Source organism: Lissotriton vulgaris, chromosome 3_1 (genome assembly GCF_964263255.1).
Source record: "Lissotriton vulgaris chromosome 3_1, aLisVul1.2, whole genome shotgun sequence".
NCBI lineage: Eukaryota > Metazoa > Chordata > Amphibia > Caudata > Salamandridae > Lissotriton > Lissotriton vulgaris.
In genome coordinates, this window is record NC_141689.1 from 1,817,870,517 (window position 1) to 1,819,023,949 (window position 1,153,433).

Below are 1,153,433 nucleotides of genomic sequence, written 5' to 3' on the forward strand. Positions count from 1 at the left end.
GGTCTTGGGGTTGAGGGGGCAGCAGGGGACAGCCCATGAGTGTATATAGAAAAAGAAAAATAGGAAAATAAGACCAAGTGTGCAATTCACACTGAGAAGAGAAAGGAATAGAACGGATGCCCTGAACAGGACCAGGTTCTGGGACGGGGGTGGGAGGACGTAAGCATTCAAATATTTTTAGCAAAACTAGATGTGCAAAACACAGATTGAGAGAGAAGTAGAAGTAAGTAATTATTAAAATCAAGGAACAGGGGAAACTGCATTATCAAGTCTAAGCTCAGTATTGAGGGTGGGAGGGGGACGGGGAGGAGTAAGAAATAAAAAGAGATGGGGGCCAAAACAGCAGGAAAAGAAAGAAGGTAGCAGATTTACATCAAACAGCTCAAGCAGGTGCAGGAAAACACAGGATGGGAAAGATGTTCTATCACAGGAATCTATGCAGGTTTTGCAGCTCAGAAGGAAGAGGATGGAGGGGCCGAATAAAGGATCTTCAAGAGTGGACAGGAAATATAAGGATTAGAGTGAGTTTCCAACAGATCTACAGACCTGGGATGCAACTAGAGATTTTACTCCCTTTATGAGAATCGTTGCAGGCCCGAACTGAGGGATAATAGTATTGAAACTGGAGTATTTCCCCAAGTTTTCACTGTAGTCACACACATTTCCCAATGTTTTCACTGCAACTAGAAGAAGAATTGTAAGTAACAACTTGAAGACATATAGTTTAACCGAAAAAGAAAGCCTCCTAGCAAATAAGTAAAGTAAAGGATTTTAAGTTAGATAGAGTATAGCCACCATTATACTTGAAAAAAGCCTTATGTTGCTTATGGCCTGCAGAAATATGGGGAGCAGGTGAGAACATCAACGAGGAATAGGCAAATGTTTGGTGCCAAGAGTGTATTATGGGAGACTGAGAAAATAATACAAAAGTAAAATCTGTTGTTCAGTTGAGGCGAGACACACTATGAGTACTGTACTTATTTAAGCCATTGACATAGCCTACTCTGGTTCATGAGGAAGCAGGGCGTACTCAAACATTAAGGGCTATGCTGGCAGTATACTCTTTAGTGGGAGCATTTTGTTGGTTGCAACAACAATGTTGCTGGTTCGGAGGTGACCACACAGTTACACCAGCTATTCTTCGGCAAGAATTACAGGCAAATGGACAGCAGCCAAAAGAACCTCAATCATAAGAAAGTCCTAATTTGGGACAGCTAAGAGTGAAGAAGCACTCGGGCAAACATTGTTGATGGGGGTGAGGGAGATACATACTAAGCAAAATGTAGGACCCACATTTGGAGATCTGGTGAAAGTCTTGGAGGCATTTAGTAACAGACCAAAGGCTCTCAAAATAGTTTTAGAATCCCCTACAAAATCCCAGTGGAGACTTACACAGTAATGAATCTCATGTATGAATGTATGTGGGGGCATTTATAGAGAGTAAATATAGTCAGGGGGCAACTGAACTCTATACAAAGAGGCCAGGAAAGACTGACTAAACTAAAGAGTTGATGGCAAGGGTTGCAGGGCCTTCATGGAATGTGACTTTTACATTTTGTGAGTGTAACTGTTAGGTCTAGTACCCAAGAATGAACAAGATGATTTCAGTACAATACACCACCTTTTTTTTCCACAGTGCAATTGAGTGAATGACAACATAAAATATGAGAATTGTTGAGTCTTTTACCCATCTTTTCAGATGATGTAAAATGTAGGGAAGGGCTGCAGAAGAGGTAGCTGGAGGGAGAGGAGGGAAAGACAGCGACCGACAAAGAGAAAAGGAGAAAGAAGTGGAGGAGTTCTCCCAGCAAAAGCTATTGTTAGGTCGGATTTTTGGCTGCTCCCGGTTCATCCAGACAGCTGACATCTGCTGGAGTTTGCATATGGTGCAATACTGCTAATGCAAATGTTTCTTTATGGTGTGCAGTGTTTAATCTAGCTTTTTAAAGCGTCAGTATATTATTGAAGAGGCAGCCTTTATGCATAGGAAATGAGGGGGCATATGACAGTCACGGGATTATGAAGACCTTTTTTGACATGGTGAGCATAGTTAGGGTCCCTTTTGCACTGGAAAAGCATGAACAAAGATCAACAAAAATGTAATTCTTAAATACAGCACAGGACAGGATAAGAATTTTGACTCATTCTTTTTAACGTAAACACCATTAAAGCTACTGTTAAATGCTGTAAGCTGGCACAAAATGTTAAACAATGGCAATTTAATTGGCATAATGGACAATCCATTTTGTCACAAAAGTGGCATGTAGATCCCGCTAAAGATGCTTCGTTGGAGCTACATTCGGGCTGCAACACCTCCCAACTAATCCTTCCTTCTATAGGAACAAACCTATACATTTGTTTATCTGAGTTTCATATGGTGTCAGTATGTATCAATCAAAAAGTCCCCCATGTGGAAATGCAGCTGTACTTGCATAAAAAGTAGACATATTCTATGAAAAATTATGAAGAAAAGCTCACTGGAATATAAAACTTCTTAGAATTGATTTCTGCAAATGTACCAGGAATGATGCACATGAGAGGAAGACAGCGTTGGTCTTATTGGGTCCAACCATCAACAGTATAGCAAGTTCACACTGATCAGATACCATTCAATTGCTAATGGCACTTACAAAAAAAACCTTAAAGGTGATTATCAGTTAGTGTGAGATGTGTTCCAGGCTGTAAAAAATGTGTTTGCATGGGTATTATCCTTGTTCAAAAGTGGTGCTTTCCACATGTTGGCACCAGAGATACATAGAGGAATGACTTTCTTCTTGCTGGATGGACCATTACGGTTTTGGGAGCAAGACTGAAGAGCAGGGCATTGAAGTTACTCATTAACCTCTTCCATGCTCATGACGAGCTCAGCATCAAGACTATGAACACTTCCAGAAGCAAGACCATCTCTTAGGGGAAGAAGGGACTTTTAGAGAATGTTCTTTACAAGTGACTTATCAGTGTGTGAAGGAGTTGGCTTAGGTATTTCCCTGCGGGCCTTAGTCCTAACCAACTTAGTTTCCTACTCCTTGATGTCATTGGGGTCCATGGGTGCACAAGAATTGTAGGTTGAGGTGTTGCGTCAGAATCTGAGACACCACATGCAGTTGTCATGTGGATCAGAAAGGGACATGATCTTGCCGAATATGGGAAACATTTTGAAACCGGTCAGTTCTGGAGTTGACTTTTGGGCTAGTTCTCTAAAGCGGAGTTTTTTTTTTAGAGTAAATACCAAGAACGAGCTCTGGACCTGCATCAATAAAGGGCAGAAAAACGAAACTTACACTAGTGTGCAGGGGGGAGCCAAATGTACTTTGGTGTGATCATCTCAAGTGGCGGAGTTGCTGTTGGAGCAGCATAATGCCACCTGACTGCACTGGGAGATACTGTCAAGGAAAAGCTTTGTGGACAAGTCTGAAGCCTGAAAGAGATAAATCCTAAGGTAAGCAATCTGCAGGAAGATGTATTCAACAGAAGCACAAGTGTTATAGGTATGTTATGAGCTACGAGATCTTTCCAAAAACCTGGAAGCTCTTAGGTAGTGATTTCTCCACTGGCACTTTGGCACCCTGCTCAAGAACACAAGGTCCATAGTTATCAAAGCAAACAGGCAGGAGCAAGAAAACTAAGAAATTCTGAGTTTTTAGCTGAGGTTCAAATCATAAATGGTATAACTATAAATGATCTATTTTTGTAGCCTAAGATTTTAAAAAGAGTTTAAAAGGGGTGGTGTGGCACTCTAGCCTCACAGGTTCTCTGTACAGACTAGTCAGTTGTTGCGGTACCAGCACGTCAGCTGGTAGCACCAGTGGTTAATATTAGGGTAGCAATTTAAAATAGTCTTTTCTTAGATCGAGACCTAGGGCCTAAAACAAACCATGTGTGGGATAGATTGCCTTCATATCATAACTGGATAGCCAGCACAGTAGCTGTCGAGACATGTTGAAAAATTGGCAACAATGCGACATGGGAATTGGAGGCCCGAGCCACTATGCCCACCTATGTACAGTTGGGTACACTGAAAGCATGTATGCCCACAGCTTCTGCCTGCACCTCGATTCTATGGTGGAAATCTTTGTTAAGGGCCGCTAACAGGAGGAAACATATACGACTGTGAGGATTGTCTCATTTCTACTGCATGTTACAGTCACAGCTAGCCAGAGGCTAAGCACTTCACATTAATGCATTGATATCCAAGGACTGAATATGTTAAAGTTCAGAACACACATGACTAACACGAATTCATGGCACAGTTGTAAAGATGACAATGAAGAATAACATCACAGCGAGACACTCGAAAACTGAGCAAGCACCAGGCACAAGTAGCCCATGCGGCTGCCCAGCAATGAATCTGAGTTGACATTGTTGTACTGGTCTGAGAAGCATAAGTGAGAACATTACAGTGAACGTAGATCACAACTCATCCGTACTCTGTTGTGACAGACAAGTCTATCACTGCAGCCATTAATAAGTACGGTGTCCAAAAAGGATAAATGATACGTGCACAACTTTTAAATGACAAAGTAGGGTACTGCACTGACAGGTTGTAAGCGGAAAGACGCAAGGGACCGAGGCTCTTTCGTTACCGCTCCAAATCCCGCTTCTGTATGGACTGCTCTGGGTACAATGAGGTTTTAACTAAAGAGAGGTACAAGCAACAATTATTATACTTAAACTGGCTCAATAATACACATGACAAAAATGTAAAATATTTGGTTATGAACCCATAATAGCAGAATAGTATCTTTGCTAAGAAAAAAAAAAGTAGTAACAGTTTATTTATCATGGATACATAAAATCAAGAGGAAAAAAACCAAACAATCACAAAATGGAATGTAGCTACTTCTTCCGCCAAGAATGCCTTAACACAGAAGGAATGTCTACAACGGCTTGGCAGTCAATGCGAGAAGCGTATGCCTGCCAGATTTCAGCAATGTGGATGCCGCCATGTCGTTTGTTCACGAAGGTAGTTGGACGAGGGAGATCACGGTCGGAATGAAGACGGAATGCAGTTTCATTCAATATAACCCTTGTTGGACCGACTGCCTCTTCGTAAAGGGATAAATGTGCATTACTGGCCTCTTCAGGTTCCTTTAACAGCATTGAGCATTAAAGTCAAATCAAATCTGCATTTTGTGGCAGTAAAAAAACACGTGTAAAACGCACATTACCCAATTCCCTCCCACCCCATTACAAAAATAAAAGCAGAACTTTTTCAAAATACCGCTTTTCGAGGCAAACAGCAATTTAGTTATCTTTCTAGAAAAACTTTTGCTGAATGCTTTTAAGGCACTTAAACGGTTATATTTTTTTAAATAAAAATAAAATATGCACCAAAGCAACATTCACAAATACAAGTTTTTTCATTTGTTCTTTGTGTGTGTTTACAGTATAGTACATATTTACATTCACTTCAATACAAATCTCGCCTGTGCTATACAGGAGCTTTTGGCTGTCTCGTGAGCTTGAGTGCCTGTGGAGGAAGAGAAAATCAAAGTATTAGATTGCTGCGATATGCTTAAAATTTGAAACAAACACAGATATTACCATTTCTTTATGTCAATTATAAGTAGATTTCTGTATTGTGATAGCCGAGCTGTTGATGTATGAGGGGGTGAGGGGAAAGCAGTGCTTCATTTGAGCCGATGGGGAGCAATGGCACTCATTTTTAGGGACTGGAACCCATATTTCCTCATCAGATATTGAGCAAGAGAGGGAAACACACAAACGGGAAGAAGGGGGAAGATATTAGATGGAAACCCATCACAAAGGGAGAAAGCGGGGACAGCAAGAGTGATATCAAGGGGCAAACAGTGTCTGGTAGTGGATTGAAGAGGAGTGACATTTAAAAGCACCGTCCGTAGGCTTCGGAGCAGAGCTTTGGCACCGGCATTCATTCATTTACTACTGAAGTACGGGGGAGGCGGGGGGAGTGTAAATGAAGAGACACAGGAGGACCAAACCAAGTAAATTGAGGATGGCTATGCCAGCGACAACTACCTCAACTCTCCTCTACATACTTTCACCTGTGATGCATTTATATACGCCTGCCACCTCATGATGATTATAAAGACAAAGACGTTGAACCTCTCTTTATAGGCTTTCTGATGCACATCTTGCACCAGCTTGGCAACTTTGTTATAGCATGTCACTAACTAATTTTTTATTCTTTGGAAATATGACGCCAGACTAGAACCTCCAGTATAGTTGTGACTCTCCAATGATGTATCCAGAAGTAACACAACTTCCATTTTTAGGTCTTGCGTGGCGTACTGAGCACCTGCGCAGTTGAGCTCACGAGATTTTATGTTTTAGAGTGTACTTCACTGGCGAGGGTTAAGCCTCACCCCTCATCTCCATTGGCTGGCCTCCTAAACGGTGGCCAGCCATTGGAGAAGAGGTCCTAGTGACGTTCTCCTTTCTCGCTAAGCCCAGTCCTTTTCAGCCGGGCTCCGTGACTTACTGCTGGCGAAAAAGGTTTCTTATCTTCTTTAAGGGTCCGATTGGCACCATAAAGAAGATAAGGAACCTTTTACGCCAGCATCATCCTTTCTAGTCATCTACCGTATGCTTTATATCATATGTTTTCTTTATAAATTGACCCGTCTAGTCCTATGTAAAGTGCTCTTTCAACCCTTGGAGTCGGTGGCAATAATGAAACATGTATGGAAGCCATGAGACGTCATGTCAGTCAAAGTAGCAGAAGGATGTGAATAGAAGCACTGTCACGCAACAAAAGGGCAATTCAAGTCAGTAAATGCTAGATGTGCCACGTGTGCCCACGATATGTACCGTCCAGTATCCTTCGGACCTCAGTCTCACTACGAACGGCTACATTCCTAACCTGAGCCGCAGGGTCAAATGCCAAAAGTGCCTAACCAGCTGTGAGTCGAGAACAGACAGCTACAGGGTTGCACCATCGCTCACAACTATCATCTTGGGCCAGTTCCGCGTTGCTAACACTTACTTCCCTATCACCCACCCTGCCCCACTGTTGCGCCTGAATGACCAGCAGCAACATAGCCTGACTAAAAAAAGCTACTGCTGAGCTACACTACCTCGCTCTACCATGGCCGGTAGAAGGTACCTGTGGACTCCACAGCCAATCAGTACTTCGGACTATTGTGGAGCACACTGCGATTGGCTGAAAGCCCCCAATGCTCCAATCAGAGGTCATTTTACACATTGTCAACACAGCCCACTTCGACAGGACGCACCAAATTTGTTCAGCTGTGGGATTAGTTATTATGTGTCGCTTAAGTCCTAAATTACAGACGAATTATACCAGCTAAAAGAACAGCGACCTACAACGGCTATGAGGCTGGATAGACGGACGGTCTATGTAAGAAGAACACAGGTAGCCCCATTATGTAGAGTGTAATTCGCTAGGTTGTGTTTTTGGGGATCTATTTCCGAGCATGGTTTTCTAGTTCAAGCTGACACTCCTCTGTTGTATCGAGGCAGCTTTATCTTTTGTATTCTAGTGATAATAACACTAATAGCACCTTGTTTTTATGTGGCCCTTCGCGTCACTCTTCAGCTGTTTGTAAATACTGTAAGTCTCTGGTGTCAATGTTACATAATTTATGGTACTTGTGTTGGGGACCCTTGTTTCTTTGCTGCTCCAATAGCCTAGAGCTGTAATCGTAGACCCGGTGGCAGTGTAGGGATGCAGACTCGAATATAGTACTAGGCTGAGGTGCGGCTGTAGAGAGATCACGCTAGCTTTTTATCTATAGGAATTCGTTGTTTATGCATCATTGGTAAATATTTCTGTTTTAATACAGAGAGCTCTCTGTGGCTCGCTTTATGGACTGCACAAGGGTAACAGTTAGTTTATTGTATCGCAGGCTAATTTATAGCGCCTTACTACACTTACTCCCATTCGCCCCTAGCTCACTTTCTCCCTTCCCCCCTTCCCTGGCCCTGCCCTTCCACTCTACGTTGTGTGCTGGTGCTATTCACAGCCAGGCGTCGCTATACACAAACGCTCTGCAGGTTTCAAGCCCCTGCCAACCAATAAATTACTTTATATAGTGCGCGTTCTGTTACTGCACAAGCACCCACCATAAGTCTAGCCACAGTGCTAACATGATAATCTTCTATCACAACATTACCTCACTGGATAGTGTCTTACTATTTTTTTAATAGGCTTTTGCGCCGTTAGCAAAATACTTTTACCCTACATACTCTCCACGGTCTACAAACATGCCTTCCAGCACTTATCACTGCAACGGCAGTGTTACAATAACCTTCTAACGGAGCATTACCCCACGGGGTAGGGTACTACCCCTTTGCTAATAAGCTTTTGCAACTTTCATTTTGCCCATGATAAATAATTTTGCTTTGTTTAAACTACCAAACAGGGGCACTGAGGAACAATTTTCTTGCTTGCATTGGGGCACATTGCACTTTTGTCACAGCTCAGAGTTAAGTCAAGGGAGCCTCTCTGATGGCTCTCGACTACTCACGTTCTACTACTCACTCTGTACTACTCTCTGCTACTCTCTACTCCTTCTCTACTACTCTCTACTCATTCTCTGCTAATCACGACTACTCACTCTCTACTACTCACTCTCTACTTTCTACTCACTCTCTATTACTCTCGTGCTCTACCTCTCGCTCTACTCTCTACATATGCACATATATATGTGATCAAGGCTCGTTGAGAGCAGAAACGTTATGGCGACAGCACTGCAATAAACCGGCATCTACTACCTTGTGGTCCGTGTCTGTTCTTGCCCCACGTCTGGGGAAACTGCAGCGTGTGGGGAACGGAGTTCGTAAATATATATATATATATATATATATCCAAACTTCGCAGGAAACCCCTTTGAAGAAAGCCACAGGAAGAATCCAATATCATCACGTGGTTTATTGACAGCATGCAAGCAGGCGACATGGAGGAGCTTGTATCAGGAAATCCTTACGCCAGACGCGTTTCGAGAGTCTCTGCCTCTCTTCTTCAGTGGCGTGCTGCTTGCAGACAAATGAAAGCACTGTTCCACTGCGCACCTTTGAATTGAAACGCCTGCTGAGGTGGGCGTTGCCAACTGCACAGCCTTCTGGTTCTTGTGGTGCGCTGTATCAATGCTCCAGTGAGCGCGCTGTCCATTGTCCCAATAGCACAAGTTAACTGTCCCAAGTGGGTTTGATAAGAGCACCAACAGTCGCAGTGGAACAGTGCTTTCATTTGTCTGCAAGCAGCACGCCACTGAAGAAGAGAGGCAGAGACTCTCGAAACGCGTCTGGCGTAAGGATTTCCTGATACAAGCTCCTCCATGTCGCCTGCTTGCATGCTGTCAATAAACAACATGATGATATTGGATTCTTTATGTGGCTTTCTTCAAAGGGGTTTCCTGCGAAGTTTGGATATATATATATATATATTCACAGAAAAAACCATAGGTTATAGTGGATATATAGTTAGGAATTTGCATTTACAAAACCTTGAAAATTCAATGAAAAAACCATAGGTTATAGGCCATATATAGTTAGGAATTAGCATTTACAAAACCTTATTTTACTCGCATAAAACCATTGAAATTCCATATATAGTTAGCTAACTATAAGCGCTAACTATATATCGCGCACCCGCAATCCACTGCTGATGATGTCACATATTACATCATTCATGACATGGTCAGTGACATCACTGATGACATCACTGATCACAACATCCAGTGATTGTATGTGTCTGTAAAGTTTAAATATGTTTCACATATTGAAGAATGAGTGGATGTATAAGTGTCTGGATGAAGAATTTAGTAGGTGCATGACTGACTGTATGAGTGAGTGATTAAATGTGTCTCACTGAGTACATGGGTTAGTGACTAAACTGTCTTAATTCGTGCATCAGTATGTTTGATGTTGTGTAAGCTGCTGCATGTGTTGATCAGTAGCTATAAGAGTGGCCATATGGGTTATTGATTGGTTGCCCAAATATTTGAATGGGAGGCTGAGTGTGTGTGTGGGTGGCTGGGAGGTGCGTGACTCTGTGCATAGATGTGTAAGCAGTTGATTCACTAGGAGTATGAGTTCAAGAGTGCATGTGGAAACAGCTATATGGGCGGTTGACTGTGCATGGGTGTGTTGGTGAGTGAATGGATTTCTCATTGCTACATGTGCAAGTAAGTACGTATGTAAAACACAATACATGTGAGAGTTGAGATATATAAATAACTGAACATAAGAGCCAGTGAATGTGTGAGTGGCTGTATCGATCACTGTGAGCTTGTATCAGGGATTATATAAGAGAGTAAATATGTGTTATTATATGTTTGAATGAGTAAGATGTGTATAACTGTATAGTTGAGGAAATGGAGGTGTGATTGATTCTTTGCATGACTGACTAGGTGTGTGAGTAACTCCATGGATGAGTGACAGTCTGTGAGTGTCTGTTTATACTGAGTGTATGTAAGGTTATATTAGAGTCTGAAGAGGTTCATTGTATTATCACATGAGTGATGTGATCAGTGATGACAAATGAGATGTCATCAGTGATGTCATTTGAGTTGTCATCAGTAATGTCATCAGTGATGTCATTTGAGATGTCATCATTGATATCATTTGAGTTGTCATCAGTGATGTCATTTGACATGTCATCAGTGATGTCACTGACCATGTCATGAATGATGTAATATGTGACATCATCAGCAGTGGATTGCGGGTGCGCGATATATAGTTAGCGCTTATAGTTAGCTAACTATATATGGAATTTCAATGGTTTTATGCGAGTAAAATAAGGTTTTGTAAATGCTAATTCCTAACTATATATGGCCTATAACCTATGGTTTTTTCATTGAATTTTCAAGGTTTTGTAAATGCAAATTCCTAACTATATATCCACTATAACCTATGGATTTTTCTGTGAATTTCATTGGTTTTTTAATAGCAAATATGAAAAGCTTTAAAATGTCAAGTACGTGATAGATAAAAACATTTTCGTATTTATGCACGCTGATGTGCTTTGAACGCTGCCCCCCCCCCCTCCCCTCTTTTGCCTTAGTAGTACTCTCTCTTTGCAGATACTGAAGGGTAGTTAACGCAGGCCTTTACCCCCGTTGTAATCCGTCGTGCCTCCTTGTCTCTCCATTTGATTGATTGTTGTCCAAGCATTTACTGTTTTAGAATTGGTTCTCTTTGGATCATTCTCTATTTACAAACAAGCACAAAGTCGCAATACTCTGTTTAGTCTTTGCAGATAGTGAAAAATCGTGTAAAAAAATAAAAGTAATCGAGCAAAATCAGTAGGCCACTAATTGGATCTCTTTTTGACCTCGCTAAAATAGAAATATTAGGAACAACCCTTCTTGAGAAATACGAAAATAGTGAGATGAACTGAGCTCCACACCATGAGGGCTGCAAGACAGCTCGGCTCCATCACCCATCCCGCACAAAATAATGACAAACCCTATGCAAATATTAAAAATATAGACAACACACCAGCAAAGAAACAGGGTAAAACATTTTATTAAAAAACTATTTACATAACGTTGGTTTATAAGATGATGTCAGTAGTGGACCGATGTGTGAATAGATCGAAAACAGCACAAGGCTCCAAGATCCGGATAGCAAGCTCCTGGATGTTGGGTGCCATAGTTTAGAGTTCTGAATTTCAGCCTTTTTCAATGCCTGTGCTTTGTTGAATCAAAATGGCGGCTTGACACAAAGCTGACTCAAGCGTTGTTACTGATGCTATGCAGACCAAAACTGGTTTTCAGTTTGTACATTTTTCTAGATTTTTCAATCCAAGTTTGGTTGACTTTGTAGAACGATGGCTTCAGATTTTCAACATACGGTGTGGTGGCGCTGACTGGGAGGGGGCGCTTCGCTCCTGCCCCCTCCCCAAGTAAGATTTTCATACGTGAAAGTACGTTAATGGTTTTGGTCCCTGAGATGCTTCGATGTCACTACCATTCTCAAATAGCATAAGTTCTGGATGTTGGGTGCCATAGTTAAGAGTTCTGAGCAGCGCTTGTAACACTGTCTGAAGCTTATTTCCACCTACTGCAGCTTCACTATTCTCAAAGTAAGTGAGTGTCGTTTGTGGACCTGACTGCATTAGAAAACAATGTGATATGTTACCTTCCTAAACAGCTTGACGGAGGCCCCTGAGGGGCGGTGTGATGGCCATGGACTCGGAGAAGACGCTTGGCTCCGACACCCTCCCCAAGTCTTATAGCACTGGTGTAGCCTGAGATCGCCCCCGACATAGGCGGCCGGCTCCCGGGGTCCGGCGGAACTTTTTGCCTTTTGATGACTCTTCAATTCTGGACCTTGTCCCACAATCCGTTTGACCTGAAGACAAGCTGTAGTGGGGCGCCCCTTTATCGTTTTAGTTGCCATTCCGCCCGCTTTTGCTACACTGTGCCTCTTCCGCCATTCAGCTGTTTTCCGCCCGCTCTTGCGACTACAGCGTCTCGCTCACCATGTAGTTGAGATGTGCCCGCTCTTGCGGTGCAGCGATAGGCGGCTGCCACAGGACTCTCAAAATGGCGGCCGGCTCTTCGGTTTTGGGCCTGGTCCACTAAAATGGCCCTGGGACACCTTGGAACTCGGACGCTTGTCTGCTAGGGCTTGGGTCCCATTCTCGAAAAGCGTCCCCTCAGCCGTGAAGATTCTACAAAAGTCTTGGGGGCCTCCGACTCCCGCAGGCTTCTGGTGGGGAGCGGCTGCCATGATTGCTCGTGGAATGGCCACGACGGAGCTACGAGATGGTAGTGGTCTCATGCTGACGCCAGCTTTAGTCTGAAACATCCAGAAACACTGTAGACTACCAATTCGATCAGTTCCGGTAGCGCCCCAACATGACCCGGAAGAGAAGAACTTGCCCTCCCCTCTTTGACTGATGGTTCTTGTTGCCTGTCCCCTCTGTTGTCATTTAACAGAACTTTTTGGACTGCTGAAAGGGGTTGTGTTCTGAACGGTGGTTGGTGGAGACATTTAGACTATATTCTTGACCTACGTTGTCGCGTAATGCGTTTTATGACACGCCGCGTTAGCGCACCCGGAAGTGATCCGAGGCGCGGCGCGCAGCGCGTAACGTAAGCATAACAGGTCATGTGACTTGTTAATAAAACTTTTCATTGGTTCATTTTACTTTTGTTAATTTAATGATGAAAAGCTTGGTCATATGACCTAAAAATTACGCTTTTTATTATTTTCGAACAATATTTTTTTTTCAAACATATGTTATAATATTCCAGGCTAATGTACTTTCCCGGAAAATTTACAACTGTTTTGCAAGTAAAATATATTCCTTTTTCGAGAAAAAGGGCGTTTCTTCCTTCCATGACGGAGCCGTTGAGTAAAAGAGATTCGGCCTGCTGTCTTAGTCGCCGATACGCCTGATTATCAGATTCTTATCGATCACTTTATGTTGCAGACATGAAAAACACAACTGCCCTTGACCATTTATCTTTACTGCGTTCCTACATATTATACCTTTTATCCGTCATGTAATTGGACTGCTTTATTTCACTTGCCTTTTACTGATTCGAAAACAGTCACTAAAAGTAAAAACTTTACAAATGAAAATACTACTACCGTGTTTTGTTTTAAAAACCTTTATTGTGAAAATGTCAGTATACAAATACGGGCCTATAACCACGTGGGCCGGCCACGGAGCAAACTGAAATCGTATATGATGAGGAGACATTTACACTGTAGAAGAACGTAACGAGCGGGCCATTAGGTGACAAGAACAAAGGTGTCTAACAGTTGCGGAATCGGTGGACGTACATTTTGTAATTAAAATACGACAGGGCCACTTACAATAACATTTTCTAGATATACATTTGCGGGCAAAGAGTTACGAGTCCCATTTATACCGGCGCCATTTTGGGCGAGGCCGGGCAGGTCCAAGATATAGTCAAAATGTCTCCACCAACCATCGGCCAGACCAGAACCCCTTTCGGCCCTTTATGCTACAAGATGGTGTCTTCCATTCAGAAAATATTGGTGGCAGCATTTTGAAAGGAAACAGAAACAGCCGTTCTCCTAGTGAGTTTCACATTGTTACATTTAGGAAGAATGTTGAAGAGTAGTATGTGGAAAATCTGAAGCCATTTTTCTACAAACTCTCAATCAGACTTGGATGGAAAAAAAAAACCTGAAGAATGTACAAACTGAAAACCAATTTTTGTCTGTATAGCACCAACAGTAACGCTTGAGTCAGCTTTGTGTCAAGCCGCCATTTTCATTCAATCAATAGCGTCCCCCTGCACACATTCAGGGACCTGGTCGTGTCTTCAGATGAAACGCATTGTAGGAAAAGAAGCAGAAAGGAAAAGGAAAAAAGTTCCGCCGGACCTAGTGAAGCTGCAGCAGGTGCAAATAAGCTTCAGACAGTCTTACAAGCACTGCTCAGAACTCTCAACTGAGGCACTCAACATCCAGGACTTGCCATTCGGATCTTGGCGCCTTGTATTTTTGTTTTGTTTTTGATGGAGGGGAAACAACAAAAATCAGACATTGAAAAAGGCTCAACAGTGCAGGGCGCCTTGTGCTGGTTCCGACCTATTCACACATCGGTCCGCTACTGACATCACCTCATAAACCAACGGGGCACCCCACGCCGACTTTCGGCGCAGCATTGTAGGATGGCCACACCAGTGCGGCAATTTGCTGGACACCACCTCGGTGCCATCCAGATCTCGGCGCGTTCATTCAATCAATAGCGTCCCCCTGCACACATTCAGGGACCTGGTCGTGTCTTCAGAAGAAACGCATTGTAGGAAAAGAAGCAGAAAGGAAAAGGCAAAAAGTTCCGCCGGACCTAGTGAAGCTGCAGCAGGTGCAAATAAGCTTCAGACAGTCCTACAAGCACTGCTCAGAAATCTCAACTGAGGCACTCAACATCCAGGACTTGCCATTCGGATCTTGGCGCCTTGTGCTGGTTCCGACCTATTCACACATCAGTCCACTACTGACATCACCTCATAAGCCAACGGGGCACCCCACACCGACTTCCGGCGCAGCATTGTAGGATGGCCACACCAGTGCAGCCACTTGCTGGACACCACCTCGGTGCCATCCGGATCTCAGCGCGTTCGAGTCACTGTGCCGGAAGAGTGACCGGAACTCAGCTGAACACGCCGTCTTTCGGCGCAGCATTGTAGGATGGCCACACCAGTACGGCAATTTGCTGGACACCACCTCGGCGCCATCCGGATCTCGGCGCGTTCGAGTCACTGTACCGCAACAGTGACCGCAATTCAGCTGGACACGCCGTCTTTCGGCGCAGCATTGTAGGATGGCCACACCAGTGCGGCAATTTGCTGGACACCACCTCGGTGCCATCCGGATCTCGGCGCGTTGTGCTGCCTTCGGCCTATTCGCACATCGGTCCGCTACTGACGCCGCCTCACGTGCCAACGGATTTTCTACGCTTTTTGTAGCCCTATGTCGCATAACAGGTCATGTGACTTGTTTATAAAACTTTTCATTGGTTCATTTTACTTTTGGTTTCCTAAAGATGGAAGGCTTGGTCATATGACCTAAAAATAACACTTTTCATTGGTTTAGAACATTTTTTTTCCCAAACGATGAAAGCCCCACCTTGTTTCTGGATCATTCAGACTGAAGCTGGCGTCAGCATGAGAGCACCACCATCTCGTGGCTCCGTCGTGGTCATTCCGCGAGCAATCATGGCAGCCGCTCCCCACCGGAAGTCTGCGGGAGTCGGGGGCCCCCAAGACTTTTATACAATCTTCACGGCTGAGGGGACGCTTTTCGAGAATGGAGCCCAAGCCCTAGCAGGCAAGCGTCCGAGTTCCAAAGTGTCCCAGGGCCATTTCAGTGGACCAGGCCCAAAACCGAGGAGCCGTCCGCCATTTTAAGAGCCATGTGGCAGCCGCCTATCGCTGCACTGCAAGAGTGGGAGCAACTCAACAACATGGTGAGCGAGACGCTGTGGCCACAAGAGCGAGCGCAACTCAGCTAGATGGCCGCCACCTGGGGAGGCCCGTTCACGCCGGCTCCCCCACGCCCCCCCCCGGGCCGCCGCACGCCAATTTTCGGAGCAGCATTGTAGGATACCAAAACCAGTGCGGCAGTTTACTGGACATCACCTGGGTGCCTGTCGTACATGTTGTGTCAGCCATGTGACACTGGACACAGACCGCTACTGACGAGGCCTCCCCCCGCACCACCCGGGACGCCCCACGCTGTTTTTCTGTGCTGCATTGTAGGATCCCTAAACCAGTGCGGCACCCAGGCGACATCACCTGGGTGCCGTCCAGAACTCTGCACGTTGTGCTGCCTTGGGACTATTCGCACAACAGACCGCTACTGACGAGGCCTCCTCCCGCCCCACCCGGGACGCCCCACGCCAATTTTCGGAGCAGCATTGTAGGATCCCTAAACCAGTGCGGCACCCAGGCGACATCACCTGGGTGCCGTCCAGAACTCTGCACGTTGTGCTGCCTTGGGACTATTCGCACAAAAGACCGCTTCTAACCATTGTTGCTTTTTGTGTGGAGAAATGTTTAAATGTTTTTAGTTTTTGTTCCGTTTGTTAAAGTTAGTAGTTAATAAAGTTTTATAACCTTACTTTGTTGGAGTGTTATCTATTTTTTTTAAAACGGGTGAATGGGGCCTTGATTCGGGTTATTGTCATGTGTGGGCTTTGGAAGTGTGCTGCTGCAGGATCGGACATTTCAAACTCAAATGCACGTTCTTTTTCTTACCTTTCCGAAGCATGGAGCGCAATAGCAGGCAGAGAAAGGGTGATGCACGTGTTGAACACTACCTGACCTGGCAAGTTGCTGGCAGTGCCCCCCCGCCCGCTCCTGAAAGAGGGCACACACACACCGCCGCCCCGAGTACTTCACAAATCTTTAAAAGACCATGCGCTTGTTCATGAGGCTTAAATGGTTTATCACCTCTTCTAGAACCCCTACATCGACCCTCTGACGTTTCATGGAAAAATTACCATGTAACACAATACCAAGCCCTGTCAGCTGAAACCCCCAAGGAATCGTGGGGCATATTATCAAGGGGGTTTATCTCCGCTTTTTTGGCTTTAAAAACCATGAAAGCGGAGATAAAATTATTTCCCTATTATCAAGCTGTCGCTAACACCAGTTAGTGACAGCTAAAAGGAGATAGCGACCATCTTCGGCCCCGCTTTGCATGTCAGTGATACTTATCACTAATGACATGCAAAGTGGCGTGCCAAGATGTTAGCGACTGGAAACAGTCCCTAACATCGCTATCTCCTATTACCAACTTTTGGAGATATTCGCGCTAAGCGCGAATATCTCCAAAATCTAACACCTGCCCTGAGCAGTTCTTAGCCATGTTATCCAATGGGAGGTGGATAACATGGCTAAGAGCATTAGGTCGATAATACATGAATATCGCTGACTTTTCTGCGATAATAGCAAGGTTTATCTGCGATAAAAATCGCCGATGTGCGGCGATAATTTTTGTCTCTAAACAAGTTATAGACAAAAATTATCGCTAGTTGTTCGTAATATGCCCCCGGGTTTTTGCTTGCAGAAATCGGGAGGCGGGAGACTAGCACTGAAATCAGTACTCACACGCCTGAATCAGGAGGATTGGCATGTCTGAATTCTCTACAGCTGGGGCCATAAACTACATCCGCAGGGTTAGGTGATAGCCTGGAACCAGCCTGGCATCTAAAATGGCTGCCGTGCACGACAAAATTGTGGCATTCGAAAAAAGGCAAGATGGCGCAGCCGCTGGAAGAGATATATCAACATATATCAGCCTCCTCAGCCACCCTCAGGAAACATAGGGGATTAGGATATGTCTCCCGCACCCCCTTATACCTAGTACTTTAATTAACGAAGCACAAAATGGCGAATTCCCGTTTCGCTACCAGTTTGCGGCCCAGTTCGCGGCCCGTGAAGCGCTTCTACCGTGAAAAATCATTTTTTTTTTATTTTCCCCACGGGACCCTTTAATAACCCCAACAACATTCCTAGGGGGTCAAGAGGGGGATACCTTGCCCCCTTTCATTAAATTCCCCCTTAGTTTTTCACCTTTTCTTCTCTCTCGATCCTACCGAGAGACAAGATGGCGGCCGCTCCGGACTGTCACGCAGCAAAAAAAAAAAAAAAAGCTCACGCACAGCCGCTGGAAGAGATGTATCAACATATATCAGCCTCCTCACCCACCCTCAGGAAACATAGGGGATTAGGATACGTCTCCCGCACCCACTTATAACTAGTAATTTAATTTACGAAGCACAAAATGGCGAATTCCCGTTTCGCTACCAGTTCGCGGCCGCGCTTCTACCGTGAAAAATCATTTTTTTTTTATTTTCCCCACGGGACCCTTTAATAACCCCAACAACATTCCTAGGGGGTCAAGAGGGGGATACCTTGCCCCCTTTCATTAAATTCCCCCTTCGTTTTCCACCTCTTCTTCTCTCTCGATCCTACCGAGAGACAAGATGGCGTCCGCTCCGGACTGTTTAGAATGTTGACAGACACCGGAGAGCCAATCAGCTTTCTGCGCGCAAAGTTCCGATAAGCGAAAAGTAAGCGGACCGGATCGCTGCCCGGAGCGCTGTTACAGATATATATCTTGATTTAAACGTTAATTTCTCAAAAACTACTGGAGCACATATATTGAGACCTAGCAAAGGCACATCGGGCTAACAGTCCCTACAATTTTGCCAAGTTTCGTGCAAATCCATTCAGCCGTTCGAGCTAAAAGTGAGTCCAACCGCCCTATGGAAAACTCAATGCAAAAAACGCGTTTTGGGACCCCCCTTTTTTCTCAGCCCCCCCTTGACGAAACCCCACCAAATTTTCAGGGGCTGCTCAGAAACAAAATGTGCCATTTTCCTGAAAATTTCAGCCGATTCCGTCCACAAACGCCAAAGTTATTAGACATAGAATTTTCAAAAGTCCCATAGGGAAAAAATTCTAACTATATATACCTACTGGCGATAGCCAGTAGGTAATATATATATATATATATATATATATATATATATATATATATATATATATATATATATATATATATATATATATATATATATATAGTAAAACAAAGTGCCTTGCAGCTTGGGAGGTCACTCGATGGCGCTCATTAATCATGCAGTCTGCCTTCATACTTCACACAGTTTTTCGTATGCCAACGCGTTTCAAGGTAAAAACCTCTTCTTCCTAGGCAGCATTTGACACCATCGTCAGCTGGGGGAGAAGACGCAAACCAGCTGTATGAGGCTGCAGGCTAGCACTGTCTGAACCTGCGTGGCATGGCGCTCCATATGCTTAAAGAGCCTGTTTGAAGAAAAGCACGACCTACTAAGGTAACAATAATTCATAATTGAGCAAATGAACATTTGAACTTACTAAAAGGACTGATAATTCTCGCATTTAGGACCCAGTGTCCCAGCATGCACTATAAGGTTTTGCTCTTTGCATACGCCCATGAAAGGGCGGGGAAATAAATAAATTAAACTGGAAATAACAGGAAAAATGCGAGCCTCAAATGTGTCAAATGCTGCCCAGGAAGAAGAGGTTTTTACCTTAAAACGCGTTGGCATACGAAAAACTGTGTGAAGTATGAAGGCAGACTGTATGATTAATGAGCGCCATCGAGTGACCTCCCAAGCTAAAAGGCACTTTGTTTTACAAAAATATATATATATATATATATATATATATATATATATATATATATATATATATATATATATATATACACATATATATAATCTGCATATCTATATAAATACAAATATAAATGCATGCATACATATACATATATGCATTTGCAATAGGTCTCGCATTTGCGAGAGATTAAGCTATTGGCATTATAAATGACAATGCCATTTATTTATCTGTTTCCAAAACCAACACAAATACCAATTTTTTCATTTACAATGCCAATAGCTCTAACTTTTGCAAAGGCGAGGCCGTTGCATTGTAAATGCTTGTTTGATTTGTTCAACGTCTACATGTGCAACTAAAAACTGATGTAGCTCTTGTATTATGTTAAGCTCTTTGTGTTAAATTTAAAGGATAACCAAATTATTCCCCCCCCCTCCCAATTACTCCTTTGGTTTGGCCTCCAGACTCTTCCCTTAAACATAGCGCTGTCCCCAAAGTTCCTTAGACATGAAAACCCAGATTTGCACTCGGCTGCACTGAAACTTTTGTGACCTTTCTAGTAATACCGACTTACTTCAACTTTGTCTCTTCTTCCTGTCACTCCCAGGATCTTAGTTCAATTGCAGTTAGTTTCATTTTGCATAGAGACATACCTTTCCTTTCAATCCTTCTTTAAGATCTCTGGTAAATATTAGATAAGATGGCTGCTAGTACTGTTCCTTGTGGAACATTACTCCTCTTTTCTTGATGTGGATGCCATTTACCGGTACACCTTGACCTCAGTCGGTTACCCAGCTGCTAATCTTTTACACATCTAGGAACCCACCCAAGTACTTGAACTCACTTGTGAATATCACTTGACAAAGCCTCACAGACACTGGTGCAATATAAGCAGACCACATCTACCACTGCTCCTCAAACAAAGTCCAAGTCACATGTTCAAAAGAATGAATGTGATCGGTCTGACACAATGTTCCCTAAATAAAACCATGCTGCGTTGGACCCTATGGTGAGTGGCTTTAAGATACTATTCCTATGCTGCTTTTTAGGTGTGACTACAGACAGCTTAAATTGTTTACCTCATATTATTACTTAAAAAATATATATATATACAGAAAGAATTACAGAGGAAGAGCAGACTTTGGCTCACTCCCTTTAGCCGTTGGCTTCAGGGGTCCTTCATTATTTGCCATTGCTTGGCTGACCTATCCATCAGGGGCCTGGCATTTTGAAGATGATTACATTGTCCGGTTAGTGGTTCTTTACATTTTGGAATTGGAGGATCAAGCAGTCCTTTTGTCAGAAAAAAGATGTGACATGTGGCTTGCAAATGAGATCATGTGTCTGTCGATACAGTTATTCTGCTGACACAACATTTTAATTGCGGATGTGTTTTTCTTTAGGCAGTATTTAGATGCCATTGCCCGTCGTAAATGCATAGTGTTATTCATTAATTGCCAATGCTTGTTAATTTCTATCACCTTGCTGTCATGATGACTTGTTATTTTTTGTGAGTCGTTTAAGTAGGTCAACTGAAAAATCAATAAAAATCTGTTTAAAAAACAAAAATGACCTGTTGTTTTATTTGGTCCCTTTTCTGCTCACAAAATAAAGACGTGAGTGAAGTTGCTTTCTAAAAGAGCCAACGAATATAGTGGTCCTTTGTTAAAAGTCTCGCCATGCAATAATGTGATGACTATGCATTTTAACTTCATCACTTACAATGCAACTGTCATCTTTGGAATCCTTTATAGAACTCTTCCTTAAGGATGTAGCTTAACTCTGCTAAAACAGTCTGTTCAACAGGCTGACCTCAATCCCAGGTTCCATACTGTTGTAGCCAAGATGTTGCTTCAGTATGGGATTTTCTTTCTAGGCCATCTGGGGTCGCCCAATTATTACCAAACACTTCCTCAAACAAAAATCCACATCTATTGGCTAAGTAAATGCATGTTTATATTGCCGATCGATTTCCTTACGAGTGAAATCAAACTTTAAATCACGTGCTTTCAGCCTCCTCCTTCCTTCCTCATCTGTGAATCTTCATAAACTTGTTTTTCATTCTCGTTACAGCATAAGAAAGAGTTTATTTAACTTAATAAACAATGGTGGCACACCATCGCTTGTCACCTGCTTTTAACATGTTCAATGACTTCATAATAGATATAATTTCCTGATTGTTAGAGGGAAATAAGAGGAAAGGTCATTAAGCAAAGGTATGAACCCTGTCTATCACCTGTTGAACAAAATGATCTCGAGAAAGCCATAGCCCTGATGGACCTGCGTGGAACATACGTGAGCCACACAAAACATTAAAAGACACAAGTCTCCAGTAAGACAAACACACAGTCTGCAGACACTGAAGAGCTCCAGGTACTCCCAGTAATGTAATCTCCACAAAGAAAAAGAGTAGTGCCCTTGAACTGGCAGCACGGAATTACCTTTCACTAAAACAACCATTCGCCAACCTACGAACACTGTGGCTATCCTATCAATATTGTTGAGTCACTTCATTTTTAAGACACCAAACGACTTAAAGGGACTTAAAGTGGACCGGTAATTTTATTTTCCCCAGAGGGACATAGTTTGATATGATGGCACATATAGAAAGTTCTTCACACCCACTACTACCACTCAATTTGATGATTACTTCAGGGACCAGTACAAATTATTGGGGTATGATGTTTAAAGGAGTGGCAGGTTAAAAAGGTGGAGTTTACTGACAGGGTCAAACCGGTCACTTGTCCCTTCTATTAAGAGGCTATTTCCTCCTGTGTCTTATTCAAGTCTGGCCTTATATTTATTTAAAAAAACAAATCTGTCCTTTTAGTTGATGTGATGAAGGAGACCTGAGAGATATCTTCCTGCCTGTTGGTAGCTCCTCAATGGGAGTGAGGGTCTCCATAGAAATGAACAGAGGCTTGAAGATATTGTGAAGAAATGTAGATTAGTCGTGTTATAATTTTCTTGAAATGGAATTTCAAACCCATTGATTGTGGAACCTCTGATATGCCAAGTAGGCAATGAACAGTCACAGTATGTGGTTCGGATGTTTCCTCGATACAACGATTTTCCTCACATTTGTGCCTTGAAAATCGAGATTAACATTTTCGACCAAGTTAGCTCATCCTACCATGCATAACGGATATTGAGAGAAAGATGATTAAAAGAAATTTCTGTCAGTTAATTTGCTAGTCATTTCTATTGAAAAAATGTAGTAATTGCTGCAGCAGCAATGACAACAGCGTTGGTGTATTTTGTTCAAGGTTACAACCATTTGCCCTAATATGTCTTGCTTGTGTTTTAGGGTGAGACTAGGGTGATCTCAAGGTTGTCATTAGGATTAAAGCCCTTCAAACTGTTATCCAATTCCCAAGAGAGAACTGTCACTTTTCTGAGGTTTCACAAATTAGACGATGATAACATAGGGTGTATTTGTAAAGTGCACGTTCACCCAGAAGGGCACCCTGGCGCTGAATAACAGATGTTTATTGGTCAATGGTACTCATTTTAACACCCTCAGAAGGATGATAGGCTGAGTGGATCGTAGGAAGAGAATGTGAAGTCTGCTGTGTTGAATACTGTTGAGGAAAATAATAGGATTATTGTAAAGTGCACCCTAATCACCTGGTAAGTTTAAAAACAAATGTTTTCCGGTCAACTTATCACAGCACCCCCCCCCCCCCCCCACACGCCACCAGAGATAATTTTGTGAAATAATAAGTGTAGGGGCCCAGCATTTTCCCCAGACGCCTGAGGCCGACACTACTGAAGGACGGGGTGCCAGATACCAAGGCTGAGTAGTGCTGATTCCAACTCTTGCCTCTTTCAATAACCGCCCATTCCCACCTCCATCATCTCACTCTTTCAGGCTCTATCTCAGCCCTGCTTTCTCCATTTGTCACTCTACTTCTGTCTTTTAATTTTCTATCTCTTGCTCACGGTCAAAGTCTGATGAGGAAAAAATAAGTGAGGGTCTCCAAAAATGAGTGCTGGAGGGCCCCACCTCCAACCACTGGCTCAAATGAAGCACTGCCCCGCACCCCCACCCAGGCCCTTTTCAATTCTTCTCTAGCTCCTGTGAGCATATTATTTAGGCTCACGCTTCGTTTCCCAGGTTCCACAACTGCAGTCTCACTCCTTCTGAAATTAAGCCCTCAGCCAGGAGTCTCTGGTCAGCTGCTCGGTTGCAGTCTGCTCAATAACCAGACCATGTAAGGGTCCCCCATTCCTCCTCTAAATCATCACTGCACTATATCCTGTACTCTTGAACTCAACATTGATCCTAATACTACTGCACAAACATCCAAGCCAAAACACTTGAACCATGAATGGATGGTAATTCTTCTAAAGCCTCTTACCTTTTGTCTAGATACCATCCAGGATTTTATTGTTGGTACTAGCACGCTTCCAAGGAGTATCTGAGCCGGGTGATAGATGAGTAAAGGTACTGAGATTAAAGAGAGATGTTCGTAGCCTGCAAACACTATCTTCAGCATCGGAATTCCTGTGGGCAGAAGAAAGCAGGCTTATTGGTAGCCTCAAACATGTATGCATAGTGAGAAGAATGCTGTAATGAACAGGAAACTGTGTGTGCTAACTTTAGGCCACCTGCATATAAAGTGGGGAAGGACTGTAAAGGGTCATACAGGAAAAGATGAATGCTTGCACATAATTAAGCTGTTTGATTCTCCAATTCAACTAAATTCTATATGACGTGGACAATAAAATCATATGACAAGCAGCTCATAAAACAAATTACTTTTTTTTTTTTACTCCAATCTAAAAGTTCACCTAAATTCAACAAATTTTTGGTTTGCAATTTCTCAATTATATCAAAGTTCCACTGAAGTTTGCATCTGAGACTCTTAAGGCTAAGAGCACCATCCGAGTTGTGTAGTTCTGGTAAAGAGACGTTTGATTCGCCTAGGCGGGAGGCATCGGTGCTACTGCAGATTTCCTTTTCAGATTCAGACTAAGGAGAAGTCTCTCCTGACGCAAAGTTTTTTATAACTTTAGTGTGTGATTTACACTAAAGCTTAACAGGTCAGACCTTTGGCTTGAAATCTGTTTCCACCAACCTGTCACGGACCAGAGGGAAGACAAGAGCATAAACCAAATGACTGTAACCACCGAAATCTGCAATACTGCATTATAGTTACAAACCCTCTACTTATGATTAGTGATTCACAAGAATTACCCTTTTGGTCATATTCTGTGGATATACAATGTTACCAGGATTGGTTGTTCCCCTCTCTTCAAATTCCTAGGCGGAGCAGGGGCCGGGGTACAAGCGGGTACACGGCGTCCACCCACTATTTTCACAGGGTGGACGCTGTCCACCCTGCCAAGAAGTTGGGCCCCACAGATGAATGTTGAACTTGTCCCATTGTCATTTTCAGACATCTGGACACGTTCAGCAGCTCCTGCACGTTGTCTGCTTTCCATTCTCAGCAGCAACGTGCAGGCGGCGAGGGGGTTTCTTTTTCACCTCCAGCTGTGCCAAAGATAAAGGGAGAAGTTAGGGGCCTTCTGGGCTCCTTTTGATCGAGTATCAGATTGGAGGCGGTCTGGAGCCTCACACTTACATGCAAATGCAATGGAGAGGAAACAAAAGCACACAGCTTGTTATCTCGTCACAGGTACTTAAGAGATGCATGCTTTTTACTTTGTTCTGTCCCTGTATGTAAACAAGTGCATGCACTGTAATAATGTTTGATTGGTTTGTCTGTCCCAGTATTTACACAAATAATTTAAATAACACCATTGTATTTCTTTTATAGCGCTACTCATCCCAATGCAGGCTAAAGCGCTTTAAATAACATACACATTATACATTGAAAATAAATCAGTTAAGTGTGCACATCAATGTATAAGATGTGTTACATGAGACAGTCAGGGTTACGAGGTGTAGGAGTTAATTGCCTTTTATTGCTCACTGTGGTCTACCAGGGGCAGCACCTCCACTAGGGCGGAGGAGCATCGCCCCACTGCTTTCTTGTAGTGCGAGAAGCAGAAACATTAAATGGTAATTACTACAATTTTATGTTTCTGCTTCTCACACTGCGAGTAAGCGGACGGGTTTAGTTGCAGGCGGGCAGGAGGGTGGGGCTGCTCTGCGAGCAGAGCTGGGAAAGGGAGGAGTGGTGTGCCCACTCCTGAGTGTGCCTGACTAGTTTGGTCGGCCCTCTGGGGCCGACCAAACCAGTCATGCACACTCTTTCCTTCTCCAATACAGGCTGCAATGCAGCCTATTTGGAGAACATGGCCGAGCCATTAGCTACTGGCTGGGTGGTGTTAGAAATGGGATCTCTGGCTGGCCAAGGCTTGCGCCAAAGTCAGGCAGAAACCACCATTCTACGTCAGGGCAAGGAAGTCACCCGCCAAGATAACCCCTGCTCACCCCCTTGGTAGCTTGGCACGAGGAGCCAGGCTTATCTCGGAGGCAAGGTATAAAGCGTTTTCGCGTGCACCCGGCAACAACACCCAAGGACCAACCACAAAAGAAACTCCACACAAGATTCTATAGAAAAATAGCCTTTGTATTGTACAAAACACATTACATAATAAATACACACTTTACAATGTGCGATAGGCACGGGCAGAATTTAAAGGGGATTAGGTGCATGGGACAGGGCCACGGGCGCCACTGTCAGGTTTAAACATTTTTAGAACTAGCACTTGGTAGAATTAGCACTCTGTAGGGATAACCCTTAGTGGATGAGAAAGGAGAGGTACCCCTTAAACTAGTCAAGGGAAGTAGGGTTAACCAACCAGAGAAATGGGAATTCACTTGAACAGGACTATATAGAATGTGACAAGAAACAATCAAGGCCTAAATGACAAATTCATAAACAAATCAACAAAAAAATTTACAGCCGCCTGCCCAGAGGACCGAGGGGGACTCTGGGACAAGCAGTGAGTCCCAGCGACCTCCTGCGACACTACATGGAACCCCACAGGGTTTTGCGGTGAGGCAGGGACGCTGAGGGTCAAAGAGGGGAACCCCGTAGGGCGGCAAATCGACAACACCACCCCTCCAAAACCTGAAGCCGAAGCCAGGGGCGAATCTGCCAGCCAGTCCGTGAAAGGCCCCGCACATGGTGGATGTCTCAGGACGAGGAGGGGGCCCAAAGATGCCTGCAGAGCTGTATTGTAGGCCTTCATTTGGGCCCGCTTTGCCCCAACGCCAGGAAACGGCGGATAGGATGTCGAGGGCGCACGTCCCGAGAGGAACCCGCGCCGTCTACAGAACGAGGACAAGGCGTCGGTTACCAGCTGCAAGACTTACCGGCGGGCGAGCGGCGGTCGTGAGGCCTCGGTGAAGGACGATGCCGCAACCAGAATCGGTGGTTTCTGGACCCTTCCGAGGTAGGGGATGGACGCGGTGATGGGACCGATCTGGACAAGCGGGCCGAAAGCAATTTCATTCGGCGCTCCCACCAGGACTTCGGCTTGAGATGCAGACAAGAGTTGCAGTCCGTAGAATCACGGTGCTCGCTCAAACACCACATACAAATAGGGTGAGGGTCCATCGCCAACATCTGACGCGTACAAGAAGCACAAGTCTTGAAACCCGAAGGCATTGCACACTGTTCTCAATGCAAAGGCGGTAAAAGAGGCCTGAAAACTGGACAAGGGAACACACTCCGGATCCACGTGGCACGCGGAAATGAAGGAAAACTGTCAGCGTGCCAGGGTGGGACTTATGTGACCTCGCTGACGTCACGTCCATGGACAGCGTCAGGGCGGAGACGGGTGGCGCCCCCCCCCCTACCAGATTTTGCAACCAATTAAGCAGAACAGATCTATTACCATGCTTTTCAATGTTGCAATTTCTTTGTGGCAGGGTTTTAAAAAAATTATTAGTTGTGGCCCAGAATTTGCATCAGGATTGTGCCACTTTTTTGGCACAACCCAGACTTCAAATCTCATTTGTTAAATATCATAATGCACTTAAATGTACTCATTATACACCTGATAAACATATGTGTGAGATCTTCGTATTTGATGTCATTTCTTGTGATGCCATTTCTTGTGATGTCACTTCCAGTGAGGTCACTTATTGTGATGCCACATGGAATGTCACGCGTCGTGAAGTCATGTGCTGTGATTGCACATGCCATGATGTCACTTGAAAACTATCTAACTTGGTCAGTCCCCCCACTTCTTTTTATATGACTTGTGCCCTGTTCTAAGGTGTATAAAAACACAGAAAAATAATCAATTGCTAAAAGATGACTCAAGCTAAAGACGGAAAAGACCACAATAATGTATACTGAAAGCAGAGCGGAGTTTAGAATTCCCTCCTGAAACACTACTCCTCTACCGGCAATCTTTGATCTCCCTGCCTTACCGTTTCTCACAGTAAAAAAAATATAAAGTTACAATTAGAACCCAAGCTGACAAAATCAAAGGTTCCAGCATTCACATAGAGAGATCTTGTTTAGCTCCTCAAATCCAAGCACATTTTATCCATCTTTCTAAGCGAATTTCGAATTTGTGAGAGAGTCAGGAGCCATAGTCCATCACTTTTACTCATGCATTTTTAGGGGCGGAGCGTATCCAGGCAAGCCCCCGGTTGCTCAGGCTTACAACCGCCCGAAGGACTAGAGGGCACTGGCGTTTTCAACCAGGGTCCAGCCGTAAAGACTCCCAGGATTTTGGCATAATGCACCCCTCTTGTGGTTTACATGTTATCTTTGGGTCTAGTTCGGGTTAATTAAAACTCTTAAAAAATGTTTTAAAAAGGAATAAACTTCTCCAATATCCTCTACGTGAAATAAACAATATCAGTTGCAGAAAGCTGAAAATGCAGGAGACCGATATGTAGCTTCCTTGTGCAGAACGGCTATAGAACCAAAGTGGAGGAACTGCTATTTTGGCTAGTGGAAGAGAACAGAGCTAGAATGAGTATTATTTAAACATGGGCAAGCAAAAACCTATCAAGACATTTTTTGGCTTTAAAACCCCACCAAGAAAACGTAATTTAATTCTTGTCAGCTGAACTGAAACCTGGCTCAGGTGGTCACCGTGTTTCCATTGTGATACTTTAGTCGTTTACCACTGATGTTCTGGACCCTTTGTGGTACTGGACCTCACACTCCAATGAAGCTGAGTTAGAGGACAGGATTGACTCCTAAGGTGGGGTGCACTGTGGGTACCCCCCTGATCGTGAAGCCCTTTTTTCGGGGCAGTCCTTTTAACAACGGGCCCTGACTGACCTTGCATGATTGCTTGGTTCACTAGGGCAAAAAACAAACCGATTGTACAGGGAAAACATGGGGCAGAGAAGCAAACCACGCAAGGCATTTTCCTACCAGGCACACAAATCGGGATGTTGTCAAACGCCCTCCTGCTGCATTACAACACTGAACCTGATGTCAAACAGCTTGGACTACTACTACTGACTTAACTTACTAGTGCAAACACCATGCACCAAACACACATAAATCCACACACAACACTGGAATAGATACTGAATGTAATACAAGCTACACTGCAATAAATATTTCCATGTTGTTCTCCGAATGAAGTTTCAGCGAACAACTTTTTCTGCAACCCGATTTAAAACACCCTAGGAGACTAACTAGTCTAGTAATTAAGATACTAACAGAAGATCCAAACACCTTAGATAAAATACAATATCCACTATCTGACCCCATTGCATAAGCCTAGATAAATCATTCCATCACTATTGTGCTTCAAGGCACAATTGAAAGTGCTTAAACTTCTTTTAGAAATGTTTTTCAAATATAACATTTTAAAAGTTCCGTTTATTTATCACACAAAATAATTTACCTCTCAGCATGATGGCACAGACATGAACAAACAAGTACATAATTTGTATTATGATCCAACGAATACAACTAAAGACAATAGAACAAAACCACACTGCATGTCGGACACATTGGCGTTTCTCAACTAGGGTCCATATTACAGGAAGTGCCCCGGGGGCCCAATGGGCGTTTGCACCTGCTTTGCACGCCCCTGGGGGAGTTTGGTATTACAGAAAGGGACCGCAGACACTTTTACGGCCCCTTCTGTAATACTGCTAGCACTGGCACACTGAAAGCACCAGCGATATCTACATGGGGCATTCCCTCACCCATGCAAATTTGGGAATCCCTTTGCCTCTGTGCCCGCGCCATATTACGAATGCGGGCGCGGAGGCAAAAAAGCCCTCAGGAGGAGCACTAACAATGCGCCACTTAAAAGGTGGTGCACCTTTCGGCGCGCGTCTTGATGGCAGCCTTCTGGCTGGGGGAAAGAGGATTCTAGGGACCCCCACAGACATCCCCTTGCAGGCAGGTGCAGTTCCTCACTACACCCGCCTGCAAGGGTCTCTCTAATCCCCACTAAAAGTGCAGGAGGGTGCCACCTGCACTGTGAAAAAGCGGAGCGGCTGTAAAGCAGCCTTTCTGTTTTTCACCTGAATGCACTGACCCCAGGTCAGCGCAAGTTCGCAACTGTCCACAGGGCAGAGCGAATTTGCGGCTGCCCTGAAGGCAGCGCCTTCATCGTACTAGTGCGTATTTTCATTGGTTGTGCCAGGCACACCTTTTTAAAGGTGCACCCGGCGCACATAATGAAAATGCGCTTATTGTGTAATGTCGCCCCAGATGTTCTAAGCCCATCTCAGGTGTGGGAGTGCTTTCCTAGTATGCAAGTCCTTCTCTTTCAGTCTACTGCAACACAGCAACCTCGACAGAACCGTGAGGTCTATGAGCTTTCGGACTCCCTTCAGGCCGCGGGATAAAGGCCAAAGGGCATACAGACCATGGGTCTGAAATAGCAAAGAAGTGGGGGGCAGAGATGGTAAATGGGTCTAAGCCATCTATAGCGCAAGCAACAATCATGGGATTCACATGGTTAATGAGATTTGGTAACAGCTTTTCGTTTTCTAAGGTGGACCAGAGGTGTCAAATTGGTGCCTCCTTCAACAAATAGACTGCTTCCCTATTTATTACACCACCTGCTTTACCCATGCAGTATATATGCAAAAGAATATGAAGAAAGTACCACCCCGAGGAAAGAAAAAATCTGCCAACACACTCAAAAGGAGCTGCACTGGACTGGATTATCTCGAAGAACAAGGACATCTCAATCCTTTCCATTGAACCGTGGACTGGTCAGACCACCATAACCTTCCTAATACCATCAAGGGAGAAAATAAAAGCGATTCAAACTAACAAAAAGAAAAGATGGATCCGAGATACCAGAGACTCAAATGTGGATTTGCTATCTGAAAGTTGCAAGAGAGACTTAAACCCACCTGACAACTTGAAAAATGTGAAAGACCTTACGAACCATTACAACTCCACAGTAACGGAAATAGTCAATGCCACCATACCACTCAAATTAAAAAGAGTTACGGAAAAGACTAAAAATCCATGGTTTAATGGAATGTTGAATGAAGAATGACGGAATTTGAGACAAGCAGAAAGAAAATGGAGACAACACCCATCATCCCCTACGTTGAAATCACTCAGAAAAATCAGAAATTAATATAACAAGATCATCAACATAAAAAAGGAATTTATCAGAACAGAATTGGATAACGCCAAAAACAGACCACGTCAATTATTCGAAATCATAAAACAACAATCTAACAAGCTGGCAAAATCTGTCCAAGAGGTCACTAAAACACAACTAAGTTGCGATGAATTTTCTACCTTCTTCATTAACAAAGCCAATAAGCTGGAAGAAGAACTTAGAACCGCTGCAGATAACATTAAAGACAACACGTCTCCATCACTATCTGATCCAAATTATGCGAACAAGATGACTAAAAACAAAACACACTGGAACACTTTCAAATTATTAGAACAGAATGAAATTGCTAAAATGCTTGCGACCACGAAACCCAACAACCATTATAACGACCCACTACCTTCGAAATGCCTAAAAGAAATCAGCCATACCTTGATTCCAATATTGACAGATATCATAAACGCCTCACTCAAACAGGGGTGCCTCCCAGAAAGCCTGAAGACTGGACAAGTAGTCCCGATCATCAAAAAACCCACAGGGGACCCAACAGATCCAAACAATTACCGCCCAGTGACCAACATCCCTTTTCTTGCCAAATTGATAGAGAAATGTGTACAGAATCAGTTGAGTAAACATATCAACAACTTCTCATTATTAGATGACTGCCAATCGGGATTCAGAGCAAATCATAGCATGGAAACAGCAATCCTACACATTGTCGATGATGCACTTCAAGCTCTAGATCGCAATCAATCTTGTCTACTCATCCTCCTAGACTTGTCAGCAGCATTTGACACAGTTAACCACGAAAAATTACTGAACAGACTTCACGACAGGATGGGAATGTCCAGCACGGTTCTGAAATGGTTCGAATCATTTTTAACACCTTAGCTGCTTTGGAACGTCCAGCTCCAGTGCTGAACGTTCCATTGCGCAGGTGCAGTTGGAACGTCCAACGGCCGACGGCAGCACTCCCGAGGTAGTGGTGCCGTCGGCCGCTGGACGGGCGCAGCGCTTAAGGGGTTAAAGAACAGAACTCAGAGATTCCTAGTAAACCAATCACTATCGCCATCATGCCCAAACACACTCTGAGTACCGCAGGGATCCACCCTATCTCCTACACTGTTTAACTTATAAATCGAACCTCTTACAGAAATACTACGGACATCAAAAATAGCCTACCACATGTATGCAGACGACACGCAACTTTACATCAAGATTGCTAGCCTGGAAGACATAACCACAATGAATGATGCCTAACAATCATCTCAATCTTAACGCTAACAAAACAGAATTCTTACTCATCACACCACAAAAAAATCAATCCATAGTGAAAAAATGGTCCAAAATGATCACAGCAATAAATTGCATCCCTACTCTAGTTGACTTGGCGAAATCCCTCGGAATCACACTGGATGAGAACCTTGATATGAAAACCCACATTAAATCTATGGCAAAAAACGCCCGTTACCACTTGAACTATCTGAGAAAGATTAAATCTTTTTTAACGGAGACAGACTTGAAACTAGCTGTGCAATCTCTGGTTGTCTCTAGGATTGAATATGGTTGTACTACACTCGCGGGTCTACCAAAAATTTCCACAGCACCCCTAAAAGCCTGCCTTAATGCAGCGGCAAGGCTTATTACAGGGTCGAGGAAATTTGACCATATCTCGCCTCACTTGAAAGCCTTAACCTGGTTACCGTACGAAGCCAGAGTACAGCTGAAAATGGCATGTATCACCCATAAAGCGATTCATCACAAAACACCTAAATATCTCGCCCACAAAATAGAAATTTCAGGAAAAAACAGACCTGTCAGGAGTGCCAATTATCTGCTCCTGAAACCACCTATCTTCAAGAAGAAAAAAACATATGAGAGGACATTCTCAGGTATAGCTCCCAGGATCTGGAACTTTCTTCCCGCAAATATCAGAAAAATTACAAACACTGCAACATTCAAGAAAGAAATTAAGATCTTTCTTATGAGTAAGTTCCTCCCTTAGACTAGACTAGCGCCACCGAAGACTTATCATTGATTTGATGACCAGATATCAAAATATGGGGAAAAAAATGATAGAGCCTTGAAGAAATACTACTTCAGAACATTGGTAACTCATGTCTTATTCAATACCGACCTTTTTCTGTTCCCCTATATTAGCCTTTTAGTTGCTATGTCGAAAACGACACTATTTAATTCTGTAAGATCTTACTGCTCTATGTACATCGTGTTTTTAACTCTTACCATATGATGTTAAGCGCTCTGATACCCATGGGTCATGTCCGCGCTATAGAAAACTGCTAATAAATAAATAAATAAATAGATACTCTTTTAAATGTCTTCATAAAAAACCCTAAATACTCTCTGTTGGCAAATCTGTGGCAATGGGTGATTACGACTGACTGAACAGACTATTTGAGGGTGTGAAGGCAGTGGTCATGTTGAAGTGACATACGAATATTGCTAACATGTCAATTACAGTTAATAAATGGTAGCAAGATATTTGCACATTACTGCAGACGTCCTGCATTGTATTCACAGAAAATATTCAATCCACGGGGCAAACAAGTCACAGGGAAACGTGGGACGTGGAGAAAACAAGCTGGTAGCTTTTGGGAGGCAAATAGATGAGCTGCTAGGTTGCTCAGCTTACTTAGACTGATCTCCAGCCCCATTTCTGAACGAGCCACCCCCCCCCCCCCCCCCATTTGTTACCTGTACTGTGCATGGGGCTTGTACCTGATCACATAGAGAATCAGGAGAGACCCTGGTAAGAGCAAAAAGGCAGGCAGGGACGGCTTCCTGTCAACCCGCAGACAATCATATAGCAACCCAATCACAGAGCGGTGAGGGCGAGGGACAAAACTCGCTGGAAGCCACCAGGAGGCACAGAGGCCACCTGTTCGGTCGCTGGCCTTACACGGCCCAATCAAAGTGCCAAACACCCCTCGCTGACGAGCTCTCCCTCACAGCAGCATGTGCTGATTCACATACAGGGCCCTTGAGGACTCTGAAAAGAGGGGAAGGCAGGCAGGGATAGCCTCCTTTCAAAGGCAGACACTTGCAGTGTGGATACCCCATCATTGCAATTCAAGGTGCACCACCACCTTATGGCACCTAGTTAGGACTGGATAAAAACATTCACAGCAAAGCAGAATGTTGATGCCATTTTACTACACAAAGGAAGTTGTTTTCAGCATTAAAAAACCTAAGCATCATTTACTGTGGCAAGCCCTTCTTCCAAGACACATGGGGGCCTACTCTGCAAGATACTGTGCTGTAGAGGTGGAATTGTATCTTATACTGTAGTGAAGTATGATCCAGCACAGAGGAATTAAGAATACAATCCCTAGTCGTTGGACTGGCGGAGAAACCACTCCATCTGGACTTTTCACCTTATTAGAATACGCACAGCCCAGCCGACGTGGCCAGTCTACACTTATAACTCCTGTATCCAATGTGATCTAGATAGGGCCAGCAGCAGACCCCACCAGCACTGGCAAAAGTGAGACCATGCTTTGGCCTTTGGCTGCATAACCAGAGAACAGACTATACCAACAGTGGCAAAAAACAACTGAATGCGGCACAATCCTAGACAAATGTGCTTCAGTGGCAGTAGGCTACTTCCACGGTGTGCCCCGAAAAAGTAAAAGAGGTATGGGCACTATTCGTTCACTGCCACCCATTACACAAATGGTGGCTGAGGGTGAATTGTGGCAACTTGCAGCTGCCACTAACTGATGCCCACTATATCTATACACCAATCATATTCTTAAACGTTTGCATCTTATGATGGGTATCAGAAAGTAATCTGTTGGTTTTTCAGAACTTACAAAAAAAGGATACATTCAGAAACAGAGTTCTAGTGAAGAAAATGTAGAACCTTTCTATAACTATACAGGCTTAGTGCTGTCCTTATGAAAAGATGAAGGCTGCATGAGGAAAGGGTGGGCACTCCTGCAGAAGAAGGCAACAAACAAGATACTAATTATCTCAAGAAACCTTAATGGTCATCACTATACAGATTGAAGATTTAATCTATCTGTATCTCTGCTTCCGCTAGGTTTAGGGCAGGGCTTTATTTGTGCTGGTGGCTACAAGGTGATGCTGGAACTCCTTTCAGGGGATCAGGGCTTATTTTTCATAGCCAGAACCATTGCAAAAGATAGAAAGGCAGAAAAGGGAGAACGAAGGGTGTAGAGGAAAATAGGAAAAAAATGAGAAAGCAAGGGTGAAAAAGAACTTGCAAGAGCGAGAGAAAGATGCATAAAGTGTGATCAAGAATAGGGTTTTTATTTTTTATTAGTCAACCCTGACAGCAGACACTGATTATATATACACGAACACACACACGCACACCATCGTGTACTACCTGAGTAAGGCAGAAGCTGAAACGTTGTAGTGAAAATATATTTCTCATCGGTTATATATCTTTGCTGCTGTACTTACCATAGTGCTCAGTTTCTCCCCGTCTTTTTTTTGTTGGTTAAAAGAACCACTGCTTATGCAAAGAACAATCTTCACCGGGGAAAAAAAGTTTTTCTTTTCATGCTTATTGCTCTCCACTGTACAGCCTATCAAAAAATCCCATAAACGGAGCCCTTCCATACATTAATGTCGCACTGCGATATGGAAATATCTTACCGTTTTACACAAGGTGCTAGAAAAAAAAGCGCCATATAACTTAACAGCTGCATAAATCACAGCCTAAAACAAGCCTGGAAGACGAGGGCGTTTAAGAAAACGTATGTCGAGGGCTCTCTTCATCTCAGAGGCAAAATAAATGAGGGGAATTCACTGGAATGCTCTGAGGCACCGACCCCGCGTCCCCAACGCTTGACAGGATGCGAGGCGGCTTATGGCGCCGGTATCTGCCTTTACGGAAGTGCGCACTGTGCACGCATTTGCTGGGGACGTTAGGCTGTCATGCTGAAAACTGTTTATAAAACATTAATCAAAACTGCCTCTGTAAGACAGGGCATTGTCTGAAGGATGTAAGACGAGCGCGTCTTGTAAATGGATTCTTCCTCAGACTGAAGTAATTTCCACCCACAGCCTCTCCCCAGCGCTCCTCAAAGAGCGGCGCCGAGAGATAAAGAGCACTCTTCTTGGCGCACTGCTACCTGATGCAAACACTGGGGAAATCACTAATGTATGCCACGCCGTATTTCCATGTCACACATGACACATTTGTCTAAAATTACCCAACAGGCTTTGACATCAGCAGCATATTCCAGAAGCAAAGCTTTCAACTGACATCTGCCAAGAAGGCGCTTCAAGTGAGAGCTTTCTTCTTCTAACGAGTAAGTTGGAAATAAAGTCGCCTTTTATCCCCCCCTCCCCAAGTCCCAAGACGGAAGGCATGAAATAAAACAAAAACATGACGATGGTTCGTGTTCCTGTTTCAGTAACTTTGCTTGGAGTTGGAGGCTCCAACAAAAACAGCTCGGTTTGCGGCAGGATCGTGAGCTGCAGGTGGTAAATGCTCTCTATATGTAACTTACACAGAGCTAGAGCTGAGGATTGGGCATACCATACTTGGCAGTGCCATCCGGAGACTGAAAACGGTGAGCAAAATGAGTTCAAGGCAGTGTGGGCCCTTCCCTCTGGAAAAAAGTAAGTATCCGAAGTCGAAGTTCTGCCGATTAGTTGGAACACGTGTCCTTTAACTCAAGGACGGTCAGATTTACATATTGTCTATTGATAAGCAGAAAAAACACAGGCATGCAGCTTTTAACATGAGCAGTGCTCCGCCTCATCAGAGAACACTTTATCACTACACCTCTTGTCACATTAAATTCTTTATGTCACACATGCATAGAGCAAATTAACTATTTTTTTTCATTGCAGCATTATGTTTATTAGCGAGTTTGCCTTGACTGAAGTGCGAGTCCAAACCTAAGATGTCTGCCCTAATTAGCTGCCGATTTGTAGGTCGACCATATTGGGGTCAGGCCATCCGATTTTTTTAGGACTTGCCAAGCAAGCGCTTGCAGTGTCTCTTCGAGACATGTTGTATTCAAGATACGCGTATGACAACACAGGTCGCGGGTCAAAAATAAAGTGCTAACTGCGCCCCTTGTCCAACATTTCTCCGACAAACAACACGGAGAAAATGAGTTTAATTGGACCGTGCTTTTCAGCATTAACCAACTGAAAACAGGGATCAATATAGATCAGATCCTATTGAAGAAAGAGGCTTATTTAATACTAAAGTTCAATAGCACCCAAACGGGGTTGAACACACTTTCAGAAATTTCAAGATTGTAATGTGTCCCCTCTGGTAAACTACAATATCCATAATGCCCAGCGCCTGGCTCACTATGATGTAGGAGCCCTGCACAGCCACTAGGCTGTTCCAGCGTTTGCATTTCCTGGTTCGACCATGCGATAGAGAGGTGAGTGTCGGTGAGGCTCCAACGAAGTGAGTCTTCACTACACCAAAATTGTATTGATTCAGGAACTAAGGGACCCCTTTATGTCTTACAGCGCGAGTGAGCCACGCGTTTGTAAAGAACAGGGAGGAACACGTGCCCCCACCACCGATTGAATCTGGATTTTTTACTAAGACAACAAGCATTCGGCATGGCGACCGCCGTCCGGTGCTAACCACCAGAAACCTAGGTATGTGGCTTTACAAAATTCCACAACACTTCGTAAACGTCCTTGTGCCATAACTAATGTCAATACTGAGCGCGACCCTTATGCTTTACAGGTCGCACGGAACAGGTAGAATGAGCAAACTGAGGACTTAATGTAGCATCCAACGCCACACTCGACGAAGGTATGAGCGTGTAGCTTTGGGTCTGTAGTAGTCACTTGGTACCGCTCCAGATGGCTTTGTAAGTTTTTGAATGAATTTTTTTGCAGAATTAAACTTCTATTCCACTGACTTACTGCGGCGCACAGCCCCTCGTGTACAACTGAACCACGAGAGCCCACCGCATTCTGCATAAAGGTAACTAGTTCAGCATAGTTCAGCAACAATAGGGGGTCTTTAAAACAAGTCGCAAACTTCTAAACAAACTTCGTTTTCATTTATTTTTGTGTAGATTGAAAACACTGAGAGAGCCCTGAGGAGAATCTGTAATCCTTTACAGATTCGAAACGCGTCGGCAAACGGCAGACAGATACCCCATTATATTTGCCCTTTATGGGTTCAGTCATTTTTTGGTTGGAATTAACTGTGAATTAATTTCTGATTGCTGCCGTTGATATACTTTCTCTGAAACCTTATGGGTCTAATAGCGGTTTGATTATTTCGGAAAGAGTAATTATTTTTGAATACGGATTCGCTTAATATTCTTCACACGAGAAGTTTGTTGATTATTGTTTGATTCATTGTATAGTATGTATTGTATTGTATTTGTATAGTAGTTGTAAATATGTATAAATGTTTTCGTATTGTATTTAAGTGTACATAAAGTGTTCTTCTTGCTCATGAAATAGATAAATCTCAACAAAAATTAAGAGTAAAAGGGTTAAATAAAATTACCCATACAAACAAAGTGACGTGGATTTTTGTTTGTGGTCTCATAAGTTGAAAGCGAGACGAAATAAGTAGGAGGGCCAGCAATCTTTTTTGTTTACTGTATTCAAGAAGTGGGCATTCAACACACCCAGCCCTTCTGGTTGGGTAGTTGGCCTGCCGTCTAAAGTCCTTTACTCTGGTTGGTCAATACTGTTCATCTGTCCCGCCTTTGTGTGTTGGTTCCCCATCAGTGGACATCACCAATTGTTTCTTTTACTCTTGTGTGGGTTGCTGTAAACCCTATGTGGGAAGGGTATGCTTAGACGTGGGTCCTGTGCTCACTACGCCACTGGAGTCAAGCTATCCTGGCTGAAGACGGCTGATAGCCAGAAATCGGCCCTAGGATGCTCGATTCCGGTCCAGGGAAGACATGGCTTGGCAGTTCGGGCTGGACTGTTCCCATGAGGCACAGGGTCAAGGCTGATTTGCATATGGCCATGTCTGAACTGGGGTGGCTTGGTGAGCAAAATAACAATGGATTTAACCCAGATCTGTGACTGGGGGTGAATGTTTTGCCATTGTGCAACATTCCGTCCATCATCTTGTGTGTTTTGTTTTTCTTTTTTTTTGTTGGCCATCTGTTGCCTCCTCGCTTGCACCCCCTCCCTCCCGTCATTGCTGCATCTTTCAATTGGCATGCCCCACCCCCCTGCACAACACTGCATTGACTTTTGTGGCAATGGCGGAATGCCACACTTTAGCTTTAAACATCCAATGCCAAAGCATGGCGTGCCGCCATTTCTACAAAAGTCAATAGATAAAAGAACAAAGGCTGGCAGACGCTGCATTTCTTTTCCATTTATTTGCTTTTATAGCAATGGCGGCAACCCGAGCTTTAGCTTTAAACATCTAAAGCGTGGCATACAGTCATTGCTACAAAAGTCAATAAATAAAAAACAAAGGCAGGTGGACGCCGCATTTCTTTTACATTTGCAAAGCAATAGCTCGACATTTAACTAATGCAAGACGTATTGCATTGCAAATGTTTTTTCCCTTTGCTGCTTTGGAGGCTCTAAGCACTGCTCAAAGCGTGTATGCACACACCAGCTACCCAAGCACTGCCATTCATCAGAACCAGGCGGAGCCTTCTCTGAAAGGACTGCTGTAACAGTTGGAAGGCATTGCACATGTCAGGGGAGAGCAGAGAGCAGAAGTGTCTAATGCCTCCAAAAGTAAGATCAAGTGTTCGGCGCTGGTGTCTGCTGCCACCCTCAATTGGTTGCTATTTGCCACTCTTCTAATGAAATGGCCAGTTCTGCATTAAGTTTAATTAAACATTGCACCTAAACTTGCATATTGTTTGATTAAAAAGATAAGTAAGATAATTGTATATGCTGGTGCATGTGCATCTCAGACTGTTTGGGGATGTATGACGATACAACGCAAACGAAAACAACGCATACCATGACATCGCATTTTTTACATCGCATGCATCGTTACATCTCATGCATTTTCCACGCAAACTTTTACATCGACTCCGCCGCCACATGCATGCAAAAGACCTTTCCAACGCACACAAATACTGCGCATTCTATTACACCTCAAAATTCTCCCTAACGGCTCCCCAAAACACACTACGACGCCCTGACACAAAACAGTAAAGTCTATAAAACGCTCCAACACAACGACCTAATATAGCAACGTACCAAACACAGTACGACCCCCCTTGACACTACCCTCAACCCTAAGGCATAAACAGTAAAGCCAAAAACAGTACCATACACTACTATTAACCCTAAGCCCTAACCCTATAGCCTAAAACACAACCATATACGACTCTTAAACCTAAGCCATAAAGCCTAAAACACTACCATATAGGACTCTTAACCGTAAACCCTAAAACACTACCATATACGACTCTTAAACCTAAGCCATAAAGCCTAAAACACTACCATATATGACTCTTAACCCTAAGCCCTAACCTTAAAGCCTAAAACACTACCATATACGACTCTTAACCCTAAGCCCTAACCCTAAAACACTACCATATAGGACTCTTAACCGTAAACCCTAAAACACTACCATATACGACTCTTAACCCTAAGTCCTAACCTTAAAGCCTAAAACACTACCATATACTACTTTCAACCCTAAGCCCTAAAGATTAAAACAGTCCCCTCCACTACACTCCCCATCAACTACCTTAAACCCTAAAACACTACGAGTACAGCGTCGTCTTTACCTGTCTCTCATTGTGGTTGCAGCGTTGTCTCCCCGCAGTCCGTGTCCCGGCGCCCGCGTTGTAAAAGCGCCTGAGCTATAATGGCGCCTGCGATGTAATGGCGTGCGTAGTAAACACATGCGTCGTAACGTCGCCTTCGTTGTGACGGCCCGCAATGTAAACGCATATGATGTAATGCATGCGTTGCGATGGTCATTCGCCGTTTACTGGCAGTGAAGCCTTGGGCACTCCACTGTGACCCATGTTTCGTTGAAGCAGCTCTTATCAGTGGTTTATTGGCTGTGAAGGGCAAATAGCTCCATGGGTTTCTATTGGCTGAAAATGCTACTATCATCTGTTTATTGTTTTTGAGGGTCTGGACACTGCACCACAGCCTTGGACATCTCACCTTCCATCCTAGAATGTAGTGGCGCAGACTTATCAGTCGATGAATTAACTATTCTCCACTTAGGGCTGGGCTTGAAACCCCCCCTCTCTCTCCCCGCCCCAAGCCCAGAAGGCTTTAGCAAATTGTGAAACTGGTCAGTGTTTGACACTGTTTGTCTTACTAGAGTCTGAGGCATTAGAGCAAAGGAGCTGACTCGAATAGACATCTGCTCCCAGCAGGTCATCTCCTGACATGCCACTGCTTGCCTGGTCTCACTCCTGCCAGGGTCCAGTAGACCTAGTGAGTACCCCAGTGTGCGCAAGTATGTGCTTAGTTCTACCTAAATGATAATAATTAAAATGAAACCAATGCTTTATACCATGTCCAGTGTTACTAAGCACTACCAATACCATAACCATGAATACGACCTTCACCAATACCACCACCAGCAACACTACCACCAATACCACCATCAAATAACACCCATACAACCACCACCAATACCACACATGACTATTTTCACACACCACCCGCATCACTAATACCTCTACCAAGCAGTTGCAAAAACAATAGGCACGTGTAGTCGTTGCATATTTCATTTAATTTTCAATCTTCATTTAACAGTAAAATAATAAACAATTTTCAATGAGGTAATCTCTTTTAAATTAATAAGTCAAATTTTCACAAAAGGTACTTTGCTGAATGTGAAGGTTTCCGGTCCTGGCCGGACGACAATGACCCCTCCAACATGGCGGATAATGGACCCCAAACAGGAAGTGGACTGAGCGGTCTAGGTTGTAACTGACCAAGAAAATTAAGAATAGTGGCGGCTTCACAATGCAACTGAGCTCAGTGATTTTAAATTCTTGTCCACAATACAACGAAATAAGTGGAAAAGGTTTTTTTTAATTGAAGGCCCTGTTGACCCCAGAAGGATTAATTCTCATATATATACCTGTGGTTTGTGCCATAAAGACCAATCAGGTGAGTGCACAACTACAAAGAAGCATGAAAGGTATTGAGTGCTGACTTTAGACAATCATCAAATGATGATTGTTGTCATTATCTGGAGTCCTGAAGAAGGTGGCATATTGATTTCGGTCCACCAAAAGGCAGCGTCAACAATTTTTTATTGTATAATTCTCCAACAGCACTTGTGATTATTTAATGAAATTGTGTTTATTTCTTTTTGCTTATTTGCACTTGGTAAAAATCATATACTTTTTTATAAAGAAGATCAACTGGTCTATATGTTCCTCTGATTATATTGAATCGGTATATTGATGTAAAAAGAAGGGGGCAGAGGAGATCATGTGCAAAATGGGATTGAACATATGATGTTTAAGTATATACACTTTTTTTAAACAGTTTTTAATAGTTTTTTGTGCATGTACTTTTAATTAACATAATAAATATCAGACATTTTTTTTACATATATTTGGGTTCAGTTTGTGAGATTAGTGAGTAGATGAGAGTCTGTAATTGATGCATGATTGTAGTGATCAGAAATAGATCCCCCTTAGTAGGGGATAATCTTTTTTGGAACTGTAGTGCACCCTTTCCCCTACGTGTAATATGGTACCTCTAAATTTGTGATAATAGTAAATATAAGAAGACAAGAGTAGGGACAAGGGGAATTCTTATGGATATCCTAGGTGCAGAAAGTATGAAGGCAGTTCAGAATGGTAATTTAAAATTGATTAACTGTCACTTTCACATGTAACTTCACGTGAGACATGATTCAGAGGAACATTCGGCTGGTCCACTTGGAGCAGTGGCATAACAAAACTTGAGGGGCCCACCTGCAAGGTATGTGGAGAGGCTCCTTCCAGGACTCCATCAGGAGCTCGTACCGTACTGAGGGGTACCCATGAAGCTTGGGGCTCCCCGCGGGGGCTGCAGAGGCCTGTGTTACGCCACTGACTTCAAGGACTTTATTACGCCCTTGGATGTTGAGGATGCTTACCTTCACGTTCCAATAGCCAAGAATCACTGTAGGCTCTAGTAGTTCTATTTACATGACCTTCACTGGCAGTTACAGGTCATCTCAGTGCTGCAATATAAATATTTGCAAAAATGCTAGGACATCTGATTAAGATCCTTCTTCATTTAGGATCTGCGTGCATTTTATTAGATTTTTTAAGAAGGGAGAGTCAGAGAAGATGCAGGAGGTAAGGTTCAATAGTGCATAATTTCATCATCAGCACAAATAAAACCCACCTGCTTCCAATCAAGGCTCTACAGTTTACGGATTTAAGAATTAAGTGGGTCCAGTATTACTCCCAAAAGGAAGAGTCTACCATCTTGCCCATCATTTTCATATCTCTGACCTCGTAAAGGTAGGAGACAGCACATATATATATCATCAAGGCTACACCACAGGGAAACGGCATGGTAAGTAGCGGCACATATTGCAGTAAACTAAACAATCATCGAGGTCCCCTAAGCCAGTCAGTTCTCTTAAGAGGAGATTGGAGCACTGAGGAAAATTCTTAAACAAGACCTGCAGATTAGTTGGATGGAGCCAATTTTCTGAACTGGAAAGAACTGCCAGCAATAGCTATAGCTTGCCAGCTTTCCCAACTCCAATTAATTCCCAGGCAAGTGTGGTGAGATCAGATGTTCACAAGTAATGGAGCATAAGCCACAAATCCCTGGTTAGTGTGGCGTTCAGTCCAGCACTATGAATGGAACAAATCATTCTATTTCGGTCCACATCTATGACGGTAGACATCATTGGGGTGGACATTTATGTGGTAGATGGACTGGCCAGAATTTTCCTTCTGTCTTTCCAAGGTGGTGCTAAATCAGACGTGTGTTATTTTGAAATCCTCTGTAGACCTACCTGTAAACTGTGTGATCGGTCTGCTTGCAAAATTTGGTGCTTGATTCCCAAAGAGTGGAGCGTTTTAAGTAAAAAAGCGGTTTTATACTAGAGGGCATATTATGTTTTCCATACCTTGCCTACTTTAGCTCTTTCCTTGGTTTCTGACTCAGGTGTGAAGACATCACGGGCAATACTGTTGATGCCTTTATGGAAGCAGATATTCCAGTTAACAAAACAGATGGCAGAGATGAAGTAAAGGGTTTCGCTCCTGTCCCCTTGCCCTCTGAGATTTATATCTTTGACTGTTTGGACCCTAGAGTTGCAATGGCTTCAGTGGAGTCTGTGTGATGATTGAGAGGTTAGGCCTCGAGACATCTTGTGGCCTAGCAACAAACCTTCTGGCCTCCTAATAAATATATGCAGAAAGCCTACAACCAACAATGCATTTCCATTCAATGGTAGTGTTGTGAAACGCGTTGTAGGTAATGCATATACTTCTAGGCACTCATCGAAATTATGAGTTTGTGGGAACAGCAGATCTCTTTACTTTTACACAGAGAACGTGGCTGCTGAACTCAGCAAAAATCTCTTTGTGAAAGTCCAAAGACAAAATGAGAAAACACTATGATACAGATTCAGATTTACCAATTTGATCTGCTGTTTCTTATTCCTTGTTAGACCCAGACGGGCCTATCTCAAAATGGACTTGGATGTTGCGGCCCACAGATTTACTGGTAATCCCAGGGTCTGTAGCTAAGGGGCTTGGGAAATATCAGCTCATTTCACAGGCCACTCATAATGAGAGCCTTAGCCTCCAACTGTTAGTGCTTAAGGAACTTGGTGAAAGTCTGGAGACTTTAGTTGTTTGGACAGGGTTTCTGAGGAAATTTTCCTTGAACTAACCGGATACTTCCTTTGCCTTACTGGCCACTGCTGTCTTACATTAGTCAGAAACTTAGGAAACTGTGAAACCTTGAGCCCCTGTATCAGATGGTGTTATAAAACTATGGTAGTCTTCAATCACCTCTACGCAGGAGCATCGGCAAAACTCTTGAAACAACTACAACGCATACAGAACGTCTCGGCACGCTTGATCCTCGACATCCCTCGCCGCAGCCACATCACACCCTACCTGAGAGTTCTGCACTGGCTTCCCGTCAACAAGAGGGTCACCTTCATTCTCCTCACCCACGCACACAAGGCACTCCACAACACCAGACCGGCATACCTCAACAGACGACTCACCTTCTACACCCCCAACCGCCAGCTCTGCTCCGCCGACCTCGCCCTTGCCACCATCCCCTGCATCCGAAGAGCGAACTCCGGTGGCAGATCGTTCTCCCACCTCGCCACCAAGGCCTGGAACACCCTCCCTATTCTCCTATGGCAGACCCAGGACCTGCTAACCTTCAGGAGACTACTCAAGACCTGGCTATTCGAGCAGTAGCAGCATCCCCCCCTCACCCCACCCAGCGCCTTGAGATACTCACGGGTGAGTAGTGTGATTTACAAATGCTCTGATTGATTGATTGAATCCCTGTATAAAAGCCGGTCTCCTAATTTCACCAATAATAAAGCAATGGCGTAGCCGCTCAAAAGTAATAACTTATAAGAGTTGATTGAGTTTTGATATTGCAGTGCCTGTTGTCAGAGCCAGCACCCACGAGGAAAGGCAAGTCACAGAACATAATTAAATATGCAGCTTACAAAATAAAAACAACATGCATCTCTTCCCTTTTCTGCTCTGTTTTTCGACATGAACAGTGATAAGCAAAAAGAAGATATTTATGGCAATGTGTTAAGTTTCTCAACAGGTTAGGTAATCATTGGAAAGATAAAATGTCTCTGCATGTTTCTAAGAATTCTACGCCACAGCATATTTTTATATTGAACTTGCACTAAATGGATTCTGATATCTTTTTGTAAAAAATATCAAACTGCTTTTAGTGTGTTTAACTTTGCATTAGAGATTGGAATTTTATTCTTCGTGTTACAAACATCCTATACTTCATATGAAAGAGCACTACACCAAACATGTAAGTAGTTTATGGGACGGGATATGGTGTGACCATGTACTGAACGGAATAAAGTACTACTGCAATACATATTAAGGATATTGCAAGTCACTTTGGAGTTCCATGACCTTATTAAGGAACTAAGCCTTCTATTTTGTTCTTCTATATGGTCACACAGCTTCTCCTTATAATGTACAGCAGGGTGTACCTTTTCCCATATATCTTACCAAATCTGACTCAGGTATCACCTTGAGTTCACTGCAGCAATGGTTTCTGATTTTCACAAGAAGTAGGTGTTTTATCTAACATGTTTGTTTTCCTAAGCAGGCTTTTCTGGAAAGTTAGTATTACATTCTCCAAATTTAGTTTTGGTGGCCCGGGATTACCTAGACAGGGTTACCCTGTTCAGATCCTGTGATAATCTTTTGATTACAATGGGCTCAGGTGCAAAAGGTGGCAACATTGATCTTGAGCCACTCGGTAGACACTGATCTCTCCGGCATGGAGGAGCTTTCAGGAATGGAAGGTAGATCAGGCAGAGGCTCAGGGTTAGCAATATTTGGATAATTTATTGATCCATAATATATCAATTTCACAGGCCAGCAGACTTTATACCTTGGTTCTAGCGGAAGCGGTCGAGGGAAGCGGTACTGTGAAAAAGTAGAATACCTCAATAACCCTCTTTGGGCTAACAGAAGGCCTTCTTTCCTTCAGCCCTTCACCCTTGAGTGCCCGTATAACTTGACTGCTTTCCTCCAGTGATTTAAATGTGGCAATGCAAAAAATAGAATTCACTTTCAAGTAGGCTCTCTTAAAATATATTTTAATGCTCCAACGCTCTCCCTCAGAGTGGGGAGATAAGACATTATTGAGCGCATGGTGGGGCTGGATGGGACAAGATTTTTGGAGGAAACACTATGACCTGAATGGAAAAGAGGCATATAAACAGGTCATCAAGGCATATCAACTATCTTGCAAGCTTGCAAAATTAGATTTTATGAAAAAAAACATTCTGGCTGCACAAACTAATCCCAGACTTCTCTTTAAAGTGGTAAAGAACTTGGCGGGTGCAGCACACCAACCTGAGCCCCCCAAGCTGTCTACCATTCAAAGCAACTCATTAGCTAATTATTTTAATGATAAAATCTCAAAACTTTACTCTGATTTCAGGTAAATCAAAGATTCAAGCCCCATCCCCACCTTAATGACTTCCAGCAGATTCAATGAGCCTGAAGAGCCTTCTAGGAATCTGCTTTTAAATAGTATTAAATCAGGCTCGCCAAATGATCCCATCCAGGTTCACATCCTAAAACAACTATACCTGTGCATCTTAAATGAAATCAGAGCTTTTCTTAATGCATCTCTGGAGGAAGCAGTGGTACCGGACACCTGGAAACATGCCATGGTCCTACCTCTACTAAAGAAAGCTAATGGAGACCCTGAGGTTTTCTTGAACTTTTGCCCTGTCTCACTCCTATCGGTCTCTTCCAAAATTATGGAAAAACATGTGAATAACCAACTGTCGGAATTCATTCATTCCAACAATCTTCTGCACCCGTCACAATCCGGGTTCAGAGCTGGATATTCAACAGAATCCACACTCTGGGGGTGACTGAAACAATCCGTCAGAGACTGGATGAGGGTGGCACAGTGGCACTCATCTTATTAGATCTGAGTGCCGCCTTTGATACCATCTCCCATAAAACCCTCATCCAGACTCTGGAAATTAAAGGGGTGAGAGGCTCTGCCCTGAAATGGCTAAAGAGTTTCCTGTCCAACAGGTCATTTCAGGTTTTCTCTAAGAACAATAAATCAAGCACTTTGCTATCCCCTTACGGGGTGCCGTAGGGCTCAATCTTAAGCCCGCTGCTCTTTAACATTTACATAAGCCCACTGGCGACAAAAGCAGAAGAAGCAGGCCTCACAATATTTTCCTATGCTGATGACACTCAGCTTGTCTTTTCCCTATCAGCAAAGGACAAGACTGAGGTGTCTCCCCTTCTTATTGGGCTTCATAAGATTGCGGAATGGATGCATTCCAGCAAATTGAAACTAAATGGTGATAAGATTGAGCTGCTTATCTTTGGGGATCAAAACGAACAATGGGGTCCTTTACATTGGCCTAATGTAATGGGTCCAACCCTGCGACCAGTGCAGTCCGTTCGTAATCTGGTCTTCATGATCGACGACAAACTGTCCATGTGACAACAAGTTGCGAAAATTGCCTCAACTTGTTTTGCCATTTTAAAATGGCTGAGGAAAATCCTTGGGCAGCTTTCTGAAGTAGCACAAAAGACAGTAATCCAGGCCCTCATTGGATCAAGACTGGACTATGGAAACATTCTATATCTGGCACCAATAAAGAGGTTCCTCGGCGGCTGCAAGTAATCCAAAATGCTGCAGCCCGGCTACTTCTCCGCCTCCCCAAACGGACTTGCATCTCTGACCATCTTCACAAGCTACACTGGCTTAAGATGTGTAAAAGTTCAAAGCACTCTATTTAATGTTTAGAATCAATTCGGGGATAGCTCCCACCTACATATGTAAGCTGGTTCAAAAATACATTCCAACACGCAACCTTCGCTCAATGAATCAGGCTAAATGTGTAGTTCCCAGATTCAAACGAGCACGAAAGGGCAGCCGCTCTTTCGCACAGCTGGCTTCGGCCTTATGGAATTCACTCCCTCTCCTACTGCGGCTGGAACCGAGCTGTACAAAATTCCGAAAAGGCATCAAGACCTGGTTATTCAATCAGTAAGCCCTTGCTGATGCTTAGCCTTGAGTCCTTTCCTAATTGAGTGCAGATCCAAGGCGCCGAGAAACCTTTGGGTAGCTGTCTCGCCATACAAATTCAATAAATAAATAAAAAAAAATCTGTCCTGAAAGAAATGCCCTTTGTTGGTCCAGGCCGGTCTCCATTCTTCAAGGGCCCTAGTGCCTTAGGAGATCTTGCGATATCTGGCGCACCTCTGTCACCTCCTTTAAAGGGTGCGGCGAGGTAGGGCTCAGACTCTTTGATCTTGCCCTCCTCGCTGCATCCGCTGCCTAATGAAAGAAATGCCCTTTGTTGGCCCAGGTCTGTCACCATTCTTCAAAGGTACTTGTGCCTTACGAGTTCTTGAGATATCTTGCATGCATCTGCCACCTCCTTTAAAGGGTGCAGTGAGGTAGGGCTCGAAATCTTTGTTCTTGCCCTCCTCGCCACATCCGCCGCCAACAGCCGCCATGCCCGCCAGCTCGAGGAAGCAGCTGTGGGAGGAGGTTATTGTGCTTGTCTTTTTTTGTTTCCAGCTGGGTACCATGGCACCTTAGGTCACCTGCGTTTCTCACCACAGCGAAGCTCTTGCAACAGGCACAGGGGACACCATATTTTAGGAGGCTACTGCAGCAAATTCTCTCTTGGGCAATTTTGGCAGGCGGAGGTGCCTGTTTGGCTTTGAGAAAGACTCTCATGCAGGAGCCTTTGTCAGTGGCCCACGGGGACTAAGGATTGCTTTGTCATACGGAGGTGCTTGTTTTTAATTGTTTTAATTGAATTTTAGAATGTAGACAGTAGAGCAGTTGACAGTTGCATAGTATCAGCCATTCACAAAGTGTATTCCCATAAAACAAAGTGTTCACATATACTATATTAGCCAGCTCTATAAAATGTACGAGTTTATAAGATACAGTGATATCTTACAGAGAATACAATAAGGGATATGGGGGCAGTTCCCGTCGGGGGAGAGGACAGATTAGAGGCATCTAGAGTTAAGGTTTGGAGATATGCGCGAAGGGTGTCCAGATATCCCTAGGACGGATGTAGAAGATTGCAGATTGCTGTAATCTACCCCCATTGAGGTTCCGTGACGATTTGAACCCGTGTTTTCAACATTGTCGTAAATACATAATTTTGGTATCAGTGAACCGCAAATGATCCATTTAGCATATCCTGGTGTTTTCGCCATGCTACGAGCAAGAGCACTCCTGTTACGAACACATTTCTGATCTACCCATGGCATCCATCTTAGATCACGGAAGCCATTTTGTGTTTCTTGCCCTCACATAGACAATGGACACGCAGTGACCTCTTTCACTTAAGGACACGTAAGCTTTAGCCGGAGATTCACCTTGCTAGTAACACGTGCACCTTAGAACAGAACACGCCATGGCTGCATGACTCGACAGAAGCTGCCTCCTCTGCCCGAGGCCAGTCCTGCTATACTGGTTCTCGTGTTCGTTGGCCTGATCATGATTAGGCGGCCGAAGCTGGTAGCCTTGCCCATTTACGACCCACAAACATCTCTTATCCTGCTTTTCTATCTTCTGCACCTGGCTCTGCTCCTTTCCTTCTGGGCCTTTATTAGGGGGAGGTAACGAAATTTACGATGAGGCGGTCCGGGTCTTGAATGAAAAGTTGACATGGGATTATGATGGAACAGTGGGAACCCCTCGTTCGTAATGTTTTGACATCAGATATTGTTGACGATTCCTGTGTAACGCCAAATATTTATTGTTTAGGACACAAAGGTTTTGGAATGTACTAACATGTAAAGAATTTGCCCGAAGCCCAATATTCAGTATATAAGGAGCAACCCTTTTTGTACAAATCGAACAGGCTCCTAGAATCTGCCCGTGTGTGGTTTCTGTGACTTCTGTGTCCCTGCAGTAATAAACCTTTGGTCTTTGACGCCACCATCGAGAAGCCCGTGTTTCTGTTTATTTGTGCACTGAGACAGGTAGAACTCCGGGGTCTTCGGGTGTTATCCCTGACACCTCTGGACGGAACCAAAAAGTCCAGAACTCCAATATGCTCTCACAGCGACGCATACTCTCTAATCAGTCCGTAACAGTGGGTAGCCTGGCACTACCCCAATGTAGGGCTAGCTCCCTTTTGCCCAGCAGTAGCACCATTGAAACTATATGACTTATTATGTGTGGGACGGTCTGGATGTACCCCAGTAGGACCGTCAGAGGATCTGGAGTCATGGCCTGGGCGGACATGGACGAAATGTGGGAGTATATAGCCATCCAGTAAGTGGCCACTGTCGGACATGTTCAGGTCAGGTGTGCGAAATCTGCACCCGGGGCATCACATTTTTTTTTTTTTTACATTTAGCAGATATGGAGGGTTCAAATTCAGTGATATCAGCTGGGTAGAGATAATACCTGTGTAAGTATTTTAAGTGCAATAGTTTGTGCCTCTGGTTGATGGAAATATTCTTATTTTATGAACAACAGTAGCTCCATATTTGGTCCATGAGCTGCGTCCCCAGTTCTCTTTCCCACTTTCCACGCACTCATGTAGGGATGTCTTGTCTCAATGTCATGCATGAATGATAGTGTCTAGAGGTCATGTGGCTATCTGTAGCCGTGATCAGCACATTCAGGGGTGGGACGTCATCCGGTGGTAGTGGGTAGGTGGGCGTGAGGGAGCGTAAAGTGTTGTGTAGTCGCCTAAAAACAAACAGGTCCATATAAAGGATATCTTGTGCTGTTGTGGTGTTGGTTAAGTGTATGACAAGGCCATTTAGGTCACCTATTGTATTCAATGAGTGCCGGTCTAGAGTGTGTTTGACCAGTGCCTTCTTAGTGAGGGGGAGCCATGAAGTATTGGGGAGAGGGAGAGCACCAGAATATAAAACACCCCCGGACCCAGTAATCATCGAATCCTGCGCCATGCCCAGAATGTCGTGGCGACAGTCTGGATATCTCGAGTCTCCAGTGGTATACCCTTGGCTAAATCTGTGACTGGATTAGTCCTTCTAGTTGCGCGCGCTTGCGGCAAATGTATGGAATGCGTGCCACAGGGTGGTACCACCAATAGGTGTAATGGCAGCAAGGTAGTAGAAACAGAAATCTAGAACCTCAAATCCCCCTAGGTAATAGGGGAGAGTGAGGGTGTTCCAGCAGATTTGTGGGTGACCCCCAGCCCATACAAGGTGCAGTAGAATGCTGCGTAGAGTGCAGAAGAAGGTCTGTGGCAGTGAGATGGCAATAGCTGTGAATAAGTATAGGAACTTGGGGGATACCACCATTTTGATTATAGCTATAAGTCCCGCCAGGCAAAAGAGTAGTCTAATCCATCAATCCACTTGCGGCATAGGGGAAGCCACGGCCAGGCCGTAATTTTGTTGCAGGACCTAGTCCCTATTTCTGTGTATGTGCACAAAGAGGTATTTAGTGCCATCACCAGCCCACTGGAGGGGGAGGTCCGCAGGTGGTGCTGGGACGGTGTCTATCAGTGAAAAGAGATCCAACTTATTCCAATTGATATGGAGTCCTGACAGGTCTCAGTAGCGTGCTATTTCTCGCATTAGTGGGGGTAGGTTTTCCTGTGGGTGCCTGACAAAAAGTAGGATGTTGCTTGCGTATAGGGAAAGTAATAGAGGGACATATGTTAGTTTTAGCTCACGGTGCACGTGGTTATCCTGTAAGATGTGTCCCAATGGATCCATTGCGGGTAAGAAAAGAAGAGGGGATAGTGGGCATCCTTTTCTGGTGCCTCGGAAGATAGGGAAAGTGTCTGTGAGTGCGCTGTTTACCCACCGGGGAGCCGTAGGACCAGTGTATGGAAGCTTGACCAAGGCCATGAATGGAGGGGGGATGCCTAGTTTACATAAGACTGCATATAGAAAGGGCCACGTTTGTGAGCCGAATGCCTTTTCGGTATCCCACAGGGCAACCGCGTTGAAGTGTAGGGGGAGACTTTATTTAATACTGAGAAAATAGTGCGGAGGTTCAGTGAAGTCGACCGATGTGGCACGAATACGGACTGGGCCGGGGGGATAATCTGTTCCATCAATAGGGAAAGTCTAGTGGCTAGGATTTTTGCCAGGATTTTATTATCTAGATTTAACAGTGACAGGGGCGGTAGGAAGTGGAGTGGCTGGGGTCCTTACCCGGTTTTAGCAATACTATCAACACCACTTCTCGAAGCGAGGGCGGTAATTTGCCTGTGGTCAGTGCTTCATTGTATACTGCTAGGAGTTGTGGAGCTAGCTGTTGTGTTAAAGTTTTGTAAAAGGCTCCTGTTAGCCCGTCTAGTCCCGGGGCCTTGGTTCCGTCCAAGGCCACGATGTCTTGAGTTACCTCTTCCAACAAAATGGGTTCACTTGGTTTAAGGTAATCCTGGAGGGGTCGCCGAGGGTACGGGCCATGTCCATGTTCTGATAATAGCGTTTGAACTCATGTAGGAAAATTTCCCCTCTGCTAATGACTATATCTGCATTGGATCAAAGCTCTGCTATGTAGTCCTGTTGTCGGTGAGGGCATAATAGATGCGCTAGTGTTCACGCAGGCCTCTCTCCTTCCCCATCTAGGTGGGCATTGGCGTATTTACCCATGTACAGAATCATTCTCTTGACTAGGTCCCTCAACTCTTCTAGGAGGTCTGCACGTCGCATTAGCCAAGTTGCCTGTGCGTCCGCTGCCGCACATTCTGAATCCCGCAGCTCGTTCTCGATGTGCTGGAGTTGAGTACGGATGTCCCGCAGGACACAGGTGTGTTTCAAGATGCACACCCCTCGAATATATGCCTTAAAGGCTTCCCAAAGGGTGGCTTGGGTGGATACCGTGGCAGTTTTGAGTGTAAAGTATTCTGTGATGGCGGTCAGCAGCTCACTACAAAGCACGGGATCTTGTAGGGTATCGCCTTGGAATCGCCACCTACATGCAGTTAGGCACCCATATGTGCTTTCTAATGTAAGTGTGACAGGGTTGTGATCTGATAGTGTATGGGGCGGACTGATGTTGGATACCGATAGGGTGGCACTTTTTGACAGGAACCAGTAGTCCAGTCGGATCCATATAGAGCCTGGGTGAATGTTGGTGGCACATGCACCAGATATCTAATAAGGAGCATGTGTTAGTTATGTGTCGGAATACTCCTCTGGTGTGAGGTTTATCAGTAGGTTGGGTACTGGTTGAGTCTGTCCGCAAACAGTGTGGCATGTTGAGGTCACACCCCACAAGTATATGGTCTGCTTCACATCTGTCCATCCGGACTAATAAGTCGAGATAATTTATATTAGGTGCATAGATATTTACCAATAGGACGTTTTGGTCCGCTAAGGTACCTTACAGTATTACGTAGTGTCTATTATAGTCCGCTTGTTGGATGAACAAGATACTCTATGGACGAGGATACATGAGCCGCTGGAGTATGAGCTGTAACAGGAGAAATATCGGTGGGAACCCCATTGTTTAGCAAAGGTATGGTCTTTTCGGGGGTAGGTGCGTACCCTGTAAGAAAGCAACTTTAATATTGTGTCTCTGTAGATAAGAGAGAACCTGTTTGCCTTTTCGCGGATTGTTGATACCATGAATTTTCCATGTCGTAGCGGTGAGTTCAAGTTCCTTAGGCAGCTTAGGTCTCATAAGTAAGCTGGAATGGGAGCTGGCTTGGTGGGGGATGTTGTGAAATGGCTTGTGAGAAAAGTGTGTGATACATCATAAAACAAGAGAAGACAACTAGGTTACTAACTCTAACATAAACCCAACCCCCCTACCCCCTCTAGATGAAATGCCATCCAGTGAATCCTAGTTGTGTAAACAAACCATATAAACAAGAACATTTCCAATGTGAAATGGGAGGTGAACAACATGGGGGCGCAGCGGCGCTCCAATCACGACGGCTCCTCTGAAAGTCAGATTTCTATATGGTAGCTGTGCAACCACTGGTGGGGAATGATTACGGGCATCAAATACAGAGTTATGGATGCAGATCATATAATGTCAAAGAGGCTAGTCTGTTAATGACGTGCACTTGGATCTCCTGAAGTCTGCGTTGTGTAACTCGCAGCAACCTGTGTTTTTGGGGAATGTCTCGAATGTTCAGTTCCTAAGTGAGGGGATGATGAGCACTGTGACAGTAGAGACTTTGCCCTGATCTCCTTGCAGAAAGCCACCACATCTGCTGGTGAATCCATAATTTTTATGCACCCTTTATGTTCTATTCGTAAGCATACTGGGTACAGCAAGGCATAGTGGATGCACAGTTTGCGCAGGAAGTTTTTGACATCAGCAAATGTACGACTGGCCTCTTCTTTCTCAACGTCTGTTTTTATTCTACCCCCAAAAGGGAGTACGCAGGAGAAAAGGTGACAGTTACACAGGGATAAGCCTACAACCCTCAAGGGGCCGGCCGCGTCACGAAAAAATTTGCAATAACATACTGTGTGTACATGGTCAGTAATCACGTCAGTCTCATACATAGCGTTCCGCCTAAATCCCAATCGGGCCGGCCGCTGTAAAGAGTAGTGCGTGCTGTCCACCACGCCTAAATGTCACCACGCATAGGGTCGGGCCCTTGAGATCGGGCGTCAACCAGAGGTCCCGACTGGCCTCTTCTACCATGGGGGCGAAGTCTGGGAATAACAAAACGTTTGCGCCTTGATAACCGTGTGGGCCTTTTTTACGTGCTAGCCAGAGGGCAGTGTCTCTGTAATTAAGCAGGTGCACTGTGATCTATCGTAGTGGGGTGCTGCTCTCTAGTGGGATGGTGCCAAGGGAGTGTTGTGCCCTTTCCACTGCAAACGTGATAGAAAAGCTGGAAAGTTTGTAGAGTTCAGTTAGTAGTTGATTCACGAATAACTCAGGGCGACCAGTGTTGGTGGTCTCTGCGATACCTGCTATGGGGATATTATTCCGGTGTGATCTAGCTTCAAGATTGATTATGGCAACTTGTTTGAGCACTCGCTCCATTTTTTCCATGTGTTCCTGTGCTATTACGGTGACATCCTCTAGATCTGATATCCTCTTATGAGTGCCCTCGATGCTTTCTGTGGTTGTCCAGTCACTCTCCTAGCTTATCAATGAGGCCAGTTAGCGTTTCAAATCGGGCGTCCATTGCACTAAATCCTGCTTTTAGTTCAGCCATGATGGTGGCCATGTTAGCAGTGGTGGTTGCTTCTTGGTCATTATCTGTGGGCTCATCCATGTCAGAGTGTACGCTGTGGCTTTCTGGAGGCTTCATGCGTTCAAAAGAGACTCTTCTATGCTTGGGGTCTCTTTTCCCCTTTGCGCGGTTAAAATGTGCTGTGGTCGCCCTTTTAGAACAAGTAGTGTTAAGGGCCGGCGTCTGGGAGTTGGCAGCACTCCTACTGTTGCTTTCCCTGTCACAATTTAACCTAGGAGACCCTCTTGAAACCTCAAATGCCACAGATGTTGAGTGCTGGCTATGCCAGTGGCCACTTGGTCCCTATTGGGGTTGCATCTGGTCACTTCTCAGTAGTGCCCACGTGTTTGTGTAAATTGTACAATGATAGGTGGGCTCCGAGGTGATGACTGATAATTGGGGGGGGGGGTGTAGTTCAGCTGTATTGTGTCTGTTTCCCCACAGGGACTTTACGTCCTTTCTAGTCTGGCTTCTGGAGTGCGATTGCACCGTAGTGTGGTGGCGCACAACTCTGGACTTTCAGAATGGGGGTTGTACTTGGGATTTTCTCCTGTACAGTGGGATATTGGATAGCCACGTGCATGGGTGGGCACGCTGCACCAACTACACGCTCGGCCTGTCTTAGCAGGGGATCTGGCGGTGCCCAGCTACTGCGTCTCTGTGTTCTCAGTGAATCAGGCCCCACGAGGGTGTCCTAGCGGTGGACCCGGTGACGTGACGCGAACACCGCCCCTCCGGCATGTCTGCAGCTCCGCTGCAGTGAGCCAGCTCTCCTCAGGGCCACGCATCTGGCTACTGCAGCTGTAGACCATGCTCCCTCGCGGCCTCTTGCAGACAGCTGTTCCTCCCGGATGAGGAAGGGTCCTGTATCCCATTGCGCAGCCGACAGCAACCACAGGGCTTCAGAGTCTGGTCAAATGCACTCTCTCACTACTTGAAGTTACGGTGGCAGGTTCAGTCCCCCTTGATTTTCAGGGTGTCTGGGCTTCCAGAGTTCTTCCCATGCATATTGCAGCCCTCAGGGTGTGCTATAGTTGATGATTGGCAGTAGTTGCAGGCTACCGTTGTCGGAGCTTCACCGAGATGCGGCCATCTTGGTGGATGTCGCAGCCGTGCCCCCCCCAGAGGCGCTTGTTTATTTAATGCACCAAATTTTGGGTCTGATTGGTTTGGCGCACTGGTACTTATTAACGGGCTAATGCAAGCAACTGTAATGGCAACTTTTGCTGGGATCCGAAGTGGCTTTTGGTGCGCTGAGGCACTTTTATTGGTTAACTAGCAATTTGCGCCCGATTGTGTTTCCGCATGAAAATCAGAGTTCTTTAGTGGCACCAATTTAAAAAAAGAAAACATTTTGTTGTGACTTGGGGAAAATGAATAGTCAAAATTTGAGATGAGTTTGACTTGACTCAGGGTGTTATTTAAGGTGTCAAACTAGGGGTGTGTGTCTGTTGCAGATCATGAAAGAGAGAAGATATGTGGAGACTCAATTCATGCCATACTTCCCCATCCCACCATAATACTCACTGCCACCCAGGGCTTTGTGTCTAAAAATATCAAGCCTCAATGTCCCGCTAATGTGTACAAGTGTGCGAGCGTGAATGACACAAGGACCTGTTTAGTAACATAACATACAACTAAAGGCCTTGAGGTCTACCTCTTACATACCAGACCGTACTTTATTGTTACTCAAAAGAGTAACAAAGACAACTCGCAATTTTTTTACTTCAGAATCTTTCTTTAAGTCTTGGAAGCTAGTTTTCTCTAGCTTGATGCCTTCTCTCTCTCTAGGTCTCTTCCTTTGTTTTTCACATTACGTCTGTTTCATTGGTATCCTAATGAACTTTAATAGAGTGGTGGCTGCCTCGGAACCGAGGTGGTGAGACGGGCGTGTGAAAAAATACATTGATCAATCTTACCGCCACCCCCGCACGTCTCTCCTCCATCCTCGCCAGCAGCGGAAGCACCCAGGCTTCCAGCCTCTCCCAGACAATCACGATGCTGCATGAGCAGCATTGTGATTGGTATGAGCGGCTTGTTTGCCCATTTAGGCAGTGCCTGTGAGCCTGGAAATGTTCTCCATCAGGATGTGCAGCACAGCCAGCTGGACAACAGTCTAAGTGCACATGACTGCTTGGCCTGCCCAAGAGGGCTGGCCAAGAAGTCATGCGCACTTTGGGTGGGAGTGCAACCCACTCCTGCTCCCTCTCAAGGCGGCGAACCCAGCCCCGTCCGACCTGGCTCGGAGTCCCGCAAAGAAAAATAAAATAATAATAACGTTTGTGATAATCATTTTAATATTTTCCACTGCTCGCTGAGCAGTGGGGCGACGCTCCTCCACCTTAATGGAGGACCTGCCACTGCCTTGAGGTCTTGTCTTACACCTTTCACTCACTCTCTTTCCGTCTCTGTCTTGTACTCTTGTAATTCTTTTCTTTACACTTAGTCTAACAGACACTCCCTTTTTTCTAGTGAAACTTATTTTGTCTATTTCTTTTCTCTGATTTCTTCTCTTTCAATCAATCCCTATGGCAATATTAATTCCCTTCATCTGAATTCATGACACATCTTTTCAACCCAGTTCCTTCCCACTTTATTCCGTTTCTTGATCTATTTTTCACTGTAACCCGAGCTATCCGTCTTTTCTTCTGTCTCACCCACCCTTTAGTCATCTTGATTAGCTATTAGGGTAATCAGTGGTAAAATGCACCTGCTGAAGAAATTTAGTAATGCATCAGCAACAAGCATATCAAAAGTTAGACTGTCAATGGTAATAACTGGTTGTTTAAACCTCAGAAGGGTCGAATAGTGAGGATGGGCATTTCAGCATGCTGCAAAGATGAAAGATGGGGCAAGCAACAGCTGAAGGTCAAGTTCTTATTCCTTGACTATTTCTCTCATTCTCCATGTTCCATGCCTTCTGTCCTTTGTCACATTCTTTCTCTAGCTATTGCTTGGTGAGTCTTAAAATGTCTGTGTTCTGCCCCTCTACTCCTTCCAACCAGTGCTGAATTTGAGTAGGTGGTTTTCGGTGCTCAGCACTGTCACTTAATTGTCAACACCGGCATTTACAACAGCCTGCCATATGGTGGCCATGTCCGTTTAATTTTGAAAGAAACACATTAACAGTTGTTTAATAATTTGATAAACATTAAAAATGACTAATAGCTGCCGCCCAAGCCATTGCTATCTTTTTGGGGGGACCTGGAATAGTCTTAATTGTCTCACTTGTACTATCACTGGCAATGCTGGCAGGGGAATGGATGTGCAAGCTGCAATGGCCTCCTGACGAGGACATCAACACTTACAATTATTATTATTATTATTATTTTTTAACAAATTTGCATTTCTTCTAACTCTTTTCTAGTCACACAAGCTGTAGAGCCAGGAGCTAGGTAGGCTGAACTAAGCTCTCTGCTTCTTTGATCGACACTGATTTGTGTCTGAGCCATGTTGTCATCTCCCTGGCGCTAGTTCCCTTATCCCCCAAAACCGAGTTCGCACAGAAACATGCAAAACATCAGTATATGTTTGCACCATAAAGAACATAGAGCTTCCAACTTGCCTTGCTCTCTTTTCTGCTTAACCCGCTCACGCAGAATCTCGTAAAAAACAAGCATTGGCATAGCCACTAGGTCTCGCCTTTGGGACCTTATAAGTGCTTAGCCATGCAACAGTTGATGTTGTTGCACCAAGGATATTGTGCTGCATTACTAAATACTTATAAGGTCCCAAAAGTGAGATCTATTGGCTATGCCACTGCTTGTTAATGTATATTGAATTGAAAACAACTGTTTTTCTGCTCATCTTTAAATTACACAAACCGCGCCACCATGTGGCAGCTGTCATAAGTGCAGTTTCCGGCAAATAAGTGCAGGTGTCCATGATGAGCCCCAGAACCCACCTGCTCAAATTAAGCACTAGCAATATCTCATTCTGATTATTTGCGTAATAAATATGTTCAGAGTTCAAGGAGACTTGAAAGATTTTTTCTTTGATGCTGTGCTTTGCTTTTTCAATTGTATTCATTTGTTTTTGTAAGAAGTGCAGAGCCAATTTTAATGCCTAAAAACTTAACCACTCAGACGATCCTATATCCAAGGGCAACAACATCTGTTCCAGAGATCTGTTCTTCCACCAGCTACCTTAATCTTTGTTTAAGCAAAGTTGCTTTCCCTCAGCTTTACCCATTTGACTCCAGAACCAGAGATGCGATAACCACAAACTTGAAGAAGAAAAAAACAGGCCCTAGTGTGCTAAATACAGAGCAGGAGAATCCAAAAATTAAGTATTTCATATGAAAATATTTGTTTACAGAGTAATTATATAGTTGCCAAATTAAAAAACAAAGAATCAAACAAAAAAAATAATAAAAGAAGCCTCTTCCAAAGTTATACCTACATTTCTCACTCCCTGTCCCCATGGATCCGAGCTTGATGACAGACCAACCTCCCATTTTGACTAGCCCCGAACATCTCAAGAAAATGGGTCTAGCGGGCAGAGAGATAGATTTTTAAAGATGTTTACTCCAACAACCTACAATATGCTTTAAATTAAGAACGCATGACGCAGTTTGCCTACACATCCCCTATATGGTTCTGGTCGCAGGCAGGTCATGTGGTTACTGCTTCACTCCTTCAAGCAGGTTTTTGGGATATGAAATCTTGCAGGTTTACCATGTCTGACCCAAAACCAGGGCGAAAATAACCTCATAGTTAGAAACAAGGGCCTTAATGAGCAGCGGAATGTTAATTAGCAGACTTTGAGCATCTGCAACTATTGGAGAAGATGTAAAATACAATGGGTGCAACACGTTTATTCAGTAAACAATCACAATAAAAACACATCTCATGTAAAAAAAAACGTACTTGAAATCCCTGGGCAGTGGTGGCTAAACTTGCCTGGCAACCGTCCAACCCTATTGGCCTGAGCGGAGTAGGGGGACCAAGTTCACAGTTGATTTGCCCTTTTAAAATGAAAGCTTCTTTTATACACCAATTGACAAACAGTACAGTTTAAAGAGAGGAAGAAAATAAAACCCCGACCGGGCTTGCCCTTTTGTTCACTGAGATATGTTAATACACGAGTTCAAAATCCATCGTAAGGAGGCCCTTGAGAAATCCTCCGATCTTTGGGAGTGCCACTGTGTTTTCTACCAGATTGCCAGTCAATAACACGGCCGTGAAAGCAAAAGTGATCGTGATCATGATCAAAGCAAAATACTTGCGGCCGAGTGGTGCTAATGAAAGACAGATGGCTGGCCTTCGGCGTGCACGCTCGCGTGAACGCAGGCGCTAGGCCAGCCAGCAGCACTTTGAAAACTCACCTACTAAAGTCTCTCCGAGCAGCGCATGTGCGCTGACTCAGCAAGACCTAATAAAATCATAACTGCAGACCCAGATTTCCTGTTCTCAATTGTAGTATGAAACTCCGGTCTGTGTCAATTCTAACTGGGTCGCAGAAAAAAGCAATGCATCTGTAAGCCTGGAGCTGAGCTTATCTGCTCCCTGTTGCTGCTCCCCGTTGCCACCCCCTCCCCCACCACCTCCGCCAAGCATTTTAGAGGCATCAGCCGTTTGAGAGTCTTTAAAGTTCACTAATGGCTGGCCTGCCAAAGGAGGATCAGTGCCTATGGAAAGAGGAGGACAAAATAACGTATTAATGTACTGATCCTCTTTATAGCTTTTTAGGTAAGATAGCGCGTTGCTCTGCTGCATGTAAGCCAACAAGAAGTGCTAAAACAAACCTTAACACAGAGTCAGTCATGGTTTACATTTTCTGATGGATAACTGGTTGAAAGCCTCTCAAAGGCTCTTTATTTTAAGGATTCAGAGAGCACTGACAATATTCCGCAAAACATGCTTCATAATGGGCTCGTTTCTGAGCAGTGCAATGATTAATCTTGTGTTTCTATTAAAACTGTCCCCCTTTTTTTAAACTTTTTTTTTCATTTTTCCATGAGAACAAAACTTCAACTTGCAGCATACAGTACAATAACGGCTTCTTGAAAATGGAATTACAATATTGGGAGCGATATATGATCAATTGGAGTCCACAGTGATACTAGTGTACATTTTAACACTGTCCCGTTCTTTATCTCCTCCTGTGACAGGAACCTCTCAGCGTGCCCTCAATTCCCTTTCTTGTTCTTTGTGTAAGAGTCAGACAGTGCAGGACAGTTTTATCAGGACCAAGCAGTATACAGAAAGTGACGTCAGATGTGAACTCAAATAAAACATTAATAGCGGAACAAACCAGAAGACGTGGAAGAGAAGGGCTTCACGATACAGACATGGACTTCCGATAAAGAGAAGACCAAGGTCCATGACTGAGAACCAGATTGACCAACCAGAGGGAAGGAGCTGGGCACTTTGTTTCCTTCCTCCACAACCCTGATATGGGCATAGTACCAGACCAGTGTGGCATAAATCGAGGGGAAAATGAGGGGTGTATGCATCATTGTGGGTAAAAGAGCAGGGGAGAAGCAGCAGAGAGATTTGCATAACTCACTGTGATTTGTTTTTTTCGGACACAAGTTCAAATTTCAGTAACCCTTACCAATCACAAAACTGAACAGAAAGGTGGGTGATAGTGGCATAAGATAGCCAACCAATCCCTCACTATCTTTCCAAACAGATGTCTGTTCTGTCGGTTTTTCTGTTCTCCCGGGGGTTCCACATGATTTGGGTTGAGGACTGCCACATAAACCCAGAGACATGGTAAATCAGATTAATATAGAATAGAAGAACGTGAACTTTAAGGAACTAACACCCCAGAATTATACTATACGATTACAAAATATAAAATAAACCCAATATCCTTACAAAGATGAGTCCCAGTGCTTCTTGACCTCTCAGCTCTTTCTCCTGCTTTTAGCTACATCTTGCTCTTTATTATACTATATCCGACCCGCCTCTCCTTTTTTTCCTTCTCTTATCCTCCCATGCAATTACCTTCTTACCTTACTTGTTTGGTCCTGTGTGAGTTTACTATTTTTAACTCTTTTGAATGTGTCATGATTTAATGAGATACTGTTTGACCACTGCTGAAAAGGGTAGGTCACCAAGATGGCAATTTATCCAGCAACATTCACTAAGCCGGCAAATTGTCTGTCAACATATACGCAGGAAAGTTATATTCTCTGTGAAGAATATTATACAGAACACAATCCTTGGCTTATCGTTAGACATAATAACTACAAGGGTATATCAACCTAGACATCACTGAGGCCTGCTAGTGATATATCATGCAGGTGCGAAGCACAAATGTTTTCGTTTCTGGGTTTGGGGCATTTTCTACTCCCACTTCCTCGATGGACTCTTCCCAGTAGCCATGAGGTGAAGAGGCTGAAATGCATGACTGGTAAAGCAATCGTCACTCAGGAGGATTCTCTCTAAGAGAGTACTGGCTGACCAGTAAACACAAAATTTAGGGATATAGTTAATGACACTGCAGCGCTATAGAAGACCTGGATACTTAGGACTGAAACCTCTTGTTCACGTTGGTTATCTGCTTCTTTCGGAAGAGAATGACAAACGGGGAGTCCAGTCATCAAACGGCTGTAAGAAAGGTCAGAAAGTCTGGGTAAAGATCCTAAATTAACAACACTATCAGGTGTACCTGTGACCCATCAGAACCATGATAATAATAGCACTGGGACCAGCCAGCTTAGTGGTGTGTGTTCCGAGCACAGAATTATTTGCTAATTAATTGTTAAAGAGCCTGGAGCCTAAGCAGTCTGCAAGAGATGTGAAATATGTTAATTTCTTCCACTTTCTAATAAAAGAACCCCTACAATGTATGAAACCAGAGTTATTTAATTTGGAAATCAATAAATAATTATACTATGCAATCTTGTATATTGTTAACCATAAGCAGATATTGAAAGGTGGTGGGCACCAATGACAAGACCTGGTCTCTCGTGCTTCAAGAGTTTGAACGTTTTCTGTCTTTACCTAGAAGAATCAGAAAATTCATAGGGGAATCCTGGGCTAGAACTTTAAGAATGTATGGGGTATCTGCACAGGTTAAACCTAAGTGTGGTGGAGCGATGTACGGGGTCAAAAGCAAATATGCAGTCAATAAGTGACTGGAGGGGCAGCTGAGTTCAGAGACCGGAAATGGACCTTTACTGTATCCAGTTATAATTAGTGTTCTTTAAAGAGGTGCGTCTTCAGCTCTTTCCTAAAATGGCCCAGGTTGGGGGCAGGTGCGTCTTCAACTCTTTCCTAAAATGGTCCAGGTTGGGGGCAGGTCCGTCTTCAGCTCTTTCCTAAAATGGCCCGGGTTGGGGGCAGTTAGAGAGAGGTCATTCCAGATACTGGGCGCATAGATACAGACGCTTCTTACATGGTTTTTGGCTTCCTTTTCTTTTTCACACTTCGCCTGCAGCCTAATGGTGTCCTGGATGTGGAGAGGCCAAAATCCACCTGGACATCATGCCCTCCAGACATTCTGCCTTTTGAGAGAGACTATCCTTACATTCATGTCTCTTTACAAACCTTTGATAAAGGTAACCAACAAGTAAGAGAATATCATCAATATTTATATTGTTAAAAAGCTAAACCATAAAATAAAAGGACTTTTAGCTTTGTTTCTGGAAACAACTGCGCCTCGGCTCCCAGAGTGCCATCCATAAAGGAAGGGAGTGTGCTGTCATTACAGCCTGTGATCTGGCGCCGAGTGTCAGCTCCAATTATGTGTTACTTGGGGGAGACACAGGCCAGATAAATAATTGCAGAGGCGCGGTCCATCAAATGACAACTGTTATTCGCGGCTTTCTTTGTTTCGAGTCAAGATTGAGAGATGTTCACGTCAAGTCAGTCACATCTCTGGGGTGAGATCCTTCAGTTCAAACGGTAAACAACTGTTGTTCTCTGATGCACACTTTAGTACTGCTGCAGGCAAACTTTCTAAATATTAATAAAAATAAAGAAACTGCTGGCAGGGTGCGCCGAGGAAACAGAGCGCGGCCTAATGCAGGACTAATCAAAGAATTTACTCTCTGAGCGAACTGCCAGACGCCAGGGATTTCACACTTTGAGGGAAAACGTCTGTTCTGAATGATTGTCTGCGAGATAAAACGTCGTTATTGCTGTAGTATTACCACTGTTCAGACACTTCATTGCAGGCGTGCTGGCGCAGTGCTCATCACTGATGTTTCGCCTCTTTATTTTTATTATTATTATTATTATCTGTGACTCGCTTCCCAAAATGTCCGCTCAATCTCTGGGGAGGGGGCCGCCCCGGTAACCGACCAAGCTAGCTCTGCTTCTGCAGTTCAGATACAGACCGGCCCCAGACAGGCGATGGGTTCTCTTAAGTGTTCTATAGCACCTTGCACTGAAGGCTCCTGACGCGCACAGACTTGTAAAAATTACGGACTCACGAAACACCGCTGGATAATAGGTACAAAGAGTAACATACATTTCAGGCTCTGCTGGGGAGAAGGCGGTGACATAAGTGAGATAACAGATGCTGTCTTCCGACTGGTCAGAAATGTAAGACCTCCAGTATATCCTGAAGGACTTTGCTGAGTTAAATGAAAACGTAGGCCGCCGGGGGTGGCTCCCCATGGAGTGCCCCCTCCCCCCCCCCCCCCACCATCCCCCACCCCAATTAGGCGCAGAGCTAAGGTCATAGTGGAAGTTAAGGGCCAGCTCGAGACAAGAGCTCTAGTTTTAAGAGCTGTGAACCTGCAGGTAGAGAAGGGGTTTCCTTTCCCTTTTATCTAGCTCACTCTGTTTTTCTGGGATAGTTGGTGTGGTTTCCGCCGATTGTTTCGCTTTATAGGTTATGCAGGATAGCGGTGAGGCTTTAGTTGTATCTTAGGACAGGTGGCAGTGGCACACAAGCGCAGCGCTCACACGAGGCTGGAAGGGGTGTGGCCTTGCCGGTGACGTTGGCAGCTGAGATAAGCAGTAATGCTTGGGCGAGGTGTGAAGGAACACTGAATGAAATGAAAGGGAAACGGTGGTAAATGCTGGGATGCTTTTTTGGGGGGTGCGCACTTTTTTTGGGTGGGGAAAATTGAAGGGTGGGAGGTGAGGCAGTTTTATTATTATGTACTATCATTTTAAAGTTGCAGATACATACTTGTCCCAATAAAGCAACGTTTTGCTCTTAACCTAATCTGTTTATTTTGCGCTGTTTCATCCAAAGGGTATGTGAGGATATCATAACCAGGGCCAACTCCATTGACTCATTTGTAACTACAATTGCAAAAATAACAAATGCAAAAATAACCCTTGAGGCACAGGGTCAGACTGATTTGCATATGGCCATGTTTGAACTGGGGTGGTGTGGAGTGCAAAAAAACGATGGATTTAGGCCCAGATCTCTGTACTGGGATGAATGTATGACATTGTTCTGCATTCTGTCCATCAACTGTGGTTTTTTCATTTGTAACTATGCATGTGTTACATGATAACGAACTACTGAATCTAAATTTTAAATTCCTCAATACCGTAAACATAGTCTGTAATGTACAAGTATTTCTTATTTTATTTATAAGTATTTAAGTATTACTTTTATTTTTTAAATATTTTAAATATTTACGTATTGCTTCACTGGCTGAATGTCCAGCTACAATAAAATAGACATGACTTGGTTCATGTAGCACTTTATAAAGCATTGCTGCCGTGTCTATGTGCTGTAAGTAATGGAACGGTACCATTATCAAATGTAATGTTACTATTATCCTGTTTAATGGTACTGAACAAACCAACCTCAGAAGTATGGATGGCTGAGTTGACCTTAAGGCTTACCGGGATTCTAACTAGTGAACTGCAGTAGGTCTGTTCCTGGTCAGCTCCATACCCAAACAGGATATTGCATCCAACATGGTCGGTTGGTTTCAAACGTTTTCGGAATACATCTCATCTGCACAGCGACAAGAGGGTTTGAGAGTCGGCCCTACAACTATGTCAGATGAAACCACTACAACTTCCTTTCTCAGCACAATACGAAGCAGTTTATAACTAGTAGAGCAATTTCTGTGTATCGATCATACAAATCGTGTACAGAGAACACAATATTTGAAGCCGTAATATATCAAGTGCGCGAATGAAAACACAATTCGAAAACCTCTGCTGTAAACTATAAAAATAACATTGCGCTGGAAAGTGGACAAGCGCAGAAGCACAGCCAGCTAAGCCTGCAGGACGTCTCGCGCCGAGCGGCAGGGACAGCCGCCCTCGCGCCTGCGGAGCCAGCTCTGGGGAACGAAACAGAAGGTACGGCTGCTGGGGTAAAGGAAGCCATAGCTCAATGTCAGTCCCGAAGGGAAGCCTCATAATTAAAGGTCAAATAATCACTTCATTTACAATCAATCAATACAGCAAAGGACCGATACTGGAAGCTTATCAATCAGTGGCAAAGGCACTAATAAAAGCAATGAATCAAACTCCTGAGCCTGCGCGCTCGCGCATGGGTGGAGGGGGGTCGACAGATGAGAGGGGCGGCAAGGAGCAAACCACGGGACGAAAATGTGCAGAGAACGACATGGCGCCAAATGGAAACAGAGCGCAAACTACAAGTGCATATTCTTCGCTATTATGAGGTTAGAAATCCATCAATTCTAGAGCCTGTTTAGATTTATGTTGAGGTAATAGATTGCATTCAGAATGCTCCCGCACGATGCGTGTCATGACGTAGTTTGTGCCGTGCCCTCAACGGTCGAAAGGTAACCGATAATATCAAGGAGATTGCATTGTGGGACTTTCCCCGCCTAATTCATCTTTCCACATCAAAAGGCACTTAGAAAACTCCTCAGGACACATGAGGGAATTGTAGAGGTCTTTGAACCGACTGAAAACGTGCAGTTAAGATTTGTTTAAAACGTCCACGTCGGAGAAGGCCACAAAGTATTACACTGCTCTGTGAAAAGTTCCGCACGTGTATAAAAATGTTCACATTATGTAACCATATCAAATAAATAGTTGCATATTGCCACTTGTGTAAATCAAATAAAAGTTAATATTTTTACAACGAAGAGTTTTCTCATTGAGGTGCTTGCTTTGCCGCTCCGCAACATGGTGGCCCCATAGTCCCTTTCTGGCTTGTAGAGAGGGCTGACAACAGTCTCTGGTTGTGTACCATACAGTTCGGGTGCTCAAGGCAGCGGTTGCCAGCGGAGCTCTACGCTGAGCCGCGGGTTCTCTGTCTGGTACAGCTCTCCAACGTGGCCTTTTGCCTGGCCTTACTATGGAAGTCAAGGGATCCATGGAAAGAACAGGCAAATGATGCAGGCAGGGCTTTAAGTGGGTCCAGTCATTGCAGGTCTTAGACCCGGCAGCAATTAAAAACCGACATTCAAATGGGTCCCTACTGTGTTCTATGTTCAAGCCCTTAACTTTATGACGGTAAACACCAGTAAGGTAAATAAGGTAAGTGGTGCAGTCCCTGTTTACATTTCGAATTACATCCCATGAGTGTTTAGATTTCCAGGATGGTGTGTTTCTGCAGTTTTTGTTTTTCGTGCAGCATATTACTCTTGTAGAGTGCGTGCATTGACCTGAGTTGCCTCTAGCTGTCAGAGCGGGAGTTCAGGTTGTGGGAGGGTGTTAATTACGACCCTCGATTGAAGGCTCTGGAGCTCAGAATCAAGGCAGAGTAGTTCAGAATACATGCTCATCCAATCCTTGGCCTCTCTGAACAGAGCAAAGGCCGGGGGCATGAGCTCCAACTATAATTCTATGCGAAAGTGTATGAAGGATGTACACACCTTGGAGATGCTGACAAAGTGAAAGAAAAGACAATGCTGACACATAAGTGGGTGTGTATGGGGGAAGGAGAAGTGAAGGAGGTGCAGGAGAGAGTGAAAAGAAGGTACTGAAGAGAAAAGAGGTGAGGAATCAGAAAAGAGGTGAGGAATCAGATATGAAGATGGATGATTTCAGACAGATTTGGTGAAAAACAGGGCGCAAGTGTCTAAGCGGGAGGTTGCAGAGGAGAGTTTTGTTAAGGAAAGAACAGGAGTGACTGAGAATATGAAAGGCTTTATACAGCCTTTAGTCAGGTTTAATTTACAGTCTTATATCTTCTGAATGTAACATTTTTTAGTAGAACTAAACCATGGTTATTAGTTTATCATATCCAGACATTTAGCATTGGCAGAGCCCATAGTTTGGACTTCTTTTACGAATATGCCCGTTCTTGTGTTATATGTCTGGATACAATAACAGAAAGCCCACAGAGAGGCACCCAATACTGGTCCGATGACACGCTATGGTAAGGGCAGGAATTAAAAATTTGCAAACATTCGTGACAAGAATTTTCAATTCTATTAAGGACTAGGAGGCGAGGATTATGCTTAGTCTCATTTCTTTACTGACACATAGCAGCCAATCACATTACAGTAAAGAAAAAACAGAAACAGGGCAACCATAGAGTACCCCACAGTATATAAACAGTCTCAGAGGTAACCACTTCCTCTTTCTTTGTCCAAAATCCAGTATGAAGAACCAATTAACATCAGAAAACCAAGGAGAACATCATCCAATAGGGCCAAAATCCGAACGAGGCGGCGGAGGAACTTCCAGAAGCCACAGAAACAGAAGCAGGCCAACGAGGAGTAGAAACTCGCAGCATAACGTCCACAAGGGCGGAGACGGAGGAGCCTCACTTGGGGTCAGAGCCTGAAAAGAGACACAAAGCCGTAATACACATCCTGTGTAATCATGAGCAAATAAGGGTGGGTAGAGAAAAAATCATTGCATTCATCACATATCAGTAGGCAATAACTATGAAGCAGTGCATAGTAACCATACAATCTATATATGCATAGAAAAAACGGGTGGGATAATCCTCGCCTCCTAGTCCTTAATAGAATTGAAAATTCTTGTCACGAATGTTTGCAAATTTTTAATTCTATGTCAGGACAGGAGGCTCCGATTATGCTTGTTCAAAGCTGAGCCACCACTACAGAAGCAACACTATCGATGGGTTTAAAATAAAAAGTCTTAAACACAGAAGCAGATGACCAATCTGCAGCCTTCATGATATCAAACAGAGTAACACCCATGGAATAGGCTTTAGACGCCATCGCTCCCCGTGCAGAGTGTGCGCCAAACACAGAAACATCAATTCCAGCTTCAGACATAAGTCCCCGCACCCAGCGCGCCAAGGTAGCTGGAGAAACAGGGCGAAAAGGCTTTTGTAATGCAATAAAGAGCGGACCTTGCATGTCTGAGCGCAAAGAAGCGGTACTCACCTCATAATCTTTCAGGCACTGAACCACACAAAGATTGGGGTGAGAAGGAAAAGAAGGATAAGAAATAGAAGGCGTATTAGATTTGGTACGTCTGGAGAGACGAAAGGAAACTCCTTCAGGAGTAAAACTGCGACCCGCCAGGTCCAAAGCGTGTACGTCCGACACGCGCTTACAGGAGACCAAACATAACAACATGGTTAACTTTGCAGATAGTTGCTTGCGAGATAAGGAGGCATTGGGAGGCCAAGCCTCCAAAAATCTGAGTACAACCGAAACATCCCACAAGGTAACATACTTAGGAGTGGGAGGTTTTGCGAAACGCACACCTTTAAGTAACCTGGAAACAAAAGGGTGTTCACCCGCTGGTTTCCCATCTATGTGGGCATGACCCGCCGAAATCGCCGACCGAAAACCGTTGATAGTCGAATAAGCCAGACCAGAGGTGGCTAAGGAGGCCAAGAAATTAACAATCATGCTGATATCTGCTGAAACGGGATCAACTTGGAGTTGTGAACACCAATCACACCAACGCTTCCAAGACCCCTTATACCGTTTGTGAGTATTGGGAGCCCATGCTTCACTAAGGAGCTTGGAAGCGTCGCTTGAAAGGCCTGGGAGCGACCAGCGATCCCCGAGATCCTCCACGCGAGAAGCGGGAGGGAGCCTGAGAGGATCAGGGGATGAGGATCCCCGAGAGGGTCCAACAGGAGATTCCACAAAGGGGGAAGGAGAAATGGTGGAGCCGAACACATTTCTAGAAGGACCGGAAACCACGCTTGAGCCCTCCAGAGAGGGGCAATCAGAATCAGATCCGTCTGAAATCGTTTGGAGTAGGCCAATACCCTGGGAATCATCAGAAATGGAGGGAAGGCATAACAGAGGGTCGATGGCCACTGCTGGAGAAAGGCATCCGTGGCCAGAGCCTGAGGGTCCGGCCTCCAACTGTAAAAATGCGGAAGTTGCGCATTGAGGCGTGAGGCAAAGAGATCTAGTTGGCAAGGACCCCAACGCCGATGGAGAGCACGGAAGACCCGAGGATGCAGCCTCCAATCGCTGTAATCCCGGAGATGTCTGGAGTGCCAGTCCGCTATCTGATTGTGGCATCCCGGAAGGTACTCCGCAATAACAGTGATCTTCTTCTGCAGACAGAAGTGCCAAAAATCTTTGGCAATCTCCGCCAGGATTCTGGACCTGGTCCCGCCTAGTTTGTTGACATAGCGGACTGCTGATATATTGTCCATCCGGAGAAGGACACAACAACTGGTTTGCAGAGGGGAAAAACATTTGATCGCAAAGGAACCCGCTAGAAGTTCCAGACAGTTGATATGCAGTGTCAATTCCTGAGGGGACCAACGACCCCCCGTCGAGACCGAGCCGCAACGGGCTCCCCAGCCCCACCGACTGGCATCGGACTCTATCACTAGATCCGGAGACACACCGAAGAGGGCTCGGCCGTTCCAGGCCTCCATGTGGTCCAACCACCACTGCATCTCCCACCGGACCTCCTCCGTAAGAGGAATCTGATCTGAATATCCGAGGCCTTTCCGGAGATGAAGAATTTTCAGGCGCTGCATTGCCCTGTAATGCAGGGGACCCGGAAAAATCGCCTGGATGGAAGATGCCAGCAGACCGACTACACGTGCCAACGACCTCAACGACACAGTCGGTCTGGAAATAACAGATGTCAACTCTCTCTTGATATAACGCATCTTTTGGTTGGGCAAGAGAAGCTGACAAGTTACCGAGTCGATCTGAAAACCCAGGAAATCTATCCGCTGGGAAGGAACCAAAACCGATTTCTGAACATTGATCAGAAACCCCAGAGATTGTAAAAGAGTGATGGACAATTCCAGATGTTGAATAAGTTTGAGCGGACACTCCGCCAGAAGGAGAATATCGTCCAGGTAAATAATCAACCGGACACCCAGAGACCGAAGATGTTCCACAACTGGTCGCAACAGTTTCGTGAAGCACCATGGTGCCGACGAAAGACCGAACGGGAGAACCTGATACTCGTACCAGACTCCCTGCCAGAGAAACTGGAGAAAACGGCGATGTGGTTTGTAAATCGGAACCGAGAGATATGCATCTTTGAGGTCCAGCCGGACCATCCAATCCTTCTCTCGAAGGAGATCTCTCAAGAGATGGATTCCCTCCATCTTGAAATGTCGGTATACGACTCCCCCGTTGAACTCTTTCAGGTTGAGAACAAGGCGAGCACCGCCCCCCTTTTTCTCGACCAGAAAGACAGAGCTGGCAAACCCCTTTGGATGACGGGTGGTTGGAATCACCGCCCCTTTCTTGAGAAGAGAGTCTATCTCCTCGGAAAGACAAACCTGATCCTGAAGAGAAAAATGCAGACAAGGAGGGGGACAAGTCTGATGCATTGGGTGATAGAATTCTATTCTGAACCCCTGAACAGTTTGTAGCACCCAAGCATCGGCGGAGAGCATGCGCCAATTCTGCAGAAAAAACTGAATGCGACCCCCCAACAGCACATCGCATGCAGGAATCAGTCTCACCTGTAGAGTGGGAATCCTGGTATTGTCCCTGATGACCACCGGAACGTCCTTTGCCGTACTGGCCTTTTCCTTTTCTGGAAGGATAAAAGTTGGCTCTCGAAGAATAACCTGCGTCGTAGGAGCCTCTGTGTTGAGAGGAATTGCCTCTCTGGGACTGACTGGCAGAACCACGGCCGAACGAGCGTCCCCTACCTCGTCCGGCCTTTCCAAAAACCGGACGCATGGCTCGCCGCAAGGAGGCCTGCGCCTTGTCGATGCCACTGAAGGTTGACACAAAGCGCGTGAGTTCCTTAAGAAAAGGCTGGCCAAACAGGAGGCCGTCCGCCTCAGGGCCCGACTCAGAAGAGGCCAGTTCAGATAGTCTAGGGTCAAGCTTTAATAAGATGGACCTGCGACGTTCCGCAGATATCGCACAATTCGCATTACCCAGCTGGCAAATCGCCCGTTGCGCCCATTCAATCATTTCCTTAGGGTTCACAAGGGCAGAAGCTTCCTGGGCCCTGTAACCGAGGTCCAAAATTTTAGTGAGAGGCCCAAGGACGTCCAACATCTTATCCTGACAGGACCGCCAAGATCTATCCAGGCCCTTCTTTGGGTCCTTGGCATACTTTTTCAAATAGGTGACCATCATGGGGTCAACTTCAGGGGTCTCAGATAAATGGGCAGACAAATCTGGCCTCGGGCATTCCGAGCGCAGCCTGGCACGAACCGAAGCCTCAAAAGGCTGACGGATATGTGCCTCAATGTAGGCAGCTACAGCCGGAGAAGGCCCCCATGAAGAAGAGTTGGGGTGAACAATGTCGGCGGGCTCGAAATTGAGCACCGGAGGACGCTCAGGAGCGTCCACAAAATGCTCCTTACAGACCCGTTTTTTAGGTGGAGGAGAAACATGGTCTGAAGATGCGGAGGACAACACATTGTCTGAATCAGCCTCATGAAGACCGGCAGTTGAGGGAGGCGCAGCTGCCAAACTTTTTGCCAGACGCTGAAAGTCAGCCTTGTGAGGGTTAACCGGCGACTTCGCCGTCTTCTTGGAAGCAGGCAACCAGCCCTGCTGTTGAGCATAGAGACTCAGGTGACGTTTCAAAGGGTTAATAGCACGTACTAGTGCTTTGTTAACGGACTGTTGAACACCCTTATCTAATTGTTCAACTAAGTCCTGTTCCAAGGAGCCTTCCTCCTCATCAGCATAGTAGTAGTCGTCTTCCACGTCATCAAAATATTCAGCCATTCTACACCAAGGTAGAGGTAAAAGCCCACAAGACGACTAGAAATATGGAGTGTTGGAAACACCAGTCAAGGGGGAGTGTAGAACCCCAAAGCAGGCTTAAACGCAGGAAAAACCTGCCTTGGTAGCAATTAGAACGTGGAGGGAGCCAAAGCCTGCACCAAACAACACTCTAGGCAGAGCCTATGCCAATAAAAACACTACCAAAGTCCTAAAAGACCTCAGCGTCGGACGGGGTTAACTGCACTGACAGGCCGTGGGCAAACGTCAACAAACGCCGTCGTTAAACCAGCTGAAGAGAAAACAGCCGGAAATGGGACAGCGCGCATGCGCGACTGTCGCCTGCCAGTGAAAACCGTCGAAGAGCGCTCGCGCTCACAAAACAAACGGAACCCCTGCTCCCGCTCCACAAGCAGCGCGCGAGCAGCTAGGAAGCGCTCGGCGACTTAACGGAGGTGAGACACACGCTCCGGTAAACAAATAAAGTGCACGCTGAAAGCGGCGAAAAGACGCGACTAAACAACAACGGAGCCAAGCCCCAGACGCGCGACACACAGCGCAATGTCAAAGCACAAAGCGGCAATAATCCACAAGGCACAATAACAGTAGAACGCCAAGCAATGAAATATCAAGTAAGTAAGAAAATGCACTTAACTGGCTGCGGAGCAGCAAAGAAAGAGGAAGTGGTTACCTCTGAGACTGTTTATATACTGTGGGGTACTCTATGGTTGCCCTGTTTCTGTTTTTTCTTTACTGTAATGTGATTGGCTGCTATGTGTCAGTAAAGAAATGAGACTAAGCATAATCGGAGCCTCCTGTCCTGACATAGAATTGTGTTTGGATGTTCTTTCCCTTAAGGAAACAGGACCCTCAAATGACAAGAACACGTCACTCAAAACTCGTGTCCAGATTTAATTTCATTTTCTTCATGTACCAGCATTTTGCCATTCTTACAGTTACATTTCTTGTTTAGTGTCGCCCTCTCAGTTCCTAATACCATTGTCGTTCTTCTATTATTGATTCAACTTAAGCATGGTTAATCAAAACAACTTCTTTTTTTATTTGTAACTTTTTTATTCTTCAGCTTCCTTGCGGAAATCTTGGTTTTAACAAGCAAACACTACCCTGACCGGGCTCTCGCCAATGCTCTCCTATTCACAGTTATTATTCAGTGTTCAGGTCTGTCATTATTAACTCCAATCCTTCCCATGAAGTGGCCTTAGGCAACTTGTCATTGCAGAAAAATCTGCCCAAGTCATTAGTTTGATGCTGTAAACTGCATTTCAATACCTGTTCGCCTCCAATTACTGGACTCCCAACAGATGGACAGGGACTATGGAGACATCCTGGCATGGCTTCCAGTCCCCAAGGCCGACTGCCAGCCAGCGCAGATGGACTGTGTGCGCGCTTTCAGTTGAGGGATAACTTTGCAGTGATCTTATCAGTGAAGGTTTCAAGTTTATTCCATCACCTTTTGACTACTACCAATGTAGCAATGCTTCTAAATGCATTCAATGGAAATACATTTTTTGATTTATTAACTAAAAAGACATTTGTTGCACAGGTAGACAGATTTGAAACCAACAAACGAAATTGCATGATATTTCAGCGACCAAAGGGTATTAAGACTATTATTTTTTACCTTAACAATAGTTAATGTATGTTGGACATGACCCTTTTTAGAGGAATTTCCCAAAAACGTTTAGCTGTTTGTCCTCATAGAATTTGCCTGCTTTCTTTTCATGTCCTTAGGACTCTGGGCCCTTTAAAACTGTACTCCAGCAACAAAGTGCAGACAATCTTCCAACACATGCCAGGATAGGGTGTTTATTTGATTGGATTAGGTGTTGTACCTGTGAGTGTCCAGTACAAAAGGTACACCATATACCCAGGGCGGGTACTGCACCAGCTAGTAGTGGGACACAGCACGGACTGTACCACCCACCAGAAAAGCCCGTCAAACATGTCACATGCTCAGGTTTGCCTTTCTCACTCAGTAGCCAACACTGAGGGAGGCTTGCACAACGACCAGAGCAGCCCTAGGGTAAATACTGAGGGGTGGAGAAAGGGGTAGGTGAGTGGACGGGAAGTTAAACCTGCTTGTTTACTGCCTGGGTAGGGACAAACCCCCATGTGGGTTTTCCTTACCTAGGGGGTTGGCTCCTCCCATGGGACACCTACTGGATGCAGCTTATTCTCTCTGGATTGTCCTTCGCACGTGCATTCAGTCCACCTGCTGCGGTGGGATCACGATATCTAATGTGCAGTCCTATTATATCACATCTCACCTTGTGGTCAATGACTGGTGGTACAGTGATCAGTCCGATCCCGCCTATGCCATTGAGAAGTGTGCAATGGGGGCACGGTCGGTCCTGGACTATCTATACAGTCGGGTTGGGGTGGAGCACCTGCCTCTGGCCACCAGAGTGGTTATTCAATTATGGAGGCTGATGACACGTCGATTGGGTTGGGGGAGTAAATTGACAAGGGAGACACCGCTGTGGTATGGAATGGTCTTACGTCAGGTCAAAGGGTTACTCGGGTTCAGAGAGTGGGACCTTATAGGCTTGTCCACATTGGGAGATATGATGCAGGGCACAGCTTTGAAGTCTTTCCAACAGATGCAGGAGGAATACCACCTACACCGGAGTCAGTTCTTCAAGTACCTAAAGTTCTGACATGCCCTTTCCCCAATATCCAAGGCTTAGCGTAGCTGTCAGAGTACACCCATTGGAGGTTAGGCTGCTACTGGGGGGCATGGGGCAGCATAAGATTCAGCAGTTATATCAGTCCCTAGTAACACACAGTCCTATCACATTACCGGTGGCGTGGGCGGGAGACAGAGAAGATCTCAACAATAATGACTGGACGGTGGCCTTAGGCACCGCCCAGGGCCTTGCAATTTCATCATGCTATCACATTATCCAATTCAAATACTTGCACAGAGCCTACTACACCAGACACTGTTTATGGCTCCCCTGTATGCCTCCGCTGCAAGACTGAGGAGGGTACCTTTCTTCATACAGTGTGGAGCTGAATGGCACTGCAGTGGTTTTGGCGTAGGGTGACCTCTAGCTTAGCCTGGGTACTAGACTGGGAAATCACTTTGAACCCTAAACTGGTCCTTCTCTATAGTACAGAGGAGATCGGTGGGAACAGATGAAAGCAGCATCTCTTGTTTCTCAGACTGGAGCTGGCCACGCAGGACATCACCCAACATTTGAGGGTGGAGTCTCCTCCCTCGGTGAATGGATGGAGAGTAGCCACGAAGGGGTGCATGGGGATGGAGGTGGGGGTCTTCAAAGCAAGGGGTTGCCCTCAGCGGCATGGGGAAATTTGGACGAGATGGGTACATTTCCATGGTATCCTGCTACCCTTTGCTTAATCTGCTGACGCTGCTTTAGAAAGAGAAATACAGATATGGCTCGGGTGTACAGCTATGGCTCGGGGAGGGGGTAAAAGTCTCACAGTGTAGCAAGATATGATATTATGGGTGTCGTTGCCATCCGGAGCTCAGGGGGGTGCTGTCCTTGTTACACTTGTTTATTGGAGAATAGTTCTTTGGATCCATGAAGGCCTGCTGTGTTGTAAATGATATCTCAATGTATTGGCCTATCAGGCCTGAATGTGCACAAAAATTTCAATAACATTTGTTTCTAAAAAAAAAAAAAACAATCTGCATTCCACGTCCTCATGGCTGACAGGACTGAAATCTAGGGGAGACATCTGTAGTTTAAAGGGAGACCCTTTGAACCACACCCAACTTCAAAGGCACACTACAGTATAACTGCTGGTGCCATACTTCAGCAGGGCAGAGATACATTTGTGGGGATGTGGGGGGGGGGGGGCGTGAAGGGGGAGAACCTGGAACTATGTAGTGCACACTGCCAGGTCAATCTATTGTGCACAAGGAGGATTACTGCCATTGCAAGGTACTGCATGTCCTTCCTGTATAGTGGCTGGCCTAGGCTTACTACCTGCTGTTGTGTGGCACCCTGAAGTTTGCTCTCCAAGGGCTTGTTGGCTTGCCCCCTGTTATTTCGGAGGACTCAGACATCGAAGATCTCCTACAAGGGACCCACACTGTCTACTTCTGACACCTGGAGAGCAGTGCCCTGTTAAGTGTCCACATAGTTTGCTGGATCCCAACTGGTAGAGCAGTGTGAGCGTGTAACTAAGAATAGTGCCTGAAGAACGGATTCCCGAGTGCGGAGCCCCAGAAACCGTGCCTTATCTAAAGCATGTGGATGCTGCATCGTGGGGACCTCAGCACACACAAGGGTCATGTTGGTGGTGAGGGGATTCACCGGTTGCAGGATCAAGTGTGGACCACTTCATCAATCGTGCTGCATCCATCTCGTGCAACACGCCAACTGTATGCGGTGTCTGATTCACTGTTACGCCCTCCCCCGCCCCCCTAGGCAGGGGCGTAACCGTAGTAGTACCTCATTCTATCTCATGAAGTATTGTTGAACGCCTCAGCCAGACTCATCCCAGAACGCCTCAGCCAGACTCATCCTCGACATCCCACGAACCAGCCACATCTCCGGACATCTGAGAGACCTTCACTGGCTCCCCGTCAACAAAAGAATCACCTTCCGCCTCCTCACCCACGCACACAAAGCCCTACACGACCAAGGCCCGAGCTACCTCAACAGCCGAGTCAACTTCTACGCTCCCAAACGCCACCTCCGATCAGCCAACCACGCCCTCGCCGCCGTCCCCCGCATCCGAAGAGCGTCTACAGGAGGAAGGTCCTTCTCCTACCTGGCCGCCAAGACCTGGAACTCCCTCCCGACCGACCTGCGCCTGACCCAAGACCACCTCTCCTTCAGGAAGAAGCTGAAGACCTGGCTGTTCGAGCAGTAGCGCCCCCCCCCCCCCCCAGCGCCTTGAGACCCTACGGGTATGTAGCGCGCTTTATAAGTGTCACTGATTGATTGATTGATTGAACATGCCCCTGTGTATGTGACCAGAATTGTCTGTTGCAATAATTCTCATTGCGTGCCAGGCGTTGTGCCTCATTTCCAGGGAGGTGTGGAATTTGCAACTCTTCATTGTGTGTGACTGGAATGGTCTGGTGCGACCCGTATCAATGCGCACCAGACGCTGTGCCTGGGTGCGACTGACTGACTAGTACCAGAGTGTGTCAAGAGACAGAGCGACCCCTCTGTGCTTCGCATGACTGGGCTGGTGCCAGCAGTGGAGCCTGCTACTTAAAGGCGGTGGGGGGAGGGCTGGGGGGGGCGAGTTGTGGGGGAGGGGTGGGAGGAGTTGGGAGGGAACGAAAAAAAAGTATAAACAATCACATACCTGCAGGCCAGTCGCTGTCTTTCGGTACTTTTCGGCTCTTCAGTTGACTGCAGGACTCCAAGGGCAGGAAGCACACAGGCTCCCCTAGCCAATCACAACGCTGCTTTACAGCAGAGTTTTGATTGGTCTGAGCGCAGTGGTTCGGCACTCAGAGGGGGACTGGGAGGCTGTGCATGTTCTCCACCCAGGCTGTACAATACAGCCTGGTGGAGAACAAGCAAAGTGTGCATGACTGTTTGGCTAGCCAAGACGGCCAGCCAAACCACTGAGCACACTTAAGAGAGTGCTCACCACTCCTACCCTGCTCCTCTGTGACAGCTAGCCCTGCCCCACACCAGCTGAGCCACGACAGAAAAATAAAAGGATAATGACAATTCTTTATCATTTTATTTTTCCTTTTTGACCTGCTCACAGAGCAGTGGGGTGATGCTCCTTCGCCGAAGCGGAGAAGCCGCTGCTAGGTGCCAGAAGGCCCTTGTGGTACCCTTTGGTGTGACCAACTATTGCCCTCAGCCTGCTTCAGCTCCGCATCCTGTGGGTGAACTTCCCGAGGGGAGGCCAATCCCCATCTGATGGCTGCCTCCTAATTAGTCCTGTTACCTACCTCCTCCTGCTTCTTGACTAAGTGTGACTTCGGCCACGTCCGGGGAGGGGGGTAGTGGGTGCAGAGGACGATGGGTTATCTCCAATTTGTGGGTGTAGGATAGTCTAGGTGAGTTGAAGGGAGGCTTGGAGTCACGGGGTCTGCAGTGTTTTATCTACTGGCCTGCTGGGTATCAGTGCAACGCATTAGAGCACTGAGTGCATATGTTTATGAGTGTGTTCTGTATGGACCTGCCTGATACCTGTTGCATTGCATATTGCTGCAGAGTGTGATTGTGTTTGTGTGTGGGAAGGACAGTTTGCGAACAGCCTGCTTTAGGAAAGCCTTGAAAACGTGGCTTTTCAACCGAGTTCCTTAGTGACAAGAACACTCCTGCTGGTTTTTGCGGTTGTACCCGCGATGCTTTCTTAGCGCCGGGACGCCTCTGCTTGAGGTAACTGTTCGCGCTCTAATAAATGTTGTTATTATTATTATTGTTATTATTCACGGCACTGGCTGGTGGTGTTACCTTACACCTGATATTAACAACACAAAAAACCTAGGGGTCTAAAAAGAGGATGTTTAAGAACCTCTACATTGAGACCTGGGTGTCTAAGTTAGTACGTGGAGTGGTGTGGCTCACTGGTTAGAGGCGGCAGACTCGGAAGCAGAGGACGGCCCGGGACCAGGGTTCAATTCCCGACGAGGCAGGGTCGTGGACCAGGGTCAGTGGACTTGATAAATCTCGCCTCGGTGCCTACTCTAACCAGGGATCACACTCGGCAACTCAGGGCATTAGCTTGCCTCATCTCCACAACGGCCCCCCACATACGCCGGGGATGCCTGGTTTCACCTTGGAGATACCCAGTAGGGACCATCTCACAGGGAAAGCCAGGACGGGTTCCCCAGCGGTCTACAGCGCGGAGATACCCCATGTGGGGTGATTCATGCGCTTTACAAGACATCATTACAACCAGAGCAAGCCTAGACTAACTAATTCTGACTAAGGGCCTGAAAATTCACAAAAGTAAACCAACAGTGATTGTGGAGGAAACACATTCAGGATTCCCATCAAAAGATTGTATGATCAATATTATCATTTGGTCATCCTTCAAGGGTCTGATGTCTCTAGATCATTGAGACAAAGATCGCACACTTGTCAGAGAGAAGGGATTGAAGCCCACAATCACTTTAGGACCAAATAATACAGATTTGATGAGATTAAGTGCAGTGCAAAAAGAAAATGTGTAAGTAGTGAATCTAAAATAGGATAGAGAACCACCAATAGGAAATACTTTATTAATGAAGAGGCCTCTTCCTATTAAAACCAAGAACAGTGCAAAACCATATGCAGTTTAACCAAATACCTGCATTGGGGCCAACATGTTTCAGCCTCTTGGGAATAGGACCCTAGGCTTTCTTCAGGGACTCTGTTCTATCAAGTAAATGCTACTGCGTGTAATGACTAACGTGTGAGAAAAAATCATAATGACATTAAAGGATATGGTTTTCCGTCATCTGTTTAGTACTTCTCCGCGTCAACTGGTGTTTCGTACATCCAGTATGTCCGGGGAACAGACCTCACCTCTCCTGGACCTAGCTCAGGAACTGTGAGACCCCGCTCTGTCCGTCGTTGTCTCGAGCCAGTACTGAGTCAGGGGGAGGCCTCATTATGATTTTTTCTCACACGTTAGTCATTACACGCAGTAGCATTTACTAGATAGAACAGAGGCCCTGAAGAAAGCCTAGGGTCCTATTCCCAAGAGGCTGAAACATGTTGGCCCCAATGCAGGTATATGGTTACACTGCATATCGTTTTGCACTGTTCTTGGTTTTAATAGGAAGAGACCTCTTCATTAATAAAGTATTTCCTATTGGTGGTTCTCTATCCTATTTTAGATTCACTACTTCCACATTTTCTTTTTGCACTGCACTTAATCTCATCAGATCTGTATTATTTGGTCCTAAAGTGATTGTGGGCTCGAATCCCTTCTCTCTGACAAGGGTACGATCTTTGTCTCAATGATCTAGAGACATCAGACCCTTGAAGGATGACCAAATGATAATATTGATCATACAATCTTTTGATGGGAATCCTGAATGTGTTTCCTCCACAATCACTGTTGGTTTACTTTTGTGAATTTTCAGGCCCTTAGTCAGAATTAGTTAGTCTAGGCTTGCTCTGGTTGTACTAACTTAGACACCCAGGTCTCAATGTAGAGGTTCTTAAACATCCTCTTTTTAGACCCCTAGGTTTTTTGTGTTGTTAATATAATGGTTAAGAGGAGTTTAACCTAGGCGGGTCTTAAAATACTCCTTAGACCCTCCACCACTAAGATTGTTTGTATATACCTTACACCTGATGTCATTTTACCATGGTTGGGCCTAGTCCTGCTAGTAATAATTCCAAGTGTGATTTATGCCCAGAAATACATGATGTTTATGTTGTGTTGATTGTGTGTTTTGAACACAAACGTTATATACATACATCCCGTGTGAAGTCTCTTTTGTGACACTCAGTTTACTTCTAGTGAGTGAGTGCTGTGCCAGTGCTTTACACATTGCCTCTGCGATAAGCCTGACTGCTCAGTGTAAAGCTACCCAAGGGTGAACACAGGTTATACAGTGTGAGCAATCAAATGCTTCTGATGGGAGTGGTAGGTTCTGCCTAGCTGGGGCTTTGCCTCAGCCAACCAGAAAGTGGCAGTTTCAACAATGTAGGAAAGCTATAACATGAAAAAGAAGAATACTTAGTCTTAGTGTACAGATTAAATAGAAGGTCGACTTATTAATGAAATCCAGAATTCACTCTTTGTGAAAGTTATCAGAGGAGAGATTGTCATTTTTGCTATTATGATGGTATGGCAGCATAGGGCATTGTACAGCACTCCGGTGCCTTCTGGCTAGATTCACACTATAGAAATGTCATATGCATTCCTATTAAAAAAAACCTTTTGCTGGCATGTTTACTACTAGGAAACACTAGAAAAAGAATGGATGAATTACGGACTACCTCTTTACCATGTAATGTGAGATTTTACTACCTCTTTACCATGTAATGTGAGATTTTGGACCCTGTCCTGGGCGCAGTGCATAGTTTATAATTATTGAACACACTCGTTAAGAGAATACTTTAAGTAATCCTTCACGTGGGTGGAGTTGGCACTCTGCATGTTTTGATGAGCAACTGAAGCCGTATGTCTTTGTAGGGTGTTTCTTGGTTGCATCCTCAAGTAGATATTATGTGGATACACATGTTGAACATTGTTGATATGCTCCTGAGCATCACCTGCCCAAAGTGTCATTTTGGTGCACTTTCCTCTCTAACATATCCTAATACTTTGTTTGATGTTGTGAAAAAAGCTAACCATGCCGGACTTACTCCTTCCATTTCGTGTGCAGAAGACACTTGGAAGATGATACTGGGGGTAGAATGAGGCAGACAGTACAGAATTGTGCCTACCAGAGTTGCAAATTTGATTTTAATATGTTTGTTGGAAAGGGAAAAGGCTTCAATCAGATGGTGCGGGTCAAATTAAGAAAGAGACAAACAATCATGAAATCTTATTTATTTAGGTCACAACTGGCTTCTGAGAAGGTGAAAATCTTCTCCCAAAAGGCAGCTACACCACTCTCGCAGCCACTTTTTTATCTTCTTAGGAGGTGGTGGATTCTCATGAGATGTTTGTTCCCCAGCTGGTACCTCCATGATGGAGTTCACATGCAATACTACTAGAGCTATCAGTACTGAAAGATCTTTATTTTGTCCAGGGGGTTCCTAAATGAAGACTTTCAAGACGTATGCATTCATTGGCGGCATGGAATGTTGGTTAAAATCTGTGGAAGAAATAGTTGCTCAAAAAGGACCATTATTGTCCCGGCTTGCTTTAATTCCACTATCTTGGTAGAATCTACACTTTGTAGACCAGTAATAGTCACACAAACCTTTATGCACAATAAAGAGTCCTGATCATCTTCTCTCCCATTCATATCTGGCCAGACTAGAGGTCGGTACGATTCTGCGTTTCAGGTTTTACTGCATGGGCCTAAATCCCATGTTCATTTGGGCATTTGCTGTAAACCGGTCAGTGAAAGATGAAAGTTTGCTTTAACGCCCTACTATCCTGAAATGTCCACAGGAGGTGAAGGAGCGATTTGGGGACAAAAGAAAAACATATCATATTGCTAATGCCCACAGTTATTCAAAGGAATAGACTGTTGTTGGACCTGGCCCTTTTTGGCAGGTTACCCAGAAACTTTTTTTTGCTTTTTCCTAGCCTATTTCTGTAACCTGGTGTTGGTGATTTTAGGTCTCTTCGCACTTTTTCACTGTGGTTCAGTGTAAAGTGCGTGCGCTCTCTGTGTGTGTGGTGAGAGTGACCTACCCTCCCATAGGAATGCATGGGGAATATGTCTGACCATGGTACTTCCTGATGCGTGGGGAGTGCAGGGTCGAGTTAGGTATGTGCGAACTCGTGAGATTCAATGCTGCGTAATGATGTATGCGGCATGATTGTGTCTAGTGTGGAAGTGCCACTTCTAGAAGTTGGCATGTTTGTGCAGTGAGTGTGCTGGCACGTGATTGGCTGGAGCTGGCTGGTGAGCCTGGCTCCAGGAGTCTGGAGGGGTCTGCCCCAGTGGTGAGTGGAGAGATTAGCATGCTGATGTGAGGGAGGGGTGCACCTGGGACCTGAATAGGGCAGGGCTTTCCCCCACACAATGCTGGCTCCGCCCCCTGTGGTGCGACTGATGACCCTGGCCTGACTAGTGAATGGGAGGGTTGGCTGAGCTCATCAAGAGTGCTCCCAAACCAGCTGCGCCTGGTTTTGCCCACCACCCTGCACCTTTAGACAAAGGATTGTGCTGTATAAAAAGGGTGCTGTGACACCCTGAAGATGTTCTTGCTTCTGACTCGAATCTGCCAGGGGCATGCTGCTGCTGGGGCCCAGGGGAAGGCTTGCCTCCCTAGGCCATGCACAGCCCCTGGATCCATGGAGGACTTCTTCTTTGGACCCTTTTTGCTTGGCCTAGGAGGGCTCCAAGACTCTCCCTGGCTAGGAGCTGTTGGGCTCCCTCTCTTTGTCCTTGGGCTTGCTTTCTAGCGCTTGGGGAGAGCTGTAATTATCCCCCTTGCGCTTGGGAGCGCTTTATGTTCCAGGCAGGTGCCCACCCTGCATTTCGCACTGCCAGGGACCTTGCCGCTATTTTTATTATTTAGATTCCAAGCGGCTGCCCACGCCGCATATTTGCCCTTTATTTGTACTTTGAGAGCTGTGAGGGTGCCTACCCCTCTCACTGTCCGTGAAGCAATCACCGATGCAGCCCGAGCCGCCTTTGCAGTCTTCCCCTGGGCCGCCGGCGCTGCCTAGCGCGACCCGGAAGTAGTGGAAGAGGGCGGGGCCTGGTGAGCCTTTGTTCTGCTTCAACCTGCCTGGGGGAAGCCTTTGGTGTTTCCTGCTTTTCCGGTCTCCCGTATGGAGAGGGAGACCGGAGATGCCTGCCTGCAGCCTACAGGAAGAGAAGGAGGGGCGCGAGGCACAGTCCCGTGCCTACCCCCGCCGCAGCTCTGAGGAGGACCTGCAGCCCCCGCCGTCGCCGCCTCCGGCAGAATACCAGAGCCGGTGAGTGGGTCCAGATGTTGTTTGTAGCAGAGGGGGAGGGTGGGGGGGCAGAGGGCACGTTGCCGGTGCCCGCCACTCCTGCCAGCGATTTGGAGCCCACGGAGGGCTCTGGGGGCATTTTTGTTTATTTCGAGCCCCGAGATGCTCCACAAGGTGGCAATTGTTTACTTAGAGCCCGCGAGGCTCTTCTGAGGGCCCAGTCATTTGTCGAGCCACGAGAGGCTCAGGGGGCATTTCTTTTGATCACGAGTCCCTAGTGGGGGGACTCCAACGACAGTGCCATATTTGTTTTAGGAGCCTGAGAGGCTCAAGGGCATGTTTTGGGTCAGAGCCTGTGTGGCTCCAACGTGGGCTATATTTCTTTGAAGGGCCCAGGTTCTAGGGCATGTTTTGGGTCAGAGCCTGTGTGGCTCCAACGTGAGCTATATTTCTTTGAAGGGCCCAGGTTCTTGTCCCCATGTTTTGACTCATTATGATTATAGAGCCTAGAGGGCTCCAAGGTGCACAGTAGATTTCAGAGCCAGAAGGCTCCAACAGTTGGCGCAGTCCTGTTCTAGGGTCAGTGGGGACCCTGTCGCAGTTTTGGCTGATTCCCAGCTGCCCAGCAAGTAGTGGTCAGCTCCACCGTTTAGGCTTTTTGTTTCTTTTAGGGGGACCTGTTCTTTGTGAATCCCGGAGTGAGTCGCACTCCCTTCACCCCTAACTTGGCCTGTCACAGCTGCGCAGCACTTAGTGCCAGCTGCAACGTTTAGGCCCTGTTGTTGTTCCCAGCTGCCCAGCAATTAGTGGGCAGCTGCAACGTTTAGGTTTGCGCCAGTGGCACACCCCTGTCTGGCGCTGCATTGGCAGCGCGCCCTGACATTCTGGACAGAGGGCTTTTTGAGTTCCTTTCTTGAGATGGCCAGTTGGCCAGGGGGCTGGTATGTGATTATTGCGTAATGTGATTTTACTATGTTGATGATAGTAATTGCCTAAGGTGATGTTTGCGCAATGTGATTATGAGGTTATTTTACCTATGTAGGTTTATGTTAGTGAGAGTTTACTTCACTGTGAGTTACATCCCTAAATGTGAGTTATGCTTAGGGGGAGAGTCTAATGTGTTTAGACTAGTGAGAGATTGCCTACTGTAGTTATACTGTTTAGGCCTAAATGTGATTATGCGCAATGTGCTTTGCCTTTATGCTTGTGTTATACTTCTAAAGGAGCTCATGTTTAGAAGTTTGCTTTGCCTAGTATGTTATACTAGAGAGGTTATGTGTCCATGCGTGATCTATGCCTATGGTTATTAGTATGGCGTAGTGTGTACCTACCTGTTACCAGTGGTTACTGGTTGTGACCTATAACTGTTATTTTGTGCTACACTTATTCTATGTTCTAGAAGTGCTATTTCTGCTAAGTGCTGATTCTGACAGTGGCCCATGTGGCCCTGTCCTGGTGTAAATAATCCCGTGTGAATATTGCCCGTGCCAGTTGGCACAAAATATATTGTGTGATACTATCTGATGTGTTTTGACAATACAAAAGTTATTTTTATATAACCTTGTGTGGAGTTCCTTTTGTGGTGTGCCTAGGATGTTGTTGCTGTTGTGTGCGTGCGCACATGCTTTACACATTGCCTCCGGGATAAGCCTGTCTGCTCGTGCCAAGCTACCAAGGGGGTGGGCAGGGGTTATCTTGGCGTGTGACTCCCTCGCCCTTACTAGAATGGTGGTTTCTGCCTGGCTTTGGCGTAAGCCTTAGCCAACCAGAAATCCCAGTTCTAACAAATGTCAAATCAAATGCCTCTGCCTGAAGCAGAACCGAGGTGCAGATTAGTAATCTGAATCAGTGAAGAGAAACAACCCTATTCAAACTGACCCAAGCCTAGGGTCTTTAGTGTCAGACGGAAGGAAGTCACACACTGACATAGTACAGAGGGGCAACAGCTAAGGCCAGGGAACCCCCTCTTTATTGCTCCTTTTGGCTCCTCATCATAGGTTTCTTATAAGAAAATGTAGTTCAGTCATGTTCTCATCAGCCGGCATCTATGAATGTATGCGACATCGACCCAGGTGCCTTTTTCTTGGAATCTTGAAGACATGCTCCCTTTGCACTGTGGCACCGAGAAGAAACCGCTCAGTAAAGCACCTCACCCTTGTGGAAGAAGAAATATAATTGAGAGGTCAAGTGTGCAGAGGATGCAGGGCTGAGAGTGTAGGAAAGATGTACATGTACCGTAGGCTTCAATGGTTAGAGTTTTGGAGCATTCTTAGATCTTATAAATACATTAATTGAAAAAAAAGAATTTAAGTGGGAGTTGAGGTTGCATTGTGGGGCTCTCCTGTAGCTACTGACTTCCCTCACCTGAACCAAAACGTGAAGCACAGTCGAAGAACCAATTTCAAAAGCAGACCCGAAAAAATGGTCTCAGCACTCACTACCTTGGAATTGGGGCAGGAACCTTGGTTCATTTAGTCAGTTGCCAGATGCTGAGACACGGCAGGGATTTGGTAAACGGAAATCGGATTGGTTTTCCAACAGCATTTGTAAGACTGGACCTGGACATGAAATGACTATGTAAAAACACAAACATACCTCGTATTTAGAAAAACGTCCCCATCACGAGCATTTGGTTGGAATATTGCGCGAGAATAGGCTGATGTACGCATGCATGCAAGCCACGTTCACTAGAGTGATTTTTAGAATCATCTTGACTAGAATGTCCTTCACCAGCAGTGGCGACTGCAAGTGCTGTGCTGTGGTATTTTAACATTAGGAGACAGGTAAAGTAACCACGTTTAACTTGATGCTTTAGCAGCATTACTGCTGATTAAAAACAATGTCCGGTCATTATCATGGTTTTGGACTGCACTCGTTTTCAATCTCTCATTTCGTTTAAAATGTCACTATCTTCTTGCTTTCCAAGTCTACTAATAGAGAAGTCTCAGATCAATCTTTTTTAAATACAATTCTCATTCACTTTTAAAAGTTTAAATTATTTCTTCATGGCTTGTAGTGAAGAATGTATAGGGTCTCTTTGTAACCTGAGAACTGTCAATGAACTGTCAACTAAAAAAAATGTTTTTCTTCCTCACAGATCTCAGAATTTTCAGGAATGTGCCCAAGTAGTTTGACCCCCTACATTGCTGTGAATGTTTTTTTTTTAACTGTTTATTTGTAGATACATTAATAATATTACAACTTTAAAACATGTCTTCAGATGGAATCACCACGACAGCAGGCTAGTATTGTTGCTTGAGAATGCACAAGAAATGTAGTATTTCGTTTAATACAAATATTTGACAAAACTGTGAAGCGAACGTGGACTTCTGTTGAACCGTCAGACAAAAATGAGATCTGCTCCAGAAGTTAATGTTGGCTGGCTTATTAAAATTGATAATTTTATGTAAAGACGTGTCTGAAAAAGCCTTTATACATTCTGAATAAAAAATATTCCAATATTTTTATGTCACCTCGATGCACACGTCAAATGCATTATCAGCTATTATTAGCACGTTGTAGACACTGCACCCCGTTCAATGAGTATCAATTTGCTCGACAATTACTAAATTATTCAAATAATCCAAAATATTGAGTCTTGTTTCTAAATTCTGTAGCCGGAGGGCCATATGACACTTACCTAAAGTTAGAGATTTGTGGGTGGAACAGAATATGATCGCCACTGTGTCGGCTGGTGTGAAACCAGAGCTTTTCCTAAAAAACAGGATAGATAAGATAAGTATCACGATAAACAAAACAGATGCTGTAAACCTCATTAGCCCAAAACAATCCAAGAAATGCAAATAATTGTTTTCCAAATGTTAGTGCCACTAACAAAATTCAGACAAAGCTTTAGGTTTAAAAATACTAGTTTCTAAACCAGAACGATTGGAGCAATTTATCCATTTTGAAAATTAGGCGTCAATGTAATATAGACCTGCGCAAGGGTAAGTATCAACAAGTATATTTCCTGCAGAGTTTATGAGTGACACCACAGAAAACGAGTTCCTAGGGGTACATATCCCCTAGTTGATATTTTCCCATCTAAAATGTTATGTTGGGTGTGGCTCTAAGTTCCATTTTTAGGTCTCGCCTGTCGATGCGCATGCGCATCGAGCTTGCGAGACTATGGGGGCTTATCCACTCTTGAACCAACTTGCAAGGAATCGTGGCGATTCCTTGCAGTGCACGAGAAATTTAAGCTCAATGCGCATGCGCATTGAGCTTAAAAGCGCGTGCACATGCCCCCAGCCGCCTGCCTTGCCTACTCTCTCTGTCACAGCCTCCCCCAGCTCCGCCCACTCACTTCTTGATTGCACGGCCGCTAGGCGGTGCCTCCCCTACTCTCCTCCCCCCTCCTCCTCCTCCTACTCTCCTCCCCCCTCCTCCTCCTACTCTCCTCCCTTGCCTGCCGTGTCGCACCTCTCCCCGCTCCGCCCCCTCCCCTGCCCGCCGTGTCAGCTTTCGGGAAAACAGTTTGTAAATAGAATCTTTAAACAAGCTTCGTCTGTGGGTATATTAAGATCGTAAAGTGCTAAAGGCAATATCCTACGCAGTTTAAGGTCACCGAGTGGATTTAGACAACGGCGTGCAACAATATAGCAAAACGTTTAGAATTAGAACAGCAAAGTTATGGTATGGGTATTTTTATAGCGCTAAGTACCTATAATGAGACTCAGAGCCGCTTTATCAGTGCACGCAGATAGCAACTTTTGGATGGAACAGAGCTGTCTGTTGGGACAGCAAACATGGTGTATTGAGCCACCATGGCACATTATTTTTAATTAGTCCACATTACAAGATCGCTAGCCGAGAAGTCTTTAACAAATATAGCGCGTTTTGCCTTAAGACTCACATAATGTGCTTTGCCGCGCAGTGCTTTTTCCTGGTTACCGTTCCTTCTTGAGAGTTACTTGTGTAAACAAATATGTGAGAAGATGGAAACAAGCGCCGGAGCCAGACCAAATGCATCCAGAACCACCTTTGCACCACAATATCCCTGCCTCTCCGTCTGCCACCAGAGCTAACACAAACACATGCCCCCAGCCGCCTGCCTTGCCTACTCTCTCTCTCACAGCCTCCCCCAGCTCCGCCCCCTCACTTCTTGATTGCACGGCCGCTAGGCCGTGCCTCCCCTACTCTCCTCCCCCCTCCTCCTCCTACTCTCCTCCCCCTCCTCCTACTCTCCTCCCCTGCCTGCCGTGTCGCACCTCTCCCCGCTCCGCCCCCTCCCCTGCCCGCCGTGTCAGCTTTCGGGAAAACAGCATCTCAGCGTAGTCTGCTGTGTTAATCCTTAGTTGTACTTGTGAGTTAAGATAATAACTTCAGTGGTATCTGGCCAGGCGCACAGTACATATATGTGCATGCACATGGGGCACAGGGTTGTACTTATGACACAGACACTTGTACAGTAGTAAACAGTAGACAGAAATATCCTCACAATTTGTGCATTTGTTCGCGTAAATTTCTATGTGTCGGCACATCACCTCCTGTTTCCACACAATCACAACACAGGACTGTTTTCCAGGCTGTTGGGGAATCAAGCAAAGTGCACAGGTCACCTCACGCCTGACAGTGGCAATACGACTCTGCAACCCAGCACATAGCACGCCAACTACCAAAGAAAGTAAAGCAATAATACGAAAAAAGAAACCGGACTGGAAAGTATTACCAAAACAGCAGACAAATACTGCTTGCTTATACCTCAGCTTCTTTGGTTTCCTGTATCTGGAAACGGTTCCAAAGCAATAACAAGCCACATTGAAGACATTTAAGAACCACTGTTGTCTCTTCCTTAGCAATAGCAGGCCATTTATGACGTTTCGACAAGCTTCGTCTGTGGGTATATTAAGATCGTAAAGTGCTAAAGGCAATATCCTACGCAGTTTAAGGTCACCGAGTGGATTTAGACAACGGCGTGCAACAATATAGCAAAACGTTTAGAATTAGAACAGCAAAGTTATGGTATGGGTATTTTTATAGCGCTAAGTACCTATAATGAGACTCAGAGCCGCTTTATCAGTGCACGCAGATAGCAACTTTTGGATGGAACAGAGCTGTCTGTTGGGACAGCAAACATGGTGTATTGAGCCGCCATGGCACATTATTTTTAATTAGTCCACATTACAAGATCGCTAGCCGAGAAGTCTTTAACAAATATAGCGCGTTTTGCCTTAAGACTCACATAATGTGCTTTGCCGCGCAGTGCTTTTTCCTGGTTACCGTTCCTTTTTGAGAGTTACTTGTGTAAACAAATATGTGAGAAGATGGAAACAAGCGCCGGAGCCAGACCAAATGCATCCAGAACCACCTTTGCACCACAATATCCCTGCCTTTCCGTCTGCCACTAGAGCTAACACAAACAATCAAAAGAAGAAGTGAGAGGTTTAGGAGCTATGACGTGTGGTGCAAGCACAGGCATCTTTGCTGTTTAATGTTACTTAAAGTTGCATTCTTTCAGAGGAGTGCCTGTCTCCTCGCCCTTCGCTGCTTTGTATTGGATGCCTCGCCACTTTCTTCCTCCTTGCATCTTAAGTTTTGTTGTGGATAAGGCTTGAAAGTTTAATTATTTGCACCCACTGGGCTTGAACACAGAACACTGGCATCATTTGCTCAAGCAAACATTTTTTTGTCTTATAGCAGTACAAACGTGGCTTTTTCCACCTCTGTTTTTCAGCGTTCACCGTATTGCTCCGTCGGCAAGTGTTGTTTTATCACATAATCTGCAGTTCGGGATCATGACAGTTTTAATGTTGAACAATTGCATGCTGTTTCCAGCTGGAGCAGTGTTTTTGTGGAACTCCGGTCACATTGAGCCTCCGGAACTAAAGCCGCATGCAAGGATGGTGGAGTTTAGTAACCATAGACTGCTTTTTTTCTGAAACTTATTTTGTTTCTGTGTTTACCTGGGTAAATGCTCCCCAGTGGAAGACGCTGTAAGGATGCAGTGCATTTTCACAAAACTAAACGTTTGTATTTACAAGCCTGTTTCTTTTTATAGTAATGTAAATACAACACATATTACATTACAAATGCTATAGGTGTCACATTTGCGAAAGGGTAAAACTATTGGCATTGTAAATGACAAAGCTATTAATTTTGCTGTTTTCAAGACCAACAAATAAACAAAAAGAAAAGTCATTTACAAAACCAATAGCTCCAACTTTTCTAATGCGAGACCTATTGCATTTCCAATGCTTGTTACCCTTGAAAAGTCCTCTTGAAAAACAAAAGAAGGGAATTGTGAGATGTGTCAAGGGCAGAAGGTGGTGGGAATAGCCGACAGTAGCAGTGCCCCTCCCTCACTTCCCTCGGGTGAGGAGAGGCCATGGGAGAGGGGGCGGTGCAACAAGGCTGCATACACAAGGTCCAGCGGTGTAGCAAGCAGCAGTGCAGCAGGTCCAGCGGGCAGCCAGCCATGCAACAGCTGCAGTTTATTTAAAAGATCACCAGCTCAAAATTTCATTAAGCATGCACCGTCCTGGGGCCCAGCATGTTATGAGACAGCCCGAGAGTCACTGTCTTGATAGTGAAACAGGCACTGGCACACCCAGACAGGAGTCGGGCAACAGCAGAGCAGAGGCCAAGTATTCAGAGGATGTGTACATGGGGCGTGGAATGAACTGATTTGCTTTTTAGGTCGAGCATTTGAGACTTCTTATATATACTTTAGTATGTCCTTATATGTGTATGTACTTTGTGGGCCCTGGAGATCATCCCTAGGACTGTTTTTTCTGTTCAACTGCCTCTATTTAACTGTCTTGATATAAAACGATCAGTAGAGGTCAGTAAAACACCAGAATTGCTTTCTGCTGAGGACTTTCTTTTAAAACGAAATTATTTCTGGCAACTGCCTCTATTTAACTTTCTTGTTTGAAAACGACCAGTAAAATACCAGAATCACTTTAGCATTCTCTAGATTCCAGTCCATAGAAATTGTCTTCCACGAGCACCCGTAGACAATATTTTTGTCAAATCTTGTATTTTCAGTGATATGACCACCGAGTGCCCTGATGTTATAATAAAAACAGAGCTTTTGACTATACCATTTCCAGCTTAAAGGCAATATTTCTCTCCATGTGTTCCCATACCTGGCGGGTCACGCAGTTTGGTGCTAACTTTCCCTCCATGTTAAAAAACAGTAGATGTTGCAGCACCCAGGCTTATGTGCTGCATAGCGGAATAGATATAAGGTCCCAAAGGCGAGACCGAATGCATTGCACATACTTGTTTAATTGGGTGACTGCAAAAACAGATATTCAATTACGCACTTCAAACCAGTGCCGAGGCGGCGTACTGATGGACTGTGCTGCACGTGCAGTTTCTGGGACATATATATAAGCACGGATCCAGTCACGTTAGAGCCTGGTGCCTGCATACACCTAAGGAGGAGAGAGGGCTGTGCTGGATGGTACACACCCAAGGGCAAGGGCAAGGCTGGACTGTGTTGAGGCATTAAATTATACACCGAAAAGGTTTTCCGCTTTACACTTTTTTAAGATTGACAAGGTGTGACAGCTGTCCTCGACAAAAGACACACCTCCTTTTAAAAGACCAAGACAGTTTGAAATGGAAGTACCTGGCAATACAATGTTTTGCCTCTTGTGAAATAAAAACGGAGGGTTGCAATTTTGTACAAAAACATTTTCAGAGTTAAATATTGAAAACATGCATAGGTAAAGCAGAGAGGAGGCTGTAGATAGTGGATAAGAGAACAAATACACACAATGTTCAGCAGAAGGCCTTTCTTAAGGCTAGGATATCAGAACTCTTTGACTTAACAGAGGAGGGACTGCTTCTTTGAGGAGGCCTTAATATTGATTTAGATCCTGTGAAAGATCCTACTCCTCAAAAGGAACTGTAGGGAGGGAGACCAGCAGCATTGCTGGCCTGGAGAGCGGCTGAGTGTGGCTGCGCTGGTGGATGACTAGAAGTATATGCACATGGGGAGGTAGATTGCATTAGTCATCAGCCCACAAGACCTATGAAAGACAAGATTACTTCCTCCTGTCAACTAGGCTATGCACAGATACAGACGATATTAGCATAGGCAATATTGGCGCGTCAGACCATGTACTAATTAGCACACATTTGCATAGCAATCAACGGGCTAACACTGCGAAGCCCAGTTTTAGAGTGGAGATCTCTCAGTGAATTAAGAATTACATGAGCGAAAACGACACCCCGGACATCTACCCATGCACGCTTTGGGATGTGCTAAAAGGGGTGGTCTTTAAATACGTAGCAAGACATAGGAGATGGGTAAAAGCAAGGGTAAGGAAGACCTTGCAGAGCCAATTAGCATACCTAAATGGGAAACACAAAACATCTGGCTTGAATAAAGTATTTAAAAAAAACAAGTGCGACCCATATGTCCATGCGAACTGGGTATTAAATTATAGCTTACAACAAGTGTTCACATGGAACTCATTTAGAAAACAATCTTATTTAATCGCACATTCTTATTTTGTGTTGGTTAAATCAGAGGAGAGAAAAGAATAACAATAAGGCAGGATATATCTGCCGCAAATGAATTTAGACAACACAAATACAATTATTTTTCAATTAAAGGAAAGTAGCCAACTGGATGTACTAAATTATACTAAATTCAGCCGAACTGAGTAATACATATATTCATTAGTTCAGCCAATTAATATGACACATATTCATTTTAATTATGATGAAAAAATAAACTCAGTGAGTAGTGGTTTTAAAGAGACGAGTGACATATAAGAACTCAGTGAAGTGACCAAATCCAAACATATATTTTAAATAGACATTATAGTGACTTAAAATCGGAAAAGGGTAGTTATTGGCATGTACAACGATAGCTGTGTACTTTCTTTTCAATTCCACAGAAGAGGCATCAGATTGTTCTCAGGTTCATTCTTTAATAGACTATCCCTAGGTGGTGTTGACGACGTTTCGACCCTTCTTGAAATAGGAGGGTGTCTTCAGGACAGGAATACCCTTGGGACTAAGAGGAAGCTGTGCTCCCATTAGTGCCCACAGAGCACGTTATTTTAACATCTTCTGGATTAGAGTGGATAGTTCTCCTTCGCGACAGGTCTGGGAGTGCCGTGCAGTTAATGACTTCTCGCTGTGAACCATTTTCTGGGTATGGCCATGCAAGGTTGTGTGATAACATCTTGATAATCAGGCAGGACCCCTGTCTATCATTATGCCGTCAGGAATAATTGCAAATCGGCTCGTCAAAGGCAGAGGTATGAGGCTTTGAATTGCGATGCTGTAATAGACTGCCCGTCGTTATTTCATTTCCGATCGGCAAGTTGCAGATAGAGCAGTTGGCTCGATTGCACTCCGCGTACCGGTAGCCTTGACTTTCGTTGAATAAAGTATGGCGACAGGTTCTAGCAATGAGCATTCAGGTGAAAGCACTCGATTATGACAAGGCAGAATATGAGTTAACGAGTAATATGTGTAAATATGCATCAGTTAACAAGTTGGGAAATTACTAATATTGCAATTAAAAGGCAAAAATCCCAGCTGAGATGGTACACAAAATTAGAGATGAACGTGGGGAGTCAATAGAGAGCGATAGACATAGATACTTTCATAAAGTTCTATAAATCACTCTATAGGAAAGAAAATATCTCCCCCCAAGGAACTGATGTGTACTTGGAGAGGCACTTTATGTACAAATTATATGTATATTAGAAATGACCTCACTAAGTCAGTGGAGGTGATATTTGCAATTAATAAATAGAGGAAGTTAAGGCTCCAGAGCCGGAGGGGTTTTATAAAACATTTTGCACCTCTCAGGCCCCAATATTAACCAACTTATACAATAGCTTCAGGGGGGTTGGTGAAATAATCGAAACAATGAAAGAGGCGTCCATAGAGCTTATCCCTAACCAGAGAAGGATCCCTCATTCTGTGCGTGTGCTTCCCCCTGAAATAATTTCCATTTGGGCTTTATACCTGCCCTACGTTGCACGTCATTGAAAACGCCCAGGAGAGACACAAGAACACCCTGCTGCTCTCGTTGGACGCTGAAAAGGCGTTTAACAGCGTTGAGTGGATGGAATGTGCTCTAACCACTATGAGCTGTGGGCAAGTTTCTTGAGTTGGGTGCTGGCCAGCTATCACTCTTTTAGGTTGACTGAACCCACTTCTGAGACATTCCGCGTCAAGTGAGGCACCAGACAGGGGTGTCTAATCTTACACTCTCTATTTACAATCACGTTGAAACCACGGGCAAGGGCAGTCAGAGCATGAGGAAGGACATAAAAGGTTTTAAAAATTGGACAATTACTAAATGTTTGCGGATGATAGATTGGCCTTGCTCCGAGGCCCAATTGATTCAGGTGGGCAGAATTTGAATAATATCACTCAATATCAGGCTTTAAGATTAATACAGGAAGGTTGTAGGCACTCCTTTTACATCCATTTCCAAATCAGAGTCATGATCTTCAAAAACTGCTCCCAATTAGCTAGGAGGCTGACGTTTGAACTTGTCTGCGGGTTAAGCTACATCACTCTATCAAATAACGTTCAACTACTCCCAACTGGCGAAAGCATTGAAAAATGACTTGCTGAAGTGGCATCTGTAGAATTTGTGTTGGCTTGGCAGAGTGGCCATAATTAAAATGAAGATTCTCCTAAGGTGCTTTACCATTTTCAAGACCCTTCTGCTCATCCTGCCTCATGGCAATATTAATCAATTATAGTTTACAATAAACAGCATCTGGAGGAACAAAACCCTAAGATTTGCAGTGAAGAATAATGAATATGCTACTTACCAGTATGCATCTGTTCTTGGCATGTAGGGCTGCTAACATTCATATCTTAGCATTAGATCGCCGCCTAGTGTTGGGTCCGGATGATCGCACATTGTTGTCCTGGAAGAGTCTTCGAAGTATCCTGAGATAGGTGGCTCCTCCCCTGGACTACAGTGCGCATGGGCATCGGCTCCATCCCCAGATTGTTTTTCGCCATTGTGGCAGAGGATGGAGTGAAAAGTGTAAAGGATGTCCATGCTAATGATTGAATACAATAGTATATCTGCAGCTGCGACAGGCACCGGGGAGGAGGGTGGGAGATATGAATGTTAGCAGCCCTACATGCCAAGAACAGATGCATACTGGTAAGTAGCATATTCAGTTCGAGGCATGTGGGCTGCTAAATTCATATCTTAGCATAGAATACATAGCAGTCCCTCCATCAGCGGCGGTTGCCCGTGCCAGCTGCAGAAACCTGAAAAAGTGTCTTGAGAACAGCCTGTCCTACAGCCGCTTGCTGTTTGGAATGTACATCAACACAGTAGTGTTTTGTAAAGGTATGTGGTGTAATCCACGTGGCTGCTCTGCAAATGTCCTCTAGAGGAATGTTTCCTAGGAAAGCCATGGATGCCCCCAATTTGCGTGTGGAGTGCGCCTTTGGGGGTATTGTTAAAGTGCGCTTGGCTTTTTGATAACAGATTTGAATGCACTTAACAATCCATCTGGCTATTCCTGCTTTGGAAATCGGGTTGCCTTTGTGTTGTGGTGAGAAGGCAACAAAAAGTTGTTTCGTTTTCCTAAAGTGTTGTGTCCTGTCTATGTAGTACATCAATGCCCTCCGTACGTCTAACGTATGGAGCATTCTTTCCGCCACTGTTTGTGGGTTCTGGAAGAATGCCGGCAAATCGATAGTTTGGTTGAGATGAAAATGTGACACCACCTTTGGAAGGAATTTGGGGTTAGTACGTAGCACTACCCTATTTGGATGAATCTGAATGAATGGCTCTTGGATTGTGAGCGCTTGTAGCTCACTAACACGCCTTAGTGACGTAATAGCAATTAGGAAAGCAACTTTCCACGTTAGGAATTGCAGTTCACACGAGTGCAGTGGCTCAAATGGTGGTCCCATCAGTCTGGTGAGGACCACATTGAGGTTCCACACCGGAGCTGGCGGTGTTCTTGGGGGAATGACTCGTTTCAGACCTTCAAGAAACGCTTTAATGGCAGGCACCCTGAAGACCGAGAGATGCTGCCTGTTTTGAAGGTAAGCTGCGATGGCGGATAGATGTATCCGAATAGAAGTGAACGCTAGTTTGCACTTATAAAGGTGTAACAGATAGCAAATGATGTTAGGGATAGATGCATCTAGCGGGTTTATGTCATTGTCTGCACAGTAAATGACAAAACGCTTCCATTTTGCGGCATAGCATGCTCTGGTTGACGGCTTCCTCGCCTCCTTGATGATGTTCATGCATTCAGGAGGTAGGTTGAGGTATCCAAACTCTAAGACTTCAGGAGCCAGATCGCTAGGTTGAGCTGTTGCGGATCTGGATGCTGAATTTCTCCATGGTTCTGCGTCAGAAGTCTGGGCGTGAGGCGCAGTCTTTGATGCGGTACCACTGAGAGTTCGAGGAACGTGGTGTACCAGGCCTGGCGCGCCCACGTTGGAGCAACTATGATGAGTGTCATCGAGTGTTGCCTTAGTTTTCTCGCCACCAGTGGTATCAGAGGTGTCGGGGGAAAAGCGTACGCAAATTTGCCTGACCAGTTCATCCATATCGCATTGCCCTGCGATTGCGGGTGTGGGAACCTGGCGGCGAAGCTTTGGCATTTTGCGTTCTCCCTTGTGGCGAACAGGTCTATGTCTGGACGACCCCACCTTTGGGAGTACGGCTGGAGTACTGATGGATGTATCTCCCACTCGTGCATTTGATGGCTGTATCTGCTGAGCAGATCCGCCATCTGATTGTCCTTCCCTGGGAGGTGTTCTGCCATGAGGAAGATGTTCCTCTGAATGGCCCACTTCCACATGCTCTGAGCCAGGTGAGACAGCTGCGGTGAGTGGGTGCCCCCCTGCTTTTGGATGTAGTACATCGCGGTCATGTTGTCCGTCCGGACTAACACCACTTTGTTGCACAGATGTACAATGAAGGACTTGAGCGCCATGAAGATCGCCATCAGTTTTAGATAGTTGATGTGCATCTTCTGTTGCTGCGTCGTCCATAGTCCCTGCACCGTGTAAGTGAGCAGATGAGCTCCCCATCCCTGGAGAGATGCGTCCGTTGTCAGGATAACCTGTGGCACTGGCTCCTGGAACAGTCGGCCCTTGCAAAGGTTGTGTGGAGTCCACCAATGCAGAGAGTTGTATGCCCGACTGGTAACCAACACTAGGTCTGTTAATTGTCCCTGAGCCTGTGTCCACTGATTTGCTAAGCACTCCTGGAGCGGGCGCATATGCAACCGTGCGTGAGGGACTATGAAGATGCAGGGGGCCATCATGCCTATCAACTGCATGAACACTCTTGCTGGAAGTGAGTGTCTCGGTCTGAACTTCTGGATTAGAGACTGCATGCTGTCTATCCTGACCTGGTTTGGTTGCGCCTTGGCCGTCAGGGTATTGATTGTCGCACCCAGAAACTGCCGGACATGTGCCGGCTGAAGGTGTGACTTTGGGTAATTCAACGAGAAACCCAGGTCGTGAAGGAGGTGAATGGTAGTCGACATGTCCGCGGCGCACTGTTGTTCCGACCTGGCTTGAACGAGCCAGTCGTCGAGGTAGGGGTAGACATGGATGTTCTGCCTCCTGAGGTGCGCTGCTACTGTCGCCAGGCACTTGGTAAACACCCTTGGGGCTGTTGTGACTCCGAAGGGTAGGACTTTGAACTGATAATGCGTGCCTTGGATAGTGAACCTGAGGTACTTTCTGTGGGACGGGTGTAGTGGAATGTGGAAATAAGCATCCTTGAGGTCTAAGGTTGCTAAGAAGTCTCCTTTGTTTAACATAGGAAGAATCTGTTGCAGTGTAAGCATATGGAAATGCTCTGACAGTATATACAGATTGAGGGGACGGAGATCCAGAATTGGTCTGAGAGATCCGTCCTTCTTTGGAATGAGGAAGTACAGGGAATATACCCCTGTGCCTTCCTCCCCCACTGGCACGAGCTCGATTGCTCCTTTTTGCAGCATCACCACCACTTCCTGCTGCAATAAGTGCAAGTGCTCTGCGGACATAGGTCTTTGCCTTGGTGGAATGTTGGGTGGAGTGGATTTTAACTCTAGACAATAACCGTACTGGATAAGTTGTCGCACCCACCTGTCTGTGGTGATGTTGATCCAGACGGGCAGGAACTGCTGTAGTCTCCCCCCGACAGGTGTTAAGTGGTCGGGGGGCAGTGACAGAGAGTCACTGGTTGCTTGGGGCAGAGGAGCGTGAATTGTTGGTCCCTCTGCCGCGTCCTTTGTTGCTGTTTCCCCTGTAGCCCCTCTTGTTCTGTTTGGGGTACGAGGATTGTGCTCCACCTCTAGGGAACTGTGACTGCTGACCCATCTGTCCTCTGGTGACTCCACGGGCACCTGAGCGACGAAAACTATTGCCACGAAACTGCTGTGATTGTAGGGCCCCCATAGATTTAGCAGTTTCGGTGTCTTTTTTAATTTTTTCCAGGGTGGTGTCAACATCTGGACCAAACAGTCTATCAGGATTGACTGGTTGATTAAGTATGGTTGTTTGAATGTCAGGTTTAAACCCCGATATGCGGAGCCACGCCTGTCGTCTCAGCATGACACTGGTGTTAATGGCCCTAGCGGCTGTGTCCGCGGCATCAAGTGCACACTTTATGGCCGCGTTGGAGATCAGTTGTCCTTCCTGTATAATCATTGTGGTGCCCTCTTGAAACTGCGGAGGCAGGTGTTGCACAATTTGCTCTAGTGTGTCGTAATGTGACCTATCATAACGAGCCAGTAGTGCCTGTGTATTTGCAATACGCCAGAAATTGGCAGCTTGCGCAGCCACTCTTTTGCCCCCTGCCTCTAGCACTTTGGACTCCTTATCCGGGGGAGGAGCTTCACCCGTTGTTTGGGAGTTGGCCCTTTTACGGGCATTTGCGACCACAAGGGAGTCAAGCGGCAACTGTCCCCGAATGTATGCAGGGTCTGCAGGCGCTGGTCTGTAATTTTTTTCAATACGTGGGTTGACCACCCTCGCCCTGGTAGGCTCTTTAAAGATGTCCGCAGCATGCTTGAGGACCCCTTTGAGCATAGGCAGTGTCTTTACAGTTCTTTCCGAGACTGAAAAAGTGTCGAATAGAAAGTCTTCTTCAACTGGGTCAGCATGCATGTCCACATCATGATTAGCAGCTGCCCTCTCAATGAGTGCATGGAAACCTGCAGAATCCTCTGTTGGGGATGCACGTGTACTGAAAGCCTGTGGGTCTTGTCCCACATTTTGGGTGCCTTGGTCCCCAATGTCATCATATGAATCCGGCTGTGCATCTGGTTCATTGACCGGGAAAGTGTATTGGTCATCTTCATCATAGCCCTCACTTTCAGAGTGGTCTGGAGACGGTGTTGGGCTCCTTCTTGGAGGGGGCTGGATAGGTTCCATGAGGCCTGAGGCGTCCTGTGGAAACTTTTTCTTCTTCAGTGGGATGACATAGGATTCCACCGGCTGTGAAGTGATCTTCCTTTTGTAAAGGGTTAATTTGCCCGTGTCTGCGTCTATGAAGCACTCCGAATCCTCTTCTGAGTCGAGTACTCGACCTGAAAATGCCCCTGCCGTAGAAGATTCCGACTTCTTTGGCGTCGATTTTGATGAAAAGGCCTTCGGCGCCACTTTTGGCGGCAGAAGGAAGAGGAGTTTACTTGCGGGCTTGACCGGGACGTCTGTCGCCTTCTGCGGCGATGGCGCCGGCGCCGACGAAGCAGAGGCCTTCTCCCTAATTCTTTGTAGTGAAGAAGCAATGAGAGATGCGTCGGTGACAGTGGCCTTTGGCACCGACGAGGTGGCCTTGCCTTCGGATCCGACGTTCTGTTGGTCTTTTGGAGGGTTGGACGATGATGCCACGTCCGCCGACCCCGAGTCCTTGGACCGATGCGCAGATGTCCCAGTCGGAGCCGGAGCTGTGTCGCTGGCTTTGGCGGGCTTCGCCGGCGCCGGCGCGCTTGTCTTGTGCGTGCCACCCTTTTTAGAGGATCTCTCCTCCGGCGCCGATTTCGACCCTGTGGAATCGCCAGATTTCTTCGACTTCTGCGGACCGGAGGTCGACGGAGTCGATGAGGCTGCAGGCTTATTCGTTTTTGTTGTTACGATCGCCATCTTAGGGACCCCTGAGTCCTTAAGTTTCGGTTTCGGTTTCGGGTCGGCCATTTTAGGCGTAGTCGATACCGTTGCTTTCAGTTTCGGTTTCGATACCCTCTGCGCAGCAAGTATGTCCGTGGCCGGGCCCGCAGGCGGGGCCGTGGCTTGCGCTACGGGGTCTTGGGTAAGGCCGACAGGCGATCCCGTGACCCGCTCCTTATGTCCGTAAACTTCGGGGCATAGCTCGTCCTCTGAGCTATCTTCCACGGCCCCATAAACCTCTTCGTCGTCCCCTACCTCGTCGACGTATTCAAGGCCTTGACCCACGACTCCGTCGTCGTCTTCCGGATCTGCCTCGACCTCCGTCTCGGGCGGGGAGATTTGAAGATGATGGCTCCGGTCCTCCTCTTCTTGGTCGTCGAAGATGTTTTCTGGATCCGGGGCCGCTTGTTTGGCCACAAGGCGCACCGCGCGCCGAATCGTGAGAGTCTTCTTTGACCTGAAACTCGCACAGGCCCTGCAGCTTCCTTCGTCATGATCTGGCGAAAGGCATTTGTTACAGACCGGGTGCACGTCTATATGTGGGTATTTGGACCCACAGAGCGGACAGAGCTTAAACGGACTCCGCTCCATGTTGGAAAATCGGTGTCGAGTCGCGATGAGAAGGCCTCGATGTCCGAAGAGTGGAAAAACTCCGCTGATTCCGGCTCCGAGAGACGGAAGAACTCGAGACCGCACGCAAACAATACCGACGTAAAGAACACACAGCCTTTTGGCCGTTTAAAGTTATGTTTTCTCGGTTCCGACGGAGAGACGTCGAGACCGCATCCGAACCCAATGGCGGAAAAAAACAATCTGGGGATGGAGCTGATGCCCATGCACACTGTAGTCCAGGGGAGGAGCCACCTATCTCAGGATACTTCGAAGACTCTTCCAGGACAACAATGTGCGATCATCCGGACCCAACACTAGGCGGCGATCTAATGCTAAGATATGAATTTAGCAGCCCACATGCCTCGAACGTTACTTACCTTCGGTAATGATATATCTGTAAGAGACATAGATTAGTTATAGATTCCTCACCTTAGAATTACCCTAAGGAGTCAGACTGGATCCGGAGAATGTTTTTTTTTCTTCAGCAGTACCCCTGCGCGTTGATAGGTGGCATCGGTCGACTCCGCGTTCGTCGTTGGCATCATGGTCACCGAAATAATGTTGCGGTATCTACTTAGACGCTGCCCTCGCGCACGGACGTCAGTTCTATACTCGACATTCCACGCCAGAAGTGCAGAGCCATGCAAGACACTGACCACTGGTGCACTAAACTAGGGCCCTGAAAGGGAGTCCCTTGCACTAGAAATCTGTTCGCAGAACGGGGGAGGATGGGTGGGGCGGTGAGGAATCCATACCTAATCTATGTCTCTTGCAGATATATAGTTACCGAAGGCAAGTAACTTGTTCATCTGAAAGACACAATTTGTTATGGATTCCTCACCTTAGAATATTTACCCGAGTGATACCAACACCGGAGGTGGGTCTGCGAACCAAGTCCACACCAGAAAGTCATGGAGAACTGAACAGTCAAAGAAGCCGGACTTGGCTGTCCAGGCAGTAGCATTTGGTAAACGTGTACAAAGAAGCCCGCGTAGCTGCCTGGCAGATGTCATGAAGGAGGAACCAAGTCCCAAAGCAGCAGTGGCTGCCGTCGCCCCAGGTGGAATGGTTCCTTTTTCGCTAAGGAGTAGCAGATTTTGATGCAAAGGATGACCCATCGGGAGATGGTTTGTTTTTGCACGGCACAAACTTTCTTGGCGCTCACATAGCCAACAAAGAGCTGGTCATCCACCCAGAATTATTTTGTGCAATACGAACAAGTTACTTACCTTCGGTAACGATCTATCTGTAAGAAACATTAGTTAGTCTTAGATTCCTTACCTTAGAATATCCCCAGGCGTCAGTCTGGATCCGGAAACTTTTGCGTAGCAGTACCCCTGCGCGTCGGTAGGCGTCGTCTGCAGGCGTCCCCTGCGGCTCCGCGTCCGTCGTCGGCGTCGTGCGCCGTGATGACGTCGCTGGAGTATATAGACGCCGCCTCCGCGCGCTGACGTCAGTTCTTTGTACACAGCTTTTCCGCGCCAGAAAACGCAGAGCCATGAGAGAACCAACACTGGTGCCATTTGAAACTAGGGCCCTGAAAGGGATGTCCTTAACCCTAGGTATCAGTTCGCAGAACGGGGAGGATGGGTGGGTTCGGTAAGGAATCTAACACTAACTAATGTTTCTTACAGATATATCGTTACCGAAGGTAAGTAACTTGTTCATCTGAAAGAAGCACGTTAGTGTTAGATTCCTTACCTTAGAATAGATACCCCAGCAATACCAACCCCGGTGGTGGGTCTGCGAACCAATACATTCCTACACCAGAAAGTCCTGGAGGACAGAACGGCCAAAGAAGCCATCCCTCCGGACTTGACTGTCCAGGCAGTAGTGCCTCGCAAAGGTGTGCAGCGAGGCCCACGTAGCCACCTGGCAAATGTCCTGCAAGGGGACTCCCCGGCCCAGGGCAGTAGTAGCCGCCGTGGCCCGAGTGGAATGGGCCCTCAGCCCAACAGGAGGCTCCTTCCGAGCCAAAGAGTAGCACGCTTTGATGCACAGAACGACCCACCGAGAGATGGTTCGTTTACACACCGCCCGTCCCTTCTTCGCACCCACGTAGCCAACAAACAGTTGGTCATCCACCCGGAACTGGCGTGTGCGATCCATATAAAATGAAAGCGCACGTTTTGGGTCCAGACGATGGAGCCGCTCTTCATCCTTTGAAGGATGCGGAGGCGGGAAGAAGGAGGGGAGGGTGATGGACTGCCCGATGTGAAAAGCAGAAACTACTTTGGGCAGGAAAGAAGGTCTAGTCCTTAGAACCACCTTGTCAGGATGAATGGACAGGAAAGGAGGTTGGACAGAAAGGGCCTGGAGCTCACTAACTCTCCTGGCAGAGGTGATGGCAACCAGGAAAGCCATCTTCAAAGTCAGGAGACGAAGAGGACAAGAATGAAGGGGCTCAAAGGGAGCACACATCAGAAAGGTAAGAACCAGGTTCAAGTCCCACTGAGGCATCACAAACGGAACAGGTGGATACATGTGTGTGATGCCCTTCAAGAATCTCGTTACAATCGGGGACTTGAACAAAGAAGGCTGATCAGGAAGCCTCAGAAAGGCTGAAAGGGCAGAAAGGTAGCCCTTGATAGTGCCCAGAGCAGAGCTCTGCTGGGCAAGAGAAAGAAGAAACAGAAGAACCTCGGAAAGAGGGGCAGAAAGAGGATCCACAGCCTTTGCTGTGCACCATGCCACAAATCTGTTCCACCGACAGGCGTATACCGACTTAGTGGAGGGACACCTGGCTGCCAGAATTACGTCACAGACTTCAGGAGGCAAGTCAAATGGCCTCAACTGCCGCCGCTCAATCTCCAAGCATGGAGGTGGAGACTGGACAGGTTCGGGTGGAGGACCGTCCCCTGCTGCTGCGACAGAAGGTCCTCCTGAAGGGGCAGGCGGATCGGGGGACCGACTGACATGCTGAGTAGCTCGGGATACCAGTACCTTCGAGCCCAGTCCGGAGCCACAAGGATAACTTGGGCCCGGTCGCGCCTGATCTTCTTCAGCACTCTGGGCAGAAGTGGTATAGGCGGAAAGGCGTATAACAGACCGCAACTCCACTCGCGCCGAAAGGCGTCGCCGTGCGAGTGCCGTCTTGGAAACTCCAACGCGCAGAACTGATGACATTGCGCGTTCTCTTCTGTGGCGAATAGATCTAACCAAGGCTCTCCCCATTGCAGAAAGATGCCTTGCGCCACGTCCGAGTTCAGACGCCATTCGTGATCCATCGAGCACCGACGGCTGAGTTCGTCCGCCCTGGCGTTCAGAGAGCCTGCCAGGTGTTGAACCGTCAAAGTCACGCCCTGACGTTCCAGCCACTGCCAGAGGCGCAGAGCCTCCTGGCAAAGGGTCCACGACCCCACTCCGCCCTGTTTGTTGCAGTACCACATGGCGGTGGTGTTGTCGGTGAACACCTGCACTACACTCCCGTTGACAAAGGGGAGGAATGCCTTCAGTGCTAGACGAATCGCCCGCAGCTCCAACAGGTTGATATGGAGCCGGGACTCCGCCGGAGACCAGATGCCTCTGATCTCTGCCTCTCCCAAGTGGCCCCCCCAGCCCTGGAGGGACGCGTCCGTCACAACAACGTGCTCCGGTTGGGGAAGGGAGAGGGATCTGCCTCTGACCCAATCGCGGTCCGTAAGCCACCACTGCAGTTGTCTTGCAGTGCCCTCCGAGATCAAGACGTGGTCGGACAAGTTGCCCTGATGCTGGGCCCACTGAAACTTCAGGTCCCACTGCAGAGCCCGCATCCGCCACCGGGCGTGATGCACCAGAAGGATGCAGGAAGCCATCAGTCCCAGCAGCCGCAGCGTCAACCTGACCGAAACCCGGGATAGCGGCTGAAAGATGGGAATCAAAGCCTGTATATCCCGGACCCGCCGTTCCGGAGGATAAACCCGAAACTGCGCCGAGTCCAGAACCGCTCCGATGAAAAGGAGCTTTTGAGAGGGACACAGGTGTGATTTCGGCACATTGATGGAGAACCCCAGGTCGTGCAAGAGGTCTGCCGTCATCTGAAGGTGGTGGACGACTGTATGGGGCGAGCCCGCCTTCAACAACCAATCGTCTAGGTAGGGGAAGACTGAAACCCCTAACCTGCGCAGATGGGCTGCGACCACCGCCATCACCTTTGTGAACACCTGTGGGGCGCTGGTAAGGCCGAAGGGGAGCACGATAAACTGAAAGTGCTCCTGGCCTACCTTGAACCGCAGGTAACGCCGATGGGCCGGCAGGACGGGGATGTGAAAATACGCATCCTGCAAGTCCAACGCTACCATCCAGTCTAGTGGGTCTAGAGCAGCCAAGACCTGAGCTAACGTCAACATCTTGAACTTCTCCTTCCGGAGGAAGCCGTTGACGTTCCTTAGATCCAAGATAGGACGTAGGCCCCCCTTGTCCTTCTTGGGTACCAGAAAGTAGTGGGAATAGCAACCACGCCCTACTTCTGGCCCAGGAACGCGCTCGATGGCTCCCTTGGCCAAGAGGGCCGTAACTTCCTCCTGCAGAAGTGTCAAGTGGTCCCCCGACACACGGTGGTTCTGCAGTGGCATGGCTGGAGGAGCAGTCTCGAAGGGGAGGGAGTAGCCCCTTCGGACGAGTTGCAGCACCCACCTGTCCGACGTAATTGTGCGCCAGTGAGCGTGGTGATGGCGAACCCTGCCACCCACTGGCGTCACATGGGGCCGAAAGCACGGACTAGGAGGATTTGGAGGCAGATGCTGCGGGGGGAGGTGTGGCCTGACCCCGCCGTTGACCCCGACCGCCTCCACGGCGGTTTCCACGGCCGCCACCGCGTTGAAAAGATTGTTGCGGTGCGTGGCTGGCAGCACGTGTGGGGGCGCCCCTTCCTTGGCCACGAAAGGGGCGAAACGAACCCGTTTGCTGGCGCTGGGTCGAAAGACCCAAGGACTTGGCCGTGACCCTGGAGTCCTTGAAGCGTTCCAGCACGTGGTCCGCCTTGTCACCAAAGAGGCGACAGCCATCGAACGGCATGTCCATCAAGGTATTCTGGACGTCTGCCGAAAAGTTGGCGGATCTCAGCCAGGCGTGGCGACGAATCGCCACCGTCGTTGACATAGCTCTGCCCAGCGAGTCGGTCGTATCAAGACCACACCGTATGGAATATTTAGCTGCGTCTCGGCCCTCAGCCACAGCCTTGCCGAGCTTCGCCCGCACCTCCATGGGGCATTCTGGCAGCACTTCCGCGACCGTGTCCCACACAGAGTGGGTGTAGCGGCCCAAGAGGCATGCGGTGTTGCAAGACCGCAGTCCCAGACTCAGGGAAGAGAAGACCTTCTTACCATACTGGTCATACCTCTTGGATTCCCGATCGGGCGGGGCCGACGGGAATGCGGTCTGGGAGGTAGAGGCCTGGATCACCAGACTCTCGGGGGTGGGATGGGCGGACAGGAATTTGGAGTCGTCCGGACAAGGACGGTGGCGCCTGGCCACGTTCCGATCAACAGGCGAACCTGAAGCGGGCCTGGACCACGTGCCCAACAGAACGTCTGACAAGGCTTCGTTAAACGGCAGCAGTGGCTCCTGTGGGCATGACTACGGTTTGAAGACCTCAGTGAGGATGTTAGGCCTCACGGCCGCGACGGGGAGCTCAAGGTGTAAGGATTTGGCAGCCCTCATCAGCACCACTGAATATGCAGCACCCTCCACTGACTCCACGGAAGGAGGAGAGATAAAACCAGGGTTAGGAGAGTCGTCCAGACCACTGGCATCCCCCAAATCACCTGTCCAGTCCGGGTCATACTGGCACTCACGTGACAGAGGGTCCTCAGACCCCTCCCAACCTTCCCCGTACTCTTCATCATCTCCATACTCGGAGTCAACGATGTAGACCGGCTCCTCGGGGTTCACAGGCCCCATCGGCGTCGAGCCCGGCGTCGATCGACGCCGGTCCGACTCCCCGTCCGGATTCGGGGGAGGAATGGGGACGGCGCCGCCCGGAGCCGGCGCCGGAGCCCCGGCGCCGGGCGAAGCCGGCACAGGAGAACCGGCGCCGTCGGGGGTAAGCCAGATGGAATCGGCGCCGAACCAGCCGGTAGGCCAGCCGGCGTCGACCCCGAAGGCCCTTGCGGCGCCGGGGTCGGAGCCGTCGGCGGCACCGGGGCCGAAGCACCTGATGGCGTCGAGCCAGGGACACCCGACCCGTCAGGGCCTCCAGACGGTAGCACTGGGCCCGAAGGCGCCGTAGGCCCCGTCGGAGAACTGAGCGCCCTCATGGCCATGAGGAACGCCTCAATCTCCTCAGGCGTCGCACCGTGCCCAGGGACCGGAGGGTATGGGGCAGGCCGCGCCGGCGACTCTCGCGGAGCCGCGGAGTTGGGTTCACCCGAACCCCCGGCCGCGTCGCGCGAGCGTCGGGGGGAGTCGGGGTACGATGAGGACGCCCCGACTTCTTGTGTTTCTTACCTGATGAGCCTGACGAATGGTGACGACTTCCGGAGCGCTCGGCGCGGCTCCGCGACCGCTCCCTCGAACGCTCCCTGGACCTCCGGCCGGACCGAGACCGCTCCCGACGCGGGGCCGACACCCGGAGCTCAAGCAGCTTGCGGGACCGCTCCCGTCTAGCCTTGTTAGTGAGAGCCCGGTAGTCGACGCAGGCGTCCACGTCGTGGTCGGGGCCCAGGCACCGGAGACAGAGTCGGTGATGGTCCGTGACCGACATCGTGCGGTCACACCCGTCACAATTCTTGAAACCGGGCATCCTACCAGGCACCAAAAAGAGATAGAAGTTATAACAAAGTTGGTCAAAAGACCGGAGTACTGCTCTTCGGATCTGCGCTTGCTGGCGCGGAAAAAAGAAGAACTGACGTCAGCGCACGGAGGCGGCGTCTATATACTCCAGCGACGTCATCACGACGCCGACGACGGACGCGGAGCCGCAGGGGACGCCTGCAGACGACGCCTACCGATGCGCAGGGGTACTGCTACGCAAAAGTTTCCGGATCCAGACTGACACCTGGGGATATTCTAAGGTAAGGAATCTAACACTAACGTGTTTCTTTCAGATAGATAGAACGAAAGCGCACATTTTGGATCCAGATGGTGGAGCCTCTCCTCCTCTTTAGAAGGATGCAGGGGCGGGAAGAAGGCGGGCAAAGTAATGGTCTGTCCTATTTGGAAAGAGGTAACCATTTTGGGTAGGAAAGAAGGTCTAGTGTGAAGGACAACTTTGTCTGGATGAACAGCCAGGAAGGGAGGTTTAGAAGAAAGGGCTTGAAGCTCGCTCACCCCAGGGATACCAGACTCTTCTTGCCCAATCTGGAGCCACAAAAACGACTTGGGCCCGGTCGCGCTTGATCTTCTTCAGCACTCTGGGCAGAAGTGGTATAGGCGGAAAGGCGTATAGAAGACCGCAACTCCACTCGAGACGAAAAGCGTCGCCTAGCGTGGGCCGCCTTGGAAATTCCAACGAGCAGAACTGCTGACATTTCGCGTTCTCTTCTGTGCAGACTAGATCTAACCAAGGTTCTAACCACTGCTGAAAGAAACCTTGCAACACCTCCGACTGAAGACGCCATTTGTGATCCATCATGCACCTGCGGCTGAGTTCGTCCACCCTGGCGTTCAGAGAACCTGCCAGGTGTTGAACCACCAGAGATATGCCCTGATGTTTCAGCCATGTCCAAAGGCAGAGAGCCTCTTAACTTAGGGTACATGACCCCATCCCTCCATGTTTGTTGCACTACCACATGGGGGTGATGTTGTCCGTGAACACCTGCACTACTCTTCTACGGACAGAGGGAAGGAATGCCCGAAGCTCCAGAAGGTTGATGTGGAGCCCGGACTCCACGGGAGACCAAATGTCTCTGATCTCCGCCTCTCTCATGTGGCCGCCCGCCCCAGCAGGGATGTATCTGTCAACACTGTAAACTCTGGTTGGGGAAGGGAGAGGGATCTGCCGTTGACCCAAACCTGGTTCGTTAGCCACCACTGCAATTGGTGTGCAGTGCCCTCCGAGATATGGACGCAATCGGAAAGATTCCCCATATGCTGTGCCCACTGGAACTTCAGGTCCCACTGCGGATCCCGCATATGCCACCTGGCATAGTCCACCAGAGGATGCAGCAGGCCATGAGGCCCAGTAGCTTTAGGGTCATTCTGACCGAAACCCGGGATAGAGGCTGAAAGATCAGACTCATAGCCCGAATATCCCGAACTCGCTGCTCGGGAGAAAAAGCCCGAAACTGCACGGTGTCCAGAAGCGCTCCGAAGGAAAGGAGCTTCTGAGAGGGAATCAGGTGTGACTTCGGCACATTAATGGTAAATTGATGGCCAATGCAGGCGGTCAGTTGTAGTCTGGATGTGGGAGACGACAGCCGTGGGCAAGCCCGCCTTTAACAGCCAGCCGTTGAGATAGGGGACTACTGGAACCCCGATCTGCGCAGATGAGCTGCGACCACCGCCATCATTTTCGTAAACATCCGAGGGGCGCTGGTAAGGTCAAAGGGGAGCATGGTAAACTGAAAGTGCTTGTGGCCTACCGTGAACCGTAGGTAACGTCAGTGGGCCGGCAGGACGGGGATGTGAAAATAAGCGTCCTGCAAGTCCAACGCTACCATCCAGTCTCCAGGGTCGAGAGCAGACAGGACCTGAGCTAGTGTCAACATCTTGAACTTCTCCTTCCGGAGGAAGGGGTTGACATTCCTGAGATCCAAGATAGAACGCAGGCCCTGGTACTTCTTGGGCACCAGAAAGTAGTGGGAATAACAACCACGCCCTATTTCTGAGGAAGTAACGCGCTCAATGGCTCCCTTGGCCAAGAGAGCCATAACTTCCTTTTGGAGAAGGGCCTGGTGATCCTCCGACATGCGATGGAATTGAGGTGGCATGTATGGAGGGATAGTCTTGAAGGGGAGGGAGTAGCCCCTTTGGACTGTCTGCAAACCCCACCTGTCTGAAGTGATGTTGAGCCAGTGGGGGAGGTGATGGCGAATCCTGCCACCCACTAGGCGATTGGTGGCCCTGAAAGGTTGGACTAGGAGGGTGTGGAGGCTGCTGTAGAGGGGGCGCTGGTGGACTGGCCCGCCCGCTGTCCCCCCAACCCATGACAGTGGGATCCACGTCCCCGGCCGCACAGAGGCTGGACAGCTAGCGCAGGCCTGTGGCTATGGGCGGAACATGGCGGGCACCCCTTCCATAGCCACGAAAGGGGCAAAAAGCAGACTGCGCTGGGTGGGAGGTGGAAGCGAGGCCTAAGGATCAGGGCGTAGCCCTAGAATCCTTAAATCGCTCAAGCGTGTTGTCTGCCTTGTCGCCAAACAGGCGACAACCATCAAAGGGCATTTCCAAAAGTGTTGCTTGGACATCCCCCGAAAAGCTAGGGTACCTCTACCAGCCGTAGCGTCTCAGTGCTACGGACGTGGACATTGTCCTGCCTAGTGAGTCGGCGATGTCCAGCCCACACTGGATGGTGAACTTCGCTGTGTCTCTCTCCCCCCGGCAACAGCATGGGAGAGCACGGCCCAGGCCTCCTCCGGGCATTGTGGCAGCACCTGCGCAATAATGTCCCACACCGAGTGGGAGTAACAGCCCAAGAGACATGTAGTGCTCACCGTCCGCAGTCCTAAGCTGGAGGAAGAAAACATCTTCCCAAGATGGTCCATCTTATTGGATTCCCTATCAGGCGGTGTGTTAGGGAATGCACACTTGGAAGTCAAGATTTGGACTACCAAGCTCTCAGGGTTGGGTGTTAAAAGAGGAAAATGGGATCGCCTGGGGCCGGGCGGTGGCATCAGACAATCATCCTATCTATAGTAGCCCCAGTGTTGGGCTTGGACCAGTTGCCTAAAATGATGTCCGTGAGGGCCTCATTGAACGGCAGCAGTGGTTCCAAAGAGGCCGCTGCCGGCTGAAGCACCTCAGTCAGGAGGTTAATCCTGACTGCCACTGTAGGAAGCTCGATGCTTAAGGACTTGGCCGCCCTACGCAACACGACTGCGTAAGATGCACCCTCCTCCGTAGTCTCTGTAGGGGGAGAAAACATGCCACGGTCTGGGGACGTATACAGACCACTGACCTCACCCAACTCCTCTCTCCAATCTGGTTCTTCCAACTGGTCTGCTAGAGGGTCAACAGACCCCTCCCAGTCCTCCTCAACCTGCTCTGGTAGCCACTCAGGGCGATAGGAACACCAGGGGAGCACAATGGTACAAAAGTACCAGTCAGCGCCAGTCCCGACGTTGGCCGACGTCGGTCTGGCTCTGCATCTACATCGAAGGGGAGGCTGAGGACTTCGTCAGCTGGGGACACAACTGACATCAGTGGCGGTGGAGGTGTTGTCACTGGATTCGGTGCCGGAGGTGTCACGAGGTCGACTGGCGCCGATCCGGATCTAGGCCTGGTTCTTGGGTGCCCTGCGGCTCCAGAGCTGAAGCCTAGGGCATCGAAGGCCTAGAGCCCCCCACCTAGTCCGCGGGGCTAGATGGCACGCCGGCAGGCTCTTACCGCCCGAAGATGTAATGCAAAGCTTCGTATAAGCTTCGAAGCTGGGCAGGGTTTGCTCTGGCTCCCAGAAAGGGAGCGAAGGCCGGAGTCGACCCAACGGGCTCTGCGGGCGGGCTTCCTGCATCGCTTTGGCCAAGGGACGGGGAGAACGCGAAGAGCAACAGTGTTTCTTCGCCTTCTTTTTGTGCTTTGACTTATCCGAAGAAGAAGACTTGGAAGAAGAGTGGTGGTGATGTCTCCGCGACCAGTCCTGTGATCTCCCTCCCAACCGGGACCTTAAACGGCACAGAGCAGACTGCCGGGCCTCGAGAAGCTTTAGGGACCGCTCCCGCAAAGACTTTGGGTTCATGGCCCGGCAGTCGGAGCACAACTTCAGGCTGTGGTCGCACTCCTAGCACCAAAGGCACACAAGGTGCGGGTTCGTAACCGAGATCCATTTGTGACAGGAGTCTTAAGCCTTGAAGCCGGTTCGAGAACAGTACATCCCTGCGTGCATCAGGAGTCGAAGGATTCGAAAAGACGTCAACAAAAAGTCGCTAAAAGAGTCAAAAAGTGACTTGAGGTACCACTCTCTCCAGATCTGCACTGGCTGGTACGGAAAAAGAAAGAACTGACATCAGCGCGCGAGGGCGGCTTCTAAGTAGATACCGCAAATCATTCCAGAAAGCAGGATGCCAACGACTAACGTGGAGTCGACCGACGCCACCTATCGACACGCAGGGGTACACTTGAAGAAAAAAGAAATTCTCTGAATCTAATCTGATGCCTGGGGGTAATTCTAAGTTGAGGAATCCATAACTAATTGACTCTTTCAGATATATACACACAGGCTGGTAACACACGGAGGGCTAGCAGTAACTCACATCAAGCAGCCGTTTTGACATATTTTGTAGAGTGGGGGAAGCCCGAAAATGGCAAACAATGATGTGGGATAGAACACATAATAGTGTCCAATTCGGCAGATACCTCGGATACATAAAACACATAGAAGCTGTGGACCCTACTCTTCTCCCATTACATGAGTAACAATGGCAACACAAGACACAGTAGAAGTGGATTTATACTGTTTACTTCTCCTTTCACTCCTATGTTCAAACCAGAGTTTCGGCTAGCGATGGGCAAGAATTTCTTCCTCTGGTGGAGGGAAAATAGGTGCACAATGGTGGGTTCATGGTACATGAATGGGCATACCAAATCATTTGCAGAATTCAGGCCTACCTAACCTTACAGAATCTGAAAGATGTGCCTACCTTCAGGGTAGGCACTGGTTCTCAGACAACGAACATGTAGAGAGCAGTTGGATAGCTCACCACCTTCGAGAAATGGCATAGGTCTTCATCGCAAGCCAAACTGCTATTTAAGCTCACTATAAGATCTTGCGTATAGTTCAGATCAAGAATAAGATGCCTTGGGTAGGGAACGGAAATGCTACCTTCAGATGGGGATTTCGACTTAGCGTGGTGTTTGAGGGGGGAGGGGTACCTACCTGGGTGGTTGGGATCGGCATACTTCCTTGATAGCATTTTTTCCTTTTGCTTTGTGACTACTCAACACAGATGAGCCATCAAATTAGTTTTGTTTGTTTTCTTTTTTACAAAATATAAAACTGGACTTGGAAAATGTAAGATTTCATGCCTTCGACTATTGTATCCTGCTGGCACTCCACATCATCTTTGATATTCGCTGCCGAACCGGAGGGTTGTCGGCTGAATAGCTGTGTAAAAGTACAAACTACTGCCTTATCGCAAGACATGTGACACCGACTAACTGTACTACTGTTATTATGATGTTAACTGTCAATAAAAATCTTACACCAAAAAAAAAAAAAAAAAAAAATAATAATAAGGTGCCACCCTAAAACAGGTGGAAATGGGAGCTGGGAAGGTCCTTATCAGAGAGAGAATGAGGTACAGTCTATGCTAGGGGTCTGATATTAGCTATCAGCTACCAATTGAGGGAAAAACAGTAAAAGATTACTACCTACGGGTACAGAAAAGAACAAAAGATGTATTGGACAAGGCAAAACAAGGGTATTGGAGAGGTTGCAGAAAAACTGTCTTGCCTGCTGTGGAATTGTCCAAAGTTGGGGAGCTATTGGTAAGAGGGTATGTTATGTTATGTTATGTTATGTTATGTTTATTTTTGTATAGCGTACGGTTACTCAAAAAGAGTGTGCCGGCGCTTTCGAGGAGGAGACCTACCACACAATAACACAACACATTAAAAGACCTACCACACAATAACAAAGCACATTAAAAGACCGGGGGATCGATGCAGTGAAAGAAAACAGAAGGAACAGCGGGAAACCTACTGGGTAAATAGCCAAGTTTTGAGGCCTTTCCTAAATGCAAGTAGGCTGGTGGCTCCACGAAGTGTGAGCGGCAAAGAATTCCACAGCTGTGGCGCCAGCAGCCCAAAGGAGCGGCCTCCAATGCGAGCTCTCTTCACTCGCGGTACAACCGCCAGAAACAGAGATTCTGACCTCAGAGAGCGAGCCGGATGATAAAAGGCAAGTCTCTTCTGGAGGTACTTAGCGCCCACCGCATGGAGAGCTTTATAGGCCAAAGTTGATGCCTTAAAAGCAATCCGTTTGCGGATGGGAAGCCAGTGTAACGTCTGCAGCGAGCCCGCAGCACTGGCTCGTCTGTTCAGACCAAAAATGGCCCTCGCGGCAGCATTCTGCACGACTTGGAGCCGCTGTAGCAGGTACTCTGGCAGGCCCAGGTACAGAATGTTGGAATAATCTAACCTAGAGCCTATCAGAGCCTGCACAGTCAGCTTCCTATGGTCCTCAGACAAAAGAGGTAAAAACCTCCGCAGCATCTTAAGGAGGCCGAAGCAGGTGCCCGTCACACCGAGGATCTGGGATTTCAGTGTGAGACCCTTGTCCATCTTGACCCCCAAGTTCTTAGCAATGTGGGATGAACAAGAAGGAGGAAACATGTCAATGGGCCACCAAGCTTGCCAGTCTGGCTCCGTCGCACACCCGAAGAAGAGTTCCTCGGACTTATCGGAATTGCACTTGAGGCTGTTCAGTTGGAACCATTTAAAAACAGCCCCAAGGCAATACCGGATACTCTCCCCATCAAAGTCTCCTCCTCTCTTACAAGAGAAGAGGAGCTGGGTGTCGTCGGCGTAGGATACGATCTGGGCCCCCAACGACTCCGCCAGCGCCGCCAAAGGGGTCATGAAGATGTTAAAAAGGGTCGGGCTCAATATAGAGCCCTGTGGGACCCCGACTCCCAGAGGCGGCATCACAGCGGAATCTGGGGAGGCCCAGACCGTTTGCCGGCGGCCGGCTAGAAAGGAGGAAAACCAGCTGAGCACCGTCCCCCGTAGGCCAATCTCATAGAGTTTTGCGAGAAGGCCGTCATGGGGGACGGTGTCAAAAGCCGCCGACAGGTCCAACATCACCAGCATGGCTTTGCCCCCAGTGTCCAGAACCCCTTTAATGGTTTCTGAAACCTCTAGGAGCGCGGTCTCTGTGCTGAGGTTTGGGCGGAAGCCAGATTGAGTGGCATGCAGAATCTCGTGTGATTCCAAGAAATTGGAGAGCACCAGCTGAACATGCTTCTCCAAAATTTTTGTGAAAGCCGGCAACAGAGAGATAGGCCTATAGTTGACTGGGGCTCTAGGGTCGAGACCGGGCTTCTTAAGCAAAGGGATGACCATTGCCTGCTTCCAGGCCTGCGGAACCACTCCCTGGCTCAGCGAGAGGTTCAGGAGAGGGTTTGCCAGTGGGTTTATCACTTCCGCGATTTTTGCCAGGAATTTAGCCGGGCAAGGGTCTAGAGGCGACCCAGATTTAAGATTGCCCATCAACGCTAAGGAAGCGGGGGCTGAGATAGGTGGAAACACAGCCAACGTCGGGCCAGGCGGGGTCAGAGGGTACAAGTCATCCTCTGGGTTGGACAACCCCTCGGGCGCCACCGGTGGAAAAGAGTCTTGTATGAGTTTGATCTTGTTGGTGAAGAAGTTAGCAAGATCAGACGCCCAAGAATCAGAGGGCGTCTCTTCCGATGTATTGGACCGCGGCGCCATGAATTCTCTCACTATAGTGAAAATCTCCTTACAGGAGTTGGAGGCGGCTTCTATCCTCCCTGCAAGGTAGGCTTTTTTTCCAAGGCGAATGTCCCGGTGATAGGCCTTAACCGCCGTCTTGTAGGTAAGCCTTGCCACAGTGTCGTATTGTGAACGCCAGGCTCTTTCGGCCACTTTGCACTGCTGCCGCTTAGCCGACAGTGCTGCGGTGAACCAAGGAGCCGAAACCCGTTTCGGAGTTAAGCGGGGGGCCAACACCGGGGCTAGATCGTTCAGCCTCTCTAGAAGCCATGCTTGCAAGGACTCCAGATCCTTCTCCAGGTCGCCTGAAAGGGGACAAGGGTGATCCAGAGCGGCCTGGGCCAGCATCGCAGGGGTCACGCGGTGGTATGCCCTAGGGACTCGACCCTGCTGCTGGGATACAGACGTAGATGGTTTAGCTGTACCTCTAACCAGGAATTTGGCAAGCCGATGGTCTGACCATAGCACCGGGATAATTTCCTTCACCTCGAGAGGAGATGTAGAGAAGACCTGGTCGAGAGTATGTCCCTTGTCGTGCGTAGGTCCCTGAAGGTGGGGGATCAGGCCCAGCGGGGCCGTAGCCTCCAATAATTTGATAGCGTCCGGGTCCGACGGATCATCCATACGGAAGTTGAATAAAAGAGGTTGAGAAAGCATATAAAGCCCCTAGGCACCGAGACCCATGAGTTCTCTTCCTAGGCCTTCCATCTAGTAGAGGTAAATTTCATAAATGAATAGGGAGCAAACAACTGGCGACGCAGCTAATAATAATAATAACTAAGTTTATAAAGCGCCTGATTACACTAGGCTAGTGTGTCCCTGCGCTACGGTACGTCCCTATCAGAACCCCCAAAGCCAACATTTCAACCCCCCCCCCCCACCCCCCCCAACGTCCCTACCCAGGCCTACCCTCTAGAATATTAATAATGAAGAGTTTGTAAAGCGCCTGGTTACACTAGCTAGTGTGTCCCCACACTGCGGCCAGAGGATGCTATAGAGATGTAAAAAGAGAGCAGGCTGAGCCCAAGGAGCTCTATGTCTGGAAGAGCCATGTCTTCAGTTTTTTCCTAAAGATTTTTTAAGATTGTTCCAGCTGAAGATCCAGGGGAAGCACGTTCCACTGTTTAGCGGCCAGGTAGTGGAAGGATCGGCCCCCCCATTCTCATTCTTTTTATTACTGGGACTTGAACCAGCCCTGAGAACGCAAGGACCTGGTCGGAGTATAGGGAGATAGTAGGTTGGATAAGTAATTTGGGCTTCTCCGCATCAGGATCCGTTGACTAATACATAGGGCCTTGAATAGAATGCTTTCCTTTAATCAGAGCCAGTATAGAGTAGTTCTAGCATTTTTGGATGAGGCTCTCCTAGGAAGCATCAGGACTAGGCAGACAGCAGCGTTTTGGATATATTGTAATCTTTGCACGCTCTTTTTACTGGCGCCTATGTAGTGTGCATTCCCGTAGTCCAAGCAAGAGGTGACAAGTGCGTGGACTAGGGTTTTCCTGGCAGCTAACAGGAGCACATCTAAGGTCTTTCGGAGGCCCTTCATTATGCCAAAGCACTTTCCCGCCACAGTCCTGGTGTGGTGATGGAAGGAGAAATTAGAGTCTAGCCACATCCCCAGGTTCTTAACCTCCTCCTTTGGGGTGGGGGTGGTCCCAGAGTCTGCGGCCACCATCTAGGGGACCATAATGAGGGAGCCTTGCTCGCTATTAGGACCTCGGTATTGCCACCGTTCAGCTTTAAGCAGTTGTTAGCCATCCAGACTGCAAGCTCTTGTAGGCATGTGGAAAAGTTAGCGGTAGCTTCTTCCTGAGATTGGGACAGGGATACGACAAGCTGCGAATCATCCGCATATGACACACAACTGATGCCATATTTTTCAATGATCTTAAGCAGAGGTGCCATATACAGATAAAAAAGTGTAGGGCTGAGTATAGAGCCCTGGGGACCCCCGACCTAACCTGATATTCTTGGCGTAGTACTGCCCTTGGGATACTTGAAAGCTCTTGCCCTGTAGGAAGGAGCTTAACCATTTCAGAGCCAGGTTGGTCAGTCCACTTTCCTTAAGGCGCTGAATAAGTATGGGATGGGCCACGGTGTCGAATGCAGCGCGGAGGTCCAGCAGAATCAGTGCCACCGTTTGTCCTGCATCGACGGGTCTGTGGATGGTTTCACTGAACAGAAGCAGCGCCGCCACTGTGGAATATGTTGACCGGAAGCTCGATTGCGTGGGGTTGAGTAGACTGGCCTGGTTCATGTGCACGGTTAACTAGGCATTGACCGCCTTTTCCGCGATCTTGGCGAAAAAAGGTAGGGGTGATATTCGTTGAAATTTCTCCAACTGACTGGCGCTAACCCCGGGTTTCTTTTTAATGGAGACAACCACTGCCTCTTTCCACCTTTGGGGGTCTACTCCAGCCTAAAAAAAGAGTCTGATGAGGTGCCTAATGCAAGGACCCAGAATGTTCATACTCTCCCTCATATTTCTCAGTTTAATAGGATCTCTCGGGGAGCCGGACTTGATTTTCGAAGCTATGGATTTGAGGTCATCCAAGGAGGAAAGGCTGAAACTGGAGAGGCAGGAAGCTTCCTTCATATTACATACTCCCGTCCTATCAGATTTCCCGTTGCGTGCCTCCTCCGTGAAGGTTGAGTAATCTTCTCTACTTTATCAGAGAAATAATCTGCTATCAAGTTGCAAGATTCAACAGAGTCTTTACTAGGGGCAGAGGTTCTGTCAAGGGACGAAAGCTCGCCAAAAATCACAAATAGCTCTCTAGAGGAATTTCCGGCCAGTTCAATCTTCATATTGTAGTACGCAGCATGCGTCTTCCTTATTAGAGAATGATACTGCTTAAGACTGTTTTTTTATGTGGCCTTCCTGTTTTCAGAGAAATCTTCTCTCCACCTATGTTCCAGACGTTTACAGGAGGACTTCACAGCCTTCAGCTCCTCATTGAACTATGGTTCGGATCTAGGCTGACTCCTAGGAGCATTGGTGGCCCATGGCCCCACCTTGTCAAGCGCCTCACTAATGCGTTGATCTAAAGCACTGCAGGTCGTTTTGACTTCACTCTCTCCTGGTTGTCCCCCCTGCTGTAGAGCAAGATAAAACTTGGTTGCCGATAAACTGGCCCATTTCCACTGGGGTCTACCTGTGTCTGATTTTAGCACAACTTGGGCTTTAGAAATAAGAATACTGAAATGAATGACATAGTGATCTGTCCATGGGACTGGGATTGGAGTGTCAACCCTATTGGCATAGATAGGGTCCAGTAAGTTTCCATGCTGATGAGTCGGGAGAGTGGATTGTAACACTAATTGAAGCGCAGCCAGCTCCTGGCAGAGCTCTTGCACCGGGAGATTATCCCGGTCGTCAAAGTGTAGGTTGAGGTCACCCAGCACCAGCACCTTGGCATATCGTAGTGCTAGTTGTATGACATATTGCCTAAGACTGATAGCGAATTGTGAAGCTGGACCAGGTGGTCGGTATATCAAAAGGCCTTTAATGACATGGGTATCGTCCACTGCAATAGTGAAGAGTCCCGCCTCACTGGCCTCTACTGTCACCCTCTCCAGGGAGCATTCTACCAACAGTTTATGAATCATAGCTATCCCACCCACTCTGCTTATAGGGCGATCCAATCTTAAGATCCCATAATTCAGGGGGGAGGACCTCGAGGATATCCAATGCAGAGTCCTCGTTCAGCCATGTTTCGGTTAATAGCATGATGTCTGGTTGGTTATCCATGAGAAGATCGTAAAGCTCATGTTTATGTTTGCTTAGAGACCTACAGTTAACCAATGTCATTTGGAAGTCATATTCGTTTCCAAAAATCCCCTGGTTAGTTGTCAATACATAGGGGCAGTGACCACATTTTTGCTCTGTGCAACCTATCTGTATACTATGCGCACATAAGTTGGATATGGAGGAGCGCAATGTGTGAAGTTTTTCAGAGGTGTAGTTGTAAGCAGTTGGAAAATGGGCAGGGGTTCTGGTACCGGCCGTCCGCAGACGGGCTTGCCTTTGGCGCGCCCGCTGTGCGTCCTTCCTGGCATGCTCTTTAAGTAGCCTCTCCTGCCTCCACACTAGACCGCTGACTGGATCTGGAACTGGGAAACCGGAAGTACTACTCCTTTCTCTCTGCCCTTCGTTAAATCGGCACTGAAAACGCCGTGACGGACCGGGGCGGGAGGAGTTGCAAAACAAGTGAGTGGTTTTTAAAATATTAAAAGAGTGCAATTCTCAAAACATACAGCGCTTCAGGTGCCCCAGTAGATTTTACCGTACTTCAAAGCAGCTCCTGACAGACTCTGCCACCGTCTGTCTTTGCCGCAGCGCGCACTTGGTATTCGCTCCAAGTAGCCCCTCCCGCCTCCACACTAGACCGCTGACTTCCCTCTGGGAAACAGATGAGTTTTCAGCTCTTTGCGGAACGCCAATTCTGAAATCCCCAGCCAGAGCCTCAACAGGAGTCTATTCCATTGTTGTGCTGACAGAAATCGGAAGAAGCGCCCTCCCATCTTCGCTCTTCTGATTTTAGGGACCTTAACCTGCCCCGCCCGGCTAGATCTCAATTGTCGGGTCGGGTTGTATAAAGTAAGAAGGTTTTGTAGATAGATGGGCCCTTTCCCCTGTGTAATCTGATGACTAACACACAGGACTTTGTACAGCACCCGTTCCCTGATCGGCAGCCAATGTAGCGTCTCCAGAGCCTTCTTAGAAGATGCTCTCTTAGGCAGCATCAGCACCAAGCGTGCCGCCGCATTCTGTATATGCTGAAGCCTCTAGATATAACTAGCATTCGCTCCCAGATAGAGGATATTACCATAGTCTAGCCTTGCTGTTACTAAGGCATGGACCATGGTTTTCCTGGCTGTGGTTGGTAGTAGGTCCAGGTTCATCCTGAGACCCTGCAGAATGCCAAAGCATGTGCCTACTACTCGTCTTGTGTGGTATTCAAACGAGATCTTAGAGTCAAGCTATATCCCCAGATTCCTAACTTGTTTACTAGGTGAGGGTAGAGGGCCCAACGTCTGAGGCCACCAAGCCGATGTCCACACCGACAGTGCCTTCCCGACAATCAACACCTCGGTTTTATTTCCATTTAATTTGAGGCAATTATTGGCCGCCAGTTCTTGCAGACAAGAGGTCAAATTACTGGCTGCCTTCTCATCTGGTTGTGTCAAAGCCACAACCAGTTGAGTGTCGTCTGCATAGGACACGACTTCCACCCCAAATTTTTCGATACATAAAGATTAAAGAGTCGGGCTAAGACTGGACCCTTGTGGCACCCCCTGTTTCAGGCTGATGTCTTTGGATCGATAAGGTCCCTGTGCCACCTGAAAACTATGATCTTGCAAAAAGGACTCCAGTCATTCCCACGCCTTGCCAGCCACTTCTCCCTTTTTTAGACACTGTAGCAGTATGTGCTGCTCTACAGTGTCAAATGCGGCACTTAAATCCAATAGAATTAGTGCTGCCGTCTGACCCTCATCCACATATCTCCGTAAGGTCTCAGTAGACAAGAGCAACGCTGACTCCGCTGAATGAGACGCGCGGAAGACAGATTGAGTAGGATGGAGCAACTTGTCTGTACCAATATGGGCTGTCAGTTGATTATTGACAACCTTCTCCGCGATCTTAGCGAAGTATAGTAGGAGCGAAATGGGGCGCAAGTTGTCTAATTGCTCCAAACTGGCATTCGGCTTCTTTTTCAAAGGAGCACCACTGCCTCCTTCCAAGTTTTCGGCACCTTTCCTGAACTGAAAGATAGCTCTAACGGGTGTTTGATATATGGTTCTAAAATCTCAACACTACCTCTCAATACTTTAGGGGGTGTAGGATCTTTGGGAGAGCCAGATTTGATAGTAACCGCTATCTTGGTTAAAGTGTCCCGGGAAGGGACGCTGAAAGTCGCTAGACACTCTGTCCCATTTATACTGCGGGGTGACTCATCAGCCACGCACCATTCTCTGGCTGCAGCAGGGAAGGTGGTGTATATCCTCTTCACGTCATCTGCAAAGAACTTTGCCACCCGGTTACAGGATTCCACTGATCCTGTCACGGGTGCCACTGTAATAGATAAGGAGGATATTTCTTTATAAACGGTAAACAGCTCCTTAACTGAATTGTCTGCCCTCTCTATCCTTTCTCTGTAGTAGGATGCCTGGGTCTTTCTGATTAGGGCATGGTATCCCTTCAGACTGGCTTTATATTCACTCCTGTGTATTGTCAAAAAGCCACTTCGCCAGCGTCTCTCAAGACGCTTGCATGCGGCCTTCTCTTTCCTCAGCTCATCCCCAAACCATGGGGTAGATTTAGTTAGTCGCAATGGCCCTTTCCTAGACCAGGGTGCAGTGCTGTCAAGCGCCTCAGTGATGTGTCTGTCCAAGGCCTCACAAGCTGACTATCTCCATCCCACCCGGAGGCCCGCCACGCACAAGGGCTCTATTGAAGTTCTCAGAGGAAAAGCCTTTGCCTCTCCTTATTGTCCACCTTCACCTGAGCTTTTACTACCGCCGCCTTTGCCTTGAAGGAGATCATAAAATGATCCGACCATATGACGGGAAGCAGGGGTTTTATTTCTAGCATCACCCAATTTGCAAAAATTGGGTCAAGTAAGTGTCCCAGATGGTGTGTTGGGAGCTCTGATTTTAACAACATCTGTAGAGCTGCTAGTTCCTGACAAATCTCTTGAGCCCCTACGTTGGAGGCCTCATCTAGATGAAGATTCAAATCCCCCAGCAATAGCATATTCTCATACCTAAGGGCAGATTGAATTAAACTCTGAATTAGACTCGCAGCAAAACGAGTGGGAGTTCCTGGGGGTCTATAGACTAAAAATCCCTTTATGACGTGTTTGTTAAATGCTGACACTGAGAAAAACCCTGCTTCACTGTCCGTTATGTCAATAGACTCGAGAGTGCACTGTACATTGTGTTTCAGAATTATAGCGAGCCACCCTCCCCTCCCAGTGGGTCTATCTACCCTACAGCAACTCAAGCCCTCCCCCGCCCCCCCCCCCATCCTGCTTTCCCATCAATTATGTACACCAAGACCTTTTTGTGGTGCTAGAAAGGCCACAGTTTATTCACATCTCACATCATAAGTAGGTACACACTTGTCAATCAACATGCAAATTTCGGGCTTATTTTGGACTACAACATAAGGCATTTTCATTCCAGGTTATACAGTGCACATCCTATAATTTATTGCATATTAATAACCATAACTTGCCTAATCCTGCCATGCATCATCATTCCAGTCATGATGTCTCTTCAAGGTGGTCATTAATCATGTCCAACTGTCATGACAGCTCTACTTCTGTCACTTACTTGGTACAGCTGATCGCAGGTTTGAGGCTTCAAAGTGCCATTTCCTCCCATCGCTGACCATTTTTTACCCCATTGTCGAGTATCCCTACCGTGAGGCATCCCAAGGACCTTGTCTGGGCACTTATTTTAAGAGTCCGTGCCGTAAGGCATCCCAAGGGCCTTGATCGGGCAATTGCACTTGTCTCAAGAGTCCCAGCCCTAAGGCATGCCAAGGACCTTGTTCGAGCAAATGCACTTTTATGTCCTTATGTGAAGAGACTCCCCCCATCACGCTGGAAATGGTTTACCGACCACCTACAGCTCCCCCCATAGCTAGTAGAACCAGCCTCTCGAGTGTCCCTACAAAGTTCAGGAGGAACACCTAACTCACTCTACTGAACAGATGAACCTGGTCATCTCCAGGTAAACCACCGGAGGTGAAAGCAAATTACTCTTTGGGGTGGGGCCCCCCAGGCTCTTTTGCCTTGAGGTGCACCCAGGGGGGGGACCCCCACCAATTTGTCGCTTCAAACCACGCTGACTATTCTGCACCCTGTGTTTTTCAAGGCTCAGCTGCCGCCGACTCCGTCACCTTATGTTGTGCCTTTGTGGCATCATTGAGACAGCAGCCAGTACTGCTTGCCAAACCTTAAGTGCGCATGACACTCTGTGACACGCACGCTCTGATGGCTGTGGGCCACATTGAGGATGCTCTCAGGGTGCGTACGATTTGGAAAATAAGCAGCTTAAACTCACGCAACACTCACACAAAATACAGGAGAATCCATGTTAACTCAAAAAGTCCGTGAACCACCCTCCATCACACCTGGAGGCGATTAGACTATGCCATATTATCTTGTGCATAGTCTCTCTAAACTCGATCCGCAGGTATCAGAGCGCTTTGCATGAGCACCGGCTGCCTTATGGACGATTTAGTATTATAGTCTGCCTACTTAATGGATCGCGGAAGGATACCTTTCCATTTCAGATCAGCCCTTGCTCCTTCCAGATCACCGCAGCTATCAGCAAACTGCGTCAAACTCCCGGAGCCATTGCACCCGCCGGTATTCCTGTTATTTACTTAGACTCTCCTACCGGATGACATGTTTACTCGCAATAGGCACAGGGTGAAAGGTGAACTGCCTAGGATCACAGGATGTTTCCATTGGTACCAATAAAAGAACCTGGCGCATGAGTTTCAAAGTCGGTAGCTGCCCGTAAGACACATCCTCTACCATGAGGTTGGACTCTCCTCCCTGCTTTTTATCGTCATTATCCACAGTGCCTTATGTTCCTGGGCCCTAACGAGGTCTAGGCAACATTGCATATATAAAGATAAGTAACTTATCACGTCAGCTCACCCCTTTAATCTGTCCTGTGTGCTCGCTGGATCTGGCATTAACAAGGTTTGTGTGAAAGCAAACCCGCCAGCTAGCACAGAGGCACCGGTGTTCCAGACTAAATGGTGTTTTCCCTTCACACTAAGGCGCGGAAATAGCATCCGGTACCTAGTGCTAACTGCCTTTGCCCTAAGGGCCTCTTTTTGCTGGGTACAAGGCAGCTCTTCACTTTCGCGCTCTTGCTTGTTGCATTCCATGCAATATCCCAACCTCTGGATATGCTGCTCACCTCTTTTTAGCCAATGTCTCTGCCCGACGCCTCCGTTACGCCAACTGCTTTGGGGCACCATCTCCCCCGGCTTTGAGGTGCGAGTATGAGCTATCCGAATATGCTGGTTTTTCTGGGCCCCGTCATCCTGGCTGCAGGTGCCGGTGTGGCGGGACATGGCGGAATGCCAATTGAGACCTTCCCACGATGACTGGAATGCACTGTGGCCGGACTGCTTGGAGTAGGCCAAGGCCCCATCATCTTGAGGCGCCAGATTGCTGCCTCCTCAATGACCTGCATCTTCTCGGTCAGCAAACTCTTCAGGGGCGCATTCTGGGCACACCTATCAATTACCACTAGCGATAATGCTGGGGACTGCTTGTACCTGTCACCTTTAGGCCGTGCTTGCGACAATGCCCCTCTTTCTTGATTAGGCCCTTTGAACCAAAACTTTGTGGTCACTCACTGTCCTTTTTCTTGGCATGCCATCGCGCCCTGTTGCTGGTGTGTCGTTTGCCTGCCACCCACGGGGCGCGTCACTGTCGGCAGTAAAACAGTGAAAGAGCGGTTGTTGTGAACAGGTGGGTGGGGGCAGAGGAGGGTTGATGGGGAGTTATGTTTGTCTGCAAATGCCCAAAAAAAGTAATATAATGTTTGAAACTAAATATAAATGAGAAAAAAAAGAAGCGAAGAGGCAGGAAGGGTGAGGAAATGGACAAACTGGATAAGAAGAAAAAAACAAATGAAGAGCACAGAATGACAAAGGAAAAATGAAAAATTATAGCAAAGACAGAATGAAAAGAAAGGAGCTGCAAAAAAATAAAAACATTTGTGAAGAGTAGAATTATGGAAAGAGACAGGGGGAGGAAGTAGATATTGTGAAGGAAGACTAAAGGAGAGAGGAAAGTTCAGTGTAAAGAGAGAATAGGAGGATAGAAATAGAACGATGGGACAGAAAGAAAAGATGGGCTGTGGAGGGAAAAGTTGGAGAAGAAAAAATGAAGGAACATAAGTGAGAAAATGGAGTAAAGAGAATGAGTGGGTGAAAGGTAGCAAGGAGAGGAAAAAGTGGAAGTGAAATGTAAGAACAAAAGATAGAAAGGAAATAACATGCAAAAAGATACAGTGAGGGGAAAAGGGACCAACATATAGACACAGGAGGAAGGAGGAGATGCGACAGAGAAACAAAGAGAAGCTATCGAGTTCAAAGAGTGAAGATGGGGAAATAGAGGATTGAAGGGTGTTTGGGATAGAAAGAAGGGTAGGGCTAGATACAAGAGAGGATGAGGAAGGGGTTGGGAGTGAAGAGAGGGGAAGAGAAGGCAAAGGGTGCCATGAAAAAGAGAAGGTAATGTTAGAAAGGAACTATACAAGGATGAGTGAGAAGGGTAAGAGTCAAGCAGAAGACGATAGGAAGGTGACAGTGAAAGTGATGGAAAAATTTGAGGCAAGAGGTATCGAGATGGGGTAGACCGAGATAAAATGAACAGAATGAGCAACTCAGACCCCTCAGCTGCAGTGTAGATGTCATTAGTCTGCCCCGATATAAGAAAATATGGCATCCCAATTCCAGCTCTTTTTTTAATACTTAACCGTGAGCGCAGTGAGGGATGGGGGAGCATTTTCCCTTCTTGCAATAGGTCACAGGATCCTCTTGTTATGCCATTGACTAGGATATCACACCTGTATAGAATCAATCAGCTTGCATACTGTGGTTGAGGGCACAGCAGTTAACATCTGCCAGACAGATTTGTGATCTATAACAGTAGTGCATAGAACCGACGCATGGTGACACAACTCGACACAGGACATCGCGTGGCAGCCCACGTAGTTCCTCATCAGAACCTATGCAGTGCGATGTAACTCGAAGCAAGACATTGCATCGCAACCCTCGCAGGTCCTAATAGAAGCAATGCAGCGTGGTGTAACTCAATGCTGGACCTGACATTGCAACCCTCACAGCTCCGCAAAAAGACACAGCAGGACGCAACACTGAGCATCAAGAACATAAGGTAGAATTCTCAGTGGGACTAACCTGGTCCCCATACACAGCCCGCATTAGATCGCAGTTGGCCTGAACTTGTGATTTTGCACTATATCTGAGCAACCAGATAACCACAGTTGGCAATTTGCGTTTTTGGCTCTACTTCTATCTATGCCTTTAAAATTCAATATCTCCAGTTCCACTGATTGGATTTTTGTCGATTTGGTGCCAAATAATTGTGTCACATAATTTATTACATTTTACTCCATTTTTCTAAATCGTTGAGGGATTTTTCTTGTGTTGCGTTTTCACTTTATTTCTGTTTGAGTACTGCACACACATTGTTTCCAAGCTTAGCCTGACTGTTTTTGTGGCAAGCTACTAGAGGGTTAAGCACAGGTTAATTTAGTGACTTTTTTGGTTCACCCAGACCAGGAAGGTGGCTGTTGCTTGAGAATGGCTCACATCCCCCCTCAACAACCAACCCAATTTGTCACTGGGAGCAGTATTGAGGCACTGCTGGAACCCAAAATGGGGGAGAACGAGATCCTCCATCTCAGTATGGTGTGAAAAGTTCTGCGCCTCCCAGTCGATGTGCTGATCCTCTCGTTAAACTCACTTCTTTCACATCATGTCAGAACAGCTCGCACTACAACTTTGAGCGGAAGTCACTTCTGCACCAAGGTCTAGAGGAAAGTCCAGGTTTTTCAGTCAACCTAGGTGCAGGCTCAGTTAACGTAACCAGCTCTGCAAAATAGAATATTGACGAGATGAGACAGTTTTCATAATTAGGACGCGTAATTCCTGCACCCACAGAATTGACAGCGGTCAATATGTCAAATGAGAGCAGAATACCCCTATAAGAATAGCATGCCCATGCAGTCTACGAAATGTCGAAGAAAAAGAGGGTTTTTTGAAACTTTATGACACACTGTAAAGACAGACAAACGTATATGTAAATACCTGGATATATTTTTATGTGGAACAAAATGTGTAGACAAATAAGTCATGTCTGTTTATAGAATACCGCATAACAGTCTCAGTTCAGAAGTACTCCGCACAAAGGAGTTGGTACTGCCATAGAGATACTGCGCTACTCCCCAAAATGACTGAAAAGTAGCATTTATGGTACAGCTTCCCTGTGTCACAGGAGAAGCCCAGAACACTTCGACTGATGGACCAAATACATAATTCCCTCGATGGAATTAAATGTTTAAGTATGGGCGTCTCATCCATTCCGCTTGTGGAATTTGCGGATTTTTGGCAATTTCGCGATCCGCGAATCTCGAGAAATTGCCTAAAAATCCGCAAATCCGCTCGCGGGTGGATTTGTGCACATGCCCGAGTTGAAGCTCAAATTCAGTAACGTTTTAATCAGCAAAAAAAATTTGTGAGCACGGTCGAGGATGGGAAAGTGTGCTTTATCCCCATAACTGCTGCGAAAATTAGCTGTAATATTTGAGGGAGGTCTTTGCATGCATGAGTTTCAGGAGCGCAACCCCTGTGTAGTTCCTGTGACCATGAGGCTGCTTTCTACGCATCTGCTGGCTTGCTCGCTCTCTGACCCTTTATACACAAGAGGCATGTGAACACGCATAGAAGCCCCGCCAGTTTGGCCCCGCCTACCACACACTAGCGGTATGAAACGTCGTCCCGCCCTTTCCCAACTATGATGGACAGCTCACTCAGGGGACCTCGGCGCCTTTTGACGCTGTGGCAAAGTTACAGGCACACATGGTCACTGGAGACAAATTTTCTGGTCCTTTACGCAGCTGCAGTGCAGGAAAAGCACTATACATTTACCCAACAAGGTAGCACTTACTGATTAGCCAGTAGAAAGTAGAAACAGTACTCTAGTATATAATTTGTGCAAATCCGCGAGTTCGCGAATTTTTTTGCGAACTCGTGGATTTTTTTGCCAATTCGAGAGATTTCGCGGACCGCAAATCCTCAAAATTCGCCTATGCTTATATTTGTTAAGGGTGGTTTTATTGAAAGTCAAATACCTGTGTCTAAAATCAATACTTTGGTAAACTCATTGCCATGGGAGCTGGATGGCTAAAAATGTACAGCTTACTCCTTTTAAAAGGCTTTTCCAAACAGTTGTGGCACATTAAAAATAGATATATATATATATTGTATACTTCGAGATTGCTATCAAAAGGAAGGTCTGATAATCATGTATAATGCAACGGAATCAATCAGAGTGAGAACTGCAAGTTATGTGCAAGAGCAAGGGGAGAAGGATAAAAAGGTGGAGGAGGCATGGATGCAATAGGCTTAACTTTCTGTAACTTTCAGGGAAGGCTGGTGCTGTTAAGGTTGCCGATTCCTAACCAACTATCTGCTCATGGTGGTCTCCACCAAGCGCAGAGCCCCCTGCTTGCAACACTGACCCCAGCGCATCTGCCTGATGCTTTCCTTCTCAGGACTTTTAAAGTGCTCAAAGTCCCTGGCTCATTTGCGTAGGTCTGAGAAACCATTTCAGTCTTCTACCAACTCAAATTATATTTTAATCTGGTCTGTCAAGTAGCAGCAAATGTAAAGCACGGAACTGCTCCAGCACGTCACCAGTACAGCTGTCACGCTGCCCCCTGTGTCTTCTGAAAGCTCCAATGCGACCTGAGGTCAATTAAAACATGAGTAAAGAGGCTTTACTAAATGAAGTGCTCCATGATGGAAATGTGCGATGAGACAGTGATGCTCCGGCTCCCAATGGTAGCGGGGGAAGGATCAGAGCCTTCAAGAAGAGCTGAGCTAATGCAACCCCAGGAGTCCCTTCGAAGAGGGATAAAACCCACGATAGAGCTGGGGGGGTTTCAAGCGGGCGTCGTGAACTTCTTTAACCAAAAGACTTTCTCGTGTACAGAAAGAGCCCGGCAAAACTTCTACAAAGAGATGCATGTATGCAGCCTGTTGACCCGTTCAAGGGATGCATCAATCCCTCTGAAGAGCCACAAATGTAGTGCTGGCGTACTAAAGGAAAGAAAAGTTAACATGTCACAGTCCGTAGGCTCGTGAGGCAATCGCAACAGAATATTCCTCAGCACAGGGCACACACTCCTCACATGACTCTTGCCAATCAATACATCTGTGCACTTATTGATCCCTCCCATCTTTCAGGCCTCGAAAATCATACATTGTTACTTGACTTGCGGGTCTAGTGACTTAAATAAATCGGCCTAGTAGGAATGCGCTTGACCCATTAACTGGTTTCAAATGATGTGATTATGGGCAAAACATGTTAATTCACTGAGCAGCATTTTTCAGAATGCTCGCATACGAGAGCACCTTCAAATATGGGAGTACAGCATGTCGCCGTACAAAACACCTATTTTTTTTATTTAATAGACCAAGCTCTGCTCCATATATAATACAAGCCTAGCCATATATACAATACACATGACCCCCGACTTGCCTCTTAGTTCTTTAACCTCATTGTCATCAGGGCATGGGCAGGAATGTTTCTCAAATCATGTGTAAAAACTATCACTTATAAGAAATGCATAACTAAAGCATGAAGTGGTAGCACATGGTCATTTACAGTCAGCAGAAATGACCACAACATTTCCTACTGACTTGGTTTCACTGATAAAATTATATAGTGTACAAACAATATGTGTTGTTTGCACATCACCAAGTAAAGTGTTCTTAATTGTTTCGCTCCTATTTGTCTGCATCACACATATTTACAAAAAAATGTGCTTTCATAATGCCTAATATCTTTTTTAATATGTGTACTATGCACTTTCAGGATTACTTTAAATGTTATGTATTATTAAAAAAATGACATCTTCAGTCAGCTCACTTTCGGAAAAACCTCTAACTGTATCAAGAAAAAGAAAAATAAAGTCCATTTCCCAAGCACAATTAGTAAAAAGACAAACTGACGTTTGACCTCTCTCTTTGAACAGACGCCAAATGTGACAAGATAAAAAACAAGATTTATCAGCATCTTTATTGCTCATTCACTTTCTGAATGAACAGAACACCTGCCCCTTTCCAGCTAAAGTTCACTCGAGATAGATTAGTAGGTTAAAAAAATAGCTCAACCTGATAAAATCTGACTCACCATTGCGAGTTTCATTTTTCGAGGCCTGTATGCTCCTTTCTACTCTCTGTTTCTCCTCTCATCTTCTGCACAGTTATGTGATGATCATTCCAGTACAGAAAACAAACATTAACGAATGCTATATGGTGTTATGCTTCAGTGCACACCACTCTCTTGCCCAGTGGATCCACTGCACACCCAGAATTCACTCGTTAAGAAACTCCGTGTTGTAGCTCTGTAGATGTAATGCAGCAGTTGAAGTGCTGTAATCTAGTTGGAGTGCTGTTGGAGTCCTGCCACTGTAACGAGACAGTTTAGTTTTGCCAGGCAGTAGTCTTAGTGCCACAGTTGTCACATTGGTATACTGCCCTGTGATTGCAAAGATGTGATGTTGTAGGGTTCGGTACTAGTTGTAGTGCTGTCGTTTTGTAGCCCTTATGCGAAGAGTGCTTTAAAGTTGTAATAACGTTCCAGAGCATGGTTCTAATGGCGCAGGTGCACTGTTGCAGTTTTGATGTTTTCATCTATCTGTAGTTGTAGCATTCTTGCAGTGCTGTATTTGTAACAGAAGCATTTTTGTAGTTACAGTTGTGCTGTTTTAGTGTTGCATTTAGGCTGCACTGTTTGTAGCTGTACTGCCACAGTAACGTGGTTGTGGTGTTGGTGTAATAATTGTAATGTAGCTGTAGTGTTGTTGAACTTGTGTTGTAAGAGTTGCGTTGCACTTTAGTGCTTTTACGGTTGTATTGGAGTTTCAGAAAAGAACAGAAAATCAGGGCAGCAGGGCATGGAGGGCACTGAAAAAGCCTCACTGCCCTCTCTAATGCTATATCCGATGGTCACAGACTCGCATCTAAACGGATTCTCAACCACTGGGCTAAGCGGGCTCCAAAGTGCACAACAAGGGGAACAAGGGAAGCCTGTTCGGCATGAGCAGGAAACCTTTGGAAATAGTGGACTGCGCGACAGAGGGTTGTAAAGGCAGAGAAAAAGTATTTGTCTGACAGGGGTATTGTCAGAAAGATTTGTTGTAGCAGAATGAGCTGGTCCACGGCTCATCAGGAGCCAGCAATCATGATTTCCGCACAGCTAAAGCTAAAGGGACCGCACTGACTGAGTCGACAAATGTTTAATTTAACACCATAGCTTGCTGTGATTCCCAACACAGGTACAGAGAGAGAGGGACATTAAAAAATAGATGTATACACACAAATGCCCTGTTTTTTAAGCAGCACTATATTACTGCACAACCACTTCTGTCTGAAGAAGAAATGGGGCCACACGGGAGGAAACGTTATATGCCGATGAATTCAGTATCCGGGCAAAGGGGAGAACAGGAGCCTGTCACAGAACTCAAAGTTCTTGCATACCAAGGATTCAGTTAAGGCGTTGGCAAAATAAATCTAGAGAAATGCAACAATATATTCACACAGATTGTCCTTATGCACTCTGTGCCACCTCCTACTCCGTGCCTGCTTAGCTGCTCTATGTTCTGCCACATCTTCCTTTGCTGCATTTTATAGTGTTCTCCATCCACTTATTAAATTGTAAGTTTTAAAATATGCCATGGCACCGATTCTGGGTAAGATGGAATGAAATTACTGCATGAATTTTGCTCCACCTGATTCTGAGTTGGTAGGTTTTTTCATAACTTGTTTTCTGGGTTTAAGAGAACTAGACCGATGTTTCTGGTCAGGTAGAAAAGTGGCATGAGGCTTTTGAAGCTGCAGCAGCCAAGTCTCATTCCTTGCTTTGAAGACTTGCCTAAGTTTTGCGAGACCTTTCGTTACCTTACAGTGGGCTTAGGGGCTGCCATTTGATTCCCATTGGTTGGGTTTATTGTCACTCATTTGCTTGCTTCTTATTCGTCAGCTTATTCACGCTTCCTTCCTCTTGTGTGTTTGTCCATCCTCTGGATCATGGAAGCAATAAAGTGTCCTTCCACAGCTCAGTGGTACTTTTTTATTTTTTATTTAAGCACTGTACGAGAGTGTGTGTTTTTCAGCTGTCTCCCTTGTGTACTTCTCTTTTGTCTCTCTCGTTTACCCTCCTTCCATTGTCCGTGTGCTTTCCCAAGCCCCTCTGCCCACTGTGTGTGTTTATGGGTTTGCTTCCCCTGCCAGTCTCGCCCACTTTGTTGTCCATTTGCTTGCCCCAGTCCCTCCTGTCCACCTTCCTTTGTCCTTGTATTTGCCTCACCCCTACTGCCCACTCTCTGTTGTCCGTGTGCTTGTCAACAGCTCCTCCCTTCCAGCCTCCGCTATCAGTGTGCTTGCCCTCACCCTCTTCTACCAACCCTCCATTGTCCATGTGGGTGTCTCATACCTCCTGCCCACTCTGTCAAAGTGGTTGTCACCCAGTACCACCAGCCCACCTTCTGGAGTCCATGTGATCTCGGATCTCCTCTCACCTGTCTTCTCCCATCACCTACATGCTTCTTTCCCATCACCCACCGTATTGCCTCAGGAGAGAACACAGCTCTATGACATAGCCAGAGCTAATGTACTTTAAAGAAAATGTATTAGCACTGGCTGCATTATAGCATTCATCTTAATTTCGTTTTAGCCATGCTGCACAGCAAGACTAGAAAACACTGCAAAAGTCAATGGCCTTCATAGGTGAGACCTATTGGCTTTGGCAATACTTGCTATTTTATGACCCTGGAATGACTGTATCTTTCCAGAAATTACCTTCCCCTTCCCACATTCTAACACTCGCCTCCCACCCCAGAGGTCCCTGCATACATTTACTACTTGCTTTAACAGGTGGTAGATGCATGCCTTATCTGGAATTCCGTGTGATTTTATGACAGGAAAAATTAGAAGCACACAGTAATTCCTTATTCTAGGGGGTTTGTAAATGTAAATGTATAGGCATTTATATAGCGCACTACTTACCCGGAGGGTCCCAAGGCGCTTCGACCGCTGCGAAACCCTTCCTTGCTTCCCTGAGAGATGGTCCCTTAATGGGTATCTCCAGGGTGAGACCAGGCATCCCCGGCGGTCTGGTGGGGCCGTTAGTGAAGATGAGGCAAGCTAATGCCCAGAGTTGCCGAGTGTGATCGCTGATCAGAGTGGGCACCGAGGCGAGAGAATTATCGAGTCCGCTGACCCTGGTTCAGAAACCTGCCGCGCCGGGGAGCTGATAATTGGATGGTACAGGGGCAGATGTACCGCATTGCAAAGGTAAACGTGCATGCACATGTATTGTTCCCTCCTGAACTGTCCAACTAGTAATCACAGTCTAAGTTTCTTTTATCGGTTACTTTGGATGCTTGAAGCTGTTGAGCAGGGGATACATCCTGAACGACGACTCCGGAACAACGAGTTCCGGAGTCACAAAAGCGTGGGACTTGCCCGAACGACGACTCAGCCTTAACCACGCATGTGCGTGGTTAAGGCTGGTTCGGTCTAGTGTTCGGGCAGGGCGGAGTTACGCTTGCGTCGTAGTTCAGGACAAACCTACCTGCTCTATTTCTGTGTGTACCTCGGAAGCACTATTTCTGTGTGAAATTACTTACGTGCACATCTGGTATGTATCCATCTGCACTGCTCCCACTACAACACCTGATGTGAAGCATCCTGCTTTGCCCACCTCTGAGCTCCACTGCGCCAAACAGATCAGCCTGCTACATCCGAAAACAATGGCTGGTCCGGATACTCCATAAAGCAGAAACCGGCAGCCGCTGCGCAATTTTGACTAATGATCTTTTCTCCCATCGCGAGTTAGGAGGAGCGTCGCAGAGGAACAGGTAAGAGAGGTTCAGGGGGGGGGGGGGAGTTTGGGTTACATTTTAGGGGTTGGGGTTTAGTTAATAGAGTTTGAGGGTAATCATGTTTATTTTTAGAGCGGCGGAATTCGTTTTTAGAAGGAAGGGTGTTTGGAGTTAAAATACAATGGTTTGGGAGGCTTCGGGATTTGTTTGTAGGGGTTGTGGTTAGTTTATGGGGTGTGTGGGTGATCGTGTTTGATTTTAGAGTGTGGGAAAATTCGTTTTTAAGGGGTGGGGGATTGGGGTAATAGTTTTAAAGCATTTTTTTTAACACACATTCCTTTACCACGAGTGCGCCGCTGAGCCACTCACTGTAAATTATTTGCACCTTATGCACAGTGTGCCACCAACGCTGTTCACCTTCACTTGCGTCAACACTTGCACTTTTGTACACGTTTATGCACCAAGTTTCATATGGTTGTCACCAATTCAATTTATGCAGTGCTGTTCTCAACTGTATACATCCGACCTTGGAACTAATGTTACAATATAAAGATGAATAACTATCTTTTCTCATACCAACGAGTATTCTCCTTCTTTCTTTGAAAGTAATGCTATGTGCATGCTTGTTTTAATTGTCTACCGACTCTTACTTCTCAGGACACTGTGTCTTTGTTGCATTATAATAATCAAGGCATTTAAAAACAAAGTCTGTAATAAACGTGGCTGGATTGACAAGTGGAAGGATTCTATTAAAGAGAAAGAGCTGCATGGTTACACCTTTTGTAACCTTGCTGACCAATGGAATAAAACAGTTTGGCATCAAGAAGAATCCCTAGGTTACTCTTTCTTCCCAACAGTCTATGCTTAATCACACACAAACACACACACACTCTCTTATAGGCATTTTGCACCCACGCTCAACCTCTTAGCTTTCACCTTTAAGACCAGTAATTCGAATCGGGCTTAACTAAAACTTTCCACTGAAATGTATTGGACTGGATGGCAATTGGTCATGGCCACACCAACAAACTAGTGTATTGTACTAAAAATAAGAAAACTGGGACATTCTAGTGAGGGTCAACATTTTCAGTACATGCTAGACCAAATGATACTGAATGCACTCAGTGCATTTGTGGTGGGACCCTGTGCCCCATCACATTCCTGGAATTCCCACCCTCTTGGCTGCTTTAAAGACACCTACTTGGATATGCTCAGTGTTGCATTTTCAGCATTAGCTCTTCTATTCTGGCAGCATCCTAGTCCGCTCACCCCTACAACGTAAGCCATTGGTGACATTGGCTCCAAAACTCACACCTGTTGCCCTGGTCGAAATTCTATCAGCGCAGCTTTTTGGTCCTTTGGATTTTTGGCTCCTGGTGGCCTCAAGATTCTCGGATGCTCTCTCTGTGTACTCTTCCATTCTGAAACAAAGGCCTAGTACATAGTCTACCACATCTTGGTTTGGTACATGATGGGATTTCTCCCATCCTTTCCTCACAAGAGAAAGTGGTCCCCTTACAGGGTGGCCAAACAGAAGTTCAAATTGTGAAAACCCTACTCGCTTCTGAGGCACCTCTCTCTAGGCAAAAAGCAATAAGAGTAACAGAACATCCCATCTCCGTCTCAGTTTTTCAGGAAGTGCCGTAATCATGTCTTTCAATGTCTTATTAAATACCTCGACAAGGCCATTGGTTTGTGGGTGGTAATGTGTTGTGAAGTTATAGATCACTCCACACATCTCACATGTGCTTCAAGTGTACAGACATGAAGTGGGAAGCTCAGTCTGATACTACCTCCTTAGGAAACCCTACCCCTGTGAAGACACCAATGAGGGCCTTGGCTACCACAGGGGCTGTAGTAGTCCCTAAATAGAATGGCTTCAGGATACCTGGTGGCATGATCCATTACCACTAGTATGAATTTATTTCCTGAGGCGGTGGGAGGCTCAAGTGGACCAATTATATCCACTCTCAAAGGGGACCCCAACCACTGGTCACCCCGTGGTTGTCTTGGTCACACTGTCTTGACCCAGTGGTCCGCCTTCTTTCCCAATTCTTGTGGAGAAATCGGACCCAGGTCTACTAGATGCAGATGACATTTTTTATTCATGCTGTTACTTGAAATTTGTTCCTTCATAAACTAATTATAAAGTCCTTCCTAATTCTGCACTTTATTTCCAGTCAACCAGCCACCTGGTGTCTTTACTGAGTAGTCCACAAATTCCACCCCGGGCTGACTCTGGGATTTCTGAGCCCCCCCTGAATTCAATTCTGTATTCCTCAGTAATGATTCCCTCAATCAGCATGCCCGTCAGGAGTACATAAGACTCTGCTACTGCCAGTCTGTCTTTGCACTTACCAGAGAACAGTTCCCAAAGGAGTGCCCTCCAGTGAGACTTCCTCTCTTTTTCAGGCTTTACAAGCCCACTCAAAGGCTGTGAACCAGTTAGTGATATTATCACCATCCTCAAATTTAGCAACAATCCCTCTGAGGATTTTAGGATCATAGGATCCTTCTCTCTCTTGGTTTTTAGTATTGCAGCAAATATTGATGGGACCTCGGTTCATGTCTGCTCTCTCTTTTTCTAGTGCTAGAAGCAGTCTCTATCTCTAGTCTCTTGGTCAACCTTGCTAAAAGGTTGTCCTCTTCAGTGAAGTTGTCTTCACTATCTTGTACAAAGTCTAGCCTACCTCTTCAGTTTCTAGACCCTCTACGCCCCTGGCTTGGAGATGGGGAGCTCAAAGTTCCATACCTCCCTAAGTAGTTGAGGTGGAGGATTAAAGACCCCAACCCCCTCACTACCTTCCCTATCTCCCTGGGAGTCCTACTCATCAGGAGAGGGGTGGTCCTTTTCATACCCTGACAGAAACTCCAGGAGTTCTATTCTGGTTGGACCTTGTTCTTATTTTTCTAGCTTTACAGAGAAGCCTTAGCTCCCTAACCCTTAGGTTGGAGTAACGGGTGAGGTTGAGCTCCTCCGCAATATCCCCTGTGTTGCTCATTATTGTCGTAAAGTGGGGTTCTTTTCAGAAGACCTATACAAAAAAGTTCCAAGTACTCCCCCTCCTAACTTCAGTGACTTTTGCTTTTTCTAAAAATGCTACAGGGACTTAATTCAAGGCCATACCAATACTGTTTAGAGATTTGGAAAATAGTCAATTCAAAAAAATGAGTTGTACTAAAATCAATTTTTGGATTCTTGTCATGTGATCAGAGGTTGACTAAGTTAGTCCAATAAATGCACAGGTTTACATCCCACTGCTGATTCAGCAATGTAGGAAGCGGTCTCTGTATATACTATACCAAAGTAAGGTACAGTGTGCACAGAGTCCAGGGTGTCCCCAGAGGTATAGTAAAGGCTACATTACATACGTATTAACAACTCTCTGTGTGGTAGTGCGGGCAAGCCCTTAGGTTTATCCAGAGGGTGTGTTAAGCATTTATTGTATTCACCCAATCAAGGGCGGACTACGAACCCTCAGACAGAATCCAGACCAATTGGGTAAGTATAAAAAAGGTATACTTATGTCTTATTTCTAGAACCAAGCAGGATTTGGTACAGGTAGATAACGTACTTTCAACTGCAAAAGTTTACACAGGAATGCAACTGGGAATGGATTTGCAATTTTTACAGGTTGGTATTGGTTAAAAAAGCAGTTTAAATTACACAGCAATTTTTTTTGAATACTGTTATATTACTTTTAGATTACATAGACTACTCAGGGTGGTATGTCTAGATTCCACACTGGGCATCTCACACTACAATGTAAGGAAAACTTTTTAGGTTTTGCAGTTAAGTTACTTTTTCTTTCAAACAAAGTCAGCTCAACATTTTTCGAACAAGAACTCGTAACATTGGTTCCTATGGGAGAAAAATGGTCATCTATTTCACAGGTAAGTAAATGCATTATGAGTGGGAGTTTTAGGCTTAGGACCAAAGTTCCCCAAAGTCTAGGTAGGCACTCAAGTTGCACCACCAGCTGCACTGGGGTCCAATGTTAGCCATTGGGGCTAAGGGGGCCTTCGGTCATGAACTGCTCACTAGCAGGCCACTTTGCTGAGGGAGCAAAGCTCCTGGGATTAAGATCAGCACTGCAGTGGCCAACAATCAAGCACAGGAGCTGCACCACCAGCGGCTGCCGGGTGCAGTGTGCCAAGAAGACGTCGGGGACCCTGTGGATTCCAATGGAGACCTTTAGTTCGGCTACGTTGCTGCAGGCTCCGGCAGGGAGGCTTCCTGAAGGCGACCACGGGCTGGAGAGGTAAGTTGGGTTCTTGGGGGATGCCTGGCCACCGTCGGTTGGGCCACCCAAGGCAGTGGGGCATTGGGTGCAGGGGTGTCTTTTGGCATTGGGTTTCTTTACCAGCTCCGGCTGCGGTCGGGGGGACACTTCAGTTTGAGGCTGCAGGCCTGAAGCTGGTTGGGGATCACTAGATCAAAAGGTCAGGATAACTGGAGAGACCTCCCCGTGGTGTTGGGCCACTCGAACTTGGGCCTTGGGCGTCAGGTGCAGAGTGGTGCAGAATTACGAAGCCGCCTGGATTCGGATTCCATAGGTGAGTTTTGGCTTGAGTAAATCCGGTGCTCAAGAGAGACAGAGTCTGTTAGATGAGTGCAGAGTAGGTCCTCTGGGCTCTGAAGGTTGCTGGCTGCAGGATTCTCCGGGGTTCTTGCTGTAGGCAGGTCAAAGTCGGGACAGGCCGGTAGGGCTAGGTCTAAAGCAGTTAGTGTTTTTTTCCTGGGTCAGCACAGCTCTTCTGTTCTCCTTTTTTCCTAGAATCTGAGGAGGCAAGATTCAGGGTTGCCCCATAATACTAATTTAGGGGAGTTAAAATGGGTTTGCAGGTTGGGACCAATGGGTCTCTTCCTTGGGGGTGGGTACACTCCCTATTATGCCACCCTCCAGTGGGAAGGGGGATGAGCCTCTCCCTAATTGGCTGGTACCCCTCATCTTCAAGATGGAGGTGACTGAGATGTGTGCTTTACCTTGCATCTCTCTTCGTAGCTTGGTTTTCACGCTAAATCTCATGCTCATAGTGGGGGGCAGAAACAGTTAGAGCCAGTTGCTGGGGGCAGCAGAAGGCAGGGACATCTTCCAAAGGCGGCAGGCCTTTGAAGCTTCCCCTTCGTAGACCAAGCCCATCATGGGGGAGGAGGCATGACACCTCTGCCCAGGATGGGCTTTGTTTCTCAACCCAGAGAGCGGAGGCTTTCTACCCAGGGGTCCAGAAACTTGTCTGGTGGTAAATGGCGAGCCGCCATTCAGGCACCACACCAGGGCTGGTCGTTGTTCAGAGGGCATCTCTAAGATGGCCTCTGAGTGAATTTTACATTGAATCCTACACATGCATACGTGTGGCTTTAATGTGCTGAGAAGTTTACTACCAAACTTCCCAGGTTTTAGTAAAACTATTATGGTGCAGCAGAGTTTGTAATGACCAACTCCCAGACCATATGCTCTTTATGGCTTTACTGCACTTACAATGTTTAAGAATGGACTTATACTAATAACAAAAGGGGAGAGAGAGAGAAGATGTGGATTCGTTCTCCCTGGTCAGATTATCAAAAACAAAATGGAATCCACTAGTGGGTGACAGTGGTCCCTACAATGGTGGGGAGCACTAAGTGTTTTTAAAATACCCCTCACACACCAAAAGGACCCTTGGTGTCATGCTTCATCATAGGGGTCTTCGCACCTCTCTAAGGGATGCGGCCTGCTACTACCTACGACTTCGCGGGAGCACTTATACACAGACTATGTGTGGTGTGTGTAGGGTTGTGGTGATCAGTGAGTAGTGGGGTTTGAAGTGTAATAAGTGATGGTTAAAAGTACCTGGCTCATGGGGTAGCTCAAAAAAGTTTTAATGGGCCCCCGAGCTGGTACTGCTAAAAAAAGGTGTGCAGTGAGGTTAATAATGTATTGTAATGTACATTAACCTCATGTGTGCGTCCACATGTTTCGGAGTAAGAACTCCTTCAGGACTAGGTTGCACAAATCCCCCACCTTACTCACATATGCTATAAATAATCTTAATACTACAGAAAAGTGAACGATAAGGCTATATTGTACCTAATTCACGTTTATATGGAGGTCTGTCGCAAATAGCGAAACTGCAAGGAAAGACCTGGAAAGAAAAATACATTTCAATCCATATTCCAATGGTAGTTGTACCACTCTTGGTTTTAGTGACCATAAAAAAGGGTGGGAAGCTGGCATCTAGACAAATATTGTCATACTATTAGTGATGGTGCCTCCTGGAAAAAAAAAGACAGAGACATGACAGAGTACACAAAACATAAAAACACACACTTCTATAGTTATCATCTATAGTAGGCTCTGGTGATCTTGTGCTACTGGGAGGGTAATATAGATTAATAGCATATTTAGTCCTGTACATACTTGTCCTTAATGCATGTTGTACCTCATGAGCCTCATTGTGTATTGGGGACGATTCGAGCCAATATGCATCCTGTTGGAAAAATAGAGGGTGGCTCAGAACGGCTACTTACAGGTTATGGTTGGTGTAACCTTTCTACCAAGTCCATTACTCACGATTACGGAGAGCAGGATCTGCCTTGTTTGCCCAGACGCAGCTCCGCTGGAACTGCGATCTCCAGCTAGCAGTGCGTTTAAATACTCCTCCCTTTCGTCCTCCATTCGTTTTCAATTTCATGATTGAAATTGGAAGTTTAAGAAAATACTTAAACATGGGTGCACCAGTACTCGATTGTGTACGTGTGCTACATTGTGCAGCGTCTGTGTGCTTGCGCACGCGCACTCTGGTGTTTGCTAGCGTCTAGATACAAGCGCATGCGCTTGTGGAATCGTATTTTGGCGAGCGTTTAAAGTCCAGCACATGCGTGAGGTCTTTGGAAACCCCTTCTGCTCTGCCATGGTAAATAGCTCAACTTGTGGGAGCGCAACGAAGCCCCGCAAGTTATTACTTCTGCAATCGATTATCGGTTACTAGAAACAGCCATCCTTACACATTCGGTCAGTGGGTCATACAGATAGCGAGAGCGCTCTCTGTTTAGTGCATGCGTGCGGCCTGCTCAAAAAGTGGTGTGCTATGCCATAATGATAAGGTCCATTTATGGGTTCACACAGTACCCTAGCAAAGTGCTGTTTTTTTAAAATTATTTGCAAAGGAGGGCAGTCACCCATCTTTATGGCATATCATGCAATTGAAAAGGAATTGACACACCACACATAGTTTGTGTATAAGTGCTCCTGCGTAGTCGTAGGTAGTAGCACGCCGCATCCCGTAGAGAGGTGCGAAGACCCCTATGATGAAGCATGACACCGAGGGTCCTTTTGGTGTGTGAGGGGTATTTTAAAAACACTTAGTGCTCCCCACCATTGTACGGACCACTGTCACCAAATAGTGGATTCCATTTTGTTTTTGATAAGAATGGACTTAGCCACTGTACCCTCACCTGAGGGCTAGTGCACCTTGCTAGATTGGTAGCCTACATATGCCTCAGGCAGTGGGTTGCAGACATGGCACATAGGGATGTGTGACATGTTGAATCTTCATTTTTATCTGGACCATAACACACAGCCTACAATGGCAGAGTGTGGGGGTAAAGGTACAGGGTCTCTTAGGGTGGCACAATAGGTGCTGCAGCCCTTAGAGGTCTTCCCTTGTTACAGTGCCCTTGGCACCCATGGTACCTTTTGCGAGGGCCTTACCTGTGGCCAGGGATGTGTCAATTGTGGGTACAAAGGTACAGTTTGGGAAAGAACACAGGTCCTGGGAACCTGATTGGAAGGGACCCAGGGCGCATTAAGTCGGGTTGCATCAGATGTCAGGCAAAAAGTGGGGGGTAACCATGCAAAAAGGAACACTTTCCTACAGTAGCTATTACACCTTTAGGAATATACACTTTGCCATAGTAAATCTACTTTCTTTGTTCTTTTAATGTAAAAATAACCAGTCAGTGACCAGCTCCCATAGTTCCTTTCGTCCTCCATTACATAAAGATACCAAAATGGTGGACGGGCGAAGGGGGCTCTGTGTACTAATCAAACTATAAATGAATTTGCTGTAGCTTAATGCCGAAGTCACAAGCCCATAAACTATGGTCTCTTGTATGGTAATTATATTGGACTTTATATACTCTTTGCAAAGCATAAAAGGTTTCCTGGGTAGTCAAGCTGAATGATTTAGATTGAGCTTCATCTCGTTAGCTAGGATATAAAACACTGTATCAGGTTCCTGGATGCCCTTCAGAGTCCATGGTGTGCAGGGTGTTTGTAGCTTGGCCTATGTGGGATATGATAGGTGAGGTGCATAAAATTTTAAAAGACAGATGGAAGCAAGTAGCAAGTCTTGGCGCTGTGCGTATGTGTGGGGGATAGTTGAGACTATGAGACACTGTTACTAGCAACGCAAGAACCGCTTAAGCAAAAAAAAACACAGAGCTGGCATTGCGCAACGCAGTTGCTCACTGGGTTCTAAGAGAAACCATCTGGCATGCCACATGACAGAAAAGGCTGCCAACAGAAACCAGGCGAACACATCTTCAGAAAGAAGCACCACGAAGAGAGGTAACAGTAAGGTACAACCAAAGGCAAAAAGAAAAGAAGGACTAGAAAACATTTTTCCCTGAAGTGGCATGAAATTATCAGTGTGACTTGCAGTAGGATCAATGACAAAGAACTGAGGTACAACACAAGTGGCCAGAAAGTATTGCGCCTCTGCAAACCAGACCTGCATGGATAAAGCGCAGCACGCGCAGAAGCTCATTCATGTTAAAGCTGCAAGTGGCACACAGCACAAACATAGCAACAGAATTGAGTCTATTCCTGACGACAACGTTCAAGAGGCTTTTGATTATCACATATTTGTTCTTCCATCTCTCGCTCTTCTTCCTACAGTAGGCTTGATAAAACAGCTGTACTGATAGAACAAATAATCAATACCCACGTGAGAGCCAGATGGCAAGACAACTGGCCAGAATCAATAAGGCGAGTACTATATACCCATTATTATACAAGTTACAGGTCTGTAAGCACTGGAAGACAAAACACTAGCCAGTTTACATGTTGCCACGGCTAATTCAATGTTGATCTTGGCAGCCACTTTAAGCGGGCCCTCTCACCCTATGCCCCGCTCCCAATATATGTAAATAGTATTGAAATTGTACATACCTCGTAGAAAAGAGGAACGTTAAAAACATGAAGCTCAGCTGGACAAAAAATACTGCAAGAAAACATTACATGTGTATTAATAACCAGGAAGTGATGGCACTTGAAACAGTTATGCCGATTAAATTACATGCTTGGTTTATTTGTGAAAAACGGGCAGCAGGCTCAGAGGGTTCCCAGCGTCAATGGCTGGCTCTGTAATCACAGGCAAACACTTTTTATCGGCACTATGTTTATTTCCTTCAGTGAGTCACAGTAGGCACACTTTTAGTAGCTGCAGACTGTATAACGTAAGAAGATGTATGCATACGTGTAGAATAACATAGCATTAACTTGAACAGGCATCTTGTGGAAATAAATATATTATCGCACGTATTTCTCAAGGCCTTACTAAGTAATTATTTCTTTGTTTTTCATGTGTTCAATTTCAACAATGCGACTAGGCGTGATTCTGGCGGATCCCCGCTGTCTTGATGCATTAATTATATATTGACGAATTGCTTAGGAGAGGCAAGTGCGTGCAATTGTGCTGCTCTTCGGTGTTTTTTCAAGTCGGGGTAGAGAGAGCCTGGGAGGCCGACACAGCCCATACTCAACCATCTACGCCCATATTGCACCTGGTATCAGAGAACAACATTTAGCGTGCACTTGCTGGTCTTCTTCCTGTGTTAATTTCTGCCTTTTTTTTTAAAACTCCAGCAATAGGGTGACAATATATTTAAAGCAAGAAACCGGGACATTTTTCCCCCAAAAAGTGGGACTAAAATTTTACATGGACAGAAAGGCGCACAATGACTTCAAAGTCCGCATCACCAAAGTAGAAAACACAGCCAAGGCACTAAGGGGAATACATAGAATACAACTTTTACACTAAATGTATTAAGTGCAAATTAAATTGATTTCTGAAAAAGGTAGTACCTAATAGTGGACCAGAACACAGAAAAGTTTGTTAAATTGCCCATCTGCAAAAACCGGGACAAATGCTGAATTTAGTGAAATCTGCCGGGACAGATCAAAAGAAAACAAGTTACTTACCTGTAACTTTGGTTCTCCAGTATTGAAAACTTTCATAGATTTCCATGCTTGAATCATTCCCAGTCGTCGAGATGGGAGTCCCCGGTATACATAAAATAACAATAAAAACCATTACAAAAAAAGAAACTAGGCGCAGGCCCATTCTAGTTTTGTAACATAACCACCTCTTTTTAGGTCTCGTCTATTCCATTCCGCAAGGAATGAATATGCGAGTCTAATGCAGCTAAACCACTACTTAAACCAAAGGCTCATCAAAGTCACTCCCAAAGCGGATTTTCAACAGTTCACGAAAATCACGTGACCACAAGCCTCTCGTGCACGAGCTCGCATTCCATCATCAAAGGCAGCCCAGCCAGCCCAGCCTCCCTCACACAAGCTTCTCCCAGCCATATGGTCGCTCGAGTTGCCCACCCCCTCCCTCTCCAGCGCCTGCCTTCCGTGACACGCATTCGATCATCAGAGGCAGCTCAGCCCAGCAGGCAGCCCACCCCTCTCCCTCTCCATATGGGCAGCCCACCCCCTCCCTCTCCAGGCCTGCCTTCTCCCTGCTGTTTACTTCTTTCACGGCCGCAAGGCCGTGCTTCAAAGGGATCCGCCCCCTGCTTTAAGAACTCGTGCATGCTGACTACGTACATCTTTGTATTCCTGTGTGAAAACACAGATAAGAAGCTTGAGAAGGGCTCGTGGTTTATTGTATCAGGCCAGTGGCAGGAGAACCTACGGCTGTAAATCCTTTTCGTGCGCACCACTTGTTGTAAAAGAGACCAAATAAAATGAACAACCAATCACATTAGCCTCACCCTCTAGAATCTTCCTGACAAAACCTCTGACCATCAGATTTTTGTGGCTGCTGTGTAATAAACTGAAGATGCTGAAGGCTGAGCTTTCCCCGGGGAGGAGGGTGGGTCGCATGGGAATCTATGAAAGTTTCCAATACTGGAGAACCAAAGTTAACGGCAAGTAACTTGTTTTCTTACTCCAGTATTGGAACTTTCATAGATTCCCATGCTTGAATCAGAGTAGTTAACAGTTATGAGCACATATTTGGATCCTTGATTTCTTATACATCTATTATTAACAATTAGAACCAAAAGTCAATTGCCACTAAACATATTTATAAACAAGGAAAAAAGGAAGAAACCAGCAAATGAACTTGAAAAAATGTGCAAAGAGCATAAACAGAAAAGCGAAAGGAGGGTTGAAAGGGAAAGCTCACCACTCAATGAAAGAGGTTCCTCAGGACTACCTGGCCCACTGCTGTGTCACTCTGCATTGATGAATCCAGGCAGTAATGTCTTATAAATGTATGACTACTGCTCCAGGTTGCTGCTCTGCAGATCTCCAGGATAGGAACTCCGCCAAAGAGGGCTGTTGAAGAAGAAATCGCCCTCGTGGAATGAGCACGTACCCGAACTTCAAGGGGCTTGCCAGCTGCTTGATGACAATACTGGATAGCACTGGTAATCCAAAGAGCAATCCCCTGCATGGAAAGGGGAAAACCCTTACGAGGCACACTGAAAGACACAAAGAGCAGAAGTGACTTCCTGAAGTCCTTAGTACGTTGAAGATACAATTTTAAGCACCTCTGAATGTCCAGTGAGTGCAGTGCTTTCCCTGCCGGAGTAGTAGGTTGAGGGAAAAAAGTTTCGAGCATGAAAAGGTTCCTGAATGGTGAGTGCCTTTAGTTCACCTACTCTCCTAGCCGAAGTCAAGGCTAGCAGAAGAGACTCCATCCAGGAGAGAAATTTCAAGTCCGCCAGATGAATAGGTTTGAAGGGATGCTTCAAGAGCTGGGTGAGAACCAATTTATGATACCAAAGAGGCGGCGCAGGTTTGACTGGAGGGAAAACTCGAAAAAGGCCCTTGAGAAACTGTTTAATTATCCTTGCCGACCAGAGGGAAGGACCAGAAGATGGGCGTCTGAAGTAAGAGATGGCGGCCAGATGAACTTTGATGGATAAGTGAGCCAGCCCTGCTTTCGCCAACGAAAGGTTGTAAGGAAGAACTTCATGCGGTGCAGAAGAAAGAGGATGAATGCCCTCCTTCTGGCACCAAAGGCAGAAAAGCTTCCACTTTAGCTGGTATGTCTTGTTTGGTACTTGGGGCTCGTGCCTGAGAGAGTACATCTCTACACTTTGCCGAAAGGGTCAAACCAAGAAATTCTCGGTGCTCAGGAGCCATGCCAATAACTGCAGGGATCGAGGATCCAGGTGCCAGACTAGGCCCTGGTACATTGTCAGCAGCAAAGGAATCGGCTGCAAAGTAAGTGGATTTTCCATGGAGAGGAGATGCAGCTCTGTGCATCAAAATTGACGGGGCCACACAGTAGCTATCAAAATCATCTTGCAAGGTTCCGACTTGAGCTACCTGAGAAGTCTGGGGATCAGCAGAATGGGGGGAAAAGCATCCACAAAGGAACCTGACCAGGCCATCGAAAGCGCATTCCCCAATGATCCCAGATGGGTAAGCCTGCTTGCGTAGAATTGGCATTTCTTGTTCTCTGTCGTGGCAAAGAGGTCTATGGATGGCCTGCCCCTAGGTGATAAATTTGCTCCAGAGTGGACTGGACCAGTTCCTATTTGTGGCTGACTGATTTCAGCCTGCTCACCGTGTCCGCCGCCTCGTTGAGAACGCCCGGAAGATGTTCCGCTTTTAGTGATATCTCATGCTGGATCACCCATTCCCAGATTGTCTGAGCTGCTTCTGATTAAAGATGAGACCTGGTGCTGCTCTCCTTGTTTATGTAATGCATGGTCGTCGTGTTGTCCGTAATTATTATTATTGTATTTCTTATATAGCGCCAGAATCGACCCCCGAATGGGTATCTCCGCGCTTGCCTTGGGAACCCGTCCTGGTTTTTCCCTGTGAGATAGCCCCTACAGGGCATCCCCAAGGTGAAAGCCAGGCATCCCGCCGCGGGGGGCCGTTGTGGAGATTAAGCAAGCTTAATGCCCAGAGTTGCAGAGTGTGAACCCATGACTAGGTCAGGCACCGAAGCGAGAATTATCGAGTCCGAGGACATTTGAGCTCAACACCCTGCCGCGTCGGGAATCAAACCCTGGTCCTGGGTCTGACCTCTGCTTCAGGGTCTGCCTGCTCTAACCAGTGAGCCACACTTCTCCACCCGTCCGTACCAGGACTGCAGACTGCACTATCCGCAGGAGGAAAGCCTGCAAGACCAGGCAAATCGCTCTGAGCTCTAGGAGATTGATATGCAGAAGGCGATCCTGGGCTAGCCAACGGCCTCTTACGTGTAGGTCTTGCAAGACTTCTCTCCAGCCCTCCAGCTAGGCATCCGTAGTTATTATTTGAGGAGCTGGTGTGACTCTGAAGGAGAGACCCTGAGAAATGTTTTCCTCGTTCGTTCACCATGATGCGGCCTCCCTCATAGACGCGGTCATGAAGATCTTGTCCTCGAAGGACCCCTCCACTTGGCGCCACTGTAAGTCTAGCTCCTCCTGACGAGGGCGCATCTATAACCTGCAGTGAGGAATTAGAGGAATGCAGAAAGAAATGGACCCTAGGAGGGATTTGTAGAGGCGTACTGAAAGGGACTGCCTTCTTAGAAGTAGACATGCCATGACCATCAGCTTTTCTGGTCTCTCCAGGGTCTGAAAGGCTTTGTTGAGGGAAGTGTCCAGAATGGCTCCCAGGAACCGGGCTGTTCTACATGGACACAGAGTCGACTTTTCTGTGTTGAGAGTAAGGCCCAGATTGTTAAAAAAGGAGTGTGCATGCTGTGACTGATTCCTCTGCCGCGTGCTTTGAAGAAGCCTTTAGCAACCAGTCATCCAGGTAAGGGAAAACCTGAAGCTGTTGCTTCCGCCGGAAAGCTGCCACAGGGAGCTAGTACTTTTGTAAAGATCCGCGGAGCAGATCTGAGTCGGAATGGCAGGACCTTGAACTGAAAGTGGCTCGACTACTGTGAAGCAAAGGAACTTACTGTGGGCTGGATGGATGGGCACATGAAAGTATGCGTCCTCTAGATCCAATGTTGCCATGTAATCTCCTGAGTTGAGGAGTCGAAGGATGTCCTGCAAGGAGACCATCCAAAACGACTATTTGATGAGATAGGTGTTGAGCTCCCTCAGATCTAGAATAGGGTGCCACTTTTCCAAGGTCTTCCGAACGAGAAAGAACCGGGAGTAGAAACCCTCTCCCCGTTGAGAGAGGAACCAGCTCCATCAGCCCTTTGAGGAGCATTTGATAGACCTCCAAACGTAGAAGACGAAGATGTTTTGAATCGGTGGTGCAAGGGGGCTTGAAAGGCAGTGCCTGGACAAACTCCAGAGTATGGCCGCATTGAATAATGTTCAGAACCCAACGATCCGATGTTATTTGCTGCCAGTTGTGGAAGTAATGTGATATTCTGCCTCCCACTGGTGTTACAGGAGAAAGGACAGTAGACAGAGCCAGCAAGCCGCTACTGACGCTTGGTGGAGTCCTTCCCCTGGCGTCCTTGTCGTCCTCTGTTATTAGATCAAGAGAAAGAGGACGATTGTCCCTGCCGCTGGTTATATTGCAGGCGCTAAGATTGAGAGGCTGATTCATATGAAGAATACCGTTGTTGCTGGTATCCTCCTCTGTAGGTAGGAAGGCCTCTACCTCTGGCTCCAAGAAAGGGGACCTTGCGGTATTGCAGAGTCCCTAAGGATTTGCGGTCTCCGTGTCTTTCTTGATATCTTGGAGCGCATCATCAATATGCTTCCCAAAGAGTGCCTCCCTATCGAAGGAAAGATCCAAGACCTTGTTTTGGACCTCTGGCCAAAACCATGTAGCGTGCAGCCAGCCTTGACGACGAAGGACAGCAGCTCCCGCTAGGGAGAGGAGCGCAGTTGTTGCAATATCCATTGCACAGTCAATACTGTAAATGGGCTAGGGCAACTTCAATCAAATCAACAGCTCAACAGTAACAGAACAATACATACATTTAATCAAAATGAAAAATAGTGACACTAATATATAGAACAATACAAAAATAATTTGTTATACATGGTAGTGAATTCTAAAAAGAGGTAATCTAATGATTATACATCTCTAGGCGGAAATTGACTTGTGCAATGTTTTGAACTTCTGTCATTTATCAGGCCTTTAAAAACGTGATTATTCATACAAAATTATTCTTTAGATAAAAATACAATCGATTGATCAGCAATTTATATTATTGTAAACAATGTCCATTGAACAATAATTTATCTGGTGTATTTATCTTGTGTTTTCCAAGTTGTGTCTCAACGCGCGTTTCGGCAGCCCAAGCTGCCTTCCTCAGGAGTTGCACAGTCAATAACTTCAGATGAGGTTTTCTACCCCTCTTGAAGAATCTTTTTTGCTTTTACTCTCGCATGCTCCGGCAATTGTTCCAGATAGGGGGAAAGGTCGCACCACATTTGACTATCATAGCGACCAAGGATTGCTAAGGCGTTTGCAGACCTGACCATCAGGCTGGACATGGAGGAAAACCTCTTGCGGGCATTATCGAGGTGTCTGCCCCCTTTCTCTGGAGGTGTTGTGAGGGGTGGGGGGGCGAAGGATTTTTGGACTTTCTTTGGGCTGCCTGGGAGATGACAGAAATCCGGATTAGGCAGACTGACCAGGCAGGCCGGGCTATCTTCAGGAGCCTTATATTTCTTTTCAAGGCGAGGAAATACTGGAATCACAATGGCTGGACTTCTCATGACCTTTAGACCCTCGTACCAGACATGACCAACGATAGGAATGGTCCTAACAGATTTTCTGTAATGCTCCTTAAAGTCATAAAGGAAACATTTGGACTGCACCATAGGCATGGGCAGTTCGAATGTCTTGGCAGCCCTTTCCATCAAATTATGGAAACCCCCTATGCGTCCAGGGGGAGAACCCACTAGAGAAGGCGAAGCTGGATAAGGAATAATATAGTCATTCCACTCAGTGTCAGGATCTGGAAGAGTGACGTTGCCCTGGTCCTCATCAGAGGTGTCAACCTGGGTGAGAGGGACAATATGCAGTGTATCTGGAGCCAGGGGCTGTGGTGGAGGGGGTGGCAATTGAGGGGTAGAAGGCAGTGCAGGAGGAATAGCTGTAAGCGGCACCCAAACCGGAGCCGGAGATTGTGTTGGGAATCTCCGCCTATAGTCTGACAGCATGAATTGTAAGTCTGTTAGTAGGGAGGCAGGCATAGAGACCATCTGCTGTTGGTAGACCCCTTGATAACCTAAGGGAGGATCATACTACTGCTCCTCCACATATTCCTCCTCAGAGTCTGTGTCCTGGCCCTCAACATGCAACTGAGACAGGCTATTTGCATACCCATACGGCCCGTCATCTTCCTCAGATTCCTCCTCTTCAAGGGGGAGTGCAGGTGGTAGAGGTGTCACCCTCCTGGGAGAAGTCATCTCAGGGTTAATCTGGCGGTTCCTGATCGTAATTGCAATTTTTGCAGTCGATGAAGACATGAAAGCCATTGACTATGCCATCGTCGAGATCATCGTCACTACTGCAGCAGATGCTGCTGCCGTCGTGGTGGTAGACATGGTTGCCGTAGTAGAAGTCGTAGACTCCATCGTCGACGATAAAGGTGTTGCAGATCCCACAATCAGCGTCAAAGCCATCGACGCCGAACCATGCAGCGTAGATGGAGACGAGGAAATTACCATCGATGAGCCCATCGACGTTGTCGGAACTGAAGGAGACGAGGACTTTGACAGTACCTTTGAAGCTTTCGTCGAGAGAGTCTTTGACAGAGTTGTCGACAAATGCATTTTATTCACAGTTTTTCCATCAGAAGAGACAGATGAGGGCTTTTTAAGGGCCTTAGGAGCTGCAGGAGGAGAGGATGGAGGAACTGAGCTGGACTTCCTCTCAGATGACACTCCTACTGATAGTCCTTTCTTCTCCCTTACACCTCTTTGAGAGGATTTGCTAGAACTACGCCTTTCAGACCTATGAGAGATCTGTTTCAAGGCTTTACTGGGACGGTCCTCAGAAGGTGAAGGGGAAGACCTACCCCTTTCCACCGACCTCCTAGAAGATGAAGCAGAGGAGGCCTCATCACTATCACTGGAAACTGGCTCCTTCCTTGACTTAAGCTTCTGGAGCCAGGTCAAGAGACACCCCTCACGGTCTCGCAAGTTCTTTGCTGAGCAGGTCCAGCATATTTTATAGCCTGCTGCCTTATGGTCTGGGTACAGAGAGTAAATACAATCCTTGTGCTTGTCCTCCACATAAAGCCTCTTCTTAGCACAGGTTGCACATGCCTTGAAGAGGGCTTTCTTCTCCTCGTCAGACATATTGACACATAGTTGAAGTAGGTTTTGTTGAAAAACAGGTGAAAAGCAGAGCTTAGTGGAGACTCCCTGCACAATGTGCGGTAGAAGGTCTGAGGGTCTCTCAGGAAGGTTCTTGAGGGTGAGGCTAATCTGATTGTTTGTTCATTATTTTTGGTACCTTTTACCAAAAGAGGTGGATATGTTACAAAACTAGAATGGGCCTAGGCCTAGTTTCTTTTTTTGTAATGGTTTTTATTGCTATTTTATGTATATTGGGGAATCCCATCTCAAAGACAGGGAATGATTCAAGCATGGGAATCTATGAAAGTTCCAATACTGGAGTAAACCGGGATGCCTGGTCACCCTATCTACCATGTCCCTGTCCAACTTTCTCTGTAGTGTGTTTAAAGACAACATATTATGAACTTTCCGGCAATCAGCTTTTTTTTTTACTTTTGTCTTATTCTAGTTTCAGCTAACTGGAGCTTTAGTTCTCAACTATAGTTGCAGAACCTCGATTCTCTCCTTTGCGCTCTTGCGCTCTCTGTCCGAGCCCTTCAGCTGACGTAAACTCCCTTGGTTTCCTTCTTTCCATTTAAAATGACTGGTGACTGTCCTACTTTGCACACAGCATCATGTCCGAGCTTGATGCTGGATCATTTCAAATATGAAGGTGGAAGAGGTCAAACCCTAAATTTCAACATCAAAATGATTATGGAATCTCTAAAGACAGAAGACATCAAAAGGGCCCAGACAGGATTTCAAATGTGAAGGACACGTCAGACTCAATGTCTGCTTTACCTAGCAGGCACTAATCGTCATCCTACCTGATGAAACAACCTGTGTCTTGCTCAACCGTTAATGAAGTATATAAAGTGCTAGATGGAATGCTTGAATTAATCTCAACCACTGGTAATTACTCGGGCCACACCACAGTCCATTGTTACTTTACACACCATGCCATCTCAGATTGGACACAGCTATATGCAAATCAGTTTTGATGCTACTCCAATAGGATTAATCCAGACCGAAATGTCAAGTCAGGTCCTCCCTGAACCAGACCACAAGCATTCCAGGCCCGATTGCGCCCTAGCTACGGGCTCATCAGCTTGATATAGCTTATTCCAGTGACACAGTGAGCACGGGACCCACTTCGGGGCATACCAGTCCCACTTTGGGCGACATATTAAAGTATAGAAAAGTGATGGATGGAATACTTGAATTAATCTCAGCCACTGGTAGCAGGGTCAAGACAGACATATAGCTGGGTCCAAACCAGGGGTGTGGAATTCGTATAGCCCGACACCCAGGACATATTGTTTGGGGTCAAGAACAACAGATTTTTATGTTTTATTTTGTCCTTGGGACAAGTAGGCCAAGCCCCCTGCAGCACAAACCCTTCGGATGCCAATTTACAGTAACACATTATGGATGGGGAAGGGAATTGTCTGCTATTTGGATAATATTTGTGTCCCTATTTTAATGCTATTCGAACTTGTATTTATGATTCATTAATACAAGTCCTTTATTATTAGGGTAAGCGCTCAGAGGAAATGTTCAGAAGCTCAGAATGCACTGCTGACAGTGGTTTCAGTATAAAAATGTGTACACGTTAGCTAAGTTTAACAATATGAAGCTACGTATAATGCTCCCAGAATGCTCTCAGATAAGATGCAAATATCTGCAGAAGCTTGAAGGCAAGATTGATGATTGTTTGCTTTCAAAATAAAATACTCACAAATGCAACTAGGGAAAAAACATCTAGCTAAATTACTGAAATCAAATTTACGATTTCTTTGAAGCATCAATTAGTATAAAATGTGTGGATACATGCTAGTATTTCTACGAAAATATTCATAATGGAAAATCAGTGTATTCAGTTTCAACAAGATTATGGGAAACATGAAAATAAACAAGCATTCGCAAAGCTAATTGGTCTGGCATTGACGGTTAGCCTTTTGGTTTTGTCAATGTGTGTCTTGTTTTCAAATGGTTTTTGTAAAACAATATAATTGTAGGAGCTGCCGGGATCTCACCAGTATAACAAACATTGGTAAAATACACAAATATTTTGTGATCTCAAAAACAACATATTGCGACAGCAGTACCTGGCAGTGAACAAAACTTTGTGCTGATATGCTTTTTGTGAAAGAGCAGAATGCAGTCACAGTGAAGCCAACTGAAAGAGTAAGAGATGCACTTTCAAAAAAAATAAAAGGTCTTGGTTAGCACCAGACTTAAGTTGATGCCCATTTTTTAATGAAAATCACAAAGGTGCAGCCACGGTATATGAACATGCATTAGGGCAGATTTACAGTTACATGATTCGCACAAATTTACAGAAGTAGGCATGGAATGAGGTCCGATTGTAGCACAAGCAAGTATGCATGTGTAGATTTGCTCATGCAAAAACCTGTTGAGCAAACACCTGTTCACTTTCCCTCCAACCGCTTTTTTCCCCAAACCTTGGAAGAAGTTTTACTCCTGCCCTTGTAAAGGAGTAAATTTCCTACCTTTCTCAGTATGGGAGAAGATTAGAGGAGAGCTGGTGAAAACCCCTAAAACATGCAAGTTAGTAGGTTTGCACAGACTCAAAATGGCATTCCAACCCTGGAACTATGCTTACCACTACCTCCAATTCCACTTTGCAGATCTGAGGAAAGCTGGCAAAATATGGGAATTGCTACTATTCAGATCTTACTATAGTATAAGCACTGGCATAATCAGAGAGGGTAATATCAGTGCTCTTATATTATGAGACTGCTGCTATAATTTGTCGCTGCACTACATGGCACCAAAGGGACAAGTGGATTTTGTTACAGGACAAGTAGATTTAAGAAGCAATCTGACCCATGGATAATGTTGGACCTGGCCTCGTGGCGTGGTTCCCCCCGCAACTCAGCTCCCCGTTAGCCCAGCTCTGTACTTAGAAACCCCTAGCTACCCTGCCCATGTCCGACTAAACGCCCACGGCCCGCATCGGCCTGTCCTCGGCCACCTTCCCAGCCCGCGCGCCCCAAACCCACCAGGCCCCATAGGCCCAACGGCAGCCATTTTCCCTTCCCGAGATCCCTGACTCTGTGGGCCTAGCATGACCTCAGCCCCAGCGCAGCTTAGGCTCCAGAAGCGCCAGCCCCCATTGGGAGGGTGAGGGCTACCCTATTGAGAAGAGACAAGGAGTTTCGATGGCACCTCTGGCCTCCCCTGAGAGACTGGTTTCTGTCACACCTCTGGTCTTGCCCTGGGGGCCAGTTTCGATTGCACCTCTGGCCTCCCCGAGTGCTGGCTCCAGACCTGCTGGGAGTCTGGGAATTCCTGGACGCATCCTCAAAGGGATCAAAGGACCAACCGCCGGACCTCGCCCACGGGCCGCCCCCAAAACCTCGGACCTCCGCCTGCGAGGGTCCGGACATCTAAGGGCCACTGGACTATATCAAGGCCCACCCCTGAACTAGCGGGCAGTTGTATCTTGGACAAGGAAGCCCTGCTGATTTGATCGCGGCTGAACTGAACTTGGTAAACTCTTCGAGCCCTGCTGACGCTGTTGCGGCTCATCCCTGGAACTGGAACATCGGAGCCCTGCTGACCTCGTCGCGGCTCAAGCTTTGAAACCCTGAAGATCTGCATCGAACATTCTGAGCCCTGCTGACGTGGTCGCGGTTCCTCACGAACTAACCTCCGGATCGAGCCCTGCTGACTTCGTCGCGGCTCGAGGAGTACTCTAGTACGGCTGGACTATTGACGCTACCAACACGAATGGAGTCATCCTCAAGTGAGTAAGACCTCCAGTGCGACTACCATCTTCCGTAACCCCCCGGCTCGAGGATTGAGAGCTGTGCGCAGGGTACGCTACGTACTGGCCAAAGAGACTAAGACTGTTCCGCTACCCCTTCCCTGAAACCTTGAGACTTTGGCGATCCCTTGATCGTGTGTACATAAGAGTGCTAATTCTTTTACCTGATTATAAAGAAGTTGATATCGAAAACCCACGGTGTGGTGTCTGTTCATAAGTGTGGTGTGGTCCTTGTGTGTACGATTCAATACTTGAGGTCTCCCCCGGCGGGGATCTCTCGTTAAGGCTCGGCATTATTGGCGGGTCACGGAGGAGCAGGGTAGGCATAACCTGGCCTCTGGGTTCGCCCTTCCAACAGATAAGTATTAAATTCCACATCCCTGCAAACTGAGGTGGCATAGTGTGCAAAAAAAGATCCATTGTGATGTGGCCCGAGGGATTACCACTGGCTGAGATTAACTCAAGCTTTCCATTCACCACTGTTTTGTATACTAATTGTTCAACCATAGGCACACACTGTTGCTCTTCTTCCACACATATTGTCATCTTCTACCCCCAGGCACTACATTTCTGTTTCTCCATTTACGCATTCAATGTCTCCCACTGCCACACAATACATGACTCTCTGTTCATCCCCATGAGCGTCCATGGTCTGATTCACATGGAGTATGTCTACTGACTTTCAGAGGCATTCTCTCAGACACTCACTCTCCCGCTCTACACTCAGGAATTAACAATCTGATTTCCTTCAAGAAATGTATGGTTCAGTCCTCACATGGGATTTGCATTTCTCCTCAGGCACCCACTATTAGTGTTCCTGTCTTGCTGCTATTGCAGAGTTTGTAGAACGGCTGAAGTGTTTGGTAACCCATCCTTTGGCTTTTGTGTATTTCTGGACCTAGGTTAAGCACTAGGCCTCTCCTATTTGACGTGGTGAACTTTACAATAGCTCACTGCCTGATTGTCTCCGCTATTTGATATAGTCTACAAAGGGCACAAGAAACTGCTGTAATACATTATATATCAACTTTAAGAAACACATCATTAAGAGTTCAAAGAAGGATCCTACGAGTTCACTTTGCAGTTTTAGTCAATTGATTCCACCAACAGAATACACGTATGGAGGATGTAATACCTTCTTCTGGTTCGGGTCAGTTTAGGAATGATTCAATGATGTTGCAATACATTACAAATGTGTTCATCTCAAGAAAGTAATCGCCTGCCAATTTCTGTGCAATGCTTAAGTTGGTTCAGATAACGTACTGCTTCTTTCAATAGGTCTATTTTTTCCAGATAACACCGCTCTCTATGCCAAATGATTTAATTTCTCCCCCTGAAGTCATATAAAAAAGGTCTTAAACCCAGTGCAGGCGAGATATGGGCTGAATACGCCAATCAGCAGTCTCCACGGTGTGAAACTTACTTATAAACACAATTACAACCAAGCTGAAGGTGTCCAGGTCAATGTTGGGGTTGGAGAAGGTGTCGCAGAAGGTGGTGTAGATGATCATGAGGAGGACGCAGCTGCTGATCGCCCCAAAAGGAGGCTTCTTCCTCTCCAGCCAGTCCTTGATGTACCTCCGCACGATCTGAAACACAGAGCACAAAAGGTTGACTCGCTGAGGAAGCAAGGGAGCGAAGGCTGGGCTTTGCAAGATGCATCTCGACAGCTGAAAGGCACAGAGAGACGAGGGTAATTCTGTTGACGGTCACGGAGGGTTTCAAAGCCCCTCCGCCCGCCACGCGGCTCGCCTTCTGGGGAATTTAACATTTTTAGTGCAACTTTCCCCGAGCTGCCGTAATGAGAGGATAGATTCAACTGTATTCAAAATCCATCCTTAATCACGCCAAATGCTTTCTGCTAGCTGTCACGGAGACCTGCCCATTAAGGCTCCCCAAAGTTTCCCTCTTCCGCGGATGCTAATGGATGCGTGTAATTATCACAGCCCCCCTCGCGTCTACAGACAATGCCGAGCGCAACTTTGGGGGGACTTAAAAAATCTGACATCTTCGGGAATTTCCTAACGGCAGATAATCGAAAGTGATCCATGGAACATTTTAATATTTAATGGTCCAGCGATGCACCAGAAGTTTTTTAATTAAATTATAACTCATGCTTGAAAAGCAAAAGTGCATGTGTTGTGGGAGCTTAAATAATTCACGCAGCGAATAGCTGGAGTTTTAAGACAAATGCCATTTGCATGCTCTTAGGATACCAGAAATTAGCATGTGAACAAAAACACTGCAGGCCCGAACTTTCCAACAGCTTCCTGCTCCGGTGTTTGCCTGTGTTTACAAAGAATGGTACTGCCACACAAGAGTTACACAAGGCATGAAGCCACTGTCTGGGACGCAGACTGATTCATAATGTTTATATGGTACCCGGGTGTTTTTATCCACCTGAGAGTAGGCGGAAAATAATTAATGGTGGCAGCAATGAAGGTGCATGATCAGGGCCAGCTTTAGCACCCTGTGCGACAATGTTAGTTGGCACCCCCCCCCCAATGACCACCACCACCACCACCACCACCACGGATTCTCTTACTGGCACACTTTAACAGTGACCAAGTCTCCATAATCACTCTCTCAGATGCATTGAATTAGTTATATAGCGGCACTCATAGCAGTGTAGGGTGTCAGAGCACTTGGCATCACACACACACACATTACAAAGAGACAATCAATCATACGTGTGTAAATCGGTGTATAGGAAATGTTACATAAGCGAAAGGACTAAAAGTGTATGAGTCACGTGTCATCCATATTGGTAGGCATTATAGTTTAAGAGTGCTTGGTGTGGAGAAGCACAAACTCATAGTAGAAAAAGAAACAGCGTAGTTGGGAATTTTCTTTAATAACAAGAATCGATTTCTAGCTAAAATCACCCTTTTTGTAACATTTATCAATGTTTTAATGTATACTTTGTAGTGGGTATGCAGTTCTATGATGAAAGTTAACAGCTTACTGTTGTATATTAGGACTTTAAGTTATAAATTGCAAGTAACAAAAGGATGTCTCTTTTAAAAGCAGTAACCTTCTGATTTGTTTCTATTATATGCACTCTGTAATATACTTGGTACACGTTCTGTGCAGCAGGCATATTAACCCCCTGCACTAACTTCACATAAGTCAAAACCTCGACTTTACAAAACCGGATCTCTTTCCAGGAAGATAATTAATCACATGAGTTATCTTGACATTTTTGTGAGGCCTGGTAATTGTCGAATGAAAGGAACGCTGCAGCAAACTCGGTGCCCCCAGGAAGCCAGCACCACGGTAGCACCGGACGCACCGCCTAGGGCCGACCACATTTACACAGCAGCCTAAGGCCTGACTCTATGAAAGCCTTTTTCGGTGCGCATATTTCTCCGCACCTTCAGAGCACCACATTGTTGTGGTCGCCTCGTCAGTGTATTCGAAAATGTACATAAAAAAAAACAATTCCCAGTGAATAGACCAAGTATTCTACAATACAAAAACACGTCGTTCCCATACCAAGAACCATGTGTTCTACAGTATGTTATACTTATACACATTGTTCACAAAGATTGAATCGTGAACCAAACAACACAAAACATTGTTTCCAAAACTCCATCCGTGATTTATCCAACATATGCATCTTTCCCAAAATTCTAATTAAATGTTCTCCAATGAAAAACATGTATTTCTCAAAACTCGTGTGTCTTACAATATAGAACGTTTTCCCCAAAACACACACCATGCACTCTTCAGCATAAACACCATCTTTCCCAAAGCTCGAACTATGTGTCCTATAATATAAAATAGTGGGCCTCATGTACAAAGGGCAGGTTGCAAACCAGTAGGGTTTTTTTTGCACACCTAGGGGTAAGCGACATGTCCTCCTTTGTGCGATGCGACTAATAGAACAAATAGATGCATCACAAAATGCACATGGAAAGTAGGTCGCATGTCCTCTTGCTTGCTTGCCTCATTAATATGTACAAGCAAAGAGGCACTTTGCAACCCCCCGCAAACGCTTAAACACGCAGTGAAGGATTCTCATTCCCTGCATGCCAGAATTCTTTTTTAGATCTTGCCTGAGAAGAGCGAATGTGCTGTCGTTTGAAGCAATCTATTGTTCGTAAAAAAACCTCTAAAAGATCCTTTTAGCTCGCTCATTACCTACCACTGGTTGGCTTCAATGTCAATCTTATGTTCTTCCTTTAGATTGGTGAGCAAAAAAACGATGGATTTAGCCCAGATCTCCGTACCGGGGTGAATGTATGACATTGTTCTGCATGCTGTCCATTAATTGTTCTTTTTGCATTCAAAAACAACCCACCAGCTTGGTAAAGTACTCTGTGGTAAAGGCGCAAATACTTGTGTGGTAAAGAAAGTTTGCACTCAGGCCGAACACATCCCCACCCTTTCCTTGATCAGTCTCCTGCCTTCACTCTAGTTCACCTAAATGTTTGGTGGGCACTGTCAGTTGTTTTATGCCCTTCAGTATGTTCGGCAGGCACCTCTGCTTTTTTGACAGTTAGTGCCATCTCTTCCCCCGATACTCCCACACCTTATTCTTTAGGTCTTCCCTGAAACAGAGCATGCACTGTCGCTTGCAAGACATTTTATTTACTTTCAGTGGGATGTGGAGCCTGCCCATTGCTTACTACTAATTAGCTTCATTCCCACTCTCATTTTCTAGCTTCTTTTTGGTCAGCGAGTGCCGGCATCACTTCTTTATGTTTTTGATGCTACCCAGTAGCATGGCTCAAGTACTGCTTCTCTTGCCTAGAGTTCTCCTATTGCTCATTACTTTCAAAGGTACTTTTTTCCTTTTAATTACACACCCTTCCTCCTTAGACTCTCCCGCATTGTTGCTTCCTCTGCCTGCTCACCCTCCTCCTGGGTTGTTGCCTGTCTGGTGCACCAGTCACCCCTCTTGTTGCTTGTCCCCTCTACCCACCGCCCCCCTCTTCCTTTGTGGCTTGGCCCCTTCTGTTGCACCTAGGGAAAAAAGCACCTAAAAAGTCACCCCAAAGGGATTCAAGATGGTACAAAGATGCCAACGATGCTGCGCTCCCTACTCAACATGGCCTTTTTGGCGCGGTATTCATGCAAAGTCAACACATCGATATTCAGCTCAGAGGTAAGATAATTAAATCATTGTGTTGTGGAGGCAGAGAATAATCCCATACAAAGAAAATGGGTCACTACCATTTGCACTGAGCTATGGCCACATCATAGCACTTATTAGATCTCGCCTGTTCTATCCCGCAGGGATAAATAGGAGAGAATATAGTAAGCGTAAAAGGAAAGTCTACCTAGCTGCGGATCGCGTACAGTTCATGTGAGCTATGCGTTTGCACAACATCGCCAGCCACATCACACACCACCATTTATCTGTGCCTCGGCATCAGACTTCAAAGGCTGCCGCTCCCACGGGCCCCGCATCAGACTTGAAAGGAATGCACTCCCCCGCCCCTACCACAGCAATGGCGAGAGCTTTTTTTTTTCTACATGGCTCGTCACATCTTTCCTGTCTCTCTGGCTCAAATTTTACTTTCTTCTCTGACTCATGCTTTTTTCGTCAGATCGTGCATTTATTTCCCCACTCTTTCGTCTGCTAGTGCTTTTTTCCCCCCACTCTTTTGTCGGGTCGAGTATCCCCTCCCCCACTCTTTCGTCGGCTCGTACTTCACCCACACTCAGTGCATTTTTCCCCCCACGCCTCACGCCTCACACTGCTGCACGCCTCACACTGCTGCACACTGCTCCATTACTCACACTGCTGCATGCTGCACACTGCCACACGCCTCACTGCTGCACTCCTCACACTGCTACATGACAAACTGCTGCATGCCTCACACTGCTGCACGCCTCACACTGCTGCACACTGCTGCATGCTGCACACTGCTGCACGCCACACACTGCTGCATGCCGCACACTGCTGCACGCTGCACGCTGCTGCATGCTGCACACTGCTGCATGCTGCACGCTGCAGCACGCCTCACACTGCTGCATGCTGCCGCACGCCTCACACTGCCGCACGCCTCACACTGCCGCACGCCTCACACTGCCGCACGCCTCACACTGCTGCATTACTCACACCTCGCACTGCACAATGCTGCACACCTCACACTGCTGCACTGCACAATGCTGCATTACTCACACTGCTTCACATTGCTGCACTGCACAATGCTGCATTACTCACACTGCTTCACACTGCCGCATACCTCACACTGCTGCATGCTGCAAGCCTCACACTGCTGCATGCCTCACACTGCTGCATGCCTCACACTGCTGCACGCTTCACACTCCGGCACGCCTCACACTCCGGCACGCCTCACACTCCGGCACGCCTCACACTCCGGCACGCCTCACACTCCGGCACGCCTCACACTCCGGCACGCCTCACACTCCGGCACGCCTCACACTCCGGCACGCCTCACACTCCGGCACGCCTCACACTCCGGCACGCCTCACACTCCGGCACGCCACACACTCCGGCACGCCACACACTCCGGCACGCCACACACTCCGGCACGCCACACACTCCGGCACGCCACACACTCCTGCACGCCACACACTCCTGCACGCCACACACTCCTGCACGCCACACACTCCTGCACGCCACACACTCCTGCACGCCACACACTCCTGCACGCCACACACTCCTGCACGCCACACACTGCTGCACGGCTCACACTGCTGCACGGCTCACACTGCTGCACGGCTCACACTGCTGCACGGCTCACACTGCTGCACGGCACGCCGCACACTTCAGCACACCGCACACTTCAGCATGCCGCACACTGCAGCACGCCGCACACTGCAGCATGCCGCACACTGCAGCACGCCGCACACTGCTGCACGCCGCACACTGCTGCACGCCGCACACCACTGCACGCCGCCGTGCAGGAGTGCGTGGCGTGCAGGAGTGTGTGGCGTACAGGAGTGTGTGGCGTGCAGCAGCAGTGTGTGGCGTGCAGCAGCAGTGTGTGGCGTGCAGCAGTGTGGCGTGCAGCAGTGTGTGGCGTGCAGCAGTGTGTGGCGTGCAGCAGTGTGACTGCACGCTGCTGCATTACTCACACTGCTGCATTACTCAGACTGCTGCATGTTGCTGCATGCTGCACACCTCACACTGCTGCACGCCACACACTGCTGCACGCCACACACTGCTGCACGCCGCACACTGCTGCACGCCGCACACTGCTGCACGCCGCACACTGCTGCACGCCGCACACTGCTGTACGCCGCACACTGCTGCACGCCTCACACTCAGGGACACCACCACATCACTCAGGGACACCACCACATCACTCAGGGACACCACCACATCACTCAGGGACACCACCACATCACTCAGGGACACCACCACATCACTCAGGGACACCACCACATCACTCAGGGACTCCACCACATCACTCAGGGACACCACCACATCACTCAGGGACACCACCACATCACTCAGGGACACCACCACATCACGCTGGAACACTACAACATCACCCTGGGACACCACCACATCACCCTGGGACACCACCACATCACTCTGGGACACCACCACATCACTCTGGGACACCACCACATCACTCTAATACACCACCACATCACTCTAATACACCACCACATCACTCTAATACACCACCACATCATTCTAATACACCACCACATCATTCTAATACACCACCACATCACTCTAATACACCACCACATCACTCTAATACACCACCACATCACTCTAATACACCACCACATCACTCCGCCCAACCACATCATCACTCAGCACCACAACATCACTGTCCTTGCTTGCTACCAACAAGCATTGCCATAGCCAATAGGACTCGCATTAGGAAAGTGTAAGCTATTGGCTTTGTGAATAACAATGCTATTAATTTATATATTTTCAAAGCCAACACATTAAAAAAATTGTCATTTACAATACCAATAGCTCACACTTTCCTAATGCGAGACCTATTGTATTGCAAATGCTTGTTTTCTATAGCTTTCAGCCATGCTGCACAGCACCCGTGCTGCTGTACACCATGGATAAAAGAAATTGACAAAGGCAATAGAATTCCCATTGGCTTTACCAATGCTTGTTATAAAATCAGCCCAGTTCATAAAAAGGCCAGTATAGCAACATGAAGGGAATTACTTCTGGGGAACATGCAGATGGGCTCTGGGAGAGCTTTAGGTTTCGCAAATCAAGGCAAATTATGTGAATACACTACACGCCCCAGAATTCCACATTGACTTCAAGTGCATTACTTAGGCACTATTTAAAGCTGGTATGGTATCCTTACGCGGTTCATCGGACTGAGCGTTGATGTAGCAGTGTAAGATTCTAAGCCGGTAAGAAAGTTTCCGAGTGCTTGTTAGTAAAGCATCTCGTTCAACTTAATAGTTAGATACATTTCTAACAATCAATGTGTGAAAGGCATCTTTCTCTTCACACAAAGATTGTTAGAAATGTATCTGAGAAGATGTTAGCATAGTGTGTTGTATAGTTTAATTGATGTCACCTTAAAAACTATGTTTGGTTGCTACTAATTTATGCTTTCCCTGATCAATACTATATAACACATATTAAATATATGAGTTTTTGAAGTATATCTTTTCGCCCTGTGTTTGTTTTATTGTATTGTCAAACAACAATTGTCATCTAATGAAATGCTCTCATTAACTGTTTTGATTGAATCAGTTGTCCACCACTGATAAGGGTGTGATCATAAGCAACATTATTGATACATTTTTTCCAAACTATTTTAGATAAACAAAATTTATTTTTTCAAAACTTTATCGCCCAAGCCTCCAAGGGTATATTGGGTTCCCACTTCTCATCTTAACTTCACCACGATATTGAGGGCTGCAGCGTCCCCAGGGCTAGTCCCTTAATTGTGTGCCTTAGTGCCCCCATATCCTCTGGTCCCAGATCCACATAGTACCCGTTGGGGTCCTGAGAATACACTGTGCCGTACCTCCCTTAGCCTGTTGAGCCTAACTTACCTCGGTATGCAGGGTGAGTCAGGCCAGTACCCAGAGGAAGACCCTCTGTATTACGTCCCCTGGGATGGCGACTTTTACCAGGCGGTTGACGACTCTATATATAGGGTGGTGGATCAGGCCATGATCCCCCCTCGAGCAGCGCCTCTCGGCACGGTAGGAGGAGGCGTTCCTGAATATTGCGTCCCTTGTTGCCGCGCCTACCTGGGTCCCATCCCGTCACTAGCACCCCCCCCCCCCCAGATGCCTTGTACGGAGGGGGTTGACCCTGAGGCTTTTGCTAAGGTGAAGAGTGCATTTGTGGCGCTTGAGGGGTCCCAACCACTTCCTGTCCTCCCTGTGGAGGTGCCACCACCTACACCACGTACTATGTCCCCGGAGCAACAGCAGAATGATGATTCTCCGGATTCGGAGGAAGAGGCCTGTTCTTCTAGGTCGTGGCTTCCGTCCCAACCTTCCTCATCCGCTGGCCCTTCAGACAAGTTGGGCCCGGATGACATTGTCCACCCCCGGTCCTCAGACTGGGTTCCTGGCGATAAGGTGACCCAGTATGTGGCGAATCGTCTCAGAAAACCGGTAGATAAGGATGCTCGTAGCCGCCTTAGAGCGGAGTGCCCCCGGCCTTCCTTAGAGGGTAAGGTGGCGATGACTCCGGATATTGATCCGAAAATGGCAACCTTCCTAGCTAAATTCGTCAAGGACCCTCGGAAGGGTATAGACAGGTTCTGGTGTACGTGCTAGGACAAGCTGCTAGATGCAGTGGGCCCCATGACCAAGATACTAGACATGGCCGAGGAAGCCAAGACGTCGGGGGACCTTATCTCCCTGGAGGATCTGTCCAATCGGGCGCAATGCGCCATTATTTTTCTCGGCAATGCCAACTGTGCCCTCTCTACGGAGAGGAGGAGGTCGCTCTTAATTAAAATTGACCCTAAGTTGGGTGACCTCGCCTCGTCCGAGGCTGGTGCGGTGGCTCAAGGTGGTCTGTTTGGAGACCCGTTTATTTAAGAGCTCGGTAACATTCACTTCCCTAGACCGGGCTCAGTCCAGTATTAAAAAGGTGTTTGCCCCTCGTGTTTTTGACAGGGCCGGACTTGGCAGGGGCAGCTCGTTCGGTCGTGGCAACAGCTCCGACAGGGGGCAAGGCTCCGGAAGTGGGCAGTTTCAGAACAACGCCCGTTTCAACAATTTCTATCCCACGAGAGGACAGAGGTTCCGAAGGCCGTGGTGGTCTGAGAGGCCAGCAACAAGGCATTGGAAGAGGTGAGTGTGCTACCCTCTGCGACCTTGCGGGTAGGGGGGCGTCTAGCGCAGTTTTTCCCAGCGTGGGTTTCCATTACCAGCGATGCTTGGGTGCTGCAGACGGTTCAGGGCTTCCAGCTGGAGTTCCATGGCCGTCCGTGTCAGCTTCAACATCCTCGCCCCATTACTTTCTCGCAGCAAATGCAGCCTTGGTGAGCGAAGAGGTTGCCGCCCTCCTCCACAAAGGGGTGATTTGTTGCGCGTGCGAACACCCGGGCGATTTCCTAAGCAACCTCTTTTTGGTCGACAAGGTCGACGGGGGCCGTCGCCCGGTTATCAATTTAAAGGACTTCTACGAATGGCTGATATACTGCCATTTCAAGATCGAGGGGATTCACCTCCTGGGGGATGAGTTGCGCCCGTCCGATTGGATGGTCAGGCTCGACTTAAAAGACGCTTACTTGGCGGTCCAGAGTTTCCCTCCGCACCGTCGTTTCCTCCAGTTCAGGTGGGACGGTCAGCTCTACGAGTTCACCACGCTGCCTTTCGGGCTCTCCTCAGCGCTGTGGTGCTTCACAAAGGTGTTACGCCCGGCGGTGGAGGCCTTACGGGCTCGGGGTATCAGAATGATAGTGTACCTGGACGACATGCTGTTCATGGACCAGTGTCCGAGGCGTCTGGCGTCTCAGTTACAGTCCGCAGTCAACCTGCTTCAAAGTCTGGGCTTAGTTATCAACGAGAAGAAGTCCCTTCTGGTTCCCATCCAGTGCGCGACCTGTCTCGGCTTCAACATAGACTCGGTGTCTTCCACCTTGAGTCTTCCCGCCAGGAAGATGGCGAAGATCAGGCACGAGTTACGCCAGACCCTGGCAAGGCATCTGATCTCATTGCGAAACCTGGCGCGGTTGGTGGGTCTGTTGTCGTCTTCGATTCAGGCCATATTCCCCGGCCCTCTTCACTATCGGGCCATGCAGCGTCTGAAGAAGTATCATCTCACGAAGGGGCTGACGTACTATCAGCTTATCCAGTTGTCAGAGGACGTGAGGGACGAAATGCGATGGTGGCTGACTCACATGGAGGCCGGGAATGGCCGTGCGATTTTTGGTTCCGCCCCGGACATAGTGATAGAGGTGCACACCAGTCGTTCAGGCTGGGGAGCAAGATGCAGAGATTTCTCCACGGGAGGCGCCTGGTCCGCTTTTGAGCAATCATTGCATATCAACTGTTTGGAGTTACTGGCGGGGTCCTTTGCGGTCCAGTGTTGGACCAAGGACCGAGTGCAGTCCTGTGTCCTTCTCCGGATGGACAACCTGTCGGCGGTCCGATATAGCAACCATCTGGGTGGCACCAGATCCAAGATGCTGGCGGACCTGGCGAGAGACTTTTGGCACTTCTGCCTGGATCATCAGGTGTCGGTCACGGCGGAATATTTGCCGGGTCGGCAGAACGAGGTGGCCGATTGGCACTCCCGGCACCTCTTGGATGCCAACGTATGGACCTGTTTGCGTCGCGCCTGGTCCACCAACTCCCGAGGTACTTCAGTTGGCGCTGGACCAGTCTGCGGAGGCTACGGATGCGTTCCACCAGGACTGGACAGGCGAGCGGGGGTATGACTTTCCCCCGTTTTCAATGATAACGCGAGTGTCAGCATTGCTGGGTCGCCAGTCGGCGCAGGTGGTGATGATTACGCCATGGTGGAGGTCTCAAGTTTGGTTTCCGGTTCTACTGGAACTTTCCTGGGATTTTCCAATCCTACTCCCCCACTCTCCTCACATTCTCCTCAATCCAGACGGGGTTCCCCACCGGTTAGTCCAGGAGGGCTCGCTGAGGCGGATGGCCTGGAGGATCTCCGCGTCGCTAGACGCTCCCAGGGCTTTCGGGAAAAGCAGAGGACCTGCTCTACAAGGCCTGGGCGGATAGCCAGACCAGGAGATACCGATCTGCATGGCATAGATGGCGTCACTGGTGTGTGCGACGGAATGTTGATCACGTGGGGCCAGATGTAGTCCATGTACTTAACTTCCTGGCCGGTGTGGCGGAAGAGGGGCTGGCCTATTGATCAATCAATACCTTCAGATCTGCAATTTCAGCGGGGCACGATCTAGTGCAGGGTTCTCCGATTGGGGAGCACCCTTTGGTTTGCAGGCTTTTGAGAGGGATTCGCCTCTCGAGCCACGCTACTCCGTCCTGAGGGACGTGAACAGGGTTTTGAATTTGTTCCTTTCTTGGCAGCTGAACAGGTTTCGGTCTCGTAAAGAACTGACAGCTAAATTAGGGATGCTGTTATGCCTGATATCCTACAGGCGAGTCTCGGATGTGCGAGCTCTCGACATCAAGGCCAGAGTTTTTTCCCCAGAAGGGATTTCTTTCACAGTGAGTAGACGGACTAAGACCCTTACAAGGGTTATTATATACCCGGCTTTTCCGGATTCCCCTAAACTGTGTGTGGTGCAGTGCCTCCGTGCTTACGAGGATATGACTGATGACACTCGCCCATTCGGGCGAAAAACAACTTCTCATTGCCCTACGGAAACCGTACAAGGCTGTTTCTTCCCCAAAGATCGCCAGATGGGTGCGTTGGGTGATGCAGGAGGCGGGGATTGATACCAAACAATTTGGAGCTCATTCAGCAAGAGGAGCTATGGCCTCAAAAGCTTTTGCCCACGGGGCTCGGCTGGAGGATCTGATGAGAGCGGCCGATTGGTCCTCAGATTCCACGTTCAAGAGGTTCTATTTTAAGCCAGTGTTAGACGTAGCTCGGCTGGTTGTCTACAAGCTTTGAACTGGCATAATCCGAAGCCTCCGGTCCTGCCATAGAATAAGAATTTGCCTAGCATTCGTGCTGGTAAGTTCCAAGTCTATTAAGGACTCGGAGGCGAGGATTATCCCCCCCAGGGACTTCCAAGAAGTGGACCCTCCCCGTATGCAATGTAAGTAACTCATTCATGAAGTTCTGTTGTTATATATGCTGTTGCTCTGTATTGTATTGTACTTCTATGTACCTTACAACATGCTGAAGAGACAGTCAGGATCTGACTGTGTGTTTTTTTGCAGGGAATGACTGTTCCAAACAGGATGCGTGAGATTGCCAGTACATGGGCTACGCGCGAAGGAAGAGGAAGCAGCAGCAGGGCAAGATGGGAGCTGCCGGAGTACAGAGACTGATAAAGGACTTATGTTTAAGTTTCCTGTTTCCCAAGTGTTCATGGGAAAAGTAGTTTAATGAGTTTTTTCTTGCTACTGTAAAAAATAAAGCGTAGAAAGAAGGCATAATCCTCGCCTCCGAGTCCTTAATAGAATTGGAACTTACCAGCACGAAGGCTAGGCAAATTCTCATTACAATACAATACAATGTAGGTCATTGGTTTGCAACTGCGTTCGTAAAGCATTGATACATATCATTGTGACTTGGTCTTTACAATTTGAAAACAACCACAAAAGGCACTTTGGAAGTTAGAAATACTTTCCTGACTTGTAAAGTACCTTGACAGCTAGGCTGGGTAGCATACAATAACTCTGTGAGGATATAACATTGTCTCCTTCCTTTTAAATGAAAACTGAAAGTCTGAAGAAACATAGGCATAACTATTGACAAGACAAGAAAATATAGAGAAGAATAAAAAGTTCAAACTCAGGGAAGCAAAACTAAATACAGCTCCACAAGAGTAAGAACGCTGCGTAACTAGAAGGAAAAGGAAAATAATAGCGAGCAAATAAAACATTGACAAACCATATACCCCTCCTTCCCAATAAACAATTTCAAAATGTAGTGAAGGAGGACCACACCCCAGGACAAACACCCAAGACCAACAGGCAAAAAGGGTGAAGCCAACTGCATATGAGCCAAAACCCAGAAGATCGACCCACAGTAGGGCGAGACGAAACACGTGTAGCACAGGGTGAACCACACAGAGTGTACACACAGCGAGGCGCGAGGCAACTTACACACCACAACAACAATGTGAGGTGCAGGGCAACTTACACACAAGACAGAAACACGTGAGGTACAGGGCGACTTACGCATAAGACAGGAACATGTGAGGCGCAGGGCGACTTAAACACAAACCGACAATACGTGCAGCGCAAGGAGCCTTACAAACATATCAGATCAAACGTGCAGCGCATGACGACGTACACACATTGATCAGGACACAAAACCTCATATGTAACGTAACCACAACACACAGTGGTGGGGAACCACACACCAAGAACAGAACCACCCTCATGTAATGGAGTGTAATGTAAGGTGGAACGCAAAACCATAACCATTCTTCAGGTAAAGGAATGTAAAGTGACTACCACCCTCTACACAAAATGCCACCAAAGTGTAAAGAAGCATAAACTGTGGCATCACAAAACTTTACGACTTTAAGTCATGCAAACTCTTCACAAATACATCTTGTAATGTTTTTAAAACTAGTAACTCTCGCCTGTGAGCGACCTCTCACCCGAGTAGTACTAATCTGGACACACTCTTGTCTTATGTAATATAAGCTGTAACCAAACAACAATGCTGGCACATAGAGCATAAAACCCTAAAAATGCAGCTGAAATCAAAACACAAAGTGTGACCAAATTACATATTTGCCCTAAACATGTGACACCCTTGAAAGAATAGCAGTGTGCCAATAGCATTAACTAATGCATTTTCCTGAATATGAATTTCATTGTAGAAATGTAAAAGGATGTCCAATCAAATACAATTCACAAACTAGACCAACTCTTGTAACACGAAGCTCACTTTGGCAGAACAGGAACAGTCTCACAAGAAACCGTAGGCGGATATCAAAACTGTGAACAGTCTCACAAGAAACCGTAGGCGGATATCAAAACTGTGAATGATGAATCCACTGCTTAAATTGATTTCACTGCAATAACACACCACAACAATCCCTTCCTCGTCGCTAAAATATGTTGTACCTTACCAGACGTAGCCGAATTGTCCTTTAGGTATTTCTTTATTAGTCTTGTAGTTGCAGGTAGGTAAAACTGTACAAATGTCCATCAGCCTGATGTACCTCCATCTCCAGGCCCACCAGAAGCAGCCTGACTGCTGCTCAGCCCATCTCCAACTGTCACTGCTCATCCACACAGGCACTTAAGCATTCCATTCATCACAGTCACACCAGCATTCCACTACCATCTCTCACACTGGCTGGGCAGCTAGGATACAGCTAGGCTGGATAGCATACAATAACACTATGAGGCTATAACAGAAAGTGTCAGTTCAGTGCCCTGCATCTGCCTGGTCAAGCAAGTCTATATAAACAGACAAACAGGACCTTGGAAGATAATTTGCTTTTAATCTCCTTGAGTAATTTATAAATAATGCTCCTGATTTTAACTTGTTACTTGTTTTATAGACAAATACAGCCATACAACAACATTTTCCTGTATTTCTGAAAAGGGAAAAATAGAGAAAACTGAGTTTGTTTTCCATGACCTACTATATTCTTATAGCCCGCTGGTAGCGGGCTATACCGGCTATCAAACGTCCGCTCCAGCATTAAAGAGCCGAAGGCGACGGCCTTTAACAAGGGAGCCGGACTTTAATAGCCGTATAGCCCAGTTTCGAAGGGCTATAAGGCTATTAGAACATTATGCCACTAGAGGGCAGAATGTTCTAACAAATAAAACAAAGGCCTCTCGGAGCCCGAGGGGGAGAGGCCTTTGTGAAAACAACATTGGAATGTTGCTTTGCGGGCCTTTACCGACACGTAGAGGCTCAGAGCACTCCATTGTCTTCAATGGAGCGCTCCACATTCCAATGATCTAATATACAGTCATTCAAGACTTCCAGGCGAATACCTGTTCATGTTTGGACTACAAAGCTTACAGTTTGACATGAGTGTTTTGTGATAATACATTGGGCTGCATACAGTGCTAAACAGATGTGGAAGTATACTAGGTACAACACCATTTGTTCGTTCGCAAAACAGTATATTATATATATATATATATATAGGCTAAAAGCAAAAAGAGGTCTGGTCCTACGTTGATTTTTGGCTCTTGGCGCACCACGTGACTTGAAGTGATTGGTGGTTTTAACACCTTGGCTGCTGTGGCTTTTCCCCTCCTGCGCTGTCATTTTATGAATACTATTGTTCATGACGAGCTCAGCTCGTCATAAGCACAGCTCCACTGGTGCCTCATGACGAGCTGAGCTCGTCATGAGCATCGAAGGGGTTAAAAATGTCGTCTGTGGCGTGAAACCATGATAACATCAGACGAAGGTGGAAGCCGAACCGCGTCATGTTAATTACTGGCTGAATAAAATATTTGTGAATGGAGTGAAGACCCCTGCAAGTGCTTCTTTACACCTGGATTGGAGAGAGTGAGCGCTGATTTCAAACGCGGTTTTGCACTGCCGCGTTAGAGCACTCGTCCAAGAGTGCTACGGAAGTAGTTGCAGAAGAGCAGGAAATATATATATATATATATATATATATATATATATATATATATATAGCGCTCAAAATCCTCTCCCATAAAGAAAGGAAACAGCACTCCGGCAGCAGCAGATAAACAGAGGTTTATTTCAGCAGCAAAACAAACGTTTCGGCGTTAGCCTTCGTCAGTGCTTCTCACCAACACCATACAGTTCTGGTTAAATAAAGGTTTGTTAACAGGGGTAGACATCAATAAGGGACCAGCCCAACAAACACCAAAGTAGGCGCCATCTTAGAACATGTTCCTATGATGGAAGTTAATGCAAAATATCACCTAAAATCGGAATATTCACAAGAAAGAAGGGCATAAACACAATAAAGCCGTGGATCGGCATGTGTCCCCTTTCAGATGCATACCGTGTAACAAATATATGCAAACAATATAATACTCGGAAATGCATAGGGATGTTCAGCACATTTCATATTGGTGTTAATAGGCTGTAATATATGGTTGTAATAATACTGACAGATAATTGCAAATAATGAAATGACCATCATAAAGCGAAAACTACCAAGCCTCTGCCACTTAGAAAAGAGAAACACTTAATCTAAAAGGCAATTAGAGAATAAATACATTTCATAATCAAATATTCAAATTTTTAACATTTCATAGATAGAACCTGAAAAGCGATAATTCATTATCAATAAATGATATATCGGTGCACCAGATAAATCGAAATGATACTTGTGAAAGACTTCAAGAAAGTGTCAATGATTTCTGCAGAACACAACTTCACAGCATAGTCAAAAGCAAAGACACATAATTAAATTCATCATAGGTGTCAATGGTAGTGGAGGCAGAGCCAGACAAGATAAATGGACTACCTCATCCGGTTCAATGCACGAAAATTACAGATGTTATCCATTATTTGCCATGGTGTACTGCCATTTCCCCCCGCTATTCATGCCTTTGGGGTACTTAGTGGACAGATCGATGATATATCTTGATTCAAGGCGTCGTAGCCTTCTAAGTCTGTCTCCTCCCCGTGTGCTACACGGAACATGATCTAACCCAAAGAATCGCAATTTGTTTCTATCTTTATTATGATGTTCCGCAAAATGCCGGGCTACTGGGTACGAGGGATCTACTCTATCAATTGCCCTAAGGTGCTCCAGCACTCTCAACTTGAGTTGGTTAATGGTGCTGCTGATGTACTGTAAGCCACATGGGCATATTAGACAGTACACGGCATAGACAGTGCTACATGTGATGAATTTATGGATTATTCGTTCTGCCAGCATCCGGGATATCATAATGGAACACCCTCCGGCTGTTGGTGCATGCTTTGCACTTTCCACAGGGAAAGAACTCACTCATTTCCCTAAGGGTATTAGGTTGGATAATAGGAGCTTCCAAATGGCAATGCACCAGCATATCCCCCAGGGACCTAGCCTTGCTAAAGGTCACTAGCGGGTATGGTGGCAGATCTTCTCTTAGCACCTCATCAGTGAGCAAGATGTGCCAGTTCTTGCGCATCATTGCTTTAAGTTTATCGGCACCTGTGGAGTATGGTGTTATCATCCTAAATGTATCCTTCTTATCGATATTCGGCCCCTTCTGTTTCTTTTAGAGCAGGTCCTCCCTGGGGATCTTGACTTTTTCCAGTGTGTTTTGCAAAAGTGGTTGAGTCGTTCCCTCTTAAGCGAAAGCGGGCCAGGCAATCCGAGGCAGCCGCCTCAAATTCCCGATTTTGGGTACTATTCCTCTTGATTCTCAAGAGTTCCCCATAGGGGATACTCTTGATAAGTTTAGATGGATGTCGACTTTTAGCAAAGAGGATAGAGTTCCCCACTGTCTCCTTGCGGTACAGCGAGGTGTGGACATGGCCATTTTCAACGTACACCCGGAGGTCCAAATAGTTGGCTGCCACCCCACTAATTGTCCCAGATAGGTGCACGTTGTAGATGTTGTCATTAAGAGATTCGATGTATTTCTCTTGTCGTCTGTGGCGCAAAACCATGATAACATCAGACGAAGATGGAAGCCGAACCGCGTCATGTTAATTACTGGCTAAATAAAATATTTGTGAATAGAGTGAAGACCCCTGCAAGTGCTTCTTTACACCTGGATTGGAGAGAGTGAGCGCTGATTTCAAACGCGGTTTTGCACTGCCGCGTTTGAGCACTCGTCCAAGAGTGCTTCGGAAGTAGTTGCAGAAGAGCAGGAAAAAAAATAATATATATATATATATATATATATACTGCAAAATACTCCTTCAAATCTGCGCCTTCCTACTGCATGTGCGATGAACAGAGCACGGACCACAGGGTTCTTAAAATACCGCTTTGTTTATTGTCTTCCTCTCTCAGACCAACAGCGGCAGCCATTATGCGTTTCGTCCCTCCCAGAGGACTTGATCACATGACGCACATCAACCATTGCCATTTGATCATAAAGGTTACACTTTTTTCTTTTTCTTAAACATCCAGCTGTTTTCTAAACACTCACCAAAGGGAAACATTCAAAAGGCTATTAATGCACTACGAAAACCAGCATGCTTTTAGGCAACAACCAGCCTGTTTGAGGCGACCACGAGAGGGCGAACATCCTTAAAGGAGCGAGCATGGCTAGTGCATTGTTCAGCCGGTGTGATGCTGTGGCTTCCCCCCTTAAAAAAGGTCTATGTTCGACCGAAATGCATCGGGGACATTACGGAACTTGCCAGCGCTGCAACTCGCAATAAAGTGCCTCTAATCTTGCTGAAATGTGTGCGGCTCCTTTCCCCTTCTACTCGAGAGGCTTTGTATATATATATATATATATATATATATATATATATATATATATATATCGCAAAATACTCCTTCAAATCTGCGCCTTCTTACTGCATGCGCGATGAACAGAGCACGGACCACAGGATTCTTAAAATACCGCTTTGTTTATTGTCTTCTTCTCACAGACCAACAGCGGCAGCCATTATGCGTTTTGTCTCTCCCAGGGGACTTGATCACATGACGCACATCAACCATTGCCATTTGATCATAAAGGTTACACTTTTTTTCTTTTTCTTAAACATCCAGTTTTTTTCTAAACCACGTGATTAGAGTTTTAAAGTGCCCAGTGCTTTTGAAACAACCAACATACATTTGTAAGAGACGAAGGAAAATTCCTATTTTGAATTAACAAAGGGTGTATGGTCAAGTGTTAAGTCCATGTTCCCGGTCACAAACTTAATACTATGTGCAAATACGCATACAAGAATATGTAAATATATATATATATATATATATATAAATATATAAATATGGATGGATAAAAATAAATAACATGAGCAAAGAAATATGGATAAAATACAAAGATGTAAAACAAAAATCAATACCATAAAACCAGGAGCCGTAGTAACTATAATGTAAGGACACGGTCCCAGTCATGTTTTGACACCAGCTGTGTGGATCTGGCAGTGTTCGGTACAGCACAGCAGGTCAACAAACGGAAGTCTCAGCACATCCTTGAAAGACACCAGAAGGGTGTCCAGAGGTCTGACGGCCAGATAGAACACATCGCTAGGGAGCCTGACACTTGTGGAAGGAATGGGAGGAACGAAAAGCAGCAGCAAGGGGTCATCTGTCTCAACTTCAGTCATCTAAAATAGCCAACGTGGCCCTCAAGCATATTAGTACACGCCGAGCCTGGCTGCAGCAGGAAACTGCAGGCACATAATTCAAAGGAGAAGAGACAGGGGTGTGAAAGCAAACACGTGCTATGCAGTGACGTGCTTTCATTTCTGTTGCTCTGTTCTGAAAAGTGCTTCTGAAATACAGAGCGGCCTTTGCTCATTCAAACCAATTCTCTCCAGTGTCTCCTCTCCCCCTGTTCAAACCAATTCTCTCCAGTGTCTCCTCTCCCCCTGTTCAAGGATGAGGATTGTGTAACAAGGCCGACATTCATGAACCACCTCCACTGAACAGGCCGTAAATACGTCACTCGCGTACTTCTAAAATGTAAAAAGATCGGATGACGCCACTCATTTTCGCTCACTCACAAGCTGTAAAACGCAGAGCGCCCTCGTTAGGGTGCCAGATAAATCAGCAACGGCAGTGCTGGAGAGAGCCCGAAAGATAACGTACAGGCGGGCCTCCCATTATTTATTTGGGGCCCATTGGCGAAAGGGGGGGGGGGGGGGGGGGGAAGAAAGCACCGACCCGAGGCTCAATGTAAGTGTGATAAAGGCCGCTTTATTGGAAGCAGGTGCATTCTACACAATAACATCCTTGGCCTGCGCCGCACAATCTAAACCTCATGAATACGTAATTTCCTGCCTCACCCCCACCCCCTCCCCTAACTGATTCCCACAATCCACAAACATTAACAATTAGCATAACGTCACATTGCCTCTCCACCTGGCTACATACTTCATTGTGCTTGACCTACCCCCGCTAATCCAAACAGTTCTCCTGCTCTTCCCCCATATATTAGGAAGAACCGCCCCCTACATACAAAATGCACCCCACACCTGCTCCAGCGACATGTGAAAACCCCCCCCAACCCACTCCAAAACCCATTGTTTGCACCAGCCTCCAACAAACACTGCCCAAAATCCCCGGCGCCCCCACTCTCCCACAAAGGGGGGGGTTCCCCCGTAAGTGGAGCTGCCTGCCCTTGGGCCCCCCCCCCCGAATCATGCCCAGGGAGGGTGGGAGGGAGAAAAATGTCCAGCCGCCACCCCCCGCCCGGCGGCCGAGACACCCAACTTAAAATGGTGTCTCTGCCGCGTGACCGGGCGGGAAACCAGCCCAGCCCAGCCCAAAAGAAGCCCAACCCAGCCCCGCCCCCAGCCCAAAAGCTACCAACCTAACCCTGTCCCCGGGCGGCGCCATCTCTACCCCCTTTCCCCCCTTTCCCCGGCCCCCAAATTCCCCCGGGCGGGGCAGGCCTCCCTTCGGTCGGCCCCCCCTCCCAGGACCCCATTGGGGCCCATTGGCGAAAGGGGGGGGGGGGGAAGAAAGCACCGACCCGAGGCTCAATGTAAGTGTGATAAAGGCCGCTTTATTGGAAGCAGGTGCATTCTACACAATAACATCCTTGGCCTGCGCCGCACAATCTAAACCTCATGAATACGTAATTTCCTGCCTCACCCCCACCCCCTCCCCTAACTGATTCCCACAATCCACAAACATTAACAATTAGCATAACGTCACATTGCCTCTCCACCTGGCTACATACTTTATTGTGCTTGACCTACCCCCGCTAATCCAAACAGTTCTCCTGCTCTTCCCCCATATATTAGGAAGAACCGCCACTCGAGGGTCGTGCTAACGGTCCTCGACCCCCCCCCTAGGACTCCCCCTCCTGTAACCCAGGACGTGCCGCATGACCCAGTCGGCAGGACCACCCCCTACCTATATTGCGCGCCGCGGACCCCCCTCAAGCCCCGTGCAGTCCGGTCCCTGCCTTCGAACCGCCGGCAGGTCCTCCCCCGTACCACAGGGCCATGCCCTCCGTCCCAATGTCTAAGGTCATGCTCACCGTTACCACGTAGAGGGCCATGCCCCCGCCACCACGTATAGGGCCATGCCCTCCGTCACCAATGTATAGGGCCGTGCCCTCCATCACCAATGTATAGGGCCATGCCCTCCGTCACCAAGATATAGGGCCATGCCCCCGCACAAAGCAGAGGGCCCCGCCCTCGTCACCAACACATCAGGCCTTGCCCTCCATTACCAATGCACAGGTCCGTGCCCTCCGTCACCAAAACGTAGGGCCATGCCCTCCGTTGCCAATGCATAGGGCCATGCCCTACTTCACCCATGCATAGGGCCATGCCCTCCTTCACTAATTGTATAGGGCCATGCCCTCAGTCGACGTCACCCCTGGGGCGTGCTTCCTGGCCGCGGAATCGAGCTCCCTACGAGGTATGCCGCACTAAAACGGGCCGTGCCCCCTCTCTGGCGCCCAGGGCCCCCCCTGTCAACACCAGGCCTGGGAAGCCGCTCAGCGCCTGCCGGCAGTCCGCCGAAGCCGGCCGTCCCACCAGAGAGAAGCCCTCCGGATGCGTGTCCCACACCTGCGCCCGTCCGCCAGGAAGAAACCCCTGCCGCAGTGCCCCCAACCCCCCCGTCACCTACCCTACCCCGCAGCCCCGACAAGTCAGCGGCACCGTCTGGCGTCAGAACCCCCTGCCCGTTGCGACCCCCCTGTCCTCCGGCAGGCGTGCTTCCTGACCACGGAGTCGAGCTCACCACGGAGAATGACCACACCGACGTGGGACCGTGCTTCTCCTCTGGCGCCCAGAAAGAAGTCCTCCACACAGTGCGTCACCCCCAGAACCTGTCCGCCAGGAAAAAACCCACTGCAAAGAATGTACCTCGTACCCACGCGCGACTTGAAATGCCCGCGGCCCATTGAAACGTTAATTTTGTTTGCCGTATTCACAAGTGCATTTGCTGATATTTTGCAAGGTTCTTCACGCCAGGACTTCCACTGTAAAATATGTCACCTTCATAAATTGTATGAGCTTGCCTCCCTGTTCTATACTACTCAAATGGAAGAAATAAAATGGTTCTACCGAAGAAATCAGCGCGGTACTCCGCAATGCCCCTTTGCACAGAAAAGATCAGCAATATGTAAACTTTAAAGAAACGTGTGCATATAATGCAGGGCTTGGGATTCTAACACACATGCAAGAACAGTAACCTGGGCCCAGACTCAATATATGTCACTGAAAAGGAGGCGCAAAGCGCACCCCCGCATCGCTCTATGGACAACCGTGTAGCGCCAGATTTACCAAGAGTTGCCTGTCATGTAGGCCTCTGATGGCACTCGCGCTAAAACAGACTGCACTCACGCTACAGAAATGCAAACCTTTCGTCCCTCTACTATCCTCGCTGTCCCCCTGACTCCAAATAACTCACTAACCCTATCCACCAGCCAACATACTTTCATATTTCACTATACTAATCCTTTATAGGTTCAGGAGTAGCAAGCTACCCCCTGAAAAGCGCTGCGGCACCTCGTCAGGGGTAGTAAGCGACATAAAAAGTACTTACAATACCATGCTTGGACTATAAGGCAGTGAGTGATAAACCAGCAGTGTCTATCATACATCGTGTAGTCGAGGTACAACATGCAGCACAAATTCCAGCACTAATAAAAGCACCCATGTCAACGCGATATTGGGCCTGAACACGGCCAGAAAGTTGATAAACTCTGCCGCTGGCGCTACTTTGCTGCTGGACGGAGAGGGGTGGCCTGGCAGCAGCGCCGCCGCCGGCCGCGCCCCGTGTGGCACCGAGGGAGCTGGCCTCCTTGACCCGGTCGTTGCCGAAAACGCACAAGCGCGGCACTTCCCGCTATACCACCCCTTCGGCTGTCAATGGCGCCTCCGGAGCCCTCCAGCCCGTCGTCTGCTCTGAGGATGAGGCTAGATTGGTTTTGAGAACCTCACCCTAAACACCAGATAAACTAAAGTTCCGTTTTCCGTGCTCCCGTCGATTTGGTTAACCTAGCAGGGCCAGGCTGCCTGGCGGGGAGACGGGCCACTAACGCGCCGCGCCAGCCTGCAGTCATGCCCGGCAATCCGGGTAAATAAAGGGTTCTCGGAGAGACAGCCCCAGCCATCCTCGGAGAGTCAGCCCCAGCCATCCCCTTCTCGCCTTCTACACTTCACCGGATCTATCTCGGCGATATGGAGTGAGTAATGCGTGCCCGTACAGGAGCCCGCCGAGCCAGAGACGCGAAACAAAATTTAGCCACTGTGGACATGAAGTGACCGGCTGCTGTCACAACCGGGCATTGGGACAGAAGCCGCGGTCTAAACAATAAGGACTAATCGGCTGCATATGCAATAGCTCTGCCCACCCTGGGCAGCTCTGTGAAACTACTGCTCACTTCCCCAAGTAACACATAGGAGGGAGCCGAGACCGAGCCGGGTTTGGACAAAGCAGACAAAGGAAGCCAGCAGGAACATTCCCCCCCGCGGCCACGAGGTTGGAACTATCGCGTGATTGGTCATCCCCGACTGCAAACCGAAGCCAAGCTCACCTTCCAGGAGCTCCTTCGAAACTATCACCCAACAATAGCTCCTGTGTATAACTAAAACCAGCTCGGCATAAGCCACGACCCCCAGGGCATATTCTGAGCAATATACACACACATAGATACTAAAAGAAATCTGTGTCCAGTTCGTTTGATGGAAGAAGTCAAAGGTGTATTCAGTTACCTGGACCGTTAGCACCACCAACGGTGCGGCCTTCACTATCCTGTACCCCCCCTCTCCTGGCTCTACTGGCTGTTCTCACTCCACTCTGCTCCTCCACAGTCGTCTGCCACACGTGGTATGGTATCTCTCACCTCCACTACAATTCGCCTCCTCCCTCGTTAAAGGAGCTCCAATCCCAACTGCAGTACTGTACCACACAAATCCATTGCACCCTCAAGAGACCGCCCAATATGAAAGCTGAGGTGAAGTTTACAATTGTGTCATTGCGTGCATGTTTATTTGTTTTAAATAGATTGCAGTATCCAAAGGGGCTCAAAACTGCAGAGACTCCGCAAAGTAACTCCAAGTATGTCAAAAGCGCACATGTGCGTCCTACTCTCGAAAACACTGAAATTTCTATCACATTGAGTGCCCAGAATTCACGGTGACCTTCGCAAAGCGCCGCACTAGAGAAAAGTGTGCTCCAGGAACACCACTTACTGAGGAAAGCATTTCATTTCCCCGAAGGTTGTAACATGGCACCCTGCACGGAATTCAGCATATTAACTCCCCTCTACACTGACGACGCATGCACCGTAGCGCCCCCTCCCCTGCATCCCTTCCCGCCCCCCCATCCCCACTAATAAAAACAACGTAAGAAATCACGTCCCGTCAGTGCAAGATACTTTCAAGAAAAAGTGCATCAATACATTTCAAAAGGAACCGAACCAAGACGTAATGCGTACCACACATGGACACGAAGAGAACAACAGGCACCCCCTTATGTCTGAGGAATAATCCAGCCAGCTCTGAATTCCGGCTGCTCCCACCCGCTCACAGACAGTGGCACAAGATCCATGTGAAATGACATTAAACTGCTGCCAGGCTTACAAGGCACAGCCTCGGTCGCTCTCCCCAACCTGAAGCCAGCCTGTCTCACGCTATGTAATTGCTCCGGACCCTGCTACCTTGAGACTCGAACTACGTTACTCTCGTTTGCTGATGCCCTCACGTTCCAGAACCACTATTGCTTGAATGTGCTCCTACCCCAAATTACACCCCGGCGGCCGTATGGACCCTTCGGGTAGGGGCATCGGGACTCACCCAGTCCCACGTGGGAGCCTGACCGCCCGCACCAGGCAGAACAGGCCCATCCGCTCGGTCGTGTGGAGCCGCATGCTGCTCACCCGAGCTCCTCCGTCTCCCGCGATGTCTTGCCACATTCTGAAAGTCCATTCCGGTGCAGGCCATCTACTCCTTGATACAACGGACGAGTTCGAAATAGATAGAAAAATGTCCAGCCGCCACCCCCCACCCGGCGGCCCAGACACCTAACTTAAAATGGTGTCTCTGCCGCGTGACCGGGCGGGAAACCAGCCCAGCCCAGCCCAAAAGAAGCCCAACCCAGCCCCGCCCCCAGCCCAAAAGCTACCAACCTAACCCTGTCCCCGGGCGGCGCCATCTCTACCCCTTTCCCCCCTTTCCCCGGCCCCCAAATTCCCCCGGGCGGGGCAGGCCTCCCTTCGGTCGGCCCCCCCTCCCAGGACCCCATTATGGAAACAGTAGGTTTTTGTGGTGTTCGGCTATGAACAATGTTCAAACTGGTAGAACGTAATGAAGGCACAGCGCAAATCTACATCATTAACATTAAATCATAAATTACCTTTTAATTCAAGACATAAAATAAGGGTCTGTCAAGAGCACTTTGGGAAAGGATAAAGAGGCCAGGTGCGGAAAGAACAATGGGCTTATTTGCATGACAGTCCCTTTAGCGTAGCTTTTTAAGATCTGGTGCTAGCCAAGACCTTTTGATTTTACTAAAAGTACATAAAAAACATAAAAACTTATAGGGACTTTCAGCACACTCTTTTCATCCATAGGTCAGCCCACTTCAGTTATTGCAAATGTTAAAGTGACAGCTTCTACTCTTTCATAAGGAGCACATCCGCACACAAAGTAGTTCCCTTGAGAGCCAGGTACTACTACTCCTACTACTAAGGCAGTGTGTACTTTTTATTAACATTATTTTTTCTTTTTAGCCAAATTATTCATAATGGTGAGAGCCTGGAACCCTCCTTCTCCTAACAAAAACGTTTTATAAATCCAAAACAAAATCAAACAAGCATTGACAAGTTCATGAAAACGACTGTCAAAACCAGACCTATTTTTTCAACCAAGTAATCGGTTTTGTTATGTTGTGTTATGTTAATGGGTACTTATAGAGCACACCGCTACTTAGGAAGAGTCCCAGTGCTAAGAACCTCAAGGCAGGACGCTACTGTTACTGAAAAAAGGGGGGGGGGGGAGTTTAAGGTTGTTGCCGCAATAACCAAATAACCCAATACATGTTTTGGGAAACCCAAGCTGGGAACGCGAGGTGCACAGAAGGCAATAGCTCTCTGCCATACATGTATATTAAAATTAAAATAATGCCTGGATCATAGAAATTACTTTTAGGACATATGGCCTTATACATTACTGTTATCTATATTCTGTATTAATAGTTGTTTTTTAGCAAAGGCTGGATTGTCTAGTTCCTCATTATGACCAAATATTTAATGATCTTTTATTAGTGTCATTTCTGTAGTGAAAGGTGGATAAAAAAATAGTAAAACTACATTATCTGGGAGAAAAGTTCTTTATTCATAAGAGAAAAACTAAAAGCCATAAAATACAAAGGGCTCTGAAAAGGAGCAATGACAAATATATTCGAATGGGGTTTCTGTCTCACAGGGTCAGTGTGGGCCTTGGTGAAACCTACTAGCACGCCACCTGCCAAACATAATCCCCCAGTGTGACACTTGGACTTTTATTTTGAAGCAAAGCACTCTACACTAGTGGTTCTTAACTAGTGGTCCGGGGACCACTGGGGATATGCGAAGCCTCCTCAGGGGTCTGTGACTGCTTCGAAAATGAAATAACAATAGCAGATTAATCAAGTGTATATAAATAAAGAAGCAACATGTAAAACTGAGAGTTTTAACACGTAAATGTGAAGGAATTTGAAACTGGAGAATAAAAATGAAGTCAGTATCATCAGATTGTCTAGTGGTAGCAGTGCAAGTACATCAAACAGAATATAGTATGGCCTCAATCCAATACAGAAAAGCTCCAACCTTCCCATTAAAACTTTGTTTTTTATGTTGGTTTATGAATTAAATACATTATTTCACCATTTGGGTATTTGTTTGATGATGCTTGTTTCTGTATTTTTTGTGTATTGTTTCGTGGATCAAATCATAGCTGCCACCAATGACTCGGTTGGGGTCCCTAGAGTCCTATAATGATTCAGTGTGGCCCCAGTAAGGAGTGGAGGAAATTAAGGAGGGTGGTCCACAGAAGTCAAAAGGGCAAAAACCACTGCACTACATCCATTGCTGTTGACTGCAAACACTAGTGAAAATATGTAACAAGTCTCTTACCTCCAAATCTCAGTGGACAAAAAATAAATAAATTGCAAAATACCACCATCACAAGTCCTCTGTGACAATATCGCCTTTTTTCCTCAGAGAAATGTTCTACCATCCAGGACTCAGTTTTTAAGGCAATGCCTGGTTTGCCATTTAAATCTATTTTGCAGAGAGGGTGTTGCCTATATTCTGTTGAACAAATAACACAAGGAACCCTTGCAGACCACAACTGCCACCTTTCAGTTTCCGTAAAATGATCCTGTTGCAGCATGGCATCTGGAAAGGACGTCCTCCTGAGAGTCTTTAACAGCTTTTACGGCATGGATTTTTTTGTGCCTCTGGAAGGCAGTTGTCATGAGAACTCTGTTTAAAGAAGCCTGCCCTTGCCATCAACATGAACAATCTTAGACCCATCTCAGGTTTCCCATTCTGGAAAAAGTGGCCCTTTATTAGCTTCAGGACTTAGCAGAATCTAACAACCTAATGGATAAGCAACACGCAGGCCTTCGTCCTGGTCATAGTATCTAGCGGGTAGTCCTAGCTGCACTTTATGAGATTCTTCAGCTCACTGATGAAGGGGAAACTAGAATGCTAGTCCTCTTAGATTTGTAAGAAACATTGGAAACCACAGACTACAACATCCTGCTTCTGATCCTGGAAATAGTAGGTGCCATCAGTGCAGTTCTGAAGATGGTAAAACCTTTAATTTCAGGGAGATCACAAGTGGTCACTCTTCACCCGTACTCCTCAAAGGTGTATGGCTTGGACTGTGGGGTCACGCAAGGGGGATTCCTCTCACCATTTCTGTTTAACATGTACATGCGGTCTCTTGCCCAATTGCTCCACCAAATAAGCTGATGATACTCAGCATATTTGTAAAAGATCTGGTATGCAAGTGTCTCCCGATCAAAAGAAGAGGCCTTTAACGAAGTCCTTTCTTATTGTCAGGGAATGAATGACGAACAACATCCTAAACATGAACCCAACCAAAACTGCGATCTGAATTAACTCAGGTTTATCAGTCATGTAAGCCTCAATGACAAACTCTTATTGATGAGGGCTTTTGTGAAACACGTGACTGCACATGGAGGCATCAACATTAATGCATCTGTACACAATGCTCAATGGGCTGGAGTAATATAGTTCTTCAATAGGGAGCCAGAAATGTTCCACTCAAGCGGGAGTGACACAATTGAGCTTGTTGACCTCCACTACTTTTACCCTTTTTTATATTAATATATTTACATACATACCAGTCAAGGATTTGTAGAAAGTACAATTATATTAACTTCATTGAACAATTCATTTGAAATTTAAAATTATGCGGAACAATTTGTCTATCACAAAATGCTGATAATTGCTCTTCTTGGTTAATCAAATTCGCCTGGTATGGTGACTTTAATTAACCAAGGCAGGTGGGTTCATCTCATTACCTGGTGTCTCTTCCAATTCCATAATATTAAGTGGACAAACTAACAATACACGGAGAGCAGTTTCCAGTACTACTACATCTGAAGGACAATGTTTCCCTTCTGGGCAATAATTCCCATCAGAGCCACAAGGCATGGATCGTAGCATCATTTAACCTTTGCCTTTAGGAGAGAAGCTGAATACTTAAATGGTATGAAACATATACACTTAGTTGGGAGACTTCTTAGATAACTCTACGAGGTCCAAGGCTTGTACTGCCTACATAAGTTTGATCTTCACTTTTAAAAGACATCCCTGACGCACAATTTCCGGATCATATTCCTACTTTCTGAGACTATGGGCCAGATGTAGGTAAAATAGATGTACCGATTTTTAATAACCGAATTTTACCGATTCGGTAATTAAAAATCGGTAAATCTAATGGATGGATATGTAGGTATTCCAGATGTGCTGGAATACCGATTCGGAAGAATTCGGTATTTACCGAATCGGTAAATACCGAATCGGTAATGCCCATTCATTCCTATGGGCTTTGAAGCCCATAGGAATGAATGGGCATTACCGATTCGGTATTTACCGAATCGGTAAATACCGATTTTCACAAGGGTGCAGGGGGTGTAACTTTGACACCCTCTGGCACCCCCAAAACAGGCTCGGGTGCCATGTGGCAGGCATACATGCCCTAAGGGCAGGTCTGCCTGTCACATGGCATACGTGTGCATGCACACATGTGCATGCACAACGGAATCGGTATTTTACCACCCAATAGGATTCGATGGTAAAATACCGTTTCGGTAAGGCCTCTGGGACTCTGAAGAGTCCCACCTACATCTGGGTGCCTCAGAATCGGTAAAATTACCGAATTTTTATTTTACCGAATCGGTAAAATTATCGAATCGGTAATTTTACGGATTCGGTAGAATAATGACCCCTACATACCTGTCACCCATTTACCGATCGGTAACGGCCAAAATCGGCCGTTACCGCTCGGTAAATGGCCTCAAACGGCCACCTACATCTGGCGCTAAATCTTTCACAGGTTCATCTAATATTACCTCATTTTATTTCTGAAAGAGCTTGAATGGCGGATTAATACAAATAGCTAAGGCCTTCTCAACTACTTAACTAGTTACTTAACCATGCACATATGGAGATGACAGTAAAATGCGTTACTGGTTTAAATGTGTGGAAGTGTAGAGCCCTGTCTCTTTTAGCCCTAGGTCTGTGTCACGCAGGGTGATGTGATTGCCATGTGGTGATCATGGTGTCAGCAATTCCACCAGAGACAGGTGGGAAGGCTGAGATGAAGACATGGCGAGCTGACGTCGATACAGCTCCAGGTGATTGTCCACTGCACGTGACTATGCCTGTACTTCCTTCAGCAATGCTGCTAGAAGATACTTCAAATGTCGACATCCGCCACTTATTAATGATTAAGAATTTAGTTAAGAGGGTATCGTTTGAGGACGTGAACAGTCACTCACATCTTCGTGACAAAACAATAAGCTTAGAGTGCGTGAGGAGCAGTAGCACAGCATATTTATGTCACTCATACATGTACCTGCCACATTCGTTCTTCCTCTCACACTCACTTTCGCTCAACCCCCCGTTTCCTGGCAGCAGCCGTGGCATCACACCTGCCCTTCTGCCATGTCTGTGAATGGCATGCCTTCCAAACCTGACAACTCTCTCCTTTCAGCAAATGTGGGTCGCGAGCGCCTGTTCATTATTAATGAGCAGAAGAAATGAAATAAACATCACTGTGCACCAATACTGCCGCCACGGACAAGTGCAGAGTTGTCAACTGCTGGCTGTCCACAACACAGCTCCCCGGAGGAAGCAAATGATAGGCGTGTGTGCGCGAGCGCCCTTGACCAAGTCTGCACACATGGTTGGGCGGAAATGCTGCTCTGCTATGGCCTCCACGGAAGCCCGGAAGGAGTAAACAGGGCGGCGGTATAAAATGACATTTTACTAAAGTGCTGGGATAAAGGGCTTCTACATCAAAATGACCACTTCTTCTATTGTTATTGCAACTGGCATTTGTGTAGCATACACTCTGCCACTGGTATACTTTGGTAGCGAAATGACCATTACTACTTAATTCCATAATGAACTTAATAATGAACTTAATTATTCATACGTTTAAGAAAACACTTTATTGTTCGGAATGTACCAAGAGCATTATCACTAACCTAAAGGTAACACCGTGTACCAGGACTTCCAGCAACCTTAATTCTGTTCACTGGCCACACTCGCCACATACTAGACGCATTTGCTTCTAGTATATTTTTATGAATAATATTTTGATAAGTAAATATAAACTATGCAGTAAGCTAAATAATACTAATTAAAATCGTAATGTCACCATACAAGCCATACTCTTAATACCAGTATAGTGCCGAACATGGCACTGATGATGTTTCGAAGTGCTCTTTAATATCTTTTACTACTATTGTTTCCATCAGATTCACTGTTCTGACAATTTCTCATTTTTGGCTATTTTTCCATTAGGAGAGAATAGCAGAGTTGCAATAATCCAAGCTTTAAAACTTTTGTTGCTACATTCTTCGACACGGTTCAAACTATCAGCTCGAGGAGAAGGGATGGTGGTGACATCGACAGGGTGAAAAGTCTGGCAGAGACTTGGCAGAAGGGGTGGGTGGGGCAGAGACTTGGCAGAAGGGGTGGGTGGGGCAGAGACCTGACAGACTAAGAGGCGGGCGGGTGGGGGCTGAGAACTGGGAAAAGATGCGGGGGGGGGGAGGGGTAGAGTACTGGGAAAAGGGGCGGGCGGGTGGGGGCAGAGAACTGAAAACAACGGGCAGGCGGGTGGGGGCAGAGAACTGGGAAGAGGAGTCGGGCGGGTGGGGCAGAGAACTGGGAAAAGGGGCGGGCGGGTGGGGCAGAGAACTAGGAAAAGGGGCGGGCGGGTGGGGCAGAGAACTGGGAAAAGGGGCGGGCGGGTGATACAGAGAACTGGGAAAAGGGGCAGGCGGGTGGGGCAGAGAACTGGGAAAAGGGGCGGGCGGGTGGGGCAGAGTACTGGGAAAAGGGGCGGGTGGGGCAGAGTACTGGGAAAAGGGGCGGGTGGGGCAGAGAACTGGGAAAAGGGGCGGGTGGGGCAGAGAACTGGGAAAAGGGGCGGGCGGGTGGGGCAGAGAACTGGGAAAAGGGGAGGGCGGGTGGGGCAGAGAACTGGGAAAAGGGGAGGGCGGGTGGGGCAGAGAACTGGGAAAAGGGGCGGGCGGGTGGGGCAGAGAACTGGGAAAAGGGGCGGGCGGGTGGGGCAGAGAACTGGGAAAAGGGGCGGGCGGGTGTTGCAGAGAACTGGGAAAAGGGGCGGGCAGGTGGGGCAGAGAACTGGGAAAAGGGGCGGGCGGGTGGGGCAGAGAACTGGGAAAGGGGCAGGCGGGTGGGGCAAGAGAACTGGGAAAAGGGGCGGGAGAGGGGTGGGGGAAGAGAACTGGGAAAAGAGGCGGGAGGGGGCAGAGAACTGGGAAAAGAGGCAGGAGGGGTGGTGGGGGCAGAGAACTGGGAAAAGAGGCGGGAGGGGTGGTGGGGGCAGAGAACTGGGAAAAGAGGCGGGCGGGTGGGGGCAGAGAACTGGGAAAAAGGGCGGGCGGATGGGGGCAGAGAACTGGGAAAAAGGGCGGGCGGGTGGGGGGCAGAGAACTGGGAAAAAGGGCGGGCGGGTGGGGGGCAGAGAACAGGGAAAAAGGGCGGGCGGGTGGGGGCAGAGAACAGGGAAAAAGGGCGGGCGGGTGGGGGCAGAGAACAGGGAAAAAGGGCGGGCGGGTGGGGGCAGAGAACAGGGAAAAAGTGCGGGCGGGTGGGGGCAGAGAACAGGGAAAAAGGGCGGGCGGGTGGGGGCAGAGAAGTGGGAATAAGGGCGGGCGGGTGGGGGCAGAGAACTGGGAAAAAGGGCGGGCGGGTGGGGGCAGAGAACTGGGAAAAAGGGCGGGCGGGTGGGGGAAGAGAACTGGGAAAAGGGGCGGGCGGGTGGGGACAAAGAACTGGAAAAAGGGGCGGGTGGGGGCAGAGAACTGGGAAAAGGGGCGGGCGGGTGGGGGCAGAGAAATGAAAAAAATGGGCAGGCGGGTGGGGGCAGAGAACTAGGAAAAGGGGCTGGCAGGAATGAGCAGATAACTGGGAAAAGGGGCGGGAGGGTGGGGCAGAGAACTGAAAACAATGGGCAGGTGGGTGGGGGCAGAGAACTGGGAAAAGGGGCGGGCAGGTGGGGCAGAGAACTGGGAAAAGGGGCGGGCGGGTGGAGCAGAGAACTGGGGAAAGGGGCGGGCGGGTGGGGCAGAGAACTGGGGAAAGGGGCGGGCGGGTGGGGCAGAGAACTGGGAAAAGGGGCGGGCGGGTGGGGCAGAGAACTGGGAAAAAGGGCGGGCGGGTGGGGCAGAGAACTGGGAAAAAGGGCGGGCGGGTGGGGCAGAGAACTGGGAAAAGGGGCGGGCGGGTGGGGCAGAGAACTGGGAAAAGGGGCGGGCGGGTGGGGCAGAGAACTGGGAAAAAGGGGCGGGTGGGGAAGAGATCTGGGAAAAGGGGCGGGCGGGTGGGGCAGAGAACTGGGAAAAGGGGCGGGCGGGGCAGAGAACTGGGAAAAGGGGCGGGGAGCAGCGACAGGGAGAAGGGGCGGGTGGGTGGGGTGCAGGGACAGGGAGAAGGGGCGGGTGGGTGGGGGCAGCGACAGGGAGAAGGGGCGGGTGGGTGGGGGCAGCGACAGGGAGAAGGGGCGGGTGGGTGGGGGCAGCGACAGGGAGAAGGGGCGGGTGGGTGGGGGCAGCGACAGGGAGAAGGGGCGGGTGGCTGGGGGCAGCGACAGGGAGAAGGGGCGGGTGGGTGGGGCAGCGACAGGGAGAAGAAGCGGGTGGGTGGGGGCAGCGACAGGGAGAAGAAGCGGGTGGGTGGGGGCAGCGACAAGGAGAAGGGGCGGGTGGGTGGGGGCAGCGACAAGGAGAAGGGGCGGGTGGGTGGGGGCAGCGACAAGGAGAAGGGACGGGTGGGTGGGGGCAGCGACAAGGAGAAGGGGCGGGTGGGTGGGGGCAGCGACCTGGGGGCAGCGACAGGGAGAAGGGGCGGGTGGGTGGGGCAGCGACAGGGAGAAGGGGCGGGTGGGTGGGGCAGCGACAGGGAGAAGGGGCGGGTGGGTGGGGGCAGCGACAAGGAGAAGGGGCGGGTGGGTGGGGGCAGCGACAAGGAGAAGGGACGGGTGGGTGGGGGCAGCGACAAGGAGAAGGGGCGGGTGGGTGGGGGCAGCGACAGGGAGAAGGGGCGGGTGGGTAGAGGCAGCGACAGGGGGAAGGGGCGGGTGGGTAGGGGCAGCGACAGGGGGAAGGGGCGGCTGGGTAGGGGCAGCGACAGGGGGAAGGGGCGGGGACAGGGGGAAGGCGCGGGGACAGGGGGAAGGGGCGGGTGGGTGGGGGCAGGGACAGGGGGAAGGGGCGGGTGGGTGGGGGGCAGGGACAGGGGGAAGGGGCGGGTGGGTGGGGGGCAGGGACAGGGGGAAGGGGCGGGGGCAGGGACAGGGGGAAGGGGCGGGTGGGTGGGGGGCAGGGACAGGGGGAAGGGGCGGGTGGGTGGGGGGCAGGGACAGGGGGAAGGGGCGGGTGGGTGGGGGACAGGGGGAAGGGGCGGGTGGGTGGGGAGCAGGGAATGGGGGAAGGGGCGGGGACAGGGGGAAGGGGCGGGTGGGGGCAGGGACAAAGGAAGGGGCGGGTGGGTGGGGGGCAGGGACAAAGGAAGGGGCGGGTGGGTGGGGGGCAGGGACAAAGGAAGGGGCGGGTGGGTGGGGGGCAGGGACAAAGGAAGGGGCGGGTGGGTGGGGGGCAGGGACAAAGGAAGGGGCGGGTGGGTGGGGGGCAGGGACAAAGGAAGGGGCAGGTGGGTGGGGGGCAGCGACGGGGAAGGGGCGGGTGGGTGGGGGGCAGCGACAGGGGGAAGGGGCGGGTGGGTGGGGGGCAGCGACAGGGGGAAGGGGCGGGTGGGTGGGGGGCAGCGACAGGGGGAAGGGGCGGGTGGGTGGGGGGCAGCGACAGGGGGAAGGGGCGGGTGGGTGGGGGGCAGCGACAGGGGGAAGGGGCGGGTGGGTGGGGGGCAGCGACAGGGGGAAGGGGCGGGTGGGTGACTGAGGGACAGGGGGAAGGGGCGGGTGGGTGAGGGACAGGGGGAAGGGGCGGGTGGGTGGGGGACAGGGGGAGGGGCGGGTGGGGGACAGGGGGAAGGGGCGGGTGGGTGGGTGGGGGACAGGGGGAAGGGGCGGGTGGGTGGGTGGGGGACAGGGGGAAGGGGCGGGTGGGTGGGTGGGGGACAGGGGGAAGGGGCGGGTGGGTGGGTGGGGGACAGGGGGAAGGGGAGGGTGGGTGGGTGGGGGACAGGGGGAAGGGGCGGGTGGGTGGGTGGGGGACAGGGGGAAGGGGCGGGTGGGTGGGTGGGGGACAGGGGGAAGGGGCGGGTGGGTGGGTGGGGGACAGGGGGAAGGGGCGGGTGGGTGGGGGGCGGGGACAGGGGGAAGGGGCGGGTGGGTGGGGGGCGGGGACAGGGGGAAGGGGCGGGTGGGTGGGGGGCAGGGACAGGGGGAAGGGGCGGGTGGGTGGGGGGCAGGGACAGGGGGAAGGGGCAGGGACAGGGGGAAGGGGCGGGTGGGTGGGGGGCAGGGACAGGGGGAAGGGGCGGGTGGGTGGGGGGCAGGGACAGGGGGAAGGGGCGGGTGGGTGGGGGGCAGGGACAGGGGGAAGGGGCGGGTGGGTGGGGGGCAGGGACAGGGGGAAGGGGCGGGTGGGTGGGGGGCAGGGACAGGGGGAAGGGGCGGGTGGGTGGGGGGCAGGGACAGGGGGAAGGGGCGGGTGGGGGGTAGGGACAGGGGGCAGGGACAGGGGGAAGTGGCGGGTGGGTGGGGGGCAGGGACAGGGGGAAGGGGCGGGTGGGTGGGGGGCAGGGACAGGGGGAAGGGGCGGGTGGGTGGGGGGCAGGGACAGGGGGAAGGGGCGGGTGGGTGGGGGGCAGAGACAGGGGGAAGGGGCGGGTGGGTGGGGGGCAGGGACAGGGGGAAGGGGCGGGTGGGTGGGGGGCAGGGACAGGGGGAAGGGGCGGGTGGGTGGGGGGCAGGGACAGGGGGAAGGGGAAGGGGCAGTGTTAGACGGACCAGGAGGGTCGGCCGAGGACAAGGGGAGAGGTCTCCGGGGAGAGCCGTCTCCAGCGATCGTACAGACGAGTAACTTCCCCCCCACAGAGGTACACCACACAGAAATAAGGTTTAGCGTTCTTTATAAGCAATTCGTTAAGTACGGTGGAAGGGTACAAGGAGGTCTGGACTCAGGGGTCCCCTCGATTCTAGTCTCTTGGTTTGGGGAGAAGGGGTAGCGGGACAGTCTCGTTACCAATCTGGTAGATGCGATGATAAGATGGATAGCTCACAATCCTCGAGCTCGGCGTTCTAGATGATCGGGCCGCGGCAGAGCCAGCAGGTCCCGAGAAGGTGGTAGTTATAAACGGTCGGCGGCCACGCCAGCAGGTCCCGACGAGGATGAAGGCTTTAGAAGGTTGCGGCAGCGCCAGCAGGCAAGACGGTAGTTTCGCAAGGCAGGGCTACGGCAGCGCCAGTAGTCCGTCAAGGATGAGTTCTTCACTGCGTCTCTCGACTCCAGGATACAACTGCCTTCCTGCTCTGGAGCTGCCCCAGTTATAGGTCTGGCGCCCTTTGATGTCCGGACCCTCGCACTTGGAGGTCGGGATGAGGGAGTCCAGACACCCAGCAGGGGGGTGGAGCCAGCGCCTGGGGGAGCTGGGGGCGATCGGCACCTGGCGGGGGAGAGCCATCGACACTTCTTTCTCCCATTGACCTGCCAAGTGGTCCGTTCACCTCCTGGGTGGATGGTGGTGCCGGGATGTCGGGGCCTGGCCAGGCCCAGGGTTAGGGTCGATTGGAAGCCACGCGGCCTCGTGGTGCAATGTCCAAGATGGCGCCCAGGCCGGGCGAGGGGGCCGGTAGACATTCGGGCCCATGATGCAGGGATGTCCGGGGGCAGGGGTCCCGTATGAGACGGGGAGCGGGTGGTTACTGTGGGTTACACCTGGAGGGCCGGGCTCGGGCCTTGTCATGCGGGGAGGGAGCAAGCCCTTCACGTGGCCTGTCCAACATGCGCCCCCCCCAGCTGAAGGCGGGGAGAGTCACCCATCCTCTTGGGGACTCTCCTCGTCGAGGCGGAAAAAGCGTGACAGGCCATCTGCGTTGGCGTGGTCTTGCCCAGGTCGATGTTCCACAGTGAAGTCCATCCCCTGCAGGGAGATGGACCAACGCAATAGTTTTGGGTTTCCCCCCGCATCTGCATTATCCACTGCAGGGGCCGATGATCTGTCTGCACCCGGAAGTGGGTACCAAAGAGATAAGGCCGGAGCTTTTTGAGGGCCCACACCACTGCGAATGCCTCCCTCTCGATGGTGCTCCAGCGTTGCTCTCGGGCCAGGAGACGTCTGCTGATGAAAGCCACTGGTTGGTCAAGTCCTTCGGGATTCAACTGGGAAAGGACTGCCCCAATGCCATGGTCGGAGGCATCCGTTTGGACGATGAATTCCCGACTGTAGTCGGGGGCCTGGAGCACAGGGGCGGAGCACATGGCGGCCTTCAGCTTCTCGAAGGCCGCTTGACAGTCTGGGGTCCAGTTGACCTTCTTTGGGTGGTTTTTGGATGTGAGTTCCGTGAGGGGCCCCACAATGCTGCCATAGTCCCTCACGAACCGCCGGTAGTAGCCTGTGAGTCCCAAGAAGGCGCGGACCTCGGTCTGGGTGATGGGGGGCTGCCAGGACTGGATGGCAGCGATCTTGAGTTGCAGAGGGGCCACCAGACCGCTTCCCACCTGGTGTCCGAGATAGGTCACGGACCCCTGGCCAATTTGGCATTTGCTGGCCTTGATCGTGAGGCCGGCTCGTTGGAGGGCCTGCAGAACCTCTCGGAGGTGGTTGAGGTGGTCGGACCAGTGGCAGCTGTACACAGCGATATCGTCCAGGTAGGCGGCGCTGAATTCCTCAAGTCCCGCCAGGACCTGGTTCACTAGCCGCTGAAAAGTTGCTGGGGCATTCTTCATGCCGAATGGCATGACCCTGAAGTGGTAGTGGCCATCAGGAGTGGAGAAGGCAGATCGTTCTTGGGCCCGGGGTGTGAGACCGATCTGCCAGTAGCCCGCTGTCAGGTCGAAGATGCTGAGGTAGCGGGCAGCTCCCATGCGGTCGATCAGTTCATCTGCCCGGGGGATGAGATGTGCGTCGGTTCTGGTGACAGCGTTCAAGCCCCGGTAGTCGACGCAGAACCGGAGCTCAGGAGTGGTGCCGGGGGCGGCCGCTTTGGGGACCAGTACCACTGGGCTGGCCCAGGGGCTGTCTGAGGGCTCGATGACTCCGAGCGTGAGCATTTTTGACACCTCCTCCTGGATGCAGGCCCGCACCCGATCTGGTACGCGGTAGGCCCGATGTCGGATAGGGGGACTGTCTCCAGTGTCCACGTCGTGCAAGCACCAGGGGGGGACCCCTGGGGTGAGGGAGAACAGGGTTGCGAACTGCAGTAGGAGGTCTCGGCAGCATTGGCGCTGTTCCGGGGTGAGGGCCTCTGAGAGTCGGACCCCGTCCACGGAACCGTGCTTCTCCCGAGTCCGTAGGAGATCAGGGAGGGGCTCGGAATCCTCTTCGACTCCGCTGTCTGTCGCGATCAGGAGGCTGAGCTCTGAACGCACAAAGTGGGGTTTTAATCTATTGGCGTGGAGGACCCGGAGGGGGTTCCGTGCAGATTCCATATCGATGAGATGGGTGACAGGGCTCTTGCGCTCGACCACTTTGAAGGGCCCTGTCCACTTGTCCTGCAAGGCGCATGGTTCGGTGGGGGACATCACCCACACTTGTTGGCCGGGTTCGAATTCGATGGAAGAGGCATTTTGATCGTACCACCTTTTCATGTCTTCCTGACTGGCCTCCAGGTTCGCTTTTGCCATTTCTCTGAACCGCCTGGTCTGATTGCGTAGGGTCAGGAGGTACTTGAAAACATCTGGAGGGTTCTTCAGGGGGGGCATCTCCCAACCTTCTTTGACTAGGCTGAGCGGCCCTCGCACAAGGTGTCCGTATAAGAGTTCGAACGGGCTGAAACCAAGGGACTTCTGGGGGACTTCTCGATAGGCAAAGAGGAGGCACGGCAGTAGCACATCCCACTGGCGACGGAGGGGCTCTTCCAACCCCCCAATCATCCCTTTGAGCGTGCGGTTGAACCGCTCGACTAGTCCGTTTCCTTGAGGGTGATAGGGGGTCGTGAATCGGTAGGTGACCCCGCACTGTTGCCAGAGGGACTTCATGTATTTGGAAATAAAGTTCGTGCCTCTGTCGCTGACGACTTCTCGGGGGAAGCCCACCCGGGAGAAGATCCCCATCAAGGCCCGGCCGACCACCGGGGCTGTCACAGTTCGCAGGGGTACAGCCTCGGGGTAGCGGGTGGCGTGGTCCACCAGGACCAGGATGAACCGATGTCCTTGTGCTGTACGGGGGTCCAGGGGCCCCACAATGTCTATCCCCACCCTCTCGAACGGGGTGGTGACAACTGGGAACGGTTGCAGAGGTGCTTTGAGTTTGCGGCCGCTCTTCCCGCTGGCCTGGCACGTGGAGCAGGACCGGCAGTGGTTGAGGACGTCGTTTCTCATCTTGGGCCAGAAGAAGTGGGTCACCAGGCGACTGTAGGTTTTGTCTTGACCCAGGTGACCAGCCAGGGGGACATCGTGGGCCAGGTTCAGTAATAAGTCTCTAAAGCGGAGGGGCACCACTAGCACTCGACTGGCCCCTAACTCCGCGATTCTCTGTTCGCTGTACAACAGGTCGTTGTCCCAATAGACCCAATGGGCCCCGGAGGTATCCCCTGCGCTCTGGGCGAGGGCTTGTTGGCGGAGTCCCTCGAGGGAGGGACAGGTCTTCTGCTCTTGACGAAACTGTTCCTGGGTGGGCCCCCCTTCTTGCCGCCACTGAGCCAGGTCGGGAAGGTCTTGGGGATGAGCAAGCTCTTCGGGGGTTTGCTCTTGAGGGTCGGCCCGGTCGGTGTCTTCTGCTGGAGCGACCGGGGGAGGAGGTGCTGGCCATTCTGGTTCTTCAGGTCGGGGGATGGCACGGGCGGCCATGGACCGGGTGGTTACGCACGCCCAGTCCGGGAGGCCCAACATCCCCAGGTGTTCTCTTCTCTCTACGGCGGCCCACGGGGAACTCTCAAGATCATTCCCCAGGAGACAGTCCACGGGGGCATCATCTCGGACCGTTACCTTCAACATGCCGGAGACTCCTCCCCACTCGAAGGGGACGCAGGCCATCCGGCATAGACTCTCCGAATTGTCGGCTGAACGGACAGGGCAGAGAATGTTCGGCAGGATCTGTTCTGGGGTCACCAGGTGACAGCGGACGGCTGTCACACTGGCCCCTGTGTCACGTAGGGCTTCGGCCCAGCGTCCATTAATGTTCACCCATTGACTGTACTTCCTGGTGTTGGCGGGTAGGGGGGCCCGCGGGACCATGTCTCTTCCCCCTAGGCATGCTAGAACCATGGCGGCTGGTTCCCACTCTTGGTGTTCTTGCTCGCACTCCTCTTGTTCTTCGGAGATTTGTTCTTCCCCCAGGGCGGCGGCAGCCATCTGGCGGGGTCTCGGAGTCTGGTTCTGTGGACAGTTCGGGTCACTTGCGTAGTGGCCGACTCGCTGGCATCGGTGACACGTGACATTTGCTCTGAACCCCGGGCGCGCCGGGGGGTTGCCCCGGTTGGCCGGGGGTGGGGTGCTGGCAGCGGCCGGGGCGTTGTCTCTTCCTCGTCCCTGGCCCCCTCCTCCTCCTCGGGGACAGTGCTGACCGTGGTTGTTCCGGTTCTGTTCATGTGGCCCATTCCGGCCCACTCGGGTGATTTCCCACCGGTCAGCCTCGGCTGCGAGCTGCCGTGGATCAGTCAATTTACTGTCGAGGAGGTGCTGCCTGAGCTCGACGAAGCAGTTGTTAGATAGGTGTTCCCACACCATGAGATTAAAGAGTTGCTCGTAGGTCGTTACATTGCTTCCCTTGATCCAACCCTCGAAGGCTTGACTGAAATAGTTCACATACTCCACCCAAGTTGTACCCGGGATCCGGGTGCAGTCTCGGAACCTCTGGCGGTACATTTCGGGTGTGAGCCCATAGCGGGTGAGGAGGGTAGCCTTCATGTGGTCATCGGAGGTCATCAGGTGGTCTGGGAGCTGTAACAGGGCGTCGCGGCCCTCATTGACGAACCTCCCCCATAGCCCGGCTCCCCAGTCACTTCGATCGATCCGGTGGGAGGTCATAGCGATCTCGTAGGCCTTGAACCATTGTTGTATGTCGTCATCTCGGAAATATTCTCGAACGACATCCTTGGGGATGTGTACTTTCTTTTCTGTTGCTCCTGGGGCGCGCGGTTGCTCGGGCACCCCTAATTCTTTGTTCTGCTTACGTAAGTCTATTTCTGCTAGCTTGCGCTCGTGTTCATACGCTAGTCTCTTTTCTTCGAGTTCTCTTTGTCTCTGTTTTTCTTCCCGTTCTTCTCGGAGCCGCAGATGTTCTAGGTTCAGTTTTTGTTCGGCTAATTTGAGTTCGCCATCCATTTTGAGCCGGGCCATTTCTAACTCATGTAGTCTGTTTTTTTCTCTCTCTTGGATCTCTTCTTGCGAGAGACCCGTTCTTCGCTCCTCGGGAGCCGTGGTGTTCCTCTCTGATGCTGCAACATTTTGGTCCGGGGGTCTGACGGCCCCGGTTTCTGCCCATGACTCAATGGCGTGCTTGAAATCGTCTTTAGTACTCAGACCGGTGGTAGCGATACCTAGTTCAATGCAGAATTGTTTCAACTCACGATGGCTGTACTCTTCCAATTTCTCCATCTGGAGTTTCTCGGTGGATCCGCTCTCTTTGGTTGTCATTGTGGTTTCGTCGTGGGGTGAGCTACTCTCTGTACGATTACGCGTCGATTCGGATCGCGCCGCTGGCCACCAATGTTAGACGGACCGGGAGGGTCGGCCGAGGACAAGGGGAGAGGTCTCCGGGGAGAGCCGTCTCCAGTGATCGTACAGACGAGTAACTTCCCCCCCACAGAGGTACACCACACAGAAATAAGGTTTAGCGTTCTTTATAAGCAATTCGTTAAGTACGGTGGAAGGGTACAAGGAGGTCTGGACTCAGGGGTCCCCTCGATTCTAGTCTCTTGGTTTGGGGAGAAGGGGTAGCGGGACAGTCTCGTTACCAATCTGGTAGATGCGATGATAAGATGGATAGCTCACAATCCTCGAGCTCGGCGTTCTAGATGATCGGGCCGCGGCAGAGCCAGCAGGTCCCGAGAAGGTGGTAGTTATAAACGGTCCGCGGCCACGCCAGCAGGTCCCGACGAGGATGAAGGCTTTAGAAGGTTGCGGCAGCGCCAGCAGGCAAGACGGTAGTTTCGCAAGGCAGGGCTACGGCAGCGCCAGTAGTCCGTCAAGGATGAGTTCTTCACTGCGTCTCTCGACTCCAGGATACAACTGCCTTCCTGCTCTGGAGCTGCCCCAGTTATAGGTCTGGCGCCCTTTGATGTCCGGACCCTCGCACTTGGAGGTCGGGAGGTCCGGGATGAGGGAGTCCAGACACCCAGCAGGGGGGTGGAGCCAGCGCCTGGGGTAGCTGGGGGCGATCGGCACCTGGCGGGGGAGAGCCATCGACACTTCTTTCTCCCATTGACCTGCCAAGTGGTCCGTTCACCTCCTGGGTGGATGGTGGTGCCGGGATGTCGGGGCCTGGCCAGGCCCAGGGTTAGGGTCGATTGGAGGCCACGCGGCCTTGTGGTGCAATGTCCAAGATGGCGCCCAGGCCGGGCGAGGGGGCCGGTAGTGATTCGGGCCCATGATGCAGGGATGTCCGGGGCAGGGGTCCCGTATGAGACGGGGAGCGGGTGGTTACTGTGGGTTACACCTGGAGGGCCGGGCTCGGGCCTTGTCATGCGGGGAGGGAGCAAGCCCTTCACGTGGCCTGTCCAACAGGCAGGGAGAAGGGGCGGGTGGGTGGGGGGCAGGGACAGGCAGAAGGGGCGGGTGGGTGGGGGGCAGGGACAGGGAGAAGGGGCGGGTGGGTGGGGGGCAGGGACAGGGAGAAGGGGCGGGTGGGTGGGGGGCAGGGAAAGGGAGAAGGGGCGGGGACAGGGAGAAGGGGCAGGGACAGGGAGAAGGGGCGGGTGGGTGGGGGCAGGGACAGGGAGAAGGGGCGGGTGGGTGGGGGGCAGGGACAGGGAGAAGGGGCGGGTGGGTGCGGGGCAGGGACAGGGAGAAGGGGCGGGTGGGTGGGGGCAGGGACAGGGAGAAGGGGCGGGTGGGTGGGGGACAGGGAGAAGGGGCGGGTGGGTGGGGGACAGGGAGAAGGGGCGGGTGGGTGGGGGACAGGGACAGGGAGAAGGGGCGGGTGGGTGGGGGGCAGGGACAGGGAGAAGGGGCGGGTGGGTGGGGGGCAGGGACAGGGAGAAGGGGCGGGTGGGTGGGGAGCAGGGACAGGGAGAAGGGGCGGGTGGGTGGGGGGCAGGGACAGGGAGAAGGGGCGGGTGGGTGGGGGGCAGGGACAGGGAGAAGGGGCGGGTGGGTGGGGGGCAGGGACAGGGAGAAGGGGCGGGTGGGTGGGGGGCAGGGACAGGGAGAAGGGGCGGGTGGGTGGGGGGCAGGGACAGGGAGAAGGGGCGGGTGGGTGGGGGGCAGGGACAGGGAGAAGGGGCGGGTGGGTGGGGGGCAGCGACAGGGAGAAGGGGCGGGGACAGGGAGAAGGTGCGGGTGGGGGCCAGCAACAGGGCAGGAGGGGCGGGGGCTTGCAGAGAAAGGGAGAAGGGGCGGGTGGGGTCGGGGCTTGCAGCAACAGGGAGAAGGGTGGGTGGGGGGCTGCGACAGGGATAAGGGACGGGTGGGGGGCAGCAACAGGGAGAAGGGGCGGGTGGGGGGGCAGCGACAGGGAGAAGGCCTGTAGATGACTTCTTATGCAGCAAGTAAAAGGTTAGGACAGCATCAAGCAGTTGTATTAAAGAAAATGCAAAGGTGGGTGGAAAACACTGTCTTGCCTTGCATTGATTTTTACATAGGTCGGAAAATGTGTTTCTGGCTGGGGAATGAACCTTTTAAACAGACACCTTCCCTTGTGCCGCGTTTCCACGTTAGTTTATATTTTTCTCTAAATGCCACGGCAGGACTGACACCATGGTTTAAAGTCAGATGATGCGTTACTTAAGTGTTTGACGTTTGATATACCCTGTCGAAGACATTTCTTTGTGATCGTAAGTGGATTGCTTTCTGCCATTTAACTTTTTGGCTTGTGGTCCCTGTGCTCTTACAGGACCTTAGATTTTTAACTGTGGTTGTTTTATTTAATGCACAAAGTCACTGAAATGAGAACCTCGCATCAAATTGCTCCAGGGCCATATAGGAATTGACCTGTTTTTTCAGATTATTCAAAGCATCCAGTCAGCCCTGAAGCATTGACTATTTTGGGGTGCTGTAATCGGTCATATTTAATATTTATTTCTCCTTTACGTTACCACACAAATAAAAAATTGCATGACCTGGGCTTATTATGGCTGGTATAAGCCTTCTGCTCGAACATTCTAATGTTTGTCTTTCTGTCTCTCCCTTTTTAATTTAGAACATTCTACCCTTAGTGGGTGGAATGTTCTAATAGCTCTTGTGCATTGGGCTATACCTGTTGTTAAAGGCCCTCACCCTCTTGAAAGGCCTTCAGCTGTGGCTCGGGCCTTTAACTTGGGTTCAGGGCCTTTACCAACCGGAATAGCCTTTGGCTATAATAAAACCTCTTACTCGCATATAACTTGGGTTCAGGACCTTTACCAACCGGTATAGCCTTTGGCAGCGGGCTATAATAAAACCTCTTACTCGCAGATCTTTCTTAATTCATCCAATTTCAGGCAGTATTTAACATATATTTCCTAACACCTTTCGGGACACGTGTCCCATCTTGAAGTAAACTATGGGTTTGACACAGCGCTCAAATCATTAACATAAAGTACTCTCTTAGCAGTGACTATCAGCACATTCTTAACGAATCACAACATAGTATAATTTTAGTTTTGTTACCTGGATGAGATGGATGAGATGAAAGTGAAGTATAAAAATGAAACTGAACATAGCAAAATGAGAAAAATAATTTGGGAGACATACGATTATAAAAGAAATCTGGACAAATGGGCAAACATTTATTGCAGGAGAGGTCAACAACCTAAAACCCAGTCAGACACATCAGATTCTGCATCTGACAGTTAGGCATGGAGCAGTACTAATGATGACAAAATACATTGGAAAACCACAAACAGAAGAATTTAGAAGGCACAATAAGCCATCGTTTTAGACCAAACCAGGGTGAAGAAAGAGTAGGAGGAAAAATTAAAGACTGAGACGCAAGAAAATTCAGTGGTCAAGGTGTCGAAACTAATTATCTCACCACCGCTATCAGATATATTACAAAGAGGATTGTCAGTGTGTTCCAAATCAAAATTCATATGTATTGGAAACAAAGGGACATGTCTATAAGTTCACTTGTAAATTGGAATGGAGAACATTTTTCCTTCACCAACCTCAGGATAATCCAGACAAGGAAATAACGTTTAAACCAAAATCAACACAGGAACCGCCCCTGTGATGAAGGCAATACAGATATTTGAAAAAGCAGATTTGAAAGATGTCCAGAAAATCTATTCTTCACCTAAAAGATGCAGAATCAATTGTGAATATTTTGAAAGGAAAGGATTATCTCATCTAGCAAAAAAAAATGAAAATGGTGGTGCAAAAGACTGATGGAGAAGGAACTATTGTCTTCATGGAAAAAGTATGGAAAGTTTACATATATACTGTTACTGATAGAGGAATAATATAACTGAAAATCCTCGGAAGAATCTGCCGTTGAAATCAAGAAGCAAATCACAATTCTAATAGAGACAAAATACAAAACACATGAATTGATGTGTGAGAAAACGATTTTATTACAACCTAAAGATATGATTCCTGTAATATATAGGGTACCCAAAATCCAATAGAGCCTCCTTGGCGATCTATTGTAGTTTGACAAGAATCACATTCTTTATCACTAGTAAAGTATTTACATGGTAACCTGAAACAATTAATTCAATTGAATCCATCATTAATCAGATACACCAACAGTTTACTAAAACTTATAGAATGTTTAGTCACTGATGACTGCATATTGAAATTTATATTCAATATCCCACGAGGTAAGAAGGAGGCAGTTTTATAATATTCATATTTAAAATCGGAGATAGGTTTTACTTACAGATACAAGACAGTAGTATATTTATGCATCAAAAGGAACATAAGTTGATACTGTCAAACCAATGGTGAAAAGGCCACCTATTACAATGCTGTTGATAGATAGACAATATATTAAATTTACAGAAAAGCAGAGGAGCCTAATGAATTTGGAAATCATTTTAACATGATAGCACCTAATTCAGCTTGAATATTGAGCAACAATAAGAAACATTTGTAGAATTAAAAATAAAAATCTAGCAAAAGAAATGTATTACCGACCTTCATTTGACAAAAAAACAGACTAGCTCAGCATATTAGGCGTTAGAAACTTTTATCCAAAATTAGTGACTTAGAACCTGCCCTTCAGTCAACTTATTATGAATGAAGAGATAATAGTAAAATCATGAACAAACGCTGGAATAATTTGGAGAATGAGGATACTTTAAATGATCTCTGAAAATATAAATCTATGTTTATTTACATTAGGAAGAGAAATATACAACAGATGGTGAAAGCAAATATATCCAAAACCTTGACACAAACCAAATTTACATCCTTATTGAAGTGTACATTTCCATGCACGCAATGTGCACAATGTAACAACGTAATAAAAGGGGAGGAAATACAGCATCCAATTACTTGCAAAAATAATTAAAGTTAAGCATTTTGCACCATATGCAACAATAAATCTAATCTACCTATCGAAATACCCTTGTGGAGAGGTTATGTGAGCAAAACAAAGATGTTAAAAAAAGACTTTCAGTATATAAATTATCAGGTCGAAAAATGAGATGTCCTCAGTGGTGATCCATTTATAGAAAGGAGACATGAAACTAAAGAATTGAAACTAGTAGGACAGTCAACGAGAAGAAGCACTATACCGAAGAGATTACAATGTGCGACATTGTGGATTACATTCTGAAATACATGACTGAAAAGGTTTCAACCGATCGCTTTTTTACTTTTGTGAAAGAAATATTTTGGAAAATAAGATTAGGGTAAAAGAAACAATTAAGATGTCAAATTTGTATTGTGTGAAATCTGTAGGATTCTGTGATATAACGAATGTTACTACAAATAAGATTTCATAAGACAAACAAAAGATGGTGGGGATAGTCACGGTCATCTTGTTAAGACTGTGAATAAGTGAAAAATGAATATCCCTAACGTAAAAATACAATTAATACGTCTCTAAAATGTTTAGATACTTTTGTTATAGATTATAAAAATGTTTTGGTGTTCACAACAATGAGATAAAAATCAGAAAATAGCTAAAAGTAAATAGTTTCTGAAAGTTTGTAAAATATTTTTGATGTAAAATATTTAGAAAACACCTTGTGTTAGATGTTGGAAATAATGGGCTCTTGTTCTGAATTAAGTTATTGTCTTGAAAAGTCGGTAATCACAGTAGTTATGTGACCACAGCATCCACTACACGAATGCACAGCAGCCATGTTGGCTATCAGTTTCCTACAAGGAATGAGATACACAATGCTATATCAGACAGGCCAGGAGGACTGTGGCCTACTTTTGTGCACACAACAAAACTATACAGATATAATGTTGTGATTTACGAAGACTATTATGATAGGCACTGCTATTCGTGTATTTTATTTTTTATGCTTCCAGGGTTGTGCTAAATCCCTAGTACCCCGGACAATGGGGCAGGTATCCTAAAAAGGTTTGCGAAATTTAAGTCGTGCACTGCCTGCAATCGGTAGTGAAACTAATTATGGAATGAAATACTGGTATGTACAATGATGAATAAAGGAAGATATGAGATTAGGAGATTTTATTAAAGAAATGATCAAACAATTAGGAGCGTGAGCCTCTTGTTAAAGTCTACTATTCATGCATGCATGATTAAGGGGTTGTTTGTGTCGTCCGTTACACCTTCTGGAATTTTAACTGTGCCACCATTTTTTTTGAAAATATGTGGTTGACTCATTTAAACTTGTATTCTCCTGCTTCCCTGGTGCGCCACAAACCTAACGGCATGATTGTTGCGGAGGGAAGCAGATTGCCATGGACTTCCAGGTTGGGTAGGGGACGTGCAGGTAGAGTTGTAGTGGTAACTACACGCTACTACTTAAGGGACATGTGTATGGGAAGTGCAGAGGTTCGCCTAAGGGAAGCCCACCTGGACCCGTCTGCATCCGGACGTTGCCTGGCACCCAAAACCTTGGTCGGATTAATGGGGATCAAGTATCAGTCACCAGATACTCCAGAAACTTCCTACTGAAGTTACGAGGTAGGTGGGAATCCTCCTCTTGTACTGTGTTCCTCTTCCAGGACCTTTATGAGCAACAGCAATGTTGCTGATTGACTTATGGTTTTAAGATGAAAGATCCACAAGGCATAGGTTTCAACAGGTTGGAGGAAAATCCCCAACTAGTCTTCACACCAGAGATAGTTGAAGGCTGTCCTAACCCTACATCAGAAGCTACATTTAAGGAGTTCCTCATAAATTCGCACTCACTTATAAAACATAAGTTTGATGTTTTTCTAGCTTCTTGGGACCCTGATTCGGTTTTTACAACTGAGACCTGGGCCGATGAAACGGCTGGTTCAGACCTAGTTGATGCCATTCCTTCCAATTACTCAAGTGAACAGGGCGATTAGGCCAGGATGGGGATTGGCTATTGTGTTTAAAACTCAGGATAAATGTCTGAAGGAATCTTGGTTTGATTTAGAAATTTTTGAAGCCCTCCATTTGAAACTTATACTATCAGCTACCTCCTGTTCCTTTACAGGTTTGCTAGTATATAGACCTCCAGGACCCAGACTCCCTTTATTAAATGAGCTAAGATACATCACTAAACCTTTTATCACTAATTGGTGCTTGACCATCCTGGGCGATTTTAATTTTCATCTTGAAGAGGACTACCACCAAGGCTCACTAGCAATTATTAAAATGTTGTCCAACGTGGGAATGACTAAACTGGTTTTATCCCCCTCACACGAGGCAGGTCTGTAGGAAATGGGACCCCCGGCCGGCCAGGGCTTGCGCCACAGCCAGTCAGAGACCGCCACTCCTATGTAAAGTTGACCCCTGCTCACCCTCTAGGTAACGCGGCGTGGGCAGTCAGGCCTATCTCGGAGGACATGTGTGAAGCATTTGCGCACGCACCCACCAACAACAACATCACGGGCCTCCCACAAAAGGAACTCCACACCAAGTATATATGAAAATAGTCTTTGTATTAAGAAGGACACATAGGAACATACACTTTACAATGTGCTCGAGGCACGGCAGGGGTTACAAGGGAAAAGGGGCAGGGCCAAGGGACCACTGCCAGGAAGGTGCACATGATGGAGTTGGCATTTAGAACATATAACAACTGGGAGCTTCCTCGGACTAGGACTAGAACACATAATCACCAGGAGCTTAGCATTAGAATACGTCACGCCCCGGGGTCTCATAGGACTAGCAATAGAACTCACTCTAACCAGTATCGACATACATGAGGCAAGGTTATACGAAAGGGATGGCAAGGTACATAACACCACAGACGTACTTGTAGGAAGGAAACACAGAATAACTCTCAAGGAACACAGTTAACATTTAGCGAGTACTCTCAACAGGCCAACTGGCCTTCGGGGGCTAGGACGCCCAAAGTCTCAATGTCAGGGTGGGCTGCAGGTAGCCTACAATAAACCTAAACGTGTCAGCCGCCCACGAAGTGCTGGGCAGCTGAGGGGCATCGGGGGAGCCTCGCAGGCTCTGAAGGGCCAGGGACACGTGGTGGAGCCTCTCGGGGCTCATGGGGCAAGGACACGGTGGAGCCTCCTCGGGGCTCGTGGACAAGGACACGGTGGAGCCCCCTCGGGGCTCGGGGGCTAAAATATAGATGGAGCCTCTCGGGGCTCATGGGGCAAGGACACGGTGGAGCCTCCTCGGGGCTCGTGGGCAAGGACACGGTGGAGCCCCCTCGGGGCTCGGGGGCTAAAATATAGATGGAGCCTCTCGGGGCTCAGGGGGCAAGGTATGGGCAGGCGGGGTCCCCCCTCGGGGGACCCGGCATCACTGGGGGCCCCACAGGCCTTCAAGCACATGGGAGCTCGCGCTGGAGGGGAGGGGCGGGCACCGACAATGTGCCCAGACGCCCGCCTCCCCTCCTGCAGCACTCACCGGTTGGCGGGCAGACGCGCCGGTCTCTCCTCGCTCTCCGGGGCTCCCTCTCGCTCCTGGGGGCCCCGGGGGGGAAACGGCACTCCTCCTGGTGGGACGCAGGGGCGCGGAGTAGGCTCCCGCTGCCCCCTGCATTTCTTGGCTCACTTCCGCCTCTCAAGGCGCCCCGGGCCGCCGGCCAATCAGAGCGCGGCCCGGGGAGACGTCATCAGCCCAGCCCGGGCCTGCAGCCAATCCCAGCGCGGCCCGGGGGTAGGCCTCACGAGGGGTCCCGGGCTGCGGTGGTGAACTCGGGGGGGAAATAAGAGCAGTAGGCTCCCTCGATAAATGTAGCACGGACGGGGCAAGCGAGGTAGGCACTCGCTGGGGGCTCGGCCCCCCCGCCACACGAACGGGGCAAATGCCGGGTGGGCTCCGGCTGGTGGAGGAGAGCGTTCCCAGCGCTAGAAACACGCATGAGCGCCCCAAGGCGCTAGGACAGCAAGAAAGCGCTCCCCAGCGCTAGAAGCGTGAATGACGCGCCCCGAGGCGCTGGGACAGCAGGAAAGCGCTCCCAGGCACTAGGGCCATAGGAAGCAGGGTCCATAGGAAGTCCAGGAGTTCAGGGGGAGCACATCAGCTCTTAGAAGGGAAAAAGGGCCATCAGCAGGTCAAGAGCAGGGCAGGGCCCAGGGAGGCCAGCCCACCCTGAGCCCACGCAGCAGCACGCCCCTGGCAGGGTTCCAGTCAGGACAAGCTGGAAAAGAGGAAGAGAGAGAAGAGGGCCCACCCTCCTTTTATACATGAGCTTCCTTTGTCTCCAAAGGGGCAGGCTGGGAGAGAACCAGCTAGAACTGGTTATAAGGAATTTCTTGTTACTGGCCAGGCTAGGGACACTGGACGCACCCCAGGGGGGTGGAGCCAGCCTGGTGGGGGAAGGCCCAGCCGGCTTCAGTCAATCATGCGCCAGCACACCTACTGCACACACGCACCAAGGTCTAGAAGTGGCACTTCCCTTCTAGTCACACACATGCTGCATACATCATCTTGTAGCATTCAACCTCACGAGCGCACACATACCAGACTCGACCCGGCACGCCTCCCGCATCAGGAACTACAAGAGCCACATACATTCCCCATGCATTCCTATGGGAGGCAGGTCTCTCTCACCACACACACCCTCAGAAGGGGATCACCGTTCCCAGGTCACATATAACAAGCACAAAACTTCAGGGGTGGACCTGCCAGAAGGGCCAAGTCCAACAAGGTCACACCCTAGATGGTATATTTTCTGAAGGTACTAGGGTGTCCCATCAACCAGTACCTCCCCTCAGCTGGTCTGACCACGACAGAGTCGCTTTTTCTTTACACCCTCCTCCAAAATTAGAAATTGCCAACCCCCAAAGAGTAAGTCATGGGATAGAAATTGGAAAGGGATTTCGGTTGAAACCTTGTCCAATACTCTGGATGGCATACCCATTGAGATTTCGGAGAATGTATACAAGAGTGCTGATGCTTTTGCAGAGCAGCTGGATTTGGCCGCCAACAGGCTAGCCCCCCCTTAAACTCTGGTATAATGATAGACTCAGAATGCTCACGCAGGCGTGTCGTCGACAAGAACGAATCTGGAGGAAAATATAGTAAGAGCAAGACAAATTAGCTCTGACTGAGGAGAAATCTAAATATTGTACTCAGAAAACTGAAAATGCTACCTATGCCAAATAACATTTTAGGGTGGTCCAACAGATTTCCACACTTCCGGCTGCTGGAGAGCCTGAAGGTTCACAAAAATTCTGCAACCAGCTAGATAATTTCTTTCAATGTAAAATTGTTGACATCTATGGTGGTTTTGAAGTGCATAAACCCTCAAGTCCCCATGCACAGCAACCCTCGATTAGAGCTCCTCAACCAGTATCTTCCAAGACGTCTCAGCATAGGGACCAAGAGCCTAAATTACTCTCTGTCTTCCCATCCTTTACCCCTAGGATGATGGAGCAGTACAAACTTGATACTAAATCTGGGTCACCTCTGGAATCCGGTCCTCCAGGGGAAACATCGTTTACAACACATGCAATACATCGCATGCCATTACAACGCAAGTTGTTACGACGAAGTGTTGTTACATCGCATGCCATTACAACGCAAGTCGTTAGAACGACTTTCTATAGGGGCAGAAGGTGTTGGATTTGTTGGATTTTCAATCCAACACCTTCCCTACTGTTGCACACACTGGAGTTGGAATAGTAAATTATACTATTCCAAACTCCAGAACCCCCCCCCCACCAATTCATTGTAACGACTTGCGTTGTAATGGCATGTGATGTAACAACACGTCATTGTAACTACTTGCCTTGTAGAGGCATGCGTAGAAAACATATGTGTTGTAACGAGAGCTATTCGTCCTCCAGCAATCCTTCACATGGTAGCCAGCATTGTGGCTCAACTGCTTTCCAATTTGATGAAAAATGCTATTCTTTCTGATTCTTACCCGCTGCGATTGAAGCAGGTAGTGATCAGGCCCCTTCTAAAATAATTTGGATTGTAAGGACTGTAAAAACTATTGCCTTATATAGCTGCTTCTGTATACTGCTAAAATCCTAAATATCCAACTGATGGAATTTACCGAACAGCAGGGATGGCTGGACAATTCTCCGTTTGGTTTCAGGAAGTATCATGGAACTGAAACTGCGCTGATGTCACCCACGGATTGCATTAAGCGCTTAGTGGACGAAGGACAAGGCGTGGCATTGATACTCCTTGATCTATCCATGGCATTTCACACTATCTTGTGCTTGCTGTTGATAGAGTGCCTTCAAGACATGGGTATCACACATCAAGCCCTGGTAGTTCGGTCTTCTTTCCTTAGGGATCGCTCGCAGAGTCTTTTGTTACAGCAGTTCTACTCACAGGTTTTCTCCCTACCGCTTAGAGTGCCGCAGGGCTCATTACTAAGCCCTACTCTCTTTAACCTCTACATGTCACCACTCGAGGATATAATTCGGGCCTTTGAGATGCAGGTGTTATCATACACCGATGATACACAGATTATTGTGTCAGTTCCCAAGAACTCAGCCACTATGGCAGAACACTTATCTCAATGCATGTTGGCAGTGGCAGACTGGATGGGACGGAATTCTCTGAAATTAAATGGTGATAAAAACCAAGGTGCTTCTCTTTGGCCCAAGCTCTTTGAGCTGGAATATTTTTGGTGACCAGACACCCTATGCATATGTCCCATCCCAGTGGAGAAGGCCAAAAATCTTGGTGTTTTCTTAAGATAGTGAACTTACACTCAATGCCCAGGCCAACCTGCTTCTGGCTCATAAGGATGCTCAGGAAATGTTTCCTCTTATCCCTCAGCCAGCACGAAAGCAGGTTGAATTAGCCCTGGTTATGTCCAGATTGGACTATTGCAATTCGCTCTATCTGGGCTCTAACATTAGCACTCAGCACAAACTCCAAGTAGCACAGAATGCGCTTGCTAGAATAACTCCTGACATTCCTAGGCGCTAATCGGCTGCTATGGGGCTGGGGGCCTTACATTGGCTCCCTATAAGAAAGTGCATTATGTTTAAAGTACTTTGTACAGTGCATGAGGCCCATTTTCTCCCCAGTCCGGGGAGGATTAAAGATATGTTTCACTGGCATTCTCCAGGTAGAAACCTGCGTTTGGCACACCAAAACTTGCTTACTGTGCCTAGCACACAAAAGAAGAAATAGGGAGATAGAGCTTTCTCAATTGCTGCAAGCAGACACTGGAACTTTTTCGCAAAGCCGGAGGGCTGTCCCACAGTTGTTGCCTTTCAGAAAAGCACTTCAAACCTGGTTTTAAGCTTTATAGATAACTTTTTTCAGGTGGATTTACAGCTCGGTTTTAGCTCTGGATGGCCAGCAATAGCGCCTTGAAGCCTTTGGGTAACTGCTGCACTCTACAAATCAAGATACTTTTGCCAGTTCAAAAGTTAAGGGGAGCACCAGGATTTTCGGACAACAGCATTTTGCGAAGTTGAATAGTCTAAAAAGCCAGAACAGTCTGATGGTTTGGCATATTGCAAGGGCATTTGACAGGTACGCATCAGGGGTCATATTATGTATATGGCCCACTTTCCCTGTTTGTGCCACAGTGCACCTTTCAAATCTTGCTCCAGGTGCAAGCAGGAACAGTGCGCCATATTACAAAGAATATGGGGCCGCCAGGGCAGTCGTAGACTGGTGCTGCCCTGAGGGCATCACATTCAAGTGAAATACGGAGCGGCTGTTTCAAAGCAGCTCTGTGTTTAACAGTGCAGGCTACATGCCACCTGCACTTTGAAGAGAGGAAAGAGATATCGCCTTGCAGGTAGGTGCAAGTAAGAGACTGTCTCTGCTTGCAGGAAAATGTCTGGTGGGTCCTTGGGGACCTACTCTTTCACTCCCCTAGAGGACTGCCTTTAGGAGGTGCACTGAATGTGGGCCACCTTTTTGTGACACATTTTCAGTGCGTCTCTTAAGGGCATGGTTACCGCTGCGCCAGTGTCCATAGTTTGACACGGGCGCGGAGGTAAAGAAAGTCCCTTACTCACATGGGGCCACGCCCTCATGCAAATGGGGCAATAGCCTCTTGTTAGACATGGCGCCATTGGCATGGGTCTCCCTTCCATTTTTGCTGTTGCCTCATGTGTTTTTGCTGGTGTGAGATGCTTTGGACACTGTGCCACTGCTGTCCAGTGCCACAGTGCAAGTGCTCCCTACTGTAAATTAATATATTGATCAGTGATTCCATGATTGGCTTGTTTGGCTTACTTGTCAGACCCTAGTACAGTGCACTGCGTGTGCCCAGGGCTTGTAAATCCCAATGCTGCTGGTGGGCTTGCAGCACTGGTTGTGCCCCCCACAGAAGCAGCCTTGTAAAATGTGTCTAAGGCCTGCCATTGCAGAGCCTGTGCGCAGTCTGGTACTGCCATGCTGACTGGGCAAGTGCACCCACTTGCCAGTCCCTAAACCTTCCCTTTTCTTCATATCAGACACCCCCCAGGGTAGGCCCAAGGGCAGGGTGCATTGTAAGTATAAGGTAGGACATGCCCTAGTGTTTGTGGCATGTCCTAATAGTGAATTACAGCCATTTTCGTTTTTAACTATTGCAAGGCTACCTGTTCTCCACAGGCCAGAATGGTCAGTTAGATTAGTACATTCTTATAAGCCTAACTGACTCAGGGAACATGGTAGAAATTCGAGTTTAGTATGCCTGAACTCAGAATGATAAAATACATATTTTAGTGAAGTTGGTTTTATCATTCTGCGTTTGAAAATACCATTTTTAGAAAGTAGGTATTTTCTTGTCTAACTATCCAAAGCCTGCCTCTGCTAGGTTGTGTATTCCTTGTCTGGAGTTTGAGTGACAGGGCTGGGGGATTCCAAGAGACAGAATGAGTCAGCTCAGTGGTGAGTAGAGAGATCTGCAACTAGATGGGTGGGGGGAGTTGCACCTGGGACCTGAATAGGTCTGTTTCTGCCTTCAACAATGCTGACTCCACTTCCTATGGTGCAGCTGATGTTTTTGCTCTGCACTGTGAAAGAAGAGAAGGAATCCTGTCAACAAAGTGCTCCAGGGCTGTGCTTTCACTCTACGGTACTGGCTCCACCTCCTGTGGGGCGTCTGATGTTTCTGCCCTGCACTGTGAGAGGAAAGAAGGAGTCTTGTAAACAGAGTGCTTCAGAACTGGTTTGGACTGGGCAAAGGCCCCACTGCCCTCAGAGCACAAAGGATTTTGGGGTATAAATATTGGGACCCTGAACCCAAGAAATTAGATCACTTTTGGAATACAAGAAGAAACCTATGCTGAGGAGAAGGAACCTGAAGAAACTGAGGAGAGACTATCCCTAAGTTGAAGTGCTGCTTGGGGGATTGGCCTGCAGTGGTTGCCTGACTACCAAAGAGGGGAGAAAGAACTTTGTGTCCGTTGATTTCAACTTGTGAAGGATATCCAAGGGCCTGGAATAGAGCTTGCCTCCTGCTGAAGTCTCGGGGACAACAGACTTCACCCCCCAGCTTCTCAGAGTTCTTTGGAAGCGCCTGCTGCTGTTTTGGGCCTTCTGAGGGACTGCAAGTCGCAAGGATCTGGAAGCGCGACTAAACGAGGAAGAAAAGTGTCGCCGTCGCTGCTGCTGCTCCCGTCGTATCTCTGAACAAGGGTGTCACCGCTGGAGCTGTGGTATTGAACCGCATCGAGAGAAGCGTCTCTCAATGAAGAGGAAGTATGTCGCTGCTGCTGCTGTCGCATTTCTGAACAAGGGTGTTGCCGCTTTAGCTGTCGTATTGCACTGCATCAAGAAAAGTCTATCGCAACGAGGAAGAAGCGTGTTGCGTCACTGTGGCTTCCGTCGCATCTCTGAACAAGGGTTTCGCCGCTGTCGTATTGCACCGCATCGAGGAAAGCTCCTCGCATCCCCGGAGAAGCGCACCGCCATCGGAGCTGCTGCCGTCACATTTCGGAACAAGGATGTCGCCGCTGTAGTTGTCGCATCGTGCGGAAGCTTCTCGGAAACGTCGGAGAAGAGTGTCACAGCTGAAGCTGTTGCCGTCGCATTGCTGAACAAGGGTGTCGCCGCTGCAGTTGACACCAAGCCGAGACTTCTCGCATCATCGGAGAAGCGTGCCGCATCTGGAAGTTCTTCACGTCTTTATTTCTTTGCACCGAAACTTTGCCGCATTTCCATCACTGCAACATTACTTTTTGTGGAAGAGCAACGCATCGTAAGGTACATTGACGCAAAGTGTCGCATCTTAAGAACTGAACTGAACTAAGCTAAAACTACCATCTTTAAGTATAGTAATGTCGATTTCTGTCGCTTAATGGTCTTGTGTTAAGTCTATATAAAGAATACTTATTTTTCATATAAACCTTGTGTGGTGACCATTTGTAGTGTTGCCACTGGGTTACTGTATGTGGTCACAAATGCTTTACACACTGCCCAAAAGATCAGCCTGTCTGCTCGTGCCAAGCTACCAAGGGGGTGAGCCGGGGTTATTTTAGGAGTGTACCCCCTTACCCTGAGTAGAGGCAAGGGTCCCTATTTGTCACAAGTAACCTACCTGTGCCAACTAGAGATCCCCAAATCGAACATCTCTCATGAAAGCGCCGGTGCTACTTGTATTACAGAAGTTGATGCACAAGTATCTGTCACCCCTTCATAAATACCATTGTGACTTGGGTGTGCAAAAAACAGACGCACAATATGTAATATGGCCCCAAGATGGAAGGAAAGTAAAATAAAATGCATTTTTCGTAATGACAATTTGTCCTCAGTAATATTTCCATATATTTTAGTCTACTGGGGTCCTCTGAAAAGTTTCATAGCCCATGCTTACACTTCATTCAGACAGTATGTGGTCTGCAATAAGTTACAATGCACTACTTTGTCTGAAATGATTTCTGTGAAGAAACTAACCAATGAAAACTGCAAATGGTGCGGAAGAGTTCTGAGGACTTAGGCTTTAGCACACGAATACTAGTACTACCTTTTTACATAATGCTTCTTCAATACCATGCTTCTACCATTTCTAAGTGCTGCAAAATAGTAGTTGTTATTAATTCCATATGCAATCGTAATCAGTTTAACAAAATTGGGAAGAAGGATGCCTAAGTTGTCCTCCGCAGAATTCGAACTTCTAGCCTTCAGCTCACTGCATCTTTAAGTTTTGAGTGATTAATTCTCTCAGCAATTAGACTGGCATATAAATGACCTTTTGAAGCAGTGATAAACCTAAAATCTCTTCAAAGTAACATTAGGCTGGTGTCCCACCTGTAAAATGAGACCAGGACGCCACAAAAGATTCTGATTGGTCTGCTTAGAAGAGTGGTTGGCAAAACGAGGCTGCAAAGACTTCCAAGATTAACATCCTCTTTCCCAACTCTTTGCTTTGCAAAAGAAAACCAACTCAGTGCTTTCCTAAGTAAAATAGAGTAGCAAAGAGATCCAGTCGCCACAGTAGTGATGCTACTACGGTGCCTACAAATATGGGAAGAGTACATGTCTATGTTTTCTGGGAACTTGAAAGTACCACCATGCTTTTCCTAGCCTACTGAAGATCCATTTCCACACCCAGCAGAGCACCTACATCAGCCAGTCTGCCACCCACCCTAGCTTCAGCTACGTGCTGGGGAAGAAGAGAGAGTATTGATTGAATCTCATAATCTTCTAAAGGCTCATCACAATTCCCCAACCTATATTTATTTCACAGAAACCCTTGAAACATTACTGTTAATACTTCCAAATAATCAGCAGCACCCCAAGCAGAGGCTCTAGAACATTGGGTTAAGCAGGTGGTGTGAAGATGAGTGAGTTCAGTGTCTCGCCAAACACATAAGTAACTACAGTGCAGAAGAACTCAATTTAGAGATATCTTAAACTCTTACCTGCCCAATAATAAGTGGAACTACGACGGTCATGAACAGCTGTGAGAATATAGAAGTGAAAGGAACAGAAGATGACGATCCAAGCTGTAAAATAAAAGAACAGACCAATGAATATAGATTTCTACTTTATGAGATGAAATGCGTACGTCTGTTCTCCAGATACAAATACATGAATGGTGAATGTGAAGCATTCCTATTAGCAAATCAATGGAAAATACATGCTTTGCTTGTAAAAGCAAATATGAATATTGATGTCTTAATCAAGTTGAGTAGCAATGCATACTTTTAAAATAGCACCCACTGGCTGTGGGTCTTAATCACCAAGGATTGCCGAATGATTTCCTTTGTCTGTATGCATGTATGTACTTCAATCAAACAATCTCACATTATATGCAAAGAGCTCTAATACCTTCGGGTCTAGCTAGCGGTACATAAAACCAATCAATAAATAAATAAGGACATGACTAGGTAGAATAACATGGTATGGATTTGAGGGTGAAATAAACACCCTCACACTGTGTTGCGAGAGTTACTTCCACCAAAGTACTGCGCCAGTGAGGGCATGAATGTTCTATCCAGCCTTGCCCAATGATAGTGGGTGTGAAGATTGTGGCCCCTCTTCTTTCCCAATGTAAACCGGGGTGGTAATAAACAAGTAAGCAGCCACCCTGCTTCTCTGTGGCCTGCAGCATATTGCATTGAAGTGTACTAAAAAGTGATGAATGGAATGCTTGAATTAATCGCAACTACTGCCAATTACCCGAGGCTGCATCCCAGTCCATCCTTATTTTGCACACCATGGCACCTCAGTTTGGACCCAGCCATATGCAAATCAAAACAAGATTAGGACCACTGATGGCTACTATTATAGACCCGGATCAAGCAGGATTGATCAAAATCACCAAAACAGTTGCAGTACAAAGCGGATCCTACATTTAATCAATAAGGCCCATCACACAGGCATGGTTGCTTTCCTACTGACGGTCGATGCTGAGAAAGCGTTTGATCGGGTTAATTGAAGATATCTGGAACGAACGCGGACTCACTTTAGCATGGGGGACCGGTTTCGGGACTGGGTGGTGAGTTGTTATAGCACTCCTACAGCTACAGTTAGGGTAAATGGCAGCTCTTTCCGCTTCTTTTCCATTAATCGGGGGACCAGACAGGGGTGCCCTTTGTCGCCCCTTTTGTTGGCCCTGTATGTTGAACCACTGGCTCAGCTGATTAGAGAAAATCCTAACTATAAAGGCATTCTATTTGGAGGGGAGAAGCATTCAATTATCCTTTACACTGATGATATACTAGCATCACTTGAGGCCCCGGAACTGTCGCTTCCAGCCTTTCTGGAGGAATTATCCACCTTTGGTCTGGCATCTGGCTTCCAAGTACATGTTGGCAAATCTCTAGCCCTTCACTTATCTAATACACGCGACCGCCTAACGGCAATGGGAAATTGTCTCCCAGTGACACAGGCTACGACTCTATCCCATATCTGGGGATCAAACTGGCTCGAACAAACGCACGCATGGTCATACTGAATTAACCTCAATGTCCCGACAAATTAGAGAAGATCTAAACAACTGGAAACGCCACTGCCTGTCGCTCCTGGGGCGAATTGCTGCTATAAAAATATTAATTCTACCCAAAGCCCTCTATTTATTTCAGACACTACAGGTCTTCCCACCAGATGCATACTTGCTTCACTACAGAAGGACATACTCCAATTTGTGTGGGCGGGAACCCAAAAGCGCCTGCGACGGGAGCTGGGTTATCTGAGCCCTGATGAAAGAGGGTTGAGGATCCTAAACTTGCTGGATTATTTTCGAGCGACTCAGATGCGATATCTGGTGGAATGGAATAGAGAACAGTCAGAAAAGCACTGGTTATTCCAGGACAGGGCGATAGCGAGGCTCCCCCTTTGGTACCCTTTTTAAAGAAATCAGACAGGCCGCGGAGCCTACAGAAGTCCCCAATTACAGAGACAGTGATGGAGGTTTAGGATGGTGTAGCTTCTCAAAGAGAAATTACCACATTGCCCTCCCCATGTCACCCTTATTTGAGAATAGGGATTTTTTCCCAGGCATGTGAGGCAAAGCATTTAAAGTGTGACATGGTACACCATGCAGGGCAGCAGGGCACATCTTTGATGTAGAGGGCATTATTCCCTTCATACAATTACGCCAAAAGTATGCACTACCAGAGACTGAAAGGCTGTGTTATTTGCAGATACGACACCGGCTACCTCATCCCACTACCTTTCCATTAGTCAGCCGCTGATTAACAAAGTATGAGAAGTGGCTGGTCACGAAAACCATGGATTAAAGACTGATCTCCAAACTTTATACAATGCTCCACCAGCCAGCTCCATCGCAACCTACACCTAGCCAAAAACGATGGGCAAAAGAAATAGGGAGAGACCTGTCTGATTCGCAGCCCAATTTGCTAGCGCGGATGTGTGCACGCTCCTACATCAGTTTTAGAACTGCCCAGTTATGACTTCTTACTGGAAATGGATTCTGGATGAAATAGATCAACAATTTGACACACAGATCCCATGGTTTACTGCATACACGGTTTTGGTATTGCCTAACCCCTTGACCTATCCACTTAAATCTCGCAAAGAGAGACAGATGGGACTAGCCCTGGGCGCAGCGCTTCCGAATATCTTGACTCACTGGGGGACGCAAACACCCACGTATTTAGGTTGGCTTGACAGACTATGGTTCATCTTAGGGATGGAACAAATAAATGCCACTTCTGAAAATTCTGAGTCCACCTTTGGAGAAGTTTGGAGACCATGCCTCACTCTTTTGTCCACGGAATTCAAGGAGATCACTTGCCAGAAATACCTTTGCATTGTCCGACTTACGGACACAGAATAGATCCCTCTACTGATAATAAAAACAGATTGGCGATACCTCTGTACAACTGACATGCATATAGTTTGTAACAGGAGTACCGGGAGTTGGGGAATGTCAGTATTATGTTATCTTGTATCTTAGATAAACTCCATGTTACATCTAGTATACTGCCCATTGTAGAAGAGCATCAACGAGATTGCGAGTCAATCACACAAAAGACGTATTTTAAGTTATGCAATTGTGCTGTGTAAATATCAACAATAATAATAAAAAGATTTAACCCATAAATGTTATGTTTCACAGAACTGCCCAATGTAATCCATTACCCACTCAAGCTACTAAAGTGTGGGGTTCATGAAACCCCCGATTACCACCACTGTAGCTATACTACTGCATCCCACCACATCATTAACTGCCAATGCCAACTGCTGACCTACCAATCATTCACACTCTCTCGCCCAGGACCACGGATCTTTCTGTAGCACTGCACTCCATTCCAGTCCCATAAATAACCACCAGCACCAATGCAATATGCCCCACTACTACACTATCGACTTTCAGACAATCCCATGACCACTACCGGAAGCAGTTCTCTTCCAAATTCCACCATGGCATTGTCAAGTCAAGTCAAGTCAAGTCAAAAGATTTGTATAGCGCACTACATACCCAGAGGGTTTCAAGGCGCTTAGGAAGGGGAGGAGGATTATTTGTCAAATATCCACGTTTTAAGCTGCTTTCTGAACTCTAGGTGGTTCTGGGTGAGGCGAAGGTAAGCGGGGAGTGAGTTCCATGTTTTAGCAGCCAGGTATGAAAAGGATCTGCCTCCCATGGTGGTCTTGTTGATGCGAGGTATAGTGGCGAGGGCTTGGCTGGAAGAACGTAGTTGGCGGGAGGGGGTGTAGAAGGACAGTCGAGAGTTGAGGCAATCTGGTCCGATGTCGTAGAGTGATTTGTGTGCGTGGGTAAGCAGTCGGAAAGTGATTCTCTTGTTGACGGGTAGCCAGTGGAGGTCTTTAAGGTGACCAGAGATGTGTTCGTTGCGTGGGATGTCTAATATGAGTCTGGCTGAGGCGTTTTGGATTCGTTGGAGTTTCTTCTGGAGTTTAGCGGTGGTACCTGCGTAGAGGGTGTTTCCGTAGTCCAGTCGGCTCGTGACCAGAGCATGGGTGACTGTTTTCCTTGTTTCGGAGGGGATCCAGTGAAATGTTTTTCTGAGCATGCGAAGAATGTTGAAGCAGGAAGAGGATACGGCGCTGGCTTGTCTGTTCATTGAGAGTGAAGAATCCAGGATGACACCTAGGTTCCGTGCGTGGTCTGTCGGGATGGGTGCTTTTCCGAGGGCTTCCGGCCACCAGGAGTCGTCCCAAGCAGAGGGGGATGTGCCTAAGATGAGGACTTCTGTTTTGTCTGAGTTCAGTTTCAGACGGCTTTGTTTCATCCATTCGTCGACTTCTTTCATTCCTTCGTGTAGGTTAGTTTTGGCGGTGCTGGGGTCATTGGTGAGAGAAAGGATTAGTTGAGTGTCATCCGCGTAAGAGATGATGTTGAGGTTGTGTTGGCGAGCGATGGCCGCGAGGGGGCTCATGTAAACGTTGAAGAGGGTGGGGCTGAGTGATGATCCTTGTGGTACGCCGCAGATGACTTCAGAGGCTTCGGACTTGAATGGAGGAAGGCGGACTCTCTGGGTTCTTCCGGTGAGGAACGAGGTGATCCATTCAAGTGCTTTTCCTTGGATTCCGATGTTATTGAGGCGTTGTAGAAGGGTGCTGTGGCAGACTGTATCGAATGCTGCAGAGAGGTCGAGGAGGATGAGGGCGACTGTGTCTCCATTGTCCAGTAGGGTTCGAATGTCGTCTGTTGCTGCGATGAGGGCGGTCTCAGTGCTGTGTTTTGCTCGGAAGCCAGATTGTGAGGGGTCGAGGGATTTGTTGGCTTCGAGGAAGGCGGCGAGCTGGTTGTTGACGGCTTTCTCGATGACTTTGGCCGGGAATGGAAGAAGCGAGATGGGGCGGTAATTTTTAAGTTCGGTGGGGCCCGCTGTTGGTTTCTTCAGAAGGGCAGTGAGTTCAGCGTGTTTCCAGTCTTCTGGGAAGGTAGCGGAGTTGAAGGAGCAGTTGATGACGTCTCGGAGGTGCGGTGCTATGACGGAGTCTGCTTTGTTGAAGATGTGGTGAGGGCATGGGTCTGTGGGGGATCCTGAGTGGATGGAATTCATCAGGCGGATGGTGTCCTCAGTGGAGATTGGGTTCCAGGCGTTAAGGGTGTTCACGGGGGGAAGATGGTCAGCAGATGGTGGGGTGGGTTGGTTTCCGGGTTGGTTGTCAAAGCTGTTGTGGATGTCTGCAATCTTGTTGTGGAAAAAAGAGGCTAGGGAGTCGCAGAGGGTTTGAGAGGGGGTGATGTCGTTGGAATTGGCCGAGGGATTGGAAAATTCCTTGACGATGTTGAACAGTTCCTTGCTGTTGTGGGCGTTGTTGTCAAGTCGATCCTTGAATGCTGTTTTCTTGGCTTTTCGGATCAGTTGGTGGTGAGTGCGGGGGCGCTTTTGAAGGCGTCCTTAGTGCTGGTGGTTGGGTCTTTTTTCCAGGCCTTTTCAAGGGAACGGCAGAGTTTCTTGGACTTCTTGAGATCATCGTTGAACCATGAGGCTTTCTTGCTGCCAGGTTTACTTTGACGTTTTTTCAGTGGAGCTAAGGTGTCGGCGGTGTTGGATAACCATAGGGTGAGGTTGGCGGCGGCTTCGTTAGCGTTAGAGGAGAGGGCTGGGGTGTTTTGAAGGAGCGATGCGGAGATTTGGTCCGTGGTGATTTTGTTCCAGTTTCTTTGCAGGGTATGTTGGAGGTGGATGTTGGGTTTTGGTTTGTTGTAGGTGAAGTGAACGCAGCTGTGGTCAGTCCAGAGGAGCTCCGTAGTGTGGCTGAAGGAGACATGATTGCTGGAGGTGAAGATGGGGTCGAGAGTGTGACCTGCGATGTGGGTGGGGGAGGTGACTAGTTGTTTAAGTCCGAGGTTGGCGAGGTTGTCCAAGAGGGTGGTGGTGTTGCGGTCGTTGATCTTTTCAAGGTGAAAGTTGAGTCTCCCAAAAGGATGTATTCTTTGGAGGGGAGCGCGTGTGGGGTGATGAAGTCTGTGATGTCTTCACTGAATTTTGCGCGGGGTCCTGGTGGTCTGTAGAGGAGGGTGCCTCTAAGTGTGGTCTTGGGGTCGATGTGGATCTGGAAGTGGAGGTGTTCGGAGTTGGCGAGGTTGGCGTCAGAGCTGGTAGAGATGCGGATTGATTTCTTATGGACGATCGCGATTCCTCCTCCTGTGTGGCTGGTACGGTCTTTGCGAGTGATCTTATAGTCTTCAGGGATGGCAATGGTGATGTCGGGTGCGGAGGAAGCATTCATCCATGTTTCTGTCAGGAAGGCGATGTCCGGGGAAATGGTGTCTAGTAGATTCCAAAGGTCAATGGCATGTCTGTGGACGGAGCGGGTGTTGAGAAGGATGCATTGAAGGTGATTGGGGTCGGGGATCTGTGCTGTGGGCGTAGCGGAGATGTTGACAGTGCCGCTGAATTTGCAGGTGACGCAGGAGAAAGGTCCATGGGTTTGTCCAGGGGCGGCTTGGACGCAGTTGGGAGCGCGGCCGGGGTTAAGGGCTAGGAGGGAGGCGGCATCGTAGGTGATGCGGGAGGGCTGGGCGGCGCGAGGGGCAGGGGGTCTGGCGCTGGGCGCGGTCCGGGCGTAGACGGGCTTACCTTTGGCGCACCTTCGGCGCGGTTGGCGCGGACGCTGTGCGTTGACGCTGCGCGCGGGAACTCCTATCATATATGGATGGTGGAGGGGGAGGGGCGAGGGCGTCTCAGCTGGGAGGCGGGGCGGGCTAGGTAACAGGACAACAACAACAAAATGGAGGGCGCTTGGAGGAAAAGTCGAAAAGAGCAGCAAAGTCGCGCTGGCAATGTGAAATGACACAATAATGAAACAATATGCAAAGCGGCATACACAGCGCACAGCAGGCAATTGAATGAGCACAGATATCAGCACAAAGCGTTAGGAAACGATACCGGAGCCAAAGGGAGCGACCACTCGGCTGGGAAGCGTATTAAATACCACAGTACCGCCACACCACTGGTGCAGGCAAGACACCCAATCTCTCTTTACCACTCCAAGGCACCACATTTCTACCCCACAGCCCAACACAGGTGTCCATAGCATTGCATTACCCTCTGCACTGCACTAGCACGCTACTACCAGCCCTTGGCAGAGTACTATCACTCTCTCGGACTGCACTACTACAGGAGTACAACACTATCGTCCCACAATATGAGCTACAACCAAAGTACAACTAGCCTACTATTACTATCAAAGAATTAGACTCCGGCACAGTGATACTACTCCAAAGCACCTCATTCTCGTCCTCACACAACAGCACTATGATCCACACATCAATGCACTACCAACCATTAAAACCACAACAGAAAAGTCACCCAAAACCCCAAGCCTGGTGTATGTAAATCATAAACTGAGGAAATACAGCCTCTCTCTCATTCGCCTCTGGAAAGGACACATGAAGTGGAACAGAACAGATTACATCAGTAATTTAAACAATGAAATCCGAGATCAGATTCCTTTGTTTATACAAGGTGTGCCAATGTGTTAGCTGCCTCAGCTGCTCTAACAAAATGGGTAAGTGCACAAATTATTTCATAGTAGTCAGGGGACAGTCGCACACGTGTACGGGTAATTAGGTCTATGTCAAAAATCAGACATTGACATGCTATCATGCTTTTATTACTATCAACATGTATTTATTAATTTATTTTTATTCTTAATTTATGATATTTCTGTAGCACAGATTTAGCCATAAAAGGATATACCTTTAAAGAAAATATTACGAATATATTAGTCTCAATTGAAAAATGTATAACAAAGAGAACGTAGGATTCACCTGTAACTACCAGGGACAGGAGCATTCATCTAGGGGAGGTGCACATATTAAGGTTATGGTTTATTATGCAACAATCTTTTTTAATAAGTCAATCACCAGGAGTTTCCTAAAGGTAACAGCTATGGTTGCAGCTTCAGCAAGGAAGTTGCATGCTTTGGGTGCTGGGCAAGAGAAGCTTGGTTCCTTGTGTGCACTTTTTTCTTTTTACCCTAGGAGCAGCAAGGAGCAGGCATTGCCTGCTCCTCCTGAAGCAGTCAGCAATTAGTAATCTGGTGTTCGGTAATGGTGTTAGGTTCATATGCCTGGCTGTGCTCCAAAACAGTTTGTGGATTTCTGTGTGTCCTGAAGCGCAGCCAGAGTAGATCTCAAGTGGGAACGATATGATCAATAGGTTTGCTGTATGGGTGGGCCAGCCTTTAGCCCTATTAGTTAAGGGCTGGATTAGCCTACAAATATTGCACTGTTGCTGGTAATTTGAGAACACACCAGAACATACATCGCCCTTCTGAAGTTTTGCATAGTGGGTTTTAGCTTCCTAAGGATGTGAAATTGGAAGAATGCAGCCTTGGATAGCCTTGAGATGCGGAGGACACTGGTAAAGCCAAGAGATGTAGATCAAGTAGATTTTTTGGGAGCAGGGTTGAGCCCCCAGAGATGTTGCACTACTTGAGGTACTACTTCTACCAAGTACTACTGCCTCACGTCTCAAGTTACTTTGTCCAAGCAGTGTTTCAAGAGTTCAGTGGTTAACTGACACTACTCAATCTCACCTTCCAGGGAGGTATTGCTTTGAAGCTCATTCGTAAAGTGTGGAATATGCAGGATTGGTAACAAGATTCCTTACTTCCCTCCCTCCTCCTCTGTGAGTTAGTGCCATGACTAAGATGTATTAGGCATTGACGCAGTTTTGGAACACAGCAAAGACAATTAGAAATCATTGCGGACTTGGAAAAGAGAATCTTTAAAAATGACACAATCGCAGGTGCAAAATCTGCAGTTGACAAAGTGAACAAAGCTATTTTTACAATATTGAATTAAATAGAAAAATCAACAAAAAGCAGAACGATATTAACAATTTCAGTAAAAAGAAAATCCATCCTTATCTTTTAGATTAATTCTACATACAATCCCAACATCAACTAAAGAATCCCAGACCGTGGGAAAGATATAAGAAACAGAAAGTGGTGACTTTTTTAGAATCCTCTGGCAGCTCAGCCGAGGATTCAAATTTGAGTGTAGATACTAGTACTGCACAACGCACACCAGGATTTAACACCGTTTTTTAGGCAAACCCAAGCAGGGGAGATGCCAGGGTCAACAACTGAATTTTCATCCAGGAGAAAGACAAACAAGGAGAATGTTTTACTAATGGGGGCCCGTGCAGTGACATCCATGACCAAAGATACCTTGTCTGAGACTATATCTATTTTTAATCTATCAGATCATTTTTTTATCATCAGCAGAAATCTGCCTACTTAATAAAAGCTTAATATTTTTTTTTGGTTTTATTTTAATAAAGCTTTAATAATTGTTTGATGGCAATCACTTTGATGGATCATTAAGCTGTTTGTGAATTAATGAAAAATACATTTCATAATAATTATAAGTCATTTTCTGACATTGGCAATATATATGCTTTGATATATGTTGATATTCGGACACCCTCCATAAAGCCAATAGTCCCACTTTTTATATTTTGGTGTTCTGACCCTTTTGAGAAAGTCAGTAGCTCTGCCTTACTTAAAATAATACCTCTTATATTCAACTATGTGTGGCCTCAGGAATTTGAGTGCCAGGCCCCGTGTCCAAACCCTCACTGTGCAGCGGGGGGTAGGGTGCAAGGTGTGGCCTGGGGCCAACTGCATGCCACATATAGGTGGGGGCTCGGATGCCTGAGGAGCCTACCCGCAGTGTGCCAGCACAGGGCTAAGCAGGGAGTCGGCTGCCTATACTTTTTTTTTTTTATTTGTTTATTGAAAATGTATATAATACATCACATGTGAACAGTAATACAACTCGGATCAGTACACTACAGCATTCATCATTCGATTTACATAGAGACAGAATATGCTACATAGTCGGATTTGCATAGGTACACAAGATAACATCCGTTAATAGAATAAGGCACATTTACACATTGCTGTGGGCCAGTGGATTTGCAATTAAATAGTTTGTGAGACACTTCCAGTAATCTTTCGACCTTGATCGAGCCGGCAGTTCCTCCTCATATGTAAGCAATTTATCTTGACAGTAGGACATATCACATAACCATTGTTTGGCACTTGGTGTAGTTTTGCTATCCCAACATAGTGAAACTCTACGTTTGGCCAACAACAATGCTACCACACAGAACTTCCGCTTAATAGCTTGGACGTTGTCCACTAGCCCCAACAAGCATACTGGAATGGTGCAAACAACCTCACTTCCCACCATTGTTGCTAATATTTCTGTCACTTCCAACCAATATGCCTGTATTTTCAGACAATACCATGCTAGGTGAATGAAATCGGCTTGATCGTGGCCACACCTTTTACATCTCACATCCAATCTGACACCATATTTGTGTAGTCTCATAGGCGTATAATACCTTTGATGTAAATATCTAAAGTGCCCAAGCCGCAAATTAACATTTGGCGTCAGCATTTGGACCAGAGTGCATGTAGTTTTCCAGCACTGTGCTCCATCTGTCCCTGGCTTTGTGTGTGTCGTGATTTATTTCATTTTGCGCCACTACATATAATCGTGACACCAGGTGTGCGGTGTTTGAAGAAGTGAGTATCAGTTGTAAGGTGTCTAGCTGTCTTGGCTCACTGGGAATGTCTGGATATAGTTTTTTTATCGCTTCTCGCAGCCTATGGTAGGTGAAGCGGAATAGTAATGTCTGATTACTAATGTACGCTATATCTGGGGCTGTTTTGAGGGTACCATGATTGTACATCTCTCCTGCCGTGTCTATCCCCACTTGCTGTAAAAGCCCCATTCCCACTACCTCGTTGGTAACAGAAATTTCAGGGTGATTGTTCAAGGGGAGGGCCGGCGCATACAGAGGTAGCTTATCCGCCATGTGACCAAGTCGTAGCCATGCTGCGTTGGTAGGGTCAATGGTGTTAATATCTTTGCTATGTAAGGGAAGACGTCTATGTGTTACAATTGCATTCAATGGTGTAGGTAGAGCATCCCCTTCTTCTATAGTGGTGTGTGTAAGATATGGGATCTTATGATACCAATAGGTGACGTACTGTGCCTGGGCACACAAGTAGTATAATAAAAAATCAGGCACGCCTAAAAGCTTAATATTTGATCCCAATGAAAAGACAGACGTTTTCAATATTCAGCTGGAACTACTTCAGGAGGTTACAGTTAAAATCCTTTTTCTGAGAAACAAGTTACGGTGAGTATTTTAATCCAACGAAGTTAAGGCCCTACTCTACGTTCAATTGTCCAACCAATAAGATGCCAGTTGAGCTTTTGGAATTTGAGAGTATAGTCTCAAATTTGAAAACTAAACATGAGTATATCTCATATAATATCAGCCTTGAAGAGAGGCACGCTTTGCAGACAATGGGATTGCGATTCACAACCTTACATCCTAAATAGCAGATGTTATGCAACAATTTTCCAATCCCACCCATTACAAACTCCTTCAGGGTTTGGTTTCCTTAACTCCAGGTTACCCCAGACACCAATTTCACTCATTCTCTCCAAGATCCATAACAAATGCCCAACACGTGCCAGGGAGACCCACTGTATCTGGTTGTGGCTCAGTCCTGGAGCCCCTCAGCATATATATTGCTATTTTCATCAAAGAATTCCTAGAATCAACTCAAAGTTAAGCCTGCAATAGTAGTGATATGATTAGCCTATGATTATATGAATATAAGTCTATGGGAAAGATAGATAGCCAACATTATTTTCATCTGGACGGGCGACCAGACAACTTTGATAGACTTTTTAAGCTGGCTTAATTCCTTATCTCCCGAACTGAAATCTGCAACCCATTCCAGCAATAATTTCATAGATTTATTTTAGATCTTACCATAGCGATAATTGATGGTAAACTGGGAACTAACCCATACCAAAATCCAACTGCCCGAAACACTTTTACAATACTCAAGTCATCATCCAAAAGCATTGAAAGATGACCTTTCATTTTGCCATGAATTGTAAATTCAAAAATAATCATTTTCATGAGGTAGGCGATACCCACGTGGACTTGTGAAGTGGTCCCTGAAAAGGGCTTGGTACTACCCCGGAGAATATTTATTGACCTCTAACGAGAAAAAGAGTATGGATTTAGTTGATTGGTCACCACCTTCTACATGCAAAGTAATGTTATTAACAAAATCATCAGAAAACATTGTCCATTATTATAATCAATTGCGGTTTCGAATGAACCACTGCTCATTTCCTTCAAGAAAGGAAAATATTTTAGAGATTATTTGGTTCATGCAGACATGTCCAGAATGCCAACTGATTCAGCATCCCTATGGGGACAAAAGAAGATTATGGTAGATTTCAAATGTGGTAATTGTGTAATGCGTGAGTCCACATTTCACCCAAAATAATTCAAACATGGGGAGCTACCTATACCCTGAAAGATCATACAAACTGAAATTAACACAACATTATTTATGCTATTTGGTGCCCATCTGATTATATTTATACAGGACAATCAAAACAAAGACTTTGCATTACAAAAGCAGGATATGTTGCAATGTCATTTCAGCACCGTTGGTGGCGTAATTTGTCAAAAACATTAGGTGGCAACTCATACCGATCAATTAATCTTTGACCTATAGCTCTGCCCCAAATGTTTTGAGTATTTTTCCACGATGCGACATCAAGTGGCCATGTTTAAGTCCGAGCATAGCGCACCTCACGCTTAGGATCCTTTTAGTTCCTGTTGGTTTCCAACTAATGCAGACGCCTCCCTGAAGCAGACTTCAGTAGCTCGCAGGTAATTTAACTGTTTGAGTTAACAATTGCTCAATCCCTGGTCATAAACTCATTTATTTTTCAAAGGTGTTTATGGCTTATCACAGTCACTGTTTTTAGGCACATTGCATTTCTTTTTTGACTACATTAAATGTGTCGTCTCATATTTTTTCACATTTGACTTTAATTGATCTATGTACTGTGAGTATTGATGTCATACTTTTTTTCTCGTTCAATTCAGTTGCATTGGATTACTCATGTATTTGCTAATTCGGATGCTACCCTTTTTTCCTCCTCTTTTTCTTCTGTTTCAGGATTGACGCTCTTGCTCATCTAAACTATTTCTTGTCCGGCTGATGGCCAGCTCAGTTATTAGGGTCAAAGCGCTGTCAGCACTTTCGACAATCGGAAAAGAATATAGAGATTTGTACCCATTATATGAAACATTGTGCTGTTCCTTTGTTGTTTCTTTTCCTTTTTACACACACCATGTACAGTTTTCCATTATACTCCGTGTTTGATCGGTTGAGCACGGAACACACTGATTAATTGAAATATGATCAACTGTGAAACAAATATATTAAACTATTTTGATACTAAAGAGTGGGCTTACTCTTGTCTTTGTTCTTTGACAATTCATAAAGGAGTTTCTTGTTGAAAATCATAATTGATGATTCGGATATGCATAACTCTTATGTTTTCTACTTGGAACCTCTATAGCACATTTAAATAGTACTACCCCTGCTGGTTGGGCTGCTCTGTTGTAACAATCATTAATAAGTTCGCAAGGTATGCAAACATTTTATATGGGTGTTTTCATTGCTATGGTTACACTCTTGGTTCCGTTGCACACCTTTCCATGAGGAGTGGAAAAAGTATCAACAACTACAGTCAGCACATCAAGTGGCATATAAATTAGGGCTCCGGTTTTATGGTATTTATGTTTTTAATAGTTCCGTCTGTATTTCCCCATATTTTTTTTGCCATCTTATTGGTATTTATCCATATTTATTTCGCGTTTTGAGACTAAATGGAGATGTAAAATGGCATATTTCCACATTTAACTCTTAGATGTGCAGTCATACATGGATGCCTCTCGCGTTTAACCAAATTATGCAGGCACATATAACAAAACACTACACCCATAGGTGCATATTCGAGTTATACTACAAAAGCATGTGAACATATGCCTGTATTTAAGAAAATCTGATCTTGTTTTGTAAGTCCCTATTCCGTCTGTCTACTCAGTTTGTGCCTGGAATTCATAAAAGATATCATGTTGAGCCACTCACAAGAAGCACAATTTTCAGGATTTTTCTGTTTTTAAAAATAAATACAGACAGGAAACACATTGTTTTCTGTCTGTATGTATCTGTACAAATCAGTAAAAACGGAAAACTGGGAGCCTTACATATAATATACCTCTGATACTGCCATGCAAGAGGCAGAGTTGCGGCTGAACCTGCGTTTCCAATTGGTACAATTATAGAGATATTGCAGCAGGAAAAGCTTTTCAAGATCAATTTGAAGCCTGAAGGATAATTCATAAGTTGAGGACTCTGCTGGAAATTGTATCTATTGGAAATACTGTTGTTTTTTGTGTTATTACCATCAACAGCAATACTACTATTGGTAGTTCCTGGCTGGTATTCGTCATATCTAAAACTAAACCAATAAATTAAATCCACGAAAACAGCATCAACAAGGGATTGGAAACAATTACAGCAATCTCTTATTAAACGGAGTATTTAAGATCACTCAAACCAATCATGCCTTCTCGGGTGAGGATACCCAACTCCATGCTGTTAAACCGGAATGAGTGCAGGGTGGCAGACTACCACAGTGCAGAGGTCTATGGAGGCGTGGCAGGGAATGCCCAGCAGATGTCTGTGAGGTAGAAAGATGGAGAGATTTGTAAGGAACCAGGTACTAGAACCTGTAGGGAGGGAGACAGGCTAGAGAGATTAAAATAACCTTTCCAAATAATTGGTAGGATTGGATAATCAACTTCATAACCTTTAGTGGACGATTCAAAAAAACTATGCAACTCTGTAAATGTGACCCTGGGTCAGCTGGTTGCATTTCCTGTCCTTTTCTGATGTCCGGTCCTGTTTTATTTCCACTTGCTTTTGGAATCATCTCCTTTCTATGAGCAAAGGTTTGGTCGTATTTACAACAGCTTTATAAGATGTGGCAGACAGGACACCACATCCCTACTTTTCCTCAGGACCCCATGTCGACAACTTGGTCAAAACCTACATGAGACTGTATGTTACTACACATGTACGGGTTTCTTCACTTTAAATCGAAAAAGAACTCATCAGCACTGAAATATGCACCTAGCAGGCTAACTATTAATATGATTAACAGCGCGTATCACAAATATCTAACAACTTCTCATTATAATTTCTGACTGTTTTCTATTAGCCTGTACAGAATTAAAGCAGCCGGTACATGGCCCGGTGACTGGGACGTTACAGATCACCGTCCATACTGTGGATTACTGCATGACTAAATGCGAGGACAGTAATCCAGAAGCCAATGACAGAGGGATGAAAGAATGGTGAAACTATTAACATCAACGGCAGAATCTTAATGTTGCATAACACCACACAAAGATTTAGATTGCTAGTAAACTGTTTTCCCTGGAATACTGTCTGACAGGGCAGATTATAACTTGAGACCTACAGTATTGGGGCAAATAGCGTTGAATGGGTGACTAACATGGGGAACTAGCACAAAATCCTCGTACAGTGTGGACGGTAGTAGTAAAGACTAGTCCTCACTCTTCTCACAGATGTTTACTTGCATTGTAGGGGTGGTGGAGCCAACATCACATATGACCGAAGAGTCGTTTGCTTGCATCAACAATACAAAGCGAAGGTTTCTAGGATCACAGAACCGGTCTCATCAATACCAGAAATTAATTGAAGTCTGGGTAACTATTTTGCCTGGACACGTACTGAAGGGTCAAATTATCACTTGACCGTTGAGGAACTTAATATACAGGAGCAAGACACTTTCAAATCGTAGCACAGTGAACAACTCAAAAAGGGGACGAGGGATGCATGAGATCAGGACAGGAATTATTCATAAGGGGACATCTAGCATTATGAATAATTAATCAGGAAAGGGTCCCAAATCTTTTTAAAGACTGCTAATGTACCTTGGTGCTCATAAATATGTATTGCAGAGATACACGATGTGAGCATTATTTATGCAGGTACATGTTTATTTTTTCGTCTCGTGGCTCTATGTCTGCACTTGCTCATTCAGCTCGCTGCGGCTTAGAGACTTTGCCATCAATCAGCCTGGGAATTTGGACTCCATTGAGGTTTTAGAGAGAGCGAAGTTTTGCGCCGAGATTCAATGGTAATGGCTTTGCCGCTTGGGCTCTTGGTGGATCTGTCCCTTCACGCACTGTAGAGTGGAACAACAATACCAAAACTGACCTCTGTGGTTCACTTTCCAGGACTGAACCTTGTCCTATAATGCAAGTTGCAGAGTTATAATAATCACTGTGATCAGCAAATATTTTAAAGTCAAAATCACTGTGCTCCATAATGTTAACAATCTGCCTTTGCACTGTAAGTCCATTCCCGGGGAACTCTCCTGGCAAGCCGAACAAGTTTTAACCCCTTGCATGCGGATAACGGCCCCGAGCCGTCATGCACTACGGTGCTCGTGTGCTGATGACGGCTGGGGGCCGTCATAAACCCGCCTACTCGCGAATCTGCCGCACAGGCGCAGAATCGCGGCCGCATGGAAGGGGTTAATACGTGTGAGGCTAATACAGAGAGCAACAGGGGCAGTGTAAATCGCAGCAGAAGGTCTCAGTCCCTTCACATAAGATTTCAGTCTAAACCAGACTAAACAAGTTGCCTATTCGTCACAACGTAGACGAGGATATGTCAGAGAAATGTTTTAATAGCTACACTGGCACTGCTTTAAGTGAAAAGATGGAGCTATAAACAAAAGTGTAATGCATTATTAGTATTGTCTATTCTCATTGAGTATTTTGCATAAAAGGAATGGTTATGCGCATGAGACAATTCAGCTTGCTGTTTGAAGTGAAGAGGGATGAGAGGATTGCTGTCAGGACGGAGGATACTCCCTCCCACATTAATCAGTCCTATTCACAAAAGTAATTTCTGAACCAAAGACGAAGTGGAGCAGTGGAACCTTACCATATATTTCGTTTTGTGGACCCTCACCTGCTCTATTAGTGCAATGCTTCATCATCTCATCCTGGTCCCTAGTAATCGTGATGGGCTAGACCTCTGTGGAGGGACCACTTTGGATATTTCTTCTGGGTCTATATATGTAAAGATAAAAATACCTAAGAACTATCCCGTTTACCCTTTATGTTGCATGCTCCATGTGTGATTCTAACAAACAGCCAGGAACTGGGACAGAAGTAAGTAGGCAAACAAATGACATGAAAAGCTTGACGGATATGTGACTAAAGGGGCATATCCCACCCATTCCTGATATATAGATAATATAAACATATTGCACTATCCAATGCAACGAGTATTCTGGGCTAAGTAAACATGCATTTTATACTCTTATTCCCAAAAATACACCTGACGGGTAGAGAGGTGACTAAGAAAAAAAAAAGAATTACTGTTGCCGTTTGTCCTCAGTGGCCTTAGATAAAAGTTGAAATTTTTTGTCAAATGTAGGGTTGCATGGATAATTATCTCCCTAGGCACCCACATCTTAAATTTTAATTGTAAATGGGGCACCAGAAATAAAGGGGGGGAAAGGGGTATCCCTGCGATATTTTTATCTTTAAATCTATAACCTGAGAAGAAATCTCCAAAGTACTACCTCCACCGAGGTCGAGGCCATCCTGGTTTATAAGGACCAGGAGGAGACCTGATGATGAAGCAAGCCACTAACAGAGTGGGAGAGGGGCTTCAAAACAAATAATGAATATATGCCAGGGTTTCACCACTTCACTCATGAAGCAACTAATTCATTAAAGTTATAACTGTTCTTCATTTATTGAAAATGTGATTTACCCACAGAAGGGTAGCATTGTTTAGATTAGAGCATTCTACCATAAGGGTAGGGAAAAAGATGTCATGGCCAAAAACAAGACTTTCAAATGAATGAGAAAGCTATTGAGTGGCAGGTCCTTTTTCAGCAGCAACCACCTATGTGTCACAGTAGTTGCAGCTGCCTCCACCAAGTTGTAATTGGTTAATGGTAATCAATGTCTCTAGGAGATTGATGGCACCAGACTAGCAAACTCAGGCAGTGTATGCTTCTGGAGGAACTGGGAAGAGCCTGTCCTGCTGATCAATGGACTGAAAGTTTTGAGATGAGAAGCAGTGAAAGCCTGATCTAAAGACTGACTTGGGAAATAAAGGGGCCTCAAATGGACATTCATCTCAGATGCATATTAAAACACTACATGTATGATGATGTGACAGATGATAGCAGTCCACTCTGGGTGACGAAATCGGATTCTTGTTGTGGAATCAAAAATCATACCAGTAAACTAGATCCTCTAACATGAGATCAACAAATGACTGGGAAGATACACCGATATTAAGCAGGGTATTTAAGAAAACATAAGATCTTTCAAGTGTTCTAGAGAGAATGTACTCAGATTGGCCAGTCACACAGGTGAGGATACTGATATTGTGATCAAAGCAAATACCTTGGTTATCCTAGCTGAGCTGCAATCAGGACAAAGGGCAAATTACCATACAGAGGGCGGTTTTCTCTCTCTCTAAAGAGCTAATAAACTGAAGGTGGGCCACCTGAGACTACAAGATAAAAACAGATCACCAACTCCGACCATCAACAGGCTGTCAACAAGTGGACCTGAGTTGGTGGCAACATCTAGAACTTCTGCAGCAGCAGGTTCCTTTTGCAGTCTGTGGATGTTTTATAAACAGCAACAAAGTAAAATATTTGGAAAATGCTGAACTGCCATGACAAAGCGTAAGGTTACACACACGCTCTACTGGGTGAGCAATACCATGAACATTAAACACCTCAACGGAACGTGGTTCAGTATTCCCAATAATTAAAAATTGGAGAGAAGATATTAACCATATTTAAGATCAGTAATTCATAACATTTGTCATATTTGTACTAGCTGATATTAGTGCATTTGGTAGAAGACTGGACAGTCGTTTCAGGACTGTGCTGTTGTGACTGTCACAGAATAAACAGGATCAAGCATTCCCATAGATAGGAACACTTCTAGTGGAGATTCAATAGCAACTTTACACAAGTTTTTATATCTTTTTTTTTTTTTTTTGGAAAACCTTTATTGACACTTCAACCAGTTACATGTATGGGCCTACAACCACCAGGGCTGGCCGCTAATCAATATAATTTCAATCAAGCAATTAGAACCAGACTCGGCCTTCCGGGAGGCGCATACAGCACGACTTCAATTAAAACTGGCAGCATAGCATACTATACGAATAGCAGTATAATAAAGGTTCCATTTTATAATATAAGATAGAAGGATCAGGTGCCATACAATGTCACAAAGGTGCATAAAGGGCGGGCAAAACAGTAGGAAGTCCACAGTTAGGTCGATATCATTCAAAACAGTGGCGCTGAGGCATACGATTCAGGATCAACAAGCATACAATTAATATCGCACCAGTAGAGCGCCCGCCCGATGGTACTGAAGTACCGTGAAAGTATAGGCACAGATAAAAAGTCGACAATTGACAAAGGAATAGACCCACTACACTGACCCGAAAAAAAGAAAACCAAAGAAAAGGCGAAGAAAAATAAGAAGAAAAAAGGCCATAGAAACAAATAGTAAAAACAAACTTCCCCCCCTCCAACCCCCCACCCTGCACCCCTGCAGATGACTACGGCCTACCCCCCTAGCAGCGTGCCTGTCGCCCCATAAATTAATCCGAAATATAGAAGAACAAAGGGAAAGAAGAAGGGACTAAAACCCTGCCCAAAAAGGGGAAATGGAGGAGGGCTGTGTCATACGCATTCCCGGACTCTCCCCCCGTCTTAACGAAGAATCCCCCGCAATGTTAACACAATCAAGCGGACCACAATAAAACAGCACATCAGAGGAAACCAGAAATCCCGCCCCGGACTCAGGTAACCAAATAAAGCAGTCCCGTTACCGATAAATCAATATTGTGAAACCTCAAACAACAGTCTCAGCCTTGGCCCCGTCGATCAAATTTGCTGATCCCCTCCGATAAAGAGCGCCCCACCGTAAAATTGTCAAAGGTCAGACAGAAGTTGTCGAGACATAGTCTATTAGTCGAAGAAAGGATGGCAAGTCCGAAAGTAGACGCTCGAGTCCAACAATGTCCCTTCCCGACTCTAAGTCCAGACACTATCCCATCCGCCATCGTGATGGACCAGCTGGGAAGGGGGTGCGACACAGTCCCACACAGAGCACAATTACGAGCAAACGTCTCCAAATCGGGAAAAGCAGTGAAATGTTCCACCAATTGCAGTTCCAAAGATTCCGACTGTGTAGGTGCATCGCCAATCTCCACATGTTCGAACCGTTCCACTTCTGTAGGGGCATAGAAAGCTCCAAGCACCGGGTCAAATGGCATCGCTGGGGTAGCAATAGGGAAAGGAACAGGCCACCGGGTCTCGGGCAGCAAGACAGAGTCCGGTCCCGATCCTCTAAGTCTGTCCACCGCCAACATCAGATTCCAGGCCTGGGTCTTCATAGTCGTCTGAAGTGCCTCAAGGGCCGCCATCACTGACCGCAATGACGGGCCGCACTGGACCCGCTCCGCCGGGTTTCGCATAGCATCAAGTATATTGACCCCCACACAGAGGCGCCTTCCCCGGGGTAAGATTAGGCGGAGCAGGAATGAACCGTGAGGGACCGATCGTCAGTAGGCGTTAGTGCGCACCAAGTCTCCCGGGTCTCGGACCCCCACACACACCTCCTCGGGCATCACTCGTCTCCGCACCTCCGGTACAGTTCCAGGCAGCAGATCGGCAGCAAATCAATCATAAAGATGTTGGAAGTTCCGTGGACCGGACCCTGCCGCTCTCTCCGGTCCACTGTTGTTCAACTAGGACCCGGCTAGACCAAAACTTGAGACCCCGGCTTCCAGACTGGGCTAGGCCTCAAATTAAACCTCGACATAACTCCACTCCACCGTGTCGGAAAATCCTCGGGATTGCGCCATCAGTTCGCAGAGTAGTTCATGCACCCGGGTATGGGGAGAGAAACCAGGATATACGACAGGATCTTCGAGCGAGGGTCAGCGGAGCCGGGAAGCTATGCAGCCATCTTGCTTGCTGTCATAGCTCCTCCCTCCAAGTTTTTATATCTTGAGTGCCCCAGCACTATACAACATATGCACATTCTCTACTTGCATACCTCCTGGAGAGTTTAGGCAAATGGGGCGCTGAGAGATGTTTGGTGGATTTATGTTGCATGTCAGAGATTTTGGAAACCGATTACCAAATCCAATGATGAAACACTATTGCTAAAGTTCTCCTTATAACATTTTTAAAGGTCATTAATTGTTGTACTTTCAGGTGACACTTTGCACTTTAAATGCTTTGCATGGCTATAGTCTTTATTGCAACCATTATGATCATATTGAGGATATTTAATATTAGGAAAAGAACTGCGTTCTACGCAAAATAAATTCCCTTACAAGATAAACGTCTATATATAGGTTACTATTTTTTGCACTTTCAGGTGGGACCTGCACTTTTAAATGTTTTTTTAAGACCATAGTTTTCAATGTAACCTATATGAACATAAAATTTCGTAGACATTGACTGGGTATTGGAAGATATAAATTGGAAATTTTAATGATTGTTTTTAATGTAAGTTGTCCGATATACATATGATGAACTGAATAAGAACATCAATTTCTAGATTGTTTGATATGGTAAGTGCATAATGTGTTTAATGATTATTTAATATGACTGTCTTTTATGTATTTTATTTATTCCTGTGCTACTTTTATGATTTTCAAAACCGAATAAAGTTTACTGACTGACTGATGGAACACTTGTGACCTATAGACACAAAGGAATATTGTTCGGCTTGCTTGTACAAAGAAACTTACCTTAGGGAAAGGACACACGATCCTTACACATAGACACCCAGACTGATAACACGAGTGACTTAGTTTCTAAATTTGGAAACTAAAAGTTCACCATGGTATGTCTCAGTGTGATGCAAAGCTGGATGCCACAAAGTGTACTACTAACTGCTGTCATCAATAAAACCAGGAATTACATAATCAGCAAATCTCTCATTTTTGTGCGCGTTTTACCGACATACAGCTACTGTTAGTGGCCTTCCATTTCTGGTGGTTTGCAGCAGTTTTAAGATCTTCCTAGAGTTTCTCATTGCTCAAATGGGTGTAATTTATATGTTTACCTCATCTTCATTGTTTGATTTTTGCTTGTGAGAAAGTGTCACTCAGTCGTTGAATGCCATTCATAATTACACTGAAATTGTGAAAATGTCACACATAAGCAATCTGAAACCTTGGTAGCTATGTACATAAATAAATGGGTACGGTTCGCCTAGTCAAGTACATCAAGAAAGAACGCATGAGTTTCACAACATAATCTCTCCTTTGATAAAGGTTAAACCCCAGATTGCTCATATCATAACGGTCTGTTCCTTTTGTTTTCCAGTTCTGTCTGATCTCCTAGCTTATTCTGCTGTAACCTTCTTCTGTGCTGCTTGGTAGGCAATGATCTTGTAGGAGACCAAATCCTCCTTAACATTCAAGGTGTTGCAATATTTATGCAGCGTTCCTAGCTACTTTTCCTCCTTATATAAAAACCTGGTAACAGACTTATGTAGTTGATTGAATAAGTCTTCTTTAGTAGAGAGCGTTAGGTCCAAGAAGACGTATAAGCATGTGCAGTATTGACTGACTTCAATTCTACCAAACTCCAAGACCATTAGGTAACCATTCATCAAGAGTTGTCCATATGAAGTTGATGAACGTTAGCCATGTGATGTTATACAACACTCACTTATATGGACAAACCATTATTAGTCCCGTAACCTTTGCCTGAGGCACGGATACATTTTGTACCTCAGTACCGGACACATGCTATCCTGCCGACTTGCTCGGAGTACTACAGGTGCTGATTCCTGCGAGGAACCCAATTACCAATATGTTGCTGGCAAACATTACAAATTTAGGTTCCTCTGCCCAAAATGAATTCCATGTATACCAGAGGTACCACTGATCGCCTGGCAGTAGAAGAGGGGAGGAGGGGGCGGGTAATTATTTTCCTGTAATGATTCATTACCTGAAAAATCCAAGTCATATTAATTTTAGTTGTGGGTTGCTCATAAATGGCTAAGACAATTTAATAGACGCCTACAAATACTTTTTCAAGGACTCTTTACGTGAAATTCCACCTTCCCCGATCTCAGGCATTCAAAACATCTAGATAGTATATCCTGTATGTTGTAGGTCTTCTTTGCCTGTGTATATCCACTTTAATCTGGGCTCACCAAATTCAGAAAAAAAGGGGGTCAAACATTTTAATTAGTACTATTTCCCTGCGACAAGGGATGTTTAAATGTTAGCCCAATTTTAATATAAGAGAAGGATTTGTTTGCCAACTCTCATTACCAATCCTGTCACTAAAGTTGCAAATTCCCGAGTGAAAATATCTTGTGCCAATATTAAGCCTTTGAACACAGTCACTAGGCCGATTTAAGAAGCGAGTTCTCTGTGGTCACAATTGTACATATGTTAGGTGATACACAGCTTTTATTGTCCACCTGATTGCACTTTGGAGGTAAATTTCCCCCTGGTCAGCATACTAGAATGGGGAAAGTTGACAGGCAGAGAGAGCTTCTGTACTGCTCTCCTCCCTGCTTGGTTTTCACCCACCACTGCAGGGGTTGACCCAGTGCTTTCAGTCCTGTTGCTGCCTGTTCGGCATTAAAAAGCGGTCACAGGCTTTCGATTAGTGCCAACAAATTCACCACCACAAATAAAGTCTGTACTTTACACTGCTTGCACTGTATTGACCCCAGTATTGAGTCCTGCCTTGGCTTTGTTGGTTTTAACACCATTACTCATCTACTGAAAGCTTACTGTTCGTTTCCACCTCAGTCTAGGTGATGTTCCAGGTGTGACGCTCCCTTCCTACCACCAGGTTGATCTATGGGTCAGTGACTACACTCAGAGGGCGTACTCTCTCCCAGTTCCAATTAGATAGACTACACAGTTTACTGGGGCTCTGTGTTCTCACGTTTGGCAAAGAGCTTTGGGAACAGGTGCATACAGATCTAATTGTGGTTCAGTCTATAGCCGTACTTTGCCCTGCAGCTCTCCGAGTTGGCCTAGACAGGTGATAAAAATACTCAAATCTTCCAGTATTTCCAAGCGTAGTTTTATTCAGTACAACCATCAACAACAAGGTCTGCTGTTCAACTGACCCTCCAACTGGAATGCTACACCATAATCTGTGAAGTCATGCATTCCATAAGCAGACAGCTAATTATAACACATCCCCTTTACATAGTAATTGATAAAAACAAATAAAAAAAAAACAAATAAAAATTAAATAACTAAAGAAAAATATAAGATGAACAAGCCAATAAAGAAACATCAATACAAGACATAATCCTTGAACCTTCCAGGTAATTGTTTGTGCCGCTTGCTCACAAGATTAGTATTTAAGTTCAAATTTGGAGAAATAACCGCGGAGCCATTTCTACCACTTCTAGGTTCCGTGAACTTTGTCAACCTGGACATGTTCCTGGTACAACCATTGTCCAAAGTTATGTTTTTTTAATTGCAACAATAGTGAAAGGACCACCGAAATTAGAATCACCTTTGTGACCATGTTTAGGCTTCTTCACCAATACACTATCACCTAAATTCCACTTTCTCACTTTCACAGCCATCTTGACATCATACCGCTGTTTATATTTCTGTTGATATTTGGTAACACATCCCTTCCCATCATATCACCAGTCACTCTATCATCACTATTCCTCACCGGAAGCCAAACTGAGTTGAGTTTAGAATACGCCACTCATCACATTCCTTTGCAATGCTTATTTGTCCATCACTACTTTGACATCAGTCAACCGGAAAGATGATCTATTAACCTCGGGCCAAGATTGTGATGGGTGAAAATGTGGATCACTGTAAATGTAGACAGTTTAGAGCATCATTATCTATACTACAATTATAAAGAGAGAACTTGCACCTTTAGGCAAGGTAAACTCGGGAACTACAGCGCCAATCCACACACCCAAGACATCTTAGAAAACCTCAGGGCAAGCAGAAGGACATAGGCTACATAAAAATCAAATTAAAACGTTTTTTAAAATATTAATAAATTTAAAAAAGTAGTCCCTTGCAACTAGCGCCGGCCGCGACGTCTGCGTGAGGGGAGGAGCGGCGTTTACCAAAACCAGGAAGAGCAGACGACATGAGCGACGTGAGGGGAGGAGCGGCGTTGACCTGAACCAGGAAGAGCGGAGGACAACAGCGCCGGTAGGAGCTGCGAGAACCGGAGGAGCAGTGGCAGTGAGAGGTACGTTGCTGGGGCGGGAGGCGGGAGGGAGTCGGCGGGTGCACCGCGCGGGCTTTAATGTTTATGGAGTCCGGGCGGCAGGCGAGGCGGGAGGCCGGGCGGGCGGGGGGGGGGGGGGAGTCTGAGAACATGCTGCCCCAGCCACCTTCTGCCCCGGGGTAAAAATGCAGCCCCCAGCCCCCTTCTGCCCCAGGCAACGCTGGGGCGGGCTGCTAGTTCAACATAAAGAGACAGTTGTGCCTTGATCTGCCACATACAGAGTCATGCTTGTTGAATATGGCAACTGCAACAACCTCTAGGCCACCCATCAAAACACCTTTTGAAAATACACTATTGTCTAGAAGTAACAGAAAACATTTTGACAATTCAAAATATTGTTGTAGATGGCATACCAGTATGCCTAATTTAAACTTTAAAAATCAAAGCTCTGTTCGAACAGAGGTACGGAAATAATAAATCCATATCTGGTGTGTCAGAAATAAAATATATTTATAACCCACTTCATACCTGATTATTTATTTATTATTGTTGTAATGTATTTACTGCGCTCGTGAATATTTGAGAAGAAATTAACTGCTAAATGTTACATCTAGAAATCTAGAAAACCCTGAAGAAGATTAGATAGAGCGAAACACGTTGGCGCTATGTTTTGGATTTGACTGAAGAGAATCAATAGAGATTTGCTTTAAGAGTAATGGATATGCTTGTTTCATTTAATATGAAGAGACATTTTAAACAGGACGTTGCCCTTGAAGCTTGACTTAGGCATGCTGGTAAGTCCTTTACAACAATATTTGTAAATGGTACAATTTACAACTCTTACTTGCAAACAATAGCATATAACTTAACAGCATACTAAAATGAGGAATTCAGATGAAGTGCAACATGAAGAAGCTGCTGAAGGTCAAGCAACGTGGGTGCCTCCTGGAAAGGATGCTGGTATTTCTAGATATTGGACTGGAAAGGTTATGGGTCTTAAGAACATAGAAAACACCCAATCACTAATATTCATGCTTTACAGTTAGCAATAGTTTTTAAACCTTGATATCCTGGGCCTTTGAGGGTGATGAGTTGTTAGAGCCCTGCAGATCACCTCATCTATAGTACCTCCACCCACCTGGTCAAGATGCTAATATTACTCTATTACAGCTCTCATTTCTGGGTTTCCTTTCCCTATGGCTATTTTGCTTGATAGAAAATATCTGTCTTTCTATTTATAATTGTGTAAATTCTCTTAGACACAACTCTGTTGATTATTTATGCCATTTCCTGCACATATTCCTCTTGGATGAGATTTCTGTAATTTTATCTGAGCATACTCTGCATGTTATATTGTTTGCTGAATCTTTAAGCTACACCCCCAGCACTGTTTGTGCACTGCAAATAATTAAGAAACAATTAGTCAACCCATGGTGGGTAGCGCAGTGGTGCCTGAAGTCCTGCAAACTTTTGGTCACCACTGATATCAGCATCCAATCCTTGGAAAATAAACATGCTCCACGGCATACACTCAACGCATACCAAGTCAGCACACTGCTATAAGATGGCATCGATATCACAAAGGAAGCATTTAAACAAAAAAACCAATTAGAAATGGTAGGTATAACCACTACCAATAAAGAATATTTGAACGAAGTGATGTTAGCCTTAACACAGAATAATAGGGGTGAATGAGAAACGAATATTTGCCTCCTCACCTTTTGGTATAGCTAGAAAGTTTGGCTCTTGGAAACACTGCTGTCTTCATGTTTGAGATGGTGTTTCGAGAATTAGTGATGTTTCCTACTTGTTTCAGTCTGGGTTTTGGGTCAACCGCACTGTGGGCCTACAGTCTCTTTGAGTCTCAAGTGTTCTCCAGGAGGCATGAGGGTGGGTCAGTTATATACACTATAATAATTCTCACCCTTCCTTTCTTTGCAGGTCATGACATGCATCACTTGTTATTGCACCCTCACTTCTGGGCGGTACATTCTGGCAGGTTGCATCAGTGCCTGTGCTTTCTCCATTAGAGACTATTGTGCTCCTGTAATTTCTGGAAATATGGACCAGAATACAAGAAATCACTGCTGCCAATAGCCCGCAGCAGCTGACTGTGTGTACTTGGGGGGAACACTAAGTCACAATTCATCTGGAACTGTGTAGAGAGGTGAGAGTGACTGTTCAGCCGCGCTCCAATATCCACAGATGAATAAATAATCCGCCAGAGAAGGAGGGCGCTTTGCCTTGTGTTACATTTCTAGAAGAGGTCTGGTACACAGTGCTCTAGTTTTCAAAATGGATAATAACATTGCAGCTATGTAGCACAGGAATGTAAACACCTCATCAACTTGTGAAAGCCGCAACCAAAGCAGTGCTTTGTGTTTTCACACTTTCCAACTCATCACCCTATGAACACAAATCTGGATATAAATTATGTATGATATACACTTTCAGAAAGAACTATAAGTCAGTGCCATGCAAAGGTAAGTTAAGGCGGCAGATCATATGAAGATCTTCCATTTCTTAAAGCTTTATTTGACATAGAAATGGAGTATGTGCCATACAACGAATACAAACCCGTAACTTCTATAGATTTTTGGTGGCATTAAATGGTTTTGCGATGTGCCGACTGGCTGTTAAGGGCAACAAAGTCCAGTCAGGCCAGTACTGCATAGAGCATCCCACTGAATTTAAACGATGAACAAATTGCTATGAGTTGGTACAACTTACTCTTGTGGTACTTCTCAACTCTCCTGAATTTAAGGAGTACTCCTGATTTAATCCTATTCCCAATTCGCAAATATAAATCTACGTGCAGAGATCTCTGCACAAGTAGATTTATGCCTAGGTGTAAATCTCCACCTAGATGCAAATCACTATCTCTGGGTGGAGAATTCCGCCTACTAGTAGGAGTATGTTACCCAACCCCCTTGCTTGAGGTGCTGTGGAAAAGTATAATTCAAAATAGGACCATACAGTTATGACTACTAACTTTGTAGGTATATTTAGGTTACATCACCTAATGTTGTTCTCAGTAGTGTAAGCAGAGCTCTCGGACCACACAGTGTAGAACTACGAATTGAAAAGACTAGGGAAGTAGGTATCCCCAGAAGAAAATAAAACACACCTGACCAACATTACTACTGGAAGCATATAAATAAAGCACACATCCCAGGTCCCGATCTCTTCTGCATGTTCTGCGAGACGCTGCCATGACAGATAAGTACATTTGTACTGTGCACCATTGTGTAACTGTGTGCGTACGTAAGTATTTGGGACATGGAATGTGTTATGATGTGTTGTTGAATAGGTGGGAGCGGTCAAGTAATAACATTTTGTTAAACAATGTACATGTTTCTATCACCAATGGAGGCAGGTTTAGGTGTCCTGGACTACAAGCTGTAGTAACTGACTGCCCAGTTATAATGGACGCTGGATTCAAATTGGTACAGTTCAAAACTGTGCATAGAACATGCACCAATTCCATAAAATCCATAAGTTCTCCATGCGTGCAGCAGCAATACGCAGCATACGAGGGGATGCAAATGTAGGGGTTTTCCGCGTGGTTACCTTGGTTATAAAAGGTCGCAGATCTTATCATAGTACTAGAAAAAGAAGCCAACAATCAGTTGGAAAGCAGTGGGGGAACCACGCCTGATAATCTTGGCTGAATACGAGAGCACCCTACTAAATATGGAAGAGGGGGTTGAGGAACCCCCATCTGGCTCAAGCACAGGATATGGTACATTCCAGCTTTAATGGAACAGAAGCAAAGCGTTAAGACCTAGGCATAACGCACATAAGAGGGGTGCAGATTTTAGTACAGCGTAATCACACTGCGGGGCTGGCACTCGGCCTGGCTCGCAGGTCAGGACCTTGGATAACTTTCAAATGTATCAAGTGAAGACAGCCTTGAAACAAGATTTTGAACACTGTTAATTTAAAAGAGGTACAAGCAGGCTTGGTGGGGAAGACCAGAGTTATAATTCGAATCAGAACAGTTGAATGATAACCAGTGTATATGATGTACTACTGTTGATGGAAAGTAAGAGCATTACTCATTTACATGCAATGTGCTATCTGGTTTTTACATAATCAAAACCAAAATGTTTTTTAAACTATTTAAATTGTAAATTGTGTTTATTTATGTACATCTTTTATGTTCACACTATTATAATGTGATAACTGGATAGCTGGAATAATTGTATAAAACAATGACCAGTGTTGATAACTATACTGAATTTCGTAATCGGTTTTATGATGGGTAGGTCAAATGTATAGTTTTAACCTTGTAAATGATGTAAATATATGATTGTATTAGTATTGTTCTATGTTATTTGTTAATCAATTTTATTGTTATTGTATGTATGTATTTTATTCTGCACTTTTATGGTCCGTGGTGACCAAAATAAAGTTATCGACTGACTGACTAACTAATGTGATTTACGTAGTTGTCCACAATGTTTACAGATATATGGCTATTTTTCTTTACAATTTGATGTCGATTCGGTCTTATTATTTTTTTTCTTTTATGCAATGTTACCTATATTGATGTATGCCCATATAACTATAAGATACAACTATATTTGGTTTAATTTTTTTTCTATTCCATTTATTTGATTTTGACTTCTGGAGTAGATGTGGTGTATCTTTAGTGAATTGCAACTTACTTCTCCTTTTGTACTACTCCTTGCTTTGGAAATTCAGGACTATTTCAAAAGAAAACCTTTGTGAATGGGGCTCAAGTTCTACGACAGGCATATTCAGAAATGTCTGCCTTCTCCTCTGTGAATTTCATTTAGTACTAAATGAAGGAGTAGTACTGGAGTGCTCTTTCAAGTTCTCACACACCTTTGTGAATTGCCCCGTGTAGGTTTCCTCAGAAAATGTGCACCGATTTACGCCTTTGGGGATTCCCAAAAATGCCTGAGGATGCATGGAAATCTATGCAAATGTAAGATTTAAATGCATTGCATCATGGATTTGCTACATCGGCTACCTCATACCTTTTGAGCCACAATCAATAATCCCCATAAGCACAGAAAATATGCCACGGAAAAGACCACTAATGCCTCAGCAATATCATTACCTGTCTGCATCCACAGAAATGACAGGTGAAAAGATCTTGTTTACCAGTTTGTGTTGTCAAAAGATCATACACAAAAGGTTCTTAGTGGAACTTAAATTATTATTGCTTTGCTACATAATCTGTACAGCCCGAAACATTAGTAATTCCAGCCACGGGAACATCTTTTGTAAAGGGGCTAGGAGAATATGGTGGATCTGGCATGCCCTAGGAACAATTGTAAAGCGATGCAACACTAGTAAAACACAACTAGCAAACTGAAGTTTGACAGGTCATCCACTGTCTAGTGTTTGTAGCAACAAGCTTCGGCCATCAGTCATGCCAGCAAAAAAATGACCACCATAAGCAAATAAACTATGGGAAAACACATGTCCAACTTTCATATCCAACATAAGAGCATTTCACTGTAGAGTTTCGAAGTGGCTGTTTTCCTGTACCATTTAAGCAGAGGTCTAGCATCACTATTTGAGACTTCCAGCCATTGCTCTAGCCTGTTGACTGGATACTGATAAAGCAATATTGCGTGCCAAGGTTCCTTAATGCGAGCACAAGGTCCTTGCATGTCTGATGAAGTATTCTTGCCTCCGAGGCACTTATTTTATGTTTATATTAGTTTACAAATAAGAGAACTGTGATGATAGTCACACTTACAGACATCAACAGACAGGCGATGGCCACCACTACCCTAAAAAAAAAAGTAAACCTATAAACAAGATTTCACAATCAAGTGGCAGAAATTAGGACTACCTATTTAGGGCTCCCTTGCTAATGCACTTGCGCATTGCTGGCGAGAGAAATAGGGGCTTAACCAGAGCTTAAACAAACGGCAATTTCATGCAGTGCCCGTGAAAAGCGCGTGCAAGCATCAAATCCACCAGCCTCCCTCCCACAGGCATCCCCCAGCGTGCGCTCTGCCTCAGGTATTTCTCCTCCCCTAATTATTCACTTCACTTTTCACTGCCCCCAAGCCGTGACTCGTATTTCTCCTCCCCCCAGCAGTGCCAAGAACTTGTTTTCTACAGCATTCTACGGTATGCTGGTTCTTCTTTCTTTCACTTCCCATCCATCTCCGACCTGTCCTTTTATTTGGTTAGAGCGCTCTTTTAGCTGTAAACATTGGGGCAGTTTGGCAGTTTAATGGTTTTATTTGCGGAGTTTGGCTTCCCTCCAACGCTTTCCATTTATTTAGTTAGTGCGCTCTTTTAGCTGTAAACATTGGGGCAGTTTGATTGTCGTTTTATTTGCAGAGTTTGGCTTCCTCTGAAGGGCTGTTTGCTTGCTCTGTGGACCGGCATCACCTTTCTCTATCTCTTTTTCACCATGCTGCCTCATTCGTTCCCTCCCTCTCGATCCGTTTCCCTCTCCCCTCTCACTCATCTCTCAAACTAGACTAATCTCTCACCTCTTCCTCTTCTCAAGATTACCCTCCCTACTCCTCTCCTGCTCTCCCTCTCCTACCCTCTCTCCTCTTCTCATTATTCTCTGACCCCTCTACTCCATCTCATCTGCCTTCCTCTTTATCTCTCCCCCCGCACTCTCTCTTGCTCTCTCGCTCCTCTCCTATCTCTCAGTATTCTCCTCTTCCCCTCCGTCCCTCTCCTCTCCCTAATATGCCTCGCTGTCTCTTTCTCTCGATGCTCCTTTCTCCATCTCTTAACCCTCTCAAGTAATCCCCATCTCTCTCTATTCTAGCACCCTCACCTTCCCTCCCCTCTCCCCGACTCTTGCTAACCTTGTCTTCCTCTTCTTCCTCCCTCTCCCCGACTCTTGCTAACCTTCTCTTCCTCTTCCTCCTCACTCTCACAACTGCTCCCCCCGCGTGTCTCTACTTTGATCATAACCTCTTTCTTCTCACGTTCCCATCTTTCTTCCTTCCTTGTTTCTTTCTGTGTCCCAATCACCCACTTTCTTCTTTTTTCTGCCCTCCCTCCCCTTTGTGCCTTTTGTCTGCACCCGGATTTCTCTCTAACCATATTGTTCCCTCTTTTGCGACTTCCCATCCATCTACGGTGCATATTGCCTCTTTTCTCCAATCGGCATCCATCGACTTCCCAACGTCGTCTCCCTCCCTCAGTCTTCACTCCCTCCTCTCTATCCCCATCACTTGAAAGGGACTCTGTTCGCCGTCCTCACTACTTTCCCTCACTCTGATTTTGTGACCCAGCTCTTCTACACTCCTATCTTCGCCTCGTCCCTCTCTCCTCTCCCAGTTTCTTCATCTCCTCTCTCCCTCGCGTGCTCGCCCCTCTCCTCCTCACCTTCCGGCCTCCCGCACTTCTCCCATTCCAGGTGTGGCCCTGGCTGCCTCCCCCTTTCATCTCCTCCGTCCCTCCCTTCTGTCTTCTCCTCTGCTTCCCCACCCACCCCCATCACCTCTCGTCTCCATCGCCTCCTCTCTCCTCTCTACCCTCGCTTTCCCTCCGTCACAACAGGACACAGAGAGGTTTTACAGTGCCCAGAGGCAGGCAGTTTGCTGGAACTGCTTGAATGCCGGGGGATCCAATGAGGCGCGTCACGGGGTACCTGGGGAGGGCAAAGGGCACACATGCTGCCCCGGGGCTCAAAGTCTAGTTGGTGTTCGCTTCTCGATCATTATTCCTCTGGCCTTTTTCTTCTTTCTTTCACTTCCAATTCATCTCCGACCTTTCCTTTTATTTAGTTAGTGCGCTCTTTTAGCTTTAAACATTGGGGCAGTTTGGCAGTTTAATTGTCGTTTTATTTGCGGAGTTTGCCTTCCTCTGAAGGGCTGTTTGCTTGCTCTGTGGACAGGCACTTTTGTGACAGCTCCATGTAAAGGAAGCCCTAATTTACATACTGATGTCAAAATCTTTGATTCTTCCGATGGGTGACTATGCCTTTCACTTCCTCCAGGCCCCCACCCACAACCCCCCAGTTTTCTTTGCGTATTTGCATAAATGTGTTTTCAATTGGCTGCTGACTCCTGAAAACATGTTGTGGAACTTCAAATGCCCGGGTGTGTTTTGTCCTTCTGTTACAGCTTACTGTGTGGGTGTTTCAATTGGCTCAGGATTTCAGCCTGATCCAGTGAGTGAAATCTGGAATTGTGGGCACGTGAACTTCTGAGGCCAAAATCAGTTGGTTACATTTATGACTTTTTCCAGGTAATTAGTGTTTTGTTTGTTTACGTTGTTTTCCACAGCATCACCACATCACTTTGGGACACCACTACACCACTCAGGGACACCGCCACATCACTTGGGGTCACCGCTACATCACTCGGGGTCACCGCTACATCACTCGGGGGCACCGCCACATCACCCGGGGGCACCGCCACATCACCCGGGGGCACCGCCACATCACTCGGGGGCACCGCCACATCACTCGGGGGCACCGCCACATCACTCGGGGGCACCGCCACATCACTCGGGGGCACCGCCACATCACTCGGGGGCACCGCCACATCACTCGGGGGCACCGCCACATCACTATGGGGCACCGCCACATCACTATGGGGCACCGCCACATCACTCAGGGGCACCGCCACATCACTCAGGGGCACCGCCACATCACTCAGGAACACCGCCACATCACTCAGGAACACCGCCACACCACTCAGGAACACCGCCACATCAATCAGGAACACCGCCACATCAATCAGGAACACCGCCACATCAATCAGGGACACCGCCACATCACTCAGGGACACCACCACATCACTCAGGGACATCACCACATCACTCAGGGACATCACCACATCACTCAGGGACACCACCACATCACTCAGGGACATCACCACATCACTCAGGGACACCACCACATCACTCAGGGACACCACTCAGGGGCACCACCACATCACTCAGGGGCACCACCACATCACTCAGGGACACCACCACATCACTCAGGGACACCACTCAGCGGAACCACCACATCACTCAGAGACACCACCACATCACTCAGGAACACCACTCAGGGGCACCACCACATCACTCAGGGGCACCACCACATCACTCAGGGGCACCGCCACACCACTCAGGGACACCGCCACATCACTCAGGGACACCGCCACATCACTCAGGGGCACCGCCACATCACTCAGGGGCATCACCACATCACTTTGGGACACCACTACACCACTCAGGGACACCACCACATCACTCAGGGACACCACTCAGCGGAACCACCACATCACTCAGAGACACCACCACATCACTCAGGAACACCACTCAGGGGCACCACCACATCACTCAGGGGCACCACCACATCACTCAGGGGCACCGCCACATCACTCAGGGACACCGCCACACCACTCAGGGACACCGCCACATCACTCAGGGACACCGCCACATCACTCAGGGGCACCGCCACATCACTCAGGGGCATCACCACATCACTTTGGGACACCACTACACCACTCAGGGACACCGCCACATCACTTGGGGTCACCGCTACATCACTCGGGGTCACCGCTACATCACTCGGGGGCACCGCCACATCACCCGGGGGCACCGCCACATCACCCGGGGGCACCGCCACATCACTCGGGGGCACCGCCACATCACTCGGGGGCACCGCCACATCACTCGGGGGCACCGCCACATCACTCGGGGGCACCGCCACATCACTATGGGGCACCGCCACATCACTCAGGGGCACCGCCACATCACTCAGGGGCACCGCCACATCACTCAGGGGCACCGCCACATCACTCAGGAACACCGCCACATCACTCAGGAACACCGCCACATCACTCAGGAACACCGCCACATCAATCAGGAACACCGCCACATCAATCAGGAACACCGCCACATCAATCAGGGACACCGCCACATCACTCAGGGACACCACCACATCACTCAGGGACATCACCACATCACTCAGGGACATCACCACATCACTCAGGGACACCACCACATCACTCAGGGACATCACCACATCACTCAGGGACACCACCACATCACTCAGGGACACCACTCAGGGGCACCACCACATCACTCAGGGGCACCACCACATCACTCAGGGACACCACCACATCACTCAGGGACACCACTCAGCGGAACCACCACATCACTCAGAGACACCACCACATCACTCAGGAACACCACTCAGGGGCACCACCACATCACTCAGGGGCACCGCCACATCACTCAGGGGCACCGCCACATCACTCAGGGACACCGCCACACCACTCAGGGACACCGCCACATCACTCAGGGGCACCGCCACATCACTCAGGGGCACCGCCACATCACTCAGGGGCACCGCCACATCACTCAGGGGCACCGCCACATCACTCAGGGGCACCGCCACATCACTCAGGGGCACCGCCACATCACTCAGGAACACCGCCACATCACTCAGGAACACCGCCACATCACTCAGGAACACCGCCACATCAATCCGGAACACCGCCACATCACTCAGGGACACCACCACATCACTCAGGGACACCACCACATCACTCAGGGACATCACCACATCACTCAGGGACATCACCACATCACTCAGGGACACCACCACATCACTCAGGGACATCACCACATCACTCAGGGACACCACCACATCACTCAGGGACACCACTCAGGGGCACCACCACATCACTCAGGGGCACCACCACATCACTCAGGGACACCACCACATCACTCAAGGACACCACCACATCACTCAGGGACACCACTCAGCGGAACCACCACATCACTCAGAGACACCACCACATCACTCAGGAACACCACTCAGGGGCACCACCACATCACTCAGGGGCACCGCCACATCACTCAGGGGCACCGCCACATCACTCAGGGGCACCGCCACATCACTCAGGGGCACCACCACATCACTCAGGGGCACCACCACATCACTCAGGGACACCACCACACCACTCAGGGACACCACCACATCACTCAGGGACACCACCACATCACTCAAGGGCACCATCACAGCACCACTCGGCACCACGACAGCACCACTCAGCACCACCACAGCATCACTCAGCACCACCCCAGCATCACTCAGCGCTCCCCCAGCATCACTCAGCGCTCCCCCAGCATCACTCAGCACCACCACATTACCACTCAGCACCACCACATTACCACTCAGCACCACCACAGCATCACTCAGCACCACCACAGCATCACTCAGCACCACCACAGCATCACTCAGCATCACCACAGCATCACTCAGCACTACCACAGCATCACTCAGCACCACCACAGCATCACTCAGCACCACCACAGCATCACTCAGCACCACCACAGCATCACTCAGCATCACCACAGCATCACTCAGCATCACCACAGCATCACTCAGCCCAACCACAGCATCACTCAGCCCAACCACAGCATCACTCAGCCCAACCACAGCATCACTCAGCCCAACCACAGCATCACTCAGCGCAACCACAGCATCACTCAGCGCAAGCACAGCATCACTCAGCGCAACCACAGCATCACTCAGTGCAACCACAGCATCACTCAGCGCAACCACAGCATCACTCAGCGCAACCACAGCATCACTCAGCGCAACCACAGCATCACTCAGCACCACCACAGCATCACTGGTTAAAATATGTTCTTCCAATGTTTCAAGCTGTTTTCAAGCTTTCATGCTTTATTACAAATCACAAAAAGATGTTAATATTTCACTTCTGTTCTTGGATTTTCGTCACAATAAAAAACACTGAACATAATCTTCACAAAAGTTATTTACAAAAGTTTAAGCTATTGCCATTACAAATTAAATAAATTAATGAAGTATTAATTATTTAAAAAATTTAAAAGCCATTGTTATTTGTAATACCAATACATCTAAGTCACGTAAATACAAAACATGTTGCATTACAAATGCTATAGGTGTCACATTTGCGAAAGTTATAACTATTGGCATTGTAAATGACAAAGCTATTAATTTAGCTATTTTAAAAAATAACACAAAGTAAAAAAAATTAATTTATAAGACCAATAACTCAAACTTTCCTAATGCAAGCCCTATTGCATTTCCAATGCTTGTTACACATATATCTGAACACAAAAAGGTGATTTAATGTGCTAACTTTCACTTTGTTATGTTATTGAGATTTATATATATTAGGACTTCAAGCACCTTTAAGTCAAGGTCTTGAGTATTTCATAAGAGACCATAGTCTGGTTTCTGGTGGTGCTGGTTCATTATAGTCTGGCAATGGTTCGTACAGTACTTTCATGTGTTTGTTTAGTTTTGTGTGTGTGTTACATTATTTAGTGTTGTCTACGCTGTGTGTGGTCTTGGCCAATTTGTGTGCATGGTTCCTGAGAGTATTGAAATGTGCACTGCCCAAATGTAAGTGTGTGTCTGGGTAGAATGCTACCTTGATAAGGTGTCCGCAGCATCTCTTCACCAGTCTAACTGTGGGGCGATGATTTCAAGTGTTGCGTGTTACAGTCGTGTATTTGTTTATGAAGAGTGGTGTGTTCTAAATAGGTCCATGAAGAGGCCAGATTTGGCATTTTTCTTGTGTGACTCAATGCAGAATTCTAACATAGGTTATTAAAAGTACAAAAATCCTGAGGCCACAATGCTTTGCAATGACCATTCTACAGCATTTTACCAATATAAGTTTCAACGTAAAACAGGTATGCATTATAAGAACAGGCCTTGCCTGCCCAATGCAGTGAAATACTCCTTCTCAGAGACTTGTTCAGTCAAGCACTCTCAAATAAATTTATGGATTTAATGTGCTGCCTGAAGAACTTGCCATTATTGTAGGTAAAATAGCTACTTCACTTGAATATGCCCTTCGCTGCTCTGGGAATGTGTAAACCGTGTTTTTCCCTGCGCACTCTTTCAATAAAACCTTAATTAAACAGTAAAACTCCATGGGGATAGGCGTTTAGGAAAAAAACACAGACGGCAGGCTCTTAGACGAAATTACCTTCTTCGGTACAAGAGAGGAAATGGAACGCACCACATCCTGTTGCAAATCAGTAATTGTGTCACAGCTGAAAGGGTCCGAAAAACTGACATACGCATGCCCTTCAGTTCGTGATCGCACGAGGAACACAAGCACAACAATATGCAATCAACCGATTTTTGCCCCACTACTACAATGCTAAAAAATAGTTTTTCTGCCGCACAGTTCATCTTGCCGTTATCATTTCACTATATACTTTATCTTGCTAATGGATGCCACATTGCAGCTTTACTGTATGCTCACTGGCATTTTTAAGTCGTAGCCAACCAAGGCAATGTCTGTAAATACTTTTAACGTACTACTTTCTTTGCAGTAATAAAACAAGCATAGGCAAAGGCAATATGTTTCGCATATGCAAGATCTATTTACTTTGTCATTGTGTGTGTGGCTTCTGTGCAATATGACAAAGTAAAGAAAATAAGGGCTATGAGGCGGCCAAAAAACATTAAAAAAGCAAATAACTCACGTTTGCGAGTGCTATCTGGCTTTACTAATGTTTTTTGTGGTGCACGGGAGAGTTGGAGGAGGTAGGGAGGACTGGGGTGGGGGTAGGAGGAGGCAGGGGGGACCGGGGTGGCGGAGGGGGTTGGAGAAGGTAGGGGGAACCAGGTTCGGGAGCAGAGGTTTGGGGGGACAGTAACAAACAACGGGAACAGGGCAGGAGGGGAAAGCAACATGAGGTAGGGGAGGGGAGCGAGGTTGAGGCAAATGTACGGATGCTAGGAGACGGAAGGAGGAAACAAGCAAAATAATGAACAGCAGGGGAGGGGAGAGGCGACAGACTGCACACATGCACTCTCATACAGTGCATGATGAAAAATAAACAAAAAAGTGCCTGCAGAAGCACTTGCCCAGAGAAATACACAATGGCTGGAGACAGGAAGCTGTAGTTGATTTATGTTCCACGGCCGGGACACGATACTCGAAGCCCCAAAAGGACACGGGAGGTGCTGTCCAATAGGAAGCAAGGACACTAGAGTGAGTTGAAGCCAAACAATGGTAAGTAATGGGCGGGCTCTAAGCCCCCTTTAAGCTTTAGTCTATGAGAAATAACTCAAGTAACAGTGCAGGTGCGGTCTGCAGGTAAACCCTAAAAGGCATGATAAACTAACAAGGCCATCAGAATGAAGTAGAATCACATCTAGCATCTAAAAAAACAAGGATGTACACCTGGGGAGGTAAGCAAATACCAAAAATAATATGCAACCATTTTAATAATGAATAGACTGCTCTCTTTGCCTGCAGTAAGAGCCTCCCACATCAAATCGTCCCACTAGAGACTACATTCTAAGAAAGTTCTTCAAACTCCCATGACCATCGTACACTGCATCCTCTTAGGATAAGCACCATTGCCACACTGGAATGTTGGGTGTATTCTGCCCTATTTGCCTACCTCGTCACCATCTTCCACAAGCCATATCAAGTTAATTCGTGGCTGATAAGTCTAGGTCACCTCACTTAAAAAGATCTACTTACACACCTGAGTGTTCATTGTGAACCTTTTCCAAGGACAGCTGCACACTTGACCAGCCCCGGATTGTGTGAGGAAAACCAACCTTCCTTCTTGCACCAGATTCATTCACAGAAGGTCTCCAATCCCATGACACTATACTAAATCGGGCATAGTATACAGACTGAGAAATAAATACATGGCCACTTTCTAGGGATGGGTAAGTCAAACTAAGGCCAAGCAAAAGTAATGTTTGTCCCACAAAAAACACAATGTAACAGGAATGCAAATCCCATCTGTAATACACATGGCAACCTCTTCCAACCGTTGTCCGCACAAGTCTCTCTATGCAGGTTACAACACATGCAGTTAAACCGAAACTGAATGCAAGCAATACACATCCAAGAAGCTCAATAGAGGCCTCGGTCTTGCATCTGTAATTAGGAAGTGTCAGCAGTTTATTACTTCATACACGGCTCGCATACATTATCCCTTAATTACTCACACCCCATGGGATCAGCGGGTGGGGGCTTCGTGTGAGCCTACATGTTCCAGCACTCTTCGAATATGCATTATAAAAAGATTTAGAGACGGCTAATGATTGTATTGATGCATCTCATCCTTTAGGCTATGCAGAATGCAAAAAGTACTCTGATGGATTACTGGATCATGCTTGCTCAGTTGTCCTCTGTTCCACGAAGCACGGCTAGTAATACGTTACTCAAATACAATCCTTTAACACTAATCCACGATTGCAAAGCACTTTTTTTTGGAAACTAAGAAATCTTAAGTAGGCTTCTGGCTTCTTGAGTTTTACAAATGTTCACTGGAGCACTTCCGTAGATCTACAACAGTGGCCTACTTCGAGATGTACTCTTATTGGCCAGTATTTAATTATGCAAATTTTCCATTATGTGGCCACTTCAAATTAGTAAGTAAGGCAGAAACGTGCATTTGAGGTCGGGTAGCAATAAATATCGGTTGTGCAACAAGATTTACAAAAAGACAAGTTTTGTTACACCAAGCTCAAAGTTTAATTCCTTGAGTAAAAAGCTGTGCTGTTTCTAAAGATAGTCATAATTTGTATCATAATTAAGCTAAGCCACACATATACCATTAGCATTATTTACCCCAATCAGTCTAAACCTGTCTCGGTTGAATCTGGCGGGGGAAAGCACACCAAGTTTATTTGAGCTATAGTTTCCACTTACTCAGCTGGGTACTTTGTACAGCACAAGTTTCAAAGCATACTGTAGATTGTGCTTGTGATACGACACAAGTGGGTAAGTGTCAAATTTCATAGAGAGAGTCGAATCAGTAGTGTGATGTGGCCCAAAAAGCTAAATATCAAAGTAGCCATCAAAAGACACATCAAGTTAGTTGTTTAAAAATATGTAAAAAGTGTATTTAATATTCAAACACTGTTCATTATTTTGATGTCTGTGTTTGATCATACTACAAAAAATTACGATTGCATATAGTTGTGACATTTATTTAAATTCATAATTACTTAAGATCAACGTGAAAAGATTGCACTGACTTATTGTGAATGTCAAAAAAACAAGTACACTTTGACATGCACTAAATAAAATACATATAGAGCAAAACACTGTCTATTTAATCATCTATGAAGTATTGCACAGCACAGAGTATGAACTGAATTCCTTCAGGCCCTTTCGGTGAGGTAATCTATCCACGGTAACCTAGTTTAGCCATGTGAGGAAGATAGCAATGAAGACCAGAGTTTACAATCTCTCAATGTGCTAATTCAGCAACTGAAGTTATGCCCGCCTTTCACTAGTTTTATAGGAAAGAAAAGCGGTGTGTATACAAGTATCTTTTCAGAGCTAAATTAATACATTGCATTTAATAAACTGAGTTGCAAAGCATCTAAACATAAATCACCCATCCAATACAGGAGTATTTTTTATAACGAGTTAGACAAACTAAGTTTGAATTAAATGACCAAGGGTCAGTGCACATCAGAGAATGGTTATCTGAAAAACTAGCATAAAGCAATCTGTGTGGATTAAAATACTACATCTTGAAATGTAAGTCAGTTAGAGGACTCTATTTTAAGTTAACATCACTGACCAAAAAAAAACGAAATCTGTAGAAGGCGTACACACAAGTCAAATACAAATCAATTAATACGACAATTAGAGTGTACGAAGCTTGCTCCCAAAATCCTGATCGAATGGCAAGTTTGCTGCAACGGGTAACCATGGTCAATGCATAAAAACATGTATCTTTACATATCTCTGTCTAGCCTGTGGCCCTACCCTACAAGCAAAGCTTCCCACACAGGAATAACGCAGTTAAAATAGTAAGGTGAATCTTTTGCCTCAACCGTGATCCGCACTGGTCACCTGTGATCTTCATTTTTTTTTTGTGATCTTCAACATCAAATTAACGTTGCCTTTAATGGGTTTTAGAACTTTGGAGAGGAGTGTGTGTGCTAGTGTCTGCAATCTTACTTCATAAAGCAGAAGGCGTGGGGCTGCAGCTTTGTATCCTCATAGCACTTGACCAGATAAAGGGTATTAAAGCGTACCCTGGGCGGTCACGCGCTACTGAGTGTAGTGTAAAGACATGGACTTCACTCCAATGTGAGCAGGAATGCTTGCGAGTCCCTCACTTTTATGGTCCTGCTTTAAAACGTTGGATTAATTGTCTGCCTTTTTTTCTCTCAGTGAGCTGTGAAATATACCGCTACAAGGTGTAAATTGAAAATGGTGACTAGAAACAGAAAACAGACAGTCAAAGCCAAGGTACACACCTGATATCACCTAAAGTTGATCAACAGCACTACAGGCATTTTCAGGCCCTTCAACAGCGGGACAATGGACCCCTCTCTACATAGCTTGTTCGTAATGGGACAGTAAGTTTAGCACATTAATCGTAAGATCTTTCTCCTGCTAATCCAAATCACTATGGTGCTTACTTTGAAGGTGGACAACCTGAATAAGGCAGTTTTAATTCCATCTTCAAGACCTGGAGGCAACTTAGACACAGACATACATGCGACACAACTTACTTTAAATTGTGACCACTTTCTCTTCTAGAGTGACTAGACAGGGGTCGTTGATCAGCAGTGGGGGGGGAGGGAGAGTTCCATATACTTCTCTTAGACCTATTTACGGATGTCTGGCAACAATGAAGCACTGTTACGGTTCTTAACAACCGGTGCCTTCCCGTCACATCTGCAATTCTACTAGTTACAAAGATTCTTTGGAATATCAAACGCCTTGGTGCTGAGTCATCCTGAAGACATCAGGCAAAGCGCCAGGAATGGACGGCTTTCCACTAGATTAAAACACCTTCTCCAGACTGCTTGCATCCCGCCTTACAGAAATGTATGCCGACGCACAAAAGAGGGGCGAACTCCCAGGATCACTCAGGGAGTCTATCCTGGTGGCATTCTCGAAAGCGAATCGAGACCCAAAACTACTGGCCTCCTAAAGACCCATAACATTATTGACGGCGGACTGTAAAATACTGGGGAAGATACTAGCAGACCGATATACACAAATCCTCCTACCACTAATCCACCCGGATCAATGCGAGTTCGTCCCAGGTAGAAACACAGCCCAAAACATACGCAGGCTATTCCACATACACGATAGGGCGAGCACCACATATCCCTGGGCCGCTTGCCTGAGCCTGGACCTGGAGAAGGCATTCAATACCCTCACATGGCCATACCTTTTCAAGGTTCTGTAACAGGCAGGAATAGGCCCCACTCTACTAGCATACACGCAACTATTCAACACTAAACTCACATCAAGAATACGCATGGGACGATATATATCAGCTCCTTTCCGACTGGAGAGAGGCAAAAAACAGGGGTGCCCCCTCTCCTCTTTACTATTTGCCCTGGCGTTAGAGCCACTAGCGATCCGCCTATGCTGGGGGAGAAGGGGGGGACCTGGGGTATCCCCATAGCAGGCACTATGCATAGTGTATCGCTGTATGCAGAAGACCTATTATTGTATGTACGTGACATCACAGCAGATTTAACCCCAATATGGACAACGCTTGCAGGATTCAAAGAGGCATCGGGACTCCGAGTAAACAGGGAAAAATCCATGATTTATCTGTAAAGCCCAGGTCTCACCTCCCAGACCATTACCGTAGGGAGACAGGACATTGTCTGGAGCGAGAGTGCGCTGATACCTAGGAGTCCAGTTATACCACTCCCCCACCAACATATATCTGAGGGAAACCATCATAAAGCACTGGCGGGGATAAGGGTGGCAGTGGGTTTTTGGAAGACTCTTCCCCTGGCCTCAATATGACAAGTGGCCTTAGCCAAAAATCATTATAGTACCCAGATTGCTGTACCATTTCACTAACCTTCCGGTCATCCCCACCAGACATTTTTTCAGGAACTAGACTCTCTACTTAGCTCCCTTATCTGGGGTACAGGCCGACATAGGGTTGCACTGCCCAAATTACAATTACCAAACAACCTCGGAGGACTGGGAGCCCCAGCCGTTGAGGCATATTTCTTAGCCGCACAGCTCCAGTGGCTCGCTCACTGGGTGGCGGAAGATTCACCGACTGCTTCTACGCGGCACTAAACCCGGGTGGACATACCCATTACACGTGTCAATAGCCCGCACATGTATGCAGAGGATACATTGCATGTCCACAGGAAAGCCTCTCTACTCCCCATTGCTACCTCTGATAGGACTGCCCAGAAACTAGAGATATTACACAACCAGCACGCTGCAGGTGTGGACAGACCACTCGCTACTCGAGATGGAATCCCTATTTGAGGACTGACAATTGCGCCCGTTTAACCAAATAATGGAGGAATATGACCTTCCCCAGGGCAATTCCTGCTCCATAGACAAAATATAGCCAGTTACCTTATTGGGACCTAACCGAAGGGGAACCTGCAAGACACCCGGTATAGAACACAATCCTCAACATGGGAGCGGATCGACACTTTGTCACTTGGCTTTACAAAGCCATTTGAGATCTCATAGCTAAACCATTAAACACACTACGAAAGACATGAGAGGAAGAAATAGGATGTCCATTACACGACAAAGAGTGGGTGTATGCAATAGAGTACCCAAAGAAAGTATCATGCAATGCTTGCTTTAAAAACATACAATTCTACATACTGCATAGGGCATACTTCACACCGGCACGTCTCCAACAATATTCCCCTGACACGCAGTTCCTATGTCCCCGCTGTCAGACCCCAATGCAGATTTCCAGAACATGTTTTGACGCTGTCCCACAATACAACCCTACTGGAGCTCCATACACGAGACATTACAGGAACTAACAGACGTGAATACATGGGGGGATAGTGCCCACGGAGTATTCCGGCAACGAAAAAACACACAAAGTGCAGATACACTTTGCACTACTGGCATTATTGTTGGCTTAGAGAGAAAAATAGCTATGCACTGGCGTGCCCCGACAGAGCCTCCAATTGCATCCTGGGTGGGAGCAGTAAATAAGTGGGGAGCAGCAGAAGAGGAAGCAATCAGAAATGAAGAAGGGGGACACGCAAGTGCCACATATCCATGGAATGGGCTTTACTCCTACACCAGTATAAACAACAGACAGCACACAATGAACCCCCACTTCAACCCAGATCCCAACAGCCCCAGTGACCCAGACCTCACCTGAAGACGCACGCTCAAGATCCCTATCCGCCAAATGCCTATAACACCCCATAACAGTCCAAATGAACACCAGGCACCTGGCTAAGTCAGCAGAAACAGCTGTAGCCCCCTCAGATATATATGAACTTATATCCCCGACGGAATGACCTCCCACAAGTACAATGCTCCCGCCTGAACACAATCCTAAGCCCCCTACAGTCAACCCCAGATAGACCCCCGGTTAACAGTTCCGAAACCACACCGGTAGTTACCAGGCCGGAACTTATAGGAAGGATGTACATCTCAATATGCAATAGAGCATAGAATAACACAATCAGACGCGCATGCAAATTCATACCTCACACTGGGCACGTACTACAACAATTGCATTGTTGCAAATCTAAACAACGTGTGAAGAAATGTATCATATGTATGAAACAAATGTGATGCACATCTACAAATAGACGATCTGTATAAAGATACAACACTATTAATAAAAACATTTAACAAAAAAAATCCTGATGACATATACACATTTTGTTTTATTTATCTTCAGTATACGTTTGCCATTCACCTTTGAAAGCGCTATTGCGAATCCCCTGAAGTACAAGAGATGTGGTGGATGACATTGAACCATTCCAATTGTTTTCTTTTTCTCTCTCACACTTTCATTCCCCTTCCCCGCTAAGATTTAGTTCTGCTGTTCATGCATTCTGGGGAGTTTGGTGAATTGTGTTCAGACTCAAACGATCAAGACCTGCAAAACCTGAGGCCTGTAGTCGGAACCACTTAACAGATTTACACCAACCTAGAATTTTACTCAGAAAGTGTGCTTTTGTTGGTTTGGTGTAAACCCTTTTTAGTCGTTTTTGAGACTCTAGCATTTAAAAAAAATCTGCTGAGCCGGCATTCAGGGGTTATTACTTTTTTATATCTCTGCCGTTTAAACTTATGAGTTATGACTTGCAAATTTTGTCAATCACATTTTTAAAAAAAATCAATAAATAATAGTAAGGGCCGTGAAAATGTTTTCCCTGCCATCTTGAAATTGATTCATCACTGAATAGAGAGTTCTGAGCAACGGAAAAAATTCACAGCCATGGGGTGCCCCCTTCACAGGTGGCTGAGGGTTGCATAGAGAATGGAAAACCCAAGGCCCACAATAGAGAAAAAAAGCACCAAAAACAGAATGAGACTTTCAAGTCAACAGAAAATAGTGAGCTTATAAATGGCCATTAAAGGTGGTGGAACAGACTGACATTCAGTAAATGACCCACGAGTTCCAGCCACTAAAAAGAAAAACTAAAAACAAAGCCAATCACTATAATGAGTGTCTGAGGGGGTTGGACAAATGGACCGGCCAAAATCCATGCTCCGTGCTTAACCCTCAACGCGCAGTCGAAAGCTTTGCACAACGGGTGTTGGGTGACAGCAGAAGGTTGGGTGCATGGGCCTGGCTGCAGAGGCCCAACCCCCTCTGCACATGACCCTTCTTGTTATCCCTTCATTCTTTTTCTATTGCCATGGAATCCACGCACAGGCTAGGAAAAGTAGGGCGCCAGGATGTGAAAGGACGACAAAGTTACCTTAGTGACTCTCCTCCTCCTAGCCTACAGGCCCTCGCCCACTCTCATCTCCCTTCGGTCATCGCCATTGGTCAAAACCGTCTCACTAAAAGGGGCTATTTTAATGAAGTTAGGATTCTGAGATGCTCACATGCGGACCAACTCTGCATACAAATGCAGGTGGTACTGACCATGCAAGACTTTGATTTTTAACACCTTTGAAAAGCAGTTTTAGGTGCTATCACTAGGTGACAGGGTACACAGAGGTTTGGAGTACGAGTGAGCCTAGGAGTAACAGCTCCACCATTAAGATAAAAGTATCAAAATAAATGCTTAACATGTTAACACTATACATAGTATCTTATATACATAGTGTCTGGATGATGAAAATGATTAGGGTCGAATACACCATTTATGAAAAAGTTTGTATTTTTTGTTACACCAAAAGTGATGTTCAATAGGCAATTGTATTAACTTCATATTCAATAGATCACAAGACATCAATTACCTGTTTCTCACTATGAGGATTTTAAATCATCTATCAGATTGCATAAAAGAGGAAGGTGATATAATACAGGAGAAAGTATGGTGGGTAGATCATGGATGTTATTGCTTAAGTCATATGAAATACCACATGTGTCTGGAAGTGTACACATCCATATTACTTTGGGATTTTTGGTTCATATCCTTTCCTTATCTTGACCTTTGGGATAAGAAAGTAATGGTTTGGGAATGTTGAAAAGCGAAAAGATCAAATTAGAAGATAGACTACTAGGTTAAATTTAAAGAACTACTACATTTCTGAAAACCTTTTTCGCTGTTGAGGAAGATAAAATTCCAAGACATACCTTAGTCAAAATGACGTCCCATTTTATAATATCCCCTCTGTGCAGGTAGATGGGTACTCTTTCTGTTGCTCTTGTTGTTTTTTAATATGCGCTTTTTAGTACCATAAATAAATCCAACATAAGCTACTGCATCCAGACAAAACCTTTCTTTCCGAAAGGCCACCAACGGAAGCCCTTTTTAGTGCAGTGTACTGCTTTACATGTGCATCTCGCCTCCACTTCACACACCAGCATTTTCTCCTGGACAGTTTTTACTTCTTTATTTTATGTGGAGTAGGTTCAACTGTCTACGGTGCAATAACGTTTAATAGGTTAAGCGTTCCACTGTTACTAATATCATCATTGGGATCACCTACATTTTTATGAGATTTGTGAGTGTCACAGATAACATTATGAACAAATCAACATATGCTTAAGACACCTTAATAAGGAAATTAAGATTATGATTAGCTATTATCTTCCAGCTTTTTAATTCGCCCTTAATGAATTATGCAAATATGTATCTTTTATGGTACATTGTAATATCTCAAGAGACGGTATCTCATTGCCTGTGAGAGCATTCATATTAGTTACGCTTTTACAACACATCTTTTCATTAATTTGCTGCTTCGAGGTTTTGTCTTAGAATGCCGGCCCCCATGGGAAGTTTGGGTCGCGGAACAGCCTTCCCTCGGGGCAAAGCTGGAAGGACAGGGTGAGGAGGGGGGTCAAGGGAGTATGGGAAGGGGCAGGAGTTAGGGGAGGGGTATAAAGGTGTCCGGAAGGAGGGGGTCAAAAAGTCCAGGTGGGCTGGGGCCCAAGGCTTTTCAAGCACAGCAAAGCCCACAGTCATGATGGGGGTGTATTACTAGAGGACCATAGCAAAAGTGGCGGGTAGGGGGGATTCCCCCTCCCCTTCCTTGCCCAGATGGAAGGGCATGGATTTGGAGGCGCGCATCAACGCGCAGCGCTGCATTATCCAGGACACACCGAGAAGTGGTGGGCAAGTATGTGTGAGGCCAGCGAGCGGGCGGCAGTGGCAGCCCACGCTTGGGGGGGGATCGGGACCCCCAGCTAGTGACTCTTGGGAGGAGGTGCCTGAGACTGGCGGGGTGGCCAGTGGGAGTGCGTGGGTCTGGGTGGCTGATAGTCAAGCCCCTGGGAAAGGGACACCCTGCATGGCAGTGAGGCCTGGTGGTGCTCAGGGAATGGGAAGAGGGGGGAGTGGTTGCTGATGAAGAGGGACTGCGTGAGGCTCTGGGGTAATGGAAAGTGCAACCAGGAAGATTGGTGTTTTCCAGGAGGCAAGTGCGGCCACGGACAAGTCAAGCTCATGGGGCAGAAAAAGAACAGTAGCTGTGGCAAAGATAAGGAGGTCCAAAGCGGACTCTCAGGTAATGGGGACTGGTGGACAGCATGAGAACAGGGGGACTAGGGTACAAAAGGTCAACCCTGCTGGTCGGTTGGAGTGGGTGAAGGGACAGTGAGGGATCTGGCGACGAAAAGAGGTGTAGCTGCGGCACCTGTTTTGGACAAGGGAACAAATGGTTCCAAATGTTTGGTAGGCGCAAGTGTCTAGATGGACAAGGTTGAATGCAATGAAGGAAAGGATGATAAATCGGATGACAAACACCAAAAAAGTTACCATACATGGGGCTGACGATGCCACTGGGGTCGCATCTATCTAAGAAAAGAAAAAACTGAATATGGAAACATGAAGGTCGACGTTTTCAAACTATTACATAGGGAGATACAGGCGAAGGAGGGCTCAAAGAAAGAGGAGTGGGAGTTGACAAAGAGACCGAGGGTGCCCATAAACATGGATAATTGGACATCAGCATTTTTAGGTCTCGCGACCTATCAATGCGCGCAAGCGCATTGAGCGTAGCGAGAATTCATGTCCTCAAAACTCTCGTGAAACCAAGGGTTTCGTTTGTGCGGTTTTGTTTAAGTTCACGTGAATCACGTGACCAAACAAGCACGCGCATTCACGGCCTACTTTCAGTTTCCCGGCAAGGGCTTCTCCTCCCCAAATTATTCATGGCTGGCCGCAGGCCGGCCGTACTTTCAGTTTCCCGGCCGCTCACAGCACATCAAAGGGCTTCGCCCAGCGTGCGCTCTGCGGCTTCTCCTCCCCTATGCCTGTTTATCTGCACTTCTCCTCTCCTTTATTGGAGAACCGCCAAAGGCTGCTAATTTCCCAGCCATTCATCTCAAGTTTCTAGCGTGAGACCAGCGGTCTGAGGTTCGTGGCTTTCAAGTTTTGTTTAACATACATTTTGCACGTATTAAAACAGTCCACCCAAACAACTCTCCCTCCAAGTATACAAAATGATGCTTAATGTTGTGCGCCTCAAAAAATCAAGTTTTGTTTAACATACATTTTGCACGTATTTAAACAGTCCACGCAAACAACTCTCCCTCCAAGTATACAAAATGATGCTTAATGTTGTGCGCCTCAAAAAATCCAACGTGGTGAAGACATGCGTTTCCACCAAGCTATTTTCGGCATTGCTCAGTTTTTTAAAGGGTGTTTGTGCCGATTTTGGATGCATAGATTGGAGAACCGCCAAAGGCTGCTAATTTCCCAGCCATTCATCTCAAGTTTCTAGCGTGAGACCAGCGGTCTGAGGTTCGTGGCTTTCAAGTTTTGTTTAACATACATTTTGCACGTATTAAAACAGGCCACGCAAACAACTCTCCTTCCAAGTATACAAAATGATGCTTAATGTTGTGCGCCTCAAAAAATCCAATGTGGTGAAGACATGCGTTTCCACCAAGCTATTCAAAATCTTCCTAATATTCAAAAATCTCTGTGGCATTCACGAGAGAAGCAAAAAAAATTGAAAATTGTACAGGTATGCTAAGAAAGGGTATTCGTCAATGGAGAAGGTGCTGGCTGAAAACGGCACATTATATATGCAGAATAGAAAGAGCATTGCCCTGTTTCAGCATCAGGGGACAATGCTCCATTATCATCAGCTTGATTTTTGATGCATACATTCGGGCACTTTCTGCATGTGCCAGTAACACATACGGAGACAATCATTAAATAATAATTCAATAATTTGTGCCAATTATGTTTCAATTAACTGATGAACGTAATTCATTTAATTAGATCATTACAACGCACTGCTTATTCTTAATCACTCCATCTAATACCCATGACTGTTCAAGAGAAAATCCAATTCGTACCAAACATGCACTTAGAATATCGTAAGGAAACCTGCGGACACGAGTGTTTCGATCTTAAACAATGACATTGTCCCTTAATATGAGAACATGATGAGAATACGGTTTTCTTTTAATCCAATTGTCATAGTCGACCTATTTAAATGAACTCCAAATTATACTCCTTGCAAAGAACATATTGTATCGATGAACAATTGTATTACATTATTTTAGAATAGAATAGAGGATCTTTTTGAATTATACTACACATTTTTGGGAAATTTGTTATTTCCGCAGGATCACCACAGATTTTGCCTACTGTTGCGGAATCCGTTTTTTTAGCTATAAGACTCTGGGCAATGTACCCCTGCTTACCTGGGACAAAGTGCATGTGCCCTCCCTTTCAAACAAGCACTGGCGTTGCCAATAGGTCTCGCAGTAGGAAAGTTGGAGCTATTGGTTTTGTAAATGACAAAGCCCTTTACGTTTTTAAAATGAAAACAAAAATAAAAGGCATTGTTATTTGCAATTGTAATAGCTCCAACTTTCCTACTGCGAGACCTATTGGCAACGCCAGTGCTTGTTAATCTATGCCAGCATTTATTACGAGAAGCACTTAGACAGGGATATTGCCATGCTGAAGTACATGGATATTATACGCAAGGCACAGATACATTTTGGGGGTTTCGCCTGGCAGAGCTATGATGAAGGATTTATGGGTAAGCATCAACCCAGATAAACCTCGATTCAAGGTTGATCAGAAGCTATGGATGCAGTGGATGTCCCCTACACAATCTTCGGCATCCACACATACAGCTAGCTGATTGCCAGTAACATACCGGTACTTCCAGGCGCGTCCCGCTGATCAGGGAGCGGGAGAGTCACATTTTGGGGCAGGAGGAGCAGGTTTTACAGCAAAACAAATAGGAGCCACCACAGGGGCATGTTGGAACTTTAAAAAAGGATTTTGTTCCAGCCACCCTTGTAAGTTTAAGCATGAATGTTCCAAATGCAGAGGGAGTCATCCACTCACACAGTGTTTTACACTGGCCACCCCCAGTAGAATAGTGTAGGGCCACCAAAGGACGAGGGCAGTCTAGGCGAAAGGTCCCCTACTCCAGTTAGGATCGAGGCCATGGATCTGTGGCTCTCGATTTACCTGGATGAGGAGGTAGAGTTGTGGATACACTGGGGATTCATTGAGGGCTTCAGAGTAGGATACCAGGGTCCAAAGGGGCGTAGATGGGTGGACAACTTTAAATTCGCTAAAGAATTGCCAAAGGTGGTAGCAGTGAAATTAAAAAGAGTGGAGGAAGGCAGGCTTGTAGGACCATTCCTGGAATTACCCGTGGGAGAACTTGATCATCTCACCTTTAGGGGTGGTGCCCAAAAAATAACTGGGGGAGTTCAGAATGATTCACCACTTATCTTGACCAGAAGGGGGGTCAGTCAATGATTTCATTGCAGAAAAAGTTTCTTTGGTGCTGTATGTCTCAGTGGATGATGCCATTCGCCTCGTGCGAGTGTGTGGACAGAGAGCGGAAATGGCGAAATGTGATGTCAAATCAGCCTTTCGTTTGTTACCCACACGCCCAGTGGATTTTCCGCTACTAGGGATGCAATTTAAGGGAGCAATATATGTGGACAAAGTCCTACCAATGGGCTGTGCAATTTCTTGTGCCCTTTTGAAAAAATGTAGTACATTCTTACGGTGGGTCTTTACGAAGAGCAGTGGCCACCAAGGGGTTTCTCATTACCTGGACGATTTCGTGTTTGTAGGGAAAGGAGCCTCCGGGGAGTGTGCAGAGGAATTACAGCACTTTGAGGGATTGCCACAGGCCTTTGGGGTGCCTTTGGCGCTGGAGAAAACTGCTGGGCCCAGCTGCAGACTGACTTTTGTGGGCATTGAACTGGACTCAGTACACTGGGTGGCGGGGTTGCATAGTGAAAAGGTGGAGGACATGCAGGCCTTTCTGCTGCGGTTGGTGGGTGAGAGGAAGATTGCGCTGAGAGAAATGCAGAAGCTACTGTGCTTTCTGAACTTTGCTTGCAGGGTGGTGAGAGCGGGGAGAACTTTTAGCAGGCGCCTAGGCATGGCCATGTCAGGTACGGTACTGGCACATCACAAGGTGAGAATTTCGATGGGGGGCACAGCAGATTTGGGTGTGTGGCAGACGTTTTTGGCTGATTTCAATGGTGTGTCCCTGGATTTTGTGGAAGAGAACACAGTCTGGCAGGTGCAAATGTTTTCATACACAGCAGTATCTTTGGGTTTTGGACTCTTTTGGGATGGGCGTTGGTAAGCTGAGAAAAGGCCGCCACCCTGGTGCAGGCAGGGACGAAGCATTGCATTTCTGGAGATATTTCCACTGTTGGTGGCATTAGTTGTCTGGAGGGCCGAACTGGAAAATAGGACCGTGATTTGCCATGTGGATAACATGACAGTGGTGGAGCTGGTGACAGGCAAAAAGCGAAGGATTTGAGTGTTCTGCGGTTGTTGCGAAGGTTCACGCTGAAGTGTTTGCGGTTGAATGTTGAGTTTCGTGCCAAGCATGTGCCTGGGACCAGCAATGACATTGTGGGTGCATTGTCTCGTCCGCAGTGACATCGATTCTGCAGACTGGCTCCAAGAGCGGAGGAATGCAAGATAGAACTACCGGACGACATCTGGGCCTGGGGGGAAGAGAGAGTGATAGGCCTGGTCGAAAGGTCTTTGGCTGAATCCACAAGACGGATCTACAGAATGGCATGGTCTGAATTTGGGGAGTTTATGGGTCCATCTGTAGCTGCACTGAGCATGGTGCCTCAGGACGCTGGACAGGGAGTGTAGGGTTTTGTTTTGCGTTGCATTGACAAAGGTTTATCACAGACTAAAATAGTGGAAAAGTTAGCAGGGATATCCTTTCACAGCAAGTTATATTTCGATTTTGATCACGCCAAAAATGAGTTTCTAAGCAGAATATTGAAAGGTTCGGGACAAGAACATGGGGAGTAGTGGGGGGGTGTCTGAGCGAGGCTATCACGTTTGAGCTGTTGCGTGAGTTACTAGGGGTTTTCCTGTAGTGTTGTTACTACCCATTTGAGGTGTCAATATTTAGACTATGATCTGGATGTTTAGGGTTTTTCGGGTCTTAAGAGTTGTTGGGGATGGCCACCAGGGGGGTGTTCTATGGGGAGGTGCGCCTGGACCAAAATTGACTGGGGATCTGGCTGAGTTGCTCTAAGATGGATTAGCGGGCCAGGGAAGATGGGTTTGGTTGACAGAGCGCGGTTGCAGAGGCGTGTGCCTGGTGCATGAATGGCGGGACTATGTATCTAGACCTGGATGGCTTCTAGCAGGGGTCATTTGCCATGAGTTTGGAGGACGGGTGACGGCGTTTCAGCTACTAGTGGTTTTGCGCTGGGCGCTACGGAAGGTGGGCGGGGAACCAGCTAAATTTAGTATGCATTCCTTTCGAATTGCTACAGCAGCGGCGCATTTGTGTTGGTCCTGGTGAAAAATACGCCAGATTGAAGATGGAGATCCAGGTGCTGCAAGAGATATGTGCACATGTGAGGGAACAGAACTGGTTTAGAGCAGAGAGACAGGAGGAGCTAGTGCACAGGGAAGGGGGTTATTTCTTCAAAGCTAATTTTTCTTTTATATCCTAGGATGCGCGAGCGGCTCGTGAACCAAGCCGGTTACCTGGATCAAGGGACATTTTTTCGTACACTGGCAGCCAAATACCCGGACCAGCAAGTGTATGGACGCAACCTGGGTTTGAGGAACAGCCACCATGAAGTGTTCTGGTGGGGAAAATGTGGGATGTGATGGGGGCATTACTGCCGTGGTTGACGAAGATGGTTCCACGGAGGGGCTGCCCAGACATGTTGGTGATACACCTGTGGGAGAATGATCTGTTAGGTCTGTCAGGACTGGCACTAATGCAGCACATGCAGAGGGATTTGGAGGCATTAAAGAGGAACTTTGCTGGAACATGCTTAGTATGGACAGAGTTTGGGCCTCGCAGAGTATGGAGGGGGCTGTCAAGCAGGCAGCCATTGAAAAGGCCCACAGGAAATTGAACAGGGCGATAAGGGTTTTCTGCCCAGCAAAAGACATAAAAGTGATTGCCCATGTTGGGCTTAAGTTGGTAGAGCCAGTACTGCTCAGGGACAACGGAGTGCACCTTTCGTGGATGTGGAATGCATATTATATGATGGAAATGCAAGATACGATTACTAAGTTATGAAATGAGTCCATTTGGTACCGCAGGAACTACTGAGGGATGGCGAAAGGTGCACAGGACGGTTGTGGGTGGGGGGGTAGCTAACTGCCCTACAGGGGTTCCCTGGTTGGCAGGACTTTGGAGGGGTGGTGAGTACCATACGTCGGATCCACCCCTCAAAGGGGGAGGGGGGTTCACAGGTGACCCTTGGCGGGGCACATGATGCAATGAGCACAGAAGAAGATAAAGAGAGGATGTGTAGTGGGCAAATGAAGGTGAGAACGGGGATATGAAGGAGGTCGCAAAGTGAAAAGGGAGGAGTGAAACAGGTGAGATGTGTTGAGAATGTCTGTGGAGAATGGGCTGTGTGATGATAAAAGTTATATATTTGCAGTAAGGTATTGTTAATAAAGTTTAACTGTTGCAGCCTTGTCCTAATAAAATGGCCTTTTACGCTTCAATTAACAGCGTGGAGTGGAGTTATTGCGCGAAGTCTATTGTAATCATTCTTGGGGAAGCAGTCAAACAAGCTTCCTTTGTGGGCCAACAATTATTATGCATATTCTCTAATAAACAAAGGCAAATAGTATGATAGTTAGTGTGAGTTTAAGGTTTGCCTCCGGTAGGGATGACAATTCTTGAGTGACTACCACAGGCGGTTCAGCCGCCCCACTAAAGAATTTACCCAAAACATAGAAAAATAAAATGGTAATAAAGTTCATTTATTACCAATTTTTTTTCAAAACCCCGTCCTGAGCAGAGCGTCAAGATGGGGGTAGGGGGGCTTCATGCTTCACAGCAGAAAGCTGTGAGAGGCAGGTCAATAAGGTTTAAAGTGTACATGTCTTTTTGTCCGTCCGTCTTGCGACGGCCAGCCAGACATGCACTCTGGTGCCCTTTGAAGCGGCAAGAGAGGCTGCTCCCTCCAATCCTGGTGCTGTCCTCATGCAGCACGAGAGCAGCAGCAGGATTGGTCACTGCAGTTTCCTGGAGCCTACCTGCCTAGAGTGAAGACCAGAGGGAGGATGTCAAATCAGAAAGAAGGTAGGTGGAATGATATGTTTTTACTTATTTTTTATTTTCTCCCCAGCCCCACCATCCTCCTTACATGCCAGCCGCCAGTGGTGGGTACAGTTCACAGCATTTACTCACTACCAAAGAGTACGAGCTAAATTTGTAGATTTGTCTAGATGAATAAGGCAGAGCAGAATGCTGTCACTCAGTCTTCTTTCATTTCTTTTCAGCTACCTAAGGATATGCACCTCTCTTTTTACCAGCCACAGACCCCAGTATAAGGAAAATGGAGAGGTAATCCAAATCTTTCTTTTAAGTGAATTTGGAGAGATGGGCTGTGGTATAGTATTGATAGATATGCGGTAGATGGTCAATCTTGCAAAATGGTGAAATGGTTAACGGGAAACAACTGGGATAATTACAGTGGCTCATTAATGGGAACGGTGCACAAAGACTCAGTGATGCTTTTGTGATTGTTTTTAATAATCGAATAAAGCTTTGAAATTGAATTGACTCAGTGAAGCACTCTAATTGTCTCTGATATTGTGTCCAAATACTTCTGTAAATGTAAAAGTAGGGTAAGATTTATAAAGGTAAGATAACACCAATAGTGTCCACATGGTGCGGACACATGATGTTTTAAGGCTTCTCAACTATGGCTTGGAGTTGTTAAGTTTGCTATAATGTGCTTCTGCATACCTTATTTTGTATTTAAATGCATGCAACTGAAGGAACTGAATTCTAGCAGCGAAAGTCAAGAAGATTGAGAGTTTGGAAATCTTGAGGAGTATTTAGTAAACTTCCTCAGAGCCAGTGTCCAACCTGCAACTTAAACCAGTTGAATATTCTGGACCTTTTTTTTAATATAGGCAGGACCATAGGTTCTTTAAGTCCAGTTTTGGCAATGAGAAGGCACACTTACATTCTATAGTGTCATCTGAAGAGAATCTTGGAGTTCTAAAGAAAAAGCCAGAATAGGACCACTGCTCTGTTATTTCGGAGATGTACAGCGTAGGTGAATGTCCAAATAACTGCAAATGAGTGGAGCAGCCTCTGTGATTTGGGGATATGGGATATATATCTTAGTAAAAAGTATGCCTAAGTGTTTCAAAGCGACCTAGGACGGGGACATAAATCCAAGCCTGTTGGCCAGAAGGAGAGAGCAGGGGTTTCTGGTGTGCATTTACGCACAAACTTTCTGCTGTTGGGCTGAGCTTAACCCATTAGGACACATTTAAGACATCAATGGCAAGTATGCAGTTTACCAACCTCCAAGAATTCTGCTCTCGGTTAGAAGTCAGTTTAAGGGCAATAGGACTGGAATTTACGAAGCAGTAAAAAATCATCCCAGAACACCTGATAAGGGTGGTCGCAGGAAAGAGAAAGACATGAATCAACAATGGAGATAGGACTGGGTCCTGTCCTGGCTGAAAGGCAAAGCAGAAGAGGCCAGCAGTGAGTCAATGAAGAGAAAGAGCTCTAGTCACTAATGACATGATTATCCCCTCTATGTATAAGAGATGGGTGTAGAGGATGGCCAACCATGTAAGGCAGTGGAGAATTCCAGTAAGATCAGTGCTGCAGTGGCACCACTGTTGGGTTCTCTAGAGAAATCAGCCAAGACAGATACTAGCACACAGACAATGCAGTCAGCACAGCATACGTAACTGCTACAGTAACGTGGCATAATAGAGGAATATTAAGTCAAACCAGGAATATAAAAACACTGTAATTTAACAGATGACTACTCTTTAACCCCTTCCATGCTGATGACGGCCCCCAGCCGTCATGCATCACGGTGCTCGTGTGCGGATGACGGCTGGGGGCCGTCATGAACCCGCCCACTTTCAAAAACGGCCAAACAGGCGCAGAATGGCGCCCGCGCCCAAGGGGTTAAGGTATCCATCATGATTTGATCTGGGGGCTCAATAACTCCAAAAGCAGCTCAGGTACCTGAACAATGTGCTTGTTCCACTAAACACTTTCTGATGCTTAGCGTAAACACAATATCTCACAGAACACATACATATCTGACATCATTAACTTTGTGGGAATTCATAAACGGTCAAGACCTGTGGAGTGCAACAACTTGGAGTTCAGGTTTATGCATATGGTGGCAGCCTCTGTTAGCATAACCAGGCAAGCAACATGAACCTTGACTTCATGTTTACATTGTTTAAATCCCTGTATTCAGATCCTCATCCTTAAAATAGGGTGGACCCTACTGTAGAGTTATATACCGTATATTTCCGTGCCTTCATTTACAGAGCAGTAAACTAAACAATGGTTCCCTCTGGGGAAGCTAATGGCCTGCGCTTCCTAGGCAACAATCATAAAGTGGTCAAATAAAACTCCAAGTTTTGAAAAAGACCTATCATTTAATCATTATACACATATTAATATGCACATATATGTGCAAACATAAAGCAAATATATACAATGATGGTATCTCAACCAGAATATTAAGTGCAATATTACAATTACCAACATAATGTTGACCTAATGAACATAAGACTTTGACGGAACATGAACTCAAAATGACCATATACGTTCCCACATTAGTAAAACATCCATATAAAGTCAACATATATGCACATCGACGTTTCAACCCCAAAGTGAACCCTTGTTTCACGGTCTTCATCAGAAATAGCCTTGTAGATGCCTTACAAAAAAGCTCAAGTATATAGAGTTCTTGTTATTTAAATTTACTTATGTGAATCCGCTGAGTGATACAGCCTTTTAGTGCTCGAAACATTCTGTTGGTTATTGTAACATAGCACACCTTTGTTCACAAATTTTAACTCATCATTTTCACTGCACCACTCATTTGGAGCTCCTAATGTATGTGTTCTTTTAACAGATGTACATATTCCGGTTGAGATACAATTAATGTAGATATATATGATAAATGTTTGCACATATATGTGGATATTAATATATGTATAATGATTAAATAATAGGTCTTTTTCAAAATTTGGATTTTTGACTTGACAACTTTATGATTGTTGCCTAGGAAGTGTAGCTTATTAGCTTCCGCCAAAAGAACCATTGCTTAGCTTACTGTATAGTTACCCAAGTTCCTAGGGACATCGGGTTGACCCCTATTTTGTGTAGAATTCATTTACAAAGCAGCATAAAGCAGAAGATAAAGACACGTGCATGTACAACTTAAATAATATTTGAATACAACACATGAATAATAAGTTCCCATTATCATAACGAGCTAAAACTGCAGGCTGTTAAATCACTCAAGACAAAAAGGGTAAAGGATGAGATGAGCACATCAAATGTCTGGAGGCATAAGCTCTGCAAATCGCTCTGCCTTTATTAATCCGACTACCTCAAAACCATGAGAGCACAGTCTCAAAAATGTCACTGTCACACCTGTGAAACATGGGCTAAATGGTGCCCAACAGCCCAAAGAAACAAGAGGACACCTTTTAACACCCATTCAATTTGTGAGAGTCTTCTGTGACACAACTGACGAGATGGTTAGTCCTCTGTGACAGCGGCTTTACTTATTTATAATGTGTCGTGCAGTATAAAGGATAGCTTCAGGGCACTCTCAGACAGTTCAGCAACAGAACAAATATTAATAACACTTATTTTCAGTGATAAATAATACATCAATATTGTCTGACAAAACCAAGATCTAGAACATAAAATAGACGACCTCAAACATGAGAAGAGCATTATTCCTAGTGCGGAATCCAAATTTGATACACAAGGTCAGCAGATGTTTTTACCTTTAATTTTGTACCCTAAGGAATATTGTTTTACAAAATGGCAGATTATTTCTGAAGACTTTCACATTTCTTTGAAATATATTTAACAGTTCCATATGTTTGCATGTACAAAAAGATGGTGTAAACGGAAAGAGCGAGATTGACTGCAATGATTAGAACGATGTTTAAAGACGAACTTGTGTCTCTGAATGGAATTGAAAGAAAAAAAAACATCATACTAAAAATTGTTTCAAAAGGGACGGACGAAATAAAAACAAAGACACCAATTGAAAATATACTAGAGTGCATGGTCCGTATAATTTTCCTAGCACGGAAGAATCATTAGTTTCAAAAAGCTGTTGCTTCAAAGGCAGCACCTCAACCATATTGTTAATATAGTAAACAAACACTGCACATTTTTTAACAATAATTAATGACTGAAAATTGCCCATCGAAATGCCTAATTTCCAGTGTATACTAGCAAGCAAAGCACTGGAGAGGTTATCATAAACACTAATCAGCTGCACATGTCAACCAGTGCTGGCAATGTGGAGAACAGGTACAACACCATGTCTGGAATGTACACGTTGCAATAATGGTTTGAAAGGACCAATAATCTTTCATCAACGCAGAGGTAAAGAGGGAAGGCAGAGACCTTGCAATGTGCGATTCTAGTACTGCAATAGATACTATAAAACCTCTGCGTCGTAAGACTTACACAGGGCACACATTGAGAAAAATAAAGGTTTGTGTAAATTAACACTAACCAACAATTTGTACTCGAGTCCCCAAATCCAGTTTGGCAAACAATCTACAAAGAAAAAACATACACGAGGGCAACTATCATTCTGAGTATGTAAACAGATTAAAAAATCATGCTGGGGAGGCAATATGATAAAGATGTTCTTATGTTGAGAAAGCTGGTGGATCGACTTTTTGTTCCACTGGGATTTTTCAGTTTGTTGTAAGATTACTAAATGAAAGATGACAGACAGCATCAGTTGTGTAGGGCTTGAAAAGACAACTTAAAACCAGCGGGAAGGAAGAAGAAATATTGTTTGTTGTTACATAACCGGAAGACACAGAACGCTTAAGACTGCTGCTGGCATCCATGGGAGGAGGAGACTCAGCAACTTTAAAACCCTTAGGGATACTGGATGCATTAATATTAGAAATACTTGAAAGATATGGTCATAACAGAAACTCGTTCATGACACTGTTAACTATGTATAGTAATCACTAATGTTAGGAAGACATAGTTCAGCCTGATAATAATTTGGCTTTATTATGTGATAAAGGCACATCCTGCTGAGGAAGAGTTCAAAAACGATACCAAAACGTTTTAAAAAATGTGGAAAATTTAAGGGGCAATGATTTCAAGGTAATCTTCAATACAATTTTAAAATATGCAATGGCAATTGTTTCAATTCACAGATAAAGAAAATCATTTTGGAAGCTGAGCTGTATGCCTTAAGTGTATGCACTCTGTACCTTGGCAAAGTCACCCAGAGCAGCGCATTAGTCCACTAAACGTTGCTAGGGTATTTGGAAACTTCTGAATGGCACCCGGAAAGAAATTAATCAGGAAATGTGGAGGGAAGTATTACATTATATAGCCCCTCATAGGAATCCTATGCAAAAGCATTCTTCTAAAATGCAGCAATTTGAATATCTGGGTGGGCCGCCAGGGTCTGCTATGCAAGCCCACGTTTAAGGGCATTACTTAAGTTGGCAATCTCAAACTATCAGTCTGGGTCATGAATGTGTCGGTGATCTTTCAACTTTTTTCTTAAAAAAGAAAATTACGGAACATTAAGAAATATTCTCTACTGAGTCTTCTCGACATTGTTCTAGATTTGCTAGCAACAGCACACTGCCATTCTCAGAGTTTTGGGATTGCTCGGTTTCTTCTTCACTTATTCTGGAATTTTCAGAATGTGCTATGATTACATAAAGATATTAAAACCTGTCTCTTTGCTAGGTATGTTGTAGTGTAACTGTTGTGTGATGGCTGCATGGTCCTTCCATCCTTAGTGCTAAGAATCCTTTTGATGTGTTACCGTCCGTTGAATGTTTTTCTTCTGGACATTTTAAACACACAGACAGATTTTACCGTCTTCCAGTAGCTGCTTGATCTCCTAACTAGATTTACATTAGGAAGAAAAGCTACTCATACTAATCAAAGCTCACTCAATTACAGTATTTAATTTATGTTTAGGAGTGTCATCTCTGCCATGCGCCACATGATCATTTCCTCGGATAAAGGTCAGAATTCACGTCATTTGATTTTCTGTGGTGTTACTGTCAGCAAAATAATATTGCAATGCCATTTCTGGTGATAGCATTAGTAGGCTAATTAGTCGTTTGACACCTAAAACTCGATCCCTTTTTTTTGGGGGGGGGGGGTCACAGAAGGTTGGCAAATATACAAGAAAAAGGCAAACACTATTATGTCCAAAGAGTCATACTGGGAAGACAGCACAGAACAGAAATAATAAACTAATACATGTGAATGCCTCAAAAAGCCCCCCCCCCCCGATTCAGATAATCGCTTGCAAAGGCATGAAAACCTTGACTCAAAGTTACATGGATGACTAGTATTTGACTTGGCTATTGCACGGCTCAGGAGTTTGGGCTTAAGAGAGTATAACTATATATTAACGCAAACGTGATTCAGCAGCAGAAAACACAAATACAGCACGAGGCTCAAATGAAAAAGAAATCAGGGACCCAGGTTGGAATAAAAACGAAATCAGGAGCTGGTGCAGGTTTGTGCATTGTTGCTGTTGCACAAATGTAAACTTTCACGGTAATTATGCCGAGACATACAACTCTACGCTTGAATCATATAGGTCATAGTCATACTGAGGGAAAAATTATGAATTTTTAAAAACTACTAATGTAGGCCCATTTCACCTAACACTACAACTGTCAACGTTAATGAACTTCTACAGTTGTAATGTATGGCAATTTGAAATATGTCACAAATATCGCATTTTGTAACTTCCTTTAGGTGGAAAACGTCATTCCATGTGACGGCTACATTGTTCTAATTTCTTAACTCTGGTGCGTAAGGTTACAAAATTAAATGCAAATCATGGAATATTCCCAAAAGAGTCCCCTCTTTTTACATTATAATGGTATATATATATATATATATATATATATATATATATACACACACACACTGAAAAAAACATAGGTTTCAGAGTATAGTTAGAAATTTTCTTTTAAAAAACCTTTGAAGTTCACTGAAAAAGCATAGGTTTCTGGGACGTTGTAGTTAGAAATTAGCATTTCGAAAACCTCAGAAATGTACAGAAAAAAACAAACGTTTCAGGGACGTTTTAGTTAGTTGGCGATTTCACTCGTAGAAAACCATAGAAATTCGGCTGTTAAAGTTAGTAGACCTAACTATAACTCGCGCCCCCGCAATGCACTGCCGATGACGTCACATAGTACATTACTCATGACATGCTGAGCGACATCACTGATGACATCTCAAATGGCATCACTGATGACATTACGGATGACATCATCCAGTGAATATGTGTTTCTTTAAAGTATTACAATGTTTTATATATGTATATATATATATATGCCAAGATGTATTGAAGTATGAGTGGGAGTATGAGTGTCTGAATGGATGATTTAGTAGGTGACTGACTGTATAAGTGAGCGATTAAATGTGTCTTACTGAATGCATGGGTTAGTGACTAAACTGTGTGAATGTCTTTATTTGTCAGTTAGTATGTAAGCGGCTGCATGGCTTGGTGAGTAGCTACAGGAGTGTCTATATGGGTTATTTATTGGTTGCCTGAGTATCTGTATGGGTGCCTGAGTGTCTTTGTGGGTGGGTGGTGTGTGTGACTGTGCATAAATATGTGAGTGGTTGTTTCACTGGGTGTATGGGTTCAAGAGTGCATATGGAAACAGCTGTGTGGGTGTGTGAGTGTATGTATTGGTGTGGTGGTGAATGAATGGATGGATGTCTCAGTAGTGCATGTGTGAGTAACATATGTTTTAAAGCAGTATATGTGACCACTGAAGTATATAAATGACTATATGTGAGAGTGAGTGATTGCAAGTATATCAGTATGGATGAGTGTGTGTGTTTCTATGAGTGATTGTTTAAGAGAGTAAGTATGTGTTAGTATCTGTATAAATAAGTGTGGTGGTGTGTGTATGACTGTATAAGCAAGGAAATGGGTGTGTGATAGTTTATTTGCATGACTGACCAGGTGTATGAGTAACTCTTTGGGTGAGTGGCAGTGTGTGAGTATCTATATGGGTGTATGAGGGGATAGATCAGTGGCTGTATAGATGAATGACTGTGTGTATGAGTGACTGTAGGGGTTAGTGGGTAGATGTTTGTGTAGACGTATGAATCACTGAGCAGGTATGTACTAACTGCTATTGGTCCATCTATGGTTTCGATATTGGTGGTCTGTATTTTAGACTGGGTGTATGAAAGTTTTTTTTAGGGTATGAGAAGGTGCATCAGATTATCACACGGATGACTTCATCAGTGATGTCATCAGTGATGTCACTGAGCATGTCATGAGTGATGTAATATGTGACGTCATCAGCAGTGCATTGCAGGGGTGAGAGTTATAGTTAGGTCTACTAACTATAACGGCAGAATTTCTATGGTTTTGTACGAGTGAAATCTCCACCTAACTATAACGTCCCTGAAACCTATGGTTTTTTTCAGTGAATTTCTAAGGTTTTTAAAATGCTAATTTCTAACTATAACGTCCCTGAAACCTATGGTTTTTTCAGTGAATTTCAAAGGTTTTTTAACTGCTAATTTCTAACTATGTCTACAAAGGTAGGACATGTGAAGAAAGAGGAATAAAAGCGCAGAAAGAAGCAAAACAATTGCAGAAAGAGGCAACAGAAATCCAAAAAGACCCAGAAAAGTGCAGGAAGAAGGAGAGATATTCAGAAAGAACCAACAGAGGAGCAGAAAGTCCTCCTGTGCCCCCAACTTTTTGCTGATGGGTACTGGTGTTAACTGACTCTGACTAACCAGGCCTAGAGCCAGCTCTATCCTAATACTGGGGTGAATGTATGACATTGTTCTGCATTCTGTTCATCAACTGTTTTTGCATTTGTCACCACGAGTGGGATGGGTATGCTCAGACGTGAGTCCCATGCTTTCTACACCACTTGAGTCAAGCTATCCTGGCTGAAGACGGCTGATAGCCAGAAACCGGTCCTAGGATGCTTGATTCCGGTCCAAGAAAGACATGGCTTGGCAGTTCGGGCTGGACTGTTCCCATGAGGCACAGGGTCAAGGCTGATTTGCATATGGCCATGTCTGAACTGGGGTGGTGGGAATGCAAAAAAACGATGGATTTAGGCCAAGATCTCTGTACTGGGTGAATGTATGACATTGCAGCTCTATCCTAAATGACACTTAGAATACAGTGAAAACACCTACATACACTAGGGAACTCTATGCATTGGGGTAACCCTGTGATTAGCATGACCTCCTCTGTATTTGCCATGAGTTAATGCCTGGGTATTTGCATGAGTAAATGAGTAGTGACGGGATGATTAGAGTGCTACAAGGAGAGTGCATGGTGATTTTAGAAGTGCTTGGGTGTTGGCGCAGTGATTGGATAAGCACATAGGATTGGCTGGGTGATTAGAGGACTGCATAGATGGTACCAGGGAGATTACTGGACTGCATAAGTAGTCCTCAAGGTATTACAGCAGTGCATGTGTTATTGACTGGGTCATTGCATGAGTACATGGGTACTGAGTGGATAATTAGAGTACTGCAAGGAGAGTGTGTGGTGAATTTATAAGTGCTTAGGTATTGGAGGAGTGTTTGGATTAGTACATGGTAGTGGCTGGGTGACTAGAGGAGGGCACAGGGAGTGACAGTGTGATTGCGGGACTGCATGGGTACTACCTGGGGAATTGAAGGAGCAAATGAGAAGTGTGTAAGTGGGTACAGAACTGTATGGGAAGGGCATATGGGATAGTAACAGTGATCAGTTAGTGCCTGGATCATTGCATGAGTACATGGCTACTGACTGAAAGATTAGAATACAGCCTGAGTGAATTTATAAGTGCTTGGGAATTGGCGGAGTGTTTGGATTAGTACATGGTAGTGGCTGGGTGACTGGAGGACTGCACGGGGAGTGACAGGGTGATTGCTAGACTGCATGGTACTACCAGGGGAATTGAAGGAGTGAATGAGAAGTGCGTAGGTGGTTAGAGGACTGCATGGGTAGTACAGAAGGATTGTAGCAGTGCATGTGTTCGTGTCTGGATCATTGTATGACTACATGGGGAGTGACTGGATGATTAGAGTACTGAATGGAGAGTGCATGTTATATTTATAAGTGCTTGGGTTTTGGCTCAGTGATTGGATACGGACATAGGACTGCCTGTGTGATTGGAGGACTGCATAGGTAGTCCCAGAGAGATTACTGGACTGCATAGGTAGTCCTCAATGGATTGCAGCAGTGCATGTGTTTGGGTCATTGCATGAGTACATGGGTAGTGACTAGATGATTAGAGTGCTGCAAGGACAGTGCATGGTGATTTTATAACTGCTTGGGTTTTGGCAGAGTGATTGGATAAGTACATAGTGCTGGCTGGGTGATTGGAGGAGTGCATGGGTAGTGACAGAGGGATTTCTGAAGTGCATGGGTACAACCTGGGTAATTGGAGTGTATCAGTAGTGTGAAGGTGGTTAGAGGTCTGCATGGAAAGTGCTTAGGGGGTTGTAGCGGTGCATGTGTTAGAGCCTGGGCCATTCCATGTGTACATGGGTACTGACTGGAAGATTAGAGTACTGCAAGGAGAGTGCATGGTGAATTTATAAGTGCTTGGGTTTTGGTGGAGTGATTGGATAAGTACATGGTGCTGGCTGGGTGACTGAAGGAGTGCATGGGTACTTGCACAGTGATGGCTAGACTGCTTGGGTACTGCTCAGGGTATTGTAGCAGTGCATGTGTTGGTGCTTGGGTCACTGCATGAGTACTGACTGGATGATTAGAGTACTGCAAGGAGAGTGCATGGTGAATTTATAAGTGCTTGGGTTTTGGTGGAGTGATTGAATAAGTACACAGGGAGGGGGTGGGACATCAGTCCCAACCCCTCCCTTCACCACTGTGCAAACGTACCCCCTGGCAGGTTTTAAGTTAGGGGATTAATTCCCCTTGAATCCTGAGGGTCCACCTAGCCCACCAGGTACCTCCAGTAAGCGCCACAGAGCTGCGTTGCAGAGAGGTGGTCCAAGGCCATGCCCCTTTTTACACCTCTCTGCAACGCAGCTCTGTGGCACTTACTGGAGGTACCTGGTGGGCTAGTATGACCCAAGGGACCCCCAGGATTCATGGGGACGGCCCCCAGGGACCCTCAGGATTCAAAGGGAATTAATCCTTCTTCAAATGATGTCATTTGGGATGTCATCAGTGATGTCACTGACCATGTCATGAATGATGTAATATGGGACGTCATCAGCAGTGCATTGCGGGGCGTGAGTTATAGTTAGCTGAACTAACTATAACGGGGGAATTTCTATGGTTTTGTAGGAGTGAAATGTCCAACTAACTATAACATCCCCGAAACCAATGTTTTTCCAGTGTATTTCTAAGGTGTTTTAAATGCTAATTTCTAACTATAACGTGCCTGAAACCTATGTTTTTTTAGTGAAAATATATATATATATATATATATATATATATATGTATATATATATACATATATATATATATATATATATGTTCGCTCAGGTGAAAGGACACCAGCCACACTCGCGGGGTTACCAGGTAAGGCTTTATTCAGCACAAGTTGCTCAGTGGCTGCAAACCGGAACAGAGTTCAAATAAATTCCTGCTTCGTGTAGTTTCCTGACGCGTTTCGAAGGCGAAGCCTTCTTCTTCAGAGGATAACGAATGGTATGCAGGGTAGTGGCAGGGAACACCCTTCTAATAGTTCGAGGCACGCCCCTGGATGACCGCAGTGCCTTGTGGTGTTTGAAGTCCTGCCGTGATGCCTACTCGCAAAGTTGCGACAAAGTTCGGGGTTTGCATATGTAATGAAGTGGCCTCCTCCTTGGAACCCCTCGCCAACCAGGCAGCAATGTGATGATCGAGTTGGGGAGAAGTGTATGATCTAGACCCCACAAGCGGGATGCTTGCCATCATGGACCCGTTGCATCAAGCTGCGTGGCGGTGCTCGGCGAAATTGCAGTTTTACTACCACGCTCCACCCCATCAAGACGCCGTTCACATAAACACACGCACTCACACAAACTACCACGAAGGGCCCTTCTGATTTTTGGTAACATACAGGTCATGTCTCGTACATGACAGCATACATTGTATTCTTTTGAAATATTCGCATAACTGTTCATTCTTATTTTTCTAGTTTCACACAATACAAATAGAAGGGTCACTTCATAAATGCTTTTCATGTCTATTACAATGAATACTGCAGACTCGGACCCTCCCCTCTGCATGAGACCCCACCTGGTGGACCACAGCCCTTTGCAGCCCCCCTGCCCGCACGGACCACGCCCGAAACCTCGGCATTGTACTCTACTCCTCCCTCTCCATGACCAGACAGGTCAACGCCGTTGTCACCAGCTGTTTCAACACGCTCCACATCCGCCGAAAGACCTTCAAATGGATCCCCCCTGAATCAAAGAAAACCGTCACCCACGCCCTCATAACCAGGAGACTGGACTACGGCAACGCCCTCTACGCCAGAATCAACAAGTCGATGCTCCACAAACTCCAGATCATACAAAACACTGCAGCCCGACTTGTCCTTGGCATCCCCAGACACGAACACATCACCCAGCACCTGCGCAACCCTCCACTGGCTCCCTGTCGAGAAGAGAATCACTTTCAAGATACTCACCCATGCCTACAAATGCCTCCACAATACCGGACCCCAATATCTCACAGAAGAATCTCCTTCCACATACCCAAGAGAAGCCTCCGGTCCGCCGACCTCGCCCTCGCCGAAACCCCACGGATCCGCAAAGCCAAAAAACGTGGAAGGGCCTTCTCCTACATCGTGGCCAAGACCTAGAACGAACTCCCGACTGACATCAGACGCGCCTCCTCCCTGCACATCTTCGGGAAGATGCTCATGACCTGGCTCTTCGACTGAACGGAGCTACCTACCCCCAGCGCCTTAAGACCCTCAAGGGTGAGTAGCGCGCTTACAATGCACCTGATTGATTGAGACATGTTCCTATGCACTCAACCAACAATACAGATTACCATTTTCATGTTATTCCCCCAAAATGGCATCACTGAGTTCATCGGACCAACACACACACAGAATATGCAAGCACATGTACGGATACGCTATATGACATCTACATCTCTACAGAACGGATCTTTGTATTCGTACAACACATCACAATATCGCAAAGATACTGAGCAATTTGTTAGGTGACCGATAAGACTATCTACTAAAGACAATACAGAATTACATGTTAAATTCACAAATCTTCTAGTAAATAGCATTCCTCATAGCATCTGCAGACACAAAAATATTTTTTAAAGAGACAGCTGGGCGAATTTGTCTAATCACAAATGACGAAAGAATCTATTTTTCCATGTACTACAACTTTAACCAGGTATCACCATTGAGGGTACTGTTGAATTACGCTTGCATTATGAGCTTATGCTGAATCTGTGATACATGAAGGGCTTTTAAAAGGTTATCAAACACACCAGCTAATAATCATTTGGAAACCTAGAAGACAATTGTTTAACGCTGAATATCCCTTTGGAGAATGTCCTCTCTACAAAGTGTTTTTGTTTGAATGAAAATATTTGGCATGAGCTTTTTTCAGATGAATGCAGTAAGAATCACTCACATGATACATGCCACATGTATGGGAAATTCACGGTCTCTAAGAATGTTTCATTTAAGCAGTCCAATTGTACAATATAAACAAACAACTGTAAAAACAAGATGCACAAACCATTTGTTCTAGTCAATGTTAGCTTAATCTTAATGACTTAGCTTTCCTGCTGAATCAAATCAATCAAAAACGTACTGTATTCATCTAATATCAAAGCAATATAAAACACATTTTAGACTATTAAAAAGCCATAGTTAAAGATTGTACACTTAATTAGGCAACACCAATCAGGTAAACGTAGGCTCCCCTACCATTGTTACTCAGATAAAAACAATGTACCCATCTCTTATACACCATGCTTGCACAAATAGAATGCTAGTGCATTACAGCTATTTAGATCTTATAATCTATAACAAAGAGTAAAAACATCAACACTTTTAAGTATTTTATATTTTCTAAAAAGGAGGAATGACCACTTCTTGCAAGGTCCTATATACTTAGCCCAAAACAGCAGATCGTGCATAAATCCACCCCAGCTTCAATCACATTGAGTGTTGTTACAGAAATACATATCCTATTTTGCTCTGTATTCATTAATCAGAAGAATACATAAATGCAATTTGAAGGAGCTCGAACATGTGCCTTGGTGTAAATCCAGCCTAAATATTTTGCTGCCCCCTTATATTCCTTATTTGGTAAATAGCTGGTTAACATCGGGCTGTTTGCGGCTGATTTACTAATATTTTTAATTTTCAATGCCCAGTAATTCTCTTTAATCATTAATATTGTATCGAGCCTAAGGAGCGCTGGATTAAACCTTGGATCTATCCTAGCTATCAAGTATAACCAAAACATACTGGGATCCGCCATTAAGTGTGATCACTTCCCCAACTGACTTTATTGAAGCAAAAGTGTGACAGTTCCTGTTTTGGCAGGTGTAATGCCAGGCCAACACTAAACTATCAGAGATAGGGTTTATCCTAAGTTCCAAAAACATGGTTGCCAATGGTGTTCCTGGTCATAACCCCAACAATGATCTTAAAAAGTTATTTTAGACTACCTGTATCTTTTTTTGTGTTGGTGCAAACCCAAAGTTCTGCTCCACAAATTCAGGCCACTACCACTTTATGTTTATTAACATGTTGAATCATAGATGCTAACCGACTACCTAGTGTACATAGGGCTGTATTGAAAGTGTGACAATGTGATAACCTGGATAACTTTTTTTAAAACGTCTTCATAGTTTAAAAGATCACCCTTGTTTGTATAACATACATTGTACAGCGACATAAGGTCAAAATGAGAGAGTTGATACTGAGTGCCCAAATAAACTCTTTATTATTATCAACATTACTGCTGGGGGAAGTACCTAGCGCCCTTCTTGCAGTCCATGGTCTGTATCTGTTTATCACCCTGATAACTGATTTCCCATAACTCTCAGGCACACTTGAGGCAAAACTTAATTTTGCTAATGTATGCTTGTGTCACCTAAAGCTACAACTGTAGATGTTCGCATTCTGGAAATTTCACAATGAACAGGCAAGGCAAACGTTTGAGAGTACAAACAAAAACCACAACTCTGTCAGTGTCCATGCCTTTGCAAGCACCGTTCCCCGGACATCACCGCTCGTAGAAGTCTGCAGATCTGGAATTGGAGAATTGCAGTCACCACTGTAATAAAAATGGCTACACTAAACATAAACTTACATTTGACTTACTTTTTTAAAAGGTTTTCTTAATCTGGCCCACATGTGGGTAGTATCAGAGTATGGATGGGTGGACTGGGTGGAGCTTGTGTGTGTTGAGTGAAGAGATCACTTAGGAAATGTTGGCAAAGCCAGTGCAAAGTAGCAAAGCACACGTAATGTAAAGAAAGATCTATACCAATGAAGAAGAAAATCCTAAATCAGTTGTGACTATTGTCAGGAGAGTAGGAGCATATTTTGTGCTTCTGATTTCTGTATAAATTCCTCCGATTATTTTGTGCTTCTGATTTCTGTATAAATTCCTCCGATCTCATCATGGAATGTCATGAATCATACATGAACAAATGTTGGGCGCCAATTCCTGGTTACTTTAGACTTTTCTTCCCCGAATAAGGAATACTATTCCTGTATATAATGCTACATACGTACAGGCAAAACAATGAGTTTGGAACTGTCACTTGGCAAGGTGAAGTTTTTGAATGGAAAACGGAGAATTCTTTCAATCTAGAAAAAGTAATGAAAGAATAAGCATCCACTCCCTTGGCCATATCAAAGTTCCTGGCTCAGGAGTGGCTGCTTACAAGTAAGTATAAGGATAAATAAGAATAATCTCTATTAACCTGTCTGAACCCTTGAGAATAGACAGAACTTTCTATCTTTTTTTACCACCTATTTGACCCCTCTGTGAAGTGAGCCCACGCTGTTCAAATATTGACGGGAAGTGATGACATTACTGACAATCAATACTTTAAAAAAAATACTCACAAACAGGAGGAGAAGCAGTGGAGTAACGACGATCCCCTGAAAGAAACAAAGATATAAAGGTTAGCCTCTGCTTTGCTGGCAGCATACGTTCCTATCTTGTTGATGCCCTTCAGAGAAAAGTTGTTTCAACATTTCAGAATGTGCCCAATACTTTATGCGCTTTCCTTTTCTTCAAATCACAGCAATTCCTATCCACAACAAGTACAAAAGACAACCAAAAATATGCATCCACATTATTTCCAAAACTATCATTTTTTTTCAAAATATGTAAAATTATATTAAAAACAAAAAAAAATCTAATTTCTTCCGGAGTTTTAACATGATTTTGTCAAAGACGTATGTGCTTAAAGTACATGAAAAGCAGGCAAGAAGAGCTTTCAAAACGTGAGGCACTCCTTGTCTGAAATGAGCACAAACGCAAAGAAAAGAGATCAGCCCCAGAAGTAAAGGGTAATAACTTCCAGGGCACAGCCATACAGGAATGGTAACACGGCACACAGAGCCACACAGACTAAGGCAGACTATTGGCGCCATTTTTTTTTTAAATGCGGGAGGAAAACAGAAAGGAGCAATTCCAGCTAGGAGGACACACAGCCCAGCAGAAGAAGCACAGGCAAAAGGAAACTAGACGAGGACAAGAAGAGCCAGGGTGGAGGTAAAGCCATAAAGAAGGGTGAAGAGGTGGAGGTAGTGCTGGAATTAGAAAAAAAATACTTTTGAATCTCTAAATTGGAGTCAAGGTGTGGCAGCGAAAAAAGGGTGGAGTGACACTGGGCAAAGCTTGAAAAGCAGACCCTGACAGTTGACTTGTACCTTTATTTTTCAAAAAATATGTCACAAAGAAATTGACAACAAGGATATAAGCGACAGTAAATCTGTTCTAGATTACTTAATTATCCACAAAGATGCTACATTTTAAAATATGTTACAGTTGTAATACAGCTGCTGCAAAGATTATAGTGTGCCCAGAAAATCTGAAGGGATTATTACAGTGGTACAATAAGTCTAGAGGTTAACACAGTTCTGGAAGAGTTCTGTGTTGTGTCCAGTCACACTTTTGACTCAAAGCAGCATAGAGGATTAATGTGCCTGCACATCGTGTGGCATGCAGATCAGGGATTTATATTTTATTTAACAAGATAAGTGGGCTACTGCTTTTAACACGGAGATCATTTTGTTAATTCCAGTTTATTAAATTGCAAGTCTTCTAATATAGCACAGTGATCTGTCAGCGGCATCATGGAGTGGCATGCAAACTCTTCGGTTTAGATCCTTATTGGGGTTTTCCTCAATCTGTTGTTATTCTTAGATTGCAAACAAGGATTCCTTAACCCCTTCGATGCTGATGACGAGCTCAGCTCGTCATCAGCCACAGGGGGCGTGTGCGGATGACGAGCTGAGCTCGTCATCTAACGCGGCTTTTGCAAAAAAGCTGCGTAGCGCAAAAATAACCGCAGCAGCGATGCGGTTAAGAAAGTAATAAAGTCTTGTTAGTACAATCACTACGTTATGTTATATATCCTGACTTTGTGTTTCTCCCGACCATTAACTCACAGCATATAAGGTCTAATAGAATGGATTGTATGCGATTCCTTCACCTTATAACCCTAATTCTCTTATGCAACATTTCCTGCACATTGATTTACAAGCTTGTATGATTTTTTCTTCCTATATGTTTGATATATATGTTCCAAAAGCCTACACTGGGATAAATAACAGTGTAAAAATAATTAAATGGAAAAAAATACTTAATTGTCATTTAAAACAATATTTGCAGAAGGATTCCTACAGAGAGATAAATTCAGCATTCTTACACTGCTGGCATATCTCTTATATAGGAAGTAGAACAGCTTTGAAAACCTGCCTCCAAAATGTTCACTCAAGCGCTTGTGAAGGGGTAACTAACTGTGTGCCTTTGTTCCCTTCCACTGCATTTGGATCTAGGTGTAAGGCTCCAGAGAGCTGCCAGCCAGAATGATACGTAAAAAGGAGGGCTGATGGTCCTTTAAATCAAGCCTTGGTTTTGGGCCCAGCTGATACCTAAAATTAGAGAGCCTCCTTGCCACTGCATGTTGCTGCCCCTAACAGAATTCATACGTGTAGACTCAATGTCGGATCGTGACACCAAGAAAATTGAGTATATTTCGGTGGGTCGGTTTAACGGAATCACTCCACTTTCCAGCACTGTGTGGGAGGCAGGCAGCATGCTTCCCACCTATTGAAATAATAAATTACTTGACGAAAATAAGGCTAAAAGAAAATATTGCAATTAATATGCTTCGAACATGAAATACTCTAAGTGATGCATTGGCATAAATGTGGCAGATTCCAACCCGGTAAGTACTTAACACTAACACTAAGTAGTTGTTTTATCCCCAACTGCTCCCTGTGACCCGCCTTCATTAGGCAGATGGCACGTGCGCTTCGGACATAGACTGGGGGAGTCCACTTTTGTCCATAACTGAGCATATGCCCTTCTGAACACGAGGTCGATGTGCAATATTCGCATCATCCAAGCTGCAGGAAAGTGTTAAGCTTTCAGATTGCCGCCGGAATGGTGCCAAAATCGCGAAGGACACTCACTTTCAAGCCATCCATTATCACCTCTGATGTGAAAGACTGGCTGAATATATTTCAATGATTTTGATGGCGATAAAAGAAACCCGCACAGAACCCCGGCCTGGCTGAGACAAGGACTCGAGGAGAAAAAAATCACGCCGTCGACCTGGAAACGGACTTCCAGAGCACTCAACGTGTTAGCCGCACTGTGTCACCCACACGTAACTCATCTTTGAACCGGGCGCAGGTGTCAACAACCCCCTTTCCTTTATCTTCTCTTAAAGAAATGACAACAGAATACTTTCGAATGCCTGGCAGCTCGGCGTGCTGCTCTAACCCATCCGGTCGCCCCGTGGCCTTCAAATCACTTGTAAACGGAGTCCATCCGTACATTAGATAGGCATGTCCAGAGGTCTACTACAGAACCAACGCGCCTTATTGTGATTGTCGTCTCTCCACCCCCATTAGCATTAGAACACAATCCTAAATTAAATAAATAATAGATTGACATGATAATCTCGGTGGGGGGAGACTAACTGCGGCACAGAAGCTGCTGGACTCTTCGGAGAGATCTAATTTGAGGCCTTATAATAATAGCCCACACGACACTGATCGCCTCTTTATCTCCCCCCATTTAAAGGGGCGAATCCCTCAAACTTTAAAAGGCACAGCATATGACCGCAGGACTGGAATACCGCGGTGGGACTGGCAAGCACTAGCAAGAACCTAGGTACAAATTGCCTTGATAAAGGATGCTTACTTTAAAATGCTCGGGCATAAGCAATACATGGACGTAAATGGAAAAAATGTATAATAACTCAGAACAAGACAGTCACTTTGTAGGAACTGCTACCACACCCAGAGTAAGCACACTACGTAGGTGATCTTTAACCCCCTTCATGTTCATGAATGTCAAGAGAAGGTGACACCATTACATAAACTACTATCAATGCGGCCATAATTATCAAAATAATTCTAACATGCTGGATTTCACCAGGAAGTTGCTTAATCGGGGAACTCCATCACATCTCTGTGAGAAGTTAAATTACTCTCACACAAGTTCTAATCTCTTCGAAGTAACATTTTATGGTGCTTTTGTAACTGTTAAATGTACCTTCCAACTTGTACATCATCACCAAGGTTTACCCTGAAGAAGGCCTGGGGTGAACATTTTCCATTGAGGCTGAAACAAAATATATTTTTGTGTGTATCCAGATAGACTGGTTTGACACTCTCTCGACGGGAAACAGCCTTTACAACGCAATTGTTATAACGCATGCCATTACATCGCATGCCGTAGCAACGCAAAAGGTGTGCAGCAGTAGGTGGAAGGTGTTGGATTTAACTCCAACACCTTCCCTATTGTTCCACACACTGGAGTTGGAATAGAAAATTAATCTATACTTACTTCCAGCGCTCCCCCGACAGAAAGTCAGGGTAAAGGTATGCGTTGTAACGGCATGCGCTGTAATGACATGCGTTGTAACGTCACATATCCCTCTCACGAACGCGGAGTGCAATACATGGCTGTACTGATATGTTTTATTTCAACATAGTTCAGCACTTTGATCTCCGGAGCATGAATTACTCTATCACATGCCCAGAAATGCTTCAATTACTTACCGGTAATTGCATTACTCTGAGTCCTACTCCCTCGCTTCCCTTAATTACGAAATTGAGGCATCCCTGCCTCACCAGACACCCGTACCCACGTGATTTGTCACATGGGGACTATATATAGCCCCCAGCCCCCTCATACCTCCTGTAATACCACACAGATCGAAACCATACCAAAAGGTTGGCCTGGACCATCAGGGAGGGAGGGAGGGATGTAAGTAAGGGAAGCGAGGGAGTAGGACTCAGAGTAATGCAATTACCGGTAAGTAATTGAAGCATTACCTCATCGTCCCTCCCTCGCTTCCCTTCCTTACGAAATTGAGATGTACAAAGCCAAACAGGACAACCAAAGAAGGTATGCAAAAAACAGGTTTATTAAAAACACAGAAGACCAGGGGAAAAACCACTATTCAGGAATCATAGTGGAAAGAACCCTGTGTCCAAACACATCAGTACAGTCAATCTCCTGGCCAATCCTGTAATGAGAGGCAAAGGTCAGCGGGGAAGCCCAGGTGGCAGCCCGGCAGATCTCTGAAATGGAAGCCCCTTGGACCTCCGCACAGGAAGCAGCCATGGAGCGAGTGGAACAACCCTGAACCCCCAAAGGAGAAAGGTGCCCCCCCTCTTTGTACGCCAAAGAAATCAGAGAACGAACCCAACGACTCAAGGAAGGAGTAGAAGGACGCAAACCCCTATTCACAGGACCAAAATTAACAAAAAGGGAATCTGAGAGACGGAAAGGAGCGACCCGCTCCAAATAGACCAGGAGAGCCCTCCTAACATCCAAAGAGTGAAGCCGCACCTCAGACTCCGAGGACGGGGAACCAAAAAAGGAAGGAAGAACCAACTCCTGATCCCTGTGGAATTGAGAGTCCACCTTAGGACGAAAGGAAAGACTAGGTCGCAACACGATCCTGTCATCAAAAACCCGACAAAAAGGGTGTTTGGAAGAAAGAGCCCCCAGTTCACTCAGGCGGCGAGCAGATGAAATGGCCACCAAAAAGAAAGTCTTGAAGGACAACAGGCGCAGATCCACAGAAACCAACGGCTCAAAGGGAGATGACATCAAGGCGTCCAAGACCAGAGAAAGATCCCAGGTCGGAAAATGCCGCCGAGGGGCAGGAAGAACGTTACTCAAACCCTTAAAAAGGCGACTGACCAACCCCTCAGAATCCGAGAGATTGCCCCAAGAGCTCCTTAACGCCCTAATCGCAGCCCACTGCAAACGAAGGGAAGACACCTTCAAGCCCAAGGAAGCACCCTCCTGAAGAAACAGCATCACCTCAAACAAAGAAGAGGAAGAGGGGTCCAAACCTTTGACAAGACACCACCGACTGAAAGAACGCCAGTGCCGTAGGTAAGACTTGTTGGTCGAAGCACGTCTAGCCGCCTGCAGAATAGAACCAGCCGGAACCCCACGTCGCAGAAGACCTAGGCGTTCAACCTCCAAGCCGCCAAGCGCATCCGGCCCAGAACATCCTGTTGAAACGCCGGGAAGACCAAAGGGGGAGGAGACAGAGGCAGCAACCACTCCACCTCCGACCTCAACTCCACCAGGAGAGGAAACCAGGAGGCACGAGGCCACGCCGGAGCCACCAGAATCACAGAAGCCCCCGAGGAACGGACCCTCAGCAGGAAGCGGAGAAGAAGGGGGAAAGGAGGAAACACATACAGAAGCCCGCGGGGCCAAGGGCAAGAGAGAGCATCCACCGCCCAGGCCGACCCCTCCCGACAGCGGGAGACAAACCGGGACACCAAGGCATTTCCCACATCCGCAAAGAGGTCCACCACCGTAACACCCCAACGCAACGTCAGAGCCACAAACAACTCCCGACGAAGGCAGAAATCCACAGACGACGGAATGGCCCTGCTGAGGGCATCCGCCCGGGAATTGGACACCCCCCGAATATGGATCGCCGAGAGAGCCAACAGATGAGACTCCGCCCAAACAAACAACCGCCTCGCCACAAGGGACAGAGAAGAGGACCTCGTCCCCCCCTGCCTGTTGACGTAAGCCATGGCCGTGACGTTGTCCGTCCTGACCAGGACCACAGAACCCAGCAGAAACTGGGAGAAGGCCAACAGAGCCAGACGGACAGCCTCCAACTCCCTCCAGTTCGATGACATCCTGCTCTGAGCGGGAGACCAGAAGCCCCTGGACTGATGAACCCCCAGCCAGGCCCCCCAACCCGAGAGGCTGGCATCGGTCGTCACCACAACCGGAGCCGGAGGAGAGAGAGAGACACCCTTCAGCAAATGATCCCGAACCAGCCACCAACCCAGAGAAGACCTGATCTGAGGGGAAACCGGGATCGGAGAAGAGAGGGGAAGGCAATGGGGAGACCAATGCGCCAGAACATGAGCCAACAGTGTGTGTAAATGAAATCTGGCCCAAGGAACCAGAAACACCGTGGCAGCCATATCCCCCTGAACCTGCAGCCAACGTGCCGCCACCTGCACCGGACCGGACAGCAGAGACAGGATGTGAGACTGAATCTTGACCACCCGAGCCTCGGGCAGAGTGACCACTCCCAAATCTGTCCGAAACCTGGCCCCAATGAAGAGACGATCCTGGGAAGGAACAAGGAACGACTTGCCCAGATTGACAAGAAAGCCGTGCCCCCTCAAAACGGCCAGCACCAAGTCTGTGTGAACGACAGTCAACTGGAAAGAGGGAGCATGAACCAGCCAGTCGTCCAGATAAGGATGTAAAAATATCCCCTGACAGTGGACCAGGGCCACCAAGGGGGCCAAGAACTTGGTGAAGACCCGAGGGGCGGACTTCAGCCTGAATGGCAAAACCGCAAACTGGAAGTGGAAGCCGCCAACTGCAAAGCGAAGAAACTGCTGATGAGTCCGAGCCACAGGAACGTGAAGGTAGGCGTCCTGTAAATCGATAGACGTCATGAAGTCCCGGACCCCCACCAACGGAATGATGGACTGCAAAGTCACCATCTTGAAGTGAACGGTCCGAACCCAACCATTCACCCTCTTCAGGTCCAGAACCGGCCGGAATCCCCCTGACACCTTCTGGACCAGAAACAAAATGGAATAACATCCCAGACCTCGCTGCGCCAGCGGAACCGGAACGATCGCCTTCTTTGACAGAAGATCCCGAACCCCTTCCAGTAGAGCCTCCCTCTTGGATGGAGACTTGGGGATAGGAGTAAGGATGGTGCCCCAGCCGGGCGGAACGGCGACAAAGTCGATAATATAGCCTCTCCTGACAATAGTCAATGCCCAGCGATCCCTTACATCCAGCTGCCAAGCGTCCAGGAAAGACATCAGCCTCCCGCCCACAGGACCCGAGGGCGAAACACAGTCGACGTCAGGACTTCCTCTTGAAGGTATCCGCCGGAAGCTTGGGACCAGGCAAGGCCGAAGATTTCCTGGGCCTGAAATGGCGTTGACGAGCAGAAAAGTTCCTGGAGGACTGTCGGGAAGACTGAAAAGACGCAGAGGAGGAAGGAGCAGGATTCCAAAAACGGCGAGAACCAGAGGAAGACGCCTTGCCCTTGTAAGGCAGAGCATGCTTACGGTCCTTGAACCCCTTAGTGACCATACTATCCAGCTGGTCACCAAAGAGCAACTTGCCATCAAAGGGAATCTTAAGGAGTGAGGACTTCTCCGAAGAATCAGCCTTCCAGTCACGCATCCACAAGTTCCGACGAGCCAAAACCAAGGAGCCAGAGGTCATGGCTGCAGAGCGAAGAACATCTGAAGAGACGTCAGCCAAGAGCTTAGCCTGCTGCTCCATGTGGACAAGCAAGCCAGAGCAGTCCGACTCCTCCTGAACAGCCGTGGCCAGCTTGCCAAAGTCAGACACCAAAGATTGCGCCGCATACGCCGAGTAGATACCAGCACGTAAAGACAAATTCCCAGCGGAAAAGGCCTTCTTAAGCGCACCATCCACCTTTTTATCCGTGGCATCCAAAGGTGAACAATCCTCAGGATTAATAGAAGTGCGCCCAATAAGAGTGGCCAACATGGCATCCACCTTCACAGAGTGAGGAAGAGAGACCTCCCCCTCCTCCAGGGAATAAAGCTTCTGCAAAAAGCGAGGAACAGAGGAGCGCTCAAGGTCTCGCCATTCCCCCGAAATCAAGTCTTTGATGCGACCATGAAAGGGCATAGAGAGTACAGGAGGCTTAACATATTGGGGAAAAATGTCCTCGGACCCCATGGGAGCAGCAAAAGGAGAAAACCCCAAGTTCTCCCTGATGTGCTGGAGAATAGCAGGCACCTCCTCCCTACGCACAAACTTCCCCGAAGACGTAGAAGGCATGGCAGAGTCCGAAGAAGAAGAAGACGAGTCCTCAGAGGGAGAGTCCACCGGACCCCCCGCAACACGAGAAGACCTGCGTCGTGGCTTAGCACCCCTCGCCTCCAAAGCACGAGACACAGCAGCCTCAATCATGGACTGCACCTCAGAAGCAGACAGGAGGGCAGAAGAATCCACCGGACCCTGGGACCTGGTCCTACGAGCCGGGACAGGCACCTCACCATCCTCATCAGAGGAGGACCAAACCCTCAAGCGCTTCGAAGTCCGTTTAGCCATAGTGAAACTGACAGGGTAGAAAGCCGAGGCAAGTTCTTAAATAATGTGTAACACAGCCTCCATTCCGGCCATCCGAACCGGAACCACAACCCCAGCCACTCAGGGCCGGTGACTCCGTCACCCGGAACCCGACCGTCCAGCCGCCGAGAAGTGCACCGCAAAAACACCTAATGCGGTGGGGAAGGCTCGCATACACCAGGTCGGCGCCGCCAGACCCAGGATGGCGATAGCAAGTGAGGGAGAAGCCCTCAAGATAGAGAAAATGACCGCAGCTCCGCAGAACGGCCAGCGCGTGGGACGCGAGTCTCACAGTGGTGAGACAGAAAAAAACAGGAGGTATGAGGGGGCTGGGGGCTATATATAGTCCCCACGTGACAAATCACGTGGGTACGGGTGTCTGGTGAGGCAGGGATGCCTCAATTTCGTAAGTAAGGGAAGCGAGGGAGGGACGATGAGGTAATGACAGTTTATGATCATCACTGAATCGCATTCTACTCCTAATGATCAAAGCATAAACAAATCACCCTATACATGAAGATTGGTACATCTAAATGTGTATGCTTTTAATTATTTAGGTATTTATAAAGGGGTAAACCTGGTCTAACCCTAAGGTATAACAGTGTGGTACAAGCAACTTTAAATATACAGCACTACAAAATTAACAAACTTAAGAAGTAGTGAACTTGGAATAATATATTTACTTAATGTACAAGTTCTTCTAAAACACATCCCTCATTCCCCGAATAGCTGTGTTTCCAGGCATTTCCGGAACGCTTAGTCCAAAGGGGGTGTTATGCCACAGATGCTGTGTTGTTAATGCTACACTCACTGTTCTTATGGAGTTACATATCCATAAGTGGCTGTTAAAAGTTTACCCTTACTCATTAACAATACAAACACATGCACAAGTCGAAAACAAGTCAACAGAGAGGTATGTGCGACAGAGATCGAGGTGTGGGTGCAAAAATCATCTCCGGGGAGCGGAAGAATCAATGTATAGCAGGGTGTGTATGTTGTACATAAATAAGTGCAAAGAGGTTAAGACCATGAAGCTAGCTGATGGGCCAAAGCAATGGCTCTAGGTGAATCTAGCATGAATAATTCAATGTGGTATCACACCTGCTGACAACTCATTCCATTCCCTCATCAGCCATTGGAACACTGAGCAGATTAGACATTAGTTTCATTAAGGAGACCTAATGTAGGCTGTGCTCCTGTTGTGTTACATATTCTGTACAGTTTGTGTAGTTTCAGTGTATATTTACAGTAATCTGGAATACAGCTGATTAAATTCGATTTAAAGAAACACCGCTGAATGGTAGGGCTTATGCAATGCAGTTTCGGTACTGGCAGAAAATCTTATACAGATCATTTAAAATACCTTCAAGGTGTTGAGGAAGAGGAGAGGGCATCACTATTCCATACTGCTGCGAGGAGGTGGGTAATGTTCAGCAGATTTACAATGGAAGCGACTAAGGTGAAGGGAACCACAGGAGATATACTGTGGGAAAGTGTGAGCAGAGAGTTGCAGGGAACTAACCTGTTCCCAAAGCAACAAAGGACTTAAAAACTCTACATGCAAAGTCCACTGGAACCTAAACATTCCTAATGCAGAAGACAACCGCGTGACAGTAGTGCACAAAATGGCGATATAGTAACAAGACTTTCAACTGAATGCCAAAGGAAGGAGTGCATCATAGATAGAATCACACTGAGAATAATCTCAAACTGTACAAGTCACACGACAGCCACCTGTATAGGTCATCACCTTACTATACGGATGTGCCATCGCCACCATTCTTTCCGTTAGGTCCCTGCATGTTTTCCTTTTAGACTGAGATTGAGGGTCTCCAAACCTGGTCAACGGGGCAAAGTGAAAAATCTAGTAGTCCTTGAGGGCTCCCGTGGTGGATCTTATGGCAGGGAGATACCTTAAACTAGCCTCTTCACCCTGCATTCTTTAAGGTACCCACCATCCCCTTTATCAAGGTAACTGGCTCGTTGAATCAAGTCTAGTTTTGGGGTGCAGCAGCTGTTTCCTGTGGTAATGCCTAGTGGTCTCCTGTGAAATCCAGTGACCCCAAAAAAGTTGCCCGAGTGATGCTTTAGAAGCTATGCAAGAACCGCTACTTCGTGCCTTCTGCCCCAGCTGTACAAGAAAGAAACGTCCATAAGGAAGCAACTTCTTGGGCTACAATAATATTGAGGATGGCTTTAGGGCCCCCTTTGCTTAACAGATTGCATTCTCAGAGTTACAGTTTATTCTTAAAGAAGGGTGTCATGAAAAGGGAGTGAGATTAGGTAATTTAGGGTTTAAGTGTGAATTGAAAAGCTATACACACAGAATATTGTATGGAGAATACTTTTGGCAAAGGGGCAGTATTTTCTATGCATGTTAGCGACCGTAAGTGTATGCATGTCACATAGCTTTTAGCCCGCATAAAGGGGCTATACCGGCCATTAATGGCCCGCTGCAGCGTCAAAGGGGGAGTAGGCCTTTAATAGCTGGCATAGCCCAGCTACAGCAAGTTACTAGGCTATTAGAACATTCCTATACCAGAGGGCAGATTGTTGTAACAAATAAAACAAAGGCCTCATGGAACCCTAGGGGATTTAATTTCCCTCGGGTTCCATGAGGCCTTTGCTCACCTGTGAACGACAAACATTGGAATGTTGGAGCTCCGGGCTTTTACCAGCCATTCAATGGGGCTACCAACATTCCAAAAGTCATAAATCCAAGAACATTATCATGGCAGCAAAGTGAAAAAATTAACACGCAAGGTTGATTAGTGAATGGGACTTCATCTTTAAGAAAGGTCCAGACATTTAAACAGTGTGCACTTCCTATGCAACAAAAGAAATACATCCGCAATTAAAATGCTGCTGTGCCATCAAAACACATGCAGGAGGGCACACTGGCTCTCAGTTACAAGCTACACATTATATGGCATCTACAATTTAACAAGAGGACTACTTGGTAACCCTTCACCAAAACCAAATGGGAATATGAGAATACAAATCTACCTACTTAACCATCCACAAAATGTCATGGCGGACAGCCTATCCAAGCACAGTAACTCATGAATAACACAAAGGCCAGTGGATACGAGGGGCAGACCCAAGGCCCGCTCTCTCTAAATACTTTTTATTGTACTTTTTAAAAGTACTGATGAACTGAAATGTTCTAAACAGTTAAAGCCATCAATATCAAGGCCTAATAAATCCATGACATATTTGTTGCTGGTATGGGTCACTACAATGGAAACACCTGTAGTAATTCTCATCAAAGTCTAGTTTTCACGGTGACTAGTCGGTTCTCTGGAAGGAGCAAGTGAAACTTATTAAATATCAGAAAAAGCATACACAGATTATGGCCATGAAGAATGCAATGCTAAAATAGTGTGCATTGTATAACAGCCAATATGGATTAGAAAGAAAAACTTTAAGCACAATCTAGGCATGCTGTCAGGCAAAGTGGCACCAAATTAGCTCAAATAAAAAACACGAAATAGGAAAGCTGTTTGCTGAAAATGTAAGGCTTTCACGACACACAGGCAGCACAATAAAGGTGTATACCTTAACACTGAACACAAAATTACAATACAATAGTAAAAGAAGTTTGCTAAAAGAAAAGGAAAATAAATTGGAAAAGTCACAAAAACGAAAACCCTCAAAGACTAAAACTAGGGCATGAGGGTAGACCGAAAAATGGTACTTATTTTTAGGTTTTGCCTACAGAGAGCTTTTAACTGTCTGCCTGTTGAAAAACCGCTTGAGGACCATACCAACAATTTACAGTGGGCTTAAAGCAATCAATTCCACTGCTTACCACTGGTTGACTTACTTGTAACTCATTCACTTGCTTCCAATTCGATTGATTTTTTTTTTACTTTCTTGTGTTTGTACCTCCCTTTAACCCCTTGCGTGCGGGGCGTATTTTCAGCCTGTGCTGACTCCGCCTTGCGCGGGCGGGTTCATGACGGAATGGTTCCGTCATCAGCACAGCTCAACCGATGCTGATGACGGAACCGTTCTGTCATCAGCACGCAAGGGGTTAAGGATAGCTTATTTACCATCGTTTTTTCATTTTCTCTATGTACTACATGACAATTCATGTATTTTCTTGCTCTCTCACTCATGTACTGCTTCTCAGCCCCCCTCCCACAATCCGTGTTGCTTCTAAGCTTGGGCATAGTCCGCAGAGTTTTGCCTCGCGGAACTCTGCGAAGTTACATAAAAACTCTGCAAAGTTCCGCGGGTGGTGGAGTGCAGAGCGAACTGCAGTTTGTGCTGGTATTCCTGCCGCTTGGGTGGAAATTCGACCGGAGCGGCAGCGCACGATCGCAAACTTACCGTTTGCAAACGCAAACTTACCGTTCGTGAGCAGGGGGAAAACTCAGCTGCACATCGCGAAGTGGAGTTTTCTGCACTCTGCGAGCTCCACGGAGTGCAGAAAACTCCGCAAACGGAGCGAAGTTCACCGCCCAGGCTTAGTTGCTCACTCCTTCACCTACTACGAGTGCGTACATCAATTATCCCACTTGATTTTTTTTTGATTTTTTTTTATGTGTTCTCCTTCACCCCATCTTAAGCCCCATCACTGCTCCCACCTACTTTCTGTTGCAAGTGTGTTAGTTGACTTCTCTACCACCCGCTCGTTGGTTGCTCCACCCACCCCTCCTATCACAATTTTTTTGCTAATAAATATTCATTTTTTTAGTTTTCTGCTTTAAGAGGAGTATGTTAATAACCTGAGATAAAGCACTAAAGCAAATTCAATTCATTCTAAAGCATAAAATGGCGCTCATTGTAGCGGAATCTCCTCAAGCCACGGGAGTAGAGCGCACACGCCACGTGTGACTGCGGGGCCGACTCGGGTCAGCTGAGGTTCCAGAGTGTCCCATTAGCGCCACCTCCCTCGCGCCGTTTATCACTTGCAAATGAGACCCTGAGGGAGGGTTAGTGCTGGGCCCTCATAAAACGGACTCTACATAGTTGTCTTCAGCTACACGAGAAGTCTCCTGGCCAGAAATAATCATAATGGCCTCCCCATGGGTTTGGGCCAAAAGGCAATTATTGCTCTGGTTAAAGCCTTTGTTACAAATTATTTTCACAATTACACTGCGCACAACAGAGGCGTCGGATGGTCTTTAGCGGGTAAACGGCATATTAGTATGCAAAACAGTGCAAGGAGAAAACCATAACATTGATATCTTTATACAAACACAGTTTGTTTCATTTCTTTACAATCGTCGGCATAAAGGGATGTCTGAAGCAGGCACCTGCCGCCTGTGAGCATACTTCACAATACAGATTCGCTGGCAAGGAGGAGCTCAGACCATAGGGCAAGGATTCCTACAGGAATTCCACAGATACAGAGTCCAATGCAAATCGTAAGACTTCAGCAACAGTCTGGCCGGCCGACACGCCCCTTCGGTATATGGACCTGTCCCGATCTTCAGCAGGGTCAGGGGAAATGGAAAACGCAAAACGCAGTAATCATGCAGAAAATGACAATGAAACTTCTGGACACTAGGTGGCGCTGTGGAACTTCCAAATTCAAGCCCAACTTGGATTTTTCACATTTTAAGTTGCACACAAAAGCAAAGTCGCTTGATGCACTTCATTACAAGCAAGCACTGCCAATGCCAATCGTATCGATGTTTGTATAGGGTGTAAAGGTTTTCGCAAGCCTTACTGCCACACCGAACAGGCAGGTAAAGTATGGGTACTCGCATCCATGCGTCTTTACCACATACGTAACAGGCATAACATGGGCAGCGGTGCAGCGTTCCTTAGTGTCACACCGAGCAGCAGGCAACAGGGCAAGGTCTACACATAACCTAAACAGCCGGTGCTTTTATTCTACCGTAACAAGTGTACTGAAGCACAGCCCAGTCAACAGTCATGCAAGCTTCCCACTCGCTTTGCAGCATACATATCAAATGAGATTGCAGCAAAAGGTTTCTTCACAGAGGACAGGTATGATTTAGAGACTATCCCCAGATTCATCAAAGTACCGTTTTGCGAGTCCTTAATAGCGATTATTAAGGAATCGCTATTAAAGACTCGCAAAACGGGATGCATGTACTGCTTCCTTATTTGCGATTCGGTTATTGCTAATCGCAAATAAGGAATGGCTTTCCCATTCATTCCTATGGGCCTAAAGGCCCATAGGAATAAATGGGGAGTCATTCCTTATTTGCGATTAGCAATTAGCGAATCGCAAATAAGGAAGCGATTTCAAGGGTGCCAGGGTGTCCAACACCCTGTAGCACCCCTGAAATGCAAATGTACACTGGTGGTGCACACACATATGTCCAAAGGACATGCGTGTGTGTAACATACAACTTAGAAAAATGCACTAAAGTGCATTTTTCTAAGTTTTCGCTATTTACCACGAAGTTACACTTCGCAATTTTAAAAAGGTTCATGAATAGCATTTAAGGAATCTCGAAATTAGATTCCTTAAATGCGATTTTTCGCAATTTAGCGATTTCTATAATTGTGATTTTTGCATTTGGGATGATGAATCCCAAATGCAAAAATAGCGCTCGCAATGGGCCAGATTCGCAGAATCTGGCCCTTTGCGAGCTGATTTCAGCTTCATGAATCTGGCTGCTAGTGCTTTAATTGGGCCGATATTGTCCAGTACGGAGTACCAGCACTTTTTTATTTTGAGAGGGAGAGTACCGGCACTTCTCAAGAGAAATATAATACTTTTAATTGGAGAGTACCGACATTCCTCAGAAACAAGCAGGCTCTGTGGTGCAGAGTGCTCGCGGCCAGCACATGGGTAAAGCGCAACGGCAGCAGGAGGGCCGGCTTCGTCGCGCCCAGGAACCACACAGTCAGCAGAAAGACACACAGAACACAACGGGCACACGTGGGAGCCTTTAACATGCAAGAAAATAACTGAGAGCGAAAACAACACCTCACTGCCATGGCGTAACGCAAATGATGCCCCACTCTCCCCCCGCAGAATATGAGGAGAGGGGCCTCGAGTTTCCTGTACCTCACAACTATTCATCGGTCTTAAACTGAACAGTCCCCCTCCCGCACACCCCGGAACTTGGGGCCCCTGCACCGCAAGGGCCTGCATTACGCCTGACATCTTAAAGTATTTGAATAATGACCGGCTTGCGCTGTATGTTTTTCGAATACTTCTGCGTGTGTCCCTTTTTTTTGAAGGATCAAAGGTAAACTCCTAATCAGCCAAGGTATTTCACGCTGTGCTCCGCTGAAGTGTCCTGATGAGTTTATGAAACACTGATTTTATAACGTGGATATGAAAGCGGTTTACTCTCAACGAGTACCCCAAGGGCACCGGTGCCAGAAAGCTGCTTTTTAAAATGTAAAGTTTCTCTGGGAAACAACAGAAAGCCTCAAATCACGAGGCACTTGAATCGGCCATCTAGTGTACATCGCGGAACATACGTTGGGTTAGAAATAAAGAAAAAACCGGAGAGTAAATGTCATGGCGCCTTTGCCTTTAATAGTGTCATGTGCAGAATGCGTTATACTGCTATAGTGAACATACATGAGTGGAAGATATACATTCAAATACCTACACATACTGGACCGGTTTCACAGAGCAATCCAACTGTCTGGATGGGTGGCATGCACGTACATACTGCTTGGACTTAACTCGTTTACTTACTGTAAACCCCCTCCCCCCATGTATGCAGGTGGCATATACGATTTACCAAAGTTACTTATGTAAGTAAGTGATTCACACCAGTTTTCGCTAACCCTACGCAGGGGCGTCTCTAGGCTCATGGCGGCCCTGGGCAAGGAGCGTAGGCAGGGAGCGTAGGTATGGGCCCCGGAAGAGGGGGTTCGGGCGGGGTAGAGCGCGGAGGCCAGTGAAGGGGGGTGGGGGGGGGGGGGGGGGGGTTCAGGGTGTTTGGAAGTGGAACAGAGACTGAGGCGCCAAATCCCTGCCAGGGGCTGCCACGCAAATATGTATCCATCCTCAGAGGATTATTATATTAAGGATATATATTGGCGTGGTGGCCCCTGGGGTTTGGTGGCCCTGTGCAGGTGCACAGCTTGCAGATGCCTAAGGCCGCCCCTGCCCTACGTGTGCACAGTGTCCATTAGTTGACAGTTGTACGGTTAGGAAAAAATTAAAAGAAACCTACATGTACTCCTTTTCACTGAATTTTTATGTTTTTCTTTTCCACACTCCCCCTGAGAAACTGGGAATACTGGTAAACTTTCTTACACATTTCGTTACGTCGCCTGAAGCTTATCAGGTAGTTACGGGAAATGCACTACAAATGTTTTAAAGCTACCAAGGCCATCTCCTCCAAATTTGTCATTACCAGCATTAAAAGCATTGAAAGCAAAATATTCAAAGTTGTTGCCAGAAGTCTAGCATTCAGACAGATTAGGAGATCCTTCTGGGTGAGGAAGTTGAATTTCCAGTCCTAATTTCTATGGCAGAATGTCCCTTTATAAATGGAGGACTCGCTCTAGCGGAGTCTTGGAATGATAAAACAAACTTCTAGATTCCCACTCATTCTGGTTAGGTTAAGAAAGGTTTCCATTTGTTCAGTTCACACCGATTACACATACATCCCACAGCTTCCTTCAATAGGGAAGTCAAAAAAGATTCTGATGAATACATTTCTAGGTGAGTTCCCAAACCTACCGGAGGACTCGCTATTTTACTCTTGTCTTTAGTTAACTGCTAGGATTGGGATTCTCTGTTTTGTCCTTGTCCTGTTTGGTTGAGCTATTAGCTACAGCTTCCTTCATAAGAAATTTAAAGAGGGTCTGTTGAAGACATTTCTGGCCAAATCTCCAGTTTCACCCTAGGACTTGCTTTCTTACTCTTTCCTTTATTGAAATGTTTTATTGTTATGATTGATTTTGTCCTTTTCTGGTCCGATCTGTGCTACTGTTTTTATTTCCTGTACCCTCGTAACTACCCATCAGTAAAGCGCGCTGAAACCCCTGTGGTCTTGTTCACGCTATATAAAACTCTTTAAATATAATCAAAAATTCTCCGTGATGCAATATACATTCATAGATTGTGTGCGAAAAGGCCAGCCCACCCCTCTACTGAAAAATAGACTTAGGAACTGTAGTACCATACACCTCATGTTCAGTTGAAGATTACCAATTCCCTCTTAGATTCAGGTATGTATTCTGGTTCAGAGGCCGGAACTTTACTGTTGTAGTTCTGGATGATGTTCAGGACATGATTTATGAGAGCAACAGACAGCCTGCGGGTTGTCTTCGGTCTCCATATAACTGCGATACAATTGATTATGCGGCTCTAGTTGCTTACTTCAAAAACAAAACGGGGTCTTTTTTTGCCAGCTACTCTCAACCTTTCAGTGTTCTTCAAGGGCCGAACTCTTTTCTCACTCTGTACAAGTTCCACAAGGACCAGTTGGGAGAGTTGGCCATCTTCGAACATCACAATGCGTGAGACAGACCGAAGTACAGCAGCATGTGAGCACTAGAACGCACGTATTCCATCAGAGACATACTGCGCTGCTGAGATGATCCGACATCCTAGGATAATCTACAGGTCAGTTCTTCTGAAGATTAAGCTACCGCTTTGGCAGCAATTTAACGTATGCTATGTACCAAGTGATGGGTCGTGCAAGGGATGTTCTATTTATTTGTCAACTTAGACCAATTTCTGGGCTTTGCTCAAAAAGAAAGCTTAAGCATGAAACTATTCGGTTATTTCTACTTTGAGCAGCTAAGCTGTACATCTCAGAGGTAGCCTTTAGTGCTGTGGTCAAGGGCCTGTCAAGAGTGGACTCTGGTATCGCTTGCAATTGCTCGACTCTCTCAATTCTCACTTTAGAGCACACCTTTGAATGCCACCTGTCATGGGGACGCAAGTTTTATCACAACCACAACTGGCTTCTGTAGGAACAAAACCTTGTTTTAAGACAGCTTATCTGGTCTTCAAAGCAGATCATGGTTATTCTCCTTCCTGTCTCTATCTGTGAAAACCATGGTTTCAGTACCTAAAAGAGCTTTCAAGGGTATTTTTACTCTGATTCTTAAAAAACCCTTACCTAACCAAAACTCTTGGATGAATAAGAAATATGGGAAATGAACTCCCTGTGACCTAAGTTGTTATCATAGTTACCTACGTTCAGGCTCTTACTATGGTTTCTTAGTTATCTACATTCAAGATAACTTTCTAATCATGCAACTATATTTTCAGACAGAATATTGTAATGGAAAATACATTTTATTGTAATTTTGATCCTATATCTCTAATCATAATTGCATCTTCACTTTAGATAAATGTTTAATTTCATGAAAAAATGGTCTGATAAGTGAGGGTAATGTTACTTTGCATTACACACTGTTTAATAACTACAAGCTAGATCTGTGCATCTCATGTACGTACAAACAACCATGCCCAAAAATGACCGCCCACACACACACACACACACACACACACACACACACACACGCACACGCACACACGCGCCCACCCACACAAACACACACCCGCCCACACACACACACACACGCCCACCAACACACACACACGCCCACCCACACACACACACACACACGCCACCGAAAAGTAGACATGGTCTCTAGACAAACAAAGTTGAAACAATGCTGATTAGGTCGATTTCTCAACTAAGAATGACTTCCCTAACTAGAGATTGAGTTGAGCAGAAAATAAATATACATATTTACATACACAAGTGCACAGAAAAGTCAGTTAACTCGCACAACAGTAAGTTGCTCACAGACATGTAATGGTGTGTAGAGTTCGTGCCCTAAGTATTAGACACTGAATAACTGAAACAACCTCAAGCTTTTCAGTGCGGCTGATTACATTTGTAAGAGACCCTTCAATGGGGAATGTTCATAGTTCTATCCGTCTATGATCCATACACTAAACTTAGTAAATTTCTGTGAGATGAGTGGTCAAAGTGAGTTAAGATTTTACTGATTCACTTCTAGTCCCTGCCTTTTGACTACTCCTAACTTATTAAAAACTTTTGTGAATTCATCTTACATATATATACCCAACCAAAGAATACATTCAAAGGGGGATTTCAAATGCTAACAGCATAAGGAAATAAGAAGAGATCTAATTTGAAAATGGATGAACACATTTAGAATCAATACATTTTAAGAGCAAATATCTAACCTATGTTATTTCAAAAATGGATTGAAAATACTCAAGAATGAACTTCCATTGTATCATTAATTGATTTGTTCCGGCCCTTAGATGTCTACTTTCCCCCTCGAGATATGAGCAAGTCACTTTTGGGCATCAGGGAAGAGGCATCACTTTAACAGAACGAAAGAAAAGACGGCAACCCCCACTTTGTGCCCCTAGGTAAAGGGGGACAGTCCTCACCCCGCCGCTGACGACTGGGCCAGCCCGATGTCACATTCAGCTTTGGTAATCGACTGGCAGACAGGCGCAAAAGCTATCAAAAGCCCATTTCCGAAAGAAAGAAAGCTCTTGTCGTTTAGCATGTCAGTCACTTGTTGGCTCCGTTGTGTGAAAAGAATCTCTCTGCTGTCCTTGGGGCTTCCCAAGGCAGCTTCCCTTTCGTGGCTGCAGGCATCAGAGTCTGACAGATGAAGCAGGGGCGTCTGACATCTCTCCCTGAAATCTGCATGTTGGTATCCAGTGGAGAGAAGCGGGGCTTTGGAAGCTAATTAGAGGGCTTTGAGAGCACGCCCGCCTCTTTTCTTTCAAGGTAAACATATTTCAGCCCACACAGCGATCCAAGCAACCATAAACGAGGAACAAGTGAACTCGCTGGCAGCTCCGTGTTTCAATATTTCACTTTATAGTGACATTAAGTTACAACCAAAGTAAAGGAGGGCTAAAAGCATTAAAGCGCAAATCTCAGTGAAGATAAAAGCGGCTGTGTTTCTGAAAAGGGAAATATTTAGAAAAAGAGACAACAGTAAACAAAGGGAAAGAGTACACGTTATTCTACCGCGGTACGTTTCAAACTGATGGAGAAACGATATCGATGTTGAGCTCATTATTAGGACTCTACAGAGAAGACGTGGCTGTCAGTGGACTATTTTTGTAAATGTTGTCTTGAAAAAAGGACAGGTTTACAAGAGACAAACCCGGATTCAGCTGCTGACTGACCACCAAGTATTTTCCTGAGAAGAGTGTTGGGGGACATGGACTGCAAAAAGCAGTGTCAGAGCTGGGGAAATCAGCTCCTTGGTATTTCCTAGCTTGCCAGTGCCAGGTCTTTGATTCATACACTGCCCAACAGGGTAGACTGGGAAGGCGGGCAGTTGGGCGCTGGCCAGTGGGCCGGCGCTTCAGGGTCACCTGTGAGCTGTTTTGTTTAGGGCCTCTGTAAACAGACCCAGGAGATTTACTTTCTCCCCCAGCCCCCGCCAGGCCACTGCAATGTGGCACCAGTATCATAGGCACTCCTAAACTGAGGCTGAGGCCTGGTGTTGCTTTGGCCTTTGAGGTATTCTCACCTCGGCGCACTGCCTTGTGTGGCCTGCCCTGCCAGAAGCAGTGTTATCCCCACTGGATCGTCTCGTTTAGGCCATGGGCGTGTGGGTAGGATGACAGTATGCAGGGACTTCGTTGGAGGATCAGGGGACTTGGTGCCATTGGGCCATTCTCACCTACGTCCCTCTGAGGGTAGCAGCAGTGTGCTCTTCTTGACCCTCCCCTGCCAGGTCATCGCCTTGATGAAACAGTGGGCTGGGGGGAGGTGGGAGTTAGAGAAGTGGCTAGCCTAGGGGCCAAGTGTTGTTACCTCAGTCCCAGTGAGTTTAAGCCTTGTTGGGGAGAAGGGGTTGCATGCAACTGGATCTAGTGTTATGGTCAGAGCGGTCGACACTGGAACTGGGTTTGAGTCCCAGCGTCAGCTCAACACCCTGCGACTCTGGGCAAACCACTTACTCTCCATACCTAAAATAGAAATGAATTGTACAATGTAAATGGTCCTCACGTACATTGCTCCAATGCATTTGAGCCAAGTTCACACTCTATAAAAACAAAAAACAAAAAAAAATTAACAAAAAATAATCAGACAAGATTCCAATGAGACTAACCAGATGATGATCTATGAAAGGGATGATCTGCAAATGTAGAATACTTTTTGGGAAGTTACCGGGCCTAATTTTGATCCCAATTCAACCCTGATGCTCAATGCTGGATACATGGTTCACAGGACCTAGCGCTGTGCATCAACAGTGCGTGGGCACATAAAACGGCTGTCAATGAAAATGTGGATCTCCAAACTGGGAAGGTACTCCACATGCTGGAAGGTACTGTGGCCCACAGGCCTGGCACTGACACTGTATACAGGCGGGACGCTGGCAATGTCGCTTTCCACAGAGGAGGCAAGGCAGCAAAGGTGTTTTTCATATGCGTGACAACATGAATGAAATAAACTATGCTCGACAAAATCTAGGCATAAGGAAAAGATGGAGGAATTTCCTTTGCATACTGTGGCAAATAGAAATTAGAGTGGCAGTAAAGTGGGCCATATGAACACAGGCTTGGCAAGAATGCTTTACATATTTGTCAGCAACTGGAAGTGAATAGAAATTGCATGTATATGGTGCTAACTACCCCTAATGAGGCGTTGAAGTTGGGGAAACTGGCATGACAATGTGAGATTTGAATAAAAAAGCAAGGTAGACAGTGGAGTCATGGCAGTATTTTCTACATCTCTGAGGCCCAAACATACAAACAGCATCCTGAAGGTAATAAGAAAACAGTATCCGTACTAGCAACGCAAACTTCATCCGGGCTCAATGAGAAGCCGAGGACTGCCTGATCATTACTGTTCACCACTGCCGGCTGCATGATTGACTAAGTAGCCTTGTGGCACAATAGAGCAGACCTACAAACAGCACCTTGCACAAATGACTGACATTATGTCCTGCCACAGGACTTTTGGTGGGCACTGTTCATAGCAGGGGGCACTCTGTCAGAAAGGCGCTGCTAATCTTGTGGTACAGAGAATTGGCTTCTGCCTTTTTGGTCAAGCCCACAATTATCTAAGAGGAAAACACAATTTGCTCTGAAACAGAAACAGCATTACCGTGTTTTGTGGCAGAACATTAAGTACTGGAATGTTTGATAACTTTCGATTGAGGATTCCTCATACGCCTATGGTTTTTAGCAGGTAAGGCTGGGAATTTATGCTGAAAAAGGGCATTATTTGAGCCATTTTATCAAAAAACGTCCTTGACATTTGAATAAAGGCATTTGGACAACTTCTCACTTCATGCAATATTTGGGTGTCATTAAATATTTTTCATTTTTCATAGTTCCTTTTAGTTCTCAGTCCTGCTCTATAAGGAATACAGAACCATAGCTGTGGTTAAATGATTTTAACCCTTTCGATGCTGATGACGAGCTCAGCTCGTCATGATGCACGGTTGAGCTGTGCTGATGACGAGCTGAGCTCGTCATAAATAAAGTAATAAAGCAATTTCCAGCACAGGGGGGGGAAACGCCTAGCAGCCAAGGTGTTAAAATGGCTATGATTGACATATGCATCTTACAATCACAACTTCGCAACATTATTTTAGTAATTATTTATAATTGAACTGATTTATCTTATTTATCTGTTGCAAGGTTAACGTATTATGTGGCATGGCAGGGGTGCCTTACCATGTAATACTAGCACAATGAATAATGCAAATGCTACTTACCAGTATGCATCTGTTCTTGGCATGTAGGGCTGCTGACATTCATATCTGTGCATAGATCGCCGCCTAGTGTTGGGTCCGGATGATTGCACATTGTTGTCCTGGAAGAGTCTTCGAAGTATCACGAGATAGGTGGCTCCTCCCCTGGACTACAGTGCGCATGGGCATCAACTCCATCCCCAGATTGTTTTTAGCCATTGTGGCCGAGATGGAGTGAACCTTGTGAGTGATGACCATGCTATGAAATGTATGTAAATACTGCAGCTGCTACAGGCGCCGGGGAGGAGGGCGGGCGATATGAATGTCAGCAGCCCTACATGCCAAGAACAGATGCATACTGGTAAGTAGCATTTGCAGTTTGAGGCATGTGGGCTGCTGAATTCATATCTGTGCATAGAATACATAGCATTCCCTCCATTAGCGGCGGCCGCCCGTGCCAGCTGCAGCAGTTTGGAAAAGTGTCTTGAGAACAGCCTGCCCTACAGCTGCCTGCTGCTTGGAGTGCACGTCTACACAGTAATGTTTAGTAAAGGTATGTGTGGTAGACCATGTGGCTGCTCTACATATGTCCTCTAAGGGAATGTTTCCAAGGAAGGCCATAGAGGCCCCCAACTTTCTGGTGGAGTGGGCTCTTGGAGGAATAGTAAGAGTGCGTTTAGCTTTTGCATAACAGATCTGAATACATTTCACGATCCACCTAGCAATACCAGCCTTGGAAATAGCGTTACCTTTGTGGTGTGACGCAAAGGCAACGAAAAGCTGCTTAGTTTTTCTAAAATCCTTGGTCCTGTCCACGTAATACATCAGGGCCCTTTTGACGTCAAGGGTGTGGAGCATCCGCTCCGCCAGTGACTCAGGATTTTGAAAAAACACCGGCAACTCAATTGTTTGGTTTATGTGGAACTGAGACACAACCTTGGGTAGAAATTTAGGGTTAGTGCGGAGTACTACCCTGTTAGCATGAACCTGGAAGAACGGCTCCTGGATTGTGAGGGCTTGCAGCTCACTGACCCTACGTAGCGATGTAATTGCTACTAAGAAGGCCACTTTCCAAGTCAAGAACTGAAGTTCGCAGGAGTGTAGTGGCTCAAAGGGAGGACCCATCAGTCTGGTAAGAACCACATTGAGGTTCCATTCTGGAGCTGGTGGGGTCCGTGGTGGAATGACCCGTTGGAGTCCTTCCAGAAAAGCTTTGATAGCAGGCACTTTGAAAAGTGAAAGGTGCTGTCTATTTTGGAGGTATGCGGCCATCGCAGATAGGTGAATGCGGATGGAGGTATATGCCAAATTACACTGGTACAGATGGAACAGGTAACAGATGATGTTCTGAATGGAAGCATCTAGTGGATTAATGTTGTGGTTTGCGCAATAAATGACAAACCACTTCCATTTGGCCGCATAACAGGCTCTAGTAGTGGGCTTCCTTGCCTCCCGAATGATGTCCATACAATTGGGAGGAAGGTTGAGGTAGCCAAACTCTAGGACTTCAGGAGCCAGATTGCCAGGTTGAGCTGTCGCGGATCTGGGTGCTGAATGTCGCCATGGCTCTGCGTCAGAAGGCTGGGTGTGAGATGAAGCCTTTGATGCGGTACCACGGACAGTTCCAGAAACGTGGTGTACCATGGTTGGCAAGCCCACGTTGGAGCAACTAGGATGAGAGTCATCGAGTGTTGCCTGAGCTTGCGTGCCACCAGCGGTATCAGGGGTGCTGGGGGAAAAGCGTACGCAAATTTGCCTGACCAGTTCATCCATATCGCATTGCCCTGCGATTGCGGGTGTGGGAACCTGGCGGCGAAGCTTTGGCATTTTGCGTTCTCCCTTGTGGCGAACAGGTCTATCTCTGGATGACCCCATCTTTGAAAGTATGGCTGGAGTGCTGATGGATGTAACTCCCACTCGTGCATCTGGTGGCTATGCCTGCTGAGCAGGTCCGCCATCTGATTGTCTTTGCCTGGGAGGTGTTCTGCCATGAGGAAGATGTTCCTCTGAATGGCCCACTTCCACATGCTCTGAGCCAGATGAGACAGCTGCGGAGAGTGTGTTCCTCCCTGTTTCTGAATGTAGTACATGGCGGTCATGTTGTCCGTCCGGATCAACACGACCTTGTTGCACAGATGTACTTTGAAGGCTTTTAGTGCCATGAAGATCGCCATCAGTTCCAGAACATTGATGTGCATCTTCTTCTGCTGTAGAGTCCATAGTCCCTGCACTGTGTAATGGAGTACATGCGCTCCCCAACCCTGGAGAGAAGCGTCCGTCGTCAGGATAATCTGTGGCACAGGCTCCTGGAACGGTCGGCCCTTGCAAAGGGTTTGTGGAGTCCACCAATGCAGAGAGTTGTATGCCCGACCGCTCACCAACACTAGGTCTTTCAATTGCCCGTGAGCCTGAGTCCACTGACGTGCTAAGCACTCCTGAAGCGGGCGCATATGTAGTCTCGCGTGCGGGACAATGGAGATGCAGGAGGCCATCGTGCCTATCAACGGCATGAACACTCTTGCTGGAAGCGAGTGCTGAGGTCTGAATCTTTGGATCAGCGACTGAATGCTGGTGATTCTCACTGAATTCGGCTGCGCAGTGGCCGCCAGAGTGTTTATGGTCGCCCCCAGATCCTGCCGTATGTGGGCGGGCTGGAGATGGGATTTTGGGTAATTCAGTGAATCCCAGATCGTGCAGAAGGTGAATAGTGTGGGACACGTGGTCGGCGCACTGCTGGTTCGACTTTGCCTGAATAAGCCAGTCGTCCAGATAGGGGTAGACGTGGAAGTTTTGACGTCTTAGATGCGCCGCCACCGTTGCTAGGCACTTCGTGAAGACCCTGGGCGCCGTGGTGACCCCAAAAGGCAGAACCTTGAACTGGTAGTGCTGGTCTTGAATGGTGAACCGCAGATATTTTCTGTGTGAAGGATGCAGGGGAATGTGAAAGTATGCATCCTTGAGATCCAAAGTTGCCAGGAAGTCCCCCTGCTGAAGCAGTGGGAGAACCTGCTGCAGAGTGAGCATATGGAAATGTTCTGACAGAATGTACCAGTTGAGAGGTATGAGGTCTAGGATGGGCCTGAGGGATCCGTCTTTCTTTGGAATGAGAAAGTACAGGGAGTAAATCCCTGTACCCCTTTCCTGCAGTGGAACGAGCTCTATTGCCCCTTTTTGCAGCATGACGTTGACTTCTTGCTGCAACAAGTGCAAGTGCTCGCCGGACATAGGACGGCTTTTTGGAGGTATGTTGGGTGGAGTGGATGTGAGCTCCAGACAATAACCGTGTTGGATAAGAGATATGACCCACCTGTCCGTGGTGATGGACTTCCACACGGGCAGGAAATGCTGGAGTCTCCCCCCGACCGGTGTTGCGTGGTCGGGGGGCAGTGACAAGGCGTCACTGTTTGCTGGCGGTGGAGGACCTGGAGCTGTTATTTCCACGTCCTCTGCCTTTGACGTTGTTGCCACGGTATCCACCCCGACCCTTGTTGGTATATGAGGATTGGGTGTTACTTTTATAAAATTGCGTGGATTGTGACGCCTGACCCCATGAGGTGCCTCTGTTATTGGAGCGGCGAAAGGAACCACCCCGAAACTGCTGGGACTGCAGGGCACCCATAGATTTAGCCGTGTCAGTGTCTTTTTTCATTTTCTCTAGGGTGGCATCCACTTCTGGCCCAAAAAGGTGGTCAGGATTGACAGTTTGGTTTAGGATGGTAGTCTGAATGTCCGGTTTAAAGCCTGAGATTCTGAGCCATGCATGTCGGCGCAGCAGAACGCTAGTGTTGATAGCTTGCGAGGCGGTATCAGCCACATCTAGAGCACACTTAATTGAGGCATTAGTGATAAGTTTTCCCTCCTGAACCAACATTTCCGCACCCTCCTTATACTGATCTGGTAAGTGCTGTAGAAGGGTGTCTAGAGTGTCATAGTGCGCCCTGTCGTAGCGTGCAAGTAGCGCCTGCGTGTTGGATATGCGCCACATATTGGCTGCCTGCGCAGCAATACGTTTCCCTGAAGCCTCAAACACTTTTGATTCCTTGTCTGGGGGAGGAGCATCACCTGTGGTCTGTGAGTTGGCTCGTTTACGTGCGTTGGAGACAACCAGAGAGTCTAGCGGCAACTGTCCTTTGATGTACGTTGGATCAGTGGGCGCTGCCTTGTACTTCTTGTCAATACGAGGATTAATGACTCTTGCCCGGGTGGGCTCCTTGAAAACTTCTGGCGCATGTTTGAACACTCCTTTGAGCATTGGCAGTGTCTTGACAGTTTTTTCTGCCACTGAGAAAGTGTCAAAAAGAAAATCGACATCAACTGGGTCTGCATGGAGGTCGACGTCATGATTGGCGGCAGCCCTTTCAATTAAAGCATTGAAGGCCGCAGAGTCTTCCGTTGGGGAAGTTTTGGCAGCAAAAGCTGCGGCTCGTGTCCCGAATGAGGGTCCCCAGGGACGCCCCCAGCAGACCATGGCTCCGTGACATCCTCGGGGTCTGAGTAAACTGGATAAGCATACTCATCCTCGTCTTCTCCATCACCCTCCCCAGCATTGGAATGAGTGGGTGAGAGATCCTGACCTTGCGGAGATGCAGGCTCCATAGGGGCAGATGTACCCGCAGAGTCCAACTTCTTCTTAAGTGGGATCTGGAAATGCTCCAACGCTGGCTCCGGGGTGATTCTCCGTTTAAGGAGAGATAGCGTGCCTGTGTTGGCGTCGATGACCACCTCTCGACGCTTCTCCTCCGCCAGTGGTTGGTGTCGTGGGTTTGGAACCACCGACGATGCCTTCGGAGTCAAAGCCAACTTCAAGGGCACTCCGGCCCCAGGTTTCGCTGCGAAAGCCTTCGGCGCCGTCCTTGGCGGCAGCCTGAAAAGAATTGGCGTCTGCGCCTTCGCCGGTTTCTGCAGAGGCTTGGGCGACACAGTGTCCTTCGGGTCGACCGCCGCGGCCCCCTCCCGAATACGCTGAAGGGAGTCTGTGACCTTCTTGGTAAACGAGGCAGAGGGACGGATCGGCTCGAGAGAGTCCTCCGAAGCCGGATTCGGGTCGGCGACCAAGGCCGCAGTCTTCGGAGCCGACGCAGCTCCCCCCTTCGCCTTGTCAGATGGGAGCGGTGCAGCCAGAGCCTTGGGGTCAAGCGGTGCAGCCAGAGCCTTGGGGTCGTCCTGGCGCTTCTTCGGGGCCTTCTTATGGTCATCGACCTTCTTGGCGTCGACTCGACTCTTCAGAGCGTCGACCAACTTCGGCGCCGACGCGGCCGCGTCGGGCGTCTTCGCCTTCGGCTTCGACACCGTAGTCTTCGGGTCGGCCATTTTGGCGTGGCTCTTGAGCTCGACGGCCATCTTGGATTTCTTCGGCGCCGAGGCCTCCGAAGTCTTAGATCCAACCAGTGCGACTTGCACTTTCGGTTTCGATACTGGTGGTGTCGACACTGATGGTTTCACTTTCAGTTTTTGCACCGGGAGTGGTGCCGCACCAATGTCCGTGACTGGGCTGGAAGGCGGAGCCGTGGGACGGGTATCGAGGTCTTGGGTAAGGCCCGAAGGCGATCCCTCGACCTGGGCCTCATAATGGTGGCTGGCCCCGGAGTCAGTGTGAGGAAGCTCCTCCTCCGAGCTATCCTCTACGGTGGCAATGGCCCCGTCGTCGTCCCCTACCTCCTCGACGACTTCCTCGAACTCCTCATCTTCCGCGTCGTAGCTTTCTTCGATCTCTGACGCCGGGTTATAGTCCGAGACATTCTGGATGGTGTCGTCTTCAACATCCTCCTCGAAGATGTTCGCCAGAGGGGGTGCCGAGCTCTGGGCCTGCAGTCTAGCGGCCCGGCGTAGCTTGAGAGTCTTCTGCGACCGGAACTTGGAGCAGGCCATACACTTGGCCTCGTCGTGGTCCGGCGACAAGCACTTGTTGCACACTGGGTGCACATCGATGTGCGGGTACTTTGAGGCACACACTGGGCACCTCTTAAATGGACTTCGTTCCATGATGAAGTAGTCTGGAGCGTCGTGTAGGCCCGTCCGCGCCGACAGCACGCGGAAGGGCAGCAGTTGTTCGGAGCCGGGGAATAACCAACCCGAACGATAGACAATACCGACGCGAGTCCTAAAGACCTTTTGGTCTCAAGTAAAGAAAGTTAAACAACTATCGATTCCGACAGAGGGAACCGAAACACATCCGAACCCAATGGCGGAAAAAAACAATCTGGGGATGGAGTCGATGCCCATGCGCACTGTAGTCCAGGGGAGGAGCCACCTATCTTGTGATACTTCGAAGACTCTTCCAGGACAACAATGTGCAATCATCCGGACCCAACACTAGGCGGCGATCTATGCACAGATATGAATTCAGCAGCCCACATGCCTCGAACAGATGGACCCTGGGTACTCTCTCTGTACACATTCTCTCGGTCCTGGTAGAGTGGCAAAGAGCAGACAGGCTACATAGAGGAACATGTGTTAAGCATTTCACATCACCATCATGGACGATAAGTAATTGAAACGACTCAAGAAAAATCCAACACCAATTTATAAAAATAGTCATGATTTTTATATATTTTTAGACACCAAAACAAAATCAATACATACAGTATAACCGGAATTATCAATGTTAAAGCATTAAACGAATCAGTACTTTTCAAGGAGAAAACATTAACGTTACAGTCAATGAGAAAAACACACATATACAATTGGTTACTTAGAGAGTGAGTTTAACGGCACATACTCATGAGTCGTAAGCACCAGTTCACAGCATCACACCAATTCACAGAAGCTAGCACAATTTTACCTGGCTCAAGGGAGCAGGGCAGAGGTGCACTTTAGCCATCAAGCGGAGCTGTCAATCAGACTTGTGGTGTTGAAAAGGCTGTCTAGACAAAAAGGTACTTCCGGGGTAGTTGAGCAAAACCCTTTGGAACTTAAACAAGGAGCAGGCCCTGAACCATGGATCTCCAATCATATCCATTCTACCTGGCTCTGGGGACTCGGTTACAGAGGTGTTCTTGACTATCTGTGGTGCTGAACTGGATCTGCAGCCAGATGAACCGGCAGGCGTGCCATGAGAGGGTGAAAACAGATGCAGGATCTTTACGATGGAGCCATAAGGGAGGTTGATCGTTCGTGCAGGTGATTCTCTTCTCTAGAAGCATTGAGTAAAGCAGGTTGTAATTGGACTGACAACCAACAAGCCTTGGTAACTGCAAGCATTCTGGTTGAGGAAATCTTTATCCAGATGAAAAGGGGAACAATGTAGAAAGCTGAGTTCTGAAAAGCCAACTTTGAGTGGCCACACCAGCTGGCTCAGGGAACAGGACTTCAAAGTCGTGGACTTTGAGGTTTGTGCCTGCCAACTACAGGGGACTAGTTCCTCTAACCCAAGGGAGTTCTTGAGATGTCTGGAATTTGAAGAGTCGTTCACCTTCCTTTTGGAACCAGCCTCATTCCTTGGTTGAGTCAAAATCTGGCAGGTGCAGGGTGGCTGCCACAGGCGCAGAGCTTAGCACCTCTCTTCATGGAATCCTGCCTTGTCGTGACGACTGGCCTCTTCTTAGTATCACGTAGAATCTGAGGTTCTGGGGTACCTTGTAAATCCTGGATTTAGGGGGTGTTAGTGGCTATGAGGACTAGTAGTCAGGTGGCTAATCCACTACTGTGGCTGAATGTCACTAAAACGAGGCAGACCCTTATTTTAAGAGTAAATTCAAGATAGACAAAACAATCCTGAGTGTTAAACCTCAGATGCCAGCCCTTAGAGGTGGGGACAGCCTTGTGGAGGTGGACACCTCCTGCAAAGCTCATTTCCCCCCCATCCCGTGAAAAACAGTGGGAGGCTTTGTCATTGAGTGGGGACAGTTTCTTTGTCCAGTGGTGCCAATGAAACCTTTGAAGGCTCACCACCACACTGGTGTAATCACTAGCCATCCGATGTTGGCGGAGGTGTCACCTCCTACTCACTCAGGTCTTTTGCCTCTGACCACTGGGAGTGGCACACATTCCCCAGCATGAGGTCAGGCTTCTGTCTTGGCGGCAGAGCATCAAAAAGCCCACCAAGGCACGAGAACACTGGTTAACTTGGTGGACACTATCTAAAGTGCCACCTAGGTACATGCAGGTTAAACCTCGACACCACCATCGTCGGGGTTAAAAAGCATGGTGTTAGACACCAAACACAAAAAAAATCGGCCGGGCCATCATGGAGCTGGACATAATGCACATATACCAGCCCATGTTATCTGACTGACCGCCGGTCACTTGCAGTAGAATTACCTTAAGAATGCTATCACAGGTCAATATCTGCTTGCACATTAACTTTCACATATATAATATAATGTACCCTGCCCCCTGGGCTTTAGGAGGCCTACCCTAGGGGTGACTGACATATATTAAATACAGTGAGGTGACCCTGTCACACATGGTGTGTGCACTGTTGAACTTGAGCAGGTAAGCGGCTTGTGCAGGGCTGACATGGCAGGCCTGCAGACTTCGATTTTACTCGGGTCACTCAGGGTGGCACACTAAGTGCTGCAGCCCTGGCAGCCCTTTTACATCCATGTACTGGGTACTACTGGTACCATGTTCTAGGACCTTACAGGGATGTAATAGTGCTTTTCAATTGGGTGCACCGATTCACATTTACAGTTTGAAGGAAATAACACTGGTGCTGGGCCTGGTTAGCAGGACCCAGCCCACTTTCAGATCAATTACCACAGCATCTAGCAGCAAAAAGTGGGGGGTTGACCACCCAAAAAGGGCACTTTACAACATTATCTCATTTGCAAAAAAAGATACACTGACATCAACAATGCATGACAAATCAATTTAGTTGAACAGGGTCAACTTTTAAATCATCAGTAACCAAGTCTTTAAAATAAAATGACATAATGGATTTTGTATTCTTTATACCATTATGACGAACATAATGCGTCTTAGAGATGCCTGTCGAAGCTCCACCAACATACAATAGCTCAGAAGAAACATACCAGACTCTGTAATTGTGCATTGGTTTTTGAGGAAGCTGAAGTCTATGAATCGGGTGGAATGCTGAGCAACTTTGGCCATGGGCTTTGAGATCGCAGAAATGCGCTTCTCCTATCAAAAGGATCAGCACTACACATATTTGGAGATTAAAAAGCTCATAACTAGTATATCATCTACACTCTTGTGGGTCCACTGTACCAACCATCAGATGAGGCAACAGCAAGATGGAACTGGAGACAGTTTCCAAAGTATAGTGCCATGGCTTTCCCCAAACATACCATTCCCTACCTGACTTGGTCAAATGTATCGTCCATTTTCACCGGATATAACAAATTCTATTATGCCAACCTATGTTTGCAGAGTCTGTCAAACAAAAAAACCTGCAGACCCAACGACTTGTACAATCCATTGTGTTGCTGTAATGTATAGAGATCAGTGATTATATTTGTCCTCTATGTTTTAATATTGAGCTGATCTGGTTTAACTGTTTTCCAGGCTTACCTTGGCATATTCTTTCATTTGTTCGTTTTGCCTACAGACAGCTTTTAGTTGTCTGCTGTTTAAGATCTATTGTGGATTATACCAATGCTCACAGTGGTCTTGGGATCACCCATTGGTTTGCTTTCTTATCAATCTCATTTACTTGCTCACTCTTCTGCGGTTTTCCTTTCTTTTTTTGTCTGTTCCGCCCCAGGGTATATATATATATTTTTTTTAAACATATTTTATTTGTCAAATTGCACAGTTATCGCAGGGCTCAGCACACCAGAGGCATCTGCCGAATAAGCCAGATAGGACCAAGAAAGCAATCAACTTTTGTATATGGCATAACAAAATCATACCAAATAATACAGAACCCCCCCCCCCAACTCCCTCCCTCGCCCCTCCCCCCGAAGTCGCACAGTGTCCGCATAGTCCTGACCACAACCTTTATACAGAAAAACTTAATTCCAGCGAGAGAGCACACCCCCTCTGGCCCGCCTCACCACCCCAACACCGCCACAGACCCCCCCCATATACATAAAGTTATCCCAAGGCAGGCGCCTCTGCAACTGCTGGTGGCTCCAGCCACAGACCCCGGTAATCCGCCCATCTTTTCCATATTTTGTAATGTTTGAGTGGGCATCCCCTGGCAACAAAAATAGGTTGTTCTAGCCCCATACAAAAGTCTAAGCCATGTACCCACTGAGGGGGCCCGCAGCGCCTTCCACTCCCTGGCAATATCTCGCTTTGCTAAAGTGAGGCCCAGCTGCATGAGATGTCGCTTGTATATGTTACCCTCTATTCCCTCCATCACGTGTAGCAGAGCTAGTCACAGCGTACATGGAAGCCCCCTCCCCAAAACTTCATAGAGGCAGGAAAATACCCCTCTCCAAAATCAATCAAGGAAAAGGCACTGCTAGACAGTGTAAAGGAGCGTGCCCTTCACCCCAACCACACCGAAGACACTCCGGGGAAGCAATCAAACCCGCTCGCCACAGTCGAGATCGGGTAAAATAAACCCTGTGCAGATACTTAAATTGGACAAGACGAAGGCGCATCGCTATGGCCGCTCACCTGGGGGCTGCCAGGGCCTCCCTCCAGTCCTCCTCTTCTAGGTCACCTTCATCCTCCTCCCAGTCCCCCCGAAGCTTCTGAAGCGTGGAGGAGCTATGTGTAACAAGGGATTGGTAGATCCGCAAGATCTTCTTCGTCTCTAGGTCTCGCATAACACTTTCGCTTCCAGCGGACTGAAGTACGGTAGAGACTCCAGCCCTTCCAGGCTATGGGATAGGGCATGGCGAAATTGTAAGTATCGATAGAATTGTGCCTGTGGCATGCAAAATTTCCTCTGCAGATCTTGGAAAAACTTGAGTGCTGTGCCCCTCACAACATCTCCCAGAGCCGACACACCGATACCATCCCATCCCCGGAAGCCCTGCAGGAAGCCAATTGGTGCAAGAGGAGTCTCGCAAGTCAGGCTATTCCGCCACCCCATGCGTCGTAGCGCCTGCCTCAAAATCAGAAATACCACCCGTGTGACAGATGGCAATGTGCCTCGCAGCGGCGCCAAAAAAAAAATTTTAAGCAGCGTATGATACCCCATAAGCCGCCGCTCCAGCGCATATGCCGGGTCCCCCCTGTCACCATATCACCACTCATTAGGAACCAAGAGATGGGAGGCTTGGTAGTACAAGAGTATGTCCGAGGATGCAAGTCCTCCACAGTAGGTGGACATAAAGCAAGTTTGCAAGGCCACATGTACCTTTCACCCCTCCCACAGAAATTGCCCAAGCACAGAGTTCACCAGCTGTCGTATCGCTCTGATACTCCCTGATTTATCAGCGGCTTTTGATACCGTACCTCACGATCAATTATTGAACACCCTGGCAGAGAAAGGAATCCAAGACAAAGCACTAGGTTGGTTACAATCGTTCCTAGCGGATCGAACCCAATCAGTTCGCTTGGGTGACTACACATCCCCTCCGCGACCTATAAAATACGGAGTTCCCCAGGGGGCGTCGTTGAGCCCAACCCTGTTCAACGTGTTCGTCTCCTCATTGGCAACAATCAGCAAAAAGTGGGGTGTCGAAATGTGCTCCTATGCGGATGACACCCAGCTGATGGTCACCATTGATGAAAAAGATGACTCTAAAACCAGACTGACGAACTGCTTGACTGAGTTGGCAATTTGGATGCAGGACCACTGTCTCAGACTAAATGCTGACAAATCTGAAATTCTATTGTTCGGCAGAGGCATACAGGCCTGGGACAACAGCTGGTGGCTGAGCGACTTGGGCTTGCCTCCCAACCCTACTGCAAAAGCCAAAAATCTAGGAATAACACTGGATAGGGACTTATCCATGAAATCCCATGTTTCCATAGTTTGCGGCAGAGGCTTCGGCCTTCTGAAGATGCTTAGAAGAGTCTTTCCTTGGGTTCCGACAGATTGCAGGAAAACACTAGTCCAATCACTATTGATGAGTAGGTTGGACTACAGCAATTCTTTGTTTGTGGGAATGGCAGATTACCTCTTCTCCAAATTACAGATGGTTCAGAATGCCGCTGCCAAAGACATCTGTAATAAAAGAAAATACGACTCAGCCAAAAACTGTATGCGTGAGCTTCATTGGCTCCAATGCGACAACGAGCCATTTTTAAACTGTTGTGTATTTCACACAAAGTACTCCACGATACAGGCCCCATCATCCTACATGACATGATCAGATTTCATAAACCCTCTAGAAACCTACGATCTATGACGTCAGGTAGAGCATCCATCACCCGAGCTCGGACTGTCAAGATGGGAGAACGGGCCTTTTCTCACATTGCCGCAACAAAGTGGAATGAGTTACCCCCCAAACTCAGAACAACTGACTGCTTCCTCTCATTTAGGAAACAACTAAAGACATTCCTCTTCCCCAGGTCATATCAATAATTCTCAACTAGTGCTGCTGTTAAAATCACCTGCAAACTTTTTCTCAGCGCCGTGATGTCCTTTCAGGATGAATGTTAGCGCTTTACAAATAAAATAAATACAAATACAAAATACAACCATCTGGGCTGAATCAGGTACGGGTGATTCTGAAGCTCATAGAGCAGTTGAGGAAGCGCCACCATTTTGAATATTGATGATCTGCCGTACAATGTCAAAGGCATGCGCGACCAGGACTTAATATCTGCCCGGACCCGCTCCCATACTGGGACCAGTTCCGCTCCCAGGAAATTACCAGTACGTCCGATAGGAACACCCCCAAGTATTTCAGGCCTCCCATTGCCAACTGGACCGTGGATGCCCATGTGCCAAACCTCGTCCGATCCCCCATGGCCCAGAGCGTGGATTTGCGGGGGTTCATATAGAGACCTGATGATTCCCCAAATATCTGTATGATTCGCAGAAGTCGCTGCCCTGTCCTGTCCACCAGCTGTAAGGAAGAAGAGGACATCATCAGCGTACAGTGCTATTCTGTCGGACAGGCCCGAAGCCCACTCAAATCCCGGGATCTGTGCATCAATGCGCACCCACGCCACCAAAGGTTCCATGGCAAGGGCGAATAAGTACGGAGACAGGGGGCACCCCTGCCGTGTGCCCCAACTAATAGGGAAGGGGAAGAGACCGCCCCCTCCACTCGCACCAACGCAGATAGGTCCGTGTACAGGAGCCGCAGATATGAAAGGAAGCATGGGCCAAGATTGAGTCTATGCAACAATGCAAAGAGATATACCCAACTCAGGGAATCGAACGCCCTGTCCATATCCGCTAAGAGTATCGCAGCTGGTTGCCTGGTCTGCTGGATGGCCGCTACCGCCACCTGAGCCGGCCGTATATTATGCCTGGTCGCCCTTTGGGGCATGAACCCACCCTGGTCGAGGTGTATAAGCGCTGAGATGTGGGGTGAGAGGCGGTTGGCCAATGCTTTGGCCAGAATTTTGGCCACCACTTTTAAGAGCGAGATGGGGCGATATGAGGTATGTTGTTCCGGGGGCCATCCGGGTTTATGAAACACCACCACCTCTGCATGTCTCCAGTCCAGGGGGTGCAGGCCCATCTCCCGGGCCTCCTCCACCACATCCCCGAAAATATGGGGTCAGTTGTAGGTTATAGCATCGAAAAAATTCACTCTGAAACCGGCTGGGTCCCGGCGCCTTAAGCTCACCTAGGGCCATACCCAAGTACTTGACTGTCAGAGGTGCCTCCAGCTGATCACGCACTTCATCCGAAACTGTTTTGGGCGGTAAATCGGCTATGAATTTATCCACATTGGACGCTGATAAGCATTCGTGAGGGGCATAAAGATCCGCGAAATATGAAGCGTAGCTCTCCGCTATAGCAATTAGATCTGTAATCGGTGTACCTATTTGGTCCAAAAGACCTGGGAGGGCCTGGGAATGGAGAGTGCCCTGACAAAGTCTATGAAGCACCTTGCCAGACTTTTCCCCCCATTGGTATATCCTGCTGCGCGTCGCCAGCCAGACTTGGCGAGCCTCATCCATCAAGAGAGCAGCGCAGGATTGTTGAGCTAGGAGCAGTTGTCTCACAAACTGACCCTCCGGCCTCTCGACTGCAATGCTCCATTGCCTCTATGTCCGCCTCCGCCCGAGTCAATTACTCCTTGCGCTTCCTGCAGGCTTCTGCACACCATGATATGTCCACCCCTGCAAAGTAGGCTTCAGTGCCTCCCAGAGAGTCTCAGCTCTAGATACAGACCCCACCTTCAAGATGAGATATTGGGCAATGGCATCACTCATATGTGTCCCGTAGTCATCATTCTATAAGTGCCACACTGAGTTGTCGTCCCCTGCCCATATGGAAATCAAGGGATACCGGGAAGCGATCCAAAAGGCCGCGGGGCATGATCTCAGCCGATGCCACCCTACTAACCGCTGCCCGGGGAACAAAGAGGTAGTCCAGCCTGGAGAAGGACTCATAGACCACCGAGAGGCATGTGTACTCCCGGCTATCACTGTGCATGCGCCGCCATACATCGGTCAAGGCCTGTCACTAGCGAGTATAATTTCGTGGTATGTCCATGCCCGGGGCCACTCCCAGACCTGCTTCTATCCCTACCCAAGTCAATAACATCATTCCAGATCCCGCCCACCATGGACAACACATCAGGTATATCGGCCCATAGGGTAAGTAACCTCTCCACGAGTGTCCACTGTAAGGGAGGGAGGGCATGTATGCAGCCTAATACCAAGGGATCCTCCCCAATCTTGCCCCGGATAAACACGTATCGCCCCTGTGTGTCGGTGCACTGTTGTGAATGGGTGTAGGGGACCCTGCGGTGCACCAGAATCGCTACTCCCCTGGAACCCCTCGTAAATCCGGCATGGAAGACCTGCTGAAACCCATACAGCTGCAAGCATAGAGCTTTTGTGCCCATAGGGCGAGTCTCCTGCAGGATAAGGACATCCTCCCTAGCCCTCCTTTGCCTGGTGAAGTATAGCCCCGGGCTTGATTTTGTCTAGCGCACGCGCACATTCCAGCTTATGGTGCGGAGAGTACCTGGGCATGGTAGCCATATGGGGGTGGATCGTCTAGTATAACAGACCATATGTTGTGGCAGTGTGTGAGTGTTGACCCTCCGACCCCTAGCGGAAGTGCGACTCGCAACCTTATAAAAAAACCCTCCCCAACAAACCCCCACCCCATACCTCAAAAACGCTGAAGTGTCTGTCGCGGTAGGGCTAGTTCTCCATCCCCAACAGGGGGACGAGGACATTCTCCACCAATGGATCCCCAACTTACAGCCCATGTCCACCGGGCATGACCCCAACCAGTACAAGTCCGGCAAAGACCCAGCCCATGGTGCATTCCTCCTAAGCATAATCATCAAAGCATTTACTAGACCACTAACTCTGCAGCACCACATGGATTGCAAACATTAAGGTTCCAGTGTCTGTTTCCAAGAAGTAGGGCTCCCCGAGAGGAGACCCCGCAGGACAGGGAGCGCCGCCGGGATCTTGATCGTCTATTGTCCCTCTGTTGCTGTCCCCGAGGACCCCTCCGGGCCGCTTCGCTCAGTGAGGAGTCTGACTCCATCCCAGGCGCCGTGCGCCCTCACCCTCGCCGTTTCATTCGTCCATTTGAAGACCTCCTCCGGAGTGTCAAAGAAGTTCGTGCGAGAGCAGTATACCACTCGCAGGTGGGCTGGAAACAGGAGGTCTAAAGGAGCTTAAGGTCTCTCAGACGGGCCTTCGCAGCCATGAACGACTGCAGATGCTGCTGCACTTGCCGTGTGTAGTCAGGAAAGATTAGTATGCGCACATTGTTGTATAGCAGTGGTTCTTTGGCTCTAGCCTGCTTCAGAATAGCATCACGGTCAAGATAGTTCAGAAGCTTTGCTATAACTGGTCACGGGCGGGACCCTGGTGGGGGCTTCTGCATGAGTGCTCTGTGAGCCTGCTCTACAACAAAGCACCGGGACATGGCCTCAGGGAGAAGATAGCTTTCAAGCCATTGTGTGATTGCGCTGGGCCCGCCCCTCTGCATCTTCGGCCCGAAGCACCAGGCTCTTCTGAACGGTCTCCATGGTAGCCATCTTCTGCTTCAGGATTGTGACGTAGTCTTCCACTCCCGAGATATGGGTCTCCGCTTCGGTGATGCGGGATACTGCATTGCGCAAGTCCTGCCACAGAAGCATAACGTCTGACCCTACTGCTCCTATCTTGGCATCTAACATGTCTCTGGATTGAGTGATAGCCGCCATGAGGGCAGCGTTGTCTCGCATTGTCTCCGACTGGCCGCCTGTCGCCTCAGCCACTGCTCCTGGACCAGTGAATTTATCGATGGGCCCATGCTTAGACGATCCGCTACCACCTTTATCCCTTGTCATTGTTGCCCTCCAGAGTCCTCCCACAGGTCTAGGAAGAGCCGGACAAGACGCAGAAGCAGCGATCCCTTCAGGTCCGGCCCACACAATCCTACCCGAGCCCCACACCGGCACCTATGGGTAGTCACCCCTGATCCAAGGCCAGCAAGCCACCTTTAAAGCCCAAGTCCGCAAGGGGCACCTCGCGATGCGCACGCGGTCCGACTGACCACCGGTCTGATTGCACCTTGAAACAACAGGTGGGGGGCCAAAGCACTCTCCAGGCAGGGTATCTCTGCTGCGGGCAGCCGCAACACCCACTGTGGGGCCCATTCGGGCCGATCAGCCGCCGCTATGTGTCCCCGGGGGCGAGGGGGGGTTCTTTAAAGTAGGGCAGGGAGAGCAGATGTCAAATCCAGTAACCTGTCCCAAAGCGGCCCAGCAGTACCGCTGATCCCCGGCTGCAGCTTTGGGTATTGGGGGAACGTGCACCACAGCAAGACGTCCAAGCACCAGCGTCTCCGGCATCTTCTTCTGCTTAAGAGCTCACCACCAATATGTGTCCCAATGGCAAGGGGATGCGATTGCAGGTCGCAGCTCTGGCCGCTCAATGTTCCATCTCACCTGCGCGGCCCGGTCCGACCGCGGTTTCTCCCCCTCAGATAGTGTCGCAGGTCGCACTACTTAGCTACGGGGCTACGGTCAATCCCCCGGCCACCAATGTCACCAGAGGAGCCTGGGCAGCCCACAGGACCTAAGTGTGGGCCGAAGTCCATGTGGTCGCCAATAAAGATGCTCCCCGGGGGTGGGGGGGGGGAGAAAGATGGCCCTGCTCTGCGTGGAAGGGAGGAAGAAACGAGCAAATGTCGGCTGCCGTAGCCCCTCCCCCCACGGCCCAAAAGCGCAACGTTCACCAGCCTCAGCTCTGCGCAGGGGAGGAAGCCGCCGTTCAAATCAGTCCAAATGTCCATCAATCTGGCCACTCCAGCAGTGGAGGCCAGATATTGTCCCGGTGGCTGGGCGGCTCAATCCCGGGCTGCTCGTCCCGCATCACCGCGTCCTCCGTCGCCCACACAGTCCGAGCCGGCCGCTGCACCTCCCCTGCCGACCTCTCACCGGCTGCTCCGCAGAGCCTGGGGGCGGCGGATAATCCTTCAGCCGCCGTCGCTGCCACCTGATGTCACTGAAGCATTTCCGGCCGCCCCATCCACAGCGGGCGGGGCCAAGATCTTTAGGCGCCTCGCGGTTCCCTCGGAGTGTCGCAAACTACACACCCCGGCTTCTCTATCGGTCTTTAGGCCCCACTCCACACAGGCGCGATCTCTAAGGCACCAGCTGTCCCAGGTGCCCCAAAGTCACACTGGAGGTCGCTGTGGGTTTAGTGACGCAGCGGAGTCGTCTCAAGGATCCCTCGGGGGTCAGGAGAGTCAGGATATATGCAGGATTCAAAGAGGGCTGGACGGAGCTCACTTAGCACACATCCGCCATGCTGGCTAGCTAAGCCAGGGTCCCCCGGAGATTATATTTTTGAAACATTCTTTTAATTGGATGACTTGTGCCCTGCTGCAGCTTATATTTAGGAACTACTTTGTAGCATTTTACTTTGAGCACTCCATGTAATTACATATGTTTTCTTGCTCCCACTTAAATCCTCCCCACTTTCTCCATAATGCTTTCTAAACCGCTCTTTCTCCTGACCGTTTTTTCTTCGTTATTTCTTACCCCAAACCCAGCTCCTTAGTTGCTTCCTCCTCCCCCTGCCCCCACTGCCCCCAACCCCTGCTCCCACCTCTCGTTGGTGGTTCCTTTAAACCCCCAACCACCTCCTTTGCTTCTCCTTCCCAGTCATGATTATTATTTTTGGTAGGACACAGCAACTGCAACTTGATAGGCAGCTGCTTTCCCGAAAGAGGAAAAATGACCCTTTGGTGCACTTTTTACCTTTTGTTTCATTTGGCACTCCATGACGGACATCTTCCATTTTGGCATGATCAAGTAAGACAAAAAAAAATAGCTGTCACGCCATGAAGCAGTTGACACCTGAACGAAAGTGGGTGGTGCCTTCATACCTTTATGTGATAGAAATTCCGTGTAGGGTTTTTAAGTATACAAGAAAAAGTGGCGCCTATGCTGGTAGCGGTTAATGTGGGTAAGGAAAATAATAAATGCAAAAATAAAAAGAACGGTGCAACACGGACAGAGGAGACCCCAAGAACCTCTGTAACAGTTGGCAAGTGCCCAACCAAACGAGTACAACACAATTCCAGTGCACACGTTATAGTCAGTTAGTTATATAGGTTTTCTTTCTTTGTGCAACGAACCAGAAACGCAAATCCCGAGTAATAAGACAAGGTGGACACGAATAGGTTAAATCTTTTAAGATGTATTAAGCCCTCCTGTTCTGGAAGGGTGACATCAAGACAAAAAACACATAACCAGCCGACACGTGTTTCGTCAAGCGAGCTAGTTGGCTCGTGCCTCTTCAGGGCTGTAGGCGGTATCGTATACAAGTTTCGGTTAGCCAGTGATAATTCCAACCCGGCGTTGTCGAGTGAGTATACTGGGTCGTTGGATAGGATCATAGGAAGGTAAAAATAAATACAAATAATACAACCGGCGGGTATATCCATCGTAATTATGGTACTCTGAAATGCAGAGTGCCACACGAGTACCATCCAGACGGTTCTTCCAGTGTACCTCTCGTTGGTGGTTCCTTTAAACCCCCAACCACCTCCTTTGCTTCTCCTTCCTAGTCTTGCTTATTATTTTTGGTAGGACACCGAAACTGCAACTTGATAGGCAGCTACTTTCCTGAAAGAGGAAAAATGACCCTTTGGTGCACTTTTTACCTTTTTTTTTTAATTTGGCACTCCAAGACGGATATCTTCCATTTTGGCATGATGAAGTAAGACAAAAATAAATAGCTGTCACGCCATGAAGCATTTGACACCTGAACGAAAGTGTGTGGTGCCGTAATAGCATTATGTGATGACACATCCTTGTGTATGTATTGTGTTTTTCCCGATGTAGCAATGCCAAAAGGGTTTTCTTTTCTTTTTTTGCCAGTTCTGAACAGCATCTGAAAAAGCCATCAGCACAGTCAACAGATCTGCATTGGCATAGCCAAAAGGCGAGACCTATAAGCTATTCCAAAGTTTGTTAAATGTTGAAACACAACTTAATGGCTTAGAAATGTAATGAATGATAAGAAATCAGCACCCATCCAAAAGGTATTATCTTTGTAATTTCAAATGTCCACAGTACATATAAAAGTGCACAATCTTGTAAAAAAAGGTCCGGATTCTTGCAAGATTTTCTTATTCAAGTTCTTTATTGTGCTGTTTCAACACAAGAAAAATCCAAGGACACAAATGGATTTCCTTCTTAGCCAGCCAACGCGTTTCGTCTCTGACAATGAGACTTCGTCAGGGCTTAAACGTTAATTGATAATCATAAATCAGTACATAATGTTGCTGTCCTACCGTTGTTGGGGAACTTCTGCTGGTTACCATACCTTTCTTAGACTATCAAGATTAAGCACGACAAGAACAGTGTTAGAAACACAACTATCCTATAGACAGGGAATCCTGATTGCGTATGGGTTCTATCTCTTTGAACACTTCTTGTCAGGATAAAGAGAAAATACCATAACATGCTGTTTTTGAGGAAATCTACCATGATGTACTGATTTATGATTACCAATTAACGTTTAAGCCCTGAAGAAGTCTCATTGTCAGAGACGAAACGCGTTGGCTGGCTAAGAAGGAAATCCATTTGTGTCCTTGGATTTTTCTTGTGTTGAAACACCACAATAAAGAACTTGAATAAGAAAATCTTGCAATAATCCGGACCTTTTTTTACAAGATCGTGCACTTTTATATGTACTGTGGACATTTGAAATTACAAAGATAATACCTTTTGGATGGGTGCTGATTTCTTATCATTCATTGCAATTTTTGGGCTTTGCCCTTGAAGGAACAAACAGGGTTGTGTTCCTTGGAATCACAAGCACCATCACTCTTATTTATAAGCCACAGGTGTAAGCAGGTGCATTCTCTTTGCCTCAACCCTTGTTTTTCTTTATATCACTGGCTTAGAAATTTAATAGAAACACTTAATAAGTAATTAATTTTAACTACTCATCTACTTCGTAAAATGGTGGGAAAGTTACGAGGACAATTTAGTAAAGGATTTTGAACATTAACTGTAAATAATGTGAATGCACCATCAGGCCGTCCTGGATGCCCGGCCCACAAACCAATTCACTAGCGTACTACACACAAGCTAGGCGACCATGCACCTGTAGAAGTGAATACCGACGCTTCACGGAGTTGTAAAACCCTGATGCCAAAAATGTAGCCAACACTTTTTAGATGTGTAAAGGGTAACCATTTGAGACGAAGTTCAACCAACACATCGTGGGCAATGAATGGATCACCATGCAAAATCCTGGAATGCAGGGCTTTAAGTGGGATGGAAAAACTGGGGGGGGGGGGGGGTCTCTCAAAGGGGCGTGGCCAATGTAATTAAGGGTGTGACTTAAAAACACATTAGCTAAAAATCTGTGCTTAGCATGTTGTGCCTCCTGACTTGTCTTTTGCGGTTTCTGTCATTGCATCCAGATATATGATACAACAAGTAACATCATACCTACAGGAAGTTAGGACCATTGGCTTTGTCAATGGTTGTTAGCTGCATAAGATAAATGAGCAGCAACTATGGCTTGTATATAATATTGAAAAAGCTTCCACTTAAAGCCCTTGTGACACCACTACAATGTTGCTGCTCCTGAGTTTCAAAAAGAGAAGGGAAATCCAGAGAGAAAATGATTCTTTAAAGGATTTCCCTTTCCCCTACAACGTTCACCTGGCATGACGTCATGCCGTAATGAGAAGTGAGCAGTGTGAGCACGCGCACATCGATGTGCCTGCTATCACTGCAGTCTGGGAAAAAACGGAGCGCCTGTGCCAGGGCACAAAACAGAACCCGACAGAGACCAGTTTTGAGGCCCCCTTTAAAAACTGCTGGTGCTGAGCACAGGTGAGACCCGGCCAACTTAAAGCCCTGCCAGAATGACTGTTATTTTATGTTTCCCACTGTCACTTTTTTCTAACGTCAACGGTTGAAACATTTGGCAGCTGCTATAATTCTCCCTACTTGCTATTCTCTGACAAATTTTATGTAGAAAAAGGCAAATGGCACTTGATGATTAACACAGATTCAAAGTAGGGAGGGGTGCTCCATATGAAGTAACAAAGAAGCACATGTCTCTTTTCCACCTGAAATGCGTCAGAGAATAACAACAGAAAGGGCGGAACATGGTGGCTGCCCCCTTCATCTATTTTTTTTAAGGGACAGTGGTTGCATTGATAAAAAATAAAAATGACTGGATGATTCTAGGTACCTGTATTTGGGGCCATTCAATGCCCATAAAATGTACTGGGTGGGCCGCCCTATTCAATGATGCTTTGTCTTCCTTTAATTTCTCTGATGTCAAGAATGCATGTTCCCACTGAGTGACATAATTATTATTATTGAAGCGTTTTGATTCCATGAACTGTGCTGGTGAAGAGATGAATGTTAGCTTTTGGCACCATGGAAAGGGCCAGTGCACCTCAGTGTCAATGTGCGTCCATGTGCATGGATGCACACAAACCGCTGACGCACGATGACACGCAGGTGTCAAGGCATTAATTGAAATTTGGCAATCAATAACTGGTGATGAAAATGTCTGCGCACTTGTGTATATAACTAAACGAAAGCAAATAAAAAAACAATATATTTTTAATTTAAACAAATAAAAGTGTAGGTAAGATGAAGTATGCTGTTCAACGTTTGCTACCTGGTCCTATTAAGCGGTTATGAAAACCGGTAATATTTCCATCAGGTAATTTACTATACATATAAATTTATAGAATCGCTTAACCACAAGTCTTCCCAAATCTACATTGATGGGACAGACGAACAAGCCTGTATCCAGACTGGAGTCTTAGAATTATAAGATTCTAGGCTTGATTTATGAACATGCTCAGACAGCCTTGCAATAGGGCTCCCAGAAGGAGTCCAATAGCACCAATTGCATGCTGCCTTTTCATGGTCCCCTACAAGGTTAGGGGATGAAACGTTACAGTGACGTTACTCCTTAGGTTGAAGCAGATTTCAAACTTTTTGGAGATAAATAAAGAACACCAGGTGGATTCCTGGAAATCTACACCCGTCAGATTTCCAGAAAAGCTTTTAGGTGCAGAATGAACTTCTTTAAAATTACAGGTAAGTGGAACTTTATGCATGTGTAAATAAATGTAAGGCAAATGTGCATTTACAGACATGCTTTGGGCTTTTTTTCCTCTATGAAGAAAAAATATTTCTCTATAAATAGACCCCTCCTTCTACACTCGCATCAAATAACAACGTATTCATTCTCTAGTCCCATCCTGGAAATGCACCAAGTTCTGTTTTTTGACAGGAACCAATTTCTGCGTGTTGGGGAACTGCCTTCAAGGGGTATGCGAGTATCCCCAAACTCAATGCTTTAAATGGTCCGGTACTGTCCGGTACGCTGTACCAGCACTTTTTTGGGGGGGGGAGTTCCGGGACTTCTCAAGAGAAATGCTATACTTTTAATAGGAGAGTACCAGCACTTCTCAGAAACAAGCAGGTACTCTGCTACACACTGCCCAAACGTATGTGTTTGTGGGTGTTTATCTACTTTTGTAGGGTGGCCCCTTTGAAAGGACCATAAACCAGGCCCTAACCTCATATTTGCAAATTCTACAACTCTGCCATGATGGCAGAATTCTGTTTTTTTTATGTATAGTTTTTCGAATGTAAAATTCCACCATCTTGATTCTGTGCATCTTGATTTATTTTTTGGGGTTTGCAAAATGTCTTTTGTGCTTCTTCAGAAGTCTGAAGGTTCGGATAATCTTGGGCCTCCAAGCAGGACTTTTAATCCATTCTTGCTCGATCTACTCAAATCTGTGTCCAAGTAGTGTGTTACTCATATTATAATTATTTTATGTATGGCTCTCTTCTTTACTTGCTTACACAACGCATAACGGCAAATCACTGACTTGCCTAGAAAAATGACCAATCCTAGGGATGAACTGGAAATAATAACCTGTCCCCACAGTGTGATTATTTAATATGAACGATACCAAACAATGGTAACAGTTAGTTAGCTTTTTTTTTTGTTGCTTCTGTTTATCTGGGTCCAGACGAAGACCCAACCAAGAACCTTTGAGGATTGAAACATCAACCAGTTCTAGATGTGTCTTTAGTCACTTGCCTGATCACTTGAAATGTGTAAGGAATGTAAACTGTCCACTTGGTTTTCGCCCTTTTTGTCATAATACAGCTATGTGATTCGTGTAAAACAACATATGTATATGTTATCCATATGCCTTGGTGAACAATATAAATACACTGTTGTTCCCTCTCTTTTTAAGGTTGTTTTATTAACCTTTATATAAACATAAATGATATCACTATTTGTGGAGCTACTTGTGTGATATATTTTCCTTTTGTGTCTTAGATTTACGTTCATTAGTGTTAGATTCCATGGACGCGACTAAGAATGAATGAAAATCAAATTAAAATTATTGATAGTCCTAAGTGAAGAACTCTGCATTATCAGGTACATGTCAAAACACACAAAAATACAACACAATAAAATACAACACCTGCTTAGTCCATCGTGTTTTGCAGACAGAAGAAACAATGAGACATTTAGGTCAAGTGACTTCGAAAATAAGTATTCTGCAGCTACTTACTTTATTGACTGGCATAAAACAATGCAGTAGACAAGGCAGTTGAGCATTGCTGCTTGTGCTAAGATAAGACAATAACTAAAACACGGAAACATGCATTTCCAAATGTGTCTTGAAATATTAGCGAAAAGCACAATAAGGGAGGTCTCTCGTTCAACTGACTGGAGTTACAGACCATCTACCAGGAAATTAGCACGCCTAATACTACCTTTCCTTATAGCCTAGTCAAGTCTGTAAAGTATAATCTTTCTGCAATTTTGCAAAAGCTGCTAAATGAGTAAACAAACTAGAGGAGCCTCCCTGCACTTCTCACCCCCTCCTTCTAATAATTTCCACTGGGGTTTCTGCAGCCTTTTTTCCCCTCTGTGAGGTCTACACGTGCAATTGATTTTTTTTTCAAATGGTACAAACAGAAATGAAATTGTTAGTAAAGAAAATTGTATTTCGGTAGGCCTCAGCGGGCCCGCCGGGATACAAGGAGAGCGCCGCCTGCCTACTTTCCCCTTTGTACGCATAATCGCGTAGAGCGCAGAGAAGGTAAAGAGCTTGGGATAAAGAAGCGGCGCGCGCCTTATTAGCGCCAGCCTGGGCGCGCCGGGCCTTTTGTTCCCCTGACAGCGCGAGCAAGAGGTTCTTCTGCGGCTGCGCACAGCGCCGGTCAGGAAAAGGGCTTGCTTAGGAGCTCCGCGTATGCATTGACTAAGTCCACGGTCTATGGCACTACACTCCCTGGAGTGTCGTGCCGCTGACGGCTGTTCTGCTATATAGATCTGCACGCCGATTCATGCAAACAACTGTGCTAAATAATGCAACAAATTACACCCAGTGCAAACCCGTGTCCTGGGGTAGTGCCGGCCAGGCGACGTGTAATTTTGACAGTTTTTCCCTGCATTGCTATTAATGACAGCATTTACTTAAGGAAGCACATAATGAAACATACCTAAGAAACAGCGGCTGACAATTATGAAAAAACACAAACATGGTGCAAAACAAAGCTAGACGTGCAATCTGTGTATTTTTAAGATGCTGGAGACCCACTTACATGAAATGATCTAAATCGTCCATTCCACGTCTTCATTTCCCTAGAGCCATGACGAGGAGCGTTATTGCCATGACACAACGAGAGTGATGAAATCATTCTTTTTAATGTTTAATTCTATAATAAAAACCAGTACCATAAAAATATGTATGGATGGGAGGCCTAACATCTAGCTTCATTTCGGAGGAAACTGAGGCAAAATGCATTGTGCTTCTGCATTTATTCCCAGAGGTTCTCAAAGTGTTGACAAACCACCTTGCGGTTACTTCATACTACGGGAACGCAGATCAACTTCTGAGAAGAAATACAACTTTGTGAATTATAAAAACATTAATCATTCTTTAAATATTAGTGCCAAATGTCATTGCATGGCCACTTATTTGCGAACAACAATAAAAAGCTACAGGGTCGCACGGGAACAGAAAATAGACCCAGGCACCAAAATAAAAGTGGCCCTCGTTAGCAAATTGGGGCCTCTTTGAACTTGTTAAGACGCACTGTAGAGGTGATTTTTAAGGTATAAGGGTCTGCATTCATTTGTGCTTGTTGCAGGCGATGTCTGTGGTAATATCAGGGAAATCAACCATGAAAATCTTCCCACAAGACCATAAAGATCAACAGAAAAATGACCCACAGACTGACCTTTCAAACCAGCCCTTTGGTCGCTGCCTGGCTACCATATAGGCTAGGCCGGCCCTGGAAGGCTAAAGCTTGTCACACAACATCTGCTAGATTGTTGTGTGACGTCTGCTTCACAGATCAAGTCTGCAGGCTCTTCCTCAGGCTCTCACTTCTGAGGAGATCTGAGCACAGAAGGCTTTTGATGAACAGGAGAACAGGTCTTCAAACCATCATTGGAGACCAGCCGCAAGTGTGCAGGCACTGTGGATATCAACACTTCAGAACCATCACATATCCTTCCCTTTGCTGCCTGCAGAGGGCTTTGCAACTGTATCAAACACCCACTACAAATGATCAAATAAAAGATGAATCCACCTAGGGTTTTCCAAAGTATCAGGACTGACATGAAATGCTAATTATGGGGTCTTAATTCGGGTCCAGTGTAATTGACACTTAGGCCACGTTCTGCCCCAAAACATATCTCGATAATACTACGAGTGGTGGGTCATATGTTCCCTTCTGAAGAACTTCAGATCATCAGGTTTGCAAACACTGAAATTGTAGACACAACTAGAAGACCGGGTTAGTGAACTACGTGAGAAATTCACATACTGAAGTGAAGAATAAACTGAGCACATCAGTTCCACTAAAGAACCCACCAATCATTAGAAAGGGGGCAACCACTATACACACATAATGTATGAATATAGATTGAAAAGGAGATCATATCCTTTGTGTAACGTATGGACGACACACAGCTCCTATTTTTCATTATATTCCTAAGCACATCGTTCGGTTTTAGATTGTTGGCTCTCCAGATTGAGCAAAAGATCATTTGGTTTGGGAGGGAACACTGGCAGGTAAGGCTGGTTTGAGATTCCACTGTTTCCTTTTGGTTTGTCTGTTAACATCTATGAAAACTTAAAAAATAATTTCAAAATATATTCTGAGGGAAAAAAGGAGACCATATATTTAATAATATTATTAACTGCAGTGACTTTACCAAGTTACATCAATGTCTTCAGTACACTCATATTTATAGTAAACCCGCAGAGACTTACTGCCAAATAGCTAATTTGCAAGAGGGACGATGGAAAAAACTTTTTTTAGAGGCCGGTGAGGGCTCATAAGGATGGAGGGGACACATTAAAGTCCACTTGTGGATTACAACTAAGTGGGTTTCAGTTGGTCAGTGACAGCAGCTGACTGGATGTTGTCTTATGAGGGCTGCCACCGAGTGGGTGTATGTGCTCATTTACCTAAGTATATGCAGATTGCACCTGTACATGGTTCATGCATGGGATTGACCTGCTGCCCTTTTACCTGGCTAACTGTCAGAAGAAGGGGCACCCATGCAGATTAGTCATGCTCCACGCTAAAAAGCAGCCGTTCCCATACTCTTCAGCAGTTTCCTTAACCTTCTAGATTCAATAACCACTGTATGCTTAACTATTGCAGACGTCATAGACAAGGAAGCGTTACCTAGAATGAACTTGTTGGTAATCATCAAGAAAAAGGAACTTATCAATCTGAAGAAACGCTTAGAAACAGCACAATTATGGACAGTCAATGCTGGGAAGGCTTCCAAGCAAGCACGTGCCAGTGCCTACTGGTGCCCGGGATGACCACACCGTTCCACCAAATTGTAATAAGCAGGCATTACCTCATTGTCACTACCAGATAAACTGTTCTGTTTCTTTCTCTAATACGGGTCCTTTGACCAACTTTGAGTGCAAATGGGGCTCCTTGGTAGACTAACAGTGAAATGTGGTGTCAATGTTAGTTGAGGGTTCGCTTTTCTGACAATCTGTAATTCACCAGCTGCATGTGCAGTGCTCATATGCCTTTTTTGGAAAAGGGGGTGGTGATGGACAGAGTTTCTGAATGATGCAGAATAATCCTACCCAGTCAAGAGATCAGGGCTTGATCCATCACCGTTTTTTAGCTCACTGCACCATCCCAGCTCAGAACCTGGCTACATGCAAATTAGTCTGTTCCTGTCCCAGTGCATGATGGGAACAGGGCAAACCAAACTACCAAGCCAATTCTTATACTGGGAAGGAAACAAGCTTCCGGGTACCGGTTTCTGGCATTTCAGCCGCCGTCGGCCCGGCTTGCTTGAATCCTGATGTTGCAATGAGCAAGGGACTCACGTCTGAGTATACCCTCCCACACTTAGTGTGGACAAAATCGATTTTGGAAAAGGGGGTGGTGATGGACAGAGTTTCTGAATGATGCAGAATAATCCTACCCAGTCAAGAGATCAGGGCTTGATCCATCACCGTTTTTTTAGCTCACTGCACCATCCCAGCTCAGAACCTGGCTACATGCAAATTAGTCTGTTCCTGTCCCAGTGCATGATGGGAACAGGGCAAACCAAACTACCAAGCCAATTTTTATACTGGGAAGGAAACAAGCTTCCGGGGACCGGTTTCTGGCATTTCAGCCGTCGTCGGCCCGGCTTGCTTGAATCCTGATGGTGCAATGAGCAAGGGACTCACGTCTGAGTATACCCTCCCACACTTAGTGTGGACAAAAACGATTTTGGAAAAGGAGGTGGTGATGGACAGAGTTTCTGAATGATGCAGAATACTCCTACCCAGTCAAGAGATCAGGGCTTGATCCATCACCGTTTTTTAGCTCACTGCACCATCCCAGCTCAGAACCTGGCTACATGCAAATTAGTCTGTTCCTGTCCCAGTGCATGATGGGAACAGGGCAAACCAAACTACCAAGCCAATTCTTATACTGGGAAGGAAACAAGCTTCCGGGGACCGGTTTCTGGCATTTCAGCCGTCGTCGGCCCGGCTTGCTTGAATCCTGATGGTGCAATGAGCAAGGGACTCACGTCTGAGTATACCCTCATAGCAGCTGACTGGATGTTGTCTTATGAGGGCTGCCAACGAGTGGTTGTATGTGCTCATTTACCTAAGTATATGCAGATTGCACCTGTACATGGTTCATGCATGGGATTGACCTGCTGCCCTTTTACCCGGCTAACTGTCAGAAGAAGGGGCACCCATGCAGATTAGTCATGCTCTACGCTAAAAAGCAGCCGTTCCCATACTCTTCAGCAGTTTCCTTAACCTTCTAGATTCAATAACCACTGTATGCTTAACTATTGCAGACGTCATAGACAAGGAAGCGTTACCTAGAATGAACTTGTTGGTAATCATCAAGAAAAAGGAACTTCTCAATCTGAAGAAACCCTTAGAAACAGCACAATTATGGACAGTCAATGCTGGGCAGGTTTCCAAGCAAGCACGTGCCAGTGCCTACTGGTGCCTGGGATGACCACACCGTTCCACCAAATTGTAATAAGCAGGCATTACCTCATTGTCACTACCAGATAAACTGTCTGTTTCTTTCTCTAATACGGGTCCTTTGACCAACTTAGAGTGCAAATGGGGCTCCTTGGTAGACTAACAGTGAAATGTGGTGTCAATGTTAGTTGAGGGTTCGCTTTTCTGACAATCTGTAATTCACCAGCTGCATGTGCAGTGCTCAGATGCCTTGACCTGGGTTAGATTAGCTCCAAGCAAATGAACAATAATAATGACTAATCATGCCCACTTCACTTCTCTACAAACTATCCATTGATATCTCCCGATAACTAGCGAGGTTCAAATGATGATTCTGACTGAATGGTAATGATTGAATCTAAATGGACATGGTCAATGCCAATGCACCATGAAGGAGGGAATGTCCTTGGGGTTCCAGAGTTCAAAGCTGTGGTGGTCAAAAGCCTGCAAACACTGTGTTGTCTGCGTTCCTGCTAAAATTGAACATAAACCAAGATAATTTTGGGAAGGAGCAACGGTTGGGCCATTAAGCACTTTTTTCAGCTATGGTCTTAGGAAAAAGGCGATGCCACTACGAAACTGCGATTGATGGAACAGAGAAGTGTTGGTTTTTTGCTTGTGTTGAGTCTGCTGAAACATCTACAACAATGGTCTCCAACCTTTTGAGTAATAAGAGCTACTTTTGTTAAACAAAAAGCATAATGAGCTTCTAATATTATTAGTGTTGTAATAGTGATCACATCAGACAAGAGTACATTAGTGCAAACCATGTGCAAAATTACCAGCAGTGATCACCACCGGAAATTCAGGATGGGTTACCAGCAGTAATGTAAAAAATGCTTTGTCGATTTGGCATGCTTTAAAGTCAGCTACCAAAAACGAACTTTGATTTACATTTACAATTTAACCTTCTTTATGGCCCCCTCCCTTTTTCTTCAGTGATGGCAATACAAACGTCTCAGTTATTCTGCATTCTACCTGTGCAGCAGCCGTGGTGCGTCCATTGGGGCGTAGGGGCATAGCCCCCCTAAGCCTGGACGCACCGTGGCAACTTGCAAGCTATTAACACAGTCTGACTTCACAATTAGAACCACAGCGCAGCGCGGGATACGGGGACAGGCGGGTAATTAATTATGCAGATGCGGTGCGGTCCGGATGGAGTGCGCAGGGGGTGGGGGCAGCCAGGGCGGGGCTGCTGGTCTGCTGCAGTTGAGTGACAGTCTGTGAGTCTGCAGCAGGCCAGCAGCACTGTGCTGCGCATGAGGATCAGCGGGCTGTGAATTGCCCGAGCATGCGCAGATGGGCGACATACAGTTCTTCAATAGAAAGAGGGTCCGAAGGGGCCGGGGGGTGCTGCTTCAGCCGGGCCCGGGTTTTACAAGGCTGCCAGGGCGAGAACATATTGTGCCACCCTAGCCAATCCTGGTGCTACATGCAGCGCCAGGATTGGCTGGTCCACTGCACAACATCCATTATTGGATTCCGCGCGTGGGTGGGGGCAGAGTGCAGAGCACTGCATATATCTGGCCAATCACTGCGTGACTTCAGCATGAAGCCAGCAGTGATTGGCCGTTCTTACTGTTTCTGTTTCTAGTCTTCGAACAGAACTTTAGTGTTGTCGCCAGCCACGTGCAGTGCTGCAGACTAGAGCCAGCCCAGCAGCCTGAGCCCAGGCCAGCAGACGTCCGGCTCAGACGACGGTCCAGTGGCCCACACGGACCGGTCACACCAGCAAGGTGGGTGCGTGCTGCGAAACACGGCATTGTTGTAAATGTGATGTCATGTGCTTGCTACCCCATGCGGCCCGGGTTTGGCTCTGACGTGCCTCTTCTGCTCTGCGGGCCAGCTCTGTGCCTTCTCAGCAAGGTTTCCCAGCACCCGGTGATTGTTCACCGGCGCTAGGGAAAGAGCAGGATAAAGGCGCTTTCCTCTTCTCTCTCTGTGAGTCCAGCACTGGGTTCCGTGACAATTTTGTACATCTGGGCCCTAGGTCTTGGGATTTTTTTGTTCTTTTCGTGTTGCAGTGATGCTATATTTAGTGACCTCGAAAAGATGAGCGGCGGTATTAGTCATGCAGGGATTTGTTTCTTAAGTCCTTCTGAATTTTAAATCGTACTGCTCCCGCGCTAGTTATCTCTACTGTTGGACAGTTGATAATGAAACAGTCGTAGCTGTATTCCCGCCTTTAGTGTGTTCCTTTGCCATTTGTCAGTCACTGGTTTGTTCTGTCAAAATATTGTCATTTAATGTATGTAGTCCTCCTTGGCTTTACAAGGCCAGTGGTGTGTCATTGTATTGCAGCAGATGAATGCTTCGCAGATGCCCATTAATATCGGAACCTCATTATGTCATGGGTAAAGTGCTCGCGATTACACAGATGCACCTGCTGTCCTCCCTTCTCGGAGGCGCTTTATAAACAGATAAGCTGAGGCCGGGGACCTTAAAAAATAAAAATATCACTGACTATTGCACTGCATGAAGTAAGAGCGTAACAGGGTAGACAGACAGCCAACAAAAGACTGCTGGCTGAGGCATCCCAAAAGGTGTACAATATATTTGAACCAGTTGTTGAATGGTTGCACAGATTGATGCTGTGGTCGCACTTGAGTCTTGGTTACCTGGTAGCGCCTTAGTAGTTTGCAGCTCTGCTGCATTACCCAGGCCAGGAGTAAACGCCTCAGCACCCAGGCCAGGAGTAAACGCCCCAGCTCATCTGCTGCAGCTTTGGCAGACTTGTCAGACCGCATGAAATTTATATGTAAATAATTAAGGGAGAGGTGCTTTGGTGGAGCCCCTTCACTCGTTTTTTGGTCCAGTCTACAATTACAATACATAAATACAGATTTCTAAGTATGCTTTCACCAAATTAGCTTGTTGTTTTCACAAGGTTTAAAACACCTGAGCCCTGTAAATGGTTTGAAATAAAGGAAATAAAGGAGATGAAAGAAGTTAGTTTGTTCGTTGTGTTTTGCTCGGCCCATCACTAAATATGTTTTCCATGCGCTCTGCTCCCTTAATTATCACACTGAATGAGTTGCTATTTTCATCATGTGGCTGAACCTGTAATCTGTGTGTAGCAAAGGGGTGCTATGCTGTTGTAAACCTTGCTGAAGCTGATAAGCTGGAGGGTACTTTTAATACCAATATCGGAGTCTGTAAGAGGACGGAATGTATGAAGCTCTGTGGTTATACTGAATAAGCAGCTACCTATGTTATGCCATCTATTAATGTAATAGCTGCACTTTCACAATTGCTTTATTAACCTTCCTGCTTTCTCAAATTTGCTTGAAAATGCCAGTTTTTCTTCTTTTTTTTCAAAATTTCCCCCCAAACCACCCTTTTGGGGTTCGGGCTCGTTGCGCTCGCTCGGTTGCTGTATGCAAATCACTTTGCGCCCCACCACTTTCAAATGTCACCCACCGCCCCTGCTGTGCAGTGCAGATATTTAAATAGGGGGAATGATGTGTGTTAGACAAACTAAAATGTGTGTGTCTCTCTAATGTAGTAAAAAAAAAAAACACAAAAGCACCATAGGATCATAGTGAGATGTCTCTAGTAGGCAAACCAATATTTGCGGATGCAATCTTTCAAAACCGCACAGGAACCTTACTCAAGAAATTAAAACTCTACGGTTTGTATAAAAAATAAACAGTACAGATAAATTAGGACAGTGCTTTTGAGTAAAACTACTAAAGCGTAGTGTTAATAAACTGTGAAGATGAATGTTTTGTCATTCATTTCCATATTAAAAAGTAGCCATTCTAATTTTAAAAATCCTCATGAACTAAATAAGCCTCATATGTTTTTGTGAATGGATTCTTCATCTGTATATGTTCTTATAAAGATACGTCTTTGGAAAAATCTACAATATAGTAGGTTCCTTTTCTCTATATCAGAAAACTGCTGCATGACAAATGTCCTTTAGCATTTCACAGATGTATTAAACGAATATGCTACTTACCAGTATGCATCTGTTCTTGGCATGTAGGGCTGCTGACATTCATATCTGTGCATAGATCGCCGCCTAGTGTTGGGTCCGGATGATTGCACATTGTTGTCCTGGAAGAGTCTTCGAAGTATCACGAGATAGGTGGCTCCTCCCCTGGACTACAGTGCGCATGGGCATCGACTCCATCCCCAGATTATTTTTAGCCATTGTGGCCAAGATGGAGTGAAACTCAGTGAATGATGACCATGCCATGAGTATATATGTGAATACTGCAGCTGCTACAGGCGCCGGGGAGGAGGGCGGGCGATATGAATGTCAGCAGCCCTACATGCCAAGAACAGATGCATACTGGTAAGTAGCATATTCGGTTCGAGGCATGTGGGCTGCTGAATTCATATCTGTGCATAGAATGCATAGCAGTCCCTCCATTAACGGCGGCCGCCCGTGCCAGCTGCAGCAGTTTGGAAAAGTGTTTTGAGAACAGCCTGCCCTACAGCTGCCTGCTGTTTGGAGTGCACATCAACACAGTAATGCTTAGTAAATGTGTGTGTGGTAGACCATGTGGCTGCTCTACATATGTCTTCTAAGGGAATGTTTCCAAGGAAAGCCATAGAGGCCCCCAACTTCCTGGTGGAGTGGGCTCTTGGTGGAATGGTAAGAGTGCGTTTTGCTTTTGCATAGCAGATCTGGATACATTTAACGATCCACCTAGCAATACCAGCCTTGGAAATAGGGTTACCTTTGTGGTGTGGCGTAAAGGCGACAAAGAGTTGCTTAGTCTTTCTGAAATCCTTGGTCCTATCAATGTAATACATTAGGGCCCGTTTAACGTCAAGGGTGTGGAGCATCCGCTCCGCCGGTGACTCAGGATTTTGAAAAAAAACAGGTAATTCGATTGTTTGGTTGATGTGGAACTGAGACACAACCTTGGGCAGAAACTTAGGGTTAGTGCGGAGCACCACCCTGTTGGAATGAATTTGGATAAATGGCTCTTGGATTGTGAGGGCTTGCAATTCACTAACCCTCCGTAGCGATGTAATTGCTACGAGGAAAGCCACTTTCCACGTCAAGAACTGAATCTCGCAGGAATGCAGTGGTTCAAAGGGAGGTCCCATCAGTCTGGTAAGAACTACATTGAGGTTCCACTCAGGAGCTGGTGGAGTCCGGGGCGGAATGACTTGTTTGAGGCCTACCAAAAAAGCTTTGATGGCAGGCACCTTGAAGAGCGAAAGGTGTTGTCTATTTTGGAGATACGCGGCCATAGCAGACAGATGAATGCGAATGGAAGTATAGGCCAGATTACACTTGTACAGATGGAACAGGTAACAGATGATGTCTTGAATGGAAGCATCCAGCGGGTTAATGTTGTGGTTTGCACAATAAATGACAAACCGCTTCCATTTTGCCGCGTAGCAGGCTTCCTTGCCTCTCGAATGATGTCCATGCAATTGGGAGGTAAGTTTAAGTAGCCAAACTCTAGGACTTCAGGAGCCAGATCGCCAGGTTGAGCTGTTGCGGATCTGGGTGCTGAATGTCGCCATGGTTCTGCGTCAGAAGGCTGGGTGTGAGACGTAGCCTTTGATGCGGTACCACGGACAGTTCCAGAAACGTGGTGTACCATGGTTGACGAGCCCATGTTGGAGCAACTAGGATGAGAGTCATCGAGTGTTGCCTGAGTTTGCGTGCCACCAGCGGTATCAGTGGTGCTGGGGGAAAAGCGTACGCAAATTTGCCTGACCAGTTCATCCATATCGCATTGCCCTGCGACAGTGGGTGTGGGAACCTGGCGGCGAAGCTTTGGCATTTTGCGTTCTCCTGAGTGGCGAAGAGGTCGATCTCTGGATGACCCCACCTTTGGAAGTACGGGTGGAGTACCGATGGATGTATCTCCCACTCGTGCATTTGGTGGCTGTGCCTGCTGAGCAGGTCCGCCATCTGATTGTCCTTGCCTGGGAGATGTTCTGCCATGAGGAAGATGTTCCTCTGAATGGCCCACTTCCACATGCTCTGAGCCAGATGAGACAGCTGCGGAGAGTGTGTGCCTCCCTGCTTTTGAATGTAGTACATCGCCGTCATGTTGTCCGTCCGGATCAACACGACCTTGTTGCTTAGATGTACTTTGAAGGCCTTTAGTGCCATGAAGATTGCCATCAGTTCCAGAACATTGATGTGCATCTTCCCCTGTTGCTGCGTCCATATTCCCTGCACAGTGTATTGGAGTACATGCGCTCCCCATCCCTGGAGAGAAGCGTCCGTTGTCAGGATAATCTGTGGCACAGGCTCCTGAAACGGTCGGCCCTTGCAAAGGTTTTGTGGATTCCACCAATACAGAGAGTTGTATGCCCGACCGCTCACCAACACTAGGTCTTTCAACTGGTTGTGAGCCTGAGTCCACTGACGTGCTAAGCACTCCTGCAGCGGACGCATATGTAGTCTTGTGTGCAGGACAATGGAGATGCAGGAGGCCATCATGCCTATCAACTGCATGAACACTCTTGCTGGAAGCGAGTGTTGAGGTCTGAATTTTTGGATCAGCGATTGAATGCTGTTGACTCTCACTGAATTCGGCTGAGCTGTGGCCGCCAGAGTGTTTATGGTCGCACCCAGATACTGCCGTATGTGGACGGGCTGGAGATGGGATTTTGGGAAATTCAGTGAGAACCCCAGATCGTGCAAAAGGTGAATGGTGTGGGACACGTGGTCGGCGCACTGCTGGGCCGACTTCGCCTGAATGAGCCAGTCGTGCAGATAGGGGTAGACGTGGATGTTTTGACGTCTGAGATGCACCGCCACCGTCGCCAGGCACTTGGTGAAAACCCTGGGTGCTGTGGTGACCCCAAAAGGCAAAACCTTGAATTGGTAGTGCTGGTTTTGGATGGTGAACCTGAGGTATTTCCTGTGTGAAGGATGTAGCGGAATGTGGAAGTACGCATCTTTCAGGTCCAGAGTTGCTAGGAAGTTCCCCTGTTGAAGCAGTGGGAGAACCTGCTGCAGTGTGAGCATGTGGAAATGCTCTGATAGGATGTAAAAGTTGAGGGGCCTGAGATCTAGGATGGGCCTGAGGGATCCGTCCTTTTTTGGAATTAGAAAGTACAGGGAGTAAACTCCCGCACCTCTTTCCTGCAATGGCACGAGCTCTATTGCCCCTTTTTGCAGCATGACTGTGACCTCCAGCTGCAATAAGTGCAACTGCTCGCCGGACATAGTACGGTGCCTTGGGGGTATGTTGGGTGGAGTGGATGTGAGCTCCAGACAATAACCGAATTGGACAAGAGTTCTGACCCACCTGTCCGTGGTGATGGACTTCCACACGGGCAGGAACTGCTGGAGTCTCCCCCCGACCGGTGTTGTGTGGCCGGGGGGCAGCGACAAGGCGTCACTGTTGGCGGCGGAGGACCTGGAGCTGTTGTTGCCACGTCCTCTGCCCTTGGCGCTGTTGCCGCGGTATCCACCACGACCCTTGGTGGTATAAGAAGTCTGGGTGTTGCTTTTGTAGAACTGCGCTGACTGTGAAAGTTGACCCCTTGATTCGCCTCTAGTATTGGAGCGACGAAAGGACCCACTCCGAAACTGCTGGGATTGCAAGGCACCCATAGATTTTGCAGTGTCGGTGTCCTTCATTTTCTCAAGGGTGGTATCAACCTCAGGGCCAAACAGGTGATCTGGGTTGACCGTTTGGTTCAAGATGGTAGTTTGAATGTCCGGCTTGAACCCAGATATCCTCAGCCATGCAGGTCTACGAAGCATAACGCTAGTGTTAATTGCACGTGCGGCGGTGTCAGCCACGTCCAGAGCGCACTTTATGGAAGCATTGGTGATAAGCTTCCCCTCTTGTATCAACATTTCAGCCGCTTCTTTATATTGATCGGGCAAATGCTGTAAAAGGGTCTCTAGAGTATCATAGTGGGCCCTGTCATAACGCGCTAGGAGCGCCTGCGTGTTGGAGATGCGCCATATATTGGCTGCCTGCGCTGCCACCCTCTTTCTTGAAGCCTCAAAGACTTTTGATGCCTTGTCTGGGGGAGGAGCATCACCCGTAGTCTGAGAGTTGGCTCTCTTCCGGGCATTGGAGACAACCAGGGAGTCCAGAGGCAACTGTCCCTTGATATAAGTTGGATCTGTGGGCGCCGCCTTGTATTTTTTGTCTATTCGTGGGTTGATGACCCTCGCCCTGGTGGGTTCTTTGAACACCTCGGCCGCGTGCTTCAAAACACCCTTCAGCATTGGCAGAGTTTTTGCAGTTTTTTCCGAGACAGAAAAGGTGTCAAATAGAAAGTAGACGTCCACCGGGTCAGCATGCAGCTGGACGTTGCGATTGGCCGCTGCCCTCTCAATGAGGGCATTAAAAGCTGCAGAGTCCTCAGTGGGGGAAGTTTTGGCTGAGAAAAGCTGAGGGTCCTGTCCAGAATGCGGGTCCCCAGGATCGCCACCAGGGTTCAGTCACCTCCTCTGGGTCTGTGTAGATGGGATAGCTGTACTCATCCTCGTCGTCACCTTCACCTGCGTCGACATCAGAATGAGTGGGAGAAAGTTTGTGAGCCTGTGGTGAAATGGGCTCTATCAAGGCAGGAGAATTAGCAGAGTCCATTTTCCGTTTGAGTGGGATCTTGTACGACTCCAACTGGGGCTCAGGGGTGATTTTCCTCTTCAGGAGTGAAAGTCTGCCCGTTTCGGCGTCGATGAAATGCTCCTGACGCTCCTCCTCCGCAAGTGGTCGATGACGTGGGCAGAGGACCACCAACGACGGCTTCGGCGTCGAAGACACCTTTTCGGGCACGCCGGCCCCCGGTTTAGCAGAGAAAGCCTTTGGCGCCGTTTTAGGCGGCAAGGTGAAAAGGATCGGCGTGGGCGCCTTCGCTGTCTTCTCCAGAGGCTTGGCTGGCGCAGGGTCCTTCGGCTCGACTGCTGCGGCGCCCTCCCTAATTCGCTGTAGGGACTCCGTAACCTTCTTAGTGAACGCGGCGGATGGACGCGCCGGTTCGACAGAGTCTTTAGCGGCTGGTTTCGGAGCAGAGACCGACGATGTCCCCTTCGGAGTCGACGTACTTGGCGCCGCTCCCCTGGCCTTGTCGTGTGGAAGCGAGGCAGAGAGGGACTTCGGCTCGTCCGGCCGCTTCTTCGGGTCGAGAATAGACGTCTTGGGGTCGTCGACCGTTTTTTTGTGATCGAGTCGACCCTTGCTGGTGTCGACCGCTTTCGGCGCCGATGCGGCTGCGTCCGACCCCTTAACCTTCGGCTTCGAATTAGTAGCCTTCGGGTCGGCCATCTTGACGTGGCTCTTCGGCTCTACGGCCATCTTCAATTTCTTCGGCGCCGAGGCCTCCGAAGTCTTCGATCCGACCTGCGCGATGCGCACTTTCGGTTTCGATATTGCTTGTGTCCAGAACGTAGGTTTCACTTTCGGTTTCTGTGGTACCGGGAGTGATTCGGTATCAATGTCCGTGGCTGGGCCGGAAGGCAGAGCCGTGGAACGTATATCAAGGTCTCGGGTAAGGCCCGAAGGCGATCCCTCGACCTGGGCCTTATGAATTTGGACGGGCCCGGAGCCAGTCTGAGGAAGCTCCTCGTCCGAGCTATCCTCTACGGTGGCAAGGGCCCCGTCGTCGTCCCCTACCTCCTCGACGACTTCCTCGAAATCCTCGGCCTCTGCGTCGTAGTCGTCCTCGACCTCCGACGCAGGGTTAGATTCCGTGATCTCCTGGATATCGTCGTCCTCGACATCCCCAGCATCGAAGATGTCCGTAGGCGGTGGTGCAGATTGCTGGGCCTCCAGGCGCGCAGCCCGATGGAGCTTGAGTGTTTTCTTGGACCGGAACCTGGAACAGGCCAAACACTTGGCCTCGTCGTGGTCCGGTGACAAGCACTTGTTGCACACCGGGTGTACATCGATATGTGGGTACTTCGAGGCACACACCGGACATCGTTTGAATGGACTTCGTTCCATGATGGATGAAGCGTCTGGAGCGTCGACTAGGCCCTTCCGCGCCGAAAGCACGCGGAAGAACAATTTCGGTCCGGAGCCGAGGAAGTTACGAACCCGAACGAAAGACAATACTGACGCAAGTTCTAAAGACCTTTTGGTCTCAAGCAAAGTAAAGTTAAGAACTATCGATTCCGACAGGAGGGAACCGAACACATCCGAACCCAATGGCGGAAAAAAACAATCTGGGGATGGAGTCGATGCCCATGCGCACTGTAGTCCACGGGAGGAGCCACCTATCTCGTGATACTTCGAAGACTCTTCCAGGACAACAATGTGCAATCATCCGGACCCAACACTAGGCGGCGATCTATGCACAGATATGAATTCAGCAGCCCACATGCCTCGAACACAAAGAATTAGATATCAATAAGGACAACAGTAGCACCGTGGAGCTTTATGCCTTAACTAGTGAAAGAATACCGCTAGTACGCAGGAAAACTAGCTGCATCTTCAATTATTTCACTTTCTATAAACTCAAACACCCCTGTAGTTAACTTCCTCTCATCCCTTAAAATCTACATCGACATGGTTGGATTAGAGTCTCTACCAGATAATGTATTACCGAAGCTAAGTAACCTGTACATCTGATAGAGACTTCTAGCTGCAGAATCCTAACCTTTGAACAGATATCCACGCCATACTTCCTGGCCGTGGGCTGTGAGATTTACTAGACTAAAAAGTCCTGCAGGACCGAACGGGCAAAATGATCATCTCTATGGACCTGACCGCCCTTCCAGTGATGTTTCGCAAAAGCGTGTAGTGAAGCCCACATTGTAGCCTGGCAGAAGTCCAGGATTGGCACTCCACGAGTCAACGCCATGGTCACAGGCTTCTCCCTGGTGGAATGAGCTCGTAAGCCCTCAGGAGGGTGCTTCCTATCCATGGTGTAGCAGATTTTAATACAGATAATGGCCTAGCGCGAAATAGTTAGTTTCTGCACTGCCCAACCTTTTTTAGCTCCCACATAACCCACAAAGGGTTGGTCGTCCACCTGGAACTCTTTTGTGCGGTCAAGGTAAAATGACAACACTCTTTTTTGGGTCCACGCGGTGGAGACGGTCCTCTTCTTTAAGGGATGTGGTGGAGCAAAAAAGGTAGGCAGTGTGATCAATTAACCTAAATGGAATCAGGTAGGGATGAGGCACGGGTGCAAAGCATCATCTTATCCAGGAATGTCATACGGTAGGGAGGCTTGGATGACAAAGCCTGAAGCTTGGCCACCCTCTGGGCAGATGTTATCACCACTTGAAAGGCTGTCTTGACAGTAAGCAGCTGAAGGGGACAATTGTGTAATGGCTCAAAAACACATACGAGATATGTGAGAACCAGATTGAGGTCCCACTGCAGCATGATAAAGGGCATAGGGGAAAACATATGTACAAGCCCTTTCAGGAACCTATTTACAATAGGGAACTTGGACAATGAGCGTTGGTTCGGGAGCTGCAAGAAAGAAGACAGAGCAGAAAGATAACCCCCGAGAGTACCCAGAGCAGATGGCCCATTCAGGTACACCTAACCATCAATAGTATGACTGTCTGGGAGGAATTCACAAAGTCTAACTGTCAGTAATACTCAGTCAATTGAATTGACCTAGGCCAGGCTACAGCCACAAAAAGGCTAAGGGCAGAAAAATGCCAACTTTCTCAAATTTACGTTTTTATAGTTGGGATCAAATACCTGGCTTTACCATAAAATAGAGCTCCTCGCCACAATTCCAAAGACACCAAACAATGAGCTGGTTCTCTTTTCCCATTTGGAAAGTACACTCAAAATGTAATACGGTAACTTCAATAATGGCCTGTAAGAGAGAAAGGAATTGCAGTCGTGAAAAACGAATTTAAGAGTGTTTCACAACCAAGGCATGTAAAACTGAAAAGTACATACATGCCCAACCTTTTAAATACATTGCACCCTGCCCTCTGGGCTGTACTGGGCCTACCCCAGGGGTGACTTATTTGTATTAAAAAGGAAGGTTTGGGCATGACAAAAGGTTTATTAAGCCAGATCAACACTGCAGTTAAAACTCCACACACAGGCTTGGTAATGGCAGGCCTGAGACCTGTATAAAGTGCTACTTGAGTGGGTGGCACAATCAGTGCTGCAGGGCCACTCGTATATATCAATTTACAGGCCCTGGGTACATATAGTACCGCTTCACTGGAGACTTGTAAGTAAATTAAATATGCCATTGGGGGATAAGCCAATATTACCATGTTTACAGGAAAGAGCATATGCACTTTAGCAGTGGTACAGTTCTCACAGTACAAAGGCCAGGGAAGAAGAGATCAGTAAAAATGTAGGATGACGGCAAAACGTTTAGGGGAACACGGCCCTAAAGGCCAACAGGTGTAACACTAAGGGTTTAGGAAAGTGGGTTTTCTGCCTCGGCAGGATGTGCAGGCTTGGTGCATTCCAACATACTGCAAATCATACTTCAGTGCCTACCACTAAGGCAGAACCCGATGTACACATTCACTGGCCAAATAAGGAATCCCTCATTATCCTAGTAGCCAGCGCACCCACCAGGGAATCAATTTCTGTACTTTGTTTCTGCTCCATCTGAGCAACCTTTTAGTATGCCTCGGCCATTTGCAGGAGAGACTGTGGCTACTGCTACAGCATATGTTTTGGTGGGCTTGCTAGAAGTGACCACCTACCACAACCATGCAGTGACGCTGCAGCAGCAATTGACAATCAAACTGAGGAATCCAGGCTTCTCCGTCTCTCTCTCTTTAGAAACGGTGTAGCTTGCTTTAGCTCTTTCTACTAACGCTAATCATCCAGCTGCCACAGCAGTCGCTCAAGATCCACTCTGCATTGATGCAGCGGTGATTGCATTGGCCCGTATAACTTATCCTTGGTCACCTACGAGATTTACGATGGTTTCCGGGTCTAGCCAGCGCTATATAAAACCTTTACATAAATAAATAAATAAGTATTGCGAGAGTAAGCTCTCCTTTAATGTCACAAACTTTGCTGTAGTTTCTCATGCGTGGTAACCAACCAGTGTCAGTAATATTCATGCAGTAAGTTCAAATGTTACGATTACTCTGGTGAGAGGGGAATTAAAACCTGGCTCGATCAGAATGTCAAGTCCTGATTTAAAGATGTGAACACTGCGCACAAAAGTTTTTTATTCCCTCACATCCAATTGGCAGCGATGTGGAAAGAAAAAGATTACAGTTAAAGAAAAAGATTACAGTTAAAGAGAATTCACTTTACAAGTTGAGCGATGTCCTTGCACATGGTAAAGTTGTCATGGGACTTCACTGCAGTGTGAAATTCTTGGTATTGCTCAGGGAGGACACGCATTTCGCAGGAATAAGAAAAGATAACCAATGTGAGTTGGCTGAAAAGTGTACCGTTAAACAGCATTCCTCTTGGGAGGAGGCGGATATTTGATTAGAAGGCATAGAATCCACAAGGGATCACAAAACAATTAAGTCATGGTGGCAGCAACTGCGAAGGCTAACATCTCAAAGTTAAATACCCTACTTCATATCACTATCTAGATACAGCGCTGTTATTAACAAAAGAAAGCAAATGATAAATGCTGTTGTTGGTGACACCATTTTACAAACGTTTTTTGGACAGTGTCGGTACTGCTCACACAAATCCAGGAAAATCTAACTTTTCTAAAACTCTGAAATCACTGAGTGAACAGTCGAAAACATTTAAATCGGAGTTCAGAAATTACTTTTCTAAAGGCCGTTTGACACATTTCTATCGTGTTCTCACTAGGGACAAAAGCCATGAAGGTCAAAGAACAGTAAGGACATACACATCGGTCAAATGCTGCCTTGGCAAGGAGGAGTGTTCAATATTTCACTAATTTATAGGCAAATTCGTATAGCTCGAACAATAGTGGATGATAGCCAAAGAATATATTTAGTCTGCTCTCAGTGGATTCCACCACACAGCACCGACTGTGTATCAGCCCTTAACACAGCTACCTGCCAAGGCAACTGCATCACAATGGGTAATTCCAACTCAACTCCGCTGCCTTCCTCGAAGAATGTTATACAATTCATAAGTAAACAATAAGCCACAAAATGTCCTGTTTTTTCATATTAACATTGTGCATACCCCTAGGGCTTTTCCCACTGCCAGATCAGGTAAGAGGTTTTCCAATAACTCAGACGCAGGTACGGGTCTCACAAATGAAATGTATTTTTAAGCAAATTCAATAGCATATAGCAGCAAGAGGGTGCTACCAAAGCCAAGCTTTACCTTTTCCTCGGTGGTGCGTTCATTTTGGTAATTGCTGGAGTGCAATGACCTAACCAGGGTGCTGGTGCGAATCAGAGGTTGTTAGAGAAAAGAAATTGCTGCCAGTCAAGCAGCGAGGCACCCAGAAGGGCAACAGATGTCTCGTGTTCTGGTCATAGTAGATCTTGAAATAAATATTGGTTGGAGGCAGTTGTGTAGGCTGGGTCTATTGCGACAGTCCCCGCATTCATTCCTTGCACCGAAAGGAGCAATGAAGGTAGAAGGCCTGCCAGAATAGGAATCCTGGTGACAGGGTAAAGAAATGTTATGACAGATATATAAGAGCATAGTATACTGCTGCGGGGTTAATAAATCTCCCAGGGTAGTTACTCGTGGTCTTATGCCTTCTTGGGTGTAGTTGTGCATAAGTGTAAACACATGCAGCAGGGGTGTAGTAATTAATGGAGCTATGCACGAACTGATGTCGTAGGCATGCCGTAATATGACATACAGCCAAAGAGTTATGTGTGCAATAACGAGAGAGCTCCATTTTCAAATGTGCTTTAGCTCCCAATTAGGAATGTTTGCATTCAGAGCACGGAGTCGCGCAGACACACCACCATTTCCAGCGCTTACTTTCCATCACAACGCACGTGCGCCACGGTGCGTCAGACAAACTACTCGTGTTTCCTACTTCCATCCATCTCCCTCTCTCCTCGTCTCGATCCCGCATCCCCGGCAGCCAGGACCTGCTGCTTACTGTTCGCATCCTTACTCACACTATGGTGCAGCTCATTGCCAATGACGGGGCTAAAAACGGAGCTCCCGCGTTTCCTGTCAGGGAGCAGAGGAGGCAGGGGGAACTCCGCCGTCTCTACAAATGTAGTGATCTGAAAAAATGGATCCGATACAACGCGCTGCACCGCTCGGGGGAACAATGCTTCAGCTCGCATTCACTCTTGGTAATCACTTTATTTACACTTCGTCGAGGTTTGTATTCACACTGCATTCTCCATATATGAACAACTTGCCATTTGTAAAGTGCCACACCTACACCAGAGGTATATTTACTAACACGTGTGTAAATTCACACAATACCACATTCCAGAAAACCACAAGGTCTTAGATACATAAACTAAAAGCCCCAAAAACACAATTGCAAACATTTGCATAGGGTGCGGTTTTGCAACTATCAGCGCTGAACAAATACTTGGAGATGAGTGTGATTGTGAGCAACCACTTGGAGCTGAAAACGGTTCATTCCGAGCGCGGACACATATTACCGCATAAAAAAGACACATTCAAGCTTTTCTCAAATGTTTCCCTGTCAGCAACACAACCCAGTTGTATAGGCTTTTCGAAGCTATGGAAAACAAATTACAAAACCAAAGAGTGGAGTCATACTTCCCTCGTGGTTCTCACCGATATGTACTGAACAATTCGGAAATGACTAATCTCAGGTTAATGATACGCAATTTGGCTTTGTTTTTATTATAAACAAATTCTGAAATTCAGAATGGGTTAAAAGCAGAAATCTAATATTTGCAATTCAGAATCCACAAATCACCGTGCCAAGCCCGGTCGATTTGCTGTGTGGCAGATATGCGGGTTTTTGCCCCAATTTCGTATAATGTTTCAAGGTATCAAAATATTGCTCAGCCCTAGGCCACGACACTTCATTCAGTCTAAAAACTCTTGCCATGTATATGTCACTGCCTAAACAATTGGCGCTATATGCTCCATGACCAGACATTAGCAGAGGACAGTCCGCTGAAAGCCACGTGCCCATGGAAACGTAGAGACCCATACACACACAATTTATCCACATTTAACGAAATGTGCCAAAGCCACATGTCTACAGTTTACAAAAATTTTAGAAGAAGAAAATGTAAAACATTATTGTAATAGTTGGCTCCTACTTCGAGGCTGCGGATTCATACAATACCTAACCTTGCGCCAGTGCACAACAGGTGCAAAGCTTACATGTTAACATCCATTACACTATATGCTCCAGGAATTATTATATGTCTTTAATCTAGAGAGGTTCCAATATAAACTCCAAGCTACATAATACAGTTGTCTATCAATTCAAATCAGACGGTTCCTTTCTGTAATTGTTGCGATGGTCAGTACACTCATTTCTTTGGAATAGTTTTCAAAACCACTGTTGACTCATCGTTGTCCAATTACACTGCATCCCCATCCTGAAGGGATCATCAGACCTTTCTAGGTAAAAAAATATGTTACATGTTAGCACAAAAAGCTGTGGTATAAAACGCCATATTTCACGTGAAACTGTGTAATATGGAAAATAGTTCACTTTTCCCTGTGAAATACGGTTTTCATGATCATAATGACAGCCCCCAAAATTGTCTGCATAGCTTTACCACGGTCAGGGATACTAGAATTATGCGGCATTACGGGCCAAGTTATGTGCCAAGGTTATCCGTTATGCAGTGCATTCTCTCACACCATTGTTTTTATCAATTTGAGCTAAAAAACAAATTCCTGTGAAGTTTACAACTTATGAAAATGATGTCGCAAATGCAACGAATCCAAAAGTATATGGTAAATGTTCCAGCCATAGAACCACTTCAATTCAATTGCCCTTAACATTCTCCATTGTTTTATCAATAATTTATTTATGAAAAGTAAGAAAAACCTGAACATTCTAATTTCGATCAAGGCCCATTCTTAACTGCACTTTGAAGAACCCTGCTTTTTCAAGCAAGCTATCAGAAAATAAAATGACAAATACACAAAAACCAAAAATATGTAATATGGTTCTAAATTGTTATCTTAGGCTCTGGTGGCATTTACAAACCCTTTGAATTACAGTGGTGTGGTTTATGTCAACATAACTAATTTGGTAACTGGTTATGACATCGGTCTAAAATCGCTGTGCTGAACAATTTAGCACTCTGAGGAAGCAAGTGTGGGAAATATTTTATTGAGAAGAGGTCAGTTGTAGTGGCTTCAGGGGTATGTCTAGAACAGTCCTGGCCCAACTCTGATTCATTTATTCGGGGGATGCGACAGGCTCCTGTTAGATCAGGTCATATTATGGAAGGCATTCAGAGAAAGGCACTGCACTAATGACCCAGTGGACCCTAAGCCGGACGTAAAGAGACATGACAGTAAGATAATGTACTGAAAAAGTGACAGGAAACCTCTACTTGGCCCTCTTTGAATGTCTCCAATTCATGGCATTCCCACTCTACAACATCCAAAGGAGAAATCCAGTACTGCAGACCAGAACACTGCACATAGATTAGATACTTTCTTCTCCATTCAGTCGATGCTCATCAACTTGTTCTTTGTAGGAGAAAATCTTCAGAAGAAAGGGTGAAAGACAATAAAGAGATTCTTGAATCCTCTGGGAAGTATTCACATTAGGTGATACTACATCACCAAAGTCCAAACAAATATAGGTTTATCTTTCATCCTCTAAATAGTTTCTTTTCAAACAGCTCCAGACCCTCATCCAATCCTGGCCCTCCCTCTGCAAGTAACAGTGCACAATGAGCTTCTCGTCTCCTGGTTGAACTGTACCCAATCCAATGGTCTGAAGGGAAGATCCTTCCTTTTGCAGCCTTATTTGGAAATAGCAGTCACTTCACAGGTCATCTTGTCTACAGACCCAACAGAGATAAGAGCAGTATTATTCCTAAAGCTCACAAATTCTCCATTGAGCTTCGCTTCAAGGAGAGAGGTTTAGTCAATTTTAGTCAACCAAATCTCTTTGGCTTGTTGGTAGTCGATCAAAGGGGATGAAGACCGCATTGTTGTATGACTGATGGAAAAACATGCAATTCATATCAGGCATCTCTGTGACAACTCAAAATCAACCAGTCTTTAGAAATCATCAACAATGGTGGCTGGAACAGTGTTTTCCAAACTGTGGGTCGGAAGCCGATTTCTAGTAGGTCGGGAATGTCCAAGCAATACATAAACATGCCTTTATATTCTGTGTTTATCTTGTCACATTTGCTGGTGCTTCAAAGACGGAGGTTAAATGTCAGGCTATGTCTTCTGACAAGTTGCTGCTTATTCTCTTAACATGGAGATAAAACAAGTTACGTACCTGTACACTGTGGTACTCCAGTATTGATATATTTTATAGATTCACATGCTTGAATCTTGCCCGTTGTCATGGTGGGACTTTCACCATGACGACGAGGAAGATTCAAGCATGTGAATCTATAAAAGATAAAATACTGGAGAATGGTGCTTACTTTTCTTTCTCTGACTGCATAGTGAGAGGAGGTTCTAATGTGAATTGTGTGACAATCTCACAGGACTACAGAGAGTGTGAGGAAAGGATGTAATATGTTGTTTTTTGCAACACAATGTAAATACCTGTAAATCAACTGTATGCATGCAGCAGTTAGTCAAGGAAACATGAAGCACATGTGATAATTCTGAAGAGAGCCAGATTTTAGTAGCATCAAAACAAACCAAGACACTTTACTTGGTGATGCACAAATGATAAATATTCACAGAAACCTGATTTTGACACATCATTTGTGTGCTATATAGTTTTATCAATAAAACTGTATGTCTGTGCAAAGTTAGTGGCAATTTCAAAAGAAAACGTGTTGTCTGTTAATGGAAATGCGTTACCCCACGATGCTTTAGTTGCATTAAAAAAGCACCCCATCTCATGTCTATTGTAGGCAGGGAGGTTGTGAACGTTTGTTATCCTAAAAAGTGTATTGTGGTTCTAAAATGTTTGGGAACTACTGAGCTAGAAGGCAGGTCAAGTTGTACTTCTCTTTTCAGGCATCAATTTGTTCTCCACTGCAGGAGATGCAAAAAATAGTGACATTTCCCCTTTGCCAAAAGTCAACTATCAGCAGGTCAAAGGTCAATGCCATAAACATATAGATGGATACATAAGTGGTGATCCATCAGCTGAAGTTTAAATACAATGGTAGCTGCAAAGGTTGCAGTTCCTCGCTAGCGATAATCACTTGCACACCAAGTACTATGCACAACCACCTCCCGATTCCAGACTAGTTCTGTCAAACCAACCTCCTCACCCTGCCAAAAGACTTCGAATTTAGAGCGAGCATCTAGTGAAAATTTTGTATAACAAATGTTTTAGACCAATGTACCAGACAAGTGGTAAAACCAATGAAAATGGTTACTTAGCGTTTTGCAGCTTGAAGACTTTTCTGGATTCACATGCTGTGCATCATTCAGCCATCTATTTATTGGGTCCGGAACTCTCCTCTTGTATATTAGTCCTTCTTCTCTTTCCTCTTTTTTGTTTTTGTTGCTGAGTGTCGACTATCCACACCATCTGATGCCTCATCCAACCTCTCCTGACGTCAGATGCCCCTCCCCAGAAAGCTTCAAATATGATCGCAATCTTCAGATGTTTTTTTTTTTTGTTGCAACCATCTGTTTATTCAGTGTTTTGTGGTCTTTCCCTTTACTGTATACCCACTTTTGCTTGCCTCATCTCTTAGGGAGGGGGGTGGGTCACATACGAATCCAGAAAATTCTTCCAGCTACAAAACTACTCCTACAGGTAAGTAAGGAGTAGTTTCTGTCTTGTAACTCCAGTTCTGTAGTAGGGGTATCTCTGTAATAGTCATAATCTAGTGAATAGTCCCGCCCATGTGCGTGGACCCCGGAGCAATCAAAAATAATCTCTTAAGTCGTCAAACATTGCAGACCTGCACAGACACTTAAGAGAGAATTTAAAGACAGATAATGCAGCTTATATCCACAGGCTACACTGTCCAGTACTTCAACTAGAAATTCCACCAAAAAACCCACAAACAGCACATCCTGTCCAGTGTTTTCCACAGAGAAAATCCTTCCCCTACCAGCAGAAGCCTCTGGAATGATAGAGAAAGTGATGGACAGACAAGCCCAATAGGCTGCCATTATGTGGCTCAGAACAGGATACTGTGCCTTTAACCCCTTCTGTGCTGCGCAAATTTTGCTGCGGTGCTGAACGTTCCATTGGGCCTCTGGAACCATGACGGAACGGTTCCGTCATAAGCACAGGCCAACCGACGCTCATGACGGAACCGTTCCGTCATGAGCATGGAAGGGGTTAAGAGAACCTTCCAGAACTCTCTCAGTATCCCAGAATGCACAGCAGGTCCATTTTACTTTCAGTTCTTTATTCCTGCTCCTGCAAGCAGGACCCTGGAGCACTGAGCTCTCTCTTTCTAGGGTTTATTTACAGATTTTCTCACTTTTCAAGTGTTTGAGTGCTTTCATTTGAAGTACTTTGGTGCTTTCTTCCTTGTGTGTGTGTCTTTAAGCACTCTTTTATTTGTCACAATGCCTGCTTTGTTTGACAAATGCCCAGAGTGTTCGAGAAAGAAGCCCAAGTCGGACCCACACGAGGTGTGCATCATCTGCCTTCCCTCTTCTCATGTTCTGGAGGAGTGTGACATTTGCCAGTCCTTCTCCAGCAGGACCCTGAGAGACCGGATGAAGAGCAGGCTCCAGGGCCTGGAAGATAGAAGACGGAAGGCACAAGGTGGGTCTGGGCATGCTTCATCTGCCCATGCTGAGGCCTCTGGAGGGCTCTCCAGGGGCAGGAACACCAGCAAAAGTCCATGTTCTCCGCCGGCGTCGATCGCACCGACGACTGCATCGAGAGGGATGACAGCAGTCTGTTCCCAGTCTCCCTCTGGGTCGAGATGACGTCGACGTTCGGAGTCGAGGGTCCTGACTAGTCTGCCGTCGAGATCGCCTTTGACGATATCTTCGACGTCGTCGTCTAGTCATCGGCGTCGAGAGGCCCGGCGCTCGCCGTCGAGGCGACACCGCCGTTCGCCGTCGGTGAAGAAAAGGAGGTCGTCGTCGAGGGGATCCTTGACGTCAAGGAGATTATTTTTGATAGCTCCGGGGTCCACGCACATGGGCGGGACTAATCACTAGATTATGACTATACACAGAGATCCCCTACTACATAACCATTTTTGCTTTGCAGCATGAATTTTTTCTGGATTCACATGCTGTGCATTGACTTTGTAGCGTTTTTCATAATTGTTGAGGCTGGCTGGAGAGGTGTTTGAGCATGTTAAGAAGTATTTCTGTACTCTGTCCCACTTGTGCCTCCTCGTTTGTCTGTATGACCATCCAGTGGTGTTTTGGGAACGTGTGCACTGACGACCAATTGGCAGCCATGCATATGTCATTTAGCGGAACATTTGCCAGGAAGGCTATTGTAGCTACTTTCTTACGTGTCGATTGAGCTGCTGGTTTAGTTTCTAGTTGTATGCCAGCTGTCCTGTGAGACATCTGGATTGTTTGAGTAAACCACCTTGCAATAGCATTCTTAGTGACTAGTTTCTCTTTGCTATTGTCTGAGAATGATACGAAGAGTTGTTTTCCCTTCCTGAATGTCTTTGTATTCTTCATAGAATACGTTAATGCTCATCAGACGTCTAGTGTATGTAGTGCTCTTTCTCCTTGAGTCTTTGGTTCTTAGAAGAAACCTGGTATTTACAATTTCTGGTTTATGTGAAACTGGGATATGACCTTTGGTACGAAATGTGGGTTGGTCCTCACGACTATCCTGTCCTTTGGCATTTGGATGCATGGTTCCTGGATGGTGAGTGCTTGCAACTCGCTTGCTCTACAGAGAGATGTCATTGCGATTAAAAAGGCAGTTTTGAGTGTGATGAATTTTAAAGAGGCTTTGTGGAGTGGTTAAAATGGTTCTTTTACCAGTTGGTTCAACACTACATTTAGGTTCCATGTTGGTGTTGGTGCACTTCTTGGAGATGCTATTCTTTTAGCTCCTTCCAGAAATCTCTTGATCACTGGTGTAGTGAAGAAGAGTCTTCCTATATAACGCATTGTGTAGACCACTATTGCTGCCAAATGCACTTTTAAAGACGCATAGGTTAGTTTGTGGTCTAGTAGGGATGTGAGGTATTGCATTACTCTAGTGTCTCTTGTCCTGTCCTTTAAGAGGCCAGATCCCTGCCACCACATTGTGCATCCCTCCCACTTAACTATGTAGCATTTCCATGTTGTCAGTCTTCTTGCTTCTCTGAGGACCGCCATTGATTTTTTCAAAAAGTACTACATGTCCAAACTCTGCCTTCAGGAGCCATACTGTTAGATTCAGTGTGCTAAGTTCTAGGTGTAAAATCCTCCATCTCTGCATGGAGAGTAGATCTTGTAACACTGGTCATCTCTGCACATTGTTGTGTACCATCTCTATTTTGTCTGAGAACCAGGTCTGTCTCACCCACTTTGAGGCGATGAGTATTACAGTCATCTGCAACTGTCTGCATTTGTTGATTACTAATGGCAACAGTGGGATCAGGGAAAAGGCGTAAGCAAATCTGCCCGACCAGTCTATGGACAGTGCATCCACCAGGGAATTTTGTGTGGATGTCTGCACATGAAGGACTAGCATTTAGCATTTTCTGTTGTTGCGAAAAGGTCTATGTTTGGTGTCCTCTATCTTCTGAACACCTTTTCGATCATGGTCTGATTCAGTTCCCACTCGTGTGAGGTGGATGCTCGTCTACTCAGCTTCTCCGCTTCTACATTGTCCCTTCCAGGTAGATGTATTATTGTTATGTTTATTTTTCCCAGGATGGCCCATCTCCAGAGCTTTTGTACTAGCCATGAAAGGGCAATGGATTTTCTCCCTCCTTATTTGTTGAGGGAGGATATTATTGTTGTGTTGTCCATTTGGATTAGTAATGATTTTCCCCACTGCTGCTTCTGAAAGGCTTTTAAGGCTAAGAACGCTGTTTTTAGCTCCAGTACGTTTATGTGTTGTACTGCTTCCTCTTTTCTCCAGATCCCACTGATCTTGAGCTGGAGTTGGTGATATGAAGGATCTTCCGGTTGTTATATTTATCCTGTTCCACCATACAATTTCCTCCTGTGCTCTTTGCGTGACAATCACTAGATCTTCCTTGCCCCCATAGCTTGTGACCATTGGCTCTGGACCCATTCATGTGCAACGGTGCATATGGTTTTAGAAGTATGTAGGAGGCCATCCTGCCCAGCATTTCCTCTACAGTCCTCACGGTCAGAAACTGATCCTTCTTGTACTGGTGATTTCTTTGTGTTATCAACAGTATTCTCTTCTTGCAGGGGTATGCTTTAGCCTCTGCTCTGTTGGTTCTTGCTCCCAGGAAGAGTTTCTCTTGTTCTGGAGTGGGTGACAGTTTTTCCATATTTATGGAAAATCCCACTCTGTGGAGTGTTATCACAGTTTTTATGTTGTTTTTGCACTTGTGTAGTGAGTTTGCTTTTACCAACCAGCCGTATTGCTATGTACAGGAACAAATGTATCCCTTGTCTTCTCAGGGATGCGACAACAGCTGCTAAGCATTCTGACAACACCTGTGGTGCCAATTTGATTTCAAATGGCAGCACCCTGAATAGATAGTGCATTCTGTCTATTACGAAGTGCAAGGCTTTTTTGTGCTTGTGGTTCATTGCGATTTGTAGATATGCATCTTTTAGGTCTATGGTAGCCATATAGCCTCCCTGCTGAAGCTAGGGATTGCCATCTTGCAGTGGTGTCATTTTGAATATCTTTGTCTTTAGGAACGTGTTTAAGAAACTGAGATCTAGTATAGAACGTAGGGATCAGTCTTGCTTTAGTATAAGAAAATATGTTGAGTAGTTTCCATGGTTGATGTCCTTCCAAATCACTCTTTCTAGTGCCTTTTTCTGCAGCAATTCTTTCATTGCTCATCGTAACATCGTTTTTTCTTCTCCTGTGTGGCTGTTTTTTTGGTCCTCGCTATGGTGAGTGCTTTACCAATTCTATCAAATAGCCTTGTTGGATGATATTGAGTGGATACTCTGGTCTGAAGTGGCCTTCGTATACTCCTGGAAGAAGGCTCTTCTCTCCCCCAACAGGTGCTGTTTGTGGTTGGGGGGCGTAGGTTATTAAAGTTACTTGCTAGCTGGAGCAGCCACCCTGCTTGATGGCTGCGATTTGCCTCTCGCCCGCGAAAGGTTTGTCTCTATGGTGCTTGGTACTGCTATTGTTGTGTTTTTCTTTGTCTGCCCTTGGCATGAACTTTGAAAGCTCTGGTGTGTGGTAGTACTTAGAAAGCTACTACTACCCACTGATCTTCTGATAGGCTTACTTCCTTTTCTTTGATGCCCCCCTGAACTGTACGGCTCCCATTGATTTGGGGTATTATCCACTGCGCTCCCAAAAAGGTGCTCCCCATTGAAAGGGGCATTAATGATATTTGCTTGAAACTCATTTTTAAGCCAGTCATCCGTAGGCACTGATGCCTTCTTAGGGTTGTCCCTGACATAGTTTGTCTGCTCACCGTGTCTGCAGCACTGAGCGCAAATTTCAAACAGGTGTTGGCAATATTCTTCTGTTCTGCTGGAAGGGATACAGCTCTCGTGATATTGCTCCTGTAGATGTTTCATCATATTTGCCATATCCTCCCATAGTTAAGCAAAACTGTTGAGCAGAGCATTAGAGTTAGCTATAAGCCATTGTGTCGCTGCTCCCCTTTCAAACTTCCTCCCCACCATGTCCATTATCGTACTCTCCTTATCTGGAGGCAGTCCGTGGGTAGTTGGCATGTTTTACCTCTTCCTGGCAGTAGCTGCAATGATGGAGTCTGCGGGCACGTTACCCATAATATAAGGCACATGCTTTGAGGAGTGTTTGTGCTTCTTTTGGGCCTTAAGTGTCACTGACCTGCAGGTTGCCGGTTCCTTGATCCCCTTTCTACCTGGTCCGATATGCTTGAGGGCATAGGCCGGTAATGACTCTTACTCAGTGAGGGTAGCAATGCCTCTAAAAAAACATGTTTGAGACTTCTCCTCTTCCAATTGTACACCATACATGTCTGCGGCTCTCTTTATTAGTTGGTTGTTTATGGCAACGTCGTCCGGGGGTGAAGGCTTTTACAGAAATGTGTCCATTCTCTCCTCCGGGGAATCTGTCTTGAGGTCCTGCTAACGTGTTTCGAGGTATTCTAATCCCTCAGTTTCTTAAAACAGGCCATTGGACTCTAGGTCCTCTTCCTAATAGAAGATCTCCTAACCCTCTTCTTCCTTTGGCTCTGGGGTCATTGGAGACTCTAGTTCTCCCGAGTCCTTGCACTTTCGTGTGTGCTCCGTCAAAGCTTTCAAGGGAATTCTGAACTCTCCGAGAGAAGTGTTGAAATCTTTCTTTTTCTGAAGAATTGCGGCCAATTCGGCTTCGAGAGGTCTCGTCTTCCATTCGATCACACGCTCTTCTGCGTTGAGTGAGGGTGTCAATTTATTTTTCGATATCGAGACCTCCTGTGTTTCACTCAAGCTTTTCTTTGCCTTCAGTCGTCCTTCGACGCAGAGTCTTTTCGGCGGCACGCCTGCCTATGGTGTACTTGGTGTGGGACCCAAGGGACTCTTTTGGCTATTGATTGCCTTCACCCTGTGAAAACTTCGGAGGCGATGCAGCTTTTGGTGTTCTAGAGTCAGTTTTTCAAGGCTCACCAGCACTCTGTTTGTTCAACGTTACCTGTGACTCTTTATCCATATGTTTTCAGTGTTCTCGTTCTAAGACTATGTCCTCCCGTTTGACATCTGAGCCCTCTCTCTCAGCTCATTTAACAATGTTGTCCTTCTCCTCATTTGACAACCGAAGGTCTCTCAGCGACTAAGTTTCCTTCTGCCCCTGCATGGTGTAATGTGCTTTCCTTTGTTTCTCCCTTGTTCTTAAGGTCTTTGGTTTAAATTCTAAGTAGGCCTCACAGTTGTCTGTGCTGTGGTCTCTTGGTAGATAAAGGTTGCACACATGATGGTAGTCCTTCTGGGCAAATGTGTGATGAAACTCCAGGCAGAACTATAAAGGTGTCTTCTCCACATCACCCAGAACAGGGGGCGTCCAGCCCAAGAATTTCCAAGAAGTCTCCTACTACCTTTACTTCTCTGCACTGTGGAAATAACCTGACTGGATTCTCCCAATCGAATCACGCTATTAATGGTTTTCCTCAGGACTTTGCCTTTTTTCTTTTGATGAGCTTTCGGCATAATCCTCTTTTTCCAGTAATTGGAGAGCCTTCAGCAATGCTACGAGACCCAACAGCAGAAAAAAAGAATCTGAAGATGGGGTCCACACGTGAAGACTTCCAGAGAGGGGCGGCTGACATCAGGTGAGGTTGGACTAGGCACCAAATGGTGGGGACAGTCGACAACCGAAAGAGAAAAGGAGGACTAATATACAAAAGGAAAGTTCCAGAGCCAACCACCAGATGGCAGAATAATGCGCAGCATGTGAATCCAGAAAATATTCAAGTTGAAAAAGTATGTTATTAAATTGACAGATGTGCCTCCAACCTCTGGGGTACTAGCATGATCCCTTTTGTGGAACCTTAGATATGCAACACACAGATGCCCAGAGAATGAATTTGGAGACTGATGTTATTTTATCTTCTTTTGTTGCTGTAGCCCTGCTGTAACATTCATCCTGTAATCTGCTAGAAGGCCGTCATCAGATGTAGACAATCATGTACAAGATAGACATCACTGAATCAATCATCCCAACGATGACTCTTGGGGACATCTTGTCATCAATAACCTAACAAAATATTAATTTTCACACAATCATCGGGAAATCACACAAAAGGTTCCTCTTATTGTTAGTGCTGGTCAGCATTATTAATTTATGTGTACTTCAAATTGGACTAAAGTCAATCTTCCATGTGTTCAGGAAAGTCATGGCTTCAGTGGGCTTTCAACACACAAGAACATCAATACATAGATAATTGGCCTTGGAACATACAAGGGTGGTTTGAAAGCTCTCCGGAGCTTTAGATGAGTAATGTTTATCAACATAATAATCTGGAATATTCTCTAGTTTACATGATTATTTAAGGGTGCTTCACCAGCAAATCCCTGCTTTAATCTGTGAAAGGGAAAAAGGCATTCAAGATCTCAATATCCCAAAAGGTGATGTTTCGAAGTAGGCCACTAATGTAGCACATTGTACCTCATCAGAACCAGGACTTGTGAAATTTGGATCCTTAGATTACGATACTGATTCATCTGTATTAAAAAAGAAATAGTGATGACATACTCAAATTTAAATTTAGTCTTTGGCCCTCCAATTCCCAAGGATATCACAAGCGAAGATGGGGGGTGACTGAGGCCCAAACGTACTAAGGGACTATAATTCAAAAGTGTAAAGGCTAGGTCATCTAACAAGAGAAACTCCTTGCAGTGCTCACGGAACTAGGGGCCTTCAAATCCAATTAAAGGGAAGGGCTGGGCTGATTTGCATAGAAAATGTAGGAACAAATTACGGGGCAGAGGTTCCAAGCTCCAAGGACCTGCATCTCAGTGTATGAAAGATCTGGACATGGGAAGAAGCTACCCATCCAGGTCTCAAGGTGGAAAACACTGTGGCAAATATTTTCTTGGGTTGCTGATTTCTTGTTAGAATGCTATTATTTGCTGTTGGTGGTGGTTGTCTCTACACTCAGGATACAGTAGTTGGCTAATCATTTACAAAGAGGATCCTGTGGTGGAATTTTGATGATTGATAACTTCCCTTCATCTGTCCCCTTATTGGTTGACTTCTCTATCTGGGAGACCTCTCACTAGTTCTAGGATTCCGTCAAAATCCCCTCCAAGCCACTTTTTGAAAGATATAAGTTTATAACACAATTATTCTGGTGGTCGTTACTTTGGCAAGAAGACTGGAGGAACTAAGGGCCTACTTATGTTCTGAACCGTATCTTCGATGCCTCCCAGAAGAATCATTTTTAGTATCTTCCCAGACTTTGTGTCTTAAGCAAGATCATAGTTCCAACTTCAGCCAGGAGGTGTTTTTCTCTCTCTGGACCTTTCAAGCAGGGTTGAAATAAGAGGCTCACTTGCATGGTATTGATCTAGTTGTTTTCAATAGAATATACAGGGATAGGATTACTTCATTTGTGTGGTTAAAACACTTTTATGGCTTTTCTTTCTAGATGTGTTGTCTCCAAAGCATTCAGAGTTACCCTGACAAGTTGGGTCAGGTAAACAATTGCACTGGCACACAAGCAACAGTACATCTTTTTATTTCACACAATTCATGCCTGGTCTATTAGAAGGCATGGAGGGATCCTGAACGGACTTCAGTATCATGCCCATCTCAGAAAGCTGTCGAACAGATACAAAATCCAGCCTTATAGTTTCAAGACACATTATTGCTTGTGAATGGGTGAAATAGAAGGCACAAGCTTTGGCCCACTACTGATCAGCTCAGTTGTGATCTTAATTTCTGATATTCTAATGGCAGCCTTTTAGGAGTTCTAAATTCCTTACCAGAGCTAGAAATTGACCTATCCTGAGTTACTGCAGGTTGTCTTAATCCTGCCGAATTCCAGCGAGGAGAGAAACCACCATAACCTAGTGGGCAAACAATCTCACGGCTGACCTAATTTTGTCAAAGGAAATGCCCCAGCTGAGGCAGATGGACATGTGAAGGCTTACCCGAACCGTACAGTCAATCTTTGAATCACATGCTGCCTTCTATATAAACAAGTAGCATTTACTCATCTAGAACGCTAGGTCACAGACAATGAGATTATCATTTCATAAGCAGGCAAAGGCCATGGCACAATAGATCAAGCATTGCGATTGTACAGCATCAGCTTAAAATACACCGAAATAAAGAGCTCAAGGTTGTATATGACTTTATTGAGACGGCCTTTGATACCGTTGATCGAAATCTGCTACGGCAGAACCTATTCTCATTGGGCTATCTGCAAAAACGGGTACCTGCTATTAAACTTCTCTATGATGGAAATTCTTCATCAGTCAGATATGGCCAGAGAGGAGAAAAAAAACGGCAGTGTTGGGGTAAGACGGGGTTGCCTTCTAGCCCCCACTTCATTTAACATGTTCACCTATGATGTTGACAACTTCCTGCATGCTTTGAACCCTGATGAGCCAGTTTGTGGAAAACAAAAATTGGAAATCTTGCTATTTGCTGATGATGCGGTCCTTCAATTCCGCACAGAAATTGCAATGCACAAACTTCTTAATGGAATTGAGGATTATTGCAATGCAAAGAAGCTCCAGATTAATACCTAAAAAAAAAAGTATATGACTTTAAATAATAGACCCAATCCCAGAAATGCATTTAAAATCTACAAATCTCGGTTGGAGCGTGTGGGGCATTGCCATTTTATCTGAGTATAAAGTCTGATGTAAAATGTCCTGGTCTCCTCATTTTTTTTTAAAAAGTGAACCCACACTGAGTCAATCTGCTAATGCCATATTAAGATTTTCTAATAAATGTTGTGGCAAACTAATTACCCCACCCCTTGGGGCATACTAAGTACATGCTGTCGTCGCCAGGATGTGGTGGCTACAAGGTCGTGGGACTGATAGGAACTGAACCATTTTTTTCGACTCCTTTACCTTGGTCCAGGGTCCCCAATGGATGCTCTCATGATGAGCTACTACTTATTTTTGTTGATCCATGTGTAGCACTCTAACCCCTATAATACACTGTTAGAATCTGGATTAAGCCTGAGCTGAGCAACTATCTGAAAAGTGCGTGCGAGTTACAGTCATGTGTGGAGTCAACCAAGTTACCCTGGTACAACATTATAGCTGCCACGTTGAACTCTATAGGCTGCCCAGAGCTCTGGTTTAAATATGAGCGATGCTTTGGGATTATAATAAGGAACATCTGAAAGGGAAATAGGTAGCACACCCTCACATTTTTAAACCTCTTCCTGTGTTGAAACCCTACTTAGATAAACTTTATCCAGACATAAAAAGAGCTCCCTAAATTAGATTTAGAATAGGAACTTTGCCAGTAAAATTGTATACCAGCACTTGGTCCAATGGAGGGAGTAGCTCAGCTGCCTGTAGTTGGGAACGATGAATCTGTTGTGTATTTTATGTGGCTTTGCTCTTTTACACTGCAGGCCATAGGACATTATCACCTCCTCTTCATCAGCCACAAAATCAGACAATGCAAGGACACCTTAGCTTCATGCTTGCGTACGGACTCTGGCTGAATTTTTAACCAGGTATCCTCATATATTTACGCAGCTTGGAAGGCAACCAGATTGTTATTACCTGTTAAATATACAACCAAGGGCACTTGATCAGAAGCGTAGAAGCTATTTCACTCTACCTCTGCTTTTGGACTTTATGGGTTCTCTGTACTGGTAGTTAACATACATTATTATATCTTACAATACTGCAGGATAAGAAATATGGTTGGATTATTTTCAAAAATAGGCATTTGCATCTTATTTTTACTCAGTTAACATCGGTAGCCATATCACTGCAATGGTCAAGACATTGCTCAATTTTATTTAGAAATAACACTTTTTATTTCAAGAATTGCAATATAATGTTGGATAGCCTAGGTTGATCTACTAATTCTTCTGAAACAAAATTTGTGCCCTAAAAATTTATTAAAGCAGGAGTTTTTTGCAACTGTGGTTGGTATGTCAAGCTAGCTGTTACGCTTGGGTGGACCACTTTAATGTAAAAGGAACTAGCACATTTTTACCTCGTTTTTATCAGGAACTAGAGGTTTCCTTTTCATGTTTAGGCATATATACGGGGGTCCCCCAATTACACTAAATATTCCTATGCTTACGATAATGCAGTTATTTTTGTATGCTGTTTTATGTGTAATTCGTACTTGAATGTTATACCGTGTATTGTATGGCTTACATTTGTAAGCTGAAGCAATTAAGTTGAGTGATTGATCGACTGATTGATATTCTGAATGTTTGCATTGAATAAAATATTATCTCAATGTCAATAAAATCACCTCTTACTGATTTATCAGACCCTCTCCATAAAAAACTGAGACAAAGAAGATGAATAAGGTGGTTATGCGTGAATTACATCATGAAAGTGAGCTCTCCTCCTCACCTTAGTCAAATCTCGGTCTCTCTGCGTATACCACAACATATTATGAGAGAAGGGGGGGTTGCTTATATCTTCCCCCTATAGAAATGTATTTTTCTTTGTATGGGGTGTTGCTGTGTAATGTATCTATCATGAAGTGGTTGGACACATTCATAAACATCTGGGACAAGGAAAAGAAGGTTCAGGCAACGAGGGTTACCAATATCATTATCATGCTTCCAGAGTTGCCTCATCTGCATAGGCCACTCCAGTAACGGAATGGCTATGTTTGGAAGAAGCTCCAAGACATGCAATAAAAACTAAATTCCAGACATCTTTATACAAGAAATCTCCCAGTGAGAAAAAATAAAGACCCACCAGTCCCCTTCATATATTTTACTTTCATGCATGCCAATTCAAGTATTATTATACCAAAAGAAAAGACCAACCTTTACGAAACAGTATGACTGTTAGCTGATACACACAGAGCAAAATGCTACTGGAAGTATCTGTATGAACCAGGGCTGTACCCATAATATCCGGATATCAAACCAAAGGATATGAAACACCTCAGGTCACGCTGAAGATGTGACTGCAGTGCAGGGCACAGCTCAGAGGAGATTCAGCAGTACACAAAGGCGCTATCTTCAAAACACAAACACCGAGGAGGAATACCCCTCTCAATAGCGCCTTCCACCCCTAGGCCAGGGGGCCGAGCTGCAGCTTGCAGAGGCCCTTCTGCGAACCGTGACTGGGGGTTGATCTAGAGCAGGCCCTGTCCATGGGACTGTGGGGTCAAGGGCAGGCTTTCAAGCTTACGCAATACAAGATGTTTATTCCACAAAAATACTCCGGTTTTTTCTGCGATGTCTAGTTTTGCTTAAAGGACCACGGCTACAGTTCAAGGCGATAAACGTGCTAAAACTAATAGAAAAAGAACAGGTTTCCCAGTAAGTGGCCACCGAGCTGCAGAAAGCACAGCTGATTCCGCCGGCCATCAGCCAATCAATGATGCACTGAGGCGCGCGGCACATCCCAGTCAGAACCCATTACATCCAAAGATCCCCATCGCATTCCACCTGAGCGCCCCGACCCTGTTGCTCGCCGCTAAAGACCTGACAGAGGCTTCCGGAAACGTCTCAACGGCGCTTCCTTTTTTGGCATTTGCTCAGCTGCACCTCGCAATTAACACTGCCAGGCGCCCCGTTTCTGATCAATTATTCAGTACAAATGACTAGCATATCTGAGCGCCTTAACTTCACATCACACGTGCGCGAGCCATGACACGGGCGTGTGTACTAAGCAGACTAAAAGGGAGGCTGCGAGCCAGGCTTTGGCGCTAAACGGGAACAAGGCGAAAAGGAGTGAAATCAACACTTTTAGTCAAAGTTGAGCTTCAGGCGAGCTGCAGGCAGCGCACAGCATGGGAGAATTTGGCTCTGGAAAAGTGGCCGTGTGCTGACAGCTGAGTAGGGGGTTGAAAGCTTAATGGTAGAGATTTTCTGTCAATGATCAAGCTACACAGGAATTCCGTTACTACATATTCAGCCTAAACATCCAAGGACGACTCATTCAAGCTTTCTCCTTGCAGGACCTGGATACCACTTAAAGTGCCATATGCATGAACACATTTTCCCATAGACACAGAATGGGGAAAACCCTTTGATGCATCTGGCCCTAAATGCGCTACCAAACAGAAGTGTAGTGGGGAGGATGTTTGCCACAGCAAGAGATGTAAATGACAACTTCTCATCGTGGAGGCCACTACCCATGGCACTGCAGCCCTAATCCACCTTAAAAACAGGGGAGTCTGCAATATCAGTGCAAGCATTGCTTCATTTGTGCAGGCGGTGCACACTGGCAAATATGTTTGGGTACCAGGACTTATTTTTCATCATCAAACTTCGATCCAGATCAACAGAAATAAAGGCATTAAATGTAGTAAGAGGGAGGACAAGAAGGTCAAGAAAACATTGACATAGAAAACATTAAAGGGTAAACTCAGGGTTGGAAAAGAACATGTAAGAGTGAAGAGATCAATCAATAAATCAATCAGGAGTTTGTAAAGCGTGGCTACTCACCCGTGAGGGTCAATTGAAGAGCCAGGTCTTGAGGTCCTTTCTGAACTGTGTCAATGACGTGGATTGCCTGAGGTGGAAGGGCAGGGTGTTCCAGGTCTTGTCGGCGAGCTAGGAGAAGGATCTTCCTCCGGTTCTGGTCTTGTTGATCTGTGGAACAGAGGCCAGAGCGAGTTGGGCGGAGCAGAGTTGTCTAGCAGGTGTGTGGAAGGCGAGGCGATGGTTCAGATATTCTGGTCCTGCGTTGTGGAGAGCTTTGTCGGCATGTGTGAGGAGCTTGAATGTGATTCTCTTGTTGATAGGGAGCCAGTGGAGTTGTTGGAGGTGTTGTGTCATGTGGTTGCGGTGGAGGATGTCGAGGACAAGTCTGGCTGCAGCGTTTTGGACATTCTGTAGTTTCCCGAGTTGTTTCTGGGTGTTGCCAGCATAGAATACGTTGCCGTAGTCCAGTTTACTGGTGATGAGTGCGTGGTGTAACCGTCTTAATGGATTCTGTGGGGAGCCATCTGAAATTCTCTCGAAGTAGGCAGAGCGTGTGGAAACAGGATGAGAACACTGCGCTGATTTGGTAGTTCATTGAGAGCGATGATTCCAGTATGATGCCAAGGTTGCATGGTTGGTTGGTAGGGGTGGGAAGGGTTCCTAGTGCGGGGGGCCACCAGGAGTCATCCCAGGCTGAGGGGGTGGGTCCCAGGATGAGTACTCCAGTGTTGTCTGAGTTGAGCTTGAGGCAGCTGTCTTGCATTCAGGTAGCGACTGCCTTTATTCCGTTGTAATAGTTGGTTCTGGCGGTTGTGGATTAGTTAGTGAGGGAAATGATCAGCTGGGTGTTGTCGGAGTAGGAGACCGTGTTGAGTCCATGGCTTCTGACAATGGCTGCAAGGGGGGCCATGCAGATGTTGAAGAGGGTGGGGCTCAGGGAGGAGACCTGGGGCACATCGCAGACTATCTCTGTAGGTTCTGAGAGGATTGGGGGTAGTCTGACTCGCTGTGTTCGGACGGTCAGGAAGGAGTGGATCCAGTCCAGTGCCTTGTCGCAGATGCCGGTGTCGTGGAGGCTCGTGATTAGGGTGCGGAGGAAGATGCTGTCAAAGGCGGCTGAGAGGTCCAGTAAGATGAGGGCTGCAGTTTCTCCCCAATCAAGAAAGGAGTGGATGTCGTAGGTGGTGGCGAGAAGTGCAGTCTCTGAGCAGTGGTTGCTTCGGAAGTCCAATTGGGAGGTGTCCAGAACATGATTCTCTTCAATGAACTTGGAGAGTTGGGTATTGATGGCTTTCTCAATGACCTGGGCTGGAAGGGTAGGAGTTCTTGAGGTCTGTTGGATCCGTGGACTGTTTCTGTGGCAGGGGTTTGATTTTGGCGTGTTTCCAGTCGTCTGGGTAGATGGAAGTTTCGATGGAGAAGTTGATGGTGCGGCGAAGCTGGGGGGAGGGGGGGGGGTCGATGGAGGCAGCTGCTCAGTGGAAGATGTGGTACGGGCAGGGATCTGATGGAGATCTTGAGTGGATGCTCTTCATGGTCTTGAGTGTGTCGTCTATGGTGAGCGGTGTCCAGTTGTGCACTATCTGTTGGGGTGCGGCATGGTTGCTTGTTTGGAGGTGGGCTATGGTGGCAGGGTCTTGGATGTCGAAGCAGGTGTAGATCTGCCTGATCCTCTAGTGGAAGAAGGTGCCAGGTTTGTTGAAGAGATATTGGAAGGGTGGGACGTCTGTGGTCTCGCTGTTGGGCCAGGCGAACTCCTTGACAATGGCGAAAAATTCTTTGCTGTTGTCTTCATTGTCATTTATTCTGTCTTGGAAGGCATTTTTTGTGGTTTTGAGGAGAAGGTGGTGTGTGTTGACGGTGAATTTGATGGTTGCGTGGGTTTCTGTGGTTTTGCTGTTCCTCCATCTCTTCACGAGTCGTCAGCAGGTGTGTCTGGCACCGAGGAGGGCGAGAGTGAACCAGCTGGCTTTCGTGGAGGGTTACTTGCCCATTGTCTTCTTGAGGGGTGCCAGAATGTCGGCGCATTTGGAGATCCATCAGTGAAGGTTGCGAGCTATGTAGTTGGCCTCTTTGGTGTCGGCAGGGTGGTTTTGCCGATGAAATCAATGAGATGTTCTTCGGTGGCTTAGTTCTATCTGCGACAGGGGCGGAGGGGTGTGATGAGGGCGATGGCGTACAATGGGCGTGGCGAAGGCGAGATGCACTCGGTGGTAGTCGATCCAGAGGAGCTCGTGGTGTGCCTGTAGGTGATGTTCCAGCTGACAGAGAAACTGGGTGTGTCCGGCTCTGTGGGTCGGTTTCACTAGCTACTTGAGTCAGATGTTGGCGAGGTTCTCCAGTAGGGAGGCGGTGTTCTGGTCACTGGGATTGTCTAGGTGGAAGTTGAGGTCCCTCAGTAGGATGTACTCGGTGGATGCAAGAGCCTGGGACGCGATGAGGTCTACTGTGGCATCAGTGAACAGCAGGTGGGGAGCCTGTAGACGAGGGTGCCATGGAGGGAGTTCTTGGGGTTGGTCTGGACCTGGAAGTGGAGATGTTCCATAGTTGTCATTGGGTCGTTTGAGTGCGTGGTCATTCGGAGGATTTTCTTGTTGACGATGGCGATGCCTACATCTGGTCGGTCGGTGCAGTTCTTGCGGTTCATTTTGTAGCCATTGGGGATGGCGATTGCGCAGTCCGGTCCAGAACTGGGGTTGGTCGAGGTTATGTGAAGGAGGAGATGTCAGGAGAGGCGGCGTCGACAAGGAGATAGGAAGTGTAGGGTGGTGTAAGAAAGAAGCAAGAGGAAGAATCAAGACTAAGCAGGCTGCATGCCAGTGAACCCCAGTATTCAGCATAATGACTCAAAAGTCACCTACTATTGTTCTCACCATGCCAGTCCATGTGCTGCCCAACATAGGACATCGCAGAATTAGCCTCTTTACCTCTGGGTTGCAACTACGCCTGTACTCCCATACTTTTTATCCTTGATACAGGAAGGTGGTGGCAGGTTATGTTATCCCCTGACTCTGTTCCTTGTGACATTTGCTACATGCATATGTTGAAATGGATTTGGTCGCCGAGTGGTACTGGCAGGGAAATTGGCAGTGTTGCATACCATATACCATGGCCATGAAAGCCAGTGTGCTGTAGCATTGCAAGAACAACCCACTTAATGCCAAAATTGTGAGTTGCTGTTCAGTGAGCCGAAGAACACCATTTCCCCTCACATTTCTTGTATAAATACATAATGGATATACAGGTGAGCAGAACTGTTGCCCTATCAGAGACTGAGCCAGGTAGGTCAAACAAAAAGGTCACAACAGCTCAGACATTATCTATGCTATAAGATTTTCTTAGATACTGTAATTGGAAGACAAGCGACCCAGGGACAAAAATTACCAAGCTGCATTTTGTTTTCCCTTTGTAAGAAAAATATTCTCCTGCAAGAGGCGAAGAATAACATCAGTTTTGGGACCACCCATGACCACAACCCCCGCGCAGAAAATAGAAGACGGCACTCCAAGGAGATGTCACAGTTCTGAGGCCACCTCAGTTCTATTTCAGGCTCAGGAACAAAACTCAAAAACACCTCATCTTTTCCTACAATAATTTGTCCCTGTAGGACAAATGATTTCAATAACCACAACACTCAAGAAAAAGACTGACTGGCAATGTAGAAAAAACGATTAATATATATTCTAAATATACAGCTAAACAATACATATACACACACACACACACACACACACAGATACACAAACTCGCATTATACATTTCTCAAAAACGTCTGAAAATTCCTTTACCTATTTGTTTGGTGCCCACTCTTGGTTGTTTTTTAATTTAATTTGCCACCATGCTCTGCCTTCTTGTTTTATCTGTACTGTACATATGACATGTGCTCTAAACTGCTATATTTGTTCTTCTTTAAAATGCCTCAAGGTTTCCCCCCAGTCTATGAAGTTGAAGGCACCAATGGTAGAGAATGGATTTGAGTGTTCCCTACAAAGCAGGACACTGAGAGCTCAGTCTTCAAAGGAAGGTTGGCCTCTCAAGCTTACTTTGCTCTCTGGGCAATTTTGGTCAAGCAGTTAAGACCTAACTCAACAAGAACAGAAGTGAAATATTAACATCTTTGTGTTATGTTTTGTAATGCTATGTTTTGTTATGCTATGCATTGTTATGCTAGGTTTTGATATGCTATGCTTTGTTTTGTTATGCTATGCTATGTTGTGTTTTGTTATGCTATGCTATGTTGTGTTTTGTTGTGTTTTGTTATGCCATGCTATGTTTTGTTATGCTATGCTATGTTTTGTTATGCTATGCTATGTTTTGTTATGCTATGTTTTGTTATGCTATGCTTTGTTTTATGTTATGTTATGTTTTGTTCTGCTATGTTTTGTTGTGTTGTGTTTTGTTATGCTATGTTGTGTTTTGTTATGCTATGCTACGCTTTGTTGTGTTTTGCTATGCTATGTTTTGTTATGCTATGTTTTGTTTTGCTATCCTATGCTTTGTTTTGTTATGCTATTCTATGCTATGCTATGTTATGTTTTGTTATGTTATGCTATGCTGGTGAGGGTGGGTGAGGGTGGGTGATGGGTGCAAGGGTGAGGGGGTGAGGGGGGTGAGGCGGTGTGAGGGTGTGTGAGGGTGTGGAAGTGAGGGTGTGTGAGGGTGAGGGTGTGTGAGGATGAGGGGGTGTGAGGGTGAGTGAAGGGGTGTGAGGGTGAGTGAAGGGGTGTGAGGGTGTGTGAAGGTGTGTGAGGGTGAGTGAGGGTGTGTGAGGGTGTGTGAGGGTGTGTGAGGGTGAGTGAGGGTGTGTGAGGGTGTGTGAGGGTGTGTGGGGGTGTGTGGGGGTGTGTGGGGGTGTGTGGGGGTGTGTGGGGGTGTGTGGGGGTGTGTGGGGGTGAGGGGTGAGAGGGTGAGGGGGTGTGAGGGTGAGAGGGTGAGTGAGGGGGGTGAGGGTGTGTGAGAGTGAGGGTGAGGGGGTGTTACGGGTGAGTGAGGGTGTGAAGGTGAGGGGGTGTGAGGGTGAGTGAGGGTGGGTGAGGGATTAAAGAGACAAGAGAGACGACAGAGATAAGGTGCAAAAGAAGTTTAACTACTGAGAAAGAAATGAGAGAACGAGAAATGCAAGAAAGGAAAGAGAAGTGGAACTAAGAGCGAGCCGTGAGAGGGGAAAGAGGAGAATGTGTGAGGCAAACAGCAAGTACGAAAGAGAGGTGGAAGAGGAGAATGAGTGTAGAAAGGAGAGAAGAGATAGTGAGAGCAGAAAGGAGAGAAGAGATAGTGAGAAGAAAAAAAATGAGCAAGAGAGAGAAGTGAAACCAGAGGATGGAAAAGAAAAGTGAAGAGAGACACATAGACGCCATGGTGTGGAGAATAGGATAGAGAGAGAAAGAGAGGGAAATGAGAGAATTGGAAAGTCGGGCGGGCAGACGACAGACAGATAGAGAAACGACCAGTGGGTAGGTAATAGGGAAAGAGAGACAAGGAGAGGGGACAACAGCGAAAAAGGAAGGGGAAAGAGAGACAAGGAGAGGGGACAACAGCGAAAAAGGAAGGGGAAGACAGTGGGGAAGGGAGTGGGAGATGAAGAATATGGAGGAAACAGTTACAATGGGATAACGGGGGAGCAAAAGCGAAGCTGCTGTGCCCCAGGACACTTCTCAAAATTAACTTTTCTTTCCCTTCGACTCACGTTAGGCCATACATTTGTGTGGTTTGCTTATTTGGGATGGCATCTGGAGCACGTGTCCCTCTTGCTCACTGTGACAAATCTGTTGCTGTAACTGTTTCAGATGCATTACATTTCAAGAGAGGGCAGGACTTCGCTCAGGATTTAGTTTTTGGTGTATGGAATATTCATTTGGCACATGCAAGTAATTTTGAAACTTTCCTACAATATACTACTTTAGTCATAAATTGTTCGATTTGACAAAAAAATTCCAAAATTGCTGGTTTGGGGCATTTTCTGTCTGTTACGGGCAATTTCGACCTTTCAGCATGATTAGCGTGTTAGTGAGAAACACTGATTCAGTACTGTGCCCGACATCCAGAATTTTTGCTGTAAAACGTGCCATTCAGAGTATGCAACTCATTTTTCATTAGACTCATTTCCCATCTCTACCAAAATTAAAACTACTTACAAGCAGATTGAAAATGGGGTTTTATCACCTTAGGCGCACAACAAGTGAGCGCGTGTTAAGGAAAACCCCTTGCAGGACACCTATTGTCAGCGCTTAAATTGGAACCATAAATAAAACTGCTAGGAAACACTGTCCAAAGAACTTGTTTTTTTCTTGAGAAGTGTTGGTACGCTCCACTTAAATGTATTTAAGTATCAAGAAGTTCAGGTTCTCAAAGCACCTAATGCTCATTTAATGACTCCGCTTCGGAGCAAACTATGGAGCCAAAGAAGCAGCCAGGTCCAGCGGGGTATATGAGCTTTTCTGTGTATAACTTGTGTAAAATGTGTGCTGCCCCAAGTTGCGAGTGCACACAGAGCCTGATCGCCGCCTTGTGTCTGTAAAGTATAGAACGCTGTGTCTGGCCCTGCGGTGTGTGCACATCTCTCATGGTGCTTGCTTATGGTGGCTGGCCTGGTTTGCAGTTTTAAGAGCAGGGCATTCCATGCATCAAGTGGGTATAATTTTGAGGAGTGGGACATGGCAGACAGTGCGCTGACAATTCATGTTCTCAGAAAATGCACATAAAAAGTACATTAACTCTTGCCTTACTTATATAGCATAGCAAGACTTAGATTTGACTTACAAATTTAATGTGTGTTCAAAAGCGGTCTGACACTCGGCGTCACAACATAAATTATCTAGCTCTCGGAATTGCTGTGGGGGGGATGGGTGGGCGGGGGAGCAGCAGCCTTTGATGTCTGATGGTGGTGTAAGATTGACAAATGGTGGTGTGCGAGGCTTCCTTTCAAGGGGCGGGGGAGCAGGGGAGCGAGGGAGGGCTGATTCTGCGGAGCGCGTGAAGTGGCAAGCTCTGGCATTGCGCAGAGGGGTGCGGGGGAGAGCAGAGCATTTCTTTGAAATCTGAAGCTCTCGGCATTGCTGTGGCGGGTCTGATGCGATGATGCGAGGCGGCTCGGGGAGCAAATGGCAGGCACGTGCACGGGCACATGCACTGTGTGTAATCCGCCTGCCAAAGCCCCTTGATAAGCTTTCCTGATCCACCTCTATATGTCTCGAGCTGCAATGCACTTGCGCATTGGCAGGTCGAGACCTAAAGGAGTGGGAGGGATTAGTGAAGGATTAACCTTGATACAGTATAATACAGTTATCACAGGTGCAATAAAGAAAGAACGTCCAGCTGGAATAATTTTTTACAAAATGGATATATTTGAATTCTTCCTTTAACCCCTCCCATGCTCATGACGGAGCCGCTCCGTCATGAGCATCGGCTGAGCTGTGTTCATGACGGAGCGGTTCCGTCATGGCCCTGCCGCCGCGCCTGCGCGGCGCTGATTTCGCTCCTGCGCGGCGCGTTCTATTGAGCGGGCGGGGCCATGACGGAACCGCTCCGCCATGAGCACAGCGCAACCGCAGCTCGTGACGGAGCGGCTCCGTCACGAGCATGCGAGCGCCGCTCGTCCACCCCCCCCAGCGCTGCGGCGGAATTGTCGCCGCAGCGAAGGGGTTAATATATATGGAACAAGAGACACCAACAACATGCTCACGAGCCACTGGCAGCTTGCCAGCTTGAAGTAAGTAGCTTGCAGGCATGATACTCAGGCAAGAGCAATCGGAAGGTCCAGGCCTGAGCAGCTCTTAGGTACAGCCAAACATGTAGTAAGTAGCACTGCTCCCGAAGTGACAGCCAGCACAGCCAATGACAGAGCTCCACGCCCACAAACAGCATGACTGACAGCACTGGAGCCTCCAAAACTCCCCATAGAGGGCAAAGCTGTATAGTGACTGATCATGTTGCAGCACTCCGTGAAGTCAACCACACTATGTATGTTAAGTATAGGGCAGTAAAGAAGAAGGCTTGCAGTGATTGTAGAAGGGAATGACCCTAGGGGTGAAGATATATATTTTTTAATCGCACCGCCATAACGGAGGAGCCGCCCCAGGTAGCTTATCTTGACATTACTACTGGTCGTGCATGCAGCCGAGGAAAAACAGAAAGAAAACAATTGGATTAAGAAAACTATTGTGATAGGTGCATTATTGACAGCTTGGGCGCTGCTATGCGTTCGATTTATGTCGGATGTTGTGCATACCTTAAATGGAAAATAAATGAGCTCCACCACTGAGATGCATGAATTGAGTCTGCCTGCATCATTGCAAATATGGCGGCTTCATGGTGCTCACTAAAACTGCAGTGTACTCGCTCCTTAAATACCAGCGGAATATGCAAAGCCAACAAGAAACCAAACGGGCAGACTCATGATAAATACTGAGGAACACATATGGCGGTTAAAAATCTGCCAAATAATTTCCTTTTTGCATTTAACGAACACTCTGTCAGTGTAAATGGAATCACGAGAGCTGAAGACAAAGAAAATCAATTAAAACAAAGTCAGCAAGGTTCCTAGTGAATTGTTCCTGGCAGCTATTGGGTATAACGTAGTTAATATTTTCAGTCGGCCAAATGAACACCATTTTTTTTCACCTTGCACATACAGCTGAACAATGCAGTCTCTGGGGACCTGTTTCTAGATTCAAAGTAATACAATATTTGTCCTGCGATTAATTTGAAGCATAGAATCACTTGGCTAGTGACTTCCGATAACCAGATAGCTTGCTAAAGAAATGAAAGATAAAGGTGCGCTAAACACGTGGTTGTTCGGGATTAAGAGTTGGTATTCTTTTGTCAGCAATGGGTGGCCTTCCTATTACAAACACCCTTCGGGTAAAAAAAGAACGGCCTCTCAACAGCGGGGTGGTCCAGCCCACGGAGTCATCATTAAGAGTGCCACCATATGCCATGACGCTTGATACTGGCACGCCCCGGGTTTCACTCTCTGGCACTATATTTGTGTACGAGCTCAGCTAACAGCACGCGGCGTGTAGCGACAGGCTGCGCAACCAACCAACTCAATGGGCAACTTTCTGTTATCTCCACGTAGCACGACGCGACAAGTTCACTGGAAAGCCGTCCTTTACCCGTGGTCAGGCGAGGGTCAGGAAGAAAGAGGGGGGGGGGGGGAGCAGAAAGAATGGTGAGAATAAATAGTTGCCAAGTTTTCAGCTTCCCTGTGCGGGACAAGCACATTTGCATGGTTTTTGGTGGCTTATATGTGTCATGTTAATGTATTATGAGTGACACTTCACCATGAGTGGAATAAAGCCGTTATGGCCACACAATCACACGAAGATCACAAACTATTCGCTTTAGTGCAATGTAATGATTTAGAAATTACCATAAAACGGTTCAGAATGCAAAGTGATCTTGGATAAGAATCCAGGACTGACCAAAGATATCAGTCAAATAAGACACAAAGCCACTTGGTAGTTATGTTATTGGATTGTCAGTCCCCTATAACTTCCCCATACAGAGGCACACACAAGCACACAGAATTCCAAAAATTGTATTTGTTCTCTGCGAATGTATGACCTGCTAACAATAACATCAGCAAAACCATGCTGATCACTTAACAAGCCTAGTAAAATAAACCAAAAATAATATTCCAAGAATACATACTGTTAAATGAACTCTCAAGGCTGAACCATCCATTCCTCAGTGTGCAATTTATGATTTTTAGAATTAAAACCTATATAAATGCTACAATAGAGTAGCAATCATTTTCTTTAGCTCGGATTATAGAAAGGCAGAGAGGGCCCTTCCAGGATTTCAACCTGTGAGGCCCAGATTATGGACACGTCTGGTAAACAGTGGTACAAACTACTGAGCTCCCTTATAGTAAAAGGATGTCATAACATTCAGTCTCAAAGAGAATATCACCAGCTCAAATGTCACTAGAGCGCTAAGAATTACAACTGCTAAACAAGGACTACAACTACATACGGGTAGGAACGTGATGCAATATGTGCACTAATCCTGCACACTATGAAACCAGCAAAATCAGTCTGTTTGGCACGGGTTCAAAGCCTCAATTTATGAGACTCACACTCCTTATGTTTTTTTCTGCCTGCAGAAGTTTGTATTGTAGGGCATGTAATTGTGTTTTTTCCTTTTAAATACATGGTCACAGACTCAACAAGCAAGTGGCGTTGGTATAAAAAGGCAGATTTGCCTACGAGTGTCACATCTACGAGGTAAAGATACATTTTTGCTTTCTTAACAGGGTGGTATATGTAAAGGCAGACACTAAATAATCCCACCGAACACGTCTGCATGATCTGGAAAAGCCTGGAGACCCACAAAACATACTGTAGGAGTCTGAATTGTGATTGTATTAATGTTTGAAATATAATGATGTCCCATGTCGTTCATACTTAACGCACCATGATTCAAAATGCTAGATTCTGCACGTCCTGGCAGAGTACACATTTATGAAATTACAATGGAGGCTTGTGCAGCCAGAAAAAAGTTCTGAAAGTACAGCACGTATATGGGGCCACCTTTAATTTTGATTAAGTCTATCCAGCTTTCGGACTATCTGGTACAAACATAGACATCAGGCGAGGTGCGTCCATTGGGGCGTAGGGGCGTAGCCCCACTAAGCCCCATGGACCCACCATGTCGTCACGAAAATACAAATACAACAAATATTGAAATAATCGCGCTCGCTACCTGCCGGCCGGGAATCCGGGAGACACCCGACTTTTCCGGAGTGCGCAGAGGAGGGAATGGGCCTGCTGCAGCTGCGCAAGTGGATTTATGGGCAGAAACTAGCCCGCGCATGCGCAGATTGATTCCCTGTGAATTTCCCCTTAGAGAGAGGACCAGGGTGCGGGCCCCAGCACCCGGGGTTGCACAGGGCGACTGGGCGAGCAGTCATGGTGCCCCCCCAGCCAATCCAGGATTGGCTGGTCAATACATAGCCCGGGTACAAAAACCCCTGTCTCCCTCACTCGTACTGCGGCCTCTGTTTGTTTTTGGAATGGCTAGTTTACAGAGAAGTCCCCTTTCTCACGGGTTACTGGTCTTAAACAATGCTAGTTTCAAAGACTTTCCCTCTCGCCAGAGTAACAGGAGTGGAACTACTAGTGTGTGCAAAATGCCTCCTTTGACGTGGATTACAGGTGGGACACTGAGCTGGTGCAGAAACCCCATGAACAGTGCTAGTTTACAATGCTCCTTCATCTGCCCCGAAGGTCGTGGTAAATGCGTGCGTGATGCTGTCCCTTGCTCGAGGTCCAGCTCTCACGTAGGATACAAATGTGAAACTGATACTTTGTAGAGAACACCCCCCTTTCACGAGTTACCAGTGTCACATTGCTAGTTTTCCCAATTAGTGCCTTTTCCTACGAGTGTTACATGTCTGACACTGCGCCAGTTTTCCAGAATGTCCCCTCGCCCTGACAGGCCCTCGGAGAAGTAACCCCAATAGCTACTTTGTATATTCTTGTTTCATAGAGACGAGTGTGTAGAACATTCAGTTCGAGGAGGACGTACGTGTAGATGAATGGATTCTGCCTTAAACCGCCCCAGTTGGGTTGTGTTGTAAGCAGTCCCAGTGGCCTAATGGATAAGGCACTGGCCTCCTAAGCCAGGGATTGTGGGTTCGAGTCCCATTTGGGGTGGAGTAAATATGTGTTTTTTGCAGTTTTCGAGTCCCATCTGGGGTGGAGTAAATATGTGTTTTTTGCAGTTTATAAGCAATCTGATGTTGTGTGTTTTAGATTTGAGGCCTGGCTTTAAGTCGATTTTATCCCAGGGGGAAAGCAGCTGCCATGATTAATGTTTTGCACTCTCAACGTGACCTCATGTATGACATATATTTTTTTTATTTAACTTGATTTGCAATATGCAAATTAGCTTACGCCTCACCACTGTCAAATGTCACCAGCCGCCCCTGATAGACATACTTTATAATCATGTATTTTCTCAGGCCCGGCGCAAACAGGAGCTGCAAAAACCTCGGAGTAAACGAGCTACACAATAGAAGTTTAAAACCCGGGAAACACAATGCAAGCATAATAAAATACTAGTCATCAGACACGGAAGCACCTACACCTAAAGAGCATTGTAATTTGTGTCTGCCTTGTTCCACCATGCTCAATGAATGGTGTCACTACCATATCCGGCCAGGCTGTGTATATTGGGTTGCTTAGATGGGAGGGTGAAGGAAGCTGGCCAGCTCTCCTTCAGCACAGTACGGTGCTAGTTTCTGAGAGGTAACGCTCCTGGGCTGTAGACTGCCAAACAATTCAGTAATACTTCACCCATATCAAGCTCGGTCCTGGTCACTTACCAGCTGGAAAAAGCTGGAAAAAGCTGGAAAAATATTGCCAATAGTGTTGTGTTAAATTCCTTTAGTGCTGCTGCCGCAGAGCACGTCGGTCTTTGGCAGAGCTGTGTGCACGAGGCGCTACTTGATTCCTCTAGTCTAGTGGTAGGCACGGAAAAAAAACAATGAAGTTGCTGTCCCAGTGATTGCCTCGGCCAGGTGGCCAATCAGACACTGCGTGGTGTTCACAGTGGGGGAAGGGGGTATGGGGTGCCTGCTGCAAAACAATAACACAAGCAAGACCATGCCTCCATGGACCACATCTGGGCACTACCAGGCCTGGATGTATACATTTCTTCTAAACATAGTTCAGAGAGATAAAGTGGACCCGCAGAGAAATCCTGTGGTACACACAGACAACGGGCTGGTCTTCATTGAAGCCTGAAACGTGTAGCACTATAAAACAAGCATTGGCATAGCCAATAGGTCTCGCCTTTGGGACCTTATAAGTGTTTAGCCATGCAACAGTTGATGTTGTTGCACCAAGGATATTGTGCTGGATAACTAAACACTTATAACGTCCCAAAGGCGAGATCTATTGGCAATGCCAATGCTTGTTGTAATGGTTCAAATCTATTTTAATGTGTTTACAAGGTAAAAATATTAGAATTGCCTGTGATGCTGTGTCTGTTTCCAGGATGATGTGCTGGCCTTGCCTTGATCTCAGGAGAAGGTCAGGGCATTGAGGAGCCCTAAGATTTATTTATTTTATTTGACGACCGTGTAGGCAGCGAAGCGTGCAAGCTGCATACCATGTCCCAGAATGGTTTCAGCTTCGGACATGCCCAAAGTAGGTGAAGGAGTGTTCCTGGCGTCCCTCCAGCAATTTTCTCTAATGGTTGGGTTACTCCTGTGTAGTCTGGCAAGTATGAGATATCAATATGTTGCTATCTTGGTGCTGGTCTCTATCCTTGATGTATTACGCGCAGTATAGCATGCCTTCATGTATGTCTCCCCAATACTTGTGTGAATAAGCATCCCAGCTGCTGTTGCCAACACCTTTGGCTTGTAGTTTTCTCTTCCATATGGGGGTGAGTTGGAAGGGCGTATAGTTCGGTGATAATACACTTGTCTCTGCGCCCACTCTAGAACCTCTGGGTGAGTACCCAGTGCCTGATCTAAAAGTAGTGAGGGCATTCTGTTTTGGATATACTGTAATCGGTTTTCAATTGCTCAATGAGAATGGGACCGTCAGCATAAAAAAAACTGTCTGATGGACCTGCAATCGACATGTAGCTATGCCAAAAAGATTGTGGGGTGAAGGCCGGGGCAAAGTCTGGGTTAGTCAAAATGGGCATGAGCAGTAAAGGGAGTGACGTTAGTTTCTTTCTGGTGGCCTCTCCCTCCCAATTTGCAAGGGTGGCTCAGGTGATCAGCAAAGAGTATAGACCCAATACCCTTAGTTTCCAGTGTAACCAAGGTATCTTCCATAGGTGCTCCTGTTCCACGTTCCATGAATCACCATTGCTTCTCAGTCTCTGGGCTGCTCCATTCCACCAGTAGTATTTTAAGGAACATTGGTCCCTAACAAGAAGGTTTGTAGCTCACAACATATGAAAATAGAAATACAATGAGGTCTACTTTTTATGTCCTATTAGACATGATCATTTAATGTAAAAACTAAACAGAAAAATATAGAAGTGGTTGCATAATTGTATCAGGGAATTCAGGCAAACACGGGGTTGTGGCTGATTAATTTACAACATTTAGGCCACCAATGAATACATTTGCGCATCCCAGCACATACTAATAAAGATATACAGTTATGTCAGGGTGCGAGAAGTCAACAACGTTTCGATCCCTCTACAAGAACGCAGGGATCATCTTCAGGACAAAAGAATAGGTGCCTGAGGCAATTGCCTTTGATTCATTAGATGAGGTCAATGGGTCAAGATACTGGCGTCAAGGCCCGTCGAAGATGACCAATAAGGTGCAATACATGAGGCAATCAAGAGGCATAATTTCCACACGGGTGCTGGGTGTGGGGTGGAGGGGGGCTATTTACTAGAGTTCCCTGGTAGGCGGTGTGGGAAGTCCACAGTAGGGGAGCTTTGTTGTCCAGTTTGGGCAGCCAGAAGGATGCCGCTGATGGGTCGCAGTGCCCAAGCGTGAAGAGAATCTGATCCGTGACCGTCAGCCGAAGTGAATACAGCCGCCAGGAAGCAAAGCTGTGCTACTTGATAATATAGTAGACTATTAGGGACCTTCAGGCCCCTCTCTCCCATGGAGCGGTATATCTGATCGCGATGCATACGCGGGTATTTGCTTTCCCATACACAGTAGCTTAACTCCACCTGCATGGATTAGACCATTCCTGCGGTGGCTTGGAATAGAAATTGTGCCCTGGAGAGTATTGCCATTTTTAAGGCTATTATGCTCCCAAGAGAGGGGAGGTGGTAGTGCCTCCATTGGACGAGGTCTGTTCTAATTTGGTGGTATGAAAGGCTATTGTTGTTGGACAGTGTCCCAGATCATGGAGGCCCTCTTTTTTCTGAGATAGGAGACCAAGGATGTAGCCTATGCCAGAAAGTAGCTGTTGGTCACACACTCTTGCAGGGAAAATGGTACTGATAGATATAGAGCCTGGAGTTTTGTAGGTTAATTCTAAAGCCAGACACCTTCCTGAACTGCTCTAGTTCCTCTAGAAAGGCTGTTGGGGAATGAAGTGGATCTTCTAGTGCTACTAAGACGCCATCTGCGTAGAGGCTTATGGTGTGCACATCACCCCTGAACCACATCAGAGCAATCTGGGGGTCATCTCGGACTTAGGGCTTCCCTGGCGTGTCCCTTTGTGTATGGAGAAGGATGTTGACAGCTGCCCATTGACCCAAATCGCCAATGTGGGATTGCTGTAGCAAATGAGAATCTAGTTGGGGAACTTGGTGCCAAGGCCAAGTGGGCTAGGGTGGCCTCTAAGTAAAGCAAGTGAACTCTATCAAACTCCTTTTCTGCATCTAAAGCCAGGCGCATAAGGGCACTTGGTCTCGTCAACCAGATGCAGGATCCTTTCAGTATTGTCTCCGCACTGTCCGGAGAGGATAAACCCAGATCGGGATGGGTCCACCAAGCCCGACATAAGGGGGTTGACACATGCCATAAAAATGCCACTAAAGAGTTAAAAGACCAGAGGATGGACGGAATGCTGCACAATGCAAACGTTCACCCCCGTTACAGATCTGGGTTTTATCCATTGTTATTTTGCTCGCCACGCCACCCCAATTTGCACCCAGCCATATGCAACTCAGTCTTGAACTTCCTAGTGATGTCTGGAGCAGAACATTGCTAACCCTTATGTACAGTCTTAATCCAGTTTAATGAAAAATAAGGTTTTTAAATCAGTAATGCTGTTGCAATATGTGTAGTCATAACAATGCTATAATCCTGAAGCACAATATGCAACCAATTATGTGCAATAAATATACATTAAAATCGTAGATGTGTATGAGACACGTTCTCAGTATAGTGTTATTAATACACAAGATACAGTTTAATCCAAGTGATACCACCACAGTCAAGTACGGTTTTATTCTGATGGAACCAGCACAGTCAACACATTTCATTTAAAAAAATAAATTCTTCAGGGCTGTGGAAACCAGAAATGTAGATGTGTACATTTGTATGTATACAAGAATAGTAATGCACCGGTGTGAAGACTATGTGGACATGCAAATGGAAAATAGATGCCATACTATTGTAAAGACACAATACTCAGGAAGCAGGATAAAAGGAGTTTATTAGCCCAACAGGGAGGCAAGTCATCCACATCAAGGACCTGGAGAACAACTGACAGGCACAAGGAATTCCAGGGTGACATGGCCACATTCTCTAGGAAGAATGTACATATTTAAAGGCATAGATACAACACATCTCCTTTATAATAATGAAAATAAAAATAGAGAGGAAACAAAAGAACAAGGAAAAAAAACAGTAAACAGAAAACCAGAAAAGAAGGAAAAATTAACCAGAATGGTAATCTTGGAGATACAAAGGTGGTCTCCTAATTCTTGGGTTTGTGCCACGGGACGAAACACACCCATCTTGAGGAGATGATGGACCAGGGCAAACTAGATCCTTCCCAATACATTTACCAGGAGGTTCAGGTTCGGGTTCCATAACACCATCACCCCCCTCCACACACCTCGACAAACGTGACATGCTCCAAACATCTCCCCCCGCAAGCATAACCACATTCTTCATAACTTTTACAATGCGCCTAGGCCCAAAGAACTTAGACTCACCCTTTGGAGCCCAAAGACCCTTTTTGACAAAAACAAAATCACCCACTTTCCAGAAAGGATCTCTCGCACCTTTTAATACATCATACCTGCGCTTGTATCCATCTTGGTAATTACTCAACCTAGGATCATTGAGTACAGCGCCTCTATCTTTAATGGACAACCACAAAGGGTTGAGTTTTGAACCAGCTACACGGCCCCTGAGTTTCTCAAAAGGTGAAATACCAGTCACACTATTGGGAGCATTTCTATGCGCCCACAACTTTTCTCTGAGAATGGGTTTTAAAGGAAGTCCTCTCTCCAAGGCGGTCTGGGCACACGCTCTAATCAACCTATTCATGCTTTCCACCAAACCATTCGCCTGTGGAGAATAGAGGGCAGTCCTATGATGGGTGATGGAGAGGTCTTTGAGAAAATCAGACATTTCCTGAGAGGTGAATTGGACGCCATTATCGGAAACCAAAGTGTCCGGAACCCCTTCAGAGGTAAAAGCATCTTTAAGAAATTCAATATTATTTCTGCTTAAAACAGTTCCCATGCAGGCAGCAGACAACCACTTAGAAGTGTAATCAACGAGAACAACAACAAATCTCTCAGAGAGACCGAGGTTCACAAATGGTCCAACTATATCAATGGCCACCTTGGACCAAGGTTGTTCAGGAATGGCAACAGGAGAAAGAGGTGGGGTGCACAACTTCCTAGATTTATCATTGCCAGCACAAATGTGGCAGTCTTTGACGACAGTTTCAATAACCTGTCAATCTCAACTTGCAGGGGTTGCAACATGAGGTTGGGCACCTTCCTAACCTTATGCACCACAGGCTTAGCACTACTTTTCAAAATAATCCTGTGTTTGAACCCTTTGAGTAATCCCAGATCATCAGTAAAAACTTCAGGGAATTTCTCAAGAACATCAGAAAAATCACCCACAACAGATACTAACATAACCTGCTCGGGTGCATTAGGATTCAACGTGATCCCGAGATTCCTCTGGTGACGCCAACCAAGAAGATTATCTCCCCTCTTGGCAATATAGACTTTACCAACAGTTTCCCTCCCTTTGAATGCAATGGTTTGGATGGAATATCCCAATACTTCAATCTTTTGTTTAGCATATCCTACAGGATTGATATCAGAAGCTATGAGTTTAATCTTGTCACAGTCAAAATTGGCAAACCAGAACTTATCCCTGATAAGGGTGAACAGAGAACCAGAGTCAGCTAAAACGGGAACAACTTTGTTGGCAATTTGAATATCACAAGAGGGCATAGCCACTATATCGTCATCAACTTGATTCACACCATTGATAACATCATCCGTAATGCAATGAATGGAATCCAGGGAAAAAACTTCTTCATCATCAACACAATTAACTTTGTTACTCTTGCACATCCTGGCATAATGACCCTTCCTCCCACAACTTCTACAAACAGTACTTTTTGCAAAACAATTCAGATAATTCGGTCCATGTTTTTCACTTCCACATCTGGGACATCTAAACTTATTCTCTCTATTGAAACTATTACCAGAATAACTTTGTTTAGGCTTTTCAGACTTAATCGTGTTTTTCTCTTGTTTAGGAGAAGGCTTACTAACAACAGCAACATTACACTCAGTTTGTAGAATTTGTCGATGCTCATGAGTGACCCAAGTAGAGGTATGTTCAACACTCTCAACAATGAGTATAGCCTCTTTTAAATTTGGATTTTTTGACAACAATTTCTCTTGGATTTTGAGATCATTAGTGCAGCGAACAAGTTGGTCACGAATGAGGGAGTCAGTTAAGAGTTCAAATTCACAAGTTTGTGCAAGGGATTTGAGTGCTGCAACGTAGTTCCCAACTCTCTCATTTCTTGCTTGAACACGCATGAAGAACTTATGTTTCTCCATGACAACGTTAATACGTGCACCAAAATGATTTTTAAGGAGAAGAACACTCATTTCAAATACATCCGAAGGTTCGCCAGCACCTCTGCCAATGGGTATCGGATCTAGACTGTCATAAATGTTCCTTCCTTCAATTCCAAGGTTGTTTAACAAAACAGCCTGTTTCCTGACAGCAGAAAACTTCTCTCCACCAATTGCGAGTAAGTAGGAGTCAAATATAGGTTTCCATTTTTTCCACGGTAAGATAGGTTCACCCTGTTCACTTAAAAACTGGGGAGGTTGGTTCATACCACTCGTAGAAGACGACATCCTGAAAGAAGACAACTAAACAAACTAAAATAACAAGTTAACTAAATAAGCTAACACAACAATTTAAAATAATGAATTAAAATAACAACAAAGGGATTCCACAACTTCCCTTAAAGTGTCACGAAAGTTTTGTTTCACTGGAATACTCTTTCGCTTAAATTCACTGGAGTACTTCAAGTAACTTCGCCGCAGCTCACTGCGTGCAGCTATTTCCACATGGGAATTTAAGCTTGAATCAAGTGTCAAGTTCAACTGCTTCAGCCAAATAAATATGTCAACACATCCAAGGTCAAACTGTATTAAACAAAATAAGACTTGCCTCAATCTGAAGAAAAACAAAGGAAATCGTGCCCATACGGTAATTAGGAGAGACTTCAACTCGTTTTGTTCAGAAAACTCCTCGGCGCGTCTCACAAATGGCCGAGAAAGAGACGCGCTGCATCGGCAAACACGCGGTTGCTAGGTGACTGGCTGCGCGTTAAGAAGCAAGAACGCGTTAGTTCATCACCCCGGCAACACGTTGCGTGTGACGTCTGGCTTGGGGAGTCTCCGTTGTTACCCCGGCAACAGGTTGCAAGTGACGCGAGGCTTGAAAAATCTCTGTTGTCACCACGGCAACAGGTTGCAAGTGACGTGTGACTTGAGGAATACGCTAACAATGGCCGGCACGCTCCTGGCACGCTCCAGTGGAATAAGGAAGACTCGTGCAGGATTCAAAAGATGCCGAGTAACGGAGGTAGGGATACTGCATCAAATAACGCTAAATAGGCAAAAATTACGAAAATGTACCTTCCGCTGGTGCCGGCGCCGCCAATTAAATTCTCCTCACAATTCCACGTAGGGCACAATGTAGACAAGGTAAAACAAGAGTTTCTTTTAAAAAAAAATATATATATATATCTTGACTACAGAAAGATCTTCATGGCGCTGGGTTCATAATCACCTGCTGGGCTCATCGTCGCCAGTATTGTAAAGACACAATACTCAGGAAGCAGGATAAAAGGAGTTTATTAGCCCAACAGGGAGGCAAGTCATCCACATCAAGGACCTGGAGAACAACTGACAGGCACAAGGAATTCCAGGGTGACATGGCCACATTCTCTAGGAAGAATGTACATATTTAAAGGCATAGATACAACACATACGTAGCCCAATAGAAGATAAAACCACGTCACAATGCTATGGTTTCCCAATGAAGTGTATCACACGTATAATGCAGCAAGCTGGTCCCAATCATGCCAAGAAGTGTACATATTAGAAAAATATTGTCCCAAAGAGGAAACAATAAAAAAGAATAAATAGACGTCCATGTCGAAAAGCCAGATGGTGAAGTTAAGCAGAAAAACTGTTTAGGAATTTATGCTCCCACATATGCGAACCCTCGAAGAATGTGGATAACAGTCAAAGGCAATGGGTTTGCTATAATTTAACCGCACATCACAGAGTTTCACCAATTGTAAAAATAGATAAAAGTGGTTTGGAGACAGCAACTATGGCTAGGGTGCTCCTAAGGTGTATGACACCTACCCACCAAGGTGTCAATCCGTCCTAGTATCCAATTGAATCTAGGTCAAACATATATATGTAACACACCCAAGCACACCATATTATTGTGACGCATCAAGTGATGTAAATATTTTGTCTCAAGAACAGTCCATATAATCTCAGCATCCAATGATTTTCCAAAGCCCAAAAGGAACTTTTCAATAGAATATCCACACAAATCTTCTTGGGTTGAGATCTGGTGTTTTATTTCCAAAGTTCATATGAGGAAAGACAGCAGCCGACGCGCGTTTCGCCCACAGGGCTTTTTCAAGGCTATTTATTCACTTTTCTTGCGGGTAATATTATTGTCCCCCAACATATATTGAAGAAAAATTGCCGCTTGTGGTGAGGATGTATACAGATTGTATTTCTGCTCATTCAAATGGTATTAGTGGCCCCTACAATTTTCAAGCCTGTCCTCTTCCAAAGTCACCACGCAAAGCGATTGTTCTAATCCATTTCATAAGTTGTATTTATACTTGAATCTTGATACATCCAAGGTTATGCTCCTTATAGCTTTCTGTGCGAGTTCTGACGAGCCGAGTGAAGTTTTGTGGACACAAAACTTCACTCGGCTCGTCAGAACTCGCACAGAAAGCTATAAGGAGCATAACCTTGGATGTATCAAGATTCAAGTATAAATACAACTTATGAAATGGATTAGAACAATCGCTTTGCGTGGTGACTTTGGAAGAGGACAGGCTTGAAAATTGTAGGGGCCACTAATACCATTTGAATGAGCAGAAATACAATCTGTATACATCCTCACCACAAGCGGCAATTTTTCTTCAATATATGTTGGGGGACAATAATATTACCAGCAAGAAAAGTGAATAAATAGCCTTGAAAAAGCCCTGTGGGCGAAACGCGCGTCGGCTGCTGTCTTTCCTCATATGAACTTTGGAAATAAAACACCAGATCTCAACCCAAGAAGATTTGTGTGGATATTCTATTGAAAAGTTCCTTTTGGGCTTTGGAAAACCCTCGAAGAATGTGGTCCGTTAGACTGCAAACCTTGTAAGTCGCAATACCAAGAGAAGAGGAAAAGGAAGAAATATGTAATAAGGAATAAAAAAATTACCTGCTGAACTGTCTTATTCAAAGAACTACTAACACGTACAGCTTTCATTAATTGAAACTGGTAGACCTAGATCTAAATAATAAAAAGTTAAAGAACAAATGAGTTGTCAGTAATATATGTGTCAAATCATCACAGCTAAACAAGTCCTACAGTCAAGAAAACATTCCAGTGCCTTAGGGCCGTAATAACAGGACTGGCCTGGAATGGTATAAAAAAGGATGCCCCCAGTAGGGAGAAGTAGCAAGATTTACATGACCACTCGAGAATTCAAAGCAAAAAAAATCTAAATGTGCTCGGGTCCTCCAACGGGGGGAAATGGCGAGGCTGTACACTTACAGTCAAGAAAACATTCCAGTGCCTTACGGCGTAATAACAGGACTGGCCTGAAATGGTATAAAAACGGATGCCCCCAGGAAAGAGAAATGGCGAGATTTTGACAACCACTCAAGATTTCAAAAAGGAAAACCCTTGGAACAGTAGTTCTGGTCCAACCCCCTTCAGCTTGAATGAGGGTTTGAGTTTGCCGAGCAGCGATGACACGCAGCTTTACAAACATGAGGAGGAGAGGGTAAAAAAGCAAGGGGTTAAAAAGCAAGTGGTAAAAAACAGGATGGTGTCTACCTTCAGGTCAAATTCTTTGTGGCCGGTTCGTGCAACCGGTATGGGAATGTAGCTAATCCCGTATGCCGGATATAAGTAATCTAACCGAAACAAAGCCCCGTCTAGATGGAACGGAAGGTGGACACGGTCTCCTGCTGGGTCCTAAAAAAACAAGCAATGGCCGCGCGGCCGTGAAACTGACACGGCTGCGCGGCGCGAAAGTCAGATGGCAGCTCTGCACGTTGCGCGCGCTTGTGCGCGTGACAGCAAGTTGGTGGCCGGCAAAAGAGGCGCTTTTAAAAGCCAGCTACTAAATGTCTCGCCAGTATAGCGCATGCGATGGATCTAGCTCAACCGAAACAGTTTAGATCACAATGTATAAAGTAACAAACACATATACACCTGTATATTTTGTATACAGAACACACTGCTCTGGGCAGCACAGTACACACTGCCCCCGCGTTGTCTGCTTAAATGCAGTCTTGTGGAGTGTGCTTTGTGGGGTTTTCCCAGGGTGCTATAATGCGTGCCTAATGCATTTTATAGCGGGGATGCGCACACCAGAACTAAAACGCGTTAGTCTAACCCCTCATGGGTGGTACTTGGCTGGGCTGGAACATCAAATCCACAAGCTGCTAGCAGGGCAAACTGGCGGTATTAACGAGAAAGTTACTTACATTCAGTAACACTGTTTCTGGTGTAGACTAACTGCAGATTCCTCACCTTTAGAATATTCCCTGGTTGCCACACTGGATCCGAAAGCTCTTAACAATGCTCCTGTGCTACCAGGTGGCACCTTATAGCTCAGTGCCGAGTATGCATCACCAAGAAAATGACAGACTGGAGCAGAATATAAGCACCGTCCCTGCATCATGATGTCAGTTTCTTGTTCGAGTCTTTCGGCACCCTCAGGCACAAAGCATTTACCAGTGGTTAGTATCAGTGTGCAGAACTCAAACTTGGTACTTTATTTAGGTGTTAAAAAGAAGGGGGTGTCCACAGAACAGGGAGGTGGAAGGGTGATGAGGAATCTGCAGTTAGATATAGTTTCCAACAGTTAGAGCTTTACTGGTGGAAAAAAGCTTGCTCGTCTGATGGATACTTCTAACAGCATATTTGTTACCTTTAGAATAGGTAATAAAGCAGTACCTTCCAAAGATGGAGGGTCTGTGGGGTGGACTCGCCCAAAAAATTCCTGTAGAATAGAATGGGTAAAATGCCCTTTCCATCAGACCTGGCTCTCAAGGCAGTGGTGCTTCGTAAACTTATATACTATCGTCCACATGCAGCCTGGCAGATGTCAAGGACAGGCACTCTGCATGCAGATCCAGTGGTAGCAGCCTTAGCCTTTGTGGAATGGGCCCTCAGCCCCTCCAGAGGCTTCTTTTTAACTTGTGCATAGCAGATCTTAATGCAGAGGACTATCCCCCTTGACAGAACCCTCTTCTTCACAACCATTTCTTTTTTCACCCAGCAGAATCCCACAAAAAGCTTATCGTCGTCCGATAGTCCCTGATGGAATCGATGTAAAAGCTTAAAATTCGTTTGGGGGTCCGATTGATAGAGTATCTTCTCCTCTTTTTAGGGTTTAGGAAGGATAAATAATGCTGGGAGAGTGTTGGATTGCCCACTGTGGAAAGGAGTCACAACTTTAGGCGAGTCACGATTTAAGAAAGTGGTGTAGGGAAGTTGCACTAACAGTGCTTGAAGTTGACTCAATGAAGATCTGAAGTGCTTGCAATGAGGAAGACCGTCTTGAAGGGCAGAAGACACAACAAGCAGCTGTTAATTGACTCCAAGGGCATACACATTAGCAAAGTCAAGACCAAGTTACAGTCCCCACTGTGGCATCAAAACGGTTTGGTAGGAAACATGTAAAACCTTTAATGAACTGTATCTCAACCGGTGATTTAAACAAGGGCGTTGATTCAGTAAATGTAAAAAGGTGAAATCACTGAATGAAACCCTTTCACAATGCCCACTGCAAGGCCTTGCTGTACCAAAGACCAAACAAGTAATAAGAGATCTGTCAGTTTGGCTTGTAAGGGGTCTACCTTGCAAACGCCAGTCATCTGCTGCAAAGGAAATCCACATTAAGTGAGATTCTTATCAAAGGCACATAATCATTCCTAGGTATCACACTCTCCGGGCCCAATGCAGTTCCACTACAGTGACCTTCATCTTCTTCAGTACTTGGGCAGGAGACAGGATCAGGATGACATACAAGAGCCCCATGTTCCATTTCAGCCAGAATGTGTCTCCTAACATATCTTTTTGTGGGAACTCCAACACATAAAACTGTTGACACAGAGTGTTCTAGGTGATGGAAAAAGGATCTAGCAAGAGCGGAGTCAGTTTTCTCACCAAAGAGGCGAAAGCCATCGAAGGGCACATCCATGAGTGGAATTAACACAGTTTCTGAAAAACCTGTAGAATGCACATATGCATAGTGACATAGCAAAAAATTACTTCCAACAGCCTTTCCCAAAGAGTGAATAGTGTAAAGTCCAGCATGTATCAAATATTAGGCAGCATCCTCCCAATCTTGTCTGTCCCAGGGAGGCTCCAAGGTTTAACAGGATTTTTCTGGCAATGTTCCACGGTACATGCACATAGCAGCCTAACAGGCAATCTGTGTTAACCAATCGCAGTGCCAAACTGACAAAGGCAACCATTAATTTCCCAAAAGCCTAAATTTGCTTACATTCCCTAATTGGGTGGTGTTGACAGGAAAAAATTCAGGTAACTTTACTAGTAGATGTCTGTACTACTAAACGCTCTGGAGTTAGGTGCTTGGTGAGAAAGTCAGGGTTAAAAGAAAGTACGGTCATAAACATACCTGGCCCTGGGTGTAAGATTTCTGTAAGGACATTAGATTTGGTTTCAACAGAGGGCAACTGTAAATTCATCACTTTAGATGCCATCTGAACTACAACTGCGCATGACACTTTCTTCAGTAAGTGGCCCAAGTGGTGTTTAGAATCAGAGCCAAAAAGATAATGGTGTCTCTCTTGGCATGGCCGGCTTAGAAGAGGTGCCAGTGTTCCTATTTCCGACCCTGAACCAACTTCAGCTAGATCTTAACCGCATCGCTGCTGCGGCGATTTTTGCGCTGTGCGGCTTTTTTTTAAAAGCCGCGTTACATGACGAGCTCAGCTTGTCATCAGCACACGCCACCCGTGGGTGATGACGAGCTGAGCTCGTCATCAGCATCGAAAGGGTTAAGCAATATTGCGTGATGAAATAACAAAAGTGCAACCGGTTGTCATTCAGTAACAAAGATGATCTTGTCTCCCGCTTTCAGTGCGAGAAACATCAGCACTGGTCTTGAGGAGTTTCACCTCTGCATGTGTGTATGTTCTGGATTCGGCGTCAGTACTGGAGTTGGTACTGGACTTGAATCTGTTCCAACGGAATCAGTTGGCACCGGGGAAAGCCCTGACAGTGGAAACCCACGTGTAGGTTCCTGCGGATTCTTGGATTCTGAAGGCACATCAGAGAGAACTAGCAAAGCATAAAAGATCTGCAGAATGTCCTCTTTGAAGGATTCCACTTGCTGTGGTGTTGCCAATGGCCAGGGGAATTTGGGGCACATCAGGATCAATCAAGGGATCAGCTCCATGATCGGGGAAAGTATAACAATGCCCTAGTGGTCTCTCCTTGGATACTGAACCGTGGAATAGGGATGTGATATAGCTAAACTTTTTTGTGTTTGTTCTTTGATTTAGACTTTGGTCATGAGATGGATCTTACCCAAGACCGGCCCTGGGAGTGGACCAGGCTATTGGCACAACCCGGATTGGGATTAGGACCTGCGCAAAGGCTTAGACTTCTTCTGGTGTTTAGTGGCATACAGCTTCGCATCCCTGTCCCAAACTTTAGGATGCATAAGTGTGCACTTGTTGCACAACTTTAAATCATGGCCTGAACTCAGAAACCAGAGGTGCACCTCATGTGGATTCATGACAGACATAAATTTCCTACAGTCTTGATATGGCTTAAAGCCCATCATTTTAGAAGGGAACATTGTGCCCTAGCACACAGCTTTTTCATTTAGAAATAATCTAAGGACTGATAAAAGCAGGAGGAAATCACAAGGAAAAAAGGAACCAACGTCAGCATACAGGGGTGGTGCTGATATGCAGCTTCACTGCATCATTTCCATGGTGATGGAGCCAGCTTGGAGCCACACAGCACCACCTGGTAGTGTGCAGGAGCATTGCTGAGAGTTTTATGGATCCCGTTTGGCATCTCAGGGATATTCTAAAGCTGGGGAATCTGTGGTTAGAAGTATCCATCAGCAAATGGGTTAAGCAAGAGGGTTCACATGCTGATCTGGCAGATTCCCTGCTTTGGCCACACTTCTGCTCATTCCGCTCATAGCTTGCTCATTTACTCATCTGTACACATGCTAGTTCATTATTCCCAAGTCAAAAAAACAGCATCCTACACACCTAGCTCTTATTAATACAACTACTAAGAAGGCAATGCCTATGCCTGCTCTTTAAACTTTTTAACTGGAAACATCTAGGAGTTATACAAGACACTTATTTTTCTTCAAGCAGTCATTCTGAAGTTTTGCCTTTCAATATCTTTATATCCTATATGCTCTGAAGTTGAGCAGCCTACCTGCTTTCGTAGCTGAAATATGCCTTAGCACCAGCCAAAGAGTCAAGCTAAATTAGTCTTATATTTCCATTCTGATGGACAACTATTGACCACTGTTAGCTCATTGCATTTGTTATTCAGCAAATCAATCATGTAGCATCCATCTTAGCATCCATTTTACCACCCTCTTTAACCCATACATGGCAGAGGAAAAAATGTATCAACGTATTCTTTTGGGACCAGTGACTGGGCAGTATGCTGCTTCAAAGGCAGGTATTTATAGACACGAAAATAATGTATGTGCAAAGTGCCTTCCATGATATCGCAAGGGCATAACTAATAAACCTGCCTTTCCTTGCCCATCTGAGCTGTCATTTACCATCCAAGAACAACTCAGAAGCTAGTACTAGAGTGGCATACGGCTTTTTGGTACAGAGTTTCCATTACAAATGACTTCTTTTGACATGCTTATTGTGCATTGGATCCAAATCAAATGGTTCTAAGATATTTCCTTTTTTTCTCACCTAAATACTGTTCATGTTATGAACTCTTTCTTCTAATATAGTCTATACTTGTCCCTTTTCACAGTTGAAGGATCCTTTAAATTTGAGAATGTTCCTGTTACGCAATGCATTCCATTGGCCAAAAGACACCTTTGCTGTATTTAGACCCTAAGTGAGAAGGAAACATAGGATGAACAGGATTTAAAGGGTGCAACCAAGTTCAACTCGACACTCCTATGATACTCATCTCGGTTTTTCCTGTTAATGTTGGTCAGCGTCCCAGAGTTTATTTGTCTGATCATTTACTGATTCCTATGTTGCCAATGTTTTAAAACTAGGTAGAGCAAGAGTGAAAGTGAAAACCCCCTAAAGTCATAATTCTTGCATACAAGAACAGAAAAAGAGAGCGAGGTAAGAGCCCCTTGTACCCTCATGGTGTTCACGACCAAGGGGTACAATCTCTTTCTGATGGATACATCTGCCTGTGGATTCCTCACCTTTTGAACACCCCCTGCACCAGCATTCCAAGGAAATTCTTTTCCTAGCTCTCCCACGTCGACGAGGACGTCATAATAGCAGGGCTCCGCTTGCGACTCTGTATGACGTCATCGGAGCCATAAGACCTCGTGGGGCGTGCTGACGTCAGTTCCCTTTTTTCAGCGCCGTCGACGCATAATGATTTTTTCTAGTGACTCTCCATTTTCTTGGTGCCTTGTTACAGAAAGGTGCGATAGAGGTGGTTCCAGAGAACGGAAAGGGGTCAGGGGTGTAGGTATTTCCTGATACCCAAAAAGGACTGTCTGTTGAGACCGATCCTGAACCTCAGGATTTTGAATCTTCACCTCAGATAGGAAAAGTTCGAAATGTTGACCGTGGCTCAGGTTCTTCTCGTGCTGCAACAGGAAGACTGGATGGTGTCCATCAATCTGCAGGATGCGTATTTTCATCTTCCCATCCTGAAGTCTCATTGGAAGTACCTCCGGTTCATGGTAGGATCGCAACACTACCAGTTTGCTGTCCTCCCGTTTGGTCTGACTTCCGCACCTCAAGTCTTGACGAAGGTGATGGCGGTGGTAGCGGCATATCTCAGAAGGTCAAGGGGTTCCAGTTTTCCCCTACCTGGACGACTGGCTGTTGAAAGCAAAGTCTCCAGAGTTGGTGTTGCGCCACTTGCAAGCAAGAACGTAACTGTTGTTCAACTTGAGTTTCTCAATAAATGTAGCCAAATCTCACCTGGTGCCTTCTCAGCGCAGCCTGTTCATAGGGGCAATACTGGACACTACGGTGTGTCGGGCGTTCCCGCCTCTGCAGAGGATTCTCGACATTCAGGAGATGATTCCTTGGTTTCACAATGGAGCGGTTGTTCCAGTCCTGAAGGTTCTACGTGTGCTCGGTCTGTTCGCTTCCTGAATACGGTTGGTCAGTCATGCACGCTGGCACATGAGGGCACTCCAGTGGTGCCTCCGCAGGCAGTGGTATTAACACAATGGAGATCTCGGGGAGAAGGTCAGAATCTCCAGAGATGCTGCAACAGAGCTAACTTGGTGGGATGTGCAAGGCAACCTGTCTCAAGGAAAGCCGTTTCAGCCTCCCCCACCGGTGGCCACGGTGATCATGGATGCCTCCACTCTAGGGTGGGGTGATCATCAGGGGGATCTGGAGGTCAAAGGTCTTTGGTCTCCAGACAAAAGGTTGCTTCACATGAAACTTCTGGAATTGCGGGCAAAATGTTTGGCACTGAAAGCTTTCCTTCCTTCCCTTTGCGGTCAATCAGTTCAGGTCCTGACGGACAACACTACCACGATGTGGCACATCAACAAACAGGGAGGTGTAGGGTCGTATCGTCTCTGTTGAGAGGCTCTGTGGCTCTGGTCCTGGACTCAGGGACATCAGATTTGTGTGTTTGCAAATCATCCAGCCGGTGGGCTGAATGTTCGTGCGGACAGTCTCAGTCGGCATTACTAGGCCGATCACAAGGGGCGGCTTGATCTGGAGGTGGTCCATCACATCTTCGAGATGTGGGGGTCTCCTCGGTTGGAACTATTTGCCACTCACGAGAATGCGCATTGCCTGTTCTGCAGTCTCCAGTATCCGATGCAGGGAGCGCAGGGGGACACGTTTCAATTGGATTGGAGCTTGCAACTCCTTTACGCGTTTCCTCCCATACCCTTGATTCCTCAGGTTCTGAGGAAGATTCGCCAAGACCGGGCCCAAGTCATATTGTTCGCCCCGGATTAGCCTAGAAGGGTGTGGTACACAGATCTTCTTTACCTCTCATCGCACCCTCTGCTTCGTCTCCCTTTCAGGGCAGAGCTCTTCTCACAATCGCAGGGGCAGGTTCTACACCCCCAACTCCAGAGCCTGCACCTACGTGCCTGGAGATTGAACGGGGCAACCTGAGTTCTCTCTCCCACCTGATGTGGTGGATGTTATTTTATCATCCAGAAGACACTCCACCAAATCTGTGTATTCTTCCAGGTGGTCCAAATTTGTGAAATGCTGTGGAGAGAGGTCATTGATCATTTGAAGGCCTGTTTATCTGATGTGCTAAGTTTTTCTGTTTCTTTGGCCCAGCAGGGTTGTGCTGTGGCTACAGTTAAAGGTTATTTGTCGACTTTTATTTGTTTGCCAGATCAGCCATCTTTATTCACATCTCCTGTAGTTATGAGGTTCATTAGGGCCTTCAAAATAAGTTTCCTCCCGCTCCTTTCATTATGCCTCAGTGGAATTTAAATCTCGTTCTTACTTTTTTAATGGGTTCTCCATTTGAGCCTCTTCATAGTTGTCCTTTGAGGCTTCTCTCTTTTAAAACATTTTTCTTGTTTGCCATTACCTCGGCCAGAAGGGTATGTGAGCTTTAGGCTCTTTGTTCTAAACCTCCATTCTTGACCATTCGTGCAGATACATTAGTTCTTAGGACCAGGGCTGCTTTCCTTCCTAAGGTGGTTACTCCTTTCCATTTGGGACAGTCCATTACCTTACCTACCTTCTATCCTCCCCCTCACCCTTCCAAAGAAGAGGAGAGACTTCATCCTTTGGATCCTAAGAGAGCGGTCAGTTTTTATTTGGGCAGAACAAAAGATCTGAGGCTGGATGATCAGGTCTTTGTGGGCTATGCTGGGCGAATGAAAGGCAAGGCTGTGCACAAGCAGACTCTCTCCAGGTGGATTATCTTGTACATCAAGATCTTCTACGCCTTGGCCAAGAAGGACCCGTCTGAAGTTATCAGAGGTCATTCTAACAGAGTTAAGTCATCTTCTTCTGGTTTGGCTAGAGGTGTTCCTGTTATTGATATTTGTAAGGCAGAAACTTGGGCCTCCCTCCATACCTTTGCGAAGCATTACTGCTTGGATTCGGAGGTCAGGTGGGACGACCATTTTGCACGTTCTGTTCTGCAGGATTTTTTGGTCTAGTCAGCTGGACATCCTCCTCCTGGAGAGGTACAGCTGTCGGATTCTATTCAAAAGGTGAGGAATCCACAGGCAGATGTATCCATCAGAAGAACAAGTTACTTACCTGCGGTAGCACTTTTTCTGGTGGATACAGTATCTGCCTGTGGATTCCTCACTGTCCCACCCGCCTCCCTGTTGTCCACCTATTTCTACCAAAAATGCTTTAACTGTTTGACATGAATGTTTTAATATGTCTTTTTCGTACTTATGCTTTAATAGTGAAAAATGCTTGGTCTGTTGCCCTTTTTAGGTCTCGCCTGTCGATGCGCATGCGCATCGAGCAAGCGAGACTATTTCGAGTTATCCACTCTTTATCCACACTGCAAGGAATCGTGGCGATTCCTTGCAGTGCCCGTGACTTTTAAGGTCAATGCGCATGCGCATTAAGCTTATGCGCATGCGCATTGACCTTAAAAGTCACGGGCGCGTGCATGTCCGTCTCTGTTTACCCGCTCCGCCCCCTCCCCTTCCCGCCGTGTCGCATTTCTCCTCTCCTCCCCCCTCCCCTCTCTTCCCTCCAGCTTGTTGTTTGTATAATTTAACCCGCTCCGCCCCCTCCCCTTCGTGTCGCATTTCTCCTCCCCCCTCCCCTCTTCCGTCCGTCCGTCTTGTTTATAATGCCACCGTGGGTTCCCTTTCTGTACCGGGTGTTGATGGATGTTTTCAGATTTTCTGCCCGACCTCCAGTGCGGTTAAATTCCCATCTTTCCCTCCCCATGTGCTCCGATCCCCTCCCCCACCTCTTCTGCCCGTGATTGCCGCTCCGTCTCGCTCGGTAGTGGCAGGGAGATTTACTCTCTGTTAGGTTCCCGCGGGGAAAATGAAGGCGCACAACATAAGCACAGATAAGGAGGAGGCAACCTGCTCTGTGCCAACAAGAACGGACCAGCCCGAAAGAGGAATGTAGACTGACTGTTGCTTGCAGCACTGCAGATAAGGGTTCAAATAAATTGATAAATCGTGTTGCTGTTTTATTGTAAAACCGAATTACAGGAGAGGAAAACCGCGACAGTATCTTTAAATCTGTAGCAGTGTACTGCTCGTCTCCATCAGGGTGCAGGTCTTTGTAAAAATGTTCCGCCCCCTCCCCTTCGTGTCGCATTTCTCCTCCCCCCTCCCCTCTCTTCCGTCCGTCCGTCTTGTTTATAATGCCACCGTGGGTTCCCTTTCTGTACCGGGTGTTGATGGATGTTTTCAGATTTTCTGCCCGACCTCCAGTGCGGTTAAATTCCCATCTTTCCTTCCCCATGTGCTCCGATCCCCTCCCCCACCTCTTCTGCCCGTGATTGCCGCTCCGTCTCGCTCGGTAGTGGCAGGGAGATTTACTCTCTGTTAGGTTCCCGCGGGGAAAATGAAGGCGCACAACATAAGCACAGATAAGGAGGAGGCAACCTGCTCTGTGCCAACAAGAACGGACCAGCCCGAAAGAGGAATGTAGACTGACTGTTGCTTGCAGCACTGCAGATAAGGGTTCAAATAAATTGATAAATCGTGTTGCTGTTTTATTGTAAAACCGAATTACAGGAGAGGAAAACCGCGACAGTATCTTTAAATCTGTAGCAGTGTACTGCTCGTCTCCATCAGGGTGCAGGTCTTTGTAAAAATGGTTTAATCCTCTTCGTACCGACTGTTTCTGTTGCTAGTAGAGACTCCTTGCTAATAAAATATATCACCTTGTAGTGGATTTAATTGAACTCCACATTCGATGTTCTGTTTCCGGTAAAGCACCACGACAAACTATCTGCAAAAGTGTGGTGGGGAACTTGGGTTTAAAGCAATAACATGTTTGAGAACAAACTTTCGTGAAATAATATTTGTGGAACCTTCAAAAGATCGCGCCTTAAAAGATGGAAAATGTTTTGGAACCCAAGTATAACCAACAAGTTCGTGTTTACGTCCGTCCTTTCTGTGCTGCTTCCAGTTCCCATGTTATTATTAGGTCTGGCCTTTGAGACGCTTTAAGCGGTTTCACCTTATTGTTTTTCCACGAAATCCATACATGAGTTGCATACAAGGAGAGTGTTTGTCAGCACGCTTTATCTATTGGCCCGTTAAATTGTCATTCACGTTTTGCTTCCATCCACCACCGCACGGCATATCGCAAAAAGCCATGGGTCAGCCTACTTTACCCATTGGCTCCCTTCGTTTTGAGTGACTGCACAAGACCTGTGCACATTGTTCTTAGCCACCAAAATAATACTTTCTCTGCAATGGCCATGCAGGGGTGAAGTTAACTTTTCATTTAATGTATTCTTTTATATAATATAGCTAAAGTTCTGGCTGTTTATTTTTCCTGCACTTCGAGTGCTTACTTTATTGGGGATTTATTTCCTTACTGCTTTTTTAAGTGTTGACATTTTAACATTGTAGCTAACTAGGATTTGAGTGCATGGTTAATTCCTTTTTGACTTTTTCACAAGTAATACAATGTATGGCACAACTAAAGGAGACCACTAGTAAAATGGCCACAATAGTGAATGTGTTTTTTCATTTTTATTTTTATGAAAGCCTATGGTGGACACGTATAGGTAGCATTTTTTTGTGGTACATATTACAGTAAAAAGGTGTTAAACGTTTTATGTAATTAGAGTAACTAACTGCTAGCATTAAGAAATGTGAAAAAGAATCCGTGCTAGCTGTGAACCGAGTTTGGCTTTTAAGCCGTTCAGGTTGGTTTGTCAGACTTTTCCCAAAAGCACCAAATTTACTGTAGGCCGAGACCTATCCAGGAATGTGTAGCTCCAGAAGGGGTGTTTGGGTTTCTAACCAGGTCAATGTGCAGTTTGCAGCTGTTGGTGCTGTGCTGGTTTAGAAAGTGTCCCGTACGCACTTTCTGCAATATACTGTTTGTTGCCTAGTACAGCGGTTCTTTGTCCTATGGCACAAGGCTAGCCACCTGGGATGCAGAGCACTATCTTTTAATGCAGAAAGAGAGGAATAACGATAAACACAGCACCACCTTTTACAGGCAAAAAATAAACCTGCAGCTCTATAGGAAAGACATTTGTTACAGCAATCCATTTAGTCTTACATGAAAAACGTATGCAACGCTATGTCTGTGTGTGTACAGAGCAATAAGGCAGCAACTCGAAACATCCCCTCGCACAAGATGTGGTGTAACAGGAACTTACTCATGCTGGTAGATGGCAGAATGCCCTGTACTAGTCAATTGTTGGATTTGTGTTATCGGCATTGAAATACAGCCAGTGACCAGATTTGTAATGCCTGGGGAAATGCTGATAACAGCCTACTCTTGCACTGACCTTACTTAGGTTCCCTTTCATCTCTAATGTGATTAGAAAACAGTCTGGGGGAGAGACAGGTGGCAGACAGTTATTCGTCATTCATTTATTGCAGAAATAGCCAACAGAGTCTTTGTCAAACAAAGTACAAAAAGTAAAGTACATGCAGTAGACAGTCGCAAGATTAGCCTTTAGAAAAAGTTGCATCCTTCCTGAAGATAGATTCCCTTCTAGGCAAAATTCTCACAGAATTCCATCCAATCTCGGTTTAGTTAGAGTGCAGTTTGGCAAAACTCTGAACTGGTATTCTGCAGAGTCCCTGCCCAGAAGTTTTGCCCAAATATTTACGCTGTACACTAAAGAAACTGAGAGAGCAAAGACCAAGCCCACAAGCATTGGCAAAAGTCTCGCCTATGGGCAAGCTATTGGATTTGGCAATGAGTTGGGGGTGGTACACCAGAGGGCAGGTGGTCCTACTCTCTCTCACAGCCTCCCCCAGCTCCGCCCCCTCACTACTTGATTGCACGGCCGCTAGGCCGTGCCTCCCCTACTCTCCTCCCCCCTCCTCCTCTCCTCCCCTGCCTGCCTGCCGCATTTCTCCTCCCCCTCCCCTCTCTTCCCTCCGTCTCGTTTCACACACACCCTCTCCCCCGCTCCGCCCCCTCCCCGCCATGTCTGCCCCCTTCCCGCCGCCTATTCATGCCTCTCAGTTCACTGAGTACTCTACGCTCAGACCTCATATGTTGACCACCTCACTCACCCTCAACCCCTCACTCACCCTCAACCCCTCACCCTCAACCCCTCACTCACCCTCACTCACCCTCACTCATCCTCACTCAACCACCCTCAACCTCACTCACCCTCAACCCCTCACCCTCAACCCCTCACCCTCACTCACCCTCAACCCCTCACCCACTCACCCTCAACCCCTCACCCTCACTCACCCACCCTCAACCCCTCACCCTCACTCACTCACCTTCAACCCCTCCCCCTCGACCCCTCCCCCTCGACCCCTCCCCCTCAACCCCTCACCCTCACCCTCACTCACCCTCAACCCCTCACCCTCAAACCCTCACTCACCCTCAACCCCTCACTCACTCACCCTCAACCCCTCAACCCCTCACCCTCAACCCCTCACTCACCCTCACTCAACCACCCTCAACCTCACTCACCCTCAACCTCACTCACCCTCACTCACCCTCACCCACCCTCACCCTCACTCACCCTCACCCTCACCCTCACTCACCCTCACTCACCCTCAACCCCTCACCCTCACTCACCCTCACTCACTCACCCTCACTCACTCACCCTCACTCACTCACCCTCAACCCCTCACCCTCACTCAACCTCACTCACTCACCCTCAACCCCTCACCCTCACTCACCCTCAACCCCTCACCCTCACTCACCCTCAACCCCTCACTCACCCTCAATCCCTCACCCTCACTCACCCTCAATCACTCACCCTCAATCCCTCACCCACCCTCACCCACCCTCACTCACCCTCACTCACCCTCAACCCCTCACCCTCACTCACCCTCACCCACCCTCACCCTCACTCACCCTCACCCACCCTCACTCACCCTCACTCACCCTCACTCACCCTCACTCACCCTCACCCTCAACCCCTCAGCCTCACCCTCACTCACCCTCAACCCCTCACCCTCACTCACCCTCAACCTCATGCTAAAGATTTACAAAAAAACCCATAAACAATTCTAAATGCACTAACTCTAATGCTGCGAGACCTATTGCATTTCTAATGCTTGTTCCATACTATTATCAGGTATACTATGAGTGCTTGCATTTGTACATATGTATTTTGTATACTGTGTATACATGTGTGTGTCGGTCCGCCCGTTTGCCTCGAAGGCAACGAAAAAAATGGGTGAAACTGATGTCAGCACGCGGACAAGGTCTTCTTATGGCTCCGATGACGTCATACGGAGTCGCAAGCGGAGCCGTGCTATTATGACGTCCTCGTCGACATGGGAGAGCTAGGAAAAGAATTTCCGTTGAATGCTGGCGCAGGGGGTATTCAAAAGGTGAGGAATCCACAGGCAGATACTGTATCCACCGGAAAAAGCATTACCAAAGGTAAGTAACTCGTTTGTCTGGCCTCTTGCCTAGGGTCTTCCAAATATATATTCTCTGCAGAAAATTAAACGATAGTTCGTCAGCATCTAACATCGACAAGTGTATGGGAAAATGTACATTCAGGATGAATATGGCAAACCCAGGTACTATAAAATATATCAAATGCTGTGCATTCAGACTTGAGCATATCAGGCATAATAGTAATGAACTAAAAATATAGGCACTAATAGAGCGGAAACAAAAAGATCATTACTCAAGTCTATGAAAGTTAGAATTACTCGATTTGAACAAGTGCACTCTTCAGAATGCTTTTAAGAGCACGGAATACAACAGCAAGATTATTTCGACGGATCTTCAAACAGTTTATAACTATCACCTTAAAAGGAAAGGCTTCTTAAATTACAGTGCTTCCTTCTGCCACTTCCCCTCAACTCAATGGCTGCACATGGGAACCACAGACACCCAATGAGTAATTCAAAGAATGGCTGAATAGTAGATGCTGTACTCTTCATTAACAAGGTAGAGCGGCGTTTGCTGGCTTTCAGCCGCTGGGAGGTTGTCCATCAGGCTTCGAGCTCTTTCTCATCTCAATACCCAACTGTATAATTAACGCAGTCTGGGACTTTTTATCAAAGTAGGTTAAAATAACTAAAGGCAGCGCCTCGGTTTCATTAACAGCATGATCGAGAGCATCTCCTACTGTCTGCTTTAGAGCAAACTAGCTTGAAAAGCAATCAGGCGCAATACATGAGTGGCAAGTGTTGCTCTTCCAGCGGAGAGTGCTGTAAGTAGATATCAGGAGATTCAGAAAAGTAGATCTAAGGCACAATAAAAATAGATCTATAGCAGGACACTGATTAGGCGCAGAGGAACAACAGGCAATTGTAACGAGCTGGTGGAAATGATTCACAAGTCCATCAATTTGCATGAATCTGATACTGCTTAGCCGCCCATATCTACCAATGTAAAAAAAATAATAACTACTTGCAGTAGTTTCTCTTAAGTGTAGTTGCTGATAAGTTACAATATAACCACTCAATGCATACGGAAGACAATACGTTGTGGCCACTGCTCTTAAATGAGCATATTTTTTGTCACAGACTCCAAAAAGGCAGTTCTGGTCCATACAAACTGGATGAGGAAAAACCTTTTAGATTCTGCTGTAAAGGCATACTGGGCACCTGGTAGTGGTGTTTTTACCAAGGTGAGACAAAAGTAGACTTGATAAAATAAAGTGAAAATGCTATCTATCCATCTTCAAAGTAACTGCAAATCCATACTCATTCAACTGGACCACTATGCCACATCCAACACAATGGAACATCAGATTCTCACAGAAATTTTTAAAGAAATAATACCCACTAACATGACCCGGACAAAGGTCTTGTCTTCTCTATTAAAAAAGAAAATCTTACTCACAATTCTTGACCAATTAGCCAACATAAGGTAAAAGTCACAAAGAACAGAGTGAGGGTACAGGGAACTTATTTTCATAGGACTGCTCCTACTTATGGAGCAATGTTCCATATTTTATATAATTATCCAAGGATTTCAGGAGTTTCCTTGGAAATTATGTAACAGTGGTCGTTTTCCTGCAATAATCACTTGCACAAGATTTATGCTTTCAACATTTTCAGCAGATGTAATATTCCACCAAAGGAAGGAAATCTAACACAAATGTGCATTTAAAAAGGGAACTCCTTTTGTTGCACCACAACGAAAACATGTTTTCCCTGCTGAGAAACCAGCTGTGTTAATCCTCTTTAACTGGGAGAAATGTTCTTCCTAATCTCAAACTGGAAACAAACAAAAATAAATGTGCCAACGTTTCTATCATGGTAAATTATTTGAACAGCTACATTATTATTTATAAGTAGAACCTCCCTGGAACACCCACACCCCAACTCAGAAATAGTGAAAGCATAAAATCTACAATTCTGGCAGAATTTTCGTACTTGCAAATTTAATGGGAGAGGTTACATTTTTGGAAAACCTATCTGTGTGAATACAGATTGCGTTTTGGTTTTGCTTTTAATTGCAAACCCAAGTCACACATAGGTGCACACATTGTTTTGTGAAACAGGCCCCTGGAAATGCTGCATTATCATGGGTACAGGCACACTCCCCAATGAATCCCTCCATTCAAGCTAAATTCCGTCTTACTTCAAGAGGGAGGTACCCGCTCTTCTGTTAAAAAGTTCGTCCTTACATTCCAAATTTTTATTGAACATCTGTACCGATTTAACCTGGTCATCGATTTGTCAAAGAACAGGGCTGCTACATTAATATTAGCCTGGATAGACTATAGCTCAGGTCTCCACATAGGGCAGTCAGACTAAACGCTGACTCAACTGCAGCGGCCCAGAATGCTTCACTTCATCTTACAGCAAAACACCAGCCAGCATCCCTCTCGCTTCGACCTGCCTTTGCGAGCTAACAGAACTTCCTCCCACATAGCCAGAGACATTGCATATTGTTCAGAATATGGTGGCTGTCGGTCGTCTCTTCCTGGTGAATAGTTAGCAAATCTATATATCCCTACTTGGGATCTTGCTGGTAAAGGACACTGAGGAAAATGTATACAGGCAGTTTGGCTTCTTAAATCCAAAGCAGCTGAATCCTTTAAAACCACTAAACTCACATCCAACTGCAAGACAGTGCATTTCTAATGACTGCATGTCTTGCAACCTTGTGGGCAACTGAGACAATGAAGCAATTTCCAGGTGAGATCATCGACCAGCAATGATTTTCTGTACATTCGAAATTGATCCACATTTCATTTGCTCTGGTTAATCACCCGAGTCCAGAACCTGCTCGGAGGAATGCTGCAGGGCTACCACCAGCTCCTCACCTGAAACGTAAAAGAACAAAACTCCCTCCCTATATGAAGGAATCCCTCTTAGTGAGGAGAAGTGCCTCAAAGTGCCATTGTGTAAGGGAATTAAAATTGCACTGGGCAACCAACTAGTTAACACACAGACCACAAATTGCAAACTTTCGGGAACTCTTAACTGTTCCAAGAGGTTTGCAATGTGAGCTAAAGCTATACTAAAAATGTAGAAATAGGCTCAGTTTAAGGATTTGTTTCTGCCCTAGGCAAAGTACCATTAACCCGTTTCCTGCTTCGAACGTTCAGCGCCAGTGCTGAACATTCGAAGAAACGGGTGCGGCCGCGTCGGCCGTTGGACGTGCGCAGCACCAGGGAGGTAGCTCGTCCAACGGCAGCAGCGAACGGGTTAAGCACTGCATGCCCATGACACAATGACAACATCCACGGTATCTACAGTAATCCGGCACCCTACATTTGTAGGGACCCAGTTTCGCCTACTATTGCCTTGTCCTACAGACAACCCTGGTTCTCAAGTTCAGTTCTGTAAATGTCCAGTTTTCGTATACCTCTTAATTCTGGGGATTAGCCTTTTGCTGGGTGCTTCCAAATGTAGCAGGTATCTGCGGTACTAATAGAAAGGGACAGCACATTATTTGCTCAAGATCACACTTCTTTGGACAAGTGAAGGCAGGGTTAGATATCCCGATTTCATTGTAGGCAGCATAATCTCGAGACCGCATCGAATGACAGTGCTTGACAGTACCACTACTAAAAAGAAAAGCAGAAACGTTTAAACATTATGCTTCTACTTAAATTACTTCAATTGTTTATCAACAACATTTTTTCTTCAGAAAATGGAAAAAGATCAGTAGTTTAGTTAGAGGGGTGTACTTTCACTGCTTCTCAACCCTTGGGGATACAACATCTTCTATCGGTTTGACTTCGCTTTTCATTTTGGTACACATGCTACACACTTACTCAGCATGCAATATTACCTACTCCACTGAATTACAATTTGCTTTATTACTAGCGAATAAAAAGACAACAACATTGAAAAAGCAGCGGTGTAACCAGAACCGAAACAAAAAAACGCATACTGCCTAGGCTTTAGCCACAGTGAAGTAATGTAGCCTGTAGGGAGTTTGCTTGAAGCATAGGTTGTAGTTATACAGAAAGTCATTGAAAAATATTCCAGTGCTACATTTGTACCCAGAGAATGCAACTAGTGTACTTGTTGAGAAAGTCAATACATCTTACTTAAATCGATGAAGCAGTCCCTAAACACCCCTAACTACAATTAGAGATTGTCATTAAAAGCCCTCATTATACAGAAGAGGCATAATTAGTAGATCCAAACAGCAAGGCGTATATGAATCAAAAAGTGCAGCAATGAACCATAAATGTATGCCCAATCAGTCATCTTTGCTGGTCCGGTGTTGTGAAGTGTAGTTATCTCTGTGAGAAAGGCATAAGACCCCTTCCTGGTAAAATGAGGTTAAACACAAATCCAAGGAAAATCCCATTTCATTACAAGCAGGAAAGAGAGGCTACCGTTAGCCATCAATAACAGTGAACATATCTGCTGAACCCCGCAGATTTGCCCGCATTAAAAATGCAGGGCCTTGTGGGAATTTTGCCATGGCGGAGATGCAGAATGTCTGCAAACAGAGCTCGGGTGATGCGCGTGTGTCCTATTTTACCATTCACGTGCAATTGCCGCATCCATCACAGCGCAGACTAAAGGCAAGCCTCCCATAACTTGCATATTTCCGATATCTGTTTCCTACACCTGTAGTCTAGGGACAAACAGCATCAAGCATCATAACACCACGCGCGAGGCTGTGAACGCAAGCTTCTCCTAGTCTGAAGGTGACTTTGGCAACATAGTGGTTGCAAAGACAACGTAAGACCTTTTAGGTAAAATGGTTCTAACTATAACTAAAGTAGACCAGTTTGAGACAGTGGAGGGAAACAGAGCGACATGTTAGCCTACTCTACAGTTACTCCCTTCTCAGAAAGACCTCAGTGTAAAATCACATTGCGGCTTCCAACAGCGGCAAAAAGAATGACGCAGGAATTGGTGTCCGTCTCATATTGCTTCCTCTAAAAATCAAAAACGATATCTGTACATATGTACACCATTGTAGAAGGGGCGGAGGCAGCACTGAGGGTGGCTACTGCAAGACTGACTCACAAGCAATTCGAACAAGCGCAGGCAAAGCAAACAGGTCTTGCCTTTGGGACCTATTGACTTTGCCAAGGCCTTTTAGCCATGATGTACAGCCCCAGCAAGATGTTGTGAGGCATGCCAAAAAGGTTAAAAAAACAAAAACAAAAGGTTCGATGACGCAGCTCTGTCACTTTGAAGGAGCAAGCATGCTATATAGTACGCATGTAGATCTACAAAATGATGTAATTAATTTTAATTAAGTGATCTGAGATGGATCCATACATTTAAATAAAAAAAAATAGAAGTAGAGCAAAAGCGCTTTTAAGACAGACAAGCTGGCAATTTGCTGCCTGGTCCTCAGTAAAATAATAATAATAATAAAAATACTGCTAACAACAAAAACAATTCATTAAAAAAAGAGCTTGGGTGTGGGAATTGGTAACAATGGGGAGCAAGGGACAGAGGAAAAAAGCAGCACTTGAGGATGAAGTACAAAGGAAGCAACATGGTGCGGTGGGGGGAAGCAAAGTGTGAGAGAGCAACACAGACCATGGCAAAGTGGGGAAAAGAAGTAGATGAGGGAGATAGCTGGAAAACACATGCAGTCTAATGGAGTGCTTTACCTGAAAGAAAAATGTAGTTCCAGAAAAGTCAAAGGACACAAGTAAAGAGGCTATATTCCAGAAGAGGGAGATACGTAGAAGACGACAAGCCCACACATGGCAATGAATACAAATCAAGGCAATGAGAGTGACAAAGTCAACCAATGGTAAGCAATGGGCAGGCTCTACGCTCAATTTAAATTAACAATAGGCCTTTCGCAAACAGACAGCTTGTGCTGTCTGGTAGGCTCGCCCTAAAAACAAAAAAATGAAGGATTTGCTTTTAATACTGAAAAACGGTTACAATTATGGGGCGTAACTTGCAGCTGCACAAAATGTATCCCCAGCTGAAGGCAAAAACTTCCCTTTTTTTCAATAACACATTTAAGCTGTAGACAGACTACTGTATAGCAGCAGACATTTGGTTTGTCTAAAAAACATAACTGTTCAGCAAATGACACTGTGCAACTATCTGATGGACGGAATGCTGAAGAAGGGTGGCATACCCCGAAACCAGTCCCAGGATGCTTGTTTCCGGTCCAGGGAGGACCTGGCTTCGCAGTTCAGTTTGGACTGTTCCCATGAGGCACAGGATCAAGACTGATTTGCATATAGCTGGGTCCAAACTGGGGTGGCGTAGTGGGCAAAAGAACAATAGATTTAACCCATGGGGGAAAATGTTTGAATCATTCAGCATTCCATCCATCATTTGTTGCAGTTACACTATTTCTGATGCTGGCACCCTCACAATGGTGCTTTGGCTAGAAGGTCCAGTACTTCATACCGCAAGAGCGTAAGGCAGACTTCTGTCAGCTGAGCCGGGAATAGTGGCACTGGGATCTGTTGGAAAGGCAGGACATAACCCAGCTGGACAATCTGAAGCACCGATTAGACTGAAGTGATCTCCCACCATTGGGGCAGATGGTGCCAGATTCTGCCACCAACCGAAAGCCCATGCAGAATCGAGGATATGTTAAAGAGGCTTTGACTGTGTGAGTGCAATGCTTGGAGGGTGTGGGGGGGGGGGCGGGGGGGGGGGGAGGGAGTATCAGACTGGGCAGACCTCTGGCTTTGGGCCCCACAAGACTTGTAGGAGCTGGGAGAGGAAGGCTAAGCCTCTAATCCAGGCTGTTGTCTTGGGTTGATGCTGTGAAGGAAACTTAATAAAAGAAGACTACTCTCAACCCTCCAGACTTCGCTACTTATTCAGGAACCGAACACTAGGTCTCCAGTAGAGGGATGAGGGCGAGCAACGGCACTGTGTACAGGAGTGCTGTGCGGGGCTTGGCCCAGGCCCCGAGCATATCATCAGAGAGGGCTTCATTAAAGTGTACTAGGGTTCTGAAGGAGATACCCAGGGCTGAAGCACCGGTTGGGCTTGACCTCGACCGTGGGCAGTGTTACGTACAGTACCTTAGACGCCCTCTAGACCTCTATCGCAAAAGAAGCGCCTTCTTCTGTAGCCACTGTAGGAGGAGAGCGAGAGGAGTCCAGTGTCTGGTGAGGTGTCCAGACCACTGAGGTCAGCAAGGTCCTTGTACGAATTGTCATCACCCATGGAGACTCTGATAGGGAGACAGAGTAGCCATAGCGAACCTCAGATCCCTTCCACTTGTGTTCCTAAGTGGCCCTTCAGGTAAATAGGGCTCCAATTCAGGTCATGGTGGCCTGGTCGATGCAGGAAACAATGTTGTACGAAGCCGGTCTGGCTCGGAATCGAAGTCTGGAATGGAATATGATGGGTTTGGCGCCTCCAAAAACAGTGCCACTGGATTGGTACCCAGAAGAGACTGCAAAGTTACTGCTGGGGCTGAACCAGATTGACTAACAAGTTCTAAGGGGTTGATTTTCATCAATGACGAACCAGCCAGCAGAGCCCTGGACAAAGACCATCCCAAACCCCTGGGACCCAAGGGCTTTCCAGAGGGGTTTGGCCACCCAAAAATAAGACTGATGGACTCATATAACACATGGAGTTCAGATGGGGTCATTCTGCTTGAGGAACTGCGGAGCAGACTCCGTTTCCAACAACAGCTGCACAGTAACAACCTGAGAGTGGGCTTGAATTGTGGCGTCATTCTCTGGTGTCATATGAAGAATGGGAGTGACGCAGTGAAGTAAAAGAGCACTTCATTTGCTTGGACTTCTTCTTATAGGACTTATTGGAAGAAGTTGGGGAGTAAGATGAGGACCGACGCGAGAGACTACTGGAGCGGTCTTAAGACCACACATGCAAATGGAACCTGGAGCAGCACAGTTGCATGTCGAGGGGGCAAGAGCTTCATGGAGCACTCACAGATGGCCTTCGGATTCATGGTCCTACATTCCTCACACAATGCAGGGTCGTGGTCCCTCTCCTGGCACCACAGACACACCAAGTAGGGGTCAAGCACCCAAATCTGTCGATGACAGGCAGGATAATGCTTGATCCCGGTAAGTTTCTTTGGAACATCTCGAATAAAAGGTGAAGAAAAGACAAAATGTCGAAAAATCAAGTTAGCAAACAGCTTAGGGGAGCGCGTCTGGACCCCCGCTGATGACATGGAAAAGAAGGAACTGAGGTCAGCATGCTAGGCTGGCGCCTAAATAGGCACCAGACATGTCGCTTCTGGCATCTTTTGAAATGCCCATGCACACTGCTCTATATAGGGAAAACGGAGCGTAAGATGAAAATCAGACTCACAAAACATCGTAGTAACATCAGAACCAAGAACACCAAATCATGTTTCGCAGCTCATTTTGTGAATAATAATCATAACGCAAGTCAGATCTGCTTTCAGATTTTGGAGGTGGTGAAGAAACCGGATGCTATGGACCCCAAAAAATTCCTGCTTCAAAGAGAACTTCATTGGATGCACAGATTGAGCTCAATTTACCCGAAGGGACTCAATGAGAGACTGGAATACAGTAGTTTTCTGTGACCTTGGCTTACTCTCTCCATGGCTCCAGAATTTCCAGATTCACTTCTTTAGCGTATCTTCGCTTTTCTTCCTCAGTCCACTCTCTGTACACCTTTTTGTGTTTTCGTTAAACACTTTTTCCAAGCATATTTTACCACATTTTATCCTTTTCTCATCTGCTCTGGTGTTCCTGCTACTATCACCTCTGCTTTTCCACTCTCTCTTAACCTCGGGAAACCTTTACAGAGACACCATTGTTTTACTTTTGTTGCACCTCCTTTCAACCTGACCATTTCAGCACACTTTGCTAGACATCTCACCCTCTGGTGTGCTGCTCTTTCTATTCCCCTGTTACAAACTTAATCTGAGACCTTTTTGATCATACTCACTTGCACACTGATTCTTTCTGCTTTTTCCAGTTAATCTCTTTATTATGTTTATTTATTCATCATGCCTGAATTTATCACTAGAAGTGTTGACATTGCCAGAATATGTATCTCAGTACGTAATTTTTTTCATTTGTTCTTGTTTCTTTTGTTTTCCCTGCTGGTTTTCATGCCCTATACATCAACTTCTTTATTTACCTCGCATGATTTTTTGCAAAACTTTCTTAGAACTTTATTGATTGTTCAGACTGCATTTACCCAGTCCACGTTCGATGCCTATTCATCCACATATATTACACGTTGGGTTATTGTACTTTCTGATTTTGAGGTGTTACCATTGCACATTCACAATTGTTTGCTACTGACTGTCCCATACTATTCTCTGCTCCAGTTACTTACCTCGGGCCCTGAGCATTAGCTTTCCTTTTTTCTTCCTTTTAGATCCCAACCCCCTGAAGAAGAGCCACACCGGCTCGAAATGCATCGGGGTGATCGATATAACTATATGCCATTGTTCGAAGATCAACGTATGTGTTGAGCTATCGTTTCAAAGCATATATATTGGAATTTGTTTGAATGCTACAATTTTGAACTTATGAAGCAAAGTTGATCATTAGCACTCAGTGAATAAAACTTTGACCACTGATTTGAACACTTGTTTGTTTACCACGCAATTTATTTTGCCTATAGGCTTGCTCAAGGGTCTATCCTTACACATGTAAGGCTTCTCTCAGTTATTCTTTCAGCGCCCCACACGGACAGAAGGCGATCGCCTTCAGCACCCTTACCTTCAAGAAGCATTCAGACCTGAGTAACACCCTTGTTTTCTAACCCGGAGTGCAGCAGTATCTCTTACTATTCATATGCTTCTGGCATGGACGACACCAATTACCGGCACGCAAGGGGATTTCTCAAAAATGTCTGAATCCAGTCTGAAGCCTGGGCAATATTCTAAGGTAGGAAATCTGCAGCTAGAAGTCTCTATAAGATAGGCTTTTACGTAATTTGCAATTATAAGTCATTACAACCCTGAAGAAGTCATCTTGTCAAAACATGTGTTGGCTCTATCTGCTCTGTCTATTGTCATTAAGAAATAATATTAGGACCTGATGTGAAAGGGGAAAAAAAGCTGTGACCTATTAAAATATCTCAACAGCAAACTGGCTTTGTTGCACTTTCTCTTTATGTAGGACAATGTTGTGCCAGGTATTGTATTCTTCAACAATTGGCTTCACTATAGCACATTTGGTGTTAAGACACCTCTGTGAGGATTACTGGTATTTTACACTTTGGGTCATAATAAAAACTTTTAACATTTTTCTAATTACATGGGTAATATTGTTTAACACTGTTGTGTGCTCCAGAAAAGTTAGGATTCAAATTAAAATTCATGATGAGCTTCTGACTCCACTGTCACTCTGACATCATTCTGAACAGGCTGTTCCTGGACAAAGGGGAAACAGGCAGGGCCGGTCACACTTCACTTTCGCGGAGAGCTAGGTCAATTCATAGGGGGGTCAAAATGACGCCCCTTCCCCACCCTCCACCCCCAAAACAATGACAAACTCCTATTATTTCCAAAACAAATGATGAATTATGTCCACTTAGGGGCGATCTTAGATTGCCGTTTCCAATTTGGTCACAAATTGGTAATTCCAAAAAGTTGCTTTTTATTGAAATTCCTAAACTGAATTATTGATAAGGGAAAAAAACAAATAAAAAGTGCCCAAGGGCTATGGCCCGTGATTATTTGCAGGGGGTGCACTGGAGCTGGAAGACCTGGGTAAACGAAGCTGCCAAGTCTTTGACCAAGTGCCCATTGGGCAAAGTCTGGTCCTTGGGGCCATGGTACTGGGCATGGACTTAAAATGAACTAAAAAGGTGGCTAGAAGACAATGCCCAGTTGGTCACAAGTGTGGTCATTATGCATCCCATTTACAATTCCATGTATGATGCCGTGTGTGTGCTCATTGGCAGTAAGGGGTGTATTGTTGTTTCTAGCTCAATACAAGTGCAAAATTGAAAGGTTTTGGATCAAAATCAAGACATTCGATTTTTCTGTGAACTTTTTTTTTTAAATAACACTGTGATGTTACTAATGTTCGTATGTAACATACGCTTTAAAAGAAAAAAAATACATGACCCGCTAGGCGCAAACCGGTATGTGGATGCAATAAAATGTATACACTCGTCAGAACAGAGTCCAAGAAATAAAGCGACCGAAAACAATACAAGAGTCAATACAACTGAAAGGCACACAAACCGATAAGCCTATATATGTTGACAGTGGGCTGGACAGAAACAGACAAAGGCAACCTAAATCTTGACAGCTTCGCCATTTAAAAGACGAAAGAGAAAGATTTAGTACTGTAGACACCATGCTACAAGTAGATATTTCTGCAAGCCATACCGCAAAAAAAAAAAAGGTTGAAGGGTTTATATTACATTACTCGGAATAAAAGGGGCTGTATTGCTGACTTCAGCCTTAAAATGCTGCATATTGACACATCTGTGAAGGAATTATGTATGTGGAGCTAGCTAAATCAATTTTATTTAAATCAAAGCCGAATACATTTTAAATGCCTGGAAATAAATATGGCTTTTTTTTGTCTGATTTAGCTTTTTTTTTGCATAATGTGTAAATTAATCCATTGTAGCCGTCGAAATAAAAGTGAAGAAGAAAGGAAGCAGAGTTCATTGTAAAAACTGTAGATGCAAGAGTTTCACAGCACATGAATTCAATAACACCACAAACAGACGTTTAATTTATACGGCACCATTCACCTTCTACAAACTGCATTCATGTTACATGCCAGGAGGCAGTGGTGATGCTTGTAGCACACAGTATTAGTTTAAGACAATTTACTTGTGCAAGAGCTAGAAGGACATATGGTTCTAACAGCAATATTTATTTTCGATGGTTTGCACTATTTACCCTTTCCATTTCCCTTGCCACTCCATCCCGGACCCTTGAAAGTGAGGCCTAAGGTGCTTCTTCAGCCAACCCTTGCATCCGTTTGGAACCAAAGCATCTTCGCCGTTGAAGGGACCGGAACCGATGCATCCTTGTTGTTGCGTGTAGCGAACCTGGCACATCGTCCTCGGAATCAGTGCATCGCCCTCCGAGTCGATGCATCCTTTGCTACAGGAGCAGACCAACGCATAGCATTCGTGACTAGGGCATCGCCCTAGGAACCGAAGCATTGCTGACTTTGCATGGAGAAAACCAATGCATCTCCTTTCGTTTTTGGGATCAGAACCCACGCATCGCCTCACTACACCCCGCAACTCTCTCAACACAAACCAAGATCAAGGTACTTTCGTTCAGCGGGCCTAAGATGGTCCCTGTATTCAGCCCGCACTCCACTACGGTAGGCCTGAACTTTACACTTTGGCCTGGTCTAGCGTTGCCAGATATCCCATATAGGCTCTTATTGCTTCTAAGTGCTATTTTACAGTTTTTTTTCTGTAAAAATTCATCTCTCAAGATTTACTTATTGGATTATTGTTGTTTTGGTCAATTTTTATTTATTAAATTAAGTTCTATTTTCTAACATGAAGTAGAATCTTTTTGTATGGTGTTTTCACAGTTTTACTGTTTACACATTACCTTTAAGTTAAGCTTGACTGTTCTGTGCCAAGCTACCAGAGGGTGAGCAAAGGTCAGTTTAGAGTTTGCCTTACACTTACCTAGGATTGTGGTTGCTGCATGACTTGAGTGCATCCCTAGTCAACCAACAACTCAATTTCCAACAGTATCCTAGTGTAATACTAGAGTCAAACACCCAGCATACCAGTGCTTGCACACCTGACCTGCGCCACTCTACTATTCCAGTAATAACCAAAGCCATAGAACCTCTGATGTATTTGTACTGGGAACAGAACACAGCTGTAGACTGTGCATGTATAGGGGTGCAGAGCACACGTTTACTGTTGATGAGGAGGCAAGTAAATTGAAATGGTAGCCTAAAGAAGTAATTACTAAGACATACCACTGCCTACAGCATCACAAATCCTTCAACAATTCCTGCTCTGAAAATGCACCTCTCCCCTCCCGAGCCAAGTAAATATCCTTTATGAGTGCATCAATACCTCGAATAGCTAAGAATGACTTCAACTTCCTCAGTTTGGGCCTTATTCTTGCTCTCATTTCAAGATTACAGCTCCTGTAACGGACACTACCCATCCCTGGCTATCTTCTGAAACTTGTACACTAAGGCAATAGAAGGACTTTGTGAGAGACAAAGAGCTTGTGCTCACTTCAACGCCATTTTACTAGTATGATTTGCACCAACATGGAACATAGATCTACTGCATAAAGCAACTGGTCTCACCACCTATAAGACTCCAAAGTATCTTCCTAAGACAAAATGTTAGCAGAAATAGCAGGGTCTGCACTCTGCTAATGGTGCTATGATCACAACCACAGCGCTAATCCTAGGTTCACAAGAAGATGTAGTTAAATCATGCTTCCAAAGTCTAATGGCGGCCTCGAGAATGATGATGTGGATATGGGTCTGCCTGTTAGTCTGTGCAAGTGCGCATAACAATGGATAATGCCTAGCCATTACTCCTTTTGTGGGAGTGGATATTCCCCCATTCTATATCAACACTACAGAAACATATTTTACAGTGGCCTACTGGCCATATAACAAGTAGTGGTATTATGACATTCTTCCACATTTACTGACCGTATTAATCTTCACCTTTGTGATTATCAAAACGTTGGTGCATTAGTGGGAGGTTGTGTGCGGGGGGGGGGGCAGGGGGGAGATAATTCTAGGTAAGGTGATACTTTGTTCTGACCAAGGTGAATGTGACATTAGCTTCAATTTGTTATTCGAGATGGCCCAGAAGAATGGGAGGTATGTGTGGCTCAATGATTAGAGCGGCAGACCCTGATGCAGAGTTCTAGCCCGGGACCAGGGTTCAATTCCCTGCCTCGGCGGGTCTTGGGCTCAAAATTCCATGGACCTGATAATTCTCGCCTCGGTGCCTATTCCAATCATGGAGTCCCACTCTGCAACTCTGGGCAATAGCTTGCTTAATCTCCACAACGGCCCCCACAACGCTAAGGATGCCTGGCCTCCACCTTGGGGGTGCCCAGGAGTGGACGCCTCACAGGGAAAGCCAGGATGGGTTCCACAGCGGTATTCGTACAAGCGCCTTGAGACCCTTGCGGGTGAGTAGTGCGCTATACAAGTATCAATTTACAATTTTTATTTCCATGCTGCGTATGGGGAGGAAGAATTGCTTTTAGCTCTCTTTGCCAGTCAGAAGAGTAAATAAGGCCCAGCCAGTTCCCTTTTATGTACCATAATGATTTAGAACTTGTGTATGCTGCTCGACTTTTTTTGGATACCTGATGCATGAAGAATTCAGGTAACAAATACAACAGCTTTTGAAGAGTGTGTCTAATTACGGGCCAGTGTTGCAGGTTCAACCACTAGTTTCTAAAGGGAAAGATTGAATCCACAGTGAGTCTTTCTTAAAGAAACAAGTTGTAGCAAAGTCAATATGTTGCAGCTCTCGAAGGCCAAGCTATTGGCTTTTCCAATGCTTTTTGCTATTCCCAAGAACACACATGGCTGGCAATATAGCAATGCATTTTCATCAATAAAAGATTGTGCTATAACTGTAAAAGTTAGACTCCAGTTAGAATCGAAAACAAATAAAAGTAAAAAAGAAGAAATTGGAGCAAAAGCAAGCACACACAATAAAACGAGCTATGCAGCTTCCGGGCCCTTGTTAAAAAACACAAATTAAAATAATAATGATAGTAGATGGGAGACATCGAGGGGCAGGGGTTGAAGGATAGAAAGGAGCTTACCTGGAGAAGAAAATAAACAAATTGAAAAAAAAATCACGGGGACTGGAATACGGAGAACAGGGAACGGGAAAATTAAAGAAGCGCGTTATTATAGCAAATAATTTTACCGAAAAAACACATGGAACCCAAATCAATCGCCAAAGTGAAAAACATAGATGGTGGAAGGCCAGTATCTTCCAACTTGTATTTAGTGACATGTACACATCACACAAAGCCATCCATTAATGTGCTACTGTCAAATGGAAATAAAATGGCAGTTTAAAGGACATATTTCCGCTAACAATCAAACCGACCCCTACAATATAAATGAATAATTTAAGTACCTGAAAACATCACCTGGGCAGAGCACGGAAAGCAGACCAGTGGTATGTTCACTTCATATTTGTCAACCTTTAGCCACTAAGCCTCGTCTGCATATCTAAAACCCAAGTCAGTCATCTGTGAAGGGCACAAGCATCTGAAAAATTCTTTCATTTTTACAGTACCTCACTCGCATTCACGTCTTCCTACAGATATTTCAATATACTATTTGAAGGTTAAAACAATAGTAGAATTTCAACAATATGCGTTTTATAGGTTATGTCATAACTTTTTATTTGTTATTTAAATACTAACATTTCCTCACTGTCAGTCGCTACCTAGCTTGCTCTCCGGGGTGGAACCTTCTCGTCACAAATCTAGAAAAAATGTTTGACATCAATTTAAAAGCCACATTGGGAATTTGTTTTGTTTTTTAAACATTTAACTTTGAGAGGGAAGAAGTTTACAATTTATACATAAAAATGCCTCATGCTATACCTATATTTTGCACACAATCGAAATGGCGGAATGTGGTCCTCACGTCGGACCCCAGTAGATGTACCAACCTGTGGTACAACTGGAACTCCCCGGCTGAAATGTCCACACATACTGAAGCCGCTCCCATGTCACCTTGACTCCGCTCGGTCCTCCCCCATTACAATGCCAATCGGGCCAGAGTGTAGTATTACTGGCTTACTCCTCAATTCTAGTAGTAAGCCACGATTACCGCATGCTTACTCATAAAATGCAGGAGTGAATCAGTGGTACTACAGGAGTAGGTCACATCAGCTCATAGGAAAATCTTTGCTAATAGGGCCCAGTGTGTCTTCCTCTTGACGCTACAATATTACAGTCGTCTCAGCTGTCCAACCCATCCCCTTTCAGTAAATTTACGCAGTGGAACCCAAAATACCCATTGGGCATAAGGAGTGCAAAAGTATCTGTAGAATCCTTACAATAAATCATGTAATATATTAATATGCAATCAATGGTGCTGTGCCCTGCCAACACCTTAGCACCCCCCTTCTCTCTGTTAAAAACAGCGCCATCACTGCAGATTTACACTTCAGTGCTGGCAGGTTTGCCACACAGATCAATAGTGCTCTGAGTGGGGAGAGTAACAAAGGCTGCTGAGCATCTCTCAGAGAGCACAGAATACTTCCTTCCAGAAGTCTGCTACTGTTAGGGCATAATTAGGCCACATGTATAAAATGTGCCACCACATAGCGGAAGTCCTAAATGTCACATCAACCACTAATCCAAATGAATAGGTTAACTGGTGTACAATATAACCTATCATAGTATTTGTAATGCAGTGTTCTGTGCCTGCTATTTAGTGACCGTTTCGGTTAGCATTCAGCAATAATTCCACTAAGAATCAGTTTTTGGTGTCTCAGGATTCTATGTCAGGACCGGAGGCTTCAGATTATGCTATATCTTCCTTCGCTTTATTAACAAAGACTCCACAGCAGCTTAGGAAAAGATATAATAAGAACAAAAAATGCTTTAAACATAAAGCATTGACGTAATGTTCAACAAATCAAACAACAACTCCCAAGAGTCTCTTTGTATAACGATAGTCCATAGTCCTTCCACTCTGTCCATCATCACTATAAAACCGGACTTCTCATCTTCTTCCTCCTCTTTCTTCGCTGCTCCCGCAGCCAGATAAGTGCTTTTCCTATTTTTCCCTTTTCAATGTTACTGATTGTATTGTGTACGATCGTTGGGGGACTCATTGCATGGTTTATTCCCTTACAGAGTCCCCGGTTGCGGGAACGTTCTTCGTTCCTACGCGACTTTATTTCCCAATTGTGTGCGGTGTGTACATAGACCGCCAGGGGGCGGCCTGTCGTCTCGCCGACCCTTCGGCGCGCCTCCGCAGTGCCAGGAGCCGCGCCGTGGAGTCTGCTTGCGCAGGAGCCAGCCCTCGCGTACCCCTCTGACACCTGGTGCCCCGGGTCTGTAATTTCCTGCCCTTGACTCCCCGTTGGGGTCTGTATTGCGGCTCTGACCGCGTGAATCACCTTCGGGTGTCCTTTGTGCACCTCTTTATCCAAAGTGTGGCTTAGCGCGCATGAGGGGTGCGAAGACCCGGTCCCGGCGAGGAGGGTCTGCGCGCTTGGGGGTTGGTGCAGCCCACCTGCCACGTCAGTTGGCCAAAAACGTGATCGCAGCCGGTTGGCCTGCCCACATTCGAGATCTTTCTCGATTGCCGCCCTCTGGGGTGCCCCGCATTTGCCCTTGGTTCCAAGATGGAAGGGGAATACGAGGAAGAACCCTGCCCCTATCTGCAGGACGACGAGTTCTACCAGGCGGTGGACAATTCCATCTACCGCTGCGTGACGGAGGTGGTAGGCCCCATGGAAGACCGCCTTTCCGCCCGCATCGTGGAGGAGTGCGCGAAGCTGGCAGCGGCGCATGTGCCTCCGTCCCCCGATCTCCCGGGGACGTCCGGCGGGTTGCCACCCGCCCCGAAGAGGCCTTGTAAGGAGGGGCCGTCATCGAAGGCCCAAGGTGTGGACAGGGGCGCTTTTGAGCGTCTTCGAGACGCCTTCCTGGCTAAGGCGACGGCGGTGCCCCCTGCGCCCTTGGTGGACCCTAGTGCTTCGGGGGGCGTGTCTACGGCCCCCGCCTCCCCAGTGTACGACTCTCCGGACACGGATGACGACGGGGAGTCGACCCAATCGTGGCTTCCGGCGCCCTCTGCCAAGGAGATGCCCCGAGATGAGTCGGGCATGCTGGATCCGGACGAGATCGTCCACCCCCGCTCCGCGGCCTGGACACCGGGGGAGACGGTGGCGAAATTTGTCGCGGGCAGGCTGCGCAAGCCCCTGGAAAAGGAAGCAAGGGGTTGCCTACGTGGGGAGTGCCCTCGGCCAACTTTGGAGGGGAAAGTGGCCATGACCCCGGAATTGGATCCCAAGATGGCCACCTTCCTGGCGAAGTTTATGAAGGACCCCAGGAAAGGGATTGACCGGTCCTGGCGGGCCTGCCAGGACAAATTGTTAGATGCGGTCGGGCCCGCCACGAAGATCCTCGACATGGCGGAGGAGGCTAGAGCAAATGGCACCGCCATTTCCCCGGAGGTGCTCTCGAATTGGGCCCAGAGGGTGATTGTGTTCTTGGGCAACGCCAACTGTGCCCTGTCTACGGAGAGGCGGCGTTCGCTCCTAATCAAGTTGGACCCAAAGTTGGGGGACCTGGCCTCGTCGGAGGCGGGTGCTGTGGCCCAGGGAGGCCTCTTCGGCGAACCCTTCATCAGGGAGCTGGGCAAGTTCGTGAACACGTTCACGTCGCTGGATAAGGCCCAGTCCAGCATCAAGAGGGTGTTCCACCAGCGTTTCTCCGGAGGGGCCGGTCGCGGTAGGGGCCGCGCGATCGGCCGTGGCCAGCAGACCAACAATAAAGGACAAGGCTCCGGAAGAGGTCAATACCAGACCTCTGCCAACTATACCAACTTCTACCCCACCAGGGGACAGCGCTTCGGTGGCAGAGGGTTCAAGAAGAACTCCGGACAAGGAAATGCCCCCGGTAAGTGTACTTTGTTTGGATCAAGTTCCTATTGGGGGGCGGCTGGCAAGCTTTTACGAGGAGTGGGAATTGCTCACTGCCGACGCTTGGGTTTTGCAAACTGTACGAGGTTTCCATATAGAATTTTACGACCAGCCCACTCAAGCGAGGCCCCCGCGCCCGATGGTCTTTTCAGAGTCCGACGCGCGATTGATAGACGGGGAGATCTCGGACTTGCTGCGCAAGGGAGCCATCCGTCTATCAACGCGCCACCCACATGGGTTCCTCAGCAACGTCTTTTTAGTGGACAAGACGGATGGGGGCAAGAGACCTGTGATCAATCTCAAGGAGTTCAATGGGTGGTTGGTCTACCGTCATTTCAAAATGGAGGGTATCCACCTCCTTCGAGACGTGCTCCTCCCTCGGGATTGGATGGTGAGACTGGATCTCAAGGACGCCTACTTGGTCGTCCCCATCCACCCCCCTCATCGTCGTTTCCTACAATTCCTGTGGGGCGACAGGGTGTTCGAATTCACCGCTCTGCCGTTCGGTCTTTCTTCGGCCCCGTGGTGCTTCACGAAGGTCCTCCACCCGGTAGTGGAGTTTCTCAGAAGTCAGGGGGTCCGTATGCTAGTATACTTGGACGACATCCTCCTCATGGGGCAGTGCCCAGAGGTGTTGGCGGGCCAGCTGCGTCAAGCTGTCGGCCTGCTCCAGAGACTGGGGTTTGTGATCAACGGCTCCAAGTTGGTTTTGGTTCCCACTCAGCAGATCACCTTTTTAGGTTTCGTGGTGGACTCGGTGCAGGCGGTCTTGAGCCTGCCGGGTCGGAAGGTCGCAAAGATACGACACCTGCTTCGGCAGACGGTCGCGAGGGATCGTACGTCCCTGCGCCATATCGCCAAGGTGGTGGGTCTTCTCTCGTCCTCCATCCAGGCGATTTTCCCAGGCCCACTGCACTACAGGGCTCTCCAACGCCTGAAGGCGCAGCATCTGCGCCGTGGGATGAGTTACGATCAGTGGGTCCCTCTCACGGACGAAGTGAAGGAGGAACTGTCATGGTGGCTGTCTCACATGGAGGCATGGAATGGTCGGGCGATCTTCGGTTCGGCCCCGGACCTGATCATAGAGTCCGACGCCAGCAGGTCGGGCTGGGGCGCCCGGTGCGGGGATTTTTCCACCGGCGGCGCCTGGTCTTCAGAAGAACAACGATTGCATATCAATTGTTTGGAGCTCCTGGCGGGCTCCTTCGCAGTTCGTTGTTGGACCAAAGATTCGGTCAAGGCCTGTGTCCTGTTACGGATGGACAATATTTTGGCGGTTCGTTATGTGAACCATCTAGGCGGTCCTCGTTCCCGCGCCTTGGCGGACTTGGCGAAGGACTTCTGGGATTATTGCCTGTCTCGTCACATTGCGGTGACGGCGGAGTATCTGCCAGGCCAGTGCAATCAAGTAGCGGATTGGCACTCCAGACATCTCAGGGACGCCAGCCAGTGGAAACTAGATCCGGAGGTCTTCCGGTGGCTGCAATCCCTCTGGGGTCCCTTCTCGGTGGACCTCTTTGCGTCCCGTCTCGACCACCAGCTGCCGCGGTTCTTCAGCTGGAGGCCGGACCCTCTAGCGGAGGCCACGGACGCGTTCTTACAGGATTGGAGTCGGGAACAACCGTTTGCGTTTCCCCCGTTCTCCATGATAATGCGAACGGCGGCTCACATTCGCCGCCAGGGTGTAGAGCTGGTGTTGGTTACACCACTCTGGAGGTCTCAAGTGTGGTTTCCGGTTCTTCTGGAACTTTCTTGGGATTTTCCAATCCTACTCCCCCTGTTTCCTCTGCTCCTGACAAATCCGGATCAGGAACCTCATCCCCTCGTCATGCAGAACTCTCTCCGCCTCGTGGCGTGGAGGCTCTCAGGAGACGCTGGTCGCTCCCGGGCCTTTCGGGGTCGGCTGAGCACTTGCTCTCCAAAGCATGGGCCGATAGTACGACGAAGCGTTACAGATCCGCTTGGCTTAAGTGGATGCGTTGGTGTTTACGAAGGGATTTGGATCCCTTGGTCGCAGGCCTCGTTCCCGTGCTGAATTTCCTGGCGCATTTGGCCGACAAGGGCCTGGCGTATAGAACGATCAATGCTATTCGATCAGCGATTTCGGCTGGCCACGACAACATCGATGGCCATCCAGTAGGGGAACATCCTTTTGTTTGCCGGCTTCTGCGGGCTATCCGCCTCGCGCTGCCTCCGGAACCCAGGTACTCCGTCCTTTGGGACGTCAATTTGGTTCTGAATTTGTTCTTGTCGTGGCCGGCCAATTCCTAGCTGTCTCTTAAAGAGCTGTCGGCGAAGTTAGCCATGTTGTTATGTTTGGTTTCTTGTAGACGCGTCTCTGACGTGCGCGCGCTGGATGTCTCTGCACGCATTTTTTCCCCGGATGGGGTTACTTTTACCGTGGGCCGACGCACTAAAACGTGGTCGCGGTCCATTTCATATCCAGCTTTTCTTGACACTCCTAAGTTGTGTGTCGTACAATGCCTCAAAGCATATGGGGACCTGACCTTGGATTTACGCCCTCCGGGAGAGCGTCAGTTGTTGATTGCCCTGCGGAAGCCACACAAAGCTGTCTCCTCTCCCACTATTGCTCGGTGGGTGCGGTGGGTCATGCAAGAAGCGGGCATCAATACTTCTCTCTTTGGAGCACACTCCGCCAGGGGGGCCATGGCCTCTAAGGCATTCTCGGTGGGTGCTCGTCTGGAGGACCTAATGCGAGCGGCGGATTGGTCCTCGGATTCCACCTTCAAGAGGTTTTATTTTAAGCCGGTGGTGGATTTGGCCCAGTTGGTGGTAAGTAAGCTTTGAACTAGCATAATCTGAAGCCTCCGGTCCTGACATAGAATCGAAATTTGCCTAGCTTACGTAACGGTAAGTTTCAATTCTATTAAGGACACGGAGGCGAGGATTATCCCACCCAGGCTACAGTGGTGTCTCTACCCACCCGTATGGCAGTAAGTAAAGCGTTTTCCTTTACATGGTCAGTACTGTATTAATCACTGAATGCTCCTCGCCTTGTTGTCGCATTCCTGAACCACCTCGCTGATGCTGTTCCTTTTTCGACAGGCAACGACGGTGCTAAACAGGACCAATGAGGCTCAAGCGTGATCTGCGCGAAGAAAGAGGAGGAAGAAGATGAGAAGTCCGGTTTTATAGTGATGATGGACAGAGTGGAAGGACTATGGACTATCGTTATACAAAGAGACTCTTGGGAGTTGTTGTTTGATTTGTTGAACATTACGTCAATGCTTTATGTTTAAAGCATTTTTTGTTCTTATTATATCTTTTCCTAAGCTGCTGTGGAGTCTTTATGTTAATAAAGCGAAGGAAGATATAGCATAATCCTCGCCTCCGTGTCCTTAATAGAATTGAAACTTACCGTTACGTAAGCTAGGCAAATTTCGATTCAGGTCCCACTAGCCCCTTGCTGTGTGCTCAGGTGCATCCCTCCATCCCACAGTTGCATCATAGATTCGCAAGATAATCTTTCAAGGGGTGTGGTTGTTGTCAGCTGTGTGAGTGCAGGGTGACATGTGGATGAGCGACAAAGCTATCCCTGAAAATGTTTCAAATGTGAAAGTACAAAATGTCTAAGGAATTAGTCACCCAGTTCTCTAAAATGTGATATAGTAACGAGGGAGCAGCCTGGGCACAGATCTACCCTCCTTTTTGGAATAGTCAAATTATTTTTCCCACATCAGATGGCAACATTTGAGTAACAAGTAGATTGTACAGCTGGACAGATGCTGATGGCAATGTAAAGCTGGGGGTATTCTGTTAATTTTACGTTAACGGGTTGCATCCACTTCCGTGGTTTAGAAAACATTTTGATGGATACCAGTGATTTGTTTAACACATATTTTGCACTTTGATTTGTGTCCACGAGTGCACAATTTACGACATCGGAGAGCAGTTTGTTTTCCTTGCTCACCTCTAAATTCAGTGTTGAGTTCAGATCACACTTTTCAGCTTTGGTGCCCACTAAAACACTTTTTGTACTGTATGTACAAACGTACTGTAATAGATCTGTCTACTGCTGAAGCACATACAACATTTTATTAAGTTCCCATGCTCTTATGCAGAATTAACATCAGAGAAGGTTTCATCCTTATGGATACATTTTACAATATTGAAGGGGTGACCAAGAACAACAGGAAATATACACTTCTCATTCAGTGTTAACACACAAAGCAAAGTTAACTGCCAGGGGTATGTGCATGGCTCCTTTATTTTATGCAGCAGATGCGTACGGACTACAATCAAAACCAAAAAAATCAGCTAGTAAGCGATTTTTGAAGTCACAGCCATGGAAGTTAAGGAGATACTTAGTTTAGGAGTAGTTGTCAGAGGTAGGACGCTACTGATCAACAGTGATGCTCAATGTATATGTTTTTTCACGTTTTTAAATCTTTCTAACAACTTTCCAAAGGGTGAGAGTGGGTATCTTACAAACGCCTGGCTTATGATGCCAATCTTAGATCCATCGATGGGTTGAAAAACGTCCAACAGGGACTCATAGGCAAGTTCAAATAACTCCATAGAAAGCACATTCAGCTTTGCACAAGCACTTTCCCTTCGTTACAGTTCAAAGAGGAAATCTTGTTCATTCACCACAGAAGGTCTGTCTTTTACCAACCGAGTTTTGCAAGTCCTACATCACTGCCACACAAAAAACACTCAACCACGGCCGTTGCATATGAGCCAAGACACGAACATTAATGTAAAGGAAATGTGTGCAGATAAGGTTGGGGAAGATGAACCAGATAAGAAGGATCTCTGCTAACTTCTTTGCTCAGCTACTATGCCATACCATTTTTTTTAGAGTTCTTTGCAAATGTGCTTTTCTAAGTCTTAAAAAAAATGTGAGTTACTGAGAAATAAGGTCTTTAAAAAGATAAAAGGCATTGGCAAAGCCAACAGGCTTGCCTTTTTGTTACTGGAAGTATTCAGTAATAGTTGGGAGACTGCGTGTGTTGAGCCCACCGGTTCTAGACAGAAAAGTGCATAATCAAGTAAGGTTCGGGCCACAACAATATAGTAGCTGGAAGCAAGGCCCTCTGCTGAACAGACTAGATGAGCAGAATTATGCTCCATCCTCAAATAAGAGTGCAATAAAAAAATAATCAGAAGAGGAAGTGTGCGTTTATAACTGTGAACTTAAAAGGCTTACACTGCAAAAAAGTGCATGACAACAGAGAAGTATTTTTGCTGCATCTTTAAGGAAGCCTACACTTAGCTTTGGGATTAGAAACAGCCATAAATTCAACTAAACTACATCAAAGTAAAATAAATGAATGTGCAAGGATCAATAGCACTGACTCATTGTAGCAGGTTTGGGGATCCAAACAACAGCATTTCCTAAACAGAAAACAGCTCATAAAAGATTGTTGTGTCAGCATGTAAGCAAAGAACAAACACTAGCTGTCATGTCAACTACAAACTGCAACTAATGCTGTATCTGCAGTCTAACAAAATAACTACTTGATCTCCACCACCAAATTCGAACCGGAACATCACTGGAATAATGTAATCCTGCACAAAATGCCATGTCCTTGATGAACAGCCCATCCAAGCAATGGCAACACATGAAAAACATATGAAAGCCAATGGCTGAAGTAGGTTAATCTAAACTCCATACTCTCTCTCTATTTGACAGGACTTTGGAAGAATTGATGACATAAGGTATTCCATATGGCGTATGCTGTCTGTAGATAGACTTAAAGAGGTCTTTCTGTAGAAAAAACGGTATCTTAAACCTAACCTGTGCCACACCCCCCAGAACTCATAGAAGTCCTTTTTTAAATAAAATAAATAACGTGAACATGTTACATCTAATTATAAATAAACCTTCAAGAAAGCCGAAAAATACAATTGCAATATCAAGCCAATATTACAATATTTTACATGCAGTTTGGAACGTTTACCTCGGAAAAGAAAACCTTACTTTTTTAATTAAATGGCTATTAGAGACCCAAATAATTTCAAGGCACACAAAAGAATTAATAGGCAAATTTTCACTAACTTTAACAGTGTTCACGGCTCTAGAACTCCAACTTAGAAGAACAGTTACGACAAAATGTAATCTTGTAGTAAAGGAATACTTTAAGTGGATAGCTCTCCTTATGGACCGCCGTCCGAAAAGGACATTGAACTGGCCATTAAAGGCTTGTGCTCTTCCGGAGCAATGGGTCCGGATGAGCTTCCCATTTCGGTTATAAAACAAAACAGTGGGATGTGGAGCAAAATTCTTTTCCAGGTTTTTAGTTCTTGTTTTTCCCGTAAATCGTTCTTCCCTCCTGGAGGGGGAGCATATTGGTCCCCCTACACAAGAAGGGAGACCGTGATGCTCCACACAACTACCGCCAAATCGCCCTTTTGGACGCCATAGGCAAAGTTTTTACAAAATGCCTCCTTAAACTAATTAATGATTGGGTGTCCAAGGGTGAAATTTTGCCACTTGAGCAGACTGGGTTTAGGCAAAGGCATGGTACTATGGACAACTTGACGGCATTGCAAGTTATAACAGAAAAATATATCAAGGTCCGAGGAGGGAGAGTCTATGGAGCCTTCATAGACTTCTCCACAGCATTTGGCAAAGTAGATCGTTCTTTGCTGTGGAGGAAATTATCGGACCTTGGCATGCCGTCTACTCTCCTGGAGTTAGTCCGGGCTCTACAATCTGACACCTGGTGTAGAGTCTTGTTAGGCAGGGAAAGGGGACTTTCTCGAGTAATTACTACAGCCAATGGGTTCAAACAAGGCTGTCTATTGGCCCCTTTATTATTTTCCCTTTATATAGCTGATCTCCCTCATGTTTTGTCCTTAAGTGAAGGAATTGCACCCGTTCTGGGGGGTATACCGATTGTCTGTTTGCTGTATGCAGATGATATATTAATTCTGGATGTAACACCAAAAGGATTAAACAATCGTCTACAGCTACTCTATGAATATGCGGAGGCACACCATTTGAAAATAAATGTGTCAAAAAGTAAAGTAATGTGCATGACGGGAAGGAAAAAGTTGAAATATGTGAGCTTTCCTTGGTCCGTAGGTGGACAAAGATTGGAAGTAGTAAAATCCTATGTCTTCCTCGGAAAAACTATTGTTGGTAATTGTTAGACGGACCCGGGGAGAGGTCTCCAGGGAGAGCCGTCTCCAACGACTGTACAGGTAAGTAACTTCCCCCCCACAGACGGACACCACACAAGATTGAAGGTTAACGAGACTTTATATGCAATTCTTAGGTTACGTCGTTATGATACAAGGAGGTCTGGACTCAGGGGTCCCCTCGGTTCTGATCTCTGGTTGAGGAGAAAGGGTAGCGGGACAGTCTTAGTTACCAATGAGTTAAATAGCTCTCAATCCTCGAGCTCGGCGTGGTGGCTGATCGGGCCGTGGAGGAGCCAAGCAGGTCCCGAGATGGATGAAGGATGGTCGACGGGCCGTGGAGAAGCCAAGCAGGTCCCGATGAAGATGATGGTTACAACGGTCCGCGGCCTCGCCAGCAGATCCGGACGACGGTGAAGAATGAAGGTTACGACGGCTGTGGCAGCGCCAACAGGCAGGACGATGGTGCACAGGACAGAGCTACGGCAGCGCCAGTAGTCCGTCCAGGATGAGTTCCTCTTACGTCTCTCGACTCCAAGATACAACTGCCTTCCTGCTCTGGAGCTGCCCCAGTTATAGGGCTGGCGTGCTTTGATGTCCGGACCCTCGCACTTGGAGGTCGGGAGGTCCGGGATGAGGGAGTCCAGACACCCAGCAGGGGGGTGGAGCCAGCGCCCGGGGAGGCGATGGGCGAGCGGCACTGGGCGGGGGGAGAGCCATCGGCACCTCTTTCTCCCATTGACTTGCCAAGTAGCCCGCTCACCTCCTGGGTGGAGGGTGGTGCCGGATTGTCTGAGGCTGGGCTAGGCCCAGGGTTGAGGTCGATCGGGGGCCAGGCGGCCTCGTGGCGAGGTGTCCAAGATGGCGGCCCGGCTGGGTGCATGGCCGGCAATGGATCGGACCCACGAGGTTATCATGTTCGAGGGCAGGGGTCCCTGAGGGGACGCAGGGCGTGCAATGGTGGTGTGTGGTGCTTGCGTGACTGGGCTCGGGCCTGGTCGAGCCGGGGGAGAGCGGCCCGTCATGTGGCCTGTCCAACATGCGTCCCCCCCAGCTGAAGGCGGGGAGAGTTACCCATCCTCTTGGGGACTCTCTTCGTCGAGGCGGAAAAACCGGGACAGGCCATCGGCGTTGGCGTGGTCGGACCCAGGCCGGTGTTCGACTGTGAAGTCCATACCTTGTAAGGAGATGGACCAGCGTAGCAATTTTGGGTTTTCCCCCCGCATATGCATCAACCACTGCAGGGGTCGGTGGTCAGTCTGCACCCGAAAGTGGGTGCCAAAAAGGTAGGGCCGGAGCTTCTTGAGGGCCCATACCACAGCGAAGGCTTCCCTCTCTATGGTGCTCCAGCGTTGTTCCCGGGGTAGGAGTCTCCGGCTGATGAAGGCCACCGGTTGATCGAGGCCTTCGGTGCTCACTTGGGACAGGACCGCCCCAATGCCCTGGTCGGAGGCGTCCGTCTGGACGACGAACTCCCGGCTGTAGTCTGGGGCCTGGAGCACAGGAGCGGAACACATGGCGGCCTTTAACTGTTCGAACGCCGCTTGACACTCTGGGGTCCAGTTCACCTTCTTGGGCTGATTTTTTGACGTGAGTTCGGTGAGAGGCCCCACGATGGTACCATAGTCTTTCATGAACCTTCGGTAGTAGCCCGTGAGGCCCAGGAAGGCTCGCACCTCAGTTTGAGTGATAGGGGGTTGCCAGTTCTGGATGGCGGCAATTTTCAGCTGTAGGGGGGCCACTAGGCCGCTTCCCACCTGGTGTCCGAGGTAGGTCACCGACCCTTGTCCAATTTGGCATTTGCTGGCCTTGATCGTGAGGCCAGCTCGCTGAAGGGCTTGCAGCACTGCTTGGAGGTGGTGGAGGTGCTCGGTCCAATGGTGGCTGTACACAGCGATGTCGTCCAGGTAGGCGGCGCTGAACTCTTCGAGCCCCGCCAGGACCTGATTGACGAGCCGTTGGAACGTCGCTGGGGCATTCTTCATGCCGAAGGGCATGACCGTAAAGTGATAGTGGCCATCGGGGGTGGAGAAGGCAGAGCGTTCTTGTGCTCGGGGTGTGAGGCCGATCTGCCAATAACCTGCCGTCAGGTCGAAGATGCTGAGGTAGCGGGCAGCGCCCATTCGGTCGACCAGTTCATCTGCCCGGGGGATGGGGTGTGCGTCCGTTCTGGTGACTTCATTCAGGCCCCGGTAGTCGACACAGAACCGGAGTTCTGGTGTGGTCCCGGGGGCGGCTGCTTTGGGGACCAGTACGACCGGGCTGGCCCATGGACTGTCTGAGGGCTCGATGACCCCGAGCGTGAGCATCTTAGCTACTTCCGCCTGGATGCAGGCCCGTACCCGATCAGGTACGCGGTAGGCCCGGTGGCGGATAGGAGGGCTGTCTCCGGTGTCCACATCGTGCACACACCAGGAAGTGACACCCGGGGTGAGGGAGAACAGACTGGCGAACCGTGATAGGAGGGCTTGGCACTCTTGCCGTTGTTCTCTGGTGAGGGTCTCCGAGAGTCGGACCCCATCCACGGAGCCGTCTTGCTCCTGGGTCCGCAAGAGGTCAGGGAGAGGCTCGGAGTCGTCTTCAACCCCATTGTCTGTGGCCATCAAGAGGCTGAGTTCTGTTCGTGCAAAGTGGGGTTTCAGTCTGTTGGTGTGGAGGACTCGGAGCGGATTCCGGGCGGACTCCATATCGATCAGATAGGTGGCAGGACCCTTGCGCTCGATTACCTTGAAGGGTCCCGTCCATTTGTCTTGGAGAGCGCACGGTTCTGTGGGGGACATTACCCAGACCTGTTGCCCCGGCTCGAATTCAATGGATGAGGCGTTCTGGTCATACCATTTCTTCATGTCCTCTTGACTGGCCTCTAGGTTGGCTTTTGCTAGGTCTCTGAACCGCCGGGACTGGTTGCGGAGGGTGAGGAGGTACCGGAAGACATCTGGAGGACTCTTGGCCGGAGGCATCTCCCAGCCTTCTTTGATCAGGCTGAGTGGCCCCCGTACTGGGTGCCCATAGAGCAGCTCGAAGGGGCTGAAGCCTAGGGACTTCTGTGGGACCTCCCGGTAGGCGAAGAGGAGGCACGGCAGCAGCACGTCCCACTGGCGACGGAGGGGCTCTTCCAATCCCCCGATCATCCCTTTTAGCGTGCGATTGAACCGCTCAACAAGTCCGTTTCCTTGGGGGTGATAGGGGGTCGTGAAGCGGTAGGTGACCCCACACTGTTGCCAGAGGGACTTCATATATTTAGAAATAAAGTTCGTGCCTCTGTCACTGACGACTTCCCGGGGGAACCCCACACGGGAGAAGATCCCCATCAGGGCCCGGCCGACCACTGGGGCTGTCACGGTCCGGAGAGGAATAGCCTCAGGGTAGCGGGTGGCGTGGTCCACTAGTACCAGGATGAAGCGATGGCCTTGTCTTGTACGCGGGTCCAGGGGTCCCACAATGTCTATCCCGACCCTCTCAAATGGGGTTGTGACTACTGGAAAGGGTTGCAGGGGAGCCTTTAATTTGCGGCCGCTCTTCCCACTGGCTTGGCACGTGGGGCAAGATCGGCAATGCTGGTGCACATCGTTTCTCATTTTGGGCCAGAAGAAGTGGGTCACTAGGCGGCTGTAGGTTTTATCCTGTCCCAGGTGCCCTGCCAGGGGGGCATCGTGGGCCAGGTTTAGCAGGAAGTCTCTAAAGCGGAGGGGCACCACTAGTACTCGGTTGGCCCCCAGCTCGGCGATTCGTTGCTCGCTGTACAATAGATCATTGTCCCAGTAGACCCAATGAGTTCCGGAGGTATCCCCGGCGCTTTGGGCGAGCGCTTGTTGTCGGAGTCCCTCAAGGGAGGGACAGGTCTTCTGTTCCTGACGAAATTGTTCTTGTGTGGGTCCCCCTTCTTGAGCCCACTGATCAAGATTAGCGAGGTCGGAAGGTTGAGCAAGTTCGAGGGGGATGCCATGGTCGGGGGTCTCGGCGGGGGCGACCGGAGGCGGTGGCGCCGGCCATTCGGGTTCTTCCGGGTGATGGTTGGCACGGGCGGCCATGGACCGGGTGGTGACGCACGCCCAGTCTGGGACGCCCAACATCCCCAAGTGTTCTTTTCGCTCCACGGCTGCCCACGGGGAGCTTTCCAGGTCATTTCCGAGGAGGCATTCCACGGGGGCGTCGTCTCGGACCGTTACCTTCAACATGCCGGAGACCCCTCCCCACTCAAAGGGGACGCAGGCCATCCGACACAGACTTTCCGAGTTGTCGGCTGATCGCACAGGGCAGAGAACGTTCGGTAGATATTGTTCTGGGGTCACCAGATGACAGCGGACGGCTGTCACACTGGCCCCGGTGTCTCGAAGGGCTTCGGCCCGTTGTCCATTGATGCTCACCCATTGGCTGTACTTCTGGGTGTTAGCGGGTAGGGGGACCCGCGGGACCATGTCTCTTCCCCCTAAGCACGCGAGAGTCATGGCGGCTGGCTCCCACTCTTGATACTCTTGCTCGCCTGTTTCTTGTTCCTCGGAGATCTGTTCTTCCCCTAGTGCCGCGGCGGCCACCTGGCGGGGTCTTGGACTCTGATACTGCGGGCAGCTTGGGTCGTTTGCATAGTGGCCGACTCGTTGGCATCGGTGACATGTAACATTGGCTCTGTATCCCGGTCGCGCCGGGGTGCTGCCCCGGTTGGCCGGGGGGGTGGTGCTGGTAGCGGGGGCGGCCGGAGTATTGTCTCTTCCTCGTCCTTGGCCCCCTCCTCCTCCTCTGGGTCGGTAGTGACCATTGTTGTTCCTGTTCTGCTCGTAGGACCCATTCCGGCCCACTCTGGTGATCTCCCACCGGTCAGCTTCGGCTGCGAGCTGCCGGGGATCGGTTAACTTGCTGTCGAGGAGGTGTTGGCGTAGTTCAATGAAGCAATTGTTGGACAGATGCTCCCATACCATCAGATTGAACAGCTGCTCGTAGGTCGTGACGTTGTTCCCTCTGATCCAGCCTTCGAAGGCTCGGCTAAAGTACGTTACATAGTCCACCCAAGTTGTACCTGGAATGCGTGTGCAGTCTCGGAACCTCTGACGGTACATCTCGGGCGTGAGGCCATAGCGGGTGAGGAGGGCCGCTTTCATATGGTCGTAGGAGGTCATCTGGTGGTCTGGGAGCTGTAACAGAGTATCGCGGCCCTCATTGAGGAATTTGCCCCATAGGCCGGCTCCCCAGTCGGCTCTATCGATCCGGTGCGCAGTCATCGCGATTTCATAGGCCTTAAACCATTGCTGGATGTCGTCTTCTCGAAAATATTCTCGGACCACATCCTTGGGGATGTGCACTTTTTTCTCCGCGGTCCCTGGGGTGGACGGTCTGTCGGGCACCCCTAACTCTTTATTTTGTTTGCGCAGGTTGATCTCGGCTAGGTTCCGTTCGTGCTCGTACGTTAGTCTTTTTTCCTCGAGCTCCCTTTGCCTCTGTTTCTCCTCTCTTTCTTCTCGGAGGCGAAGGTGCTCTAAGTTTATTTTTTGCTCGGCCAATTTGAGTTCTATGTCCATCTTGAGTCGGGCCATTTCGAGTTCGTGTAGTCGGGCTTTTTCTCTTTCTTGGATCTCGTCTTGCGAGAGACTGGTTCTTTGCCCCTCAGGGGCCGTGTTGGTATTTTTCGCGGTGCTTTGCTCAGGGGCTTCGACATCCCCGGTCTCTGCCCAAGATTCTAGGGCATGCTTAAAATCGTCCTTGGTACTTAGTCCGGTGGTAGCGATACCTAGTTCGATGCAGAACTGCTTTAGTTCACGATGGCTGTATTCCTCTAGTTTTTCCATTTGGAACTTCTCAGTTGATCCGCTCTCTTTAGTCGACATTTGTTGTTCGTTGTGGGGTGAGCTACTCTCTGTACGTTATGCGGTGATTCGGATCGCGCCGCTGGCCACCAATGTTAGACGGACCGGGAGGGTCGGCCGAGATTACGGGGAGAGGTCTCCAGGGAGAGCCGTCTCCAACGACTGTACAGGTAAGTAACTTCCCCCCCACAGACGGACACCACACAAGATTGAAGGTTAACGAGACTTTATATGCAATTCTTAGGTTACGTCGTTATGATACAAGGAGGTCTGGACTCAGGGGTCCCCTCGGTTCTGATCTCTGGTTGAGGAGAAAGGGTAGCGGGACAGTCTTAGTTACCAATGAGTTAAATAGCTCTCAATCCTCGAGCTCGGCGTGGTGGCTGATCGGGCCGTGGAGGAGCCAAGCAGGTCCCGAGATGGATGAAGGATGGTCGACGGGCCGTGGAGAAGCCAAGCAGGTCCCGATGAAGATGATGGTTACAACGGTCCGCGGCCTCGCCAGCAGATCCGGACGACGGTGAAGAATGAAGGTTACGACGGCTGTGGCAGCGCCAACAGGCAGGACGATGGTGCACAGGACAGAGCTACGGCAGCGCCAGTAGTCCGTCCAGGATGAGTTCCTCTTACGTCTCTCGACTCCAAGATACAACTGCCTTCCTGCTCTGGAGCTGCCCCAGTTATAGGGCTGGCGTGCTTTGATGTCCGGACCCTCGCACTTGGAGGTCGGGAGGTCCGGGATGAGGGAGTCCAGACACCCAGCAGGGGGGTGGAGCCAGCGCCCGGGGAGGCGATGGGCGAGCGGCACTGGGCGGGGGGAGAGCCATCGGCACCTCTTTCTCCCATTGACTTGCCAAGTAGCCCGCTCACCTCCTGGGTGGAGGGTGGTGCCGGATTGTCTGAGGCTGGGCTAGGCCCAGGGTTGAGGTCGATCGGGGGCCAGGCGGCCTCGTGGCGAGGTGTCCAAGATGGCGGCCCGGCTGGGTGCATGGCCGGCAATGGATCGGACCCACGAGGTTATCATGTTCGAGGGCAGGGGTCCCTGAGGGGACGCAGGGCGTGCAATGGTGGTGTGTGGTGCTTGCGTGACTGGGCTCGGGCCTGGTCGAGCCGGGGGAGAGCGGCCCGTCATGTGGCCTGTCCAACAGTAATTTAAGTGAAAAGGCTCACATAGTAAACACCCGGAAAGCAGTTGCCCAAGGTAAAAGTCTATTCTCCCTTTATAATTCTACAGGTAGAAGACATATCGCTATTCTGCTAGAGGTTTATCGTGCTAAAATCCCAGCATTGTTACTCTATGGTATTGATTTACTTGATATAAGAAACTGGGGCTTCTTAAATACTACGGAAGGTAAAATTCTGAGGTATCTAACCACGGTTAATACAGCGTGCTCTATAGCCGCTTTTAGGCTGGAATTTGGCCTGCGTAGTAGTTGGGTTCAGGGCCTAGCTGGGATAGTGCGCTGGGTCTCTAGCCTTGCAAGGGGAGAACCTGGTACTCTGAGACACCTTATTCAATCTGAGTTGTTAGGAACATTCTCTAATTTTAAAAAACTTTAGAACTGCAGTTGATTTTTTGCAACTAGATGAATCGGTTCTTTTTACTTTATCTGCATATCAGCTGAAGTCCATCTTGAAGTTGGCTTCTTGGAAATTAAGCTTTAAGATGGATAGGGACGCACGTATCCTGAAGAAAGGTGTCTCTCTGACCATCGATTCTTGCCTAATGAGAAAAGCGCAATCATATGCCACCTGGAATCTCCCACATGGTGTACGTCAGTTTCTGTTCCTATTGAGGCAGGACCTACTTCCTTTGAATAATCTATTGTCCAGATGGTACGGCTCCTCAGCTTTGTGTAATTTTTGTAATAAGTCAACTCTGGATATCACCCATGTGCTCTTTGTGTGCCCGGCCCTACTTTTGCATAGACGTTAGTGGTTGAGACCAATTTGTCTTCAATTAAGTATTCTCTCTGCCACTGCTTTTCTAGACGCTATCTTTAAACCCCCCAATGAAATGTTTTGCTTTAAAATTTTAAACTTTTTCAAAAGTTTCCTATATATATATTAAATGGTTTTAAATGTTTATTCTATTTTGAATGTCATCTGTGATTGTAAGAAAAATGTATTTGTTTTTGTTAATCTCTTATGTGGATCTCTTTTGAGTTCCGAAATCATAAATAAATAAACTTGAACTTGAATACAATAACTCCATTTCTATCCGTTTTTATTTCTGATTGCCCAACAAACGTACTATTACTTTAGTAATACTTCAGTGCCTACTTTCGACTTTCATCTCTTGTGACCGTTAACCTACGACCGTGGTTTGCCTTATCTCCGTGCTTTTGGTACAGGGACAGAGCCTTTTCACACCAAGCAATCTGAACATGGCTTGTGTTTGTCCCTAGCACTGTACTGGCCCCTGCTTTTAATAGTATGTATTACATTTCTGGTATTCAATAATAGGAGCACTTCCTGTTTTTTTCGTCGTCTGGGTGCTCTCAATGATTATTATTATTATTATTATTATTATTATTTTGAAGCTTGTAAAGCGCGCGGCTACCCCCAACAGGGGTGTCCCGGCGCTATGGACAAAAAGCAACAGGAAGGTCAGGAGCGGCTAGAGTTTGGAAAACAGCCAGGTTTTCAAATTGCTTCGAAACAGTGTTTCAGATGTAATCAGCCGTAGGCCCAATGGAAGGCTGTTCCACAGTTTTGCAGTCACCACAGCAAAGGCTCTAACCCCCGTTCTAGACCAGCGAAAGCGAGGGGAGCAGAGGAGGCGAAGATGATTAGATCTGAGAGCTCGGGTTGACTGAACGGGCTTAAGCCTATTTCTAAGATAGGCTGGGCCACGGCCATTAAGGGCCCTAAAGGCCAAGACCAATGCTTTGAATTGAATGCGATAGGTAATTGGCAGCCAGTGCAGTTTCATCAGATAAGGGGTGATGGAATGGCGATAAGGGATGTTGCATATCAGCCTATCTGCAGCATTCTGCACAATCTGCAATCGCTTAATCAAATAAGCTGGAGTTCCCACATACAAGCTGTTGGAATAATCTAGATGTGAAGTGATTAAGGCATGTATGACGGTCCTGCGTGAGTTCAGGGGAAGAAAAGGTAGAATTTTCCTAATCATGCGGAGTTTACCGAAGCAAGCTCAGCTGACCTTGTTAATTTGAGTCTCATCGAACAGGTCGTTGTCAAATAGAAAGCCCAAATTACGAGCTGATTTGACTGGTACCGGAGGGGGGTTAAGCTCAGATGGCCACCACAATAAAGAAGGAGGTGGAGTGCTTTGATTGACAAATAAGACCTCAGTCTTATCGGTATTGAGCTTGAGGGTGTTAGAATCATCCAAGAGGAGATGTTAATAAGGCAGCGTCAAAAGTTGGCCAGGCTGCCGTCAGAGTGATCTCTAAAGGAAAACACAAGCGGAGTATCATCAGCGTAAGAAATCATTCTGACCCCCCACGATTCAACTACTTCCGCCAGAGGAGTGAGATATATATTAAAGAAAAGGGGGCTTAATTCTGAGCCCTGCGAAACTCCACAGAGATGAGATTTTTCTTCAGAGACAAAAGGCCGGAGAAAGACCTGCTGTGATCTGCCCATCAGAAAAGATCTGCACCAGGCCAGAGGAGAACCCCGTATACCAAGATTGAACAATCTATCTAATTGAATATCAGGAGAGATGGTATCGAAAGCCGCGGACAGGTCGAGGAGGACCAGCATGGCCTCCTCGCCTACATCCACGCATTCCCGAATGGTCTCAGACACCTCAAGTAATGCGGTCTCTGTGCTAAAACCCGGTCTAAAACCGGACTGAGTGTCATGGAGGAGTTGTCCAGATTCAAGATAGTCGGCTAGTTGCGCTTGCACAACTTTCTCTAGGATTTTCGCTGGCTTGGGGAGGAGCGAAATGGGCTGATAGTTGCTGAACAATGAGGGGTCAGCGTCAACCTTCTTCAGGAATGGGATCAGCATGGCCTGCTTCCATGAGGTAGGGAACTGACCTGAGAGTAGGGATGTGTTCCAAATTGAAAGAAGCGGGCCAATCACGAGGGGAGCAAGCGTGCTTAACACCAGTGCCGGAGCAGGGTCAAGTGGAGAACCTGATTTACACTGCTGCAGTACTATCAGAGCAGATTCCATAGATAGGCTTTTGAATGAGACAAACACCTCTTCTAGGGAGGCCTTGAAATCAAGCGAGGGAGAGCGTAATCTTGATTAAAAGTGAAAGAAATATTAGTGATTTTATCATGAATTTTTTTTTAAAGACCGTCACAAAAATTTTGACATGGGGGGGGATCGGGCAGGCCAAGGCTGGAGGGTTAGAGAATTCCTTAATGATATTAAACAGAGTTTTTGACGAATTTTCAGCAGCATTGATCTTATCGACAAAATAATCCCTCATAGTGGCACGCTTGAGTTTGTGGAATTTTTTTAGGGCGGCTCTGTAGGTAGCCTTGGCGACAGACTCGTACGTCAGTCGTCAACTGCTTTCCAATTTAGTTAGTACTGTGATTGGTGTCCAAATGTAGTTAAGATAACGGCTGATCTATTTTTTTAAGGATGGCTACACTGCAATTACAGACAGCAGCAGTCAGCCTGCCTCTTGCTTTGGCTTATTTACATCCTTTAATGTACGCTAGAAACCGCAACATGCAACTATTTATTTATTTGAAGTTTTCTATAGCGGTAATGAAACCTGTAGATCTTAGAGAACTTTACATGACAACACTTTCTACTTCGTCGGTGCAGTTTACATGAGGACAGCTATTAGGTTACGGCGATAAATTAACATAAGCATGCTCCAAAGATTACATAAGTCTGTTCTTTCTGGATTCACACGATGCAACATTTACTTCTATATGCCATATTCGAGGCCTGCCCTTCCATGTTTTTGAGTGCAGGTTCTTGTGGTAGGTCTTCAATTTGAATCTCAAGAGCATGGTTCTACAACGTTGTTTTGTATGGAACATCTTAATCAATCATTACATCTACTGAAACATAGGAGCAGGTCTCGCTCAGCCCGCCTGGGGTGGAAAAGTTAGCGCAGCAACAAAAAACCAGCAAGTTGCAAAAACCAATTGAGAAAGAAAAAGTCTGCAATTGAAGAGATGCAGCTTTCCACGACTGCTTCTTTGGGAAAGACACAGGATTTATGAGTGAATCTGTAAGGAGTATTAGCAGCATTGTGGAACCTCCTCCATTTCTTACTAGTATGTAAAAAGAATCTGAGACAAAATAAAAATCCTTAAGATGATCCCGCGTCATGGGAGGAACAAGTATACGGGCCAATTTAGAGATACAGGAGAACTACGAACACCAGGGTTCTCTAATGGTTATCATAAACAAGCGCACCTGACCACACAATTCAAAGGCCTGTATGGACTATAGAAATTATAAATCATAGGAAATACTATGAAGAAAAAGAAATGACTTAGTACAATTTAAAAAGAACCACCCGCACCACCCCCTTAAGAGTGCGCACACAAAAGGCACATGGATATAAACTTTAATACTGAAACTCGAATCTCAGATAGTCACAGGAACTAAACTGTTATTCCGTGAACACTAGGAAACGAAAATAGCAAGAACATTTGAAGTAAATAGCGTTGAGAACCATTTATTGGTTACTATGACAGGACAGGAACGGGAACTGTATACAACAGTACGTATGTGCATGCCTTTAGTTCGAAAGACAAACGTATTTACGTACTTGAGATATGCGAAACATTTACAAGGCAGGAAACCCTAAATACATGGACTGAAAGTTCTCCACTCACCCAACAAGGGAGTGTACTTAGCCTCTTAATAAATATATCTGATGTATGCTTCCCACCTGTGCCCTCTGTTTCCTAGAATACCTTGTTTTACCCCAGTCTGAAATAAATGTGTATGTTCAATGCCAGCATGCTTTAGTTATTGTAGAAACGGAACTATCATAGAAAGTCTTTGCAATATTATCCATACAACAGCAACATTTAGCCTTACAAAACTGCTGCTCTTTATAATTTGTGGTCGTCAGCTCACTCCCAAAACTCCAAATAGTGGCAGTGTCTCTCTCTTGTAAAACGGCAAAATATTTATTACTGCAGATAAATATACTCAAGGCGCACATTTTATTGGTCTATCATAGTGCAATTCTAAACTAATTCCCTTCCTCTTCAAAGCTAATTGTGCTTGATGAGATCAACTTAAACCTAAAACACCATGTTCACTGTACAGAACCACTAAACGGATAATAAAAGAATAAATACTGTTTTAGCCCAACTCCACAACACTCATCTCATACAGACCAATGCTCACACCTCCGACACACCAATTACTTTAAGCTCATTTTGCCCAGACTTCCCTTCTCAGGCAGATCGACATCATGCACATGACCACAGAGCACCTCCCCTTAAGCACCAGTTGAGTCAAACGTTTGGGTGGAATGCGCAGTAGTTACTCTCACAGGGGGCACTTGATAAAGTTAATATAGGTTCCGATGTAAAATTATTTCGGAACAGCAGACAGTTCTGGAAATATAGATAACACCGGAGTACTGTTTTCAAATATAGATAGCACCAATCACTATTAATTATGAATGGACTTGTAAACAGCACAATGTTAGCGAACATCTCAGTAACCACAAAACCTTTATATGGGAGAAGCCATGTTAAGACTCAGCATCTGTGTAGCGCACTTCTGCTATTTGTATGGCCCCACAGTGCTTTAAACCATATAAATAGCCATTTATGGTTCTGGGATTCTTGCTGACCATAGTCGAGGTGGTCTGTCATCACTGTGTTCTGCTAGAGACAGACTGTACAGTCTATAAAAACCTAAAAAAGTTTGATGTTAGATAGTTATTTATTTATAAAGTTTTATATATTGTGAGCTAGACCCTAAAGGGTATTAGAGCGTTTTAGACATGCTTAAGCAAGAAGAAACCGGAAGAACAAACAACAAACATACGCTAACACCATGGGTGTAGACACTATGTTGTATTGGTGCCTGGATAAAAGAGTCAGTGGGTTCTAGGGTAGAAATTTGTTTATCAAAAGCACGTTGACTCTTTTTTCAATGATGCAGTTGAGGGGTTCAATCTGATTTCAGGTGGCAGGGAGTTGCAAATTCTCAGGGCCATTCCCGAGAAAGCTCGGATGTAGGCTTTCTTTTTCAGAAATTTCTGAGGGTTCAATAATAGCGTATTGGTGCTTCTAGAGGATCTGCAGCCACCAGACAGCTCTAGCTTTTCAAGTAGGTACTTCAGTGTGTTGAAGTGTAAGGCTTTATGGGTCATGCAAGCAAATTTCCACAGTAACCTTGCCTCATATGGGAGCCAGTTTAGACATTTCATATCAGGAGTGATGTGGTTGTTTCTTTTGGATCCTGTTATGAGTCTTGCAGCAGAGTTAAGGGATGCCCTTAGTGGAGCCAACTTGGATCTAGGCAGGCCGCAGAGGGTTGCACTTCCATAGTCCATCCTGGGGATCACTAGAGCTTGCACCTCTGACTTGAAGTCATCGGAAGGCAGGAAGGGCTTTATTTTTCTTAGTAAGTTCATTTGAAAGTTTGCTCCTTTGGTGGCTAAACTGATGTGTTACTGCTCGTTAAGATTCTTGTCAAGGGTTATTCCCAATGATCTTGTGGAGTCTATGATGTGTGGAAGGCAGTTCAGAGCTGTTGGTTGCTTCATCCATTCTTCGATATCGAGGAATTGTTTGGGTGAGGCAATTAAGAGGAATTCGGTTTTGAGAGCTTTTAGTTTGAGATGTTTTGGGTCAGGCAGAGTTATTTTGAAGGATCAGATATCTTCGGGAGAATACATTTTTAGTTATGGTAGGGTGTTATCTGCGTACATGTGGTATTGGATGTTGGATAGTATCAGAATTCCAGTTAAAGCCTCCATGAACAGGTTAAAGAGAGTAGGTGAGAGTGTGGACCCCTAATGTGACTGGAGTGGAATTAGACAAGGAATAGTTAACCATGATTCTTGGAGTTCTCTTATGGAGAAATGAGGCAAACCAGTTTATAATGGACCCTGATAACCTCATCCTACGTTCAAGTAAGTCTATGCGATTGTAGTGTGAGACCGTATCGAAAGCTGAGAAGTCTAAAAGGATTGGAATGGCAAGATTCACCCTGATTCAGCATTTTTAGCATGTTGTCAACTATGTGTGTAAGGACTGATTCCATGCAGTGACCGTGACGAAAGCAGGGTTGGGATTGGTCTATCAGTCGGAATTGATCTATGTGGTTGCATAATTAGACATGGAGACATTCCTCAAGGAGTTTTGCCAGAGTCTGGATGATGGAAATTGGCTTGATGTTATTTGGGTCCAAATGATCCACTGTGGATTTTTTTCAGAATGGAGGTTAGCTGCCCTGAATTTAGGCAGTTTGGTATAATGCCTTGAAGTAATGAAGCATTCACTATCTTGGTTCAGAGTGGGAGTATAGACGTTTTAATCTAATTGAAGAAGTTAGATGGCAGAGGGTTGCAAGTGGTTCGACAGTTTTAATGCTGTTAGAAATTTAAGAATGAAGTTTTCATCAAAGGTTTTGAATATGTTCCACAAAGCATTGTTTTTGAGGGTGTACCCTGGTAGATATGGGGGCTGAGCAATCAGAGGCAGGAGAGGGCTGTTTAGAGGTATGACCGGAAGGTGCTCAATTGCTGTTTGAAGATCACTTTCAATCTTTTTTGTCTTTTCCAGAAAGAAGGTGGCAAATTCCTCACAGTTTGACATTGTGGAATGGTTCTGCCTTTCATCACAATCGTAATGAGTTATTACATTGATCTTCCTTTCTTAAAGCAATTAACCTAGCTAGACATTCCATCCTTACTAATTTTATGATGATGGTAATTATTATATATTATATGAAGGCTCAACTTGCACACCAAATACAACGATCTGTGCATTTCTTGCTTGACAAGGCAACCCCCAGGAACCAAGGAGGCTTCAGAGGCCCCAATTTGAATGACTGAGCCAGTAAGTAGTTTATTGGTCAGTAGTGGACACATGGGGGCCGATTCCGATCCGGTAAAATAACCGCCCGTACGATTCGCATCCGGAGCCGTCTCCGTACGACTCGTACACACGCAGTACGACCCGACGAGTACGATCCGGACCGGGGAATCAGGACGCGATTCGTATGGTCCATGTCAGGTAAGGGCGATTCGTACGGAAAAGCGCACAATCACATACACACCGTACAGCGCATACCCCCCCCATGATCGCAGGGGTACGGCGCGTACCCCTGCAATCATGGGAGGTATGCGCCGTACACCCAGCGTACATGGGCGTACCTTATGTACGCTGGGTGTACGCCGCGTACCCCCCATGATCGCAGGGGTACGCGCCGTACCCCTGCGATCATGGGGGGTATGCGCCTTACCCGGGGAGGGCCGTTCCGTACCAGTTTCGGCGCAAACTCTGCTTTTACGGCTGTTTTCTGCTCCCGTAGAAAAAGGGTCGTACGGTGCGTACCGGACGCGTATCGTACTTGCTGGGTCGTATAAACCAGCCGCGAACTGTACATATGTCGCGTACAGCGGGTTCCTAGTGAGAATCGTACGGCGATTAGAGTTGTACAGTCTCTGTACGATTCATACGGAGTACAGCTGCTGGTACGAATCGTACTTCGTCGTACGTACGGGGGACGTTGCAGGGTACGATTCGTATGGGAAAAACGCTCTGAACGGCTATTCAGAGCGGTTTTTACCGGATCGGAATCGATCCCATGGTGTTCACAACTTCACTGATTAGGGGAAGGGGCCGGCATCTGTTTTTTCAATGTTGCCTCATCTAGAATAACTGGCAGTGAATGTTGTGGTTATTGTAATAATAATCAAACTTCATTAATTGCTCATTTCCAACAAACAAGAAATATAGCCTTCAGCAAATGACAGTGCTTTATGCATGGTACTCATTGCTCATAGCCTACAGCCACACACTGTGTATATCACTCAAACGCAAGCACAAACAAGGCCCACGGGCTTTGTTTACAAACCGCTTATGACTTGTGTAGTGTTCAATAAAGAGATGCAAAAAAACCCTGCCCACATTTTTCAGTGGCATATTGTGTACCGTGGTTGAATTAAACTGGCACATTAAATTAATTTTGTGAAGTTCAATAGAGACAGTGTTATTCAGAAGTGTGAAATGCACCTCAAACAGAGGCAGATCATTCTTAACGAAAATAGGTCTTGGCCCTCCTTGTTTTCTGCTGTTATTATTTAGTTTACCAATAGTGGCTAACAGTTTTTTATTTACCATTAATATAATATAAAAATGGTGGACCTTGCTGCAAGCAAGGGTCAAGCAGTAGCTAGAGGTAGTGAATCTGTCTGGCAGCTGCCACATGCACATGGAGGAACATGCAACTGCCATCAGAGAGATTGAAGTCTGGCGAAGTATCAGCCCTAGCCTTAGGGGCCAGACATTATCAGGTGTCTCCTGATTTGTAACACACAGCCATGTCAACAGTAAAGGTAGCCTCAGGCACCTTAGGCTTCTGCCCTAAAGAGTTTGGGACTACATCTCGTCACATGTTGGGGTGGTGTTGGAGCCTCACCTCATCCACCACATTCTGCGACAAATTGGGAGAGGGTGAGATGGCAGATGCTGAAAACTGCACCTTGTGCATGCTCCAGTTTTCAGTTTCTTGCTTCAGTACCTAAGGTGGGAGAAAGTTGTGTGCCTACCTCGGACCTACCCAGCACTGGCACCTGAAGCAGACCAGTGGAGGCAGCTAAAAGCAATAAAACAAAAATCTCTCAAAAGCCGTCTGCGTTTGTGCAGGAGTTAGTGGGTGAGTGAGAATACACGAGAGTGAGTGATTTTAAGAATGAGTGAGTGATCAGTCATAAGTGAGAATGAGTGTGTGTGACTGGGCAGGTGTGAGTGAAAGTGGTGGAGAGAGTGAAAATAAATGAGTGAGGAGTGTTAGTGAGTGTGAATGAATCATTTTGAATGTGTGAGAGCGTCTATACCTAAATGAGTTAAAGTGAATGAGAGGGAGTTCATGATGGGGGAGTGAGGGATAAGTGACAGTGAGTATAATGTAGTGACTATAAGGCCGACTGAGCAAGAATTAAAGAGTGAGACAGGAGTGAGAGAAAGAGATTTTGAATTTTAATGAATGAGTAAGGGCGGGAGCGAGTGTGAATAAGAATGAGTTTGATGGAATAAGCATGAGTGAGTAAGTGAGCATGAGAGAGTGTGCATCTGCCTTTTCCCCTCACATACTGGAGGTAATTCTAGGCTTATTGAGGCACATGAAGCAAAATGCTGGTGCTAGCATATCGGATGGAATTCTTGGCAAAAGGAGCACCCATGTCAAAATAGTAGCACACTAGAGTTAATTCTTCTTGGCATTATGGAGGACAGCCATTACAAATTGAGGCATCACAGACAACCACCTGACAAAATGTTGGGCGTGACATACTAGAGGTACTTTTGACATAGGGGTAATCCACTCAATATGGATTAAATGAATGGCAAACATCTGGCATATTGGACATAACATTTGGAATAAGAGGGTTCCCAAGACATAATTCTGGTTGCAAGACAATGGAGGTTTTGAAAAAGAAAATGGTGTCAACTCCTGGCCAGTAGTAAGCTTCATTTGCTTGGCACACCATGACGTACTTGAATGTTTAATACATTTCCTTTCAGAGCCTATGCAATTTGAGAAAATCTATGTGAAAATTGTGTTTTGAACAGCACTATTTGACCCAATGTTGCCAAACTTTTCTCATGGGAGAACCTTCCGAACCCTCCTAGAAAGAGTCATGCCACTTTTAAAGATCACTAGCAACGAGTGTTCTCAAATGTCTCCACAGAACTACAGCAGACATTCTAATCTGGAGCCCATTGCTTGAACAGAGCATGCTTGTACACTGTCTATTGTCAAGCCTCCAAAATTCTCTGGCGAACAGTGTTTTGAGCTGTTGTTGGTGAAAGACACTTCTGTGAATTCCTTATTACAGAATTTTAGAATACATTTAGAATCAGACCTTAAGTTTGGAATCTGAATTCAGATCAGGACATTTAAGATCTTTAAATAAAACATGAATTTGTTTCTACCACATACTCTGCTGAGAGTTACCTTTTGAGACATATCTTACAAACAGTGAAAGAGAATTGCACCCTTTCAAAACGACCACATACACCGAAACTCTGATTTCATGTTGAGCTTGGTGAAGTTGTGTTCCGTAGTTTTCATGTTCTAACTTAGCAAAAGAAATCCTGTGCTGACTGAATCATGACTATACTTTTTAGGATACTGAACAACGTTTGCCTACTCCATCAATCAACGCTCAATTTCACAACATCATTCACTGTGCTCTAAAGAAACGAAACAGACAGTTTAGTGCAAAATGGTCAAAGGTAGTGAAGGCAATAGGCCCAAAGGTATGTGTCGTCACACACCATACTCAGTCGCACTGTCATATACACTTAAGTCACAAAAGTTTCAAGATTTTGACAAATATGAATGAAACAAGGACTGCATTCTATCGCTTATTTTTGAAAGAAGGCCATAGGCCGCCATCAATTGGTTCTTGTAACAGAAAGAGGACTTTAATCTTAATAACAGAATCCCCAGTGATAACTTGCTATTATACCTGTATGTAACAAAAACAACTGGAACCCTTTTGATAAACAAATTCTTAGATCAGAACACACAAAACATTCAACGTGTGGGTATATAATTCTTTTCTAGAAAATTAGAGGAAAAAGAACAAAGCACTAAGAGACCCATAAACACCTTTCAGATGATGCAAGTGTCTTTGCTGGACAACGTCTGAGGAGGCATTTTTGCATTTAATGATCATTCAGAGGAGGCGATGGAAGATGGGGATATATGCTGTACAACTTATAATATTTAAGTACAGCATAATTTGCACACGAGATCTAGATGTGGCTGGACCGGTACGTTAACAAGAACCACCAAACTCAATGATGTACTTACAGCACGTTTCTATGAAATACCACTTCCTTATTGTGTCAAATCAATCAATGTGCTCTCTTAAAAGTGGAGATGCACTATTCTTTCTCGAGCTAACAATTTAACGGGTCTAAAGTACTAATCGACTGCTCTTGAAGCTGTAGCTGAGAAACAACTTCCCTCTGTAAAGTACAATGGAGATTATGAAGTAATATGTGTCGCAGTAATTCAAAATGATTGAGTCCACACAAGCAGTACTACATGCACGTGGTGGGGTGTAGCTATCAACAAAGGGTGGGGTGGCTTCCCAAAGACCACTTACCACCGCCTGGTTGTGGATAACGAACAAGTAGCAACATTGAATTAACCATGGCGAACTGCCAATTCCAATTTCATGGGTCAAGCTTAATAAGGAGGTGGCATTGCACTGCAGCCCACATGGTGAGATTCTAAACAGGCATTCATCAACAGAGTCAACAAGCCTTGTTACTGGTGCAGATACTCAAATGTACACCTGCTTACCTTGAATAATCGTAAAATAGGTGCAGCACGGTCGTACACTGAGGCAGCAGCTTGCGGCACATTGGATATATGCTTTCAGTACAGAGAAAATGATATGTTATTTGCAGCACACGACTTTAATACGATGCAATTAACATGCCACCCTCCATGTGGCCATGAACGGATTTGCATAGATTACGGTATGTAATCATGGCAAGGTGTGGCAAACGAAAAACCATCTTCGAAAAGCTTTAGTGTTGTAAAATAATTTATTTCAGATATGCTGTTCAGATGAGAACTAGTTTTTGTTGTGCATGTGGAGACTGTGCATAAGGACCCATTTAACGTTAAATATGCAAACAAGAGAAAGGCACATTCAATCCTTGAGCGACCACGATGTGAGGGGAAAGACACTGCTAAGCTAGAAACCTCACTGGTCTGCATGTCTGCCCTGCAGTTACTCGAAATAGAAGCATTACAACAGGACAAACTAAATAAACCTTGCTCACAGGCCACCAGCACTTCTTGAGAAAATAAAGAAATTGTGTGGAAACAATTATATTTAAAGCAACACCGAGTGTCATGTCTACAAGCAATTTATTCCATTTTCTTACAGACACATCAGAATATGGCTTAAAAAAGCATACAGAACAGATTTTCTGCTTTGCCCCGTAGCACTGTCGAAAACAATATGGGTTTTAAAAGGACGGAGAAGCCTTGACAGAGACAGGGCAACAAATATAAAAATACTCCACCGCATGAAGGGAATCCCCCCTGGACCAAATGCCTATATGTTATTTCTGCTTCTTATTTCTGACAGCTGTGGCTATGCTCGATGGCTAAGCACCCACCGGAAGAAATTACGGGATTCTGAAGTTGCAAATGACTTAGAATGACACACAGGAAGCAACCCCGATAAGGTCAGGGTGTAGGTGCTTTAAAATGAAGCATTGGCCACTTCGCCAACAGGAAAATATGTATTTGAACGGTAAAGTTATTTCGAACACCCTGGGCTTATTAAAGAATAGGGCGCTCCTTTCAACAGAGCTCTAAAGACAGCACACGGATGTAGTATATGGTGCTGGAAGAAAACAACAGCCAATGTCTTGAAGCTGTAATACCCTTTCAATACAACAAATGCGTCAAATTACAGTAAACCAAGTGCAAAATGTTGTGTGTGGAAGTGGCGTTCCTCAACGACCATTGGTGGGCACCTTATCAGTTTTGGAACCCCCGGCTAAAAAGCGATAGCTGTATAAGCGGTTTCATTTACATCCCCAGCCCCGATAAAGTGGATTAAAACGAATGCCGGGGCTTGGATAATGGATGAGTTGGATGTGCTACCGGTAGAGTGCAATTAAACCATTCTTCAAAACGAATCGGTGCCATGTAAAGGGCCAAGTGCTTATGGTAGGCAGGGCAATGAGTAAGGCTCGTGTTTTTTCCAGTGACGTTTCCCTTTTTTGGTCTCCGAGATTGCAAGCAGCGTTTTCTTTACTGAGATAAATTACATCTTCTTCCCTTTGCTATTTCTTAAATTCGGTTCTGCCACCTTGAATCCCAAGTCTAAGATAGTTACACTTAAGCTAATGCTTACATGCAAGCTATTATTATTTTTTAATGTATAAAGCTGTGGGCTATTGACATAGGCAGGAGAGCACTTTACAGAGAACTGGAAGTACAATTAATAAAAGGGAAAGAGTAACAAGGGTGGGCATGCAAAAAATGAACGGTATTAGGGTGAGACCCGAACACAAGGCTTTTCAGATGGATTCCTACTAAACTCTAAAAGGTTGCCCTTAATCCTCAGATCTTCTTGCAGATCATGCCAGAGTCTGGGGACCAGACATAAGAAGGCCTGTTAATTGGACTTTCTTATTTTTGAGATGTCTAGATTCAGTTCTGATTGGGTCCTGGTACATGCACTTAATAACAAAACATTTTCAAATCTTATGTTTCCTTGCACAGCAAATTCCATCCCCGCTTCAGCTCCTCGTGGAATCATACTAACTTCCATTTTGAATCTAAGATCCCACCAATTTTCCAGAACTGAAAGGCGATAGTGAGCTTCGGTTTTGTGCTGGCAGTCAGGTGTCACCCCTCATCAGGTAGGATAGCTTAAATCCAGTGGCACAGTGAGCCCGGGACCCACGTCTGGGCATACCCGGCGCACTTAGGTCGAGGACGCAAAAGACACACAATTGATGGAAGGAATGCAGAACAATTCAAAACATTCACCCGCAGACAAGAGATCTGGGTTAAATCCATCATTCTTTTCATTAGGAGTATAAGGTTTATCCAATTTACAGTTTTGTCCTTGCTACTAGTTCGTGCCTGTTGCTATGATATGGACGTAATTTGACCTTTGTCCTTCCCTTTTGTCTTCTACACATTATAATCATTAGTACTATTAGGATTAGATGGGCTGGTAACCCGACATCTTTTGCTGTGCTGCCTTAACCCTGGATGGTCACTCATTCAAATATTCAGGCACACTTACAATGAAAAGACCTCTACGATCGTTTTACAAGCATGCTCTGCTTGCACATCATACACTTAATCTCTAAACTGCAGTTCTAAATTTATTGAGTGCCTGAGTATCTTACACAGGGCCAAGTGTGGGTACTGGCACCTCGGGCACACCCTCACATCACCACCCATTGATGTGAGAAGCCCTGTGATTCTTAGAGTCGTTTTCCTAAACCATTTGTGTTCTGTGAGGAAGAGACGACAATGGCAAGAGCCTGTGGAAAAAGGAATTGGCTTCTTTGAAAGAAATGGACCAGCAATCCAAAGAAAACAGTCTGTCATGACTGCCATCTGATACATAGATGAGAACCCTATGCAGTGAGGCAGCCCATCAGGAAAGGCAGAAAATCAATTCACAAACTGTAACCACTATAAAACAAGCATTTGCAATACAATCGGTCTCGCCTTTGAGACCTTTTATGTATTTAGCTAAGCAGCACATAGGCCTGGGTGCTGAAACATCTACTGTTCTTAAACATGGAGGGAAAGTAAGCACCAAACTGCGTGACACGCCAGGTATTGGAACACATGGAGAGAAATATTGCCTTTCAGCTGGAAATGGTATCGTCATAGCACTGAAAATACAAGATTTGAAAAAAATATTGTCTACGGGTGCTAATGGAAGGCAATTTCTATGGACTGGAATCTAGAGAATGCTAAAGTGATTCTGGTATTTTACTGACCTCCGCTGGTCGTTTTCTATCACAGTTAAATAGAGGCAGTTGCCAGAAATCTTTTAAAAAGAAAGTCCCTCGTCAGAAAGCAATTCTGGTATTTTAGTGACCTCTACTCGTCGTTTTCTATCAAGACAGTTAAATAGAGGCAGTTGATCAGAAAAAAAGACCCTGTACGGAAGCAGACAAGTCCTAGGGCTGATCTCCAGATCCCACGAAGTACATACACAAATAAGTATATACTAAAGTATATACAAGAGGTCTCGAATGCTCGACCTAAAAAAGTACACAAATAGGTGCTCCTGAAGGAGCCCTGAGCAAAAAAGTTACGTCTTTCTGATATTGGTACACACAATGTTCTGGCCCCTTGACCTGTTTGGGAAGTAATACAATTCATCGACCAGATGGAGCTGCAGACAAAGGAGTAACATAAGATTAGAAACTCGTGAATTATTGCGTTTAGATCTATCTTCTAATGATCTACTGAAATGATTGTGCAGCCCAGTGGCGCCACTAGCTACTCCAAACCGTTTTTAATCACTGGACTGGTTGATTGCTCATGTACAAAATGACTTGGCAGAAAAGGTCCTGTACATACCCAGGACTCCTGCCTAGTGTTTTTCAAACAGCACTTAAGAAGCCGACACCTTGACAGTGAGTCAAACTTGGAGAATACGGATATGGAATTTTATGTATGTCTTAAAATGGTCCGTTTTATTAAAGGCCGAAATTATCAATGGTGTTTTTCTGGAAGCCTTTTCAAAGCTCTTAATGCCTAAAATGATTTCACAAGAAGGGTTTCAATGGTCTAGGATCATGCCAGCCGGGATTTTCTATCTGTAGACCAAGACCAGTAATTTACAATCCAGATTAGGTTCTCTGATAAGACATTTACGCGTAGTTTGGAACATTTTACTTTAGTAAGGCATTCATCAACAGTTTGTGAATATCATCCTCCGGTAAAACATTCCTCTCTAGAACGCAGACATTTACCCTTTTCAAAAAAGCATGGGGAACCAGAGTTGCCTTTCTTTTCCAAACGTGGTTGAAGATAACTTCAGTATCCTACTTCAGGGATAAAGTCTACAACAAAACCATGTTCAACACATTCTTAAGTAGAATATGTGATTGTTATTAACGCTTTAAGTTCTTAAAGAAAATGAGTAAATCCACACCCAAAGGTTAAAAAGCTAGCTTGGTTGTAGATGTTAGTATAGAGAATTCACAAAGGTTTCCCAAGTGGCAGCTGGAAAAATGCGACAGTTGCACGTTTCCCAGCATACTTTTGGAAAAGTTTTGAGAATTTGCGATTATAAGTAGGCATTTAAAATGCTATGAGGGAAAATGTTTTTCCTAATATGCTGTACCCTTCCCCTACACCAATTTTAGAGATATTACAATACCGTTTCCTGTTTCGAAAAGAGATTTATTCACACTGTTTAACTGGAGTAACCCTCATGCCATTTCCAAGCTAGAAATCAGGTGTTAAAAAATGTGTGAATAGCCACAAACATGTAGATTTCTGTGACTGGCCAAAGTTTAAAGCATTCAAGACCATAAAGAGCCACTCGCTGACCTTGGGAGCAGATTTACTCACACAAAAAGTTTTTTTTATTTTTAATTAAAAAGCGTTTTTATTCTGTGTGTGTGTGCAAGCTAAATTTAAACAACCAAATAGGTTTGTAAATCGGTTAAAGGAAACTATTATCCCCTCTATAATCCCTCCCTACTCTAATGGGGACCACAACCATCAAGTACCTGGTGGTCTAATGGTGCGCCATCCAGGAAGAGGTATCCAGAGCATGCTAGGAATTTGAAATGTTATTTAGCATGTAGCGCCAAAACCTGGTGCCCAAGGACGCTTCATAAAAGACTTAGGAGCATTTATGTCAAGCAGGTCTAAGACACTCAAGCGTAAATGCCAGATAGCGGGCACTGCATGAAAAAAATCCTCCTTTTAGACAAATACATGAGTTACATGTTCCTTTACTCTTCTGTGGTTTTCTTAAGCTTAATTTAGCAATGGGTTATTGCACATACAAGAACTATCGAGTATCGCTGATAATATCACATATTTCCTTCTCAATAATTCGAAAATCTGCACTTTTATTTTCGAATCTCTCATTGAAGCATAGTTGGCATATTACAAATCTATCTGCGCCCCCGGCACTGCCATGCAATGAGGAGCGGCCAAGATACTGCACAAGATGAGCCCCTTGTGTTAATGCACACGCACTGTGGGCCTTTAAATATATTTACAATCATTTAAAATGAGATCAGTTTAATTAAGAAATAATTAACGAATTCATTTTATGAGTGAATAATTCAATAGAACACGGCTGGGGTCTGAAGAAGAAGCACAGATATCAGAAGAAAATACTGTAAATAAGAACACAAGAAAAGAAATACTAGTCCATGGCTGGAGCTTGGTTATGGATATATGACTGGCATACTCAAACCCACACTGGGTGCAGAGGGTACCGCCATCAAGCACCACACTGACAGGCAATTCTGACAGTAGGTCACTGAAGAGAAATAATACCCACACTTGTCCTCTGAGCTGGTATACTGACTGAACACCCTTTAGGCAAGTCTCTCCTTTCTCAAATTAACTGGAGTTAAATAGTTCACTGTTTCTGAATTTACTTACCTTCTAATTTTCTTATGTTATTCCCTTCCATGTAAAAAACGTTGTTGAACCTGGCCCTTTTTTCAGGGTTATCCCCAAACATTTTGCCCCCTTCTTCCTAGTCTTTCTGACCTTTTTTGGTGGCTTTAGGACTGCTAACTAGTGCTAAAGTGCATAAGCTCTCTGTCTGTATTGTATTGGTGATTGGTTTATCCACGATTGGCATATCTGATTTACTAATAAGTCCCTATTAAAGTGCACCAGGTGTTTCTAGGGCCTGTAAATCAAATGCTACTAGTCGAATTGAAGCACTGATTGTATCACCCACATGAGCTGCCCTGCAAACATGTCTCAGACCTGCCACTACAGTTTCTATGAGTTCAGTTTTAAATTGCCATTTCGACCTGGGAAGTGCACCCACTTGTCGGACCCAAACATTCCCTTTTACTACATGCAAGTCACTCCTAAGGTAGGCCCAAAGCAGCCACATGGGCAGGGTGCATTGCATTTAAAAGGTATACTGGAGTGTTTTACATGTCCTTATAGTGAACTACTGCTAATTTAGTTTTTCACTATTACAAGGACCATCTCTCCCATAGGGTAACATGGGGATTGCTTTGAAATATCTTTTAATTTTCCCATTGGGAGCAGATAGAGATTTGGAGTTTGGGATCTCTGAACTAACAAATTAATGGTTTTTGAATTGTACATTTGAAAATGCCACTTATGTGGGCATTTTCTTACTTAACCATTCTGTGCCTCTGCCTGTCTGTAGAATACACATCTGGGTTGGCTGACAGTTAGCCTCTTGTGCATTCACGTTAAACGGTCATGCAAAGGGAGCTGAGGAGTGCCTCGCATATCCTGATGGCCCTTCCTGAGCTTGAGTGGTGGAAGGAATTGTCACGGACATCTGAATAGGGCTGTGCCTGTCCTCACATAAAGCAGTCTCTACCCCTCTGTAGTGTGTCTGCAGCCAGGTTGGGGAAAGGCAGGGTCTTGTACACTACACAGACTTTCCTTTGAAGTTTGCCTACTTCAAAGGCAGAAAGGGGCATACGTATTGGACCTCTGACACCCCAAAATCAGAACACTTTTGGACTTAGGACATTCGGTCAGGAAGAAGAGCTGGATGCTGTAGGAGGGACTGCCACTCTGCCTGTAGCTTTATTGTGCTGGCCTGCTGCTTCTGTCCTGGTAGGTAAAGCACTGGACTTTGCTTTCTACATCCTACTTTCAAAGTTCTACAAGGACTTGTGAATGCTTGCCTGCTGTTAATAAGTCTCAGGGCCATTAAGGACTTCACCTACCAGTGCCTGGGCTCTTCTGCTGAGGATCCTGACTTGCCAAGTGGTGCCAAATCTAGTTTCCGGGCCCTTGGTAGTGTAACCTAGTGATCTTAAGGAGAAAATCCATGCATCTAATCCCAGCGCCTGTTTTATCGATGCATCGCTTCAAAGGAACGGCTCAGAGCCTGCCTCGCTCGTGGCTGTGTAATCAACGCAGCGCATCTGGATTTTTGACGCATTGTCTCTGGGTGTCAATTCTTCGTCGACACAGCACCACAGTAAGGAACGAGGTTGCATTTCTGGAAACCAATGCATCACCTCCCCTACCAATAAGGAACCAACGCATCACCTCCCCTGTCAGTAATGAACTGACACATCACCTCCCCTGCCTAGCAGTAGGGAACCGACGCATCACCTCCTCTGCCAGTATGGAACCAAAGCATCACCTCCCCTGTGTAGTAAGGAACCAACGCATCACTTTGCTTTTCTGACACATCACCCCCCCAGCGCCCAGCACTGTCTTTGATTTATGATGCATCTAAGGTACTTTGAGCTAAAACAAATGTATCCATTGATTTCTATGGACTAAACTTGCATAATCTTTTTAAAAAATAGATATTTTGACTTGTGTAAGTTGGTTTTTGTTTGATTCAGATCAATATTGGCTAGTTTTCATAGCTGTGCGACTCCCTTAACCTGACTAGAATGAGGGGCCGTACTTGGACAGGATACCAACCACTGCCAAATAGAGACCCCATTTCTAACAACCGTCACAGTCACAAATAGTGATTACAAAAAAGAGAAATAAGGTACGGCATAAAGAAGACCTCTGAGAGGGACACATAGTAAGGATAGAATTAAAATAGGACATATATTGTAAAGCAGAAGTTAACCTTTTGACTTATGTGGACCCCATTTGATCATTACTGTAATCGGGGGATCCCAGTGAATCATTATTGGAACCCGGGGTCTCCAATGTCAGTCATTACTGAAAGCCAGGTACCCCAAGCTTAAGCAATTTCAAATATTTGAAACTCTAAACAATACACAAATTACAAAAACAAGCATTTATGAAACAATAACAAAAATAATATAATATTGTATTCCACATAACAAATCTGAAAACATTTTAATTTTAATGGGGGGGTTAGGCCTTTTCTACATTCAACTGAGGACACCCGTCGTCCACACACAATTCTATTTGATACATATGCACTGCTCCCATGAATCAATCTGAAGACACAAACTTAATTCTTGGCCTCCAATTTAAACCCCTTCACATTTACGGAATGTTGCAAAAGTACTCAATGTTACATTTTGTTTCTTTATTTATATACACTTTACTAATCCGTTAATACTATTTAATTTTGTCAGCAGTCGCAGATCTTCTGAGTAGGCGTCACAGACCCCCTGATGTACCCAGACCACAGGTTAAGAACTGCTGCTTTAAACACACTATATTCTAAAAACACAAGAATAAAGGATTTCATTCTAGGGCACGAAAATGTAAACACAGGATTATATTGCACTATACAGACCCCATGAATGTTTTTAGTAGAAGACCGGTTTAACCTCAGTCCTATGTGGCCAACTGGGTTTACCTCTGAGTGGGAAAGCCGGAAAGAATTGAATAAATATCATTTGTATAAAGGACTAACAGATGCACACATTATTAAGCAATATGGTGTATAAAAGTGAAAGGTTAACTGAATGAGTGCATAGATGCTAATTGGCTGGGTGACCTTGCAGAGTGTCCTTGTCAGGCCTCTGGGTGTTTGAGGTTTGGGCAAGCTCCAGATCGGCTGGTTTACGTTTCCATTGGCTATGGTGATAATACTAGAATGACAGGAATGCATGCCGGAGCCACTCATGCCTTTACAATGAATGTTCTTTCAAATTAATGAGAACTCTCATTATCCACGCGGATAGAAAATTGGAGAAAATAACAGTGATCATCGAAGCTCTAGAACTCGCAGACATTCCCTCATCGGAGGAAAACAAGGAGACCATTGAAAACATGGAAAAGAAGGTAGCAAAGCATGAACTGGAGGCAGAGAAACGCAAGGCCAACAAATTCACCAGGGATAGGTTGGACTATACGAATGGCCGAATATACACATTCACCAGGAAATACGATACCTTGAGGAGTCATGTAGCAATGGATATGAAGACTGGACCGGAGCACACAGAGGTGGTGGACAGCTCAGAATTAAGCTCAAATGATGAAGAAATCAACACCACACCCTTGGATTTTCGTGGGGAGATGCAGTTGGCCCAAATGGTCACGCGGCAGAGGGGAAGAGGAAGAATCAATACGTGGGGAAGGGAACAGGAAATACTCCAAAAGAAACCTCTACCAAAGCCACAACAAGAAGGGGCGGTAAGAGGAGCCAAAGCAAAAAGAGGCAGAGGAAAGCAAAAGTAGCTGCAAAAAAACAAACCGTATCGAGCAACATAGTGATTAACCTCTTAAGTAAAGAGTTGTCTGATACACAATTGAAACTTTTAAACAGAGTACTTTCCTACTGCCCAAATAAAAATATGGACGTTCCCAACACACGAATTGATTTATACAAATTCTTCGCAGAAAAGCCCCAGAAAATATCGGAGCACGTGGGACCAAAGGTAACTACATCTTCCATCCGACAAGGATTTACCAGCGATTGTTACACTAGCAACAATAAAGGACACAGTCTCCTTGAGTCAAAAGGACCATATAAGCACAGTCCAAAAGGATATTGAATTTTGCCAAAAATCAGGAACTTCTACCAATGTAGGAGGTGAGAGTGGTTTAAAGAGGAAGTCAAGATTTTGCCCACAGCTTCCCCCAGGAAACAAAGTGGACCTTTTCCATGAGGTCATGATAGAAGAGACAACAAGGATTGCTGGCAAATCTCAACCACAAGAATGAAAACGACAAAACTCAAAACTTAACAGCAGAAGAGTACAGAGCAATGTCTGAACTGAGAAATGACCCCACCATAATAATAAAAGCATCAGATAAAGGGGGAAATCTGGTTGTGCAAGACGTGACAGACTACATTGATGAAGCTAATAGGCAATTGGATAATGAGGAACATTACGAACGACTAGAGGTGAATCCACTTGAGGACTGGATGGATGAATATCACTCTCTGTTGTTAGGTTGGAAGGAGAGAGGTGTCATAGACTTCAATTAATATTTATACCTGAAAACTGACAGCCCTATTACTGCTACAATATACTTTCTACCAAAAGTACATAAGTGCCTCAGCAAACCACCAGGAAGACCCATTGTCAGTTCCATAGGGTCATTGTTGGAAACAACGTCAAGATTTATAGACATCTTTTTAATGACCTATGTAACTGTCCTACCTTCCTACCTGAGGGATACAATGGACTTCTTGAACAAAATCTCAAAGATTGAATGGAAAACTAACTATCTAATGGCGACCATTGACGTCGCCTCTTTATACACCTCAATACGCCATAAAGATGGTGTTGAAGTTGTCAAAAAAACTCTGGAAATGAGGTCCATAAGTCATTTGGAACATTCTGCAATGCTTTTGGATATGTTAACCTACTGCCTGACGCATAACGCATTCCTGTTTCTGGGACAACTGTACCTCCAGAAACAGGGGACCACAATGGGGACATCATTTGCGCCTACATATGCGAACCTCCTGATGGGAGCATGGGAAACAGCAGTAGTGGACAAAGAGAAGGAGCATGGATCAAAAATCAAACTCTGGTGTCGTTTCATTGACGACTTGTTCATCATATGGGATGGAGAAAAGGAAACACTACAAATATTTATTGACTCGTTGGAGGAAAATGAATATAATCTCCATTTCACTTCCACAATTAGCTCGACCAACCTCATCTTCTTGGATGTTGAAATGTACGTGAGCGAGAACAAGCTGTGCTCCAAAATTCACAGAAAAGCAACTTCATGTAACAGCATACTCCATGCTAATAGTGGACACCCAGCTAACTTAAAATTGAGTATCCCGTATGGACAAATGCTGCGGGCAAAGAGAAATTGCTCAGAAGAGAACGACATGAGAGAGGAGATTGAGAGGATGGCTCAACGCTTCTGGGAAAGAGGCTACCCCGAGGAAGTCATTAGCACCGCACAAAACAGGGTGGCTCAAAAGAACAGGAATGATCTTCTGATTCCTGGTGGCAGCAGGAACGATCATGGTAGTGATGAGCAAACCAGAGACGAGGAAGAGACACGATTGATCATGGATTTTAACAATCAGAGTAGGGATATGAAAAAAGCTCTACGGAAAAATTGGAACATACTGCTCCTGGATAATACCTTAAAACAACAACTAACCCAATATCCAAGCATTACATATAGGAAAACTGCCTCATTGCGTGACATCTTAACCCAAAGCCATCTGACACTGAAGGAACAACCCCAAAAAAAATCAACATGGCTGACAACCCCGGGATTTTGGAAGTGTGCCAAATGTAAGGCCTGTGAGCATGGCACAAACGTCAAAGAGTACAAATTACGGAATGGCAACATTGAGAAAATAAGAGATCATATAACCGGCGAATCTAAATGTGTTATCTATAGGCTGCAATGCCCATGTGGGAAATTGTATATAGGGAGCACAATCAACAAATTAAAATTGAGAATTTTACAACATCTAAGGGCGATCAAGAACAGAGACCCAAGCTACCCTATGGCCACACATTTTGCCAAATGCCACAACAGCAATCCAGATCTGCTAAGATACTCAGGGATCAAACTGAGCAAACCATCGGAGAGGGGTGGTGATCGTACTCTACAGTTGTGAAAACTGGGGTCCAGGATGATTCTTGGCATGGGAACTGAATACCCAGATGGACATAATCTAGATCAGGGGTCTCCAACCTTTTGTGTAGTGAGAGCTACTTCTGGTCAGTGAAAATCTTCGTGAGCTACTAAACCCCAAGCAACTCGCGCATTTTTCCGAGCGACCTCCCCCGCCCAGTTTAATTGCCGTTAAGCCTAATTCTTCAGAGCACATGGGCTCCATACTGTGGTTTCAATACAATAACACTGAAATAAACAACTTTTTTTCCTTTTTACATGTGCACTTCCTTCTGCAGCACAGTGAGACAAAAAGCTAAAGCACAAGCCACAACAGGGACACAACAAAAGCACAAGCTGTGCAAGCGGAGGCTGATGCTTGTCAGAATGGGACAGAAAAGAGGCTCTGGCACCAAATTAAAAGCAGCCCCATAAGCAGGGTCTGGTGGCTCACTGCACTAAAGCAGCCACTGCAGGGGCCAGTGCTTGACCTCATGGTGACAGGTTTAAATCCCAGCAGGTCCACTCATCCTTTCATCCATTTGAGGTCGATATAATAAATAGCATTGACTTGGGTAACAATAAACATCTGTTATTCTGCCCCAGGACACCTTCGGGTAATTGTGCGGTTTGCAACTAGACCTGTTATGTTATTAAATATAGGGCAAGCAAATCAAATAGCTAAAAAAAGTGGGCCACATTTGCAAAATAAGTAAAACTTAGACATGCTGTAGGATGGTGTTTTTCAAGGTATGGAAGACTACCTGGCTATTTGTGCTGGCAGCAGGCAAGGTTTGGTACTATCAGAAAAATTAACAATAAAAAGCAGCCCACCAGCCAATAATATCGGCACACAAATAGCCAAAAGCCCACAGACAAGCATTGGCACAGACTACCAACCAATAAAATCGTCACACAAACAGACCACAAAACAACCATGCATAACATCCTGAGTGGCCACACAACACCATGGGACAGTCAAGGCCTCACTGTGGAGAGGTCAGAGCTGGGAAGCCAGAGCTGCCTGTGTCCCTGAAGAGCGCACAGAGGCCAGTGAAAAGGCGCATTGTGGTCCAGCCCACCTCTGGTTCAGTCAGCATAGGCTCAGAATGGACCAGCTTGAGAGGCCGAAGCTTAAATGGGGCATGGCAGGGGAGGTTGGTGAAAACTATTGGATGTTATATTGAAGTGAAGGCAGGAGTCCGAAAGCAAGCATCAGTGTAACAACAACCTTTTTTGTCAAAAGGCCTCCTGCACCTCTATCTGACTTTTTCCCACAGACAGATGTGCTGCACAGGTCCATCAAGCGAGCCTCTTTGCTAAGGGCGAACAGGGAGTCTTCAGTCAGAGGGGTCTCGACATTCAGAGCAGTCTTTCATATCTTCCAAGTAGTTCTCAATGTGGAATCTGGATTGTCGTGGTGTGGAAGTTAAATTTGCTCTGTAACTGGGTGCTGGCTTCTTTGAGCAATACCTGGGCATCAGCATCTTCATTGATCGCAATGTGCACCAATGGCACTGGCTGCGATACAGTTAGTGCCCAGATGGGCTGGATGTGCAGCGCCTTCAGTCTCGAATTGCGCAGCAGAGATTCCTTCACAGCACTGAAGTCTACTCTACGCCCCTTGAGTCCCTTCCATCAGTACGAGCAGCACATCCCTCAGTATGGCTAGAATAGTGTGACCCCCAGACCAGGATGGAGAAGATGAGGAACGAACAGATGGGATCCACAATTTTATACTCTGGCTTTAAGTAGATGACGTAAGAAGCCACCAGTACCCCAACGCTTTGCACCAGGTCCCCCACAACATGAATGAAGGCAACTCACATACTGGTGCTCTGCTCCTTCTCGGGGTGGTCTTGTGCGAATGTTCATGTGATCCGTCCGTAGGGCCATTACTATGACCATGCCCAGTCTGATGCAGGATAAAACCCACCATTACGATGTTAACTGTTCATAATGGGGAGGTGATCAGCATAATATTTCCTGCCCAATCTCACCACGTGCTTCCGGTGCCCTCTCCCTGCCTGGCTCCATGCCCATGCAATCGCCCCCTGCACCCTGTCCCCTATTTCTGTTCTCTGTCCTCCCCTGCTCTCACTCCGTGCTTCCGGTACCCCCTGCCTGTCCGGCTCTGTGCCACAGCACCCTGCCTCTGTCCCACTCCCTACTCGCTGCATATCCATAGCTAAGGTCCCTGCACCCTGCCCTGCTCACCACTGTCCTCTATCGCTGCACTCCCCCCCTGTCCCTTGTTCTGCCCAACATGTCTGCCTTTCTGCCACTGCTCCCTGTCCCAACCCCTGCACTCTGTCCTGGCTCCTGGACATGCTCTCTGTTACTGCACCTTGCCCATGCTCCCTGCTCCTTCTCTAACCCTACACTGCCCTTATCCTGCCCTTGCTCCTGTCCTGAGCCCTGTTCACTGTCTCTGTCTCACCCTCACTCTTTCCTCCCCCCCCCCTCCCCTCTCCCGGTCTATGCCCTCAGTCTGTCGGTGAAATCTCGACAATCTTCTCGTCGAACCCTCTGTGTCTCTCCATCCCCACTGTCTCTCCCCAGCCCCCCTCTCTCTTCCTGTCCCATCTTTCTCCCCCTGGCCTCTCTCCGTCCTGCCTCTCACGGTATCTCTGCACCTCCACTGTCTCTCTTGAGCCCCTCTCTTGTCTGCCCCTCACTGTCTCTCTCCGCCCCAACTCTCTCTCCCCAGCTCCCCTCGCAGTCTCTTTCAGTCCAGCGTCCCCTCTCTCTCTCTCACTCGCTTTCCAGCACCCCGGTCTCTCCCTGGCACCACTGTCTCCTCCTGCCCCTCTCTGTCCTGCCCCTCACTGTGTCTCTCCAGCGGCCCCTCTCTGTCTCTCTCCGGCTCCTCTATCTCTCCCCAGCTCATGGTCATGATCTTGGTTGCTGGCCGTGATGACATCCATAGTAGCGCAAATACACTGATCATCATGCTGGCAAAGTCAGTCAACAGGTGTGCAGCATCATTCATAATCGCAAAGGCCAAGCTCTGTGCCAGATATACACTTGTTATTGGATTGGCGCTGGTGAAGTCTCCTCTTCTCATCGCCTTGTATGCCGCTGTGTTGCCGGTTCGGCCGTGTAAACGAGTGCTTGTCCCGCCTTAACATTAACTCAGTGCGGGTTTGGGCTCGGAATATGTCCCGAGTGGACTACGGATCTCTATACCTGATCCTGACCTGCTTTGCTCCAGTCTCACTCTGGTTCCCCCGTCCCCCTCTAGCTCTGTCCCGCCGTTGCTGTGGTCTCAGAGCTGATAGTGCCCGAGCCCAGCCTGCGCAAAGGGGGAGGAGGGTGTGTGTGTGTGTGGGGGGGGGGGGGGGAGGGGTGCAAACACCAGCTGCAAAGTCCCCTCCTGGATGACCTAACTAAGAGTGTTGTGGCTTACCTGCTGCTAATCTGGTGTGGAAGGTTTTACCCGCGGGTCCCGGCAGTTCTTTTGGCCTGCAAACAGCTCCACAATGCTCCCCCCTGCCACGCCTGCTTGATCTCCGCACTCGCACAATGGACAGTGCGGTGCCAGTAATGAAAAGGCAGGGGGCGCGTGCCGGCGTAAAGCCGTAACAGTCCTCACGAGATTCTGTCGCCCTGTCACGAGACTGCAGGAGAGGAATGTCCTCCTCTTCGGCCCGCCCCACCCCAGCTAATTAAGTACAATCTAATTGGAGCAGCTGCGTTGGGTGAGGGCGGTCAAAAGACACGGAAATAAGCCTAAATAGCCCAAATAAAACTAATGGGCTACTAAATTGAGCAGCACTCTGCGAGCTACTCACAGGGTCTCGGCGAGCTACCGGTGGCTCGCGATCGACCGGTTGGAGACCCCTGATCTAGATGCTGAACTATTTGTACATCTGTTATGAAATTCCAAACTATGGGAAAATATTAGAACTAATTGAGAGTGACATTTTGGATCCATTCATGTAAATAATTATAAATAGGCGTCAAACTTGAGAAGTCAAGAAAAGTCGTAAAGGGACATGTAGCACACATGGGCAGACATCGTGACATGAGTAAACATCAAAAATAGATGAGTATAAATATACTTAGTCTGTAATTGTAAATTGGTCTAAAAACATCACTTGGATCTGGTGTTGGGTTAAATAAGTTTAAGATATTCAGGGATCATGGAACATTAAATGTAATTTACCGGAACGAAATAATTCAGACCCTGTAATAACATTGTTCAACCCAACTGAGGTACTTCTAGTTTAAGATATTACTGAGGATCCTTGATGTAAATACCTTGGGGTCATGAATTGGCCTTGGGAATTGTAAATAGTGTATATACAGGTTGCACCGTTTTGCGGACTAGAAGGAAATATGATCATGTTTGATGGAGACAATTTTGAGAAACTGTGGCAATGTATTCAGGTACTTTTCTGAGAATAATGGGCCTAAGTTTAACCCTCATAATAACAAATACTGTACATGATGAAGACATAAATGAAAATTATATGAAACGTTTGGTTTAAAAGTTGGGTAAATCCTCATCATGTCCAATAACAATGTTGGAGTCTACTATGGCGATATGAGGAACATATGGCTTGTTCTCAAATTGAATGCAATGTGTGTAAATATGTAGATATATGTATAAATCTACGGCTCCAATCGCCGAGTCACCAACCACCATATGTATAAATCTATACATAAGCCCAGACTTTTTGATAAAATGTGTACTTCACAGAAATGTTGAGCAACAATGGCGCTCAAATGAAGCCATGTAAAAGGAGCAAGGTTGCTGGTCTAGATTTTTAATAGACATGGAAGAGGGTACTTTCACATTGCACTATAAGTTAAGGTCTAGATCCCTGGGACTCTATGCTCCAGTGGAAGGCTAGAGTAGCCGAAACGCGTAGGCCGTCCATTTTTTGGTGAGCTGCATCCTGCACATGGTGTGTGAATAATAAAGAAGTTTTGAAAAACGTACCTGCTGCTGTGCTGTGACTTCTGCCGACAAGTGGGGGGCGAGGAGAATCCAGGAATAAATAAATAAATATATATACATATATATATATATATATATATATATATATATATATATACATATACATATATACATATATACATATATACATATACATATATATTCGCTCCTTGCCTTCCCAGAAGATTGAGCCTCACTCGAACATTTACCAAGGGGGCAAGCCTTTAATCAAGAGTATGAGCAGTCAGCTGAGGCAGTTGCGATCACACGGCCATAACGCGACTTGCCTGACGCGTTTCGAAGGAATTCTCCCTCTTCCTCAGAGGCAGTCGGTCATAGATGCACGCTCCGTCACCATCCATAAGTGCTAAATCGAAAAACTAACACTGTTTTAAATTGTAACTGCAAGCAAAACACGGACCCCACTGGTGGGGGAGAATTTGGCACAGCATAAAGACTTCCAGTCCCAGGATTCATGTGAATTTACTCACCTGAGAATGTGAGGCCTCTTGAGAGGTTAATTGACTAAAGAAATGCATTTAAGGCTGGAAAATGTGCTGCGCAGATATGTGGCTGACAGTTAGTGTTTTCCCTTTGAAAAAGAAGCAAGGTGCTTTGAAATACGCCAGGGATGTTAATTAATTATTGGAAAGCTGAGCCGGTTCAGGAATAAAGGGTTTTGCAAACTTATTTCTCGTGGAGTGGCGTCCTTAAGCAGAAGGCAACATGAATTAATATATATATATATAGATATATATATATATATATATATCACTAAACCATAAAATTACCTCAGCCATCCAAATACCCTCACAAACCCTAAAAATATCCAAGCCCCCCCAACCAAATACCCTCACCCACCCCTAAACCCTAAAAAGTAATGTACCCTAATAAATCTATATACATATATGATTGTATTTATTTACCTGCAAAATACTTACATTTAAATTGTAAAGGCATGCGTGGTAAAGGTGTATGTGTTGTAAAAATGTGCGTGGTAAATGCATATGCATGGTAATTGAAGCAAGGTAAATGTATTGCGTGGTAATGACGGAGTTGTAAATGCTGTTTCCCGAATGGCAGCGCTATGTGTGCTTCATTAAATGACAGTCTCCTTCCGGCTTGCCTCTGTGTCAATCTTATGAGGAAACAGTGCAAGAATATGAGTACTGCTGCCAAAGAATGACAAATGACTTTTGAAAATAGAACTGGGAATTATCTGGTGCTGGGCGAGGTTCGCTCTCTGTTCGCCCAGAGAGTTTGCACTGCCGGCCTGAGGGGTGATCACCAGGGATACGGTGTGCTGACAAAGTATAAGACATCCCCCGGAAATCTTCATCCTCCCCGGAAGTCGCAGGGATGGTGCTGGTGGCAGAGATGGCGAGAGCCTTGAACATGGTTAAGGGCAGTCCCCATAGGTTCATGCAAAAAAGCAGCCTTGACAGGTACGTAGTGAATATGTCCTCTGTGGAAGTGGATACACAGGGCGAATGGCAGAGGGGCAGCTGACGAAACATGGCAGGGAGGGGAGCCCCCTATGTGCTCCATCATGGCTGCAATCCAGGACTTACAGGGCTCAATAGCCCCTATTGAGTCCAAACTCGAAATAGTCACCATAGAGGTCAATCTGTTTCAGGCAGATTTCCACAAGATATCTGAAAACGTTGCAGCAGCGGCGAAGCACATCAACAGTCTACTTTCAACAATGAAATGCCTGGAAAAGTAGGTGCAGGTGCAGACCCTGACCAAGCAGAGCACCGCCATGGTGTCAAAGCTGGAAGGCCAGGAGGGACAGACCAGGAGAAAAAAACATAAGAGTGGTGGGTGTCCCCGAGGGGGCAGAGGGCCCTAGTGTGGACCTTTTCTTGGAGGACCTTATCTATATATATATAAAAACGAAAGTATGTCTGTTTGTCCTTTATGCATTACTACACCATTCTTCCGATCACCATGAAACTTTGGGAAGTTGTTGAGTACACTCCTGCGAAGGTTTCTGGCAAAAAAAAAAAAGTTAAATATCGGCCCCCGGCCCCCTAGGGCCCTCATAATCTTTCCAATACTGAACGTTTACGGTGCGCCTCACTTTTGCAATGACCATCAACAAAGCACGAGGACAATCGCTGCAAGTGTTTGGACTAGCTTTGGAGAATCCGTGCTTCTCACACGGACAACTGTATGTGGCCAGCTCACGCGTTGGAAAACCTTCTGATTTATTTGTGTACGCACCAGATGGAAAAACGAAAAATACCATGTATCCACAAGCACTCTAATAAATAAACAGAATTAAAACAACACTTTAAAATGTTTTCCATATTAAAATGAATAAGTTTCAATAAAAATGACACAATGTAAATTGAATGTTATCATAACAAGTTTCCTTAAATTTCCTTTCTTCTAAGATCGCAGCAACGCGCGACGGGTAAGCTAGTACTCAAACTCAAACCCAAAAGGCTATCCAATTTCTTTTCGGTGGACAGAGCTCATCATGAATTGGGACCACTCCACCTCAAAGCCTGGGGCCCGACGGGCACGATAATAGTGCATATCCTAAACCTAAGAGACAGAGAGACAAAACTCCAGACAGCTTGTTCTCTGGGCGATTTAAACATGGACAATGCAGTGGTCTGCTTCTTCAAAGACTTTACCCTGAAAGTCCAGCGAAAATGCAAAAACGTCAATGAAGTTAAGAAGGCAGTACGGTCCGAAAGAAATCAAATGCATGATGCTTTTCCCAGCCAAATTAAAAGCAATTGCTGATGGAATAACTTGCCATTTTGCAATATCTGAGGAAGCGTGGAACCGACTTGAGGGCTGGAGAGTGGCATGCAGAGGAGCAAATGATGATGGCAAATCGAACCGGCCCAAAGAGCAGCAGGCTTCCCTCCCCCCAGCAGGACAGCAGAAATCGCAGATCTCCTCGGAGGACACATAAGCTATACTAGAGGGGAATTCCTCTGAGGAGTCATGAGTAACAGGGTGTGAACACTGATGAACGTGGGGGGAGCAGTGGAGATGTGCAGAGGGGGTTGGCGGATAGAAACCCAAAGAACTTGGGATGGATCACCAGGGTACTGGTGTATTTTTTGGTCTCTTTTGTGGCATTGCAGATGTTATAACAAAACCATTAAGTCTATCCGAACTGTCATCAACTTGACAGTTACAGCCTACCCCAGTTACCTGATGTTTATCGCGGAGGCGACAGGTGCTCTGCAATTGGTAGAATGGGTAGTTTGGAACTCACAATGCAGGTTTGCAGGGAGGGGACAGTTTTAGGGATTCATACTATGGGTTACTTTTCACAGTAGTTTTAGCTTCATACGACAATCATGCGTGCGAAGATAGAGGGGAAAGGCAGGGGTTTCTCAATAGGTTGGTATATGGAAAGGGAGGAGACCACCAGCCCTGGCCATAGGGGTTTTTGACTCCCTGATAGTTACTATGACAGGGACGCACAATGCCACACATAACTTGATTGTTTGGTCCTGGAACGTAAATGGTCTGGGTAGCAAGATAACGTAAAAGGTCTGGGTAGCAAGATAAAACAAACTCTGGTCATACAACACTTGAAACGACATGGCCCCGAAATAATAATGATACAGGAGACGCATTTAAGAGGTAGTCAGTATAGGACCTTAGACAGGTTTGGGTATATACTGCTGGCTCACGCCGTGTATACAAGTGGCTCCAGAGGAGTGGATATTCTTAATAAAGGATTTCTGCCCATTACACCTCGAGTGTGACACGATGCTCATGGCCACTTTGTGACCTTATTGGGGACTTGGGAGGGAACCACATTGAACCTCTGCTCGGAGAATGTCCCACCAAGGCTAGGAGAGTTGTTATTGACATTGCCACCCAGGATCTGGGTTATGGGAGGAGATATGAAGCAATCACTGATGCGGAGACTGAAAGGGCAGATGGAGCAGTTTAAGGGGTAGGGGGTGATCCACTCCCACGGTTTGTAAATGCTCTGGCAGACTGTAGAGGGGGCCTCATCCCCAGCAAAGGCACTACACGTATTTTTAACCCTTGTAGAGCCGTTTCTCCTGGATAGACTACATTATCACGCTTCAGGCTCAGGCGTCTAGGTTTAGGTCAGCTTTGCACCCTGCTAAAGGAATTTAGAACATTTCTATGCTTGATACCTGTGAGACGGGAAAATGGGGGACAAACTGCGTGAATGTGCCAACTACAAAGAAAACCAGTGTTCGATCACGTCTGCACTCACCCGTTGGGAGGCGTTTAAGATAGTGGCCAGAGAGGAGGCGCAGGCGCTCATAGGGGGGAAAGAAGAAAGAAACAAGCCTGCGGTGCTCAGCCATAGAAAAGAAATAGTGGAATAAGAAAAGGTGGTCCGAGCTACAGGGGATGCAGAGGATTGCCACTGACTGCAGCAGCTCCAACAGGACCTGTGGGCCTTGGCGGAGAACTTGGAACGTAAACTTGCACTGGTGACACAGCATTTCCTTTATGGCGTAGCTCGACAGACGGGATGAGGAATGCTCATGGATACGGACAATATTGGAAAAATCAGGCATCCGGCACACATCAAAGGTAGCCATAGCAGAAGCTTTTGCCTCCTACAACAATGGCCTTTACACCTCCAAGACTGCTATGACTTGATGGAGGACGAATTGACCAGAGCGCTGCAGGAGCTACAGTCAGAGAAGGCACCAGGCCCCAACGGCTTGAGGGTTGAACTGTACAAAGACTTGGCAGATACGGAAAATAAGCCCATGCTCAAGATGCTTCAGAAGGTGCATCAAGTTGGCTGCCTACCTGAGGACCAAAGGACAGCAACAATAGTTGTTATACGCAAAAAGGGCAAGCCTCCAAAAGACTGTGGGTCCTATAGACAGATATTCCTCTTAAACATGGCGGCTAAAGTGAAGGCCATGGACACCAGGCTCTGGGGGGGGGGGGGGGGGTTGGTGTTCATCTAATCGATTGTAAATCCTGACCAGTTGGGCTTTATGGCCAACAGGAGCACTAGACTCACCTTCAACACTTTGTATGGAGTACTCCACATGACTGAGTCGCAAAAAGAAGGCCCAACGGTCCTTATGAACCTCGATGCCAGAATGGCCTTTGACTCCAATTGAGTGGAACTACATCTTTGCTGTGTTAAAGAGGCTGGGTTTTGGTCCGCGGTTTTGTGCTTGGATTGACTAATCTATTTGCCCCCTATGGCCAGAGTAAGGGTGAATGAATAGACGTGCTGTAACTTTCAACTGTGAAGAGGTACTCACCACGGATGCCTTCTCTCCCCAATGTTATTGCTTTGGCATTGAAGCCACTGGCAGCATGGTTCCGCCAAGACCCCTTAATATGAGGGATTCGGCACCCGGGGCTTAGAAGAGCGAATCTTCCTGTACACCGATGACGTCCTCCTCTATGCCGATGATGTACTCCTCTATGCTACACTCTTTTTCCATAGATCGAATCATGCAGGTGTTCCTCATCTTTCTGGGCACTCAGGCTACACAATTAATTGGTCCAAGTTGGTAATTTACCAACTCTCAGGAGCGAACACCCGCCTGCCACAAGATTTTCCAGCTCAGGGTCTCTCAGAGTAGTTCCAATACCTGGGGACATATGTTACACAAGACCTCAAGGAATTCCTCAAAAGAAATATCCAACCCCGGTTGGGAAGGTTAAGGGGAGACGTGACGAATTGGGGCAGCTTGCTGCTAATGGGCAGAGCACCCCTTTACAAAATTATGAACCTGCCTCGGTCTTTAGTATGTCATGCAAAATACACTATAGAATCCCACTGGAGGTGTTTAAAAAATAGATGAGGAGGTCCGTTGGGAATTATGGCAGGGAGGGGCACCTAGAATAGCATTGAGCAAACTGCAAAGAGGGATCTACGATGGAGAAGTGGCGGTCCCGGACCTTTTAAAATATTACTGGGCTTCACAACTCCTCGTGAATAATGAGTTGGTTTTTTGCTGACCGTCCAAACCCTGCAAACAGGGTAGAGAGAGAGGTGATGGGACGTGGGGGACACGAGGCTCTCCTTTACGAGGTGAGGAGTGACAGAGACATACCGTAGCATACGCGGACGATGGCCAGGGTTTGGAGGGATGCCACAAGATTCCTGGGCTGGACCGCGAGACTCACAGGTTTGACGCCGCTATGGCACAGTCGTTTATTGTCCCATGTGGGGGGACTCATGGGATTTAAGACGTGGGAACTGCTGGGCATTGCACACTAGGGTGATGTCTGGCGGGATCAAGCCATTACGCGATTTGAAGACCTAAGCCAAGAATACGCATCAGCAGACTTCAAGCATTTTCGATACTTGTAGTTGGGTCGTGCTCTTTGGTGCAACATACAGGAAGGTAAGCAGCTGCCTGAGTCCTCCCCCCTGGAGGACCGAGTTCTCAAGGAAATACTGCCAGGTAAAGGGGTGTCAGAGCTCTATTGTAAATTGGTCAATAACTGCGCCGACCCATTAGGTCCATTATGAAGGGCATGGGAGGGGGATGTGGGAGATCTCTACAATGAGGACTGGGCTGAGGCTCTTCAGAGCCCATGAGAAATAGCCACACACGATTGTTTCAGGCTGCTCCAACTGAAAATACTACACCGGTCCTACTACTAAGACGCAACTGCATAGAATAGGCAGGGTCACAACTCCGCACTGTAGGAGGGGAGGTGGAGGTGAAAGTACCTTTTTCCACGTTCTCTGGACGTATCCACTTATTCAGAATTTCTGGGCTAAAACAACAGAGATGATGTACAGGGTCATGCTGGCGGAGGTGCTTTTGGATACAAAATGGTTTCTCCTGAGAATTACTGGGAAAACAACATGGCCTAGATACACCGAGATCCGGCTCACATTGGCCAAACGATATATTGCACGGGCATGGGGTTACTCAAGACCTCATAAATAAGTCCAGTGGAGAAGAACTTCATGCATTTGCATCTTTGTCTGCTATCAAAAGAATACTGTTTTAGGTTAAACTTATCTAAACGATAAAGAACTTGTGCTTTCAGGCAAAAGATTTTGTGTTTGTAGTGTCTTCGTGCTGGAGTTATACATACATGACACATCACTCAGGTAGGTTGCTTAGGTTCCTTTATTGTCATAGTTGCAGTTACTATCCTAGTTGCTGTAGACCCCAGGGATGGCGTCCTCGCTCCTCTTGGTCATCCCATATTCTGCTGTTCTCCCCGCCCCCAGATGACCGGATGTCTGGTCTGGTGACCTGTCCCCAGCTACTCGACCCACGGGGTCCTAGTGCCCCACGCTTAGGTCACGACATCTCCCCCTTTGTTACAAACAAATGTTCATGACACATTTCTGCAGTCACTGCTAGCCAGCGTTGATAGTGATCATTTGCCAGAAGTGAAGATATAGATGAAAAGAGAGAGAGAGAGAGAGAGAGAGAGAGAGAGAGAGAGAGAGAGAGAGAGAGAGAGAGAGAGAGAGAGAGAGAGAGAGAGAGAGAGAGAGAGAGAGAGAGAGAGAGAGAGAGAGAGAGAGAGAGACCTGCTCACTTTGTCTCTCTTCAAACAAATTGTCTCTGTAGTTTCTTGCATGTTCTTCTCAGCCTTGCTTCATCTTTCTTCCGTTTTCCTCTATCTCCTCCGTTATGCTTGTTGCGGGTTCCGTTGATGTTTCTTCTTTTTTTTTTTTCTTTTCAGTCTTCAGCTCCTCTAAGTGTGATCTGTTTCTCGTCTTGTTCAGTCTGTGAGGTGTTCCTCTTCGTGCCTCCTCCATCAAGATGCCTTTCTCTGCTTCTAACAGTTCTTCACTTATTATCTCGAGCGTTGATAGTTCTTCTCTGCTGACTCCTTGATCTGTGAGGCTGTTGTTGTTTGTGTGTCTCCATCTTTGTTGCCTCGACACTTCCTGGATCACTAGCATGGTGGTGTCTCTTTTTGTCTCTTGTTCTAGTTCTGACATTGTTGCTGATATCGGTGCGTTGTTCTCTAGGACGTGGTTTAGGTGATCTTCCGCCCTTCTTCTTGCGTCTTTTTTGTATGGCCGTGGATGTCTGGACATGTAGTCAGCTACATTTTGTTCTCTCTCATGCTTGTTGATTATTTTCAATTCGTAGTCCATCAACGTTCTTTCCCACCTTTCTGCCCTTGGTGGTACATTTGCTTTTCTGTTGCCATAAATCATTTTTAGTTCTTGGTGGTCCGTCACTATTGGTGATTCCTTTTCTGCTTTGTGTTGGGCCATTTTCGCTAATCCCACTGGGCCGGCATCTGCTGTGATCTTCGTGCCTAGTGTTGGATCCAAGTACTCTAGGTGATCTACCATTGGTGTTACCCAGGCTGTCGGTCCGTCTACCAGCTCGATGATTTCTTGACTCAGTAGTGATTTCCTTCCTTTCAGCTTTCTTAGTCCTCTTGTTTGTTTCTGATATCCTCTTGAGATGTTTGTGGCGCCGCTGTCGAGCACGAGCCTCGCTTTGTGGGGCCCCGCCTCTATGGTCACGGACTCTGTTTTTGGATTGTCTTTTTGTCTGCGGTATTGTTTACTTGGTCTCATTTCACCCATGTTACTGTCCTCTTCTCCTTTCCTTTTTTTGTTCTTCTTTTCTATTTCTTGTGCTTGTTCACTGACTCTTCGTGCTTTCTGTCATTTATCTTTGTCCTTTTGCTCTTTTTGGTCCTTCCTCTTTATCCTCTTTTCTCTTTTATCTCTATTTTCCTCTTTTCTTTCTCCCTTTCTCTTTTCTCTTTTCTCTATATTTTCTTCTTATCTCTTTATCTTCTTTCTTCCTCTTTATTTTCTTCTTTTCTCTTTATCTTCTTTCTTCTTTTCTCTATGTTTCCTTCTTATCTCTTTATCTTCTTTCTTCTTTTCTTCTTTTTTTTTCTGTATTTTCTTCTTATCTCTTTATCTTCTTTCTTCCTCTTTATTTTCTTCTTTTCTCTTTATCTTCTTTCTTCTTTTCTACTTTTTTTTTTCTTTATGTCCTTTCTTTTCTTTTTGTGATCTTTTTGTCCCTTTTCCTTCCTTTGTTTTACTTTATTTCGCCTCTTCTGGGCTTTCTTAGTCCTTTTTCTTTTTATTCTCTTCTTTTTCCTTGTGTGCACTTGTAATATTTCTTTGTCTCTTTGTTTTATTTCTTTGTCTTCTCTTCTTTGCTCTTTCCTTGTTATTTCACTTTTCTTTCCTTTGTTTGGCCTTGTCTCTGACTTCTTCCACTCTATTTGTTTCTTTCTTATTTTTCTTCTTTGTTTCCCATTTCCATTTGTCTTTTTCAGCCTCTGTCCTCTGTTTAGCCTTATTTCTGGCTTTTTCCTTTTTAATTTGCTTCCTTTCAGTCTTGTTCGGCCTTAAAATGTCCGCTCCGCTTTTTTCTATGTATTTTCTCTTCCTTTCCTGTCTTAAGATGGCCGCCGCTGTTATCGCGATATTTCGCGGTCAAAATCTCATTTCCTGTCCTTAAGATGGCCGCCAATGCAGTTCTCGGTGTTCATTCGTCCCAATTGCCTGATTTTAATATGGCCGCCTCTCGCGAGATCTCGCGCTAGCTATCTCAATACAGGCGCTTAATTCGAGCGCTTACCGCGTTCTTGCAGATCTTAGATGTGGTGTGTTCCCGCGTCGCTCCTGTTGCTTTCCGCCTTTGTCCACGCTTGTTCCCTCGTCGAGATGGCAATTGTTCCTGCGTCGCTCCTGTTGCTTTCCGCCTTTGTCCACGCTTGTTCCCTCGTCGAGATGGCAATTGCTGGAATCTGCGTCGATCCGTTATCCCGCCTTCGTACGCCAGTTGTAGTGTCTTCGTGCTGGAGTTATACATACATGACACATCACTCAGGTAGGTTGCTTAGGTTCCTTTATTGTCATAGTTGCAGTTACTATCCTAGTTGCTGTAGACCCCAGGGATGGCGTCCTCGCTCCTCTTGGTCATCCCATATTCTGCTGTTCTCCCCGCCCCCAGATGACCGGATGTCTGGTCTGGTGACCTGTCCCCAGCTACTCGACCCACGGGGTCCTAGTGCCCCACGCTTAGGTCACGACAGTGTTGATCTAACTTCGTTGTGATACCCTCAGGTCACCCAATGTTTTTCTAAGCTAAATAAAGTTCTGGCATTATTTGAACTGTGCAGATGTTTTATGCGTCTGGCTTTTAAATAACCGACGATGTAAAAATAAACCAAGCAGAGGTTTTCTTCTTCACTGCTTTACATAATACTGTTGGTCTTCACAAAATGTGCCAAATCCCTCTTTTTGTTGTTTCTGTGAGCAGTAGCTAAATGTATCACTGGCAGTATGAGTGAAGGAGGACTACTCTAAGATAAATGACTAATAAAAGGCACTTAAGTAGTGCAGTATATAAGCAGTGTAGTCTCTAGGTACAAATCCATCCCTAATTGACTCACTCTTGGAATGGGAAGCTACCTACCTATCACTTTCTAAGTGTATTTTTTTCTAAGTTTCATGTAAAATGAAGCTGTATTGAGATCCTGTGAAATCTACTCTATAAAAATGCACCCTACTGATACACGTTGTAGAGGAAAGGGCTGTAAATGCAACTGTCATAGTAGACGGGTTTGGATTCGAAGAAATTACAGAGCACCTCGCGTGTTCAGAGCATCAGTGCTGTGAGGTCGTGACGTTATATTAAACTTCCTGCTTTAATTCGCCTTGGCTAAAAAGAAAGAGTTCTGATTTGAGAATCTGCACACCGAGCCTGCATGTGTATTGATTTTGTGGACATGGCCATCGCTAAAGGATGCAGGGGGGGTGATTCATGGGGTGAGGGGGAGGCGTGAGAATGCTGAGGAGCCGTGTGATACAGCTACAGCAGAACTAAGAAATTAGAATCTGCCCCCGCGACCCGTGGGCAGCAGTTTGTAGCTTTTAACACGTTATTGGGGTATGTCAGTTAAGGTTACAATCGCATCATTCTTTTATGCATAAATCACATTCCCATTGTGCCCTCTCAGCAAACGTTAACAGTTTTGTTAAGTTATTAACAAAATGTTTAAACTCAGTAACGTTTTACACAACCTGACAGGCCTGAGCAGAAATAAATGCGTTAGCCACAATGTCCATTTTTCTTACAGACTCGTGACACAGATTAAATTAAGAGAATGACCAGCAAGGTATAAATCTAATTTTAGTTGAATGGGCCAACGTCTTTATTTTAATAATGATGGATTTTTAAGGAGTGATCTTATTACAAAAAGAAGAACATGTTGCATTATGGAAGATACTATATAAATCGCCAAAATAAATAATAAATAACTAAGTTGAATATTGTCGCGCTCGTATGTAATAAAAAGATCTGGGTTCAATACGGATGATTTCTCTAATACATGTAGAATAAAAAGAATGCATTTGACAGAACTTCTAACATACACCAACCACAGTCTTCGTCTGCAACACATGTGTCAGTCACGATAGCCAACAACATTTGCAACCAAGAAACTCCACTAACATGTATGCCATATTTCACAAAGACCTATGAAGTACAGAAATTTGGAAGAGTTCCTGTGAAATATGGGTTTCATCATCATAATCTGCAAAGCTGTACTTCTGGTAGGACAAGTAGAATTATGCATGAGCATATTCTATGGTAGTCTTATTTTGATGCATTTGAGCTAGAAACATTATGCTGAATTCTGCAAATTATATGGCAAATTATGAGGCAAAAGCAGCAATTCCTCAATATGTGTTTCATGACATAGCAACAGAATTCCATAATTCTACTGGGCCTCACAACAGTTGATTATATTATAAATGTATTTAGAAGGAAAGAAAGAAAACAACAACAATTTGCAATTTCAATCAGTGGACACTCGCAGCTGGATCGCGGGCAGAACATCTTCATCAATCCCCTCCCCCTTCTCCAGAAAGTATGGGGCTGAGTCACAAAATTACATTTGAGTACGAGAATTAATATCATAGGTATATTATTTGTGCATTCTAACATGCCCTTGTGAAAAGACTTCAAAGCATCAAACTGCATATTAGAAAAAGTGCTGAGGCCACTGCCCTTTCTATTCCTACTGGTGGTTTGTGACTATTACCTGAACATTCTCATTTTATTTCAATGTTAGATCTTTTGGGGCCAATTCACAATGGCATGTATGAGTACAGAGATTACTGCAAGAGTATGGCTTTACGATTTCCAAAAAGCCTTTGTGATTAGGCTCCAATGTGTTTTCACAAAGGAAAGCATATTTTATTCCAAAAATCTACATTCTTAAAAATAAAAAATACGTTTTTTTCTTTTTACTGCAGAGAACCAGAGTTCAGTCTACTATTTCACTTAAATGCTTCAATAAGGCTACAAACTCCCACTGTATTGGCAACTAGCTGATGGAGGATTGGCGTGGCCCCATAACTCGTGCACTACTAAGCCTTAAGAAAAGACGGGAGAATTCTATGCTGTATTCCCTTTCCCTTCATCCTTACCCAAGGACTGGGAGAGTTGTCTATTCCCCCACCTGCTGCCGCCCCCTTCTTATTTCATGCCCAAGGCCTCTACCCAAGGCATGGAGGGTTGGCTTGAACCCTACGTCTCCCAAGACATACAATTTCTTTCGGCCTTGTACAAGGGCAGGGGAATACCCACATGCTGGCCCACTTCAGTGTCTGCCTCCCTAGACCACTTTCCAGGGAAAGCTTCTCCTTCAGTTAATCACCCAATATACAATCCCCCCCATGCCCATAGGATAGGGTGGGGGGCTGCACTGCCTCTGAAGTCTGAGAGTCCACATGATGTGTGTGTGTGTGTGTATATATATATATATATTCACAGAAAAAACCATAGGTTATAGACCATATATAGTTAGGAATTTGCATTTACAAAACCTTGAAAATTCACTGAAAAAACCATAGGTTATAGACCATATATAGTTAGGGATTAGCATTTAAAAAACCTTATTTTATTTGCACAAAACCATTGAAATTCCATATATAGTTAGTTGCACTAACTATATATCGCGGACCCGCAATCCACTGCTAATGATGTCACATATTACATCATTCATGACATGGTCAGTGACATCACTGATGACATCACTGATGACATCTCAAATGACATCACTGATGACATCACTGATGACATCTCATTTGACATTACTGATCACATCACTGATGATATCATTCATGTGATAATACGATGAACCTCTTCAGGCTCTAATATAACCTTAGATACAATCAGTGTAAACAGACACTCACAGACTGTCACACATCCATGGAGTTACTCACACACCTAGTCAGTTATGCCAAAAATCAATCACATCTCCATTTCCTTAACTATACAGTTATACACACCTTACTTATTCAAACATATACTAACACATATTTACTCTCTTATACAATCCTTGATACAACTTCACAATGATTCATACAGCCACTCTCACATTCACTGACTCTTATGTTCAGTTATTTATATATGTCAACTCTCACATGGAGTGTGTTTTACATATGTACTTACTTTGACATGTAGAACTGAGATATCCATTCACTCACCAATATACTCATGCACACAGTCAACTGTCCATACAGCTGTTTCTACATGCACTTTTGAACCCATACACCTAGGGAATCAACCGCTCACACATCTATGCACAGAGTTATACACCTCCCAGCCACCCACACACACACTCAGTCTCCCATACAAATACTTGGGCAACCATTCAATAACCCATATAGTTACTGATATAGCTACTGATTTAAACATGCAGCAGTTTACAGAAGAACATAAATATTGATTGCCAAATTAAGACACTTTAATCACTAACCCATGCACTCAGTGAGACACATTTAATCATTCTCTCATACAGTCAGTCATGCACCTACTAAATCCTTCATCCAGACACTTATACATCCACTCATTCTTCAATATGTAAGACATATTTTAACTTTACAGAAACATACAGTCACTGGGTGTTGTCATCAGTGATGTCATCAGTGATGTCATTTGAGATGTCATCAGTGATGTCATCAGTGATGTCACTGACCATGTCATGAATGATGTAATATGTGACATCATTAGCAGTGGATTGCGGGTCCGCGATATATAGTTAGTGCAACTAACTATATATGGAATTTCAATGGTTTTGTGCAAATAAAATAAGGTTTTTTAAATGCTAATCCCTAACTATATATGGTCTATAACCTATGGTTTTTTCAGTGAATTTTCAAGGTTTTGTAAATGCAAATTCCTAACTATATATGGTCTATAACCTATGGTTTTTTCTGTGAATTTCATTGGTTTTTTAAAAGCTAATATCTATAGCTGTAAAATATATTCTTTATTAAGTGACGTATCACGTAGCCCGTGAGACGCCTCATGATGCATCGCATAACCGTGACGTATCGTCTCTGCAGCGCAAACCAAACCCAAAACGTAAGCGCGCCAGAACACGCTTAAAGATATATATATATTTTTTTAACCTTAATTAGACAAAATCCACACGTGCACATATCACAAACGTTCAAAAAACACAATATGTCGGACTACCGTTACGCTGCCGGTTAGCTGCCCGGTTAACGTACCAGGAAGCACCTTTACCGCGAAAATCGCAAATTTTTTTTTTCACCCCCCAGGGAACTTTAATAGCCCCCTCATCAATCCTAGGGGTTCAGGAGGGGTCTGCCTTACCCCTTTCATTCATTTACACCTTTTTTTTTTCCACCTCTTGTCTCTCGATCCCACAGAGAGACAAGATGGCGGCCGCTCCAGACTGTTTACAATGATAACAGCCAATCAGCTTCTCCTCAGACTCCCGTTACACTGCCGATTAGCTTCCCGGTAGCTGCCCGGTTAGCTGCCCAGTTTGCGTACCAAGACGCGTCTCTACGGCGTTTGTTTTTTTTTGGCCCCACGTGGCTTTATAATATCCCTCTCATAAATCCTAGGGGGTCAGAAGGGGTCTACCTTGCCCTGTTTCCTTCATTTCCCCCTTTGTTTTGGCCTCCTCTTGTCTCTCGATCCTACCGAGAGACAAGATGGCGGCCGCTCCGGACTGTTTACAATATTGACAGCCAATCAGCTACTCCTCAGACTCCCGTTACACTGCCGGTTAGCTTCCCGGTTAGCTGCCCGGTTAGCTGCCCGGTTCGCGTACCAAGACGCGTCTCTACGGCGAAAAAATCAGATTTTTTTTTTTTTTTTGGTTACACTGCCGGTTAGCTTCCCGGTTAGCTGCCCGGTTAGCTGCCCGGTTCGCGAACCAAGACGCGTCTCTACAGCGAAAAAATCGGATTTTTTTTTTTTTTTTTTTGGGCCCGGCGTGGCTCTATAATATCCCCCTCATCAATCCTAGGGGGTCAGGAGGGGTCTACCTTGCCCCCTTTCCTTCATTTCCCCCTTTGTTTTGGCCTCCTCTTGTCTCTCGATCCTACCGAGAGACAAGATGGCGGCCGCACCGGACTGTTTAGAATGTTGACAGACACCGGAGAGCCAATCAGCTTCGCTTTGCAAAGTTCCGATACGCGAAAAGTTCGCGAACCGGTTAGCTGCCCGGAGCGCTGTTACAGATATATATCTTGATTTAAACGTTAATTTCTCAAAATCCACTGAAGCACATATATTGAGACCTAGCAAAGGCACATCGGGGTACCAGTCCCTACAATTTTGCCAAGTTTCGTGGAAATCCATTCAGCCGTTCGGGCTAAAAGTGAGTCCAACCGCCCTATGGAAATTAACATGGGAAAAACGCGTTTTGGGACCCCCCTTTTTTCTCGGCCCCCCCTTGACGAACCCCCCCCAAATTTTCTGGAGCTGCTCAGAAACAAAATGTGCCATTTTCCTGAAAATTTCAGCCGATTCCGTCCACAAACGCCAAAGTTATTAGACATAGAATTTTCAAAAGTCCCATAGGAAAAAAATCCTAACTATATATACCTACTGGCTATCGCCAGTAGGTAATATATATATATATATATATATATATATATATATATATTCACTGAAAAAAACAGAGGTTTCACACCAGTTATAGTTAGGAATTAGCATTTAAAAAACCTATTAAATTCACTGAAAAAAACAGAGGTTTCACACCAGTTATAGTTAGCTGGAAATTTTACTGACATAAAACCATTGAAATTCCCACGTTATAGTTAGTCGGACTCACTATAACTTGCGCGTGCAATGCACTGCTGATGACATCACATATTACATCACTCATGACATGGTCAGTGACATCACTCATGACATCACTGATGACACCATCCAGTGAATGTGTGTCTTTCTGAAAAATAAATATGTTTTATATATGTATATGTAAAGGTCGATGGAAGAATAAATGTTTAAATTATTGTCTTAATTAATGTTTTTTTTAAAAAAATTGATTGGTTAACTGGCTTATTAAGTGTATCTTAGTGAATACATATATTGGCGAGTAATATTTAAATATTTAAATATATGTATCAGTGTTTCACTTTGTGTATAAGTGGCTGTATGGGTTGGTGAGTAGCTACATGTGTGTGTATATGGGTTATTATATGTTTTTGTAGTATCAGTATGAGTGTCTGTATAGTTTGGTGGGGGTGTTACTTAGCACATAGATGTATCAATGACTGACTCACTGTATGTTTTTTGAAAACAGCATATGTGCAGGACTGTATGAGTGGATGAGTGTGTATATGTGTGTGTTACTGATTGAATGCCTGTCTCACTAGTGTGTTTATCAGTAACAAGATATATTTTAATCTAGTATATGTGAGTATTGACGTATATAAGTCAGTATATGTGAGAGTGAGAGATTGTAAGAGTTCCTGTTTAAATAAGTATGTGTTTCTATAAGTGATTGTTTAAGAGAGTACACATGTGTAAGTTTCCTTAGAAGTAAGGTAGTAGTGTGTGTAAATCTGAATATGCAAATAAATGGATGTTTATTAGTTTATTTGCATGTGTGAGTATATGTGTGAGTAACTTTTTGATGACTGTCGGTGTGTTACAGGATGAATAGGGGTATCACTACATATGATGAGTGAGTATATGTATGAGTGACTATATAAAACTGTTGGTGAATATGTGAATGTGTATATAGATGGTGAAATTACTGAATTGGTTGTTGTAACTGGTATGGGTATATCCACTTTTTTGAAAATGTTAGTTTCTATTTTTGAATATGTGTTTCAAAGGTTACTTTACAGTGAAAGGAGGTCTGTCACTGTGTCACAAGGATGGTGTCATCAGTGATGTCATGAGTGATGTCACTGACCATGTCATGAGTGATGTAATATGTGATGTCATCAGCAGTGCATTGCACGCGCAAGTTATAGTGAGTCTGACTAACTATAACGTGGGAATTTCAATGGTTTTATGTCAGTAAAATTTCCAGCTAACTATAACTGGTGTTAAACCTCTGGTTTTTTCAGTGAATTTCATAGGTTTTTTTAATGCTAATTTTTAACTTTTTATAGGGCTTCATACCCATGTACATATCCAGGGCATTATTGCTTTTAGTGACTTTTTCTTAACCATTCAAATTGCTTTTTTCACACAACACAACCATGCACCCTAACTTTTAGTTTTCAACTATCTGAATCCACCAATCATTGCTTGTGATTCAAGAGCAGAGAAATTCCACAATTATTTTTTGGGAAACTCCTACTGTTCCAACTGCCATTTCATTCCCACACTTCATCTGACTGCAGCAGAACCTTCTCATATCATGTATTCTGTGTGGATTATTGGACATAGCTACATCCACTGTGCTCAAAGGTATGCAGCTAGCAGAAATTATCACAACCTTGATTTATCAAATCTGGAAATCAAGTGGATTGGCCAGAGAAAATTGAGATGTCATCAATTGATACCATTGGTGAAAACCTTTTTGCATCTGCCAACCCTGACCTCTTAATAGTGCACTGTGGTGGAAATGATTTGGGCACTATGACTGGAGTTGGTCTGGAAATACTTTTAAAGGACACCTTTGATCAATTGATGACACTTTTTCCACAAACTGCCTTGGTATATTCCAATATATGCCAAAGACAGAAATGGAACTGATCCAACCAATTTTGTCCACAATTTGAAAAAGCACGGAAACATGTGAATAAATCTGTTTCTGCTTACATGAGAGACTGTGGAATGGGTTCAATATACAATAATAACTTGCGTTACAACATGCAAGACATCTACAGAGGAGATGGTGTGCACTTCTCAGATGAGGGAAATAGAATTTTCCTCCTGAATTTAAGACTGTGCATTGGAACCTACTTGTAGGTACCTAAATCAATCACAGAACCCAAAAGCTCTTTTCAGAGCTACCCTACCTCTGATCATTCAAAACGTTTATCTTTTTCTAACTTTTTTCACTATTTTTCACCAAAGTACGATTCCCGGTACGCGCACCGGTGCGCGTACCGGGCGCTTCCCCCGCGGAAAATTCAAGATTGTTTTTTTTTTTTAGCCTTTATGAGCCTCCTAAGCCCCCCTCAGAAAACCTAGAGGGTCAGGAAGTGTCTACCGTGCCCCCTTCTATCCATTCCGAGCATTGTTTGTCCTCCATCTTGTGTCTCGATTGTACCGAAACACAAAATGGAGACTCCCGTAAAGCTGCCGGTGCGCGTACCGGAGCGCGCACCGGTAAGCGCTCCATAAAAAAAGGTGGGAAAGTAATTTACAGAAAAACCACTGGAGACACTTTCATCAAATATAGAATAGGCCCTACTACATAGCAGTCCCTACCATTTGCCCAAATTTGGTGGAATTCCATTGAGACATTTAGGCTACAGGCCTGACTAAATATCCTGAGGTAAATTACATGACCAAAACACATATGAAGTATGAGAATTTACAACCAATTAAAAAGTTTTTCATTTTCTACGATTATTTCCTGACATTTGATTGGTTATGGACATGAATAAATAAAAAAAAAAGAAGGAAACACAGCCATTTTGACTACTGCTTCCTGAAGTACATTTGAAAAGAAATAACACTGACAACTTCAACTGCTTTCTCAAAGGTAAGTTGTTATTTTGGAAAGTGAAGTATGTTGTGCACTTTAAGTTAATTTGAGAAAAAATATTCTGTTAGTTATATACTATCCCTCTGTAATAGGTATAGATTGAAATAGGCTTCTCTGTTATAGTTATGGATTGAGTTAGGCTTCCCTTGTATTATTATAAATTTACTTAGGCTTCATCACATACTCTTTGTTATATTTCAAATTCCAGCCTGATACCATACACTGCCCAAAGATAACTTCACTGTTAAAAAATCCAAACTACATGTCTGAGCTTAAACCCAACAGTGCCCTATCTCTACTGATATAATTATTTTTTATGTAATTTACAGCAACAAAATGGAAGGAGAAAAGAATATATCTTTTGAAATTGTTTTGAACAACAACCAGGATGGAAAAAATGCTGAAAATGATAACATTGACTTTATGGATGAGTCTCTGGACCTTGAATTACTGGAGTGTGTGGAATCAAAGGAAACACAGAATGTAAATGAAGAGATTCCAGACAACATTTTATTAGAAGTTTTATTAAATTATGAAAAAGAATCAGAAGAATAAATTTATATTTAATAATCAAAAATTGTTCGAGCCATTATTCATTTTTATATGTAATTCATCAAGTAGATCAAAAATGTTTAAAATATAAAGTGAGACTTCTAATATACTGTGCAACTTTATTGTGTTACATAGAAAGTTTGCTCATAGTTACTTCCTTTCTCCCACTATATTATCTCCAATGTGTATTTAACATCTCTTTATCATCTCCTGCCTCAATGTTGTTTCTGCTTTCCTGACAGACTATGTTATGAATTCCATATACCACAATAACTTCTGTAACAACATGCAAGATATCTACAAAGGAAACTATGTATATTAAATTATAGACCCTGCATTGATACCTACACGTTGGTACTTAAATAAAAAATAAAAAAACAACAAAAACAACAATTAATAAACATACAATTTTTTAAAGTGATTCTTTTTTCCCAATAGTACGCTCTCAGGAGCGCTCCCAGAAGCGCTCCCCGGTGCGCGTACCGGGCGCTTCCCCCACGAAAATCGAAAAACAAAAAAAATGTTTTGAGACCCTGCGGGGCCCTTTAATGGCCCCCATATCCAACCTAGGGGGTCAGGGGGGTCTACTCTGCCCCCTTATGGTCAATTCCCCCCTTTGTTTTTGCCACCTCTTGTGTCTCGATTTTACTGAGACACAAGATGGCGGCCGCTCCGGACTGTTTGGAATGTTTACAGACACCCGAGAGCCAATCAGCTTTCTGCGCGCAAGTCGCGTGGCGCGCCCAGTGCGCTCCCCGGTGCGCGTACCGGAGCGCGCCTATAGATATATATATTTTTTTTAACCTAAATTACTCAAAATCCACTAGAGCACATATCTTGAGACATAGCAAAGGCACATCGGGCTACCAGTCCCTACAATTTTGCCAAGTTTGGTGGAAATCCATTCAGCCGTTCGGGCTAAAAGTGAAATCGACCGCCCTGTGGAAATTAACATGGGGAAAACGCGTTTTGGGACCCCCCTTTTATCTCGGCCCCCGCTTGACGAATCCCCCCCAAACTTTCAGGGAAGGACCGGTGCTCGAAGAGGCCATTTTGAGAAAATTTTCGAGCAGATTCGTCAACCGGTGCCAAAGTTATTCCAAATAGAATTTTGAGATTTAACATTGAAAAAAATCTTAACTATAACTACCTACTGGCGACCGCCAGTAGGTTATATATATATATACATATTTTCCACTCCTGTGTTTACGCGATCGTAAACAGGCGCGGACTGTATATATATCTGTACAGACCAGCTATTAGTTGCCTCAGGCTTTCTTGTGAATTGTTAGAAATGGGGTTTCTGGTTGTCAGAGTGTGCAGCCTGTACAAGCAGGAGCCACCACTCTAGTCAGGGTAAGTGTAGTACACACTATAAGTTTACCTGCGCTCACCCTCTGGTAGCCTGGCACAGAGCAGTCAGGCTGAACTAAAGAGTCAATGTGTACAGTATTTGTGCACTCAAGCACACACACAGTAACACAGTGAAAACACCATAAAAGTACCCCACACCAATTCAGAAGAATAGCCAATATTTATCTGAGTAAATCAAGACTAAAACAAAAATCCAAAATACACAAGCCAACAAATGATTTTTTTCAATACTAAAAGTTAGAGCGCTTAGAAAACAACAGCTCCAACTAGGGCTATCTGGTCACGCTTGACCGGGTCAAATCCACACGTTCAGGCTGACTGCGATGGAGTGTGGGCCGGCTACCGAGTCACACAGACCCCGTTCTAGCACCTTGGAATAAAAGACTATGCGAGACAAAGGGGAGGTGAGGTGTAGTAAAGGCAAGTGTGGTGTTGGTTCCTTACTGCTATGCAAGTCGTTGGCACCCTGGTGCTCAAAGACAGTGCAGTGCACAAAGGAGGTGAGGCATCACTGTAGCAAGTGAGGCGTCAGTTCCTTGAGGCGGTGCAGAGTCGTGGAGTCACTGATGCCTGGGGACGATGCAAGGCGCAGGAGAGGTGATGCAATGGTTGCAGATGTGGTACCTCGGTTCCCTACTGCTGAGCGGTGTCCATGATAAAGTTGGGGCCCAGGGATGATGTGTTGCTTAAGAGAGGTGAGAAGTCACTTTCGGCGAGGTGTAAGTATTGATGGCAGTGCAGATGATGCGTCAAAGGTCAAGCTGAGAGGTCTCGACTCGGCAGTGTTGATGTCGAACCACTGGACACAGGGGCTGAGTCAGAGTAGGGCTCTCAGCAGGGGAGCCGGGGTGCTGCAGGTGAAGTCTTTGATAACTCTGAGACTTCCAACAGGAGGCAAGCTCAACTCATGCGCTTGGAGAAACTTTAGAAAGCAGGTTGTAGAGAGCAAAATACAGTTCTCTCACTTCCAGGACTGAAGTAGCAGGCATCAGGCCAACACAGCCAAGCAATCAGCAAAGTGCCAGTACATCCAGGCAGCACAACAGTTCTTCCTAGAAGAATGGCCTCAGTCCAGAAGTGTTCTGAGTATATGGTGTGAGAGGTCCAGTGCTCATACCCATTTTAGCCTTTGAAGTTGGGAGCTGGTGATGGGCCATCAGGATATGCAGTGCACACCTCAGCTCCCTTTGTGTGCGACTGTCTAGAGTGAATTCACAAAACCCAGCTGCCATCTTACACAGACATGTATTCTAGGGACAGGCAGAGGCACAAAATGGTTAAAGTAAGAAAATGCCAAACTTCTAAAAGTGGCATTTTCAGACCTACAATTTGAAAAACAACTGTATTAAAATATGTGTTTTTAAATTGCGAGTCCAGAGACACCAAACTCCAATTTTCTATCTGCTCCCAACTGGAAGATACACTTGTAAGATGTTACAAAGCAGCTCCAATGCTAAACTATGAAAGAGATAAGCCTTGCTGTAGGGAAAGACAAATTTAGCAGTTTTTCACTACCAGGACATTTAACACACCAAAGTACATGTCCTGCATTTAAATACACTGCACCTTTCCCATGCGGCAGCCTAGGGTCTACCTTAGGGGTGCCTTACATGTAATAAAAGGAAAGGCTTGAGCCTGGCAAGTAGGTGAACTTGCCAGATCAATATGGCAGTTTAGAACTGCTTACGCAGACTCTGCTGTGGCAGGACAGGTTGGAAGGGCTACTCATGTGAGTGGCACAAACAGTGCTGCAGGCCCACTAGTAGCATTTAATTTACTGGCCCTGGGCACACACAGTGCACTCTACTAGGTACTTACTAGTATATCAAATATGCCAATCATGGAGAAATCAAATGCCCTCACATGTTAGATACAGAGCACATGCACTTAACACTGATCAGCAGTGGTAAAGTGCCCAGAGTCCTAACAGCAGCAAAAACGAAGTTCAGCACACAGTCAAAAACAGGAGGTCAGAAGAAAAAAAAACACGGGAAACCAGGCCAAAAGATGCCAGGTCTAACATGAATCAAGATTGTGGCACCTTTAGGGGGAGCGATCAGCTACCACGGTCAGTGCTCCCTTCCTTGTAGCTTTAGGTACGAGGAAAATGACACTGGAACAGTTGTCCCAGTCGTCCTTCAATACCATTATCTGGGGGTAAATGAGGACAAGAATAGACAACAGATATCCTGATGCCCTGTTCAAAATTGTGAAAAGTATACGGAGATAGCTGTGACCTGCCTGGTATAGAAAAAGAAGAACTTATTCCCACTATTGGGCAACAATGATAGGTGTGCAGGGGGAGGTTTGGTTGATAATATTAATTTATGGGGGAACTGCATGAATGTAATTGGAACCAGTAAAGGAGAAATTAAGAGATGTCTCATGCTGCACCTGGTGATGCGCACGGACCTATGATAGCCAGGTGTACGCAACTTGGCTCAGACCTCCTGCCCGTTTATTTTTTTTTAGTGCGGAGAAGGAATGTATTCTCTTCATGGATGAAACATCCTGAAATGTAATGTAATTTCAATATCATTTATGCAAGCATTTACTAAGCAAATGTTGCATGACTTGTGTTTTTAATAACTTATCTTGTATTTTATAACATGAATTGATGCCTCTCCCTAACCTGTCTCTCTGAAGGACTGCTGGGGTAGCAGAACAGTCAAATAATTCCATACCAATCCCTGTCAAGTGTAATTAGCAAACAGCAGTTTACGTACTAAGAGGGAGGATCACAGTAAACAACATTTTACAATGAAAAGATACACCCATATAAGGGAAGGAAAATTGCGAAACTTCAAGGCCCAACAGGCAGAATGCTCTTGGCTAAAAAGCCAGGACTGGTTGAAGGTGTCACTTATCACATGGGATAACTGGGCTGGAGCAGAAATATCTCAGGTGGGCAACTGAAAGGGCAAAACAGTTGGCGCACAGCCAGCTCCCCACACACCATTATACATCTGACTGACTAAACCACACCTCTTCTGCATCACATGAGGAAAATTACTAAAGAAGCCAATTTTTAGAATCCATATTCACCCTGAGGTTCACTTGAAGCTATTGACAAATAACAGATGTTTATGGTTGCTCATCTGAAAGATAATCATTTTATAAACCTCAGAAGGATGAAAGGATAAGTGGACCCACTGGGATATGCCATGGTGGCCATGAAGATAAACACAGATTCATGGAGTGGATGCAGTAGCTACCAGTCCCAGCTTACCAACCAAATGCAAAATTGGGCAAATTAAAAAACGGTACCTAAAATATATATTTTACTATTACTATTTTAGGAAAACCAGGTTGGATGGAGGCCTTGTGGATCTAGTAACTTTATTAAGTTACTGCCCAAGAGGGGTGCAGTAGATTGCGCTCCCAACTTTGTCCAAGGCAGCAGGGTCCTTTGGTAGACTACCTTAGTCTTGACAAAGAGGGAGGAAAGTTGCTATGCCTTGTTCAAGTTCAGGGAGTATTTGTTAGCTAGCGTGGACTTGGTGGTGTAGGTAATTACATTGTTCGGTATACCTTTCTAGTCTTATCTAAAACACAGGGAAACTTTTCTGATCCTGCCCTGGGTGTGCTCGAAGGTGGTGAAATTTAGTACCTCACCTAACCCAAGATGTGGTGGGTATCTTTTAGCCCACATTGCCCAAGGAGGGGGGTGCTTTTTGCCAAATAAATAATAACTAGCATTGGCATTGCCAATAGGTCCAGACTTTGGGACCTAATAAGTGTTTAGCCAGAGCTATTGGCTTTGCCAATCCTTTGAAGCTGTGTTGTAGAGCAGCGAGGCTGCTGAGCAGCATGTTGAAAAGGTATAATAAAAAAGTTTTACAAGTATTTTTGTTATTGTATATATAACAAAGAAGACATTATGTACGACTGAATTACCCTATTAAAAAAACAATTAACATAAAAAAAAGTCATGTTTTTTTTTTCCTTCCAGTGCTGGCAACTTCTTAATGCCTGTTCTAATGCTGGTTATAACCTTTGTTTTCTTTGTGAGGTGAACTATAAACAATAGGAGGGTGGAGATTGGGAAATAGCACCTGAATTACAACACGAGCAGTGGAGGGACACTAGGGGAGAATCAACAGATGCCAGATTCAGAGGGCAGGTTGATGTGGTGCTAAGTAATGCTGAAGTGGTGGTGTGCTGGTGTGGGGTGATGCTTAGGTGATGCTGAATGCTCCTGAGGAAGTGCCAAGTGGTGCCAATATGGTGGTGTGTTGGTGCCGAGGTGATGCTGAGTGATACTGAGGTGGTGGTGATGGTGGTGTGCTGGTGCGGAGGTGGTGCTGAGTGATGCGGAGGAGTTGTGTGCTGATGTAGAGGTGAAACTTAGGTGGTGGTGCTGTGCGAATGTTAACGTGGTGCTGCAGTGGCGCGGGGTGACACAGAGGTGGTAGTTTCCTTGTGCGGAGGTAGTGCTCAGGTGGTGCTGAGTGATACTGAGTTGGTGCTGATTGAGGCTGAGCTGATGCTGAGTGATGTTTTGTGGTGCTCACATGGTGCTGAGTGATGCAGAGTTGATTCTGCACTAGTGCAGGTTGGTGATGCACTGGGTGCAGAGGTGAAGCAGCAGAGGTAGAGCTGCGCTGATGCTGAGGTGGGGCTGCACTGGTGGTTGTGCACTGATAAGGAGGTGGTGCTGTGCTAACATTGAGCGGGCTTGGGCCAGCTCAGGAAGAGATGGAGGTAGGATAACATTGTAGGATGAATTAATTACTAAATTACTAAACCTGTAGCCATAGGAAATCCGATTTCATGTACATTAAACTAAAAATATATGAAATTCCATAACCTAAAATAAAAGATGACACAATCCCACACCTTGATTTCCAATGCACAACTAACCCAGCAATTCATGTACTTGTTACTTCCCCGTGGCTTTAATGATTAGATGTGTGATAAACAATCCCATTCTTTAAAGTTTCTTCACAGAAAGAATCCTTCCTCACCTCTCCCACCCACCTAGAGCCCTTTCTTGCGCCTTGAAATTAGAGACGGAAAAACTAATTTTGCTCACCCATCGAAATTACTAAACAAAAACTCAGATGTTTAGTATCCCAGGCTAAATTAGCAAGGAGTATATCATTACATGGGTAAAGTACATAGAATGCTTACATTTATATAATCCGAAGGCATGTGTACAAAACTTCGATTCAGTCAAAAGGCAAAGTGTTCGAACCTTTAGAGCCTATAAAAACATCCCTGTTCTAAAACCACAGGAAGGAAAGCCCTAGCATTTTTTAACAAGCATTTACAATGCAACGGCCTCGCCTTTGCAAAAGTTAGAGCTATTGGCATTGTAAATGACAACATTTTTATGTATGTGTTGGTTTTGAAAACAGATAAATAAATGGCATTGTCATTTACAATGCCAATAGCTTAATCTCTCGCAAATGCAAGACCTATTCAAGACAACATTCACTCGGTGTGAATTGGTATCCAGAAGGTGAACTCCCCAATAGAAGGTAAGAACTCTGTTGTCTGCACCAAATACTGAACCTGAAACTGCAAAGGCAACTTCTACTGGCTTAAGTAAACTTTGAAGGATCAGAAGAGACTGTCTTCCAGGAAGACGCAAGCAAGAAGCATCCCCACAGGAACGCTGAAGTTTGGAAGCTGTGTACTGTGCCTGATGGTACAAGGCTATTGACTTATCCAGTCACTCCAGACGGACTTAACGTAAAAGGCAGCCTGCAGCTGGAAATTGTGCTGTGCTCTTGGAGATGAAGGAAGCCTCCAGTGGCCACTTGTTAGTAACAGGCAGAAACTTCCTTTGACTATCCTAGTAGAATGGAGAAGTGCAGAATGGAATGGTTATTCTGAAATTATCAGTGACCGATTACATTTTTGTATTTTGGTCTTATTTTAAACATAAAATACTTTTTAGTTGTACATGGGAGTTTCACAGTGATAGATTCCAGTGTTAAGTTAAAACGGCAAAAACTTAAGGGGCATTCTGTTAAGAAGCAATTTGTCTTGGTGTCAACAAGGTAATTTTACCAGTCTAGGAGCTATTCTTGCAGTCATGGGAGAATTTGCCCCACCAAGCAATTTAGTTTCCTACAACCACGTGTGCATGGTGATTCTAACGCTTTACCCTCATTCGGATTGGACTTACCCCAGCTCCTTATCAAGTACATACAGTGTGCTGGCAAAACTCCAAAAATAGATGGAAGACAAATCTCACTCTCAAGCTCATATACGATTGGTTTGCATACTCACGCAGAATGAACTACAGCACTCAATGTGCAACTAAAGTTACAAAGGTAACTGTGTGCCAAATTCACGTTTAATTTTCCCTCTGTTTTTGATTACATTACTAAAATACAGTGGCCCTGTATATAAGAGATATGCATGCACTGTAAGAATGTCAGATGTATTGGTCTGTCCCAGTATTTCCACGGATAACAATTTAAATGCCACTAAGTTTTTTTATTTCTTTTATAGCGCTACTCCCCCCATTGCAAGGTGTCACCGCACTTTACATCACAAGTTCACATTACACATTGACAATAAATCAGATAAGTATGTAAGTCAATTTACAGAATGTGTTACTTAAGACAGTGATGTTTACCAGGTGTAAGTCACATGTCTTTCATAGTTTAATGTTAGAAGGATTACAACTTATGAACTCCAAGTAACAAAGGTATTGCTGTTTTAAAATCAGTAAGCCACTTACCTGGCTACATAAAATAAAAAATCTGTCCTCTGCATGCTACATGATGTGCTTTACAGGAGACACATTAACCCTCTATAGTAGTTTGAGTCAAAACTGGGACTACACAAAACAGATCTCTCCAGCAACTGTGTTAAACTCCCGAGTTATCTTACCATTATCATTATTCCTTGAAATTTACTCAGCAGACAAAGATCTCTGCAGCAGGTGCTTTAACCCCATAAGATATTTTATAATGCAGATTTTTCAAGCAGTTAAGCAGAACATATTTACTGTCATATTTCTCCTTGATTCCATTTTTTTTGTGGCAGTTTCTAAAAAACAAATGTAGAAGTTGAGGCCACGATTTTGCATCAGGTTGCATTTTGGTACAACCTTGACGCAAAATCTCATTTGTTAAATCTCAATGTGCTTAAATGTACTTGCGATATATCTGCTAAATATACGAGTGAGGCGTCAACATCTAATGTCACTTCTTGTGATGTCACCTCCTGTGAGGTCATAGGTTGTAAAGCCAATTCCTGTGATTCCACATGCGATGTCACTCAACATGATGTCATGTGCTGTGATGTCAAGTGCCATGATGTTGCGAGCCATGATGTCACTTGGAGAGTGCCTTGCTTGAATAGTCTCCCCACTTCTTTTTTTAGAACTTGGGCCCTGCTACCACTTTCTTGCCAAATGTGGATTTCTCATTTGCTACACTTGTTCTTTTTGCGACGCTTGGATTTCTCGCAATCCCTGTGAGTTCAGTGATATAACATGGATGGCAGCACCACCACTCTGTAAATTGTTAAAATTGTTTCAGCACCACTGGTCTGAGGATGCCCAAGCTGGCATATGGTAGGATGTCCAGGATGTCCAGGTTGGGATGCAGTGAAAGAGTTGCGTGTGGCCCCAGTACAGGCCTATGAGAGGTCTACTGGCTAGATTTGAGGTACACGGACAGAAATGTGGGTGGAACCCAGCTCATGAACAGCAGGGCCATGCTGGAGCTGGACAGGGCCCAGTACATACATAGCAGGCAGGGTATGTTGGCTACATTTGAGGTGATATGGTAGCTCCACTACACTGCAGTAACATCTTCTGGCCACACTGTGGCACAGGCGCTCCTTCTGTCCACACTTGAGGGTCACTGCTGAGCCTAATGTGGGTTACAGTACAGACATGTGATGAGATGCTCCTGCTAGCTGTTGCTTGAACTGGGAGCGCCATGGGATGCTGGCAGTGCAGGAGCAGACTAGGAGCAGCCAGTCTGATCTCACCTACATTGGCACAGCCATGCGTGTCACAATACCACATCACCCAGGGGTGCGGCTGGCTTGGTTGGTAGAGTTGTGCATGGGCCCCACTCCTGGAAAAGTAGGAAGTGTTGCTGGTCAGGTCTGATGTGATTGACAGGGTCGTGTGAGTGTCCCCGTTCCGCATTATCAGGGGGCGCTCGCTACTGGTTAGGTTGGCAGAGTGTGAGTGGACCCCACAGCGGGAGTGTTGCAAGACTTCACTGGGGGAGAGGGCTCCAGAAGTGGAGCAGACCGGAAGTGCGGTCACAGCATGCCTGCGAAGCCTCTGCAGAGCTGGGGGCGAGACTAATGGAATCTCCTCGAGCTTCGAGAGAGATATGCTTCGCGTACCTGGGGTTCGGGAGTGGGGGGGGCGTCCACCCCTTCAATCGATGTTTGATAGTATTGATGTTGCTATAAAGGGAGGTTTTATGGAGCTGTAATTAGACAGAGCATTTATCCCTGCATTGGTAAGTGCTGGACAGATTCAACAGTTTCACCTTCGCGCTGCTGCATTTTCCCAGTGCAGTGCTTGGTAAGCGCTCTACGGCTGATCCTGTCCAGCGTGGATTGGTGTAATGGCAGGCTGGAGGGAGCGGTTCAGACCCTATTAAGGATCAATTATGTCAGGTTGCGCACCCACCCCGCCACCCCCTCCTCACCCCCGCGTAAATGCTCTGCCTGTTGCCTGTGCAAGGTGATGGAGAGGCGGCAGTGGAGAGGCAGAGCTTAGAGGTGTGTTGATGTGCAGAGGAGCGAGCTACTACGACAACTAAACACTGACACTAGGAATCAAGTAAACAATAACACAATTATGTATACAGCTCTGCCGCTGCTGTGCCCCCGATCCTGCAGAACTCCTACTATTCAGCACTGACGCCCACGCGCCGTTCTGCCCCTGCACCTCAGGCCCGCCAAGCAAGCAACCCTGGGCCCGGGCTGATGACACCCGGTGCCGCGTGAAGTGCAGATTAGGACCTAGAAGACGACTCAGTCATACACTGGAGATTGGTACTTTGAGAACCAGTGCATAATAACACGTTTATTACAGCGCCTAGCATTGCTAAACGGCGGCATGGCGCATGAAGTATAAACACAGCATTGCATTCCAGCATTGGGACGAACACACAACTCTGCCAGCCGGACATGCAGCCCTCCTTCCATGACTCCAGAGGCACCAACACACAGTGCTGCGAAGCCCCTGAATCCTGCAACGTGGCGCTGCATGCCCACATGCAGCCTGGAAGTAGGGCACCACCTATTTAGATTAAAGAACAGGGTTCCAGAGCTCATCCCCAGCTCGTGAGTTCAATGTTACCGCTGAAATCAATCCAGGGAATGGATTAGAACTGTCTCATCTCGGTCTAGTAACAAGCACTCGCCATTTGTCACTAAGCCCCGTCCTTTTCAGACTGGGGGGCGTGTTTTTCTTTCTCCCCTCTTCTCCATTGGCTGGAATGTAAACAACGGGCGTGTTTTTGACTGTTGTTGTTTACATTCCAGCCAAAGGAGAAGAGGGCGAAAGAAAGTAAAAATACACGCCCCCCAATCGCAAAAGGACGGGGCTTAGATCGAAAAAAAAACACGTCACTGGGACCTCTTCTCCAATGGCTGGCCGCCGTTTAGGAGGACAGCCAATGGAGAAGAGGGGCGGGGCTTAACCTAGCTACTCCAAAACGTTACATCTGACTAGCAAGAATGCGCATGTGTGCAGCCTATGCTAGCCGAGACCTAAAAATGAAGCATTTTCTCAAAACAAAAAACCCCAAAATAAATCGTTTTTCCTGTAAACATCTTCAAGTAGCAGTGAAATCCAGTGGGGAGGAGAAATAAGCAACTAACGACAGTGAGCAAAGTTGAGAGATACACGGGTTGCAGATGTAGGTGTGACTCCGGGGAAGAACATTTTCACCCACATTAATGTACATGTTTGCAGTCAAAATCAAATTAAATCAAATAAGCTTTATTCGATTTTCAAGTGAAAAAACATAAAAGCGTACAATATTAAAAACAAGTAACACATTACAATACACTGTTAAAATTGATCGTAATTCACCCACATTATGAAAAAAGAAACTAAAATCAATTAACAATAAATCCTAATTTACATTATATAATTTCAATTACAGATGGTTTTCCTGCACTTAATTGTACTTTTTAAAAATAGAAAATGAATTTTTTTCCACTATATATTGCCTTAACAGTTGCAGTACAAAAAAGGCTGGGCTTCAAACCCCACAGTTTTAAAATTGGTTTAATCCACTGCTTCCTTTGTGCAATATAACATTTACAAAATAGTACTACATCCATTGAAGATTACGGAGATACTTCGTCGCACGGACCATTACTGAGAGTTTTGGACCAGTCATTTATGGTGGGGAAGCTGACCAAAAGGTGGAAAGTGCCAAGTCTAAAACGAGTCAGGACGAGTCTATCATACCCACTTGGTATATTGATTAAATAAGGCTGCGTACCAAAGGTACTTAGGAGCATTTGGTTGGATTATACCATGGGTTGTGATGCCTCGTCAGCAAATCTAGTTGCCTCCAAGTGCGTCATACTACATTTTTTTAAAGCTTTACTGGAGATAGAACACATGGAAACAGGGTCATCGTAGTATTCTGGTTGGCCCAGGTCAGTCAGGAAGTCTTTTATATATTATAGCCAACAAATCTCCAGTGCAAAGTCTGATTTTAGAAAATCTCTTATGACGTGCCGATTAAATGCAGTTGTAGCTGAGGACCAAATCCGATGGCATAGCAGAAAAGGTTGAGCTCTTATTATATCTGAAATATATGGTAACCCTAGTTCTGCATGGCAGATGTAAGTTGAAGTGCTGCGTGGGACCGCCAGCAAGAACTTAAAAAGGCCTTCTCGACCTTCTGGATTTTTTTTAGATCACAGTAGCCCTATATTCCAGCACCATATATGGCCGTACCAACACATTTAGCTTGATAAATATGGAGTAGCTCAACTAGGGGTCTTCTTGCTAGTTTTCTCGAAAAATTAAACCGAGCTGCTGTTGCTCTCATGAAAAGGAATTTTCTAATCGGGACGGCATGGCACCATGATCCCTTATATTCGAATAAGATGCCTAAGTAGTAGTATGTGGTGGTGACTTCCACCTTATTTCTGTCAATATAAATATATCTGCACTTCATGCTGCCTTTCCCACATCACATTATAAAAGTTTTAGTATTGTTCACTCTCAGGCCGAAATTTTTCATATACTCATTATAGTTATCAAGTGCCCGTTGTAAACCCACTGGTGTTCAGGCCATTATTACTGCGTTGTCCACGTAGAGAAGGGCTGATAGGGGACGGCTGGATGTCTGTGGTAGGTTGCGGCACTTCTCTACCATGGATTGCTCCAGGCCATTGGTATATAGTGTAAATAAAAAAGGTGTCAGGACGTAGCCCTACCTAACTCCCTTCTCCATGTTGAACAATGCTGTACATTCTCCTTTAGCCTCAATCCGAACCCGAGCCTTCGCATTACTATACAGCTGCCTTAGGAAGTGAATTAATGGTGCCTCCACCCCCATACTGGCTAAAATATTCCATAATTTCTCATGGACAACACAGTCAAAGGCAGCATTAAGTTCTACAAAGGCCAGGTACAATCTTCCCTTTCTTGACATTGAGTACTTTCCCATTAAAATATTGAGGTTCAGTCCTTGTTCAAGTGTACTCAAACCCTCCCGAAATCCAAACTGAAGGTCCGATAAAACATTGTTGTTCTCCACCCATTCTTGGAGCCGGTTGAGCACTATGCGCCCGCCACCTTGACCAAAGAATCCAGCAACGATATTGGGCGGTAGCAAGCTGGATTCGGTCTGTCGCCTTTTTAATATATAGGAACCACAAAAGATTCTGACCAGGTTTTAATGAATCCAGTTGTACAGCAGGCTGCTAACACTTGCGTTATCAGTGGGCCCCATAAATCTATATTAAACTTAAAAAGATCTATAGGTACCCAGTCAGGCCTGGGAACCTTTCCCCCTTACCGGCTTTTATTGTGCAGTTTACCTCCTCTATGGTGAAAGCTAAAGCTACGGGATAATTCGCCAGCGGCGTTGTTACGTGTGGACAAAACTAGGATCCACGCCATCTGCACTGGTCTATACATGTTGGAAAAATACGCCACCCATTGTCCTTCCTCTATAGTGATCTCTACTGTTGGAGTATCTTTGGCTGTTACAAAAGGGGCTTTCACCACGTGCCAAAAGGGTCTACTATCTTTATTCTCACTAGCCTCTTTTATTTCAAATTTACGTGATTTCCGTTCTGTTCCTTACTGATTTACGTATTGCGTGTTTTAAGCTGTGGTTAAACCACTCCTGGTTCTTTCCTCAGACTTTATTGGATTACACCTTTAGTGTGCTTCTAATTACCTCCGTAATCTATGTATAAGACTCCTGAATACCCTTGTGTGTAGTGGTCCCATCCAAACAGGTTACAAGAGATTTGTAGCTGTTCCCTACAACTCTCTTAGCAAAATCGTTTGGCTCTACCTTATCCCATCTTAGGGAGTAGCCATTTAGTTTGTCCAATACTATATCCTGGGTCGCATGTACCATATTACTCTGGGGTTTTCGCACCTTGGTGGGAAGGGATATAGTCATACTCAAGGGAAAATGATCACTCGTAGCGTTCTTATGCATTTTAAAGCCTAGGAGTGTTGTCATGTATCTATTCGGGATGATTATAAAATCCATAATTGTGCTCAAATTTCTCCCGTTGAAAGTCTGGGTAAAAGGGACTGAAGGAGAACATAGTACATTTGCAAAGCGAATAACATCTCATTTAAATGATGCACGAGGAAGGATACAGTTGTCATCATCAAGCAGATCACAAGTTACATCTCTATTTGTTGAACACAGAGCAGTGTTAAAATCCCGTCCCCATACAAAGAAAACCTCCTCTGCATTTTCATTGTGTATCTCTTGCAGAACGTTCAGGAGTTGTTTCAAAATAGGCACCACATAATCCTTCGGGTATTTTTATAAAAGTTGATCAAAACAATACCATTACAAATGCCCGTATTTAAGATCACAATTTGATAATAGGTTTCTGTAATCGTAAAAGATACTTTCTGCACGTTCACCATGTTTGAAACATATGTGGCGAGACCACCCTTGGGCCTCTCGTAAGTAAACGGGATTGCAAGCATGTGCAAAATCTTAAAGCCATTCATATGTATCGCATCCACTGTCCATGTTTCTTGGAGCAAAGTATGTTGAATTTCCCAACAAATTCATACCAAAGGTGATTTGTCAACTTGGATCGTAAACCAGCAATGTTCCAAAATAAAACAGAAACACTATTTACATTATCAGTACAGTCATTTACCCTACCAAATGGTGCAGTCGTAAGCAAAGATGTCTCCCGTCTCTGATCCGTATCTAACACAAGTCCTGCCTCCCACCTACAGATAAGAGTATCGGGTCTAATGTGTGTTTTTTGTACTGGGGAATCTCTATATTCCTTACCTATACCCCTGGCACCTGGGGAATCCTTCTTAGGACTAAGGCCAGTTGTTTCCAGCGCCGTTGTCATATGATCTGGTGATCTACTTAAATTGTATAAGACGTATTGATTTAGCCAATCTACCTAATCTAGGGAAGGACGGAGTTCGAATAGGTTACCCACCGCAACATTATGTGTACAATGGGTTCTTTCGTTGGTGTCTCTTCTGTTACTTCCCAACCCCGATTTAAAGGGTGGTTGGTAGAAGAAACCCAAAGGTAGTATATTAATACCAGATGTCGTTACGGTGTTATTACCTACCTTCCATAGGATATTTTCCACTAAATGAGGCATCTTAAATGTTAAAACCGCACAATTTCCTGGTAAGGTTTTTCTGGTCTCTACCTACCCAGCTAACTTTTCGGGCCATCTTAAATTCCACAGCCTTACCTTTGTACCCAGCCAATGCAGGGACTTATTTCTTAAAGTGTACCACAATTCTGTATCATATGCCCTCAGTCTGGGTACATTTGCAGGGATGACTGTATATGGAATGACAGCTGGAGGTAAATCCAAGCAGATTATTCCAGATGGGGCTATCCTATTAGATAGGGGCGTGTTGCCTTGATTGTTAAGTATCTGGCTGGAACTACGTACTGGTATGTCGGCATCCTTGCTGCCCTTCTTTATCTTAGCATTAAGTTGTTGGTGAATTGGAGGAATCGTAAAAGATTCTAGAGGGATATTTGAGACTGCCTGGTGGGGTTTGATAGTGTGAAGCCCTGTAGCCATTCCGTTATGTGTGGGTATTAGCTGCTCATTATGAACTTTTATTCTCCCTAATCTATTAAGTTCTCCTATACACTCATGGCTACTATGATTCAGTTTTGTGGTTGGCCGTCCCTTCCTTGGCCAAAGAATTGGTCAATCTTACTTCTATCTGGGCGACTCTTTCCTCTATTGTAGCCAGTGAATTTCTTAGAAAAGCGTCTCATTTTTCCACTAAAGTTAGACTGCCTATTTCATTGGCCTGAGCTTTAGTCTCAACCCTGTTTCCTACTTCTGATGGGGCGCCTTTTTTGTTAGCTCTCGACGTTTTATTACGTGGTTTAAGTGGTGGGGGCGTAATTACTGTACTGTTTTTTCCACCCTCTTCAGTGCCCACATTTAGCTTGCGCACAGCTGCTCGATTTCTTTGACGTTTCGACAGGGGCTGTGTGAAAGATTCATGATCGCTGAGCATTATGTGGTCTGACACATTTTGCATGTAACCATTCTGCGGTATAATATATTTTGGGGACTAAGAGGAAGAACCAGCCACTACGGCTGTTTCCTCGTTTAGCCCAGCGGTTGCACCCAGTGTCCTGTGATCAATGACTCTTCAACTGTAGATACCAGCTCTTTTATGGCCCCCATGGCCCCTGTGAGGTAGCTCATGAGCAATAGATGTGTTCTTCATGGGACTTTCTTCTTAGTAGGTGGGGACAGGACAGTTATGGCCTTTCTTTTCCCCATATTATACTATCAGATGTATATGACGAGGACTGCAAATATAAGTACACAAAGATAGAACATTATATACCAATTATTTAACATATATACATAAACAATCGGGATGGACAAATAGAGGATATAACTTTCTAACACTTCCACGTCCCAGGTGAAGTGTGTATTTGCGTACAAATAGAAGATGTATCCGTTTTTAAAGGGCTGATCGCTGATGTTAAAGGGACACGCCCCGTGTTTAGGGAAGTCTAAGTCCTCGCTTACCTCCACTTAAGCGGTATATGGGTGTGTCACCGCCACTCGGGACTCCAATAGACACGCTCTCTCAGTCTATGAGACACAGAGCCCTGATAAGTATAACCACAGGCCAAGAGAGAGTGCCCCGCCTCTTACAGGCTCTGATGGGCTAAGACGGGCTTGTCTTGGCCCGGTCTACGCCCGGGCATGCCCCGCGCGTCCCACGCTGTGGGAGTGCGGCGTTGCTTTTACGAAGTTTCAGCCGGGTCTCCTCCTCTCAGCAGCATGGGGTCGTTGTAAACTGCAGTGTGCAGGGTCCCAGTTCCAGGGTCAAGAGCAAAGTGACAAGTGCAGGTCAATGACACACTGAGCGTTACGATGCTCCACCTTATGGAGTCTAGGGGGGTCGCACTGCTTAGAGACCCGTTTACTCTATGACTGGGGCTCCGAGCGAGCAGCAGGATACCTGGAGCCGCCTGGAACTGACAACCAGGAAGGGGAGTCAACACTGGGTGAATGCCCAATTCCTAAGCACACGTCATCTAACAATGGAAAAACATCAGAGAAGGGACGAGTAGCTGGAGCAATAGAAACAAGTGCAGTACCGGACTCTCTATCTCTAACTAGAAAAGCAAGCTCCAGTGACGATAGTTAACACACATTCTAAGTGAACTTTTGTGAAAAACCAGTGCTAGTTTTTACAAATAATTCGGTCCACACCGGCTAGCAGGGCTGTTCAGTGACATGTGTTCATGGACATCACAAACAACAACCCCGAAAGGAACACGTGTAATTTTGACGCTAAATTGGAAAGTTAAAAAATTGTAGTGGCTGACAACACTTGAAACAAAAGCTGGGGCGGCAACACAGGTATTGCCACGCTGGGATCCTGGTTAAGTGTGTCATGGATCGGCCGATGGGGTGTCCGAGACTCTACCCTCCAGAGTTACTGTATAAGAACCCCAAAACAAACGAGACTATGGCCATCGAGGGAAAAGCGGAAGGGGATACTAAAACAATAATAAGAACGGTACGGGAGAATCAGGGTGAGTGGGAGGGGCATGTAGCGACGTGTGAGGGGGTGGGAGAGACAACCGCAGCCGAATAACACGACACCCGAGGCAAAATAATCAACTAGTCCGCAAAAACAAAATAAAAGGCCAGCTGTAAAAAGCTACAAGTAATAGGGCCAGTAGCCATGGGCATTACCAACACAGCAAAAGGTGGGACAATGTAAGCCATACACTGTACAAAACCAAAGATTTCCAAACAGCCCATAAAAGAACCAATGAAAACCGGTGGGACTGGCCAAAAGAGACCGAGAGAATACAGCATGCCTTGCAGAGCAGAGCATGCACGCTGACACTAGGCTCCACCTAAAAATGTGTGCCGGGCAGCTTATAGCTACCATAGTGTCTACTTCAGAATTGTAAAGCTAGCACCAATGCAGCTGTCACCAAACCCCAAACTTTTGGCCTGCAAAATTTACAGAAAAGTTGAACTGGTGCAGCTGACAGTTGCCTCACTCAGACGTTTGCAACTAAGAACTTGACACAGGGCAGCAGGCCTCACAACTGAGTACTTGTTTATTTTTTTAAGCAAATGTAATACCAATTTGAGAAGAGCATCAAATAACTCAAAATAATTCACCGATACCCAAGTGCTTCAACCTTACTTGATACTTCCTTTTACTCCTTCAAACTTTGGCCCTCCTAGTTCACAGAATCAGAAATGTATGTACTAGCAACTCATCAAGTCAATTTCACACTGCCTTTTTATGTAAAATGTGCATTAACATAAAGATACATTTTAAGATACCACAAATGCAGAGTCCAATAAATGGAGATAATACTCTAGATGGGTGGTTCTAAACCTTCTGCTTCTTTGGACCCCGATTTTAATCATTACTGGAATCCGGGAATCCCCACTGAATCAATATTGGAATTTGGGGACCCTTACTGAGTCATTATTGGAAGCCAGGGATCTTTTGCTAAGCATTTTTGATCATTTGTACCGCAAACACAATCCACAAAAAAATACAGAGACAAGCATTCATCAAACAAATACACAAATTAACAATTTATATTTAATACACAAATATTTAAAAAACTTTTATTTTTATTTTAATAGGAATATTGAAGTTTTGCTAATTGTGGTTTCCATACTATTTTCTGTTAGATGCATTTGCACTGCTCTCACACAAAGCTGAGTAAACTAACTTAATTTTTAGCCTCCGAATTTAAATTCCTTCACATTTACAGAACGTTTTAAAATTTGTAATTTTATTTCTTTACTTAAATACACTTTATTAATCTGTTAAAATTATTTAATTTTCTGAGAAGGCTTCACAGACCCCCTGAGTTGAGTAGGCTTCGTGGACCCCAAAGGGGCCCGGACAACAGACTAAGAACCATTGCTCTATTGGGCACATGAATAGTTTAAAAAAAATAAAGTTTAGATTAAATGTTAATTTGGTCATTAACAACCATGAGAATCTTTGTCTCATGGCCCTACAGTCTTGTATTATGGTATGACACCAGAGAACTGTTAGCATGCAACACAAGATAATCCCACTGGTTCAACGGGAAATGAAAAGCCTTGGTATGGAGGCTCATCTGCTTTGTCTCATATAATTGAGGACTGTCATTAAAAAACGTCAAGAAGTGCTGGGTCATCTTGTAACAAAGCCATGTTGCGGAAAAAAAGACCCCGAAGCTGCAGCACATTGCCTAATGGGAGCATTTAACCTTGACCAGTAGATAAACCAATCAAAGGTCAAAGGCTGTGGTCAATTTCGTTATTCAGAGTTTGATCAGTATGTAAAGCATGTGCCTGTAAGACCCCAGTGCTCGTATTGAAAGAAAAAAAGAAGATGTTTATAGCTTATGCGCATATCACTTATTTGTCAAAAGGATGTGAAATAGGATCATTTTTAAAAGTGCACTCCTTCATTGTTCATTTTGGACTGCAGTAAAATCATCATGCGTCTGCCTCCTCAAAGTATGGAGTTATGTATTAATAAAAGGAAAGATATGTTTAAAAAAATAATTTATTGCTAGTTCAGGAAAGAGCATCTGTGAATGAACACAGCCACTGTTATTCAAAAACTCTCCGACTTGAACTAGCAATCAGCTTCTTACTAAAAGCACTTTAATTGCTTCTGATTTTCTAGAAAATCACAAGCATCTGCACACAGTGGAGGCTCCTCCGCTAAGGCTGAGGAGCATCCCCCACTAGCGTCGCCCGCTTCCCTCTGAGCAGTTAAAAAAGGAAAAATAAAATGATAATAACGCATTGTTATTATCATTTTATTTTTCCGCACTTGCTCAGTTCTCAGGGCGGGGCGGGGCTGGGCTGTGCAGAGCAGGTGGAGGTGTGGTGAGCACTTAAGTGCGCATGACAGTTTAGCCAGCCGCCTTGGACCGGCCAAACAGTCATGTGCCCTTTGCATGTTCTCCACTGGGCTGTAATGCACAGCCAGGGTGGAGAACATGCACAGGCTCATAGTTCCCGTATGAGCGCCGAACCACGGCGTTCAGACCAATCATGACGCTGCTGTCATGATGACAGCCAAAGAATCAAAAGAGGGCCTTGACTCATTACTCAGTAAGGCTGAGTCCAACTAATACTAATAACCAACAAAAGAGCCAAAACTGGGGTTTCAACAATTGTATAAACTGGTTTCAATGAAGGTTGCTTTGATTGAAGCAAACAACAACCGGTAAACTTATTAAACCGAGCAAATTTATTTAATTTTTGCAAGCAATCTTTTTTTCTTTTTTCAGCACATTATTCGTTGTGCGTGGAAAATACAAAATGAACAATGAAATACGTTTTATATACAATATATACAAACACCAGATGCGGGACTTAAAAAGCTGGTCGACCTAGGGGTTTGAAACGCGTCGACCAGCTTTTTAAGTCCCGCATCTGGTGACCATTATCACGTTGGAACAGTGATTTCATTAATTTGAGTTCATGAGTGATCTCATGACAATTACAACGACATTGCAAAATATGAAAAGAAATATTTTCCACTGATTTATTTGCAGATGCCTGGACACAGTGTTTTTTGTATTATTGTTTGCTTTGTATGGTCTGTGTATGAATGTATGGCCAAGTGTGTATGAAATGGTGTATTTACATGTTTGTATATATTGTATATAAAACGTATTTCATTGTTCATTTTGTATTTTCCACGCACAACGAATAATGTGCTGAAAAAAGAAAAAAAGATTGCTTGCAAAAATTAAATAAATTTGCTCGGTTTAATAAGTTTACCGGTTGTTGTTTGCTTCAATCAAAGCAACCTTCATTGAAACCAGTTTATACAATTGTTGAAACCCGAGTCATGATGACAGCAGCATCGTGATTGGCTTAGGGGATGTCTGTGTGCTTTATGCTTCTGTTCTGGGATTCAGAAGAAACAAGGAGGCGCGGCGGCACGCAGCAACCATACCCAGATACATTTTCATATTTTATTCCTTCTCTCAACTTGGCCATCCCCCGCCCCACCACCCCGTTCAGTTGTAGCCACCACTGTCGGCACACTTAGTAAGTCCGTTTTCTAACCACTCAGTGAACTATGCATATATCCAGAGGTGGACTGCCCAAAAGGCCTTTCCAGACAGACAATTTCAGACTCCTGAGGTGGCACCTACCCTCTTTGTACTGGGAAGGGGGGCATTGCTGCACCTATCAGTACAGCAGAAATGCTTCCTCTGGCAGAGAACCACTTCCCAAGTCAGACCCTCCAGCATTTCGCGATTTGCAAAATAATCGCAAAATCAGCTAAATAGCGCGATGACCGCGATATTTATGTTTTTGACCACAAAAAAAGGTCTTGGCAAACAGCAAACAAAATGGTGACCTATGATTGGCTGTACACGCACTTCACTACGTCGTGCCATACTAGATAATTCAGAGGTGTGGATTAGAGGGGCTAGGACAGCTCATGGCTCCAGCGAGACTTTCACCTGTGAGTTGGGGTATCGACAAAGGCGGGCTCCTGACACCAGGTCTGAGAGTGCTAACTCGTTCAAGTTCGGCCATTACGACCTAGGCCGGACTAGAAACCAGTCTAGCGAGTGGAGGCCCTGGGCTCACAGTACACACTTTTGTATTTCTGCATTACAGCAAATGCAATCACAACGAACAATGGGCTTTCAGTATAGCACTCACATCAGTCTTCCAGCTACGAGGCACTGTAAGGCGAGTCAGACCCAAAGATCAACTGCAGCAGCCTGCATACATCTCTGTGGCAGGCGGATCTTCCTTCTGTGCAAAGCGAAAATTGCGTGTAACTCCACTCATTCCGGTTTCAATGAGGTCCTCGTGCTCCAGTAATCTGTAAGTATTTCTACACTTTGGGGCGTCCATCTCTCTCCTGACATACCACGATAGCTGTTAAAAATACCGCACAGCCAGCATAGCTAAAACAAATGCATCACACCAACAATCCAAACCACGGCATCCAAGAAAGATTATCTTTTGCACGCAAAACATGTCTTCAAAGGCGGCACAAACATCCCTGTAAATGTTTTATACAGAGTATTGTCGGAACTGCGTCGTCTTAGATCGAGGCAGTCTGACCTACATAATAAGTATGTTTATTAATTTTATGTTTAATAAATACTGCCGGGGGTTCTTGCGAACCCTACATCCAAAACTCTTCTCATGTTATTATCTGGGGCTTGATAAGGGAGGAGGGGGTGTCGGTAGTACCTGGCCATATTGCTCTTGAAATCTGATGTGTTCTGGGGTTGAGCAGGTCGCAGGTTCATCCAGTACAGGAAAAACAGGTCTGTGTGTGGCAAGTTTCTACTGTGAGCTGTTACAACTCACTCTTTCATCCTTCCAAGGTCAATAATACAACTGAGGTTCAATTAGTTGATATGGGCAGACCTAAAGCTAGCACTAAAATAGGTTAGTAACTTTACGAGTCATTTTAGCGGAGAGCTGTAGGTCGACTAGAGATGAAGCTGTGGGATTGAAGAATGGATGGGTACACATTTAGGTGGGAGATTTGGGGGCAGAAGAGGGAGAGTTGTTGTCCGTGATTTTAGTAAGGAGCAAGCAAGGCATTAGTCTAAATATCAACTTTTCCAGTGAAAGTGGTTTATCTCTTTCCTGCTTAAGACTTATCAGCTTGGAAATCCATCTTTCTATTTTAGCATTTTAAAAGTTTGCGTTTCCCAGGACAGTATTTGCGTTTCTAATTTGTGTTTCCATTCTTTTGCTTGCCATTGTTCTATTTATTCTGTTGATGTGCTGGTTTGTGTGTGATAAATTAGCAGTTTGTAAGTCGCTGTTAGAAGGGTAACATTTGCTCAAATTGTAATATTAAACCTATTCAATAGGGTTATTAGACTTTTTCCAAAGGTGGCTGCCAATCTTTTTTGGGCCTTCCATTGTGTTTGTTTTTGGGCGTCCCATTTTTAAATGAGAACTGCGAATCCTGCCCGTCCTTACAGGAGGCCATGCAATATTTAGGAAAACAGTGGTCCTTAGACTAAAAGGGAAAATCCCCCCAATTTGGCTGTACTTTACATGGACAGTCTGGAATGTGGAAGCATTTTGACCCCGTCAAATCCCTTCCATAGTGGCATTGCCCTATGGAAGCGGTATATTGACGACATTTTTATGATTTGGAATGACTCGGAGGACCTACTAGCCCAATTTTTACATTGGCTTAATAGTAACTGTAGTGGTCTTACTTATACCCTAACTACAAGCCATTCCAGCAATCCGTTTTTAGAACTCAACATACAGGATAAAGAGGGCTTATTGATCACTAGCCTCTACAGGAAGCCTACAGAGCGTAACACTTTGCTAAGTTATAAGAGCAATCATCCTAGAGCGCTCCGCAATTCCCTCCCATATTCACAATTTCTACGGTTGAGAAGGAATTGCTATCTTAAGGATGACTATTTCAAGGAAGCACAACTACTTAGCGCCAAACTTAGCGCTAGAGGCTATCCACGTAAACTCATAAGAACCTCACTCAAAAGAGTGTGGTTCTGCCCTAGGGAAGTGTTGTTAGAACCCAAACCAAAAAAAGCACAGAACCGGCTGGTCTGTGTTACCACTTTTTCGCCAGCATCTAATTCACTGACCAAGAGTATAAAAAAACATTGGCCGGTGGTAAATGCAGGCCAACTCCAACTGGACAAACCCTTGTTTGCCTTCAAAAAATCAAAGAATTTGAAAGACCACTTGGTGCGTGCTGCATTACCTGCCCCTGATCAAATGGCTACAATTGACACGCTCTGGGGTCTCCCGAGACTCACGGGACATGTGAAATGCGGCAACTGCTCTATGTGTGACAGCACTATAGAAGGTAAAGAATTCTTGCACAATGATATCAAGCATACCCGCAGAGAATTTTCTAACTGTAACAGTATGAATGTGATCTATGCTATTGTTTGTCCATGCTGCAGGATTTATATAGGGCAGACAACCCAGAAAGCACGCACAAGAATGTGCCAACATAGGAGCAGAATACGTTGCAGGACTCCTAATGCTCCGCTTGTGCAACATTTCATGGACCTATCACATACTGAAATGGACTTCACGTGGACCATCATTTCGGTGATTAAACCCCCTAGCCGTGGAGGAAATTTACAGCAACTACTTAACAAGGAGGAACTGCGGTGGATACTTAAGACCCAGAGCTTGCATAATGGGCTGAACCGTACGGAGGATTGGACCTCCCTGATCTAGACTCCACTGTTGCCCTTTCTAAAGGAACTCTTCTATGATCTTGGTGTAACTGGTTAGCTTTGGACTTCTGCATAACAGCATGAGACTCTTACTGGTTTACCCCAACACATTAATTCTCCACTATTACTGTTACCTTTTAATTGTTCTCTTTGTAATAACAAGTATCAGAGCAATATGACACTGTTTAATTGTTGTGTGGCGCATTGCAAATATGTCACGTTATGACTGTGCACTATGCTTCCTCGAATTGCACCGCATGCTTTAATTTATAAATATCGACACTTCGCCGTTAATATACACAAGAGGGCTGCCCTTAGCACTCTTCGTATCCTTCACTGGTTTCTAATCGTCTCTCACTTGGTACCCAACCCAAAATGGCCGACTCGTTCTGCCGCTTACCCATTGGGCCCCATCACCCATGTGACTAGCATTCTACGCACTCCTTGTTTGTTTTTATTCTCACTTACTTAGTGACCAACCTAAAATGGCCGACCTTTTTTGCCGCATCCCCATTGGGCACCAGCAGACATGTGATCTAAAACAGCTTCCTTATTGTGGCTACATGCCGTCGAGTACGAGCCGCGAAGATCCTCCTCGGTTGTTGAACCCGTTCTCATCCTCCCCTTCCACTTTCCCTCCTCACAGATTATCCGTCCAAGGCATTGCCCCAGCTAGTAAGCTTATTTAGCATGGCTCCCGTTTTATTCACGGATGTATTGGTAATTTGCACCTTGCTTACTGCCTCCCTTTCACCCATAGATTAATTCACCATTTCGCCAGGGACTGCTCCCGCGGTAAGTTTCTCCCGCAATTGCGATAGTCCACTCGAGGACCCTTAGACAATTCCTTATTATGTTTTTCCTCCTGCTGCAGACAATTACTTATTCTGGAAATACCGTGCTGAATTTTTTCAGCTCCACCCCACCGGTAAGCTTAACAATTACCGTCCCCCTACCATTCACTATTCCTCACCCTTGCACCCCTTAGAGCCAGTCAGCTTGGATCACCACTTATTTACTGTATGATTTCACCATAGCGTCACGGTTCACACCTCTCTCCCAAAACAATGCCATTATGAGTTACTCTTGAGACGTTGCGCCACGCTAAATGTACTCACTTAGCTTCGACCACCGAAAGCTCAGTGCATGCATTTAGCATGCACCATATTCCGCCCCCCGCTGTCACTCTGGCATGGTATGAGTCCAGCACAGCATACATAGTTGTGATAATGGTCTTATTAACTGACATGTTTTACCTTTTTATGTCTTCCCTTTTCTCCTGTTTATTTTTTTACTGTATGGCATATGTACTCTCACATAGTGGGTTCAATTGAAATTGTTACTTCTTTAGGCAATTACTGTCTGTCCTGAAGATGAACCGATATTATGTATGGTTCGAAACGTCGTCGACCTTAATGCACTAAATGCATAGCTGATTACAATTGTTCATGCATATGTGTATATTGTGGATTATCTGCTTATGATTTATAATATTCAGATGACCCGACCTTGCCTATTACTTTTGCGTTTTGTTTGTGTACCCCCAGTGGGTTAGTCGGACATCAGCTGGTGTCCCACTTCCATCACACTGTGTGTCTTATTTCTCTGTGATTATTTTTATCAAGATATTAAACTGTCCGGCTGGACACGTCTTAAAGAATATAGTCTTATCTAGTCTATATTTATTGCCTTACGATTTTCCCTTTTAGTCTAAGGACCACTGTTTTTTGAAAATATGTACCTACCCAAGGTCCTTAGCATACTGCGCCCTGGGTTCCCTTGTTTTGTCTTAATAATGTAATATTTAGGGGCATGGTGCTTATTTGCCGAAAATTTGCTCTTGTTGGAGGAGTTTGTAGAGGCATCCTTAATATAAGTTAAGGATGGCACATTTGCAAGATGAGTACATGGGTAAAAGTTGTTAGGAGCGTGCCAGTGTCTTTCACGAAAATAAAACGAATGCATTTCAAGCTCTCCTGTTACTGTGTTGTGCTGAGCTAATTTTAAAGTACTGCTATACACATAATTCCATAAATACAAGCCTTTCTACACCCTTCCCTCATGTATCCCTCCTAGACTCATGCGATACCTCATCTTTCTCCCTATTCCACTTCTAGACTCTTGCCCCTCCATCTCTTCTTTATTCATCCCAAACCTCCTAATGTTATGATCTCCAAATACACACATTTTAACCCTTCCCTCTTCTATTCCTCCACTATCATTTTCAATCTAACTAACAGACTCATGTCCACAGCGCAAATGTATTTAGTATTTCCCTATACCAAGTCACCACTAATCCTTTTTGGGTTCCGGAATAGCGTGTATTCACCGAAAAGTGCCTTAATGCCTCGTCACGGTAGTAAGCACTATATCAATGCAATTACAAGTCAAGGGTCCCTTCCCTTCCAGTGACAGTACCACCTACCCCCTACTGCCACCATCAACAGCCCATGCCCTATGTTAGGCTGCACTCCAAGGAGTCCCTAGACATGCTCCAAGGAGTCTGTTGACATGCTCTGCATGCACCAGACATTGATAGGCCCTTCATTCTCAAGGCAAAGGTCTCTTCCATCGGTCCCACTTCCACCTTCAATCACTCACACCCGATGCCAGGCTGCCCTCTGAGGGGTATTTAGATGTGCTAGGCATGTTCCAGGCGTCCATAGGCCGGCCCTTCATTCCCAAGACAAGGGTCCCTTCCATCTGAGCCACTTACACCCTCAGTCACCCAGGTCCGAAGCGAGGCTTCCCTCAGAGGAGTCTCCAGACGTGCTCTACATGCACCAAGCGACCACAGGCCACCTCTTTCCCTTTGGGGCTTGGAACCGCTAGCCCCAAGTCAACACATTGCCACAGAGAACAGGAGGACTAGCAATCCTGGGCTATTGTGCTTTGCTTAACCTATGGTCCAGAATGTTACCACAAAGGAGAATAAGGCAAACGAAATGCTCTGCTAAAACAGTTTCAATGATTTAAGGCTGAAAAGGAAGGATTACAAGGAAAATAAAGTGCTGAAATAATGCCGCAAAATTTCAATTTTTGTGCCGATAATTTTTCATTTTTGTGCCTCTAAATTTTCTAATCTATGCCGCAATATCCTGAGGGGTCTGCGAAGTAGGCAGTATGTATACAGCATAATGAGCACCTCGTCTTCCAGCTTATACTCTAGCACTGTATTTTTCGCTTTTTGGCACAAAGATCCTGGCTGGACTCTAGCTTTTCCCATACCAAGCTCGACTGTTGCCTTGTTTCTGGTCAACGCCAATATCAATCCAGTCACTACTGTTTGATCATTTCTTTTGAAAAGCTCCGATTTCACATGATTACCTATTGCTCGGTGAATACGAACTGGGACTTATAACATTTGCAGACGCTGCCATATTTAAACATGCAGTTGCAGAAGAAAGTAAATGTGCAGAGTTCACATAGTGTGCACTTGTTTGTGTATTGTTGTGGTACCAATCGTTGACATAGCTTGGGGATCCCTAGTTCCCAGTTATGGTGCAATGAGAAAAGCATCAGTCAAAAGGTCAAGAACCACTGCAACAGCACATGTGTACAGACTTGGTGCACTGATCCTACTTGAAGTGTGAGGTTACCCCCTACACCCCTTGTGACTTGGAAAGTCGTGCGCTGCTACCTAATGCCTGTTCAGCCCGTGAACCTGCTGGCTCCTGGAAGACAATATAACACGAAGTAACAGACCAAGACAATCTGGTTCAAAACGGATAAATAAAAATATGGGGCTTAAAAAAACATGTTAGAGTGCTAAGTCTAATAGTCTATCAATACTGTTCTATAAGAAAATATATTCTTGTTATATAGTGGCAATATTTATGTTGTACCCTGTTAAACTGCTTATACAAGACAATGTAACGTGATACCTGAAGATTATTTGTTTTCTATTCTGTGCGATAAAAAAATAAAATAATATGTATACAAAACTACATCTTTGAGTGATGATAAATATGGGACGTTAATGACGGTTTATGTAGGCAATAAATAACAAGCACTGGCAAAGCCATTAGGTCTGGTTTTAAATTGCCAACACATGTAAACACAGATAGTCATAAATACGGTTTACATATATACATACAATTGCCTGCCATCTTGGCCTTGCCAATGCTGGGAAAAAGTAGCAAACTATAACTGCTTCCTGTATAGAATGCACAACAAATTGAATGCAACAAACAGAAAGATAATGAACTGTACTTTACTGATGTAACCTAGTCGCTCATGCATTACAACTGAAGTACTTCCTGGAAGGAGGAATGATACACCAAACAGCCAATAGCATGAACGAGATTAACACCTTTCAGCGTGCAGCCAAAACCCACTTAGTGTTTATTTTCAAGAATTAGTAACAAACTGGCAGCTGCAGTGTATGCCAGACCTAGACAGGTATTATTAGCAAAGACAATATGTCACGCCTTATAGACCTAATGGTTTTACCAATATTTTTTGGCCAATGCTGTGCAGCATCAACAAAAAACGATTTTTTTTTTGCCAATACTAAGAGAAGAAATAAAGGCACCCCAACACACATGCACACACCTAGGAAATAATGCAGCGTCCTTTTTAAAATGTTATTTACTGCTTCAAGATGGCGAACGTCCCTTGCCTTAGCAAACAAAAAATATATAATTCTAGTGGCACAAATGTGCTTTTAGCACTGTGAATCAGTCTAATAGCAATAGACCCCGCAGGATCCTAAAAAAATTATATACATTTATTTTATTTTTTAGAAAAAGTGACCCACAAGAGAATTATGGATCAGCTAAGGCACATGCGGTGGTAGCAGGAGGGAACATTATGGAGAGTGTGTGGGGTGAGGGAGCAAAGGCTTGAGGCTGGGTCCGGGGAGGATTTAAAAAACATAATAAAAGCCAGGTCATGATGGGGGATAGCAATGGACGAGCCATGGGAAAAGGAGCAACACAGGGTGAGGGGTCGCAGTGTTCAGAGGGAAAGCAGTAGACGAGGGAGAGAGATTGAAAATATGTGCACTCTCAAGGAGTGCTCAAAGAAAAAAAATAAGTGCTCCTAATGGGAGCGGTGGAAGGATGCAAGTCAAAAGGATAGTAAAGAGCCTATACACCAGGGGAGGGACAAATACAAGAAGAGGAAGGAAGACAATCAAATAAGAATCAAGCAATTAAGAGTGAAAAGAAAGTCAACCAATAGTAAACAAAGGGCGGCCTCTAAGCCCACTGCCAGTTTTTGGCATGGTTGCAAGAGGATTTCGTCTGCAGACAGCTAAAAGTTTTCTGGTAGACGAGACATTAACAAAAAAGTCAGTCTGGCTTGGACTCTACAGCTTTGGGCATCCTGGTATTGTGCCTTTTTGTTGGCCGAAACACATTTAATCCCTTTGCCATTTTAGTGTTCATGTTCAAAAGGAATCACATTTTTCAAGTGAGAAGACCTGCTGCATCCTAGGTATTTTGGAAGCCATTCTCACGTTCTATGTTCAACTGCAAGTCGGCAGAACCACTGTGCACTGCAAGGTATTTTGCATGCTGTGTACAGCGGCAAATGCCCCAACAGCCAACCACCAAGAATTACACAAATTATATCAGACTTTATTAAAATGCCATCAAGGAGGTGGAAAAATTAGATCAATTATTATGCTCCACGATTATTGCAAACTGAATTGTTTAAATGAGAGGCGGAGATAATGACATTAACTTCTTAACATAAAGCGCTCCTTTGTGGCACGATTCAAAGACATTCTCTTGCTCTGAAATTTATGTAAATTAAATTCGTCTATCATTAGCTGATACTAGTCTAGCTACAAAAAGAAATCTGCTTTCTGTAATAATTAATTCCTAAAAACACAGAGTTTAATTAGGTTAGGGGCTTTATTAAACTAGCTGCAGTATAAATCAGAGCAATACTTCACTCTGCACATCCGGCTGACTCCAAATTTTGCACAGAGGCCAATGCAGAATAAGTCTTCCCTGTGTGAAGAAGCAATTGCTTAGGGACCACCACAAGTATCAAGCGGATAGGCAATTTCTCTTTAGTTACTGTGACGGTTTTACTACAATAAGGCCTATGTTGTAGAACATCTTTAACCCTATGCAAAGAGAACATGAAGACCAGTTACAAAACTGCAGCCTATGGTAGTGGGACTAGAAATACCCGGCAGTAAAAAGATAGAAACAGAAACACTAATTTAAAGCAATACACATTGATATCAATCGTATGACAAAACTTATCAACAGGAATTGTCTAAATAGCGGACATGCTCTTGTTTAAAAACTCCTTTGTCGACAACTAGATCCATTTCTAACTGGTCAAGTGGAATTTCTACCAGGAGATGCAGCTCCAGTTGGGATATGAACAAACAGATTATGATAGTTTCTGGATACGTAGCCTACGAAGCGACACAGCAGTTCAAAGGACACCCCAAAGCTTGTCTAATAGTACTTTATAGCAGAAAAATCTGAAATTCAGATACAACATTGGTGAGAGCCAGTAAAAATACAGTGACCAGCTGACCAGCAGATAACACAAAGGCCTGATTATGTGTTATAACTTCTAAAACTGTAGTAACCATCACATTCAGTGTAGGTCTAGAAATATATTTTTAATTTCTGTGAAACCTTTTCTGAATTGGTCTAGTGTTCAATATGAATGATTGATGGGTGTGGAGTGGAGAGACACTGAATGTTTCTACAGTGCTGTTATCTGCTCCTTCTGTCGCAATTCTCGGTATCACCAGAAGCACCTGGTTATGGTATTGCTTAAAACAAGATGTAGGAGTAAAGTTGGGATGTCTCTGCTTTTCTAAATGATTCTGACTTAGTATCTCCTTTACCTCCAAGCGTCACGCAGGTCCTTTCTACTAGTTGATTACCATACCAGTACTTAATATTTGCCTATAGATTTTGTTCCACACTGGAAGTAGGCATGAGTTATCATTTTAGTGGCCCCTGGTCTTGTCAATGGAGATTAAATTAAGGACCCCTAGTTTACCCTAAGCTGCCTAATCTGAAGGCCAAATGTTTCACTATAGTGGGTCTTTACATACTCCTTTTTGCTAGGTTCTCTCATAACAGGAAAGGAAAAAGTAATAAGCAGAACTAAAATCGGATGTAAACATAAGCACCACAGCAATCAGCATTCTCTGATCTCCTCCACATGCTTCTTACAGTAACAAAGGGCTATTGAACAAGTACTTATGGCTGTATATGCCAAGAAAGATATTACTCTGGTGTTTTTGGGCACTGACACATGCCCGGTTTATATAATCAAAATCTGTTAAGACACCCCCAAATGAACCCACACAGCATCAGGTACCACACTTCTTCTTGATGCCATAAGTCAGCTAAACTTGAGGCTCACCAACCAGACCTGGCCAGAAACCAGCTGATCAGGAAGTTGGGAGACACCAATACAGTGGGAAGAGGCCGGATAAACGTCACTTAACACGGCTCAAGACCAATTAGCTAAGAAGCACTTGCAATGCAATAGGTCTCGCATTTATGCGAGTTTGAGCTATTGACATTGCAAATGACAATGACTTTTATTTTTGTTTTCATTTTTTAAACATAAATAGAATGCATTGTAATTTACAATGCCAATAGCTTAAACTTGCGTAAATGCGAGACCTATTGCATTGCAAATGCTTGTTCTACTAGCCAATGACTTGGCTAAGGAAAGTAAAACATTTCTTTGCTAAACTCCCAGGGAGGACAGAAAGTAGCATGATAATGTCAAGTGCTATTTACATGCCGTTTCACAACTATCAATCTCAGATATAAAGTTCTCAGGGGATCACTGATAGTATCTGAAATCTGAATGAGTGGCACCGCTCCAGGAACATTCACCTCCTGGATGGTCCAGGCATTTACCTCAGTAACAAGCTTGTGCACAAAGGAGCTAGCTCGTAAACGGCTATACATAAGCACTATCACGTGTAAACACACAGGCGGTTTCCCACCATGACAACCTCGCTTTTAATAATGCGGAGGCTGCTTGAATTCATGATTCCTCCTTCACACACTGCACAGGCGACAAGCAATCATGACATCATTGTCCTCAGACGTCCCTGCAGGAACCAAGCATGGCTTGATATGTGAGCGGGCCATGTACTCTGGCCCACTAGGCGACCTTCTTTGGGCTGCGCACTGGAAAATACCAGGGTAGCACTGGCAGCTAGGGGGCGAAAGCAACAGCCAAAACACTAGAAGAGCAGATGCCAACCCCTGTGACCCTGGGTGAACTGTGAAGTGTCAAGCCACACCAGCCAAAAGCACACACATGTAGATCCCATATTCCACTTTAAGGACCTCACAGGATGCAGCTCCAGACTGCCCCCAACAAGAAGCACTTATCCAGCTGCTGCAGTGTTTCTTGTGCAGTGCTGACTCTTATGACCAGTGGCAGCTCATGAAGGGGTATACTGGGCTGGAGATGGGATGTTGGCTTCCTCCACACATCCGTACAGGGCATGGCTGAGTGCTCCTGGGCTGCAGGTTACTGTCAGAAGCAGTACCTGAATTGTGGCTCCGCAGGAACAATACAGCCAAGGAGATGAGACGCTAGTTCCCAACTTCCCTACACCCCAGGACCCAGTCAGACTGAGCACTGAGATACGGGGGAAAGGGGAATGGGACGACAAACAAGAGAGACTGCCACACACATTTAAGTCTTCTGTTTTCTTCTGGTGGTTGACTTCCTGCAAAGTAAGGGAACAATAAACAACCATCCAAAAACACTAGCCTTTCTAACACCTCACAAGACCTTAGCCTACCTAATGTGTGTAGAATTTAGCCACTCTCTAAATTGAATAAGAGTTTAAGGGGGGTGAGATGAAGGCTTGTAATGATGGCTCTTCTGTACTCTCGAGATTCTTGCACATAGTCACCAATGAAAGGAAGATACTCAATGTGGTGGTAAGCACAAATATATATATATATATATATATATATATATATATATATATATATATATATATATATATATATATATATATATTTATATTTACTTGAAGACAAGTGAAAATGTTCTTATTCAGATTACAGGCGACTGGTGCTGATAATGGACTGCTTCATAAATGTTCGAAATCAGGGACACATGAAGAAACGCTATCTGGAAACTAGCTTCGAAATGAGATAGATAATCTCTGGTATCAAGTCCTGTGCCCAGAACACAAAGGAACAATTACCAAAAAAATGTAGTCTCTGAATGTGGAGTATCGAAGCAGATTTCACTCCCTGAGCAGTTAAGTACTATACTGTTCTTACCCGAGCTCTCCCGCTGACCAGAAAGAGAGAGATAGGGCAAATGCTACCTTGAACAAAACTGGAACCTTACTCACTGAAATACCAGAATACGAGCGAAGGGATAAACTCAAAACTGGAAGACCAGACGAAGCTCTCTGGACTCAGGAAACTCTGAGGAAACGCAGACTGAAGAAAAGGCTGCTTCTCAGTCAGCGCCACGGTTGAAGTGCGCAGCATTCTAATCGCTCGCGCCTCACCAAACCGCTGTCAGCTGGGAAAGGGGAAAACGACTAGAACGCTAACTACGGACAAAGTGTGGACGAACAGCAAGGTGAACCGAGTGTTCTACTCTAATAGGTGATGTCTGCAAAAGGTTCGGGCAAGTCTCTGAGTCCACCCCCATGGAGAATGTAACACAGTATAACCATTTCTAATTTTGAAAACGGGAACTTGAAATGAGCATCGAGGGACCACCTGCTCAGTCCTGACAGTTACCCTTGGTTCTGGCTCGTCTCTGAGAGTCATGGTTGGCGATTTTTATGCCGCAGATTGTTTTCATCAATTTAAACAGATTATTGAAAAGCACAGATTTCAGCCGCCTAAAAAATGCGGTCTAAAATGGTTGCAATTAAGAATGCGGCAACTGGAGGGAGACAGAGCACAAGCGACTCAGCCACATTTCTAATAGTGTAGCTACTTCAAGAGCCAGATTGAAATGTAGTGCAGTGTTTCAAGTTTTTTGGGGGGTTCATTTTCTTACTTCCTTTAACTGTTTGATGCTAAGAGCAGCACACCGCGTGCTTTTATTTCCTAATAGTAACCTTTACACAGTTTCACAGTATAACTTCGTTTCATGCTCCTCAGTGGACGCCTTATCGTAGTTCTGACATCGCTATGGTCGGTAATAGTTTCATTAATTCGCATGTGATGTGAAAAGTATAGGGAGGCACTGGGTTCATGCAGGGCACAAGCCCTAAACACAAGCGGTCTTCAAAAAGGAAAAGGAGAGGGAGAGGGAGAGGGAGAGGGAGAGGGAGAGGGAGAGGGAGAGGGAGAGGGAGAGGGAGAGGGAGAGGGAGAGGGAGAGGGAGAGGGAGAGGGAGAGGGAGAGGGAGAGGGAGAGGAGAGAGAGCGAGTGGAAGCAGCTGCAGCGTCCATAAGCTTTCTGTGTGCCTGCGAGCAATGCCTCTCTCACATGACGAGAGAGGTAAGCCAGATGGCGCATCTGATTGTGCCTGTGCACGTAACCGCACGCACGAGGCCACACAAAGCGTGTGGTCGGATTTTTGAATGCCCACTCACTAAAAGTCTTGCCCGAGCATGCGCTGGCTCAGGAGAGACCTAAAAACGAAGCAGAAGGCAGCAGTAAAGTGGGAATCAGAGTCAAAGCAACAGACTCCAGAGAGGAGTGAAGCAAAAACAGAGGGCAGCTGGGGTATACGGTCAGAACTGATGAACGGAGCAAACAGCCAAGGTGCCTCTTAGGGCCTTAAACATCTGAAAGGTCCACATCAAAATAAAATATAAGGAGAAAAATTAATAAAACAAAAGTAAGGACAAAATAAAGTACCCTTTAATGGGTTTACATTTTATAAACAAAAAGTAAAAAAAAAAAAAGAAACACTCAAATTCACAATGACTGAGACACAAAAGGAAGAACATTCAGTCGAGAAAAATTGGATACCAAGACCAAGATTTGATGCTCTGTCTTCGTGTAGATCAAGTTAACTATCATTCTAGATGTTTAGCTCAAACATATCAAAGTCGTGGCTCAATGAAGTTGAGGTAGTCAGTGCTATTGAGGTGGAAAACTTCCAGCAGGCTAGCATTCCAAAGAGGGCTCTAGGCTTGATATGGTTGTAGCTCCTGATTTAAACATTGCAAAATGCAGCTTTTTAAAACCCTGAATAAGCTTTCGGTCTCCAAGGTTGATTTTAGAGAGCACCGTCATATTTGGGCTGAGTGTTTCTCATCAACCATTGTCGCTGGATCCAGGATCACCTCCTCTACTGAGAACTGCGGCTTCATGAAGCACTTAGTCTGGAGGAAGGTTTCTCTGTAGATGCAAGATCAAATATCTGTTGAACAGGTCAACAAACTGTCTCTCCCAGTTATTAAATCAAGTCCTGGAAGCAGAGATGTGAAACACAGGGAAGTACAAATCTTTCTATTTTCTGACACAAGGTACCGAAATACCTATTACCACATGAAATTAGCCTTCTTTCGTGTTTTGGATCCAAGCCGGTTGTGAAGTGCCAGTGGATTAAACATGGGTTTCAAAAGGAGAGGCACCATGCAAATAGTAGGTGGATCCTAAGACAATGCTTACAAGGTTCCCATATTCCCCACTTTTACTAGAGCGTGACTTAGGTCCTGTTTTGAATATGCTTACTGATCTCAAAATTCTCTCACAGCCCTCTGCAAGAAAAAATCCAATAAGCTTTGCTGACATTAGCCCAAAATCTCTCCATTTCCTTACAATTCTGCCCCAACTGGCCATATTCAGTTCTGCCTGTTCTTCAAAGGCATACCTTAACGTTCTGCGCACACTACGACAGATCGTTATACAACTAGGTGAAGACAGATTATCCAATTTAGCAGTTCTAATAAAAGCGCCTACATGTTTGCGTTCTCATGTATTGGCAAATATTCAGGCATTCCATCTACATCGACTCCCACTCCCTTTACTAGGGTAAGGTATTTGTATCCCTTTGAAAGATAATGCCAAAAGATTACTTGAGTGAAGTTGTTAGGAAGTGCACATACTTTTAAAGTGCCCTAGTTCAGCAACCAACTAACTAAAGCTAGCTGAAGCACGCAATAGTGAAGGTCTCGGAAGTACCGAAACGGAAAAAGTACCTTAAATCTGATTGCAGGGTTATTACTTTCAGGGCCAATCACATTTACTGCAATTCTAGAGGGGTCGGAGTGTCACCTTTACCAAAGTCAAAATCCAAATCAATAGGTACGTTATAATTATATGAATTACATATAGTTTATGTAAAATGACTAGCATATATTTAAAACTTTAGGGAAAGTATACAATGCTCCATAGTTGACATAAATGCAACTAATATGTTTCTTAATTCTCCAATACATTCTAGTAAGCAACCTGCTTGCATAGTGCTATAACTTCAGCATGTAGTAGCATGGGACTACAACCGTTTCCATTCCTGATCCTTACGTAAAGCGCTCTGATACCTACGGGTCTAGCCAGCGCTATATAAAACTCTTAAAATAAATAAATAAACCACATTCAAGCTTTACCATTTGGTTGAAGCGTAAATTGAAGCCGGTTTAACGCAGATATGGTGGCTTTAGGATTCTGTATCCTTTATCACTGCTAAACATTAGTAGTGTGGCTGTGCTGCCCCTCTAAAACTTGCTGTATATCGAGACTCCCTATTTGGCCTATTTCACTTCCCTTTAAGTCCACTGTAACTGGTGCCTAAAGTGACAGTTTGGGCTGGACTGTTCCCATGAGGCACAGGGTCAGACTGTATTGCATATGGCCATGTCTGAACTGGGGTTGCAGAGTGGGCTAAAGAACGGTGATGGATTAAACCCAGATCTGTTGCCTGGGTGTGAGTGTTTGATTGTTTCAGATGCTCCGTCCATCACCACCCCTCTTTGTACCACTTTGTTCGCCATAAGTGTGGCAGGGTATGCTCAGACGTGAGTCCCTTGCTCACTTTGCCACTGGATTGAAGCAAGCCTAGCTGTAGACGGCTGGAATGCCAGAAACCGGTCCTAGGAAGATTGTCTCCGGTCCAGGGAAGGCATGGCTTGGCAGTTCAGGCTGGACTGTTCCCATGAGGCACAGGTTCAGAGACTAATTTGCATATGGCCATGTCTGAACTGGGGTGGCAGAGTGGGCTAAAGAACGGTGATGGATTAAACCCAGCTCTGTTGACTGGGTGTGAGCGTTTGATTGTTTCAGATGCTCCGTCTATCACCACCCCCTTTTGTACCGCTAAAGTGCACCTACAGCATGGAAAATTAAACGTCATATGTAAGCTGCAGTATATATTTCCACCACTCACAAGTGTGACAAAAATATAATTCTGCCAAGGCACCACTGTGCTCTGGCTCGTCTGTAGTTTATTACACTGCAGTGCCACATGGCATGGAAAACTGTCTTTAACATATAGAAAAAAACTATTTTACATACTCATAAGTCACTCTGAAAGAGTTGAAAACTCACAGGGCAGGCCAATATATCAAAATTGCATGCAGTCCCTAATGCGGGTACTATGACATCACAATGAAATAAAAGCCAAACGCTATTTCACTCTGTAGGCTTGACTAGACTTTTTTTCAAATAGGCCTGGGTGGGAGTAAATTCCTTTTTTTCCAGCTCCACTTAGGAAAACGCCTGGAAAATGCCTCATAGTTATTAGCTCAGATTTTTTATAACCTAAGCAGAAAAGTAACTTTGTAAAAATATGCTTTAAGGTGCCTGAGACAGAACGGAATTAGAACCAGTTCCACTAATCATCAGAACTCCAGAGCTGGAATACACATCCTTTGTTGGGAGACTTAACACTGGCTCAGAGGACAAGGACTTGCCTCTGAGTCCAATAGGTGTTACTTCGAACCGCTTAGCAGGGATTATCTATCTGGGCGTGCACAGGAACATTTGGAAGAACAAAAAGCAGCTATAGCACTAAAGCTTTTGATTTGGTCATACCAGGGAGGGTTTCTCCCAGGACCCTCCTAGACCGACCCTGGTCACAGTAGGAGGGGAAAAATGTTCTTCCACCTATCACACCTCCAGAGCTGGAATACAAATCTTATGCTGGAAGAGTTAACAATGGCTTGCCTATAGGCCCAGGATAGGCACTGGGTGTTAATTACGGCCACATGGAAGGCCTTTGCAATCTTAGAGTAGACAGAAAACGTTGGTAGAACAAAGGGTGGTTATAACACTACCTTTTTCGACTTGTAGCATAAAATCGCTTCTTTTATTCATCCCTAGGACTCTTCTAGACAGTTAGGCTACAGCCACAGTAGGAGGGAAAACCATTGTGGGCCCTGTCGGTTAGGAGAGGGGCCATGAATCTGAAGACAGCACAACCTTCTGGCAACTGGGTCACACCATTATGAAACAGGGTTTCTTGGACAACTTTACAGCGAAGCAAAGACAAAGTGCTGAAAAAGGAGGCAGGGTACTGCAAGAAAATTGTTAGGATTGGGTGCTGGAATTCCAGGTGGGGGCCTGCAGGAGAACTGACAGGTTACAGTGATAGAGTTCCTTCAACAACTGGTTATTGCACATGATTAATCTGGCACCTCCACCAACATTTCTGCAAAACATTCCTGAACCCTGGAAGAATGAATCTGAAGAAGAAAGCACTGCATGAAAATTAATCCAGAATCCTTACTTATGATGGAAGGAGATGACTCACACAAGGACTTCAGGAACCTCAAATAGTGCTGGCACCCAGGACCTGGAACAACTTGCCAAGGGTCAAGTGGTTAGTATTCCGTTTATCTGCTTCAGGAACACGAAAAGCAGAAGGACTCCTAACTCAAAGAGCACCCAGCTGACTAAAGAGAGACTATATCATGCAGGAGATCTAGCTGGAGACAGATCGGGGGTTCCAAATCCTGGCCGTGGAGCTAGGCCTGCACGACAGACCAGAAGAACCTTTCCCAGCAGTTGGAGACTAAGTTTAAAAGAAAAAACTTCGACCCGGACAACACGCCTAGTGTATCCAACCTCCGCTCTATCGTGTTCTGCCTTTAATTGCGCCTTGGTCCCTATCCACTGCAATAATTTGTCTTTCCATATTGCCTGAACTTTTGGAGGCACTTTCGCCTTAAATATTTAAATATAGTTATCTCTGGTTCGGCTTAACCAATTTCAATTGTTTTGGTATCTTTGTGATCATTAAAATGTTCTCTATTTTTCTAAATTTGTTTAAAAATATTATTGTATGGTATTCTTTACTTTAAAATTGTTGGTACAGCTTGAATTTAGTATGTATCTCTCCACAGACTGCCTGATGCTTGTGCCACATCTACCAGGCATTGAGTAGAGATTCTCTCAGAACAGTTTATGACCCAAATAAAGTGTGTTTATTGAGTTGGCAGGGGTGTCCCATCACAAATTAATAACCAGTGTCTGACAAACTGCATTATCATGCAATATGTTTCATAGCCAGTCAATGCTCATGTCCCTACCCATGTCCCTCTCCAAGCTCCATCAACAGTGCTCCAAAATGATAACACCTTATAATGCAGAAGCACTGACTCATTCCATTCACCCTTTCATTTCTGCAGTATCCCTTAACCCCACCCACACCCTTCTGCAGTGTTACAAGAGTCACTGAAAGCCTGAGCCAGCTCAAGCCTGACACCTAGTTCAGCTGAAGTCCTGTTAGAACCTCAAGCCCATAACAGGTTGAGCTTTCATTGGCTTCTGCCTGCCTCCTCCCTGTACCCTGAAAATGGAGTAACGGCCAGAGCTGCCAACTTTGAAACTGGGGAACCAGGTTTGAGTCTCTGCGTTGGCTCAACATCCTGTGATTCTAGGCAAATCACTTACTCTGCCCATGCCTATAAGCAATGAATGTGACCTTTTGGAATTTAACAGGTGCTCATATGAAGTGCTCAAATGCCTTCAGGTCGAATTAATGCTATATAAAAACTGTAGATAAATGCACAAAGAGGTAAAAATAACGCCTTAACTTAAAGAGACAAAAAGATACCAATTTACTGGCTGATTTGTACAAAGTAAGCCATAAAACCTGGATTAATCACAGCTTTCCTGCTTAAATTGTGTGATCTTAGAAACATACTTTATTTCATGAAAACTCTTCATTATTGCGTATAAAAGCACTTTCAAATATGAGTTCAGAATACCCGTTGTACAAAAACCTATTGTGGTTGACTTAACAGACTTATATGTAGCTCTAATAATCTGGGCTATATACAGGATTAACATAATTGTTTTGCCTCTTAATTTTGAAACATAAACCATTAGTGCACTATCACTTTAAATAAGTAGTTCTCAGTTCTGTGCTTTGATTTGACATGTTGATGTCAAAACTTCACATGTTAAAGAAATACACTTCTTAAACTTTGAATCGACTTTGTCATATTTTACGTGAAGTTTGTTGTTTGCTATGTAAATCGCACATTTTTAGGGCTTGGCTCGTGCATAGGCTCTACGATCCGAGCCAGACCCTTGGTTCAGCTCTGGCTCGGCTCTCCCTGTTAATTTGTTGGCTCACCCACCTCTGTACAGGAGCAGAACACCTCAAGGAGGCAGCAATTGTGGCCGGTCAACCTCGTCTGGTGACCAATCCTGACAACATCACTCAAGTCAAGCTCAAACGACTCATCATAAACTAACATACACCATCACACCAAAAATCACACACCTACGCATAATTGCACACCTCATGACACTCAACATCACAAACATCACATACACCACACACAGAAACAACGGAGAATTGAAACAAAGTTACAGTATAACTAATAAACATTAGAGCAGCTTATTAGAAAACCTTTTCGACGTTCGAAGGCAAAAACAATTAGCTTTGTTTGCTTTACTCCTAAGTGCACTCCAAAACTTCCTACGCAGCCCGCCCATGGATATCTGATAGACTTAATGAAAAGATCAATAGATGCCCAGCAGTCACCATAAGGAAACATCAGCACTCCAACCCCTTCATTAGCCCATTACTGGAAGAAACAACTATACTTAGGCATATCAGATAAAAACTACAGATCCAATTTCCAAAACCGCTTGCATATGCCTATAGATCTATTTCTCTAAAGAACAAAGCCTTAAAAAACACACATAATAGGGAAAAGAATACACAATGTGGTATATCAAATGCTCAGCTTATGGCTTTTATAAACAGAAATGTAATCACAATTATGGTAAAGTTATTAAGGCTTACCAAAAAACTTCCGAATGCAGAGTTAAATATAGCAGCTGCCTGAAAGGGAAAAAAAAAGAAAAAAAGTAATTCATTGTAAAGCAAAAGAAACAGCAAAAAGAAAGAAAACACTTTCTTTACAACGCATGAAATGAAATACAATTCCCTACTAAGAATGCGCGATGGGACAGCACTTTCAAATGATGCAAAAAGCCTTTATTTTGTTGGACACAAACTTCACACGAACATTGTAAACTGTTTATCGTACACCTAAGTACTGCAAAGTCTAGCATGGTAACAGTTCACTGGACTGAAACATGAACTGGTGAAAGAAGAGGTTACGCCGCTAAATTAAGGCAATATTTACCGGCACAACCAAACTGCAGACTTCAATCTGATGCGAGGCAAAGTCTGCTTTAATTAATTATTCTACACAAAATGCTCGGGTTGTTCGGTTTTTGACGCAAATATATAACTTGCTCGCTGAAGAAATAATAGCGCCTAAAATTCAGGAACTATGTTGTGTACTGTGCAGAACATTGGTAGTGTCGCAAGGATGATCAGCAGTAGTATGCAAGCAATAAACAGAGCAATCCACCAATGAACATTTCCTATCACAAGCTTAGAGCTCCACCAATGACCATATCCCACCCAGAAGCTTACCTAGAGTTCCAGAAGCGCCTTGATGAGAACATCCAATCACAAAGCGCGCAAGAACCTCATCTAAGTATTCAAATCCAGCCGCCGGGCCAGATTCTCCAGCGTGGCCTGTTGTCTGATGGAAAGCGCGACCATCCTACCGAGGGTCAAGGAAGGGGGGGGGGGGGGGGGGGGGGGGTAGTAACACCACTGCTTCTCATGCATAGAGAACCCAAGCAGGGCAAATTAATGGACAAGGAAAGGGGCATGCAAGGATTATTAAGCAGCGGCTATTGGCGACATTCGCAAGTCTGCAGAAGGGCCATGGATGGGGCGCATCGCTACAGCCCAACCTGCCCAAGAGGAGACGCAAGGAGAGTGAACGGGGAATGAGATCCCAGCTCCAGACAGCTTAGCTTTCATATTCAAGTTCATCATTAATTCAGGAACTTTGATCATTTCATTAGATCCCTCCTTTGCCAGCCTCATCAATAAGAAATGCCACTGGACTGCAGCTCGTGTGTGACCCATGCACAGAACAAGCACAGACTGTGAAACCTCGGCAAGCTCGCCAGCAGGGACAACAGCATATGGCGCTAGCTGCTGTGAAGGGGGGGTCTGGCTGAAAGCAGCTAAATAAAACATCGCATTTCCCATTGGTAAAACTGCTTCAACGTATTGTCTGACAACTCTCCATGACAAAACCACCTGTCTGCACAGAAAGAGGACCTATCCAGCAGAGTCGAAGTTGACAAAAGCTGCAGGCGTTCACTGTAGAGTTTGCTGAATTCCCAAAAAGCACTTTTAACTTTCAGCTAGGACCTCGTTTGCGTGAGCCCATGTGCATTAAGTTAAACCTTGAATTGAACAAACCGCTATCTACAATACAAAACACATTTCTCCAACCAAAATGCCCGCATACAGTTTTTCCCCCTTTTCCACACCTCGGCACTAACTCTCCCCTTTGGAATTTGTTTCGGAACCCCTATGACACATACTTTGTTTGAAGCACCACAGAAGTACAACACCCAGCGGTCACTGAGCAGAATATGAAACACACCTTACTGCATGAGAGTGAGGGTTAGTGAACGTATCTTCAACCGAGACCCAAGCGTATCTGTAAAACTGGTAGTTTGGGTTTCTGATTGGAAGCTATACACAGTTAGCCCAGTTATCAAAACCATTTCCAAGCGCGAGTTCGACTTACGTGGTCATAAGGCTTGTTTTATCAACGCAAATCTAGTTTTGGCATTCAGAAAACCTGAATTTGCTCTCAAAGTGATTAAAACGTGAACTATTAATACAAAGTTAAATTATTAGGCACATGCAAATCCCACTCCAAGGGCGGGGAGTAGGTGTCCATGGTAAGGGTGGCTTAAAAAATGTAGCAAACTCACGTGTTTGAGAGCATTCACCCTGTTTCCAGCCCATTCGCACCCAAGAAATGGTTGGATATTTACTCCTATCAAAAGGTTATAGGGTGAAGAGATTTAACTAAAAAGAAATATATATTTCGCATCGAGATAAAAAGTTTTACCTGGACAAATGGAAAGGCATTTTCGAAAGTCTCATTGTACCCTATGTAAAAAAGAGCATGTAGCATGCATACGCCTACGTGGAAAATTCTAAGTTCTAGGTCAACTTGTGGAACCCTGCCACTGCTGCCAGGTAGCATTCTCTTGGAAATCTTTGTGATATCCAGATTTTCAGAAGTTCGAACAAAGACACAGAAGGCAGTAAACAAGTGAAGATTTCAGATTTGTTTGGGAAGGGGTCAAACTCTTTATTTGGTGCACACTGCAAGTCTAGTGGGCTTTTATCTACCCATGTTTATATTCCTTGCCACATATCTGCGGTTTGGCCTGATCAATTTCGGACTACTGCAAAATGACTCAGGGGAGCATAGCATACATCATAAACCCTCACAGTTTACTTTTTTTTTTATTTCAAATATCTCTCCAATTGGCTCCCTGAACGAAAAATATTACACACAGTCTGGCCAACCCTAGTATCCACTTTAGATAGTCCACCAGCAGACTCTACAATTAGCTCGTTCAATTGGGATCGAACAGTGATTGAAATCCCCTCATTTGGTACTCTACGACCTCAAGAAAGTATGTAGACACAAATACAGGTGGTTCTACGTTGCCATCACACTATAATGAGGAGGATGAATACCTAAATGAAGAATGAGTTAGAGAAAAGGGGTAGAGTGTGGGAAGAGTCAACCAAAAGGATGAGGAAGAAGGGTAGACGAGAGAGTGGAGAAGACCTCTGGGCCTGAGTCCTGGATGAGGAGAAGGTTGGTGCTATTTGGCTATGAGAGGGAAATAAGGGATAGGAGAAGATGAGAAAGGCAGCACCTTACATAGTTTAAGTTTTGCTTCCTGTTCTCTGCTCATCATTCACAAACAGGTGACTTTGTGAATAACGTTTTATTCAGAACCAAACAAGTAAAGATGATATCCCTAATATCATGCCGTAACCAACAATAAGTACATGAGGCAAATTCCACAGGTCAGATCTAACTAGAAAAAGAAACTCAAGAAAAAAAACTACTATTACAAAATACAAAGCACAGAACGGTTCTGAAACATATCACCTCAGCTCTCTCCAGGAGAGACTAGGGAAAAAAGTAACAGAGACAGAAAAAAAGTTAGCATTGACTAAAGTCATATCTGCAACTGACCCTCCTTCCAGAGGAGAATCCCCACCAGCCCCACAGCGTGCAATGAGAAAATCTCCCACCCTCAGCGATAAGATGCCCCATTAAATTTAGAGGGACCAGTAGTGGAGGCCAGGAAGTTAGTGAGTTCCAACCCTCAAAACACTAGCAGAATCTACTTGATAAAACACATATTTTCCTCTGCCAATCAGGTGTCAGCTGTACTAGGCAACCCAATGATTCAGTTTGCCCTATAAATATTAATTTCTATTGAATGCTTAGAAGTGCTTTGTTCCTATGTAGTGTCTGCGGACTCAAATCCGGAAACTGAAACGGTCTTTAGCCGTCAGTGCCTCTCTTTAAATTGCACTGCTGAAATAAAAATAAGGTTCTGGGGCAACCTACATGCGTTACTACAGCTTCACTGTTCTCAACCTGCTATATGCCTAGAAGGTCAGAAAACACTCTCCTAAGTTCATGTTCAAGCATCTCCAATGGGACCTTCATTAAACCACCCAGAACTCTGAAAGGGGAGACTCTTCTAAAAATTGTCAAACATCTCAATCCTTCTTGCAGTGAAACAAAAACATTCACAGATGTGAACACAAAAGCTATCACCTCAACAGGGCATGCCGCTAGCACCTTCACCTGACCCTCAATTGCCCAAATCTTCACTCGTTTTTCTCCACGTTTTTCACCACCACAAAGATTGTGCCTGATTGGGTCTCCAGCTGACTCTTTATCCAATGGACAGTTGACGTAATATTGATAGTCTCTGTTTTTAAGGTCATTGTGTAGAACAGTTATAGACCTTATCAGTGCCTGTTCACCCTATCATATGGCCCTATCCTCTTAAGTAGAGAAGGTGCCTCTTCCCTGCTGTTTTTTATCGAGGCCTTCTGTGCCCCCCCCAAGAAATCCACTCTTTTCTAATGTGTCATGCTCCTCTGCGAAATGGTGAGCCAAGTCGCAGAAACCACAAATACCTTGAGCTAGGCAGAGGTCCACTTGTGAACAGAAACCCCAAAGAGTGGTCGTGGGATGAGTCATGGCGATGTTGGTGTTTGGGCCAACAGGCATCAGGGGGCATGCTCCACTCCCTGGCTTGCCTCCCAGTTTGTAGGCTGCCTACTTCTGAGCCGCTGGACTCTGCTGCAGTGGCTTTAGTTATGTCATGCCACTTCAGCAGTGTGTGGCGTCTTTACTCCATGGGCAACTATCTGACCAGCCCCAGCCTCGGAACTGGGGTCTACCCAGGCCACAGAAGCCACCCTATTCCTTTTGCTAATACGCTGATGTACCACAGTAGGCAAAAGCTAAGGGAGGTCAATTGGCCACACAATACTACTGCCAGCATTCACAGATCTCAAACCTCACATCAAGCACTAATGACTAGCTTCGCACAGCTGTCTAAAGATAGTGGTGATACCAGGGTTTCCCTGCGGGGGGACATGGGCCAGAAGACAGGAGCCAGGACTTCATGGAAGAGCAGCCATCTTGTAGCCTGCCTAGCTCCCCTGCAAATGTAAATCTCTTGAGGGACAGAGTTGGATTCTTTCAATGATCCCTATCTTCTTAGGGAAGAAAAGAATGTGTTTGCATCCTCAGCCTTTCATAACAAGGTGTTTGCTTTCGACAAGGTAATACTTAGCTTTGTCAGTGCTCCCTCTGTCACTAAGCTTTTCTTCACTAATTTCAGTTCACTTTTTCTTTCTTTAGTTGCTTGGGGCATGTCTGGGAAGAGGTAGATAAGGCCTCCCTTCAATTCGATTATCCTTTTGGAACTGCCTTCCTCTTCAGCACACCAGGTTTGGGATTTTGGACCCTAATGTATGTCTGTATACCCCTCCTAAAATGCTTAAAAGCCTCATTAAGAAATTGGAGGAAGATTAGAAACACAATAACAAAATAATGCATATCAGACATGGTGATGCGTATTGTTGTTTCAAATAAAGCGGAACACACAGATAAAGCCCAATCTTTTGACATATAGATTCGTAAATGTTCTCACAAAGAAACGCTTACAAATTTCCTGAGATTCATGAACAGAAATATTCCTCTTACATTTCCACTTTTGCCTATTAGTTCCATGTGAATCTGTTGCTCAGATGTATGCTGGGTGCATCCGTTTCTGGCCCACTGTTTTTTACTACAGAAGCTCGCCATCACTGCTTGAAATCAAGTTCTAGCTGACAGCAATACGGCGCTATAAGGAACTGAGGAATACATCTATGAGCAGACACACTTAGATGTATGTTAGAGTATCCTTGAAGAAGAGCGGGTGAAACAACTTGACAAAACTCATTCTTACTCTGCTGAAAGTTAAAATGAGAGAAGAAAAAAAGATCACGCCAACATAGTAGTCCCTTGTCATGAGGTGCAGTGTAACCCACAACGAGGTGCAGTGTAACCCACAACGAGATGCAGTGGAGGCTTCATCAGGAGAGCTGGGGAATGCTAAGCGCTAGAAGAACCAGTGCCAACACACAGATTCTTCTGGTAGCAAAGCAGAAAGCAAAGAAATACAGAGTAGAAAGCAGAGTTGAAAGAGTTCTGGAAGGCTCAGCAAAGCTAGAAAAAGTTAATGACAGACATCCATGGAGCAAGGTTCTGGATCATAATGCACTGAAGATATATACCAAAGTTATGAAGGGAAGACTATTAAATTTTTTAAGTAGTGCGGTATTCCTTCACTTCGAGTTCCTGATTGATTTGATGGTGGTGGTGGAGAGAGGGTTTATGAAAAAGCATTCAACTTGGTGGTCATGGGCAACATACGAAGAGGTCCAAAGGTTCCGGTTTATACCACAAGTCTTTTCTTAATACCATATTCTGATTTCAAAGTTGCAAACCCGGCCTGATTCGACCACCCCCCAGGTGTATATAGGTACGGAGGGCAAAGGAGGCACAAAATCAGACACCAAACAAGCGCCGCAACTCTAAACCCAAGGGAACCGAACAGCAGACTGCGACTGGTGCAACAAATGTGGAACAAACATTGTCGTAGAGACAGGGACAATTGAAGGATTTCAGTGGGACTTTCCGTTCGATCCCACCGCACAAGTAAGTGAGGAGTCCAAATAATTAACTGCACTGTTACTGCTCCGATTCCTATGGGCATTCCCGGCTCCGCAGCCGAGTAGGGGCTCTTCTACAATGCATCAGGCCCCCGAGTTTGCATTAAATAAGGGCAAAGGCTCTGGCTCTGTTGAGTGTGCAATGATATTTGGAAGTGTGACAGCTCATGGTCTGACCTGTGCTCTCTGATTACTTCGACCAGCTGGGGCTGAAAGCGGCAACTTCTAGCACCCAGGGGACAAGATGCTTTCGGTTCTGCTCTCCTGGAAAAGCACAGTGAGGATATGATGCCAGTGAATCACTGCACCCGCAGGAACCACAAGCCAGACAAGATAGACATATGAACTCAATCCGATCAAAGAGCCAAGTGGCAGGAACCTGGGTGAAACAGCTGCAGTCCTGGACTCGAGATTACAGGAAGCAGGATAAAATCAGGCAAAAGGGTGACTATCAACATGCGCGCAGCAGTTTTCAAGTCCATGCGCTGCACAAAATTCAAAGCAAGCGAACAAGTTTAGAAAGGGGAGTCTTGTCTAGAAGGTCGGAGCAGGGCAAGGGGCAAAGAAGGACGAGGTATACACGCTTGCCACTGCAAGTATGAACATATTGGGTCAGTGGTATGGATAGGACCAGGCAAAATGTGTCTTATCATAGGGCCCAAACGTTATTGTACAAGCATCTGGCTTATGGTAGCCTAAAAACCGAGCAGAAACATGAACATAGATTATGATGGGTACGCACAAGGGCTAGGTGACAATTCTGCCTGTCCATTCCCCCGTATATGCTACACAGAGATCCCAATATTTCTCCAGCTGCACTTTAACTCGCTCTGTATTTTCAGTCCCCTGTATCAGTCTATCAAGATACGAAGCAGCCAAAGAAGCAATACTAAACAACATACAGAGATTAACATAAGACTGGATGCCAGTTCGAGATGGACAGAGCTGGTGAGCATGAGGAATATGCAGCAAGGCCAGAATGCTAAAGCTGGGGACATTCGAGTAAAACGAAGAAGTCAAATTCCGAGCCAAGGATTGCAAACAAGCTCAGGGGCGGACTCAAACAGCTCCATAACTGATTAGGGCCTAGATGTCTGTGTTCGTTTATTGGTGCTTGTTCAGAGGAATTTCACTGGGGCATGCAGGTTTCATTTAAAGAGCTGTGAGACTGGTATTTTGTGTGGGGTGAATACAAGAGATTCAGAAATGGCAGTTGCATCCATGTCTACAAGAAAACACTTTCCCGATGCCTAAAGCATTATGTTCAATATCAGTGAAATATTGGGAAATCCAAATACAGACACATGTATACCCTCTATGTTCTTATGTATCTATAATTTTTTTTAATTTACTCCCACTGTAAAAAAAAGCGAGTCTCTCCAATGCACTAACCTATGCTTCACCCAATACCTCGCTCAATATATCATCTACCTACACTCTGACTCATCCCACACCTCATTCTACCATTATGAACTCCAAAATAAACTTTTCTAGACTCTTCCCTCCTCTATCCCTCCCTTTGATCACCCCAAACCTCATTTTACTATTATAACCTCCCAAACAACCCTTTCTAAACTCTTCCCTCCTATATCCCTCATTATTCATCACAAAACCTCTTTTTACTACTATGGTCTCTCCAATCGTTTTCTGGAGACTCTTCCCTCCGCCATCTCTCCTTTACCCATCCCAACTCTCCTCTTACTATGGTCTCCCAATAAACACTTTTGAGACTCTTCCCTCTTCTTTCCCTCCATTATCCTTTTCAATTCAACTAACAGACTTACACGTCCACTGCTCAAATTAAATGCGATTTCCCTATACTGATTCACCACTAATCCTTTTTGGGCTGTGGAGTAGCGTGCTACTCGCCGAAAAGCGCTTTGATGCCTCGTCTGGGGTAGTAAGCACTATATAAATACAGTTACAATCACAATTACCATCCTGTAGCGGACACTGCTGAAGGATTAACATTGCTTAAGCTCAAAAAGACAAGGCCAAATGACTCTTGTGTTACCCTGACATTATTGGCATCATGGAACTAGATCTCAACAGCTAGGTTGCATCTAATGTAGCTCTCAAGCAGTTACACGTGTGATGTCAAGACAGTATGCCAGGCACTTTTTAAATGAAATACTCTCTGTTTCTATTGACCGACCTCAGAGAGACCCACACATGCAGGCAATCCTAACTTTCAGTTCTACAAGTAGTTTTGTGAGTATATCTGGGAAAACTATGCGTCTCTTATTCTGTGCGAGTCCCTGTTAGAAACCTATTCCCTACACCAGATCCCACCTTGCCTGATATAATCAAAGTATACATTTTTAGACTCCAGTGTCGTTTCTCTAAGAAATGTACAGTGTATTTTAGCCTGCCCATAAACTGTTCCAAATCGGTCTTTAATCAAATGAGTGTGCGATCTCCAGGAGTGAGAATAAGTCTGATGAGGCCTCATTGATGATTAGTGTCGAAATCACCGCTTCTATTTTCTGCTGGCAGTACTACTATCACATACACCTCTCCTCTTCCATACCTCATCGTCACATTCCTTGTTTAGGTGAGTTATTAGGCTACAACTTTAACACACCCTCCTCTTTGGGAGCTTGCAAACAGATACCTTTTATGTTAGACTACTTCTCAGGGTTTCAGACTCTTAAGTGCCTCCCTCTTTAGACAGATTGGTATATATATATATATATATATATATATATATATATATATATATATATATATATATATATATATATATATATATATATATATATATATATATATATATATATATGAACAAGTGAGTCCCTCCTCGGAAGAAGAAACAGACGCAGCATTCCACGAGGGGAAGTGTAAGGAGGGGCTTTATTAAAACAAATAACAGTCTGGTGGCGGCGAATGCATTTCGGCATATTGGCCTTCCTCAGCGCCCAGCACCTGACAGAAAGTCTCGAAACGCCTGCCTGCCGCTTGATGATGTAGGCGCCACTCCGCTCCTCCCCCTTGCAATTGCGCTCACCTGTTGCGGTGCGCTGTGCATCTGTGCACCACAACTCCCAGAATGCAACATGTTCTCACAAACCGGGTCGATGAAATGGGGAAGGGTGAATGATGTTCCAATTGATGTAATGAATCGGAGGCGAGGAAAAGCGGCAGGGTTTGATGGGCTGATTCGAGTTGTTCCGCAAACAAAGTCTCTCCTTGGGCCCCCTCATACTGTCAGCCTCTCCAGCAAGGCGAAGTGTAGAGCAGGGGCGGGGTGCCCAAACAGAGGTAGGTAACCTCAACTGCTCTGAATCACCCTGCAAGGGAGGCGGGTTCCGGACCAATCCTTACCAGGAAACAAACAAGAAGCCGTGAGGCTGGCCAGTGAAAGTCCGGTTCCCAATTGCGACAGGGGTTTGCTGCAAGGCGCCTCTGGCTGTGCGCAGGAATATGAACAAGTGAGTCCCTCCTCGGAAGAAGAAACAGACGCAGCATTCCACGAGGGGAAGTGTAAGGAGGGGCTTTATTAAAACAAATAACAGTCTGGTGGCGGCGAATGCATTTCGGCATATTGGCCTTCCTCAGCGCCCAGCACCTGACAGAAAGTCTCGAAACGCCTGCCTGCCGCTTGATGATGTAGGCGCCACTCCGCTCCTCCCCCTTGCAATTGCGCTCACCTGTTGCGGTGCGCTGTGCATCTGTGCACCACAACTCCCAGAATGCAACATGTTCTCACAAACCGGGTCGATGAAATGGGGAAGGGTGAATGATGTTCCAATTGATGTAATGAATCGGAGGCGAGGAAAAGCGGCAGGGTTTGATGGGCTGATTCGAGTTGTTCCGCAAACAAAGTCTCTCCTTGGGCCCCCTCATACTGTCAGCCTCTCCAGCAAGGCGAAGTGTAGAGCAGGGGCGGGGTGCCCAAACAGAGGTAGGTAACCTCAACTGCTCTGAATCACCCTGCAAGGGAGGCGGGTTCCGGACCAATCCTTACCAGGAAACAAACAAGAAGCCGTGAGGCTGGCCAGTGAAAGTCCGGTTCCCAATTGCGACAGGGGTTTGCTGCAAGGCGCCTCTGGCTGTGCGCAGGAATATGAACAAGTGAGTCCCTCCTCGGAAGAAGAAACAGACGCAGCATTCCACGAGGGGAAGTGTAAGGAGGGGCTTTATTAAAACAAATAACAGTCTGGTGGCGGCGAATGCATTTCGGCATATTGGCCTTCCTCAGCGCCCAGCACCTGACAGAAAGTCTCGAAACGCCTGCCTGCCGCTTGATGATGTAGGCGCCACTCCGCTCCTCCCCCTTGCAATTGCGCTCACCTGTTGCGGTGCGCTGTGCATCTGTGCACCACAACTCCCAGAATGCAACATGTTCTCACAAACCGGGTCGATGAAATGGGGAAGGGTGAATGATGTTCCAATTGATGTAATGAATCGGAGGCGAGGAAAAGCGGCAGGGTTTGATGGGCTGATTCGAGTTGTTCCGCAAACAAAGTCTCTCCTTGGGCCCCCTCATACTGTCAGCCTCTCCAGCAAGGCGAAGTGTAGAGCAGGGGCGGGGTGCCCAAACAGAGGTAGGTAACCTCAACTGCTCTGAATCACCCTGCAAGGGAGGCGGGTTCCGGACCAATCCTTACCAGGAAACAAACAAGAAGCCGTGAGGCTGGCCAGTGAAAGTCCGGTTCCCAATTGCGACAGGGGTTTGCTGCAAGGCGCCTCTGGCTGTGCGCAGGAATATGAACAAGTGAGTCCCTCCTCGGAAGAAGAAACAGACGCAGCATTCCACGAGGGGAAGTGTAAGGAGGGGCTTTATTAAAACAAATAACAGTCTGGTGGCGGCGAATGCATTTCGGCATATTGGCCTTCCTCAGCGCCCAGCACCTGACAGAAAGTCTCGAAACGCCTGCCTGCCGCTTGATGATGTAGGCGCCACTCCGCTCCTCCCCCTTGCAATTGCGCTCACCTGTTGCGGTGCGCTGTGCATCTGTGCACCACAACTCCCAGAATGCAACATGTTCTCACAAACCGGGTCGATGAAATGGGGAAGGGTGAATGATGTTCCAATTGATGTAATGAATCGGAGGCGAGGAAAAGCGGCAGGGTTTGATGGGCTGATTCGAGTTGTTCCGCAAACAAAGTCTCTCCTTGGGCCCCCTCATACTGTCAGCCTCTCCAGCAAGGCGAAGTGTAGAGCAGGGGCGGGGTGCCCAAACAGAGGTAGGTAACCTCAACTGCTCTGAATCACCCTGCAAGGGAGGCGGGTTCCGGACCAATCCTTACCAGGAAACAAACAAGAAGCCGTGAGGCTGGCCAGTGAAAGTCCGGTTCCCAATTGCGACAGGGGTTTGCTGCAAGGCGCCTCTGGCTGTGCGCAGGAATATGAACAAGTGAGTCCCTCCTCGGAAGAAGAAACAGACGCAGCATTCCACGAGGGGAAGTGTAAGGAGGGGCTTTATTAAAACAAATAACAGTCTGGTGGCGGCGAATGCATTTCGGCATATTGGCCTTCCTCAGCGCCCAGCACCTGACAGAAAGTCTCGAAACGCCTGCCTGCCGCTTGATGATGTAGGCGCCACTCCGCTCCTCCCCCTTGCAATTGCGCTCACCTGTTGCGGTGCGCTGTGCATCTGTGCACCACAACTCCCAGAATGCAACATGTTCTCACAAACCGGGTCGATGAAATGGGGAAGGGTGAATGATGTTCCAATTGATGTAATGAATCGGAGGCGAGGAAAAGCGGCAGGGTTTGATGGGCTGATTCGAGTTGTTCCGCAAACAAAGTCTCTCCTTGGGCCCCCTCATACTGTCAGCCTCTCCAGCAAGGCGAAGTGTAGAGCAGGGGCGGGGTGCCCAAACAGAGGTAGGTAACCTCAACTGCTCTGAATCACCCTGCAAGGGAGGCGGGTTCCGGACCAATCCTTACCAGGAAACAAACAAGAAGCCGTGAGGCTGGCCAGTGAAAGTCCGGTTCCCAATTGCGACAGGGGTTTGCTGCAAGGCGCCTCTGGCTGTGCGCAGGAATATGAACAAGTGAGTCCCTCCTCGGAAGAAGAAACAGACGCAGCATTCCACGAGGGGAAGTGTAAGGAGGGGCTTTATTAAAACAAATAACAGTCTGGTGGCGGCGAATGCATTTCGGCATATTGGCCTTCCTCAGCGCCCAGCACCTGACAGAAAGTCTCGAAACGGGTATCTATCGGGCTTAGTTTTCTGCCCTGGCACAGGCGCTCCATTTTTTTTCCGGATTGCAATGACAGTAGGCACATCAATGTGTGGGTGCTGATATGGCTCACTTATTACTAGTGGATTAGTTACAGCATGACGTCAAGCCAGGTAAGCGTTGTAGGGGGAAGGGAAATCCTTTAAAGAAAGTCATTTTCTCTCTGGATTTCCCTTCTCTTTTTGAAACTCGGGAGCAGCAACATTGTAGTGGTGTCACCAGGGCTTTAAGTAAAAGATTTTTCAATATTATATACTGGCCATAGTTGCTGCTTATTTATCTTATGCAACTAACAACCATTGACAAAGCCAATAGTACTGACTTGTTGTAGGAATGATGTTACTTGGTGTACCATATATCTGAATGCAATGACAGAAACAGGAAAATACAAGTAGGGCGGCACACTGCTAAGCACAGATTTTTAGCTTATGTGTTTTAAGCCACGCCCTTATTTACATTGACTACGCACCTTTGAGACACCTGCCCACCCCAGTTTTTCATCGCACTTGAAGCCCTGGTTCTCCCGCAACAATCTGAAATGAGCTTCTTTATACAGGATATGATATTCAACGACTCTGACGCAACTCAACTATAAAACAGAGCTCCTATATGGTCAAGTGCATTTAGAGTCACCTGAATTCCTCAGATAAACATTTCTAGAAGCACTAATTGAACTGCATTTATATCCCTGACCGAATTGCCACACGGGGTTCTTCAAAAGGAAAAAGAATACAGGCAGAAGACTAACATATTTGGTGCTTCTTTTTATCGAATTGTATTTTCTACTCACAATTATTTGATTGGGTGTCTCTTGCCCAGAAGAGGGGGAAAAGAGTCGAGAATAGATGTAATGAAACTAATTTAGTCTTCCCTTCCTTTGGTGACAATTCATCTCAATTCAGTCTTGGAAAAAACTGTACTGAAGTTACTGTTTCTGGGTGCTAAATTGAATCAGCTGTCCTTTCCTCTTAGGAAAATTAAGTTGCCTCTGTGGAAGAGCGTTTTAATGAGAGCGAGCCGGGCGACGTTGACAAATGAGAAGGACAGCGCCGAGAGCATGTGCGCTGGAGAATCCCGCCTGCCTCCGCGCGGCGTCCGATTCGTCACACACTATCCTGAATGACTTCGCTGTTTCTTGAGAGGCCTATCAATCTCAAATTTAGTTATTGCGCTGGGTTTATTTGAACATATATTCTGGGGATGATGACAGTTAATAAAGGATATCTTTTACAAGCTGCATTTTTACATACTGAGCCTTCTCGTCGTCCCACTGCGCCGACTAAATGACCCCATGTGAAGGAACCCTCAGAATGGCCTGTTTATACGCAACTTCCTTTCGAGGTAAACGGCGGCCAATTAAGTGACTGTTTAAATCCATGCCATGTCTCGGTCAAGGTGTCAACAGTAAAATCATGGCTTTGGAAACATGTAATGCGCCCTTTCGACACTCAACTGAGCCTGCCAGGCAAATAATAAAACAAAAGGGATAGGTTATACATTTATATATTAGCAATGCTACGTTCCGAATTGACCTGGTTCTGGGGGCTTGTCCGTTTGCCTGTACTTCTCTCCAAGTCCTTCCTTTCTTCTTCCTCATTGTCATCTGTTTCCTCCACTGCTACACTCTCCCTCTTCTTCCCAGTGGGTTCTCCGTGCCAGTACTTCTGTATCTCCCGCCCTCAGAATAAAGGGAACACGTATCCATTGCCTTTCACCTACACATTTCACACCCTATTGAATAACCAGTGCACAGCTGGGTGACTCCTAGTTTAAATGTGCCACTGGCGGCCACCTCGTCTGCCATTTTCAAAAGGTGGCCCTTGGCTGCCGCAACCCCATTCCTTTCGGGATGGCGAGGGAGGGCTCCGCTTGGCGGGAGAGGGTCTCCTTTCTCTATAATTTCAGAGGAGCAGCAAAATCTGTCACTCTTCCTTAGTTGACGCCCGAGTTTTTTGCTATTTTTTAAATAATACCCGTATTACTATTCCATTGCGGGCACCGTTTAACAAATACAAGTGTTATTAACACAAAATAATATGCCACCTGTTCCTGAACACACAAATTCTATATCTTATTTTTCTGTATTTTATTTTTTTAGTTAGAAAACCAAATTTAGACAGCTCTAATACCAAGTATCTCACAATGACATCACAATAAGCAAAACAAATCATGATCTATAAAAGACCTATGCACAACAGACAAATTGGTATATAGAACAAAAAGAAAAGCTCAGAGTTGTAATTATAATTAACCAACTGCACACACACATAATTTATTATAAAGATCATTCTTATTATACTTTGGTGATGCAAACCGAGCCAGGGGTAGCTGGGACCAGACACAGCACAAACAGCAGCCACAGGTAAGGACATTTAAAATGTCAGTTTGTTGGTAAAGTGGTATACTGAGCGAGAGAGGTTTGAGATGATGGGTGATGTCATTGCTAACTGGGTATGTATTGGAATACTCATAGCAGTGGATGTGGTGCAAAGTTTAGACGATTAAAGCTTCAATGATTTCTTTAGACTATTACGGAGGTTACTAGTGAATCTGAATCACTGCTGAGTATCATTGTGTATGTTGTTGGATTTAACAATAGCCTTTGAATGGAAAGGTTCTTTTTCAAAATGGCGCTTTGAGTTTCCCTTCAGCTTGTGGTCTGGAAAAGGCCCTCAGTAGTGAAGAAAATGCACCCAATTGGTAACTGGATTCCTAGACACCAATGAACATAATGCCCCCCTTTTTTTGTTTTACAGTGACTCTTGGCCAGAGTCAGGTCTGTTGTATACCAAGGAGCAGATGGAGTAGAACGCTGGGAAACAAAGGACTTCTTTGAAAGGGATGTCACAAGAAGGGTAGCATGTAGACCATTGTTGATCCATTTTATCAAACTAATCTACATAGTTGTCAATACAAACAGCAGGCTTAGGCACAGTATGCTCTAAGCAGATCATCAATTTAGAAGGATCCAATTTAAATCATGAATGATCAGAATGTTGTACGCCTCGGTTTTCATTTTGGCCTCTCCTTGGTCGACAAAAAAATTGCTTTGTGGTCCATCTATGTCAGTTCTTAAGTAGAAAGAGTGTTGACTAAAGCTTGGCAGGACTAGATATGGGCAAGAATATGGCCTGCCAAGTGAGTTGGTCCATGTACAAGTTACAGAAAATCAAAGGCCAAAAAAAATAGCAACTCTGTGGCTTCCTTGTCAGATTCCCCGTTCACATGGAGATTAAAATCTAAAAGCAAGATACAATTTTTAGTTTCTAGACTAGAGAGATCGACTCCAGTATTGAAGTAATAATATCCTTATAAACTAACAACTGAAGAGTGATTCCAAACAAAGCACTTGCACGAGGAGTCACACCTGTTTTTAAAAGATCCCTCACTCACCAACCTGGTTGGTGACATGCTTCAGCATTGGGATCCCACCCGAGGGGCCGAATGCCTCTTGGGTGTGCTCCGACGCCTGGTTACAGCGGAACGGGTTTCTTTGAGCAGTGCAGTCAGTGAAAGTAAAAGGTTAAAATTGTCTGTACTTGGGGCGTTGCTTGGCCAGCAACGATGGCGGTCGTGTAGTGAACGAGCTCCGGCCAGCCGAGCAATATCCTTTAATAATATCCTGCCCCTAGGCTTCTAAAAGAGAAGCGGCGTATCCTGACGAGATCGCCTACCTCCGGGTGATCCTCTGGTTGTGGTTGCGGCAAGAAATCGGCTCCGGTGAGGCGTGTGGAGCTCTGGCGCCGGGGAGCGGCCTGTTGGATGTCGGCAGAGAGTGAGCCGGGACCTCCCGTACTTCGCCAGTCCGGCGGAGTGCGCCTGGTGATCGGCGCGGAGGTGGAGGTGCGGCCGGCGCGGAACGGGCTCCTTTTGCTCCGGCGCCCCGGTGCTTGAGTGCCCTCCCCGGTCCTGCGGAATGAGAGGAGGCATTGCTGCGGCAGCCGACTGGCGAGCACAATAGCGCCTGAGGAGGTCAGGTCGAGAGATTCTCCGGAGCGGTCTTGCGGGAGCGGCCGCCATTTTGGGACACTTCAATCACCCGAGGAGGCCGTGGAGGAGGGGTGCCGGACATACCATCAGCCAGGGCGGTGAGGCCCTCGGCGGCGGAGCTGAGCTGGGTGGCCCACCCGTGGGCTCTGGTGAAGGCGGGTCGGTCGGGCCTGCCGAACTGGCCAGGCGAGGTCAGGGACGACGGTGGCCTGCTGGTGGGACCCCAGGAGGTGGATGTGTGCGGCCTGGAACCTGGTCTGGAGCGGTGAGCTGGAGTGGGCCTGCATGGGGCGGTGAGAGCGCTCCTGCCTCCTTCCCCCACTCACCCCCACCCCTCCTTGACAGAACTTCCTTGGTGGCCGCTGACCGCGGCGGTAGGGAGGATCGGTGGCCGGATCGGGCCTCAGTGGTGGTTGAGGGCGGAGGGGCTACGTGGTCAGGCGGAGAGGTGCCTGAGTGGAGGTGCACCGGCGGCGGCGTTCCGGGCCCGGCCGCCGCGTTCTTCTTGCGGGGGCCCCCTGCGGCTGGGGCTGTCCTCATACCTTGTAGTCATCGACGTAGTGGGGTGCGGATGCACGGCCCCTGCGCAGCAGTGATTGGGGGACCTCCCCTGCAGCCCGCCGCGCTGGACACGGTCCACCTGGATCCCATTGGATAGTGTCCGCTGAAGAGACAGTCGTTCTGCCTGGCCTCTGTGTTGCTGGTTGCGGCTGACCCCGTGGGGAGGAGAACTATCGCTTGGGGAGACCGGCTGCGCCACAATGACAAGGGATCGCACGGGTGGCGGCCACAGCAAGCAGGGGACCATTGATAAGTTCACTGAGGCAGGCCTCGCGGCTGGGGCGGCGGGGTCGCAGAACCAGGCACCTGACAGCGCGGCGCTATTGGCGGCGATCACCCAGTGATGCTACAATTGAAATTAATTATAATCCCAAGCTGCACTATGAATCATGGGCAAGAAACCCTTGAATTAATACAAACTCTAATGTAGAAGATTCCTCACAAAGATTTTTTTTAGGTAATTTCCATACAATAAGATTGTTGTATAGTTCCTTAGCACTGTACTTGTTTAGATTCAATTATTACATTGTAACTCCCAATGCATTTCAGACAATATGTCCTTCATCAGCGAAATATTCATGTAAATCTGAAATGTGAAATATTTACTTAAAGAAAGCAAAACTGCTGACTAAAACGGTTAGAATTAAATCCCCTGAACGAAAAAAGCTGATCCATCAACATCATGCATTATGCATTATTGAAGAGAAATAACTGGGTGATAGACACCAAAACCGGTAAAAAACTAAAAGCATGCTTGCAAATCTGTGACACAGTCGGTGAGGAAAGTGTCTCGTGCTTTAGAGTTGTACCACAGTGAAATTCCGATAGTTCACAATAAAGAACTGTGATTACAAAAACAACCGAAAAGAACACATCCATGTTACGCCACCAAGTTAAACCACAAGTTAAAAACTATACATGTCAGAAAATGCTTTTATGCAATCTAAAAGGCACTATTAGTATGGCTGGTCTCCAGTACGTAATATATAAATTATACAATTTTATTAACACAGCTATAGAGCTATAAACACATATACGTTCCATACAAATGAACAATCTAACACAGTAGAGCTTACTCAACTCAAATCGAGTGTTCATACCTAATGTGGGATCCAAGCAAGTGAATGGAGAACAGCCAAGGATACAGCGTTCTCCCTCTGTACACTGCCACGACCATTAGTGAATTAAATGTTCCTGATTTAGTGGCCATCTTTAAAAGGTGAAAGTTATCTAAAGAGATGCAGAGGCCATGATTAAATGCTCAAATTGCTTGCTATTCTAGGTGCGTAATCAAAAATATAGGGAACCTGGTGCAAAATGAAACTAAACAAAACCCTGTAAAGAACGAAAGTCAAATATTAAGGGAAACAAAACCTGAAGGAAAGAAAAAGAGAGAAGAATAAAGAAAACTTACATATACTCTTTATGACACACATTTTTGTACAAAGAGAATTTAGCCATCTTTGAATATGCTTACAAAGAGAATGCCAATCATGTTGTGAAACATGTTAACATATACAAAGAGACACTCAAAAAAAATCAAGAGATTTTCTTATACAGACAGTCAAAGTCAGCACATACAAATATCAAAACTATCCATTGTCATCATTTAAAACAATGATGGGGCTGAACTTGTGTGTCCCTCAATAGTACTGTGATTATGTATCATCATGGTAACCGAACATTTCAATAAGGTCATTCAGACCTTTGGGTTGTAGTGTATTACAATCTTTTAATCCAATATAATTCTCTTTGGAGAAATCTTTTCCTAGTGTAAAATTCTGGGTTAGACTCTATATTTTCAATGATTGGAAACTTGATCTTGGAAATGTATTTGAATGTGTTAAAAAGTTTGGAAATCGAACATTTTTCTGAATAACATATTTCTTTTGTGTTTTCGGTAATACGTAATTTTATTTTTTGTTTAATCATACCAATATACAATAACCCATAAGGGCACTTCAGAGAGTAAATACAATTATTTGTGTTACAGTAGTTGGTATGCTTCAATATGATTGAGGTACCCTTGTGAGGATGAAAAAGAAATGGTCCTGTAAAGACATTATTGCAATGTATGCAATTGTGGCATGGAAAAGTGTCAGGTTTCTTAACAATTCTGCTTTCCTCGTTTCTTAAGTAACTAATTCTTAAGGTTTTCTTCAGTCCTTCTAAAAGAAAACAATGGTAAATCTTTGAACAAAGATCCAAAATCGGATCTAACTCGTAGGATGGCCCATCTATTATTTATGATGTGTTTTATGACTGTGCTTTTGGCTGAATAAGTGGATACAAACGTCATTCTGTTTGTTGATGGGTTAGATTGTTTTTGTGGTAATTGATCTCTTGTAAATTGTTTTACTCTTGTTAATGATTCTTGAAGAATTGGTTGAGTGAAACCTCTTTGGAGAACCTTATTATTTGTTCTTCCATTGCTGTATCTAAGGCATGAGGTTCAGAGACTATTCTTTTGATATGAGCTCTCATATAGCTCTCCCATTGGAGGGACTTGTTGGCTTTGCCAGTGCTTGTTAGATATGTAATCCACTTTCGATACAATCAACCATGGTATATTTCTATATCACGTTTGGGAGTGACCGATGTAATCCTCAAATAAAATCCTTCTTTCATTTGAAACTTGTATACTAGCTATCGCTATGGGCCTATGTCTTTCACAGTCATTCAAAACTGTGTGGAATCCGGTAGTGTTCGCTATTGCCACCTTTCGGTATTGTAGTGGTTATGTACAGTCTAAAGATTCACTGACTGTCTCTTTTGATTTTAAATATGAAACTCAATCTTATGGTTCATAGGTTCTCCTAAAGTTTTATGGTGTCTCACTTACACGATAAAGAAACAAATCTATTTCTGCTTAAAAGTGGGACGCAGTTGGAAGTGTCCCAACTCCTTGAAGGCAAATGAAAGCAAATTGGTTAAAACAAAAACTCTGATCGGTAGATTACCGGCCATAAGCGCCAAGTCCCAGAACTTTAATCCAGGATCTTGATTTCTTTGGGAATGCTGCAAAATTACAAAAACGTGGTTATTCAATTTAAAAGTTTTTTTTTAACTAAGTTCTACCATCAGGCAGCATAACCAGGACTGCAATCATGTACTCATCGGGGCAGGATTATTAAAATTGTCTATTCTTCGTAAACCCTCAAACTAGCGACAAAATTCGGAAGCAAATTGAGGGCCCCAGTCACAATGAATCTGCTATCTGAAGGTGCGAGTTCCTCTTGTAGTACTCGTTATTCTTGAATATCAGTAGTAAGCCAGCTGTACTGAAAGAGTAAGTCACAGCCAAATGTTTGTGAATGTGGCCCTCAATGTTGGGGACCAGAAGAGTGACAATATTAACTTCAGTGGTAACCTGTGAGCCAAAGACAGAGAGTCAAGATTGCTCTGTACTGAGTTCTGATGCTTTTATCAAACTGAGCAAGGGATTTCTTTAGTCTACAGTTAGCAATTTTTGTGAGGTCCTTCTGATTTTTAAGAAAACACTTGAAGGTCTTTGTTGAAGATCAATAATTGTTACTATTGTGGAACGGGTTATAAAATATGCTAGTAACCCTTATGAAAGCTGAAAAAAATGGGTATTTAAAAAATACATGAAAAGGTGAATTTAACAACTTTCTCTTTAAAGTATACTTCGGAGCTGCACAATTTTATGCTTATTTCTGTAGCTTTGATGCCCTCAGGGCTTTTTTATTTGTGTGAACACTTTGTACTTTTATGATGTTCTTTTACCTTGCGAAAGCGCCCCAGAGTAAAGTGTCGTGCTTATAGAACGGTCTAAATGAATTAAATACATAATAAAAGAATGCACGAGAAGCCGCAGAGAGTCTTTCAGCTCTTCAGAAATGGTGTGTGTAGTGGGTAGGCCTCTGTTTACTCCTGTCGAAGCAAGTCTGGTCCTAGGCACCCTTCAGTTTCTAGTAAGAGTATTTTTGTTATTTCCATAAAGCGAATTCTGTTCTGCGGCCGCGGAACTGCAAGCCTGGGAATAATGTTCATGGCCAGGCAGCTACTTTTCAATAGCAAATGGTTAACAAATATTCTGCAATTTAAGACATTTTATGTGACTGCACTACATGCCTTCCGGGGAGCAGGGATCATATACACTGATGTAACGTCCTTGAATAATAAAATGGTTATCGTTCCAGCCTCTGGTCTTCATGTTAGCTCGGGTAGGGGTAGTGCAACCTATGTAACTAAATTGTACAGCCATCCTGAAGTGCTTCCTCTTCAACCAAGGGCGGGAGAGTATTTCAGAAGTTTGTACCAGACCCTGAAATCGAGTTAAAATAAATGTGCCCGTAATCAAATCTTTCACAATGTCGGCCAGTACATCATTGGCCAAGCTTAAACATCTATCAAATTGTAACAAACAAGCATTGAAAATGCAATAGGTCTCGCCTTTGATTAAGTTAAAGCCATTTGCTTTGCTAATGGTATTGTATAGCAAAGCATATGGCTTTAACTTAATAAAAGGCAAGACCTATTGCATTTTCAATGCTTGTTCCAGAATGTTAGGAGTAAACTGAAAGGTTTTATTTTTCTCAAGCAACGCGAAGAAGTGAAGGAAGAAAGCGGGGGGAGACGGAAACAAGGCAGAGGGGGAGAGTGACACACAGGGGTGTCAGGCGTCGAGCGCGAGGGGAGACAGAAACCAGGCATAGGAAGCCAGGATGGAAACCAGGGCAGGGGGAGGGAGATATACACAAGGGGTCAGAAGTGGAGCGAGATAGTGAGGAGAGAAGGAAACAAGGACAGAGTGAGCGGGACACCGCTTGAGGTCAGCAGGGAGGCGAGAGAGAGGTGAAGATGGATACAAGGGCAGAGAGAGACACACACAAGGATTAGAAGGGAAGCGAGCGAGAGAGAGAAGGAAACAAGGGCAGAGAGAGAGAGAAAAGCATGGAGGTCAAAAGGGGAAAGAGACAGGGGAGGTGAAAACAAGGGCAGAGAGAGACACAGGGGGAAGTGGAGCGAGATAGTGAGTGGGAGGGGAACAAGGGCAGAGGGAGAGACATGCATGGAGGTCAGAATGGGAGAGAGAGACAGAGCAGAGAGAGATACACAGGTGTTAAGAAGTGGGGGAAGAAAGCGAGGGGGAGACAGAAACAAGAGCACAGAGAGTGACACACATGGGGGTCAGGCGTGGAGCGAGCTAGCGAGGGGGAGACGGAAGCTAGGGGAGGGAGACGTACACACACACATGGGGTCAGAAGCGGAGCGGAATGGAGGGTGAGATGGAAACCAGGGCAGCGGGAGGGAGATGTGCACACGGGGTCGGAAGTGGAACGAGATAGAGAGGGGTGAAGGAAGCAAGGGCAGAGGGGAGAGAGATACACATACAAGGGGCTCAGAAGGGGAGCGAGAGAGGCGAGGGAAACAAGGGCAGAGAGAGCGAGAAGTCGGCAGGAAGGGCATATGTGGCTAGTAAGATGGGCGAGGAGGCGCAGGGGGTGCAAGGGAGATGGCACAGAAGGAGAAGCAGCGGCTGGTTATCTTCGCCACCGTGGCATCGATGCCAGCCCTCTGGCAGCGGGTGCCCTTATTAACAACCTTCCCTCCAGCGTCCAGGAGCGTCCATGATCTCGGGGTCTGGGAGGGATGTTTTCTGCTCTTTATTTAAAGGGACTCCATGTGCCTTGCTTATGCCAGAGCACTCACACACCCCGCGTGGCGGTATAATGTATTTAAAAGTTTCCGAAATGCATGCGCTCTCTCTTGGCTGCACTAAAACCTGCCAGCGGGGCTGCAGGACCTCATCTGCATAATCAAGCTTCCGGCTGCGGGCTGCTCCAGTGATAGGCCGCTCTAGATTCATACATCCAGAGCGTTTCCTAAAATGTCTGCAGCTTCGGAGCCCGTCTGGAGACCAACCTCAGCATAATAATAATAATAATAAAAGAGCTTAAAGAGCGCTCAGTAACGCCATCACGGCGTGTCCCCGCGCTGAAGCTATCACTGAAACAGCATAAAAGCCCAGGCTCTATGCAGTATATAGATGTGTTTTAAGCAAAGCCCTAAACCGCAATTCACTGCTCTCCAGTCTCAGAGCAGGAGGAAGTTTGTTCCATTGTTGAGCTGCTTGGAGCGCAAAGGAGCGTCCACCCATTCTAGCCTTCCTAATCCTGGGGACTGTCAGCAGTCCGGTACCCTCCGAACGGAGGGTCCTAGTAGGTTCATATCGGCTGACTAGATCCTTTAGGTATGTCGGTGACCTGTCCCAGACAATACGGTGACAGAAGAGGAGGCACTTAAACAGCACACGCTTCTTCACAGGCAGCCAATGAAGCGCATCCAGCGCCATTTTCGAGCTGGCTCTCCTGGGTCTTCTTAACACCAGTCTGGCGGCGGAGTTCTGTATGACTTGTAGGCGACCTATGCTGCCCTCGGTTGCCCCAAGGAACAGAATGTTGCCATAATCTAACCGCGAGGTCACCAGTGCCTGCGTTAGTGTCCTTCTGGCCGATAAAGGGAGGAGGTCTAAAGTTTTGTTTAGGGTCTTTAGTACTCCAAAACATTTGCCCACAAGACGCCTTATGTGGCCATCATATGAGAGAGAGGGATTCATCCAGATTCCTAAATTCTTAGCCTCCTGACATGGTATGGGGGTAGGGCCCAGACATGAAGGCCACCACTCATCCGACCATTTTTCGCTTTTTCCCCCTACCACCAGCACCTCTGTTTTAGAGCCATTGAGTTTTAAGCAATGGGCATCCATCCACTCTGCTAGTGCCTGCATACAGGATTTAAAGTTGTTAGGGGTGTTGGAGGTGCTCTGCGATAGGGAGATCAGCAGCTGGGTGTCGTCAGCGTACGACACCAATTCCATCCCAAAAGAATGTACAACTTTCGCCAGGGAGGCCATGTATAGGTTAAAAAGAGTGGGGCTCAGAGCTGAGCCCTGAGGCACTCCCTGGTCTAGTGACATCTCCACTGAGCGGCATGTCCCTTGCTGTACCTGGAAACATCTTTCCATAAGAAACGATTGCAGTCAGCACAGCGCAGGACCAACGACCCCGGCTTCGCTCAGACACCGTAGCAGGATGGAATGCGCTACGGTGTCAAAAGCCGCGCTTAGGTCGAGCATGATCAAGGCCATTGTATGACCTGCATCTGCCCCTGCTCTTAAGGTCTCAGTGGCTCGTAGGAGGGCCGTCTCCGTAGAGTAGCCCGCCCTAAATCCTGATTGTGAGGGATGGAGTAAATTCCATTTTTCCAGGTGCTCCGTGAGCTGAGCGTTAACCACCTTCTCGGCCACCTTCGCCACGTACGGCAATAAGGAAATGGGTCTAAGGTTTTCTAGCACCTCCAAGCTTACATTCGGTTTTTTCCTTATTGGCAGTACTATGGCCTTCTTCCACTCCATAGGGACTTGTTGAGTGGAGAAGGAGGTTTGTAGGACGTGTCTGATGTGAGGTTCCAAGGCTGTCAGGCCCTCTGATATGACCCAGGCCGGGGCCGGATCATTAGGGGAGCCGGACTTCACACTTCGACAGATCTTTATTAGCTTGTCAGCTGCGGGGACCTCGAAAGTTAGTAGTGAGGAATCCGGGGCTGCCAGTGAGCTGTCTGCTCTAAAATCTATACCCTTATCTGGTTGTTGAGAGAAGGAAGCATAAATCTTTTTGACTTTACTAGAGAAAAAGTCGGCGACTTTATTGCATCCCTCCTTGGAGGTCTTTGTGGGGGTATTGGAGCTAGAGACTAAAGATATTTCTTTATATATTTTGAACAGTTCTCGCGAGGAGCTCTCGGCATCCTCAATACGAGTCTGAAAATGTTTGGCTTTTGCTCTACGCACCGCATACTGATAGCTCCGGTGTGTTGAGCTATAACTGTTTTTTGCTAGTTCACTCGGGTTCCTTCTGCAGCTCCTTTCAAGCTTTTTGCATTTAGATTTAATTTGCTGGAGTTCGGTAGTGAACCATGGGGCAGTACGTTGTCTGCCTTCTCTGGCTTTACCCTTGCACATGGGAGCTAGCTCATCCAGGGTGGCAGTTACAAGTAGGTTAAATTCCTTGTTCGCCTGATCACTATCCGTGGCACTTATTGGTTGTGCTTTCTGGATGGCACCTATAAAGTTTTCTTTGGAGTATTGTCTCCATTTGCGTTTCATAATATTTCCTTTTCCATTGTCCATAGTCCTAGCAGTCTGGTAAAAACATTGAAAAGGGACCAGGAAGTGGTCAGTCCAAGGGAGCTGACAAGGGGTAAGTACTTTTATCATATCCCAGCTCGCGAAGATAGGGTCCAAACAGTGACCCCTCTGATGTGTAGCTGCGACACTTAGCAGGTTGAGCTGTAATTCTTGTAAAACAAGGCGAACATCCTCTGCCTCCTTCTGTACGGGATCCTCTAGGTGTAGGTTCAGGTCACCCAGCACCAAAACCTTATTGTGTTTAATTGCGGTCTGAGCAACCCCTTCTAGTAGGCTACTACGGAAGTTGCCCAGGGACCCAGGAGGTCTATAAATTAGGATGCCAGAGATTGTCTCATGTTGAGTCAATTTGATACTAAATTCACCTGCTTCGCTGTCATCAATTTTTACTGGCTTTAGAACACACTCGAAAGGGTGTTTGACGATAATGGCAATACCGCCTCCCCTTCCTTTTATCCTATCAAGTCTGTGGAGGGTGTAGCCTGGTGGGATAGTGTCCACGACATCTGGATCAGAGTGTTCTCCCAACCAGGTCTCAGTTAAGAACAATATCTGCATGTCCTCATCCAATATGAGATCCCACAGCTGAAGAGTGTGTTTGCTGATGGATCTGCAGTTTAGGAGACCCCCTTTAGCCAGAATCGATTCAGAGTCAGGGACAACTGGCGCTAAACAGCTTCCTCTAAATGAGCAATGAGGGCATGGACCTAGGTCCAAGGGCTCCATCGTGTGATGACAGAGGGTAGGTAAAACGGGGCAAAGATCTCTCAGCCTCTTACTTGTATAGAACTGTCTGTAATGCGCGTGAGATGTAGGGGTATGGGCCCCTGGTCCCGGCCGGTCTCGGACGGGCGCAGACGGGCTTGGCTTAGGCGCGGCTTCGGCGCGCGTCCGGCGCGCCCGCTGCGCCAGCCCGCTGTGCCGTCTGAACCCTACGCACATTTTATAGGTGATGAGGAGGGTGGGAGGCCGGCGCGACTAGAGCGCTGCCCCTGCCCACACCCAAGATGGCGCCCGCCGCCGCCTCAAACCGGGAGTAAAGATCGGCTGGGCGAGGCTGTAGCAAGGAAGTAGCGTGTAAAGAGGTGTCAGTGTGCCTCAAAACAATTCCCTTTTAATTCTCAGAGTAAAAGCCCCCCAAAGTTTAAAATTCACAAAGCAAAGAACACGATCTAAAAATCACAAAGCTGTCGCAGGAATTCAATGCTGATCAACTGGTAGCTCGCAGCCCTAGTCCTCCCTCTAGGGAGAGCTCTAACAGGCCCAGGCATCACGCAAGGAGAGCCGAGCCAGTGACGGAGGGACGGAGATAATGAAAAAACGAAATGGAGGGTGAAAACGAAATAGTTGCACATATAAACATGTACTAAGGACGGAGCAACCAACGCACTGACAAGCGCAACTCTGGGAAGTTCGATTTTGGGTGGGGGGGAAGGGAGGAGCGGGTACAACTGTCAATGAGGAGCCATCTTGTAGCACACCTGCTTCACGGCTGTTGTGAAGACTTTTCTTATCTGCTTGTTAAATAAACAAGCAGATTAGAAAAGTAGAAGCAAGTTTGAGGGGAGAAAAAAGATCTGAAGGAACCCGCTTAGCGTGAGAGAGTTCTGTTAGACCTAAATCTTGAAACAGGTAAGCTGGGTTCTAAAATTATGACTTTCTGTAATGACAATGCTTGAGCCCTCTCAAGGACTAGGCCTTCCACATTTTGCAATAGAGTAATATTGTTTCTTAACTTAAATAAAAATCAACAATTCGCTTGGCACCATCCGGTCAAGGGCGTCAATACAGCCAGTTTAATGTGCACAGAAGCACCGGCCTCAGACATTTCCAAAAGAGTATTGGCATACCGAGCAGCTCTGATGTCGTTTGCCAAAATTAATGTTCAAGTCGCATTCATCTACTGAAGTGCCGAAAGGCAGCCCCGGGGCTCTCATGCCAGTATTGTGCCTGCAGGGTTCGCTTCTGCTCTGTGTTTATATTAAGCATGTTCTGAGCATTATTAGTTCCACAGGACAGCCATACCGCTGTCGGTGGATTTAAGTTTGACACGTCCCGGCTTTTAACATTTTAACAATAGGGGGATACTGGGCAGAATAACCGCTTCTTTCTCTTGCTGCTCTACGACTTCCTTTAGCCCCCCTGCTGCAGTAACAGGGCGAGCACCACTATTGCCGACTAGTTGGACTTGGGTCTAAGCTGGCCTCTTGAACTACTAATTTAAATAGTAACTCTCAGGACACTTGTTTGTCCGGAACAAATCCGATGAATTTAATTAAATTAGCAACACATCAAAATTACGAATGTTTCAAATTAATTTAGAAAATATTGCTTATTTCATTCCACATATAAACATATAACAATTTGCTCATTCAAACATACAAGCACTTATACAAACCATACTACGTACGAATATATACAAACTATACATCAGTTAATAGTTCAAATATTTACAATTCCATCTAATTACATATGAAAACATAGCATTGGAACAGACTGTGTCACTTTTTTTGTATACAGTGTCTTTGTTATGGCACAACGTTCCTAATGCTAACTGAAAAGGGTCTACGTGTTTCGATAACCCCTAGGTGTGGGGAAATCTCGTCAGGACCACGTAGCTCAAAGGTGCTCAACCTCTTTTGGACCAAAGGATGTATTTGTGTCAAAGCCTCTTTGAATTAATGAGGAGTGGAAAATTCTGAATCTGGTGAATCCAGAGTCCAGCGTTTGCGTGGTGGATTAGGCATCCTAGCGACAGGAAGCTAGTAAGACGTTGACCTGCAAACTAGCAACATCGCACATTTGGCGACAGCTTTGCTACGAACTAGACGGAGGTCGGACCCCATACCCGTATTCCAAATTTTGAAAGAACAAAAAGACAAAACCATCGTTCTGTGAGGCGCCTAATCCACCACGCAAACGCTGGACTCTGGATTCACCAGATTCAGAATTTTCCACTCCTCATTAATTCAAAGAGGCTTTGACACAAATACATCCTTGGGTCCAAAAGAGATCGAGCACCTTTGAGCTACGTGGTCCTGACGAGATTTCCCCACACCTAGGGGTTATCGAAACGCGTAGACCCTTTTCAGTTAGCATTAGGAACGTTGTGCTAAAACAAAAACACTGTATACAAAAAAAGTGACACAGTCTGTTCCAATGCTATGTTTTCATATGTAATTAGATGGAATTGTAAATATTTGAACTATTAACTGATGTATAGTTTGTATATATTCATACGTAGTATGGTTTGTATGAGTGCTTGTATGTTTGAATGAGCAAATTGTTATATGTTTATATGTGGAATGAAATAAGCAATGTTTTCTAAATTAATTTGAAACATTCGTAATTTTGATGTGTTGTTAATTTAATTAAATTTATCGGATTTGTTCCGGACAAACAAGTGTCCTGAGAGTTACTATTTAAATTAGTAGTTCAAGAGGCCAGCTTATACCCAAGTCTAACTAGTCGGCAATAGTGGTGCTCGTTTTGGTTTTTGTGATTGTATTAGAGGCTTGTCCTTATTGCCCGTGAGCCCAAACCCTGTTTCGGTTACGGCAGTAACAGGGCGGCCTGGCAAGTAAGGACACGGCCCTGCCAGCCACCGACGAGCTGGCTACTTGTCCGACGAGCGATCAGACGCGGCCTTTCCGTCCCAGGCAGCTGCCGAATACTGAAAAGAAGCTGTAAACCCCGGCACATCGGCGTCCAAAGCAGAGTCCTGGGCACTGGCAGCACCCTGAAGAGCAGAGATGTGCCCAACTTCGTCCAGCCCAGTTCCAAGCCAACCCGTTCAAACGTGACTGACGCCCTTGGGCACCGCGCAGTGATGCAGAAATCAGACTTTGCCTTTGTTAAGCACTACATACAACCCTCTCCAGAAACAGCTCGACACAACTGCATGGCCCTCCCCCATCCTCGCTTCCCCTTGCACCGCTAAGAGCACTGCAAATAGCTGGCACAGCTCGCATCGCAACGTCACACGATCCCCAACCCCCAAAATAAACGCCGCGTGGCTGCACCGGGATATTCCTGCAGAACCGTCACCACGGGGAGATAAGCAAGGGGGGGGTGGTGTGTGGGAGCCAGACAGGGGAGGGCACTGCATTCTGGAGTTAAAAGGCAAAAAAATGGAAGGGTTCAGAGCTTTAAAGCAGATTTAAGCATAAGCTAGAGAACAACTGATGACTATTAAAAACAAGGTGCTGTATAAGGAGAGGTGGGGGCCAGAGATGAGTGCGTGCCAGTTAGTGAACGGCACAAGCCTGGCGTGTCTCAAAGCAACGGAGCCAAGGTGAAAGATTAACAAGTGGGAGAGGAGGGGGGAAGTGCTAGGAACAGGCGCCCTCGGAATGCCTGTGCGCTGTGGCTCGTCTGCTTCACAGCCGTCGTGAAGACGTTTCTTATATGCTTGTTAAATAAACAAGCAGATTAGAAAAGTCTTCACAACAGCCGTGAAGCAGGCGAGCCAGTCCGGATAGGCCGTCCCAAAAGGACAAAGGGCGGTAACACAGAAGCCACATTTTCAATGGAAGGCCACCGATTACCATAAATGGTGAAGCTACCTAATAAAACTGAGAGGCGGGGCTTCAAGCCCCCTTCTGAAGTATACTCACCCACAATATGTCTCGCAGACGCGAGTCTGCGAGACCTAAAAAGGGAGCGGCCCATTCAGCTAAACAGGAGCTAGGGTTAAAGGACAATGAACATCATTGTGTGATCACTTAAGTACAGAGCACCTTGGCACTACCACAGAAATGTATTACATTAATGGAGATTAAAATGTATGTTGGGAAAACGTACCATTGTAGATTTAGATTGATTCAATGTAGAGATAAGCTATAAATCTCAGTTACCTTGTTTTAATTTAAATAGTGCCTCTGTTATTCAATAGATATCTGGCAGGCTATTGTTTGTGAAATAATTAATTGAAAGAGCCATTTGCCAAAGAGCTACCTGTCTGCTATCATCACAGCTTTAACTCGGACCTAGGCCTTGTGCATGCTACCCGACTTTGGATTCACTGGTACAGATTCAGTGAGCACGAATTGCACCCTAACATAATCTAATTGGACATAATTATTGTTAGAAATGGGGGTCTCTAGTTGGCAAGGGTTTGCATCTTTGTCCAAGTAGGAACCCTTCTTCCTAGTCAGGGTAAGGGAAATACACTTCTAAAATAACCCCTGCTCATCCCCTTGGTAGTTTGGCACAAGCAGACAGGCTTATCTCAGAGGCAGTGTGTAAAGCATTTGTGCACACATACAGTAATACATTGAAAACCCCACACCAGTATAAAAAAGTAGTAATCTTTATCTTAACCAAACAAGACCAAAACGACAAAAATCCACAATACAGTAATACAAATATGACTTTTAAAAGGTAGACACAGTTCTGTCCATAGCAAACTATAGATGCAACACTTTCAACACAAAGTACCTTGGATGTGTCACAGTCAAACAAAAACAGTCGCAGGGAAGGTAATGCATCTGTTACTTACACCCAAAGAAGGTGACGCGTTGATTCCTTACTCCAAGGGAGGTGATGCGTCGGTTTCTTACAGTGCGGGGGGGTGATGCGACAGTTTCTTACTGCGGCCCCCGTGTTCTTGTGGACTTGGCACTCCGGTGAGATGCGTGAGGCTCAGGATGCAGCACTTCTCAATGCGGCGGCGGCAACAGCGCTGCACTGGTCTCTCCAGCCACGGTTCCACGATGCCATGGTTCTTGCAGCCGCACAGCAGGGCTTGCGTCTGAATCGGTGCGGTGATCTCGGACTTTGGTGCACAGAGTTTGGTGTGTGGTGATGTCTCAAGCCGCGGGCAGGCACTGCGTTGGTTTCATCGGCGATTCGTCAGAAACAAGTGCTGATGTGTCTAGATTCTTGAAGTTGCATTTCTTTTCCAGCTCTCAACTGCAGGAACAACCTTCAGAGGCCCAATTCAGCAACAGGAACCTCTTGGCAGTTCAGAACTCCCAGCAAGGAAGTTCAGGAAAGCAGGTGGTGAAGTCTTTGTGTCCCCGAGACTTCAGACCAGGAGGCAAGCTCTACTTCAAGCCTTTGTAGATATTCTTCAAGCAGGAGACACAGCACAGTCTTTATCCTCTCCTTGGCAGAAACAGCTATCGCAAGCCAACCTCAAACAACACACAGCAATGGGGCAGTACTTCTTCAGTTTTCCCAGCTCTTCTCCTTGACAGAGATTCCTCTTGAATTCCAGAAGTAATCTGAAAGTCTGGGGTCTGGGCCCCACTTTTTATTTTATATAGTCCATTTCTCTTTGTTCTCTGGTGTCAGAGAGATTCTGAGCTCAGCCAAAACCAGTTCTGTCCTCTCTGGTGCAGCTGCACGGCAGGAGGTGGAGACAGCATTGTGTAAGGTAGACCAGGCCCATTCAGGTGAAAGGAAATCTCCTCCCCTTACTTTAAATGTAGCGCAGGTCTATTAAGCCCAGCCTTGACTCACCCTGAAAAGGCAGGACACACATCACCACCTCCCGTGCCCCCCCACCCCCAGTGGCTGCCTGAACAGAATGCACATCCCCAGCCCCTGTCACTCCACAGCCAGGCAGTCGATACACAAACCTAGCAGAGGCACACTGGATGGCTAAGCAAGAAAATACCCACTTTCTAAAAGTGGTATTTTCAAACCCAGCATATAAAAATCATCCTTACTAAAAGATGCATCTTTATATTCTGAGTTCAGGCATACCAAACTCCACTTTCCTATCTTGTTCCCATGGGAAGTTTACTTATAAGATGTTAGGCCTGGTCTTTGAAGGTATAACTTACAGACAAAATGTTGTCTAAAAAAAGCTATTTTGTGAGCACTGATACGGTATCTTACAGGTGGGGGTTTAAATGAGTGACTGGTTTGAGTCTAAGCATCCAGCACTACAGAGTTTATAAAATCTTCAATGAGGAAGAAGGGGATAGTCCACACCTCTCTGCGCCCATAGATCTTTCATGGCTAGTTGTCTTTGTATGTTTTCTTATTCAGCTCCATTTGAGTTGCTACTAATCCCAAGGACCACCAAACTGCAAATCTAAGCTCTATCAAGCATATTTGGGGGTCCCCCGAGGAGATTCTAATGTGACCTTGATAGAGTATAGATCATTAGCCTCTTGTCCCTAGGTACGATTTTAACATTTCTCTATTTTAAGCCAGCAGCAGCTGTACCTGGGTGTAATCCCTACCTCTCCTAATGTGAACAAAACCCACTGGCCTCTGGAAACTGAGACCCCCTCGTGCTTAGACTGAACTGTGTTGATTGTTAATGTTCACAAAATGTATCTGGACATGTTTTGCAATAATGAGCATGAATATAACAAAAGGTACAAATCGAACACTGATCATGATCAACTATGTAGTACCTGTTGACATAGTTAGCCTTAAATGATTTGATACATCTTTCTATATAAAAGCTGAAAGTCACAAAGCATGGATGATGCCCACATAGAAACAGTGTCAACCCAAGTCTAACTTCTTGTTCCCTCCTGAGTTGCTTCTTTCGTCCTCGGATCAATCTGAAGAGAATACACAAAGTTACTTCTGACAGCATACAACTGAAAACAGATACCTGTCTGGTGTCCAGTAGGCAGCAACCTTAACAATTCATTCTGGGAGGAAGGCAAGCATGCTCACTCCAAGGAATGCAAATATTAGTTGGAGCTCTACGTCAGCAAGCTGAAGATCTACAGTGAAATAAGATGGCACACCAGCAAGGGTACCACCGATAGGACCTCCTTCACTGGCTACAGAGGGAAAAGAAAAGAGATGCCTTAACTGCTCGCTTCAACTTCAGCTCCAACCAGAGCAAGAAACTTTTCAACATAGTTAGGGAGTTCTCCGACCCCTCAGCCACTTCGAACCGCACCACCCCTTTGCAGGAGCTCTGCGACAACCATGACAATTTCTTCCACAACAAGATCTCCTCCATTTACAAAACCTTCGAACCCCAACCAAAGTTTATTGACTTTCCCGACCTATGCACCCACACTGCAACCTGCTCAGAACAGACCATCGACTGACTACTTTGAACCTGCTCACCATCCAGGAAATCGCCCCCTTCATGAACTCCTTCCACTCCGGAGCACCCAATGACCCCTGCCCACACAACATCTTTAACCTCGAAAGCAACAAAATCAGTCACTAACTCACCTCCCTACTCACAACCTCAATAACCTGGGCCGTGTTCCCAGAAGACTGGAAACACGCCGAAATCAAACACCTACTCAAGAAGCCATCACTCACAACAAACAACTCACCACACATCTCCAGCAAAACCATCATCTCGACTCCTCCCATTTAAGATTCTGCAGCAATCACAGCACCAAGATGGCCCTGATTGCTGCCACAGATGACATCCGACCTCTTCTCAACCTCTCAACAGAATTCGACACAGTATCCCACCACACGCTGATTACCCTGCTACGCGACATCTGCATCTAAGGAAACTCTCAGATGGATCACCTCATTCCTCACTGGACGAAAGTCAGACTACCTTCGTTCACCTTCAAATCCAGGGTAATCATCTGTGGGGAACCCCAAGACTCATCCCTCAGCCCCACCTTCTTCAACACCTACATGCCACCCCTGGCCAACTTAGTCAGATCCCACAGGCTCAGCATCATATCATACGCATACGACACAACTCCTCTGTCTCCAAGGACCTCAACACCACCAGAACCAAGATCCACAGGTGCTTGACGGGTGTCGCTAACTAGATGAAAGACTACTGCCTGAAGCTCAACACTAAAAAAACAGAAGTACTAATCTTCCTTCAGGAACAACTCCACCCCCTGCAACGCTTCCTGGTGGCCCCTGGAACTAGAACCAGCACCGCCATTTCTGACCATGCCAGAAACCTTGGCATCATCCTCGACAGCAATCTCACCATAAATTCCCGGATCAATGCAGACTCCTCTGTCTGCTTCTTCACTCTGCACATGCTTCAAAAGCTCTTCAAGTGGGTCTCCATGAACACAAGATGCACCGTCACACAAGCCCTCATCACTAGCAGACTAGGCGACTGCAACACTCTCTACTCGGGGAACACTACAAATCTCCTCCAGAGACTGCAGTCCATTCAGAACACCGCAGCCAGACTCATCCTTGACCTCCATTGATAGCCCCACATCTCTCCTAACCTCAAGGGAACTCCACTGGCTCCAAGTACAGAAGAGATGCCAATTCAAGCTACTGACCCATGCAAACAAGGGCATTCACAAGCTAGGACTGGCCTACATCAACCACCGCCTGAACTTCCATCTACCTGCCAGACAACTATGCTCAACCTCCCTTTTTATTGCCCACACTCCCCGCATCAACAGAAGCACAAGTGGAGGACAGTCCTTCTCCTACCTCACAGCAAAAACTTGGAACAGCCCCACCCTGCAGCTCTGTACCACCCTACATCTACCGGAATTCCAAAAAGCACTCACGACCTGGCTCTTTGACGGTCTTTGCACCCTGAAAGTGCCTGGATACCCACTCTGGTGATTAGCTGCGCTATACTAATCAACTGATTGACTAGGAGAGGAGCACAAATGTTTTCAATTGGCTGCTGAACGTGTGTTTGTTACATTCAAGCCGGAGTTGATCCTTCAAGTTTCACACTTTTAGGAATTAATAAGCAGTGTCAAACTAATGTAGGATTTATTTTTGTCCGTCCTATACTCCAGCAGTCCCTGGCCTAATATGATGTTTATTTTGTGACCAAAAACACTTTTGGAAATAGTGTGTTGCTCAACCTGCATGACTGCACTGTTCGCTTCAGTACCTTATGTTTTCTAGCTGCTGTCATCAAAGAGCATCGTGAAGGCAGGTAATGGCATCCCCTATTTCTCTGTTTGGCTTGGAGAACTTCACATTTTAATTCCATCGTTTTCTCTAAACAGTCCCCGCTAGATCCGTGCACCTTTGTTTCTGAGTGTCCTCAGACACTACCATCAGCAAATAAGAGGCATCAAACACTCTGCACTCACCAAGTGTATCAAAAGCAGCACCAACAGTTCCAAGGTATATATTTCCATAGTGAATAACTTCACCTCTCCTGCACCAATCACCACTAGCGTAAGTAACCCTCTCTCGGGACCTCTACACTCAGCTGTCCCTAATCTTCAGAAACAAGCTAACCAGCATCTACGGACACTTTAAGTCCCAACTAGACCATACCATCATTACCGCACTCCTGCCAGTCGGGCAAAAGTCATGGAAAGGATGAGAAACAACCACTTAGCCACCCACCTCACTGACAACCACCTCCTTGCCATCACTTGATCTGGTTTCAGGCCCAACCACAGTGCAGAGACCACACTTATTGCCAGCACAGGCGACACCCAGATAATCATGGATAGAGGAGACACTGAGCCCTCTTCCTACTGAATCTTTCCTCATCCTTTTACACGGTCTCTCACTCCATCCTTATCAAACCATGCACGAAGACGGCATCCAAAGTCGTGCACTTCAAGGATTTACTCCTTTTTGACAGGTCGCATCCAGTCGGTTAGCCTAGCCCCCTTCAGCTTGGACGCCGTCAACATAAGGATCCTTACTCAGCCCCACTCTGTTCAATGCCTATATGTTTCCACTCAAAAATATCAGCTGTGCCCATGGAAGCAACATTGTATCTTATGCTGATGACACCCAGCTCATAGTTTTCCTCTCCGACAAGATGCCTAACACCAGGACCAATTTCTCTACCTACATGACCAAAGTCGCCAGGTGGATGAAAATCAACTGCCTCAAGTTCAACACAGACCAGACGGAAGTAGTAATCTTCAGCAAAGACATCTTGCTCTCGGGTTCCACCGAGTGGCCTACTGAACTCGTACCCACATGCCTTCCGGCAACCGACATGAAGAACCTCTGAATAGTAATCGACAACCAACTTACCATGACCCGCCAAGTAAATGCAATCTCAGTCTGCTGCTTCTACACACTAAAGATGCTCAGGAAAATCTTCAAATGGCTCCCCACAAAAACTTGCAGAAACGTCACTTATGCCTTCATCACCATCAAGCTCGACTATGGCAACACACTATGCTAGAATCAACCTTAACTGATCAGAACACTTCAGACCATATGAAACTCAGCAGGCAGATCATCCTCAACCTCCCACCATGCATCTCAAAACGCTCTACTGACTACAAATCCACACACATAACATTGTATACAACATTAGCCCCATGTACCTCAACAACCTCCACAAATCTACGGGCCACCTCCGCTGAGCCAGACTCTTACTTGCACCACACACTCCCAATGCTCACCCCCCTGCAGAGACAGAACTAGATCCAGCAGTTGTGCATTCTCCTACCTCGCTCCTAAAGCCTGGAACAATGTGCCCCTGCACTTCAGAGCCGTCTCCTCAGTTGTTGAATTCTGCAAGAAGGTGAAGTCTTAGCTCTTTCCCTAACCTTGACCCTGCTCAACCCATACCCCACTCCTGCTTCAGCATCAGGATACCCTCCCGGGGAGTTGTGCACTACACACATACACATAGCATCACGTATAGATGCAGTGCTCCCTTTGTATTTCTGGGTTACACTCTACTGCAGAACTTGGACCTGTCAGTAGTTACAGCTGCCTAAAATGTGTGTCTACATTTCGTAGCACGTGGATCACACTGAAGCTGAATCCAGTCTTCATGCAATACTTTCTGGGATATGCAGCTCAGTGTACTTTTCTGTTATTTTTGCAGGGAAATACTTGTTCAGACATGCTGGAAACCTCATGACACGTGAGAATCCTGCGTAGGGTTTTAGTATTCACCAAGCATATTCTGAGTATTTTGGTAGACATCCAGTGGCAACCTGGCCTCGTGATGGCCACCCTGGATGTGGTGTCGTTGTACACCTCTATCAAACCTGACATGGGCTTAGATGCGATAACTAAATGTCTACACCACAGATCAGTCACATTATGGGAACACACCAACATGCTGGTCTCCATGATGAACATTATTCTCAATAATAACTTCTTCATCTATGACAAACAGTGGTACAGGCAAACGAAAGGTGTTGCCATGGGGTCATGGTTCTCACCATCCTTTTCTAACCTCTACATGGGGTCACTGGAAGAAGACTGGATCTGGGGAACCAATGGGGTACCTTGAATGGATTACATCGTATACTGGGGCGGTATATTGATGACTGCCTACTAATCTGGTCAGGTAGCCAAGAGACATTGTGTGACTTCTGTGATTCCTTAAACACGAATAACATGGACATGAGATTAACTTGCCACATCAGCACCACCAATGTTACATTTCTAGATGTAGAACTATATATTAAAGACAATATTCTCCACAGTCGCCTGTATCGCAAAGAGACTTCATGTAATGCTGTCTTGCATGCAGAAAGCTCACATCCCAACCATCAAATTGACACCATCCCATGTGGAGAATTTGTACGTGCAAGGAGGAACTGTAGTGAGGATACTGAGTTCATGGACTGCATTAGTGATATGATATAACGCTTCTCTAAAAGGGGGTACAAACCCCAAGTCCTTCGGAAAGCAGCAACAAGAATCAAGGGTATTAAAAGGGAATCCACAGTTGTCAACAAAGAGTATCCAGTACAAACCAAACAGCCAGTGAGGCTCATCGTGGACTACAATGAAATGAGCCTATGTGTCAAGAAGAGCATCAACAAACATTGGGGTGTCCTACTCGTTGATAGATCCCTCAAGGAAGCAATTACAGCAAGACCCCAAACCACATACCGTAGAGGTAAGAACCTCCAGAACAGACTTAGTCCCACTGTTCCGTATGTCACCGAAACCTGTACGGGGCTCACAGAGCGATCCAAAGGTTTCTTGAAATGTGGTCACTGTGGAGTGTGTAAATGGGCCAGCCATGGAAGCAGAACCTTTTCTGGATTCCACAAACGTTCTCTTTCCATCAACAGAAACATTAACTGCAACACCAGACACGTTACATACATCCTACAATGTACGTACAAAAGCCAATATGTGGGCAGTACCATCAGGCATCTCAAAGAACGCATTAGAGAACATGTCAGAGCCATTCTTCAACAAGATGCATGTTACCCGATGACACTACACATGGCAACATGTCCATTGCAAGGACAACACAAAACATTTCAGTTTTTGGTATTGACGTCACGGAGGGTAATGTTAGAGGAGGCTATCGCGTACTGAAACTTAGACGTCAAGAAGCAACCTGGATCATGAGATTACAACCGGTGAAGCATGGCCAGAATTCGGATGATGAGCTTCATTACTTCTTAGGTCCCTGAAAGATCAAATGAACATTAGGATTCCTTTGGTGTTCTGTACCTAATACACAATACCATGAGAGAGAACAGTGATGTCTAACTTTTCTCATAATAAGTTTTGATTGAGTAATTTCCTGTGTCCTTTTTACATGTTTACAGGAGTTTTGATAATGCGCAGTACATTCTGATAATTTTTGTGCAGTTCTTTAGGCCTGTGTGTTTTTTTCTCGAGCACTTTATATCTTTGAGATGTTTTTTTGAGATTTTCTTTATAATTTTGATTGTGTTTACTTCCATTAGATATGTTAACAGTACATTTTTGGCATGCCACATATTTCTGAACCGTCCAAGTGTGACAGTCCGCACCACATTGTGGCTATTTTCCTGTAACTTTCAGCCAGATTGCTTTTGTGTAGTTATCTTCATTCTTGCACTTATGACTTATGTCTTTTCGTTCTACTTTTTAAGCGTTTATTTTATCCATGAGGCCTTTATGGCTGCATTGGAGGCAAGGAAAGAATTCCCTTTCTTCTATTTGTTCCATTTTGTTGCTCAGACAATGTGAAACCTTTTCATCATTTTTCTCCTTTTTACTACATTATTATTCATCTCTTACTCACTCTCTGCCCTTTATGTCCCTTTTCCATTTCTATTTTGTGAATATAATTGCCACGTTGACGTGCCTGTCCGTTCCCTTAGCGTTACATGATTTGCTAGCGGTCTAGTCTTTTTCCGCCCAAGGCGCACGCCACACTTTAAGGCGGCCCTTTTTTGCTTGTTCTTTCTGTATCCGGTGAACAGAACAGCACTCGGCACTCTGCGCTTTCACTTAGGTAAGCGCTCCGACTTCCTTTATTTTCATCAACAGCGGACTCCTTTTGGATTAATTTTCTTTTAAATCCCTTTCGCTCACTTTTGTTCCCCAGCGTGCCAACATTTTATACCATTGACAGCAGCACCCCCCCACCCCTGTCTTTGTGAACATTCGTGACTTTGGGATTTACCCTCATGATAACGGCCAATTGGAGCTTTACGCTACCCGATGCCTGGTTTTGGACTGGGTTGAAATTATCGACCTGTGAGTTTTTGACCTCTGTCGGTTTATTTTTACACGAGTTTTTGCTAACTTTCCCTTTGATTCAGAAAAGGGGGTGGTGGATTCAGAAAAGGGGGTGGTGATGGACAGAGTATCTGAATTAAACAGAACACTCGTACCCAGTCAACAGATCAGGGCTTGATCCATCACCGTTTTTTAGCTCACCGCACCATCCCAGCTCAGAACCTGGCTACATGCAAATTAGTCTGTCCCTGGCCCAGTGCATCATGGGAACAGGGCAGACCAAACTACCAAGCCAATTATTTTACTGGAAAGGAAACAAGCTTCCAGGGACCGGTTTCTGGCATTACAGCCGTCTTCGGCCCGGCTTGCTTGAATCCTGATGGTGCAGTGAGCAAGGGACTCACATCTGAGTATACCCTTCCACGCTTGTGGTGGACAAAACGATTCGCTTTGATCGCTTAGTTCTTATACGTCTCTCTTTTTACAGATACCGCAATTTTCTAGTTTATTCAGGTACCTCCCACCTTGTTGTCTTTACCTACCCTGGCTCCATCCCGTTCCATTCTATTTTTCTTTCTTTTATTTCTGTTGCGCTTTGCACTCAATTTAACTTGCATGTTTTGCTTTGCCTGCGCAACAATTTGAAACCCACTAGAATACCTTTGCTGGTATTATTTTTCGTTCACATACGATGCTTGGTGCAAACTTTACTTACTGTACATTTCATGGATGTTTTATATGATAATTAGGATACCATAGCGGAGCCAGGCTCTTTTGAAACTTGACATTCTTTACGATTTTTTCAATAATGATTACTTTGAAATTCATGGCAATATTAGCTGAGGAACGTACCACCTCTTTGTTTTTTGTCTCCCTTTTCATTTTCAGGTTCTACTAAGCACATCATGTTTTACATGTCGCTACAAGCTTGTGTAGCCGTACTTTTAGTTTTGGAGATTTCGACGCAAACATGGGTTTTTTCTTCAAATACTGTGGATCATTTTATGGTCACCATCCACTTTCACATCACTCACTTGTTCTTGCTCTTAATGTGTTCATTACTGTTTGAAGTCCTTTTTTGTACATAGCGACATTTTATTGCTGTCCAGTTGAGGCAACGCCTTTTGACCCTTTTTTCTTTGTCTACCAACCTTTTTTCTTTCTCCTTCCCCTTGAACCCCTCCCCTGTTTCTTTTCCTTTTATGGGTTCAGAATACATTTGTTTCAGAGGTGGGCCTATATGCTCCTGTCACTCACCATGGCTACTATCGTATGACAAGTTGACTGTCACAAAAAAATGTTTGTCCCACTTACTTTTTAGGGTTTCCACTCACCTGGAGGTGAGTGGAAACCCCTTTCTTGCCACAATTTTTTCATTTCAGCTAAACGTTTCATAATTTACTGTACCATATACTGTACATAATTTCTTTTTTGTATCACCCCCAGCCCTGACGAAACACGTGTCCGCTGGTTTCTCCTCTGGATCTCCTCTTGAAGGAGGACAATAATCATATATAAAACCAAGAAAATCAACTTGTGTTTGTCGGTCTTGTTTCCTTACTCTGGATATTTTCATTACAAAGACTGTGATACTTGCACTTTACATGTGTTACCATAATTAATGTTACGTGTGCTCTTGACTCAGTATTTACTCATGACACGTTTATTAGGGGGTTTTCACTATTCTTCAGAGGAGAATATTCTTTCTCTTCCGGGTACGTGGGGCTTACATATTATTCTCATGTAATGCTAAACAAAAGTGTAGTGTCTACTAGCTACATTGTGTAAAAACCACAAAACAAACAATTTTTACAGGTGCATCATGTACAACACTACAGATATGTTTAGAGGGGTACTTTATTACACTTAGAACAAGTGTAGCTTTCCCCAAGGGAGCATTCACTCCGCCATCAGGCTGGCCTTGAGAACCTCCCATCTCTGGCCACACCTCTGCGGTTGTGTGACTTAAAACTGCTGTTTCCATATGTGAATCAACAGTTAAGGACAATTTAATGGATGCTCCTCGTGAAATGCCCCATTTCGTACCTTGGTTGATAGTGGCTTACTTTGTCACGTATTGAATTAATCCAATTTTTTTGATAAATAGATAAAACAACTATCTTATATTCTGTAAAATTAGTCAGTCCAATTGTGCCATTTTAAGTCATTGCGCACAGCTCCTATTGGAGTCAACTTAAAAAATCCAGCTGCGTCATAATTACATTTTACAATCACCTGAAGTAACTTAGCCAATACCAAACATACAATTTGATGTACACAGTTTACTTTCTCAAAGTGCGTCTTAACAAATCTGAAACCAGGGTTTTAATTGCTCCTGGACCCAGACCCAGTAGTCCTTAAAAATGGACATTGAAACTAGTCCCTGGGTTCCTATCGGGCCCTATATTTATGTCCCTAACTTTACTGGCAAATAACACTGCTCGTTCTCTGAACAATTGCTGTAAACAAAAAGTTATGGTAACCCATGTCAGCGATTTAGTTCCTGTTTATATTTCACATATTCTACTTACTCTTGCATTCCCTGAGAATATTAACTATTTCCAGGATGTTGGTTCTCTGTATTCTTTTTTGTGGAGCAAATTACTCTTGTATATTGCATACTTTGAACTGAGTCACCTCTAGGTGTTTATAAAATGCCAAGCTTGAGACCTCTGGAATAGAGACTGAAGGCAGGCCGCATTTCGCACAGTGCCTGTCAGAGGGTGAAAAAGGTTTTCAGGATACATGGCATCCAATCCTAGGCCTCCCTCCTGAGCAACGGAGCAAAGATCACGTATTCCAGTTGAAACTGGGATTCTGTGCAAATGTGAATGAAGGAGGTACACAGTTGTGAAAATATTGACAAGGTAAAAGTAAATTAAAATACAGTGCTAACAGGTGAATAGTTGTGTTTGGGAGTGGTGACGTGAGGGAGATGCGAGGTAGTGCATTCAGGAGAGAGTGAAAAGAGGTTGCTGAAGAAACTCGAGAAGAAAGCAATGAGGTGTAAGATAGGCAGAGGGTCGATATGCAAAGAGACAAAAGGGTGCACATGTTTAAAAGAGTGAGCAGAACAGGAGTGATTAAAATGCTCAGAAGACCTCTATCCCTTTCACAGGGCTCAGTAATGTTTAACTCTGAGTCTCACCAGTCAGTCAGTCAGTAATTCTTAATTCGATGATTAAAACAACATCATAAAAGTACAAGGAATATGCTACTTACCAGTATGCATCTGTTCTTGGCATGTAGTGCCGCTAACATTCATATCTTGTGCATAGATCGCCGCCTAGTGTTGGGTCCGGATGATTGCACCTTGTTGTCCTGGAAGAGTATTTGAAGTATCACGAGATAGGTGGCTCCTCCCCTGGACTACGGTGCGCATGGGCATCATCTCCTTCCTCAGATTGTTTTTCGCCATTGTGGCAGAGATGGAGTCCAATACAATACTTGATGACCATGCTTAAAAATAATTCTGACTACTACAGCTGCGACAGGCACCGGGGAGGATGGGCGGGCGATATGAATGTTAGTGGCCCTACATGCCAAGAACAGATGCATACTGGTAAGTAGCATATTCCGTTCGAGGCATGTGGGCCTCTAAATTCATATCGTGTGCATAGAATAAATAGCAGTTTCTCCCTTAGCGGTGGTTGCCCGAGCCAGCTACAGCAGCCTGAAAGAGGGACTTAAGAACAGCCTGTCCTACACCAGCTTGCTGCTTGGAATGTGCATCAACACAGTAGTGTTTGGTGAATGTATGTATGTTATTCCATGTGGCTGCTCTACATATGTCCTCTAATGGAATGTTACCCAGGAAAACCATGGATGCCACTAGCTTGCGTGTGGAATGCGCTCTTGGGGGTACTGTCAGTGTGCGTTTAGCCTTCTGATAACAAGTCTGAATACACTTAACAATCCACCTGGCTATACCCGATTTGGAAATGGGTTTGCCCTTGTGCTGTGGTGAAAAAGCAACAAAGAGTTGTTCAGTCTTCCTGAAATCCTTCGTCCTGTCTATATAGTACAGGAGAGCTCGTTTGACGTCTAATGTGTGCAGTGATCTTTCTGCTACTGAGTCTGGATTAGGGACGAAAACTGGCAGTTCAATAATTTGATTAATGTGGAACTGAGAAACTACCTTGGGCATGAATTTAGGGTTAATGCGTAGCACCACCCTATTTGCGTGAACCTGTATAAAAGGTTCTTGAATGGTTAGGGCTTGCAGCTCGCTAACCCGTCTGAGCGACGTGATCGCTACTAGGAAGGCAACCTTCCAAGTTAGGAACTGTATCTCACAAGAGTGTAGAGGTTCGAAAGGTGGTCCCATCAGTCTGGTCAAAACTATATTAAGATTCCAGACCGGTGAAGGTGGTCTTCTGGGTGGAATGACTCGTTTGAGTCCCTCCATAAAAGCCTTTATGGATGGCACTCGGAACAGGGAAAGGTGTTGCCTGTTCTGTAAGTAAGCCGCTATTGCCGCCAAATAAATACGTATAGAACTGTATGCCAGATTGCATTTGTATAAATGTAACAGGTAACAAATAATGTTCTGAGTTGATGCGTCCAGCGGGTTTATGTCATGGTTGGAACAGTAAATGACAAAACGTTTCCATTTGGCAGCATAGCAGGCCCTAGTGGTAGGCTGTCTTGCCTCCTTGATGATGTTCATACAATCAGGGGGCAGATTCAGATACCCAAATTCTATGACTTCAGGAGCCATATCGCAAGGTTTAACTGTTGCGGATCTGGGTGCTGAACTTCGCCATGGCTCTGGGTGAGAAGACTGGGTGTAAGACGCAGTCTTTGATGAGGCACCACGGAAAGTTCTAGGAAGGTGGTGTACCATGCTTGCCTCGCCCACGTTGGAGCAACCAGGATGAGAGTCATCGAGTGCTGTCTGAGTTTCCGTGCCACCAGAGGTATGAGCGGGGCCGGCGGAAAAGCGTACGCAAATCTGCCTGACCAGTTCATCCATAGCGCATTGCCCTGAGAGCGCGGGTGTGGGAACTTGGCGGCGAAGTTTGGGCATTTTGCGTTCTCGTTTGTGGCGAATAGGTCGATGTCTGGATGTCCCCACAGCTGGAAGTACAGTTGCAGTACCGAGGGATGAATCTCCCACTCGTGCACCTGTTGGCTGTGCCTGCTGAGCAGATCCGCCATCTGGTTGTCCTGGCCCGGGAGGTGCTCCGCCATGAGGAAAATGTTCCTCTGAATGGCCCACTTCCACATGCTCTGAGCCAAGTGTGACAACTGTGGAGAGTGAGAACCTCTCTGCTTCTGAATGTGTACATGGCCGTCATGTTGTCCGTCCGGATCAACACGACCTTGTTGCACAGATGTATCTTGAAAGCCTTCAGTGCCATGAAGATTGCCATCAATTCCAGCAGATTGTTGTGCATCTTCTTCTGTTGATCCGACCATAGTCCCTGCACTGTATAATGAAGGAGATGCGCCCCCCACCCCAGGAGGGATGCGTCCGTCGTGAGCACTATTTGTGGTACAGGCTCTTGGAACGGTCGTCCCTTGCAAAGGTTGCGTGGATTCCACCAATGCAGAGAGTTGTACACACGACCGGTCACCAACACTAGGTCTTTCAATTGTCCTTGAGCCTGATTCCACTGTTGTGCTAAACATTCTTGGAGCGGACGCATGTGCAGTCTCGCGTGCGGATCTATGAAGATGCAGGAGGCCATCATGCCTATCAACTGCAGAAACACTCGCGCCTGTAGTGAGTGTTGTGGCCTGAATTTGCGAATCAGCAGTTGCATGCCGTCTATTCGCACTGAATTTGGCCGGGCTGTAGCTGTCACAGTGTCCAACGTCGCTCCCAAGTATTGCTGTACTTGAGCGGGTTAAAGATGCGACTTGGGATAGTTCAGAGAAAATCCCAAACTGTGCAGAAGATGAATTGTGCGGGACACGTGGCTGGCGCACTGCTGGGCCGACTTCGCTTGCACAAGCCAGTCGTCCAGGTAAGGGTAGACATGAATGTGTTGTCTCCGAAGGTGTGCCGCCACTGTCGCCAAGCACTTGGTGAACACTCTGGTACCTTGAACTGGTAATGCTTATTCTGTATAGTGAACCTGAGGTATTTCCTGTGTGCCTGATGTATGGGTATATGGAAATATGCATCCTTCAGATCCAGAGTTGCCAGGAAATCCCCCTGACTGAGCAATGGCAGGACCTGCTGCAGAGTCAGCATGTGGAAATGTTCTGAAAGGATGTATAGGTTCAAGGGTCTCAGATCCAGAATGGGTCTGAGAGACCCGTCCTCCTTTGGGACTAAGAAATAGAGAGAGTACACCCCTGTTCAGTGCTCCTCTAGAGGCACCAGTTCTATGGCCCGTTTTTGCAGCATGCTGGCCACTTCTTGCTGTAATAAGTGTAAGTGCTCTGCGGACATAGGATGGTGTCTTGGTGGTATGTCGGGTGGAGTGGATGTCAGTTCTAAACAATACCCGTACTGGATAAGTTGCCTTACCCACCAGTCTGTGGTAATGCCTTCCCAGACTGGCAGGAACTACTGGAGTCGTCCCCCGACCGGTGTTACATGGTCCGGGGGCAGTGACAAGACGTCACTGTTTGGTATTTGCTGAGGACCTGGTGTTATTATTTCCACGTCCTCTGCCTTTGGTGCTGTTACCACGGTATCCACCTCTATTGTTTTTGTTAAAGGTGGTCTGTGCACAACCTTTATTGTATTGAGTTTGCTGAGATGTTTGCCCTCTTGACGGCCCTCTACTACCTGAGCGACGAAAAGAACCCCCTCTGAACTGTTGAGACTGCAAGGCCCCCATAGACTTAGCCGTCTCGGTGTCTTTCTTGATCTTTTCAAGAATTGTGTCAACGTCAGTCCCAAACAAGAAATCTGGGTTAACGGGGTGATTGAGCAAACTTGTTTGTATTTCTGGCTTAAATCCTGAAATTCGTAACCATGCCTGCCTCCTTAGCATTACACTAGTGTTAATGGCCCTGGCTGCAGTGTCTGCTGAATCTAGTGCACACTTGATAGAAGCGTTTGATATCAGTTTCCCTTCCTGAATCAACATGTCCGCCCCCTCTTTATATTCATCAGGCAAGTGTTGCAACAATTGCTCTAGTGTATCATAGTGAGCCCTATCATATCTAGCCAGTAGGGCCTGTGTATTGGCTATTCTCCAAATATTCGCCGCCTGTGCAGCAACCCGCTTCCCAGAGGCTTCTAATACTTTAGATTCTTTGTCTGGGGGAGGAGCATCACCACTTGTTTGTGAGTTCGCCCTCTTCCGGGCATTGGAGACCACCAAAGAGTCCAATGGCAATTGACCCCTTATATATGTAGGGTCCACAGGAGCAGGCCTGTATTTCTTCTCAATACGTGGGTTCACCACCCTTGCTCTGGTTGTGTCCTTGAAAATGAAATTGGCGTGCTTAAGGACACGCTTCAGCATCGGCAGCGTCTTCACTGATCTGTTCGACGTAGAGAAGGTATCAAACAGAAAGTCCTCCTCAACCGGGTCTGCATGCATGACCACATCGTGGTTCAACGGCCCTTTCGATCAGAGCGTTTGAACGCCGCAGTATCCTCTGCGGGGGCTGTCTTTACTTGGTAAGAATGGGTGTCCGCTGTGCCTTGATCGTTGAGCACATCCTGCGAGTCATCCTGATTAGATGCATCAGGATAGTTGAATTGCTCGTCATTCTGGTCATCCCCCCACCATCCTCAGTGCGTGTGGGATAATGTGTAAAGGCTTGTCCGCAAGGCCTTAAGGACTCTAAAAGAACCGGCGAGGAAGCAGAGTCTCTTTTCCTTTTAAGTGGAATTTGATAGGATTCCATTGGCTTCTCCGGCAAGATCTTCCGTTTGAAAAGGGCGAGTCTTCCGGTTGCTGAGTCAATGTACAACTTCTTTGAGCTTTCAGAAGAAGGTGGAGTGGAACCGACGCCTTCGAGAGTGGCGGTCGTTCCCTTAAGTTTTGACACCATTTTACCAGGGCCTGTGCCGGCTTAGACGTTTTAGGTCTTGCAGGCGGAGGCAGTCCAAAAACTATAGGTGGAGGCCCGATGGCTGTTTGACTTTTTTCACGGCCATCGTCAACTTCGAGCCAGGTGTTGCGCTGGGATTTCCTAATTGGCCGCGGCTCGATGCGTCACGTTCCAACGCGGCCATTTTGTGCTTGTCTTCGAGAACCTTCACCAGCATCAACTTGTATGCATTCGGACTGAGGGGCGGCTGCGACTCATGTCCGTCTTCAGAGTCCACGCCCCCGAGGGCAGCCTTAGATGACGTCGCTCCGTCTCTTTGGGCCTTTGGCACTTTCTTGGATGTACTGATCTTTGGGTTAGCACCCTTTTGTGACCCCGAAGGGGCAATGACACTCCGAGCCTTCTTAGGATCCGATGGAACGAGGCCTTGCGAAACGAATACTGGTTCGACCAGTTTCAGTTTCGATTTGTCTTTAGTCAGTTTCGTTTTCGTTTTCGAAGGCGTACCCACCGAAGGCTCTGAAATATTCTTAGCCGGGCCAGGTTGCGGGGCTGGAGAATGAGTATAAAGATCTTGGCTAAGGGCCTTCCGGCGATGCTTCGACCTGAGCCTTTGACAAGACAGTGTCACTTTCGACCCCCGAAGGTTCGGTTGGGTCTTGCTCATCGCTAGAGCGGCCCTCTGTGGCTCCAATGGCCAAACCGTCGTCTCTTACCTTGACGGCTTCATCGTCTTCGATGTTCTCATCGTCTACCTCTTCTCCGTAGTAAGATTCTTGACAGGAGGCCGGGTCGGAGAAGTGCTCCGGTTCCTCCTCTTGGACGCCCTCGTCGTCCCCGGCCTCGAAGATATCCCCCACATCCGACGCTCTCCGCGCCGGTAGTCTCACCTCACGTCGAAGAGCGAGCGCCTCGTCCAACCTGAATTTCGAACAGGCCAAGCAACTCTCCTCGTCGTGGTCTGGAGACAGACATCTGTTGCACACAGGGTGCACGTCTGAGAGAGGGTACTTCGCGTTGCAGACCGGGCAACGTTTAAACGGGGCCTGGAATTCCATCGTCAATGTCAATCTTCGATCTGGCCTAAAAAGCTGGGAGCACACGTGCTCAAGAATCCGGGAAACCGGATAAGTTAACTCAGAACCGAACGAAGTACAATACCGACGCATAAAGAGGCCTTTTGGCCTGAATAAAACAAGTTTTTCCTATAGGTTCCGAACGAGAGTCACGGAACACATCCGAACCCAATGGCGGAAAAAAACAATCTGAGGATGGAGATGATGCCCATGCGCACTGTAGTCCAGGGGAGGAGCCACCGATCTTGTGATACTTCAAAGACTCTTCCAGGACAACAAGGTGCAATCATCCGGACCCAACACTAGGCGGCGATCTATGCACAAGATATGAATTTAGGGGCCCACATGCCTCGAACATATATTTACAAAGTTAAAATATAGAATTAAATTACATCTAAGGATCATTTCGAATTACTCGAACAAACAGCTAAAAATTCATATTTAAAAAACCACATGGGGGGGCGTGGCCAAGGTGGTGGCGGAGTAGGACGTGCTTCTGTGTCCCTCCGGCGCCTGGCGTTGTTAGCGTTGCAAAGCACCCTTTTCGGAGCCCGGCTCCCGACGTTTGAACGCCTCTACCTCTCCCCGAGGCGGTGTGCTCTGTTACCGGCGCCCAACTTTCAGCTGGGCGACGAACCGGGAGCGGCTCTTGGCACGGCCCGCAGCCTGGGTCCGGCCCGCAGCGAGGCGACCTCCGGCCTGTGCAGGGGACTGCTGCGGAGCCCTCCTAAACGTGGAATCTGGCCGAGGTTAGCCCCGGAGCCCAGTCGGCGACTCGTGAGGTGAGCGGTGCAGGGAGCGGACCCGATAGGCGCTCTGTGGCGGTGCCCCAGTGGAGTCCGAAGACCTGTGTGCCCGGCGAGGGAGGAGTGCAGCCCGCGGCCCGGCGGGCTGTGCGAGGCCGTGGCTTCTGGGCCTGTGCGGCCCCATCGTCTCTGAGAAGAGGAGCGGAGGGAGTGAAGGTCCGCAGCCCGGTATGTGCAGCGGCGGTTGCCGGTGACAGCGGTTTTGGGAAACGGGGGCGGCCCGCCCCACTAAAGGCCTGCCGCGGTTCGGAGCGGCCCTCCAGGACTTGGACGTCGCGTTCTTCCTGCCAGTGGGGGCTGGAGCTAGATTCGGCCATTAAGGTGCGCGAGGGGTGTGGGCCTGCGCACGGAGGCAATGAATTGCCCATCAGGGGACCGGACCTTTGGGACCTACGGAGGCCGCCTCCGCGTGTGCTGGTGAGTCCCGGCTGGAGCGCGCTGTACCTTCATCCCGTGCTGTTTCGTCCTGCGCTCCGGCCCTGCCTATTGACTGACCAGGTGGCGGCTGGTTTCGCGGAGTGCCCCTTTCCAGCAAAGGACTGACAGTACCGGCCCCCTGCCCTGTGGGGCCGAGTTCAGAGGCCTCAAAGTGAGGTGAGGCGCACCTGGCCGGTGTGAGGCCTGGTTGAACACGTGGGCGCCTGGGCCCGGTTGTGAGGGCGGTGCAGCGGCCTTACCTGCCTCGGGAGCGTCTTGCGGAGGAGGGGCCCACTGTGCTCGGCCATGGCAGCGGCTAGGATGAAGAAAGAAAAGCCGGGCAAGGACGGAGTACCGAAGAGTGCGATGCAGGCCATGTCCCCAGTGGCTGACAAGTCTCCGGGTCGGAGCCAGGAAGAGGAACCTGCGACCAAAGCCTTTATGTTGAAACTTTTTGCAGCAATCAAGGAGGACATTGCAGGACTGCGCACTCAGGTGGCCGCGGACTTGAGGGAGGTCCGAAGGGACGTGGATGACATAGAAGCGCGGGTAGCCACGCTGGAAGAGCACGACCTTGGGACAGGGTCGACATCCACCAGCTTCAGCAGGACGTTATCAGGCTCACCGAGCAGAACCTCGACCTTCAGGCACATGCGGAGGATTTGGAGAACCGGTCCCGCCGCAACAATATTCGGATCAGAGCGGTGCCGTGGAAGGGCGAGGGAGCGGATCTGTGTGAGTATGTTGAGGCCCTCTTTAAGCAGATCCTGCAAGACGAGGAGGTCTCGACATTCGTATGGACAGAGTGCATCGTGTAGGTCTACCCAAGGGTACGAAGGCACCGCCGCGGGACATCCTCGTCTGCGTGCATGATTTTCAACTAAAGGAACGTATCCTCAAGATGGCGCGTGACGTCGTCCCTCTGCAGTTCCGTGGACATAATCCAGTGCTCTACCAGGATTTGGCGGCATCAACACTGCAGAAGCGCAGGGACTTCAAACCGTCGCAACATCGCATACATGTGGGGTCATCCGTTTCGACTCATTTTCCGCTGGCAAAACAAACTGGTTCAGGTGCGTTCGCTCACAGCTGCCATGGACCTCCTTGGTATAGAACACACGGAGACCGAGTCTGCGGGTGGTAGCGATACCTTCAGGCGACGAAGACGCTCGACGGATTGGCAGAAAGTGGGCCGCCCTGCACCCAAGAAAGGGCCTGACCCCTCAGTATGTCTCCAGGAGAGGGGCGCAGCTGTAGCCTCAGTGGCTCTGGTTACGGAGGCGGCTCCAGATGTCTCGGAGGTGCCGTGAGGCCCGGAAGGGTACACTCCTGGCGTCAGAGAGGGGCATCCCCTGAAGGTACTCTAGTATGTCCTGCTGGATGAGTGAGGCCCGAATCGGGAATTGGAAGACTGTGGACTGGTACCTATTCCCCTTGCATTTGTGGCCTGTATTACGGACTTTCGTACCTCACTCTGTCTTTTTCTACTTCTGTTTGGTTCTGTTGTGCGGGGGTTCAGTGTGTGTGTTGGAGGGGAGGGGGGAGGGGCAGGGGGGGGACGACTACGCATCAGATCTCTGCCGCTTGTGTGTATATGTGCATTTCTGCTCCTTCCCTTCATGCCGATTGGTGTGTGCGCTGGACATGTGGGCTGGCTATGCTTGGCCCTGGATTTGCTCTGGGGCACATACGATGCTGATCTAGTTAGACTGGTATGGCTAGGGAGCTGAGAGTGGTGAGCCTCAATGTCCGGGGGCTAAACAATCCAGTGAAACGCTCTGCGGTCCTGTCCCTCCTTGAGTAATCTGGGAGTGTTATATGCCTCTTGCAGGAGACGCACCTCCTGCACAAGGACGAGCGTCGAATGCGAGATAAGAGATTCCCCCTTCAGCTGTGGTCATCGGGCCCGGCTACGAAGAATGGAGTTGCCTCCTCTTCAGCTCCCGGATGCGATGCAAGGTTTTGACCCATTTGGTAGATATACGGGGGAGATTTCTGGCGGTGCGGGTGCAGTGGGGGGACACGACTTTTACCATTGGGTCCATGAACGCACCGAACACACAGCAGGAGCCTTTTCTGCGCACAGCTCTGGCCCAGGTCCTTGCTTCCCCTGACGCTTTCCTCTTGGTGGGAGGGGACTTTAATCTTGTAATGGATGAGCCTCTCGATAGATCGGCGAATAGGCTGCACAACTCGGGGACCTGGTCGGCGGAAGGGAAGCAGTGGTTGTCAGATGGTGGTTTGCATGGTGTGTGGCGGCTACAACACCCCCAGGAGCTTGACTACACATATTACTCGGCCGCACACCAGACATAAGCGCGCCTTGACCACTTTCTGGCTTCTTCCGCCCTATTGCCCCACCTCCACGATGCGGATATTGCCCCCCGATCCCTCTCAGATCATGCGCCCCTGACAGTCACGTTTACCCTATGCGGCACGCGCCCTCCCTCAGCTGGATGGCGGCTGCGCGACTCCATGCTTCGCGCTGACTCTGTAGTGGAGAAGATTAGGGACACTATCACACATTACTTCGCCGAGAACCCCATTGGAGAAACGGCGATAGCATCTATTTGGGAGGCGCGGAAGCTGGTGGTTAGGGGGGACTTTATTGCATTAGCAGCCACGTACTCCAAGCTTCGAAGAGATAAGAGAGAGGAGCTGGAGAGGGAGGTGCGAGGCTTGGAGTCTATCTACAAACGTACTGGGGCTCGCAGGGTTTGGAGAGAGCTCGAAACCAAGAGGCGCATGCTGAAATATCTGGATCTCGATAGGTCGGAATATGCGTTGCTGCTCTTGCGTCATAAGTTCTACTTGAGCGGGGACAAGGGGGGGTAAAATGCTAGCACACCGCTTGCGGGCCCAGGCCCAATCGCATGCCATCACCGACATCCGTGACCACCAATCTGTGTCGCATACCACCGACTCCGAGATCGTAGCGGCCTTTCGCCGTTTTTACCAAACCTTGTACACAAAGGAGGGTACACCACCCGTAGATTGTGACCGGTACATTGAGGCGGCTGGCATTACCCCCTTATTAGAGAACGCTGTCGAAGACCTGAACATGGAGATCCACGTGGAGGAGGTTATTTCCGTCTTTGCCCGACTAAAGTTAGCTAAATCCCCCAGGCCCGATGGTTTCTCAGCACTTTTTTATTAAACCTTTTGCCGGGAACTGGTTCCGTTTCTGACCCGCCTCTTTAATTCGTTCCTGGACACGGGCTCGGTTACGCCCGCTATGTCTGATGCCGCCATAACGGTCATACTTAAACCTGGCAAGGACCCCGCTGATTGTAGTTCCTATCGGCCAATCTCCCTCCTCAACATCGATGCCAAGCTCTTCGCGGGCATTCTTGCGGCGCGGCTTAGCCCCCTTCTGGATGGCGTGGTTGAACCGGACCTATCGGGCTTTGTTCCTACCCGCCAAAGCAGTGACAACTCTAAGAGATTGTTGCACCTGCTGGATGGAGTCCGCCGCGCAAAGACCCAGGCCTTCCTCCTATCCATCGATGCGGAGAAGGCCTTTGACAGGGTCGAGTGGGGGTTCCTTTTCCGTGTGCTACAGGCTTTTGGACTAAAGGGTAATATCTTGCGCTGGATTCAGGCCCTATATGCGTCTCCGAAAGCGGTCGTGCGGGTCAATGGCTGTAGATCGCCTCCATTCTCTATCACCTCTCTCGCCGCTCCTGTTTGCGTTTTATATGGAGCCCTTTGCCCAGCGTGTCAGATCCCACCCCGACATCGTGGGCATTCTATTTGGAGCTGACTAGCATAAAATAAGTCTGTACGCTGATGATGTTATTCTGGCTCTACAGAACCCTGCTGCCTCTTTACGCTGCCTCTCTGCGGAGATTCTGGCTTTCCATGACGCGGCTGGCTTTAAGGTTAACTTTACTAAATATGAAATCCTAAACGTTTCTGTTCCGCCGGAGGAGGTGGCTGAATTGCAGCAGGATTTTGACTTCCGCTGGACACAATCTGACATCACGTATCTGGGCATCCGCCTTGAGCCGACTATGCCCCAGACGCTTTCCTTGAACTACACCAACCTGATAGAGCAGACTACCAAATCTATCTCCGCATGGTCGCGCCTCAACCTGTCGTGGTTTGGCAGGTTAGCGGCTATTAAAAGGACTCTTCTGCCCAGAATACTTTACGTCTTTCAAATGCTCCCCCTCACACCACCGAGGGGAGCTCTGAAGAAACTCCAGGGCTTGCTGAATAGATTTTTCTGGGACAACAAGCGCCCCCGGGCGGCGTTTGCGACGACCACACTCCCGAAAGCAGCTGGCGGTTTGGGCTTCCCTCGTCTCACGGCCTATTTTCAAGCCACTTACCTACACTTCGTGGTTGAATGGAATAGGCCGGAATCGAGTAAACATTGGTTATTCATGGACCAGACTGTGGCGGGTTGCATCATTTGGCGGGAACTCTGGTTGCCTCGCAAAGATAGGGCATGGGGCTATACTCCTTGCCAGTGACGTCACCAACACTCAAGGCATGGGATCAATTGGCACTTCGTAAAGGTTGGACGACCTTCCCTTCACCCATGACGCCGATTGTGGACAATCACGCCTTCCCCCCTGGCCTTGCATCGCCGGTCTTCCACCGCTGGCGAGAGAAGGTTTGTAAGAGGGTGGGTATGCTTTTTGATCTTGAAGGGCTTGTCCCCTTCTCGGAGCTACGAACTGAACATTCCCTACTGGATGTGTCAGATGGTTTTGCCCATGCACAGGTGGCACACTGGGTGACACATCCGGCCAACGTAGCATTGATGTCGCGCTCCCTCACGACTTTCGAGCAATGGCTCCTGCGCAAAAAGAATGATCGGAGCCTTATCTCTGAACTATATGCCATGATTTTGCGTGACCCACGGCATCAGCGTACAAAGGCGCAAGTGCGTTGGGAGGTGGAGCTGGGGCGTCCACTCTCGCAGAGAGATTGGGAGCAGGTATTCTATCACGCACATCACACGACAGCTAACACAGCGGGTACTGAGTCGGCCTACAAGCTAGCGACGTACTGGTACTATACACCACCGCGCGTTGCATCCTGGGACAGGGCTAAATCCAGTCTCTGCTGGAGAGGGTGCGGTATGTCGGGCACTCTCCTGCATTTGTTATGGCACTGCCCTAAGCTAGAACGATATTGGAAAACGGTTCTTGATGAACTAGACGCTGCGTTCCAGATCACATTGCCTAGGCTCCCCGAGTATACACTGCTAGGCCTCCCACACCCTGCTTGTTTCCCTCTGCGCACGCCGCTAGGGCGACAAATTGCACTAGGACTGCTGACTGCACGACAGGTCCTGCTGGCGCGCTGGGGCTCCCCGGACATCCCGGATGTGCGTGACTGGTTGATGCGCTTTTGGCATGCCTTGGCGATGGAACGTCTCTCCTTGAATATGGATGGCAGAGGGTCCGAATATGCTACCCTGTGGGCCCCGTTTTTGCGACTTCTGTCTAGGGAGTTTAGAGAAGTTACATGTCCAGAGTACCTACAGGTCCTACAGCTTATTCCCCTGGATCCGATGGGTGCTGTGCCAGGGCCCTAGCTTCTAGGGACGGATCTGTCTGGAGCAGAGTGGTGGGTGTGATGCACTTACCTGGGCTGATGGTTGATGCGGAGTGGGGAGGGAGGAAGGGGGGGAATGGGGGGGATCGACTAGGGGGGAATGGGTGGAGGGGGGTGGGGGGCGTTTCCTCTATTTTCCTTCTTGGTTCTTGCTGGTTTTCTCTTCTATGAAAATTGCGGACCCCGCTATGCCGGTGGAGAGTGCCTATGGTTTTTACTACGCAGGACCGCCCTCCGGGTTGTAGGTCCGAATGCTGTGTTTAATCACTGCTTGCTTACGCCCTGCCAGCGAGTCGATGTAGGCAGCTGGGCTGTGTATGATGCTAACTGGCCGCATAATAAAATGTTTGATTGTAAAAAACCACATGGTTAACGGACTCCTCTTGTGTTTCTTAATCTCACAGCAAACCTCAAAAAGTTCATAATACAGCAGAGTGTCCAGGGGTCATTAGCTCTTTGTAGGTGGAGTAACGCCAGTTTGGCATGCCTGAATTTTTCTTTTTTTTAAATTTCCACCAGGTATTTACGCCGGGGGTACATAAAAAAAGGGCACAAAGGTACAAAATGAAGGGTGTCCTACGGAGACCTATTGTCGCAGCCGCAGGCACCCTTCTGCGCACTTGTCAGTGTGAAACCTACGGGATCCGCCAATAAATGTGGTGATAGGTTAAACCTGAGGCGGGTCATTAGGAATCTGTCCTGTGCATTATATACCAGATACAGGTAAGGCTCCATGCCCTCGTTCTTTATAAGACTGAGGGCACCTATGGATTGTTTGGTCATTTCCCCTTCTGCTCTGCGCTTCACGAGCTGCCCGGATAACAGTCATTTAATTCTTAATTTATCCGAGGGTAAAATAGAATTAGGGTTAGTGAACAAATCCTTATGGTCAATGCCCTCCAGGGTGGTCTTAACATAGTTTAACCAAGGGATATGTGACCCTTTGTCCCTGTGCAAGCAGTCTTCCAAGATTTGTCTACTTAGAGCTGCCTCTGGATTTGACCAGATTTTTAATCTGGTCCTCGATGATTGGGCTACCCAGTTCACTATGTACAACTGCAGCGGACGTAGAATGAGGGACTTTTAAGATCCTACGCATATATTTGTTTTCCTCAACTTGCAGTTGCTCCACATTTACATAACCCCACACTTCTGACCCATGCATTACTCTCGCGCAACCTATTGATCTATAAAGGTTCAGAACCTGTTCTGGGGACCATCGACCCAACCTACGTCCATAATTTGCTAGAGCACCATTTGTGGAAATTTATTTTGAGCATCGGTCCTCCACTAAGGGTCTGAATTGTAGTGCCCCATCGAACAATAACCCTAGATAAGAGAAAGACTTCACCTGTTCTAATGTGTGGTTCCCTATCTTATATGAGAACCTCTTGCACGGTTTAGTACCCGCCAGCATCACAAACGACTTGCTCATGTTTACCGACAGGTCCAGAGTCCCCATAAACTTTACGAAGCCATTGATTAAACATTGCAGGCCTCTCGGGGGTGCGAGCGAGCAGGACCGCGTCATCCGCGTATAAAAGCACCGGGATGTGACGCGGTCCTACTCTTGGGCAGTCCAAGTTTAAGGCCAGCAACGCCTGCTCTAAGTTAATAATATAGAGCGAGAACAGAAAGGGTGCTAGAATGCAGCCCTGTAGTACTCCACTTGTGCAGGGAAATGAACTTGTATTCTCCCCCTCCGTATTGTACCGTACCCTAGCTGTTGTCTCCTGGTGCAGCTCTCTCAAGATGTTAATCAAACCAGGATCAATTCCCATGTCCCTCATCGGGCACCATAACTTGCTCCTATTTACATGATCAAAGGCTGCTGCTAGATCCATGAAGCCCAAATACATAGCCTTATTGCTGGCTTTAGTATATTTAGCAACCAGCATATAAAGATTCAGACATTGATCCCTTGTTGACCTCCCTGTTCTAAAGCCGTACTGAATGTCCGTAATTAGGTGGTGTTCTTCAGTCCAGTCCATGAGCCTTTGCAAGATTACCCGACCCAGAATTTTGGCTGAAACATCAATCAGGGAAATTTATAACACTGCGGGTTGTCCCTATTACCCTTCTTAGAGATAGGGACAATAATTGCTGTAGACCAAGAGCGGGGTAAACCATGGTGAACAGCTGGGTTTAACACTCTGGTAAGGATGTTGGCCCAAAGATCTACTTTGCTCAGGTACAAATCTGGTGGGGAACCATCAGGGCCAGGGGCCTTATTACGTGTAAGGCCTTGAATCCCTGCTCTTATTTCTGCCAAGGAAAACTCAATATCTGGACCCAGTGAAGCATCCCCCCCATCCCTATCTGTATCCTGTTTATGATTGTACAATCCCTCAAAGTGTGTGACCCATTGTTCTGGTAAAATACTTGACCCGGTCCCGGGGATGTTACTGTCCTGGAAACCTGGATTATTGACAATCCTCCAGAATTGGGTCATATCCCTTCTTTCTCCAGCCTCTCTTAGATCTGCCCAAGCTTCCGTTTGGAGAGTCGTCTTTCTTTTTTTCAATGCATTTTTATACATGTATCTGCACTGAGTTATTCTGTAGCTGTCTCTGGGCTTGGATTTTAAACTACATTTTAAGTCCCTCAGGGCTCGTGAACACCTGCTGTCGAACCACCTCGGCTGCAGGCTATTCCTCTTGGGGGCTTTTGTCTTTAATAGACCGTCTACCAGCTGGGTCACTGAGCTGAATGCCCTAAGCAGATTACTCCCCTCTATCGTTGGGTCTAGACATTCCTCAATCTGAGCCTTTCCTTGTACCATTAGCTCTTTATAAAATGCTTCCCCATCAATTTTTGCCCATCTAAGCCGCCTTCCTTGATCCGTTACCTTCAACACACTGTCCACAGGGTGGCTGAGCTTAGAGCGACCCCACTGTTTCTGTTTGAGTGTTAAAGTTAGGGGGTTGTGATCGCTAAATGCGCTCCACTCAATCTCCACTGTGCTGATTGATCTTTTTATTTGCCTGGTCACTAGATTATAATCTATGTAGGTGGAGCATCCTCTCCCTTTAAAAGTTGGGGTGAGGGACCCATCCTCTTCTAGGCTGACTAAATCTATTGTGTGTTCCAGGTCGTGCGTCTTTAAAAAAAATTTAAGAACTAAACCTTCTGGGGAGTGTTCAAAATGTGGGCCCTTCTCCATGGGACATCGGGACCAGTCTACATTCAAGGGGAACAAAGCTGGGCACATATGACAGTTAATATCACCCATAACTACTATGGATTTTTCTCTAGCCCCTTTTCTGTGGTCTAACTCCTGATGGAGTCTATGGTCTAGTTCCTGTAATATGGGGTTATTTCCTTTTGCAGTCCCCGTATTATATAAGTTGATCAATGTTAACCTGAGCCCCGAACTTACAAACCGTAACGCCTGGATGGTGCGTGCTGACCACGGTAGGCTCTTCCATACTCCTTTGAGGTTCAGATCTACATATATCGCTAGACCGCCAATCGCTCTTCCCGACCTCACTTTTTGCGCTGGCACAAAAAAACATTTGTACCCAGCCATATGAAAGGGGTTACTATCAAACGCCCAGGTCTCTTGTAGACTGATTATCTGAAATCCCCCCCAACGTACTCTCTCCATTCTTTATTATTAAATTTTCCAGCCAAGCCCGCAATGTTCCATGATAAAATCTTCAGCTCCCCCTCCAATTCCCTGCCTTGGTTTTTCTCTCTCTGGCATTCGGTGTGATCCCTTCCTCTGTCCTAGGAAATGTGGTGTGGGCCCCAAGGGTCTGTTTCGATGACAGGGCTGGTGCCACCCTCCAGTTTCCTTCCTGTGTGCAATATATTTGATAGCTAGGGCAGTTATCCACCTCCTGAGTGTTCTCCCTATTGGTGCTTGCCATTGAGTAAGATAATTGACTAGCAGGTAATTGTGGTGAGGGGGCGTTATTATTCAACAACCTCATACCTCCTCCTTCCCAATCCGCTGATCTTATTACATCACCCTCCCTCTTTGTTAACTCCACCACTTGATCCAGAGATGTTCGTGGTCAATCATTTTCTTCTAAGCTTAAGAGGGAACTAAATATGTTTTCCCATTTGGCAGCCTCTTGTTCTTTTGCCTCAACAACATTTGTGGCAAACCTACGCACCCCATTGATAAAATGGCCCATCCCTGCTCTCCCCGGATAGTGTCTAGGATCATAAGGGGCATATTGTATGGGGTGGAAATATCCCAGGGGCAGCATTTTTATGTTACTTGGTGGGTGAGGGGAGCCACTAGTCAGAATATGTTCCGCCAATCTAATGTCCCTAAAGTTCACGATTATACAGTTACCCACTAGGTCTTTACTTTTCCTGCCAATCCAGTTCACCCTTCTGACATGCAGAATTTCTCCGCTTTTGTTCCCTACCAGCGGTCTGTTTTTGTTCAACCACGCTATTGTCTTGTTTTTGAGCTCGGGGTAGGACTCTATCTGCTCAGGTTTTAATTCTGGGACCCCCCCCCCCCCCCGAGTACCGCTACATAGGGACACGCCTCAGGTGGTAGATTTATGCTAGGTGGGGGATTTACTACTCTTGTATTGTTGTCACAGCTAATGTGTTGTGTCAATTTTTCTTTTGCACTTGTGCTGTTAACGTGCTAGTCCCCCTTTCTGTGACACTAGTCCCTCTGCCCTGGCGTGGTACAGCATTCGTTAGTGTGGGTGACCCAGTAGATGTTAAATCATGTGTTACAACATGTTGATTACTGACAGTACGCTCAGTTAATGTAACAGTCTGAATAGCTGGGCTAGTAACTGTTGTAGAGGTGCTACCGTTAACACTGGTATTCGATGGATTGTCATATGCCCTTCCCCTCTTGGGTAACTCATTTACAATTGTATCCAGTCTACTAACCGAAGGTTTAATCTGGCTCACTATAAATAGTTCTAGAGAGTTTTGTAGGTCTGTGACCACCTCGGCCATCCAAGAAGGGGGACCCGTCTGGTGGATCGCTTGTACTTCAGTAACCTCTTCCACAATAACTCTCTTATGGGGAATAAGTGACTGGGGTTTGGATTTCTTAGTGCCTAGGTTCTTCTGGCACGCTCTACTCTTCTTACTGGTGGGTACTTTCTTGTCTAACAGGGCCATCCCCTCATCCATATCAGTAACTGGCTGTGCGCAAGGGATATCCTGAGTGAGTGACTCCGTGCCATTATATGAGGAGATAATTGTTACCTCATCAATAATAACCTGGGTTGAGGTGACTGGGTCAGTAGATGGAGTTCTCGATAATCTTCTCTTTACGCTCTATTTAATTATTAACTTTCCGCAACATTAAATCTATCTTGGTAGGTTGTAAATTATGAGGGGGCAGTGTGTTGGGGTCCTGTACAATTACCTTGAGTGTCAGGGGTACATTTGATTTCACTTTCGTGGTACGTGTATTTGCTTTGGGAGCCATACTAAACCTTGACAATAAAAGAACAAAATAGAAACAGCTGTACCAAGTCCTGAATAATAACAATCAATCAATCAATCAATCAATCATAATACTTGTATAGCGCGCTACTCACCCAGAAGGGTCTCAAGGCGCTTGGGGGAAGGGGTTCGCTACTGCTCGAACAGCCAGGTCTCGAGTTGTCTCCTGAAGGCAAGGTGGTCCTGGGTCAGCCGAAGGTGGATGGGGAGGGAGTTCCATGTCTTGGCCGCCAGGTAGGAGAAGGATCTGCCTCCGGCGGTGGTTCTATGGATGCGTGGTACGGCGGCGAGGGCGAGGCTGGCAGATCGCAGATGGTGGGTGGGCGTGTGGAAGGTCAGGTGGTCGTTGAGGTACTTAGGGCCCAGGTTGTGGAGAGACTTGTGTGCGTGGGTGAGGAGCCTGAACGTGATCCTCTTGTTGACGGGGAGCCAGTACAGGTTCCTCAGGTGGCCGGAGATGTGGCTGCGTCGGGGGTTGTCGGGTGGAGGCGCTCTGGATGCGTTGGAGTCTTTCTGTAGCTTGGCTGTGGTTCCGGCGTAGAGGGTGTTTCCGTAGTCCAGTCGGCTGGTGACGAGGGCCTGGGTGACCGTCTTCCTGGTTTCGGTCGGGATCCATCGGAAGACCTTGTGGAGCATGCAGAGGGTGTGAAAGCATGAAGAGGAGACGGCGTTAACTTGTCTGGTCATCGAGAGGGAGGAGTCCAGGATGAAGCCCAGGTTGCGTGCGTGGTCTGATGGCTTGGGGGCGGTGCCCAGGGCTGGGGGCCACCAGGAGTCGTCCCAAGCGGAGGGTGATGGTCCCAGGATGAGGACTTCCGTCTTGTCTGAGTTCAGTTTCAGGCGGCTGTTCTTCATCCACTCGGCGACGTCTTTCATCCCTTCGTGGAGGCTGGTTCTGGCGGTGTCGGGGTCTCTGGTGAGGGAGAGGATCAGCTGGGTGTCGTTGGCGTAGGAGATGATGTTGAGGTTGTGTTGGCGTGCGATGGTAGCGAGAGGTCTCATGTAGACGTTGAAGAGGGTGGGGCTGAGTGATGATCCTTGCGGGACGCCGCAGATGACTTCGGTGGCCTCGGATCTGAACGCCAGTCCCCAGGGCAGCTGGGAGTTGTATTGCCCTGCTTCTGACGGGACCGGCGTGCGCTGAAACTCGAGCCGTTCACCTCACGGTGTAGGTTGCTGGAGCAGATAAAAGAGCCGTTGCCCTCACGGCGTGCTGGAGCTGAGACCTGTACTACCAGGGAGCGTTCGGCGCTCCTTTCTCTTAAAGCGCCTCCGGGCGTGTCGTAAGCGTCAGTAGTGCGCCAGTCCCCAGGGCAGCTGGGAGTTGTAGTGCCCCGCTGCTGACAGGACCGGGGTGCGCTGAAACTCGAGCCGTTCACCTCACGGTGTAGGTTGCTGGAGCAGATGAAAGAGCTGTTGCCCTCACGACGTGCTGGAGCTGAGTCTCACCATATTTCAGAACTGAAATATTTTCAATATGAATTTTTACTACAAAATCATAGTTGTTACTCATTTACCAAAATATCGGTCCGGTGGCACACTAAAGGAACCAAAGTAATGTACTTTACACGTTTAAGTCACACCCTTAATTACACAGGACATTCCCCTTTTACAAACCCCCACTTTTTGTACCCCACTTACGGCCGTGCGGAAACGTTTGTGAACATACTCTGATGCCTTGGCTAAGCAGTAAGGTAATACCAAAAAGAAGGCAGTGGTGTTTTCGATTGAACTTGAAATATATATTAGTGTACTAAAAAAAAGCTAGGAATTCGTAACTTTAAAAAAATAACTAAATTTGATTGACAACAGAATCTTGAGCTACGAACAATTTTTTTCTGTATGGCCGCCGCCAGATAAACTCAGACACAAGAACCACAAATAACGTTATTTACAATATAATATTGCAATTCTAAAAGAAAGTAAAGGTATAGAAAAAGTGTTTTAATCGAGGTCGTCTTATCTACAAAGCTGCGTAACGCCCACAGAACAGACAGCAGAAAAAGGGACCCCGCTGACAGCCTCGCCGATAAACACGTTGTATTACAACACCTAGGTTTAAAACAAATCAACATGAGTGTATTATTTAATAAGCACGTCAAACACGCTGTACGACAGCGTTACAGCGCTCGCTGCAGTGTGAGGTGAGTCGGTGATGGGAAAAAAGGTTTTCGATAAGCATTTTATTGAATAAGTAGCAGGGCTAATTTCCTAATAAGCATGCTACCTAACCTATATTCAATCCCTCCTACTGCCTGCCTTCCTTCATTTACATGTCTTTTCAGGCCCGTTCTTTTTTTCTCCACAGCCCCTTTGCCCTTTCAATCATGAAGCATATTACTCCACTGTCAGCGCAAAGCAGTTCCTAACAACGGGGGAGCCAGCTGGGATAGAAAGAGGGCAGCAGGCTCGCGCATTAACATAATAATCCAACTGTGCTCCCATAGGCCCTCGGGGCAGACAGCATATTAGGTAGGCCTCCTGTGCAGACCCAAGTGGAAGCTGCCTTATCACCTGCCTGTCAACCTGTGGCACTTGCAGCCGCCTCAGTAGCACTCACTCTTGCCACACTGTGGTGTCCAATTACCTTTCCAACAGAAGACGGGAATCCATATTTCTTTGCCGCCTCATATGCCCAGCTCACTACCTTATTTTTGATTTGACGGCGCGTTTTAGCATCCTTATCTGGGCTGACTCCGCGAGTTACCACTTTAAGCATGTGGCTGTCGAAAAGGCCACAGTGCCACCGCCAGCATGATTTAGAGGTGGAAGCCAGTCATAAAAAAACTGTGAATGTCTAGGGCAACCATTCAAGTCCCCGACGTACTCAGACTTCATGATTAACAATATCAAAACCTGCAAAACGGGTGTCACTAATCACCTGACGCCTGCACGCTGTGTCACTTCCCATCACCATTTCCGAACTCTGAGAGCAGCAGAGGGCTCCGAGCGGTCAGGGCTTAGGCTCCCAGAAGCCAATGTATTCGAGGGTCACATTAAAGCAGGCGGCAGCCATTGTTCCACACATAATAAGACGTGTGTTTGGCGCACACGAGCATCTGTGTTGGTACGCATTCATAATCGGCGGCTCATTTAAATGCTGTGTAGTTTAGCTTTCCGAACAGACTTGATAACAATATTAATAAGAATATAGAGTACATGTAGTAATTTCCACCCGTTTACTATTATCACTGTACCAACATCGGCATGGCGCCTTCCTGCCACGTGTATGGTCTCTTATGGCTTTCAGAATCTACCCTGTCCGCAAGGTTCTGGGATTTCCTATTGATCAGAGCTCTGATGCTCAAGTTTTAATGTGTTTTGTCAGTGGATCGTGATGGTGTATACTATGTGCAAGGCCATGTGTGTGGTAGGCATCAGTCGAAGAGCATAAATACAAGCAGTGGGCTGGCTCCTGCCGGTGACCTGCACCGGCAGTTCTAAAAGGAATGTGCTGATAGAGCACAAGTCCTAAAACAAGCATTGGCATAGCCAATAGGTCTCGCCTTTGGGACCTTATAAGTGTTTAGCCATGCAACAGTTAATGTTGTTGCAGTAAGGATATTGTGCTATATAACTAAATACTTATAAGGTCCCCAAGGAGAGACCTATTGGCTATGCCAATGCTTGTTTTTAAAGCAGGTGTGGGGAGCAACAACTGGGAAACAACAAAGGAGGAGCAACAATGGCAGAGAAACATGGGGGCAGAGGGAGGCATGGGGCGGAAGCAACAAGGAAGGTCTCAGGTTAGGGCGGTGGTTCCCAAAGTGTGCGCCGCGGCACCCCGGTGCGCCGTGATGAGAAGCCAGGGGCGCCACGCCGCGCCGCCGCCCAGGATGTGGCTCCTTTGCGCTGAACGTGATCCCAGCCCTTGCCCTCTGCATTTAAATGGCTCAATTAAGAGCTTGGTGAGGTTACGGGGGGGCGAAATGGCTAAAACTGTAGCTGCCTAAAGGAAGAGATAGATAAGGCACCGGCCGGGTAAGGAAGGTATGTTTTTTGGGGTAGGGCAAATGGGGAGTTGCACAATTATATTTGGCGTTTCTTTTCTAGACAGTTGTTACATTGAAAGGAGCACTGGCGTTTTCTAATTACTGGAGTCTTCCTGCTTTCTTAAGTTTGTTGTCTAGATAGTTGGGGGGTATGTGCCTGAAGTGCTTTCAAACAAAACTGATGTGATATATATGATATTTATTACAGAGGCTCTACTATATCATGACATTGGAGTATCAGGGGAGGAAGCAATAAAAAAAATCGGGTATTGCCAAAGCCAATATGATTTGCCTTTAGATTTTGTCAGCTGACCTTTAGATTTTGCCAGTGCTGGTTGCCGCTGCTGAACCGCTTCTGCAGAAGGAACTAAATTGCTAAAATGCTGTGTTTTTTTGTTAAAATGCTTTGTTGATGCTAGACCGCGTCAGCAAAAAAAAGCAGCAGTGCCCACTGCAGCTTGATGAGGCATGTACATGCAAGAATAAACATTTAAAAGCAAAGTGGGACAAGGAGAGCCAGAGAAGCAACACATGATCTGACAGCCTGGTGGAACTGGAAAGAGCAACACAGAGAGCAAGGGAGGCAGGGATGTGGGTAGGAAATAGCACATTGAGGAGATGAAAACACCTGGACACCCATGGAGTGCTACAAAAAGAAAAATAGTTCCCTGAATGTTAGCAGTAGAAAAAGTATGCAAGTCATCATATCAAAAGGATAATACATACCCTATGTACCAGTGGCGGGACAAACCTAGGTGGATGGAAAGCCATTGAATAAGAAGCAAGTAAACAAGATGGGCAAGAAAGCAAACCATTCATGAACAGTGGTTTGACCATAGACTACGCTCAGTTGTGTTATTATGTAATATAGATCTTAAGATAAATGACAGCTAAAAGCTGCTTTGGATAAGACTGTTGCTTTTCATGATTTTGGCCTGTACTGGTGTTGCAGTGCTTCCTTTTTAGAACGTTCTAGTTCCCTTTCTGGTTGTTAAGGGCCTATGTTTGTGTAAGGACAATTGATGACACCTGGCTATTGCTTGGGAATTTCTAATTAAGGTGTATGCAGATATGATGATGCCTTATTTAATCTCCTTATAGGAGTTGAGTCTCCAGTGTTACTTGTATGAAGAGCTTTACAGAATAACAAAGCTGTGTCTTTACACATCTTATCAATGTGCAAGGATTACTATGTAGCGTAGTAGTCTGTGGTACTGCCATGGTTTAGGAACAAGAGAGTTCTGGTTTAAGATACTGATACCTAAAGCGGTGGTTCCCAAAGTGTGCGCCGCTGCACCCCGGTGCGCCCGTAAAAAAATGGTGGGGAGCCACGGCCAACTGCCAATTAGGTCAAGGGAGCCACGGGTCAAAAAAGTTTGGGAACCACTGGGTTAGGGAAAGCAACAAACCTCCTGGGTGGGTATCAAATGGGCGAAAGAAAGTAGCGTGTAGCTGGTGGGGAGAAAGCGCACTGGCCTCAAAGGCAAGAAGGCAACAGAGGGAGTGGGGGAGAAACACACAGGCAAGAGACAAACACGCAGTGCAGATGAAGAGGGAGAGAAGCACACAAGGAAGATAGTGGGAAAACACATGCCCAGTAGTAGAATGCCTAAGCAAAACAAACAAAAAGTAGTGCCTGAAAAAACGAGTAGTGGAAGGACGTAGTACTGTGTCCATGCTCCAGGAACAGAACAAATACAAGAAGAGGAAGGAAAGCCGAAGCAGCTAACGAATAAGAAGCGAGCAAACGAGTGTGAAAAAGAAGCCAACCAATGGTAAGCAATGGGTGTGCTCTAAACCCACTGTAAGATAACAATATGTCTCGCAACATGCATGACCTACAGGCATTGTTATTAATTTGTGAACATGGCCTATCTAGGAGGGACATGGATATGCTCTGGCAGCAGCTGAGGAAACCTTCAGCGTTTTCGTCTAATTGTGCATGCAGCAGTTTGAAATGAATTCCTTGGCTATGTAAATACAAAGATTGACTGTGCTGCTGGATGAAGGTGAAGACGTTATTTAAATTTGCATCCGGATCGTTGGTAACAGGCTCTATAAAACTCGTAGGCCGAGAAACTACAGAAAATATTTGCTTTTTGTTTTAAACCCTTCTTCTCGAGTTTTGACAACAGAGGTCCCCGAATTTATAAAACACCAGCAGGAGTTCGCAAACAACCGATTCTGGGGCAGGCATGCTGAACAATGTCTGCATTTTCACGGAGAAGATAGCGCCTGGAGACAGCGTGGCAAGTTTAAACACTCTGGTAGGGTGCGACTAGATTATCAGTGTGGTTTTCGGTCCCTTGAACCGAGGTTTCTACATCAAAAGGTAACTTCAGGTTTTTTTGTGAGAATTGTGGCCCTTTTAACATAAGTCTAATTGGTAATCGAGGCTTTCAAAAGTTGTCACACGTGTTGGGAAAAGACTTTCATGTGGAAAACAGTGCAAAGAGCGTGTTTTTTTTCCCATAACACAAAAAAGTTGCCTCTCTGGTAACCTTAAGGAGGTGAGACAGGAAGTGTATACACCTATACAAGACCGCGTAAAGCCCGATTTCTGGGTTATTAGTTTTGGCAATTGTTGCCATTAAAAGGCGAGATTCATGTCCCCAACACCTCTTGACACTGTGTGTGATCTTGGACAGGACACTTAACCTTTAGAAACGTTTTAGAACCTCAGAATGTAAAGTGGGGGTGCCTCGAAGCAAGCAGGCTCCGGGGGTTACTGGTGTGTATATCCAAGAAACGAACGGCCTGGACACTGATCAGCAGGAGAAGCAATAACTGGAAAACACGTGCAGGGTATATGTATTAAGGTTAAACACGTTACTGCTTTTTTTTTAAAAAAAAAAAAAAAAAAAAAGGTCATCATGAAATAAGCCTCCTTCCAGTCAACACTGCTCCGTAGAAATCCGGTAAAATAATGAACATGTTCTTAAGTCCCTGATCCAGTGATCGCGGAGGAGTCACTGACAGCTGCAGATTGCATTCAATTATTTTTCTACTCGCCTGCACTTGATAGGTTTGAACAGACATGAGCCTGACCACACATTTACACATTAATACTTAAAATAAATGTTTTTGCACTTTAGTATTTACCCCCCTGTACCAACTTCCTTGTGACGAAGCCCTTTATTTCCACGGATTTCTGTCACATCAGATTTGTGACAAATAAAAAAGTAATCTATTAAAATCCGGCTCCCCTTTCAAGTCACCCTGGAAAAAACGCACTGGTGTGCCTGCTTTCTCCACAGAGTTACAGAAACACGCGATATTCTCTGTTTCAAGCATATTTACTTTGATGTGGTATAGTCGTACAATAGAGCGCTATGACGGGGTAACGAATAAAGTACAACTTGTTATGGTGAGGGGCGAGCTTGGGGATGCTTGATCAGTTGGGGGACGAAGGAGGGATAGAGAGGAGTTAAGTGAGATAGAGTGAAAGGCAAGATTGGGGGAAGGGAGTGCACTCCTCAGTGAAAGAATGGCTGGTTAAGTGGAGGGGAAGAAATAGAGACGAGGGAACAGAAAGTGGACAAAGGAGTTGGAATTAAAGAAGAGCAGTGTGGAGTGTGATAGTGGCATGGTTAACGTGAAGTTTTCTCTTGAATCTTTTAGGAAAAAAAAATATTACTGGCAAATGAAGTTCCTAAATAGACTCGGCAAAACGGAGAACAACGCATGGTCTGTGCTCCAGGGAGGGGCAAACACAAGAAAATAAGGGAAGCCTCTGGGTGCTTGCAGCAGACAACAAGCTAGCAAATGAGTCAAAATAAAACAAGCAATGGCCACGCAGCCGTAAAAGTAAAGCCGAGCGGCCGCAAAATGAAATGAAAAAAATAAAACGCGAGCGGTGACGCTAGAGGTGCGCACGCACGTCATCGCAAGTGCTACCTTGCCGGCCAACAGCTTGCTATTACGTGCATGCGCGCGTGATAGTAAGCTGGTCGTCGGGAAAGAAGCACTTTTCAAAGCAGCTACTGAATGTCTCAGCCAGACCAGCGCATGCGCTGGATCAGGCAGAGACCTAAAAAGAAGTGGGGGGACTAACATAACTAATCAGTATGCAAGTGGCATCACGGCGTGTGCCATCACAGCGCATGACTTCACAGCGCATGACATCACAGGAAGAGGCATCAGAATAAGTGACATCAGATCTTAAGCCCTCACATATATGTTTAGCAGGTCTATCAGGAGTACATTGGAGCACATTTCGAGTATACTTGCAAACCCTCCTGATTTAGGCAGAAGATTCACACTTTTGTAAGCTTCACATAAACCAATGTTGCCTTTTGTCAGCGTAAAGCTTCCTCTACCCATAGTGCTTTAAAAGAAAAAAATAGTGATATTTAAATTATTACAACACCTCCTCAGGGGAAGTAAGCACTATATAAATGCTATTTATTTTGTGAAATACTTTGAAAGATCAACACAACTGATGTTCTTACAGTGCATGCATATCTCCTAAACAGAGCCTGAACAAAGTGAAAAGCTCTCTTAAGTATGTGTGAAGTGCTAACAAGGTGTGAGCCTTTGTTTCCCCTCAGCTGCATTTGTTTATAGGTGGTAGGCTCCTGACTGCTGCCAGCCAGGAGACTCCAACAAAAGGAGGCCTGATGACCCCTCAAATTTGGTCTTTGTTATGGGCCCATCAGGAGTCAGAAATAAGTGAGCCCCTTCCCAACCCCACCTGCACATTGTTGCTGATCGAAAGCAGATAACGTGCAGGAGCTGCTGAAAGTGTTTCAAAAAGGAGAGGGTACCCCACTTTCACCAGGGAACAGGGTAGGAAGACAGTTAGTCAAAGGGGAAATCCCTGGAGTCAACTAGTCCACTAATCACTGTTGGCCTTTCTTGTTGTAAAAGGAAAGGTCACAATATGCCATGGGTAATCGGACAAATATAAAAAATAGGTTTCCACAAAGAAATAGTCTTGTTTACAATCTAGATTTATTAAAATTACATTAAATTAAACAATAAAAACAGGATAAATTCATACAATTCTTCCAAAACAATTAAAACCCAAGATTAGGTATCTTGGAGGGATAAAAAATGATTATTCAACAGTATTACACAAACACAATATTACAATACACGATAAATGGAAAAACAATCAGGATATGTTCACAATAAACAACAGACGAAACATAATCACAACAAACCCCTCGTATCCAGTTCAGGAGTAGACCAACGACTTTGTATGCCCGTTCTAAGAACGTTTTAAAAACATCTGAGATACACGACAAGTGGGCAATCGCCTGATAAACAAAAAAACAAGGAACCCCATAAAAAGGAGCTCCCCTTACAGGAGAGAGTTCTTTTTAATTAACAGAAGGCTCCAAGAACTTCAACTTAAGTAGTAAAAAGTGATACTTCGAATAGACCCCATCTAGGAACGTTTCCTACACGGTCCCGAGGATACGGTGTATCCATCCGTTCCCCGAAACCCCAGAAATAAGAAGTCCTGAGGAAGGTGCAACGATATCAAGTGTTGAGCACCGAAACGCGTCGACGCACTGTTTGGTCTAAAAGAATCCAGATAGGGCCGAGTAAAACTTTAGATGGGTATCACATCTTTCCACTAAAGCTTTAGAGTAACCAAATTGTCTACGGCTACTGGATCTAGTGAAATACAGTGGCAGAGATATCAAGCGGGCCACTTACATACGAGGGGTTTGTTGTGATTATGTTTCGTCTGTTGTTTATTGTGAACATATCCTGATTGTTTTTCCATTTATCGTGTATTGTAATATTGTGTTTGTGTAATACTGTTGAATAATCATTTTTTATCCCTCCAAGATACCTAATCTTGGGTTTTAATTGTTTTGGAAGAATTGTATGAATTTATCCTGTTTTTATTGTTTAATTCAATGTAATTTTAATAAATCTAGATTGTAAACAAGACTATTTCTTTGTGGAAACCTATTTTTTATATTTGTCCGATTACCCATGGCATATTGTGACCTTTCCTTTTACAACAAGAAAGGCCAACAGTGATTAGTGGACTAGTTGACTCCAGGGATTTCCCCTTTGACTAGCTGCTGAAAGTGTACCGGAGTTTGGAAATTACAAAGCGACGAATTCAGCATCTTTTTCAGTGGAGCCCAACTTTTTGGCAGGGTGGACAGCGTCCACCTTGTGAATTAAGTGGGTGGACCCCCGACTTATGCCCTGGGTGCCTATCGGGCTCTCCATTTTGGCCCTCACCCTTCAGGTGAAAATAAAATAAATAACTATGCAGCAGTACCACCCTTCACTGCCTTTGATGTAACTTCAAAGAGACTGGTTATAGTTCTTTCAGTCCCATCATTTCAGAATGGACTCATTTTCAATATTATATACAACGAAGCAATAGTTGTTGCCTATTTATCGGACGCTATTAACAACCATTAGTCATGGCATGTTCTAGACGTAATGTTACTTGTTGTAGTATAATTCTGGATGCAAGGATAGAAGCCGCAAAATACCAGACGGGTGGCACACTATGCTAAGCACAGATTTTTAGCTTTGTGTTTTTAAGCCATGCCCTTCATTACATCGACCACGCACCTCTTAGATCGCCCCAAGCATGGTGACGAAGGAATACCGACGTGCCCTTAGCTCTGGACACTGAATCGGTTGTGTCCAGGCCTGATTGGAAGACTTGCTTCGCATGAATTCATTCATCTGTAATCTACTCTTAGACATGCCCTATTAGATATTCTTAGACATTGGGGATAACAGCTTGTGCAGAGTCTAGCAAAAACATAGTATATCTTCCTAGCAAGCAAATGGTGTAGAAAGATTTTAATGCCATGCTTCCAGCTGATAAGATTTTCTTTCCGTAGTGTACCTTCTTCTTTGATTCTCTATCTTCTGGGTAGACTGGAATGATCCTAGGGTCCTCTTCGAAGAGCATGAGGCTTGACCCACTAAACTTTCAGGAGATGGGTGGGCTGAAAGGAAGGTATGCTCTCACGGTGCTCTCTTATACCTTCTAGTGAATGAGTGGTTGGTTTCTCCCAAGTCGTCAAAATAGGCTCAGTGAGGGCCTTATTGAATGGAAGAAAAGGCTCAGATGTATAGGGGGGAAATTACGAGGATGTTAGACTTTACTTCTGTTAATGGTAGTTGTAAGTCCAACATATCTACAGCTTTCCTGACCATTACATGGTATAAGTGAGTTCAGAAAGAGGAATTCCTGAGGGAGGTAGGAGCTCCCATTCGGTATAAGAGTCCAGGCCACTTGCATCAATCAACCCTCATATTGCAAATCTAGATTGAACTAGTCATTATCTCCATCATGGTCATCCTCATTGTCTTGATGATCGCTCTTGCCCATTAAAAATCATTCTTCCTCTAAAATCCTCTGCACCTCCCTTATTGTTCTCTGAGGCTTCATGGGAAAACCCTTCAAACGAGGCTTTAATGAAGGTAGCAGGGAAAGGTTGAAGTGGAGGGGACACAGGTTGTTTATCTGCTGGCATTGATGGATGCGGAGCCGGTGGAGTGTCTTGCAGTGCGGGAGTCTTTGGGTTCTCGCACCAAAGGAGTCTGAGAGATGTGGTGACATCATTCTCAGTGCCGATCCCAGAGATGCTTGCTCCGAGACTGGATTCACGCAAGAGACCTGTGGCATTGGGTAAAAGGAGTGAACTGTGTAATAATTTTTCCTATGGTATAGGACAGAGGACCCATTGGGTCAAAGGCCCGCCAGTAGTGATTATGGCTTTAGCAAGCATAGCATTCAGAAAGACTGGAGACAGGAACTAGGGGTACTGGGCTCCTGACTGGGGTCGTGAATACTGCACTGCAGGAGGTGCCAGATCCTAGGCTGACGTAGGGCCCAATTGAGCCACAGGCTTTGGGTTGGGTCAGAGTCCGATCCAGTCTATTTTCTTCTTGTGGTGCATGCTCAGTGTCTAAACCTGGATGAGGTGAAGTTGCAGGTCTAGGAGATGGCGACTTGCTTTCCGAAGTTGGTTACTGGGATCCATATCTTCTCTTGTGTTTGATCTGAGATTTTTTTACCTAGGGCGTGACTTCGAACTACCCGGTCTTTCGTCTTGAGCTCTGGTCATAAACATCTTATCCTTCCTTTCCTGAAGTGCCTTGGGATGCATGTTCTAACAGGATCTACACTTGTTGATATTATTATCCGAACCCAGGCTGCAGCTGGTGCAACTCTTGCGTGATTGTTAGCCCCTGCAGTGCTGATCCTAACCCCAGGAGCTTTGCTCCCACAACCAAGTGGTCTGCTCGTAAGCAGCCCCTAACCAAAGGCCCCTCCAGCCCCATTGGCTAACATTGGGCCCCTGTACTCAATCAATCAATCAGGAGTGTGTTAAGCGCATAGTGAAGCGGCTACCTTCACTATTACTACGGGGCCTAATCACTCTCTTTCTGGTATTCTGGTGTACCGCCCCCCTGGACGACTGTATGACTTCACCCCTACTTTGGTAGAAGCCATAACTCATCTTGCGCTTAAAAAATCTCGTATTATAGTACTGGGTGATTTGAACGTCCATTTTGACGACCCGTTCGACAAAGAAGCGGCTGACATCAAATCAGAGCTACTCTCTTTAGAACTAGAGTTAAAAAACAATGATCCGACACACCAACACGGACATTTATTAGACCCTGTTTTTGGAAACTGGAAGGGAATTCAGACCTTAGCTCCTCAGCCAATTCCTTGGTCTGATCATTTTATAGTCCCTATATCCATCCAATTAGAAAGGACCGAGCAGTACAAACAAAGCTCACAACGGTTCAAGCGTAGGAGATGGAAAAACTTCTCCATTGACTCTTTTTTTAATATCATTCAGGATGCGGGTCCCCCAAAAGGCTCCGATAGTGAAACAGCATATGCTCACCTACAGGACAACATCGCAAAAGCGCTGGATGCTACCGCTCCCATTCGCACTATAACTAGTGCTACAAGAACCAAAAAACTGCCCCGTGGTTCAATCAGGAGCTCCAGATCGCTAAAACAGCATGTAAAAAGCTCGAACGAGAATGGCGTGCTAATTTTTGCCCTGAAATAAAAACCAAATACAAAACAGCACAAAAAGATTACTATAAAATGGTACGCACATCAAAAGCCTCCTATTATAATAATCGCATTTTAGAAGCTGAAAACTCTTCCAAAGAACTTTTCCAGATTTACAAGGAAATCTCTGTAGTTGAGTCCAACCCTACCTCCCAGAATGATTCAGTGGATACCTGCAATAAAATTGCCAAGTATTTCTATGATAAAATTACCAACATTTATGCTAATTTTTCCACCAACATAAAATCTGGCACTGAATTCACAGAGAATGAAGACCATATAGGCACTCAAACCCGCCTTTGTGCCTTCTCCGTACCTCCTGCTGAAACGCTGATAAAGATCTGCAAAAGTATCAAATCTGGTTCGCCACGCGATCCCGCACCTCCTAAAATTCTTACCGCTAGTCTCCCGGCCCTGGAGCCGCATTTTACACACATGCTGCAAATATCATTCTCCACAGCTACTCTCCCCGCGGACTGGAAAAAAGCCATAGTGTTCCCCATTAAGAAAAAACCTAACCTTAGCCAGGATATATTGGAGAATCTACGTCCAATTTCTCTACTCCCTTATCTAGCTAAATTAGCTGAGAAGGTAGCTAATGCCCAACTTATGATCCATCTAGAAACCCAAAAAACCTTCCATTCCTCACAATCGGGCTTCAGATCGGGCTTCTCCACGGAGACAGCACTCCTCAGAGCGACTGAAACTCTGCGGGAGGGAGCCGACAAAGGCAAAACCATGGCCTTGATCTTGCTGGACCTCAGTGCCGCGTTTGACACTGTAGCCCACTCCATACTGCTACAGTGTCTAAACAGAGCGGGAGTCACAAATGAGGCTCTAGGTTGGTTGAAAGCTTTTCTTACCAACAGAAGCTTTCAGGTCCAAAGAGGGACCTATCTCTCAGACAGCTTGATCTTAGAACAGGGGGTACCTCAGGGCTCCGCCCTGAGCCCTACCCTGTTCAACTTATATATGACACCTTTGGCAGAGGTGGTCCAATCGTTCGGCGTAGAGCTTGTCTCTTACGCCGACGATACCCAACTCCTGATCTCCCTGTCTCAATCCCCCTCCTCTGAGGCTGATAATTTTAAATCCTGCATGTGCAAGCTGGCTGTATGGATGAATGAGCACTGTCTCAAATTAAATGGAACAAAGACAGAGGTGAATATAATAGGAGGGAACAACACCAAATGGACCCAAGATTGGTGGCCCACATGTCTGGGACCAGTACCTACCCCTAGTCAGGAGGCCAAGAATTTGGGTGTCTGGATAGACAACAAACTTTCCTATGACAGTCATGTCAAAAAAACAGTTGGAAAGTGCTTTGGAGTGATGAAGACGCTTAGCCGCACTATGGATCTGCTCCCATTGAGTTCCAGGCGCACTCTAACGCAGGCTCTTATCACTTCCCGTATAGACTATGGGAATGTGCTGCTGCTGGGCACTTCCGAAAAAAATATTAGAAAACTGCAAGTCCTCCAAAACTCAGCGGCACGCCTCGTGCTAAGACTCCCACGCAGAGCCCCCTCGAAACCTTCTTTGGATACTCTGCATTGGCTGCCCATCAGCAAGAGGATAGTATTCAAGGCACTTCTATGGTGCCACCGGATCATTCATCAAAGAGCCCCCTCCTACTTATCTGACTTAGCCTCTCCCTACGAACCCCACAGATCCCTACGTTCTAAGGGAACTGGTCTGCTTGTAACAACGCGTCCAAGAAAGGCCAGACTTGGAGGCAGGTCTTTTCGTACTCTAGCGGCCAAGAGGTGGAACACCCTCCCCATGAACATCAGACAGGAAGAAAACGAAACATCCTTTAGGAAACAACTGAAAACTTACCTTTTCACTATCTAGCCACTGCCTGCTGCCTATCCACTCATGCAATACTCTCTCCACAGCGCGGGGACACGCCGGGAGGCGTCACCAGGCGCTTTATAAACTCCTATAATAATAATAATAATAATACTCACCCGCAAGGCTTTCAAGGGGCAGGGGGGCGGGGGGAGGCACAGTCCACAGTCCATCAATGAGGGGGTCTGTCGAAGAGCCAGGTTTTGAGGTTTCTTGCCAAGATGGGGAGCGATGTTGTCTGTCTAAGGTGGAGTGTAAGGGCTTTCCAGGCTCTGGCCGCAAGGAAGGAGAAGGCGCGGCCTCCCGATCTGGTCTTTCTGGTTTGGGAACCACAGCGTAGGCGAGCTGGGATGATCGTAGGGTCCTTTGGGGTGCGTGGAATTTGAGTCGGCTGTTCGGGTATGCTGGTCTGGTGTCGTGGAGGGCCTTGTGTGCACTACCCACCCGGTCACCCTAGTGCCGCTGGTGGTGCGATTTGAGTGACTTCCTGACCTTGGTTTTAACCCCAAACAACTATTCTTGCAAATCATTCACTTACCTGCAAACCAATAAAAAGAAATTCTTCCATAGGAACCCATGTTATGATTTTTCTCACAAAAAATGTTTAGTGTTGAACTGACTTTTGTATTGAAACGAAAGTAACTATGCTTTAAACCCAAAATAGTCTAACTTACCTTTGTATTGTAGGATCCGGGTGTGATAACAAGGCATATCACCCAGAGTAGTCAATGTAGCTAAAAAGTAATTCCAATTTAGTTTGAACAGTTTTAGAAGCAAATACAAACTGACAATTGTTCCAATTTCAACCATAATTGCATTTTCTAGTAAAGTTTTGCATTTGAAAGCATATTTTACTTATCTGTGCCAAGTCCTGCTTGGATCTAGAAATAAAACATAAGAATATATTTTTTATACTTAACCAATTGGTCTGGATTCAGTCTCTGAGTGTGTGCCATCTGTTCTTGTCTGAGTTAATACAATAAATGCTTAACACACCCTGCTGGTAAATCTAACTGCTCGACCACACTACCACAAATAGAGATGTTAGAGAATATCTAAGTTAGTCTCTGCTATACCTCTGGGGATACACTGGACTCTGTGTACACTATACCTTACTTTGGTATAGTATATACAGAGCCAGCTTCCTACACTTAGAATATATGTCACAAATATAGGTTCATGTGAAGTACAACACGAACATATGCTAATCAAAAAAATGTACAGAAAAATAAATATCACTTGCAATAACAGAATCCATACTTGTAAAGTGCGAACATATCACCCCTTAAGGGTTCAAGGCGCTGGGGCCCGTTCGGGAAATTAAGTGAGCTATTGCCCCAGCACTGGGATCTAAACCCAAGCCCCATGCTCCGGAGTCAGCTCATCTACCCATTGTGCCACACCTATCCCATGGAATAAATGCATGTTTTGCAAATAATATATATGTAGTTGAATGGGTTACTGAACAAAATGGCTGTAATGTGATTTGGGAAATATTACTTTTTTGTGATTCTGGAAATATTAATACATCTATGAGCGATACCACTGTTTATTCAACAGAGTAGGCATGTTGTCTTGTTATTTACTCATTTCCTCTGCCTTTGCCTCACTATATCCTTATAGTCAGAGACCCTCTTTTGTTTCTTAGCACTAGGTAATCAGTACTTAAACTTAAATCTGGGGCATCCTCTTATTGGTGGACCACAAAAAAAGGTGTTACTTCTAAGGGGTAGATAGATGTTTGTATCTGACATCAAGCCCCGTTGGTTGCTTTTCCTAAACTAGTAAAGTCAGCATGTTGTCGATCAGTGCGCAATAAAACACTGGACATGGAAGATGGAAAGGCTAGTCCCGCAAGTCCCTCCAGTGCTGGAAAAGATTTTCTATGGACTCATTGTATGCCACGTACAGCTGGCGGGGGCTTTCCCTGGTTGCCTGCGAGTGGGTGTACAGCTTCAGAAAACAAACAATGCCCGATACCAGATTGTCAGTATCAAGGTATATATCCATGGAAAGCTGGTCGGAGCTGCCTCCTTGCCTTGTGTAAACACTCGGAGAATGCCTTTACTACAAGGAAGGGTCACCTGGAGAATGTCCTTCTGCATCTCAAAGAAGAGGTAGCGGTAACTCTGTTCCATTAAAAGGCAGTTTTAGCAGACAAGAAAATGCATCGCAGGAATGACAGATTGCCAGTGAATGGCGCTCAGGTGTAGACGCTCAATGAGATAAAAGCACACAGTGCTACCAGCCCCTTTTGCAAAACCTACAACTCAAAACAAAACCTGTGCTGGCATTCCAAGTACTTACTGTACGGCGCGGAGGCTTCGGTAAGAACCTAGGCACAGACAAAAGGCGGACGCTCCATTAAGCAATAACCCCGCGAAGCAGAAAAAGGCACTCTTCACGTCCAGGCCAGCTAATTGTACCAAATGAAAAATATTTTCATCAAACTAGACGGGCTGCAGGATTAATCTGGGGTTAATTAGGCATACACATTCTCGGACTGTTAATAACGGGGATGACACGCATTATGAGCCTGCAAGTAACTCTCCGGCATCTTTGATCTCGCGCCCCAAGCGTATGCTGCTGCCTCCCAAAGCCCGGCCTCTGGGACTGGCTCGGAACCAGACATCTGGCGACTTTGTTGTTTTAGGCTAATCTGGTCCCGAGAGGAGGCAAAAAAATGACACCACGCAAGGAGGGTCCTTGCAACTGAGAAATCATTATCAGCGTCTTTTGGTGGCAGGCACTGAGGCATTGTTAGTCTCCAAATATCATCGGGCTCTTAGGAGTCCATTTTAGTCACAGGGGTGCCGCCATGTTTGTTCTACGTAACAAACAGGCATGCTTCATAGTATTATTGCACAGTTCGGAGGTCATAGTTTTCAGTTTGTCTAAACTTCTTCAGTTAACCAGGAACATTGAATACATTGTGATGTTATAGGAACAATCGGCGCACACATTAGCATGTTTTCATATCCATTGGACAAACAATGCAACTAAAAACGGACGAAGAATTCGATTCTTACTAAACCAACGGTTAAAAGTAATTGACTGTTTCGGATTTCGATGTTCTCCGATGTGAAAGCTTTGATTTGTTTTGTGTTTTAGCACACTTCAATATATTCTCCAGATTGTGAACGCTGCCAGTCTATCTTGCAGTTTATCCCTGATTATTTTGGTGTTGCCACGGGCAGAAGGTCCCCAGGTTACAGGCGTGTTGGAGCGGCCAATTAGCCCAGCCTGCGGGGAGGCTCGCGCGCACCACGCTGCGCGGCAAAAGCGTCTCTGTATACCTCCTGACCACAGGATGGCCTCTTTGTAGTGAATGAGAACACCAGAAGCACACACCAAGAGAGTGCAGAATACATCTCCCATGTTGGGTATTGTACACTGCTGCTCTGAATGCCACAGACAGCCACAGGTCAAGAAATGACTGCTCAATTTCTGCACGCGGCCTTGAGGTCACCAGTCTCACTATGCGCTATATATATTTTTCCAGATCTACTTGAATGTGCACGTAAAGGTATAAGAACATTCTGACATTTGTTTAAGGACGTTTAAAAAATAAAGTAGGTAATACATAAATTAAAACGCGGGTGGGCAGAAGAGAGGACAGGACGAAAGGAGGAAACAATTTGATACAAATGATGTACGATCAGGAAGGGGGAATAGGAAAGACGTAACGAAAGGATGTAAGAAAATGAGGCAGAAGGGTAAAAGGGAAGCAAAAATAATATAGGATTTAAAGGAACGAGGAGTAAAATGAGAGGGGAGAGATTTGGTGTAGTGACTAAATTGCTTGCTTTGCAATTTGGTTTCCAATTCGGACCATGGTGTGAAATCTCGGCCAACACCCCAGGCACTTAGTACTTGGGGGTCCATAACAATAAATTGACCAGGAAATGGGTGAATTGCTGACACCTACCTTATTATTTTTACGTCTGTTTATAGTCCCTCTTAAATTTAATTTTAGAGTATGAGAAGGGGAGAGAGCCTTTCTTTCTTGTCTTTCTAATTGGGCGCGTACGGCAACCATTAACACCAGTCATTTAACAACTAAATCCCGAGCAGGCTCTTTTATGAATAAAATAACCTTGTTTTTAACAAAGACCACCCCAATTCGAATTGTACATATTTCACAACACAATGTTTTTTATTCTTTTCACTCATTTGTATTTTGGTTCACTATTACCACTTTTTCTTATTTTTCAAGAAGTGGTCTTTGGTAGGTGTGTTAAATACAAAATGAGCCAACTGCACTTGGTGATACTAGATCCTTAAACAGAGACCTACAAAGCTGCACAGCACACCCCAGTTTGAGATGACTTCCAAACAGTCAGCAGTTGTACGAGTTTCTAGTAGCCCTTCATTGGGAGCTCATTGTATTCCTTCCCACATATACCTAAGTCATAGTGCTTTCCCATAGCCATCAACCTTTTGATGGAATTTGATCTGGGAATTTATCATTCCCAAACAAGGGTTCTGCCAAAAACGCTCTCATAAAAAAGCTCAATACATTGAACAAGTTATGATAAACTTGCAATACCTCGAAGTTTTCTTCAGAATGTAGGCATATTGAAATGACACAGATAGTGAAAATCCCTTAATACTCAACCATTTACCTGAATAATCAGTTACAAAATATTATATTGCAACGTCCTCTGTTGATTATAATTAATGTGAGATTGAGTTGGTCTTATAATATTGTTCAAATTCTTGACACAACCCCCCTGCTTCTGAAAGAGCTCAATATATTTTGGTTTTTATGACTGATACCGTGGGATTATTGTTCCTGATGAAAAATATCATTTTATGGTTCGAGCTGGTTAAAGATAGATTATGAAGAACAATTGTAAGGTTCTGAAAAAACAAATACTGGGAGAAAACTACCATTATTACTAGACCAATTCATTCAATGATAGAGAGAGATATCAACATGTCTTAGACCGTCTTGACACTTTATGCAGGAAAATATGTAATTCAATCGATATCACCCCCTTTACCTACTGATCCAAACATCAAATTGTATTGTCCTTTACTCACAAAACCACTAGAATGTCTGTTTTCGGAGTATGATCAAATATCAAATCCGTTTATTCCCCATTGCCCAAAGACCACAGTATATGTGACAATTCTCACAAAGGTGAAATTACATTTGGCATATTTGCTTTTTGCAGTCACACTGCCTGCATTTTGACACTTTTATTACACATCAGTAAATTTACCTTCAATATTACCCTCACCCAGATTGCAGGTGCAAAGTATTCTACCAAAAGAGCCAATGGCGCAGGTTAGTTTATTTTCAATTCACCCTATGGGGACATCATTTAGTATAAATTCTGAAGAAGCATCACAAAATATAGACTGAATTCAACTGCTGAACTGGGAACACATAATCCCCAAACCAAAAGTTTTGCTCCAAAACAATCCGTCTCAGACTGCAGCTTGTGCATGGCAAACTGATTTATTTTCCTGGTAGCTGAATAGAATGCATCAACGAAGAAACATTTCTGTGTAGGTACTTGCTATCTTGTAATAGATGATATTTGACCCAGTGTATCAGCGAGATAGTCTGTCATACTAAACACATTGCTAATAATGTAAGAAAAAGGAATATTCACTGTGCAATCAAGCAGTCAATCAGGAATTATAAAGTACTGCTAATCACCCAGTAGGGTATTCAGGCGCTTGCTGGTCCCACAAGGCTCATTTGAACAGCCAGGTCTTGAGGGCCCTTCAGAATTTCAGAAGTGAGGTAATGGTGCCGACCTGTGTGGGACGGGTATGCTTAGACGTGAGTCCTGTGCTCTCCACGCCACTGGAGTTAAGCTATCCTGGCTGATGACGGCTGATAGCCAGAAACCGGTCCTAGGATGCTCGATTCCGTTCCAGGGAAGACATGGCTTGGCAGTTCGGGCTGGACTGTTCCCATGAGGCACAGGGTCAAGGCTGATTTGCATATGGCCATGTCTGAACTGGGGTGGTGTGGAGTGCAAAAAAATGATGGATTTATGCCCAGATCTCTGTACTGGGGTGAATGTATGACTTTGTTCTGCATTCTGTCCATCAACTGTTGTTTTTGCATTTGACCAGTGTGGGGAGGCTGTTCCAAGTCTCTGCTGCAATGTAGGAGAAGAAGAGTCCTCCACTTCTGCGTAGATAGATGCAGGGAGTGTGGGAAAGTGATAAAGAGGAGGAGCACAGTCTTCGACAGTTGGTGGAAGTTCTGGCGGTGGTTAATGTGGGCAGGTCCTTGGTTGTGTAGAGCCTTGCATGCATGGGTCAGCAGCTTGAATTGGCATCTTTTCTATATGGGTAGTCACTGGAGGGAGTGGGTTCGTTGGGAGAGGATGAGGATGAGTCTGGCTGCGGCATTCTGTATGGTTTGAAGTATCTTTAGGAGGTGTGCAGCGATTCCTAAATAGAAAGCCTTGCCATAGTCCAGTCGAAAGGTGATGAGGGCCTGTGTCACAGTGCGTCTCATGTGCAGGGGTAGCCACTTGAAGATCTACGTAGCATGCACAGAGTGAGGAAGCAGGCAGTGGAGACAGCTTTATCTTTGATTTCATGGTGAGCTTGTTTTTAATGAGGATTCTGAGGTTTCTGGCATGGTTAGAGGGTGCGGATCCTAGGTCTGAAGGCCACCAGGAGTTGTTCCATGCATTGCTGTTGTTGCTGGAGATCAGTACTTCTATCTTGTCGATGTTCAGCTTCAGGCAGTTGTTCTTCATCCAGTCAGCGACACTGGTCTTGCATCTGTGGAAGTTGGTCCTGGTAGTGGTAGGGTCATCAGTAACTGAGAGGATGAGTTGGGTATCGTCTGCATAGGATATTATATTGAGGCTGTGAGATCTGAAGATGTTGGGCAGTGGGGTCATATATGAGCTGAAAAGCGCAGGGCTGAGCCCAGGGGGACACCGCAGATGATATCCTTGGGTTCGGAGGCGAAAGATTATAGGCGGACCATGTGAGGAAGGAGGCGATTCATCCGAGTGAGTCCCCTTGGATGCCGATGTGGTGGAGTCTTTTAATCAGTGCGTGATGGGATACGGTATAGAAGGCTGCCGAAAGGTCGAGGAGGATCAGGGCTGCTATTTCTCCTTGGTGGGAGGGTTCGGATATCAGTGACTGCAATCAGGGCAGTCTCAGTGCTGTGATTGCTGCGGAAGGCTGACTGGGAAGCGTCAAGTAGCGGTTTGTGCTCCAGGTGTATCAAAAGTTGCTTGTTAATAGTCTTTTGTGTTTACTAAGCTATTATTTCCCTTAACAGAACTCATTGCGGATTATATTGCTCATACCGAGGTTCTGAGGGATACAGGGTTTACCCCATAATCTTTAATGGAACACCTGGATTAAGGCACATATTTCTCTTTGCTCTAGAGTCTAAGCCCATCAAGTTCTGCTAACAGTCTCAAACATGAATAAATGAGAGCGCTAGCTATATGAAAGAGACCAAATTTCACATTAATATCTGGTCTGAATCCACTAAGGCAGGGGTCTCCAAACCGGTCCTAGAGGGCCGGATCCATGCCAGATTTTTAAAAAATAACTACATGTATCTCAATGGTGATATCCAAAAAATCGGGCATGGATCCGGCCCTCCAGGACCGGTTTGGAGACCCCTGCACTAAGGGGTACAAAAGGGGGTGGTGATGGACGGAGCATCTGAACCAATCAAACACTCACACCCAGTCAACAGATCTGGGTTAAATCCATCACTGTTCTTTAGACTACTCTGCCACCCCAGTTCAGACATGGCCATATGCAAATCAGTCTGGCCCTGTGCCTCATGGGAACAGTCCAGCCCGAACTGCCAAGCCATGCCTTGCCTGGACCGGAAACAAGCTTCCGAGCACCGGTTTCTGGCATTTCAGCAGTCTTCAGCCCGGCTTGCTTGAATCCAGTGGCAAAGTGAGCAAGGGACTCACGTCTGAGCATACCCTGCCAACTTATGGCAAACAAAGTGGCACAAAAGGGGGTGGTTATGGACGGAGCATCCGAACCAATCGAACACCCACACCCAGTCAACAGATCTGGGTTAAGCCAGGTCTTGAGGGCCCTACAGAATTTCTGAAGTGAGGTGATGGTGCCGACCTGTGTGGGACGGGTATTGTTGTTTTTGCATCTGAATCCACTAAGGGCTTAACTAAACGGTGCTATCAGTTTAGAACCAATTTGGCTGCTACTGAGCAAACTGTGGCCAAAACTGTAAAGTCCTGAAGTGGAGATGCCACAAACATATGAAAGCATACGCTTGCCCAACACTTCAAGCTGCAGGCTTTGGTGAGAAATACTGTATTGTTGATTAAAGGCTTGGAACTGAAAGGCAATGAGTGCCTCCTTTCACCGACTGTTGGCCTTTAAAAAATACCCCAAGAGTAAGTGCCATGTTCTTACTACCAAAGGGGTCAAAACTCTAGGAGGAAATCATAGGTTTTCATCCAGCTAGCACATTTATGCACAAAGAGGCTTCATGAGAGTTTAAAGTGGGCAGTCTTTAAGCAGACCAAAGGGAATCTTTCTGTAATGGCCCAAACTATTTTATGCAGATTTGTCGGGGGCACTATCACCCAGAAGCGTTTTCTGGCGCTGAGCAGGGAAGTCAAGACAAATCTAGGGCCTAGTACGACTATTGAAAAGCCAGGTCTGAAGCTTCTTGCAGAATTCAAGTGGTAAGGAGTAGGATCTAATGTGTAGTGGCAGGTCGTTCCACACTTTAGGAGCGATGTAGGAGACAACTCGACCACAGGTGCTGTTTTTTTGTCTGCATGGGATGAACGCAAGTAGGAGACCGGACGAGTGGAGGTATCTGGAACATTTGTGAAATCAATGAAATTGTTGAGGTATGCTGAGCCATTGTAATATAGTGCCTTTAAAGTGTGGGTGAGGAGTTTGAATTGTGCCATTTGTGCATAGGCATCCAGTGGACCTTCTTCAGGTGAGGGATGATACGAGTGCAGCGTGGAAGGTTGAGTGATTCTGGCCACAGAGTTCGGAACAGTGTGCAGCATTCTGTTGAGTTTTTTGTTGATTCTGGCATACATAGTGTTCCCGTAGTCCAGCCTGCTTGTGACCACGTCATGTGTGACAATTTTCCGGGTGCTGATTGGGAATCATTTGAAAATCTTCCTCAACATCTTCAGGGTATGGAAGCATGAGGCAAGGACAGTGTTGACTTGACTCATGTTGAGTCTGCTGTTGATTAGGATCCTCAGGTTCTTGGCATGAGTGGTGGGGTTAGGTACTGGTCCAAGCTTTGTTGGCTACCAGGTGGAGTCCAACAGTGAAGAGCCTTTCCAAAGATCAAAACTTTGGTCTAGCCGGTGTTCGTTTAGATAGTTGTCCTACATCAAGTGGGTGATTTCATTCATGCAGGCATTTAACTTGATCTGAGTGCTAGGTGCCTTTTCAGTGAGAGAGAAAATGAGTTGCATGTCGTGAACGTAGGAGAGGATGATGCAAAAGCAGATGGTGCTGACTAGCTGGATTATGAATGTGTTTTTAGAGCGCTGAACTCATGGAGGATCCCTGCGGAACTCAGCAGATAAGGTGTCCCAGGTGCAGGGTGCCAGACTGACTGGATTCCAATGTTGTGTAGGCACTGGATGAGGTTGAGGTGAGAGACCGTGTCAAATTCTGTGGAGAGGTCTAGGAAGAGGAGGGTCACCGTGTCTACTGTCTACAGTCATGCATATGTCATCCATGGTGGCGAAGAGAGCAGTTTCCGTGCTGTGGTTGGGTCTGAAACACAAGTGAGTGGCGTGAAAGAGTTGGTGGTCATTGAGGGATTCACTAAGGTGTCTATTGATGATAATTTGTAAGACCTTGTCTGGGAATGGTAGCAGAGTGATTGGTCTGTATTTGCGGAGCGTTGAAGGGTCCGCAGAGGTTTACTTCAGCTATGGCAGTGTGTTTCCAAGCATATGGGAAGGTTGTGGAAGAGGTGGAGGCATTCAGAATGGATGTGAAGATTGGGGCTGATAGGTTGCAGTCCGCTGGGTTTGGCGTGGTGTGGGCATAAGTTCGATGTCGCCCCTGAGTGAATGGAGTTTATAGTACCAGCAATTTCTTCTGAGGTGATGATGGGCCATGTGGTTAACATTGGTTATTTGGATAAGATCGGGAGGCGTTTGGCGAGGCCTTTTGGGACTGGCTTTGGTTTGAAGTGCTGTAAATGGTGGTGTTTTGTGTTGCTGAAGAATTAAGAGAGATTTATGAAGAGGTCCTGCAGGGGTGGGATCGAGTTGGAGGCAGTCCCTGGTGAGGTGAACTACTTTACAATGGGGAAGATTTCTTTGCTTCTGCTGGTACTGGCATACATGTAGTCTGCGAGAGTGCTGCGTTTGGTGATCCGGATCATTTGGTGATAGCGCCTCTGGATGAATTTGAATGAGCTCTTGTCAGTATTGTACTGGCTCATTCTCCAGCTGCACTCTAGTTGTTTGCAGTGGCCCTTCATCAGTCTGAGTACCTCCGTTTACCAACTGGCATGGGGTATTGATATTGCTTTCTTTGAGAGGGAGGGGGGAGCAGTGAGTCAGTGCAGGAGGTGATCCGATTATTCAATTCTTGATGGCTTTGGTGAGGTACTGTGTTTGGGTAGGTGGGTTTTGAGAGTGGTGTTCCAGTCCTCATCACCGATGCTGTTCCAGTTTCAGCTGGCTGGGTCTGGCAGTGGTGCATGTGCGTCGGACTTGGATGGAGAGGCTGAACTTGACACGGGTGTGGTCTGTCCAAAGGTGTGGTTTGTCTAGGAGACTGGCGTGGGCTTGCAGACTATGATATAGTCGAAGGTTGTAAAAATAGGGTCCAGGAGGTTTCCAGTTAAGTGGGTAGATTCCTCTATCTGACGATAAGGGAAATGCTTAATTTAAAATAAGTTTCTGTTGTGAATAAGCGCTTTATGAAGCGTAGGTTCTTTAGTAAGCTTTTATTTCACATCTCGACTACTCCACATAACACAGCAGTCTGAATCAGCTTATCCTTGTCGACATTCTACGGCAAGATCACAGGCAACTGAAAGAGTGATAGAGCATTCCAAGATTCTAAGGGGACGGGGGAAAAGGAACATACTATTGTACATTAAGATTACAACAGTTTCCAACTATCTAAATAGTTTTCCATGCTCATTTCCTGAAGTGCCTATGGAGATATTGCACACGTGCTTGGGATGTGCAGTCTCTCTAGCCCAGATTCCACAGCTAAAAGGAGGTCAAAAATTTCCAACTTATTTCATAGAGATTTTGTGGACCTCATCAGATGGGATCCAATACACATCTGACGTCAATATAGTGATGGTTGCTCATATCTATACAGAAGTATCTGATGTCAATGTTAGGGGAAAAGGTCTCTGCACTTAGCAGAAAAAGAGAACCTCCCATTTCCCTAAAATACAGGTAGTAACTATTCATTCACTGAAGGCAAAACATCTGGGTTCGAGAGATGCAGGCCAAGTCAAGTCAAGTCAAGTCATAAAATTTGTATAGCGCACTACATACCCAGAGGGTTTCAAGGCGCTTAGGAGGGGGGGGAGGATTATTTGTCAAATATCCACGTTTTAAGCTGCTTTCTGAACGCTAGGTGGTTCTGGGTGAGCCGAAGGTAAGCGGGGAGTGAGTTCCATGTTTTAGCAGCCAGGTATGAAAAGGATCTGCCTCCCATGGTGGTCTTGTTGATGCGAGGTACAGTGGCGAAGGCTTGACTGGAAGAACGTAGTTGGCGGGAGGGGGTGTAGAAGGACAGTCGAGAGTTGAGGCAATCTGGTCCGATGTCGTAGAGTGATTTGTGTGCGTGGGTAAGCAGTCGGAAAGTGATCCTCTTATTGACGGGTAGCCAGTGGAGGTCTTTAAGGTGACCAGAGATGTGTTCGTTGCGTGGGATGTCTAATATGAGCCTGGCTGAGGCGTTTTGGATTCGTTGGAGTTTCTTCTGGAGTTTAGCGGTGGTACCTGCGTAGAGGGTGTTTCCGTAGTCCAGACGGCTCGTGACCAGAGCGTGGGTGACTGTTTTCCTTGTTTCGGAGGGGATCCAGCGAAATGTTTTTCTGAGCATGCGAAGAATGTTGAAGCAGGAAGAGGATACGGCGCTGACTTGTCTGTTCATTGAGAGTGAAGAATCCAGGATGACGCCAAGGTTCCGTGCGTGGTCTGTCGGGATGGGTGCTTTTCCGAGGGCTTCCGGCCACCAGGAGTCGTCCCAGGCAGAGGGGGATGTACCTAGGATGAGGACTTCTGTTTTGTCTGAGTTCAGTTTCAGACGGCTTTGTTTCATCCATTCGGCGACTTCTTTCATTCCTTCGTGTAGGTTAGTTTTGGCGGTGCTGGGGTCCTTGGTGAGAGAAAGGATCAGTTGAGTGTCATCCGCGTAAGAGATGATGTTGAGGTTGTGTTGGCGGGCGATGGCCGCGAGGGGGCTCATGTATATGTTGAAGAGGGTGGGACTGAGTGAGGATCCTTGAGGTACGCCGCAGATGACTTCAGAGGCCTCGGACTTGAATGGAGGAAGGCGGACTCTCTGGGTTCTTCCGGTGAGGAACGAGGTGATCCATTCAAGTGCTTTTCCTTGGATTCCGATGTTATTGAGGCGTTGTAGAAGGGTGCTGTGGCAGACTGTGTCGAATGCTGCAGAGAGGTCGAGGAGGATGAGGGCGACTGTGTCTCCATTGTCCAGTAGAGTTCGAATGTCGTCTGTTGCTGCGATGAGGGCGGTCTCAGTGCTGTGTTTTGCTCGGAAGCCAGATTGTGAGGGGTCGAGGGATTTGTTGGCTTCGAGGAAGGCGGCGAGCTGGTTGTTGACGGCTTTCTCGATGACTTTGGCCGGGAAAGGAAGAAGCGAGATGGGGCGGTAGTTTTTGAGTTCGGTGGGGTCCGCTGTTGGTTTTTTCAGAAGGGCGGTGAGTTCAGCGTGTTTCCAGTCTTCTGGGAAGGTAGCGGAGTTGAAGGAGCGGTTGATGACGTCTCGGAGGTGCGGTGCTATGGCGGAGTCTGCTTTGTTAAAGATGTAGTGAGGGCATGGGTCTGTGGGGGATCCAGAATGGATGGAATTCATCAGGCGGATGGTTTCCTCAGTGGAGATTGGGTTCCAGGCGTTAAGGGTGTTTACGGGGGGAAGATGGTCAGCAGATGGTAGGGTGGGTTGGTTTCCGGGTTGGTTGTCAAAGCTGTTGTGGATGTCTGCAATCTTGTTGTGGAAAAAAGAGGCTAGGGAGTCGCAGAGGGTTTGAGAGGGGGTGATGTCGTTGGAGTTGGCCGAGGGGTTGGAAAATTCCTTGACGATGTTGAAAAGTTCCTTGCTGTTGTGGGCGTTGTCGTCAAGTCGATCCTTGAATGCTATTTTCTTGGCTTTTCGGATCAGTTGGTGGTGAGTGCGGGTGGCGCTTTTGAAGGCGTCCTTGGTGCTGGTGGATGGGTCTTTTTTCCAGGCCTTTTCAAGGGAGCGGCAGAGTTTCTTGGATTTCTTAAGATCATCGTTGAACCAGGAGGTCTTCTTGCTGCCAGGTTTGCTTTGACGTTTTTTCAGTGGTGCTAAGGTGTCGGCGGTGTTGGATAACCATAGGGTGAGGTTGGCGGCGGCTTCGTTGGCGTTAGAAGAGAGGGCTGGGGAGTTTCGAAGGAGCGATGCGGAGATTTGGTCCGTGGTGATTTTGTTCCAGTTTCTTTGCAGGGTAGGTTGGAGGTGGATGTTGGGTTTTGGTTTGTTGTAGGTGAAGTGAACGCAGCTGTGGTCAGTCCAGAAGAGGTCCGTGGTGTGGGTGAAGAAGACATGATTGCTGGATGTGAAGATGGGGTCGAGTGTGTGACCTGCGATGTGGGTGGGGGAAGTGACTAGTTGTTTAAGTCCGAGGTTGCCGAGGTTGTCCACGAGGGTGGCGGTGTTGCGGTCGTTGATCCTTTCAAGGTGAAAGTTGAGGTCTCCCAGAAGGATGTAGTCTTTGGAGGGGAGCGCGTGAGGAGTGATGAAGTCCGTGATGTCTTCACTGAATTTTGCGCGGGGTCCTGGTGGTCTGTAGAGGAGAGTGCCCTTGAGTGTTGTTTTGGGGTCGATGTGGATCTGGAAGTGAAGGTGTTCGGAGTTGACGAGGTTGGCGTCAGAGCTGGTTGAGATGCGGATTGATTTCTTATGGACGATAGCGAGTCCTCCTCCTGTGTGGCTGGTACGGTCTTTGCGAGTGATCTTATAGTCTTCAGGGATGGCAATGGTGATGTCTGGTGCGGAGGAAGCGTTCATCCATGTTTCCGTAAGGAAGGCGATGTCCGGAGAAATGGTGTCTAGTAGATTCCATAGGTCAATGGCGTGCCTGTGGACCGATCGGGTGTTGAGAAGGATGCATTGTAGGTGGTTGGGGTCGGGAATCTGTGGTGTGGTCGTAGCGGAGATGTTGTCGGTGCCGCGGAATTTGCAGGAGTAGCAGGAGAAAGGTCCATGGGTGCGTCCAGGAGCGGCTTGGACGCAGTTGGGGGCGCGACCGGGGTTAAGGGCTAGGAGGGAGGCGGCATCGTAGGTAATGCGGGAAGGCTGGGTGCCGTGAGGGGCAGGGGGTCTGGCGCTGGGCGCGGTCCAGGAGCGGACGGGCGTAGACAGGCTTACCTTTGGCGCACCTTCGGCGAGGCCGTAGCGCGTGGACGCTGCGCGTGGGTGCATCTGTCCATAAATGGAGAGGGGATGGGGCGGAGCGTGGGAGGGGCAGCAGCTGGGAGGCGGTAGCAGGGAGGAGGGGCGGGCCAGGGAACACACAACAAGATGGAGGGTCAAAGGGCACCGGGGGCTAAAGGCTGAATTAATTAAATAAATGCAGCGCGAGGCAGAAGTAAATAAATGAACACAGCGCGAGGCGGAATTAATTAAATAAATGCAGCGCGAGGCAGAAGTAAATAAATAAACACAGCGCGAGGCGGAATAAATTAAATAAATGCAGCGCGAGGCAGAAGTAAATAAATAAACACAGCGCGAGGCGGAATTAATTAAATTAATGCAGCGCGAGGCAGAAGTAAATAAATAAACACAGCGCGAGGCGGAATTAATTAAATAAACAGTTACAGCTCTGTAGTCTCGAAGCGGTACCACCAGCCGGCCAGATCGTCAACAGGAGCTGGGATCAGGGAGCATGGGGGGAGCGACCAGTCCATCTCACCTAGGCAGTAGGGCAGCAGGCAGCAAATCAGGAGTCCAGCAGAATGCAGTCCAGTAGAGTGGCAGTCCTTCAAGAGGACAGCAGTCCTTTTTCGTGGCAGAGTATCCACAGGTTCAGAAGTGTACTGAAGTGGTGGTGTCTGACGTACTTCTTTTATACACAATTGTGCCTTTGAAGTAGGGAGAAGCTTCTAGAAACAGGCCTTAAAGTGCACAGATGCCCCACCTCTTTGGCCCTGGCTCAGAACTAACTACAGGAGGTTATCGGACACATCCTTTTCAGGTGTAAGTGAGGCTTGGCACAGCTTCTCCCTTCAATCCCACCAGTGATGGCCCATCCTGTCTCTCCTAAGCTCACCATTTAGTGTTGCTGTCCAGGGGGAATGTACACAGCCCAGTCATGTGACCAGAGAAAGGATGCAGGCACCAAATGGTTAAGATAAGACAATACCACCTTTCTAAAAGTGGCATATTCTGAACTGCAATGTAAAAGTCTGACTTCACCATAGTGAGTATTTTAAACTGTAATTCCAGAGACACCAATCAAAAAGGGTTCATCTCTTCCCATTTGGAAATTACATTTATAACATGTAATAGGGCAATTCCAATGTTATCCTATGGGAGAGATAGGCCTTACAGTAGTGAAAAAACGATTTAAGAGTTGTTCACTACCAGGACATGCAAACCCTAAAAGTACATGTCCAACTTTTTAAATACCTTGCACTATACCCGCTTGGGAGTCCAGGGCCTACCTTAGGGTTAACTTATATGTATTGCTTTTTCCAAGTCAAAATGGCAGCTTGAAACTGCACACACGGGCTCAGCAATAGCAGGCCTAAGACATGTTTAAAGGGCTACTTAAGCCAGTGGAGCAATCAGTGCTGCAGGCCCTTTTAATTTACAGGCCCAGAGTATTACACTTTACTAGGGACTGATAAGTAAATTAAATATGCCAATTGGATATAAGCAAAGCCATGTTACCGTTTTAAGCAGAGAGTACAAGCACTGTAGCACTGGTTAGCAATGGTGAAGTGTGCAGACTCCTAAGGCCAGCAAACAAGTAGTCAGCAAAAATCGGAGTCCTGAAGGCAAAAGGTTAGAGGGAAACCAAGGATGCCAGTGTTAACAGGAGTGAAATACGATCTCCTGATAAATTAAAAATCATAAAACAGATTTCCAAATCTAGACATCCCTAAATACTGCCCTAAGGGAAGATTTCATGATCAAGTGATAAAGAATCCTGAAACACGACTGAAGAGGTCCACTTATTTTCAGCTGTTTTTTGTTGTTGCTACAAATGGGATAGCTGTGAAGGTTCTACAATCCAGACTGCAATAAAGATGATATACTTATTAAACGTCTACCTTGCCCATCTTTCCCACAGGAGAAGAAAGGAGGCTGCAAATCAACAGTTTCTGCTGCGTCCATGCAAACCCGCTTTCTCCTTTTACACCGCAAATGCTAGCTTAAGTACAACAAGCATTTACAATGCAATGGTCTCAGCAGCATTAAAGATAGAGTTATTGGCATTGCTCATGATTTTATTTTTTTTAAATCATAAATGGCATTGTCATTTACATTGCCAATAGCTTAATTGCTTGCATATGCGAGACCTATTGCATTAGCACCCACACACAGAGTAAGTAGAAGAATGAGAAGTTATTTTTTTTAGGCATTTATTAAGCGCACTATCACCATTGCAGGCATCCTGGCGCTGACTAGATCAGAAGAGGAATGGAAGTGAACACAGGAGCGGGAATTATCGGGCAGTTGATAGTGAGTAGGAGAGAGTTATTAGTAAAGAGTATTAGAGAGCGCATCAGAGCTGTGTGAATAATAACAGCTGTAAGCCCCTGCCTGAGGTGCATCATCAGAGCTGTGTGAATAATAACTGCGTCAGCCTGTGCCTGAGGTGCATCATCAGAGCTGTGTGAATAATAACAGCTGTGAGCCCCGTGCCTCAGGTGCATCATCAGAGCTGTGTGAATAATAACAGCTGTTAGCCCCTGCCTGAGGTGCATCATCAGAGCTGTGTGAATAACTGCGTCAGCCCCGTGCCTGAGGTGCATCATTAGAGCTGTCTGAATAATAACAGCTGTGAGCCCGTGCCTGAGGCGCGCGCGCAGGTCAAGGCAGGCACACAAGCCCAGATGAGAAACACTTCGTACCACTTTTATTAAAACCATACGAAGTTTTCCCAAATACTTCACCAAGCACGTCAGTATTCTCAAGTCACTCGCAGGGGTGATTAATGTCGCAGCCCGCCGTGAAAAAAAAAGAGCTGGGGGAAGATAACAATGAAAAGGTTCCTGATTTCGGACCTGACCGTATGCCCACGTGTAGTTTCCTGTGTACATGTCGTTCCGGCTTTTACACTGCTCTGATTCTTCGTATTGATTGCTACCTTTTTACCTTGTTTCGCGGCCGGCCGAGAAGGTTGTAGGCCCGTACCTGTATTTGATTGCAACATGAATAAAGGTTCACAAAAAAAACAATGAAAAGGTTATCGGCCAGGGACTGCAATTGATACTTGCAAACTCTCGCTCAACATCCCGAGTCATCGCTATGGCTACAAATCAAAACACGGCAGAAGCAACTTAACAACTGTAACCCAATTTTCTTCCAGCCAACAATAACCGCATCAGAATTGGCCGGTGTTGTTCATATTGTCTGAAAACAGCTGCACACGTGCCTCTCGCTCTCTGTCTGTTACAGTACATTTGCCAAGTGCATAAACACTGAAAGATGTTCGGTGGCGGCTTGGATTAAGGGGGTTGCTTTTCCAGCAGTATATAGTGCCCAAAAACCTGGAACAGGCCTCGAAGCGCAGCAATGCACACCACTTTCCTCTGCGGCTCCTTTCCTGAATTAATAGTTTATGCTCAAACTCTACAGCCTACACATAGACGAGTTTGCCCAGGTACTAACAATGAACGTGGACTGTCAACGCTTTCTATACGGGTGCTAAATACATTGCTTGGCAGTACCTGCTATACATATATTTAGGTCTGGCGAAGTAACAATGGAACGTTATGAAAGAGCTACGGACTCAGATATATAAGCACAGTGCTCCTTTTCACCAGAAAGAGTGCTGCGGAATGGCGGCGACAACAGAGGGGTGGGAGGGAACCCCGCTTCTCTTAAGACAACAGAGACTGCCGGGATCCCTCTGTCCTCCCTGTGAACCCCAGCGCCTGTGAGCTCCGTGCCTGGCCGACATTCCAACGCGCGCCTTGGGATTGGGTCGCGCGCGTGAGTGGTCTACGTTACAAACTCACACGCGCGACCCAATCCTAAGGCATGCGTCTGAATCCGCCTCTGCCATAGACAATGCTGCGCGCGTGGCCAGCTCTTGTCTCCACTCCTTGTCGGCTGAGCCGACGACTATAGTTCTCGGCGAGAACGCGCTTTGCGAGCTTCTAGCCGAGACCCAAAAAGCACCATTAATGTGCTCTCTCGCAGGAATACACTGTTTTTCGTTTGGTCGTGTACTTATGATATGGTGCATCAAGGACACATTTATTTTGACGGTCTACCTCACCCTGTCTCACCATCTGTTACACACTTTGTTGTGAGCTTTTAGTGAGGTCCTGGTGGAAAAGATCCACTCTAGCAGAATCAGCACAATGCTACTGCCTGAAAAGGCCAGTCCAATAAACGTAGATTGAATTTCCTGGAATGCTACTCATTACTTTTGAATATATAGCTATACTAGCCTTCTGTTGGCATTGCAAATCCTGCCATTAGAACGGACAGTGAGGAATAACTGCTGGAGCAAAGCCACACAACATAGTCTGAGGGGGTATCACATGAAAATGAATAGGTAAACACTAGATCTTTCCATTCACTGAAAACCAATTATTTTAAAAACAGAATACATTCCACCCAAAAAACAAACAAAAAAACGCTTGTACTGAAACACACTTTCCACAAGTAGAACTGCAACAACGCAGCATCAAAAACACAAAATAAGGAAGGCAACAACTCGTAAGAAAATAAATCACGATTTAACTCCACCTCCTGAAATCACCTGCTTTGCTCTCTTCGGAGTTTAATCATTTTTTTTAACGATAATAACTAGAAACCAATAAGAAGGACATGTAACAGGAATCCAGTGCTCTCTGTACACTTTAGAAAAAAATATTGCAAAAACATTTTTCCAAGAAAAGTTGTGAAAAGTGGCCACTTTATTTAATTGAAAGGAACACATTTTAATGTTCTCAAGTTAGTGCAAAATAGATCTTTTTTTCAATTCCAGCACTAAGTTTGAGAATAGGGAAATAAATAATATGGCACGCTAGTAAACTAGAAACAAGAATTTAGGTCTGAAAGCTCCTTACCCTGAAAATATTTTCAATATCAATATTATTATTTTCATTTTAAGTCAATGGCTCTCACTGGGTCTTTGATTAGGTGGTATTCTACCTGCATAGTATTTCTGAGATATGCCTGGTAGCAGGACGGAAACATGTTTCAATTTCATTTTTTGTTTTGCTGCATAAATATCAATCCCTCACTTGGCAGTGGAAAACCATGAAAAATTCCTCAGCAAAGAAGAAGTATACATTTCTGCAAGTTAGATAGTGTGGCGCCAAACAGGAGGAGTAGTACATTGCTTTATTCCCATCCTGGAATCTCAACTAGGATACATAGTAAAAGCCTCTTTCAAAGGACTCCACTCAGGAACTGAAATTACCCCAAGGATACGGGGGCATGGTGAAGTTGGTCAATAACACCCATGCTGAAATGCTACCTAAAGTAGATGGCAAAGAGAAAGAATGGTGAGGAAAAAGGGAATGTTGACTGACAAAATAATAAGCATACGTGAGGTTCACATGAACCTCACATTACTGTGGCCAGTGCATTTCTAACTCAACTCTGTTTCCCTTCTTTTCTTCCACTCCTTCATCCTCAGGTTGACAAAAGATGTAAAACAAATGCCACAAGTACAAGGGGTCGCTAACTAATATAGGCGGGTATAATAGAGTTATGTTAGAGGACACCAAGTTCCCACTGTAGGACAAATGTGTTATGTAATGTTTTCTGTCACAATGAACATTACACCTTTTAAACAAAAGCAGATAAGAGCATATATAAAAAACGTGTTAAAAAGGAATGTATTTGACTTCATGTATGATATATATATATATCCGTTTCACCACGTAGGCAAGTAAAACACGTCCAGCTTCACTTTTTTTTTGTTGAAATATTTTTTATTATTTTCTTACCACAACAATAGTACATGGTGACCAATCCAAGTTACAAAAAAGCAATCAATCGGTTCCGGTTGTGAGGCATACAACTCAATCTCCAGGGTATTTGAACCAGTACCGTATGTTGCATCATACAGCCAAATCAATAATAGGTCATCCTGTACCACCCTCCCGCAGCCCTCCCTCCACCCCTCCCAACTCACCGGCGTATCTATTAAACCAACCCTTCGTAGTAGATCCATAACTCCCAACAATTGAGCACAATCCAGGTACTAGATACACTACAATATGGAGTACTATGACTATAGTGGAGGCGCAGGGGTACTCCCTTCCGTGCTTCTCCCCATCGTGGATATTGGGGAAGTACTGTACAAGTCCCCACTCCCAGCAGGTGCGCTCAATTCCGAGCCGGAGTCTGCCGCAGGTGACCGCAGCTCCTCAACCAGAGCCTCCCATGCCCGCGCCGCCTCCAATGCCTTGTCAATGTGGGATCTCTGAGCCTGCTGCAGGCGAACCAAGCTCTTGCTCCCTGCCAATTTAAGCAGCGCAGGCCTCCATCTAATAAAACTAGTGCCCCCCAGTTTCTTTTAGTGTGACGTAATCTCTCTTTTGGCTAACCCCAAGTCCCAAGTCGAGAAACTTGTTCGTTAATTTCGTCTTTCTAGTGAGGGGGAACCAGTGTAAAATACAGGTTCCTTTGTCTGGGTTAACCCGTCGTTCTGTAATTTCACCCAATAATGCAATAATGTCCTACCAGTAAGTGCCCAACTGTGGGCAATCCCGTAGCATATCCAAAAGACCGGCCCGCTCAACCTACAGCGAGGGACAGTGCGTCATCTACATGAAAATACTGATTGATCTTCTTCGGGCTAAGGTAAGCCCTATGCAATATGAAGAAATGAACTAACTGAAATCTAGCATTTCTAGTGCCCTTCCATGGCCTCTTAACTATTTGCTTCAAGGCCGAATCAGGAATTTCCCAATCCATGTCTGCCTCCCAGTGGGAACGGAGTCTCTGTAGTGGCTGCAACCCTTCCTCAAGCATACGGCCATATAAACAAGTGACAGCTTTGTAGGTGCCCGCCGACATCGTGACATATTGGCACACCGCACTCACCGGGGGTTCTGGCAAGCCTGTTCCCCAGTATTTCTGTACGGCAGCAATCAGGGCTGCGTGAATTAAGTAGTGACCCTATGGGAGTCCAAATCTCTCCTGTAACTCATCATAAGGTAACAAAACGCCATCTCCATACAAATCACCCACCACTTGCAATTCGAGGGCTTCCCATTCCGCCAGGGCCGACCAATCGTTACCATGTGGAAGTGCTGTGCACATACCCAGTGGTATCTCTGGGGCAAAAGGGCGTCGCACTCCTATCCTGCTGTCGTACCGTTTCCAGCAATGCCTCAGTGTGCTCTCCTTCACCGACAGAGTCTGCATGTAGTTTTTGTTGTAATACCACAAAGGACAGGACGTGCCTCGGCACGTCCGGTTCAACTTCTAGTTCAGGACCCATAAACTCCTGCGCCACTGCCCGAGTAAGGCCCTGGAACCGTGCAGCCAGGTAGTAGAGTTCGCAATCCGGGGCGGCGAGACCCCCCTCCGCCCTGGGGCGCATCAGTGTATCCAACGCCACTCGTCTCCTCCCATTCCCCCAAATAAAACTGCTCATTATAGAGCGAAGCTGCCGGAAAAGGGCCGCAGGTATCCATATCGGCAATGTGCGAAAATAATAGAGCAGTCGGGGAAGTGCCACCATCTTCAAGAGTGCTACCCGGCCCGCCATCGACAGCGGCAACGTTCCCCAGAACTGCATGCTGTCCCTAAGCCCCCTCACAGCCCTCCCAATGATACAGTCTAGGAGATCATCCATGTTGCGGTAAATATGCGTCCCTAGGTAAGGGAGGCAACGGGGCTCCCACGCGATGTCATGAATAGTCGTGGGCGGGTCAGGCGTGCGGGTCACCGGAAAGACACAGGTTTTCCCCCCAATTGACTCTCAAACAAGAGACTTCTCCGAACCTGCGGAGGAGGGCGCGCGCCTCCCTCAATGCTTCTCCGGTGTTCTCTAAGAACATCAAGAGGTCATCCGCATAACACGTCCAGCTTCACAATAAGTAAAAGGATACAGAGACTTCAAAAATATACACAGTCTACTTTCATGATACTTGCATCACCCTTCCCACAATATATGACAATCCCACTTCTGTAGACCAACTAACTGTGTTCCAGTCCATCAATATGTAACTCATCTGACCCATTACAGACAGAGACCAATCTTATGCAAATCATTTTTTGACCCGTTCAATAGAAAGATTATCATGGTCGAACTTCAGGACTCGTTCCCTCTGAACAGCACACCCAGACCAGTTTCAACCTTGCTAGGTCTCATCAGTGAGATGCAGCTGGAATCTAATGAACGCCATGTTTGAGACTCACTAAGTGCGTACCCATCACACTTACGGAGACTCGTTAAATGCTTCATATGTCACTAGCAATAGCCCTGGGCAGATTTTCAGTCTATCGTTTTTAGTTAGCCTGTACCATTACAGACAGGGACATCATTTAGAGACCACAGTGGGTTATTTCGGACAGAAAATAATAGCTATTGCCACCTTCATTTTTATTATTTATTTATAGTAATTCGAGAGTATGAATTTGGTAACAAAGTACAACTTTACACTGAAATATGAAGGAAAAGTAATCGGAACTGCGAAGAAGTCTTCTCAAAATCCCACAAAGAGTATTAGGGGAGAAAGCGCAGAGCACTACAATCATAGAGAGTTAGTTCTGTGGAAGGTTAAAGGATGAGAATCAGGAAGATGTCTTCGAAACAGATGGTCCATGTGCTTCGGGAACAGCACGAGAACGTCTTATCTGGGAGACACATCATCAGTGAAAATTCATAGTTTGCCTGAAATCTTTATTTGGAAGTAACAGAAAAGATGTGGCACTGCATCAATTATTTTATGGGAGAGAAAATATCATAGCAAATTCCTCTTCCACCCTTCTAATATGGCTAACTTAACCAAACACAAAAGCACAGCTCTTACAGAGGTTCTCTCTAGACCTCGGTTACTGAGACCGGGGGTGTGCTACAAAATTGGGGAAGGACAAATTCATACAGCGGCAACTAGAAAGGCCAATAATATCAACTAGTTACTCCACACTTGGACTTCAGAGTCTTAATACCAAAGTAGTGATTCCTTAAAAACTATGACTTCTCTGTACTGAGGACTCTTCTTTAACATCAGAAGAGTGGTGTTCAAAAAAGCCTCCTAATTCATAGCGTCCCTCTGCTCATGACAATAAACCAGAAGAAAAAAAATCATCCTATATGCTCAAGGTGGAATACTTCAGTAATTTATAACTAAGGGGCCATTTTTCGATAATTTATTCAATCCATCTTTACTGATATTGTTTTAATTCTATGTCAGGACCGGAGGCGAGGATTATGCCCATTCTCTCTTCGCTTTTATTAACCAAATTTTCACAGCATCTTAACACCAATCTAGTAACAAACTACACTTCCCATAACCATGGAAAAGAAAACAAGAGTCTCTTCACAGTCCTTTCACGCTGTTGATGTCTCTCAGCTCATAAATCGTGCTGTTACTTCCTGCACTTCCTCTTTCTTCACTGCTCAGCAGCTAGAGTTAAGTGCCTTTTTTTCTTATCGCCATTGCTAGCTTTGTGGATGTGCTGTGCGCGCTTCTATTTTGGGGCATCAGTGCAATCTTAACTTTTGCCCCAACAGATTACCTTATCTGCCGCGGGAATGCTAGTGCGCTCCTTACGTGGTTGTGCCACACTCCAGGACCGCCGTGCGGTCCTTCGCCCGCCAGAGGGCACTGTGGGGGCGAAGCAACTCGGTGCTCCCGGAGCACGTTTTTTCCTTCAGTCAGCTTTGAACGCGCTCCGGTCACCGCTAGGTCCGTGCCCGCTTTGCGGCCTGTGACATCACCCAGTGCTGTGGCCTGGGTCGGTATACATTTGTTCCCTGAATAATAAACGCCAGCGTCGCGGGTAGGTAGTGGTGCACTGCACCGAGGATGGTTTCCCTCACACGCCCGGTGGCACGGGTAGGTACCTTTTGGTGTGGAGCCTTGAGCCATTGCCACAAAATCACCGGGGGCAGGCAGTTGTAGGCCCACTGTATTTCTGGGCGTTTTGGTGCTTTAGGGGTTGACAGCCCCACCGAAATCTGGACCTGTGGCCACTAAAATATTTCCTGAGAGACACTCAGTTGAATTTTCTTCACGCTAATCGTGGGATGGTGTCTGTGGTTACCCAGTTTTTCTTTAAGTAGCGTAGTGTGTGAGTAAGTGCTTGGTTCACACATGGAGCAGGGTTGCTATGAGGAGGAGGACTCCTCATCTTGCCAGCAGTGGCACGATGACTTTTATAATAAAGTGGATGATTCCATCTACAGGGCGGTTACAGAACTCATGACCCCCATGGAGCAGCGCATAGCAGACAAGATTGTACAGCTCGGTGCTAAGATGGCACAATCCAACGCTGGAACCGGCCCAGGTAGAGGGTGAGTGACTCCCACCTTCCAAAAAACAGTGCACAGAGGGAGTTGATAAGGACGCGTTTGAGCGCCTTAAGCAGGCACCCTCCCCCCCCGCATGAGACCCACAACCAGCTTCACCTCAGACTCAACAAGAAGATACCCCAGATGCTTCAGACTATGAGGCAGGCTTCTCGGGATCCCTGAGGCTTTCGTGGTCTACTGACCCTACGAAGGCGGGGATAGGGGATATGCTGGACCCGGATGACATAGTGCACCCTAGGTCAGTGGAATGGGCCCCCGCTGAGAGGACGGCATTGTATGTGGCGCCCGCCTTAGAAAACCCTTGGAAAACGAAGCTAGGAGTAGGTTGAGAGGGGATTGTCCCGTCCCACTCTAGAGGGTAAGGTGTCCCTAACCCGGAGATAGAGGGGAAGATGGCTACATTCTTGGCGAAGTTTATAAAAGACCTAAAGAAAGGGATAGATCGGTCGTGGCGTGCATGCCAGGACAAACTTCTTGATGCCATTGGTCCAATGACAAAAATCTTGGACATGGCAGAGGAGGGTCATAGTTCAGGTGCCCTAATTGACCTGGAGGTTCTGTCGGCTTGGGCGCCATCTGTTTTATGGGGAACGCTAACTGCACACTTTCGACAGAAAGGCGGAGATCCCTCCTAATAAAGTTGGACCCAAGTTGGGCAACCTGGCCTGTTTGGAGGCAGGTGCGTCAGGGCAGGCGGGTTTGTTCGGCGAGCCCTTTATCAAGGAACTCGGGAAATTCATCTCAACATTCACGTCCCTGGACAAAGCGCAGTCGAACATAAAGAGAGTCTTTAACCCTCTGGATTTCCTCGGGGCCGGTCGGGGCAGGAGCTGCCCACCCGCTGAGGCCATAACCAGCAGCCCCAGGGAAGGGGGCAAGGCTCTGGACGTGGCCAGTATCAGACAGACCAGCGGTTTAATAATTTCTACCCATCCAGAGGTCAGCGTTTCAGCGGACGGGGAAACTACAGAGGTCACGAAGGAAATACCAACGCTGAGTGTCTTGCCTGCGTCTCAGCTGCGAGAGGGTGGCAGACTGGCGTGGTTTTTCCCCGCTTGGGAAGCTCTTACTGGCGACGCCTGGGTGCTTCAGACAGTTAGGGGTTTCCAGATAAGTGTTTTTTCGGATCCCTGCAGCAGAGCGTTCGGCCCCGGCCGATAGTGTTCTGTGCTGCGGATGCCGCCATGGTGGACGAAGAAGTAGCAGGTTTGCTCAGGAAGGGAGCAGAGTGTCGGACAGAGGTCCATCCTTCGGGATTCCTCAGCAATATCTTTTTAGTGGACAAGACGGACGGGGTTCGGCGACCCATCATCAACCTGCGGGAATTCAGCGAGTGGCTGGTGTACAGGCATTTCAAAATCAAGGGCACACACCTGCTCAGAGATATCCTCCAGCCTCTCGATTGGATGGTGAGATTGGATTTGAAAACGCGTACCTAGTGGTGCCGATCTTCCCTCCACACAGGAGATTCCTGCAGTTTCTCTGGCAGGGACATGTCTACGAGTTTTTTTTTTTAAACTTTATTGTCAGGCAGGCAAAGAAGTTATTTACATTTCCATCATGCATTATCTGTATCACATTATCACATATTTTTCCTAAGAGACGGATAAAGCACAGTACAATCTGATTTCGGAGTCCGTTCTTATACTACGAATACGGAAAAAGGAATTGCAACTATTTCGAAGAGAGTCTCACTGAGCAATGCGCCATACCCTGTTCTAGTTCGTGATATGCCCACGTACAATACAGCAATTGGTTCCTAGTAAGTGTAACTAACAAAGATAAAACGATTTCTACAAAAACTCCCAACTAATGCCATCACTTCAATAAATTGTTGTACCCTTTCATAGACAGTTGTCATCCACTGCATACAACCTGTACGATGTTCAAATGCAATGTCGCGTTCACGCTCCATCCCACTACAAATCAGATTATCAGATACCATCCCCCCCCCTAATCTTCATCCTCCTCTGAGTCTAGTTCCTCGTCTTCTGGTAAGGGTGCACATGGTTCACCTCTGTATTTATTCCACAGCATTCATACCCTATTCCATTTACGGGGGCAGGCCCGCAGCACGTACACCGCCCTTTCTTTTACCATTAGAAGGTCCATATTTCTAATCCAACCAGCCACTGTAGGTAAGTCTTGAGCACCCCATTTTTGTGCAATGTCTCTTTTGGCCACCGTTACAGCCAACGTGACCCACAATTGTCCATATCTGTTCAGGTCAGTAGGGTCCCAAATGTTCAGCAGGCACTTACGGGGTTCAGGCAGGAGTGACACCTCAAGGGCTTGGGAGACTGTGCGCATAATTTGTCTCCATACTTCCTGGATCAAAGGACAATCCCATATTGTGTGGAGTAGAGTTCCTTCCTCCCCGCACCCTCTTAGACAGAAAGGGTGTGGCGCCCGCTGTATCTTGTGCAGAAGTGTTCTGGTGTAGTAGGTGCGGTGTAAGATCTTGAGTTGGACTAACCTGAACCTAGCCGAGATGAACACCTCCCTTGGTGACGCAAGGGCCTCATTCCATTCAGTGTCATCCATGTCCCCTAGTTCCCCAACCCATCTCTCTCTAAGCTTCTGTGTGGGGTCCGCCAGGTTGTTAACCAGTTTTTTGTAGGTGAGAGAGGTCGCCTTCTGTTCCATGAAGTCTGTCAGTAACCTGTCCTCTAGTGGGGACGAGTCCGGGAGCGTTGTGTCAGGTGGAATTATGTGTAGAAGGGCGTGTCGGATTTGCAGATATCTGAATGTTTCATTGGGCCCCATACCATATTGGTGCTGTAGCTGTGAGAATGGAACCACCGAGCCCTTGTCCCAAAGGTCCCCCACTACCGAAATCCCTATCTGGTCCCAGTGTGCGAAGCCCCTGCTGGACCTTAAGTTACCCAATGATTTTGTGTCCCATAGCGGTGTCATTCTGGTGATTTTCCCTTTCCACCCCAGTCGAGATTGTGCTGTATGCCATAAGGTTGCCGTATGTAACGTCGGTCCAGACAATTTCCGAACCTGCGAGCGATTGTATAACACGGAGAGCATGCCGTCCGCCCCCAACTGCGACCAGTCCGCCTTGTATGCGGGGTCATCCCGCGGGATGTGGATCCAGTGATTAATCACCTTCAGTTGGGATGCCCAGTAGTACAACTGAAGATTGGGCAGCGCAATCCCTCCTTCATACCAGCTTTTCACTAGCTTGTCCTGTGCTATACGGGCTGGGCCATTGCTCCAGAGCAGATACCAACGCAGCGACTTGTTGGAAGTATCGTGGAGTCACTACATGAGGGGTATTTTCTAACACATAGAGAAATTGAGGAAGGGCCATCATTTTATACAATGCTGCTCGCCCAAGGAGGGTTAACGGCAGGGTAGCCCAGTACTTAACGTCCGCCCGTAGACGTGTCAGAGGTGGCACCAGGTTCGCGGTGTAAAAGTCCGCTGCATTAGTGGTAATGAAAATGCCCAGGTATTTAAATGAGTCAGTCGTCAACTGCAGGGGGCAGTCATCTCGCAATAGCGGCTCCGGTCCCTTGAGTACAAATACTATAGATTTTGACCAATTCAGGGTGTAACCTGATGCTTTTCCGTGTTCATCGCACAGAGTCAATAGGGCAGGAATACCCTCATTGGGATTGGTCATGTAGACCAGCATATCATCTGCATATAGGGACACCTTGTCTTCCCACCCGTCCTCCCATACGATGCCCCGAAACAGTGGTGTTGCTCTGAGCAGGACAGCCAGTGGCTCCAGTACTAACGCGAAGAGTAGGGGCGAGAGCGGGCACCCTTGTCTGGTTCCGCGTCCCAGGGGGAAGGGCCGGGAAATGTGTCCATTGGCCACCACCTGTGCCATTGGCGACGCGTACAGTAGCCGTACCCATGCTATATATTTCGGGCCGAAGCCCATACGGGCAAGGACCGCAAATAAATATTCCCACTCGACCAGATCGAAAGCCATTTTGGCGTCTAGGGATAAGATGACAGCTTGTTCTGTAAGGAGATGTGCGCGTGCCATGACCCCGTGCACTCTCCGCAGATTCAGAGCCGTGCTTCTGTGCGGCATGAAACCTGATTGGTCGGGGTGCACCAGGGTGTGTAGGTGCTCGGTCAGGCGACAAGCCAGGAGTTTCGCTAGGATCTTCGCTTCTACGTTAAGCAAGGAGATGGGTCGGTATGAGGTACATTCTGTCAGCGGCTTGTCCGGCTTAGGAATGGCTACTATCGTGGCCATGCGTTGGTCCAGAGGGAGTTCAGCTTTGTCTAGACTCTCTTTATACATATTCAGCAGGGGCTTGCTCAACAGGGGGGCCGACGCTTTGTACCATTCCACGGGTATCCCGTTAGGACCCAGCGCTTTGCCAGATTGCAACGACTGTATTGCTAATTGGATTTCAGCGTCCGTTAAGTCAGCGTCCAGTTCCTGTTGCGCTTCTTGTGAAAGCGCGGGGATGCCAATGTGGTCGAGCGATGCAATAGCCTCCCGGTCCGTGACAGCCCTAACCGGTGTGTATATTCCCTGATAATGGTGTGCCAGGGTGTTTACTATTCGCTCAGGGTGTGTTAGTAGCTGGCCGTCCTGTGCATACAGTCTCTGAATACCTCTGTTGCAGCCACCCCTCCTGTCCAACCAGGCCAGCATCTTCCCGGCTTTATCCCCCACGTCATATATCCTGTGCGCTGTGCTCGCCAAGTGTCCATTGGTAACCGTCGTGAGATGGGCCAAGTGTTGTTGCTGTCTGAGGTGTAGTGCATGTGCTGTGTCAGGGGTGGGGTCTGACATGTGGGCGGTGTTCGCGGTGTGTAGCGCCAGTTCTAATTGTGCGAGGTCACTTCTGGATTCTCGTTTGTGCCCCGCGATAGCCGCTATTGCTGCGCCGCGCAGGACTGTTTTGTACGCCTCCCAGAGTACCGAGGGCGAGGATACTGTTCCTATATTTTCTGTAAAGTAGTGTGTCGTAGCCAATTTGAGCTTCTTCCTTATATCAGGGACTTGCAAGTAGTTGGGGTATATTGGATAGAGCCTGGCGCGTTTTTTTTCTTTATTCGTGATATGGAGGGACACCGGTGAATGATCAGATATACCTCTGGGTAGGTTCTCTAATTTGTCTACTGACCCCAGTCCCACCCCCAAAAAGAAGAGGTAGTCAATACGCGAGAGACTGTTGTGTGTAGAGGAGTAGTGTGTGTAGTGAGTGGCTGTGGGATTCAATTGACGCCAAACATCTGTGAGTCCTAATGCGGTAAAAAAACTAGGAAGCGTGGAAGTCCCCCTCTGGCGCTCCCGCACGGGAAAGGTGTCCAATAGTGGGTCTGTTATGGCATTAAAGTCCCCCCCCCAATGATCATGTCACCCTCAGGAAGGTCAATGAGAAATTGACCCAGCGCCGGCAGAGCCGTAGAGTGTAGTGCTGGAGGGATGTATACTGATACCACGTTGAGGGGTCTTCCTTCCCATTGGCCATACAGCGCCGCAAACCGACCCTGGTCGTCCGCTCTGCGGCTTTCAATCATGAAAGAGGAGTTTTTCTTAAGGAGTATCCCAGTTCCCCTGGACCCTGTTGTGAACTCCGCATGTACCGCCATGGCATACCCACGTCTGTCAAGTGCTTTGCAGGTAGACCCCGCCAGGTGCGTTTCTTGCAACATCACCAAGTCAGGCCTGTGACGTTTGATGGTCTGAAGGACCAACCCCCTTTTAATTTTGTCCCCTAGGCCTTTAACATTCCACAAGAGCAGCTTTAAGGGGGAAACTACTACCATTGGTGAGCCGCCGTCAGCGGGTGTGTCTCGAGCCTGTTGGGCCATTCGGGTCCATGATTAGTGTTGCTGATGTGTGGAAACGGAGCGCAATATGCATGTGATGACTCGTTAGGGTACCAGGAGTGTACGGCCTGTAGCGTGACCGTGTTCCATACTGAAGTGGTGATGGCTGAGAACAATAACCATAACATTACAACTTCCCCTCCCCACCCCCTCCCTGCTCCCCTGCACCACGGACGAAAACCCGCCCGCATCCCCAACTTGGCAGAGTGCTTATTCCCATCCCCGTCCATCTTACTTGCTCGTGGGGTTGGTGAGACCCCTACAGGCACCGGCCAGTGCCCGCCCTACTCAGCTCCATCAGCGTCAAGTCCCAAGGGCTATAAACCTGTAGTTTCTCATGCAGCCCAGTCAGATCAGCCCCTAACAGGTTGTCCAGAGTCAAGTGGGTCCCTCTCAAGATCTGAGTTTAGTGCTGTCGCGCCGTCTTCATTCGTGGGGTTTCCCGATGGGTGATCCGCCGGCCTTCCGTTGCGCTGGTGTTGTCGGTCCCTGTGCGGACGTTGGGGTTGGCCCACCTGCCTCCATCCATCAAGCCATTCTCTAGCTACCTCCGGCGTGTCAAAGAACCAAGTTTTTCCTTCGGCCACGATGCGCAATTTGGCGGGGAATAGCATGGAGTATGGCAATCCTTTATCTCGCAGTGCCTTTTTCACATCCGTGAACGATTTTCTGCGCCTAGCTACTTCTGCTGTGTAGTCTGGAAAAAAGGCTAAAGTTGAGTTCTGTATCCGCACAGGTGGGGAGACTCTTGCCGCCTGTAGGATCGCGTCTCTGTCCCTAAAATTGAAGAGCCTGGCCAGTACAGGCCGTGGAGTGGCACCCGGCTTGGCCGCTCCTCCAGGAACTCGGTGCGCTCTTTCAACAGAAAAGAAGTGAGAGAGGCCTTTAGGTTTCAGCTGGGTTTTGATTAGGTCCTCTACGTATAAGTCCATCGCGGCTTTACCTTCCGATTCCGGCAGGCCTAGGATGCGGACGTTATTTCTCCGAGAGCGCCCCTCCTGATCGTCGAGCTTCTCCTGTAACTGTTTAGTGACTCTTTCCATGCGTTCCATGGCTACTTGCAGGTCTGACGTGTCCTCGACGAGTGATTTTGTGACTACCTCCACCTGAGATACTCTCTCCGTCATTTTCTGGAAGTCTGCCCGAAGCAGAGTGACCTCGGAGGAGATGGATCCCACTGTCGTCCGGACTTCGTTGAGGGTTTTCATAATGTCCTCTAGGGTCACTTTTGGAGTGCTACTCTGTTCCGGAGTCGCGCCAGTTGAGTGGCGTCCGCCATTCTGGGATTGTCCATGTTGACCGTATGCGAATTTGTCAAGCTTCGCCTGCGTCGTCGTGCTTCTCGTGCCTTTTCCGGCCATGTTGTCGTGGTGGTGAAGGAGTTATGCGCACTCGGTTGCTGGGCAGTTCGTGGTCTATGAGCCGCGGGACTCTCCCTGGGGTCTGGCTGCCAGGTGCGTGTTCTACCGGTTCCAATGGGTTCTCTGTGGTTCCCCCAGGGCCCAGATGTGGTGCTGCCAGTAATTGCTACGGTCAGCGCGTCGCCCTCCGATAAGGTTAGGTGTGGCCTGTGGCGTGGTTGCTCTCGCACTCAGCGCGTGTCGTAGCGCTACCGTTCGTGGCACTGTGGCGTCTCTTTCAGTGGGTTCTCGCCGGGGGGCCCCCTGCGCAGTGCGCCCGATCTTCCCCGCACACTATTGCAGCAATGCTAAGTCGGGACCGTCCAGATCAAAAGGGCTCCACACTAGTCGGGCAGCCCCGTGGACTCCTCTACTGAATGCCGCCTCCGTGAGAGGATATTGGGGCTCAGATGTGCCCCTCTGTCGATTGGGGGTAAGTCTTGGTCTGTCAGCAGCTCGGGGAGGCGGCAGGACCCCCAGCTCCGATCTCCTTACCCTGCTGTAGGAGTGACGGCTCTGGTTGCTCACTGGCTCTAATATGGCGCCGTCCGGGGTACAGGGAGGTCCTCGCCCTTGCCGGTTACTTTCCTTCTTTCAGACGGTGCCTGCGGACAGTCCCGGTCTGGACGGCTCCTCCGGACCACACAGTGGGATTGCGCCGGAGAAGTGGTGTGCTCGCGTACCTCTCGTGGCAGAAGGCAGCAGCGGCCGGCCGGTGTCTCCGCTCCCGGGCCGGGGATGTCGAACTTCCGCCCGGGTCCGCCGGCCACTTTAGGTCGGTGCAGCTAGGCAGGTGCAGGCCTCAGATCGCCGTCCCAGGATGGATCAGTTCCCGGCGTCAGATTTCCACCGGGATTGGAGCAATGAGCGCCGCTCGGGTCCCCGAGCCGATGTCGCTCCTTCGAGCGGGCGAAACGACGGATCAATGATCAGATATGGGAAGCAGGCCGTTATGCCTGGAGGAGCTCCCGCTTCAAGCTGCCGCCATGCTCGGCAGTTGGCCACGCCCCCCTCCATGTCTACGAGTTTTGCTGTCTGTCGTTCGGCCTCTCCTCGGCTCAATGGTGTTTCACAGAGGTTCTCAAACCTACAGTGGAATACCCGAGAGCCCGGGGGGTCCGATTGATCGTCTATTTGGACGATATTCTCATCATGGCCCAGTGCCCAGTGCGATTACGAGCCCATTTGCAAATGGCAGTGGACTTGCTCCAACGGTTGGGGTTTGTGATCAACGAACAGAAGTCACTTCTGTCCCCGACTCATCAGGCTTCTTTCTTGGGATTCGTGATTGACTCCGTTGCAGCTACGCTCAGTTTGCCCTCCAGGAAGGTGGCGAAGATCCGCCACGAGATCTGGCAAACCCTGGCCAAGCAGGGTACTTCCTTGCGGCAGATTGCCCGACTGGTAGGCCTTTTCTCTGCCTCCATTCAAGCAATCTTTCCGGGCCCGTTGCATTACAGGGCCCTGCAGCGCCTGAAGGCGCATCACTTGCGGAAGGGTCTGACGTATTCCCAAGTGGTTCCGTTGATGGACGAAGTTGCAGAGGAGTTGGAGTGGTGGCTGTCACACATGGAAGCCTGGAACGGAAGAGCAATCTTCAGTTCTGCCCCGACTTGGTGATCGAGTCGGACGCAAGCCGGTCCGGCTGGGGGGCACGGTGTGGAGAATTTTCCACAGGCGGAAGTTGGTCGATCAAGAACAACAACTTCATATCAATTGCCTCGAGCTCCTTGCAGGCTCCTTTGCGGTTCTGTGTTGGACAGAGGACAGGGTCCAAGCTTCAGTCCTTCTAAAGATGGACAATGTGTCAGCAGTCAGGTATATCAATCACCTGGGCAGCACGCGGTCCAGGACCCTAGCGACTTTAGCGAAGCAATTTAGGGAGTTTAGCCTGTCCCATCAGGTATCTGTCACAGCGGAATACCTTCCGGGGAAAGAGAACTCAGTGGCCGATTGGCACTCCCGGTATCTCAGAGACGCCAGCGTTTGGAAACTGGATACAGAGGTCTTTCAGTTCTTGCAGGACCGTTGGGGTCTTTTTTCGATCGACCTGTTTGCCTGTCGGCTGGACTGTCAACTTCCCCGGTGCTTCAGTTATTGGTTGGATCCTTTGGCGGAGGCATCAGACGCTTTCACTCAGGAGTGGAGTCGGGAGAGAGATTATGCGTTCCCGCCGTTTTCCATGATAGCACGGGTGGCGGCCCAGGTCCGCAGACAGAGGGCTTCGTCGATTCTAATAACGCCGTTTTGAAGATAGCAAGTCTGGTTTCCAGTTCTACTGGAACTTTCTTGGGATTCTCCAATCCGACTCCTCCCAACTCCCCATCTCCTGTTGTCTGGAGGGGACTCCTCACCGGCTGGTAGAGGAGGGCTCACTCCAACTGATGGCATGGCGGATTATAGGCAACGTTGGCTACTGCGGGCCTTTCGCGCCACGCTGAGCTCCTTTTGTAAAGAGCTTGGGCGGACAGCACGTCCAAATGATACAGATCGGCCTGGACGCGATGGGTATATTGGTGTATGCAACGGGAGGTGGATCCCGTGGTCGCTGATATAACTCATGTCCTGAATTATTTAGCGCAGCTAGCTCAGAAAGGTTTTACTTACAGATAAGTGAATACTATCCGTTCGGCTATTTCGGTAGAAGGTGCCCCTTTGGGGGAGCATCCCTTCATTTTCAATCTCCTTAGAGGCTTCCACCGGAGCCCCGTTATTCGGTCCTCTGGGACGTGAATCAGGTCCTGAATCTGTTGTCATGGCAACCGAATAGTTTCCTATCTAGGAAGGAGTTATCGGCCAAGTAGGCGATCAATCAATCAAGAAATTTGTATAGCGCGCTACTCACCCGGAGGGTCTCAAGGTGCTTGAGGGGGGGGTTAGGGGGGTGGGGGTGATCCGCTACTGCTCGAACAGCCAGGTCTTGAGTTGCTTCCTGAAAGAGAGGGGGTCGTGGGTAAGACGGAGGTGGATGGGGAGTGAATTCCAGGTCTTGGCTGCCAGGTAGGAGAAGGATCTTCCTCCCATGGTGGCTCTAAGGATGCGTGGAACGGCAGCGAGGGCGTGGTTGGTCGATCGTAGTTGGCGGGTGGGAGTGTAGAAGGTCAGGCGGTCGTTGAGGTACCTGGGGCCTAGGTCGTGGAGGGCTTTGTGTGCGTGGGGGAGGAGGCGGAACGTGATTCTTTTGCTGACGGGGAGCCAGTGCAGGTCCTTCAGGTGTCCGGAGATGTGGCTGTGGCGTGGGATGTCCAGAATGAGTCGTGCGGAGGCGTTCTGGATGCATTGGAGTCTTTTCTGCAGTTTGGCTGTGGTTCCGGTGTAGAGGGTGTTTCCATAGTCTAGTCAGGTGGTGACAAGTGCCTGGGTGACCGTCTTCCTGGTTTCAGTGGGGATCCATTGGAAGATCTTTCGGAGCATGTGTAGGATGTTGAAGCATGAAGACGAGACAGCGTTGACTTGTCTGGTCATCAACAGGGAGGAGTCCAGGATGAAGCCCAGGTTACGTGCGTGATCCGTTGGTTTGGGTGCGCTGCCTAGGGCCGGGGGCCACCAGGAGTAGTCCCAGGCAGACGGTGATGATCCAAGGATGAGGACTTCAGTTTTGTCTGAGTTCAGTTTCAAGCGGCTGTTCTTCATCTATTCGGCTACTTCTTTCATCCCTTCGTGTAGGTTGGATCTGGCGGTGGCGGGGTCGTTGGTGAGGGAGAGGATCAGCTGGGTGTCGTCGGCGTAGGAGAGGATGTTGAGGCTGTGTTGGCGTGCGATGGCTGCGAGGGGGCTCATGTACACGTTGAAGAGGGTTGGGCTGAGTGATGATCCTTGTGGCACGCCGCAGATGACTTTGGAGGCCTCAGATCTGAACGGGGGGAGGCGGACTCTCTGGGTTCTTCCGGCGAGGAACGAGATGATCCACTCCAGTGCCTTCCCTTGGATACCGGCGTTGCTGAGGCGTTGTACTAGGGTGCGGTGGCAAACAGTATTGAATGCTGCGGAGAGGTCCAGGAGGATGAGGGCCGCTGTTTCCCCGTTGTCAAATAGGGTTCGGATGTCGTCAGTGGCTGCGATGAGGGCGGTCTCGGTGCTGTGATTGGCTCGGAAGCCGGACTGTGAGTGGTCGAGGGATCCGTTCGTCTCGAGGAAGGCGGCCAGCTGTCTGTTGACGGTCTTCTCGATGACTTTGGCAGGAAACGGGAGGAGCGAGATGGGGCGGTAGTTCTTGAGGTCGGTGGGGTCTGCTGATGGTTTCCTCAGGAGGGCGCTGAGTTCGGCGTGCTTCCAGCTCTCCGGGAAGGTGGCAGTGTTGAAGGAGCAGTTGATGATGTCCCGGAGTTGGGGTGCGATGACCAAGTCGGCTTTATTGAAGACGTGGTGGGGGCATGGGTCGGTTGGTGAGCCGGAGTTGATGGTGTTCATCGTCCGGATGGTGTCTTCGGTGTTGACTTGGGTCCAGTCGCGGAGGGAGGTGGTGGGGGGCGTCTGTTCTGTGGTTGGGTGCGTGGACTGTTCGCCGAAACTGTTGTGTATGTCTGCGATCTTGCTGTGGAAGAACGTGGCGAGCGAGTCGCAGAGGTCCTGTGAGGGAGTGATGTCGTTGTTACCGGCGCTGGGGTTGGAGAGCTCTTTGACGATGTTGAAGAGCTCCTTGCTGTCGTGTGCGTTGTTGTCTAATCGTTCCTTGAAGGCTGTCTTCTTGGTGGTGTGGATCAGCTGGTGGTGTTTGCGGGTGGTGTGCTTGAGGGCGGTCATGTTGTCTGTGGTCGGGTTCTTTTGCCAGGCTTTCTCGAGGGTGCGGCAGTTATTCTTGGAGTTCTTGAGGTAGTCGTTGAACCACGGGGCTTTCTTGCTTCCAGGCCTAATGGGATGGGTTTTCAGGGGTGCAAGGTCGTCGGCACAGTTGGTGATCCACTGTGCCAGGTTGTGGGCTGCTTGTTTGGGGTCCGTTGATCTGGCGGGAGGGTTCTGGTTCAGTGATGCGGTGAGCTGGTCGGTCATAATCTTGTTCCAGTTCCTGCGGGGAACTTGTTGCGGGAGGTGGTGAGTTGTGGTCTTTCTGAAGCTGAAGTGGACACAGCTGTGGTCTGTCCAGTGGAGTCCGGTGGAGTGGCTGAAGGAGATGTGCTTGCTGGAGGAGAAGATCGGGTCAAGCGTGTGTCCGGCGTAGTGGGTGGGGGTGTTCACCAGTTGCTTGAGTCCGAGGTTAGCGATGTTGTCCAGTAGGGTGGTGGTGTTGTTGTCGTTGTTGTTGTTCTCCAGGTGGAAGTTGAGGTCTCCTAGGAGGATGTAGTCGGCGGAGGGAAGGGCGTGTGGGCTGATGAGGTCTGCAATGTCTTCGCTGAATTGAGTGCGGGGTCCTGGGGGGTCTGTATATGAGGGTGCCTCCGAGTGTGGTCTTGGGGTCGGTGTGAATCTGGAAGTGAAGATGTTCGGCGGCTGTGAGGGTGTCGTCGGAGTTGGTCGTGATGCGGATGGTGTTCTTGTGGACGATGGGGATGCCTCCTCCTGTACGGTTGGCGCGGTCCCTCCTGGGTGATCTTGTATGCGTCCGGGATGGCGATGTGGGGCGCTGAGGAGGCGTTCATACAGGTTTCCGTGAGGAAGGCGACGTCAGGTGATGTCGTGTCGAGCAGATTCCAGAGTTCCACGGCGTGTCTATGGACGGAGCGGGTGTTGAGCAGGATGCACTTCAGGTGATTGCTGTTGGTGTTTGGCTTGGCGGGTGGGTTGCAGGTCCGGATGCAGGCGAACTTGCAGGATAGGCAGATGTAGGGTCCGTGGGTGCGTCCTGGGGTGGCTCGGTGGCAGCAGGGGAGGCGTCCGGTGTTGAGTGCGCTGAGGGTGGCTGCGTTGTACGTCCGGCGGGTGGGGTGGCATCTGCGGGGGCCATGGGGTCTGGCGCTGGGCGCGGTCCAGGCGCAGACGAGCTTACCTTTGGCGCACCCGCTGCTCGTGAACGCTGCGCGCACGCGCGGACTCTGCCATAAATGGAGAGTGGAGGGGTCGGAGCGAGGGAGGAGCAGCTGGGAGGTGGGAGCGGTGTGGCTAATGGGGGAAACCAGCAGGAGTGGGGGCGGGGCCGCGGGGGTGCAGCGGCAGGGAGCGGGGTGGGCAGTGGGGCCAGAAGCTGGGGCTAGGGCAGACGGCGGCAACAGGGGCCAGAGCACAAAATGGCGCAGATCAACACTACAATGGGGCAAAACGGCAACAAGATACAGTACAGCGATACAAATGGGGCAAGACGGCAACAGGGGGCAGAGCTAAACGATACCAATGGGGCTAAACAATACAAAACGAGCAAAACGGCACAACAATACAATGCAGCAGTTCAAGAAGGGTCAAAACGGCAACAGGAGGCAGAGCAGAACGATACCAGTGGGGCTAGACAATACAAAACGAGCAAAAACGACAACAATACAATGCAGCAGTACAGAATGGCAAAACGGCAACAGGGGACAGAGCACAAAAGGCTGCAGAGCAACAGAAGTGCTATGGCGATACTACCGTCCACAGCGGGGGCAATCAGGGCAGCGGATCGGGCGGCGGTGGCAGCAGGGGACCGGGTGACTTCCTGGAGGGGGCCACGCGGCGGGTAGAGCGACGGGCACTGACGTAGTCAGTGCCGGTCACTTCGTGTGGTGTCGTGTATGAGAGTTTCAGACGTGCGTGCACTTGATATTACAGCAAGAGTTTTTTCTCCCGAAGGGGTTACCTTCACGGTGAGTAGACTCATTCAGTCTAATACACGCACGATTTCTTATCTGGCTTTCCTGAAACACCTAGGCTCTGCGTGGTACAATGCTTAAAAGCCTACGAAGAAGCCACGGAGGATGTTCGAACCCCCGGCGAACGACAACTCCTGATAGCCCTTAAAAAGCCTTTTAGAGCAGTGGCCTCCCCCACTATAGCCCGGTGGGTGCGCTGGATCATGCAGGAGGCGGGCATGAACACAAGAGCTTTGGGTGCGCATTCTGCTAGGGGAGCAATGGCCTCAAAGGCTTTCAGCATGGGGGTGCGATTGAAGACCTTATGAGGGCAGCGGATTGGTCGTCGGACTTCACTTTTAAGAGGTTTTATTTTAAGCCATTGCTGAATGCGGCTCAAGTGGTTGTCGCCAAGCTTTGAAGGAGCATAATCCTCGCCTCCGGTCCCGACATAGAATAGAAATTTGCCTAGCCTACAAGAAGTTAAGTTTCAATTCTATTAAGGAGGCGAGGATTATCCCTCCCAGCAAGCGTGTGGGTTGCTGCCCCACACCCCGAATGGATTTAAGTAATCCTTTTTTGCAAATATTTGGAGTCAAGAAATTTCTTTTGCAATGCTTTAATGCAATGATGGTTGTCTTGTTGACATTATGATGTCATTTGCAGGTCTTGAATTTGTAATGTGCATTAATCCTGTTGGAGGACAGTGAGTGATCGCTGTGGTTTTCTGTCAGGAAACGAGAGTGCAAAGCAATCTGGTTAGATACGGGAAAGATCCTCCAGCGAAGCAAGAGGAAGTGTAGGAAGTATCAGCAGGATTTATGAGCTGAGAGACATCGACAGCGTGAAAGGACTGTGAAGAGACTGTTTTCTTTTCCATGGATATGGGAAATGTAGTTTGTTACTAGATTGGTGTTAAGCTACTGTGAAAACGTAGTTAATAAAAGCGAAGAGAGAATGAGCATAATCCTCGCCTCAGCGTCCTTACGTCCTTAATAGAATTGAAACTTACCTTCTCGTAGGCTAGGCACATTTTTGAGTAATTACATATATAGCTAATGTAACCGCTCAATAAATCATAAGAATGAAAATCCCCACATCTCAGGAAATCATTAAATGAACAAATAACAAAAGTTGCAGAAAGCAGGATTAGGCTCACAGCATTGTTAAGATCTTGGTCACTTGACTATATGTGAATGTTTGATGATGTTGCACAACCAGCTGTACAAGTAATGCAAGGATTTAAACTTGAAATACAAAAGGTAATAAAACAGTGTGCCAAAAAGCAGGTTATAAATAAAACTATAAGTGTGCACTAGGATAACAACATAGTTAAACAGTTCCTCCCCCTCCCCCTCCCACTGCCGAGTCTGTGCCAGTATTTGTAATATGGGATCGTAAATCTTCTTACTTGACATTACATTCTTAAACACGGGAACAACATATGCTCACATTGGTATGGGCATTTTAAAAAAAACACCACAAGTTCTAAGCAGGTAACTAGTTCAAAAAGACTTTCCCTTGCTTAAATTAACATTTTAGGGACTAAACTGGTCAGTCTCATTCTGAGAAATATGATGAAAAAAATCCGGGTTTGACTGATAGAGCAAAAGCTTACCTCATTTCCACCAACAGCTTTCGTTAAAATTACTGCTGAAGACACAGGAGGTGGCATACAACCTACTGTTTGCAAACTACAACAAAAATAAAACAAGTATTAAAATATGTTCAATGCCAATTAATGCTTCTAAATATTTTATGCAGATTTCGCTAACAAGAGTCTGACTGAGAACATGCTCCTCTTCACAGAAATATGTAGAATACATGAAGCTTCCAGTCATGCATACGTCTAAACTTCTGCAATCCAGTATGCGTCACAGAAGGGTCCAGATGAACTAGCTGCTTACCTCCGGTAACACTTTTTCTGGTGGATAACAATCGAACTGCAGATTTTTCACATTTTGAAGTCTCCCAAGTGCTAGACTGAATTCGAAAACTTTTTCCAGTAATTTCTCCCACGCACTAATAGGTTGTCCCATCGTACTCTGCAGCGACCTCACCCTGCCCCCTTAATGGACTGCTCACCGACATACTTAGTCAATATCATGAGTGCTGAAGTTAGTGTAAAACCAAGCATTCTGCACCCTCAGACACGGGCATCAGTGATATACTGGGAGCCATGACTGTATAAAAAATCTAATTTAGGACCTTATTATCACCTATCACTGCACAGAACGGAGAGAAGGGAGGCTTGGAGTTAAATCTGCAGCACCGCAACATTCTGATCTACAGGCAAGTGGAGACTTAAATATGACATAGAAACCATGCTTCTGAAACTGGGGCCAGTGAAGTCTCTGGAAAAGGAGTAGAGGCGTGCTTGGAGCCGGTGTGCAGCCAGGTGGATGCCTAACCAGGGATATTGGGCACCAGGACAATACCTGTGGCTGCAAGTTCGACTGGGAACCAGAGAGGGTCCATGGGGGAAAAGGTGCTCCAAGGACCTGAAATCGTCCAGACGAGCCACAGCAGTGCCACGTGAAGGACTCTACTTACTGAGGAATCAAGAATGGTCTAGAAATACGAGGTCTGCTAGCTTCAGCTGTGGAATGGGATGGAGTCAGATGGCTAACGCAGAGTTGGGCCTTTACAGTGCTGACCGTGCAATCTCTCCCTGAAGCCGGAGCAACAGGGGAAGGACTCCTGTGTGAGACGTTTTGTGTTTGCATCAAATTTGTCTTTGGACTTTGTCTTAGTAGTACCCAAGGATTGGGACCTCGACCAGGAGGATTTGGTCCACAACTTAAAGCATAACAGTTCTGTTGAGTGACAAACAACTGAGCCTCCAACTCTCTAATGACCTTTGATTGCATTTGCTGCAGGACATGAAATAATGCTTAGACATGAGACACTGAAGACAAAGGTGAAGCACGTCCATTACCGACATCTGTCTCTCAGTTTGAAGCCTTTAGTCTTCAGGGTGACATTCCTAGAACACTGTCACTAAAAAACTGTTTTAAAGTCCGTGAAGAAACAAAAACGTTCAGGAGCAGAGCCCCGGAAAACCGTAATAGGATGCGGGGAAAAAGTAACTGGTGAAGGCGTGCAGGAGTGGCAGCTATAAATGCCTCCAAGCCATCACTTCCAGAGGCATGGGAAGGCCTCTGCAACAGCCTATCACATTCCCTATTAGCAAGCAGAAGCAACTGCTGGAAAAAGGATATAGATCCAGTCTGGATGGAATTAAAAAGGTGAGGAATCTGCAGTTAGATGTATCCACCAGAAGAAAACACTTATGTAACAGCCTATGCAGACATACCATGCAAAACACAAAGCATCTTCTAAATATAACAAGTTGTACACCTAGAAATATAGACCTTGCAAGATGAATGCACACTCCCTGAAGCCCTCACATCCAGTAAACAGGCCGACTGGTAGGTAAAGGTGTTTTGCTTTACCTCTAAACATAAGCTTCAGCACTTGCAGTACCTCCACACGGTATTATCCCAATATTGTTACCAGCATTTCACAAACATGGCCCTTTCCCCAAGTGTCTAGACACCAACTTTAAATAGGACAATGATTCTTAGCTTATTTCAGCAACCTCACTAGACATCCTGCAGTCTGATCTTTCAAGTGAGAGTTTTAGAGGTTCAGTAGATTAGCAAAGGTGCTATAGGCCCTAATACAAGTAAGGTAAATGGGCTTCCAGCATATCGGTTGGGCAGTATAAGTCAGCCATAACCAAGATGCAGAGAGCCCCGCGAACCTCTGGGTTCCAGTTCCAATACACTATTGTTAGTTACGCCCCTGTAGTGAACCCTTGCAAACATCAATAGGTACAGCAAAGTTTTCATGTTCTTTGTGGAAGCACTTAGGCATGTTTCTAGTTTTTGAAGATACTCCCATAACAGAACAGAAACTAGGAAGGAGAACTCTCCTTAGACCCTGCATTAGTCACTGTGTGTAAATATGTGTTGGATCTGGCCCTTTCTACAGGGTTTATCCCCAAAACGTTTGCCTTACTGCCCCGGTTTTTCTGACCAGATTTTTATTGGCTTTAGGACTCTGGACACTTTACCACTGCTAATCAGTATTAAAGCGCATGTTCTCTCTCTGCTCTAAACATGGTTTGTTCGATTTACATGCTTGAGGCACCCACAGAAGTAGCCTTTTAAACCTGCCTCAGGCCTGCCACTGCAGGACCTGTGTGCGTAGTTTACTGCCATTTAAACTTGGCATTTAAAACTGCCTGCTCACTTTGCCTCTGGATTCAAGCTAATCTGGCTGATGAGGGGGGGGGGTCCCAGGATGCTGGTTTCCAGTTCAGGGAAGACCTGACTTGGCAGTTCAGGCTTGACTGTTCCCATAAGGAACAGGGTCAAGACTGATTTGCATATAGCTGGGTTTGAACTGAGGTGGCGAAGTGAGCTAAACAACGATGATGGATTCAACCCAGATCTGTGACTGGGGCGAGTGTCTGAAAAGTTTCAGCACCCCGTCCATCTCCTTGTGTTTGCTTTGATCGCCCTAAGTTGGCTGGGTATGCCCAGACGTGGGTCCCTTGCTCACTTTGCCACTGGATTCAAGCTAGACTGGCTGATGATGGGTGTTACCCCAAAACCAGTCCCAGGATGCTTGTCCCGATTCAGTGAAGACCTGGCTTGGCAATTCGGGCTGGACTGTTCCTGAGAGGCACAGGGTCAAGTTTGATTTGCATATAGCTGGGTTGAACTGAGGTGACGTGGGTCCCTTGCTCACTTTGATACTGGATTCAAGCTAGTCTGGCTGATGAGGGGTGCTACCCTGAAACCGGTCCCAGGATTCTTGTTTCCGGTTCAGGGAAGACCTGGCTTGGCAGTTCGGGCTAGACAGTTCCCATGAGGCACAGGGTCAAGACTCCCTGTGATGGCTGCAAATTATAGTGGGTCGCAATTTGAACTTCACTTATTAATGTTCATGAGTTAGGTCAACCGGTGACCCACTATGGTTCTGAATTTTGCAAACCGACCTATTAGCATATAGGTCGGTTCGCAAAATACCACACTGATTGCAAACTGCGACCAGTATTTTGTAACCAGTTTAGGACATCTGTCCCTTACAATTTTTTGTGTGCATATTTTATATAGCGCGAATTCGACCAGAAGGTATTGGAGCACTTTACATGAGCACCATATTTATATTACATATTCAGGCACAGGGAGATTAAGTGATTTGCCCAGAATCACAGGATGTGGACGCGACCTTGAGGCTCGAACCCTGGTTTCCAGCACCAGCGTCGGGCGTTTATGCCGACAGAGTAGATAAGGTCTGCATACTGATCCATCTTGTTCAGAGAGCCAATATCTGTGTTCCGCATGCCACACAAAGTACTAATGATACAGACAGGCTGTGCCCTGCCTGTGGACATGAACTGAAGGTGACAGCATATTAGGAGGGGAGCGGGTAACAATTACCAACTGACCAATACTACAGTGTGCGGAGTGACTTCCTGTTCTCCAACCTATCTTTATGCCTTCCTCACTCCAGTCTCTTTCTTCTACTCAATGCCACTCTATTGTTAACCCCTTGGGCGCAGCGCAAATTTTCGCACTGAGCAGGCGAATTAAAGAGTGGGCGGGGTTCGGACGTCCTCTGCACACGCCCACCGTGACGTCAGACGGTCAAGGACGTCCGCAGCACGCAAGTGGTTAAAAAAAGGATATTTCAAATAATTCATGTTTGAAGACCTCCATTTGAGGACCACAAAGCATTTCAAGGTGAAATACCCTGGTTGCTTTTCACCCTGAAAATGTACAAGATGTAACTATCCGACAACAGTGTTTCACATGACATAATACAAGATTATGGTATGTGTATGCAAAGAAATACCAATATTTTGTTTACACGAATTAGATTTCCCCCTCAAAAAAGGATATCAATTTAGATATTAGCAGTGCACTGGGAGTCGCATTCTACCTCAATAGATTGTGCTGCTAGAATTGTATTTTGGATCCAGGGCAGAAGGATGTTCCAGTGTTCACAAAATAACTTTCAAAAATAATAGGAAACTGATCAGGACAATTCAATCAGTTTTCAGTTATTCAATCATTCATAGGATCCTAGTATAGGAAGGTGAAGTGAGAAATAAATTGGCTGAGTGAGGTTGTGAGCAAAACATAGGCTTATTTAAAGCAGCGATATTAGAAAATCATAAATAAGTACTGCGTGAACAAGCACTGGCAAAGCCAATAGGTCTCACCTTTGGAATCTACTGGCTTTGCCAATGCGTTCTTGTGATGCATAGCATTGGCAAGATGCTGTGCAGCATGGGCAAAAGAAAAAGCAAAACAAAAATTAAAATCAATGAGCTGCAGCGGCCACATCATATTGCAGGCGCATGTGTGATTATGTCTGCAGACATGCATAACTACGCAAGCATGTCTATTAAATGACACAAGCGTCTTCTTTTACTTACTGATTCAAGATGGATTAGTAAAAGTGAAAATAATGATGTTATATCAATGTTATAATATAAAAATCTATAATTAAAAAAAGATGGATTAGTAAATATAAATGAAAAAACAGCAGCAAGGCGGAGAGGGCAGGAGACAACAAAAGCATGCACAGGAGAGAGAGAAACACACAGGAGGTGGAGAAGAAGCACATTGAAATAAAGCAACTCAGAACGCACTGGGTTTTGGGAAGGGACATAAAAACGAGAGCGAGCTTGCAACACAAGAGAGCTTGCAACATGGGGAAGTGGGGGTGGGTTTTTGACAGAACTGGAGAAGCACACTAGGAAGAGAGCTGGAAAACACACAGACTCTCATGGAGTGCTGAAAAAAAAGAAGTTCCTTGAAAGCGAAACCAACGGGGATGATGGACGGAGTGTTGAACACTGCAGGCACTCACCCCCAGTCAACTGATCTGGGTTTAATCCATTATCATTCTTTAGCTCACTCCACCATCCCAGTTCTGACATGGCAATATGCAAATCAGTCTGACCCTGTGCCTCATGGGAACAGTCCAACCCGAACTGCCACTGGACCGGAACCAAGCATCCTGGGACCGGTTTCTGGCTAATCAGCCGTCATCAGCCAGGCTACCTTGAATCCAGTGGCAAAATGAGCAAGGGACCCACGTCAGGGCATACCCTGCCGACTTAGGGCGAAGAAAGCTAAACCAAAGGGGATGATGGACAGAGCGTTGAACATTGCAAGCACTCACCCCCAGTCAACTGATCTGGGTTTAATCGATCATCATTCTTTAGGTCACTCCACCACCCCAGTTCTGACATGGCCATATGCAAATCAGCCTGACACTGTGCCTCATGGGAACAGTCCAGCCCGAACTGCCAAGCCACGTCTTCCCTGTAAAAACACACAGAAGGAGGGTAGAAGCCAGCCATTAGAGATAGTAAAGAGGTTATGTTAAAGTGGAAGTACAAACAGAAGTTGGGCAAGCACGGACAAGAAAATCCATTGAATAAGACATAAGCAAATGAGAGTGACAATTAAGCCTACAATGGTAAGCAATGGGCTGTGTGTAAGCCCACAATAGTTATTTTGTAACCAGACATTTAGTGCTGTGTTATATGAGGATGGAGCGTTCTGGGTAACAAGCAATCCTGTAAGACTTCACAGTATTATTTCTTGTTAGTATGTTCTAAATCTATTTTCACCACGAGTAGACACAGTGAAGAATACACACTAAGGATATATTCTATGATTTTATTAAAATTAAATTCCTATTCTAGTTCATAAAAAGTGTACAGTTCTAGATATAAAATTGAACAAAATAGCAGCAAAGAAAACAGCAAAACGTATAATAAAAAGAACTGCCATTTTTTAACAGTAGTTCCAACCCCTTCCCTTTCTCTAAATAAGCTATCTTTGCTTTGTTTTTAAGGTGGCCTCCTACCCGCACACTTCAGTTGAACAACCAAATTGTTGTCCTTTGTGAAGAAGAACATTGTCTAGCTCTGCTCGGTACCTATTGTGTTCCAGTGAGCCAATAAGACTGGGCTGTCTCTGAGAGGTCTGCTTGAGGCCTTCAAGAAGAATGTTTACAGGTTCTTCTAGCTTGGTTTCAGACTCTACCGGAAGTTGCAGATTTCCTCTCTTCCATTTACCTGTCTGTACCCTACCTAAATACACTCTTCTCATTATTTTGAAATGGGCAGGCCTCACATCAAATGGTAATTTAATCAATAGGAGTGTAGGGGGAAAGAAGTAAGGCCGCCCCCCACTCAAACAACTGTAAACAAAACGCCTTACCTACCTAATAATACATCAAAGGTTAATGACCATTATAGGTGATCTGATATACCATCTAGATCCTTCAAGTGTGTTAGATAACACTAATCTCATGGGTCAAGGATGTAGATTTAAGAAAAACAGACACAGGTCCCCCAAACCACAAAAAAATGTGTGAAAACAGAGAGAGTGCCTCACGGTCGTAACTCCCGAGGGGGTTCCTGGTTAACAATTGCCAGTGTGCCCACTTCTCATGATCGGTCACTCTCTCTGTATATAGTATGTGAAAGATGACCAAAAACAACCAAGTGTATAAATAATAATAGTGGTATGTAAAGAAAATAACCAATACCAATGTGCACTCTTGTAAATTGTGTACCAATGCACCTAAAACCCTCAAAAAATAAACCAACGTGTTAGGTTCAACCAAAATTAAAAATTATATGGTAAGGGTTGCTAGCTCTCTATCTTTATTCTGGTGCTGCAGCCTCCCAAATTAAAAATGGGTGTTCATATACCATCCATATTCAGATAGTGCCGACATGTTTCATTGCTCCGCTTTCAGCAATTTCATCAGGGCAATCTTGGGTTCTCAGTTCTTAGTCATCACACTTATATATATGTCGGACCTGCGTCAAAAAGTTAAAACAGAACACAGAGGTGAAATCATAGAAGCCCTCAGCCGAGGGTCTGCATTTGCGGTCACTCACACAAAACATACATGGACATTTGGAACAGGGAGTTACCTTATGCTTGCCAAATCAAAGCGTACCGGCAATCATACAGGGGACCCTGTGTCACCTGATCGCGGGTCCTTCGGTGGCTTGGTAGGTCTCAAGCCCCCTGGAAAAATCAGTGTATAAAAAGAAAAAGAATCGTCTGTAAGGCAAAAATACAGATATCGATTCCACGCTCAAATCTACATTCTTCGTGAGGAACATCCCGTTAATCCCGACGAGTTTGCCTAATACCACAAACCGTGATATTACTTACTTCTGAGCCTCCCGTCACTCACCACAACATTTGCCAAGGTGGTAATGCACTCAAAAGGAGGGAGTTAATCCTCCACAACATCATGCACCCGATATGTTTTTCGAGGGGCAAGGTTGCATACCCAAGTAGTCGTACCCCCTTTGCCGAGCACTGTCCCGCAACCAAAGGTATCTAATCATGCAACTTGTGACCAAGGGCCCATTATTAAAAACATGCATTCAACAAAGGCGCGAGCAATTCTATCGTCACATAAAGCCTTACACTTGCCGCGTCCCTCCGGCGCTTCCGACGGTCCCACAGCCATGTTCCCGTCTGAACGCGGAAGTAGACGCGACTCCCAACCACGCCCACCACGTTGCATGACGAGAAGTGTAGCTAGTGCAGGGGGTCATTATATAAAAAGAGACATACCCACTTATTTCTGAAAACAGATATCACTGGTTGTATTCGTGCTGACACACCAGGCATAGTATTATAATATATATATAATTTTTAATTTTGGTTGAACCCAACACAGTGGTTTATTTTTTTGGGGTTTTAGGTGCATTGGTACACGATTTACAAGAGTGCACATTGGATTTGGTTATTTTCTTAACATACCACTATTATTATTTATACACTTGGTTGTTTTTGGTCATCTTTCACACACTATATACAGAGAGAGTGACGATGATGAGAAGTGGGTACACTGGCAATTATTAACCAGGAACCCCCTCGGGAGTTACGACCGTGAGGCACTCTCTCCGTTTTCACACATTTGTTTGTGGTTTGGGGGACCTGTGTCTGTTTTCTTATATCTACATCCTTGACCCATAAGATTAGTGTTATCTAACACACTTGAAGGATCTAGATGGTATATCAGATCACCTAGAATGGTTATTAACCTTTGATGTATTATTAAGTAGGTAAGGCGTGTTTTGTTTACACTCACATCAAATGGTGTCAAATGCAAGAATGAACAAATTATCTTGTTGCACTTTCACTCAAATCTATAAAGCATTATAAATCATGTGAATATAAATATGAATTATTGCTGAACTATCAAACCATAATTGAACAAGTGTTATATAGTACACATGTGTAAATTATAGTGAATGGAACCTGCATTTATAAATGAGAAATGCACACTTAAATACATAAATATACGAAATGTCATGAGGATATAAAAGCAGAAAATGCAAATATTATGGCAGTTGTCTGGAAGGTTCGAGGGACGCTCTTTCTGGTAGAGACTACCTAGCAGCAGATTGCTTACCTTTTAAATACTCCCCGGGCATTAGACTCGATCCAAAAATGTTTTAGCAGTACCTCTGCGTGCTGGTAGATGGCACAAAGTGGCTCCAGACTGACGTCGTTCTGCTCCAGAAATTATGTGTAGAGCCTCTATGGCCTCCTTCCTGTACAATGAAGTCAGTTGATTTAGAGTATGTCCGCGCAACAGATGCAGAGCCCCAACAGCAAATTGGTGTGACCAGTGTGCAGATTCCTAGACTTGGGATCTTTTTAATGGCTAGAGTCCATTCACACGATGGGAAGGATGAGAGGGTCGGTGAGAAATTTGCTGTTCGTTAGAGGCTCTATCAGAACGAGCGTTACTGACAGTAAGTAACCTGTTCTGCTGACAGAAACTTCTAAACACAGATTCCTCACTATTTGAATAGGTACCAAAACAGTACCTATTTGAAGGTGGGTCTATAGATTGACCCAAACCATAACATCCTGCTGGACGAAGCAGGAAAAATGCCCCTCTCGGGGAACTAGACTATCCAGATAATAGAGCTTCATTAATGTATGAAATGGCGGCCACGCAGCCCATGTAGCTCCTGTCAAATGTTTAGGGCAGGGAATATGCATGCGAACACAGTGGTAGCAGCTTTGCCCCTGGTAGAATGCAGTCCTTCCTGAGGCTTCTGTTTAGCCAATGCGCAGCCGATCTTAATACAGAGCACGATCCAGTGAGATATGATTCTCTTCTGCACAACCTTGCCTGTTTTTGCTCCCGGAAACCCCACAAAGAGTGGATCGTCCACACAGTGGTCTTTGGTACGATCCATTAAGAACCTCAGCACACTCTTGGGATCCAAGTGATGGAGACTCTCCTCCTCCTTAGAGGGATGAGGGGAAGCAAAGCAGGGTGATGGATTGAACAATGTGGAATGGCATCACATTTGGCAGAAAGGATGCCCAGCCCACAGAACCAGTTTGTCTGGGATGAAGGTGTGTATGGTGGGTTGAGACAGAAAGCTTGAAGCTTACTCACATGCTGAAGGAACCGCAATGAGAAACACCTTCCTTAGGGTGAGGAGCCACAAGGGACAGCTTTGAAGTGGCTCAAATGGAATGCACGTCAGAAAGGTGAGGACCAAGTTGAAGTCCCACTGTAGCATGACGAAGGGAGAGGGAGGACACAAATGTAACCCTTTTGGAAATCTCAGATCTTCAAATCTTTGAACAAAACGGGCTGATCCAGCTGCAACACAATATGAGAGCTGGTAGCCATTGACTGTGCCCAGGACAAGGACTTGCAGGGCTAGGGACAAAACAAATAATAAAATGTTATGTAATGTGGCTTTAAGGTAGTCAATCTGCGGAGTATCGCACCAAGCTACAAATTTGCCCAAACGATAAGCGTATAAAGTTTGTCAAGGGACGCCTGACTGCTAAGATGACATCAACTACTTCGGGAGGAAAGTCAAAGATGTTCAGCCACCGACTTACATTCTCCATGAATGAAGGTGGAGATTGCGAAGGCCCGGGTGCAGAACCCTCCATTCCTAGTCCGGTGCCACTAGGATGACTTGGGCCCAGTTGGTCCTGACCTTCAGAAGGACTCGGGCCGGGGTCCCAAGTTCCACTCAAGGTACAATGGGTCTCCAAGCACTAGACACCTTTGAACCTCCAGCACGTCAAAGTGCTAACATTGCATCTTTTCTGAAGTGGCGAACAGCTCATACCAAGGTTCTCCCCATTTGCAGCAGAGACCCTGGGCCCGATTCACAGAACTGATTTAAGACAAAATCCTAAACTTACTACTTTTGGTATTCACAGGATGCACTTACTACCTTTGGTATTCACAGAATGGATTTACGACTACTAACTTTAAGTCCGCACTCGGGCCAGAGATTCCGGCCCAGAGGTGGTGATTCCGGCCCGGAGGTGGAGATTCTGGTCAGCGGCGGAGACCTGGCCACAGCCGGAATCTTCAGCTGCGGGCCGGAATCTCAGCCCGAGTGCGGATGTAAAGTTAGTAGTCTTAAATCCAATCTGTGAATACCAAAAGTAGTAAGGACGTTCTGTGAATACTAACCAATCAGACCAATCTTTTCATCACAAGGTTGGCCATTCTGCATTTAAGACCACATCCATAAATTACAAAGCGATTCCCATGAATAAACCGGAATACTTGTCTCAAAATCTTAACATTTCTGGCAGAAACCCATTTCTGCTCAATCAAGATATTCCCAGAGTCAGAAGGACTTCCCCCATGAAACAGTTATTTTCTGGAAGGTTCGATCAGCACGGATGTATAACGTTACAACGCATACTTTTACCACGCATACCATTACAACGCGGTATTTACAACAAATACCATTACAACGCATAGCGCTTAGAGGTGCTGGATAGTGGTAAGTATAATTTTATATTCCAACTCCAGTCATCGTGGACACTAGGGAAGGTGTTGGATATAAAATTATACTTATTCCCTATCCTAGAGCGCCACCCAGCGCAATGCGTTGTAATGGTATGCGTGGTAATGCCTGCATTGTAATGGTAGTGCGTGGTAAAAACTTTGTTGTAACATTTGTATACCGATCAGCACATATCTAACAGGCCAGGTCAAAGGTCTATTTTAACAAGTGTAGGCAAAGCCAATAAGTCTCACCTTCTGACTGCTACTAAGCATCAGCCCAAAAAAAGTACAAAAGTGAAGACATATGCAAGCGTATCCGTCATCAGGCATATTCGCGTGTGTCATGACAGTCCAGCACAATCCACACACGCCTGTGTCGAGATACATGTGTACGCACACGTGACATGGCTGTCAATCGTTTTTATTTTTATTTTACAGTTCCTAAAAAAGGCTGTGTTATGAAGCAGTAATTACAAATAATATGTTAAATTAAATGAGCAAGAAGGTGCACTCATAATGGGGAAGATAAGCTCCAAACTGCAGGTGCAAAAGTTTCAAACAAGGTAAATAAAACTAGAAGCGATGGGAGGGCCATGGGAGTGAAAGAAGGTGAAGATAAGTAAACAACACCAAGTTGCAAGAAAAACAGTGATCAGAGTGGGGAAAGCAACGGAGGAGGGGGCACAGAGAAAAAAAGGGAAAAAACATTTTTGTAAAAGATGTGAAGGAGGGAAAACATGGCAAAAAAATCCGAGTGGGAAGGAGGAAACACTGGGAGCATATGGTGTGTGGGTTTGTGAGGAGCAAAGCAGCACACAGGGGAAGAGAGGAAGAAAACACATGTTCACTCATGAAGGACATCATAGAAAAAGAAAAAAGTAGTTGCTGGATGTGAGCAGTGGAAGGATACAATTATCCAATCAAAGGACAGTAAAGAATGTTCCAAGGGAGGGACCAACTCAAGAAAAGGCAGGAAATGATAGAATAAGAATGCTAATAAAACTGGACCTCCAGGTACCGCAGAGGTAATTTTAACTCACCCTCTCCTCTTTTTAGGCCCACACACCCACATGCACAACTGCAGCGTCTCCTAAAAGATCTCCGATAAACAGCCCTCTTGCGGGACCCGTGGAGGTCTGCAGCGCCACCCCCACGAGGAGCAACGCCCGATGATGAAGCATGACACTTGCAAGAGTGTGTGAGGGCACTAATTCCAAAATGAGAAATCCCCCAGGCTTCATCAGGTTTCAACCTGTGCACAGAGACTACTGTGTTTTTTGTTCTTGAATTTTCCCCTATATTGACTTTTGTTATACGCCACCACAAAAGTTTGCGAGTTACCTCTTGGGAACAGTTACCACTGGTGATTGTAAATGAGAAATTATTAGGAGTAAAAGAAATAGGTAGGGAAGATAAGTCCAGAGTGGGCAGCAAGAATGATGAACACATTAGATAAGTGTAAATGTTGCTCATCTGCAAAAGCCATTTCTTAATTCTCTCTAGATATACTAGCTATACCAAATATCACAGTGAATAATATCAATAAAAATGTATTGAAATTATTACCTTCCAAAATATCCCCTTGTCAAACTAGGTGTAAATGTTGCTGCATGGATCAGCAAAGGAGTCTATGTAATTATTTTCCTAGCTAGACTCACCATCTGATCTCTTTCACCCCTTCATTGACTGTGTGAAGTCAACTTAATTAATATGTGTGCATATATAAAATAATAAAGCACTGTATAAAATTCCGAGTTCAATTTTGAACTCAAAACAAAAAAGGTGAAGAGCTTTGGTCAAGTTATACAACATTTGTCAAACAAGATGAAAATACTTATTTCAGATGAAAACGCAAACATGTCCTAATGCAAATCCTGATGTAATGCACGGTTTCCACGAAAATTCAGAGCATCAGTTAAGAAGAAAGAGCATAAGATGCATCCAACATTTAACATTAATAATGGTAATAAAAAAAAAGTGAGTCAGGGAGGGACGAATTGGAGAGAGAATGTGGCACTACGGCCAGTGGTGCCGGCTTTGGAACTGCGGAACCAGGTTTGAATTTCAGCAAAAGCTCAAAATCCTGTGAGTCTGAGCAAATCACTTAATCTCCACGTGCCTAAAATAAAATGAATGCATCCTTATGTAAAGTATCTGGTGGCCATGTAAAGCACTCCAATACCTTCTGGTCGAGTTTCCTCTACATAAAATGTGCTGCAAAAAAAAAAGAAAAAAAAAAGAAATGGAACATATGTAAAATGGTACCAGTAAGAGGTCACACAGCACCTTGAACTCGAAAAAAAGAAATCAGAAGCCAGCATTTACAAAGGACAATGGCACAAGCCAATGGAGAATAGGAGTGGAGAGTGGGCGGAGCTTCAAGTTCATACTCAAATACAGCATGCCTTGAAAAGCAGCGCATGCGCTGGCCAGATTCGACCTAAAAACACTCACCCTCAGAAGAAACAAGCATTTGCATAGCCAATAGGTCTCGCTTTTGGGACCTTATAAGTATTTAATTATGTAGCACAATATCCTTGATGCAACAACATCAACCGTTGCTTGGCTAAACACTTAAAAGGTCCCCAAGGCGAGACCTATTGGCTATGCCAATGCTTGTTAAAGATAGCAAAAGTGTATAATATATATGGTAATCTTTTCATAATTCAAAAAGTGTATTTCACTGACCTGTAGAACTATTTCACCTTAATAAATCCAGTGCATTCGGAAGTATTTTTTCTTAAAAGTATGTTGTTTAAACATTAATTTAGAAACGTTCATGCTCCTCTACACCTGCCCTGACAATGCCATTAGGGATTAAATTCAAGCACAGGAGATACTTTTGAACAGCATGCATCCTGAAGTTATGTATGTCGAGTTCCTCTTATATGTGAAAATGAAGAAAAAGTAGGGAAGCTGAAATAAAACAATTGCCCAGGGTCAAACAACTTGGTCAAGTGGAGAAGCCGAAATTCATCCCAGATTTTCTAGTTTCACATTGCGCAATTGAGTTCAGCCACTAAATATACATGTTTTGCTTTCGCTACATTTTCACATTCACTTATAAACAACCAGACTATGTTTTATTCTCATGTAAATGCAAGTGACAAGGTGTTTCAAAGGATGCTCCGAACTACTGGTTGGCATCCTACGTGACATAAAATAGGTGTTTTGCTGTCACAGACCAAAGTACGAAAGAAATATTTTACTGTCTAGCTCACCACTCACTAACTCACCACGACTTATTTATTTTAATGGCTCGGAAAGTCTTACATGCTGTTTCTAGTTACTCGTGCACTTATAGTCATAATGTTACCCAAAAAACTTTCAAACCAGACCTCTCTGGTTTGAGGCTTTTTGGATAACATTATGACTTATGAACAACTGGTGATTGAGTTGCTGTTGGGGTGGGTCAACCATACAATATATGACTGATATATGTGTTTTTTATAAAATTGCAGATACCCCTGACGAAGGTTACTTAAGAACCGAAATGCATTAGGTGCTATATGTTCGTGATGATTGGGAGAATATGAGATTTCTCAATATCCATGAGTAGGCCTGGATGTGCAATTCCGGGATAAAAAAAAAATACGCAAAAGTTTATTGAAATCTCATACCTTTGACGTGATGGATTAATTTGGAAAAAACATGAGAAATAAATGGATAAAAATTGGATTACTATGGCTTAAGAGTATTAATGAATACTAAAGTGTACCAGGATGTGCAACCCGTTTGGAATTCGCAACCCCGCGGATCACCAGTTGTTCATTTGTTATATGTTCAAGTGCTAAAGGAATGGAGCACTTCTGGGTGCTGCACGCCAAATTTGAGGAAATGACAAAAGGAACTGTAAAAGTTTAAAACGAGGATGTGCTTCAGATCATGGACTTTGTAACATTATGACTTACCAGAGTGTGACTAACACACACAGAAAGTGCCTGTAAACAAATAACGGGTTTCAAAATGAACACCCGAAGAAAGCTGGGACAGTTCAGGATGGTGGTAAAATTAAACAAGTTTAGATGTTGGTGACACAAAATAACTTGACGTGCAGAGGTGTTAAAGACAGGATTTTACTTTCATGATAATGTAAGTATTCTTTGTGATTCTGGGACAAGAGCCGAAGCACGTCACTAGGCCCAGTTTCCTGGTGTATCCCCATATGCTACAACATTACTATTAAGATTATCACCTCAAAATGGCGGAATGAAGTGGTGCATTAAAAAAAACGGCTCTGTAGTTTATAACATTGCTAGCTCCTAGTCCTTTCAACAGTCCGTCCTGCTATACTAATTTTCCGTTGGTTACTGAAATCAAGTTTCCTTATTTCTATGATTTATGCCCGTGTTCTTGTGTTCTGCTGGTTCCCTGGTGCTTGTTTGACTCTTACAGATACAGTATGGATTCATGAACCATATGTAGGTGCGCTGCTCTAGGCTGGTAACCTTGTGGGCTTTGCAGCTCCCAACTAGAAGTCAAGCAAGTCTGGCTGGTTCCGATAACTGAAGGATGTAGTTAGTTGGTCAAAATGAATCAACACACACACACGCAACCAACCACTTAATGCGCGTAAATTTACATTTGACCTTTGTAACCCCTCTTCCGTTCGTCTACATTGTAAGCTTAACGTCAATATTGCTCTAAATCAACTTATCTGTTGGCTCCTAGGAAACGGGTTCTAGGCTCAGGCAGCCTGGAGCTGTAGCGTCGCCATTCACTCTGTTATTTATTACAGTGCATGGCTGAGCTGGAGGGGGGCATTCTCCCCTCCCCCACTGCAGATGAACTAAGGAAGTATTACTATGCTGCATCTCTGCTGACGCCATGCCTCCATCTGCTTGCCAGCACGTGTACTCACAGCCAAATATAACTGGTATTGTATTTTTTTTCTTTGCAGCAAAGCCATGGTTTTTCAATGAGAATACACAGAAGCAGCAAATACCATCCAAATGAGGCAGTTTTTGGTGGAGCTATAAAGCACACACTTCGTAGCACTCTACGCAACGCCCTCTGTGAAAGTCGAGCTGTCTAGGGAAGCCTTTCTGAACATACAGTTGCTCTGGGGCACGCCTTCCACACACGGACTGGAGGGGAGGGGCACATACTTTGTTAAAACAATTGTGCAATTTCTTGCATAAATTGTTAAAAAGCGCTGAAGGGTCGGCGCCTGAGGAAGTGAAATGAGCGGTGTGTGTACAGTGAGCTGATACCGGCGGCAGCCGGTTTCTTGTAGATTCTATCCATTGTAGTCCAAGCTGAACAATGTTGCCATCAGTTTTGTCATGTGCATAATCAGTGGCTACCACTGATATCTCCCTGTGCAGAAGAGAACCACCCAGACTTTGAAAGACACCAGCACATCCCCCACAAGGCTCGTCAGCCCTGCAGCAGTGGTTGTGGGTGAGTGTCCCCTGCCCTCCCCGCAGCAGGGTTTTCACCTACTTGCCTCCCTGGGGTGGAAGTCAGGCATGAGACCATAGCTATGGTAAGCGGGGTGAAGAGGGGGTGGCTGGAGTTTGGTGCCCATCACCCCCCTCCGAGCACTGAGGCCCTTTCAGCACCTCTGCAGTGTTCACCATTCACAGGGAGCAGCTCGTCGGCGTCATAACAAAGCCCAGGCCAAGAGAATGCGGGCTTGGGTTACTGATTAAAGACAGGCAGAGGTAACAAGGGAGGAGGCGCTGCCTGGGACGGATGTGTGTCCACAGAGGGCACAATGCAAGTATCCCCTGAAGGAAGGGAAGTGCGCTTCACCCACTAGAGCCCTGAACACGCTATGGCCAGATTCTGTATTGACTTTAGTTGCATGCCGTCATAATATGTGGAAAGTGTAATAAAGGCATTCCGGAATTATAGTGCTACGGCCAAGCGCTATAGAGATAAGGCTATAACAAACACAGCATAACAGGTCTGTTGTATTGTTGCAAACAGGTTAGTGCCAAACTGTAGATAAGGAAAACAGCGTGTTAACTCTGCAGTCATGAAGGCTCTGTTTGGTGTGCGGTGAAAGGAGCGCAAATTAATGAGAGATGCGGAGGAGCGCTCAGAGAGAAAATACAGATGGTGCCTGATCGGGCGCTGAAAGCTGGCGGTTGAGTGCGTGCACGCTCGCGTGAACGCAAGCGCTAGGCCAGTCAAATCAGCTTGTTTGCGGTAGCACTTTTTAATGCCCCTACTAAATGTCTTGCGGAGCAGCGCATGCGCTGGAGAGACCTAAAAAAGATAGTAACTGAATCTACAAACAAATTCATTTGTATTCAACAAGAGGTATGAGGTAAATAATATACAAAAGGGAAGAAATAGTTTCTCTCGGGCAAGATGGCCGCTGTAGCTCTGTAGAGGACAGCCGCTAGTTCTCCACTCTCCCACCCTAGGATGGAAACGGATTTCTAAATACGGGGATGTGGATGCTGGCTGGTTTGCTGTCCCGCTTCACGGCAGGCTTCCTCAGGGTAGCTTCTACTAACACGGGGGCAGCTTTTCTTGGTTATTGGAGGAAAGTAATCACTGCCACTAAAGTAACCCACAAAATGTCACAGAAAAGCAAAATGGACAAGGACAAGGATAAACCATCAGGGCCGATTAAAGGCCCAGTAGTAAGAGAAGGCGCAATCCCAAAGGTGCCAGCCACTGCTGTTAAGAAACAGATGGAGCAGATTAGCCGATCCGCTAAAAGTACCTTGCTTAAAAAAACGGAAAAACAGGAGAAGAAGGCTGAAGTAAAGCCAGAGACCCGTCTCGCGGCGAGCAAAGCTGCGAGGGAGGTAATCTTGGACACAGAAGTAAAAAGCCAGCGAGCTCAAGCGCTGGCATCAAAGGAACAATTGCGACAATCAACCTTACCGGAATCGTTCACAACGAAGATACTCCCGCTGACTCAGGTGCAGGCGCCCGATCTCCGGCAGCCCGGTGCAGTGAGTGGAGCTCCATTACTAAAGCAGATTGAGACGGGATCTCGGAGTTTGGCAGCCGGGCTCAACGTAGATGTCGGAGAAACAGCAAACCGCGAGGACGCAAGCGTCGAGGGCCCGGTTGCTGGGCAACCACGGAAGGCTGCGGGAGATAGCACGCAGCAAGCGGTGCAGAGCGCAGATGGCGAGAAGGCGAGCGAGGAGGAGAAAGCCGACTCAAAAGGTAACGCGCTAGAGCAGCTGGAAAAGCGCAACAATAGTCAAATGCTAGACGCACTGAAAAATGTTGAACTAGGGTTAAGCACTAAAACTTTATTGCATATCGACCCAAGTTGGGGGAGTACACAGAGCCTAAGAGACCAGCAAGATCTCGTGTATGACCAGGAGAATGACAAAGGAGGAAGAGATGATAGAGGTACCAGGGGAGGCTCACCCGAGTTCTTTTCAGTTAATGAGGGCTCTGACACTACAGATATTAGCGGACCGGAAAATGAGGAAGAGGGGAGCAGCACGGATCAGTCATGAGATTCTGATACAAGTAAGGACTCCAGGGATCAAACGACCAAGAAGAAAAAGAGAGCTGGAGTCAGAAGGGATGGAAGAGGGTCTAGAAGCAGTATGAATAAGAAATTGTCTTGGGACTATTCGGCTACATCAGAGACATATCAGGAAAGAGATCAAAATGAGGGTGAAAATGGGGACACTGGAAAACCGCAAAATGTAACGCTGGAAATGCTATTCGGAACTCTGAAGCAGATGCATTCTGAGGCCAGAGCAGAAAGTAGGAGAGCGAAAAGAGACACAAAGAAGCTACAAGCCTCTCTCAGAAGAGAGAGTAGAAAACAGGAAGAGGTCGAAGTAAGAGTAACTCAAGTGGAAGAAAGGACTAGCAGAGTGGAAGATGAGGTGACAGATTGGAAGACTTTTAAGGCGGAACAAGAAAAGGTGGTGGAGGACTTACAATGGAAGCTGGAAGACTTTGAAAACCGCCAAAGGCGAAACAACGTAAGACTTTTGGGACTGGAGGAAGGGCGGGAGGGTCAGGACCCTAGAGGGTATGTGATAAAAATATTGACAGAAGCTTTTCCAGACTCGAAATGGCAGTGGGAACTTGAAGTACAAAGGGCCCATAGATATCCTATGTTCATAAAGAAAAACCGTGGGGGGCAAGAGAAGGCACTACCAAGGGCTATGTTTGTTTTTCTAGGGAACTTTTTAGCAAGGCAAGAAATAATTGACAAAGCTAGACCTGATGCTAGAAAGACTGTCGATGGAAATACTTTTTTTGCCAGACCTGATTTCTGCCATGTCACCGTGGAAAGAAGGTGGAAGCTAAGGCAGATGATAATTCCCTTTCAAAAGCAAGGGGCGGAAGCCTATCTGTTATTCCCGGCAAGGTTGAAAGTAATAAGGAAGGGGTATACAAGGATGTTCACATCAGAGATAAAAGCGGGGGAGTATCTTGTAGAGATTTCGGATTTAGACAGAAGAAAAGAGAACAGACCCAGAACCCCGCCAAAATCCCCAACAGATAGTCCACCAAAAACTCTGTAAAGGTAACAGCAAATCAAATGTGTATAGAGTAGCTGATAGTTGCGGAAACAGGGTGGGAGAGAGTAGCGACTCTGCAGACTACAGGGGCCACATATAGGTCGGATAGACCTATTTGCCTGTGGTAAGTGGGGGTGGGATCCAGAGGGGAGGGAGACAGAGGGAGGGAGGGGGGGGGGAGGCTGGGGGTGGGGAAGACAGGTACTCAGGTGGTGGGCACAAGCACAAGTACAAGCACAACACACGTAGTAGAGCAAAGAAAGACGATGGATAAGGTATACAATAGCTTTGTATTAAAATTTGAAGGTAAGGAAACAACGAAGCAATTGAATACAGGAAATGGGAGAGGGAAAAATCTGAACTATAATGACTTGTAGGATAGTTTCGATAAATATTTGTGGACTAAATGACTTAAATAAAAGGCTTAAAACTACTGCCCTTCTAAAATCGCTGAATCCTGATTTAGTGTGTCTTCAAGAAACACATATTGAAGGTACTAAGGCTTATCTACTAGAACAGCTTGGTTTTAATGTATTAGTGAAAACTAATCAAAATACTAAAACGAGGGGGGTGGCCATTCTAGGTAAGAGATTTGATACGCAGGTAAAAAGAAAGAAGGAAGATCAATGGGGTAGATGGGCTATAGTTGAACTAGTGTTTAGGGGGAAACTTTCACGGTTGTCTTGGTTTACGGATCTACAGGAGATGATCCGGAGATTTTTCAATATCTAGACACAGAATTAGCACAATGGCCAGAACCCATCATACTATGCGGGGATTTGAATATACATGATGCAGACAGCAGCTTCTTAGATCCTGGTAGGAATTACTCAGGAAGGAAAAAAAGGACTCATAGAGCCTTAGCAGATATGGTAAGGAATAATTCGTTAGAAGACCCATGGTTAAAATGTCATCCAAATCTAGATGGGAGTACCTTTTTTTCAGCCCCCCACCAAATACTGGTTAGGCTGGATTACTTTTTAATTTCGAGAAGCCTGATGGATAGAGCAAAGGTAGATAGGGATCCGAGGATTATATCAGACCACAATCCATTAGTATTAACTGTAATAATTGGACAAAAGAGGAATAAAGAGCTGAGACAGTGGACTTTTGACAGAACACTATTACAAGACCAGTGCTATAGGGATAGAATGAGCAACTGGATTAAGGAATACTGGGAGATAAATAAGGGCACATCAACACCAGGGATAGTGTGGGATGCTTTTAAAGCTGGCATAAGAGGGGATACTTTGAGCTATGTCATTAAGATGCAGAGAGAATCAAAAGCAAAAGCTGAAGAAGATATTAAATTAGTTAGGGAAGCAGAAGAAGCACTTATTTTAGCCATATCCTCACACTCCCCTATTGACCAGATCTTACTGAAAATAGTTGCCCTTAAATCGGAAGCCCTGGATGGGCTGGCGAAAAAGACAGTGGAGAAATATATGGCAAATAAAGAAAAGGTTTATGAACTTAGTGAACGAGTAGGACACATACTGGCTGTACGAGCCAGGCAAAGGGAGGGATTGGCGGATATTAAGGAAATTAAGAATTCTCTGGGGGGTATAGTTAAGGAAGCTGAGCAGGTTAGAGAGGTCTTTAAACAGTTTTACACGGAACTCTACGCACAGGATGGCCAGGAGAAGGAGGAAGATATAAGAACTTACTTAAGTGAGATAGAGCCTCCAGTGATAGTAGAGCAAGACAAAAATAGTCTGGAAGAGACACTGCAGCTGAATGAACTGGTTGAGGCCCTGAGGGATTTACCATCTGGGAAAGCAGCTGGCCCGGACCAGTTGCCAGTAGAATTTTATAGAACTTTTCAGCCATCACTACTAGAAGAAATGTTTAACGTGATGCTGCTAGCACAAAAGGGGGAGGCTGTTCCAGAATCATGGGGAGGTGCAGATATAATTGTGATTCCTAAGAAGGGCAAACCCACAGACGTTCCGGGGTCCTACCGCCCCATTACTTTAATGAACGCAGATGTCAAGGTGTTCTCCAAAATTCTGGCAAAAAGGTTGCCAAGGGTAATAGAAACACTGGTAGTTCCCTCACAGCACGGTTTCATTCCAGGAAAGGGAACGACTCAACACAGCAAACACTCTAAAAGATCCTACGGCTGCTCTGTTTTTAGATGCTGAAAAAGCATTTGACAGGGTTTCCTGGAGATACTTATGGGAAGTTCTGAGGTGGAACGGTATAGGGGCAGGATTCATAAAGGCCTTACAGACCTTATATATAAATACGACTGCCAAAATAAGGGTTAACAGAGGGCAATCAACTGCAGTTAAAATTCATAGAGGGACAAGGCAGGGGTGTCCCTCCTCCCCTCTGCTTTTCGCTTTATATCTTGATCCCTACATACGAAAACTAGAAGCTAATGATCAAATTCCGCCATTAGTTCTGAATGGATGTAGATTTAAAACGTTAGCGTATGCAGACGATGTGGCTATCTTGACTGCACAACCTATAGTAGCTATTAGAACAATTGAAGCTGAAGCTGGGCGATTTGGACAGTTCTCAGGGTATAGCCTGAATAGCACCAAAACCCAGATTGTTAAAAACCAGTGGGTAATATGTAATGACGATAGAGTGGTGGAAGCAGCAACCTACTTAGGGGTGCGAATTACAGCAGATATAGATAAGATTGTTAAAAGCAATTTGGACCCCTTGTTGGCTACTGTAAAAAGGGATTTGGAAAAAATGAATAATTTACACTTATCACTGGTGGGATGCACAAACATTATTAAGATGATGATTTTTCCTAAGTTCTTATATTTTTTCAGGGCCATACCCCTGCTGTTCGAATCCAGCTGGTTCAATAGTATAGAAGCCATATGCAACAGGTTCATTTGGGCACATGGCAAGACCCGGAGGGCTTATAGATTTATGACACTACCTAGGGAAAAAGGGGGATGGGGTGCACCTGATTTTCGTTTATACTATATGGCTACTGTTTTGCAATATATACAAGGACTAATTGGGGGGAATGTTGATGATGTAAGAATACAAGACATGTCTACGAAGATCTATACTGTTGTACTAGGGCCAAATGCTTGTAATTGTTTTCTAAAATGTACAGACTTCAGCTATTTTAAAAGAACTAGGTTTAAAACTGTTAGGGCGGCAGTTACGATATGTAATGCCTTTTTAAAGAAAGTAAAAATGGGGAGATATAACAGATATGTCCTGTTGCTCAATAACAGATCGCTCCCGGGGGAAATATTTGCTTATCAAACCATGCTAGACTGGGCAGCGAGTGGGCTTACGCAAATAGGGGATTTGTTTGATCAGGAAGGTTTTAAGCAGTTCGCAGATCAGAGAGAGGCATATGGTATAGGCAACAGGGGTTTCTTTAAGTATTTGCAGATTAGAAGCTTCTTAAAGAATAAATCTGGAGGGCCAATAGGCTTTAATAAGATAGAAATAATGGAGAAAATTAGGATGTCAGGGGATTGCACAATCAGGTCTTTCTATGCAGCCTTGTTGAAAGAAATGATTCAGAAAAGGGGGTGGTGATGAACATAGTGTCTGAATTAAGCAGACCACTCTTACCCAGTCCAAAGATCAGGGCTTGATCCATCACCGTTTTTTAGCTCACTGCACCATCCCAGCTCAGAACTTGGCTATATGCAAATTAGTCTGACCCTGGCCCAGTGCATCATGGGAACAGGGCAGACCAAACTACCAAGCCAATTCTTATACTGGGAAGGAAACAAGCTACCGGGGACCAGTTTCTGGCATTTCAGCCGTCTTCGGCCCGGCTTGCTTGAATCCTGATGGTGCAATGAGCTAGGGACTCACATCTGAGTATACCCTTCCACGCTTATGGTGGACAAAAATGATTCAGAAAAGGGGGTGGTGATAAACATAGTGTCTGAATTAAGCAGACCACTCTTACCCAGTCCAAAGATCAGGGCTTGATCCATCACCGTTTTTTAGCTCACTGCACCATCCCAGCTCAGAACTTGGCTATATGCAAATTAGTCTGACCCTGGCCCAGTGCATCATGGGAACAGGGCAGACCAAACTACCAAGCCAATTCTTATACTGGGAAGGAAACAAGCTACCGGGGACCGGATTCTGGCATTTCAGCCGTCTTCGGCCCGGCATGCTTGAATCCTGATGGTGCAATGAGCTAGGGACTCACATCTGAGTATACCCTTCCACGCTTATGGTGGACAAAAATGATTCAGAAAAGGGGGTGGTGATGAACATAGTGTCTGAATTAAGCAGACCACTCTTACCCAGTCCAAAGATCAGGGCTTGATCCATCACCGTTTTTTAGCTCACTGCACCATCCCAGCTCAGAACTTGGCTATATGCAAATTAGTCTGACCCTGGCCCAGTGCATCATGGGAACAGGGCAGACCAAACTACCAAGCCAATTCTTATACTGGGAAGGAAACAAGCTACCGGGGAAGGGTATACTCAGACATGAGTCCCTTGCTCATTGCACCATCAGGATTCAAGCAAACCGGGCCGAAGACGGCTGTAATGCCAGAAACCGGTCCCCGGGAGCTTGTTTCCTTCCCAGTGTAAGAATTGGCTTTTGTAGTTTGGTTTGCCCTGTTCCCATCATGCACTGGGACAGGCACAGACTAATTTGCATACAGCCAGGTTCTGAAACTGGGATGGTGCAGTGAGCTAAAAAACGGTGTTGGATCTAGCCCTGATCTCTTGACTGGGTGAGAGTTTTCTGCTTAATTCAGAGACTCTGTCCCTCACCACCCCTTGTTGTAAATATTGTTGAAAGAAAAGCAGGATGATCTAGAGAAATACAGTATGAAGTGGGCAGACAAATTGGGGGTTAATTGTAATCTATTCTCTGAATCCTTAAACTTAGGCTGCACAATTTTAAGTGCTGCCCCTTTGCAGTCCCAGCATTACAAAACACTATATTTTCTCTATTATACGGCTGAGAAAATAGCAAAATGGGGCGGGAACACAGGAATAAATTGCCCTCGATGTAATGAGTTGGAAGCTGATAGCATTTACATCTTTGCAACATGTCCACAGCTACACTCATTGATCAGGGAGATAGAGGGATTCTTAGAAAGATCTTTGGGGATTGTGATTTGTCTTACACTATCTTGGATTATGTTAGGAGTGGCTGAACAGGATCAGGAACAATATGCAGAATTTTTGTTTGTATTAATGGCAGTTTACAGACTGACAATAGCCCGGGCTTGGATAGATAAAAACCTCCCTAAATTTCAAGACTGGTTGGCGACCACGCTGTATGCCCATAAGATAGAGGAAAACATCTATGCTCGGAAAGGAAGGAGAGGAAGATGTCTGGGGAGGAGAATATGGGAGCCTTTAAGTAAATGGAAAGAGAAGCAAAGAAAAGCCGATTAGGGGACGGTTGGGGAAAAGTCTGGGGGGAATTCCAACTAATGGCTCCCTTTTTATTTTTCTATTTTTTATTATTTATTCCTTCCATACCTTCTCTCTCCTAAACTATGATATGCTTGGTTATGGTTTTGTTTTTTCTACTTTTTCTTTGTTTTCTTCCCCTTAATTGTATGAGGTCGATTGACTTATGGCTCAGATGTATTAAACCTTAAGTAGGTATAAGGTATTACAAAAATTTGAAAATAAGTAATTTACTGTAAATTGTGTAAAGGTATTTGTGTAATTTGAAATGTGCCTTTGTTGATAAAGAAAAATAAAAACTTTAAAAATAAATAAATAAATAAATAATATACAAAAGGGTAGTCTACATTATCATCCTACTGCAACTGCAACACCTTAGTAGGGCCCATGATTAATTATATTTATTAGTTCCCTGAGCTGGGCAATCAAACAAGTCTGAATAGATAATGTTTTCTGGGATATTATACTTACTTCGAATTCTCTGCATTTTAAATTAAAAACAATTGAACTGGCAAGAATAACCTACACAAACATCAGAGGGCTCTCCCAGCTTCACAAGACACCTTTACAACAACAAACATGCTGAAATTAGTGTTTAAAAGTACTGGCCAACTGTGAACATATAGGAGCGGTGTATCAAATAAAACCAATACAAAATCACAATGGTGATTACAAGCGGAATACACATAATGTTGTAATTACTTCAATTACTTCTGCCCAGTAGGAACCTAGCCACTATTTTGAAGTATCCAAGATGGTGCAAAATAACTATGAACTGCTTATCAAAATGTTGAGAGTACCAAATGGACTGACAGAAAAACAGAATACAAAGAGCTAGTTTTGAGCGTTAAAGTGTTTTGTCGACCCTGAATTTCAATATGTCAGTTGACCGGACACATCAGATTGTCCATGTTCTTTGCATTCAAGAAAGTTTGTAAATTTTAACTTCAGACAAAAAACGATTTTGTTCTATCAACCTGCTACTCATTCTACCCAACAATAAGCAAAATAGTGACAGATTGGACTTTTAATGATTTGAGTTAGATTAGATTCACTATACTTTATTCGGTTTGTTAGAACAACCATAAAAGCATTAGCAGAGGTAAAATATACTTTTAAAATCAGTTACACAATTTGATGGCATATTCCATAGTCATAAAGGACAGTAATGATAACATTTTATAAAATCAAAGGCACGACATAACATATTCCAGGACCATTTAAAAACAATGGCTGATCAAAACGACATTATACGATCTCACATATATCTATTTCTTGATCAGTTAACAGGGACAATACATTTCCTCGCATTAATTGCTTTTAAAATATATGACGCAACATAATAGCAAATTCCCCGGTCATTCAGTGCAAGAAGTCAATTCAAAGCGGAAGAGCAGAAAGTGCACAGTGCTTTGTTTGGAAAACCTGTTGCAAGGGTAGGGTGTAGAATCCAAGGGGCATGTTTTCATAAATGGGAATGATACTAGATGATGTACTGTGCCTAATCTCAGTCTAGTCAGCACATAACGATGTGAGGATTTATTCACTATGATCAAATAATCTTAGATTCCTCTTTTGGATGCAATTGATTGATACAATTCAAAACTTGATTGTTTCTCTATGGTGCTCTTACGATTTTCTTTTTTTAATATAGCAAGAATGAATCTTTGATTTCCTTTTTGTTTAAAGAAGCCACTTGACCCGGGTTATCAGAAATCTGAATATATTATATAGCTTACTATATGTATCACTAATATATTTTAGCCACGGGATATGTGATTTTTTTTTTTCAAGGAGTAAACAATCTTTAATGATATATCTAGTAAAGGCTGTCTCATTTTTTTGGTTTTTTTTTTTGTTCCAAGACCTTTATTTTTGTATGCACACAAGTTACATAGCTTCGCGCCTACGACCTCATAAGTCAAGGCCGGCGGCGTGTAGGGAAATCAAATAAACAGGAGCCTATTGCATGCATAACATACGTGAAAGCACACAGCAAGTCGCCTACAACCACTTTGGGCCGGCCGCGTTTGCGAAGTCAGTTGGTCTCAGTTTTTTAACCATTTTTATTTAAATAACACTTGTCTACTACAACTTGATCAGCCCACTACCGCATTCCAACTCCAGCTTCCACATTTCAAGAACTCGATATATGCTAAACCACTATCCAGTAAGTCTCGGTCTGGCTACCATCTATTTGCTAGTGGCGTTGTTTGCCCCTTAGTCCTCCATTTGCGCGTTTAAGTATGTGGTGAAATATGACCAGTAGTCTTTGGGCCTAGATCGTGGTGGGAGGGATTCCTCGTAGGTCCTTAGAGTATCTTGGCAATACGCCATGTCCTGTACCCAATGTTTAATGTGAGGTGTATGTGAGCTATCCCAGCACATAGAGAGTCTGCGTTTGGCTAACAATAATGCTACGACGCAAAATTTACGTCGCGTCGCCTTCACGTTATGTAGTAGGCCCAATAGACAACATGTAACTGTACATGCAATTGGAGCTCCCACCATTGCTGTCAGTTTCCCCGTCACTTCTGCCCAGTAAGCCTGTATCTTCGCACAATTCCAGGCTAGGTGTATAAAATCTGCTTGGTCATAACCACATCTTTTGCATCTTGCTTCCTCGCGTAATCCGTATCTATATAATTGGGCAGGGGTGTAATACACCTGGTGCAGGTATTTGAAGTGGATTATACGTAAGTTGCCATTTGGCGTCAGCATCTGCGTGAGTGTGCAAGTGCCCTCCCATTCTTTGTCTGTTAGAGGTGTGTCCAAGAGCGTATTCCATTTACCCAGTGCCCTGTTAGCCTTGCGATCCAGTTCTGTCTGCGCTTGTGTATACAGTTGTGAGACCAGATGTGAAGTGTTCGTGGAAGTGAGCAATAGTTGTAGGGTGTCTAACGTCTGGGGTTCGTTTGGGAACGTCGGGAAGAGTTGTTGCATCGCTCTTTTAAGCCTGTAGAATGTAAAGCGAAAGAGCGTCGTCTGGTTTTGGATAAAGGCTAAGTCCTGATCTGTAAGAAAGATCCCGTCCTTATAGACGTCGCCCATAGTACATACACCCACTTGTGTTAATAGGCTCATGCCCACTTTTTCACCGTGACTGACAGATTTGGGTGATGATGTAGCGGTAGTGCCGGGGCGTAAAGTGGGAATTTATGCATCATGTGGCCTAGAATTCTCCAGGCAGAGTTGGTAGTGTCTATTGTGTTAGTATCTTTATTATGGAGCGGGGGTCTCTTATGCGTTATTATAGCGTCTAGTGGGATCGGGGCTGCATCTCCTTCCTCCACTGCTACGTGGTTTAAATATGGAGTCGTGTGGTACCAATGTGTGGCGAATTGGGCCTGTGCGCACAGGTAGTACAACCAAAAGTCAGGTACCCCCCAGCCTCCCTTATGAATAGGCAGCGTTAATGTATCTAGTTTTATGCGTGCTTTTTTACCTGCCCATATTAGCTTCAGGATCATGGATGTGATGCGTTTAAATACTTCCTTTGGCGGCTGTATCGGAATGTTGTTGAAAAGGTAAAGCAATTTAGGGAGTACTACCATCTTCACAATCGCCATCCTATCGGCCAGCGACAGTGGGAGTTGGATCCATCTCGAGACCTTGTCTTCAAGTGTATCAATTGCCCTACCATAGTTGGTTCGAATAACCACCTCGGGGTCACGGTGGAACCAAATGCCTAGATAACGTATAGGGTCCGTCTGCCATTCTAGAGGGTATTCCGTTGCATGTCGTTGGGTGGAGTCAGTCAATGGGAATATGGAAGATTTATCCCAGTTAATTTGCAGCCCGAGTATCCACCGAATCGGATGTATACTCTCAGAAGTGGGTCTAGATTGATAGCAGGGTCTCTGACATATAATAACATGTCGTCTGCATACAGGGATATATGCAGAGGCCTGTTCGGGAATTGAAGGGCAAGGTGGTGATGTTTCTGTCTGACTATGCAGGCTAGAGGTTCCAGCGCCAGTGCAAATAGGAGAGGAGACAAGGGGCAACCCTGTCTCGTCCCTCTCTCTATGGCAATGGGCTCTGATATATAACCGTTTATTTTAATTCTAGCTAATGGTTTGGTGTAAAGTAGTTGCACCCATTGGATGAAAATCCGAGGAAACCCCATTCTATGCAGTATCGTTATGAGATATGGCCATTCAATGGAGTTGAATGCTTTAGCAGCGTCCAGCATGATCGCTGCTGCCTTGGTGGATGGTGTAAGGTAATGTGCCGTTGCAAATAACGTTCTGGTGTTGTGTGTGGTGTTTCTAGATGGTATGAATCCCGATTGGTCTGGGAGAACTAGTGTGGCCATAAGCGGTTGTAATCGGGTGGCAAGGACTTTAGCCAATATTTTAGAGTCTACATTTAAAAGCGACAGAGGGCGATAGGATGTGCAATTTTCGGGGTCTTTACCTGGCTTTAACAGTGCTATAATCACAGCCTCTCGTAATGTGGCCGGCAGAATCTGTGCTTCTAGGGCCTCTCCGAACATGTCAACTAGGTATGGAGATAGTAAGTCGCTGAATGTTTTATAGAATTCGCAAGTGAATCCATCGGGTCCTGGTGCTTTCCCGTTTGGTAAAGATGCTATAGTTTCAGCAATCTCCTCTTTTGTCAGCGGCTGGGCCAAATATTGCCTCTGGTTATCTGACAGCCAGCCAATGGCAATATCCTCTAGATATTGTAATGTGTCGCGTTGTGTGGCAATTCGTCGTGAGGTATATAGGTCCTGGTATGTGTGTACGAAGCTCTTTAGTATGTCTGTGTGGTCGGTGTGAGTGTGTCCATCATCCCCAACAGTCTTGGTAATTATTTGTTGTTTGTGGCCAGTGCATATTTTGGTAGCCAGTGCTCTCCCTGGTCTTCCACCTTCTCCGTATGCTCTAGCTATGTGTCTTTTGTGTAGATATTTAATTTCGTCTGCGGCAAACTTCTGGTGTTCGGTAACAGTATTTCTAATGCCGCTCAGTATGTGTGGGGTCGGGGTTAATTCGTATTGTCGTTCCAGGACACGAAGTGTGGATTCGCATCGTTCAATCTGTGCTCTGATGTCCTTTAGTATACCAGCGGTTGTGCCTATACAGACCCCTCGAATTGTCGCCTTAAAGGCTTCCCACAGAAGTCCTGCGTCCTCTGTGGCATCCGCATTAAGATCGAAGTAGTCTTTGATAGCTTTACCAATGGTGTCAGCGTATAATGGGTCTGTGAGTGCGCTAGAATTGAAACGCCAGCTGTATGGTGGCGGTATGTAATTCGGGATGTTTAATGACAGTTTGACAGGGTTGTGGTCAGATAGCGTTCTGGGCATGTGAGTTACGTCACGTGTCCATAGCAAAATATCAGCAGTGCCCAACCAGTAATCGATCCTCGACCAGCTAGCGCGTGGTACCGATGTGTGCGTCGCTTCGGTAGCCCCAGGATGTCGTACCCTCCAGATATCTCGTAAAGATAAATCTTGTATGACATCTAGCAATTCAGCTCTAGCACGTGTGTGATGTTCCATAGTGCCTACAGATCTGTCGAGGGCATCGTTTAGAGCGATATTGAAGTCGCCCCCCCATAGTAGTGTTCGATCCGTGTCAGTGCCCAGGTGGTGCCAAAGTTCACGGAAGAAATCCGGCGAATCCGTGTTTGGACCATATGTGTTTACAAGCGTCATTCGCCTACCACGTACGTCACCCTGCACTATGACATATCTCCCACTGTCATCCAGTTTGGTTGTGTGTACTTTAAAGTTCGTGCCTTTTTTTACTATTATTGAAACACCTCTAGCATAGGATGAGTACCTCGAGCAGTGCATCGATTCAGCCCACCTGCGTCCTATCTGAGTGTGTGAGTGTGGGGATTCATGTGTTTCCTGAAACATAACAATGTCAATGTTCCATCTATCTAGGCAGGCGAAGATGTGATGAATTTTCTTGGGGTTGGTGTACCCTCTAATATTCCATGAGAGGACATTCAAGACTTTGGATTGATGTATATGATTAGCCATAGTGAAGGTCGTATATAAGTATATATGTCCCCTTTTCCCCGTCTAAGAGGGATCGTAGTGACACGTAAGTGTAATGTAAGTGGTTTCCGCGCATGTAGTGATGGTTGTGGTATAGCTGGTTACAGGCAATGCATCTCAAGTGGTCCAATCTATAAATAACAAGAACAACCCCCCCCCTCCCTCCCTCCGCCCCACAACAGCAGCCCAAATCTGCTGAGGCCATACCCATAGCGAATATCCCATTAGTATGCAAACTGTATTGGGGGTCACCCATGTGGGGGCCCGCCTGGACTACACATCACCGTCCGAGATAACGGACGTGGACGGTTACATAAACTTATGAAGTCACAAAATATCTGCTATGGAAGTTCCAACAGTGTACGTTAACTACCCAACGTCCCGGAATAAGCTTCGGTGCAGTAACATTTCCCCATAGCTTCTCTTAAATGCTAGTAGTTGTATGAACATAACTATTACATAACTGGTACGTAGCTGCATAGGTAACTAATGTGACTATACTAATTGTGCGGATTATGTTGTACCATATACTGTTAACACCGTGCACCCCGGTGAGTCCATATAATTGCAATAGCGGGGGGAGCACCTCCATGTGGAATATTTGGTGTTATTATGCTATATCCCCTTGTAACTGGGCTCCTTGAGCACAACACGGTACAGTACAGACTTGTAAATGAACACACCGACTGATCATTTGGTGAGCGTTAGCAAATAGTTCAGTTACATATCACCAGCAGTCGGTATCTGTTACATCGGCAGTGTCTATGAATGGCTAGAGTATGGGTCCAAATATTGACCTGCCCTGTGAGTGGGTGACAATATGTCCGTAAGTGTACATCCGCAATCTATAATGCATCAGTCTCAAATGGTGCATTCGGACAGCATAACACATTACTCAGCAAAGAGTTGGCGGGACAATCGTGGAACAACCTGCGTTCCGGCCGTATCTCGGTCTATAGACAAAGTAGGTCGTACGTTCCAACATACCTGATGGGAGGAGTAGATCACATTGTAATAGATAATAAGGAGGTATAAGCAATCTTTACTCGCTGATGTCATAGTAAGTCCTGTTTTACGGCACCAGTGAGGCACTGACATCACCGCCATCATTTGGTTGTGTCTCACTCAGTTAGCTGTCTATCAAGCGCGATGCATCGTCCTCGTTGTCAGTCCTCCTCTTGTTCCTGCTGTCGTCGCTGATCACTTTTCTTGTGGTTTGTGATTTGTTTTATGAAGTCGTTTGCCGCTTTAGGCGAGGTGAGTAGCGTGGTTTTACCTTCCCAGTTCACTTTCAGCCTCGCTGGGTAGAGCATGGCGTAGTCCACCTGGAGTTCTCGCAGTTTTGATTTCGCTCTGTTGAATTCCCTCCTGGCCTGTTGGACTGCCTGTGTGTAGTCGGGGTAAAATGCAAGTTTGTTGGATTGATATTGAAGATCTTTTTGTTCACGTGCCATGCGTAAAATTGCATCTCTATCGCGGTAATTTAGGATGCGGGCCACTATTGGTCTCGGCTGTGTACCTGGAGGCGGGCGTGGTGCCAGTGTTCTGTGTGCTTTTTCCACAATGAAAACTTGGGACAGCTTGTCCTTGCCGAACAGGGAGAGGCACATTTCCTCCACGTATGATTCCATATTGCCAATGTTTGTTGATTCCGGTACGCCCGCTACGCGTATGTTATTCCGGCGTGATCTCGCTTCCAAATCCTCGGACTTAGATTTGATGACTTCTAGGATCTTCTCAAACCCTGTGCATTTAGAGGTGCTTGCTCGCGATTCATCTTCTACTGCGGATAATCTCGTTTCTACCTCATCCAGCCGCTCTCCATGTCGATCCACTTTGGCCGCCATGTTGTCCAGTCGAGTCGTGAGGTGATCCATTTTACCATGCATATCTTGTAGGCTATCTTGGATTGCTTTCAACATTGCCTCCATGCCTTTGGGTGGCGCTCGTTCTGATTCAGTTTCGGTGTCTGAGTGTGGGTGCGATCCTCTCACAGTTCGACGTTGTTCAAAGTTTAGTTTTGGTTGTTGTTTGTCCGGCTTCCCCATTGTGCAGGGTGTCCGTTCTGTACAACACTGCGATGACGGTATGTCTTACTACCTCAGGTCTGCGGAGCAGGCGCGTTTGGTTATGGCGCCGTGTTGGCGTGTAGGGCTTTGATCTGCTTAGCTGGTTTGACGTTGTTTTTTACGCCAGGGTTTATGGTTGGTCAGCACAGTCTGAACTTAGAGGGTGCGTAGGTGGCGCACATGGCCGCAAGCGTCGCCTGAAGGTGGTATGCGTGAACACCGCAAGTTGGTGTGGGAAGCACTGGTTAGTCTTTGTACATACTACGTTAAAGAACAACCATTGTGTCATGAACACGCTATGTTAGTCAACAATTCACTGATTTGTGCTCCCCCCCCCCCATCTATGTTCTGTATTCGTTAAAGTGTTCGTTTCCACACACCATATGTGTAAATAATAATACAGAGCGCAGTTATGTGGCAATGAAGCGTCTTCTGGTAATATCAAGTGGGCTGTAGTTGACACTGTGCGGTGGCTTAGCGGTCCCAGCACCTGTCCCATATGGTGTCAGTATGATTAATGCAGCCGGATTTGCAGCCTGGACTGTCCTGCTCTCGCTCCCAATGTACTGAGGTACGCTGTAGTGCAATACCAGTTCCCATCGGTTGAGGTGGCTGTGGGGTAGGTGTGTACTTCAGTTTGGTTCCTGAGAGCTGCAGTGTGTGTTGAGACGACAATCCCGGTGACCTGAGCAATATATTTCACAACTGTAGTGCAAGCATCGGTGTGGCCGGTACGTTTGCCAGTATGCAGATTGTGTGGAATGATATGCTAGTGGGGCGCATGGGCTTCCAACGTTCTCTTCGTGTGTGCGACTGCTGCATCCACAATCCGACGCCCTTAAGAACGTTACCGCGCTAGTGTTTCATTACCCCAGAGCGGGCGCCGCCATTTCGGGAGAAGTTTTCGCGCCTTTAGCTAGACGAAGAAGTGTGTAAGCAATTTAAGTTGCGGCCGCTAGATCGCCGCATCTCAGGTTATCAGCATTGATGGCAGCGTCCGTGTACGCAATAGTGCGGTATGTCTAGCCCAGTGTCGATGTGCGTGCGCTTGCCTGTAATGTACCTCCAGCGGGCGGCGTGGGTCTGGTGCCGATCTCTCCCAATTACCATGAGCGGTGTCCTCACCTTTAGAGTTTGTTCTTATGGTCGCTTACTGTGCATAGCGAGGTCTTTGCTACTCACGGGACCGTGGACGGGCTGCTGTGCGGCTACACGGCATGAGATCCACTCGATCCTGGCGTTTTCTGTTCCGATAATGCATAGGCATTCGCCATCTTGCCGGTCCAGATCGCGGTCCACAGCAATCCTTGTGGGTCGGTTTTTGTCACCCCAGTAGCTCGTAGAGCGACGAGAAGCACATCAAACAGCGCCGCACATTCCCAGCTGTCTGAATTTACTGTCGGGCAGCAGTTTCCGTGACTCCATACATGCCGTTTTTGCTGATAAGCGGGACCGTCCGGCGGAGCTGTCTAACTAGCCAGCCATTCCGCAGTGCGCCCTCTAGCGCCCCCTAGGCTGTCTCATCTTTAGCACATATCAATCACCATACCAGCAGTGGCCGCATAGAGGTCACATCTGCTAGGTATGTCACATCCACTTCCCGGTGTAATAACTCATTAGATTCTGAAGGTGGTAGGCTTAGGAGACGTTTTAAAAAGACATGTTCTTCATGTTGCAGGGCCTGGCAACAATGGTAGCCCCGTACCCCTGCACCATATAAGGCTGTAGCAACGCATCCCACCTTGTACATTGTCAACATTTCCTTTACAGGGTGCCTACCTAATTTAGATGTGAATCTGAAAACCCCATGTGCATTCTTGGCCATCTTGGAAATTATATTAAATAATTCCTGTTTCCATTTCCCATTGCTCGTATAAGTTACCCCTAGATAGCAAAATGTTTTAACGGTGTGGACTGAAGTGCTATCAATGTAAAAAGTTTTAAAGTTCGCTGTTTTGGTGCCACATATCATTGTAAACGTTTTTGTTTTGTTAATTAGCAGTTTCCGTACAACTATAAATTTGCTAAATTTATCCATGAGTCGTTGTAGACCAACAGGGGTCCTAGAAAGAAGTAATGTATCATCTGCGTGTAGTAAAATCGGTATGGAAATGCCAGATATTAACGGTGCGTCTACCTTCTCCAACTACAGAACTTTATCGATCTCATTAATGAAAAGCGAAAAAGTAATGGGGCGAGGTCACAACCTTGGCGAATGCCACGTTTTAGATAAAAAAAATTGGAGCACACTCGCCCTGTTGTCCATATCTCACTTTGCAGGATAACATTTCATAAAGCCTTGCAAGGAAATGAATAATGCCTTTAGGTACACCGAGGTTAAGTAAAGTAGGCCCAAGAATGGTACGATCAACTAAATCAAAGGCACTACTGAGATCGGCAAAACATAGGTATAATCTCCCTTCTTTAGCACGTGTACATTTACCTATTAGCAGCTCTAAATTAATACATTGTTCTGTAGTCCCTAATGCTCTCCTAAAACCATACTGCGCTAGCGAAAGTATATTATTACCATTTCCCCATTCCTCCAGTTGCAATAATGAAGTTTTACTCACCTTTGTTACGGATGAGTCTAAAAGTGATGTGTGGCTTCTGACCTATCACCTTTTTTTTATAAATAGGGGCAATAACTAACTGGCCTCACGAAGGAGGTATTCACTCTGTCACTGCTAAATTAATAACTCTTGTAAGAATTGGCCCCCACAGATCAACCACAGCTTTGTATACATCAACTGGAAATCCATCTAGGCACAGTGCTTTCCCTCCCCTGTTTCCCCTCAGTCCTTCCTGGACATTTTCCACTGTAATATTTAATGGTATGACCTGCCACTTGCTCTGTATTAGATTTTATCCCACGCATGCCTCAAGTCCTGTCGGATTAAAAGTGCCCCTAAAATGTGATACCCAGGCTTCACATGTGACACGGGATAATAGTTCTGGAAGTGAGTCATCTTTTGGAAAAGGCATGTTTGAGTTTCCCAAAAAAGCTAATTATTTGCCATGCTTGCAGCCAAGGAGAGTTTATCCCATGCTATCTCCTGCAGCTCCCTTTTCTTCATTTCAAGGGCAAGTTTATAGTTGTATCGTAGGTTTTTAATTAATACATTATCTCTCATCTTACAGTGTAGGGCTTGTTTCAGTTGCTTTAGTGCTTCAGTACAAGTATGATCGAACCACCCCTTTCTTTTCTTCCTTCCCTCCTTAATGGGAGCCGTTAGGATCCTGTCAATAGTAATATTAATTTTAGCAAAGTTAGCAATCAGCTCACTAGGATCTAACACATCTTTTAAACAATAAGCAATCTCTTTATTACATTTTAGGACAATATCATTTATAAGGTTTTGGAGTTCCACCCCCTCCCATTTAATATGGGTCCCATTAGGTCTATGTAAATGTAAATGTAAATGTATTGGCATTTATATAGCGCACTACTTACCCGTAGGGTCCCAAGGCGCTTCGACCGCTGCAAAACCCTTCCTGGCTTCCCTGAGAGATGGTCCCTTAATGGGTATCTCCAGGGTGAGACCAGGCATCCCCGGCGGTCTGGTGGGGCCGTTAGTGAAGATGAGGCAAGCTAATGCCCAGAGTTGCCGAGTGTGATCGCTGATCAGAGTGGGCACAGAGGCGAGAGAATTATCGAGTCCGCTGACCCTGGTCCAGAAACCTGCCGCGCCGGGAATCGAACCCTGGTCCCGGGCCATCCTCTGCTCTCGGGTCTACTTTACTCGGGTCTGTTTACTACAGTACTTTGGACCCCACAATTGAAATGACTAACAATACAATTGTGGACACTCAGTGATAATTGGGCCACCTGTGGAGCGTCACACATATGGGTAGCGCTGGATGAAATTAGAACATGATCCATGATTAATGTAGCATTCCTCCCAATACAAGTTGGTATCAGGTCACCATCGGTATCACAAGCACACTGCAGTAGTTCATGATCATATTTGTCAATCATTATGTTTAACACTTCCCCATATCCTTTGTGTGTAAAATGTATACAATCGTCCCCTTTGCCATTCTTAATGCCACAAGCGTGGGTAGCGGCCAGAGGACATATTTGGATGTTGAAATCTTCAGCCCATATAAGTACCATATTATTACTAATGGAGTCTAGAAAGGTACCAAGTCCTTTATCCAGCTCAGTTACAATGTTACTCTTGGTAGTGTCAAACACATTATTATAATAAGTGAGCACAACCACATGCCTCCCTTCTTTGCAGTGCAACCATATCATCTGTGAGTGTCCCACAATTGTAGCAACTTTTTTTAACAAATACTGGTAATTTGTTGGAAATGAGGGTCAAGGGCCCCCCTTTCTCTCTTCAAGCGCTGGATGGTACAGCCTATAGCCAATATGAAGAGAATCCTTCTATATATATTGGATCAGGTAACCAAGTTTCTAGCAGGCAAATCACGTCAAGACCATTGATAAAATCTTGCCATCCTAACGTGTCTTGTTTACTCATAAATCCTGTAATGTTCCAAGTTGCTATTATATAACCATTTCCTATACAGATCTCTAAGATAGTAGTAGGGGTCTCCAGATGACTATCAGCATCCCTATTTATATCATTTAAATTGTTAGGAGTACCTTCAATATTGTAATATCAAATGGGGTCTTTTGGGGGGAACAATTACAACTTGCGGTACCATGCGACTGTGGATATAGATTACATCAGTGTGAGAGCTATCAGCGCTTGTGGTATCAGATGAGACCCTTTCGAGGGGAGCATTTACAACTTTTTGTACTATACCACCATCTGCTATCCCTGGTCCAGTTGAGTTGATATCAATACTGGAAAGATAGTCGCCCTTTTGTTAGTCAATATCTTGTAGATTGCTCAAGGCCTGGTATCTATTTGAGATCAATAGTGCATATTGGGGGTAAGTTAGCATATCAAAGGGCACCCCTGGGTGGCTGTGCTATTCTTCTAATCTCTATTGGGTTCGGACTTGGATGCCTATAGAAGAAACTAAGGGATAAAAGAAACATGTTCTGGTCGTGTTGCCTAGACAAGCCTACTCTGTCTAGAGTAATTCTTGCCCATCTTGGGTTTTACAATTAATAATAATACAATCCCCATTATGGGTCTTACTTAATGGGCCTTTCTAACTCACTCGCGTTAGGAGTATTTGATCGGCTCCTTCCACTGGGTATCCACGTTCTTATTTAGCCAGTGCACTACTCTTTTCTTTAGACTATTGGGAGTCTCCTTTTGCCCTGGCTGTAGTGGGGGGATATTAACCAAATTTGCCACATAAGGGCAACATTCTGGTGGTAGGTTTATAGATACATTTACTCTACATTGGCCCGGTTATCTTCCCTCTCAGTATTTATAGTATGGGACCGTTCCGGGCCGGATCTATACACATAGCCTTGCTCAGCTCGGTTAGCCCCTCCCTGCTGTCTTTTGACTGGAGTTATTTAGGAATGTCAGTGTCCCAATTATTTCACTAGAGCTTGAGCTTGATCGGTCATTTGGGCCCCTTGGTACATCCCTTTTCGTATCTTTACTAGATACCTTGTTTGAAGGACCTATTGTTTGTGATGATGAATCAATTACCCCTTCCCTTATTATATCTATCTCCTTCTTATTGTTAGTACTTATGTTCTTAAGTGTGCCACTAATCTTAGAAACTTTGTTAGACAATTTGTTAAGTTTATCATTAATCGGCGTTAATATCTCCCCGATTTTGCTTATAATGATTGCTGTGATTTGTGTCATTTGTAAGCATATCTTGCTCAGTTGTACTTTTACAGGCTAAGATGGTTGGCCTTGTGCCAGATCTGGATGTAGGCAGCCTTTGAACTCTTGTTAGCACCCGTTGTTACTTCCCTGCCCCCTTTCTTTCTCTTTGGAGTAGGTGTACCATTTGGCGTTTAGGCACACTGGGTGTCAGGTTGTGCTTCGAGTTTATGTACTAGTATTGTTGCTGGGGCCTCAGGGGCTCCTTGTCCCAGAATAAGGGTTGATTTTTCCAGAATGATACCACCTTCCAAAACTGACCTATTATCTCTTGGCAACCCTCCCGCCGTTATACTAGCCCAATAGAGAGGCGACGCTCAGTCCTATCTATTTGATCAGATATTGCGCTAACCACACGTACCAGGAACGAATCAATGGTTGCACAAGCAATATTGGTCACAGTACTTTTATCCAGTGTCTTCCTCTGTACCATCTTAAGACCTTAAAGTAATTGCAGTCTAGGATGGGTAATAAAGTGCAAGTGCAGAAAGGGGAGTCTGTTCTATTACAATCACAGGATAAAACAATAAAAAATCTGGCTAATACAACTTAATATTAAAACAAGTCGAATTAATGCAGGATAAAAGCAGCAATATGTTCTTTGCATTATCTTCCAAAGGTCTTATTCTCACATGGGTGGAGCTCAAAATATCTAACCAACAAGGTTGGCAGTTTCTACTCTCCTAGGGTGCTTAGATGATAGCCAGACTCAGCTGCAGGCGCCTGACAGCTAAAAATGAAATCACAATTGATCTATATGTACTAGTAATCCCTCAAGTGGTGATCCCTTTTTTGTCTTGGTGCAACAAGAACAGTTAATATCGGATGGCTACATTAAATTCATCAAAGTACTTTGATAAATGCCGCCTCCATGAAAAGAAACAGATGGGTACCGTTAAAAAAGTGTGTATGTATAGCACAAAGTCTTACTCACAAGCCATCAAAGAAAATTAGAACCAAGGGGGGTGACCCTGCCCTGCCTCTTCCTGTCGCTGATGGGTGCAGACGTGCCCGCCCTTTCGCCCGGGCAAACCCGCGCTGTGGGAGACTGCGAGTGGTTTTTATGCGCCTCCGGGCGCCAAACAACTAGCGCATTGGCAGCTAGCATGCCGCGTTGCAGGCCAGGAAGTTGAGTCCCCCGGTGAACCAAGTTTGATGCCCCAAGCTGCGGGAGACCGTGAGTGGCTTTTATGCGCCTCCGGGCGGCGAACAACTAGCGGTTGGCAGCTAACGTACTCCATTGCAGGCTGGGAAGTGGAGTTCCCCGGTGAACCAAGTTTGCTGTCCCGCACTGCGGGAGACCGTGAGTGGTTTTTATGCACCTCCGGGCGCCGAACACCAAGCGCATTGGTGGCTGGCGTGCCGGGTTGCCGTCAGGGAAGTGGAGTCTCCCAGTGAACCAAGTTTGCTGTCCCACGCTGCGTGAGACCGTGAGTGGTTTTTATGCGCCTCAGAGCGCCGAACAACTAGCGCTTTGGCGGCTAGCGTGCCGCATTGCAGGCCGGGAAGTGGAGTCCCCCAGTGAACAAAATTTGCTGTCTCGCGATGCGGGAGACCGTGAGTGATTTTAATGCGCCTCCGGGTGCCGAATAACTAGCGGTTGGCGGCTAGCGTGCCGCGTTGATGGCTGGGAAGTGGAGTCCCCCGGTGAACCAAGTTTGCTGTCCCAAGCTGCGGGAGACCGTGAGTGGCTTTTATGCGCCTCCGGGCGGCGAACAACTAGCGGTTGGCAGCTAACGTACTGCATTGCAGGCTGGGAAGTGGAGTTCCCCGGTGAACCAAGTTTGCTGTCCCGCACTGCGGGAGACCGTGATTGGTTTTTATGCACCTCCGGGCGCCGAACACCAAGCGCATTGGTGGCTGGCGTGCCGGGTTGCCGTCAGGGAAGTGGAGTCTCCCAGTGAACCAAGTTTGCTGTCCCACGCTGCGTGAGACCGTGAGTGGTTTTTATGCGCCTCAGAGCGCCGAACAACTAGCGCTTTGGCGGCTAGCGTGCCGCATTGCAGGCCGGGAAGTGGAGTCCCCCAGTGAACAAAATTTGCTGTCTCGCGATGCGGGAGACCGTGAGTGATTTTAATGCGCCTCCGGGTGCCGAATAACTAGCGGTTGGCGGCTAGCGTGCCGCGTTGATGGCTGGGAAGTGGAGTTCCCCGGTGAACCAAGTTTGCTGTTCTGCGCTGCGGACGAACGAGAGTGGTTTTTATGCGCCTCCGGGCGCCGAACACCAAGCGCATTGGAGGCTAGCGTGCCACGTTGCAAGCCGGGAAGTGGAGTACTCCGGTGAACCAAGTTCGCTGTCCCTGTCATCTGTAAGAAGTGTAAATAAAAAAATGAATATATAAAGTGGAGCTACAGAAGTTGACCTTTACATTTTCCTTGGTAAATTTCGGCAGGACTGGTCTCGAACAAATACACTACTCTACAAAGTAGATGTTTTAGCTCGAATACGTGCTTTCAGAGGGATCTTCAATCAAATGAACATTAACTGTCTCTAACAACATAATAGTCAACTACATTTTTTTTTTTAATATGGAAAGCCTCAAAGTGGTTAAAAGAGACCTAAGCAACCGTCAGATTAAAAAATGCTTGGTAAGTTTAGAATGATTTAGAGCTGTAACTTGGGTAATGGAGAAATGGTTGTTCAAAGAAGCAGCAACAAGCTGCTAAGAATGCTAAGGAATACTCCAGTACAGAGTACCTATTTTCCAGAACAAGCAAAGGAGCATATAACTGCTCCTATTTGTAACAGAATAGACCGTTTCAAATCATTTCTGGGGAATATTGAGGATGCTGTAAAGTCAACATTGGCAGAAAAGATAATCCTATAGTAAGTAAGAGTCAAGATGTTCCTCTGAAAAGAGACAAGAAGACTAGGCAACCCAGACAGCTAAATACATGTACTCATTTCCGCTATCTGAGGTATTATCTGCAATGGAAAATATCGATTTCCCCCCTTTAAGAACACATTGTAAGGGAACAAAGAAGGAAAGTAATCTATGTAAATAAGTAAACATTAGAAATATACTAATTTTGGAAGTTAAATCAAATACAAACAAATACAAACAAACAAAGGTGTGAGGAGACGGGCCTATTTCATAAAAAAAGGAATGGTAACAGTACTCATTGCGAATCTATAAAACAATGATGAAAAAGCTGCTTCGGATTTACACTACAGCCGCCATTCCTTCTAAAATAACCTAAACTTTCTGACAGTTCCCCAAGTGGGGAAGTTGATGACCGTAGCAAATTTCTCCCATGGCCCAGATAAATGTTTGGTGCCAGTAACAAATAATAATACAGGAGCCCTGGTTATGGGCACAAGTACTAATGCCACGATTTGAGGACAGTTTAGCAAGAAGGCATATTCTGAACGCTTGGTGAGGCAGTATACTGGTGAGAGTAACGAATAAGAATTGACAAAGTCAATAGGTCTTGCCTTGAAACGTACTGGTTTTTGCAATCCTTGCTTTTCCCTAGATGGGTGCCCTGTATGTTCATGCTCTTCAACAGAGATGTCTCTGTCGCCAATAATTTTATTATAGTTTGATTCTACTCCCACCCTAGATCACCCGAAAGGGATAACATCGTCTCTATATGCAGATGACATAATTTTATTTATAATTACACTCACAGTCCTACAGAGGGGGTTACTTGCTGTGCTATATATTTGTGAAGACTTGAAAGAATAAAATAATTGTGCTATCAGGATTTGTATGGAAGATATATTTCAATTAGTCAACAAGGAATGTCAAACTTGAAAGAGGTGAAGAATATCTCTATCTGGGAATGACAGAAATGCAAAATGTAGGAGGTAAACAGCATGCAGAGCATCAGATATTCTCTGTAATCTCCCAAAGTTGTCGCCGAAAAGGGTGTCACGGGCAAAGTTCCATCCAGCAATCATTGATGAAGGGCGTGAAACGTATCCCTTTTCAAATCTGCTACCGTGTGCAGGCTGAGAGCGAAATATGGATGTAACACCTCAGTTTAAAGAAAATGCACTTGATTAAAGCTATTGACTTACAATTGGCCATTATGTAAGTTAGAGTTAAAGATAGGAAACATAAGTAAAAGTTCAGTTTCACAGGCGGTCACATACTTCTATTTGGTATTGTATGAAGAATTCAGCGGAGAGAAATATGCATTTTATAAACTCACTAAGAATTGAAATGTTGCTTCAAAACCAGCTGGGGTTAATATAGGAGATAAGCCAGAAATATCTCAGTTTCACAATAATGAAAATTCAGGAGAAAAACGCTACTGTGAGTTTGAGCCCTCTTATTATTCTCGCTCATGTCATTGTGAGAAAATATACAAGCTGTTGCCTATGTGTGTTCACAGAAAGAAACTGTCCTCATGACTATTCACACATTGTTCTCGCCCGGGATGTGGAGATTTTTATGAATATGAGAAAAAGTGATTTGCCATTGGAAATCGATACTAGAAATTGGAAAACCCTCCCCTTTTCTGAGAGGAATTAGAGCACAGTACTACGAACATGTGGTTTTTATTTTTTTGTCCAAATATGATTGGCATGTTGAGAAGATACCTGCGTAAAATGGTGAATGCCCACAATACAAGAACCCCACAGCATGCAAATAAATGATTTTGCATACTTTTTTTTATTGTTTTAGCATATATTTTAAAGCTAGTGTATTCTTTACTATGATTGTACTGTGATTATTTTTATTTTCTTGATTTTGTTTAATATGAAAAAATACCAATCTGTAATGGTTTGTTGGTCTTCTTTGAAAGCCAATATCAAAATTAAACCATTGCTTCAGAAAAATTGTCTTGAACATTCTTCAAAATATTCCCAAATAAATATCTATTTCAGACGTTCAAAGTCTGTTACAAGTAGAACAGTACACACTGCCTTGTTTGGGTCACTTTCCGTCCAAATGTAGACAGACTGCTCATTTTGCACCTACGGCCCTTTGATATTAAAAAAAAGCGCAATTTAGCATGTGCTGTAGTGTTGCGTGTCTACGGAGGCAGGAGTCCGAGTCGCAGTGTTTAACACTGTGCTTTTACATCAAAACACTATGTTAGGAGAGCATGCACAGAGGCTTCGCCTTGCTCCAGTGACTGAATAAAACATGTTGCCATTTTTCTATATAAATGAAAGAGAAGCACAACCCAAAGAAAAAATGAAATAATCTTCCTGCAAACTGGATCTGCGGGCTCTTTATTGTGTCACTACAGCAATACATCATCAAAATGAAATTGTATTATACGCACGTAACCCCTGTGCTACAGAGCTGCAGGATCCAGGAATTTATATATATTTTTAGGAAGTAATAAAATAAACTGGCGCGAGTCGCGCACACCTTGCAGCGCTTTGCTGGGTTGTGCTGGGGAAGGAGAGTGACCATAAAGACATGGTGCATCAATGACTGTGGTCAGCAGAAATCAGGACATTTAATGCAGTAACTTTGGTTCCTCAAATTTTAAAAAGCGCAAGACTGGGATTTGCCCATGTCTGTAGGGAGTAAGGACTTTTCCTTTTGTATTCCTATTTCTTTGAGGAAATGTCCATATTTAGTTACATAAAACGTTTTCATATGTTACTCTTTCCAGTGTGAGAGTTTTTGCCTTAGACAAGATTTGATGATGATTTTGCACTAAGATAGTTTTGTCAACCAGATGAAAAGACAGTTTCTCCAGTGGATAGAACAGTGGCAGGACTCTAATATCAAGGTCTGCAATAGGGATTGGCATAAAACGGGGCTTTTACAATATCATTTTAGTCTATATCTGTCCAGATCACCACTGGCAACTAAAAAGCCTGTGGCTCTCAAAAACGTCTTCTATTCTATAGCCTATCTCTTGGTCATCGGCTGCTTGCCACAAAAATCCTACCCCAAATATTAATCTTCTTTCCTTTGGTCATGTTAGAATATGCTTTCAGCTTTCAGGGTATACTTCTGAAAAAGAGAAGGACCCACATAAAGTTTATTTTTTTTGTCAGTCAGAAAATTGTCAATATGACCAAGATAAGAAGCGCAACGCCACAACTTAACACAGAGCTGTCATTCATACAGCATGGTAATGCTAAAGGCAGTGACCGCCAGGTACAAAAAGTACAACAATCCGTGACAGCTTGGTCTACAAGAACACTGTGAGGGGAAGCAGATAAATGGAAATGAAGGCTGAAGACGGAAAAAAACAAACAGGAACAATGCAGAATGTGAGTGGTGACAAACAAGAGCAAGAGACAAAGCCGCTACTCACTGTCAAAGAAGAAGAGGGTGCCTAACCACCTTCGTAAGGGCACGATGGCCAAAGCAATAGCAACACGAATGATGCCAACAGCGGTGACAATAGGACAGAAGACTCTGCAGGTCAAGTGCAGTCTGAACAGTATATAAGCCTGACAGCAGCTTCAGAAAACAGCACAAAGTATGATGTCACAGTTTTCTTAAAATAGTTGTCTCATTTGATAACGCCAAAAAGCAGAGCCTTCTCAACCGATGGACTGCTTGGATTGAAACCTTTGATGATTTCATTGATGCGCTAGAAATAGCGGATGACAAAAAGAACATCAAATATCTTCAGAACGTAACAGGAGAATAATAAAAAAAAGTGATAAAGAAAATGCCACAGGTGAGCAGAGTACGTCCGATGCCGAACGTTAACTATAAAAGGTCGATCTTTAATCAGGAGAGCTAGAGAGATGGTGAAACAATGGATGGTTTTTTAAAAAGACTTGAAATGTTCATGAAACACGAAGTTCAGTGAATTCAATGATGAAGAAGCCATTCGTCTCAGAATCATAGGTGTTTGCCTTTCCCATTCGTTCAGACGCCGAATGCTGAGAGAAACACTCAGTCTGGAGCGTATGCTCATGGCAGCCAGAGCAGAAGAACACTCCCACAAAAAAAGCTACTGACATGAATGCCAGAGAAGCCCAGAGTGACTTTGCATTAAGTATGAAAAGCAAGAGAAAACACAAGGTAAAAGGTTGCAAAGTGGTGTCTCTGAAGACGTTTTAATGTGCATTTTCCTTTCCACGTGAAGGTAAAATGTCCCGCCATTTGGCATATATGCAAAGGCTGTGATGAAGAGAACCATTTTGTAACAATTTGCAAAGCGAGAGAAAAAGTGAGTGTGTCAAGTCATGAAGACAAAATGGCTGCCAGTGCGTCACATTGTGGAAACAAAATGGCTGCCAGGAAGTTCCATAAGCATTCCAGTCACGCCCATGGAAGTAAATGGCGAAGTCAGCCGAGGCAAGCAGAGACCGAAAGAGGTCAATTGTCATCTAATTCTTCTTTGATGTCACTGATGAGCGACAAGCAAGAAGACGGGTGTGCGATGTCGATGCGGACAAATGAAAGATGTGCGCATGTAGTCTGATTTCTTACAAAAAAGAATCCAAGTCAGAAAAGAATAGACAAGTGAAATCACGAAATTCATTAGAGTATTACCCCCCAAAGAAATTGAAGGTTAACAGCTGCTATATACAATGTAGCAGAGACCGTGGTGTGTCGATAAATGTCATGCCAGCCGAAAAGTATTATGAACTGGCTCTGGTGCCCTGTCTCACACCACTGAAAACTAAAGTATACACGTGGGCAATCTAGACACCATTGGAAAGTCAAGGTTCATTTATGGAGATTATGAAACATGAAAAGACTAAGGCATAAGCCCCAATCCATGTTTATCAGGGCACTTGATCAAGTGCATGTTTGCTCAGCTTCAACACAGCTGCTGACATGTGAATAATTTCTTAGAATAACGATGTCAGTTCTCATTATAACATAGTGAATCAGTTTCAGTCATTGTCTAATGGATTAGGAAAACCTAAGACAATGAAAGTGCAACTCCACATCAATGAGGACTTTCGTCCTGTTGCTCAACGACATCAAATTGTGTTTAATCTACAAGAGGCTGTCTAAAAAGAAATTGAGACTTTGCTAAAACAGATCATTGGGCACATCACTGCTCTAACACCATGGGTGTCGCCGACAAGTATGGTATCTAAAAAGGACAGAGGAGGGTCTATGCAAATCTGTGTTGACATGTGTCAAGCACACAATGCAATCGAACGAGAACAACACAAAGGTCCGCACACCACCGATACGCTTACCCAGTTGAATGGTGCCAAAGTCTTTTCACGCTTTGATCAGAATACAAATGATATAATCAACTCAAACTGGAAGGCAATTGCAGGAATAGTGTAGAAAAGAAGTCTTCTTTACGCTGTTCAGGTACATTCAGCCTAACAGCACAGCACCAACTTTCCGGCAGGATGTCCAGCATCGGAATGCGTGATTTATAGAATAACCTGCATCACTCCATTCCATGACATAGTAAGGTTCTTACACCTAGATTACAACACATCCCCCTTTCACAAAGAATTAATAATAACAAATGAAGGAAAATAACAAAATAATAACATAGCAGAGACAATGAAACAAGGAAGAAGAATCCTGCAAAGAAACCTAGCATAAGAGAACATTTCCTCAATATAAGACATCTTCTTTAACCTCACAAGAAAAGATCCTGCAAAGAAACATGGCATGAGAGAACGTAATATTAATATAAAACATAGTCGCTTAACCTCACAGGCAGATTTCTACTTCTCCCCAAAGAGGTTTCCAATTCCTTGTATGAGTACTCTCATTCGAATGGTCATGTCCACTCGACAAATTTCTACCATAGGGCATATGTACATTCATGGATTTCCCAGTATATCTCAGCAGCCTAGACATGCTCCACATACACCCTGTGTCCACTTTCACAACATTCTTTATGATGACAACAATGGTGAAAGGCCCAATGAAACTAGTATTGCCCTTCAGAGTATGTCTAGAATTCTTCACCATAACTTTGTCACCAATATTCCACTTCTTGTTTTTCACACGCATTCTGGAGTCATAGTTAATTTTACATTTACGTTGGTACTCAGAAATTCTAGAACGCCTTGTTTCACCAGAAATACCCACATTGGTAAACGCAGGCAACCAAGACTGGTTCAATTTTGAAACAGCTTTCCTCCCTCTCAAAACCTCAAAAGGAGACTTCTGCGTGACCACATTAGGAGTGGTGCGGTGTGCCCAAAATGTATCCCTCGAGACACCACTGAAAGATAATCTCAACTCAGAAGCACGCTGAGCACGATCCTTGACAACCCGGTTCATCCTTTCAGTCAAACCATGTGCCTGAGGTGTATATAAGGCTGTTTTCGGATGAACAATGTTGTGATCCTTAAGAAATGTGCACATCTCATCAGACACAAATTGTACCCCATTGTCAGTAATCAAAAATTTGGGCACACCCTCAGAAACAAATACATCTCTAAGGAAATCAATGAAAGTTTCAGTGTTCACAGAAGACACACACTTGGTAACTACCCACAACCAAAATAACAAAGCGTTCGTAAGAGGGCAACAATTCAAAAGGGGCAACAATATCTAAGCCTAATTTCGACCACACAACATCAGGGACTTCGAAAGGAGATAAAGGTGCAGGATTAGGAATGTGAGACTTATCACTGAAAGCACACGACACACACTCCCTGACAAAATTTTCAATCATGTGATCCATACCGGGCCACCAGTATCTGTGTCTCACTCGAGCTTTGGTAGGACTTCGTCCCAAGTGACACTCATGAGCTATGTTGATTATTCGGTCTCTGAATTCAACAGGAGGAACCACTCTATCTCCTCATAAGATTTCCAAAAATAAATGACAACTCATCCCTCACGGACCAGTATGCTTTAATTTCTTGATCCAACGTTTTATAATCAGGCCATCCTTGATTTGTCCACATCACAAGAGAGACAAGAATGTTATCCTCCTTCACACCATCCAACCATTATTCACTGGACAATGTTGGTTCAGGAACCCATCACACACTCAATTTCAGTCTCATTTTGTTTGTTCTCAACGGGTAACCGAGAGAGACAATCGGCGTACTTATTACTAGAACCAGGTATGTACTGGACTCGAAAATTATATTCCTGAAGACCTTCACTCTAGTGCTTGAGTCTGGGCGTGATATGTTCACTGTGGCGACACAAAAAGATTTTAACTAAAGGACGATGATCTGTCTTAACTAGAAGAGGAATGCCCCAGGGATCAAATTTAAAATACTGTCCATCCAAAACACACTCAGAGCTTCAAAACATGAGTAATTGACTTCTACATCCCTGAGTGCCCTGGAGGCAAACGCAACTGCCCTCTCTTCCCCATCCACAACTTGAGAGAGTACTGCCCCCAACCCCCTGAGACTGGCATCAGTGGTTAACACAGTGGTTAACACAGTTTTCCGGTTGACATCAAATTGCCCTAAAGTAGGCATTTTCCCAATTTCAGACTTGATTTAATCAAATGCCTTCTGGCAATCATCAGACCATAGGAAATGTGTTCCCTTCTTAAGCAGAGCTCTGATCGGTTGAGTCAAACCGGCAAATCCTTGTACAAATTTGGAATAAAACTCGGCAAGTCCCAAAAATGATCTCACCTGTTCTTTATCTTTGGGTGTGGGGGCTCTCAGAACACTTTCTGCAAGTTCTAACTTGGGTTGAATACCTTCTCCAGAGATCACATGTCCTAAATAAGTAACTGTTTCCAACCCAATACAACATTTTTCTTTCTTCACAGTCAGTCCTCTTTCTTTCAACTTTTCCAAAACACAAGTTAGTGTCTTACTATGTTTTGCTTCACTTTTACCATAAACCAAGATGTCGTCCTGGAAGAACATGATGTTGGGTATGCCCTCCAGGACCATCTTCATCATCCTCTGGAAGCATGCCGCTGCCAACTCGAAAAGCATTCTCAGGAAGCGGCCCCCAGAGGGGTCACAAAAGATGTGAGATGCCTCGAGTCTTTTGCAAGAGAATTTAGTGATATGCAGACGATAAGTCCAATACACTAAAAACACGGGCTCCCTTAAGTGTGCTGAGGGACTCCGAAATGATGGGCAGGGGTTGTCGATCTACCCAAATCCATTTGTTTATACCTCTCAAGTCAACACACATCCTAACACAGGCACCACCATCTTTTGGGGACAAAAGGATGGGGACCAACCATTCTGATGCTTCTATTTCTTCAATAACTCCCAACTTGAACAGTCTCTTGTGTTCAGTTTCTAATGGTCCCATCATCATGTTGGGTACTTTTCTTACTTTATGTACATAAGGTACAGCCCTTTATTTGAGAATAATACGATGCTCAAAACCTTTAAGACAGCCCAACCTATCTGTAAAGACTTCTGGAAATCTTTTGAGATACTCACGACCTTGATTTTCACAGTCCACTAGCATGACTTTATCTCTGGGATCTTTTGCACTGGATTGAGCATGATACCTAAATCACGTTGATGTCACCATCCCAACAAATTGTCCCCTCTCTCAGCTACATAAACCTCACCAACCGTGTTTCTATTTTTAAATTGAATACAAGCCTCAACATATCCAAGAACCTTAATTCTTGTACCACCGTAACTGACTGGGCTTATGTCAGGTGGAGACATTGTCATACTGTCCAAACCCACAACCTCACCCCATTGCCTGTTACCATTGGTGAACGGGGAACCAGAATCAGCTAGAACTACAAAGTCATGACCATCTACCAAGATGTTGTATTGGGGCATTGTTATCTTTACTGCATCAACTTCACCATCATCATCATTGATGCTCAAAACTACAGTACGTACACCTTCAGTACTTTTCTCTGGGTTGCGAGTTTTGTTGGATGACTTACAAACTTGGGCATAATGTCCCTTGAAACCACATTTGTTGCATATTGATTCCCTGGCATAACAACGAAGATAGTTCGAGAAGTGCGAAAAACCTCCACGCCTAAAACATTTAGGTTTAGGAAAATCCCCAGAGACCTTGTAGCTGGCATTACTACTATTAGTGATAGTATTCGGATGAATTTCACAATCTGTTTTCACTGGTAAACCTCTGAGGGGACCACGTATGCATGTTTCCTTTTCTGAGATTTTAAACTTCTCAACCTGAGAAACTTTGGCCACACTGTCAGAACTCTCCAAAATGTCACCTTCTGCTAGAGCATTAACATCACTTTGTCCCTCCTTCTTATCATCACGAATTTTCCTAATCTCTTTCACCCAAGAAGAGGTATTTTCCATACCTTTCACTAAGGCAACAGCTTCAGCCAATGTTGGGTTTTTTGAAAAGAGTTTTGCTTTAACTTGAGTGCTATTAGTGCACCTCACTAATAGATCTCTGACTAGAGAGTCAGAGAGTTCACAAAACTCACAAGTTTGTGCCAAGGTCTTAAGAGAAGTAACATAGCTTCCAACCCGTTCAGCTGGACCTTGAATCCTGGTAAAAAAACTTGTGCCTCTCTAGAACGACATTAATGCAGGGACCAAAATATTTCTCTAACATAGTCATAGGCATCTCAAACATCAGCCGGTTCTCCATCCCCATTACCAACTGGAATGAGATCCATACTATCGTAAATATTTCTTCCTTCTACACCTAAATTGTGGAGAAGAATAGCTTGCCTTCTAAATCCTGAGAACTTTTCTCCACCAATTGCTACAATGTAAGAGTCAAATAAATGTCTCCATCTCTTCCAAGGAAGAATCGGTTCACCCTTCTCTGACAAAAAAGGCCGGGGGTTGAGGCATGCTTGTTGCACCTACGGTAAAATTTCAAAATGAAGTTGAAGTACAAACAAATTAAAAAACAAAAGGAAAATCCACAGTCAATATTCAAATGTCACTGCAATAGTCTTTATGAGAAAAACATTGGCATACAAAAACAAAATAAGATTGCTGGAACACAAAATATTTTTTCAAGGATAAAGCCAAGTACTAGAGGTAAATGCCAATCACGCTCAACTCTCACCGAGAGATAAATTAATACAATCCAATATTGAGAACTCTCACCGTGTACCAAACAAGAAGATTAATAAATCTTGTAGAAGATTGTTTGTCTTGACGATGAGGGCAAGTCAGATGCACAAAATGAATTTCACGCTTGAGATCAGCGTGCGTATCAGCAGTCACAATAACAAGAAGCAAAATGGCTGCACGCCGCGTAGTCACAGCGTAATTGCATTCTGGAGTGCGGCATGCGTTCCAATGACGTGTGTGCTCTACTGACATCTCTCCTCCAATGACGCGCGTAAGCCGAATAATGATATTCCAAGCGACCGCATGCCGCGTAGTCAACGTGGAGTGTGGCGTGCGTTCCAATGACAACAAACCGACAATAGGGGCTCAGCGCGAGGATGCACAGGTTTGCGATGTGGCAGTTGAACAGGTGAGCCTCCTGTAATTCAACCTCACGCTTGCCGAAGTTGGTTACATTAAAAAAAAAAATAGAAAACTAAGGGTATTTAGATGATTGCAGTCAATACTACAGCCTCATTTAGCAAAACAGAGAGCAGTAGCGTAGGTTCACCACACAGTCCAAAATTACAGGAAAATAAAGTTGGCAAATAGGGGAGTTGGTGCTGAAGGTGCCTGTCCCCAATCAGGCAAAAGCTCCTCATCGCCAGTGTAGAATAGAAGTCTTCTTTATGCTGTCATTTTTGATTAAATGTTTAAATCAGGTACATTCAGCATAACAGCACAGTATCAACAGTCCGGCAGGATGTCCAGCTCTGGAATGAGTGATTCAAAGAATAACCTGCATTACTACAGTCCATGAAATAGTAAGGTTCTTACACCGAAATTACAACACATAGCACGCCCTTTTCAACTCATGTTTATTTGTTCAGATACAAAAGATTGAGTTCCGAAGAGTCTTCACCTGCCAAACTTTTCCAGGATGTCATTAGATGCATTATACAGCCTGTCACACATGCTTTCAATTACAGTGGTGATATACTCAAATTTGGAGCCACGCGAAAGGAACATGATAGATCCATTACACAAGTGCGCCGTCTACTTGCGGATGCAGGTCTTGCGTTGAGTGCCGAAAAATGCAAATGTCACAAAACAAAACAAAAATTCTTTGCGTGCATTTTTTCGGAATGGGGAAAAACTCCAGATCCAGCCAAGGTTCAGGCTTTTTTGTCTACCTCCCCTCCACAAGATGTAATCATGCTGCGTTCTTTTCTAGATAAGGCCAGCTACTGTTCCAGCTACATCTGTGACTTTGCCACTGTGAGTGCCCCATCGAGAGAGTTAACGAAATGGAATGTTTAATTTCAGTGGTCACAGGAGTGTGATCAAAGTTTTAAAGCAATTAAGCATTGAATTAAAAATGCTTCTGAGATGGCTTACATTGATCCATAATTGCATACAGAGATTGTTGCGAGTGCCAGCCCAGTGGGCTTGGGAAGGATTCTTGCCCAGCAGTCAACATGCAACCACACAAAGGTGTATTGTAGCTTATACTAGACAAAGTTTGTCACAGCATGAACACGCTTACTCACAACCTGATAAAGAAAGCCTAGCTATTGTGTGGGCTTGCAAACACTTTCATGTGTTTCTGCATGGGAAACATTTTACGCTTGTTACTGATCTCGCTTATATTCAGAGGTGTGGGCTGAGATTGCAAAAGTAGGACTACACCATTGTGCACTGGCCGAGAAAAGATCAGAACCCGGCTGGCTACTTTTCTTGAGTGCCCGTGGAGTTCCAGGGTACCCCTTCCAAAGTGGGTGAGGCCTATGTAAAAAATATTGCGAGATCAGAACTCCTGCAGCTGTGTCGGTGGAGAAAATAAGAGCTGCTACCAATGCAGATAGGAATATGCTCATCCTCAAAGACATTATTATGCATCAATCCTGTAGAACACATTCGACCTTTTGATAACGACAGTGAATATCAGGAATTCAAGAATGTACGTGATGAGCTGACCATCACACAAGAAGGGATTATCTTTCGAGGGTCAAGAATTGTCATTCCTAAAAGTCTACGACAGCAAGTCATTGAAGTGGCACATGACGGACAGCGTGGAATTTTTGCCACTAAGCGGGCTCTCGAGGACCGTATTCTGTTTCCTCATCTTGATGAGGATTTGAGCGAGAGCTCCAGGATTGCCATTTGTGTAACCCAAAACAACACAGCATCCTTTGAACAAGTCGGATCTTTCAAAACACATATGGGAGAAAATTGCAGTTGACTTCTTTGGACCCCTTCAAAATGTTCATTACCTTGTCATTAGCTTGTGGTAATTATAGATGAATACTTCCGGTTTCCTCTGGTGGAAGACCTTAGGTCAATCACTCATGATCGAATACTTGAAAGACTAGAAGGCAAATTTGCAACCTGAGGTGCTCCTTCCATTTTAAAAACGGACAATGGCCCACCATTCAATGGTCAGGAATTCAAAGACTTTCCTACTCACTTGGATACCAAGCATCAGCTTAATGTTGCTGTTCAACGTTTCATGAGCACTCTTAAGAAAGCTGTCCAGTGCGATGTGCCAGAAGGACTTAAGCTTAAGTCAGTTCTTCATTCTACTCTTTGTGCCCACAGATCTACCCCTCATTCTACCACCAACGAAAGCCTGGCCACCTAGGTGCCCCAGTCGACCACTGAAAGAACAATTGATGCCCAGAAAGTAAGACTCACTGATTTATCTCAAGTCCTGAATGAAGACAAATCCAGACAAGCATCCATGTACTCTGGACATTACATTTCATAAAGGGGATAGTGTCCTTGTCACGGAGAGGTGAAAACACAGATCTGATGCTCCATTTGATGGCGATCCATTAGAAGTTGTGACTAGTAAGGGAAATATGGTGCCTGCTCACCATCATGGAAAGTTCATTACTAAGGATTCCTCATATTCCTCTGAGTCTGTTGGCTCTAGAAATCTGGACTGACACTTTGTCATCAGACGGTCAGGAGAGCCCCAGAACTGCATCAGTGTCTAGATAACCTGTGCCTGGTGCGGTTGTTTCTGCGGTGTTTCCTCAGCCTCACACTACGAGATTTGGAAGAGTGGTTTGAGCGCCTCAACGACTCATTGAGGAACTATGATGGATGTGTATAAATGTATATATGTGTGTGCTTTTATGTTTGCACTTTTTATTTAACAAAGGGGGATATTTAGTGTATTGTGTATTATAGAGCGCAGGATCCCTATGGTCTCTACCAGACTCTGTAGTCTAGTGGCGAGTTTGAGTGTGGTCAATAAAATTTGTGATGCAATATGTGTCTGTTTAGGTTACACTCAAGAGAATAAAGATGTGCAATACTGAGCTCCATGTTCGGCGTAATTCATTTACATGCTATTGGGCTGGGGAGACGCTACACACTACTGAGCTATAAAATGGCCTTACTGCACTGACCTTTTCTACTGCCGAGGAATATTAAGTTTTCTTTTCCTTCCCACTGTCTTGTGTTAAAGTTTATGTTTTTTAAGGTATCCTTGGTCATACTGTACGGAGGTGGTTCAGGCAAACTTCTTTCAGCAGGCTACCGTCTCAAAGTAATAAAAAGGTGGGCAGTGGCAGTGCAGAAGTGAGGTGTGATGTACAGGCAGGATTTTGTAACAGGCATATATAAAGTAAGAATGTGAGTGTGGCACAGAGGCAAATGGCAATGTTACAGCACAATCAAAAGAGGACGATATTAAGAAGGATAATTAAAAAAGATATGAAAGTGAAATGGTTTGTAGTTGACACACAGTGCAACAAGGTGTATTTTAAAATAAGTCCTGGTGTTGAGTGTACCACACGACATTTTAAGGTATGATGGTTATTATGATCCTCTTTGCTTGGAAGGTATTGCAGCTTAAAGTGATGGCACTGCAAATAATAACTACAGACGGTTTAGTGTTTAGATCTTCAAAAATAAAAAAGCACTTTCAAGTCCTAAATATCCAATTATTTACTAAAATCGCATATTATAAATCACACAAGATCTTCCTAGTTGCTATCGGCAGGTCTTCAAGAAGAAATTCTAAGAGGGATGACAGCTTATCTCAATCATCTCAGACAAATCTACAGATGACAAAGGAGGCATCTGCTGACCATCTGGTTAGAACTAACATCAAGTCCACTTTATTTGCTGCTGTACAGGTCTTCAAATCTTTTAGCAACTTTAATATTAAAGTCGTGGATACCCCTCTGGGTGATTAGCGTGCACTTCAAATACGGATTGATTGAAGGTAAATTCTGTGATCTTCACTTGACATTCGTTGCAAAAATAAAATCCAAAGTGTAGATATGACTGTCTAAAGAGATTATAAGGAAATCCTAACATTTTGTCTCAGTGCTGCTTCTGGACTTCAGAAAGGAACTCACTTCATCATCATACACGCCTCCTCAATTTCAGAAGAGAAGGTATATGAATTGTGATATAAGAGGTGGGCTCTAGTTTGAAAACAAAAGGCTGTTCTTTCAAGTTTCATTCAATGACCTCACTCCTTACATCATTCGAGCAGATGGAACATTCTATCATGTAGTTAAGCCATGAAGGCATACCACCCAGGTCAACAGAGAGGAAAGTCTCTTGTTTTGCCATTCAGCATCTTTCTGAGGGTTTGGGCTCTTAATCAAGGAGTTCATTTTTGCCATTCCAGTGGTTTGTTTCCTAGTATGTACTCTAGGGAAGCTTAAAAAAGTCTTTAGGAATGAAGCAAGGTCACTAACATGGATTTAAATAAATACTTGGGAAGAGTCCGGAGGACCAGCATGCACGTAGGTGCTAAAATTAGATTCAGGGTGATGTAGGAACCATGAGTATGAAAATAGACGTAGAAATCAAATCAGTAAGGCATTTAACACAAAAGATGCATTTGATGCCAGCAAAGATCCTATTACAAAGAACACACAGCATGTTTGGGTCATGTGAATAAAACTCAACAGCACATTCATAAAAATATCCCAAACAGCCCAGGGAATTATAGGACAGGACAAAAACACAAATCCGCGCCAGTTGACCCAAGATGCTTGTTATAAACTTTACAATGTAGTCAGTCAGCTTTGCACATGCCCTTTGAGTTCACTCATCAAGACACAATTTGACCTCCGAGCAACAAATAAAGCAACTGTAAAGTATACAAAGTTCTAAAATCTTTCTTCATATGCTGAAAAGAAGCATGCAAGGCTATTAATGATTCTAGAGCTTTTTTTCGGAGGATGTGGGAATATGCATTGACATTTACAGGGTTGTTTTAAATATATAGGATACATACTGGGTAACTGTTTTGAATGGTCTTAGACTGACATCAATGGGTTCTGGTGACCATATAAACCACGAGATCCAAGGTCAAGAGGTTTGTAAATTTCACCAGAATCCCGAGATAGCAATATGGGACCATATTCATGTTGTCAGTCACATATTTTCAGACAGTTAACTTAAATAGAACATTTATAAAGGACGTCTTTATTGAAAATAGTAAAAGAAATACTGGACTATACTGGTTGCTTGTTTGGACTAAAAAGAAGAATACAATGATTGATTGTGTATCTAAGAATGTAGAATTTGTAAGAAAAAACTCCCTTTGCTAAATAAAAGTCTGTCCTAAAAGTAATGGATTGTTGAAATTGTTCTCTGCAGTATACACCTATAAATGTGGTATGCTTGGCTTTATTTACATTTCATCACTAGAACAGCAATGAAACAATGGACAGTGGTAAAGCTCTGCAGAGTCGATTGAGGTAGTCGTTATGGTCATGAAACTCATATTCCATAGGACCTTACAAATATTTTCCATGTTTCAGATTGGTCTGTCAAATATTTTTCTTTATTCAATGGTGGAAATAAAATATGGTTTTTGGTTTCAGGATTTCCCCACTAGGATAGTTTATTCTGATATTAAGGATCCAACCTACAGCATAATGGGAGAACAGAAATAAGTACATAGTAAGTGGGATTCCAAGAGACAAATTATACATTTTACTGACTGGTAAAACAGAAAGTAAAACCAGTCCATAAATCAACAACAAGGTGAGGAGCAAAGAGCGCAAGAAACAAACAGAATTTCGCAATAACGTTCCAAAAACGTACCCTTTTAAAAGCCATTCATTTATCGGCGTGATTGATAATGCCTGAAGAAAAAACCATATTGCTGTCGGGAAGAATGCAAGGGTAAAGATCTGGACAAACAGGTGCAGCTTCACATGCATCAAAGCACTGGTCAACTCCTGAAAAATAGTAAGCAAATATTATTTAAAAAAATGTCATTTTACGAACAAAAAACACAAATGTGTAGCTTCACAAAAAACATATTTAAGGTGCATTGCAAAATTTAAACTAACTAGTTCAAACAAACTAACTAATTTAACTAGTAATGCAATGTTACTACTCTGAAGAATTAGCAGGACAATAAATACAAGACTTTACGGAACGAAACATGAAGTGTAAATAATATGCCACGTTATGTCACTGGCAACCAAGCTTTTGTTTGGTCTGTACATTAATAGAATGGTGTACCTCCTCTCCGCACCATGAATCATTTAGGAACGTTTTGAAATGTTTAACAGCAATGAAAGACGTGTAAAAAACTCCCCATAAGAGTACTTGCCATAACATTTGTCAACACAGATCTCAACATTATCCCTCTGAAATCCTCAACTGTTGACCAAGTAGGGTCTCTCTCATTCTGTCCCCTTTTGTTGGTATATTTATGTTAAAAATATTGAGAAGAGTTTGCATTTCGTTGAGGGAGGAATAGGGGAAACAGACTACAAAACAAATGTACAAATGTATAAATCAGCCTTTGAATTTCATGGGCACCGTCTTGTCCCTATAAGCCAAAATATTTGTCGAGGATGTAATCGCAGGAAGTAAATCCTCCTCAAAATAGGGTGGCATGCTTTATCCTGGTGCTCTCCGTCTAGGAGAGTGAAGTACCTATGAACAGTTATTCCCCATCAGCTTTCTCAATAAAAGTCGGGTACCTCAGGGTCTTATTACAAGTTTGGCAGTCTTCAATGGGACCGCCACTGCGGCGGTCCCAGGAAGACCGCCAAGACCGCGGTGAGCCCGCCTGCTGGATTACAAGTTGAATCCAGGGGGAGGTGAGGCGGCAGTTTCATGGTGGCGATCTGTTAGGCTCATAGGAGAACCTCATAAGCAGAATGCTGCCATGAGAATGGCTACTGCACGTTCCTGTACAGTGTGGCATGCACCATGTGGTGCATGCCACATTATGCAAGAAAGAAGGTGCAATTCCAGGGAGGAGGGGCACAACACACACAGGATCAGATTCTGCCGGGGGCCCTGCTTGGACATCCTTACCTGCATGTCCGCCATGCAGCCAAAGGGGTGGTGGATATGCAGGGCGTAATATGCTCGGTGGTGCCATTTGAAGACCGCAGCAGGATTCTTGATCCCAGCGGGGGTTGTGGTCCTGTGATGGTCCCACAGCCACACATACTACGGCAGGTGGACCCGTCGTAGTGGTCGGACCCCCACTGTGAGTACGGTGGTTCTAGGACTACTGTACTCGTAAAAATCCCCTAATTACCCAGGTAATCGCTGTCAAAATCATATAATTTTGTGCTATATCCTGACTTATCTAGACATAAATGCTTCCCTATCAGGTCAGTCAACATGTTTCAGTGGCTGCTATACGTGCCTTGGGTCAAGCACATTCATTAGTACCATAAGTAAGACAAATCCTGATGGTAAGTCACCATGAAACAGATCATATACACCCAAAGGTTGTTCCACATAAAGGATGCACATTGTCTTCAGGTATAGGTGGTCTAGATTAAAAAGATTTACAAAATTACGTGTAGGATGGTTATTGTAAACAACCCATCACCACACCTTTTGTGATGATTTCCACACAATTCATATTAAAAATATTTCTCATCAGAGTGATAGTTCCCATGTAGGAAACATCCTGTAAATTCAAAAAGTAGATGATAGTTTTATGAACAAAGCTTAAAAGTTACTTATGTGATAATTTTTTCTTCGTACTTTTCTCCACCATCCCAAACTTAGTATAAAAATTACAGTTGTAAAGTTTCATTGATACAGGAGTCACTTACCACACCTATTTTATTAAAGAATAATAATGCCTACCACTTTATACTGGTAACAGATCATAGCAGGGCTTTGTTTCACTAATTGAAAGATTCACTGCACTCAGAAATCTCTTGAGCAGTAAGGTAATGAGCTTTAGTTTTAAAAATGCAAACAATTCCATACATCCACCAAAGTAAGAACATTCTGTGTCGCCCTTGGAATGAGTCTTTTCCAGCTCCCGCACTCTCTGAAATGGAACCGGGGAGCCAGTGGGAATAAGGTAAGAAGTAAATGTGGATGTCAAAGTAGCGTGCACGTTTCCAAGAGAGTGCCATTCAAACTTCATGTTCAGGAGGGTATAGTAGAAGTATGTGCTGGGAATGCTAATAATCACTGTCTTAACCACGGTCTGTGTTCCATTCTACTTTATCATTCAGGCCCGTAATATGGCACACAGATCTTTGGCCCCACCATTGCTCTCAGAAAAGTAGCCTGTGACTAGATGCTTGCAAGGCAGGCTGTCCAAAATATATCATGTGCTCTATGTTGTTCCCTAATATGGCTAATGAGTTTAGTCACTGTAGCCCCCGTCAGTAAATTGTTTCCAAGTTCAATCATCCTTGTCTTTACTTTTCCCATGGTCATTTTGATGTACGTCAAACCACAGGAACATGCAATACTGGAGACCTCTTGGTCCGAACTATAATTCGTATGGAACCTTTGTTCTCATAAAGTTTGTAATCCTAAAACAAGTATATGTTAAGTAGTTTAGTGAAAGTACATACTGAGGACGACCTATAGGGGTAAAGTACAGTGAATTTCCAAAAATGGAATAGTGTTAGTCAATATTTTTATAGCTTTTTGCTCTTTTACAATGTGTTAGTACGTAAAAGATGATCTTGTAAATTCAAAGATCTTTTAAATGCAAAAAGCACGCTCATAGTTTGCGACACTCATATTCTGTAAATAAAATGTTTATTGATTGCTCCCTTTATCTGGCTGTTGTAGATAAGATAGGTGACCCTGCGGATACTGTCTTAGGAAGCCTTCGCATACGTTTTTAAGTGTCACTTATGATTGTTTATGGCTTACTTCTTGGCATTACAGTAGTATCCTAGTAAGATAACCAATAATTTGATGTTTCACAGCAAAGTCTCTACTAGATCATTAAAATCAGCGATGCTGGAACAATGTCTTCTAATTATAAGAAAGTTCCCAAATGGGACTTAAAGGGCACAGATGGATTCCGTCATATATTATTAATGGACTTAAGTCAGTGATCATAGTGTGGATTTTTCTTTTTAAGATCGATCCTTCAGCACTGGTACAAAGAAATACAATTCTATCTTTGTTGTGGTTGCATTGAATCTAAGGCTGACTCCTCTATGACACACCTTTCCCGATGATATCATCAATGTACCTCTTTCACACTGATATTTTTCACAGTAAGGGTTAGTAATATAATGTACTTCCTTCAGTTCTAAGGTACGAGCATAAAGTTTAGGCACACTTGGTTTGAAAACCGAACCGCCTGAAGTCTCACTCACTTCCAAAAGAAATTGCCTGTCATGGCCAATTTTGTGCACCCTATCCTAAGTCCATAGGAGTGTTGTAAAAACAATCTGTGTTATGTAACATCTATTCTACTTAATCCAAAGTGCTCAGTTGTGAAATGCTTGAACTGAGAGCTCCTACATCTAATGACAAATGTAGATTTATCAAGCACAGTTGTATTGTCTATCCATGATAAAGTTAAGAATGTCATTAGCGGGGGGCGTGGCCAAGCAGCATGGCCGACAGGACGTGAGCTCCTTCGGCTCCCTGCCACCCGCCGCTTAAATCCTGATTTGTGATCCTTCCAGCCCACCTCAGAGTGCTGAATTGAGCTCCAGCGATCCCAGACCGTGCTGTACTCCTCCGGTCCCGCCTTCAAAACTGTGGCCGCCCGGATCATCAGAGAGCTCGACCCGTCCAGTCCGACGCTGGGCCTGCCTGAAATCGAGGCCGGGGACTGTGGCCTGCCCCGACCATCGGCTGCTCTAGACACGGGGGGACCCATTGCCATCGGGCCCCCCCCCACAGTTACCAAGGCGCCGGAGTGGTGTTGTGACCATCGTGGGACGGGGCGCCCAAGTGGGCCGAACATACTGTCCGGCTGCGGACCTGCGGTGGAGGCGGCGGCTGCCGCCAATTGAGGCCGGGGATCGGGCCTAATCGCGGCGGTGACGCAGGCTTGCCGGAGGGCCCCATTGCCATCGGGGAACTTTACGGCGGCGGAGGCATTAGCAAGAGCCTGGATTGCCACACCTGCCGGTTCGAGAGGCACGGTGAAGAGCTGCCGTGCCGGTGGCTGTGACGGGCTGTGCCCTGTCGGGGAGCCTGGTGCGGAGGAGTCCGCCGCCTCCGGAGCTGTCTGCCGCGGCCGGAGTGTCGTCCTGCATGGTGCCTCCTGCTGTCTGAGACCCGGCCCTTGTATTTGAATTGTGCCCCGGCCCTGAGGTGAGGGGCCGCCTGTCCACTTCGGGACAGGGCCGTGAGAGCTTGGGGGCCGGGGACTGGGCCTGCCCATTGAACCTGTGGGAGGAAGGGTCTCCAGGGCACTTGCCGCCATCAGGGGGTTTCTCCCCCCCTTACATGGGAGAAGTACAGGTGGACAGCGGGTCGACGGAGGCCTGAGTCCCGACTGACCGGAGGCGGGGTTACCGGTGACCGGACTGGGAGCGGCATACTGGGCCCCTGGAACAAGTCTCTCCTGGTGCTGGGGGACTCACATCTATGGGAGCTATCCACTGACACTGGGGCACAAGTTTTGAGGTACAGCGTCTAGATGCCGGGTGGCCCGGAGGAGGTACCCTTTGGGAGAATGCCCTACAGCTGATGGAGGTGGGAGTCTACCGTGTTGCCCAGGCATAGCGCCACTCAGGACTGGAACCGGCGCCTGGGCCTCGCCTCTCCTTCTGGTTCTTCTGATCCTGGGACGCACCCCCCCAGTCCCCTCCTGACCCAGCCTGCATGAGTGAGTGAGGGACAGCTCAGATAGGTGGCCGTGGCCCCGCGTGCCGGCTCCTCCAGGACGATTTTTCAGGGGATACGCAAGCCAGAGCTACGCATTTGACGTCCCTGGTCAGTGGGGGGCCCAGAAGTGAATATAGTGGACCTGGTGGCCTGGTGCCCGGACCGTATAAGACATCTGAGTGTGCTGCTGTGCCGACGAGCTAGCGGATAGGGGACGTTTGAGAGGCCCTCCGCCGCAATTCATGATGCGCAAGGATAGAACACCTCGGGTGGTGCAGCCCAACACCATTAGACAGTATACTACGCAGAGGCTCCCTTCTCAGAGGCTCACTCGCCAGTCAGGTCAGGAGGAGCGGGGGTCAGGCACCCGAGGAGCCGTCTCGGGCGGAATTGTTGAAGGCGATACAGGGGCCTTGGAATGTCAGATCAAGACTGTGTCCATCGACGTGAACATTCTATGGACTGACCTGCGCAAGGTGGCCGATAAATTCACGGATACAGAAGGGAATATTACTCAACTGCAAGGAGAGGTTTCGTCCCTCAAGAAAACTGTCTCCCAAGTTTCGGCCACGCCGAAGGCCCTGGAGTGGAGGGCGGAAGACACAGAACGGAGAGCCGCCGGAGTAACATCCGTATGCTGGGTATCCCGGAACGAGCGGAGGCGGGCCACCCGGAACGCTTCCTTGAGCACTGGATTCGTACGGTGTTGTGCCCTGAGGGTCTGTCGGACGTATTTGTGATAGAGAGAGCACACAGAGCGTTGGTCCCACCCCCGAAGCCCGGCGTCCCTCCTCGGGCCGCATCGCCAAAATCCTGAACTACCGTGACAGGGACTGCATCCTACGAGCGGCGAGGGAATGCGAAGGTGTCCATCTTCCCGGACTATACGCAGTTAGTTTAGGAACAGCGCAAGTCCTTTCTGGCAGTTAAACAAAAGCTCAGGGAGATGCACCTGCAGTATATGCTACTCTATCCAGCGAAGCTCAAGGTTATCTCCCAAGGAAAGGCCCACTTCTTCGAAGCTCCTGCGGATGTGTGGGAGTGGCTCGAGATTCGGGGAGATGATCTCCCTCCTGGAGAACGGACTGGGGCTTGGAGCACATGGGGGACCAGACCACGGAGGCGGCGCAGCCGGAGACGGCGTCGAGGATCCCGTGAGGATGAGAGTGTGGAGAGCAACCGTGTTACGGTGGGAGAAGATGGCTCCCTACACATGGATTTACCGGCAGCGTCTCAACCTATTTCTCCTGAGGAGATCCTGGTACCTGACACATTGCTGCCCTCTGCGGAGGAGGTTTCCCCGACCAGTGCAATGGTCCCGGAGACGGCTGGAGCGTAGGGGCGGGAGCCAGATGGACTATCGTGAGGAGGGGCCATGGCATTTGATAATTTGCTGAAGTCTGGATGAATTGCTAGACACTGGTTGGACAGTAAGAGGGCTGTGATGGGTGGGGGGGGGGCTTTGCCTAATGCTGGTATTCGGGGGTGGGGGACGGGGGGTGTGCTAATGAGGGTCTCCTTTATTGTTAATAATGAGGTGGAGCTAGTTTTTGGGTCCTGGAGGGCGGTCTCGGGGGGAGTCGGGTTGGGGGGGGGGGGGTAGTTGTCTTCCAGGGTTTCTTTTGCTTTTCTGAGTTAGTTTTGTGAGGAAGGTTATGGAAAAGCTGTGTACGTCCTAGCACCAGCATGGGGAGGGCATATCGGCAGGTTTAGTTGTTGCTAGTATATTGCTTGTGGGAGCGGGTGGGGTTGTAGGGGGAATGTTATTGGGGGAAGTTGTAGGCATCGCATGTATGACACGTTGGGCATGGGACTGGAGGGATGCTGAGATTGCTGTGTGGGGAGGTGGCGGCACTCATGGTGGACAATGGGATACAAGTTAGTCAGCTGGAATGTGAGGGGGCTTGGTACCTGCACGAAAAGATACAGAGTACTGTCTTGGCTTCGTAGACACAGGGTTTCGATTGCATGTTTGCAGGAGACTCATCTCACTGAGGAGGGGGCGCAGAAACTAGCTAAGAAATGGCGGGCCAGGTATTCCATTCCTCTTATTCCTCATATGCCAGATGGGTCCTGATCTGGGTGGCACCCGGGGTCCCATTTGCATTGCAGTATGTAGAGGCAGATATCCAGGGTAGATTTTTGCTCCTCACAGCTAGGTTGGATGGTAGGGAGATTGTCCTTCTGAACACGTATGCCCAGAATCTGGATGACCCAGGTTTTTCCTAAGGCTGCAGGATGTACTGGTAGATGACCTAGGGGCGCCACTTTTCTGGCTTGGAGATTTTAATTGTGTTCTGGACCCGGTCCTAGACAGGTCCCCGCCAAGAGAGGGCGCAAAACCCCCAAATGATGGGACAGCTTCAAGCAGTTATGGAAAACATAGGGGCTGTCGATATTTGGTGACAGGCCACCCCGGCGCTGCAGATTTATACTTGCTTTCCCCCGACTCAACACCCACAGCCGCCTTGATAGGGTGCTGGTTGCTAACGCTGAGAGTAACATGTGTGACACATCAGGCGCGCTATTTGTCCGACCACTCCCCAGTGGCTTGCTTGGTAAGTTGGGGAGCTTCGGTTTCCCGTGCACGCACTTGGAGATTCCCCGTGGACGTCCTCCGTGACTCCGTGGGCAAGGCACACGTTGAGAAGGCCCTGACAGATTATGTAGACCTTAATTGGGAGGTGGGAGACCTGATGCTGGCCACTAAATGGGAGGCCTTGAAGGCCCTGGTGAGGGGCGCCTGTATGGGATTGACGTATGGAGTCCGTAAACAGCTTGTAAGGGACTTGCAGACGGCGGAGGAGGAGCTATTGCGTGCCCAGACCGCCGGGAGCCCTGACGACCTCCAGCGCGCAGACGAGCGGATAGCCCAAGAGAAGGTCCATGACATACTGGCCCGTCTGGATAAGTACACCCTTGGCCAATATAGGCAGAGACTTCACAGGGAGGGAGACAAATCGGGGCGACAGCTGGCCTGGATCCTCCATAGGGAACACACTCCGGAACGCATATTGGCTCTGAGAGACACCCGTGGCACGGTGGTCCATTCGGAGGAAAAGATTTTGAAGACTCTTAGGTCCCACCTTCAGCGGGTGTATCTCGCGGACCCGGGCGTATCCGAGGCCTCTTATTCCCCCTACTTACAGGGGTTAACCCTCCCTTCTGTCTCCACACTCGCTCAGAAGGAATTAGATGCGGCGCTATCGGCGGCAGAGGTGCGGGCAGCCTTTGCCCGCCTGCCGCGGGCAAAGACGCCGGGCAGTGATGGCTACCCGCCGGAATTTTACCAGGAGTTCTGAGCCGTTATGTCGCGTCTTCTAGTGCAGGTCTACGCCGAGGCCTTCGAGACCGGAGCACTCCCACCGAGCATGTCTAGTGGAGACATATGTATGATCCTTAAACCAGGGGGGGCAAGCTCGACCCTTCCGCATATCGCCCTATCACCATGATTAATACCGACGTTAAAATATTAACTAAGTTATTGGCTACTAGGTTGGCCCCCCATATGACGCATTTGGTCCACCCGGACCAATGCGGTTTCATTCCCGGCCGTAACACTGCCATGAATTTGAGGCGCTTGAATCATATCATGCATGAGGCTCAGGGGTCAGAGGAACAGATGGTGCTTGTATCGGTTGACCTGGCTAAGGCGTTCGATACCGTGGATTGGGCTTAGCTACAGGAGGTTCTTCGGGTAATGGGCCTGGCCCGAACTTTTGTCGCTGGGTCCGTATTTTATATGCTTCCCCCAGTGCACGGGTGCGTTTGGGGACGGCGCGCTCGGAGGAGTGGCTTTTGGGGCGAGGTACACGGCAGGGGTGTCCCCTTTCGCCACTTCTCTTCGCCCTAGCGATAGAGCCTCTGGCTGTCCGGATTCGTCTGGAGATGTCACAATGGGGCATACAGGTGGGAGATACGTGTCTTATTTTATCTGAGGGCCCCAAGGGAGGCACTTCCTCTGTTGCTGGAACAGTTGGACAGGTTTGGAGATGCGTCGGGGTTGCGAATCAACAGACGTACGTCTTTGGTGTACCCACTGTCGGGACTTGACTGGATCCCTGAGAACGATTTGCCGGAGCTCGGGTTCCGCTGGTAAACTGACTCTTTTCGATACCTAGGAATTCAGGTGGCCCCCACGGAGGCGGGATCCCTGACCTGTAATATTAATAGGGTACTTCAGTCCCTGCAGCGCTCCGTCTCCTTCTGGAACACACTCCCGCTGTCCCTTATGGGCCGTTTGGCTGTAGCTAAAATGGTGATGTTGCCTAGGACTCTGTATGTATTACAGAATACGCTGTGCCCTCTCCCTCCTAGGGTCTTTCGCACGCTGAAAACACTCCTCACGTCCCTGTTTTGGGCGGGCCGGCGTAGCCGGGTTGCACTTCATACAGTGGTGCGATCCTTTGACGAAGGAGGCCTTGAGGCCCCGCGTTTTGACCTATATTATTATGCTGCGCAGCTGCTGCCGGCCGCCAGATGGTTTGCGGGAATGGACGTCTGGGAGACGCAGCTGTTGGCAGGAAGAGCGACAGTGCAAGAGCTTCAAGTCGCATTGATGAGGGGACGGGTGGCGAGCACGACTCTGCCCTACATCGTGAGGCATACAGCGAAGGTCTGGCATCGCTTCGTGGAGAGGGTGCTCCGTTCGATGCCCTTCCACAGAGAGCTGTCACTTTGGATCCTGGCGCCCATGGTGTCGTTGGAGGAACAGATGTCCTTCCGGGTCTGCGGGAGGGGGGATGTGAGACCCTGGCGGATTTATACCCCTCCGAAACCTTCCTGTCTTATGAGCAAGCGGAGGAGACTTTCGCCCTGGGTAGAGGACGGTTCCTGCATTACCAGGGTTTGCGTGATATGGTGAGGTCGCTATGGACACAATATCTGGAGGTTCCCCCAATGACTCACACTCTGGGCATTATCTTGTCTTGTGGCAGGGGGCGTCGACTTATTTCACTGACTCTGCATCCCCCGGGTCCCCCGGCGTGAGCGGCCTGGGAGGCGGAAATGGGAGCCCCGATTGAGCGGGATCAACACAAGCGAATAGGGACCCTCACGAAGAAGGTGTAATGCGCGTCTTAAGTTAATACACTTTAATTTCCTGCACCGCACCTATCTCACTCCGGTCTTACTGCAGCGTTACTCCCCAGATAGAAGGGATGACTGCCCCAGATGTGGAGTAGGGGGAGCGGGGTTCCTACACTTGTCCTGGGGATGCCCTATGGTTCAGAATTTTTGGTAGAGGGCGGTGGACCATATCGTTGCCACTACGGGGATTCACAATCAGCTGACACCCTTATACTGCTTGTTGGCTGTAGTACCTAGACCTAAGAAGAGGAAATTGGCTTATAAATTGATGCACTTGATGCTGGTGCTAGCTAGGCGTCGGGTGGCTATCACTTGGATGGGTCAGAGGGCCCCAGAGATTCCCAAGTGGTTGTGTGATGTGCGGGAGTGGTCCCTAGCGGAGGAAGCACACATGCAGAGCTGTAGAAGGGATGAGAGGCTGCAGGAGGACCTGTTGGCATGGCGCATGCTATGTGCCGAGATTTGGGTCCTGGATCACACCTCGCATAGTGAGTCAGAGGGGACGAGTGGAGAATTATTCTCACCAATGGGTTCGGACACTAAGGAGGAGGATGGAGTCATCCCCGGAGCCGCGGGGGAGGTGCAGTGAAGAGTGGGTGCTTGCCCAAATACTCACAAGGCGCTAGCTGCTGTCAGATATTTTGTGCAATGTCATTGAAGCCTATGTATCTCAGTGTGACCTCTGGTCGTCCAGCCGGGCCTTAATGAGTCTGTCAATGTGCATATGTGCCGTTTTGATGCCGCGGGGGGAAGTTGTTGTATGTTTCTTCTGTGGAATGACAAAAATAAAGTAAAAAAAAAAAAAAAAAAGAATGTCATTAGCGTCTTTCAGGTATGGGTGGATGTTATGGCTTCAGAACTCAGAAAGAAGATGCAAAATGTTATAATGTTTCTAACACTGAGTCTATTCCAGAAACAATGGGTCTTCCTGGTGGGGACAGACTTCCTTTGTTGGAATTCTGATAAAACATAAAAGGGATCTGTGATTCTCCAATAACAAAAATTGGCTAAGACTGAGCCGGATATCTTTTCCTCATTAGCCAGTGCTTCCATGGTAGTGGTCAACTCATGCATTGCCTTCTATTCTAATTTATTTTAAAGCTTTTATCAGCTGACAGCCATCTGATATATTCTGATCGACGAACCTCCTTGCCCAAGATCACAACAGCATTTACTTGTGAACGAGTTTTGGACCATATACTCTCTTGATCCCAATTACTGGAAGGTTCCCCCGTCCTCCTTCAATAGCTTCACAAAGCCTCTTTATTTTTGGTTCAACTCTACTCTTTGCATATCTTTTAACCCTAGCTATTCCCTATTCTCAGGTATTCTGTAGGTAGGCGCACATATTCACTAAACTGACTAAGGCACCCTCTAGCTCAAAATCAATCAATTATATTCACACAACACCAGTGAAGTTTGTGCAAAGACAAGGTTTTTTTTCTTTGATTCTGTTTAATGCATGTCAAGCACACAGATCCCTGACAGACACAGACAAATGCCCTACTACCTTTCCAAGCACAAAAAGTTGTTTTACCAGATAAACATCAAAACAGTACACAAACGCAAATCACCTGTACCCATACGTGTACACTGTTCTGATTCGAGCAACACAAGTTTCACACTGAACCATATCTTGCTAAACACCCATGGGCATTTGAAACACAGCTTCTCAGCCTGATGTAACATATGTGTATATGTTTTATCTGGCATGACTGCACTGCTCCACAGGGGGTTAACTGCTAATAATAGGACACTGGTCCTGCATGGAAGACTCCTTTGGCAAATGTACCCATACCCTAAACAAAGCCAAGAAACTGTGTTATGAGCCCATTTGTCTAATTTAAACTTTACTACAAAAAGGAATGGACTAGAATTCTCTACATAGGCTATGTTTTGCGTAACAAACCATGTTTGTAGCTGTGTCACCCACAAAGCCTACTAGGAGCGGAATTCTGCTTCATACCCATGGATTACACAAGCGGTGGAAGGATATGAAAATAAGTATTTTTGTTTGGTTGCAGTTCTAGGGTGCAATCTACATAATATGCACATAAATACTAAGGACATACATTAATTGTGCAGCTAGACCAGAAGTAATGTCGTGTCCCAGCACAAAGAAGGACCGTACCCAATGGTCCAAGGAGCTAAAATAATAGGAAATAGTTATATAAATGCTGCCCTACTTCGAATTCGTTAGAAGGTTGGGATAGCAACAGTCTATCTAACAACAGGATCTCCGAATGTATTGGAGATTTGAACATTTTGTCCCTTTTAATTAAAAAATAGCATTGTCCCAACTGCCCTTAATCTTGTCCCCAAATAAAGCGAGCTGGAGTCTCAAGTGAAGGAGCATGCTGTGCAAACCAGGAATAAAAACATAGCTTGTGTGTATGGATTGGAAAGCTATTTAATCCCCATAATAACATTAAAGAGGTTCCCATTTAAAAACAGGCATCCATTTTCCTTTCTATATGTTGACATTTTGTAAGATCTTCTCTATACTAAAAGACACTTGTGGTAATTTCTTAACTGTAGTTCCATAACTGTATTAAGAACTAAACCGTATGCACAGCCATAGGGCAGAGGGATGCTGAGTGCGTGTTGTCGAAGATAAACAAAAACAGGAAAGTGCCTAAGCAATGAGTGTATGTTCAGATCTAAACTTGTGTCCTGTGGCCTCCAGACCGGGCTCCTCTCCTCAACACCAAGAATATTTTTGTAGGTCTCCCTTTCTCTGTACTGACCTTTTAAAATGCAAGTTAGCCTTTTCTGCTCTAAGGCATCTGCTGCCCCACACATTTGTTGCCACTGTACACCAAAAAAGAGTGGTATTCAGAGAAGGTCCTGTGAGCCATATGGCAACATGCATCAGGCAGAGATGCTGTTGAATGAGTGAAAGGATGCAAAAGGGGCAACAATGTGAATTGGTGCCATGAGCAGTAACTATGTGACCTTTATTTTATTATGATTATAATTAAGTGTTTATTTTTTGTGGCAAGGATACTGCTTACTGATGAATGAATACACCCCACGAAGGAGGAAAGAAGTCGACGAGCAATGAAAGCTAGCAACCCTAGCAGAACTACATCTCTTCAAAAAGGCCCAGATTAAACCTAGTCCTGCTAGGCCGAAGTAAACCAACATTTTGAGTAGGGGTTCACCCCCCAAAACTCAAACTCCTGAATGCTTCTAAAGGAGGGTGAGCTATAGTCCGGGAGTGACTCAGACCCTAACCAGATTGGCCTCCTGCACAAACGAGAGAGATAGATGAAGCTTTTGGTAGGTTGCTGTCCTGACAAAACTACAGCGAACTGGCCTGGCTCATGTTACCCTATCCCCCCCCCCTTCATTTGGGCCCAATATGTTTCTTAGATCCTAGCGACCCCTCTTTTGGGATTACATAAGGCAAATCTTCCTGACCATCTAGAATTTCTTCCTCGAACAAATTCCACTTTCATTATTAGTAGTGACTGACATTCCACCATAAAAAAGAGCCAATGTGGTAAAAGGAGACTTGCACTGTTTCCATTGTATCCGCAATGACAACAGCATGGCAATGATTTGATAGTTCTCATTTTGTTCAATCTTAACCTAGCTGCTGGCAAACCACTAGCCAACATTTTAACTTGGAACTGTATTGTGTCTAAGATACCACCAGGAGTTGCCTAATATGTTCCGTAGGACATAGCATTATGGTTGCTGTAGCCCCGTGATGGCATGTAAAGTACATTTGAGCTGTGTGGGATTGGCATGTTATATTGTATTTTAATAGTATTGTCAGGCTAACCTCACCGTCGAATACAGAATCCATACCTCCTATTGTTCTAACGTCAACGCCATACAGATAAAGCGAATGCACGATCAGTACCATCTGTCCTTCCCAGGCTTACTACCATATAAATACAAGTGGTGTTATCAACATTTGTTTAGCATATTAATAGAGGTGCCCTTCATTTGTAGTTTGAATGCTGAAATTCGAGAGAGGGAGACAGGATGTGTGTATGATGGCTTCAATTTGGCCAGCCATGGAAATCCGAAAGTCTGAAATACATTTAATAAGTTGGTTTACCTTCACTTTCATTACCTTATCTTTTGTTATTTTGCCAACCCCTCCCTACACCTTTCCCTTCCTCCCTATCCCCTTTGTCTATTTCTATGTGTTGGCTTCAAGTTGCTCTTCTTCCGGCGGGAATGGACTACATTGAAAGTCTATTGTAGGTCTGCCATTTCTCAATTGAATTGCAATTTTAAACCTGATCAAATTTGTACTTTTCCCGTGCAGTTGAGCGACTCAACGAAGGTCGTACACACAATACCTGGACATGGAGAGTACATACACAATGTGTACTACACTCTGCTCCAATAACTGATCAGGTAGCACGTAATATGGGAATGATCCCTAAGTTTCAAACAAGGTGATAGAATATATAAAAGAACACTTGGCTGGATAAGGATTCAAATCTCGGGAAAAGGAGTTGGCCTAACGGCTAGGGCGCTCAACCTCGAATCTGGGGAACTAGGTTCGAGTCTCTGCAACAACGCTGAACATACTGTGATTCTGGGCGAATCACGTAGTCTCTCCGTGCCTAACAAAAAAATGAATGTGTCCTCATGTAAAGCAACTAGTGCTATGTAAAGCGCTCGGATACCCGATACCTTTGGGTCAAGTTTGCGCTATATAAAACTCTGTAAAATAAAAGAATTTAAAACCACAAACCAGTTACTGTGCAAAAGAGGGATTATTACTTTGTAGAGTCTACTCAAACCCACATCTGCATGGAGAATAACCCAAAAAGTCAAGCATTGGCCTCCAAGTACACCAATGATGCATTCTGCACAAAGATAGATGCAATGAACAATAATAGGTCCATAGCTATAACACAAACCCAATCTACCAGCATCCCATCATTGAATGGAGAGGCATTGCCTTTTCGGTGTTGTAATCATAGTGCAACTGAGGGCAAGCCAATCAACCATGTTTTGAAATGTTAGCACATTCCACTTACTCCAATGTATCATTTTAAATAGGTGGCACGCTATTAATCCTGAAAACTTTGCCAGGCCTAGAAAATTTACATACCAACGTCATAAATTCAGTGAGATTTATCTCCACTACGAATCGAAATTTGCCTAGCTTACGTAACGGTAAGTTTCAATTCTATTAAGGACACGGAGGCGAGGATTATGCTATATCTTCCTTCGCTTTATTAACATAAAGAAACCACAGCAGCTCAGGAAAAGATATAATAAGAACACAAGATGCTTTAAACATAAAGCATTGACGTAATGTTCAACAAAAAATCAACAACAACTCCCAAGAGTCTCTTTGCTTATAATAATAGTCCACAGTCCTTTGTCTCTGTCCATCGTCCCTATATAACCGGACTTCCCATCATCTTCCTCCTCTTTCTTCGCGCAGATCACGCTTAAGCCTCATTGGTCCTGTTTAGCACCGTCGTTGCCTGCCAAAAAAGGAACAGCATCAGCGAGGTGGCCCAGGAAATGCAACAACAAGGCGAGGAGCATGCAGAGAACAACACAGTACTGACAACGTAAAGGAAAACGCTTTACTTGCTGCCATACGGGTGGGTAGAGACACCACCGTAGTCCGGGTGGGATAATCCTCGCCTCCATGTCCTTAATAGAATTGAAACTTACCGTTACGTAAGCTAGGCAAATTTCGATTCTATGTCAGGACCGGAGGCTTCAGATTATGCTAGTTTAAAGCTTACTTACCACCAACTGAGCCAAATCCACCACCGGCTTAAAATAAAACCTCTTGAAGGTGGAATCCGAGGACCAGTCCGCAGCTCGCATAAGGTCCTCCAGACGAGCACCCACCGAGAATGCCTTAGAGGCCATGGCTCCCATGGCGGAGTGTGCTCCAAAGAGAGAAGTATTGATGCCCGCTTCCTGCATGACCCAACGCACCCACCGAGCAATAGTGGGGGAAGAGACAGCTTTGTGTGGCTTCCGCAGGGCAATCAACAACTGACGCTCGCCCGGAGGGCGCAGATCCAAGGTCAGGTCCTCATAAGCTTTGAGGCATTGCACGACACACAACTTAGGAGTGTCAGTAAAGGCTGGATAAGAAATGGAACGCGACGACGTCTTAGTGCGTCGGCCCACCGTAAAGGTAACCCCATCCGGGGAAAAAATGCGTGCAGAAACATCCAGCGCGCGCACGTCCTAGACGCGCCTACAAGAGACCAGACATAACAACATGGCTAACTTCGCCGACAGCTGTTTAAGAGACAGATAGGAATTGGCCGGCCACGACAGGAACAAATTCAGAACCAAATTGACATCCCAAAGGACGGAGTACCTGGGCTCTGGCGGCAGCGCGAGGCGAACAGCTCGCAGAAGCCGGCACACAAAAGGATGTTCCCCTACCGGATGGCCGTCAATGTTATCATGGCCAGCAGAAATCGCCGATCGAATAGCATTGAACGTCCTATACGCTAGACCCTTGTCGGCCAAATGCGCTAGGAAATTCAGCACGGGAACGAGGCCTGCGACCACGGGATCCAGATCCCTTCGTAAACACCAACGCATCCACTTAAGCCAAGCGGATCTGTAACGCTTCGTCGTACTATCGGCCCATGCTTTGGAGAGCAAGTGCTCAGCTGACCCCGAAAGGCCCGGAAGCGTCCAGCGTCTCCTGAGAGCCTCCACGCCACGAGGCGGAGAGTGTTCTGCACGACGAGAGGGTGAGGTTCCTGATCCGGGCTCGTCAGGAGCAGAGGAAACAGGGGGAGTAGGATTGGAAAATCCCAGGAAAGTTCCAGAAGAACCGGAAACCATACTTGAGACCTCCACAGCGGTGTAACCAACACCAGGTCCGCACCCTGGCGGCGTATTTGAGCCGCCGTTCGCATGATCATGGAGAACGGGGGAAACGCAAACGGTTGTTCCCGACTCCAATCCTGTAAGAACGCGTCCGTGGCCTCCGCCAGAGGGTCCGGCCTCCAGCTGTAGAACCGCGGCAGCTGGTGGTCGAGACGGGATGCGAAGAGGTCCACCGAGAAGGGGCCCCAAAGGGAAAGTAGCCACCGGAAGACTCCCGGATCCAGTTTCCACTGGCTGGCATCCCTGAGATGTCGAGAGTGCCAATCCGCTACTTGATTGGACTGGCCTGGCAGATACTCTGCCGTCACCGCAATGTGACGAGACAGGCAATAGTCCCAGAAGTCCTTCGCTAGATCCGCCAAAGCGCGGGACCGAGGACCTCCCAGGTGGTTCACATATCGGACCGCCGAAATATTGTCCATCCGTAGCAGGACACAAGCCTTGACCGAATCCTTGGTCCAACAGCGAACCGCGAAGGAGCCCGCAAGAAGCTCCAAACAATTGATATGCAATTGTTGTTCTGCGGACGACCAGGCGCCGCCGGTGGAAAAATCCCCGCACCGGGCGCCCCAGCCCGACCTGCTTGCGTCGGACTCTATGATCAAGTCCGGAGCCGACACGAAGATCGCTCGCCCATTCCATGCCTCCATGTGAGACAGCCACCATGACATCTCCTCCTTCACTTCGTCCGTGAGGGGAACCCACTGGTCGTAACACATCCCACGGCGCAAATGCTGCGCCTTCAGGCGCTGAAGAGCCCTGTAGTGCAGTGGGCCTGGGAAAATCGCCTGGATGGAGGACGATAGAAGACCCACCACCTTGGCGACATGGCGCAGTGACGTACGATCCCTCGCGATCGTCTGCCGAAGCAGGTGTCGTATCTTTGCGACCTTCCGACCCGGTAGGCTCAAGACCGCCTGTACCGAGTCCACCACGAACCCTAAAAAGGTGATCTGCTGAGTGGGAACCAAGACCGACTTGGAGCCGTTGACAACGAACCCCAGTCTCTGAAGCAGGCCGACAGCTTGACGCAGCTGTCCTGCCAGCACCTCTGGGCACTGTCCCATGAGGAGGATGTCGTCTAGGTATACTATCATACGGACCCCCTGGCTTCTGAGAAACTCCACCACCGGGTGAAGGACCTTCGTGAAGCACCACGGGGCCGAAGAAAGACCGAACGGCAGGGCGGTGAATTCGAACACCTTGCCGTCCCACAGGAATTGTAGGAAACGACGATGAGGGGGGTGGATGGGAACGACCAAGTAGGCATCCTTGAGATCCAGTCGCACCATCCAATCCCGAGGGAGGAGCACGTCCCGAAGGAGGTGGATCCCCTCCATCTTGAAGTGACGGTAGACCAACCACCCATTGAATTCCTTGAGATTGATCACAGGCCTCTTGCCCCCATCCGTCTTGTCTACCAGGAAGACGTTGCTGAGGAACCCATGTGGGTGGCGCGTTGATAGACGGATGGCTCCCTTGCGCAGCAAGTCTGAGACCTCCCCGTCTATCAATCGCGCGTCGGATTCTGAGAAAACCATCGGGCGCGGGGGCCTCACCTGAGTTGGTTGGTCGTGAAACTCTATATGGAAACCTCTCACAGTTTGCAAAACCCAAGCATCGGCAGTGAGCAATTCCCACTCCCCGTAAAAGCTTGCCAGCCGCCCCCCAATCGGAACTTGATCCAAGCAAAGTACACTCACCGGGGGCATTTCCTTGTCCGGAGTTCTTCTTGAATCCTCTGCCACCATAGCGCTGTCCCCTCGTGGGGTAGAAATTGGTGTAGTTGGCCGAGGTCTGGTACTGACCTCTTCCGGAGCCTTGTCCACGGTTGTTGGTCTGCTGACCACGGCCGATCGCGCGGCCCCTGCCGCGACCGGCCCCTCCAGAAAAACGCTGGTGGAACACCCTCTTGATGCTGGACTGGGCCTTGTCCAGCGACGTGAACGTGTTCACGAACTTTCCAAGCTCGCGGATAAAAGGCTCACCGAAGAGGCCACACTGGGCCACGGCACCTGCCTCCGACGAGGCCAGGTCCCCCAGCTTCGGGTCCAGCTTGATAAGGAGCGACCGCCGCCGCTCCGTGGACAGAGCACAGTTGGCGTTGCCCAAGAATACGATCACCCTCTGGGCCCAGTTGGAGAGCACCTCCGGTGAAATGGCGGTGCCATTCGCTCGAGCCTCCTCCGCCATATCGAGGATCTTCGTGGCGGGCCCGACCGCATCCAACAGCTTGTCCTGGCAGGCCCGCCAGGACCGGTCGATCCCCTTCCTGGGGTCCTTCATGAATTTCGCCAGGAAGGTGGCCATCTTGGGGTCCAATTCTGGTGTCATGGCCACTTTCCCCTCCAAAGTAGGCCGAGGGCATTCCCCGCGCAGGCAACCCCTCGCCTCCTTCTCCAGGGGCTTGCGCAACCTGCCCGCGACAAACTTCGCCACCGTCTCCCCCGGGGCCCGGGCCGCGGATCGGGGGTGGACGATCTTGTCCGGGTCCAGCATGCCCGACTCATCTCGGGGCATCTCCTTCCCTGAAGGCACCGGGAGCCAAGAACGGGTCGACTCCCCGTCGTCATCCGTGTCCGGAGAGTCGTAGATCGGGGAGGCGGGCGCCGTCGACAGGCCGCCCGAAGTGCCAGGTTCCACCAAGGGCGTCGGAGGCACCGCCGTCGCCTTGGCCAGGAAGGCGTCACGAAGACGCTCGAAAGCGCCCTTATCCACGCCTTGGGCCTCCGATGAAGGCCCTTCACCTCGGGGTCTCTTCGGAGCGGGCGGCAGCCCGCCGGACGTCCCCGGAAGTTCGGGGGACGGCGGCACCTGTGCCGCTGCCAGCTTCGCACACTCCTCCACGATGCGGGCCGAAAGGCGGTCCTCCATGGGCCCTACCACCTCCGTCACACAACGATAGATGGAGTTGTCCACCGCTTGGTAAAACTCATCATCCTGCAGATAGGGGCAGGCCTCCTCCTCGTACTCCCCTTCCATCTCGGAACCAAGGGGCAAATGCGGGGCACCCAAGAGGGCGGCAACCGAGAAAGTTCTCGAATGTGGGCAGGCCCAGCGGCTGCGATCACGTTTTGGGCCAGCTGACGTGGCAGGTGGGCTGCACCAACCCCCAAGCGCGCAGACCCTCCTCGCCGGGACCGGGTCTACGTACCCCTCAAGCGCGCTAGGCCACACACTGTTAAAGAGGTGCACAGATCTCGCCCGAAGGCGATTCACGCGGTCAAAACCGCTATACAGACCCCAGAGGGCGTCAAAATTGTGAAAGTACAGACCCGGATCACCAGGTGTCAGAGGGGTACGCGAGGGTCGGCCCCCGCGCAAGCAGACCCCACGGCGCGGCTCCTCGTACTGCGGAGGCGCGCCGGAGGGTCGGCGAGGCGACAGGCCGCCCCCTTGCGGTCTATGTACACACCGCACACAAGTGGGAATAAAGTCGCGTAGGAACGACAGAACGTTCCCGCAACCAGGGACTCTGAAAGGGAATAAACCATGCAAGGAGTCCCCAAAGACCGCAAGACAGTCAATCACAATAAAAGAAGACAAAATAGAAAAGCACTTATCTGGCTGCGGGAGCAGCGAAGAAAGAGGAGGAAGATGATGGGAAGTCCGGTTATATAGGGACGATGGACAGAGACAAAGGACTGTGGACTATTATTATAAGCAAAGAGACTCTTGGGAGTTGTTGTTGATTTTTTGTTGAACATTACGTCAATGCTTTATGTTTAAAGCATCTTGTGTTCTTATTATATCTTTTCCTGAGCTGCTGTGGCTTCTTTATGTTAATAAAGCGAAGGAAGATATAGCATAATCTGAAGCCTCCGGTCCTGACATAGAATTCCCTGCATTGCAAGGCTATTCAGGTTGAACTCCTTTCCAGTATAATTTGTGAACTTGTAACAAAGACATAGTATTACCTTTACAACATGGTTCTATCCATCTGACTCCCTTTTGCTCGATTCCCAGTCATCAAAATTATAAGGGCTAATAAGGAGAGCAGACATATTTCAACCCTAAAAATATGTTCAACCAGTGGTTGCTTCCAGCTGCGAACTAAAAGGTGCAGGCCAAGTGCAACTTTGATAGAAATAAATATGAGAAAGTAACAACGATCTTTACAGCATCCTTGTAGCAAATCTACCTTTTCTACATGGTCATCCCAGAATTTAAGCCTTTTCAAGACCCTATCCTGATGGCTTTAGGACTGTGTGCACTTTTTCCCTGCTGAACAGTAGTAAAGTGCCAGTGCTTTCTCTCCTCTCTAAATGATGTGCTGTACATTGAAACTCCTTATTTGGCCTAATTTGACCGTATAGGTCCACTGTAAATGGTGCTTTAAGTTCACAAATCGCATTAAAAGTTAAATTTCATATGTGTGTTACAATTTGTATTTACACGACCCACATATATGACAAAAATATATATTGTTATGGTTTGATAATAGTTGTAGAAAAACATGTGCCCAACTCCATCGGGCTCTTCAGGAGGACCCTAGGGATTGTGTTGCCATCTCCAGGTACAGGAAGGAGTTTAAGTCCATTTTCAAGAAAAGGAAACTAGATCTTCAGTGTGATGCCTGGGCTAATTAAGTCTTTGCCTGTAGATTGAAAGATGCTAAACTTTTCTGACATTCTGCAAATAACCGGACATGGGCTGAAAGATGGTCTAAGAACAGTAGATGTTAATATCGACCCGGATCAGTGGGTTAGTCATTTGAGTAAGATCTATACCTCTGGTGTTTCTAATAATGTTGCCTGTGCACCAGTACCCCCATCCTATTCATGGGACATTGAATTTTCGGTAGCTGAAGTAAATGAGGTAATTGTTGTTAGCCATGATAATAAAGAACCTGGGCCTGAAGGGGTCCCTATATACCTTTACAAATGTAATTTATACCTCTGGGCCCCATCATTGTTAATTACATTAACCTGTCCTGTAAAACTGGCCTGCAGCAGTCTTGTAAAACATTGGTTATTGTCCCAGTATTTAAAAAGTGGAAGAGGGACGACCCAACGTGCTATCAGCGAATTTCGCTTTTAGACTCCACAGTTATGACTGTAGGGAGGATTGTCCTCGATAGGTTGATCACTTGGGTCAAGGATAAGGGGGTTCTCTCGAAATTGCAGTATGGATTTCAAACTCGTTTGTGGACCTTGAAATAATGTCTTAATCTCCATTTAGTGATTAGTAAATCTACTACTAAAAAGCAGGGGTCTATTTTTCTTGCATTAATAGACCTCTCCTGTGCTTTTGATTCTGTGGTGAGGTCCCTTTTGTGGGCTCAACTGTAGGCTTTGGGAATAGGTAGGGGGCTACCGTTGTTTTTTGTGGGCTCTCCATTATGATCTTTCGGTTATTCATAGCTATGGGGGAATAAGGGGAGTGCACCAGAGCGTTCTGGGACATGGGATGGGCAAAGTTTGGGTCCTTGTTCCAATCATGTTTCTATTGTACGTTTCTGGTCTGAAGCATGCTTTGATGGCTAAGTCAGTGGATGCCCTGGTATAACAAAAAAAATCCTATTCCAACTCTAACCAATGAAGACGATGCAGTCCTGCTGTCAAGGAAACCTCCGGGGCTCCCAACTCTAATGGTGGTTATATTGAATGTATGACCAATTTGAAGTTGGAGGTTAATGTTGGCCAAACTTTTGTAATGGCGTGCAGACCAAGGGATGTTAAAATGAGACAATTGTATATTGGTGAGAACCTCGTTTATAGAGTTTATTAATTTACCTATTTGGGGGTCACATTTGACTAGTTAGGAATCTGGTCCCCTTGTGTTACCATGGCCAGTAAACGTTTTGTGCATGGTGTATGGTTCCCAGTCAATTTAGCCTCTAATACTGGTAAGAAGCTGCTTGCCCCTTTTTTGTAGGTTTACAGGAGGAAGTGTATCCCTGTTTTACTTTATGGGTCTGGCTCATGGGACATAAAAAAAGTCCAGAGACTCCAGGCTGAAGAGAATCGTCAGTAAAAGACCATTTGGCATCCCGCCTAGCTGCCCGTCTTACGTACTGTATGAGGAACTGGGGCATGAGTATGCTGAATATCTTATAAATCTCGTCCCCTTGATGTTGTTGTGTTCTGTCTAGAGTAATCCTCTTTCTGTGCGTAATAGAGAAATCATTGAAGATTGCTTATCCTGTGCCAGGGGATTATGTTCCTCAGTTAGAGTATGTTAGATGGTCGGCCAAAGGTATTAGAAGTCGTTCTATCTTTTTCGAACCTGTGGGTCTGCCAAAAAGTAAAAAGTCTATGGGTAAAACAATCTTTTTTGGCCCTAAGGCAGCGCAAGTGGAAATCAATGGACTTCATGAAAACTCAGAATAAGGATTATAATCGGATTCAAACTACTCCAGGATTAGAGCCATATCTTGATTTTATTCGAAACTCTTGGGACAGGTCCTTTCTTTTCAGATTCCACATAGGGATTATAAAATGGCAGTTATGCTTTCCCCTTGGATAGTTTGATGTACATCCATCTCTCTTTGTCCGTGTGACAAGAGTTCCCCCCCAAAGCCTGCTTAACTTGGTATTCTTCTGTGGGTTTTATTCGTATTTTACCAAGTGTTATTAATCCCTGTTCGTTTTGAGTGTAAACTGCCCCTGCTTTATCTCTTGAAGCTGAGCACTCCTGTGAGTGGTGCTAATGTATGTTTAATTCTCAAAAACGTGTTAGGAATGTAATGGCTTTTTAACAGTGTTAGAGTGATGCATTTATTGTTAATACATATTTGGGGATGCATATGATTGTATGCTAGGTTGATGAATTTTGTAATTTATTGTTTTTATGCACTTAGGGACATATATGAGCTTGACGTTTTAATGTGGTTACGGTTTTCATGTGCGGTTGCCATATTGTTTGATTTTATGATCACTGTTTAATGTTCAAATAAAGTTTATTGAACTGAACTGAAATGACAAAAATATATTTTTGCAGGAGCACCCCTCCACTCTTCCTAGGCTGCTGTTTAAATGAATTGCAGTGAGACAAGGCTTGGAAAAATGCCCTTGAAACGTAGGAAAAGATTATTTATATATATTAAAAAGTGACCCTTAAAATTACCCTGTAAGCCTGCAGGACAGGATGCAAATATGCAAAAACAGGACACACTACATATTGAAGTTAGGGTAACTCACAGTGTAATAAACCCAAAAAGCTATTTTACAACTGTAGGCCAGGCTAGACTCTTTAGGCCTAAATGAGAATAAAATCTTCATTCCCACCTCTGCTTAAGAAAGGGCTAATAAAATGCTTCCAAGTTATTTTCTGCTCAGTTTTTAAAAGCAGACTGAGAAGCTGGCTTGGTATATGATGCATACATATGTAAATGGGCACCCAGCACCAATCCAGACAACCCTTATGGTGATTTTAGTGGTTTTAGACAACCTTAGAAAGCTCTATAAGTGGTAGTTGCGGAGAACAGCTTTCAGGCTTAATGCAGAAGGAGTGTAAAGCAACTTATTTTGCCAGAACCTAATCTTTTAGGTATGGATTAAGTGAAAAAGAACCACACAGTGTATTTATAAAAATATGTGTTTGTTATAAGACACTCACTAACACATACAGATATCTCCTAGCAGGAGATATACACAAGGCACACAATACTTTTCAGTAGAAACAGGTAAGTAGCATGTAATACACAGTGGTCACCAGGGGGAGACCAAACCATATACTAAAATAGTGGTATGCGAACCACGACTCGAGACTATACCCAGAAGACATAGGAGTGCCGGGGACCCAAGGAACCACCCAAGGTAAGTAACCAGGAGCCCCAATGAGGCCGTATGCAGAGTGGGAACATATCCGCGAGTTCAATGCAAGTCCAAGGGTAAGTCGTGGTTGCAGTTTTAAAGAAGTGGATCCTTCCCAGTGGACCCTGAAGAAACCCAGTGGAAGACAGAAGGTTGGAGAGCCACACCACGCATGGATACCTTAGGAACCAGGTTACCTAAACCAGGGAAGCTGTGTGCATAGGTGTGAAGTGGCTTCGGAAACGACAGTCGAAACCAATGGAGGACTTCTGGTAGATGTGGCTGCAGGGGAAGGTGAAAGTGTCCGGTGGAAGGTGAAAGTGTCCGGTGGAACCCAAAGGTAGATTCAGGATGGGAAGTACCAGCAAGCAGAGGGGACAGAGTCTATGCCACTCAAGAGTGACCAGGAGGCACGGAAGACGAATGCCCACCGATGTCGAATGTTGCACGGAAGCGGCGATGATCTTGAAACTGCAGCTGTGCGGACCAGACAATGCTGTGGAAGAACAGGAGACAGATATGAGCTGTCCCACATCAGAGGTCGAGAGTTGAGGGGTCGGTGTCTGTCAGAAGCACCAACAAGCCTTGGCAACTGCAACCAGCGTTGAAGTCGAAGATGGTACGAAGTCGAAGAAGGTAAAATGTCGGGAAGAGCAAGGTCCAGGAGACTCACCAACAACAGGGGAGTCAAGGCAAGCCCTGATCAATCAGGGGAGCCCAAAGAATTCAAAGATGACCCTCAAGAGGACCCACAGGCCGGAGGCCGGGGAGTCGCAAGAGGAACTCTAGCAGCTCACCAGAGATGCAAGCCCACGGTGCAAGTGATTCGGTGATGACAAAGATCTTGGTCACAAGAGATGCTTGAGGTTGCGACTACTTGGAGCCCAAAGATCTTGGTGGAAGGAAGCCAACAAGCCTATGCAACTACAAGTAGACGCAGTGCACAGGGGTTCGGTTCCTGCGGCTCCGACGAGGGATACTGGCCTCAAACTTGGTGAGAGGACAGGGCAGGTCCGAGGGATATAAAGAACCACCACCTGTGTTCCTGAGTCTTTCAGAGTCTGTGGGAGCCCTTTATCAGCAATGACTCCTTCATTTCAAGGGAGATTCCTTCAGGTTTCTTGGATGCCCACAGGCCTTGGAAGGTTCCTGTATGGTGCACAGGCACAGACGTTGCAGCAGACGAGCAGGGCGACGAAATCAGGAGTAGTAAGAGACCTCCCAGTTGCAGCCTTGAGGCCCAGAGCTAAGTCCAGTGAGGTCCAGAGTGCCCAGACGGTTGAAGAAGTGGTGTCTGAAATGAATTTTGCCACACAAAGAATCTAAGGACTCACCCACAGGTAAGCCCTTAAATACCCTAAGGAAATGGTTGCGACGATTCAGGGGTCCCAACATAAAGAGGGGCTGGACAAGAGGGGGGATACTCCCCTGTCCTTTGTCCAGTTTCGAGCGGGAGCCAAAGGCTTCCTGAACTGGTTTGGACTGGACTATGCATGGAGGGCATCAAGTGTGCCCTGCACGCAGGCTATGAGGCACTGGAAAGCGCCCCTACCCTGCCCCAATACACTTAAACCCTGTCTGGGAGGTGGTCACACCTCCCTGTGACAGGGTACCTATTGTTCTCCCTTCCCCTGCCCGAGCTTGGCTGAGCAGCAGGAGGGCATAAACATGTCTCTGGCCGGCAGCAGCCCTAGCTTGCTGTCTGGGTCTGGAAGACTGGTACCGGGAGCACTGAGGGCCTCCCAAAGGAGCTTTACGGTGCATGGAATCATACCTCCAAGTGTAGGGTATGATTCCAACATGTTCGATATCAAGCATGTTAGGATTTGTTACAGCCAGTTTCGAGATGATCATCGCGTAACGTTGCAGTGCCCCTCTATATGTTACATGGCTGTCTCACTTACAACCAGGGAGAATGGACTGGGTAGGATGTAGGGGTGTCCTGCTCATGCAGTGGCACCCTCACATTTAGAACAGAGCACCCTGCCTTTAGGATTGAAAGGCCTGCTTATAGGTTTTAAGTGCAGTGACCTCAGAAGTTTTTGATAATCATAAAAGTAGCTTTATAAAAAGTTACTTTAGGATGCCCGAGTCAGAATGGGCTTAAACCAGTTCTGCCACTCATCACGCCTCCAGCACTGGAATACACATCCTTGGCTGGCAGAGTGGTAAATAGGACTCTGACGTGAACGGCTTGTCACTGGGCCCACGAAGGCCAATGGGTGTTACATGCTAACCGTTTAAGTAGGGATTAGCTATCTAGCAGTGGACAGAACCAGTTAGCAGAACAAAGGGCAGCTTTGGCACTACCTTGTTAGAATACGAGAAGCCCTCCCTGGCATCTCCAAGATATTCTCGGGACCCTCCCCAGTCACAGTAGGAGAGAAAACCCATTCGGTCATATATCATACTTCCAGAACTTGAGCACATATCTTAGGCTGGGTGAGATAACCGCTCTGGCTCAGTGGACAATAACTTACCTCTGAACACAGGACTGGCCAATGGGTGTTAACTGCTGACTGCTTAGCAGGGATTAGATATCTGGGAGTGGACAGGAACAGTTGGCAGAACAAAGTGCTGGATTAGCACTACATCTTTCAACTTGGAGATGCCCAGGAGAATCCTTTCTATTCATCCCCAGGGTCCTCCTAGACATTTAGGCACCAGTCACAATGGGAGAGAAATTATATTTTGACCCAGTCAGGTAAGGGGGTGGCCAAAAAGCATTAGACAGTCCTGCACATGGCAGCTTGGTCCCGCCATCTTGAAACAGGGGCTCCTGTGCAATTTCACAGTAAGGCAAAGAGCGAGTGCTCCAAAAGGAGGTGGGAGAACGTTGGTTAACCCATGTAAGATATAATTAAAATTTCAAATACGGACAGTAAATTAGTCTGGTGTTGATTATAGATTTAATTGGTTCTGCTAAAACTCTAGAGCACCAGGTCCAAAAAAGGAGCCTAGAGCAGTATTAAAACTCAACCCACTGCTTAGGACAAGCAATTAGATATTCAAAAGTCTTGCAAGTACTATGTCAGTTGTTTTACTGTATTTCCATAGCACACATATATGGCCCGGTTGAGATCCCAGAGGGCAGAGTACCACCCATCAGAGTGGCAGAGAACTTAAATCCCACCACACTGGTGGATGGCACTATCTCATATTTAGAGATGACCGGCATCTATGTATGAACCACAATCATGGTGGTTTTCTTGAAGGTACAAAAATGTTTGGTGGATGGCTGCTGGTATTGATGGCTATCCACCAAACTTATAAACATTTTTGTTTTTCAAAAACAAACTCCCAAAGTGCTATTAAAAAGTCAAAATGCTAATGACCCCCACCCCCCAACATTCTAAGAGTTTCCTCACAGGGTGTGGGTCATCTGTCATTATTTTTGGTTTGTCCCCCACCACCAGGTTTTTTTCTGGCAGTGGCGGACAGAAAACCAAAATCTGACCTTCCACTCTAAATAGAGTGAAAGGTGTGATGGCTTTAATCTGCAGCCTCTACTTCGTCAGGCTGTCTGAGATAGCTTTATGTTGAAGGAGTCAATGGGGCCGCAGTCGACAGAAATCTGACATTCCATCTATATGGCAGGCCGCCCATGTGTTTGCCGAACAGGGTACCCCATCGCATTTACGATGAAATACAATGTTCGCCAAACTCTAAATCACCCCCTCAATCTCCGATGGCCTGATTCTCGAGAACAGAGTCGAAAAGTCTTCGCATGAAGCCCTGTTTTAAGAGGTGCTGGCTGACCGACCACATGCTTGGCAGTCACTATGATGGCACAGAAGGAAATTACCATCAGGAGTGCATGTAAAGAAATGAACAGTAAAATTCTTACAGGAGCACTGCTCTCCAAGCTGCACGGACATATACAGCTTGTATTCAGCCTTGAGGAACGTTGCAGTGCAAAAGGAACCCTCTCATGCACTGGCTCGGCTTACCGAGTAGCGTTTTCATGCTCTGAACTTTCTTCTGGTTTTGCACGCATGCTTAACTGTTCTTGACCACTGCAAGGGCACCAGGTAAGGCTATCAGTCTCAGCTGATGAGTTTGGCCCTCAACCTCTTTTTGACCTTAGTTTTCAAAGTTGTGGTACAGCTCTAATGTTTCTCCACAGCTGGTTCGGACAGAAAAACACTACTGCAGTTTCTTCTAGGGTGCTGTTTTTTTCTTGTACAAGGTCTAAGAGCTCTGGAAGATGTCAATTATACATTCCCAGGATGTTTTCTATTATAGAGATACTGCTTGTATCTGTATCCTAGGTAAACTGGTACTGCTTACAGATATACATGAAATAATTTTCCTGCACATCAGAAGCTGACATTGTTGACAAACTATTCCTTACATGGGCTGTTTAAAGAAACATTGTGTCCTGACTCAAGCACCTACAGATGAATAGGATCACAGTGAGTGTTATCGACCCATGTACCCCTATAGGTGAATGAGATCACAGTTAGCGCTATACATCAAAAGGTTCCAATTTCAAGTGAACGATATTGGGCCATTGTTCTTTTTCTCATGCCGGCAGTCATTTTATAGACAGCAACCAGAACAGTTTGTTTTCCAGTTTTTAAGTGATCTCTTATTCCATTCTATAAAGCACTTGTGGAGCGCATAGCTAAACGTAGGCATCCCAGCACTGATAGTGTGGCACAAACTCATTAAGGAGATTTAAAGAGACCTATTCTGGAAGAGCCAAGTCTTTAATAGTTTACGGAAAGGAAGTTCCTTTTGGCTGATCCCAGATACTGGGGGAGGCTGTTCCACAATTATTCGCATTGTATGCAAAGGACTGCCCTTCCCTATGTTGCTCTTCTGACCAGAGGCACTTTGCCCAAATGAGGGTTGGAGGACTGCAAAGTTCTCTCGGGAAGATACGAGCAGATCAACGAGCAGGAGAGGAAAGGCCCTTCGAAAAGGAGTGCCCTGTGGGCAATACAAAGTGATTTAAATTGGATCCTCTCAACCACCGGAAGGCAATGAAGGCAGCTCAGGCCTTGCCAGGCGTATTGGTGTCTGGGTATGTTGTGCAGTATATGAACAGCGGAATTGGCTGGGGATATACATTTGTGACAATGGCGAGATTTATATTGCTAGACATTGGGGTCACAGGTTTGCCCTAAGAGAGATGAGTGGAAGAGAGGTATGGACATGTATATGACAGCTGAAAACCTACGTATGCCAGCAGGAGATGCCCGAGAAAAATTTCAGAAGGTTTGGGGCAAATGGCTTAAGTATTACTTTCTGGAGATAAAAAAATTATGCTGGACAACCTGACAGACCTCACACGGGGGGAGGAGAGAGGGGGGGACGTTGACCTATTATTACCAGCTGTTTTGTATATTGTCTTGGATTAGCATGCTAGCGAAACAATTGTTGCCGTGTTTGTTGTGTCTGTGGGATGGGCGGGGTGGGGTGGAAATGAAGTTAGCTGTTTTGAAACAGCATTGCAATATGCGAGCCTTGCTCTTTGATGATTGTATGATCCGTATATTGTCCTGTTACCTGCACTGTTTTCAAAATAAAAATACATTTAAAAAAAAAACACGCAAAGGTCCGCCACCACGAGATGTCACTGAAGAACGAACTCTAGACTTTGAACCCGTGTGATGGGGTGTCCACACTACATGTTATTTGACATGCCTTTTGTTTACGGACTACTTAGTCGCTGTGCAGGGGGGGGGGGGGGGGGGGGCGGTTGTTCACATAAATGGTTGTTTGAATTGCCTACATTGTATTTATCAACTTAATGCTCACAGCTTCTCCGGTTCTCGGGGCGCTGTGCCCGTCATGCAACCCTTCAACAACACGCAAAGGTGAGATTTACAGCCATATACTCGGCTACATTCCTTCAGGTGAGCTCATGTGGATTCCGACACACCGGTTTTTCCTGCTGGCAGCACAGTTCAGTAAGTTGACCTTCACTACTGAAGCATTTCATGAATTGGAAATTCAAATTTTGGCAAGGTAAGCTCACCTTTACTTCGTCGGTAAACTGAGTAACATTAAACTTGGTAACTGCAACACCTTCATAAAGCACCAGTTAGCGCACTACAAAGCACGATGTCTAAAAACAAATTATTATTTTCACACATTCTTTGGTCGGAATAGATTGTTGGCAGCACCAGAAACAGTGCAGAAAAAATTATGTTGACGCACTAGGTTTTACAGCTAGTACATGTGCTGCCAGGAAGCTTATTCGACGGAAACTTATGGGCATTTTAGCTATTTTCTTCATCAGGGAGTTTGAATGAGCTTTCATTTGTCCAAATTTATAAAAATGTCAGTGAGATCCGATGATAATCCATTGATAATTTCCAAGCAATTAATACCAAGAATGCATGGAATTGTTTTAGGCGCTACCACATTGCAGGAAACATACGCTAGGTATATAGGGTAGCAAACTGGATTATTATATGCTGTGGCTGAGAGGCCTCACCGTATAACGTCACAATTCTATATTGGGTCCAGTTAAGTACTTTAATAAAACCTTACCTCAGTCCTGGATAGGTTAGGCACAGAGCAGTCAGGTGTGATCAAAGGTACGGATGCAAAGCATTTAGAAGTACCAGAACAATCAATAAGTTAAAAAAAACCTACGCAATAAAAATCTGACACCAATTTATGAAAATAGACTATTTTTTAAATAGACAACAACATGACAAAAACCTATCAGAGGGAAGGGAGATTTATGACTTTTAAAAGTTTACTAAAAAGCCGAATAAAGTGGAAATAAATCTTTGCAATTGACTCAGCGGTTTGTTATGATCCTAGAAAAATAGGATTGCTATTAGAGAGTTTGAGGCTACCTACAAACCAGCAAATTTTCCCACCGAGGATAACAGGTGCATCTCTTCTGAAACAGGCTACATTGGAGTCGGCTTGTTCCTGTGTTTGGTAGTAGCCTCTGGTTCTTTTGGAGTTCTAGGCTATCCTGATGCAGTCCTTTTGTGAACAGTCTTCCTTGGCATCAGCCACAACTTTGTCAGCACGACTCGGATTGAGGACTCTGTCTCCCAGCATGCATCAGGAGATTCGCAGGAGAGTTCAGTTGCGACCAGTCAACTAGCCATATCTACAAATGTAGGTTTCTCTGTATTTTCTTGAGCTTCAACTGGGCAAGGGAAAGGTTAGACTATCACCAATCATGGGCATAGGACTTGGTGGGTACATTGTGGCAGGTCAGGACGTCATCTCCCACCAGCACAAAAAAGGAGAATCTTTGGTCGGAAACAACCTGGGCACTTAAAAGCAGTATTCTTTAGCCTTTTATGGCCCGGTGGCTTAAAAGGGAGCTAATCAACTAGCCCCAGGTGTCACTCTGTCTTTAGGCAGAGTGGGAGTTAGTTTTGCCCTTGGGGGTTCTCTTCACTCGCTCAACAGCAGACTCAGTACTCTTTATGAAATCCTGGGACGAAGCAGGTGCAGGCCTTCTTGAAGCAGCCCAGCAATTCAGCAGGAGCAGTTCATCTCGGTCGTCCATGATTTCAGCAGTCAACTAATTTTGGAGTTGGGGTGCAAACTTCTAGAGTGTGGGGTGGGAGGACTCAACAGCCAGTGGGGCAACATTTACCACAACATGACCCTGCCCACCTTACATCACTTACTGGGGGTTTGGCATAAAACAATCCCAGGGTTCTCCTCTAGGCCCAAATACTAGATGGTCCAGCTCTTCTTTCCTTCAGTCGCACCTTGCGCACAGCCATAATGTGCAACCAGCATAATTAGCCATTCCTTCAGGAAAACTGGTACTGGGGCAGGTTTTTCCCTCTCAGGAGAGATGCCAGCCTGTCTACCTGAAGGAAAGGGAAGCCCAGAGATAATGTATTTCACATTTGCCCTCGGAAGCTCGCCTTCTGTGGTCCACACTCTCTCAGGTCATCATGCCCGGCAGAGATTACACCTCCTCCCTTGACAGGTCTTTTCTATCCTTTTTCTGAGGGTCGTTCACGCTTCTCTGCAGGCCGTCAGCAAGTAGTCTTGGGGACAGCATCTAGTTTCATCAGAAACAGCTACTGGAAGAAAGTTGGTGGCTTTCTAAAGTCACTGTTTAATAGCTACTTTAAATAAGATTCTGGAAACGGGTGGGATTTAATGTAACAATTAATTTGATACTTTGGAGTTCTACTTTTGCTAGTCCCTAATGTAAATTAGCATTGCTTAGGTGTAAGCCCCATCGCCTAACATGGAGTGGCATGCACTATCGACTTCTACACATTAAAACGTCAAATGTGATTCGTTACTGTTAAGTCAAGTGCAACTGTGCATATACATGTTGTTCTTTCTAATAGCAGGTACCCTGACAAGAGGCAACTGTGGCCTGGCTTAGTGGCGGCTTATCAATATTAAAAAGGAAGGTTCTTGACGAGGCAACAGGGTGTTTTTGTAAATTCACAGTATTACTTCATGTGCGGTGGCACAATAAGGACTGCAGTCCACTAGTGATACTTAACTTACAGGCACTGAGTACACTTATAGTACCATTTACTAGGGATTTATAGGAAAGGTTGCTTAGAGCAATCAGCTATTTGGCCAATCACATAAACATTTGGAGGGTCAGAGAACAGGCACTGTGACTGGGACATCTGGTCCCAGTGCCCTTCAGATTTGAAAAACCAGCTGCATGAGCCCAATAAATATGTGTAGGGGTGATCTTGCAACACAGGCTTTTTCTTAGATATAGGAAAGGTCTGATAGCGGTAAAGAGTCCACATCCATTCAGAGGAACTCTGAAGCAGAGAACTGGTCTGAATGAAGGCTCAGTGGTGGGAAGTGGGCAACGATAACAGAGGGACTCTCAGTGGACTTTCACCACATATTAGAGCAAGAAGATATTTTCTTGTAGGTCATTAATGAATTCTCTTATTTGCTCAACCGAAGGTAAATCAAAAAGTAAGCAGGTTGCTTTTCCGAAAGTGACGACAGCATGTGTTTCACACGCTCTAATTATCATGTACATTTGCGGACTGCAGAGCCAAGCAATGGTTCAACGTAAAATACAGTGGAACATTTAAATTACTATTTTTGTAAAACACTTTATTTTAACTTCTCTTTTATTCAGATTTCCACAAGGACCACCTCACATGTTGTCCCACAGGGTCACAGAGCAATGCAACCAGAACTGCTTGTCTTCTTACATTTCAGGCTGTTAGTGCAGGGTATCGCTGCAGTCTCAATTTTTGTCCATGTACTCCGCTCCATATCGACACTGCAAGGCATACATCTCCATGTATAACACACAGTACAACTTTCGTAGGAGTATGTTATGTGCAGAGAAAACATAACAATAAAAACAACAAACTTGGCAGTGACAGGCAGTCAAGAGGTATTCCCCAAGAAATCATTGAACAGAGGGCAGGAACTAACTATACGCTTTTCGTTTCATTAACTACGAGAGTACTTTCTAGGTAAAAGTGCCATACTTTGTAAACTTTGTTAAAAATATATAGAAAAATATAAATACATTTCATTACTTATTACCACTTTAATTCTTTGGCTGCTAAGCCCTTTCACCCTAGAATTTCCCAGCCCTTTCACCCTAGAATGCCAAGCCCTTTTTTTTAGCTATTTGGGGTAGTTCATCCTTAGGACTCCATAACTTTTTTCCCCACTTAAGATATCCATGCCAAGTTTGCTCCCAGTTTTAGGTCGAGCCTGTAACAGCGCGCATGCGCTGTTCTGGCGATGACTTTATGTAGGGGCTTTTGAAATCTGCCCTCACGCTCGCACACGCTTGTGTGTGTGCTTTCTCTTTTGTCCTACGCTATTGACCTTTGCGTGCGTCTTTTTAACAAAGACCGCACGCAATTGGCCAAAGGCGGGAGCATGGCTACCCCATGGCCTATTGGTGGCGGTTACCCACACAGCCGCCATGTGGTTTCCATTATCATGCCCAGACACAGGCGTGATAATTAAAACCACATGGCTCGCTGTGGCGCGCACACTCTCGTTCTCTGTTAAAATCTTAACTGTGTTCTGGTTTTGAAAAGGAGGCTGCATGATGTGGCTTGTGTGTATTGCTTGGTACGTGTTATCAGTGTGTAAATGTCTCACTTGTGAGCTTCATGTAATTCTTATCAATTATACAGTTAAGGCTCATAGGTCGCACATTTTTCTTTGTGTGAACTTTCACTTTAAAATGTGGAATTGTGCTCTTCTTAAGTTGCCTCAAGGGAAGAAGGTAACCAACACCCATCTACATTCAAAGTCGCAAGACAAAGGTAAAGTTTGTTCCTGAGGGAATAAAATTGGCATCTATTTTCAACGAGAACTAGCGTTTGTGAGAAAATATTGTCAGATTGTAAGAAACACTACAGAGGGCGTAAATAACAGAAAAGCAGCATACTGCATAAGCAATTAATCGGGATGTAGAGGAGATTGTTGTAATAAAAACTTCACAGTCCCTTTAACGGGCCCATGATTGTACTGGCTAGGAAGTCCAATGCTCTGGAAACCCGTGTCCTACCGTGAGGAACTGTAATTCGCCAATGAAATGGTCTTGCGGAATGTTTTTCTCGCGGTCTCCCGGTTAAGGGGACCGCATGTGGCACTAGTGGCTGCCTGGCACTCCAGGAGACTAGAGAAGAAAACACGCTGCCTCTTTTGTCGGTGACCTTTTTTTCATGGACTGCTGGAGATGCAGTGAGTGCAAGCTCTTTGTGTAGTGCCAGGAGTAGGAGGAGGATTGCAGTCACCCAGAGGGACTCGAATCCTCTTCACCGGCTATTGCGGTCTTTACTCCTTTGCAGACAATGCGCCTTAAGCCTGTCACAGCTTTGGCTGGAGTTTTAGCCAGGCCTGATCAGGCCTTCCAGGGTCAGGGGTGACGCAGCTGCTCCTCCGATTGGCCGCTACCCTGGGCGGTCGACGATAGCAGCCATTAACGGAATAGAAAAGCCTATGGGTGATCAGGGAAGGTGGTGGTAGTGGTGGCGAGGACCTTGCTACTTGGGGTAAAGGCAAAGAGGAGGGTGTCACGCTGGAGTCTGTGTAACAAGGACATCTGCTATTTCAGTGACTGGAGGAGGGGAGTACAGCCTGTGACCGAACGGGATCTCATTGGCGAGTTGCGAAGGCAGCCGCAATCTTCGGTTGATTTATGGGGGGGGGGGGGTCAGGGGGGGGGGGTCTTTAGTAACTGGAAATTGTGGATGGCCAGAGAAAAAACTGTATTCTGTTCAGTGCTCGAGGTGTTGAGTGGCATGGAGTTGCTGGGTTAGGGGGTCCAGTAATGTGAAATGGTACCCTTAATAGCTACTAAAGGGTAAGTCCCGGGTTAATAGGATGGCAGGCCCAATAGTAGTACAGTTTTACTCTGTTACTGAGTGCTTACGATCATAATTGTCAAGCACCACCAGGATATTGTGGCATTAATTTGAAAATTTTGCGGCATAAAAAAGGAAATTTTGAGGCCCACAACTGCATTTATAGTGGCATTTTGCACTAGATTTTTTCTAAAACCCTCTGCACAAGATGAAGTAAATCAACACAACTCGTTGCAAATGCTCTCTGTACCCACATTTAGCTGAACGTAAGCACCGCCTCCAGGCCCCACACCAAGACAACTGGCTCCACACCAACTGTACCTTACCACTGTACAAAACATCTCTCAGCGAATATACCTTCAGTGTCAGAAACAGCACAGTCACATGGGGCATGCCCATTGAACAGCAAAAACTAGACCCTGTGCGCATGCTCAGGGGCCTCCCTTTCAATAGTGCAACAGGTCCAGTGGCACCAGTGCACAAGTGACTGAGAGGGCCTGGCACCCCATAATGGCTATTTTTAATGCCAAACTAGAGATTGGGGGAAAGTATGTCTCCATCGCTTGTGTTAGGGCCCTGCACATTGTATCTGTAAAATAAAAAACATGCACATGGTAGGTGTAAACCAACACACTTCTTTTTACGTGCCTTAGACACAAATGCATCTCTCTGCTGCTTCCCTACATGCTCATACCATCTGCACAACAACATACTCCATGCACCTGCTAACCTCACACAAAATACCTGCTGCAAGTGCCCTCTGCCCCCAACAGAACTCTACAAATACCCCTATACGTACAAGCAACCTTTGAACATGGCCTCTATGCGCGCTGCTGTATCCCAACACAGATGTCTGCATAGCTCCTCCGACCATAAACCCCCATATGTGCACACATTCCGCCATACAAATAAAACTGGAAGCGTCAAGGTGGCATTTTGATAGTAAAACGGCTGAATAATCCCAAAGGCCAAAATAAATTATTGAGTAGGAACTCGAGCAACCATTGGATAAACAACAAGAAACATTTTAAGGAAAGAATTCCAAGATAGACAGACTTTTTGTCATTAAATTGTCAATAGACATCTAGGCCTCTATTAGTGAGTAGACGGTGTGCTCGATTCGATAGCATCACACTCTTGAGCCTGCTCATGGCAAGCTGTTATCCTGCTGGGACCTGCAGGGCATGTCTCTCTGCATTACCAGCCTGCTTGGGGAACAAGCATTTGCAATGCAATAGGACTCGCATTTACGCGAGTTTGAGCTATTGGCATTGTAAATGGCAATGCCTTAAACATAAATAAAAGGCATTGTCATTTACAATGCCAATAGCTTAAACTTGTGTAAATGCGAGACCTATCGCATTGCAAATGCTTGTTCCAACATCCTGGGGATTCTAAAGGCATCAGGACTTGTGGATAACCTTATAGGGGACTTAGAAAATAGGCAAAATATACCTAGATTATGGTTTTTGGGGAAAAATATGAAAAAAAAGTACTTTTTTCCCTAAAAATGACACCAACATTTTCTTTGTTGTGCTAAAGTCATCATCTTCCCAACTTTCAGGAAGATGCAGAGCACAATTAATAAACCTATTTTTTTTACCACAGTTTTGGCATTTTTCAAAGTAGTAGCCAATTTTTCAACCTACTTCCAGTTTGCGGTAGAAACTAGGGTGAAACCGATGGGTGATACTGGAAAGCTATAGATTTCTGAAAAGCAGAGAAATTCTGAGCTTAGCAGGGGTCATATGTGTAGATCCCAATGAAACTATTGAAATAAAAAAAATATTGAAAATGAGTTTGAAAAAATGGCCATTTGTGACCACGTTTTCATTTGTAACTTCTTTTCACTATGGCAGATTTACAAAAAGCAATATACCATTATGTCCACTAGATCCTTCTAGTTGAGGGATATATAGGGGTTGTAGGTTTTCCAAGAACACGAGGTACACAGAGCCAACAACTGAACTGCACCTTCCAATGGCTTTTTTAATTGTGCACAGGGTATAGAGTAATGCACATGAAAAAATATAAAGAGTAAAAAATGGGTATCAAGGAAACCTGTGCATTTCTGAAATAGACACCAGATACAGAGTTTACAAGCAGTGGTTATTTGTATAAATCTGAATTTGTGTGTACCCATACTAGCATGTAATTCAGAGGGCATTTTTCAAAATGTATTATTTATTATATAGGATTTAAACTTTCCGGTATGCTAGCTAGGACATTTTTTATTCTAAGTCAGGACCGGAGGAAAGGATTATGCATGTTCAAAGCTTATCCACCACCAGCTGGGCCATATCAAGCACTGGCTTAAAAAAAAAACTTTTGAAGATAGAATAAGACGACTAATCGGCCGCATTCTTAATATCTTCCAGCCGTGCACCCAGACTGACTGCTTTAGAAGTCGAGCTTCACTGGCCAAATGAGCCACTAACATCTTCAAATCAATACCAGCCTCCTGCATGACCTACTTCAGATAGCGGGCTATGGTAGAAGAGGAGACCGCTTTGTGGGGCTTGCAGAGCGCTAGCAGAAATTGATGCTCACTCAGAGGTCGGAATTCTTCCGTAATATCCTCATAGGTCTTGAGGAATCGAACTACATATAGCTTGGGCGTCTCAGGAAAAGCCATGTAAGAGATTACTCTGGTGTGACATTTAGTGCGCCGACTAGAGGAAACTCCCAAAGGAGAAAAAGTTCTGCCTGTAATGTCCAAGGCTCTTGCGTCCGAAACCCACCTGCAAGAGACGAGACAAAGAAGCATTGCCAGCTTCGTGGAAAGCTCCTTCCTGGACAAAAATGTGTTTGGTTGCCAGGAAAGAAATAAGTGGAGGACTTCACTAACATCCGAGAGGACAGAGTAACGAGGTTCCAGAGGAAGGGACACCCGGATTCCTCTGAGGAGGCAGCACACAGATGGATGCTCTCCAACTGGAGAGGCGTCAACAGTAGCGTGGCCCGCCAAAATGGCAGAGCGAAAAGTTGTGATAGATTGATAGGCCAAACCATGCTTCGCCAGGGAGGCCAAGAAGTTCAGAATCTGTACTACATCGCCCCCACTGGGTTCACAACCCTGTCGCACACACCAACCAGTCCATCGCTTCCAAGCTGACCTATAGCATTTTACTGTACTCCCGGCCCATGCCTTTGAGAGGAGATCTTTAGCCTCTTACAAATGGGCAGGGATTGACCATCTGCTCCTGAAAACCTCCAGGCCATCAGGGTGAAGGAGCCTCCTAGAATTAACAGATGCTGCCTCCAATCAAGATTCAGAAGGAGGACGGAAACAGGGGGAGTTTGACTGGTACATCCCAAAAAACTTCCAGTAGAACCGGAAACCACACTTGAGACTTCCAAGTCAGAGTAACCATGACTACCTCTGCCCCCTGCCATCTGATCTGAGCTGATGCCCAGGTTATGAGTGCGAAGGGGGGAAATGTAGAACCCCTTTCCAGACTCCAGTCCTGCAGAAATGTGTTCGTGACCACCGTCAACAGATCTGGCCTCCAGCTGAAAAATCCCACCAACTGGTAGTCCAACCAGGAGGCAAATAGATCGATCAAGGATGGACCCCAGGCTAGAAATAGCTGCGCAAATTCATCTGGGTGCAGTCTCCAAAGACTGGAGTCCCGAAGGTTGTGCGAATGCCAGTCCGTAACCTGATTAGCTTGATCCAGAAGGTATTTGGTCGTAACCGAAATCTGATGCTGCAGGCAATATTGACAAAAAGTGGATGCTAGATGAGACAAGACCTTGAAGCGTGAGCCCCCAAGCGGTTGATATATATCGAACTGCCGAATATATTGTCCATCTTGAGGAGAACACACAACTGAATCCTGTCCCTGGTCCAGCAGCGGACCGAAAATGATCCAGCTAGGAGTTCCAGGTAATTGATGTGTAGCTCCTGCTCCTGAGGGGAACAGAACCACCCCCGTGGAGCGATTTCCCCACCTGGGGGCCCCATCCAAATCTGCTGGCGTCTGATTCAATCACTAGATCCGGAGAGGAGCGGAAGATTGTCCTCCCATTCCAGGACATCATTTGGGAGTGCCACCACTGTATTTCTTCCCGGGCATCCTGAGTAAGGATTATGCACCGAGTACGTGAGACCCTTTTGCAAGTGGGTTGCCTTTAAGCACTGAAGGATCTGATAATGAAGAGGGTTCAGGAAAATCGCCTGCATAGACAAGGCAAACAGACCCACGACCCGGGCAAAGTGTCTGAGAGAAACCAGAGGTTTTGCCAAGGTCTTGCGCAGCTGTGGCGTATTTTGGATATCTTGTGAAGGGGAAGACTCAAGGTGGCGCTGGTCAAATCGATCACAAAACCAAACAATGTGATTGATTGAGAAGGGACCAAGAGAAACTTCTTGTTGTTGATGACAAACCCCAAACCTTGTAACAGGTTGACTGTCAACTGCAATTGGACGGACAGCTGTAGAGGACACTGAACCAGGAGAAGATATTGTACACATAAATAATAAGTCGTACTCCTTGTGCCTGACAGAACTCCACAGCCAGTTTGAGAACCTTTCTGAAGCACCATGTGGCCGAAGACAGTCTGAAAGACAGAGTAGAGAACTTGTATGTCTGGTCGTGCCAGATGAACTGCAGAAACTTCCTGTGCAGGGGAAAAATTGGAATGGATAGGTAGGCGTCTTTTAAATCAGCCGAATCATTCAGTCTGATGGACGCAAAAGGTCATAAAGAAGATGGATGCCCTCCATCTTGAAGTGGCGGTATACTACCCACGCGCTGAAACTGCGCAGGTTAATGAGCGGCCACTGACCGCCATCTGATTTTTTCCACCCCAAAAAATATTGCTGATGAAGCCCCGACTGTGAGGAACAGAGAGACAAATTACACCCTTTCCCAGAAGGGAAGAAATCTCCATGTCTATCAGTGTTGCCTTGTGCTCAAAAAACTGGATGGGTCTGGGAAGCGCAGGCTGGGAGGGGGATCGATAAAATTCTATGCTAAACCCCTGGATTGTATGGAGGACCCTAACGTTGGAGGTAATAGAATGCCAAGCAGGCACGAAACCCGCCAACAGGCCCCCCCACCCTTAAAGATGAATAAGGCATGACCCTCACTGGTATTGGGTGTGGGCCGGATCCTTTGCCTTTTCCTCGGAAACGCTGGCCTTTGGTACGGTAGAAGGTGGCGTAACGGGTGGTGACTTGGTAGACACATCTGGAGCCTTGCCCTCGAGCATATTGGCACCACAGCCAGACGAGCAGCCCCTACCTCGCCTGGAAAACCTGGGGATGGAAGACCCTCTTAATGGACGACTAGGCCCTGTCTAGTGTTGATGAACTTTCCCAGCTCTTTTATGAAGGGCTCTCTGTAGAGGCCCCCTGAGCCACTGCACCAGCCTCAGATGTCGCTAGATCCAACAACTTGGAGTCCACTTTGATGAAGAAAGAACGTCAACGTTCTGCCAAAAAAGCACAGTTCGCATTTCCAAGGAATATGATGACTCGCTGTGCCCAACCCGAGAGAACCTCTGGAGATATGATAGAACCTGACATCCTGGCGTCCTATGCCATGTCAAAGATCTTAGTCAGGGGCCCAAGGGTGTCTAAGAGTTGTCGTGACATACGTGCCAGGACCTATCGATCTCTGATAAACATGGCCAGGAAAGTGGCCATGGTGGGGTCAAGATCTGCTGTCAAGGAAACCTCCCTCTCAAGGGATGGGCGAGGGCGCTCCTGACCTCCTTCGCCAAAGGCTTGCGAATGCATGCCGCCACATAGGAGGCAACCTTGACAAAAGGGGACCACTCTGCCAACCTGGGATGGATAACGTCGTCCAGCTCTACTAAATCTGAACCTGGGGTGGAGGCTGGGGGGTCCGTGGACAGCAGGACAGAGCAGGGGAGCGACCACTGGTCATTATCAGTATCACCCTGGTGGTCGTCCTGATCTGGGGTATCAGGGGAGCAGGGGCAGGCTGGGACTCTCAGGACGTGGATGGGAGGTCTTGATTAAGAAAACCATGTCGTAGACGCTCAAAAGCGTCACAGTCTACCACCTCCATTTTTGGCGCTTGGCAGGAGCCTCCGCACCCTGGGGTGAAGGAGCCGGGGTTTGAGCCCACCGGGAGGTAAACGGCTTAGCCAGTCTGGCACATTCTCATGCTAATTACTGGGAGAGCCATTGCTCCGTGGGGCCCTTGGCCTCCGCCACTGCCTAAGAGAATAGGGGTATCCACTGCCTCATAGAAAAGATCATCAAAGGGCAAGGGCTCAAGAGGATACCCCTGTGTATCCTCCTGTGTATCCTCATATACCTCCACAGCGCAAGGAAGGATAATAGGCACTGATGGCAAAATGACAAGGTAAAAAGGGGTTGGGAGATAAGCAAACAGCTTTTGCAAGGCAGTACCTTGAATTATATATGTAGGCCAAAGCTTTGGAAAACATTCACCTGGTGCAGATAAATTCAATGGGAATTAAGCCTGGGAAATGTGTCCCTGTGCACCTAACATGCAGCAGAGCTAAACAGACACAAGCACTCATGGGACGGCAGCGCTCCCAGGGGCTGAGGCAAAGCAAGATTCTGGTAGATTACATCCCCCCCCCCCCCCCGGGCGTCAGGCACGAAGCACGCTGAAATACCAACCAAGTACATTGGGGAATAATTGTGCTCACAAAATAAGCCCGCTCACGGGTTACAGACCCATTTAATTACTGGGCGTCACTCTCCAGAAACCTAGGCTCCTGAAAACGCAGCGCACGATCTCCACCCTCAGTGAGAAATAGAGTTCACAGGGAAAGAGGTGCCAGACCAGTGCCACCCAGTGTGCGGAGGGCCACGCCAGAAGAATGGCCGCGAAGAGTGTCAAGCAGTCCCGCGGTGCGCTGAAAGAAAATACACGCAGTGAAACCAATACGAGCACAGATTATGAATAAATTAAGCAGTGAAAAATACTCGACATTAGCGACGGCAACAACTTAAGGGAAATATAAACAATACGAGCACAAACCAAGAAAAATTAAGCTGTATAAGCACCAAACAACCACCCAAACCAAGAGTTAAGGAGGAAGGCACTTAACTCGGCTGTGAGCACCAAAGAAAGAGTGCTAACCCATTGTCAAGGTGGGGGGGGTTCGAGTTAGGGAGGGCTCTCCATCCCCCATTCAAAATCCACTCCCTCATGGTCTAGTGGGCTTTCTGCCCTCACGCCGGGGGTAGATTGGAGGAAAACGTCTTCAATCTGTGGTAGAAACACTGCTGGGGGTGATTTGGGAGGGTTGGGGCTAGGCCCGATATCAGAGTGGTCCACCCCACCCATTTATACCCCTATTAACATCCCTTGTGTCTAGTGGGCTTTCTGCCCCCCGTTTGCAGATTGGAGGTAGCAACATCCAATCTGCCCCCATTGGCAGCAGAAAGACTTTTGGGCCTGGAGAGAACTAGCCCATTGTGAAGGGGCCGCTCCCTCCCTAAAAGATAAAGTCCATGGTCGTCTAGTGGGTTGATCACTGCTTGGGGTTGGTCCTCCTGCAGCGATCCCCAAGCAGGGCTCAATTAAGGAAAGGTACCACTGGAATGGTGAGATTCTCCCCTTTCCATACCTCTCCGGTCTGAAACAGTGCTAGGGGGCTTGAGATGGCCCCAGAGAACCGAAGTAGTGAAAGGGAAATGAGCCGATTGTCTCATTCTACCTTCACTTGCAATGACGTGAGCGCGCCATGCGCAACAACCGTCTTTCCAAAAGAAAAGAAAAGTCTCACGTTGCTGGGGAAGTTCTTCCCCAGCAGCCCGGAGGAAAATGAAACAAGCATTTGCAATGCAATAGGTCTCGCATTATTAAAGTTTGAGCTATTGGCATTGCTAATAATAATGCAACACCAATAGCTCAAACATTCAGTAATGCGAGACCAATTGCATTCCATCTTGCCTGGTGTAAAGGCAAGAGATGCGTTTGTCGCCATATCCAAGAAGCGTGCACTTTGGGGGAATAATTCACAAAGATAGTTGACGTTCTTGTGTAATTTCTTCATTTAAAAGGTTTGTGATCGGATGACTCCGGCAAAAACTCACACAACATACGTGCAACCTATACCTCTAAACGTGACACTAAGATGAGTAGACAAGCCTTCTAGGTAATGCCAACACTGAGCTCAAGGCCATGCAGTGGAAACAGGGTGACTATGTTACATTTGTGGCTATTCAAAAACACCTGCCCTGCTTTTCCAGCACTTACCTGCACTTCTACGGGTACACCTGAACAACCCAGGAAAGAGTAATAATATTCCATACTGCCACAGGGTGGCATCAGGAATGGAAAACAATTAAATAAAAGAGTATTCTATGAAGAGAAAAGGGAAAACAAATCTGAAATGTATTTTACTAATTACGAAGGCAGAACGTTTTACAATTAGAACACCGCACAAGCGTGCAAAGTGAATTAGAGTTCTTTTGCTATAGTCACTAGTGTGTGCATCAAATCGTTACAAGTTATAAACAAGATTATAACCCACGTCTCCTGGTCCAAAGTATCCTATCACCATTGGTCATTCACTGTTGATATTGCACATTGCTGGTTTAGAATCTTCATTTTCATTAAAAAAAAAAATTGTAGATATCTAGTATTGCAAAGAAATGTTATGTTGTTCTAAAACATGTTTGAATGAGCACACCTCTTGACGCACCCTGATTTAGGTTTTTCAAATTAAGTGCCCATCATCGGTGCCTTAAATGTGTTAGACTTTGAAATCAGTTACCGTAAAATCCAACCTAAAGATGTACCTGCTTGCAATCGGACAGCATTTTACATGTAGGAAAGCAGGACATCACGGCCAACTACTAAGTGAGTATAGATTATACATACAGAAGTGCAGACACGAGTATGTGCTTCTCAGGGGTAAACAAACAAAAGCCTTGTTATAGTGGAAGTTGCCGCTGTGGGTTCCGATGAAGCGTGCATGGCGTCGACATGCGCAGGGCCGTGCTGTGTCTTCTGAACAAGGAGACCACAGAACTGTTGATAAAATGGAGTTGCTGCATTTCATGTAACTCGGACAAACCAACCTTAGTTGGGCGAGACGCGCATTTTATAAACATCACGCACAGCCGCCATCGGTAACAAAAAAATGAAGCGCTGGAGTGGGGCGAGCATGCATTTTGGATAAAGACCAGCGGCCGCAATTGGCTGGATTTGCGGCTTAAAAGAAATGCGCGACGCAACTAGAGCGTGCCACTATAAAAAAAACAAGCAAAACAAATCAGTGGCGCGCGTGCACCACAGAGAAGGGCCGGGAATCGAAAGTAGTGGTGCGCGCGCACAACAGAGGAGCAGGGGCGAGGGAGCGAGGCAATTGCGCGCTGCTGCGCGTGCAAGACACAAGCAGGAATGGGCGTTACACAGGCGGGACATGAGCCCGCCTTTGCCCAATTGCATGCCTTTTTAAAAAATAAAGCACGCTAAAGCCAATGCCTGTCGCCGAAAGCAAAACCACACGCACACGAGTGTGGTCAGCTTTCAAAACCCCCTTACAAGAGGTCTCACGCGGAGCGAAAAGTGCTGTGCACAGCAACGCTAGGCGCAAGACCTAAAAAGATTTGTCCAAACTTGAAGAACGTGAGAAATCAACCTGAAGGTTCAAAGAGTTTGAAAAGACAAGATCCAGTGTGTCGCCGGCTATGTGCGTAGAGCTGATTACTTTTTGATGTAAGCCCAGCATCTCTAGGTCAGAGAAAAAACAGTAGAGTCTCCTGCTCTGAGTCCAGTTCCGGGTGGGAATTGAAGTCACACACCAACAGAAAATTATCTAAGGCGATCACATGGGGTGGTAGACGTTCTGTCATATTAAGCCTTAATGATCACTGGGCCACAAAGCAGCCCCCTGCTCTTGAAAGGCGATTGATACAGTCAAGTGCCATCTTAAAGCGGCGTGCTAGGTCAGAAGGTAAAGGCACCTGCTGCAGAAATGTATGAATGACTGTATTCACAAACATCTCTTTGTGGCTATCGTTTAATCTCATCAGAGACAACCAAAAATAAAATAGTTTTTGGTAATCCACAGGTAATTTTAGGGACTGCAAATAACAAAACATGATACCTCCTCTTAACTAAAAGCTCAGCATTAGAGCTCCTTAGTGCTGGGGCCTTCGTGAGCTGCGTGAAGAGCAGTCCTGAGGATGCAGCCTGCCACTAATAGTGGGTGAGGGTCTGATATCCTTATAACGGAAATGCCTTGCTGAGCATCTACTTTTTCACCCTCCTTGTCCATAACAGTGAAGTTTGCTACATCTTATGTTTTCCACAGTGTGTCTACTGGGAAGATATGTAACAGACCTGTAATACATTTCTTTCAGTCCCTCTTGTTACTGCAGAGAGATATGTGCAGCCCTGCTAAATGTCCTCGATTCAAACGTGATGTGCTACACAAGTTTCGTTTTTTTCTATGAATTCTGGGACATGTAGTCTAATTTATTCCATTATACAATAGATCTAAAAGGCACAGAATTGAAGGAAAAAATCTGGACTGGAACAGGGCATTACACATGGACCTGGGAATCTTTGCAGCCATGTATATACAACCTGCTGGACACAGGTTTAAATTGCAGCGGTTCTGACTCTACCTCGCATCTTGTACAGTTTGATAACATAAGTACTACTGGATTTGGATAACTAACGTATTTTATTCACTGTGCTACGAAAATGCAAAACAGTGCCAGCAGCAACCACTAAATTCTATTAAAAAAAAGTTATTCTTATAAATTAGAGAATTCACGTAGACTAGACTTCAAAGCTGTGCTAGATACATCAGAAGGAAAGTTTGTGACACAAAGTTTATAGATTTGAAAGTAACTTTGGGTCGAACGTTGACCAATTCCTAGTTGTGCAGGTAGATCAAGGGGCTATCTTTCCCTCTCTCTGCATTATGAGTTTATACAGTCTTGATACTGATGCCTCTGAAAAGGTAAAGGCCTACTAAATCTCAACACTCATTAGGAAGGTTAAAAACAACGCTAAAAGATCAAGCAAGAAAACGTTAGCAATAAAATGTACGATGCAAAATGCCTTGATTAGTCTTTTTCAGTCACAGACTGTTCCTCAGGTGCCGTCTACAATTTTAATTAATTCTAATAATAAATGCAAACCTCTGGAGTCTAGAGTCGTTCACTGTCAGTACTCTATCCATTGCTTCACACTTGCAGCACAGAATACAGAACGAGCAAGCTGAGCACATTTTATTACGGATAGAGAGGGTGACTTTATATGGAATACCATTTCTGTGCACTGAAATGCCCAAAAATACAGCATGTTGTGGATGGAGCACATTACCACGTGAACAGAGAGATTTACAAATGTGGTGTGAATTTAAGAAGCGAGGGGTTGAGGTGGAGGTGAATGCGAAAGGTGGATCAAATAGAAGAACCCATTGTGGCAAAGTGACTGTGCTTCATACTTAAGTGCAGGCTAGTACTGAAGAGCCGGAAGGGCTTGGAAATAGTAGATTTTGTTTTGATGGTATATTTTGCAGATCCATTTGTGAAGCAAACATGGGTATTTAAATGGAATTAGAAAGTTGGAATATTGGAAGCTCCAATAAAGTTAATGAAGCGGCTCAGGGCCAATAGTGGCCGGTGCAGACCATCTTCAACACGACTATGCTTCTGTTTTGGTTCTCCTGGTTTAATTTTATAACGTTTTACTCTCACTGGGTAGAATATTCTAAAAGCGCTGCAGTCCTTCTGCCTCAGGAAAGAACAGTGGTTTAAAGCCCTTTCTCTTGAGGCTGCGGCTCAGCCCTATAAATCATTTTAGGAGCCTTTAACAACTGTTATAGCCGTCTGTAGGGGGCTATAATGCTTGACCGTACTCCTCCACCTTAAACCAATGTTGATTCTGACTTGCTTCAGGGATCTGAGGCCACAGCATGAACCTAAGAATAAGAGATTTGCCACTTCCTTTTCAAGGAATGGCAGTGGCGGCCCTACAGAACTGCAACATGCCTGGGGCTTTGTCTTGCTGTACAAAGTGGCTTTGGCCTACTGGCTCAGATGGACTGTTGCTATTGGATGAGCAAAGACTGATTTGCTTACCGCTCGTCCATTTCTTATGGCTGGATTGAAAAACAGAATCAGTGCTTGAGAAAATGTTTAAATCAGTCACACACTGACGGAGGCCACAGCTAGAATGGTGCTCCAAGAGCATGGTTGGCCCGATGGCAGTCCATCACACCCTGAAATCAGCCTCCTGCCTTGCTGCCCATCACGGAAATGACAGATTGGTCAGTCTAGCCCTGCACTTTCGGTAGTGGCACAAGTAGCAAAGAAATAATGGGCCACAGTATTTAATAGTGGCCGAGATGTATTCAAGCATTCCTTTAATCACCATTTTGTTTTTCTAATTGAGGAAACCTTGGTGTGGCTGGAATGCACATATATGCTTTGTTCCCATATGCAGGGATGTGGCCTAGTAGTTAAGGCTGGACAGTTCCAATTGGAGTGGAGCTGATTTCCATCTGGTTTGTGGTCCCTATCTGCAGCTGTACAATCAGCAAAAAAACAATGGACCGGAAATCACTCCAACATAGTGTCCAGTGTCTGTAATTATTTCAAGATTTCATCCCATCACAGTCTATTTTCTCAGAGCACAGTTCAAAAACACACACAGTAGGGAGCAGATACTGCTTTGCAGTGACTTGTTGTTGTGTTTGAGGGACTATTTTGTACCGTCATACAACTACACGTCCTTGTTTAAAGACTAATGGAAAATGTATTATCTATATTCATGGCTTTTAATTAACTTATATTGGTGTACAAAGTTGCTGATTCAAACTTAAGCATGCAAGAGCCCAATTCTGCTGCTTTTGTAAGATCTATCTATGCTTTGGTGTAGCTCTGCTGCTAATGCCAGAGATAATGAGATCTGCATAACTTTCATTTCCATATCCTTCCAAATATATTATGGCACATTTTGAGTGAGTCTCCACTTGGGATAGAAGGGTGGGGAAATGAAAAAAGAAACTGAAGGGAAGTGCATTCTACTTTAAAGACAAGCAAACAAAACCAGGTTGCGTGTGGAGTGCGCTTGGAAATATTACCATTTTCGATTCACTCATGCACGTCTATGGAAAATGCCAAGATTTACTAAAATGTATGCAACGCATTGCTGCATTAAGCAATTGTTGACAGTTTACAGGGTAACGTACTGACAAAGTTGCATACTGAGAAAAAAAGTGCCAGTGCGAGCAACAGAAGAACAGTGATCAAAAAGAATCAATTAGTATTTAGTTCCTTGTCAATTGAAGAGAAAAAGAAATGAAGAGAAAGTGAACCTGGCACATGCTAACCAATCAAGAGCCAGCAAATACCACTGGCAGGGAAGCCAATGTATGGTAAGCAATGGGCGTGCTCTAAAAACCCTTTTGGTTAACAAAATATCTAGCAACAACAGCACGTGTGCTGTCTCAGGCGAGGCCTAACAAGAAATTGCGACAAGGTGATACGAAGAATTGCCTTTGATCTCACCCTTTGTACAAATGCAATTGATTTTACTATCTGAAGACGTGTCTTTGATTCTGGCAGGTGAAGGCGTGCCTACCATCATGGCATGTGAAGAAGTCATCACCACACTGGCATCGGAAGCAGTGCCTGTGACATTCCCATTGGAAGAAGAAGTGCCTCTAATATAAAAGCTAGCGAAGGATACAACAGCATTTGAAAAGCTCGCCTGTGGCGGTGAATATGCCCTATGAAACAGTGAAAATGTCTGGGGTACTAAGCATCTGTGGCCCTAGTGCCTGAAGTACCAGTGACGCCGCAGTCTAAAATGTATCTGTGATGCTGCCATCTGAAGAAGTGTCGCTGATACTGGCATCGAAGAGGCAGTTATCCTGCCACCTATAAAGGAATCCTCTGTGCTGCGTGCTCAGAATATAATTTGTACCGTTTTCACAGTAGGGCATTCAGTCAGTCCAGTAAAAAATATCATGTCCTGGGCGGTTCGATGTAAGGAAAGCTATAAACCACATAACCAGTGAATAATACTCATGGCCACTGGAATTATGAGATTGTGCTGCTGTTGCGATTTTCACATACTTATACGTTTGCCATATTTGCCACATGATTTATTATCCGACGCATAATATGCAGATTCTAGTAGCAAAAATGTTTGTCTCTAGCTCCTCAAACGGTTCAAAAATTATTAAAAATGCAGCCACACATGTTGCCGTGTAGTGGAAGACCTTGTGCAAAGCTAGACTGGTCAACTTTCTGGTGCTTTTTGTTAAATTTGGGTGTTAAATTGGTTCTAACGGGGTGCAACCAATGCCCAAACAATGTTACCAAGTTTATAAATGACAAATAAATGAAGTAATACTATTACAAAATGTGTCGCATTATGCGGCAGAATTTGGCTTTTCTTGCCGCATAATTAACTCAACCCTGCCGCATAATGTGGCCCTCTCCTGCTGCATAATTCCAGTGGCCCTGATAATAGTTAACAGCACAACCCTCAGGGGCAGAAGCTGCCCTCGCCTTTGTTCCGCTCTGGTGCTAACATATCGGGCCACCAATTAGAGACGCTAAGGTGCTCGCAGCTTGTTGGCAAACAAACACAGTTTCACCACGTACTGCGCGTAGGGCTCTGCAGGGCCGAGATATGGGCCAGGGAGAGTGAATAGACACAGTCCGCTGGATAAATGGGGGAGCTCAGAGGGGAAGTTTGTCTCAAGCTTTGGGGGACTGTAATAAAATAGAGCCAGTATTTCTGCTCTCCCAGTATTAGTATTATAACGCCCTAAGCGAACCGCTAATGAGGTGAATTCTCACATCAAGCCACGTAGAGAAGAAAAGCTTTTCTCATCAGTGGATGTCCGCATAAATGCAGACATCTCACAGGCAACATGCCTCCCACTTAAAACATGCATGTTTGTGACGATTTCTAAATTGTGAGCACGTTGATTTTAAATGTTACACATCTGATGCCAGAGGCATGGTCTTTAGTGAGAGATTGGTTTTGTCCAAGTAGTTTTATATATGGTTAAATTTAACTTTACGTAGCAAATGCCGAGATTTACTAAAATGTGTGCAAAGTAGCACTGCTTTATATGAGTGGTGAAAGTTTGCACAGTACCTTATTGACAAGTTGCACACTGAGAAAAAAAAAGGTCAATTATTTTGGTACGAGCCGCAAAAGAAAACAAATTAAACAAGCCGTTAATAAATCTGCCCCACAGTGTGCACTCAACATTCCATTCCCACATGCATAAGTAAAAGTCGACAAAATAATGGGCATGCCATGAAAGATATGTAGCATGAGAAGTGTCCCCAACCAGTCTGGACAGAAGAAGTGCTTCAAAAATAACTTCAACACACAAAGTGCCACGAAATGTCTTTAAGAGAAGAAGCGCTCGGATTTCAAATAATGGTTTGGACCCGGTTCAAAGAGCACGGTTCTACAGTCTACCCACCATCCTAGAAGAATACTGAATTGCATATTTAACAAAAAAAAATTTTCTACTAAAACCAGATAACAAGGGTAATATGCTGGCTGAACTAAACAAGTCTAATAGGGGCAGAAAGGCAAAACGCGGACGCATTTAACTTTACGTAGCAAATGCCGAGATTTACTAAAATGTGTGCAAAGTAGCACTGCTTTATATGAGTGGTGAAAGTTTGTACGGTACCTTATTGACAAGTTGCACACTGAGAAAAAAAAAGGTCAATCATTTTGGCACGAGCCGCAGAAGAAAACAAATTAAACAAGCCGTTAATAAATCTGCCCCACAGTGTGCACTCAACATTCCATTCCCACATGCAAAAGTAAAAGTCAACAAAATAATGGGCATGCCGTGAAAGATCTGTAGCATGAGAAGTGTCCCCAACCAGTCTGGACAGAAGTAGCGCTCCAAAAATAACTTCAACACACAAAGTGCCACGAAATGTCTTTAAGAGAGAAGCGCTCGGATTTCAAATAATGGTTTGGACCCGGTTCAAAGAGCACGGTTCTACAGTCTACACACCTTCCTAGAAGAATACTGAATTGCATATTTAACATAAACTAGGAGACGTTCAATGTGCATGCTTGAAAAGCAGTGCTCTCGCATGTTAGTGTCTATTGCCAAACAAGCCCTTTACCGCTAATGTAATTAAAGCAGGGGATGGGGGAGCGGATCCCTTTGAAGCACGGCCTCGCGGCCGTCAAAGAAGTAAACAGCAGGGATGTAATTAGGGGGGAGGAGAAGTCGCTCTTGGGTGAATGCCTGAGGCCAAGCTGCCCGTGGGAGGGAGGCTGATGGCTGTGATAGAAGCGCGGTCACGAGCACGTGCACTTCTACAAATCCGGATCGTAAAAGTCAGCTTTGTGGATGGGCGGCATTAGGTCTCTCTGCGAGACCTAAAAAATGTAGGGGACAGGTCAAATCTTTTCTGAACTTCCTGAAAACTCCATGGCTTTCAGCCAAATGCTTTGGGAAAATGTGCTGTAAAATGCATCATTGCTTCCATAAATGTCTTGATTGTGAAGGGGGGTTTCCCACAAACGCATCTCAGGAGATTGGCTCACCAAGCAAAACATTAAGCAATGACAAATGACATCACAGCCTCAACAAAACTGCTTGTAAAAGCTTTGAGTTTGAAGGCATTTTTATATATAAATCAGTGCTGTAGTATACACAGCTCAGTCCAATTTGTCCAACATTTGCAGTGATCTTGGATGTCGAGTAGTACAACTATCTCACAGCCTCAGCCTCAGCCTCTCAAATGCCTCACGGAGTTGACCCCTCGTCCCACCCACTAGCTCTTCAGCAGTCCTCTATTTGCTTATTTAAACCTAGAGCACAAGGATAAAAAGGACAACTCCAGGGGTAAATAAGAGATAGCCGGAAGCGGCACCTTCCAGCCTGTTTAATTCTAATTTATTTAGGAACATAGAAGGGATCAAGTGTATTTGGTGTATGAAGTTTGGGCCGGGAGGTTACACTGCACACGTTTCAGGGTTCACCAACCATCAGCAGAGATAAGAAAGTGCCTAGGGGGAACCAGTGAGAAAACAATTATTTCAAACTAGCAACACGCCTGCAAATTCGTCCACTTTCACGAGTGCCCACGACAGGTGTTGTGCCACCCTGTTAAAATTGAGTTCTGTGCCATAAATATCAATATCAGGACAGGGCCCACCACACATAACGTAAGTATTCATGGAACCAAGGGGCCACCTCTGGCGTAAATTATGCCATGACACAATCTGGTAATTTATGGCATACTGTGAGCATCAATAGGCTGAAATGGTGATGCATCAACATTCAAGATATTATATAGCCTTGCATGTCAGCCGTGTACGTGAAGTTTTGATGGAAAGCAGAAACCGATGCTTGGCCACTAAACATGCATATACTAAAAGTGATCATGAAAAGTTGGTACGAGATGATTCTGTGTATAAAAGTGATAACTATTTGTTTTGGGGAATTGTGTCTAATTTTTACAAAACAAAAGATTGTAAATGATAAGAGAATTAGATTTAAAAGCTTCAGTACCGTTTGGGTAGGCCACAGCCCAAAATATCTTCAGTAAAGCTGAGACAGTAATGGAGGACTCTTCGTTCGGGCCATATACAACTAAAAGACCGGGAAGGAAAGTTGTCTGCTTGGTGGGAGTCAGTCAGCATCGGAAGGCTTTGTGTCCACAACTGAAGAATAAATTAAACCTAGCAACTTAAAAAAACACAAGCATACTTAAAGAACATTTTCATCTATGCAGGGCATGTGATGGATCACCTACTCCTTTTCAACTAGGTACAGGCAACTTTGGTGCACAGTTTTAAGCGAAAATTTGATCTGAGATCACTTCCTGCTTAATCGGACCCCTCGACATCTTCGAATGGTGCTCCACACAAGTAACAGGTGGAACAATGTAGACCCATGCTGTCCCAACACCAGCAGCACTACAAAGTGGCAGTTCTTCACAACACATCACGTCACAAAAAGTTTTTAAAAAGTATAAACACGTGATTTTTCATACCCAGAACCCTGATATTGGGACACAAAATAACTCAATTTTGCAAACATATTTATAGATATACAGTATATATAAAATCAGGAGTGCAGAGTGTAATATGGTATTTAATACACATGTGAGTGAGGGGGTGGTCATGGCTCAAGGGAGTTGAAACCTTGAGCGGGTAATACGTTCTCCTTCCAAGAAGTGCCCATTGTTATCTGCACTTTGTGAGAACTCCTTCAAAAGTCTCTCTTCTGCAGACAGAAATTTTATTTTGAACAAAATACATCCTATGTAGCCAGATTTCCATGGGAGGTACACAAAAACACCACCACTTAGTTTCACCTCCTACTATTAAATATAATGTTGTAGGTAAGTGATAGAAAATATCTTTACTGCTCCACTGCCCAATTTCTTGCACCAAGGAGAAAGGTAAACTTTGCTCTGTACAGAGAATCCAAGCATTGAGTGCCGCATATATTTATAGAACCTAGAAAGGGCTCTTTATCTCGTGTTGGCTCCTGACGCCTCTTCCGCCTCCACCCACAAATCTAATTTCTGGGAAAGACAAATCTCGCTCCCTCCAGCCATTTCATTGTATCCACAGTGAGAAGGGCTTCCAAAGACAAGAGGCAAAATCAATTTCAATCCCCACCGCGCAAGCCTACGTCCAGCTGGTGATGCGGCAGGTCGGTTAGGACCTTTGTCAGGCCGTGGCTCTCACCAAGGGTTAAATGGTGCAGCCAGCGCCATGGCACAGATCACTTCCAGAGCAATTCCATAGTGGATGACGCTGACCTCAAGTGTCATGCCCATCACTGGTGAAAAGAATAAGTCACCTAGTCAGAGACTGATCTTTTATTTCCCCTGCTCTTGGTTCCCATACGGCAGAGCAGGTGCTGCTCTTAGCGCAGGGATGCATCCGCGACCACAAGCCCTGAATTTGTCACCTCATGGAATCCGTCATCTGCAATGATGAATGTGACAAAAGACACAGACAGAGTTAATTAAACAGAAAAGGACATAAAAAAGAGGCCAAAAGAACAAATTAAAAGTGTCATTGACTATAACCTTGACAGGGAAGTAAGAGAAGCTGCTTCAGCTAGTTTGCGTCATTCCTCGTGTTACAGAAGAGCATCTGTGGCATCGCAGGGGTCCCCGGCCCCCTATTCCACAGGAAGATGTAAGAGGACAATTCTTACATCAATATAAATAGCCAGGTTGGATAAGCTTGAAGACCAAAAACACGCACTCTTTGAGGGAAGGAAACACTACAGCTGCACAGACCTCTGCTATGCCTGGGGCTTTGCTATGGCACAGGAAGTTGTAATGTCATTCAGGGCACTGAACAGTCACACAGTAGCACAATTGAGAAGTTAAACTTGTTCTTTCCTGGTCTTTTCTTAGCACTCTCCCAACCCCAGGCAATAGCGGTCTACAAGAATCAGACAGCAATATAATCTCTAATTGTGGGAGCACTAAATACATTTCTGGCTATCCCTAATTCCAGATTAGAGTTGATCTCTTGTCATGTCGCATCACCTTTACCTGATGGGAGAGTGTCCTGTTCGTCCTCGATTCAGTCTCACCCCCTTCAGTGCTCAAGTCCAGCTTAACCCCAGAACTGAAAGACCCGTCCTCTCCAGGACGCTATCACTCCGATAAGGCCACAGAGCCATTGTGCGAGGAAGACAAAAATGCAACCGTCTACGCCATTATGCCAGACTGAACATCAAATATTTTTTTAAAAACTAATTTGAGCATGTGTGATGGTGACTTTAGAAACAGACTTCTTTGACTTCTCCCTCAAAAAACAAACAAGGAAAAGAAACGGCTTTTGCTGCTTCCGTGTGAAATGGATCCAAAAATAAAGAATAAGAGCGAGCCATGTATTTCAATTATCGTGCCCGAGTCTGGGCACGATAATTGAACACATATGGGCTTTACAACGCGTAACAGACACCAATAGGCCAAGGGCGGAGCAATGCGCCCGCCTTTGGCCTATTGCGTGCTCTGTTTTTTAAAAAAAACATGCACATAAAGCCCAACAGCGGAACCCAAAAGGAAAAGCACACGCACAACCGTGTGAGATTCTAGGGTCCGTTTCCAAACCCCAGACAAAAGGGTTCTCGCCCTGCGTGAGCACTGTTGCGCAGTGCAACGCAGGGCGTGAGCCCTAAAAAGGGAAATCCCTCGTGTGCTTGCACCAGAGGGATTTCCAGGCACAAATTCTAGGATGTGCTGGAGCTGTCCATAGAATGTCAACACTGGTGCTATGGACGTCTCCAGCACGTCCATAGCACCCAATTGGTTAATAAAATGGTAATAGGTAGGTAACAGTTAGGGAAAGGCAATACAGCCTTCTACTTAATGATAGCTAAGGCCCTTACCCAGAACACAGTCAAAGTGAGGTAAAAGCAACGTGGCTATCTTTTGTAAAGACAGCCACTAGCCAATCATACACTGCCTTGCTATCAGCACATACTACATTGTAAAAACAAAGTGAATGCTGTATACCGTGGCCCAATATACATAACTAAGGGGCAGATTTATCATTGGATTGAGTTGCCCTTGCTTCACTCCTGGTGTCACAAGGGCAACGCAACACTTAAGTCAGATTTTCCAAGCATCGAAAGGCCACCTTGCGAGACCTTGTGTTGCTTAGTAAATCTGGAGTAACGCAAGGTAGCTATAATTTACGCACCACCTTCAACTTACTATGAATGCTATAATTTCACATAGTAGAAGTCATTTAATATGAAAGGGTATAAGCGGTGCATGGAGAAGGTGCAAGGGGATTGGGTTGTGAGCGGGTAAGCAACATAGAGGGAGATTTGTAGGAGTCAGTTAAAGCAATACGATTAGAAAATTAGAGCAAAGTTAAAGCAACACAAAGGGACAGATTGGTGGGGGATGAAGAAACATGGCTGAACAATACAGGGGCATACAGGTGAGAGAGAGCAACAAGGAGAGCCCTCCGGCAGAGAAGTCCACAGGTGTTGCAGAACAACATGAGCACAGGCAGGAGAGAGAAGTACACATACGAGAGAGAGCAACGCAGACCACAGAAGAGAAACGCACATGAGGAAGACAGCTTGAAAACACATGCATTTGCATGGAGTCCTTTCGAAAAAGGAAGCTCCCTAGAATTCAGCAAATGAAGGTATAAAAACCAGCCGATGAGAGATGGTAACATATTCCTCTGTTTCTTCTGCCTCCATTTCCTCGCTCTGGGTGGCTGGACGGGTGTGCCTCGAGAGATAGTCCGAAGGGTTTTGTGTTCCAGGACGGAATACCACAGTGAAATGATAGTCTTGCAATTGAAGAATCAATTTTTCAATTTGAGGTGGGGGCTTAGATGATGACCCCATGAACAATGGAATGAGAGGCTTGTGATCTGTATGTACAGTAAACGGCTGTCCGTAAAGGTATAAATGAAAAGTGAATGGCGATGGCCTCCGTTTCAATATGCAAGTACCTCTGTTTCGTCGCTGTTAACGCTCGACTGGTATTTGCCACCAGGGCCCATTCCCCACTGCCTTGATGTTAAGAAAGTACCGCCCCCAGTCTGATGGGACTGGCATCCACGGACAACTGTGACTCCTTCGCTGGATCGAAATTCACCATTGGCGTCTCTGCCAAAAGGGCTTGCTTAGTGGCCTGAAAGGCGCTCTCCTGTTCCCGTCCCCAGTTCCAGGTAACATTGGACTTAGTTAATTCCCTTCAACCGAGCAGTAAGATCGGTCAAGTTGCGGATGAAACAGCGACAGTAATTCACCATTACCATTAAGCTTCTTACGTCAGTTACATTGTTAGGAGCAGGAGTTGTTTGTATATCCTGGACTTTTAGGGGGTCTGGTGACACCCCCATCTTGTGAAAAGTAGTAGCCAAAAAACGATATCTCCTTTTTAATAAAGTCACACTTTTCTCTATGGAGGGTAAGTCCGTTCTCCATCAATTGTTGAAACACAGCCTTTAGGCGGGAAAAATGCTCCTCCAGGGTGGGGGTGTACACCAGAATGTTGTCACTGACATTGTACACACCGTCGAGCCCAGAAAGGACACGTAGATCCAGCTTTGAAAACCATCTCAACCCACTCACCTCGACCACAATGTCATCTACTGTAGGAGTAAGGTGTCTTTCGCGCTTTATGGTGAGGTTAGGTAGGCGCATATCGACGCAAATCCGAACTTCTCCTGGCAGTTTGGGTTTTCAGGCCACTACAATCAGAGACGCCCAAGGAGTCAGGCCATCCACCCTCTCAATAATACCCCATGTTGAAGTTTGGACAGTTCCTCCTTCACCTTCGGCCGCAGATGGAATGCTACCATCCTGTGTCGTTATGCCACAGGCGGAATCAACTCGTCAATATGAAGTTTTATTAGGCGATCTTTTAAATAACCTATGCCCTCAAACAGCGGTGCAAACTGTGTCATCATGTCCTCTACACAAAGTAAGTCTCCAGACGATCAACCCAATCCTTCCACTTAGCTGCCTGAGCTGAGGGAGGGCCATCAAGCAGAAACGGTTCCACAGGGGGGAATGGCTGAGATAGCACTGGTGGGAGACCTGGCACAGTTGTTTGGGTGTCACAGTTAGTGGGCAACCAATATGACCCCCCAGGTCCTGGCCGCTATAAGCTTGCACTGCCCCTTGACCACCTTCTTGAAGTACGAGGGGGTCATATACAAACGTGCACTTCTCCTCCACCGGAAACCAGAAAAAGCACTTGCCTGACGAACAGAGACCAAATCCTGCACTCTATGGCCGGTCAAAGGGCTGTGTGTCGCCAGGCCACTCTCCTTCCCCATGCAAGAAAACGCCTGAAGTCCACAAAGCTAGCCACAACCACTGGGCCTCTGGTAGCCCCACACGTGTGGGAGAAATCATCAAGCCCCAGATGAAGCCGCTCAGCCACAGCCGCCGCTCTGTGGAGGAAAACAGGCCACGCCCCCTGCACGGAACATGGCCGGCCGACCACCAGAGGACCTCACCAGCACAGCCTAGTGCCACACAAGGAGCGCGGGACCAGCAGGAAACGTGCGCGATCCACATGCCGACAGACCACACCTCAGGAACGGAGAACAGACACGCCCGCTTCCCGACTGCCACGGCATCCATAGGCAACGGGACCCAAAACAGAATCAGATGCTGGATCCACCCACTTCGTCACCAATTATTATGTTCACTGCCCCCGATGGTGAATGTACACTGGAATAATCAATTAAGCACACCCGGACATGATAATGTGGTGCTACCATCCCGCTTGACTACACATTAAGCCTCTTTATTTTACTTCCCTCGTCCCTACGTCACAGTCGTGACTATCTCAACTTACGCCGAGAAGGGGAGTTACGAAAACACCCCTCGGGTGACTGATCACCATATTATGATGTTTAATTGCTTAAGCATCATACACCCGCATACAATATGAGGATGCTCCATTCCCTGCAAATACTTTTACATCTGACTTTTTCTACAGTAGTTTTGTGTGTACTCCATGGTGGGAACTAGCATGTAAACTGTTTGTGAAAACTAGCATGTAAATTTGTGAAAATTCACATATTTACAGGTCTCTGGGTGTCTCATGTATTTTGCATAGTCACACCCTCAGATATATCCCCATTCATGCCCCCAACGCCAAACTTAGTACTCCAAAAAGCAGCAGTAGCAGATTTTCATTCTGGGTCTGCAAACATCAGCAAATCTTTTTGTGTATTAAGATCCGAAGATTAGTTCCACTCATTTGCATGGCATTTTTTAGCTTTCTGGGATCTGCTACAAATTGAAAGTAACTGACAGTGTGATGATCTGTCTGACTTTTGTCTTGGTTTCTCCCTTGACCCTATGTTCAAACAAAAGAGCAATCACATCAAAAAACACAAAACGCTTAGCATCTAAAATGAACTTAGATTCCCACCTACAGCAAGGAATGGGGAAACTGACCAAAATCACATTTCTAGAATCAAATTTATGGGCCTCCATAATTCAGGAAAAGGTGACCAATGGAGTACCTTTCCGAAAGGGAGCAGCTACAGATCAACTAGTCATGAAATGAAATCCAGTATTTTTTTTAAACACAAACAATTACCCGAAGGTGTCGAGGCACTGAGGGACGTCGGGAAGATTAAGCGCGCTATTGTCGAGAGTCACATGGTGCTGGGCTAACCTGCCGCAACACAGGGGATCAAACCGGGAGCCCCTGTGTTCCGGAGTCAGCCACCCTGGCCGCTGCGCCACACCTCTTCAGCAATTAAAATTACAACAGAAAGCTACTGGTCTGTGAAATGGACTTAATAACCAAGGTACACACTCCAAGAATATCAAACCTTGAGGACACGTATCACACAAATGGATGGTTATGGTACCCACTGCACACGTCTTTACCAAACTGAGAACAATAGGATTAGGATTCTACCACACTTTTACAACACACTTTCTCAGAACTGCACATAATAGATGAATGGTTCAAAGGGCACTGGAATTCGGGCATTCTCCCTGCCTCCTCAGGTTGTCATAAAGGATGGGAGGATCTCCCACACCATAAGACAGGTTAAGGGGCAAAGCAGGCTCATCAGAGGGTGTCATCATTCAATAGAAATAGAATGTACTGGACTCTCAATTGAAGTAGATATATTCACATATGGTCATAGCCAGCTGCCTGCAGGGTACCATAGCTCTTGGGCACAACTCAGTTCCTAAAGCCATCCTTCAGATTCCTGTGAGCTAAACCTTTCTCACCTCCTCCTGGTCAGGATGACTCCTTGCTTCATTGGACAGCAGAGCAGCTCAACTTGCATGTGGGGGCATAGTAGCAAGGTTTCATATAGTAGGCTTTAGGGAAGGAGTAATTTCCAAATACTGGTCAAGATCAGTCACCTCTGCTTCCTCGGAACTCGAGATGAATACAAGGAACTTGCCCTGAAGGTCCAGTTCTTATCCAGATTAGTGAACCTTGAGTGACCAGTCAAGGCCTGTTTTAAAATTAATACCTCTGCCCACCCTATGTAGGGCTCATCTTCCCCCTATTTTTAAATATTGAAGGTTAGACACAGGCACTGGTTTATCAAGGGAATGTGCTTTCTGGGGATACACTGCACATTTCCCGAGCAGGGTCTTTGAGATTTCCAGTGAGATCCCAGGACAAAGGATAGACATCCCAAGAAATGTTGGGGATCATGGAAGAGATGGAATGGACAAACCTTCCATTCCTATTTCAATTGGTCTTTGCTTTTTGGTGTCTAAAAGAATCATAGAAAAATGATAGAGGACAGAAACGTCTCCCGCATACAGAAGTCGAAACAGGGAATTTACAGGCGAGGAGCACTACAACACATGGTTTACAAAGTAAATTATAAAGGTTTTCATTTTCTGTTATGAACACAACATTTCATAGTCAGTTGGTAAGATGTATTCCATCACAAGTACTACAGAGGACACTACCTTACAGCCGGGGGCCCTGCTAAGTAGTACAAGTTGGCCTGGTTTAAACAGAAAGCACTCATGATAAGCAGAATAAATATTCGATGTCTGTTGAACATTCTACTCCAGAATATCCTGTAAACAAAATAAAGTTGACGACTGATGTCTTCAATTTCATTTTCCTAAAATAACAATAGCTTGACAAAAGAAGAAACAAGCATTGTCAATGCAAATAGGTCAGGCTTATGAGAGCACTACCAAGCCTGACTTAAAAATCCAAATACGTTGGGAGGAAGCCACGAATCATATGCACACAGCCTTGGGGAAAGCTAATACACTTACACCACAGCTCGGGATATTGAACATATGGGAAGCTACTGACCTAACAGACGTAGAGAGGGAGTTTGCAACGCTGGGCTAACACTATTTAAGAGAGAGGTGGCTAGGGGCTGGGGGGGTCATGCACCCACCTCGTGCCACACTGTGGGCCAAAGAAATGGATAGATGTATGCTGGCGGAGACCGAGGCCTATAAAGCTTGAAGATGCCCAAAGAAGTGGGATAAGAAATGGTCACACTGGAATGCATACAGGGGAGATGTGTGTGTGTCACCCACAACTGAAATGGAAATGCGAAGGCAGGAGAGACTGGTAGGAAATATGTGATGAACATTTCTTGCTAAATGCTTTAATCGTACTATCTTATTGAAATTATGCAATGTGTTGTCCAATCAAGTGCTGTATTATTGTGATTTTACTCGATAAACAAAGTAAAAAAAAAATCCATATACGGTTATGATCGCCCTTCTCCCATCTGTACTGCTGCCAGAGAAAAAAGTAATAAATGATCTGGTTATCTGCTACACTTTAATAGCATTCCAGTGACGTGTGTGACCATGAAAGTTCAATTCCAGGCAGCTGGATAAATAGGCAAAATTATCCCAGCTGGTGAAGGGCAAGCACTTTTTAGTGGAAGCACACAACGTCGGTCCAATCAAAACATGTACTCTTGGCTTCCAACATTTGGGTGGAGCCAAGGCTCCTCTACTGGTGAGACTAATAATTGTCTGGTGGCAGCTACGCGGTCAGGTCAGGCCATAAAAATTACACAATCACCATTTTGATTCTGCTACACTTTAGTCAATTAATCGTACCATATTATTAACACTTACACACTCAGCCATATATGTATCCTGGCTCTCATTCAAATCTTTTTCTCAAAAGCAATAGCCGCAGTGGTAATTATATCTGAGTGAGGACTGTGGGGCTGGGATCGGGGCAGGTCTTTAGCATAGGTGAGCTATACCATGGTTGGGGTGCAGACATTCATAAAGCTACAGAAATTGTCTGCAGCAGTCACCAACCAACCTGGTTCTAAAAGGTAAATAAACACTGTTCTGAAGTTTGTTTTTCTCTTTTTTCTTCTCTCTCCTCACATTTGCCCTACCCCTCCCCATTTTCCCAAAACATTGACAATTGAGGATAAGTAGGACACCAAATTTTGTTTCACCCAAGGTGATGGATGTCAGCAAAGGTCAACTTAAGCTGGGCACGAAGGTTAAAGTGTTAAATGTAAAATTCTACTTTTGAAGATTTGTACACTGGTTACGGGTATGTCACCATAAACATTAACTCCCACTGTTTAAAGGAATGCTATTGTTTTTTTAAGATGTATTTATTTTTTAACATTTGGCAAGTAGGTTAGAATACAGCCTGTTTGATACTGGTCGGTTAGTTATCATTGTGTAAACTGTTGATTGTACTCACACCAACCTTAGCCACAGCAGAGGAGGAAGCATGATTTACCAACCCAGCCCTTAGGATAGACCAGGAAAAGTGTGTAAATTGATACCCTGTCCTTGGGCAAATATGTTTTTCTAGAGTTAGTCCAACCAATAAACTCACAGCTGCTGGACAAGGCCAGAGAGCGTTCATTATTTTACATCTTGGCCTGGCAAGTTTGGGGGGTGTCTTACCCCCCACTGGCTTATCAACAGGATTGAAGGGATGAATGCATTATTTTGGGTTATTTGGACCGGATACACAGACCAGGGAGAGATCTGCATAAGTAGACAGGCCAAGGCCACTTATGAGTGATGTTTCCGATTTCATTATGTTTATTTTTGAAGCCATTAATTTTCGGAATTATCAAAGTCATTTACGAGTTTCACTAGTGAAAACATCGAACTCTGGCCGCTTTTTGCAGTCTTTACTTTATGCCTACACGGGTGTCCTGCACCACGTGATCCCGTTACCATGGGGATATCTCCCAAGCCGGAACCGAAAATCGCCATTGCGAACTCGGCTCCTTGCGGGACGCGATTCATCGCTGTTTCGGTAAGCGTCCTCTCCTACGGTTGCATTTTTGAAGTGATTACCTTCTATGCGGGCACTCTCCAACAGTGTTTCCTGCTTTCCTTCCCCCAGTATCTTCCATGAAATCATTTTCCTGACTGACCCGGACCTCACACGATCATAAGCTGACTGCGCCTTTCGGGTGAGTGCAATTGCTTAATCGTTTCTGTCTGATCAGTATAGAGCAGACTTCACCTTTACTAAAACCCTGACCCTCCTCTATTTTTAGTAATAACCCACGAGGCACCCGTGTGAGTTGACCAGACCCCCTAATGTTTGGGCTCAATATCACGCATTTTTGGTAAGTGTCAACTCCTAACCTGTTTATTGTGTCCGATGAAGCAGAGGTCCCCCCCTCTGTGCTAAACCCTGGTGTTCTTTGTGTTTTCCCCAGCATCGTTTTTAAATTGCTGGTACCTTTGACCACATCACCCCATTGAACCGGGGTCGCCTTGATACAGTCCGTGGTGAGTTCGCCATTTGTAACCTTGAATTGACCACGTATTTTCAGATAATTTTATTTATCTAAATCACCCGCAATTACTGTTTATAAACAGTTACCCCAGCCTTGACGATTCCGTTGGACCCAGCCACTAACCGGTCCACCGCATATTACGTCGTGGTGAGTTTCCGTTAAACTGTTTACACTGAGTAACTACCACGCCGTGCCCTTGGTCTTTTACCAGTGAAATGTCCTTTTGCTGCCTTTTCTGGACCGGCTTTACTCCCATTTCTTTCTTTTTAAACCGCTAGATTTATTCAACGTGTTTAGAGCAATTCCTTGTCTCCCAGTCGAGACGTGCTGTTTACTTTTGACCATTGGTTATTTAAATGAGTCTACCTTATTTGTGTAACACCCGATCTTTTTTGCCTTAGTTGTTGGGCATTATAGTGAGTATGCTCCCTGCCAAGTTATGTTAGTTATGATGTGCTTTTCCCCTTGGAATAATATAGGGATTCATTCCCCATTATTAATTCTTATATTTATATAAATAGGTGTGTCCCCACCCCTGTCCTGATGAAGACCCCACAGCAAGGATAGCAACTCTACCTGCACAATAGAGGGTCGAAACGTCGACGACTACCATTAGAATCCAACTCCACGCCCTAAACGCCTTCATTAATTGAAATTTGTGGAGTATGATGTTATGTAGGAATGATGAATTGAACCATGTGGTCTAAAATTCCTACACACATTGTGTAGCATGTACAGATAATGTATATTGACTGATTTAATTGTCACTACAGAATTCCTCTTTTCCCTCACCACTTCCTCACAGGATCACTCCCCCCCTCCTCCTTTTACCAATTTGGGGCACTACGCAAATTGTTTTTATGTGATGAAATTCAGATATTTGTTAATATTCACATTGTGATTAAAACAATGTGAACTTATTTGTCTCTTGATTAATTTTTGCTTATTGGTTTGCCTTGCAAATTGACTCTCAAGTACTGGGACCCCTTCCTCTTATTAAATCCAAATTGTGAAGCGCTCCGATACCCATCTGGGTCTTGCGCGCGCTATACAAAACTTTGTAAATAAAATAAATAAATGGTGTCAATATACATGGCTACTGGAAAAGTCCACTCTTGACTGAATGCATGCGAACACTAGAAATAGATTCAATTTACTTCCTGTTTTACTTTAAAAATTAAGTACAGACAGGAAAAATACATTCTTTTCTATTTGTACTTTGTTTTATGGCCCCAACTAGCTTTAGCATTTACTCTTGTAATGTAAACAACACAAACGATTTAGAGAGTTGCCAAATCATTACGTTTTAATGGATATTTGATTTGAAGTAAACAACAAACCTAAAAAACTGAAGTGAGAATCATAGTAATTTGCTGAGAAGAGGCAAGAGGCATACCCCCTCAGTGCCACAAATAACAGCCCCACCATACAACAAATATTGTAAAATGAAATTAATCAACTTTTTTGAGCCCAGGGGCAAATTATCTGACGTTTTCACTAATATAGGGATTGCAGAGAAGGTCGAGAACATTTGAAAGGCATAGTAGTGCCCGCCATATCAGTCCTGAATAATGTTACTGGGATTTTGACACTTACTTAGGAATATGGACTGTGACATCGGATTCTTTTAACCACAGATGACACGAGGAGGATTAAAATTGTAATCATATTTGATATTGAGCTCTGCATGGAATGTTCAGTTATTATAGGGCTGAAGGCTCCAACACTGCTCTCAGTCAAGACAGAGAGCTTAGTAAGCTCACGTCCACCCAAGCAGTAAGTATTTGACGTTGTCAGTAGCAGTGCAGAATGACATTTTGTAAATTGTTGAATCCAAATAAATCCAAGTTCTTAAGCCTACTGGGGGGTCTCGGGCAGTCAGTGAGAGAGTTCACTCAAAGCTTGCCCAGTTGTCAGGAGTTGGTCATAAAAATCTTGTGTTCGCACCAATGACCAGTTCTTGTTGTGAGAGGGCTTATTTGGGGAAACACGCTTCCTGTTGTAAATGAAAGTTAAATTAGCAGCAGTATGTTATTGCTTGACAATATGTCAACCAATACAAAACAGTTGCAGTAATGGCTGATCCTGAGGAAGGATGTGACATGGCCAAGCAGTGCCAAAGGTGGGGTGGAAGAGATCTACTGATCGAAGCACAAATGACATACATTTCCTTATGTATTCATGGCAGTAGGTTTAGAAGTCACAAGATGCACTGGTGGAGCCAGAGTTAGGAACACTTGAGTCTGGTCTGGAGCCAACAGACCAAGTCAGAACTCTCGGGTCTCAATCAAAATCGTGGTCTCTGTATAAATAATGAGAGAAACCACTGAGTGTACTATATTATAAAATATAATCTAAAAAGGTGCACTGTGAAACAAGTTGTAAAGGAAAGATAGTGCAGGCATGAGAGAAACCCACCTCAGTGGGGGTTTCAATACATGTCTCTGGGGGTACTCATTAGAGCTTATTGTGGGTTCAGTTAACGGACTCAAAGGTGGTGTTATGAGGTAGACCTGTCCTCAAAGTTTCGTCAATACACATCTGAGCACATGGGAGGTTGAGAACTAAAAGGTAGTTTGAACAACTGAGGCTGGAACTTTAGAAGGCTAGAGGCTTACGGCTCTACTTTCAGAAAATACAGGAACATATAAGTCTAGAACAATGCTGGCATCTCCTCATTCTAGAAACCCAGGCCTCTGCTTATAATGATGCAGGGAACATCCATGTGGCGGCGTGTGACTTGAATCTTTGCCAAGAGGCATGAATTATGGAGGCAAGTTCCTCAACTGAACAGTCCGCTCATGGCATTACTTATGAGTAGGGGTGGGCGGAATATTCCATTCGGCCAGCGGAATTTTGGCCTCTCTGCGTTAACTCTTTAATGATGAATTGTGGCCAAATTCCACCAATAGCTGCATGGTGCTATTTTTCTCTAGCCAGGCTCCAGAATATGCGAGCGAGATTTGATGTTCGCTAGAGTGATTTTCTAACATGGGCAGGCAGCGGTGTTTGCAAGCAGTCGCAGTCAGAAGGCAGCCACTTGAGTGGATTTTCTACTCTAGCAACAGCAAAAGCAACTCGAATGGCTCTGCGCTCTAGCACAACGCATGCTGCCATCTGCGCCGATTATCATCGATACTCGCACTATCGGCATTAAATTGCAGCACGTGCATCATATTATCCACCCATTGGCGGAATTCCATGGAATTGCGCAGAGGTTATCTGTAACTCTGTGGAATTTCACGCAGTGAAACTCGCAAGTTCTGCCCACCCCCTATTTATGAGGTGTCTTGCTTTGTGCACCATGTGAGCCCAATCAAGCCCAATAGCTATGCTGGAGCCTTTCTTTTCTTGTTTGTTATTGTTTTGTGAAAAATGGCAATAAATAATTGAAATACAAAAAAACAAGTGAAGGAAAACTAATAAACTGATAACTTTTTACCACTGTCTGAGAGTGATCTACTTCATAACTGCAGTCCTTACTGGTCCATTGATGGAATACTGTTGAGACAGCTTGTTTGCAGCAGATTAGAATTAGCTGCTAGTTACAGACATCCAGCTGCATCCGTCACTCTTTTCAATTTCTTTTAGAATCCCATAATACTAGACAAACTAATCAGTAACTCATCCATGCTATATTCTAGATTCTAGAATATCACAAGGTTCATTGGTAGAAAACACTATCACAATGCTGGCATGCTTACCATAGACCAACGAATACAGTGTTTTCCTTTTGTGTCGATTAATTCAATTTTAGATTGAATAGGCTGTTTACAGCAGCAGAAAAAAACACGAATAGCCCACACTCTAATCTTGCGATATCAAGTCATAAGAAATTAATTTATTGAAACCCATTTTGCAAAGTGGCATCAGGGATTTTCAAATCTCTTACCTCTGTTTTTAAGGACAGTCCACTGTTAAAGAATATAGCTGAAACTGCAATGTATGTTATGGTGATCTCTGGCATCAATGGCCCTGAAATGGAAAAAACAAAAAAGGTACACAGTTATTACTGGATAAAAATTAAACTATTTCATTGGGCGAGTATGGGGGTTAATGTGGAGGCTGTTCAGATACCTGATCATGATATAATGGTTTCAGACACCCCACATCCCTTTCTCAATCAACCATACCTCCATCCCCTTAGTCAATGTGTCAACAGAATCAGAAACCCAGTTGGATTACAACCAATTCACAACCCACTGAGCAAAGTTTGCGATAAAACTGTTTCTATAACTATCAGTCCAATAAAATGGGTAAGAGACAATTAGTAGACACTCAAACCTCTTTTGTAAGAGAATACAACACTTAAAAAGCACTAGGAAACAGAAAGGTTTTTCTTATCTACTGCAGGTAATATGAATGAGTGAACATCCAAACTTACAGAACGCACGGCTACTCAGAGAGTATCCCGGAACTATAATATGAATTGTAACCACAAATAAAACAAACAGTAATGTAGAGAAGCTGGTTATAAGTAATGGAACAACAGAAACATAATTCTAAAATACTTATTGCATTTTATAGTTTTAACACCCTCTTTGTGTTATTCTAGTTCTTGCAGAAGTTCTTGCAGATTAGCAAATAAGCTTCTTTAATTCTGTGTTTTTAAGGTGGGTCACTGTGGCATACTTCTTTTCAGAACAACAGATTCTTAGTGTTCAGTCTGGATAGCAAGCCTGCTAATTTTGTCACAAGCTGTGAATAAGCGCATAGCAGGGAAGTTGCCTATGAAGGCCACCCGATACACAGCAACCTTCGACTGGAATAGGCGCAGAAGTCATACCCTTCCTGTCCAGTATGCAGGTTGTGAACCTCATTCGAACCTATGGTTTGACACTGGAGGTTTTTTTTATAACTTGGTCAAAGGAAGTGTTGCAAACTGTAAATATAAACACTAAACAGACTTCATTGAGAGAACTCGTTGAACAGTGTTAGGGTAAACATTAAACATGGCTCAGCCCAACAGCTTGGTGAACACTGAGTAAATCATAAACATTAGAAAGCAAAGAGTTCTTGCAGTCAGTAACCTTTCAGCAACTCTAGGTTTTAGAAGCACCTAGTTACTATGCTCAAATTAAAATGTTTAAGCATGAGGAATGTATTTGAATAGGCTGGATTATCACTATTTCATGTTACATTTGCAGAATACTTGAACATTCTAGGAATTTAGATTTAGTAAAACTACAGTTACTGTCACTTATCATCCTCTGGAAAAATTCAGAATTCTCACACACACACACACAACCCACTTGCAACCAATCTTATAATCTCAATCAGAATCATCCTGGTTGTCATCTAGCCTCACAATCACTTAGAGATACATCTTCAGCTATGTATTCCAAGAACAGACTAAGAGTTTCCTAAAGGTCTCTATACTACCAACTGGATGTGGACTTCCATGACAGAGCAGTAAAAATATGTCCTGTGTATTGTTTCTTCTTGGTAAGTTTATAAAAGGGCTTTCTGGTGGTCTTTTACCCAAAACCACAGAGAGATGGCACCCACCTTCCTAAGAGACACCAATCTGCATTGCCCCAACCGCATATGCAGCAAATCATATTTCTCACTAACATCCCTCCAGCATCTGAGAGTTGTTACTGGGCTTTTTCACCAACTTTTCTCCAGCATTGGTGAGACGCTGCTGGGGTTATATTCTTCCTTCTAAACAAGGTGTAATGCCATCTTTGGAGGAGTTTAAGTTTCACATCCATAGGCACACACATTGCAAAGAAAGATTCTGCTGAGTAGGTTTTCCATTTGCTGTGACAGATCCACTTCGCACACCTAATTGTATGTATGTGCATGAGTGCCATATGTCAAGAAGGGTTGTGAGCATATCAATGAAATAAGATCCCTTAGGTCTGTGAAACACATGTGTTTCTAAAATGAAAGGGATGTACCTATTGAACCTGCTTTGGTTGCAGGAGCCATTATTCAATATGGGACGTGAAAGTAATGTAGGCTTTGCCATTCTGTTACTTCAAAGTCATGTTTTCATGCAAAAATGTTTTGACCACACCCATGCCGAAGGTGTCTCCACCCCGCCTCCCTCCACTTCTTGAATGTCAACCAATGTAATTCTGATAAGTAGTCAGAGCTCATGTGGATCTGCAAGGAACGGTCGGGATGTTGCAATTGTTGAAAAACACGTCCCTGTGCCACAATTTGAGGAAATGTAACAATCAGATCTAAATGTAGCATTGTAGGCCTTTGTTTTTTTAGTCATCCACAAGGAGTGGCTCATTACTGTCCACTCTATAAATGTCCAATGTTTTTCATCTGAAAGGAAGCCCCAGTCATTGTTCACCCACATACGGATATTCCAACTGGCTTTCCATCTTAGGAGCCTTAAGCTTTTCTTATTCATTTTTTATTTTTCCCTCCCCATATGAAGTTAACACTTTGCAATTGTCATCTCTGAACATCATGTTGTAGCCATTTTAATGGTAGAGACTGAAACAGGTACAACAACTTGGGCAATACAACCATCTTCATTACTGTTACCATGCCAAGCTACAAAATGAATGTGCCTTTTTTTTTATCTACCCAGCTGATCGACTTCGTGTAATTGGCTCAGTACAATGTTCCCACCTGACAATGTCCAAATATCTTAGTGCCTGCCAATCCAGAAAAGCAATCACAAACCCCTTATTACTTCCTTCTGCTCTGAATGGAGTGGTCTAGTAGGTAAAACTTGTGTCGCTCTTGAATCTAGAAACTTCAGAGACGCATTCTATTTTGTGATCACAGGTGTCAAAGAAACCCTATAAAAAGCTTGAATTTGTCAGAAAAGGTTGAGTTTATGTTCCTCTTAAAATATTTCCATCATCATCAAGTCTTCATTTGGTTTTATAATGGCTGCCATCGGTTCTGCCACCATTGCAGTCATCAGAAGAGATAAAGGACAGATCTGTTTAATCACCTTTCCATTTGAATGCACTATTGTAACTTACCCATTAATACGTTGCATTTTGTTTCATTCATTCATTGGTGGATCTAAAAATATTGCTCTAAAGACAGATTATTAACTTAAATATTTAGAATTATAAAAACTGCTTTTAAAACGACTGAGTAGTTGTTTTAGATGCTTTTTAAGTTTAAGATTTTCAGGTTATTAAACCAACATTTCCAACATTTTACAATTTGAAAAAAACTTTCTGGAGCCGTGCCTGCAAACTGTGCATGAGAATTAGGATCGTTATCAGTTAACTAATTTTAGGATGGGGCTTATTCAACATTTATCATTTCCAAGGGTTGGAAGGAACAGAATGACATCACGTTTTGCCATCTGGTAATGTTACTTTGAAAAGCACTATGCACTTCATGTTTTCTTGTAACCCACCCTTTAAACAAGCTAATTTCGTTCAGAGCAGGCCTGCTTCACTCTTTGTACAGCTCCTTAGTACTCCATATATTTTGCTGTTAGCTGCTTTTTGTCTGGTGAAACCAAGACCCATGAGAGGGTAGATGTGTAAAGTTTAATGTATATTTTATGTTTATTTCCTTGTTCTATTATTTTTTTATATAGAAAGTTTGTATTGCCTTTATGGTTTCTACTGAAAATCGACAAACTATTCCATGTATTAATACTCACATTTTAAACATGCAAATATCAAACACAATATTATACAACTTTTGTAACTAAAAACAGATGTTTAAGAATGCCTAGATGAAAAAAAAAGCTAAACAAGGCCAGTTTGTTTAAATATGCTAGCACAGGGGCAGAATTTTAACTACCACATTAACATTTGATATATTAGGCAATTGTTTAAGGAATTCCAACATTTTTAAAACATTCAGTTACAAAATAATAGGTCTACCTTTAGAAAAAACTAAAAACGATTTAGAACTAGTATTATCTACACGTTTTCAGGGTACTGCACTTTCCATATAGTGTAACTGTATTAAAGGAAACTTTGTCTAATACTGAAATTATTGTTCTTATGAATATTTCATGATGATATGGGGTTTGGTAAAATCACTTGTCAAAAATCAATAAAAGGTTTTCAGTTTGTACTTTTGTACTTTGATGTGTTTTAAAGATTTTAGCGAACTCATCTAACGTTTTCACAACTATTTTTTATATTTTTAAGACAATATGCCGCAGTATTTCCAAACTTTTTATTATAAAAGCTGTATTTGTAAAATGTTGAACTAAAAAAACGAGCGTTGAATGTGCAAGTAATATCAAGGTGCCAGATCAAGGTGCCGCTTGAGAAAGATTACACTACCTGTCCTGTACCCTGCAAAATTAAATGAGACTTCAAATTCTGCAACTATGGGTCTCGCCACTTTTATACCTAATCCTTTCAGAGCCAACTAATGATACGATTAACAGAGTAAAGTAAATTAAAATTACAAATTACAGCTATGAGAACCCTCCTTTGTTTGGACAGCCACGATGTATCCTCAGTTTCAGGCCTGCAAGATCTTTGTGACTTTGAACCACACTATCAAGTAGTAAAGTTTCAATAGAACACTGTGTCTAAGTGTATGAATTTTATTAACCTGTTCAGATATTTTTTAAATAAGAAATCCTTGTACAGTCGCTCTGAACGTTCGAGCCCTTAATTGGCCTTTTCCTGTACACTTTTATAAAACAGGCCAATGGAAGCACGTTTTATGAATGGCAGACTGTTGAGGCTGGAGTCCATCAATGCGGACTGTGGATCAATGGCTTGGTTCAGCTCAGTGAGTGCTGAGTGCAGCCACCCTGTAACAGGTAAATACTTCTTCATTCCACTGCACAGCTAAAGAATTCCTTAAGTAAATACTGTTCCTCTAGAACAGCAAGTCATTCACCAATAGTTACATGAAGCGCTTTAGAAGTACCTGCAGTAGCACCACAAGACAGGCTCTAGAATAAATGTATCACCTTGACAATAATGATTTAGTATTCAATTCTAGTACCCTATGATAAGCAAGTTCAATTGAAGCAGGTACACTGCAGATACAACAGAGAGACAATCTGCTCTTCAAAAAGTATTTAAGGAAAGTATTTACTCCAATTCCTATTTCATGTTTTAAAATTACCTAGATGAGTTGTACAGGGCCAGAAACCGAGATGGGAGGCCTTCCAAGGCAAAGCGTGACCAATCCAATTAATTTCCCAATGGCAGTAGAAACTAGCCATACAGCAAAGAATTAATCTAGCAAAAACAGTGTGGGCTCTAAATCACTCAGCAATATAACTTTATATTTGGAAGACGAACATGCAGTGCGGAGGAGAATATATTGAGTGAAGACTTTACTTTAGGCTGTCACACATGTGATACCCTACTTACCATTTTGGCCAACCCTGGGATCAACACTAACACATCCAAAAAACAAACACAGAACATTTGCAGAACGCAAACAGTATCACATAGTTCAAAATACTTGGTAGAAGCACCTCTGCAAAAGGACGCATGATGATGCGAGATAACATCTCGGACAGAAAAAGACTCCCTTTTTTATTGAACAATAAAAAGATCACAACCAAGTCAAATCTCCATAAACCAAAAACGAAACTTCCAAAGGAAATGTTGTATGTACTCAATCCACTACTTAGCACATAAAAGGGCAACACAATTGAAAAGAAAACTTTCATATCTGAAAAGGTTCACAAAATTGTACAGGAAAATATGTTCACCTAATATCCAGCATGTGGCCCACTGCCAAATAAACTGGGTAAAAGTAGACATCAACCACAAGGACACTCTAAGCGTTGTGTGGAATACCAACCAACATGTCAGGGCACAACAAGCAGACTGGCCACCTAACATGGCACTTGGCATCTAACCCACCAACTGTGGTGCATGAGTATGCATAGCAAAAACAATAACCACAAATTATGATGCATAGTGTACAAACCACCCTTAGCTGCACGCATGGTGCAGCAATGCACATAACTGCCTGGGCTACTGCATGCATAGTTCCACTGGCCCTATAAATACAAGCTGCACTCAGCCCTCTCTTTAAACTTGATCACACAAGACCAATGTACATTGCACATCAGATGTAGAAAAATGTGCAACTCCCTAGGTCCTGTGCACATATATTTTCCCCTTAGAAACAACAGCTTTCACAGCACTAAATGCAAATGGCACAGAAAATGAACAACACAGACAATGTCCATCCATTCCAGTCATAAAATTACAAGGAATCTGTAAATTCAACACAATCTGCTTGTCCAAATATGAGGGAAATCCAGACACAGTTCAGCACCTAAGTATGTGCTGCATTAATAGCACAAAACTGTGGAACAGCTGCACAAGCTAGGTCACCTTTTGTTGGAAATTGGATTATTAGTAGGGCTAAGTATGCACCTACCACTAGCAATAAGGTCATCAACACAATATATGGTTCAGTCAAAGTCTCAATACATTCGCCCCTGATTTAACCCTTAGTAGCTGGCTGCAGCAGGCCGGCTTAACTCAGGAGACAGGTATGTAAAGCATTTAAAAACACCGATACATTCAATAAGTAAGACACAACACACAAAAATCCCACACGAATTTATAAAAATAGGAAATATTTGTATCTTTAAAATGACACTAAAACAACAAGAATCCAATATAGGGAACCAGTGATATTAATTTTAAAAGATTAAACAGTTTCTAGTGCTTAAAAACATATAGCGCCAACTTGGGGCATCTGATCAAACTTGACTAGGACAAAGTCAAAGTTTGAGGATGACTGCGATGAAGCCCTGGTCGGATACACTAAGAAGGAGGCCCCGGTCAAACTTTTACCTTAACTCTTAGAAACTTTCCAGGAGGATTTTCTCTCGTGGGCGGGCAAGGCATTTTGTCATGCCGGAATCACAGCAGATTCGCTGGCTTGGTTCAGAAGGAGCCCCCTTCATCTCCTGAAAGTCTTAAGCTCTAGGGTTTTCAGCAAGTCGAACCTGAAATCCAGGCCGGGTCGCAGCTGAAGGTAGCCAGCTTGACTCACGATGTTGGGTCGGTCCAATTATAGAGCTTTTTTCAAAAGTTGCTCCAAAACTTCTGGAACTTCATCCTGAAGTTCCACTTGAGGATTTAAGGTGTCCAAAACACAAATCAAAGGGTCTAGGAGCTCCGAGATGGTACTTGTAATGTAGTGGTACTTGTATAGCGCACAAATCACTGTGAGGCATCTCGGCGCTTGTACGAATACCGCTGAGGAACCCTTCCTGGCCTTTTCCCTGTGAAGTGCCCACTCCTGGGCACCCCCAAGGTGAAGCCAGGCATCCTAGCATTGTTGGGGCCATTGTGGAGACTAAGCAATCTATTGCCCAGAGTTGCAGAGTGGGACCCATGATTAGAATAGGCACCGAGGCGAGAATTATCAGGTCTGGGGAAATAGAGCCCAAGAGCCGCCGAGGCGGGAATTGAACCCTGGTCCCGGGCCAGACCTCTGCATCAGGGTCTGCCACTCTAACCATTGAGCCACACTTCTCCACTTGGAATTTTAGGGCTACAATGTCCACAGTACTCCTGGCCAAATCCTTTAAAGTCCATTGGACGCATTCGAGGCTGGGGACTTCTTGAAGAAGATGTTGCAGGAAAGCTCTGTTATTCTGTTGCTTTCAGAGAGTCCACTCCTTAATCCTTTTTGAAGCAAGGCAAAGTCCCCAGGGCTGTAGCTCCTAGTGTGTAGCAAGCACAATCCTTCAGATTGCAATCCTTTGGGGGTACAGATCAGGGTTTCAGCACAGCAGTCCTTCTTGCAATTTCAGGCCACAGATACGAGTTGCTATGCAGCTCTCACATATGTATTCAATGATTTGGGGCAACAAGCAGGGAGGGAAGCTAGTGTCCAATGAGGTGCAGGGTGCCACTCAAAAGCACAACAGCTTCCTCCAAAGTGTGGCATATTTTTGTCTCAAAATGTACTGAACTTTAAAATTCAAGACAGAATTCCTCTCCTGGAAAGTAAGACCTGGCTAAACCAACCTACTGGAGTGGCTCATTTCCATCAACACTCCCCTTCAAGGCCTTCTGCAAATTCCATTCCTGGGCTTGCCATCTGGCTGGGGGGTGGGTACAGAAAGAGGGGGTAGGCCTGGCATTCCATCCTGCCCACTCTCTTTGAAGCCCAGTTTGATTTACCCAGTCCGCTTTCAGACCTGTTCTCTGCTGCTGCAGAGCTCCCCGCACCAGATAACCTCTGGTCTATGTAGGCCACTTATCACCTCATCAACGCAGCTTGGCTAAGCCTGTTATGGGGAACCAAATGGGAGAGGTTACTAAAAGGCTGGATTTTGGCTCACAGAACTTATTTTCTGTACTAGGTATAATAAATTAAACAGTGGCAAGTTGTTGGATTTATCATTGACAATATTTTAAGTCATTGAATGAAAATGTTAGTTTCTTCCTAGCAATATTTATACTTAAATAAAATATATCAATGTTAGCCTGTGGAGCAATTCTATCCGATGGGGAAAAACGAAAGTGGCAGTTTTTTAACCTCAACAGGGCTTATTAAACATCTTTGATAATGTCCCTGCTTATAGTTACAAGACACACCAGCCCTGGGCCATATAGAGGAGACCTTAGGGGTAACATATGTAGAAATAAGGTAGATTATCACTTTGGAGGTAAATTTAATTCCAAAGTCGAATTTGCATATAGTTTACTTTTAAAGACAGTCTGCAAAGTATGACTGCCTTTACAAATGACAACAGGCAACGCAGCAGTGCACATTCCAGTGCAGGAACTCTACCGGCCTCTAAACCTCCCTGCCCTATTATATACCAGGGACTTATAGGTAGTTTGAATCCCCCTTGCCGTATTATATACTAGGAACTTACAAGGGTCGGTCATTACCCATTGTCATTATATCTAATTAACATATACCTTTTTATTTTTTTTAACTTTTTTTTTATTTGTCAAAAGGGGAGCAGACCATTGCATTCAGGCCAATGCCATGTGGCATCAGAGAATACAATAATTAAACACGATACATGTGGCTAACATAGTTTACATAAAGAAAAATAATAATAGTACTACTAGTACAATCTTAATACCATCTACACATTTCTACTAACCCTTATCTGTATTCTCCCAGCCCCCCCTAGAAATCATGCGCAAGTATAAATCTACTCCATATAGAATCGAATATCTCCAGAGACCAAATGCCTCTGGCTTTAGCCAGGGTCCTCTCCCTTTCATGCGTTTCCCTCACAATCGCCCACCAGTCCGTCATACAAGGAGGTTTTGACGAAATCCAAGCCCAGGCTATGGCATGCCGCGCGGACACAAGAATGCCTGAGAACAGGGAGCTCAGGTCCCGGCTCGCCTCTTTATATCCCAACATGATTCCCATAACTGCTGGAGTATAATCTAACTCCAGACATAAATTCATGGTATACTTTATCTGGTGCCAGAAAGTCTCCAGCTTGGGACATGTACAAACATGTGAACTATTTTAGCAGCATACAAGCCACATTTTGGGCACCTGTCTTGATCTCCACCCCAACTTCCCCTTTTTTGGGCCCAGCTAGCGATCCTTTCTTTAGTATAATACAGCATGCAAATCGTGCGAAACTGTTCCACCTTTAAATTAACAGAATGAATTGATCTGTCAAGAGTTTCCAATGCACAAGTAACTGCTGTGGGAGCAATGTCGGAGCTGAAGATCTTGCTCCATTTTACCACCAGATGATCACAGCCATCCATCCTATTCTTACACAAGCATCAGTACATGGGGCTAATCACTGATTTCCGTATATCTCCATGCAGGCTTGTCCACATCTCAGAGCTCGCTACTATATTTAGAGCCTGAGATCTCTGGAAATAATGCCTGAGCGGCAAGTATTTAAAGCGTGGGAGTTCAATCGAAAGTTGTACGCTTTCAAATGACCGGAACCCATTGTGATCATATAGGTGCCCCAGACTGTCGCTCCCATAGCTGGCCCACTGTCTACTAATTGGATCCTGAAAAACGTCCAGAAACAGAGGGTTGTCCCATAGTGGAATCTTTTCATGCATGAGAGACAGAGCATGTAGGCATAATTGTGTGCCATATGTATACTATATCCCGGATAGTCTTAAAGCGACCTTGCTTAAAGTAATTAGGGTTGTTAGTTCTGTACACGAATATTCTACTATTGTTGCCTAACACAAGGCGAAGGCAATAGTCTTGTTTGTCTGAGGTCAGGAGGCTATGAATATGGCCGGCAAATGCTGACAATTAATACATTTTATAATCGGGCAGAACTAGCCCCCCTTAGTTATACGGGAGTTTCATAAGTCCAATTGCTCAACATGCCTTCTTTTAGCCCCATTTCAAGCTACTTAAAACCCCCTCTAACTTCCTCAGGAAAACATTAGGGACACGTAAGGGAATAGATCGAAATAGCTATAAAAACTTTGGGAGTACTTTCATTTTTATAATGTTGCATTTTCCCATTATGACTATTGGTAATTTATGCCAACTACGAAGTTTTTTAGTTATGGCTTGCAGCAATGGATCGTAGGTTAATGTTAGTATATGTTCAATCTGTGGGGAGATACAAGCCACCCAGATAGATATCTGTAGGGCAAGCACCCAGAACCAGCATATCAGGTTGAAAATTACTAGCTTCATGTTCTATATAGCATCTATTGCTGATATAGGATCTGTAGTAAAAACCGCTATATCGTTGGCATAAGCTGTAACTTTCAGCTGACACGTTCCTGAAGTCAGAGGTGAAATCTGAGTATTATTATGCAGCACCTGAATGAATGGCTCGATATATAAAGCAAAAAGTAGAGGAGGAAGAGGGAATCCCTGTATAGTACCACATCAGATTGGAAAAGTAGCTGAACTTAAAGTGGCATACTGCAGTTTTGCCTGTGGGTTATAGTACAAAGCTTGTATCCATTTAATATATTTACATCCAGGCCACATGATGAAAGGGTTGCCCACAGGTAGACCAAGGATCAAATGCCTTTTTGGAGTCCAGCAAGATCATCCCAATATGCCTTACTGTCTTCCTAGCCAGATCAAAAACCAATGCTACAGTGTTGATATGGGCCGTAGTATCCTTTCCCTGAATAAAGCCATGTTGTTGTCTACATACTAATCCAATCATCCTTACTTGAAAGTTGAGTAGCCAAGATTTTAGCAAAAATCTTGGCATCCTTTTTTAAAAAGAAAACAATATTCGTCATATTCCAGGACTCAGGAGCCGTAACATTAGCCCCAATATCCCGTATTACCACCCTCAAGAGTGGGATGATAATCCTCTTAAAGGTCTTATAGAACTCAGCTGGTATGGAGTCCTCCCTCTCAGCTTTACCAGAGGGTAACATAGACAAGGCTTCAGAGATTTCATCCTCGGAAATCTCTAAATCGAGTAGAGCTGTATCATCTTTGCTCAAGGATGGAAGGTTGCTTTTATTTAAGTAATTCTGGAGCCCATCCTGATCTAACTGAAGAGGTTGTGTACAGACTTTTTGGTAAAACAAAGAGAACTGTGAGTTAGGATATAATATACTGTTCTCCCCTTCGATAGCCTTTATTTGTTTTTTAGCTCTGTTTTCAGCTAACTTATAAGGACCCTCCCAATACTTTTGCCGTATGTATACTGCAGAGAACGCTACTTATTGTAGCTCACAGCAATTTTTTCCTTAACAGTCCTACTCAATGAAAGATGTTTATCTATTAATAAGATAAATAACTGCTCCTATTCTTGATCCCTTCGTCAGATTGCATCCGCATGAAGAAATTCCATTGTTGAAAGAGCTTGGCAAGCAGCTCTAGTCATACGTTCCCTATCTTTCTTTTGCTGCCGGATAAACTGCGGGGTAATCTCCCTCAAGTTTGCCATCATTGCGTCCCATACTATGCAAGGAGAGGCGGTCCCCACATTATGTTCCTGGCAAGGTTTTTATGTACAAATGTCAGATACTCGTTATCAGCTAATAGATAGCGTGGAAACAAACCTACACCTTTTTAATCAGAGCACTGACCCTGATACTGGTTAGCAGAGCCCAGTGCACAGTCAGAGTCAGTTACCACCAGTATCAGTCAAACAATTGGGGTGGACAGGGCAAAAAGGATGACTTTCTCACACCTTTGAACATGCGCATTCATGCCACTTCACCATGAAAGTACATTTCAATAGAAAATAAATGCTATTGCAATAGTGAATGCTGTTGGACCTGGCTCTCTCTGCAGGGTCACCCCAAACTTTTTCCGTACAACCCTTTTATTTTTGCTGAATTCTATTATGTTGGCCTTGGAGCTCTGTGCGCTTTATCACTGCTAACAAATACTAAAGTGCTTAGGAGCACTTCCTTCAATATGGCAAAACTGGCTTACAACTGATTGGTATATTAAATTTACTTATAAGTCCCTTGTACAGTGGTATACCATATACCCAAGTCCTGCAAATTAAATGCTTCTAGTAGACGTGCCTTGAAACAAATAAGGGTTCGGCTTGAGCGCAGTAAGGCTACGCCTGAATAAGTATGAAAACAAAACAACTGCCAGTACTGCTCTTGAAAATTTATCAAAGATAAGAGGAGCTGAGTGGTCCTTTCTCAGCTTCTTTGACCAATCATTCAGTCCACACCTAATGTATATCAAAAGAAAATTTATTTTCTACTTCCAAAAATTCGTGATTGGTTTTTTGTTTTTTTCAAAAGCTTTTTGCAAAATTTATATATACATTAAAAGAAGATCAAATAACATCAACGACAATTAGACAAAAAATACATCAAATATTCTCTCGAATGGGAATGGAGTGTGGGTGATGCGGGGATATTTACAAGACACAACAAATATCAACTACTGTTCTGTCAAAATTCACAATCTCACCATTCATACTACCAATCATACTACATGAAAACACTAAGACGGGTGAGGGAATCATGTGGGGTTATGTACAAGGGAAAAGAGTCTTATGTACTATATACAATTTACACCAGCAGAAAAAATCAGAAAAGTCATACTGAACATGAAAAAATACAATACAAAAAAGTGAATACTTGGTCGAATCAATTAGAGAGCAATGTATGCACGACCTAGATGAGTCTCAATGAACCAGATGACACAAGGTCACCATGGGGAGAAATTGAAAGGTTATTCTATCTAGAGGGGTCGACGCGTTTCGAATCCCATTAATTCTTGGGATTCTCCTCAGGACCAAAAACAGAAATGGATCTGTAAAACATAAAACAGAAAATAGAAAAAAACTCAGTCAACTGTCTGCACACCAGAGGGAAACTCAACAAAGCGTACGACCTTGCACACACACTAGTAGTACCTGTCTGAGTTGCTTGATGAAGTCTTTGAAGAAAACTGTGGAGAGGAAGAGGTGCGCCATGAATGACTAGAACCGAGAACGGAATTACTGAAAAGGGCGGGAAGAAGGGCGTTGTTCAACTTACTGAAACGTATTTTGTAGTCTCCACCGGAGGTTCTTGTTTTTCGAGTCTGATGTCAATCAGAAGTTGGACGCGGAGCCTGCAGTTAAGGGTCCATCTGTCAATAGATCATTGAAACCGTGTAAGTGAGATTACATGATGCCGTCCTAGTTGCCGTGCTCTATTGGGAATGGGTGTTTGTTTCCAGTATGCTCTTACCATCCGCCGTCTCTGTCCGTGTCCTTCGTTTGGCAATTGAATTGGGCGCCTTGCTGACTGGTCATGACTGGGGCCTTTTAAACATGCGTCCTCCAGGTGTCTAAGGATTCTGGGAGTTGTAGTCAGTGTCTTGTTGGTCTACAAATGGTACAATTCCGACATTTCATTTAATCCTTTTGTTGTGCTGTTGAATTTAAGGATGAGCATTGCCTCCCGTTGTCTCAGTATCGCTTCTAGATCTCCTCCTCTCTTGTCTGGGTCTATTTTTGAAATGACCGTCCATTTGAGATCGGTTTCAAGATGCCCTTCTTCTAACCAGTGTTGGACTAATGGAGCAGTCAGGGTTTTCATCTTTATTCTTGATCTGTGTTGTGAGATCCGTTGTCTTATCTCCTGGTTTGTCTTGCCAATATATAATTTTCCACAGGGGCACACAATTCCATAGACAACATTACGAGTTTTACAGTTTGAAAAATTCTCGTGTTTCCAGAAAATACCGTCATGTTCAAACAATGATCCTTCCAAAGTTAATGGGCAATTGACACAAGTCCCACATCTGTGATGGCCTTTTATCGGCGGCAAACCTACATATTCTCTCATTGTGGGAGTCGGTGTCTTTGGTACCATGGCACGTACAAGTTGATTAGCGATGCTTTTATCTTTCTTAAAAGCAAAGAGCGGTTTATTCTTGAACTGAGGATCCAATTCTTCAAGGAGGTGCCAATTTTGATGGATGGTTTTCTTCAACCAATTCGAAGAAGGACAATAGGTAGAGACACAGACTACTCTAGACTGTTTTTCCCGGTTGCTTCTTTTTAGCAGTTCTTCCCGTGGTGTCCACCACGCTCTTTTCTGTGCTTGTCTCAACAATTTAGACGGATAGCCTCTTTGTAGAAGCCTCGCTCTTAGGGCATTCCTTAGACACCTGGATGACGCATGTTTAAAAGGCCCCAGTCATGACCAGTCAGCAAGGCGCCCAATTCAATTGCCAAACGAAGGACACGGACAGAGACGGCGGATGGTAAGAGCATACTGGAAACAAACACCCATTCCCAATAGAGCACGGCAACTAGGACGGCATCATGTAATCTCACTTACACGGTTTCAATGATCTATTGACAGATGGACCCTTAACTGCAGGCTCCGCGTCCAACTTCTGATTGACATCAGACTCGAAAAACAAGAACCTCCGGTGGAGACTACAAAATACGTTTCAGTAAGTTGAACAACGCCCTTCTTCCCGCCCTTTTCAGTAATTCCGTTCTCGGTTCTAGTCATTCATGGCGCACCTCTTCCTCTCCACAGTTTTCTTCAAAGACTTCATCAAGCAACTCAGACAGGTACTACTAGTGTGTGTGCAAGGTCGTACGCTTTGTTGAGTTTCCCTCTGGTGTGCAGACAGTTGACTGAGTTTTTTTCTATTTTCTGTTTTATGTTTTACAGATCCATTTCTGTTTTTGGTCCTGAGGAGAATCCCAAGAATTAATGGGATTCGAAACGCGTCGACCCCTCTAGATAGAATAACCTTTCAATTTCTCCCCATGGTGACCTTGTGTCATCTGGTTCATTGAGACTCATCTAGGTCGTGCATACATTGCTCTCTAATTGATTCGACCAAGTATTCACTTTTTTGTATTGTATTTTTTCATTTCCAGTATGACTTTTCTGATTTTTTCTGCTGGTGTAAATTGTATATAGTAGATAAGACTCTTTTCCCTTGTACATAACCCCACATGATTCCCTCACCCGTCTTAGTGTTTTCATGTAGTATGATTGGTAGTATGAATGGTGAGATTGTGAATTTTGACAGAACAGTAGTTGATATTTGTAGTGTCTTGTAAATATCCCCGCATCACCCACACTCCATTCCCATTCGAGAGAATATTTGATGTATTTTTTGTCTAATTGTCGTTGATGTTATTTGATCTTCTTTTAATGTATATATAAATTTAGCAAAAAGCTTTTGAAAAAAACAAAAAACCAATCACGAATTTTTGGAAGTAGAAAATAAATTTTCTTTTGATATACATTAGGTGTGGACTGAATGATTGGTCAAAGAAGCTGAGAAAGGACCACTCAGCTCCTCTTATCTTTGATAAATTTTCAAGAGCAGTACTGGCAGTTGTTTTGTTTTCATACTTATTCAGGCGTAGCCTTACTGCGCTCAAGCCGAACCCTTATTTGTTTCAAGGTTTAGATAGCGGACACCAGTTTGCGAGGTTTCTCTTTTTACACGCCTTCGCTGCGTGTGTCTACCCAATGTGGTAGACCTTCTTGTCGTGCACCGTGTTGGCCGTTCACTTTCATTGTCTGCAGACTTTGCAAGTTTGTCTTCCTAATTTTGAATACTGTCCTTTCTACTTCCTTGTGTTTTTCATTCATTTTTTAGTTTGTATGATTACGAATGATTGTGGTTTGAATAGAGTGTGTGACCAGCCCCAGCGGGCATCAGTTCTATTGTAACGTAGACACGGTTGTTTTACGTGTAGGATGAGTGAAGAACAAACTTTCGCATATAGCGAAGACCATATTAAAAAACTCCTAAGGGATCCTCCAACGTTCGGCTCAGCCACACTCAGCAGCACCGCACAGACCAACAACGAGTCTGATAAACTGATTCGATTGAAGAAAAAGCAAATTAGGACAGACCTGCATGGGCATTATTTGCTCCAACACCTCAGAGCAGGAACAATTCCAACAGGCCTAATAGTTAAGAATGTACCAGTAATCTTTACGGAGGACGCGTTGTACAAAAAAGGATATAGTTTCATAGAGACTATTGTTAAGACCATGAGGTCCCGACTGCATTTAGAGACAGCGCAGAGACTGTCAAAAGAACAACTGAAAGAAATCGAAACATTGGAATCGGCCATAAAAAACAATCAACAGATCACTGATTCAAAAACCTTGTTGGAAAAAATTGACAAAGAAATTTTAGAGTTTAAAGATTATACGGTTACCTTGAAGGAAAGCAATTTCGAGAGAGATAAGAAGAATTTCGCCTTCGAAAAAGCATACCCCTACCTTCAACTAGACTTTTATTCCAGACCGGAGGCAAAAAGATTTCTTCCGGATAATCAGGGAAGATCAAGGAATAAATACATAACCTTCTCGGACACATCATCATCAGGGGGCAGCGAACCAGATAGTGGCAATTATCGACAAACTTTCCCACGGAGAGGAGGCTATCAACAAAATTACCAACAAAATTTTCAGTCCAACTATCAACAAAACACCTCGCAATTACAACACCAACAACAACAGCCTTTTTTAGGACTAGACCACAACAAACCCAGAGGAAAAACAAGGTATCAACAACCATGGGAAATGTCAACGAGGCGTCACAATTACAAAAATTAGAGGAATCTCCTATATACAATCTGTCACAAAGACCTCTCACAGAGACTGAAAAAAGCGTTTTAGAGAAAGGGCTCACATTTGTTCCAACTAGAGCTATGGATTTTGTAAGATTAAAAACAGAATTCATAGAATTTTGCAGAAAAATTAGATTGACCGCCTTCTTCTCAGGACAAGAATCAATGTCAAGTGGGGAAACAACTGGATTAAGAAAGAAATCGACTTTTTGCCCTCCAGCATATAAAATACCGAAGGAGGTTGTCACATTCGAAAAAACTGTACTCTCGGCTATCTCTTTCGAAGAAAAAAGGAAACGGAATTTTATCAAACCAAACATCTCAAAAGCCCAAAAAGAAGCACTAATCACTCTAAAAAATGATAATAACATCATAATAAAACAAGCCGACAAGGGCGGATCTATAGTTGTGTGGGGCACTAACGAATACATCGCAGAAGCCACCCGCCAACTGTCAGACCAAGAATGTTATCGAAAAATAGACCACGATCCAACAAAAGAACTACAAAAAGAACTATTTTCCATTTTGAGCAAGGGGTTTTCGGAAGGATTCCTAGGAAAGAATGAATATGAGTATTTGCAGAACAAACATCCACGAATACCATTATTCTACGTACTTCCAAAAGTACATAAGGATGAGAGGACACCGCCAGGACGACCGATCATTTCCGGTTGTGAGTCGCTATTTGAGCCAATTTCGAAATTTATCGATTTCTTTCTAAAACCATTCATGACACAGGTGAAGTCCTATTTACAGGACACTACGGATTTTATTGCTAAGTTGGACACCATACCGTTCACCGAGAACCAAGATCTACTCGTTAGTATGGACATAGTGTCATTGTACACACAGATTCCACAGGACCAAGCCCTAGAGGTCCTTGAAATATACCTGGACAAAAGAGAAAGACCAATGAAAATTCCAACAAGGTTCATTTTGGAGCTAGCCAAAATAGCTCTGACCAGAAACTATTTTAAGTTCAGGGATGATTTTTATTTCCAAACTAAGGGAGTAGCGATGGGCTGCCCCTTTGCCCCAGAGCTAGCCGTACTTTACATGAGTCAATATGAGGAGTGCTTCATATATAACAACAACCCCTATAAAGATCAAATTAGAGGATGGGCGCGATTTATAGACGACATCTTCCTAATATGGACAGGTAACGAAACAGAATTGAATAACTTCCATGGCTGGCTCAATAATCGAACCAAAGATATTCAGTTCAGCATCCAATTCTCAAAGACCAGAATTACCTTTTTAGACGTAGAGGTGTACTGTGTAGAAAACAAATTAGTAACAACTCTATATCGCAAAAAATCAGACAGGAACAAGGCCCTCGACTTCACAAGTAACCATCCCCGAAGCTTAAAGCAAAATTTGCCAGTGGGCCAATTCCTCCGCATCAGGAGGAATTGTACATTCAAGGAAGAATATACTGAACATGCGAATGCCCTAAGAGCGAGGCTTCTACAAAGAGGCTATCCGTCTAAATTGTTGAGACAAGCACAGAAAAGAGCGTGGTGGACACCACGGGAAGAACTGCTAAAAAGAAGCAACCGGGAAAAACAGTCTAGAGTAGTCTGTGTCTCTACCTATTGTCCTTCTTCGAATTGGTTGAAGAAAACCATCCATCAAAATTGGCACACCTCCTTGAAGAATTGGATCCTCAGTTCAAGAATAAACCGCTCTTTGCTTTTAAGAAAGATAAAAGCATCGCTAATCAACTTGTACGTGCCATGGTACCAAAGACACCGACTCCCACACTGAGAGAATATGTAGGTTTGCCGCCGATAAAAGGCCATCACAGATGTGGGACTTGTGTCAATTGCCCATTAACTTTGGAAGGATCATTGTTTGAACATGACGGTATTTTCTGGAAACACGAGAATTTTTCAAACTGTAAAACTCGTAATGTTGTCTATGGAATTGTGTGCCCCTGTGGAAAATTATATATTGGGAAGACAAACCAGGAGATAAGACAACGGATCTCACAACACAGATCAAGAATAAAGATGAAAACCCTGACTGCTCCATTAGTCCAACACTGGTTAGAAGAAGGGCATCTTGAAACCGATCTCAAATGGACGGTCATTTCAAAAATAGACCCAGACAAGAGAGGAGGAGATCTAGAAGCGAGACTGAGACAACGGGAGGCAATGCTCATCCTTAAATTCAACAGCACAACAAAAGGATTAAATGAAATGTCGGAATTGTACCATTTGTAGACCAACAAGACACTGACTACAACTCCCAGAATCCTTAGACACCTGGATGACGCATGTTTAAAAGGCCCCAGTCATGACCAGTCAGCAAGGCGCCCAATTCAATTGCCAAACGAAGGACACGGACAGAGACGGCGGATGGTAAGAGCATACTGGAAACAAACACCCATTCCCAATAGAGCACGGCAACTAGGACGGCATCATGTAATCTCACTTACACGGTTTCAATGATCTATTGACAGATGGACCCTTAACTGCAGGCTCCGCGTCCAACTTCTGATTGACATCAGACTCGAAAAACAAGAACCTCCGGTGGAGACTACAAAATACGTTTCAGTAAGTTGAACAACGCCCTTCTTCCCGCCCTTTTCAGTAATTCCGTTCTCGGTTCTAGTCATTCATGGCGCACCTCTTCCTCTCCACAGTTTTCTTCAAAGACTTCATCAAGCAACTCAGACAGGTACTACTAGTGTGTGTGCAAGGTCGTACGCTTTGTTGAGTTTCCCTCTGGTGTGCAGACAGTTGACTGAGTTTTTTTCTATTTTCTGTTTTATGTTTTACAGATCCATTTCTGTTTTTGGTCCTGAGGAGAATCCCAAGAATTAATGGGATTCGAAACGCGTCGACCCCTCTAGATAGAATAACCTTTCAATTTCTCCCCATGGTGACCTTGTGTCATCTGGTTCATTGAGACTCATCTAGGTCGTGCATACATTGCTCTCTAATTGATTCGACCAAGTATTCACTTTTTTGTATTGTATTTTTTCATGTTCAGTATGACTTTTCTGATTTTTTCTGCTGGTGTAAATTGTATATAGTAGATAAGACTCTTTTCCCTTGTACATAACCCCACATGATTCCCTCACCCGTCTTAGTGTTTTCATGTAGTATGATTGGTAGTATGAATGGTGAGATTGTGAATTTTGACAGAACAGTAGTTGATATTTGTTGTGTCTTGTAAATATCCCCGCATCACCCACACTCCATTCCCATTCGAGAGAATATTTGATGTATTTTTTGTCTAATTGTCGTTGATGTTATTTGATCTTCTTTTAATGTATATATAAATTTTGCAAAAAGCTTTTGAAAAAAACAAAAAACCAATCACGAATTTTTGGAAGTAGAAAATAAATTTTCTTTTGATATACATTAGGTGTGGACTGAATGATTGGTCAAAGAAGCTGAGAAAGGACCACTCAGCTCCTCTTATCTAGTAGACGTGCAGCACTATTGTGCCACCCTCTTATGTAACCCCTTAAAACATGTCCCAGGCCAGCCATTGAAGCCCGAATTCAGTGTTAAAAAAATTCGACTTGGCAATATAAACCTCTTGCAAAGCCTTAAACATCTTTTATGGCATACAGGTTACCCCTAAGGTAGGACCAAGGAAGCCCACAGTGCAGGGTGCATTGCTATTAAAAGTTTGGACATGTATGCTTTACGTGTCCTGGTTGTGTAAAAACCTCCTAAATTTCCAGTACTGTGAGGCCTACATGTCTTATAGGATATTATTGGATTTCCTTATTACATGTAATAGTGCTAACGTTTGATTGGTAACTGGCTATTGGTATCTATAAAATTGTCATTAAAAATCCTCTTTAATGGTAAAGTCAGATGTTACACTTTTAAAAATGACACTTCTAGAAAGTTTACATTTTCCTGCCTTTGTTATTTGCTGTATGCAGCCTGTCCTAATTCACATGATTGGATGTAGTTGGACTATGTGAACTCCTCCCAGACAGTCATACAATAGAGGGATTAGGTGTGTCTGTATTGGCCATCTGGTGGCAGGATAGAAGGTGCGGGGTGGCAGAGTACAGCTTCACTTGCAACTGAATAGGAGACTGTGCTCGTAATAGGCTTTGCTTTCACACAAAAGACCTGTCACCACTGCATTGTTTCTGCAGCCAGCTTGCAGCCAGAACAAGGGAGTAAGGAATCTTCAACCGAGGGAAGACTGGGACTACCTGCTCGTTTATCCAACCAAGGTGCACTGCTGATTGGCCTGACTTTGCAGTAGCTCCTGCCATGTTCTTCTCCGCAGCAGCAAATCCCATTCAGCAGTCCTTCACCAAAGGGATATCTGGCCTCCTGGAACTCGTCAGCTACAACCTCCTGCCTCATACCAGGGCGGGGTTCCAAAAATGAGACTAAATCTGAACATAGAAATCTTCACAACTTTGTCCACTAGCTCCTCGACGATGACTCTCCTGCCTCAGACACTGCATGCAGCCTTGCCCGCTGAACTTTACCTTCCCAGAATATTTGCTTTAAAATTTCTACTAACTCCGTAGGTAAGCGCAGACCGGGCGCAATCCACTTCTTGAACCAGACCCACGCTCCATCATGGCTGGAAATATTTTCAGACTTTGACCCAGTCTCGCCCGACTTGATGTCTGCTTTTGCTGCTTTGATCTTTTAGGAGCTAGTTTTTACCTTACACTTTAAAAATCCATACCTCCGGTTTAACTGCTTGGTTTTTATTGTTTTGGTGTTTAACTGTGAAAAAAGGGTACACTGCTGCATACAATGTGGATGTGGGAAAATAGCAGCTCTAGAAGTATGGGGACTTCTGAAGCACAAGAAACCTTTTAAGGGCACTGGCTGTCAAAGCCAGCAAAGAAGGAAAAATAGATAGTGGAATACTTTAGGAGGTGTAGGTGTAAAAATGTATTTAAAAATGACGATTTTTCCAAATTGGTGAGAGGATTTTTCTTGTGTTGTTTATTCACTTCATTACTGTTTGTGTGCGGCATAAATATATTACACATTGCTCTAAATTTACCCGGACTGCTTTTATGCCAAGCTACCAATTGTTTGGGACAGGTTAATTTAGAGACCTTTGGGGTTCACCCTGACAGGGTTTGTGGCTATTGCTTGAACAGGGGTCACCCCCATTCAAACAACAACCCAATGTCTCACAGGAATATTGACATTTTGTTTTTACAAGCACAACTCTCAATACATTCTATTGCTAAATTGTTACTGTAGAACACTTTGCAATAGATAAAGAAAGATGGGTGTGGAGGCGCCCATGATGAGCGCAGCTGCTAAGAACTGACCGGGGAAGGGTCTGGGCGCATTTTAATTTTGAGGGGCCCACACCCAGTCTGATAATGGCAAAAGAAGAGATGAGAAGGATTCTGTCAGCCAGAAGTTTGTTAAATATAAAGGAGCGGTGAAAGAAGAGTGCAAAAGTGCAATGGCACTCAGAGACATGGTGGAGGGCAAAAGGGCACAATGGAGTATTAGATACCTTATTTAAGAAACTTACAGCTGAGAAAGCTTCATTGGCAGGTGACACAAGGCTTGAAAACCAGAAAATCAACTATCTGAGCTGGAATCTGCCATGAAGGGGTAGAATAAAGCAAATTGAGCAGCTGGGGAATGGTATGGATTGTGTGAATTGCCTAGAAAACATAAGGCGGTGTGCTAACATACGGGTCTTGTTATACCCTGCTTTGTCTTCTAAGATGATTCAGAAAAAGGGGGTGGTGATGAACAGAGTGTCTGAATTAAGCAGACCACTCTTACCCAGTCCAAAGATCAGGGCTTGGTCCATCACCGTTTTTTAGCTCACTGCACCATCCCAGCTCAGCACCTGGCTACATGCAAATTAGTCTGTTCCTGTCCCAGTACATGATGGGAACAGGGCAAACCAAACTACCAAGCCAATTATTATACTGGGAAGGAAACAAACTTCCGGGGACCGGTTTCTGGCATTTCAGCCGTCGTCGGCCCGGCTTGCTTGAATCCTGATGGTGCAATGAGCAAGGGACTCACATCGGAGTATACCCTTCCACGCTTATGGTGGACAAAATGATTCAGAAAAAGGGGGTGGTGATGAACAGAGTGTCTGAATTAAGCTGACCACTCTTACCCAGTCCAAAGATCAGGGCTTGATTCATCACCGTTTTTTAGCTCACTGCACCATCCCAGCTCAGAACCTGGCTACATGCAAATTAGTCTGTTCCTGTCCCAGCGCATGATGGGAACAGGGCAAACCAAACTACCAAGCCAATTATTATACTGGGAAGGAAACAAGCTTCCGGGGACCGGTTTCTGGCATTTCAGCCGTCGTCGGCCCGGCTTGCTTGAATCCTGATGGTGCAATGAGCAAGGGACTCACATCTGAGTATACCCTTCCACGCTTATGGTGGACAAAATGATTCAGAAAAAGGGGGTGGTGATGAACAGAGTGTCTGAATTAAGCTGACCACTCTTACCCAGTCCAAAGATCAGGGCTTGATTCATCACCGTTTTTTAGCTCACTGCACCATCCCAGCTCAGAACCTGGCTACATGCAAATTAGTCTGTTCCTGTCCCAGTGCATGATGGGAACAGGGCAAACCAAACTACCAAGCCAATTCTTATACTGAGAAGGAAACAAGCTTCCGGGGACCGGTTTCTGGCATTTCAGCCGTCGTCGGCCCGGCTTGCTTGAATCCTGATGGTGCAATGAGCAAGGGACTCACATCTGAGTATACCCTTCCACGCTTATGGTGGACAAAATGATTCAGAAAAAGGGGGTGGTGATGAACAGAGTGTCTGAATTAAGCAGACCACTCTTACCCAGTCCAAAGATCAGGGCTTGATCCATCACCGTTTTTTATCTCACTGCACCATCCCAGCTCAGAACCTGGCTACATGCAAATTAGTCTGTTCCTGTCCCAGTGCATGATGGGAACAGGGCAAACCAAACTACCTAGCCAATTCACCATCAGGATTCAAGCAAGCCGGGCCGACGACGGCTGAAATGCCAGAAACCGGTCCCCGGAAGCTTGTCTTCTTTCTGGTGAAGAATTGGCTTGGTAGTTTAGTCTGCCCTGTTCCCATGATGCACTGGGCCAGGGACAGACTGATTTGCATATAGCCAGGTTCTGAGCTGGGATGGTGCAGTGAGCTAAATAACGGTGATGGATCAAGCCCTGATCTTTGAACTGGGTAAGAGTGGTCTGCTTAATTCAGACACTCTGTTCATCACCACCCCCTTTTCTGAATCGTTTTTGGCCAATATAGGTGTGGCAGGGTATACTCAGACATGAGTCCCTTGCTCACTGCACCATCAGGATTCAAGCAAGCCGGGCCGACGACAGCTGAAATGCCAGAAACCGGTCCCCGGAAGCTTGTCTCCTTTCTGGTGAAGAATTGGCTTGGTAGTTTAGTCTGCCCTGTTCCCATGATGCACTGGGCCAGGGACAGACTGATTTGCATATAGCCAGGTTCTGAGCTGGGATGGTGCAGTGAGCTAAATAACGGTGATGGATCAAGCCCTGATCTTTGGACTGGGTAAGAGTGGTCTGCTTAATTCAGACACTCTGTTCATCACCACCCCCTTTTATGAATTGTCTTCTAAGATGGCAATTAAGGAAGTGTGATGGCATCTTTCGTTACATAGTATCCTGGACACTTGATAACCGCCATGGCAAGCTAATAAAAAAGGCATACAGGCTCTCCTCCAGTAACATCAATTCACAGGATAAAAATGGAAGTGGAACCATTAAAGTAGATCTCAGTAACCCAGATTTTGGAGGCCTGATTTTGAATAAGACAATGACTCTAAAGCAGTGGTTTCAAGTCTAAGGCAAGTAGATCCTTCTCTTCCAAGGTTTATGCTCGACACCTAACCTCCAGGAAACGTAACAAGAACTGTTGAGATTAGGGGTTCCCCAGTTTGTGTGGTATTCAGTCTGGCTGGCTGAAGGTGACATGGAAGTGCAGGTCCATCGTTATTGGTTTGGGTAAAAGAGTGCAGGCACATTTTGAGGGCATTAAGCAAGCCTCTTCTGATTCCGAGGCAAAGTGAGTACTGAGCAATGCTGAAAGGGGGATGCTATGATTAAGGAAACTGCCTGAATCTTTTTATCACCCACTAGAGCTTGGTGAAGTGTGTGGAGGGTTTGTAGTAGAGGTTTACATAAGATCTACTGTTTTTGAAAGACTACTCTCCATAGAGCCTTGTGCATTCCCCTACCTTTCTCTTTCTTACTCCCTTTGTTACTCTCAAGGAGACTGAAAACTGTGCACTTGACTGAGGGTGTGTCTTTACCATCAAAAATGTCCATGGATGTAGTTCTAGTGATACATAACCAGGCAGAAGTTACTAATATAGCCTTCTAGCAAACAGTAGCGAGCTATACCGGCAATTAAAGGCCCGCTCCAGTGTTAATGGCCCCAGGCAAAGGTGAGGATCTTCAACAAGAGAGCAGGACTTTAATGCTGGCATACCCCAGCTAGGGAAGGCTAGTAGAACATTGTGCCACTAGAGGGCAGAATGCTCTATCAAATAAAAACAAAAACCTCAAGGAGCCCAAGGGGGTTGAAATCCGCATGGGCTCCATAAGGCCTTTGTTCACAGCAACAGCAGTGAAGGACAACACCCAACATTCTAATGTTCTAATGGATAGGTTGTTTATGTGGGATTCACATCATGCAATACTTAAGATGGTAATGCGATTGTTTAAATCCGTACAAAAAGAACACCATCAACAATGGAAATATCACTTCTCTTGTAACACATCTGGTCATGCTGCATTATTTACCAAAAAAAAAAAAAAAGCAGTAGCCATGTGCTTTAATCTCAACACTTAATTATCAAACGTCTTTGATGGAACCTGGTAGTTTGGACCCGAACAAGGTTTGGATTTCATTCTGGAGAGGAATATGGATACATTGTTGATCTTCTTCATTGCATGAAACTCGCTCCAGAATGAATTTTAAGTACTGAACCCATGATCTAGTAACTCCCCCACCCCACACACAAAAGAAGCTCACCCTCAACCCCGGATGGGAGCAGGTGCACGCACCCTCTTTTCACCTTCTAGTTGGACTAGTCAATTAGCAAAACTAAAACTCTTCAACACATCTTTAATCATTCACCCCGCTATTATAAATATTCTTGTGTATTCACCTACAGAAGATACAAACACACAAATATGTACAGAGTTTGTGACACCAACTTTAGTTATAGTTGACATGAAATTTTCATAGGACGTGGATTGATTTTTTTGCAACTTTGCCTTTGGACCAATCTGCAAGACATTTGGAAGCTTGGCATCCTCAGGTCAGAATCGTCAGTAAAAGTTTGTGTAAATTTATCAAAGTGGAGTAAAGTTATTTAATTGAGCTAAAAGTACAATTTTTCATATTAAACCTCACAGGAATGTTTGATTTCCACTACATCACGAACTCCTCAACGGGTTTTACAGTTTGGCATGAACAGAGAACTTCACTTGAAAACTGGCGTTTCTATGATTTGGCGTTAAACCATTCATGGGTTTTCAAGATATATGAATAATTTTTTTTATAGGAGTGTGATTTGAAGTGGTTTTAAAAAAATATATTTAGAGACTTTGTTTCAAGCACAAATTTTGAATTGAAAACAAACTTAAATGGTTGAGGCAGCTGCCCTTGCTGGGGTGCCTGTGTTTCTCAAAGAGGTTGAGAACTGGCCCAGTCTATGTTGTTATAGACGCTATTAAGCGATGTGAGCTTAGTTGTTGCTTAACTTCGTTCATGGAATATTATCTCAGTTGGGCCATGGGGAGCATAAATCTACCCATCATGTATAAATGCTTCGTCTATGTGTCCATGAGGGTTTGGAAGAATAAGAGCCAGCTTTTCTGTTGTATTTTCAGTAATTCACAAGTTCTCCAAGATTGCATTTACAGGTCACTGGGGTAGCAGTAATACTATTGTAGAGATTAATACAAGCATTAAAAAACTTCAGCGGACAAGTACAATCTTCTTCTCTTGAAAACAACCCTTCCCAAAACGGACATATTTTGAAATAACTTTTGGTTTTCCACTCGTAGCTAGGGTGTCCAAGCTTCCGTAATTTTCATGGACTGTCCGTGAATGTACTTTAATGTCCGTTGTCTGTAAAGGAGGTTTCCACAGACTGCACTTGTTATGTTATGTTATGTTATTAAAAATTTATAAAGCGCACATACGCCCGAAGGCTTCTTGGCGCTGGAAAGAGATAAAAAACATAACAAGGGGTGAGTCTGCAAGAATCTTTATTTCAAGTAAGCCTGTGTGAAAAGGTGAGTCTTAAATGCCTTTCTAAAGGCAAGGAGGTCCTTGCTCTGTCTGAGGGCTAGTGACAGAGTTCCATAGGGTAGCTGCTAAAAAATGGAAACTGCTGCCACCTTGTCGTTTTTTCTTGAAGCGTGGTACTTCAAGTAGGTCTTTGTGGGCTGATCTCAGGTTGCGTGAGGGGACATATCTTCCAATCAGCTGCCTGATGAATAGAGGTCCCTTGCCTTGCAAAGCCTTAAAGATGATGCACCCAGCTTTGAATTCGGCTCTTTGAGCCACGGGTAGCCAGTGCAGGGTCTCTAGGCCTGATTTGATCGATTCCCATTTGGGTACATTGCAGATCAGCCTAGCGGCCTGATTCTGCAAGTACTGCAGTCTTCTAAGTTGTCCTACAGGTAGGCCAAGATATAGACTGTTTGAGAAGTCGATGTGGGAGAGAACTAGGGCCATGACCACCTGAATTAAGGCTGAAGGAGTGAGGAAATGTGCAATTTTCCTAATTTTCCTCAATTGGAAAAATCCAGAGGAAACCACGGTTCCAATTTGGGATTTTAGCGAGAGGTCCTCATTGATGGTTATCCCCAGACTTTTTACAGTCAGAGATTTCTTAGGGGGGAGGCCCATATCAGCAGGCCAGAAGTTAGGGCTCCAACTGATTTCGCTTTTGCCGGGCAGGATCAGCTCAGTTTTCCCTGGGTTTAATTTAAGATGATTTGAGGACATCCAACTCTGAATTAAAGTCCTAGTGGCTTGGAAGTCCTCCACAGCATTTGGGGAATTAAGAACGAAAATTAGCTGCAAGTCATCTGCATAATTGTATACAGTGACTTTGTGCTTTCTCAGGGCAAAAAGAAGGGGCCGCATATACAAGTTAAACAATAGGGGAGATAACGAAGAGCCTTGGGGCACCCCGCAAAAAGACTTGACTTTGGCAGCAGAAAAGGAGCCTAAGCGGACAGACTGAGTACGTTCGAAAATGAACAATTTCAACCAGGCTAGGGCAGAGTCTCTAAGGCCCGCCTGTTCGACACGGTTGACCAGGATAGAATAGTCAACCGTGTCGAATGCGGCGGACAAGTCAAGAAGTACCAGGGCTTGGTGAAAATTTTTGTCGCGTTGGACCTCAAGGTGTTCTGGACGGCCAGTATTACTGCCTCAGTGGAGTGGCCCGGCCGGAATCCTGCTTGATTGGGTTGGAGATAGCCCGATTCCTCCACAAAATTAGAGAGGCAGTTGGTGACATGCGCCTCCAACATTTTGGATAAGAAGGGCAGCAAGGATATAGGCCGGTAGTTCGTGAGGTCCAGCGGGTCAATACCAGGTTTCTTGGTGAGAGGAATCAGTAAGGCCTGCTTAAAGCTACTAGGCACTATCCCTGAAGTGAGAGTCGTTGAGCAAGGGTATCATGCTGTTGGGCATGGCTCGACCGATTTCTTTCATGATTTGGGGGGGGCAGACATCCATAGGGGAGCCTGATTTGACTCTAGACAGTAGTGCCAAGAAAGTTTTCAAATCAATAAGGGGGAAAGAATGTAAAGTTAAGGGATTGAAATAAATATCATCCACCGGGGCACAAGCTGGAAGTGTGGAGATGTTCTGTTTAATCAATAAAATCTTGTCACGGAAAAAATCATTCAGGGAATTGCATAGCACTTGCGTGGGAACTACCGGAGGGGAAGTTCTATCGTCATTGCAAAGATCATTTACTATCTTGAAGATTTCTTTTGACTTATTGGTGGAGTTTAAGATTTTAGATGAGTAATAGGTAGTTTTATGGTTTTGTAGAGTTTTTTGGTACGTCTTCCTAGCTAAGCAATATGTGGCCCTGGCTAAAGGGCAGTACTTGGAGCGCCATGTTCTTTCCTTTTGCCTCACTTCCAATTTCAGTTTTTTAAGCTCAGGTGTAAACCATTTATGTGCGTCCGGACTCCTAGAGCTGCAAAGACGCGTAGGAGGGGCATAGATGTTAATCGCTGCAGTAAGCCATTCATTAAACCGACCATCGGCCTCCTCCACATTAGTGCTGGCAAGGGGAAGGGAGTCACCTAAGAAGTTAAGAAAGGCTGGCATATCCATAGAAGTCCATTTCCTAATGGTTTTGCTAGTTTGTAACTTGAAATGGGTAGTCTTGTCTAACTGGAAGGAGAAGCTTATGCTGTGGTGATCAGACCAACAGCAAGGTTTTATATCTATTGAGGATAGTGGCAAGTTCAAAGACCAGATTTGGTCAAGACTATGGCCCTTCTGGTGAGTCTCGGTATAGATGTGTTGTGTCAGGTTGAGATCACAGAAAAGTTCGCTCATCTCTGCAGCTTGTCCATAATTTTAGCCTTTGTGCAAAAGAACAAATGTTAACTCCAACAGTTGAGGTAGCTCAGCTGAAGCAGAAGGGAGGGGGTCTCCTGTGCAGTGATCCAGAGGGCGGGACAGCCAGGATGCCGGGCTACTTCAAAGAAAGGTAAATAAGGCCAACTGGTCAATCTGTGCATGTAAAGGCAGTTTAAATGCCAGTATAGGTATTAATTGATATACTTCACTCTAAGCTGCCTGTAGTGAAAGATTTCTTCTTTTTGAGAGGTACTGTTAGGGTGTTTCAAGCGGAGCTGTGAATTGTGTGCTTTTAATGAACACTTGTCAAACTGTTTGCACTAGATGCAATTTGTATTTTACATTTATAAAGGGCCCAGCTACCCAACATGGTCTCCCGGCGCTGGACGTTTGGAGGCCTCCACAGCTGAACAAAAATAAAGAAAAAGATACAGAGAAAAAACAGGGAGAACAAACAGAGTCACTAAACAACAGTGTCTTTAAATTCTTATGGAAAGCCAACAAGGACTGAAAATTTCTGCCGTCAAGCGGAAGGGCATTCGAGAGCCTGGGGCCAAGAGAAGGAGCGACCCCTCATCCGGGCCAGCCGAAACCTGGGAACTGAGAACAATGGAAGAGCGCAGTTGTCAAACCGGAACATAGAGTGTGAGTAGGCTTTGAATGTAAGAAGGAGCAAGGCACCATTTAACGCAAAACATATAACAGAGGGACCTAAACACAATACGCTTACTGATTTCAAGCCAATGAAGTTGATGGAGTAAAGGAGAAGCGGAGGCGAATCTCTGCAGATGAAAAAGAATACGGGCAGCAGCATTCTGGATGACCTGTAGCCGACGTTAAGAGGCTTTATCAACACCCAGATAAAGGACATTACCATATTACTCAAATGTACACTTTGAAATCTCTTTTTTGTCTTTAACCTAAATTTATTCCTGCATTCTGTGGCACCCAATCGTACACTGTGAGTAATGCACATTTAAAATAGTGACTTATACACTCACAGTGTTGTCCGTGAGTTGCAGGGACCTAGTAGCACCAAAAATTAAACAAATCACTAGCCAAACAAGATTAAATTCCATGTACCTCTGGTTGCACACACACACACACACACACACACACAAACACACACACACACATCTGCAGTGCTCAAATGAACCAACAGGGGTTTCATTATATAGAATAGTGCATTTCAAATTGATTAGTTTAACTTGCATTTATTTTTCATTTAAGGTGCAAATTAGTTTATAAGCAGTTACCTGATAGTAAAGATCAACAAAATAGTCACCGATTATTTTGTTCTTTTTAGCCACATCTATGATTCCACCTCCACGCTCATTGACCCGGTTCCAATTGCACTCGGGATCACAGTATCCATCCTTTTTTTAATTGCACTTTGACTGCTGCGTTGACTAGCTATGTAAAGTCTGAGAGAGCTAGCAATGTTATTATATGGTTTCCTGTGGTCCCTTATCTTGCCTATGTACTTTATTTTAATAGATAGTGTCAAATTAACCTGTGATCTGTATTTACTTAACACAGTCTATTATTAACGTGACGGAGTTGTACAACGCCATTGTCCTCTAGTGCTAAAGGAGCTTGACAAAAAAAGTAATCTAGTCAGTTGCTTAAATACACTATGGGGCATATTTATCATAGTTTCACGAAGAGCAACGCAGGAAGCTACATGATGTGCTGCATGAAAGAGGAGGAATGTGCCGTATTTAACATCATATGTGCATTACTGTCCTTTCCATATGCTGGCGCACTTTCGGCTGCTTAGCACCAACGCAGGCACCCTTGCACTATTGCTTTTTTGCAGAAAGGGACACCTTCCTGCACAAAAACAATCCAGAATGCAGCACATATAGAGGAAAAAACTTGGGGAAATAAGCATATTTCTCCTCATTACACCGCTTTGCATTTGGACACATTCCCAGGTCTAACACTAATGGTAAATCTGGGAATACACCAAAATGTCTAAGTGGATGTGTGGAAAGACCCACACTTCACCCATTGAGCGCCTTCCTGGGGCAGAGTAACACAAAGGAGCGACTTGCACTGCCTTGCATTGCTCCAGATTTATCAAGCCATACAGGGCCGCACAAGGTGGCCTTGGGTGGCTTAATAAATCTAACATTAGTGTTGTGTCGCCCTTGCATGGCACAAGGGTGATGCAACACAATGATAATGTGTGACCAGGAAATCTGGGTTCAAATCCAAGCTCACCCACAGGACTAAACTGTGTGATTTAAGCCAAATCAATTCACTTCATTTGAGAGCACATTCTAGTAATTCAGTCCTTTGGACATACTTTAATGGTCTGTAATGTTGCTACTTGAATTCAAATTCCCTTAAGTAACATAAGACCAGAGGCATTTGGCGAAAGTCTGAGGACTGTCTCAATTTATAATCACTATGTGTCTTCCTTTTATATAACAGATAATGGGTTACAAAAGTTTCTGGCGTACCATGTAGGTGAGGAATGTTGGTTGCTCCCTTTTGAATTGTAAATTAAGTGTCTAATGGTTACCACAGGTGGATCTCGACCTCGTGTGGACACAATGTGTCCAGTGAATAACTTGTCCAGATGTCTGACATTGGGAGCGCATGATCACTGCGTTTGCTAGGACCTGATTGGCTATTTGCTCATAAATAATGTGAATATGACTTTTTATGGTGTTTTAAGAGCGCACATACACCCTTTGGCCATGGGTGCATTATTGGGGCATTCTCCCTTAACCCATGTATAGTCGCTGCACATATTCATGGTACTGATCAAGAGTTTCCAGCCCAAGCATTTGCCTGCAGCTATGCATCCTGCCACCCGTGACCTATCAATCCGCAATTCAGGACTTGGTCTCAGGGCCTACTTGACTACACATTTGCAAGTCGAGGTTGGTATGGAGTTCACAATGAACAATTCTGGAAGGAAGAGATTTCGTGTTCATCGATGAATGCATCGAATTTCATATTAGCAATGTTCACCAACTATAAACATTATTGTCCATGATATAAGAGACACCAGACAATTGGTTTACTTTGTTCATTCATGGCCTGGTCAGTAGATAGGGTTAATAAATGTTTTTAAAGTTCATGTTTGCAAACCTCCACTTCAACTAAATATCAATGCAATGCTGTGATCTAATATACTAAAATGAAACACTTCCATGTTTCAAAGAAACACTTCAAACAATTTCGAGTCTTCACCATATTCCTATATTTTGTTTGTTGAGTAAATTGCATCCCAAATATTCTTAAAATTCTTTGGCATGCGCCAGACCATTGGTTGGGGGTTGGCTTAACCGCAGAGTCATTTCAAGACACGGACAGAGTGGGCAATGGCTCAGGGCCCAATTTTCCAAGGGGCCCAACACCTGCCAGACCTATAGAAACACCACCAATGGACCATTGCACAGGAGGAGTTTGCGACGGTGGGTGGGTACTGCTTATTCTACCACTTGATGACAGTGCTTCATTTGTTTCTGGTCGCTCTGCTGATATTACTTTCCATGTACGCAATACTTTCCGATAATAATGGAGGGCTCATCTGATTTTAGCAACTGTTCTGCCTTGCTCTATTTTCTCTTACTTGTCTAGGTCTTAGCAATGACCATTTGAATCAGATGCTATGGATCTGCTATCTGCTCTTGATGTGATCCTGCTCCTTAATTTTCGGTCTGGTTATCAGGCTCCCAGTTCTGATAAAATGTAGTGTACCTAACGCACACTCTAAGGCATCAATCCGGTCTTCTTGGTGCTGTGAGTACAGACAAGTTGTGGGTACCTCAAATGCTGAAATTAGGTGCAAGACTGTCACCCACACTATTTGCTCAGCCTCATTAATATTTTCAGGTTTGATGTCTAGTGGAAGTTGATGTGAGAAAAACATGAAAAAGTAACTTACCTTAATGTTCCCAAAATAGTTTGCCATAGGTCTTGAAATGTTTAGAAACATAATTAAAATAGAAACATAATTAAACGTTTGCTGTTGCTTTCTCTCCAAGAAAGATTGGGTAAATGTGTTAGGGGTGATTACCTTGACACTGTGCTAAAGGGCATCAATTTACTGTTGAGCAAAGACATAATACACCATCAGAATGCAGCATACCTAGAGGCAATCTTAATAGCACAGTGCATAAAAATGGCAAATAAGTGCAACATAAAAAATAGCAAATAAATTCAGGATAGGTCCGTAAAATTGACCTTTTGTCCTGAATATTTGTCCTGAATTTTGACCTTTTATCCTAAACTTTTGACAGTCCGGTCCTGAATTTTCCTCCATGCTAGGAGGTCCCCCTACTCATAGCCTCTAGTTTAACAGCAATGCAGCATCTGGAGCAGTGCACACTTGGTCACCTCTCGCACTTGCGTAGTGTGCCGTTCCACAATCTCCCCAGAGACATGGCTTTTTGCAGAAAGGAACAATGAGCTTGATTTGGCTAATCAACGCGTGCTTTCAGTCAGAGCAAACAGCGTGTGTGATAATTGACACCGTGGGAGTTTGTTATTAATAGTACAAATGATTTACGCGTACATTAACTCTTGCTCTTTCATTGCCAATGCATGCTTGTAATCTGTAGCAGTGCTAGGGGCAGCAGGTCCTTAAACATAAGCAACCCCCCTCTCAAGGGGACCTGTATAAAGAGCATAACCCATGCTTTGTTTGCTGTGCCCTACTAGGAGGAAGGTGTGGATCATACGAATGGCCTTTAAAATAAACACTTATTTCCCAATCAAACTTACACAAGGAGAAGCAGTCTTCCCTTCAGGCCCGGTTCTAAGGCCAGGCCCACCCTTCACCAGTGCTCGAAGTGGGGAAAAAAAGGAGGGGAACTGTGGGCGGAGCATCAGGAGGCGGGAATAACAGGATTGAGTCAGTGGGCGAAGTCAGGTGTGGCTAAACAAGAGCAAAACATACCAATTTTTTGTATGTTTGGCATTTCATTGACCAGTTACAGCTTATAACGAACGGTATTTAATACAACCAATAGATACATGTTTATTTGAGGTTTAATATATGTGTTAATGACATTAAAATACATTTACAATGGGAGATTGGTTTTCAATCACAGAATCTCCCAAATACGCTTATAAGTTGAACCAAATCCAAGTTAGCTCCGAGCCATTCAGTTTCTTTCGTCAGCACTTCTCCCTTTTTTATAACCGTTTCTGAACATAAAATTTGGGTTTAAATTCTATGACAGGCGGCCCGACATGGTGGGGAGTACTGTTGATTTCATCATTCTGATTACACCATTCTGTGCTCCTCTGTCAATGCAAAATTGTAGTCCTACATTTTTTGTGTGCTTCACGCAACATGTCATGAAGCCAGCATTAGTTGCCTTCTGGTTTCCTGTTATTGTATCTAGAAATAGCACTCACAAATTAATATATACACACACCTAAAACAACCCAGACCTGTTGGTTTTGCAGATGCTTTTAGCAATATCAGATGAATGAGAAACAATTATTATATTAGTAGTTTGTGAAAGTACTGCTCAAGTTAGTTAGCAATGAGAATTGCATATGTATCAATTCTGAAATTATGAAACTCAAACAATGGTAGAGTCAGACATAGGTAGTGGACCTCAAATTATCTCAATCAGTTATTTTATCCACCCTTCAGACTAATATCCGCTGCAATCACTATTAGACAACTTCTTCCTTTGTCTCTCCACAAGCACTGTAGGTGTCTAGAAATACCACCCAACATAGACTGCACGAGGAAGTTCAAACATGAATGGCAAAATATCCTATGTTTTACATATAATTATAGCTCTGCCATATTTGCCACATAATACATAATCGGTTGCATAATCTCATGGTTCTAGCTAAAAAATTGTTTGTAGCTCAAACGAATCAAAACATGTGACTTGTGTTGCTGTGAAGTAGAAGACCCTTTACAAAGGTTGACTGGTCACAGTTGTCACTGCTGCACTTGTATGTTAAACTGGTATTAATGAGGTAAGAGCTTTGCAGAGACTGTTAGTAGGTGAACAAAGTCAATATAATAATAAAGTATCCGAAAATGTACCACACATTACGCTGGAGCCTTTCTTTGCTGCATAATTTAGTCAACACTGCAACATAAATTTGTACTCCATTGCTGCATAATTGCAGTGGCCCCAAAGGAGGCAGCACATGTTAAAAGTGCTTGTGCAAGAAGTAGAGAGATCGTGAAGTTTGCGCACTTAGAGGAATATGTATGGGAATGGTGGCGGAGGGCAGCCCAGCAAGTTATTTTGCTTGCTGCCCTGCTTCACAGGGAAAGGCCAGGAATGCACTGTATTTATCCAATATAGTCCATTTCTGTCTTTTCACTCTGCACTGGCCCTGTTTCGTCAGCCTAGCACTAATGCAAGTACCCTGTTGCATGCAGGATTTTTTTTGTGCAAGAAGGGATACCTTCCTACACAAAATCAATCCAGAAAGGCTTTTTCCTCTCTCTAAGTGTGCTGCACATATAGAAAGAGAAAAAAAAAGGGAGAAATAAAGATCTTTCTTCTTGTTGTGCCTTCCTTTGGGAGGTGTAATATTTTGATACATTCCCGGGTTTACAAGTCCTTGTAAATCTAAGAATGTGTCAAAAAACCATGGGAGTTGCATGGGAACACCCACCACAATGCGTCCCTTGTGCAAAAGAAGGCAAAGTGTTGATGTGCGCTGTGTCGCATTACTCCAAACTTATGAAACCATCCAAAGCCATGCAAAGTTGCTATGAGTGGCTTTATAAATATGACTTGGAGATTTGAGTCATGCATTTACCACGTTTCGTGGTGCAAACATGATGCATGGTCCTCGTAAATTTGCCCCTTAGTTTTATGTGCGTGCAAATCCTGCATAGTCAATCCCTGGTGAGTTTCACTTCTACTGCTAGAACAAAGCCAATGGAGGCACCAATGGGTGAGATCGACTGGCCTCAAGGGTCCTGTGACCTCAGTGACAAAGTCTCTGTTTATCTACGGTGCGCTGCTTCACAGGCCTGCCTGCAAGAATGGAGGTAAACTTCAGTATGGATTGGGGTGGACGGGGCTTCTAGGTTAACCCACCCTGGCCACCGGAAGGGTCCACCTGCTGGTGCTAAGAGACTAGGGCTTCTATGGCCTAGAGAGGCCTTGTATGGTCTAGTAGGGGAATGTGCTCCCTCAAGAGAGTGGTCTGGTCATGAAGTCTGATCCTGGTTCCCCAGTTTCAAATTTGGTAGCTCTGGCCATAGTGCTACATCTCCCCCCCCCCCCCCCCCAAAACACCTTGCTGCCCCACTGAGAGAAACTTGCACTGCCTTCAGCTACAACCCAATTGTGCCCAATTATAAAAACCTGGATGTGACTCAGTTTTTGAGAGGGAGAAGTGAGTAATTGTGCTGGACAGTCCTCCTGTTTTTGTTACTGAGGGCCGGTTTTGCAGCCCCAGTGACAAAACCAGTCTCTCACCCTTCACGCCTCCTGCCTCCCACCTGGTGCCCATTACGCCAGCCCTGACTTGGTGCCTGGGCCTATTTCTTTTCACAGTCCCACACTGGATGGGGTACACAAGTAGCTCAGGTGTCACAGAACTAGACACCTAGGGCTGCTTTTTATTTCATATCCTTAAAAAAGGTAAAGGAGGCACATCCCTGAACACAGACAGAGCAGCTTTACACGTTTTAGAAAAGAAAATAAAGAAAACCGCTGATAAGACATTAAATGTTTTCTACAGTCATATTTAGGCTTTGGCTAGGAAGCGCTTGTGCTGTCTCTTCATGACATGATGTATTGAGATATAGATTTGAAGCTGCATCCACTCTCCGCCCCTATTTTGTATTGACTTTTGTGTCTGTCCTTTGTAAATGTTGGGCACTGATTTGTTAATAGACTTATTAGTACCTCCCTGTCTCCTGTTGTTACCCACCATCAGGACTGCCCCCTTTCATGTGTCCCTGAATTCTACCTTTCATTAAGAGGTTGGATGCACTATTTACTTAATTCCCATCTTGCTGAAGCTGTAGCGTCAGAGCACATAGAAATGGTACCCTTCTTGTTTGTATTTGCAGATTTAATAATGTCTGCCACTTACTTTAATACACTTGTGGGACGCCAGCTTTGAAGCCAGTGGTTGCTTTGCACTCCCCCGGCCGGCTTTGGCAATGCTCACTGGTTAGAGGCGGCAGACCCGTAAGCAGACGACGGCCCGGGACCAGGGTTCGATTCCCGACGCGGCAGTGTCGTGGACCATGGTCAGCGGGCTCGATAATTCTCGCCTCGGTGCCTACTCCAGTCAGGGACCACACTCGGCAACTCTGGGCATTAGCTTGCCTCATCTTCACAACGGCCCCCCCAGACCGCCGGGGATGCTTGGTCGCACCTTAGAGATACCCATTAGGGACCATCTCTCAGGGTGAGCCAGGACGGGTTCCCCAGCGGTCGAAGCGCGGAGATACTCCTCCGGGAGTCGATTCCTAGCGCTATATAAACCCGCAATTAAATTAAATTAAACCGCTGACCATGTGTCTGTAATTGTTTTTTCAGGGCAGATTTTGTACATTGCTTCGTGAGTAGGTTTAGAAGGATCGGTGCAGTTGGAAAGAGATCATAATACTTTGTATGGGAACCCCTTGTGTTCTCTGTACGTTTTAAATTCTTGCTTTGTTTGCTGTTTTAACTTGTATATTGTGATTTTCTTTGTATGTGCTTTTTTAACTTCAAATTTACTAAACACCACTCAGTATACAAGTTTATCAAAGTTTACTCTTTACAAAAATAAACAAGCATTAACAGTGGAATAGATCTCGCATTTATGAGACTTTGAGCTATTGGCATTGTAAATGACAAACCAGTTATCTGTGTTGGTTTTGAAAACAGATAAATAAAAGGCATTGTCATTTACAAAGCCAATAGCTTAAAATTTTGCAAAAGCGAAACCTATTGCATTGCAAATGCTCATTTTTTTTTTTTAAAGTGCCAAGGTTTGGGCATAGTCGGTCACAAATTCCACACCTGGAGTGCTCTTTCTGTCACTGCAGCAGCAGGGTCCCCAAAGGAAGCAGTTTTCGCTGCTGATTGATTACTTCTACAGTGAAACACTTCTCCTACAGTGTGGGAAGGGGGAGGAGGTCGTGGCGACTTCAGAGGCCTTCCTTAATCTGCATCACACAGGGCTGGACCATCACGTAATACTTTTTACATTCCCTGCCATCCTGGGACGCATTTTTTAAATAAAGAAGTAGGGGAACGGACTGAGTTAAATTAAAAAAGTAGGGGTACACCGTGCCCTTCGATACCGCCCACTTCTACCACTGCCCTTGACCCCTCCCAGTCAGCATAAGAAACCACGGAGAACGAACCTGTGAAATGCTTCCGCCATGGCTACAGCCAAACCTGGAGATGTTTTTCACTTTGTTAATATAATCAGTCAGTAAGGTTGCCTCCCTTCCAAACGAAAAATACCGGGTATCTGTAGTATTTTTAAGAGTATGCAAGTGCTTGGACATGATACTAAATATGACTATGATTAAAATCGAATGTATTAATATGTAACATGATTTTTCGGTCTTCATCTAATATATTAGTCAGGGATATTTGTAGCCCTAGAAAGATTTAAAAGTGTTTTATTTATACTTGCTATTTTAAGTATGTACAGATAAGGGATAAAAATACAGGGTTTTGGTGATTTTATTGATTTGGTACTGGCCAGAACATTAAAATACCGGTGGTGCTGGTAGATAACTGGCCAGGTGGCAATCCTCAGTCAGGGGTCATTAAGGAACATCTAGAACAGATTTTAAAGTGCATTATTGTTATAAATACTGTTTTAAGTATGCACTGGAAAGGTGAACGATTGCTGGCTTTAGGTGATTTTTTCTACTTATGTTCTGGCTGAGGCATTCGTACATTCAAGTTGGAAGAAAATGGGCCTGGGGCAACCCTAGCTCGTACCTGAGGCAAGCAGCAGTTGGGCAGTGTGTTTTGAGGGAGTGGGCACATTTATTTGTCAGATTTGTAATGTGCGTAGCTGCCCCATGAAAGGGGCGTCCCAGGGCAACCACAGACCGTAGATGAGAACCGAGGGAAGAAGATAAAAAGTTAAACAGGGAAAAGCCAGGTCTTTATGGTTTTTCAAAAGGCCAGGTGGTTCTGGATTGCTGTGATGGAAGCAGGGAGCAAATTCCAGAGTTTCGAAGCCAAACTGCAAAAAGACCGACCATCAGCTCTGGCTTTAAAAACTCGAGGAATACAGACAAACGCTTGATCGACTGATCTCAGAGGACGCCGTGGCACTTAAAACTCTAACAGGGGTTTACCTCCTAATGATGGAGCAGGTGCAGGTGCAGGTGCAGTGGCACCAAGACACCAACCGGGTGCATCCTTTGCACCTCAATTATGGCTGTTTCTTTTAGGGGGTTCTGAGAGTGTTTATGGATTTTAGTCTGTGTATGATGCACGCAGTGCTATGCAGTAGGATGGGACATATTTTATACTATTCTGATAGTGACAGTGCATGCCTCATTGGGTGAGCAGCCATAAGCGAATCATAAATGTCTGACCATTATCTAAGAATAAATGTGGAATTACACTACCTGCTAGAGTATGTGCATCTGTCTGTTCTCTGCCAGATGTTGTGGTAAAATATAGGACGGGTTTATCTCATTTACGCTATTGTGCTGGGCTGCATTTATCCTCACCAGTGCAGCCGGATTACAAAGGTGGATCATTTCATATTCTGATATCTCTTTGCAGTAGATTGCACATTGCCAACTTATAGTCAGGGCCATTGGAATGATGTCATTTTGAAGCAGTGTTTTTTCCACATATTTATGGACTCAGCGCCTGCCACCTTGCATCACCGAAGAACACCCCAGGCCGGTTCACCTGCGCCTACTTCTCTCGCCGCACACCAGACCCACCTAACGCACGACCCTCAAGAACAAGGCCCGATCACCTCAGATGTATCCTACTCAACCCCCGCTCCCTCAAAAGACATGCCGTGAAGATCTTGGACCTGCTCGACTCCATCTCCCCAGACGTTGCTTTCTTTACAGAAACCTGGATGAATCCAACCCCTGCCCAGATATCACACTCGCCATCCCAGACCCCTACAAATTAATCCACAAGGAGTGCGTCAACCGACCAGTAGGAGGCATCAGCATCGTACACAAACACATCCTACACCTCACAACCAGCTCCGACAACCACTCACCCGACATGGAGCACCTAGTCTTCTAGATCCAGACCAACCCGAACATCACCCTCTTCAGCACCCTGGCCTACAGCCTTCCCGGACCCCGCCCCCCACCCCCTTCAGCTAAGCTATAGCCGACTTCATCGCTCACCACACTATCGCCTCAACGGATAACATCCTCCTCAGTGAATTCAGTTTCAAACTTGATGACCACAACGCCTCATCCTTACTGGAGAACCTCGCCACCATCAGACTCAAACAACTGGTCTCATGTCCAACCTAGTCAGCAGGGCACATGCTTGCCCCCATCTTCCACACAAGCAACAACATCTCAGTCAGCCACCCCTCTGAGCCACACTGGACCGACCACCACTGTGTCCACTTCACCTTCACCAAACCCACCGCACGCCACCACGAACCTCGCAGAAGCTGGAACAAGGTTACCGAAAACCAGCTCACCACCTTCCTCAGCAAAACCCCACCACCGACATCCACAGACGCCAACACCTCAGCACACCTCAGCACGCAAACTTCATGATCTCTGGCTGTGCCAACACACTGGTTCCCCTCAGGAAAGCCTCATGCAAGCAGCCCTCCAAGAAGGCCAGCTGGTTCTCCCCCGCCCTCCAAGAGTCAAGGAGCAGCAAGATCGTAGCAGACCACGCAGCCTTCAGAACTGCACGCCACCACCTCATCAAAACAACAAAGAAAGCAGCCATACAGGAACGCATCAAGGTCAACACACACAACAGCAAAGAACTCTACGACTTGGTCAAAGAATTTGCAAAACCCAGCCCAAAGACAGCAGACATTTCCCCCTCTCAAGACCTTTGCGACAACCTCGCCACCTTCTTCAACTGCAAGAACAAGGAGAACTACAACAGCTTTGCAACCAAAGACCTACACACCCCACCGGTAACCACGGCACTCAATGGCTCCAGACCCCGGCAGACCTTGCCCAACTGGACCACCGTTACCTTGGACGACACCCTCAGGATCAAGAAGAGCATCCACTCCCTGCCCTCACCACATCTTCAACAAAGCTGGCCCCTCCATTGCACCCAAACTCTGCTGCACCATCAACTGCTCCATCGAGTCCACCCCCTTCCCTGAAAACTGGAAGAACAGAGATCAATCCTCAGCCAACCAGACGGATCTCAAGAACTACAGACCCATCTCTCTGCTCCCCTTCCCAGCCAAAGTCATCTAGAAAGACATCAATGCCCAATTCTCAGAGTTCCTCGGAACGAAAAGCATACTAGACTTCTCCCAATCAGACTTCAGAAGCAACTAAAGCACCTAGACCGCTTGCCTCGCCACTACAGGCGACATCTGCACCCTTCTGCTGCCCTCATCCTCCTAGACCTCTCAGCTGCCTTTAACACCTTCTCCGACCAAACCCTCTGCATAAGACTTTACAACGTCGGCATCCGAGACAAAGCCCTAGAATGGATCCGTTCCTTCCTCACCAGCCAAACACAGAGTCAGACTTCCACCATTCAACTCAGAAACCACAGAGATCAGCTGTGGAGTGCCTCAGGGATCCTCCCTGAGGCCCACCCTCTTCAACATCTACATGGCCTGGTTGCAGCCATCACCAGAAGCTACGGACTTAGCATCATCTCCTACACCAACGACACCCAGCTGATTCTCTCCCTCACAAACAAACCCCAGCGCAAAGGGCAATTTACACAACGGGATGAAGAGAGTCGCAACCTGGATGAAGGACTGCTGCGTTAAGCTGAACTTAAACAGGACCAAATTCCTCATCCTGGCCTCCACCGACTCTTGGTGGCCCACAGTGCTCAGAACTCTCCGCGGACCATCCACGTAACCCCGGCATCAGCCTGGACTTCTTGCTTTCTGAACAGCCAAATCAACGCTATTCTGTCCTCCAGCTTCCACAAGCTCCAACTGCTTTGTAAGATCGTCAAGTGGATCTCCATTGAGTCCAGGAAAACTGTTACCTATGCGTTCGTCAGCAGCAGGCTCACCTACGGCAACACTCTCAATGCCGGCACCACCCAGAAAGTCCTAAAGAACCTGCAGGACATCCAGAACGCCTCCACCAGATTCATCTTGAACATCCCACACTGCAGCCACATCACCGGCCACTTGAGACCTGCACTGATTAGCTATAAAGCCCTTCACAGCACCCGACCTGCATACCTCAACCATCGCCTCACATTCACCACTCTCACCAGACATCTCTGCTCAACTGGCCCTGTTAACCATCTGTAATGAATGTGCCATTTATATGGTTGAATGGCCTGATTATGACCGTTACCCATCACCATCTCAGTATATTTTGACCTAATATAGTGACGTGCAGGCCTGCCTAGTAAGAATAAGCTACAGGCCTGCCTAGTAAGAATCAGCTACACAGTAGAGCTGGATTATGTCTTTTCCTCTTTCCGACTTTATCTTGCTTAATGGCAGTGCTTGCTATTTGGCTTTGGCATACTCTTATGCCGTCTTGCATACTATTTTTGCTCGTTTACAGGAATAGTAGCCTATGCTTGAGCGACTCCATTTTCTAAACTGTCACCATCTTCTGAGCCTTTCTAGGTGAGAAGCCATGGTTTACTTTTCACTTACTTTCTGTAGTCTGTATACTAGTAGGAACTGGTTCTTGTCAGAGGAATGTACTCGCTCTGCTCTGAAGCAATAACAGACGCCTGGCCAGCTGAAGCTGTGGCCTTGGTGCGGAGTGGTACAGAATCGGATGGGAAAAAGGGGGTAAGGCTCACAGGAGATTTGTCTTATGTTTCCACTGGTACTAAAGGAGGTGTCTGGGTTCCGATCGACAGAAGTCCACCACAGGGCAGACGTGCAGCTGTGACGGTGGAGAGAATGGTATCACCCTGTCTCCTGATTCGGACGGAGAAGCGGGCTCCCCTCTGGCAAAGTGGAAGCAGGATGAATAGGCAGTTGGTGAAGTGTTCCACTAATTCTTATATTCCTACTGATCTTGCCTAACTATCTTCTTCTGTTTTCAGGTTCGATACATTTATATACAAAAAAGTTCTATATATGTTTCACTAATTGCGTTTAGCAATTGCTTAGGTGTTAGTTTGAAGAAGGCCTACTGTGTATCATATACTAATAAAAACCCCAGAGCATATAATTATTTGTCTGTTTTCCCTGGGACGGGAGGTGTGGATTCTTCTTAGCCAAATACTTATGTTCAGAAGGATGGTAAGTTTCCCTTCTAGCAGGTAATTGTGTATTGGGAAGTTGTTGTACTCCTAACCAGGGAGTGTAAATTCTAATTCTTCCACCCCCAGCCTTGTTGTGAGAGGTATTGTGTGTGTGTGTGTGTTGGGTGTATGTAGTTCTTCCTAGGCGAGTATTCTGTAGCGGAGAGGAGCGATCAATTGCCTCATGTGCATCGCCTGTCGCTAGGAGGATTGTTATAGTGTGCAAGTCCTCTCGGAAAGGGCTTTGTGATAGAAATTGGTATTGTTCCTATCTTGGGTAAGTATTGTGGAGTGTTGTATCTTTTGGGTCCCAAGAGGAATGAGGTTGCATGTCAAGATTATTGGCAAAAATCGGGCCATTACACCATCCCACAGATCTGCAAGGCCACGGCTGGAGGAAGACCCTTCTCCTAACTCACTGGGAAGACCTGGAACTCCTTGCCTATGCACTTCAGGCAATCACCATTGCGGTCACAATTCAGGAAGCACCTCAAGACCTGGCTCTTCTTCTGAATGCAGAACCATCCCACTCCCCACTCAGCGCCTTGAGAAACCTATGGGTGAGTAGTCGCGCTTTATAAGAAACCTGATTGGTTGGCTGCATTTGGCACATAGTCCATCATCTGATGCATAATCTGTAGATAAAAAAAAATATTGGTAGCTCAAATAGATTAAATGTTACAACTTGTGTTCCTGTGCAGTTGAAGGCCCTTTGCAAAGATTGACCTGTCACCTTTCTGTTGCTTATTGCTATTTTTGGGTGTTAAACTTGTACAAACGTGGCGCAACTGATGCTCAGACAGTGTAAGCAAGTGCAAAAAAATGACAATGTAATAAAGTAATACTATCACAACATGTGGCGCATTAAGCCACATAGTATACCTTTTCTTGACACTCGATTAATTCAACAGAATTGTGTTAAAAAAACAGGTCCAAGGGTTCTCCTCCTGGGTTTTATTGCCTTTTCTTTTATTGGGATGATGCTATCCCGAGGTATTGGACTTCGTTTGCCTCAGAATGTAACTAGTTTCAAATATAGTAGTGCATCCTCTACCTTGTTCAGTGTTAGTACATGAAGAATGCTTCAAGGTTTCAAATTATGAAATTCTGTTTTCCTTTTATTCATAGTTTTCATCATTTTTTCAAGCTGTTACAATATTCAGTATGGAACTTTTCAACAGCCGACACGTGTTTCGCCCTTACATGGTCATCTGGACATGGGCTTCCTCAAGGCTGTAATAAATATTATGAGAAAGCAATGGTTCAATGTTTATAAGATGACTCAAAGCCATCACCGGGTGCTCTGTGAGAAAAAAGTATTTGTAGATAACGACATTTAAAAAAGGATGTGATAATATAAAAGGGAGGGGGACAAAATAGGGTTGAAGAAAGACTTACAGTGGTATTGGCAACACAAATATAGATTGGCCATAAGGCCTAGTCCATGCATTTTTGGTTAGAGATGTGTTTAATGCCTTATGTTAGTATATTAGGGATGTTTGTCTTCAGAAAATAAATCTGCTTAGTTCATGCACTCTTGCACAGTAATATACGACATGCCTTAAGTTAGCAAATTGAAAAGGCGTTTTTATAAAAGGTGGACCTAGTTTTATTTATTCAACCCTGCTGTAATTTAAAAATCCGACTTCACTGTAAGTTATGATTTTTCAATTCTAAATACATCAAATATAAGCCGGTTACCTGTTTCCATTTGGAAATTACAGCGTATTACATATAATAAGGTGACTCCATTGTTATCCTGCCAGGTCTAACACATGGGTTATACAATGTGGCATAATATACACACAGTGGCATTATTGCGAATTATCCAAACTTACTTGGAGCTAAATAATTCAATGCACAGGCATATTTTAAAATGGCCATATCTAAAATGTTGCCACAAAAAAATATTTTCAGATAATGGATAGTCTCTGTGCACATCACAGCATATACTTTAAACCGCTATATTAAAACCAAAAATGTAAAATTTTTAACACTTCCTAAATAAGGTTTACTTTTTTACATATAACAGCATATGACTAGCTTTGATAAAGCACTATGTTACAATGAGAGTTCACACAGCTTATGATCCATGCATAGTAGCTGCAGCGCATGAGGTCCCTCACATTCCGGGCCTAAAGTTGAATCACATTTAGAAAACACATGCTGTCTTTCTTCCTCTGTTCCGCATCAATAATACAGGGTGGGCACAGAGGTAAAATGATTTCCTTATTTGAATGGGTTCACGCCTCCTTGCCAATTAAGTAATGTCCTCTGAAGATAGCACTGGCTCTGCATGTGAACCAGCATTATCAGTATTACAGAAGGGGCTGCACAAGCAACTGAAGCCCCTTCTGGAATACCAGAGTGCCCTGGCGATGCAAAAAGTGTGAGCACATGCCCATTGTGGTTCTTGGGCGCTCTCACTTATACCATCCCAGGTTATCTCTTTAAGTGCAATTACCAGCTTTACAATTGTCAGGCATGAAAACTGCTGAGTTGTCAAGAATACTATTTGCTTTTTTTCCAAATGTGTTGCAGTTTTTAAAACTTTTTTATTAATGAAAGTACACTTCAAAAGAATGACATGGAAATAAATAGTTACAGATTTCACAGTGTGCAAAGAAGTGCTGGGAAAATTGCCACATGTAAACAGTCTTCCTAGTGCAAAGATGTCAAGGCTTGGGTGTGGTAACAGGGACCTCTTTAAACTTGAACTACTATTACAATCTGCTTGGTATCAGGTCCTTGTGCTGAATCCTAGACTGGTGAAAATTATGAGGGTTGGGATTGACGAGTTAAACATCAGCTCCAACTCGCATATAACTCTTTATGCTCTGTATGCCTGTTTGGAAGAAGATATGATGTAATCTATGGATGTCATTTAGGGATCACCAGGGATCGAAGTTTCGGCCCCTGGCTTACCCTTGCGACCCTAGGACTGCTTTTACGACCACTGGCCTCAGGATTAGCAAAATAACTGAGGTTGCTTGACCTTTTAGGGCTTGGGCTCCACCCTCCTTTTTGGCCCATTTATTGTTATGCTCAAAGTGAACAATAGTATTTTATTCACTATCAGCATAATCATAAATCAAGAAACAGGAGCTGGAATGGGGCCTTTTCAAGGCATTTCTAACTCTCAAAATTAAATGCTTTTAAATGCATGTTGTGTGCATGGAGGTAAGAGTGTGTTTGTGTGACAGAAGCATGTGTATGTGCGAGCATGTGTCTGAATGTGAGAATAAGTGTATACACGCGCACTTGAAAGTGAGGGTCAGGTAGTGGTAACCACCGAGATTGAGGAGCAGATTTATCAAGATAAACTATTTGCTTTCCATTGCCAAACTTTTTTTACATTGGAAAACCGCCTCAAAGTAGCATAAATGATCCTTTGTGCTTTTTTGCGGTACTTTGTACCATGTGAGCATGACATGGGTGCTATATGGGCGTTCGTATGCTACAACCAAGGGTTTTTAATGCAAAGTCTGGTCTGCTAAAAATGTTAGCAAGGGCTTTGCACCAAAATGTTTTCAATTGTTCTAACTTTCTACACGCTGCATGTGTGCTGCACTATACAGTGTACATCCAATGTGTGAAAAGTTTTAAAGTTTGTCTGAGTACAGTATTGTGTACTTTGTACTGGAGGGTTAACTTTGAAGTACAACACGTATGCTAGACATCATGAGCATACCTTCGCACCATGGTGAAAAAGAGATGTCTGCATGTTACTAGGCAACCTATTTGTGCACGAGTGCTGGAGAAGCGAGCAGCAGTGGCATATCTCAGTAGATATAGCTCTACAACGCTCTCCTCGCCTAGTGCTGTGCAGCGTAGCAACTCTGACTGCTGAGCTTCATGCTGCTATTTCATATTTTACGAAATGCCCCCCTAAGTGTCAGTGAGTGAGAATGTGAGTGAGAAAAAGAGTGACTGCAAATAAAAGAGAGTATGTGGGTGACAATGAATGAGTAAGAGTGTAAACAAGAATGAGTGAGTGGCAGTGACCAAGCACAACTGTGAGTGAGCATAAAAGAGTGCAAGTTGGTGAGAATGAATGAGAGTGCGATTGTGAATATAAGTGAGCATGAGTGTGAATGTGTTATGTTATGTTATGTTAAAAAAGTTTGTACCGCGCACGTACACCGAGACGGTTTCTTGGCGCTCATAACAGACATAGCTGGCCAGGGCAGAAGAGTTACTCAAAAGCCACCTTGAAAAGGTGTGTTTTTAGGGTTTTGCGGAACAACTCATATGAGGTAAAATGGCGAAAGGAAGAAGGGAAGGAGTTCCAGTAGGAGGGGCCTAGGAAAGAAAAGCATAATCCTCCATGTTTTTTACGGCGGAATGATGGAGTGCAAAGAAGATTATTGGCAGAGGACCGTAAGTTGCGGGTTGGAGAATAGCGCTTAAGTTTGGAAGAGATGAACTCAGGGGCCTGGTTATGCAAGGATTTGAATAGGGTGCAGCCTAGCTTAAAGGAACATCGTTTAGCCACTGGGAGCCAATGAAGGCTCCTCAGGAGGGGGGAGACGTGCTGATGTTTAGGTTGGTGGTAAACCAGGCGTGCTGCCTGGTTCTGGATCAGCTGAAGTTTATGAAGCTGATAGACAGGAATCCCCACATACAAGATGTTGGCAAAGTCAACTCTGGAGATGACCAAAGCCAGTATTGCTAGCGTGAGTGCCTCTCTGGTTAGAAATCTACAGATCTTGCGAATCCTGCGTAGCTGGAAAAAGCAGGATGATGTTACCGCAGAGATTTGAGGTTTCATGGAAAGATCCTCCGAGATGATCACTCCTAGGCTTTTCACAGAGCTGACCGGGCAAGGGGGGGAGACCTAAAGAGGGGGGCCAATAGTTATCATCCCATGGGTTGGACGGACTACCCACCAGGACAAGTTCCGTTTTAGACGGATTCAGCTTGAGCTGGCTGTGTGCCATCCAGTCCGAGATGAGTAACATGGTTGTTTGGAAGTTGAGGCGAGAGGAAGGTGTAGTGTCCAGAGGAAAAATCAGTTGTAAATCATCGGCATAATTGTATATTGTAGCAGAGGAATGGCGAAGAGAAGCCATGAGTGGTTGCATATACAGATTGAAAAGGAGGGGAGAAAGAGCAGATCCCTGGGGAACACCACAAGTGAGAGAGAGAGAAGAAGCAGAGAAGGTGGAAAGGTGGACTGCCTGGGAGCGGTCCTGCAAGAAGGATCGGACCCAGTCAAGGGCAGTGCCCCGAATGCCGGCGTTTCTGACACGGTCGATCAAGATAGTGTGATCGACCGTGTCAAAAGCCGCCGACAGGTCTAACAGTACAAGGGCTTGGGGGATATTGTTATCGGCTCCAGTTCGAAGGGTATCCATCACAGCTGCAATCACCATCTCTGTAGAGTGCAGGGGGCGAAAGCCCGCCTGCTGTGGATCAAGGAAGAAGGAAGACTCAATGAAGGTGCTCAAACATTTAGTGACGTAGGTCTCTAAGATCTTTCCCAAGAAAGGGAGAAGGGAAATAGGTCTATAGTTGCTTAGCACTAGGGGATCTGCACTGGGCTTTTTCAGGATGGGTAGCACTACCGCCTGCTTAAAAGCTTCTGGGACGACGCCTTATGTTAAAGAGGAGTTAAGAAGGGTTAGAGCGGGGTCAGGGCAGTGCATGAAGATTTCTTTGAAGATATGTGGGGGGCAGCAGTCCTTCGGGGACCCGGAGCTAACTTTGTGAAGGAGACTGTTGAATTCGGTGATGGAAATGGGAGGGAAAGATAGAAATTTCTGAAAGTTTTCCGGGGGGAGGGGGAATGATTTGGAAGGGGAAGGAGGAGAGGTATTGTTTTTGATAGTGGAGATCTTGTCTTGGAAGAAGGCATTGAGTTCATCACACAAAGCCTGAGTGGGAACGGGTGGGAGGGTGACACGATCGGGAAGGGAAAGCTCGTTGACTATTGAAAAGATGTCTTTGGCTTTTGAAGCTGACGCCAGGATTTTGCCAGAGAAGTAGGAAGTCTTAGCCTCTAGGATGGAGGATTTGTATTTGCTGAGTAAGCTTGTAAATTCAGTCTTGAGTGTTGGGTCGTACTTGTGGCGCCAGCGCCGTTCGGCCTGCCGAAGAGCCAATTTGTCTAATTTCAGCTGGTCAGTGAACCAGCGCTGGGCATCGTGGGGGCGTGAGACTTTAATAGCCTTTAAAGGGGCAACAGTATCAGCAGCTGACTTCACCCAACACTCGAGAGCGGAGGCTTGGTCCGAGACAGATTCTGAGGCTGAAGGAACTGAGGCCGCCAGAAGAGAATGAAGTATTGACACATCGGCATTCTTCCAGTTCCGAGCTATGATGCTAGCGGGGCGCGGGGGCGAAGAAAACTGGGAAGATCAATGGAGAAAGAGACGAAGTAATGGTCTGACCAGGTGCAGGGGGTGATCGATGGAGGTGAGAGATCGAGATTGGCCGTCCAGACCTGGTCAAGTATATGACCCTTACAGTGTGTGGGGGCAGAGATCAATTGCTGACAGTTCAGGCTAGTAAGGGTGTCTGAAAACAGCTTAGAAAGTCGGCATTCTTGGGGGTCAGTGGGCCAGTAATTAAAGTCTCCCAAGATAAGAAATCTGGAGTGATTTATAAGAAGCTGGGAGAGAAGTTCCCCAACAGCTTCAGCAAAAGCCGGCATGTAGGTGGGAGGTCTGTACATAAGGACACAGATAAGGGAGGTAGTGGTTGAGCGAAGCTGGATAACGAGGGTTTGAGAATTGGGAATGGGAGTGCAGTTTAAGGTAGAGAATACGTGTTCCTTGCGAATAATAGCTGCTACTCCACCGCCAGCTTGCCCCCCGGGGCGATTAACATGAAGAATGTAATAGCCGGTGGGGAGGGCGGCCAGAATATCGGGTGCAGAGTCCTCCGTCAACCAAGACTCAGATAAAAAGAGAATGTCTACGTTAGTATCTTCTAGAAGACAGTAGATTTCTAGTTGGTGTTTCACCAAGGAGCGCGTATTCAAGTAGAGGATAGTAAGAGTACAGCTGGCAGGTGTAGGTGATGGAGAGTTAGCGAGGACATGGGAGGGATCAGGTCCGGGCGGGGGAGAAAGGACCAAACAGGGAATGGTGGAAATGCCGCACTCGTGAGCCCGCCTGATGGCCTCAGGTGGCAGGGGGACTGGGTGTTGAAGGGAATACAGGTCCGCACGCGAATACCTGAATGTTTGGGCAGGGTGGGGGGCCGCAGGACGCGGCCGGCCGCGGACGGGCGCAGACGGGCTTGACTTAAGCGCGACTTCGGCGCGAAGTCGGCGCTCCCGCTGCGCTCGTCCGCTGCGCTTCCTCCATTCCATTGTTAAATAATGGAGGGGGAGGGAGTACTAGACCGCTAACCTGCGGGGCTTCTGTGCAGGGCGGAAGTGATGTAATGAGCACGAGTGAATACTCCTCGGACTGACCCTCCGCACAAACGGCACAAGCCGGGGCGGAACGGGGCCACGAGGGGAGTAGGAACAGGTAAGAGTGACTGTGGCAAGCTACTGATGCAATGTGCAAAGTACAATTTTTAAAAAGAAAGTCTGCGTGCTATAAAATCAGCAACAGAGTCAAGGTACAAATACAGTTTTTAAAAAGCTAAAATGCGTGCTATTAAGTCTGCAGCAAGATTTACGACTGCCTGCTTCCACAGCCTGGGTCGCCGTGTATGTCAATGAGGCTGGGAGCAGAGAGGAAGTTAAATAAACAATGAGCTCGGCAGCACTAGACCGCTAACCTGCGGGGCTTCTGTGCAGGGCGGAAGTGATGTAATGAGCACGAGTGAATACTCCTCGGACTGACCCTCCGCACAAACGGCACAAGCCGGGGCGGAACGGGGCCACGAGGGGAGTAGGAACAGGTAAGAGTGACTGTGGCAAGCTACTGATGCAATGTGCAAAGTACAATTTTTAAAAAGAAAGTCTGCGTGCTATAAAATCAGCAACAGAGTCAAGGTACAAATACAGTTTTTAAAAAGCTAAAATGCGTGCTATTAAGTCTGCAGCAAGATTTACGACTGCCTGCTTCCACAGCCTGGGTCGCCGTGCTATGCTTGTGAGTGTGCCCTTGACCATAGCCAAATGTAGGTAATTCTTGACTTAAGAGACATCCGTGGCAAAAATCTGGTACTGGCATACTTGAGGCAGTTCTTTGTATAACAAGCATCTGTGACAAAATGCTAGCAAATGACGGCACACTAGATGTTATACTTATTGAGAGGCTGCTAGTCGAGCGCTCAGTTATTATTTTAGCTGCATTTGAATTTTCCCTTGTGTCCGATCCCCCCCTGCACCTGCACCACATTTTAAGAATCATTTTAGGAATCTTCAAAAAAAACGGAATAATTTTAAAATCGAGTTTAGAATTCTCCTACTGAACGCTCCTACCCTCGTTTGGGCTGAGAATTCATTTCTCTCGGTCCCCAATCCCTGGGTGCTTGTTTAGACCAGGTCCCGGGCTCGATCCCGTTTTGGCGGCCATCTTAGGTGGGGTCACATTCGACGAGCGGTCTAGTCGCCCTATAAAAATAGTCCCTTATGGCTCCGCGCAGCGGACGCGTGCAGTGGACGCGCCGGACTTACGCCGGAGTTTCGCCAGAGACAAGCCCGTCTGTGCCCGTCCGGGCCCAGACGGGACCAGGGCCAGTGGTTATGCCCGACTCGAGCCCCCATCAAGCCACTTCGGTCAGGTACACGAAGGATGAGCTTTTATCCTATAGAACACCGAAGTATGCCACATGCGGTTATATCGCTAAAGGGGGAAAACGTTTTAGGGGATGCAGAGTCTGCCAATCGGATTTAGGAGTAACTACCCCCACTACCCTGCGTCGTCTTGCCCTGCTGAATTGCAGATCCCTTCCCTGCCACGCTACGGAGATTAACTCCCTACTCCTGGACCACAAGGTTGATGCCTTGTTTCTCACTGAGACTTGGCTATCTGACGCCTCGGGTCCGGATGTGGTTACAGCGCTGGCGCCAGGATATTTGATCTACCATCTTGACAGAGGCGCAGGGAGGGGGGGGGGGCTTGGCCATTATCTATAGGGAATCATTGGGTTGCAAAGCATGGGAGGCAGGGGTGAAAGATTGTGAGAGCTGTCAATTCTCCCTTAAATTCTCCCCTACCTGCACGCTGACAGGCCTCCTAGTTTATCGTCCACCGGGGAGTGTGGGGGAGTTTACATCTTCGCTTATGGAAACTACCACTCTCCTGGCCTCTGCTTCGTCCAACTTTATTCTGTTGGGAGATCTCAACTGCCATTTCGATGAGGCAACTGACCTAATGGCAACTAATTTGATGAGCGAGCTGACCACCCTGGAGATGAATTTGATAAACACCGGGTCCACACATGTTAAAGGGCACCTTTTGGACCCCTTCTTTACGAACATGATGGGTTTATCAGCTATGCCCCCTCTTGTTCTTCCCTGGTCTGACCATTCACTGATCATGGCAAACTGGGAGGTAAAGGAAGATGATACCCTCCCACCCAGGAAATTTAGAATAGACAGGGCATGGCCAAGGCTCCCGGTAGAGGCCTGGAATGCCCGGTTGGAGGGCTCCCAGCCTGAGAAAGGTCAGGATCCAGTGACTGCAGACGCTATGATGAGGAACTGGCTGACCAACGCAGTGGACCATGTGCTTCCACTCAAGAAGATGCTTATTAGGGATAAGAGAGTGGGGTCCGCCCCATGGTATTCCCCAGAGCTTAGAACCCTGAGAAAGAACTGTAAACGGGCGGAGAGACTATGAGGAAGAACCCGGAGACAGAGAGCAGGGAAAAATACCGTAGGGAATTAAGGACGTATAAACTTGCTATGCGCGCTGCAAAGGCCTCCTTTTTTGGGGAGAGAGCGAGTCATGCTGCGTCCTCATCCAGGGAAGCCTTTCTAGTGATGAAGGAGCTTCTTAAACCACCGGATCCCATTCTTGTCCACGACAGACCACAGGAAAAATGTCTGGAATTGGCCACTTACTTCAAAGATAAAATTGACACCATTATTAGTTCTCTCCCCCCAGTAATGGGAACCCCGACCCCGTCTGAGGACTTAAGCATGTCGGAAAATCTATTGACGTCTTTTGGCCCCGTAACCTCAGACGAAGTACTGAAGGTCCTCGGGAGCTTGAAGAGTGGCTCGCCGCGAGACCCAGTCCCAATGCGGTACTTAAAGCAGGCTGCCCCATCGATAGGAGAGCCTTTGACCGATTTGGTCAATCTCTCCTTCGCTCATGGCACGGTACCGCCGGACTGGAAGAGCGCAGTCGTTAAAGCGCTTCTGAAGAAGCCTGGCTTAGATCCACAGAACTTAGCCAATTTCAGGCCCATCTCCTTGCTACCAGGGATTAGTAAGGTTGCCGAGAAACTGGTTAACCGCCAACTGTCCAACTTTGAGGAGAATGGTCGGTTGAGGGACTCCCAGACGGGATTCCGACCGGGTCATGGAACCGACACAGCTCTGCTAGCAGTTGTAGAGGAGGCCAGAAGCACTTTGGATACAGGGGGGTCAGTGGCAGTGATCCTCCTGGACCTAAGTGCGGCCTTCGATACTGTCAACCATGGAGTGTTGACACAACGCCTAGCAGAGTCAGGTGTCACAGGAGTGGCCCTGGAATGGCTGGCCTCTTTTCTGGAGGGGCGTACCTTCGAGGTTTGGGAAGGCAACGCGAAATCTCCTCCCCTTCCACTTCACTGTGGGGTGCCTCAGGGCTCATCCCTGAGCCCCACGTTATTTAACGTGTATATGGCACCCCTGGAGGGTGTGGTGTCTCCGTTTGGCTTTAAGACCATAAGCTATGCGGATGACACCCAGCTAGTGGTGGGTCTGACACAGCTGGAGAAACAGCCTGAAACGCTCCATTCATGCCTAAGAGAGGTGTTTGACAGGATGACCAGGTCATCGCTCAAATTGAATGGCTCAAAAACTGAGCTGATGATCTTGGGCCACTCAAGTTTTGCCCTCTCGCCGAGCAGCTGGCCAAACTGTATGGGCACTCCGCCTGACCCAAAGAAGGAGATTAAGAGCCTGGGGGTCTGGCTGGAGCCTGATTTGTCCTTTAGGACACACGCCAAGAAGATCGCTGGCGTGTGTTATGGACTGCTCCGATCGGCCCGAAAGGTTCTCCCCCTCTTACCTGAACTCTCCCGGAAGCTGTTAGTCCAAGGTCTAATCATCTCACGCCTGGACTACAGTAATGCACTCTTTCTCGGAGCACCAGAATCAACGTTCAAAATCCTGCAACAAGTGCAGAACGCGGCAGCCAGGCTGCTGCGGAACGTTCCGGCTAGGCAATCAGCCAGGCCCGCTCTAAAGGCACTCCATTGGCTCCCGGTCAAAGAGAGAGTGAACTTCAAGGCCCTCTGTATCGCTCACAAGAGCATTCAGGGGAAAGGACCTGCTATTCTGAAGGACATGATTCGGCCCTATAAGCCCACTAGAGCCTTACGCTCCGATAATAAACACCTCCTTCAGATAAAGAGAATTAGGAGAGCCCGTTCAGGTGGCAGGAGCTTTTCTATCCATACTGCACACGCCTGGAACTCCCTCCCACTCTCAATACGCTCTGAAACAAACCTGCTCAGGTTCCGGAAACATCTGAAAACTTATCTATTTCCAGAATAATTCCAGATCTGTTCTGCTCCACACAGGCAGCTTGCTCTGATTCTCTATAAGCGCTGGGATGCCTCTGGGTAACCGTGCGCGGTACAAAATTTGTTTAATAATTAATAATACTTATCATATGGGAACACCTATGACAAAAGGCTGGCATTGGCATACTGACTTGTAATTTGTGCCATGGGGCAACTTTGGAAAATTTCTGGCGTACTGAAGAAAATTCTTGGCATAGAAGCCACCCATGTCACACTGCTTGCACATGAAAGGTAGGAGATGGGGAATTATGACAAAGTACTGTCCCTGACATACTAGAGATAATTTTTGACATTCGGATCAACTATGGTTTTTGGATCACAACATTCTGGCAGTATATTTTATGTAATTGTTTGACTTAAGGATCACATATGACATATGTGGAGAACCCATGACAATATGCTGTAGCTGGCACAATTGAGGTAATTCTTGTAATTTCGGAGCACCTTGAGCACGTATTGGAAAACATGGAGTCTACTGTTGGAAACATCAGGTTAAACTGGCTTGATGCACCATAGACAACTTAAATATATTTAATTAGAGCAGAGTCTAAGGCTTATTAACTTATGTATGTGAAAAACCTGCTTTAAAATGCAGTATCTGGTCCAATTTTTCTAAAATGTTCATGGGGAGACGCACTGGAATCCTCCTTAGAAGATGCTATGCTTACTCACTTCACTCTATAATTCAGGTCAAGTATTACGTCCCACCACTTTAAACAAGCATTTGCAATGCAATAGGTCTCGCATTAGGAAAGTTTGAGCTATTGGTATTGTCCCACCACTTTAAACAAGCATTTGCAATGCAATAGGTCTCGCATTAGGAAAGTTTGAGCTATTGGTATTGTAAATGACAATTTTTTTGTTTATTTGTTGGTTTTGAAAATAGCAAAATTAATAGCTTTGTCATTTACAATGCCAATACTTTTAACTTTCGCCAATGTGACACCTATAGCATTTGTAACTCAATATGTGTTGCATTTACGTGGCTTAGATGTATTGATATTACAAATAACAATTGCTTTTCATTTTTTTAAATAATTAATACTTAAATAAAAACTTATTGAAATGTATAATGGCAATAGCTTAAACGTTTGTAAATAACTTTTGTGAAGATTATGTTCAGTGTATTTTATTGTGACGAAAATCCAAGAACAGAAGTGAAATATTAACATCGTTTTGTGACATTTGTAATAAAGCTTGAAACATTGAGAGAACATATTTGAACCAGTTGTTGAATAGTTGCACAGCTTGATGCTGTGGTGGCGCTGAGTGATGTTGTGGTTGTGACGAGTGATGCTGTGGTGTTCAGTGATGCTGTGGTAGTGCATAGTGATGTTGTGGTGCCCATGAGTGATGCTGTGGTGGTGTTGAGTGATGCTGTGGTGATGCGATAGATAGAGTGTAATTATGTGGCGTTTAACTATGTGGCACTGAGTGGTATTTGGAGAGTATGTTGCATTGAGTGCAGTGTAATTATGTGGCGTGTAATTATGTGGCACTGAGCGGTATTTGGAGTGTATGTTGCATTGAGCGCAGTGTACATATGTAGCATATACTTATGTGGCACGGAGTGGTATTTGGAGTGTATGTTGCATTGAGTGCAGTGTAATTATGTGGCACTGAGTGGTATTGTGTGGAGTGTATGTTGTATTCAGTAGAGTGTAATTGTGTGCCATGTAATTATGTGGCACTAAGTGGTATTGTTTGGAGTGTATGTTGGATTGAGTGCATTGTAATTATGTGGCACTGAGTGGAATTGTGTGGAGTGTGTGTTGCATTCAGTAGAGTGTAATTATATGGTGTGTAATTATGTGGCACGGAGTGGTTTTTGGAGTGTATGTTGCATTGAGTGCAGTGTTATTATGTGGCTTGTAACTATGTGGCACTGAGTGGTATTTGGAAGGAATGTTGCAACGAGTGCAGTGTTATTATGTGGCGTGTAACTATGTGGCACGGAGAGGTATTTGGAGTGAATGTTGCATGGATTGCAGTGTAATTATGTGGCACTGAGTGGTATTTGGAGTGTATGTTGCGTTGAGTGCAGTGTAATTATGTAGCATATAATTATGTGGCACTGAGTGGTATTATGAGGAGTGTATGTTGTATTCAGTAGAGTGTAATTGTGTGGCGTGTAATTATGTGGCACTGAGTGGTATTGTGTGGAGTGCGTTTTGCATTCAGTAAAGTGTAAATATGTGGTGAGTAATTATGTGGCACTGAGTGGTATTTGGAGTGTATGTTGCGTTGAGCGCAGTGTAATTATGTAGCATATAATTATGGGGCACTGAGTGGTATTGTGTGCAGTGTATGTTGTATTCAGTAGAGTGTAATTGTGTGTGAGGGTGCAGAGTGTGTGAGGGTGCAGAGTGTGTGAGGGTGCAGTGTGCAGGGTGAATAGATCGAGTGAAGCCGATAGATAGATCGAATGAAGCCGATAGATAGAGGCAGATAGATAGATAGATAGATAGATAGATAGATAGATAGATAGATAGATAGATAGAAAGATGATTGTGTGTGTTGTTGTGGTTGTGTGTGTGGCTGTGTTTGTGGTAGTGGTTGTGTGTGGTTATGTGTGTGGTTGTGTGTGTGGTAGTAGTTGTGTGTGTGTGTGTGTGTGGTTGTGTGTGTGTGGTTGTGGGTGTTGTGTTTGGTGTTGTGTTTGTGGTTGTGTGAGTGGTTGTGGGGTTGTGTGTATGGTTAGTTGGGTGTGCTTGTGTGTGTGTGGTTGTGTGTGTGTGGTTGTGTGTGTGGGGTTGTGTGTGTGTGTGTGTGTGTGTGTGTGAGGTTGTGTGTGTGTGCGCGGGGACACGCCGCAATGGCGTAACCATGCGCTTTATAAAATTCATTATTATTATCATTATTGTGTCTGTGGGGTTGTATTTGGGGTGCGATGTGCACGCGGGGGAGCGGCAGCCTTTGAAGTCTGATGCCGAGGCACAGACAAATGGTGGTGAGTTATGCGACTGGCGATGGTGTGCACGCGCATAGATCACATGAACTGTATGCGATCCGCAGCCGTTTTGGTAGACTTTTCTTTTCCTCTTACTATAATCTCGCCAGAGCAATGCACAAGCGCATTGGCTCAGGCGAGACCTAAAAATCACCAGCTGTGACTCCAACAGCCGGCAAAGAGTGTCATCGTGTTAATTTTCATGGTTTACTTTTTGCAGCTTCCACTTGGACAGGAATATTAGACGGTAGATTTTGTCAAATTATTAAATTTAGTGCATTCTTCGGATGAAATAAAAAATGTAACTAAAAAACAAATTTTCAAACAATTTGTTTCAACGTTTCATAATTGCAAATACATAAAAAATTAAGTGTCTAATTAGAACCTTCCCCTCAGCTTTACATGTGTGATAGAACCTTGCGGGTGATTCTGAATCAAAATGTATTAACAGTAATGAATAATGGAGGCCAATTATACAGTGTATATTCAATATATGGGTAAATCTATATTCAATTAATACATATGGACACAACTACTATTGTTTTATTTAAATCCCTTTTGTCTTCCCCTATGATATATCAATGCATTTCTCATTGCTGTATATAGTAGGTAAACTATTAAATAATTAGACTTTGTGGTATAAAACATGTAGGTTTCCAGTGTGTTTTGCATTACTCTATCCTCTTCAGGTGAACACATAATATTTCATACAATTCTAAGGAAACGATTAATGACCTCCTTGGATATTATGCCAGCACCCTAATACAATTTGTATCTAAAACAGACATTTCGCAATTTTGTATTATAGTTTTCATGTCTTTATTATGGCTTTTATTATAACTTCAGTGTTGTCAATCATTGTGATGTCATCAGGGTTAAGGGCATGTGACATCATTTCGTAGGAGGATAGAGGGTCAAAGGTCATAGGAGGTCACTTCTTTTGATATCATGAAGTTCAATGATGTATGATGTAATTTCCGCTACCCCAGGCATTTTGGGGAGTCAACGTCCAACTGTAAATCTATGGCCTGTAGGCTACCTCCAGAATGGACATAAATTGGGCCCACACTGGCCCACAAGAATGCACTCTTGACCCATCCAGATAAAAATTCCTGGAACGGGGCCTGACTCCCTTTCGGTGATCACCTAAAGAATGCCCCCTAATCGTCCACACCCAGGAGGATTTGTGAAGATAGTTTACAAATGCCACACTGTTTTTTTCCACTTTTGGGGGAATGAGGGGGCACACCGAAGAAAAGCGGTAGAAGTCAGTTAGGAGCACTTCAATTCTGATGTGGCCTCCGTAGTGTGTGCAAACCTTGTCAAATTCTAGCAACTGCTTAGTGAAGTCATATAACACTGGCAGCAGTCACACGCCGTGGGGCTACCATTCCCTTTACTCCATAATACTGTAATAGGCTGGAATATCTGCCTCCTTGGGATGTGCCTGCTCAGAAAAGTCCCGGGGCTAGATGCAAGCAGAATGGGCAATTTGGGCTGGATGCCACATTACAAGAAATAACGTATCGGTTTATTGCTCATCAACACCAATGAAGTATACTGGCAACCATACAGAGGCCATGTTAAGACTGCCATTAATTCTGCCATTGCAAACTCATGGAGATTAGGGAGTTTCTTTTATGCTGTCCTGGGGAAGACCCAAATTGATCGTGGAGTGTCACATAAAAATACAAAGGTCGAAAAATTGGCAGAAATATATTAATTTGTCTGTATTGCATACTGAATTGGGTGAAAGCTAATGGATTTATGTACCAGCACAACAGAAATTTATTTATGAGCTATGTAGGCAAGTCTAAGCAATTGCAACTGAATGTCTTATTGTATATAGATTTTTTCACACACATTCACACAAGCACTTTTCCAATTTTCGTGGAGCAGCACCTTGTGTGAGCTACATTGCTTATGAAGTGAAGGAAACTATTGTTAGACAATATATTCTCTTTATATGACACTACATTCAATGTTTGTATGTGGTTTCATTCTTTCAATAAAATTGATTTCCCTTTGAAAGGATTGGCCTAATCCTCTTTTTCAGTATCAAAGCATGAATGGCTGATCCAACAGAACCATATGTGTAATAAGCCCAGTTTCTGAGGAACACAGGGTAATCCCTTTATTGTTGCACAACACAGAAACGACAAACAGATGGAAGACATCTGCATGTATGCAGTGATGCAGTCAGGGGGTTGGTGAGGCTAGAAAAAGGTCTAAGGAGGACATCAGAAGCAGAGGACTTAGGGGAGCGTATTTGGCAACTAGATTGGGCTCGGTTGTCACTACAGTACCATCCCATCATCAGCACACACAGAACCAAGCCATATAGATGGTTAAGTGGTTGATACCTCAATACCACATCTTCATACCGATCTACATACACACCATCTAGAGCAAGTTAGCCAAAACTTAAAACACCTACATGCATCAAGGCCAAATCATATGGAGAAAAAAACAAGGATATTTGAGCAACATGCAATGATACACCCTATCAGAACTAAATGCACAACACTGTCCTTATATACATACATCCCAGTACATAATGTTCCACAAACATCGGTAACACGCTCTAGATGGACAATATCAAATATAATTCACCACATAACAAAATGCAAGTCTATTCTAAACTTGCTTGCCACTGACAAATACGACTCACCTCCACACAACAGGAAACACAACAAAAGACGTCCGTAGATGAGTACTCCAGAAAAGTAAAAGGTGCTCAGATTCCAACTGCAGTCTGGGAAACATAAACGGTAGTAAGGCACCATATAAACACACAAAAAAAGTGTCACAGCTGAAAACTGTGAAAATAGGGTTCACCTCAGTCCATGCACTATGACAAGGGTAAACCTCGGAATACTGTGTGGATGTGGGAAAATAGCAGCTCTAGAAGTTTGGGAATTTCTTAAATGCTAGACAAACATTTGAAGGACACTGGTTGTCAAAGCCAGTTAAAACGAAGAAAGGAGATAATGGAACACTTTAGGGGGTGAAGGTGTAATAAAATGATTCATTTATGGCTTGCAGAAATCTAGAGAGAGAAGAAATGAATCGTAAAAGTAGGAATGAAGAATGGTAGAGGCATTAGAGAATCACCATTACAATCCATGTGCCACACAAGAAATATGGATATGTAAAAAAGAAGCCGACTAATCAGCTACTGGCTTTGTCAATGTTTGTTTGCAATGGCAGAAGCGAAACAATCCAAAATGGGCTTCGGTGCACCACGAGCACATTCTCTCGCAGAGATCTTGGAATGCTTTTGCATTATGAGAATATTCATTTCAAGACGTCTGCCAGCATGTCACAAAACCTGTGTACTCATAGCCAGTTATATTTAAAATGTGCAGCTGCTAGTATTAGCATATTAAAAAACATTGAAATTGCTCCTATATAGTTAGTTGTACTAACTATATTTCGCGCACCCGCATTCCACTGCTGATGATGTCACATATTACATCATTCATGACATGGTCAGTGACATCACTGATGACATCACTGATGACCTCTCAAATGACATCACTGATGACATCATCCAGTGACTGTGGGTTTCTGTAAAGTTTAAATAGGTTTTACATATTGAAGAATGAGTGGATGTATAAGTGTCTGGATGAAAGATTTATTTATTTATTTGGCATACTTATATAGCGCTAATCTGTCACCCAAAGGGCATCCTGGCGCTTTGACTCAGTAAACTGAACCATCGATGCGGAATTAGGCTACTCTAGGAAACAAATGCGGAGTTAGGCTACTCTAGGAAACAGATGAGTTTTCAGCCCTTTTTTGAAGGCTGGGAATTCACCCTGACTTCTTAACGAGAGCGGGAGAGAGATCCAGGGTCTGGTGGCCGCAAAACTAAACGACTGTCCTCCCATCCTTACTCTCTGCACTCTGGGGACCGACACCAAGTACACCGGCGAGGAACGCAGGCTCCGAGATGAGGTGTACCAGGAGAAAAGGTTCTGTAACAACACTGGGCCCTGTCTATGTAAAGCTCTAAAAACCAGGCAGGATGCTTTAAAAAGGATCCGCTGATGAACCGGCAGCCAGTGTAAATCCTGTAGTGCCAGAGTAGATGAGGCAGCGCGTGGTCGAGAAAGTGCCAGCTTGGCTGCCATATTCTGAACCCGCTGGAGCCTGCCCACCAGCGTTTTAGGCGCCTCCAGAAGTAGTGCGTTGCAGTAGTCCAATCTGCTTAGGATCAGACCCCGCACTACCTCTGGCCTAGCCTGGGCTGGAAGAAGTGGTAGGACCTTCCGCAGCATCCGAAGCAGCATCATGCATGTGGCCACGGACATGTTTACGAAAAGATCCAGTTGAAGGTTGGGGCCAAACATGACCCCCAGATTTCGAGCAGACTCTGCAGCCGTCACTGTCCCAGAGAAGGAAGGAGGCCAGAAATCATCCGGAAGAGCACGCGGTACACGGTCATTAGAGCAGTAGAGTACCTCCGTCTTAGATCCGTTGAACTGGAGGGAGTTGGAACGCAACCAGTTCGATGTGGCAGTCAGGCAGCGGTGGAAAGTCTCTAGAGGGACGGCATCTTTGCCCTCCAAGGAGAAAACCAACTGGGTATCGTCGGCGTAGTTAACCACCAATATGCCAAAGGATTTTATCAGTTGGATCAGAGGGCGGAGGTACAAGTTGAAAAGTATGGGGCTGATGGCCGAGCCCTGTGGTACCCCCTGCCCGACTTTCCGCACATCCGACTTAAAAGGCGGCAGAGCCACTACCTGCTGTCTGTTGTCAAGATAGGAGACTAACCAGTCCCTAGCCAACCCCGTAACCCCGCTCTCCTCCAGTCTCTTGATGAGGGTGGAGTGGCTGACCGTGTCGAACACGGCCGACATGTCGAGCAGCACTAGAAAGGCTGCCCGGCCTGTGTCGACCCGCAAACGAAGATTGTCTAACACGGCCACCAGCGCTGATTCTGTCCCATGCGCTGGCCGAAACCCAAACTGGGCTACATCCAACCATTCGTTATCCTCAAGAAAACTAGATAGAGAGAGGGTAACCAACTTCTCCAGGATTTTAGCCGGAAAAGGGAGCAGGGAAATAGGTCTATAATTTGACAAACAGGTGGGATCAAGTGAGGGTTTTTTCAGGAGGGGAGAAACCACCGCTAGTTTCCAACTCTCCGGAACGGTCGCGGTAGCAAGCGACCGCTGACAGATGGAATACAGAGGGTGAAAGAGTTCATCCTGGAATGCTTTCCAGATTCTATGCGGAAGAGGGTCTAGCGGAGAGCCAGAGGATACAGTCTGTGCCAGTTTACAAAACTCCTCAAAAGAAGGCAGAGGAAAGCAACCCAACTGAGGATGATTAGGAGGTTCAGCCAGAATTCCACGACTAAGAGAAAGACCATCCCGCCAAAGATGGCTAGAGCTAAGAGGTTCCCCCGGAGCTCCCAGACTGAGATGCCGGTAACTCTCCCGAGGTCGACTGGAAGACTCTTCCGGAGCTCCCACACCGAGAGAAGAGTTTCTCGGTGGGGGTCGACTGGAAGACTCATCCAGAGCTCCCGGGCTAGAGGAGGGGCGGCTCAGCTGGGGTCGACTGGAGGTCACTTCCGGAGCTCCCAGGCCGAGAAGCAGACGACTCGACCGGGGTCGACTGGAAGGTTCTTCCGGAGCTCCCAGGTCGAGAGGCGAACGAATCAACTGGGGTCGACTGGAAGGTTCTGCCGGAATTTCCATGGTAGAATGACTAGATAAACAGTCCAAGGAAGTCGACAGAGGTGAAGGCTCCCCCGCAAGTCCAGTTAGAATCGTGGAGATCTTATCCTCAAAGGTGGCTGCCAGGGAATCACATAGAACCTGTGAGACTGGAATAGTATTCATGACACCAACCGGATGGGAAAGGTCATTCACAATCTTAAATAGGGACTGAGATTTATTGGTTGCCTGGTTTAGCGTATCCTCCAGATAAACTGCTTTAGCCACTTAATCTGTGCTTTGTATTCCTGTAGTGTCGATCTAAAAACTGTTTTTTCCGCTTCTGAATAGTGCCTCCTCCACACCCTCTCTGCCCGCCTGCATCTCAACCTTAGCTGCAGAAGGTCAGGGGTGTACCAGGGCATAGCGCGGTTCTGTCTGTTCTCTGATCGACGCAATGGAGCCGCCTTATCCAGGGAATCAGAGATCTGCCGACATAAACTGGCATAACCTTCATCGACATTGTTTCCAAATGCAAAACCTTCAGGAAGAAGGGTGGGCAAGGCCGAAGATCTTAAAAGTCTGGACCAAGGTCTACCCATTTTAATATTGCTCTTCCCTGTGTCACCCGGGGCTGCAGGAAGGCAAAGATGGAATAGAACCAGCGCGTGATCCGTCCAGCATTGAGGCATGATGTCATTCACCACTACATGCTGGGCGTCAGCAAACACCAGGTCCAGAGCATGACCTTTCTGATGGGTCGCAGAGCAAACCAGCTGCTGCAGCTGAATGTTATTACAGGCCTGACAGAGGTCATGGTAGGCAGAATCCAAAGGCCCATTTGGCCACAAATTAAAATCTCCCAGAACTATCAGTCTGTTGTGGGAGTTGGAAAGATCATAAATAAGATCAATAAAATCCGGTAGAGTAGAGGGGGCCTTGCCCGGTGGTCTATAGCAAAGCACCCCTGAGTATAGCATTTTCTCCTGTCCTTTAAGGGAAAAGCCCATAAGCTCAAAGCCCGGCACCTCCTTAATCTGAAGCTGAGAAAGAGCTAGAGTTTCCCGAAAAATGAAGCCTATACCACCACCTCTGTTATTCAAACGAGGAGTGTGCCTGATTTTATAGCCCTGGGGGCATGCCAGACCCAGTTCTACCTCACAGTCCGCACGAGTCCATGTTTCCGTGAGGAAAAGCACATCGAGCCCACAGGACTCAATAAGGAAGACATTCTCCATATGGTGCTTACATAGAGAGCGGACGTTCAGTAGGCCACATAGCAGTTGCTCTGGTTTAACCAAAGGAGCAGCCTGCTGGGGTCTGAGCTGCAAAAGATCAGTCCTGGAAAATACTATACGTGGGATTTAGTAGGTACATGACTGAATGTATGTGTGAGTGATTAAATGGGTCTTACTGAATGCATGGGTTAGTGACTAAACTGTCTGAATGTGTGCATCAGTATGTCTGTTGTGTAAGCTACTGCATATAACCTTTGATACAACCAGTGTTAAACACAGACTACCATTCTTGAAACCATTGACACACCAATACCAACCAGGAAGTGTTGGCAGCCATATTGTGCCTCAGTAGAACCAAGGCACAAGAAAGCAGTGAAACAAAGGTGCAGAACACATAAAGGGGGCAGGGTAGAAGCACCCTGACCCCCTAGGCCTGCTCAGGGGGTCCCACAAGGACCCCCCAGGCGCAAAAAAATTATATATATATTTTGTTTAAATCGCGGGGTACGCGTACTGTACAGAGTACAGTAAGCTTACCGTAAGCTTACTATACTCTGTACAGTGCGCGTACCCCACGATTTTCCGGAACTAAATAAAAATTAGGGCCTGGGGGGCCTTGTGGGACCCCCTGAGCAAGCCTAGGGGGTCAGGGTGCTTCTACCCTGCCCCCTTTTTGAGTTCTACACGTTTGTTTTTCTGCTTTCCTGTGCCTCAGTCTACCGAGGCACAAGATGGCTGCCAACAATTTCTGTTTTGGAGTGTTGACAGACAGTGGCAGCCAATCAGTATGCAGCTCATACTCGGGAAGGTACAGAGTACAGTAAGCTTACATGCACTCACGGTGTCCCACTCATAGATGTATAATTTGGGAAAATTCAATTTTCTCAACAACTACTGGAGCGATTTTCCCCAAATATAAAAAAGGCACTACTGCATACCAGTCCCTACCATTTTGCCAAGTTTGCTGTAATTCCATTCAGCCGCTCGGTCTGTAGCCGTGTCTAAAGGTCCTATGGAAAATTGCATTGGGCTACATTTCACATTCAATTTTTTCAAAAACTACTGGAGGGATTTACACCAAACATACAAAAGGCACTGCTGCATACCAGTCCCTACCATTTTACCAAATCTGGTGTAATTCCGTTCAGCCCTTCGAGCTGTAGCCTTGTCAGAATGTCCCTATGGAAATTAACATGGGGAAAACACGTTTTGGGACCCCTTTTTTTTTCCTCGGCCCCCGCTTGACGAATCCCTCCCGGAACTTTCAGAGAAGGAGCGGAGAGCAGCGAGACAAATTTAAGGAAAATTACAGGCAGATCCCTCAATCGGCGCCAAAGTTATTCCCAATAGAATGTTCGGAATATCCTATGGTAACTAGGTCCTAACTATAGATACCTACTGGCGACACTTTGATCAAACACATAAAAGAGACAGGAGTAAATTGCAATACTTTGGCCTTGATTATGTACCGGAAAGCGTGAGAGGAGGAGACAGGCTAAAGAAGTTGAGACGCCTGGAATCCAGGTACATTATAGATTTAAAGACGAAGGCACCATTAGGATTGAATAGCGGGGAAGAACTCGCGGTCCATCTAGGGAAATAAATCGTAGATGGAACAATGGTATTCTGGAACTGCACAGGGCACTAACCTGTATTATGTCCTTCCATCGACTATTGTGTTTAATTAGAAACAGTAACATGATCTAGATCTGTAACAACCACGCCACCTGCATTGTTCATTCATGTATTTATTTATTTGTTTATTGGTTTGTCTCGTCCTTGAGACTACTCTTCTAATTTCTTTCTTTCCCATTCTTTTCCATTTTTCACTCGGTTAGCTCTCCCCCTCTTCCTTTCCTGTCCCCGATTGAGATAATGAAATTTCTGATGATTGAGACTGACAGGTACAGCCTTACACAACTAGAAGGAATGCGATAACAGATGTGTGAGGAGAATTTGAGGGGTGAGAACTTAGACTGTAATCTATGAGTGAAAAAACAAGAATTCGAGACAAATAGAAGTAGAATGTGCTGAATCAAAAAGACTGGCTTTATAGAAAATCGGGTGGTATAATGCACGAAATGCCTTATCTGAAATGTAATTTAATTTGCCAATACATGGCTTCAAGGACTGTCGGAAATTCGAATTGGGAGCTGCAAGGCTTTGCGCTCCTCTAACCTCCCCATAGTGTTAAAACATGGGGAGCCATGCCGATTCACGGCGAAATGTTTTTAATCATATTTCCGTTTTTTCTACATTGAGTAAACGCATGGAAAAAGAGGAAAATGTACCTAAAATGCGGATTCTACTATGTTTTTGCATGTTCCAAGATGGCGCGATGCTCAGATGTAATGCACTCAGTCCATCTACTATGTTTAGTTAATGTATGACTGCTCTAATACCCAGACTAACCTGCAAAGCGTGACTAACACTGACGAAGGCTTGATGCTGAAACGCGTCTGTTAGCTCTGTAAAATAAACTTGAATGGTGTGAGCACTAAATTTGGTTCTACGAGTGCGGTTCTTCTGAGGAGTGAATTCTTTGGGAGCTGAGCGCTGTGTGTGTGTGTGTGTATATGTATATATATATATATATATATATATATATATATATATATATATATATATATATATATATATATATATATATATATATATATATATATATATATATATATATATATATTTTTATTTTTTTTTTTTTTGAGAGAGAGAGAGAGAGAGAGAGAGAGAGGGGGGAGAGGGGGGACAGAGAGAAAGAAAAAGAGAGAGAGGGCGAAGAAAGTAGTATAGAGGGGCAGGCAAGTAATGGACGATGAAGCGGAGATAAAGAGGAAAGCTATGCATTCCATTGAAATTCTAAAAATGGCGAAAATTATTACCCCTTCTGTCAGTAGTTAAAAGGTACAGCTCAAAAAAAAGAAAGGATGGAAAAAAAGCTATGCTTCAAGGTCATGTTAAAACAAGAATGGGGAGGAAAGCCATTGAATGTAGTACAGGGAAATAAGATCAAGAAAGTCATTCAATCACGAGCCAGGAGCTGCCCAAAGCTTAAGTTTTGTATGGTAATGTTTGCAACAGGTCTTGGACAACGGACAGCTAAAGCCGTCTGGAGGGGAGTTTGAAAACTCAACCGTACCAAAAAATAAATAAAAGATATTGGTAGGGAATATTACAAAAGGTAATACACCATCATGTAAGAATTAAGGTTGTGTTTATGACAAAACATATTTGGACCAGGATTATATATTACTTGTCGGAATGGTAGTATTTAAAGAGATCAACTAGCCCTGCTCCACGCCACAGTGACCCAGGAACAATTTAAGTGGGACCCCCAAAAACCTTGTGGCTTATCAGTATGAAGTACCACTGCTGAAAATCGTATCAAAAAGAGAATGATTTAACCCATTAGTTGATAGATTGTAACCGGGACACCTATGATTCCTACCACATGCCATACCTTCAGAATTACAACTGTGAATTGTGTGTCTAGTGTTTTAAGAGACCAGGGCAAAAACAGTGTATTTTTGGTAATGCACGGGGTGAGCCTGCAGAGGGCATTCACTGGAGGCTATTGGCCCGAAGTCAATCAGAACCATTAGGTGAAAAAGAGAAGGTACTTTGTACTCCATGATGCAGAGCATTTACCAAAAATCTGTATCTAAGGTCATCTCCCACCACAGGTAGCTCATGCCATATATCAAGCGGGGAAGCCTACGATAGGGATGCCATATTATACTGTAGCAAGACCAGTTTGCATGTCTCTTGAAGACTGGACCCTTCCACTTCCAACTAGAGGATGACCATTTCAGGCAAGCTGCTTTGGTAGCTTTGGCTTTAATGCCAAAACACGGCAAAGATCCTACATAACACATTGGGTTTTAGGTACTTTTGGAATGTGCATGAATTTGCTCCTCTGGCAGAGCTACAGGCAACCTGCACAGTCTTTGTGCGCTTCCTGCTTTTACCATTGTGATGCTCAGGGCCAAACGCTGGTTAGCTAAGCCTAACATGAAGGCTTGCATCAGGAGGTTTCTTATGCATCTTGTGCGCTGCAACAGTTACATCAACTCCTTGTCCCATACATTTTCAAAGCGGGTTGTATGGTGCAACGGCCACCACTGAATCTTCCCCACTAGTAGTCAGTACGATTCTGCCGTTTTCACAATAGCTTTCACTACTTTCTTCAGGATAGGGTAAAGCACGGGCCAGCACTGATCAAGGGATTAATCTACTAGAAATATCATATTGCAGAAATGTAACCACTTCATGTAATCCTGTTTAACAATGTGTGCTTAGCTGTAAGCAATATACCATCCCAGTATAAGGTAGTTGTGAAGATTTAAAACGCAGCAACGTGTCTAGATAACAAGACTACTACGTTCAAGCCTAGCCCCATGGTTCCCAATATATTAGGCCACCAAATAGAAGTGTGTTAAAAAAAATGGTGATTCCCTTCAGTATCTAATCTGTTTTTAGTCACTTTAGAGCAATGTCTGTCCGCATCCCAGCACAAATGATTCGGAGCCAGTCATATGTTGTTTCAAGCCTCCCGTGTCTACCAACACTAGTATCTGGCTGTTATCAACATACATCTGGATATCGATTTAGAAGGGCATATGATTGCCCTTACAAGTGAGCTCGAATAAGCGTTTAAGATGAGAGACAGTAAGCCAGACCTCTCCGAAATGCCCAAATACAGAGGACTTCGATTTAGAGAGATGGGACAAATTTGAACTTTTCTTGGTCTTTTGACAGAAAGGCCACCACACACTTGAAGACCGGTCCCGCAAGCCAATCCACTCTTCCAGTTATTCTGTGAACAAAGGATTGGTCACAATGACAAAAATTCAAAAAGGTGTTTGAGGGGTACAAAAGTATCCAGAAAGTCAGCTGGGTCTGACCTTGGCTCAAAAGTGCATCTCTTAGTTATTAGAAGGATCTTCCTAAGCCCAATAGGGAAATTCAAAAGGACTGGAGTGCAAGAGTCCCAATTTCTCCATGGGTACCTGAAACTCATGAAACACCAAGCCACCCGGAACTAGAAGGACCAGCAGAAAGATGCAAAGAGGGCAAACATTGGCAGAGGGAGCAAAAAAGTTTGCTTTTACACTAGCAGTGTCAATCTGCAGTAATTTACTGACAGTTTTGCCGTATCCTCAAGGGAGGCTGATGAAAAGCTGCAGGCAATTTAAAGTAAATATTTGCAACAATAGTCACAATAAAGTTCGAAATATAGAGAAGACTTTCCTAGTCCGGCAAGATCTTTCAATTTCATGGTTCGATGTTGGCAGTGATTTGCACTCTGTCCAAGTAGGGACCCTCACTCTGATAAGGGGATTACACAGCTAAGATAACCCCTGCGTATTCCCTTGGTAGCTTTAAACGAGCAGTAAGGCCTTTTTAAGAGACAATGTACAAAGCATTTGTACATGCACATAGTAACAGTGAAAACACCACAAAATAATTTCACACTAATTTAGAAAAATAACCAATATTTATATGAATAAAACAAGACCAAAACGACACAAATCCACCATACACAAGCAAGAATAGCACAAAATAACTTGGATACGTCAAAATCAAAGATGAAAACAGGCGCTGGGGAGGTAAGGTGCCAGAAAAAAAAGCAATGAGTCAGTTCCTACGCCCCAGGGGAGATGATACATCAGTTCTTTACTGCCAGGGGAAATGATGCGTCAGTTCCTTAACGGAAGGGGAGGTGATGCTTCAATCTCCGGACACGCAGTCTCTGTTCTTTACTGCTGGGCAATGCCGATAAAAAGACAACGTCGAAGTACGATGTGTCGAAAATCTAGACACGATGTGTTGATGCACCAGAGTCAGTTTCACAGCCTCGAAACAGGTGATTTGTTGAATCTTCCGCGGCAAAGCAGGGACTGCATTGGAGTCGAAAGGGTGCCATGAACGTCAGTGACACAGTGCTCGGGACTGAGGCTGTGATAATTTTTCAGCCACATTACAGGCGTTGAATCGATTCTTCGGCCGCACCAGTGAATTTATCTGCATGGCAGTGTTACATCGAAAAAGCAGGCGCTAAGAGTCAATGCGATGATTTTCTTCTTCAGATCACCGGAGTCTACTTCCATTGGCCCATGAACTGGATTTGGCACCACTTGGCAAGTCAGGACTATCAGTGGGAGAGCTCAGGCACTGGTGGGTGAAGTCTTTAATGGCCCTGAGGCTTCTTAAGAAGAGGCAAGCATGCACAAGCCCTTGGAGAACATTAAAAGCAAGCTGTAGAAAGCACTTGTCATGTCGAAATGGCAGATTAAAACTGCACACACAGACACTGCAGTGGCAGGTCTGAGACAGGACCGCAGGGCAGCTCATGTGGGTGGTACAATCAGTGCTGCAGGCCCACTAGTAGCATTTGATTTACAGGCCCTGAGCACACATGGTGCACTTTACTAGGGACTTACTAGTAAATAAAATATGCCAATCATGGACAAACCAATCACTGATACAATTTACACAGGGAGCACCTGCACGTTAGCACTGGCCAGCAGTGGTAAAGGGCCCAGAGTCCCTTAATGAGCAAAAACAAAATGCAGCACGCAGTCAAATAACAGGTGGTCAGAAGCAAAAAGACAGGGGAAATCACACCAAAGATGCTAGGTCTAACACCCGAGAGGACTTTAAATGTGAGATGCCTAGCACGCATTGCTTCTCCTGCCAGAGCAAGTGGGCCAATATGAGGTGATGCAAGGATTTTTCATCTAATTTTAGCAAACTTCTCAAAGATGATGCATGCCATCCTATTGTCTAAATTGCACCTTTTCACATCCGAATGGATTATAGCTTTTAATATTCCCTCTTCCCCTTGAAGTTTCTTCAGAATCTTTGAAATAATGTGTTTTGGAATATTTGAGAATATATAAAAATAAAAAAAGATTAAGACAGTCACAATTTGTTGTGTGGTAATGCTACAATTGTTTAAGTCATTGTGCATTCAAATGTGTTAAATCAAAAAGCAGTACTGGTATCTTGTTTTGTTGAGAACTATATACGGTGCAGCCTTACTGCGCTTTAGCCAAACCCTTTGTTGTTTCTTGATCCTATTGACCAGGCCCTCAGACATCAGCATTCTGGATTGCACGCAGAGAGAAGAGTTTGCTTTGAAACATTTAAATAGCATCTCGGTGATACTTTTTTCTAGCTGCCTAATCTTGCTGCTGCCTGTAGATTGCTCGTTTGCACTCCACTTTTATGAGTACATGGACCAATTGACAAAAAACAGGGTCCTCTAAATACGATTTCCCAGATAATGCAGACAGAGGACTAAATGGTGAAAATCTCATCACTCAGTGACATTATTTGAACAAGTCTGGTGAAGCACATAAAATCCTGTTACATCTAGACACCACCTCACAACTTTAAAACCTGTACTCCACAAGTACAAATGTCCAGATGAGCAACTCTTACATTTGTTCTTTCATACTGTTGTTAGAGCACAATTTGAAATCACGAGGCTGACAATTAGAAACATTATTTAGAATCAACATTACAAATCGTCTAATCTTGAGACAAGGTGTGCATATTCTTCACGAAATAAGAACATGTTCTATAGGAATCCACTGGTAGCTAACAGATAAGAAACTCAACTGGATTGTAAAACAGCCGAGCTTTAAAATGATACGTTTTTTGTGCAAAATAGTGCACAGTTTTGCACCAGATACAAAAGTATAATATTTTACATTCATGAAAGCTACAATGTAATATATAGAAAATGTTTGAGTTAGGATTTTAAAAAATGTAAAAATGTAAAAAGGATTTGTAGAGCGCTGCGTTCACCGGACGGTTTCTTGGCGCTGATCACTAACCCATGAAGAGGCAGAGAGGGGAGAAAGGAGAGCATTATGTATAGACACCACGGAAAAGGTGAGTTTTTAGGAGAGACCGAAAGTGAAGGTAAGAAGAGGAGAGTCTGAGGTCTAGAGGTAGAGAGTTCCAGAGTGAGGGGGCCAGGAAGGAGAATCTAAGGCCTCCGTGCTTTTTTCGCCTGAACCTAGGTGTCTGGAGAAGGGCGTGATGGGAGGAGCGGAGGTGTCTGGGGGGGGCGTACGGATGAAGAAGAGAGGAGATGAAAGAGGGGCCGATGCCAGCCAGGGATTTATGGGTTAGGCAGCCAAGTTTGAACTTGCAGCGTTCCGACACAGGAAGCCAATGAAGGGCTTTAAGGAGGGGACGGACGTGGTGATGTTTTGGCTGACGGTAGATGAGACGGGCAGCCTGATTCTGGATTAACTGAAGTCTCTTTATTTGGTATTGCGGAATGCCTGCGTATAGGGCGTTGGCGTAGTCAATCCGGGAGATGACTAGCGCCAGCAGCGCCAAGGTGAGAGCTTCAGTGGTCAGGAAGTGAGCTATTTTCCGGATTTTTCTGAGCTGGTGGAAGCAGGAGGATACTGTGGCACTGATCTGATGGTTCATGGAAAGATCTTGTGAAATGTAGACCCCTAGGCTTTTTACTTTTTCGGCGGGACTAGGAGGGGGGCCGAGGGAAAGGGGCCAAAATGTGGAGTTCCATGGGTTGGCTGAGCCTCCGACAAGAACGAGCTCCGTCTTGTCGGGGTTGAGCTTAAGGTGGTGAGCGCCCATCCAGTCACTGATATGGCAGAGGGTGGACTGGAAATCCTGGGCCGCTTCCTGCGAGTCAAGGTTGAAGATGAGCTGGATGTCATCTGCATAATTAAATGCAGTGACATTCCTGCCCCGGAGGGAGCGGATCAGGGGGGTAAGGTATAAATTAAAAAGGAGTGGGGACAAAGACGAGCCCTGCGGGACTCCGCAGGTGAGTTTCATCCTATCCGCCGAGAATTGGGAGATTCGAACAGATTGGTGGCGGTTCGTCAAAAAGGAACGAACCCATTCAAGGGCCGTCCCTCCAATACCAGCCTCCTTGACACGGTCGACCAAGATGGAGTGGTCGACCGTGTCAAAGGCTGCCGACAGGTCCAGGAGGATTAAGGCTTGGCTGGCGTTAGAGTCAGCACCTCTGCGGAGTTCCTCCATTACAGAGAGAATGACCGCCTCGGTTGAGTAGGCTGGTCTGAACCCAGCCTGTTGAGGGTCCAGGAAGTTGGAGTCCTCAACGAAGGAGCTGAGGATGCTGGTGACATATGACTCAAGTACCTTGCTAAGGTAGGGAAGGAGGGAAATGGGACGGAAGTTGGCCATGATTGTAGGATCGGCGCTGGGTTTCTTCAAGATGGGTACTACTTCCGCGTTCTTAAACTGACTGGGAACCTCGCCGAGCAGAAGGGAGTTGTTCAAAAGGGCCAGTGGAGGGGTGGGACAGGCTGAGAAGGCAGCCCGGAGAATCGCGGGGGGGCAGCAATCTGTGGGGGAACCAGAGGAGACTTTTTTAAGTAGACTAATGAAGACTTCTTCTGATATCGGGGGGAACTGAGTCAAGGATTGAGGATTGACAGAGGGTGCAGCCTCAGTTGAGGGTGCAGCCGGGGGAGTGGAGGAGATGCTGTTTTTGATTTTGATAATTTTTTCTATAAAGAAACAGTTGAGGGAGTCACAGAGTGCTTGAGACGGAAGGGGTTTGAGAGTTACCCTATCCGGGTGTGAGAGCTCGTCAACGATTGCAAAAATATCTTTTGATTTCTGCGCAGAGTTAAGGATTTTGGTGGAAAAGTAAGCAGTTTTTGCAGCTGATATGGCTAGTTTGTATTCTCCCAATAATTTTAGGAAGAGTTGTTTCTTTACAGGGTCATAGTTTCTGCGCCAGCGGCGTTCGGCCTGGCGGAGACCTAGTTTTAAGGTTTTAAGACTATCAGAAAACCATCGATGTGCGTCGTGGGGGCGCTTGGATTTTATTAGTTTAAGGGGAGCAACCTTGTCGCTGGCCTGTTCTAGCCAGTCGACTAGTGCAGCTTCTTGGGAGTCGATGGGGCCTAGAGTGACCAAAGCCGAGGGTGATAGAGAGGTGAGGAATAGGTCAAGGTCTGCTTTGTTCCAGTTGCGAGCTTGGAGGCTAGGGCCTCGGCTGCGCGGGGGCGGGGGAGGAACCAGGAGGAGAAAAGAAATTAAATGGTGGTTGGACCAGTGACAAGGTGAGATCGTGAGCGACTTGATTTCAAGGTTATAGGTCCACACCTGGTCAAGGGTGTGTCCCTTGGAGTGAGTGGGTAGATGAATGTGTTGGGTACCGTTAAGCCCAGTTAAAAGATCGGTGAAAGCAAGTATTTTAAATACTAGTAACTCAGCGAGTAGAAATGTGACATGTACAGAACTTTTTATTTACTATACACAAACTCAAGTACAGGTCACTGTTTACAGAAGGAGGGCTGAAAGAGCAAGCACAAGACAAGACTACAAAAAAATCCCCTTCACTGGTTGGACACCACATGGGAACAGCACATAATATAAGATCAAGAACCAGACTATAGGTTATCATTAAAAGTAAAATAATACACGTAAAATACACTCAGGTGGAAACTCTTAGACGTTGATATTTTAAACACTTTTTATCCAATGGCTAGTGTTTTTATGCGGTACAGTGATCTTATTTTAGAAACCTTCTATCCCTCCACTATCCTTTTCAATCTAACTAATTAACGACTCGCATGTCCACTGCTCAAATTAATGTCATATTTCCCTATACTAATTCCCTACTAATCCTGTTTGGGTTGCGGAGTAGCGTGCCACCCACCGAAAAGCACTTCAACACCTCACCAGAGGTAGTAAGCGCTATATAAATGTAATCCCTTCTCTCTTCTATCCCTCCACTATGCTTTTTCAATTCAAATAAACCTTCATGCCCACCGCTCAAATAAATGTCATATCTCCCCATACTAATTCACCACTAATCCTTTTTGGGTTCTAGAGCAGTGTGCTACTCGCCGAAAAGCGATTCAACACCTCGTCAGTGGTAGTAAGCGCTTTATAAATGCAATTACATTACAATTTTTAGAGAGCCTGCTTCCCAGTTAGTCACTCCGATCCACGTCTCAGTCAAACGTTGTCTTCACAGCAGAAGCTAGCAGGATCATTTGATACAGTTTTATTTTTTTCATGCAGCTTTATATGGCGTGCACTTGGTCTGTAGGCCTTAGAATGCTTTACGATGTACAGTACCCAAAGTACAAAGTGAGTAAGACAAACGGAGTGATTGTACTATGCAAACAGAAAAGATGCTGAAAAGGGATGCAAATCACAATGTGGAATAAGATATCCAGTTACACAAATGTTAAAGAAAACATCTAAATCACAACAGATGGTAAAAAGGGGTTTTCAAAAACATGAACTCAGACCTTGCTAAAGGGTGGCTAAAGAATTTCAATAACCTACACACATAAGTTTTCAGAACTTGTAAGGAGATTATTTTAGGTCTGGCAGGAGACCGCTCTGGGTCTCTCTCGGAGTAATTACTGCTATCTATACCAGAAAAGACTTGGCACCCCTCAGCCGTTGGTTGTTCAAATTATAGTTAACATAGATTAGATACTGGATGGCCTTTTATAACAAGTTTTACTATTGCGCTAAAGCATAGGGTTGTTTTATTGGTGCAGCAGTAAGATGGCAATGGTACAGAGGGTCTGACTGAGACAAAAAAAGGCCTGGAGCCAAAATATAAGTGCCACCCATTAGCGAACGTGATTTCTAAAAAAGTGGCCCACATTTGACAATTAGGCCAGTTTTCAACTTGTAAAAACATGGTACATGGGTATTTTTGCAAGGTATGGTATATTGCATGCATTTGTGTTTAAGGCAGGCAATGTGGTTGCGGTAATATCAAGAAAATCAACAGTAAAAACCGGCCCAGCTGACCATAAGTTCATTCCACAAACAGCTAAAAACATGCCCACAAACTGATCTGTCAGCCCAGCCCATCGGGTACAGCCTGATTGCCATTTAGACCAGTCTGGCTTTCATGGTACGCTCTTCTTATGCCTACTCTCTTCCCTGTCCATGATGTTCACACCAACCAAACCTTTACTTATTGTAGCAGTAGAGAACTGGAACTTCATACTTGCTGCCTAGCTAATAACACAGTACAAAATGTTGACCTTCATATCAGTTCAGAAATACAAGCATTCTGTTGATTTAATATCAATCAGAAGATACAGAAATGTCCTACCTATCATCCTATGTGCTGGGATTAATTCTCTAAGCAGAGGGTTCACTTAGGGATGCAAACCCCGCCTTCATTGTCCCAAATCAACTTCTCTCTGCAACGTTGATGCGGGCAAGTCTACTCTAAGAGGAGGATCCAAGCCTTAATGGTTTAATGGAGATGCAGTCGGTGTTGTTGGATCCCGTGACACAGATAAAGGTCCTAAAGTGACAGTGCCATACAAACATAGTCTTTCCCTGGCATTGTCATAGTGTGATTCAAGTGCACTCATCTACCACTCTAGGTACATTATATGCTTTTCTTTTGCTCATAGGCTCTATAATCTAAACCAAATCAAGGGAAGGATATTTGGTAAATTTGAAATGCACTCATTCACGTGATAGCGTTAACAATTAATACACTGACAAAATGACATTACTAATACCTAATTTCTTTGATGAGTGTCAAACATATAGGCAAACAGCCTTACAGTGCACGCCTGGCTGGAGATACTGGCATACTGTAAAAACTAACTTTTGGTGTCAAATTCACATTGAAGTTCAAACCGTATTTCACAGAAATACAAAACTATTCGGTAACATGTGGGTTAGCATTTCCAATTTCACATTTGTCTCTAGGGCACTGAAGGAGATGCCTCTATGGCATTTATGTGAAAAAGCACTTTGTCACAGCATCTCCATAGGCGATGTTTATTATAATTGCCATAATGCAACTGCATGCCATCATAGTATTGCAACTGGAAACATTGTTGCAAAGCAAACAACTGTCTGAGTGCAAGCATAGCAGAGGGGAGAAGAAGAGGTTTCCCCGGTTAAAAGGTTTTAGGTGAAGCCTACACAACGCTAGCAGTCGCTCCAAGACATGCTGTATATACTTTGTGGGCTTACAGCCAGCCTACTGCCTTTAATTTGTTTAGGTCAGTGTTATTTAAAATCCTTGCTTCCGAGTGGTTAATCTTTCCTCTTTGTCCCATCTTTTCGTCAATTGATTACCCCCACAGAGCGGCGGAGCACCCTAGTACTTGTACTCTTCCAATTGTCCCATTTTAGCAAATGTAAAATGGACTACTTTTTTCTTTGTTCGAGAGCAAAGCACACGAGTGATCGATCTTTTCAGTGCTTTACCAAGGCGCCCGCTTTCATGTGGCACCATCGCCGCCACATTATTATAAATGCAATCGCGACCAGAAGGTATTCAACCACTTTACATGAGTGCACGGGGAAATTAAATGAAATGATTTGCCGAGATTGATAAGCCGACGTCGAGACTCAAACCCACATCATTATATAGTGTGATCTCGACTCAAAAAGGTATTCAAGTGCTTTACATGTGCGCACGGGGAGAATAAGGGCCTTATTGCGAGTTTGGAGGTCCTCATTTCGGCCCTCTACCCCGACAGGAGGACCACCAAGCCCGTCGTGCGCAAGCCCACCAGATTACAACTTTAATGCATGGCAGGTGGGTGGTGCTGTGGCGGTTTCACAGCAGAAGCTGTTTAAGGCTCATAGGAGACACTTAAAAGAATCCCTCCGCAGGGACAGCACATGCAGCACGTTCCTGCAGGATGTGGCATGCACCATGTCGTGCATATCCTACCATGTAGGAATGGGGGTGCAGTTGGAGATACAACATGCGCCCCCTGCATTCACCCGCCGGCCTAGAAGTGGCAGGGAGCCCTATTAGAGCCCCCTCACTTCTATGTCCACCACCATTTTCATGGCAGGCTCACCGCCATGAAAAGGGCAGTGGAGATGAAATTCGGAATATGCTCGGCAGTGCCACAGTGGTAGCACCAGTCTATTCCTAGACATTTCCAGACCGCCAGTGCAGCGGAAACCTTGATCCTGGCAGAGCCAGCTGTCTGACCGCCACACTCATAAGATGGCGGGTGGGCGGACCACTAGTGTGGCAGTGGTCGGACCGCCACCATGAGTACAACAGCCCTGTGGACCACGGTACTGTAGTAAGGTCCTAATAGATTTGCCCAGAATGTTGAGTTGATGCAGAGACTTGAGCCCATATCATTATATAGAATGATCTCGACCCGAAGATTCTCAAGTTCTTTAAATGAGTTTAGGGGGAGATTTAATGATTTACCCAGAATGTTGAGCCGACACCGATGTGGTACTTTTTCCAATGTGTTTGTGTAATTAACAATCGTTTAAACTCTCATAGTGTTCTGTCTTCATACAACCAGACGTACTTCTTACATGGCGGCCCCTGCCACAGTAACCTGGTGTGGCAAAAAAACAAAGGCAAAACTAGAAGATCTGCATTGGCATCCAAAAGGCGAGACCTATCGGCTATGCCAATGCTTGTTTTAGTGACTGTTGTCCTGAAGCTTTGCTTCCTCCAATAAATTTCGTGTTAATTTTTGAATTCGTGTCAGAAATAAATCATAGGCTGTGGACGGAGATGCCTTTCATTTGAATGACAAAATAAGTACAACGATGAAATAACAGTAGCTATAATTACTGTATTGGCCTTCTGTTCATATTGCACAACTTTTCCCCAGAAGAAAAACTACAGTTGCTTTTATGCTAGATCAAATAACCAAGTCCTTGCATTCATTAAACCTTGAGGTCAAATGTTACTTTCCTAGAAACATTTAAACACACAGCCACACTTATCCCAGTTCATTCGAGGAAAAGAAACAAAACTACAACAATGGCATGCACTTCCTAACTGCAGGAAACATAACTTTACAAAAAATGGATTCAGACTCTACAACTTTTTAATACGACGAACAACCTTATAGGCAAATCAACTGTTCCATAAGACATCAAAGAAAATGAGAAGATCCCACCTCATCTACGAGGTTCATTAAAAACGAGAGTCAATGGGGAGCAGAATCAGAGAGTACTGAGGTTTCTTCCCCCAAACCTCAAGTGTCCACAGTTTTTATGCTTGGGGCTGTTCATGCTTAAGCCTGCCTTACTTTTTTTTCACAAAGATTTCAAGGTCAAATCTGCGTCCTTTTTTCCCCACATGTTGGGGATTCTAAAGGTACCCAGGGTTTGAGGTTTACCCTGGAGAGAACCTAGAAAATCGCCAAAATGTAGCTAGATTGTGCTGTTTATATTTTTTTCTAAATGGCAAACAAGCGCTGTGCAAGAAAGGGTATATTTTAATGGCATATACCAAAGGTTTGTTGTGCTATGATCAGCCACTTTCTGGAACAGGCACAGTTGATAAAAAGCATCTTTTACACCACCTGGTTGCTGTGTGTGGTGAAAGCTGGAGCGAAACCCATGGGCAAAGCCAAAAAAACTATACATTTCAGAAAAGTAGATACACATCAGAATTTAGCACAGTGGTGTACAGATCATTCAGGGTTTTCTCAAAGAAATGTACAGCTGAGATCAAAAACTAATGAAAATAAGTAGGAAATAATAGGTGGAATTTTTAAGCATAATGTTGTGTTTTTTTTGGCTAGTTAATAAAAGTAATACACTGTTACGTCCATCACACTGTTCTTGTCGCAGGGATCTATCGCTGTTTGTCCAAAAATATGCCATACCCAGAATCAACAACCGAAATGAAATGTGCATAATTCATATGGTAAAAACAAACAAATAAAAAGTGGATATGAAGGAGATTTATGATTTTTTTAAATGTGCTCAAGATATTGAGTTCAAGAATAGTGGTAACTGCTACTACTCTGAATGTTGGGTTACCTCTTCAGAGGGATTCCATCAGCTCCTCCCACGCAATGCTTATGCCCTCCTGTTCTCCTCTACTTGAAATTCCTGCCTGGGATGTGAGGGACTTGCAGTACTCAAGAAAACAATGGAATCTAATATTTTGAAGAACCAAAAAAGCCAAAACATCCACACACTGCCAGAGATAGCAGCCAATAAAAACAACAAGGTACATCAGAATCAAAATAAAAAGTGGCAGACAAGTGATGTGCTTGGGTGGTCCTGAATAATAAGACTTATTTTACAGGGAACTAAAACCAGCAACTGCACATAGATTATTTTCAGAACCTCATTGAAGATCCCACCACAGAGTAGAAGAAAACACCAAAACATACCATTAAATTCCTTGTAGACCGCATTAAAGAACAATTCAATCCACTAAACCCAGGTATACCTACTAATTAAATATTATACATGCATTCTACAAGTCACAAAACTGGGCTCTCAATCATCTCCTGGGTCACCAAGTTGACTGGAAATGTCTCAGGTTTCATTAGGTAAGTTTTACAAATGGGGGCATTATTTTCAAACAGCTTTATCCAAGGCATCACTGATTTTTTGTCAGTGAACTGCCAACTCAGAGGAAAGATGCCCTCTAACTTCCTTCTGGACACCGAGTTGTAACTGTCATTTATCCTCATAAGATCCAGTCTGACGCACAATAAAACACCTTCAGTGTGACATTTCTTAATGAAAATTCAATGGTACAAGTCCAGCATCACAATATGCAAATATTTTTGTAACTAAACTGATCGATAACTTGCTGACCCCTAAGTGTGTTACAAAAATGTGATATTGCTGATATGGACTAAAAAGGTATCATCATGGGTTTAAGAAACTATTTTCATTTGTGCATCGAATTTACGATAGAATAGCCTTTGCACAGCATTCCCTTACCGGACACCACCATAACTGTAAAAAATGAAACAAAAATAAAAAAAATCTCACATAAAAATCAAACATTTAACACCACAATAACAAACGTATACTTTTCTGTTAAACAATTTGTCGCCAATGCAGATGTTCAGATGAAAGGAAAAGCGAGCAACAACTCTACACTGCAAACTGATTTTCTACTTTTCAGACACTCTTTCAGACAAATTGACAAAGAATTTCAACATAACCTGTGAATGGCTAGAGAGCACATGATAAAAGAAAAAGAAACAACAGAGCGAGTGCTGCTGATGATCACATACCACCCACCACTGGCTCACGTCAGCAATTTTATCAATGATCCTCAGCCAGAAGGGGGTGTGGCTAGCGACTGAAGAACATGGCCGCAGCCTAGAGGAGCACCCGATCCCCGACTGCCCGGACCCGCTAATCCTGTCATTATCCTGCAGCCTGGTGCAACCAGAGCGAAGGCGCAACTACAGTGTGCCCTCTGACATAAGAATATCGACTTGGTGTGTCCCGGGGCATTACCGATACCGAGCACGGTAAGGGGGCGGAGCCAAGGCCTAACCTCCGCAGCTGAAGCCGGGACCCACAGTAGAAAGCGTGGCTGCACATCGGGGCACACTGGGCGGCCCGACAGTGAGGCATACATCGGTCGCTGGTTCCCGTGATCGGGCAGTGCCCCTCCCGCCCCCCCCCATATTCTGAAGGGACACGGTACTGGTCGTGGAAAAACCCTCCCACCCCACACTTTTTCCCCGCCCTCTCCGTTGAGGAGATCAAGAAGGTGCTGCAGAGCCTGGTCGCTGAGTGTGACGCCGAGTGAGGAGCGACGGGGTCAGCGAGGGCCTGGGCCCGCCGAGTAGGTGGCTGCGGAGGAGACGGCGGACGACTGAGCAGGCGTGGCAGTCGCAGCGGCAGTGAGACCCTGAAAGTAGCCGGGGGGGCATTAAAGAAGGTAGACCCCGGCGATTGAGATAGAACTCAGCCAGGTGACTGGCAAAAAGGCATTGGCACACACTGCACTGAAGAGCGGGAGGCCCCCCGGGTTACAAGTGGCGCCTAGTGCCTGGAGAAGGGAAGGATGAGCACGAGGGTGCGAGACAAGTGCAGGTGCAGAATAACCGCATTGACAAATACACGCTCACGAACAACCAGCAAGCAGGACAACAGATGGGAACCCCGGAAACGAGCGGAAAAACAGCTGGGTCCCAGAAAGAAGTAACATTACAAGACGTTATGGCGACACTGCTCCAGATGCAAAAGTCTATCGGCTCCATTTCCACGGAGGTGTCGCTACTGAGGGCGGACCTCTCCAACATGAGCTCCAGAGTAACAGAGGTGGAGGCTACGACGGAAACCCTCGTATCAGGCACAACGACGCTTAAGAAGCAGGTGGCTCACCTGGAACACATGAACCTGCAACTGGCAACAAAGCTGGATGATCAGGAGGGGCACTCTCGGCGCAACAACGTGCGCCTGGTCAGCGTACCGGAGAGTATTCGGGGACCGGCATTAGACCTTATTGTGGAGGGACGGATACAGACACAGCTCTCACCCCGAGGTCTCTCAAAAAAAAAAAACGGTGGAAAGGGCGCACAGGGTCCCGGGAGGGAGGCCCAAGCAGGGTCGATTTGCGGGCCTGTCCGGGCAATGGGATGGTAAAGCGTACAATATTGTTTCAGTTTATGTCCCACCAACGCTGCACAAGACAGCATTTACAGATCTGGGGAAGTTCCTATTAGCCCTCCCTGAGGGGGAATTGATTATAGGGGGGGGGGGGACTTTAATGCAGTCATGGACAAGGATCTTGATAGACAACCTGTAAGGGACACAGGGGGGAGACTCGACACTTACAGGACTTTGTGGAGTCATTGGGACTTTTAGATGTGTGGAGGATCAGATATCCAACGGGCAGGCAATTTACGTTCCACTCCGGGGCCCACAACAGTCTCTCCAGACAGGACTATATTTTTATCCTAGCCACTGGAGTATCAGGAATGATAGACATCCAATCTCTCCCGAGAGGCATTTCAGATCACTCCCCGGTTAGTGTCACTTACGCATCCCCCAGCCTACAGAATAGATGGTTATTCCCCATTAGACCTGGGTACTTACAGGATAAGAAGATTCGCAAAACACTGCTTCAGGCCACTAAACACTATTTCAAAGACAATGAACATTCGGTTTCCTCGCCATCGACACTCTGGGAGGCGTACAAGACAGTTTTAAGAGGCCAGGCTATATCGGGGAGAACGGGAAAAAAGAGGGATCAGCAGAAGCGCATAGCAGACCTAGAGGCGGTGGGTAGGGCCGAAAGAGAGCACACACTAGACATCACGGAGGACACGACACATGCACTGAATCTGGCACAACAGGAATATAGGGCCTATACGCGAGAGGAGGTAAAGGATAGACTCAAGAAAACCCAGCATACTATCTACGGCCAGGGGGACAAGGCAGGGAAGTTACTGGCTTGGTTAGGAAAGAAAGAAAGGGTGAGCAATTTGATAACACAAATACGCATACGAGAGGGTGCGCTAGTGCAGGCCCCACAACAGATTGCAGATGAGTTAGCGAGTCACTATGAACTAGTATACACACCAGTGGATGAGGCAACAGTTGAAGACAATCTGGCGTTTTTGCATGACATACAGACACCCACCTTGGGGGAAGACGCTGTCTCAGCGCTGGAAGAGTATTTGACGCAGGAAGAGATCGCACAGGCAGTTAGGGCACTACATACGAGGAAGGCGTTGGGGCCAAATGGAATCCCAATTGAATTTTACAAACTGGGGACTGCACAGATTGCGCCACGCCTCCTTGACATGTATAAAGAAAGCTTGGAAAATGGGGCTCTCCCTGGAGACCAGAGACTGGCTACGATAGTGGCCATACACAAGCCAGGTAAACCTGCGCAGGAGTGTGGATCATATAGGCCAATCTCGCTACTCAATGCAGAGGCTAAGATCTTGGCCAAAGCCCTGGCTACGAGGCTCCAGCCCTATCTAGCCAACATCATCCACCCGGACCAGTCGGGCTTCATGCCACACCGCAATAAGGCACTCAACCTGCGGCGGATGTTCGGTGTGCTGGAGCGTAGGGAGACAATAGGTGACGACGCGGCCATACTCTCCCTAGATGCCCGTATGGCATTCGATCTGGTGAAATGGCCTTTCCTTTTTGCGGTTCTCCAGCACCTGGGCTTCGGCCCCAAATTTTGTAAATGGGTAGGCTTACTATATAAACAACCAGTTGCTAGGGTGGTAGTGAATGGCTGTCTTTCCAGGGAATTCCCACTAGGTAGAGGGACGCGGCAGGGATGCCCACCGTCACCCCTGCTCTTTGCTATATTCTTGGAGCCGTTAGCGACATGGGTCAGGCAGGACCCCACAATACAGGGCATTAAATGGGCGATGGGCTGGGAAGACAGAATATCGTTGTATGCAGACGACATCCTGCTATATCTCACTTCCCCAGAACAGTCTATCAATCTTCTACTCGACATCTGTGTGGAGTACGGGCGGGCGTCTGGATACATGATAAATTGGGATAAGTCTTTGTCGAATGTCCTCAAAGGCTCGCCACCGCGATTACCAAGAGGGTGCGAATTGCAGACAGTCACGGATGGCTTTAAATATCTAGGAATTTTCATTACGCCACACCGGGCGCAATTTATGGACAGAAATTTGATGCAGCCGTTACAGCGGCTTAAGCGGGATGTCCAGCATTGGTGAACACTGCCCCTTACACTCCTAGGGCGTGCAGCTCTCTTTAAGATGGTGGCACTGCCGAAATTCCTATATGTGCTACAAAATACTCCTTATCTGGTCCCAGCTCAGTATATTAGGGCAGTTAAGGCAGAAATCACCACTCTCTTCTGGGAAGGGAAGACACCCCGCATTGCCATGAAGAAATTGACCAGAAACTGGTACGATGGGAGGATAGCTCTGCCTGACGTTAGGGCATATTACTGGGCATCGCACCTCGTCCCGATCAATCAGTGGTTACATGTCCCTCAAAACGAGCCTGCATTCAGGATATATTTTGGAGGAGAAAGGTATCATGAGTGCCCTGTACAATAGGAAACGGAAACAGACGGCTTCCAGACCGACGCTCCAAATGAGGAGTACCTGGTATATGGCGCAGCGTGCACTGGGGTGGGAAGGAGTGATCACGTTAGCGACAACACTGTGGGTCTCCCCAAAGCTTGGCAGACTCGGCAATTCCAGGGGCTTCCAGAACTGGGACAACATTGGGATCTCGTCAGTAGGAGATTTGTGGCAGAAGGGACAAGTCATACCGTTCACACAGCTACAGACTACCTATGGCCTGGCGGAGACAGAACGTTTCCGCTATATGCAGATCAGACACGCACTACAATCAGCTCTGCCGCCAGGTGCAACCCCAGAGGAATCCTCACCATTGGAGGATAGGCTACTGACCGACCACCTTCACAAGAAGGCGATTTCCTTGACGTACAGAAAAATCATTAACAATAGATCTGACCCCACCGAGACAGTGAAGGTGACATGGGAGACAGACGTAGGGGACATTGACGAGGCAGACTGGCGGGATGCGCTCGCCTCCCTAAGAGAGGCTGCAATTCCATCCAGGCTGCGTGTGGTACAACTCAAAATACTGCACCGCACATATTACACGAGGGTGCTGCTACATAGAAATAGGAGTGAGGATACAGCCCAGTGCCTGAGGGGGTGTGGGGAAACGAGGACCTTTTTTCATACGATATGGACCTGCCCCGCAATTGGTAGATATTGGATGGCGGTGATGAGAACAGTTTCCCAAGTTACAGGAATTACGATATTGCCAGAGCCAAAATATTGCCTATTGAACATTTGGGAACCTACGGATTTGAGTGTGACAATGCAGGGTTGGGTCACACTGGGAGTTACAGTGGCAAAACGAAACATAGCGCAGCGGTGGGGTTCTGGAATGAGTCCAACCTTAGCCCAGTGGTGCGCAGACATTGACCTTGCAATGGTAGCAGAAAGATCTGTTTTTATGTACAGAGGATGTCCCAAAAAGTGGGAAAAAGTATGGGGAAGTTGGAATGTATATAGAGGCGGAATCTGTGAGCCGCCGCCCCCGGAAGACTCGGACTCCGATTCTGATGATGGCACCTAACGGTTTCTTATGCCCGGGATCTGGCCCACTGTATAGGGGGGAGAGGTAGAGATGGACACAACCGGCTGGTGGAAAGACCCTGGTGCTTGAGGGACTGTGTATATATAAACCTGCAATTGTGGTCTGTGCTAGTGTCATGAACGGAATAATATATGAATACTGTTCAAATCTTTCAAATAAAAATGTTTTTTAAAAAAATGATCCTCAGCCAATAGCAAGCATCGAGAAAAATTGCATCCAGATTCCTTGAAATTGCTTTTGGTCTCCAGATCTGTCATACATATCGATGAAACGCAAATTCCAATTGCAATAAGCAAAGGTACACTTTGGTAAACACCCCTGCAGTCGGAAATTGCATAAAACACAGATGCATAAGAACAACTGTTTTAATCACTCAGAAGCAATGAATATGCATTAATGCTTCATATAGCTGTAAATCGGTTAATCGAAGTTCACTTCACACACAGTATGAAATACCCCAGTTCAATGTATAAAAGCAAACACTTGTTAAAAACGTGGACAAATTTCCAGTTCAAAACGCTTTACCCTGTACATGTATACCAGGAAGTCAAACATTTTAACAACTGGGCAGGACATCTCTGTTCCAGATTTTAACGTTAACCTTAAAAGCAGGAACAGCATTAGTGAGAGCTCAGGGGCCAATTACAAGTTTGGTGGTGCTGCGCCGGCTTTCAGCTAAGACAGCACTGCCAAAGTCGTGAAAAGACTGCCCGCCCTATTAAGAGTTGAACTTGTGTAAGGCGGATGGACCTTTGCCTTTCCCAAATGGCAAAAAAAGTTCCAGCACGGCATGGTCGGTGATGTCCACACCGTGTTGGAACTTTGGGGGAATACAGACAGCGGAGTACTTGTTGGGCCCCTGTAGTGATTGAGCCATTTTGAATGGAAACGGCTCGATTATGACCGTTGCCCACTACCATCTTAGTATATTTTGCTCTAATATAGTGCTGTGTAAGCCTGCATAATACGAACTAGCTGTAAAGTAAGACTCAATGTTCTTTCTGTGCCAGACTGTATCTTGCTTAAAGGCAGGACTTACCTATTGGCTTTGGCATACTCTAATGCCATCATGCATACTAATTCGGGCTCTTTATGGGAATAGTGGCCTATGCGACTCCATTTTCTAAGCTGTCGCCATCTTCTAAGCTTTTCTGGGTGAGGAGTCATGTTTTACTTCTCACTTGTTTTTCGCACTGTGTATGCTGGTAGGAACCGGTTCTTGTCGGAGGAATGTGCCCGCTCTGCCCAGGAGTCATAACAAACGCCTAACTAGCTGATGCTGTGACCTTGACGCAGAGTGGTACGGAATCTGATGGGAACAGGGGGCGAGGCTTGCTAGAAGCTTCGACCAACGTTTCCACTTGTACTAAAGGGGGTGTTCGGGTCTCGACCACTGGTAGTCCATCAGGTTGCAGATGTGCAGCTGTGACAGTGGAGCAAAGAATCCTTATTCGGCTGGAGAAACGGGCTCCCCTCTGGCGAAGTGGAAGCGGGATGTGTAAAAACTTGGTGAGGTGTTGCACTAACTCTTATTTCCTAACTGTTCTTATCTAACTATCGTCTCCTATTTTCAGGTTACATACTGATTTACATATAAGTTCTGTATATGTACATCCTAATTGCGTTAGCAATTTCTTAGGGATTGATGTGAAGAAGGCCTATCGTGACATAGTAGTAATTTCTTTCTTTTGTCCTTTTATCATTATGTAATAAAGAAACCCCAGAATATATATATTTCATTATTTGCTTGTATTCCTTTGGATGGGAGGTCGGGGCCTTTCTGACCCAAATGCTGCAGCATCGGAAGGATGGTAATTTTCCCTTCCCGCAGGTAATTGTTGAAGGGAATGTGCTGCTCTCATCCAGGGAAACCAAAACTGATAAGTAATCCACCGAGGCATTGTTAGGAGGAGTGCGCGTTGTTTTAGCTCCACCAGGGTGGGCTTTGTTTCGCATGGTTTCACACTGTTGTTACCCTGTGGCCCTTGGTATTGTGTTGTGTTTTCGTACCCTGGGGTACGTTGTTACCTTGTGGCCCTTGGTTTCTTGCGTTGTTTTACCACGTGACGTTTTCGCGGGTTGTTGTTATGGTAGTCACTGGTATTGTTTCTTGCGTTGTTGTCGCCAGTTGGCGTGGTTATTCGCAAGCTCCTCTGCAATAGCCATATATCTTTAGTTAGTTGTTAGTATTAATCCTTTCTTAGGTAAGTATTGTGAAGTGTTGTATCCTTTTGGGTCCTGAAAGGGGATAAGGTAAGTATGCCCTAGTGATTGGCAGAATTATCAGGTCATTACAGCCCCCCTGAATGTATCCCCACGGCAGGGGCTTTAGGGGCCTGTAGGGCCCCCTTTGTTCTTGCACCGCCAGCCTTTAAATGGCGGGGCTCCCGTCACGAAATGGCTTGCGGTGCAGGAACCGTAATGTGCTCAGCGGACTGCGCCAGTCCTGCTGAGCATCTTATATTGTGGTGCAGCTTCGACACTGTTCCCTGGTTTAGCCGGTGGTCCTCCGCCACAACGACTTTGAGTCGTAATGCGGCGGACGGACCAGCGCAAGTGCAGCAATCTTATGACTGCCGCACTCCGATTCAGGCACTTAGATATTTGAAATTTACTCAAAGTGTCTGTGGTTTATATGTTTAATGACTGACTAAGAGGTTGTGCACTCAATGTTTTAACGACTTTTAACCATGAGTAACCATGCATCATTTGCTATGCTGTAGTATGGAACTGCTAACATATAATGGTCAAAGTTATTAAAAGAAAGTTGGCTAAAATGCTATATTATCAATGACTCACATTGGGGAGGGCTTTATTATCAATTTCTGAAGCACCCCTCCCTAAAAAGCTTTAGCATTTACAGCAGTGATTTGTTTATCAAACAGCCACATCGCATAAGGACTAATTTCCATTTTAAACTGGAATCAGCAAAGTGGGGCTGTGATTCTCTGCTCGGGAACAAACTTTTGATTTAGTACTTACAAATTGTAAAGAAAAGCAAATTAGTTCAAAAATGCACCAATAATCTAACTTAACATTTCTTCTTGTTAGGTCTCGCCCATGCAGTGCATGGTCCCTTTGAGACATGCTGTATCTACAATGTGGGCTTAAAGCACCAGCCATCTTTTTCATTGGTTCCTCTTACGGTCCTTTGTAAATGCCGGCATTTGTTTGGTGAATACTCTTACTAGTCCCTCCTTTTGGACTTTTGTATCCTCCCATGAGGAATGCCCCTGTTACATGTGCTTTGACTCTTCATTTTATTTAGGATACTTTGAAAGCACTCTTTTTTTTTTGTAGACTGCCTCTGCTCGTGTTAAGTGTTAGGATTAGGTTTATTTCGTGCCAGCTTGATGAAAGGTTTGCAGCCACTTCATTTGCCGTGCTTGTTTTTTTAATGTGGGCTTTTCTTCCTGTAGCGTTCATCTGATAGTACGTTCACCAGATCCTGTACACTTCATTTTAAGGGTGTTCAACCACTGCCGGATCGGCATTTAGGTATTTGTAATTTTGTTGAATTTCCTATTTAGTTTCTAATTGTCATGGTTTACTTTTTTTTAATTATTTTTTTTATAATGGATGCCGGAGAGCCGACGCTACGACTCAAACCCTGTTCCCCAGTTCCTAAGTCAGCAGCTTTATTTATTTTATGTATTTATATAGCGCACTACGACCCGAAGGCGTCTAGGCGCTAATTGATACAGCTGTGTATGATACACCACATCCTCGCTCTCTGAGGAATCAAGGAGTGCGTATTTGTTATTGCACTCAATTCCTCATGCACGTCTCTCCCCCTACGTTGCTCTCAGTTACCTGCCCCTAACATGCCCTGAATAAAGCTGGTAAGCGCTGAGAAGCGACCTCTCAACTCACAACCTAAGCTCAGCATGTGACTATTTTTGTCTGGATGAGACGCTGCTCTCCAATACAGGGTGGGCCTAAGAGAGAGAACTCTCTGTGAGGAGCCTATTCGGCACTTCAAATGCAAACCTGTCTGCTTCGTCAGTGCTCGTTGTGCGTTTTACTACTCGACTTCTTACATGTCCCCAGTTGTGATAAGCAACGTGACACACCGTGATGAAGTGTTTTTCAATCCAAGAAAATCGTGGGACAGGATGTTCAAGTGGAACTGAGAAGTGTTTTTTTCTCAACAAAAAAAGTCCACGTCCCCCCTCAAAAAGAAAAACCCAAAAAACACACTCTCTCTCACTCAAACTCCCCAGTCATTGGCATGTTATCCCACTAAGCTACTCTTTTACAGGGCAGTCTGCCAAGCCATTGCATTTAATAGGCGTCTTGGCCAGACAGGTATATCCATTTCCATGTTTTAAAATTTAGGCTTCTTGTAATCTTCTTTTAACACTGGACCTTACCTTTTATGCGCACTGTGACTCTCTAGTCCGCCATGGGTGTCTGTCCCGTTTGGGTGGAGAGAGTTCAAGGTAGTGTCTCGTTGCGGTCCTTGAGCTGGCCACCATATTTAGTAGTTTATCGGTTCAGCTTTTTTATGTTTTCTATTGGGTTCCAGAGGATACATTAGAATGAAACTCTGCCATGCTGAAGGAGGTCTAAAGGCAAGCTCGTCTGTACCGATCCGCACCTGGATGGCACCAGGCACCAGGCCCCTGGTCAATTGATAAAATGCATGAGTGAAGAACTGTTGGCAATGCAGAATGCAGGTAAGCTGGTACTTTGTTAACACTCATAACCTATCCCCCAACCTGCAGTGCTATAATTGTCAAGCCTGCAATTTTGATCTCAAGGAAATGTACACAGATCAAGAGGATCCTTGTAGGTTCCCAGAAGCCCCTGTAGGGAAAGCAGAAGGGCATGTTTTAGAGAGGGAGGTCCTTTGTACGCTCTTCAACACAAGATCTCTTGTTAAAAATAAATATGATGTTGCAGATGTTTTGATCCAGTATAATCCAGATATTGCCTTTCCCACAGAGACATGAGAAGATAATTTCCACAGACCTGGACATTAATATTGCCATTCCCATGGGCAACGACTGGATAGAACAAACAAGAAAGGCGGGGTGTTGCGATTATGTTTCGTAGTACAATTAGGGCTTAATTTCAGCCAGCATCCATCTGGACCGTGAAGCACTCTGCTTCGCCCTGAAATTGAAGAATAGATTCACTTTTCAGGGTTTGTAGATCTATCGCCCAGCAGACCCGAAGGCTAATTTTAATAATAAAATCCAGGATTTCATGGAATACTACATAAATTAGCCCAGTTTTACGTTAGTGTGCGATTTTAATTTTCACCCGGAGTTGCTGAATAATTCGGACACAAATAACTTGGTGGATACTCTTAGGAGCTTTTACCTAAATCAGTTAATAAAAGAACCCATCCATATTGCCAACCACACTCTTGATGGAATATTTATAAACAACCAGGAGCTAAAAGTAGAGACGCTCTTGCCAGTACTCTGGTCTGTCCATAAGGCAATCTTTTTTACGGTCAGGGTTCTCTCATATAATGACACCAATAATAAATCTAGAAGCATTAATTACCCGCCCTGGAAAAATCTTAATGTTGAGGAACTGAGGGACACTCTCCAACACTCACCCAACTCTAGACAGTAACATGAACAATGCTGCGATCAACTACACGCATTGATTAAACTGAGCAACACTGAAACTGGTGCCAGGCAAAAAATGTAAAACGCTATTGGAAAAATCCATCAGCTCCATGGTTTTCACAAGAATAAAAAACTTTCCAAGGAAAATGCAGGCATTAAGAGTGTTTATGGAGGAAGGAATATTATCCAAATGAAAATTTCAAATATAAAGAATTACTTGTACAGTATAAGATCCTAATAAAAAGAGCCAAAACAAAATTATTTTCTGAAACCATAAGCTCAGCAAAAAACTCAAACAGAGAACGCTTTAAAACAGTTAAATCGTTTTCAAAATTGAATAATTGTAGTTTTTTAGTCCAGACGAATCATTTCGTAATGAGCTGGCAATCTTTTTTGAGTCTAAAGTCAACTCCATTTTTTTAAAAATTGTCACCCTCTTCAAATAAGTATAAATGAATAAATAAATAAATAGGTGACGATTCAAACAATGTTAAGGAGCGAGACGCACAGAAAACTTCTAGCCCCTTAGCTAATCCACAATTTGGACGTTTTTCTATTTTAGAATATGGAAAAAATAATCAGTTTCATTAATCTTATTAAAGCTGGGCTCGATCTTATCCTTGCCCACCACGGGTTCTTAAGCAGGTAGCTACTGCAGTTACCGGTCCGCTTATGGAGATATTGAATCGAAAATTGAATACAGGGCAATTTCCGAATATATGAAAAAAGACATCTATCCTTCCATTGATGAAAAAAACTCAAAACTAAAGACCTATATCTCGCCTAACTTTCCCTGCTAAAATACTTGGGGAAACAATGAACAAGGAGGTGTTTGCTTTTTTAGATGCTAATTTGCTGCTCGATTCTACACAGTATGACTTCAGAGCAAATCATTGCACTGAATCGACCTTGGTAGCAGCTTCTGAGGAGTTAATGATGGCAATCCACAGGGGTGGTAAAGCGGCATTGTTTCTATTTGATCTATCTGTGACTTTTGATACGGTTCACAATTCACTCCTCATAAAGTGGCTCCATTCGCTAGGCTTTTTGAGTAACAGACAACAGTGGGTGGAGACGAGGGGTGCGAGTTCCTCGCCGTTTCTCCTCATCACGTGATTTTCCCCAGGAGTCGTCCCTCAGCCCCACGCTGTTTAATATCTATGTCAGTCCCTTATTAATATTATTTACAGCTTTGGCTTAGCTGTGTTTTCCTACGCCGAAGATACTCATATAGTGGTATCTATTTCATCGGACGTAAACAAAGATGCAAGAAATTTCTGTAATTGCAGGTCTCAAGTTGCACTTTGGATGCTAAATATTTGTCTGACATTGAATTCAGATAAAACTGAGGTGCTGCTTTTCGGAAAAGTGACTTCTTTCTGGAATGACTCATGGTGGCCGTGAGCTAAGGCACATTATCAGTTCCGGTCCATAAAGTAAGAAATCTAGGAGTCATTTATGACACAAAATTATCCTTTTCTGTGCAAATAAACTCATGACTTCTTCTGGCTTTTTTGTGCTGAAGGTCCTGAAAAAGATTCTTCCGCTTAACTTGCAAATAACAGTGAGAACAGCTCTTATTTTATCAAAGCTAGATCACTGTAATGCTCTGTATTTAGGTACTCACGAATATGTAATAAAGAAACTGCAGGCTTTACAAAATGTAGCAGCGAGACTGCTGCTCAAAATTCCTAAGTTTAAACCAGTAGCTCAATCATTACATGATTTTCAATGGATTCCTCTGAGAAAAAGGATAGTTTTTAAGGCTATTTACATGGTCTATAAGGCCCTGCATTGAACTGGCCCTGTGTACTTTCGGGAACGGTTTTCCTGGTACATGCCGAGTAGGAACCTTAGATCCAGCTCCTCACGATCAGTCATCGTTCCTAGATCAAACAAGGCAAGATAGGGCATTTTCCATCGACGCAGAAAAATGGTAGAACTCATTATCTCCTATGATGCGTGGTCAACCTTCTCTGCTGTAATTTAGGAGCAGCTAAAGACCTGGCTGTTTACCAAAGCCATTGACGACGTCACTGTTAGAGTTAAATTGCGTTCTGCTGTCGGACTGTCTCTGCTGTTCTGCCTTTAGTACTAAGACACCTTAGGGTAATTGTGCACTTTGTAAAATATTTTCATTCATATGTTATCGACATGCATTTCGAAACGTTTTCTGGGTTTAGCTAGTCTTTTGGTCCTTCAATGGTCACTGTTTACCTTTGCAGGCGCTGGACTGAGGTGTGAATGTGCTCCAGAGGTGATAACGGGCGGCTTCAGCAGGCCGTGCTCACGGTTCAATTCAAGAAGTATTTGTTTAAATGCACCTTAATTCATTTTCATTCCTTATCACAAGGCATACACCAGCTCCTGTAATGACAAATGTTACTGATGCCTCTGGCACGCCATGTGCCCCTCAGGCAGTGCATAGTTTTCAGTTTCAGTGTGACAGAACTTTACACAGCCCTGCAAGATTCCCTCAGATCCTTTGTTCTACCATTTACTTAAGTTGTAACAAGGGGAGTCAAACTTGATTTGTCAGGTCGTCAAGCTATTGCTTAAGATTGTGCTTTAGAGGAGGTCTTTATACAACAATGCATCGTCACGTCCCCATTTGCATGTGAAATTACAGCAGGTGTTGTAGCGCCCAGGACAATGTGTTGCATGGCTAAAAACTCATTAAGGTCCCACAGGCGAGACCTACTGGCTATGCCAATGCTCGTTTATTAAGAAGTAGTTATTTGAACAGAAATGCTGTCCCTAATGAGGACATTAGATTGATTGCTGGTGGGCGAAACAGCACAATGGTTGGGGATGATTAAGGCATTGGTGGGGAGTCATTTAAAGACAATACGGGTATGTTTAACACCAGTAACACCTGCACAAGGGGCTCGTGGGTCCTTGGAGCTAGTATATTTTAGAAATTTGTACTTCGTGAGACTTTAACATTTTGGCATGGCTAAACAGTATTATTTCAATTTCGTTTTGGAGTGCATTGCAATAAGGGCGCAAACAGGTGCCCGATACAAGTAAAGACACAAAGCTGAAGAACAGTATCACATCAGGTGTTTCCCCATCCACATATATAGACATTAGAGAAGACAGTAAAAATGCACCAACAAATCGAACAATACAATGAGTCAAATACCATGGGTTACAGATCCTGAGACACAGGCGCATCATCAACATTGTATATACAAACCATAGTAGATAATCCACTTTGTGGAACCTACAATGGCAAGCCCTACTTTTATAAGTGATTCTTTTAGCTGCAAAGTAGAAGTCCATGCCTGTTTTTCATTCAGTCATAATAGGCGTCTTGGACCCTCCCCACCCCCTCTTCCCCCACATTCCCCCCCCACCCCACACCCCCACTGGTGTTTGGCTAGGTCCCACTTCATTATCACTAGTCCCAAGTTACAAAAACAATAACTTCATCTATGGAAGATCCAAATCTTTGGGTATGCCTAGGAGTACAAATATGGGGTCTACTGGTTTGCTCAGTTCAAGGAGTATTTTTTTGTCAGAATGAGTGTATGGCTAGACATTTTCATAATGTATGAAAAAAGTCCATGCGAGGCTCCCTGCATCTCAGACATTCTGGGGTGTGCCGCCCTGCCTCTTCCAAAACAACATTATTGTGATTAGCACAGCTTCTGACAATAAGCAATCACATTAGTGTATTTATCACCGGGTTTCAATTCCTGGGCCTCTGGGTGCAATTTTCTCAGTAGGCAGAACTGGCTGCCAAGGCGGTAAATAGCGCACAATGAACTGGACAACTGATGCTTAATGCTATGGTGAGGGATCAATCAGTAGCCAAACTTTTCTTGAAAAGTCAAAGCGTTGCATCAGAATGGTAGTCCTCTTTTTCTACTTATTTTAACCACACCATTCCCTCCAACATCTTCCACCCGCCCCATTGCATGACCAAGAATGTGTACCAGACAGGTCTTGTTTGAAACCACCTTTACACACTTTAACACTTGTTGATCTCCCATCACATCTTCAACCTTGCTACCCAAATCAAGATCCAACACAGTACCTCTTGCAATAAGTAGCCTTAAAGGTCACGGGCCCAATTCACAAAACAATACTCTGAAATCTACACATGTGCATGTTTTCCAATGAGCTTTGGAAATTCATAAACATTTGCAGTGGCACTCCCTTATTTGCAGATTTCCAGACTTGCTATTCTGAATATAATGGAGCATTTGCCATTTCCCCAAGGTAGAGTTGTACACTACATACAAATACATAAGTGGGGAAAGTAAGCAAGTTGGGCAAATGCACATTTGCCTTCTTTTTCTGTCTTCATAGAGAAAAAGTATCTCCTTCTGGAGACCCGTTCTCTTTGGGATGACTGGAGGTGAAGAGAGAAGAACATAACTGACACATTGTTTACTCAGTCTTGAATGGCCTTTGAATTTAACTTGAGGAGCTACTGTGTTGGAGTCAAATTGAACAGTCATATTTTACTCAGCACATAGCAAAAAAAATCCATGCAGCTTCATTCCAAACCACATTCTTGAGAAAGTAAAGGTAAACTATGTTCTGAGAATGACTCGAACAATTAGAATGTACCATTTACATTTAGGTGGCAAAGATGTACACATCAAGACTTAATAAGAGACAACTCATTAACTCCCCGTAAATAAACACCGAGATACGCCTTTCAAGGAAAAGAAATGCATTACAGTCCAAAATCATCAGTGAGCAGGGCATGGTGGCACCTGAGAAGGCCTCCCATTTGTGCCACCACTGGGATATGGATACAGGGCAGCTGCTACTCGGGAATTGGCAGAAATAGCAATTACAGCTACACAGTTTTGTGTTGCAATTATATAAGTGCATATATTAGAACTTCAATTCGATTTCCTTCCAAGGTACTGTACAAATGATATGCCCACCACCAATATTGTGAGTAACACTGCGTGCTTTCATTCCGACCATGATGTACTGATAACATTTATCAGAAGGCCCTTTAAGACATTACGGAGTGTTCTCTCAAAAAATAGCCTAAAATACATTAAAACTAAAAGTGTTCAACTGCTGGTTCAAAATAATTCAACACTGTGGTACGAGCATTTCACTTCTTAATCCATAAGATTTGCCCACAAGTATGTTCCATGCAAACATGTCAAGTGAGTTTTGGGGGCTCTGCCTGGCAGTTGATGTGTTGCGTTCTTTTCTGTATTAGTACACAGCTCTTCACAATAAACACCACAACAATTTGCCACATCAGTAAAAATGTGATTGGCTCACGTGTCAAAAGGTCAAGAAATACTGGCGCTGGCTCGTATGGCAGGTGAAGAGTGTAGAGAAAACGTGCAGAATTACTTTTCTCTCTCGCCAGGAATGTGCAAATGTGTGCTTAACACTACTGCATCTTAGTGAATAGCTCCCAGTCCTCATAATATGACTCAACACCCCCCCCTCCCACCTAGTTGTGGTTGCATATCACATTAACCCTTACTTACGCACAGCAACTCAACCAATGCATAAGGCGAAACTCCTGATATCAGCAAAAAAACGGCAATACCTATCCAGACTGGGAGGCTATTGTGTGAAAAGAAGTCACAATCTACTGCAAGTTAACAGTCTGACTACACAGAAGTCAATTAAATCTAAATTGTTCTATTCCCAGACTTTTCACTTCAGGGAACCTCATAGGTGGTTTACTTTAAAATAAAATAAAATATTAATGGCCATTTCTAAAGGGCAGCTCTTGTGATCCTTATTAAATTAGTACACTGTGAGTGAGAGATAACAGAGCAGGCCATAATATTTCTGGTCTTCTATTAAAAACGTGCTCAAAGATAGGTTTAATGTACAATCATCTAAGAATTAATATAGGTCTTGGAGAACAGGTCACTAAACATCCACCAGTGATAATTCTTAACTTTTTTTTAAGCTGGAGGTAAGAATAAAGGGGCATTGGTTAGATCACTATCTAAAAATGTTTCAATGGTACTCTTAGGGCGAAAATATGAGGCTACAGGAGCCGATAATAGTATGTAGCAAGCTGCAGATCCCTATACAATAACCGATACAGAGCTGCCATGTGGCCACGTGTCACGTTTAGTACCTTCAGCGGGCATACACTTTTTTTGTCAACAGCAGTGTTTTAATGGGGAGAAGTAGGAGAACTCACTATCCCAGAGTACCTGTTTGCTTCAGCCAAGTGCGGGTAGTCTCCCATTAAAGTATTGTACCTGTGCTGGGAAGCATTGTTACTCTCCCAAGTCAAAACAAATAAGTTTAGGTACTCAGTACCTGCCCATTTAAAGAACTGACCAACAGAGATTTGTATCTTGACCTTTTCAGGTTGATCTTTACCTACAACACTGAAACAGAAACAAAGTCCCAGAGAGCAAATGATATAAAATAAAAAGCAATGACACGCATGGCATGGGCCACCCACTCAGCAACTATGCACCTTAGGTGGAAGGCTCCTGATTTTAAGGCAAGACATGGAGGTTACATTATGCAGCAACCTTCATTGCTCTCATTCACTGCACGTTAGCTCCTGTCTCTTTAATATAATCCAGAATCTCTGCTCACCAAGTATTCCTTGCATAAATATTAATACTTTTAATCATTTTCTCATGCCCCCATCCTGAAATACACAGCAGTCTACATCACGTGCATGACATAAATTCCCCTCGTTTGTGTGCCATAATTATGGCATGGGCACTACATAACTCCACACACCATGGGTAGCATTTAAAAATATTGCGTCTGAAATAAAAAAAAATTAAAAACAGCTGGTTGCATCGGGATAGCCCATGGCCATAAGCATCAGCAGATGGAGTGCCAGGCCTGAACATTAACATCAGCACTAAAGGCTGCGTGTCCTGTGCTGACTCTAGTGTCAGCCACCACCCGGGGCGGAAGTAGAGAGCGGCGAGGGTCAAGCAGAGTGTAACGTGTCACACAAGACAGGCAGGGTGGCCGGGCTGTCAGCGCAGATACGCCAACCCCTTCGACCCAGCCCATGGGCACCCTAGACTTGGCATAGCGTTTAAGTCGCAGTGGAAGGCACGAGACAGCTTTATCGCCGGGAGGGGGGCGCGTGAATATCGGGCACAGGGTGGCACGCAGCACAGGCATGTTAGTGACGGTCTTGGCGGGAGTTCAGGGATCCCCTCAGCATATGCCCGGGCGAAGGCGGCACTCACCCCCTTTCTCGCCGATAGCGGGCTGCAGCTTGGCGGCTACGATCACCAAGACGATGCCGAGGATGAACCATTCCTTGCGGACACGTTCCAGTAGGCCCATGCTGCCGGGGGATCTGAAACGGACTGTCCCAAGAGTCACAAACGGAAGGGGGCGGCGGCCGTGCCTAAAGCCGCTCTCATCTCAGCTGCTCCGGCCGGGGATCCGGGAGCGGAGACCAGGCTCCAGCGGTCGCCGCCATCGTTTACCGCACACCACTGATGAGCGGCGCAGACGAATCCAACTGAATGAAAGTGGGAGCGGCTTGGCACCTCCTACGCAAAGACACCCGCGGTTCGACAGCAGATCCTCTCTCAGCTGCCGCCCTGCCCCAGCTAGCTAAGTCCTGCCCTCAGTGCCTTAAGAGCCCTATTGGGTCCTTGTTGATCCGTGCTCTCATCACTATCTCTTCAACATGAATCGGACACAGAGTGTGTCGCCGTATTGATTGGCGCCGCTCTTTGGTGGAGTAAGGCAGCACTCTGCGCGTGGTATACACCCCCTTCGAGTGTGACGTGTACCTTCCACAGCGCTGCCCAGTCCACGTCCAGCTTCATTCACAGGTGTGGAGACGGTGGGAGAGAGGCTCTACGTGTCCTACTGAGGGCATTGCCAAGAACTGCGCTCCCCACCCGCACTCTTGTTTAGCTCCCATCCAAAAACCTGGTCCAGCACACCCCACCCCGTCCTCGTTAGTGACTCTAGGAACACTACTGCGCTGCTGGCAGGGAATAGAGGGGGCGAGGCAGCAAATTCAAAGAGAGCAGGAAATCCAATTAAGTTAAAGAAGGTTCTTCTTTATTGGCAACCTCGAACATCGCCTAAGCATGAAGAAGTATCACTTCCTGAAGTACATCTGCCGGTAACATTCTACACATGCAAATATATAATAAGAACACTCTAGTTCTGGTTCTACATTTTACATAACCAGAATGATTCTACATTCTACACATAGCTAAATACCCAACTATATTCATTACTACACATCCCCCACTTACCAAAACAAAAACAAAAAAGAAAGAAAACTTAACTGAAACTAGAACAAAATTAGAAAATACTATGGCAAAGTTATAATAATATTGCACTTTAATACTACTCATCACATATATAATCTTCAAGTCTTTTTGGTTTCATGATGCTCCTACCAAAAGTGCTATCCCTCCTACCATCACTAACAGCATGAAGATTGTCACCACAGCTTTGAACACCCATGGTCCTTACTTACTTTATCCACTACAAGTTCCTCTCTAGTGAACACCTCAGCCGGGATATCCCTCTGGCCATTTTCCCTCTGAGCACTCGAATTGGTATTAGCCAGATCTGAAGTAGAGCTTCCAATACCTCTTTCAGGATGAACATTTATCCACCAGTAATTATCTTTCATTTTCTGGTGAGAACACCTCCATTTGTGAATATCAGTGTTCCTGACCAGGGACAAACGACTCATATGACAAACTCTGGCATCAGTTAATTTTACAGTATTATTCATCACCTTAACAATCTGGATGGGAACACTAAATTTGTTTTTTCGTTTTGCCACTTTTCTGTTGGACTTTACTTGAACCCATTGACCTACATTCAGTTTAACATCACGTACACCGTGTTTCTCATCAAAGTACTTTTTGTTGTTTTTCCGAGACGTTAAAATACATTTCCTGATTTTTTTCAGCATTCCACTCAACTTGTTTGCCTCTATCCATCCATCCTGGATTAACAAGATTGAATACGGTATGCAACCTCTCATTATACCAAGAGGACTCTCACCAACAGTGTCATGAGCAGTTACTCTGTACGTCCATTCCATTTTCCTAGATTCACAATCTAAGTTTTTCCTGCATTGATTTGCTAACTGCAAAACACTTTTAATAATACGGTTGACCCTTTCCACAGCACCCTGCCCCCTGGGATGATAAAGTGCAGTAAATCTTTGTGAAATTCTTGCAAAATCAAGAAATTCCTTCATCTCAGCGGACTTGAACTGAACTCCATTATCTGTCAGTATGGTTTTAGGGAAGCCTTCACACAGAAATACACCATCCAGCAATTTGATTACACTACCAGTATCCACCTTATTGACCACTTCCAGTTCGATCCATTTTGAAAACAAGTCTACCAACACAAGAATATATCTTTGTGACCCATCACTCCACACAACAGGTCCCATGATTTCCAAAGCCACATCTTCCCAAGGAAGAATAGGACAACCTAAAGAGCTCAAAGATGGATTAAGTGTTTTTGGGGACTTATCGGCGCTCTCACAATCTATACATTCTTGGGCCCCCAATACAATGATTTGATATTCCTTCTGGTTCCTGTTATACCAACATGACCTTCATGACATAGAGAAATAATTTTGCTGCTTATATTACGTGGAGGAATGACTTTGTCACCTCTCACCATAAACATGTTTTCAACTCCTAACTCATCCCTGACTTCCCAAAACGCTTTCACTTCCCCAAGAAGTTCAGATTTAACACATCCCCATCCATTCTCAAATTTCATTTTGACTAGTTTCAGAATTTCATCTTCCTCCTGAACTTTCTCCCATTCCTCTTTTTGCATGCTCTTGATTTCATTCTTTTCGAATATTCCAGCAACCGATGCATCATTCTATGTACTCGCATCCACTTCTCTAAGAGCCAGAGACATTCTTCTAAAAAACTCAGCTGTGACATTCTTCTTTCTTGGAACGTATTGTACTTCATAAGTGAAATCCTGCAGACACATTGAGAGTCTAGCAATCCTTGCAGACACTCTGGACAAATCCTCATAGTGAGCAGTTTATTCAAAGGCTTATTATCAGTACTTACAGTAAACCTTCTTCCCCACATACATTTCCAAAAGTGCTCCAGAGCCCACACAAAGGCCAATGTCTCTCTCGATCCCAGAATACTTTTCTTCAGTGGGAAAAAGCGACCTAGGGGAAAATGCATTTACAATTTCTCCCCAAGGCCTTCTTTCTGAGTGAGCACACCACCCAAACCCTTGCCACTGGCATCTGTGGTAACGAAGGTTGCAGAAGTGGGATTGAATGCTTGCAGCCTGGGAGCTTGACTGATATTACACTTGATGTCTAAAAATGTATTTTGACATACACTGGACCACTCCAACTTGCACCTATTCTTTACCAAAGTTCGCATTTCATGAGTTCTCTCTGAAAAACTTTTAACAAATTTTGAGCAGAATTCTGCCAGGTCCAAAAACAAGCAGAGCTCATCTTTGTTCTGGGGCAAAGGAGCTTTGTTGATCGCATCTACAAGTTTCTCCTTACGTTTAATATCCTTGTCACTAATTTCATATCCTAAATAAGTGACTTTCCTTTCATCAAATTTACATTTACCTGTTTCAGCAGTCAGCCCTTTCTTCCAAAGGTTGTTAAGTACTCCAAGATTTTATCATGGTGCTTTCTAGTTTGACCCATGATCAAAATGTCATCCTAAAAGAATGTTACTTTCTTTATATCACGGAAAAGTTCTGCCATGAGTCTTTGGAAGACGGCTGCCACAGACGCTCAACCAAATGGCATGCGCCTGAATTCGTAACACCCAAAAGGTGTGAAAGGGTGTTAGATGTTTACATTTTTTATCTAAGACCATTTGATGATATGCGGCAGATAAGTCTAATGTTGAAAACCACGTAGCGTTCCGTGGTAAGGTTTTCATCTCATCAATACGTGTCAAGGGAAACTGATCCACAATAATGTTATTGCTAAGCCCTCTCAAGTCCACACATAAACGCACTTTGCCATTGAATCTTCCAGCCACCACCAACGGAGAAACCCATTCTGAGGCTCCTATTGGCTCTATAGTGATAGCATCCAACAATTTTGTTTTAACTACAACTTTACTTCATCTCTTACAATGAAAGGAATGTTACATGCTTTGTGTATTTTAGTCGTAGCATTTTGTTTTAATCCAATTATATAAGTGAATACTTTAAATTTTTCAATTTTGCCATTGAAAACTGCCAGAAATTCTTACAAGACCCAGTTCTTAGTGCCTTCCCCCTCGCATGCCACAAGCACTTGTTCGTAGCTATCAGGATCCAGAATTATTTTTAATTGTTTCTGTTCTTTCCAGTCCAAAACTGAAGGTCCTTCCATAGCTACATACAAATTGCATAAGGCATGCCTACCTTTGAACCTAAAAAACTGTTGCCTCAGACCAATAATATTGATTTTTTTATCTCCTGTATAACTCTCAGGACTAATATTTGAAGGTTCCAATTGATCCCCCACAACACCAATGAAATGTTTTACACATACACTCTCCGCAATGATGGTGTAGGGGTAATCCAGAATCCGCTGCTACCTGCAACGACACCCCACCAAAAGAAACCCAGCAAACAGGCTTATTATCACCTTCTCCTGACATTTTATAAATTACATTTTTTCCGCTGTACTTTGTGTTACCATCATCACAACGCTCATCAAAAATAGAATGCTCTTCATCACTTTTTTTTATGCATGCAATTTTACCCTTCCATTTCTTTTTCCCTTTACACTTTCATGCCTGAGCAAAATGCCCAATTAAACCGCATTCAATATGATGGGGAAACACTGGCACCCTCCTAGAAGCAAGTGAATGAAACTCACCAGACACAGCAGGTTTGCTCAGAAACAGAGTGAAATGTATGTATTGGTACCAAAAGCATGCATCATTGCTAATTAGCAAGGAAGAAGTCAGATCTGCCACCTTAGGGGCTCTCAGACTGCTTCTTCCCAGAGCGACAGGTTTCTAGGTGCTATATATATTGAGTAATGCCATATCAGTGGAACTAAAATAAGGCACCAAGCCAAATATGGCTAACATAGATGTGCAATGTCTGCACCATGCAAATTATAAACAGCCAGATATGGGCAGACCAGAAAGGCTGGCTCGACACTGTGTAAGCAACTTGCACAACCAGAATAAGAAATATCATGTAGTCAGGACAGGCAAAGTAACCTCTAAGGGGTACAGAATAGCTTGTTGAAGCGTGTCCAGTCAAGGTCAGATAGGAAGCACTTTGGAGCTCCAGGCCTCATGTTAATGTCCAATCCAATCCAATCCAAAAAGTCTTTATTTCGGCCATATAGACCATAAAAGATGCAGTACAAGACATTACATACATTAAAATACATTTTAAAATACATTGTATAGAATTCTCTCTCATCCAGCGAGGAAGGAATTATAATAACAATAAAAAAGTTCATGGGGCTTTTTTCTTTCTGATCAGCCATATTGCCATTAGAAATTTGGATACAGCGAACACAATGTGACCCAAGGTACTGGTTTTCATGATTCTGAATGCCTGTGCATACTCTCTAAACCCTAGGTTCTTACAGAGCGGCACTATCTAATATTTTCTGGGCCTTTGATATGCAGGGCACACAAACAAGATGTGGAGGTCATCTTCCTCTTGGATGTTACAGCAGGGACATATTTTATCACCCCCATTGGTCCACTTACAGGTGAATGAGTTAATGGGAAGTGTGCCAAGCCTCCATTGAGCAAACAATTTCCTCGCCAGGATGGGGAAAATAAAATCCATAAAAGGTTCAAAGACATATGAATTTTTGGATTCCAAGAATCGCGAAGTTAAGGTGCCGCTGTTTTGACCATTCATCATGTGTGCAAGGGACCTGTCTTTGTAGATTTGGGACAGGGCTTTGCGCGAGATCGTTTGGCAACCTCGCACAGGATCCTCCCATAGGTCACGGAGATTCATGGCAAGCAGTTCATTTTTCACAAAGGCGAGCCAGGGGATTTTGTCATTACAGTTCAAGCTCATGACGTGGGTAAGATCCTCCCTATAGTGGTGAAGTTCATTTGTAGACCAGAGCCTGTGCCAGAACTTCACTGGCTTTGACACAAGCTCCTCTGCAATAGGGGGGAGACCCATGTCCATCCTCAATGGCTGTAGTGGTGTAGCTCGTGGGAGAGCTAGTAAGCGCCTTAAAAAGCTATTTTCAACTATTGGTAGGTCCTTTCCAGCTTTGTACCCCCATAACTCACTGCCATACATGGCCGCTGCCTTGGCCTGGGTCCAATAAGTTTCAAGGGCCGGACTTATGGGCTTGAAGAAGGAGGTATTAGCCACCTTCAGGATTGCGCCCGACAGCTGGGACAATTTAACCCTTGATCGTACTATCTGGCGGTCCCATGATAAGTTTTCCTGCAGTGTTACCCCCAGATATATAAAGGTAGACACCCTCTCAAGGCTGACAGTACCCAGGGTGGGATTGGGCCTAGTTTTAGTTGGTGGATTGAAGATCATATACTTGGTCTTCTCTGTGTTCACCTCCAACCCGTGCTGACGACAGAAAAGACCAAATCCATCCAGGATCCTCTGGATCCCCATGTGGGATTTGGAAAGCAGGAGGGTATCATCGGCAAACATAATTGCCGGAACCCTCCTGCCTGCCAAATATGGGGCGTCGTTGTCCTTGACGTTTTCCAGATGTGAAATGACATTATTGATGGATAGACAAAACAGGGTCGGTGCCAGGACACAACCCTGCCTCACCCCTCGACGGACAGGGAACCTGGACGAAAGATTGCCATCTTTCCCACACCTGACCTGCGCATAGTTGTTCTCATGCAGCCTGGCTATGATGTTAAGTAATTGGGGGGGGGGGGGGTACTCCTAGCTTTTCCAACACCTCCCACAGTTTCCTGCGCGGGACTAGGTCAAAGGCTGACCTCAGGTCCACGAAGACCATGTACAGTCTTCCCCCCCTCGATCCTCACCGTCTTCCAGTAGAGGAGGACGAGGCGGAAGATCTGATCCATGGTTGACGTGTTTTTTCTGAAACCAGCCTGCAAGGGGCTCATGATGTCATTATCCTCTACCCAGTCTAGTAGGTGGTTCAGAATAAGGCGCGCAAAGAGCTTTTGGGGGACATCTATAAGGCTAATTGGCCTGTAATTAGCCGGGCTCAGAGGAGACCCTTTCTTATATATCGGCACTATTTCAGCCCCTAACCAAGAGGAGGGGACCGCCATACCTCCTAATATAGCGTTAAAGAGGATAAGAAGGTACGGACCCCAGATGTCAGGATGGTGTCTAAAAAGATCCCCGGGTAGCTTGTCCAACCCTGGTGCCTTCCCCAGCGCTAAGCGCTCCAATGCTATCACCACCTCACCTAAGGAGAATTCCAGGGCCCTGTCCTGAGGACAGGGGGACTCCACCGCCGTCCCTTCGGGCCATAGAGTGGTTTCTTGATAAAGTGCTCCGAAGTGGGCCTCCCAGACCGAGGGGGCGATGTTGGGTTCCACTGCGGATTTGAGTTCCCCCGTTCCGTTGTTTACCAAGGCCCAAAATTTTCTAGAGTCTTTGGTTTTAAGGGCTTCAGACAGATCATGCCAATGGTTCCAATCCCACTCTGCCCTTGCATTGGCCAGTGCTAACTTATACTCCCTCCTGAGGGCTACTACCCTCGCCTTGTCGCTGCCCTTATTAATGGCGGAGATTAGCTCAGATTTAATTTTCCTGCAGGCAGAGGTGTACCAAGTCGGGGTACGAGTCTTTTTCCTTCTTGATTGTACCACCGGATTGAAGACCTCTGCAAGGTCCCTCACTAAGACCTGATGAATGCCAGATAGTCTCTCATTGTAATCAAGAGGTCTTGGTTGGTTTATGAGACCGTCCACCTCCTGGAACCTGGGGAGTGCTAAGCCATATAACTTGTTTATAGCATCTTCTTTGTCAATCAACTTCCCCCATTTCACCCGACGCCTATTTGTGGTGAGGAGTATGTCCCCCTGGTCATCTCCAGAGTCAGTAGTTAGCGACCCTGCTGCGGGGGCTGGATGCTGGATCTCCAATAAAAGAGAATTGTGGTCACTATCTGTCCTCGGAAGCACCCTGAAATCTTGAACTTTAGCCCACATGGAGATGTCTATTAATATGTAGTCCAGCCTTGACTCGTGGCCCTTTTTGTTGAATGTGCACAACGAGGGAGTGTCAGATGGGGTGCGTCCATTGCACGCCCTCAGTGCAAAGTTCAGGGTGAGGGACGTAAGTTGTACTGCCAGCGGAGACCAAGCTTTGGGGTGAGGTGAGGAGGAAGGTGGGACTCCCCAGTTGTCATCCTCAGCAGTGAAAGCACCCTCCATTAGACCTTCCAGGGGTTCGAAGTGGCAGTTAAAGTCCCCTCCCATCACTATTTTGAGGTCACCTGGCAATTGACCTAGAAAGGAAGACAATTCATCTAGGGTGGGGGATTCATTGGCCGCAGCAACTGGTCGTGAGTAGACATTAACAATGGCCCATGTTATTCTGCCGGGCCATCTAAGCAGCACACACTGGATGTCCTGTGAGAGCGTGACCATCCTTTCCACCTGACACCCAATGTGGCTCGCAACCCAGATCACTAGACCTCCCGAGGGTCTCCCCCTCCCATTCCACTTTGCTGGGATTTCAAAGATATCAAACCCCCTCCTAGTCTGTGGTTCCCTTGCCCACGTCTCCTGGAAAAGGAGGATATCACTACCATTTACCAGGAGATCCCACTCCGGTGTGCCTGCCTTGTTTGTGATGCCTGCCACATTCCAGGAAAGAATTCTCAGCCCTAGACCTTGTGGTTGCAAGCCTGCCCCACTTGAGACGGGTGGGATGGTGACTGTAGGATCGTCAATGTGATATATCTAAACATGATATCTTTTGAAGTTCATACACATGAATGTATATGGATATTCATATATATTTTACAACAATTCTCCCTTTTGGATAGACCTATCCAACATTAGTGTAAAACCAATATATATGACTTTCGATGTATCCTCGCTATACACCTCAATTTCCCATCGAGATGGGCTCAAGGCAATAGAACATTTCCTCAACAAACGTCCCATATATTATGGGGTTCACAACAGGATGCTGTTATCCATGGTCCAAATGTGTTTGGAGCAGAATTTCTTTCTGTTCAATAATCAGATTTACCATCAAATCAGAGGTGTCGCCATGGGGGCCTGTTTCTCCCCTAGCTGCGCATGTTTGCACATGGGGCTATGGGAGGAACAGGTCCTGGCGGGGGATCTGCGAGCAACCATGGAACAGCATGTGGTCACCTATTTACGTTACATTGATGACCTATTTTTTGTTTGGAGAGGGACGGAGGAGGCAGCAAGGCAATTTGTTGAAAGGTTGAATGTAAATAGTTTGAACCTGCATTTTACATCTTGCATCGATGTTAAAAGGGTCTGTTTTCTGGATATGGAAATATATATCAGTGAAAACTGTATGCAAACTAGACTATACAGAAAGCCGACGGCAGGCAACACCATCCTGCACGCAGCCAGCCACCACCCTGGCCACTTGATACGCAGCATTCCGTATGGAGAAATGTTGCGTATCAAGCGTATTTGTAGCAGTGAGGAGGAATGCATCTTAGCTCAGGAAGCTTGTAAAAATAGATTCCTAGCAAGGGGATATTCTAGATCCTTGGTAGAGTCCGCACGAGGAGGACCCAACAGATATCCCGTGAATCTGCCCTGATCCCGAGAAACAGGGAGGCAGAAACAACCCCGGTGGGAGGGGTTAGCAGTCCTCGCATGATTGTTACATACAGCCGACAGCACTCAGCCTTAAGAAAGATATTTTGTGATAACTGGAACCTCATATTGGGGGATCCGGTTATTGGCAACAAGGTATCGAAAAAACCACTCCTGACCTTTAGAAAATCGAAGTCTATGGCTAATGCCTTGGTCCAAAATGCCCTGGAACCACAGATGTCATCAACGTGGAAGGCGTTGGGAGGGGGATTTAAGAAATGCATACAATGTAAGGCATGCAAACATGGGATCAACAAATCTAGCTATGTTGTCCCATTCTCCAGTACCCCTAGGAGCATTACTAAACGCCTTACATGTAAGACAGATTACGCGGTCTATGTGCTGGAGTGCACATGTGGTCTCAGGTATGTTGGGAGCACCCGCCTGCCGGTCCACAAACGTGTGCTTCAGCACATTAGAGCTATCTCTAACAAAGACCAGGCCTATCCTGTTGCTAGGCATTTTGAACAACAGCATAGTTCCAACCCCGTATATCTTTCTTATTTCGTCATCGATGCAGTATGGCCCATGAAAAGAGGGGGTGATCGGGAGGCAAAACTACGTCTCCTTGAGACGAGATACATCCTAGAATTAGACAGCAAGCAGCCACAGGGTCTAAATGCGACGGAGGATTTATACACTTGTTTATAGTTTGATGGGAGCATTTGTATATTGATATTCCTACGCAACAGCTACTTCGGGATGAATTCTTTAATTATTATGATTTGCATGTGCTGCCATACGGGTACTTGGTTTTTAAGTAGCAACAATGTTGTTGTTATATTTGACCATCTGACGCCTCCTCACAATCTGTGTTAAGAGCTTCGTTTAAATAGGAGGAGGATAAGCCCATGGTGTATGACCATAGGTTGAACACAACATGTTTTCTTGATCAAGTATTGATTTCTTTTCTTTTAAGTTGTATTTTGAGCACTAAGCACGAGCACTTTAAGAAATCTCATTTACTTAACACTCAATTTTTTGCCAATGTCAGAATGAAATGCGTAGTATTGTAGTGCAATTTGACAAGGTTCTGTGCCCCCTGGGGCTTTATTTCTTCTGCTCAGTGCCTTGTACATTTGGGGAGAGAGTAATTATGTGAACAACTTAACCATGTGAATTTAAGAACAATTTTTGCTGGTTCACGTTCACTTTGAAAATAACTTGTATTCATACAGTTATTTAAATTTCTGTGGTTTTTAATGTGTAAATATATATTTATATATTTTATAAATTAAGCCACTTGTAATTTTAACATGGTATGTTTATACCTTTGCATACAAATGTTAGCGCATGAGGATGAAGTATTTTTTCTATGTTGTTGAACACTTTGTGAAAATTGCGCGCGCACTAGCACTTTAAATGTATGGCATTGGCTCTCAGCAACTGGCCATGTGATCAAGCTGTGAAAGGCGAAACGCGTTATGACGGCGGCAGGCTTGCTGGAAATAAAACACCTCGATTAAAGCACCGAAAACTGGGTCTGTTCCTTCGTCAGTGTTGGAGTGTTGGGCTGAGGCGGCTGCTTTGGCTAGTGACGAATTTTCGTGTATATATATATATATATATATATATATATATATATATATAGTTCAGAAATACTGGTCCTGCGCCTCCAACTCTGGCGAACAGAAAACCACGGCGAGTCCCAAAGGTTTCAGGCAAAGATGTTTTTTATTTTACCACAGCACATATATATATACATATGAAGGAAACATTAGTTACATATCTTTGGATGGCATTACACAGTGTTTGCATAAAATGCATATTTTGTCACATTGATACATCTTGATGAGATCAATATTATATCAGCAGGCTGTTGTGATACCGGCAGTGTGAGATGTTAGCCTGGTATATGATATCCACTATTCTAGTGGGCATCTTGCAACAGTCTAAACGAACCTTATGATGGTGGTTATAAAGTCAACCTTATAGATCAGCTTTCCTAGTGGTAGCATGGACCAGCAGTCTTAGGCTAAAACTTCAGAAAGCATGTGAAGCAAGCTGTTTTACCAATTATAATCCCTTGAATACCAAATGAAAGGACACCACACAAGGTATATACAAAATATATATGTATTTATTATTAACACAACCCCTCTGAACTCTTTATGAGGTCAGAGATCGAGATACATTACAAGTTACTCATTAAGCATGCTTTAAGTTGCACAAATACAATTCTGCCCTAGGGGCCTCACAAACCATATACTAAGTAAGTGGTATAAGAACCACTTCAGGAATAGTGAATAGGCATGGAGCCTACGGAATCGCTGGGGCTACACTGGACAACCAAAGGATTGGAAGTAGGAGGCCCACGGGAGAATCGTGCAGTGTCTAACCACAGTCGCGGGTTACCATAGAGTTATAATGGGAACGTAAAAGTTACAAATTAGTAGATTAAGGACACTTCCAGATAGACTACGGTAAAACCCTTTTAACCTAGGACACTTCGAGAGTCAACACCCACGGGAGCACCAGAGTAGTCGAGTTACCTCACCTAGGGAAGCCGGGTGCATAGGTGTTCTTTCATGTCGGGTTTCGCCGCTGTTTCCTATAGAGAGCTGCAAAGAAGTGCTGCAGGCGACCAGGAGAAAACTGTCCGGGTGGATCGAAGATGAGAAGAACCTGAAAGCAGAGGGGACAGAGTCCGGGTCACTAGCCAGTGACCAGGAAGGAACCAGGCGATGTCGAGTGTTTCAGGTGAAGAATGTGAAGCTTGTCTCTGCAGCCACGAGGTCCAGGAGGCGTCGACGACAACCAGGAGCTGGATTCGAGCTGCCCCATGAAGGATCTTGTTGACTGCGGTGTGGGTATCCGGATTGAGACAAGTCCATACAGGAACACGGCGACCCGGGAGTACGCTGTTTCACTGCACTCATATGAATCAGATATCACGGAGACTTTTGGGATCTTTATCGAGATCGTACACGACTCCTGGGCACAACACATCTTTACACCAGCTATAGAATCGCACGATTTTCACGATTCTTCTACTCGTTACCTACGGATTACACTGGGACTTTGCTTAGTGATCACCCACTCCAGAATCACGGTGTGAACATCATTTCCCTGAGACTTACAACCAAGGTCACGGGCCCTGCTGGGTCGGAAATATCACCAGCAGAGTGACCTCCCGGTTTGACACAGCCACATTTAGCCCTGAGAATTTGCATAGGCAATGAAACACGTGTCGGCTGGCTGTCTAACATAATAAAGAATTCCATCGGACTACTCTCCCACAGGAGATCCCTACTACTTTCTGTTGCTTTGTTTATTTGTACACTGTTACATGACTGTTATATAATCTTCGTACTGATAGTTTGTGTGTGTGCATAGGGTACTCCTGTTATGGGTATCCGGATTGGACCTAAAAAGCTTTGGCAAACACAATCCACGCAGGAAGGGAAGATTGGCTTCAGGTCAGACCAGCAAGGTCTGGGGAGCTTCTCCTTTGCAGGGAAGCTGGAGCAAGCCCAGAGCAACCAGGCAAGCAGTGTAGTTTCAAAAGAAAGTCTTCGGAGGGCTAACTAGCCAACGGGCTAGCAACCGGGAAGACGCGTCGAGCTGAAATGCAAGAGCAGGCACCACGCGGCACTCGTGGAGTGTGGAGGGCTGAGCTTCGCTGTAAATGGCGCTCGGGTCTGGGGCTTCTCAAACCCCAATGCACAACTTCGAGGATGCCTCAGAAGCTGCACTGTTTAGCGAAGAGCAGGTAGTCCAGGGTGTCTGGTCCCACGCTCCTCGTGTCTGCCACGGGTCTCAGCTTTGCTGTGGATGTGGATAGGAGTCTGAGAAGTCTGGAAGTCCAGTTCCTGAGTCGCTGAGTCTTCGGCTTCCGGCGGGAGCGTCGACAAAGCAAACCGGCAAGTTACTGGTGGTGCCTATTTGCACAGGGTGGTCACTCCTTGACCACAAGGGAGATGTCTTCAGTCTTCTAGTCGGAATAGAACGTCGAAGGTCCAAGAGTTTCATTTCAGTGTTTCAGTCCAGGATAATCTAATGTCTCTAGACACAGCTCCTACCTTTATACTGATTTAAGGGGCTGGATTACCTGCTAGGTCCCTCCTATGGGTGGACCCTGTGACCCCTTTCCCTTTGTCCAGTTTCATGCCAGAGCTGGGGCTGGAGTGCCCCAGCAACTGGTTTGAACCGGGCTATGCATGGAGCACCTTGTGTGCCCCAGGCAGTGTCTGGAAAAGCATCTTTCCATTGAACCCACCCTGTCCCAATACACTACAAGCGGTCTGGGGAGGTGCTAGCACCTCCCTCGACAGGAAATCTTTTGTCCAGGCCTCCTTTGCCAGACTTTCGTCCAGCTGCAGGAGGTCAGACTCATGTCTGTGGCGGCAGCATCCATTTTGTGATGCTGAGGCTCTGTTTAACTTTAACTGGGTAAAGCAGTAACTACATGTCTTCTCCCTTTAGAAGGGTGGAATGCTACCCCCGCCGCCAGGACTGGCGGGGGGGGGGGTAGTATTCCAAAGTGTTTGACACCTTACACAACATCATTTGATAAAGCCAAACCAAAGTTAGCATTAACCACAAGGATTATAATGCACTTAAGAGTATATGGTATGGTTATATCATAGAACACCTGTAAGGACATGGTTCCGAAAGCCGCAGAAGGGCTCAGCTCATGCTAGAGCACCCTCTCACATAAAACCAAGCACTCTGCCTTCAGGATTGTCAAGGTCTGCCATAGGAGTGACTTATATGTATATATGTGTCTATATATAAGGGTAGATATAGGTATACTATATCTAAGCAAGGGGTGATTACACCACCTTGCCCAAGCTGAGTGATCAGCTTGTGGTGTCAGTTTGGATGGCCAGCCAGGGGTGGCAAAATACATGCTGCAGCCCCTGGTAGGCCTTGGATGCACCTATGCCCTGGGTACCTATGGTACACTATACAGGGGCTCACAAAGGTGACCCAATTCCCAATTAGGTATGTACCTAAAGTACATAGTATTAATTTAGAGAGAGAACAGCTGGGCTGTGGGTCTGATTAGCAGGCCCAAAGCCACACTAAAGTCGAAAAACCAGAGTATCACAGCAAAAAGTGGGGGTGACCATAGGAAGCAGACCCTACTCTCCTACAGGCAGCACTTATAATTTGATGTCCAACAAATATTGTTTTCTCTGTGCAATGCATAGTGCTACAGTGTCACTTTAGTCACTCAGTTCCGGGGCACTTTCTTCAAGTGTCAGTAATTTAAAGGCACGCAGTGAGCGGTCATCTGCTTCTCCTCCTGGTCCGCAGTCATCTTGTTCAGGGGCGGTTTCACGGACCTGCCCTGCGTTGTCCTCTTCAGTCTATTTTTCTGCAGGTGCAGACCATCACCTTTCTTTGAGACTGCATCATGTACTTCACTCAACAGCATCCGTTGATGTCGCGTCCCTTTGACACTTTATGATGGGCCCCCATGGATCGTAGAAATGGTCTGGTTTGTCCTCTTCTTGACTACTGTGTTGCGCAGGTCCTCTAGTGACAGATGGTCATCACTCTCTGGTACCGTCCTCTCAGGGGTTGGGGCGCTGCCTTGCATCTTCTCCCCTCAATCCATTCATGGCGTTGGTTCACCGTCTGTGGTCCAGTTTACCTATTACTAAAAGAAACAGCTTTTATTTTTCTCACCATGACCATGTCTCCATAATCGCTTTAGAAGTCTTTGCCACATCGCAGGCAGAACTAAAGACAGAGCATCAGGCCATTTCAGGCCTGTTCCAACAGTTGTCTTTACTAATAATCTACCTCAAGTTGGAGGGTGGCATGGGGTATGCATGTTTTACTTTATTCCCCAAAACAAACACTTTAACATACATGTAGTCACTAAGTGATCTCCTTTTATCGTTACTATGCCCTTGAGGGTCCCTAGCTTTGGAGAGATGGTTTTCCTGAAGGTCTCTCCCCAGTTGCTGCATTATTCTTCCCTCTTGGATACACCTCCATTCATTTTGAAAACAAATCCACCCACATCAGCAAATATTTAAATCTACTCACTGGGAAGTAACATGCATCTGCACATTCATCCTCCCATGTGCAATATCAGAGGGTCCCTGCTCCAGTCTTGTAAGGGAAAGAAACATACTGCGTGGGGACACAGGCATCTTATCCTGGTAGGCCCATACTCTCTTCATTATTCGGCTCACCTCCATCATCAATCCTCCCTCTATGTTCATCTGATGTTGGAGACCATTGTGCTTCCTTTACATTAGCTTACGACAATTTTCTCTGAATGAGCTGTATTTTTGGAATTCTTTGTTTATTAGTCCGATCTGCACTGGCTGTAACATGCTTTTATTTAATGCTGTGTCAGCGATGGCATCACCTTTGGCTAACTTAGTATTAGCTCCTGTGTAGGCTTCATATTTTATTACCGCTATCCTGGTGTATAATAGTATTGCTGTAAATAAGATCCCTACTAAAGGACCATTTTTAATAAAGCACCCTGTTTCTCCTATGAATCTGTGATGCTTCCACTGCTGGCCACAAATAAGAACTGCAAAGCATAATGTGAGTTACTGTAAATGTTAACAATTTTACCCTTGACTAGTATTCATGCTTTTGTTACAGCATCCATCTTATCTTACTGGGTAGATGTTTCAAGTGGCAGAGCTATACTTCAGCTATTGCTATAGCATACCCTGCTCTGTAATCAGTGTCTATCAGTCTGCTGGAGTAACCATCAGTGTACCACTCCTATAGTCTGCCTTTTTAATGGTGTCTAATCTTGGTGTGGTGCCGTTTTCTACAATCGAAAATATCACTTTATGGTGAGGGCATTTTTCCAAAACCTTTCCATTCCCTAGATCTATAACCTTATTGTTAGTTATGTGTACATCCATCCATTTCCTTTTCATTTGTAACAAACTGCATTCTAACAGCATCATTCATCATCTCTCAACACATCCACACGTGTTCTACAGGGGGTGCTTACAACAGAGAATCCTTACTGAAGCTGCAAGCAGTAAGTGCCCTGTTCTAACCTATCCTTAGGTGTTTGTGAGTAAATTCCATTTATTAAAAAATATATATATACTGCTGCAAATAATAATATTTATTTATATTAAAATTGTGAAATATATCCCTTTATCTCCCACGTTAGTTGAAACGTCTTCCACCTTAGTGGAAACATGAGATTCTCCTTGGGTATGTCTGATATCTTCATCCCGAAACACTGTGCAACAATATCTACGCTGCACCCCATGATAAGGTTAATCATTTGGATATACCCCACCCTGCATTTCTCCTACAAAGGTATTATTTCTCAACAAAACAGTGATATCCCCATCTGCTCCTAACAGAATATGCAATATTTCCTTTAGCTAATGTTACCTAAAACAGATCTTAGGTGTCCAATCTAGTTCCAGGAAGGCTTAATCAAGGCAATAATTTCATTGTAACAACTAGGTAAATTCTTTCATACATTAAATATAGTTAAATTACTAATGGTGATATGCCTAATATTATTAACATGAATTGAGAATTAATTTTGACATTATAGCCTCAGACATCATTAGAGAAAAATTTTCATTTACCTGTAGTGTTGTACCCTACAATGGTAGAATCTGAATATTTATTGAATTAAAAAAAATAGTTTATTAAACTACTCTGTAACATTACAGGCTTTCATAGTGTAATGTAGAAATCACATACTGTCACAGTGGCTCCCTGCGTAGAAAACTTTATATGCAGTAAGGCTGGTCGGTTCTAAATAAAGAACTTGGCCTTCTGACCCTTAAACCTGTTCTCCCTTGTCTGAGCGACGTTACCCCATGTGGCTCATTTGTTCAAATAAACTTTTCCAGAACCAAGACCGAGGGTCTGTCCTCGGTGGCGATACTTCAAAAGGTAGGATCACATCTGAAAGTATCTGCAAAGAAGCATGACTGAAAAGCCTGTGTGCTGACAATTGAAAGGTGGGGTGCACTTTTATTCCTTATCATTTATTCATTTCTTGTGCTCTGTGCGTTCCAGCACCTAAAAATTGGCTCGAATCCCCAGCCCCCTGAATGCCATAGTGCGCCCAGAAATCCTGTGCATAAAAGTAAAAGACTGCCTAAAGGCTTGCAATATAATTCTCCTGCCTGTACAGCTACTCATTGCATAACTTGGTAAGTGCCCTAATATTCAGTAATATTGTGATTGCTAGAGAAACTAATATTCACGTTTTTTTGTGGTGCAACAACATATTTTAACCAGTTGGAGATAAATCTTAATATCATGTATCTAAGGAGAGTCAAAACTACTCCACATCAATGATACATTTAGCTTATACTACTGACATTTTGAGTTTTCTTGAAATGTCAGTCTCTGACCAAACTGCTTGCTCTGTGCTCCTAAAATCAACCCTCCTTTACAAATCTATTCCAACCTGACCCTAGGACATTTTCTGTCCTCTTTGACACGTCCTCAGCTGCCAAAGGCCTCCCATTCTTAAGTGTTGTAAGCTCTGACTGCACTACTGAAGGTGGTTCCAGTGAGGCTATGTATAATGCTCCCGGAAAAATATTCATAATGGAAAATCAGTTTAACCAGTTTAAATACATTTATAGAAAACAAAAATAAACAAGCATTGCCAAAACCAGCAGGTCTGAAATTGGAGGTCAGTCTTTTGTTTTTGTCAATGCATGACTTTTTTTTTTTTAGGCATGGTTTTTGTAAAACCATATCAGTGTTGGAGCTGCTGGGCTCTTGCCATTCTACTAAGCATTTGCAAAAGCAAAAATCGTTGCTGGTCTCAAAAAGTACACATTGCCACAGGAGTTCTGTGCACTGTACACAACTACTTTGTGTGTCAATATGCTCCTTGTGAAAGAGCAGAATACTGTCACTCACAGTGATGCCAGCTGTTAGACAGAGTGACTGGCATACTTTTAATATACAAAAAGGGTCATGGCTAACACCAGGCCAAATTAGAGGCCCAATTATTAAATAAAGTCTCAAAAGTGCATGCATGGTGTATATCCTTGCATATATATGGTGTCCTTGAATTCAGAAGAGTTTACAGAAGTAGGCCAAGAAATAGTACTCCTAGAAAATATTTGTGAACTGAATTTTTCCATGAGCTAATCTGCATGTGTAGATTTGCTCATGTGAAAATCTGAATGTTTCCAAGTTCACTTTTCCTCTAACCACTTTTTTCCTAACCCTGGAAGAAGTTTTACGTCTGCCACTGTCAAGAGTACATTTCCAACCTTTCTCGTTATGAGAAGATTCGAGAAGAATTGGTGAAAACCCTTAAACATGCAAGTTAGTAGGTTTGCACAGACTCAAAAGGGCATTCCAACCCTGGAAGTATTGTCTACCACTAACTTCAGCCCCAGTATGTAGACCTGCAGAAACGTGGCAACATAAGGGAATTGCTAGTATTCAAACCCTCCTATGGTATGAGCCCTGGCATTATCAGAGATGCTATATAAGAACTCTTATATACTGAGATTGCTGCCATACTTTGGTGCAGCATTGCATGGCACAAAAGGGACACGTGGATTTTGTTTCAGGACAAGTAAATATATGAAGCAACCTGCCTCATGGACAAGTAGATATTTTATTAAATTCCACACCCCTATTAATACATCAATTAGGTACAGAAACACACACAAAATATCTTCTATGAAATACAGGACAATGTATGCAAATCCAGTCTCTTTTTATATGCTATACTTTGTTACTGCTTCACTGTCCATAGTAGACTACAGTCACTTAACATATTTTCTATAATTTATATTCTTACCTTCATTTGAATTTTTCTTTCCTGACAGTTTTTTAAGCAGCTTTCTAGTGAGCTTACCATGATTTTCATCTGAGATCCTGTCTTGTGAAATTTGATTTGTACTCACAATGTGCGCTTACACCCTGAAAGATGCATTCAAAAGGTCTCCTACAAGGGAAAAGTTGTTAGGCAGTGGATAGAATAGGATAAAAAGACGGAAATCAACAGTTATGGGCCAGCCAGAGACATCACATATAAAACCAATTTCCTTCTCTCATGCACTAATGCGCTTCATTTTCATATAAATCAAGGAAACATAGAGGTCCAGTACTGAAGAACAATACCCTATTCAAATACAGTCATTCTTCCATGACATAACTACGCATATTTCAAAATCATTTCCCTGTGTTCCGGTGCAATCCACAAATCAGAAGCTCCACTCACTATATTCTGGGAGGGTTTCTTTTTCTGGGTAAAATCAATACCCCATCTTAGCATAGGGACTAATGCAATGGATTTTATAAAACCCCCGAAGGGTCTAGCCATTTGTGAATATTTATTGACACAAAGGAACTTAGTTACTTATCAGTCACCTGCTTCACTACCTCTTGTATGTGAAGGTACACATAAATTATTCTACAACTCATGCTCTCCTACAGTGTATGCCACATATCAATTAGTGTATTGATACAGAGAATATTTTCAAAAACATTCTCAACAGTCCCCTGTCTATTTTAAATGCCAGTCAATGCCCCTTTTATTAATATTATGTGTTAAATACACATTTGAAAGACTGAAAGGTCACTTGCAGCAAGGCAAGTTAGGTATTTAGCTTACATCTCACTTTCCAACTAGTGACATCACAGTCCTCCAATGTTCCCACTTTCTGACACCATTTCGATGGGGAAATACTGGCGCCCTCACAGGAGCAAATGAATGAAACTCACCAGACACAGCAGGTTTGCTCAGAAACAGAGTGAAATGTATTTATTGGTACCAAAAGCATGCATCATTGCTAATTAGCAAGGAAGAAGTCAGATCTGCCACCTTAGGGGCTCTCAGACTGCTTCTTCCCAGAGTGACAGGTTTCTAGGTGCTATATACATTGAGTAATGCCATATCAGAGAACTAGAATAAGGCACCAAGCCAAATATGGCTAACATGGATGTGCAATGTCTGCACTATGAAAATTATAAACAGCCAGATATGGGCAGACCAGAAAGGCTGGCTCGGCACTGTGTAAGCAACTTGCACAACCAGAATAAGAAATATCACGTAGTCAGGACAGGCAAAGTGACCTCTAAGGGGGTACAGAATAGCTTGTTGAAGCTTGTCCAGTCAAGGTCAGATAAGAAGCCCTTTGGAGCTCCAGGCCTCATGTTAATGTGATATATCTAAGCATGATATCTTTTGAAGTACATACACATGTTTTTATATGGATATTCATATATATTGCGCAACACAATACATTTAGCAGACCTAGCAAGACATTTGAAAAAGCAAGCTGAATGGGCAGAGCGGCCACATCGGTAACAAGCACAATTAGGGTTTTTAGTGTTGTCTAAATGATCAATTCTCTTATGTTCTTTTTTACTGTTATGCTGAGCAGGATTATAAGAAACTCTCTTTCCTTCAGAAATCTTATTAACTGAATCTCCACCATTCTTTTTCTCTTGCGCTAATGTTACTTTTGCACAGCGATCTGACAATTCAGCTTGCTTCACAATTGCCATAATATCTTTAAGACTAGAATCTCCATCTACCCATAACCTATCCTGTATGGATTTGTTTTTTGTATACATTACAATATGATCTCTTACAAAGCCATCATAAAGGTTCCCAAATTTACAAGTAATAGCTAATTTTTTTAATGCAGAAACTTACAGCCTGATTCATCATTCTCCCGTTTTGCGAGCCCCTAATAGCGATTCATAGCGAATCACTATTAAGGACTCGCAAACGGGATTCATGTAGAAATTGCATAAAGAAATGCGATTCCTACATAATCCTTATTTGCGATTAGCAAATTGCTAATCGCAAATAAGGAATAACTCGCCATTCATTCCTATGGGCCAAAAGGCCCATAGGAATGAATGGGGAGTATTCCTTATTTGCGATTAGCAATTAGCTAATCGCAAATAAGATAGCGATTTGAAGGGTGCCAGGGGTGTCCAAAGGACACCCTGTAGCACCCCTCAAATGAAATTTTACACAGGTGTTGCACACACACATGTCCAAAGGACATGTGTGTGTGTAACATGCAACGCAGAAAAATGCATTTAAAAGCATTTTTCTGAGTTTTCGCAATTTACCACGAGGTCTGACCTCGCGGTAAATTGCGGCCAGAAATTGCGAATTCGCAAAACAAAATTGGATGATGAATTGCATTTAAGGAATCTCAAATAGAGATTCCTTAAATGTAATTCCTCGCAAAATTGCGAGATCGCAATTAGCGATTTTTGCATTTGGGATGATGAATCCCAAATGCAAAAATCGCACTCGCAAAGGGCCAGATTCTCAGAATCTGGCCCTTTGTGAGCCGATTTCGGGTTCATGAATAAGGCTGATAGTCCTCAACAGACTCTTGTTTTTCTTGCTTTCTCTGGAAGAAAGCATGTCTCATCACAGCTACACAAACGGTTAGTGAGAAATGTTCCTTCAAATCCATTAAAGCTATTTTAAAATTATCCATGTCACCAGGTCTTTTGTGCTTTTGAAGCTGATTATAAATTCTCAATCCTTCTGGGACCAAGCAGTACATCAAAATCTTTTTTTTTCTTTCCGGTGAAAATACTCCTTCCATTCAACCCATTGTATAATAGGATCACCAGGCGATGGTAAAAACTCCTTAGGTGAATTTAAATTAAAAGTTGAGTTGCTCCTTGGTGGTTGTTTAGGAGTATACATGTTGAGAGGCCCAAAACAGATTAAAATAGACAAGTACTGTACGATCAAGCAATAGAAAGTAAATTTCCTAACAAGAATCCGTTGTATTACAATCTGTAACTTCTGACCATTCCTTCTTGACTCGTTCTGTAATAATAATAAACTTTATTCGGAATTTCAAAAATTGGAAATCCATAAAAGCGGTACATAATAAAAACGGAAGTGCAAGGTGATTACATATAACATGAAGGTTACATATCTAATTTATAAAATCATTAATTTGTTCAATAAGGTTAGTTTAAAGATTTTTTCTGTGTCTGTATATACACTTCAAGAAGTTAAGAACATGATAACAGGTGGCTTCAGTGTCCAAAAGCTGCAGGCTCAACATGGCTGGACGACATTGTCTAAGACCCCAGGATTTTAGGAGTGTCAATAGCCAAACTTTGCGATGTTCCTGATAAAACTTACAGAACAAGACAGTGTGGAGGTGGTTTGTGTTGATTTTTCGTCACAGGGGCATAAAGGTGGATTCGGATCCCAGACGTTTGGGGTTGGAAAAGCTACTAGCTTGTGAAATATATTTAGTCTGAGTCTTATCAGAAGGTAGCGATCAAAAGTGCCAGTGTTAAGAGTTAAGTAGGGCTGGATTGAGAAGGTGGATTGGACCATTATTGCATGTTGAACGGACGGTTTCCCTACTTCAGATTGTAATCTTAGATTTTCCAAGTGTCCCAGGGCTAATATTTTTAGATTGTTCTTTGTGAGTTCTCCAATTTTTTCAGGATTTAAGTAGTATTGCTCTGCCCCAAGGTCAATGAAGAAGTTCCTGATATAGGCTAACCATTTGATTTTTAAAGCATGGTCCAAAGACATTGCATCTGCCAATATCGTCTTTGTAAGTTCATTTTTTTCTGAGGACCAAATGCGGCACCATAGGAGTAGCGGTTGTATTTTTGCAAGATCTTCGATATGTGGGACGCCAAGTTCTGCGTGGCAGGCATAAGTCGAAGATCGCTTTGGGGCCGACAGGAGAAATCTAAAGAAGTTATTTTCTGCTACTTGCAGGGAAGTGACATCCGTATGACCCCATAGGATCTATGACAGAATTTCGACAGACAGAATTTCGACCTACACAAATATCGGCGTAATTATATCGATAGCAAAAATATCGACGCCCTATGTACAACATGGTAAGTACCAAAATATCGAAAAATTAATATCGATGTTAAAAATATCGTTGTTAAATATATCGATTTTTTTAAAATTTAAAATAACATAAAAAAAACTGTAAATAATACTTATTAATTACTTAAACATATTTAAATATATGTAATAATTGTTAAAAAAAATAATAATACATATTTAATAAAAAAATAAAATGATAAATCATATATAATATATAATTACTTAACAATAATTACTATTCCCACTCCAGTGTGTGCAACAGTAGGGAAAACTGACCCTGAACACTAAAAATACCCCTTTACCCAAAAACCTAAAACTGACCCTGAACCCTAAAAATACCCCTTTACCCATAAACTGAAAACTGACCCTGAACCCTAAAAATACCCCTTTACCAAAGAACTGAAAACTGACCCTGAACCCTAAAAATACCCCTTTACCAAAGAACTGAAAACTGACCCTGAACCCAAAAAATACCCCTTTACCCAAAAACTGAAAACTGACCCTGAACCCTAAAAATACCCCTTTACCCAAAAACTGAAAACTGACCCTGAACCCTAAAAATACCCCTTTACCCAAAAACTGAAAACTGACCCTGAACCCTAAAAATACCCCTTTACCCAAAAACTGAAAACTGACCCTGAACCCTAAAAATACCCCTTTACCAAAGAACTGAAAACTGACCCTGAACCCTAAAAATACCCCTTTACCCAAAAACTGAAAACTGACCCTGAACCCTAAAAATACCCCTTTACCAAAGAACTGAAAACTGACCCTGAACCCTAAAAATACCCCTTTACCCAAAAACTGAAAACTGACCCTGAACCCTAAAAATACCCCTTTACCCAAAAACTGAAAACTGACCCTGAACCCTAAAAATACCCCTTTACCCAAAAACTGAAAACTGACCCTGAACACTAAAAATACCCCTTTACCTAAAAAATGAAAACTGACCCTGAACACTAAAAATACCCCTTTACCCAAAAACTGAAAACTGACCCTGAACCCTAAAAATACCCCTTTACCCAAAAACTGAAAACTGACCCTGAACCCTAAAAATACCCCTTTACCAAAGAACTGAAAACTGACCCTGAACCCTAAAAATACCCCTTTACCCAAAAACTGAAAACTGACCCTGAACCCTAAAAATACCCCTTTACCCAAAATTAATTAATATTACAAATAAATTACTTCCCACCCTATTCCCCTATAAACCCACAACCCGCTCCAGTAGTAAAACATATAATTTAGTTAAAAATATACATAAATTATCAATTAATTAATCAATTAATCAATTAAAATAAATCATTGCCAATTAATATTTAATTGCAAAATAAATTAATCATTGAAAAATAATTATTTAATTACAAATAAATTACTTCCCACCCTATTCCCCTATAAACCCACAACCCGCTGTGGTAGTAAAACATATAATTTAGTTAAAAATATACATAAATTATCAATTAATTAATCAATTAATCAATTAAAATAAATCATTGCCAATTAATATTTAATTGCAAAATAAGTTAATCATTGAAAAATAATTATTTAATTACAAATAAATTACTTCCCACCCTATTCCCCTATAAACCCACAACCCGCTGTGGTAGTAAAACATATTATTTACTTTTATATATTTTTAAATTATAAAAACATATTAAACACATATTATAACAATTAATTTAAATACTTAACTAATATTTCTAACACATATTAGTAAATCGAAATTACTTACATCGATATATATGCTATCGATATTAGTAATTTCGATATTACTTACCTTAGGGTCGATATTCTGGCCATCGATATTCTGGACATCGATATTCTGTCCCATCGATATTAGCAACTCGATATTAGTGTAGGTCGAAATTAAAAACTCGATATTTTGACTGTTTACCGACCCCATAAACCTGCTCCGTATAGAGCTGTCGATTGGCATTTGGCCTTGTATATTGCTAACAGTTCCATGGGCGGTCGTTTTCCCAGTTTTTGTGTGAACGTCACCAATGCAGCTAATGCTCTTTTAAAGCAGTGTTTCCTGGCTTCCACTGCCTTTTTCCAGGAGAGTTTGTTGTCTATTGTGACTCCTAGAAAGCAATATTCAGTTGTGGAGTCTATTTTTTGGGTGTTAAGGGTAATGGTTTTTTGATGTTTTCTCCCAACCCCTGCCGTCATCACAAAAGTCTTTTTCACATTTATGTGAAGATCCAGGGTTCTCATAAATTGAGCGTATCTATTAAGGGTCTTTTGGAGTTCACAAGGAGTTCGTGCCAGGAGGACAGCGTCATCCGCGTAGAGCAGAGCGGGGATCGGGCGATGTTTTGCCTGCGGGAGGTCCCGGGCGCCCTTCAGAAGCTCTACCTCCAGGTTGTTAGTATAGAGGGAGAAAAGGAAAGGCGCCAGGACACATCCTTGTCTGACCCCACGCTCCACTCTAAATGACGTTGTCAATTCTCCCTTTGTGCCATATCGAACTCTTGCAGAAGGATTGGAATACAATTCCCTTAAAAAGTTCAGGAGTGGCGGATCTACCCCCATTTGGGCTAAAAGGGACCATAGTTTGGTATGAGAGACACAGTCAAAAGCCGCAGACAAGTCCACGTAAATCATATAAAGTTTTTCTTTTTTGGCTTGCACATATTTTCCAAAAATGACGGAAAGGTTTAGGGCTTGTTCCACGGTTCCAAATCCCTCTCTGAAACCAAATTGTAAATCAGATAATATACCTCTCTCCTCCACCCAATCCTGAAGTCGTTCCAGGATCACCCTGCCTGCCATCTTCCCCAGTGAATCCAACAGAGAAATTGGGCGGTAGCAAGCAGGGTCCTGGCGGTTACCTTTCTTGAATATCGGTACCATGATGGACCTTGTCCACGACTCCAGAATTCCTTTCTTTGCCGTTGCGGTGCACACCCTTGTAATGATCGGGGCCCAAAGATCTATTTTATATTTAAAAAGGTCAGCCGGGACTCCGTCCGGGCCTGGAGCTTTTCCGTTTTTGGTTGAATTCAGTGCCAGAAGGATCTCAGAGATTTCAAAGTTTATATCGATAGGGTATATTGGAGGTATTGCTTTTTCCTCTTCTATTTCTTGATCGGAGGATGATTTTTGAAAGATTTTAGTGAAGTGGGATACCCATTCTGCTGCGTCTATCGCGACTTCAATTTTTGGAAGTGTATCGTCAACCAAAAAAGGAGTTCCTATTATTCTCCAGAAGGCTTGGCTGTTTTTTTCCTGTGCACTGGTATGGAGTTCATCCCAAAAGGCTTGCTTAAGTTCCGCTTTTCTCTTTTTTCTGATTTTATGGTATTCCCTTCTTAGGATGGATATAGTGTGAGGATCCCTTTCATCTTTATTTAGAGCTAATTTAAGTTTTGTATGGGCCTGGGTACACTCTTGATTAAACCAACCTTTTAATCGGGGTGGACCAACTTTATGTTTTGCTGTGAGTAGAACCTTTATTTTGTCCATAATTTGGGCAAAGTTGTTAAGAAGTTCCTCATCTTCTATCGACATATCCAGGCATTTCTTAATTTGGGGGTACGCTGACTTTATCAGATCTTTAGTGAGTTCCTCTGGATTTATCTTTCCCCACTTTATTGAATAGCCATTTAGTTTGCCCATGTTTATATTTTCCTGGGTCAGTGCGCTAGCTATTGTCATAGGAGGAGTCTGTTGGTGGTTTGTAATCACTTCCATTTTGAGTATAGCGTGGTCACTTTGGGAATTAGGTGTGACTTCAAAGTTTTTTACTCTAGGTTGTAGACTTGCTGATATTATAATATAGTCAACCGTGGTACTGAAACCTCTTCCTATATAGGTCAGTGCTAGTGAGTTGGTTCTATGATCCAAGGTATTTGCTATTTGGAGGTCCAGGTCTGATAGGAGATCGTTCATTGTTCTGCCCATATTGTTGTGTGAGAAGTGGGTAAGAGAAACACCTTCCTCTGTCACCATACCAGGACATTTTTGCTTTGGTTGGGTACATTTATGTAGGTTAAAATCACCTACCCATATTATAGATACCGCACCCCTTGCTCCTTGTTTCTGTCTAAGGGTAGTTAATTTTTTGTAGAGGTGAGCCAAGACTCTCTGAAGTTCTGCTTCGTCAAGGTTATTATAGAAGTTGATAATGACTACGAACTCTTTTTTCGGTAGGGAGAGACCAAGGATCTGGAAGTTGAGGTCCAGTTCAATGATATTTATTTTTATGTTTTGAATGGTGTTAGCTACATAGATGTTTAGTCCTCCCTTTGGTCTACCCTTCTGTCCCAACAACGCAGGGGAGAAGTATGTCTTATACCCCTGTAAATGCTGTTCTAGTTGTGACCACGTCTCCTGTAAGCAGATTATTTGATGTCTGTACACATGGTACATAATAGTCCCATCCTCCACCTTTGTCCGTAGTCCTGCAACATTCTAGGAGATCAGGCTTAAAGTTGATGGATTGTTTTTAAGGGTTTTAACTATTTGTAGTTCACTAGGAATCTCTGGCTCTTCAGGGATTAGGGGAGAGTCCGGAGATGCCAGTGGGTCAGAGCTGTTTAGAAACTGTTCTTCTGGCTGTGGTGGTCAGTCAACACACTCTAGACCACTATACTTATTTGTTAAAAGTAATCCATTCCAACCGTCCCAACGTGGGGGTTCTCTGTAATTTCTCCACTGCTCTTGTCCTCTCCATTCGTCCCTTTCTCTGCCTCGATGGTTAGGACCTACTGGGTCGAAAGGGGGGGGCAGTCCTTGCCACGGTTGCTGCCACTGGTGAATGATATGTTGTGTGGGTTGAGGAGGTTGCTGCCACTGCTGGGAAAACTTATATGAAGGTTGTGGAGGTTGAGGAGGTTGTTGCCACTGGAAAGTTGTATGTTGTGGTATTTGTGGAAGTCGTGGAGTTTGTGGAGGTTGCTGCCACTGATAGGTGGTGTATTGTGGGGGGTGTATAAACCCTCTATTTGTTGGGAAGGTAGAGCTGGGAAGATTTTGTCTTGGAGGTATGGGTAAAAAATAACACAAGGGAAGTGGGTTTATTTGGGTGGCAGGTCCACTGCTGGGTGTGTTGCAAATATAATTTGCTGCCCCTATATCCCTGAATTTGATGGTAATAACATCACCGCTATGGTCTTCGTGTTCCTGCCCACCCAGTCACCTCTACGTACAGAGAAAATCTCACCACTGATATGGGTAGGTAGGGGTTTATGCAGCTGGAGCCACTGAGCACATTTATTTCTTAGCTCTGCAAAAGTTTCTCTTACACCCTCCTTCAGTGGCGGAACGGCCGTTAAGACGACCACGAAGGGAGAAACTTCCGGCGGCAGGTTGATTATCTTAGAGCGAGCCTGCTTTGTCTTGGGTTCTTGAGGTTTATCTAAGGGGAAAGATACTGCTGGGGTAGTAGTGTTCCCATTAGGGCCCTTAACTTGTTGGTTATCTGCTTTGGCCTTAGATGTTTGCGTGGCTGTTTGCGTTGCTAAGGCAGAACCTACGACACTAGGGGTAGATGGGGGTGCATCTAATTTACTCCCTTTTTGGGTTAGATGCTGTATACCTGGTGCCTTACTGGCTAGTGGAGTATTAGATTTGATAGATGTGTCTGTTGCGTGCTTGGTGCAGGGTACTTTTTTGGGAAGTACTTCTTTTGCCCCATGCAGCTGTGTAGACCCATTGCCGCTTATCTTATTACCACATTTCCAATTAATTAGCGACGTAAGTCTATCAAGCTTAGATATTAAAGGTTTGATTTGTGCCGCTATTGTGGCTTCGAGATCCGATTTAAGGTCTATTACCATGTTTTCAACCCAGCAGGGTATGCCTGATACAGAGTTGGGGGTAGGTGAGATCAGGTTGTGATTCCTAACTTTAGCTTTAGGTTTTTTCTTAGTCTTAGGCGCAGCCTTGGTAGTAGTGGTAGTGCCTCTCCCTGATTCTATCAGTACAGGAGCCACTCCTGTATCAGGTATATGGGGGTGACTATCTGCACTCAGCTCTGGCTTATCAAGTGATTGACAGGCTTCTAAATCTGGGGTAGCCTCAAGGTCAACATATGACAGATCGGAGTCTGATTGAGTTACTGATAAGTCGACTGCGTTCGGGACAGTAAGCATGGCGACAGCCGTTAGGGTAGGGGTAAGGAACAATTATTTAAGGCCTGGTGGGAAGGAGAGCTTGCAGTTGCAAGGGAGCCCAGAGATGAGCGTTTAGCATTCATGAGATCCAAGGAGACTCTTTTTTCCAACAGGATAATGCTCTTGTCGATGGTTTCATTGACCCAGGAGATGAAATGATCTATAGGACCGGTCACTTGTGCCACGGCCGTAGCTTTTTTGGTATTGCTTCTAGTTCTAGTACGCATGGTGGACATCTGCGATGTGAAGCCAAGTACAGCAAAGTGGCCCTCACAGAGAGTAGATAGTGAATCTTGTGGCCGGCCACTCTATATTGAAGTGTAAGATGAGAATCACTGGTCCGCCTACCTTACGTGTAATGAAGAAGAAAATGCTGGGGTTCTGGGCCAGGGCCGTCCTCTGCCGTCCTCGAACGGCCTCAAACGGCCCTGTCTTTGCCCAGTCTTCGCCCGGGCTGCGTCTCGCGCTGCGGGAGTAAGATGTTGTAATGTAGGGGGCGTAAAGGGCGGGGGGCGGGCCAGCAGGGAGAGCGGACCGGAAGCTATCTGTCGGTCTTGCAGGGACTTCTGGGAAATGAAGTCCCCGCACGCTCGCAGCCCCGCTGGTGCCTCGCGCCCCTTACCGCCTTTCCGCCTGAGTCCAATAATGCTCCTCCCAGATGATGTTGCCACCAACACCCACAGACGAGGCGGCACCCGCGAGGCGGGTGCGGCGAGAAGTGGGCTGGTGGACTGATGCGCTGCTGGGCTGGTGGGCTGGTGCACTACTGTGCCTCGCTAATGAAGCCAGGAACCTCCGATTCAGTAAGTAAGCGTCCCGCACGCTAAAGGGCAGGAACACTTTTAAAAGCCTTTGATGGGCGGGGGGCGGGCCAGCAGGGAGAGCAGACCGGAAGCTATCCGTCGGTCTTGCAGGGACTTCTGGGAAATGAAGTCCCCGCACGCTCGCAGCCCCGCTGGTGCCTCGCGCCCCTTACCGCCTTTCCGCCTGAGTCCAATAATGCTCCTCCCAGATGATGTTGCCACCATCACCCACAGACGAGGCGGCACCCGCGAAGCGGGTGCGGCGAGAAGTGGGCTGGTGGACTGATGCGCTGCTGGGCTGGTGGGCTGGTGCACTACTGTGCCTCGCTAATGAAGCCAGGAACCTCCGATTCAGTAAGTAAGCGTCCCGCACGCTAAAGGGCAGGAACACTTTTAAAAGCCTTTGATGGGCGGGGGGCGGGCCAGCAGGGAGAGCGGACCGGAAGCTATCCGTCGGTCTTGCAGGGACTTCTGGGAAATGAAGTCCCCGCACGCTCGCAGCCCCGCTGGTGCCTCGCGCCCCTTACCGCCTTTCCGCCTGAGTCCAATAATGCTCCTCCCAGATGATGTTGCCACCAACACCCACAGACGAGGCGGCACCCGCGAAGCAGGTGCGGCGAGAAGTGGGCTGATGGACTGATGCGCTGCTGGGCTGGTGGGCTGGTGCACTACTGTGCCTCGCTAATGAAGCCAGGAACCTCCGATTCAGTAAGTAAGCGTCCCGCACGCTAAAGGGCAGGAACACTTTTAAAAGCCTTTGATGGGCGGGGGGGCGGGCTAGCAGGGAGAGCGGACCGGAAGCTATCCGTCGGTCTTGCAGGGACTTCTGGGAAATGAAGTCCCCGCACGCTCGCAGCCCCGCTGGTGCCTCGCGCCCCTTACCGCCTTTCCGCCTGAGTCCAATAATGCTCCTCCCAGATGATGTTGCCACCAACACCCACAGACGAGGCGGCACCCGCGAAGCGGGTGCGGCGAGAAGTGGGCTGGTGGACTGATGCGCTGCTGGGCTGGTGGGCTGGTGGGCTGGTGCACTACTGTGCCTCGCTAATGAAGCCAGGAACCTCCGATTCAGTAAGTAAGCGTCCCGCACGCTAAAGGGCAGGAACACTTTTAAAAGCCTTTGATGGGCGGGGGGCGGGCCAGCAGGGAGAGCGGACCGGAAGCTATCCGTCGGTCTTGCAGGGACTTCTGGGAAATGAAGTCCCCGCACGCTCGCAGCCCCGCTGGTGCCTCGCGCCCCTTACCGCCTTTCCGCCTGAGTCCAATAATGCTCCTCCCAGATGATGTTGCCACCAACACCCACAGATGAGGCGGCACCCACGAAGCGGGTGCGGCGAGAAGTGGGCTGGTGGACTGATGCGCTGCTGGGCTGGTGGGCTGGTGCACTACTGTGCCTCGCTAATGAAGCCAGGAACCTCCGATTCAGTAAGTAAGCGTCCCGCACGCTAAAGGGCAGGAACACTTTTAAAAGCCTTTGATGGGCGGGGGGCGGGCCAGCAGGGAGAGTGGACCGGAAGCTATCCGTCGGTCTTGCAGGGACTTCTGGGAAATGAAGTCCCCGCACGCTCGCAGCCCCGCTGGTGCCTCGCGCCCCTTACCGCCTTTCCGCCTGAGTCCAATAATGCTCCTCCCAGATGATGTTGCCACCATCACCCACAGACGAGGCGGCACCCGCGAAGCGGGTGCGGCGAGAAGTGGGCTGGTGGACTGATGCGCTGCTGGGCTGGTGGGCTGGTGCACTACTGTGCCTCGCTAATGAAGCCAGGAACCTCCGATTCAGTAAGTAAGCGTCCCGCACGCTAAAGGGCAGGAACACTTTTAAAAGCCTTTGATGGGCGGGGGGCGGGCCAGCAGGGAGAGCGGACCGGAAGCTATCCGTCGGTCTTGCAGGGACTTCTGGGAAATGAAGTCCCCGCACGCTCGCAGCCCCGCTGGTGCCTCGCGCCCCTTACCGCCTTTCCGCCTGAGTCCAATAATGCTCCTCCCAGATGATGTTGCCACCAACACCCACAGACGAGGCGGCACCCGCGAAGCAGGTGCGGCGAGAAGTGGGCTGATGGACTGATGCGCTGCTGGGCTGGTGGGCTGGTGCACTACTGTGCCTCGCTAATGAAGCCAGGAACCTCCGATTCAGTAAGTAAGCGTCCCGCACGCTAAAGGGCAGGAACACTTTTAAAAGCCTTTGATGGGCGGGGGGCGGGCCAGCAGGGAGAGCGGACCGGAAGCTATCCGTCGGTCTTGCAGGGACTTCTGGGAAATGAAGTCCCCGCACGCTCGCAGCCCCGCTGGTGCCTCGCGCCCCTTACCGCCTTTCCGCCTGAGTCCAATAATGCTCCTCCCAGATGATGTTGCCACCAACACCCACAGACGAGGCGGCACCCGCGAAGCGGGTGCGGCGAGAAGTGGGCTGGTGGACTGATGCGCTGCTGGGCTGGTGGGCTGGTGCACTACTGTGCCTCGCTAATGAAGCCAGGAACCTCCGATTCAGTAAGTAAGCGTCCCGCACGCTAAAGGGCAGGAACACTTTTAAAAGCCTTTGATGGGCGGGCCAGCAGGGAGAGCGGACCGGAAGCTATCCGTCGGTCTTGCAGGGACTTCTGGGAAATGAAGTCCCCGCACGCTCGCAGCCCCGCTGGTGCCTCGCGCCCCTTACCGCCTTTCCGTCTGAGTCCAATAATGCTCCTCCCAGATGATGTTGCCACCAACACCCACAGATGAGGCGGCACCCACGAAGCGGGTGCGGCGAGAAGTGGGCTGGTGGACTGATGCGCTGCTGGGCTGGTGGGCTGGTGCACTACTGTGCCTCGCTAATGAAGCCAGGAACCTCCGATTCAGTAAGTAAGCGTCCCGCACGCTAAAGGGCAGGAACACTTTTAAAAGCCTTTGATGGGCGGGGGCGGGCCAGCAGGGAGAGCGGACCGGTAGCTATCCGTCGGTCTTGCAGAGACTTCTGGGAAATGAAGTCCCCGCACGCTCGCAGCCCCGCTGGTGCCTCGCGCCCCTTACCGCCTTTCCGCCTGAGTCCAATAATGCTCCTCCCAGATGATGTTGCCACCAACACCCACAGACGAGGCGGCACCCGCGAAGCGGGTGCGGCGAGAAGTGGGCTGGTGGACTGATGCGCTGCTGGGCTGGTGGGCTGGTGCACTACTGTGCCTCGCTAATGAAGCCAGGAACCTCCGATTCAGTAAGTAAGCGTCCCGCACGCTAAATGGCAGGAACACTTTTAAAAGCCTTTGATGGGCGGGGGGCTGGCCAGCAGGGAGAGCGGACCGGAAGCTATCCGTCGGTCTTGCAGGGACTTCTGGGAAATGAAGTCCCCGCACGCTCGCAGCCCCGCTGGTGCCTCGCGCCCCTTACCGCCTTTCCGCCTGAGTCCAATAATGCTCCTCCCAGATGATGTTGCCACCAACACCCACAGACGAGGCGGCACCCGCGAAGCGGGTGCGGCGAGAAGTGGGCTGGTGGACTGATGCGCTGCTGGGCTGGTGGGCTGGTGCACTACTGTGCCTCGCTAATGAAGCCAGGAACCTCCGATTCAGTAAGTAAGCGTCCCCTCGTTCTGTATATTACCTTTTTCTTAAAAGATAAAAAAAGGATCGGTGTGGCCAAGATGGTGATCGAGTAGGACGTGCCTGCTCGTCTCTCCGTCTCCTGCACCGGACCTTCGGCGTAAGCATTGAGTAGCTGAGCCGCAGTAATCGCCTGAAGTGCTGGGGCAACAACGAAAAGCAAGAGGAGGTGCGTGGTGGCCTCACAACATGAATCGGTGACCTCGCCATCGATCCACGGGGCCGAGGAAAGTGGCCGGAGCCAGGACTGGAATTGGTGGCGGGCGTAGAGGTGAGGCTTAGCGTCTCGGAGAGGGATGAGAGCCATCATGCAAAGAGAGACTAAGACTGTTGAAGGAGCTGAGAGCATTCAGGACGTGCACGGGGATGCCTGTGGAGGAGAGCAGGCCGCTCCCAGCGGTAAGGGCTGGAGTGTGCGCGCTCAACAAAGGGCCGTGCAGCCAGAGGAGCGGCCTAACTGGGTCCGATAGAGAGAGAGACCAGCAGGGACTGGCTCGAGATCTGGGCAGATTGAGCGCCCTAGAGAACAGCATGGTAAGTGCAAGATCAGGTTGGTCTCAGCGAGAGGGGTGCCTTCTCCAGCTGTGGGGCCCGGAGGACCTGTGGGCTATTCAGCATTTGGTGCGTCCAGGGTGCCGGTACCAGAGCAGGCTGGGCCTCAGGGGATGGGCATTCTGAAGGACCACAAGAGCAGCGCTGGGGGTGAAGGGCCAGTTTGTCTTGGCATTGGGTGCACCCCCTCCCGGCGGGGAGCCCCGAGGAACTCCTGGGCTTCCTGCACCTGGCAAGACCGGCCTGCGGGAGACGAAGGGGCATCGGCCCCAGATGAAGGCACAGCGCACCGGTGTCAGAGGAGGCCAAAGCGAGACCTGGTCCCCGGGAGCCCAACACTACTGTCTAGGTGAGGATAGACCGGGGAGGTGATACAGCCCTTGCACAGCTCAGATGGAAGAGACATCAAGCTGAACAGGCCAGGAGGAATCAGCATGCCACAATTAGCTTAAAATTGCCGCCTCTGGATCACTTGGAACGCTGAGGGGGCACGGGGGTCATGGGTGAGGGCAGAGGGGGCCCACTGGTCCATAAGGAGTCAGGGGCGGGGAAGAGGCCCACATCACAAGAGAAGTCTCTAACACATGGCTCCCCATAGAGCGGTCGGCGGAATCCACTGCGGACACCCCCCCAATGCCAGAGGACCACACCCCACAGGCAAAGCGGGGACTGTAAGAGAGCGGGGGCCCGGCGGAGCTTGTGGAGACTCACTATTAAGCGACAGTTCCTAATGGGTATGCTAACACCAGTGGGCCGGCTGAGGACCTTAATCAAGTGAATCCCTGAGTCCCCAAGTAAGCCTTGAACACCCAGCTGACTCAGATAAAGAACACCCACACCCAAGTCCTTGATTTCAACGCGCAGAGGAAACCCAGCTGCTGCAGGAGTACGAGCCCTCGCAGCGCGTAGCACCTGAGGGGATCACCTGGTGAATAGCTGCAGGAGTTAGATGATACAGAGCCCCTGATTTCCGACGATGGCAGCTAATATGGGGAAAAGGACAGATCGGTCAAAGACATGCCACTTAAAACAATCGGACTAAACAACACAGAACTATTGGAATCGACGGGGCAGAAGGTCAGAACATCACCTCGTTTGTGGGGAGTCTCTTCCGATGGATTCTGGATGCCCCAGATGAAATGGAGATCAAATTGGACCACGCACATCGGGTGGGCCTGGTGAGACCCTCTCTGGCCCCGCCTCCTCATATCCTCACCTGCTTACACGATCTTCAATTAAAATAGTGTATCCTTCAAAGGGCCAGAGACAGTAACTCGAATCAGTTCCAGGGGCATCAGTCTCTCCTGTTTCAAGTCCGGGCAGCAGCAAAGCTACAGAAGAGGAGAGCCTTCAGGCCCATCACAACATATCTCAGAGACAGTAAAATTCCATACCCTTGGGGGCACCCATTCTGCCTCATCTTCCCCCTCAATGGTAAAATTCAAGAAATCCGCTCAGTTAAGGAGGCTCGTCAAATGCTGAACATTCAGGAGGACTCTGAGGCAAGCCCACCTTCGATTGCTGGGACGGGCAGAGTGCGGGAAATAGGGAGCTGGAAGAAGGTCTACTCTGGCTCATCACGTTTGCACCCAGAGACCTTAGCTAAAGAGAGGCAAGCTGTCCTGGCATCCCTATGGGAAGACCCCACCGGCCTGGCGTGAGCATTCCAGTGACAGTACTTGAGCCTACAGTCGCCCTTTGAACATGATGTCAAGTCGGCATCTCATGTCTTTACCGCCAGGCCGGGGCCTGGGGGGAGCAAGGCAGTCTGAAGATCCGGAACTCTTCCACCCCCTTCCTGTGGGACTACACTCCCAGGACATTTACAATATATCTTGTGTTATGTTGTCTGGTTGTTGTATTCAGTTGTGGTTATAACTTAATTCATGTCCCCCCGATACTCCTGCACAGCCTTCCTACTCCTTAGGGAACCCCATCAACGGCTAAGCCAAAACGTCACAAAAATATTGGCCAATAGCCACCACCCCTGCGATACACAACGCGACACACCAGCTTCTTCTCTTGATAATCGCAATGACCCAGACCCTTATGATCCTTAGCTTGAATGTTAAAGGGTTGAATAGCCCCCTCAAATGCCATGACATTGTGTCCTACTTAGAACACTCTGGAACCCATATCTGCTTTCTCTAAGACACCCACCTCTTACCCCGGGAAGCACACAGACTCCAATCTCAGGCATTTCTACTACAGCTCTTTTTTGTTCTATCTATAAAGAAAGCAGGAGTAGCTATCCTCATATCCAGCCCTTTCCCCGGTAAGCTAGGGCCCAAACTGAAGGGAATGTTGCTGGCATATTCCTTTCATTTAGGGTCGCAAACTCTCACAATGGGGTTAGTTTACGCCGCCAGCGAAGGTCAAGAGGGATATCTCTTGAAGGTAGTGCACGAAATCAGCACCTCCCCAGACCCGGACAATCTTATTGGGTGGAGACCTAAATATAGTCTTTGACAATCTCCTAGACAGATCAGCCCAAAGACAAGGACAATCTTGTGCTCGCTCAGAAGTGGGAAAATATTTAAAAATTTGGGTTTAAACCTATAATACTTGATAAAACCCCAACGTAAGGGAAATAGCCCTTACCAGTGTAAACATATCAACACTGAAAAAGCCCCTGCATAACCACAAACTAAATGCCATTCAAAGAAAGGAAAAGGATAGTGAAAGAGTCATTTTCATTCTTCCTGAATGGCCCAATACAATGTAACTTTGTTATAAAGGTAGCAGTAAGAAAGAATGGGCAACATTATTCTGCTTGAGTTTTGTTGCTTAGGGATGTCACAAAAATATTGTTTCATCATCCTTTTTTCAGTTCTTTTGTCTTTGGTCTAATGATACAGGGGTTAGAAGCATGTTTTAGGTGTTGCTTATTTATTTTATAAACTGTAGAGAATCAGGAAATATCTAAATCATATTTGATTTTTTTGGCTACGTTTGAGCCTTTCACTGATAGAAAAAATGTAGGTTTCATAAAAATCGTTCCCAATATGTACCATCACATTTACCCACAGAGATTGGGTAAAAACCCTTCATACATCAGCCCCCTTTTCTAGTGAGTCAGTATTGATAATAGATGAATTGGCAAACACCCCAGGCTTTAAACATTCAATGCAAGGTACAGTGACATGTATATGTGAAAAGAGTGCAGTCACAAAGCATCTGGGATACTAGTGAAAATATGGAATGCAGTGTCACTTAGAATGCTGCTGCAAAAAGTTCTTACCAAGTTCAACAAAGATTGGAGAGATATTGTTTGTATTTGCAGTGATTCAGCTACATATATGAAAAAGTTGTGTGATGACCTGTTAAAATCGATACCTGAGCTGAAGTGCTTCCCTGTAAGAGATCCTTGCCACTTGCTAGATGTTATGCTAAAAGCATCTTTACAATCTTCAGAGTTAATAAAGAATGCTATTGACTTTTTAGTCCATTCTGGTGCACTGTTTTGTAATGCATGGGAACAAAAACACAAATATTTCTCATTTTGTGCTTTGTGTGCCATCAAAGGAAGAGTCTTACCAGCTGTGTCATTTAGCTGGTGGTTTTCCATCCTAGAGCCCATAAATGCTATATTATCGAAGTGGCAACCGTTTACGGAACGTTTGCTGAGTGATGATGCCAAAGGCAAGAAATGGGAGGATCTTCCGTCGCATATTGAGAGTGATGTGAAAAAAAGTACACTCTACTGCATTCTTAGATTTTTACAGGAAAGCATGACTGCTGTAGTGGACATAATAAAACAACTAGAGTCTAAAAACACTATTCTCAGCCAAGTGTTCAGCATAATTTGTGTAGATGTGAAACATCTTCTTGAGAGTAAGCTGAGTGATACTTTTAGTGACTTTGGCACTGCAACATGTTCCATGTTAGAGTACTTGCAAGCAAAGAAATGTTGAGGAGCAATTCAGGAACTTTTATTTTACAAAGTATGAGAAATAGCCCTTCACCAACCATGGAATTTGAAGTCAATGAAGCCTCACTGTGATACTCTGCACAAGCTTTAGATCCCTTCTATAAAGGGGAATTTTCTCTGGAGTTTCAAAAGTGCTGCCTCATTTTTGACCGCTTCAATAACTCTGATGGCATTTGTGCCAAGTTCAGCCCATATGCTTCAGAACCTGTCGCAGAGATTCACAATCTTCAGGTGCACCAGTATTGGCATGGAAAGCTATGTAAGTGGCCAGAGTTAGCAAATTGTGTACTGGCTGCTTTGGTGTAGCCGGTCTCAAGTGTCAATTTTTTAAGAGGTCCTTTTCACAGATAAAAGTTTACATGAGAAGGAAAGAGTGAGCATGCATGACCAACGACTCACTGAAGAAGTATTGTATTGTGTACTACGATAAGTTTTATTTGTAAAAATGCATTTGGACCTCATATACACTACACGTACACTGTCTATATACCATGCACTATCAGTGCAGAAAGTAAGCAATAATAAAAGGAAAAAGTTCCTTAAACACCGAAAAAACACTGTTTCTGTTCTTTTTAATGGTGCAAAAATGTGTAACCACTGATAACCACTGTTTTTTTATGGTATTGAAATCACTTGAAAACACTGAAAACCCCCCACTAGAATTTCGAATAAATAGAAACTGAAAACAGGAATGCCTAACTATTTTCGTGGCACGTTGAGTTTAAAACCCTACGTCGATCAAATGGAGGTATTGCCACGCACACTCTCGGTGGTCACCCTGGCTTTTTTCTTGTCATAGGTCCAGACCTCTTCCCAGACCTGGTGTCTCCGCCACATGTTTCTGCACCAGCCAGAGGTGGTTCAGCAGATTTCCAAAATACTGCAAGATTATTTGGCTATAAATGATACCCCCAAAACCCCCATAGATGTCCTCTGGGATGCGTTAAAACAGTAGTTAGGGGAGAATTCATAGCAATTGGTGTGACAGAAAATAAGATAGACAGGGAGAAAAGAGAGCTCCTGACTCAACAGACACAGGAGCTAGAACGCATACACCAGAGAACTGGAGCATCCAGAGTTTGGAGGCAACTCGAAGCCGTGCGCTCTCAACTAGCAGCACTAGACATGAATAGGGTAGAGTACACTGCGCTCAGACTCTGACACACTTGTAACACAAGCGGGGATAGTGCGGGGAGGTTCATAGCTCACAGACTAAGAACACAGAGACAAGCTTCCTATATCACCAAGTTGATAGCCTCCACAGGAGAGGGGATGGTTACCGACCAGCAAATAGCCAAAACATTCCGATAGTATCATGCAGAGCTTTACACAGCACAAGACCTTTCCCCGCAAGCCCAAGCTCAGTACCTTCAGTCCCCACATCCACGATCACACCAGACTAAGCAAAGGACATCAAATCCCTTATCAGAATCCAGGAGGTAATTTCAGCCATTTCCAAGCAGAAACCACTTAAATCCCCCGGACAAGAAGGTTTCTCCGCCTCGTTCTACAAAACCTTCTGCACCATATCGGCCCCTATCCTCACTAGGGTATACAACACAATAGGGACATCATCCACCCTTCCTAAAACGACGCTAGAGGCCTCAGTGATTGTAATACCTAAAGCTGGGAAAGACAAGCATCAATGCACCTCATATAGGCCCGTCTCCCTCCTTTAGGCTATTCACTGGCATCCTGGCATCTCGTTTGTCACCTCTCATTCCTGAATTGATGGACCCTGATCAAGCAGGATTTATCCCCAACTGCCAATGTGCGAATAACACCAAGCGCCTACTACTCCTAATAGATAAAGCCCAACGATTTGACACAAAACGGATGCTTCTGTCGATGGACGCTGAAAAAGCGTCCACAGGGTCAACTGGCCACATTTAAAGGTGACATTGCAGCACTTTGGGCTCCCTGAGCTTGGGTTTTTAGCGGGTACACCAAGCCCGCCACCACTGTCCGGGTGAATGGTCATACATCTACCCCGTTTTTTATACAGAGAGGCACATGCCAGGGCTATCTCCTCTCCTCCTTGCTCTTCGCCATATACATGGAGTCAGTGGCCCAGCAAATCCATGATAAATCACTTGTCTCAGGAATACATTTTGGTGGACACACACACTTAGTCTGCACGCAGATGACCTAATAGTGACTTTAGAACATCCTCAGGGCTCCCTCCCGGCTATTTTGGCTGACCTGGAGCCATTCCCCAAGCACAAGGATTTAAAATTAATGTTCATAAGTCACAAGCCCTCAGCCTCACCCTGAAAACCCTTACACTAAACGTCCTGTGAAACGCACATCTCACACAATGGGCGATTCCCTACCTAGGGATACAGCTCTCTGCATCCTTACTTAGCACAATACCATTGAACTACCCCACTCTACTTCGCCACATCAGGGAGGACCTGTGCCATTGGTGTCCACACGCACTCTCTTGGCCTGGTCGGATTACGGCTATTAAAATGTCCATATTGCCAAATATGCTATTCCTTTTTCAGGCCGTTCCATTGGAACCACCCCCGGGCACGACATGTACGCTTCAACAAGAACTGGAATCCTTTATTTGGGTGGGCAAGAGACCCGGTATGAGGCATAATCTAAGCTAGAAGCCCCCAGGGTAGGGTGGTCTTGGGATTCCCAATTTCAAGGATTATTACTGGTCGGCCCAGATTAAGGGGATTGTCGAATGGTCGCGCTCAGTGTCGGAAAAGCATTGGCTTTTCATGGATAGGGCCTGGCAGGGCGGTTGCCATGGCAGATTCCTTTCCTGCCAAAATCACCGAGGTCAAAGAACCTTTATCTCTTGCTCATATCGCAAGCCCCCCTAAAGGCATGGGATAAAATAGTGGCAAAACAAAACCTTACCACCTTCCTGTCCCCATTGACCTACATCGTGGAGAACACCTCTTTCTCCCCTGGGATGGAAGCAAAGGCTTTCACATGGTGGACAAGAGAGGGTAGCAGATCGACTAGACACCCTTTCGAGGAAGAGAGCCCGCTCTCTTTTGAAGACCTCCGAAACCAACAGCTTTTCCCTGAAACAGAACGGTATCGCTATTAATAAATAAGACACTGGGTCATGCACCCTAGTATCCGCCAGCAGGCAGACCGCCATCTCACCGCATTCGAGAAATGGCTACTATCCAAATCTGATGATGCCCACCTTATATCATAGATTTATTATTTAATAAGACAAGCCACAACACCTCACTAGATGCCAAGCAAAAAAAAGATGAGAGCTAGATTTAGAACAAACACTTACTCAGCAACAATGTGAGGGCATCTATTACAGAGCCAGACACACTGCACGTAATGTTTCTAGTGTAGAGACCGCTACTAAAATAACAACGTATTGGTATTTTACTCCTGTCAGACTCCATAAGGGCAACCCAACAAAAGACCCCTTGTGCTGGCACGAATGCGGTTTACCTGGCACTCTGACACACATATTGTGGGACTGCCCTCAATTAACTCCCTACCGGGCGCATCTCCTCAAGGATATAGATACTCATTTTGACACAGAATTGCCCCGGTTTCCAGCACACATTCTCCTAGGCCTACCGAACTCTCTCATGTTCCCTCTCAAATCTAGCAGAGGACGTCAAATTGAACTGGCCCTAGGGGCGTCTCTCCAAAACATATTCGCACATTGGGGGACTAGCCGTCTGCCCACCCACACGGGATGACTGCATTGGATGTGGCACATCCTTGGCATGGAGCAGATTTCCCTCTCACTCTTCAATCAGAGTGCCTCATTCCCTGCTCTTTGGAAATCCTTCTTATCGCTACTCTCCTACAAATTTAAAGAGCTCGCTTGCCCCAAATGTCTGCGACTGTTGCGCCTCACAGACCAGACACAGGCTGCCCCTTAGGATGCAACATAATAAGTCTGGTCGCCTACTGGCCAGAGCGAGGAGGGAAGAGACATGGGGGAGGGGGGAGGACATTGGGGTTGATAAACAGATACATTATATCGCTTCTCCTACATTTGTAGGATGTTACAAAGCATACATTATTGCTGTGAATATTTTTGTCGAAGTATATAAATCAATACAGAAATTTAAACATGAAGATCAATAAAAACTTCTTCTTCCGACCGTAATCAGGTGATGATTAAACTGTGCCCTATGGTATTCAAAATGGAGGCATGTTAGTGTTATGACTCTGCGTGCGTATGCAAACACACTGACGTTGAATCTGGAGTGCAGAGAAGGAATGGCGTGTGCGTACAGCCAACGTCAAATTTATCATCCACGCGCAAATGAATCAAGCAGGAATAAAGGTTCACGCGGAGTCAAGGGAGCATGTCGGTGAGATCAAACACACGCTTGCATGTTTTAAATGTTACCAAATGGTGCTCCATACAATGATCTGCCGTTACGGTGATAACTCACTGAAGGTAATGGTAATGTCCTCCGAAATTGTAGAAATTGCCTTGTGGAGTTAAGAAACAGTTGATCCGACACTCACTAAAAAACGGAATATGGGGGTATTATTATAATATGGGTTATTAGTTTGTTTTTTGAGTATCAGTATAAGTGTCTGTATGGTTTGTGGGGGATATTACTTAGCATATTGATGCATGAATGAGTGACTCACTGTTTGTATGTGTTTTGAAGACAGCATGTGTGCAGAACTGTATGGGTGGATGAGTGTGTGTATGGGTGTGTTAGTGAGTGAATGACTGTCTCAATAGTGTCTATATGAGTAACTACATATGTTTTAAACTAGTATATGTGAGTATTGATGTATATAAGTTATTATTTGTGAGAGTGAGAGATTGGACGAGTTCCTGTATAAATAAGTATGTGTTTCTATAAGTGATTGTTTAAGAGAATAAGTATGTGCAAATGAATGGATGTTTGATAGTTTATTTGCATGTGTGATTGTGTGTGTGTGTAACTCTATGGATGAGTGTTGGTGTGTAACAGGATGTATAGGTGTATGAGTACATATGATGAGTGAGTACATGTATGAGTGACTATATAGAACTGTTGGTGAATGGGTGATTGTGTATGTAGATTTTGGAATGACTGAATAGGTTGTTCTAACTGGTATTGGTATCTCAATTTTCTTTGAAAATGTTAGTTTAGTTTTTTGAATGTGTGTATCAAGGGTTATATTAAGCTGAGAGGAGGTCTGCCACTCTTTCACAAGGATGATGTCATCAGTGATGTCATCAGTGATGTCATTTGAGATGTCATCAGTGATGTCATGAGTGATGTCACTGACCATGTCATGAGTGATGAAATATGTGACGTCATCAGCAGTGCATTGCGGGAGCGCGAGTTATAGTTAGCTGAACTAACTATAACGGGGAATTTCAAAGGTTTTGTTTGAGTGAAATGTCCAGCTAACTAACATGTGTGAAACCTATGTTTTTTCTGTGAATTTCTAAGGTTTTTTAAATGCTAATTCCTAACTATAACGTGGCTGAAACCTATGTTTTTTTCAGTGAATTTCAACGGTTTTTTAAATGCTAATTCCTAACTATAATGAGTGTGAAACCTATGGTTTTTTCAGTGAATTTCAAAGGTTTTCTAAATGATAATTTTTAAAGGTATTCATTATTATATTTATTTCTTTCTATACTAATTTCCTACTTTTTTATTATAATTATTTATAGTTATTTTATTTTTTAAGTTATATTTCATAGTCTTAATGTAAAATAATAACAAAACAAGTCATTTTTTTATAAAAAAAATTTCTCAACTTTTGAAAATTAAATTCTATATATTTCTGTAGTAGTACTTTATTCAATATATTTCCTTTTTGTATAATCATACTGTACGTGTACAGTGATCGCACATACCATGTACAAGTAATCATCCACTGCGCGTACCAATGAATACGTTACGAATACGTTTTGACGTTACGCGTCGCATCGACGCTCCCGTGTGACGTCATGTACGATGCCCCGTCCGCGTACGGCGTGAAAGCTTCTAATTGTTTAAAAACATATATTTATGTATTTAATGTACATACTAAGGAAATACACTATCTGGGATAATCATGAAAATACTTTTTTTTACTTTTAATAACCGTATATTACTTTTGAAAGCAATTCCGAAAAATGCAACAGTACGTCATAAGTACTCGCAATGTAAACGCACAGTAAATGCACTGTAAGTGTATGCAAAGCCATGTGAGCATAAAAGGAAAGTTTTGATTCGTTCATAATACTTCATATTTAAACTGTTGAAAAACCCTTCCAATTTTGATCATCCTACTTGGACTTTCTCAAGAGAAGCATCTATTCTGTGGCGCTGTACTCCTTTAGAACCAAACTACACAATGGCTGCTCTTTTTGAAACTTCATCAGATCATTCCTGCGAGCAAGAATTTGTTGCTGAGCAACTTCAGAAAAAGAGAAAAGAAACTTTAATTTAGAAGTTTTTTTACATATCCTGAGGGACTAAAAAAAGTCAATGCACCGAAAGTAACTTGCAAGATCTGTGAAGTTACTCTTTCCAGGGTTGATCCCACTAAAAAGTACTCTTTCAATACAACTAGCATGGTTCACCATGTCAAAAATTTACATCCAAATAACTATGCAAGGATGGCAACACAAAAGTTGCAGTAGAATCCTCAACCTGCAGTTCCTACTACCTCATCACCACCACCACCTCCTCCGAGCAGTCCGCATCCTATTATTGTGCCACAGTTTTCAGATCTGAAATTTCATTGTAAATATTGCAACAAATTACTTTGTTACAATCAGCACTCTATTGATCTCATTGTGAAGACTAAAGAAGAGCACCGTTGTCCAAAACATTAATTTTATTTTTAACTTTTTTGTTCCTGTTCCACACTTTTTTGTTTACAGTTCCATTTTTTTTAAACTTGATGAAAAAATACAAAAAAAATAGAAAACTAAAAAGACAAATAAAACAGTTCTTGTCAGACCTACCTTCACTGGTCAAAGAAAGAACTATATTTCTATATTAGTCTGTGAACGTTTGTCAAAATGAAAGTGTAGTTCATAAATGAATAAATGAATACATTAGTAGTGTATGGTGAATGTGAAACTGCCAAGTGAGAGTGAAAGTGAGAGTGTCTGGCTGAATGTATAGCAGCTTCACTTTTAGAACAGTATATACATAACCGCATACTGCTAAATGACTCACTAGAACATTGAACCCGTAGTGTGAGAGTGTTTGGTAAAATTCTAATGATACAGACTAGGAAATAGAACTTATAAAACAGAAGTTTGCTGGTGCATAAAAAAAATACGTATAAGTGTATAAATGAGTCCATACTCCAAGGCCCACTTTGCACCATGACTACTTGGTTAGTAGCTAAATGATTACAATTCTGGAAGCAGAGTGTTTCAAACCATTATGTTTATATAATAATACATTTATTCTTGTAACATTTCACAAGTTAATGCAGCTTCCATTATAATTTCATCAGGAATTTCATTTTCCTGGATATCATTTTCAAAAGTCAACAGATGAATGTCAATCTGATCTAATGCTTCCACAAAAGCATCATCCAAGGTTTCATCAAGAAAATCACACCTGATATCTCCAACATTCACTTCTTCCACTTCAATAACGTTGCTCATAAAAGCTATGTTCATCTCTTCTACCACAGTGTTAGTATTTTCAAAATCGTCTTCCTTATTGTTTTCTGGATTTTCCATTTTAAATGTGTTATGCTGACCTCCTTCTACAAAAACATAAACACTTTATTTTATATTTTTTCCTAATACAGAACACAAAACTAGCATTGTCAACTAATTTGCCCTTTAATAAATATTATATAAATACCAGTCTCAACTACTTTATAACATTATATAATTATAATTATTTATATTAACGTACAGTTTTAAAATGTCTTAAATTACCAAACCAGTCACTCCTTATCACTATCTGAAAAAAACCAGGCTATTTGTTATAAAATACAGTAGCAAAAAAAGTACAATATCTCTATTCACCTTACCTGGTCCAAACTACTACATGTGTTGTAGTGAAATGAAAGAATACTGGAACACTCAATGTATTTATCTTTTAACATTTTCTAATCTATATAAAAGATATAAACCATCTTTGTATCATTGACATGCATACATAACGGAAATAACAAAGAACAATTATTTAATAACCTACCCCACTCTATCTCCATTCCTTATCTATAATTTAGTTGAACGCTACTAATTACCTACTCCTTCGTCTTTCGAACTAGCCTCTCCTCTAGTGTTTATTTGCAACCTTTGTGCTTTCTCTTCAGGAATATCTCTGAAGTAATTCAAAACGGGTCTGAACTCCGGAACGTCAAAGGTGAAGTGCGCACTCGTTATGGAGCGCACACCTCACCAAGGATTCCACACAGGTGTGTGGTAAATGGCTAGACCGCCACCGCGTCTTTCCTCGACACGGCCATATTTGAATTCCTCTGTTGCACTAAAGCACTTCAAGTCTATTTCCGTGAGGATTCTTCATCTCTCCTGCGCCAGCTAGGGTTTAGATAAGTCATTTTCGTATCCACTGATTAATTACGGGTTCTGACAGGTACACTCACTATATAATTTTTTGAAATGTCTTTAAAAAATACAAACCATCTTTACACACTAATGTTCTCCAATCCTTGTTTTGTTACTTCAGCTCAGTTGAAGCACATTCCATCGACCATTTTCAACAGTTCTTTGTACTTACCTTAAGCATAATAAATATTTTAAAAATTATATATTATAAAATTACCATCTGTGGAAGACGCAAAAAAATACAGTTACAATATATCTTTTACAATACAAAATAATTTGTAAACTATTACGTTTGCCTTTTTTGCTGTTCTCAGAATATGTTGAATTTCACTAGAAACAGTGACTTCAACACTACTCATCACATAACAGCGGGCAAAAAAAAGACAATCAATAAGATTATCTTAAAAAAATCATTCAACATTCTCAATAACAATATAAGAAATAGAAATAAAACATATCTAAATGATTTTTTCTTAGAGCAATTTCTTACGTAAATATGAAACATCTCAAACAATCATAAAATAACAAAGCATTATGAATAATTTCCATACACTGTAAATAATATTACTTACAAATATATGTTGACAAAATATACAACAAAAACTTGTTATTGCTTTCACATACTTTTCGGCACGGCCAAATAGTATGCGTAAAATTCTTACTTTGCAAACTGTCCAATAGTAATCCTGAGCATCTGCCTCCCAGCCTTCTGATCCACCTAAATTAATTCCTCCGTCCGCCAGTCTTCATCCCTCACCCCAATGCTAATTAACATCTACATGGCCACCTTCACACAAGTAGCCCACCATCACAATTTAACAATATCTCCTACGCCAACAACACCCAGCTCATCCTCTTCCTCACCAAAAAGCGACATACCACCAAAAATAACCTCCAAGACACAATGAAGGAAGTCACCAACTACATAAAGAGCAGCTCTCTAAACATGAACTCAAACAAAATGAAGGTACTCATCCTCAGACCCACCCCCCCAGCCTTGGACGACTTCTCCTACCTAACTACACTGTGGACAGTACCAACACCTACCAACCATGTCCACAACATAGGATTCATCCTCCACTCCTCCCTCTCCAAGGATAAAGAAGTCTACACCATCTCCTTGTATTGCTATAACACACTCCACATACTCCGCAACATTTACAAGTGGATCCTAACCAAAAGAAGAACAGTGACACAGGCCCTCATCAGCAGTAGACTACACTGTGACAAAACACTCTACACAGCAATTCCAGCCAAACACCTGCAACAACTACAACAAATCCAAAACACCTCCACCTGAGAGATCATCAATGTCCCCTGCTGCAGACACATCACCCACCACCTGATACAACTACACTGCCTCAATATCAACAAGACGATCATCTTCAAGCTCCTCAACCTCACTTACAAAATACTCTACAACACCAGACTAATCTACCTTAACAGCAATAATCCAGAAAGGCCAAATTTTGATCTTAAAATTTTGGCTTTAAAAATATTAGGTAAGAATTTGGTAACTCTTTAGGCAAACATTGCTTAAAAACTAATTGACTATCATTACAATCTATCCAACCTTTCAGACATCTTAAATAAACAGTGTAATGTCCAGATGTTGTAGAAGGTCGATCATGAAAAATAATTGCAACAGCTACAAAGGTTCTTCCTGATATTGAAACTTGAACAGCTACAACATTTTTAATTAAAGTTTCCAATTTTCTTCCATCACCTCTACAACGTTGCAGCATTAAAATTACATACTGTCCATATCTTTGTATAAATAATGTTGATGACATTTCTGATTTACATTAGCTACACTCCATGTTTTGACTTGCTCCTCTAATTAGATTGTTAAAAGACACTGATTCACAATCAGGTAAAGTCAAATATATTAATCTTTCAGTGCCTATGTTAGTGCTACATGTAAACAAACAATTTTCACAGTCATGTTGCTATTTATAAGAAAGGCCAAAAAGGTTTTCAATATCTATACCTTCATCCTCCAGTACAGCAAGCATAAACATTAAAAATTCCTGACAATCTTGCTGAATATTTGGCGTAAATTGACTAGAACCAAAACATATGTCCAAAGCATTTAAAATATCAGAAACACTTTGTATTTTACTTTTATCACTACTACATTTCTGATAAACAGAATACAACAATGAACAGAATCTTTTGTCCAGATTTTCAACAATTTGCTGTTGCAAACTTTCAAGAACAAAAAAAACATTAGCATAGCATTTGACACCACAACTATTTTCAAACTGATAACCAACATTCTCTTCAACACTGTCCTTTTTCTTTTTGCTTGCAGGCGCAACTTCATCTTGTTTTTTTTCTTTCTCATTTTCACAACCGATATTCTCAAATCTTCTTTTTCTACCTACCACACGCTTTTCAAATACTGGATATTGACCTAAATTAGGCGCATGTTCTCTTCTTAACCTATTATACTCTTTCACACAATTTACATCTGCAATAACCTTTGCCTCATCAAAATCAATTAAGTACAATCCAGATAAAGTTCTGACTCGAGACAAAGCAACATATGCCATACCCTCTTTAAACACAGTACTTCCAATATTTACTAAAGCACTATCTACACTTAAACCTTGAGATTTATGAATGGTCACTGCCTACGCCAAAGAAACAGGAAACTGTTTTCAGCGAACATACAAATCTTTTACAAACAAAAAACGAGCTGAACAACGACTAAATTGTTGTACTTCTTCAATTTGATCAAATTTGATTTTCAAAAATTCAACACCATCTCTATTTACGTAATTAACGAAATCAACTTTACCCATTGCTCCATTTATTAAACCTTTTTCCACATTCAAATTACCTCGTAAAATTAACCTACAGTTTACACATGCATACAAATTCTTTTCTAAACCAGCAGTTTTACTTATCGATTTCTCTAAAGAATACAATTTCCTCTTCAACTTTTCTCTCAAAATAATAGTGATTCCTGCATGTTCTATTTTATCAATAGCTTCCAATTTAAAAATGTCTTCATTTTCCAACTTCAACATTTCTTCATAGAGTTTAGAACATTCACGTAGTGTTGGCATTAAGCAGATTACAGATTTATTTTCTGCAATTGTCATGTATATTTTCTCTGGTACAATATTTTAATTCGGAAACAAATTGGAAAGTAATCATCTCAGTAAAGCTTGTTTGCTATGTGCAGTCGTTTTTCCAATTCTTATATCTTGAAGAATAGTTCCATAAACAATATCATATGCTTGTCGCATATTTCTAATAAGTTCCTTATACTCAAAATATGACCAAATGTTTATATTTCCAATACTCCCCAAAGACTTTCTAGTATCTTCATGCAGCAGTGTTTAAACACTGGTTGTCCCTTTACAGGAGTAAGTTGTAGAAGATCTCCAAACACTATTACGTGCTTTCCTCCAAATAATACGTCATACTCTGTTTTAAGAATTTGCTGAATTCTTAAATGCACAAAAGCAAACATTAAGTTTGATACCATGCTTACCTCATCAATAATAAGAAGTTTCATTTTCCTCAAAACTCCTGAAACTTCACAACAAGCTTCTCCAGATAGCTTGTGGTATTCTAATTTGTTTTAATGCTCTACTGGTAGCATTAATAAACAATGTAAAGTAATTCCTTTAATATTGTGGGCTGCTAACCCAGTTGGAGCAGTGACAACACAAGACAGATGTGACTCAGTTATTTTGCGTAGAAAACATCTGATTACTTCAATTATAAAACGTTTTCCTGTTCCAGCTTGTCCACTCACGTACATTCGGATAGGTTCAAATGATGAGCAAGAGCACTCTTTCTTCTCATGAAGTAATCCATGGTCAATCTGTTCTCTCACTTGCTCATATATTTCTTTCTGCTCAAGATTTAGTTGTTCTTCCAAATTTCCTAAGTTTCTAACATCTTCTTGACACATTGCTGTTTCCACCTCTTCCATAGCAGCTGCTGCTTCATTTTGAACAATTGGTTCTCCAAGTGGGTCTTGACTCAACGGAGCAGAAGTTTGACTCTCTTGAGAACTATCTCTAGCAATCTCAGCTGCAATTGTAGCTTCTTGCTTAATTTCGTGATTCAACATTTTCACATAAATAGCAAAAACAGCACATTATATAGTATCTTTAGTTGCATTGAAAGAATCTTCATAGCTCTCGAAATCTCCAAGTAATTCCAATTCTGAACGCCATGGCTTGAAAAGTTGCAAGAGAGCAAAATAGTAAAATTCCATTTCGTCAGGTGTTTCGCAACTCAGTTTACGGTGGTTAATCAAATGACCTTTTCTTTGTTTCACCAGACGTCCTTCAAAACCAATCACAGCATATTTACCATTATTGATGTTTTCTGTAATATTCTGTTTAAAAATAAAGTTTTGCAGCACTTCTCAGAGACAAATGTTCTCAAGATGATGACTTCCATTTGGATACTATGCATCCAACATATTTGTTTTCACAATATCTGTACTTTCTGGCTATTTTTCAGCTACATATTCAATTGCTTATACAGATTTAAGAACTCGGTTACGTGTTCCATCAAGACCTAGACTCACCCAAATGATTCTTCTTGATTTGTAGTATAGACTTGCAGATGATAAACGATCCGAGCATTCATATGCTCCAATTTCTCGATGAGATAACATCTTCAAACTGTAAGTATATAATTTCTTACTTAGACTCTTCTCGTGGGAAATCTCTTCACACATTTCATTTAATTCCGTCTTTTCTGATTTTGTTATGTACGATGTTACATATTGAGCAACAGCAATGGAATTGTCTGCAACATATTGAATATCCATGTTAGCATTTCACATGGACAAAATTACTGGGTTATAGTCATTTATGTATTTTGACTCTTCATTTCTTCTTAAGTTGTAGGTTTTTTTGGGAGACTTTCTTGTGTTAGTATGTCGCAAAGATGACATAAAACTGTTCAGTCTTCCTTTCGATATTACTGGACGTGGAAATGCAAAATGACATTTGGTGTAGAATTTGTCCTTAGATTTGTACTTTCGACAACAGTATTTCCCACATCCATGGCTTTGGAATCGTAACACTTGTTGTCTTAAGTCCTTATCTTGTGTACTTTTGGGTATATCACACGTAGCATATTCTTCAATAAAAGACAACACAGTATCATCTGAGTCTGTACCAAATTTGGGAGCAACTGTCAGGATTACAGGTCCCAGCCACTGTATTCTGAGGAGATACTTGATTAGTTGTAGTGGGAAGCCTCAGTTATCTTGGACACAGTTGGTGGCTCACCGTTTCCTGAAGACCTGTTAGATCATGGCTGCTGTTTTTTTCACTGTAACCAACATGGCGGCTTCTGCGATCAATTAGTTAGCGTTCTGGTGTTTTTCCATTCTTCAGGTGACAGTTAGTTTCGTGCGGAAGCGATTATGCTCTGCTCACTTCAACTGTCATTTCACTGGGAGTAGCAGCGTAATTCCAGTGCTCCGATATTTTCCAGTCAGAACTTCGCGAGGGATTTTCCGCTCACCAATTTGTTCCTTTCCGTTTCCGAAGAGTTCCAGTGAAAAGGTCGGAATGCAGGAAATTACAGTCTTCGTGGGAAACTAAGGTATTGCGGTGGCTGGTCGTAGGAGAGACTTAGAATCTCTTCTCCTAGTGAGCCGTGGACTCATATCTTTATTTCTCGCTCAAGCATTTGAAGTTGTTTGGTCCAGTCTACAGTTTTTCTCTCTATTTCTGAGGAAGAATCTAGAGTATGCAAGAATTCTAGTAGCTACAGTTGTAGCGTGTATCAAGTTCAAGTAAGAGTCTTTCCAGTCAGTGCTACTTGAGACTTTGAGACTGAACATTTGAAGTTTAACCCTAAGCATATTAAGAGCAATATCTTCAAGTAGGTGAAAATATATATATATATTTGTGCTTGCCAACTTACCAGCTTAGATCGTCATTGCTCTAATACAGCGTTCACGATAAAAGAAATGCAAAGGACAGTTGAATAAAGTATTTAATCAACATACTAACTACAACAAGAGAGAGACAATTACCACTGTTAGCACAGGTAAACAAATTGGAGAAAACTCGTAGGCAGGTGTGAATACATTGTTTGGGTTTGAACACTGTTGTGTGAACTAGTAATCTTGTGCTTTGTAATTACAGGTGTGGGAGTTCCTCACGGATATTCCAGTTTAGCAAGACACCGCAGTGGCAGTCTCTTTCTCTCCACTTCCCCTTTCCCCCTCTTTACTGCTAGTTAAAAGAGATTTTGGCTACAGTGGAGTAGGGGAGTTGAGAGCTAGTCTTCTGATCCTGTGGAAGCCTGGTTCTGGAATTCAGCGCTCGACAGATTGAAGTGCCATACAGAATCTTCCACCTGATCAGAATGGCCGAAGGTTTAGATGTTAAAGGGTTAGCTTTAGTTCTTGAGGGAATACAAAAACAATTGAATGATATAATGGAGGAGGTTAGGAGGTCTGGTCAGGAGGCTGGTGTTCTTCGTAGGAGGTTTGATGATTTTGTAGCTAGTTCCAGTACCTTACCTAGGGAGTCTAGTTCGCTACCATTCTGCCCCTCTCCCTCTACCACTGAGTTATCCACGCAGGTAATACATGCATTCTCCCCTACCATTCCTTTGGCTGCTCCAGAGAGAGTCACAGGTGACCCCCTCAAGGCTCAAATTTTTCTCACACAATGTTTTTTACACTTCCTATGCAAACCTATTATATTTAAAGAGGGCCAATCAAAGGTGGCTTTCGTACTGTCCTATCTGAGCGGAGATGTGGCTGCATGGTCCATGCCCTGGTATCTACAAATGATTGAGTCTTATACAACTTTGAAGAGTTCAAGACAGAGTTTTTACGCATTTTTGATCGTCGAACCATTTCTCAGGCAACTGATAACGAACTTTTGGATTTGAGACAAGGCAACAGAGAGTTGGTGGCGTACAAGTTAATTGTGGAGACTAGATGGCCAGAAGAGAAAAGAGCAGCAATTTTTTACAGAGGCCTAAAGGACGAGCTTAAGATTCTGAAGTGACCCACAGATGTTTCTGAATTAATTGATTTAGTTCTGCAAATAGATCAGCGTCAGTCAGAAAGAAAGAAGAACGACGAAAAGACACCAGACCTTTTCCCCCTCGTTTCGATAGGGTAAAGTCTGAAGCGGTCATGTATAATGAATTGGGGTCTGCCGAAGAACCTATGCAGATTGGTACGGTTCGAGGCCCATTAACCAAAGAAGAACGTGAGAAGAGAAGGAGTGGCAAATTATGTATGTATTGCGGTAATGCAGGACATTTTGTAAAAGAATGTCCTAAGACACCATTGACCAACAATTGGGTAAAAGACATGTCCCATCAGAAGAAGGAGTTGCTCTGATGGGTGCTGATGAGGAGACAGCTCCAAAAGCACAGTTATTGGTAAGCACTCTTCAATCATCTGCTCCACATTTGATTATTTCTTGTTCCATCCAATTTGGAGAGCAGAAGGTTAATGAAGTTACTGTCATGATTGATTCTGGGGCCACGGGAAATTTCTCTGACATAAAATTTGCTAAAACCCATGCAATCCAGTTCATCAAGAAAGAGAAGCCTTAGCCGGTCCGAGCAGTAGACGGTACAAATCTCTCCTCCGGACCGATTGCTTACGATACAGAGGAGATTGTTTTGTTGGGACCTGGTCTTCATCGGTCAATTTTGAAGTTTTGTTTAATCGATGCTCCTCAATTTCAGTTTATTTTGGGATTGCCCTGGCTCGCTGAGCATAATCCGAGAATAGATTGGTCAAAAAGAACAATTGACTTGAATTCAGATTTTTGTCTGGAATATTGTTTCAATTCCTTTTGCTTGGAGTGACAACCATCTCCATCTTGCCATCTGGCGGAACAACCACGAATGATCTGTGCAGTGGATATTGAGGAAATTCCTGAAGAATATTTGGAGTTGTCACCAGTCTTTGATTAATTAGAAGCCAAGAAATTGCCTCCTCATAGGGAGTATGATTGTCGAATTGAACTTGAACCTGGTGCTTCATTGCCCTGTAGCAGAATCTACGCTTTGTCAGAAGCCGAAAACCAACATTTGAAAGAATATTTGGAACAATATTTAGATAATGGGTTCATTCGTCCTTCGCAATCACCAGTGTCATCTCCTTTGTTCTTCATTCCGAAGAAAGATGGAAAATTGAGGCCTTGCATAGATTAGTGCGCATTAAATCAGGTCACTAGGAAGAATCGCTATCCCCTGCCGTTGATTTCTGAAATGTTGGACCAAGTCAAAGAAGCTCGAGTTTATACCAAGTTGGATTTATGGGGAGCTTACCACTTGGTAAGAATGGCAGAAGGAGACGAATGGAAGACCGCATTTCATACCAGATTTGGCTTGTTTGAATATCAAGTCATGCCCTTCGGGCTATGCAATGCTCCCGCTGCCTTCCAGCATTTCGTGAATGATATCCTGCGCGAGTACTTGGATCGGTTTGTTGTCATTTATATAGATGACATTTTAATTTTTTCTGCTAACATCCAGGAGCATGTGGGTCATGTGCGGACCATTTTGAAAAAAATTGCTGGAAAGTCAACTTTTTGTCAAATTGGAGAAGTGTGTCTTCCATGTCAGTCTGGTGGAATCTTTGGGTTTCATTCTCTCGGCGGAAGGAGTTGCAATGGACGAGTCCAAAGTGAAAGCTGTAAAAGATTGGCCTTCTCCACGAAATGTAAAAGACATACAGAGGTTCTTGGGATTCGGCAATTTTTATCGGCGTTTTATCTGTAATTTTTCGGAAAAGGTTAGTCCCATGACTCGCCTATTGAGGAAGAACACCAAGTTTGAGTGGAGTCTGGAAGTAGGGAAGTCATTTCAATTGCTCAAAGAAACCTTTACTACCACTCCAGTTTTATTGCATCCAATTTTGGAGGAACCATTTTATGTAGAAGCTGATGCTTCCAATTTTGCGTTTGGTGGGATACTTTCCCAACGTCACAAGGAAACTGGGCAGCTGCATCCAGTAGCATATCGTTCTCGGAAGTTGACTCCTGCAGAGATCAATTATTCGATCGCCGATAAAGAATTATTGGCGGTGAAAGATGCTTTTCAGTGGAGACACTATCTGATGGGAGCAAAACATGTGGTTAGAGTTTTCCCTGACCATAGGAATTTGCAATATCTCAAATCAGCACGTACCCTCACTCCTCGACAGTTAAGGTGGTCGCTTTTCTTTGCTGATTATGATTTTGTTCTCACTTAAAAGCCTGGATCCACCAATGGAAAGGCAGATGCCTTATCTCGATTAAATGCTGAAGATGAGAACGAGTTTCACGAGAAAGGATTGATTATACCAGAAGAAAAGATTGTTGGAACCAGCCAGTATCCTGAATTGGAAGAGAAACTCCAAAGCCTTTGTTCAGATGAAGAACTAGAAAACTGGGCTGAGAGTGGAGCAAACCGAGAAGTCAAGGATGGGTACCCCTACTATATGGGAAAATTATATGTCCCAGACTCTGAATTATGTTTGGAAGTTATCCAGCAGTTTCATAACAACCTGTTAGCTGGCGATAAGGGTGAGAAGAAGACCTTGGATTTAATAAAGAGAAATTTCTGGTGGCCTAGCATAGAAGCTCGGGTGAGACAGTAAGTCGCTTCCTGTGAAGCTTGTGTTAAAGGCAAAGCACTCAGACAGGCTCCTCAAGGTTTGCTTATGCCACAACCCATTGCCCCCTACTTGTATCCATGGATACATTGTAGACACAGTATCCATGGATTTCATTGTAGATTTACCTTCAGGTCAGGGCTATTCTACCATTTGGGTGGTTGTGGATCACTTTTCCAAGATGAGCCATTTCATTCCACTGAAATCCCTCCCTAATGCTTCTCAATTGTCCACACTGTTCGTTCAACACATAGTCAAGTTCCATGGTATCCCTAAGGTGGTCATTTCCGATCGAGGCCCGCGATTTATTTCTCGTTTCTGGGGATCCTTTTTACAGAGATTAAAGGTGGATGTTCGTTTGTCCACCAGTTTCCACCCAGAGACGGATGGACAGACTGAACGGGTCAATCAAGATCTTGAACAATATTTGCGATTGTATCTCATGGATCAAGAAGAAGATTGGCCCTCTTTACTTTGGGCGGCTGAGTTTGCTTATAACAATGCGGTGCACTCTTCCACGGGTTTTACACCATTCTTTCTTAACTTAGGTCGACATCCCAATATGTTGGTTGGTAGGAAGAGGGAGATGTTCCCGCTGCTGAAGAGGTGATACAGGAGTTGCAGCACGCATTTCAGATTGCTAACAAAAATCTAGGAAAGGCTAAAGATTCCTATAAGAAACAAGCAGACAAAAGAAGGAGAGAGAACCCAGTGTTTGTGGTTGGAGATTTAGTTTGGATTCCCACTCGAAATTTAAAACTAAAAGGGAACAGGAAATTTCAACCTCATTATGTGGGTCCATATCCAGTAGAAAAGATCATAAATCTAGTTAGTGTCAAGATTAAGCTTCCAAATAAGTTTAAGATCCATCCAGTGTTCCATGTCTCTTTACTCATGAGAAATCCACCAGGTTTGAGAAGAGTATTGCCCCCAGCTCCAGTCCAGATACATTCAGAGGAAGAATTTGAGGTTAAAAGAATACTTGATTCAAAGGTCAAAAGAGGGAAGTTGTTCTATTTGATAGATTGGAAGGGATTTGGCCCAGAGGAAAGATCTTGGGAGCCAAGTTCCAATGTCCATGCTCCTAGGTTACTTAGGGAGTTTCATAAGACCCATCCAGACAAGGCAACAGAAGGTAGAGGAGGACTTTTGGTGGGGGTACTGTCAGGATTACAGGTCCCAGCCGCTGTATTCTGAGGAGACACTTGATGAGTTGTAGTGGGAAGCCTCAGTTATCTTGGAGACAGTTGGTGGCTCACCGTTTCCTGAAGACCCTTTAGATCGTGGCTGCCGTTTTTTTCACTGTATCCAACATGGCGGCTTCCGCGATCCATTAGTTAGCGTTCTAGTGTTTTTCCGTTCTTCAGGTGACAGTTAGTTTCGTGCGCGAGCGATTATGCTCTGCGCACTTCAACTGTCATTTCACCTGGAGTAGCAGCGTAATTCCAGGGCTCCGATATTTTCCAGAGACTCTGTCCCTCACCACCCCTTTTTGTAAATATTTTTGTCCACCCTAAGCGTGGAAGGGTATTCTCAGATGTGAGACCCTTGCTCATTGCACCATCAGGATTCAAGCAAACCGGGCCGAAGACGGCTGTAATGCCAGAAACCGGTCCCCGGGAGCTTGTTTCCTTCCCAGTGTAAGAATTGGCTTCTGTAGTTTGGTTTGTCCTGTTCCCATCATGCACTGGGACAGGAACAGACTAATTTGCATACAGCCAGGTTCTGAAACTGGGATGGTGCAGTGAGCTAAAAAACGGTGTTGGATCTAGCCCTGATCTTTTGACTGGGTGAGAGCTTTCTGCTTAATTCAGAGACTCTGTCCCTCACCACCCCTTTTTGTAAATATTTTTGTCCACCCTAAGCGTGGAAGGGTATTCTCAGATGTGAGACCCTTGCTCATTGCACCATCAGGATTCAAGCAAACCGGGCCGAAGACGGCTGTAATGCCAGAAACCGGTCCCCGGGAGCTTGTTTCCTTCCCAGTGTAAGAATTGGCTTCTGTAGTTTGGTTTGTCCTGTTCCCATCATGCACTGGGACAGGAACAGACTAATTTGCATACAGCCAGGTTCTGAAACTGGGATGGTGCAGTGAGCTAAAAAACGGTGTTGGATCTAGCCCTGATCTTTTGACTGGGTGAGAGCTTTCTGCTTAATTCAGAGACTCTGTCCCTCACCACCCCTTTTTGTAAATATTTTTGTCCACCCTAAGCGTGGAAGGGTATTCTCAGATGTGAGACCCTTGCTCATTGCACCATCAGGATTCAAGCAAACCGGGCCGAAGACGGCTGTAATGCCAGAAACCGGTCCCCGGGAGCTTGTTTCCTTCCCAGTGTAAGAATTGGCTTCTGTAGTTTGGTTTGTCCTGTTCCCATCATGCACTGGGACAGGAACAGACTAATTTGCATACAGCCAGGTTCTGAAACTGGGATGGTACAGTGAGCTAAAAAACGGTGTTGGATCTAGCCCTGATATTTTGACTGGGTGAGAGCTTTCTGCTTAATTCAGAGACTCTGTCCCTCACCACCCCTTTTTGTAAATATAGCTCCGATATTTTCCAGTCAGAACTTCGCGAGGGATTTTCCGCTCGCCAATTTGTTCCTTCCCGTTTCTGAAGAGTTCCAGTGAAAAGGTCGGAAAGCAGGAAATTACAGTCTTCGTGGGAAACTAAGATATTACAGTGGCTGGTCGTAGGAGAGACTTAGAATCTCTTCTTCTAGCGAGCCGCGGACTCATATCTTTATTTCTCGCTCAAGCATTTGAAGGTGTTTGGTCCAGTCTACAGTTTTTCTCTCTATTTCTGAGGAAGAATCTCAAGTATGCAAGAATTCTAGTAGCTACAGTTGTAGCGTGTATCAAGTTCTGAAAAGTATGTGCTTCTGAACTGCCCATAGTTAATAAGTAAGTGTCTTTCCAGTCGGCGCAACTTGAGACTTTGAGACTGAAAATTTGAAGTTTAACCCTAAGCATATGAAGAGCAATATCTTCAAGTAGATGAATATATATATATATATTTGTGCTTACCAACTTACCAGCTTAGATCGTCATTGCTCTAATACAGCGTTCACAAGAAAAGAAATGCAAAGGACAGTTGAACAAAGTATTTAATCAACATACTAACTACAACAAGAGAGAGGCAATTACCACTGTTAGCACAGGTAAACAAATTGGAGAAAACTCGTAGGCAGGTGTGAATACATTGTTTGGGTTTGAGCACTGTTGTGTGAACTAGTAATCTTGTGCTTTGTAATTACAGGAGTGGGAGTTCCTCACGGAAATTCCAGTTTAGCAAGACACAGCAGTGGCAGTCTCTCTTTCTCTCCACTTCCCCTTTTCCCCTCTTTACTGCTAGTTAAAAGAGATTTTGGCTGCAGTGGAGTAGGGGAGTTGGGAGCTAGTCTTCTGATCCTGTGGAAGCCTGGTTCTGGAATTCGGCGCTCAACAGCATCTTTGATCCATATTAGGATGTGTATGTGAGGAGCACCTCTGGCTTGATACTCCTTTCTCCAAAAGAAGTCCAAAACCTTTCCAAGAGGAGGATTTATTTATTGATGATAAAAAACATCATAGCTTCAAATCTATGATTGTAAAACCTGCATACATTAACTGGATCCAAAGAGCACAATTCTCCAGGTGTCTTGTATTCATTATTTAGTATATTTCGATTTGCCTCTCGAAGAATTTGAACTAAATCACCCCAAGCATATTCAGCACCGCTTAGAGTAAGGAACCATGTAGGAGTTCCTAAGTTCCTTAGCATACATTTGAGTTCTCCATGACGACGGTACCAGTACTCATTGGTACCACGCTGACACGCCATGAGATTAATTCGCTGAGATTCCAAAACATTATCTTTCTGCACTACTTTATCCATCAATTCCTTTGCCAACACATTTTGCAGATGCACCTCTGTTTTCAATATATGGTTTAATGAATAAGAAAGTCCAAACAAATCACTCTCAAACAAAAGATGAAACAAAAGATGATACATTGTCGAAAACTTGGATCTTCTGCATACAATCTTGATGTCCGGTATTCAGATGCAGGAATCTGCAAAGGTCGGTCATCATATCATCCTCCTTTTCCTGTGGGAAACAACTGAGTGAAACAACAAGCTTCCAAGCTTTTTTCCCATACACTAATGGGACTTCCTTTTGCTTCTTTCATTTGGAATAACTCTATAGAATTCCCCATCACTTATTTAGAATGCCGTGGATGAACACTGTAATGTTCATAGATTTCTTCAATTCTGGACAGATCCACTTTTTCAATTTGTCCAGATGGCAAGTCACTATCTTCTTCTACAGTTATTTCTTCTTCTCTCACATACACATTTCTGTAATATTCATTTTTTTTTTTACCAGATACAACGTTGCCTTTTTCACTTTCTTAGCATCCACTTATTCTTGCCAAGTTTTCTTACTCTGAGTAGGAACGGCATTAACAAGAATAACTAAAGGCTCATCCTCTACATTTTCTACACCAATTGTTTCAATATTGTTCTTTAAATCTAGAGGCAAATATATAACTCTTCCCTTTAATCCCCTCTGTAAATCAGAAGGAGGCAATTTTCCTGTCTTAGGCTCCATACGAACAATAGCCTGAAATGGATGCACACATTGAATAAGAATAGACTCATAGGTATTTAAATCCATCAGTTCAGAAGGAATATTTACCAACTCAAGATTATTATGCACAGCTTTAGAAGGCATTTTGTTCTCGTCTAATTTGTTATAACAATATTTACAAATACGCTGATCAGAACCCAAATTAAAACAATTCTCTACCAACAAATAAGTTGCAAAATTTCCACTCATTATTATTTTCCTTTTCACTCTTTAATTACAAATCAACACTCCTGGTCTGATTTTTATAATGAGTTCGTCGACAACAGACACAACAATAATTTGGCTTTTCACCTGAAATCACCTTAAACTTTGTAATTTCTTGCTCAAAATTATCTGTACTACAATGTTGTACATTCTCTTCTACATTTCCTTCTATTATTATCTCAATTTCTGCACTTTCTTCCTCAGGACCAAAATAACTAACCTCAATCTCATCACAAACGTTCTTTACATTTGATACAGATCCATGCAAAATAGCGCTGTTCAACTTTTTTAACAGTAGAGCTGGACGTTTTGCATAATACAATCTTCTGACTAATTTCCTCATTTCAGAATGATGTACTGCTAACATCCTGAAATGGTGAAAAACACTTTGACATACTTTTTTAGAAACACAAGACAGAGAATGACCTTACAAACCAGTATTTTCTCTTACTCTGCAAGGGTCTAGTCCTTGCAACATCTTAATCTTTTGTTTCACATTTTTCTTTGTATAGTTACATAAGAAATTACGTAAAAAATGAATAGTTTCTTGTCGAACACTACAAATACTACTACAATTCCATGTGTACACTGGAGCTTTAGGACGTCTCCCTAAAACTTCATCAGCTAACACCTCTTCTGCATTTCTAAGAACAATTTTCTCTTTCTCAATAGGACAACCATTTCTAACCTCATAAGCACGACCACTAGTGTCAACTGCATGCAACAAATCATTACTCTGAAGATAACTTTCTTCATTAAAAAAAGGCTCAGAACATGAACTATGTTTCATTCACCCAAAAACAACTGACAAAAATTACTTCTGTTAATTACTCTTCTCCACTTACTTTTGGCCTTCATTAAATGGATTGGTTTATCTAGTGATCGAATTCTATTGATTACTAAAATAAACAATTTTGCTTTCAATTCGAAAGCTTTCTCTTTTTTTTACATCCCTTAATTTCTTTAATTACATTTAACAGACCTCTATTAAAAAACATTTTTTTCCTAATTTCCATAAATTGTTTTTTCCTCCATTTATTATACACTATTTTTTCTGCAGTTGACTTTCCATGATTGTTCTTTTTATTCTTCTTTTTCTTTTTCGTTGCAGACACACTAATACCATTCTTTCCTTTGTGCACACTACTCTTAGTCTTTAATATTTTCCTCAGAAACGTGTTCCTTCTCATACCAGGACTTTTTTCTTTTTCTTAACACATGGTTCTTCATGTAAATCTTGTGGATGACTTCTCTTCAAATAAACACCTTTCTTTCGTTGTGTCTTCTTTTGACATTTGGTAGGCATGATACCGTTTTTTTCAGTATTGATAAACAGAATCTATTAAAAAAAATATATAACATTACAAAAATAAATATATGAAATATTCTATAATATTACTTATAAGAACAGAGGGACGATTAGGATGAGAAACGTGAGACTATAAAAATAAATGTACTTACAACAAGAGAGGAAGAAGTATGAAACAAGGGAAAATATAACGAAAAAGGGGAGTATAAACAGACACTGCAATATAACGGGATAAAGGAAGTATGAATAAACTTGAAAGTATCAATAGGTAAGGGAGCCTATGAAGAAAAAGATGGAAATGGAGAGAAGAAAGAGTATGAGAAGAAAAAAAGAAACTAAGAAGACAGAGGGAGCACTATAATAAGACAGAGAAAGACTCTAAAGAAAAAAGAAGAAATATGTGAAAAGACATGCAACTATAAGAACAAAAAACGAATACTACCAAAGGACAGTGTGTATAAGTACAGACAGAACAGTACCAGAAGAGAGAACGAAGAATGTGGGGAAAAGTGGAGCATAAGGAAAAAAGAGATGTACAAGAACAGAGGATACAGTCTGAGGAGAAAAGAAGGAGTACAAACAGATGGAATATTATGAAGAGTGAAAAGTGTATGAGGAAAGAGGCAAAAGTATGACAAGAAAAACAAATATAAAGAGAGAGATCAGTATGAAAACACAAAGAATATGAGCAAAGTGCTGCAGAGTGTATGCAGGGAGTCAAGGAGGAGTAAAAGAAGAGAGCAAACAATATCAACAGATTTAGGAAGTATAAACAGAGAGGACAGAAAATGAAAAGAGAAAAGGAATATGAAGAAAAAGAAGAAAATATGAACACAGAGAGAAGGAGTATAGGACAAAAAGAAATATAAGAAAAACTCAATACTACAAGGAGACATGCACAAGTAAGAGAAAAGAGAGGGGAATTTGAAAACAGGGAGGAGTATAAGAACAGGGGGGAAATGAGGAGATGAATATGACAAAACGAAAAGACGGCAATATTAGTAGAGAATGCAAAGTATAAGAAAAGAGAGGAGAAATATGAGTACAGAGAGAAGAGTATTAGAAAACAAAGAAAAGTGTGAAAAAACAATAGAGAGTACCTACAAAGAACAGCAAGAATAACAAGAAACAGATAATATAAGAACAGAATATAAGAATAGAAGTGTATATATGAAGAAAGAGGAAAGACTGTAAAAAGACACAGACACCAAAATGCAGACAAAAGACAATTATAAAGGAAGACTGACCGTGTAAGGAGAGAGGGAGTACTATGAGAAGACAATAAAAACTATGACCACAGAGGTGAATATAAAGACAAAAGAGAATATAAAGAGGAGGACAAATATGCAAAAAAAGGAGCAGAGTACAAGAAAAAGAAGATAGTATAATGATAGAGGAAGGAGTAAGACGAGACAGGAGGGAGTTTAACAAGAGAGTGGATAAAATATGCAAAAATGTTCGAATATAGGGCCATATTATCAAGCCTGGGTGATAAAATTATCGCTGGTTTATCGGCAGGAAACTGCCGCTAAAATGGCGATAATGGGCTTCATAATAGGCTCTATGGAATTCCAATTGAAGCTCATGTTAGATGTCCTTCACGTCTAACATGGGCTTCGATTGGAATTCCATAGAGCTTATAATCAAGCCCATTATTGCCACTTTAGTGGCAGTTTCATGCCGATAAAGAGACAATATTTTTAGCGCCCAGGCTTGATAATATGGCCCATAATTCCTTAATATACACACATGCACAGTGTGATATTACCCCAAAAAATATAAGACCATACATTTTACCAAAACACATTCACTACTGTAAAACGTTTAAAAAGGTGTGAATATAACTCCTTAATGTACACACATGCACAGTGTGATATTAGACACAAAAAATGAGACCATGCATTTTACCATTTACTACTGAAAAAACGTTTAAATAACTATACATATTCCATATATATACTTACAACATTTCAGTGAACAGCACTGAGTAATTTTCCAAATAGATATACAATTTAACAAATTTTTTCTGCCACTATTACATCAAAAAAACTAAGGGGCATATTATCAAGGACCGGTGTTAAAATTATCGCCATTTTATCAGCAGGAAACTGCCGATAAAATGGCGATAATGGGCTCGAGAATACACCCTTGTTAATTCCCATAGAAGCCCATGTTAACATCAGAACATGGGCTTCTATGAAAATTAACAAGAGCGTATTATCACGCCCATTACCGCCGTTTCCTGCTGATAAGACAACGATAATTTTAACACTGCTCCTTGATAATATGCCCCTAACACAATACAACAACAAAGACGCACAAGAGGCTTGTAAATCAACTCAGACTATATACAGAGGGAAAGAAACAAAAAAGAGGACAGAACCGGGAGTATCAAGAAAAAAATTAAATATAAAGAGAAAGGGAAGAAAATGAGGAGACATGAGAAATAAGAGAAGAAACAGAAAAATATAAAGACAGACAAGGGCAATATGACCACAAAGGACAATATAAGAAAAACACAGTAGTGCTGAGAGAGAGAAAACAGTAAGAAAAGAGAGAGGGAAGTATAAAAAGAAAGGCTAGAAATTATGGAAAAAGGAACAAATATAGGGCCATATTATGAAGAAAGGGCGACACATTATCGCCGCTTTTATCGGCAGGAAACTACTGCTAAAGCGGCAACAATGGGTTTCATAATATTCCCTTGAATTGTATAGGATTTTACAAATGAGGGAAACAGAGTATTCCTCTTGAACTTTAGACTCTGCATTGGTACTTACTTGTAGGTACTAAAATCTCCCAATAAACACAAGGACTCTTTTTAGAGCCACCCAAAATCTAAACACCTACACTTCATTAATATCTGAAAAATATTCTTCTTTTTCTTCCTTCAGTACGCTTATGGGACGACTTCCAATCTTCGCGCGGTATGTCGTACATACGTGATTGGTACGCGTACCATAAATCAACCATAAAAAAAAAATAGCCTTTATCACTAATTTCTCATAATCCCCGATGACCCCATCCCCCGGGGCTCAAATGTAACATTGCAGCCCGCGGGAAGACCCCAAGGCCTCCTCGGTCCCAGCCGGCTTCCCACTTCCTGCGAGAACCGTCATTGCTTTTCACCACAAACAGCAGCTTACATGCTTCCATTCTACTTTCAAAGACGATTTCAACACTTATACATTTTTATAAAATAATATAGTACTGCACGCTAAAGGAGAAAAGTCAGCACAATTATAATAGAATAGAAAATAGAAGAAAAAAAAATACTTCCACACTCAACAAACTCGTAAGCAGACTTCACAGTTTGATTTAAAAGCACACTACCACAACTAGTTTTTGAAACACATTATACAATAAAATACGTCACAAAATAGGCTACATACATGGTGACTGTATTTTAACATCACATACAAAAAGAAAGTCACTCTTACCCTACCAGGAAAACACAACAACACTATAAAGCCCAAATTTCCATTGTAGTGATTTCCTAGTTGCAGGTCTAGTTGTCGAATCGACACACACACTCCCTCAGGACGGAGCACACGTGTTGTAGACCATTTTAGAGTTGTTCCCAAAGCACCAAACAAGGGGCCCACTACTACATGCGTGGCCTCTTTGATCACTGAGTTAGTGGTGCCCAAAGCACTGAGCGGGTAAAGAACCTGCGATGATGATAATAGGAGTACGAGTATGTTGTTAGCCGTAGAGATATCAAGACTCGGCACCATATATGAGACTTCTTTGTTGGAGATCGGGACTGCATCATGCAGAAGGTGTCTTTTCCACGAAAAGGTGAGCAGTGAGGCTTTAGTATGCATCGGAAGGAGTCAAAGGTTGTAGCTGACTACATACAAAAATGCGACTTAGTATTGTACACAAACACACTCCTACATAATGTATTAATTTACATGTTTAATTTTTTTTCACAATAGCAGTAACGTTTTTATAATCGCTGAAATGTCTGGAATATATTCTCAATATAAACAGTTTGTAGAAATCTGACAATCAACGTCTATAAAAGCGTGATATTATCTAACTCCAAATTAATATAGCAAGAATTACAAATCATAACATCTTTCTTTTAATATCTTTTAGATGTACAGCTTCAGGATGGATTATGTAACACGGACAACGGCAATAGCACAAGGTGAGCAAAGAACCTTGTTTCTGAAACAACGACAAGTTATCTGTCAAAGGAGAGAATATGTAGTATGCAGCAGGTGCAAAAAAAACATTGGGCTAACGGGGCTTCACCTAGGATGAGATAGCTTCCTGAGCCCACACACAGTCGCACCCGAGTACGTCACAGATCTTTTAAAGACATTTGCTTGTTAATAAGGCTTTGATAATCCCCCCGCTTACAACCCCTGCAGCTCCACTCTTCTTTTTGCTTGAACTAAACACCCACCCCAAATTTTTTCTAGCCCCCCCACCCCCGATATTTTTCACTGTGGTTGCGTCTCTGGCTTCACCTACCCCTCCCCTATTGTGTGTGTCTCTCCCACGTTTTAATGTCCTTTTTTCCCTTTCTCTTTCTTACTCTCTCACATCATTTCTCTTTCTTTTTTAAAGATTTGGACGCTGCTATCTCCACTCTGCTGTATACAACCATATCTGAATTGAAATGATTAACTCTCTTGATTACAGTGAAGTTTCTTCAACACATAGAGCACCATCTTTCAATAACGCCAATGGCACTAGGTGACAAAGAATTTTGCTTCCGAAACAACAAATTATCTATGAAAGGAGTGAGTGGGTAGTGTGTAAAATATATAATTACCTCCCAGCAGTGACAACGGATAGGCTACAACAGTCTGACAAACAGATCTACAAGCTTATTACACCACTTTTGTACCACTTTTAACATGGGAAAAGTGACGCAAGCAGCTTGTAAATCTACGTCTAACTTTAAAAAAAAAAAATCTCAACTCCATACTCTGCGAGACAGTTTTAATGTTGTTTTCTTTCTCTCTCTCACTCTCTGTGACATCATTTCCCTTTCTCTTTTAAACTTATAGAAAATGCTATCTGCTTCGACCTGTAGAAGAAAATGCGTCTTAGTTGTGACTTCCACTGCCCGTGGTGTTTGGCCGCAGTGTTTATACAACGGTAAGCACCGAGGCCTAAATATACACTGCCTTCATTACAATGCATTAGAAATAAGTTGGTATATTTACAATCCCGTTGAGCCACTTTTGTGCCAGTAACGTAGTAGGCACTTCCATATAGACACCACTTAATCGCGGCACTATAACAGAACTGAAATGTACTAGGCACACAGCACACGTAAAACTGTAGTGTTACCTTCATTTGTTAAAGGAGACAGTGGGTATTGTGCAGCAGCTTCACTGTCTAAAATGTATAATTACCTCCGAGCACTGACAACAGATAGGTTGGAACAGTCTGAAAAACAGATCTACAAGCTTATTACGCCACTTTTGTATCACTTTTAACATGGGAAAAGTGACGCAAGCAGCTTGTAAATCTACGTCTAACTTTAGAAAACAAAAACCTCAACTCCAGACTCTGCGAAACAGTTTTAATGTTGTTTTCTCTCTCTATCTTTCTCTCTCTCACTCTCTGTGACATCATTTCTCTTTCTCTTTCAAACTTATAGACACTGCTGTCTGCTTTGACTTGTAGAACAACAGCTAAAGTGAAGTTGTGAATTCCACCGGCTGCAGTGTTTGGCCGCAGTGTTTATGCAACGGTAAGCACAGAGGCCTAGATATACAATGCCTTCACTACAATGCATTATAAATAAGTTGGCGTATTTACAATCCCGTTGTGCCACTTTTCTGTCAGTGATGCAGTAGGCACTTCCATATAGACACCACTTGAACGCGGCACTATAACAGAAGTAAAATGTACCAGGCACACTGCACACGTAAAATCGTACTGTTACCTTGACTTGTAATGCTTCATCTCATTTACTCACATCTACATAATGCTAAACTCTAATTTTCTTTTTTATTTTGCAGATTACCAATCCAACGTCCTTTGGAGTCCACTTCACAATTTGTTTATAATATTGTTTTTTATAGTTATTTTTCTAGTTCTTTATAATATAGTTATCATTAAGTTTCGTTTACAGTTATTCTTTTAATAAAAATTAATTTAAAAAACTACATATTTCTTTTTTTTGTAGTGGGGTGGACGCACCACAATAAAATAATATTTATAATGTTGAAGTACTATAGTAAAATGTTCAAGAGTAAGATTAAAAAGTACTGACTTATATTTTCTCTGGGTACACTACAACATGGTAAAGAAGTCAAACTAATACGAAACAATGTGTACCACATTTACAAACCTCTTGCGACATTTTCCCATGCAAACCTACCACCCTACAAAATTAAGTGTGGGCCTCAATGACGCCCCTCAAACCATGGAAACAATCACCCCACAAAAATGTCTATATTGTATGAGAGGGGCTGCGTGCCCTCCGCCTGGTGCCCTGGAGTCCACCACGTCCAAACCCGGTTCCTGCAATGTCCTGGGGGGGAACAGCCATTACAACGTTTTCATAACCACACGTGATCGTCACCACAAAGCCATTAGCACGCATATGGCTTTACCACGCATGCCTTTACCACGCATGACAAACGCATAATCTTAATCATATCTTTGTGTTGATGAACACATGCTGTAATGGCTCTGGCTTACCTCCTTCAAATCAGTTTTTAGGTGTACGTGTGACCAAGTCATAAGATCGGAGGCCAAGGACAAACACAGTGTTGTCTGTGCCAGAAAATCTCATGGATCTTAGAGAAGATAAGCAGAGAGTAAAATGAAAGTAACAGGTATGATAAAAATAACGGAGAAAAACTACTAAAATGGCGGTGGACAGATTATGTAATCAACGTTTGGCGCCTCGACACTACATTTCAAATAAACATAGATACAATATGTTTATTAATATATTACAAAAGTATAGCAGCGGATGACACACAAGGCCTGGGAAAAGAAAGCAGCAAATTTAATACCTGAAATGAGGAGAGGTTTGCTTGACGAACTTGAAGAAATAGAAAAAAACGTGGGCTTGGAAACGAGGCTATGCATTCGTAGAGAGTACAACTGGTGCACAAAAAAAACCCGGAAAGTTTTACATACTTTTTGACCAGTAAAGTTAGTTCTTAAAAATAATTTTTTTAAATTTTATTTTTAGCCCCAATGCCCCCACGATCGCAGACGGCTCCCCGCGTCCTTCGTGAGCCCGCATTTCTTTATCAGAGACATCACCTTATATACTGCTTTCTCTTTTGAAAAACAATCTGCTTTCTTGAAAGAGAGAACAGATTAACTTGCTCTCTTTTTCAAATAGGAAAACGGTTTCCTGTGGTAAAGTGAAAGCGGCGACGGGACTGCCCTACCATACCAAACAGCAGTGTCCCAGAAGTACGCACCCAGAGACACTGCAAGAACGGACCCTGGGAAATGGGGGACCCCAGGCCCACCAAGAGTTCCAGGAGGGGGGCAGCGCAACCCCCTCCCAACATTAAAAAACCGCGGGGAAGGCAGGTACCCGGGGCTGGAAGGTCATTTTACATATTACTTCCCCAGGAAGGTGGCGGTCCCCGCAACGTGTACGGGGGGAGAGAGAGGGAGAGCTCAAAACACACTTAAATTTTTTTTTTTTACAAGAAAGCCTCGTCAGGGTGACGGTCCCCGAGACTGAGGGGAAGAGGACCGTAACCCCCCCGCATACTTCAAAATAAAACCACAGAGGGGTGGCGTTCCCCGGTGCTCGGGAGACTGAGGGGAAGAGGACCGTAACCCCCCGCATACTTCAAAATCAAACCACAGAGGGGTGGCGTTCCTCGGTGCTCGGGAGACTGAGGGGAAGAGGACCATAACCCCCGCATACTTCAAAATAAAACCACAGAGGGGTGGCGTTCCCCGGTGCTCAGGGCACCTTACAAGCCCCCCACTATTAAAAAAATTGCCCCCAAAATTTGCCCCCGGGGACCTAATGAATAAAATGAACTTCTATCTTTTATTTCCCTTTTCCACTGCATACGTATACCATAAGCGTACCCCCCGATTTTTTATTTTTAAAAAAACATTAAAATTGAGCCTAAAGCTCCATGTACGATTCCCAGAGCAAGTCTAGAGGGTCAGGATGTTTCTACCCTGCCCCCTTTTCTTATTTCTCAACTTTGTTTTACTGTTTTATTCTGAGTCGCTTCTAGCGACGAACAAGATGGCTACCAACACTTCCTGGTTTGAAGTGTTCACGCAGAGTTGACAGCCAATCAGCATGCAGCTCGTGCTCGTAATTGTACGGATTTCAGTACGCGTGGTGTACTCCGTCTCTAGATATCGCTATGATTTTACTTGTAATTTTCTAAGGAACTACTGAACGGATTTACACCATTTAACAAAAAGCACAATCTGCGAACCGAACTCTGCCTCTCTGCCAAATTTGGTGTAATTCCGTTCAGCCTTTCGGGTTGTAGCCCTTGGTAAAGGTCCCTATGGAAATTTGCTTGGGGAAAACAGGTTTTGGGACCCCCTTTTTTCTCAGCCCCCACTTGACAAATCACCCCCAAACTTTAAGGGAAGGAGCGGAACCGAGCAGCCCATTTTCTTGGAGAAATTCGTGAAGATTCGTCCACCGACGCCAAAGTTATTCCAAATAGAATGTTGTGGATTTCCTATGGAAAGTAGGTCCTAACTATAACTACCTACTGGCGACCGCCAGTAAGTAATATATATATATATATATATATATATATATATACAAAAAAACTATGCATGAAAGGTTCACTAAGAGGGGTTACCACCCTAGTATGCTTAGAAAAGGTGAAGAAAGAGTGGCCCTCATAGACCGGAAGGATGCCCTGTTTAAAAACTCAGTAGCCAGACAACTAACTCCTAAAACTCCAATAAGACTTATAACCACCTACAACACACAATCCTCCGCATTCAGCCAAATAATAAGAAAGAGGTGGGACATCCTTCTACAGGATTAGGTGTTAAAAGAAAGATTAGATCCACACCCTTCCATAACATACAGAAAAGGCAGATCCATCAAAGACCTTATAGTGCAAAGTCACTTAGATAAGAAAAAGACATGGCTGACAGCGAAGGGCGGATTTTTCAGGTGTGGAAAATGCAAAGCCTGTAGCCATAGCACCAATGTAAGGGAGGTTGAACTCAAGAGAGTGAAGAAGAAATGGAAAATCAATAAAAACATCCAATGTACCACTGATTATGTTATCTATGTAGTAACCTGCTCATGTGGCAAATGGTACATCGGTTCAACTACCTTCCCTGTGAAAAAGCGAATCTTGGAACATTGGCGTGCAATCACGAATAATGATTTCGCTTACAGCACAGCCAAACATTTCCATCAATATCATGATGGAGACTGGACCAAGGTGAAAATTTTCGCTCTTGATTCAATCCCAAAACATGTCAGAGGAGGAGACCGTTTAATGGCATTACGCAGAGCAGAGTCCAAATTTATTTTACAAGCAGGCTGTATCGTACCTTTAGGGATGAACATTGACGAGGAGATGTATGTACACTTATGAAATAGAAAACTGTGAACTTCCTAAACCCCCTTAGAGATACTCAGATTCCATGACAAATATCTGATTTTAATGCCTCACATATGATTTATATTGATAATGTGTTTTGTTGATGTACCTTTGAGTATTATTGTCTTGATTGCTTGTGGAGATTAGACAGTTTGAAAATATTGAGAGAGGACATGATTCTAACATGTTGTTAATTTTACTAACAAAATATCTGTCAAATTGCCTTGAACTAATTACTTTTTCTTTCCATTTTTTACTTTCCCCTTAGAAACAATTTGTCCTGAAAGGAGTGACAAACCACAAATAGTGAATACTGTTACGAGCACTTCTACTTCACGAAAAATTACAAATTACGACTAAGAGCACGGGATAGTAAATATTTTGCAGATATCAATTTGATACTTAGAATTTGACTTTTTTGACCAGATAGAGATAATAGTCACCTTATGAATTTCAATGAATGAGATATAGATATCAATAGATATATAGGCATGAGGATAACTAATTAGAGATGGACATAATGGTGAAACGGGTACTAGACCCAATTGATATGGTTTATTCCCTTACCAAATTTTCCATCTCTCTCCCTCTTATCTTTTGCTTGCCCTTCTTCACATTTACTACTTACTTTGACTTATCTATACCTCTCTTGAACCTCCGTTGTCCCTTCTCTCTAAACCTGTCTTCTCTACAATGCACAAATGGGTACTATACCATCATGCGAATCAATCGCGTTTTTTCTGAAAAATATTTTCATTTAACACTTGAATGGCATATAACTAAACACTTGGGGAATGTGCACTATGTATTTTCTTTTTTAAATGACTCGAATTAAGAATTTGCACTGTTAAAGTCTCCGTGTGATGTTTGTAAACACGGATACTTTTTTCCCTTTCTATTGTTTTGAATCACTATAAAAACAAAGTAAAAAAAATGGTGGTCATGTGACCAAGAGCCCGTGAGCTCGAAACGCGTCTGTTTATGCCTGAATAAACAAACTTTCTGGTACCTGGATGGTGTGGCTTGTCGTCCTTTTGCCTGAATCACAAGAGGAAACCGTGGAGATATATATATATATATAACTTTAAGGCCAAGGGTGAACTTTGCCCAAGCAGAAAAAGTGCAAACCGCAAACGGTTAGAGCGACGCAAACGCCACAAAGAAAAGTGGAACAACCAAAAAGAGAAACCAACGGAAATGGTCGAACAAAAAACGGGGCAATCAACAGGGAGCCCCTCAATAATTAACCTGACCAATATAATCTTAAGTCCTAAGGAAATGAAAATTCTTGGTTTAGGACTTTCCTATTGTCCACCACAAACCTTCGACTATGCTGGCACATGTATGGATGCATATAGGTTTGTGAGAAAACTCAAACTTACTAAATTCCACCATCTTCGACCTAAAAACAACAAGGACACTGAGAAAATACCTTTGAGCCCTAATCTTTTAACAGTTGAAGACGCCCCCTCCTTTGAAGAGATTTGGGAACTACAAACTGAACAAGACACAGCGGACTCAGGCACACTGCCTGTTGCCACCAATGCCACCACTGGTAAAAACATGGCGAGTACATCATTTAAGCCTAAGTCCACTTTCAACCCTATTTCGGCCCATGACAATCTGGATATTTATCAGGATTTGATGGTAGAGGACCTTAAAAAACTGTATATCAATACCAACAAGAAAAGCCAAGCCATTGCACGACAAAATCAAAGTTATAATCTCCTGATTAAAAAACTGAAATCAGATGACAACCTAGTAGTGAAGCAGGCAGATAAGGGGGGCAACATTGTCCTATGGGCACGTGACAAATATATGGCTGAAGCCGAGAAACAACTCAGTGACACTGCCTGTTACCGAAAAACAAATATCACCACTATCAAAATGGCTTGGAATGACCTCAATGCCAAACTCATGGGCTGGCGTAGCTGTGGATTGATCACTTTGGACGAATTCAATTTCCTCAAAAAGGAATTCCCTGTGATTCCCACATTTTATCTTTTGCCGAAGATCCACAAAGATCCACTAGTTCCACCTGGGAGACCGATAATATCGGCAATTGACAGCGCGACTGAAAACTTGTCCAGGTACATTGATTTCTTTTTACAAGAATGGGTTAAAGGATTGAACTCTTACATAAGAGATACAACTGACTTCTTGTGTAAATTATCTCAGCAGAGTTGGAATGAAGATTATTTACTTATGACATTGGACATTTGTTCTCTGTACACGTCTATCAGGCACATGGATGGCTTGAAGGCAACACAATTCTTTCTAGACAAACGCCCCATACACAACAAACAGCACAACAAGATGCTTATGGGGATGCTTAATATATGTCTACAACAGAACTTTTTTACGTTTGGGGGCCAGGCCTATCAACAATTAAGAGGGGTGGCCATGGGGTCTTGCTTCTCCCCCAGCTTCGCGTGTCTACACATGGGGCTGTGGGAGGAGCAGACTCTAATGGGACAGCACAGAACAACAATGGAACAACATGCAGTATTGTACCTCAGGTATATTGATGATTTGTTTTTTATCTGGAGGGGTTCAATGAAAAGTGCTGCTGATTTTGTTGATAGATTAAATGTAAACGACTTAAACCTTCAATTCACCTCAACGATTAGCAATGTCTCAGTTAATTTTCTGGATGTAGAAGTATATGTTAAGAACAGCAAAATAGAAACCAAATTACACAGAAAGGTTACCGCTGGTAACACAGTGTTACACGCCTCTAGCAGCCACCCTCGCCACCTTATTCACAGCATCCCCTACGGGGAGATGTTACGAATAAAGCGTATTTGTAGCACTGAGGAAGAATGTAAAACAGCTCAACTTCAGTGTAAAATGCGTTTTTTGGAAAGAGGTTACAGCCACAAAATGATAGAAGAGGCAATTAAGAAAACAGCAAAACTGGGAAGAGAACAGTTACTAGGAGTGTGTCCTGTCCCTACTACTACAATCACAACTACACCAAAAGAGAAAATACAGTGTAGGACCATTGTCACATATAGTCAACAACATGCTGAGATTCACAGGATTTTTTCTAAAAACTGGAATCTTGTACAAGGAGATCCGGTCATTGGTGATCTAGTGAAAAACAGACCAGAGATCACATTTAGGAAATCTTCCTCGTTAGGCAGTGCTATTGTGAGTAACACCTTAGACGTTCCCAGGAAGTGGTGGGAACGTATCACAGGTTTAAAAAAATGTCAAGTCTGTAAAGCCTGTAAGCACGCCATCAACAAAACTCATTATATAAGTCCTTTCCATGACAAACCTATTGCCATTAGACAGAAGCTGGGGTGCAAGACGGAATTTGTGGTATATATATTGGTGTGCCCATGTGGCCTCCAATATGTAGGGAGTACACGTCTTCCCGCCCACAAACGCATCCTACAGCACCTAAGAGCGATCTCTGGGAAGGACCAAGCCTATCCAGTAGCGAGGCATTTCGAGAAATGCCATCAAAGCAACCCAGACTTGCTACAATATTATCTGGTGGACTCTGTTCTACCTTTGAGGAGGGGGGGAGACAGAGATAGCAAATTGCGTCTACTGGAAACCCGTTACATCCTCGAATTAAACAGCAAACAACCTGGGGGGCTGAATAGCACGGAGGATCTTTATACATGTTTATGATCATGTGATAAGGTCCATGGTGTTTCTTGCTGGCACTCACACAGTTGATGAAATGTTTTAAGATCTATGTGATTGTGTTCAGCAGCCTGCACTTTAAATAAGAATTTTAGAACATTAGTTTTAATTTTAGTTTGCACAGTCACTTTAATTTTGGTTTGTACTAACGACCCTCGGGGAAGTAACTTGCCAGATATATATACATTCTATATTTCGGATAGTTATCGCTTGATATCATCTTTACCCACTTGGGTATTATTCATTTACACACCGTCATAAGTCACTCATCTCCCGTAATATCACATCATATATGATGGAACATTTGGAGTCCTAACGAATGCAAATAACATAAATAAAATAATGGATGATTGAGGCTTAAATAATGGATCTTTTATTATGACAACCATTGTAAATAACTATATATTTATTGTATATTATGTAAATATATGAATTCAGAAATTATTTTTTGATAACGAATGTTTTTAGAATTTCTCTAAACTGACATTTATGAATTTGTGCCTCTTTTTGCACATTGATTCCACAATTATGGTATTGATTGTTTACACATAATGTGAGTGTAGAATGATTCTATTGACTTCCTCTAGGATGTGATTGTGGTGTAAATAGGGCACTGCGCCCTTGATGGTAATTTGATGTATACCCTTTTAATTTAAACAGGATGTACTACCGACCATGTGTTTAACCATGCTATTTAGGTTACTTCCTTCCTTCTTTTCATGACATGTGATCAAGCCTCGGCTGAGGTGAAACGCTTCATGGCGACTGGTGGGCTGTTATTCATCACGAATAAAAAGCACTGAGAACGAGAGCACGGAGTCTGTGGCTTTACTCAAATTTCCGTTTTTCTGCGCGGCGTGGCGAGGGCTGTGCTGTGCTGTGCTGCTGCGGACCGAACGCAATATATATATATATATATATATATATATATATATATATATATATATATATATATATATATATATGTATATATATATATATATATATATATATATATATATATATATATACATGAAAACGACCAAAGTCATACAACAATCTTTTTATAATGACTTGAATCGCTGGAAATGGGAGGGACTGCTATCGAGAGATGAATTAAAATTTCTTCACAAGGACAACCCGGTGTTACCAAATATCTATTTTATCCCTAAAGTGCATAAGGGATTAACTCCGGTACCTGGCAGGCCCATCGTCTCGGCGATAAACAGTTTATATGAAAACACATCTAAATATATTGACTTTCATTTACAAGAATTTGTGACTTCCCTTCCCGCTTATATCAAAGACACAAATGAATTTTTGCACTCCTTAAATCAATGCATGTGGTTGGCTGACTACTTGTTAATAACCATGGACATAGCCACCTTATATACAAGTATTTCCCATACAGATGGCATTAATGCAATCAAGTTTTACCTGGGCAAAAGACCAATGGAATTGTATAAACATAACAACATGCTTGTTTCCATGGTAGAGAAATGTTTAAACAACAATGTTTTTCTGTTTGAGAACCAGGTATACAAACAATTGAGGGGAGTGGCTATGGGGGCATGTTTCTCCCCCAGCTACGCGGGCTCCACGTTGGCTGGTGGGAGGAACATGTCGTCAAAGTTACACACTCCACATTTTGGCTCAATAACATTGTCAAATACTGGAGATACATCGATGATGTATTCATCATCTGGAAAGGTTCGAGTGAACTGGCACAACAATTTGTTGAGAAGATCAATAACAACAATTTAAACCTAACCTTCACTGCTGACATCAGTGCTAAGGAAGCAAGCTTCTTAGATGTGCAAGTGCTGATAAGAGACAATATTGTGACAACCAGTCTATTTGGGAAAAGCACCGCAGGCAATTCAATATTGCATGCGCAAAGCTTCCACCCACAGCACACTATTCGAGCAATTCCTTATGGTGAATTTTTGAGGATACATAGGGCCTGTAGTTCCACTGAACTTCGTGATTACCATCAGCTAGAAGCAAAAGCTAGACTGATACCGAGGGGTTACAATTCTCATACGCTCGATGTGGCAAGGCAGAAGGCCAACCGACTTAATCGTCTTGAACTACTAGACCGCCTTAGAGTATCCGATTCACAAACTAGTGAAGGCCAGGAGAGCAACAACATCAGACTAATCACTGGTTTTAGTCATCAAGCTCAACAGATTGCCTCCATGGTTAAAACTCAATGGCCTGTCATCCTCACCGACCCTGTACTTAGAGATATTATGCCCAACATTCCAACCATCACCTACAGGTGAGCTTTTGGGATGCGCAATGAACTAGTTACCAACAGTCCAGAGTTGTCTAAGAATGACAATTGGTTATCCCCACGAAAAGGTTTTTTCTGATGCAGCTCTTGTAGGGCTTGCAATATCGGAATTAATACCAAGTCATACACAACCCCCTTTAGCATAAAAACGGTTTTTCTGAATGCACATTATACTTGTAGGACAGAACTGGCAGTATATGTGCTTACTTGTAGTTGCAACTTGAGATACGTTGGGAGCACCAAACTACCTGTGTACCAACGCATATTACAACATCTAAGGGCCATTGTGAACGCTGACCAAAGCTACCCTGTAGCGAGACATTTTCAGCAATTTCACAATAAGAACCTGGCACAATTGAAATATTTTGTGATTAATGCTGTGACCACATCTAAAAAAGGTGGAGATTATGAATCAAAATTTAGGCAGCTCAAATCACGATATATTGTGCAACTCAATAGCACAATACCGGGGGGTTTCAACATGGGGGAAGATTTAAGCAATTTTTTGTGAGAATCTTATGACCGTTTGTCCAGTGATAGGATAAGACAATTAACATCATTCCCACAAATTTGTATTGCTTACCTTCGTTCCATTAATCTAAGAATCCCTATATGTGAAGGTTCTCTCTGTTCAAGTTCATTATAATCAACAGACACCCATTTGGAGATAAAACATTGCCGTATATACCTCATGTCTTATTTAGAGCAGATTGTTGATCATTTTTTCATTTTTTATTTTTCTTTGCATTGATATTGGGTTCAATTCATTCATTTTCTTGTATGATTGACCTTGTGCATTATTTTTGAGTTGTCACGTTTTTCTCCTTAAGCACTTATCGTTTGATTTTAGTTGATCAAATACAGACCACCATTGTAACAGCATTAGCATTTAAAGATACTTTATTCAGTATGTGCTCCGACAAACCATTAGGATGTCATTGAATTCACGCTACTTCACATGTATTGAATATGGTGTGCACCACAGGGAAATTATTTTCCGAAAATGGGAATAAATTATCTTAGATGGGCAATACGAACGTTATATGATCATAATATTATGTTGAGACAGGTTAATATTATAGGTGGACATTTATGCGTATTTGCACAGCAAGATGAAGAAGCACTTTTGCACTTTATTATGCAGAATTTTGCACATATGAATGTTTACATATTGCACTAGGCACTTTATTATATAATGTCACCTATCTCTTGGATTCAAAAATCCATTTTGACATACGATTTAATATGTAGTATTGTTCCAATTTATTATATACAAATTCCCTATGGTCAATTCAACCCAAATATTGTAAGGGTAGATTCATTCATAATCCCTGACACACATTTTTGTGAAGAATTGACTTAAAATTCTGCTGAGTTGGAGTAAGTCTCTCAAAGAAACTAGAAAAGGTAATACTATCGTGGAGACAAAGATGCGGATGTCTAAATCATTTTTGAAAAAAACTTCCTACTGGTACTGAGCCCTAATCTCGGCCGGAGAGGAAAACTTCCGAATTCCAGAAGATATCTGGGGAAAAGATCTGCCGACGCTGGATACAAGTAACATATGGCAAGTATCTATGAACATGTGCTGGTCAATTGTAACATCTGCTGCTCTTAAAAGAAACCATTTGCTCACTGTACACAGAGCCTACTGGACTCCGAAAAGATTATCCAAATTTAACGGGGCCACAGTGAAGAACTGCCCAAAGTGCGGTCTACAGAGTGCTGATGATTTACATATGTTTTGGCGTTGTTCCAGCTTGGATGCCTTTTGGAATGAAGTGGGTACTACCTTAGAAGGGGTATTCGGAAGACAACTCTCTGTAAGTATGGACTTAGTTATTTTTGGGATCTCAAGAACAAATGTGGGAAGGCCTCTTACTAAAACCCAAGAGAATTTACTTTTCATTCTGATTCTCTTGGCAAGGAGGGAGATCTGTGTAAAATGGATAACTCCGGTTCCCCCTACTCATAATGAATGGTTGGCCTCAACTTTGAAAGTGTTTAATTTAGATAAAAATAAGAGGTATGCCTCTAAAAAATATAGATTCTGGGACCTGTGGGAAGAATACCATAAGCGATGAACTAAAGGGTGTGGTATATATAATGTCTATTTTGAAACTTGAAGGCAACACTCCTGGCTCTCCAAATTACCTCCTCGGTTTACGGTCCAATGATTACGCTATCGCAACAATGATGAGAAAGGCTGGTAAGAGTAGCAAAAATGGCTAGCTCAACCCACTATGAACAACCATGCCTCCTCCCTATAAGTATGTGGACGTAAGGGGTTTCCTTTCTCAAGGGTGCCATGAATGTCGAGAAAGATCCCCGAAAACTCCAGACTTTTAAATGTTGCGTAATGAGGACTAAAAAAAAAAAAAAAAAAAAAAAAGAAGAATTGACTTACATGTATTAGTACGGTCATTGTTTTTATCAATTGATATTTGTATCATAATTTGCGCGATCTGATCCGATATGTACAATTTTACAATTATCTGAGCATGTACAATCAGTATACAGCTGTGAAATAATGATATGCAATGATATTTTGTGCATTGACAGCGTTTTACTTGTACCATTCCAAAAAGGCGCCCATTTTCGTTTCAAAATAGGCTTAGGCAATGTGTGAGCCCTATTTCTATTTCCACATACATGTTTTCGAATTTGGGCGCGTTTACGTTAAATGTATGCTATATATATGAACTGTGGTCCACATTCCCGCCAACAGTGAGCAAGGACTCTTTGTCCGAAACGCGTCTGTTCGGCATTTTTCACCCTGAACTTTATGATTTAATAAAAGCAGCAAACATCTAAAGACTGGCTTTGGCGTATTTCTGTGTCCGCGCGCTGGATTCTGCGCTTGGAATGTTGGCGCGGCTACTGGCTGGATTGTAATATATATATATATAAATATACTCCGAAACGCGGCGGACATTGTGTCTTGAATAAACTGCACAAAGAATTGAGGCCACGGCTCCTGTGTTGTCTTTTCCTTGGATCGAAGGCAAACAACTTGGGTAACCTTGTGTTCGTATTTAAGGGGTGGCTACCCCTGCCGTGTGCCTGCCGAATGAAGTGGCTTGGGATCTAGCCAACATTTGTGGATATATATATAAAGTGTGCCTCCAAAGTGTTCCCCGCGTGGTCTCTGCTCATTCGGAAGAAGGAGTTTTTGTTCATGTTTTACGTGTCAGCCAGCTACACGTTACAGAGACCCCTGCCTCGCAAGCTGGTTCCTGACATCACTGGCTCTGCTGCCTCCGCAGCTGTTTGTTTTCCGAGTTATTGGAAGGTCAGGAACCCACCATGGACTTTGGGGAAGAATGAAGGTAGTAGCGCGGTTGTACAGTCGCGCATTGGGTGACATGCACAGTCAGAGTTTCCCCTACCGAATGGAATCCCGAGGTCTACGGTGAGGCAGTTTGGGGACCCGAGGAGGTGCGCTTTTTTCCGTTAACAAACAGGACTTTTGCTTTAAAAACACATGAACTGCTGAGACATTTCCGCGTTGCACTGTGTTGTGTATATCCCCCCATGCAGCACTTACCTGGGAACTTTCAGAGGTATCCTGGGTGTTGGAGTTCACGAACATTCTGTGGACTGACTACAAGTGAGCAGATGACATCAGGGAGGCGGGGCGGACCCTCTACCAATAAGAGGGAGGCAGAATTCAGTCCGTGTGTTTAGAAGCTACCTGGAGACTTGGGCGCTGATGAAGGCTGATCCTAATGCCGAAATGCATTCGCCAAATACGAAATAAAGTGTGCCTCTAAAGTGTTCCCCTGCGTGGTCTCTGCTCATTCGGAAGAAGGAGTTTTTGTTCATGTATTACGTGTCAGCCAGCTACACGTTACAGAGACCCCTGCCTCGCAAGCTGGTTCCTGACATCACTGGCTCTGCTGCCTCCGCAGCTGTTTGTTTTCCGAGTTATTGGAAGGTCAGGAACCCACCATGGACTTTGGGGAAGAATGAAGGTAGTAGCGCGGTTGTACAGTTGCGCATTGGGTGACATGCACAGTCAGAGTTTCCCCTACCGAATGGAATCCCGAGGTCTACGGTGAGGCAGTTTGGGGACCCGAGGAGGTGCGCTTTTTTCCGTTAACAAACAGGACTTTTGCTTTAAAAACACATGAACTGCTGAGACATTTCCGCGTTGCACTGTGTTGTGTATATCCCCCCATGCAGCACTTACCTGGGAACTTTCAGAGGTATCCTGGGTGTTGGAGTTCACGAACATTCTGTGGACTGACTACAAGTGAGCAGATGACATCAGGGAGGCAGGGCGGACCCTCTACCAATAAGAGGGAGGCAGAATTCAGTCCGTGTGTTTAGAAGTTACCTGGAGACTTGGGCGCTGATGAAGGCTGATCCTAATGCCGAAATGCATTCGCCAAATACGAAATAAAGTGTGCCTCCAAAGTGTTCCCCTGCGTGGTCTCTGCTCATTCGGAAGAAGGAGTTTTTGTTCATGTTTTACGTGTCAGCCAGCTACACGTTACAGAGACCCCTGCCTCGCAAGCTGGTTCCTGACATCACTGGCTCTGCTGCCTCCGCAGCTGTTTGTTTTCCGAGTTATTGGAAGGTCAGGAACCCACCATGGACTTTGGGGAAGAATGAAGGTAGTAGCGCGGTTGTACAGTCGCGCATTGGGTGACATGCACAGTCAGAGTTTCCCCTACCGAATGGAATCCCGAGGTCTACGGTGAGGCAGTTTGGGGACCCGAGGAGGTGCGCTTTTTTCCGTTAACAAACAGGACTTTTGCTTTAAAAACACATGAACTGCTGAGACATTTCCGCGTTGCACTGTGTTGTGTATATCCCCCCATGCAGCACTTACCTGGGAACTTTCAGAGGTATCCTGGGTGTTGGAGTTCACGAACATTCTGTGGACTGACTACAAGTGAGCAGATGACATCAGGGAGGCGGGGCGGACCCTCTACCAATAAGAGGGAGGCAGAATTCAGTCCGTGTGTTTAGAAGTTACCTGGAGACTTGGGCGCTGATGAAGGCTGATCCTAATGCCGAAATGCATTCGCCAAATACGAAATAAAGTGTGCCTCCAAAGTGTTCCCCTGCGTGGTCTCTGCTCATTCGGAAGAAGGAGTTTTTGTTCATGTTTTACGTGTCAGCCAGCTACACGTTACAGAGACCCCTGCCTCGCAAGCTGGTTCCTGACATCACTGGCTCTGCTGCCTCCGCAGCTGTTTGTTTTCCGAGTTATTGGAAGGTCAGGAACCCACCATGGACTTTGGGGAAGAATGAAGGTAGTAGCGCGGTTGTACAGTCGCGCATTGGGTGACATGCACAGTCAGAGTTTCCCCTACCGAATGGAATCCCGAGGTCTACGGTGAGGCAGTTTGGGGACCCGAGGAGGTGCGCTTTTTTCCGTTAACAAACAGGACTTTTGCTTTAAAAACACATGAACTGCTGAGACATTTCCGCGTTGCACTGTGTTGTGTATATCCCCCCATGCAGCACTTACCTGGGAACTTTCAGAGGTATCCTGGGTGTTGGAGTTCACGAACATTCTGTGGACTGACTACAAGTGAGCAGATGACATCAGGGAGGCGGGGCGGACCCTCTACCAATAAGAGGGAGGCAGAATTCAGTCCGTGTGTTTAGAAGCTACCTGGAGACTTGGGCGCTGATGAAGGCTGATCCTAATGCCAAAATGCATTCGCCAAATACGAAATAAAGTGTGCCTCCAAAGTGTTCCCCTGCGTGGTCTATGCTCATTCGGAAGAAGGAGTTTTTGTTCATGTTTTACGTGTCAGCCAGCTACACGTTACAGAGACCCCTGCCTCGCAAGCTGGTTCCTGACATCACTGGCTCTGCTGCCTCCGCAGCTGTTTGTTTTCCGAGTTATTGGAAGGTCAGGAACCCACCATGGACTTTGGGGAAGAATGAAGGTAGTAGCGCGGTTGTACAGTCGCGCATTGGGTGACATGCACAGTCAGAGTTTCCCCTACCGAATGGAATCCCGAGGTCTACGGTGAGGCAGTTTGGGGACCCGAGGAGGTGCGCTTTTTTCCGTTAACAAACAGGACTTTTGCTTTAAAAACACATGAACTGCTGAGACATTTCCGCGTTGCACTGTGTTGTGTATATCCCCCCATGCAGCACTTACCTGGGAACTTTCAGAGGTATCCTGGGTGTTGGAGTTCACGAACATTCTGTGGACTGACTACAAGTGAGCAGATGACATCAGGGAGGCGGGGCGGACCCTCTACCAATAAGAGGGAGGCAGAATTCAGTCCGTGTGTTTAGAAGCTACCTGGAGACTTGGGCGCTGATGAAGGCTGATCCTAATGCCGAAATGCATTCGCCAAATACGAAATAAAGTGTGCCTCCAAAGTGTTCCCCTGCGTGGTCTCTGCTCATTCGGAAGAAGGAGTTTTTGTTCATGTTTTACGTGTCAGCCAGCTACACGTTACAGAGACCCCTGCCTCGCAAGCTGGTTCCTGACATCACTGGCTCTGCTGCCTCCGCAGCTGTTTGTTTTCCGAGTTATTGGAAGGTCAGGAACCCACCATGGACTTTGGGGAAGAATGAAGGTAGTAGCGCGGTTGTACAGTCGCGCATTGGGTGACATGCACAGTCAGAGTTTCCCCTACCGAATGGAATCCCGAGGTCTACGGTGAGGCAGTTTGGGGACCCGAGGAGGTGCGCTTTTTTCCGTTAACAAACAGGACTTTTGCTTTAAAAACACATGAACTGCTGAGACATTTCCGCGTTGCACTGTGTTGTGTATATCCCCCCATGCAGCACTTACCTGGGAACCTTCAGAGGTATCCTGGGTGTTGGAGTTCACGAACATTCTGTGGACTGACTACAAGTGAGCAGATGACATCAGGGAGGCGGGGCAGACCCTCTACCAATAAGAGGGAGGCAGAATTCAGTCCGTGTGTTTAGAAGCTACCTGGAGACTTGGGCGCTGATGAAGGCTGATCCTAATGCCGAAATGCATTCGCCAAATACGAAATAAAGTGTGCCTCCAAAGTGTTCCCCTGCGTGGTCTCTGCTCATTCGGAAGAAGGAGTTTTTGTTCATGTTTTACGTGTCAGCCAGCTACACGTTACAGAGACCCCTGCCTCGCAAGCTGGTTCCTGACATCACTGGCTCTGCTGCCTCCGCAGCTGTTTGTTTTCCGAGTTATTGGAAGGTCAGGAACCCACCATGGACTTTGGGGAAGAATGAAGGTAGTAGCGCGGTTGTACAGTCGCGCATTGGGTGACATGCACAGTCAGAGTTTCCCCTACCGAATGGAATCCCGAGGTCTACGGTGAGGCAGTTTGGGGACCCGAGGAGGTGCGCTTTTTTCCGTTAACAAACAGGACTTTTGCTTTAAAAACACATGAACTGCTGAGACATTTCCGCGTTGCACTGTGTTGTGTATATCCCCCCATGCAGCACTTACCTGGGAACTTTCAGAGGTATCCTGGGTGTTGGAGTTCACGAACATTCTGTGGACTGACTACAAGTGAGCAGATGACATCAGGGAGGCGGGGCGGACCCTCTACCAATAAGAGGGAGGCAGAATTCAGTCCGTGTGTTTAGAAGCTACCTGGAGACTTGGGCGCTGATGAAGGCTGATCCTAATGCCGAAATGCATTCGCCAAATACGAAATAAAGTGTGCCTCCAAAGTGTTCCCCTGCGTGGTCTCTGCTCATTCGGAAGAAGGAGTTTTTGTTCATGTTTTACGTGTCAGCCAGCTACACGTTACAGAGACCCCTGCCTCGCAAGCTGGTTCCTGACATCACTGGCTCTGCTGCCTCCGCAGCTGTTTGTTTTCCGAGTTATTGGAAGGTCAGGAACCCACCATGGACTTTGGGGAAGAATGAAGGTAGTAGCGCGGTTGTACAGTCGCGCATTGGGTGACATGCACAGTCAGAGTTTCCCCTACCGAATGGAATCCCGAGGTCTACGGTGAGGCAGTTTGGGGACCCGAGGAGGTGCGCTTTTTTCCGTTAACAAACAGGACTTTTGCTTTAAAAACACATGAACTGCTGAGACATTTCCGCGTTGCACTGTGTTGTGTATATCCCCCCATGCAGCACTTACCTGGGAACTTTCAGAGGTATCCTGGGTGTTGGAGTTCACGAACATTCTGTGGACTGACTACAAGTGAGCAGATGACATCAGGGAGGCGGGGCGGACCCTCTACCAATAAGAGGGAGGCAGAATTCAGTCCGTGTGTTTAGAAGCTACCTGGAGACTTGGGCGCTGATGAAGGCTGATCCTAATGCCAAAATGCATTCGCCAAATACGAAATAAAGTGTGCCTCCAAAGTGTTCCCCTGCGTGGTCTATGCTCATTCGGAAGAAGGAGTTTTTGTTCATGTTTTACGTGTCAGCCAGCTACACGTTACAGAGACCCCTGCCTCGCAAGCTGGTTCCTGACATCACTGGCTCTGCTGCCTCCGCAGCTGTTTGTTTTCCGAGTTATTGGAAGGTCAGGAACCCACCATGGACTTTGGGGAAGAATGAAGGTAGTAGCGCGGTTGTACAGTCGCGCATTGGGTGACATGCACAGTCAGAGTTTCCCCTACCGAATGGAATCCCGAGGTCTACGGTGAGGCAGTTTGGGGACCCGAGGAGGTGCGCTTTTTTCCGTTAACAAACAGGACTTTTGCTTTAAAAACACATGAACTGCTGAGACATTTCCGCGTTGCACTGTGTTGTGTATATCCCCCCATGCAGCACTTACCTGGGAACTTTCAGAGGTATCCTGGGTGTTGGAGTTCACGAACATTCTGTGGACTGACTACAAGTGAGCAGATGACATCAGGGAGGCGGGGCGGACCCTCTACCAATAAGAGGGAGGCAGAATTCAGTCCGTGTGTTTAGAAGCTACCTGGAGACTTGGGCGCTGATGAAGGCTGATCCTAATGCCGAAATGCATTCGCCAAATACGAAATAAAGTGTGCCTCCAAAGTGTTCCCCTGCGTGGTCTCTGCTCATTCGGAAGAAGGAGTTTTTGTTCATATATATAGATATATATATATATATATATATATATATATATATATATATATATATATATATATATATATATATATATATATATATATATATATATATATATATATATACATACATATATATATATGCATATATATATATATATATATACACACACATATATATATGCACATGCTTATACATATATATGTATATGTGTGTGTATATATATACTAATGTAGTCAACAAACAGGGAGCCAATAAAGCCGCGCCCAATACCGCTGAAAATACCGACGAAGATAAAATCAGAGCTGCCATGAAACGCCTCGAAAAATGCATGCGGCAAGAACTCACCAAATGGTGGGAACATAAATCCCTTACTAAGTACCTGGAGGAGGGGCGGGTGCCCCGCGGTCTTCGCATTCTCCTAGCTCCACGCTATGAAAATCCTAATCCGGATATGCTAAGGGAATGGGGGCAAACCAATCTTGAGTCCTCCAGCAAATTGATACAGGTACTTGTTAAATACGCTGTGATTGACAGAGAAGCCCTAATGAAGGAAATAGAGGGCATAAATGAACTGCTTTGCACGTTTGAACCCAATGACTTAATTGGGAAGCTACGGAAAGAAATTGACGACCGTCTGAAACAACAAGAGGAGAAAATCAAAAATCGCAAAATATATAAATTCGCCCGTGATAAGGAGGATTATGCCCAAGGGCGAATTTTCACATTTGCCAAAAAGTACGAGAATGCAAAGAGGACAAGATTGGCACAACAGGCATCAAAGAAACCTGCTTCCTCTACTGAGACCCCAGTGGCTGCCTCCACCTCGGCAGGCACTGGTGTGGTATCTGAAAACAGCGATAATGAGTCCCTCACCTCGGTTCGTCTTGGGAGAGCAGATAAGTCAATGGACACACAAACAGTGATTTTGAATCTCGGGGCGGAGATTGATTTTTTATGCTCAGACCGGCTGCAAACATTGAGACCCAGAAACCAGAGACAGCAGCCGCAAAGCAATAAAAACGAGCAAGGGCAAACAAACGCCGAAGGGAGCGCCGCAAAAAGCAAAAAATCACCAAAAAAGCCAAAGAGGCAATACTGGCGAAAAAAGAAGTAACGGACAACGTAATCATTAATTTATCCACCATTGTACTTACTGAAGCAGAAAAACAGCTTCTAAGTTTGGGACTCACTTATTGCCCTGTTTCCGACTTCAGCTACACCAAAACACGTGTAGACATCTTTCTTTATATTCGCAAGTTAAAACTTATGAAGTTTTTCAACATCAAGGAGGGCATAAAAAACAATCTTTCAAAGCAACCTGAAATTGCATCAACCTCAAGCTCGCTCAACGTCCCGGCTGGAGACACCAGAGCTTTTTTGACTGTACATCAATTGGCAAGGAATGATGCGCCGGTTGCTGAAGATGTGCTAACACAGGATGAACTTCGTACAGCACAAATACCACAGGTAGGAATGAATTTAAGTCCATTCAAACCAAAATCAAGTTTCATCCCAAATATGCCCCGTGACTCAATTGACACATTTCACGATGTGGTTATTGAAGATTTGAAACAACTTTACCACAAAGTGAAACACAGAAAGAGATACAGAAGCAATAGAGAACAGGCTTACACAACTCTGGTAAACAAGTTAAGCAAGGACCAAAGCATCATAGTCACCATGGCAGATAAAGGCGGCAACGTCGTGATTTGGCCACAAAAAGACTATTTTGATGAAGCGATGGTGCAATTAAACAATGGGACCTGCTACATGAGAACTACCATGAGATTGTATAACGAATCAAAAGAGGCCCTTAAAAAACTATTGTTTAAATGGAAAAGGGAAAATATGTTGTCCAAACAGGAATTTGATTTTTTAAATGTTGAAAATCCAGTGCTACCCAAATTATATCTTTTACCTAAGGTGCACAAGGTGGTGAGTCCTACTCCTGGCAGGCCCATCATCTCTGCTATCTCCAGTGTGGCTGAGCATATTGGGGAATATATTGATTACTTCCTTCAAAGTTTGGTGCAAGCATTGCCAACTTACATTAAGGATACTGGCCACTTTCTTAATAAGATCAGGAATGTTCCTTGGAGTGATGATCTGCTATTAATCACCTTAGACATAGAATCACTCTATACCAGCATTAATCATCAAACTGGGCTTAGAGCGCTTGAACACTTCTTAGGAACTAGATCCATCAGTTGCTACAAACATAATAAGATGCTGATAGAACTGACAAATTGGTGTTTGCATCATAATTACTTTATGTTTGGTAAGGAAATATATCTGCAACAGAGAGGGGTGGCGATGGGTGCCTGCTTCTCCCCCAGCTACGCGTGTTTACACGTGGGCTGGTGGGAGGAGCGGGTACTCAACATCACCTACAGAGATATTATGGCGAACAATGGAATGTACTGGATGCGATTTATAGACGATGTCTTTTTGGTGTGGAGGGGGATCATACGAGTGCAGAAAACTTTATAAAATCACTCAATGTCAATAACGAAAATCTACACTTTACATCACACATCAGTCAGGCAGAGGCAGACTTTCTTGATGTCAAGATATTTGTTAAAAATGACAAATTATTCACCAAATTACATCGTAAGAGCACTGCGGGTAACAGTACACTCCATGCCAGCAGCTCTCACCCCCGACACACCATCGACAATATCCCTTTCGGTGAGCTATTAAGGCTCAAACGAATCTGCAGCACTGATGAAGATTATGAACTTTGTGCTGCAGAAGCCCTAAATAGATTTCGAGGGAGGGGATATAAAGAATCTGTCTTGAAGCAATCGATTGAGAAAGCTAAGAGTAGACCCAGAGATTCTCTCTTGTCAAACTCTAATACACCCATTTCAGAATCCATGATGGAGAAAGCATCAGATTCAGACATCAGTGCACCTAGACTGATATTGACATTTAATAGACAGGAACGTAAAATTCGGTCTATTATTAAACAAAGGTGGCCGGTTTTAAAAACTGATTTGGTATTGGCACCCAGAATAGCAGCAGGACCCAACATTACATACAGGAAAGGTCTTAGCTTGAGAACCCCAGCTGAGCAGAGATTTCCCTGAAGTCATCAAAAAAGACAATTGGATGGTTAAGCCTGGCTTCATCCGTTGTTCTAGCTGCAGAGCCTGTAAATTTGGGGTGAACACCACCAAGTACCCCACACCCTTCAGACCTGATCTAGTGGAAATTAAGGGCAAACATAGCTGCAAAACCGAGTTTGCAGTCTATGTTCTGACATGCACCTGTGGCTTAAGATATGTTGGCAGCACACGCCAACAGGTGCATGTCAGAATACTGCAACACCTGCGAGCTATCGTTAACAACGATAGCTCATACCCGTGGCTCGACATTTTAAGGCTATTCACCACAACAACCTTGAATGCCTGACATACTATGTCATAGCCTCCATACCTAAACCTATCAGAGGAGGAGACAAGGATCTAATGCTGAGGAGACTGGAATCCCAGTTTATCCTTGAGCTGGACAGTCGTTTTCCTAACGGTCTAAATACGACTGAAGACCTTCATGTATTCCTGTAAAGTTATTTGTTGACTAAGATGTATTTAGTTTAAAGCTTTCCTGCCATTACCCGCCCCCCTTCCCTTTCTTGAAGTCTCTGAATGAAATACATGTTTAATTTCATCTCTTTATTTTTCGGCACACATGTTTGGAATTGGGTAAGAGTTCTTCTTTCACTCACCATTCATATTGGAAGAATACCATTTAGGATTTTTTCCATTCTTTTTTCCTTTTGGGTGTACTCATGATTTTGGGTTTATTATAGCACGTTAGCATTGACACAGACAAAGGGGGCATGATGACGAGCAGTGGCAACACTTTTTCGTACTATGCGATTTATTTCAGTGACCATATAAGCATTTCTAAACAGAATACAAAATTAGGATGGATTTATAGAGCATTTATGCTGATATTAGATGAGTTTCTTATCTAACAGAATAGAGACAGCACACAAATATGCATATACAACAGGTCTTAGCTCCGGTGGAGTATGTACAAATAATTCTTTGTGCACAGAGTGTTTAGTTTACAAATTCTAGTCATTGACTATTGAAACAAATTTGCTGGTTGCGATATTTTCACATTGTCTCTGTTGCGTGTTTTTTATAGAAATTCATAATATATTTTTATAAACTAAAACGTATTTATTTTTTTTAATCCATAAAATAAATTGTAATATCATTGTGATTTTAACATGATTATGCATTTATGCTGGTATAATATTCATGTAATGGCTCTATATGGCACTGAATTTGGAGAAGAAAGACTGCTCAGCCTAAGATGTGTAGTGTGTCTTTAATGTCTATCATCACATGGTTGTGAAAAAAATGCCCGGGAGAAAACTTTTGTATTTAAGCTGTTGAGATTTTACTGACAAACGATCTGTGAACAATGGCGGATGCCCTAAACGCGTAGGATCTGGTGGCTTGAGCGCAAATAAACTGTTTTTTGGCCCATTACGAGCGTTGGAGTGGCGTGGCTTCTTTTCGACATTGCTGCGGCAGCAATAATATATATATATATATATTCATTGAAAAAATGAAGGTTCCAGGGACGTTCTATTTAGGCTTGGATTTCTCAAAACAATTGAAATTCAGCTGTTATGGTTACCTGAGCTAACTATATCTCATGCCTCTGCAATATACTGCTTACAACCTCATGTGTTACATCACTCATGATATGGTCAGAGACTGCACTGATTAAATCTCAAATGACATCACTGATGTCATCATCCACAGAAGAACTCACACACTCACTTACACCCCATACAACCTCTCGTATGCCCACTTACAAAACCAAACAACCACTCACATACCCTTTCAAAGATCCATATCAGTAGTCACACACCCACTCACTCTTCCATAGAGCCACTCACATACCCACTCGCTCACACGGCCACTCACACAACCATTCACTCACCCCTACAGCCACTCATACAACCACTCACTCATTGAGCACTCACTCACACACTCACTCACACACCCACAGAACCACTTACATATCCATACACACATTCATGCAAGCACTCGTTTGCCCATACCGTCATTCACACACTTACTCTCCAATACAGGCACTCACACACCAGCTCACTTAAGCAAACAGCCACTTGCTCACCCATACAGCCACTTATACACCCAGTAACTCACTCATACAGCCATTCAGAAACTCAGCCACCCATACAGTCACTACACGCCCACTTATCCACTCATAGAACCACTCACACCGCCACTCACTCACCAATACAACCACTGACACAACCACTTACTCACCAATCCAGCATCTCACTCACCAACACAGCTACTCACAAACCCACTTATACACCCATACAGTAACTCACACACTCATAAGGATATATACAGTCACACAGCAACTCACATAATATATGTTCGAAGAGTATCACTCAGTAGTAGTGCACCTAGTATACTAATTTAACTTTTGTAGAAGTATATATGTTTAACATCCATAAACTCTCATTTGATGATGTCATCAGTGATATCATTTGCGATGTCTTCAGTCATTGCACTGACCATGTCTTGAGTGATGTTATATGTGAGGTGATAAGCAATGCCTGTTAGCTTTGTTTTCATAGTTTTTTCAGTGAATTTCTAAGGTATTTTTAAATTCTATTTCCTAACTATAACGTCCCTGTAATCTTTGGTTTTTGAAGTGAATTTCTAAGAGTTTTCAAATTCTATTTCCTAACGATAATGTTCCTGTAACCTTTGTTTTTTTAAGTGAATTTCTGTTTTTTCAAATTCTATTTCCTAACTATAACGTCCCTGTAATCTTTTTTTTAAGTTCATTTCTATTTTTTTAACTAGTAGTAACTTTTGCAGAGTGGTGGGACTTACTGGAGGTAGCAGTAGGGGTAGTTGGTTCCCAAGGGACCCTCAGCAGCCAAGGGCACTCCATTCACCAACCAGTTGTGCACCAGGAGGAGCTTTTGTAGAGTGGTGAAGAAAGGGGGCATGGCCTTTGACATCCTCCCAGCAATCCTGCTGTGTGGGACTTACTAGAGGTAACAGGAGAGGTAGTTGGCCCCCAAGGACACTCAGAAGCCAAGGGGATGTTATCCCCCAACTAGTAGTGCACCACTGAATGCCCAAAAATACCCTTACCCTTACCCAACCCAAAACCCTATACCACATTATACTCCTACCCGCCACTAAACCCTTACAATGCCCTTACCCTAATGGACTAAGGAGGGTCTGTAAGGGACCCCACATGGGGAAGAAATGGTGGGGAAAGGTTTTTGGGCGCACCTGAGTATCTGCGGATTCACTGCTGCATCCGGAGTGCCCCCCTCTGGAGGTGCTGCAATCCACAATGCTTTCAACCACAGTCAGCTTTTGATGCCACTTTAACTCTCTCTGGCTAACCCCAGTAATGTCTACATCAGGTAAACCTAGGCACCTATCAATGCCACTATTTCTAGCATGCTCTGACCATTTTGGAGACAAGCAGGAGCAGCACATAGGAAAAGGCTAAAGCAGAATGCAGCCGTTTTGAAGAAGAAAGGCATTTACAATGTAGGACAGCAACTAAAATATAAAAGAACAGACCTGATTGGAGATGTGCAGGGAACTAAAATTACGTAGTGACTTTAAGAAAAAAAGTTACTGTCTGTGATTGGCTTTGTAAAAATAAAAAAGAGACTATTGAAACATGGTTACTATGGAAACAGATCTAAAAGAGTGTCAGGGAAGGGAATAAAAGTGACTGCAGTGTGAGACTGAAAAGCAGACTGGTGTACAAAAACAAGCAGAGTAGGGAGTGTATGTCTTGTAATTGACAATATTTTACAAAATAGAATATGAATGAAAAGCATTAACAGCAGATTGTTGAATGCTTTTGAGGGCAGTCATGTGGATCTGTGGATCCACTTCAGACCACACGGGGCTTGTGCTGAGTCTTGTGGCAGATCAGCAAAACTGCAAAAACCTATCAAATTGGGGTTTTTACTGGATACAAGAAAAGGGTTAACAAAAATTTACCATTTGGAAGTGGTATAAGAAAAATAAAAGATGCAAGGAAGTGATTTGGTAAGTACACGAGTATGAGTGAAAGTACAGTGGAAGGGTAGCCATTACTTGTACTTTTGTACTGAGAGTGAAGGAGGATGGCCACATTTCTGACTTGATATATGCAATGGAAAACAGATATTAAAAGATATTACAATAACAGTTGGACAACAGCAAAGAGATTTTACAGGTATGTTAAATAGGTTGTACTATACAATGGTATATTCTTAAAAGAATTGTGAGTGTACATAAGCTGAACGAAATGTGTAGCTTCTAGACACTACAGTAAAAGGCAAAATAAAAGGAAGGTTAGATGAGAACATTAACTAAAAATATAGAGAGCAGCAAAGGAGGAAGAGGAATTGCTATACTGGAAACGTAGTTATTTTGTTAAGCCAGTATGAATGAATGTTTTGAAATTAGATGAGGGTGGTTGATTATAGTATGTAATTTATTACTATGTAATTTTCACCCACTTACACAGTCAGACAGGAACTTACACACCCAGTTACACATCCACAAAAATACCTATGTACCCACCACTCATATAGCCATTGACTGACACACTCACACACCCATAAAACCATTCACACACCCATTTATTAACCTATACTTCTGTTTACATAGCAATTCACAAACCCACGCAGACTCATACCCACTCACATTCCTATACAGCCATTCATATACCCAACAGTTAGACGCACACTTACACACCCATAAACCCAGTTATACACCCAGTCACCCACACATACAGCCACTCAATACATATTTACAAAAGCATCCAGCCACACACATACCAAGTCAGACAGCGACAGAGGCACTTACCCATCCACTCACACATCCACACATCACTTATGTATCCACTACTAACAGAGCCACTGACACACACAGTTACTCACTCAAACAACCACTAACACAGCCAGTTACCAATCCATACAGCCACTTACATACCATTTAGACACTCATACAGTCACTAACACACCCAGTCATACATCCACCCATCTACTTACACATCAAGTGACACATCCATAGAGGCACTGATACATGCACACACATATCCACTTAACTACTCACACACCCAGTCTCCCACCCGTACAGCCACTAATATACCCACTTATACACCCATACTCAGATACTTACACAGCCTCTTATACACTGACATAACCACTTATGTAGCTACTCGCTAATAGTATGTAATCCAATACTATGTAATGTAAAGTTGCATTGATTCTTTTCAGATATCTACTTGTGTTTAAAAAGGAATGGAAGGTGGAATGGTGAGGTAAAACAAAAATGAACAATTATGTTTGTTGACAGCATCCATAAACTGGGCAACAGATGACATTTTAGTGCAACTGTAAGTAGTAAAAACAAAGTTCATTTAGACAATAGTCTATAAACCATACACAGAACCATGGATCCACTTAGCAATAGAAATTTTACATCATAATTCATTTTAACACTCTATACACATTTAAAACCATAAAAACACTAAATTGACATACTGTGTATTTTAAAATCTTAATGTCTTAAAATTTCCCAATCTCCTTGGATGCCTCCATTACAGCTTCTCTTGTTGCTTTCAAAAATGTCCCCAACGCAATTGTGAGATCCAAAAACGACATTTCTGTGAGGAGAGTAACAGCCTCCGCCCGTGTGTTCACCTTGTACTTTAAAGATGTTGGACGTAAAAACATTTTACGCACAGCTAAAATCAATGTACAGTCCAGTAGTATATGTAAAATATCATTATTTACACCTAGGCCACATTTACAAATACCATCTGGTTGGATCAAGGCTACTTTTAATTTACTATCGATCTTCCATGAGTTTAAGCCTACCCGAACCTTCATGATTTCGTACCTTGACCATTTACTGGGTAACACATCCAGATATGGAAACCGGACCTCCTTTTCCCATTCATTCCTTACCCAATTCACTGAGTTTTTTAACTTCAGGTACTCCAAGTCTTGTGATCTGGAATATTTGTGCCCTCAGTCACTAAGCATTTTCTTGGTAAAAACTAAATCCAATGAAGGTTGTTCCAGGGTCAATTTTAATTGCGCAGCTACTAACTGGAGGGTTTTCCTCACTTCCCGTGCCCAATGTAAGCTGCTTGCTTGTATTTCCTTTCTGCACCAAATTGAGACCTTCTGTTCACCACCGGGCGCCAGGCAGTTCCAGAATCTTAGCAATGACATTTGTGCTCTACCTCCAATCTAATAGCTTGCAACATAGAACCGTTAGGTAGAGACAACAGCATTGTAATTATCTTTCCTTCCTCCCGGTCCCACCCCCTTTTACCACTCAGATAGAGCACTTCAGCACCGTAGAGAACTTGTGGGGGTATCATAGCTTCAAATGCCCTTAGTAGCGGTCTGTGAGACATGTCACCATAGTCCTTCTTAAATTTTTTCAATCCACAGACGGATGAGGACGCCTTTGAAGTTTGTGCCGCCACGTGGGTATTCCACTTTAATGCACTGTCAAACCAAAGGCCTAGATATTTATATTCACTTACTACCTCTAATTTGTCTAAACCTAAGAACCAATCAAAATTTTTTACCCTCTTCCCAAAACATAGGATCTTTGTTTTCTCCATATTTACAGTTAGAAACTTTTTATCACAGTACGTTTTAAAGGTGTTTAATTTCCTTTGGAGGCCCATTTTGGTTTGGTCCACGATCACTATATCATCAGCATATAAAGGCATGAAACTTTATTACTATTCATGCGCGGGCTCGCACTCTTATCAACTTCCAAAACCACAGGAAGATCTGCTAGGAAGATTGAAAAGAGCAAGGGTGCCAGGACGCACCCTTGTCTCAAGCCGTTCTTTACAGGGATTTTCTGCATTAATGAGCCCTTTGAATCTCTAATGACCTTCGCCCAATTGGCACTATGTAATTCTTTTAAAATATTCAATATGCCCTCCGGCAATGCATAGTTTTCTAGCACTTCCCAAAGGCTACTTCTGTCTACTGAATCGAAAGCCGCTCGAAAATCGACGAAACAGCAACATAATTTGCCGTTTTGTTCAATCGATTTCCTAGCTAAAGCCCACAGGGCAAAACAATGATCAATCGTGGACTGGCCTTCTTTCAACCCACCCTTTTCCACTGGCACGATTGACCAAAGTTCCGCCCACGCTTTTAGCTTCCCGAGTATCATCTTAGCAAAAATCTTTTCTCCTATATCTAATAGGTTAATTAGCCTGTAATTTCTAGGGGCATATACATCCCCTTTCTTGAGCAATGGCCTTATTATTGCACCCTTCCAGTTAGCAGGTAATACCCCTTGCTCTAGTATTAAAGTAAACATTTTTGAGAAGAATTCCGCCCACCAGAGCTGGTTTGAATTTAATATCAGGGCAGGCATATCGTCCGGGCCCGCCGCTCTTGTTAAATTTAATGTCCTAATTATCTTAAGGACGTTTGTTACTGAGCAATCATGTTTGAGATCCTCTACTAGATCTCTCCACAGCTTAGGTACCAAATTATCATACATCCTCCCCGGGGCATACAATTTCTGAATATACGCAGCCCATGCATCTTCCTCCACTACACAAGTCATTGGGGCAATCAAAGGTTCCCTAGCTGGCTGTATTAGCTTCCAGAATTGCCTTAGGTTCTTAGTTTCAATGGTTTCCAACAATTTGCCCCAGCAAGATTCTTTATGGATCCTTTTTGCATTGCGGATTACCATATTATATTCTCTCTTTATTTTTACTAGGTTTTCCGCCTTTGCTCGCACACATTTTTTACGTAGGCTACGCTCTTCTCTCCTAATTTCTCTTTTTTTCATTAAACTATCCTGATTGAACCATGCTCCTTTCTAACTTTGGGTACTTCCTTTCTTATTCTGGTCATTTGCAGGGGGTCTTAATTCTATACTTATACTTTCCACTACTTGTTTTATTTTTTCCACAAATCAGGATAGGTCTTGGCCCCTCAAGCTGCCTAACTGAACCTTGTGTTGCAGGCTTGCTAACTTCTCGATAGATTTTTCAGATAACCTAGTGGTCATCCGTTTCGGATACTCAGTCTCTTGCCAGATAACTCTGTCGCAAACCATGTGTTGTGCTATTCCCAATTCTAACTTTATTAAATTGTGATCACTACATTCCATGGGATTAATGCTAAAATATTTCACTAATTCGAAATTCCATGCCGGCATAAACACATAGTCTATTGGGCAATTATGTGCCCCATATTTAAAAGTTTTCTTTGCCGGCTGGTCTTGGGCTACCCTTCCATTTAGACAAAAGAAACTTTTATTTGATAAATAATTACCCAATTCCACCGCATCAGTAGAGGTTTTTGTTTCCATAAACTCAGCATTTTTTATATCCTATGCCTCTAGAATTTCTGAGTACCATTGATCAGACAATTTTGGATTAAGTTTATGGTTAAAATCTTCCATTAACACAATCAGGTCATTTCCATACTTATCACAAAGTGCATCCATATCATTTGTAAAATGTAACAATTTGACCGCATATTCCTTCGTTGAGTTCCATTGCATATACACATTTAGGATCAGCATAAATTTATATTTCTTATCAGCGAATGTGGTTTGAATTCTGCTTGCTAAAAGCCACTTACACTTTACAGATATCAAAATGGTTTTAGTTGTTAAAGTTGTTGATATCATAGTCAACAAGCTACCTGCAGGGTGCCCAGAGTTCGATTTTAAAGCTGCGCCGTGGACTTGTCGAAACCCTTCCACTACTAGGGGTACACCACAGAGCCAGGTCTCTTGTATGCAGATTATTTCATTCTTTTTTGCAAGTTCTTTCACAGCTTCACGTTTTAGATGTGTTCCAAGTCCATTTATGTTCCAAGAGACCAATTGTGTGCTCTGTGGCGGCCCCATTGCCTATTCTACATCGCTTAAAGGCCCATTCATTACGGAATCCTCCCTGTAACTATATGAGGGTCCTGCTAGGCTGGAAGTATTACTACAATTCTTCCATGCCTCCAGCATATCTGAATTGTCTATTACTATGTTAAAGTTTTCTCTCCCTTCCTCTATTTCCTTTCCTGGGAGCTTCACCTGCCTCTTGCCTAGCCCCGCATGGTACCTTAGGAAAGGTTTCTGCTGGAGCACCTTAAACACTAGTGCTAATTCTTCTTTGGGCACTAGTCGAATCCCCTCTTTACAGATTTCTTGCTCTGCATTTTCTATTGTGGGCGTCACCAAGCCTGACCTCCTTGCCATCCTCAATTGTTTGGAATCCCACCTTTCTTAGATCTCGTGAACCTATTCCATTTAGATGTGGGCAATGGGCAAAAACATTGAGTAGGTGTGCTCTATTTAAATACCCACTCTTTTTAAATTTTTGGCCACCCCTTCCCAATTTTACGTGTTCAAAATAAAGCCACTTATTCCCTCTGTCAACCACTTCTTCTGACTTTGTAACGCCCTGATAGTGTTGTATGTTTAATCTAGGTATCACTTCCGGGCTACTTTCCCGGTTTACGTTACTTTTATTTTTGATGTAGGGCATACGGGCCTGTGTCTTTGCTAGTTTTGAGGCTACGTGACTTTTATTTTTTCTCTCATTATCCTGATGGATTTGCTTCCTATTATACTTCTCTTTTTTTGCTGGGAAGCTGGCCCATTTCTCAGAATCTATTCCTTTCTGATCCCTCGTAGTTTTATTCGATTGAGGCTTAAGCTTATGTGTTTCCACTTCTAATGACTCCTTCCTTCCCTTTCTTTTTTTCGTCGCTCTTAAATTAAACTTTCTTTGTGCATCACTACCTGAGCCTCCTATTAGTTTAGAGTGGCCATAATGCATATATTCACCTCTCCTTTTTACCAACATTGGCCATCTTGACACATAAACTTCATGGCCATCAATATGAGCTTCATCAACCTGGCATACAAATGGGGGATCAACTAATCTACCTTCCGCCTCCCTCCCTTGACCCGTAACCACCGGGTCTAAGACAGGTCTTAACATTGAAGGCATTTGACCTCTAATGCCCTGTAATTCTCCCTCAATTTTAGAGAGGTACATTTTTTGACTTTTCAGGACATCGTGGTTTAGCATTGTTATTTCTAACAGTCCTTGTAGCGATTTTTGCACCATTAACATCATTTCTAACATTGAAACTGCTGGGGATTCTGAAACTTCCAAGTTTACATCCAGTGACCGATTTTCACCATTTGTGTCACTACTTTTGTCCTGGCCTTCCTGGTCATTGGCTCCCCCCAAAACCTTCTTTACAAATCCAACTGGACAACCGTCTGGGTTCTGGGCAGAATCGTCACAGTGATTAAGGGCCAGACTATCTTCTTCTTCCTCTTCCGACACCTGTTGAATTAATCTTGGGGAGGAAGAAAGTCTCTGTGACATTATTATCCCCTTCTGTCCTATCAAGGACTGGACTGATAGGTTAGCCAGATCTGTGGAGTTTACCAAATGTCCATCGAATATTAGGGAGGATCCCTCTTTCCATGTTTCCTCCACTTCTTCCGTTTCTGTAGTTTTTGCACGAGAAAAAACCTGTTTAAAGTGCTTTCCCACAAACTCCTTAATTGTACTAGATGCTATGCTCCCCTTACTTCCTCCATGTTGCACTTCCTTGGGAGCCTTGGGAGTTTTTCCTTTTAATTTTTAGGAGCGCTTTGATTTTTCCTTTACCCCCCGGGGAGAAGGGCTCTCCTGGGCAACCTGTTGATTACCCCCATTCAGTTCTACTGTCTTTGTATTTCCTAATGTGCTTTTATTTTTCCGTGGCGCCATTTTACTCCCTCTGTGTTTCACTCAACACTTCTGGACAGAGTCGAATTTCATAAATTATTAAATTAGAACAAACTAGTTTTTCACTTACCTCTGTTGTGCCTCTTCTTGTGCTTGCGCTCTTGCCTGTGCCCTTTTCCGTTTCTCTTTTTGTAGGGTTATAGCTTCTCTCTCCACTCAGAACTTTACTTTTAGGGTTATATTTGAGGCTGCAAAGTCACTCCAAAGACTCACCCAAAGCTAAGCTCCTACTTCCTTAACCCCCCCCCCTCTTCCTTTCCGTAACTCAAATGGACTCCGGCAGAGGCGTGGGAGCTTTTGCTTGATTCCTGATTTTTATGCGAGGTTCTGCCTGCCTGTGTCTGTAAATTCCCAAGAGACTAGCAAGACCTTAACAAGGCAGCTGCGTGACAGGCGGAGGGTATTTGGCACCGATTCTGTTTGAGGCGCACTCCAACGAGCACACGGGCCCCGAGCTCCTCTTTACCTCAGCGCCGTTTTCTCACGCAGAATAAGCCTCTCGGCTTGTCACCCGCTGCTCATTTGCTCACTTGCTCGCTTCCAGCAAAGCGCCCTCCGCTGTCCGCAATCTTCAGCTGTCCTTGGCGCTCCGCTTCCTTCTTGCGCATGCGCAATGCACACACTACGGCAACAACAAAGTCCAACTAGCATTTGGCATTTTCTGCAATGAGCCACTATGTTTGCAGTTTTGGTGAAACGGCTGGGATGGTAACCATCTGGTCAGGTGGTAAGGGTCCCACAGATAGTCAAGCTGCTGACGATGATGCACCACCTTCCTTATCTCCCATAATCCTGTCTTACGTCCACTGTTGTCAGTGACGTCATTTGAGATGTCCTCAGTGATGTCACTGACCATGCCAGGAGTGATGTAATATGCAAGGTCATGACCATGTCATGAGGGATGTAATAGGTGAGGTGATAAGCAGTGCATTTTGAGGGTGTACATTATTGTTAGCTCAGGTAACTATAACTGCTCAATTCTATGGTTTTGTGTGTGTAAAATCTGAGCCTAACTATAACGCTCCTGTAACCTTTGCTATTTTTCAGTGAAAAAAATAAATATATATATAGGCTTTCACTTTCCTGATGTATACTTACAATTTCATTGTAAAGGCAATGTGTGGTAAAGGCATTGCATGATAAAGGATGCCTTGTAAAGGTGTTGCTAGGTAAATGGTGGTAAATGATGCATTATAAAAGCTGCTTTCCCAGTGGGGGGATGACCTGAAGGATAGCATAGCTCACTTCACTGATGACATGCTGCTTTTTATGGTCTATCCTGGGACCAAGGGGCCATAACTTTTCTGGATGCTGGAGCTATATGGGCAAGCATCCAGCCTATGAGTAAACTTGCCCGAGTCTCTCCTGTCTCCTGGTGCCCCTAACTGGAGATGCAGGAACAACAAACTGGCAGACCCAGAGAAGATGAGATTCCAATACTTGGGCATATATATTTCTCTGCGACCGCCCCTCATCTGGTCCCTTAATCTTGCCTCCTCCCCCCTGGTCGTCAAGATGCAGGAGGAACTCAAGAGGTGGGCATTGCTACCCCTCAAGATCTTCGACAGGGTAGCAATTTTTAAGATGATTGTCCTTCTGTGCTTTCTCTATGTGCCTCAAAACTTTCCATGTAGTATCCCCAAAATACGATCTTACCTCTGGGCTCACCAAGTCTCTTTCAACAGGTATGGTGGCTGCAGATGTACAGCTATACTACTGTGCCTCGCATCTTGTGGTCCTTAACTCCTGGCTCCAAGGAGACTGGGCGGGCCCTGCTTTTCGTACTGAAGTGACTTTTATGGGATGTGACAAATCATGAATGTGCGCTTTGGTGCGCCAATTTTGTGCTCTCTTTTGGAGATTTCCAGGGTAGTATTCCAGGTATGGAGGTCATCGTTGTCCTGGACTGGGTGGTACAAGAGAATTACTCTGCAGACCACCCCATAGAGAGGTAGTTGGTTGGGACAGACAGCACGAACAGAGGAGTTCAGTAGAAGGGATCACATTGTCATCACTAGGTTGGGGAGTGTATGATAGGGTTCCCACATGCGGTCCTTCCAGGAACTCAAAGAGGATTTTAATCTCCAATATTTTCCATTTTATAAATTCCTACAAATCAGTTATGCACTGATGTCTTATATATACTCTATTGGAGTGGCTCCAGAATTCAGCCCCCTGGTGGCCTAATTGCTGATGAGACATTTGGGGTGGGGAGGGATTTCTCCCATTTATAAAGCCTTGGTATTAGCCGCATCTGTTTGCGCCTGTGAGGTTTGAATGGGAATCATGGGTGGGCTGCCTGCAGGACAAGGAATGAAGGGAGGGAGGCCCTGATGGCACCAAGAGAGCTGGCGTTCTCCTCCCGGTTTCGTCTGATTCAACTTAAGTTCTTACATACCTCCTGTCTGACCCCAAGATGATTGTGGAAGGCACACCATCACTCCACTCTCTCCTGCTAGCGTTGCTGAAAGGAGGTTGCAGACTTCTTTCACGTGGTCTGGTCCTGTCCAGTGATAGTCAACTATTGGGTGGGCATTTTTCGCTCCCTCTCACAAGTGCTGGAACGTCCAATAGACCATCACCACATTTGGCTCTACTTGGCTTGATGGAAGATCTGGGAGGAATCAGGGGGGAATGTGCACTGGTCGAACTGGGAATTTAGATCGCAAGGAGAAACATCGCCTGGGCTGGGAAGTCAGCAAACCCACCGTAGGTGCTAATGGCCTGGAGCAAGGCAATGGGACTGGTGTGCAAAACTGAAAGAAACTATATATGTGGCAAGGGATCGTCCCCACAAACATAAGGAAATCAGGGGTAAATGGTGAGGCTACTATGGGTTAGACTGATATGTATGTTAATTTTGATAGCGACTTGCTCACGTATTTTGTACTCCAACATGTGCGCTGTAATTGTTATTGTACTCTTTTTCAATAGAATTTGTATAATGGGAAAAAAGACGTCACATAGCACAAAATAGCGTTGCGCTAGAAGTGCATTTACTATTACACACACGCATACACACATCTACAACCCCGTCCCCCCCCCCCCCCCCCCCACACACACACACACACAACAGCTTTTTAGCAGCTTACTACAGGGATTACTCAACCTTGTAATAGTTGTTTATCACCCGTGGCTCATGCAATACAGACAATTTTCTATTCCGGGTGAAACGAGACGCAACCTTGCAGTTAATGGAAATTCAAGTTGAATCACAACACAGAAAATATAATGATATAGTATGGTGAGCGTTAAACAAAGAACCAATCAAATGAAACTGTCTGGTGCAGAGCAATGCATCATTGTGCAGTGTCTGCCCTCACCAAGTACCTGAGATAAATGGAGCCCTTAAAAGTCACATCAGCAAAGACACATTCCTACATCAGTGCATGAGCTGCACCATCAAAAAGCCCAGTGGTTTTACAATCAAAGATTATTCGATGTCCAAAACGACATACTTAAAAGCCCCTGGTAAGCATTAGATTTACTGGAGTCATTGATGAATGATCGTTTTATCTGAATATATGAAGAAAGTCGTTTATGATCTCCCAGTCCACATGCTGAGTGCTCTGTTTATCTGAAATTATTACTCGCCTTGTGCTCTGTGGAGCTGCAGACGTAGATTCTGCGTCCAGCATGCTGATGCAGCAGACCAGTTAGGCAGCCGAGGCAAACTATTTCTTAATCTGCTTTATATAACCAAGGCCAATAGGACTAGGCAACAAAGAAGGGCCAAATTATGCGGCAGGGGTGACTAAATTATGCAGCAAGAAATGTCAAATTATGCGACCTAATCTTGCACGATTTGTGATAGTGTTACTTCCTTATTTAGTCATTTATACACAGTTTAACACTGTCTGGGCAAATGTTTAATGTCAGCACCGGTTTAACACCTAAATAACAGCAATGAACAACAGAAAGACCTGTCAGCCTTGCAAAAGAGGCTTCTGTTGTCCACCAACACGTGTTGTAGCAACTTTTGATCTGTGGGAGCTATAAACCATTTTTTAAATTAAAATCTGCAGAGGATGCAGCAGGTGGAGGATTATATGGCAAATGAAGTTAGAAGCACAACGCATAATTCACCTTGCCCGGCATTTAACCAAAAGATCACATTATTGAAAATGTCTCTGAGAGTTATACCCCTATATGCAGGCTAAGGCGTTCTGGGTGGGGTTTGGCAAACATTGTAGGTCGTTGTATACAGTTCCCATTGATTTATCTACTTTAAAGAGGATCTTTTCACTACACATAAAGGTGTCTCCTTACCGGTGATCTATGCATTGCACTGCAGCATTTCAAAAGAGCTTCCTACCACTGACAAGGCTCAGAAAAACTCACAAGCCACTGCTGACTACATGAGCCTGCTTATCTGCCCAGTAGCTCTTTACTCCTTTGGCTACAATCAAAAAGACATTTAGAGCTACAGGTCAGCATCTTTTGGTGACAAACTGTGCTTCTATTAATTATAAAAAGTGTGAAGTTTGTGCAGTTCTGTCCGCCATTAACTTAACTTTATTGCTGCTTGAACCAGTTTTCTTGACTTCCTCCTCCTGTCTACCTCCATTACCTCTCTGTACCTGATCTCCCAGGCACAAAATGTGGATTAGAAAGCTTACTACACACCTCTTTCAGGTGCACTCATTTCGTGGTTGCTGGCCACCCACTTGCCTACAGGTGAACCTAAGAGGCTGAGAGGGGTTCATGTGATTCCACCACCAGCCTTTACTGTCCCTCCCCACAAGGCCTCTCTGCTAAAGGCAGAGAGAACAAGAGCAACTTGTCAGTTTCAGCTGGTAGTTTTTAAGAGTAAAAAATGCTGACCTTTTCCTACCTGCACACATTCACCAAGCGATATCCCCATCATCAGCCAAACACACAACGAGGACAAATATATCACTTCCAGCAAAGAAAGCCACAATTCCATTCCCTATCCAAACACTGTCCAGTTCTACAAAACACTCCTACATACTCTTATAACACTATATCCACACAAAAGCCTCTTCACCCCTATAAAAAAACACAACTCTGTGTTAAACCAAAATCCAAAATTCATATAAAGTTTTTCAAATATACACCTAACTAAAATCTCTATATTTAGTACCACAATATTTTGTAGTTAACAGTGTAGATGTGCAATGTCAATATTTAATACAACAATTTTTTGCAACAATAATTGTCTACTGCAATGTTTTTGACAACTATATTATGTCATTGAAGTGTCTGTGGTTGTCACAGGATGCAACTCTTGCTTGTAGTTTGATCTGCTGTGTGGGTCAAACTCAATCAACTCGGATATTAATGCAGATCCAGGTTTTCACGCTAGTAAAAGTCGAGCCAAGGAGTGGCTGTTACATGGGCTCCCATATGATGCATTTTCTGTGGTCAGTTTTCTTGTAACCGTTGTGGATTACCTTTGGGCTCAGTTCCTGTTACCAGTCAGTATTTTATTTTTATGCGTATGTAATTGCCAAGTAGCATCACCGTCTAAAATTCCCCCTATATTTGAAGTTTGTAATTCAGACTATTGGTTTTTGTTCTCGATCAACACAAAAGGGTTTATATGTCCTTTGTCCATTGCTTGCATACGCACTGATTTCCTCAATTTCATTAGTTCTGTAATTTCTTTCTCCTTCTTTGGTTCTTTGATAAATATACTTGACGTAGCTGGCCGAAAGGCATTGTTTCCAAGTTAGCTGGACTTAGACGGCTCTCTGTGTTGGGTAAGGGCAACGTCCTCCGGCTATTTGATTTACAATGGCTATCCTACTAGGGTAGTAGTGCACTGCCATCTTTCACTGGGTAAAAATCTGTATTTTAAAGTAACAGCCTTGCACTCTCTAAGGGTAAGGCCCTCTTGCCATTTGATTTGCGATGGCTACCTCACTAGGAATAGTAGTACACAGCAGCTTTCAATGAGTGAAAATCTGTAGTTCAAAGTACCAGTCTTGCAGCCTGTAAGGGTATGGCCTTCTGATTTGCGATGGCTGCCTTACTAGAGTTAGTAGTGACCTGGCCGCTTTCATTGGGTAAAAATCTGTAGCTCAAAGTACCAGTCTTGCAGTCTGTTTCACCGACTACAGGATCTCAGGAAATACACTGAGTTGGTTTAATATAGTTGAACAGTTACAGTTGTTCTCTTGTGAATCTTATTTTGGTGAATATGTGATGGTAACACCACGCAGTAGGTAACAACGGAGTGGTTAAATCTTCCACGTTGTTACCACGCATGGCATTACATCGACTTGCGCTAGTTGGGGCACTGAACTTAGGCATGTATAAATTACTATCCCTACTCCAGTTAGTGTAACCGCAGGGAAGGTGTTACATTTAAAATCCAACACATTCCCTGGTGTTGCACGCCACCTAGCGCAAGAATGTAACGTCTGCGTTATTATCAACCCGCGTGGTATAACCAGCGTTGCAAACGCTGTCTCCCGATTTGGGTATAGAATCTGATACAACGTCTTCCATTGTGTTTATCCTTTTATCAATCAGGCAATAAGGCTTACCATTTTATGTATGATTGTAAATTTGATGGTCTAGATTTAAAGATTGCCAATTTAATGACCTCAGTGGCATCCAGAGATTTACAGATGGTTTGAATAAGGCATAGAACTGGTTGTGTAGGTGACATCTCATAGAGTATATCCTCCTTGTTATCTTTGCTGAACGGCCATTCACCTCTGCCACCGGTTACCTTTCCCTCATTCTCCAGATCAGTTAGGGTACTCCTGAACAAGAAAGGTTGCCTCATCCTCATTTAGGTAGGACATGTTGTTGGTCTTAGTGGAGTCCAAGATTCACTCTCTCATCTTGTATAAGCCAGACAAAGCATTGCACACTTTAAGGAAAGTGAGAGGAAAAAACACTACATAAAACCTCTCAGTCTTTTACACACAACACCATAGGTATGTAGGATATTAAGATTTTTCTTCTAGGGTCTTGTTTGATGTCTCCAAATTTCTTTAGATAATGGAAAAGGACACCTCACCCACGTTATTGTGACTTGCTTCATCATAGGTGTCCATCTCCTAAAGGTAAGTTACTACTACCTTGAGGTGCTCAACCAAATGTGGGAGTTCAGGATAAGGGTTTTGCTGTTTAGGAGGTAGGATCCGGTTATTTAAAGATACCGTACAGGTATTCTCAGAGTATTTCTATGTTATTATATGGCTCCCATTATAAGGTTAAAATAAATTAGTGGTATGTCTACTGAATACAATGATTAAAACATGCATAAACCAACAATTTCCAACCCGTTTTGAGGCCTAATTCAGGGTGATAGCACATCACAGATTGCTAGCTATCCACAGTGCATTTGTGTGAATATTTGTGATGAGGCCTGCCACTGTCACACCAAAGTTTTTTATCAGGGGCACCAAGATTAAATAAAGAACAAAAATCAAATATTTTAAGGTATGCATAATTTCTGCTGTGACTTCTTCTAATTCTTTAATGATGTGTCTCTTTCAGTGCATCTCATACTCAGTGAACATGTCATACTGCACACAAAATAGTGGAGCGCCCTTAGTGTAAGAACAATAGGTGTCATGCTAAGACATGCTGGGTTACAAAAACAAATGATGTTGTGAGAAGTGCAGTGGCCTAGTATAACTTACCCTCCTTAGGGTTATATCCACATCTCAAACACTGTGGGGGTATGTCTCTGTAGTCACACATTAGATACATTGTCAATAGATATTATCACTGGGTTATCGTTACTGCCATGAAATCTTGTTTCCCCAATGGCATATACTCATATAAAGGTCCTCATGGCTATATCCACCTACAAGGAATTGGCATTTGTTTAACACAGAACTACAGGCCTGGAAAGGGGGAAAGACAGACATGCAGAAGCCTGCAGCTCACTTCTGTAATCACAGTTGCCATAAGTCAAGGGGCTCATTAGTCCATCGTTTTGCATGATCTTCAAAAACTCACATCGGCATGTCCGGTATTTCAATGTGATTACCAGTGCTTGATTGACAAGTATACATTTATGAGTGGGCAATACAGAGGTCAAAGAGGCACTTACAGCCAACACATATAACTGGTTTCTGTCACAATTAATCATAGTAATGGTAAAACGTATATATCATATTATTGGCTTAATTTTAGCGCTTTGATACATATAAAAATCCGTGCTGTAACTGTCTTAACTGCAGCTGGATACCACGCAAAAGGAATGCAGAGCGCGAACCAGCACAAATGTAAACATGTACAAACATAAACAGCAGAGCGTGGCAGCAAATGTAACAGGGAAGTCGAAACTGACATATGATATAAACATGAAGGAGGGACAAAGTGTAACATTACATCATCTTCCCCCTTAAGACTAAAAAAAAAAGAACATTTTCAGTGCACATACAAATCTCTATACTTTACAGGCATGGGCACATTGCAAGCTGTTCTACCACTGCCCACAGAGCCAGTAGCATCATTACCCTCAGAAAACTGAAGATCACAACATTCTTCCACATTACCTACTAAAGTTAGCTCTGTCACATCGGAATCAGCATTCACCTTAAAAGTATTAGACATTGCAGAGTAAAGAACTTGAACAGTATTTGCATTAGAATTATTTCCCTTCAAAAGCAAACCACTCATTGTTTTGTCCTTCTTCCTCACCAAGAATGCCCGTGTGTGTAAGAATGTTGCAAGCTTGCTCGGGTGTTTCCCTTACAAGTGCCCTTTTGCTCCACCAACCCCTTCCATCAAGCAGGACTTAACCCCCATGCAACTCTGAAAACTGAAAGCCCCCTTTTTTTTTTTTAACTCTGGCAGTGCTTTTGATTAACACCCAATGAGCAACCTTAAAGTCAACACTTTTAACATGTGTTTTATCATATTGCACTTTATAAACTGATTGGAGTGCCGCCACTCTTTGTTTAACAATCTCAGAGATTTTACACTGATAACATTTAGGAATAAGGTCCTTAACCCAATCAGAATAATCTTGAGATCTGCGTTTGCTCTTTCTCAATAAACAAGATGGAGAAACTCCAGTGGTACGGAGTAAGATGCTAAGCCTATACCTTTTCCTTTGAAATTCATCCACAGGGATCCTGCTGGCCAAGGCAGATTGAATTCCTTCCTTGAGAAACCTGTTCATCCTCTCAACATGACCATTTGAAATTGGCCAGTATAATTCCACCCTCAATTGTCTGATATGATGATTATGAACAAACTCTTTCATCTGTGAAGAAACACAATGTGTCCTGTTATCAGTCACCAAATCCTTTGGCGGCCATCCTGCCCCCAAAAGTTTATTTTGAAAGTTTATGACAATGGTGGTACTGGTGTTGGGAACACATTTAAAAAAAACTATTTTCAGAAATAATCAATTAAGACTATTTAAAATCATTTGTCTGGGGGCAACATTTTGAATGGCCCAGCAAAGTCTAAGGCAACCTTGGACCAAACCTCATCAGGAAGGAGAACAATGTGCAATGGTGTCTGCCAAGTACTCCAGTATTTGTCTGAAGGTACTGCATGCAGATCCCTAACTTGCAACCTATGAATCTAATGAAGAGCATCAAAAGAATTGTTTTAAATGCTCACAGTTGGCTCCCACCCTGAAATGTCCTTGGTGGGCAGCCTCAATAAGTTTGATTCTAACATTAGATGGACGAACTGAAACATCATTGCATAAAAGGATCCCATCTACAATCGATAGTTCATTTTCTACTTGTGCAAAAGTTCTGAGAGGAACTGGCAATGACCTTTCCCAGTTTCACAGTAGTTAAAAATCTTTTTCAGAGTACACAGCCATTCTTTACGAGAGACCAGACCTGAAGAGCTCAATATATCATCCAAAGTAGCTACTAAAGACTCAACTTCCTCAAAATCTTCAGTTTGGTTACCAACCTGACCTGGCATCCTGGACAAGAAATCAGCTCTTGAGTTTCTGCCCCCAGGTATGTAATCAATGTTATAATTGTACTCCTGCAAGCGAGAAATTAGTCTGATCAGCCTAGCTGAGGCCTTTCCTGAACCAATGGCATTCAATAAATGTATTAGGGGTTTATAGTCCTTAAATACATCAAATATCCTGCCTCACAGAAAACGTTTGATCTTCTCCTTGGCCCATGAACAGGCTAAAACCTCCCTCTCTATGCTACTATAGTGTGATTCTGACGAATTTAAAGAGTGAGAGGTGAAGTGTCCAGTATGTTCTCTATTATCATAAAACTGTGAGACAACAGTCCCATTACTAATTGGACTCGCATCTACTGTGAAGTATACGCTTGCTTCTAGGATTTAAGGATGACAAAGCTGGAGCATTAATAATCATAGTTCTGATTCTAGAAAAAGGCTTACTTAGCTGCTTCATCCCAAGTATAATGTACCCTTTTCTGCAACATCTTCCGAAATGCTTATACCATTAGAGCAAAGCCCTGAATGAATTTTTAGTAATACTCGCTCATCCCAAGAAATTATCTTAAAGTGTCTTTGTCTGTGGGTGGTTCACATCCTGAATTGCTTGTATCAATGAAAATGTTGGCCTTATGCTCTTTCCAGTAATGTGATGACCCAAATAGTCTAATTCCTGTTTCAAAACACAAAATTTCGCAGATTTGAGAGTCATGGCCACATCTTTTACAACTTTGTTAAGTATGGTATTGTGTTCTGCAACTGTGTTTGAAAATAGTCCAACATCATCCTGATAGGCTTGAGTACCTGGCATACCAATACAATCAGAGTTTTATCCTCAGCAAATGTCCACTTCAAAGTAAGTCCATCAGTCCGTTGTTATGGTAACTTCTTTGCTTTATTCCAAACGTCAGGGTTCCAAAGTAGATAATATACCAGCCATACTGAACAGAATGCAGCCAACACGTATTTCGTCTCGTCTTGGAACGTTAGGTGGCCGTTCCACTTCTTGGAGCAAATTTTGGGAATTTTGAGTGTAGTACATTGCATTGGCTCAGCGCAGATTTGGCCCTGCCACTTTCGGATTTTTGTACCTGGTATACCAGACAAAACAGTATCCATCAACTCCTGGAATAAGCTTGCTGCAGACACGAGACCAAATGGCAAGAGTAAAAATTTGTGAGCTCCAAAAGGAGTAACAAAAAAGGTAAAGTCTTACGATTCTGAAGCGAGCAGGATCTGATGGAAAGCTTAAAACTAACAGTGTAAAATATTTTACAGAACATATATTTGCTAACAAGTCATGTATCTTGGATAATGGGTGGCAGTCTTCCACCAGCTTCTTGTTAATGGGGCGTAAGTCTCCACAGAGTCTGATTTCCCCATATATTTTGCGTCCAACGAAAAAAGGACTTACCGACTCGGAGATGTCTGTGTGTGCAATAACACCGTCTTTAATGAGTTTATCAAGCAGGTCGTTTAGTTTTGACCTTACAGATAAAGATACTGGCCTAACCTTGTGGGTCACTGGCAAATCATTCTTCTTAAAATTTATCCTATGCTCAAACTTGAAAATGTTTCCAATACTATTCGTAAACACTTCTGGAAAGTTTTGGATTACCTTTGACAAAACACTATCACTACTATCAGTGACTGAAGCCACAAACATGTTGTTCACCATGACCGGACTAGGCGCACCAGGAACAAGCATTAAACCTAATTTTGCTAAATCCCGCCAACCAATGATATGTTTTACCTTTTTTCGGCAGCATATATTTTGGTGTGTTTCTGCCTGCCCAAACACGCCAAATCATTTATAAAGAAACCAAACATGTTGCTTTCTTGATCTCCATGTGCTTTAGGAGAAATATCAGAGAAGTTAAAGGTTTAGATTCAACCCACGTATGTTTATAGAAAGTGTCAGAAACAATTGTGATGGGTGCCACTGAGTCTGCCAACATGTTGCCTTTAATAGAAACCAATATGTACATCACATAATGGACTCTTCATATGTTTCTTATCTAATGAATCCACATCAAGTGTTAGGACAACCCTCGACAAATCCTGTGAACATTTATCCATCGCAGAAAAAATATCCACAGGAACTCACTTTAGAAACATTCCCAGCACTTCTGCATATTCCTTGAAAATTACCAATTTTATGACAATCATTGCACTTTATACCTGAATCTGGACACAAGGCATGATTGCTAAGATGTGTTTTGGAACCACATCTAAAACAATATGTCCCGCTCTTTTGGGGATTTTTGTGAATTTTATTTCTATAGGAAAATGCATTCATCGCTTCAGAATTTTGTACAGAGTTCAACGCATGCACAGCAGATTAAGCTACAATGCATTTTCTGTAAATGACTGAATGTTCTATGGCTTTGGCCATATCCAAAACTTCAATTTAAGTAAGATCACGAAAACTGAGTAAACGTTCCTGGATTTTCTTGAATTGCAACTAAAAAAAAATTTCCCCGATAACTAAGTCTAACCTAGCTCCAAAATTGCACTTGGATACAAGATTCCTGAGAGAAGAGTCACATTTCTCAATAGACTCTTCTTGAGTCTGATTCCTATTATTGAAATTTAATCTTTCAAACAGTACACTAGGTTGTTCTGTTAACTTGTTCTTCAGTCTAGTAATCGCCTCAGAATGCTCATTCCAAGTATCACCGCCTCCACGAGATGTTAAAAGAGCTAGGTTATCAAAGTCTTACTGACCCTCATTCCCCAAATTTCTGTAAAGAATAGCTCTTCACCTTTTCACTGGGAATTGTTCAGCATCAATAGCAACCAAGAAATTCTCAAAACAGTTGAACCATTTTTCCCTTGTAGCAGGAGGTTTCCCAGGTGGCTAAAGAAAAGGTTGAATCTGAACAAACTGCTGTATATTGAAGGACATTGTAAAGGCTAGAAATGATGGCAAAATTCCTCCCAGTACAGTTAGTTAAATATTTGCATTGTAGTTGTTTACATTTTTTAAATAAGAATGGCCAAAAACACAGAACTTAAAGTAAAAGAAATACCTTGTACAGGTAAGAGCCCATTAATACGAGGGATCTCCAACAACTACGCAATAGCGGTTGATAACAACGGTCAGATTACTTCAAACGTTGTATCCACTTCAGCGTAAGGTAAATAAATGCAGGAAATCCTGTAAACAAATGGGTGAGAACACATTTATAGATAGCCGCCAGGAGGTAATGACACGTCATGTCAGATGATACACTACGTATCAGAGCATATGTGCATGTCATTACTCCTTGACAGCGCGTCATGACCGCACATCACCAAAAGTGCCCATCCCCCAAATTAAAGGAAGCGAGAAGAGAGGACTCCGCCTGAAATCCACAGGGCACTGGAAATCAATGACACTGGTGATCCCAGTTAAGTCGAAGGCGATGAAGAGTGTAGCATTCAAGGAGGGACCAAACCTCAGGGAGCAGGAGTGCAGAGCGAAGGAAGAACAAAGAGGCCAAAATGAGACTGGGCTCCTGAAATGATTACCACTCATCGCCAAATGTGTTGAGTGCAGAGGATGCAATCAGGAGACTCCAGAAGTATGATAATACATGAGTTTATTTTCATAAATACAGGAGTCCACATCCAGCATGGACTGCCTTCAAGGAATCCAAGCTGTAACGGTCTTAACTGCTGCTGGATAACATGGAGAAAGAATGCAGAGCGTGAACCAGTACAAAAGTAAACATGTACAAACACAAACAACAGAGCATGGCAGCGAATGGATCAGGAAAGTAGTAAGTGACGTGATATGAACATAAAGGAGGGACACTATATTTCAGTGATTCCTAAACTGTAGTCCACGGACACCCAAGGGTCTGTGACAGGGGGTCCGCAGGCAGCAGTTTTAAAAGCACTGCAAAGTTCCTTGTATGATCAGCAGTTTTCGGGCAACAATAAAAGTGTCAAGATGACTCCGGTGATTAATGTATCTGTTGGAGAAAGATGGGCTTTTGTCCAGTGTCAGATTTGACTCACCTAAGGTAGCCCAGATGGTTAATATGCCTGCTGCAAAGAATGTGTACCATGCATTTTTTAAAAAGCATTATTTTATGTGCATAGCTCAGTGGGTCACTGCTTTTGTTACAAAGAATATTTTATTACTGTGCAGTTCATAAGTTCCAATCGTAATCTAGCACATTGAGCTATGACGAGCTGCATGCAAATTGCATGGTACAAATCACTAAGTTATGTTTTTTTGATTCATTGTCTCTGTATATGTTTGACATAAAGTGATCTGACACCCTACACTGGTATGAGGTCCTATAAAACAAATCAAATACATGTGAGAAGCTATGGAGAGATGTGAGGCACTGTTGGAGAGTGATAGTGAGGGAATCATTGAAGAACCCCAACAAAGATTGTTGTATCCTGGTGCACAGTAAGGCCATAATTTACTATGCTTTAAAAGCTGATTCAATTCAATATATAATGACAAATGTGTTGTAGAATGCACCATTTCCCCCCAAATTTTCATGGGTAGAGAGCCTCTCAAAGCCCCCTTTGTGATGGTCAGGCATACTTGCTGCACTTGATGTACACCGTACAGGGACTGATCTGACAACATTTGCCAGGACTACTTTTGGTTCCCAGTGCCGCCCTGGCAGCAGCAGCAGCAGGAGCCTCGTACCGCAAAATAAAACCAAAGATGCAGTACCAACCTTCCCATTAAAATTTTTCGTTTTTTGCAATTTCTTTCAATATAAAAGAATGCAATCTTTAGTAATGCGTGTATTGGTTTGGTGTGCACTTGTTTGTGTATTTTTTTGAATTATTGTTTTAATGTTTGGAATTTAACTCGTACAAAATGCTTGGGGGTCCCCGGCTACCAGTAGTTACTCAGTGGGGGCCATCAGGAGTCAAAAGGTTGGGAACCACTGCTATACTTCATCAAGGGTTTGTGCCGGTGTTGTTACATAGGTTTGCTTTTCTAGTGTTAATTTTTAATGCGGTCCCAGGTGGCGGTCTTCGTGGTTTTATCTTGTTGTTGTGCAGCTGGTTGCTGTTGTGCATTGGCCACTTCAGGGTGAGGAGTTCAGTGACGTAGTGACGCCGGCCGTGCAATGCAGAAGTGGCTATCATCTGGACAATCTGCGCATGTACTTTTTGCATCAAGCTTTTCTCATTGTCTTGTATTCTAATGGTCATTGTGTTTCAAGCAAGCTCTTGTGTAGAAATAGAACTTGTTTTTTAAAAAAATTGGATGGTCAGACTGGTTGGATGTATTAGAAGACAATGCTAAGTTTGCACACACTTCCGCGGAGGACGCGTTCTAGTCGTCCTCCAGAAATCAATATTTAAACGCCAGATGGTGCGGACGCACAGGGAACTCAAGTAAGCCCTGCAAGCGCCCAGCATCTTTTGGTCTTGCTTACGCTATGCTCTGATTAAACTTACATACTGTTTTTAGGAGTTCTCATTTTTATTGTTTATATGTTTTAGCACTGATAAATTTGCTGCTTACTTTTTAAATAACTGTATTGCTGCTCACTGCTCTTTTTCACATGTTGCTTGCTCCTTTGCACATCAGGGCCGACCCCGTTCTGCCGCGACTGATGTGCCCTTTGTGCGGAAGGCGGACCCTTCATTCCTGCTACGTTTGCACACACTTCCGGGGAGGACGCGGTCTAGTCGTCCTCCGGAAATCAATATTTAAACGCCAGATGGTGCGCACGCGCAGCGGACGGAGTAGCGGGCGTGCCTGTCTGCTCCCTTCTGCGCTTGGACCGCGCCCAATGCCGGAATGCCTGGTCCAATGTCCTCCCAAATGCTAAGTTACTCCGCGAAAGAGCTATTTTCTTTTATTAATATGTAGGATAGTTGTTGTCCGTTAGGTACTGAAGAAAGCAATGTTAGCTGCTTATGCTGCTTTACATTTCCGCAAGCACAGGGGATCATTGCCCTTCAGTCTCCCCAAAACTTTCAGAGCTACAATTCTTCCAAACTTTCCAATAGAACTAAGTTCTATGGTGGCCTTGTCAATGCTAGATTATTGGCAAAGCATAAATATGAAGTAGAATACACAATAGAAAATTCGGGATTAGACATACTATTCATAACAGAAACTTGGGCAGATGCTGCCTCTGACCCAGATTTTATCACCGCAACCCCTGTTGGATTTCGAGCAATCAGAGTAGATAGGCCATTAAAAAGAGGCGGTGGAGTGGGTATTATTTTTAGAGAACATTTTCCAGTCACTTCTTACCCTGCTTCTACTTCTTCCTATGAGGCCCTTCATTTCACAATTGAATTTAGTCCCAAGTTGACTTTTAAAGGGATCTTATTCTATCAACCACCAGAAGTGCTTTTATAACGAATCTTGACAGGCTCCTTGAACCTACTCTTTTAAATAAGGATTTTACCATCCTTGGAGATTGTAGCGGGGGCACGGGTTCTCGCCCTACAGGGGGGCCTGCTTTAACGATGTGCGACCCCCCCCTCTTATCTCCACAGGCTCACCTTCCCCTTGGTTGGACACCGACAGAACGTTACAGCTGTGATGAGGAGGAAGAAGATGGATGGGGTCCCTTTAAATGGACGACGGACCTGATGGAGGAGGAGGAGCCTGCAGACATTCAAAAAGGCGGTCACAGCAGCCCACAGGTGTGTCTATTCACCGGAGGAGCGGACAGAGCGACGGAGAGCGGAGTGGCGGGAAGCAGCGAGACGAAGAGGAGAGAAGGAGAGAGTTGGCGGAGCGGAGCGGAGGAGGACGACGGATCAAGCGGATACACAGACGCAGACTGGAGAGGCTGCACAAGGTGGATCAGCGAAGAGGACGTACAGGAAGGAAGCGAGTCGACGGGAGCCCCTCAAGAAGCGGACTGCCCAAGGCAGGAGACAGCGCCAACCGAAACGGAGAACGAAGAGACGGGAGCTGTGAAGCCAGGAGGCCAACCCCACGAGCCGCCCAGCCATGCGCCAGGAGGTGTACGGCTAGCAGAGGTACGTGCCAGGGTCCTGGGGTGGTGGAAGAAGAAGGGTAGGAGAATCAAGTAAACGTAACTCGCGCTGTTAGTATAAAAACCACACGGTCCGGCACAGAGCACTTTCCCTACCTAGTCGAGCACTCTTTGTAAACTAGCACTTCTCCCCCACGCCCTTCCCTTTACACTCGATGAAAGCGGCCATATTCACTGACGGTATCCTCTCTTCTGTTTTACTTCTTGGTGGCCGGCGAGGGTGTGCAATACGGAGCCTCCGGAGGAGCCCAGCGGTAGGAGGAGGAGCCCCGTCAGAAGGAAAGAGGAGGGAGTACACCGGAGGAACCGACAGGACCGAAGCAGGTCCCCCAGAAAGACATTCCAAAGAAAGAAATGTACTGATGACCTACTGTCTCGAATAAACACCACTGCTAAGAAAACACGTTTGCTTCCGATTACTGATCCCAACGTCACAGTGGTGGAGAATGCAGGCAATCCGTCCGTCTGCATAGAGAAGATGGAAGCAGTGGTGCAAGCCCTCGTGCATGGGCAGGAAAGACTGGAGAAAATAGCGGAAAAACAGCTGAGAGCCGCCGAAGCCGATAGAGAGCTCATCAAGGCAGCCGTAACCGCCCGTGCCCTAGACCCTCCTGTGACCATCGCCCCAGCAGCAGTGGGCGTAACACCACACTCAATAGGAGGGGTCTCTCTTCAGAAATACCAACCTGGGGAGGACCCAGATGCGTTCCTCCTAAATTTCGAGAGAGCAGCACGGGCCTGTGGATGGCCTGTAGTCAAATGGCCATTCTTTTTGGCCCCCTTGCTGGTAGGAGAGGCTCAGGCTGCCTACCAGGTGGCCAACCCGAGGGGGGACACTCAGTACTCAGACATTAAAAAAATAATACTGGACCATCTGGGTTTAGATAAAGAGGCCTATAGACTGAGGTTCCGCAAGGAGAGGGGCATACCAGGAGAGACCCCTAAAACTCTATTTGTACGGCTTAAGATGGCAGCGGACAAATGGCTTCAACCAACCGATAGTACAAAAGAAGAAATCATGGATAGGATTTATCTGGAGCAATTCCTGGAGGCTCTACCCTTTGCCACTCAGCGGTGGCTGAAGCAACATCCTAACCTGACCACCGAGCAAGCTGTCGATATGGCCAATACCTTTGCCAGAGCCCCCCAGAGAACTCCCTTTCTAGTGGAATCAGACAAACAAAAATCAGTGGTTAAACCCGATAGGAGAACCATACGGGTGCCGGAACAGGGGAGGCCCAGAGTGTGGAAACCGGAGGCACTGCCCCACAGCGGACCCCAGTGCTTTGACTGTGGAACCTGGGGGCACATCGCCAGACACTGTCCTCGCCGAAAACAGGAGGAAGAACCCATGGAGGTCGGGTACCTGCCCCGGACTGTACTATACTCAGCAGAGATGGGACAAGCTTACAGAGTGAGTATCAGCATTAACGACCATCCTGTAAAGGCGCTTCTTGACTCAGGATGTAGACAGTCCGTAGTCCAAGCACAACATGTACAACCCCAACAGATCGTTCCCCGAGAATCGGTATACATAAGATGTGTCCATGGGGATGTAAAGACATATCCAGTAGCAGTGATTCCCTTGGTACCCCAGAATGGCAGGCCTTCTAGAGTCAAGGTTGGGGTCTTGTCATCACTCCCTGAGGACTTGATAATCGGAACAGACAACCCTGCCTTCCTTGAGATGTTCAAGCAGAGTCTAAAACCCTCCCCTTCAAGCAAACCCCCCTCAACAAAACTTGTCCCCGCGCCTGCCCTGGTGTCCTCAGATCCTTGGGTTTTAGATAGGAGTTTTCAATTCGCCCAAGCGAATGACGCTACTTTGATGAATGCATGGGAGAGGGCACACCAGACACAAGACCAGCTCCCCATCATGTATCCACGCCTCTACATAAAGAATGATCTGCTCTATAGGCAAGGGAAGGAAGGCGACCCCGAACAATTGCTAGTCCCTTTGGCCTTCAGAGACCAAGTGCTATTCTATTCACATTCCCATTTAGTGGCAGGACATACTGGTGCAGAAAAAACGACCCAGAACTTGTTACAATGCTTCTACTGGCCCGGAATATACAAAGATGCCATGGTATACTGCCAGGAATGCGACATATGCCAGAAACGCAACATGACTCGCCCTCCTGCTGTCCCCCTACAACCCCTTCCAATCATCGGAGTGCCCTTCGAAAGAGTAGGGATGGACATCATTGGCCCTCTCCCAAAAACCAGGAAAGGATACCAATACGTCCTGGTCCTCGTGGATTATTCCACCCGTTTTCCAGAGGCCTTCCCGCTAAAGACGACTACCACAAAGAACGTGGCGGACAGGATGTTGGAGTTGTTTTCCCGGGTAGGATTCCCGAAAGAGATCCTAACAGATCAAGGAACCCCCTTTGTGTCAAGACTCATGAAGGAAGTGTGTAACCTGCTCAACATTCACCAGATAAGAACAGCCGTATACCACCCTCAAACCGACGGCTTGGTTGAACGATATAACCGTACATTGAAAACCACGCTTCGCAAGATGTTAGAGGTAAATGGGTCTGAGTGGGATCAGATTCTCCCCCTTGCCCTCTATGTTATTAGGGGACAAAAGCAAAGTAGCCTGGGCTTCTCATCTTTTGAGCTGTTATACGGCCGGCAACCAAGGTCCCTCCTAGATATGACCAAGGAGGCATGGGAAAGAGAAACCCACGACGATGTGGTGAATACCCTCGAGTATGCCCGAAATCTTAAGTCTAAACTGGGCAAATTACGGGACTTGGCCTTTGCAAATCTGGAGAAAAGTCAAATCAGACAAAAGACCGCCTACGACAAAGGAAAGAGATGGAGAAAACTCTCGGTGGGGGATTGGGCCCTGGTGTTATTGCCGTCCTCCACGCACAAATTTAAAGCCGAGTGGAGTGGGCCCTACAAAGTCATTGAAACCATCGGGAACACCAGCTACAAACTGAAGATACGTGCCCATTCCACTCAAGTGTATCACATAAACCTTCTGAAGAAATGGCTAGGTAAACCCCCGGAGGAGGTACATATGACGACACCTGTTTGTTCTAACCCCCTCAACACCATGCAGAGCCTGGTGATCAACGAGGACTTGACTGAGACCGAGAGAAAAGGGTTAGGAGTGACTCTACAAAAACATTCCCATGTCTTCTCCGACGTACCGGGGAAAACCAGCCTGGCAGAGCACTGCATCAACACCATCCCCGGGCGGATAGTGAAGATCAAACCCTATAGGATTCCTGAGGCAAGGAGAAAAGGCATACAGCAGGAAGTGGAGGAGATGTTGAAGCTCGGCGTGATCAGACCTTCCCACAGCGAGTGGTCCAGTCCCATAGTACTGATCCCGAAGCCTGATGGATCAAAGAGGTTTTGTATGGATTTCCGTGCCCTAAACGAAATCTCCACGTTTGACGCATACCCCATTCCACGAATAGATGAACTAATTGAAAAATTGGGAGAAGCGAAGTACATAAGTACAATAGATCTCACAAAAGGGTATTGGCAGGTGCCATTAAAAGAGGAGGACAGACATAAGACAGCATTCACTACGGTCAGCGGGAGATACGAATTCACAGTCCTACCCTTCGGACTCCATGGGGCTCCTGCGACCTTTCAAAGGTTGATGAACACTGTACTGAAGGACCTTTCTTCGTTCACATCCGCATACCTGGATGACATAGTCGTATTCAGCCGGATTGGAACACTCACCTGAACCATCTGAATAGGGTATTCGAAACCCTTACCATGGCCGGGTTAAAGATCAACTCCAAGAAATCCAGGATAGGGTTTCACAAGGTCAAATACCTGGGTTATGTACTCGGTCATGGTATGATCGAACCACAAATTGAAAAGGTCAGAGCCATCATGGATACCCCTTTTCCGCAAAACAAAAGAGAGCTAAGAGCGTTTCTGGGTCTCATCGGTTATTACCGACGCTTTATCCCGGGATTTGCGGACTTGGCGTCCCCGCTCACGGATGCCCTACAGACCAGGGTGAAATTGTGTGATTTGAGAATTCCCTCTCCTGCCATGTTGAACTCATTCGGTGCACTGAAAAGAGCAATTACCTCGGCCCCGGTGCTCACTTCTCCGGACTTCTCACAGCCATTTTCGCTACATACCGATGCCTCCGACTACGGCATTGGTGCAGTGCTGTCACAGGAAGGGCCGGACGGTGGTGACCATCCGATCTTGTTCATCAGCAGGAAATTGTTCCCCCGCGAACTCAAATACCCTACTGTTGAGAAGGAGTGCTTGGCCATAAGGTGGGCCGTGGACAAGCTGGCCTATTATCTGGAGGGGCGACGATTCCGGTTGTACACTGACCATGCTCCCCTTCTCTGGATGGTTCGCAATAGATCGTCCAACGCGAGGGTCATGAGGTGGTTCCTCGCCCTGCAACCCTTTGTCTTTACAATATGCCACAAACGTGGGGTTGACAATACCGGGGCGGACTTCCTGTCCCGCAATCCACTTCCCGAGCGGAAGCGTCCAGGGGGGGAGGTGTGTAGCGGGGGCACGGGTTCTCGCCCTACAGGGGGGCCTGCTTTAACGATGTGCGACCCCCCCCTCTTATCTCCACAGGCTCACCTTCCCCTTGGTTGGACACCGACAGAACGTTACAGCTGTGATGAGGAGGAAGAAGATGGATGGGGTCCCTTTAAATGGACGACGGACCTGATGGAGGAGGAGGAGCCTGCAGACATTCAAAAAGGCGGTCACAGCAGCCCACAGGTGTGTCTATTCACCGGAGGAGCGGACAGAGCGACGGAGAGCGGAGTGGCGGGAAGCAGCGAGACGAAGAGGAGAGAAGGAGAGAGTTGGCGGAGCGGAGCGGAGGAGGACGACGGATCAAGCGGATACACAGACGCAGACTGGAGAGGCTGCACAAGGTGGATCAGCGAAGAGGACGTACAGGAAGGAAGCGAGTCGACGGGAGCCCCTCAAGAAGCGGACTGCCCAAGGCAGGAAACAGCGCCAACCGAAACGGAGAACGAAGAGACGGGAGCTGTGAAGCCAGGAGGCCAACCCCACGAGCCGCCCAGCCGTGCGCCAGGAGGTGTACGGCTAGCAGAGGTACGTGCCAGGGTCCTGGGGTGGTGGAAGAAGAAGGGTAGGAGAATCAAGTAAACGTAACTCGCGCTGTTAGTATAAAAACCACACGGTCCGGCACAGAGCACTTTCCCTACCTAGTCGAGCACTCTTTGTAAACTAGCACTTCTCCCCCACGCCCTTCCCTTTACACTCGATGAAAGCGGCCATATTCACTGACGGTATCCTCTCTTCTGTTTTACTTCTTGGTGGCCGGCGAGGGTGTGCAATACGGAGCCTCCGGAGGAGCCCAGCGGTAGGAGGAGGAGCCCCGTCAGAAGGAAAGAGGAGGGAGTACACCGGAGGAACCGACAGGACCGAAGCAGGTCCCCCAGAAAGACATTCCAAAGAAAGAAATGTACTGATGACCTACTGTCTCGAATAAACACCACTGCTAAGAAAACACGTTTGCTTCCGATTACTGATCCCAACGTCACAGAGATTTAAATTTTTATCTGGAAGATAAGGACAATAGAGAGAAGGGTTGCTTTTAGATACACTTGGAGCTGTAGGGTTAACCCAATTAGTACAATCCCCTACCCATGAGGCCGGGCACACACTAGATGGCGTTTTTACCTCAGCCCACAGGCCTACAGTAAAGGAAACCCTTCCTCTGATGTGGTCAGATCATTCATTAATTAAGTTCCATCTTCCATGCACTACTGCTGGACAGGTTGGTACCACTAAACCTCCCGCCTCTTCTTATATAGCATGGAGTAAAGTGGATAAAACAATCCTCCCTACCCGTCTGGAGCGTTCACCACCTCAATTTCAGGGCCACGTTGACTCAGCAGTCACCAAATATACAAATTGGATTACTGATGCAGTCAAGGCCTCGGTACCCACAAAAACATCGTCAGGAAATAGGAATACCCCATCTGCCCCCTGGTACTCTGACACACTTCTGAAAGAAAAGCAAAACTGTCATCAAATGGAATGTCGTTGGCGAACAAATTACCATGCGCCGGAAAAGAAAGCGTATAGGATTACCTTAGTGAAATACTAAAATTTGCTTATATCAGAAAAGAGGGATTACTTCACTAAACAGATTGAGACAGATAAAAATTCCCCTAAGGAATTATTCATGGTAGTAAACAGACTTACCTTACCCAATAAGACAGGAAAGAAAAGGGCAACCAAAAGTTTTACAATGATATTGCTGCAGTGTTCAAATCAAAAGTCCAGGACATTTTTAAGGTCTTTAAAGATGGATCAGGGTTCTGCCCCTTGGCTCAAATGATTTGCCCCGACCCTTATAAAAGCACCCTGCTCAAATTCTCCTCCATCTCTTTTGAAGCAGTAGAAAAACATATAAATGAAGCCAGGTCAGGATCCCCTTTGGACCCATGCCCACCAGTACTTCTTAAAGAAATAGTAGATCTGGTGAACCCCGGGCTTGCAGATATTTTTAACTCTATGTTTAACTCTGGTACCTTTCCCATTATTTGGAAAGAGAAACCCATTCTTCCATTGTTAAAAAACTCCACCCGTGATGCAACCAATCCAAATAATTATCGACCTACAGCCAGATTGCCAATACCGGCTAAAATAGTGGATACAATTATGAATATTGAACTATCTCAATTCATTTGTGAAAAAACTTGCTTGATCATTCCCAGTACAGATTTTGCAAAGAACATAGCATGGAAATGGCGCTTATCAAGGCTACCGAGGAGATCAGAGCGGTGATGGACGAAGGAGGGACAGCTGCCCTTGTGCTCCTCGATCTATCTGCCGCTTTTGACACGGTTGATCACGTTCTTTTGCAACAGCGGTTGGAGAAATTGGGGGTAGGGGGCAACCCGGCTTTGGCTCTACTGTCCTCCTTTCTTAAAGAGCGGAGATTAACGGTGTCACTTGATGGATTTTACTCAGTACCTTATATCCTACTGTGTGGAGTGCCACAGGGCTCTTCTTTAAGCCCTTCACTGTTCAACATTTATGTCTCCGAACTGGCTCTTTTGATCCGGGAATATGGGTTTAGGTTGACGTCATACACCGACGATACCCAGATTGTGGTTGCTGCATATAAACATCAAACATCTCCTTTCCAGCAGTTTCAAAACTGTATGGGTACAATAAACAGATGGATGAGTGCAGATTGACTCAAACTTAATTCTGAAAAAACAGAGGTTTTGATTTTTGGAAACATGCAGCCAATTTGGGGCAATCTGTGGTGGCCAGCAGAGATGGGAATACCACCTAAACCAGCAGCCAAAGTCAAGAACTTGGGTGTATGGATTGACAATAAATTAACACTCTGTCGGCAGACCAACACTATTGTCTCTGCTTCATATTTTCTTATAAAGAAAATAAGGAAGCTCCTTCCGTACATCCCAGCAGAGAACAGAAAAACGGTAGTAACATCTCTCATCCAGTAAAATTAGACTACTGCAATGGGCTATATCTGAACATACAGAAGCAGTGTCTAAAGAAGCTTCAGATGATCCAAAACACCGCAGCACGTCTATTGCTCAATATCCCCAGGCACAAATCGGTATCGAAAGAAATTCGCAATTTGTACTGGCCCCCTATACCTCAGCGTATTAAATTTAAGGCACTGTGTCTCGCCTACAAGGCTTTGAATCACACAGGCCCCTCTTTTCTCCAGAATCTTTTTGTATGGTACAAACCGACCAGACATCTTCGGTCTGCAGGGGCTAGACTTCTTATAGTTCCTAGAATCCGTACCTTGTATTGGGGCGGCCGAAGTTTCCACTATGGTACCTCTAAGCTTTGGAATTCGCTTCCAATGGAACTCAGAAATGCTAGCTCCCTAGCCAGTTTTAGGAGAAAGTTAAAGGACCTGACTGTTTCAGGACTAGACGCTGTGCATGCTTACTGTGTCTCCAGTGCCAAGACACCTCCGGGTATTCATGCGCTTTTACAAATTTCATTAACATTAACATGTAATTATCAATATGATGCTGATATCCTTGACATGACATTTTTGTTGGTGTGTGTTTTTTTTTGTTATTCAGATCTTAACGATTCCTACCATAGTACCTAGTTGAGAGAGTAGCAAATGCTCTGTTTAAATCACTTTTTTTATAATCAATCCTTTGATTAGGATTCTGACTTTATTAGTATATATGCCTTTTTGTAAATGAAAAAATAAGTCTGTTGGTAGATAGCCCAGCGAGAACCTATAGAGTTGTTGGTGCTGTTCTTTTTATTCTTTTTTGTGCTGGTAGTCTAATGTTTTTTCATCACTATCTATTCTTCCCAGGGGTTACAGTTTTGTCCATACTATGTCATAGTTCAGACCAGTTTCATGAGTTGTTAGGCAGTAAATTCATCACTGTTCATAATACAGCAGTTTGGAGGATGCATTGTGGCTAGTTGTGTTCAATTTCTTAATATTGGTCCACTTAAGGTCATTCTCTGTGTGCTGTGTCAAAAATGGTTGGTTAGTTTTGTGTATTTTTGTTTTGCACCTAATGGTGTTTCTATGTTCCTGTATTCTTAACTTCACTTTTCTGGTCATTAGATCCATGTATTTTAGGTTACAGGGGCATATAACACTATAAATTACACTGACTCACTTGCAGTTAGTCTGATGTTATAATTTCTCAGAAGTCATCAGTGTGAGCTCAATTTTTTTTGCTTTATGTCTAGTGTGTATGTTCATGTCTGTGATCGATTTACCTAATTTACATAAGAATATTGGTTTCTTAAAAAGTAGTGATCCCGAAGTTAAGGTTTTCCAATGTTTATTGATGATTTTTTCAGATCATTGTAGTGGGCCACATGCAGTCCATTGTGTTTTGACCCTGCTCCGATGGGAACAGTCCAACCCGAACTTCCTGACCAGGTCCTCCCTTCAGCGGTAGCTGGTGACATTTGAAATGGTGACGCGGAAAAGTTGGGTATGACTTTTATGTAGCGAGCAAGCTTAATGAACAAAAGTGGGGTCCAGGGTGGGTTTTCCCCCGAGAAAACATTTTTTAAAATTGGCAATTGGTGCCTCTTAAAGCAAAATTAATTTAGCATGGCTTATAAAGCAGTGGGAATGTATAATCTTGAAATAATAAACACATTAATAACTGCCACATATCTTATTGCATTAATGTGTTCAACAGTTACTGTAATGTACAAATTGTACAGCGTGACAACTTCAGGCCCTTAAAGTTTGTGTGTGTGCCCAGTGTTTTGCACTGCATTCAGGATACCCAACCAGCATTTTGGTTTCTCTCTGAGAAGTAGTGGTATCCAGATATATAACACAACAACTGAGATACACCTAAAACCTGTCAGTATGATTGGCTTTGTCAATTGTTGTTAGCTGTTTAAGATAAATGAGTAACCACAATGATTTGTTATAAATAATTAACAATGGAAATGTTTCACTTCTGAAATTGTGAGTCAGTAAATTAAATAGCTTTGAGGCCTGTGGACGGAGTTTTGGCGTTCAGTCTTTATGTTAGATATGTATCTTCTTTTTCTCTGCACATCTTCAACCGCCTCTCTTTCCTCTTCAGGACCCTATGTTCACACTTCATCGAATGCACTTCCTCGCATCTCCCTGACATCACCACTTAGAAACATATACTGCACTCACTCACATTTAAGCTCTTAATTTCCCTTTGCTTTTGCCTTGAAGATATTTTGACATCTGTGCACCCTCATTAGCACACATTTTCATAGAATTTCAATTGCAACTGGTATACATGACCATTGTTCTGTGTGCTCTGCAGAGATGCCAACCCACTGACAGGCACTTTGCTCTGCCTTCATTCTCAGCGCCAGAGCTCTCAATCACAGCCCCTCATAAACACCTGGCATGACTCAAAGTATGTACTGTACAAGAGTAATAAGATCTTCAAATTAACAGAGAAACACAACATGATGAAGTAGTTAGCAAACTTGGGGAAAGCAAGATTAAATAAAACATGTGAAATAATAGAGGAACGAAATCGCTGGCATGCATGGCCTTAATGTTTAATGTTAGGGGCATGAAGATAAGGACAGTTTTATATCCAGACAGCAGATAACTGTCTTTAGTATAAGTACATATTTCATCTTCTGCGCTTGACTTGGATATTTCCTACACTGCTGCCACACTGGTTTCATGAATAAGAATATATGTGCACGTTCACAGACAGATCTGTCATGTTTTACATATGTATATTTGGCTTTTAACTATACGTTATAAGCAGCAGGTCTTGCTAAGAGGAGAGAAATGCTGCAGCCATCTTTTAGTAGTTCACTATATAACTTCAATTGACATTTGGGGTACAATATAAGGCTATGGCAGTCATTCACAAGTCTTAATTTTCAGGGATATATCAACCATTGTCCATGGCCAGGAAGCAATCTATGGCTGGCAGATCATTTCCCCTAAGCTACCTTTGGTTGTTATTTCACTGTACACCCTACCACAGTGCACAGGTTCAGTTCTCTGAACCAGCAGATTATTAATGGGGTGAGCATCTAACTCACTGAGCCACCTGCTGTTCTAAAAAAGCAATTAATAAGGTGATGCATACTCTGTCATAAAGTTCAGCCAGCCTTTACAAACTTCCCCCTACCCACTGTTTATCCAGGGTTACTTTGCAGTGCAGTAAGAGAAAAAAATAGACAAGGAAGGCATTTTCAACTATTATGTGCAGATTAGGCCATTTGGATAAAAGTGTGTTGTATTCTACTTACTGCATATTCATATGTATGCCTTTACTCACTTCATGCCTTCCAGTGGAATACCTCTGCACTGTGATGCACCATGGAATGTTGGGTGCTGGTTAAAGATAAGCCACAGTTATGATGGGGCTGAGCTGCCTTCTGGCTGCTCCTGGTGGGGCTTATTCCAGGCTACTTAACAACATACAATAAATCAACATGAAATACCTCAACCAGTCTGGAGTCAACTACTACATTTTGATGGCGACGATTTGATCTTACCCTCTACGTGCTCAACTCTAGAAATCAAGCTTCAAGAAGGCAAGTCATTCAACATCTTTTTCTATCTTTCAAAATCAAACAAAGACTCTGGCACCAAGCCCCACCAGTGACCATTTCACCGGTCGCCCCTAACTTCTATGTGCCAGATTCCTCTGCACAAGTCTCTCAAAAATTGGACATATCAACAATTTTACAAAACCAGTTTGGCTCTATGGATTATCTGTTTTCAAGCGCCTTTCAAGATCAAAGCAATCTTTGTGCTCCAAACTGCACATGCCAGATCTATTAATTTGAGCGTGAAATATGTTCTGCGCAGGCCAACTTGCAACCTGAAATCAAACTGGAACTTGGTGTTTGCTGCAAGGGAGGGCCCGAGTTATGGGGGCTTCATACTAAGAGAGAGGGGAATGCAACTCTCAAACAATAAAATAGAAGGAGGGTAATTTCAGGGTAAATTAAATGCAATGACAACAAGCATTCAGCAACTAAAGTGAGTGCACACAAGATATTTGGATCAACTTTGCAAGGAAACAGACACCCTTCTCGTCTTTTGAATCATTTTCCCGGGGGAACAGTTACAGCAGCTCCACTTCTAAAGGTGTAAAGGATGTGTAGCCAGGGCCTGGTGTGTCACAGTGAGGGAGGTTAATGTGGCGAGGGGTCTCAGTACAATATACATAGCCCGAGATTAGCATTATAACACTTACCATTACAGAGGATAAGGCACCAAATCGCACATGCTTGCATCCACTCCTACATGTGAGGAATGGGAAAGGGTGGGATCTATACCAGTGTATGATGGACGGCTGCCTTCACGCAGGGATGAAGGCTCCAACACCCAAAATAATGCAGCTAAAATCATCATTAGCCTACAGTGGATACTGCCATACACCACAATAGAAATGAAGGGCTTTAGAACGATAAGCACTGCGTCATGCATCATAGTTCTTAAAATAGATTTTCTTCCCGGCTTCCGTCTCCTGCTTCAGAGTGAGGTGGGGCAGGCAGCCTGGGACTGACAGCCTGGACTTTAATTTAACGATTTGTTTGGAGACACGATATTATCTCTAAATAAATCGATCTATTTAATATTTGTGTTGGAATTTTACTGGGGCGCAGCTAAAAGAGAAACCGCCTCTGCCTTCCTTTAACCTGAACACAAGCAATCCAAGACCAGTTTCGCCCTTAATAGGGCTCATCAGTTAGGTATAGTTTGACCACAATGGGACAGTGTGCACAGAACTAGGCATACTTGTGCTACATAGAGCATAACACTGAAGCATACAAAAAAGTGATGGATGGAATGCTTAAATTAATCTAAGCCACTGAAAATTACACACCATGTAACCTCAGTTTAGACCCAGCCATATGTAAATCAATCCTGACCCTGCTCCAATTGGAACAGTCCAACCTGAAGTGCCAGACCAGGTCCTCCATGAACCAGAACACAAGCAAGGCCCAACTGTTTTTCACCCTTATCAGAGCTCATCAGTCGGTTATAGTTTGATTCCAGTGACACAGTGTGCACAAGACCTATGTCTGAGCATACCCATCCCACTAAGGGTGTCACACTGAAGCAGAGAAAAAAGTGATGGATGGAATTCTTGACTTAATCTCAGCCCTTGGTAATGACTCATGTTGAGCCCAAGTTCATCTTTTTTTTGTCTACCATGCCACCTCAGTTTGAGCCCAGCCATATGCAAATCAGTCTTGATTAACACTACTCCAGTGGGAGCTGCCCAGCCTGAACTACCAGATCAGGTGCTCCTGGAACCAGAGCACAAGCAACCGAAGACTGGTTTCACCCTTGTTAGTGCTCATTAAATAGAAATAGCTTGGTTCCAGTGGCACATTGTCCACAGTACCCATGTCTGGGCATACCCGTCCCACTCAGGCTGACACATTGAAACATACAAAAAAGGGATGATGGAATGCTTGAATTGATCATAGCCACTGGTAATTACACGGGCCGCATCCCAATCCATCATTATTCTGCACACCATGCCACCTTAGCTTAAACCCAGCCAGGGGGAAATCAGTCTTGACACTGCTCCATTGGGAACAGTCCAGCCCAAACTGCCAGCCAAGGCACTCCCTGAACCAGAACACAAGAAACCTAAGACCGGTTTCACCCTTATTAGGGCTAATCAGTCGGGAATAGATTGGTGTCAGTATTTCATTTAAGGTCAGCTAGAAAACACAAGCACTCTCAAGGAGATCAAAAAATGAGAAAAATGAGAACAAATTAGTTACTTTAATGTGAGCAGTGGAAGAATACAGACCAACTAATCAAAAGGATGGTAAAGAGGCTATGCTCCATGGGAGGACAAACACAAGAGGAGGAAAGGGTAGCCATTGAATAAGAAACAAGCACATGAAAATGAAAATAAAGCAACCCATGGCAAGCAATGGGTAGCCTATAGTCCCACTATAAGTTTTTTGTATGCCCCCCGCCCCCCCCATGCAGGCTTTGCCCACAGACAAACTCTGTCAGGCGAGACCTAAGAATGTTTCATAGCTCTCAGCAACAATTCTATTGCCACAGGGACCTTATCTGATTTCAAATGTTTCATGGCTTCTGTGATTTCTTACTGAAAGATAGTTTCACCCATGCAGGATCTCATATCAACCGAAAACTTTCACATGCATCATTTCTTTATGACGTTTTCATTCAGCCATGAAGAATGGTAAACATATTCAATGTAAAGGTTATAAATGTGGTAAATTACTTGCTTATTTCTCTGTCATCAATGATCATCTCGGCTCCATGTCTAATTTTATGGAACAGTTCTGTGTTATTGCGGTCATCAGTGTACATTACATAGCTTCTCTGCCTCTAACCATCGGCCGGCAGCGTAAAGGGCTAGCCGTACACAGCTTTATGCCTGCAACCAGGAGGCCGGCAGCGATGAAGGGACCATTTTAACAGTAAAAAAATAAGGAAAGAAAGACAAGTCATCAACCAAGCTCAAATCACAAAATAAAAAAATAAGACAAAGAAACCCCTCCCCCAGCCCCCACTCCACCGCACCTGAATATCGCTTGCATGCCAGATCACGCTGTATCCCTTGGGGGCCCCTACTGAGTATCCACTCGTACGAGGAAGGTTTATGCTACCCCAGTGTCTGGAGGAGGGAGCAAGTAAAAAATCTGGCGGTATTTGGGGCAGGTCACTTCCCTAAATTCTGCGGACAGGATACAGATAAAAGGGGCCCATAAATCAGGGTAGGCGACTGCTCTGTTCTCAACAGTGAGGGGCATGCATTCCATTGCTACGGAAAACAATAGCTTCTGTAACCAGGAAACATGGTCCGGAGTACTATCAGTCTCCAGGACATAGGATTACGTGGCACGCAGCATTTAGTGCTTAGGCCATCTGCCGCACCTGAAGCGAGCACAAAGAGAAATTATAGGGGTTTGGAAGCCCAAGCAGTGTGTACGCGGAGAAGTACAGAATGGTGATATCAAACTTAGAGTTGTTGTATCCCAGTTCCGCACTCCCTCGTGCCCTTGTGCGTGACAACAACAAGTCACCTCTCCTGCACGAGAGCACCCATTGTCACCCCACCCCTCCCATTGGTTCCCCAACATTCCACCCATCCTCTTGTCCCTCTCCAACTGCCCAACTGGCATTCCAGAGATTACTTTCCTTACCCACGCACCGCACCAGGTGTGGAGCTGTTTATAATAAAACCTGTACTTGATTTCTACTTCAGCATTCCAGATTTATTTTCTACAAGAGTCAATGTCATCTAAGACCTGCTCCCAGAACCTGGCCAGTTTGGGGCAATGCCATAGAAGATGTAAGAGAGGGCCCATCTGCTGACAGCCCCACCAGCATTTCTCCAATTGCCGCTTGTTCCATCTGTGAGTACGTGGAGGTGTGAGATACCAGTAGGAGGCTATTTTGTAAGCCGCCCATGTACCAGCCATGATGTGTGTGGTGTGGTATGCTCTATAGTAAATGTCATTCCATTGTTTTGAGGGGAGAGAGCACGCCAATTCCTCCTCCTACCGTAACTGGCCTTTGGACTTAAGCCCAGAGCAGCAGTAAGAGAGAGTTCTGACATAAGGCGCTCATCGCCCTCCTTACAAACCGGACATTTCTCAAAAACGGTAAGTGGACAGGAGGCTGCCAGCTTGTAACCTGGGAAGACATCCAGTGCAGCAGCTGCAGCTAATGGAATGCATCTGATGCGGGGAGAGAGTAATCCCGTTGGAGTTGATGGAAGGGGATAATTCCCGAAGGGTCGAAGAGGGAGCCCAGTCATTTGCACCCTTGTTTGTGCCAGCGAATGAACACCTCTGAGTTGCATCCAGGGGGAAGTTGGGGTTATTGACAGTTGGCGACATTGAGGAGGGGAACGTGGTCAGGTCCAGCCTGAGAGCAAAGCCATCCCAAACTTTCATAGTTGGGGTCGTCACCTGTGACTACAACACCCAGGCAATATGCCTTAGAGGCAGCAATGCCTCCCAGCATGTATTCAGGCCAGCCACCATCTTGTCAATAAAGGACTAGTGCTTTTCGGAGAGAAGCCAATTCTACTCTACATTATATCAGAGTTGTGAGGCTTGGAAATAACAAGTGATCAGGGGAGCCCTAGACCTCCCTCCCCTTTAGACAGTGAGAGTTGCACATAATAGAGATGCAGTCATTTGCCACACCAGACAAATATGTTGATGGCAAGTTGCAGAGAGCGCAGCACTGAGGATGAGGGAGTCAGCGGCAAGGTCTGAAAGATATACAGAATACTCAGGAGTACAGTCATTTTGACTGTCGCAATGCGTCCTGACCAGGCCAGCTGTAGGTGACTCTATGAGGACAGCGACTTACTCGTTTGGTGGAGGAGGGACCCATAGTTTGCAGCCTGGGGTGAGCTGGATGCCCAGATATGGTATGGTCTCCATTGTCCAGCCAAAGGGAACTGGGCGCGAAGTGCGGCTTCATGCAGAGGAGAGACTGACAGGTTTAGAACATGGGACTTCTAAAGATTGACTTCAAACCCCTATACCGCTCCAAACAGCTGAAGGTCATCGTGCAGGGACGGCAGGAAAGTCAGGGGGCCGTTACCGAGAGATTAACGTCATCAGCGTACAAGCTGATTGTGTGAGTGTCAGGGCCAGAGCAGATGCTGGAGATCTGCCTGTTATCACTAACTCTGCGATATCAGCTCCATGTAGAGCGTGAAGGGCAGTGCCGGAAGAGGGCACCCTGGCGAGTTCCACGTGCTAAGGGGACTATGACAGATGATGTACCATTGACCCACATGAAGGCTCAGGTGCTAAAAAAACAGAAGATCCATTTGATAAATGTGTCCCCAAAGCCAAAGTGGCGGCATGTTTCTAGCAAGTATTGCCAATTTATGTGGTCAAACACTTTCTCTGCGTCAATAAAAAGGAAAAGCACCTCTTTTCATGACCTCTGAATAATGTCAAGTAGATGCCTGAGCCTTTTAGTACTATCCCCACATTGTCTAGTGGAGATAAAGCAGGCTTGGTAGGGGTCGACCAACCCCGGCATGACTCGATTCAGCTGGGTGGACAGAATCCAAGTGAAGAGTTTGGCATCTATGTTGAGGATGGAGTTGGATCTGTATGGCCCACAGTCCTCAAGATACTTTGATGGCTTAAGTATCACTGATATAGACGCCTCCATCATCGAATCCCTCAGTGTGCCTAAGTCACAGAATGAGTAAGAGTTGTGTTAGAAGGGGCGCTCTTGACAAAAGGTTTTATAGAATTGCGCTGTGAGCTCGTCCAGTACTGGTGCTTTGGCAGGCCGCAGGTGTGCAATTGGCAAAGGCACCCCCTCGACCTGCATTGGCTGATCTAGCTGAGACGCAAGCGCTGACGGCAATCGAGTCAGAGGAATTCCCCACAGATAGAGACTCAGGACACCGCGCGGGCCATTCGAGGCGGCGTTCAGAGCACTGTAGAACTCTTTAAAAGTTTCTGTGATTTCCTCATCTGTGTGTACCTCCTCCTCCTGCTCCATCCGTATTGAGTTCACTGACCCAGACAAGGTCTTGCTACGGAGCCTATGAGCCAGCATGCATCCACAGTGGTCACTGCTCAAACAGAATTTGTGTCGGGGCAGGAAAAAGACGTACTCTGCCCTGTCTGGATCCAGACGCTTCTGTAGCAGCCTCTCACGCTCCAGGTCCCGCCAGACCCTGGGGCACCCGTATGCTTGGGAAGTGGTTCTAGCTCAGAGACCACCTGCTCCAAGTGCTGACGCTTTTCCCGATGATTCCACTTCTCCGCTGCTGAAATGACGATACATTTGTCTCTTACTACAAGTTTCAATGCTTCCCATACTGACGAAAAGGCAACACCCTGAACATCATTGGTGCGGATATAGTCCACAAGCACCTTACCCACTGCAGCAGTCATGGAGGGGGAATGTTGCAGCGCATCCCAAAAGCGTGGGGGTTAGAGTCTCCCGAGCGTAGAGTCAAGGAAATAATGGCACGGTCCGATAAGGATCAGGCTCTATGCTCATTTGTCTGACAACAGCTGTGAGTGTAGGAGATGTACGAAGTGGTCAATGTGAAATTAAGATATATGTGCCGCAGAGTATAAACTGTAGTCTTTCGTGGCGGGGAGTAGATGGCGCCAGACATCATAGAGCCCACCAACTGCCAGCCAGTGAAGGCCATCAGGCTTAAAAACTCCTCTTTACCAGACGTGCTGGTTGGAGCAGTCCATACTGGGGTCCATGACCAAGTTGAAATTCTCCCCTATCAGTACTGCTGGGTCCGGGTTCCCAAGGGCCACCACCAGTGAATTAAGAATTAAAGGTCCCTGTCGCTCATTTGGGACGTAGATTTTGACCCGGGTGAAAGGAAGGAAGACCCGTTCCATGCATACTACTAAAGGCACCCCTTTGTTTCAGCAGTCGTGGATATAAGCTTGCCATGAAATTTCTGGGAAAAGAGGATAGCTATTCTATTCTTCTTAGAGGGGCCCGAGGACGAGATCTGACAGGGAAACCAGCAGGTGCTCATGTGGGCGGTGTCATTGGAGAGCAGGTGGGTCTCCAGGAGTAAGCATATGTCCCCTCCCACCTACTCCAGGAGGGACAGCACTGCTGTGCGCTTCACATGGTTATTCAGTCCTGCATGTTAAAGCTGGTTATCTTTAATTCCCTAAGCATATCTCACTGGGCAAGGGGGTAACGTGACGGGCCTCAGACTGCAAGCCGCCTGCGCAGCTGGGGGCTACTAAGGCGCATCCGTAGGTACATGCTGAAGGCGACTGGTGGGGAGAAGTAACAAAAATTGAAAAACCCCAACAGAAATGCAAAACAGTAACAGTCAGAGGAACATGTGGTGACATAAGTCTGTCATGGTGAGACGACTTATATGAGATGTCGGCCAGTCGGGCTTAAGCAGCCGGTCCCGACTCCCCTTCTGGGAGTCGTAGCACCCAAGTGAGAATAAAGGAGAGGAAATGTCTGCAAGGCTGGCGTGTCCCTCTGACTCCACCAGCCCAGAGCCTCCTGCCCGGCATGCCACAGCGATATCAGGAAGCCTCTGGCAAATCTGGTGAGGCAGCCAAGGTGGAGAGAACCGTCTGCCTTTCTTTAGCCATGGTGGCTGTGTCTGGTTTGTGCCTACCGATGGATCCTATCTTCCTGTGCCACCTATGCTGTTTTCGGCCTTTCCTACCCAGAGAATCAAACCTCCCCTCCTGCCGCCTCCTCAAGACCATCAACCCTGAGAGCCTCCATGAGGGATCTCATGAGCTGCAGTTTGCCCTCATATCGAAATATGAGGTGAAAGGGGTGCCCCCAGGAATATGATGTTCCTTTCTCTCTGAGATGCACCATAACAGGACGAAATTCTATGCGCTTTGAAAGTGTGATTGTGGACAAGTCCTGGTACAACTCCGGAGCATGACCCTCGAACTGGACTGTGTGTGCCTACCTTGTCCCACAAAGAATCGACTCCTTGAGTTGAAAGTCGTACACGCACACAAGGATGTCCGCAGGAGGGGTGTTTACGGATCTGGGCAAACCAAATCTGTGGACCCGGTCTATATGAATGTCCGTTCCAACGGTGGACCCCAGAATGTGGGGGAACAGGGCCCTGATCTAGCCCCGCAGGTCTTTCCCCTTAGCCTGGGCTGGAACTCCCTGGATTTGAATGTTGTTCAAGCGGGGTAATTTTTCTAGGTACTCCGCATGGGCCTGAAGCTTGACATGCTATTCCTTCAGCAGGAGGATCTCCTGCTGCATCATCTCCAGCTCATCCCTCTTGGATTCGCATTTCTTCTCTTGTCCTCCCGGTCTTCCACCTCCTCTTGACCCTAGCGCACCTCCTTCAGCTTTGCAGAGAGCTGGGTTTTCATAGCTTGTAAATCCTCATGGAGGGAAAAGAAGAGCGAACCATTGAAAGTGTTTGTGGCCGATCCATCTGCATCCTCTGCCTCCACTTGAGGGTCCGATTTGTGCAAGGGGAGTTTACAGGGGGCCCTAGCGACCACTGGCTTAGTCAGCATGACTCAGTGATCCGTCTTTCTTAGCTCGGATGGCAGACATGATGAGGGTCCCCTAATCTGTACATCAGTCCCAGGAACGCCAGAGCCCGCAGACATCAGGTCCTGGGGCATCCAACCTGTGCAGTAATAATCAGCACGTAAGGCACCACTCCTGGGTCCCATCAGCGGGATATCTTCAGGCAATCAGGAGAACCAGCAAGGAAAGTACTGACCCCCCCCAGGCGGTGGCCCGCCGTCCAGGCCCAGAGTGACGCGGGTATGTGGATTCCACCATGCGGGATTGACTTCTGTGTGGCCTGCGTGTGTTTTGGTCAGCGTTCTTGTCAACTCTCAGCTGTTGACCCCTACAGCATGGGGGAGGGGGCTGCTGGCCATTGCTTCTGGATCCAGAGCAGGGCCATGACTCGGGTTGATGGTGCTCGGGGGGCTCAGGCTGGGCTTGTGGCCGAAACGAGGGAGGTACAGAACCATGTAGTGGGCTGATTATGCCATGCAGCTCCTACATTGGCAACAGACGTGCACAGTCGTAACTCCTTCCTGTGGTTTAGTTGCTCACCAGGTCTGGGTGCTGTGCGGCGATAGCCTGCAGGATAGTGCTGTATTCACTGCTCATGGGCGTGGGTAGCTCCTTCTCCTGTGCCACGAGTTGGCCTGCTTTTGCAGGAACCAGCTGAGCAGGTGCAGGGACCGTAAGTTTCTGCCTGTGCAACTGCTATTTAACCCGAATGAGATAACTATCCTGCATTCCTGCACGACAGTGCTGCAGATACAGCAGTCCACCTCCCAAGCCGGGAGTGGCCTGGGCTCCCACGCTAGGGACTGCAGACCCTTCTCACCCCGGTAAGCGCTGGCCAGTGCGGGGTATGCCTCTCCAGGGGCAGAGGGCTGTGCATCTTGCTCTGCTGCTATGGACACAGTAATAAACTAGTAATAAACAACTGATGTTACAGCACCTTTCGACATAATGGAGAGTTACAAACCTTCCTAAAATTAACATATGCCTTACCTTCATTTCTTACTAATGTTATTAGTTCTTAGTAACGGAATGCATTGCCAAAAATTAGAATATTAATATACAGTATCCCAAACATTGCACATACATTACTTAAAGAGCCTGACTATATAGAGTTATAGTTGTGCTATGGCAACCAAAATAACTACTTATGTTGTGCTTTACAAATTGCATTATACTTAACCCCATGTTGCGGTTCTTTGGCCTTCAGCTCCCAATCAAGCCGGGGGTACACTACTGGCATGATGCAGCCCACATTCCACTGCTGAAAGAACTTTCCTAGCTGGACCTCAGATGTTATTTTGGGACAACGTCACTGATGTCACTGATGTTCCCACTGCTTATGGCAATGCTGGCTACAGTGCTCATGGGCTCTCAGGGTCCACAGTTTTCTGACAATGGTTCTCCAGATCTTTTTTATTATGATTGGGGCTGATCAATATATTGAGAAGAAAGAAAACATAAAATGTAAAACCATATATTACAATGTTAAATCCATTGTTATCTGTAATTTAAAGAACTTGTCACACATATTGTTATGATTATTAAGAGTCGTACATGCTATTTCAGTACTTCCTTTGAAATAGTAATATATGTATGTAAAAGTATAACTATATACTCATATATTTACATAAGTATGTAGAAAATATATATGTAATTTGTAAACCAAACAGCAATGGCCCAATATCCTCTAGTCACTAGCAATGGCGGTCTGTGATGGGTTTGGGCAATCCCTTAAATTACAAACAAAGTTCTCCAATTCAATTGAAATAGCCACAAACACTCCTTCAAAGTTACAAAGGTTATGTATTTCATGTGGCCGACGCGTTTCAGCCAAAGCCTTGCTGACGGGTTAGAGCAGTGTAATCAATACTCCTTACTTTACACAAACATGGTGATAATACGCATGCAAAAAGAACAATTGATGGACAGAATGAAGAAAAATGTTTTACATTCACCCTAGTCCAGAGATCTGTGCCTAAATCCATGGTTGCTTTTCTCCTCATGCCATTCCAGTTTGAACCCAGCCGAATCAGTCTTGACCCTGTGCCCAATGGTTTCAGTCCAGCCCGCACTGCCAGGCCAGGTCCTGCCTGGACTGGAAACAAGCGTCCTAGAACCGGTTTCATGATTTCACTCCTCTTCAGCCAGGATAGCTTGACACCAGTGGCATGGAGAGAATGGGAGCCACGTCTGGGCATACCCGTCCTACTCGGGGTGACAAAATGTAAAAAGAACAATTGATGGACAGAATATGCAGAACAATGTCATACATCCACCCCAGTACAGAGATCTGGCCCTAAATCCATTGTTTTTTGCTTCCCATGCCAAAACCCAGCCATATGCAAATTGGTCGTTATCCTGTGCCCAATGGGAACAGTCCAGCCCAAACTGCCAGGCCAGGTCCTCCCTGGACTGGAAACAAGCATCCTAGGACCGGTGTTGGGTTCCACCTTCAGGGAAATTTCTAGAGGCAGTGAGAGCTAGCTATTTGATATAACAAATAACAATTCTCTGGATGTAATTGGTTTATGTACTCTTGGAAGACTCTACTTGTGATCAAGTGCTTGCAGCTGAATTTAAATCATTTTGTTATTATTTTAGAACGGTGAGGCTGCCTTTTCGTCTTCAGATCATGAAGTTAATTTTTCTATATTGACAATATTTGATGATAGAAAATAGCTGAGCATTTGTACGAATGTATAATCATATGCTTAAATTGTATGTTGACACAACAGCAATGTTAATCAGGATGTGTTGCATTATGAGGGAACAACTATGGGTTGTTTTCACAATATGCATGCGAAGATTTCCAACACAAACATTGCTACTGCTATATTATGGACTTCATCTTCACACAACTTAGTTGTACTTTTGTAATGTGTAGTGTCAACAAAGCAAACACAAGGAGATGATGGACAGCATGCTGACACTTTTCAGACACTCATTCCCAGTCACAGATCTGTGTTGAATCCATCATCGTTCTTTAGCTCACTTCGCCACCTCAGTTCAGACCCAGCTATATGCAAATCAGTCTTGACCCTGTACCTCATGGGAACAGTCCAGCCCGAACTGCCAAGCCAGATCTTCCCTGAACTGGAAACAAACATCCTGGGACCAGTTTTGAGGTAACATCCTAACATTCCTATCCTATACCTTTCTTCCAAAACTGCATAAAGATGCATTAAAACCCCCAGGGAGACCAATTGTGGACTCCATTGGTTCCCTTTTAGAACATACCTCCAAATATGTTGACCACTATCTTAGACCTTTTGTTTCAAGACTAACTGTCTATCGAGGACACTATGGATTTTTTATCCATCATAAAAGGAATTAATTGGGAACAGGATTACATTCTTGTGATGTTGACGTTAACAATATATACACTTGCATTAAACATGATTTAGGTATTACATCAGGCAGATATGTTCAGAGAGCCAGATTTTTATATTTTCCATTACAAAATAAAATGTTACTTGATACAATTGCCTTTTGTTTAAATAACAAGTTCTTCATCTTCAATGATGAATGTTACAAGCAAACCCAGGGAACTGCGTTGGGCACCTGCTTCCCCCCAACGATGCACATTTATTAATGAGCTGGTGGGAGGAGCAGGTAGCAACCAATGTCAAAGGTTATGATGACCAAATAGTGCTCTGGGTACGATATATGAATGACAAATTTTTAGTATGGAATGGCAAAGAATGGTCTGCAAAGGCATTTATGATTGCCTTTATCATAATGACAAGAATTTGAGATTTTTGGGTAGCATCAGTAGGGAAACTATGGATTTCTTTGAATTGTGCCTCATGACTCAAGATTGTAAATTGGTGACAAAATTGTTCCATAAGACCACAACAGGCAATAGCCTTTTACATGCTAATAGTGCTCAGCCAAGGATTTCAATTTTCAGTATCCCTTGTGGGGAACTATTAAGAGCAAGGAGAAATTGCAGCATGACAGCGGTTTTTGAGATAGAGAGGAAAATCTTGTGTTAGCGTTTTAGGGACAGAGGATATAGTCAAAAGATCATCAGTGAGACTACATAGAAGTTACAGGTATACAAAGAGGTGACCTTTTGCAATTTAGAAAAACAGCTAAGAAAAGTAGTGAGAACTCCTTAGACTGAATCACAACCTTCATGAATAATTCAGGACAGATTAAGTGCATTTTCCGCAAACACTGGCATGTGCTTAATACAGATAATACTTTGGCCAAGTACATAGGCAGTCATCCAAAGATCACTCATAGAAAGAAAAGATGATTCAAAGACAGCTTGCATAGGAGTTTTGTCACCAACAGCGGCACTGGAGTTCATATGGCCAAGGGAGGTAGTTTCTTTTGTTGTAGAAGATGTAAATCATGCAAAAACAACTGTGAAATCTCTTTAAGTTCACAATTCCCAGCACAATAAGGAATTGCAGATCAGAAACTTTGTGACATTCACTTCAGACTTCTGTGTCTATTGCCTGTTGTTTCCATGCACCAAAATACACATTAGTACCACAATACATATGCCTAAAAAGCAAGTTCTGGAACATATGAGGGCCATTCAAAACAATGATAGACAACGTACTCCTGCTAAACAGTGCTAAAGTGCACCTGCTTCTCCCCTAAACATGATGACATTGTGGTATACCTGATTGACATATTTGTTGTACTGGTACGTTCCTTATAAAGTGGTATACCATATACCCAGGGCTGGTACTTCAAATGCTAATAGTGGGCTGCAGGACTGATTGTGCCACCCACAGAAGTAGCCTTTCAACCCTGTTACAGGCCTTCCACTTTGACTTGGCACTTAAAACTACTTGCCAAGCCATAAACCCATCTTTTATTGCATATCAGCCACCCCTAAGGTAGATCCTAAGTAACCCTAAGGGCAGGGTGCTATGTAAGTGAAAGGTAGGACACGTACCTCTATGTTCTGCATGTCCTGGTAGCTACAAACAGGCTATTTCATTTTTCACTACTGTGCGGCCTACGCTTCTCATAGGCCAGCATTGGGAATTTCTTAATATATTGTTTACCTCTAATTCCTGATCAGAGAGGAGTAGATGTTTCATGCTTGATATGTTTGGAATGGTTAATTCTAAATCCTTCTAACTGGTGAAGTTGGATTTAGCCGTACTGTTTTAGAAATGCCACTTTTAGAAAGTGGACATTTCTCTGTACTTACTGCTCTTTGTGCCTGACAGCATATCCCCAATATAAGTCTAGGATGGAGTGACACTACATTTTGTGCATTCCCTTTAGACAGCCACAAACACAGGAAGGTGAGGCGTATCTGCATTCTGAGCACTCATCTGCATTCTGATGGGTCTTCCTGGGCAGGGCGGAATGGGAGGAACTGAAACTTTCACTTCAATACTTAGTGTCCTGTCCACACACAAAGCATTGATTAACCCCCGCCCCCTTTCCAGGGTTAGCCTGGGTGACAGGACTGGTTTGAAAGAAATCATTGTGCACATCAGAGATTTCCTTTGAAGTCACCCCCTACATCAAAGGCACTTTTGGGTATAAGTACTGGGTCTCTGAACCCCTAAAAAACAGACACTTCTGGATCTTGAGCAGAACCTCAGTCGAAGGACTGCTGTAATTCTTAAAGGACTCAACTGGATTGCTTTTTTGGAAGGACTGCTTTTTTGGAAGGACTGCTTTTTAGGAAGGACTACTTTTCTGCTTGTTGCCCTGCTGCCAGCTGCTCTCTGACTTTGCTGGAAACACTCTGCCTTCCCTGTAAGTGATCCCCAAGTGTTTGCTGGCTTGCCTCCAGTTTGTTTTCTGAAGTCTCAGGGACACAAAATACTTCCTACAATTGTGTTGGTGCTACTGGACTCTGCCTTTTGTGGGTCTACCCTTGCTGGAGGTACCCTCTTCAAACTCTGGGCCTCAAAAGGGGGTTCTGCAGCTGTGTTCATCAACAACTGACAAATTGCATTGACTGGGAGAAATTCTGCTGCATCACCCTTCAACACAAACGCAGTGGCTGCCCGACAACACCAGTTCCACAGCCTGTGCTGCTCACCAAAGAAGTACTGCCTTCACTTCTGTGAAGCTTGATGATGACTCAGCAACCCAACTGCATGAAAAAGCTCGACACATTGCTTCATCCAAGGTACTTGCTCAACGGGCACTGCATGGGTCCTGTAGCCGGCCTGCACTCCATTGCGGTCTGTCTGAACGTTGGATTTACACCGCTCTCTCGAGACCTCAAGTAACCCTGTGGCTGCGAATGACTTCTAAGCGCTATTTTTGGTTTATTCATTCAAAATTCATATCTCGAGTTCTACTTATATATATTTTGTCGCTTTGGTCTTATTTTACTCAGATAAATATTCTCTCTTTTTCAAAACCTATGTGAAGTTTTTGGGTGGTTTTTCATTTTGTTTGTGTGTGTCTGTTTGGGCTGTACAACGACTTTATACATTGCCTTTGAAGAAAAGCCTGACTGCTCTGTGCAAGCTACCAGAGGGTGAGCACAGGTTATCTTGGTGTGTATCTGGCTTACCCTGACTAGAGTGGTGGTTCCTGCCTAGCCTAGGTGCAAACCCCAGCTAACCAGGAATCCCAGTTCTAACACTAGACTTTTTGAGGGAAAGCACTATCTGAATGGTGATCTGTTAAATTGTTATGCTAGATAGAATTGAACGAAAGAAAAGAGAAGGTAACAGGATTGGTGAATTAAGTAGATTGGAGTCAAGATTTATCCTGGATTTTGATTCTCTCATTCTGAATGGCTAAACTGAGATGAGGAGATGGCGGTACATTTGGGGATAGGATGAGCGAAATTAACAATATGTGTTTTCCTTCCGGGAAGGATCTAGAGGCAGTGAGAGCTAGCTATATGATATAACAAGTAACAATTCATTGGATGACTTTATTTATGTGCTCTTGGAAGTCTCTATGAGTGATAAAGTGTGTGTACCTGAATTGTAATACTTTTATTTGTTTTATTTTAGAACAGTGGGCGTACTTCAATGCTTCAGATCATGAAGCTGATCTTTCCAAAGCAAAGCTAAGCACAGTCCTACCCCATTCACTAGTAGTACAGTGTTTTCAATTTTATAAAATGTGACTAATGATATATCTTATATGCCCACTGGGGCTTGGATGTGATTCATTTTCTCATGAACACTTACCCATGACAGTAATAGTGTTGAAACAAAATGTATGATCATTAAAACAGAATAATATGTAGAGAATTAATTGCCTGTTAATAGTGGGGTTAGACATATCATAAGTAAGGCCCACTTGGGCAGGATTCGTTTAGGGAATTGAGCTTTATTAAGTACAGATCAGTACTGATTTATGTGAAAAAAGTTTGACAATAGGTGATGGTGGCAAAGAACTGCATGTATGTCTAAATCATATGCTTTATGTGTATGTTGATACAACAGCAATGTTAATCAGGATGTGTTCCATAATGAGGAAACACGTATTGGTTGGTTTACATAATATGCATGGCAAGTTTTCAAACACCAAAATGGCTGCTGCTATTTTATGGAATTCAGCTTCATACAACTTTTTTGTCTGTTTTTCATGTTTAGTGCCACCGTGTTTGTATGAAGTAATAGGTCTTGACTACTTGGTTGAAACGCATCGGGTGGGGAGCCTTTATATGAAATAAATCACCTTTGCAGCTCTGAAGGATTGTCTACGGCTGTTTCCTTGGAATTAGAGAACTTTGTTTGTAATGTATATGTACCACAGTAACTATATTTATTTATATATAGTTAAATAATATTTTTCCTCTATCTTTTCTCTTTTTCTCTCTCTATAATAAAATATATCAAAACTAGCTTACCCGTCACGCGTTGCTGTGATCTCAGAAGAAAGGAAATTTAAGGAAACTTGTTAAGATAACATTCAATTTACATTGTGTCATTTTTATTAAAACGTATTCATTTTAATATGGAAAACATTTTAAAGTGTTGTTTTAATTCTGTTTATTTATTCAAGTGCTTGTGGATACACAGTATTTTTTGTTTTTCCATCTGCTGCGTACACAAATAAATCAGAAGGTTTTCCGACGCGTGAGCTGGCCACATACAGTTGTCCATGTGAGAAGCACGGATTCTCCAAATCTAGTCCACACACTTGCAGCGGTTGTCCTTGTGCTTTGTTGATGGTCATTGCAAACGAGAGTCACACCGGAAACTGTAAATGTTCATTATTGGAAAGATTATGAGGGCTCTGGGAGGTCGGGCGGGCGATATTTAACATTTTTTTTGCCATAAACCTTCGCAGGAGTGCACTCAACAACTTTTAACTGTTTTTTTAATTTTTTTAAAATTTATATATATATTTTTTTCTTTTTTGCCAGAAACCCTCGCGGGAGTGTACTCAACAACTTCCCAAAGTTTCATGCCGATCGGATGAATGGTGTAGTAATGCATAAAGGACAAACAGACAGACATACATTAGTTTTTATATATATAGATTATTCTAGATATTATTAGAGATTTTCTACATATTTCGCTATATCTATATATATATATATTGCTGTATTCAAAAAGATCAGAATATTCATTTGATTATTCAATGCATTTTGCCATCCTTTTAGCTGTATCTTCCTTATATTTTTTATCTTGTACAAAATGTATTAATTATAAATTGTGCATTTTTATTTAGAAATGAAATAATGGTTTTTTAAATGCTAATCCCTAACTATAACGTCCCTGAAATTTGTGTTTTTTTTAGTGAATTTCTAATGTTTTTTAAATGCCAATCCCTACCTATAACATCCATGAAACCTGTGGTTTTCTTCAGTGAATTTCTAAGGTTTTTTAAATGCTAATCCTTAACTATAACCTCCCTGAAACCTCTGTTTTTTTCAGTGACTTTTTAAGGTTTTTTAAATGCTCATTTCTAACTATGCCTAAATAGGTAGGACATGTGCAAAAAGAAGCAAGAGAAGTACAGAAAGAGGCAAGAGAGATGCAGAAAGAGGAAGAAAGGTGCAGAAAGAAGCAAGAGAAATGCAGAAAGAGATAACAGATGTCCAGAAAGAGGAAGAAAGGTGCCGAAAGAAGCAAGAGATGTGCAGAATGAACCAACAGAGGTGCAGAACGAGCCCTACTTTGACTGTACCTTACAACAGACTCATATAGAGTACGCTAATCACTAATCCTTCTCCCAAGATGTCTTAAAACAAATTTTTCTCTTGAAGGTTCACTAATAATCAACTGCTCAGAATGTTAGGCCTATTAAATATAAAACAGCAATCCTAAGCATATCACTGTTGTAAGTCTGACCAAGGGGCATATTATCAAGGGGGTTTATCTCCGCTTTTTTGGCTTTAAAAGCCAAGAAAGTGGAGATAAAATGATCTCCCTATTACCTAGCTGTCACTAACACCAGTTAGCGGCAGCTAATAGGAGATAGCGACCATCTTGGGCCCCACTTGGCATGTCAGTGATATTTATCACTAATGACATGCAAAGTGGGCGTGCCAAGATGTTAGTGACTGGAAACAGTCGCTAACATCGCTATCTCCTATTACCAGCTTTTGGAGATATTCATGCTAAGCGCGAATATCTCCAAAAGCTAACACCTGCCCTGAGCAGTTCTTAGCCATGTTATCCAATGGGAGGTGGATAACATGGCTAAGAGCATTAGCTCGGTAATGCATGAATATCGCTGACTTTTCAGCGATATTCATGCATTGCGACCGATTTTTATCGCATTTGCGATAAACCTTGGTAATGCCAAGGTTTATCTGCCATAAAAATCGCCGCAGCTCAGCGGTAAATTTTTGTCTCTAACCAAGCAATAGCGATAATTATCGCTATTGCTTGGTAATATGCCCCCAAGTTTGTAAAAGTATGCATGCATGTCTATGCTTTTACCTAGAGACGTGTTAAATGAAAATAAACATACAAATACTTGAATACCTGTGTTTCAAACAGCATACTCTGTAAATTTGTGTACAAAAAGGTGTATGCATTTCTTTCTGCTCATAATACAGGGCATATGGGTATTCAATAGTATATTTGAGGGGCTCTATAGCACATATATACATAAGATGTCTGCCTGTACAACCGAATGACAGAGCAAAACTGAAAAGATTTGGCAAACTATAGGAGACATTACCCACTTTTTAAGCTACCATCTTCAGATACATAACACATGTAAGAATACATATACAAGTAGACGTACACCTCAGTCACAAGAGCATGCAGACCTTTAAACTTAACAGCTTGCACTTCCCATTTGAGTACAGAAAGAGACGAGAGAAGTTCAGAAAGAAGCAAGAAAGTTACAGAAACAGACAAAAGGGGTGCAGAAACAGGTTACAGGGGTGTAGGCAGAGGCAAGAGAGGTTCAGAAAGAGGCAAGAGGGTGCAGGAATTTACAAAAGAGGTGCAGAAAGAAGCAAGAGCAGTGCAGAAAGAACCAACAGTGGTGCAGAAAGAGATAAGAGGGGTGCAGAAAGAGGCGAGAGAAGTACAGAAAGAAGCAAAAGAGGTGGGGAAAGAGGCAAGAGGGGTGGATGCAAACAGAGTCAAGAGAGAGGCAGAAAGAGGGAAGAGGGGTACAGAAAGAGGCAAGAGGGGTGCAAAAAAAGTAAGAGCAGTACAGAAAGAACCAACAGAGGTACAGAAGGAGGCAAGAGGTGTGCAGCAATAGGCACGAAAAGTACAGAAAGGGGCAGGAGAAATGCACAAAGAAGCACCAGAGGTGCAGTAAGAGGCAAGAGGGTGCCGAAAGAGGCCAGAGAGGTCAGGACAGAAGCAAGAGCAGTGCAGCAATGAGCCAACACTGGTGCAGAAACATACAAGAGGGGTCCAGAAAGAGGCAACAGGAGTGCAGAAAGAAGCAACAGAAGTGCATAAAGAAGCAAGAGCAGTGCATAAAAACCAACAGTGGTACAGAAAGAGGTAAGAGGGGTACAGAAAAAGGCAAGAGAAGTGCAGAAAGAAGCAAAAGAGGTGGGGAAAGAGGCAAGAGGGGTACAAACAGGCAAGAAAGAGGGAAGAGTGGTGCAGCAAGTGGTAAGAAGGGTGCAAACATTGTCAATAGAGGTGCAGAAAGAAGCAAGAGGAGTGCAGAAAGAACCAACAGAGGTACAGAAAGAGGCAAGAGGTGTGCAGCAAGAGGCATGAGAAGTACGGAAATAAGCAAGGGAGGTGCAGAAGGAGGCAAGAGAGCTGCAGAAAGAAGCAAGAGAGCTGCAGAAACAGGCAAAAGAGGTGCAGAAAAAGGTAATAGGGGTGCAGAAAGAGGCAAGAGATGTGCAGAAAGAGGGCAGAGGGGTACAGAAAGAGGTAAGAGGGATGCAGAAATATGCAAGAGAGGTGCAGAAAGAAACAAGAGAAATGCAGAAAGAAGCAACAGAGGTGCAGAAAGGGCCAAGAGGGATGCAGCAAAAGGCAAGAGAAATGCAGAAAGAAGCAACAGAGGTGCAGAAAGCGGCACGCGGTGTACAGAAAGAGGCAGGAGATATGCAGAAACAAGCAACAGAGGTGCAAAAAGAGGCAAGAGAGGTGCAGTAAGAGGCAAGAGGGGTGCCGGAAGATGCAAGAGAAGTGCAGACAGAAGCAAAAGCAAGAGCAGTGCTGCAAGAACCAACAGAGGTGCAGAAACAGACAAGAGGGGTCCAGAAAGAGGCAACAGAAGTGCAAAAAGAAGCAACAGAAGTGCAGAAAAAAGCAAGAGCAGTGCAGAAAGAACCAACAGTGGTACAGAAAGAGGTAAGATACTCTTGTATTATACACAAGAGTATCTTTGGATCAGGCCCTCACTATTTAACCCAGATTTTTCAGACTTACACACCGGAATGCCTTCTGCGCTCCAGCAGTCAATTCCTCTTAAAAATACCCCTCATCAAGAAGGCTAGGCAGGGCGGCCGTGCACTCTCCTATGTAGGACCTTCTCTCTGGAACAAGCTCCCTATTGACATGCGACGTAACACCAATTTCCTCTCCTTCAGGAAAGCACTTAAAACACACCTCTTCCACGAGGCTTAGCCTCCTATCTGCATGTCCTATAGGCACTGTCTGACGTCAACAGCGAGCAAAAGGCGGAGATACCCCTTCGGGGGCTGAGTCCAGCGCTATAGAAGCACATAAATAAATAAATAAATAAGAGTCGTATAGAAGGAGGCAAGAGAAGTGCAGAAAGAAGCAAAAGAGGTGGGGAAAGAGGCATGAGGGGTGCAAACAGGCAAGAGACGTGCAGAAAGAGGGAAGAGGTTTGCAGCAAGCGGTAAGTGGGGTGCAAACATTTGCAAGACAGGTGCACAATGATGCAAGAGCAGTGCAGAAAGAACCAACAGAGGTGCAGAAGGAGGGAGTAGGGGTGCAGCAAGAGGAACAAGAAGTGCAGAAAGAAGCAACAGAGGTGCAGAAGGAGGCAAGAGAACTGCAGACAGAGGCAATAGAGTTGCAGATACAGGCAAGAGAGGTACAGAAAAAGGTAAAAGGGGTACAGAAAGAGGCAAAAGAGGTGCAGAAAGATGGAAGAGGGTGCAGAAAGAGGCAAGAGGGGTGTAGAAAGAAGCAGGAAATGTGCCGAAAGAAACAAGAGAAGTACAGAAAGAAGCAACAGAGGTGCAGAAAGAGGTAAGAGGGATGCAGAAAGAGGCAAGAGAGGTACAGTAAGAGGCAAGAGGGGTGCCAAAAGAGGCAAGAGAGGTGCAGAAAGAAGCAAGAGCAGTGCAGAAAGAACCAAAAGAAGTGCAGAAACAGACAAGAGGGGTGCAGAAAGAGGCAAGAGAAGTACAGAAAGAAGCAACAGATGTGCAGAAAGAAGCAAGAGCAGTGCAGAAAGAACCAATAATGGTGCAGAAAGTGGTAAGAGGGGTGAATAAAGAGACAAGTGAAGGACAGAAAGAAGCAAAAGAAGTCGGGCAAGAGGGGTGCAAACAGAGGCAAGAGAGGTGCAGAAAGAGGGATGAGGGGTGTAGAAAGAGGCAATAGGGATGCAGAAAGAAGCAAGAGAGGTGCAGAAAGAAACAAGAGAAGTGCAGAAAGAAGCAACAGAGGTGCAGAAAGAGTTAAGAGGGATCCAGAAAGAGGCAAGAGGGGTACAGTAAGAGGCAAGAGGGGTGCCAAAAGAGGCAAGAGAGGTGCAGAAAGAAGTAAGAGCAGTGCAGAAAGAACCAAAAGAAGTACAGAAACAGACAAGAGGGGTGCAGAAAGAGGCAAGAGAAGTGCAGAAAGAAACAACAGATGTGCAGAAAGAAGCCAGAGCAGTGCAGAAAGAACCAATAATGGTGCAGAAAGTGGTAAGAGGGGTGAATAAAGAGACAAGTGAAGGACAGAAAGAAACAAAAGAGGTCGGGCAAGAGGAGTGCAAACAGAGGCAAGACAGGTGTCAGAAAGAGGGAAGAGGGGTACAGAAAGAGGCAAGAGGGATGCAGAAAGAAGCAAGAGAGGTGCAGAAAGAAACAAGAGAAGTACAGAAAGATGCAACAGAGGTGCAGAAAGAGGGAAGTGGGGTACAGAAAAAGGCAGCAGAAGTACAGAAAGAAGCAACAGAGGTGCAGTAAGAGGCAAGAGAGGTGCAGTAAAAGCCAAGAAGGGTGCCAAAAGTAGCAAGAGAGGTGCAGAACAAAGCAAGGGCAGTGCCCAAAGAACCAACAGAGGTGCAGAAAGAGGCAAGAGGAGTGCAGAAAAAGCAACAGATGTGCAGAAGGAGACAAGAGAACTGCATAAAGAGGCAAGAGACGTGCAGAAACAGGCAAGAGATGTGCAGATAAGGGAACAGGGGTGCAGAAAGAGGCAAGAGAGGTGCAGAGAGAGGGAAGAAGTGTATAGAAAGAGGCACAAGAGGTACAGAAAGAAGCAACAGAAGTACAGAAAAAAGCCAGAGAAGTGCAAAAAGAACCAACAGAGGTGCAGAAAGAGGCAAAGAGGTACATAGAGGGAAGAGAGGTGCAAAAGAAGGCAAGAGGGTTGCAGAAAAAAAGGTAAGAGAAGTGCAGAAAGAAGCAACAGAGGTGAAGAAGGAGGCAAGAGAATACTCAGAAAGAAAGAGGCAAGAAAGATGCAGAGAGGGAAGAGGGGTACAGAAAGAGGCAAGAGGGATACAGAAGAAAGCAAGAGAAGTGCAGAAAAAAGCAACAGAGGTGTAGAAAGAACCAACAGAAGTGCAGAAAGAGGCAAGAGAGGCACATAGAGGGAAGAGGGGTACAAAGAAGGCAAGAGGGTTGCAGAAAAAAGGTAAGAGAAGTGCAGAAAGAAGTAACAGAGGTGCAGAAGGAGGCACGAGAATTACAGAAAGAGACAAGAGAGTTGCAAAACCAGGCAAAAGAGGTTCAGAAAGAAACAAGGGCAGTGCAAAAAGAACCAATAGTGGTGCAGAAGGAGTCAAGGGGTGTGCAGAAAGAGGCAAGAAGGGGGCCACATTTTGCAAGTGAGGTCCAGAAAGAAGCAAGAGCAGTGCAGAAAGAACCAGAAGAGGTACAGAAAGAGGCAAGAGGGGTGCAGAAAGAGGCAAGAGAGGAGCAGAAAGAGGCGATAGAGGTGCACACAGAGGCATGAGGGGTGCAGAAATTTGCAAGAGAGATGCAGAAAGAAGAGAGGTGCAGAATGAGGCAAGCGGTGTGCAGAAAGAGGTAAGGGAAGTGCAGGAAAAAGCAAGAGAGGTGCAGAAAGAAGCAAGAGAAGTGCAGAAAGAAGAAACAAAGGTGCAGAAATAGGCAAGAGGGGTGCAGATAAAGGCAAGAGAGGTGCCGAAAGAGGGAAGGGGGTACAGAAAGAGGCAAGAAGGGTGCAGAAATTTGCAAGACAGGTGCACTAAGAAGCAAGAGCAGTGTAGAAACAACCAAGAGAGGCGCAGAAAGAGGCAAGAGGCATGCAGAAAGAAGCAACAGAGGTGCAGAAAGAGGGAAGAGGGGTGCAGAAAGAGGCAAGAAGTGTGCAGGAATTTGTAAGACAGGTGCAGAAAGAAACAAGAGCAGTGCAGAAACAACCAAGAGAGGCTCAGAAAGAGGCAAGAGGTATGCAGAAAGAAGCAACAGAGGTGCAGAAAGAGGCAAGAGAGTTGCAGAAACAGGTAAAAGAGGTGCAGAAATAATCAAGTGCAGTGCAGAAAGATTCAACAGAGGTGCAGAAGGAGGCACAAGGGGTGCTGAAAGAGGGAAGAGAGGTGCAGAAACAGGCAAGAGTGGTACAGAAAGAGGGAAGAGGGGTGCAGAAAAAGGCAAGAGAGGTGCAGAAAGAGGGAAGAGGGGTGGGGAAAGAGGCAAGAGAAGTGAAGAAAAAGGCAAGATGGGAGCAGAAAGAAGCAACAGAGGTGCAGAAAGAGGCAAGAGGTGTAGAAACAGGCAAGAGAAGTACAGAAAGAGGTAAGAGAAGTGCAGAAAAAGGAAGAAAGGTGCAGAAAGAAGCAAGAGAATTGCAGAAACAAGAGTGGTTTGCACACCATTAGTATAAACACCCACATTTAGCAGTAAGTAAGAGGTGACCATTCTAGGTTTGCAAAGGGCCTTCCACCATGCTATACTACGTGTTGCTGCATTTTTGGTAATGTTTGAGCCATTTCAGCTTAAAATCTGCAGATTATGCAGCAGATGATTGATTATGTAGCATATGCGGAAAATGTATAATAGTGCGAAGGTTGGTGTAGCAAACAGTTGCATAATTCCACAGGCCCTGCTCATACCTCGGACTAGGTCCAGAAGTGCTCTTCAGTGGTTCCTTCTTTTCTTTGTCTCATTAAGTTTATAGTTTAGCTTTAATGGAAACGAGGAAGAATAAACCTGAGATTACCACTCCACAACAAAGACTACCATACCACATAATTACTCTCCTTAAGACATATTCCCAATAGCTCTAACTCTTGAAAATGTGAAACCTATTACATTGCAAATGCTTCTTTAACTAGTAGTCGCATTGGCAGAGTAGTGGAGAAAGGGAACTGGTCCTCCGACCAGCGCTCAGGAATTCCACTGCGTACGACTTACCAGGAGTGCTTCTTGGCTCACAAAATCCCTCAGGAGTAAAATGGACTTCATCCCCCATCCAGTACTTTGCTAAGATGTGTGTTTGCAGAGTGGTGGAGAAAGAGGAGCGTGGCCTCTGAAGACCCCTTAGCAATCGTACTGTGTGGGACTTACTGAAAGTAACAGGAGGGCTAGTTGGTCCCCAAGGACAACCTTGGGGGGCAACTACTGCTACTATTACCTTCAGTAAATCCCACACAGCAGCATTTTTTATTTTACGGAGTTATATAAAGCGCAACCTTGACCCAAAGCTATCGGGTATCAGAGTGCCTTACATAGCACCAGTTGCGTTACATGAGGATACATTCAATTTTTTTGTTAAGCAGGGGGAGATTAAGTGATTTGCCCAGAATCACAGGATGTTCAGCGTTATTGCCGAGACTTGAACCCGGTTCCCCAGATTCGAGGTCGACAGCCCTAGGCCTTAGGCCAAATCCTCTTCCAGCATTGGTAAGTTCTCAAAGCAGGCCATGCCCCCTTTGCCTACAAGTCTGCAGACGCGCTCCCTGGCGTGCTCTTAGATGGGTATTGAAGACCCCTTGCTGCTGGGGGTCGTTAGGGGCAGACTAGCCTACCTGACACCTACAGTATGCGTTCTATGTTGTGGGATGAAGTCCCCTTCCTTACTGACGGTCCTTAGTCGCCTTTTACTATGAAAAGGAGGATTCTAGTTACTAAATAGGAGCCTAGGGATTCACCCATGTGTGGAGTATAGTACGGCAGGGCGCGGAACTGACTTCAACTAGCCCCTGTATGGTGAGTGTGATCAGCATGTGACAAAATTAAAGACTGCTTGCTTATTTCTACTAAAGTGACCCCTCATTACTTAAATGGATGTGCATAAGTGAGCAGTTAAACTCACTTAGAGACTTAATAACATTGCACATGCTGACATCGCGTACATGGAGACAATCTCGATTAGCAGTTTTGTCCGTCATCACTTACTGTGACTTTCTGAACCAATGGGAAAGCGCTGATGGTAATTTTAAACAAGGGCACTGAGACTTCATACACAAAGGCTTGTTGCTGAAACCGGTCTGCCTGCAAATTGAATCAAATAAAAGAGTTGAAGTACATGGAGCTTTACATTTCCCACAGACATGGAAACCCCTCAAGTCTACAAAGGGACTGCTTTGGTGTATGGTAGTCGTTATGTCTTCATGCGCCACAAGGTTACTAAGTAACTAAGGGATCTGCTTTTACGGTAAGTTACAGCTGGTATGTTACTTATCATATTACCTATGACTGCATCGCATTCGAGAAGATTCAAATTCTTGTTAAGAATTCTGCTCTCAGTGATGCTTTCATTGTTATACAAGGTGCCGAGGCAGAGAGTATTTCCTCCTCTAGTTTCGCTTCATTTTTAGGGCCAAAAGGATCTCATCCCTAGAATTGGATTTAACCCTAGTGACTGCTCTATTAAGTACCCTTTCTAGGTATCCCTGTTCTCAAAATCTGTTCACCATACATGTTATCTCTGCCTGAAAATGCCTGTTCATTACTGCATTTGCATTTTGCTCTTATTAAGGCCAGAACCCCTACCCATTTTGTGTCAGAGAGGATAAGAGACTCATCAGCAGAAATAATTAACCTCAATAGGATGCCTGGGGAAATGTGTTGTCACTCCCTGGATCCAGTTTATTTACTGGGTGAGTGTCCTCTTTGTAAATGCACATTAAACATGGCCATGGCAAAGACAGTACTGGAACCATGCATCTTGTCTAATGGAGGGATTCAGATGATGCGAAGTCAGCCATCTTATAGATGGCACATTTATTTAGTCAATTGTAAATCCCTCCCTAAGCATAAAATTGAACTGTTCACCTTTTTAGAAGAAACACAGCCAAGAGCCCTCTTTCTAATGGAAATATGTCTCAAAGAGGATAGCTGGCCAGATGTAGCAGTAGCCCTGCCACCAGGCTAATTTCCAGGTGTGATCGAGCTGATAAAATGGGGGGAGGGGTAGCTATGATTGTAAAAAAGGATTTAGGCTGTACGTTATTTCCACTCTCCATCCCAGGCAGTAAAAGCCTGTCATACTCTACCAAACTCTCCCACACCTGTACATTTTCAGGGATGCTGGCCTACCCCACAACAGGTTCAGCCACAGAGGTTGTGAAGAACATGCCAGATGTATTGGTAGCACATAGTCTCCAGACAGCTAATTTCATGTTGCTGCACAATTTAAATATTCACGCTGAGAATTCACCATGTGCTCATGCTGCTAATTTTTTGCACGAACTGTCAGTGATTCATTCATCTCAGTTGGTTAGCCCTCCAACACACAATAAGGGTCACATCCTGGACACAGTTTTTACAAATATATCCAACAAGGTTGTAGAACCTCCTCTGTCAGTTGTCTGGACGGACCATTACATTATTCCATTCTCCATCCCAAAAGTAGGGGAGCCTACACCTAAAATTATTTACTCCAAGACCACTCGACAAAGGTCCAAACTGGTTACAGCCAGTTGGGACCTGGCCTTATGAAATTCAGTTCCAAACCCAATACAAAATAAACAGGTTTCTACGTCCTATTTAGGACTCGAAAACTGAATCAATGAGGTTCTTGATGAATTAATATCATTAAAAACCAGTAAGAAAATGCAACTGTAGGATCAAATTCAGTGGGTCTCCCAGAAACTAAAACGACTAAAAAAAGAATGCACAAAATGTGAAAGAAAGTGGAGAGATGATTAGGAAGATATATACAAACATATCTATAAAACTTCCATGAAAAAATATCAGCATGCTATCTGCGGAGCCCGGATGAATGACTTTGCAGAGAGGATTGAGCAATCCTCCAACTTTTCCAAAGAAATTTACAACTTTGTAAGTTCCTTTTTGAAAGCCTGATATACCAAAAGTCCGCCATCTCCCATCTGTAGGGTGCTGTAAATCACATGTGAACCATTTTCTTGGAAAAGTGAGGTACATCTATGATGCGCTAGCAGGTTCGGTATGATACAAGGACAATACAGAGGGAAACCTCACAATCAATAACACTAAAGCTGAACTGTCCATCTTTCCTCAATTGGGCAAAAGGAAGTCATTGCAGTGGCGAATTCAGACAAATCAGGCTTGCCACTAGACCCTGCTCCAATAGATATTCTATTGAAAGGGGGATATGTGATGCTTTCCCTATTGACAGTTATATAATATGTCCCTGAGTAACTGCAGTCCCATATTGTTACTTCCGGAAGTCAGTAGAATCTTAGAAAAGACAATAAACAGGCTTCTTGCAGAATGCTTGGAAGCCAACAATATTCTTCAGTCCACTCAAACTGGCTTCCATGCAGGTTGCTGTACAGAAACAGCACTTTTACTGGCCGCAGAGGATTTTAAAATGGTCTTGGTTCTGAGGCATTGATCCTCCTTAACCAACAGGCTGCATTTGATACAGTCTTCATAGGTTGGAAGAAATTGATATCACAGGGAATGCCTTAAATTGGCTTGCCTAATTTTTGGAGAAGCATAGCTTTAAAGTTAGTGAGGGTCCTTTTCTCTCGATGAGCTATCAGTTGAAATAGGGGTACCATAGGGTTCTTCTCTCAGCCCCACACTTTTTAATGTATATGTCCGCCCTCTATCTGATATAATCTGCTCATTTGTCTTTACAATGGTATCCTACACAGACAATTGGCTCCCTTTAGCCCAATATAAACCACCTCTATGAGACTAAACAGCTGCTTAGAGAAGGTCCTCAAATAAATAGCAGCCAGCTACCTACAACTAAACAGGGATAAAACAGAGGTCTTGGTGGATGATAACAACTCAACATTTTCGGACCAGATTAGCGGGGCTCCCTTTCTAGGAGAACGTCCTTCCCCCTAGCTGGAAGTTAAGAGCCTAGGGATCACTCTGGACAGGCATCTCTCTATGGTATCCCAAGTAAAAAAGGTGGTTGACAGGTGCTTTGGCCTTCTGAGAGCCTTAAGGCAGACTCTGAAATGTCTCCTGATGCAGTAAAAAAAGAATTTCGATTCAGGGACGGATTCTTTCCTGCTCTGACTATGTCAACTAACTTAACGTTAGTGTCAGTGATAGACTTCAAGTCATCCAGAACGCTGCTGCTCAAATACTGCTTGGCATTCTTATAACACAGTCTGCATGTGCAGCGCTCAGAACACTTCACTGGTTGCCCATAAGTTGCAGAGTCCAATTCAAGGCATATGTATCCCACATTGGGCAAAACACAAAGGGGGGCCACATATTTATTTTTCTTCATAGTTTTATATAGCACTAACTTGACGCAAAGGTATCAGGTGCTTTACATGAGCACCAGTGGCGTTACACTGGTGCTCATTCATTTTTGTTAGGCACAGGGAGATTAAGTGATTTGCCCAGAATCACAGGATGTTGAGCGCCATTGCAGAGACTTGAACCCGGTTCCCCAGATATGAGATTGACCACCCTAGCTGTAAGGCTACATCCCCTACATGTTTTCCAACAGCTGATCACTACCCACCTCACCAACAGGGCTCTTAGGTCTAACAATCTAGAGGTTCTGTCCCCAGAATCAAAAGAGTTAGAAGTGGAGGTCACTCCTTCACATTTCTTGCACCTAAACTCTGGAACTTATTGCCTATCAGCCTGAAAATAGAAAACAATTTCATGAGTTTTAGAAAAAAACTAAAGACGTGATTTTCTCCTAATCATTTTAATTACCTCAATCTAGCTAGAATTGAGAACTCCAGGAAGCCCGTTGTTGGGTAGACATGTTCTTTACAAAACCGGTGAATAGAATTAAATTAGTTTGCAATAGGGTATGCTGCATTTGATTTGATTAGGATGACTGCTAAGGGCGTGAATCTAGGTGTTACCAGCTGTAGGGTTTCTACAGAGTTTCAAAGTCAGTTTCTCATCCACAACCTCAAGACGAAGGAAAACAATCTTGGTGTCACTTATATTATTAGTAAATTCCAGATTGTAGTTATTCACATTCAATCTCATTACAAAGTCAAAAGCGTGTCCTTTGGTTCCTTGCCAAATGGGTAAGAGATCATCTATAAATCTGTCCCACATTACATTTCACTTCATGTCAGCATCAAACTCAGTGGAGCCCATCAACATATTGCCGTAACTTTGGGCAAAGCAGGTGCCCATGGCAGTCCCATGCGTCTGCCTATATAGCACCCCATTAAAGAGGAAGGTATGGTTGTGTAAGCAATATGCCATCATTTTGAGTAACATTAGGGTGTAGGCATAATAGGATATGGGCCTAGCTCTTAGGTAGTGTTCAGCAGCCCTATTGCCATTTTCATGTTGATTGCATGTATATAGGGATTTGACATCCATGGTCATCAAGATAAAATTCTCCTCCCAGTGTATCCCCTCAATCTTTTTAAGAAGATCTTTTGTGTCTTCTAATGTGATGGAAGAACACTTACAAAGGGCCTGAGGAAGAAATTAATATAAAGGGAGGTGTTTTCTTTCCAAAAGGCTCCCTATGGATGACACAATAGGTCTACCTGGTGGATTTTCTAGGGATTTGTGTACTTTAGGTAACAAGTATAACAAGCATTAGTAAATGCAATAGGTTTAACCTATGTGACTATTAAAAACAATTGTTGTAAGTTGTAGATTGGTGAGCAGGAGTAAAACTGACATGGTAAACTAAAATTTGAACAGAGGTACCTAAATGCCAGAAGGTATGGGTGTGACATGCAAGAGTTATGATGAATAGCACAATAGTTATATATTTATGTATGAGCAGATTATGCATGAAGAATGTTAGTTGAATTTCCCAATTGAAGTATTGTAGTGTTCCATTAAGCTTATCTGCTGTGTAATAACATATAGTTACACTCAAGTATATTTTCACACACCGTTTAATAGTAGTCCTATTGTGTTGTTTCTTTTTTTCAAATTCAAGCTACAATCAAGAGCAGTGATGGAAACATTCATAGGTTTGTGACCATCTTGTTTAAGTGAACGATTTATTAATTGTTAAACTGTAGGTTTAAAAAGTAAGCATGAATCAATTGCAAGAGGGGGTTTATGTGTTGATATACTTGAAGGATTAAGCCCTCTCTCCACTTTAAATGTTTTTGAGTATTAAATGCTGGAGGAACATACATGTGGCACACATATGTTTGGAGGTCCAAACCCAACACACAGTCAGAAAAATATAGCTTGAGTTTGCTGCTGCTCACTTACAAGTCAGAATGGAAGGGGGTCCAATCTTTGAGTAATAAATCTGTAACAAAAACTGTGAACTGTTTCACCAATGCTAGCATTATAATTATTTAGTGCAGCACTGAGGAAGTACATACTTTGCATTTTACAGCCATCACCTATGTAGCAAATCCGCCTCTGCCAAAAAGCTCCACAATCTAATTGAGATAAATGCCTTAACCGGTGGCATCCAGTTCTCATTTGAGCAGAGGAAAGTCTGAGGTAACTTCAGCCTGGGCCAAACCATCGGATTAGAGGGAGGTCGCATACTCTGAAGTTGGTGTTTTATCCAGTATGGGTTTGCCCCTAAGTAGCCTGGCAAACCAGTAACAAGGCATGGTTTCCAAGCAATGCAGGGAAGTGACACACATTCACATTAAGAAGAGAATAAAAAAAATAGGGAAGGTTTAGTACTGAGGAAGCACCTTGAGATGGTGTGTCCACATAGGCCCTAAGACAGATTTATTGGCACAGCAGATGTGAGGAGAGTGGGTGAATCTCCAACAAAGCGCAACGAGAGCTTGCCTCCTTAAAGGGAATCACTCACAATGATGTGAGCATGCAACAAGCATAATATGTGATGACTGGCAAGTGCTGTGCAGGCAAAACCTAAAAAGAAGAAGGCAGACCCCAGAGAAGACACCACCGCACTGGATGGAAATTCTAACTAATTGTTTTTGCTCACACTCACACTCGACCCCCGAGGCTGACACCGGGTGGTTACATACTGCTCTCACCTAGATTTTAATATTGTACAGCTTTTCCCTCTGTGTCCGTCCCCCCTATCACTCTAGCGCTATTTTACTTCGCTCATTCGTATTTGTTAGTGTAGTGCAGAATTGCTACGAACAGTCGTGCCTGCTCTCCAAGCAGTTCATTGCTATTTACCTGCTCCCTAGTGGGGCTAGGACGATCTTGACGAGGTCCCCGGGTCTCGAACCCCCGTTTCGTGGCGGCCATTTTGGCTTGGGCGCCGGTATAAAAACAACATAGCTGAGCAACTACCTGATTTGCTCACACTCACACTCGACCCCCGAGGCTGACACCGGGTGGTTACATCCTGCTCTCACCTAGATTTTAATATTGTACACCTTTTCCCTCTGTGTCCGTCCCCCCCTATCACTCTAGCGCTATTTTACTTCGCTCATTCGTATTTGTTAGTGTAGTGCAGAATTGCTACGAACAGTCGTGCCTGCTCTCCAAGCAGTTCATTGCTATTTACCTGCTCCCTAGTGGGGCTAGGACGATCTTGACGAGGTCCCCGGGTCTCGAACCCTCGTTTCGTGGCGGCCATTTTGGCTTGGGCGCCCGTATAAAAACAACATAGCTGAGCAAATACCTGATTTGCTCACACTCACACTCCACCCCCGAGGCTGACACCGGGTGGTTACATCCTGCTCTCACCTAGATTTTAATATTGTACACCTTTTCCCTCTGTGTCCGTCCCCCCTATCACTCTAGCGCTATTTTACTTCGCTCATTCGTATTTGTTAGTGTAGTGCAGAATTGCTACGAACAGTCGTGCCTGCTCTCCAAGCAGTTCACTGCTATTTACCTGCTCCCTAGTGGGGCTAGGACGATCTTGACGAGGTCCCCGGGTCTCGAACCCGAGTTTCGTGGCGGCCATTTTGGCTTGGGCGCCGGTATAAAAGCATACGGCCATGCCTCCGCGCAGCGGACGCGCTCAGCGGACGCGCCGTATCTGCGCCGGAGTCGAACCAGAGTCCAGCCCGTCTGCGCCCGTCAGCGCTAAGGAGGCGCGGGAGGCAGGAGACTCTGTGCAATCGATGACTCACCTAACCCCCCATACAGGTATGTCCAGGGAGTTCTTGCTCTCCCACAATGCACCTCACATACTATGTCGCAACTCTTTAATCCCAGGGAAATGGCATGGGCCAGTTTGCTGTGGACAATGTAAATTTACGTTCACCCCTGAGCCCCTCGGGGTAACATCCTTACACCCTCCTGTCCTACGGGGAGGACTGATCAATGCACGATCGCTCTCCAAGAATGCTCAGAACATTCAAGAATTGATTGTGGAATCCAACTTAGATTGGCTTCTCATAACTGAAACCTGGTTAAAACCATGGTGCAACCCTGACCTAGCTATAGCCCTCCCACAAAATTTCCTCATCCAGCGTCTGGATAGACCCGAACAACGGGGAGGAGGCTTGGCCATAATCCACCATAAAGCCCTGAAATGTTCCACTCAGGAACTGACAGACATTAAAGTAGCAGAAGCACTTGCATTCTCCCTGAGCGTCCACGACACGTTCACTTTTTCTGGGGTCCTTATTTATCACCCACCTGGTCCTCCCACTAAATTTCTGGAATCTGTGGGAGATGTTCTGAGAGATCTAGCCCTCAGATCCTCCCACTTTACTGTCCTGGGTGACCTAAATCTGCATCTAGAATCTCCCAATGAACCAGGTGTGAGATGTTTCATGGACATTATTGATGTACTTGGTCTCTCCCTCCTGAACCACGAACCCACACATTTAGCAGGACACCTCTTGGATTGTATCTGTTCTAATTCCTCCAGACTGATAGTAAAGACTCCCAGCCCCCAGATCTGGTCTGATCACTTTTTCATCCCCTTTCATATTACACTTCTAACAAATCAAAAAGGAACGATAACAAAAAATAACAAACATCCCAAGGACAATCATGTCCCTAACTGGAAGGAACTGCATACCAGACCTGATGTGGCAGGGAAACTAACATGCAGCACTCCGACTCTCACAGGTCACACCTCCACTGACAATCAGAATTTTGGCAAGTGGATAGCCAGGGCAGGGGCATTATTGGGATCAGTCGGCAAAAAGAACCCCAACGCCACCAAAACCAAAAAGAGTGCCCCATGGTTCACATTGGCCCTGAAACTTGAACTCGGAGCAGTCAGAGCTCTGGAACGGAGGTGGCGTAGGAATTATGACGCCACCGCCCGCAACGCTTACTGAGTGGCTAGGAGGAACTACCACTCAGGAATAAAGTCAGCTAAGAAAGCTCACTTTCTTCAGGCCATTTCCATCGCAGGCCAAGGACAAAAAGAGATCTTCAGGGTAGTTCAAAACTTCATGAATCCTTCAGCTCTTTCCCAGGAGATCCCTCCCTCCCAAGATCTCTGTCATGCGATATCTGACTACTTCGATAAAAAGATCTCCGACATCATGAACACTTTTCCACCAATACCCACTTTACAGCTGTCAGCTGTCAGCTGTACAAACTGAAGAGAAATGGACCAACGCCCGTCTGGAGAAATCTGCAGCTATCCCCCTTGAAGACACTCACAAAGCCATTATGGCCATCAAATCCGGATCCCCCTTCGACCCATGTCCTCCCTCTGTGCTCCACACCCTAGTAGAGGTGGTCAATCCCATCATCAACAGGATCATTAACACCTCCTTGGCCACAGGAGACATACCTAATGATTGGAAGCTGGCAGCGGTTAAGCCTCTACAGAAGAAGGCACTGGCTGACCCTACCACCCTCTCCAATCTGCGTCCTATCTCCCTGCTCCCAGTGCTGTTCAAACAGGCGGAAAAATTTGCCAATACTCAACTAACAAACTTCCTGGAGGGGAAACCCATCCTACACCCCAACCAGTCAGGGTTCCGATCATATCACTCTACTGAGTCAGCCCTACTGTTCACAGCAGAGACCCTAAGAGCGGCCATGGACCAGGGAAAGGAGGCCGTCCTAATCCTACTTGACCTGTCGGCAGCCTTCGATACGGTTTCACACCATATCTTAGTGAACCGGTTGGCTGCCGCAGGGGTAGGGGGACAAGCCCTGGCATGGCTTAGGAATTTCCTCAGCAACAGACGTCAGGTCACTGTGCTGGGCCCTTTCCAGTCGGAAGCAAAGGTCGTCAGCTCTGGGGTACCACAGGGCTCTAGTTTAAGCCCTGTACTTTTCAATCTGTACATGGTCCCACTTATGGAACTGATCGCATCTTTTAAGATCAGTACAATCTCTTATGCTGACGACACCCAGCTAATCCTGGTGCTGGACAGGGATAGGCTAGGCGCCGAAGAAAACCTAAAGGAATGCCTAACAGCGACATTCAATTGGATGACCAACAACCATTTGAAATGTAATGCCGGGAAGACAGAGATCATGCCGTTTGGGAAACACAATCTGTTTACCCCAAAGAGGTGTTGGCCTGCTGACGCAGAAGCCCCACCCAACACCATCACATCGGCTCGGAACTTGGGCATCAAGTTCGACGACCAACTGTCTTTTAAAAACCAAGCAGTAACTATAGCTGGGACCTGCTTTTAGATTATAAAGGCACTGAGGAAAATTTTCGACCTCCTCCCGCTGCCAGCCAGAAAAACGGTGGCAGTGGCCTTAATTAACTCCAGGTTGGACTACTGAAATGGCTTGTATGCTGGAGCTAACAAGTCAGTCCTGCACCGATTGCAGATGGTCCAACACGCCGCTGCGCGCCTAGTACTACGCTGGCCACGTAGGTCTTCAGCCTCAGCCGCCCTGAAGGTGCTCCACTGGTTGCCTATCAGTAAAAGGATCTTATTTAAGATACTTGTCATCACGTTCAGGGCGCTCCAACAGCAGGGACCTAAATACCTCTGCAACGGGTTTAAGAGGTATCATCCCACCCGCTGTTTGAGATCTGCTAGCCAGAACTTGCTTACAATCCCTCGCTTTAAGCTGACTACAAGAGGTGGCAGATCCCTCTTCACTCTGGGCTCTAAGGCCTGGAATCAGTTACCACCCTCCCTAAGAGCACTATCCCAAGAGACCCACTTCAGGAAAGCATTAAAAACTTGGGTCTTTTCTTTAACTGATGTCGCCTGCAGAGCCTTGATCTAATAGTGTGATGCAATGGGTTACTCATCATCTTGCCCCCTACCCGTCCATCTGGGTTGGTTAAGCGCCAAGATACTCCCTGGAGTGATAGGAGCGCTATAGAAATGTGCTTTACATTACATTACATGTTTCAAGATGAGAGATTTTTCACCAGGGAGGAAGCTGCTGACATAGCAAACGTAGGGGGAGGTTTCTGCATAGGAAACGGAGACACCAGGAATCAAAGTAGAAAATGTAAAGTGCTGTCAACACAAACTGGCTCAATCCAATATGTCATGTTTTTGCTGGAATATTTTTAGAATGGTTTTGCTGTATGGCAGTGTAAAGAAAGCACAGCGTATAGTTTGCGGCAGTCAGTTGGCAGGCAGGGTTTGGCAGAGGCAGGTGCTGTGTGTGCTCAGAAAGAAATTCCTCTCGTATGAAAAGGAATACGTAGGCCATGGGATACTGATAAGAAGAACACACGAAGAACAACAGGAAATGGCATGCTACAACCGATAGAAATGAAGGAAAAGTAAGTGGTAAGCACATAAACCAATGAAATGCAAAGGCGGAATGTAAGCCCCTTTTAAGATTTATATTAGCAATGGATTTCATAAGAACAGCATAAGCACTATGCAGGTGAAACCTAAAAATGGGGGTTTAGGATAACTGTTGTTAAGCATTTTTTTAAAATATTTCTTTTTATTAACATTTTCCAAGACATAGCATGTCCAACATGAACAACATACAGACCATTTTACTACAGCATCCTTCATCCAGATACAATAACTGTGCACTGTCATCTCATATATAATTTACCACACATAACAGAAATATTGGAGACAATTGATAGATATAATTAATCGACCTGATTAGTGCATAGATATATAGGCAAATATTTCCAATAGTCCCTTGGTCTTGATCCAATTGGTAGTTCTTCTTCGTAGGTCTTTAATGTGTCCTGACACTATGCCATATCTCGAAGCCATTGGTTAACTTTAGGAGTTTCTTTACTGTCCCATCATAGGGAAAATCTACGCTTAGCAAGAAGCAGGGAAACCATACAAAATGTATGTTTAGCAGCCCGAACATTGCGCAGCAACCCTAATAGACATGTACGTCTGGAGCAGACGATATCAATACCTACCATTTTGCTTAGTGTCTGCTTAACCCTTTCCCAATATTCCCGTACTGCTGGACAACACCATGCGAGATGCAAGAAGTCTGCTGGTTCAGCCCCACAGCATTTACATCTCGCATCTTGACGCAAACCATATCTATGGAGTCGAGCTGGAGTATAACAGGTTTGGTGCAAGTATTTGAAATGTAGTATTCTCAAATTTCCTTTGAGCGTAAGCATTTCCGTAAGGGGGCATGCTATCGACCACTCTTCCTCCGTGAGCAACTCATCCAGCACCTTGTTCCATCTTGCAAGTGCTCTATGTGTCGTGTCTGCAATGTCCTCTTGTACGGTATTGTATAGCCGAGATACCAAGTGTTTGTTACTAGGGGTTGTTATTATCATTTGCAGCGCATTTAATTGGGGAGGCTCCGCCGTATAGGTGGGATATAACTTCTTAATCGCCCCTTTGAGTCTATGGTACGTAAAACGAAACAATAGAGTTTGATTGCTGACATAAGTTAGGTCATTTGGCATTTTAAATAACCCATGGTGATAGAGGTCCCCCATAGTGTCAATGCCCACCGGCTGTTAAAGTCCCATGCCTACCTCTTCTCGCGTGACTGCTAACTCCGGATGATTGTTCAATGGTAGGGCAGGGGCATATAATGCAATTTACACGCCAATCTACCCAACTTGTACCAGGCCGCGTTTGTGGCATCTATAGTGTTAATATCCTTAGAATGTGATGGCGGCCTGTGATGAGTAATTACTGCCGTCAGCGGGACAGGCAAGGCATCTCCCTCCTCTATAGCCACGTGTGTTAAATAGGGGATCTGGTGGTACCAATAATGCGCATATTGCGCTTGCGCGCATAGGTAGTAAAGCAAGAAGTCAGGCCCCTTAAAACCTCCCTTGGAATAGGGTAACATTAAAGCTTGTAGCTCTATACGGGCTTGCTTACCCGCCCAAAGTAGTCTGGTTACTAACTATGACAATCTATGAAAAACCTCTGTTGGAGGAGGGATAGGTATATTATTAAAAAGGTAGAGAAATTTTGGTAGGCTTACCATTTTAACTATGGCTAATCTATCTGCCAATGATAGGGGCAGTTGAATCCAGCGGCCAATTTTGTCTTCTAGCGCACTTATCGCTCTACCATAATTAGTGCAAATGACAACCTCGGGATCACGGTGGTACAAAACTCCAAGATATTTCACAAGCTGCGATTGCCACTCTAAAGGAAATTCCGTAGCGTGAGGCTGCGTTGTATCTGTAAGAGGGATAATCAAGGATTTTGTCCAGTTGATCTGGAGACCTGATTGCCTTCCAAATTTGATATATTCCCTCAATAGAGGGGCTAAATGCTGCTTCGGGTCCCGCACATAAATCATCATATCGTCCGCATATAAGGAGATATACAAGGGCCGTGGTGGGAATTGCAGAGCCGAATAATGATGACCTTGTCGAACTTTCCAAGGCTCAAGCGCTATTGCGAATAATAATGGGGACAGCGGGCATCCCTGCCTCGTCCCCTGTGCTATGGATATGTTATCAGAAACATAGTTATTGATTCGAACACGAGCTGTTGGTTTCATATTTAACTGTTGGACCCACTGTAAAAACATAGGGGGAAACCCATCCTCTGGAGCACAGTCATTCGGTACGGCCATTCTATAGAATCGAATGCTTTGGCAGCATCTAACATAACTGCAGCTGCTCTGGGGCTAGTAATTAAGTAATGGGAAGAGCGTCCTGGTATTGTGTGCAGTTGACCTTGCCGGGATGAATCCCGTCTGATCCGGGAGGATCAGGATGGTCATGAGGGGCTGTAATCTTTTTGCTAACAATTTAGCCAAAATGTTTGAATCTACATTGAGTAATGATAACGGCTAATAGGAATCGCAACACTCAGGGTTTTTAGCTGGCTTAAGAAGGGCAATTAGCACAGCTTCCCTCAAGGAGGGCGAAAGTATCATCTTATCAAATGCATCACCATACATGGCAACCAAATGCGGAGCTATTAGGTCCACGAAGGCCTTATAGTACTCACACGTAAACCCATCAGGGCCCAGGGCTTTACCATTAGGTAGCGACGTAATGACCTCTGTTACCTCCTCGACAGTAATTGGCAGTGACAAATATTCTCTCTGCGCATCTGATAGCCATGCAATGGCAACATCAGCTAGGTATTCCATAATCTCTGCGGATGAGGCAGTAGGTTGAGATTCATATAATGCGCCATATGTTTTCACAAATGCTTGCAATATCCCCTGTGCATCAGTTCGTACATACCCATTGTCATCTATGATATGTAGGATAGTCTGGGGGGCACAACCTCACAAATTTTCGATGCTAACCCTCTACCAGGTCTTCCCCCTTCACCAAAGGACCTCTCATTAGCTCGCCTTGCTATATATTTCAGTTCGTCCTCTGCAAACGACTGATATTCTGACATGACAGTCCTAATGTCTCCTAGTACCTGAGGGTTCTGTGTAAGTTCGTACTCAAGTTTTAATGATGTCAGCTTGTTCTCACACACAGAAAGCTGTCTGCGGATATCTTTCAAAATACCTACATTTGTACTTATGCACACATCATGTAACATAGCCTTAAAAGCCTCCCAAAGAAAACCAGGGTCGTCAGTGGTGGGCTCATTTAACAGAAAATAATCAAATATGGCCTTGGCAATAGTGTCCATGTACACAGAGTCTGACAGTGCTTTTGCATTAAAGCGCCAGCTGTAGGGGGGTGGTATGTAATAAGGTATAATAACAGATAATAGTATTGGATTATGATCAGATAGAGTCCTGGGTAGGTGTAGTATAGCCCTGGTCCAAAGCATTATGTCATTGTACCCTATCCAATAATCAATACGTGACCAGCTATTGTGTGCCGCTGATGTGTGTGTGGCCTCCATACGCCCCGGATTGTGAGTTCTCCAGATATCATTTAGCTGCATTTCTGACATAATATCTTTCAGTTTAACCCTCGCCCTCCGATGTGGTTCTGTAGTGTAACCCGATCTATCGAGGTGCTCATCTAGTACAAGATTAATATCCCCTCCCACAATAAGGCCTTGCCCACCGTAGCTTGTAATTTCTGGCAGATCTCATGGTAAAAGTCAGGGTCATCCGTGTTTGGTCCATATGTGTTTATAAGTGCAATTTGTTGCCCCCTAAGAGGGTCTGTAACAATGAGATACCTCCCTTGAGAATCAGCTATTGTAGAATCAACAGCGAAGTGCGTTACATTTTTTATTAAGATGGTGACCCCCCTAGAATACGAGGAATATGTCGAGTTATGAATAGTTTCAGCCCACTTACGACCAAAGTGACTGCCTGAGTGCGGGGCGATATGCGTTTCTTGTAAAAGGGCAATGTCAATATGTAATCTGTCAAAATATGCAAACATTTGCCTAATTTTCTTGGGGTGGTTGAGTCCCCTGACATTCCAGGTGAGCAAGTTTAATTGTGTTGGCCTCGACTCAGCAGTAGTTACTACGTTTATCGAAAATCATACTCCAGCACGTTATGAATTTCATAAATTGCACTGCCCCAATGTGAAATAGTTTGTGTGGAAAAATATGAACCATATTACGGATCACACAATCAGTCCGGATCTTAGCGATGCTTTTCAAGCACTCTGGTCTGCATAAAAGTTTCCAACACCCTCCCATCCACCCACCAACCAATTTAGCATCCCAATTATGCCAAAGACATACCCCAAAGCAAAAATACAACCAAACCACAAACTTCATGGGGAACTCCAGTGTGAGGGTCCGCCAAGGGCACACAACACCATCCAGTCTAGTGGATGTGGTCAGGACTCTAATGTGAATGCAGATTAATCTTAATCAACCACAAAGTAGTATTCCTGGCAATAAGTCAGACATTTTGTGAGACATCATGTTGTTCTCCGTCAAGAATCTGTACCCTTACATACACAATGACAACCCAGTCGACTAACATTGGAAGAGCCCCCCATCGACAGGAGAAATGACGCAGTACATACATCCAAGCAAATAGAGTACCCAAAATTAAGTGATCAATGCATTCACAATCCATAACCCAGTGAACTGCCCATCACTGGCTAGATGGCAAATTAAAGCGCCCCGGTCTGCGTATTATAGCATATAGCGTGACCACTCCACTAGCATTAAAGAAAGGGCACATATGTAATCAACCCAAATCTAAAGGAGTCAAGGACAGTTCATACAGTACCATTCTATGTCCATCTTCCCTAGTCACGTCTATATAGTAATGTGGAGCAGCCACAGGGGGGTTAGTCCAACCAGGTGAGTGCATACGAGGTACCCCCGCAACTCAGAACGATTAGCCGACAAAAACAAAAAGGGGGGTTTGTGAGTTATACAGCATCTTCCGTGTGATCAAAGTCTATGAAGAGACCTGATGACGGGCACCTCAGTTCTGCACCTGGCGTTTATGAACGACCTTCTTTAGGAACTCCTAGACAGTTTTTGACACCACATAATTTTCACAGTAGCCATATAACAGTGTACATATATCCCACTTTCCAAGGTTAGCACGCTACTGGTCAGCAATCCCTAGCGGCAGCACAGTGACTTGCAATGCGTCTTGTGGTAGTTTAATCTCTCATGCACTGTACCAGCAATTAGAAGTTGAGTCGGTGCACATCAAGTACGTGCTGGCCAAGTCATCAGAGTCTAACAGCACAAGAGCATACTGTACGTTACCCCCACGTGGCCATCACAACACTCCTGTATTGATATATCCTAGTCCGAATCCTGGTTCCGCTCATTCCGTTTGTTTTCTTTGCGTTTATAGACAATTTTCTTGACAAATTCCTGAGCAGCTTTTGGTGTTTGGAGGATCGTGGAGCGACCATCCCATGTCACCTTCAAGCGAGCTGGGTAGAGCATTGAATATTCTATATTCAGCTCACGCAATTTCGACTTGGCCGAGCCTGTTGTACAGCCACTGTGAAGTCCGGGTAGAATTCCAACTTGTTAGCTTGATATGTCACCTGTTGCTTTTCACGAGCTATCTTCAGCACACTGTTCCTATCCCTATAATTCAGGATTCGAGCAATTATGGGTCTCGGAGAGACGTGGTGCCAGCAACCTATGCGCACATTCCACAATGAGGACTGTTGAAAAATGCTTTGCCCCAAAAGACTGAACAAAGCATCTCCTCCACACATGCTTCTATTCGACCAGTATTGGTGGATTCTGGAACACCTGCGATCCGAATATTATTCCGGCAAGATCTCGCTTCCAAGTCTTCGTCTTTATTTTTTATAACTTCTTGCAGCTTCCCGATCCCCGTACATTTATTGGTCGTAGCAAGTGTTTCATCCTCCACTGCTGCGATGTGGGTTTCAGCATCATCCAGGCGTTCCCCTTGCTTGTCCAGCTTTGCCGCCATGTTGTCCACTCGCTGAGTGAGGTGGTCCAGTTTCCCGTTAATATCTTGTAGACTTGTTTGGATCGCTTTAAGGACATTTACCAAGGCGTTACCATCTGTGGAGCCAGTTTCCAGTTCAGTATCGGAATGCAGAGTGGTACCCTTCGTGTGTCTTCATGATTCGAATGAGAGTTTAGGTTGCTGTTTGTCTGGTTTGCCCATGGTGCTTATGGACAGTACCACCAAAATATAACAAGAGGCGCCTCAGCCTAGCACGATCCAGGAGTCAAGTTATATGTCAACCGTCCCTGAACTAGGGACACTTTTCCGACCTTGCAATGTATTTCACCTCGAGGTATTGCAACATTCTGGCTCTGCTGTTGATTTGTTAGGAATTCATACACACACATACAGGTGACATTTGGGGCATCCCGTAGATGTATGCCAAAAATTAGTTCTAGATGTCAAGTTTCCACCTACCAGCACCACTCCACAGCAGGTCACTATAGAACCATGGTATCAACCACAGCCAGAATCCTGAAAATGACGGCAACTGTCACAATGCACATACACTTACTGCGCAGTCCAGACAGTGGGATCACACGATGACAAGTATGGCCAGGAGCATCAGCGCAGCATCGTACCAACACAGCCCCTGGGTCCTGCAGGCGGCGCGCGGCCCTCTATATCACCTCCATGTGCAAGACTGGCCCCCCTCGTCTCGCAGGCAGACAGGACAAGCGTTATGGTTGTTAATCACAATAACGTGCTGATAAGGGATATGTCGTAGCCGCAGCCCGCCTTTGTCACTGTGCCCTCCGGATGGCTGCCATTTCGTGCCTGACTGCTCACCGCAACGTGGCGTTCGCCATATTACTCAGCTCTGCACCCTCCAGGCCATCCGATCTCAGGGACGATTACACCACCTTTTTCACACTGCCGCAGTGCCCAGGTCCGCACAGTTTAATCGCCCCTTTTCCGACGCGCATTACTGCCAAGATCAATCAATTTGGCATCCGCTATATCGCTATTATTGCCGATTGATGTGCCTGACCTGCAGAGCTGTTTTAGCAGGCAAAAATAACCGTTGATGGACAGAATGCAGAACAATGTCATACATTCACCCCAGTACAGAGATCTGGGCCTAAATCCATCATTTTTTGCACTCCACACCACCCCAGTTCAGACATGGCCATATGCAAATCAGTCTTGACCCTGTGCCTCATGGGAACAGTGCAGCCCGAACTGCCAAGCCATGTCTGTCCTGGACCGGAATCAAGCATCATAGGGCCGGTTTCTGGCTAACAGCCGTCTTCAGCCAGGATAGCTTGACTCCAGTGGTGTGAAGAGCATGGGACTCACGTCTGAGCATACCCATCCCACTCGGGGTGACAAATGCAAAAATAACAGTTGATGGACAGAATGCAGAACAATGTCATACATTCACCCCAGTACAGAGATCTGGGCCTAAATCCATTGTTTTTTTTGCACTCCACACCACCCCAGTTCAGACATGGCCATATGCAAATCAGCCTTGACCCTGTGCCTCATGGGAACAGTCCAGCCCGAACTGCCAAGTCATGTCTTTCCTGGACCGGAATCAAATATCCTAGGACCGGTTTCTGTCTATCAGCCGTCTTCAGCCAGGATAGCTTGACTCCAGTGGTGTGGAGAGCATGGGACTCACTTCTGAGCATACCCATCCCACTCGGGGTGACAAATGCAAAAATAACAGTTGATGGACAGAATGCAGAACAATGTCATACATTCACCCCAGTACAGAGATCTGGGCCCAAATCCATCGTTTTTTTGCATTCCACACCACCCCAGTTCAGACATGGCCATATGCAAATCAGCCTTGACCCTGTGCCTCATGGGAACAGTCCAGCCCGAACTGCCAAGCCATGTCTTTCCTGGACGGGAGTCAAGCATCCTAGGACCGGTTTCTGGCTATCAGCCGTCTTCAGCCTGGACAGTTTGACTCCAGTGGTGTGGAGAGCATGGGACTCACGTCTGAGCATACCCATCCCACTCGGGGTGACAAGCAAGCCGGGCTGAAGAAGGCTGAAAGGCCAGAAACCGGTCCTCGGAAGCTTGTTTCTGGTCCAGGGAAGGCATGGCTTGGCAGTTCAAGCTGGACTGTTCCCATGAGGCACAGGGTCAGACTGATTTGCATATGGCAATGTCTGAACTGGGGTGGCAGAGTTGGCTAAAGAACGGTGATGGATTAAACCCAGATCTGTTGACTGGGTGTGAGTGTTTGATTGGTTCAGATTCTCAATCCATCACCACCACTTTTTGTACCGCTTTGTTCACCATAAGTTGGCAGGGTATGCTCAGACGTGAGTCCCTTGCTCACTTTGCCAGTGGATTCAAGCAAGCCGGGCTGAAGACGGCTGAAATGCCAGAAACCGATCCTCGGAAGCTTGTTTCCGGTCCAGGGAAGGCATGGCTTGACATGTCGGGCTGGACTGTTCCCATGAGGCACAGGGTCAGACTGATTTGCATATGGCCATGTCTGAACTGGGGTGGCAGAGTGGGCTAAAGAATGGTGATGGATTAAACCCAGATCTGTTGACTGGGAGTGAGTGTTTGATTGGTTCAGATGCTCCATCCATCACCACCCCCTTTTGTACCGCTTTGTTCGCCATATGTTGGCAGGGTATGCTCAGACGTGAGTCCCTTGCTCACTTTGCCACTGGATTCAAGCAAGCTGGGCTGAAGACGGCTGAAATGCCAGAAACTGGTCCTCGGAAGCTTGTTTCTGGTCCAGGGAAGGCATGGCTTGGCAGTTCGGGCTGAACTGTTCCCATGAGGCACAGGGTCAGACTGATTTGCATATGGCCATGTCTGAACTGGGGTGGCAGAGTGGGCTAAAGAACGGTGATGGATTAAACCCAGATCTGTTGACTGGGTATGAGTGTTTGATTGGTTCAGATGCTCCGTCCATCACCACCCCCTTTTGTACCGCTTTGTTCGCCATAAGTTGGCAGCGTATGCTCGGACGTGAGTCCCTTGCTCACTTTGCCACTGGATTCAAGCAAGCCGGACTGAAGACGGCTGAAATGCCAGAAACCGGTCCTCGGAAGCTTGTTTCCGGTCCAGGGAAGGCATGGCTTGGCACCACCCCCCAGGGCCGGCTCCTGCAGTGTCCCAGGGTGCCTACCCCAGGACACTGTAGTTTGCTATGGCAAGGCGGGAGCCACGCAGCTACGACCCTGCCAAAGCAAACTGCTTTGATTTTTGGAAGAGAGAGCAGGAAACCTGGCATCTCTTCCAAAAACCAAAGCCAATTGCTTTTCCACATGGGAAGCTGCATCTTAGCAGCTCCCCATGTGGAAAAGCAATGCTGGCTTCTGCAGAAGTCGGGGAGCCGGCAGGACCGTGGGGGTATTGAGGACCCCCACCCCCATGGTCCCCAATGGAGAGGGCCAGCCCCGGGGATGTGGTCCCCAGGGCTATTAGTGGCCGGGGAGGGGGGCTACGCAGCCCCCCTTCCCTTAGAATAAAAAAATGTGGGCAGGTCGGTCCTGGGGGATGGGGTCCCTGGGGCCATAATAGGCCTAAGGAGGGGGGGCCACTCAGCCCCGCTCCCAAAAAATAATAAAAAAAAACAATGGCCAGGCCCTGGGGCATGGGGTCCCTGGAGCCTATTATGGCCTAGGGAGGGGGGCCACACGGTCCCCTTCCCAAATTTGTTATAAAAAAAAGGGGCTCAGGCCTTGGGGGATGGGGTCCCCAGTGTCAATAAAAAAGGAAAGGAAGGGGGGTCACACAGCCTCCCTTCTTAAAAAGATTTTTTTTAAAAGACCGGCATCGCGCCGGAGGCCCCGCCCCCTCCCTGCAGCCCTCTGCAAACGTGCCCCCTGGCACGTTTGGAGATGGAGAAGTCATTTTCCTTGAATACTGGGGCTCCCTGGGGGCCAACTAGCCCATCAGGAACCTCCAATATGCAGTAGGGAGCTGCATTGCAGAGAGGTGTTTAGAGGCCATGCCCTTTTTACGCCTCTCTGCAACGCAGCTCTGTGGCGCCTAATGGAGGTAGCGGGTGGGCTAGTTGCACCCCAGGGACCCCTAGGATTCAAGGGGACTTAATCCCCCAACTTAAAACGTGCCACGGGGTGCGTTTGCACAGTGGTGAAGGGACGGGGGCTGGGCCTGAGGAGCCATCTGTGCAAACACGCCCAGTGGTGCGTTTTAAGTTGAGTAATGAATTCCTCTTCAATCCTGAGGGTCCCTGGGGGCCAACTAGTCCACCAGGTACCTCCAGTAAGCGCCATGGAGCTGCGTTGCAGAGTGTTGTAAAAAGGGGCATGGCCTTTGAATACCTCTCTGCAACGCAGCTCTCTGGCACACACTGGCGGTACCTGGTGGCTAGTTGGCCCCCAGGGACCCTCAGGATTGAGGAGGAATTAATTCTCCAACTGAAAACGCGCCACAGGGCATGTTTGCAGACATGTCACCTCAGGCCACGCCCCCTTCCTTCACCATTGTGCAAACGCGCCCCGTGGCGAGTTGCAAGTTGGGGAATTTATTCTCTTTCAATACTCAGGGTCCCTGAAGGCCAATTAGCCCAACAGGTATCTCCAGTATGCAGCAGGGAGCTGTGTGGCAGTCAGGTGTTTAGAGGCCACGCCCCTTTTTACACCTCTCTGCAACGCAGCTCTGTGGCGCTTACTGGAGGTACTTAGTGGGCTAGTTTAACCCTAGGGACCCTTAGGATTCAAGGGGGCTTAATCTCTCAACTTAGAACGGCCACAGGGCGCGTTAACCCAGTAGTGAAGGGAGGAGACGGGGCCTGAGGTGATGTGTGCAAACACGCCCTGTGGCACGTTTTAGGTTGGGGAAATAATGCCCTTTCAATCCTGAGGGACCCTGGGGGCCAACTAGCCCACCAGGTGGAGCAGGCTGTGCCCATTTTTACACCTCTCTGCAATGGCGCTTACTGGACGTACCTAGTGGGCTAATTTTCCCCTAGGGACCCTCAGGATTCAAGGGGACTTAATCTCCCAATTTAAAGCGGCCACAGAGCGTGTTTACACAGTAGGGAAGGGAGGGAACGGGGCCTGAGGTGACGTGTGCAAACACGCCGTATGGCGCGTTTTAAGCTGGGGAAATAATTTCCCTTTAATCATGAGGCCCCCCTGGGGCTAACTAGCCCACCAGGTGCTTCCAGTAAGCGCCACTGCGCTGCGTTGCAGAGAGGTGGCCCTGGCCATGCCACTTTTTACACCTCTCTGCAATTCAGCTCTGTGGCGCTTACTGGAGGTACCTAGTGGGCTTGTTGGACCCTAGGGACCCTCAGGATTCAAATGAACTTAATCTCCCAACTTAAAACGGCCACAGGAGGTGTTTACACAGTGGTGAAGGGAGGGGACGGGGCCTGAGGTGACGTGTGCAATAACGCCCTGTGGCGCGTTTTAAGTTGGGGAAATAATTCCCCTTAAATCCTGAGGGCTCCGCGGGTCCAACTAGCCCACCAGGTGTTTCCAGTAAGCACCACTGCGCTGCGTTGCAGAGAGGTAGTCTAGGCCATGCCCATTTTTACACCTCTCTGCAACGCAGGTATGTGGCACATACTGGGGGTACCTAGTGGACTAGTTGGACCCTAGGGCCCCTCAGGATTCAAGGGGACTTAATCTCCTAAATTAAAACAGACACAGGGCGTGTTTACACAGTGGCGAAGGGAGGGGACGGGCCTGTGGTGCGTTTTTTAGTTGGGGAAATAATTCCCCTTCAAACCTGAGGGACCCTGGGGGCCAACTAGTCCACCAGGTGCTTCCAGTAAGTGCCACTGCGCTGCGTTGCAGAGAGGTGGTCTAGGCCGTGCCCCTTTTTACATATCTCTGCAATGCAGCTCTGTGGCTCTTACTGGAGGTACCTAGTGGGCTAGTTGGACCCTAGGGACTCTCAGGATTCAAGGGGACTTAGTCTCCCAACTTAAAACGGACACAGAGCGTGTTTACACAGTGGGGAAGGGAGGGGACAGGGCCTGAGGTGACCTGTGCAAACACGCCCTGTGGCACGTTTAAAGTTGGGGAAATAATTTGCCTTCAATCCTGAGGGCCCCTGGGGGCCAACTAGCCCACCAGGTGCTTTCAGTAAGTGCCACTGCGCTGCGTTGCAGAGAGGTGGTCTAGGCCGTGCCCCTTTTTACACCTCTCTGCAATGCAGCTCTGTGGCACTTACTGGAGGTACCTAGTGGGCTAGTTGGACTCTATGGACCCTCAGGATTCAAGAGGACTTAATCTTCCAAATTAAAACGGCCACAGGGTGTGTTTACACAGTGAGGAAGGGAGGGAACGGGGCCTGAGGTGACGTGTGCAAACAGACCCTCTCGTGCATTTTTAAGTTGGAGAAATAATTCCCCTTCCAACCTGAGGGACCCTGGGGGCCAACTAGCCCACCAGGTGCTTCCAGTAAGCAGCACAGCGCTGCGTTGCAGAGAGGTGGTGTAGGCCATGCCCCTTTTTACATCTCTCTGCAATGCAGCTCTGTGGCGCTTACTGGAGGTACCTAGTGGGCTAGTTGGACCATAGGGCCCCTCAGGATTCAATGGGACTTAATCTCCCAACTTAAAACGGCCATAGTGAGTGTTTGCACAGTGGTGAAAGGAGGGGACGGGGCCTGAGGTGACATGTGCAAACACACCCAGTGGCACATTTTAAGAGGTAGTTTTAATCCCCCTGCCCTTTTATATACTAGGGGCTTAGAGGAGGTCATGTTAATCCCAGGGGGACCCCAATGCATAGTGTTCCCTAGTGTATGTAGGTGTTCACACTGTACTCTAAGTATCTTTTAACATAGCACTGGCTCTAGGGCTTGTTAGTCAGACTCAGTTACCACCAGTATACTTCTTAAAAAGTTGAGGGTAGAGGATGATTTTGCAACAAGGCTTCTTTCTGCTCTTCTGTTTGTCCTTTCTGCACGTTTTCCTTCTTCCTGCACTTTTCTTTGTCTTTGAGGACTTCTGATGCTTCTTTCAGCATTTCTTTTTTTCTTTCTGTGCGTTTTGTCTTCTTTCTTCACATGTCCTATCTCTGTAGGCATAGAAATTAGCATTTAAAAAACCTTTGAAATTCACTGAAAAAACCATAGTTTTCAGGCACATTATAGTTAGGAATTAGCATTTTAAAAACATTGGAAATTCTCTGAAAAAACATAGGTTTCAGGGGCGTTATAGTTAGCTGGACATTTCACTCGCACAAAACCATTGAAATTCCCCTGTTATTGTTAGTTCAGCTAACTATAAATCTTGCGCCCGCAATGCACTGCTGATGACGTCACATATTACATCACTCATGACATGGTCAGTGACATCACTCCTTACATCACTAATGACATTTCAAATGACATCACTGATGACATCATCCTTGTGATGGAGTGGCAGACCTCCTCTCGCCCTAATATAACCTTTGATACACACATACAAAAATAGAAACTAAAATTTTCAAAACAATGGACATACCAATACCAGTTACAACAACCTATTCAGTAATTCTAAGATCTACATACACATCTACTCATTCACCAACAGTCCTATATAGTCACTCATACATATACTCACTCATCATATGTACTCATTCTCCTTTACATCCTGTTACACACCGCCACTCATCCATAGAGTTACTCACACACATAGTCACCCATGCTAATAAAGAATCAAACATCCATTTACTTGCATATACAGTTATACACACACCACCACACTTCAACAGAAACTTACACATACTTACTCTTTTGAACAATCGCTTATAGAAACACATACTTATTCATACAGGAACTCTTCCAATCTCTCACTCTCACATATACTCACTTATATACACCAATACTCACATATACTAGTTTAAAATATATGTAGTTACTTATAAATACACTATTGAGACAGTCATTCACTCACTAACACATCCATACATACACTCATCCACTCATAAAGTCATGCACACATACTGTCTTCAACACATACAAATAGTGACTCACTCATTCATGCATGTATGCACTAAGTAATACCCCGACTGAACCATACAGACACTCGGACACTCATACTGATACTCGAAAATCCAAGTAATAACCCATATAGACACTCATGTAGCTACTCACCAACCCAAGCAGCCACTTATACACAAAGTGAGAGACTGATACAGATATTTATATATTTAAACATTACTCACTAACCCATGTATTCACTAAGATACACCTAATCAGTCAGTTATATAGTCAATTTTTCTTTAAAGAAAGCATCCATTTAGACGCTTATATACCCATTTATTCTTCCATCGACCTTGAGATATACATAAATAAAACATTTAATTTTTAGAAAAACACACATTCACTGGATGATGTCATCAGTGATGTCATGAGTGTTGTCATTTGAGATGTCTCAAAAGGTTGCACCCTCATAGATGTGGGGTGTGTGTCCCCGGGCTCCAATGAGTCCTTCTGTTAAGAAGGTTACTGTAAGGTCATCAATAATATACACGATAGTTTTTTATGTTGTCATTTGAGATGTCATCAGTGATGTCATGAGTGATGTCACTGACCATGTCATGAGTGATGTAATATGTGATGTCATCAGCAGTGCATTGCGGGCGTGCAAATTATAGTTAGCTGAACTAACTATAACGAGGGAATTTCAATGGTTTTGTATGAGTGAAAACGTCCAGCTAACTATAACGCCCCTGAAACCTATGGTTTTTTCAGTGAATATATACATAATTTCAACTCATGTCCACTTAAAAGGACAGGCACCATCACTGCTCAGAATCGCTTATAATCTCCAAACTTTATTACAACAAAATGTGGCAAAATGGCATGATGCGTTTTGGCAGTCTTAGTTGCCTTGTTCACAATAATAGGACGGTCACATGATTACTTTTTAAAAATACCTGTCACTCAATATTTCCACGCCCACTTCATGGAGATGGTAAACATACTTAAAAATAGACCACAGTGTCAATCTCAATAAAGTTCTTTTTTACAAAATAATGAATTTGATATTTTTCAAAAAGATTTTTTTCTGCTTTTTTATACTGCTTTTTTATACTGCTTGTTTTTGCTGTGTTAAACTGCAAGTATTGTAAATAATCGAATGTTCCTAAATCATCAAGCCTTAATAATTTTATTTGGCTTACACCTCTTAATACCAAGAAATAAATAAAATAAAAAATATATAAAGCAGAAAGAAAATGTATCTTTTAATTGTTTTTATTAAATTGACATGAAAAAAGACTTCCTTGACTTCATAATTACATAAAGTGCAAGTGCAATACTAGAAAGCAATTTCTCCAATTCTCTTTTATTTCCTTTCGCAAGACAACGATTCTTTTAATTGTGAGATTCGCTGTCAGCTTTCACTTGATCTCAAAGTGCATGTGCCCTAATAGGAAATTCTATTTTTAATTCACCTTTCTCACAAGATCAGTGAGAAGGTATAATATTCTCAAAAAATACTTTTTTGTGAACAATGTCACATAGGAAGAACTTACACATCCATTTCTTATATTAATCCTCCTACCACCTTCACTCTTAATAAACAATAAAGTGCTCAAGAGCTCTATAAAAGTGCATACTGAATGTGCAAAATGTATATACTATAAACTATAGCCTCCTATTCATAAATCAGCTAATTTTATATCTAAGAACGTGAACATATAACACTGTTTTTATCAAGGAAAAACGCAGTACTGTTACTGTATTTTAATGTGATTTTATTTTGACCATGTACGTAATTATGTGTGTACTTTTATGGATAATGCAATATCCGAATAAAGGTTATTTGAATCTTTGAATCTTGTAAGTGTCGCCAATACAGAAGCCAAGACTGGTGTGTACCCTACAGAGATACGTGGAGGAGAGACAACTATAGGCCATTGTGGAGGAACAGGCACTACATTACTAGTTGTAGAAGTTATAGGGTGAGTAGGGGTCATCCTAGCAGCCTTACCAGACAATCCTAATGGGCCAGGCTGTTCCTTGTCACAATCCAAACCAGCAGGAGTTGTGTCTCAACTGAAGGCTTCTGCAGGAGTAGGATTGATGGTTGGGATATTTTGAAAAGGTTCCTGGACTCCAGTTCTGCCTGGTGGTTCTACAATTTAAAAGACACTAATAATTACTTTCACATTATCTTAAATGATTTTATAACATTTGTCTATCTGATCCTCACGTTTGAATGCTTTCTATAAAGGTTAACCTCCTATTCTTAGTGACATTACAAAACTACTTGTTGCGCTACTATGGGAGAAATATAAGAAAAATATAATTCTTCCCTTAATAAACATTTCTTTAGGGTGACCGAGCTGAGATCCCCCAACATGAACATTACATACATACCATCAAGTAAGATTCAAAGGACTGATATGACGTCACACTTGTAAGTCATTAAACAAAATGTACAGAATTAGTTAATGTGAGTTCCTTGTCTTGATATTTTTACATATGTGTCTTCAGTAAGGCCCACACAAAGTCTGATAAACAGTTTGAGTAACAAATTAAACTATTATTTATATCACTATGTTGGACACCTAGGTATTAGCTATTTTGTTATAACATGCAATTGAGTATATTTAACAAAATTTGTAAGATGGCAGATGCGTTTTGAGTGGCCATAATACACAGGCCCATTTGCGTTGCCAAACTTATCATAAGTAGTAGTGCTTACTAGTACCGAATATGTGATATCAATAAATAGTTAATTGGAATGTGAAGTTAAGTAGCATAAGAGAGATTACATCCTTGGTATAAGGTCACAGATGTAGTTGTTGATCTTTGAACAACTGTCTGTTAAGATTGATTTAACATGCACCTTTCTCATTTCAATATTAGTATACGACATTACATCATACAGTCTTAATATCTGTATGACATCAAACATAATTTTGAAAGGATAGAGACAAACTGAGAACACAGCAGTAAGTGTATTAACCACTAGAAACCATGGAGCACAGGTTACATATAAAGACAATTGAGAGTGAGAGACAACAGGCTAAACTAACACCGTTTTCAGTATGAACACATTATAAAATTGTTAAATAAATTGATAAATGAAACACATGTCTTGAGTTGTAATACCATGACGCAATTTTGAAATAGCATACATGAAGTTTACCTAACATAATGCATTAAGGGAGATGTAGTCCTTGACCACTAACACTGTTTAAGTAGTTGTGGACTGTAACTAAGAAGCACTAATGATATAAAAGGTGTGCTCTTAGATAATTACAAAAATGCTCTCATTTTTTAACTGACCCATACAAACAAATATACAGGTAGGTTAACAATAAGGAAGATGCTGGGAAAATATAAAAGCATTTCGGGCGAGTTAGCAGACTAGACCACATACAAATGAGTATAGATACATGGCATACAGATTACATACATAGTGAGAAGAAGAGATAATATACAAAGTGACAACCAAGACTGACAACATTGCTATATACTAATAATATTAAATGTGTGTATTTATTTAGGTAAGAATACACCTGAACACATAATGCATACTTGTTAACAGAGTAGAACAAATATAAATAAGTAAAGATACATGGCTGTACAGATTATATAGTCAGAATGAAGAGATGACATATGAATTAACAAACAAGATTGATATTAATATTACAAATAACTAATAAAATACATATTGTGTATTTACTTGGGTAAAAATACACCTTGGAAAAAAAATCTGTAAAAAATTATACATATAGAAGTATAAACAGGATGAGATCATAGTTGTTGAATGACATACAGTAATTTAACTTACCGGTCTCCAATCCACCAGGGATTCCTGCAAACCTTCAGTGTGGAGGATTCAATACACCTGCTCCTCCCACGGCAAAAAGTTCATGGGCCGGGTAGAACCACCACCTGCCTGCTGGGCCTCTAGGTAGGCTTTTTAGACCAGGGGTGCACTCTCCTGGATAGATCATTCGATTGCTTCCTAATTTGCTCCTGTGAATGCCTGTTGTTAGATACACCATTCACTCTTACGAAAGCTCTCTGCCACATTTTCTGGGTAATACTGGTATTATTAACAAGGGCACCAAACAACTGCGGCTCTACCCTAATAACTTTATTAACCATAACAGTTAATTCTGTATCTGAAAATCTGTGGTTCCTTCTTCCTGACATGGTGCTCACAAAAATGAAATTATATAAATAATAAGATTCTTCGGGGGGGGAAATAAATGAAGTAGGACAAGGCAACAAATACACTCTATGTCTTGCAGCTTACTACTAGGCCACACGAGTTGGTATCTGCCCCTCCTTCCAGTTCGTTATTTACATATTTTCCCTATTATATCATTCTCTCATCATCCACCATGTTTTGGAGGTTTTCTCTCTATTGAATCCCAACTTGATATCAACTCCTGTCCCTCTTTTTTTCCCTCGCACACAATCCTTCCTCTAATTCCATCATTATACTTTACATCTGGATGGCTACTGGTGGAGTTCTCTTCATCCTCCTGTAACTCTAACAGGCAATGATGACTCAGGTGGATTTGACTATCTGCACAACCTTAAATGGCTTTTACTAAATGATTTGATGTAGTCTGTTCATCCTTTGTTATCACATTAAGCTTTAGCACGTTCATACTTTACCTTTCACTCTTTCTCTTCCCCTTGGTGCCCTGGCATTATCTATAGATATATAAATTCTTTACATGTGATTATTATCATCTACAGCATACGTAGCACTTGATATTGTTGTCAATTTACAGTTTTGGAAAAGTCTTTCTAGATGAAAGATGTGTTGGTTGTTTCTGATGCAATACATGCACAATTCTTTAAGCAGACGTATTGGGACCAAGAATGAATGAACCCAAAATAAAACTTTATCTCCTGTGTTTTGAACATTAATGAAAGAAAAATTCCAATATTGCATTGTGGATGTGCTCTCATCAGTTTAATGTAGATATATGTTCTATGGATTTATTCCCTAAAGATGATATATTTTCATGTATTCTTTTGCTACGACTTACTAAATTGTAAATAGTAGAACTTCTGATACAGATTTTAAAAATATCCCCATGATTTAGTGGGGCATTCATCCGCAGAGATGTTATGACAAACAACTTCAAGAGTTGAGAACTACACCCGTTGTTGAATGCACACTTATTTGACGGCAATTGTGTTTGTAATGAAAGTGTGACTGCAGCATGGTCAGAATGAATCATTCAGCACTGTTTTAAATGTAATAGCTGCCATTAGAAGTTAATTAAATCAAGCTCATTTGCGTAACAATTTGATATGCAACAATCAATCACCTCAAACTTCAAAACAGGTAAGAAAATACTTGGGGCTGTATTACTGGAGTGCCCTGAGACACGTTGGTATTACAGAAGGGGCCGCAGATGCTTTGGCATCCCCTTCTGTAATAGCGATAGCACTGGTGCACATAATGCACCAGCACTATCATCAGAGGGTGTTCCCTCATTTGCATGGAAGTGTGGCCCCAAACTAATAAGGGGTTTCCTTTGCCCCGAACCATATTATAGACGCGGGTGCAGAGGCAAAGAAGCTGTCAGGAGGTGAACTGTCAGTGCGCCCCCCTGATAGCAGCCCTCTGAAGGGAGGAAAGTGGCCTCATGGACCCCATAGACATCCCCTTGCATGTGAGTACAGTCACTCACTGGATCCGCCTTCAATTGGATCTCTAATCCCCCTTAAAGTGCAGGTGGGCTCCTCCCAGCATTGTTAAACATGTACAAACTTCAAAGCAGCCGCTCTATTTTTCACATGAATGCACTGCCCCCAGGGCAGTGTGATTTTGCGCCTGCCCTGGGGTCAGCACATTCATCCTAATACGGCAATCTTCCTTGATTGCGCTGAGCGCATCTTTTAAAATGTGCGCCCGGCAACATCATGGAAAATGCCTTGTATTTATAATGCGGCCCCTGGTGGACATTGGTGTATTTTCATGTAGAGGGGCTAATTTGATAAAGAAGTCCACAATAGATTACTTAAATCAAAGTTTAGAAAAACTCTGGCAAACAGTGCATACAATTGGATTCTACATGTTTTTAATTCATGGGGTAGGCGTGTTTTGGTATAATCAACCTGGTGAACGTTATACACTTTATATAAAAAATTAACTGTTGTCTCTTCTTTAATGGGATGGAGAGTTACTGTTACAATATATCGAGTTAGTATAGATACTATACGTTAGTAGCATGTTTTTAAGCTTTTGCTACCATTGACTAGGGTCGACCTTTTATCCTTACTGGCTGTAGTTTGCCTTTGCAATTTTGTTCATAAGATTTTAAAATGTACTAAATGCTTGTGAACTGTTCTCTGAGCCAGCAGTACCCACTCACCTCCTGCAGAGTTATGATGGAGATGAGCACATAATCTCAAAACAGTGAGACAGATTTACTAACGCAATTTGTCACAATTCAGTACGTTCACACTGTTACACACTGACAATCAGCTTGTGAGAAAAAAAGTTATTGGTTGAGGGGGTGGAAGCCCCACTCAGGCAACAACCACAATTCTTGTCAGGGTGAACCACAAAAGTCATTAAATTAACCTGTGTTTAACCCTCAGGTAGCTTGACACAAAGTAGTCAGGCTTAATTTAGAGGCAATGTGTAAAATATTTATGTCGTATACAAAAAGTAAAAAAGTGAAAACACGACACAAGAAAAAACCTGAACCAATTTACAATAAAAGAGTAACATTTGATACCGGTACAGCAAAAATCCAATCATTAGAATTGGAAATATGCAGTTTCAAAGCTTTTAGCTAATTAGCGCCTAAATCCACAAAGTACCACTCACTGTCATCTGGTCGTAAACTAGACTGGGGGAAAATCACAAGTTCCGGCTGACCGCGATAGAGTGTGGGTTGAATACAGGAACCAGGTAAGTCTTGCTGAAAACGTCACCTTCTCAAACTATGGTGCAGAGTTCCATTCGCTATGGAAGATGCTGCGACGCACAGTTAGAGCATCATGGATGGTTGGCACTGTGGTGCAAAGAGCAGGATGAGTGGTATGGCCTGTCATCACTGTAGCATTAATATCTGGTCAGGTGTCGTGGACAGTGGACAGCTGCAGGGAGGCCACTGGAGCTTGTTATGTCTCTGTAGCTCAAACAGAAGTTCAACCAACTGACCCTTGGAGTCACTCAGGTTAGCACTGGATGAAGAGAAGCAGGCCCAGTCTTACTTCTCAGACAGAAAGGCAGTCCTCATACAGCAAGGCAGTACACTGACAGCAGAGCAGTTCTTCTTCGGTAATGTCCACAGATCCAGGAGTGTTCAAATTCAAAAGAGTGGCTCTGGAGGGCTAATATTTATACACAGTGCCAACCTTTGTGTGTGTGTGTGTGGGGGGGGGGTTCCTTATACTACCCCCAAATCTGGTTCTGGAAAGTTCTTCCTCTTTCCCTGTCAAGGCTCCAAACTGTCTGTGGTGACAAAAGATAGGGCACGCCTGGTGTAAGATTCTTTTGTTTGTGCAAAAGGCAAAGCCCTTTAAAATGTAAGTGGGGCTGGGCACAGACCCTCTTAAGTCATCCTACCAGGATGTCCCATCCAGTCCAATTCAAAGTTCCCTTTGTGTTACTGTCTGAAAGCAATACACAAACCACAACAGCAGAGCTATTCACAGGCATGTGACCAGGACACTGGCAGAAGGCATAAAAGGGTAGAACAAGAAAGTGCCAACTTCCTTAAAGGAGCATTTCAGAATTGTTACTTAAAATCCGACTTTAGCATTAAAAAGGATTTTGAATTATAATTAATTTGAGTGTAAACAGCATTACTATATTTGCTCCCAATCCAACCTTAGCACTTGTTAGATGTAATAAGGTAACCCAGGGTTAGCCAATAGAAGAGATAAGCCTTACAGTAGTGAAAAACGACTTTATGAGATTTTTTGTGCCAAGACATGCACAACTTAAGTACACGTCCTATTTTTTAAAAACATGCACCCTGTCTAGGAGCTGTTAGGGCCTGCCTTAGGAGTGACTTATAAGTATTGAAAAGGAAGGTTTAGGTGGCAGTCCTGAGACATTTCTTAAAGACATACATTTTTGCATGAAACAATGAGTGCTGCAGGCCCATTAGTAGCATTTAATTTACATGGACTGGGTACATGTAGCAGCATATACTAGGGACGTGCAAATAAATTAAATGTGATAATTGGGTATAGGCCAATTTTACCTTGTTTAGGGAGAGAACACAAGCACTTTAGCATTGGTTAGCAGTGGTAAAGGGCACAGAGTCCTAATGCGAACAAAATCAAATTCTGCAAAACTGGAGGAGGAAGGCAAAGAATCTAGGGGAGTACCATGTCAAGCATATCTGGTCTAACACACACCCCTTATATAGCAATGAGGGATGTTATATTGTGATTTGTTTATGCATTGTTGGGCCCTCTCTTAGCATGACATGTTGTGGTATCAGCCAGTAATTAGTTATATATGTTGATTATGGCAATAGAAAAGGTTCTATTTGTTAGATTGAAAACGATGCGCTTTCCCAAATATTCTTCATTACTTAAACCAGGTCTGTGTGGGTTATTGTTACGTACTTAAATAGTTTGGGCACTGCTTTGGCACTCTCCAAGATACACCTGCACTTTAAAACCCAGTTGGACTTTATATGTGCATAATAACAATGTTTGATATAGGGGTGTACTGAGTTGCAAATTTAAGTGACTCGCAGTCTAGCATATATTTTTTAATATTTGCATGCATTGCATAGCTTTTATAGTTTTAACAAAATTAAAAAAGGTCATGTTCTGAGGTTCTTTAATTTTGACTCCATTTTACATTCAAACTCCATTTTGTGTTGCCTTTACACAGGCTGCATGATTCCCGAAGTGTCTCTGCCCTTTTGGACTGCAATGTGTTGAAAACCCCCTCTGTCCTTGTCTTGAAACTCATCTCAGACACCAGCTGGTCTAAACTAATTCTTGTCTGGACCACGTAATCCCTGTATCAACTATCTGTTAGCCTTTAGTATTCTTTTCGTGCTGTATCTTATCTTTTGGCCTTCACTATTCTCTCCCTGTGTTTTCCTATTCCACAAACCTTCCCTTTGAAGCATGCAAACATGTTCTGCCATTACTGATTGACCTATAGGTGCTGTCATTGATTGACATATGGGATCGGGCAAAGACACGACTCAAAAGGGGGATGTTCTGGTTACATGATGCCTTGTTTTGAATGTTTTCCTATTGGCCAATATTTGGCAGATCTTGCATGTCCATGTTAGGCATTTTGCATGCTTGCAAAAGCTAGGACTGCCCCTTTCTTTTATGCTGAGTTTTGTAACCCTAACCATATATAAGGCCTCTGTTTTCTGTATTCCTCAGACTGCCGCATTCAGTTGCTAAGGCTTCTGGGTGACGTAGCCTCACTTATTTAAGTTTAATAAAGATGTCTTTTCATATTTCAGCTTCTGTGCCAAGTTCTTTATTCTATTAATGAGACCCCTGAGAATGAAGATTTCGATTCTTCAAATGGCGCCCACGTGGGGCTTCATCAGAGAAGTGACTATCTGTGGGAGTGATCTTGTCAGAAGACTGAAATCTACTGAGGAGGACAGAACAGGATTCTACTAAGAAGGCACTCTGTGCACAGGGATTCTGGAGATTCTTTGTTTCTGCAGCCCAGTATATTTCTGATCTTCCTGATTTTGATCCTCCACATGATGTCACTCCTGACTGAGAACGTTTTTGGTGTGAGTATTCTAAAAAAGACCGTTAGGTCATGTAGAACTTGACAGTTAGAATTTGGATAACCTTTTTATTAGTAAAAGTAAGAAGTACAAGTGGGTCGCTCCCACGATTTTGTTTGGTTTCTTGGTTTTGATTTGGTTATTACAATTACCGAAGCCAAGGGGTTGGTTTCTTGGTTTTGATTTGGTTATTTCAATTACCAAAGCCGAGGGGCTCGTATATTTGCGAGTATATCGTTTTTGATAACCCCTTGAAGTTTGAAGCTAGATTAGTGAGCTATAAGATGCCTGGTCTTAGCAAATTTAGGACTGTAGCTTTGGAATTTTGGAATTTGTGTTGGCCAACTTTAGATATGTTTTGGATTTTGGATATGCAAATTGCAATTTGTGTAGGCAGGTAATGAGGATTTTTTGGCATGCCTGTTTTCAAGCTCATATTAAAGAATGTGTTGCTTTTTTTGAAAGGTACCACAGTGTAATGTGAAGTAAATTAGCCGGCTCCCCTAGAAGGAATATCTACATAGGTTTAGATTTAGAAACATATTTCTTCCTTGGTGATTGTGTATCCCCAGGGAATTAAAATATTACATAATACAAAACAAGGATCCTTTGTTCTGCGCAATTTTATGAAGGAAGATATGCAGAGAGTTTTTTGTGTGTTCTGCCATCCAAAGCTAGTGAATTGAGTGTGTTTTGGCTTCTTGGATATGCAGCAGTCTGTTTTTACAGTCTTTTGGAACACTATTGAGAAGCGTTTCTTGTGAATATGACTTACAACTAGTATTTGCAAATGGTTTGCTTTAAGTACAGTCTGTGGGCAGTCCTTTGTTTCTGTCCTGAGTATTGATTTGTGGGTTAAATGTGTGTTTAAATGTCTATGTGGTTTTCTCATTAGTGCAAACTTCTGTAAGTGAATAGCGATGGCGCTATTCACGAAATGCATGGCTAAAGAGCGCTGCATTGTGTGTCCTGAGTGTTTTGACCCCTTTCTGTTTATGTCTGAAATGAGCTCAAATGTTTGTTTGTGGTTTTTTATGTTTTCAGTCTATTAAGCAAAATGTCTAAATGCTTACAAAAATAAAATTAAAAATTCACATTCACTAGGAATAAAAAGGCCCCCAAAAACGAATGGTGTGTTTTGTAGAAAAACAAAATTATAGCATTTTTACTTACATACATTGTATTAGAAATTTCCAGGTAAACACTTCAGCTGAAGTAAATTTTTGTTGAACTCAGACGCATATTATAGAACATATATTGATGTGTTTTCGTTCGTAAAAGACTGCCATTGTGCTCGTGTTACAAACTCTGAGAGACAAGCTAAATAAAGAGGAGTATTTACTTAGCCAGGGCTTTGTCCTCAGTTAAAAACGGGTGAATCTTTGCATTTCAGAATGTTGTTTTCAAAAGGTTCCAAATATAAGGTTCATTATTTTGTATTATAGGAAGACATTTCAATTAAGGGTTTCCTCTCTTTAAGCATTTTTGTAAGCATAATCTTGGGTCTGTTGCTAAATAAAAAGTGTCTTTTTTAGAAAGAAAAAATGTGGCGCAAAATTTTGTCATGTTTCAAGTTAGGCTTCTGTGCTTAGGCTTATAAATGAATGCGTCTTAAAATGATAGGCAAGAGATGCAGCTTGCTTTTGTATGTGGTGTTATCAAAAATGATTGGGTTTACTAAAAATAATTATTAATTATGAAAAATAAGTGCTACAAAATTCGTTTTTTACTATTCATGAAGCTTAATGCTCATACTATGACCTCCTAGCATTATAATTTAATTTAAGTTGTGCTGTCCTGCATAATAAGGGCATTAGTATATGGAATTTTACTTAGCGCAGGCGTAAAAAAACTAATTTTTCTAAGGATTTACATGGGATATGTCTAATGTCCAATCTCTGTAATTTGTAAAGAACATTCTGAGGATGATTAATATGTAACACAATTTTAGAATATTTATTTTTAAGTGTCCTTAATATCAAAGTCGAATTTGGGTAAAATAGACCATTTAAAAAAGCATTTTTGCCATTTATAATAGCTTTAAAGTGCTTTAGGCTTCAGTAAATGCATACATTTAGGTATAATACGAATTTGCAGGTTGTCCCCATTTGGGGTTTGCTTTTAAATGGCCCAGTGAGATCCATTTAAGGTTGATGAAATGAGTACCATTGCAACAAGCATTTGTTCAAAAAACTGGTATGTGTGTTATTAGGTTCTGTGAATTATTCACAGTAAATGTTGTTTAATAATCTGGGAATAGAGAGAATTTTTAGCGCCTAAAAAGGAGAAATTATTCTTCGAAATAGAGTGAATTATTGCAGGTTAGGAGGAATTAGGAAGGCTTTTTTTCTTTGTCAGCCTCACAGTGAGCAGAAGCTGGGGGCTAGGAGAGCTGCAGAGGCTGGCTCAAGTCGCGCTGCGGTGCTATCTTTAGTTTCCCTGTAAACAATGGAAGGAGGCTGTCATGTTGACATTTGTGACCTTTTAAATTAGGGCTTTGTCTCTGTGAAATGCAGAATGACCTTGCTAAACGGGCCTCTAAAGAGGAGAGTTTCTGGTTTCTCCATAAGAACATCAATAACATTAAAGAACTTAATTCAAAAGGGAAAATATGAAAAAAATGGTTTCTTTGAAAGTCCCAACATCATGCTAAATGCTCTGCAGAACTGATACATTTGTATCTCTGCTCTGAAAAAACAATGTCTGCTAGTTGCTTTTTTTTTACAGAAAAGAAGTGTTGCTTTAGACAGAAAATAAGAAGCAGCCCTTTACTAAAATTTTGAAAGCTACATGCCTAAGCGAGAACGATTTGCTAATTAAGAATTATTTTTTCACATTGGAAATTGTAGGTGCCAAATTAACATGGAGTGTCAGTGAAACAATTCTACTTTTAGAAAGTTAAGATTCAGGTGTCTTAATGTTGCAAGCTGACTGACAAGATGGTAACAGTTAAGTAATGGAAATTTATTTTTGTGTTTATTAATGTGTATCATGTTTTGTCTTCTGATTAAAAGTTATAATTGATATTTGTTTGTTATGAGAAATGTTCCTCTTTTGTGTGTTGTGTATTTTTTTGCTTCTGCCTACAGATCATTCATGGATTGTTCTGGGTGATTTAAGGCTGACAAGACACGTATGTTTGGTTGGTTAAAACGAGATGTGTTTTTGCGTAACTCCTTTGGAAAGAAATGTTCATGTGTTTTTTATGTTTGTGTATTTGGTCCTATCATGAATTGTTCTCGCTGGTCCTGTATGTTAGAAGAGAGACAGTACAATTGTATTTGACAGCAGATATCCACTAACTGGTGATCTACTGTCAAAAGAAGGTTAAGGATTTTAAACCTGACAAATTAAGCAGGCCAGAATATTGGGTTTTGGGCTGCAGGTTCACAGTGCATAAAGTACATGACATGGTGTTGTGCGTCAATGCTCATTTATATATGCTATTGTTTTGTCTATGCTTTTTGTGCTTGATATACAGCAAGTATATCTGATGGCTTGACATGTGTGTTTTGTGCGTTTTTTTATTTTATGCAAGTTTATGTTATATGTTGCTGCTTTTAATACTATTACAAGTTTACCTGTGTTGTGAAGGGATATACATGACGATGCGTATTGCTGTACAACAGTTGGGTTGATTTGCTAAATTCCACAGATATGATATTTTCATTTTTGTGAACGACACAGACAACACTTCACCAGTGTATGTCAAATTTGGCTATAAATAGTATTCAAGAAAAATAAAAGAGATATACAGGATCAAAGTGTGTCACCTGCTGTTAGTCACTTACTGCCCCCTTCCCTTAAAGGAACAGGCAGCCCTAGATTTATGCATCCTGATTGGACGTAAGGATAAAATTATGGATCTGTGACTCTTGTACACGGTGACCTAATTTCTATATTACATTAGTCAGTTTTGTTCTGCTTCCTAAGTAATGTATGGCTTTGTACCATAAAGGAAACCAGGTTTCATTTTTCCCTGAAGAAGAAACTGGAACATTAGCTGAGGTTACCGCATATGGTTTAGCGGCCAGCGGTAGAACTAACCTTTGTGAACTATTTTGATTTTTTTTGTGTATCACTCATTCTCTTGGTATTGTGTCACATGCTTGACTATCACCCAAGTAATTTCTTGTTCTTTCTATAGATTTTTCTTTTGTTGCTTCTCCCCTGACCGATGTCGCATTGTACCTAGTTATTGGGGATTTTAGCTGTGTCCTAGTCCCATTTCTCTTTTCCGTATTCCTTTCACCAGTCAGCTTTTATTATTGTTAGTGTATTGTTCAGGTTCACACTTCCAGATTGCAGTAATGTACCAGAAACCCCTATATTATGTATAATTCCCTTTTGTATGGCCAGACTGGTTTTTAAGAATTTTCTTTAGGCCTACTTCATGTCCCTGATAATCTGTAGTATGAGATTTTTTTTTTGAAATTTTCTAGATAAGGAATTTAGGAATACCTAGACTTAATCATGTCGCTATCTACCCTTAGATAGCGGAGGATATGCTCTCACACGGAAACCCAATTAAAGAGCCTAGAGGCACTGTTTTGCCTACTGCCTTTGAAAATGACAGTGTATTCAAGACCAGAATTGTCCCATGGCATATGGCCACTCCTTTGAAGATTGCAGGCCAGCTGCTTGCAGTCCCCTTGTTATACAATGAACTGTTTAAAGCATCGCACTTGCTCCATCAGACGGCATTGGACATCACAGAAGCAGAATTTCAGTGCAAAAGAGCGAAAGAGAAGGATTCCTGTTGTTTTGAGGCTTCAGTTTTCCACCTGTCATGTGCTGGTAACCTCTAACAGTGTGCAGTCCCTTGAGCCCCTTGGCCTGAGTTTTGCCAACACACACACCCCTTTTCCTTTGCTCCAACGGAAGTGCAGTGCACCTGAGGATCGAAGATTGGCAAAAGGCACTACATTCTGGTGTCCATGAAAGAGCAGCCTGAGCATCCTCTGACACTGAATGATGAGTGTTGGAGCCTGAGAATGGTCCCGGGTCTGCACGAGATGATCTGTGCTCATGATGAATGAAGATCACGGTATCTGTAGTGTCTGCCGCAGAGGAGAGACACTGGTGCACTGCATTGAGACATTGAGACCTTTCAAGTGAGCTATGAGTGTTTGCCAGGAGGGCACTCCAACGGATACTGAGAAACCTTATTTTTCATGGGAGGCCTGAATCAAGAGGACCATGCAACAACAGGAGCAGATTTGATGGACAATAGAAGCCTGCCAGAGAGGCTTTTGAACGGACTCTGGGAATAGTTGGTTATACAAGTGGTTTCCGTGTGATTGCATAGACTAGGTGTTAGGAGACTGATTCTTATTGTTTTGCTGGCATTGTTTTAAAGTAGTATTCTGTTTAGTAAAAGCAGAATAAAGTCCATTCTCTGTGGAAGAGTATTCCCTTTTCACCTGAGAGCATTGATAAGGATCACCACTGTTTTACCTGAATATATAATAAGTTACTGAAATGCATAGGAGCCTTAAAAATGTTACTAGATAATTTTAGGATTTGCTTTTTGCTTAGGGTTGTGAAAAATTATAATTTTGTTTGTAATAGTGGTCATTACTTTATGTTAATTATGACCCAATGCCCTGTCCTCTTTGTATTCCTGCTCATACCTTTAATGAAATGTTTAGAATGGAAAATGCTCGCCTAGCAATTAATTAGGATTTGCCTGTGTAATGGCAAAAGGAGGGTCTGAGGTTCTTTAATTTTGACTCCATTTTACATTCAAACTCCATTTTGTGTTGCCTTTACACAGGCTGCATGATTCACAAAGTGTCTCTTCCCTTTTGGACTGCAATGTGTTGAAAACCCCCTCTGTCCTTGTCTTGAAACTCATCTCAGACACCAGCTGGCCTAAACTAATTCTTGTCTGGACCACCTAATCCCTGTATCAACTATCTGTTAGCCTTTAGTATTCTTTTCATGCTGTATCTTATATTTTGGCCTTCGCTATTCTCTCCCTGTGTTTTCCTATTCCACAAACCTTCCCTTTGAAGCACGCAAACATGTTCTGCCATTACTGATTGACCTATAGGTGCTGTCATTGATTGACTTATGGGATCGGGCAAAGACACGACTCAAGGGGGATGTTCTGGTTACATGATGCCTTGCTTTGAATGTTTTCCTATTGGCCAATGTTTGGCAGATCTTGCATGTCCATATTAGGCATTGTGCATGCTTGCAAAAGCTAGGACTGCCCCTTTCTTTTATGCTGAGTTTTGTAACCCTAAGCATATATAAGTCCTCTGTTTTCTGTGTTCCTCAGACTGCCTCATTCAGTTGCTAAGATTTCTGGGTGACGTAGCCTCACTTATTTAAGTTTAATAAAGATGTCTTTTCATATTTAAGCTTCTGTGCCAAGTTCTTTATTCTATTAGTGAGACCCCTTAGAATGAAGATTTCGATTCTTCAGTTCAGAGGAAACTGTTCCCGGTATTGAGGGAGACGGTGGATCTGGTTTTGTGGCTGTGAGGAGGAAACTGTGGGTTGGGAATCTGAATCTGCCTTCACTGAGGGGAGTGCTCAGGACGTAGGCCACCTCCACACAGCCCTAGTTGTGTAAATTGCACATTCATTTGGGACTAGACTGGGAACCAAAATCAACCCTCGCCAGGGCTTTAAGTGGGATGAAAAACTGTGGGGTCTCTCAAAGGGGCATGGCCAATGTTATTAAGGGCATGGCTTAAAAACACGTGGGTTAAAAATCTGTGCTTAGTATAGAATTCAGCCCGACTTTTATTTTGCTGTTTCTGACATTGCATCCAGATATATGATACAACAAGAATCATCATACCTACAACAGGTCAGGACTATTGGCTTTGCCAATGGTTGTTAGTTACATAAGATAAATAAGAAGCAACTATGGCTTGTATATAATATTGAAAAAGCTTCCACTTAATGCCCTGGTGACATCATGACAATGTTGCTGCTCCTGAGTGTCAAAAAGAGAAGGGAAATCCAGAGAGAAAATGACTCTCTTTAAAGGATTTCCCTTCCCCAACAAGGCTCACCTGGCATGACGTCATGCCGTAACAGTCTCCACTAGCGGGAATTAAGCAGTGTGAGCACGCACACATCGATGTGCCTGCTGTCACTGCAGTCTGGAAAAAGCAGAGCGCCTGTCCCAGGGCACAAAACAGAGCTCGACAGAGACCCATTTCGAGGCCCCCTTGAAAAAACTGCTGGTGCTCAGCACCAGTGAGACCAGGCCCACTTAAAGCCCTGGCCCTCGCAAAAATGCCCTTCTCCCTTCCTCCTCTTCCATCCCTCTCTCCTCACTCTCTGTCCTCTCTCCTTAAGCCATCATCTTGCATCCCCTCCCCCACCCCCTGTATTTACCTAAGGAAGCTGAAGAAAGTGGCAGAGGTACCAGCATCGCCCCCCTCCTTTTGCTCCAGGCTCCAACCCACTGGGGAAATGCCCGGACAGGCCAGGTCTACATTCATTTGTCACACACATGCACCACATTTGTAACTAGCCAATGATGGACGTATGGACCGCTTGCATGTTTTTCCATGCTTGGAGAAACCTTTGGGAATCCGCCCTTTATTGTTATTTTTCAGTGTGTATTTGTAGCCAGACAGTGTGCACAAATGCGATGAAAGTGGCGAGGAAACGCACAGCACAATCTGCATGCTTAATCTAGAAATCGGGTGCTTTCCACGCGCGTAAAGGGAGCTTGGTGTGCACTGTGTACTGAAGCAATAATCACTGTTTAGAAACAAGATCCCCTGTGTGCATTAATGTCTGCCTGGTAATTTAACGGCACCTCTAGGCATCAACAAATGTTTATTAGAATAGTAAGTAAACTGTTCCTGGAGATTGGCCTGCTTCTTTTTTTATTAATTCCTTCGTACTGAAGCGCTGAATACCACCTTTTCTGTCAAGTGATGCAGAAGGTGCGCAAACAGAGCGCGCCACAGCTGTGCGCACACATTAGAAGGCCGCCGCGAGCCCTCCAGTGACACTTCTGCGCGTGTAGCCAAGGGTCATTTTCAGTCACCCAGTCTTCAAACAGCGTCAGAAAAGAAAAGGGCAACATGCAGCGCGTGCTGCCTTGATGGTTAAATGGAAGCTAATTTGCAGGCCCCAAGATCAGGCTTGCAAGGAGGGAAAAAAAATCTATTTTCTCCCAGCTTTCTTTGTGTCTGCGACAGGCAGCCATGAGACGAGACGCAAAGCAGTAACTGGGAGTCAATCTCGCCCTTCCCTCTGAGGGTTTGGAGTGGCCGAGAGCAGCGCCAGGCCTTCCTCCCCTATTGATTCTCAGCACCTCCAGGAATGTGACATCATTATCAGCACTGACCTTCGCTTGCTGGACCCTGGGGCCTTTGGATGGCACGAGCCGCATTGTGATGTATCTTCCGAGAAAATGGGGCTAGGCCGCCTAGAAAATCACACGTCTTTGCTGCTTCTCCTCCGTCTCCCTTGAGGTGAAGTGTGCCTGCGAAGCTGGTATTTGGCACTTTACACATGCTGTATTTTTTTTTAAAATGCTCCGTCCAAATGGGACCAAAATGCACAATATAAAATGACACAAGAGACTGTTTAAGGAAGACAAATCTTGCGCTGCCCTGTGCAAACGAGTACTACTAAAACAAATCAAATGCAATCAGTGGTGGCTGGTGAATTTTAAAGGTGGTGAGTCTGAAAGGTGAGTCTCGTGCTGAAAATGCAAGTGAGTCAAAAATGAAAGGGAAGTATGGGAAGTGCATTCTACGCTACAATAAATGTTGAAAAACATGGGCTTAAATGGTTTATTTTGGGCCACGTATGAACAAATTATGCCAGAGTATGTCATATCCCTGGTCATTTGGTGGAAAACGAATTACCAAGGAAGCGACAAACATCCCTGAACTATACAGCTTTCTTCTATCCAACACCCCCTAGGTCAGCTTGGGGGGCTTCTGACCCTGAAGAACGATGGTATCCTATAGGCAGGAATGTGCCGCTCAGCTAAGGGTGGTATTTGAAAGAACCAATATTATATGCCAGCACAGTGATTGCGTATTATGGTGATAGAACGGTTCATATTATAGCTCAATAATGTCTTTCTTTACCGAGGCTGGTTCTATGTCAGCTCAGGATGGCTAATGCTGGGGAGAGGATGTGATCTGTTGGACAGACTGCTGACTTTGGTGCTGGAAACCAGGGTTCGAGCCTCGGGTCGCGTCCACATCCTGTGATTCTGGTGAATGTGTAATGTAAATACGGTGCTCATGTAAAGCGCTCCAATACCTTCGGGTCAAGTTCGAGCTATATAAATATGCAAAACATTTTTTTTAATGCACTTTCACCACAGTGAACCCAACAATAGGGGCTGGTGGTCAGCCAGCCTTGCAGATCACAGACTGGGCTTTATTTTACAGTGACTCTTTTCAGCTTTTAATACCTCAGTAACTCACAGAAAGGATCATTTAATGATTTCTGCTACAGGTGGTGTTGCCAGGACTTTTCAAGGCATCTGTGTGATTCCTTTTTCCAGTGAGTAAAACTCTAAACAGATACTGAGACAGGCTGGGCGAGTCACAGACACACTTAGGGAACCTTCATTGCTTCCTCTGTACCTCATGCTCCCTTTTTTTTCTTCTAGTGTTTCCACTATTTCTAAGGACACGTATCAAGTTCTCTGTCTCCTTAACGGAGCTGTGCATTCTTATTCAGCATATTCTTTGCAGAGTTAAAAGGTGCTATAGTCTATGGTTGCAACTGTTGCCATGCACTGCACTCTCTGTAGGCCAACTAAGATTTGTCACACACCTCTCACTGCCTGCCTTGTGCCATCTCTAGTTGGCAGTGGTTTGCACCCTGTCCAAGTATGGACCCTCACTCTAGTCAGGGTAAGGGGATCACATAGCTAAGATAGCCCCTGCTTACCACTTTGGTAGCTTGGCACAGAGTAGTCAGGTTAATTCCCAGAGGCAATGTGTAAAGTATTTATACAAACACACAGCAACGCAATGAAAATACTACAAAAGGAGTCTGCACCAGTTTAGAAAAATAGCCAATATTTATCCTAATCAAACAAGACCAAAATGACAAAAATCCAACATACACAAGTCAAACTATCACTTGACAGATTTAAGTAAGTTTGGTTCATTGAAATCAATAGATGTGCTTGTTAAGGACAAAGTACCTTAGATGTGTCAAAAATCAAAGACGATGTGAGGAGCAGGGGAGGTGAAACATCAGAAAATCAGGTGATGCGTCTGTTCTGTACTACTACAAGGGAGGCGAGGCGTTGGCTCCTCACTGCAAGGCAGGGAAGGTGATGCGTTGGTTACTTACTGTTGCTGGGGAGGTGATACATCGTTGGCAGACACAATGCAGCAGTTCCTTACTGTTGTGTGGTATCAATGAAGGCATCGTTGCCCCAGGGACGATGCATTGTAAAACTAGCTTTGGAGACCCCAAACTTCAATTTTCTATCAACTCCCAATTGGAAGATACACATGTAAGGTGTTACAAGGCAGCTTCAATGCTAACCTCTGGGAGAAATAGGCTTTGCAGTAGTGAAAAACGACATTAGCAGTATTTAACTACCAGGACCTGTAAAACACAACCGTACATCCTACCATTTAAATATGCTGCACCCTGCCCTTGGGACTACTATAGGGGTGCCTTACATGTATTAAATGGGAAGATTTGGGCCTAGCAAGAGGGGACACTTTTGCAAGTCACTGTACAAGGATTTTTTGGGTAGATTCATCAACGTTTTCATTTGCGATTCCTTATTTGCGAAAAATAAGGTATCGCAAATAAGGAATCGCAAATGGCAATGCATCATTATTTTCGCAATTTAATTGCGATTTGGTAAAAATCACAATTTTTACCGAATCGCAAATATTTTGCGAATTCCAAATTGCGATTTTGCAATTCCCATTGATTCCTATGGGCCAAAAGGCCCATAGGAATCAATGGGAATTGCGAATTCGCAAATTGGAATTTGCAAAATGTTAATGCATTCCATGGGTGCAGGGGGGGGTCCAAAGGAACTCCCCCTGCACCCCTGAAATGTATTGTAAAGTGCATGTTACACACACACATGTCCTAAGGACATGTGTGTCTGTAACATGGCAGTGTTTTAAAAAGCATCTTTGGGCATTTTGACACATTTTTGCAAATTTCCACGAGGTTCAATTTCGTGGTAATTTGCACTCCCTAATTGCGAAATCGTAATTTTAAAAATAATCATGCATTGCTTTTAAGGAATCGCAAATTTGCGATTCCTTAAAAGCAATCGCATTTTTGGAATTCGCTAAAAATAGCGATTTTCCAAAAATGCTTGATGCATCCCAGAAACCTATTTAGGAAGTGCAAACTGCCGAATTTTGCGATTCGCACAGTTTGCACTTCCTAAATAGGTTGATGCATCTAGGCATTTATTCTTTTTAGTCCTTTTCGTATAGTAAGTTGTATAGGTTATTCGGTAGAGTGAAGGAAGGCGTAATCTCTTGTCCCTTCTGGTTGCGATTATTAAAGTGGGTACACTTGCCACGTCAAAATGGCAGTTCAAAACTGCACACACAGACACTGCAGTGGCTGGTCTGAGACATGTTTGCAAGGCTACATCATGTGGGTGGCACAATCAGTTCTGCAGGCTCACTAGTAGCCTTTAATTCCCAGGCCCCACATGGTGCACTGTATTAGAGACTTACTAGTGAATCAAAAAGGCCAAGCATGAAGAAACTAATTACCATTACATTTTGGGGAGCGAGCATATGCACTCGGGGCACTTTATCACTGCTAATCAGTACTATAGTCCTAAAACCAACAAAAAGATGGTCAGAAAAACAGGAGGAAGAAGACAAAAAGCTTTGGGATAACCCTGCAAAAAGGGCCAGGTCCAACACCACCCCTGTTCAATACTTGGGTGGGTGCCCTCAGGTAAGAGCGCCTGAGGTGAGACCTCTGCCTCCAGACTGCAGAGGAGTTGCTGATGCTGACCATGGTCAATTGGCAGCAAATCTAGAGCTGCTGTATTCTTTGAAGCTAGGTTTTTCTGTTTTTTTGCAGTGTTTATATGACGCCACATATCTATTTTAGAAGCGATCTAAAAGCACCAACATTATCATGATAAAAGACAAAACGCAGCATCCCAGCAAGGAATTAATGTAACTAATTAAAGTGACAATACTCACTTTCGGAACAGAAGAATTACGATGGTCTGTTCCAATTTAATTATATAATGGTGGGTAGAAGAAAGCGCAGCACCCCGGTAGGTGCTTCAACTTGAAAACGCTATGATACAATGAGTGCAAGGAGCTCTAATTTAAGCATCTCCCTCCACAGTGTCTGGTGTCCACTGCCTCCTCATACAAGCAGAGCTACTCTTTAGCAGCCTTTTGCCTCAAACATCATGGGACTTCCATGACACTGGCCTGATTGGAATCAGATGTACAACGCGAAGCATGTGTCAAGCAATCATGACAAAACTCGACCCGAAAGTATTGGATCACTTTACAAAAGCAGTAGTTACATTACACAAGGACATAGTCATTTCTTTTTAGGCACAAGGAGATTAAATGATTAGCCCATTATCAAAGGGTGTTGAGCGGAGGCAGAGACTCGAATCTGGTTCCCCAGCTCCAAAATCAGTAGCTCTGGCCCTAATGCCACAACCTCAGTCCAAACTTCAAGTTCAATCTAAAAGCAAAAAAGCAGGACTGCACTGGTCTAAAAACAAAAACTGAAATGGCAGAAAAGTCACAATCAACGGATACATAATTAGCGCTCCTTTGATAGCTCAGTAGCCAGCAGGTACTGCCTGCAGGTGGTCTGCACTGAGGTAGTCTGGAAATAACGTTGCTGCCAGACTCCTGCCCAGAAAACCTCAATGCCTACCACCATTCACTACTTAATAATCCCCACTTTGATTTTGTCATTCTGCTCTAAGGTGCTGACTCCGCCCTGGCCAAAGGGCTGAATGCGCAGGGCATAAATTCCCCACGCCCCACTATTTACGTAGGTGCTCTGGCCTTTTCTTTTAGGGCGAATGAAACCCTGCCCAGGCATGTGCAACTGAAACCCCAAACCCACCACATACATATTCTGCATCTTGCTTCATTCCAAGCAGCCAGCCCATGTGTTTTTTTGCATCCTTCTTCTCCACCCATGAATGGTGGGACCATGCCCATTTTGCCCCTGCATTCCAACTGCCCATGAATGTAATTTTTTATAATAGCAATGTAGGTCTTTCCTGAACATTTTATGAAAACTGGGACACGTGTATACTTTTACCAAGGGGCAAAGGGGATAAAGGTGATGAGATCCAAATATAAGGTTCAAAAGTGGACCACATTGACTAGAACAGCAAGTGATTTTGCAGTAAGCAGCATCTCAGAAGGTGCTAGATAATCCCTGGCTTCCTAGCAATAATGATCATGAAATGTCTGGAACTATTCAGTGCTTCTGTTTTACAAACATACCTTCATCACACAATTCTTCATGGACCTCCCAAAACGATAGCTCACAGTAAAGCAAGCTGGATTTCCTTTAACATCTATTGGTACAACACACATTTGTTTTCTTTATGCTTTTATAATTTTCATTTCCATCCAGGAACTTCTCCTTCATGGGTGTCAATTCACTAAAAGGGGTAGCTGAAGTGCCAACACATAACCTTTGTCCTTAATATCATTACAAGGAGTTTCATCATATGCGCCTTCACCCTGATTTTTTCCAGGAATGCATGTCACATGACCCTAACAATACAACAATGGACATTGTTGAGGTTCCTTAATAATGGCATGATCAGTATGACAACATAACACAGACACATTTCTAGTTTACATACCACCTATGTTATGGTGCTGACTTGATCTATAAATGTTCTGGTGCACAATACTTGCTCTGAATTGTAGTGAGGGAGTGAAGTGAGTAATCCAGACCTCTTTCCCCAGGGAATTGTTTTTAAAAATGAAGTGAAATAGTGCATTGTAAAGCACAAATTTCACATACATTTACTAAAATGCCATAGGCGCTGAAAGGGCACACATTAAATATTCAAATCCTTTCATGGTGTGTCAAGCCAATGAAACTTGATTTTCCCAAGGAGTTGACTTCATTTTTTTTCCAAACCTTGCCATGGTTGTCTCCATATGCCAAATACCAGTGCCATAAATTTGCAATTTTTGTTGTTCATATAATATAGGTGGACCTTATGTCAAAATTTATCTCAGCATTTTTCCATGGTTGCAACACTCCCCTATGTTAGGTTTCCTTAAGTATGCCAGTATTTTCCACCGGTGCCCTATATACTATGAATTACCTCTAGTATTGTCATTTATGCCAAGAATTACCCCCTGGGTTCCATTGTCAGTATTTTGTTACAGATGCCTGTCATGCTAAGAATTACTTCAAGTATGCCAGTGGCAAAACATTTTCCTGTCTGTAAGACAATAATTGCCTTCAGCATGACACGGCCAATGACTCGCAAGCATCACATCTAATACTTGCTCACACTCACATTCACTAACTTATTCTCTTACTCACTCACACTCTTGTTCATACAGTAACACCCCTTACACTCATTCTTATTCATTCTCATTCACTCTTAATCTCTCTCACTCATTCTTAGTCACAGTCAGTCTCACACAATCTCACTATTGGTCACTGACTCTCACTCACTTTCACACACAAACATGCTTAAACCTACAACCTTGCTAACACATAAACACATTTTCTCTAACTTGAAAACACTCTCACCCGCAAGCATACACACAACATTCATTTAAAACCCTTTTACCAACCACACCAGCAGCTAAAGGGTCTGTTCTAGCTTAATGTGTTCTGTTTTTTATTACACTAATAATTAACAATAGAATATTATTCACTATTGGTATAATGATAATTGTGCAGAAAATAATTAATGTGGAGCTGCCCCTGTGTTCTTGGCAATTACTTTACCAGTTCTGAGGCCTGGGAATGCAAGGGTCAAGCAACAGGTCCCAGCTGCGATTCCTGGCACCCCCTAAAATGACGATTGCTACACAGGTAACTGCGTCTCATGAGCAGTCATCCCATTCATCTGCGCAGCTCTCCTCAATCAGCTTCAACATTCTTAAATATTCCTAAAAGGAAATTTGCATCAGAATATTTGCAGCTGACATATGAACAGCGCTATATGTGTACTCATGAAACGTCATCAACATTCTTGCTACCCAGCCTGTAGCTTTCAACGTTTCTCTTGCAGTAACTAATTTTGTGGGAAACAAATGTTACCCCCTTGCAAAACTGTCTAAAATGACCAAACCCCACATGGATGCTAATGCTTCTTTTCAACGTACAGGATGTCTGTACTAGATGGTCAATGGCCAAGTAGAGAAAGCTATAACATTCATTCATACATCCATTTTTAGAAACAAAACTACTACCAGTCCTTTGAAAACAGCATCCGTTGTGACCATACTTTTTCCTGCCAGACTGAAACCTTTTAATGGGGTTGCCTGTCAGATCACTTTTTAGGTTTCGGCTACAGTACTACTGAGTAAGCAGTGGGTGGGCGGAGCCGAAATCTTTTGTTAGTAGTATGGGGGCCTGAACACGCCCCTCTTCTCCATTGGCTGGCCTCGTAAATGCTGGCCAGCCATTGGAGGAGAGGAGCGTCACTGAGTTCAGGGACCGCCTTGACGCGATTCGGGGGCGTTTCCGTGTCTTTTTTTAAGTCACGCCCTCTCCTCTTCCCATTGGCTGGAATTTTACCTTCCAGCCAATGGGAAGGGGAGAGCACGAAAAACACGCCCCCGAATCTCTACACGCACTCCCATCCCACCCCCGTCCATTCATTCCCCTGTCCTCGCCCTCCCGTGCCTCCTCCCTCCCTTAATTTTGATGTCTTGAGGTGTCTAATGCTAACAGTTGAAACTGACAGCTGATTTGTTATTAATGTACGAGGAGCTGATGTTGGATACATGCAGAATAAAGGCACTCTGACAACCGTACGTTGTATTCTTATCGTCCTTTATTTTACTTTAATTAACCACACAATACCTTGATCAGAGTTCGGACATGTGCTATAAGAACTGTATCTGCACATTACAGGATAGTAGGTTGACAGTAGTGCGCAAATACTAGGTGGATGCGCTCAGTCAGCGGTGCCGGCTCTGTTGCCATTGGACCATGTCTTCCAGTGCAGCAGAAAGTTCTTTTCCGGTGCTGCATTCAAGGGCGGTATGCTAGCGATGGTTGGGCCGTCTCTTTCGGGGCGGGCTCATTCGTGTACCCAATAGCAAGTATCACTGAGAAAGACAGCGGCTAAAATTCTTCTCAGACCGCCCCTTGCCCGTCAATCAGTTTTAAAGCCCGCTTTCTGAATTTACTCCCGGGGTCCTCAAATACATTGAATTCAGAAAAGGTCCTTGGTATAGTAGAGGCACTCGGATTTTCAGGATCTTCTGAAGGAAGGTAAGACGTGAGTTCACGATCATTCCGGGCACCGGTGGGTTGGCATATAGACCTGTTACGTTGGGAAAATTGGTCTAAATGCAGTTGTAATCTCCCGCGAAACAGGAAAGGGCGCGAAAAGGCTGGTTTGGCGCGCATGCTTCGACTGCAGTCTAATAGACGTATGTAGACAGCAGACCCTGCCTCTTCTCACGCCTGTCTCTTACAATATACACAACACACGTGATTGTTTACGTTCATTTAGGTTTTTCCATTTATTTTGTTATTCGAAATTTACATAGTTCATATTAAATTCGCTCTTAGCTTTATGAAGTATAGTTCCGTACGCACACGTAGGTCTTTCAATTGATGTGGAGGCTGGAGAGGGTTGTTATGATGCACCATGGCAAAAACGTGTGGTTATAAACAGGATATAGAAGTTCATTACCAGTGGAAATCCACTATATATTGGCGTTTCTAGGTCCGGAACGGACGTGCTTTTCCCACCGGTGGATGGATTTCGACCTTTGTTCTGCGCATTTGTCATTTTTCAATGTGTCATTATTTATCTTCTCTTTATTCATTACTATCGTTTCATGTACACATTTCACGATCACATCTATATCGTTGTGTACTCTTCTGTGTCCCACTGTATTGCATTCTATGATTTTTTTTACTTGTGCCTCCCTAATGTAATTTAACACAAACTTCCTTATTTCCGTTCTTTAATTTTTTTAGTTCCTTTTTCTAGCACCCTTGTTGATGGCAAAGTATATTGTTTGGTGAAGGCATTAGATGCTTGCCACCTGAAACTTGTGAGCACCTAAATTAAACAAACATTTACAATGCAACGGTCTCGTCTTTGGAAAAGTTTGAGCTATTGGCATTGTAAATGACAAAATTTGTATTTATGTGTTGGTTTTGAAAACAGATAAATAAATGGCATTGTCATTTACATTGCCAATAGCTCTAACTTTTCCAAAGGCGAAACCGTTGCATTGTAAATGCTTGTTCTATATTTCTAAATACTTTCTGTCAACCATCAGTTCATTTAAAGTACTACATTATTTAACATCTGTTTTAAATTGGATATGTTAAAGCTGCACACATATGTACATAATTGGAATACAAATTGAAAAACCAAGTTTTAGGAGCAGGTGTCTGTTTAATTGCTTGAAATAACTTCTCTTTTGGTTTAGCTTCCAAATGCCATGCCCCTAGTATGCCACGGAAGTGACTGCAAAGGTATACTTGAAATGTTACATTGTAAGCTTCTGTAAGCTCAGAATCTCCAAAACCTGACCCAACAGAAGGCCATATACATCCTTCTGCAGGATACCATCAAAAAATATATTTTTCTCTAGATATCGCCGCATCAGAAAGTTTCAGCATCTCATGCATTCGTTTTTGGATTATTGTCATAGTCGAGATCGGACCCAATGGGATTCCTATGAATTGGAATGAATTCACAAGAGTTATGAATGCCATAAAAGGTTAAAATGGCAATCTCAATTTGATTTATTCAACAAGTATAACAGATGTAACACAATATGTATCACTTAAAGGACCCTGCCTTATTATACTTCATGTTCATGAACATTTCTAAGATGGGCAGCATAATGTTTCAAATATTTGCAACGCTCTAGTTTTCTCGAAGGTTGAAGTATACCAAGAATGAAAAAGAGACAGAAGCAGTGCTTTTAGAAATAGAATTCTGGGTTGGCTGAGGTACGCGTCCAGGCCAGGCAGGAACCAGCACTCTAGTGAGGGTAAGCTAGATACACACTAAAAGATAACCTGTGCTCGCCCTCTGGTAGCATGACACAGAGCAGTAAGGCAATGTTAGGCAATGTGTGAAGTATCTGTGCAAAACACACACACAGTAACACAATGAATACACCATATAAAGACTCTGCAGAGGTTTAGAAACATAGTAAAAATGTATCTGAGCACAATAAGACGAAAACAACAAAAATCCAATCAGCAGAAGTTGAGATATGAAGGTTTACCAATTACATACAAAAAGAGTGCTTAGAAGTCACCAGTCACAGTTTAGGCTGCCCCGATGGAGGGCAGGCCGGCTAAAGGACTCACGAAGGGCCCAGTGAGAAAGTACCCTAGATGGAACAAAGCATAGACGCTGTGAGCTCGATGCGTCAATCATTTCCACGCTGTCCCATCGCTGCAATGTCGTCAAGCTTTGCTGAAGTGAAGGTAATGCGTCGTTGTCGAGCCGCACAGAGTACCGGGTTGTAGAACTGCTGTCGTTGACCAACCTCTGCGTCAGCATCGAAGGTCGTTGGTTCCAATTGATGCATGGGGACAATGCATCGGTTTTGAAGAAATCAGCTGCAGAACCTACTTCAAAGGCCCAGAACTTGTAGGGGGCACCTCAGACAAGGGTAGGACTCACAGAAGGCAGAATACAGCAGTACCAGCAGAATTGCAGGAAGTCTTTTGTTTCCCTGAGACTTCAGAAAACAGGAGGCAAGCGAGCAAGCCCTTGGAGATCACTTGATGAGAAGACAGAGTCCAGCTCTCCTTCAGCCGAGTTAGGGAGCAGCAGGCAGCAGGGCGACAACCAGAAAAGCAGTCCTTACAGAAAATCAATCCAGTTGAGTCCTTTAAGCAGCCCAGCAGTCCTTCTATTTATTTATTTATTTATTTATGTATTTATTTGATTTATATAGCACGTTATAACCCAGGGGTCTCTAAGCGCTTTGTCAGGGTCCACGCAACCGAGTACAGAAAGCAGCTGGTCATAAATTACAGGCCACCCCACATTTGCTGAAAAAGCACTGTTTTTAATTTCTTCCGGAAGGACAACAAGTTGGTTTCCTTCCGCAGTTCCATTGGCAACTTGTTCCAGAATGCTGGAAGAGTATAGGAGAAGGCGCGACCACCCAAGGTGGCCAGTCTACACCGTGGTTGAGTGAGGAGGGTAGCTTCTGCAGATCGTAGCACCCTACTTGGCCTATAGGGAGTCAGGCGGGATTTCATATAGCTTGGCGCCCTTCCATACAGGGCTTTGTGCGTAATGCACAGCCCTTTAAACATTACCCTCTGCTTAACTGGCAACCAATGCAGTTCTCGCATGAGGGGGGATGCATGTGTGTTCCTCGGCTTTTTAAAGATAAATCTTGCAGCGTCATTCATGACAACCTGCAACTTGTCCAAGAGTTTTTGCGGCAGCCCTATGTATAACGAGTTACCATAGTCCTACCTGGCTAGGATCGTGGCAGAGACCGCACGCCTCAGGGTGGAGAAAGACAGCAATGAGGAAATTTTCCTAAGTTGTCGAAGAAGGCTGACACAAGTACCCACAACAGCCGTAACTTGCTTCCGCATGGACAACTTACCATCCACATGGATGCCCAAGCTTTTAACAACGGCAGCCGGTTCCGGGGGTGACCCTAGTTCTCTTGGCCAGAATTGATCATTCCATGGGTTGCCAGCGATGGTAATTGGCAACACCTCGGTCTTATCAGGATTGATCTTTAAGGAGTTCATGGACATCCAGTTGGCTGTGCACTTCAGGATGTTTTGTAATCTTGCGAAAGCACCCAGACCATCATCCAATTGGATGATGATTTGGGTGTCATCCGCATAGTTGTACACCTGACAGTCCATCCGGTTAAGCAGCAGAATCAGAGGCTGTAGGTAGATGTTGAATAAAAGGGGTGTCAGAGGTTCAGTTAAAGATCCAGAAGTGTCTGATATTAGGGGGTCAAAGACCCAGCACTTATACTCAAATACTTTGATGTCGAGGGTGGCTTCAAAGTAGCTCTCTTAAGTGCACAAGGATCCCATTCAACTCAGTCCTGTTGACCAGGCTATGTGTGGGGGACACATCAGGGCTTTCTGTGTGGACAGGACACTACCTTTTGAAGTGTAATTGTCAGCCCCTTCCATTTCTTCCTGCCCAGAAAGACCCATCCAAATGTAGATGAGTGCTCAGAATGCAGACGAGCCTCACCTTCCTATGTTTCTAGCTGTCTAGATGGAATGCACAAAGTGTAGCTGTAAATGTAAATGTAAATGTAAATGTGTGTTTCTTGTAAAGCGCACTGCTACCCGGAGGCGTCCTAGCGCTATAGACCGCTGGGGAACCCGTCCTGGCTTTCCATGTGAGATGTTCCCTCCTGGGTATCTCCAAGGTGAAACCAGGCATTCCCGGTGTTTGTGGGGAGCCGTTGTGGAGATGAGGCAAGTTAATGCCCAGAGTTGCCGAGTGTGATCCCTGGTTAGAGTAGGCACCGAGGCGAGAATTATCGAGTCCGCTGATCCTGGTTCACGACCCTGCCGCATCAGGGATTGAACCCTGGTCCCGGGCCGTCCTCTGCTTCCGGGTCTGCTGCCTCTAACCAGTGAGCCACACCACTCCACTGTCACCTTACCCAGATGTGTATTGGAGACAGGTTATAAAGCACATAGAGTTATAAGCACAGAGAAATGTCCACTTTCTAAAAGTGTTTTTTCTATAACAGTAATGTTAAATTCAACTTCACCAGTAAGGAATATTTATCATTACCATTCCAAACACATGAAACATGAAAACGTTACCCCTCTCTGATCAGGAATTACAGCTAAAAAGTGTATTAAGGAATTCCCAATGCTGGCCTATAAGAGGGGTAGGCCTCAGAGTAGTGAAAAAATGAAATCGTCTGTTTGTCACCACCAGGTAATGCAAAACATAAAAGTATATGTCCTACCTTTTAGTTACACAGCACCCTGCCCCTATGGATTCCTTGGGCCTAGCTTAGGGTTGACGCCTGTGTAATAAAAGGAGTGTATACGGATTGGCAAGTAGTTTTAAATGCCACGTTGAAGTGGCAGTAACTGCACACACAGGCCCTGCAGTGGCAAACCTGAGGCAGGTTTATAGTAAACATCTGTGGGTGGCACAATCAGTGCTGCAGGCCCACTAGTAGCATTTATTTACAGGCTCTGGGTATATGGTATACCACTTTACAAGGGGCTTACAAGTAAACCAAATATGCCAAACAGGTGGAAACCAATTATACCATGTGTATAGGAGATAGCACATGAACTTTAGCACTGGTTAGCAGTGGCAAAGTGCTCAAAGTTCTAAAGCCAACAAAAAGGTCAGAAAAAGAGGAGGCGAAAGGCAAAATGTTTGGGGTGACCCTTCAGAGAGAGACATTTTCAAAAAAGTGCAATCAGTATGGATACAGTAACACAAGTTTAACGAATCACTAGTGTTTATCACGCTTTACAAAATACAGACATTGTTTTATTTAAATGGACGATAGCTCTTCCAGCTACAATAGGATGTATAGTATCATGTTGATTTTTTTTGTAAATTTTTTTATTTATAGTTTGCAAAGGTGAAAGTAGAAAAAGAGAGGAATAGAAAAAAAAAGACAAGAAAGAAGGAGAAGGCGAAAAAAGGAACAGGCGACATTCTGCCATAGAGCCCCACATAGGGGTGCTGAAGAACATTATTGCAAAAAAATAAAGGGAACCCCAAAAAGTACAGCAAAAGGGACGGCAGCCAGCAGAGTCAATAGAAGTGCTAATGATATGGAACTTCAGTCTACATTGTCCGTAGTACGCATCCATGTCCCAGCGGCTAGTGCATAGTTCTCAGAAGAAGAGGGGTGTTCCAAAAAAAAAAAAAGCCCAGGCCGTCCGCCTGCAAAAGTGCATCAAGTCGCAACTAAGAGAAAAACAACAACCCCAACCAACGCCCCACCTCCCCCTTCTTCCCCCCACCCCCCACCCCTCCCCCAGTGGTGACGACCAACACGCAGTCAGAACATCATCATACACACAGGTGATTAGATTTGAAAGAGGTGAAGCGCACGTAGCGCCGAAGGGCAAACTGCTGAAGGCAACCCACGGGACAAAAACCTTACCAAGGGGCCCCAATTGAACATGAAGTTTTTAAAGTTCCCCAGGAAGATATCTGAAAGTCGCTCCATACTCAGTAGTCGCCATAGCCGTGCATGCCATAAAGAAATGGCCGGAGCAGTCGGGCTTTTCCAAGCGGTTGCCAAAGTCAGCTTGGCCGCCCCCAGACATAGCCACATAATGCGCTTATCAGCTCTAGTTTGGTGTTCAAGCTGCGGATCCCTGAGGCCCAACAAGACAAAGTCCATTGAGTCCGGGAGTGGGTATCCCAGCACATCTTTGATGTGGGAGAGGATCTCGGACCAAAAGGGCCGGATGGTGGGGCAGTCCCACCAGATGTGGCTGAAGTCACCCATCATCCCGCAACCTGGCCAACACTTATCTGAGGTAGTCGGGAATATCCGGTGCAACTTGGACGGATACAAATACCAATCGAAGATAAGCTTCATATGAGCCTCTCTGAGATCAGTAGAGTGATTATGTGCCGTCACATCCCGCCATAAGCTCTTCCATTCGCTGTCGGAAATATCCCTCCCAAGTGTACTCTCCCAGTGATCATATAGCGAGGTCGAGGGAACATCGCGGTGTCTAATAGCATCCCATACAAAAAAGAAATCGCCCCCTTCATGGTGGATGTGTGAAGAATAAAGGTTTCAAATGTTGTCAAAGGTCTAGTAGCTGCATCCACCACTCCAGGGGACGTCGCCCAATGAAGGAGCTGAAGATGACGAAAGCGTTCGGATGGCAGAACACCGTAGTCCCTCATACAATTATGGAAAGTAAGGGGTGTGGCACCGTGGAACAGGTGGGTGAGGGCCCTACAGCCACCCTCCCTCCAGACACCAAAGGGTCCCTCCGTCAACGCCGGAGGGAAGGCCGGGTTGAAATGGATAGGGGTGAACGGGGACGGGAATGTGGTCCACCGATCATCGCCACTGACCGTGTCCCAGACCTTTAACACCGTGCTAGTGGGGGTGCTAATGTACGCGTTTCTGGGCCGGTCCACCTTAGGTTTCCAAGCTAGATCCCAGATGGATCGCCCCGCAACGCTCCGATCCATATGGAGCCAGTGCTTCTCCGAAAGCTGCTGGGACCATTCCACCAGGACTCTCAATTGGGCAGCCTTATAATACAAGTGCATGTCCGGGAACCCCACCCCCCCTCCATTCGTGGGCGTCGGAGAACCGCATATGAAAGTCGCGCCCGGCCACCTTGCCAGACGTATTTCAACATCAAGGTCTTAAGCCCACGGAAGTAATCCACTCCTATCGGGATGGGTAGAGCTTGGAAGAGGTACAGGAGTTTAGGCAGGAGGACCATTTTAAGCGCATGAATCCTACCCAACCACAAGATATATTTCGGTTTCCATCTCTCCAATTCCGCACGTATCGACGCCAGCATCGGAGGGAAGTTGGCCTGAAATAGTGCACCTACCGTAGAGGTCCGCCGCACGCCCAGGTATAGCAAGGAGGAGGTTGACCACGAGAGTGGGGTAAGCGACCGGATCCGGTGCACCTCACCAGGCGGTAGGGTTAAGTTCAAAATGTACGATTTATCAAAGTTAACTTTGAACCCCGCCACCGTTTCAAACTCGGAGAGCACTGCAAGGATATGGGGTAACGACAACGCCGGATCCCGAATTGACAGTAATACGTTATCAGCGAAGAGCGAAATCTTATGTTGCTCACCCGTAAAGGGGAGGCCCAAGATCCGTTCATTCTCTCGAATCGCTAATGCCAACGGTTCTATGCTAAGCGCAAGAGAAGTGGCGAGAGCGGACAGCCCTGACATGTTCCGCGGGAGTGGTGGAAACTCCCGGACCTATGACCGTTAACCAACACCCGAGAGGTGGGACTGTTGTAATTGGCCTCAAGCATTCTTATGAATCGGGGTGACAACCCGAAGGCCACTAACGTGCGGTGTAAAAAACCCCAATCAACGCGATCAAAGGCTTTTTCCGCGTCAAGCCCTACTAACACCGCCGGTATGTGAAACCGCTCAGCCTTCTCAATCAAATGGATTACGCGCCGCAAGTTGTTGTGAGTCTGTCGACCTTATATAAACCCGGACTGGTCCAGGTGGATCAGAGCCGGCATCAAGTCCTGCAGCCTACGAGCAAGAATAGACGAATACAACTTAGCGTCCAGGTTAAGGAGCGCTATCGGGCAATAAGATGCGCAGTTGGTAAGATCCTTCCCTGGTTTGGGGATAATAGTGATCAGGCCCTCAGCCATGGTGTCCGAGGTTCTACCCTCAGAAGCCATCGAGTTGAAAAAGGAGACCAGGCAGATGTCTGACGCGAATGTTTTGTAAAACAGGGCTGTGTAACCGTCAGGACCCGGGGCCTTGTGTAGTTTCAGAGCCTTAATGGCGTCCAGCACCTCCTCCCTAGAAATGGGGGAAGACAGCAACTCGTTCCATTCCCTGGAGACCTGTGGGATAGGAAGACCACCCAAAAACGCAGACTGGGCCTCTGGATCTAGGGCGTCGCTCGAGTAGAGATCCGCGTAAAAGCGACTAAAAATGGCCGCCTTGTCCACATCCTTATGCCGAATAGAACCTGTATGGTCCTGTATGCCCCCGATGTAATCCCGCTCGCGCTTGTCTCGAAGCTGCCGGGCAAGGTGACGTCCAACCTTATTCCCCTGGGAGTAGGAGACGCGTCTGAGACGTAGGAGGGTAAATTCAGCCCGGTTGTTGTAGTGGGCTTTCAAATTCCCCCGTACCGCCGTAAGCGGGCGGAGGGTTACCCTAGAGGGGTTCGACTTGTGCGCCTGCTCCAAGGCCGCAAGCTCTGATTCCAGAGCCTCCCTCTCCTTCCGCCGAAGCTTGTTAAGATTTGCGTTAAGGGCGAGGCACGTACCCCGTATTGAGGCCTTGCACGCATCCCACGTGGTATACACTGACGTATCAGAAGGTGGGTTAAGAGTAAAAAAGTCTCCTATAGCCTTCCGCAGCTCCCTACAGGACACCTCATCCTGCACCAACGCCGCCGGGAAGTACCACTTCTGCCAGCCGTCCCCCCCTACAGACCAATGCAACCCAAGCACCACTAAACTATGGTCCGACAATGAGAGCGGGAAGATATCAGCCATTCGAATATCTCCCCTGAGGGCCTGGATAACAAAAATGTGATCTATGCAGGAGTACGAGCGATGGACGTGAGAAAAGAAAGTATAATCCCTGGCCTGAGAATGTACGAAGCGCCAACTATCCACCAGACCCAATTCGCCTACCTGACGTTGCGTTTCCTCCGAGAAGATACCAGTATCTGCCCTGCACGCCCCCGAGCTATCTAAATCCCTGTCCCACACCATGTTGAAATCCCCCAGCAGTATCAAGTGCCCATCCACAAAGTCCCCCATCTTGTCCATCAAGCATTGCAAAAAGCCATTTTGGCCCGCATTCGGAGCATAAACCACAACAAATGTACACTGGCGGCCATATAGTGACCCCTTCACCATTAGCCAACGGCCCTCCTTATCACCGCTCACCCCCAGGGGTTGAAAGTGGAGAGAGGCACGAAAGAGGAGGGCCACCCCTCTATGCTTCGTGGGGGCAGACGCCCTGTAGATAAGAGGGAAATTCCTATGACGGAGTCTCAGTTCGTCTCTCCTGGCCAAGTGGGTCTCCAGGAGGGCAATTACATCTAGGTGGTGGTCTGAAAGATACTTCCAGAGCTTCTGGCGTTTCTGCGGGGAATTGAGACCCTTCACGTTCCAGGTACCTATACTAACTGGCATGATGACGACATGAGACTCCGTTCTGTGCGTTTGCTAAGGTACCCAGAGTCCAACCCCGACCCCCGCCAATTACCAGTCCACACCCCCCTGGATCAGGCCCCCCTCCCAACAAACCCCCCGTAGTCTGGGCCATCTCTCCCATCTCAGTGACTCCAGCGTACCCCACCTCCGAATCTCCCTGGCAGGACGACAGGTTAGATTCTGTATACTGAAAGTAATTGTACAAAGACAGCAAGGTTAAGGCCCCAAGTTCCCACCGGTCATGGGGAACCGCATTCACCCCTCCCCAGCATCCCAGAGAGGCCTCCCCCCTACGAATCATAAGAAATGGAAAGGTCACATTGTAGTACAAGATAAGAAGTGCAAAGAAGAACACCACTAGGGCCGACAGCATCACATACACACCATCCTCGGTCGCCACCCCCCCCTCCCCACCAACCCCAACCCCAACAGTTCCCCTGCAGTACCAACCCCCAGGACTCCCTCCTTCCCACCCCCCCCAACAACCCAAAAAACAAGAAGACAGAGCTCAAGGCACTAAACCTGACCCAAGCACTCAGTAGTTCCAATGGGCCACGGGTCACAAGGTCCACATCAGACTGGAATCGGGGTGGGGGCACCAGTTCGGTGGCCCCCAGGGCCACGGCCCGGGGTGTCTTCTCCAAAAGTACCATAGTACCCCGGGACCTTAGGGTCAGAGACCCTCCGGCGCCCAACCATCAAGTAAATCGGGGATCATGCTGCTCTAGAGCTCTGCTGAGTATCCGCTAGCTGGCCGAAGCCACCGATGCCACTGCGGCTCCCCTCTCGTGCAAACTAGCAGTGCGGTCCGGGGAAGAACCAATTCGATGCCATGAGGAAGATCGATGCCGTCGCCTCGATGGGGAGGGATGCGCCGCCTGAGAAGAAGGAACGTCCTCCAGCCCCAGAAGATCCTTCGCGGCCTGCAGGGAGCGGATTTGCGCCAGCCTGTTCTGCCATCGGAATATTATACGAAAGGGGTGCCCCCAGGAGTACGAAATGTTACGCTCCCGCAAGAAAGCAGTCACTGGGCGGAATTCTCTCCTCTTTTGAAGCGTAGATGCCGCCAAGTCCTGGTAGAGTTGCGGACAGTGGTCTCTGAATTGTTAGGAGGTGATGGCTCTAGCTTTCCGTAGGATACGTTCCTTCATTTGAAAGTCATGCACACATACAAGGATGTCCGGGGGGGGCCGCCCCCTCGTCTAGGCAGGCCGACCCTGTGCACCCTATCCATTTTAATTTCCTGCACGTCCTCCTCGTCCAAGATCTGCAAGAACAGGGCCTGGACATACTCTCGCAGGTCTCCAGCATCACCGTCCAAGGGACCGCCCTAATACGAATATTGTTTCTCCTGGAACGATTCTCCAAGTCCTCCGCGTGGGCCTGCAGGTCCAAATTCTGTTCCGTAAGCCGAAGAATATCCTGTTGTAGTTGGTGCACATCATTCGCCACACTCAAGTCGTGATCTTCCAGGGTTGCCACCCGTTCACCAATACCATCGACATCCCTCCGCACTTCCCGGAGATCCGACGCCAGCTGGGCGCGAAGCTCAGAAATGTCCTCCTTGATAGAGGCGAACAGCTCCATCATGAAGGCCTTGGTGGCGGGCGCCTCCTCGTCCGACTGCCTAGACGAACCACTGGCCCCTGGGGAAGATGGCTGCTGCGATGACTTGGAGGCCCCGTCCTTAACCGTCCTCCCTTTGCGAGGTACATTGGACATCTCGGAGGTCCGGCTGTGCCGTGGGGCCAAGGCTATCGTACCTTCACCGGGGACGAGGAGTGCTCAGATGTAGCGTGAGAACCCACTAGGAATGCAGGCCTCCCCGCTGCCGCACAACTGAGCCACGAGCGGCGGCCGCTTAATGGCGGCACAGAAGCTTCCAGCCAGAGTCCAAAAGTCAATGCAGGGACAGTGTCGTCCGGCAAGCAATCCCGGGTTCTTCGCCTCCGTCAATCGGGGCCACGAAGGTAGACCCCCTGTTCCAGTCACGTGTCCCCGCTGATCCTCCAAATTATGCTGCGGCCGCCGGTGAGGGGACAGCGCGGGCCAGACAGTCAGTTCGCATGGCAGAATAGGCCTCTAGTTCCGCTCACACGTCGGACCGGGGCCCACAGCGCAGGGCCAGTGCCTTCGGTTCGTAGCTGCTTCACGCCACGGGCACCACCTCGGAGTGTTAGGCTGCTTGCGGGGCCGAAGAGGACACCCCGCTTCATCAGTAGTCGCAGGTCGCCGTTGCTGCGCCATCCAGTAATAGCCGCTCCCGGGCTCGCACAGCTCCGCTGATAGTCCAAGGTACACCCTCCACGTGGCCGGTCGTCTGTCGAGGTCCTCGGGTCCGTTGCAACAGAGCGCCCAATACCGCCTCAGTGCTTCGATACTGGCCGCGGGAAGAGGGCAGGAATGATCCGCTGCTCCGCGATGCCACGCCCAGTCGGCGCCGGCTCCTCTGCACTCACAGGCCGGCCTCTCCCTCACGCTAGACCGATGCTTAGTAGGCCGGGCAATGACCCTCTCACAATGGCACTCTCCGGTCTCCTATCGCCTCGCCGGGGGCTCCGGACCACTCCACTCGAAGCCGGTGGTCTCTGCGGGTGTCTCAGAGTCGATTGGGACCCCGTAGGCGATGCTATACAATGCTTAGCATGTCGGGCGCCGGAGCGACTCGAAAGCACGTCTTACTCCGACGCCATCTTGGCCACACCCCATCATCATGTTGATTTTTAAAAGAATGTTTGTAAACCTAAATGTTCACAAACATCTAAATAACACAACAGAAATCAGATTCAACAGTATCAAGAATGCCAAAGAAATCTAGAGGATAAGGTGAAAGTTTTTCAGAGACAGTGCATGTATATTGGGGTGGAGGGTTACGGTGGGGGTATACTGACAAGGGGCTCACTGTGCAGGAGCATAAGGCTCAGGGTCGGCTCTAAGGGTCTCTGAATCCAACTTGCTTGTTAGCCAACTGAGTGCTGTGATGCAATGATAGGAAAGGTGAAAAGATAGAATACATGAAAATAGCAAAAGTTAGTTTGAGAGGTGTGCTCAACAGGCTGAGTTGCCACCACCTAACTGTGATTGCTGAGGTCTGTCTTTGGGCAGCCACTCTTTCACTTGTGAAGTGAAAATGGGGCTCAGTGGATATTTGTGCACATCTGGGTTCAATAAGGAGAACATTCATCAACCTGTTTCTGCCTTATTGTGATAGCAGGCCTAAACTCTCTTCAGCTGCAATGGACCCTTTTGACACACTTGCCAATATCATAAACAGAGCTCATAAGCAAAACTTCAGAAGGACTTTGAATTAGTTATATCAAGGAGTACGTGGGTAGTAGACTCACTAAAAATCTGGATACACATAAACAATAGGTTGTACTTGCAAATCCAAGTCCAGAAAATGCTCAGTGAGCTGCTGGGCAATTCAATCCTATATTTACAAAGGCGGATAGTTGGAAGAAACCCAATGCACAGATATTGCCCAGTGCTTCTGAGAGTTTTAAAGTGTCAATCAATCAGGCTTAGGTTATGTTCTTTCTCAGAAAAGAGTCTAGGTGGTGCCAGGTAAGCCCTCTAGCTGCTTCTCTGGTCTATGATCTGTATATTTCTTCCAGACTAGCTCAGACAAAGTAACAGACGGAGAAAGAAATGGGGCATGGGGTTGAAGTTCTGGTGGTAGTGATTATCCACCATTGTGCAAATGGCATTCATAAATCATAACATAGATTCTGCAAATAGCTATTAGTAACCCTAAAATCAAGTGCACCAGTAATGTTTGTGAAGTCCATGATCAAAAGTCATGCAAACTAATGTTCACATAGAGTTATGCTGGCGATGACCACATTATTTTTAATAAATAAAATGTGAAGCAGTGCCTGCCACCCTGATCCTCTGGACTTCATTTTACATGGGAATCCCACAAACTATTATTCAGCAGCCAAAAGCCGGGAGTCTTTTCCAGGGGGCCTAAGGAGCTACCCCAAAAAGATACTAGGTCGGGGAGACTAATGGCGGTCTCAGCTCTCAAGCACAACCAAGGGGTGACCTTGAAGCACTAATATGCAGTTTGAGGGTATAGTACTAGAATATTGTGGGCTAAATGTCTTCTGACTAATACAGTGTCCTCAATATCATTCACGAAATAGCACCCCATTGGAGTTAATGATCGAAAATATACACCCAGTATGTTTGTAAACACTATTTATGCCAAGATGTCTTATGTCAGATGATATTTTTGCTATCAATATTCTGACAAATAACCTATTTGGGAGTTCCCTAGTCACTAGGTGACCAATAAAAATGAGAATAAAAAAACATTGGCAATACCAATAAGTCTGACTTTTAAATGAAGTACCTTTTTCAGCCACTGATGAGTTTAGTCACTCAGTAAGTCATTGTATCCAATCTGTCAATCATCCTTGCCCTCATGCATTCATCCACTTACTGACTCATTCTTGCATTTACTGCCATACACAACCACGATAAAGCAAACAGACAAACTCAACATTAGAAAGCAGAAAACATGCTGCCACAGCAACATTATGGGAACATTCTTGCAATAGCAAATTTAAACATTGCGATGGGTTCTGTCTTGTAATGGTATTGTACATACTGTATTGTGTATCCTTGTTTGAAAGTTCCAGCTCGGTGGTACATTAAGAACCAACATGTTGGCCAATTTGGAATGGTATAAACAATGGACAATATAATTTCATGATTGTTGCCTGGTTTAGACATAGTGGCCACCTGGCATGCAATGCACTGAAAATTAAATTAAATGAAATGAGTGTCAAGAAAACGGCCTGTTTGTACTGTCTGGGGGAGCTGTAATATTCCCTAAAAAATGAAAATTAAAAGAGAAGGAAAAAAAGTTAAAGGGGATATAAAAAAAAGGAGAAAATAGAAAATGTAAAGATTGGCACACCGGTCCTGGTACTAAGGCACACTAATGTTTAGCCGGATGTGCCAATGTGATCAGGTAAATGCCATCACTGACAGGGACTGTGAGCTAATCGCTGAAAAGGCTAGCCCATTGCCCCATTCTGTCATGGATGAAAGTAGAGTGTAAATGACACTCGTACTGGTATAGCAGAAGATGGCAGACCCAAACTCCTTTACGTACATATATGGAGTTTTATATATATGAGTGTATGTATTTTTTAATAATTAACAATTAATCCTGCCAGAACTTCCAAAAGTATTTCTAGCAAGTACTATTACAATGCAAATCCTATACCCCTAGGGTTTGTGAGAGGGTGTAATCAACACCAAAATCCTTGCCTACAAAGGTAGTATGTGATATTCCATGTAACAAAATATATATCTGCAGGCTATAGCACAGTGCAGTAACAATTTAACTTTAGGGCACACTAGCTGTCCTGGCTTAGCATATGCGTGTCATAATATGTAAATCAGACCTACTGGCTTTGTTGTAACTTTTCATAATAAACAGATCAGACCTATGGCACCTGAAATTACATTTCAATTTGAACCAGTTATGCACATAGTCTTCATCATTCGCTTGTCACCATAACTAACTCCGACCTACTGTATTGAGCATGAGCCTCACCACAGAGCAACTATCAGGTGTACCGTAATAACATAAACATTACTAATATGAACCAAAATGTTGACAAATTCACACTAGTCAAAACAATATAAAATCTCCCTATGAGGGCCTAATAAGGATTATCATTGTGCAAAAGTTTTATCCTTGTGGTTTGATGAGTGGGACATCAACACCAAAACCCTTGCCTATTACAGTAATCTGTTAGATTCCATATAGCCAAATAAAGGCATTCAGGCTTTAACACTGTGCAAGAACAATCCACCCTTTAAAGCATATTCTCATTAAAACATGCTTTTCTTAATAACTAGGTCAGGCCTAGTGGCTTTATCCTAACTTTTCATAATAAACAAATCAAACCTATAGAATTTGACATGTTTTCCCAATGAATTAATAATGCCTGTGGCCTTTACCAGTGACTTTACACCATAAACATTAGAGATGGACTTAATTGTGCATAAGCTGGCAGCCATCATGCATACAATTCTAAAATTACAAATATGTTTAAAATTACAGTTGGGAAAGCAATTATGAACCCCTCTCAAAAAGGCCCATGAAGGATTATCATAGAGAATATCTTCTATCCCCAATGTTTGTTAGATGGGGAGCAACACCCAAACCATTGCCAAGTATGGTAATCAGTGAGATTTCATGCACTAAAATTCCTGTATCCATACTGTAACACTATGTGATAACAGTTCATATCTAAAGGTCCACTGGTTTTGACAAATAATTTTAGTAATTAATAAGCCAGGTGGATCACTGAAACAATATCGATGGCAAAAATATAGAACCACAAAAATATCGAGTAAAAAATATAGAATGCCAAAATATCGACTTCCTATCTCCAAACAGGTAAGTACAAAAATATCGAATCAAAAACATCGAAAAAAATATAGATAGTCAAAATATCGATTTTTTTTAAATAGTTAAAAGTAATTTAAAATTAATGAAATAATAGAAATAACTAACTTAAACATACTTAAAATACTTAAATACCATTAAATATAATAAATAATTAATATAAATAAAAATAATTTTTTAAATACACACACACATATATACATATACCCACATATATGTATGTATCCACCAACAAGCTCACCAAATACTGCAAGCATGAGACACACTATATGCATGTGTATATATATATATATATATATATATATATTACCTACTGGCGGTCGCCAGTAGGTAGTTATAGTTAGGATTATTTTCAATGCAAAATCTCAACATTCTATTGTGAATAACTTTGGCGCCGGTTGAGGAATCTGCCTGAAAATTTCCTCAAATTTGCCTCGCGGCGCTCCGGTCCTTCCCTGAAAGTTGGGGGGGGGGGGTTTGTCAAGCGGGGGCCGAGATAAAAGGGGGGGTCCCAAAATGTGTTTTCCCCATGTTAATTTCCATAGGGAGGTCAACCTCACTTTTAGCCCAAACGGCTGAATGGATTTCCACCAAACTTGGCAAAATTGTAGGGAATGGTAGCCCGATGTGCCTTTGCTATGTCTCAAGATATGTGCTCCAGTGAATTTTGAGTAATTTAGGTTAAAAAAAAAATATATATCTATGGCTGCGCCCCGGTTCGCGCACCGGGGAGCGCACCGGGCGCGCCATGTGATGTGCGCACGGAAAGCTGATTGGCTCTCGGGTGTCTATAAACATTCAAAACAGTCCGGAGCGGCCGCCATCTTGTGTCTCTGTAGGATTGAGACACAAGAGGTGTCAAAAACAAAGGGGGAAATGACCAAAAGGGGGCATGGTAGACCCCCCTGACCCCCTAGGTTTGATGTTAGGGCCATAAAAGGGCCCCGCGGGGAAAAAAAAATTGTTTCTTTTTATTTGCGCGGGGGGCGCCCGGTACGCGCACCGGGGAGCGTACCATGAGAAAAAAAGAATGATAGAGTTTTCAAAAAATGTAGCCTTCTTTTATAAATTGGAGGTAGTTCTAAAAAGAACTGTTTTTTTCTTCTTTTTGTTGTTTTATATTTTTTTATTGTTTTTTTGAACACTTTGTACTTTTTTTGGCTTTTATGAACTATTTTATATTTTTGTTGTTGTTTTTATGGGGAGAAACAAAAAACAGGGAATTGAAAATGGCTCAACTGGAGCAAAAAAAAACCAGGAAAAAATTAGGGTTTTTTGGGGCAATTGTGGTTGTCACCAGCAAGGAGGATGAGCTTTATGCTCTGCTCACCATAGGAGATGGTCTTACCACAAAAAATACATGTGATCCTGAATTCACCAAACCGTGGTTGTATGCAAGGGATCGTCTCCCTTGTCTCTGGTCCCGATGGAGTGGGTTGTTTTCATTTGGAGGTGCTGGGTGTAGATTGGGGAGGGTTGCTGGCCAGTTCTCTCACCTCTGCGGCAGCATAGTTGTTCGGATGCTTGCGCTGCATGTGCCTAATCATGGTATTATTACCAAAAGAATATTTTTTGTTAGGGTTCCCCCTTGACAGTTCAATCTTACAGATTTGGCAAGTCACCTTGGGCGCATTGACTTTCTTCTTGCCCTCTGGGATAGAAAAAAACTCCCATACAATGTGCTGCCTTGGCTTGTATGGGGTATTGTCTTCTTGCAGCCACCTCCTCACCTCCTCCTCCTCCTCTTCCTCCTCCTCTTCTTCTTCTTGACCACCAATGTGATGTTGTGGTGGTCCTCTTGGTGGTGGTGGTGGTGGTGCAGATGTTCCAGCTGCTGCTGCTACTGGAGTCATTTTAAAGTACAATTTTTTTTACAAAGATCTCCAAACAGGTCTTCCTCAGTCAAAGGACAAAGTCAGAATAAGGAAAAAAGGTGGGGGCTTTCATCATTTGGAAAGAAAAATGTCCTGAACCAATGAAAAGTGTTATTTTCAGGTCACAAGACCAGGGGTTTCATCATTATAAAACCAAAACTGTTATGAACCAATGAAAAGTGTTATTTTTAGGTCACATGACCCGACGCGCTTACGCTACGCACCCCGGGGCGCATCACGTAAGTGCGTCGGATGCTTACGTAGCGCGATCGTATGCGCTCGAGTGCTTCCGGGTGCGTTTACGGCGTGCGTATCACGCGGACGCGGCTACGCGGTACGTCACAATGATGTTTTCGGCCGCGGCATCAGCGCTAACGGGACGCTCCCCGGTGCGCACACTGGGGCGCTTCAAAAGACTACGCTTTCCGAGGCGCTCACCGGGGCGCGCACTGGGAGCGCTCCAGTGCAAAAAAAAAATTAAAAACGAAAAAACCATATACATAAAAAAATTGTTTAACATAAATATATAATATAGGATTCATTTTCAAAAATATTACATTTCATAGCTATAGATATTTGCTATTAAAAAACTTTGAAATTCACTGAAAAAAACATAGGTTTGGGGCCTTATATATAGTTAGGAATTAGCATTTAAAAAACTTATGAAATTCACTGAAAAAACCATAGGTTTCACACCAGTTTTAGTTAGGAATTAGCATTTAAAAACATATGAAATTCACTGAAAAAACCATAGGTTTCACACCAGTTATAGTTAGGAATAAGCATTTAAAAAACCTATGAAATTCACTTAAAAAACCAGAGGTTTCACACCAGTTATAGATAGCTGGAAATTTTACTGACATAAAACCATTAAAATTCCCACGTTATAGTTAGTTGGACTCACTATAACTTGCGCGCCTGCAATGCACTGCAGATGACGTCACATATTACATCACTCATGACATGGTCAGTGACATCACTCATGACATCACTGATGACACCATCCTTGTGAGAAAGTGACAGACCTCCTTTCAGTGTAATGTAACCCTTGAAACACATATTCAAAAAGAGAAACTAACATTTTCAAAAAAATGGAGATACCCATACCAGTTACAACAACCAAATCAGTAATTCCACCATCTATATACACATCCACTCATTCACCAACAGTTTTATATAGTCACTCATACATATAGTCACTCATCATATGTACTGATACACCTACACATCCTGTTACACACTGACAGTCATCCACAAGTTACTCCCACACATACTTACACATGCAAATAAAGTATTGAACATCCATTTATTTGCATATACAACTATACACACACTAGCACTTTACTTCTAAGGAATACACATACTCACTCTCTTAAACAATCACTTATAGAAGCACATACTTATTTAAACAGGAACTCTTACAATCTCTCACTCTCACATATACTCACTTATATACATCAATACTCACATATACTAGACAAAAACGTATGTTGTTACTGATAAAGACACTAGTGAGACAGTAATTTATTCACTAGCACACACATATACACACTCATACACCCATACAGTCCTGCCCATATGCTGTCTTCAAAACACATACAAACAGTGAGTCAGTCATTGATGCATCTATGTGCTAAGTAACACCCCCACCAAACCATGCAGACACTCATACTGATACTAAAAAAACATCTAATAACCCATATACACACACATGTAGCTACTCACCAACCCATGCAGCCACTTATACAGAAAGTGAAACACTGATACATATATTTAAATATTTAAACATTACTCGCTAATATATGTATTCACTAAGATACACTTAATAAGCCAGTTAACCAATACATTTTTTTTACAAAAACATCAATTTACACACTTATTTAACCATTTATTCTTCCATCGACCTTGACAAATACATATATAAATCATATTTATTTTTCAGAAAGACACACATTCAATGAATGGTGTCCTCAGTGATGTCATGAGTGATGTCACTGACCATGTCATGAGTGATGTAATATGTGACGTCATCTGCAGTGCATTGCAGGCGCGCAAGTTATAGTGAGTCCAACTAACTATAACGTGGGCATTTCAATGGTTTTATGTCAGTAAAATTTCCAGCTATCTATAACTGGTGTGAAACCTTGGTTTTTTTCAGTGAATTTCATAGGTTTTTTAAATGCTTATTCCCAACTATAACTGGTGTGAAACCTATGGTTTTTTTCAGTGAAGATATATATATATATATAAATTCACTGAAAAAAACCATAGGTTTCACACCAGTTATAGTTAGCTGGACTCACTATAACTCGCGCGCCCGCAATCCACTGCTGATGATGTCACATATTACATCATTCATGACATGGTCAGTGACATCACTGATGACATCACTGGTGACATCTCAAATGACATCACTGATGACATCACTGATGACATCTCAAATGACATCACTGATGACATCATCCAGTGAATGTGTGTTTCTGTAAAATTAAAATATGTTTTACATATTGAAGAATGAGTGTATGTATGAGTGTGTGGATGAAGGATTTAGTAGGTGTGTGACTGACTGTATGAGTGAGTGATTAAATGTGGCTTACTGAATGCATGGGTTAGTGACTAAACTGTCTGAATGTGTGCATCATTATGTCTGTTGTTGTGTAAGCTCCTGCATGTGTTGATTAGTAGCTATATGAGTGGCTATATGGGTTATTGATTGGTTGCCCAAGTATTTGTATGTGAGGGTGAGTGTGTGTGGGGGTGGCTGGGAGGTGTGTGACTCTGTGCATTGATGTGTGAGCAGTTGATTCACTTGGTGTATGGGTTCAAGAGTGCATGTGGAAACAGCCGTATTGGGGGTTGACTGTGTGCATGGTTGTGTTGGTGAGTGAATGGATATCTCAGTGCTACATGTACAAGTAAGTACATATGTAAAACACAGTGCATGTGAGAGTTGGCATATATTAATGACTATACATGAGAGCCTGTGATTGCGTAAGTGACTGTATGGATCAATGTGTACTTGTATCAGTGATTGTAAAAGAGAGTAAGTATGTGTTAGTATATGTTTGAATAAGTAAGGTTATGTGTGTATAACTGTATAGATGAGGAAATGGGAGTGTGATTGATTCTTTGCATGACTGACTAGGCGTGTGAGTAACTCCCTGAATGAGTGGCAGTGTGTGAGTATCTCTATAGATGTATGAGTGCATATGATAGTGTTGTATTGATGAGTGACTGTATGTATGAGTGATTGTATGGGTAAATGAGTGGATGTGTGTGTAGACTTAGGAATCAGTGAGTGCTTATGTAGTAACTGGTATTGGTGTGTCAATGGTTTCTGGAATGGTAGTCTGTATTTACCACTGGATATATCAAAGGTTAGATTAGAGTGTGAGGAGGTGCATCGTATTATCACATGAATGATGTCATCAGTGATGTCATCAGTGATGTCATTTGAGATGTCATCAGTGATGTCATCAGTGATGTCATTTGAGATGTCATCAGTGATGTCACTGACCATGTCATGAATGATGTAATATGTGACATCATCAGCAGTGGATTGCGGGCTCGAGAGTTATAGTGAGTCCAACTAACTATAACGTGGGAATTTCAATGGTTTTGTATGAGTAAAATGTCCAGCTAACTATAACTGGTGTGAAACCTATGGTCTTTTCAGTGAATATATATATATATATATATATATATATATATATATATATATATATATATATATATATATATATATATATATATATATATATATATATATATATATATATATATACTTAGTATTATTAACAAATTATACAATAGATTTACCATAGGATAGCGAGAGGGTTACATTTACTATTACCACTCCAGTGAGTGCAACAGTAGAAAAAAGCATTGGATAGCGTAGCAGTAAAAATGACTATTCCCACTCCAGTAAGTGCAACAGTAGGGAAAGCGTTGGATAGCGGGAGCATAAAAATTACTATTCCCACTCCAGAGAGTGCAACAGTAGGAAAAGTGTTGGATAGCGTAGGGGTAAAAATTGCTATTCCCACTCCAGTGAGTGCAACAGTAAAGAAAGCGTTGGATAGCGTAGGGGTAAAAATTACTATTCCCACTCCAGAGAGTGCAACAGTAGGGAAAGCGTTGGATAGCGTAGGGGTAAAAATTACTATTCCCACTCCAGTGAGTCAACAGTAGGGAAAGCGTTGGATAGCGAAGGGGTAAAAATTACTATTCCCACTCCAGAGAGTGCAACAGTAGGGAAAGCGTTGGATAGCGTAGGGGTAAAAATTACTATTCCCACTCCAGTGAGTGCAACAGTAAAGAAAGCGTTGGATAGCGTAGGGGTAAAAATTACTATTACCACTCCAGTGAGTGCAACAGTGGAAAAAACATTGGATAGCGTAGCAGTAAAAATGACTATTCCCACTCCAGTAAGTGCAACAGTAGGGAAAGCGTTGGATAGCGGGAGCATAAAAATTACTATTCCCACTCCAGAGAGTGCAACAGTAGGAAAAGTGTTGGATAGCGTAGGGGTAAAAATTGCTATTCCCACTCCAGTGAGTGCAACAGTAAAGAAAGCGTTGGATAGCGTAGGGGTAAAAATTACTATTCCCACTCCAGAGAGTGCAACAGTAGGGAAAGCGTTGGATAGCGTAGGGGTAAAAATTACTATTCCCACTCCAGTGAGTCAACAGTAGGGAAAGCGTTGGATAGCGAAGGGGTAAAAATTACTATTCCTACTCCAGTGAGTGCAACAGTAGGGAAAGCGTTGGATAGCGGGAGGGTAAAAATTACTATTCCCACTCCAGACAATGCAACAGTAGGGAAAGCGTTGGATAGCGTAGGGGTAAAAATTACTATTCCAACTCCAGTGAGTGCAACAGTAGGGAAAACGTTGGATAACGTAGGCATACAATTTACTATTCCCACTCCAGTGAGTGCAACAGTAGGGAAAGCATTGGATACCGGGAAGGTAAAAATTACTATTCCCACTCAAAAGAGTGCAACAGTAGGGAAAGCGTTGGATAGCGTAGGGGTAAAAATTACTATTCCCACTCCAGAGAGTGCAACAGTAAGGAAAGCGTTGGATAGCGTAGGGGTAAAAATTACTATTTCCACTCCAGTGAGTGCAACAGTAGGGAAAGTGTTGGATAGCGGGAGGGTAAAAATTACTAATCCCACTCCAGAAAGTGCGACAGTAGGGAAAGCGTTGGATAGTGGGAGTGTAAAAATTACTATTCCCACTCCAGTGAGTGCAACAGTAAAGAAAGCGTTGGATAGCGTAGGGGTAAAAATTACTATTACCACTCCAGTGAGTGCAACAGTAGAAAAAACATTGGATAGCGTAGCAGTAAAAATGACTATTCCCACTCCAGTAAGTGCAACAGTAGGGAAAGCGTTGGATAGCGGGAGCATAAAAATTACTATTCCCACTCCAGAGAGTGCAACAGTAGGAAAAGTGTTGGATAGCGTAGGGGTAAAAATTGCTATTCCCACTCCAGTGAGTGCAACAGTAAAGAAAGCGTTGGATAGCGTAGGGGTAAAAATTACTATTCCCACTCCAGAGAGTGCAACAGTAGGGAAAGCGTTGGATAGCGTAGGGGTAAAAATTGCTATTCCCACTCCAGTGAGTCAACAGTAGGGAAAGCGTTGGATAGCGAAGGGGTAAAAATTACTATTCCCACTCCAGAGAGTGCAACAGTAGGGAAAGCGTTGGATAGCGTAGGGGTAAAAATTACTATTCCCACTCCAGTGAGTGCAACAGTAAAGAAAGCGTTGGATAGCGTAGGGGTAAAAATTACTATTACCACTCCAGTGAGTGCAACAGTAGAAAAAACATTGGATAGCGTAGCAGTAAAAATGACTATTCCCACTCCAGTAAGTGCAACAGTAGGGAAAGCGTTGGATAGCGGGAGCATAAAAATTACTATTCCCACTCCAGAGAGTGCAACAGTAGGAAAAGTGTTGGATAGCGTAGGGGTAAAAATTACTATTCCCACTCCAGAGAGTGCAACAGTAAAGAAAGCGTTGGATAGCGTAGGGGTAAAAATTACTATTCCCACTCCAGAGAGTGCAACAGTAGGGAAAGCGTTGGATAGCGTAGGGGTAAAAATTACTATTCCCACTCCAGTGAGTCAACAGTAGGGAAAGCGTTGGATAGCGAAGGGGTAAAAATTACTATTCCTACTCCAGTGAGTGCAACAGTAGGGAAAGCGTTGGATAGCGGGAGGGTAAAAATTACTATTCCCACTCCAGACAATGCAACAGTAGGGAAAGCGTTGGATAGCGTAGGGGTAAAAATTACTATTCCAACTCCAGTGAGTGCAACAGTAGGGAAAACGTTGGATAACGTAGGCATACAATTTACTATTCCCACTCCAGTGAGTGCAACAGTAGGGAAAGCATTGGATACCGGGAAGGTAAAAATTACTATTCCCACTCCAAAGAGTGCAACAGTAGGGAAAGCGTTGGATAGCGTAGGGGTAAAAATTACTATTCCCACTCCAGAGAGTGCAACAGTAAGGAAAGCGTTGGATAGCGTAGGGGTAAAAATTACTATTTCCACTCCAGTGAGTGCAACAGTAGGGAAAGTGTTGGATAGCGGGAGGGTAAAAATTACTAATCCCACTCCAGAAAGTGCGACAGTAGGGAAAGCGTTGGATAGTGGGAGTGTAAAAATTACTATTCACACTCCAGTGAGTGAAACAGTAGAGAACGCGTTGGATAGCGTAGAGGGTAAAAATGACTATTCCCACTCCAGTGAGTGCAACAGTAGGGAAAGCGTTGGATAGCGGGAGGGTAAAAATTACTATTCCCACTCCAGAGAGTGCTACAGTAGGGAAAGCGCTGGATAGCGTAGGGGTAAAAATTACTATTCCCACTCCAGAGAGTGCAACAGTAAGGAAAGCGTTGGATAGCGGGAGGGTAAAAATTACTAATCCCACTCCAGAAAGTGCAACAGTAGGGAAAGCGTTGGATAGCGTAGGGGTAAAAATTACTATTCCCACTCCAGTGAGTGCAACAGTAGGGAAAGCGTTGGATAGCAGGAGGGTAAAAATTACTATTCCCAATCCAGAGAGTTCAACAGTAGGGAAAGCGTTGGATAGCGTAGGGGTAAAAATTACTATTCCCACTCCAGAGAGTGCTACAGTAAGGAAAGCGTTAGATAGCGGGAGGGTAAAAATTACTAATCCCACTCCAGAAAGTGCAACAGTAGGGAAAGCGTTGGATAGCGTAGGGGTAAAAATTACTATTTGCACTCCAGTGAGTGCAACAGTAGGGAAAGCGTTGGATAGCGGGAGGGTAAAAATTACTATTCCCACTCCAGAAAGTGCGACAGTAGGGAAAGCATTGGATAGCGGGAGTGTAAAAATTACTATTCCCACTCCAGTGAGTGCAACAGTAGGGAAAGCGTTGGATAGCAGGAGGGTAAAAATTACTATTCCCAATCCAGAGAGTTCAACAGTAGGGAAAGCGTTGGATAGCGTAGGGGTAAAAATTGCTATTCCCACTCCAGAGAGTGCTACAGTAAGGAAAGCGTGAGATAGCGGGAGGGTAAAAATTACTAATCGCACTCCAGAAAGTGCAACAGTAGGGAAAGCGTTGGATAGCGTAGGGGTAAAAATTACTATTTGCACTCCAGTGAGTGCAACAGTAGGGAAAGCGTTGGATAGCGGGAGGGTAAAAATTACTATTCCCACTCCAGAAAGTGCGACAGTAGGGAAAGCATTGGATAGCGGGAGTGTAAAAATTACTATTCACACTCCAGTGAGTGCAACAGTAGAAAAAGCGTTGGATAGCGTAGAGGGTAAAAATTACTATTCCCACTTCAGTGAGTGCAACTGTAGGGAAAGTAAATACTTCATATATAAATAAAAATAAAATAAATATTAATACCAATTACAAATTAATTAAAATAATTAACACTTTTATATAATATATTAATTAATCAATTAAAAATACAAATAAAAATTAACTATTAAAAATAATTACTTACTAATACAAATTATTTACCAATTAACAATAAATTATTTAAAAAATAAAAAATAATTAAAAATTAGATTAAAGGGGCGTGGCTTGGCCAGCGAACATGGCGGTCGTCTAGAGCCGGAGCTCCGACCAGCCGACCACCATCCGTAACTAAATATCCTGGCCCTGGTCGAGTATCGGGGCTCCCTGCCATCCATGTCGATCCATAGCCTCGGGCGCTAGACACCTGCAGTTGGTGCCGCCTGAGTTGCCTACTGCGGCGGTGAGACGACCCGGAGTGAGACGACCCGGAGAGAGGCCGCTGGCCGAGCTGGAGGGTGCGGCCCTTGGAGCCGGGGACTCGAGTGACGGAGCGTCCCGCCTGGCATGAGAGGCCGCGCCGGAGCGGTGGGGACGCCTGACCTGGGCGCTGCCGGAGCTCGAGTGCGGCAGTGGACTGACGGCCCTGGGAAGGCATATCCCGCCGTGAGACTCGGCGGACAGCGGTGGCGGAGAGGCTCGGCGAGTCCCAGCAGAGGGAGGAGCGGAGGGGCGCGGCCGCCTTCTTGACCTGCAAGGAGGGCCGCCGTCAGCGCTGTGAATACTGCGCCGCCCTGCCGGGAGACTGCGCTGGGCCGGTGAGTGACAGCTGCGGACCAGAGGGAGACACTGCACTGCATTGCCACCGCGGGGGTCGGATCGGGCCCCGGGACCACATCTGCCCACATCCCTAAGTTGCCACGCTGCCCGGGGATCCGGCTGAAGTGGGAGCGGGTCCGAGGCTGGGTGGTTGCTGCAGTTGGCTCTCTGGGCCCCGATGCATCTTGGGGGTCGGATCGGGCCCCAGCGCCGGACATCTGCTGAGTGGGCTGCGTGGTGGCCCCCCCCGCTTCTCTCCCCTCCCCCGCTAGTGCCTGGTAACCACAGACTGCACATTCTGAGACCCCCTTTCTCTTCTTGGGGCACCGGCTGTCCTGTACAAATCGCAGTGAGTGCATTAACTCCGGTGTCACCGCCTTGGCTCAGGGTGCAGGGTCGCAGGCGCCATTGTTGGGTCGGCCTCCACTGAGACTGTCTGGGGAGAGGCCCTGCTCAGCTCCAACATCATGACGCGGGGTGGAGGTGGAAGCCAGGGCAAGCAGGGCCCCATCGATAAGTTCACAGAAGCCGCTGGTGCAAAAGGGGCGCCGACTTCCGTGCCAGACAATGCTGATGCTCTAGACGCCAAGATCGGGGCCGTGGGCTCCGACGTTATGCTCCTCCGACAGGACCTGCGAAACGCTGTGGAACGCCTAACGGGCGCGGAGACGCGCATTTCAGCCGTGGAAGATGACATGACTACCCTAAAGAAGAGGGTGGTGGCCCTTGAGCGGACACAAAAAGGTCTTGTGGCTAGGGCGGAGGAGGCGGAGGGGCGCGCCAGACGCAGTAATCTTCGCTTCCTGGGGTTTCCAGAAGATTGCGAACAGGGCAATGCTGAACGCTCCCTTACACAATGGCTGGAGGGGTGGATGCCGCCTGACACCCTTTCGCGCTGCTTCGTGGTGGAGAGGGCCCATCGGGCCTTGACTCAGAAACCTCCAGTGGGAGAACGCCCTCGTCCCATGATTGTCAAACTGCTGAACTGCGCAGACAGATATGCTATCCTGAAACAGGCGAGATTGAAGGGTCAACTTCTGTTTGAGAACTCCCATATTCTTATCTTCCCGGACTACACGAAATTGGTGCAGCAGCAGAGACAATTCTTTGCAGCGGCCAAGGCCCGCCTCCGGGGCCTGAAGCTACCATATGCTCTGCTGCGGGTTGTCTTCCAGTCCCGTACCTTCTTCTTTGATACCCCGGAGGCCGTCTTCCAGTGGATGGATGAGACTGTCAGGATGCGGGTCCATACGGCGAAAGGTGGTGAGTCCGATTCATCCACTGGGGGCCCCTCGGGTAGGGGCCATGAAGGTCAGCGTAGGCGCCGAGGCAGATCTCATTCAAGTCGCGGCTCACGGTCGCGGTCCAAGGCGCGTAAGAACAAGGAGTCACAGGAGGCCGACGACGAAGTGCCCTGATGGTGGGGGGCAATGATATTAGCCCATCTGATAGACTGTTATCTTTGACCAGGGCGACTAAGCTTGGCTGGCTGCCACGCTTACTCGGGGTTGGGAGGGGTCCACAGCCTAGTTTGTCATGGGTTGTGCAGAGGGGATCCATTGGAGGGGAGGCTCCCTGGCTCCCCGTTGGGACCAGGAACGCTCCCTGACTGCGACAGGTGCTTCCATGTTTGGGAGGTGCGGGGTGGGGGGGGGGTTGTTGGGGTTTGGGGCTGGTTTTGGTTCTGGGGAAGGGTCTGTGCGAATTGTGCTGCTTCCGATCTGTGGTGAGTGCTGATATCGCTGTCTGTAACGCGCTCTGTATGAGATATATGCCATTACACAAATGTCTTCTGATGTGGGCGGGCTACGGCTAGGTCCCTGTGGGACGCGTATACTGAGCTGGAACGTGAGAGGATTGCTGGACAAGGTGAAGCGGGGGCTGTCTTTGCTTGGGCCAAGGGGAGGGAGAAGGATATTCTGCTGTTACAGGAAACCCACCTAATGGGTGCCAAAGCGCTATGTCTCCAGCGAAATGGCTTCATGCAGGCCTTCCACTCGGGATTCACAAGGGGGTCGCGGAGAGTGGCCGTCCTAATCCATCGTAAGGTCCCCTTCATACATAAACACACTTGGCTAGATGTGCAGGGCAGATATGTGCTCGTGCAGGGGGAGATCGGAGGTGAAGTGGTAATCCTTGGCAGTGTGTATGCGCCCCCTCCGCTGCAGTGGGCTCTAGTTGAGAGATTGATGTCCCTTTGGGTAGATATGCCTACAGCTTTGTCTATTGTGGGGGGGGGGGACTGGAACGACGTTATGGATGTGACGTGTGATAGATGGCAGGGCGCTGCAGGCGAAGTGGCTGGGAGGGAAGAGGCAGGTGTCCCGACTGAAAGCGATGGTCATGGGGTTGGACTGGATTGACTCCTGGAGGTACAAACGAGGAGCGCGTAGGGACTTCACATATTACTCCTCAGCGCGAGATTCGTTTTCGCGCCTGGACTATATTTTCCTTCCGCGGGCAATGGCCAACAGGCTTATGTCAGCGGAGATCTTGCCACGGGCACTATCGGACCATTCTCCGATTTCTGTCCTGGTTGATACTGGGCGCACTAGGCAGCCGTTCAGGTGGCGCCTGTCGCCTTGGCAGTTAATGCAGCCCCCCTATCTCGCACACATTGCATGCGAACTTGTGCACTTCCTGTCCACTAATGTGGGCTCCGTGGCATCCCCAGCTGTGGTGTGGGAGGCAATGAAGCCCACTATACGGGGCGTTGATATCTCGTGGTGCTCGGCGGCACGGAAGGCGAAGCGTGGGGACCTTGTGCGGCGGGAGGCAGAGTTGGAGGACCTAGAGCGTAGAAGCAGGGGGGAGGACGGCGAACGGATAAGGCGTCAGCTAGTGTTGGCGCAACAACAATACACGTCAATACTGTTGGATGAGGCCCATGAGGCGTGGCTAGCCACACAAAGCCGTATATACCAGTGGGGCGACAAGTCCTGTAAAATGCTCCATCGCCTGTGTCAAGGCATTATGCATGCACAGCCACTGCCCCAGATTGTCTCCCCGGATGGAGAGCCTCTGTTGGAGCCGGGAGCAATAGCTGGCAGCTTTGCCTCCTACTACGAGACTCTGTATGCCCCCCGGGAGTACCTAGATGTTGATCTAGTGCGGCGATTTGTAGATGACCTCCCACCGAGGGCCCTCTCGGATGAGGTCCGCGACACTCTGGATGGGCCACTCACGGACGACGAGCTGGCCACGGCCTTGGGTGAACTCAACCCGGGCAAGGCGCCGGGCCCGAATGGGTTTCCGAGCGAATTCTTTAGACAATATGCGACGCAGTTGACTCCCCACCAATTAATAATTAATTAACAATTAATTCAAAATAAATACAAATACATAAATTAACATATTTAATTATTTATAATGAAATTACTTCCCACCCTCTTCCCCTATAAACCCACAACCCTCTACAGAAAATAAATTACTAAAATAACATAATTATCAATTATTCAATAATTAAAACTAATTACCAATTATATTTTAATTAGTTAACAATTAATAATTAATTAACAATTAATTCAAAATAAATACCAATAAATAAATTAACATATTTAATTAATTATAATTAAATTACTTCCCACCCTATTCCCCTATAAACCCACAACGGCTACACAATTATATTACACAAAAATTAAATACCATAAAAAAATTGATTTATATAAATAATAAAATAAATATACACTTTTCAAACATATACTAACATAAAAAACACTTTTTTGTAGTCTATATTCTGTCCATTCTAGATTTTTGTAGTCTATATTCTGTCCATTCTATATTTGTGTTGTCTATATTCTGTCCATTCTATATTTTTGTTGTCTATATTCTGCCCATTCGATATTATGTCCATTCTATATTTTTAATTCGATATTAATGCTATCCTATTCGATATTTTTGTGGTCTATATTCTGTCCAGTCGATATTGTGTCCATTCTATATTTTTTAATCGATATTAATGCAAATCGATATTAATGCAAATCGATATTAAAAACTCGATATTTTGAGTGTATACCAAGCCAGGCCTACTACCTATGTCATAACCTTTCATCATAAGTGGATCAGGCTTAAGGCTTTGGACATTCAAAACAAATACATCAGCCCTACTGTATTTATCATACATTTTTGTAAACAACAGATCAGACCTATAGTTCATAACTAACACAGTCCTGCTGTAGTGAGCATACCCTTTCTCACAAGGCAAAACACAAAGCAAAAGTTGCAAAGCAAACACTTGTTTTCAGTGGAAGCAGAGAATGTTTATCCAGTAAAATGCTGCACCCTAGGAAACCAACAAGTGGGCAGAGCAAAAGCCCACTCTCAGTTGTACCTCTGAAAGCTCTTTTTCTATCGATCACATAAGGTCAGGTAACAGCTGCGTCCGCAAAGCCATACCTAAACATGCAGGGGAACTCTGTGGTCAAAAGTGAAAAACGGAGTAAAGCACACAGATTCAGAACCTAAAACACCAATGGATCCCATAAGTTCAAGCCTTGCACTCTGCAATGCATCTCTGGTACTCCCACAGTTACCTGAGAAGTTTGAAGCCTTTAGTTATGTATTAGAGGTGACATATGGCTTTGCACACCCTTATCACATGTCCAACATAGGCTAGAAGAATTCCCCCCGGGAGCCTTTGTTTTGAGTTAGCCAATCTTTGCTGTTTTAAACCATCCCTCATTGTCTAACCCAGCCCAACAGAATTCCTTATGAAGCCTGAGTTTCATATTCGTCAAACGTTGCCCTTCTAAACTTTACCTCTCACCAACAAACCACCCTTAATACTCAGTAAAACCTAATTCATCCTCAGATATTAAATATCACTTTATGTCTTCTTCTAGTATAATTACCTAGCATCTCTGTAGACCTTAAAACTACCTAGAAGAAAATACAATAGTTTCCATGTGTCCCCCTTCTTCTGTGCATTAAGCTAAGCATAACATAAAGCAAGATCTAAGCACAATTCCTTATACATTTGGCAAATACTCCCTGAAGCCCACATTACGACCCTTAAATATAATTAGGGCTCCTGGTTTTATGGTATTTTTTTTTTTTACATTCCGTCTGTATTTATTCATATTTATTTTTTGTTAAGTTTATCTGTATTTATCCATATTTATTATGGGATTTGTGAAAAACAAAGCTGAAACTGGTATATTCCCACATTTATGTAATCAATAAATATGCAGTCATATTTGAATGCCTGCCATGTTTCTGTGATATGAACACCAGCAGAAGATAAGTCAATGCACTTATATGAAAATGTGCATATTTCAGTAACTGCCTTGTGTATTTCTACTGCTATTTGAGCCTCTTTACTAACATTGTTTTCTTTTTTAACCTCCTTACCTATCAATCCACACAATTAGTGGTCTGGCACTGATGACAGAGTGTATTTAAAATCAGTGAAAAAGCACCAAATTTCCGTTTTTATCCACATTTAAAAATAAATATAGCCAAGAAAATAAATGGTTTTCTGTCTGTATTTATCTGTACAAAACAGTAAAAACGGAAAACAAGGAGTCTTAAATATAATTGACAACTTTGGGAAACGCTTCGTTTTCATCACTGATTACCCCTTTACATTTATACTACTGCCTCCCATTGTATCATATGGAAATGACTACTAGATGCCAATTTAATTTAAAAAGAAATGTTGGCAGGGTCAACACAAAACCTCCTCATCGTAGTCATTCAAATGAAGATGCACTTTTCATTTTCTGACCTCACGCATCATTTACCTTGTTTACAATGGGATAATACTCATGTTACTTACTCCTACCATTTGAAACATGTCTCTAACATCTCACTTTAGAAATCTCAGCTAATTTGGTCAATATTTATTTTATAACTTTTAGACCACCAATAAGTGTCACATTATGGGAAACATTACTTTTAGAATATCTTTACCTCAGCAGTATTTGTGCTCATTTCCATTCCAATTCATACACCATGATAGTGTCCCTCTTTCTCTAGTTGCTAAAAGATTGTCAAAAATGCCTTCTTTTACATAAAATGTACTCTAACAAATGTGTGATCATTGATCACGAGCACACCTGCAACACAGGGTCCTTTTCCATGTTTTCTTTCTGGCCTTCTTCAACTCTTGATGATAATAGTAATTTGAGCAAAAGCTTGAGCATCTTTGCATATCTTCATGGAATGTTCTCCAACTTGGTTATGCATTTAATTGTACAATAAACTTATTTACTTACCATTGACATTTATATTATTGAGGGATGCCTTCCTCGAGCAAAGTCCCTATCTTCTTTAAGACTACCTCAAAGAAACATGAACTGATCCCAGACTCTGAGAGTCTTTTATGGATTAGCAATATTTGATCCAAGCCGTGAATAGATTGTGTTTCTGTGCCTCCTTTAGAGGCCGGGGCACTGCCAAATTTCCTTTGACCAGCAACAGGCTGCCACATGACTGCCAATTGATGAACATTGGAAGGTTTGCCAGATGTAGCATGGCTTCGTGAAATTGATTCTTCCAGCCCATGAACGCAATGCAAGACATGACAGTCCTGGATAGGTTAACAGAGGAATATCCCCAATACATACTGGGGACCCTTCTTTTTGTATTTCAGAAACATCTCCCCAATTTCGGGATTTGTTTTGAAATACATAAAAATGTTGAATGTACAAAATGTTGGGGTGGCTGGTCGGCACATCAAGTTTGTTGAAAGAATCCCCTATGGCAGAAGAACTTTCACACAAAGGCTCTCGGACAAGCTGACAAGGATCTGAAGATTGGTCTGGTGGTCCTCTGCCACAGGTGAGCAGATATGCTGCCCGTCAATCTTTGAAGGAAGCCCCTTGTTTTCAAACGAAGGTGCAAAATTGTATTTAATGGCTAAGCCTTTCAATGTAATAATGTAACTATCAACACTCACCTCATATCTATGAATCCCTTCAAAAGGAATTACAGTAGACCAATAGTTTTTTCATACAGCTTTCATACTCATGCTGTTTGTAGTTCCAGCTCGGTCAAAGCTGTTCTCAAAAAGCTTCCCCATGAACTCAGTGTTTCTAGGTTCATCTGGTGCTTAATTTCATTCCAGCATAGTTTGTTCAGGGTGTCCGGGTTGGAACAGCAGAATTTATGACAAAGTTTGACGAAGCTACTCATTACCCGGAATTTCTGGTGCTGTAAGCCAAATTCCAGTCGAACCTGAGAAGGAGAGGCAGATTTAGGCAGCTCAAAAACAGCCTTGTAAATCCTAGTCTGGAGCTCATTCAGTAAGATTGCATCTTTTCCACACCAGGTGACTAAACCGTACGATAGACTGGGCTGGATTTGTGCGGCCATGACTTTTAGCAGATGAGTGTAGTTCGGGCAGTCTAGTTTTTTACGTAGTAGTCTGTAAGCATAGATTAATGATTGGGCTTTAGCTTTTAAAGCCAATTTGTGTTCCTTGTGAGATGTGCCCTGCTCAATTATTATGCCAAGATATTTATATGAGCACTGCTCTTCCACAGTTGCCCCTTTTGCCGAAAATTTAAACTTTGTTTTTTTGGGATCCACTAAACGAACAATTTTTGTTTTTTCTTTGTTTAGCTCCAGTTGTACCTGATCAAAGTAGGATGCTAAATAGTGTATTGATCCCTGTAAGCCAATAGGAGTTTGGCTCAACCGGACAATGTCATCTGCATATTGTAGTATGGCGACTGACTCGTTGGCCATGTTTGGAGGGTGTCAATCGGCTTTATCAATATGCTGTGCGATATCTGAAAGAAACAAATTAAAGAGGCTGGGAGCTAGAACGCATCCTTGTTTCAATCCTCGCTGCGTAAAAATGCTCGGGGTTGTGCTACACCCGTCGCCCAGCTTTACTCTAGCCCAGGTTTCCGTGTAAAGGGCAGTTATGGCGTTAAGCAATTCTCCTGGCAAGCCCCAGCCCTTGAGTTTGTTCCAGAGAAGACTCCTGCTTACTTGGTCAAAAGCGGATTTGATGTCCACAAAGCATGCAACGAGTCGGGATTTCTTTCTTAAGGCTTTTTCAGTTAAGAGTGCTAGGGTGGCCAAGTTGGTTGAGGTGCCCATCCCTTGCCTGAAGCCCGTCTGGAACTTGGGGATTATGTTCTTCTCCTCCATCCAATCTTGGAGCTGGGCTAACAGACAAGAAGCATAAAGCTTGGCCTCCACATCGATCAGTGAGATCAGTCTGTAATTGCCCGGCTTTCGGTGGTCACCCTTTTTATATATAGAGTGGATAATATTCCCTTTCCAGGAAGCCGGGACTTTGGACTGTATGTAGATCTTATTGAAGATGGGAGTAAGGTAGGAGGACAAGAAATCTAGGTCGTTCCTGAAGATAGCATTGGGGAGGCCATTTGGACCTGCCGCACCCTTGGACTTGAGTTTTAAAATATGACCTCTTAGTTCCTTTGCGTTGGTCAAATTATTCGGCTCTTTACTAGCTGCCTCTGGACTGGTTACTCTTCCTCCCAGATAGTGCGGGTTGGGAACTTATTGCATTTCCTCTTGGACAGGAAGCTGCCCTCCAGGCCGTTCTGCAGGGCCTGATGCTATATTGCTGTACAGAGTTTTCACATGGTGAACCCACGTTTCTTGACCGATTCCCGCTTCTTGCTGTAATGTTGGGCCAGTTGACAATTTGTTTATTATGCCCCAGAAGTCGCTGCTGTTGGGCTTTTTGCTTGCGGACAATAATTGTGTCCAGATAGCCCCCTTGTACGCTATTTTTGCTCTACTCAGGTTCCTCCTATAATTGATCCTTAATTGGCACAGCTTCCAATTTTTTATTTTACTTCCTTTGTTTGCTGCTCGTGATTGTTGTCGTACCTCTCTTGCAAGCTCTCTTTTTTGATCTCGCAGCTCATTATTGAACCAGGGCTCTCTTTTGGTCGCCATCCTTGAAGTCCGACCTAATGTGGCTGGGAATCTTTGGACTAATAACTGGGCCAGCTGCTCCCAAGTTTTGATGCAATCGGCTGCTGCTTGTGGGCCCTGTTTGCCCAATTATTCCCTAACTGTCTCCTGGATGGCTTGTGACACTGCTCCCTGCCATTTTAGTTTTCGGAGGCTAAACTTTTCAGGGTATTGTGCTATGGACTTAATTTTTTGGGCAAGCTTTACTTTGATGGTCATTCTTACGATAAGGGGCAGATGATCACTTTCGACTCGTGATGTAATTTTGAAAGTGCCGATTTGTGAAAGCAGATTATTGCTGATGATAAAAAATCTATTGTTGAAGACACTTTTCCGCTCAAAAATGTAGCAGCCGCTGGAATGTCACCCGTGATTTTCCCGTTCAAGATTGTCAGGCCGAGAGGTTCTAGTTCGTCCACTAGTGTTCTGGCTCCCAGGTTATCTTGCCTTTTACTTTTGTGCAGGGAGTTCGCTATGAGGTTGCAATTAAAGTCACCTGAAATAACCATTTGGCAGTGTTGATGACTTTTCTGCAGAGATTTTATTAAATTTGTTAGAGTTGTGTATTTTTCATTCTGCTTTTTTCTTTCAGGATGGATATAGACGTTAATTACTAATAGTTGCCACTTACTTTCATCAAACGAATGTTTGCCGTTTAATTTGGTCACTTGAACCCAGTTAGTCCCCGTGTCCAATTCCTCGGTTGACCAGTCCAGATTTTGTGTTACGTAAGTTGAAAGGCCCCCTCTTGGGTGCCCGAAGCTCGAGAATTTTTCTGCCAAAATGTGGAATTCTATGAATCCGGGAATTGAGGTTGGCAACAGATTCCACGTTTCCTGGAGCAGGATTATGTTGTGATGAATAAGGAACGCTGATGTTTCATGGTCCTGCCCCATATCTTTAAACCCATGGACATTCCATGAGCAGAACTTGACGTGAGCTGGTCGCACTTCTTCCATGTTGGGGGCCCGCCTCCATTTGCCTGATGCACTTTTCTTTTCTGCGTTAGGTATACTTGTTGTTTAATGTTTTTGAGACCCAGGACCAATCCCTGTTTTCCTGAGAACTTCCCTCTGTTTTTCCAGGACTTCCCTTTTTGTTCAACCTGTTCTCATTACAAGGGATGGGGGGCGAGTTGGAGCGAGCACCGCACACGCATGTGTTATGATTTTTCCCTGGTATGTCCACATCTTTTAGATTTTTAAGGAGGGGGTGCGGATACCTGGGACGTTCATGAACCTTCAGCGTAATTCCCCAGGTTAGAAACCTAGCGCTCTTTGAGTATATTTTATCCACCACATACTTTGAGGACCAGGTTGTCAGGGTCTCTTCGATTACCGTCCTTGGGGATTGTTTGAATTCTACGGCTATTAGATCTTGAGAACGGATTCCTTTTAGTTCCGGAATTTCATTAAATAGCCTCAACAGGTTCCCTCTATTTAGGATATCTTGTTTTCCTTTGGTCATATATTCGGGAACGAATGTCAGTTTCGATTCAAACCCCTCTGACTGGTTATGGTCGCTATGGCTGGGGGATAAAGTTTCCTTGCTTCCGGTTTAAGGAGTTGTTGCTGATGGGGTGGCCTTTTCGGGTCGTGGTACGTGCTCTTTGGGTGCGGCATTTACCTCCCTCGTGTTCCATTCCCTCGTGTTCCATTCCCTCATTCCCGATATTTTGATTGCTTTTTTCCCTGTTTGCACCGGCTCTAAATCCTGATGTTGGAGTTTGCAATGACGGGCAGTGGGTTGATATAGATTTCAGCCTGAGAGGTTGTTATTGCCTGAAGCTTCTTAGCTGGGGAGACTTTTCGGTTTGCCTGTTCTGGCCCTTTTTTCCTTTCCTCTTTGGGGTGCTCCTGTGTATCTGTGCTTGGATCTCTATTACACCTGGATTCTCCTTTGCCTGACAAGTGAGTTATTTTCCCTTGCCCTTCTCCTTTTTCTTTTACTTCATTACTTTCTAATTGCAGCGCTTCCTGAGTAGTTTTCTTGTCTGCTTTGCCCTCCGGAGAGGATCCTGTGTCTGTGTAGAAGATTTGATCTGACTTTTCGAGTATCTGGGGGGGGCGTAGTACTTTGTTGTGATTCATTGGAGGCCTGGGGGGCTTTAGAGTGGCCTGTTTCCAAGTGTGCAGCGCCACGGGGAGTGTGGTTATTCTTTTTCCCAATAGATTTGTAGTAAATAGCGGGAATATTTTTTTCAGAGCTGGACTTGGCTGTTTGTTATATTTGAGCCGGGCCTTCCTTGCACGCTTTCTTTCCCGTTTTGTAGGTTGTGCAACCACCTCTTGCTTCGGAGTGGGCTGTGAGGCTTCTGATTGAAGGTCTGTTATATCCAGTTGGACTTGGGGCTCTACTTTCTTTGTTTGGTTGTTGACGCTGTTAGTTTCCTCTATTGCTAAGTTAGTGAGATTTGTTTTTCCTCTGGATCAGCTATTTTTTGTGATTTATTATGCTGCTTGCTGTTACAGGATTGTTTTACTACCCCCAGGATATCGTTTAGGATTTCAGGGAGGGTTACCAATTTTTCTATAATTGAGCCGCAGCCACAATTCGAAGATTGTTTGTGTGTTCTGTTCGCTGATCCATGTCTCCCCTGTGTGTTAGTAGGGATGTTATTAAATCCATTTTGCTGTTTATGCCCGATATATGGCTGGCAATAAGATTTACGAGGTCTATTTGGACATCCATTTTGTCTGACTGGAAATTCAGAACCCTTATTGCTTGTTTCAAGGTGGTTATCAGGGTTTGGGTCCATTGTGTGGGGGAATAGTCTTCGTTATGCTTTGCCGAGACCTCTGACCCGAGGTCTATCCTACTGACTGATGAGATGGTTATTGGTGGTGAAAAGTTTGGATGATTGGCTCTTATAGAGCTATGCATGTCCTCAACTAGTGTAGGATACTGGAGGACAGGCTTGCATAATGAGCTTAGGGGAGTGGATGCCGCTATTTTGGATCTATTCTGTGGAGTTTTTTTTACTTGAGTCTAGTTGTGGATCCTTTCCTAGAGGTGTTTTTTCCTGACTGTTGGATTCCAGTATTTCCAGGATTTCCACCAAGTTGGAGTCATTTAACATAGAAAATGATTTGGCAGGAGCTTCTTTCGTTGTCGCTGCCTGGGTTATTGGAAATGATGTTTCGTCCTTTGTCCCTTTTTTGCTTGAAGGACCTTCTTCATTTGGGTCTGCTAAAGGTTTATCCTTCTTTGATCCCGTGACTGTTGTCTGGCCGTCCGGAGCTGCATTGAAAGCTGCAGTGCTGTTGTTATGTTTTTTCCATTCTCTCATTTTCTCCTTGGGGGTGTCATGCCCCCCCTCTTGTATGATGTTGTTACCTTGCTCAAATGCATGAGAGTTAGAAATTTTGGCAGTCACTTCGAATTTGTTTATGAGTGTTGAGGCGAGCGTGATGGGCGTTGTCTGATACACCTGGGCTGTTGTAGTTACAAGCTTTCCCGCATATAGACTTGCCATGTTTTTTTGGCTCTAAATCATGTTTCTAACACTGTTGGCCATTAAATAATGGAGGATGCATTAATGGAGGAGTTGAAAAAGTACATACGAGAACTGGTGAGGGTGATGAGAAAAGGACATTGATGCTTTGCAATAAAACAAAAACCTAGACAGCTTCATCCCTCATCTATCAGTGAGCACACAATCACTAGGTATCATCAGTACTGAAATCTCCTTTACAGAACACAGCGTGAAGAAATCCATGATAATCTGGCATTAGCTCTTTTACCTGAAATATGTGAAACCAAACCATTGTAATTTCGATGTTACACAACAGTTCAACAATTTGTTCTCTCCGAAATGAATGAAAGCAGCCCTCTGCTCAAGCGCCTCCCAGATACCACAGCAGCAGACCTACAAGGCCATCAGAAATGGCGCCTGCATACCTAGCCAAGAAGCTATCCACCTCAGTTAGACAATAGCTTAAACAAGAGTCAATGATACACGCAGTGTATTACGTTCTCAGATGTAAGTAAATGTGTAATAATACCAAATCCCCAAAACCCTGTGTGTGAAACATTATGCACACAGTGGCATTGTACAATTTGCGTATTAAAATCAAGGGTAGTCTTTTGCATGCTTAGATGTGTTCTCTCCATCATGCATAAGTAATATTTCACCAAGAAAATCTATGTAGTACGGCATTACAAATGGTGAGAATAGAAAATCAGTTTTGTCTGAAAGCAGTTAAAATTTAAAAAGCATTCACATGCTCAAACACCTAGGTGCCGATTCCGATGTCGGACAAACCTGAGTCCGTCCGACATCGGCCCGGAGCTGTAACCGACCGACCTGCTGTTGTCGATTACAGCCCTGCTACTACGATGGGACCGAACAGGGTTTGGTCGCATTCGAATACTTTGCAATACAAGAATGCATTCCAAGCGGAATGCATGCCTGCATTGCGGAAAGCATGGGTGCAGTTCATCTCTGCACCCTGTGGCCGGCACCCCAAGGTGCCTGCCACCGGGTGCAGGGATCAACAGAGGGGCACCATAGGTGCCCCCAGGCTGCCATCTGGCAGCCTCACATCCATGGGGGCCCTGCTGGGGACCCCAGAGACAGATTTCGACTGCCTTTTTGTGCCGGTCACTCCAGCACGAAAAGGCAATGAAAAGCTGCCATTGTACTCCCTCGGTCGTAAAGAGGTGACCGGGGGAGTACTGAGGAATTTCCATACTACAGACAGGCTCTCTGAGCCTGCCGTCCGCAATCCGGAAATCCAAGTCGGATTCCTTTCTGACCAAGCCCATCGGAATGGCTCAGTCGGAAAGAAATCCGGCCGGCACTGGCCGATTCGGTCGGTTCACAGCACTTCCGGCTGAAATCCGAATCGGCCTCTAACTTGTTGTATTTGCCAAAGCCTCTCCCGCTTCGTCTCCAGCAGCACATTTTTTCAGAGGCACCCTTACAAGATGGATGCACTACCTGTGAAGAAAACTTTACTGAGGTGGAGGCAGATATTGTCTCTAGAGATATCCTCAGCCTGCCCCATACTCAATGCATCACACATGCTTGATGAGAAAAGGTGTGTGAAGGAAAAGAACACCGGGATAGAGATAGCCTGGTAGACTTGGAGAACTGCTCCAACTCATCCCCATCAGATCAACCATGAGGCCTCATAAAGCTCTGATTGTGCCTCCATGCACTGTGTTACACCATTGAATTGACACAATAAATACATGTCAAACCCACCAGTGAACCAATGTGCATCAAACAATGTACGTTACCACTTAACTTTGCTATATCTAATATGTTCACAAATCAGATATGTGGGTCATATAAATGCAGTGACCTCAAATGTGATATTGTATAAGTAAAGGATGTGTTGTTTTGACATTGTGAGTTCATGACATGAAGTAGGTGCAAGTACTGTATTCACCCATTGCTGGCTGGCCAAATTCCATTAGTGGATTATAGATAGGCTATCCTGTTTTAGGTTTGAACCTATAATACTGTTAAAACTCCCCTGAAAGGGAAATAGCCCTCACCAGTGTAAACATATATACACTGAAAAGGCAGTAAAACACCAGAACAACCACAAACGAAATGCCATTCAAAGAAAGGAAAAGGAGAGTGAGAGAGTAATTTTTATTTCTTCCTGAAGGGGCCAATACAATGCAACTTTGTTTTACAAGATAGCAACAGGAAAGAGTGGGCTAACATTATTCTGCTTGAGTTTTGTTGTTTAGGGATGTCACTAAAATATTGTTTCTTCTTCCTTTTCTGTGGTCTTTGGTTTAAAGATGCAGGGTGTAAAAGCATGTTTTAGGTCTAATTTAATTATTTTATAAACTGTGAAATATCAGGAAATATCAAAATCATATTTGATATTTTTGGATACGTTTGTTTCTTTCACTGATAGGTAAAATGGCTAATTTCTTAAGAATCTTTCCCAATATGTACAATCCCATTTACCCACAGACAGAGAATGGGTGAAACACTTTGATACATCAGCCCCCTTTTCTAGCGAGTCAGTATTGATAGTAGGTGAATTTCCAAACACCTCAGGCTTTAAACATTCAATGCAAGGTGTAGTGACAGGTATATGTGAAAGGAGTGCTGTCACCAAGCATCTGGGATAGTGGTGAAACCATGACACCAGACTTTGGGAAAAAATGGAACGCAGTGTCACTTGTAATGCTGCTGCAAAAGGTTCTTACCAAGTTTAAAAAAGATTGGAGTGATATTGTTTGTATTTGCAGTGATTCAGGTAGGTATATGAAAAAGTTAAGTGATGATCTGTCAAAATCGATACCTGAGCTGAAGTGCTTCCCTGTAAGAGATTCTTGTCACTTGCTAGATGGTATGCTGAAAGCATCTTTACAATCTTCAGAGTTAATGAAGAATGCTATTGACTTTGTAGTTGATTCTGGTGCACTGTTTCTAGAGGCCGTGAATGGTATATTATCCATGTGGCGACCGTTTACAGAATATTTGCTTAGTACCAAAGGCAAGAAATGTGAGGATTTTCCCTTGTATATTGATAGTGATGTGAACAAAAATACTCTCTACTGCATTCTTAGATTTTTACAGGAAAGCATGACTGCTGTAGTGGACATAATCAAAAAAGTACAGTCTGAAAACACCATTGTCTACCAAGTATTCAGCGTAATTGGTGTAGATGTGAAACATTTCCCTGAGAGTAGGCTGAGCGACACTTTTAGTGACGTTGGCACTGTAACATGTTCCATTTTGAAGAGCAATTCAGGAAATTGTATTTTACAATGCATGAGAAATGGCTTGCAATGATGCATTGAAATGTCCCTGCATCAACCATGACATTTGAAGTCAAGAAAGTCTCACTGTGGTACGCAGCACAAGTTCCAGATCCCTTCCGTAAAAGGGAATTTTCTCCAGACTTTGATAAGTTCTATTAATTTTTTACCTCTTCAATAACTCTGAAGGCACATGTGCCCAGTTCAATTCATATGTTGCAGAACCTGTCCCAGAGAATCATAATCTTCAGGTGAACCAATATTGGCATGGAATGCTATGCCAGTGGCCAGAGTTAGCAAATTGCGTACTGGCTGATTTGGCATTGCCTGTCTCAAGTGCCAATGTTGAGAAGACATTTTCACATATAAAACTTTACATGGGAAGGAAAGAGTGAGCACGCATGACCAACGATTCACTGAAGAAGTATTGTAGGTGTAATACAATACTTTTGATTTGTAAAAATGTATTTTGGACCTCATATGTACATGTCTATAGACTTTGCACTATTAGTGCAAATAGCAGGGGCGGCTAGTGTTAATGAGCGTAGGGGGCGTTGCACTCCTACCCTGAGGGGAGAGGCAGGACGAGAAAAAAAAAGAGCAGCTAGAGACAAATGAGCTCTTGCTGTTTGTTAATAAAATGAGCTGAATCTTTGTCTTTCTCCTAGGAGAGACGGAAGTCAAATTTTAGATATGTCCTGTTGCCCATGTGCCTAAAGGGTGAGGTTTTGCTTGACCTACAGGCTCAAGCTACAGCAGTGACATTTTATTGGAGGGTGTGGTGAACTCCAGTGCCATCTATTAGGTTCATTTGAGGCATACAGACAGTAACCCTGGGAGGAGTTAACAAAGCTCCATTCATTTCAATGAGGGGGCAGGCGGGCGGGGCAGGCCGAAGGGGTAGTGGGTTGGTCATCACGAGAGGGGCAGGGCTGTAGGTGGAGTGCCTTACTTCTGATTAGTTTGCTGGAATACAAATTTCATACTGCATGGTTTCGGTTTTGAAAACAACTTTCGAAAACGCAGCCTGAGATAAAGCTTGTCGCTTCAGAATGTGCCTCATCCCGTTTCTTGCAACAGAGGCCTGAGAACACACAGAATGAGCTGTGGGCAATATAATAAATGTTGACACACATAGATCACCAGGAGGCCCACTGATCGGTGTAATCTGCCTGCGACAAATACCGAACACAGCCTTTCAACTGGCAGCACACATCAGGTCAGAAACATCAGCACACTTTTTCTAACTGCTGATTTTTGTTTATATGGGGGAACATTTTGCAAAAAATACCAGGTAAGAAAATGAAAAGGTGTCTTCAAAATTAAAAAATCCCTATTTCTTTTACACATGGAAGTTTTCTACTTAATAAATATATCAGATTTTGTGAACTTTTTCAAAAGTGTGAGCTTTTAAACCTCAACTGATTACTGTGCAAGAATCCTGCCCTGATGACAATGGCACTAGTGCTTAACTTAAGCTGTTGGCTGCTTGCAGGGGCACTGTTTTTTGGGAACCTGCACTAATTTTAATTTTGTTGAATGCACAGAGCCAATGTGCATTAGACTGTAGCTGTAGTGTATGTTGCACAGGGAACACAAATGACTGCAGAGCAGTGCTTTAAATGGGCCATTACTGTCCAGCACAGAGTACCAGCACTTTTTTATTTTGAGAGGGAGAGTACGAGCACTTCACAAGAGTGACGTAATACTTTTAATTGGAGAGTACCGGCACTTCTCAGAAACAAGCAGGTACTCTGGTACAGAGTACCTGCACTTCTATTTTTCCATTTCATTGATGAGTAAATACCTTCTGTGAATACCAAAATGAGTAAGTGCCTTCTGTGAATACCAAAATGAGTAAGTGCCTTTAACGAATACCAAAATGGTAGTCAGTTTAGGATTTTGTCTTAAGTTAGTTCTGTGAATCGGGCCCCAAGAGTGCAATACATAGGTATTGCCAGCAGTAAGGTGTCTCTATTACTGGGCCGTGAGCTAAGTATGAGGGAAGCTGCTTGTCTGATTCTGGCCTTAATCACTTCTGTGTTGCATGAAGGCCTAAACAGACAATAGAACTGTAGAAAGGGTCTGCTGACAGAAAGTATTGTACACAAATTCAAGTTTTCTGCTGTGATCTTAATTGTTCTTAAGTAAGTGCATACTTGTATTTGTGTGCAGTTATGTCTAGCTGATATAATGTGCACTGTGTTACTGCCCTATGCGTTACTATGTAATGCAACGTTTTCGATGACCCGCAGTGTGCTTTAAAATCTATCATTTGAATCTGTTTTGTTGTAAAATTTTCTGTGTGTGTGGAGGGGTGTCTGGGAAAATCCCCCCACAACTCTTTTTGAATTTGTCTTGCTCGCAGCGCACACACATTTTCTTCTGGGCTACACTTTCCGCCCTACCATATTTAAAATCCACCAGCCACCACTGGCAGAAATTAAGCATTAATAAAAGCAAAATGTTCCATAAACACCAGAAAAACATGGTTTTAATTGTTTTTAATGACGTGAAAATTTTTAAACACTTTTCTTTGAAGGTATTGAAATCACTGGAAAATACTGAAAAATCCCCAGCAGAATTTACCACAAATAGAAATTGAAAACAGGAAAGCCTTATTATAGACTACACATCCACTATTACTATCCTTTGTTCATATAGAAAAGCACAATTATTCCTAATATCACTATCAATGTAAATGTAGAGAGATTTTTACATTACAAGTTAGAATAAACATATTACAAGTTACATTGACCTGAATGATGCTCACTGCTTTGCTGATGTTTGTGATCTTCGAAATGAAAATTAAGGTTGAGGGAAAACACGCCGCTGCAGTGCTGTGAACTGGACCCACCCCTTCCTTCCTCTTCAATTTGGAGGACCTCCCCATCACTTCTTCATATTCTGGCCCTTCTTGGTGGTATTTCCTATGGCAGTACACTTCTAGGCAAAATCCTGCCAGATCTTCATCGTGCCTTTCATGCTCAGCTCCACATGTGCAAGTCTATACAGCTAAGAGAGTACATTGAGAATACCCACTTCTCAAAGATTCCCACTTTTCACCACAAAGTTGTGGACCATTTCTCAGAACTCTCAGCTATCATTCTTTCTACAATGGTCATAGAAAAGCACTGAATAACATATGTGGAGGTCTCACTGCAGGGTTGAGGGTACAAAAAAGAGCTTAATCTATTGATTGTTGGAATGATTGTGGGTCACCCAAGAGTAATCATTCGCTTTATCAGAGATTCACCAAGGTATGTAGACAATGGTATCATAGCATAGAAATGGTGGACTTATGTTAAAATCGCATACCATCATTGTTTCAATACTGTATGGTCAGTGCAGTATTACTCCACTAGTTGGTACTCAGGTGAAGGTGGCAGCATAGCACATTTAGGATGGAAGCCAGATTTAAGGCTGATATATATGGCCTGATTCTCTGCAATATTGTGCAATACCCATTACACTGGGGCTAAACTTGTATACCACTCTGGGGAAATATATTAGAGCAAACCTTATATGCTCCAAACATCTGTAACGTGACTTCGGAAGACCAAAAGTCTGCTCCATCATGACTCATAGTTGTTATTCTGCTTGAGGTATAGCAATAGTCTAAAGAGAGATAGAGAACAAGATCGATATGCAGATTCATCTGTGTTCAGAGGCGGTACATTAAGAAGTGTGAGATACACTGAACAAATGATTTCTGCAATTTCACACAGCAATTTCAATGTTTACTTATGTGAGGGAGTATCAGATGACCACATTTATTTCAGGAAAACACATTCATGCAGTTCGCACACATGCATATGGTAGGAAGAATTCTGATAAATACCAGGTAACCACGTCTCCCTAGTCACCTGCACCCAGTTATGCAGCTAATGACAACTAACCAAAGGTGGAGCTATCATGTGTTGCACAAGGGACATTGGTATATGCATGTATGATGTATCCTCTGGCACCACAAATACCTTGCACATCAATGGCATGGAAATAGTATTACACACAAGATGATGGACGGAATGTTGCACAATGGCAAAACATTCACCCCCAGTCACAGATCTGGGTTTAATCCATCGTTATTTTGCTCATCAAGCCACCCCAGTTCCGACATGGCCATATGAAAATCAGCCTTGACCCTCTGCCTCATGGGAACAGTCCAGCCCGAACTGCGAAGTCATGTCTTCCCTGGACCAAAATCAAGCATCCTAGGACCGGTTTCTGGGTATCAGCCGTCTTCAGCCAGGATAGCTTGACTCCAGTGGCGTAGTGAGCACGGGACCCACGTCTGGGCATACCCTTCCCACATAGGGTGAACAGCAAAACACACAAGATGATGGACGGAATGTTGCACAATGACAAAACATTCACCCTCATCACAGATCTGGGTTTAATCCATCATTATTTTGCTCACCAAGCCACCCCAGTTCAGACATGGCCATATGCGAATCAGCCTTGACCCTGTGCCTCATGGGAACAGTCCAGCCCGAACTGCCAAGTCATCTCTTCCCTGGACCAGAATCAAGCATCCTAGGACTGTTTTCTGGCTATCAGCCGTCTTCAGCCAGGATAGCTTGACTCCAGTAGCGTAGGGAGCACGGGACCCACGTCTGGGTTTACTCTTCCCACATAGGGTGAACAGTAAAACACGAAAGATGATGGGCGGAATGTTGCACAATGGCAAAACATTCACCCCCAGTCACAGATCTGGGTTTAATCCATTGTTATTTTGCTCACCAAGCCACCCCAGTTCAGACATGGCCATATGCAAATCAGCCTTGACCCTGTGCCTCATGGGAACAGTCCAGCCCGAACTGCCAAGCCATGTCTTCCCTGGACCGGAATCAAGCATCCTAGGACTGGTTTGTGGCTATCAGCTGTCTTCAGCCAGGATAGCTTGACTCCAGTGGCGTAGTGAGCACGGGACCCACGTCTGGGCATACCCTTCCCACATAAGGTGAACAGCAAAACACACAAGATGATGGACGGAATGTTGCACAATGGCAAAACATTCACCCCCAGTGCCAGTTCTGGGTTTAATCCATTGTTATTTTGCTCACCAAGCCACCCCAGTTCAGACATGGCCATATGCAAATCAACCTTGACCCTGTGCCTCATGGGAACAGTCCAGCCCGAACTGCCAAGTCATGTCTTCCCTGGACCGGAATCAAGCATCCTAGGACTGTTTTCTGGCTATCAGCCGTCTTTAGCCAGAATAGCTTGACTCCAGTGGCGTAGTGAGCACGGGACCCACGTCTGGGCATACTCTTCCCACATAGGGTGAACAGCAAAACACAAAAGATGATGGGCGGGATGTTGCACAATGGCAAAACATTCACCCCCAGTCACAGATCTGGGTTTAATCCATCGTTATTTTGCTCACCAAGCCACCCCAGTTCAGACATGGCCATATGCAAATCAGCCTTTACCCTGTGCCTCATGGGAACAGTCCAGCCCGAACTGCCAAGCCATGTCTTCCCTGGACTGGAATCAAGCATCCTAGGACTGGTTTCTGGCTATCAGCCGTCTTCAGCCAGGATAGCTTGACTCCAGTGACGTAGTGAGCACGGAACCCACATCTGGGCATACCCTTCCCACATAAGGTGAACAGCAAAACACACAAGATGATGGATGGAATGTTGCACAATGGCAAAACATTCACCCCCAGTCACAGTTCTGGGTTTAATCCATTGTTATTTTGCTCACCAAGCCACCCTAGTTCAGACATGGCCATATGCAAATCAGCCTGACCCTGTGCCTCCTGGGAGCAGTCCAGCCCGAACTGCCAAGTCATGTCTTCCCTGGACTGGAATCAAGCATCCTAGGACTGGTTTCTGGCTATCAGCCGTCTTCAGCCAGGATAGCTTGACTCCAGTGGCGTAGTGAGCACGGAACCCACATCTGGGCATACCCTTCCCACATAAGGTGAACAGCAAAACACACAAGATGATGGACGGAATGTTGCACAATGGCAAAACATTCACCCCCAGTCACAGTTCTGGGTTTAATCCATTGTTATTTTGCTCACCAAGCCACCCCAGTTCAGACATGGCCATATGCAAATCAGCCTTGACCCTGTGCCTCATGGGAACAGTCCAGCCCAAACTGCCAAGTCATGTCTTCCCAGGACCGGGATCAAGCATCCTGGGACTGGTTTTGGATTCATAATCCTCATCAGCCAGGGTATCTTGAATCCAGTGGCAAATTGAACAAGGGAGTCACGTCTTCGCATACCCTGCCAACTTAGGGCGCACAAAGCGATACAAAAGGTGATGATGGACGGAGAGTTTGAGCAAATCAAACACTCACCCCCAGTCAACTGATCTGGGTTTAATCCATCACCATTCTTTAGCTCACTCTGCCACCCCATTTCAGACATGGCCATATGCAAATCAGTCTGACCCTGTGCCTCATGGGAACAGTCCAGCCCGAACTGCCAAGCCATGTCTTCCCTAGACCGGAAACAGGCATCCTGGGACCGGTTTCGGATTCATAATCCTCATCAGCCAGGCTATCTTGAATCCAGTGGCAAAGTGAGCAAGGGACTCACGTCTGAGCATACCCTGCCAACTTAAGCGAACAAAGCGATACAAAAGGGGAGGATGGACGGAGAGTTTGAGCAAATCAAACACTCACCCCCAGTCACCTGATCTGGGTTTACTCCATCACCATTCTTTTGCTCACTCTGCCACCCCAGTTCAGACATGGCCATATGCAAATCAGTCTGACCCTGTGTCTCCCCCCCCCCCCCCAAAAAAAAAGTGGGTTTCAAAAAGGGGTCTTGGGGGTCTCACCCCCCCAAAAAAAGAAAACTCTTACCTGGAAAATGCTCTTCTGTGCTTCTTTTCCTTCGTGTGATGAGCCTCCCTAACGACGTGTTATGTAAGTGCGTCTACGTACTGCATTTTCAAAAAAATAGAAAAAGGACCACTTAACATAGTGCTAGAAAAAGGAGAATTCCGTCCATAGAAAGCTAAGAAAAACTGTGAGTATATTTTTATTATACTATTTTTTTATGTTAGGCTTTAAAAAATATATATTTATAATTTTTATCTAAATTTTCAGCCCTGCAGTCGGTAAGGGTGTGGTTGGATTGGGGGCTGGGGGCGAAGGGTCGCACAGGGGTACATGGAAGGGATATTATACAAAAGGAGGGAACAAGGACACATGTAAGGAATTGGGGCGGGGATAGGAGAAAACATTCACTATGAAAATGCCATTATCATGCATAGTTATACAACGAAAATTGTTGTAAAGGTATGCGTGTTAAGGCATTTTCGTGGTAAAGGATATGCGTGGTAATGACATTCGCGTTGTAACGCATGCGTGGAAAAGGCATGCGTTGCAACGGAATGCGTTGTAAAGTCATACAACCTTCTTATCCCTACTACTGATATCTTAGTGTAGTTGTTAATATTTACCTGCCCTCTTTTCTGTAAAACTAAGTGGTTTGGGTGTAGTGCCTGATTTACTTGATGGCCGGATAGATGTGTCTGTCGGCAATCTGGTTTTGGTGTACTACTTGCAGAGATATCTGTGTTTTACAAAACTTGATCAGCATTTATGTGCTTTCAATGTACATTTATTCTGCTGAATTTAATGGATGAACAGTTATGTTTCAGATTTCTTGAAATTTGAGAGAGAAGTAGAAGTTTGCAAGAGCGGGTCTTAGAGTGTTCCGTCCTCAGATTGTTCATGCTCATTCTATCAGTTATGTTTCTTATTACTCCAGTGAAGGTCTGAATTCTGTTTAATGTTTTCTTGTATGTCTGATGGTGTTGGACGATGGTCATGAGTGGAATGTAATGAATGTGCTATTTATGTGGATAAATAGCTTGATAATGACCGTCGCCCATCACCATCTTCATCTTATTTAGCATATTTCAGCATAATATAGTGATGTGTAGGCCTGCCTAGTAAGAATAAGATAAAAAAGTAGGACTTGATTATGTTCCTTTATGTTTCCGACTTTATCTTGCTTAACGGCAGTGCTTGCTTTTGGCATGATCTTGTGCCGTCTTGCATACTAATTTTGCTCTTTTGCGTGAATAGTGGCCTACGCTCCAGCGACTCCATTTTCTAAGCTGTCGCCATTTTCTGAGCTTCACTAGGTGAGGAGGCCATGTTTTCCTTTTCACTTGTTTTTTGCACTTTACTGACTAGAGAGAACTGGTTCTTGTCAGAGGAATGTGCTCGCTCTGCTCTGAAGCCATAACAGACACCTGGCTAGCTGAAGCTGTGGCCTTGGTGCGAAGTGGTACGGACTCTGATGGGAAAAGGGGGTAAGGCTCACCAGGAGCTTCGTCTTACGTTTCCACTGGTACTCAAGGAGGTGTCTGGATTCTGTTCGGCGGAATTCCAGCACAGAGCAGACGTGCAGCTGTGGGGGTGGGGCGTATAGTTTCACCCTGTCTCCTGGTTTCGCCAGAGAAACAGGCTCCCCTCTGGCGAATTGAAAATGGGATGAACAGACAGTTGGTGAGGTGTTCCACTAATTCTTATATTCCGACTTCTCTTGCCTAACTATCTACTTCTGTTTTCAGGTTCCATACATTTATATACATATTTATTTCTACATATCACGGGTTTAGCCAATGCACTCGAACAACAGTGGAACATATGTTATGTAACATGTGAACATATAATACAAAAAGCAAAGCGACAGAAGTCTCTCGGAAGCTCCATAGGGAAAGTAGTCAGTTGGAGTCCTTTATTATGTCAAACAGCCAGGCTGGCTGTTTGACATATGTTACATATTACATAACATATGTTCCACTGTTTTTCGAGTGCATTGGGTAAACCCGTAATTTCTACATTTGGTAGCCCAGTCTACTTAAATTTGAGTGGTTTAAAGGGCTCTCCACTCGCCCATCTGCACCACCTAATTATAGCTTATTAATATCTAGTGCGCTCACTTAGGCTGTGCACCCGGTTGCTTTTCTGACTAAAAGCCTTGCGGGATCCCTACATTTATTTCTACATATGTTTTCCTGATTGAGTTTAGTAATTGCCTAATTGTTAGTTGGTTGTTGGCTAGAAATGGTACAAATTGGCCTACCGTGTATCATATACCAATAATAAATACACCCCAGAATATACCAATTGGTTTCTTTTTCTTGTGGTGAGAGGTACTGTGCTTGTTGTATGTGGTTCTTCCTAGTAGAATATTCTGTAGCACAGAGGATAGGCTAATTGCCTCATGCACAGCCTGTCGATACGAAGATTGGTAATGTAGAAGTCCTCTCAGCAAGAGACAAGATATAAGTAATATTCCTGCCTTGGGTAAGAATTGTAGAGTGCCGTATTTGTGGATCCTGAGGGGGAATGTGCCTGCATGACCTGATTATTGGGAAAAAATCGGGCCATAACACTTGTCCTGTGCCTGTCATCGCTTGGAGGAGGCTGGGCTGGGCCACCCCACTTAGCTCACAGCTAGGATCAACATCAGCAAGCAAGGAGTGCCTTCCACTGGGGCCTAAACCAAATCAAAGTAGGTTTGGTACTGTGCCAAGGAGAAATGGTTAATTCAAAGGTACTGGAGGTAGGGGTGCCTGTATAAAAAAGACCCGTGGCACCACTCTAGACTCCTTCTTGGTATGTGCAGTTGGGGTCATTGATAAACAAATAACTCCAGCGGTACTGTGCCTTTCGCTGGAGATGGGTTAACCACCAGTGAGGCTCCTGTGGACATCTAGTAGCCCAGAGGCATCTCCTTCCCTAAGTGGTCCAATGATTAAGGTGGTTGGCCAAGCCTTGCAGGTCTTTCATACTTCCTCAACTGCAATGTCTACCACTGAACCTTTAATTACCAGCATGAATGGGCCCCTGATAAACAAAAAAAAAAGTCAAGTACACAGGCCAACACAGGTCCCTTAGAACCAATTGGACTGCAAACATGCAAAGTGCTACGTCCAACACCTTAGCCTCATATCCATTGCAAGTACGGCCAAAGTTTCTAACTTGGGAACCACTGATTATAAGGTGGATTTGGACATTACATTCGAAAAATTCCAGTGTATGCTGACAGGAAGTTTATATTTGCTTTTGGACAGGCTCAGTAAACTGGAAGAGGTGGTGCCCCAGCTCCTCAATTCATATGACTGAAGGAAAACATGCAGGGGCCCCAACCATAGAAATTTGAAATTGCACATAATGATTGTGATGCGCTCAAAATATTTACCATAAACCATAATTTTCTTGTCCAATGGTAACTTTTAGTTTTCAATTAATATCCAATCTTCTTCGGATATTGCCAAAGGTTGATTCACATTTGATAAGAATACCACCAGAAACTTCCTTGTTTATAAATGAAACAAGCATATGTTGATATAACCAATGCATTTTCGGTACCAAGACCGTTCATGAGGGGTATTTTCTAGACAATGAGACAGTTAAAATAAGACACTATCAGTACTAATGGTTTTGATATAACAAATAGACCTTCAGGAAATGAGAGGTGTAGCTAAAAAGGGAGCTAACCAGTTCCCAAGTACATTCCAAAGTGCGTCATGCTTCTATGTACCCCTAAATAATTTGTAAATGGTGCAGTGTTGAATCACCTCTGTACTGTGCTCATTAATGTATGCCATCCCAGGTGGACCAAAAAAGAATCCTTACTATAGACAGCCTTAAGTTTTTCAAATCATCTATATAGCCACCTTTGAGCCATTGGATGGCCTATCTTCTGTCTTTGGCCCTGAGGATGAGGTAAGAAGCATTTTTATATTGGAGAGTGAAGTACCAGCCTTGTGGTCAGTGGTAGCCTCACAGCTCCTGTCCATAACTCTGAATTATAGCTTACGTGCATGTAATGGGAAGTTTCCCATCTAATACTAAGTGCGCCCACACATTGCCTACTATCTGCAAAGGCTCCCCGTTCAATGAAATCTTTCATCTACATGCTTTATGCAGATTACTTCTCATAACTTTAATTTTTGTAGTATACACCTCCAAACCATGGGTGGTACAAAACTCAGAGAATTTATTAAAAAGATTTTGGAGCCCTGATAGAGTTCTGGAGAGGAGAAGGATATCATCTGCAAAAAGCAATGCAGGTATAGGACTACCAGCGAGCTTAGAAGAGAGTCCTAAGCTCACTCACCTAGAAATGTAACTACGTCATTTATGTACAGAGAATAGTGTCAGCACAAGTGCACATCCTTGTCGTACCCGATGCACAACAGGAATGTAATTAAGTTGCCACCCGCTCCCCACCTGACTTGTGCATAGTGTTATTACTGTAATCTGATGAGGGTCTATGTCCATGGCAGCTACAGCGGACCAGAGGTGCTGCCTCGGAACTAAATCAAAGGGAGCTCTGAGGTCCACGAAAGCCAAATAATAATGATCTCTGGATAACTTAAGGTACTACACCACAATAAGATATTTGATCTATTGTGCTCACCTTAAACGTATTCTGCCTGTAGCAGTGACAAGATACATTTTTTGCCCACCCGATCCTGTAGTCCACCTAAAATCTGGCAACAAAAACACTTCTACAGGTGATCTATAAAGCTAATGGGCTGGTAATTATTTGGGACTACTCTATCTCCCTTTTTATGAATTGGGATAATCTCAGCGTTTTTACAGGATTCCAGGATACACCCACCTGCTAATATCTCATTTGACAGGACTTTTTTATTGGGGGCCAGAGACAATGGGTTTGGAACGAAACAAGACACCAGGTATTCTGTCTAGAGCCAGGGCCTTTTCTGAGGGGCATGGCCTTAATCGCTTGTAGAGTTTCTTGAAGAGTAAAACGAGGAAGGGTGGTTGGGTAAACCTTTTCTGGGGCTAACTTTTTAATCACTGAAACATCCAACTCCATATCAGGTTGGGCATAGACTGCAGAAATATTTTCTTTCCACTGTCATAGTAGAATTATTATTTATAGAGGGCTGATAGATTTAATGCAAATATGTGCAAAAATATACCAAAGTGCCTGTGAGTCATTGTTATGGGAGGCCGCAACTAGGGCTAACCAGTTGGAGCCTACCCAACTCTGTTTGGCACTATACATTATCCATTTGTAGTTTATGCAGGCAGCACAGGTTTCATCATGGGTTGCCTCCAAAATAGCTCTGATAAGTTGGCACTTTGCCTTACAGCACTCCTTAGTGAACCATGTGGGAGACTGGTGACAAAGATGTTTTGCCGTTTTGGACTCTTGGCCAACATTGATCAAGGGCTGCAGATAGGTTGGACTGATAATCAGGCAATAAGGACTTATATTAAGACATCCAGATTTTGTACTTAGTTTTGAACTCCTAGATGGCATAACGGACTGGATTTTAGCCCATTTGTAAGTCTAATTTGTAGGTTTATGTCAAACTGGTTTACTTTGCGGGAAGGTATTTTAATGTTAATGGTTGTATCATGATCTTAAGTCAAACCCTATCATAATAGTGCTGTATGATTTTGAACTGTAGGTGTCTGATATGCTTTTTATGCTTTTAATATCTCTACTGTGCACTTTTATGGTCTAAGAACAAAAATAAAGTAATAATATAAAATAAATACTATTAGAACATTGGAATGTGGAGTACTCCATTGAATACAATAAGGCGCTCCAGGCTTCTACGTGCCGGTAAAAGCCCACAGAGCAACATTCCAATGTTATTTTTGTTCACAGCTGTTGCAGTGACGAAGGCCTCTCACAACCTGAGGGGATTTAAATCTATAAGGCTATATTCCGACTCCAGAGTGTACAACAGAAGAGAAAGCGTTGGACTCAGGAGGGGTAACTTTTACTATTCCCACTCCAGTCAGTGCAACAGTAGGGAAAGTAAATTACTTCAAACAAGTACCATATTTTAATACATGTATTAAATGAACAAAACTATAAAACTATTACTATAAAAATTGTATATATATTTACATAATTACACATTATTAAATGATTAATAATCAAATAAAAAATGATATTAATTGATTATTTAATTAAATTCCCACACCATACTCACAAATACCTAGCAGCCTACATTAATTTCAAATATAATTATAATAAAAAATTATAACACAATTAACATATTTAGTAATGAATAAAATAATGAATAATAAATTAATAATTAATTGTTAATTAATTATAACCTAAAGAACTTCCCACCCTTTCCATCTAAAAACATAACACATACCTAATATTCCATAAATAATGTATTTATTATGTGATTTACATAATTATAAATATATTACATGTTTTAATTAAAATGAATCATTGATTGATATTTAATTTTTAATTGATTAACTTCCCCCAGAACCCTGTCGGTCCACTCGCCTGTGCTACTGGAGCTGCGTATCCCGGGAAGGTCCATTCCGCCATTCACTTGGAGATTCCCGCCTTACTCCCTATTAGACCCGGTGTTCAGAGGCGAGTTGGCTGACGACATAGATGTATTCTTTGAAACTAATGTTGGCTCTGTGGATAGCTTCCAGGTTGTATGGGAGGCTTTCAAGGTCTATATACGAGGGGTGGCGATGTCGAAGCACTCGGGCATGCTCAAGTCCATTCGGCAGAAGCTGGCGGACCTTGAGAAAAAACTTGCCGTGCTGGAGCGCAGACAGAGCAGACTTCCAGACAGCACGGTGGGGAAAGAAATTAAGACCTTGTTTGCTGAATACCACGATGAGGCGGATAGAGAGGTCAGACACATGAGAAAATACGCTACTGCCAGGGTGTACGGGGAAGGAGAACGGCCAAGTGCAGTCCTAGCTAGGCTGATGGGAGGGGAGAGAAGGCGTCAACACATTACGGAAGTGAAGTCTGAAGATGGAGAGCTGCTAACAGACGAGCGAGACATAGCGAACGTCTTCAGAGACTACTACTCTGATCTGTACACCTCCAAGAGTGGTGATCTAGAAGAGGACATTAATGACTATCTCAGTCACATTGACATGCCCTCATTGTCTGACACTCACAGGGAGTTCCTCCTGCACCCTATAGAAAAAGATGAAATCCTCGAAGCTTTAACTAGTATGAGGTGTGGGAGCGCGCCGGGATCGGATGGGCTTACGGCGGGCTTCTACAAAGCTTTCAAGGAACAACTACTCCCTCACCTTTCCGCCCTCTTCGACGATATATGCTTGGAGGGCAGCATGCCCCACTCTATGAGGGAGGCACTTCTAGTCACCATACTGAAACCAGGAAAACCCTGCGACGCGTGTAGCTCATATAGACCTCTATTTCTGCTTAATGTTGACACTAAACTGTTTGCCAAAGTCTTGTCCACCCGTCTGGCGCTCCTTGCTACTCGACTGGTAGCCCCGGAGCAGGCTGGATTTATCCCTGGCAGAAACCTCGTACACAATATTCGGACGGTTCTGGGCACGATACAACATGTGCGGCAGGACAGGAAGGCGTTGGCTGTTTTCCTCGACATGGAAAAAGCTTTTGACTTGGTGGAGTGGCCCTTTATGCGTATGGTACTGCAGCGCATGGGCTTAGGTCAACCCTTCCTACAGATGGTTGGAGAACTATATCATCTTCCGCGAGCTTGGCTCGGTATGGGCGACCTGGTCACTGACTCCTTCCCCGTCAGTAGAGGCACCAGGCAGGGTTGCCCACTCTCGCCCCTTCTCTACGCCCTGGTGGATGAACCGCTGGCATGCGCCCTGCGAGAATACCACGGAAACGAGGGCATAGGCATTCCGGGTTATAAGATTATAGTGTCAATGTATGCAGACGACACCCTACTGTATGTTCGCGACCCTGATAATAACTTATCTTCGTTACTTAGAGAGGTGGTTCGCTTTGGTGCACTTTCTGGTTTAAAGGTCAATTGGTCCAAATCACTTGCTTTCCCCTTGACTCCTATCACACAACCCACTCCTATGGAGTACCCACTCCAGTGGACCACCGACACAGTCAGATATCTGGGGGTCCAGCTCCACACAGACGCTGAGATCCTCTTCAGAGCTAACTACGGCACTGCCTTTAGCAAGCTAGAAGATGACGTAACGGCCTGGTGTAAGCTCCCGCTGTACTTAATGGGCCGTATATCCGTAATGAAAATTGTCGTGCTCCCCAGGTTCTTGTTTCTGTTTATGACTATCCCAATGGTCCTCCCCAGGTCGTTCTTTTCACCGCTACGACAACAAATGATTAAATTAGCCAGGGCGGGTGGACAGCCACGCGTTAAATGGACGCTACTCACTTGCCCTACTCCATGGGGGCCTTAGGGTTCCGGATCTAGAAATATATGACCGAGTGGCCCAGGCAGCGCATTTGCATACCTGGCTCCATGGAGACCGGGGCATTCTGCATGTGCGCATGGAGACTCTCTTTGTCAACCCTCTTCCACTCCCACATGCGATCTTCGAACCGGTGGGTCGCAGAACGGGAATACTGGACTCTGTCACGGCTACGAACCATGCATGGCACAGCCTCTTGCAGGCGCAAGATGGTGCGCTGCTGTATTCACCTGTGATGCCGGTAGACTGGGCCAGATAGCTGCCCCTCCTACAGGAGAAAGGGGTAGCTATTGCCTTACAGAAATTGAACATAAAGGTTGCGGGCGACTTATTCTGCGACAGGGTTGCAAAGACATGGGAGCAAGCCTTGGGAGCTTGCGATGCACCTCCGCTCCTGACGCGATTCCAGTTTCATAGAGTATGTCGAGCCCTCAGCGACTTACTGAATGGAGACATGGCAGAACCCCCAGAAGTTCCGGAGCTCACTTATAACCTCAAGACTGCTTCTCCCCAAAAACTGCTGTCCAATCTGTATAAAATATCGCAGGCACACAAAGAACACACATACACTAAGGCGCAACTGGCGTGGAAGACTTACCTGAGTACTGCTCTTGATGATGAAATGTGGTGATACTGCTGCTCTAACACTAGAAAAATTTCCCTCAATGGCCGGCATAGGCCGGTACACTTTAAATTCCTCAATCAGGTATACTACACCCCGGCTAGGTTATATAGATATGGCCTAAGAGATTCCGCGAATTGTGAGAGGTGTCATGCCCCTGATGCAGACTTTTTACACCTCGCCTGGCAGTGCCCTGGTGTCTGGGACTTCTGGGAAAGAATTTTTACAGATAATAGCAAATTGACGGAGGTTGCCATCATGCCTGACCCCTTGGTAGCCCTACTAGGATACACCAAAAGACTCCCGAGGGCGATAAGGCGATTGGTTGACGTGGGCCTGCTCATAGTCCGAAGGGTGGTTGCTTGCTGCTGGATGAGAGGCCCTCTGCCCACTCCCAAGCGTTGGGTGCATGACATGCTTTATTGCTGCACGCAGTCTGAGAACTATAGCGAGCTCCAACCCCCCCACTAGCAGACCTAAAGATTTCTGGGGACTGTATCAGACTTACTTGGCTAATAAAGCAGGAGTCACCTCTACTGCAGAGTCATAGTGACATTGTGTGTATACAGTGAAGGGAGGGACCTGGCTGGGATGCTGAGAGCCGCTCTTGTCTTGCTATTATGTACTATATGCACTATCTTATATTAATGTACGCTTTGCAGTGTGCCGCTGAGCGCCGCCTGCCCAGCTGTGGGTTGTTGGCTAAATGGCTGCGTATAAACTTGAGTGAATGAAGCAACGCAATTGTCAAGACAGTGATGTCAGCCAAAGTCAGATTGGCGGGAGGGTTTTTTTTTCTTCCTTCTTTTTAATTGAATTACTGTTTGCATACTGTTGTTCTCATGGAAAACTCAATAAATAAATGTATAAAAAAAAATAATTGATTAACTTCCCGCCCAATACCTCAACAAATCTGCACCTAAATTATAACTTACAAATAGTAATTGCACCATTAACATAATTAATTATCAATTACATATTTAATAATAAAGTAATAATACATTAATAATCAATTCATGATTAACTTCCCACCCTACACCCCTACAAGCCCAACAGCCCTCACCTGAAAATATAACTTAAAAACATTATACACAATTTACAGAATTATCATTTGAATAATTATTACATTAATAATTAATTAGCAATACATTCTTACTTAATTACCTTCCCATCCTATACCCCTACATACCCAACGACCCTCACCTGAAAATATAACTTACAAATTCAAAGAATTACACAATTTACATGATTATCAATTAAATAATTCAAAATAAATAAACTATTAATTATTAATAAATTATTACATAATTAACTTCTCATCCTATACCCATACAAACCCAGCAACCTACATCTAAAATATAACTTAAAAACAATTACACAATTAACATAGTTAATTATCCACCACTCAAATTACTTTCATATTTCACTATACTAACACAACACTAATGCTTTAAGGGTTCTGGAGCAGCGTTCTATTCGCCGGAAAGGGATTCAACGCCTCGTCAGATGAAAGGACATTTTCGATCGCTGTTGTAGCTCATATATTTGTGCAGCATCTGTCTAATACAAGTTTTGTTAATGATTTCCAATTGTATGCTATGGAATGTCTCACTGTTAAAAGACAGTGAGTGATCTGGTTGCTTGTCTGTGAATTTGGTGTATACATGTCATCTATGTTAGAAGCTCAGAGTAACACTATCATCGCCATAATATTATCTTGATTAGTGACAATATATCCTTCCTAAAGATGTGGGTGATGGTATAAGCCCAGCAGATGTGAAAGAGATCCTTGTGCCCCCAGCAAAATTCACAAGGAATCCGACTGGTCCTGGTTTAAACTGTTTCTGTTGCGGGCACTAGAATAGAATAGCTTTATTGTACAGTTAATTAAAACTCTCAATATTAAAAACTTCCATCATTAAAATGTCATTTAAACCTTGTTTTGCATTTATGTTATAAGAATAAGAAGAAAAAGGTATTTTATGCTCTATAAAATCATAAAAGTCTCAACTACGTTATCGGTATTGTCCTTTTCTAGGTTTATAAAGTGAGTGTGCCTCAGTATGCCAAAGCGTAGTTATGACTTGGCAAGTGTCTTAATGGGCTGTTCCTTTATTAGATTGAAATGCTGTTGCTTGCTAGCTCTTAAGTCTTCTGGCCACTATATCAAACTACTTTGTTAGTCTGCAATTTAGCTGGATCTCTTCAGGTTGAAAGCACAGCATCACAGCCTACCTGCAGCTTGTTATGCCCTTTTGGTTCCATAGTACTCGGAGTAAGGAGAGCCTTATGTCCATCAGGTTTGGGCAGATGCAGATTATATGTATTAGGTCCTCTTTCCCTGTTCTGCAAAGAGGGCAAAGGTGCTTGTCTGCTCCCCTTTTCAAAGGTGCCAAGTGGGGTAGGGTTGGAAGGATGCCGAAGCGTAGATTTAAAATTTTGGTTTTTGTCATCTGCATGAGACCCGTTTTCAGGTATTCCTGTGGTTTTAGAGCTTTATAATCTTTCAGCATTGTCCATCCGTGGGCCCTCTTGGCCAGAGTTTCTTTATCTTCTATGGATGATATCATTTTGGTTACTTTTGTTACCACCCTTTTGAAGCTTTTGTTGTCTGTCGATGACTCCCAGAGGTTTGTTAATCCCAGGTACTCCAGTGATTCTAGTAGGTACTTCCCGGCGGGTGAGTTCTCTTGGATAGACAGTTCGGTCCAGAGGTGGGCGTTTAAATATCCTTGCTCAGCGCCTCTGATTTTACGCCAACTTTTTATATAGGCGCCTCTTCTCTCCACCGTTTGTCTCTGAAGACCAAATTCGAGGCGGATTTAGGCAGGTGAGACGTAGCTCGGCAGATGGAAAATTGCCCTATATGCTCTGATTATTTTGTCAAGAGCCGTGGCGTCTTTCCCTTGCATAGGTTCACTGTCATATGTGAGCATTGGCTGTAAACGTGCTCTGATGACTTGTAGGAGGGGATCCAGTGACCAGTCGGGGAGAACTTTCTTCAGGGGCTTCATTGAGAAGTAGAATGTTGTGCCCTTCCAACGGATGGCCTCTAGTTGGGGTTTAAACAAACCTCTGCTGTCAAAAAGAACACCTAGGTATTTGTAAGAGGCTACGTGGTCTAACTGTCCGTCCATGAACCATGCAAGTTTCTTCGTTTTATTGTAATTCACTGACATAGCTTTTGATTTGTTTAAGTTAATCTTTAATGCATTGTGTATTGAGAATTTGTTGGTGGTGTCCAGCTGACGTTGTAGTCCAATAGGGGACCGACTAATTAAGGCCAGGTCATCTGCATAGAGGAGATTTAATAGCGAGATGTCTCCCAGCCGCGGGGCATGCGATTTGGTTTTGTCCAATTTTCCAGGAAGATCAGCGAGGAAAAGATTAAACAGAATGGGGGCTAGGACACATCCTTGTTTTAGACCTTCAGTTGTATTGATTTGCCTCGAAAGGAATTCCCACATTTTTCCAGATTCTGCCAGAGTTTGCTGCGGTCTACATGGTCAAACGCAGTGCTGTAATCTATGAAGCATAGAAATAGCAAGCTCTTGGCTGTATTTACCGCGTCTATCAGTAGAGTTAGCACTGTGATATTATTTATTGTGCCCTGACCTCTACTGAATCCGGTTTGGTTTAGTGGGATGATGTTTTTAAGGTTGCCCAGGATGTTAATTCCTCTAAGAGGAGTACCGTATAGTACTTTGCCTCTGTGTCAATTACGGCAATAAGTTGATGGTTACTTGGATTGCTCCTTTCACCATGTTTATAGATCGGACTTATTATTGATCCTCTCCCGGATGTTGGACATATTGATTTTTCCGTGATTTCCTGGAAGACTGGTGCCAGTGCGTCGCTCCAGAAGTCAGCGTCTTGCTTTTACATTATTGGCGGCCAGGAGAACCTTCTAGTTTCCCTTTTGATATTTGTGGCTTAATCCTAACAGCTGTTGCAACGTCTTTTTTTCCTTCCTGTTTGAGGTTAGTTTAGAGTTTGTTGTTAGTTCCTTCTCCAGATTTGCAATCTTGCACGGGGGCTCGGTCTTGTTGGAGTCATCATATGCTTCATGTTTTTGTATTCCTGTTTTATTAGCACTTCGATACATCTTGATTGTCCCAGTTTTTCCTCTGGGTGGGTCTCCCTCTGGGATCTTATCAGTGAAGTGGTTTGATAAATAGTACGCCCATTCGGATCCAGATATATGTGAGTTAATTCCTTTGTGACCTGGCCGTTGAAGGCTGTGGATTGTTTTCCAGAATCTAGTGCTGTTTTTCTGTTTCAAGTCGTACACAATTTTCGCCCAGAGTTCCTCGTTCATTTGCCTTTTCCTTTCCCAGGTCTTCTTCTTTTGTTGAGCCTTTAGGGTTCGCAACTCTTATTGCAGGGCTTCATTGTTCGATTGTTTGCGGAGCTTCCTTAGGATCTAGTTTATTTTCCGTTTTAGGTTTTTTATCTCTGGTGTAATTACCTTACCGAATATGTTACAAGATGTTTTTGCTTCTGGGGTTTTTTGCTCTGGGGCGTATGTTGTTCCAAGTTCCATTACGAATTCTTCCCAAGCCTCTAATGGATTCTTTGTCAATCTTGTTATCTGGTAGAAGATTATTTTTGCGTTGGTTGTTAATTCTTCTGCTTTGTCGATCTTGCACCTCATCTGTCTAAAGTTGGAGGTATACTCTGTCCCAATGCTTTTCCTTGCTTCCATGCTGTTCCCACTAGTGACACCTAGTATCACTTCTAGTGGCAGGTGGTCGCTTTGGCCATTTTCTCCAACCTTGAATGAATTTATTATTTCAAACAATGGTTGAGAAAAAGTGGTTGAGGAAAAATATGTTAGTGCTGGCGGTGTGTCCTCTTTGAATTGACCATTTAATACTCTCAGGTTTAACTGCGATAGATCTTTCAGTAGTTCATTTGAACATCTTGTTTGCTTGTTTGGAGAGGCTGGGAATTGGTTTGGTATTCCTCACGCAATGTTCAATTCTAGTGCTATTTCATCTCCTGATGACTTTCCAAAAAAGATGAAGATTGAAGTCGCCTGCCAGAAGTAAGTTCTCCATTTCCCTTTCTTCCATGAGTCTTACCAATTCGCTTACAAGTTCTCTTGCCCCTTTTAGTCTGTGCTTGGGGTGAATGTACGCGTTTATTATGTATAGTGGTTGAGCCACCTGATTATTTTCAATTGTTATTACTGTTGCCTGTATGGCACTAGGGGGAGTGATTTTTACATTGATTTCTTTCATTGTTTCTATTGTTAGTATTGAGGCGCGTGACGCCAATCCTCCTGAGCTGTGACCATAGGAAGAACCTCTAATTGCTGGGTGGATTTGAGTTGTATATCCTTGCAGGGGTATCTCTTCCTCTGCCCAGATTTCTTGAGTAAGATTTGATTGAATGATTTTAAGTAGTTAGATGTTTCTGGGTCTTCACGTTTGCTTGACAGACCGTTAATATTCCAAACGTATATTTTAATATTAGAGGTGTTACTTTGTGTCTTCTGTGAATATTGTCCGCCGGATGTTTGCCCAGTTTAAATCAGGTTGCTGAATTGTTAAATGTTTTAAGTGTGGTAAGTTACTGTCAGGTCCTGGGGAATAATTGTGTGCTCCTTTTAAGATCGATTTGACTATTTATATTTGAAGACATTATTTTTCTCACTATTCTAGGAGCGGTGTAGGGTAGGCTGGTTTTTCACCTGCTTCAAGCTTTATTCTCCATTGAGAGGATCTGAGCGTTTACCCCCGGATTTGTTCTGCTAAGTCGTTTGTTTTCCATATAGACTCATTTCATGTCCATGTTGATCTGGGGAAGATTAAAATTCAATTGCGAGCAGGTCTGTTGTGTTATGTGTTTTAAATTTTTAATTGAGTGGATGAGTCTTAGTATATTACCCCTATTTAGGGTGTCCACTCTTCCTCTGGATTTGAATTCTGGATTAAATAGGATAATGTCTGTCTCTTTTATCTCAGGGGTCGGTATTCGCTGATGTGTAATTGACTCATTTTGTTTGACCCTGTATGAGGGCTGGATTTTATTTATTATGTTGTTGCTTTCTGACCTGGCTCCATGGTGGTCCTCTTTTGCCTGTTCAATGGCTAGTTTATTCGTGCTTTGTGTGCTTACCTTCGTCTTTTGTTCATGGGTAGTGATTTCCTTGCAATAGTTAACACTGTTTGTGGGTGGGTCAGTATTTATTGCTTCTGTGTTGATTTGGACGGACTCCTCTAGGGCCTGCTCTGTGACTTGTGTGCCGGGTTGTGTTTTTACTGTTGGCAGATTTTCTGCGATAGTCCTTCCTTTGCTTTGTGTGTCATTTGCTGGTTCGGTTATATTACTAGGTTGCTTATGGTTGGCTTGGCCAGTGTGCTTCTGCTCTATCTGTTTGCTTGTTTTCTCTTTGGAAAATATCTGTGTAGGGCTCTCTGCTGCTTTTGTGATCTTAGTGTTTAATGATTTTTTATCTTGAGGTGTTGACTTTTTTCTTCGATGTACTTCATGATTTCTCCTGTTTGCTCCTTATCCCTATATGTAGTCATTTGCTGGTTCTCGTCAATGTAATCTATTCCTGTTTTCTTTCTGTTCTGTTGCGGGCACTAGGCCCAGCCACACAAGTGTGTCAATGTTTTTATTGGGCCATGTGAGGGAACACTGGGTGGTGTCTTGTGACCCATGGGGACATTGTCGTCTTCTCTAAGTTAGCATGAGCACTCTGCAGGCCGCCCGCTGCTTTGTGCACGTTACTACATGCGTTTATTTTGCAAATGCCCCTTTTGCCATTCTCACATGAGAACCTATTGGTGTGTTCACACCCTGCAGGTTCTTGTCATTTAGTCTGAACATTGTGAGCAAGGTTGATCAACGATGCCCTTTGTTATTCTGTTCAGGTCGGGCCCTAGCACCTAGACAAAACATACAGATGCAGCTGCTGTTTGGAAATACATAACGTATGTATTCCCAAAGGCCACTTATTGAATACACGAATAGGTAGCACACACTTGGAGAGGGACCTTTCCAGGGAGAAGAGCAAGAAAGCACCTATGATGTAGATATACCATCTATAGATCGATGTACGGGTCTGCAGATAATGCCCAGAGGTCTTCTAATGTATAATCATTCTGCTTCTATACAAGGGGAGGGAGGTTAGGCTATACTGCCTTTGCATAATGACAGCTCCTTTCATGATTTATGCACTAATTGATATGCTTACCATATTTGTGTAATGCATTTTCTTGATTATTGTGCACATATACTGCACATTAGTTAAAATAAATATTTTTAACTTAACTGTGTTTATGTCAGATCTTATTGTAGACAAGTACATGATGTTGTTATGCAGTACTTACATGTCATGGGGCAAGGTAGACATGTGACTCACTGGTTTGCAGCCTCGCTCAGGAACCATGCACCGGTCAGTCTTGATACGCTTCGCTATAAGTGGGAGCAAGACCTAGATCACCCGTTCTCTGACAAGGAATGGGCCCAAGTACTTGAGAGCCCGACAAACATCCCCAGGAACATGAGCTTCCGTCAGATACAACTATACATTATACACAGAGAGTACCTCACACCTGTGAAAATTAACCAATACTTTAATTGAGGGGATGCCAGGTGCCCGAGATGCGAGGAAACAGGAGCCAACTTATTCCATGTGTTCTGGAGCTGTCATAGGGTGGGCGCATATTGGAAGGAAGTGGCCACATCATTACTTGCTTGCACTGGTCAGGGTTTGCTGTTAGAATGGCCAGTATATCTACTGCATAAATTATGTAGGGCCAAGTCCAACAGACACCCACCACGAAAGTTACATCCAGATTTTTAGATCACTGATCAGTAAAAAATGGCAAGCATCTGGCCCCCCACGCATACACGCTTGGCGTAATTCCATGCTTGCATGGGCAAAAGTGGAAAGCTTTGCTATTAAATGCGAGGAAACCCTGGGACTCCGTAAGATCCCTATTGCCATGTACTGGGACGCCATGTACATCGAGCTGCAATATAACATAGACACACCGTTTGCGGGTTCACCTGTCACCCAAGTCATAGACCACTAACGCGTCCACTGATCAAAGCAGCGAATACACTGCGTTACCATCTTCATGGCTAGCACGCGCTGGTTGACATGATATGTATATACACATGTCATTTCTTAAACCCCGGGATGCAGCTGGAAGCTGCGTTATGTTAGGACCACACATACTACTGCCTACGTAAGTATGAAGGGCTGCAGGTTATATGGTTTGTTATGCATACATTTTTGTTTCTTGTTTACTGGTGAGTCTTCTTATTGACGCCTATCTGTACATGAATGCCAGCACAACTAACGACTCTGCATATCTGTACATGCATGTGCACGTCGGAGTAACCAGGTACCAATATTCTCGCCACAATGGACATTTAAGTTTGTGAGATTTAGACGGAATATTATGCCACTGAACTCCCACTACCCTTCCCCTTCTGCTTCCTTTATCTAAGTGTAGGTGAAGTATTGGAAATACTCATATGGATATATGGATGTTATCCACCCAGGCTCCTTTTGCTGTCTATGTTGCATTGTGAAATGTACAGATTTTGAATAAGCACATACATGTGGCTCGAACTGTAACAACTGCAAAGCCCACAGTGGATATATATGTAACTGAGATATTGTGACTGTAGGAAAACTCAATAAAAACAGATTCAAGAAAGACAAGTACATGATGTCTTGCAACAGCGATTTTGAGAGAGTCGGGAGTGTTGTGTTCTGGGGTGTCTAATCATTATTTTCTCTGTGAGTGAGTAGGAGAGCAAGTGAGATACTATAGCTAGTCGGTCCTGGGCTCATGGAACTAAGGTGGTAGGATGACTCAGTCCCTATACACTAAGGTGCCACAATCCTACGCATAGTTCTGTGTTTGAGCAGAATCCCTACAACAGTGGTTGCCATCCCAGCGGTCATCGTAATGCGAGGCAGCCGCACGGCCACCTGCTTGTCAGACGGTCTCCTGACTGCTGTCATAGCAGGTGGTGGTCCGACCGACCCCTATTGTAATCAGCCCATAATGTCTGGCTCTACTGATTTAATTCCTGTTTTTCTGGTATTATTTAATTTATTACAATTTACTCTAATTTATTAAATTGGTGTGGGATTTTTCTTGTGTTGCATTTTCACTTTATTACAGTTAGTGTGCTGCATAAATATTTACACATTGCATCCAAGTTAACCCTGACTTCTTTTGTACCAAGCTACATGAGGATTAAGTACAAGTTAATTTAGTGACTTTTGTGGTTCACTCTGACAAGGATTGTGGTTGTTGCCTGAGCGGGGCTTCTATCCCACCTCCTCAATCAATGACTCAATTTATTACAGAGTATATGAATGCTTCCATGATGACATATCTAGTGACTTAAGGATGAGAAGCAATCAGTATGTGGTGTTGGTAGAGAGGACGAACTTGACCAGTCAAGAATTATATTTCACTGTTGAAAATACCAGGAGTGAAGTTGAAGTCACCTATTAAAAGGTGCGCCCGGTGCAAACAATTAAATTGCGCCCTATTACACTGCTCGGAGCCGCTTTATGTTTTCATAGTGCAGGAGGCACCCGCCTACATTTTTACAGGGGATCAGTGTTCCCCTGGCAGGTGGTTGCAGTAAGTGTCTGCACCTGCCTGCAAGGGAATGTCTAGGGGGGTCCACCATACAGAGGGCTGCTCTAACATTTTAGGTGGTGCACTGTGAGTGCGCCCCATGAGAGCTTCTTTGCCTTTGCGCCTGTGTCGGTAATGCGATATGGGCGCAGAGGCACAGGAGGAATGACCTCATTTGATTAGGACATGCCCCCATGCAAATGAGGAAATGCCCTCTGCGGGTAGCACTGGCACTTTAAGTGTGCCTGTGCTATCGCACAACGGCCTGCACCTCCTTCTGTAATATCAAAGTGCCCCAGGGGCGCACAAAGCGGGCGCAAACACCCATTGCGCCTCTCCCAGGGCACTTACTGTAATACAGCCTCATAAGAGCTACTTGGGGTCACTGTTTGTCCTTAAAGATTATCAACCAAACATAGTGAACTAAAATAATGATGAACTGGAATGCCACCCAGAGTCATTACCAGTGGCTGAGATTAATTCCAGCATTCTGTCTATCATGTTTTTTGCACTTCATTGAGATACCCCATGTGCGACTGGTATGCCCAAACGTGGGTCCTATGCCCACTGTGCCATAGAACTCGAGCTACACCTGACTGAAGAGGCCCACCTAGGCTGAAACCAGTCTTGGGGGACTGGTGTGCCTGGCAGTTCGAGCTGGACTGTCCCCAGTAGAGCACAAGGTGGGCAAAAGAACAATGGACTAGCATGTGGCTCAGAGTAATTACCAATGGTTAAGATTCATTTAAGCATTTAAGCAATTCGCCATCACTTTTTAGTGTACCTTAGAATATAAAGGGCATCAGCGGTACTTGAGAGACTCCAGAGCAAAACAGGCTATTTAATGTCTAAATCACGTGCTCAGTTGAGGCTATTGTTTAATTTGTTGCGAGCCTGCAAGGGTTTCCGATTTTTCCAGTGTTGCTCTCATTCCATTTTTGTGCGATTGAAATGAAATAATACCCTCCCATTCTCTGCAGTCTCACGGCTGCATGCGGGGCGTCATATAAAAGTTCACTCCAGCTGTGTGCCCCCACTGCTTGCTGTCAAAGAGTGTAGCAGCTTCCAACAATAACTTGTGATAACTGGCATGCATGTACAGTGTCTGACGTCAATTAAGTCACTAACCTGGCCTGCAGATGAAAGGATCAGTAGGAAGAGGGAAAAGCGGCTGACACTTTAGGCACAAAGAACATCAAAAGTTGCTTCTAAAACCAATCAAACTAAAAAGTAACAATTTCACCATGGGGTAATGAGCTCCCGTGAAACACGTGTAGGCCTGGAACGATAGAGAGCAACACAACACAAGCATATACACCTGGCTGAAGAAAAGCGAGGCATAGGGAGCATGTAAAATAGGCAGAACCCTTCACTTCACCACCAGATGGTTCAAGCAAAGATGCGCATCTTTCCAAATATGAGGCTAAAACGTTTTTAAACAATTAGATTTTTATGGAAATAATTGTGAGTTAGAAAATATCATTTTAATCACTTGCTATGTTAATAAAAAGTTTCATAAAAATACTTTTACACTTTGATACCAGAGCACAAAGGGCATTTTTAATTTCTCATTGGGAAATTCTTTTGGACAGCACAATATATGCAAGTAGCACTTAAATGGCATACACTGTTAGGATCAATGTAATACTGCTCCTGAGGGGCATAGGTATAATCACCTAAATATGCTGTGCTATAGGATTTTCTTTATTGGCATTTTATGTAAAATACAAACAATAGCATAACATAAACAGCAGTACATTGCTGACTGACCTGTCAGCAAACTATAAGGAAATTGCGACATATATATCATAGCACCAACAGCACTTTGAGCATGATACAGTCCATTAGTGTACCCCCTTATCCACGTACTTATATGTCTAGACATAAAAAAAAACATTATAGGGAAAGGGATACCTCGAAATCACTGTGGCAGTAAACCTCACCCGGTGTCCCGCTACAATGCGGAGTATTCATCACTATAATATTCTTATTATTTATTTATCTGAAAGTTTTATAGAGCGGAGTGATTAGGTGGGGAAACCAACAGAAATTCTGTTTTGAGAGTATTTCGTAGGAGATGGTTCTGAGCCAGCCATTGTTGAGTTTGGGCATGTGCAGTGTTTAACATTTGTATGTCCTCTTGCGAGGAGATTTTCAGGTACAATTGCGTGTCCTCCGCATACATGTGGTATTGGAGTGGGCGAGAGCGTGGAACCTTTTGGTTCTCCAATCAGGACAGGGGTACTGGAAGCGAGGGATTGATTCACTTTGATCCTTTGCGTGCGGTTGTGAAGGAAGGAGGCAACCAGTTTAGGACCGGGCCCGACAATCCCATCCTATGTTGTAGGAGATCAATCAAGTTTTTGTGTTTGATGGTATCGAAGGCTGAGGACAGGTCTAGAAGGATCAGGAGACAAGGGAAATTTTGGTCGAGGGCTCTCACAGCGCCATCAACAATGTGAGTTAGTGCCGTTTCGGTGCTGTGCCCTGCTCTGAATCCTGACTGATGGGAATCCAGGAGTTGATATTTCTCAACATGTTTGCAGAGCTGTGAGTGAACGCATTTTTCAAGCAATTTTGTTAGAGTTATGCTGCTGGTGATAGGTCGGAAGTTGTTTGGATCTGATAGGTCCGCATTGGGCTTCTTGGGAATGGGGGTAACTTGCCCAACTTTTCGGCAGCCAGGAATCTTTCCCTGTAAGGGGATTCATAAATGATCCTGGACCAAAGAGGGTGAACGGCTGAGATTAAATCTTTATAGAGCTTGGCGGGGAGAGTATCACCAAAATGGGTTGAGGGGTTGATGGATGCCATATTGCGAAGTAACTCAGTGCCGTCGGGAAGGAAAAAACTACTCCAAGAGGCGTTGTTTTTGAGGTCCAAAGGCGAGTGTATTGTTGTGGATTCTCCCACCTCCTCCAATCCTGCCGGCAGTATCTTGGATAGCAAAGTTGGGGTAGTGTGTAATAGCTCCAGTTCTATAGTTTTTTTTTTTTGAAGACCTTTATTGTACAATTCTGCAAGACACAGTATAAAGCCTACAACCCAGGGGCCGGCTACGTTATGTGTAATTTCTTGTTCAATACTATCGGAGTGACACAGCCCATCAGCCGACAACCCTGGGGTCCGGCGGCACGGTGTAATAAAGTGTACACTGATCAGTCAGTTTGGTTTCCCGGATAACCTGTAGGTCTACGGTTTTTTGTTTTTTGTTGGATATTGAAACAATAACATGAACAATAAAACTTGGTAACAGTACAGTCAGTCAAAGTTAATGCAGCAATCCGAAACCACCTTCCTTCAGTGAACGAGATTCATCGTTCCTAGATTATCCCAAAACCTCTACGTTACAAGTGCCCCACTTCTGCATAAGTCCCCTTCTCTATCTATCCCTCACTCAGTTCCTCATCCATTTCCTCATCTGAGCTATCCTCATCAAGTTCGGGCAGTGGGTCGCAAATGTCCCCTCTGAAAGTGTTCCACGCAGCCCATATCTTATTCCACTTTTTCGGGCTTTTTCTGGTTGCATATACAGTACGTTCAGTGACCATGGTTAGGTCCATATTTCTGCTCCATACTGTCAGGGTCGGCGCCTCTTCAGCTCCCCATTTCTGTGCAATGTCTCTTTTTGAGATTATTAGCCCAAGTGTGACCCATATTAGGCCATATCGTTTGAGGTCGTTAGGCTCCCATATGTTTAACAAGCACCTTCTTGGCTCTGGCAGGAGTGACGTTTCTGTAACCTGTGAGATAGTGCGTAGTACCCTCCCCAATAGTGAGTTATTATTGGGCAATCCCACACTGTGTGGAAAAAGGTCCCCTCTTACCCGCAGCCTCTCAGGCAAAATGGGTGCGTTGCTCCTTGCATTTTATGTAGGGTTGCCCTAGTGTAATAGATCCTATGCAGGATTTTAAGTTGCACCAGTCGCAGCCGCGCCGAGTAGTTCTATTTTTATTGTTTTTTCAGAGAAGTGAGCTGTAAAATCAAATCATCACCACTAGGGAGCAGGGATAACAGAGTCAAGTTCTGGTTAGAGGATTGGGTAAATTGTTCCTTAATGATTTCGAATAGTTTTTTTGGTCTGTTTTTGGCTCCATCCAGTTGAAGTCTGAAATTATCGATTTTCGCCAAGCGTATGTGTTTGTCTCCAGAGTATCTCCGAGAGTCTTAGCTTGTGCCATTCATCATGTAGGGCACCATTAAACCAAGGTTTAGAGAGTTTGACTGGGATCCTTTTGAGCTGTTTCAGAGCTACCGAGTCAAGAATGTTAGAAAAAGTGTTAATGTAATGCTCCGAAAGTTCATCAAGGTTGGTTAAATTAGGGGGGGGGCTGTAGTCTATTTCTAGTAATTGAGGTTATCAAACTAATGTAGAGGTCTCTCATATTGTGAGTCATTTGTTTCGCTTTAAGAGGTTGACCCTGTCTACCCAGTCCCTTGTCTAGGATGAGGAAGGGAATTTGAAAATGGTCAGACCAGTCACAGTGTAGAATTTCTCCTATTTGTAGGAAGTTGTATTTGGCAATGATGAGGTCTAGAGTAGCGCCTTTATTGTGAGTAGGGCCTTTACAGAGCTGCAAGAAATTGAGGTCAGAGAGGAAAGTCTTAAAGGAATAGACAACTGGATCACTAATCAATGCAGGTTGAAGTCTCCATGGAGTATATGGCTGGGTTGATTCGAGCTCGAGCTAATGACCTCCATGATTTGCTCTGTGAAGACTAGATTGTCACCAGGAGGGTGATAGATCGAGTGTAGCATACAAACCTTGTCTTTGTTCCAGATTTTAGAGACTAGCTGTTCACAGGAGCATAAGACAGTACTAGAGGATTGTTTTACTGTGAGGTTGGAGCGATGAATGGAGGCAATGATCCTTCCTGTTTCATCTAGTCTATTACTTCTGAGAATAGAGTAGTCAGGAGGTATTAAGATGTCAAGAATTGGGTAGGAAGTATCATTGAGCCAGGTTTCAGTGATGAGCAGAAGGTCCAAGTTACGTGCAATGATCATTCACATCTGCAGCACTCAACCAGCTCACAAACTGGCCCATATGTCTCTGGGGCAAGATCGTGCCAGCATCAGCTCCCAATACCCCTCCAACTGGGCCCTACAATAAGTAACATCCCGGATCCACTCCTTCGTTGATGGGGGGGATCAGCACCCCAATGGAGTGCCACCTGCCTCTTGGCCATTAGTAGTAGCATGACAGGTAATTTCCTCAGCTTCTGTGGTAAGTCAGAAAGGACTCCTAGTAGCCCCACCAATGGTGTGCAGGGTAAGGTTTGGCCCATTATATCTTAAACTCGATGCAGTATTTTTAACCAAAAGTTGCCATTAGTTCTGCACTGCCATGCCAGGTGTAAGAATGATGCTTGGGGAGCCCCACACCTCTAGCAATCATCATCAGAGCGCACCCCCATCCGGTGGAGCTGCATCGGAGTACGGTAGAGTCGGTGGAAGTACTTAAACTGGATGAGTCTGAGATGATAGTTTGGGGACAGTTGCTCTAGCTGTCTACAACCAAAATCCACTGCGCATCTGTAATAATCTCCCCCAGATCCCCCTCCCACGCCGTGAGAGATGTCGGCACAATGATTGGATAATCCCTCTGTGTGATTCAGGTGATCAACTTGCGACCCGATTCCACCGCCAGTACTTTCTCAAGTGCAGGCAGCTGCGGGGGCGGCTTCGGAATTGTCCCAAATTTGCATCTGCAGGATGCCCGTAGCAGATAGTATAGCAGCATATCTAACGCTGAGGGAGGCGTAGGACCACACATCTGTTATAGTGTT

At 45.2% G+C, this 1,153,433-nt stretch overlaps 1 protein-coding gene, 1 non-coding gene and 1 pseudogene across 2 annotated transcripts; 1 reads left to right on the forward strand and 2 right to left on the reverse strand.

Moving 5' to 3' along the window:
• Positions 1–3,064: 3,064 nt before the first annotated feature.
• Positions 3,065–875,588, reverse strand: SLC10A7 (solute carrier family 10 member 7). The gene is made up of 12 exons (XM_086962267.1): positions 875,219–875,588; positions 775,105–775,187; positions 707,046–707,182; positions 649,202–649,277; positions 533,045–533,083; positions 289,041–289,076; positions 216,912–216,995; positions 158,888–159,053; positions 145,396–145,447; positions 88,986–89,059; positions 23,957–24,102; positions 3,065–5,470 (listed from the first exon to the last, which is right to left on the reverse strand). The coding sequence occupies exons 1-12, from the start codon at positions 875,316–875,318 to the stop codon at positions 5,432–5,434; spliced, it is 1,032 nt and encodes a 343-aa protein (XP_086818393.1). The 5' UTR covers positions 875,319–875,588; the 3' UTR covers positions 3,065–5,431.
• On the forward strand, positions 386,032–386,104 carry TRNAR-CCU (transfer RNA arginine (anticodon CCU)). Its single transcript has one exon. It is a non-coding gene; the product is annotated as a tRNA-Arg (tRNA).
• LOC147728491 (proton-coupled zinc antiporter SLC30A2 pseudogene) lies at positions 468,546–470,272 on the reverse strand (annotated as a pseudogene).
• Positions 875,589–1,153,433: the final 277,845 nt, after the last annotated feature.

Excerpts from the sequence above, each read along its gene's own strand:
- SLC10A7 (XM_086962267.1), bottom strand. The coding sequence starts at position 875,318 with ATGGGCCTACTGGAACGTGTCCGCAAGGAATGGTTCATCCTCGGCATC. Across the intron at positions 775,188-875,218 it reads CGCTATCGGCGAGAAAGGGG|GGCCATTGATGCCAGAGATC; the intron begins GTGAGTGCCGCC and ends TTTCCATTTCAG. Across the intron at positions 707,183-775,104 it reads GACTGTCCTTAAAAACAGAG|GAGTTGACCAGTGCTTTGAT; the intron begins GTAAGAGATTTG and ends ACTATTTTTCAG.